Source organism: Malaclemys terrapin, chromosome 15 (assembly GCF_027887155.1).
Source record: "Malaclemys terrapin pileata isolate rMalTer1 chromosome 15, rMalTer1.hap1, whole genome shotgun sequence".
Lineage (NCBI taxonomy): Eukaryota > Metazoa > Chordata > Testudines > Emydidae > Malaclemys > Malaclemys terrapin.
Window position 1 is genome coordinate 19,508,196 of NC_071519.1, and position 1,153,433 is coordinate 20,661,628.

A 1,153,433-nucleotide genomic window follows, 5' to 3' on the forward strand; every position below is an offset into this window, starting at 1 on the left:
TAGCAGCCCACAGGGGACGGCACCTTCTCTAACGCCAGGGAGTGGAACCTTTATAAAGTAGAGATGATCAGGAAGACCTCCTGATGCTGGCCACAGGAGCTGATTGTGAGACCATCCCTATGAGTAACCATCCCAGAAACAACACACCCCTGGGCATAATTCAACTTGACTTGTGGTCTCTGCTGAAGGGAAGCTCAGGACTGGAATGGCAGGGGGGCTGCAGCTCGGGATCATCTACCAGTTCCCTGCACTCATGGCAGGACTAAGTATTATCTAGACCATCCCTGAATGCTGTTTATCTAATTTGCTCTTAAAGATCTCCAATGAGGGAGATTCCACAACCTCCCTGGGCAGTTTATTCCAGTGCTTAACCACTCTTGACAGTTAGGAAGTTTTTCCTAATGTCCAACCTAAACCGCCCTTGCTGCAATTTAAGCCCATTGCTTCTTGTCCTAGCCTCAGAGGTTAAGGAGAACAATTTTTCTCCCTCCTCCTTGTAACAACCTTTTATGTACTTGAAAACTGTTATCATGTCCCCCCTCTGTCTTCTCTTCTCCAGACTAAACAAACCCAATTTTTTAAATCTTCCCTCATAGGTCATGTTTTCTAGACCTTTAATCATTTTTGTTGCTCTTCTCTGGACTTTCTCCAATTTGTCTACATCTTTCCTGAAATGCTGTACCCAGAACTGGACACAATACTCCAGTTGAGGCCTAATCAGCACAGAGTAGAGCGGAAGAATTACTTCTTGTGTCTTGCTTACAACACTCCTGCTAATATATCTCAAAATGATGTTCGCTTTTTTTGCAAGTCTTGCACTGTTGACTCATATTTACCTTTTGATCCACTATGATCCCCAGATCCAGGGCTGGTGCAAGGAAGTTTCGTGCCCTAGGCGAAACTTCCACCTTGCGCCCCCCCACCCCCAGCCCTGCGGCAGCTCCCTGCCCCCCCACCCTGAGGCGCCCCCTCCCTGTGGCAGCTCCCCACACCCGGGGAGCCGTGCGGCAGCTCCTCACCCCAGCTCACCTCTGCTCTGCCTCCTCCCCGAGCACGCCACCCCCGCTCTAATTTTCCTCCCTTCCCAGACTTGCGGCGCCAAACAGCTGATTGGCACCGCAAGCCTGGGAGGCGGGAGAAGTGGAGCAGTGACAGTGTGCTCGGGGAGGGGGCGTAGCAGAGGTGAGCTGGGGTGGGGAGCCCTGTGGCAGCTCCCCCCCCCCGCCCTGAGGCACCCCCGCGGCAGCTCCCCACCCGCCCGGGGAGCCATGCGGCAGCTCCCCACCCCAGCTCACCTCTGCTCCGCCTCCTCCCCGAGCACGCCGCCCCCGCTCTAATTCTCCTCCCCTCCCAGGCTTGCGGCGCCAAACAGCTGATTGGCGCTGCAAGCAGGGCTGGCTCCAGGCAGCAGCCAAGCAAGCTGGTGCTTGGGGCGGCAGATTGTATGAGGCGGCATTCCGCCCAATCCTAGGGCGGCACGGCCGCTTTTATGTTTGTTTGGTTTTTTGGTTTTTTTGTTTTTTTGTTCCGCTCCGGCCGCCCTAAAGGGGATGGCGGCACAGAAGACGGGCGCGCCTTGCAGCAAGCCCGGCAGAGCAGTCCGCGTCCTTCCCTCCCAGCTGACCGGAGCGGCGCGGAGCCCTCCCAGCAGGCGGCAGGGGGCGTGGCAGGAGGGGCCGCGTGGCAGCGCCTCGCTGAAGCCCTGGCTGCCACCCTTCTCTCTCTCCCCCCACTCCCTTCCCCTCCCCCCGCTAGCTGGGGCACATCTGAAGCGCAGGGAGTCCCCCTGCACCCTGGCTCCCGCCGCACAGGTTGTGGGTTTTTTTTTTGCTTTGTCGTTCTGGCCGCCCCGTTTTTGGGGGGGTTTTTTTGGCTTGGGGCAGCCAAAAAGCCAGAGCCGGCCCTGGCTGCAAGCCTGGGAGGCGGGAGAAGTGGAGCAGCGACGGCGTGCTCAAGGAGGGGGTGTAGCAGTGGGGAGCCCTGCGGCAGCTCCCCCCCCCGCCCTGAGGCACCCCCACAGCAGGTCCCCACCCCCCCAGCCCGGGGAGCCGTGCGGCAGCTCCCCACCCCAGCTCACCTCTGCTCCCCCTCCTCCCCGAGCACGCCGCCCCCGCTCTAATTCTCCTCCCCTCCCAGGCTTGTGGCGCCAAACAGCTGATTGACGCTGCAAGCCTGGGGGATGGGAGAAGTGGAGCGGCAACCACGCGCTCGGGGAGGGGGCGTAGGAACGCTGTAAAAAAAAATTGGGGGCACCGCTTTTTGGCGCCCCCAAATCTTGGCGCCCTAGGCAACCACCTAGTTTGCCTAAATGGTAGCACCGGCCCTGCCCAGATCCCTTTCCGCAGTACTCCTTCCTAGGCAGTCATTTCCCATTTTGTATGTGTGCAATTGGTTGTTCCTTCCTAAGTGGAGTACTTTGTATTTGTCCTTGTTGATTTCACAAATTTCCTATTTACTTCAGACCATTTCTCCAGTTTTTCCAGAGCATTTTGAATTTTCATCCTATCCTCCAAAGCACTGCAACCCCTCCCAGCTTGGTAATATCCACAAACTTTATAAGTGTACTCTCCATGCCATTATCTAAATAACTGGTGAAGATATTGAACAGAACTGGACATAGGCACCAACTTCCCCTCTTTCCCATAGGTACTCGACCCCCCTCTGCCCCCGTCCCCACTCCACCCCTTCCCAGCCCCCATTCCAACCCCTTCTCCAAAGTCCCCCCCCCAACTCCTTCCCCAAACCCCCACCCCGGCCCCGCCTCCTCCCCTGAGCGTGCCACGTTCCCGCTTCTCCCCCTCCTGGAGCGTGCTAACGCTACCAAACAGGTGTGCTGGGAGGTAGGCAAAGGAGCAGGGATACGGCACACTCAGGGGAGGAGGGGCGGGGGGTGAGGGGAGCTTGACGGCCAGTTGGTGCAGAGCACCCACAAATTTTTCCCCATGGGTGCTCCAGCCCTGGGAGCACCCATGGAGTCAGTGCCTATGGAACTGGACCCAAAACTGATCCCTGCAGGACCCCACTCGTTATGCCCTTCCAGCTTGACTGTGAACCACTGATAACTGCTCTCTGGGAACAATTTTCCAATCACTTATGCACCCACCTTATAGTAGCTCCATCTAGGTTGTAGATCGCTAGTTTGTTTATGAGAAGGTCATGCGGGACAGTATCAAAAGCCTTACTAAAGTCAAGATATACCACATCTACCACTTCTCCATATCCACAAAGTTTGTTGCCCTGTCAAAGAAAGCCATTAGGTTGGTTGGGCATGATTTATTCATGACAAATCCATGCTGACTGTTACGTATCACTTTATTATCTTCTAGGTGTTTGCAAATTGATTGCTTGATTATTTGCTCCATTATCTTTCTAACGTACTGATATGATAATTTTTGTTTTATTAACACTGCTAATCATAACCATTTCAGTGACTGTTGATAGGTTTGTCAATGAAGCTGGTTGTCATTGGACACATAAGTCTGAGTCTTGGCCATTCAGTTGCTGAGGGAAGAGCACTGTGCAAGCCCATGGGGGAACCAGGCACCCCAGCCCAATGGGTGCAGCCTGCGAGTAGGTGGCCTGCATCTTCTGACTGGCCACAGCAGCAAAAGGGAGAGTTGTGAAAGTCCCACTTCTAGTCATTTGCAGCACATCTGATCACTCTACATTTCAAGAGAGTAAGCTTGGCTCACGGATGGGATGGAAGGTCAAAACCCGTGGGCTGGACTGTTGGATCTGCCATAAGATAGGCATTGGCTCCTGTGGCACCTGGAGATGACATCAAGTTTTGTTAAAGGAATTGTCCAAACGGGGATGGCTTGGGCTAAAATGGTAGATTGGTGTGTTAGGCACATCTTTAACCAGGGACACATGAGGCATATCTTGCACCATAAGGAGCAGATTCTGTACGAGGACTTGTCAGAAGGGGGGATATTGGACAGGATCGGAAGCCAGAGCAGGCTGGTTGGTTGGTGTCATGATACCAGTTATTATACCCATGGTTTCATTCATTTGTCAATGGCGAACAGGTCACGGAGAAAGTCACTGCAGGATAAATCCCCGATGAAGAATGCTTTCTCTGCCAGCTTCCCATCAGGGCTGCCTGTGCCTTAGAATGATTAGGGGGCTGGAGCACATGACTGATGAGGAGAGGCTGAGGGAACTGGGATTGTTTAGGCTCCAGAAGAGAAGAATGAGGGGGGATTTGATAGCAGCCTTCGACTACCTGAAGGGGGGTTCCAAAGAGGATGGAGCTCGGCTGTTCTCAGTGGTGGCAGATGACAGAACAAGGAGCAATGGTCTCAAGTTGCAGTGGGGGAGGTCCAGGTTGGATATTAGGAAACACTATTTCACTAGGAGGGTGGTGAAGCACTGGAATGGGTTACCTAGGGAGGTGGTGGAGTCTCCTTCCTTGGAGATTTTTAAGGCCCGGCTTGACAAAGCCCTGGCTGGGATGATTTAGTTGGGAATTGGTCCTGCTTTGAGCATTGGGTTGGACTAGATGACCTCTTGAGGTCCCTTCCAACCCTGATATTCTATGATTCTATGAGAACTCAGCCAGTTCTCTGAGTCACTGTCTCACTGGCTGGGCTCTATGCAAGGACCCCCACCTGGAGCTTGTTTCTTGGACATTGAGAAATCTCTCAGAAAGGAACTGCTCCCTGATCTCTCTAAGGTACCTATCTGGCCCCCGTGAGTGTAGTATCTGAGCACCTCACCATAACCTTGTGAGGTAGGGCAGTGCTATTATCCCCATTGTACGGATGGGGAACAGACACAGATCCTTAAAGGTATTTAAGCATCTAACTCCCATTGGTTTCCATGAAGTTAGGAGCTTAAATACCGTTGTGAATCTGAGCCAAGTTAGGAGCTTAAATACCTTTGTGAATCTGAGCCAAGTTAGGAGCTTAAATACCTTTGTGAATCTGAGCCAAGTTAGGGCTTAAATACCTTTGTGAATCTAAGCCAAAGAGACTTGCCCAAGCTCAAGCAGGGAAAGCTGTGGTGGAGCAGAGAACTATACCCTGGTCTCCTACTGATGGACCATCATTCCTCACTGAGATCTCCAGGAGAACTCCCCTCTTTAGGTGAGCAGGATGGGAGCTCTTCAAATGCAGACATGGGGGAACCCCTTTAGCAAATACCTCCCCCCAGCAGCTTTGCACTCCCCTTGTGGCTTTGGCCAAGACCTTGTGCTTTTCTGTGCCTCAGTTTCTCCCTCTGTACAATGGGGATAAAGACCCTCATTGCGGGGCCCGTGAGGCAACGAAGTGCACTGAGACCCTGGAGCCAGGAGACCATCAAAGCTGCCCTTGAATTTTAGGCTCTTTGTGGGGGACTTGTTATACAAGAGCAGCCCATGCAACTTCCTCTCCTGCTGCTTAGCCCTGTCTAATTTTAGACTGCAAGCTGCCCAGCATAGGGCCTATGCCTTCACATGTCGGGCCAGTGCCAGAACCCCATGGGCTCTGGGGGTCTTCCAGAACAGCAGCAGGGTGGCCAGAGGGGGGCAGGAGCGCACCTGGGGGGTGGGGGAGGAGATGCTTTTCCCTGGTGAACTGCCCCCAGGCTGTGCTGCACTGGGAGATTGCATGCAACCCGGGCTATCTTCTCGGAGGGGCCTGTATCTTGGGGGGAGGGGAGAAGGGCATAGGGAAACAAAGAGACAGGCGTTAGGGCAGGGGATTTCTGTGAGTCCCACCCCCCTCCTCAGATCGGATGCATTTTAAAGATTTATCTTTTTTTTCAACCCCAAAGCAGGGAAACAGGATCAACGCCCCCCCCGCCCCCCCCCGTCCCGGCTCCCTTGGGAGAGAGGTAAACGGAGATCTTGGGAAAGGGAGACAGTTATGAATGGGGCTATTCTTATCTTGGGAACAGCCCTTTCCCTCGGCGCCTACTGTTCATTCATGCACCCAGCACAGCAGCAGGAGATGATTGGGGGGGGGGGGACCCCGCTGTGCTCCAACCTCCCCAGGATCAATCCCCTTCCCCCACCTACTCCTGGCATCTCCCTCCTGCTCCCCCCACCCCATCACACACACAGCTGGCCTAGGCTGCCAGCTGCTCTTTGCGCAGGCGTGGTCAGCAGGGGCGGACCGACCTCCTCCGTTTGCTCCCCCCTGCTCTTCTCAGCTCATGCTAACTTCACACAGTGCCATTATTTCGCATCCTTCCCTTCCTTGCAAAAAGGTTGCGTTCGGCAGCCCTTCCTCCGGGGAGTCCTGCAGCCCCCTCTCCGCACAATTCGGATTACAATCCTTTCTTCCCTTTGCAGACGGTTCTGGCCAGCAAATAGCGGATCGGAAACCCCCTCCCCTCGGCACCCGGATGGCTGCTTGATGGTGAGTTTAGCAGCTGAGCAGTCCGGGGTGGGGGGTGCGTATAAGTCCCCGTATCCGAACCCACCCCAAGCTCTAGTCGTTTTAAAGGGGGAAATTGGTCAATTGCATTCCTCTGGCTGCAGCACTCGGGGGGGGGGGGAGTGTAATTGACATGCTGCCTGGGGCAAACCCAGGAGGGGCTTTTGTTTTGCCTTTGTTTTTGTTTGCTCCTGAGCTAAAAATAAAATTAAAGCGGATTTAAAGGCTGCAACAAAAGACGTCCATAAACTGGGCTCTTGTCCACCGCTGATCCAGAATCCACCTTTAAAGCACTGCAGGGAACAAGCCTCTTGTGCCTGAGATGTTCTGGATGTGTTTGAACTTGGACCCTGGCCCCTCTCTCTGCTTTTCTGATTTTAAGACTAGAAGGATGTGGTGAGGAAATACCGCAGGTTTTTTTGATGGGCTCGTTTGGGGTATCTGGTTATCTAGACTTCTTAAGGGGGTTGGTGGTGGATAAAATAAACAGCCACCACCAAACTTCAGACTTGGAAAAGATGAGACTCAGAAAGGGTGATGTATTGGCATGTGTTTAATCTGCGCACCGCATCGCTGGCCGCTTGGTGAGGGAAAGAGCTTCCAGTGGTTCTGAAACGAACGAGAAGGTATCATGGGAGAGCTAGTAGAAGGCCTGTGACAACAACTAGATGAATGCTGAGTTAGTGGAACTTACTGCCAAAAGAAAATCACAGGAATGGGACAGATGGACGGGGACGGACGGAAACACACGAGTTTGGTTTTCCTTAGCGTCTGGCATTCAAAAAACCTGATCTTGCTGGATTAGAATATTGGCAATAGATCAGTATTATTATTTAAGCAGGTTTTGCATTGATTTTGTAGGTCAGAGGTTATCTGGGAAAAGGAGTCCTAAAACCAGGACAGAGATTAATTTGGGTGCCTCTAAATGTGACCAGAAGAAGAGCTCTGTGTAGCTTGAAAGCTTGTCTCTCTCACCAACAGAAGTTGGTTCAGTAAAAGATGTCACCTCCCCCACCTTGTCTTTCTCAATGTGTCACACCTTTAAGTATATGGCTAATAGTCACACTTGGGCATTGCACATCTGTGTGTCTGCAAATAGCCCCAGGGATGTGTTGTGTAGGTGCTGATGCAAATAGAATTTGGTTTTTGCTTTTCAATTTCTCCTTGTTTACTTGTTGCTTTGCAAAAGGGTGTCTCTGCTGAGGGTTCAGGTCCCTGTAATGCACACGCAGGAATGAGCTCTAAATGTTCCACTGCAGGAGGAACCCTTCAGAGCCATTGGAAATTCAGAAATCTTGGGATGTGGGTGGGGAAGAAGAAAGTATCCCAAGTTGTCCCTTGGGGGTCTTGCGTGGGATGGGTTTGTCAGGAAGAGGGCATGGCGAATTTAGGGATCAGACCGTCTGGGAGGAGGTTTGAATGGACTAGATTCAATGCAGGCACGCAGCTGTGTGTATAACTATGCAAGGATTCAACCCTGTGTATGTGCATTAGAATCCTCCTACACCACCAATAACAGTCCAGCACAGCAACCTGCTGACTTGTTGGCGACATGAGCTAATCTGCGTTGCCTCCCTCTGTGGCTCCCTATTTTGGGAGCATTGATGCATGTGTGTTTGGAATGTACCGATAACATAGTAGCAAACACTAAGCATGATTGATTTTGTAAATCAAACCAACTTCCTTTACAAGGCCCCAACCTTTCTCAGAACCTCCTCTGACTGCAGCTCCTGAGAGGTTTCCTTGCCTAATAGGCCACTGTGCTTCTATAGCATCTTTTTGCTTGGCAGAAGGGCATAACGATCCCTTTCCCTGTGGGAGATCTGGTGCAGTGGTAAGTGACTTGCTCAAGGCCAAGCAGCAAACCAGTACCTGCTAGGAACGGAACCCAGGTGTCCCTCCTGTGGCACCTGCTCTGTCATGTGTGCGGCTCCTGGGAGTGAGTTGATGAGGGAAGTGGTTTGTGGGTGGAAGCTGGCGATGAAGAGACACGAGAAGGAAAGGGAAGTAGGCCGCCTCCTTGTCAGGCTACGGTCAGAGGCAAGGGTTTGAGTTTGTTTTTAATTTCAGCTGGTGGCTCTGCCCTGGGATGTAGGCAGCCCCCAGATGGGACTGATCAATCGTAAATATCGGGCAGTCCCGGCCTCCATGTGCATCCTCCCCATGGCAGCCAGGGAAGGCTTCCTCATTCAGGCTGCACACTCCACCTTGCTCCTCCCCAGGAGCTGGTGCGGCCTTGCTGAGAATGGCTTGACCCGTTGTTATTGCTGACGGTGGAGTAGCTTTCCGCTGCTCTACAGGTTTTTCCTCTAATGGGCGATTGAAAAAACACACGTGGCCTGTTGGGGCCCAGGCAATTAGCTGTCGCCTGCTATGTCCAGTGCGGCATTTTCCTCTCAACAAACACACTTGAAATGGGTTTGGGCAATGGAGTGTCCCTGGCGATAGGATCTGGCTGTAATGAATATAAAGGGGGTGTTTTATGGAGGCTGCTGGATGCAGACAGATCTTGTCATCCTCTCTAGCTCCCAAGCTGGCTGTACTACCTAGCATCAGGACTTGAGGAGCGCTTGAGTGGTGGGATCACCACTCAGGCCCTCCCGAAGTCCTGGCCTGAATTATATAGTCATGGACCTGCTGACTGCATTACCAGCAAGTGCCCTGTTAAATGGCTCCAACGCCTGCTGATGGGCTGGAAGCAAAGAATACCCAGGTAGTGACATGTGAAGTGCCCATCGGGGACCTGCAGGGGGCACTGTTGGGTTTTGTTTTGTTAGATATCTCCCTCAGCATTATTATTGCTTTGAGTGGTGCTCAGTGTGGTAGAAACTCCAGAGGAAATCACTTGCCTGAGGAGTCTGACTGATGTAGGGCAAATAGTTTGGACGAAGCAGCAGGGCAAAGCTCGCTAATGGGCACTGCGGGATAGAGACACTGGGTGAGTCGGTTAGGGATGCAAACAGTGAGAACTCCAAGCTAGTATGTGGGATGGATGGGGGGGATGAGGAGTAACGTGACGTGCGGGGAGGAAGGTGCTTTGGAAGGGGTGAGGTGGAGAAGCGATCTTGCGGTGGTTGTGGGGTGCAGATGAGATGGGAACTTGCAGTGTGGCAGGAAGGGCTGCCCCCGGCAGCATTGCGCTGGGAACAATGCATAAAGATCTGGGTAACTCTCACGCCAGGTAAGTTCTGCCAAGGACGAGGGGCTCCTGACAAAGGTGTGCGTCCCCTCGGTGGTGGATGGGGAGCAGCGTCTGCATGCTCAGAATACGAGCCACATCTAGTGCCTCTCGTCTGATGTTCCCAAAGCACCTTGCGCAGGTGGGTGTGATCTGGGGCATACAGAGAGCAAAATGGCTTCCGAAGGTCACCCAGCAATAGAACCCTGTCTGGAGCCCAGGTCTCCTGACCCTGTGCTCTAACCACTAGCTCATGCTGCCCCATGTGACAGGTTGCTGTTGTCCCTTCCTATAACAGTCCTGATTTCCTATTCTGACCCTACTCATGGGTAGACTCGAATCCCTTATGCCTCCGTTAGAATCATAGAATCATAGATCATAGGACTGGAAGGGACCTCGAGAGGTCATCGAGTCCAGTCCCCTGCCCGCATGGCAGGACCAAATACTGTCTAGACCATCCCTGATAGACATTTATCTAACCTACTCTTAAATATCTCCAGAGACGGAGATTCCACAACCTCCCTAGGCAATTTGTTCCAGTGTTTAACCACCCTGACAGTTAGGAACTTTTTCCTAATGTCCAACCTAGACCTCCCTTGCTGCAGTTTAAACCCATTGTTTCTGGTTCTATCCTTAGAGGCTAAGGTGAACAAGTTCTCTCCCTCCTCCTCATGACACCCTTTTAGATACCTGAAAACTGCTATCATGTCCCCTCTCAGTCTTCTCTTCTCCAAACTAAAACCCAGTTCTTTCAGCCTTCCTTCATAGGTCATGTTCTCAAGACCTTTAATCATTCTTGTTGCTCTTCTTTGGACCCTTTCCAATTTCTCCACATCTTTTTTAAAATGCGGCGCCCAGAACTGGACACAATACTCCAGCTGAGGCCTAACCAGAGCAGAGTAGAGCGGAAGAATGACTTCTCGTGTCTTGCTCACAACACACCTGTTAATGCATCCCAGAATCATGTTTGCTTTTTTTGCAACAGCATCACACTGTTGACTCATATTTAGCTTGTGGTCCACTATAACCCCTAGATCCCTTTCTGCCGTACTCCTTCCTAGACAGTCTTTTCCCATTCTGTATGTGTGAAATTGATTTTTCCTTCCTAAGTGGAGCACTTTGCATTTGTCTTTGTTAAACTTCATCCTGTTTAACTCAGACCATTTCTCCAATTTGTCCAGATCATTTTGAATTATGACCCTGTCCTCCAAAGTAGTTGCAATCCCTCCCAGTTTGGTATCATCCGCAAACTTAATAAGCGTACTTTCTATGCCAATATCTAAGTCGTTGATGAAGATATTGAACAGAGCCGGTCCCAAAACAGACCCCTGCGGAACCCCACTCGTTACGCCTTTCCAGCAGGATTGGGAACCATTAATAACAACTCTCTGAGTACGGTTATCCAGCCAGTTATGCACCCACCTTATAGTAGCCCCATCTAATTTGTATTTGCCTAGTTTATCGATAAGAATATCATGCGAGACCGTATCAAATGCCTTACTAAAGTCTAGGTATACCACATCCACCGCTTCACCCTTATCCACAAGGCTCGTTATTCTATCAAAGAAAGCTATCAGATTGGTTTGACATGATTTGTTCTTCACAAATCCATGCTGGCTGTTCCCTATCACCTTACCACCTTCCAAGTGTTTGCAGATGATTTCCTTAATTACTTGCTCCATTATCTTCCCTGGCACAGAAGTTAAACTAACTGGTCTGTAGTTACCTGGGTTGTTTTTATTTCCCTTTTTATAGATGGGCACTATATTTGCCCTTTTCCAGTCTTCTGGAATCTCTCCCGTCTCCCATGACTTTCCAAAGATAATAGCTAGAGGCTCAGATACCTCCTCTATTAGCTCCTTGAGTATTCTAGGATGCATTTCATCAGGCCCGGGTGACTTGCAGGCATCTAACTTTTCTAAGTGATTTTTAACTTGTTCTTTTTTTATTTTATCCGCTAAACCTACCCCCTTCCCATTAGCATTCACTATGTTAGGCATTGCTTCAGACTTCTCGGTGAAGACCGAAACAAAGAAGTCATTAAGCATCTCTGCCATTTCCAAGTTTCCTGTTACTGTTTCTCCCTCTTCACTAAGCAGTGGGCCTACCCTGTCTTTGGTCTTCCTCTTGCTTCTAATGTATTGATAAAAAGTCTTCTTGTTTCCTTTTATTCCCGTAGCTAGTTTGAGCTCATTTTGTGCCTTTGCCTTTCTAATCTTGCCCCTGCATTCCTGTGTTGTTTGCCTATATTCATCCTTTGTAATCTGTCCTAGTTTCCATTTTTTATATGACTCCTTTTTATTTTTTAGATCGTGCAAGATCTCGTGGTTAAGCCAAGGTGGTCTTTTGCCACATTTTCTATCTTTCCTAACCAGCGGAATAGCTTGCTTTTGGGCCCTTAATAGTGTCCCTTTGAAAAACTGCCAACTCTCCTCAGTTGTTTTTCCCCTCAGTCTTGATTCCCATGGGACCTTACCTATCAGCTCTCTGAGCTTCCCAAAATCTGCCTTCCTGAAATCCATTGTCTCTATTTTGCTGTTCTCCCTTCTACCCTTCGTTAGAATTGCAAACTCTATGATTTCATGATCACTTTCACCCAGGCTGCCTTCTACTTTCACATTCTCAACGAGTTCCTCCCTATTTGTTAAAATCAAGTCTTGAACAGCTTCCCCCCTAGTAGCTTTTTCAACCTTCTGAAATAAAAAGTTGTCTCCAATGCAGTCCAAGAATTTGTTGGATAGTCTGTGCCCCGCTGTGTTATTTTCCCAACATATATCCGGATAGTTGAAGTCCCCCATCACCACCAAATCTTGGGCTTTGGATGATTTTGTTAGTTGCTTGAAAAAAGCCTCATCCACCTCTTCCACCTGGTTAGGTGGCCTGTAGTAGACTCCTAGCATGACATCTCCCTTGTTTTTTGCCCCTTTAAGCCTAACCCAGAGACTCTCAACACTTCCGTCTCCTATGTCCATCTCTACCTCAGTCCAAGTGTGTACATTTTTAATATATAAGGCAACACCTCCTCCCTTTTTCCCCTGTCTATCCTTCCTGAGCAAGCTGTACCCATCCACACCAACATTCCAATCGTGTATTATCCCACCAAGTTTCAGTGATTCCAACAATGTCATAGTTGTATTTATTTATTAGCACTTCCAGTTCTTCCTGCTTATTCCCCATACTTCTCGCATTTGTATATAGGCATCTAAGATACTGGTTTGATCTTTCCTCCCAGTTTTGTCCTGACTCTCCTTTCTCTCTGCCAGCATAGCCCACACTCCCTCTTGTTTCCGACTCATTTCCCCGGTCTCCATGTTCCCCACTTACCTGTGGGCTTTGCTCACCTGTCCCCGTCGAACCTAGTTTAAAGCCCTCCTCACTAGGTTAGCCAGTCTGTGTCCGAATAGGGTCTTCCCTCTCCTCGAAAGGTGAACGCCATCTCTGCCTAGCAGTCCTTCCTCGAATAGCATCCCGTGGTCTAGGAAGCCAAAGCCCTCCTGGCGACACCATCTTCGCAGCCAGGCATTCACCTCCATGATGCATCTGTCTCTGCCCGGGCCCCTACCTTTGACAGGAAGAATTGAAGAGAATACCACCTGCGCTCCAAACTCCTTCACCCGTACTTCCAGAGCCCTGTAGTCACTCTTGATCCGCTCAGTGTCACACCGCGCAGTATCATTTGTGCCCACATGGATGAGTAGCATGGGGTAGTAGTCAGAGGGCCGGATAATCCTCGACAATGCCTCCGTAACGTCTCGGATACGGGCCCCCGGCAGGCAGCATACCTCCCGAGATGAAATGTCAGGGCGACAGATGGGCGCCTCCGTCCCCCTCAGCAGAGAGTCTCCGACCACCACTACCCTACGTTTCCTATTCGCAGTGGTGGCAGCAGACTCTCCAGCCTTAGGGGTACGAGGCTTCTCCTCCTTTACTGTAGGGAGTGATTCCTTCTTTCCTGTATCGAGAAGAGCATAACGGTTACCTATAACCACGGTAGGAGGGTTCGGAGCAAGGGTGGAGCACTGCCTGCTGCCAGAAGTAACCAGCTGCCAGTGTCCACCCTGAGCCATCTCCTCCTCCACCAGTGGTGTATCAGCAGTCCTGTGTACTGGGACAGCTACCTCAGTTGTCTCCACATGGACACTGTCGAGGAATTGCTCGTGGATACGGATGCTCCTCAACCTAGCCACCTCCTCCTGTAGCTCTCCCACCTGCTGCCTGAGAGATTCCACCAGCAGGCACCTCTCACATTGGATGGTCCCCCCAGCCTGGATATCAGTAAGTGGAAATTGCAAGTTACAGTCTTTGCAAAACCACACCAGGATCTGGGTAGAGGCATCCATGCTTAGGCACTCTGTCTGGCTACAGGCACAGATGGAGGAGACAGCAGCAGTGCTGGCACAGGTGTTGCGGGTCTTCCTAACCATCGTAAGCCTCCCTCTGTCAAACTCCCGTCTGCAGCCCCCTGTCAGCTGAAAGGGTTGTTTAAGCAAAAAGTTATGAATGTAGTTGCTTTATAGGTATTAAGGGGAATCAAGAGAAAACAGATGGAACTGGCAAGGGACCCTCGCCCCCTTCCTGCTCCCCTTCTAAACTCCCTTGTGAAACTCCCTGTTCGCAAAGCTCCCTGGTCGCTTGTGTGCTGCTTTATAAAGCCCTGGCCTGTATGAATGCCCCGCCCACTGATGAAGGCTCAGCCACTTACCAGAGGCTTCTAGCTTTCAAACCTTCCAACTGCCAGCCACAGCACACGGTCCTTCAAACAACCAAAACAAACAAACAGACTGACAAACACAAGCTCAGCACACAGCAAGTAACCCTCAAACACAAACAAACACACACTACAGACAGTCACTTACCCCAAAAGGGTGCTGTATTGCTCCTCCTTCACCTGGAGAACTCCCTTGTGAAACTCCCTGTTAGCAGCCCCTGGTCGCTTGTGCGCTGCTTTATAAAGTCCTGGCCTGTATGAATGCCGTTATCCACCTCTTCATGCCCCTGCTTCTCGTTGCTTGCTGCTCTCTGTCTGGACCAGCCTACCAGCGTTTCCCTGCTCCAAGGCCACCCTCTTGTTCTCCCTCCCGCTCTCTTGCTTACAAGAAAACAAACCGCAAGCTAGGTGCCAGATCTCAACAATGCAGGTTTCCAGGGCCTTGGCCTGTCTCCACTGTGCCCATAGCGTGTTAGCAAGCGCCATGCATGCTGATTAAACAGGGAAGGAGAGGGATCACACAGGGTGCTTTGGAAAGGAAGAGCTTAGGGGAATGGGATGAGACTGAATGAAGGAAAACTCTCGTGGGGTAGAGGAGAGGAGCCATTTCCTCATGTCAAGGTCAGTCACACTGTGGAATTGGTGTCCCAGGGGTAAGTTGTGGAATCCAGGTTGCTAGACGTTAGTCATCCACTGCCCCGAGCTTTATTTAGTCTGCGATGTGTAGATCAGTGGCTCTCAACCTTTCCAGACTACAGTACTCCTTCCAGGAGGCTGATTTGTCTTGCGTACCCGCAAGTTTCACCTCACTTAAAAACTATTTGCTTACAAAATCAGACATCAAAATACAAAAGTGTCACAGCACACTAGTACTGAAAAAATACTGACTTTCTCATTTTTACCATATAACTATAAAATCAATTTCATATAAATATTGTACTTGCATTTCGGTGCGTAGTATATAGAGCAATACAAGCAAGTCATTGCCTGTATGGGGCTTCTAAGGGCTTGGTGTGACACTCTGTATCTCGGGGGAACACCCTGCACCCCCATGTTCACCCTTATAATATGATTCTGTGGTATCCAATGCAAAGTTTGTCATATCGTGTGTTTTTGGAAGGCTCACGATGCACTGAGCATTGTTGTTATAGTAATGTTATAGGTTGTAACTTCATGTATATAGTTATGAGGCTGAAAATGTGTCCTCATGGCTTAAAACAAGCCCAGGCAGTCCAGTGAGGGAGTACAATGAGGTAATGCTCACCTGACCCTGAAGGGGGGAGCAAAGCCAAGAGGGAAGAAAGAACATGGTAAAAGGGAGAGACGTTTGCCATGTTCTTCCTCTCTCTTCCACCTACATCTACAGACATCACAACCCAGCGACTGAAGCGCTGATCAAAGGGGAGAGCCTGGCTGAAGAGCAACCAGCCAGCCTGTGGTGAGACGCATCTAAGTTTGTAAGGGCACTGAAAGTGTTAAGATCAGTTTAGAATGCGTTTTGCTTTAATTTCATGTGACCAAATCTGACTTGTTATGCTTTGACTTATAATCACTTAGAATCTGTCTTTCATAGTTAATAAATTTGTTTGTTTGTTTGTTCTACCTGAAGCAGTGCATTTGGTTTGAAGCATGTCAGAGGCTCCCCTTAGGATAACAAGCCTGGTACATATCAATTTCGTTGTTAAATTGACGAACTCATATAAGCTTACAGATACAGCGGGCATAACTGGACACTACAAGACGGAGGTTCCTAGGGTTGTGTCTGGGACTGGAGATATTGGCTAGTATCATTTGGTTGCACAATCCAAGAAGCGGCTGGCCAGAAGTGCTCACTCATGTGCTGGGAGCAGCTTACATGCTAAAGGCTGTGTGTGAACAGCCTGGGAGTGGGGGTTCTCACAGCAGAACAGGGTAAGGCTGGCTCACAGAATTGAGGATTGGATGACCGGTCCAGATAACACCAGAGGAACGTCACGCTCGGGATATCAGATGTGTCCCAGAAAGCCCAGCTGTTCATGTGGTGGTTTGGGCCACTAGGGTCACAGGATCTGTAGTCTCTGCCTACACCTTGCAGTGCAGGTACGCTTAAACTCTCCCTACGTTCAGAACCCTATTGGTGCATTTAGCTGCATTAAAGGAACCCCCCGCCCCACCAAACTGACAATGATGGCTGGAAAGAGCATGGCCTCCAGATGCCCTTCCCTCCAGGTGGCCAGGGCCTTCCTCAAGCTCACAAGGCCCTCTGCCCTCTGCAAGAGCTGGAGCAAAGAGGCCTCGTGAAGTTCCAAGGCTGAGAGCCCTGCCCCCAGGCAATCAGGTCTAGGAGCAGTCTGGGCTAGGGTGGTGAAATGCCCCCCTGTAGTACTCAGCTGTCTGGGGCACAGTGGTCTAATGCATCTCCCCTCCCCCCCACGCCCTCCCCACACACACCGCTGAGCAAGTAGGTGGCCACCTTCTACACCAGCTGGAGCTTCTGGGTTGGCTGCAAAACCATTAGCAGCATCCCTGCTAACTTTGCTGCTGATTCTTTGTGGGGCTGGGCCAGAGTCCCTGGTTGTCAATTTAGCTGGTCTTGATTCAGCAGCAGGAACTGTGGCCGTGTGATCTCGTGTGGAATAGAACTATAGTTTCTGATGCAATGAACCCTGTGCTCAGCCTCTTTCCGTTTGTGGCTTTGCTGTTTCTGCCGGGTATCTTCCTGATGGTTGTCGCTGGCAGCATCATGCTTCACAGAGCCAACCAGCACCCCTCCCTCCCTCCCACTAACTAACCCAAGTAACCAGCCTCTTAGCACAGGCAGTGTGCAGTTACACTCTACTCCAAGCAGATCACTCGCTCCCAGGATAGGTAGGGGCTAGTGCTGTGGTCCCTCTGACACGATCTTCCACTGCTAGATGGGAGCTGCTCCCAGCCAAGAGACATTTGCTGCTAAGTCAATAGAAAAACGAGTAAGTGCCATGACTTTTACCTACAGATCTTACAATTCTGTCCTGAGGTACGTGGATGCAGATTCAATCGATTGCCGCACATGCCAGTGGTTAGAGCAGTGGTTCTCAACCGGCGGGCTGCTTGTGGCCTAATCAGCACAGAGCTGCAGCCCATATCACATCCTCAGGGCCATGCAGGTAGGATTGGATGCGGCCCACATAACACATTGTGGGCCACATATGTGGCCCCCGATGATAAATCCGTTAAGAACCACTGGGTTAGAGCAACGCGTGGTGAAGTCTTCAGTGCTAAGGTCTCTTCTGAGCTGTGCAGCCAGTGTGCTCCGATGAAAAGTATCCGGAATGGGAGGTAGAATGTCTATCACAGGGGGGTCTTGGTCTCTAATCGGGTATCCTAGGAACAAATAACTTCACTCTAATAATTAGTGTTTAATGGGAGCTGCTGGGTGTTCAGCATCTTGGAAAATCAGGTCACTTATTTAGGGCTAAATACAGATTTAGGAGACTAGGTTCAAGTGACTAATTTTGGAAAAGCCTGGCCTTAATCCCTCTGTGCCTCAGTTTCCCCATCTGGTTAGCCAATACGGTGGTAAAAATGCCCTTGTCCCACCTGCTGTAACATTCCCGCTGTTGCTGCCACCAGGGGGAGGTTTCCTGGTGATGGCTATTATAGATGCAGCATGTGGTCAGGGACGGAGCTGGGCTAACGTTCCTTGGCTTTCAATTCATGCCATTTTTGCACCTCCCTGAAACTTTTCCTCCAAGTTTTGGGCTGGAATTAACCCAAAATGTCAAAGAAAACTCAGCCTAAGCTGGGGGGCCGCACCTGGCTCTGCCTTGGAACTGTGCCAAATCTGCACAATTTGCCTGGCTGCCTGTGAGCAGGGTGAGACGACGCGGCGATTAAAAAAGATCAACGCCTTGTCTTCACTAGTGCCCCTGCTGGTGGAGTAGCAGCGGTTGATAGTTTGTATGCAACCCGCTGTTCAGTGTCTTTGCATGTGCCCCTTCTGCGGGGAGGGATAGCTCAGTGACAGGGTTGTGAGTTCAATCCTTGAGGGGGCCATTTAGAGATCTGGGGCAAAAATCTGTCTGGGGATTGGTCCTGCTTTGAGCAGGGGGTTGGACTAGATGACCTCCTGAGGTCCCTTCCAACCCTGGTATTCTATGGTTCTGTGGCTGGTCTGACCACCTGTTTCTGCCTGCTGCTAAAATGGACTTGTCCTTGAGCTCAGTGGGGAGAACTCTGTGTGGAAAGCCCTGGGTTCGAACCCAGCCAGCTGCCTGTGATAGTGATTGTTACAGCAATGGTGCCCAGTAGCCAGCAGGTGCGTGGGCCAGACTTCCTCTCCCTAGGCAGGGTAAGTGGCTCCTGCGTTGCCCGTAGATATAGCCGTCGTCTTGAGGTGCTAACGTTCTCGAGAATACAGTGACTAGCATTTGCCACTTCTTGTGAATCTCAGCACAGCATTAACAGAGCTGCTGGGGATTCTTGAAGCTGTTTGCATGAAAGGGTTGGTTTTGCCGAAACTTTTGAAAAGGTTTTGAAATTAGTGGCACGTCCCGTTTCCACGTTTGCAACATGAGAAGTGTTTTGTTTTTTGGTTCCAACTGATATTTTTTTATTTTTATATTTGAGTTACCTCTTACTAAAAAAAGGGTCAATATAAAAAGTTCAACGTCAAAACAAAATACTGTGCAATTATTAAAATAAAATGTTTTGACTGACCTGATCTATTTTTGTTGTTACTGGTTCATGAATGTTTTTGAGATTATCCTGATTTGGGACAGAGAAAATGTTTTGAAATCTCAAACTCTCCTGGGATGGAGAAATCATTTCCTATCTAGCTCTAATAATTAAGATGAGATTAATGTCTAGAAATTAGTTTCTTCTCTGATGGGCAATGGTGGTGGGATCTCCGTAGTGCTACAACTCTTTTTTTTTTAAATCAAGTGGCTTTTCAAAAGCAGACAAATCGCTGACTTTGTCAACTGCTCTGCCATTCACACTGGAAACTGCAAGCAACTCTTCTGCTTTAAGGCATAGACTTTAAGGTCACAAGGGATCATCGTGATCATCTAGCAAGGGTGCTGGAACAATTTGTGTAGCAAGGGGGGGCTGTAAACCTTGGATATGATGGAAATCACTTCAAACCTGGGGGTGCAGCAGGGTCTCTGTCATCTAGTCTGACCTCCTGCACCTTGCAGGCCACAGAACCTCACCCACCCACTCCTGAAATAGACCCCTAACCTCTTTGCTGAGTTACTGAAGTCCTTATGTCATGGTTTAAAGACTTCAAGCTATAGAGCATTCACCATTCACACTAGTTTAAACCTGCAAGTGACCTGATGCTGCAGAGGAACCTTCAGGATCTCTGACAATCTGACCTGGGGGAAAATTCCTTCCTGACCCCAAATATGGTGATCAGTTAGACCCTGAGCATGTGGGCAAGACCCACCAGCCAGACACCTGGGAAAGAATTCTCTGTAATAACTTGGAGCCCTCCCCATCTAGTGTCCTGTCTCCATGTTCCCTGTGCGTGAGGATCAAAGGCTTTGAGCTCCAGTTACTGGATGGTGACTAAATTTTTCTACATACGCAGTGGAGTGGATTATGTAATCACATCTAAGCAACTTTCTCTTTCTACATTTGTTTAAAGAACAGGTAGGTAGCTGATCAGAAACTTAAAAGCTGTCTCCCAGAGCTACCATTTTTGGCTAAATCGCTGATTGCTGAACTTTTAGAAACAGAGGCACTGATTATCCACTTGGGAGTAACACACTGAAACTGACAGTTAAAATGTTGTAAAATGGATCTAGACCCTGGCTCAGGATGTATTCCAAACAGACCTTAGCAGTAGTGTTCGAGTAAAGCTGCCCTGTAATATGTTGGGGGAAAAGGGGTCTCTTTTGGTTCAGTTTCTTGTTTAATTTCTTAATGGGGTTGATCAGAGGCGTGTGCTTGTCTCGAATGTTCCTGTTAGTCCTGACAGTAGTGACGCGGTGCTACGTCTCTATCTCAATCTAGCGCTGGTTTTAACTCCTCTTGCAGTGTTTTGTTTTTCCTTTTTCTCTGTGTTCTGCGGGAGGCAGTTTCTGCTTGGTGCGGCGTTGCTGGCATGCGCTAGGTGTTTGAACTGTGATCAGAGAGCGGAGGGGTCTGAGCAGGAGACCTGGGGCTAGGAGCTGCTGGGTTCCATCTCTAGCCTTGCCACTGACTTTCTTGGAAGTGCAACCTCGGCGTCCTCCAGGCAGTCGTGTACGTCTGCACTTACCCCCCCCCAGTGCTCGCTGGATCCTCGAGCCCCCCCGCGGCCGAGTAGCCCTAGCCAAACAGCACCGGTCTGCTTGCCAGCCCCAGCGCAGGGTCGCTCGCCAACCTCAGCTTGGGGGAGAGGACGCTGCATGGGCGGGGTCAGGGCTTGGCATAGGGGAGGCTTAGCCTCCCCCGTCCATGGTAGATGCCTGTCTGCCAGGGACCTGACTGAGAGCTGCCAGACTCATTTCAGGTAGGCTGCTGGTCAGCCGTTAGCTGGGGACACTGCCAAGCTGGACTGGCTTTGTGCCGGTGAAGCGCAGGGGAGAAAACTTGCCCCTCTGATTCAGTGGTAGCCCTGTTTCTGGAGCATACCATTTACTTCGGTGTCTAGCCCATCCTCGTGTGTTGCTCTTCTACCGCCGGCGGCTTGCTCACATACCTCGCTGCTACTTTCTGCTTTGATTCCATCGAACGATCCTCATCCCTTTGGCCTCAAGCCCAGCCTTGGTGCTCTCCCTGCTGGCGGGTCCAGGGTGCTTACTGTATTTGTCAATTACCGTGTGCCTCGGGAATTCAGATGCCTCCCTGTTGCTCTGGTCTCATTTCCGTCACTGAAAGACAAAGCCTGGTACATGTCCCTGATAAGACTTTGCTCCAAGTGCCACGGTTTGGGTTTCTTTAGACTGGCAGAGATTTACCTCTCACTGGGAACCCCCTGAGCAATCTTATTGTTTTGCAATCTCTTATTTCCTAAAGTGATGCTGTGCAATGGGTTTTGTTGTGAAAACAAAATTGTGATGTAATCCCACTTATCTGATCTCTGTGTAGCCGAAGATTGGTCTCATTTCCCAAGAGTCCTGTGAATTCTTCCCCATTTATCCAAGTTCCTGGATCGTTTTCCTGTAAACGCCTTAGAAAAACAGGGTGATGCTGTGTGTGGCTAAGATTGCTCCCTGACCACTGAATTTTTTCCATTTTGGTGAATGAAAGAATTGCATTCATGACTGGGTGCTCAAAAGTGGCATCTAGTGAGGAAGCTACGAAACATACATGTTGGTATGGAGGGCAGTACAGTGATGCCTGATCTTCTCCCCGGCCAAAAAGTTCCACCTGGATGGCACAGAGAAGAGGCAAGTATCTGGAGTGGGTGAAGCAGAGGGCAGGTGTGAAGGGAACTACTGTTATGCTGTCAGATGTAAATGGCTGCCATCAAGATGGGCTTTGATCTATGGACAATTGCAGACCTGGTTAGTGCCCACGGTTATGCTAAGAATCCTGCTTTCAGGCTAAACAACAGGAGCAATTAAATCCCTTTAGGTAGTGATAGCTGGAAATGAGATGCTACCACACAAGGCCTCATGACCAAGCCTGATCAGAAGCTATAGGTGTGTGGGCTGATTGCAAATGCAGGGGTTAGGAGATTGTTTGGCAAGGTATGTGGGTGAGGCAGAAAGCCAGCAGACAGCCAGAGAAGCAGTTGTGATAGGGTGACCAGATGTCCCGATTTTATAGGGACAGTCCCGATATTTGGGACTTTGTCTTATATAGGCTCCTATTACCCCCCACTCCCTGTCCCGATTTTTCACACTTGCTGTCTGGTCACCCTAAGTTGTGAGCATGGTCTGAGACTGTGCAGAGTGGCAGAGCTCGATGCAAAGGGAAGAATGGGGATTTCTGAGCAAGGGAACTTCCTGCTGCTTGGTTCCACTGGAAACAGGAGTTTGTGGACATTCCTTGCTGTAAATAAACAGGGTGGAGCTAAATAATGTACCTGACTCACATCATCCATTTCTCCTCTGAAAAGAACCAATTTTGCAAGGCTCTGAATATTGGCTAAGCTCTCAGGCCAAAGGGGCAGTAAACGTAGTAGCCTGCGTGGAACTTGGAAGGAGGTGCACAGGTGCTGAAGGGAAGAGGTTGGAAGAGGCATCGAGAAGTCAGTCTCTGTGCACATGACTAGAATGCTAGCTGCAGTTGCATAATCTCTAACTAGTTTTCTTAATAAAGAGCCATGTGAGTTCTAGAAATGTGGGGTCCTCTCAGGTTATTACCCGGTACGTGAACCACTGAAGAGTAGTAGAAATGTCAGGGTAAAGGTTGGGTGTATCAGAAGTGCCTGAAATGCATTAACCTAAATTCTGGACCATACAGACAATTACCACTTGCAGTCCTCCTCCTGGAGCAAGGAAACGAGAAATGACAAGGGTACTTCAGCCCTTCAAACAGCCAGAGAGTGAGAGGCCATTTTACAGCGACAGTGCGGGAGGAGTTGGAGCCATTCGGTCTGTCTCCAGTCTGGTTGCCAAGGTATTGGAGAAAGACAGCAAAAAACTAAGCCTTGAGCATGCACTTTCCACCCATCTCACCCTCCTGAACCCCGCTGGAGGTGTGCAGCCACGTTCTCTGAAGCTGTGCGAGATGAGCTCTTCTCTCTTTTCACGCTGCACTGCTGTGAAAGAGCCCTGGCACCTGCTCAGGTGGAAGGCGCTGTGCCGATTGCAGCTGCTGTTGTAATATAACTGAATGTTTCCAATCCAAAGGTTGTTACAAGGAGGAGGGAGAAAAATTGTTCTCCTTAACATCTGAGGATAGGACAAGAAGCAATGGGCTTCAATTGCAGCAAGGGCGGTTTAGGTTGGACATTAGGAAAAACTTCCTAACTATCAGGGTGGTTAAGCACTGGAATAAATTGCCCAGGGAGGTTGTGGAATCTCCATCATTGAAGATTTTTAAGAGCAGGTGGGACAAACACCTGTCAGGGATGGTCTAGATAATACTTAGTCCTGCCACGAGTGCAGGGGACTGGACTAGATGACCTCTTGGGGTCCCTTCCAGTCCTATGGTTCTATGATCATGGGGCTGGGAATGTCCCTTAAACGTCAGTAGCGCTGGGATACAATAACTTCTCTTCAAACCTCCAGGCAACAGAGGGAAAGACCCCTATGTTTTGGGGAGTCTGATTCATTCCATCCAGGCAGGGGAAGGATCTGCCTGGATGGAATGAATCAGACTCCCCGAAACATAGGGGTGTATGGCACAGGTTTCCCACGTGTTCATGGCTTTGTCTTTCTACGGGGGGGAAAAAACGAAATGGGTCTTGGGTTCGTACTGTGGAAAACGGCCTTCAAAATGGCCGTGCTTATGGGACTGAAGCCAGGAAAGTTGTGTCTCCACCTTTGAAATGGCTCCCTTCCTCCCACCCAAGCAAATGCCTGTAGTGAAGGAGGCGGCTTAAGTGGCTCCTTGAGAGGCTATTGAACTTTCAGTCTGGTTGAAGATTATTGGTAAATAAAGCTGATAAAGGTTTCCAGGGCAGAAAGCGGGTGTGCTCTGACTCCGTGCATTGGCATCTCCTCTTAGGGAGTTGGTTTCTGTGCTGTCAGTTTCTTGAGTGTTCTTTAGCTCTCCTAGCATTTACTGTAGACAAGACTCTCTAGCTGCCAACAAAAGAAGAAAAGGAACTGATTTTTGGTCTGATCTGGGCTTACTTCTCATTCCTCTTCTTTCTGCCACTCCCCCGCTGCAGCGAGCTCGCTGCCCTGGCATGTGGCTCAGAGGTGCTGGTTCTGACATAAAAGCCTCATTTGCAGAGAGATTCCCGTGTCTGTTTTTAGTGGGATTACTAGGGTTTTTTTTTTTTCTGAGCAGCGTCAGTGTCTCTGGTGCCACCCTCAGCATGGAATCCAAACAGCCCCTGCCATGAAGAGATGAGCAATGGGGACAAGGAGAGGATGCAGTGGGAAGCCCAAAGGAGAGGAGTTAAGTTCATGTAACCCACCGCTCAGCGTGTCCCTCTTTGAGCCTGATCCATAGAGGCTATAAATCTGTTACAGCTGCTAGATTAGGCAACTCACTCCTTCAACACAAACTGTAACATGTTGTTAGCTCTGGAGGTTCTCGGTTCGGTCCCCAGCCACGACAAAGGTGCCAGTTGTCACATTAGCCTTTTTCTCTTTAAAATGATCGACTCCCTCATATGACCTCTCACATCGCCTGGCAGGGTTAGGGTGTCCCAGGAGGGCTGATGTCTGCAGCCATCTGGGTTCTCCTCCAACTCTCTCCCTCTTGGTGTGATGATCATTCACCCCTTGGGCCCAGTTCTGCCCTCTGAGATGTGCACACACCCTACTTGTCCAGTTCACGTGTCTGTGTATCTGAAGGCTGGATTCCCTTGGGGGAAGGTCTTATCTTCCTGTTCTGTGACATATTGAGGACCTGAGCTGTGAACGCGCCACTACAGAGTGGATCACTTACTTTGGAGTTCCACCCACAGAGACTAAGCACTATGCCTGGTAGTGGTTACAGGGTCAGGCCCTTAGTCACAGCTTTCCTGGGGAGCTTTAAAAAAGGCCTCGTACAAGCCGGGCCGGCTCTAGGATTTTTGCCGCCCAAAGCAAAAACAATTTTGCCCCCCCCCCCTGTTCTTTAATTACCCCACCCCCGGCCCCACCTCAACTCCGCCCCTTCCCCAAATCTCCAGCCCTGCCTCCTCCCCCCAGGCTCTCAAGCCTAGGAGGGAGGGAGGGGGAGAAGCGGCGCCCACGCCACAGCCACTCGCAGTCTCCCCCTCCCTCCCAGGTTTGAGAGCCTGGGAGGGAGGGGGAGACTCCGAGTGGCCGTGGCGCGGGCGCCGCTTCTCCCCCTCCCTCCCAGGCTCTCAAGTCTGGGAGGGAGGGGGAGCAGCGGCGCGCGAAACGGCCACTCGGGATCTCCCCCTCCCTCCCAGGTTTGAGAGCCTGGGAGGGAGGGGGAGACCCCGAGCCGCCACGGGCGCGAAACAGCTGATTCGCGCGCCGCTGCTCCCCCTCCCTCCCATGCTTGAGAGCCTGGGAGGGAGGGCGAGTAGCGGCGCACGAATCAGCTGTTTCGCGCGCAGTGGCAGCAGCAGCGGAGGTGAGCTAGGGCGGCCGGGGCACATTTTTAGGGGTGGCATTCTGGCGCCGGCCATGCCGCCCCTAAAAATGTGCCGCCCCAAGCACCAGCTTGTTTTGCTGGTGCCTAGAGCCGGCCCTGCGTACAAGTGCACACCTAAAGGCTGTGATGGATGCATTGTTTTTGCCCAGTCTTTCCCCATAGGAGATGGGGTGGGGGAAACCTAGACTATCCACAGGACTGGAAGGGACTCCCTGGGTTATCAAGTCCAGGCTCCTGCTATCACAGGCAACCCCGTGGTATAATACCCTTCATAAATATATCCAGCTCCAACTTAAAACCAGTGAGGTTTTTTGCCCCCACTGCTCCTCTTGGGAGACTGTTCCAGAGCCTGCCTCCCGGCTTCCAATTTGCAGCCTAAATTTATGCATGGTCAGTTTGCCCCATCTGTTCTTGAGCCAGCATTATCCTTCACTTAACTAGCTCCTCACCGCCCCTGAAATTGACTCTTCTGATGTATTTCCGCAAAACCACCCTATCCCCTCTGAGCCTTCAAGCCAAGCTCCGAGGGGTATTCTCTCTGCTTTTGTTTCTTGTATCTGGCTTTTACACTAGTGATCTTTCCTTTGAGTTGTGTTCTGCATGTGCCTGGCAAGCTCTGGGTAGGCCAGTTCTCTGCAGTCTCATATCTGTCTTGCCGCAGTGGAGTCTGATTGTTCTGTAGTCTCTTATCTTACAGGATATACTTGCCCCAGGGGGGCTGAGGCGTCATTCATTAGTGTTTGTGACATCTCCTTGAGAGCCTCCCATGAAAGATGCTAGTGAAGGGCAAGTTGTTTTTAAAAGTGTCTTGGCCAAAGTCTCAGGAGGAGAGCCAGGAATGGAACCCAGGAGTCCTGCCATGCCCTTTCGCTCCCTCTGTGTACTCCTCTCTGAGAACCACAAATTTCTGAGATTGTTTTTAAATGAGCTTTCTGTTAATGAACACTTCGCTGCTTGCCTGTTTAACTTGTTGCAATCTTGGAGATCGTTTTGAAACAAGAAATCCATTTACTTCTCCCCCTCCCCCCAAACTTCTCTTTCTAGAGTCTGAGCAATATCACCCAATTACAGTGCATCACACTTCTATCTTTTGAGTTGCAATTGTACAATAAAAAATCACACATTCTCCTAAGCTGTTTGGAAAATGCCTGCAATCAAAGGGTTAAACGGCTTTGTTTTCCCTTTACATAGCTAACTCATGTATTTTTCCTCTGGTAAAATACATTCCTGCTGTGGCGTTTGAAGGTACAGTTGGCTCAGAAACCCTTGCAATGATTTTCAATGAGTGACTAAGAATAAATAACGTCTTTAAAATGTTTGCAATTTTTCTCCCCTTTCCTGACTGGTTCTGGCTCCTAGATGAACTGAGCATGGCCTAAAAGCACCTGGACCAAGGACTGTACCCTTTGGAAGCTGGGGAGAATTTGTTGAATGTCTACTTGCTGTGTTTGGCAATTGCTTGGGAGAAAGGGCCTGTCCACACTACAGCTGCAACAGTGATTTGTAGCGGGTGAGAGACGTGGTCGATGTAACCAGTTTGATTCAAGTAACATAGTTCAGATTGTGTACTCACAGCAGCTTTTCTGCCATCACAGCTGTGACTCAGGCTGGCTGCCTAACCACGGATTGTATTCCAGGTAAATCTGGGCTGCAATGTCATAGCCCGGGGTAGGCAACCTATGGCACGCGTGCCGAAGGCAGCGCGCAAACTGATTTTCAGTGGCACTCACACTGCCCGGGTCCTGGCCACCAGTCCAGGGGGCTCTGCATTTTAATTTAATTTTAATTGAAGCTTCTTAAACATTTTAAAAATCTTATTTACTTTACATACAACAATAGTTTAGTTATATATTATAGACTTATAGAAAGAGACCTCTAAAAACGTTAAAATGTATTACTGGCACGCGAAACCTTAAATTAGAGTGAATAAATGAAGACTCGGCACACCGGTTCTGAAAGGTTGCCAACCCCTGTCGTATCCTCTCAGCAGAATGTAGAGTACCTGAGGGGCGTGCCTCAGAGGCAAAGGGGATGATGCACTGCACAGAGGTCAGAGAGAGGAGGGCCTGCTAAATCGTTCTTGCTGTGTGGATCCACTTACCAATGTGCTGAAGGTAACCACAGAGCAGTCTAGCTGTCCTGCTACAGATCTGGCTGGCAGGGGCCAGTGGATGGAACCCCAGACCGGCAGCAGGCTGAGTGGCTCAGCCCGCTGCCGATCTGGGGTTCCGTCTGCCGCCCGCGCTGTCGGTCTGGCACGCGAAATCTTTTACTGGCACGCAAAATCTTAAATTAATGAACACTTGGCACACCACTTCCCAAAGGTCGCCGACCCCTGCTTCTATATCTGTAAAATGGGGTTAGTGCTTTGTTAAAACATCTTACTGTTTGAAAATTAAATCTTTTTAGAGCATTTCCCCACATTTTACAGATGGGCAGATGTGCCTCGGTTTCCCCGCAGTCACACAGGAGGTGGGTGATAGCACTAGAAATAGAATCTGGGTCTCCTCATTCTGACCAGAGTGCGTTCATTGGCCCACACTGTCTCTCTACGGGCAACCCATCTCCTGGGGGCTGGAACCTTTCTGCTCTTGTCCCTTCTAGTTACTGGAGGCAAGAATCCAGAACCATGTTGTCTTGGAGGATTTGTCAGAGCTGCCGAGTTTGTGAGAACTCTTACTGATGGGATGAGATGAGTTTCCTAATGCATTCTGCAGCTGCGGGGGGGAGTGTTCTGCATTAAGCGATGGAGAGTTCTGCATTAAGCGATGGAGAGAGGAATACATAGAAATTTGGGATTAGACCTAGGTCACAGAGGGGTTTGAGGATTAATTGGGTGATATCTGTAAAGCTCAGTGCAACTGACAAGTATTACAGCCTGCTCGTAATCCATAGTAATTAATATCTAATTTAGACTGTCAAAGCCCTGGGCCAGGAACATTGTCTTCCTACATGGTTGTGAAATGTCAGCTACACCTATGGAGCTAGACGTGTACAGTAAATGATCACTTCGGCTGGATCCTGCAAGCTGCAGCGTGTCCTTGGCTGCTCCTAATGCCCATTGGCTATGGGGATGCTCCGCACCCCTGAATCAGGATCCGGCCTCAGCCAAATCTCACTGAAAGGCGGTGCCAGTGGTGAATGATTTGCTTCCAAGTGTCAATGCAGTCGTGTCAGGGAAATCGTATAAAGTGGCAGGGGAACATGTGACGAATCCGCAAATTGGCCTAGCCGCTAGGAGGGGTTTTGTCAACCCAGGAGCTCCCTCTGTCTAATAGCCCTGTCCCTGATCCTGGGAGCATTATGCAGTGGGGAGGGATACCTCAGTGGTTTGAGCATTGGCCTGCTAAACCCAGAGTTGTGAGTTCAATCCTTGAGGGGGCCGCTTAGGGATCTGGGGCAAAAATCAGTACTTAGTCCTGCTAGTGAAGGCAGGGGGCTGGACTTGATGACCTTTCACGGTCCCTTCCAGTTCTATGAGATAGGTATATCTCCATATATATATATATATATATATATATATATATATATATATATATATATATATATATATAAAGGGGTGCGATCGGATCCTTTCACATTGCAGCGAGGATCCAGGTCAGAGCCACAATTGTAAAAATGAAACGCTGGGAAGAACCCACCCCTCTTTTAAGATTCCTGAGTGACGAGATTATCTTGATCCTCTAGAGCAGTGTTTTGATACCAGGGACCTGCTTGCTGTCTTTCAAAACTGTGTCAGGGAGACCAGCGCCAGCCCATGGACTGATTGTTGAGAAATGCTGCTCTAGAAGACTATCCCCTCCCCGCCCAACAGTGCAGGCATGTCCTCATTAGGGAACAATAGACATGTGCCTTGTTTGGGAATGTAGCTGGGGTGTGTGTATCATGCTCTTAAAGAGACAGACACTGCAAGGAGTGCGCACCTAACAGACGGCTTTGGTTTGGGGTAGGCAGGTTCTGACATCTCTAGGACTAAGAATTAGGTTCATTTGTTTGGAGAAACACAGCTCCCCAGGCACGGGGAAAGCTAGGAGCGGAAGGGACTGTGACTGACCTGTGCCACCCTGACTGGGTCTGTTCTGCTGCTCTCGTCACTGGGGGTGTGGGCTCTGGCAGGGAGACTGGCCAGGTTAATCCATCCATTAAGGTGGATCCTTATTTGGCTAATCTGAGAACGTGTCCAAGATCGATTGATTGCAGCCTGGGGCTCTGAACTGTGGCTAGGGAGAGAGGAGGGGAGGTTGGGGTGCAGCCTGAGGGGCGTGAAGTGGGTTCCTAGAGCATCTCCTGCAAGTGGGGATGGAGGTTGGGCTGCTGGGGGATGGCGGGGGGTGGGGGAGATCTTTTGAGAGGGCCTTCATTTAGGACATGAACATGCCAGTTGTGAAGCGCTTCCTGCAGGCTGCTGGGGAGGTGGGGGAGCCACATCACAAAATCAGACCCTTCGAGCGTGAGGTGTCCTTCCATGCTGACCGATCTACCAGACCTCCTCACAGCCCCCCAGTGTAAGGGAGGGAGATAGAGTTGCCAACCCTCCAGGATTGTCCTGGAATCTCCAGGAATTAAAGATTAATCTTGAATTAAAGATTATGTCATGTGATGAAACCTCCAACCAAAATTGGCATCCCTGGGAGAGAGCATATTTCTTCAGCTGCTGTGGTCATGTGTGTCTTTCAGTTCCTGCCCTGGGGGGGTGAGAGGGGCTCCTGGCACATCGGTAACCTCTTAAAGCCAGTGCTGAGAGGTCAAGGTCTGATGGACAGATCATCCCAGACTGGGGTAGCTCTGCAGCGAATTGTCACATGCCTTAAACTCAATCCAGTGAAGAGAAATGGAGAAGCAATTATCTGCTTCCTGTAGTCCGCACTCGCAGCCATTCCTGCCCCACCTTTCTTCCCAGGGTTGTGTAACAATTAATGATCTCTTCTTCCGCTGATTGTGGAAACCTGCACATCTTTGTTTTCTATAATTAGGAGCATTTGGCTCCTGCCTCAGGATTTTTTTCAAGTGGCTCCATGAACCCTTTGAGGCGTTCCAGTTCGAGACGCCATTGGGGGCATCACTTTCTACAGCTGCTGGAGCTATGAGATGAGTTTGGCAGGTCTCAGTCCTGTTGGTGGTGGAGAGGAGTGCACTTTAGCGGAGTTACCCGGCTCAGCTGCTCCTTGGGAGTGAAACTGTGAGCTGCTTGCAGTGTGCTCACTATGTGCCAGGGGGAGGCGCTATTTGCCCTGCAAAAACAAGGTGTGTTTAACCCTTGTTCTAGCACAGAGGTTCTCAAACTGTGGGTCGGGACCCCTCGGGGTCATGAGTTTATTACCTGGGGGGGTCATGAGTTGTCAGCCTCCACCCCAAACCCTGCTTTGCCTCCAGCATTTAATTTATTAGGGGGTCACACTCAGAGGCTTGCTATGTGAAATGGGTCACCAATACAAAAGTTTGAGAACCACTGTTCTAGCAGATGATGCTACACACCTGGCAGACGGTAGGATCTCATGCACAGCGGGTGTTAAACGTGGCTTATCCTGTCCACAGCAGCAAGGCAACAGTCTTGAGCAGTGTGTGGCTGGAGACAGGGAATGTGTGTAGACACTCTGATTTTTACAGTGGAGGGACAGCCACATGGAGTTGCTCACAGTTTGCCTATCCAGCCTGACTAGCTTGCTGGAGGGGGCTGTTGGCTAGCTAACTTTTACAGGCTTTTAGTAATTGGCTCTGGGGCCCTTCCCAGCCCCAGAGTTGCAGGAAGAAGGGGAATGCCACATGCTTGATGACACTCTGGGATCCCCTTAGCACCTACATACAAGCTAGGTCACTTCCATTTTGTTGTTCATATGGAAAGTATCCTGACCTTTGCATGGAAGTTTGGAGCCCTGAAGATGTCCCGATCAGAAGGTGCAAGTGTAGGTAGACAGCAAACATAGAAGCAGGAAGGGCTGATGATTGCTGTGTTGGAGGACGTGGTGGCAGGGAGCTGAAGAAGACCTCCCTGCGAAGGTGAGAGTGGGCCACTTGTCCGTTTTCCTGCCCATCCTGTGATGCAGAGGCTATCCTGTGGGGAAGTTGTTTATACACAGGGTTACTGAAAAGGGATCATGTCAGACCGGCTAAAGCCCTCAACTTGCATCCAGAGCTGCAAATGTTCCGTTCTGGAGGGAGCGGGAATCCTGAAAGCCTGGTGGGCAGTGAGGGGGAGGGAACGTTAGATCTCAGGCAGGAAATGGCTGATAACACCAAGATCTTGAATTGTAGCCACCCCGGACAGTCAGGCTGACAGGAGGAACAGAAGAGTCTAAACCAGAGGTTCCCAAAGTGGGCGATACTGCCCCCTGGGGGGTGCTGGAACGATCCAGGGGGGCAGTAGTAGCCTCAGGTGCAATTGGGGGGCATTGAATAAAAATAAGGGGGCGGTGGAAGCATAAAGAAAGAAGAGAATATAAGAAAATTTTGAAAAAACGTTCGTACACGTTTCATCTGTTGTGTAACATAGAGTTAAAGTTGTAGTGATTACTTTATTTTCCAAATAAATTCACAAATTATAACCGATCAGGTTATAATTAACAAGCAAGTGTTGGCAGGCGAGCATGTCGCGCATTGTCGGGAAGTCCAGCATGCATCGGCAGGAATATGTGCGTGTAATGACTTGTTTACAATGCGATACTATAAATAGGCGACGTATGAAATCTAATTTAGATTGTTTCTGAATTGTGTAAAAAGCAGTTAACAATAGTGCAATAAGTATTTAAAATTTTTTATTCATAATTCGATACCTTCGATCTTTACGGATTATGGATCACATACAAAGCAAATTGTATTATTGTTGTTTCAATAAAACAGCAATTTACACGTGAGTATTTTTATACATTTTATTACATATCTACCGTACGTTTCTGTGTCTCTAGTGCTTACTAATAATAAAATCGTAGCAGGCTTGTGTCGGTACAGTACTATTTGAAGTGTACAGTCAATATATTTGTCATATTTTTTATTACAATATTAACGAAAACGGGAATGAAATCGAAAAGAATTGTTAACTATTAACATTTATTTATATGTATCGAATCATCTGTGTTAATTGGTAAATAAGGCGTGTGTTAATAAGGAACAATTATTTAAATAAGGGCAAACTAAATTAAAACTATAACTGATTTTTAATTGCATATTGATTATTTTTTAAATTAATTATTTCTTGATAAATTTAGTTTGATATTTGACAATTTAATATCAAATACATATATCTAACGCTGAGCAAAGAACAAAACCCAGTTTATTAGTTTCATTAGTATTTTAGTTTGGTTGTCTTTTGCCGTCTTACGCAAAAAACACTGTATACCTGATGTCGTGGGCGATATTCTAATAACACATCTTTCTTTACTATATCGTAAGACATAGGTAGAAATATAGATACATAAAAGAACGCAAATTTGTCACTGCATCTTTCTGTTTGTTCTCTTAAGGAAGGTAGATTTCTAGGGGGGCGCTGAGTAATTTTTTTCTGAAAAGGGGGGCGCTGAGTAATTTTTTTTCTGAAAAGGAGGCGGTAGGCCAAATAAGTTTGGGAACCTCTGGTCTAAACCAAACCGAGGAAGGCACCAGCTCTCTCCACACCCAGAATGGCACTGACGGTCCATGTGTGCTGATGGAAATCACACATACCCACCCAGTCATGGCCAGTGGAGGAGCAGGCGCAGCAAGCAGACACCAGGTGGTTCCAGGCCACCCCAGTGGCTGACCAGGCCACAGCAGAAGGAACTGTGCAGAGGACGAGTGGCCATGTGATCATGAAGCCGTTGGTGTTCAGAGCTAGTAGCTGCCGGTAGACGTCCAATGGGAGGCACAGTAATCCTCTCATTTGTCAGGTGTTCAGGTCATCTACTCACCTGCTTCCTAGGTATCCCTGTGTCTTGTCTAATTGGCCATATTTGTGGCTGGTTGTGGTTAAGAACAGAGGAACGGGCATACTGGGTCAGACCAATGGTCCATCTAGCCCAGGATCCTGTCTTCCGACAATGGCCAGTGCCAGACGCTTCAGAGGAAATGAACAGAACAGGGCAATTTTTGAGTGATCCGTCACCTGTCATCCCATCTCAGCTTCTGTCAGTCAGAGGTTTAGGGACACCCAGAGCATAGGGTTGCATCCCTGCCCATCTTGGCTAATAGCCACTGATGGACCTGTCCTCCATGAACTTGTCTAATTCTTTTTTCACCCATTTATACTTTTGGCCTTCAGAACAACCCATGGTAGCAAGTTCCACAGGTTGACTGTGCACTATGAAGAAGTACTACCTAACGGTAAGAACAGTAGGACAATGGAACAGACTGCCTAGGGAGGTCGTGGAAGCTCCTTCACTGGAGGATTTCAAATGGAGGCTAGATAGCCATCTGGATTTAGACCCAAGAAATCCTGCAGCTTGGCAGGGGGTTAGACTAGACCAGGGGTAGGCAACCTACGGCACGCGTGCCAAAGGTGGCATGCGAGCTGATTTTCAGTGGCACTCACATTGCCCGGGTGCTGGCCACCGGTCCGGTGCTCTTCATTTTAATTTAATTTTAAATGAAGCGTCTTAAACATTTTAAAAACCTTATTTACTTTACATACAACAATAGTTTAGTTACATATTATAGACTTATAGAAAGAGAGCTTCTAAAAACATTAAAATGTATTACTGGCACGTGAACCCTTAAATGAGAGTGAATAAATGAAGCCTCGGCACCCCACTTCTGAAAGGTTGCCGACCCCTGGACTAGACGAACCTTGCGGTCCCTTCTAATCCTATGCTGCTATGTTTGCTTTAAACCTGCTGCCTATTAATTTCATTGGGTGACCCCTGCTTCTTGTGTTATGTTAATGGGTAAACAATATTTCCTTATTCACTTTCTCCATGCCATTCATGATTTTATAGACCTCCGTCATATCCTCCCGTAGTCATCTTTTTTCCTAAGCTGAACAGTCCCAGTCTTTTAAATCTGTCCTCGTATGGAAGCTGTTCCTTACCCCTAATAATTTTTGTTGCCCTTCTCTGTAATTTTTCCAATTCCGATATATCATTTTTGAGATGAGGCAGCCAGATGGGGATGTAGAATTCAAGATGTGGGCGTACCATGGATTTATATAGTAGCATTGTGATATTTCCTGTCTCATTGTCTATCCCTTTCCTAATGGAGCCTAACAGTCTGTTCGCTTTTTTGACTGCCGCTGCACATTGAGCAGATGTTTTCAAAGAATTATCCACAATGACTCCAAGATCTTTAAGTGCTAATCTAGACCCCATCATTTTATATGCATAGCTGGGATTATATTTTCCAATGGGCATTACTTTGCATTTATCAACAGTTTGCTGCCTAGTCACCCCGTTTTGTGAGATCCCTTTGTAACCCTTCACAGTCGGCTTTGGACTTAACTATCTTGAGTAGTTTTGTATCGTCTGCAAACCTTACCACATCACGGGTTTCCCGTTTTTCCGGATCATTTATGAAATATTATGTTGATGGTTTTGCCCCCGCTAGTGGTGGCTGGGTTACAGACATTGGTGAGCCAGCTACAGCCTTGGCTAGGAGACCTGGGTTTTCTAGCATAAGCAGCAGAGACTCTGACGTTAGGATCCAGATGTCCCAGGTTCAATTCCTGTAGCTGATGACCCATGTAGGCTGTGGTATTACACAACCCCAGCCCCTGGAGCAAAGGGATACTTTGTTCAGTGAGTGCCTTCTCATTGCCTCACAAGTCCTCCCAAAATTACCTGCCACGCTTCTTGTCAGACTTGTGTTCCTGGAGCCAGACACTAATGCGAAAAAAGGGACGTTTGAAGGGCCTCCCATGGCTGCTGTTTTTTTGCAACAACGTACAATTGATGCTATTAGAAGATAGTTCTTTTAAAGATCTAGTTACGGGATGTGGCAAATAACTTGGCCAAATCTCATACACGCTTTGTTTTGTTTTTCTCCTTCTCTAAATGAGACTCTGAAATACTTAAAATGTTTACGTACAGCCAGATCTCCTACATGCTGGTGATAGCTTTTGTATCAAAGCAGGGACTCTTTCAGATGGGGAGCAATTTAAGCCCTGATTTTGCTAGCCTAAGGTTCTTGCAGTAATCTTTTATGTTTGTATAGCATCTTCCATCCAGCAGGAGCTCAGTGGGGTGGTTGTATTTGAAATTCAGAGTGGGACCTTGAGGGGAAGCACTGTTTAAAACTAACTTGCCAATGCTCAGTTCTTTGTCACTCTCAAGCCCTCCATTATAATGAATGTCCCAACTTTGCAGTCCCACTCCAGTGTTCTAACCACCAAACCAGCCTTTCTCGCGCTTAATTTTTTGCCTTCCTAGAAAGGACTCGTGTCATTTTAAAAATCTTTCTCCCTTCTCCAGTGCCACGTAGGTTCTGCTCCGCACTTTGAAGCCCAGGCACCAATAGTAAAATAATTTGATCGTTTCAGAAACTGCTGACTCGGAGAGGAATGTGTGACGTTGCACTCCATATGTTTTATGGAAATATGCTTGAGTGTAAATATAATGCAACTGGAATATGCTTTATGCAAAAGGCATCTTGTAAGGTATCATAAAAAAGGTTATAACCTACTGAATATATTCCTCCTATTTGTAAGCATGTATCATTCTTGTATCTGAAGCTAAAAATATGAAGTATAACTCTGAGGTCCTATTGTAATTATGCAAAGTGTGGGCCATTAATGGTGGTTTAGAATCTTGATGGCTCCCATTGACTAGGAAAATTTGGTTGTAAATAGTTCATTTACCTGCAAACCCTGTCTATGTGTGGGCCAACCCAGGAAGAATGGAGACTAAGGGTCTTACAGTGACATGTGACCATGTCACATGATACTGGAACCCATCTTAATCCTTGCACTTTTCCATTGATGAGGCGGCGGTTGGGACAAGCACAGACAAAAGATTCCCACCTTGTGCCAAAGCCATAAAAGGGGGTGGAGCAGGACAAAGGGGGCTGCCAGTAATGAGAAAACCCCTGCTTATCACGTGAGATGTCGCTGGAGCTAACAAAGACTGTATCAGGGGAAAGGATTGGGCCCAGACTAAGAAGAAGTCTAGTTTGTTAAAGAAGCTTATTGGAAGATCTTTGAGATATTACCTGTAATCAGTTTCTTAATGTATTAGGATTAGACTTGTGTGTTTTGTTTTATTTTGCTCTGTGACGTACTTTGTTCTGGCTGTTATTACTTGAAACCACTTAAATCCTACTTTTTATACTTAATAAAATCACTTTTGTTTATTAATAAACCCAGAGTGCGTGATTAATACCTGGGGGAGCAAACAGCTGTGCATATCTCTCTATCAGTGATATAGGGGGCGAACAATTTACAAATTTACCCTGTATAAGTTTTATACAAAGTAAAACAGATTTATTTGGGGTTTGGATCCCATTGGGAGCTGGGTGTCTGGGTGCTGGAGTCAGGTAACCTGCTGAGCTGTTTTTAGTTAGTCTGCAGCTTTGGGGGCGTGGCTGCGTTGCAGCAGGCTAGCGTGTCTGGCTCAACAAGGCAGGGTTCTGGAGTCCCAAGCTGGCAGGGAAAATGGGCTCAGAGGTAATTTCAGCACATCAGGTGACAGTCCCAAGGGGATCTCTGTGACCCAACCTTTCACAAATGAAACTCACTTTTGGAAGTTGCTGCATCTTTGCTGGGTTCAGAGGTAGACCTGCTGGCCTGATTTTCGCGCGGTGCTTTGCTGCTTAGGCATCGGCACCACAAAGCTGCTGTGTGGACAACAGCACCAACAAAGGGCAGTCTCCGAAACAGAGTGAGAGATGCAACCTAACCTGGGCACAGGATGTTCTGCTGCCATGGGAGTTCCTTAACCGTTATTTTCTTTGTAAACACTGAAGCTGACCCTGATGAATTCTGAACTTTTGGTCCTAGGAAGACGGTGGTTGTGGTGGTGGTGGTAATTATTTGTATTGCAGTAGTGCCAAGGGGCTCCAATCAAAAACCAGGGCCCCACTGTTCTAGGTGCTGTATAAACACAAACGTGGTTAAATCTTTAAGCCATGCTCTCTGCAACATTGATTTCTAATTTTCACGATGTTTTATAGAGAAGATTAAAATATATATTATACCTATAAATAAAAGCACAGATATTTTTTTTTAAAGAAAATACACTAAAACCAAGAAAACAGTATTCTCTTCCTCCTCCCCAAAGTTATATACACAACTGGTGGTAAAGAAGGGTCACTTACTAAATTTTTGTAACTGAAAACTTGTGTCTGGAATGAGAGGAGCATTTACTTTCTTGAGGGGCAAATTTTGTTTTGTATGTTTAAAAAAAATTTTTTTAGGTAAATATTTTTTTGTTTGCCTTCTAAACGAGTCTTTAACCTGAGCTCACAGTGTTGGAATTCACTTCTGTGGATGGGTGAGGCTCCTTGGTCACAATTATTTCCGTCTGTAACTCTCTCTTTTGTTGTTCCTCTTGCAACACTTCTCCAATGCCTCTCCCACCCTGAAAATCTGGCAAAGTCCATCCTTTGCAGTTAATCTCTCCAGCTGTAAATGACCCAGTGGCTACCGCTGGGATTAGAGTGTTGAGAATCATCCATGTGGCTCATGTGTTGACCACCGTTTTAGCGGAGAGTGTATGTGTTTTGGTTGTGGACTTGTATGGCTCTATTTCTCTGTGTTTGTTCCCCCCTGAGGCCCTCCAAGCTGTATACAATACTGATTTTCCATAGGGATATGGCACATGAAGCCAATTCATCCCTGATCTAACGTCAATGGAGTAATATTGGGGATGAATTTGACCCCTTATGTTGCTAGAGAGAGGTCAAAACTAGAGCCTTGAACCTTAAAACCAGGGAGAGGCGGAGGTCTGATTTGCCTCCCTGGTTCTGAACCTGCCCCTCTGGCTTTGCTTAGGTTTGATCCAGAGAATTTTCTGTTCTTGGTCTCAGTTTGGATGTGGCTGAACTATAAGCACAGTTGATCTCGTGAGTCTCGTGCCGAAGTTCTGGTGAGAATTTCGCACTCTTGAATTCTACCCCTAAGTCTGATTCTGCCTCAGTCCCTCGACCAAACCCAATTCTGACACAGAGCCAAACCCCACCTCTAGTGAACGTAAGCCATTTGGCGTCTTCCCAGAGTGCAGAAAAGCTAATGCAGGCGGGTCCTGGAACTTCAGACATTCCTGGGCCCTTTCCATACCAAAGTGCCAACGGGGCATATTTTTAATTTCCTTATCAAATTATTTTATTTGTAAGAGTTTAAAGCTGAACTGTAGCAGCAGTCAGTCTGGCACAGATTGATGGGCCTGTAACCATAGGCCCTGATTAGCAAAGCACTTGAGCATGGTGTTAACTTTAAGCACTTGAAGTCAATGGGACTTAAGCACATGCTTAACGTTAAACATATGCGGAAGTACTTTGCTATGTTGGGACCAGAACAGGGATCTTGTAGGCAGCTGCTCTGCGAGCTTCCCTCACCTTGCCTGTGGGAAGTGCCCTCTCCTGGACTTGGAGGGACTGCTCTAGGAATGAAGGGACTTCAGTCTCCATGGCCCATTCAAACCTTGTTGTCTCTGAGCTGGCAAAGAAGGTAGTCCATTAGTGATGGTGACTTTTTGACTTGGATGCTTAGCCAGTGCCGACTGGACTGAGTCTTCTGAGTCGTGCAGAATCAATCATTTATTTGCCGCATTTTGCCTTTTTTCCTGCTCATGAATTGTCTGTGAACTGATTGCAAAATTCCTGATTTCATTTCTCATTCAAAATTACTTCTGATTTTTGTCAGCAGACATTCTTGGGATGAAATGTTGTGGGCTGGGTGGTCCCATAACTCATGCAATCGAGCGAACAGAAACAGACCCTTGTAACTAGCCAGTGTCCCATAGCTTGGGAATTTTACAGTCTCACTTACAATTTGGCATTCATTTCTGGCAAATATTCAAGCGTAAAATTAGCTCTGAGTGTTCGCACCAGTAAAGGAGAAACACTCATCTTTGTGGAAAGAACCAAGAGTACAATGAATCTGATTTGGCTTTCAAATTCATGAATAAATATGTATTCACATAACACATTTCACCTATCTGCCCAATTCATTCCATGCAGAGGCCCATCCCTGCAACACCTTCAGCTTGCTAGTGTCCTGATATGGGATTTAAACTGATAAACTACTGCCACTTAGCTCATTATCAGTCCTCTTAGCTGTCCACTACCTCCTTGTGTAAGTACCTTAAACACCACAACACTTCTGAACAGGTGAAAGAAGCAAGCTTTCCTCTTAACTGGTGCAAATTCTTTGGCTGCAGTAATAGTAGTCGACTCAAAATGAGTGATGATGTGGAGATGCCTGCAGATTCCTGTGGAACCTCCCTGGAACATATCATCATAGTCTGGGAGACCAAAGCAACGTGGCGCAACAGGTGCAACAGACTGAATGCAGCTACTGAAATACTGTTGGCTTGATTCTCAGCATTCCAGGCTTTAACAATGTTGTCGGCTAATCTCTGGCTCTTAGTTCAGTGTGTTCAATTGTCGCACTTGTTGGCGGTGTCATAATTGGCAGGAAACAAGATCTTAACTGGGTCATGTCTTCTCTAAGGAATTATCTTCCTGGGGCCACCTGATCCTAGAATTCTGACGTTTCACTTCTCTCTAGCCATTAGTATGGCATTCATCGTGGTAATATGTGAATCTGCCCCGGGCGTCTGTCCTCACGGCTGGGAGCATGGTGCTGCTGTGATAACCGGCTGTAGCCCTTCTTTTGATACTGGGACCGTTTAGGCAAACTGGCAGTGCAGTGTGTGCTTCTTAGGCCAGGTCTACACTACCCCCCTAATTCGAACTAAGGTACGCAACTTCAGCTACGTGAATAACGTAGCTGAAGTTCGAAGTACCTTAGTTCGAACTTACCTTGGTCCACACTCGGCAGGCAGGCTCCCCCGTCGACTCCGCGGTACTCCTCTCGCCGAGCTGGAGTACCGCAGTCGACGGCGAGCACTTCCGGGTTCGACTTATCGCGTCCAGACTAGACGCGATAAGTCGAACCCAGAAGTTCGATTGCCAGCCGCCGAACTAGCGGGTAAGTGTAGCCAAGGCCTTAGATAACTTGCCATCTAGCGCAATGCTTTTCATTCTCTCCCACAACTCCCCTTTAGAGGGAAAAGGGAGGATGTACAGTTGGTGAAATATGGACTAATGCATCCTAAGTGATGAGTTTACTTAATTGGCCTCTCAGAGTTGGTAAGACAACTCCCACCTGTTCATGCTCTCTGTATGTGTGTATATATATCTCCTCAATATATGTTCCACTCTATATCCATCCGAAGAAGTGGGCTGTAGCCCACGAAAGCTTATGCTCTAATAAATTTGTTAGTCTCTAAGGTGCCACAAGTACTCCTGTTCTTTTTGCGGATACAGACTAACACGGCTGCTACTCTGAAATAAGTGATGAGATGTTCACATGGCATGCTCTGGATTTAGTACCGTCTGCTGCCTGTCAAGTTATCAGGACCATTCTCTTGGCCAATATGTACTGTTCTGGAGGTTGGTGTAAGCCTTGGCTGCTGATGAGAAAACTATTGTTTGTGTTGTAGCAACTAGCTCCTGGGATCTTCTCTGCCCCACCAAAAAATAAGTAATAGCTCTTCCCCATTTTATTCTTCTTTGAGATGTTTGCAAGTGAGCTTAGGCCAGGATATCCTGGGCTTTGATCCAGGATTTTCGCTCTCTTTGGGACACGGGCAAGTGAGTTCTCTTCCAATCTGCTTCTGTTCCCCTCTGTCGGACAAACAATCTTGTGTCCAACGGCTGTGAGTGTCTCCCGGCACCTGTTTGCCTTTCCCCTGGGCCTCTACATTGCTGAAATAATTCATTGCTCCCTTCCGGTCCCACAGCTTCCTCCTCCAAACTATGGACCCTCTTCCAGGTCCTGGGAAGTGGCTGGGGCTGTGTATGTTGGGCAGACGGACCCAGGTGGCTTGTTCATGATGTATGTATTGCTTTGATACCAGGTTTTCTGCAGTCTCTGCCCAACTAGAATCTTCTCTGTGCGTTTCGTGGAAGGAGCTGGGAGACTAGCAGTGTGGGGGCTGATGGACAGGCCAGCGTGCAGCTGTTCAGTGACGGCTGAGCCTCCTCTACTGTTTTCCCCAGAGTATATGGCAATGGAGCTGTGCTGCTTGTAGGAATTTAGATTCACGGAGAGCTTTAAGTGCCCAGGAAATCCCTGGGATTCACGCAGCCTGAGTTAGGTGCTCACACTGCCTATCTGGTGAATGGAGAGAGATCAGCGCCTCAGAATGGGATTCACAGAAGCCAGGACGCTGAACGGGGAGCCGCCTAGGTTAGTCAGTGGGAGATGCCAAAGAGAAGGGTATGACCTAAGCTCTGGCCCCTCTCAGGAAGTTCAATGCCTAAATTTAAGCTGGAGCTGCCTTCTGCTTGGGATCCTCAGCTGTGAGCCCTCTTCTCGCCTCAGGTGCCTAAAGCATTTCTTGTAACCCAGGAGTTAGGGGACTTACCCAGGATGGGGGAGACCTCGTGTTTGAGTCCCCTCTCCGAGATGGGATTTGAACTGGGCTCAGGTGAACAGGTGAGGGTCCTACTCACAGAGCTATGGGACAGTTGGATGTGGGGCTTCTTCCGAATCCATATCTCCTGTTTGATGGCTGTTCCATTGTGGCTAAACAAATAAATAGCCATTGGAGCCTAACTCTCCCCCAGGAATGCCCGCCCCACCAGGCAACACAGTCATTCCCTCGCTGGCCCAATGACTCTTTAATTATCCAGATTCCACAGGAGAGATTTAGCGGCATCAGGCTCTCCAATAGCCCAGTGGTTAGAGCACTCACCCGAGTGGTGGATCCCTGTCAAATCCCTTCTCCTCCTCAGGCTGGGATGGGGGGGGGGGACTTGAGCTGGGGGTCTCCAACATCCTGGGTGAGTACCCTCACCACTGGGCTAAAGTTATAAGGGGGGTCCCCCCATCACACTCTGGTTTTGTGTGGAGCTAGATGTGCTCTACTGGACTGGGCCCCGCAGGCAGGTTAAGCAACTGTCTTCCTCAGGTGGTGAATTGCTCTGGGGCTCAGGGTCTGGGTGGCTGGAGTGAGTGCGCAGGCCCCGAGGCAGAAACATAGGTACCGAGGGGACTTTTATTGCAAAACGTAGGCGCCTGCAGCATTCGGCAGCAACTGAGCGGGAGTTCTGGGAAAAGCAGTGGAGCTTAAATCTGGGACTTAGGCACCTAACTGCTGCTTAGGCACCTAAGCCCCTTTGTAAATCTAGCCCTCACCGTCCCTGGGCTACACGCTGCGGCCAATGGAAGCATCACGCTTACAACAGCAATCGAATCCAGATCTTCTTCAAAAAGCATGTGCTGCTGCCACAGGAGCTCAAGGGAATAGCCCTTAGCCGTGCAGGGCCGGAGACACACAGCTAAACAGCTCTGAGTCCCTTCAGTAGAGGGCAGTGGCCTGCCAAGTCATTACCAATGCTGGGCATTTCTGCAGTGCAGATCAAGGATTAAGTCATTGGATCGGGGCGTATCCCAACTGCATCCCGGGACAGTGCCAGATCTCTCAGTTCATGCATCTTAGCATTACGTATGGTAGGGAATTTGGCCAGTACTGATCAGTGTCGTAATTACTAAAGCCTGGGCCGCTGTAAACACCAGGCCCTTTAGGAGAAGGTTTGGCTGTAAACCCTTGCTAGTGCTCAGACTGAAAGGGGAGGAATGTAGAACAGAGCACTCAGAGGCTGGACTCCCAGCTCCACCTCTGACTAGCTGATTGACCCTGGGAAACTTCTGTACTGTAGTTTCCTTCTCTGTACAGTAGTTTTCCCTTGCCAGCACCTTCCATCCCCAGCCATGGGCCAGGAACCCATTGGTCTAGGTGCTGTACAAGCCCAGAACAAAAAGATGGTCCCTACCATTCTATGTGATACACACCCCTCTTGTGGGTGGATGTAGGCCACACTTCATTTCCAATCTGCGGATCTAGCTGCTGTCAGTCTCTATGCACACATTTCCCAGCCCCCATGCTCTCGATCCCCTATGGATGACCCGTGGACCGGGATGTTTCGATGTATGGCTCCTTTAACAGCAATCCTGATTGGGTGCCGCTTGCGTTCCCCTTGCTGCACAGATGGGCCCTAGATTTACTGTGCTGTTCCCTCCATTCACATCTGAAACCTGAGGCCCGTCTCCTAAGCTTGTTTTGGCTATCTCTGAGGCTGGGTTGCTGCTGGCCTCCTGCTTCCACCCAGGTGACATTTATCACACAAATGTGCCATTTATCCATGCTAATTTGATTCTTCCTCATCAACTTGTCTTCCTCATCAACTTGGCAAGAGGGCCAATTTTTACTAACACATTAAATTAAGCATCCCTTCTCCTGGACACACTTCGCCCCCTGTTTAGTTCTGGCTTAGGGCATTTATGTCAAATACGGATGGGTTGTCAAGAGCGTGGGGTGCAGCAAACGTTACTCCACTCGCCGAGGTGGAGTACCAGCAGCGCTGTAACTGCGGAGTCAGAGTGCTCTACGTGCCTTGCCAGTGTAGACGGGGAGTGAGATAGGGCGCCCGGGACTGCTTTATTGCGCTGTAACTCACAAATGGCTCCTGATCTGACCGCATCAGTCAGCCCTGTTCGGTGCAGCAAACAAGCTGGGACAGACAGTAGGCGGGAAGGAAACTAGGATAAACCTACTGGAGGTGCTGTTTCTGGTTTTTTTTTTTTTTTTTCTTTTACCTCCCCTGTGTGGGGAGGAGGGGAGCTGTGCTGAAGGGGTTAGAGGAAGTGCCTTCACACTCTGTGCAGAACCCCCTAAGGAATCTGCTGGTTTATTTATTTTTGGAGGTTCCTTTTACAAACGAGCCATAAAACCAGAGTCTTGGCCACACATGGGATCCTTAAAGACTAGGCTGTGGTAGCCTCAGTGCCGTGGCCTTTTTGTGGAACAAAAAATTCCAAGTTTGGCAATGTCAGAATGTCAATTTGAACTGAAATGTTTTGGTTTGAATCGACACTTGGACATGGAATGTTTCATTTTGCTTCAAAATGTCAATACAAGAAACTTAATTGAAATTGACTTTTTATTTTCTATGGAAAATTTCAGTGAACTCCTTTTCCGTCAATTATTTTTTATTCTGGTTGCTGGGCACTGTTTAGCGAGCCGCTGTGCTCCACCCCAGGGGAGGCTGCATTCCAGGCATGACAGACATCCTTTCTCTAAAGTGCCCCTGAAATCCTTTGGGAAGAAAAGTGCTCAAAACTGCAAGCTATTATTACTGGATTACTCCTTAGCCTGCTCACGGTGCACTTTGTGGGAAACTGTCCTATGTGCTAATCATGGCAGCCTTCCCCCAGAGTGAGAGAGGTGGTGTTAAGAGACCAGAAAGATCTTATTTTGTATTGTGCCCCCTTCTCCAGTTCTGGCTGAGGAACCAGGAATGCTATGGCTTTGTCTCCCCAGAGACAGACAACTAGTGACTGCTGGCATTCCAAACCTTGTGTGATTTAGACCTGATCGGAGCAGAGTTCAATGATTCAGTGATTCTGGTGCCACCCTCGGTGCCTTCAGTGGGTTTTCATGGGTCGGAACTCTTCTGATAATGTTCAAGAAGGAGCAGATTCTGGCTTCTGCACCCTGGAGCTGAGGGTATTCTATGCTGGAGGTGTTATTTCTAGCTTGGGTGGATATACCCACACTAGTGAGCTAAAAATTGTGGTGGGACAGGTTGGTCATAGAATCATAGAATATCAAGGTTGGAAGGGACCTCAGGAGGTCATTTAGTCCACCACCTCCCTAGGTAACCCATTCCAGTGCTTCACCACCCTCCTAGTGAAAAAGTTTTTCCTAATATCCAACCTAAACCTCCCCAACTGCAACTTGAGACCATTACTCCTTGTTCTGTCATCAGGTACCACTGAGAACAGTCTAGATCCATCCTCTTTAGAACTCCCTTTTCAGGTAGTTGAAAGCAGCTATCAAATCCCCCCCTCATTCTTCTCTTCTGCAGACTAAACAATCCCAGTTCCCTCAGCCTCTCCTCATAAGTCATGTGCTCCAGACCCCTAATCATTTTTGTTGCCCTCCGCTGGACTCTTTCCAATTTTTCCACATCCTTCTTGTAGTGTGGGGCCCAAAACTGGACACAGTACTCCAGATGAGGCCTCACCAATGTCGAATAGAGGGGAACGATCACGTCCCTCGATCTGCTGGCAATGCCCCTACTTATGCAGCCCAAAATGCCGTTAGCCTTCTTGGCAACAAGGGCACACTGTTGACTCATATCCAGCTTCTCGTTCACTGTAACCCCTAGGTCCTTTTCTGCAGAACTGCTTCCTAGCCATTCGGTCCCTAGTCTGTAACAATGCATGGGATTCTTCTGTCCTAAGTGCAGGACTCTGCACTTGTCCTTGTTGAACCTCATCAGGTTTCTTTTTGCCCAATCCTCTAATTTGTCTAGGTCCCTCTGTATCCTATCCCTACCCTCCAGCGTATCTACCACTCCTCCGAGTTTAGGGTCATCTGCAAACTTGCTGAGAGTGCAGTCCACACCATCCTCCAGATCATTAATGAAGATATTGAACAAAACCGGCCCCAGGACCGACTCCTGGGGCACTCTACTTGAACCCGGCTGCCAACTAGACATGGAGCCGTTGATCACTACCCGTTGAGCCCGACGATCTAGCCAGCTTTCTATCCACCTTATAGTCCATTCATCCAGCCCATACTTCTTTAACTTGCCGACAAGAATGCTGTGGGAGACCATATCAAAAGCTTTGCTAAAGTCAAGGAATAACGCATCCACTGCTTTCCCCTCATCCACAGAGCCAGTTATCTCCTCATAGAAGGCAATTAGGTTAGTCAGGCATGCCTTGCCCTTGGTGAATCCATGCTGACTGTTCCTGATCATTTTCTTCTCCTCTAAGTGCTTCATAATTGATTCCTTGAGGACCTGCTCCATGATTTTTCCAGGGACTGAGGTGAGGCTGACTGGCCTGTAGTTCCCCGGATCTTCCTCCTTCCCTTTTTTTAAAGATGGGCACTACATTAGCCTTTTCCCAGTCATCCGGGACCTCCCCCGATTGCCATGAGTTTTCAAAGATAATGGCCAATGGCTCTGCAATCACATCCGCCAACTCCTTTAGCACCCTCGGATGCAGCGCTTGTACTCGTCCAGTTTTTCTAAATAGTCCCGAACCACTTCTTTCTCCACAGAGGGCTGGTCACCTTCTCCCCATACTGTGCTGCCCAGTGCAGCAGTCTGGGAGCTGACCTTGTTCGTGAAGACAGAGGCAAAAAAATCATTAAGTACATTAGCTTTTTCCACATCCTCTGTTACTAGGTTGCCTCCCTCATTCAGTAAGGGCCCACACTTCCCTTGACTTTCTTCTTCTTGCTAACATACCTGAAGAAACCCTTCTTGTTACTCTTAACATCTCTTGCTAGCTGCAACTCCAAGTGTGATTTGGCCTTCCTGATTTCACTCCTGCATGCCTGAGCAATATTTTTATACTCCTCCCTGGTCATTTGTCCAATCTTCCACTTCTTGTAAGCTTCTTTTTTGCGTTTAAGATCAGCAAGGATTTCACTGTTAAGCCAAGCTGGTCGCCTGCCATATTTACTGTTCTTTCTACACATTGGGATGTTTTTTTCCTGCAACCTCAATAAGGATTCTTTAAAATACAGCCAGCTCTCCTGGACTCCTTTCCCCCTCATGTTATTCTCCCAGGGGATCCTGCCCGTCAGTTCCCTGAGGGAGTCAAAGTCTGCTTTTCTGAAGTCCAGTGTCCGTATTCTGCTGCTCTCCTTTCTTCCTTGTGTCAGGATCCTGAACTCAACCATCTCATGGTCACTGCCTCCCAGGTTCGCATCCACTTTTGCTTCTCCTACTAATTCTTCCCGGTTTGTGAGCAGCAGGTCTAGAAGAGCTCTGCCCCTAGTTGGTTCCTCCAGCACTTGCACCAGGAAATTGTCACCTACACTTTGCAAAAACTTCCTGGATTGTCTGTGCACCGCTGTATTGCTCTCTCAGCAGATATCAGGGTGATTAAAGTCTCCCATGAGAACCAGGGCCTGCGATCTAGTAACTTCTGTTAGTTGCCGGAAGAAAGCCTCGTCCACCTCATCCGCCTGGTCTGGTGGTCTATAGCAGACTCCAACGACGACATCACCCTTGTTGCTCACACTTCTAAACTTAATCCAGAGACTCTCAGGTTTTTCTGCAGTTTCATACCAGAGCTCTGAGCAGTCATACTCTTCTCTTACATACAACGCAACTCCCCCACCTTTTCTGCCCTGCCTGTCCTTCCTGAACAGTTTATATCCATCCATGACAGTACTCCAGTCATGTGAGTTATCCCACCAAGTCTCTGTTATTCCAATGACATCATAGTTCCTTGACTGTGCCAGGACTTCCAGTTCTCCCTGCTTGTTTCCCAGGCTTCTTGCCTTTGTGTATAGGCACTTAAGATAACTCGCTGATTGTCCCGCTTTCTCAGTCTGAGACAGGAGTCGTCCCCTCTTGCACTCTCCTGCTCGTGCTTCCTCCTGGTATCCCATTTCCCCACTTACCTCAGGGCTTTGGTCTCCTCCCCCTGGTGAATCTAGTTTAAAGCCCTCCTCACTAGGTTAGCCAGCCTGCTTGCGAAGATGTTCTTCCCTCTCTGCGTTAGGTGGAGCCCGTCTCTGCCTAGCACTCCTCCTCCTTGGAACACCATCCCATGGTCGAAGAATCCAAAGCCTTCTCTCCGACACCACCTGCGTAGCCATTCGTTGACTTCCACAATTCGACGGTCTCTACCCAGGCCTTTTCCCTGCACAGGGAGGATGGACGAGAACACCATTTGCGCCTCAAACTCCTTTATCCTTCTTCCCAGAGCCACGTAGTCTGCAGTGATCCGCTCAAGGTCATTCTTGGCAGTATCATTGGTGCCCACGTGAGAAGCAGGAAGGGATAGCGATCCGAGGGCTTGATGAGTCTCTGCAGTCTCTCCGTCACATCGTGAATCCTAGCTGAGTAAAAGGGCCTTAAGGGAGCCATGTTACAGTTATGCCCACTAGAACTGCCAGAATGGGAGTAGAGCGGGCATAGACCTGGTCTATACTAGAAAAGATGTGCTGGCATAGCTATCCTGGTATAAATCCTCCTAGTGGAGACACCGTTGAAATAGGCAGAAGAGGGCTTATGTCAGAATGGCTTAGACCAGTTTTCCAAATGCGATATGCTGCGGGCACCGCGTTGGGGACCACTGGTCTAATCTGTGTGGCCAGTGAGAACTACCCAGATGCTCTGGCTGCCACGTGCCATTCCATGGTTGTACAAATATAAGATCCCTTTAAATACGCTGGCCTCACCCTCTGATAACTCTTAACATCTTTGTGAAGGGCGTGAATAGATCCGAACACTGTAGGCTTAGGTCTATGCTTCTGAAATCTGTTTCGGATGGCAGCTCTTCCAGGGACCGCTTGGATTCAGCCGTCTGCTGTCTGGGTATTTAGCACCAATAAACTGAATTTGGTTTGCGGGTAAAATACTTCTCCTGTCCGCTTCCTTGAAAAGATCTGAAAGCGCTTTGTAAGCGAGCACGAATTAAGCCACTCAATAGCTATGTGTGGAAGGCAAATATTATCTGTGTAGAGAAACTGAGGCACAGAGGGAGCTGAGACCTGTCTTAGGGGTGTCTCCAGTCTATTGGCCTGCTCTACCCCCGTCTCTCACAAATCACTTCACTGCATTGTACAGCCCTTGTCCCTTTTCACTTTCTACCCTCCCAAGTGGGCTGTGTTAGCACCATAACAGAATTAATGCGGTGACATGCAGAAAGCGTGCTGTGAAATTGATTTCATTGCGAGCGCTCTCATGCATGTAATCAGCAGGAGGTGTTACCTTATTTCAAATAAATGAAATTAAATAATTTAACAGCCTGTGCAGAGGTTTTCCTGGGGGTGAGGAGGAGACTGGAGAGTGAGACACAGACGTATCTGTAAGTGTTAATGCTTTGAAGTGTGGGTGTTATCTAATTGGGGTGGGGATGGGTATTCCACCAGTGAGAATAGGAAAACACCATAGAGACTCTAGGGCCTACAAATCTAGTGTAAACTTATGGACTGTGACAGACCAGTGGGGTACAGGAGTCTGGTAGAAGGCAAATATACTGGTCACTGGATGAGTAGTTTTCTGTTCCCTGAGTGACCAGAGCAGGGGCTGCACTAGAGTAATCAGGAACCTGCTAGAACCAGTTAAGGCAGGCAGGCTCATTAGGACACCTGGAGCCAATTAAGGAGAAGCTGCTAGAATCAATTAAGGCAGGCTAATCAGGGCACTTGGGTTTTAAAAGGAGCTCACTTCAGTTTGTGGTACAAGAGTGTGAGGAGTTGGGAGGGAGAGGCTGTGCTGTGCTGCTGGAGGACTGAGGAGCACAAGTGTTATCAGACACCAGGAGGAAGGTCCTGTGGTGAGAATAAGGAAGGTGTTTGGAGGAGGCCATGGGAAAGTAGCCCAGGAAGTTGTAGCTGTCATGCAGCTGTTACAGGAGGCACTATAGACAGCTGCAGTCCACAGGGCCCTGGGCTGGAACCCGCAGTAGAGGGCGGGCCTCGGTTCCCCCCAAACCTCCCAATTGACCTGGACTGTGGGTTCTTCCAGAGGGGAAGGTCTCTGGGCTGTTCCCCAACCCACATGGTGAATCTCTGAGGCAAGAAAATCCGCCAATAAGCGCAGGATCCACCAAGATAGAGGAGGAACTTTGTCACAGTACACTTAGGCAGGAAACTGTGTTACTGTCCTGCAGCATTTGACATTTTGAAACATTTCCTGTTTTGCATCAGGAGAGAGAGAGAGAGCAAGAGAGAGACCAATTCACCCCTAGAAAACCTAGTGGTTGGGCTACTCACATGCTACATAGGAGACCCAGGTTAGGTCCCTGCTCCAAATTGGGCAAAGTAGGGATCTGACCCTGGATTTCCCGTGTGAATGCCCAAACCACCAGCCTATTGGCTATTCTGAGTTGGTGTCTCCCTGGTTTAGACCTTAATTCCTTACTGGATTTGAGAAACCTCCCTGAAGAAAGTGTTGTCAAAACTGCAGAAAGTTCTGTTTTCAACAAATCAGCCGTTTTCCGACGGACTGTTTTGTTGAGAAATTCCCGAATTCCCAAGCAACTCAACCGCCCTCATCCTAGTCGTATTTTACATAATCTTTACTGTATTTATCTTCCCCACATCCCTGCGAGGTAGGGCCGTGCTGTTGTCCCTATTGTACAGATGGGGAACCGAGGCACAGAGAGACTAGACTTCAATGCAGCTACTCCTATCTACAGCAGCTGGGCGTCTGCCCTGACATTCTCTCGTGGTCTGCGAGCAGCATCCCGCAATATACATTTTTTGCTGACTGAAGACTTGGAACAAAGTGTTTAGCCCTTCCTGGTCCTGATCTTGCATGCCGTGTATGGTTCCCCTAATCCGGGGGTTCCCTTGGAAGCCTGACAGGCCACAGAGAATGTACGTACTGGCCTGAAATATGTTTTCTGTCAGCAGTGTCATGTCTTCTCCAGAGGGGGGATCCAGTCCAGGCCCCGTGGTTACCAGCTGGGTTTTGCATGTAATGCAGTGGATGGTAAATTTCTCCATCCACAGCTCTCTGTCTGCTCCTTGTCAGAGCGGTGGTGGAGCTGGGTTCCTGGAGCCTGGTAGAACTCTCATCCCCCTTCCTCTCAACCTGCTTTATTTGACTCTCCTCTATATGAAATGCCACCAATTCTTAGTTTGATTTGGGCCCTGGCCTACAAATCTCTCTCCCTTTTTGAGAGCCAAACTTAACAGCTGAAAGCGTGGGCAGGGACAGTTAAGCTGCTCATAAAAACACCTGTTAATTGTGGCAGTTGTAAGGAGATTTTTTCCCTGAGCCCTGTTCATGCCCAGGACTCCAGGCCCCTCTCCCCCTGCCTGGTGGTTACTGCTTGGGAGAGGATTGGGCCTCGATCCAGCCGATGGCTGAGGGCGGGCCAGACGCTGGCCGGGACTGGATTCTTCAGCAGTGAGACGTGAGGCTGTGGTGTTTCCTTCCCCTACAGAGGGTGCTGGGAGGCACAAAGCACAATGCCAAGGGTCTGTGCAAGGACTCTCCCCTGGAGAGCTCTCGGTCCCTGGCCTGCCCTGAGCCAGGCACGGTGCGATTTTATAGGGTTACCATATTTAAAAAAAACAAAAAGAGGACACTCCACAGGGCCCCGCCCCCAACCCCGTCCCTTCCCCGCCCTGACCCCACCCCAACTCTGCCCCCTCCCCTGAACGCTCCTCCCCCTGTTCCTCCCCCTCCCCTGCTTCCTGCGAATCAAATGTTCGTGGGAACCCTGAAACAGGCAGGCAGCAGGTAAGCTGGGACTGGGACGGGGGGGCATGAGGAGGCGTGGCCCAGTCCAGCCCCCCCGGCCGAGCAGCTCTGGCCCCGGCGTCTCTGGCTCAGCTCGGCTCGGGCCCTGGGGCGCCGGCCCCGATTCTGGCCGAGTGGCTGTGGCCTGCCCTGGCCCCGGTGGCTCCGGCCCCGGCCCCGGTGACTCCAGCTCGTCTCGGGCCCCGGGGCACCGACCCCGGCTGAGCGGTGCTGGCCGGCGGCCGAGCACCCCCAACCCTGGTCCCAGCGGCTCCGGCCTGGCTCGGCTTGGGCCCCGGTTCCAGCCGAGCAGCTCCGGCCCGGCCCCGACTGAGCGGCGCTGGCCGGCGGCCAAGCACCCCCAGCCCCGGTCCCAGCATCTCCGGCCCGGCTCCGCTCGGGCCCCGGTTCCGGCCGAGCGGCTCCGGCCTGGCCCTGGCCGAGCGGCGCCAGCCGGCGGTCGAGCACCGCCGGCTTCAGCCCCAATCCAAGCCCCACAACCCCTCCCTATTTTCCCGGACATGCCCGGCTTTTTGGAATTTCCTCCTGGATGGGGATTTGAGGACCAAAAAGCCAGACATGTCCAGGAAAATCCGGACGTATGGTAACCCTAGATTTTAGCTGTTGCTGTGAAGTGGCTTCAGGCACCAGGTGGTGACAGTTGCTGTAGTCAGATGTTGCCAGTCACGCCTGCCCGCCCCCACATTCACTAGTTCTGTGTATCTCCCTTGGCTCTGTGCCAGGGCTGCCAATAGGGTGACCAGATGTCCTGATTTTATAGGGACAGTCCCGATTTTTGGGTCTTTTTCTTATATAGGCACCTATTACCCCCCACCCCCTGTCCCGATTTTTCACACTTGCTGTCTGGTTACCCTAGCTGCCAATAATGGCTGATTTATCCTGTGTGGTTTTTTTAATGTGTCTGGAGGCCATGGGCCTGACCCGGATATCTAATTCTGGTACTTTCAGTGTCCTGAGCCCCCTTAATTTGTGTCTCAGGCCAGAGACCTGCTGTGGCTAAGATCAAATGTGTTACCTGTATTGCAACATAGAATCCTAGAAGATTCGGGTTGGAAGAGACCTCAGGAGGTCTCTAGTCCAACCCCCTGCTCAAAGCAGGACCAACACCAACTAAATCATCCCAGCCAGGGCTTTGTAATCAGTGCAGTGTAGGAGCCTGAGCCCTGGACCAAGCTGCCCTTGTGCTAGGCGCTGAACAAAGCCGGTCCTCGGCTGGGTTGTGTTGGAGTTGGTAGCCCATTGCCAATCCGTGGCCCCCCCTCTACCCCGGCTGCTCTTTGGTGAGGTTTGTATGTCCCACACGCCCAGGCCCTGCTCCCCCCTCTGTGGGGAGGAGGGAGGGAGTCTGCAGAGCAGTGGAGTTCCTGGGTGACTGCTCCTCTGGGCACTTGCTGCATAAAACCGGTTGCTTCACATTATTCCTGTTCTGTGGTTATGTTCTGGGTTTTGTTTGTCCTCCCTCGCCGTCCCCCTGCCTGCTGTGCCGAGGAGCAGGGGAGAGGGAGGGTTCCGCTATTACGGCACTAGTGGGTCCCTCAGCACACACTGCTTGTTCCTCATTGCGGTTTTCCCTGCCCGCTGACTGTACAGGGACTGTCTGAGCCCGTGGCATCGGCTGCTGAGGGGAAGGCCTGTCTTTTGGGGCCTTGAAAACCTAGCTGGGCAAAGCCCTGGAAAATGCCCAGTCCACTAAAGAACTATCCAGCGTTGGCCCAGAAGGGGCGGGCTGCCTGCCCAAATAGGTCTCTGCCATCTCTCCAGGCTCTGTGATGGGTGTGTCTCACTTAGAGCTGAATGGTGCTAATAGTCAGGCTGATGTTTCTTCAGTGTCTGTCCCCCTGAAGACTAATTCTCTTGGGACTGACTGTCCCTCTCAAATGCTTTGGGGTTCAGATCCTCCGCAGCATTTGCCACAAGCACCCCCACCCTTCCTTCCCCTAGAGTTCACCTGCTCCCATCATGCATTTTAATCCTGGTTAGCTAGAGTTGGGATTACTTTACCCTACAGACTCCTTGCTGGTCACGACTCTGCAGGTGACCAGCGGCTCAGTACCAGCGCGATAGCCCATGTGGTTCTTGCCGGGCCATGGCAATGCAGGCTGGCGTTCTCGGAATATGGCTTTGACAGGAGACCCTCAAGGGAGACGCTGCTGAATTCAAGCCTTAAGGGGGCATGATGCAGCAGTGGGAGAAGACGACTGGGGAGAGATGGAAGACTGGGATTCCTTTCCCTGGCTCCCTGTGTTGCTTTGAGGCACAGAAGTGAAGGGACTTAGGCCAGATTCCCCATTTTAAAAAACAAGGCTCATAGTTCTGCACTAACTTGCAGTGGTGTGTGTAGGACTAAACCAGCTCGTGTTTGTGAGCTGCCTTGAATGCTGGGGAGGGAAGGAGCTGTTGGAATGTTAAGTAGTGTTTCCTGAACCCCTTTGCTGTGAAAATTGGATTGGAATTACAGGGAATGGGGCTATTTGGTGAAATATCAATATTTCTGCTTCCTACCCTAGCAGGAAAGGCTGAGGCATCCAGGTGGGTTATTTTAAGGCTGGCGATATCCATGGCACATGTAGTCAGCTTCTTTTCACCATACAGAGCAGGTGGGTGCTGCTCACTCCTAAAAGAGGGCGGCTTGACACTTGGTCTCACAGACCGTGAAATGGTGTGGGGTTCCTAGATAGACTCTATAAGCCAGGACTTTCCCTGGGCAGCACTTGTACCTGCTGTGAGTGGCTAAGTGTAGACTGATCCCATTTCCCACTGCAGACAAAGGCTTTAAACCACCCCCCACCCTCCCCCAAGAAGCAGCAGCTGCATTGTTACGTCTCCAAGTGCAGGCACGGTGTGTATAAGGAGAATTCAAACTTCATGGGCTAAATTCAGCCCTGCTTGTAGCTCCATTGACTTAAGGGGCTCATGTCGGACGTGGTTTTGACCTGATTCTTCAATGTAGAGACCCCAGACATGTAAAGCTTTTGATCTAGTTGGGGGAGGAGGGGGAAACAAGAAGTATCTGTCATGTATAGCACCTTCATGAGATCTTAAAATGCCTGCAGACATGAATGACCCAAGCCTCACAATTGTCCATGGGAGGCTTGTGTTATCCCCATTTTACAAATGAGCAAGTGAGTGAGGTACAGGGACTAAATGACTTTGCCTCGTCTTGTGCTTCAGCTACTAAGGGCTTGTCTACACTTCAAATGCTGCATTGAAGAAGCTACCTATGCCAATGGGAGAGGTTCTCCCGTTGGCATAGGTACTCCACCTCCCCGAGAGGCAGTAGCTAGGTCATCGAGAGAATTCTAGAGCTGTCTACACTGGGGGTGGGGTGAGAGTGGTTTAACTGCATCACTCAGGGGTGTGGATTTTTCACACCCCTGAATGATACAGTTATACTGACCTAATTTTGTCATGTTGACCAGGCCTTAGTCCTAAGCAGGGTGGAATACATTGATCCAACACCTTCTCTAATAATAATGATGATGATGATAACTAGCTCTTATCCATGGATCTCAGAGGGCTTTACAAAGGAAGTAAACCTCATTATCCCTGAAATACAGATGGGGAAACCGAGGCACAGGGTGACAATGAGACTTGCACAAGATCAGGCAGAAAGCCAGTGGCACAGCTGCAAATCCCCAGACTTAAAACCCAGGGCTCTGTCCACTAGGCAGCACTGAGGTTTGGGCTGAATTTTGAGAGAGAGAGTTTGGCTGTCTCGCTTAGTTTTTGTATGTAATAAAAATATGTTAAAAGAATGTTTAGGTTGCAAAGTCAACCTCTGAAAAGTCACATACCAGAATAAAGGTTGCTGTACTGCCTTAATTTGGCCCCCTTGTGTGTGTGCATTGTGATGCGGTTTTAATTACATGATTTCATATTGGTTTTTCTGCCCCACAGGTCCTCTGCCTCCTTCACTGCACAGGATGGACAGTGCTCACTGACCGGGTAACTATTTATATTTCTTTTTATCCTCCTCATTCACTGTGTGGCCCCATGCATTATTTACTGTCTGCCATCTAAACCTGCCTTGAATACAGAATTATCAGTTTCCTCATGGCGCTCTCCTTAATGAATTGAAGCCAGTTCAATGTTTGTAGAGAACGATCTTCACAATAGGCTTGAGAGGGGCAGTGGTGTGTTATCTGCATTTTACAGATGGGCTCTGAAACCCAGACATTGAAGCCAAAATTGTCCATTGTTAACTTGGGTGTCCAGTCTGAGAAGCAAGTCCTTAGTGTTTTATAGCGCATCAGAGCAGAGCTCCTATTTACCACAGTTTTGAGTGGCCAGCACGTCTGCAGCTCAGGTCACAGGCGTCTCACATTGTGCCCCCAGCAGATGAGGACCAAACAGTGGCCTGTGAAAATGTTGGTTCATGTTACTTGCACAGCATCACACAGGATCTCTACAGCAGAGTCACTTTCCTTTAGCCAAGAGACCATCTTTTCTCTCCCCTCACCCCCGCCTTATTCGTTACGCATCTTCCAACTTCTGCAACAAATGAGACAAGGGGCCTATAGACAATATTCTCCTTCACTGCACAACCTTGGTTCATCCCTGGGGCGGATCCACCCTGTGCACTGAATGAGGCAGGTGTGTGGGAAAAATAGTCTGTCATCATGTAATTAAAGACACTTGTAATGGACAGCCTCACTTCTGATCACTCCTAGCTTTTGAGGGCTTGACTTTGCAACCCTAATTGTGTTCTTTGAATGTAGATTTTTGAATGTAACGGAAGTATATAGATTTTTCTTGTGAGAACAATTATCAATGGCATGTGTCAGCTCTTCTCACCTGGCCCTCAGCTGAACCATTGAGAATGGACCGATCTCTCAAAGATGTTGATGCAGAGTTGGATCTGGAGGATGGATCTGAAGGTGGCTTTGTGGAAAGGCTCAGGCAGGGCCGGCTTTAGCAAGTGCGGGGCCCGATTCCTGGGGCTGCACTTCCGATTGCCGGCTGGGGTCGCGGGGCCGTGGGACAGCCGTGCTCCAGCCGGGGTCGCGGGGCCGTGGGGCTGCTGCGCTCCAGCCGGAGCTCCAGCTGGAGCTCCAGCAAGGAGAGCGGGGCTGTGGAGCTTTCCGCGATCCGGCCGGCGCTCTGGCCAGGGGAGCAGGGCCCCCGAAGACGACCGCCGCCGGGGTGAGTGCATGGGGGCCTCTTAGGCGCGGGGCCCAATTCCTGGGAATTGGGCGAATCGGCCTAAAGCCGGCCCTGGGCTCAGGGCGGGTGTTCCAGGAGCGAGGGTCAGTGTGGGAGAGCACGTGAGAAGCTGATGAAACTGGCATCTGGAGGAGATGAGGAGGAGAGAGGCAGAGCTGTGTAAGGTGTTGCAGGCCAGGAGCCCAAGGAAGTCGGGAGGTGTTAGGGGTGGGGATGATGTGGTTGGAGCCAGGGCAAGGGAGATAAAAAAAAAGGCAGCTGCTAATAAGGCAAAGTTACAATAAAACATTTAACATACTACATCATACATGACTTATTCAGGATCAGGTTAATATTCAAAGAATCCAGGTAAGATTCTGGCTTGCTGGCTGGGGAACCCTCCCCTTCTGCATATGCTAAAAAGGGTCACCAAACTTCTAACTATTTATCATCTTTTTGGCACTTCTCTTGCATGTACTCACTTGGTGTGAAAGCTTCTCCATCACAAGGACAGTCCATATTTTACTATACCACAAGTTCAAGTGTTGGGGAAAAGAGTGTTTCCATATGGGGAACTGAGATGCAGAGAGATAGTGACTTGCCCAAGGTCACACATGAAGTCAGTTGCCAAGCTGGATGTTTGAGTCCAAATCTCCTGAGTCCCAGTCTAGTGCCTTGACCCCAGAGTCGTCCTTCCTCTCACCCCTCCCTGTAGCATCTCTGAAACTATTCTTTGTGGCTCTTAATTTCTTAGAGATTGAAATTTACGGCATATGTGTTACTTAAACTTCAGATCAAAAACCTTTTTGCTACAGCAGAACTGCCAGTGGAAAAACTTTTAACATTTGTTGGTGCAATAGAATTGCTCTTGGGTTGCGGACTTATCCGAAGATAAGTTTTTGTTTGCTTTTTAGATTTTTTTTGCCTAAATGAATTGACTAGAATACAAAAAAAAAAAAAAAAAAAAACCCCAACCAAAGACTGCTCTATTTTTAAATGTAAAAAAAGCTTTAATATTTAAGGCACAGTATGAACCCACAATTAATGGCTTTTGCAATAAAGAAAATAAAAATTTTAAACGACAAAATCCACAGCTTTGTGACAGCTGAAGTTCAGAGACTAGGCTGTAGCCGCTGCAGAGGCAGTGCCAAGTTCACTCCCTCCCCATTCCGCCCACCTCCTTTCCTGACTTTCTTTTCTCAGTTTAAAACTGTCATTTTTGTCATGTTCTCTTGCTCAACACAAAGTTTTCCCCATCATATGAAATAAACTTTTAAAAGTTTAACATGTAAACCAGGACATGGGGATCAGAGAACTGTCCTGGATTTTAGGGGAATAGTGATAACTGACTGAAATCTTTTTTTTTTCCCCAGTGAAACAGGTTTGTAGGTAGCCGTTCTTTGTTAGGTGTCATGGACAAGCGCGTTTCTCATCCAGAAACACTTTTCCCCACTATTTCCCCCATACAATGGGCTTCAGAAATGATCAACAAGATTAACAAAAACATTGCGGGGGGTTACATGTTTGGCGATATTTTGTAGCTGTCCCTCCAAAAGCACAGTTACATTTGTTTGGTTTTTGGTTTTGTTTCTCATTACATTCGAGGGGACCTGAAGAATTATTTGTGTTTTTATATCACACTTTACATTTTACTTTTATATAAGCTGTAACCTGAGATGCTTTACAACATTAAGTAACAAGAAATTACTGATGTTACGGTGATTAAAGCCGTAAGTACAATATTTATATGCCAATTGATTTATTTTATAGTTATATGAGAAAGGAAGTACTTTTTCAGTACTAGTGTGCTGGGACGCTTTTGTATTTTTATGTCAGATTTTGTAAGCAAGTAGTTTTTAAGTGAGGTGAAACTTAGGGGCATGCAAGACAAATCAGCCTCCTGAAAGGGGTACAGTTGTCTGGAAAGGTTGAGAGTCGCTGGCCTAGATGCTCTACTGCCTATATTCACAAGGGACCCTTGTCAGAGGAACAGGCCAGCCATATGCCTTTGTTGTTGACAATCTGTAACCTAACAACAAGTATAATACAAAACTAAGGGCTGGTCTACACTGGGGGGGATCGATCTTAGATATGCAACTTCAGCTATGTGAATACCGTAGCTGAAGTCGAAGTATCTTAGATCGATTTATCTCGGGTCCTCATGGCGCGGGATCGACAGCCGCGGCTCCCCTGTTGACTCCGCTACTGCCTCTCACTCTGGTGCAGTTCCGGAGTCGACGGGGAGCGTGTTCGGGGATCAATTTATCATGTCTAGATGAGACGCAATAAATCGATCCCTGATAGATCGATTACTACCTGCCGATCTGGCGGGTAGTGAAGACATACCCTAAAGGTGCAAGCTACTCCCCTTTTGACAACTACCCGACCTTATTCTACTTGAACATAGAGAGAAGTTGCTCCTTACCTGGGAAGGGACGCCAATGGACTTTTGAAGCATTGTCTCGAAACCATTCGTTAAGAAAGTATCTGGCAGCTGTTGTATAAAAGAGGATGAGCTGTTCAAACAGACCTGTTGATTAAAGATGGAAGGACCTAATTTTACCCCTCAAGGAAATGAAGGCCTATGTGCTAATAGTGCTATATTATAATTATACAGGAAAACTTGTTCTGAGAGAAAAGGCAACTGATTGTGTGGAGTTAGCAAATGTTCCCTTTTTGATTACGTGTAGTTTCACTGTCCCAGAGAGCTTGAGGATTTTGATTGCCCTATGGAAAAATAACAAATTTCACAACCCGTATGTGCCTTTTTTATTGGCGATCCAACTCTTTGTGAATTGTTAACTGGAATAGTTTACAAAGTAAACTTTCTGAGGTATGGAAAGAAAACCTTGATCCTGTTGCACACAATCCAGTTTATTAAGGAAGGCGGTTTGTTTGTAGCGCTAGGAGCTGCCATGTTTCGTTTGTTAGCCAGAGCCATCGAGAGGTATTTGACTATGATTAAAAGGAGGCCTTAAGGTGCCAATAAAAAGTACAGGCTTTTCCTTCTTATAGGTTTATCTCAGTTTCCCTGGGTACCTTACCAGTCTTCAACTGGAACTGTACTAACAACTTACCAGACTGCTCAACAGTGTTGCCTCTTTATTCCAAGAAATATGTTGCATTTTTCATCAGTATCTTTATAATCATTCTGGTGACAATTGTTAGCATTTATGCACATATTTACTGGTAAAGTCCCATCACCGTAATGTCACTAAGCATAATAACTCGGAGATCTATGGCACTGCTTAGGATATTTGTGATTGTAGTTGGCTTATTCATTGCCTGTTGGTCTCCGTTGTTATTCTGTTGCTCCTAGATGTAGCCTGCAAAGTAAATAGTGTGCTATTTATGCAAGCCTGCCTGGTTTATTGCCTTGGTGAGCATTAATTCTGCATTGAATCCGAGCAAGGCAATGCGGCAGATTTTCTTTTGCCTTATTTGTGGCTGTCTAGTGAAGACGAACAAGCATGCCCAGATTTTTGCCTATTCAGCCCACTGCAGATTGCAGTCGAAGATAGTCTATAGCTTTTTAGGATCCAATTACGAAGTTTTTTCAATCCTTGGGAAAAACGTTAACCAGTTTTTTGAAACTTTGACTATCTATTTGTCACATAACTCGTTTTGGTTTGGGCTTTAATTTTGTAAGAGAACCGACTCAGGGAAGTATAAAATACAAAAATAATATAAAACGTAAGGCTGCAACAGTTCCCATCCTCCTATGCCCTTAAACAGAAGGTTCTTGTTGCTTAGGGAGGGAGACCAACAGACCTTTGAAGTGATAGCTCTGAACTATGGGCACAGCCACTGTATAAAAGAGGATGAGCCTGTGATTAAGGATGGAAGCCGCCTGAACAAGAAGCTCCTGATTAACCCACATGAGAACAAAGGAGGCCTTTTTGCTTTGCATGGGACGGCTGACCCTGTTGATTGCGTTGCTTGTAAAGAATCGCGCCAGTGTTTTCTGCCTTCCAGATGTCCCCAGCTCTGAACGTTTCATAGGCAGCCAAATGGCTCTGCTGTGATAGGCTGGTTCTGTGCGATGCCCAGAAAGGGCTGAAGATCTGACGTGTGCATTTCCCATGTATGTGCCTTTAATGGAACGGGCTTGTTCAAAACTCAGTAGTGTTCCACGGGCTTTCTCCTGAGCCCTTAATTACAGTGTTTACGAAGGAACTATTGGCTAAAGAAAATGGCTCTTCTGAGGCTTTTGATCATGCATTACAGCTTGTGGGCAGGAACTTTTAAATGCTAATGATTCAGCCACTTTGTGGGGGGCGATGTAACTAGGATTAACCTTCTGTGACATTAAAGTGTGCCCCCCATTCCTGTTAAAATTGTCCCCCCAGCCACTGGTGCCATCCCTGCAATCTGCTCTGAAATTCTCCATGCAGCATTGCAAGGCATTTGTGCTCTGCTGTCCTTAACTCTTGTTCCATGTCTCCCCTCATGCTCATTTGGGACAACCAGGTCCTCTTACAGACATCCAGAGAGGTTCTTTAAGTAGCCAGCATTCGTCTTTAGATCAGTTGCAACCTCAGACCTTCCCATCTGGCTCCGGAATGCCGATTGAGGAGGGAGGGTGTTTTTGTTCCGTGCTCTATCCTTCGTGGGAGTTGTGTAAAATACTTTAAAGAGCTGCCAAGTTCTGACAAATATTGCAAATGGCAATGGATCACAGCCCGCTGAACTGTTATCTTTTTACTTTTCCCTAGCATGGCTGATTTTCCAAGATGTTTGTGCATGAAGCAGACACTGTCTCCTCTCCCTCATAGTCATTTCTCTCCTGCCTGAATCGTGCAGTGAGAGACATCCTATTTCATCTCCATGGAGGCCATTGGGGTCTCCTCTCTTCCTGGAGATGTCAGCCAAGGTCGAGGGGGGAAAACCTGTCTGGGTAAAATCAGAACCAGCCTGAGCATTTATCAGAGATTTGAGCCAAAGCTGGAATTAATTCCATGGCTCAAGAGTGGAGTTTAGGATTCAGCAAGGATCTTTATTCATCTCAGCTGCTATTTAACGTGATCTGATCTCCTATGTATCTAATGTCTCCATCACTATCATGTCTATCCAGGTGTGAAGGTAATCAGAATGATGTGACTCTTATGCCTCATGACATGCTAGGGCTGAAGAGCTTTTTGTCAGACCACGTGCAAAAGCTTCAGTATCGGCCACCATTTCCCAAGAACTGGGATCTGATACTTTCAAAAAAGAAGAAAAACCTACTTTTAAAAAAAGGAAAAAGGAAAAAAAAGTCCCTGTCCTGGGTTGAAATATTTTGCCATTTGTTCCAGCCAGGTCTTGAAAATCTCGCTCATTGTGTCTTCTTAAAAGAGCTCCATCTTTCAAACTGTCACTGCTCAGCAGCTCTGCGGTGGTCTCTTTCCACAACGACAGCTCTTCTGAGGATATTTTTATGCTAGAAAGCAGCTGTGGAGCTGGTGGTTTTGCTGAATCCATAGCTGCTGATTTGTGCTCTGAGGCAGGGCAGCAGGAATTGGCCTGGCTGTTGGTCTCTAACAGATAGATAACACAAGAACGGCTAGACTGGGTCAGACCAAAGATCCATCTAGCCCAGTATCCTGTTCATGACTGTGGTTGGGAGATAGGGAATGCTGATATCTGACTCATACATCCCAAGGCCGAAAGGTGTCCCAGCGCCAACCTCTTCAGGAGGACACTGGCTGATCCAGGGTCTTCCACTGAGTTCCTTTTAAAATAGCACCGTCCCCAGTCCGTTGTTGTGGGCCCATCTACGTGACAACCTCAGTCATGTTTGTTAGTGCTCGTCCCCGACACCTTGGAGAGTAGATGGGACCTGCCAGTGACCCTTGTCAAAGAGAGGAATGGGCCATTGAGCAGACGGGCCTCCTGGGTGTGCAGGGGGGAGAGTAGGGAGCTCCCCACCCCGCGCAATACCAGAGTTGCCCTCCTGTGGGGAGGGCTGTCCTAGGCCTCACGTGGATGAAGAACAACCCCCCCCCCGCCCCCGCCCAGGTGCACGGCAATGTTCTACGCGGCTGTGTGCAGAGGAGCTGGAGCCATTGGCTGGGGGTGACGCCCTCGCTGACCTGACCCACAGGTTTCGAAACTGGGTCTGCAGGAGCAGCCACGCTCCAGCCCTCCACCTGGCAGCCTGCTAACGCTTGCCTACCTAGGACCCGTGAAGCCCCCCTGCAGTTCTATTGGTTTAGATTCATAGATTATAGGACTGGAAGGGACCTCGAGAGGTCATCGAGTCCAGTCCCCTGCCCGCATGGCAGGACCAAATACTGTCTAGACCATCCCTAATAGACAGTTATCTAACCTACTCTTAAATATCTCCAGAGACGGAGATTCCACAACCTCCCTAGGCAATTTGTTCCAGTGTTTAACCACCCTGACAGTTAGGAACTTTTTCCTAATGTCCAACCTAGACCTCCCTTGCTGCAGTTTAAACCCATTGTTTCTGGTTCTATCCTTAGAGGCTAAGGTGAACAAGTTCTCTCCCTCCTCCTTATGACACCCTTTTAGATACCTGAAAACTGCTATCATGTCCCCTCTCAGTCTTCTCTTTTCCAAACTAAACAAACCCAGTTCTTTCAGCCTTCCTTCATAGGTCATGTTCTCAAGACCTTTAATCATTCTTGTTGCTCTTCTTTGGACCCTTTCCAATTTCTCCACATCTTTTTTAAAATGCGGCGCCCAGAACTGGACACAATACTCCAGCTGAGGCCTAACCAGAGCAGAGTAGAGCGGAAGAATGACTTCTCGTGTCTTGCTCACAACACACCTGTTAATGCATCCCAGAATCATGTTTGCTTTTTTTGCAACAGCATCACACTGTTGACTCATATTTAGCTTGTGGTCCACTATAACCCCTAGATCCCTTTCTGCCGTACTCCTTCCTAGACAGTCTTTTCCCATTCTGTATGTGTGAAATTGATTTTTCCTTCCTAAGTGGAGCACTTTGCATTTGTCTTTGTTAAACTTCATCCTGTTTAACTCAGCCCATTTCTCCAATTTGTCCAGATCATTTTGAATTATGACCCTGTCCTCCAAAGTAGTTGCAATCCCTCCCAGTTTGGTATCATCTGCAAACTTAATAAGCGTACTTTCTATGCCAATATCTAAGTCGTTGATGAAGATATTGAACAGAGCCGGTCCCAAAACAGACCCCTGCGGAACCCCACTCGTTACGCCTTTCCAGCAGGATTGGGAACCATTAATAACAACTCTCTGAGTACGGTTATCCAGCCAGTTATGCACCCACCTTATAGTAGCCCCATCTAATTTGTATTTGCCTAGTTTATCGATAAGAATATCATGCGAGACCGTATCAAATGCCTTACTAAAGTCTAGGTATACCACATCCACCGCTTCACCCTTATCCACAAGGCTCGTTATCCTATCAAAGAAAGCTATCAGATTGGTTTGACATGATTTGTTCTTCACAAATCCATGCTGGCTGTTCCCTATCACCTTACCACCTTCCAAGTGTTTGCAGATGATTTCCTTAATTACTTGCTCCATTATCTTCCCTGGCACAGAAGTTAAACTAACTGGTCTGTAGTTTCCTGGGTTGTTTTTATTTCCCTTTTTATAGATGGGCACTATATTTGCCCTTTTCCAGTCTTCTGGAATCTCTCCCGTCTCCCATGACTTTCCAAAGATAATAGCTAGAGGCTCAGATACCTCCTCTATTAGCTCCTTGAGTATTCTAGGATGCATTTCATCAGGCCCGGGTGACTTGCAGGCATCTAACTTTTCTAAGTGATTTTTAACTTGTTCTTTTTTTATTTTATCCACTAAACCTACCCCCTTCCCATTAGCATTCACTATGTTAGGCATTGCTTCAGACTTCTCGGTGAAGACCGAAACAAAGAAGTCATTAAGCATCTCTGCCATTTCCAAGTTTCCTGTTACTGTTTCTCCCTCTTCACTAAGCAGTGGGCCTACCCTGTCTTTGGTCTTCCTCTTGCTTCTAATGTATTGATAAAAAATCTTCTTGTTTCCTTTTATTCCCGTAGCTAGTTTGAGCTCATTTTGTGCCTTTGCCTTTCTAATCTTGCCCCTGCATTCCTGTGTTGTTTGCCTATATTCATCCTTTGTAATCTGTCCTAGTTTCCATTTTTTATATGACTCCTTTTTATTTTTTAGATCGTGCAAGATCTCGTGGTTAAGCCAAGGTGGTCTTTTGCCACATTTTCTATCTCTCCTAACCAGCGGAATAGCTTGCTTTTGGGCCCTTAATAGTGTCCCTTTGAAAAACTGCCAACTCTCCTCAGTTGTTTTTCCCCTCAGTCTTGATTCCCATGGGACCTTACCCATCAGCTCTCTGAGCTTCCCAAAATCTGCCTTCCTGAAATCCATTGTCTCTATTTTGCTGTTCTCCCTTCTACCCTTCGTTAGAATTGCAAACTCTATGATTTCATGATCACTTTCACCCAGGCTGCCTTCTACTTTCACATTCTCAACGAGTTCCTCCCTATTTGTTAAAATCAAGTCTAGAACAGCTTCCCCCCTAGTAGCTTTTTCAACCTTCTGAAATAAAAAGTTGTCTCCAATGCAGTCCAAGAATTTGTTGGATAGTCTGTGCCCCGCTGTGTTATTTTCCCAACATATATCCGGATAGTTGAAGTCCCCCATCACCACCAAATCTTGGGCTTTGGATGATTTTGTTAGTTGCTTGAAAAAAGCCTCATCCACCTCTTCCACCTGGTTAGGTGGCCTGTAGTAGACTCCTAGCATGACATCTCCCTTGTTTTTTGCCCCTTTAAGCCTAACCCAGAGACTCTCAACACTTCCATCTCCTATGTCCATCTCTACCTCAGTCCAAGTGTGTACATTTTTAATATATAAGGCAACACCTCCTCCCTTTTTCCCCTGTCTATCCTTCCTGAGCAAGCTGTACCCATCCACACCAACATTCCAATCATGTGTATTATCCCACCAAGTTTCAGTGATTCCAACAATGTCATAGTTGTATTTATTTATTAGCACTTCCAGTTCTTCCTGCTTATTCCCCATACTTCTCGCATTTGTATATAGGCATCTAAGATACTGGTTTGATCTTTGATCTGGTGACGTCTCAGAGCAGCTGATCCGCAGCTGGCTTAAGTTGGGCCAGCCATCAGCACAGGAACTGGTCTGAACACCTGAGCTCCACCCTGCTGTGGACTGTGCGCCTTGTGCTTCCCGCTCCCACGGCTTGATTTCCTGGCATCCTGACCCGGCCTGACACCTGGCATCGGATTGGTTCTGACCCCCCTATCCTGACTCAGCCAACTCCTGTCTTGTGACTGAGGACTCTGGGTCTGGCTGCCCACCACCCAGCTGTGACACTTGCTGCATTGCAGAATTGTGACTAAATGGGAAGCTTTGATCATGACGCACCTGGATGTGTGGGAATTTCATAGATTCCAAGGCCATCAGCGTCATCTGGTCAGATGTGTGTGTATATATATATTTATGTATGTATATTTGGTAGGGCCCTGTATAACTAAGGCCCTACCAAATTCCTGGTCCATTTTGGTCAATTTCATAGTCACAGGATTTTTAAAATCTTAAATTTCGTGGTTTCCAATATTTAAATCTGAAATTTCACAGTGTTGTAACCATGGGGAATCCCAGCCCCAAAAGAGGTCGTGGGGGGGTTGCAAGGCTATTGTAGAGCGGTCGCGGTGTTGCCACCCTCACTTCTGTGCTGCTGCTGGTGGCAGTGCTGCCTTCAGAGCTGGGCACCTGGCCAGCAGCCGCCACTCTCCGCCCGCCCTGCTCTGAAGCGGTGCAGAAGTAAGGGTGTCAATACTGCAACCCCCTCACAATAGCCAGATTTCACCGGAGACACCAGATTTCATGGTCCATGCTGTGTTTTTCACAGCTGTGTATTTGGTAGGCCCTGTGTATCACAGAGGACTCCCCTGAATTCCTGTTGAACTAGAGCAGATCTCTTTGGAAAAACATGTAAACTTGATTTACCGGTTGCCAGTGATGGATAATCCATCCCAACCCTGGATAAGTTGTTCCAAGGGCATGGCTGCATCATGGCCCAACCATGTCAGCGGTGTCACAGATTCCTTTTGCGGCACCGTAGCGTGAGGCTATCAGTAAACGAGGGCACTCATTGCTTAATGAGCCAGATTAGCTGGAGTGTGTGTGTGTGTGGAAGGGAGCCCGGAGGAAATGGGGTGCTGTGTCCTGCTTTTCAGGGTGCTCTTTCTGGCTGCCCTGGATCCTGTAGCCTTTTCCCTTTTCTCTGGTACGAAAGATCCTCGTGAACACGGCGTTAAAGAGCCTGGCGTGTCACCCAGAACCCAGGGTCTAACTTGGGTAGGAGGCAGTGCTTAATTTGTAATGAAAGAGGTGCTGGGACTCAAGCAATTTTTTTTACATTCATAACTGATGCAGCAAGCCCAGAGGTGCTGGGGCTATGAACGGCCAAGCCCAGAGGTGCCTGACAAGCCTTGGCACAAATGAAACACTGGCAGGAGGCAGACGTCGTGGGTCTGTCAGCCCCAGCTCTGAGGGGGCGCCCGGCAGCAGCCCAGGTTGTGCTGGCTGTGCGCTTGAGAGCTCTGCCCTTTGCCAGTGAAGTCCAGCAGGGAGCCCCGCTTCTTGCTCAGCTCGCAGAGAGATTCCATGGGAGAGGTTTACTCTTTTGATGGCATATTGTAGCTTGCCAGCTCTCTGAGTGCTGTGACGGGCAGGCTGTGGGTCCGAGCCACCGCGTGGCAGGGCTCAGTGGTGATTCTCCCCCCGAAGCAGCACAGGGAGGGCTTGGCAGCGTCTGAGCAGAAAGCCTCAGCTGGGCTTGGTTTCCTCAGGGTTTGATGTCAGCCTTGAAGCAAAACTGCATCTCAGCGCTAGAATCGTCTCGGGGGGGAGTGGGGGTGTCTTAACGCAGCTGGTGGGGCAGAGAGGAGGAGAGTGGCGCGAATAATGGATTTTTCAGTTTGCTGGCCAGTCTGAAAAAAATGAAGAAGGGAAAATTTGGAGGGGGCGGGGAAAGGAAAAGTTTTTGGATGAAAAATTTCGCTCCGCTGTAGGGGCGTCTCACATCTCTCTCCTCCTTTCCCTTCCATTGAGGTGTTTGTCATTCACTGGCTCGGAGCTGCCTTTACCCATCTCTCCGGCTTCCCCTGGGTGGGATCTGGAGAACTGGGGATAGTGAAAGATTGGCCTACTCAGGACGTTTGCTGTGCAGAGGAGACTGTGTGTGGTGGTGGGTGTCCACACCCCTTGGAAGAAGCGCCTATTGAACAAGTGTACGCCCAGTCTCACGTTAATTATTTTGCAGCTGCTGAACGCACTGGGTGCATCTGGAAAATGCCTGGGCAGCCCGCATGCCATGCAACGTTCCTGGCACATCCAGATGTTTTCAACTGGAATGATCTTTTAGCAGAACACCAGAGTTGTCTATGTGGAGATAACGGGGGAATGGAGGCAGGGTCAATTCTAGGGCCCGTTATTGTGAGGCAAGTGGGTATTTTTGGGCCCTGGATGTTGCTATTTAAAAAACCAACAACCTTCCAGGAGTCCAGCAGGTAGTAGGATCCCTGGAAAATCTTGGGGTTTGAGTTTAAAAAGGCAACATGTGGTTACTGTGCCAGGACTATGTCATTTTCACTTCCACTGCTTAACATTGGATAACTTGGCACATATTTGGCCCTTTGGAGTAGGGTGACCAGATGTCCCGATTTTATAGGGACAGTCCCGATTTTTGGGTCTTTTTCTTATATAGGTTCCTATTACCCCCCACCTCCATCCCGATTTTTCACATTTACTGTCTGGTCACCCTACTTTGGAGCCCTTGAAAATCGTCTGCGGGGTGCGTGCGTGCATGCGTGTGTGTGTGTGAGAGAGAGAATGTCCCCTTAGCCCTGGTAGCACCAGGTCTGGATGGAGGGGTGTGGGGCACCATGTATGGTCCACTTTCTTAATGAAATGCTTTATCCCATTGAGGCTTTCCAAGCTCCCCTAAGCTGGAGTTAAGGCTGAAAGTGCCAAGACCTGGTGAGAACACTGACGTTATCAAAAACAAACATTGGGGCCTCTTCGGGGACCCCTGTTTACCCTAGTGTGACAATGCGGTTCTGGCGGAACCCAACTGAGAGTGCCAACTCAGGACAAATTGCTAAAATAGGGCAGTTACAGCCCAAGGCTGGGGTTTTTCCACCTTTCTGCAGAAAAGGACCTAGGGGTCACAGTGGACGAGAAGCTGGATATGAGTCAACAGTGTGCTCTTGTTGCCAAGAAGGCTAACGGCATTTTGGGCTGTATAAGTAGGGGCATTGCCAGCAGATCGAGGGACGTGATCGTTCCCCTTTATTCGACATTGGTGAGGCCTCATCTGGAATACTGTGTCCAGTTTTGGGCCCCACACTACAAGAAGGATGTGGAAAAATTGGAAAGAGTCCAGCGGAGGGCAACAAAAATGATTAGGGGTCTGGAGCACATGACTTATGAGGAGAGGCTGAGGGAACTGGGATTGTTTAGTCTACAGAAGAGAAGAATGAGGGGGGATTTGATAGCAGCCTTCAACTACCTGAAGGGGGGTTCCAAAGAGGATGGAGCTCGGCTGTTCTCAGTGGTGGCAGACGACAGAACAAGGAGCAATGGTCTCAAGTTGCAGTGGGGGAGGTCCAGGTTGGATATCAGGAAAAACTATTTCACTAGGAGGGTGGTGAAACACTGGAATGCGTTACCTAGGAAGGTGGTGGAGTCTCCTTCCTTGGAGGTTTTTAAGGCCCGACTTGACAAAGCCCTGGCTGGGATGATTTAGCTGGGAATTGGTCCTGCTTTGAGCAGGGGGTTGGACTAGATGACCTCTTGAGGTCCCTTCCAACTCTGATATTCTATGATTCTATGATAAGTCCCTATTGGTCTTTCAGAGAGTTGTTACCTGTGAATTTATTTTCCAGGCCTTTGATCTGTCTCTAATGTAATTATCCTCTCAGCTTGTGGTTTTTTTTTAAATTACTGTATGAGGCCAGGGCTATTATACTTCTCCTAATGTCTCCCATGTGGCAGACTTGTGCATCCAGAGGGAATAATCATACAGCAATTCCATAGCACCTTTTTATTAGAGGATCTCAAAGCACTTTGCAAATGTGTAATTAAAGCTCTCGACACTCCCCAGGTGGTAGATGAGTAGTGTTCCCAGTTTAATTGATGGGGGAACCCAGGCACAGAGGTTGAGTTTCTTGCCTTGCAGAAGCTGAAGTGCCCCTGCTGGCTCTTCTAGTTAAACAGGTTCATAGCCAGGGCAGTGAGTAGGGGAGAGGTCTGAGAAACGCTTGCATGATAAAGAACTGAGCAGCATTGCTTCAGTAATGGGGACGCATTCCAGGGTGGATGGCTGTGGAGCTCTGAGGAGGGGAGGGGAATTCCTATTGGGAGGTAGGGATGGGCTGGCCCTTCCAGTGTGTGGGCAGTGGGGCACTGCTAGGTACAGTGAGAGGAGCTGGGAAGCAGGTTAGTGAGATGGGGGAAGTTATTCATTCTCCGTCTCATGCACGTACTGGTGCTAGTGGAGCAGGGTTCCAGCTTTCCAGTGTGGTGACTCCTCCGTGGACCTGGCCTTCCGCTGCTTGGCTCTGGGGATGCGTATACAGGTAAGCTGTGCAAGTCCACGGCATGAGCAACAGAGCCTTCTGCTGCTCCCTGGCAGTGTTACTTGTTAGCCGTAGGGGCCTGTGCTCCGGCGTGATTACACCCTATTTGCGAGCTTGGGCCCTCATTCTGTGATGGCTCAGTCACCGGTCGTCAGCAAGGGTTGAACTCTGGTCCTTGGGCAGGAAAATCATGCTGGCACTTGAGCTAAAAGAGTAACTGCATTAGCTGGTAGCTGTAGCAGGCTCTGACCATATGGTGTGGATCAGTGGCCAGAGGAAGACATGGTTTACTTACATGGCACACTTGAACATGCTGTTGGGTGTGCTCAGGGAGGGGGCAAGGATGTTTCGCGCCCTAGGCAAAACTTCCACCTTGCGCCCGCCCCTTCCCCCCCCCAGCCCTGTGGCAGCTCTCTGCCCCCCCCCACCCTAAGGCGCCCCCCCCTGCGGCAGCACCCCCCCTGCAGCAGCCCTCCCCCTCCGCCCTGAGATGCTCCCCCCCGGCAGCTCCCCGCCCCAGCTCACCTCTGCTCTGCCTGCTCCCCGAGCACGCCGTCACCGCTCCACTTCTCCCGCCTCCCAGGCTTGCGGCGCCAATCAGCTGTTTGGCGTCGCAAGCCTGGGAGGGAGAGAAGCAGAGCGGGGCGGTGGCTCATGGGAGGAGGCGGAGCAGAGGTAAGCTGGGACAGGGAGTTCCCTTACTTGCTGCAGGCGGCCCTCCCCGCGCCCCCCTGCCCCAGCTCCCTCCGCCTAAATGCTGACGATGACCGGGGCCGCCGAAGGACCCGAAATGGCACCCCCCAAATGCTAGCGCCCTAGGCGACCGCCTAGGTTGCCTAATGGGTTGCACTGGCCCTGGGTATGCTCAAAAATAATCTTCTGGGCAGGTGATGAGCAATAACCCTGATGTTCCCTCTTCTTCCCTCCTCCAAATTTCAAATGCCTCCTGCTGCTCCCTGGGCTGCGCTCTCCCCATGCTCAGTGAGTGTGTTCAGGTACAGAGTACATGGGCTTCCAGCATAGTGTCCTTAATGCGTGTTTGTTTTCGAGGGCTCCTGCTTTCCCTCCTTGGATAATAATTGCCTTGAAACAGAGAGAAGAAACCAGTCCATTCCTCAGTCCATCTCTGCCTTTGTGGGTAAGCGCATGTACCTTCGGTGCACAGGCCTGGAGCTTCTATCAGGCTAAGGTGTGACACCCATATCACTCTTCTGGGTGGCACCCCCACAGGGACACCCATATCACTCTTCTGTAGCAAGTCCTGGATTGTTACTAGTGCTATGGCGGCAGCAGCAGCAGCCCTGAATAGCTGCAGTGCTAGAAACTGCTATTAATCGCTACGCTATAAAATCGGCCTCTCTTCCTGAGAGCCCAGATCCCATAATCCTGCCTTAACCAGGACGATGCAAGCACCGCTTTTTAGTGCAATGCTTTATCCCATTCAGACTTTCTTCCAGGAAGTTCCTGTTGATCTTTCAGAGAGTTGTTACTTGTATGTTTATTTTCCAGGCTTTTGATCTGTCTCTAATGTGATTATCCTCTCAGCTTGTTTAATTGTATTATATTTTATTTTTAGTATGATCCTAATGTCTCCCATATGGCAAACTTGTGCATTCAGATGGAAAAAACTTATTTTACTTCCAGAGCACCTTTTTATTAGAGGATCTCAAAGCACTTTGAACGAGGCGTCCTTGTGGCACCTTAGAGACTAACAAATTTATTTGAGCATAAGCTTTCGTGGGCTACTGCCCACTTCATCAGATGAATGCAATGAAAAATACAGTGGGAAGACGATATATACAGAGAACATGAAAAAATGGGTGTTGCCATACCAACTCTAATGAGACTAATTGATTAAGGTGGGCTGTGGGCTTTAGCAAATAAATTTGTTACTGTATTTTCCACTGCATGCATCTGATGAAGTGGGCTGTAGTCCACGAAAGCTTATGCTCAAATAAATTTATTAGTCGCTAAGGTGCCACAAGTACTCCTCCTTCCTTTTGCTGAAACAGACTAACACGGCTACCACTCTGAAACCTGTCTCAAAGCTCTTTGTAAATCTGTAATTAAATCTCTCAATGCTCTCCAGCTGGCAGATGAATGGTGTTCCTATTTTAATTGGTGGGGAAACTGAGGCACGGTGGTTGAGTTGCTGGCCCAAGGCTGCAGTGAGGCCGTGGCAGAGCCAAAAATAGATAGGGCTCCTGCTCATTTGTCCGTTTCAAGCATTAGATGTTGCTGCCCGGAGAGAAGGAACCCAGGTTCTAATCACTTGATTGCTACAACTTTCATTTTTGTATAGAATTCTCTGACAGCGGGGTGGAGTTCTAATTTTTTTTAATTAAAGTTAAATTAAAGACCGGGGGAACCCTTTGGAATCTAAAGGACCTTCCTTTCCTGTCTAGATTAGAACAATAGCAATGTGGGTTGAATTTTAAGTCTACAGTATATCATACTGATAGTGCCCATTTACGAGTGTGACATTGCTGATGACTGGCAGTAGTGTTCATTCTTTTTCTTTCTCTAGTGTATGCACTGTCTCTTCCTTGCTCCCTCTGGTAGTTTGCAACTACCCAGAGCTGAACTGCTGACTGAACAATGCTTGCTTTCAGTGATTAGGAAACACTCTAGAGGGACTTTTGGGTTAAATTTATCTCCATATCTAGGGCTCGGTTCTGCAAATCCGTATTCAAGTGGGCCCTGATTCCGCAAGGCACTTAAGTTTAAAATGTAAGCGTTTGCTTAAATTCCATTGATTGTGATGAATGCTTAAGTGCTGGTTTGAATGAGAGCCATGGGTAATTGCGCTGATTGGCTACATGAGGAATGCTCATGTACCTGAGTAAGAGTTTCTGTAGATTTTTAATTTGTTGACCAATCCCTCTGTTTTACCCCCGCTCAGATAACTAGAACCGTATCTCTGAATCATTTGTGTGTTCGTCTCTTTAAAGTTCCAGTGAAGGTACTGAAGTTAAGAAGCATTCCCCTGCAGTGCCTGCAACCCAGACTTTGCAGGTCCATGCTGGTGTAGGAGAACTCCAGTGTGGACCTAGAAATTATTTTGGTTTTCACACTCTTTAGGGTGATATTAATAGATCTCTTGAAATGTTTTTAAACCATCCTAGAGTGATCAGGAAAAAGATAAAAAGGATTAATACAGGGGTGGGCAAACTACGGCCCGGGGGCCTCATGTGGCCCTCGAGCTCTCGCTGCGGAGCGGGGACAGGGGCTTGTCCCACTCCGTGCGGCTCCCAGAAGCAGCGGCATGTCCCTTCTCCGGCTCCCATGTGTAGGGACAGCCTGGGGGCTCTGCACTCTGTCCCCACCCCAAGTGCTGCCCCCGCAGCTCCCATTGGCTGGGAACCGTGGCCAATGGAAGCTACAGGGGCGGAGCCTGCGGATAGGGCAGTGCGCAGAGCCGCCTGGCCACGCCTCCGCGTAGGAGCTGGAGGGGGGACATGCTGCTGCTTCTGGAAGCTGCTTGAGGTAAGCACTGCCCAGGAGCCTGCACCCTGGACCCCCTGCCATGTCCCGACCCCCTGCCCCAGCCCTGTTCCCTCTCCTGCCCTCTGAACCCCTCGGTCCCAGCCTGGAGCACCCTCCTGCACCCCAACCCCTAATTTTGTGAGCATTCATGGCCGGCCATGCAATTTCCATACCCAGATGTGGCCCTCGGGCCAAAAAGTTTGCCCACCCCTGATCTAATAGCTACCATACTAGACTCCGAAGCAGGACTCTTGTTTGTATTCCTTGCTTTGCTGCAGAGTTTACTACTACTTATTTTCATAGTGCATAGGAGCCCTGTTCTAGACCAGGACCCCATTATCCTGGGTGCTGTACAAACACAAAACAAAAAGATAGCCCCTTCTTTCTCCAAGGATCTTACAGTCTAAGTTGCTGTGTGACCTCGGGCAAGTCCCTTCACCTTCCTACAAGTCCGTTTCCCCATCTGTAAACACAGAGAACTACTCCAGAAGGATGTTGAGGCTTAATTGTCTGTAAATTGTCTCCCTGCTGCTGGTCTGCAGCACCCTCTAGCCTGCGTGCGGTTCTGGTTTCCGTTTGCATGTGGTTGGTGGCGGGGGAGTGATGATCTGGGTTGTCTGAGTCTCCACATGGCGTCCCCCTGGGTGGTCTGTGTCATGCTGAGCTGCAGTCTGAGCTGTTGAAAATCCAAATAAAGAGTCCAGTAAATATTGTTTGACTCAAGTAGCCTTTGTTATCGCTTTGATGTCGCCTGTTCCAAGACTCCTGGTGAGAAACCCACTAGTACAGGCTGAGCTGTGCTGGTGTGGCGCTTCCGCTGGCTTGTGGTCAATGGCGCATGGCCTCCTGCATCTGTAAACATTAACCCACGAATGGCAGATGCTGGCCCCCTCTTGCTCGCTAGGAAGCTTGCTCCCAACGGGGCATGGACTCTGGGAGTGCAGAGCCCCAGCGTCAAGGGATCTCTCTTTAGAGATGGTTTTTGTCCCCTCTTTTAATGAGTCATTGATCTCTGAAGGTGAAGTGTTTCTGTGCTGCCGTTTATCCCCTCGCCCATGCAGGGTTGTTTGTAGGACCACATGTGGCTTGGGCAGCGCCGAGGGCTCGTTGGCTTTGGGTCATTCGTGAGGTGGTTGGGACTGGGGGCACTAGTGCTGCAGTTCGTAGGCTCACCCGTAAGGGCTGACTCCAGAAAAGATCCTGGAAGCGTTTTTGTGGGTCTCTTGGAGGACGTGCATAGCTACACATAGAAACCTGGGGAAAACGAGAGGTCAACGTTTGGCTCTTCCGATCATTCTAGTAACTTCTGCCTGCTCCTTGCAGGTGTGCAGACTCCCTGGGAGTCCTGCTCTCCTGAATGGGTACATCGGAGGATGGTGAACAAACAGGAAGTGATACCTTGAGAGGGCAACATACAGTTGTATGTAACATCTGGTCACCAAACCACGTCCAGTGTCCTAGGGCCACTTCCCCTCGCCTGTGCATTATCTGTGGTAACTCTCAGAGCAGGGGTTAAGGTAGCTCTTTGACATGCCTCTTCCACTGAGAAAGGGTGGGAGAGAGAGGCAGTCGCACAGCAGGTCAATGGCAGAGCAGGGATAGAACATATATCTCCTTACTCCCCGTCTGGTGCCCTCTCCACTGCCTAGTCAAGTCATGACTGCCTGGTGGCAACCCTGATCCCTACAAGTGGGAGAGATGCTGTGCTGGACAGGGCAGCTAATGCTCAGTGGAAGAACAGAGTTAGTCACAGGGCAGCCCTCTGTGACTCATACCCCTCTCTGCTTATGTACCAGAACGGAGCTGCTGCGAGAGAGCCCTCCGCGCAGAAGCTGCTGCTGGAAGCACATTTGCTTGGGGCCCCTGCTATCAGCTGATCCAGGTCTTAGTCCTCCCCTGCCTGTGGCATGTGATATTAACCACACGCACTAATCTCCTGAGCTCAGGGAACCGCCTGCCCAGTGCAGCCCAGCTCCTGGGAAGCCAGAGTGGGAACAAAGACCGAATTCTGCATCTGAGCCAGTCAACAGATGGCAGGAATTAGGAGTGAGACGATGACAGTTTCTTTGGATTGGAAATCCCTGCGGCAGCAGCCGCTCAGGCTCCTGGGTAAGGGTGAGCGAAGCCAGTCCAGACCGCGGGAAGAGCATGGAGGGGGCTGCAGCTGGGGTGGATGGCCAGAGAAATTCCGCACCTTTGCCCCACCAGCCCACACCGAGCTAACACCCATCAGCGCTGCATGGAGGCTCCTGCCCTGCCCTCCATGTGGCAACCTTCCCAAGCTCTCACAGTGGGGTGGAGCCGATCGCTTTGGTCTCAGGCGCCTGCAGGAATCCACAACCCTCAGACCAGTCTGGTTGCTCTTGGTGCCCTGTACAAGGTGGGAACCGGCTGGGCCTGTGGGATCTCCCATGGTGATGGCAGCCTGGTGATTCTGTATGCTAGGTCCCACATGCCATATGCAGCAGTCAGGTGCGGGGGGCGGGGGGGACAGCCTTGGGCACAGGAACAGGCATAGGGGGAGAGAGGTGTTGGAGGGCCAGTGGGAAGTGCCTATGTCAGCAAATGGAGCTAGTGGGGATGACTGGACTGACTGTGGTGCCATGTGACTGCTGGGGATGGCCCGGGAGCCCGTGTGCAGTAGGAAGCGCTAGCCTCCGGACCACCGAACTGTGCTCGTGTTCCATCGCTGCAGACCCCTGGAGCAGGTTCTGGTGGTTGCGGGCAGTGACGAGGAGTCAGACCCCCTGGGTTCTGTTCCCATTGTGCCACTGACACGATGGGCGGGACGCTCGCCTGCCTCCCACGGAGGCTGTGGTGCTCCGAGCGGCGTGGCCCTGGGGCGGAAGGGAAGGAGGAGGAGAGCGCGTGGCAGCCTGGCAGCAGAAGTGCTTTGTGCATGGAATGGGTGCAGCACGGATGGCAGCGATTTCTGCCCCTGGGGCTTCACCCCGCTGGCGGGTGGGGAGCGTTCTAGCAGTGACAGGGGAGTCTCTGCCGAGATGGCCATTGAGGGGCCGGCTGTGGGGGTCTTTGATATGGGCGCTTGTCCATTACCCGTGGGAGTGAGACCACTCGTACGGACCAGTCATTAATCTGGGCAAGGCGGGCTCCAGATCAGTGCTGGACTCGTGTAGGTGTCAGGGAGAGGAAAGGTCACCTGAGTTCCTTCCCTGATGGGAGACTTTGAATAATGCTCCATTTCCACACCAGAATCCTGTCTCCCGACCCCACCCGGCAAACAAGCGAGTGACCCGTCTGTCTCGGCTGGGGTAGGTGGCCTCGCTCGGAGCTGGTTGTTCTTCTAACCTTGGCCGCTCTGGGCCAGGGAGGGTCGGGAGGGAATCCCTCTGCCTGCTAGACTCCCATTTCGCTTCCTGCCTAGCACTACTATCTCACTGTCTGTGCTCCTGTGCTTACAGGGATTAATGGTGATTTCTGCATGAGCCGCCCTCAGGGCTCCCCCTTCTGTGGTTCTCAGAACTTTTCAGCAAGAGAAGCCGAGGCTGGTTTTCTCTTAACCCTTCGGGTGCTGGCCTTTCCTACGGAGGCAGCTGAACAGAGAGCTAGGAGGCCATGGTATGGGCTATGGGTTACTTCCAGTTGTGCCTGGAGGCCCCAGTCAGGGTAGCCGCCCATTGCGCTAGGCGCTGGACTCGGGGAACGAAAGACGGCCCTGCCCCAAAGAGCTGGCAAGGTGGCTCTGGTAAACGGGGGCAGGGTAGGAGGGGCTGGCGGTGGTGCATTGGGCACACAGGCGCCCCCATTGGGAGCAGACTCACTGAGCTGTTGCCTGCTGTGTTAGCAGCGGGGTTCTGCATTCAGCGGGGTAGCAAGCCGGTGGCCCTTCACTCACTGCCAGGCCGTCGCCCTCTTTCTTAGAGCCCTTTTCCCCCGTCCAGGATTCTTGGTGTCTCTGGCCAGCAGCCTAAGGCTGCATTCCCCTCCTCCTGCCCTGCAGCGAGCCAGGGACAGCCAGGTGTGCTGGCTGCAGCTCCCCGAACTGCCCTTCCGCTGGGATTCCCAGAGAGGCCTCAGAAATGCGCAGGGGAGCGCCTCGTGGGCTTCAAACCTGCCGCTCTTGCCTTGCCGTTCCAGATGTTCCCAGCTTCTCCTGCTCAGGGTTGTGTAACAATTGAGTCAACTTGAATCCTTTCCTGCTGGAGAGTGGAGCAGTGGGGCCCTCCCTCCGTCTGCCGCACTTAACCCCTTGCTGGTGGGACGTTAGATTTTGGCAAGATGGGTATATAGGGCAGCAGCAGCGACCCAGCATGGGAGAGCGGTGCCACCCGTCCAGGTTTTCCCAGGATCGTCCCCTTTTTTTGAAGTAGCTGTCCCGGGCAATCTGCAAGGGTGCTCCGTGCAGGGCTGGGGTGGGGTGCGTGTGCTCTGAGACTGGCTAGGGAAGGAGACTGCATCGATCTTTCCCTAAGAAAACATACCTGATTTTCATTAAGCCTGAACGCAGCCGCTGGCTGCCTGGTGCTTATACGGCACATGTGAGAGGGGATTTGGATCAGGCAGGGGGAGGCTGGAATGGATAGAAGATAACAGGAGAAGGTGCCCTCTGCTCTGTGAGTGGGTTGTGTCTGAAATGAGCAATGATACCAAGTGAAGGGTGGGAAATGGGGACTTTGATGGCTGGGATGTGTCCCGTGCACAAGATGAATGCTCTGCCCTTAATGAAAGCAAGAGTCACTGCAGTGCAATTATTCCTAGGCTGGTAACGCCTGGCAGGTAGATATTCAGTATTCTCTTCTTTCATATAGTGCTCCGTAGCCCTGCGGACAGGCTTTGCAGCCGGCCTCTCTGTCTGTGTCTATCTAAAATCCAGGCTCGGGCTCCTTCCCTCTGCAGCCCATCAAAGGCTGCGTCAGACCAGGGGAGAATTCCCATGGGGCAGGGGCAGAGTAGGGTGGCCATGAGCAAGCTCCGCTGTCAGTGGTGTGCTGGGAATGGGGCCATTGTGGGCGCCACAAAGACAGGTCTGTGTGGTGCTGCCACCCATTGGCAGCCTGGTTTGGGCTCCATGGGGGCAGTTTCAGCCGCCGAGCAGGCCAGACTTGGCTTAAAGCCACCTGAGCACCCCCTGCCCCTGGGATGCCAGGTTTGTGCTGCATCTCCAAGAGCCACCCACAGAAATCACTTCCTCCAACAATGAAACGTGGCCATTTCTGGAGTGGGATGTCACAGCTGCTCAACAGCACTCAGCTCTGCACAACAGCTCAGGAGAGGAACTGATGGAAAAAAGCCTGAACTGCGGGAGGCATGTACATAAGAACGGCCAGACTGGGTCAGACCAAAGGTCCATCTAGCCCAGTATCCTGTCTACCGACAGTCGCCAATACCAGGTGCCCCAGAGGGAATGAACCGAACACATAATCATCAAGTGATCCATCCCCTGTTGCCCATGCCCAGCTTCTGGCAAACAGAGGCTAGGGACACCATCCCTGCCCATCCTGGCTAGTACCCATTGATGGACCTGTGCTCCATGAATGTACCTAGTTCTTTTTTGAACCCTGTTATAGTCTTGGTCTTCACAACATCCTCTGGCAAAGAGTTCCACAGGTTGACTGTGGGTTGTGTGAAGAAATACTTCCTTTTGTTTGTTTTAAACCTGTTGCCTATTAATTTCATTTGGTGACCGCTAGTTCTTGTGTTATGAGAAGGGGTAAATAACACTTCCTTATTGACTTTCTCCACCCCAGTCATGATTTTATAGACCTCTATCATATCTCCCTTAGTTGTCTCTTTTCCAAGCTGAAAAGTTCCAGTCTTATTCATTTCTCCTTGTATGGCAGCCGTTCCATACCCCAATAATTTTAGTTGCCTTTTTCTGAACCTTTTCCAATTCCAATATATCTTTTTTGAGATGGGGTGACCACATCTGCACGAAGTATTCAAGATGTGGGCGTACCATGAATTTCTGTGGAGGCAATGTGATATTTTCTCTTATTATCTATCCCTCTCTTAATGATGCCCAACATTCTGTTTTGCCACCTCACTGTTTACCCCTTTTTCCAGATCATTTATTGAATAGGACTGAGCCCAATTCCACCGCAGTTCTACCCAGTCCCTAGCTAGCTGAGCAGGCCAGGGGAACATACGGGGTTGTGTTCTTGAAAAGGGCGACGGATACCGAAATGATGTATACCAGGGACCCACCAGTACAGTTCTGTACAGTACTCCTCTGAGAGTGCCCCGTCCCTGCTCCTCCCTCTCCTATAGGCGCGGGGACTAGGAGTGCAGGGGATGTTGCAGCACCCCCGGTTTTACACGGGACTGCTGGCCCCACGCCCAGGCTTTCACTCCCCAGCCCGGGGCTTGGGTCCCGGCTACCGGCCCTGCTCTTCGGCCGCTGGCCCCATGCCTGGGGCCCTGTGCCCGGGACTCAGTTCCCTGGCCCTGCAACTGGAGCTTGGGTCCCGGCTGCTGGTCCTGCTTCCCAGCCGCTGCCTGGGGCTCTGCTCTTGTGGTACTGGCCCCACTCCCTGGCCACTGGCACCGTGTCTGGGGCCCCGCACCCAGCCCCCCACTCCCAGGGCTCTGCTCCTGGGGTCCTGGCCGCAGGCCCCACGGCCAGGGGTCTGCCACTGGCCCCGCTCGCGGGGTTCTGGCTGTGTGCCCAAGACTCCACTCCTGGCCCCGTGCCCACCCCCAGCCTTTGCCCCCTTACCTCTGTCTGGGTCCTCCTGTACCGGAGACATGGCACTGCTCCCAAATGCTGCTGAACAGCTGATTGCGGCAGGCAGGAGGCACCTGAGTTGATCGGAAGACAAAAGTACAGTACTATACAATAGGGGAACATATTTCAATTCACCTCAGTCCCGATCCGCATAGCCGTCGTTTGCAACCTACAATACAGTACTGTTCACCTATTGATGAGCAACAAATATGTGAAACAACGGATAAGGGGGAGACGTATACCAGGGACCCCCGTACTCCACCCAGCCAAGAGCAGTATTCTGGACGTCTCATCGTGTGCTCTCCTCCCGCTGAGGCTGGTGGATGGAGTTATTCCTTGCTTCGAATACACTGTAATGAAAAGAGCTAATGCTCAGAAAAGATATAGGAGGGAATGATCTAATTGTTTTATGGCAGCATTCAGGACATTGACTGGTCCGTTAATAACCCTTTCCATGGCCCGCTCTCCCAATAAACCACTTGATTATTGATAAAATGCTTGCTAGTAGTGCAAAAGTCCTTTAGGCTACAATTACGCATCTAAAACAAACAGTCCCAGCTAATTAATCTCTGATAAACACGCCAGCTCCGGAAAGCACAAAACGTGTGCGTGGAGTGAGGCTGTCTCGTGGTGATGCCTGGATGTTGTGATGCAACTAGAGCAGTTCAGGAATTTTTCTTTTTTTTTTCTCTTTTACAGAAAATGTTGTCTCTGCAAAATTTGAATTTTCCATTGGGGGAAAATATCTATTTTGCATGCATATATATATACACACTCTCTCTCTCTCTCTCTTTTGGTTTCGGAATGAAACGTTTTGGGTTAGTTAACGTCAAATCAACAGATGTCAGCCTGGGCTGTCATGGTACCTCATGTCCCCCCGTTCTCCCGGGTGCCTGGTTTCCTGTCTGGACTGTGGTGCACCGTGGGCTCCCCTGTGGATGAACCATGGAGGCACATCGTGGGAGTCCCGTGAGCACCGTGCATTGTGCCAGGTGTAATCTGGCTGGGTTCTCATCCAGGTTCTCCCACTGCCTCTGGGTGTGATCTTGTGCAAATGTCTTGTGCCTCCATTTCCCTCCCCGCAGGGTGTTGGATGTAGTGTCTGTACATGCTCTGAAGATACAGAAGGCCAGGGAGGTTAAGTGCTAAGTAGAAAGGCCCCAGAGAGGTTCAGTGGGAGATTCTAGCCCTTCATTCAAAACAGCCTTTTCCTAACCTCTTCTTGTGCTCCTGCTACCTGGCCCTCCATTGGATTGTCCTCCAGGTTGTGCTTTTCCCACAGGGTGGTGGCCCCAGCAGCGTGTGGACAAAACGGTGCCAGGATCATGTGCGAGCAGCCATGCCAGGAAGTTAAAGCCCATTATGCTGGCTTGGGGGAGCATTTAGCCTCATTAAGGAATCCTGTGATCCATGGCTTTAAATCACAAGGTTTTGTGTTGGCAGTGATTTCAGTCTAACTGATCTCCGAGCTTCACTCGCTCATACTGGGGTTCGCTCCAGTCTTGGAGAATGACCGTGCGTGGTACCTTTTGTAACAACTGTGCCAGCTGGTCTGATAAGCCCCAAAAAGCTCCCCCCCCCCCCCCCCCCGTAATGTTAAGGCTGTGCCCTGGGCGTTTGTGTGGATGCCGACGCAGACGTGAGATCGCTAGCTGTGCCGGGCCCACTCTGCCAGAGGAATCGGGCGATCTTGTGGCAGACTCCACCTGGCGTCGTCGTGCTGGGTTGTGAAGTAACTGGGCAACGTTGAGGCGCTCCGTTCTGAGCGAGGTGTGGTTGATCTCTGGAGTCCCGTGAGCAGGGACGGTAGGATCGTCAGAAGAAACAGCCAGAAGTGAGGTGTATAAAGGGCATGTCCCTGCTGGGGAATCCAGTTGCATTGTATCTTTGGCTTGCTGAATTATCTTCTTCTTGGGAGTTTTCTGCAGGTGTTGGTGTATCTGGCTGATTGGAGCCAAAGTCTTTGTAGGAATGGGTGGTACTGCGGGGAAATGGTCTATGCCCACCTTGTTGCTGGCTTGCCTCAGGGTTGGCATTGCTTAGTGGACTTTGGCTCTCCGTCAACAGTTCTTGTGTATGTGCGTGCACGCCTGTGTGTTTGTGCGTCCGTCAGTCCCCTGTGCTTTCTGCATGATTGTGTTTTGTTTCCCTCACTCCTCCCTTTGTGTGCTGCTCCTGGAGGCACCTGTAAGTTTAAGGAGAGGGCAGAAGCTGGGTTTCAAATGGGAGGTGGAGCCAGTCCCTGTCTAGACGCGATAAATCGATCCCCGAGCGCTCTCCCGTCCACTGCTGTACCCCAGCTCGGCGAGAGGTGCAGGCGGAGTCGACGGGGGGAGCGGCAGCTGTCGACTCACCGTGGTAAGTGGATCTAAGTACGTCGACTTCAGCTACGTTAGTCACGTAGCTGAAATTGCGTAACTTAGATCGATTTCCCCCCTCTCACTCCCCCCAGTGTAGACCAGGCCTTAGCATGTGAGCAAATGTTCATCCCTGCGAAGACATGCTTTGTTTAGTTTTTAGTTCTATATGTTTCTGCATGGAAAGAGCTGTGTCAGCTGCAGGAGAGTTTGCGCTCTGTCTTAGGATGTAACTAGAGTAAATTCTTGGGGCAGAGCTGCTCCCTGGGAACAAGGCATTGGTGCTAGGCTGTGATTCCCGGTAGAGGGGATTGCCCTGCGTGCTGTTTGACCGTCTCCTTCCAGGGCTGTTGGATGGGTGTAAATAAGACAAGCTACACTTAGCATAAGTCCAGATTCCACACTACTGATTTCTTTTCCAGGTAGATGACTGTGGCCTTGTATTGCTCGACACAGGGAACAGACCCTGGTGTCAGAAGGGCCAACAGTAGGAAATAGGATAACCCAGAGAAGCTTTGGCCCGGGATTGTGTGCCCTACAAGCTGCAGTGTCATGGCTTTCAGGGTCCAGCCCAGTGGTTTGTTGTCTTAATTTTAGCCAGTCCCTGCTAGCAGCTGGCCTCTAGCAGAGCAGGTGAAATTGACAGCAAGCTAGCTGAGTGCTAGTTAGGGTGACCAGATGTCCCGATTTTGTAGGGACAGTCCCGATATTTGGGGCTTTTTCTTATATAGGCTCCTGAATGCAGAACCCCTAGTGCTAGTGCCCCCAAGGCTGAACTCCCACAGGTGTGTCATGTTGCTAGTTTGCCCTTTTCCCCTCCTGGCTTCCCAAGGAGTTCTCCCCATCTGTACTAGTCCTTGAGCCAGCGCTTCCCCTGGCATGGAGTCGAGGGTCAGTGAGTGGAAGGAGTCCTGCGAGAGTAGAGGTTGCAGGCTGCCCAGCGCCCATGCTTCTACTCACCTCCCTGCCCCCTGGAACTTGGCAGAGGAGAGGGGTGACCCTGAGCAAGTCTCCGTTTCTCTGTGCCTCGGTTGCTCCATGCACAAACTGTGGATAAGACCCAGTTTCGTAAGCCAGGCTTTTAGGGAGGGTGTTTTAGACACAGCCTGTTTCTGAATGTGGAATGTGCCCATGGCTGAGTGGTAAGACCAGTGGGATCGGGCCATTGGCTGCATTTCCCTCCAAACTGCAAACAATCCCTCATCATCTCCATACTGCAAACCACTGGATGCTCTTATTCCAACCTGGCTGATAACTTGCTACAGACTAAGCTGGTCGGGAAGCGAGGCCATGCAAACAGCTGCATGGCTAATTAACAGCCGCCTAATGTGTATTATTGTTATCTTTTTTGTTTACAACAAAGATTCCTGTGTATTTACAAGGACACTTCTATAGCATTTCTTATATTAACTAAAAAAAAGAGCCAATCCAGAGCCCTCCTGTGAGCTCTTTGTTTCTTGATTTATGGGTATAATGACTTCATTACATGCTGCTGCTAGTAAAGACAGGGTCCCAATGTTGTCTAGTAAAATGGAAATAAACGAGGCTCCAGAAACAATAACTTTATTTCCCTTTTAAACCATTTTCACCAATTAGGGCTTAAGGATTTTTTTGCATTGCTGGGGTGACTACAAAGTCTGGCCCTTCTCTCCCTGGTGGGAGTGGATTATTCCCAGGATCTGCGTGATTGAAAACATAGAGCTCCGATTGCCTTTCCCCTTGCAGGATCTGCAAGGGGGAGGCTGCATTCACAGTGCTGTCCGCAGTGGCTGCAGATTTCCTGGAAGATGTGAAATTGACCATCTGTTGCGCAAAGCCTAAAATCTCCCTAAACAATGTGAAATTCAAACTTTCTGCGAGTGCCGAGCTTTGTGCAAACATGGCTTGGAATCCAGGCGCCAGCTGATGTAAATTGGTGTAGTTCCGTTGACTTGACTTAAACCTGAAGACCTTGCCCGGTGCTGGGGGAAAATCAGGAAGTGGGCTTGGTCTGACGGAGTGAAGGGAATGTGATGGTTGTCTGGCAGGCAAGCGTGGGACACCTTCCAGCTTTGAGGAGTGTTGCAGTTGTCTTAGTGTGCCAGTCCCCTGGGCAAGGCCCGAGTGATTCCTTTTTCACGCTCTGCAGGAATGCTAAATGCAGGGGTATAAAACTGGTGAAACTGCATCTACGCAGCAAAATGAACTCAGATGAACAAAACCTTTTGGATAGTAAAAATTCCGGAATGTGTGCTTTTTGTATCATCTCTTTTTATTTCTTTTTCCAGACAACCTAAAGCACTTCAGGGCAAGAAAGATACATCTGTTCTATTTATAGCTAGCACCACAGCTGAGCAACGTAGTTCACACCGCAGCTTAGCCGTGCATAAACGTAGAGTGCTATGCAATGTTTATACAGAAATATTTCAGAATTGGGGAGGAAGGAAGGGCATTACATTTGGGGCTGGGAATCACAGCCCCCGCTCCAGCTGTTGACCTACCCAAAGGGTATGGCAGTGTAAAGTATCTTTGTGCAGGTGGAAACAATATGGTAGATTCTCGGAGAGTTCAGGATGTTCTAGGCGTGTTCAGAAGCTTGTGTCCCATGCTGAGGTGTGTGCGTGTGTATGTTTAGATTTGTCATCTGTGTACAAAGACCAGGCTGTGGGATGAGAGGCGATCCAGTCTGGACCTCAAGGTTGAATGTCTGTAGAATTGATCCACCTTCCCGTCTATTTGTTTTGGGTTGTCCTTGTAGATAAGAAGCGAGCTTACCAAGTCTGAGATAAGTAGTTCAAGTTTGCAGGTGTCAGCTGTGGGATTTGTGCTGGCACCACATTTCGGTTTTATGTATATTGTTCTTTTCCTATTGGGTGCAGATGTGGTTTTTTTGTAACATCAGTTTCACACCCACTCACAGAGCGACAGTTCCTGCCCCCTAGCACGCTAAAGCTGTGGTGGAAATGGTGGCGGGGCTGTCCGATTACGCTGATTTTATTGAAACTTGCTTGACAAGAACTCCCCTTCTTCATTGTGCTATGGAAAATTCCAGCAAAGTCTAACAAACCAAAAAGTGAGTGGAAATTTTTCTTTAGGTGTGCGCTGTAACCTTTCGACTCTCTTGTATGGTTGATCATAAACACATTTCACTGGGTCAGTTTTGGTTCTGACCTATAAAATTTGCCCCCCATCCCCCCCCTTTTTTTTTTGCTTTGAGCAAACTAATTTTTCCCCCCCAAGGGAAAAACCAAAGTTATGCAGGTCTCTGGTCTCCTCCCAACCCCTGTGGGGATCTTATGTGGCCTCTGTCACTTTGGTATTTGCACGCTGCGCTCCTTACTGTGTGTGATTGTTTCCAACAACCCGGTGAAGTAGGACAGGCTTGTTATCCCGGTTTTACAGCTCCGTCACACCGATTAAGAGCTGTCTCTTCAAAAGAGCTGATGGGTGCTGAACTCTTCTGAAAACCTGGCCCCAACTGCAGGTGCTGAGCACCTGGGAACGTGGCCTTCTGTGGCTCCCTCAAGGTTTCACAAGGAGTGTCTGGCTGGGCTGTGAACCCAATCCAGTTCAAAGCCTCAGCCACAGACCGTCCTTCCTGAGGCTACTGTAAGCCTCTCCTTGGGGCAAACAGCATGTGTGTAAAGCCGGTCCCTGATCGCTCCTTCCATCCCTGATCCTCCCGCAGGATCCAGGAGCTTGCTGTTTGGACACCCAATGATCCTATTTTTGTTTTGGGATCTGCTATGCAAATCTCCTTCCTGCGTGTCCAATCCCAGGAACCCGCCCTGCAGGTAATTCCGATATGCAACAGCCTCCAACTAAAAGAAGAGTCCAATTGGAAACCTGTTACCGAAGAGCCGGCATATTTCCTTCGTAATCAGACCAAGTATAAAGGGTGGGGTTAACATCTCTCTACCTCTGGAGACTAAGGCCCAGATCCTCAAAGGTATTTAAGTGCCCAGCTCCAATGGGAGTTAGGTACCTGAAAACCTTTGAGGATCTGGGCCTCGCTCTCCCATGGGTAAGGTTGGTCGTTGCGTGTGGCTTTCTCCTTGGCAAAGGAGCAAACCTGCCGGAGTTCTAAACTCTCTCTGCCTCCTTGGCTGCCCTTTTGCAGCTGGCACTGATGAGCTCCAAATCAATCCGTGTCTGTGTCGAGCCCGCACCTGGAATGCTGGGCACAGCCTTGCTGATAACTCAGTATCAAAGATACCAGGAGGAGAGGTTCGAAGGGAGGGCGGCCAAACTCTCCGGAGGTCTTGAGGCTAGGTTTGATCAGGAAGGGTAAAGGAATGTAAAGAAAGGAGCGATGGGGAAGATAACATCAGGGGGAGAGTGACTGGTTCCCACACAGCTCTGCCATAGTTCGTCACTTCTCACCCACAGCCCCCTCTGCTGTTCCAGTCCCCTGCTCTTTGGTACAGCTCTGAATCCTGTCACGAGCTCCCCTGCAGCTCTGCTGATGCCCCGCAGTCTTGACCTGCCACGTCCCTGCTAGTCCAGTCCTCCTCCCTCCCTTCCACGCAGCTCTGCGGGGGAGGGATAGTTCAGTGGTTTGAGCATTGGCCTAGTAAACCCAGGGTTGTGAGTTCAATCCTTGAGGGGGCCATTTAGGGAACTGGGGTAAAAATCTGTCTGGGGATTGGTCCTGCTTTGAGCAGGGGGTTGGACTACGGATCCTGCCTGTTCCATCCCATTGTGTCCTGTTATAAATGACCCCTCCCGCCCCCCTGTTGGGGGAGGCCCTAACAAATTGCTTGCACTCTTGTACCTTGCCACTAGCCTCCTTGTTCCCCTGTAGATGAATGTGTCACTATGTCTATGCTCCATCACTGGCCATTTTAAAATCCAGATTGGAGGTCTGGCTAAAAGCTCTGCTTTAGGAATTATTTGGGGACCGTTCTCTGGCCTGTATCATACAGGAGGTTGGACAGATGATCACCATGGTCCCTGCTGGCCTTGGAATCCATGACTATTTAAAAACCATTCCCAACTGTTTAACAATAGCTGTTGAAGCTTGTACTTGTGAAATCGCCTCCCCCACAGATCCCGGCTCTCAACCTGAGGGGCTGAAACTGAAAACTCCGTCTGGAGTCTCGGAGCTCTTTAAATATTGAACCAAGTCTCTCCTCTCTTTTGCAGCATTGAATGTTTCTATTTTTTCTCCACTTAGGCTGTGGGAGAGAGAAATTCATTCAAACTTCATGCTTTAATTCCCACCCCCCTTCTCTCCTTCAGCAGCTGTACAAATACGGTTCTTAAGCAGCTGAACAAACATCAGAAATAAAATAAAATACCCCCCCCCCCCAAAAAAAAAAACCCCACCCCTCTCTGCTAACTCAGCCTGGATTCTGTAATGTTACATAGAATCATAGAGTATCAGGGTTGGAAGACACCTCAGGAGGTCATCTAGTCCAACCCCCTGCTCAAAGCAGGACCAACACCCACTAAATCAACACCCCCACTAAAACTACATTCCCCAGCTTGTCTGCCAGCTCCTTCCAGCTGGGGCTGGGCGAGGGGAGCTCCTCTTAGACATTGCAGACTCCAAACCCCTTCCCCCCACAACCAAACTCATCTCTTCAGCCAGGTGACGTGGCTTGGTGGCTGTTGGCACCCTGCATAGGCAGCCCCTAATAAGCGTGGCTCCTCCCAGATTGGGGGGAGGGGAGATCCTTGTCTCAGGAAGCTACTCTGCAAGGAAGTCCATGGTAGGGAGATGCATCCTACAGGGATGGGGTAGAAACTGCTGTACAGCCACGCCAGCAGCAGGAGGGCAGGTGCCGTTGTGCCCTCTGCCAGGGATAAATGACTGTGGTTCTGCTTCCAGAGCTCCACCTGCATCGTTATTCCAGGGCCTGGGAGTGGCTAAGGAACAGACTGTGAGGTCATGTAACAATATCCCGGACTTAGCCCCTTGGCTGCCTGGTACAAAGCACTTGCTCTGGGGCAGAACGCACCCGTCATGCTGCCGTTAGAGGAGTGCTGAGTATATCTGGTTAGTATATCTGGTTAGAATGCAGCTGCTGTACTGAAAGCGTTGAGTATTTGGTTGCCCCTTTTGGTATTCGCACCAACTGCTACTAGCTTTCTTCTTCTCTGCCTCGATCACAGTTTTGGGCTTCCCATCTAGGATGTACCTTTCTATTCCCTCAGGAACACCCTCTAAGAACGTCTCCATTTGTACGAGGAGCGACAGATCTTCCAGAGCCTTAACATTTGCTCCTGATATCCAGGCATCCCAATTTTTTACAATGTGGTAGGCGTGTCAGGAAAATGCCACGTCTGGTTTCCACCTTAGGGCTCTGAACCGCCGACGGGCATGCTCGGCGGTTAGCCCCATCCTAATTTTGGCCTTTTGTTTAAAAAGTTCATACTTGTTCATGTGTTCTTTAGACATTTCAGCTGCCACCTCTGCTAGGGGTCCACTGAGTTGTGGCCTCAGCTCCACTGTATACTGGTTTGGAGGGAGGTTGTACCCAAGGAAGGCTCTTTCAAAATTTTCTAAGAAGGCCTCTGTATCATCGCCTACCTTGTATGTGGGGAATTTCTTGAAATGGGGAGCGGTACCTGGAGAGGGACTGTTAGGGCTACCTGATTGATCCAGCTTAGCCTTTTCCACCTCCAAGCGCTTCCCCTCTCTCCTCTCCTCGGCTTCCGCCTCCCAGCGCTTCATCTCCAAGCATTTCGCCTCCGCTTCCGCCTCCCAGCGCTTCATCTCTAGGAAGAAATTCCTTTCTTCCGCAGTTAGAACTTGGCCTGAGTTAAGGGCATCCCTCCATCCTGGCATCTGGATCCTGGATTGGAGAGGGCTGACCCTTCCCTCCTGGGAAATCTCCTGTAGCCCATTCCCTCTCTGCATTTCTGTCATGGAGCTGGATGTCTGGGCTTGATCTGGGTCTGTCTTTTCCATGGCGTGCTGCTTTGGGAAGACTTGTTGCTCTAGGGTTTCGGTGCCCAACCGCAACCTCATGCACAGGGCTGCCCTACTCTATCCTAGCTATTTCGTTGCCACAAAGTTAGAAAAAAAATAAACTGCTTGTTGGACTCCCTGGCTTGGCAGACTGAACCTTTTGCATGCCTGTTCCCCCTCAGGCAGAAAAGAAAAGAAAGAAAGAAAGAGGAAAAAAAACACCCTTCCTGGCTTTGCAGGCTGTCAAAAGGAAAAATGTGTCCTTTTAAAATCCTGAGGTCTGTGCTTCTGATTCAAAATGATCCCACCCCTGCCACCATGTCAAGGCTGATTCCCCACTCTGGCACTTTGAGTGCAGAAGGTGGGGGCCCATAAGGATTCTAAAAATTAATACTGGCCACTCCAGGCTTGTATTCAATTTCCAAGGTTACAGCTTTTCTCTGACCTTGGATGGGTAGATGCTGCCACGACCCAAGTGCAAAAACCCCTTTGAGAACCCTGGAAGGCACACTTGGGAATTCCTTCCTGTGGGGTTCCCTGAAGCCCTTTCACACACACCCTCCCCCTCCCCGGGGGGAAGAGCTGAGAAAGAAAACAAAAGAAATCAGCTGTTGCCACCAGCTAATTAAACAACATGTGCACAAACCTCTTAGGGACACAAAAATGCAATTCTGTTCTTAAAAAAGGTAAATTTTATTAAAAACAAAAAGAAAGAAAATACATCTGGAACTTAGGCCTTTTGCTAGGTTTAAAAAAAAATAATTACAAGGATTAAGCATCAAGATAGCTTCTTGAGGTCCAGCTTAAAGGTTACAAACAAAACAAAAGCGCCTGGGGTTAGCACAGAAGAGTCCACAAGCCATAAAGAAATAAAAGAGAGAAACCTAATTGTGTCTTCCTAGACATTTCCTGATCTACTTACATATCTGGGGTTTCAAATGAGTAGTTTCTAGGTAGGATCTGATGATTTTCATACCTGACCCAAGCTTTTACAGCATAGCTCCAGCCCTGTCCCTGCTCTCTGGGAGAACAACAGACAGGCAGACAAAAGGGAAGTTTTTCCCCAATTTTAAAAAGTTCTAGCCCTCCCATTGGCTCTTTTGGTCAGGTGCCCACTCCCTTCCTTTTATCTCTGGACTTTTTAACCCTTTACCGGTAAAGCAAGTATAGAACAGCTTCTAACAGGGATTTTATAGCTAGCTGTCTGGGTGCCCATAAAAGGGAGCTATCCCCCATCCTTCATTTATCACAGGTGGTTACCCATGGAGGTTGGAGACTCCCAGCCTATCTGCTGTATGTATAATGTGTGTGCTTTGGAGCAAGGCAAAGGTCAGCCAGCGCCCCTGTGAGCTTCAATGCAAGAGACTCAGTATCTGCCCATGGGGTGCTGGGCATCATGTGTTACTTTAGCCTGTTTTTTAAGGGGACACTCCCTAAACAAGTCTCTCCTGACACCACAGACTTTTCAGTAGCATTAACACAACCTATATGTCAGGTGCAGTCTGGAATTTCTACTTATTTCTGTCTAAAAATACTGGCCTTGTAATTTAGTTCTAAGAACCGCTTCCGCAGCCCACAGCAAACAGAAGGGCTTTTTCCCTTGAAAAGGCAAATCTATTTTACTCAAGTGATGATCTGAAATTAATCAGAATTAATGCAGAGTAAAGCGTGCCAACGTTAACCTGCCTTTATGTTTGTGTTGCATTCTCTGGAGAATGCCTACGTATTTTTCTTGCTAATGCATGTTTTTGCATTTCCTTTTTCACTTCTCCTCTAGAAATGCATGAATGTAAAGGCTTTAGAACAGTGGTTCGCAACTAGGCGTATGCACACAGGTCTTCCTGGGGTACATCAGTTCATCTAGAGATTTGCCTAGTTTTACAACAGGCTACGTAAAAAGCACTAGTGAAGTCAGTACAAACTAAAATGTCATACAGACAATGACTTGTTTGTACTGTTCTGTATACTATACACTGAAATGTATGTACAATATTTATATTCCAGACGATTTATTTTATAATTATATGGCAAAAATGAGAGAGTCTGATTTTTCAGTAACAGTGTGCTGTGACACTTTTGTATTTTTAAGTCTGATTTTGTAGGCAAGCAGTTTTTAAGTGAGGTGAAACTTGGGGGTACGCGAGACAACTCAGACTCCTGGAAGGGGTACAGTCATCTGGAAAGGTTGAGAGCCACTGGTTTAGAAGCTACAGTAATGTGTGATGGAATGAGTTAAAAATCTCTTCAGAGAGCTTCCTTGCATTTCTTAACATTGCAACCTCCTCTAGAGACAGAGAGGACTCCAGTTTTGCACTTGCAATGCCTGAACTGGAAATGCACAAGTAGGAGATTTCTCTCTTCACAGCAACTTTAATTCATGCTTTAGAGCATGCCCGAGACAGTGCAGTCTGCACTCCCATGGGGGTGTGTGCGTGTGTGCGTGTGTGCGTGTGTGTGTGCGTGTGTGCGCGTACTGGTGACCTCTGCTGGAGCAGAACAGATGAGTGGTGGTTCTAAGGGAGCTGCTCCTTTCTGCTTGCCAAGCGAGCAGGGCTGGTGCTGGGTAGAGATGGGGGCATTGATTAGGGCTGATCTGGATTTCAGACTGTAAATCCATTATGCTAAGCTGATTTATTTTCTTCACTCGTCTCGCTGTATCAGTCTCGCCAATAAATATGCCAGGCCACATTCTGCTTGCACCTGTGCCCTGACCCCAATTCCCACTGAGGCTGGGCACTTGCAGAGGGTTAGTAACTGGAGCAGCATTAGCATTAAGGAGAACAACACTTGGGGGGGCTAGAGTGCCTCAGTTTCCCTCAGCGGGCGGCCCACGGGCACAAAGTGAGTCAATGTAGAGCCAGGACTAGGACCCAGGAGTTCTGACTCCAGTGCTCTGCTTTGACCATTAGACAGTACGTAACCATGGGATACTGCAAAACATGTCTTCTCTGTGGGACTTGCCCATTCGCAGTGATGGCCCATGACCTCAACAGCTGGTTGTTACCCTCCATCCCCCGGCCCTCTGAAAGATTTCAACTCCTCTGAGACAAGCATTGCAAGCAGAAACTGGGAGTGTGGACAGGCTGCTGCAGCCTGCGGCGGAAGAGACAGAGTTAACTCGCTCTCCAAAACGTAATGGGAGCTAGTTTGGCCCTTGGATGCATAGCCTCTTCATAAAATAGTTCTGGAGTAAGAGAGCAGAATGTGCTCAAGAGGAGCTGTTAGCCATCAGCTACACTGTGGTGTATCCTTGCTAACGGGGCCACTAGCAGGACTGAGACCTTAATGTTGATGGCGTTGACCAGCTGTTGTATAATGGAATCTTGTTACTTCAGTATTCCAGATGTGCAACCTGTTTGGGGACTGTTTTCGCTGCAGCCCAGTCCAAGAAGTCCTCATTGCGGATCTCACATGTGTGTGCAAGTGCTGGGAACGTATTCATGGGCTGTATTTATTAATGCCACGCTGAGGTTGAGATTGGAGCTTCACGGAAGTCATATGAGGTTCCCAGAGCAGCTGTAACTCGGCGCGCCTGGGTGTTACAATGGGATCTTTCATTGCGTGACAGTCATAAGACACTGCGTAATGTGACGTGTGAGAAAAAGTTGGGTTTGAATGCAAACGTTAGCTCCCCTTGGGCTCTTGTTTTATCAGCTCCTCCCAAGGTAAGCAGAGTCCAGCTTGGTCAGTGCTGCAGAGGGAACCTCGAAGAAACATGTCTAGCCTTCTTGGAAGAGCCGGTTGGTACGTGCTAAGTGGTACTTTTTCCTTCTGAGCCTGTACTGCATGCAGGGACTCTATGACGTGGCAGGGAGGGGTGCTGTGCTTCCATCTTGGCAGATATGTAAAACCAAAGGCTGGAACTACAGATCCCAGGAGACTCAGAGGAACAGCTGAAGAATAATGTGTTGAAATTTTCCCTAGGATAATTATGTGTGTGCAATAAAAGGTTTTATTGACCCTTCCTTGACAATATTTGCATAACTGTTGTGTGAGTAATATGCATCTCTGATTCCTGCTGATAAAGCCGTGATGATGTGTCCTTGCCTGCTGACTCTCGCCACTGACCAATGAAATGCAGCCACATCTGCGATGGATCCGGTCAGCTGATTGCCAGCTTGCAGCACGATACGCGGGTTCTCGGATGGGGCTTCAGGCTGAGGAGGGCTTGGGTTCTATTCCTGGCTCTGCTAATGATTTGCTGTCACCTTGGCCATGCTGCTGCACGTTTCTCTGTCTTGGTTTCCCTCTCTGTAAAATGGGGATAATGCTACCTTCGCTTTGAGACCTAAGGATGAAAAATGTGACAAGTGCTTATTCAACCTCCTCTACGTCCATCCTCATCATCCTCGCCCTCCATGCTTTGGATTCTCTTGTCATTTACCCCACTGCCTCTCTGTTAGCAAATCCCAGTGCTATAGGGATGAGGTCATGTTCTGCATTTTCCCATGTGGTGTGTGCAGGCTTCTATTTGTTCTTTGTGTGTGCCCAGACGGGGTCCTCATTGCATTCCACACACGCTACGGCATCAGGTGCTGGTCTGGGGAACATGCATCTTGTAGCCTGTCACTCAGGTAACACGCACGCCGGAGCTGGAGGTGGCTAGCGGCTGCCTCTGGGAGCGATGTGTGATCAGAGTTTATGGAGCAGCCTCTGGGCTTGAGGATTGGAATCCTGCCGAGTTTGTTTTGAGTGGGTAAAAAGCGGAGCCCAGTTGGAATGAAGCTCAGAGTGTGTTCCCTCTGCCTGGTTACAGTACACTGACTATATACAACACAGGAGGTGTCTCGTACCTGTTCTGTGCTATTAGGTAACATCTCCCATCCTGCACCGCTGCAGTGGAGACTTGAGCCAAACCTGCTCTGGGCTGCTCTGATGGAACCCCTGCTATCTGCTTCCTCTGGTGTTCTAAGGCGTTCATATTTGTCCGAGTGAAGCGGAGATTTGCTAGGGGGAACTTCTGCTGTACTCTGAGGAGTAGGGAAAGGAGGCCGGCTCAGATTGATTTGCTCACATTGTTGTATTTTGCCTAGAATCCTTGCAAACCATGCTCTATCAATACGTACCTTTCACATGTATGTTGCACTCCTGAGTTGTTTGCCATTGAGAACTGGATGGCTGCATGTTTCCCTTAAGGGCTTACCGGTGATCTGGTCACCCACTTGTTATAGACTGTTTGGTGTTCAGGTGAAACTAATGGGGTTCTTTCTTCTAGTGGCACAGGTCCACGTCCTTCTCCTTTGCCTCCCTTCACTCCAGTCTTGGCAGGAAGACCAAAAGGAATGAGTTGTGTGTTCGGAACTCCTCCAGAAGGGGTCCCTCCCAGGCTGGATTGAAACATGTTAGAACAGGGCTTTGGGGGGGGTGGGGTGGAAGCTGGCACTGCTGCAGCTCTCTGGCTTTCATTGCTCTCTGTCCATTCACAGGACAATTAAACTCCAGTGATGTCACTCTGAAACATTCCAGCAGCACTAAATAAGCTTCTCTGCCCGGTGAAAATCTGCTATGGGAGAGCAACTGGAGAAGAGCTAAGCTGTGCGGTAATGGCTAGCATGGGCAGGGGGCCTGGTTAACTAGATCATGCTCTCTTTGACCTACTAACTGAATGGGCAGCTGATGGCAATACAACACATCTAATTCTAATCATGACTGTCGCAAAGGTACTGGAGTGTAGAACGGGGGAAGCTTGCTGAGTGATCCGAGGAGCGCTGCCTGGTAGGATGGATAAATGGTTGGCTCACAAACAGGTTGTTGGATTGGGAGGATGTGTCAGGTGGCTCAGGATTCACATACTTGTCTAATGACCTTCAAGGCTAACTCTGTGCCGCCTACATTTCTGGCCCTCTCCAAGCGGGGCGGTGTAGTAAACATAGATGATCTATTTAAAAATACGGGGAGGGGAGACACTGAAGTGGCACCCGATTCGGAGCAGGGAGATGAGGTTTGATGGGGAGGAGTGAGCCAGGGAAAGAACAACTCTCAGTGGAGATGTAGAATTAGTCATCCAGAGCTCCACTCCCAAGGAGAATGAGGATGATGGTGGGCAACAAACTGACTGCATCCCACCGCTTCTCTTCTGGAAAGCCCGGATACCGCTGGGAGAAGCTGGCCTCATTTCATGCTGGGCCCTCCCGGCAGAGGAGACCCTTGCTGGTCCTTCTTTGGGCTCTTACCTGTGTTACTGCAAGAGCCAGTTTAGAAACAGCTCTGTGATGAACGTGACCGCTAGATTAGCATCTGATGAGCTTTGCATGCCTCAGACTCATTGAGTCATGCCACACACTGTGAAGTAGGTACTGTGACGAAGTTCCTCCTCTATCTTGCTGGGTCCTGCGCTTACTGGCGGATTTTCTTGCCTCAGAGATTCACCATGTGGGTTGGGGAACAGCCCAGAGACCTTCCCCTCTGGAAGAACCCACAGTCCAGGTCAATTGGGAGGTCTGGGAAGAACCCGGGCCCGCCCTCTACTCCGGGTTCCAGCCCAGGGCCCTGTGGACTGCAGCTGTCTATAGTGCCTCCTGTAACAGCTGCATGACATCTACAACTCCCTGGGCTACTTTCCCATGGCCTCCTCCAAACACCTTCCTTATTCTCACCACAGGACCTTCCTCCTGGTGTCTGATAACGCTTGTGCTCCTCAGTCCTCCAGCAGCTCTCCCTTTCCCTCTCAGCTCCTTGCGCCTCTTGCTCCCAGCTCCTCACACTCCCACCACAAACTGAAGTGAGCTCCTTTTAAAACCCAGGTGCCCTGATTAGCCTGCCTTAATTGATTCTAGCAGCTTCTTCTTAATTGGCTCCAGGTGTCCTAATTAGCCTGCCTGCCTTAACTGGTTCTAGCAGGTTCCTGATTACTCTAGTGCAGCCCCTGCTCTGGTCACTCAGGGAACAGAAAACTACTCATCCAGTGACCAGTATATTTGCCTTCTACCAGACTCCTGTACCCCACTGGTCTGGGTCTGTCACAGTACATGATGATGATGATGATGTTTGTTGGATCCGTTTTACAGATGGGGAACCAGAGGCAGAGAGTGTTTAAAAGACTGGTCCAAAGTGATTCAGTGGCCAGCTGGGCGCAGGAGTCTTGCTCTGACTACTAGGGGTTACTGCCTTCCATTGCTGACAAGAACAGCATGCAATAGCATGTAAGTGGGGTTGCAATTCTCACTAAAACCTAAAAGTGAGAAGCAATGCTGCATGTCCCATCAGACTCCAGGAGGAGGACGCAGAGCAATAGGAGTTAGGAACCCCTCCTGGAGGTCAGCTAAAGCTGGAATGGCTCATGAGGTAGTTATAGCAAACCCATCAGAGATGAGGAAGGTGAGAGAAGATGGCTGTGGATGGTAGTTAGGGGGAGCCTTGGCCTACTGAAAGATGCTTTCTCCCTCTCTGGTTTGTAATCTCCAGAGCGACAGGGCTTCCGTTGTTTCCCTTAGCAGGCTAAGTTCCAGTCCAAATAGATCCTGCCGTGCCTTTGCCAGGACTCGCAATGGATGCTTATGGACCACAAGGTTCCTGGTCAATCAGCTGAGGCCAGCAGTCCGGAGAGGTCCCCATCCTCTCTAGTGCCCTGGCTATTAACTGATTGCGCTGGGGGTGATCTTAGCATCAGGATCCCCACAGCATCCCTGATGCTCCATGCACTGAGATGCTAATACATTACCAGAGACACAGCAGATGCTGCACCGGGACTGTGCCAGCGGCTCTCCACAAGAGCAGCCTGTGGGTGCAGGAAAAGGAGGGGTGCGTGTGTGTAAAGTTTTATGCCTAGGATCTGGTTCTTTTATATCCTCTCTTAAACATCCCAGAGCAGCAGAGGTCTGTGTCAGCGAGAGGGAACCCCACGGGCCAAGACCCGAAACTTACCAGAAGAATCCAGGCAATTCAGCTCTATTTGTTTTTTCTTGGGGCTGTTAAGTGTGCCTTGCCCCTTTGATGAACTAGGTATGGCAGAGCACCCGCCCTGGTTGGAATCTAAGCAGCCAGGAGGCACAGCAGGGCCTGTGGTTATTGCTGTGACAGATTAATATACATAAACATCCTCTTGAGAAGATTAGGCTAAGCCGCCCTGGGTTGGGCATTTTCAAAATCAGTCAATGAGTCTTGAAGCTTGCTGCTTACAGGTGGGGATGCTGCATCTCACCAGCAGCACAAATGGCTTTGAGTTTCAGGCACCAGATGCCCCCCCCTGCTAATCTCAGGTAGCAGCTTCTGTTTCTGCTCAAGAGCTGGGATCGGTAACATCGTCCAGGCTGAAATAACAAGCTCTGCGTGCGGGCTCTGATGGGATGGCCCCTAGTTGCACAATACTAGATCACGGTAGCAGGAGCAATGGAAGAGATGGAGGGGGAATTATCTGTTCAGAGGTTGAATTCACAGCTCAGCTGGTGTGTGGTGAGATGCATGGGGACATTTGTGTCCTATAACTCCCCAGCCCCAGCACAGTGGGTTCTAGTGGCTCTGAATACAAGAATCAATTACGTGATGCAAAATTTACTCCTGGGGGCATTCTGTGCCAAAAAATTAAAAATTCTGCGCGCAATATTTTAAAATTCTGCAAGTTTTATTTGTCAAATAAATGCAGAGTCTCCAGCATGGCAGTGGGGAGCACAGGCCACTGGCTGCATGAAAGTGGGAGATCACCCTGCAGCCCCTCTGCCACCCACCCCTGGGACACGGACTCAGCGGTGAGGCTGCACCCGACCCTGAGACAGCACAGACCTGGGCCTGCCCCAGAAACACCCTGGGGCCTTGCTCCTCTGTGCCAGGTGCACCAGGTGTGGGGCAGGCAGGCTCAACTAGGCAGGATCCAAGTGTGGAGGGGCTCGGTGTGGGGGGATCCAGGTGTGGGGCGAGAGGTTTCTGTGTGGGGCAATCTGGGTGCAGGCAGCTCGGGGGGGGGTCTAGGTGTGGGGGGATCTGGATGCACAGAGGCTCGTTGGGGGTGGGGTTCCAAGTGCAGGGGCAATGAGACCCTGCAGGGGCTTCCAGGTGAAGGTGGTTGGGGCTCAGTGGAGGGGACTGGGTGTGGGGGGGTCTCATCTGGGAGGTCTGGGGGCTGGGTGGGGGTCTGGGTGCAGCTAGTTAGAGGTCAGTGGCATGGGGATCTGGATGTGGGGGCTCAGGGTGGTGGTTTAGGGTGGTGGTTTGAGTGCTGGGAGCTCAGTGGGGGTAGTCTGGGTGAAGAGGTAGGGCTCTGGAGGCAGGGGGTCTGGGTGCAGGGGGGCTCCACATGCAGGGGTTAAGGTTCAGTGGGGTTGGGGTACGGGGTGAGGCTTGGCGGGGGTGTCTGGGTGTGGGAGGTCTGGATGCATGGGTATTAGATGGATGGGGGAGCAGCTCCTGGTACAGTGACCCCTCCTCCCACAGGTGAGGAGCGATGGGGGCAGGAAGCAGGGTTGGATGCTGTTTCCTGCAGCTGGGGGAGGTTTCTGGGTCGGTCCAACACAGCCCCAGCCACTTCTTTCAGGGGAAGAGGAAGTCCAGTCCTCTCCTGCCTCCAGCTCAGCCAGAACTAGCAGCTGATCCTGGCTCAGGATAGGAGCCACTGGCTGGGGTGTCCCCAGCCCCACAGTGATTTACCGCTCTGCCGGCTGCTCCGGGTGCCTGAAATGATGTATCTGCTCTAAGTCATTTTTCTGCAGGGAAGCAAAGAAATCTGCAGGGGACATGAATTCTGCGCACACGCAGTGGCATAGAATTCCCCCAGGAGTAACAATTCCCTGTATGCCACTGCACTAAGTACTCCTTCTGTCTCTTGTCTTCCTTTGATAGGGGAAGGAAGAGTGGGATTGTAAAGCCCCACCCTGCGGAGGTGCTGCCAGCTCGGCTTTGGAATGAGGGGACGGATGTAAGTAGACTCCTTCTCCCCCCGCCCCCCAGCTGTTCCTTTTATTTTTTTACTTTTCTCCAAAGGAAAGGAGGGCAGAGTGGTTCAGATGTCACTATTGGCAGCACAAGAACTATTGCACTGAGTGCTAGGACAACGGTTCTATAAGGGACCCTGCTCCCTCTTAGCACTATGGGAAGGGCCAGGAGGTCATGACCCCTGTTCACGGACCCCTTGGGTTGAGAACCCCTGCACTGGGGAATAGCCAGTAATTGTGTTACCTGAAACAAAGACCCATATGTCCTGTAAAGAGAGCATCCCAGTAACTTTTCATCCTCTTCTTTTCTGATAACGGTTCTTCAGAACCCGTGACCCCATGGAAACACCAGTCTTCTATTTACCATTAGCATTTGGAAGGTGCCCATCACCAGCAAAAAAACAGTCATGGGCTCTGGGTCTGTGAGGCGTGAAAGCCAGCCCTGCCCTCAATCCTCCCTCCGAACTCCAGGCTGATCTAACCTGGATTTGATCCCGTTCTGTATTGTTTAGCGGCCCATGCATTGACCCGTTGGAGCAGGGACGGCTACGTTCACATATGACTGCAGGGATGCAGAGAGACCCCCCCTGGCCCGTTCCACGTGAAAGTGATGTTACATGTTTCGCTCTGTGTGGGAGGTAGTCCGACTCTGTGCAGGCTGCATGGTCCGTTTCTGAATAACAGGTTCACAGAGCTGTCACGTGGCCCCTTGAGGATGCATACATGAGTGTTCTATGCAATTTCAGGTCAGATTAGTGACTTGCTGGGAAACTTAAACCACAAATCTTGTTAGTCTCTAAGGTGCCACAAGGACTCCTCGTTTTTTTTTCCTGATACAGACTAACACGGCTACCACTGAAACCTGAATCTAGTGCCGTCATTAAGGTGTAATTACTGCGTGTGTCTGTGTATAGCTGAACAAAATGTTAGCTGCTACTGCTGGCCAGTGAATTACCGAGTATCACGGTGGAATGCTTCCTTATTTCTGTTGTTCAGTAACAGAAATCATATGCAAATGCTTCCCTGGAAGCAGGGTTTTATTTAATAGAAAGGATTGTGTCTGGCAAAAGGTCTCCAGGTACAATCACCGGGAGAGAAGCAACAAGCGGCAGGGGGCGCTGGCAGGGATGCCTGGGCGTGGGTGACTGTAGCAAAACCTGTTTTCTAGGGTAGTGGCGATTTCTCCTCTCTGCTCAGTGAGAACAGAGGGTGGGCGGAATGCAGCAATGAGCACCCATGAGTGAGGTAGAATCCCTCTCCGGCTGAGCGAAACATGCCCGGAGGGGAAGTGCAGCTTTGCTACGGAATGACACAGACGTGATGTTCACATCACTTTGCTGTCGGGGAGTTTGCCAAGGTCGCTACCGGGGAGCTCCACCGTGTGCAGTAATTAAAGTGAGACAGAAGGTGCAATGACAACAGGGTGGGGTGGAAATGACCTGCTATACATGGTACTGTCTAGCTGGCCAGAGTTCTGCGTCTCAGTGTGCAGTCTGTGCCGATTTGTATTGGAAATAGAATCAGTTCAACAATATACTGCGCCCTTGGACTCTTATCTCTGACCCAGCCCTGTTGGTCTGTGCTCTCTCCAGCTGCCCAGTTTGCACAGGCTGCCCCCTTGGGTTTGTCCCATGGTGTCCCCCGAACACGACACACAATGGTTATTGCATTTCCTTCCCGGCTTTCCTGCTGCTTGGGCTAACACCAGCCGGTGGTCTGAGCAGCGTCAATCACAGTCCACCTGCCTTGGCTCTGAGTCACCAAAGTCCTTCCCACTTACGCTCACATCTGAGTTTATGCATGTGCCTGCTTCCCTTTGAAGCCAATGAGATTTAAGCATATGCTTCAGAGCTTGGTTGAACTGGGTCTTCTGGAAGTGGAGGACTGATTCTTAAACTGGCCCTGTTGGCTTTCAAACTGGGCAGAGACCTGTCCCTGTGAGGCCTCCTTATCATGCCTCATCCTTATCCGTGCTCTGACCCATGTGCGGTGTCAGGGCCCTATCTCTGTGCTATAGGTTGGCAAGTGTCTAGGGGCCCCACCCAGGGACTAGGACCCCCTGGTGTTAGGCTCTGTACAATAGACGCATACCCGTTTTTTTTGTAATATAGCAGTGCCAAATCAAGTGTTGAAAGTGAGATGCTGTAACCGAGGCTGCCGTTCTCCCTCCCACTCCCTCAAATCACTGGCCTCTTCTAGGCTAGAGTGTTCGCTGTTGTAATGTCAGCCCAGCACACGGTACGCCCAAGGGAATCCACACAGTGGTGCCGAAAGGAACAATCCCAAGCTATCGCTCATGCTGCTCTGCCAATCGGTGGAACCAAAGACAAGGAGCATTCCATCCCTCGGAAATCCCTTCTGCTCCCCAACCTTGGATGCCAACAGCAGCAGTAGTGTGATCTAATGGTTAGAGCAGCATACTGCCACTGGGTTCTGCTCTTTCCCTGCTATGTGATCGTGAGTAAGTCACGGGAACTGCTGCACAGCAGAAATGAGTGGAGCAGCCTTTTCCTGCTTCGCAGGGGTGTTAATGAATAAATGAACGTAAATCGCGTTAAGATCCCCAGATGGAAGTCTCCCTGGAATGGCAAAGGAGTGTTACTGATGTGGCTCCCTTCAATGCCGCAAACAGCTCGGAGGCGTCAGGAACGTAAAAGTACATCTCCAGTAACTCAAACTGCACCTAAGCCAGATGCAGCTGCAGCCTGCACTAGGGAAACTTCCGCCTCTGGAACGATGCAGATATAGCTACAGGGGCTGGGGGTGGGGAACCCCTACAGCTTTACAGGGTGGGAGGGAGCCTCTAATGTAGACCCCACTGCAGCTCTGCAAAACGGACCTTCCCTAGCAACTTCCATCGTGGTTTGGAAGGGTCACCTTCTGGGTGTAAAACAACCCAACGTAGCTAGAGCTTTCCTGTATAGATCAGGGTGTTCACAGGGGCCAGGAGAGCAGGCCACTGGTCCATCTTGCTGCTAGCCAGTCTCTGCCACTCTAGAGGAGAGCAAAGAGACCCCTTAATTCGCATGGCTCTTGTGTGGAGGGAGGGGAAGACTCAATGGCAAACATCAGGTCAGTTCCAGTTTGTAGTGGAACAATTAAGGTGCCAGAGGAGAGGACTGATTTCAGGTGGCAACGAGGCTACAGGACTAGGTGAGCGCTTAACCAAGGACTTTATTTCTCCTGCAAATAGGGCTTTATTAATGTTGTCTTTGTATTAATGAAGACAAAAAGCTCTGAGTACACAGGTTTCAGAGTAGCAGCCGTGTTAGTCTGTATCCGCAAAAAGAACAGGAGTACTTGTGGCACCTTAGAGACTAACAAATTTATTAGAGCATAAGCTTTCGTGGACTACAGCCCACTTCTTCGGATGCATACAGAGTGGAATAAATATTGGGGAGATATATATACACACACATACAGAGAGCATGAACAGGTGGGAGTTGTCTTACCAACTCTGAGAGGCCAATTAAGTAAGAGAAAAAAAAAAAAACTTTTGAAGCGATAATCAAGATAGCCCAGTACAGACAGTTTGATAAGAAGTGTGAGAATACTTACAAGGGGAAATTGTTTTTGAAGTTTTTCTGTTGTAATCTATCTCCCCTTGTAAGTATTCTCACACTTCTTATCAAACTGTCTGTACTGGGCTATCTTGATTATCGCTTCAAAAGTTTTTTTTTTTTCTCTTACTTAATTGGCCTCTCAGAGTTGGTAAGACAACTCCCACCTGTTCATGCTCTCTGTATGTGTGTGTGTATATATATCTCCTCAATATTTATTCCACTCTGTATGCATCCGAAGAAGTGGGCTGTAGTCCACGAAAGCTTATGCTCTAATAAATTTGTTAGTCTCTAAGGTGCCACAAGTACTCCTGTTCTTTTTTCTGAGTACACAGTGCAGGATGATGCAGTGCGCTCGACACTCCCAGACAAGAAAACCAGGGCTCTTCCCTGACTTTTTCCTGAGGTGTCAGTGAGTCTTTTAAAGCAACACAAAACAAAAATAAAGCAAAACCGTGGTTATCCAAAGAGGGAAGCTCAAATGCATTGTTGGGCCATTGATCTGCTTGGCCAATAGGGATTTAGGCTGAATTCAAGTTTACAGGCTTGTGAGGTTTTTGGACTGTGGCTCTGAAACCTGCTCTTGACAAACCCTTTTCCTTTCCAGTGGGTGGATTTTAATGGTGTGAATGTTTTTGTTTCCCGGTGACAGCTAACAGAAACCTGACCTACTTTTACACACGGCCGCTGTGCTTAACTAGACAGACCGAGTCTGTACTGGATAGGGTAACCAGACAGCAAGTGTGAAAAATTGGGACGGGGGTGGGAGGTAATAGATGCCTATATAAGACAAAGCCTCAAATATCGGGACTGTCCCTATAACATCGGGACATCTGGTCTCCCTCGTACTGGATCCCTTTGCTGCTTGCATGGGGGCCAAACCACAAGAAGGGTTGGAATGCACCATGTCTGTGGTTGTGCAATTGTGTTAGCTGACGCCTGCACCACCACCGAAGTGGAGTTGTGTAAGGGAATGCTCTCTCTCACTATTTTGGGGAAGCTCCCCTGCTTTTGACATGTGAAGCATGTTTTGACTTCCTGACCCCTGTAAGCAGCATCATGTACTCTTGACTCAAAACTGTACAAGGTTGGGAGGAGTGGAGGAGATGTCTGTTCTTGCCAGATCAGTTTAATTATATGTGCCTGACATGAGGTGGGACAGTAGAAATATTTTTTTTTTTTTTTTTTTAGTTGACTTGTTCTCTTTAAAGGGTAAGTTTGCATTTATTAAAACTGCCGCTTGCCCATATAAAGTACTCTGGGATAAATGTCTCGATGCTTCTCCAGAAGACGTTACCTTTGAAAGCCCAACCTTAGAGTGTCGCTGATTCCCTCCCCACAGAAATCTCCGGGTTTCCACCCAGTGATCATCCTTGTTACCCTCACATAGCATCAGGGAGAAGGGCTGTGAACTCAGGATGGGAACATTCTTCCTTGGAGCTGGCTGGGTCTCTGGTTCTTTTGCCACCAGCCCTCTCCCTCTGAACTGAGGCAAGTTCAGCTCAGTCCCTGCCTCCCAACTTGCTTGCAGGTCAGGCTCCCACCTAGCTATCTCCTGCCATCCCACGGAGTGAAGCAGACCTGGAGTGTCTCTCTCTGATCCCTGAGGCCATCCAGTGTTAAGTCTAAAGGCTTTTCTGTCGGGGCTTAAACCCAGCTCGGTAACCATCTCTCTTGCTGCCATCCTGAGTATTCCGTTGCGTTACTGTCTGGAGAATGCCAGCATTGTGAGGGTTAAACACCAGCTGTTCCTTCTTTGGGGGAATTTGTCATCCTCGGTCCACAGATCCGGAACGGGAGGGTCGTGTCCGCCCGTCTGTTATAAACAAGCTGCTGCGGCCAATCCAAACACAGGCCTGTTCAAATCGCTGTGTGTGTATCTCTGTGCTGTGAAATATCCCCAGTGGATGACTCCCAAAGCCATACAGGCCAGCCCGTAAACAGGGCAACAAGGCAACGGTGATAAACACAAGGGAGTCTCCAGGGGCAGGTGGAGAGACGCGGTAACTGGAGTCCCTGAGTAAACACCTGCTTGGCTGGAGGTGTGTGGCGATTAAGAAGACAGCCCTCGGGATTAGTGGCATTTGAGGGCAGGTGGTGAAAGTCGCAGGTAGGAGAAACCACATGTCTGTCTAGGAGTACTGCAGGGCAGAGGGGAGATGGGATGGTGATTGTGAAGGCCAGACCCCGGCTTGGAGCTTTAGGAAATCCAGGCAGTTACAAAACCCCAGGTAGTGGGGGAGGGGCGGCTTAATAGTAGGGATCCCCTTGATCTGCTTTTCATCAGGTGGCCAGGTCTCTGTATATGCTCTGTAGAGCCTCCCCAATCCAAGGGCTAAATTAGTCGTTCTCTAATGTAATCCTTGAGTCTGACCCTTGGGCCGGGTCTGTTAGCCCATGACCCTACCCCCAAAGAGTTTACGCCTGGCAAGGACTAATCAGCCACACTTTTAAAAGTGGCCTCTGAATTTGGGGAGCCCAGCTGAAGGCCCCTTTGTGAGGTGCTGAGCACCCGCATTTCCCACTGACTTCATTTGGAGCGGCAGGGTGCTCAGCACCCTGAAAATCGCATTCCACGTGTCTCCCACTCATTGCTTAATGTCTCCTGGCTGGAGTCCTAATAATGGCTCTGATCCTCCAAACCCGCTTGCTTTACTCAGGGTAGAGTCCCTCCACAGTCAATAGCAGGAATGTAAACGCTGGCAGAGCTGGAATGAGAAACAGCCTGAATACCCTGCCTCGGAGAGCAGGGTTGGTCTGGCCAATAGATGGGAGTGCCTCCCAGGCCATTTCCCTCCTCATCACGCCCCCGTGAGCAGGGAAGTGTTAGCTCCCCACTTGATACAGAACGAGGCAGAGAGAGAGATGTAAGAGCCAGATCTTCTAAGGCCCCTAAAGAGGCAGATAGGCACTGTTGAAAATCACCCGAGGCGCCTAAATGCCTTTGAAAATCTGGCCCAAGGTCAGGGCAGGGAATTGGGGTTCCCCACTGGCTCCCGCACTACAGCATCACCTCGCCTGTAACACTCAGAGAACTAAGGTGGGGGAGATAACATCTGCTATTGGACCAACTTCTGTTGGTGAGAGAGACGCTTTCGAGCCACACGATTCCCTGCCCCACCTTGTCTCGCTAATATCCCGGGACCGGCACGGCTACACCACCAGATAGTATCTCGAATGGGGTGAATGGGAAACAAAGAATCGTGGTTTGCTTGGGGAGCAAGCAAAGGATAGGTGTCCATCCTTACTAAATAACTAAATTTAACAATCCCACGCATGTGCAATGGGAATATATAAAAATATATCCCTAGTAGGATATATAGCAGAGGGAGAATAGCAACAAAATCCAAATGGGGTCTTAATAACAAGGTCCAATTATTTCACAAAGAAATAAATGGGTACATTCCAATCTCTGAAACATAACAACAGACTAATTAATCAAACAGGAACTGCCACCTGGCCATTCTGCAGAGCTAGTTTAGGACCTGGGAAACTGAGCTCAGCAATTGAACGCATGGCAGACTCGGGAAATGCTCAAGATTCGTGTGAGGTAAGCTCTGATGGCTTTTTATTTTTAGAACTACTTGGTTTTGTTATAAAGGAGCTGTGGTTATTGACAGTGGTGCTTGTAGACTTTGACTTTAGAAGGTGACCAGCGATTTGGGGAGTCTTGGTAACTGGGTGTCTGATTTGGGACATGGTAAATAACAAGTCGCACTTGAGCAGCGTGGCCTGCCTGTCCTGGGATGAATTTGTCAGGAAGGGTAAATGGGACCTTGGCTCCTCCCACCTGCCCAGGCGCTTTTGCAACTGGCAGCAGGAGTGAACACCTTTGGGAGATCCAATTATTCTGCAGTGCCCGCACCCTGTGCAGGAGTTATTGGAGAGACCGGAGAGACCGGATCTCCATTCCAGTAGCCTCATCTGTGTCCTTCACCCTGCGGTGCAGGGTTAGCCACAGCACTCCAGCATGGTGTGTTTCTCCAGTTCTCTGCCCATCTAACTTTAAATGTTGCCACCACTTCCCTTAGGATACTACGATGTAGCCTGCTAGATCTCACACTCGGGATGTTTTTCATGATCATTCAGTCTGTATTTTCTTTTACCTGCATAGGCTGGCCTGTGTGCTGGGAGATTTTCACTCTGTGAATGGCCCATCAGAGAGACTGTTATGGGCATTCCTATAAAGACTTTGCGACACTCCTGGCTAAAACAGTGCGCTGTGCTCCATCCGGATACACTTATAGGGAGGTCTCAGGGAATCCAAGTATCCTGATAACGAATGGTGGTGGCTGGGGCTTAATTAGAACAGGTACAAAATCAGGATTTTAAAAATAAATCTGAACAAACTTTAAAAACCTCGTTGTTGCCCTGTTTGAAAACTTGCCTTACCTCTAGCTACTCCTACTTTCTAGCCCCACCCTCTTGTTCTCCTACTAGGGTACGTCTACACTACCCGCCGGATCGGCGGGTAGCGATCGATCTATCGGAGATCGATTTATCGCGTGTAGTGTAGACGTGATAAATCGATCCCCGATCGCTCTCCTGTCGACTGCTGAACTCCAGCTCGGCGAGAGGCGGAAGCAAAGTCGACGGGGGAGCGGCGGCCGTCGATCCCACGTCGGGAGAATGCGAAGTGAGTAATTCTAAGTTGATCTAAGATACGTCTACTTCAGCTAGGCTATTCTCATAGCTGAAGTTGCATATCTTAGATCGATTCTCTCCGCCCCCCTCCCCCCACGGGTAGACCAGGCCTACATCCATACCTGCCTGCAGTTCACCAATAGCACAGATGTCTGTGCAATGAAGTATTGGTCCAATGGGGGCCAATACTATCTGCTAGGCCTAACATTGAACATCTTTATTGGTCCCTGCTAGGGGACAGGAAATAATCTGGCCCTTCACGTCTCTTATATTCAGTCTCTGGCTCTAGAACAAATCATGCACTTTTCCTTTAAGAAGCCTAATACAGCAGCATTGGCATTTATGGCACATAAGACCCCCCAATGCAACCTGGTACTTCAGTTGGCTGGAGAAAGGTTTGGACTAGTGATGGGTCTGCATCAAACCCCAGATCCCAAAATCTTGCAAACTTCTGTGGTTTCATAGCGTTTAATGCCAGATGGGACCATTAGATCACCTAGTCTGGCCTCCTGTATGTCACAGGCTATTAAATTCCACCCTGTTACTCCTGTGTTGAGCCCAGTAGCTTCAGTTAGACCAAAGCATTTCAGTCCTCAGAAGACTGAACTGTTGTCAGCCCCCAGTCCCCAATGGCAGGGAACTGATTAGGGGAGACATGCCCAGGTGATCCCAGCAGGTGATGCACGCCCTATGCTGCAGAAGAAGGTGGAAACCCCCCATGGTCCCTTACAAGCTGAGCTGGGGAAAAATTCCTTCCTGACCCCAGATCTGGTGATCAGCTTGACTGTGAGCAAGGCTCACCAGCCAGGCATCTAAGACAGGATTGTCTTTGCCACTTTGGAGTGCTTGTCCTCTCATAGGCGCCGACTCCGTGGGTGCTCCGGGGCTTGAGCACCCATTGGCAGCCCCCTTATCAGCTCCCCCTCTCTCTCCCAGCGTCTCCCACCCACCAGTGGGCCCCACTGATCAACTCGTCCCCCTCCATCTCTGTGCCTCCCGCCCGCCACAATCAACTGTTTTGCGGTGTGCTGGAGGCTTTAGGGGGCGAAGGGGGAGGAAGGAGAATGTGGCGGGCTCAGGGAGGGGATGGAACAGGGCAGGGATGGGACCTTGGAGGAAGGGGTGGAGTGGGAGCGGGACTTGGGGCAGAGCTGGGGGTCAAGCGCACACACCCCACCCCCGCACATTGGAAAGTCGGCCCCTGTAGGTCCTCCCCATCTGGTGCCCCATCTCCAGCTGTGGCCAATCCCTGATACTTCAGAGGAAGGCGGGAAAAAAACTGAGAACAAGTCTGGCCCATTGTGGATTGAGAAAAAAATTCTTTCCTGACCCCAAGCAAGCAACTGGCTGAACTTCAGGGTGTTTTGAGAGCCAGACCAGGGTCCAGGCCGGATGGCTTCATGCCATGCCTCTCACCACAGTGCCAGAAGTCTTCAGTTCAGATCCCAGAGGCACTCCACCTGGGAATTTGTATGTTATGGCAGGTGGCGTCTGGTTCTGGGGCTTGGGCCCAGCTCTCCCTTTGCACTGGGTGCTCTTCAGGGTGGGCTTTCCGTGCCCTATTTCAAAGGCACTGGAAATTTTCCCAGGGATGTGATGGATCCTTCGTTGCTTGAAGTCTTCAAAAAGCTGCACTCCAATTCAGCCAGAAGTTATAGGCGTCATGCAGGAATCACTGGGTGAAATGCTAGGACGACTGACTAAATAAAGGGTCATGATGGTCTTTTCTGGTCTTAAAATCTGAGTCTTTGAAAACAACAGTGAGGAAGGTGGTGATTTTATTAGCAGGTGTTCTGAAAATTGGGCATGTAGATTATCATCGCTTTCCTGATTTGGAAACCAGTTCATCGAGACTTTGTAGGAGTGTTGCGGAGTATTGGGGGACTCAGGGCCCTGCACCCCCGGCTTCCTGCGATTCACCATGACTCTCAGCCAGCCAGTAAAGCAGAAGGTTTATTTGGATGACAGGAATACAGTCCAAGACAGGTCTTGCAGGCACAGACAACAGGGCCCCCCTCAGTTAGGTCCAGCTTGGGGTCCCAGGGCATGCCAGCCCACCCCCCTTTGGGGGGTCAGAGCCATCTCTGCCCCCCAGCCATCTCTCCAGCCTCCTTCTAGCCTGCTTCCAGCACTCTCCTTTTGCGACCCCTCCCACAGCCTTTGTTCAGTTTCCCGGGCTAAGGAGTCACCTCACCTTCAACCCCTTCCTGGGTTCTCATGTTACACACTCAGGTATGCGCCCTCGGGCGCCCTCGGGCAGATCCCATCCTGCAATGCAGACTATCCCAGCACACTCCCCTGTCAGCATTCACAGACCACCGTGAGAACAGGCCCAGTTCGTCACAAGGAGGGTAAAAAATTACAACAGAATAATGCAGTTTACTTCTCTATGTACCATTTGCTATAAACGTGGCCACTGGCACGTAGCCCTTTGTACAGATATAAACATCACGTGTTTATTTAATGCATGCAATAACATACAGAAGTGAAAATAATCTGTGAAAATGTTGCACCAATAACTAAACATAGTGATTCACCTCTCCTGCCAGTTGGGGTCACTTCTCAGTGAAAACTGGCTGTGAAAGGTCCTCAGAGCATGACTAAGCCTTCCGGTCATCTTTACTCAGGATGCATGTGCGGACTTTTTACTTGGACTCTAAATCACGTCCCCTAAATCCTTGGATGGTGATATATTGGTTAGGCAATACATGTTCTCCCATGTGCCCAGTTCAGACCCCAGGAAATCACATAATGAAACTGAGTATGTGGCCCTTTTGTCTGAGGGTCTCAAAGCATTTCTGCAAATGGTAATCCTCACTCCCCTTCTCGCTGCCTGGTGATGTAGGTATTATCCTCATTTTAGAGACTGGTAAACTTTGCCACCGAACTGCACCTGTGGTCTATCTTTGAGTAGCCTCAAGGCTGCCTTATCTGCTGATAATCATGATAAAATAGAAGCTCAAAGGACAGAGGCACTGGGCAGCCTAAACAGCGTTACTGCGGCAACAATATTCCATCCTTCATCACTTAACACTGGGCAGTACTATCACAGTCTGCTGAGCCACTACCTGCTGGGACAACACATGAAAAGAACACACACACAAGCCAACTGACAACAACCTCGACCTGCTACTATGTGTGGAAAACCACACGCTGCCTGGTGTTCACCACTAGGGTTTCACCTCTTGTTACCGTGCCTTAGTGCACATGCAGTAAGAAAACACCTTTGTTCCTAGTGACAATGCACCCTAAATCCTTTCTCACTCCCTAGGGTTAAATCTCCTGTCGCATCTGCCCTGTTGTCCTCTCTCTCGGCTGTGTGTCTACGTGCCTAAGAGTTAATTTCTTGGATGGGCTATGCCCGAGAGATTAGTATTAGTATTGCTCGGGCTGCTGCATATCTCCCCCAGATTGTGGCTTGGTCTGGGCTGGCTCTTTGTAGCCAAACGAGGCTGTAATGAGTGTCGGGAGTAGTCAGGAACTTTTACATTTGTTCTGCACCGTCCATCCCCAGTCTCTTATGTGTAAACTATTCCTGGCAAAGGATTCCTGTGCAGACGTGTGCTAATAGTGCTTTGCTATTGGGTTCAGTCCTTCCCTGCTTATTGATTTTTTTCTTTTTTAAATAGCTAGCAAGTACCAATCAAAAGGTTAGGGAGATAAAACAGTGCTACAGACTGACTCAATACAACAGATGTGTGGGGAGCAGGAACCATGTGTGCATTAGTGGAGTCTTTATTCCTGGGTGTACGAGTAAAGCTGTGAGCTCCTCTTAGTGTCATTAAACACTTCCTGGTCCATTTCGGTATTGAAGCTTGAACTGTAGCAGGACCCCACCCGACTGTTTCACGGATCGCACGGTCCTCCTCTCCTAGTGTGGCCTGAGCACTCTTCCTTTCCTTGCATGATACTGGTGAGGAGTTGTACTTTCAGAGACACCAGCCCTCCTTCCCACACAATAGGAGCTAGAACATGGCCTTCTCCACTTGAAGCCAGACTTGCAGCTGACCTTGCTGGTCACCCACATGCGTAACCCCTCCAGGCTTCCCGTTATGCTCCCAGCTCCTTCATTAACGCTCTCCCCAGGGCACTAACTGGCCATCCGCTTCTGTCACTGGGACTGGCCCGATCTGCTGAAGGAAATGAATTGCATTGGTTTCCAAGTCTGCTGGTGTCGAATGCACCTGCTGCGAGGGTGGTGCACCGTTCCTGGTACCAAAGCCAGTGCTGCAGGCCTTGAATAACTGGTGAACGTTGGAGTGAAAAGTGCGCTTGGCCCGCAGGGTGAGCTAAGCAGGAGTGAGTGCTGTGGCTCTGAATGAGGACTGCGCATCACTGGAGCACGGGGTCCTGGTGGGAGTTGGGATCGGGTGTGAAATTCAACTGCTTTGAATGTTTTGAAAAGTAAATAGTCCCTGGGATACAGAATGTTAAGCCATGCATTTGTTTCATGTAATTAATTCCCTATAATTGCCCCCATCCCGCCTACAAATTAGCTAATTATCTTTAATTAGCTCTTTGATCACACTTGCGCTCTGGTTGTGTTTGGATTGCACAGGTTCCGCTTTGGCTGTTGGAATCTACTCTGTGACGGTGGCGTCTCCTGGTTCCCGCAGGAGTCCCCCTCCCCTGCCTGATGCATCTCGCTCTCGGGCAATCTGACTTATGCTGAGTGTAAAATTCTGCTTTGCTCCATTTCCCCGTGTCACTCCTAGTTACTGCCTTGGAGCCTGCAGCGTCCGTTCTTGTTTCTTCCTGCTGTTGAGAGATTAAACAACCAAACCATTTGATTCTCGTCCCCAAAACACACTGCTAGGCGCGGTTTGGCTAAAAGAGCGCGGTCAGACAGAACTACTAGGTTGGGCTAGTATGAAAGGGACAGGCTGCGTTTAAGGACAGGCTGTTGAATTGGTCTGTGGCTTGTCTCAGGAAAGCCAGGGGGAGGTGGCTGAAATACAGAAACCTATTGCATGGAAATGGCTTTCGCTTACACCTGTAGCGTTCAGTCTCCTATGCAGAAAATCTGTTGTTTTGAGAGTTCAAGATGGTCGCTGACGTTTCTCTGCTCCCTGCTCTCGTGTCTGGTGATTGAAACTGTCAAAAATCACAGCAAGAACAGTGAGAAATGATTGTAATTTCTAGCTGCATGTGTTCCCAATCCTTCCGCACACCATCTGACAGGGGTGGTCTGTGGGTGCTCCGACTCCTGAACAGATGGCTAAATGTGGATTTACATGGCTAACTTTAGACACTTCACTTGTGGGTGGGTAATATACAAACCCTCAGGTGATGGAAATTGGCATGGAGCGATGCTGGTTTACGCCAGATGAGTATCTGGCCTGTGATTAGGCTTTTTAGAATTCAATTTTTATTTATGATCTTGACAGATAATACTGATTTTTATTTTTAAGCATTTATTTTTATTTTAAAATGGTCACAGTTGTGCAAAATTATGGCTTTTAAGCCTTTTTTTTTTTTTAATTTGTATTGATTTTAAATTCTCTCAGTTGTGGGGATTTATGGAGTGTCAGACAATAGAGGGGTCAGACAGTAATTATTTAATGACAGTAGATGCTGAGATTCAAAAAGTTAAAGCTTTATAACTGTTCAAACCCAACTGTCATCATATGTCAGAATTTTAGCCTTAAATTGAACTCTCATACGGTCTCAAGCAGCATTTTTCTTACTTTGCCTCTTTTTAAATTTTGATTCTCATCAGTGGAACTATTCTTTTCATTGGCTTGTGTGTGTATAGTGAAATTGATGTTTACTGATCAGGGCCGGCTCCAGGCACCAGCTTGCCAATCAGGTGCTTGGGGCGGCCACTCTGGAGAGGGGTGGCACGTCCAGCTATTCGGCGGCAATTCGGCGGACGGTCCCTCACTCTCACTTGGAGTGAAGGACCTCCCGCCGAATTGCCGTCGCAGATCGCGATTGCGACTTTTTTTTTTTTTTTTTTTTTGGCCGCTTGGGGCGGCCAAAACCCTGGAGCCAACCCTGTTACTGATCAATCTAATCCCCTAGGTTAACCCATTACGTGTATTATTGGCATATTTTCAGGCTGTATGATTATATAGCTTTTACTTGATCTTGGATTTTTTGGTATGTCTCTAAACTAGCAATAACATAACCAGTGTATTTGCTGTCTCTGTCATATCTCAGCACTTCCCCTCCCGGGCTCCGGCGGCGCAGGGTCCGGAGGCACGGGGGCTGCCCGAAGCTGGTAGCGCTCGGGCAGCCCCCGTGCCTCCAGACCCTGCGCCCCCAGCCGGGCACTTCCCCTCCCGGGCTCCGGCGGCACAGGGTCCGGAGGCACGGGGGCTGCCCGAAGCCGGTAGCGCTCGGGCAGCCCCCGTGCCTCCAGACCCTGCGCCCCCAGCCGAGCACTTCCCCTCCCGGGCTCCGGCGGCGCAGGGTCCGGAGGCACGGGGGCTGCCCGAAGCCAGTAGCGCTCGGGCAGCCCGGCTCTTAAACAGAGCCGAAGAGGAGCAGAGCCTCCAGCCGCGGCGGCTCTGCTCCTCCCCGACTCTTCGGCTCTGTTTAAGAGCCGGGCTGCCCGAGCGCCACCGGCTTCGGGCAGCCCCCGTGCCTCCGGACCCTGCGCCGCTGGAGCCCGGGAGGGGAAGTGCCCGGCCGGTGGCTGGGGTCCGGAGGCAAGGGGGCTGCCTGAAGTCCATAGCGCTCGGGCAGCCCGGCTCTTAAACGGAGCCGAAGAGTCAGGGGAGGAGCAGAGCCGCCATTTTCCCGGACATGTTCGGCTTTTTTGGCAATTCCCCCCGGACGGGGGTTTGACTGCCGAAAAGCCGGACATGTCCGGGAAAAAGAGGACGTATGGTAACCCTAAGCAATACTTATGTTCAGTAGAACTGCAAGAGGGTCTATTTAAATCCATGGGACTACACAAGTGAGTACTACTCAGCATGAGTAAGGGTGGCAGAATCGGGCCCTTTGTGTGAGTGTCTGTGTGTGGAAGGGTTGGTCCGTCACTGCTAACTTTCCCGTTATGCTTGTCTTGCAGTGAAGTTATAATGAAGGAAGATGGTGTGAGGTAAGGTGTGGCTCTGGGAGTCAGGTCTCCTGGGTAGCCTGGTAACATTTCTGGTTCTGCCACAGACTCATTGTATGTGATCTTTTAATGCATGCACGGCCTTGGTGACCGTCCTCAGTGAGAATGGTGACTGAGCTTCTGTTGCATGGGGGCTGTTTGTGATGGCCAGGGTATGAATCCTTCAGTGGCAAAGTTCTACATCCATATTGAAAACTGGTTGCTGAGGGTTAGCAACAAAATACAGTGTGCACTTAAACCGTGCACACGCTCTCTTGCTTTTGGGGGCTAAGCCAACTGGTTCTCAAAGCAATTCCTCCTCCTCTGCATTTCCTTTGGCTCAGCTAATCAGAGGCAGGTAAAGGAGAGCAGGGAGTGCCGGCCAAGGGTTGGAAATGTCTCCATCAACTGTTGCAGGAGGAACGGGAGCGGCTGGGCGGGTAAGTGAACGTGGAATTAATTCCTCCCCTGGATTAAAAGATTGTTCTCTCTTGCCGCAGTGGGCAGGACAAGTGGCAGTGGGTGCAAACGACAGCACAGCAGATTTAGTTTAAATCTCAGGAAAACCTTCCTAACTGTAAGCACAGTAGGCTGGTGGAACAGATGCCATGGGAGGTCATGGAAGCTCCTTCACTGGAGGTTGTCAAAAGGAGGCTGGATAGCCGTCTGCCTTGGATGGGTTAGACACAACAAATCCTGCAGCTTGGCAGTCTAGACGAGATAATCCTTGCGGTCCCTTCGAACCCTATGGGTCTGTGATTATCTCCACCGAGCGAGTGACACCTCACTCCCCTGGCATTGGCACAATTGCGTCTTACTCTGTCTGGCTCTCTCTTGGCTTTGAGATCCTAGCAGTATTTTTTAACAGCCCTTTTCGGTTTATCGTGATGGGAAGGGAAATGCAATGACAGCTTTAATCAGCGCCATCCTGATGCCGGGCTGTGCTTTGCAGCTCCCCGCACAACTGTCCCTTTCCATGCTGATTGCAGGCTGGGTGCTGGCAGGCGTATCCTGAATTCAGCTGTTCAGCTGAGCCTGGAAGCTGTTCCCAGGGAAGCTTTGCCTGCCCTGCCCTGAGTTGGATGTATTTTATCTTCACATGCTGCTGTCACCTGTGATCCCCTTTCCCTGTCAGGTGTCTCCAGATCCGCTGCTGGTGACCACTTGGTGGCTGTTGTCAGTTGGCTTGTGTGTGCGTGTTCTTTCCGTGTGCTTTCCCAGCTCTACGCAGATGGCTGATTCAGCAGACCTCGAGAGTACTACCCAGTGTGGTTAAGTGTTGGCGGCTGGAAAGTCGTTGCCTCGGTAGCACTGTTTTGGCTGCTCAATGAGTCTGTCCTTGAAGCTTCAGTGTTGTTAGTAGATAGGGCAGCGAGTTAGTTCTGCAGGCTTCAATGATACTCATAAAGCATGGTTCAATGCCAAAGGCACCAGGCCAGGTTTATTGCCTCCAAGACGCAGTCCTAGCACTCTGGCTCCATGGTTACAGGTGCACTAACACTTGAGTGCACCATGGCAAGGAACGGCTCAGGCAGCTGCAGGACTCTCCACAAAGAACTAAGGGGAAGAACCCAGACATTATAGGCCAAAGCAAACAGCGAACCTGGCACAACTTACACTCCAGCTTACGTATCTCGTGATATCTGTTCGTTACCTCTGACGGTTTGAATAAATGCCCCTCTTCATTGTGTTGTCAAACCATTTTATCTTGTACAAATACGTCCCAATCTAGTACTAGCTGGACTATATTTATGTAAATATCTAGCGCCTAGTATGCTACCAGCAGCTTTGCCAAGTTCATATACCGGACAGTGATCTTGTGACCATCTGCTTTAATACATGGTCTGACTTTGGTTCCCAGCCTCTGGTTCCGGCCTCAATTCTTGCACCAGGCCCAGTGCTCCAGGCTCGCGCTCTCTCTCTCTCTCTCTCTCTCTCTCTCACACGATGGCTGCTCATTGGCCTTCATGAAATAATATCTTAGTCCAGTTTCCAGTCAGATGTTTACACCACGGCCCCCCCATCCCTGCACCCCACAGCTGGCACTGGCAGTCCCCCTCGTTGGCAATTTCCATAGATGAACCAAGAACTGACTAGGGCGTGAAGAGCTAGCAGTGGCCTTGTGGTGTGAAGGGAAGCTCCAGTCTGGGGCTGAGGCACGCTGCTGGGTTAGCTAGCACTGCTGCCCATGCGGGACCTGCCCTAGGGAGAGAACTGTGGTCACCATAGCTGTCTTCAGGACAACTCAGGGACACAAGTGTGAGCTGGCATCCCAGGGTGTTTGTTCCTGTTCCTTTCCCTGTCCGGTGTCTCCAGATTCACTGCTGGTGACCACTTGATGGCTGTTGTCAGTTGGCTTGTGTGTGTGTGTTCTTTCTGTGGGCTTTCCCAGCTCTACAGAACAAGGAGTAATGGTCTCAGGTTGCAGTGGGGGAAGTTTAGGTTGGATATTAGGAAAAACTTTTTCATTAGGAGGGTGATGAGGCACTGGAATGGGTTCCCTAGGGAGGTGGTGGAATCTCCTTCCTTAGAGGTTTTTAAAGTCAGGCTTGACAAAGCCTGGGATGATTTAGTTGGGGATTGGTCCTGTTTTGAGCAGGGGGTTGGACTAGATGACCTCCTGAGGTCCCTTCCGACCCTGATATTCTATGATTCTATGATTCTTCATCAGTCAGGCAGGCAATGACCGATCTGGAGAGAGGAGCAACATCTGAGGATGAATGTTCCTGGTTCCTCCTCCATGCAATCTGAGTTGGTTCGTGCCTCATCTGGTCTCCTTGGCCATTCTGAGGCTTCCAAGATGAGGGAAGTTCTGTTTCTCTCTTGGCTTTCCATAAAACCAGTACAGTGGTATGAGCACAAACAGGGGGACGAGCTGTCATTGTAGGCTGGGAAGTTACAGTATTTCAACTGTAAATCACTTACAAAAATCACTTAGAAAAGTTAGATGCCTGCAAGTCACCCGGGCCTGATGAAATGCATCCTAGAATACTCAAGGAGCTAATAGAGGAGGTATCTGAGCCTCTAGCTATTATCTTTGGAAAGTCATGGGAGACGGGAGAGATTCCAGAAGACTGGAAAAGGGCAAATATAGTGCCCATCTATAAAAAGGGAAATAAAAACAACCCAGGAAACTACAGACCAGTTAGTTTAACTTCTGTGCCAGGGAAGATAATGGAGCAAGTAATTAAGGAAATCATCTGCAAACACTTGGAAGGTGGTAAGGTGATAGGGAACAGCCAGCATGGATTTGTGAAGAACAAATCATGTCAAACCAATCTGATAGCTTTCTTTGATAGGATAACGAGCCTTGTGGATAAGGGTGAAGCGGTGGATGTGGTATACCTAGACTTTAGTAAGGCATTTGATACGGTCTCGCATGATATTCTTATCGATAAAGTAGGCAAATACAATTTAGATGGGGCTACTATAAGGTGGGTGCATAACTGGCTGGATAACCGTACTCAGAGAGTTGTTATTAATGGTTCCCAATCCTGCTGGAAAGGCGTAACGAGTGGGGTACCGCAGGGGTCTGTTTTGGGACCGGCTCTGTTCAATATCTTCATCAACGACTTAGATATTGGCATAGAAAGTACGCTTATTAAGTTTGCGGATGATACCAAACTGGGAGGGATTGTAACTACTTTGGAGGATAGGGTCATAATTCAAAATGATCTGGACAAATTGGAGAAATGGTCTGAGTTAAACAGGATGAAGTTTAACAAAGACAAATGCAAAGTGCTCCACTTAGGAAGAAAAAATCAATTTCACACATACAGAATGGGAAAAGACTGTCTAGGAAGGAGTACGGCAGAAAGGGATCTAGGGGTTATAGTGGACCACAAGCTAAATATGAGTCAACAGTGTGATGCTGTTGCAAAAAAAGTAAACATGATTCTGGGATGCATAAACAGGTGTCGTTGTGAGCAAGACACGAGAAGTCATTCTTCCGCTCTACTCTGCTCTGGTTAGGCCTCAGCTGGAGTATTGTGTCCAGTTCTGGGCGCCGCATTTTAAAAAAGATGTGGAGAAATTGGAAAGGGTCCAAAGAAGAGCAACAAGAATGATTAAAGGTCTTGAGAACATGACCTATGAAGGAAGGCTGAAAGAACTGGGTTTGTTTAGTTTGGAAAAGAGAAGACTGAGAGGGGACATGATAGCAGTTTTCAGGTATCTAAAAGGGTGTCATGAGGAGGAGGGAGAGAACTTGTTCACCTTAGCCTCTAAGGATAGAACCAGAAACAATGGGTTTAAACTGCAGCAAGGGAGGTCTAGGTTGGACATTAGGAAAAAGTTCCTAACTGTCAGGGTGGTTAAACACTGGAACAAATTGCCTAGGGAGGTTGTGGAATCTCCGTCTCTGGAGATATTTAAGAGTAGGTTAGATAAATGTCTATCAGGGATGGTCTAGACAGTATTTGGTCCTGCCATGCGGGCAGGGGACTGGACTCGATGACCTCTCGAGGTCCCTTCCAGTCCTATAATCTATGAATCTATGAATCTATGAACTGGTGGGGATAAATCCTGGTTCACTGGAAATCAAAGGGTAAGAAAGGAAATGGATGTGGAACAGATCCTGGGTGGAGTGTAGATGCCACAAGTGGGGATGCGGTTGCTGACACAGGAACAGAATTGAGAAGAGTAAAACTAACCCGATGAAAGGGAATCAAGAGAGAAAAATGTTGAATACTTGACTCTTCAAAGCATCGGTTAATCTGTGCGGCCTTCTGTGAGGGAGAGAAGTATCATCAACTCCAGTTTTACAGAAGAGGAAAACTGGGACGGAGGGTTTGTATCTGGGAGTCAGATTGGGGGTGAGGAGGAAGGTGATGGTTCTCCAAGCTCCATCCGCATAATAAGCTCCACCCCTGTGATTTGCCAAATGGAGATGCTGCTCACTGTAGATTGTGCAGATGTTCAAAGGATGATCATGTGTACTTCTGAGCTCCACTGCTCTCCTTGAGCTTGGTTTCCCTGCTTCACTATGCCCCTGGCCCCTGCTAGGCTCCTTGGGCTTCGATGTCGGGGCGGGGGGGGGGGGGTGTCACACCTCTGAGCTGCTATTCTAGACTGGCTGCAGAGTCATCTCTGCACTGGTTCCGCTCTGCTTATATTTTTGAGGGCTTTATGCAGGCATTACCGCTGCGGAGATGTTTATATGAAAGTGGAGATTCCAGAGAACAAGGAGGTCTCCTCAGAGTGGTTCCAGTGGGGCGTATGGGCATGCACTGGCTTAGCCAGGAGCACACGAGGTCAGATTGGTGGAGGGGATGAGTACCTCAGTTGAAGTCACTGAAAATCAGGCCCATCGTGAGCAAGGGGACACTAAAAATAGAGCGTAGCTACTGCGGCAGGAGTGGCAGGAGGGGCTGACCATGCTGAGTATGTACTTCGCATCCTGGCCTGCACCGGCCTCAGGACGGTTAGCCCCTCGTGCTGCTTTGGCTATGTTCTGTTAGCACTGTCAAGGCTCCTTCTCCACTCTGAACTCTAGGGTACAGATGTGGGGATCTGCATGAGAACCTCTAAGCTTAACTACCAGCTTAGATCTGGTTTTGCTGCCACCACCCAGATTATTTGAGTTATTTGGGAAATTCTGTCTACCTCCCCCCCCCCCCTTCCTCCCCCCCCAATTTCTCCCGCCCAAGTACTATAACCCTTCCCTGGGTAGCCTTGAGAGACTCCTCCACCAATTTTCTGGTGAACACCGATCCAAACCCTTGGATCTTAAAACAAGGAGAAATTAACCATTCCCCCTCCTTCCTCCCCCCACCCCCCCCAATTCCTGGTGAGTCCAGATCCAACCCCCTTGGATCTTAAAACAAGGAGAAATCAATCAGGTTTTTAAAAAGAAGGCTTTTAATTAAAGAAAGAAAGGTAAAAATCATCTCTGTAAAATCAGGATGGAAAATAACCTTACAGGGTAATCAGATTCAAAGAGCCCAGAGGAACCCCCTCTAGTCTTAGGTTCAAAGTTACAGCAATCAGAGGTAAACACTCTAGCAAAAGGAACATTTACAATTTGAGAAAACAAAGATAAACTAACACGCCTTGCCTGGCTGTTACTTACAAGTTTGAAATATGAGAGACTTGTTCAGAAAGATTTGGAGAGCCTGGATTGATGTCTGGTCCCTCTTAGTCCCAAGAGCGAACAACCCCCAAAACAAAGAGCACAAACAAAAGCCTTCCCCCGCCACCAAGATTTGAAAGTATCTTGTCCCCTTATTGGTCCTTTGGGTCAGGTGTCAGCCAGGTTACCTGAGCTTCTTAAACCTTTACAGGGAAAAGGATTTTGGAATCTCTGGCCAGGAGGGATTTTATAGTATTGTACACAGGAGGGCTGTTATCCTTCCCTTTATAGTTATGACAAACACGCTACCTGAACCAGAGCTGGCAGAGGTATGACTCCTCGAGTCCCATGCTCAGACCAGCAGGTCCCTTCGCCCCTTGGCTAACAACAACACGTAGGACGTTCTAGAGCAGGAAAGCCCAAATCTTTGCCCTGCCGTTATCATCTGATGCCCTGGGTTTATGTCGAAAGGCCACCTCAGACATGACCGACTCCCGCCCCACGCCCTTTTCCAGGTAACTGTATTCAACTGGCACCGCTCCAGCCACTGCAGCGAGAGAAGACTGTTGATTTGTGTGTGTAACTGCACGGTGGAAACCTTTATTAGTCAGACGTGCCCATCCCTAGCAAGCCATCAGATCTATTTCCCCCCCCTCCCCACCAGCTTTTAAAAGAACAGAGGCAGGGACACAGCCACAGAACGTGATTGAAAACGACAGCCCGCTCCTCCCCTCTCTGGCTCGACAGTGCTCTGGGCCCGGAGCTGCAGACCCAGGGAATATAGAACAGGAGCCGTGCACTGACCACTGTGGCTTTGGGAGAGGAGGGCTGAGGCTGTGGGAACCCTTACAGAGATTATGGTAAGAGGGATGACAATTTTCAGGCAATTCTTACCCTGCCAGGTACAGAAGGGATTTTTGTTTATTAGAAAAAAAATTGGGCTTGGCTTTAATATTGGAGTGATCCTCTTACACAGGGGAGCACTGTGCTGTCACTGGCGGGCAGAAACTCCGATAGGACGTTTGCATTTCTGGCTGCTGCAATCTTCTCTCTCTGAGGCATTTCTCAGGCCACGTTACTATGGCATCTGAGTGCCTCATGCACCCCCAGTGCTCTGATCCCTAGGATACAGATGGGGAAACAAAGCCAGAGAGAGACTAAGGCTGTGTCTACACTGCAGATTTCTGCTGGCATAGCTATGTCGGGCAGGGGCGGGAAGAAGTGTGAAGCCTGTGCAAGCAAAGCGCCGAGCAGAGATGCGGCTGTACCAGCAGGAGGGCACTTTTGTCGGTATTGCTTACTTGGTTTGCACGGGGGAAGGGAACTGGTGAAAGTGCAGCTTGCTTAGTATAAGTTACATCCGTACTAGGAGCACGTCGCCAGTGTAGCATACCATCTCTTTGTTCTGTGTGTGTAAGTCACCGGGCACAACGGGGTCCTGCTCTGTGACTGGACTACAGTGCTGCCGGAATCCCAATGTACCCATATTGGTAGGGTAAAGTTCTCCTAGTGCAGATGTGGCCTACGTGATGTACACGAGATTGGACAGAATGCCTCTGTTGGAGGTGGGGAATTGAACCCTGCTCTCTCAAATTTTAGTCTATCACCCTAACTCCTGGATGAGAAGTGGGGGAGGGATGGCTCAGTGGTTTGAGCATTGGCTTGCTAAACCCGGGGTTGTGAGTTCAATCCTTGAGGGGGCCATTTAGGGAACTGGGGTAAAAATCTGTCTGGTCCTGGATTGGTCCTGCTTTGAGCAGGGGGTTGGACTAGATGACTCCCCAAGGTCCCTGATATTCTATGATTGTCCTTCCTCTTAAGAGGGATCTAATCAGTCAGGCATACCATAATGTCCTGGGCACCTATGTAAATAATGGTATCTCACATATGCTATTTTGAAATTCACTGCTTCGGACTTTCAACTACTCCAGAAAGGGAGACGATAGAAAGCCAATCCTTATGCTTGGTTTGAACTTAGGGCTGATTTCTCAAAAGACAGGGCCTGAGTTGCAGCCACAAATTAATGCCAGAGTCTGTTGCCCCTGCATATCTGCATTTATACACCCACGTGTGGGTTTTGGAGAGGCAGGCAGAAGATGTCTCCTTTGATGCTTTGGCCTGTGTCAGTCCATGGAGTACTTGGGTTTGTCCGCACATGAATTGTTTGGGAACAGCTATTCTGGAATAACCCCATGTCTGGATACTTTTATCCCAGAATAAGAATGTCTTGTTCCTGTTTAGCTTAGCCCACTTTCAAAGTAGACAAGTCCTTAGATTAATCCACTGATGTTTTTCCTAGTGCCTTTCATTCCCGAGAGTCCCAAGGTAGAATGACTTCATCCACCAATGAACTGCAGCTACTTCTGAGGTGGAACACAGTAGCTGTTTAACAGCACATAGCAACATTGCAGGAGTGTGGGATTCACAGTGAAGAACAGCTCTGTATCCAGTTGAAACTGTGAGGGGAACTTAAAAGGGACAAATGTAAGCACTTAAACTGAAACTTGGGTGGGATACCTGCGGTTAGCATCAGAGTGACCAGGACAAGCAACTGACCATGGGAGTTGTCATTCTGCTGGGTCAAGTGTGTCTGTCAGCTTGTTTCCTGCACTGAGTAGCAATAGATAATCAGATTGCCTTGAGCCTCTATTGCACTACAGACTCTTTCCTCTGCTCTTGCTTTGCTGCCTTGTGGTGTATTAATTTAATTTTAAAAAGCTGATGGACGGGGAGTGTGATAGTGTCTTCCGAGGTCCCTGCATGCTGCAGCTGGCTGAACTGCTTTGAGTGCTGATTGTTACGCTAGCTCGTCCTCCGGTTCCCACTTCAGAGGTCTCCTTTGCCGTGATGCCTACAAAAAACTTTAAATTGGTGAGGCCCGTGGTGTGCCGAGGGCACTGCCCATCATGCTGGCCAGTATTATCGCGTAGCTGCCTTATTCTCCCCCGTCTATTTCCATCTGCTGTCTTGCTTTACACTTAGATTGTAAGCTTCTTGGTCCTGTGTTTGTACATCGCCTAGCCCGATGGGGTCCTGATCCGGGTCTCGGGCTCTGAGGTGCTACGGTCATCCAAACAGTGATGTTACCCCTTTTTATCCAAGTGTTAGCCAAAAACTTTGAAGTCTGATAGGCTATAGATTGTTCCAGATGGGAGGAGAAATTGGGGAGGGTTATTTCTTTGATGCAGTTTTGTTGATTTACAAAGAATGTACCACATCCTGGTTTCCTGAACCCAGTAGGAAACAGCCAGCAGGAGACTGCTCCTTTGTTGACTGTTCCAAGCCTTCTTCCACTCAGCACTGAGCCCAAAAAGCTGTTTTCTCAACTTTCTTCCAGGGCCACATCATCAGCCATGTGTTTCTGTCTGCTTGGCTTGATCTTGCTTCTTCAGCTCATCCTATCTCGCTCACTCATACACACACCCGTACCCCAAAACAAAACTCAACCAAACCTTCCACCCACTTAATTCTAACTCCTGGGTGGACTCACATATGCTTTGTTTTAGGCAAGGGGCTGAATACATGTCTCTTACTGCTATCTTAAAATGAGGATTGGCAGTGACACCTCACAGTTTACATGAGGTTTAATCCAACCCCCAACTATAATAGCTCGGAATCATTGTGTCTCTGTTCCCTTGGGCTCTGTCTGTCTCTTTCATCAGATATTAAGATTGTAATTGGTTTGGGGCAGGGGCAGTTTTTTCCTTGTATGCATGAATTATATTTTCCTTATATGCATGAATTTTTCATTATATGCATGAATAGTGCCTAGCGGGGTCTGATCCCTTATGGATCTGTTCTAGGCTACAATAATGCAAAATTAATAATCATCAGGAAAGTTCCGCTAATAAAGATGTGCTTACAATATGCCCTGCTTCCCAAACCCTGCAGATGCCTAATGTAATCTCATAATAAACAGATACGATGAGGAAAGAGAACATGGCCGCTGGTGAAGCGGGAGGAAGGAATCCATGATTTGAGGATCATGGAGCAGTAACTCTAAAGATCTGTGTGTGATGTCTCTTGTGTGTCTGAATGCTCCTAGTGGAATGACACAGCACAATACAAGGAAACACGTAAAATGACACGTGTGTTTTCTGTTACAGTAGAAAATCAATCCCTTGAAGTTTCACAACTGAAAACCAAATAGAAATTGACCCGTTTCTCCCCCAAGGGAGACGTAAGTGAAACAGAGGTGAAAGATGAGGTAAAACCCAACAAAAACACACTTCCTGGTGTCCGTAATAATGAAAAGCTCTCCTAGTCCGCAATGATTGTGTCTAGATTGCTTCCATGACCTTCGTTGGTTGCAGCCTTTGGGTAGCTGATTTATATACCTGCAATAGTAGAATCCCGTGCAGTTACAAACTGGGGTTATGTCATCGAATATACTCTACACTCTTGCTCATATTAAAATAATTGCTTAACTGCAGGCTGGGTGATCCAAAATAGTGGATGGTGAGCGATGTCTGTTACTACTGGCTTTGTTAAATTTGTCTGTTTTTTTCATTAAAAGCCCCAAATGTAAAATAACCCCCAGCATGTAACAGCGGGCTTCATGTTTGGTTCTTCTTGCTGATCGAGTGAGGGCAATGCCCGTCACCGGGTGGGGAAACACTTGTGAAACTGGAATCGAGGGCAGCTGACCCCCGGTTTGCCTTACTCCAATGACGAGCCGTATTGCAGCCAGTGGGATTGTCTCCGTAAGGACAGCAGGATTTATCCCAGTGGTTGTGATCATGTATCAGTAGTTCCCAGGGCAGGCCCCTCGGAGAGCACTGCAGTTTGAAATTTGGAAAGGCAAGAGGGTCGAGGTGAAGTTCCTACCAAAGTACTCTGCACCTTGGAGGGGCTGGAGATGCAGATACCTGCTAGGTTCTTTTCCTTCCTCACAAACTCCCTGTGGGGAAAGGGTTTCTCCAGCCAAGGGGCTGCTCTGTGTCCTGTCTGCCGGTGGGAAGGTGGGTCTCATTTGCAATAACCCTTTTTGGCTCAGGCAGCTTGTTGGATTCCTGCTCGTTGGAGTTTGATCCTGGCTTTGCTCTGTGCCCAGTGCTCTTTAGGTCTGCATCCCACCTGCCCCTCGCTCTGTGTACAAGCACTCAGTGGGGGTGCATCAGTTGTGTACCGCAGCCTTACTCTGCGCTCATGCACCCCAAAGTCTGCACTCTCTGCTCTCAGTCCTGCTGCATGCCGCACCCCACAGCTGCTTTCTATGGTCCCCTTGCTCTCCTCCTTCTCTACCTTTGCCATGTGCCCAAGCCTTGTCCCCGTCACTTCAAGCTTTTAACTTTGCTAAAGATTAAAAGGAACACACTCTCTTAAATTTGGCATAGAAACATATTTTTGTAGGTCCTACTAAAATAGCAGCTATTGCTTTTGTGGTCTGTGTAATGAGTGGTATATTATTGTGTGGGCAGGGACAACTCCAGTCCTTTGCAATCTGGAGGGCTTTTGCCGTCCCATCATTCTGATCTGAAATTAGATCGCCGTCTGGACCTGGAATCTCGTGGTGTTTAATTAAAGTGACGTGCAGGAGTCGTTTCTGATAGCTGATCTGCCCTTAATCACTCCAGCACTCCCATGAATGAATCCCCAATTTAAAGCAGATGAGAGATAATGTGAGAAGTTTCGGCTGATGTATAGAAAGCAGACGAGTTACGTGTCCCGCATCCGCCCTCCTGCAGCACACCGTCTCTTATGAGGGATGGTGGGGAAAGGACTCCTGCAGAACCCTTTGCTGTCTGGGGTCACCAGAGCATTGCAGGCTCTGTCATTTTAATGTTAAATCTTCCCCTCATCTGTTTCTCCCTCCTCTTCGCCCCCAAACTGAGAGAGACATTCTGGGGAGAGCGAAACAAGCAACAGCTCCCCTGAGACAATAGCGCAGCATGAAGTTGCCATGTGGTTTCGAGGATTCTCTGGACTTTCCTCGTTGCAGGTGAAGAGGTGATTTTAGTTTGTGATCCTGTGCCAGGGGTGTGTTGAAAGCAACTGCACAAACCCGGTCGGCTGGGTGGGTGAGGAGTGTGGCATCCCGTATGCCAATCCCGCTGGAGCGATGGATTTCATGTCTCAGCCTGTCTGCGACACTTGCCCTTTGAAACTATCGCTGCCTGCTACTGTAGCTAAGGACTTCCCTTGGCCCCTGGGGAAGACCGAATGGCTGAGATTCCTCAGGTGCAAAGGGGTAAAAAAGCCTATTGGCTCTACAGGCACGTGATGCAAAACACAGCCTGTGCTGGGCATATCAAATCTCAGCTCCTGTCCTGTCTAAACCCTTCCAAATGTGCCATTCCCGGCACACCCCTGCTGCAGTGGATTTGGGAGACTGGTCACCAATTGGGTCCGCCCCCATCGGGGTGGTAAATCTTGCTCAGGGGTGGGGAGAAGGAGACCGGGAGTGGGATGAGGGAGACTCGAAAGGAAAGCACTTTGAGTCACATTGTGAGACATGCTCTCTCTAGAAGTGTGTGTTTCTCCAGACTAGATGGGGGGGATCCTCTCCTTAATATAAACCTCTGACCACTGCATTACCATGCTGGGCTGGGGTGAGTGGTTGTGAAGTAGCTACTGCTTCAGAAGGTCGTTTCATGCCCCAGAGTATCCCAGGCTGCACTGAAAGGTGGTAATCTTTGGCTAAATTACCTTTCCCAGTAAAATCTGTTAACTCTCTTGATTTGGGTAGCTCTGGATTTAAACCCTAGCATGCAGGCCCATGGGATGAGCCCCAAAGGGTGCTACTGAAATACTCCTTTCGTTGACGGTGGGGGGTGACTACACTGTAGTTATGGGGTTGGAGAAGGGCCCCATTGTTACGCTTTGTCTCTGATCCATTTGCATCTGCTCTTCCTTATCTCACGGAAGCTCTTCAGGAGCTGACACTGCTAGGGGAGGGTAAAGTGGATTCTACTCTGCCGAACGCTTCCCATTATTTCTTACCCGAATCTGTTCTGTGATCAGTAGAGCTGTCAGCTCAAGTTCTGAGAGCAGCACGCTTAATAATTGTGACCAGAGCTGGGTGAATAACTAATTTATAGCTTCAGTGGCCGTTCTGAAGAATCAGCAAAACCATTCAATTCAACCTGAACCAAATCGAAACATTCTGAAGTTTTCTAGTGAATTGAAAACGTGTGTTTGGGCTCAAAGAATCCCCTGCTCAAAGTTGGTGTTGGTCCTGTTTTGAGCAGGGGGTTGGACTAGATGACCTCCTGAGGTCCCTTCCAACCCTGATATTCTATGATTCTATGAAAGAAAACGTATTGTTTGAGCAGCAATCCTGTGTTTCCGGGCATGTTTAAAAGGCTATATTCACAGACAGGCCAGTGGTGGCTTAGGTCTTTTAGCCAAGTGGTTAGAGCGCTCACCTGGGATGTGAGAGACCCCGGTTCAGTTCCCCCCTCTGCCTGAGGTAGAGCATGGATTTGAACTGTGGTCTCCCACATCGCCCTAACTCCTGTTAAAAGGGGGTGAATCTGGCCCCTGGATGGGGAAAGGGATACGTTGCACGCACCACAGGAATAGAGAGCTACCCTAGCGATGGGTGTTAGTGTCTCAGTGCGTGACCTTCTGCAGGGATGGAACCGACGTGGTTTTGGACAGTAAGGAACAGTGCTGAGCTGATTGTTCCCTCTGCATAGGCGAGAGACTTAAAATGTGAGTTTAAAGCTCGTTACCTGCCCGGTTGTTCTGCAAGGCGTTGCTTTTATTAGCATTTAAAAAAACACAAAGGTGTTTGATTTTCGTCAGCTGGGAAAGTGTATTTTAAACAAGAGTAGTGCAAAGAGAGGATGAAAAGGTGCCGTACGCGGTCACTTCCCGGCCATAGCATTGCATTTCCCAGCACTCTATTTCCTTCTGTACCTAGAGCTCCACCCTGGAGGATGGCCAGCGTCCCACGAGCGGCACTCTGCACCTTGCAAGGTCAAACCCAGCACAGTGCTGGCACTGGAGGAGATAGGAGTCTTTAGGGTGGGCCTGATCCATAACTCATTGACATCAATGGCAAAGTGCCCATTGATTGGCTGACTCTTGGCCTTCGACACGCCCTTTAAAATGGGGACTGTGGAGTGGAATGCTGCTGGCTAAACCCCAAGTGGCCAAGAGGAGGCAGCTAATAACTGCGGGAGCCTAAAGGTTAAATGCTGTACACGGGGCCCCTTGTGAGCTCACTACAGAATGGGAGGGTGTCATGGAAGGATCCATGAGAGATAGGAATCCTAGTGCTGTGGGCTGCACAGAATATTGCCTGGGTGTTAGAAAAGTTGCAAGAGGTGGTAGCTGACATGTCTGTATGCTCCCTTCCTGGGTGAGGGCATGAGTTACAGCTGGACCCTGTGCTTGCGCTCCCGGTGCGGACTAGTGCCTGCTTTGTCTGGTGGCCCTTCCCCTCCCCATTTCAGGAGACCACAGCACAGCACAGGGGTATTGCTTAGTCAACAAGCCCGGCATTCCCCTGGCAGCTTTGTTTCCTGGCTGGGTGGGAGCTCACAGAAAGTGGTGGGGCTGATAAGTCCCTTTGGTATGTTGTATCCTTGTGCTGATCTTGTGACGCACAGGCCCTGCCCTTTCTGCATAGCCATAACCAGACACGTACCTGCTCCTTTATTTTACTGTGGAAATCAGCCACTGTAAACATCTCTGCAGATAGGTTGGCACGTCGTAGGTGTCCCTGCACCACATGCCCTGCCTACTCAGCACTGCAGGGGGTAAGATCCCCGTTCCCTCTCCACAAAGCAGAGGACTGTCTCACTGAGGAGAATCTCCATTAGCTCCTATATGGGGTCTACAAATAGAACTGGTCCAAAAAAGAAGCCTGATGGGGATTTGGCAAACACTTTTTATTTGTTTTTATTTTCAAGCTAGACTGATTCCCCCCCCCCTCCCCCAAGTTTTATTTTTTTCCTTTTGAAATCACTAATTTGCTGTAATTTGTGCACGTTTCAGGGGGCAGAGTTAAGGGTTGGATGGATTTGGCAATGAGTGATGAGGGTCCCAGGACATTAGAGACACAAGGTGGGTGAGGTAATAGCTTTTATGGGACCAATTTCTGTTGGGGAGAGAGACAAGCTTTCGAGCTTACACAGAGCTCTTCTTCAGGGCTGGGAAAGGTCCCCGAGTGTCACAGCTAAAGGGACCTTCAAGGTGAAGTGGCCCGTTCACACCCCTGTAGTCCTAGGACCAAAGGGTGAGGGTGAGTGGGTTACAGATTGTCCTAGTGAGCCATAAATCCAGAGGGATTCCCTTGCAGTTGGAAGGCTGGAATTGGCTGGCTCTCTTCTGTTTAATTCCAGGCATTTTAATGTTAGGTGCGGGGTTTTATCCTTGAAGCTGTCAAATTTTAGTGGTGTCATACCATGTTCTGGGTGCTAGCTGGACGCGCTCTCAAACATAACTCTTCCTTTTGACCAGAGTACTTCTGTTTAGACATTGGATGAAATTCCTACTAGTGCAAGAGGCCTTGTGACGCCTAGCTAGTCCTTGTGCTCTTCTGCAAAGAGCAGGATTTCACCATTTACTCTGCTCCCGCATCCTAATTCTACCTCTTTATCCCACCCGAAACAATTCTCCTCTTCCTCCTTTGCACTTCCACCATTTAGATGCCTGCTCCACGTGCCACCCTACCTGAACCTGTGCTGACTAGCTTTGCCTTCAGTTGACTGGTGACTGCTGTGCTGCATTGCTCAGGTGGAATTTGCTTTGCTTTGTCAAAGTCACACTTGTTGGCAGGTCAGTGCAGCTGTGCCCTTAACAGCTCAGTCGCTGGTGCATCTGAAAGAAAACAGTCCTGCAGGGACCTATAGTAAAGAAAAGAATTGTCAGACCCATAGGTGAACATAATTTGTTGGGGAGGAGTCAACATAGTTTTTGTAAAGGGAAATCACGCCTCATCAATCTACTAGAATTCTTTGAGGGGGTCAACAAGCATGTGGACGAGGGGGATCCGGTGGATATACTGTATTTAGATTTTCAGAAAGCCTTTTAAAAGGTCCCTCACCAAAGGCTCTTAAGCAAAGTAAGCTGTCATGGGAGAAGAGGAAAGGGCCTCTCAGGGATTGGTAACTGCTTAAAAGATAGGAAACAAAGGGTAGGAATAAATGGCCAGTTTTCAGAATGGAGAGAGGTAAATTGTGGTGTCCCCCAGGGGTCTGTACTGGGCCCAGTCCTATTCAACATATTCATAAATGATCTGGGAAAAGGGGTAAACAGGGAGGTGGCAAAATTTGCAGATGATACAAAACTACTCAAGATAGTTAAGTCCCAGGCAGACTGCAAAGAGCTACAAAATGATCTCTCAAAACTGGTTGACTGGGCAACAAAATGGCAGATAAAATTCAGTGTTGATAAATGCAAAATAATGCACATTGGAAAGCATAATCCCAACTATATCTATAAAATGATGGGGTCTAAATTAGCTGTTACCACTCAAGAAAGAGATCTTGGAGTCATTGTGGATAGTTCTCTGAAAACATCCACTCAATGTGCAGCAGCAGTGAAAAAGGGAACAGAATGCTGGCATCATTAAGAAAGGGATAGATAATAAGACAGAAAATATCATATTGCCTCTACATAAATCCATGGTATGCCCACACCTTGAATACTGCGTGCAGATGTGGTTGCCCCATCTCAAAAAAGATATATTGGAATTGGAAAAGGTTCAGAAAAGGGCAACAAAAATGATTAGTGGTATGGAACGGCTCCCATATGCGGAGAGATTAATAAGACTAGGGCTTTTCAGCTTGGAAAAGAGATGACTAAGGGGGGATATGATAGAGGTCTATAAAATCATGACCGGTGTGGAGAAAGTAAATAAGGAAGTGTTATTTACTCCTTCTCATAACACAAGAACTAGGGGTCACCAAACAAAATTAATAGGCAGCAGGTTTAAAACAAACAAAAGGAAGTGTTTTTTTCACACAACACACAGTCCACTTGTGGAACTCCTTGCCAGAGGATGTTGTGAAGGCGAAGACTATAACTGGGTTCAAAAAAGAACTAGATACATTCATGGAGGATAGGTCCATCAATTGCTGTTATCTAGGGTGGGCAGGAATGGTGTCCCTAACCTCTGTTTGCCAGAAGCTGGGAATGGGTGACAAGGAATGGATCACTTGATGATTACCTGTTCTGTTCATTCCCTCTGGGGCACCTGGCATTGGCCACTGTCGGAAGACAGGATACTGGGCTAGATGGACCTTTGGTCTGACCCAGTATGGCCGTTCTTCTGTTCTTATGACCTCTGTGTTCAGTGAGGAGACTGCTGCAGGGCATGGCTTGTTATATTGCTGGGTCACGTGATGGCTGAGCTCAGTCTCACGTTGCCGGATCTTCCTGCCACTGCTGTGTTGGGGTAACAACACCCACTGTGATGTGCACCTGTAGGGTTACCATACGTCCGGATTTTCCCGGACATGTCCGGCTTTTGGGGGTTCAAATCCCCGTCCGGGGGGAAATCCCCAAAAGCCGGGCATGTCCGGGAAAATCGGGAGGGAGGGATGGAGGGCTCGGGCGGGGCCTCTTTGGCCGGGCCGGGGTCGCGGGGCCGGGGGCATGGTGCCGGGCCAGGCGCGGGGCCGGGCGGGGAGCCGGGGGCGCGGTGCCCCGGGCCGGGAGCCGGGCGGTGCGCCGGGCCGGGGTAGCGGGGGGGTGCGCGGGGCCGCGAGCCGGGCCGGGGTAGCGGGGGGGTGCGCGGGGCCGCGAGCCGGGGTAGCGGGGGGGGTGCGCGGGGCCACGAGCCGGTCCGGGGTAGCGGGGGGGGGGTGCGCCGGGCCGCGGGGCCGGGCGGGGAGCCGGTCCGGGGTAGCGGGGGGGTGCGGGGGGGGGGGGTGCGCCGGGCCGCGGGGCCGGGCGGGGAGCCGGTCCGGGGTAGCGGGGGGGTGCGCGGGGCCGCGAGCCGGTCCGGGGTAGCGGGGGGGGGGGTGCGCGGGGCCGCGAGCCGGTCCGGGGTAGCGGGGGGGGGGGTGCGCCGGGCCGTGGGGCCGGGCGGGGAGCCGGTCCGGGGTAGCGGGGGGTGCGCCTGGCCGCGGGGCCGGGCGGGGAGCCGGTCCAGGGTAGCGGGGGGGTGCGCCTGGCCGCGGGGCCGGGCGGGGAGCTGGTCCGGGGTAGCGGGGGGTGCGCCGGGCCGCGGGGCCGGGCGGGGAGCCGGTCCGGGGTAGCGGGGGGGGTGCGCCGGGCCGCGGGGCTGGGCGGGGAGCCGGGGGTGCGCGGGGCCGCGGGCCGGTCCGGGGTCGCGGGGCCGGGCCGCTGGGGGGTGCGCGGGGCCGGGAGCCGGTCCGGGATAGCGGGGGGGGTGCGCTGGGCCGCCGGGGGCCGGCAGTGCTGGGCGGGCTGGGGGTGGTCGGCCGGGGCTGGCACCCCAGGGCCCGAGCCGACCCAGGCTGGCGCCGCCGGGGGGCCAGCCTGGGCCGCGCCTGCTCCCCCCACACCCCTCCTTACCAGCTTCAGGCTTCCCGCGAATTTAATATTCGCGGGAAGCAGGGGAGGGGGCGGAGACTTTGGGGAGGGGGCGGAGTTGGGGAGGGGGCATGGGCGGGGCTGGGGGCGGGGCCGAGGCCCCGTGGAGTGTCCTCCATTTGGAGGCACAAAATATGGTAACCCTATGCACCTGTGACTGGGCTAGTGCATGCAGGGACTCTGGAAGCATCTATCTCATAGTTCCCAACACTGTGGCTGGGCTGCAGCAGGTATGGTGTACCTTCCCAATCTGAAGCACAGCAGTGTGGGATGCAGGAGGACTGGTTGAATCAATGCAGCTGCAGCGCTCATGGCTTCTGTGCCACAAGAAGAGAAATGGTTATACATTTTCATAGGTTTTAAGGTCAGATCACCATGGTGATCATCTACTCAGTTGCGGTCACTAGGGCAGATCTTCAGAAAGGCATCCAGTTTCGAACTTAGCCCCACTGATGCAGGAGTCCGAGTCACCAGTAGAGCTACTTCGAATGACGCCAGCTGCAGATCTGGGCCTGTATGTTTAACCCGCTGGTTGCATGCTATTGGTTTGGCCCCAAGTCTTTCATTGGGGTCAGTTGTACTGAGGAACGTAATGGGCATATTTCTGACAGAAGTAGTAGGGGAGGTTGTACATATGCCTAGGCAGACTTCTTACAGACTTGAAAAATAAGAGACACTTTTAATTGAGATGCCCAAGAAGATAATAAAGAAAAGTGCTCTGACGATATGATATGATTTTAGATTGACAGCTCTTTGGGGCAGGGACTACCTTTTTGCTGTGTTTGTACAGCACTTAGCACAGTGGGGTGCTGGCCCATGAGTAGGGTACGTGCTACCACAATACAGAGAAGAATCATCATTGACCTCCCGGTGATCTTTGGATATGCACACAGGCTAGTTTCCAGAGTCCACCAGGCCGTGTGAAACCTGAGCTGTGCTCTTCTGCATTGATTCAATTACTCTTGCAGCTTAGTCGCATGATGACTTTTTTGTTTTGAGGATTAACTTCTGTGGTTTTTTTCCCATCAGAAGTGGCCATGAGTTGCACCCACAGGATTTTAGAGTGTGGCAAACAAATGGTTGTTTGCCAAGGCACACTGGATTATCGTTATCATAGATCGGATTACTCAAGGCGCTATTTAAACAAATCCAAGTAAACAGCTGAAGCAGGAGCTCATGCACATGCTTGTACATGGGCACAGTTTACCTGTCTCTCGTGCATAACTGTGCTGTGCCTCCTCTGGAACTAGTCCCCTGCATTGAGGATCAACACCAGGCCTGGGCATCAATTAAGTCCCACTTAGCGGGCTTTTGTTGGCCTTCTGCATCCTTTTCTGGGACACAATCCAGGCCGTGCTTTATGGAATCCTTGCCATGGAAGATGCTATCCAACATAAGTGCTAACTGGCCATCTTAATTGGGAACTAGAGGGTGTGTTCGGGGAGGGGAAGTTTCTGAATAGTTGCTGTGTGTTTTTTGGCTGAAATATTCATATATCTAACTGGCTGATTTGCGTTAATAGGATTATATGTGGCTCTGCATATCTGTTACAAACAGGTTAAACTGCTTTATGGCAAGGGGTGCTGTCAGGGCTGGTAACCCAAGGTTTTATGCCATATGAAACCTCTTTTGTTTCAAGCAATGGACGGGCTGGATCTCCCCCTTTCCTTGAGGAGGAGGAGAGGCGTCAAAATCAAGAAGAAGAGCAGCAGGGTGGGAAGTGTAAGAGAGAGACCAGGCTATATTACAGCGAATCCGCAGGTTCTGAAAGAATGGGCATTGTTGTTGTGGTGTTTGTACTAGGGCAGTGCAGGAGGTCCCCATCAGGAAGCCGTGCTGGAGCTTGTTGGGAAACTTTCTTAAGAACATTAGAATGGCCACACTGGGTCAGACCAGTTCATCTATCCCAGTATCTTGTCTTCCAACAGTGGCTGGTGCCAGATGCTTCAGAGGGAATGAACAGAGCAGGGCAGTCATCAAGTGATCCATCCCCTGGGCCATCTATTCCCAGCTTCAGGCAATCGGAGATTTAGGGCCACCCAGAACATGGGGTTGCGTCTCTGACCATCTTGGCTAATAGCCATTGATGGACCTATCCTCCTAATCCTTTTTTGAGCCCAGTTATTTTTGTGGCCTTCACAACATCCCCTGGCAACAAATTCTGCAGGTCGACTGTGTGTTGTGGGTCCTTATGTTTGTTTTAAACCGTCTACCTAATAATTTCATTGGGTGACTCCTGGTTCTTGGGTCATGAGAAGGGTAATCAACACTTCCCTATTCATTTCTCCACACCAGTCATGAATTTTTAGACCTCTATCATATCCTTTTTAGTCATCTCTTTTGTAAGCTGAACAGTCCCAGTCTTATTAACCTCTCCTCATATGGAAGCTGTTCCATACTCCCAATAATTTTTGTTGCCCCTCTCTGCACCTTTTCCATTTCTAATCTATCTTTTTTGAGATGGGCCACCAGAACGGCACACAGTAGTCAAGGTGTGGGCATACCTGATTTATATAATGACATTATGATAATATGGCAGTGAGTATCTATTCCTTTTCTAATGGTTCCTAACATTCTGTTCACTTTTTTGACTGCAATTTTGTGTTGGGCAGATGTTTTCAGAAAACTATCCACGATGACTCCAAGATCTCCTTCGGGGGTGGTAACAGCCAATTTAGACCCCCCCCCCCTCATTTTGTATGCATAGTTGGGATTGTTTTCCAATGTGCATTACTTTCATGTATCAAAATTGAATTTCATCTGCCATTTTGTTACCCAGTCACCCAGTTTTGTGAGATGCCTTTGTAACTCTTCACAGTCTGCTTTGGACTTAACCATCTTGAGTAATTTTATATCATCTGCAAATTTGCCACCTCACTGTTTATCTCCTTTTCCGGATCATTTATAAATATGCTGAACAGCACAGATCCCAGTACAGATCCTTGGGTGACCCTGTTATTTACTGCTTTTTCCATTGTGAAAACTGGCCATTTATTCCTACCCTTTTGTTTCTTAACTTTTAACCAGTTACTGATCCATGAGAGAACCTTCCCTCTTATCCCATGATGGCCTACTTTGCTTAAGAGCCTTTGGTGAGGGACCTTGTCAAATGCTTTCTGAAAGTCCAGGTATGCTATATCACTGGATCACATGCTTGTTGACACCCACAAAGAATTCTAATAGATTGGTGAGGCATGATTTCCCTTTACAAAAGCCATGTTGACTCTTCCCCAACATATCATGTTCATCTATATATCTGCTAACTGTTCATTACTATGGTTTAAACCACAGTACTGAAATTAGGCTTACCAGCCTCTAATTGCCAGGATCGCCTATGGAACCTTTTAAAAAAATTGGCTTTACATAGCTATCCTCTAGTCATCTGATACAGAGGCTGATTTAAGCAATAGGTTACACACCACAGTTAATAGTTCTGCAATTTCATATTTGAGTTCCTTCAGAACTCTTGGGTGAATTCCATTTGGTCCTAGTGATGTATTACTTTTTAATTTATCAGTTTGTTCCAAAACCTCCTCTACTGACACCTCAATCAGGGACAGTTCCTCAGATTTGTCACCTAACAAGAATGGCTTAGGTGTTGGAATCTCACTCTTAGCCTCTGCAGTGAAGACCGACACAAATAATTCATTTAGTTTCTTAGCAACGGCCTTGTCTTCCTTGAGTGCTCCTTTTGTACCCCGATCATCCAGTGGCCCCACTGAATATTTGGCAGGTTTCCCATTTCTGATGTACTTTTTTTTTTTCTGTTAGTTTTTGTGTGTTTTGTGTCTAGTTGCACTGCAAATTCTTTTTTGGCTTGCCTCATTATACTTTTACAGTCTTGACTTGGCAGAGTTTATGCTCCTTTCTATTTTCCTCAGTAGGATTTGACTTCCAATTTTTAAAAAGATTCGTTTTTGCCCCAACTGCCTCTTTTACTCTGTTTAGCCATGGTGACATTTTTTGGCCCTATTACTGTTTTTTTTAAATTGGGGTATACATTTAATGTGAGCCTCTATTATGGTGTTTTTAAATAGTTTTCATGCAACTTGCAAGTATTACACTCTTCTGAGAGTTAAATAGAAATTAAAAGGAATAATCTTTCTCATATTTGCATAGTTTTTCTTACTGCTATACTGTTATTATTCAAGCGTGGAATTTCAATTCTATAGAAATTCTATTTCGACTAGTCATTTTTTTGTCAAAAGATCCCAATGCGTCAAAACCGAAGCTGTTCACCAAACGGCTGGATTTGACTCTCCCGACCTGAAAAACCGTTGAAGATTTTGAAATTGTTGAAATGTTTCTTTCTGATATCTTCGAAATGAAAAATTCTGGTTTTCTGATTTGAAACTATGCCCCATTCAGAAATTTCAGTCAATCAGACAAACACAAACAAAAATGGCAACACCATTTGATTGCCCAGTTGATGGGGCCAAATGTCTCTGAATCTAAAGGGTTTGGCTGTGAAACTAGCTTCCAGTGGAGTTCAGACTAACCCTGATGCTGGCTGCATTCGGATGCTCTGCAAAGCTGTTCCATTCAGACCCCCCACTCCCTCCAAATGTATATACCCCAAGCCTAGCCCTCTCCTTCCACAGGACAGGGAGAAGAGCAGAAGATTTAAAGTCCACTAGGGACCTCGAGATGTAGCCATTAGTTACTTGGGAAGAGCTTGGATACTGCAACGATGGGTACTGAGATGCAGTATGCTGCTCTATTGAGTCCTGTTCTCCATGTGCCCCTCCTCCTTGTTTGTTATTAATACTTTGCTCTTCTCACCAATGGATGTCAAAACACTTTACAGAAGCAAGTCAGAATATCAGCCCCATTTTACAGATGGGTGATGTGACTTCCCTAAGATCCCCCAGCGAGTCTGGAATAGATTCAGGTCTCCAAATTCACTGTTTAGAGCCCACTCCAATGGGTGTATTAGGCCATGACAAGGTGGCAATGAGCTACCAATGCAATGTGGCCATGAAAAAGGCAAGTGTGGTCCGAGGATGCATCCGGTGAGGTATTTCCAGTAGAAATAGGGACGTATTAATGCCGTTGTAAGAGACACTGGTGAGATCTCCTCTGGAATACTGGCTACAGTTCTGGTCACCCATGTTCAAGAAAGATGAATTCAAACTAGAACAGGCGCAGAAGAGGGCTACTAAATTGGTCAGAGCAATGGAGAGCTTATCTTATGAGAGGAGACTAAGAGCTGGGCTTGTTTAGCCTAGCAAAGCAGAGGCTCGGAGGGGGATCTGATTGTTCTCCATAAATACATTGGAGGTACCTGCCAGGGAAGCAGAAAAGCTACTGAAGCTAAAGGACGGTGTCGGCACAAGAACAAATGGGGCTAAAGTGGCCATGAGTAAATTTATGCTGGAAATTAGAGGCAGGTTTCTAACCGTCAGAGGGGAGAGGCTCTGGTACAGCTTCCCACTAGGAGCAGTGGGGGCAACAAACCGGACTGGTTTTAAAGTGAAGCAGGCTATGTTTATGAAGGGGATTATTTGATGGGGTGGTCTGGGATAGCAGGAGACTGGACTTGATGATCCAAGAGGCCCCTTCCAGTCCTATGTTCGTATGATTCTAGTAGGTGAGGGAATATCTTTTATTGGCCCAAGTTCTGTTGGCAGAGATGCGTTTTGGAGCTCCACAGAGCTCTTCTTCAGGTCAAACAAAAGTTTACCAGCAGAAGTTGGTCCAATAAAAGCTATTCCCTCACCCACCTGGTGTGTGTCACATCCTGGGACCAACAAGTCTGGAGCAACACTACGAACAAAATGACTAATTGTCACTCCTTATTTCATGCTCTGTGTGTGTGTGCTTCAGATTCCTTTCATCCACTACTCCAGTTTATTTGTTCATTCGCTTTACAGTTTAATTGTGTTTACTTTATATTTTGTGCTATCCACGTTCTCTCTTGTTAAATGTTTCCTTGATTCAAGATTATAGGTTTGCTTTTAAAGAAACAAAGAAATTTATATGACGTGACTAAACAAAGACAGAGGTTGGCGGTGCCCGAAAGAGCGCAGGAATCCTTCGCAGGCTTGTTGCTAACCCCAATAATTCTTGACATTGCAACTGTGTAGCACTTCTCACCTTCAAAACGCTTTCCAGCCCACAAGCAATTAATTGCTTCCTACCCCTGGAAAGCAGGTGATATGCTAATCCTACAGCGGGAAATTTGACAAAACAAGGACTTTATGAGTGCGCCTTCTTCAATAAATTGGCCTGACTCTGCTCTTGTTTAGACCAGTGTCACTCCAATGAAGTCAGTGGAGTTGCTCATGATTTTCACCAGTGGCAGCACCAGTATAGTCACCTGCAGACACAGGTATTTGTATACACTACAGGTTTGTGTGTGGTGCGGGTCCATCTCGGGTGCTGATTTTTCTCTTGGTTACTCTTTTTCTTCCTTTGTGAAGGGTTTCCAATGAGATGAGAGCTGGTGAAGGGGCCAGATGGACCACCCTGGAGACCAAAGTGTTCCGTTTACCACCAGCTGTGCAGACACTGCAAAGGTGGTAACTGCCCCTACAGGATGCTTCTGTGCTGCTCCAGGGCCCAGCCCTAGGTGTCAGACCCCCGATACAGCCAGCCCTCGACTTATCTGCAGAGATGGCCGGCTGCTGCCAATTGTGCTTGTGGGAAATGGGGGCAAAATTGAGACCCAGCAAACTCATTTCACGTAGGCCACTGAACGGCCACGGCTGGACATTCTGAGCTGCAGCCCAGTTTTCAGTCCTATTTATTGGTGTGTGAGGATCTGGTTAGGACGGCCCCAGAGTGCATGGATCTCAAACCTGCTACAGTGCAACAGAGCTGCATGCTATTTTTATGTTCTTGTCTTTCGGGAACTGCTCTTATCCCATCCCGTGGAGGAAGCATTGGGCTGGGAACAAACCAGGCTGGGACAATAAGAACCCAACTCTACTGGATCTTTTGGGGGGATGGGAAAGGGGACATTTGAGACAGCTCCATGAACTCAGTTTTCTTAGGAAGGTGGAATCCCATGGAAAGGTTTGTGCCTGGTGGTGTCTCCAGCCTCTGGAGGAGGGGACATTTTGCAAGCTGAACCTTGCTCTTGAGAGCCTTCCATCCCAGGTGGGCGTGGGTAACAGGTATGTTGTGCAAAGCAGCTGAATGTGTAGAGGTTCAGTTGAACCCAGTGTCTTAGGCGGTGAGGTTCAGCGATCACTGGTTATTGTGTAGCACAATGACTTACAAAACAAACCTCACACATCCCTCAATCTTTTTTGATGCCATTCTTCATTTTGAAGCATTTTTTGCCATGGCTGTAGATTAGTAGGTGCAGTGTGTGGGTGGTTGGGATTACAGAGGAAGACTCTGGTCTAGTGACCAAAGCATGGAGCTGGAAGGCAAGGATCCGGGTTTTGTTCCTAGATCTCCCACTGATTTGGGGCTAGTCACTTGACTTCTATGCCTCACTTTCCCTGTCTGTAAAATGGGGACACTCCTGCTGACCTACCGTTGAGGATGGGCTGAGGCAGAATTAGGGTTTGGTTAGCACAGTGAGTTCCTAGCAAAGAAATGTGGCAGAAAAGTGCCAATGTTCTATATTGTTTTAAGATCTCACCTGGTGAGCGTTTTAGGTGGATGATACACCCTGGTGCTCAGGGTGCACTCAACCCAGCTGCAAAGACTCCCTCCAGCTGTGTGGTTTCACTGGGCAATGAGACAGATGGGCAGTGACATTATGGGTAATTAGAGCACACCCTTTTGGGTGGGGTCCAGAGGCACACGGCAGAATGCCCGGTGAGTTTAATCAGCTGAGATTAAACTCACTGGCAGTGAACCCTTGCCCCTCCAGAAATGCACTTCCTGTCCGTGGTGGCCTAGCTGTAACATCAACCAGAAGGCCCAAGTCTGAACTTCCTCTCTGAACTTTTTCATTGCCAAATGCCCATGTGTTGATCCCCCAAATGGCCTGTGAAAATGGTTTGGGTCTATCAGAAACCTGCCTGCCAAGCAAGATTCTGTCCTTTCCTGCCAGCTTGCATAGTGGGCTGCTGGGAAACCAGCGCTTCCTGGGTCCACAGCTCCAGGGCAGCCTAGCCTTGTGGGCAGTGCCAGGCTGGAGACCCCAGAACTTCCTAGAGTCCAGAGCTGCAGGGCAGCCCTGCCATGCCAGAGTTTCCAGGCTTACTGCCTGAAAGCCCCGGCTCTAATCAGGATTGGCTCCCAGATCTGCAACAGGGAGCCAGGGGACTCTCAGGACTTTTAGACTTCCTGTCCTAGAGTTGCAGACCCCAGGAGCTCCAGCAGTTACTGACTGAAATTTCTTGTCAGGTTCACAGCCCTAGTGAAACCGACAAGACTGTCAGTCAGGGGCTGCCCTGGTCCTGGGGTGCAGGTCTCGTTCGGGGTCGGTATTTCTGAAACAATTTGATTTTTTTGAGATTTGTGGTTCATGGGAAATTTTGAAAAAAATAGTTTAATGCCAAAGTGTGGAATGAAAGCAATCAAAATATTGACGTTTCGCAGGAACCAGAAATCCTTTGTTTTGGGCAGCTCCGTGGTGGAGTATCACATTGTTCAGCAGTGCCCCCTCCAGTTGATATGTTGAATGGCGCTTATGGGCTATGAAGAGAGTCATGTCTGGGCAGGAAAGAAGGTAGGCATGCACCATGTTGACCTGCAAAGTGGCCTCGCAGCACGGTGTAGGAGGTGTGGTGGCACAGGGGTAAGGCTGTAGCCTTTGATACTGGAGGGCGTGGGTTCCAATCCTGGTGTTCCTGTGGAGCAGCGTGGCCTTTTATCAGACCTAGATGGCTACAATGTTTCCCTTTTGGCCTTGGACTCCGGGTAGGTAAGGAGTGGGGAGAGTGAGACGGAGATAATTGCTGGCGTTAAACTCCTGTCCAAGGTGGGCGTGAAGAGGGAATCTTCCTCCAGGGCATATTTATCAGCAGAGACTGTCTGGAGCTGTTCTCTGGAGCATTAAGCAGGTATATTATCTGCTAGGATGGAGGAGGTATATACTGCACTCTCAATCCCCTGCAGTTGGTAAGGTCACCTTTGGCCCTTTGATACTTCTCAGGTGACTTTATCTGTGGCCTAGGGAGCCCTGCTGGTGGTCAGATAGTGAAAGGCTCAAGAGTTTGCTCATGGGAGGTGACTGTTGCAGATGGGTCCAGGCTGGAAGGGGACTGCGAGTTACCCCTCTCTGGTAGCTCTTCTCTGCCACTGGTGGGGCGTCGGGCATTGGCGCGCTTCGGTCCCATCTCTTCTCTGCACACAATAGCTTGGTCTCCTGAGGCTAGCAATACTGGAGTGTTGGGTTTAGTGCGTGGGTCCTGGCTGATGGTGGCCTGTGAAATACAGGAGGTCAGACAAGATGATCTAGTGATCACTTCTAGTCTTAAACGCTGCGATTCTTGAACACAGGGCAAAGAGCCAGGCCCTGCCCCAGGAAGATTAGGATTGAAGTACAAGGCAGGAGAGAATGGCTGGATACAGCCAGACAGGGGAGAACAAAGAAACAATGAGGGAATATTGGTGACAGGCAATGGTCACAGCACCCCAACTGATTGGGTCCTGGCAAGTGAAGTATCCTCTTCCCTGCATATGGTGGTTCTAGATCCAGGATAAGGCTCGTTGCCAGGGCAATGCAGGGATACACAGAAGAACAAAGCCTCTCTAAGCCTGTCCTTTTGGCACCTGTTCCCCAGCACTTACATTCACTTAGCGAAGGAATGAATCCCAGGGCATGTTACGGCTCTGAGGAGCCGCATGGTTATGAAATTAATTTGTTCCGTAATGATTCGTGGTGTATCCCAGCAACTCAGGAAGGGAATTGCTCTTAACGAGCTGTCTCTCTCCCCACCCCTCCGCCCTCCTGGAATAAAGGTAGTTTTGTTTGACTTTCGCTGGCCAAGGTGGTGACTGCTGAGTGAGGGTGGGGAGGGGAGTGAAATGAGGATTGTGTGGCAAAGTAAACATTGACTTTAGAGTGGTCAAGCAGTGGTGAGAGCTTAATCACCGGCTCCCAGTGCCCTGGAAGAGTTTTAGACTGCTCGGAACGTGAGAACACTCTGTGGTTTGTCTGGCCAATGACTAAAAAGCAGCAAGACGGATGCGTGGAGCCAGGGTCATTTTGGAAGAATGTCCTGGCCCGGTTTGCTGGCACCCTCCCCTGCTTCTCCAGAGGGGTGTCTGCCTCTGTGGAGATCCGCGGCAGCCTGAAGATTTCAAGGAAACATGACTTAATTATGGAATCGTTCAGGAACCCCAGTAATAAACCAAGTGACTGAGCTGTTGAAAATCACTCAGCTTGCAGACACCTGCTCTGAAAGAAGTAAACATGCTGTAGATGGGTGGGGAAGGCCTGCTTATTATATTTCCTTAATTAACCACAAAGAGATAATTAGGAAGGTGGTTTCAAAACCTTTCCACTGAGATCTTTCACCCTGGTGCAGTCACCCGATGTGTCACAAGTCGGCTTCTGGAGCAGACGTATTTGGGAGCTCAGACTGCTGTGAGTGCAGAAGTCTTTAGAAAACATACAGCACCAGCCAAGCCTCTTTTCAAGTGGATGGCTGGATCAAAGGAATCCGGTTCTTTCCAAGTACGTGGCATCCAACATGATGTATGTTGCTTTAATACCTGCCTGATCTGCTTGGCTTCTTGGTGATGCGTCAGCATTGCAGCTGTCTACTTGGTTCAGGAGCTGCAAAGCACATCTGGTGCGCGGTGCAGACCCAGCGGCTGTCAGCCTGGGCGGTCGCTATCTCTCACTTTACGTGTGTGTGTGGGGGGGGGTGCAGAATTATTTTTTTAAAATGTGAATTGAAAATGAAGGTGGCTTATCACTATGCGTACCCCATCTTGCAAAGTTAGGGCAAGGAAAAGTATTCGCGTCTAATTTATTTTGATAACAACATGGATAGAACTCTTCAATGGGGAAAACTTTCTCTGTGCAGTCTGAACTTATGACTCTTCATGTTTTTAACTCAGAACCTAATAAATAATCTATGTTTAATTGTACTATGCATCGGGGATTCCATGGGAAGTGAAGTACAGTTATTAGTCTTTATCTGCAATACCCTATGGAATAATATGCAGCTGTATAAATATAATGCTATGTGAATATGGATTAGAAGCGCATATGTATAGTTAGGTATTTTTAGTACTGTGAAAGTGCTTAACAATTGACCTACAGCATTTCATGGCACATAATGTTTGTGAACTATACCTGGAAACAGAAGCTCATATGTAAGACATCTGAAGTCCTATTTCTGTAACACAATACATTTTGTTCATATGGAACAAAATATATTTTTTCAAACAGAAATTTCAATGGTTTTGATTTTTTTTTCTTACTGAAGGGCATGTATAATCTAAACACCGATCTGTAACCTCTCTGCATAGAAATCTTCCAAAGTCTCATTTGCAACAGTGACTTATGCTCCTAATTCACTGAGACACTTTTGAATCCCTGAGTGTGTGACCAGAGGATATATATGATCAGCATCTGTGTGTGTGTGTGTGTGTATGTGTGATCGCTAACATAAAATCTTAACTGCTAGCATCACTGTTACACAGGCCACACTAAAGCAGGTGCTTCTATGGCACTGAATATCTGTAGGCAGGACTTTCAGTGCCAGGCAGCGTGGAGGGGAAGGGATGTGTGCCGGGTGACCAGATGTTCTGCCTGACAGGTACGACTCAAAGTGTCTTCCTTTTCCCACTCTAGGTGACCAGCAGTGGCCGCAATGAGAGCAATAGCCACGGGGTGGCGCCTCCCCTGCTGATAAAAATGATCAACAAGTCCCGTAAGTCCTTGTCGCTTTGCGTTCTTTCCCTGAGACGGGTTTGCAGGGTCACAGGTGATTCATGTACAGAGTGGTGTTTAAAACTAATACAGACTGGTAGTGCCATGGGGACCCCCAAACTGGGGAAGGGACAAGGTGGGTATCAGAAACCAAGGCAAGGATGGCTTGGCCCAATGGTCAGAACCAAGGATCAGAGCCAGAATCAGGAGTCAAGAGCAGGATTGGAACAAGGCAGGAGTAGGACTGGGAGCCAGGCTGGAGCCAGAGCAGGGCTGGAGCAGGCTGAGGCCTGTGGAGTCTGTCCCCACTGTCGGGCAGGGGAGAGTTCCAAGCCATGAAGTGAGCTGGGCAAACGGACTAGCTCTGTCTCCTGAGCGGTTTATATACCTGCCCTGAGAGTCACCAGACCAGCCCCTGGCTTGGCTGGAGCCTCGCACAGGAGTGACACGTCCCCACGCGTGGTTGACCAGGCTCTAGATCAGGGATAACTCGTCACCTTCCCAGTGGGGTCAGGGGCTTGATCTCATTCTGTCCTTCGCGGTGGCTCTGGAGGATCAGCCGGTGTGTGGAGGGTTGTGCACACTGTGATGAGGTGGCACAAAGAAGGGGTCAGAAGGATGGAGGGAGCTTTTTGTCTTCTCCAGGAGGGTGGGGGGAGAGGGAGGATAGCTCCATCAGTGGCTATTAGCCAGGATAGTCAGGGGTGTAGCCCCATGCTCTGGGTGTCCCTAAACCTCTAACTGGCAGATGCAGGGACTGGACGACACAGGATGGATCACTTGATGATTACCTGTTCTGTTAATTCCCTCTGGGACATCTGGCATTGGCCATCGTTGGAAGACAGGACACTGGGCTAGATGGACCTTTGGTCTGACCCAGTATGGCCGTTCTTATGTTCTCATGATATGTACAATTGTCACTGTATCTGGCCTGGCCGTCTTTTCCCACCTCCCTCCTCCTTAGGCTGGGCTAATATGTGTGTAGGGGGAGGCGGGGGGGTAGGGAGTTGGAGAAGGGGAAATCAACCCCCCCACCCCCCATGAATCTAGAGCCCATATGAGACGGGACTAGGATGTAGTTCCCAGAGGTCCCTGCTGGAGCTTCTACTCCCTGTGCTTGGTACCTATATGTTATAGTGATGGGCAAATATAAACAAGTCAGTGGGGCAGGTGGAAGGTGATGGGGGAATACTGTGAATCCTTCCATCTTAGGTGGACACCAGCTGTTACTTGGGCAGCGGGAAGAGAGGTGAGGAGACTGTTGTGGCTAGCCGGTGGCAGGCAGGGAAGGGGTTGTGGCAGGCTGGGGCAAGGTGCATCGGCCGGGATCAGCTTGTGATTGGTTAGGTGACGCTGGGTGAGTGAACGCAAGCGCTAAGCAAGGCAGGCAGATCAGGTCTAGTCTGGTTGTAAAGACCAATAAAGCTAGATTAAACAGCCCAGCCTGTGTTGGACATATCACTAGCTGCACCCGGATTTGAGAGTCTGGGCCAGCTAAGGAGCTTGGCAGATGGCTCTGACTCACTATTTGTGAGCAGGAAGTGTCTGTTCCACAGAAATAATAAATTTATCTCAGATGCAAATTTCTTTGGCTGAGGTTATTCCGTGGCGCCCTCCAGGACTTCAGTGCTGTGTGGCACCGGTGCTCATGACTCAAATAGCCACACTTCATCAGCTGCTTTAACTTGCATAATCCCGGGGTGTGCTCCTGTCCCCAGCCTTACCTGGTCAGGTGTGCCATTTTTGGGACTCCCTGCTGATGGATGCTAACGGCCTCTGTGCTTCATCATTATACCAATGAGCACAGCTTCTTCTCTGTCATCTTCTTGTGTGACACACACCGCTCCAGTATGTTTCTCATGCTGGATGCTGCTTGGGTAGACCTTTCCTTTTCCATCATGGGCCACTGCAAACTCTGGGCTCCATGCTGTTGTTCCCCTTTAGCTGTTTTCTGTGCTTTTGGCTTCTTTTTCTTCTCCTATTGCACCAACCCATGTCTGCTCTCTGGTCTGACAACCAGTCACCCAGTCAGAGTAATTTGCATTGAAGTTATCCCAGTAGCCTGATGAATTATAACAGTTTTCTCTAACGTAAGCGCTGATGCTCTTAATAACAGTTCCATATCTTTGACCTGTATTCTAGCTACAGGTTGACCTCAAATCATGGAGGAGTTCAGTCTCCTAAATTGCAGGATTGGACCTTCAGTCACTGATGGAGCAGACACGATGGTTTCTGTATTGCTGCATCTTGCACTGAAATACGGACTTGTCAAACTTTATTTTTCTCCGAGTGATCCAATATGCATCGGACTTTGCCATTGTAAATTTTGCTTTTCCACACATCCAGCGAACAAGCACTTTGAGCCGGAATGACTTTTATTCTAGTTTGAGAAATCTCAAAACAAAAAGAAACTAAAGATAAAATCTCTATATGAGAGAGAGAGCGAGCGCATTATGTGCCACCCTCTGTAACGTGCTGCATGAACCGTGCATCACACAATGGCAACCACTCCCTGCAGAAGGGCAGGCTCCTTAGATGTTTAACGGTGCCAGCAGAAGGAGGGCGGTGCTGAGTTGGTGGGCTGAGCTGCTGGTTGGCCAGACCCACTGGAACCAAAAGTTCAAATCCCAGTAGCATCACCTCAGGCAATTCCCCATTGTGGGGAGAAAAATTCTGCTAATAGAGAGTTCTTTAATCTAGCAGACGTAACAAGATCTGTTGTGGGCTGTGAGCTGAAACGAAATAAATCCAGGCTAGAAATTAGATGCAAACTTTTAAGTAGAAAGCAATTAACCATTGGAGCAACTTATCTAGGGTTGTGGTGGGTTTGCCATAATACTGAAGTCTTTAGACGAAGGTTGGATGTCTTTTTCTAAAATCCTGCTCCGGCTCAACCACTAGAACTGGGTTTGATGCAATGATGAGGGAGAAAAATTTCTGGCCTATATTGTGCAGGAGGAGGATCATAATGGTCCCTTTTGGCCTTAAAAAAATCTACGAAATGAAAGAAAGGGTCAGTTGCATTCTCCATACAGGCCCAGCAAGAAAATGGAACAGCCGCTGCTCTGGAGAAAGCAGGGTTAATGAGAAACCACTGCCAGAGGGCCAAATTCCCTGCTAGTGTAAATGGGCAAAACTCCACTGAAGTCAGCGAAGAAGAGAAGTTGATCCAGAAATTGCATCTCCTCTTCCTTTGGAATGTGTCTGCATTTTCTTCACATAGTCATTTTTGGGAAGGGTTAGTTAGGACTGGCGTGAATCTGGCCGTGTAAGTTCCAGTGGTTTACTTTGGACCTGGCATTATACTATAGGCACCAAGGGTGGGAGGGAAGGAGGAGAACTGATCTGCACACCACTAAAGTATTTGACAAACTGCCCCATGAAACCTTATTCAAAAAATGAATTCAAATTGGCTTTGACACAGGGCTTCGCCTGCGAATTGAGATCCGGCTAAAAGGTTGTAAACCAAGGTCCATGTATGGAGCTGATGGGAGGTCTGCATGTTGTGTGGTCACAGGTCCATGGTCCTAGCATTATAGCATGTTCTCTGTCTCTCATAGGATGGAAGATGATCTTAGGGCTGGTGTTCTTTCTGGTGATGGCATGGTACTATATATCCCGCGAAGAAAGGTACATACATCTGTGAGTGTCTTTTTTTAAAGTTTTAGTCGGGGCAAGTCCCTTTTCTCTTCTGCCCTTTCCTGATGGTTTTGGGCTGCCCCGCTCTGAGACTAAGGCTACGTCTACACTATCCGCCTGAATCGGCGGGTAGAAATCGATCCCCCGTAGTGAGGACGTAGCCTAAGACACAGTGCGTGGAAGGGACATGCTCTCGATCTCAGGAACCGTGTGGAGCTGGAGGCAGGGATAGCTAAATGACACCGCTTCTGGCCAGATAAGAGGGAGGTCTATCTAGTCTGGATCGGCTGGTGAGATTCACCTCCTCAGTTCATCCTACAGGATAAACACGATTATAATGCAGCCACACAACAGGTGAAGGACGCCTGTAAGTGCCGTCTTATTGTGATGACATTGCATAACAATGCATTGGGGGTTCCCCGGCCCAAGCCTATCATGATTTTTGGGGGACAGCTCAGTGTTTGTCCAAGGTGAATTTGGAATGAGCCTGCAAAATCTTTGCCGTAGATCATGGTGAGTGAGCGTCTAAGCCTTGTCTTCACTAAGAGGTGCATTCTTACCATGTTAGCTAATACTTGGTAACTTACGTGAGGGAAAATCCCAGAGAAGGCTGTTTGTAGTTTTAAATGCATGTTCGTAGGTCGAGTTAGACGGCGGGGTTAGTTCACAGGATATAAGAATGCACCTTTTTCTCTACTTGACGATGCACCTGAAGGGTTAAAAGAGAAGTGCAGAAGATAAGCAGTCTAAAAAAGATGTTAGGCAGTTTTCTTTGGTGCTTGTGCCTAGAGCTGAAGACCGCGAGTGACATCTCTGGTCTCTGCATGCTGCTCTCTCTCTAGGGTGGGCTTAAGAGCTTAGTATTTAAGCATATAGCAGTCAGTCGAGAGAGGGGAGCTTTTACTGACTTTGAGATTCCCTCAGGCTCTGCCATGACTCCTCTGTAATAAGCTCTGCTAGTGGCACATGGCCTGGAGGTGACATGGGACCCAAGCCCTCAGTTACTGTCTGGCAGTGACATGCTCTGCTCCCACTTGGACTCGCGCCTGCTCGCCGGACGTGGAAAGGACGGCTCGTCATGCGAGTGGGGCCCAGGCTGGGGAAATCACCATTTCTGCTGTTTGCCTTACAGTTTTTCTTTCCCCGTGCAAGATGTCCGAATGACGTGTCCCCGAGGAGAGATGGAAAAGAAAGCCACGCTGCTCATAGGAAAGTGAGTAACTGTCCCAAGCAGGAGCTGGGCCTTTGCGGGGCTGCTCTTTGCTCCCAGGGGACGGGTGGCATGTGGGAGCTGGGGGAGGATTGGCACTGCAGGCTCTGGGGGTGAGGGAAAGGGCACAGAATAGACGGTGAAGTCAGCTGAAGATGCCAGTTCAGTTCAGGTTTGCACGTCCCTCTGGCTAATCGGGCTCTGTGTTCCTTGCAGTTACACACGGGATCATCCAATGTTTTTACACCTAAATGATTACTTTTGGGTGAAGAACCGATCGCCGTATGAGCTGCCATATGGGACTAAAGGAAGCGGTAAGCAAACCTGCTTTCTCTGCTCTGCAACACCAATCCCTGGGGTTTGGTTAATTGCAGCATGGCACACAATAAAGGAAATATATTCTCCTTTGCACCTGCTTTTTCTGCATCTCCTGCCGCCTCCTATTTCTTACTTGCAATCTAACCAATGTGGCTTGATCTGCTCTCTCCCGTGGCCTCTTGGCTCTGCCCTGGACTTGCTTATTGTTTGCATTGCCCTTCCATGGGCATGTTGTGAATAACTTCTCGTCAGCTGATCCCTGTTTTCGGTTAGGGAATTACCCACAAACAGATGAATTCTTACAAAGGTGTTTGTGGTTGCTTGACCAGGTTGTGAGAAAAACTTTCAGCCAGTCGGGCGTTCGCAAACAGTTAGCAACAACTTGTTGCCCATGATGCGTGATTGGTTGTCAGAGTCGCATGATACTGTTTCTGATCCCTAACTGGATGACTGAGTCTCTTTTTAAAAAGGAGAATAAAGACTATTTTATCTAGATTAAAAACAGTAAAAAGATGCCTATCCCAAGCTGTAGGAGCCGTAACATCGTTCATAACACAGCAAAGTCTGGCAACGCTGAAGTAATAGTGATTGCTTTTGGTTGCGTATACCCAACTGGTTCCTGTGTGCAGTGTGTCCCTCTCTGTGCCCAAGCCACAGCAGATGTGGGTCTCTTTTATCCCCTAGCTCCTGCTGCTGAAAGATGGCAGCAGTCCTCTCCCTCCCCCTCCTCCTGGCTTTTGACAGCTGGTGAGCTCTCCTCTGGCAGGGACAGATAGGATCATAGAAACATGGGGCTGGAAGGGACCTCGAGAGGTCATCAAGTCCAGCCCCTGTGTTGTGGCAGAACCAAGTAAAGCTACACCATCCCTGACAGGGGTTTGTCGAACCTGGTTTTAAAAACCTTCAATGATGGGGATTCCACAACCTTCTTTGGGTGTCTATCCCAGAGCCTAACTGGCCTTAGAGTTAGAAAGATTTTCCTATTATCTAACCTAAATCTGCCTTGCGGCAGATTAAGCCCATTACTACTTTTTCCATGTCCACTGAAGGTAGGACAACAATTGATCACCGTCCTCTTTGTAACAGCTGTTAACATGGTCGAACTCTGTTATCAGGTCCCCTCTCAGTCGTCTTTTCTCAAGACCAAACATGCCCAGATTTTTAGCTTTTCCTCGTTGGTCAGGTTTTCTAATCCTTTAATCATACTTTTTGTTCTCCTCTGGACTCTCTCCAGTTTGTTCACTTCACTCCTATTGAAGCTGAGGCTGAGGCCTCACCAGTGCCGACTAGAGTGAGACAGTTACCTTCCGTGTCTTACGTACAACACTTCTGTTAACACACCCCAGAATGTTGTTAGCCTTTTTTTTGCAACTGCATCACATTGTTGACTCATATTCAATTTGTGATCCACTATAGCCCTTTTCAGCAGTATGATCACCTAGCCTGTTATTTCCCATGTTTGTAGTTGTGCATTTGATTTTTCCTTCCCAAGTGAAGTACTTTGCACTTGTCTGCACTGAATTTCATCCTGTTGAATTCAGACCAGTTCTCCAGTTTGTCAGGGTCGTTTTGAATTCTAATCCTGTTCTCCAAAGTGCTTGCAACCCCTCCCAGCTTGGTGTCATCTGCAAATTTTATAAGCATACTCTCTACTCCATTAGCCAAGTCATTAAAAGAATAATACCAGACCCAGGACTGACCCCTGCGGGACCCTGCTAGATACACCCTCCCAGTTGGACAGTGAACTATGGATAACAACTCTCTGAGTACCGTCTTGCAACCAGTTGTGCACCCACCTTACAGTAATTTCATCTAGACCACATTTCCCTAGTTTGCTTATGAGAATGTCATGTGGGACTGTGTCAAAAGCCTTACTAAAATCAAGATCTAACACATCTACTGCTTCCCCCATTCATTAGGCCAGAAACTCTTTCAAAGAAGGAAATCAAGTTGGTTTGGCATGATTTGTTCTTGACAGATCCATGCTGGCTATTCCCTATTATCCTCTTATCCTCTAGGTGCTTACAAATTGATTGTTTAATCATTTGTTCCAGTATTTTTCAGATATTGAAGTTAGTCTGTCCGGTCTGTGATTCCCCATGTTCTCCTGGTTCCCCTTTTTAAAAATAGGAACTATGTTTATTCTTCTCCAGCCTTCTGGGACTCGCCCATCCTCCATGGATTCTTGAAGATAATTACTAATGGTTCCAAGATTGCTTCAGCTCATTCCTTAAGTACTTAGGACGAATTTCATCAGGCCCTGCTGACTTGGATACATCTAACTTATCGAAATAGTCCTTAACCTGTTCTTTCCCTATTTTGGCTTGCATTCCTTCCCTCTTGTGAATATAAATTGTTTTGAGTGTCTAGTCACTATTAACCTTTTTAGTGAAGACTGAAGCAAAATGGGCATTCAACACCTCCGCCTTCTTCATGTCATCAGTTATTAGCTCTCCTTCCCTGCCAAGTAGAGGACCTATGCTTGCCGCTGTCTTTCTTTTGCTCCTAATGTCTTTTAAGAACATCTTTAATTTAATTAATTAAATTTTGGAGATATCCTATCTCCTAGAACTGGAAGGGATCTTGAAAGGTCATCGAGTCCAGCCCCCTGCCTTCACTAGCAGGACCAAGTACTGATTTTGCCCCAGATCCCTAGGTGGCCCCCTCAAGGATTGAACTCACAACCCTGGGTTTAGCAGGCCAATGCTCAAACCACTGAGCTATCCCTCCCCCCCGATCTTCTTATTGCCTTTCATGTCCCTGGCTAGGTAATACTCATTTTGTGCCTTAGCCTTTCTGATTTTGTCCCTACATGCCTGTGCTGTTCTTTTGCACTTTTCCTTAGCAATTCGGCCATGTTTCCTCTTTTTGTAGGATTCTTTTCTGATTTTCAGGTCATCAAAGGGCTCCTGATGGAGCCATATTGGTCTCTCCCCATTATAGTTTGCAGTTGTGCATTCAATATTGTCCCCTTGAGAACCTGTCAGCTCTCCTGAACATCTACCCAAGTCCTCAGTCCTGGAAGGAGCAGTTCACTTCAGGGGTGTGGATGGCAGGGAGGGGTCCAATGGTGGAGATGCGTGAGACTTCATGTTCACTGGCAGATAGTGGCCGGTTGCTCCCAGCTCCTCCTTGCCCGCCCGCCCCATGGGTGTTGACGTGTGTGGTGAACCCCATTGCAGCTGGGAGGTGTATAGGTGCTGGGGGAAGCTCTGGGCAGTGCTATGTGTTAATAGTGGGTAGGAGATCTGCTGGTGCAGATGCAGGCTCCTCTGGAGAGCGTGAGAGTCGTCTGTTGTTACTGTCATTATTTATTTGTAGCACTTAGGAGCCCCAGTCACAGCCTAACACCCCGTTCTGCCGGGTACTGTGCAAACTGCCCCAAAACACGCACAATCTAAGTCTAAGTCAAGAAACAACAGATGGATGCAGACAGACAAGGGTGCCCAAGGAAGCAGGGCTCTGCACCGAGTGCATTTGGGAGCAGCCCTGGGGCTGGGGAGTGCTGACGCAGAGAGGACAGGTTAACAGGACAGCTGCTGAGGAAGGCTCTACCCAGTCTTGCTCAGTGCTCCTGCTTCGAGGCACCTAAGTGCATGTTGTTTATTCCAACCGTTGCCTGATCAATAAGTACGTGGCCGCCTCTGTCTCCCCCGCCAGCCCCAGGGCTTGTTAAGTTACTACACGCTTTCCTTCCTGCTACACGGCTCATTCTCTGTCTCGCGTGGCTGCCGCAGCCTCTAGGAGGACGCTCCGGCATGGATGTGCTGTAGGGTCCGTCCACTGGGAAAGACCTGGTCAGAGCTCAGAGCATCTTTGCTACTTGCACTGACCCCTCTCTCTACCTGATCTCCCCAGCCCGGCCAGTCAGCACATGGCAGAGGGGCCTGGGTTTGGAAGGTGGCCAGGCCCAATTGCCTTTGGCCAGAGGGAGGATGGGGGTGGAGCCTTTGATGGTGGGAAAGGGGATGATCCCAGGGAAACAGCCCTTCAAGAGAAGAATTCCCTCTCTGGTTTCCATGTGGTGCTTGGGGGTAGCCTGGGGTCTTGTGCCTGACATGGGGATCTCATGGCTTCTGGGGAGGACTGACCTCACTAACTGCCCCCTTGCATTCCTTTGCAGAAGACATTCTCCTCCGGGTGTTAGCGATCACCAGCTACTCGGTGCCCGAAAGCATCCAAAGGTAATTTCAGTGCATCTAACGTTTCCTCCCAGCACATCTGATTGCACGTGCTGCCATTGTCAGGTGAATGATCGTCACAGAGCTGTGGAAGGGGCTGGACTGAGAGCTCTGGAGACTCAAGTCCATCTATCCACCAGTCAGGCGCAGGGCTAGCTCCCCTCTGCCCCCGTGTGTTGTGTAATACCAGTCTGCCCTTGTGATGGGTTCAGGCCCCACAGCCCATCCGGCCCTTGGCTTCTCTGCTGGGCCAGTTAGAGCCATCTGTGCGGCGTGGGATTTGGCAAGGGCCTTGAGTTTTCAGAGTCACTTCACGTAGGTCACTGGGGTTCAGGTGGCATTTGGAGCCATTCAGTCACTGCCAGCCTGTACCCATGCTGGATGAGAAGATCCCTAGCAAAGGTTTTAATGAACCAAAAATTGGGTTTAAACCCAGCAGAGCCCCCTCTCCGAGTGAACACAGGAAGCTCTTGGCCTGAATGCCAAGGAGGCTGAAGTCCATTTATATTGGCCTATGGGTGTCTCGTTCTGCTTCTTGGTCCCCTCGTGGATGTTGATAAATCATCTGACCAGGCTCTGGATCAAAAGGAAGAGATAATGGAGTCTTCTTCCCCCATCAGCTGGGGTTGGGTTGTCATGCAAACATCCACCAACTGTGTCTGTCTGAGGCAGCACGAAGGTCCACATGTTTACCATCTTCTTGGGTACAACCCATCTCTTCCTCCTCTTTCCTACCACCCTCTCTCCCCCTGCCATCGTCATCAGGTTCTTTTCATTCATCCTAAATTGACCGCCAGTCCCCAACCCTCTGGAGGACAGTTCAGGTGTTGGCTGCCCGAAAATCCAGCAGCCAGGTGGGTGAACTCCTACCCTAGGACTGAGATGTCCTCCCATCCGTAGTTCCTGGTGGAGAAGCATACAAGTCGCTCTCACCTCTCCTTAGAACCGACATCTACTACTGCCCTTCGGGAACTTGCCAAAAGGAAGAAACTGCTTGCACAGATTTAGTCCCCTTGCACCAGAGACTCAGCGTATCAGTCGGTGTCCCTGACATACACCGCAGTGAGAGGGCATCTCCCCGCTTGAACTAAGCACATGCCCCCTGTCTCCCCACCGTCTTGCCGTAGATCTGGTGGACCGCCAGCACATGGCACGGGTGTTGCCACTGCCCGATGCCGGGCTTCATTTAACCCTTGGAGGGGGTTTTGAAGTCGGAGTTTTCCATCTCCTACATAGGCTGCCCTGCTCACCTGAAGAGCTGCCCTTGCCCTGAGCTGCGCCCTTTCACAACCACCTCTGGCACGTGAATGCACGTGCTGGGGTGTTTGACTGTCAGAGACCCTGGCCTTCTGTGTGTGTTGGGAGCGCATCGCCAAACCCCACCAGTGACCTCTTGATCGCTATCATCCCCGAACTGCCCCATTCTCCTTCCCTTGGTGTGTATGTGGGGCTTTGTCCAGATGTCTCCCCCATCTGTAGCCCTGCCCCATCTCTCCTCCCCTCCCTGGCATTGTCCTGCAGCCACCCACTCTCCTGCTTCTTCCTCTCCCCCCTTGTAAACTGTGAGATGAGAGAGAGGGAGGGGTGGACAGAGTCTGTTTCTCCATGTGGCTCAGCCCCCCTGCCTTGCCAGTCCGTGGGTCTCTGCTGATGCCCCTCAGTCCTGCCCTGCAGCCCCCTGCTGTTCCAGTCCTTGGGCCCCTTGTGAACCGAGGTGGCCAAACTGCATGCCAGGCTGATGGGCAGATTTCTGATGTGCCCAAGGGATTTGGTTGGATGAGCCACCCCTCCCTCCCTCCCCCCCCCCCCCGCCCCCAGTGTGCTGCCTTCCTGCAGCCAGTGGCAGGATTGGATTTCCCAGCCCCTGGCAGACTTGCAGTCTGTAACCCAGCCCCGTGTTGACAGACGTGCTCCAGGACATGATGTCATGGTGCTGCAGCCCCAGTCAGCGGCCTGGCTGTTTGTTTGCACTAAAATGGAGTAAATTGCTGGACTTTCTCTGGGGACATACGGCAAAACGAGCCGTTGATTTTTGGCAGGCCGGTAACGAGTTGCAGTGTCCGTTTGCTGTGCCCGTGATTCTGTCTGACAGCCGAGCACTGGCTCTCTCTCGTTCTGGTCTGTCTGCTTGTCTGAGCTAGTCAAGCACGGACCATGTGAGGCGTGGGTCAGAAATACAGGGCGAGCGACCCCCCCCTTCCTACAACCACAGCAGATTTGGGGTACCGTTGTAGCAGAGCAAAGAAACAGGATTCACTGACCCAGCCCACCTAGAATCAGGAACGAGAACCAGATCTCAGGAGGCCCAACAAAACTCCCGTGCAGGGCTGCACAGTGTAACCAGACCCTTCCTCGTGTGGCTGTCATCTCCAGTAGCTGGACTGTACGGGCATAGGCTGCTGTCGCTAGGACAGAAGGAAAAACCAAACCTGGGGTCAAGCCAGGGCTTATGGAACATGCTGCAGAGGCCGTCGCTGGGCTAGTTAAAGGCCTGTCCCTGATGCAATAAAACACTAACGCCTAGCTCGTCTCTTCCGTAGATCTCCATGAGCTCCACAAAGGAGGTCAGTATCATTAGCATCATTGTGCAGACAGGGAAACTGAGGCATAGAGCGACATGACTTGCCCAAGGTCACCCAGCAGCTGAGTTGGGAATAGAACCAAGGATCCCTGCGACCCAGTGGGGTGTTGGAGTTGCTAGGTCACACTGCCGGCTTCAGAGCAGCAGCAGCCACCTCCCTGTCACACCCTGGCAAGCTGGAGCATGAGGCTGTTCACACAATACAGGGCTGTTGGTGGTTTGCTAGGGGAGGTGCAGTGTGCTGACAGGCTCAGCCCCTGTGTTTGCCTGTCTTTCAGTGCGCTATCTATAGGCTCTGGGCTGAAATCCGGCCTCTTGGCGTTTGCCTCTAGCAGCTCTCCAGGAAGCTGGAGGCAGCAGTGGAAGGGGAGAGACTGGCCCGGACAAAGCTACTGCCACGGAGTCCTCTCTCTGAAGTGGCTTGAACTGGTGGAAGAATTGGGTTGACTGGGTGAAGCAGCTTCCAGTTGCCTAGAGATCTTTCTGACCGTGGTCCAATTGCAGGGCTGGTTTATCACATGGATGCTCCATTCCACCGCAGCTTCTGGCACCAGCAGGTGTCTCTTCTTCATCAGGCAGCTGGGCACCTTATTTTCACCTGCCATAACTGTCGCAGTGGTGCCCGAGGCCTGTGGAAGGATGCTGCCTCTGCACTTCTGTAGTATCACCCATCTGACAGGCTCGAGACCTTCTTTGGACCTCACAACTGTGCTGCTGGGGTGGCATCCCCAGCTCACACATGAGAAAACTAGGGCACAGAGAGATGGAGACTTACCCAGGATCACACACAGAGTCTGTGTCACAGTAGGGAACAGAATCCAGAGCTCCTGAATCCCAGCCCAGTGCCTTTGCTGCTGAACAATATGTAATCCATGCTGAGAGTGTAGTTCACCTAAGAGGATAAGAGTCTACTTCTGTGCCAATTTAGAGGAGTTACTCCTGTAGCTCAAGCGGTAAGGGCTCTTGCTTTTAGTGATGAAGGTCTCAAATTCAATCCCTGCCGTCCACTGAGCAGGGGGCTTATTATATGCACCTGCCACCTTATTTGGGTGTTAACATGTTTTGTTTGCAGTCTAATGTGCTGATAAAGGGTATCTCTTGTCTCTGGGTCGCCAGCTGGAATCTAGGTGTGTTGGTAGTGACTGGGGCCCCATTGCTATTCAGGGGTCTGTGTGAAATGAGTAATAGGATGAAATTTAATAGTGAAAAGTGCAAGGTCATGCATTTAGGGATTAATAACAAGAATTTTGGTTATAAATTGGGGACACATCAGTTGGAAGTAATAGAGGAGGAGAAGGACCTCGGAGTATTGGTTGATCACAGGATGACTATGAGCCGCCAATGTGATATGGCGGTTAAAAAAGCTAATGTGGTCTTCGGATGCATCAGGTGAGGTATTTCCAGTAAAGATAAGGAAGTGTTAGTACCGTTATACAAGGCACTGGTGAGACCTCATCTGGAATACTGTGTGCAGTTCTGGTCTCCCATGTTTAAGAAGGATGAATTCAAACTGGAACAGGTACAGAGAAGGACTACTAGGATGATCCGAGGAATGGAAAACCTGTCTTAGGAAAGGAGACTCAAAGAGCTTGGATTGTTTAGCCTAACCAAAAGAAGGCTGAAGGGAGATATGATTGTTCTTTATAGATATATCAGAGGGATAAATATAAGGGAGGGAGAGGAATTATTTAAGCTTAGTACCAATGTGGACACAAGAACAAATGGATATAAACTGGACACTAGGAAGTTTAGACTTGAAATTAGATGAAGGTTTCTAACCATCAGAGGAGTAAAGTTCTGGAATAGCCTTCCCAGGGGAGTAGTGGGGGCAAAAGACATATCTGGCTTCAAGACTAAGCTTGATAAGTTTATGGAGAGGATGATATGATGGGATAGCCTAATTTTGGCAATTAATTGATCTTTGCTTATTAGCAGGTAAATTTGCCCAATGGTCTGAGATGGGATGTTAGATGGGGTGGGATCTGAGTTACTACAGAGAATTCTTTCCTGGGTGCTGGCTGGTGAGTCTTGCCCACATGCTCAGGGTTTAGCTGGTCGCCATATTTGGGGTCGGGAAGGAATTTTCCTCCAGGGCAGACTGGCAGAAGCCCTGAAGTTTTTTCACCTTCCTCTGCAGCGTGGGGCATGGGTCACTTGCTGGAGGATTCTCTGCACCTTGAGGTCTTTAAACCACAATTTGAGGACTTCAATAACTCAGACATAGGTCAGGGGTTTGTTACAGGAGTGCGTGGGTGAGATTCTGTGGCCTGCGTTGTGCAGGAGGTCAGACTAGATGATCATAATGGTCCCTTCTGACCTTAAAGTCTATGAGCCTATAAATGGGTTTGAGATTTCAGTTTGGTTCCTAGTGAGTGGGAGGGGGCAAATGTCTACATCAGAGAGATGGCCCTACTGACTAGGCCAAGGGAAAGCAGCAATGGGAATTCACACCTGCATTTCCTCTGGAATCCACTGGTAAAAATGCAGTGCTTTCAGATTCATAGATCTCAAAGCAGAAGGGTCCATTACCATCTTGTCTGATCTCCTGCATCGCAAAGCCATTATGTGCAAAACTTCACCCCCTGGGGCAGCAGGAAGCTCAACCCTAGAGGGCGCCAAGGAGTCGAGGCTGTTTTTGTTGCTTCTAAAAATGTGTAAAGAACTAAATTGTTCAATGTAAAGGGGGGAGAGAATCCCCCGGAGGTGAAAAGGATGGTGAGAGCGTTTGGTTGAGATTTTTTTCTTTTGCAGCATGAAGTGCCGAAGATGTGCAGTGGTGGGGAACGGACACCGGCTCCGAAACAGCTCCATGGGGGAAGCAATCAACAAATACGACGTGGTGATCAGGTAAGGCACTATGGAGATTCAGTACAGTGAGGGTTGGTCTTCCTCCCCCTAAGGACCCATCACATCAGTTTGGACACAGCGGAGAATGTTCACAGATACCTGGGGACCGGCTGAGATAAACACTGGGATCCATGCTACGTTAATGGGATGGAGGAAAACGGAATGCATTCTTTTTGTGTTGAGGCATGTGAGCCTCGTATCGTTCCCTTTTCCTTTGACTTAGCTTTGGCGTGCATGAAAGGAGGCAGAGCCACAGAGCAGGGCTAGCACGGACGAGCGCTGGCCAAGACAGAATTGCTGGTGAACAGGAAATCCTGAACAGAAACATGGAAATGTGGCCCGGGAGTCTGAGAGCTCTGGGGTCCCTGGCCCTGGGGCTACCCTTTGCCTAGCCTGGAAATCCGGGGTCCCCGGGAAGCTCATATGGGGAAGCCTGTTCCAGGACCTCCAGGCTATCAGCTTGATGGCAGTGACACTGAGAGACCCCAGGATTTCCAGACTCCAGGCTGTGAATCTAGGAGCCAAGCTCGAGTGAGAGTCAGGGCTTGCAAGAGTGTCAGGTTCTTGGCACCACACAGAGAGCTTGGAAGTCCAGAGAGCCCGCATGGTCCTGGCTCCATGACAGGCATCCCGGAAGCCCTGACATAGCAGGGCTGCCTTTGAGACTCTCGGGTCCCTGAGGCAGCCCACGTAGTGGGGATGCTTTGGGCTTTCCTGGAGCTGGAATTGCCAGCACCAGCGAGAAGCAGGTGCTCAGACTCCTTAGGCCAGTTCCTCAGCTCTGATTTGAACGGAAATGCAGAGATTTACACAAGGGATGTGGGAGATCCAGGTTAGTCCTACCAGGAGATTCTAGTCTATTCAGGCACTCTCGTCACTGTAGTACGTGAGCACCTTGCAGCAGGGTGGGTTTGATTTAAATCACTAGTCAGGAAGACTCAATTTAATCATGGTTTTCTACATAAAAGTGCATTCTTGTTGGTTGTTATAACCCAGTGGTTCTCAAACGTTTGTACTGGTGACCCCTTTCACGTAGCAAGCCTCTGAGTGCGACCCCCCCCTTATAAATTAAAAACACTTTTTTTATATATTTAACACCATTATAAATGCTGGAGGTGAAATGGGGTTTGGGGTGGAGACTGACAGCTCTTGACCCCCCCATGTAATACCCTCACGACCCCCTGAGGGTTCCTGACCCCCAGTTTGAGAACCCCTGTTATAATCCTAATACATATTCTTCACAACTCAGAGTTAGATATAGGTTTCATTTTTAGAAGGGACACACTATACATTTTTAGACAGGGATTTATTTTGAAAACTTTTCAGATTAGTTTTACAGCTATATCAGAAAATGAATGATTGTTTGGTTATTTCATTTACCAATGATAATTGAAGCAGATATTTATGAAGTCATTGGGAGGTGAACTATCTCCAATTCAACAGGTTAATCATTAATATTTGGAGGATTTTCTTGCCAGGCTGTATTAGGAGGAGAACATCACCAGACAGACACTTAAAATTGTTTGTTTTAACTAAAACAACAACGTTAAGTATTCTGGATTTTTTTTCTTCAACAACAAACACACAATATTTTAACAAAAAAGCGCATGTCCCTCGCTTCTCACATTTATCTCCAGATTTCTTCTCCTTGTCCAGATCTATTCCACCCCCAACAATCTTCTATTCATTGAACTTTGCACTTTTAGAGAGAGGTAAGGGATTGACTCTGTGTACACAAATTTGCAGAGGGACAATAGAGTTGAGGTCTGTTATTTCTCACCTCTAAATATTATTTATTTAAAAACATTTTTGCTGTTAACTAGCATGTTACCTCTGGAGACACAAATCCACAGTTTGAGAACTACAAAACTAAGCATCTCTGATAGTGCTCAGTCTAGAAGATACCGAGTCCCATTGGGTAGATAGAAAAATTAACACAAATAATCTATACAGAAGCCTGTGGAACCCCATAAAATTGGATCCCTAATCCATGAACTATTGGAACTCATTTATAAAATTTTTCTTAAACATTACATGAATATATTGTCTCATACTATAGAATTAGAATTTATAATCCCTATTCCATGATTAGATATCTTTGAGCTATAATGTATCTTAATTAAAACTATCTTTAGATAGGTTTTTTCCTCAAAAAGCATTTTATCAAAAAATTCTGATTTAAATAAAAAAAATCAGATTTTTTTTTAAATCCTTGATTTTTATCCACCCTGCCTTGCAGTTATGCATTAAGCCACGTGACTAACATTTGTCCTGTGTTTGCTCTCTCATCCTGTCCCAGGGAGAGGTGTGTGTGTGTGTGTGTGTGTGTGCAGGGGAGGGGTTTGGTTTGGATGGTTTTGTGGAAACGTACACTCACGTTGCTCGGGGTTTGTTAGAGAAGGCGGGTCAAAGCAATGCGCCTGGCACCCAGAGTGGGAGGTGGCGCTGGGATGGGCCTTACTTCCCGGGGGAGTTCATTCCCGAAGGATCCTGTCCCCACATCCCCTAACCTAACATCTATCACGTCAAAGTGTGGCGAGCAGGTGGCTCAAATCCCTGAAAGGGTCTCCGCTGGGGAGGGGAAGTGAGATGCTAATGGGACAGGTCATGGGGAAAATGGAACCCGTATGAAATAGCCCCTGCCTCATCTTGCGCTCCCTCCCCTCAGGTTGAACAACGCGCCAGTTCATGGGTACGAGGCAGATGTGGGCTCCAAAACCACCATGCGCCTGTTTTACCCAGAGTCCGCGCACTTCGACCCCAGACGGGAAAACAACCCGGATACTCTGCTGGTGCTGGTGCCATTTAAACCCATGGATTTCCAATGGCTGGAGATGATCCTCAATGACAAGAAGCGAGTAAGTGTCGTGGGGGCCTGCGGCTGGCCTCTCCTCTGCCTTGTTTTGCTCTCGCTGCTGGATGCAAGCCTGGTGTAGGCCTAGTGGGGAAAGAACAGCCCCTGACTTTTCCTGTTGTCCTTTTCCAGGTTCGCAAGGGATTCTGGAAGCAGCCTCCTTTAATCTGGGATGCCAATCCTGAGCAAGTGCGAATTCTGAACCCTTACTTTATGGAAATTACTGCTGCTAAATTGCTTAATCTTTCCATGAAGCAACCGCGGAAGATTAAACAGGTAAGGGAGCCGGTGTGCTGGGGGCAGAGAGAGCGAGACAGACTCCTGGTGCCCCGGATCTAAATCACAGGGTAGTCCCAACTGGAACTCGCTAAGGGGGCATGGTGCCATTCAGCTGCACTGCCCCCACCCTTTTCCCCTTCGTGCCCCATCGACTTATTGAGTAGCCCAGGGCTGGTTCAACACGATTTGGAAAATTACTGCCCTTTTCCAAGCAGGAGGAGATCAAGGTGAAGGCCACTTGGGTGATTCTTACGGTGCTTTGTAGATAAAATGCTAGGCGATCCATCTGTACAGGGCCTCCCGGGTGTGGGGAGATACTGGCCACCCGCTCACCTCTGTTTCCTTGCATCCTTGAGATTATATTCATACTGCTTTGCTGGGGGGGAAAGTTGGCCACTGTTGGGAAGTGATTGTGGCTCGAGTCTAAACCAGAGAAGCTGCTCTTCTGGAGGGAGAAGCTAGCAAGCGCCTTCTGCTCAAGGATGAAGATCTTTCTGCACTGAATCCTTCTATTGTTTGTTTGGCCAGTGCAGTCAAATTATAAGTGTGTGTGTGTGTGTGCGTGTGTGCGCGCGCCGCACACAAAGCTGGTTTTGAGTTATCCGATTTCTTTTATTGTTTTAAAGCTTAAAGGTATTCGTGGATGGCCTTTTTTTGTGTGCATCTATAATGCAAGAAATAGCTGAATAGATTTTCCTTGTTATCCATCACTTGTGAGAAATCAGACAAACCCATAATGTTTGGCAGAAGTTACGAAGGTCTGCGGAGTTCAGAGTGGAATTCTCTTCTCATCTTTTTCTGTAGTGGCGCTGTAACACCATAGCATTTTGCATCTTCAAAACACTTTGGAATGGTTGACTAGCGAATGCCCCCACAGACCTGCAAGAGATGTGGTGGGGTCCTCGTTTATAGCTCGAGAAACTGAGGTGCAGAGGTTTAAATGTCCCAGAGCCAGTCACTGTTATAGCTTCATAGATTGTAAGGCTAGAAGAGTCCACTATGATCATCCAGTCTGACTCCTGCATAGGCCAGGCCAGAGAACTGCCCTAAATTCATTCCTGTTTGAACTACAGCAGATTTTCTAGAAAAACATCCAATCTTGATTTAAAAATTTACCATGATGGAGACTCCACCACAGTTGTTCCAATGCTTAATTACCTTTAGTGTTAAAAACCTCTGCCTTATTTCTAGCCTTCATTTGTCTAACTTCAACTTCCAGCCACTGGAGACCTTTGGCTGCTAGAGTGGACAGCCTGCTATTATCAAATTTCTATTTCCCATGTAAGTAGTTACAGACCAGGCTTGAGTCACCTTTTCACCTTATCTTTGAGAAATGAAATCGTTTGAGCTGCTTGGCTCTATCACTATAAGGCAGGTTTTCTAATCCTTTAATCCTTCTCGTGGCTCTTCTCTGACTCCTCTCCAATTTATCAGCATCCTTCTTGAACGGTGGGCACCAGAACTGGACCCAGTATTCCAGTAGCAGTCGCACCAGTGCCAAACAAAGAGGTAATAGAACCCCTCCTATTCAATATTCGCCTGTTTATATATCCAAAGATCGCATGAGGCCTTTGGGCCACAGCATCACATGGGGAGCTCGTGTTCAGTGATTATTCCCCACAGCCCCCAGGTCCTTTTTGAAATAGCTGCTTCCCAGGAGCAAATCTTTGGCATACACTGACCTCGTGTTGATGTTGCCAAATTCTATGGATGGAACAGCATATAACTGAGGAATGAGTAAAACTCTGCAGAGCCACAGTGACTCTCTAAATCTAGTGATGTGAGGGATCAGAGCGAGCAGATGTCCAAATGGAACAGCGTCATTCGGGGATGGGGGGCTGCCACGTCCAGAGAGGAATATCTTCCTCTCCCTGGAAGGGAATAGAAGTTGGCTGAAGAGGCAATAAGTTGTTCTTCTGTTCTCTGGTCTCTTTCTATCAAGGCTCACATCCTCCCAGCCATGTCAAGCAGAGAGAAATGTCCCAAGCATGGAAATCTTATAGGTCAGGGTAGAAGTAACTTAGTAAAAGATCTGCAAAGAGAGATTCCCAGACCAGCTTGGCTAGGGGGAAGATAATTTCCAGCTGAGACCAGCTCAGCATGGCTTGTACCAGCTTAGCCAGGTGGAAGCTCCTTCCAGAGCAGCTGGCTGTTTGAAGGAAGGTGTGCACTTGGCTATAGTGTTGCCACGTCCAGAGAAACTGTTTGTATGACTTTCTCCTTGTTCCCATAAATAGATTTTCATGCAGGAGTCTCCATTGTCCTCAACGTTCTGTCCAGCAACTTTGGGAGGGGAGGGTATAATGTCCCAAAGATCACTCCTCCAGGTTCCTTACTGGGATTTTGGATCAACCAAAGAAGAGAATTTGCCCCAGATTCACGCTGAGCCCAGTGCATGCTGGGACAGGAGTTTAAGCAGTGCTCATAGAATCATAGAATATCAGGGTTGGAAGGGACCTCAGGAGGTCATCTAGTCCAACCCCCTGCTCAAAGCAGGACCAATCCCCAGAAAGATTTTTACCCCAGTTCCCTAAATGGCCCCCTCAAGGATTGAATTCACAACCCTGGGTTTAGCAGGCCAATGCTCAAACCAATGAGCTATCCGCTTTCCCCCCCCACCCCCCCATGTTTGGATACTCATGCATTGCAGTCATGGGCAATAAAGCTTTCCTTAAACTATCCATTCTCAGTGCCTTGATCTATGGCAGATCCTAATGACCTGGGACACAGTCATAGGGGCTCTCCCCATCTGGAGATTTTTCAAGGAGCAACTTGGAAAGTCCATGTGTGTCTTGGAGTTCATGACCCAGTATTCCCCCTCTTGTCTAGTCCAGATGTTTTATACCCCATAAGGCAGGTGGTGATATATGCAGGACAAAACCGAGAGTCCCACTTCGTAATGGCGGCAGCCCTATAGCTAGCAGCTGCCCTTCCTAAGTGGGGAACCTTCATTCTAAGTCACGCGTATGTGACGAACTGCGTCCATGTATCACAAGGCACCATGGTCATTGGTCAGCCTGGACCCAGTGTTCACTCTGGGCTCTAATGATCACGCATACCAAGCCTCTGTGTTATACACAGGACCTGTCCCCAAAGAGAGAAGGGGGGAGAAAACCACTCTGAACTGAACCCAGCATGTATGGTTGTTTTTTTAATCACCCTGAGCCCTTTCATGTCTCTCCCTCTAGAAACCAACGACGGGATTATTAGCCATCACGTTGGCATTGCACTTCTGTGACCTGGTACATATCGCAGGCTTTGGATACCCCGATTCTGCCAATAAGAAACAGACTATACATTACTACGAGCAAATCACACTAAAGTCAATGGCCGTAAGTGACCGTGCGCTCTTTCCCCTCTAGTAGTGATCACGCTTTGCTGTTACACAGCACCTTTCCTGTGCGAATCTCTGGGCTTTACAAACGTCACCAGTGGGAATTGTGTTATTAACGTATTAGCGGTAAGCTGTCTGGATTCGGTAGAACTAGGGGTTATACCGCCCCTCCATATGCTATGGCCACTACCCTTGGTCATACCCATGAATAGCGTTGATGCATTCCATCCACTAGAGAGCAGTGCTGCATATGACCGTGATGATCCATAAAAACTCTTCCATTCCCTTGGCATTTGGAGTATTCCCCAGAGTAAGTACAGGGGATACCTAGGAAATACTCTAAGTAGTAGCACTATCTGTATTATGGTAGTGTCTAGGAACAGCAAGCAAGGATCAGGGTCCCCATGTGTTAGGCCCTGTACAGACAGCAGAACGCTTAGCTTGCCATATACTTGGGACAAGGACCATCTTTTCATTCTGTCTGTACAGCACCTTGCACACCGGGATCTAGGTCCACAACTGGAGCTCTGAGGTGCTACTGCAATACAATTAATAAATACCTAATGAAGAGAGTCCCTCCTCAGAGAGATGGTGTCATCTAAAGCAGGGTTTCTCAAGCCATGGGTCGGGACCCAAAATTGGGTCACCAGAACGTTTCAAAGGGTCACGTGGCAGCTCCCGCGGCTCCTGTCCCATAGGGCTGGCTGGTCTCACCTCCCCGTTCCAGGCGTTGCAACCTCTGGGGTCCCAGCACCACTGAGGTTTGGCCCAGCCGTCATGATGATGGGAGCCCAGGGAGGCCAAATTTGAGGGAGTGGCACTGCAACCCCTTGAACCAGGTCACAACTCCACTCACACAAATTTGGTCCAGTCAGAGGGATGGGGCCAAACCAGAGCAGTGCTGTGACCCCACAGGTTGCAACGCTCAGAGCGGAGAGCCAAGCCCAGCCAGCCCCACAGCACAGGAGGTGCAGGAGCTGCCACTGTGAGGCGAGTGCTGGGCAGGACTCGACCAAAACCACCCCAGGGCCTCCACCCCCAGACTATTTACTGGGTCACGACAGGCCATAAACATTTACAAATGGGTCCTGAGCCCAAAAAGGTTGTGAACCACTGATCTAAAACACAAGTGCAGCATGAATCCAGGTTGAATCTCGGCGGTTGTAGGCATTAAATATTCAACTCTTAAAACAATGACAGTCCCCTTTTAAAGCTGCAGGCCACTCCCTCCCCCCCCCCCCCCCCCAGCATCACGAAGGGCGAACCGCGACAAGGCAGGGTGGGGAGGAGCTGGACTCACAGCCTTTCCCGTCTAGCTAGGCTTTTATCAGGGGGCTTGTTGCCATGGCATCTGGCCTAAAGAGCTCTCTTTTGTCTGTCTCTCTCTTTTGTCTGTCTCGCAGGCGTCGGAGCACAATGTCTCGCACGAGGCATTAGCAATAAAAAGGATGCTTGAATTAGGTGTCCTCAAGAACCTTACGCACTTCTGATGGGACATGGACTAGAATTTCCCTGCATTGCCTTGGCCTCCGCCTTGGCTGCCTGTCACCCAGCGCGTCCCAACATCCACCGGGCCGGAGATACCACTGCTGCGCCGCAGGGCCCCGAATGGGCTCCTTGCTTATGGTGGGGGCTGGCTGCTGGGGACAGCGCTGGTCCTGGAGAAGGTAGACAGAGGGTAGAGGGCTGCGGAGTCCCCCTCGGCCAGGCTAACGTGGCTTTCGGCCGCATCGTGTCAAGGCTCAGAAGCAGAGCATTTGAAATCCTTACAGTCGTGGGGTGGCTGGATCCCTTTGCGGCCAAGCCAACGCTGACTTGCCGGCCTTCAGGGCGGTGCAGAGGGTGCCCCCGTGGGATGGGCCCTCGTGGCTTGCTGGTGCACCCATCTCTTTGGTCTGCCCGGTCCGCGTAGGGGACTGGGGCTGTTTGCCGCACTGTTGAACTGAACCCTGGACAGCGGAAGAATAGTCAACTTCTCGCCAGATCCGTTTGCTTTCTGTCTGAATGAGGCAGCGGGGCTGGTTTGACACCCCCCTCATTCCCCCCTGCCGGGGGGGCTGGCTCTGGGGTGCAGCACATGGGAATGCTGCTGTAGGTGGAAGCTGTAATGGTGTCCTTTTTTTAAACATTTATGTCGTGGGGGGGAAGGGGTATCATGCTGATGGGGTTTTAGACCGACCCCTCTTCTCTCCCCCCCGCCCCCCAGTGCTGCTTCCCAGTGGGAATGGGGCAGGGAGGCAGAGTGGTGGGAGCGTTAAATTATTCTTCACTGACAGAGCACAGCTGCCTTCGTTTCTTCCCCCCCCCCCCCCCCCCCGCCAGCCCCACCCCTTCTGCCCGAGGCCTCCCCCTGCTCCCCTTCTCCACCAGAGCCCAAGCGTGCCCCCCCACCAACCGCAGCTGGAGGAGCCTCAGCCGAACCGCCCTGGCCCACCGGCTCGAGCTGAGCCCCCGCCGCCTTCGGGGAGAGGTGAAGCCCCGTCCATGGGGCAGAGCGTGGGCAGGGCCCTGGCTTGGGTTAGGGGAGGCTTAGCCTCCCCATGCCCATGATACCCACCGCTCATTGGGTACTACACAAGCTGCCGGACTGCACCCTGCTCCCGGCCAACGTGTCTTGGCCCTAAACATTCAGGGCTCAGATGGGAGGTGAGTCTCTATAGCCCGCCCTGCAAGCCGTCTCCTCTCTGCTGAGATTCCCAGCCGTCGGGCTCTGGGCACACCACCTGGGAGCTGGTCCTTTAGATCCTGAAGCGGGGCAGGGGACATATATGCTGCTAAAGCCCAGATCTCTCACTGGGGTGGGGGAAAGGTTCTTTTTCAAGGTGCTGACCTGAAGGGGGTGGGACAGAGCAGAAAAGTCTCTCCTGAGCAGGCACTGCTGTGGCTCAATGCTGGTTAATTTAACGAACTAATTTAAATGATTATTTATCTGAGAAGCGTCGGTGTCTGTTGCAGAATGAGTGTAATGTTGTTTCCATTGAATTGCCCTGTGGGGGGCTGAGGAGCAGTGGGATTGAAACTGTATCATCCTTCCGCTTTGCCTGAAGGAGAAGTGACCTTCGGGGATACTCCCCCCTAACCCAGCCCCCTCTTATCCGGCATAGCGGCACAGGCTTGGGGTAGCAGCTTTGTGCCCCGGGTGTCTGTAGGGCTTTGACTTCATCACTAAGTGTCTGACCCCACTGAAGGACTCCCGTTGACGTAGCGAGTGCTGGATTGGGGCCCAAAGCTCTTCCTACCACTGCACCCCTTCTCCCTTGTAGCACAGTCAGGCGTGTGTAACATGGTTGGTACCACTAGGGGGCATGGCTAGGGAATGAGCGTGTGTGTGTGTTTTGTCCATCCCTGCTGCCCCCTGCTGGAGGGGTGTGTGTGTGTGTGTGTTGTGTCCATCCTTGCTGCCCCCTGCAGGAGGGGTATGTGTATGTGTGTGTGTCCATCCCTACTGGGTGTGCGTCTGTGTGTCCCTGTCCCTGCTGAAGGGGTGTGTGTGTGTGTCCCTGTCCCTGCTGGAGAGGGGTGTGTGTGTGTGTGTGTATATATATATATATATGTGTGTGTGTGTATACATACATGTCCCAGGGCTGCTTGGTTCTCAGTACTCACAGCAGCTGGCTATCACCTGCTGAGGGAAGCCAGGAAGCCCAGCCTGTCCAATGGGCACAGTGCTGGATGCCCAGTGTATTGTGTGTCCTGCCCCCGCCTCCTCGGGAACCCCACCTACGGGCTCCTGCTCCGAGAGCCCCAGTCCAAGGGGCCAACGCAGAGGAGGTGGCTGAGCACTGGGTGTACTGGGGACAAGCAGGGGTAGGTGCGGGCTGATGCAGGGACCAGGGTGAGAAGCAGGCTGGACACTGGGTATTGCTAGGTGGGGAGAACAGCTCAGCCCTCCCTTGACTGTGGAATGGCTGCGGAGTGATTACGGCACCCCAATGGCTGTAGCTGCCCTCTGCAGGGCCAGTACCCCTCCATCACTGTGGGCACTGTGTGGACACGTATGAGGATGGGCACAGGGCTTGCGGTCTCAGCAGAGCGTCCCCACTCTCATTCCTGCACAACATGCACTGCGGATACTGCAGAGTGCTGCTGAATCCCATGCTCAGGCAGGCAAGGAAGGGGATCCCCCCAGCTCCCTTTGTCGAGCTCTGAAGGGTGGCGGGAGATTTCTCAGCTGCCTCTTTGGACTTGTCCCTGGTGTCTCGGTGGCCGGCACCATGGCTGCTCAGTACCTTGCGGTGACGGCAGTGGTGGAACCCATGTGCCCCTGCTCTGAAAGTGCAGGCCCCCACCCTGAGTTTCCAAAGCGTTTGGCATTTGCACAGGTTTTTTAGGTGAAGGGAGGTGTGGAAGGGGAGAGGGAGGTGTGGAAGGAAATCACGAGAGACGACTTCTGCCCCTGCTCTCTGAGACCCAGGTTACCACAGGAGCGATGGCACAGTGTGGTCCTTCCTGGGTCTGGTGGAGCTGTTCCCGAACTTCAGCAAGACAGGTTATGCATATGTGTCCAGACCTGACCCCCTGGGGGCGGAACATTGAAATATTTACTGTACGGTATGTGTCAACTCTAAACTCCGTCACGCTCACTGGTCTTTGGAATGCTAGCCATCTCAGAATCCCAGTTTCCTCCGAAGATGACTGATGTATTACACCATGGTTCTATTGTAAAGACTTTTTTTAAGAGTTTTTTTTATAAAAGAATTCTTGCTCCAAAGACTGTACATAGGTAAATCTGCGAGATGTACTGATTGTCCCTTACCGTCTAGATTGTATATATTGTAAATCTAGATTGCAGTTTAAAAAAAAAAAAATCTGGTGTGAAGAATGAAACGTATGCTTAAAAAAGGCAAAACAAAGGACTTCATTTGTGGATAAAACACTAAAAAAGGCGTTTGGTGGCCAAGTTTCATTTTTCTTTTGGTGGGTGGGTGGGTGGGTGTGTGTGTGAGAGAGAGAGAGAGAGACTGCAGTGTCAGTGAAAGATGGCAGGCCAGCAGCCCCGGTACTTATCCATACTCAACTTTCAAATTGGTTAGTGGGACACATTTAGCACTGCCTTCTGGATAATAGGAACAGCTGTAGCCAATGTGGCTTCGGAAACAGCCAAACCACTGTTGAGAAAATTAGAATTTGTCAATTTTCAAAATTAGAATGAAATAAAAGTACAAACTAATCAATCTGTAAAGAACGATAGAAACGTTTACCATGCTTTTAATCCTCAAAATGTTTTGCAACTAGTCTCAGCTGGGTGAGTGTTATCCCTCATTGTACAGGTGGGCAAACTGAGGCAGAGAGGGGCAGCGATATGCCAAGCTGATTGGAAAAATGGCAAAAAATCCATCATTTTTTCCCATAAAACAAATGTCGTCATAATTTTAAATCTTTGCAAACCACTTCCTAGTGGTAGTGCTATGCTGAAGGGAAGCAGCACTTATACGGCCTGCTCTGTGTGTTGGTGGGATGGAGCGTGTACCCAACACAGGCTATGCATGGGTTAAATGTGGCTGTGAGGCCAATTCTGTTAGCGGGCTGCACCTGGAGGCAGAGCCAGGCTTAATTGATTATGAGGCCCAGCTGGGCAGAAGCAGCCTGGCTTGTACAAGGAGAAGAAGTTTGTAGGGGAAGGGGGCTGTAATGGGGGTGTCTGCAGCCACCATCTGGGAGCAGACAAATGGTGAGGAGGAAACCAGGGGTGAATAAACCCTGAATCCTAGCCCTGGAAGAATGGCCAACCCAGAGAAGTTGTGGGGAAAGGGAGCCTGGGAGAGGCTGGGTAGGAAGGAGCCCAGGGAAACAACAGCAAGGAGGGGGATGGGGCAGACCGTGGCTGCTGGTTATAGGCTCCCTGGGCTGGAACCCTGTGTAGAGGGAGGGCCTGGTTTCCTTACCAGCCACTGACCAAAGAGGCCTGAGCCCAGAGCCCGGGCTGGAGACCTGACACAACGCCTAGGAATTACTTGTTGGACTTTATCATCAAACATCGACAAACATCGTCGCCTGGCTGGTGGAAGCGAGGCCGCCACGGCATCGGAACGACTGTCAGCAGGGGGCACCGTATGGGGAGAGAGCTGCTATGCCACCCCCGGCTCCTGCGGTGAGTGACCCCTTTGCCATCAGGGGCTGTTGTTGTGTTGTAGGTTTGTGCGGTGCCCAGCCCAGCTGGTGCCCAGTCAGCACAAGACCCCAGCTCGTGTAGAGTGCAGCAGTGACTGGGGCCAGAGCTCGCAGGCTGGCGGGTGGGCCTCTCGCCGCCTTCCCAGCTGTGCAGCGGAGCTGGGACGAAGCGTGAAAGCCGGGCACAGGCCGAACTTAAAACTGGACGTGCAGGGGTTAAATTGAGAGGTGCAGCTCCCCCCTTCTCTCTGGCTTGGCTAAGCAGCACCCCTAGAGGACTGCACCCCCATTGACTGGTGGCATGAGAGCACCCCCTGCAGTTTAACTGCTGCTGACATGCCATGCCCTAGTTCAGTTGGCTGCTGCGGTTCCCGGCCAGAGTGGAGGGAGCGGAAGTACATGGAGCATTGCAGTTGTGTTTCTTGGTGACTGGCCTTTGCCGTTTGAAATGGGGAAAGATCCAAATGGAACGACCCAGGCACAGAGCCGGGTGTAAACGCTGCCGCCTTAGAACTACCCGGGGACTTCGCACGCTGACACAACCGCACCCCCCAGGCCTAAGCCCGCCCCCCAGTTCCAGGCGGTGTGAGTGTGACTGTCACTTTAACTGGGGGGGGGGCGCAACACGGGCATGGGGCTCCGGCGAAACTCTCTATTGCTAGGAAAGGAAAAGGCCTGTTCACCCTACTGCGGGGTTCTCAATCTTTTTCTTTCAGAGCCCCCCTCAACATGCTATGAAAAACTCCAGGGCCCAGTGTGGGGGTGGTGGTGAGGGGCCGGGGGGGGGGACACCCTTGGGTATAGGTGTAGTTTGATTTTTATTTTGGGGAGCAAGGGCTGGTGGGGCTCGGGCCAGCTCCACATGGTAGGGTCCAGGGAGGGAGTGCCACCCCCTCCCCCGACTCACCTCAGCAGGCCACACACCTGGCTGGGTTGTGCGGGGACGCAACCAAAAATTATAATTTGAAGGGTGCGGGGGGCTCAGCTCAAAGAGTTTGAAAACTGCTCAGGGTGCAGGCAGGGGTAGCTAGGGGCTGGGTGCGGGCAGTGGGGTACCTCAGGGTGCCGGCAGGGGGTAGCTAGGGGCTGTGTGCAGACGGGTAGCTCAGGGTGCAGGGAGGAGTAGCTAGGGGCTGTGTGCAGGCAGGGAGTAGCTAGGGCTATGTGAGGGCAGCGGGGTAGCTCAGGGTGCAGGCAGGGAGTAGCTAGGGGCTGTGTGCAGGGAGGGGGGTAGCTAGGGCCGTGTGCAGATGGTAGCTCAGGGTGCAGGCAGGGGGGGTAGCTAGGGTCTGTGTGCAGGCAGGGGGGTAGCTCAGGGCACAGAGGGTACCCTAGAGTAGCTAAGGGGCTGTGTGCAGGCAGGAGGATAGCTAGGGACTGTGTGCAGACGGGGGGTAGCTCAGGGCTGTGCAGGCAGGGGGGTAGCTAGGGCCATGTGCGGGCAGGGGGGTAGCTCAGGGCACAGAGGGTACCCTAGGGTAGCTTGGAGCTCTGTGCTGAGAGGGCTCCCCCTACTGTGGCTGCTCCCCAAGGGCTCTGCCGGCCCTGGAGCTGGGTCCCTCACCCGGGTGGCTCTGACTGGCTGCATGAGCAAAGGGAGCTGGGAGCTGCGGAGTAGCCGCAACCCTGGGTACCAGCAGCAGACGGAGGAATGCTCTGGCTGCCTGCTCCATGGCACCACCAGCAGAGGAGCAGCTGCCCCACACTGCCTGGTTCTGGTTTCCCACCTGCCACCTGGCCAGAGGGCCAGAGCTGGGGGAGAGGAAGCGGTGGGGGTGGAGCTGACCCATGGACTGCCCCAATCTGCGAAAGGCACCGCAGTGTGGGGGGCTACAGCCTTGTGCCCACCCCCAACTCCGCCCATGGGTTCATGGCTTCTGCCCATGGGGAGCGCCAGGGCTTGGGGCTCCAGGTTTCAGCTGTGGGGCCCTGCAACCCCCCACCCGTGAGCCCTTTCTCATTTTGATGTGTGTATTTTCTGATGGCTTGTGATGTGAAAATCCTTCTCTGCTAGGGGAAATTCCAGCCGGAGGTTTATTTCTGTGTCCGTGCGGACTGGAACCGCAGCATCTATTTCATGTACGTGGATGTAGGCAGTCTGCTGACCAGATTGCAAGGCTTGTCTAGATCTCCCACAGCTTCTGGAGTGGAAAAATGTTTGTGGATATAACTATTATTTAGAAAATTATCTTTGGCTCAGAAATTAGGGTCATTTTTTCCATAGTGCGTTCCTTTGTAAGGGCCGTGGAACTCAGGAACCAAGTTCCCATTGATTCTAAATGTTGGAATCCCATTGATTCTAAATGTTCTAATGTGTCCTGGCCAATTCATCATGTGAAATTTACCTGCCAAGGAACAAGACTAATTAGCCTGCCCTTCTCATGATGAGCAACTTACCTGTCACACAAACTCTGGCTCTTTAAGGGAGTAGACCAGGGGTCGGCAACCTTTCAGAAGTGGTGTGCCGAGTCTTCATTTATTCACTCTGATTGAAGGTTTCCCCTGCCAGTCATACATTTTAACCTTTTTAGAAGGTCTCTTTCTATAAGTCTATAATATATAACTAAACTATTGTTGTATGTAAAGTAAATACGATTTTTAAAATGTTTAAGAAGCTTCATTTAAAATTAAATTAAAATGCAGAGCCCCCTGGACCAGTGGCCAGGATCCGTGCCACTGAAAATCCGCTCGCGTGCTATAGGTTGCCCACCCCTGGAGTAGACTTTTGCAAGGCTGCTTTCGAAGGCCAGCTGTGGGGGACAGGCCCAGGGCTTGCTGTGAAAGGGCATAACAAACAGAAGCCATGTCTCGCCCTGCTGCCTTCGAATCCTTCCTCATTCTCATGTAATTTTTAAATTATTGTTGCCTATTCCAGGAAAGCGCTGCCCTGGAATTATGGCTCTTTGGCTCTTTACAGGGTCTATTCTCTTTCAGCCTGTCTAGCTGCCAATCTGTGTTCCCAAAAGGGAAGAGTCCGCGTTCTCCCTCCTTCCACCCGGCATTAGATCAGTACACAGAGTGTGCCAGTTTTCCAATGGTTGGGTAGGTTTTTGGTTTTTTTATACTTTCACTTCTTCTCTGCTTTCAAAATAAATCAATGGGAAGTGACAGATCTGTGGCTGGTTTTCTCTGGGAGGGAGCAAAGCTTAGCCCCATTGGCACTGGGATCGGACCTGCCTGCCTTCTGCTCCAACTCGGCCGTCTGTCTGTGTGTGAGAGACTTTCCCCCTCCCTCAGTGCCACAAAGTAACCCCCCACCCCAAGGGAATAAAAAGTTTAACTAGAGAAAGCCCTGAGACAGCTGCTTGGGATTTTGTCACCAAAACTGCCTCCCCCCTGCCAACAGAAAAAGCAGGTTCAGCTAAACCGAAACTTTTCACAGGAAAATGTGTCAGGCATTTGGGGAGGGGAGACTTTTATGCAATTTTTTTTTTCAGGCTGAAACAATTCAGCAAAATCGGCACAAATTTGCAAAACGTTTTGGTCGGCCCGAATCTGCATACTTCCGATTGAAATAACGGTTAGTCCAAAAAACGTTGGCCCTGCTCCACCAGTGAGGGCCCTGAGCAGAAGGCGATTGGCCTCCAAATTGCCCTGTCCCGTTCATTCCCTCTGAAGCATCTGGCACTGGCTGCAGTCAGAAGACAGGACATTGGGCTAGATGGAACATTGATCTGATCCAGTGAGGCCGTTCCTATGGCTACTCTGGGCTCACTCTGCGTGATGTTTAGTGATGCATGTCGAAAAGGGCTCCGGTTCACCCTGGTGTGCAGTGGGAAATGTTTGGAAATCTCTAACACATCCGTGGGGTAGGAAAACCGTTGTCTGGCCAGCTGTCCAGAGAATTCTTTTCTATTTTTGTAAAGAAGCAAGCAGCCCCCAGCCCCATGTGCTTGTTTCTCACCTAACATGTTCTCTCCATAAAATCCCATTGCCCCAGTGTTCTGCTGTGATGTTCCTAAGCGCCGCGGCATGCGAGGGTATTACTGTTGCTCTCTGGGTTGTCGGAGCAGCTCCTTGGGTGGTTGCTGCAGTACCATGGCTGGGATTGCTTCCTGGATGCTGGGACATATGATGGTTAGTAGCTTTCTCAGGCTACCATGGCAGGAGGCTGCAGCATCTATCCACGGGGTGGTAGCAATGGTGGTGGCTGGTCCTCCCCTCGGTGCAGTCTGCATTCTGCTCCAATTCCTGCATGTCATGGAGATGCCCCTGCCCTGTATCCCCTGGGGTGAGGCCACACCTGACCCTAATGCAGGAGTGGGCAAACTTTGTGGCCTGAGCGTCACGTCTGGGTATGGAAATGGTATGGCGGGCCATAAATGCTCATGAAATTAGGGGTTGGGGTGTGGGAAGGGGTGCAGGCTCTGGGGTGGGGGATGAGGAGTTGGGGGTGCAGGAGGGTGCCCCAGGCTGGAACTGAGGGGTTTGGAGGGCGAGAAGGGGATCAGGGCTGGGGCAGGGATTTGGGGCCTGGGAGAGGGTCAGGGGTGCAGGCTCTGGGCAGCGCTTACCTCAAGCAGCTTCCGGAAGCAGCGGCACGTCCCCTCTCTGTCTCCTACGCAGAGGCACGGCCAGGCAGCTCTGTTGGCAAGCACTACCCCTGCAGCTCCCATTGGCCACGGTTCCTGGCCAATGGGAGCTGCAGGGGCTGTGCTTGGGGTGGGGGGCAGCGTGTTGAGCCCCTGGCTGCCCCTACACTTAAGAGCCGGAGGGAGGACATGCTGCTGCTTCCGGGAGCCGTGCAGAGCCACAGCATGCACGGAACAGGGCCAACCCCGGACCCTGCTCCCCAGCTGGAGTGCCAGAGCGGGGCAAACCCCGGACCCCGCTCCCCAGCGGAAGCTTGAGGGCCGGATTAAAACGTCTGAAGGGCCGGATGTGTCCTCCCCCGAGCTTGCCCCTGGACACCTGGGTGATCTGTGGCAGAGCAGGGAACTGAAGCGGGGGCTAGTGCCCTAACCACTCTAAGCAAGAAGCAACAGGGTTAAGGAGAACCCACGAGGGACTGACGGTCTTACTCACAGTACGTGAAACAAGAACAAACCCAACACTGCTCCAGCACGTACCATTGCTCTGCTTCCCAGTCTGCCCCAGCACAGAAATCCCTGGCTTGAAATTTGGACTGTCCATGAAGCATGATGATTGCACTGGATTAAGTGGATACAATCATTCCTCACTGTTGGTTTGTGCATGTGTGTGTGAATTCCAGCCAGGACTTCTTTGTTTTAAACTGGGCGCTTTTGTTACAAACACATGTGTCAACCCCCCAGTTCTTTTGGCTCATTCTCCCGGGAGGGACCCATTAATTGCGTTCTGTCAGGAGTATCACGCTGCCCGGTACTCTCTTGTTGTTTCCTTGTGCTACCTGGTGTCTGGATCCACCTATAGTCTCTTGTCTTAGACTGTAAGTTCTTTGGGGGCAGGGACTGTATCTTTGTACAACATTTAGTGTAGTGAAGTGGTCATGAGTGGGTTAACTGGTTAGCCAGAATGTTCTAGGATGGATCTATACTCCACCCCTTCCCTCATTTTCTGGTTGGGCAGTGGGAGTCCCCACTCTAATGTGACGATGCCATTAGATAAAGCAGCCAGTTCCCAGCCTGCAGTCCTGCCAGGTGACTTACTTTTGTTGCACCGAGCAGACCCTTTACACACCTAGCCCAGTGGCCCATGCCTGGGGCTGCCAGGTGCTAATGAAATACAAATAACACACAATCACAAAAGCTGTGATCGATAGCTCCAGGTGCCACCGAGGCTCCCTGACGCCAGCGCGGACCCAGGCATCTCTCTGGAGCTTGGATCATTGGAAATGACAGTTTTTCCGGGTGAGACTCCACCTCTAGCCAGGTAGTGAGGGCTGAGCGGCCCGGGCAGGGCCCAGCCTCCCAGCGCCACGCCTGGAGTCACGTTTCTTCGGGGTCCTGAAGAATGTAAGGTTTAATGAAACAAACAAGCGCTCAAAAGGCAGCTCCCCAAGCAAATTGGTTAATTTGCAGCCAGTTTAATTGCTCATCACTGTTGCTTGTTACATATTAATGAACAGATGGTTGGAAAAGCTCCTGCCATAGACGGAGGCCTCGGAAATATACTGGCAGGCAGCTGGGCCTCTGAACAAATCATTAACTGCTCACGAGGGGCAATCGGCTGCCAAGTATTTGCATATTAATCAAACTTCATGAATTATGTGTGGAGGATGAGGTGGGGTCCTCCCCAGGCAGCAGCTGTGTGGGCAGGGGGTGTGAAATGGAAAGGGGTGTAACTGCAGTTACAGCACAGGGCCAGCAGGTGGCAGCAACAGCATTTCCTTGGGAAAGAGAGCGGCGTTTAATGGGGGTTTTTGTTTGCCACTGTGTTAGTGTGAAAAAGAAAATCTCCTGCTCTGCATGTGAAATCCCAGCCTGCCGCTCTTCGGCTGCTGCAGGAGAATGGCCTAAGCCCCTGCAAAGCCGTGCCAGGGAGGCGCCCCGCGTTTCCTGCCGGTGGCTTCTAATTTTGCAAAGGTGGGATTGCAAATACTCATCGAAGGTTGAGCCCTACGCAGAGCTGTTCATCCGCGGCTTTGCGAGCTTATTGACGCCCACGCTCTCCTGAGGCTTGGTTGGCCCAGGGACTAGGCTTTTCCATTTCCCAGGACAGGATATGAGACTTGGACTCAGGTCAAGTCTAGTGTAAGCCCTCCTCTGCCAGGGGGCCAGGGGCCCACCCAGGCTGTCCCCTTTCCAACAAGCCTGGTTAATTTTCACGCAAAGATGGAAAGAGCAGACTGGGGGAGCAGGGGGATGTGACGAGTGTCTGAGGGAGGGGGAGACAGTTACCCGTCGAGGATGTGAACTTGAAGGGAGGGGTGAAATTAAGAAAGCGGGAGGGGGGGTGTTAATGTGGATCTCAGGAGCAGTGTCCTGGGAGGCCAATGTACTGAGGAGTCCATGGGATGGAAATGGGGAAGTCCCATCACTGGGGGATCCAACTGGACAAATCGCTGGCAATGGCCTGACACTGACCCCGGGGCCAGGCTAGATGGGCTGGTTTGGGCTCCTTCCCCAGCTGCTTGTTCGGGGCGGTAGGGATTTTGAGTGCTATAGAAATGCTGTTCTTCCCTGACCTGTGAGTGGGCAGCCCCTGGCCAGCGCTGGAAGGGCTAGTGTATCTGGTAGGGTATATCTGGGGCAGCTCAGTGGCCCAGCTAAACGGGGGAGATATAGGGGTAAGAGGGGCAAAGCCTGTTGGACCTCCAGGTGGGTCCCCGGGGCTCAGAGGAGGTTGGGTTGGCCCGTTGCTCTGTGAGGTCTGATACTGGGCAGTGTCTGAAAACCCACCCTCCCCCTCCGCCCACCCCCATGTGTTGCACCAGGGGAGGAGGCATGATTCCTCCAGCACCTTGGTGATGTTTAGCTTATGCCCCATAGTGTGAGAACATCAGAATGGCCATACTGGATCAGACCAAAGGTCCATCTAGCCCAGTATCCTGTCTTCTGACTGTGGCCAATGCCAGGTACACCAGAGGGAACGAACAGAGCAGGGCAACTATCAAGTGATCCATCCCCTGTCATTCAGTCCCTGCATTTGCCAGTCAGAGGCTTAGGGACTGGGGTTGTATCCCTGCCCATCCTGGCTAATAGCCATTGATGGACCTGTCCTCCACGCACTTATCTAGTTCTTTTTTGAACCCTGCTATAGTCTTGGCCTTCACAACATCCTCTGGCAAAGAGTTCCACAGGTTGATTGTGTGTTGTGTGAGAAATATTTCCTTTTTGTTTGTTTGTTTTAAACCTGTTGCCTATTAATTTCATTGGGTGACCCCTAGTTCTTGTGTTATGAGATGGAGCATATAACACTTCATTATTTACTTTCTCCACACCAATCATGATTTTATAGACCTCTATCATATCCACCCTCAGTCGTCTCTTTTCCAAGCTGAGCACTCCCAGACTCTTTCATCTCTCCTCATATGGAAGCTGTTCCATCCCACTGATCACCTTTGTTGCCTTTCTTTGTACTTTTCCAATTCTAATATAACTTTCTTGAGATGGGGCAACCAGAACTGCATGCAGAATTCAAGGTGTGGGTGTACCATGGATTTATATAGTGGCATTATATTTACTGTCTCATTATCTATTCCTTTCCTAATGGTTCCTAACATTGTTAGCTTTTATGACTGTTGCTGTTCATTGAGCAGATGTTTTCAGAGAACTATGAACTCCAAAAATCTTTGAGTGGTAACAGCTAATTTAGACCCCATCAGTTTATATGTATAGTTGGGATTATGTTTTCCAATGGGCATTACTTTGCATTTATCAACCTTTAATTTCATCTGCCATTTTATTGTCCAGTCACCCAGTTTCATGAGATCCTTTTGTAGCTCTTCACAGTCAGCTTTGGAGGTAACTGTCTTGAATGATTTTTGTATCATTTGCAAACTTCAGCACCTCACTGTTTACCCCTTTTTCCAGATCATTTATGCCTATGTTGAACAGCACTGGTCCCAGGACAGACTCTTGGGGACCCTGCTATTTACCTCTCTCCATTGTGAAAACTGACCATTTATTCCCACCCTTTGTCTCCTATTTTTTAACTAGTTATTGATCCATGAAAAATCCTTTCCTCTTATCCCATGACAGCTTACTTGGCTTAAGAGCCTCTGTGAGCGACCTTGTCAGTGGCTTTCTGAAAGTCAAAGCACACTATATCCACTGGCTCATCCTTGTCCACATGCTTGTTGACCCACTCAAGGAATTCCAAAAGATTGGGGATGCATGATTTCCCTTTACAAAAGCCATGTTGACTCTTCCCTAGCACATTATCATCTATGTATCTGATAATTCTGTTCTTTACTATAGTTTCAAGCAATTTGCCTGGTACTGAAGTTAGGCTTACGGGCATGTAATTGCCAGGATCACCTTTGGAGCCTTTTAAAAAAAATCAGCGTTATGTTAGCTACCCTCCAGTCATCTGATACAGAAACTCATTTAAGTGATAGGTTACATACCACAGTTAGTTCTGCAATTTCATATTTGAGTTCCTTCAGGAACTCTTGGGTGAATACCATCTGCTCCTGGTGATGTATTACTGTTTAATTTATCAATTTGTTGCAAAATCACCTCTATTGACACCTCAATTTGGGGCAGTTCCTCAGATTTGTCACCTAAAGAGAATGAGTCAGGTGTGGGAATCTCCCTCTCAGCCTTTGCAGTGAAGACCAATGCAAAGAATTCATTTAGTTTCTCAACAACAGCCTTGTCTTCCTTGAGTACTCCTTTAGCACCTCGATTGTCCAATGGCCCCACTGATTGTTTGGCAGACTTCCTGCTTCTGATGTGCTTATTTTTGCTGTTAGTTTTTGTGTATTTTGCTAGTTGCTCTGCAAATTCTTTTTTGGCCTGCCTAATTATACTTTTACTCTTGACTTGTCAGAGTTAATGCTCCTTTCTATTTTCCTCAGTAGGATTTGACTTCCAATTTTTAAAAGATGTCTTTTTGACCCTATCAATTTTACGCTGATCTTCTTACTGTGTTTTTTTTTTTTTTTTTGGGGGGGGGGGGTATACATTTAATTCAAACCTCTATTACGATGTTTTTAAATAGTTTCCATGCAGTTTGCAGGCATTTCATTCTGGTGACTGTTCCTTTTAATTTCTATTTAACTAGCCTTCTCATATTTGTGGTGTTTCCCTTTTTTATTATCTGAGCATGGAATTCCTATCCATAGAGATTCTATGGTGCAGTTTAATTAAAGATTTTTATTATATTTGTCTCTCTGGTTTCTTTCACATCTAGTGCCATTCCCCCACCAGAATGACCTAATTGGTCATTCCTGTATGTTTTATACCCTGGTATTACTGTGTCCCATTGATTATTATCATTCCGCCAAGTTTCTGTGATGCCTATTATAACAATATTCTCATTTAATACCAGGCACTCAGCTTCGCCCATATTAATATTTAGACTTCTTGCATTTGTACACAAACACTTACTGAAATGTGTCAATGTTTAGCTATCTGCATTTGTGTGATGTGACTGAATGGGACTCTTTTTCATCTGACTGTTTTTCTTCAGTTCCAACCTCTACTCCATCAACTTCTGTCCTCTCCTCTTTACTAGGATATAGAGAATCCCTGGTAATAGATCCTCCCCTAAGGGAGCAAATGGCTTGATTTTTCCCTTGTCATGTTTGGCCCCACTTCTTCCTTGCAGGGAGAACTGCAAGGTTGTCACCTGGGCCTTTATCTCCTCAGCCGGCTTCCTTCCATCCATCCCCGGAGCTGCACTGACGGCGGCGTTTGGCCTGTGTGGTGTTGGGTGTGATTGGAAGCGGGGTGGTCTTGGGGGCAGCAGTATGCAGCAGCGATGGGCTCCAGCCAGTGATGGATTTCACTCCCCCCCCGCCCCAGTGTCTGAGGCAGAGCTGGCAAACATGCCAAGGCCCTAGTGCTGCAGTCAGGCTCTGAATCTCAGCAGAAAGAATGTGGTTTCTGTTTCCTAGAGGCAGGGAGAATTGCGGGTCTCCTGGGCCCCCTTGAGGGTATGTTTCTGTTACGACATGTGGTACGCACTGCAGAAACAATACTCATGCCGAGCTCTTCTCGGCTGTAGACCTCAGAGCACTTTACAGAGGAGGTGACTTAGTCTCATTATCCCCATTGTCCAGACAGGGAAACTGAGGCACAGAGCGTGGGAAGTGATTTGCCCAAGGTCACGCTGCAGCAGGCCCTTGCTCTATCCACTAGCTCATACCGCCTAGTGGCTAGTAAGAGACTGATGGGTATTTCCTTGTCCCAACCACAGAGTTCCCTCGCTGGCCCTGCAGTGTTAGAAGCAGCTGCACGCTGACGCTCTCAGCAGCCAGTGCTGACATAGCACAGTAAACCCAGGGCCCGCCCCAAGGGCTGGTAGTGTGGAGGGGGTGCAGTGTGGCAGGAAGGGGAGATATCCCTGTGGTCCTCGGAATTCTGCATCTGTTTTCCCCTGCTCAGGTGTGGGATCCTAGCACAGGAATGTAAGGACGGCCAGGCGGGAGCAGGCCCCTGCGCTGTCTAGCCCGGTACCCCGACATGGGCCAGCACTGCCGTTCCTGTCGGTGCCTGGTTCGCAAAGGCCCCGGGGAAGGAGGCTGCTGCTGTGGCAGGGTGCGATTATTTTAGCGAGACGCCTGAAGCAGAGCACCTGCTTTGAACCCCTCAAGTCTGCTGGATTTGGGGCTGAGTTTTGCAAATAGCCCCTCACTCCGTAACCGGCTGATGCAAAGCCCTGGATCCAAGAAGCCCTCCTGGGCCAGATATTTGAGGCTTTCAGTGCGAGTTAGGCAGCTACCTCCTTTAAAAAGATCTGGGGGCCCAGACCCGTTGGGGGTTGCAGTCTGCATCCTGAGCCCCATGCCGCAGCTTGAGCTAATACATTGAGTTGATGAATAACAGCCCCATCAGGCAGCCTAGCTGAGGTTGCAGGGATCAGGCTAATGATTGTGGGGGGCAGGCTGCTGGGAAGTTTACACACCGTGGGTCCTGTCTGCCCCCTTGTGGCCAAATATTAGAGTACAGCTGCCTCCTTGGAATCCCCCATCCGTCAGTGTATAGCCCAATTGAGACCCCTGCAGGTCAGGGGCAGGTGGGTCTGGCTATAGGAGTCCAGCTGGGTTGGGGCCCGGAGGTCAGCAGCCAGGAACTTCCAATAACTGGAGCTGCCCTTCTTTGTCAGTCAAACACCTTCTCCACACCACCTGTGTGGTGTCCCGTCTCCCTCTAGTGGTGGCTGGATCACATACAGCATTTGGGGAGCCTGGCTAACAGAGTCAACCAGGTCCCTTCGCTCAGGCAGCCAGAGCTCCTGCTTTAAGAGCTGGAGGTGCCTGGTTCAGTCCCTGCTGCCTATGACACGTGCCTCTAGTGCCGTGAGAGGGCCTATCCCCTCATCCCGCCGTCGGCCCCCCATGGTCCTGCTTCGGCCCCCTTTCGCTCCCACACAGTTCCTGCAATTTGGGGCCTCTGCAGCACGTTTAACCAAGTGGATTCCAGTTGCTGGAAACAAAAGTGCTGTTGATTTCAGAGCAGAGCCTGCTTTGCTACGTCCTGGGGAGCCAACCCAGAGCAGGCACGGCACAGACAAGGGGAGGTAGCATGGCCCAGTGGATAGAGCGCCCGTCGAGGATTCCAGAGACCAGGGCTCGGTTCCTGGCAGTGTCAGTGATCGGCTGTGTGATCTCTGGGAAGTCACTGCCCCTCTCTGTGTCGGATCCTTGGTCTATTTTGATTGCGAGCTCTTTGGGTGGAGGCTGGTGTACATTCATGGCCTGGATCTGAGTTGGGTTCCTGGTGCTGCTGTGATACTAGAACGTGGCCCTACCCCAGGCCCCATTTAACGTGCCGCCCCCTGCTCTGGAGGGACCAGCTCCAGGCAGTTCAGTTGCTGTGGCCCGTTCAATCCTTGCCTCTCTGCTGAGATGGCCGGGGATGGTGCTGTGATGTGAGCACTGGCCCATTGTGGGGTCTCAGGCCCGTTCCCAGGCTTTGGGCAGTGAAGTCTCTTGGGGGTGGAAGACCCACAATCCATTGCCAAGCCCCTGAGGTAACCAGGCCCCACAGGGCACTGTGTGGGCAGAACTTGCTGGGTCTGACTCGCAAGGGGTCTCGCTCAGCAGCGTCTGCCTTCACTGGTGATAAGGAGCTGAGGGATGCAGAGGAAGCAGCAAGACTGATCTGTTTCAGTGGAGATTGCTGCATAATCATCTCTCCCACTGGGTCCTGATTGCCCCGGGGAAGACACTCCCAGCGCCTCTCGCTGAGCGGTTTAATTACTCTCCAGCTAATGACCCAGACCATTGCTGTTGTGGACCGAAGGCCCCATCCTGGAGGTAGCTGGAGGGCCCCTTTGAGCTGCAATGTGGACAGCTGCCTCATTCTCCAGTCTCAGCATCATGGTTACCTGCCAGCTGTCCCGTCACCCACCCTGGGCCTCAGTGCTCAGCTCTGGATCCACGCAGGAGCTGCTGGGAGCTAAACCTGGGTTGGAGTGACCCATGCTGGCTCCTCTGTGGAGGGCTGGGGGACTTTGCTACTAGGGAGACTGGTCCAGAGACGCCAAGGACTAGAGCCACGGACACCGAACTGGTCTCTCACTCTTAGTGGTGGTTTTCTGAGACACTTGGTTAGGGTCACTGTGGAGGACATCTGCTCTGCCCAGTGCAGAGTCCACAGGGTGCTTTGGATTCTCAACCTCCCCTGCCTTCTGGTCCTTGAGCTGTTTTTTAATGTTTTCCCTTTCGCTTCCGATTAGCTCTCCCTGTACAGACTGTGTGATCGTGTCTTTGTCTGGCTATAGCATCCATTGTATGCATGCATTTAAAAGCCTTGCCTAAGCAGCGGCTTTACCGAGAGAAGGCGGGAGAGAGGACTGGTTTTATATTCAGTTTGCTCTGTTATGCTGCTTTGGTTGGTTTGTTTGTAACTCTGTCCCCCCCGTCTGCTCTGGGCGTGGAGATGGTACCATGCTGCCGAAATTCTCCCACGCACACCATATTGCCAACCTCAGGCATTCGAAAAGTCATGAGATCAGTTTAAATATCGTGAGGCTTTTAAAAAAATATCTTTTGGACTCGTTTTCTGGTTTCTGAGCCTTTTGGGTTGTGTTTTCCAGCTTTTCCCTTTAACCACCAGGGCTCGCAATGTACTTTTTAACAAAAGGAAAGCTAAGATTCTCAGCTAATCACTCCAGCAGTTGGAGCTTTGAGAGAAATCTCAGACAAAATCATGAGAATTAGCCACCCCGTGTACTCAGGAAACCAGCAGGAATGAGCCCAGGGCCTCTTATTCCAGGAACTGGGGAACAAGGATATTGCCCATGCGCTTCACATGAATGAAATATCTGAAGAGAAGAATTGCCCGGCTCTCCCATGTGGAAGCACTCCGAGGATGGTCCTTGACACATGGGTTGTCCAGGGAAGCAGGACTGATATGTACGCTTGGGGGTGGGCTGCACCTGTGCATTGCTTTGGACGGTATTAGAATTATAGCCATCACTGTCCTCTGGGCAAACTTCCTGCAGCCACTCTTGATGCACGAGTCCCATCAGGCCCAAAGCCAGAACCCCCCCGGCACCCAGCCACACCCCAGGTTCAATGCCACCTGCTTGCTGTTTCTGTAGCAGAACCTTTATCAATGGAATTTTGGCCTGCAGCTCCCGAATTCACAAGCCAGGCTGGATTCAGGAGGGGTTTCCAGGGCTGCTCAAAGGAGGGTTGGGGTTGGGCCACCTCTAGTGGAAGTCAGGGCAGAACATACCTGTTTGAGGGGGAAACCGGGACAGACATTTGACCGATCGAGGCCACGAGGACCCAGGAGTCTGGTTTTCAAGCAGTTAGTCTCTTATCAGCTTCAAAATTGCCAGCATCCACTAGAGCCCTGACTCTCCTGGGGCCTAGCCCGGTTCTTCCCATCCAGGCTTACTGGCATTCTCTTCTCTAGACATGGCCTGTTCTCACCTGCCTTTGCCTCCTGTCACCTGGGATGTGGCCGAGTTCCAGCTGTGGAACCCATAAAGACTTCTTTAGAACATAGCCATGGGGAGGTCATGGAAGCTCCTTCAGTGGAGGTTTTCAATAGGAGGCTGGAGAGCCATCTGCCTTGGATGGTTTAGACACAAGAAATCCCACTTCTTGGCTGGGGGTTAGACTAGATGACCCTTGCAGTCCCTAACCCTGATGATGCACTGTCTGTGAATCCTTCTCTTGGTGGGCTGGCTAACCCGAGAGCTTGACGCCAAGCCGAGCAGGTGCCTGGGGTGACTCTGCGGTGTGGGGTGGTGGAAGGGAGACTGGGAAAAGCGGAGGCCATCTCAGTGCTCTTAGAAAGAGCCGGGAATGTAAGGTCTCTGCCTCTGCGTGTAAGAAGGAAGTGAGTTTCCCCAGTATTTCCAGAGCTTGTCTGCTGGCTATCCGGATAGATGCTGAGAGCCTGGTGACAAAACTAAGGCTACCAGAAGGGTCTGCGGTGGTGACTGAGTGCTTTTCTGGTCTGGCAGGGGTGTGGAGACACTAGGTTCTCTCCAGCTGTCTCGCCCTGATGCTGTCCAGACTTGGGTTGTAGTCTAAGGGTTAGGTCTGGGACAGAACCATGTGTACTCAGGGATAATACTGATTCGCCTCCCTAGGGGCCTGGTACAGCTGAACTCACTACTGGCTGTTTGTAAAGCTGCAAGTGCTCCAGGGCTGTGTGAAGTGTTTCAATCTCTACAGTCGTTTGGGCCAGCGGATCCTGGATGCTCCAGCCCGGAGCGTGATCTACCAGTCGATCGCTGCGGGCCCTTCTCCACTGCAGGCAGGAGCTGCAATTCCCAGCTCGAGGAGACGTACCCGCACTAGCTGTGGTCAAGCGAGCGCGCTAGACACAGAGCGTAGCTGGAGGGGTTACCTGAGCCTATCCAAGGTGCTAGGGACGTACTCAGGCAGCTCACGGCTTGCACCGGGGCTACACTCTTTCAGTGCACTAGTTCAATTACAGCTACTGTGGGTATTTCCACCTCCCGCTCAACGTGTAAATAGCCCCTGTCTGGCGGGCCCCTCCCCTCAGCTACATGGGAAAGTGTGTGTCGAGGGGAGGGGGTTACTACTTCTAATAAGGTGTAGTAGCTGGAAATATGGGAGGGTGTCTCCACAGACCACCAGCAAATGCTCCACAGGTGGCAGTTAGGAACCATAACTCTAGTCCCTCTGCTTCTCAGGCCTTTATTTTCACTTTAATCCTTTAAATCTTCACCCATCACATGCCTCAATCCTCACAGCTCTGACTTGTCCCCGTGGACTGGGACAGGAGCGAGTCCTGAGCAGAGAATGTCCCAAAGACATTTACACTTCGTACAAGAAACCGGAGGTGGCCAGACAACTCCTTCAGCCCCGTGATGCCAACCTGCCCCAGGTCTGGGCTGGGGAGCTGGAGGCAATGGACTTGGTCCTATCGCCCAGTCGCCAGCCACCCAAAAGTCACATGTGCCGTGTTATATAGCGGGGGCAGCAGTGCAGTGGGGTGCGGTGATCCCTAGCTATTGAGAGCTGCTGTCCATTCCAGAGCCCCGGGAATGCTCCCTGGTTTCTTTATGCATGAGAGTATTTGCACATAAAGCCAAATTCTCTCCTCGACACTTGTGTAAATCAGGACTAACTCCTCTGCAGCGAAGGGAGTTACTTTGGAGTTACACGGGGGGGAACGGAGAGCAGAATCTGGCCTTTTTTTACAATTAAAGGGAAACGCTCCTGGGATGGTTTAATCCCCAATATAAATGTCCTTGTTTTTTTACAAATCCTTTAACACCCCCTAGGGTCAACTGAACTGTTCCTATGACTTGTATTTATTTATTTCCCAATTCCAGCTAACATAGGCTTGTGGGGGTTTGGATTTAAAGAGTGGCATTTGCAACCCAGCATTGAGAGGCAGAAAAGGACAGGAGGTAACATTTTTTTTAAAAGATGCCTAAGTGACTTAGGTGCTTAAATGGCATTTACAGAAGTAACTTAGGCACTTGGAGCAGATTTGTGAAGGTAGTAAGGTGCCTAAAGATGCAGATAGGAGCCTGTATGCTTTTGCAAATCTTACTAGGCACCTAAGTCCCATTGACTTTCAATAACATTTAGGTTCTAAAGTGACTTAGGAGCTTTTGAAAAATTTACCCTTAGTCTGTTCAGTTTGACTTAAGTGATGGAAGTACAGGGACCAAACGCAAACAAAGGGTGAAAAGACCGAAAAGGGAGGATTTTTCATCTTGAATTAATTGTTAATTTAGATTGCAAGTTTTTAGGGGCAGTGCCCAGTCCAACGGGAGGCCCTAGATCCTACCGTTATAAATATGGCTCAATAGTATAAATGGATCAAGTTCTGCTCTGTTACCACCATAGCAATAAACCTCTGACCCTTCTGAAGTGCCCCATGGCCTCTGATGTGTTAATGTGAGGTGGGCCTGAATTCCCCCACCTCCCCCAAATTCTGCCTCGGAGCCTCTGTGTTCATACAGCGCCCAGCACACTGGGGCCAAAGCCCTGTAATATGAAAGTTAAATGAGAACAATGGGCCAGGCCAGATCCCCACAGCTAAATCAACCTCACACTCTGGCCTATTGGCATGAGATTGTCACACTGACTGCCATCTCTGCCGAGGGAATGACCATATCAAATCTGACCCAGCCGAGGCGATCAGCAAGGCCTGCCTTAAGGAGACTCCGTTTTGAAAGCACAGAAGCAGAGTGAAATTGGGTGTATGTGCCCTCGCAGAACGGACATGTTTATTTGATAGCTTCCAAATAACCTGAAAGGGCCCAGACGCAGAGGAGCTTGTTACACCTCTTGTATTAATCTTCCAGTTGTGCTATTGGGGTAATACACAAGCAGCAGTAAGAGATTGCTCTCTGCTGGCGTGCCCCCCGCTTTGGGAGGGCCCTCTGACCGTCATACCTAACTCAGATAGAGACAGTCCTCCGTTGCGCTGTGTCCAGCAACAGTTCCTGGCTCATGGCAGAGTCCCCTGGTGCATGAGAACTGCTGTGGAGCAGCAGGACGGGCCCCCGCGCGCTGTCAGTCCCAAGACACACTGTAATATGATGGACATTGAACACCAAATGAAAGAAGAGAACCAGATTTAGCAGCGTCAGTGCGCCTATGTTACACCACCGCCTGTTACGTTTCTGTTGCACTGTCTTAAATGAAGCCACGCCCTCTCATGGTCAGAAAACACAGCTCAGAGTCATGGGGTTGCGAGTGGCGGGACAGGCGTGGCGGTTGATCTGAGATGCAAGCTCCCTGGAGTATCCTCCTGCAGCAATGCAGTGGAAGTCAGAGGAAGAGCACTGGGGGAAGGCCTCTGAGCCGACTCGCTCATTGGCTTCCCAGAGGGAAAGCAGCCCCCGGGGGAGGGCTTGCAGAAGAGAGGAAAGGCGAGGTGTTGGGGGGGGAACCAAAGGGCTATAGCAGTGTGGCTCTGTCTGTGTGTGTGGGGAGGCCACCGTGCTGCTAGCCCCCGGGGCCAGTGGGAAGCTGCCCCTGTGGCCTGACCAGTGCGGACAGTTCTTGTTAAGTGAAGTAAGTGTTGAAAGGGCAGAAGGCTCATGTGAGGAGGGGCCATGGGCACAGGGTGGTTCTCGGCCCAAACAAAACTCTAGAGAGCTCCTGGCACTCTTCAGGGCACGCGTCTCTCTCCCCAAAGGGGGTACCAAGGAAAATGCCCTGGAAGAGGCTTCCGGTTCCTGGTGGGGGGGCTGGGTGCCAAGGTCACGGCAAGGCTTGCCCCTTCCCCTCCCCACAGCGCCAGCCTCCAGGTCCAGCCTTCCTCGTGGTTTGTGCTTGAATCGGTTTGGTCTCGGCTGCCATAGTCTCCCCGCCCTGCAATGTTTAGACGTTGCCCCACAGGGCTAGGAAGGAGACTGCAAGTCTTCGGGGGGGAGGGGGAAGAGCTGCCCAAGACACCCCTCCCTCCCCAAGGTACCCCACTGGAGCCAGGGGGTGTCATTTTACTGTGGATGAAAGTGCTTTGGAAAATAAACTCATTAGAACCAGAATAAAGCTTGGGCCAAGATCACTTCTGCAGCTCCCAGCTGCTGGGGCTCTCCAGCGTCCAATGCCTCGGCCCCTGGCCATCCGTCCCCGCCCACCCCACACTGCTGGCCACATGCCAGCCGCTCACACGTGCGTCTGCATTCTCCTCTGCAGGGGCCGGCTGGGGTCTGAGTTCTGGGACGAGGACTGTGAGTGGTGGGAGGAGGAGGCCGAGGCCTTGCTGGCCTTGTCGAACTGGACGTAGCCGTCCTGCTTGCCGCTGCTGCTGACGCTGCTGTCGCACTGCGTATCGAGGAAGGAGCTGCTGTCGCTCATGGAGCCCCGCTGGAACTCCCGCTCGCACAGCTCGATGGAGCTGCTGCCCATGCCCAGCACGAAGCGCTGGCTGTAGTCGTAGAGCCGGTTCTGCCCGCTCAGGGTGGTATAGATGTTGGTGAAGGACATGCCCGTGGGCACCCGCTGCTTGTTGGCGGGCCTCAGGTCCGGCTGGCAGCCCGAGAGGGAGATGGTGGGGGTGGAATGGTGGTCCTTGAAGGTGTTCACGCTGTAGTAGCCATTGGTGGGGTCCTGAAGGGAGAGACAAGTTACTGTGACACAACGGCCCTTTGGGGGGTCTGTCAGTAACGCGTGTCAGGCCTGATATGCTCACTACATCTAACTCCTAAATATAAACCCACAAGGAGGCATGCAACATAGCATAGGGAAACTAATAACTCACTGCTCATTAATATTCTTGTGTGCTGTATGGATATGTGCTAGAAATGTGTTTGGCAAACAAGGAATAAGCCCAGTCTGCCCTAGACAAAGGAGTGGATATTTGCTTCTCTGACCAGGTTGGTTGTTGGGCAGGGACAACGAAGGTACATTTACATAAAAGGTAAACAAAGCCGCCAACCCAGCGAGTGGGGCAGATAGCCTCTTACCTCTAAAGACAGGGGGTCTGCACCTCTAGTGATAAGCAACTGAATTAGCTGATTGCATGCAAGATTACTGTGTCATACAAGTATATTGAGTAAGGTCTTTTATAAAAACCTGTAACCCAACAGTGATTCAGATCACTGGCTCTCAACCTTTCCAGACATCTGTACCCCTTTCAAGAGTGAGTCTGATTTGTCTTGTGTACCCCAAGTTTCACTTCCCTTAAAAGTTACTTGCTTAAAACTCAGACATAAAAATACAAAATTGTCACAGCACACTACTACTGAAAAAGTGCTGACTTTCTCATTTTTGACATATAATTCAATTGGAATATAAACTTTGTACTTACATTTCAGTGTATAGTATATACAGCAGTATAAACATGTCGTATGACATTTTTGTTTGTACTGACTTTGCTAGAGCTTTTCACGTAGCTTATTGTAAAACTAGGCAAATATCTAGATGAGGAGTTGTACCCCCTGGAAGACCTCTGCGTACCCCTGATTGAGAACCACTGATTTCAGATCATTGTGAATTGTCCGTATTAACACAATGTGAGGAATTATGGATGATCACTGCTATTCTTTAAAGTCTGTGACCAAACACAGGGAGAAGCAGGTTTTCTCCAGGCAGGAGGGAAGGCAGCTATCTACCTGTCTGCAATGAAATTAAGTAATGTAGAATCAAAACATTGGAAGCTCCATTTACACAGGAATCAACAGGGGGATGGGAAGTCAACAGGAAGGGAAGCACAGCAGAATCAATGAACTTTGGGAAGACAGCCTGGTGTCTATATTCCTTCAGGAGAGACACGCTTGGTCTGGGTTTATTTTCCAAAGACTTTATAGTCCAGTAACCTTTGATGGATAGAGAAAAGGGAGAGAACCCCATAGTTGTGCATCCCTTGGGGGATTATAGGGATCGGAGCTCTTGAAATCACAGACTGTTGGGTCCTTCAGCCAGGAAGGCCGAAGTCTCCGGGAAATGAACATAGGTGAGAGTGCTGCTCAGGCACAGAGTGTCACTTGCTGAAGTGAAGGTTTAGAAGTGTATTTTTACATTTGTTACTTGTTATCACTTACACTGATGGCTTCTTGTTTCTTTTACTATATAGCAATTCAGGGCTGTGATTGAAATAAGAGTCTGTCAACCCCCCGGGAACTTAATGAGCTGCTATGTAGTCTCTTTACAGGAGCAATGAACTTAGTAAGGTTCTGAGAGTGCTATAGTCAGGAGGACTGGACGTTGCATGGCAGATGGTTTGGGGGGAAATCTGGGACCGAGCGGGTGTTGGGCTTGTGACAAGATGGTTGATATAGTATGGTGGGTACTGCACTTTTCTTGGGGGGGGGGGGGGGCACTAAAATACCACCCCTTACCCCTGCTCTTGGGGCACCAAGGGCCCCCCACTGGTAAAGAAGGGAAGCAGGGGAGGGGTCTGGGTTTGCTCCTCACTCTGAGTCCCAGCCCCTGCAAGTTCTTACCCTCTTCTCCCTTGGCTGGGGTACCTTCAGTCCTTAAATACTGGGGTAGGGAATGTCCCTCCCCTGCTGGGGCAGGGTCTCCCTTACTCCAGTTTTCTGTTCCTCCAAGTCTAACAGCACACCTCCAAGCTCCAGTCCTCTCTCTCCTTCCCCCTGACTGCCTGAAGCAGGGGGTTTTATTAGGTTTCTAACAGGGCCTTAATTGATTACAGGTGCTCCAATTAACCTGTAGCAACCCTCCCTAGTCTACAGGGAACTATGCCTTAATTAACCTAGGGTTTATATACTTCCCTTCTACCACTTCCTACTGCTCCCTGGCCCTCCTGTATCACAGGCTGCAAAAAGTAACCGGCTGGTGGAAGCCAGGGTGTGACCTCCTGCAGGCTGGCTGTTGGTGTCAGTGTTGTGCATAACATTGAAGGCACTCAGAATTACAGGGCAGGTGTGACACAATCCCTTACTGGTCTGGGTTGACTAGTGTCCAAGTTACACATTGGGAACGGAGCACTGGGGAACATCATGATCTCTGACCCCCGCTGTTCTGGGCCCCTTCCATCCAAGGACCTTTTTGGCTTGAGATTTCCTCTGGGATCAAGTATCCGCTCCATTTCCTCCCCTGTGCTAAAGCTTAGATCTGCAAAGGTATTTTGGTACCTAAGTCCTATTGAAACCAAAGGGAATGAGGCACCTAAATACCTTTGAGGATCTGGCACTACCTTACTGGATTTATACTGTTTCAAATGAAGCATTTCTAGGGCTGCGTCTGATAGGTTTATGGAAAGACCAATCACAGAGGACATGGGGTGCGAGCTGGAATGGGGCCCACCAGAGCAGGGGCTGAACTGCAAACCGGCTTCCCCACCCCCCTTGCCAAGTTGTTTGGATTCTGGGTTTATGTTCAGGAATCTTGTGACGAACTGCTGCTTTGGGGGAACATGGCAGAAGTCCTGTCTGCACTACACCATGGCCCCAGGTCAGGGACAACTGTTCTGTAGCTGGGTCCCCAGACAGGTTCTGACTTGTGGGCCCTTGGCTGGCTCATCCTGCTGCTCTAGGACCTGCAGTCTGTTCCACTGAGACCTACCGAACTCATGGCACACCAGCCAGGGAACGGCTGGCAGATACTGCTGATCTGGATCAGCTGTAGGCTGGGGAACTGGAGGCAATGGGATTCCATGTCCCATTTCCTGTTCCTTGAGCCATCCAGAAGACCCAAGTGAATCCAGTGCTTGTGAGGATGGGGGTGGAAGGGAGCGTTTGGTAGCTCTGCTGCCCATTTCCTGCAGATGACTGTCCCCCGCAAGAAGCTGCAGCTGGCCTGGCCTCAATCTCATGCAGGTGCAGATTCTGCTCCCGCTGCCTTGTGATGCAAGGGTCTCTGCTGAAAGCCCCCACTGGCTTTTGCTGCTGCCTCTGTCCTTATGGAGCCGTGTTCTCCTTCAGCAGCCAGATAGAGAGGGCTCAGGGAACCAGCAAGGGCTGAGACAGCCGCACGCTGGAGAGATGAAGACTTCTTCTCTGTTGCTATGGAAACAGCTCAGCTAAATATGATACCTTACTTAGTTATTTCCCCACTCCCAGAAGACAAGGACAACGATCCCCTTCCCTGGACGGGCCGAGCTGAGAGACTGGGGGTCCCGGCACCCCAATAGGGCGGCATGTGGGTATCAGGCCAAGGGCCTGGGAGTTGAAAGGCCCAAACTGGTTTTCAGAGGGGCCGCGCCCCTGTGGCTCTCACGCGCTGCACCAGGCTGCAGGAGCCTCTTCGTGTCTAGGAGAGACCAGTGCATTGTGACCAGCATGGGGTGGGGAAGGGGCGATCAGGGGACACATTACCCCTTCTTGCCCTCCAATAAACAGTGGGACCAGTGTGTGGGAGAGCTTCTCCCCAACTTTGCAGACCCCAGGCCTGTTCCTGGGTTACAATGAGTTCTGGGGACATCGGAATATCTGCCCCCTCCCCACCTCCAAATGTCACTGCAAATAGTGTTTTTAACTAAACCGTCTCTGGCTGCTCCCCTCCCACTGGGCCGGTCTTTCCTTTGCACTGAGGCTGCGTTAGGCCGTTCTGCCAGGGGGGCCTGAACACCCACTTTCAGTCCACTTTATGCTGCCGGAGCGGTGCAAAGGGATCTTACTATAAATGAGACTCGGGCCCTAATTCGCCAGCCTCAACTCCCTGGCCTCCTGGCTTGGGTCTCTGACCGTATTTACACCCCCTGCCCTGAAGACCTGGGGGAGGGGAAGAGGGAGAAGTTTCGTGGAGACCATGCCATGATCCAGTGTGACTCAAGGAGGGGAATGGGACTAACCCATCTTCCCAGCCCGGGGGGTTTGGCTGCAGCCTGACGCTGCTGCGGGAGTGAGCTCCTTGGCTCTGGGAGGCCGAATCGGCTAGCAGGTGTGCTAAGGAGAAACTCTTCCACAGACAGCTTTCTGAAGAGAACAGCTGGGGCACCTCCCGCAGAGCACACTCTGGGAGGCTGGGGTTTGTCCAGGCTGACATGCAGCATCCTGATATGTTGCAGCCTGGCATGGCCGCATGCGGAGGGGCAGGTGGGAGCACTCTCCTACCTTCCAACTGAGGCCTTGTACACACGACCACTTATGTCAGTGTAACTGATGTCGCTCAGGGGTGTGGGTAAGCCTCCTCCCTGAGCGCTGGAAGTTACACCGACCTAAGTGCCGGTGTGGACAGCACTATGTTGGCAGGCGAGCATCTTCTACCACCATAGCTACTGCATCGTGTGGAGGTGGTTTTGTTGTGCCGATGGGAGAACTCTCTCCCGTCAGTATAGGGTGTCTTCACCAGACATGCTACAGTGGTGCAGCTGCGTCACTGTTGCGCTTCTAGTGTAGCCTACCCCTGTAGGCCAGAGGTGTTATTCCTTGACTTTAGCAAAGCTTTTGATACGGTCTCCCACAGTATTCTTGCCAGCAAGTTAAAGAAGTATGGGCTGGATGGACTATAAGGTGGATAGAAAGCTGGCTAGATCATCGGGCTCAACGGGTAGTGATCAATGGCTCCATGTCTAGGTGGCAGCTGGTATGAAGTGGAGTGCCCCGGGGTCAGTCCTGGGGCCGGTTTTGTTCAATATCTTCATTAATGATCTGGAGGATGGCGTGGACTGCACCCTCAGCAAGTTTGCAGATCACACTAAATTGGGAGGAGTGGTAGATACGCTGGAGGGTACGGATAGGATACAGAGGGACCTAGACAAATTAGAGAATTGCGCCAAAAGAAACCTGATGAGGTTCAACAAGGACAAGTGCAGAGCCCTGCACTTAGGATGGAAGAATCCCATGCGCTGCTACAGACTAGGGACCGAGTGGCTAGGTAGCAGTTCTGCAGAAAAGGACCTAGGGGTTACAGTGGATGAGAAGCTGGATATGAGTCAACAGTGTGCCCTTGTTGCCAAGAAGGCTAACGGCATTTTGGGCTGTATAAGTAGGGGCCTTGCCAGCAGATCGAGGGACGTGATCATTCCCCTCTATTTGACATTGGTGAGGCCTCATCTGGAGTACTGTATCCAGTTTTGGGCCCCATGCTACAAGAAGGCTGTGGAAAAATTGGAAAGAGTCCAGCAGAGTGCAACAAAAATGGTTCGGGGGCTGGAGCACATGACTTATGAGGAGAGGCTGAGGGAACTGGGATTGTTTAGTCTGCAGAAGAGAAGAATGAGGGGGGATTTGATAGCTGCTTTCAACTACCTGAAAGGGGGTTCCAAAGAGGAGGGATCTAGACTGTTCTCAGTGGTAGCAGATGACAGAACAAGGAGCAATGGTCTCAAGTTGCAGTGGGAGAGGTTTAGGTTGGCTATTAGGAAAAACTTTTTCACTAGGAGGGTGGTGAAGCAGTGGAATGGGTTACCTAGGGAGGTGGTGGAATCTCCTTCCTTAGAGGTTTTTAAGGCCCGGCTTGACAAAGCCCTGGCTGGGATGATTTAGTTGGGGATTAGGTCCTGCTTTGAGCAGGGGGTTGGACTAGATGACCTCCTGAGGTCCCTTCCAACCCTGAGATTGTATGATTCTACGAACCAGCTGATGCTATTACACCTGCCTATTATAACTCTTATTGCAGCTGCTCCCTGGGAGCTGGGCTCTGAAATGTAGCTTCTCGTGGCTGCTGCCTGAGGCCCAGTGGGCAGGGCACTGGGTTGGCAGTCAGCAAACATCCGTTGTATCTGGCTGTGCCTGGGAGCTTGGAGAAGTCCCTGCCTGTCCTTGTTACCCTTCCGTCTTGTCTGTTCACACTGTAAGCTCTTCAGGACAGGGACTGCCTCTGCCTAGGTGTTTGTGCAGCACCTAGCACACTGGGGCCCTGATCTCAGTTGGCATGTCTAGGGGCTACTTCAAGTCACATATGATACTAAGGGGTTTAGGTGCCTGAGGCTGGATCCAGGCCGCTGCTCACCTTCAGGTTCTGGAACTCCTTCTCCTCCTCCTTGAGCACCTCCAGCTGCTTGAGGACAGAATCCTGCTGGAACTCACCTCTGTCCATCTGCAAAACAAGACCAAGTCCCAGTGAGTTTGATGGTGGGGGCTCAGTGGATCTAGCCCTGTCAGTGCAGTGCCCAGAGGGCTGAGTTACACCACACACCTTCCCTGATCTCAGCAACCTGCTCCCTCACCTGCAGGTGGAGCACTGTCACCTGCACCCTGGGCTGTTCCCTCTCTCACCCCCCAGGAAGTCCTTAATCACCCCACTTCACGTAGGGAGCTCCCCCAAATGTCCACCAACCTCCTAGAGGAGGCAGCACTGGCTGCAAGAGATAAACGCATACTCGCCTCCAGAGCAGGAGCAGTGGCCACGGGGGCTGGCGGCCAGCAGGAGCAGTGGTGGAGCCGGAGCAGTGGCCAGCAGTCAGCCCCTGGCAGGGCTCCAACTGTTAGCCCCACCCCCAGGGTATCTTTAGTAAAAGTCAAGGACAGGTCACTGTCTTCCCTGAATTTTTGTTTATTGCCCACGACCTGTCCCTGACTTTTACTAAAAAATACCTGTGACAAAATCTTAACCTTACTCATGAGTCTTCATGACTCAGTCTACGTATTGCCCCAGGCACAGAGGAGTGAGGAATTCTCCTGACTTTGAACCTCATTAATAACCGATAGTGGGGTAAGCAGCAAATGCCTTTGGCGCAGAGCTCAGGAAGAGAGAGAGGTTTATTTATCTGAATGCATCAAGTTATCAGACAGCTGATAATTCCCCCCTGGCGTTTCTGTGCGCTTGAGAAAGGCCATGGAGGAGGCCCCTAGATGGCACAGGCAGGTCAGGAGATTTCTAATGGCCAGACATGGCTCCTTGCATGTCTTAGTCCAAAACAATGACAGTCAGGGATTGCAGGTGACTGGCTAAACTGTTCCAATCTGAGCCAGGAAGGCAGCCCCAAAACTGTGTGGTCTTTGGTTGAGTAGCGAAGGGGACCCTGCCCAGACTGATGGGCCTGGAATTTGATCTGCTCCTGTTGACCCCACCGCTCAAGATCTAACTTCAAAACATAGGCTTCAACATGAATCTTTTAAAAGGAGAAAAAAACTCTGTGCTAACAAAGTGGCGTATACAACCTGGCAGTCAAAACAGACCCTACAACAACAAACTGCTGCGTGCAGCCCTGACAAAGGCCCAGAGAGGGGAACTGATGTCCCTCAGGTCACCCTGCAGGTCAGTGGCCGAGCTGGGGACTCAAACCCAGCTCCTCTGCTCCCGCGAGCAGGGCCGGCTCCAGGCACCAGCTGAGCAAGCTGGTGCTTGGGGCAGCAGATTGTTCAAGGCGGCATTCTGCCCAATCCTAGGGTGGCACGGCTGCCTTTTTTTTTTGGTTCCGTTTCGGCTGCTCTGTAGGGGCTGTGGCGCGGAGAACCAGAGCACCCTGCAGGGCAGTCCTCTTCCTTCCCTCCCCGCTGACCGGAGCAGAGCCCTGGCGGCAGAAGGCAGCACCCCCGCTGTAGCCCTGGCCACCCCTTCTCTCTCTCTCCTGCCCGCTCCCTCCCCCCGCTCTGGCCGCGCCGCAGGTTTTTTTTTTGCTTTTTCTGGCCGCCCCGTTTTTTTTTTTTTTTTTTGCTTGGGGCGGCCAAAAAGCCAGAGCCGGCCCTGCCCGCGAGCAGGCCATGCTGCCTCCCCTGAGTGACAGGAAAACGGCTCTTTGCTTCCCAGCCTTTTCCCACCCAGAGGCTAAGGGTTAAACTAACGACAGCGATCTGTGCCCGACTTTGCTTTTGCAAAGATTGGAACGCAATGTACCTCCTCACTAATCTGAATCTGGCTGCCAACGACGTTTCAAAATCCCAGGCCGGTTTTGGTATTTTCTTAGTGCTGTAATTAACTCCAAAGCCTGTGATTTTTCTGACTCCGGCTCCTCTCAAAGGTTTGAATTCCCGAGGTTTTACTGATCCTGTCTTTGACAGCCTACATCTGACTTTCCAAAGTACCACAGGGGGAGGGAAGGTAGATGGGACAGATCATTATTATTATTATTTTTAAACAGCTCCTTTGCTTGCTCCAAGATCTCCTCCTGACTCTTCCCCTCCCAAAACAGGCACCCCTTTCTGAGAGAGACGGGAGGAATCTGAGTCTATTCTCACAGCCTCATTAGGTTTTCTTTGAAGAATGGCTGGGGCAAGGTACCCATTAATTAGAATATGGCTTTAATTACCCTTCCCTCAGAAAGGTGGGTCTGAATAATTATCAGCCAATTTCTCGGCTCCCTTTTATCTTCTGAGATATTGATTTAGTCTCTACAGTCTTCACATTTTCTCTTTGCTGCTGTAGCCCAGACCTTCTGTTGGAATTACTGCCACTCAATGCCTAATCTAATCTCAATTCTAAATCTACACTAAAGTGCTGATTATTACCGGACTTCTTCTTCTTCTTTTTTTGCTGGTAAGTGGTAGTGGAAATTTACCCTACAGCACTTTCTGTTGATCTCTGAAAAGCCTTTGATATGGCCATTTAATGCAATAAATTAAGGTACCTGAGTTTTGCTGGAAAAAAGCCTGTAACCTCCATTGATTTACCAGGGTAAATACATGTGTCACAAAGTATTAAATTCAGGGCAGATAAAATACCAAAAGGAGGAATGCTCGCTCTATTGACTGCATGTCGGCTTTAGTGCCATCTTAAATTCTTATGTTAAATTGAAGGGATGCTGTTAGGACCGTTAGATTCCACATTCAGAGCGTGTTTGTGTTACAGCTTTATAAACCTACTCGAAATGTTTCATGTTTTTCTGCTACTTCGGAAAGTGCAGAGTTTATTTTTCTTTAATTTGTGGGGCTTAGCCATTCTCCTGCAGTGTTTGTAACCAAAGACTGCTAGTGTAGGAGAGACTTGGAAGTGCAACTGACTATATGATGAAACTTACCAGTCAAGCTACACTGGCCTAGCTGCAAAAAGCAAACAAACAGCATAGGTGGTGAATTGTAAACCAGGTTTAAAAAACCAACAACAAACTTTTCCCTATTAAGAAGCCGAGGCACCATTAGTAACACACGTTTGGGGGTTCTTTTCAATAAATGGCAGTGGTTCTCAAACTGGTTTCTGAACTGTTGCAATGCACTTTGTGTATGATTTTACTCTGTAGTGGCTGTGCAAAGAGAGGGTTGTGAGTTCAATCCTTGAGGGGGCCATTTAGGGATCTGGGGCAAAACAAACAACCAACCCCCCCCCAACTACTTGGGCCCGCTAGTGAAAGCAGGGGACTGGACTCAATGACCTTGAAAGGTCCCTTGCAGCTCTATGAGATAGGTATATCTCCATATATTATTTAAACACAATTGTCCAGCAGCATGCTGAGTGATGTCTGACCATACAGGAAGGATTTAGAGACATATTTATTACCTGTACTGAGGTAGCACCTCGGCGCTCCCATCACAGACTAGGACCCTCCGTGCAAACACAGAGCAGAAAGACAGGCCCTGCTCTGAAGTTGTGCTTTACAAACACTGACTGGGTAAGCCATATCACCCTGGGAGGGAGGGGTGACTATTATCACCCAGAGGGGTAAACTGAGGCACAGAGGAGTTGAGTGACTTCCCAAAGTCACTGTGATTTCACGACAGGGTTGGGGGTACACGCAGGCATCCTATTGCCCGGTTCCCCCGACTTCCTTCTTATGAAACAGTCCCCTTTATTCTTCTTTCAGGGGTTGATGTGGTCTTGGGTCCTAACAGTGAGGCTTAGCCAGCTGACGAAACGCTCAAAGTCCGATTCTGTGCCACGTCCACCACATTAATTACAAAGAGCAGCGGCTCTTCACTCCAGTGTGGTAATATTGTCTCTTGTTAGCTGCTCTGACTTCCTAGTGCTGCTAGGGGGCAGTGCACCCCCATTAGCTGAGAGCCGCTTGGGGGTGGGGGGTGTATGAAACCGAGCGAGAGCCCCGTGACAGAGATGAGGGTTCGCGTCAGAAAGGAGCAGTTCATAAAGCAAATTCACATCAGCTAATTTATAATTCCTGAATTAAGCCAGTCATTAACGTGACCTTTATTAACGTTTACACTGTGGCTCAGTTCAGTACAATCTCACTTCATCATTAGCAGTCGGGGGGAAATTCATTTGCTTTCCTTTCTCTCTCTTTCAGCCGACAGTAAATACATGGTTCAGTGATTCCTGACTGGGCCCTGGTGCAAAGTGATGCCCTGCCCTGCCCCGGACCAGCATCACAGCCGGGCTAGCTCTGAACTGAGAAAATGGATGTTGTGTGCTGATGAAAGGTACCGAATTGTCAGCCCTGGAGCAAGGAGTCCTCCATTTAGCCACCGAGCAAACCCGGGGTGGGCAGTGCTGGCCTGCCAGAGAACACAGGGATGGAATGGGCCAAGGAGACAGAACTCAGGCCCCTAGATCCCTATCCCCTCCCTGGCCAGGGCTGGCATGTGTTGGGGGCTTGCCAGGCATCGATGACGCCCGTCCCCCTTTTAACTGAACTGTTCTGATTTCTTTTCTGTCTGCTACAGCACAGACTGGAGAAGGACAGGTTGTGCGAGAGCTGCAGAGCCAGCGTGAACAGCACCCAGATTGCTGCATGCATATCAAACACCAGCCAGAGCGCCGGTATATAAATAGCATCTTAATGAGGAGGCGCTTGGTTTAAACAGGTGGGTACATGTATCAATACATGGAGCGGGGCTAGACATTAATTTTATTCCTACAATTCAGGGGAATTATTTGTGCACATATGGGGGGGTGGGGGCGAGGGATGGAGGTGTGGTGAAGGGGAATGAGAGAGAGAGAGAGAGAGAGAGAGATGGTCTGAACACAGGCTTGGGAGCCAGGAACGCCTCAATTCCATTAGCTTCGGCACTGACGACTGGCTGTTCAGGTTTGGGATTTACTGTCTCTTCATTGGTTTCCCCACCTGTAAAATGGTGACCACCCGGCTCACCTACCCAGTGGGCCCAAAGATGCTGGAAACGTTAAGGCTCGTAAAGCACTTGGAGGGAGTGTGGTGTAGTGGTGAGAGCACAGGACTGGAGGTGCAGTTCGGTGTTCTGTGCCTGGCTCTGCCTCTGACTGCTGTGAGACCCCGGGTGAGTCACGTGTCCTCTCTGTGTCCCTGTTTGCCCATCTGTCAGTGAGGGCTAATACTTCCTATCCTGCGGGTGGGGTGGTTAATGGGCTGATATTTGGAAAGCCCCTGGGATCCTCAGATGAAAGGAGCTATGAGTGCAGAGTGGTATCTTAGTCTTATGAGGCTGGAAAGTGCTAGTTTACTTGACTTACTGCGTTGTCAAGGAGAGACGAGACACGGGGCCAGGGACAGAAATATCTGCATTAAGTGCTGGCAAAAACATCGACGTTCCCATTTATATTGAAGAAACTTCATGAAAAGCACAGAAAGGAATAAAGCTGGAGCTGTGCCCATGGGCAGAGGCTTTCCACTGGCGCATTAAGGCACCAACCTCATCTCTGGCATGACTCCACTGAGTCTGGTGGCGTTACCTCTTGGGGGCACTTGGACAGACAGATTTTGTGCTGAACGCCAGGTGCGTCAAATGGAGAGGTGACCTACGTGGTTCATCGTATGCATCCGTGAGCGGGTGGAACTCTGGCCTGAGATAGCTCAGAGATAGCCCTGAGACACATTTGGTAGGGTTTTTTTTCCCTCCCCCAAAGAAATTATTTGACAAATGTGGATTTTAATTATTTGCTCAGCTCTTTTAGAGACCCCATGGTCCTTTTCATTGTGAAGAGATGGGAAGCAAGTGTACCAGGTTCTGCACCAACCATCCTGGACTGTGCAGGATGTGTTGGCGTAGCAGGGGACAGGTCGTGGGCACGTGGATTCCTTGGGAACGATAGAGCAGCCTTGGGGGTTCCTATCTTACACTGGGGTTGAGAATGGTATAGATCAGGCCACAGAACTGGGGAGCCAGAACTGGTTCTCTGACAGCCCCCATATCTCCTGCACCAAGTGGATCTCCATGCAGGGCAGAATATTATGGTGCCTCACAATGCCTCTCTTTCTGCATTGGGAGACACTAGCCAGGCCAGTGGGACTCCACCGGGTCCAGGCTATAGTACTGAGGTCTATGCCTTTAAGGGCTGAGTTCCCAGACAGAGTGTCTGGGCTGAGTGCGGTGAAGCTCGTCATGCACAGCTAGTTGGAAGCAGATCCAGAATAAAGCAGATAATACTTAGCCATGCCTTGAGTGCGGGAGACTGGACTAGAAGACTTCTCGAGGTCCCTTCCAGTCCTACATTTCTATGATACTCACTCCCAAACGTAGGCCAGGATTTGCAGTATTAGGCTTAACTGGAGGTTATTTACTCTATTTCCAGGCGTGCATTGTTCCAATGGGCTGACTCAACCAAGGACAGCGTAGGCTGTGGAGACAGAGCCCCCTTCCAAACCCTAATGATGACCCTTGCGAGTCGAGGGTGGAGGCACAGCTCTGGCTGCAGCGCTAGCCCTGGGAGGTGGGTAAATTCCAGGCTTCAGCTTGCAGGGCTGGCAGGCTGGAACTTGCACGCAGGATGGACTCCTTTGTCTGTAGCTGTCTCACTCCTGCTGAGTCCCATGTATGACCCGAGAGAGAGCTCACGCTCGAAGCAAGCCCAGTTCAGAGTAGATGGGTCCGCAGGGCAGAGGGAGCAAGGAGCTAGGATGTGCTTTATTTAATAGCTAATATTCTGTCCTTGGCCCTCTCCTTGGTGGCAGCAAGGGAGAGCTTTGACGGAGCGGCACTGCGGTGTGCTAATGCCCCAGCTGGACTCGCAGCCCTCTGTTGTTCCCATGACCAGCAGAAGGGCTTTCTCTGTGAGCCAGTGAGTGGGAGTTTTGCTCTGTTAGTTAAATACACACTTTCTGTGTGTTCCAGCTCTCTGCCAGTGTCTGGCCCTGGGTTCCTGGCCACCATACGGACTAAGACACCGATATGCTTTTGTCCTGTGGTCATGCTGTTGTCACACAGATGGCTGGTGATAAAGCTACCCACAGTGGCTGCCATGAACTTATTGCCTGGACTGCTGAATTCAAGGGCATATCTGGATCTTGGGAACACTAAGACAGTCCCTAGTTCTGCCTGGCAGCACTGTCTGCCAGCAGCTGTTGTCTGTCATTCTCGGGACTAGTCATGGCTGCTCAGGGAGCCATCCAGAGGACCCATCCCACGGCTTGCGCTCCCACGGCCAAGACAACAGTTGCTGTTTGAGGCGGCTGTTGTCAATTTTCCCCTTCCAGCTCGGATGCCTCTGCTGTTGGTTGGATCTGTTTTTGCTAGAGAAATTTACAGCTCTTGGCCGAACCAAGCCTAGTGCTTCAGGGAGGACTTGGCCAGGTGCATTGTGGGAGAGGTTTTGGACTGGCTGCTGCTGGAAGCAGAATACCCCACGAAATGGCTGATGCTCCTCTGAGAGGGAGGCAGGTGTGTCATTGTCACTAAGGCAACCACTGAGAGGAGCCAATGTAGGACCAAAGCGAGCCTGGGCATGTGCAGGGATGGGGGAGAAGGTGCAAAGAGCTATCCCCTCCCATTGGGTCCCTGTGCCAAAGCTATGTGGGTAGCATGGACACTGCTCCAGGGGTAGCGAGGGACAGGGGGTGAGTGGCGACGCTCTCTGGTTGAGTTAGCACCTGATGAGCGCCCACCTAAGGAAGTACGATGGAAGCCATTTGCAGAGCACCATCATTCACATGCTCCTACCAAAGCCAGACACCAGGCTACGTGTTTTCCATTTGTTAACGGTTTACACACATCGCACACAAACTACATTAAAAGAACATTTTTAAGGTTGCAAAGTCAAGCACTCAGAAGTTAGAAAATGCCAGAATTAAGGTGGCCTGGGTGACCTTTATTTGGCCCCCTTTCATCTATGCATCTGTATAGGACACGACCTCATACTATTTCCCACAGTCCCACTCCCCGGTATCCCCCTGGCTCTTCATCTGATCAGTCTCCTTCTCACCCATAGGCTTCCAATCCCCCTCATTTCCCATGCCTGGTTCCTGTCCCAGTCTCTCTCCAGCCCAACACTCCGGCTCCACCTCCAGTCCCATTCTTCCCTCTCCAGGCTCTTTATCTCAACCTGCTCCCCCCACCTCTTACCCCAGGTCCAGCTCTTGTCGCCTCTGCATTCAAATCCGGCAGCTTTCTTAGCTCAGTTGGGAGGGGGGATCAATGAGCGCACAGGAGAAACAGGTTCCCCGGTCTCTGTTCTGGTGTCTGGACCCAGCCTGGAGCAGCCCAGAGCTACAATTGTATGGAAAGTCTTGCTCAGCATCAGGATGGAGCATTCTCCGTGCAAATGGAAACTTCAGCGATTATAACTCTGAAGCTCTAGCAAGTAGCTGTGGCGCATGTGCGAACTGCACTATTTCGAAAGCTTATAATTTGGGTGGGTTTTCACAGTGATGGCAAAAGGCCAATCCCGGACACCCAGGCCACCCCCTGCCTGCCAAATTTCAAGTCCCTGCTCCAAAGCATGAGGGCAGTAGCACTGCCCAAAGGAAAGGGTGCCAGAATTTTTTAACATGGGCTAAACAACATATGGCTTGGGAAACGTCAGGCCAAATGGTAAAGTTTGGCTGAGTTATATGCCACTGAAAATAGCATCTTATAACGGGAAGTGTCAGCAACTTTAATAAGCACTCGTGCTGGGAGTGTTCACTGCATACCAGCCCTGAAGGGGTTAAAGTTGTTCAGAAGGGGGCAATTAACTTTGTAGGCTGCACCTGGGGGCGAGCCAGGGCCTGATGAAGGTTAACTGATGATGAAGCCCAGCTAGGCAGGAACAGGCTGGGCTTGTATAAAGCCAGGAAGATGCGAGCAGAAGGGGGCTGCAGGGAGAGATTCTGTAGTTGGTGTCTAGGCACAGAGAGATGGGAAGAGGGAGCAAAAGCCCTGGAATCCTGTCTTTGATGGAAAGGGTTTGTCCAGAGGAGTTTCAGGGAAGAGAGCCTGTGGAGGAAGCCCAGGGAGAGATCAGCGAGGGTTGAGACTGTGCAGACTTTGGCTACCGATTATAGGGTCCCTGGGCTGGAACCCAGAGGGGGCATGGGCCTGGGTTCTCCTAGCAGCCACTGGGAAGTGGCTTGGGACTGTTGAAGGTGGCATCTGGACAGTTGGTCTAGCAAGATGTCGATACCCTGGAAGGGCTGAAGTCCTGGAGAGTGAGAGAGGCTGCAATGTGAGTAGTGCCCCCTTCCATCACTCACTCAAAGGGCAGGAGAGCTGATCCCACAACCCGGCCATACGGAGGCCCAACAGTGGTGAGTGAGACCCTGTTATAGCCCTGTATGTAACAGAGGCACAGAGCATGCTCATCTCAGGAACTTTTCAAGGGAGGCAGAGCTCCCATTCTAGTGGGGCTGCCCCAGGATGAATTCTTGCTGAGTCAGCTAGAATCCATCTGGGGGTCTTTGTCTGGAGGCAGGCAGTTCCTGAGACTATCAGCAGTGACTTGAAAGCCACCACCCTGCTTCCTGTCTATTCATCTGACATATCATTACCATTGTATCCGCGCACCTCACAATACCTCTCTGGGGCAAGGCCATGCGATGCTGTGTAGAATCATAGAATATCAGGGTTGGAAGGGACCTCTGGAGGTCATCTAGTCCAATCCCCGGACAGATTTTTGCCCCAGATCCCTAAATGGCCCCCTCAAGGGTTGAGCTCACAACCCTGGGTTTAGCAGGCTAATGCTCAAACCACTGAGCTATCCCTCCCCCCAAGATCAGGCACATAGCATGGGCTAGAACAGGAAGTTGAATCCAGGCTCCCATGGTAGTGCCTTAACCACTGGGCCTTCCTGCCTCTTTCCGGGCTAGCTATAGGCTGCCTGCCTGAGCCGTGTGCAATCTAATCCTTTGCATGCTGAAGGATTCACTCATTTAATGCTGCAAAATGAAGCAGTTTTCATCTGGGGTGTTGAATTCAACCGACCGGATATTAAATTCTTTGGCTTCATTATTGAAGACAATATGTTTTTAAAAGAGTTCTCCCTGCAGATTGCCATGTCAGGTCCCTAGCCGATAGGAAGTGATGAATTCATCCAGATTGGCACATTCAAAGTTACACACCTGCCGAGACCTGAGATGTATTTTTTTTTCCTGGAATTTAATTATAATGTTTCCTGCTTGTAGTATAATTGGATGACACTTCTTGGTGGCTTTAAACTTGTGCAGGTCAAAACCTAACAGAGCGGCTGGATGTTGGTTAATAGATTCCAAGGGCTGCAGCTTTGTCTGGTTCCCTGATGAAGGCTCACTTTGGGACTGGCAGCGGTAAAAACAAACAAAAAACCAAAAACCCCAGTGGAGATTTTCAAAGCCGGCTAGAGATTTATCTGGACAGTTGGGTGGATAACAAGGATATTCAAAGTTAGAGTGGTAAATAATAAAACCAAGCCTTAGACAGGATATAAAAACCCTATTTCCACGTTGAACCAGCCCCTAACTCCTAAGGTTTGGGGAGAGGGGGGTTTATCCCACATCTTCTTACTAGATGGATCATGGGGCTGATCCTGGCGTTTCTTATGTTGAATGCAGGAACACGAGAACAACATCCAGATGGGATAAATTAAGTCCTGCAATAAGCTGATTTTTTTTTTTTTTTTTTTAAGGTGAGCACTTTTCTTCCATCGTGGAACCAGGGAACAAAGTTCTTTCTATAAATAATTAAATATGCCTTTGGCCAGAGAGAGAGAGAGCGCCAGACTGGCACTATAGCCCAGGGGATAGGACTCTCACCTGGCACGTGGGCAGCCCAAGCTATTTAATCTATACAAGGTGGAATCTCTTCAACAGGGAGGCTAATCTCGGAATTCCCAAGCCTGTGGTCGGGGTGCTGTCTTTAGAGATCACAAATGAGTTCAAATCCCTCCTCTAAATCTGGCAGAGAGGGGCTGTGAACCTGGGTCTCCCACAGCTTGGGTTAGTGCTCTGATCACTTGGCTAAAGGGGGCTTCCAACTCCTTATTTTTTTGGTAGAAAGGGTTAGGCCCCTAATCCCAGGAAAAAGTCCATGGCTGAAAATCCCAAGTGGAGATAGGCGAGGGATATGGCCTAAGCCCCTCTGAGGCTACTGGCAGCTCCTCACTCAGTGTGCTGGCTTTTGTGGATCTCATTCTTACGTGCTTAAGTCTCCCCGGGCATCGTACAGGGAGCCTGGGTGCCTGACTTGTGGCTGTGCACCTAACTGGGTGCCATTCTGAGCCTACGTCATCTTGTGGATCTATCTCTATGTATTAGTTTCCACAGAACCATAGGGTTAGAAGGGCCCGCCAGGCCATCTAGTCTAACTCCCTGTCAAGCTGCAGGATTTGTTGTGTCTAAACATCAAAAGCAGATGGCTATCCAGCCTCCTTTTGAAAACTTCCAGTGAAGGAGCTTCCATGACCTTCCTAGGCAGTCTGTTCCATTGGCAGACTGTTCTTTCAGTTGGGAAGTTTTTCCTGAGATTTAATCTAAAGCTGCTCTGCTGTAGTTTGAACCCATTGCTGTTTGTCCTGCCCTCTGTGGCAAGAGAGAACAACTTTCTCCATCTTTTGATGACAGCCTTTCAAGTATCTGAAAACTGCTATCTAAGCTCCACTTTTCCAAATTAACCATACCCAGTTTCTTCAGCCTTTGCTCATATGGCTTGTATTCCATCCCTTTGTTCATCTTTGGTGCTCACCTCTGGATCCTCTCCAGTTTCTCTACATCCTTTTTATACATTGGTGACCAAAATTGGACACGGTACTTCAGCTGAGGCCTAACCAGTGCCGAGTAGAGTGATACTATCACCTCCTGTGACTTGCATGCTATGCCTCTGTTAATGCAATCTAAAATTGGATTTGCTTTTTTTTGCCACAGTATCGCATTGCTGACTCATGTTGAGGTTGTGATCCACAACTCCCAGATCCTTCTCAGCCAGTTATCCCCCAAGCTGTATTTCTTCTGCATTTGTTTTTTCTTCCCTAAGTGTAGCACCTTACATTGGTCTTTGCTGAATTTCATTTTGTTTTCTCTAGCCCAGTTCTCCCTTTGAATTTTAGCTCTATCTTCCAAGTATTGGCAACCCCCTCCTCCCAGCTTTGTGTCATCTGCAAATCTGATTAGGACCAGCAGCTTTCTTGGTAACAGAAGGGACAATCTTTAACAGGGCAGAATGGCCAGTATCCAAGGTGTGCCAAACATTGATGAGGTCCTTTACAGGTCTGAGGCATCACGTGAACAGGACTGGCTCTTGCCCTGTAAAGCAAAGCTGGTGAGGCTGAGTCACTTTGTCACGGAGAGGACACGTTCTCAGTGCCAGAGGTGGGAACAGAACTAAGGTCTCTTGCCTCTATGCACTAGATTATGCTGCTCCCTGTATTAGAGCTGGAAGAGATCTGCTAGGTAATTCAGTCTATCCCCCTAACCCAATGCATGATGACTGACTCCAGTACACAGTCCAGTGCTTTGTCCAGTCTGGATTTAAAATGTTGATGAGTCTGCACCTCTTCCCTTGAAAGACAATTCCATAGCCTGATACATTTCACCATCTGGAAACGTTTCCCGATACTTCAGTGTCAATTTGCCCTTTCTGATTTCATCCCTTTCCCCCTAGTTCTACATCTGTAGCCACCCTAACAAATCCCTCTGGTCTCAGTGGTCTGCCAGCCTCCCTGCTGTGATGTCCCAATGTACGTTGCCTCTTAAGTCCATGCTCCCCTATGCTGTGTGGCCCTTCTCTAAACACCCTCTGAGCATTCACACTTCTCAATGCTCTCTGGTCGTGGACATCATATTCCCCATGAGCTCTCTCAGAGCAATGTACGGGGCGATCATCATCCCCCAAACTTATGACCCAAAGCCTCTAAAGTTCTGCCCAGAATTGCACTGACCTTTTCTCCTACCATCTCTCACTGCAAACTCCTTTCTGCTGTCACCCCAAGGTCTTGCTTGTTCTTCCTGCTTCCAAAATCTCACCCTCTCATGGAGTCCCTAGAGCCCAAATTATCTCTCCCCACCTCAAGCTGAGTCTCATGGTATTTCCCACCCACATGCCTAACCTCTGTGTCCCTTTGAATTATCACTCTGCCTTCCCTGATGTTCACACCTCACAAGCTAATACCAGCTGTGAATTTCTTCAACATGCTGAGTACTCTCAATAGAGCTCATTAATGCAGATGTTAAATAAAACCACTCACTGCATCATCAACAACAGAGCGTCCCACTGGATGACATCTGCCCCCCTCCCCCACAACTCGATATAGTGCTGTTTATCATTAGCCTTTTTACTGGCCTTCAATCCACATGCCAGCCAGGGCGCACGTCCAAACCTGTCTGAATTACTTCTATGAGACTTCATGAGATGCTGTGTCAAATGCATCACTGCAAGCGTAGCCCCTCTGTCTGTTAAGTTGTAATTCTGTCAGCAAAGCAATCACGTTTGCCTGGTATGAGCTGCTCCTTATAGCGCCATGCTAAGGAGTTTGCCCTCTCTAAGAGTTTTCTCTTGCTACGGATTCCCTGGCTGGCTAGCAATTGCCAGGATTATGCCTTTTCCTTTGCCTGAAAGTTGGTATCATTTGTAATTCTCCAGCTGTCTGTGACCTCCACATCTCTCCCTTGGTGTTTCATAAACAATTACTCATGTGTCTATAAGTTCATTACCATCTTAGGCTATACATCATGCTGTCTGTCCGTCTAAGTTGCATCTGTGCATCTTGTCTAAGCCCTGCCTCTCCTGCATTGTTATATTATCCATTTTCCAGTATCCTCTACGATGTGCCAGGCCCCTGCAGGCAGAGAGCCCCCTTAAAGAAGACAGGTACCGTATGAAGGGTGGGGGAGAAGGACATATGAGCCAGAAAAACACTTTTAGTATCAGTAACGTTACACATGCCCAAGTGGTACAGGCGTGGGATCAGTACATGCACTAAGAGGCTGATTACTTCTCCGTTACCCCACTTTTTCTTTTTCATTGTTCTTGTCAAAGACAGATTTATTTATTTTTAAGTCTGGAGTTCAGGACCTTATTGATTTTTAGAGGCATAACTGATTTCATCCATTGCCTCATTTACCAAAGTGCCTCCTCTCTAATATGCCTTTTACCTTGATAGACGTGTAAAAGCTATTTTAGTGTCCTTGCCGTGTTTGACTTGCTCCTACTGGTTTGGATGGGGGCATGGTCTCGCTTTTCCCTGCACAGCCTTATGGGCCGGATTTTCAAAGGAGCTCAGCACGGTGCGTGGATGCTGACTCAGCCCTTTTGACAATCTGGTCCTTAATTTGGTGTCTTAATGGGACCTGAGCTCTACTGAAGATTGGCATCCAGTTGCAGGTGCTGAACATCTGAAAAATCAGACCCCACGTTAGCCCTTTTCCACGTCGGGGAGGTTCTTTTACCCTTAGATTTTGAGCCAGTGATTCCCTCCTAAAACTGATCACGGCAACTTTGTCTAAGCATCTAAATAGAATGGAGGCTTATGGGAACCTTTCTGGGTGAGAAATCAGAGTTGGTGTCTCCTGTCCTACATTGTCTCAAGATTTTCCCTAGAGGTCTCTATAGCCACACAACTCTCTATGATTTTTTTTTTTTTTCATGATGGCCCCTTTCTCCCCTCTGCCACCCACAACTGCCTCACGAGGTGTGAGCACAGTGGTTGGTTTCCCTCTTATTTCCCACCTCATTGCAGCTTGCATCCCTACCAATGGGATGTCATGGCTGGTCCTTAGCAAGGATGAATCTGATCTGTCATTCCACTGACAAACTTGGAGTCTCTTGCTAGGAACCTCTTTAGCAGCTGGAGAGTGGCCGTGAAATAGCCTGAGCATGGAGCTGCTGCCTGCTGTTGGAAAGCACAGGGTGTCAGGGGAATCCTGGGGGGTGAAGTAGAGGCTCTAACTCTGCCACAATAGGAGTGGAGCGAGTAAAGGAGGATAAGGAAACATTTGCTAACAGCAAGAGGCTGGGGAATAGTCTCCCCAAGGGACAAAGCATCAGAAAATGGCCTGCTATAAACAATGCTGGACAAACAGGGAGGAATATACAGCAGAGGAGAGACTGTACTTTGCACTGTCCAGAGGTGAAGGGTGTGGCCTTAACTCTGTATCTGCTCCCTCTGTCTGAGTCTTGGGGCTGTAGCATGGTCTAGTAACTGGACAGGGACTTGGGGAAACCTCGATTCAACGCCTGGCTCTCTGTGACCTGGAGTAAATCACCTCTTCTCTTTCCCCTCCTCCCGCCTCGTCTAGTTAGCTTGAGCTCTTTGGCGCAGGAACGGTCCCTTACAATGTACACTGCCCAAAGCTCAGCTGAGGCCTACTAGCAATAATAGCTACTGAAACAGTTAGCTCTGCGCAGCTGTGGGAGAGTCAGCAATCTTGTTATGCTTTATGCAGTCTTCGCTGATTTAACAGGCAGCATGTACCCAGCGAGGGTTTCAGAGCCCACAATGGATTTGAGACTCTGGTCATTTTTCTTAACTACCAATCTCCTAGCACTGTTATAGCATTTCCCATACACAGGCCTTAAAATGTTTTATAAAGGAGGGTCCATATCATATAGAGTTCTAGATTGTTAAGGCCAGAAGGGACTGTTAAATCCTGTAGCCTGGCCTCCTGTGTAGCACAGGCCATTACGTTTCACCTGGATACTTCTTTATTAAGCCCAATAACTTGTCTTTGACTAAAGCATCACCCAGAAAGGCCCCCAGTGTTGATTTGAAAACTTCAAGAGCTGGAGAAACTGTTCCAAATGGTTAATCACCCTCACGTAAAAGCTTGTGCCTTCTTTCTCATTTAAACTTGTCTGGCTTTAACTTCCAGCCATTAGTTCTTGTTTTACCTTTCTCCACTAGATTAAAGAACACTTTAGTACCTGGTATGTTCTCCTAATGAAGGAGCAGAAATCCTGTAATAAGAATGGCCATAGTGGGTCAGACCAATGGGCCATCAACCCAGGATCCTGTCTTCCGACAGTGGCTGGTGCCAGATGCTTCAGAGGGAATGAACAGAACAGGGCAATTATTGTGATCCGTCCCGTCTTCCAGTCCCAGCTCTGGCAGTCAGAGGTTTAGAGACACCCAGAACATGGGGTCCCATCCCTGACCATCTTGGCTAATAGCCATTGATGCATCTATCCTCCCTGAACGTATCTAATTCCTTTTTTTTTTTTTTTTTTTTTTTTTTTTTAATCCAGGTATAGTTTTGGCCTTCAACATTCCCTGGCAGTGAGTTCCACAGGTTGACTCTGCTGTGTGAAGACATAATCAAGCTGCCTCTGTCTTGCTAATAAACTCACAAATTGAGCTCTTTAACTCTCTCCTGTAAGGCATTTTTTTTTTTCCACGTCTTAATTTTTGTGGCTCTATTCTGCACCCTCTCCAATTTTTCAACATCTTTTTTTAAAAACGTGGGACACCAGACCTGGTCATGGTATTCCCGCCTGGGTCTCATTAATGCCGTATAGAGAGGTAAAATCCCTGCCCTGTTTATATGCCCAAGGCCCGCATTAGCCCTTTTTGCCACAGCATTGCCCTGGGAGTTCATGTTCACTTGTATGACCCCCTAAAACCTTTTTTCAGAATCACTTTTTCCAGGATATAGTCTCCCATTCCTTGATCCTAGCTGGGTGACCTTGTATTGGGCTGTATGAAAACTAGGGTGACCAGATGTCCTGATTTTACAGGGACAGTCCCGATTTTTTTTCTTATATAGGCTCCTATTACCTCCTGTCCCGATTTTTCACATTTGCTGTCTGGTCACTCACCCTAATGAAAACACATTTTGTAGGAATGAACCTAGCTTAGAAAGCAATCTCTGACTGTCCCCCTCATTCTTTACCACTCTGCAATTCTCTGTGTAATCCATAATCTTATAAGCAGTGAATTTATATTTATATTTACCTCCAGAAAGGAGATAAAAATGTTGAAAAACATCGGGGACCAGCACCAATCTTTGTGGAATTCCACTAGAAACACCCTTTGTGATTCCCCAATAACAGCTACTTTTTTGACATCTAGTTCCTGATCCATTTAAAGTGGGCTTCACAGGGGTAACTGAATCATTCAGCGGGGATGTGCCTTTCCCCAGATCACATCAACAAAGCCCAGCACAGAACCCTGGCCTCCTGCCTCCCTGTCCCATGGTTGTGCCCTCAGAGGAAGCTGTTTCTCTTAGAATCATCCTCTTCGACTTCTAAAGTCCTTGGGGCAGTGCAGCTGTATCCTTTGCTGTTTGCATAGCTCCTGGCATTCCCAGGGCACTGCTAGAAATAAGTAAATACTGAATAATCTAACCAGAGATCAGACAGGAGAGCCCTGCAATCACATCTCACATTCCTATAGGCCCCCTTTAAGATCTGGGTCAGCTGCTCCACACCCGAATCTTCCAATGTAGCTTTTCTTTTCTATATTTGATCTTAGCTCGTCCCTCCTGTGCTTCTGTATGGGGGAAAGTGTGTTAGCACCTTGGAGAATTACGGCCTAAACATAAAATTCCCCATTCAGTTAGCGGCCATTCTAGCAGAGTGTCAGAATAATGAGCAGTAGCCGATCTCTGCACTCTTCCAGCTTTCAGACTGATTTTAAGGCTTCCTAGCCATATATATCTATGTACAGTCTAAAATCGATTCTGCCCATCCCACAAAACTCTGTCTCAATCTGGTGCTTCCACTGATAATTCAGAGAGCAGCCTTCTGTGCAGGGAGAGTGAATGCACAGTGACAAGCCCTGGCTGGGAATTTAAAGCGGTATGGGTGGTGGGGGAATATCCCACCTCACCAAACCACTGTGCAAACATCCAACAAACTGTCTGTTTGCATTTCCCTTTATCTTCTGCTCTAGTTGTGGGTCAGTTTTCTTTCCCTATTTGTTTTGCTTCTTAGTCATTTACAACATGATGCTAACAAGACCGAGCTGCTCTTGGACACGGAGAACAGCAGAGGCATGAAGGAGCTCATCCTACCCATGCAAGGTTGAGCCCAGGAAATTCATCTAAGAGGCTCCCCTGGGTTCTTCCATTGGCAGTGGGGTTTACCCATCCTGCAGGAGAAACCTTGGATCAGGCCCATGAATGCCCAGTGTCTCCTGTGACTGCAGCAGCTCAGGTTCACACTTGCCACCCCCTCATCCGATTCAGCTCCCTGCCTGTGGCTGCCTCTCTCCCAACTTTTTCATAGGGCGGGTGGGTTCCCCACTGTGGATGATGCAGCTGAAGAAAATGTAGCACAGACTCAAGCTAGGATAACTTCCCCAACAATCCCCATGGAGCATGATGTATGTATCCCTAGACTGCTTCCTCAACCACATAGATCTCCAACTCTGGGCAAATGGAGTGGAGGTGGCTGCAGCCCCAAACCCTACCATCCCCCATTTCTGCACAAGCAGGGGAAGATCTGTGGATGGCGGTTTCCCCTCCACACACTGGCTATTGGCCCCCAGTTATAAAGACCTTTAATAGCAATAATTCTCCCTAATCAGGTGCCGATTGCTGTGCAGTCACCATGGCTTATGGAATCTTGATTTGAGGGGGTTGAACTAGCAGACCCAGCAAGTCCCTGGGACACAGACTGCACAGACCATGCTAGTGCAAGTTTATGCCATGCCATTCTAGTCACTACACTCCAGCCATGAGCCACGTGGGGGAGGAAAGGGAGAGTTGTGTCTCTGTAACCACCCCTACACTGGGCCTATGCCGAGACTGGCAAGTCTGCTGCAGACCCCTTTTTTCCCCTCAGCTAGACTAAGTTGCCCATTCCCACCAGCTCATTTCACAAAGCTCCCCAACAGCCTTCTGTTGGTAAGGACGTTCCATCACAAATGACTCTGGCTAGTTTTGAACCCACAATTTAGGGTACGTCTATACTGCAAAAAACACCTCCCGTGGCAGGGAGACTCAGAGCACAGATCTACCAGCTCAGGCTTGTGCTAGGCTGCTAAAAATAGCCATTCCTGCTTGGAGTGGAGCTCAGGCTCTGAAACCCAATGCTAGCTGGATTTTTGTTGCAGGTTAGACATACCCTTAGAGGTCAGAGCCCGCCCTCAGTCTGAGCCACTCAGTCCACTGTATTAACCCCCATTGGTAACAGGCCAGGGTCTCCTGGAGGTCTTTATTGACCCAGAGGTCCCAAATTCACATGTCCCCAGAAAGACAGCACCTCCAGCTGCCCAGGGCTGTCTAGCATCGTGGTGGGGCATTGGCTCGCTACTGTCTGAGAGGAGTGCGCCTCCACCTGACTCACCCATGCCACTTCATGCAGTTCTCCTAACTCTCCCAGGAACACTGATGCCTCAGCTAGTGCCACCTAAGAGGTGAGCGCCCGAGGCTCCTGCAGCTGCCGGTAATGACCTGGACAAGTGGCATGCTGGGAGGGCAGGACACTACCAAAATTAACAACCTCTACCTGCAAATGACTACATGCAAATACGCTTCTTGTGCACATATAAATCTCCAAGGCTTCTTTTCAGCCTAGCACAGTTGTTCCCCACTAATTAGTTGATTATTATATATTGTTCAACCTACTGTGCCTCCATTTGCAGTTTGCAGCAATTTCCGTATTGAGGTGGCAAACTTTCCTTGCAATTAGCCCTGTGGGCTGCTGAGCTATGCTAATAAACCTCTCCCGGCTCTTCCTCTTCATTAGCAAAGTTGCACGCGAGGAGTTTTTATGGCAGTGAAACTTACAAGTCGTCGTGACAGGTGCGAGGTTTTGGCAGAGCAGCCATTGCCTTCGGCAGGCGTTAGTGCACCGACCTATAAGTGCCTGCCCTCATTATTGTCAAAGGTTACACGGAGTGACACAGAAATCCTTACCAGGAGCTGCTTGATAGTCGGGTGTTCTTCCGTCTCTCTGCCTGAGGCAGGCTCCTTATGTACAATCTCTACGCGGATATCGTTCTTGGCCGAAACCACGCCTTTCAGATCTGAGCAAAGAGAGAGCGAAGATGTTACTTGCATGCTGTCATGACAGCCGAGCAAACTCCCTCCCGACATATGTGATTATCAATAACAACTGTCAACATAAATAGATCCTATAGGAAAGAAATTGACTATCTCAGTGACATGTTCTTTGTTTGCCATTTGCAACTGGCGAACTGCAACCTGTTTTGCAAACATTAATTGAACTTTGCAACGTTTGACAAGGTACTTAAATAATATGTAGAGGTTGATTAGTACACCACTGAAATGCAGCCACCTCTGAGGTGGAGCATAGCAGTTATTTAACAGTGCAAAGCACAGCTTCTTGATGACAGGAAGTGAGGAATTATAGTGTGTCCAGTTGAATATAATCCTTTAGATCAAGTATTGGAGGCCTGTAGCCTAGAATTAGAAGTTCAGTCTCTGTTCATGAGCGAGGGTGAGGGATTATCATGGTACCAGCTTTGAAATGATGGAAGGTTCATAATGGTGATTCTAAAAGGGTTAGAGCATCTGGGAGCTAGGCAGTCTGTGTGTGCATCCATGTTGACCTGAAGGATCAAAATGTGACTTCTACAATACCAGCAAGACGCAGAATGCAAATGGGCCACTGAAGCTTTCCAAAAAGAACAGGAGTACTTGTGGCACCTGAGAGACTAACAAATGTATTTGAGCATAAGCTTTGTGGGCTAAAACCCACTTCACTTTTAGCCCAAGAAAGCTTATGCTCGAATAAATTTGTTAGTCTCTAAGGCTAGGTCTACACTACCCGCCTGAATCGGCGGGTAGAAATCGACCTCTCGGGGATCGATTTATCACGTCCCGTCGGGACGCGACAATCGATCCCCGAATCGACGCTCTTACTCCACCAGCGGAGGTGGGAGTAAGCGCCGTCGACAGGAAGCCGCGGAGGTCGATTTTGCCACCGTCCTCACAGCGGGGTAAGTCGGCTGCGATACGTCGAATTCAGCTACGCTATTCACGTAGCTGAATTTGCGTATCTTAAATCGACTCCCCCCTGTAGTGTAGATGTACCCGATGCCACAAGTACTCCTGTTCTTTCTGCGGATACAGACTAACATGGCTACCACTCTGAAACCTGAAGCTTTCCCGTGTGTGATGCTGGCGGAATGTGGGCACGGAGATAAAGTAATCTCTAGGGGTTACAAAAGGACAAGCCTCAGTTTTTACTTTCTCTGGTAGCACATTTTCACCCAAACCTCTGGCACCTATAGCACTGGACTGGGAGTAGAACTGGGCAGGAGTTTTTCAATGGAAAATGCTGATGTGTCAAAATCACTACATGTTGCTGTGCAGAAATTTCTGGTCAAAGCCAGTGAAAGCGAAGAAGCAAGAGACTGCAAATGGCCAATAGCTGAATGGTTACGCACCCCACTCCCCCCATCCATCCACACACCCCGATTTCAGAAGCTCTAATTATGTTCCAATCCAGAACAAAAGCAAATTCCCAAACCCCAGTGTTTTGCAAACCAGAATTCTTGTTTCCTAGCCGGCCCGAACTGAGAGTTCAAATAGACATTTTCATGCTACTTCTGGCACATCCTCCTTTCGCTTGGGTTGAGAAAAGCCTTCCCCATGTTCTTCAGGTCCTGGATGATACTAGAGCATGGAGAGGCCTTTGCAACAAGGGGCTAAGTAATGAACAAAGAGTTAGCCACTGTTTTGGGAACCCCAACTGAGGCATGTGCAATTGCCCTACAGCCCCACATGCATTAGTACAGCATTAGGAAGGGAAATGGGATTTAGAGGCAAGGTTGTTTCGGGAACAACTACTTCCTTTTGGTTTCCCAAAGGACGGCAGTAGCTCTTTGAAGAAGCTGTTTTGAAAAATAAAACCAAAGCCCCAAACAGCAGGCCTTAAAGAGAAGAAAGCTGAGGCTGAGATGGCAAGCAGCGATGGACATGAATCTAAACAGCCCTAAACTTTGAAGTTTGGCTCCAGACTGAGAGCTGGATCTGCATAACAGACTGGCTCTTGTCTCTCCAATGGGTTGAACCAAACCCCTAGGTTCTACCACCACCTAACCTTTGACCCCCTTCAGATCTGCACCCAAACGTGCTCAGGCCTCCTCTAACAATGATACACTTAGAACCAACTAGATTTTGAAGGTGTTCCAAAGAGATCCATTTAGTTAAATGTCCTATGCCACTGAGCTGAGCAGCAGCTGAGACCCACTTGATGCAGGGCACTCAACGGTTCGTAGAATTTTTTGGCCACTACTGAACTGGGCTGGATTTGAACCTATTATAGCTGAAAGGCTCCTTAGCTTATCATCTCCTCCTCTGAGTCACTCCATCACTCTCATTCTATACTTTCCTGTAACCCTCGCCTGATAACGTATTCCTCTAAATCCAAATCTCGCCCTCTACCCCCGCCTCAGGCTGGCACGCAGGTAAGCCCCTGAAAGCAGCAGCATGGAACGTTCCAAGTCTTGAGATGCTAGAAGAATGATTTCGCTCTGTTTTTTCTGTCGTGGTTTCTTGTAGCTTCCTTTTTGCTGTCCTAGAGTAAGAATAACGTTCCTCGGGCCGAGGCCACCGCATTTAATCACACGGAAAAGCCAATTATTACCGTGTAGAGCCGTTTCTCAGGGGGTTACCCTTAAATAACTTGTGGACTGGTCTTGTCATAAAAGAAACAATAACAGAGGTGTATTAAACTAGTTTAAAAGAATCGCCCCCCCGGGTAACTCTCTGCTTCCTGTATCTGTAATTTGTTTGTGATGTGCTTTGCTGCTTCTGCGTAAAGCAGGGACAGGAATTGCCTGCCCTAATCCCCGCTGTACAGGCCATAGCTGCGTCAGGCTTTTCCTGCTCTCTTGAGAAGAAATAGGGTCCGACTAGCAGATTTCAAGAGCACCTCAGCTCCGCGATGGAGAAACTCTGACTTTGTTACTGGGTCACCTAGCGCCTTCCGTGAGAAGCAGCACAGGATTGTTTGCTGCAGCTCACACTACTATTGTTTTAAATGATTCAACCAAGAATCCCTTCATTAGCCTCCTGGAGAGACTAATCTACCATTTTCGTCCTGGTCTACACTAAAAAGTGAGGTTGGTGCAGCTACGTCACTCGGGTCTGAAAAAATCAATGGGAGAATTCTTCCGTCAACCTAGCTACTACCTCTTTGGGCGGTGAGGTATCTATGCCAACAGGAAATCCCCTCCCGTCCCTGTAGTGAGGGTCTACACCAGAGGTGGGCAAACTACGGCCTGTGGGCCACATCCGGCCTGCCGGACTGTCCTGCCCAGCCCTTGAGCTCCTGGCCGAAGATGCTAGCCCCCAGCCCCTCCCCTGCTGTCTCCCCTCGCCATGCCGCCAGCGTTCTGGGCAGCGGGGTTGCGAGCTCCTGCTGGGCAGCGCAGCAACGTGGCTGGCTCTGGCCGGGCAGTACGGCTGCCAGTCCTGCTGATCTGAGTGGCATGGTAAGGGGGCAGGGAGCGGGGGGGTTGCATAAGGGGCAGGGGGTCCCGGGCAGCAGTCAGTGGACAGGGAACAGTTGAATGGGGCGGAGGTTTGGGGGTGTGGGGCTGTCAGGGGACAGGGAACAGGGTGGTTGGATAGGTGTGGGAGTCATGGAGGGCCTGTCAGGGTGTGTGGGGGGGTGGATAGGGGTTAGAGCAGTCAGGGGACAGGGAGCAGGGGGGGTTGGGTAGTGTCCCGGAGGGGGGCGGTTAGGGGACAAGGAGCAGGGGGGGTTGGATGGGTCAGAGAGTCTGAGGGGGGCAGTCAGGGGGCGGGAAGTGGGAGGGCGTGGATAGAGGGTGGGGGCCAGGCTGTTTTGGGAGGCACAGCCTTCCCTACCCGGCCCTCCATACAGTTTCAGAATCCTGATGTGGCCCTCAGGCCAAAAAGTTTGCCGAACCCTGGTCTACACCGAAGTGCTACAGAGGTGCCACTGTATCATTTCAACTGTAGACAAGCCCTTATTGTTAGGGAATTACTGCTGCTATTCAGCCCAAATCTGTCTGTCTAGCCAATGGGATCTTTGCTAATTTCATCCCATTATCCAAAATTATAACTAAGGCTCCGTGTTTGTCCCGGAGGTCACGGAAGTTACAGATTCAGTCCTCTAGAGGCAAATGCCCTCAACTGGACATCTGCAAAGTGCATGCAAGATTTGGTGAAATGACTATCACTCCCTTACAGAGCAGATCTGCTCTGTAAAAATGACATGCTAAGAAGAGGGAGATTCCATATTTAGTGTCTCTCATTGACTCCAGTTTAACTGTATCCAGCTTACATGATTAATTGTTGCCAGCCCTATAAACTACCTCTGGGATCTGAGAGTCAAGCTGGGTTGTTTTGTTTTATCACCAATACTAAAAGTTCTACAGGCCAACTCCTTCCCTCAGCGACACCCATGAAACACTAGAGCCTTCAAATTAAGTCACCTGTGGGACCCCCATTGCCTGCAGGTGTAACTGATTGGAACTTGGTAAACCATTCTGTTGCTAATGCACAAAAAGAAACAGATTCCTAGTGACCTGTCCCAGAGCTGAGCTTGCTCTGCTGGGCTAACAGCAGCACAAAACAATAAAATGTACCTATGTCACTAAAGGCAGCAGCTCTGATGCTGAATACAAGCCGAGCAGCTCTGTTGAGTAGGAAGGTGCCATTTTTGCACACTAGAATCCCTTTGTTCCAATGCCCCTCCCCCAGAGAAGCTCTATTCTGGGGCTCCAAGCACAGTTTTAGGGGATATATGCTGGACCACCTTTGCCAGGGCTTAGCAGCCACTATCAGGGACAGGTTATCCAGTGCCCTGCACCCAGGAGCTCCCATCATGATACACTGGGCCACATTTTCTGAAAACGTGCACCCAAGTCTTTTAAAAACCTGCCCATTTATAACGGGAGCTAGGGATCTTTTGAAAATCTGGTCCCGTACGCGCAGCTGTTTCACAGCCAATTCTGGCTCTAAACCACCCCTCTGTGCCATTTTGTCTATGAGGCAAGCCAGCCTAGTCAACCATCAGCCACATCACTGCTACCCCAAGCATGGCCACGAAGCACAAAGGTTACACGCAGCCCTTCCTCTGGCATTCTGAGCCGGGCGTTTCATTAGCACCACTGCCTCCCGCCAAGGCCGGCTCCAGCCACCAGCCGACCAAGCATGTGCTTGGGGCAGCACCTGGGGGGGGGGAAGAGGGCGGCGCAGCACTCAAGTTTTTATTTATTGGTTCGTTGGGGCCGCGCTGGAGGGGTTTTTTTTGTTTCCGCACACAGTGCTCAGGGGGGCGGCATGGCGCTCGGAGGGGGGCGGGGCTTTGGGCGGCACAGCGCTCGGGGTGGCTTGGCGCAGCGCTGGGGGGCAGGGGCTGGCACGGCGCTCAGAGGGGGAGGCGGGGGCTTCGGGTGGCACGGCACTTAGAGGGGGTGGAGCTTCGGGCAGCGTGGTGCTTGGCAGCATGGGGAGGGGTTCGGCTGCGCGGTGCTCGCGGGGGGAGGGAGGGGGGCGGCACTCTTCTTTTTTTGCCTGAAGTGGCAAAAAAGTTAGAGCCGGCCCTGCTCCCACACACATTGTTTATCAAGTGCCAGCCCAACTAAGTGGCTGTGCAGCAGCGTCCCTGTGACAGCATCTGCTGCCTGAGCAGGCTTTAACCCCTCAAAGCTGTTTAAACAAACTGGAGAGAGCTCCCTTCTGTCTGAGTGGGGAACAGAACTGTTGGAGCAGGTTCCCAGATGGAAGGCAGGCTGTGTGACAGATGGCTGCACAGGAACAAATGCCCTGCACTGAGCTTGGGCGTTTGATCTGTTTTCCTCATTTATTTATTGATTTTGGACCATGATCTGAACCTCTTTTGGCTTCGGCCCGTTAAAACTGAAGTTATTGAAAGGAAATCTCGCTTTTTGGCTAACGTCAATTACATCTCTGATGTGCCTCCACCAGAGGACTCTCGCCTAGCTTTGTAGGGGGACAGGCTCTGTGATCTAACTGGCATGCACCAAGCTTAAAACCAAGGTGCACCGGAGTCCCAGTTAAGAGTATGCGAGGCCCAGGTTGGACGCCAATCCTGCCTAGATGTTTGCCTGGAGTTGAGCAAAGTATCTATTGACACATGGCCCCAATCACTGTATTACCTGCATGCCTCTAACATTAATGGCTTTATCCTCCACACCCCTGTGAGATGGAGAAGTATTATCACCCTCATTTTACAGATGGGGAAACTGAGGCACGGCCAGATGAAGTGATTTGCCCCAGGTCACACGGAGAGTTCATCCTAAAATGCATGTGTTAGCCTTGTATGTGAAGTTCTGAATTCCCGCCATATAATGTAATTAGACCACGTTTAAGAAGACAGCCTAGCCTAGGTAAAGGTGATAAGAAGGGCTGTCCTAGACAAAGGACCATTACCATATTAGCCATAAACAAAGCTAGCAAGCAAAACTAGTGGGGTTTGCTTTGAGCCTGAACTCAAGCGCCAGAAAATTAACATGGCTCCTGCACCCCAGAGAGGCCCAGGAGACTGAACTCCCAGGAGGCCTCCCTGTCTTTGAAAACAAAGGCAATTCTTTGCGAGTATGAGAGACAGAGAGATGCCAGCTTCATCTTTTTATGAAGATAAGGGAAACCAGCACCTCATACTTCTGTGGACGGTCCTGACAGAGAGACAGCTATGCTGGACCAAAAGTAATTGGTGAGCGAAACCATCTTAAACAAAGTCTGTAGCTTCCTCCATTACGTTTTAGATGTGTTTTCACTTCTATTTGCTGGTAACCAGTTCTGCCATTATTTATTGTACTTGGTATCACTTAACCTATGTCCTGTTGTGCATAAACTTTAATCTAAACTAACCCAGGATTGTGTTTGAAATGAAGGAACTGTTAAGTCCCGTTAACGTGGCAAACTGCTGGGTATGGTCTCTTCAAGGCGCAAGCAAACCTTATTATTTCTTGGCGTGCTCCAGGAGGCGGGCTGGCCACTTCCACACAGGTGATTTTGGGTCACTCAGAACTGGAGGTGTGTTGGGGTCATCCTGCCAGGTGTGAGCAAAGCTAGTGGACTGCAGGGTGGGGCTGTTGTTTGGTAGGTAGGCAGCTGAGGTCCGAAGCACTGACCCACGGCTGCACAGCACAGACACAGGATTCAGCATGCTTGTCTGCTGGCTGGCTGTGACCAGAGCAGCGGAGCATTTAAGGCACTCAGGGTTACAGGCAGACAGTGACACAGCCCCACACTGCTCTGGACTGCACCCCAAAAGGCGACAGCCATACATTTCATGTGTAGCTTGCTTCATGCTCACTCGGTTTTTTCATGCCACTCATGGGGCCATGATCTGCTCTTGGTTACAGCCATGCAACACCACTGAAATCCATGGAAGCTTTGTATGTTCAGAACTGGGTCATTTCTTGAGGTGCCTAGTCTGAAGCACCCAAGTTTAAAATCACTCAAGCACAGCAGCAGTGCAACCCCGCCGCTGCCCCATTTTCCCATATCCTGCCAGGTACGGAGGTCAGAGCAACAGTTACCCTGCGTAGGCCAGATGTGCCATCAGTGACAACAGCTGTTATCCCCATTATACAGATAGGGCGCTGAGGCACAAAGAGACAAAGGCCCAGATCCTCAGAGGTGCCATTGAAACCAATGGGTGGAAGGTGCCTGAACACCTTTGAGGATGTGGGAAAAAGTGGAGATGTTCCTTTGCTGAAGGGCCTGTGGAATCTTTGAGAGCTAAGGCAGACCTACCACAGCACAGAGAGCCAGACAGCAGGCAAACTCTGAATTCTACTCCAAAGGTTTGAGAGAACAGGCAGCAGCATGCCAGTTGCTATTCCAACTGTTGTAGCCTTTGAATAACTGACACGTTCAATCCCTGGCATTGCTTCCCGCTCTAAGCCTTGACGCCTCCATTGCATATCCGATCTATCATCATCGCATTAATGTTAGAGTGTATGTCCCGAAAAGAACCCAGCACCATCTGGTTCCATCAAATAAGAAGAGTATAATGAGCCCCCCTCCTTGGGATGATACAGTGCGTGTGTGGCTATCTAAAAGCGACGGGGAAAAGCATGGCTGATTATGTCTGACCATTGACATGGTAACAACAATTTGGCCCATTTTCTGTCAGGCTGCTTGAATCACACAGCGTCGCTGAACAATTCCAGCGAAACTGAACTGGCTCGTCTCCGGTCCATCAGAACTAGTTACCAAAATGCAAGATGAATGACTGCCCAAGATTTAATTTGCTAATATCTGCAAGAGCCGCTAATGGGGTTTCTGAGAGTTCAAAACCAGACGTCATTATTGCTCTTAATAGTGCACATGTTGCTGCTGTACGAGGCCAGCCGTTTGTTACCCAAGTCCAGGAGGAATTGGGGCTCTTTGATTTCTTTGCAAACAATCAAAAAGGAAAACCAACTGCGTTTCGCTGGCAACTAAACAAAGAGCTCATGAACAGCTTTGGCTGTTTCTGTTGCAGAGTCCCTCTAGCTGGAAGCACTGTCAAGGATTGCTTGTTCTCTAACGCTGTTTTAGATGCTCAAAACAATCACGCGCCTTTCCCTGATGGTTTGATTCTTTTTCATGTAGCCAACAATCATGCTTTAATTTCTGTGTTTTTTTTAATGAGGCAACATGATCCTGAGCTGTTTACCCCTTCATTCCTTTACCTGCGCCTTTCATGTCATTTTAATGTAGAGTCCCACTGCAGCAAAGCACATAACACCCTAGGCCCTACATAAACACCAGAGACTGGAATTTCTTATTATGAACATGCATATTTTAGAATGATAAAGTGGACTAAAAAAAATAGAATCTGGAACACACTTTGCACCCGCTCCTAGTTCAGAAGCCGAAACTACTTCAGTATTTGTATCCTGCCTGCATGACATAACTTTACCATGAGGGAGTATCATCCAGTGGTTAGAGTAGGGTGCTGGGGCTCCTGGAATCCATTCCCAGCTGTGTCACTGATTCTTTGTAGGATGTTGAAAGGCACTCAGCTGCCCCGTGCCTCAGTTTCCCCCTCACTAAAGCAGAGGCAGTTTGTTGCTTAACAGATGACAGCCAGAGTGATTCTATCATTTAAATCAGCACCACGGAGATCAGAATTTGGCCCATCTGGTTTTTAAAGTGCATTCAAACCCTCTCCTGGAAGGTGCCTTGGAAGCGCAAAGTAGTGTGGAACATTCTGTAGCCACATGTGATAGACAGATTGCCTCGGTGTCAGGCTGGTGAATTCAAGATGGAATTCCTCTGTGAATTACCCTGTTCGCTTCTTACATACCCATTCGCCCAGTGTCGTCCTCTCTTCTCCGCCTGCCGGTAAGGCTCCCACAGCACAAGTGGGTATTGCAGTCTGCATTCCCTGCAGGGTAGACAAGCCTCAGGCCCCCAAGACTCCACCCGGCCAGTGGCCTGCAGACCCTCTGCTGGATGAAGCCACCATCAGTGTTGCTCTATGAACAGATTGGCCAGCCGTCAGGCTGCTGATGCATTGTGGGTCAGGTTGCCACCACCTCTGCACGACATCTCCCCGAGACAAGAGTTTAGCACAGTCTGTTAGCTCAGGGGGCTGGCTCTCGGATAGGCGACTTGTTGCTGCTACAGACTCAACCCAGAGCTGAGGGACCCAAAGAGTTTGTTACCATTGATTGTTTGTTTGGCTTGGCTGATCTCAGACAAGTTCTTAGCAGGCAGGTGTCCCCATCAGTCTACAAATATACACCTGGCAGAGCCATGCATTTGCATTCCCCTTTCATCCTGAGATCAAGGGAGGGACAGCACCTGGGAACCTCCCGCTGCCGTCCCCCGTGCTCTCATAGAAACATAGAAGATTCGGGTTGGAAGGGACCTCAGGAGGTCAATTAGTCCAACCCCCTGCTCAAAGCAGAACCAATCCCCAGACAGATTTTTGCCCCAAATCCCTAAATGCCCACCTCATTTCCAGCAGGCCAATGCTCAAACCACTGAGCTATCCTTCCCCTGTATACACAGGTGAGCTCGGTTTCCAGGACTCTCAGTCTGACCCCAGCGATTGTGTTTAAAATGAAAGAAAGGGAAGGCACTTACTTCTCTGCGAGCGTGCGCAGCAGAAGGCTACGATGGTGGCCATCAGCACCAGGAATGCCACGCCGGCCCCCACAGCGACGCCTATGATCACCGCCATCGGCACCGACTCTGCAAGAGGAACGAGGGAGCCAGTGAAGTGTCTGAGTACCACCTTCCCCTGCCCCGCTGCCTAACCCCCCGGCCGCCATAACCCCACTCCTGGCGAGTGTTGGGTCTGTGCACTGGCTTCTTAGCTCTCCTGCCCATCCCCGCCCAATAACTATGCTGGTCTTGGACCGGGTGGATGACGCATAGTGCAAGACAAATGAGCTTGACTGTAACTTGACTGTCCTCGGGAGGACACAGCGTGTCGGAGAGAAGACATGTACAAGTATGACTCGCTTCGCTGGCCCCTGGATAGCTCCGTTGCTCTGCTCTAAACGGGGAAGGGGGTGGGATTCCAAAGAGTCCTCCGAAACGTAAGGTCAGCCGCATTGGCTGAGCTGTGTTGGGAGGCTAAGACTGGAAGAGCAGGTGCTGCAACTCAAGATGAAGGTGCCTTGGCTGGGCTCTGGATTGGAACAGCGGAGCTGGTGGAGTGATGAGGGAGAGGGTGCTCCGTGTTTGTGTATTTATGCCCATGATGAATTTGTTTTTTAGCTCCCCGCTGGGATTTTCAGCCTGCAAAGCTGATTTTTGGAAGCAGTGCCAGACCACATTTTGCAACAGAAAAAAAAATCATTTTTAGGGAAGTTTGTAAGTTGGTCCGAACAATCTTGTGATCCCCTGGCAAATCTCTAACGAGATCATCACCCAAGCACTTCTACTGAATAGCCCATGTTAATATTGCGATTATTCAACACAATTATATCTAGTTGTCGATATTTAACGCTGCCCAGGTCTGACCCAAACCTCACTGAAGGCAGAGGAAAGACTCCCACTGACATCAATAGGCTTTGGGTAAGGGCTCATCTAAATAGTGGGTATATGGTAGAGTCCATACCCTTGCAGTGAGATCCATTTCCTTGGGAGTTGCATCATGCCGCACCATCAAAGCTCCTTTCTAAATGATGACTGCTCCATCTCGTTCTGGGGACCCCACCTCATGGCAAAAGATGTTGTGCATGCTGCTAACTTAACTGGGAGTGTTCCATTTTAGACACTAGCTACTTATTACTGCCAAAGATCCCAGCAGAGGGTAAACAGAGGGGACTAAGACAAGGAAGGCAGCTCGGGAATTATTGCAAGAAAGAAACAGCCAAGCTGGAATCAGATTTATGTCCCTTTCTTCTTGTTATTTTTTAGAGATGGGACCAACCAAACTATGGCTTCAGCACATTCTTCCCTACGTTTATCAGGAACTGGGGAAACTTTTGGGAAAGGGGGAGCCTATACAGGAAGGATGGGCTCCACTTAAACCAAAATGGAACCAGATTGCTGGCACTTGGTCATAGAGCAGTTTTTAAACTAAGGGCTGGGGGAAAGCTGACAGGTGCGGAGGAGTACGTGGTTTGGGCAGAGACATCCCTTAGGGGAGGATGTATTAATGGAGATTCTCTATGTTCTCATAAGGAGGAGAGGATGGAAGATGATAAAATACGGGTAGGCTCTGCTGAGAAACAGTCAAACGAAGAAGAGTCCCATTCAATTACATCATGTAATGGCAGATAGCTAAAAGGTGACAAGTTTTTAAAGTGCTTATATACAAATGCTAGAAGTCTAAATAATAAGATGGGTGAACTAGAGTGCCTCGTATTAAATGAGGATATTGATATCATAGGCATCACAGAAATGAGGATAATCAATGGGAAACAGTAATACCAGGGTTCAAAATATATCGGAAGGCCAGTAAAGGTCATGCTGGTGGGGGAGTGGCACTATACGTGAAAGAAAGCGTAGAATCAAATGAAGAAAAATCTTAAATGAACCAAATTATACCATAGAATCTCTATGGATAGTAATTCCATGCTTGAATAAGAAGACTATAGCAGTAGGGATATACTACCTACCACCTGACCAGAATGGTGACAGTGACTGTAAAATGCTCAGGGAGATTAGAGAGGCATAAAAAACTCAATAATAATGGGGGATTTCAACAATCCCCATATCGACTGGGTACCTGTCACTTCAGGAAGGGATGCAGAGATAAAGTTTCTTGACACTTTAAATGACTGCTTCTTGGAGTAGCCAGTCCTGGAACCCACCAGAGGAGAGGCAATTCTTGATTTGAACCTAAGTGGAGCACAGGATCTGGCCCAAGAGGTGAATATAGCTGGACCGCTTGGTAATAGTGACAATATAATTAAATTTAACATCCCTGTGATGGGGAAAGCACCAGAGCAGCCCAACACAGTAGCCTTTAATTTCAGAAAAAGGAACTACACAAAAATGAAGACGTTAGTTAAACAGAAATTAAAAGGTACAGCACCAAAAGTGAAATCCCTGCAAGCTGCATAGAAACTTTTTAAAGACACCAGAATAGAGGCTCAACTTAAATGTATACCCCAAATTAAAAAACATAGTAAGAGAACCAAAAATGTGCCACTGTGGCTAATCAACAAAGTAAAAGAAGCAGTGAGAGGCAAAAAGGCATCCTTTAAAAAGTGGAAGTTAAATCCTAGTGAGGAAAATAGAAAGAAGCATAAACTCTGGCAAATGAAGTGTAAAAATATAATTAGGAAGGTCAAAAAAGAATTTGAGGAACAGTTAGCCAAAGATTCAAAAAGTAATAGCAATTTTGTTTTTGAGTACATCAGAAGCAGGAAGCCTGCTAAACAACCAGTGGGACCACTGGACGATCGAGATGCTAAAGAAACACTCAAGGACGATAAAGCCATTGTGGAGAAACTAAATGAATTCTTTGCTTCGGTCTTCACAGCTGAGGATGTGAGGGAGATTCCCAAACCCGAGCCATTCTTTTTAGATGACAAATCTGAGGAACTGTCCCAGATTGAGGTGTCATTAGAGGAGGTTTTGGAACAAATTAATAATCTAAACAGTAATAAGTCACCAAGACCAGATGGTATTCACCCAAGAGTTCTGAAGGAACTCAAATGTGAAATTGCAGAACTACTAACTGTAGTTTGAACCTATCATTTAAATCAGCTTTTGTACCAAATGATTGGAGGATAGCTAATGTGATGCCAATTTTTAAAAAGGGCTCCAGAAGTGATCCTAGCAATTACAGGCCAGTAAGCTTGACTTCAGTACCGGGCAAATTGGTTGAAACTATAGTAAAGAACAGAATTGTCAGACACATTGACTCTTCCCCAACAAATTAGGTTCATCTATGTGGTTTTTGTAAAGGGAAAGCATACCTCACCAATCTACTAGAATTCTTTTAGGGGGTCAATAAGCATGTGGACAAGGGGGATTCAGTGGATATAGTGTACTTAGATTTCCAGACAGCCTTTGCCAAGATCCCTCATCAAAGACTCTTAAGCAAAGTAAACTGTCATGGGATAAGAGGGAAGGTCCTCTCATGGATTGGTAACTGGTTAAAAGGTAGGAATAAATGGTCAGTATTCAGAATGGAGAGGTAAATAGTGTGTCCCCTAGGAGTCTGTACTGGGACCAGTCCTATTCAACATATTCATAAATGATCTGGAAAAAGAGTAAACAGTGAGGTGGCAAAACGTACAGATGATACACAATTACTCAAAGATAGTTAAGTCCAAAGCAGACTGCGAAGAGCTAAAAAAGGATCTCACAAAACAGCAGATGAAATTAAATGTTGATAAATGCAAAGTAATGCCCATTGGGAATCATAATCCCAACTATACATATAAAATGATGGGGTCTAAATTAGCTGTTACCACTCAAGAAAGAGATCTTGGAGTCACTGTGGATAGTTCTCTGAAAACATCCACTTAATGTGCAGTGGCAGTCAAAAAAACGAATAGAATGTTGGGCATCATTAAGAAAGGGATAGACAATAAGACAGAAAATATCATATTGCCTCCATATAAATCCATGGTATGCCCACACCTTGAATACTGCGTGCAGATGTGGTCACCCCGTCTCAAAAAAGATATATTGGAATTAGAAAAGGTTCAGAAAAGGGCAACAAAAATGATTAGGGGTATGGAACGGCTTCCGTATGAGGAGAGATTAATAAGATTGGGACTTTTCAAATAAGGGAGGATATTATAGAAATCTATAAAATTATGACTGGTATTGAGAAAGTAAATAAGGAAGTGTTATTTACTCCTTCTCATAACACAAGAACTAGGGATCACCAAATGAAGTTAATAGGCAGCAGGTTTAAAACAAACAAGAGGAATTATTTCTTCACACAATGCCCAGTCAACCTGTGAAACTCTTTGCCAGAGGATGTTGTGAAGGCTAAGACTATAACAGGGTTCAAAAAAGAACTAGACAAGTTCCTGGAAGATAGGTCCATCAATATCTATTAGCCAGGATGGGCAGGGATGGTGTCCATAGCCTCTATTTGCGAGAAGCTGGGAATAGGCGACGGGATGGATCACTTGATGATTACCTGTTCTGTTTATTCCCTCTGGGGAACCTGGCACGGGTCACTGTCGGAAGACAGGATACTGGGCTAGATGGATCTTTGGTCTGACCCCGTATGGCCGTTCTTATGTATGCCCCTCCCAAAAATAGGGGCAAAAGTGAAAGTGGGCCGGTACAGCATACTGGTAAGAAGTGGCCACCAGTACTGGCCTGTACACAGCTGATGTCAAACGTCGCTGTCCCTCACCCCCCCAGGGCTGCCAACGGGTAGGCACCCTACTGGCAGGGCTGCCAAAGGAGGGATGGGGGGGGGAAAAGGGGCAGCTGCCCGGGGGCCCGGCGATTTAAAAGGTCAATCCCACAGCCCCGCCCCTTCCGCTTGAGGCCCCCCTCTTCCAGGGGCCCGAAGGTGAGCCCCCCCCCATACTGATAAGTAATTTATCTTACTTTCACCCCTGCCTAGGGGGGATCTGGGTCCAACGTTTGCAAATGGGCCCCAGATCCGACCAGTGCCCTCACCAAATGCTGAGGATTTGAGACGGGCATTCAAAACCCACAGCTAGAGCCCTGAGGGTCTCAATGCTGTGCAATGATGGGCAATAGCCAACAGCCGGCACCACAGCTTGGTGACAGAGGGCAAAACGGGGCCATGTTCACAGGGAGCTGCGAATGCTACATATGCATCCACTGTAAGAAGCTCGTGAAAGCCGGAGGGCTGGTTCCCAGGATTTCCTATTCTATTAGGGACTTACAGAGCCCCCACTTCTGTGGTAGCCGAGCTACTGTACTTCACCCCACTGTACAGACGGGGTGCTGATGCTCAGAGAAACTAAGGAACTTGCCCAAGGAGATAAGAAGCCTGTGGCTGAGCAGGGTCTTGAAGGCCAGTCTACTTCTCCTAGCTTAGCAACTTAACCGCTGGGCCATCCTTCCTCCCTATTGGCTGGCCCGGGGGGGACTGATGGGGCCACTCAGGACCCAGGTGACTTTAAGACTGACCCTTCCTACTCTGTAGCTGCTCCCAGCATGTCTAAGCAGCCTTTACTAGCACAGAGACGGTTACATTTGTTAACTGCACAGGAGCGGATTCAGCTATGGGGCAATGAGCTGGGTTCTCTTCTGCCTCAGGCATCACCAGCCGAATGCTCAGCTCCGCTCCAGCTGTGGGGTTGGTTTTCCTTGCTGCTGATGTGAGGAGCGGTTAGGGAAACAAGGCCCTTCGACTTGGCAAATGAGCCAATTTGATCTGGAATCACGGAGAGATAATGAATATATGAAATGCCACAGTGCCACTGGGAACGCTTCCTTCTCGCTGCACCTTGACTCTTTTGTGTGTGCCCTCCTGGGGGCTTTCCCCAGTCACCGCTGTCTGCCGTTATTACAGGAGCACGGTGACGATCACCCACTGGAAATCCTTAGTGTTCCCTGCATAAATCAGCTGCTGTGTCGAGGCTGAGGGTTTGTGACACTCGCGGGTGACGTTTGGGTTTGGAGAACATGGCCTGGGCTCACAAAACACCTTCTCCTCTAATCTAAACCTGGCGCTTTCATTTTCCCCAGAAGCGAGTCAAGCTGTAGCTAAGGGGAGGGCTGTGCTCTGTGTGAGAACTGGTCAAACCTCCCCAAGCTTATGGTGGCGACATGAGAGAGTTGCATGGGATACACAGTAACATGGTAAATTGATCCGGAGTATCCCCATCTGTAACAGCACCATCACGCTGTTCTACTGTCTCAAACACAGGAGATGGGGGGAACCTGGAGAAACTGCAAGCAGGAAGCTTAGCAGGGCCAGATTCATAGTCCACTTCCAACCGGGGGCGTATGGGACGGGAGTGGAGGACCATCGTGTCTCAATTTTTAGGGCTGCCCGTGGCTGCATGTCTCCACCGCAATATATGTTATCAGCAACCCTGGGCTCTGCTCTGTAGCTCAGGGCAGCTTCATCATGTGGCAATGACAAAGGCGTGGGGCTGTATGAATGGGGAGCACGGCAAGGGGAAAATCTGCACTTCAGACCGAGTTGAAGTTGCAGTGAAGACAATCTAAACTGTGCACACCTCCTCCCCTCTGAGTTCGGGTTAGGAATAATTTATTCTGGTTTGGATAAAACCCATTTGCAATAGACTTAATCTATATCAATACATGTCACTCTTAAACCCAAATCAGTGTCTACCTAGTAGTTTGCATGACATCGGTTTAAATAACTGCAAGCTAAATCAGTTTCAATACACACCTGAAGTCCAATTAATGCTACTTTCTCATGCAGACACATTCTAAATGGCCTGTTTACTCTGTCCTGGACTATGGTGCCATCACGATGTGTGTGCAATCATAGAATATCAGGGTTGGAAGGGACCTCAGGAGGTCATCTAGTCCAACCCCCTGCTCAAAGCACTGATATCCAATCCACTGATATCACTAGGATCTGTCTCTTTCCCCCTCTCTGCTCTTTTGCTCAGGCCAGATCTACAGTACAGTATGACTTTGGTATAACTACGTTGCTCAGGGTTGTGAAAAATCCACACCCGAGTGACAGTTATACCGACCTTAACACCCCAGGTAGACAGCCCCTCTCATGAAGGTGGATGAACTAAGCCGATGGGAGACGCTCTCCCATCAGCGTGGTGTCTTCACTAAAGTGCTACAGCTGTGCCAATGCAGCATTTTAAGTGTAGACCTGCCCTCAGTCTCGTCCAAATGGATCAACACCCAATACCACGGCCCCAGTGCCACTAACCCAAGTTCAGGCTGAACTTTCAAACCCATGGCATTTGAGTGGGCTCAGAGTTAGGCAAAAAGATCTTTGCCCATCCCTAGTTCATCTTGAATTCCTGGCGCCGGCATAGAGTGGAAGCTAATCCTTACAGCCCTCCCTTCTCAAGAAGTGGAGGGATTAGTCAGTGAAAATAAGTTACTTTCTAGATGCAAATTGGTTCTGCTCATGCGGGTCTGCCTTGTAAATGAACAATTTGCTATGAAGTCTAGAGAAAAAATGTCCCCATGCTTCACTCTCCTGTGCAAATGGAGGTTGTTAATACTGGAGGACATAGATCCATAGATTATAAAACCAGAATGGACCACTGTGATCACCGAGTCTGACCTTCTGCATAACAGAGGCCAGAGGACTTCCCTGAATTAATTCTTGTTTGAACAAGAGCAGATCTTTTAGGAAAGCATCCAGTCTTGATGTAAAGACCGATTTGCAAATTGAGGACACGAGATCGAACAACAGACCTTCCTGGAAACCCAAGGGAAGTGACTTAGGGTAAGAGTGAGTACCCACTAAGAGTGTCGGAGGGGTTCTCCTCTGACTGATCTGGGTCAAAGGTCAAATTGAAAAGGTCAGAGGCCAAGCCGAGAGCTTATTGCAAGTTTAGCAGGGAAATGATCTTTCCAGTGGCCCATGGTGCGACTTGCAGTTACTATTAATCTAGGAGGGGATCAAGGTCAAGCCTCCATCTGTTCAGAACCCTTGGACACCTCCGTATATTTCACTCTCCTCCCTGTAGAAGTAAAGAGGGCAGAAGGGGATGTCCAGGCAGGGTTGTCCTGACTCATTGAAGTATACTGGCTGCCGCAGGCATTTGTTGTAGTTCTCGGACCACACGAGGGCGGATAGTTCCCTCCAACTGCCAGTCTAGGCTGGCCTTGGCAGAGCCATGGGGGTGCATAACACAAAAGACACATGCACTATTCACCATGGACACTGGTTTCCATTGACTGCTCTTTGGGTGCTAAGGTGGTAGGGCAATAAATGTTATAGAAATGCCCATGAGAAAATACCTAGCAGTCACTGATCCCATCTACAGCTTTAAGGTCAACTTGTTCTGGCCAGTTCAAGGGTCCTTAGCTCATTCAGTGTTTTAGAGCATACGCCAGCTATCACAGGTGTATTCCCCTGTTTTCTTTTGCCCTCAGTAGGGCTGGACAAGCAATTTACTGGGTGGATTTAGCCTGTTTCTTCTGTTTGCGAATTATCTGCAAACAGATTTAATCTTCATTATTTAGGTGGTTGTTTGAAATGAGTCAGTGCATGGTTCATGCATTTCATGGCTTGCTCGCAAGGTGTCTGCTGAATGTTGATTCACGTATATGTAATTTGCTATTCATACTGTGCGATTGGTACTTCATTCACATGGTACTGTTTCTGCTCCCTACCTGGATGACTGCCAAACCCGCAAAGAGCTTCCCCAATGACCGTGTGAACATTCCCAGCAAGACTCCTTGTGCAGATGCATATTCACATAGCGCCCGGGACACTTCTGGCAAATATTTTTGCCTATAAAACCTTGCTCAAAGCTCACGGGAAGCACTACAAAGGGGTTGCAAGGCCCATCCATGGGTGTATATTTACAGTCACTGTTTGAATGGATGTTTGCAAACATTTTCAGCCAGCTCTACACAAAATTGTATCTGAGATCATCTCTGAGGGCTTTGAATGACTACACTCTAAGATCTGCTGTTAAGGGCAAGGACTAGCAACTTTACTGAATGTTTCCAGCTGGGCTCAATGCTTGCAGCTGAAGTCATTGAATGTAACCATCCCCTTGCATGGGTCAACGATACAGGTTGAACCAGGGCCCTTCAGCACCAAAGCACAGTTCTCTACCCAGGAATGCCACCAGCTTTTCTGCCGCCCTAGGCAGTGGAAGGTCCCGCCCCGAAATGTTGCCCCCCACAGAGGCGGCGGAAGGTCCCGCCGCCGAAATACCACTGCGGTCGCCGCCCCCCAAATTGTAGCACCCTAGGCAACCGCTTAGGTCGCCTAATGGGTTGCGCCGGCCCTGCCTCTACCACTCGAGCTAAAGTAGTAAAGCTCCTTTTGTCAGTAGCAGTAGTAGGCTGTCATCCTCTTGTGGACCAGCCACAAGAGAGGGCCATGACACTTTTTGCCAGGAGAGAACACTCCCTAGTATCATATCCCAGCATGCATCAAAATTTGGTGTACAACTTCCCTGCCGGTTGTTCTAACATCCTGTCCAAGAATGCTGAGAGGGACCTGCCCCAGAGAACGTTACATCCAGCTTGTCCCCATCTACGGCAGATCCCTACCTTGACTTGGATCAGTCAGATTTATTCTCAGACTCCTAGCCTTCCAAACTGTATTGCAAGTATATTGGAGATGAGTGCTCCTCTTAACCCTAATTTACATATGGCAGAGCTAACGTGCCCCTTGCTGGACAATCACAGTGTCTGCAAATCTCACCACCTTGCTGGACATTGTTTTTTCTGGGTGACTTGCTGTGTCAAGGGCTCCAGATTGCTCCCAGCACAGCCACTGGTGGCTCTCTATCCCCTCCAGGCCTCCCGGGCAGAATCTGAGATGGTTACTATAAGCTGCTGAAGCCAGCTTAATGGGCAGGTAGCATCTGTGAGCCTTCCTCATACGCCCTACATGCAATTCCCCAAGCCCTGCTTCCTTGTTTACAGTGAGTCCCTAAATATGGCTGCTGTAGCCTCCACCTTCTCTTCTGCCACTTCTCTAGCATTCTGCTTCCAGACAACTCTGCCTGCTGGTGGCCAGTGCAGAGATAACCTATTAGTCCAGTCATCTATCGCTCATCAGATCTGCTGTGCATGCAGCCTGCATTTTGCTATCCCCAATATCCAACTGGCACCCCTGCGTTCTGCGTGCAGCAGTTTGACCAAATGAGGTTTCAAATTTGAGCAAACTCTTAAGAGTTATGACAAACTTGTCTCCCTCAAGCCAGTCTTTGCAACATTGCACTAAACCACCTTTGACTGGATCCTGCTAATACCACGGACACATCTCGCCAAGTTCTACTGCAAGCACCGTGTCCTTCTTTGTACCTTCACTGAGAAGGCTCGTGCCTTCGCTTAGATGAATGGTGTCCACTAGAGCTTGTGGGTGGGTTGATATAAGCAACAATGCGCGGGAAGATCAACTGATTAGAAACATGAGAGGGTAAGGGGTGAGCCATGGACATCCAGGGAGAATTAGAAGAGAGGTTTGGTCACTCACTTCTTTGAGCAACCTGAATGGGAACATCTTGTGCTAGGCAAAGCTCATGCAGACGATGAAAACTCATCGTGAAGAGCAGACATCACAGAGCTTCTGCAATTACTTGTTCCTCCTAGAGAAACAAGGAACGCCAGGTGAGTGGAGAGATGGGAGCCTGGAGACACTGTCAATGCCTGCTAGTTCAGCATCAAGGGAGCAGGGAGTGAGATCCAGAGGCAAGTGAGGGACTCTGAATGATGGGGTTTGGTCCTAGATGAGTGACGTGGCCAGCAGCGGATGGAGCAGGACACAGGGAGTGGGAAAAGCTGGTTCCTGGCAGAGATAATGCCAAGGGCTCTCCTGGGATGGAAGACACAGTCAATTACAATGGAAAGGCACAATGAGATGGTCAGGTGGCCAGGGATGGTAATGGGTGGGCCAGCAGTAACAGTGAACAGAGCTGACAAAGAGCCCAGTGCTGCAATTTGCTGACTCATCAGCTCCAGTCCCCCAGGAAGTCTAATCCAGGCTTCATGGAGGATGCTGTGGCTCGGGGAGATGAGAAATACAACTAACAACAGTTTGGGATGAAGGCAATGCATCCTGCAACTGTCTGCCCCATTTCAGGTCCATACCTGTCCCACCTAATGCTGACAGTAGCTAACTCCCTCCCGCCAAGGTGGGGAAAGGCGGCTGGAAGTTCATTGTCCCTCTCAAAATTCACTGGTTTGCCTGTGTGTTTCCCCATAATAATACTTAGCATTTATACAGAGCATCTTGTCTGTAAACCCCATAGCACTTTACAAAAGGGTCTAAGTATTAACAGTTGGGGAAATCGAGGCACCAAGAGGTCACATGCAGAGCTCGGACAAGAATCCAGGGCTCCTGACTCCTGGTCTGTGCCTTGTCCACTGGTGCACGCTGTCTCTCAGAGCCTTTGAGAGATCTCTTCCTGCCCTCCCACTGTCTGTCTCAGGAAAGGTAAAGCTAGAAGGAGGCTGCTGAATGCTAAGGTGTGATAACGCAGCTGGGGGCAAGTCACATATTCACCTTCAGCTCATGATTCCATACCTGCTTCCATACCAGCTCCTGATTTCATTTCCGTACCTGTTTGAAAATAAAGCAAGCGTCTACAGCCTTGCCAAGCCCAAGTGCACACGTCAGTATTGCTGAGCAGGCAGGCTCTTTGCTGCTGGAGGATGCAATGGTGCATGGAAGTTCCCCTGAAATAGGTATCCTCTACCAACCTAGTCTGAGGTTCCACTGCATGGGGACTGGGAGCTACACTGCAGACTGCTGCTGGGATAGGACTTCGGAGTAGTCTAGAGACCCCACCTCATGGATTCGGCACCGTTGTACAGTAGGGACAACCACTAGGATTCAGCTCTGCTTTCCTATAGGTTCAACCACTGGGAATCACTCCCCTGGGCTGGGATCTAACTCAACTGCCATGTCAACTGCTAGGACCCTGCTCCATCCCCAGCAAAGTCATCAGTGCCCTTGCAGGACCCAACTAAAGCGTCTTGAATGGTCACCCACACCTACTGGTGTCCAGCTCCACTCCGTGCAGTGTCACGGGCTGGGACCCAGACCCATTGCCCTGCAGAGCTGCCCACTGGGACCCAGTCTGTTGGTTCTGTCCACTGGGAACTCACCTCATTGCCATGCACAGGCTCTGATTGGCAGACGATCGGAAAAAACACTGTCTGTTTGCATTGGAAGAAGCGCGAGGCCAATTTTGAGGGGTTCATTTAGCTCTGATTTAATCTGGATGGCAGCTTTGTCCATATAAATCAGAGCTTAATGAGAACAATTCACTTGCCTGCCTGGGCATTTAACAACATAGACTAGAACTGGAGTCCCTCCAGGGGCAAAACATTCTCTACAAAGGCAGAGCCCCCAACATGGAAGTCCCCAAACTGCCCCAGAATTACTCAGAGAGCTGCTTAACGCTTTCTAGGAGCTGCCCTTCCCTCCCACTCTGGCTGCCGTGGGTTCCATCTCTCCAGCCCTCCCCAAACCTGCATCTGAAATGCCAGCTGATGGGCACTCTGCTTGAACACCAGGCTGGCCCACTTGGGTCTGTGTCCTGCTTCACTGCGTGGGCACAGAGCAACGAGATGCAATAGCAGGCACTGAGCTGCTGTCAGCTTGCATGGCATGGACCCAGTCGGAATTGCTGACCAGGTTTCATTAGCAGGCTCTGCCACCGCAACAAATTTGTGCTTTGGGCCCTCTTTTATGTGGACGGTCACTGGAGCATGTCGCCTCCTCCAGTCCTCAGCAACAGCATTGCACTGTGTGGTGGAACAGGGGCTTCTGAGCAGTGCACACGTCAATGAGCTCCCAATGGCCTTTACCCGTCCACTTCTGCTTCACTTGAGAGCGCTCAATGCTGAGCCAACACCCCTTGACTTCAATGAGTGGGAAGGACATTTACAGACTCGGACCCAGAATGAGCCACACAAAAAGCTACCGACACCTCCCCCATTGTGCAGCCGGCATTGGCTCTGCAGAGCGTTTCCCATCTCCCAGGGACATAAAGCTTTGGGAGCTAGGGCCATCCAACAAGCCTGCCCAGTGTCTTCCTAAAACATCCCAGTTTCCCTTTGAAATGTCTCCTGGATATCATAGCACCTCCCTGGTCTTCTGGAGCAGCCAGCTGCTAATTCCCAATGCACAGGAGCCCCTTCTGGTTTCTAAGCACCGTGTCTGTGGCTCCCACCTTGTTCTTTCAGCCGGATGATCTCAGTGTCTGAGCCGAAGCTGTTCCAGGCAGTACAGTTGTAAATGGTCTGGAAATCGGCTCGGACAATGTTGCTGATGGTCAGCGTCGAGATGACGCCTTCTTCTGTGCTGACCGTCTCCACCGTGTAGCGCCCTGAGGTCCCAGACTCCAGCACGTTCTCCTTCCAGGACCAGGCCTGCAAATCAACAAGAGGGGTTAGTTTTGTTCATTTAGAGCCTGATTTTTTTAGAAGGGCCTCAACTTGGCCTGGGGTGTGCACCCCTAAATAACAGTGGGCACAGACTGTAGCCTGCGGATGTCTAATGTGCAAGGGGAGTCAGGAGTGGGAGTTTCAAAAGCGTTTACAAGACTTAGGAGCATGAGTCTCACCGAAAGACACAGGAACCCGTGCTCCTAAGTCATTTAGGTGCTTTGGAAAATTCCACCCTGGACACTGAAGTGCCAGTGGCTACATTGCAGCCACTAATTTTCAAATGCAGTTGTTCTAGGTGTAAAATGAGGCACAAATTCAGAAGCCAATCAGCAAGATACCCAGATCAGCGCTTCTTGTCTAGTTCCACTAAAGGTAAGTGGTGTGGAGAATTTTACAGCGGGCCCTGTGTTTGCTATACTGGGGAAATTGAAGAGACAGCTTGGCTTGAGACTGGAATGATTAAAATGCTGTAAAAATGTGTTCATGTTCAATGGGAGGGACACTTCTGGATTCTATTCTGCTCCATGAATCATCAACCCAGCTGCCAGCTCACTCCAGCCTTCAGACTCTTTCCTGGGCCGGGGGCAGAAGGATCCCTGGGAGCTGGATTTTCTGATCCCAGGTGCAGTTTTGTAGCACTGGCCCTGAAAGTTAGCGAATATTCCTGACTTGTAACCTGTCTCTCTCTGTCCAGGCTCAATGAGTGGGGACGAATATGGAGCCTCACAACCAAGATCTTTACAATTGCTGCAGTGGCAGCTGAATTCTGGTGCTTTAGGAGCTGTGGGGACATTCTGTGCTGGGGTGGGTGCGAATGCGATCAAAGACCTGATCAAACTGGTCACTGCAAGTTAGCTACACTCGGTGCTTCGATGACCCCCAGAACTATAGCATCGGAGCACGCACAGCACCCCATGCAGCAGGGCTGTGCTATTATCCCCATTGTGTGGATGGGGAATTGAGGCCCAGAGAGACTAAGGGCTCGATTCACAAAGGGATTTAGACACCCTGCTGCCCAGTGGATCTCTCAGCTCTGAGTCAGATGGCCTGGCTCCCCATGCATTGTGAGGTGGCTGTGGGGGGGGAGGGGCTCTAGGTGCCTAAGGAAAGGATTCTCAGAAGCCAGCACACTGAGCGGGGAGCTGCCGGAGCCAACCAGGAATGAAATGCAGAGGAAAGAGATGGGGCTTAGGGTCCAGATTCACAATGATATTTAGGTGCCTAACTCCATTGGTCTGGGCCTTAGGTACCTGAATGAGAGGCTGGAGGCAGGCACCTGTCTCCGCTTGGCATTCTCAGCCATGAGCCACAACCTGGAGCTGGGCGCCTAAGTCCCTCTGTGACTCTAGCTGTCTCACCACTGCACCAGCCTTTCTTCTCCGGCTAGTTTACGCTGTTTGGTCACAAATCGTATGTGACCCCTTCCTGATTTCTGCCAACCAGTTTATGTGAGCAAATGTCAGCCGCTGGGGGGGTTTCAGGAATGAGGGCTGGCAGCAGCGCCAGCCCGGTCTCCAGCCTATGAGCACAGCCAGGCCTCCTGATTGGCTGAGGAAGTCAGCAAGCCTGCTCTTAAACCCAACCACTGCTCTCCGGCTGCTCAGTGCACATGTCTGCAGCTGCAATCTCTCCTGCTTGCACTTTTCCTAGCCTGGCTGCAGCCCTGATCCTGCCTTGCTCCTGTCCTGCCCATTTCTGCCTCTGACCCTTGACTCTGACTCCTGGTCCCTGCCTCCAGCTCTGACCCTTGGCTCTGATTCCTGGCCTCTGACTCCAACTCCAGCCACTAGGCCTGACCGCCTCTGCTCTGCTCAGAGGCCAGTCTGCCCATATCCCAGCTCGTGATAGGGTGACTGCAAACTTCACTTCGATTATTTGCAACGTGCGATTGCTCACCTAAGTCATGTAGTAGGTTTATGGCTCCCTGATTGCTCCCCTGAGTCACATGGTATTGCTCCCTGTTTAAATAACTGGAAGCTTTAAAACCAGGAGAATCAGAATGGTGAATAACCAGCATCAACTAGTGAACAATGTTCATGCATTAGTCCCTTTGAGTGCATGTGCCCATGGGCGTTTATGTGAAGAGCAGCCTTCATCCCAACCACCACCCATGGCCACAAATGCCCTGCACAGCAAACTGCAAGGATGTGGTTGAATCCAACAGCCATTTGGGGTTCAAACTATGCTGCTCCTCTTTGACCAGCTCTGGGGAATAGCCTGAAAGCATGCAGCTAGGTTGTTCGATGCTTGGGTGCAGGTGTGCGAGTTATTCCATGTTTGAAGGTGTGTACATGTGAGGGACGCTGGTCTGTTCCGTGCCCAGATGCTGTGATTTAAAGGCTGGAGGAAGGTGTTTTCCTTGGCGACATAACATTGGGTTTAGTATTAGAGAGACAATGATGTGGGGGAGGGAATCGCTTTTATTGGACCAACAATAAAACCGCTTTTATTGTTGGGGAGAGAGACAAGCTCTGGAGCTACACGGAGCTCTTCCTCGGGTCTTGACCCTGGGTACAGTATACTCAAAGAAGGAGCAGCCCGGTTTCCCAGTGCATGGGATGCAGGGCTCTGCCAGAACCTTTTTCCATAAGCAGCCAAGGGCTTTTTCATCCCCTGGTTACAGAACAGGCTTCATTTCTGGCTTTGCAAAACCTTGTGAATTTCCCAGCCAGTCAAATGTGCAAAGTCACTGCCTGGGGCTCTGAAGCGGCTTGCTTATTACCAAGGTGATTAAATGCCACCAGGACTTCTCCTTTAATGAATTCACACAGGATTAGAGTGTGGCCCACAAGCCTAACCTCGTTCTCTAGCACAGGGCGCTGCGACGGGAGGGGTCATGCAAGCAGCTTCTCTCCCACTGTACAAGCCCATTCCGTATGGAGATAGGGGACGGGCCTACTCACGATTCTGTCTGGCGGAGGGGTGCTGCGGATGAAACACTTGATCTGTCCCTTCTCCCCATGCAGGGCGTGCTGCGTCTGAGTGCTGGAAATGATGGGAGGGCCTGAAAGAGAGAAGAAGAGGTGAAATCCGGATGACTCCCCCCCACCTCCTTCCACATGCAGGGAGACCCCACAGCAGGAAATATTGCGTGACGCTAATGAAGAGCAAGCAGCACAGTATCCCCTCCAGGGAAGGTTTTTTGGGGGGGGGGGTTTCAGAGATGCTGTGTTACAGATGCAGTCTTCTCCAGAGAGAGAGATCTCAGATCAAACCGTCAGGGGAGCAGAGATCTGCAACATGGACACAGTGCAGACCAAAGATCCTGTATGGGGACCAGGACTCTGCTTTCAGGCCAGACTGTTCCCTTTCAGTGGGGCTTGTAGGGATACACATCAGGGCTGTGCTGTTTCTGCTGAGCGGTGTGACACAGATCCTGGGGACCTGCATTGTGGATACACTGCTCCCCAGCTCTCTCCAAGCCCACAGTGGCATCATTGACACAAACTGTAAGAGACCCTCACTTTCCCCCTCTAAGGCAGGTCCCGCACGGTGCTAAGCTCCGTTCAGAATTCTCTCCCGTTTCAGGCGCCCTGTGGGCGGCCAGCAGAGGGAGATCTTGCACAATGCAAGAGGCACCCTGTCTCTTGCTCGCCCTAGAGGCGAAACCCTACAGGCTGTTCTGAGCCCCTCGTTATTTCTCACTTTCAGACAGGCTTCCCTTTTGCACATGCCCGCCTATAATAAGGCCCTGTGGTGGGGTCGCTCAGGGAGTGCAGTGGCAGCCTTGCCTGAGCAGCTATTCCCATTACTCAGCGCCTGCATTCATTAGGGGACGATGACACTAATTCCTCCCCGTTGGCTTGTGGGGTGGCGACTGAACGAGCCAGATGCAGAGAAAGCTGGCAAGGGCTGCTAGCGCCAACGGCCAGGGGTGTCAGTGTCCCGCAGACCGTACGATCCACCTCGTGCTCAGCGACTGCCCTCATGTGGCTCTCCATGCCTCCTTCACGAGTCTGGACTCATCAGTTCCAATCACACAGAGTGAACGTGCCTCCTGTGTCACTTGGGAACATAAGACCAGATTTACAAAGGGCTTTACGTGCCTAAAAATGCAGCGAGGCACCTAGTGGAGCTTTCAAAATGTCTAAGCAGGTTACGTGCCTAACTCCCATTGTTAGAATGGTCAATGGGAGTTAGGCTTGTACCCTGCTTAGGTGTCTTTGAAAATTCCATGAGCGATTATAGTGGCGTCACTACGATGTAGCACAGGGGTCGGCAACCTTTGAGAAGTGGCGTGCCAAGTCTTCAGTAATTTAAGGTTTCATGTGTCAGTAACAAATTTTACATTTACAGGGGCCCCCGACAGAACCCCAGACCGGCAGCGGACTGAGCGGGGTTAGCAGCAGCGACCCCGGCTGGCAGGGCCCGGCGGCTGGCTGAGCAGCTCAGCACGCTGCCGGTCTGGGGTTCTGTCCGCCGGCCCCTGTCAGCTGGGGTCCCAGCCGCCAGCCCCCCTCAGCCCGCAGCTGGCCTGGGGTTCTGTCCATCCAGGCCAGCAGCAGGCTGAACAGGGCCGAGACCCCGGCTGGCAAGGGGCCGGCGACCAGAACTCCATCGGGGGCTAGGTTGGCATAGCTACGTGCCAGAGGGTGTGGATTTTTCACACCCCTGAGCACCATCACTATGCCAACCTAAGCTTTAAGTGTAGGCCTGTCCTAGTCTGGCTTCTCTTTGATTTTAGCCACCTGCCACTTGGAGATAGATGGAAGATCCTGTAACTAACGCACAGGTCTGGGTGTGGGGATCTGGGTTCTGATTCCGACTCTAAATCACTTCCCTTCAGTGCCTCATTTGCCCATATGGAAAACGGGCACGGTAATACAATAAGAATTGTTAGCACAGTGTTTTGAGATCCTCCAGCAGAAGGGGTCACAGAAGCGCAGAGTATTATTTAATGGCGCTACATGATTATTATACAAACAGAGCTGAGTTCATCTAGTCCATCCCCAGCCAGTGCAGGATTGTTCTCCAGAGCACATTTTTCTAGCGCACTCATATGTATAGCGGATTGTCTCTTGCGTGTGACAGAGCTCGTTGGATACAGCCAGGTTCTTCTCAGCCCATTTGTTCGATGAAGCTCTGAGTTAGTGGCAAAGGGAGCTCAAGGGACAAACACCAGCCCTGCCATCTTTCACAGGAAGCGGGTTGCTTTTGAGCCTTTGATCAGAACCAGAGGGAGATTTCAACCTTGGGACTGAAAAACATTTTATTGAATTCTTTGCATTAAAAATATACACTGCTTGTGAGGCGAGCGAGCCATTCCGTGGGGACGCTGGGGGTCAGGCTGCTTACTCGGTGGCTTGTTTTTCATTTGCTGCCTGCTATGGGGGTGGCTCAGGGCCCTTCATGTGTGCAGCCAACTCTGGAAGGGTGTGGGAGGTGGGATGGAGCTGAGCTACAAAACGGTTGCAGGGCTGGTGGGCTGAGCATCATCCCGCTGGGATGTCACAGAGCGGCGTGCTCTCTGGCTCTCCAAGCACGGAATAGTTACAACTTCACCCTTTCCCACTCCACTGCTCCCCACTGTGTGTGCCATGTCAGAACCGCTGCTGTCTGTCAGGCCAAGAACAGAATCAGCAGCGCTTCGTCTGCTGGGTGGCATAGGGAGGAGGGGAAGGTTAGGCATCTTGCCACTCTCATGGCGCTCCTGTGCCAGTGCGGGGGAAGCGAATGCAAATGAGGGAACGGCTACCAGCTATGCTCTGGAGCTGCCATCGCATAATTAACTTTCTGTGGTGCAGATTAGAAAAAAAAGGGGCTCGCCCTTTGACGGAGCATGGTTTGCCTTTGGAGCATTTAACCTTCAGGGTGGGAGAGGTCAGGCCCCTAGCTCTTCCAGTGAGGACCTGGGAATGAACGGGGATCGAGGGGGAATGATTCCATGGGAACAGAAAAAGTGCTGGCATCATAATTACTGTTTATTAGCCCCTTAATTAAAATAGATTTACATTTCTGTGAGCTGCTGCTGCGGCTGCTGGCAGACGGGAAAACAGCAACAAGCCAGGATCCAGGCATGGTTTGTGCATCAGGGTGAAGGCAATTAGCTTCTCTGACGGGGGGATAAGGCAAAGGGGCTGCTGTGGTTGGCAGGACGCAGGCTGCCCCTGAACTAAACATTCTGCACGCTTGGTTCTTGCACAGCTGAGCTGGAACGTGCTCTGAACACCCATGGCATGGCGGGGCCGCTCTGCCAAGCACAGCGGGTCATACTTTGCTCCTAATGACCAACTGGGCTGCTGAGTCTTGTTTTGAATTCACATCTGTGGATTACGTTGGAAGACTTCTCCTGCCCCCAACACACACACACACACACACACACACACACACACACACCCCTTTTCATGTGTAGACACCCACAAACACAAATATTCATGCACATTCACACTTTTTTCATGCATAAACACATATGCATGCATATATATATATACACATTCATGCACACAAATTCACAGATAGATTTGTGCATAGACACACTGGCGTAACGCATGCAGAAAACACACCTACGCTCACTCAAACATACATATTTGCACACATACACCCACTCAAATATATATTCTCCATCTGTCTCTCTCTCACACTCACCACACAGAAATCCTCACTCCCACAACATGCTTTTGAACCGAGCTAGTTGCAGTCTGCAAAGAAAAGTCTATATGCGCATTTGGATTTTCAGAAGACTGCGCTTTGGCTGAATTAGCACCATTTTAGGATTCCCTTTCCACACAGATTCTAAGGAAGAAATGGTTGACAAAAAGGAGACTTTTAAGCAAATACTGCAGAAATTTTTTTTCAACAAGCACATTTTGAATTTGCAAACATGAATATGTCTCGTATGGAAAAGTCCTGCAGAATTTAATAAAAAATGCTAAATTCTATAGAATCTGTAAAACCGAAAAGTGAAATTTACTCCACTATTGAATTCTTAACCAGAGACCAGGAATACATCACGTGACTACATTGTCCAATCAAAACAGCTCGCCTATTCGAGACACAGAACAAAATGCATGCAAACAAGCCCCAGCCTAAGAATTATTCACAGAAATTATTTGATGAATAATTCTGAATACAGAATACACTGGAGAAAGTCAAGATTTGTTGATGGCTAATTCCCAAGCAGAGGTGAAAGTCACGGAATGACTCATAAGAGAAAATGGAAAACATTATTTTGCAACACTTTCCAGAGAAGTAATTTTCACTGACATCTTCTGCCCAGGTCTGTTTCCAAATTATTCTCCCAGCTCTGCTCTTACATAAGCAGTCCCTTGCATTCACCTATATACCTCTGCAGTTGCACCTCCATACACATTCACACCCCCTCTAGCACATATGCTTTCATAGATACATACTCACGCCTTACAAGCTGGCAAAGGATAGTCTTTTCACAGCACTAGCCTGCGCCTCTGCCACAGATTTAGGCGAAGATTTTCAAAAATAATGACTAGTCACGTGGGATACCTCCATTTTTGGACGCCCAACTTGATTTTCAGCCCCTGAAAGGTGTCTGGAGTTGGGCACCCGAACATCATTGGTCAATTTTGAAGAACCTTGACCTTAATCTCTGTGCTTCAGTTTCCCTATCAGTAAAAGGGGGACAAAGATAATCTGGCATAGGGGGCTTCCTCAACGTCTGTTGGGTGCTCTCACTCTATAGTGTTGGGAGCCCTGGAAAGGCATGTTAATAAATAACCTGGAAGTGATTAGAACACAAGGAAGCATTCCTTCGCTGATTCAAGATTTTGAGTGTGAGAGACCCAATGATGAGAGGGGTTTGTCGCTCCTAAACAGAACACAGCTTTATCCAAATGGAGTAGCCATCTTTAACGGAGGCTTTGGCTACAGTAGAATGGGTTTGGCGGTACATCTCTTTGGAGTTTCTGTTGAGAACTCTATATTGTTGTTTTGCTAGTACAGCTTATAGTGTTTCTCTAGCTTTTTGATACCAGGGATCGGCTTGCTGCCTTCCTAAACTGTCTCAGGGAGATCTCCGGGACCGGCGCCGGTCCACAGATCGGTCATTGAGAAACACTGGCTTATACCAGTCCCGTGAACAAAATATACCAGCAAAAGCACTTTTCCCCCAGTACATCAGCACCTAAACGAGGGCTTTTGCCAACATAACTACGTTGGTTGGGTTGGGAAAAAAAAAAATCACACCCCTGACCGACCGGACGTTTTCAGTTAGGTGCGCGTGAACTCCAGTGCTCAAGTAGCTTCGTTAGCTTTGAGAAATAGCCCTATTTGGGATCATTATCCAAACTGCTGGGGCCTGGAAACTGGGCAGGAAAATCTCACCAGAGCAAGTCCCTCTCCTAAGGCTTCCCTTCCTGTCTGAGGTGAAATCAGGGTGGATTGAACTCATTGTGACCATCTGTGTTGATTTTATCAGAAAGTTCACCCAGCTCAGCCAACACTCACTCATGCTTCATGTCCCCATCTATCTCGCTCCCTCTTTTCCCCTCCTGTGTGCGGGCAAACTGATACATGGTGGTTTTATCTTTTAACCCTCCCAGTTAAAAATTCTGTTATCCTGAGCGTGTTCTACTTTTCATATGCTGCCTTTTGGCACCCTGAGGAGAATTAGGACCTGAGGGTGAAGCAGAAGTAGGACAGAGAACCCTGGCTTCCCTACACAGGTCCGCATTCTGCTTGACTGCCTTCCTATGCAACATTCATTTAAAAATCGGCGATGTATGAGTGTGTGTATGTGTGTGTTTGTGTGAATTTAGTGCTGGAGAAGAAGGTCATCAGTTCGACCCCAAGGAAAGGAGGGAGGAGCCTACTGGACCTCTGGCAAAGGGTTTGCGGGTCCCCAGAAGGGCTTTCCTACAGGAATGATAATGGCTGCCCTCTCAGAAGAAGAGAGGGCCCAAAAAGATACCAAGAGTCACCTGTGTGGGAGCAACAGAAAGTGCAGGGATAGGGCCACAAGTGTAATAGAAGACAGAAAACCCCAGATACGATACCCACTTGTAGGTGCTGGACAGAGAGCCCGAGAGACTGAAGCTTTCTGGTTTGACTTATAACTGGTACAGCCTAGGCCGCAGACTATGCTTCCGCACCCCCCTTCCCAGACACCCATCTAGTGGGGAGCCCTGGAACTCAGTTCTTGACCTCTTTGCTGAGATTACCAACCTGGAGTCATCTAACTGATTGCCATATTTGGGCTAGGGAAGAAATTTCCCCCTGGGTCAGATTGGCAGTTTCGCCTTCCTCTGCAGTATGGGGCATGGCTCACTTGCAGGTTTAAACTAGTATAAATGGTGGATTCTCTGTAACTTGAAGTCTTTAAACCATGATTTGAGGACTTCAGTAACTCAGCCAGAGGTTAGGGGTCTACCACAGGAGTGGGTGGGTGAGAGTCTGTGGCCTACAGTGTGCAGGTCAGACTAGATGATCATGATGGTATCTTCTGGCCTTAAAGTCTATGAGTCTATTAGTGTGATCTCCGAGCTATGGACACTTCTCCACACAGAACCAGACCAGCTCCACCAAACGCCTCTTCCAGGGGCCACTGGACACACATCAGGTGCCAACCTGGGCTGCACCTAGAGACAAAATAAAGCACATCCTAGCTCCTTGCTCCCTCTGCCCTGCGGACCCATCTACTCTGGACTGGGCTTGCTTCGAGCGTGAGCAGCGCTAGCCCTGGGATGTGGGTAAATACCAGGCTTCAGTTTACAGGGCTGGCAGGCTGGAACTCGCACACAGGATGGACTCCTTTGTCTGTAGCTGTCCCACTCCTGCTGAGTCCCATGTGTGACCCGAGAGGATCCATAGCCCATTACCAGTCTCTGGTTTACTGGACTATAAAGCCAGGAGGTCTGAACCTTACATGATAAATAATTGAATCAACTGATTGTATACAATATTCCTGTATTATAAAAAACGTATCAAGTAAGGTGTTTTTTGACGACTAATGACACACTGGTGCTTAATATCATTGTGAAATGTCTGTATTAACACTCTGATGAATTATGGGTACTCACTGCTATTATGCTTTAAAGTCTGTGACCAAACACAGGGAGAAGCAGGTTTTCTCCCAGACAGGAGGGAAGGCAGCTATCTACCTGTCTCCAATGAAATTAAGCAAGATGTGACCAAAGACAGTTAAGCTCATTTACATATGACTCAGCAGGGGAATGGGAAATCCCCAGGAAGGGAAGAACAGCATGAGGTCATCTAAGTCTGGGGACAAACCAGTGAGTTTGGGAGGATATAGGGAGAGAGAAGGAATCTTGGCATCCATCACCAGACAGACACAAGGGGCCAGAGCTTTTGTAAGCCTAGAAAGATGGGACCGTGTATACATGAGAAACCTGTTCAGGCAAAGATCTTTCACTAGGAAGACAAGGGACACCAGCACCTTGTACTTCTGTAGAAGGTCCTGACTGAGAGAAAGCCAGCCATGGCTGGAAAGAAAAAGAGAGATAAGAAATCTACCTTGAACCAAGGCTATAGCTTGCTGAATAAAGTCTTAGCCACTTGAAAGAGTATTTTACTTTGATTTGCTTGTAACCATTCTGCCTTTATCCCTTGGGCAGGAACTCACTTAAAACGAATCTCTTTTTGTTCATAAACTTGTTTTACTTTTAATTTAAACCAACCTGGTGCTGTGTTTAAATGGAAGCAATTCTTAACTCCAGTTTAAGGCAAGAAGCGGCTGGGCTTTTGTCTCTTTAAAGGGGCTACACACCTTATAAATTCTCAGAGCGTTCCAGGAGAGGGCTGGACACTTTCAGTGCAGGTGGTTTGGGGGAAATTTGAGCCTGGGGGTGCAGAGGTCACCCCGCGAGCAGTCACCAAGACTGATGGAGACCAGGATGGGGCTGCTGCGCTGTAGGCAGGGTGCTGGGGTCAGAGCGCTGAAGCAGGGCTGCACAGCACATAGGGATCTGCATGCCTGCTTGCTGGCTCTTGGCGTCCAGGCTGTGAGCCACAGAAGCAGAGCATTTAAGGCACCCAGGGTTACAGGGCAAGAGGGGACACAACCTCTCACTGGTCTGAATTGCATCCCAAAATGTCACAAGACCCCAAGGAAGTGGGATACGATAAACACACAACATGATTTTGCTCTGGATGTGTCTCTTTTTATGCCTACTAATATATTGTCATGCTGACGGGGAACAAGCTGCTACGGCTTGGACACACTGCGTCTGAAAGGCAATGCAGGCACTTGATATCACCACAGCTTGATATCACCTCCCAGTAAGGATGCAATTGGGGGAAGCTCATTTTAATACAAAGGGCCAGCAAGACGCCTCTACACCACTGAAGTCCTCAAAAAGGGCTTATGTGTGGACTTAAGAGATGCCCAGGCCTCCGCACTGATTGGAATTTCATGTAAACATGTAGAATGTCAGGATAGAGGGGAGATGCTCTGGCCTCAGCTGCAGTATGTGGGGTACTTCCAGTTGCCCCCACCTGTTCCTGGACTTGTTCTGTGGGCATCAATCTCCAGGCTTATCCAGCCGGCATCTTTCACCAGGGCTACCATCCACGCATGTGCATTTATAAAAAACAAACCCAAGTTTAAAAAGGGGGGGGGGCTTTTTAGCCTCCAAAAGAAGGAGGGAGAGATTTTCAGTGGGAGTGAAAAAATGTTTTAGGTGGTTTTAAAAATGTCCCCTGCCTCAGCTATGCAAAGAGCTCCTGAGGCTCCCCTCCGCACACATCGGGAACAGAGAGAACACAGCACCTCTGAAAATCAGGTCCCAGGCGTCTCCGGTTTGGATCCAAACATTGGAGACACCCAACTCAGTGGCCACTTTTGCAAACGTGGCTGTAAGTGACTTGCCCAACACAGTGCGACGAGTGGAACCGGAGAAAGAGGCTCAACTCCGAGGGACGTAGCTGGGTGTGGCAGCACAGCTTCCGAAACGCAAGGGCTAGGCTGTTTTGCACACGGATCCTCAGCGTGTCACGCCCGGCACGATCACATCCCTGGATCTCCGCTTGCCTGCCTGCATCACTCGTTGCTCATGAAACACACAAGGTCAACCAGCAGAAGCAAGAACAGAGCGCAGCTTTTCAGGCTGGGCTTTCACTACAGGACTTAGCGTGCCCCTATATGTCAGCAGTTGAATGCTAGTTCCAAGTTCTGGGAGCACTGCAAGGCTGGGTGGACAGCAAAGAAAGAAAAAAGCCTAAGTCGAGAAAAATGGCTTAATGATCATAAATAAAATAAATAATAATAATAAAAGGGTCATTTTCCCCAGGGATAATGGATTTTAAATGGCACAAACGCCAGCAGCTTTGGGTCTGATTATTGCTTCAGGAGTTCGGAGTCAGAGGCTTAGCATCAGGCTAACAGCATACGACTAAAGACCATTTTGTGAAATAATAGTGTAAAGTTGAAGCCTGTTTGCATCTGGGACTGGAGTTTGAGTCTCCAACAGGAGGTGGCTGCTCATGAAGGCTGCCAATCTCCTGGCTTGGGATTCAGTGCTAAGTGTCAGACAGCCCACAGGCAGTAAAAGACTTTAAACAGGGTTGCTATGGATATAAATGGCGGTGCTGTCGGTTGTGGTTATTTTTAGCATCGCAGTGCCAATTTATTTGTGCAGCCCCAGAGGCTCACACAAAAGAGAGGCAGATTGCTGACTCTGGAGCCTTTAAGGAATCAAAGGAAGGTCCGAACTTCCCTGGGGCACCTGAGTCAATATCCGCCTTTCCTTTGAGGTCTTTGCAGCATTACAATCTCTTGGTGGGGAGAAGTTTCATTTTAACTCCTTGCGTTCAGTAGAAGTTCTAGATGATGAGCAAATAGCAGGTCCCGTTCCAGTGGGTTGCATTGGTCACTGGTATGCCCAGCAATAAGCACCGGCAATGCAAGGTTCATTTTGATGCAGTAAGGCAGGTAGATAGACCATTTAGTCCATCTGTGCTACTGATACGGCCCCTGTTACCGGAATACTGAGCGCCTCACAGCTGTTAATGCACTAATCTTCACCACACGCCTGCAAGATGCGGGCAGTGCTATTACTCCTGTTTTACAGCTGAAAAACTCAGGAGAAAAGGGCCTGATTCTACAACCACTGAGGTCAATAGCAACCCACTCCCCCCTTGACTTGAATGGGGCTGGATCACAAGGGGGCTTTGCCACGGTCACATAGGAAGTCTGTGGCGGTGCAGGGAACTGAGCTGGCATTTCCCAAATCCCTAAGCATTGGACCCACCGGCCTTCGTCAGCTGCTCAGTTGTCAATAAAGTTGTGTTGACCGAGGCATAACCGGGCATTACAGCCAACAGAGGGGACCCACCCGGTCCCTCTGCCAAGTACACCACCCCAAATGTACATCTCAGGAAACTGAGGCACAGAGGTGTGACACGAGTGCCCCAAGGCTACACAGCAGATCAGTACAGCGGGACGTGGGGCATTTCTGGCTCCTAATCCCACCATCAGTCTCTCACCTGAGGAGACCTTGAACTCAGGCCCTGGGATGAAAAGGCAGAGAGGTTACAAAGTGAACTATCAAGTAATAATACAGCTGCCTCTTCCATTCTAGCTCTCTGATGTCGATCCCTCCACGCTAGGCTGATAGGGTTCCTTGGGTCTCTCACCCAGTGAGTCGTGGGTAATGAGAGGGAACCCTCATTGCAGGTGCTGTGGTCCGTCATTCCCCACGCCCAGCTCAGGTAATACAGGCCCGCAGTTCCGCTGCATTGCCAGAAATGGCAGGTATTCGCTCCAGGGGCTCAGCTGCTAGGACTAGCTGATGAATCAATTGCTGCCCTGCTGCTCCACAAGGAGATTTTGTCTCCTGCTCCTACGGCGTCAAGGTGGAAGGGAGCTCCAGACGCCTGCTCACGCCACGGGGCAATCACAGAACCTTGTGTTAATCTGGCACCTGCAATGTAACGCAGAGAAGAAGGGATCAAGTTAGACGGGGATGCCTGGCAAGGTCGCCAGCCGGTCGCCCCTCCTGCAGATTAGTTTGCGCCGTGTCTCGCCTTCCAGCTGATCGCTCATTTATCCTTATTATTGCAATGGCCCGTTCCCTGAGAAGACTGCCCCATCAGAAGGCAGGAGACGCGCTCTATCAAGGGCCGGCAGCAGCTGAAGAACAAATTGTTGTCGGAGCTGTGAATTGTTTTTCAGAGAGAGAGGATTTATTGCATGTGCTTCCTCCCTGTGAGGAACGGGTTTGTGCTGAGCGGCTAGGACAATGCCCGGCACAGAATAGGATCATTATTTATTCCCTGTGCTCACTGTAGTGCCTGGGAGCCCCAGTCCTGGACCAGACCCCACTGTGCTTGGCGCTGTACAAACACGGAACAAAAAGTCAGTCTGTAGCACCTCTCAGAGTCTGTCTTGACTAGGCTGAAAGGTGTGGTGAAGATGTCAGCTAGCCCGTTCCAGTTCTCTAGTGTAGACAAGGCAGTGTTGGTTTTACCACATGTGAACCGGCTGAACTGGAGCTTGGTGGGGCTTCAGGGGCACTTAAGCACATGTTTAAAATGAAGCACATGGTTAATTTCTCTCCTGAAGAGTGACGGTTTCCTGATCCAGGGCCACCACGCTTTACAAATAGACGTTACGCTTGGTTACACCGCTGGGAGGCAGGCGGGCTTTCCATTTTCCAGGTGGGGAAACCGAGGCATGGCGCAGTTCAGAGACTTACCCTAGGCTGCCCAACGAGCCCTGAATTGGGCCCCGTGACTAGAGTTTTTCCATGTCACTGTACTGTCTTCCTAGCTTGTTTTTGATACAGAAGAGTCACAGCCCATTGTGCACCTATTTCTTAAATGGTGGGTGCAGGCAAAGGCAACCCAAAAAGAGCTGGGGGAAGAAGAACTAGGAGAGTCTATTGTGGTGGCAGCACAGCCAGTAAGGGTGGTCAGAAAGCTCGAGAGGCGCTTGGCTGCTGATTCCTGGCACCCCTTTTTGCCTCTGCTGAATGCTGCTAATCTGCATAATCCTCCCTTCTGTTAGCAGAGGCTCAGACTCCTACTTGTCTTTGGTCTGAGACTCCAGCTTCTGGAGGATTCCACGCTGGCCTCCAAACTCAGTGAACTGCTGACCAGGCCGTGGTCACAGGAAAGTGACATGGAACGGGAGGGAGGGGAGGAATGGCGAGATGGAATGGCAGGGTGCAAAGCAGGGCTCCATCACTGCTCCTCAAAGGTCTCGTAGTCAGGACACTGGACTGGGAGTCAGGAGACCTGGCTTGGCCATTGGCTTGCTGGGTGATCTTTGGCAAGTCACTTCCCCTGGCAAGTCCCTTCCCCTCCCTGAGCCTTTCCCCGTCTGTAAAATGGAGAAAATGAACCTGACCTCCTTTGTAAAGCGCTTTGAGAGCTATATGAAAAGTGCTGGATAAGAGCTAGGTGTTTAGTAGTAGTAGTATAGCTCCTAGAAGCCCCAACCCCACCGTGCAAGAAGCAGTCCAAACACACCACAAAAAGACAGGGTTAGATCCACAAAGGGATTTATGCATCTAGCGGCCACTTTGGGCACCTAAGTCCATAAGTTAGAGCCTCAAAACACCTACTTAGCTGCTGCCTAAATTCCCCAGATGCCTAAATTTCCACCCATAACGTTCCCTGAATGTCTGCTGGTGCACAAAGCTGCCCAGCTCATGGTTATGCTCCTGCAAGATTCCCTAGCATTCAGGCTGCATTGTCATTCACAGAACCCCTGCTCAGCTGCCCCTGAGTGCCTGTCTACCAGGACATTAGTGCATGGCAAGCCAGGGGTGAATCTATAGTGTACCAGCCCACCATGCACCAACGTCCTGCACAGACAAGCCTGAAGTTTCCACCATCCCCAAGACGCCTACGTTTTGGCAGCTGAGCATGCACACAGCTGCCGTGGTCCTGCCCTGCCCTGCCAACTGAATGCCTATCTCACTCCTCAGCCCAGCAGGGTCACACACTGGGCCTTGCATTGCCTAATGTGCCAGTGGGGCCTCTCCATCAGGCACACTCGGAGGGGGCCTGACTCCACACAAAACGGCCAGCAGGGAAGGAGGTGGCGGCAGCGTCCCTTGTAACCTTTAGCATAGGCCACTCACCGAAGAGATGAGAGACCCCCGTTCAGTTCTCCCCTCTGCCTGATGTGAGGATGGGATTTGGACAAGGGTCTCCCACCATGCTGGTGCGAGCCCTACCCACCACGCTAGAGAGGCAGTCTTGGTCTCTGGTTGGCCCAATGCATAGTTAATTATTTATCCACAGTGGAACGGCTCCGACAGGGGAGATGCAGCGACAGATACACACACGTCATAATATCGCACCCTCCGGTGCCTCGGGCACTCCCCTGAGAATGACACTCCCCTGTTGAAATCCCTGCTCTCCAGCCCACCGATGGGGGACTGACCGGGGGTCTCCCACAGGCAGGGGGGAGTGTGCTAGAGGTTATAACGAAGGCTGCCCTCTATTTTCTCCCAGCTGTGAATCCCAAACAGAGAGCAGGGGCTCCCTGCAGCCGGGACATAGGCCCTATGTCACCTTCCTCTCCCGCTAAATACCCAATAGCCCAGTGGTGAGAGCACTCAGCCAGACCCAGCCTCTGCTGGATTTGGAGCAGGGACTTGTACTCCTATCTCCCCGGTGAGTGCCCGGACTGCGCTCTCTGCCCCAGTGCGTACAAAGGGGACAGCTTCAACATGGCACTGCTAGCCTGGGGGTTAGGGTGCTGCAGTAGGGGATCTGGGTCCAAGTCCCTGTTTTGAATCAGGCAGAGAAGGGATTTGACCACATGCTGCTCACGTAGCAGGTGAATGCACTAACCACTAGCCACCTCTTCCTTGGCTTGTTGTGAGACAGGGCTGGCCGGGGGTATGTGCCTCTCTCCAGGAGGCAGGGCCGGCTTTAGCAGGTGCGGGGCCCCACGCAGGGAACCGAATTGTCTCGCGCCCCACCCCGTCCCAACTCCACCACCCCCTCACTGCCCCATTGGATCCCTCCCCAAATCCCCACCCTAGCCCTGCCCCATTGGATCCCTCCCCAAATCCCCACCCTAGCCCCGCCCCATTGGATCCCTCCCCAAATCCCCGCCTTGGCCCTGCCTCTTCCCCAAGCATGCCTCATTCCTCCTCCTCACCCCTCCCTCCCAGGCTTGTGCTGATCAGCTGTATGGCGGCGCAAGCGCTGGAGGGAACCGGGAGAAGCAGGACGCGGCTTTTTTTTTTTTTCCCCGCTCCGCCAGCCCCGGACATTGCGGGGCCCTTTTAGGCGTGGGGCCCCATTCCGTGGAATCGGCCGAATTGGCTTAAAGCCAGCACTGCCAGGAGGGGGTTCATGGCGCAGAACCCCAAGCAAAGGGAGGTGCCTCCCACCAGCTTGGACTTACATGTCTCATTATGCTTGAGTGGCAGGGCTTAGGCCCCGCCCCTTCCATGGCATTTTCTGTTCCAATAGCCCAGGCAGCTCCTGGCTCAGCATGCTGGCTTCAGTGAATCTCTTTCTCAGGTGACTAACTCTGCCCTGGCATTATCTAGGGAGCCTGGGTAACTAACTTGGAGATGTGGATTCTGCTGGGCAGCAGAGCACCTAAATGTTAGGCTTAGCACTGCAACACCTAAGTCCCCGTTGTGGATCTAGCCCACAGTCCCTGCCCCAAGGAGTTTACAATCTAAGGATAAGACAACAGGTGGGCAGGCAGGGAAGCCCAAGGTTGCAATGAGATGATTGTATTATAATCCCGATTTGGATCCAATTAAAAATATGAGATGCCAATTTTCTGTCTAAAATAACAGTGGGCCAGATTTTCCGAAGAGCTCAGAAGAGTGAGAGATTATATGAATGGTGATAGATAGATAGATAGATAGATAGAAAGAAGGGATGTATGGCAATGGATAGATAGATAGCAACAAAGAGTCCTGTGGCACCTTCTAGACTAACAGATGTATTGGAGCATAAGCTTTCGTGGGTGAATACCCACTTCGTCAGATGCATCTGTTAGTCTAGAAGGTGCCACAGGACTCTTTGTTGCTTTTTACAGATCCAGACTAACATGGCTACTCCTCTGAAGATAGATAGGCAGGCTCAGGCTGCCAAATTCAGATCTGGACACAGATTTCAAATAGCCCCACACTCATGGGTTCTTGGGTCTGGGGTTTTGATTTGGGACATCAGCTGTTTAGTTTCTTTTGTGGTTCTTACTGTGGCACCTGGGTACCTTGTACGGAGAGGGGCCACTTTGCAGAGGTCAGCGCCAGGCTCAGGTCTGGAACACCTTTAAAGTTCAGGGGCATTCTGATCAGAAGTTTTGCTTCAGGGCCACCTTTCTCTGTGACACACAAGTGCCTCCAGTGGCAGCTTCTTATTCCATCAAACCCATTTGTTCTCAAAGACCGGCTCACAACGAGGTAAAACACAGCAGATCTGCTGTTACGTACACCCCTAATTTTGTGTGTTTATGCTATGGAGCGTGCTAGGGAATTGAGTCCAAGCAGGTCTGCAAAGTCAAGAAGCTGAGGTGGGATATTTCCTGAGTGGCACCAACTTTATTTGCTCCCCTGTCAGCATTGCAATGTAAAAATCAAAGCTGGTTTCAGCTCCAGAGGACATCGGGGAAGCATTTCCCATCCCGCTCCCCACACCCGTGGCTTTGGCACATTACTCACTTGATCTGAATTCAGGGGGTGTATGTGACTGGTGGTAAGAGGCGAGCAGGTTCTTTGCTGTTTTTTAATTTGCTGCTTTGTGTCCTTCAAGCGATTTTAATTGTAATTAAAATCTAGCCGCCAAATGGGACGGAGAGTGCGAGAGCCTGTGGGGCAGGGCGGAAGTCAAGGGAGTGGTTGGCTTTCCGTGGCCCCCGGGGTTTTCTTCTTCGCATTATCTGCATTTCAAATTAAACTGTGCTGCTTCCCCTCTAGCTCTCTTGTCTTCATGACAGTGAATTGGGCCTGAAGCCTGTTGTTTTACCAGACAGGTGACAGACTATGCAAATTTCATGTTCTCTTTACATTGTTCCCAGTTAACCCAGCGCTGATCCTCCACGCGGCATAGTTCAGTGGACAGGGCATTAAGCTGGGAGTCAGGAGACCCAGCTTGTCATGGACCTGTGGGGTGACCTTGGCCAAGTCACGGCCTTGCCGTGTGCCTCAGTTTCTCCATCCATAAATTGGCGCTGAGACTTACCTTTCCTTTGTAACGCACGTTGAGACACATGAGTTACAAAGGGCTGTATAAGAGCTAGGGATTATTAAGTTCTCTTTGGGGCTATTGTCGGTTACATCAAGGGCTAGATTCACAAGGGGGGCGTGGGTGCCTAACTGCCACTTTAGGCACCACTGGCATTCACAAAACTCCTGCTCAGCCGACTCCTCCCTCTGGAGGCACCGGTGGTGCTGCAGTTTCAAGTCCCAGAGGTGCCTGGGTCTGAGCAGAGTCACCGAAGTCCTGGCAAAGCCCAACAGCTCAGCCCCTACAGCACACCAAGGCCCTGGAGGGATTTATGAAGTCGGCGTTCCCCTGCCTATTTCACCTTCGGGGGTTGATTTGGTAGTTACCTGAGTCCCTCTTGCGACTCTAGCTACTCCACAAGTACTTTGGGGTGAGGAAAAGTGAAGAAGAGCCAGAGAATGGTCTAGACTGGGATCCAGGTTCAATTCCCTGCTCTGCAGGCCATGACTCTGCCACTTTTTCCTATTTGACCATGGGCAAGTCATTTAGGCCCAGAATTCTCACTGGTTACTATGGCGCCTAAATACCTTTGAGGATCTGAGCCTCAGTGTTTAAGTTTCCCACTGTACAATAGAGATTGCACTGCCCTACCTCCCAGGATAACGGTTATCCTCACAGCTGTGAGGATAAATACTTAAAGATTGCGAGGGGCTCAGATATCCTGGTGATGGGGACCAGATAAGTAACATAGATAGAAAGGAAAAAACCTCCCACAGCTAATAGATACATACACCTCTTTTAGCTAAAAGTACATTTTGCAATTCGGAAGAGACTTTCACCCAAGGATCTCCACTTATTTTACAGAGGCTAAATTAATTCAATCTCACCCCATTATCACCATCAGTATTATTGACAATGGGATAGGTGCCTTTCACTCCCAGGCCACTGGCTGAAATCCATTCCTAGATGGTAGCGACAGAAAGCAGTTGCCATCTGATAGCAGTTTGGTGGCCTATGGGAAATGCATTTTAAAGGATTCAGCCTAGAAGCTAGTGTCCACACTGTAAGAACCGTTGCTGGAAGGCTCAGAAAGGCCATTGAGTCTGAGTTCTTCCACGCCTCGAGTGAGGGCAGGTTGAGGTGCCTTGACAGTATAATGGGGTCGAGGGATGCCTGTGTTCCTTCGATTTGAAGGATAAATACAGACTGGGATTCTCAAAAAAGCCTAAGAGGGTTAGATGCCCAAATACCATTTGATTTCAGGTCTCTGCGTCTCAAGTCAACACCTTTCACAAGCACTGAATTCTCAGGATAGCTGTTGCTGCATTTTGAAAGTTCACTGATTGGCTAAGCATCATTGGCTGATCCCGACTGCTCTGGGCTGGAAACAGAACCAGGTTTCTTGTGTGATATTCTCTACCCTCCTGCACAGGTTTGTGCCAGGAGCACCCCACAAACAACTAAATTAGCCGTTACCACTCTAGAAAGAGATCTTGGAGTTACCATGGATAGTTTTCTGAAAACTTCATCTCAATGCACAGCAGCGGTCAAAAAGGCTAGCTGAATGTTTAGGAACTATTACGAAAAGGAATAGGAAATAAGACAGAAAATATCATAATGCCACTATATAAATCCATGGTGCACCCACACCTTGAATACTGTGTCCAGTTCCAATCGCTCCATCTCAAAAAGGATAGAGTGGAACTGGAGAAAGTTCAGAGAAGGACAAGAAAGCTGATGAAGAGTACAGAATGGCTTCCGCATGAAAATATTAGGGCAATTCAGCTTAGAAAAGAGACGATGAAGGGGAGATATGATAGAGGTCTGTAAAATCATGACTGGTGTGGAAACAGTGAATAGGGAAGTGTTATTTACCCTGTCCCACAAAACCAAAAGCAGGGGTCACGTGATGAAATTAATAGGCAGCAGGCTTAATACAAACAAGAGGAAGCATTTTGTCACACAACACACAATTAACTGGTGGAACTCATTGCCATGGGATGTTGCGATGGCCAAAGTATAACTGGGTTCAAAAAAGAACTAGAAAAGTTCACGGAGGATAGGCCTATCAATGGCTATTAGCGAAGATGGTCAGGGATACAACCCCATGCTCAGGTGATCCTAAATCTCTGAATGCCAGAAGCCAGGAGAGGAAGACAGGGATGGATCACTCCAACTGGCCTGTTCTGTAAACTCCCCCTGAAGCTCTGGTACTGGCCACTGGTGGAGAAAGAATACTGGGCTAGATGGAGCATTGGTCTGACCCAGTATGGCCGTTTTTATGTGCTTAAACAGGCTGCATTTCCTTGGGTATCCCAAAGTAGGTAGCACGAGGAGGTGAAGATTCACAGAAAAAAGCGAATCATATTGTTTCAATCGTCAGGAAAAATATAGTTTGACTTTGGGGCAAACTTCCAGCCTGGATGTTTATCTTACCTGCACTGGCTCAGGCCATCCCTAGATAAGAACTCAGCAGTGTTTCCACAATGCCATGAATCCATTTATCCCTCTGAGGTACAACCAACACAGAGTCCATAGGAAGTGGAGCAATTGCAAAATGTCTGGTTAGGAACCTTGCTGGTCTATCTCAGGGTGGCATCTGCCCTCAGAGTGAAACCTGCACACCATGAGCTAGTAATTTAACAGGGACAAAACAGTGAGGCGATCTCATCACTTTCCGACAGAATAATGATAAAGAGATGTCAGGTACCATTGACAGTCAGAGACACCTCCCGTTCGCCGGCGCCCACCCGCGGAACCACTGCTCGGCAGACGTATTTCCCCGCATCCTCCTGGCGGACACTTTTCAATATTAATGTGTTCTCGTTGCTCAGGACCTGAAAGAGAGGAAAAGCGTGTTTTAAAGAAGGGCAATGCAAATGGGTGGGAAATGGCTTTCCCATCTTACGTATATTTTTGAGAGTTCAAAATATGTTCTTATCCCAAATCAGGACAAAAAATTGAAGTCTCAAAACTTATCGTGAACCAAAGAGCTGAATTTTTCTTCAGTTCAAGTCAATCAAAATGTTTTGTTTAGATAATTTCAAAATATTTTCTTTCGATGTACACCTTTCCCCCCCAACTTTTTTCAGTCTCATTAGCTTAAATTTGGAAATAAAAAGTCATTTCCAGACTGGAAAACTAGAATTTTTTGTTTAGAAAATGTCAAAACATTCTTGACAATTTTGAAACTCTTTTTCCAAAAACGTTTTGTCAGGAGATTCGTTGAAATTGACCCTGTTTCACAAACAGTTTTGGTTTCAAAGTGCTGGCATTTTTCAATGAACAAATGTTTTATTGAAACATGTTGGATCAGCACTAATGCTAATATAGTGTAACTCTCTGTCCCCCTCTAGTGACTGGACTATATACATATACAGACTCTATTATTGCCTCCCAGCAAAGAGACTAGTCATTGGTTCATTCAAAGAATAGTTCTAAAAAGAAAGTTATTTTTTAAAAGTGTTCATGCCCACAGATTTGGGTGCTGCATAGCAATGATAACTAGAACTGGTTGCCAGAAAAAGAGAAAAATAACACAAGCAAACACAATTTCTTAATGGTCTGGGAAATGTCTTCCCTCCCATTTTTCAAAATTCGAGTTTTTAAATTTCAAAATTCGAAACTTGCCATTAGATCTAAAGTTGGTGAAGACACAGGGGGAAATGTTTTGCACATATTTTGTTTAATCTGTTCCCCTTTTTATCTTAAAAGTTAATCATTCAAAATGGTCACCATTTTGAAATCTGAAACATTTCCACTAATTTTAAGAATGACTAAATCTAGGAAAAATTGCCAAGACCAATAATTAGTCTGAGACTCAGAAAGTCTTTGCAACCCACCCACCCAACCACACTACATAACCCTACAAAACACAAATTGAGAAAGGAATCAGAGAGGTCTGCAATGTTGACTAGAAAGATGCCACACATGAACTTTGGGGAGCATTAGAGCGGAGTGCATTCCTGAATAGCAGGCCCTGGGTTGTGAACAGCCAACCTCCCACCCCCTTGAAAGTAAAGTCAACCCTGTTGCCTTGAAGCAGTTGGCCTTACAGGTATTTTGCCACGATACTATTCAAAGCTTGATATAAATGTAACCCAGAATAACAGAGTGTGGCTCCTTGTCTCCCTCTAGTGGCTGGGCCATGGATAGCAGACCACTAGTCTGCTACTGTCTCTCAACTCAGACATTAGTGTTTCAGCTCATGCTTTTAGATCTTACACTCCTGTGTTCCATCCCACAAATGACCTGAGCATGGGTGTCATCACATAAGGATGACTTCGCTCGTCTAGCAGAGGCTTGATCATTCATTGCTATCCTAGTGTTTTGTCATTAGCAGTGGCTGACCAACAAGCACAGGTGACAGCTGGCAGGTATAGCCTCAGTGAGCTCCAACAAACCAAGGGCCATGCCATCTCACGGTAGGCTCACTGACTGCAATATAGTGCCAATGAGAGCCACCAGACATAATGGATGGCCTTAGCTGGAGAAGCCCTGTGTCAGAGGCATGCCAGCAGGAGGATTTCATGCTACCCATGTGTGCTTGGCCTGTGGCAAGGTATGTGTATAACGCATACAGCGCCACACCTCTGTGCCTGCCCAAACTCGGAGCTGGTAGGAACAGCAGGCATTAGCACAGTAGGCATTGGCTGTTCATAGAATCTGCACTCTTGGTACATGACTAGAAATATTTGCTGCTTGAGGTGGAAATGTTACTGCACGAACTGCACTCTTGGGAAGTGGAGGTCCCACATGCGGAGAGGGGTCTATTCCCCCGATGATGTGAGAGCAAACAAGTAGATGTAATTATGTTTTATATTCTCTGTACGATCTGTAACGCCTATTAGTGCTAATGCAAGTGAGGCCAGTGTGCTGAGGAAAGAGCAAACCCCAGCGTGCGTTGTGCATGCTTTGCTGGTCAAGCTAATGACCTTAGAACGTGCCCCTTTCTGTCACATCATAGGGGCACTTTAATACTCTGGAAGCTAAGCAGGAGGGAAATCAAATGAGTTCATTGATGCATTTGCCAAGATGCAGTCACAGAACTTTTCACTCAAGGATCCCAAAGCATCTTTGAAACACTGACTCAATCTGACGGCATGCTCTGAGCGAGGGATTATTATCCTTATTTTGCAAATCGTGGAACTGGGACGCCGCGAGATAACAACGTCAATGGCAGAGCTGGGAAAAGAAGCCAGGAGCCTTGATTCTCAGGCCCTGTTCTAACCACTAGCTTGCACTCTCTTCCTAACTAAACAGGGTCACGCTCTCAGATCTCGGGGGAAGAGTGGGGCTGCCAATAAGCCACCTATTCCAAACCTCAGGGTCAGAGGAAGAGCAGAATCACGTGCTATCAGTTAGGTGCAAGCTGTTGTTTTGAGATCCTCTTTCCTGGCAACTTGGGGTTTGCATCAGCCTGCTGTCTTTGATCCTTCCCCAGAAACATGCCAAAAGCTGGAACGTTCGACGCACTGCCCTACTGCCCATTGCTGCAATTAGCAGATTTATTAAAACTTGAAAAGTGCTGAAGCAAAGCGGGCTGATGCAGGCCGTCAGCAAAATCCCAGGACGTGCAGTATTTAGAAATGTGATGAGTCTAAACCAAATAGTGGCTTTTGGAGTCAAGTATTTCTAATTACCTGTGGAGGCAGCTCATGCCAATGGCTAATTTCCCACCTCTACAACCGAATCTGTCAGGGTGGGCAGGTTGCCAAAGGGGACTGGCGACAATTTTCCTTGGTCACAGGGCGGGACCTCCGCACACAGGCCGGAGAGATGCGGTGCCTATTCTGCTCTCCTTGCCGACAGTCAGCTCTTTGTTTGTTTCTTTTTGCTGTTTCGGTGCGTATGCTTTGAGGGCACATCCAGCACATCAGTTATTGCCACTGCTGCGGGTCTGATCTTACAGCCAGTTCCTCCAGTCGTTCTGGGAATTTACGCAGATGCTTAGCAAAACACTTAATGCCCCTAGCAGCAGTTATACATACAGCAAAGGCATGTCATTTCAAACCTCCGTGTTTCAGGGAATTGCCCAGATCAGACTAGTCTTTAAAATCCCGGTCTGGTTGTGAGGTTTCTAGGAGATTCAGCGGCACGTCTGAAAGCTCTGCAAGGTCTCTATCCCTGAGCAGCGTGTCAACTGGCTGTGCATCCCCAGATCTCTCTTGCTGCTTGGGTAGGGCAGGAGTTGTTGACTACTTCACACCTGATTCTGAAAGTCTTACTGAGGTTGAGGGTACTCACTATGACCTCAATGAGCAGTGGGGAAATTCTGGTTCCAAAGTCTGGGTGGGACAAGAACATAGGAATACAGAAATCGCTGGGCTGCATCAGACCAAAGGTTCACCAAGTCCTGTGTCCTGTCTCTGACAGTGACCAGACCCAGATGTTTGAAAGGAAAGAGTAAAAGCCTTGCAGTAGATGTTGGACAACCTGCCCTCTGTAAATGTCACATCCTGACCCCTAATAGTTAGAGACCTGAAGGATGAGATTTAATCTCTCTTCCCAAACGCATTATTTTCGCTTTAATTACTCTAAAGTGGATAGTCCTGCTTGAATGTGTATGTCCAAATCTTTGAACCTTGCTGAATTCTTGGCCTCAGTGACAATAACTGATTTCTCAGTTTGGGGGTGGAACTGAAAAGTTTAAAAAAAAATCAGTTTGGTTTGAACTGAAACTGATTTTTTTTGTCCGACTTTAAATTTTTTTTTTGTTGGCTTTTCATTGAAAAACATCAGAAAATAACCTGAAACTCAACCTCCCCCGTTTTATTAAATAAAGCTCAATTTTGAAACGAAATTTTGAAATGGCTGAATTAAATCATTTCAACTTTTTCCAGTCTTATTTTTTGATTTGCCAGTTTCGACCCACATTCACTAACCATTGTGGTGACACAAAAATGCCTTTTCCAGCCAATTTACTGTTCACTGAAAAAAAATTGCTCAGCTCTAACCCTGTGGCAGAGAGTTCCACAGTCCAATCACACATTGTGTGAAAAAGTGTTTCCTTTTATCAGCTGGCTGGCTCCGCATGAGGGCCCTGTCAACACTTCAAATTCCTTCAAATGCAGCTCCGCAAACCAGCCAACAATCCCCTGTCAAATCCATCAATTCTCCACTCCTCCGTCCCCTCCAAATTCCATCAGTTCCTCCACATCAAATCTCGCAGCTCACCCTGCTCTCCGTCCCACAAATCCATCAACCCCCACTGCTCCCTTGCAAATCCCTTAGCTCCCCCGTGAGCTCGCCCTGTACTGCCCTCTTTCTGGCTTCCCCGTTTTCCCTTCCCCTCTCCATCTGGCTCCAATCTCCTCTCCTGGATTTCCTGCCCCCTTTCTCCAGTATCTCTCCCCCCAAGCTTTGGGAGAGACTGTGGGTCTCCTTCCTTCTGCTCCCAAGGTATCGCAAGCCAAGGGGAAGATTCCCTCCAAAGCTCAGCCTTGCTGGAGGGAAGCAGCCATTTCCCTGCTGTGTCTGTTGCTGGCTTGGTGGCTGTACTGGTGGTGGGGTGGGGTGGAGGGAGATGGCGCTGGGAACTGCTGCTCTCCTCTCCTGCCCCATACAGGGCTGAGAGTTTGTGTGTGTGTGTGTGGGGGAGAGACACTGTTGTCCCCCTGTCTGCAGGCTAGGGGGGAAATGCTCCCCCTCCCAGCTCTCCCATAGTCACCCTCCTGCTCATGAGTCAGGATTGCAGGAAAAGGTGCTTGACTGGCAGCCCCGGAGTCTGGAGTCCTCCATGCACACAAGAGATAGAGCACGGGCAGCAGCAGTGAAAGCGTCCATGCCCCACGGGTGTGCCGGACCTCCCAGCTCCTGATCTCGCTGTTGTTCACCACGCCCCAGCCCGCCAGGTCCCTGCTAAGACCTACCAGAGGCTTCCTAAACTTCACTGGAGTGGAGCCCCAGTTTGATGGTCCATTGGACTCACTCTGTTGAACCTTAAGGTCCTGGGGAAGATGGTATCAACGCAGATTTTGTATGTAGACGTGAGGGTCTGGCTTGTGGTCCTAGCCAAGGAAGCAGGTGGGTCAGTGTGGCAGGGGATCCAGGGGTGTGGGGAACTGGGCCAACCAGGCACCGGAGGGGCTCGATACAGAGCAAGCTGTGAGGCTTTGGTTCCATATTTCACTGCAGGTGTCGGGAGCCGGCTGCCCGTCCGAAGAAGCATCACCTGTCAGCTCCCCTTGGAGTAAATGGAAGCAGTTCTGACAAATAACGCTAATGTCTGTATTAGTTTAAACCAGCCTGAGATGATGTCTAGAGCTGTGTGGGCCTTGGAATGTTCCACACCTGCCATTCGTTATCAAGGGGGAGCCAAAGGAAAGGGGAGACTGCACGTATGAACTCCCAGACCAAGCCGTTTTTAACTCCTCCTGACTCCTAATGCGCGGAACAGCTTTACTGCTGTCTTCCTCAGCCTGGCAGCTAAGGGTTGCAAATTGATAGCAAAAGGATTTAAACCCCACTATGACTGCAAATCTCAGTGCAACCTCAGCTACGGAGTTCCTACCTGTGTCTCCACAATATTTATTAATATTGGGCATTGAAAATGGGCTAGGTGCTGTGTAATCCAGAATAGAAAGAACCCCCCTGCCCCAAACAGGATCAGATAAACCTGTATATATCTAGGTCAGAATTACATGCTGATGCATGTTGGGTACTAAGCAGGTTTTGAAAATCTGCCCATTATGTAGGTGCCTAGATGGGAGCTGAGATCTTTTGAAAATCTGGCCTTTTGTTTATAGCAGGAGTGGCAGTGCTTGCTCGAATTAAGGCCATATCATGGTTTTAGTTCTAACCACTTTTCCATTGCGTATAACTTCCTGAAACTATTACTTTACAGGCTTATATGCACCATGCATGGTCATGCATAGATACATAGATGCTTCCATGTAGCTTGTTCTCTAAATGACCTGTATACCCCCCATGGAAAACTACATTACCCATTTAGAAGATAAAGAAAAAAAATCAAGACCATCACGGTTTTTTTCCTGTGTTCTAATAATGATAAATAATAATAATATCAGCGTCAGATAAGAACGCTGCCTAGTGATTATTGACTGACTGGGGTTTTTCAGCTGTGACTCAGGCCATCAAGTCTTCCAAGCCTGTCATGGCTTTCTAGAAAATGGCTTTCGTTGTGGTCCTTATTGGCTGAATAAACACCCCAACGTATGCTGAGTGCGGACGTCCACCTGGTGACGAATGCACTGCAGATAAACATGCCATTCTCCCTCTGGTGCACTGGTAGCTTGCTGGCAATGGAGTGGAGGAGAAGTGTCCCGTGATGGGTCTTTAATAGCCCAGGACTGCTGACCTTGCAGTCTTTATGGGCTGGGCTGGTAAATCAGTGTTACTCCATTGACATCAATGAAGCTGGTTTACACCCGCTCTGTAACTGGCCCATGGCTTTTTTGTGTGCTCTCAGGACTGTTTTACTAGCAAACGCAGTGTTCCATCTGCAGCAGTAAGGGGTCATAGGGACACAGGCATTGCCAGCATGGATCAGACCCAAAGCCCATCTAGTCAAGCATCCTGTCTCTGACAGTGGCCCACAGCAGAAGCTTCAGAGGAAGGCGTAAGAACCCCACAGTAGCAGATGTGGGATAATCTCCCCCTGCCCATAATCCCCATCCTGGTCTCTATTAGTCAGAAATCTGCTGAAGCCCAGAAGGATGATGTTTAATATCCCTCCCTGAATTTGCTGTCATCAATTGCTCTGGATATTCTTGACAGCCGTACCAGAGAATGGGACTCAGCACTCTTGTTTCTATCCCCACCTGCGCTGCTGGCTCTGTTTGACCTGAGCCAAATTGCATACAGCCACATTTCCGGAAGAGGCCCTTCTGCTTTTGGGAGTCTCACTTTCCAGGTGCCCAGATCAAGCCTCTCTGGGACTAATTTTCAGAGACATGAGCACAAACCCACAAAGCCAGCTGAAGTCAACAGAAGATGCAAGCGCTCAGCACCTTGGGGGGGAAAATGGTGGCACGAGCATGCAGTTTGCTGCCATCTCAATGCTCACTCTGCAGCTCTGTGCTATCCCTTCCCCCACCGTCTTGTCTATTTAGATTGTAAGCTCTGTGGGGGCGAGGGCCATCTACTGCTCTGCGTGTGTGCAGCACCTAACCCAATGGGCCCTCGGTTGGCCCTTAGGCACGACTCTAATAAACATGATTAACAACAATAATAATTTGAGCTGGGCCAGTGATCAACTTTGAAAAAGTGGCTTTAATTTCTTTCTGCTTCTTCTTTAGCTTCACTGCATCAGCCTTCCCAGCTGCGAAGCAGGGATAACAATCCCTACAACCTCCCCAGTCTGGATCAGCCGTGATTAGTGTTCATGCAGCACGTTAAACTTTTTACACTGGGACAGAGCCTGACTTTCAGACCTCCAGCTGACAAAGCAAGATTTTGGCTGGAGTCAGGACTTCAGTGATGACCCTTAATCTTAAAGCTTCCTATCCCTGATTATGAGAAATTTAGAGATCCCAAGGTCAGAAGGGACCATTGTGATCATCTAGTCTGCCCTCCTGCACAACACAGGCCACAGAACGGCACCAGAATATTTCCTGTTTGAACAAGAGCAGATCTTTTAGAAAAAAAAACATCCAATCCTAATGTAAAAATTGCTAGTGATGGCGAATCCACTATAGCCCTTGGTGAGTTGTTCCCAAGATACAAAGGGGTGAATGAATTCAACTCAAGATGCCCTTGTATGTCTGGTAATTATCTAGGAATCCTCAAACAAGCAGTTTTAAATAACACCGAAGCAGCTGAACATCTTTTCTCCCTTAAATACTAGGGGTGAATATCCTGCAGTCAACGCAATAAATGGCCAATCCTCCATTGACTTCAATTGGGCCTGGATTTCACTGCAGAAGGGGGGGAGGGGTGTCTCTGAGTTGGTGGGTCTGGGGAGTTTGTAGCATGATTAGCAGTGGGAGAACCCAGCACTCCTTTGAGGACTTGTCCTCCCAGAGGAGAAGCTATCCTTGCTGACCACACTGGAAGCTATTCAGGGTGAGCCTGCAGCTCTTCAGTTATCCCCGGAGTAGAGCGCCGGGCAGTGCTAGGCAAACAATGGGTGCTCAGGTTTTACTGGCATGCCCGCAGAGCAAGAGGAAGCACAGAGCTCCGACAATGTTGGGAATGTGAATGGTTCCTCTGGAAGCCGAAATGTGGGACAGCCTGTCTGGAACATAGTTAACGTGCAGGCTGAGCTGCCAATGGAGGTTGGCAGATTCCCAGGCTGCTCCCAGGTCTTTTCTGTGTGGAGGTTCCCAGCATTTCTCCAACCAGGTTGGCAGGGCCCTGCTTCCTGATTGGACTGCTGCTCCTGCCTGCAGTCCATAGGCCTGGCTGAGCTAGAGATCCCATCGAAAGAGCTGTTCCTCAAATGCCACCACGCCAGCTTGTGAAATCTCCTACTGCCCTCAGGGGTCTGTTACCCAGGAACAGGCAGAGGGATTTTCTTTGTTCATGTGGTTCACTCCACTTCTCTGTGTCCCTGGCTGGAAGATGCCCCCTGTATGGAGCCACACAGCAGGAAGGTGATGGCTACTGCCCGTTGACACACTGCACGAGGTTTCAGGGTTTGAAAGCCAGACACGGCAGGGGAGTAATAGAATCATAGGACCGGAAGGGACCTCGAGAGATTATCTGGCCCAGTCCCCTGCACTCATGGCAGAACTAAGTATTATAGTCAGCCATCCCCAGACAAGAGGTGGAGGAGGGAGAAAGGTATTTCTTAGTCTTAAGTTACATCTGCTCTGAGGCTGAGAGAGAGAGAAAGAGACAGCCACTGTGCTAGCTACCTGAGTGCAGAGGTGGCCAGATGGCCATATGACTCCCCACTGTTAAAAGCCTAGAGATTTCACGCTCGCCTAGGACAGCACAACCAAGAGAAACAGCCAGTGCTTCAATCCCCAACTTTGGGGAACTAAATCACATCACAATTGGCTCCATCATTGCCCCCATCATCTGGTCTGGATTTACTGCACTGTCCAGAGTCCAGGGTTAAGGCATCAGTTTGTAGCTTTGAAGCATCAGCCCCCTAGAGGCTTAGCCATGGCTTTCCAGGCGTTGGAAGGAGTGATCGCAATGTTAAACACGTAGATGATTTATAAAGTGCTACCTGCCAGCGAGAGGTTAACTGCAGTTTTGGCCTCTGCTTAACCCAGATGGCGTTCATAATGTGACTCAATTCTGCTTCTATTAGGGCTACTTTATGAAGATCTTCTGTGGGCAAGAGAACATGCAAGTGCTGAGTGCACCATGGAAACCAGCGCTTGCAGCTTCTTGCCCTGGTCACTCAGATTTGATTGGGCCAGTTATATAAACCAACCACCTTGTCTTCTGCTAAAGCTGTGGGGTTCTCCCCGTCTTTTCTTTAAAGTGGATTGATTTTCCTGGAGCCTGGTTGCTATGGGATGGGCACATAAACCAATGGAGCTATGAGGTCTGGATGCTGGAGTGGTGTGGACTCTCTAGTATGGCTTCATAGGCCTACGCTCACAGCCGATTCTTGTAATCTAGTGACTCTAGTCTGGGAACCATATAATCCCCCCCACCCTGTTACGGGAGCGCAGAATGCACTGTGTGGACTCTGTACCTGGGAAAGGTGTCATGGTCCAAAAGTGACCCGAGTTACTGCAAAGGGACATCCCAATCCATCTACCCTGGGAAAGGTGTCATGGTCCAAAAGTGACCCGAGTTACTGCAAAAGGACATCCCAATCCATCTACTAGCTACTCCCCTGCAAGATGGAGGATTTATAGGCTGGAGACAGGAGAATGGAGGGCAGAGGGGAAATGGGGATTTCCCTGGAGGGCCTGATCAGAGGAATCCTCAGGACCACTTGGAGGATGGTGAGAGAGAACCTGTGCTTCAAAGGTTGCACCATGCTTTGCTGATATTTTGCAGTGCATGCATCCCACTCTTCACACTCCTCCAGAAGAACTCGTGGGAAAGCAGCCAGAGGTGACTGAGCATGGTGAGATGTCAGTGGCCAAGGGAGCATTGAAGCGGGACCAGGAGGAGCAGAAGAGCATTGGAGATACCTGGGAATTTAGCCAGGTGGGCTAGAGGAATGCATATGTACCCCACATACACACTAGCAGAAGGAAAGGGCTAGGAGAGCAGCCAGAAGGATTGGTGAAGCACAAGAGCAGGATCAGGAGGTCCAATATCGAGTCAAGTTCAGGGTCTTGGTCCTTATCTTCAAGGTGCTCAATGGCCTGGATCCAGTGTATATTTAAGATTGTTGACTACAGACTTCAGACAATTCTAATCCCATGTCACAGTGGAACTTTCTACAATAAAGGTAAAACTCGTCTGTGCAGGAGACAGAGCTTTTTGGGGGGTGGTCTGATACTGGCATGATCTCCCATAGGAACGAAGGACTACCACACACCTCAACACCCTTCACTGCAAGGGCAAGGTGCACTTCTCTGTCCTACCTTTTCTCACAGGTCCAGAGAGCAGCGTGGACATTTATTCAAACAAATACGTAAATAACCCCCTACCAAAATAACAAACTCTATGGCACACACAATCCTCCCCCGGGAAGGCGATGAGAGAAAGAATGAACCGTATGTGACAGATGTTAATGCACAGCTGGAGCTCAGATACTCCGGTGATGAGGGCAGTATAAGAACCCATATAGAATAGAATAGCCCCCAATTCACCACCACTGTCCACCCCCACCCCTTTTATTATTGTATTATTCAACTAAAGCAGTCACTGCTGTAGGGACAGTTGCATCGTGGGCATGTTGCTAGACGACTGCTTATATATCAGTACAGATACTACTGCATCTACACAGGCGTTGTGTTGGTAAAACTACACCGGCAGAGGGCTTGTGCCACTTGGGGAACTGGTTGAACTTCGCTGGCAAAAGTTGAGGCTTTTGTTGGATGGACTCAAAATTGAGTATGGATGGCACTACTATCTATTTCAGATGTCCTATGTCTGTGGATCTCTGTTCCACAGCTGAGATGGATGTTTGCCTACGACACCTGTTTCACGAAGGGATAATTTCTTACATAGCCAGGCAGCAGGGTCTCCTGGACTCTTCAGGGGATCAGGGCAGTTATACAGGAGCCAGAGGACAGTTTAACCCTGTGAACCCTGCACTCTCATTGAGGTCAGTGGGAACAACTTGCAGGACTGGGCCATAACTAAGCTAATCTAGGTGCTGAGTTCCCATAACTCTCCCTGATTTTGGTGCTCCTCCCCATGGAATTGTGGTTTGTTTTATAGTAAGCACCAATCTCCATTGGAGCTCCTGCACTTGGTAAGAGACAGTCCACCCCCCCAAAGAGGTTATGATGGAAACAGACTCTCAGAAGGGATGTGATTTGCCCAAGGTCACGCATTAGGTCAGTAGCAGAGACTGGCACAGAACCCAGCTCTCCCAAATCCCAGTCCAACGACATGTCCATTTGCCTAGCATGGCCCTCCAGGGCTCACCCCTGATTCAGAACGTAGTGCAGCATGTCCCGGGTGACTGAGATTCTTACCACGCCCGAGCCCCGCTTCATCCAGACGATGGTCAGTGATGGGTTCCCAGTCCAAGCGCAGCTGAACACTGCATCTGACCCCAGGTCGACAAGGAGAGACTGCGGTTCTGTTGCCATCCTGGGACCAACTGTGCATAGGAGACAAGTAGAGAAGGTGACTGTGTGGAGAAATAGAAACAGATCCACCAGCCAGCACTATCCCCAGCCTGATCAGTGGTTCAACCAATCAGAAGCTCCTGGGCCAAGAGGGCTCTCAGGATGATGCAGGCCCCTGAGCTTCCATCATCTCCCCGCGCCTTGAAGCATGCTCTGTTTTCACAGACTCATGGAAATGTAGGGCTGTAAAGAATCTCAAGAGGTCTCCAGGTCCAGCCCCGTGTGCAGAAGCAGGACCAAGTAAACCTAGACTGGCATGTGCAACCTGTTCTTAAACACCTCCAATGATGAGGATTCCACAACCTCCCTTGGAAGCCTGTCCCAGAGCTTAACTACAGTTATAATTATGAAGTTTTCCCTCGTTTCTAACCTAGATCTCCCTTGCTGCCCCTCACTTCTTTTCCTACCTTCAGCAGACCTGAAGAACTACTGATCACTGTCCTCTTTATAACAGCCCTTCGCATAGCTGAAGACTGTTATCAAGTCCCCCCTCAATCATCTTTTCTTCTGACTAAACATGCCCAGATTTCTTAACCTTTCCTCCTAGGTCAGGTTTTCAAAATCTTTGATCATTTTTCTTGCTTTCCTCTGGACTTTCTCCAATTTATCCATGTCTTATTTAAAGTGTGGCTCCCAGAACTGGACCCAATATTCCAGCAGAGGCCTCGCCAGTGCTGAGCAGAGGATGACAATTACCTCCTGTGTCTTACATACGACACTCCTGCTAATATACCCCAGAATGATATTAGCCTTTTTTGCAACTGTACCACATTGCTGACCGATATTCAGTTGATGATCCATTGTAACCCCCGGATCCTTTCCAGCAGTATGACCACCTAGCTAGTTATTCCTCATTTTGTAGCTGTGCATTTGATTTTTCCTTCCTAAGTGAAGCACTTTGGGGTTGGGGTTGCCTGTCTTTACTGAATTTCATCTTGTTGATTTCAGACCAATTCTCCAATTTGTCAGGGTCGTTTTGAATTCTAATCCTGTTCTCCAAAGTGCTTGCACCTTCTCCCAGCTTGGCGTCATCTGCAAATTTTATAAACATACTCTCCACTCCATTAGCCAAGTCATTTATGAAAATATTGAATAGCACCGGACCCAAGACTGATCCTGGTGGGACCTCACTAGATTCATACTGCCAGTTTGACAGCATAACTATTCTTTGAGTACAATCTTTCAACCAGTTTTGTATCCACATTATTGTAATTTCATCTAGACCACATTTCCCTAGTTTGCTTATGAGAATACCATGTGGTACTGTATCAGAAGCTTTACTAAAATGAAGATATATCATGTCTACAGCTTCCCTGCTATTCACGAGGCCAATAACCCTGTCAAAGAATGAAGTTAGGTTAGTTTGGCATGATTTGATCTTGACAAATCCATGCTGGCTATTCCTTATAAACCCCTCAAGGTGATTACAAACTCATCGTTAGTAGTTTTTCTTAGGCTATGTCTACACTAGAGACCTTATCGATGCAGCTGCGCCGCTGCCAGATCTCTCGTGTAGCCGCTCTGTGCCGACGGGAGAGAGCTCTTCCGTCAACACGATAAACCATCCCCAAAGAGAAGCATTCCCGCTGACATAGCACTGTGCACACTACTACGTATGCCAGCGAAACCTGTGTTGCTCCGGGGTGTGTTTTTTCACACCCCTGAGTGATGGAGGTTTTATCAATATGAGTGGTAGTGCAGACATGGGCTAAGTAGCTTTCCAGGTATCAAAGTTAAGCTGATTGGGCTCTAATTCTCTGAGTCCAATTTGTTCCCCTTCTGAAAGACAGGTACTACTTCTGCTCTTCTTCAGTCTCCTGGGACATCATACATCCTCCATGAGTTCTCAAAGATAATTGCTAACGGTTCCAAGATTGCTTCAACTAATTCCTTAGGTACCCTAGGATGAATTTCGCCAGGCCCTGTTGACTTGGATACATCTAACTTGTCTAAATATTCTTTAACCTGTTCCTTCCCTATTTTGGCTTGCATTCCTTCCCCCCTTATTAACATTAATTGTGTTGAATATCTCGTCACCATTAACCCTTAGAGTGAAGACTCAAACAAAACAGGCATTAAACACCTCAGCCTTTTTCATGTCATCAGTTATTAGCTAAGTAATTAGCTTCCCTGCTAAGTAGTCGTTATCTTTCATTTGCTCCCATTATATTTAAAGAACCTCTTCTTATTGCCTTTCATGTCCCTTGCTAGGTGTAACTCATTTTGTGCCTTAGCTTTTCTGATTTTGTCCCCACGTGCTCGTACTATTCTTTTGTATTCTGCATTAGCAAATTTGTCCATGTTTCCACTTTTTGTGTGATTCCTTTTTGATTGTCAGGCCACTAAAGAGTTCTTGATGCAGCCATATTGGCCCCTTCCTAGTCTTCCTAGTATTCTTTCGCACTGGCATAGTTTTCCGCTGTGTCTTTAACACTGTCACCTCGAGGAACTCTCCTGAATTTCTTTTTCCCTTGGGTTTTCTTCCCATGATTTGCTCAAGTTCACAAGGAGCTTTAATCCATCTCTGAATTGTACAGGTTAGCTGCTCAGCTGTGCCTGAACTCTGCTCGGTGCACCTTTAGAGGAGGATGGGTATAGGTGGATTTCTACCACCTTCCCACCCGCGATCTTGGGAGCGACCAGCAGCTGCTGTAACTTGTCGCAAGAACAGTCCCTAGAGGCTGTTCAACTGGTCCAGGATTGCAGGAACACATCCCCCCGACCCTCCAGTATGCTCCAAGAGGGGCATCAGCAGATCGTGCAAAGTTGGCTGCGCTACCCGGTGTCGTACTGTGTTGCCTACATGGGCAGCAGCCAACCAGCATGATTAATAAATACATCTCTCTGACAAGCCAGGAGAGTCAGGACTAGAAACCTGTTCTACAGCCCCAGGAAAAGAGACCTCTGCCTGTACCCCATGTAACAGTAGCCACTGGGTCCATTCAATTAGAGGTAAGAAAATAATCTGCACAGTCAACAATTCAGCACAGTGTTAACAAAACCCTTAATAGCTAAATCACGAAGGAAGCCCCGTTTTCTCGGACTCCAGGCTGCGATTACCAAGGCCATCTAGCAGATTGGGATTTCCAATTCACATTATTTTTAGGCAACTTTGAAACTCCCAAAACTGGTTGCAAAATTAACCAATGTGGGGGTGCGCTTTGGAGCGGATTTTAAGCTGTTCCTTTGGGGCTAGTCTATGTTCCTGAGGATGCAGAAGCAGAGAAGAACTTACAATAGACATCCACCGTCCTGCTGATGTTGGTACTGCCCAAAGCATTGGTCACCTCACAGGATACTGGCTCAAAGAAGAAGGTGTGGTCCACAATGGTCTCATAGGAGTCACCCGATGCTTCCTTTATAACTTGACCTTTTTTCGCCCATCTGTAGAATAAAAAAATAGCAGGGCTGTCTTATTCTGGCAGATCTCATAGAGACACAAGGTGGGTGAGGTCAGCGATCTTTTATTGGACCAACTTCTGTTGGGGAGAGAGACAAGCTTTGGAGCTGCACAGAGCTCTTCTTCAGGTCTCCCGAGTTCTGTGTAGCTCATAAGCTTGTCTCTTGCACCAACAGAAGCTGGTCCAATAAAAGCCCTTACCTCACCCACCTTGTCTCTCATATTAGAGACCAACATGGCTACAACAACATTGCAAACAACAATGAAAAACCTCACAAAGTATCAGTTCCTCTACCCCCAGTCACGTCTTCTGCTAAATAAGAAGAGCTGACCTTTATAGGCCATTTTTCATGTCACAAGATCCCAAAAGCCGGTACAAGAGCATGCTTCTCTCAGCACTTAAATGCAACTGTCCCAAAGACTGAAGCAGCTGTTGCATTATGCATCAATTTAGGAGAGGAAGGTGAGAAGAATTCGGTATCCAGTTTAAATGGCTGGAGGGATTTTAGGTAGCAGAAAGGGCCATGCTTTCTGTGGTGAAAGCCAGAGGAATGACATCAGGGATGGAACGGGGATTCTAATTTCCTGAGTCAGGATATCAGGGTTAACACACATAAAGGTCCACAGAATCTTGAATGCTCACAAGTAGTCAGGACATTGAATCCTTCAAGCTTAAATACAACCAATATTTTATCAGTAAATGTTGGTGAACATATTGTTCACTGCATGCACCCAGACCGATGGAGAAATATTTCCATCGATAATAATCGAAATGTACAGACAGGCAAAGTAAGAAACATGCTGAGTGAAAACCTATTTGAGTTGGTTTTAAGGATATTTACTTTGCATGTTTTCACATGTGACGTTGATAGTTGTGTTTTAATGGCCATAGAGATTTAACTTTTTGAATCTCAACGTCTACCGTCGTTAAATAATTAGTCTGACCGCTCTATCGTCTGACTTCTCATAATTCTCCGCAGCTCTGGACATTTAAATGGACAGAAATGAAGAAAGATGCTTAAAGATAAACATTGACGTTACCCATCGAAATGATAAACAATGAAAATGGAATCTGCCAAGCCTAATTGTATTTTACATCTGGGAGGGGGCACCCCCAAGACCCCATTGTCCCCTAGCACCAGGCTGGGGTATTGAATCTGGACTGACAGAGAGGAGTAAGAGATCCCAACCTCCGTTCCCTGCTGAGATGCCAACTCACATCCTGGGATTTCCCTGGAAGTGTCTCGTGTAGTTATCGCTCTGGATAAACCTGTATAGCATGTGAAAGCCAACAGCAGCGACAGACAATCTGCATCTGACTAGCCAAAGGGCTGCTCATTCAGGGCCTAAGCCAAAACCCACTGAAGTGGGTGAAAAGACTCCGACTGACTGCAGCGGCCTTGGGATCGCTCTGCTATTGACAAAGCCAGACTGGATTTGGGTACCATACCTGTAATACCAGTGGGGCCCCACAAGGAGTTTTACCACCTGGCTGCCGCTAAGCCTTTACACTCCAGCCACGCCACTGAGTACCACAGCCCCTACGTTTCTGCCAGCGACACCGGGCTGCCAACAGGTGCAATGGAAATCCAGCAGCAATGGATACGGTTGATGGAGAACCCCTCCTCCCAGGCACAGAACAGTCCAAGTCCAACACAGAAGTTCAGGAGTTTCCATCCTCAGCTGAGTCTGTGTCTGTTACCAGGACTGCGGGCTGCAGCAGAGGACAATAGCCCTGGCCTCTGCCTGTTCTCAAAGCATTTCCCACAGGCAGAAGTGGCCAGCCCACACCTCCCTCCCCGCTCTGGGTTCACGGGGTTCCCCTGCCTTTTCAGCTTTGGAGTTGAGGGCCTGTCTGCAATAGGGATTTTAGCACCATCATGGTTACAATCCCCTCCCCCCAACATAAATGTGCTGCACTGGTGCAAAGCAGGACTTGCACCACTGCAATTTGCCCTGGTTTCAAACCAGCGCTGTGCACCAAGTCCTAAGATGGTCATGTCTGAGCAAGGATGTAGACTGGTGGGTCGGGAGAAAAATCCAGATCGGTGGCTAGCGACTGAAGACCTTAGCAGTTGGTTGCTTGCTGCTTGTGTCTCACAATACAGAACACCCTTTTGCAGAAGAACATCCTGTGTTTGGACATGATCATACTCAGCATGTAAGGCACCCTAAGGGTTGAGTTCCAAGAACAGCCATTAATCTCTAGCTTTCATCAGCACCACACTGACCCTTCATTCCTTGCCAAAAGGAATGCATCCCAGTCCATCGTCTGCTGTCCCATACTACTGAGCAGCCCATGCATTACTGCCTGCCACACGTGCTGATTTAAACCATTGCTCTGCGTCCCAGCAAACATCTCGGCGCTCCTTTATTGGGGCAGACTCCTCCGGGGAAGTTTTGCAGTGAGAAACACCTTTCACTTGGATGCAAACGGCTTCAAATTTGCAAACACCGAAGAGTCAGCGGTGGAGGAAGCTGCTAACCAATCTCTGGGGGATAGGACCATCTGTACCACTGGCTCCTGCAAAGTCAGCCTGTAAGGTTCATGCCTCTATTAACTGAATCCACGCTGCGTTAGCTGAACCTTTCTGTCTCCTAAGTTAATTTAAGATAGCAAAGTTTTTAAAGGCACCCAGTACTATGGCATAGAGGCACCAATTAGATTTGTTAGACAAGTGTGTGTGTGTGCGCGTAGCAAGATGTTCCAGTTTGTGTGCTTTTGGCATACTGTAATGCACAAACCATCAGGGCCACAGGTGAAGTGAGTTTGGTGGTCTCAGTTTTGTAATCTCTAGTAAATATTTGCCCATATTGCGGCACCAGAGCAGAGTTGTCAGGTCTGCAGGCATGAGGTGCACCCGCATGTTGCAGAGTAGGACCGGGGGCCCTTGAAGAGGTTTGTGCCAGAGCTGGAGCAGCAGAGGCTGATATGTAGGTCAGGAACAGGGTGCATTGGCAGAGCTGGACTGGAATAGTGAGGCATGTGGCACATCAGGAACGCGGTGCATTGGCAGAGCTGGTGGCGGGTGGTGGGGATGTTTGTACAATGCCAATCAATGCGATCAGTCTTTCAATATCAAAAACACTACCCCCCCCTTTTTTTTAATCAAAGGGAACTTTATCCCTTTAAGGCAGTTGAAATAACATTACACTGAAAAGCCAAGCTGGCATTTGCTACACTGCAACTTGCAAATTGTCTTTGAGGACAAGCTGTCAACTCAGCACTTGAATTAAGCTGCTGTTTGCCAAACAATGAGCAACAGTGACCTAATAGGGCACCATCTGGCAACCTGCCACTCGGGGGCTGTTGAGAAAGTGAGTGGGGGAAGGGGGTGGGGGAGCCTGTCAGGGTGTCTGAAACTCCAGCGGCTCGTCAGCGGCAGGGAAAATAATAAACACCCAACACCAAAAAGTTAAATCAAAGGCAGTGAGAATCCTCCCATGAGTCTCAACTCTCATTATCTCTGGGGGACCCACCTCTCATCCACTCAGACAGGGGAGGGAGAAAAGATGCCTTCTCCCTGTGTCCCAACCCAGGTGCTGGTAAATAGCAGTGCCATGACCAGCCCCACTCTCCTCCAACAGCTGACTGGGCAATCACCTGAGATTCTGCAGCCGCTTCTGGACTAGGAGCCTGTGCTTGGGGCATGGGCAGCTGATCTTCCCTTCCAAGTCCTCTCCTCTTGCACCTCTCTGCTGTCCCATCCCGCAACTCCATTCGAGTCCTTCTCTTGGGGGTTGTTGTCTTTGCTTCCTCTCTTTCTTTCTGTCCTCCCAGCCAGGCTGGCCAAAGCTTGTCCCTTCTTCCTCGATGGTATTTCTAGCATCTGCATCTCCCTGTCCCCACGGCTCAGACCCAGACAGCGACATTATAACAACAGCAACAACGGATCGTACAGCAAGTCGAGGGCGGATGGAGAACCGCACTATGAGCAACCCTGATATTCCAGACCACATCGCTGCCATGGCCAGGCGGCTCAGATAGCTCCCCGCCCCACCTTGCAGGCAGCAATGCACCTTCTGAATGCTCACAAGGGGCCAAATCCTGAAGTCCTTTCTCAGGCAGAGCCCCCCCTCAACTTCTTATGGCAGTGCCCACCGCTCCAGTGGAAGTCAGTGGGACCCGCAGGGTCTGAGCACCTTGGACGGCCCGGCCTGAGTGGGAATGAAGCGAGAACCTGAGATGAATTTCTGAGTGTTACAGCCCTGGAGGAGCTCCCCTCCACGACGCTCACCTGCTGATCGGACTCAAGTGTTGGGTCCCAGGTGGTCTTGGCTTGTGGGGGCTGGGCAGGCTTTAGGCCCTGTCTGTGGGCCTGCAGGTGCAGGCCCTTTGTCTGACACCCCTCCTGGCAGTGGAGACCCCCTAGGCTCTGAAACTAGTGCTGGCTCCCCAGCTGCTGTGGCATGCTCCAGCGTTCCAATGAAGCTGGGGACCCTCTGATTTGCTGTTTCCCTCTTCGGGAGCTTTGTGACAGTGTAGGCGAGTAACACACACTCTGGGAAGGAATTTCTAAACGCACACACTTTACACACAGAGAAAACACGAGAGAGATACAGATCTCTGGAAAAATAACAAAACACCTGCATGTGAGACTCTGCCTCAGTTTCCTCCCTCTTCCTGAAAGCCCTGTGGATCTTAGTGTCTTCCAGAGTCCTGGCCTCTTGTGTGCACCCCTCTCCTCTTGCCCAGTCTTGTTTTCTGGTTCTGTTCAAGCACACACAGATGCCCTCTTGTTTATAAGCACAGTTCTGGTCATGAGTCAGACCTCATTTCCCTGCCGTGCTGCAGTCATTTGCACAACCCGCTTAGTTTGGGAGGTAGGGGTGGAGCCAAAAAGAGACATTACCAGTTAATATCCTTCCAAGGAGTCTCCATTGTCCTGAAGGGGCAAGATTCTTCAATTGTTAATGTCTGTCCCATCCAGGGCCACACATCCTGGGGCCTGACCCTATCCCCTTAACACAAGATGTATGATGCAAGGAGGCAGTGAAAGACAACCACAAGAGCATGAATGTACAGAATTCATACAATCCAGGTGGAATTCACAAGTTCCCATGGACGGATCCCAGAGCATCACATTGGGATTGGGTGTGTCTTGCACTGGCAGCCCGCTCAGCAGAGGGGTGGGGGTCATGTGGCCTTCACTCCTGTGGGGGCTTTTACTGGGTGGGGACTGGAGATGTTTTGGCAGAATTGCTGAAGGAGTGTCCACTGACCACCTGTGCATGGTTAAGTGAACCTCATTGAACCAGGATGGATGACCTTGGAGGTTTCACACACCGTCTGATGACACAAGCATTTTGAAAGAGTTATTAGCAGTACAAACGTGAGCCTATTTGTATGCACTTGCTCTCTTACCTCGTTTATCTTCATGCCTCTAACAGATGCTGACTGGCCACTTGAGTTTCTCTGCCCTGCTGGGTTAGGGGTTTTTCAAATCAACTTCCCCCCTCCCTCCTTCACTAATTAATCAAGTGACTTTGCTTTTATTTCTGCGGCTGTGTTTAGGGTGTTAATAAGCAAAGCCCCTCATCTCTTAGGATGAAATCAGCTCCTTGCTAGATAAGGAAGAAGAATACCAGCCCTTCGCCCTGCTAGAGCTCACCATCTTCCTCAACATCTCAATATGATGGAGAATCGTTAATTAATTAGCACAGGTCACTATTATCTTCAATGCTCTACCGCTGGGGAAACTGCAGCGACTTACCAAAGATCATACAGCAAGTCACTGCCAGCGCTGGGAACAGAGCCCACAAGGCCTGACTCCCATTCCCCTGTGCTAACCATAATACTACACCCCCACCTGATACCAGTGAGGGATTCAGAGGAGTCAAAGATCAGGCCTCCCTGCCTCCCACCTCTCCAGTTGTTGCCCTCCTCTCTCTTTTCAAAGCTCTTGGAGCACCCCATCCATTCGTGTTGCCCTGACTCCCTTTCCCCTCTCCTGGATTCTCTGCAACCACAGCTTCTGCTTTGTCCACTCCACTGAGCCTGCTCTTACCAAGGTCACTAAAGTCATCCCCAAGGGTCTCTTTTCCTTCCTCGTCCTCCTTGGCCTCTACAACATGTTCAGAACAGCCAATTACTCCATCCTTCCTGAGTCTCTCCCCCCGGGTGTCTACATCTCTATGCTGGGCTGCCTCTCCAGCTGCTCCTCAGGGGTCGCTGTTCCATGTCCCATTGGACACTGGCTATTTTCTGTGTGTTTGGGGGTGCGGGATGGAGGAGACGGGAGAGGAGGGGGAAACTGCATGACCTCGTATTCACTGATGCACAGTTTGATGGCTAAAGCTGGTGGCAGGTCCTCGAAACCCACCTAGCAGGCTCAGCAATTTTGGAAAATCTGCCACTTATTTTGATGCGAGATGGGGGCTGAGGTCCTCTGCAAATCTACCCTACAGTCTCCTTCTATCCTCTTATACTTTCATGCTGCTTTCCTTCCATTATATACTTCTCCTCCCCACCTTCCCTTCAACCTGGGGAAGGGGGTAACAAGTGAAGAGCTGGAAGCCATACAATGAAAAGCCTAATTCATTCCTCTCCGTGCAATTAAGAAGCTGTGGGGGCTGAGTGCCTAACTGTGCAGGAAGTCCCATGTTTGATTATTAAGTTAGATGAAAGCGTTTCATGAGGACTAAGTAACTGGCAGGCATGGAAGTTCATTGCCAGGCTGCACCCTACCTAAAATGCATGTCTGCAAGCCTAGGAAGAAAGGACCCTTGAATCCACCCAACTATTACAGTGTAATTACACTGTAAAGAAAGTGCCAACAGACTCAATCAATGTGGGGAGGTGTACTGAGAGATCTAGCTCTGGCCAAGAAGGGATTAATGGAGTCTTGAAGGTTCAAGCAGTTTTCATAGATGATATCGGATGACGTAAGTGAGTGCACCTGTGGTGAAATCCTAGCCCCACTGAAGTCAATGGAAGTTCTGGTATCCAGGTCTCCCCATGAATACTATGCACAGCTCTGCACGGGAAGAGAGAGCTCAGAGTCCACTTTGCACAAGACTGTGCACTCAGCCCCTCACCTGCTTCTGTCCCCGGCCACTCCCTCAGGTGCCAACCAGTGACACCCTCCTCCCCACATAGCATCCAAGTCCCAAGCCTTAAAATCAGATTGCATTGGTAGAGTAGAAAAACAGACATAAAGCCACAAGATGCATGGCATTTAAAGACGGACACATCTTAGACTCCCCTGCTATAAATACAACAAGGAGGACCACAAGCTTGAGTTACAGGATACTGACACTACTAGGAAATGGCTGAAGAAGTCCTTTCAGTGAGCCACAGCTCAAGGACCACCTTACAGCTCAGGGTCCCACAAAGATGTTACATGTCCCAAACTGGTTTTCCTTTCAGCCAAAGTTCCTCCACCCCCCATTGATCTGTGTGTGGGGACCCTTACCCATGCAGAGCCTCAGGGAGGTCAGTGTGGCTGAGGAATCTATCGATCGGTTTTATACTGCTGCCCATCACTGTAGGGTCTAGGCACCTTTCATGTAAAATCAATAGCAACAGTCCCTAGTGGACTCATTTCCTGGTGTGGTCCTGAAGCTACACGAGAGCTTATTCAGAGAGAGCATTTCTGACCCAGATGTAAACAGGAGACATAGGAATTCTCACAAGCATGGTGGTTCTTGAGACTAAGCAAGTCCAGACAAATTCAGATAAGAATCTGATCTATAGGACACTTGCCTGAACAAAAGTGAGGTTTTTCCAACTTTGATCTTCTGCCCTCACATTCATTTTGGGCTCCTCGTGTCACCAATACAACTCTATTACTTGTAACTCTTCTGCATGCTTAGCAGTGTCCCTTGTGGAGCTGTCAGAATAACTTTTCACTTGTCTGCTGGATGCTGTCTCTTTCTTGCTATAATTACTGGTTCATCATTGTCCATAAAGGAGAACATCTGCTGGCACTCCCACTGCAGCTGTCTTCTGAGGGCTTTTCTTCCTCCAGCGACTGCTCCAGGAGAGGCTGGTATATATTTGTGATGTCTTCTCTGATTGTAATTCACCAAGGCTTTGTGTAGCTCTCTGTGTTCAGTTGACATAAGTCCTCATTTCCCCCCCATTTATCCTGTTGTTCAAAAACCCCAAATCCTCACCATAGCAGAAATCACCCAGAGCCACCCACCCACAATACCAGTATTGGCAAACTGGAAATATTTTACAGTTTTGCCTTAAATATTTCTGTTCTATTCAGGTACCTTTAGGGCCCTCATCACCAGACCATCTCACAACCATTAATGGATTTTTAACCAGATGAAATTCAATGATGATAAATGCAAAGTAGTGCCCATTGGAAAACAATCCCAACTATACATATAAAATGATGGGGTCTAAATTAGCTGTTACCACTCAAGAAATCTTGGCGTCATTGTGCATAGTTCTTTGAAAACATCCACTCCATGTGCAGCGGCAGTCAAAAAAGCTCATAGAATGTTGGGAATCATTAGGAAAGGGATAGGTAATAAGATAGAGGCAATATGATATTTTCTATATAAATCCATGGTATGCCCACATCTTGAATACTGTGTGCAGATGTGGTCACCCCATCTTAAAAAAAAAAAAAAAGATATATTGGAATTAGAAAAAGTGGAGAAAAGGGCAAAAATGATTAGAGGTATGGAATGGCTTCCATATGAGAAGAGATTAATAAGGCTTGGACTTTTCATCTTGGAAAAGAGATGACTAAGGGGGGATATGATAGAGGTCTATACATTTATGACTGGTGTGGAGAATGTAAATAAGGAAGTGTTATTTACTCCTTCTCATAACACAAGAATTAGGGGTCACCAAATAAAATTAATAGGCAGAGGTTTAAATCAAACCAAAGGAAGTATTTCTTCACACCACACACAGTAAACCTGTGGAACTCTTTGCCAGAGGATGTTGTGAAGGCCAAGACTATAACTGGGTTCAAAAAAGAACTAGAGAAGTTCCTTGAGAATAGGTCCATCAATGGCTATTAGCCTGGATGGGCAGGGATGCAAAACCATGCTCTGAAGTGTCCCTAGCCTTTGTTTGCCAGAAGCTGGGAATGGGCGACAGGAGATCGATCACTTGATTACCTGTTCTGTTCATTCTCTCTGAAGCACCTGGTGTTGGCCTCTGTCAGAAGACAAAAATACTCTGCTAGATGGACCATTTGTCTGACCCAGTATGACCGTTCTTATGTTCTAATGTCACCTCTGTGAGGGAGTGAAACATTATCCTGATTTAATAGGTGCAGACTAAGGTACTGAGTAAATTAAGTCATAAGACTTAATTTGCAATGGGATATGGGAGCTAAATGGAAAAAGTGGGGTAAAGCTGGGTGCTTTGGAACCAGGCAGATGTCTGCATATTGGAGGGGTCTGAATGTGTGAGGTGTGAATGAATTTGGTGAGCTCCACATTACAAAGGAAGAGACCCAACTTCGTACCCCCAAGACATGATGAGAGGTGTAAGGGAGTGCCGCTGCTAACTAGGAATCCAACAGGACCATAAAGCTACACAATATCTTCTCAGGCAGGCAGGCAGGCAACCTTCTAAAATGGTGCAGATGCTGCTCCAGCCCATTGCTCGAATGCTCCTCGGTGCCTAGGCTTGCAGGTTGTGGGCACAGACAGTTCACCTGACTGACCGGTGGTCCAACCTTTGGCAATGGTGTGAGCAGTATGTTAGTGTAACCCACACACCTCCTGGGTGTGGTGCTCTGTCCCATCTAGTGGCACTGAAACCACTTAGAGAGAGATTAATGAGTCTGCTACAGCCTTAGCTAACGGCCATGTGGCTTTTAGCTCATGCAGTAGAGGCTCATGCACTAAGCTGCAGAGGCCCCAGATTTGATCCCGTCCGTTGACGACCGGGGTTTTTCCAATGTTGCATTAGCTTTGGGGCATCTCTGCAGGCCACATACAGATATATGTGCTCTTCAAAATGGCATCCTCCATACAGCGTGATCTCCAACATATAGCGTTCAGGGGCCGGATAGAATCGTCTCACAGGTTGGCTCCAACCCACGGGCGCCAGTTGGACCACCCATTAATAAAGCAATTTTATAATCTACCACTGAAATGCAGCCTCCTCTGGGGTGTAACCAAGCTGTTCCTGAACAGCAAAAGAAACACAGGATGAGAGACATATATAATAGATACTGCAGAGGGTGGCAGAAAATGATAGTTCAAGATGGAGTTTGTCCAGGACACCAGAGTTCATACCCCGTCTCCTGGGAAAAATAAAATGGGTCTCTAGTGCACACAAGAAGTACGGCTCTTGGTCTGATGAGAATAAAACCCCACAATGGATGGCCCTCCAATAACCCATGCTATCTTGCTAGGGCCCCCCAACACCCACTACTGAATCACCAGTCTGTTACTTTAGACTGGCTTCCCCCATCCAGTTACTGGAGCCTGTCTGTCCTTCTAAGCTTGGGGGTTCAGCAGGAGGCTATGTACACGGTTATTTTACATTTTTGTGAATAATGGTTTATTTATATCTAGTTTTGAGGCTACAAGACTAAGAGCCAAAGCCCAAATCCTGAGAACTCAAGAGACACAAAGACTGTGAGCAATGTATTTCCATCATGAAAAGCAAGAAGCTGGGGTGTGATATGATGCAGGGCCTCTCTGTTGAGTGATCTCCCAGGGGTCATATGGCTGACAGACTGGACTAGACTCCGGATAGTGCTACAGCAGGGCAGAAATTGTTACAAAAACGTGGCCACCATTCCATTCAAGATGGAAAATTTCAGCAAGGTATTCAAGAAACCCTATCTCATAGCCCCATCTCGTGGTGGGGTTTCGTGTGGGTAAGGGCCAGAATGCACTGATGGAGGTGAGAGAGATTACACGAGTCCGATCCACACATAAAACTAGAGAGATAAGAGTGCCTCTGAAGAGCACCGAACCTTGTTGCTACTGCACCTGGAATATTGCTCAGTTTCAGAAGGATGTAGAAAAAAGAGCAGCCGAAATGACACACAGATTAGAGGCTAAATCATATGAGGAGAGACTAAGGGACATAAATTTATATAGTCTAGAAAAGACCCTGGGCAACACGATCGCAATCTATAAATACCTTCAATGTAAAACTATAAATGAAAGGAGGGAATGGTCCATAATCTCAGAAGATGGTAGGACAAGGAGTATTGGCCTGACGCCAAGGGAGGATATAACGAAGCTGGCTAGATATTAGGCAGAAGTTCTTAACCGCAAGAGCAATTGTGAGAGTGGAATAGACTCCCAAGGGAGATGGCCGAGGCACCATCGCTGCAGACGTTCACTAGCAGGTTAGAGGAGATGCTGGCATGAATGATGGAAGGAGATAGTCTTGCAGAAAAGCAGGGAGTTGGGTTGGAGGGCTCAGACAACTTTTTCTGACCCAGATTAGGTAGGTAGGTAGGGGAAAGGAAAGACCTGAAGTTACAGATTCGTTCTCTCTTCTGCTCTGGAGGATGTAACCAGCAGCAGCACATGAGGGATAAGGGGGAAAGAATTTGCCCTCAGCCAAAATATTTCTGAAAAGGGAACAACTGATCAAAAATCAGGTGACGCACATGCAGGTATAGTTCCATATAAGGCTGCAAGATTGGAGGCCTTTCTGGAAGATGCTTTAGTCAAACAAGTTATTGGGCTCAATACAGGAGTAACTGGGTGAAATGCTCTGGTCTGTGGTATGCTGGAGGACAGACTAGATGATCTAATGGCATTTTTGAATCTGTTGGTAACCACTGATGTGAGGGGCTACAAGGGCTTTGCAAAGAACTAAATCAGTTCCCAAGAGGTGGCTGACTCACCTGAGTAGCATCTTCCTCTCAGGAAATCTGTTCATGCAAAGCAGACTGAATAAAGGTGACAAAGGGAGCAGGTTTGGTAACCACAAAGGACCTCTGAGCAAAACTTAAACTAAACCCAAACATCATCTCAGCTGCACTTTGTTATGTTTTATCATTTATAATAGTTAATAAAAGGTGAATAAATCACTGATAGGTGTTATAAGCATGTTACAGGCATGACTAGTCTGTGTCAGAGATGACTATGAGCACATCAGTAGAAGGTGTTATAGGTGGCTACGAGCCATGGGTATAAACGACCTGTTGGACCTTTTAATAATCTATAGCAGCTGACTAACCATTTATTAACATATACTAATAATGTATTCATCATTTATAAACTATTTATAAATGGAACCTTAATGGAAAGTGTGACCGTAATTTTTTAGGAAATTCAAAACAATTTGACCAACTTTTTCACGCACTTTTACACACCGGGATTCTGGGTTTTCAGACCCAGAGGTTTTGAACATGCCTCTGAAGCAGACCTGCATCTTTATCTGAAGCAGACCTGAACTCCAGATCTTTCATAGATCATCTGTTACTAATAATATGCCATTCAGGAGCAGGATCTCCCACAGTATTCTTGCCAGCAAGTTAAAGAAGTATGGGCCGGATGAATGGACTATAAGGTGGATAGAAAGCTGGCTAGATCATCGGGCTCAATGGATAGTGATCAATGGCTCCATGTCTAGTTGGCAGCCAGTTTCAAGTGGAGTGCCCCAGGAGTCGGTCCTGGGGCCGGTTTTGTTCAACATCTTCATTAACGATCTGGAGGATGGCATGGACTGCACCCTCAGCAAGTTTGCAGATGACACTAAACTGGGAGGAGTGGTAGATACGCTGGAGGGTAGGAACAGGATACAGAGGGACCTAGACAAATTAAAGGATTGGACCAAAAGAAACCTGATGAGGTTCAACAAGGACAAGTGCAGAGTCCTGCACTTAGGATAGAAGAATCCCATGCGCTGTTACAGACTAGGGACCGAATGGCTAGGAAGCAGTTCTGCAGAAAAGGACCTAGGGGTTACAGTGGACAAGAAGCTGGATATGAGTCAACAGTGTGCCCTTGTTGCCAAGAAGGCTAACGGCATTTTGGGCTGTATAAGTAGGGGCATTGCCAGCAGATCGAGGGACATGATCGTTCCCCTCTATTCGACATTGGTGAGGCCTCATCTAGAGTACTGTGTCCAGTTTTTGGCCCCACACTACAAGAAGGATGTGGAAAAATTGGAAAGAGTGCAGCGGAGGGCAACAAAAATGATTAGGGGACTGGAGCACATGACTTATGAGGAGAGGCTGAGGGAACTGGGATTGTTTAGTCTGCAAAAGAGAAGAATGAGGGGGGATTTGATAGCTGCTTTCAACTACCTGAAAGGGGGTTCCAAAGAGGATGGATCTAGACTGTTCTCAGTGGTACCTGATGACAGAACAAGGAGTAATGGTCTCAAGTTGCAGTTGGGGAGGTTTAGGCTGGATATTAGGAAAAACTTTTTCACTAGGAGGGTGGTGAAGCACTGGAATGGGTTACCTAGGGCGGTGGTGGAATCTCCTTCCTTAGAGGTTTTTAAGGTCAGGCTTGACAAAATCCTGGCTGGGATGATTTAATTGGGAATTGGTCCTGCTTTGAGTAGGGGGTTGGACTAGATGACCTCCTGAGGTCCCTTCCAACCCTGATATTCTATGATTATATGACTGGGCATGGAAGGTGTAGGGGCGTGGACTCACCCCTGCGGCGCCTCCTGCTGGTGACTTCCAGGAATTAGCTCATTCCAGCTCCAGAGCGCCCTCTGCAGGCCGGTGATCCACCTGTCCTCTGGCCCCTGTGTCCCTCCCTGGACCCCGGTGCTCTTTTACATGGGGTGCTGCCCCCTAGCAGTAACCCCTCAGTCTTAGGGTCTCCCCTCCCCAGGGAACCCCCACCCACTATTCCCACCTCACCTCAGTATAAGGCTACTGCCAGTCATCGTCTAGCCCCCACGCCCTGGGGCAGACTGCAGTATCAGTCTACTCATCACTGGCAAGGAGAGTTTGGACCTGCTGCCTTGGCCTACTCCTGGGCTGCCCTCTGCAACCCCTAGTACCCGTTGGCCTTCTGCTAGGCCGCAGCCTGGGGCTTTCCAGGCTGGAGCTCCCCAGCTCCTCAGCCTTTCCCCAACCCTGCTCCACTCAGGTACTCTGTCTCTAGCTCCCTGCAGCCAGGCCCCTCTCTCTCTGAATGCAGAGAGAGACTGAGTCTTTACTCCTGGTTCCCAGCCTTTATAGGACCAGCTGGGCCCTGATTGGGGCATGGCCCAGCTGCGGCTGCTTCCCCAATCAGCCAAGCATTCAGAGCTGCAGTCCTCTTTAAGGGCTGATTTCAAGCCCTTCAGGGCAAGAGCGGGTGACCACCCTGCTACAGAAGGATATGGACGATCTCTGAAAAACAGGCTGTATCTGGAAGGTAGAAACACGGGCAGAGCTAAACGAACAGAATGTATTTCTGTGTCATGATGCAAAACGTGACACCAGCTAATGTTCACACATTTTGGGAGCAGTGATTAATTTAGCATTAGTTTTCACATTTCCCCCCAAATTCACAGTCATTTCCATGATGTTTTCCAAGTTCCCAAGAAATTTCATAAAACCGCACACACATTTTGCCTTTTTGTTAAGAGATAATGAGGCTGATCAAGAGTCCAACAAACAGAAATTGATTTTAGTGGGCTTTGGGTTAGGCCCTGTGTAAATGTATGCCTCACTTCCATACTTGCCAATGAAAACAGCTTTTTGCTGTTGCAAAAAAGGGGGTCATTAGGTAAGATGACTGTGTGGTTTTAACCTGAGTGAAAGAAACCCACCTCTCATCTCTGGTGAAAATGGCCAAGGCAAGGGTAGGAAGAACAGCCTAGTGGGTCAATTAAGTCATTTGCTCAGGGTCCCGCAGAAAGTCTCCAATCGAACCCAATTCACTAGATGTGCATTTCCCTCCCCCTCCAGGTTGAATTTCATTTTGTTATTTTCCTGCCCACATTTCTAACCTCTCTCAGCCCCTCTGCAGTTATTTTCTCTGTCCTCCCTGTGGCATGCAGCATCTCCCAATTCAGTATCTTCTGCAAATTTAATTGGCCCGCATGATGGAGGAAAACAAGTTCCAACCAGGAAACAGATTTTCAGTTCCAAGCTTCAAAGGGGTTATTACAGACAGCAAGGAGAAAACAATGATTAAAAAAATATGAAAAATACCTTTGCTGGGTCCTTTTAAGTATTAAACACTTATAAATAAGGAGAAAAAAGAACTACAAGCAGATATTCTCCAGAGAAGCAGCATTTTTCTGGGTGAACTGATTACTTTCCAGCTAAAAGTGCAAGCAAACAACGCCCCCACTCCCCCCATTCTGGGAGATGTTTGCTTGTGAATAAAGGCTTTTTAAAACATGTCACTTCTGTTTCTGCAGCCTGGTCTGATATTTAAAGGGAATGTAACACGGAGCATGACATCCCAAAGGGCTGAACTCCGGGCTCACAGGAAGAGCACATTCCAAATCTAGCATTAGGAGTCTTTGCTTTCTTCCGTGTGTTTTAACGCTAAGATCCTTGGAGACTCAAGAGGTCTGCATGCACAGAACCGGCATAGCCTAGGTAGATGCAATGCATGGTCACTTGTCAGTGTGCCTCAAGCCTAGGGTGACCGGATGTCCCTATTTTATAGGGACACTCACGATATTCGGGGCTTTGTCTTATTATCCCCCTACCCCCATTCTGATTTTTCACACTTGCTCTCTATTCACCCTGGAAGGTCTACTTGTAAGGGCAAGAGAGATGTGTGATCATAGAATATCAGGGTTGGAAGGGACCTCAGATGGTCATCTAGCCCAACCCCCTGTTCAAAGCAGGACCAATCCCCAAACAGATTTTTGCCCCAGATCCCTAAATGGCCCCCTTGAGGATTGAGCTCACAACCCTGGGTTTAGCAGGCCAATGTTCAAACCACTGAGCTATCCCTCCCCCCGTGATCTCCATGATCCAACAAGCTCTCGGCCTCTCTGGCATCAAAGGGAGAAATCAACATGATTACGGTGGTGGTTTTCTTTACTGTGGGCACTGGCCCTGGACTGAGAGCCAACAAGCAACTTCACACCGGCCCCCAAACAGTTACTGAAAGGTGCCAGCGTTTGGTTAGGACTAACCCGGGCAGGAATCAAACTGGTGTGCTAATGGCAAGGGTGTGCCATGAACAATTGCCCTGAGCACAGCTGCAAGAAATCCCAGAGCAGGTGCTTAGCAAGACATCTGTGCAGAAGTTACAAATCCACATGGTGAAAGGGTGGGATGGAATCCAGGATTTTCTCCTCCCAAAACACATGCGTAATCCAGCATACCAGGCCTTGCCCTCTACTAGTAGAGAACAACGAGACAAACACAAGAGACAAGAAGGATGTGGAAAAATTGGAAAGAGTCCAGCGGAGGGCAACAAAAATGATTAGGGGACTGGAGAACATGACTTATGAGGAGAGGCTGAGGGACCTGGGATTGTTTAGTCTGCAGAAGAGAAGAATGAGGGGGGATTTGATAGCTGCTTTCAACTACCTGAAAGGGGGATCCAAAGAGAATGGATCTAGACTGTTCTCAGTGGTACCTGATGACAGAACAAGGAGCAATGGTCTCAAGTTGGAGAGGGGGAGGTTTAGGCTGGATATTAGGGAAAACGTTTTCACTAGGAGGGTGGTGAAGCACTGGAATGGGTTACCTAGGGAGGTGGTGGAATCTCCTTCCTTAGAGGTTTTTAAGGTCAGGCTTGACAAAGCCCTGGCTGGGATGATTTAGTTGGGGATTGGTCCTGCTTTGAGCAGGGGGTTGGACTAGATGACCTCCTGAGGTCCCTTCCAACTCTGATATTCTATGATTCCACTGCATTGTGTGCTATGTTGTCTGTCTCGCCAGCACTGAGCTCAAGGCTGAATTCTGAGTAATATACAGGAGGCTGACAGACCTTGCGTTCATCACGAGGTGGCAGCACTTTAGACCATCCCTGGTGATTACTACATCACACAATGCTGGGGAACCTGCTAACGATGGGTAGGGGAGCAATGAGGTTTTTGGACTGGTGAGTCTTGGGGGCAGGGCTAGCTCCGACCCTCTCATTCCTCATTGGAAGGGCCAGGGGAGAGGGTGAAGCTGGGGAATGTTTCCTGCACACGGCCGTCTTTGTCTGCTCCAGTGGCTGGGCTGGGAGCGCACAGGCTGCGGGGGGTTCTCCTGAGCTGGGGAGTGGGCTGGTGCCTTCCCCTCTGACCTCCCAGGACCCACTTCTGAGGTCTCCCATGTGGCTCCTCTTTGCTTCTGGGCATCCCAGAGCCCCGCCCATCCCAAAGATCAGGAGCCCACCCCCACCATGATGAGGCCTGTTTTAGGGCTTCAGCGAGTGCTGGTGATGGGGCCGGGGCCAGGGCAAGGCAGAGGTCACAGACCGCCCCACGGATCCAGGCACCCTATGCAAAGCATCCTCCCCTCCATCACCAGTGCACGCTGGGGGCTAAGCTGCTTCTGTGGAGTTTATACCCCATCCAGTGGCGTCTTCCCGTTGCTACTCAAACATCTTATCTTTTCCCCTCATACACAGAGCAAAACCTGTAGGGCCAGACCCTCAGTGGGGATAAATGGGCACAGATAGACTGATTTCAATGGAACGACATAGATTTATCCCAGCTGGCCCTGGCGTTTTTTGGTTTAAGTGACTTTCGTTTCAGACTCAGGAAAATAACAAGGAAAACAGTACAAATACAATGTCTCTATCACACCCTCCTTAACCCACCATTCTGCCCCTGAGACACAAACTGGTAGCCCTCCCGTGTAGCAGGGAGGGAGACAGCGCACAGAAACAGAACGGTGTCTCTCCTTCCCATCACCTAGCTACATACTCCACAGACCTGGGGCCTGGCTCTTCTCTCACCTACACCAGTTTGGCCCCCGTGTAAACCTACTGAGTTTAATGGAATCACTCTGGATTTACACCAGTGCCAGCGAGAGGAGAATCAGGCCCCCTAAGCTTCACATGAATCAGCATCCTACCAGCAAAAGACTGCATCAGTCTTTACCAGTGGTTCCCAAACTTTTACAGCCTGTGACCCCCTTTCACTAAAATGTCAAGTCTTGCGAACCCCCTCCTAAAAATGAATATTTCCAGGGATTTTCTCCTTTACCTGAGTATAAATTATAAAAGCAGTGATCTTGGAAATATAACATTTGTTTTTATGACATGCTTATTACACACTATTTATTATTATTTATCATTACAGTATTTTTATTACATTATGAAAACGGCAACTCTTTTCCAAGATCTCACTTTCGTAGCTTGTATCACTTTGAATAAGCCTGTTATAAGACAAGGCTCATATGTTTCATCAGGGAGTATCAGATGTGAAACAGCATGAAGATATTTAAGAAGCCAACTCAGAGTTCTTCCTACACAAGCATTCAGGTCTTGAGCAGCCCAGGCAAACAACGCACGTTACAACAAAGCTTAAACTTGTTCTTCATAATAATTTTAAAAACAATACTAGCTGCCTATTTAATTTAAAAAAAAGCAAAAAATATTCACCTCCCTTTCCATTTTTTATAAGGAGTCTTGCAGTTTAAATCTCCTCAGTGTGATCGATATGCTTGCTTTGATCTGCTTAGCTCTTGGAAGTCCAGGGGCTCCGGGCTGCTGGCCCCGTGCCGGAGTCCCTAGGGTCAGCTCTGTCCACCATTAGGGATTTTTTTTCCCGAGAACCCCCTGTAACATTTCGTGAACCCCCAGGGATTCACGAACCCCAGTTTGGGAACCACTGGTCTTTACCAATCCCAGAATGGGGCATGCCCTTACTATTGGAAAAGTCTAAACAAATGTTGCTGAGTCAGAAAAAAATGAAGCATTTACTCTATGTGGAAGATAGACTGATTGATCTGCATCGTCACAGACAAACAGATAGATAGCACCTCTTTCATGCTCCAGATGCCTTTGGCATAAGCTAGACATACAATCACATTACAAAAAAGTTAAACAAGACCATTTTGTTCCTCCTAGCTACTCCAGCGTTAACATCTGCTCCCCTCTGGTGAGCCCTCAGGGCTGGAAGAGCCTAGAACTGCTTCCAAAGGGGGAGTTATATAGCAATTTGAGTCCACCGTTTCAAGTCAGCAATGCAATGTCCATTTAAAGTGCTGCCAATCAGAACCCGTGACCCCAATCCCTCAGGAAAGCTCTGTTTACATTGACCTAAGTCTGTCCAGCCTAAACTTATTTGTGTGTATCAACAATCTTTAAATTTTTCATTGTTGCATCCATTATTCAGCACCATAGATTTTAGTCAGATGCTTGTTTTTAGCTTGGGAAGCCACGATCAATACGCCTGGCAGCTCTGTCTGCTAGACTGAGCGGCTGAGATCACACGGCATGGGCATATCACCACATGTCACTAGAGCTGGGTGTTTTCCCAACTCGAATCAGGATCAAAAGTCAAAATCTCAAAAATTGGCATGAACTGAAAATCCAAAACCAATTTCAGTTGGGTCAATCAAACATTTCCTTTGGATTACTTCAAAGCATTTCTTTAGAATTTTGACCTTATTTATCTATTTATTTCAGGGCAGGTGGAAGGTCCGGGGCTCCGTGGGTGGCTCTTACCAGGGTCCAGCATCTGGCCTGGCCAGGGGGTGGTGCTTAGGGGGAAGAGGAGAAGCAGGGGGTGGGGCCCCAGGAAAGAGGAAAGGCAGGACCACAGAGGAAGGCAGGGCTCCTGCATGTGTCCTGCTTTTGCCTTTTGAAAAGGTGATCACCCCAAACCTCATGTGCATCACAGCCATTCCCTGAATATCTGTGAGAACAAAAACCTGCATGAACATTCACAGGCAAGTGAACAAAAAGGGCCATAACCAGGTTTCCAAGTCAAATTTAGTGAACATGTTCGTAAATACATCCCTCTATCTATCTCCCACAGAATACAAAAGCAGGCCAGAGACCTGAAGATGCTAATTATTATTATTATTAGGTTATTCTATATATTGCAAGGATACTACGGGGTTTTTAGTAAATTCTCTGGGCCTGGCAACTTCTCACTGATGCAACTCCCATTATTTCCGAGTATCTGAAGTCATGCTAAGTCATTCCCTTTTCCCCAGCTTTAAACCTACAAGCTTCTGAATCACCTCTTAATTTCTTGGCATTTGGGAGCTCATCCTGAATAACTCAAAACCAAATGCTTTAATACTCTGGCTTTATTTTTAAAAAATCTAGGAAAGATTTTTTTTCAAGGACACTTCTTCAGCAGGCTCTGTTTTCTGTTCCCTTCCTGTACCACTGAAGCTCGGTTTCTGTCCAACTTCATCCCAGCTCCCCCCTCCAGTCAGCGATCCCTTAACGAAAATGAGTTCTAATTGGTACTGTTTTGTAATTGCTCCTTCCAGAGGCGCCCACTCCATCAACTACTAGCTGGCAATTGCATCAATTATATTGATTTCAGTTTGTTGTCATCAATACTGCACCGCAGAGAAATGCAAAACTTAGTCCAGGCCTGTCTCTCTGATCGGCTGACATTGCTTAAGCAGGAGCTAAAGTCACTTTAAAGCTGTCTCCTTGTTCGGGCCCCAAAGGTTACTTTTGGAGTTTGAGGCTGGGCAGGCTAGACAATAATTGATCAATGTACAATTTCTGAAACCAAAATAAAGGGCAGTTTGCACTCATGCAAGCATATAAAGACTAAAATTACCTAGGGCCTGATCTGAAGCTTATAGATTTTAAGGCACAGAACCTTGCCTACCCACTGCTGTAATAGACCCCTAACCTCTGGCTGAGTTACTGAAAGACTCAAATCATGGTTTAAAGACTTCAAGCAACCGAGAATCCACCATTTACTCTACTTCAAACCAGCAAGTGACCTGTGCCCTACACTGCAAAGGAAGGTGAAAACTCCCCTGGGTCTCTGTCAATCTGACCGGGGGAAGACTCCTTCCAGATCTCAAATATGGCGATCAGTTAGACCCTGAGCATGTGGGCAAGACCCACCAGGCAGACACCATGGAAAGAATTCTCTGTAATAACTCGGAGCCCTCCCCATCTAGTGTCCCATCTCTGGCCATTGGAGATATTGGCTAATAACAGTTGTGGATGGGCCATATGCCATTGTAGGCAACCTCATCATACCATCCCCTCCATGAATTTATCAAGCTCAGTCTTAAAGCAAATGGAAGTCAGTGGAAAATCTGCTAATCTGAAGACAGTGAGCACTTATCATCCCATGAAGTGACTCGCCTGAGTAAGGATCACAGCAGGCAACTGGGTGTCAGGAATCTGGGTTCTAGTCCCAGTTCTGTCCTGTCTCACTTTGGGTGAAATTCACCCCTCTGCAAAGGCAGGGTTACCTGGGCCTCTGCATGAGGGTGAATTCACCCCACTGAACGTCTCCCTGCTTCAGTGCAGTCCTCTGTAAAACGGGGCAATAGCACTTCCCAGTTTGAACAACTAATGTGTGTGAGGCACTGAAGTCATTGGTGAGAGGGGACATTAGCAGAGTTAATTACTTTTACTGGGGCAGTGCCTGTGGCTTGCATTGTGCAGCAAGCTATACACACATGCTGCCCACATACTCTATAGGCACAACCGTTGTGGTGAAGGGCGGGCACGAGAGCTCTAACTCCTCACTCTCCTGCGGTGGGGCTGATTCCTCCACGAGTTACCACCAGCCTTTTACCATGTGGCTGGGTGATGGCTGCTAGCTTGGCCAACCCAGCAAGGCTTGAACCAGAGACCTCCCAAGCTAAACGTTGTTACGGCTTGAGCTAGACCTCCGAGGCTAGGGAGCTGTAACAACTCGCACCTTCTGCGGATCGGGTGCAGACTGGCACCTGTACCACACATGCACCAGTAGGCTGCACACTTCCTCCAGAGAAAGGATACTCATCCTGAACCTTTGAAGCCTTTAGACGTTCCAGTCCTGGCTGAGCCCCCACATATGTCACAGCCGCCTTTTTTGGCCAACACCCCCAAGATAGACCCCCCGCTAGAATGGCCATTCTGATTAAGCATTTTCCAGCGAAGTGAAATGCGCTGTGATTGGTAATTAACAATACAAAATAAAACACAGGCTTGCTGTATAAATTATGTTTACTCAGAAGGATGGAAAACGAATAAATATTTTGTTGGCCACATTTTAATTGCTTAATGAAAGTACAGAGAACATCCCGTTCTCTGGCCGTTGATTGCTACAAATTGAGTGTAGAATGCATTTGTTGATTTATTACCAGCAATAATTTCAATTACTAACATTGTGATGTGAAAGTCCTTCCTCCCCAGATGAAGAGGTGAGCGCTTCATCTAAATGTAATAACTCCCAGCACCAGCCATCGGCAGGACTTGAACGTGGGACATTCTGTAACACAGCATAGCCCTCTGCTACTACAGCTGAAGGACGACTAGAGATATAAAGGAATATCAACACTGTGCTGTCTAATGCATAGGCACCCTGCCACCTAGTGGAATTCACAGCCCCGAGGTAGGCGCCCGTGCTCCCAGTGCATTGCATGGGGAGAGTTAGGTACCTAAGCAAGGGATCTTCAGACATCAACAAGCCGAGCGGGGAGCCGCCTATGCTAACCAGGAATGAAATTCAAAGGAAAGGGGTGGGACTTAGCGTTCAGATCCACAAGGATCTTAGGCTCCTAACTCCCACTGATCTAGGCCTTTGGCCAGAGGGAGAAATACTTTTGTGGATCTAGCCCTAACTCTTTACACCAACAGTAACAGTAAACTATTATCCTCTATGTCGACTAGTGACCGGAGGGAGACATGACACACACACACACACACACTTTACAAGCACTGCTTCTAAAACACCCAGGCTTGCTAGAGTGACCGGTTCTAATCCACGTGGAAGAGTTCAACCCTGAAGCCTTCCCAGGGTCCCCCAAGGATCATGCAGTTTATATCACTGTGGTCTTTCATTTTTGGCCTTAGAAACCTCACAGTGCAAGAAATGGTGACAGACTGGGTTTGAACCAATCCCACCCCAGCAGCTCAGCTCTTTGAAGGCATATCATTATTAGTCATTCACAACAGAGATGCTGATAACTTTCTAGGGGTAACAACCTGAACCACAGAGGATCAGCAGGGTTTGGAACCCAGCACCAAAAGCACTGACCTCTCTCATGTGAACCAAAGGAGCAACTCCATTAACAGGTAGCAGTATTAGGCAGTTATCCTCTGTGTGGACTAGACACTAGAGGGGGACCTAACACACACATTACAAGAGTGTTACACTGAGCACTGCAGGGCAAGACCTTGGTCTGCTACTGGCTGCAATGAGAGGTGATCAGTTACTGGGAACTGAGCATTGAATCTACAATAACAATAGTAACACCCAAATACCCCGAGAGAACCTGCTTCAATACAGAAATAAATACCCCTCTGACTGCACAACGCCAGCTGTTACCTACCACCCCACACCGGAACCCATACAGGGTATCCTCAAACAACTACAACCCATACTTGATTGGGACCCCATCTTGAAAGAAATTATCCCTGAACCCCCTCTTCCATCCTTCAAACAACCCCCTCTCCAAGCTCATCATCAGAAGCAAGCTCCCCACAGACCAAGACACACCAACTCAAAATGGCACCAGAGCCTTCCAGACCAACAGATGAAAAACCTGCAGATGTATCTCCACTGGTGTAATGATCAACACCCCCCACAACACACCTTTCGAGATCCCTGGGTCCTACACATGCCTATCACAACATGTGGTGTACCTCATCCAGTGCACTATATGCCCCAATAGCAACAACGTGAGTGAAGCCAATCAATCGCTGCACTCTCGGATGAACTCACGCAGGAAAATGATAAAATACAAAAACACTATGTCACCTGCGGGCGAACACTTTTCACAAAGCGATTGCTCTCCATCTGACACCTCAGTCCTCATCCTCAAAGAAAACCTGCACAACACTTTCAAAAGACAAGCCTGGTGCTTAAATTCATTACTCTGCTAGACACTAAAAATCACGTACTGAACAAGACACTGGATTGATGGCTTATTTTGCAACGATCTGTAACCCAATGGGTCTCAATCAGGGGTATATGTACCTCTGGGGGCATGCAGAGGTCTTCCAGGGGGTACATCAACTCATCTAGATATTTGCTTAGTTTCACAACAGACTACATAAAAAACACTAGTGAAGTCAGGACAAACTAAAATTTCAAACAGGCAATGACTTGTTTGTACTGTTCCATATCCTATACACTGATGTAAGTACAATAGTTACATTCCAATTGATTTATTTTATAATTATATGGTAAAATGAGAAAGGAAGCAATTTTTCAGTACTCGCGTGCTGGGACACTTTTCTAGTTTGATGTCAGATTTTGTAAGCAAGTAGTTTATAAGTGAGGTGAAATTTGGGGTATGCAAGACAAATCAGCCTCCTGAAAAGGGTACAGTCATCTGGGAAGGATGAGAGCCACTGCTGTAACCCATTAACAACCCCTCCCCCTATCTGCTTTCCCCATCACCCTTCCTTTCCTCCCTATGGCCTTGGCTACACTGGTGCTGTACAGCGCTGCAACTTGCTGCGCTCAGGGGTGTGAAAACGCCCCCCCCCCCCCCCCGAGCACAGCGAGTGCAGCGCTGTAAAGCACCAGTGTAATCAGCGCCCGCAGCGCTGCAAGCTACTCCCCTCGGAGAGGTGGAGTACTTGCAGCGCTGCGAGAGAGCTCTGTGAATCCCCAAGTGTAGCCAAGGCCTATGACTGGAGGGGTACTAAGGGGCCACTTTGCCTTGAATGGTCCCATGAAATATGTGTTAGCTACTTGTGTTAAGCAATCTGTTCCACCTTGTATTTAGCTGTGACACTCTGAGTTAGGCTAGGTTTACATTAGAGACCTTACAGCAGAACACCTGTACTGATGCAGCTGCAAGACCTCTCGTGTAGCTGCTCTCTGCCGACGGGAGAGAGCTCTCTCGTAGATATAATTAAACCACCCACAAGGAGCAGCGGGAGAAGCTCTCCCGCCGACATAGCACTGTGCCAGTGAAACTTATGTCACTCAGGGGGCTGTTTTTTTCACACCTCCAAGTGACATAAATTCTGCCATAAGTGGCAGAGTAGACATGGCCTTAGTTTCCCAGACCTGAAGATGAGCTCTGTGTAGCTCAAAAGCTTGTCTCATTTACCAACAGAAGCTGGTCCAAAAAAAGATATTACCTCACCCATCTCGTCTCTCTAATAGTAATCGCTGACATTTCTATCGTGTCTTTTATAACTAGGATCCCAAAGCCTTTCGTAACTATAACCTAATAGAGACGGTGTAGCCATTTCTGGGGTGGATGACAGCAGCCAAATCAGACACGGCGCACAGCCCAACAGTGGGGCAGGGGGAATTTCCGTGAAGAGGACCTGTACAAACTCCACCTCTCATAAGATGTGCAACTCAACAGTGTTTAATATCCCCACAGAGCACCAGTGCAGGAACCTCTCCCTAGAAAGGCCTCACACATTACATAAACAGCTGATCTCCATCAGGAGGACCAAGGGCTGAGGTGAGCCAGCTATGATTCAAACCTGTGGTTTGGGGGTATCCACAGTCCTGATTCTCAGCTGCCCTGCTCCTCGTGTGACCACTTATACCAGGGGTAGTCAACCTCTGGCACGCGAGCTGATTTTCAGTGGCACTCACACTGCCCAGGTCCTGGCCACCGGTTCAGGGGGCTCTGCATTTTAATTTAATTTTAAATGAAGCTCCTTAAACATTTTAAAAACCTTATTTACTTTACATACAACAATAGTTTAGTTATATATTATAGACTTATAGAAAGAGACCTTCTAAAAACGTTAAAATGTATGACTGGCATTTAGAGTGAATAAATGAAGACTCGGCACACCACTTCTGAAAGGTTGCCGACCCCTGACTTATACTGTTGCTCAGTGCACAGCAGGTGCAAAACGCTTCCTGAGGAGACTTTTCCACTCCTGTACTCCCATGATAGCATTTGCTCTACCCTTGGGCAAACGGCGACCCCAGGTGCCAGGTAGTGGTGGGGATCACCCGAGGTTGGAAGAGGGCAAGAGGCTATTCTGGCAGCTGGCACAGATGAGGGATAGAGCTTGCCTACTTGTGGGGCTGCTTCGCCGGCAGAGGACATCACTGACTGCAAACAAAGCGGTGTGCAGCACCATGACATCAGCTACGTCTGCGCCACCACACTACAGTGTCGGCTTTCAGACTGTCCACTGCAGCATGGCGAGGGGTTGTCTAGTGTGAAAGTCACAAAGCTGCTGTTCCATTGTCAATTCATTGTCCCCTTCCTCCTAAAGCCATTTGCCTTGTGACGTTCTTCCTTTCTTCCCTTCACCAGAGACCCCTGTGCTCTGAGCTTCACTTCACAGCCCCCATGTCTGGCACGCTAAGCCAGTTGGATATGTTCTTGCCGAGCGCCTCCTGTGAGTGACAGGCTATCGGGAGATGATTGACGAGGCACCTGGGGCCAAGTGCACATCACACTTCCCCCTGAATGGATCCGGGGTGATGCATTGCCCAAATTATTTCTTTATTAAGAGTAAATTTCCATAATGGTGATATATTGTGTCACTCCTCTTCTCCTGCCTGCCTCCCTCCCTCCTAATGAAGACATGTGGTCCCTGCAAAGCCCTCTATTGTTCCTTAGCCATATGTTAGACTCGTTCCCTCCGTGCCAGTGCAGCCAGGCTCATTTATCAGCTGGTACTGGCTTTGAGTAATCTCCACGCCATCTAAATTACACAGCTGGGCCTTCCAGATCAGATCATCGGAGCGTTAATCAAGTTCAGGAGGGCAAGGCCCTGAGTAAAACACTTGTGTTCCCAGCCACCGACTTGCTTCCCCAGGGAATGTGGGCTCTGGTGGGTACGGAAGCAGGATTCTGGGGGGTGGGGATGGGGGGTAAGTGCTTAGTTTCCAGGCACAGAGCAGAGTAGCACTGCTTCTGCACACACCCTTGCCGTCAGCTGGCCCCGATGTTATAGCCCAGAAGAGACAATCCTGAGCCTCCAATACAGGGCTCGGCCACCTTTCAGAAGTGGGGTGCCGAGTCTTCATTTATTCACTCCGATTGAAGGTTTCGCGTGCCAGTAATACATTTTAACGTTTTTAGAAGGTCTCTTCCTAGAAGTCTATAATATATAACTAAACTATTGTTGTATGTAAAGTCAATAAGGGTTTTAAAATGTTTAAGAAGCTTCATTTAAAATTAAATTAAAATGCAGAGCCCCCCGGACCGGTGGCCAGGACCCAGGCAGTGTGAGTGCCACTGAAAATCGGCTCGCGTGCTGCCTTCGGCACGTGTTCCATTGGTTGCCTACCCCTGCTCTAATAGAAGGATCCAGCTGGGTGGCAGTGGCTCTTATCCTTCCTGTCCTCAGAAGATGCTCAGCACTGGCCCACCTCTACTCCCACTGAAGTCAGCGGAGCATTGGCCCAACTCTGCTCCCATTCAAGTCGAGGCTAAAACCTCTGTTGACATCACTGGGAGCAGACAGGCCAATGTCAGGTGCTTTTCTGCACAATTTGAGGGTGGAAAAAATGGTTACTCACTTCCTTGTAACTGCTGTTCTTTGAGATGTGTTGTTCATGTCCATTCCAATCAGGTGTGTGCGCGCTGTGTGCACAGTCGTCGGAAAGTTTTCCTTTAGCAGCTCTCATTGGGTTGGCTGTGGAGCCCCCTGGAGTGGTGCCTTCATAGCACTCAATATATGACCCTGCCGACCTGGCCCCTCCTCAGTTCCTTCTTGCCGGCTACTCCAACAGAGGGTTGGGGGGTGGATATTGGAATGGACATGAACAACACATCTCGAAGAACAACAGTAACGAGAAGGTGAGTAACCGTTCTTTTTGGTCAAGTGCTTGTTCATGTCAATTCCAATCAGGTGACTCCCAAGCTCCACCCCGGAGGTGGGGTCGGAGTTAAGGAAACTCTGATTGAAGCACCACTCTGCCAAATGCTGCATCATCTCTGGCGTGATGGGTAATAGCATAATGAGAGGTGAACGTATGCACTGAGGACCACATTGCTGCCCTGCAAATTTCTTATATTGGGACCTGGGCCAGGAACGCCGCTGACAAGGCCTGTGCCCTCGTGGAATGTGCGGTAAGTGCCGGGGCCGGGATCTTGGCCAGCTCATAGCAGGACATGATCCAGGAAGATATTCTTTGAGATAAGATCGGGAATCCTTTCATCCGGTCTGTTACCGCTACAAACAGCTTGTTCGACTACCTGAATGGCTTAGTGCGCTCGATATAGAATGCTAGCGCCCGCCGAACATCCAATGAGTGCAGCCTCTGCTCACGGCTACTGGCATGAGGTTTAGGATGAAAGACAGGTAGAAAAATGTCTTGGCTAGTATGGAAGTGTGACACTACCTTGCGGAGAAAGGCCGGGTGAGGCTGGAGTTGCACCTTATCCTTGTGGAAGACCGTGTAGGGTGGATGGGAGGTAAGAGCCTTTAGCGCTGACACCCTCCTGGCTGATGTGATGGCGACCAGGAAGGCTACCTTCCACGATAGCTAGAGAAGGGAGCAAGTTGCTAGCAGTTCAAAAGGCAACCCCATTAATTTGGAGAGGACCAGCCCCACACCAAGGCAGTGTCCCTGTTAGAGATGGGGTCAGACAACCTCCAGATCTGAATGCCCTTGAAAAGTCCAGCGCTGTGTCATGTCTGCATCTAACCTTTACAAGTCATCCTCCTCGCTACTCTGTTTCTCTCTCTGTCGAGTACGGATTGTGCTGCACAGGCCATGTCTTCACTGCCCCAAAGTTCCATTTTACGCTGAGATCACAAACCCTAGGGAACTCTCATGCTGTAAAGTCTTAGTGGAGACAAGGCCCTGTGGTTTTTACCCTGAAGTAGCTAATCAAGAGAGAGAGAGGTGTGTGTGTGTGTGTGTGTGATCTTGACTACATACTACATATGCAGTCTCAACACTACAAGCCATAGGCTCAGGTTCCTTTCTGAAGCATTTTGAGAGCTCCGGATGAGATGTGTTCAGGAGATGCTTTTCATAGAATCATAGAATACTAGGGTTGGAAGAGACCTCATGAGATCATCCAGTCCAATCCCCTGCTCAAAGCAGAACCAACACCAACTAATTCATCCCAGCCAAGGCTTTCTCAAGCCAGGCCTGAAAAACCTCTAAGGATGGAGATTCCACCACCGCCCTAGGTAACCCATTCCACTGCTTCACCACCCTCCTAGTGAAATAGTGTTTCCTAATATCCAACCTAGACTCCCCCAGTGTAACTTGAGACCATTGCTCCTTGTTCTATCATCTGCCACCACTGAAAACAGTCGAGCTCCATCTTCTTTGGAACCCCCTTCAGGTAGTTTAAGGCTGCTATCAAATCCCCCCTCACTCTTCTCTACTGCAGACTAAATAACCCCAGTTCCCTCAGCCTCTCCTCATAAGTCATGTGCCCCAACTCCCTAATCATTTTTGTTGCTCTCTGCTGGACTCTCTCCAATTTGTCCACATCCCTTCTGTAGTGAGGGGACCAAAACTGGACGCAATACTCCAGGTGTCACCAGTGCCGAATAAAGGGGAATAATCACTTCCCTCGATCTGCTGGCAATGCTCCTATTAATACAGCCCAACATGCGTTAGCCTTCTTGGCAACGAGGGCACACTGCTGACTCATATCAAGTTTCTCATCCACTGTAATACCCAGGTCCTTTTCTGCAGAACTTTTGAGGCTGTTCTCATTAAAGCAAGCAGAGCTTGTATTTAACTAACCATTCTGTTCTTGCATAATATATATCTAGATACCACAAAAGCCAGAACCTGGTCTTAGCTGCAGTCTGCCTCTCTCTGAGCTCTGCATTCCAATATAGCCCTCTGCAGCCACTCCCTGCATCCTTTTGCAACAGGGCTGGGGCGAGGGAGTGGGGATGTTGCAAATCATGATGCAAGCGCATGTGGATTTTGCATGTCGGGCTTGAGGCCCACTGGCAGAATTGTGAAGGGGAGCCCAGAGGTGCTGCATCCCCTGACTGCCTTCGCACTGGCAGAGCTGCGTGGGAGGAAGTTTGCCTAGCAACTGGCTGGAGCCAGCCCTGTCAATCTTTCCCTTTCCAAGTTCCCTGCCATGAAAACAAAGAAAAATGGCAATTTTCTCTAAATTTCCGGAGATGCGAGAACTGCAGACACATTTGGGGTTTGATGGGCTGCTGTGCAACATGTCGGTTCCCTCCAGTGCTCAATTGTTTTTAAACATGCTCAGGCTTTGATGATAATAATAACAACTCCTTGCTGTACAGAAGAGCCTTGATTTCCCATGCAATCTAAACTTGATAATTCCTCCTCCTATGAGTCCAGGAGAGCTCGCATGGCTCTGATTGCTCATCAGCCGGCAACTCTTAAAGGGGCAAATGCATTAAATATACAGGCCCTGACTCATTTCCTCACTACCCTGTCAGCGCTTCAGGGGAGCGGGAGGCAGTGGGGGGACTCCAGATTCTCAAGTAGAGCTGGTTGGGAATTTTCTGATGAAACATGGTTTTGTTCGAAGATGCTGATTGGTTGAACCGAAAACATTTTGTGGAAACCTATCAGGTTGGATGAACTTGCAATGAAGCACAGGCCGGTTCTAATGGAACCTGCCACGTTTTTTACCAGCTCACCAGGCTGCTAAGAACCATGGGCTTCGATGGTCCATGGCACTGGGGCATCCCCCTAGTTTCAGGGAAGCATATTTCATGAGTCAGTGTTTCCAAGTCAAACATTTGACAGAATTTCCAGTTGTGGGAAATTTAGAGAATTCCTGCACACCGGAAATTCCGAGTTTTGGCAAGCGCTATTCTCCAACTGTCCCAGTGTAATTCGGAGCAGCGTAGGGGAAGCTCTAATTTACTCCTGCTGGCTCAAGTCCCCAAGAGCCTGTATGCTAGTTGAGTACTGACGGAGCACAAATGCACTCTGCTCCGCCATCAGCACATGTGCAGAGGGCAGCTGGTAGAGGAGTCATTTACTAGATGTGGTTGGGAAATTATTTTTTCCCTGTGAAAAATTTCAAATGACAATGAAAAAGACCATTGTTGAGAACATTTTATCTTTTGATTTTTTTTTTTATGAAACTGTCATTTTTTTAGGTAGAAATATCCATTGCGTCAAAAAGACTTATTTATTAAAAACAAGTTTTGATGGGAGTTTTCAATCACTTTGCTACTTTGTGCCAGTTGAGAGCCGCTAGGCCAGGAGAATTCTGAGAGGGCCAGCTAGGACCGAATTCTGCCATTTTACATCAGCCATGTGGCTGGAACAGAGAGAAAGAAGCTGGTCTGTTGGGTGCGTACATTTCTATATGCACAACCTCCAACCAGCCAACTACAGAGCTGTGCCAGCTGCATCCCTGCCACCATGAACTGTGGGCTGGCCCCATCACACAAGCTGAGCAAGGCCCCCATTAGATGGAATAGTTCCCAGGACAATTCCACTACTGCAACTGGTGCTGGTTGCTGCCCCCCCATGCCAACACTCCAGCATGTTGCAAGATGATCAGTGATCCTGGTTTTACCTAAGGAGGTATAAGGTCACTGCTAGGAATTCGAGACCTCACGCTATTTTTTCAAAGGAGTTGGGGTGTTAGCCCTGGTGTTCTAGGCAGAATCCACTGTGGGTGTTTAATTTCTTTGCATATGCCCTCCATCTGAGGATCTATTAGCTAGATATGTGTCACAGCATCCTTGTGAGTTGCACCAGTATTACCACCATTATACAGATGGGGAAACTGAGTCAGAGAGTGGGAAAGTGACTTGTCCAAGGCAGAGCTTTGAATAGAACCTAAAACACCTGGGTGTTAGACACAAGGACACCCTTCTTCCTTCCCTTACAAAATTGATGAGAAACACGGTGGATGAGGTTCATGACCTCTAAGTTTCAGGTTTCATTTGGCCACAAAATCAGCATGAAACAGTCCAAACGCCTGTGTTTTCCACTTGGTTTCACAGCAAAAAGCTGCGAGCTGTAATTCTCACGTGGTTTCAGAGACACAACATCAGTCATACTGGGTTTGCTCCAAACTGTGCACCTAACATAAAATGCAAAGGGCCCATGAGATTCCCTGGTCTATCTCTGAGCACAGGGCTGCCTTCAAATCATCCCTGTGCTTGCCACAACTACGTCCATTGGCATCAGTACATCACAGGGAGCGGCAGCCCCAGACAAAGCTGTGAATCTGAAATAGTGTCACCTTTCATAGAATCATAGAATATCAGGGTTGGAAGAGACCTCAGGAGGTCATCTAGTCCAACCCCCTGCTCAAAGCAGGGCCAACCCCAACTAAATCCCCAAATGGCCCCCTCAAGAATTGAACTCACAACCCTGGGTTTAGCAGGCCAATACTCAAACCACTGAGGTATCCCTCCCCCTCCTTATGCACTTTCCCATTAGAGCTGTCTGGGAAATGATTTTAGATTCACATATTCATAGATCTTCCGTCCCCCCCCCCCCACCACCCAAAAAAAAAATGGTGACAAAAATGACAAAATTTTCCATTTTCACTAAAATTTGTGTCTGAATTTTGTGAGGTTTTTTTTTTTGTAGAAAAACTGAGAACCCATTTCCCCCCAGCCACACCCATGTTTTTTGAATGCTTGGGGTTGCAACAATGCGAAGGACTGAGCAGCCCTACCTTGAAACCATTCCTCAAGCCAACCTGACATTCACCCCAGTGCACAGGCTGCACTTCTTACAACCAGCTTGGTGCTGTCACCCTGGCCAGGGGTGAATTTCAACCAGAGATAACTACGTCGCAGGCCTTTTCACCGCACAGTACACGGAAGTAGGCCCTGAAATGGGATCTTCCTGCCTACATCCTATCGCCTTAACGTGCCATACAATAGACTTCTCTAACAGGTTTCTTTTATTTTCTTTAAACAGATTGGATAATCCAATTTCATCACATGGTGCATGTGTTTTAAAATCGTATAACAGGATTACTCCTTAGTTAGGTTCCCCCGCCCCCATCCTAAACTGAATTTGTTTCGTCAGATTTATTGTGACTGGCATGTAAGTCCACTAATTCGTCTAACATGTTTATTCTTGTGCTTAGTGTGTAGTTAAGTGAACTTCCCTGTGCTGAGTATCTGATCCAAGACTCCCAAGGGGAATTAAAGCAGATGGGATGTTCTCAGGTTCCTTCTGATAGCAGAATTAGCCTTAGCCGTTTCAGCTGCTTCTCTCCTCCATTTCCAGGAAGATAAGAATTGACCTAGTGGATCAGTCCCATGATTCATGCTGCCAAGTATCCTGTCTCCAACAGTGGTTAATACCAGCTCCACAGATGCATAGATTCCAAGGCCAGAAAGGAACATTGTGACCATCTAGTCTGACCTCCTGTGTAACACAAGCCATAGAACTGCCCCATAATAATTCCTAGAGCAGAACTTTTAGAAAAACAGCCAACCTTGATTTGAAAATTGTCAGAGATGGGGACTCCACCATGACTCTCAGTAAATTATTACAATGGTTAATTTCTCTCACCATTAAAATTTTATGTCTGATTTCCAGTCTAAATTTGTCTAGCTTCAACTTCTAGCCATTGGATTGTGTTAGACCTTCCTCTGCTACATTGAAGAGCCCCTAATTAAATATTTGTTCCCCATGTAGATACTTATAGACTGTAATCAGGTTACCCCTTAGCCTTCTCTTTGTTGAACTAAATAGACTGAGCTCTTTCAGTCCATCTCTACAAGGCAGATTTTCTAATCCTTAATTATTCTGTGTCTCTTCTTTGAACCCTCTGCAACTGATCAACATCCCTCTTGAATCGTGGACACCAGAACTGAACACAGTTTTCCAGCACTGGTCATACCAGTGCCAAGCACAGAAGCAAAATAACCTCTCTGTTCATACTCCCCCCGTTTATGCATCGCATTAGCTCTTTTTGCCACAGTGTCACACTGGGAGCTCATGTTCAGCTGATTATCCACCACGACCCTCAATTCTTTTTCAGAGTCACTGCTTTCCAGGATAGGGTCCCCATTCTGTACGCATGGCCTACGTTCTTTATTCCCAGATGTATACATTTCCATTTAGCCGTATTAAAACACATATTATTTGCTTGCACCGAGTTTACCAAGCGATCCAAATCACTCTGAATCAGTGACCTGTCCCCTTCATTATTTACCACTGCTCCAATTTTTGTATTATCTGCAAACTTTATCAGTGATGATTTTATGTTAAATAGCGTAGGGCCAAGAACCAGTCCCTGCGGGACCCCACTGGAAACACACCCACACAATGACAATTCCCTGCTTACAATTACATTTTGAGACCTATCAGTTAGCCAGTTTTTAATCAGTTTCATATGTGCCACACTCATTTTACATCGTTCTAGTTTTTTTACTCAAAATGGCATGTGGTACCAAGAACAATGCCTTACAGACTTATAAGTATATTATGTCAACACCATTACCTTTATCCACCAACCTTGTAATCTCGTCAAAAATATATCTAGTTAGTTTGACAGGATCTATTTTCCATAAAGCATGTCAATTTGCATTAATTACATTACCCTCCTTTAATTCTTAATTAATCAAATCCTGTATCAGCCGCACCATTAATGTCAGGCTGACAGGCCTATAATTATTCAGGTCATTTGGTTTATCTTTTTAAAAATTGGCAAAGCATTTGCTTTCTTCCAGTTTTCTGGAACTTCCACAGTACTCCAAGACTTACTGAAAATTAACATTAACGGTCCAGTGGGCTCCTCAGCCAGCTCTTTAAAAACTCTTGGAAGCAAGTTTTTTGGACCTGCCAATTTAAAAATGTCTGACTTTATTAGCTTCTGTTTAACATCCTCCAGAGATACTAGTACAATGGAAAGAGTGTTATCACCACCATATAAGACTATATCATCTGTTTTTCCCCCAAATACAGAACAGAAATATTTATTGAACACTTTCACCTTTTCTGCATTATTATTGATAATTCTACCATTTCCATCTAGTAATGGACCAATACCAATGTCAGGATTATTTTTGTTACGAATATATTTTAAAAACTCTTTATTGTAGTGAACTCTGCTGGCCATAAATTTCTCCTTGTGTCCTTTGCTTTCCATATCAATTTTCTACAATTCCTAGCTTCTGATTTATATTCATTATTATCAACTTCACCTTTCTTCCATCTGTTATATATTAATTTTTATAGCTACTTTTATAGTTTTCCCATCTAAAACAGGTTTTTCAACCAGGACGGTCTCCTTCCTTTATTGTACCATTCTGAGCATCTAATAAGGTGTCCCAGTGATCACACACATTTTTCTGTTAAATTCTTCCTCTCAGCTGATTTGGCTCATAATTGTTTTCGGCTTTGTGAAATTGGCCCTACTGAAGCACCAAACATTAGATATAGATATATATTTTACTAGTCTGCACTTTATTCTGCTTGCACATTGTAATCATGATCACTTGTAAGCTACGCTACCATTAATTTTTAGTTCTGTGATCAGTTCCTCTTTATCTGTTAAGACAAGGTCAAATAATGTATTCCCCCATGTTGGCTGCAACCCTTTTTGAGCTAGGAAATTGACATTTATATGGTAGAGAATGACAGAACTTGGGGGTCACATTTAATATTAATGGCGCATACATAAATTCTTTATAAAAGGGTTAATAAATGAGTAATAGGTGTTACAACCCATAAACAATCTCTTATAGACGATCATAAGGATATCATTAGAAAGTGTCAGAGATAGTTACAAGACAAGCAAACTAAATAAGAGACCTGTTGGACTCTCCAACAATCTATAACAACAGATTAACAATTTATTACAGCATCTATTAATCATTTATTAACACTTTATAAAGTATTTATCAATTGATCCTTACAGTGAAGTATGAACAGACTTGGATATGAAGAATACCAAGGTTTTATTTTACTTATCTGATTGAGGTTGCCTGACTGGCACAGAACCTGTGGTTCTCTCTGGCTCTCTAGTTCCCAGCTCTAGAAGGGGCTGCTGTCTACACTGAATAGTATAGTTGCTGGGCCCCTTAAGCTTTCATTTTGGCTTCTATCTGTTTTGCCTGGACTTTGGCGAGACATAGCTTCATCTTTGACGGAATATCAGTCAAGCCCTTCAAGAACAGTAATTATTCAGAGTATAATCATGCCTTGTTCTGTTGGCCCTTTTCAGTTTCTCTTGAAGTCTATCTATAGGTGACAGTGTAGCACTCAGAAGTGAATGTGTGTGGAAGCTGGAGCATTTTCATGTGAATGTGAATTTTTTGGTTAAGTACAGGCTGGAATGCCAGGGTGATTCTCCTGCATCCCATCGCTTTCAAGATTTGAGCTGTGCTGAAGAGATGAAAGGGGATATGGCTCTGGTCCCAGTAGGGTTTGGTGTGCTCTGGAAGCAGGGCCGCCCGGGGGGGGCAAGTGGGGCAATTTGCCCCAGGCCCCTGGCCCCGCAGGGGCCCCCACGAGAGTTTTCGGCAGCAATTCAGTGGCAGGTCCTTCACTCGCTCCGGGACCTGGCGCCGAAGACCCCAGGCCCCCTGAATCCTCTGGGCGGCCCTGTCTGGAAGATGCTCCAGCATTGGTGCTTTTGCAAGCTGTGTTTGGGGGAGTTAATGTAATCAAACTCCAGTTTAAAAACAGCCCTTGGCTTTGGCGTGCAAGATAGATGGATAGTAAACACCTGATAAATATCAAAAGTGTGTCTGCAAAAAGGGAGATGTCAATATTTTAAGTGCAAGTTTAAAAATTCCTAAGAATTTTTCAGTGATGACAGCCTTCAGTGAACTCACATTTATCTCGCCTTATATTGCCTGAAGAGTGCTGGGGAAGCTATCGTGTGGAAATAAGTTCATAACTACAGCCCATGAGTTGCGAGCCCTTCCCCTCCCTCCCCCCCCCAGGTTGCTGCCTACTCAACAAACAGGAAGACCTCTTGGATCACCCATAAATCTCTGCTCTTAGCATTATCTTAAAAGAAGATTCTCAAATAATTAGTAGTGACCAGTATTCACCACTGGGCAGAGGGCTGCGTAATACAGTTGCATATGCTGAGATTCATAATTTGAATAACTTGATGTAGGCATAGAATCATAGAATATCAGGGTTGGAAGAGACCTCAGGAGGTCATCTAGTCCAACCCCCTGCTCAAAGCAGGACCAACCCCAACTAAATCATCCCAGCCAGGGCTTTCTCAAGCCAGGCCTTAAAAACCTCTAAGGATGGAGATTCCACCACCTCCCTAGGTAACCCATTCCAGTGCTTCACCACCCTCCTAGTGAAATAGTTTTTCCTAATATCCAATCTAAACCTCCCCCACCTGCAACTCGAGACCATTACTTCTTGTTCTGTCAAGGCTCCTAAATCCTTAGACCCTAAATAAATAACCAGATTTAAAAAGTGCTGAGCACGCAACAGCTCCCATCAAAGTCAACGGGAGCCAAATTAGGCCACTTATTTAGGAGCCTAAATATGGACTTAGGGGCCTAACTTTAGTCTTCTAGCTTTGGAAATCTTGGCCAAAATTTCTGCATACGATTTTTTGAACCATCCTATGGAGAATCTCTGTAGAATGTGCTTTAATGTCTACAGAATCCTGTTGGCTTCTTCCTGTTAAATTCCACAGGATGTTGCCACAGGGATCCGGCATAAAGTCTGGGGGAATGCCTCTGTGGGACATGAAGCAATGGAGGGGCTGTGGAGAGACTTCCTGAGCCAAGGTTTCCAGACAGAATACTAACCACCAAGTAACAGTGCGAACGAAGCAAAAACTAACCCATCCCTATTGCACACATGCCTAGAGCATGTGAGCCATAAGGGACTGACAGCTCTGGACACCGCGGCTCTCTGTCTAGCCACAGAATGGCACAACACATGTAGCGGCATCACGAGATTCTTCTACATACCACCCTGTAGATGTGCCTCAATTCCAACCCGTCAGGGATCCTCAAGGTGAGGAGCTCCACACCCTTGGACCATTCATCTCATGTCCTCTCTACTGGAACTGCCAACAAAGGACTATTAGTGCCAGTCACTGGGGTATTTTTTTAAATTATGGGGATTCTTTTACACTAGACACAGGACCAGTACCACCCATCTCATTTCACACAGGCCACCAAGCAGCCATCCCACGATCACTAATTTCCATCGCTACTGATCCAATCAAGATGTAGCTCCAACAACCATGGAAAGGGCATGGCAAGAGCTTCCTTGCTGTCTTAGCCCAGCTTCTCCAGAGCCTTCTACTACTGACTGAGGCGTAGATCCCCCAGGAGCAGCACGCTGGAAGTTTGTACCTTCTAAACATTCCCCATGGCAGTGGGTTTGGTGGCGTCCTTGGTTGGAGTCTCCCCCGGCTCCTCAGAACACATGTGGGTCTCTCACTCGTCACTTTCATTTGACATCTCCTTGGTTCATAGATCCGCAGGGGGGCTCATCCCATGGAATCTAGTTGGAACTAGTTTCTCTCTGTTGTACCAGGCTCTGAGCAAATGCTTCTTCAAGGAGACTGCGATGAGCTCTGAGACCTTTTGGCTGGGGCTTTCTATGCTGAACATGATCAGTCTGACACTGCAAGCCTGAAATGCCATAGACTGATGCAGAACAACCTCCTCCCACCTCCGGGGATGGAGGACTTTACCTCTGTGTTACGTCTGGCCCCCAGCAGCCTAAGGAGACCTTAACATTGAAAATGGATCTGCTGAATTAATTTGGATCCAGTTAGAGATGCTGCTTCTCAGATGACCCATGCTTAGCCTTCGTCCTTAACTGGAACAAGTGAAGCAATTTGGATTAAATAATCAGACCTTGGATGTTTAAATACGACAGTAGATTCTGCTTCTTAGCAACCCCTCAGACTGCCAGCAAAAATGTGCCCTTCTCCGGCAGTTGCCAGTAAGCGGAAGGCAGCTTTGCTAGGCTGCCGCAGGTGAAGGAGGTGCTGGGACATGTCTTCTGCTGGCTGCAGCCCTGCAAACCTGCCTCTGGGCAGGGAGGCAGAGGGGAGGGGAGCTACAGGCCAGATCCTGGGGCTTTCTCTAGGGAGTTGGGGGCCCACCATACCTCTCCCTGCACTCTTTGGGGGTCAGGCCTCAGCATGTCCAAGCACTTCCTTCCTTGGGTGCAGCAAGGCACTGCGTGAAGAGAGCACAGAGAGGGTCTGTGCAGCTCCAGCATCCAGGCTGCAGTCCCTTCCCTGCTACTGCCTTGCCCAAAGCCTCTCCTCCTAGCCTGCAGCCTCTTCCCTCCTGTTTGGTCCCTGTATGCAGGCAGGTTTGCTGGGCTGCAGCCCCACGAGGACATGCTGGGACACACTGAGCACCGGCCACTGGCAGAGTTGAGGGGCTCCAGCCAGGGAAGTCACGTTGCAGCACTTCCTTCTGGAGCTGCAGCCTCACAAACCTGCCTGCAGCTGGGGCTTGTCTTCCAAAAGATGTTGCTAATAAGCGGCATGCCGTGGCCCATATCTGAAACCCATTAAAGTCAATGGGAAGGGATTGGTTCCCGGCTAACTGTTGCTATTATCCGGAAGTCGTCAATATCTGGGGTGCTATTCAGCGGAAACTACTGTATTTCTTATTCCTGTAGGGGAGCCTGGTGCTTTACAGGGAATGTGGGGCCTGTGCCCAGATGTCCTTGTAATCCAAGGCCAAAATCTTGAGTTTGTGGCTTGTTTTTCTGGTCGCCCATGAGTTCTCTAGGAGTTTGCCTGAGTACTAATGAGGGTGGAAGGCGGTCGAGTTCCTGTGAGCTCAGAATCTGGACGACTGACTTTTCAAGGATCAGGCAAGTGGGGCCAAAGCCTCATCTAGTGTAAACTAATGTAGTGGAGTTACATTGTTTACAGTAGCTGAGCAACTGGCCTAGTATGTTCTTCCTTCTTTTTCAAACATCCCTAAGGGAAGCTACCACCCTGACCCCACTCCTGCCCTCTTTTAAAGCCCAGCTGGTGCAGCGATGCCTTGGCTGTTTGCAAACCATGGGAACATCTGCTGCTCAAGCCTTTTTCCTGACCCCCCCACCCCACCCCCGGATTCATTATTTATAAAGCGTTTCCAGGCTGACCCCAACAGACAAACCAGTTACAGCGCATCTGTGTGATATTTGCCCAAGCAGAGAGCAACAGCTACAAGTCAACAGCGTGCATATGGCAAACTGAACCTGGCCTTCTGCCTCTGGCCAACACAAAGTCGCATGCAGAGAGAAAATGGTCAATGCTAATGTGTTGCACCTAGCAACCGGGGCATGCAAACCCAATGGAGTTACTCCAGGTTGCCCCTCGTGTCCCTGAGACCCAAATCCAGCTCAGAGCACTTGCTCACCCCTGCTCTGTGCAGCTTTGCAGCAGTCCGCAGGTTTGTGGGAATTCATTCAGCTTACATTACACCCCGCCTGGAGGGTACATTTAAAGGGGTGGGCTAGGGCATGGTTCTGCAGAAGGGACAATATTGATGTTTATTTTTAAGCTTTTCTTTTTGCCTTATGAATTTAAATGTTGACAGTTGCAGGAAATTATGTGTGTGTGTCAGAGGGCTGGTCTACACTAGAAGATTAGATTGGCCCAGCTATGCTGCTCAGGGGTGTGAAAAATCCACACCTCTGAGTGAGTAGTTAAGCCGACCTAAGTCCCTGTGTAAGTCAACGGAAGAATTCTTCTGTCAAACTAGCTACCGCCTGTCAGGGAGGTGGATCTACTACAGTGACAGCAGAACCCCTCCCTATACTGACATGTAGACATAGCCTCAGACAATGGGGGGGTTAAGACAATAATTATTAAACAACAGTAGATGATGAAATTCAAAGTTAAAGCTTTCTAGCTGCTAAAACACAAATCGTCAACAAACAAACTTCAATCATCTCTAATAAGTTCGAAAGCAGCATTTTTCTTACTTTCCTCTCTGATGGAATTATTTTGCATGGCTGCTAATGTTGACATTTACCAATAAAAACGGAACCCCCCCAAGCCAACTCACAGCTCTTCTGTACCTTCTCCAGTTCTGGGAGGGGTGTTTTGCAACTACCTGGGTTCTGGGAGAGGCTCTCCAATAATATCCCCTCCTTGATCGCTCCCATCCTCAGCCATCTCCATCTCCCCCTCCTTCCTCCACCCACCCCAGGAAGCACCGCCATCCCTCTTGCACAAAAGAGCCATGCCAAATCAATGTCTAATTTCAGCTCAGCAGCTGTAAGGGGATTAATTATTTATATTGCGGTAACAAAAAGCTTAGCATATTTTAAGTTGTCTGAAACAATTTCAATGCAACCTTGTTCGCTCTTCTTTACAAAACACGCTGAGATGTCTCAGAAGCGAGCTAAGGAGGAAACCATTCAGAAATGGCACACAAAATGGAATGAATGAGCGAGCGAGAATTCTATTTATTGCAGGATTTTACATAGCTGCCCGTCATGGTAGTATCTGGGCACCTTCCATGTAAAAGCAATGGTGACTTGACTCCTTCCCACTTTGCTCGGCATATCAGTCCCTACTTCTTTCCTTCCCTGGTACTTCCTCTCTGACCTAGAGCATCAGAGCACATGGGTCACTGCTATGCCACCACTGCCTAGGTTTGGAGACTTCACCCTGGCATGTCGACATAGGCAGTAGCTACACCTGGGCTGTGCAGTGGAAATGCAATGGACAGGGGGAGGTATTCAAGTAGCCATGGTGTCAGTGATGGCTGGAGGTCATGGACTTTACCGCCTGTCTTGAGGATTACAGCGTGGACCTGATTTTGAGGGGCTGTTCCTGAACGTAGGTTTGCTAGGCATGGCCCTGCCTCCCAAATGCCTTCGGGATGCTGTGGGGTAACATTCCACGGCGACCTGGAGATCTCTGTGTCACCTTGTGGTGGCGTTGCATGGCACGGTGGCCGTGCAGTGTTCGGTCGTCTTGGTGCAAATGCCGTGATGTTTTGGCTTTGTCTTCCAGTGGGAACTTTCACAGGTACCTGAGCAGCTCATGGAAAAGACCCCCCAAGGCCAACAACGTTTGACCTCATTCTGAAACTTACTCAGGCTGAGCAACACTTACTCATGGGAGTAATTCCATTGAGCTTAATGGGACTTCATCCTGAGCAACAGTTACACGGGCCCCTTATAAGTCTGCTATTTCCCATGGTCTGGGCCTGCACATCTCCACAAACTCACGGCACGCAGGGTGGGAGAGAATGGGCTATTAACAATGCAGATATTGTACCCTTCTGTTGACCACGTTCTTGTTCCAGTGTCATAGACAGCCTTGGCCTTATTTTTGAAGATGCTGTTTATTATTACTATAATGGTAGCGCCTAGAGACCCCGACCGTTATGTTGGGTGCTGGAGAAACACAAGGGAAGAGACAGACCCTGCCCTGAAGAACAAGAATGTAAATAGACAAGATGGATGAAGGGTGGATTTGCCCAGAGTGATGGGTCAGTGGTCAGGCTAAGAATAGAACCCAGATGTCTTGGGTGCCCATCTAGCATGCTGGCCACTGCATCTCACTGCTTCTCCTATTGCCATCAATGGAAGTGTGTGCAGAATGCAGGAACTCAGACTGCTCTGGAATTCGGGGACGGCTCCTGGCCCTGGGTCCCTGGCTTGGAAGTGCAGGCTTGTGCCAGCAGGAGAGCTGAAGGAGCTAAGCGTGATACTCCACAAGTACAGAGATACAGGGCTGCGTCACGCAGAGACAGGCAGGCGAGAGGAGCAGAGGGACTCAACGGTGGGTGCTTTTGCTTTCACATTTTCAATTTAGTCGCAGCATCTCTAATTCCGTAGATCTAAGGGTGCCTCGTGAGACTGTGAGGGAGCGAGATAGCAGAAAGATGAGGGAAAAAACCCCAGTAATCTTGTAAAAGTCAGTTTTGAAAAATCAATTTTCTTGTGTGACAAGATTTGCTTAAGGCTTTTTCTTCTGTAAAATCAGTCCATCATCCTTCGGGAGCACATGAAGGAAGTGGCAAGTGCAGCCTGGAATAATTTAGATTAAAGGCTGCTAAATTAGGATTTAGGACCCCCGTTGCCCCCTTCCTACAGAAAGGAAAACCACAAAGATGGTCAAGAGCTCTCCCCTTCAACCACCTACTGAGGATAGTTGAGGGCTGCCCCGACCATGTGATGCGTCTCTTGCCCAAAGGAGACGGTGACTGAAGGGCCTGAGAAGAGGAAGGAAAGTGCCACCCCACCACCCTTTTAAAAAGTGAAATTGGCCAGGTCACATCTTCTCAGATCTCTCCTATTTCTAAGGGAGCTTCAAAGGAACGTTCAAAGTTTTCTGTTCAGTGGCCAAAAGGCATCATTTACAGCCATTGTTTGGCATTGGAGTACAAAGCATTGACGGACATGCTCTGGAAAGGTTTGGAAGTGGGGTTCCGTTAAGCCTAGGAAAGTTCAGCTGCTGAATCCAAACTCCTTTGTTTCAGAAAGGTGGGTAGAAATCTCATCAGGTTCCTGATTTCAGCCCATTCGGAGGTCCAACCTTTCAGGATTTGCAGCCTGTCATGGAGCAAGCAGCCCTTTCAGGGGAGTAAGAGCCTGGCTTGCCCACGATAAACTGCTGAACCCAACCTGGGAGCAACTGGGCACCCACACCAGCTGGGGTGAAGTACCTGATCCCTGCAAGGAGGCTATCTGAGCAGTCTAAAGGGGGTTTCGCCAGCCTGCAAGTAAGGAAGTACCTTGAGAGTAGGAGGAGGCCTGTAATGAAAAGGTAGCTCCAAGGGCTGGAGCAGGAGATTGAGGACACTCTGAGAGACAGCATCCTTCCAGGGAGGGAGTAGCCACTTGAGAGACAACTCTGAAGAAGAGATGGGTAACCCTCTGCTTGGAGGGAAGAGAACAAGTGGGCCCAGAAGGCAAGGGGCTTGGGACTGCTTCCGAGGAGAGACGAGCGAGAAGAGCACTCTATGGACTTAGACTATTTCTAAAAATAAGATTTACTTGTGTTGATTTCCACTGCCAATGAAGGAAGTCCTCAGTTTGAAGTGTTTCTTTAAGGAAAGTTTGTTTGGACTAGTTTATAGAGGGTGAAAGGGAAACTGAGGCACAACCCCAGGAGAGGCTCTTGGACAAACCGGGACATCTATCTGGACATGCCATACACCATCCGAAAGCAGAGTCTTATCAGCTTACCGGTGAAACTCCATTGCCACTAGTGGAGTGACTCCTGATTCAACGCCATGCAACCGAGAGGAGAGTCAGGCCAAAGCTGTGCAGCTGCTGTACGTCAATTTGTTTCTTTGGGTTGATCAGCCGTGGCCCCGTTGACCTGATTATGTGGATTCTTTACAGGAAAGGCCCTTGGCTTCCTTCGTTGTCTCCTGTGCACCAGTATCCTTGGCAAAGCCACAGATGGAAGAGCAGGGGGGGTCAGGTGTTGTTTAGCAAGTGGAGTTTCCTGTCGATTCCTACTCGTTCCTTCTTTTGGTGGAAACAAATGGGATTGGATTTCCCCCCAGTTCCGTTGCTGTTTCGTTTGTCTGTCTGTTTGCCTGGTGTGTCACAGTCCTGCGTCATTCCTCTGACCACGGTATGAAGGACCATCCGCTGCTCGTTTCATTAGCCTGACGGAAGTCAGAGGGAACCCAGGCAAGTGCTCCAAGCAAGGCTTAGCATGCCGAGCCCCCCAAAACGGCCCACGTTTCAGTGAGACGGGCACTCTGCTAATGTTATAGTAAGGACACGCAGGGGGAAGTGGGGGGGAGGGATAGCTCAGTGGTTTGAGCATTGGCCTGCTAAACCCAGGGTTGTGAGTTCAATCCTTGAGGGGGCCACTTGGGGATCTGGGGCAAAATCAGTACTTGGTTCTGCTAGTGAAGGCAGGGGGCTGGACTCAATGACCTTTCAAGGTCCCTTCCAGTTCTAGGAGATGGGATATCTCCATTTATTTATTTATTTATAAGTATCCATAGGTTTAATATCCTTCAGGCTGATATTCTGCAGAACACAGGTCAGAGAACCTCACCCCACAATTCCTGCATCCAGCCCGTAACCTGTGATGAGTGAGGGCTGGTCTTTCGGGAAGACAAGAGACCGTAGAGGCCGGAGGGGATGGGATCACTGAGAACTGGTAGAGGGACTGCCCCACTTCATTGCAGGAGCCACACAAGAGGTGGGGGCTGAGGTGGCTTTTTAATCAATAGCCCTTCGTTATTAATACGTGGCAGCCAGTTTCCCCTCCCACCTGGGGATCTCAAAGCGCCGCACAAATATTGGGGTGACCTTTGGCAGCACAAGGCCCGTGCAGCACTCGGAGCAGGTCTTAGATGGAGCCCAGGCCTTGTGCTGCTCCCCTGCACAGTGGGGGATTTTGCCCATGAACCTGGCAGCCTACTCATGAGGGTCGATCTCTTCTAATCCCCGTTTCGGGATAAAGGGAGCCGGGCCAGAGTCGGGCTGGCATTTTCATCTGGGGAAGGTAGGTTCCCAGCGCCCATTGGATTTCACTGGGGGCCGGGCGCCTCCTCGAGGCTCCTTTGAAAATCTGAACTGGTGACTCACCAGGGTCACGAAGTAGAGTTGGGGGCAGAGGTGGGACTAGTGCCTAGGACAGCTGCTTGCATAGCAGAGAGGCATGTCGTGGACAATGAGGGAGCGGGAACACAGAGAGACAAGAGATCACAGATGTGATGGGACATGGCCAGATGGGCGTTGGCTTGGTAGCCCCTTGAAAGCCCCCTTTGCCCCTGGTACTCTGAACGCTCTCCATGCACTGAAACATCCTGGCCCTAGCAAGGACTCAGGATGTAGCTTGGCTCTCTGGCTGTTTGTGTCCAGTGTGCTTTGTTGTTTCCCATATGTGGGAGGGACTCCATCATGTTGCTGGCTCGTTTGACAGCAGGTTCATTTTGTACCGTTAATCATTTTTGCAGAAGGAAATGATGATCACAGGAAGAAAGCACTTTCCCTTTTTCAGTCTCTTCCCAGGAACCAGATTCGCTCTCCTGTACACTCTCTCCTAATTAGTTTGAACCACATCTGAATGTCTCCCGCGTGCTTGTTCCCATTACCCTGACAAGCTGGGTAAGGAGGCGACAAATCCCTGACACCTCTCATCTCCAAGCACAGAGAGCGGCACTGCTCTTCAAACTCCATCCTCCTGGACTGCAGCTGGAGCCAGCCGTGCCGGCAGATTCCTTGCAGCAGCCTGGCCTCATTTCCCAATGGCGAAGAGACTCGCTTCTTTTGGTTTTTTTTATAGCTTGGCTCAATCTCGCTTCTGCCACCCACCCACGCTCCGCTCCCTGTCCTAGGGAACTGGCAGATGGGGCTGACATCACAAAGGAGATCTGATAAATTCAGTTCCGCTTATTTTTTTATTTCCCCGGCTTTCATTTTCACTTCAGAGCAGAGGTCCAGTTGCCTGGGATGAAGCTACAAAGACAAACCCGGGCTGGGAAATAGCAAGACAGCCATGGAAATGTTGCCAGGCCTGTAACTGGAGACCTCGGACTGTTTTGCATTTATTTGAACTCCCGCTTTAGCTTCATTGGCCTGTGTCAATAAATTAGATTTCTTCTGTGGCAGCCGTGAAATGCCTGAGGGCCCCTTCTGTGCTACTGGTTCTCTTAGCTGCTGGCTGTGGCTGGCCAGAGATGCAGCAGGAGAGGTGACATAGCCATACAGGCGGAGTGCCAACGTAGCTTCCTGGCACCACACGGGAGACAGACTCAGCCTTCAGAGGAGGTGGAACCAGATGGGACCATTGCTATTCTGTGGTAACTGGGGAGGCAGCAAGGACGCGGCTCATAGGGGCCGGGTCTGAGCTCTGGTACGCTGATGTAAGTTGGAAAGCCAGAGCTGTTCCAGGTTTACATTGGGATCTGGGCCTGGGGGCTTGCTGCCTTTCAGGAAAGGCACAACAAGACGGGCTGAATACCACCCTGCTGACTGAGAGCCCCCCCTTCAGATTGCTGGGGAGAAAGAGGGACTTGAGCTTCTGCCTTGTGTTGTTCCAGGAAAACCCAGCAGACAATGTGTTTCTGGATGCTGCTGGACCGCAGCACTGGGGGCCCCGGCACCAATTCCCTCCCTACACGGCCACGTACAGAAATACACTGTTCTACCCACCACCCAAGAAATGCAAAGCAAATGTCTGTGAGGCCTCCAGTGTTCAGCGCAGACACTAGCAAACATCTATAAAAGAGGACGGGCGGCAGAGCTTGTCTGCCAGAATGCCCCAAAGCTACTGCTTCCCTGCCCAGGCCTTACTTCTAGATATAATGGGCTTGATTCTCATTTACCCGAGTGCCCCAAATCACTGCTCTGGCAATGTAAAGGGCTCTCTAAGTGAGGTAAGTCACCAGTGCAGTAGGGAGGCAGTGTGGCCTAGTGGATGAAACACTGGCATGTCACTTGGGAGACCTTGGTTGTATCCTGCTCTGCTGCTGAGAGATCTTGGGCAAGTCTTCGTGCCTCGGTTTCCCCATCTGTAAAATGGAGCTAGCGATGACCTCCCTTTCTAAAGCGCTTTATGAGAGCAGTAGAAAATGGTTGTAAATAAAAATAACCCCCCAACAGCCGCTCTCTCCTCTGAGCAATGCCCACACTATGGCATTTCCTAACCCACGATAGGGTTCTGGTCTGGAGCAGCGACTAAGGAATTTCTGATCTGGCCCTCCCTAACTAGCTGGCCGGGGGGGGGCACACCCGGCTGGCCAAGTGGGGAACAGCAGGGAAAACTCAAAGAGCATATTTTCATGAGCTGTAGAGGAAGGCAAAGCTGCAGCCTTTGTCTTTCGAAGTCTGTCACTCACTCTGTCTCTCGCAGGGTGGATTTTAGACGCCCCCTCTGCCTTGCTGGTGCCGGGGTCTCAGTACCCAAGGGGCGGTTGGCACACTGTATTTGGGTGTCCCGGTGTGATGGCGTCGTGCCTTCGTGTTCTGCTGAGATGTGCTCAGCTCTGTGTCTCTGGACATGTCTACAGTGCAGTCGGAGGTGTGACTGCTGTGCGGGCAGGGAGACCTGTGCTAGCTTTAAAAATAGCAGGGAAGATTCAGCAGCACAGACTCTGGCTCGGGCTAGCAATGCACGTACGTACACAGGGTCCTTGTGCCGTCACAGGGCAGAGGTGCCTGTCTCGCCCGCTTCAAAACAAACAAAGAAACCCACACCCAGTGGGTCCAGTTTTCCTCTTATGCTGGTGTGAATCAGGAATAACTCCTGCAAAGCCACTGGCAGAAACACAGGTGTGGACTGGCATAATTGGGTCCAGCCACTCCAAGAGCTCTTCCTTTAGAACTGCGCAGGATCAGAAGCCAGGTTCATCTAACTAAGAGATGATATCAGTTAGCCAGGGCAGTCCCCCAATGGCAGCCTTGAGCCTGGAATCTGCAGCGCTGGCAGCCGCAGCCGGGTGCAGCCTTCCCCAGCATTTCCATGCGGCCCGGGCTAGGTTTGCATATTTTCTCTTTGTGTTTCATGCAGATGCCCTGATCTGCAAAGCCAGCTGTTCTGGTGATTACATTTTAATGTCTCAAGCTGGGAGTTTGCATTTCGGCTCCATGCTCAAACGCGTTAGCGGTTAAACAGATACAGCCGGCTTTGAAGTTAACACACTACTCATACAAATGGGGGTGCGTGTGTAGTTCACACCTCTCCCGGTGCTGTTGTCTCAGTCTGCTTTGCTCCATATTCTGAACCCTTGACAGCCCCTTTTAAACATTAATATAGATGTGATTGTTATTTAATCAGAGCCTAATATAGCAGGTCCCTCGTAATTAGCACAGCTTGCTGGGGGAAACAAAAAAAATTGTGCCCATTAAGTAATGGTCCCAGTGATTAGGGGATCTGGAGCAACACAAATGTTTGCTTTTATTTTGTGAATTGATTGCGGGGGGGGAATGGTAAGCAACATACAGAAGAGTCAACACTTTGGCTGAGGTGTTCTTCCCCACCAGGCTCCAAAAAGAACTCTGCAAAAAGTTTCAGGGAGAAAAAAAGGCAAAGCTTTGGAGTTTGTGCTTTCCTCTGGATCCGCAAAAACAAAACCTGGAAGCAAAACCCAGCAGACGGAGCACATTTTATATGGTACACAGCGCAATCACTTGTGTCAAAACCCAACCAATGTATGTTTTCACTTTATATCATTGTGCAAAGCTCCTAAATTTCTTTGTGAGATTTTTCTCTCAATCTAGTTTCCCCCCACCACCACCACCACCCAAAATGCTCACAGTTCAGGATTTAGCTATGATTCTACAATAAAGATTCAGTGCTCACGAATGACAGTACAATAACCATAACCTGAAGAAGACCTCTGTGTAAGCTCAAAGCTTGTCTCTCTCACCAATAGAAGTTGGTCCAATAAAAGATATTACTTCCCCCACCTTGTCTCTCTAGCAAAGCAGCACACCCAATCCAGAACTCATAAGCAATCTGACAATAAGAAAATAGACACAGTTCCAAAGTTGGCCTCTAATATTGGGTGCCTGACTGGACATCCCTTGGATCTGGCTTTCAGAGGTGCTAAGCACCTGCATTTCCATTGAAGTCAACGGGAGAGCTGAATATTCTGCACTTCTGAAAATCAGGCTCAGGGCATCTTGACATGGGCACCTAAAATTTGAAATACCCCAAATCAGAGGCCACTTTTGAAAACTTGGGTCCAAAGGCCTGATTTCCAGAGTGCCCAGAACTGCCACTGACTTCATCTGATATTGCTTGGTCTTAGCAATGGGGAAAATCAGGCAAAACTCACCGAGGAACGGAGGCACCCAAAATTAGAGTCAAATTTTTGAAAATGTGGGTTATAATGTGTCCAGCCCATCTCACATGAACAACTGTATGACAGCAAGACAAATGGACTAACTAATGGATACAGGAAAGGAGGAGAAATTCTGATAAGGAACCATAGTCCAGATCCAAGCAACTTTTTTAAATAAACAACAGTGCAAGGGAAGCATTAAATCAATAACTCTCCAGTGGTTTAGCAATGCCCCTGGCTGGGTAGTCTACAAGGATTGAATCCAGGATCTCTGGCTTCAGCTGAAGGAACAGTGACTTAGGGACTTTGATAGACTCAGAAACCTCCATACGCGTAGCCTCACCACTAGCCTTGTGGTGCTTCTCCCTAGCAGGTTCTCTAGAGGCGCACATCCCAACCCACCTTAGTGGTACGCACTGTTCAGCATGAACTTCCCTGAGATAGAGATGTCTAATGTGCCAGCCCTTTGCTTTTGGGTTGTTTGTCCCAGACATGTTCCTTCAGAGGCAGCTGGGGAGTGACCGCCAGTCCTGCATCCTAGCCTGGGTGATGTGCATAGGACAAAGGCGGCACCATGCTTGTTCCTTTAGCTAACAGCTGCCAATTATGCCTTTTTTTGTTTTCCCCTAAGCAAACTGGAAGAGGAGGGGGGCAGGGACATCATCTCCCGTCCGAGGAATATTCAAGCCCCACTAACTTTAAAGGAAACCTCTTAAGAAGCAGTTGAGTTTTTTATTAATATTCAATGAGCCAACCATTCTGTTGGTTCAGAGATAAAACAGTGTTTTCTAGACAGTGTCTGGAAGAAGGCCCTCTGCAGAACGTAGCTCTCTAAGCAAACAAACAAATGGAGCCCCTCACCCTCTGCCCCCTCCTGCTGCCAGCTGGGAAGTGCAATGAATCACGGACATACAATGTGGTGGGGCATTTTGTGGATGAAAGTAAGGGCTGAGGGGAGCCATCACAGGTGGGTTGTGAGCCTTTGGTTCACTCCTCTACAGCTCTAGCATTTAGTCTGGTCATCCAATCAGGTGCTATCTGGGGTCTGGTGAGACCCATCAGTGGGGTTTTCTTGCTGGAGATGAACCCCAGCAGCTACATTTTGGGGAGCAGCCCTGGTGTCTCCTCTGATGGGACTCTGCAAAAGGAAAGTCCCTTCTTCACCAGCTTGGGAAGCTGGGTTCCAACCCGGTGAGGTTCCCCTCTGACCTCACCCCACTGATGGTCCTGTGGAGTTGCATTCTGCAGGAGCTCGAGGCCCTAGTAGACATGCATGGCCTGTAGCCACATAGCTTGGGCTTTGATAGGACAAACTAAGCCAGGCTGGAGGAGACCATCAAGGTGCTGCTGGGAGTGGTGCTGATGAGTCACAAGGAACATACATCCCTGTGAGTCAATAATGAACCAATGCCTCATAGGTTGCTGCAGGCGGAAGAGGGAGAATTTTCGTACTATTACTGGGATCATGTCCTGTCCCCCTGTGGCCATTAAAGAACCCATCACGCTTTCTGGGTCCTTCCAGTTTTAGTTATGTCACTCCACTGACCTAAATCCCTCTGTGATTTCAACTGGATCGTCTTCATCACTTCCTGTTCTAAACTGTTATCTAGTGTTGCAATGTGCTGTTGGGCAACTGCTGTACTCCACTGCAGAGACAGCTGCCTTTCAGCAATAGATGACATCTCTCTCCATTCAGTGCCTTATTTTCAGAGATGCTAAGCACCCAGAACTCGGGCTGATGTTGATGGGAGCAGTGGGTGCTGCTGGTCCCCCAATGTATAAAGAGAGAATGTCGTTTTTAAAGGTCTCGGGTAGCCTTGGGGATGGGAAGCACTATATCAGTGCGAGAGAGTGAGATATTTATTATTGCCCTGACAGTACCAACTTCCCATCCCTTCACAAAAATAATAAAAATTGTAACAAGCCAAAAGGCTCTGCCTCTTGCAATATTAAACCTGCCCATTTTATTCTGCCACTTTAAAGCTTCTCTTTCTTACTGTGAGTGATAAATAATAACAGCAGAAAAACACCCCACAGACACACAACTGACATCAAAAGCCAAGAGAAGATTGGTAAACAGAAAGATCTGAAGAGAGCAAAGAGGAGGCTCGGTTGAGAGTCAATTCACGTAGCTCTGACTTCTGTTGTTTCCCATTAATTTTACCCACTATCACAGGTGGTGGAACAACGACGGCAGCTAATTACTCTCTCTCTCTCTTCTCTTGTTTGCTTGGAGCAAAATAAACTAGCTAAATTCCAAATCCTCCTCCAGCCCCCAATCTCAGAGTTGTCCGTTGAGGGAATAGAGCACATGGGGAGTGTATTGGAGGATGATCAGTTATGTAATTTATGCACTCATATGCTTCCTGCCTGGACTCGCTGGAGGAGCCATTTCCCATCGCTTCTCCACACCGCTCCTCCCACGGCTTCTCACTATTCGATCCCAGGCCCAGCAGCTGATCTCTCAACACCCTCCCTTCCACACTGCTTCTGCCTGGGACTTTATCCTCCAACACGTCAGCTTATAAAGAAGCCACGGGAGCCAATGCTGGAGACAAAGGGAAGGGGATGGCGAGGCCCCACGCCACCAAAGCAACGCAGCCCATAGGGTCAGTGAAAAGACTCCTATGGATTTCAGTCGGAACCGGATTCAACCCTACATGGTGCAGTGCTAAAGCCAGCAGAAGGCTGATCTTGCATTGGCTGGCGCCAGCATGGGATTCACGGGCACCCAAAAGAGTCCCGTCTTGTCCTCAGTCTGAAAGAAGGGCGCTCTACTAGCAATGCAGGACATTGAAGGGTGGCCGGGGGGTGGGGAAGACAGTGAAATGGGGGGCAATGTGTATGGAGGGGGGTTGGGAGGTATGTCACAATTTCTTGGGACTATAAGAACCAATTAGAACCCCGTCCCCCCACCTCAAAGAGAATTAATTACAATAAAAGAACTATTCAGAACGAAGCATCTGAAGTAGCACCCACAGGCACTGCCCAACCCCCAAGAACAAGGAGCTGGGATTTGAACGCTGCTCCACCAGCACAAGCCTCGATGAGGGGCGCGAAAGGGCAGCCTGCAGAGATCTGACTAGCCATAGTGCCCACGGCCCGTCTGTGAGACGAGCCCTGGGGAACAAGACAGACCCGCCTCTCCAGTGCCGTGTTGCACACTGGGTGCCAGTGTAGCACGCTGCAGTCAGGAGGGGGGATTGTAGCCAGCTTTGCTCTCAGTTAGTCTCCTGAGTGCAGCCCACCCAGGCCCCTGGCTACCTGCCCAAGCAGCTTTGGGACTCCAGCTAGCTTTGATTTAGCTAGATCAACGCTAACTCGGGGGCGTTGTGCAGCAATCACACCTTCCAAATGCAATAGAGACGCACCCTGAAGGGCACATTCACATCTCAGCTGGGAGCATGCTGCCCAGCCCACGCAGACACACAGGCGCTAGCGCTGCTCGAGATGGCATGCTGAAAATAGTGGTGTGGCCCTGGTGGCCACCTGGGTATGTCCCCGGGGAGCTGGGCAGGTTTCTGCGACTCCCAGCTCCACTGCTATTTTATCTATTCCCTCCAGGAAGCCCACGCCCAGCTGCAGTGTAGACATACCCTGTGTATTACGGCTACCACCAGGGATGTACCCGGGAACCTCTAGCACTAAAGCGCAAGCTCGACAGCTTCAGCACCAGGCACAGGCCTCACATTCTCCCTGCATCCGGCCCCGCGGGGGATACACAGCACACGTTGACCAGCAGGGTACTTAGAGACCAGGTAATTAGGCCACTTCCATTCCCCATTCTCCTGTCATCCTGCTCTCATGTGAGTAAAGGAGGAGGGGCCAATGGGCTTGCAGCTTAATACCTATAGCTTCCACTCCCACCAGGACTGCCGTGCAGCAGCCTCGTCCTGCCTACTGCACCCAGCCAAGCTTTGCAGAATCCGGCCCCTTGCGTTAAGAGTTGATCTCATTCCTTCGGGAGCCTGGCTTCTCTCCCTGGACTCTGAGGTGTGTGGAGGGAGCGGGGACACGGAAGGGAGCTTTTGTTCCACTTCTCTAGCTTCAGGAATAGAGAGCCAACCTTTCCTGCTTGTCAGCTCCTTCCCCTTTGCAGAGGGCATTTGTCTCTGTTAGCTGAGCAGGGCTTTCCATAAAGCTGTAACGGCCATTCTGCACGCCAGGGCAGAGCCCGCGCCTTCCAGAGAGTCCCGCCTCATCGGCGCAACACGACGCCAAGTAAGATGCATGAAGCTATTAAACACTCAGGCCCATTTGCTTTGCTCAAACTAAATGGGTTGAAAGGCCCAGATTGGTTCAATTTGGCCTCGTTTTCTGGGCTCATGCCGCTGCACTACATCACTGCGTGCGGAGTATAAGCACAGGACGTGCTCTGGGGGCTGCCGGCCGCAGGGAGTGCTGGTCCTAGGCAGGCCCAGGGGCACGTCCAGGGATGAGCCCAGCAATCCCGCCCACACAGTATAGTTCCTCTTTAATCCTTCCGGCAGGCTAGCAGCATCAGGAGGAGAGTGACGGCCTTTGCTTGTGCACAGAACAGCTTCCCCATGCAGCCCTGCCAAAATGCCAACCCCTGACCTAGGGTCCAGGCCTCACCTCCAGAGGCGCGAAGGCTCTAGGTTATGGCACTCGGCTGATATTCACAGGACCTTGGTCCAGCTCTGCTACAAACTTCTCGGGAGACCTTGGGCAAGTCACTTCATCACTCCCTTTGTAAATGTGGCCGATGAGGCTTCCGGTCTTATTAGTTTATAAGATCTCCAGGCTAGAGACTGCCTTGTGCTGTGCAAATTGTGCGGTGCCTCACACAGCGGGGCCCTGATCTCCAGTCAAACTTATCCAGCTTCAGTACTTACCTGCTCCCCGTTACCGTAGGGCCCGAGCACCTCACAACCTTTAAACATATTCATCCTCACACACCTTCTGTGCAGTCGGGGAGTGCTGTAATCCCCAGGACACAGCTGGGGAACTTAGGCACGGACAGCCTAAGGCCCAGACCCTCAAAGGTATTTAGGTGCCTAACACCCACTGAAATCATTGGGAGGATCTGGGCCGAAGTGTCTGGCTCGAAGTCATATAGTGGCAGGGCCAAGTTCCAGGCTAGCATCCCAACCATTGAGCCGTCCTTCCACCACGTGCTACGCTGCCCTCCAGGAACTGCTATGATACGCAGTGGAGAAAACCGGGCCATTGTCAGGGATGCTTTGGCCCCTCCCTCCAGACCAAACCAAAATGACACCTCAACCCCCACCCCAATCACAGGAATTGCAATGGTCACTAAAGCCATCATTGCTTTCAGCCCCATCTTCCAGCTCCGTGCCTGACCTGGTATAAACTGAGACTGGGGAGAGCAGCGTCAAGCGTGGAGGCTGCCTTTGGCGAACGACTTTCTCTGAAATGGGAAATCCTTGGGATTTGAGCTCAGTTAGGACCGTCAGCTGATTGGGATCCCCAAGTGGGAACACAAGCGGAGCAATAGCATCTTCAGACAGAGCCAGCCCCCTCTCACCCCACCACCCCGGTAGAGAAAATGCACTCATCAGGAAAGCCAGTTGGAAAATTTCCGATGGAAAGTTTTCCTTCGGAAAGCGAGGTTTTTGTGGCAACGTTGACTGCGATAACATTTTTGTTGAATAAATCAGAACGTAGCGCTCTGATGACCTCTTCAAGATGGCGTGTTTTGATTGCCCAGTTTGAAACAACTTTTCCTTTCCATTTTAAAAAATTGCATATCAGAGAAAATAATGTAAAAGATTTAAAAATCGAAATAGGAAAAAGGGTTTTGATTTTATCAAAACAAAATGGTTCCATTGACCTGAAATGGCTTTTTCCCCTGGAATTTTGTTTCATGGGAAACGACAGAATTTTTTGTTCTTGTTTCATTTTAGAACAGAATTTTTTTTGCAATCATGAAGTTTCCAATGAAATGGAAACTCCGGGTGCTGCACAGCTCTACTCACCGGCCTTCAGAATAACTGAATAGTGCTGCTGCCTTGTACAAGGCAGGGGGCAACTTTACTGGCCTATTATTAACAATAAACCCACTTCATGGATATCTTTCATCTGAGGACCTCAAAGCACTTAACGAAGAGGGCAAGCATGCCAGCTGGGCTGAAAACGCAGTAGTGGGCATAGAACTGCCTCCCTGTGGCCTAGGGAGAGAATTTTATCTCACACCACATGGGGAGAAAATGCCAGAACTTGGCAATGCCCTATTTCCCATCATCCTCATCTCTAAAGGACACTAACCTCAGTGTGTCCACACTTGAAGCCAAGCTTTGCCCTGCCAATACACGTGTCCGAGCAGATTTCAGAGCACTTTCTGTAACCCATGAGATGTAGATACCCTCCATGGGGGTCCAAACTTACACCTCTCAACACTGTGACACAGACCTCCATAAGCAGCAACTCTGTCAACCGGCAGTAGTAGCAGGCTGTTATCTTCTATTAGGACTAGCTTCTGGAGGGAGAAACACCCTCCTCTTTACAAGCACGTTATATGCGTATGTTCCCCCGTGTCCCCATGAGGGTTCATACAACAGTCCACGTGTATATGCAGAATAGGGTTGCCAACCCTCCCGGACTGTCCTGGAGTCTCCCGAAATTAAAGGTTAGTCTTTAATGAACGATTATGTCATGCGATGAAACCTCCAGGAACATGTCCAACCCAAACTGGCAACTGCAATGCAGAAAGTACTATGGAATGCCTGCAATTGGAAGGATGTGTGTGTATGCAGTAACAGGAGCTTGTATGAGGATGCATGTGTGTCCTTTTCTGTGCAAGAGTGTGTGTGTGTATGTGTGTGTGTGTGCGTGCGCACACACAAGTAAAGGTGTGCATGAGTAGGCACGTGGCCACACAAGAGTGTGCCAATGTTTGTTAGTGCAGGTATGTGTGCAGGGACACTCCATGTCACATGCCCAGCGTGCTGCAAGGCTTGTGCACGTGACGCGACATGGCATGCACTCGGGTGCAAACGCGTGTTTGTGACCTCGTCATGCTTAGAGAATGCAGACACTGGCTTTGCAATACAGAGTCCCAGTGCGAAGCCAAGAGAGGCGACAGCTTGCACAGGTTATTCATGGCAAAGACGACAGTGCCGAGTCTGCAGTGGACCCCTGCCCAGAAAAAGGCATTTGTATTGTTTAGACATTTCCTTCTCTGTTCAAAGTTGTTTACCAACAAACACACTGGGAGGTATAAAAAAGAAATGTTGGCCAAAGACCAAGACCTGATATTTCTATCAGAGGATGAGAGGAGCCCCATAACATAAATCAGAGCAGGTCAGTCCCCTGGAGAAAAAAAAATAGCTCTTCTTCCACCTGATCCTAGTTTGATTTTATTTATTTCAAAGAACAGGATGCTCGTTGTCTCTGGTCTCGCATGACTCCTAAGGAGTCTTGCACCTCCTCTGCAGCCCAGGTCTAGTCTTTCTCGGGGGGATTGAATTACACAGACCACATGGCCCTGGGGACTCCGGGATTTCACCCAAGCGCTGATTTCATATTCGTCTGTTTTCTGATGCCTCCGTGGGCTCTGTCTGCATCCAAGACTTTACACATGTTCCACTCCTTAATACGGTTTCCCTTCAAAAGCAGAGGCAAGGTTCAGAAAGCTGGTTTGTTTGTACTTTCCCGGCTCACAGCTCTGAGTGCATGAACTGCTCGGATAAAGTCTGCTGATTTTTGTAATAAGAAAATGTGACTCTCTCTCCTCTTATTGAGAGCCCTGGAGAGCCACCACATCTTTTATCCCTGTGCTTGGCTGATGGGCACGTGGCTCATCCCCATTTGAATGGCTGCAGATGACGTCTAGAACTGTGCAAAGGGATGTTTTCACCCACTGCTGTGAACTGGAGCCAAGGCCAGATGTCGTCATGGTGCTGGGGCCACGGTGTGGGAACTGCCACGTGACTAGGGATTTTGGTCGTACAACCCGAGGCACCTTAAAGTGACCCAGTGCTTGGCACTTTCTGAAAATTTAGACCCCTTTAAGGAGTTTCAGGTTGGACGCCCAAAATACACAAGCGCTTTGAAAATCTTGGCCACTGAGGTTTGGATGAGATATAAAGTCAAAGTCCTGGACTGCTTACCATCATTAACAATCTCATAATGCCATCAATCCCAAGGTCCCAGTCATATTCCAGTTTTAGAATGTACCTCTTGCCTGTCCACTTCTCCCTACAGTTTCAAAGAGATATATTATTGGGGGGGGGGGGGTTCCCCTTCTTCTTCATATCCTCTCCTAAACGGCTGTATCCTGTCCTGACAGCTGCTGTGTTCCACTCCAGAGATGGCTGCATTTCAGCGGTGGGAGAACTGACCCTTTTGCAAAGTCTGTCAAGTGCTTTGGGATTCTTCGGCATGAAACCGGAAAGCCCTAAATCAATCATAGCTGTTAGATGAAAGGAAACCCTGGAATGGTGGCAAAATCCCCTTAGCTTGTTATTGTGGTGGAAAAAAAAAAAGCGTCGAGTGATGTTAATCCATTAAGGGAGCTTAAGAAACTCAAACAAATGAAGTGCTCACATTTTTCAGGCTCCTTTTCTTTGAAAAACAAAACAACAACTAAACAATTTGCTATGCAAAAAATACAACCCATCAAATGAGCAATTAATTTTTTTAGAAAGACCATCATGCAATGGATCATAAAATGCTTTGGAGTGAGTGAGACACAGAGAGGGCTTGATAGAGCTGCGAATGCTGACACTAAGGCAACTAGGGAGGGTGAAAGGACAAATGGCACTGAAGTGGGGGAGAAGGAAAGGGAAAGCAGTGCTAGAGCTGCAGGGAGGATGACTGGAAGGAGGCAGGAATAGGGAAGAGGAGTGTGATATTTAGACACAACATGGTGATTAAAGAACAGAAGGACAGCTCTTTGTGCTGTTACAAGGGAGCAAACCTGTTTGAGACCCTGCCCTGGGGGAGTCCCCATTGTAGGGGAATCCTTAATGGAATGGAGCTCCTATGCCACACACCCCATGCTGTGGCCAGTGCAGTGGGCCTAGCCAGAGGAAAGGGGGCATGGCTGGGCATCCCTTACACCCTGGTGATACCAGAGGCTGGGGCATTGGGAGACAATGCAAATTAGAGCAGCCCTCAGACTGCTCTAATATGCACCAGTGGTGAGTGGAATCTAGCCCAGCACCAAGTGCAAAGGTGTCATAAAGCCATTTCAGCAGCCCCTCCTTAGCTGCACTAAGCAGAAGCTGAGGAAAAGGCTAGTTCAAGCAGTCTTGAGCTTTGGGGTTGTGTCAGGCTGCGGCCAATGTCTTGTCACTCAGCCAAGGGGGGTTGTTTTCCCTTTGACTGTGCAAGTGAATGCATCATGGTGTAATGTCTCCTGAGAAAGTTCACCAAGTTATTTTCCCAGCTTGGCATGTGCTTCTTCATCTTTTTTTTTTACCATACTTATGAAAACAGAGCTATTTGTATCTTTGACATTAATTGACTTCTCAAATTAATAACTCTTCTTTGTAACTAGGAATGCAATTATTGCTTTATTGCGCTGATGGCAAGATTTCCAGCCAGCAGGAATAGCTGCTACCAGCACACTCAATTGTGCTAATTAAGCTGTAAAAGTCTAACAGGAGGTAGGTCATGATAACCTGTCCCCGGAGGTGCTGCTCAGTTAATATAAACTGTTTTTTTTTGTAAAAGTATAAATGATTGTGCATGTGTGTGTAACACCAAGTGATGAGTGATGAGCAGCTGATTACAGCTGTCAATATGAAAGCCACTGCAATGCTGAAGGAGGGCCAACAAGAGAAGTGATGTTGTCTGGTGCAGTAATTCTCAACCTTTTTTCATTTGCGGACCCCTTTGGAAATCTATTGCCTGTATATATATAGTTGAATTCTGTACAGTCAGTTTCTAGTCTAAGTCATTTATGGAACCCTTAGACATACTCAGTTTATGTCCACAGAGCACAGGTTGAGAACCACTGATCTATGGGTCGGGCACTGGAGTGGTGATCAGGAGACCTGGGTTTTGTTCCTGGTCCTACTGTGTGACTTTGTCACTTCCTCTCTGTGTGCCTGTACTTCCATTCCCACCCTTTGTCTACTGAGACTGTAAACTCTTTGTGGCAGAGATGTTTCACTGAGTATCTTTCCTTCCAGAGCCTGGTGGTGTCACTGTGCCATACTCAGCAGTTCCTTCCATGACTTGAGGCTGTGTCCAGCAGCCTCAATGAAGAAATCCTTTGGATTCACTAGAGCTGAGTCCTATCTCTTCTATAGCACAGTCATTCCCTGCATTGGCCAGAGGGGACACTAGGTGTGTCTGTCCCTCTTCCACTGTTAGCCCACTGTTATCTCAGGAGCAAGAGCTCCAAACTCTCCTCCCAGCGTGGAGAGACATTGCTAGGCTTGGTTGATCATTGTTCATTTGGGAAGCCCTGATGTTTGGTTGGTGCAGATTTTGTTGGGGGGTGGGGGTTGTGGGTTAAAACAGAGGCTTCCCAACTTCCCTCCTCTGAACCCTCATGTGGCTCATCAAAGCACCCCTCAGAACTGACCGCCCTGTATTTTCCACGACAATGCTAGATCTGCCAGCCGCTCAGGACAGCGGGGGTGTGTATACAACAGCTTTGCAGTGAGGATAAGCTGCCTGCGTCAGAGCTGGGGGAAGCAGTTCAAAGCCTGTGCAATCAGATTCTACTGTCTTCATTTTCCTCACACTTGTCTATCCAGTCACAGTCCCTATTGACGGAGCACAGAGCACCAGGTGCCAGGGATGGGGCTGTCACAGGATTTCCAGACACGTGAGGTGTGTTCTGGCCACCGTTTAGACAGCTCTTCCTCCTCTCTCCTCACACGTTGACTTGTGGCAACTAGAACCGATGCTCACAACCCAATAGCGGAGTTCTCAGATTCCAGGACTGTGAGTTAATTGATCAGATTTACACGCATGGGTACGCACACCATCCTGACTACACTCCCAAAGTCCTGTGCCAGCCGGCACTGGGCTCAATATAAAACCCAGGAGGGATTCTCTGGATGGGCAGCCCTGCCCTGGTTGTTCCAACGTCTTCCTCAAGAAACTAGAAGAGAGATCTTGCTAGACATTATGTGTTTTGCAAGATACTGGAGTCAAGACGCCAACTGAGAGACCTCTGTTGTCTGTAAGCATCAGCTCTGCTAGGGGACCAAAAAGGAATCACATGCATGACACACGTAATGTCAAGGGGGATCGTTGAAATTAATTTGACTCAACTGGAAGTTTATCTTTATAGTTCTTATATGTCTGATCAGCTTGAGGATACACAGGAGTCAAACCACAAGGTCCAGCATGTGGACTGATCCAAAATGCAGCATCCCTAGGGAAGAGCCAGTCCAGCCTTGGTATCCTGGGTTGGTTTGGGGAAGCACATGTAGAGAACGGATGATGAGGTAATTAATAGGCAGGTCTACAGCACCTACTGAGGATCTCAAAATGTCTGACACAGGGATCAGACAGGAAAAAAATAATTGATGGTACTGTCCCAGGCTCCATCCCAACCCTTGCTTGAGTCACGATGCCAAAACGAGTTACCACTGGGAGCAGATTGTGCAGATCTTGATAATATGATTGGCCCTCTCCTTTCTCATATGCTTTGATCATCAATGAAGTGGTTAATGACACCACTAATACATAACCTTTATACAGTAACATCTAGAGTTACGAACACCAGAGTTACAAACTGACCAGTCAACCGCACACCTCGTTTGGAATCGGAAGTACACAATCAGGCAGCAGCAGAGGCCAAAAAAAAAAAAAAAAAAAGTGAAATACAGTACAGTACTGTGTTAAACATAAACTACGAAAAGAAAAGAAAGGAAAAGCAGCATTTTTCTTCTGCACAGTAAAGTTTCAAAGTTGTATTAAGTCAATGTTCAGTTGGAAACTTTTGAAAGAACCACCATAACGTTTTGTTCAGAGTTACAAACATTTCAGAATTACTAACAACCTCCATTCCAAGGTGTTCGGAACTCGGAGGTTCTATGGTATATCGCGTCACATGTGGAAAACACTGTACTGTAATTAGTCATTGGCTAATTAATTCTCAAATCATATGCAAGTGGTAGGCAAGTATTATTCTACAGAAGAGGAAATTGAGACAGGAAGGTGAAATGACTTGCTCAACATCACACTGTGAGAGGCTGGGTTAGAACTCAGAGCCTCTGGATTCCCCAACCTGTGCCCGTTCCACAGCTCATGCTGCCCCACTCTGGCTATTTAAATCAGCGCCACTGGGATTCAGCGTTCACACTCGGCGAGGATAAACGGGTCTGCTCACACCTCTTTCAGAGTTATTGTAGCAGGTTGTCCGTAGATTCAGGCAGACACCACAGCACTGCTATGCAATTAGTCACATTCTGAGCATTTTCTATCCAGTCATAAGGGCTCGAAGGTTTTGATTTTTTTTTTAACTCAAAAGCTTAGATTCTGGGGTGCAAGATGGACCCTCGAGAAAAGTGACCCATGGTGTTGAACCAGTCTGACCCTAACTTTTGTGAACATTAATTTACCACTAAGAGACCCCCTGGGAGAAGGGTATTATTTCTGAGGCGCAGACAGATTCAATGACTTTCTCCAAGGTCATTGGCAAATTTAAGACTGGAACACAGAAGCCCTCTTGTCCAGGTATTAGCAACTTTTTCTAGCCTCCCAGACTCTACAACCTTCTCCATCTAGCTGGATCTGGCCAAGATCCTCCCCATATTTGGAGCAGGGCGGCCATGAGTTGTGCTGGTTAGGAAATTTTTGATGAAACTTTTTTTTCCACCAAAAAATGCCGATTTTTCTAAAACTGGTCATGAAACAGGATCAGATTTGACAAATCCCCTGAAACGAAAAATTTTTGGAAAAGAAAAATTTGGAAATTGTCCAAATGTTTCGTTTTGACATTTTTTTGTTGTTGGAGTTGAAATGACTTTCCAATTCTAAATGTTAGTACATTTACATTTTAAAAAGGGTTTAAAAAGTGAAAATAAAAATGAAACATGTTGAAACTGAAATGATCAAAATGAACGGTTTCGATTGACCTGGCACAATTTCTTTTCAGTTTGCTGGTTTGCAAAAATATTTGAGATTTTTGACTTTTCAGGATGCGAAAAAATATTGAAATCTCAAAAATTCTTTCAGGAGAGGGAAAACATTTCCTGCCCACCCCCAGTCTTGAGTGAACCCCTGGCCCTGTTCTGGACCCCCAGTTTGAACACCCCTACTCTATGCCAGTGGCTCTCAACCTTTCCAGATGACTGTACCCCTTTCAGGAGGCTGATTTCTCTTGCGTACCCCCAAGTTTCACCTCACTTAAAAACTATTTGCTTACCAAATCAGACATAAAAATACAAAAGTGTCACAGCGCACTAGTACTGAAAAAGTGCTTCCTTTCACATTTTTACCATATAATTATAAGATAAATTGACTGGAATATAAATATTGTACTTACAGTTCAGTGTATGGTATATACAGCGGTATAAACAAGTCATTGTCTATATGAAATTTTAGTTTGTACTGTCTTCGCTAGTGCTTTCTATGTAGCCTGTTGTAAAACTAGGCAAATATTTAGATGAGCTGATGTACCCCCTAGAAGACCTCTCTGTGTACCCCCAGGGGTACACGCACCCCTGGTTGAGAACCACCACTCTATGCTAGGTGGCCTCCAATGATCCTGCATTTTACCTTATACTGTTCTGATTAAACAGCCTCTGCCCTGGGTACCAAGAGTGCAATAGAAGCCCAGAGATGCTAATGAAATTGTATCTTTCGAAAAGACTATGTAAAAAACAAACAACCCCCAAATTCTCCCATAATAAACTGTTCATTCAGTGTGTGTTTTGATAGTTATGCCCCCAAACATATGGTTACACTACCATGCTGCGAGGGCTCTAATCCCCTCGAAAGTGCCAGTGAATCTCTGACCAAGGAGTTTGGTGTGTGCAGCAAAATGCAGCCGGCGGCCGTTGCAGAGATGGAGTCCATTAACATACAGCAGCACTATCGAGGGGACAGACTGTGGCTGGAGCACCAGACAGCACTGGTCTCTGGCTGCAGCAGCCCTGCTCAGCCAGGAGAGGGAATGGGTATGCGGGAGCAGGTCCATTCCGGTACAGGAGGGAGCAATGCTAGTTCTATACCCCAGCTAATACTTCGCATGGTCAGTGCAGTTGGGCCAAAGCCCATCTTATCCAATCCACAAGAGCAGGTGCCAGGCTGTAGCCACGCATGGTAATAAACACAGCAATACACAACAACTCCAAAACCACTGGCTGCACTCAGGGAAGCAGCTCCATACGGCCAGCCAGTAGAGTACATCAACATGAGCACGACTCCAGTAGGGGGCAGTGTTAAACATCCCCCATAGCGAACAAAAGCCCACTCCTTGCGGGCAGTCTTACCTGTACTGGGTTGCCGCTGGGTTAGCCTTGGCAGAGCAGTGAAACTTCACCGTGTTGTCCTCAAGCACTGGCTGGGGCTCTACGGACAAGTTGACGAGAGGCGGGTCTGCAAGGAGACATCGACAATCCATCAGCTGTCACATGGATAAGTGTATTTCACTGCCGCAGAAGGCGCATCGCTCAGCTCCGGCCATGCCTTCTGCTGCAGTGGGTGAATGCTAACTGGCAGGTATGTGACCCAAGTGATTGATTTAAACCCTTTCATGCCAGAAGTCCAAAGTCCCGAAAGCACTTGGTGAAGCCATGTGCTCTTTGGGACACAGCAGAGATCGGGGAGTTGGGGCTCACGGGCTCTGTTCCCAACTTGGCCACTTATGTGCTGCATGAGTCTCAGGGTCTCTCTCCCAAATCTATACAGGGCCTTTCCACCCACAGTGCAGCTCATGGGGCTTCTTTCTTTGCTCCAAGAGACAGAGGGACTAAGGGGCCTTTACCAGGTTCAGAGCCTGCTGTTCCGGTGATCAGCTCAGGGATGGGCTGAAGAGGATGCTTCGGACGGAGCAAGTGCCAGCAAACACTGGGGCATGTGCTGAGTTCAGCGAGGATGATGTGAAAGGCAGCACAGGGGGCATTTGCAGCATTGGGGTTAGTTCACAAGCACACTCCGCCCTCCTCATTATTTATATTATAGTATTATTTGTCTAGCAGCAGTAGCTCAGGCCCCATTGTGCAAGGGGCTGTACAAATACACTGTTCAAGACAGTTCTTACCCTAAAGTGCTTAGACTAAATAGACGAGACAGAGAAAGGAAACGGAGCAGAGCAGGGAATTACTTATCCAAGGTCACACAGCAGAACAGCAAACAGAACCCGGGTCTCGGCAGCCCCCCGCTTAGCCACTGGATCACACTGCAGCCCTGGCTTTGGGCACACCCCCGTCAACAGCTGCTTGTCTGTGACTGGCCTTCTCCTCTTAATTCTGGCTGAGGAGGATGTACCTCAGGGATCCTAGCAAAACAGGTCAGCTCTTGGCAGTATCACCCCTAAATGTTTCCTCCATTTCTCTCTCCTCTGTAAGGAGGCTATTGGCAAAAGAACCCCAAACAGTTAGGCCTCTTACATACAGGTACTCCTACTACGTCACCAATCTATCTGCCGCACTCACGGATCACTCAGTAGCTCATCACCGTTTGCACTCTCCCTGGGAGGTGAGGAATGGTGTTCACTGGATCTTCCAGCCAATGAAAGTCTAGTTCAGGCCTGACATTCTTCTCTTGCCCTCTCTCCTCTTCCTTTCTCTTTTCTCCTCCCTGGTTTTTGGCCCTGTCTGTTATCTGGGCAAACACTGGGGCAGAGGCATTAACAGACGGGGCTGACCCCTGGCTTTGATGGCTAATAAGTCAGGGATCCGTCCCAGCTGGAGACGACTCAAGATAAAGAGCTGAAAGACAGAGAAGAAACTAGAACCATCCAGTGCTAAATGACATGGTACAGCAATTATCCTAATGCACACACACATCACGGACAGCTCCACACACACGGATATGCACACATCATAGCTCACACAGACACACACAAAAACTAGAATACACACATCTCTCTCTCATACACAGGCAAACAACATGTTCATGTATACACAGGGGCCCACACAAAGACATGTGCCGCACCCTAACATACAGCCACACAATATTCACTCCTAGGCACACTGTGCATAGACACACACAAGGAAGCATACACACACACCCCCACAAGGCAGCAAGCCAGACTTGAGCAACATGTGCTGAGAATGTGTTGCTCCTCTAGAACTGCTGAACTGTGCTGTATGCTGACCCTCTCCCCATTCCCACCTCTGTGCCTTCGGAGGCCACCTGGAGGAGGAGATGTTATTGCAGACATCAAACCCTTACCGGACTTGTGCTCTGCACCAGTATTCTTTTGCTATAACAGAACCAAGGCAACAAGCAGCCAGGATGCATTCCAGACAGCCCAGAGTCCACACGCTGATCTGCAGCTTACATGTTTGCCCACTACCACACCAACCCACACGGACCATCCGCTCCTGTTCTCCAGCACTCCGCTCTATCCAAGGCCTCGGGGGTGGATGGCTGATTTACAGTGGCGTTGAGCAACTGCTGCTCCCATCGGTTTTACTTGGAGTTCCGCACCTCTGAAAATCAGGCCCTGAGGTTTCAGCGGGGTCCATCTAAGCCACGTGGGATGGGGACTTTTCCAAGGGAGACTTTCAGTGGTCTGTTTAATGGCCTGGGGCAAGACCCCATGCTCTCACATTGTTCATGTTAATAACATATGCACTGTACCAAAAATCAGCTAAGGGTCCAGCAGGGGAACGCACTAGCTTGCTTTCATTTCTAAAGCGAATGGCTCAGGACTTTTACAACCCACTTCAGGATCCTGCTGGGAGGCAGGCGTCATTATCCCCATTTTACACACAGGGAGTGTGTAAGTATTGGAAACGTGACTTGGGCAAGTACCCACAGAGGTGGGCACAGAACCCAGGAGGCCTGGGGCTGACTGGGACCATCCTGCTGTCACCACCATTCCTAGGATTAGAGACCTTGAGACTGAAGGGCTCTGTTTATCCCTCACATGTGCTCTGCACACTTCAGCAGCTGGCCAGCTCTGCCTTCATTGTCTCACTAATGGGCCCCACCCTTGACCTGGGAGAATTAGCTCTAGGGGAATTCTGTTTCCAAGGCCCATTCAGATCTCAGCCTCTCTGTGTTAAGGCCAGCAGAAGTACCAGTGAATGCCAGTGGGGATAGTGATCTTGTAATCTAGACACTTGTTCACTGGCAACGAGATGGAGGTGACCAAGCCACCCAGGAGCAGACAGAAAGTAACAACAGAAAGTGATCACTACTGACCTGAGCCCCTCTATCTTGAGGGCCTTCACTGTTGGACAGGAGGGAATTTCAAGCCTTTGTTGGCAGAAGAAAGGTAAAGCTCTGTGAGACAGAGTGCACTTGGGGGCTGGCCCATGATTTTTGGAATGAACTCACTAAGGCCCATCACAAAGCTTCCCACCTTCCATCCAAGGGCAAAGCACATTTCTTTGACCTGCAATTCTCCAATGTCAGCGTAGAGCAACAGCTATATATCCGCCCCCTCCAAAACAAAGCTCTCCCCTGTACACGCTTCTCCCCCTGGGGAGAGGATGAGAAGACAAACACATGACACGCATGTGGGCACCTCACTTATTTCACTACTGGAAGGCACTCAGGCCCAGATATGCAAAAGTATTTAGGTGCCTGTCACTGATTTCCACGGGAGCTGGGCACCTAAATATCTTTGAGGATCTGGGCCTCAGATACTGCAGTGATGAGCATGGGATAAGAACCTATTTAGATTAGAAGAAGAACCATCCTATTAGTTAGATGGGCCTCCAACAGTGACATCACTTTGCATTTCTTTAGTGCCTTTCCTCCCAAAGGATCCAGAAGCACTTTCCAAGCCAGCCGTGCCCATCACATTCCTACGCTGCATGGTACTTGCTAATATTCCCATGCTGGCTGGGAGTTCTTAAATCTACCACGATTTAATGCACATACAAGCTCAGACATGACATTTCACTTCAAAAAATAAAGGGAGGCTTGTGAATCCCATTTAAGGGAATAAACTGTCTTGCTTTGAAATGTTCCTGTCTCACATTGCACTCTGTAATGATGATTTTTTTGTGCATCTATTACCTTGAAAGCGGCATTTACTCTCTTTCATCAGCCTAATCATCCCTGCCAAGTCCTAACTGGTGTCACAGACCTTTCTTTAGACTGATACTCTCTGTTATTTTGCCTTTTATATGATAAGCATCTAAAATACTTACTGCCCAACAAAATTTAGAAGAGAGGTGAAGAGAAGAGAAGAAAGCTTCAGCAAGGGTTGGACATGTACATGGCTATAAAGACTATCCAGACTTATCATCATTAATGACAGGGTTATTAAACCCCAAGCTTCAGGATTTAAGCCAATCTCTAACGAACCGAGACCGGGCTGGGGGAAGATGATCCCACATCTACTACTGTGGGGTTCTTATATCTTCTACTGAAGGATCTGGCCACTGTACGAGACAGGACCTTGGACTACAAGGACCTTGGGTCTGATCCACTTTAACATGTCTTATGTTGCTTAGCAAAAGCTCTATAGAGCTTGGCTTTATCAACAAGTGTTCTAGGAAGCCAAGACATTTCCCGATGTGATGTCTTAGCTTTCTCTGTGTGTCTGTGATGTTACCTGCTAGTGTCTTGGCCACAGAGAGGATGAGGGATCTACTCCTAGTTCCAATGAAAGGCTTTCCTTTAGTTCACATGGTGGAGGCCTACGGCTGAAGAAGCAGGGATCCAGGCCCTGGTCCAAGATTTGTGTAGTGACTGTTTATAGAACATGGATTCCTTACATTGTGATCTAAGTACAAAAGAACAGGAGTACTTGTGGCACCTTAGAGACTAACAAATTTATTAGAGCATAAGCTTTCGTGGGCTACAACCCACTTCTTCGGATGCATAAGTACAAAACCTTCACCCAGAAATACAAAATGAGCTCACGGCTCAGAGCTCAGTAAGGGTGAGGTTCAATGAGCCCTAGGAAGGTACAGCTGCCTTTGTGAAGAGGCAGGTCCACAGTGAGGCATCCATCTGGGATAGATCTGGATGTTGGGATAGGCATGGCCAGGAAGTCAGTTCTTGTGTATGCTTTGGAGCCTCCACTGGGGTTAGAAATCAGCCCTCTGCAAGCCAACTTCATGTGCTGCTATCACAGAAGGGAAGTCAGCTGATGATTACCACCATCTGCTCGTTCCTCATCCTTTACTAGTAGAGTATTTTCCTATAGGACCTACTGCTAAAAGCAGGGGATTCTCCCACTGCCCTGTTGGAGACCAATGCAGCAGCTCTAAGGTTGCCCCTGTGTTTGTGTGGGGAAATATCAGTGATGCTGCCCAAGGGGGTGCCACCTTTGGTCTGAAGGTATGGCTGAGAGAGACCGCAGCTGGGATTCCCAAAGCTGCCTGTGGGATTTGGATGCCAAGATCCTATTAAAATGAATGGGAACTGGGTGTTGAAATCCCCTAGGCAGCTTTGAGAATCGCAGCTGCGGTCTCTCTCAGCCATGGTCTCAGCCTTCAGACCGATCTCATTCAGTGTGACGGCTGCCCTCCTGGCCGACAGACTGAGGGCCTTGAATAGGGGACTTCCAGAGCTATGAACATGAGCTGCTGCAGCTTGAGCTAACGAGCCAAGGCTCCACAACTGGGGCTGTAACAGACTGGTATTGTCAGTAGGTTAGCAAGGAGAAGGACCTGTAACACACACTCACCAGTGAGTTACACCAGCATTCGTGGCTCCATTATTCATCAGGGTGGCACCTAAAAGTGGGATGAGTTTCAGAACTCCCACAGCTCCTGTTGACTTGAGTGGGGACATGGGAACGCTCAGCACCCTGGGTAATAAGGCCGCTTTTATTTTAGGTGCCTAAATCTGGGGATTAGGAGCCTATCTTTAGTCACCCAGATGGCAAGATTCTGGCCTTTATGGATCACACTGGAACCAGGCAGCAGGACAGGAAAAGTAACAAAGGGAAGAGCAGTTCACTGAATTCTTCTGAACCTAGGAAACTGGCTTCCTTTGAATGCTGATGGGAACACATTGCAATGATGCAGCTTCCATCCAAGGAGCTTCTTGACTGTTCCCGCCTAGCGGCCCGCTGACGCAGGTGAGCACAGCTAGCCCGTTGTACGGAGGAAGGCGCTGGTACTAACCCCACATTTCACCCCAGGCATGGAGAGAGTAAAGCCTGGATTGCTCCTCACCCTGTAGGGATATGCGGGGCCTAAGACGCTTCCCCCTTGTAGAGGGGGATAGACACCATCGCCGTGCTTGTGCTCCCACACACAAGGGCCAGAGGAGTCTAGATTGCCCAAAAGGTCCTTCCCTATGGCTCAAGTCATGACCCTGCTGCTTCTTGCATGATGGTCAATGGAAAAGCCAGGAATAGAATGCTGGGCTAGGTCTACACTACAGGGGGGGGGGGGGGGGGGGGAGTGTCAACCTAAGATACGCAACTTCAGCTACGTGAATAGCGTAGATGAAGTGGCGTATTTTAGGTCAACTTACCTGGCTGTGAGGACGCCGGTGAGTCGACCGCTGCCGCACCGCCGTCGACTCCGCTTCTGCCTTTTGCCGCGGTGGATTTCCGGAGTCGAGGGAAGAGCCATCGGGGATCGATTTTATCGCGTCTTCACTAGACGCGATAAGTCGATCCCCAATAGATCGAGTGCTACCCGCCGATTCGGCGGGTAGTGAAGACGTGCCCTTAGTCTCCTGGCTGCAGGCCCATTGGCTTAGCCAAACTGGACATTAGGCACAAATCTGTGATGATGATTTAACCATTTGAACAATCCACCAAGGGAAGTGGTGGATTCCCCATCTCTTGTTGTTTTCAAATCAAGCCTGGAGGCCTTCCTGGAAGAAGCTTTAACCAAACACAAGATATGGGGCTCGGTACAGGAGTAAGTGCATGAAATTCTATCGCCGGTGATAGACAGGAGGATCTAATGGTCCCTTTGGCTCTAAACTCTACACATCCATGTATCTATGAACCGCAAGTCCATCCTCCTTCCCAAGGGTGTCCAATGGTCCTGACTGTATCACAAAGGTATTATGATCCAGGTGGCTAGCACATCCAGTCTGTTTGCTGTCCCCTTAGCTCATGTTTCACTAGCTCTCTCTAGCCTCCTTCTGTCGTACTTCTTCCAAACGGGACTCAGAGAGAGAGAACAGTTCAGAACTCCACTGGACGGATGCAGGTGGAGTCTTTTTGGTGACAACCTTGACAGCTGCCTCTCATTAATGCTAATCAGCAGAGTGGGCAGAGCTAGTGGTGGTGGTCAGGGGCATCAGTCCCCAAAGAAGTGGCAGGTCTCGAGGAGGTGGGAGCAGAGTCTCATTGCTCAGAGCTCCCCAGCTTGTCGTAGAATGGGGTGTCATTTGTTCATGAGATACCTACCTCGCTTGCAAAGAGGAAAACACAAAACCCCTTCAGAGTGCCGCAGAATGGGGCTGATTTGCATGATGTGTTCTGCATCGGGCGTCTGTGCTGATATTGGTTTGTGCTGCCATTTGGAATGGTACCTGCTGCACAGACACCAGGCCCCTTGCACCCTTTGCTGAGCAAAACGGAAGATGACAGCAACTCTCACGGGAAATTAATGAGAACACCTGGGACTTTTATCCTGGAAACAAACCAGGCCGAATTTGAGCCACCAAAAAAGGAGGTAACTGAAAAGCACGGGCCGCTGCGAATCAGAACTGTGCCACTGACATCAAGGATTTAGGATCTGTCCGCAGGAGATTTGCATGTGTGATGTGAAAGAATACAATGCCGGTGAAAGGGCCTGCTAGATAGCACTGGAGGCTACAGCACTTTTTTTATTCACAACACACACGGGTGAAATCCTGGCCCTATTGCACGCAATAGGAGAGACTTGAATGAGGCCACGATTTCACCTGTAAGCTTCCCCTGCGCTGTTCAGTTCTACACAGAGCACGTGAGAGGGCGTGGCTAAGCAGAGAGACCTGAATGTGTATGGAACCTGAGCTCACCTTTTCCCTGCTAGATATCCGTGAGACTTCCATGAGGAACATTGGCAGGGGGAACCCGTCATTGACACTGCACCAGCTCTGCATTCCCAGGGATGCCAGTCTGGCACCTTTTCCGGGCAGAGGTACATTGGAGGGTGCGGGAAGGTGCAGTGGTCCTGTGGGCTGAGTGGAACAGGCTCCTACATCTACAGAGATGCTGAGTTATGGGCGTTTCTCACATGTGCAATAACCCAAGTGCACATCTCTTGTGATAGAGACGGGCTAGCTGAACCACACAGCACAGAACAGATGGCGGTGAGACAGATATCCAGGCCCTGTATTCCACCACGGAAGCTTCCTGGTGATGTCAGATAACGCAAGACAGATGCTCCCCAGATTCGTGTTCCCAGCAGAAATTTGGAGACAGAGAATGAGATCTTTAAGGATCCAATGAGCTGCCTTCACTAGCCTCTCTCTTTAAATTTAGCTTTTTCAGTGAACTTCATTGTGGTGGAAAGGTTAGCAGCCTTGAAGAACAATATCCTCCTGTGATAGACTATTCCCGTGTTCACGCCCTAAAAGACACTTTTGTAATAATGTTTATCCAAGGTATGCCTTGTGAGGTATCATTTAAAAACTCATAATTTGCTGATCAGTAATGTCATGGCAAAATGCACGTAGCAGTGTTGTGTGTGAAGTTATAAAAATAAACTGAGATCACAACTAAAAGTAGGTTTTCCAGAGAAGTCTGGGGAGTGGCCAAACCAGTTCCTCAGAGACAGAGGGCAAGCTGATGCCTCAGCCAGGTATAAACAAGGCTAATGGGTCATTACCTGCTAGGTGGCTATTCTTTGGCAGAAAAGGAGGCGGGGAAAACATTTACATTTTAGCAAAGAAACAGCATGGAGTTCTTGTCCACACAGACTGCCTGTAGCTTTGTTCCCAGCTGGAAATGCTTCTCAGCAGGGGGACCGGCACCCCAAGACACCCCTTTCTCTCTGCCTATCGCATTCACTGGACCTAAAGAGAAAACGGAAGCAAGCGCTGGACTCTGGGGGAGGGATCCTGCCCTATGGGGTTTGGGGTTCAGAGAGACAGAAGATGGCTGAAAGCATGTGGTGAGAAATTTTGCTTGAATCGGATACAGTTTGTTAAGCTAGGTATTAGTAAACGTCTTATCTTTATTTTTCTTGTAATCATTTCGGACTGTTATGCCTCATTACTTGTATTAATTTAAAATGTCTCTCTTTGTAGCCAATACACTTGTTTTACTGTTTTATCTAATCCAGTGTGTGTAAATTGAAGTGTCTGAATAACTATTTGAATTAATAAGCTGGCTGATTGTTCCCATAAAGGAATAATAAACTTAAAATATTTTGTACTGTCCTGGAGAGGGCTGGGCCGCACAGGGCATACAGTGCTGGGGGGAAACCTGGGACTGGGGGTGTGTTGGGGTCACCCTACAGTATAACCAAGGCTGGTGACAGCCAGAGTGTAACCCAAGTGTGGCTGGCAGGCTGCAGTGACACCCAGTCACTCGGGATAGGGTTTGCATGCTGGGAGGCTGTTTGTGAGCGGCCCAGGTGGGAGCTACTTCAGCAAGTCATTGAAAGGCACCCAAGGCTGCAGGACAGGGGTGACACAGCTGCTCAACAGTCTAGATTGTACCTTGGTATGTCGCACCCATCTACGCACACACAGGTACAGAATGAGCATGTTTCACCCTCACCCCACCGTACTGTCTTGTCTTGTCCCCGAGTGGGTTGACCCCCCCCGGGGGATTAATAGATTATGAGGCTAGAAGGGACCATTCGGATCATCTTAATGTGAGCTCCTGTGTGACCCCAGGCTATAGAAAATCAGAGATTCCACTCTCCGTGCTCCTCTTGGGGCGGTGCTCTGTCTCCTACTGGTGGCTGGGTCACACCTAGAAGGCAACAGAGGGTTATGGTTTTACAACCAGAGAACCCAGGTCCAATTCCTGCTGCCGATGACCCAGGCAGGAAGGTGGTATTACGAGAACAACCCATTTCACCTAAGCCACTGAGTCCCCATCCGACAGCACTTTCAGGTGAGAAGAGCTGCAGCGGAGGCAAGTGCACCCATAGCAGGCAGAAGGCCAGAGAAGAGGCTGGCGAGGAAGAAAGCTCTCCTGCAAAAACAGCCATTGCTGGTCCTCGGTGCCTTCAGGTATGGGTCCAAAGTAAGCCAGGTGCTGCTCCAGGCCCTCCCTGGTGGTTCCTTAGTGCATAGCAAGCGAGTCAGAGCTGTGCGCCGCTCACCTCGGTAGGCAGACATCCTTTCTGCGGGACCCCACTGGGCTGAGCAAAACAAGGAAGTGGCGGGGTTCGCCCCTGTGAGTGAGCTTGGCAGGATTCATGGCAGTGGAGAGGTCACGCAGAGAGGTGGCTGTCTCAGAGAGACAGAAGAGAGTAAGACAGAAGAATAAATATCTGGACAGCAAAGCAGGATGCTGATCTACCTTCTCCTTCACCAGGCTCCCACCTCATTAGGTGGGCGAATTTACACTGCCAGCTCCCTGCTTCGTTGTGAGCGCAGCCACCTGCCTTCTTGATGGGAAATGATGTCGGGAAATTACAGGTATTTTCAATTTACCCTAATCTCATTTAAAAATGTGCAATTCAAATGACAATAAAGGCAGCACAGTTGGGAATATAAATGAGATGTGCTAACACAACAGCCCAGAGATATATAGCCCGCTCCTAATTCATTTGCAGGTGTCCTGACACTTCCCCATTGTTATGCAACAACAGCTAATCACCTTCCTTTGTTAAGTATGAATCACACTTCTCTTTAGTAGCTTCCCCATTGTTTGATGGTTTAGTAGCTGTGTTTAGGATTTATAGAGGAGCCTCTATGTATGAAAAGGAGCAGGGCTCCCTTCTGCACTTAAAAAAATGTAGATAAAAAGGAGAAAATGAATTAAAAAGTCTTTGATCTTTCCTGTCACAAATGGGATTGTGTTGCCTAATGCTCCGGTAACGTTCCAGAGATTCCCCATAACAAAGGGAGACACCTGCAAATATTTTTTTTAAAGACATTTACATAAATGATAACTCATCATAATGTAATGCCACTCGGTTACAATTATAATTCCTTCCTGGCTGCTTGTAATTAATTCGAATGATTGAATTGACTTGCCCCAGCCGGCAGCCAACTGGGAGGAGCGTATACACACATGCACACACATATTGCATAGTCTCATTTGCCAAACATTATTTGGTATGAACAGGATCAAGACTACTGGCCTGGGTCCCGATTCAGCAAGGCAAATGCTTGTCTTTGAGCCCCTGAGTACCTCATTGGCTTCAGTGATGTGGGGGTATGTTTCACTGCAGAGTTAGCAAGGGTGTTGTCCCTAATCCCCCTCTTGTCTGCACACAGAACCCTCTCACCTGAGTTCGGTGGTGCTTTAAACCCAGGCCAGCTGGCCTGGCGAGGGGTATAGGCTACAGCCCAGATGCTGCTTCCTTTAGTAGTGAGGACACAGGCTACATTCCTTGCATCAGGGCTTTGGAGTGGAGCCCGGAGCAGCTCTGGAGCAGTGGAGCTGCAGGTTTTTGCCTGGAGCTGGAGCGGAGCCGGAGCCCAGCTCCAAAGCCCGGCCTTGAATGCCAGTAGTCCTCCAATTCTCCCCTTGTGCTCAAAAGGACAGACACATTCTCTCACACTTCTTTGGAAAAGAAACTGAGCTGCTCAGCTGAGGGCAGCTTTAAGAAGCATGGGATATGCCCACAGAAGTCCTAGCACCCCACATGGGGGAAGAGCAGCACCAATGAAGATGCAGTCATGCAGGGTAGGGTGGTGCAGGATGATTGCTCACATTTGGGCTAGGCTAGCCTAGCCTAGGTGCTGATCACCTGAGTTAACACTGCAGTGAAGGCAGACCCTTAGATACGTGCTTAAGAACCTTGCTGGATCTCCATTGACTCCATTACTCTGCTTTGGGGGGAGAATCAAAGCTTACACATGCAGGGCATGTTTGGAGCTGGAAGCAGGGAAAAAGAAAATATATGCTGCCTCCAGGAACCCAAGGAGCAGGGGAAGTACAAGCAGAGGGGCAGACTCATGCCCTTGCTGATGTTGACCAGTACCCTGTACGGTGCTGTGAAACAGAAGGGTATCAGTGTCTGACCAAAGCTGGAGTCCTCTGCAGTGCCATGCAACTGGCCCACCATCCACCTGCAGCGGAAGTTTGGTGTGTGACCTCCTTGAGAGAGAGAGAGAGAGAGACCTCCTTGCTCTGAACAGCCATGTCAGTGGGTGGGAAGTGAGAGAGAGAGTGTGTGTGTGTGTGTGTGTGTAAGCTGTCAGGGACACGTGTTTATGGAGTATGGATGGAGGTTCCCTGTTAATCAGTAGGAGGAAGCAATCTGTGTGGTGCCCCGGTGTAGGCTGAGGAACAAACGAAGCAGTCATGATTCCCTGTGGGTTGGATGGTTTCACCAGAGAGCCTGGTGCAACTCCTATTCCACCCTATTGCAGCACTGACATCTTGAGCTGTCTTGTTGAGGGGAAGGCCCTCTTCAAGGGGGCCCCCATGGCCACAGGTTTGGCAGCATCATTTGAAAGAGCGCTGATTCTAACATGCACTGAGTGGAGGGGGAGGAAGAGCAGCAAGCCAGCACCTTCTGCCCATCTAGGGGAGAAACCACCATGACAAATGGGAGACTCATGGCCCCTTCAGTACCCGCTCGCTGTTACGTCCTGCAATGCTACGGCTTACGTGTGGAAAGCAGCGATCTGGTTAGAGACACAGCAAACTGGGAACAGTTACGAGGCAAAGGTGCTGGGAGAGCTCTCGCACTAATGTCCATGAAATGCTTACAGATCCCTGCATGAAAGTTGGCTCATAGCTACCTTAATCCCCTCCACCCTCCTGGCCACCTTGAGCCTCTGCTCACCCCAAGACCAATTCTCGTCTCCACCCACTCTCGCCTTGAGCAGAAGGATGGTTTGACAGCCCAGCTGACAGCTTGGGACTCAGGAAATGTAAGTTCAATTCTTTGCATTAATGTCTGTGACCTTACCCAAGTCACTTAGTCTTTCTGTGCATCAGTTCCCGCTCTGTACAATAGGGGAACATAGCCCAGCCCTGCCCTGCATCCCAGGCATGTTGAGAGTATAAATATGGTCTGAAGTCCTCAGATACGCTGGTGCCAGGGGCGGCTATTACATCGGTTAAAATCCCACGCCCCCCGACCTTGCTGTCACTGACTTGCTCTGAATTCTCATTCCTTTACCTCCATCTCACTTAAAGAAAAGCACAATCCTCTAGGCCCATTAAAAAAGGCATCAAAATGAGCAACCACCTGGTATATGGAGGCGCTGAGCTTCCCCAAACGGGTCTGGCGAAGCAGCAAGCCAGCCCGTCTCCACCCTGGCACGCAGGATGTGAATTTCAATACAGCCACTGGGCTCTGGCAGTATAAATAGTTTATGGCATATCAAACTATTCAACATGATTTTAATCCCACTTGTGATGTTCAGTGCATAACTCACAGGAGGCTGGCTTTGATGTGGCTGGTGGAACGGAAATCACATTGAACAGATGTTCCAGCTGGAGTCACTTAGTGTTTCCATTACAAACCCTGGTGGGGCTTTGGGTTGGTTTTTTGGAAGGGGAGAGGGGGGTTATGACTCAGCTATTTTATTTGGAAGGCAGATCCTGAATCCAGATGTGTTGTATTTAAAGCAAACTTTCTTTCCCATCAGACAGCCTAGCCCTCCGCACTCCTCTCAATCGCTGGATGGGGAGAGCAGGTTTGTTATGATGTGAGAACATTTTTTGATGCTCTTTTAAATGAAAAAAATCAGAAGTTGATTTGCTATCAAGTGATTTCTTGGGCTGTTGGTTCATGGGATGGACTCGCTCCTTGGAGTGCTTATTGTTAAAGGAAAGGTCTTTCAGTCTGGGACAGTAACTACGGTGCAGCTATATCAAAGCTAACATTCGGCATAGCCTGTGCAGTAGAAACTGGACTATGCAGATGCCAGGCCAAATCCTCTGGGTGACATAGGTGCCATAGAAGGTCTGGGTTTCAGTGGAATGACTCGGACTGTGAGGAGGGAGGCCAGGAGGTTCAAAGTGCTGTGTGTTATGGAGATGTGCTCTCCTCTGGCCATAGCATGCATTGAGCAGTTAGGAGTAGGGATGGGCTAGGGGACCATAGGGCTGCAGATCTGCAGCTCTGCGGAGGTTTTGGCCAAATCCGCTGTGAAAAGGGCGTGCAGCAGGGAGTGGTGCTTGCCGAGTCTGGGCCATCAGCAAGGAGGCTCTGAGCCCCCACGCTGACTCCTTGCTATCTCTAGCTTCAGGAAGAGCCGTGCTCACATGCTGAAGCTGTGATGTCAGGGCATTGCTCCCTGCCCACTGGTGATGGTGCTGGTGGGGGGATTCTACCAGGCAGAGGGGAAACCCAGGGCATTAATGCTGATGGCATGGTTAGGGGAAGGAGGGACGCTGCTGCCCAGTCTCACCCGAATCCCATGGGGTTCCCACACAGGCTTTTGCAGGGTCAGTGGGGAATGTTCCAGCCCTGGGAGAAGCACCAACCTTCCCCTACAGATTAGGCATGGGGTAGCCAGATTCTCAGCATCTCCACCCCTGGAGTGTTTAGATTTTAATGCTCTGAAAATGCCTGTTTTAAAAGCAATTCTTACCGGAGTAGCCATCCACCAATCCGTGACTAGTGGCTTCTACTGAGTTAGCCCTGCCTATTATGCAAATAAGGAGGCAGATCTATGCAGACCTCTGCTTGAGTGCCTAAACTAGCCTCTTTAAGAGTAAGACACGGACCAGTGGCTCCAGTCTTTCTGCCTTCTGTCTTCTCCAGCTACCATGACCTGGCTATATTCTGCTTTCTCCTTGGTCTTCTCCATGCATGCAAGTTTGGTGAATAATAATCAGATATTTAAAACAGGGTGGACACTGGATTTTCCATGTTGTGGGAAATTCCAAGATTTTGGATTTTTTTCCAATTCCGAAACTGGAATGAAAACAAAACCAATACAAACTTTGCCATGAAACAAAATTTCAGGGGAAAAAAAAAATCATTTCACAGCAATCAAAAGGTTTTGTTTCAAATTTTGTCTTTTTTTTTTTAAAATTATATTAGTGGCTGCGTGGATGGTGTCGGCAGGAGGGCTTTGGCTTTCTCAGCCCTGGTATGCTGTTCCGAGAAGGACTGCTGAGCAGAGATGGGGACTACTTAGCAAGGAAGAAGAAGATGGGGAGGGATAGCTCAGTGGTTTGAGCATTGGCCTGCTAAACTCAGGGTTGTGAGTTCAATCCTTGAGGGAGCCATTTAGGAATCTAGGGCAAAAATCTGTCTGGGGATTGGCCCTGCTTTGAGCAGGGGATTGGACCAGATGACCTCCTCCCTTCCAACCCTGATATTCTATGAATCTTTGGATACAGACTGGCTAACTTAGTGAGGCAGGCTTTAAACTAGGTTCAACATGAGCAAGAGACACAAGCTCCCTGGTAAGTCCAAAACATGGAGACCTGGGTGAAGGGTCGGAATCTGGGGGAACATGGACAATCACAGCAGGGATAAAGGAGCAAGGAGGAACTATAGAGGGGAAATCTAATATACATTGTAGATGTCTGTATACTAATGCAAGAAGCATGGGGAACAAACAGGAAGAACTAGAAATTCTAGTGAATAACCATACTTACGACATAATTGGCATCACAGAGACTCGGTGGGCTAATTCACGACTGGAATATTGCTCTAGAAGGGTACAGCTTGTTCAGGATGTACAGGCTGGGAAAAAGGGAGGAGGTATTGTCTTGGATAGCAAAGACATATACACTTTGGTCGAGATAGAAGTGGGAGGTATACCTCTTGAGAGTCTTAGGGTAAAGATAAAAGGGGCAAAAAATAAGGGTGATGTCACGGTAGGGTCTACTTAGACCACCTAACCAGGAAGAAGAGATAGATGAGGCTGTTTTTAAAACAACAAAATCATCCAAAGCACAGGACTTGATGGTGATGGAGGATTTCAACTACCCAGACACCTGTTGGGAAAATAATATAGCGGCGCTCAGATTATCCAAAAAGTTCTTGCAATGCATTGGAGATAACTTTTTATTACAGAAGGTGGAGAAAGTGACTGGCGAGAGGCTGTTCTAGATTGCATTCTGACAAATGGAGGAACTGGTTGAGAATTTGAAGGTGGACGGCAGCATGGGTGAAAGTGATCACAAAATGATAGAGTTCATTATTCTAAGGAATGGTAGGAGGGAAAACAGCTGAATAAAGACAACAGACTTCAAGAAGGCAGACTTTAGAACACTCAGAATTGGTAGGTAACATCCCATGGGAAGCAAGTCTAAGGGAAAAGAATTCAGGCCAGTTGGCAGTTTTTTACAGAAACGTTATTAAGGGCACAACAGCAAACTATCCCAATGCATAGGAAAGAGATGAAGTATGGTAAGAGACCATCCTGGCTTAATCAGGAGATCTTCAATGATGTGAAACTCAAAAGAGAGTCATACAAAAAGTGGAAACTAGGTCAAATTATGAAGGATGAATATTAAAAAAATTAACGCAAGCAGGTAGGGACAAAATTAGAAAAGCAAAGGCAAATAATGACATTAAACTAGCTAGGGACATAAAGAGTAACAAGAAAACATTTTACAAATACATGACAAGCAAGAGGAAGACTAATGACGGGGTAGGCCCACTGCTCAATGAGGAGGGAAAGACAATAACAGAAAACACAGCAATGGTCAAAGTGTTAAATGCCTGTTCTGTTTCAGTTTTCACCAAAAAAGTGTTAGCGGTGAATGGATGACTAACACAGTGAACATCACTGTAAATGGGGTAGGATCTGAGGCTAAAATAGGAAAAGAACAAGTTAAGAATTTCTTAGACAAGTCAGATGTCTTCAAGTCAGTAGAGCCTGATGAAATACGTCCTAGAATACTTGAAGAACTGGCTGAAAAGATTTCTGAGCCATGAGTGATTATCTTTGTGAACTCATGGAGGACAGGAGAGATCCCAGAGGACAGATAAAAGAGCTAATATAGGACCTATCTATAAAAAAGGGAATAAGGACAATCCAGGGAATTACAGACCAGTCAGCTTAATTTTGGTACCTGGAAAGATAATGGAGCAAATAATCGAACAATCAATATGTAAGTACCTAGAAGAAAATAAGGTAAGTAACAGTCAACATGGATCTGTCAGGAACAAACCATGTCAAACCAACCTAATATCCTTCTTTGACAGGGTAACAAGCCTGGTGGATAGAGGGAAGCAGTACATGTGATCTATCTTGACTTGAATAAGGCTTTTGATACTGTCTCACATGACCTTTTTATAAACAAACTACAGAAATATAGCCTAGACGAACCTACTATATGGTGGGTGCACAACTGGTTGGAAAAGTGTACTCAGAGTGCAGTTATCAGTGGCTCACAATCAAGCTGGAAGGGCATATTGAGTGTGGCCCTGCAGGGATCTGTCCCGGGTTTGGTGCTATTCAATATCTTCATAAATTATTTGGATAATGCCACAGAGCATACTTAGAGAGTAAAGTTTGCAGATGATACCAAGATGGGACGGGTTGCAAGTGCTTAGGAGGACAGGATTAGAATTTGAAATGATCTTGACAAACTGGAGAAATAGTTTGAAGTAAATAGGATGAAATTCAATAAGGACAAATGCAAGATACTAAACTTAGGAAGGAACAATCAATTACACAAATACAAAATGGGAAATGACTTCCTAGGAAGGAGTTCTGCAGAAAGGGATCCGGGGGTCATAGTGGATCACAAACTAAATACGAATCAACAATGTAATACTTCTGCAAAAAAAGCAAACATAATTCTGGAATGTATTAGCAGGAGTGTTGTAAGCAAGACACGAGAAGTAATTCTTCCACTCTACTTAGCACTGATAAGGCCTCAACTGGAGTATTGTGTCCAGTTCTGGGCACCACGCTTTGGGAAATATGTGGACCAATTCAAGAAAGTCCTGAGGAGAGCAACAAAAACGATTAAAGGTTTAGAAAACATGACCTACAAGGAAAGAAAATTGGATGTGTTTAGTCTGGTGAAGAGAAGACTGAGAGGGGGGATATGGTAATAGTCTTCAAGTACCGAAAAGACTGTTATAAAGAGGAGGGTGATAAATTGTTCTCCTTAACCACTGAGAAATAGTAATGGGCTTAAATTGCACCAAGGGAGATTTAGGTTGGACATTAGGAAAAACTTCCTACATGTCAGGGTAGCTAAGTGCTGGAATAAATTGCCTAGAGAGGTTGTGGAATCTCCGTCATTGGAGCTTTTTAAGAGCAGGTTAGACAAACACCTGTCAGAGATGGTCTGGATAATACTTAGTTCTGCCTCACACCTGTCGAGGTCCCTTCCAGTCCTACATTTTTACGATTACAAAAAATAAAAAAATTGAAATGAAAAGTCATTTTTAAATGGGAAATCAAAATGCTCCATTCCTCCCCACCCCAAACAAAATGTTGTCAAAATGGACATTAAATGTTTCCCTTTTGACAAATCCAAAGGGAAAGCATTCCATCGGGAAACCTCCAGCCAGCTCCACTGCTATTACATGGTACCATCTGAGAAGCCGATGGAGCCGTGCGAACAGACGGTAACATAATGGCATACACACAAGGTAGCAGAGTTGGGGGAGGGTGCAAGGAATAGGTCATTTTGGCATCTTCTGACTTTTAAGTGCTTAGCCCTGATATTCAGCAACTGTGATATTCTTTTAATGTAGTTTCTTAACGGAATTGTCTAGGTTAAAACAGTTCTATAAATGGGTTTATTTCTCTAGACATCCCGGGATAGTCTGGGGAGATCCTCCCCTCTGGGATCCTTTACATCTGTAAAAAGAACTGGAGTAGTATAAAGGGGCCCTAAAAGCCCCATAACTGGCCAGGGGAGGATTCTTCCAGTGCAGGCACTGTGGAAAACCACCATCAGATTGCCCTTCGAGTGGAGGAACCCCTTGCAAGCCCATGTGGAGGGGACACTCTGGGGGTAGGGCTAGGGATGGGAGAACGTGTTGTGGGCGGGTCTGCAGCACACTGTGTGGATAGTGGGCAGTACTGACAGGGCAATCTGGGCAGGTTGTGGCAATGCACATAGGCTCCCAGAGCTGTTTTAGGATATGCCAGGGGGCCTTCCAGCTCTTAGAGCAGCCCAGGCTTGGGAGGGTGCATCAAGCCACCTTAGCCCTGCCTTGCCCCAGGGAAAACAGGCGCAGCACAGAATCTCACGCAAGATGCACAGTGAACGCAAGGACTTCTACTTGTCAGGATGCTGAAAACTTTCTGTGGTGGGTGCACAATTTTTTCACAGGTCAATGCTCATTACATTAGACAGCAAAAACTCAGTTCTTCCAGGGGTAGGGTGCACAGACCCCGAACTCATCAAAATCCATGGAACTACTCAGGTGCTTCAGAACAGAGTACTCAGCACCTTGCAGGATGGAGCTCAGAGTGGGGCAGGAGATGCTGCCTAGCTCATTGTACCATGCATGCATGGACTGGGCTACAGACTACAGACTGCTTCTCAGTCGCACTAAGACCCCTTTACACTGCTGTGGCAGTCCAAAGGCTCAGGAAGGAAGGTTCACCCACATTACGGCTCTTTTAGACTGGTGGGGTGTTTGTAAAAGAGCCTTGCTGTCATTGAGAATCGGGCTAACAGTACCACCTGTATGTGAAACTGGATATCCAAACCCTCCAACTCACTCAAATCAAACCCAATTTTCCCAGCAACACGTTTCTTCAATGCGGGCTATTTCCAAGCCAAATTTCAATTCTCAGACCCCAGCCATTTTGATGCTGAAGCTGTTTAAATAAAGTGATCCAAGCATTTTTTGGTTTCTATAATGGGGACTGGGAATGTTTCCTTCTGTCCTCTCATTCAAAAAAGGTCAGACATTTTTTGCTCAAACTACCCGGCGGGGGAGGGGGGAGAGGGAGAAATCAGGCAGAGATTGTAACTGGAAAGTGTCAGCCTGGGACATGAAAGGTTTGGAACATTGTGGAGAATTGAAAACAAGGGGTTAAAATGGAAACATTCATGCTACTTTAGTTATAGCTGTCACTGATGCACCAGCTGGAGCACCCCCCTCCCCCCCATGCACATGAGACTGACCGGGGAACCCAAAGCCCATGCACCATCCAAGTCCTAGCTCTGCACAGAGGGATTTGACATCCCCTCCCCATTGCAGAGAGCCCTGCCAGAGCCTTATGCACTATGTATCCGCCCACTTTAACTCCTAGGGCTTGCTTCTGCACTGCCATGCACAATGCAAAGTCACTGACACCAGTGCCGAGCAGCGGTATACAACACTCCCCTTCTAACTGGGCAGCATTTCACATCTGCTTTGCACAGATATCACAATGACGAGGGCCATATAAAGTACCTGGGTGCATAGCTAGCTAGGTAGACAGAATGAAAAGGGAGAGCTAGTGAGAGAGTGTGCGCGAGCAGGTAGCTTAATAGCTAGATGGACTTCAATGACGACACAGGCCCTGCTACATCTGAGTGGCCAGAGGTGGCTGCAAGTAGCCAGGTGTGGTTCCTTGGTCCCGGGCCGCTTGGTCCTGGCAGGCATTAGAGCAGCAGGATGACAACTCTAAATTCCACTGCTGATGTCAGCTCCATAAGGGAGCCAGTCGAGGCCCTAGCATAGTAGAGTTTGGCTTCCTCACGTCCCCTCCCATCTTGGCCCCACTTTGTCTACTGGCATGCCCCCTCCTCCTGCTTATCCCAGTAAAGGAGCTGGTGTAGGAGGCAGTTATGCCGCCTCCAGCAGCTTAATACCTACATAGGGAAAATTCCTCAGGGGGATCTCCAGCCAATTTAAGTTCAGTGGAAAGTGAATGTAGACAAGTGGAAAATCCATCTCTCAGAGCGTAAGGCAATGGGGAACCAGGCTGTGCATGCTGAAGGGATGCAGACGGGCTGGAGTACGCTCTGTCTTCAGGGGTGAAATTCACCCCAGCGCAGGCTGATTAATCTGTCTTGCTGTTATTATACCCCTCCATCTTCCATCCAGCGCTGTTAAATTGATATCCTCATTAGAGCCCATTAAAAGTAACATTCTTTTAATGGCTGGATAGGATATTATTATTATTACTTTCACAGCATGGTGTATATAATGGTTTGGAGTAGAAATTGGTCTTCTTTATTGGGTCTCTCCCTTTTGAAATGGATTCCACCATGCTCAGGGATTCAGATCACGTTGCCTGCCCCGTTCTATACGGCGCAGTCTAATGATGTATCTGGCTTTCTGTTGTTATTAGTGTGTGTGTGTGTGTGGGGTGTGCATGTGCAACTGTTGTAGCCGATTGCTATCTGTGAAATAACCCGTGCCATTATCTCATCTGATCTCACCGATTCTGTCAGGACATACTACAGAGCGACCCAAGAACCTGTTAATCTTCCAGAACAAAAGCCGGGAGTCTTAAATGGAGAATTTTCTGCTGCACTCAACTTTGCTCAGCTAGTTTTAATTGGACTCTGGAAAGCAGCTGGCAGCCTAACACTTAACACCCTGCAATTGCAAATTGTTGGCAAATGCAGCTGCAAGAATTGTGTGTGCAGATGAAGTGGGGCTGGGGGAGGGGCCAGCCGGAGCCTGACAGCAGCTGATAGTGAAAGGGAGTTAGGGTGGGTGCATCTCAGATAGCTGCATTCTCCCAGACTGAAATCTATACTTAGGGGATCTATATAAAGTTTGGCCAGTCTTGTTCTCTGCATGTGCCTGTTCGCATCAGCTGGAGTTTTAAACAAGCCACATTAGACTGGGACTGAATGAGACTGGGATATTTTTGCAAGCCTTTAAAAAGCTGTAGGTGGGGGAATCATAGACATGGCTTCAGAAGTTCTGTGTTGTGGGCTAGGTCACTCCGTCATGGGGATAGGTATTATAGTAAATTGTTCCAATGGTTGATCACTCTCACTCTGGAAATAAGGTGTAAAAATTCAAGTCTCAATTTGTCTAGCTTCAACTTCCAACCATTGGATCATGTTAAACCCTTCTCTGATAGATTGAAGAGCCCATTATTAAGTATTTGTTCCCCATGTAGGTACTTACAGATTGATCAAGTCACCCTTTAACCTTCTCTTTGTTAAGCTAAATAAGTTGAGCTCCTAGACCAGGGGTGGGCAAACTTTTTGGTCCGAGGGCCACAACTGGGTATGGAAATGGTATGGCGGGCTATGAATGCTCACGAAATTGGCAGTTGGGGTGTGGAAGGATTATCTATAGGGTTACCATACATCCAGATTTTCCCGGACATGTCCGGCTTTTTGGGCTCCAAATCCCCGTCCGGGGGGAAATCCCAAAAAGCCGGACATGTCCGGGAAAATTGGGACATGCGGGCGGCAGTGCTGGGCCGGGGACCGGGGGCGCCGAGCGCCGGGGGCCAGCGGGGCCGGGGGTGCCGGGGGCACAGAGCGCCAGCGGGGCTGGGGACCAGGGGGGTCGGGGGCGCCGAGCGCCAGTGGGGCCGGGGGCCGGTGGGGCCGAGCGCCGGGGGTTCCGGGGACCGGGGGCACCGAGCGCCGGGGGCCGGCGGGGCCGAGCGCTGGTGGGGCCGGGGACCGGGGGGCCAGGGCCAGCGGGGCCGGGGACTGGGGGCGCCGAGCGCAAGCGGGGCCGAGGGCCGGCGGGGCCGAGCGCCGGGGGCACCGAGGGCCGGTGGGACCGGGGGGGGCGCTCGGCCGGGGGTCCGGGGTCCGGGGGGGGTGCTGAGCGGGCCGGGGGGTGCTTGGCCGGGGGGGGGGTGCTGAGCGGGGCGGGGGGCCGGCGGGGCTGGGGGGTGCTCGGCTGGGGGTCCGGGGACCGGCAGTGCTGGGCGGGCCGGGGGTGCTTGGCCCGAGCCGACCCAGGCTGGAAATGCCGGGGGGGCCAGCCTGGGCCGCGCCTCCTCCCCCCACACTCCCGCTTACCTGCTTCAGGCTTCCCGCGAATCAAATGTTCGCAGGAAGCAGGGGAGGGGGCGGAGTTGGGGCGGGGACTTTGGGGAAGGGGCGGAGTTGGGGTGTGGGCAGGGCTGGGGCGGGGTCCCCTGGAGTGTCCTCCTTTTGGAGGCTCAAAATATGGTAACCCTAATTATCTAGGCTGGGACTAAGAGATTCGGAGGGCGGAAGGTGGATCAGGGCGGGGCGGGGGTTGGGAGGGGATCAGGTGCAGACTCTGGGTGGTGCTTACCTCAAGCAGCTCCCAGAAGCAGCAGCAGCATGTCCCCCCTCCAGCTCCTACATGGAGGTGCGGCCAGACAGCTCAGCATGCTGCCCAGTCCGCAAGTGCTGCCCCTGCAGCTCCCATTGGCCACATTTCCCAGCCTATGGGAGCTGTGGGGTCGGTGCTTGGGGTGGGGGCAGCATGCAGAGCCCCCTGGCTGCCCCTACCTGTAGGAGCTGGAGGGGGGACATGCCACTGCTTCCAGGAGCCACGTGGAACGTGGCAAGCCCCCGACCCTGCTCCCCGGCTGGAGTGCTGGAGCAGAACAAGCCCCGGACCCTGCTCCCCGGCGGGAGCTCAAGGACCGCATTAAAACATCTGGAGGGCTGGATGCGGCCCCCTGGGCCGTAGTTTGTCCACCTCTGTCCTAGACTATTATAAGAAGACAGGTTTTCTAACCCTTTAAACTATAAGCAACGATGGCCCGGATGCTTCTCTAAATCCACGTACAGAGCCTTTAGCCTCTAAGTCATGGGTTCGAATCCAGATCATGTTGTATCACTGGTGAATGAACCTGCTTCTATCACCTGTGCCTTACATGTAATAGGTCGGTGGCCTCAGACAGGTGTCCAGTCAACAATACCACCATCATAATTGGCATGGTTGCTGGTGACACTACAAACAGACTATGGAGGGCATACGCATGGAGACCTAGGTACTCCCGCAGCTAGGGACAGGCTGAGCAGTTTGTGTAGAATCAGAATCTCTGCTCTCAAGCTGAATCTCAGCAAGTCAAGGTACTCCCCCACCCCCCTTTATTTGGTTCACTTTCTTGCTGCTTCTGCGGTTGTTGGTTCTGAGAAAATCTCAGGATACCCTGAGAACGGCCCTTCTGGTGGGATCTAGCCTGGGATCCCCGCTCTCAGGAGACAGCCTGTCTACATGGAACATTCAGATCAGTTTTGCAGCCCCAAGGATTTTCAAGAGACTGGAGAAGTTCCGGGGAGATGTCCGGACTTCTGAGTGCTGTGTCAGATCAGCGCCCTGAACTGACCACCACTGGCTACTCGTACGACTGCAAATACAGAGATAGGCTGGAGCCAAACCCCAAATTCAGAGCCTGATCTGGTTCAGAACTTTGCACTTAGGGCCCCACTCAAGCCAAACTCAGTCATTCAGGAACCAGGGAATCCCCAGGGCAGCGCAGCATTAGAAATACACATAGCTGGACCGGCCGGACAAACACTCACGCTGTATGTCGATGGTGACGGATGTCTCCTTCCCGCTGGGAATGGCTTTGTTGGTGGCCCGGCAGACGATGTTCTGCCCATTCTCGATGTCGGAGGGGCCGATAAAAAGAGTGCTCACGATGCTCTCCCTCTTGCCATCTCGGAGAAGCGTCTGCAGGGGTAGAAGCAGGGACAAAACTCGCTTACTCCTGAAAGGGGCAATACATTCTTTACTCTTAGCTGTGTTTATTATGTTAGAGCTTAGGGACCAACAAGCATGAAGCCAGGTTGTGGTAGTGGTAGGCACTGTACAGAGAGACAGAGCGGTAGACAGTCCTTGCCTGAAAAGCTTACAATCTAAAAGACAGCAATTCCTATGGGGTTTGCAAAGGAGCTAATGGGGGTTAGGTGCACAAATTCCAATGAATTTCAATGGGAGTTGGGTGCTTAACTCCGATAGGCTCCTTTGAAACCATGCAGTGCCTTGCACCCGAGGATGACAGCTCTGGTGAAATTCATCCCACTCACCAACCTAGGCAGGGAGACGTTTGTATTGTCAATTGAACAGACCTTGCAGCCATCAGGGGTTTCCCAGCCGGTGGCCTGCTTCTTGCTCCTTGTGTCACCTTGCACACTTGTGCCAAGCAAGTGTGAGATGCTGCCATGCCAATCCAGTAGCATTTCACACCCACTTTGCACAACAGGAAATGAGCACATATGCTGCCGGGCAGTGCGGGATCAGGCCCTGAAGACTACAAGGGACCATATGATTCCCAGAGAAGCAGCATAAAGTCACCAATCGCTGCAATGCATTGCACTGTGCAAACTGCAATTCTGCCTCCAGTGAAGTTTGCTTAGAGCGAAGGAAAGAAGAAAGCAGTGTGATCTGGTGCTCGGAGCAGAGGGCCAGTGGCCAAACCCATCCCAGGCATAACATCATTCAAGTCAGAATCAGGCCTGAGGACTCCTGGGTTCTATTTTTGGGTCTCCCTGGGGCTCACTCTGTAGCCTGTGGAGAATCAGCCCTTTGTGAATCCATCTCTGAATTTCTACAGGGGGGAAATCACACCACCTCACTAGCCAGCAAGAGAACTAATGCTTGTGTTAATCATTATTACTGAGGTTGCTTTCATTCTGAACCTCTAATATGGGCTAATCAGACAGGTAATGCATGCCATGAGAGAGAATATTAAAAAGCCATTAATGAGCTGCCTTGTGAGTGCTGCAGTGGACGATGTGTTCGGAAAGGGTTGAAGCCACCAGCAGCGGTGGCACTCCCGTGCCACGCCCCTGGGTGTAAATCGGAACCACTCTGATTTGCTAGTGTTACACACCCACTTTGCACTGGTGCAAATAGTGACCCAAGCTGCAGGGCAATGGAGGATCAAGCTCTGTATCTAGCTCTACGCCCTGGCATGGCACAAGGCATACCTGTGGCTTTTCTTTCTCCTTGCCCTCCTCTGGCACTGTATAAGGAGTGATAATGTATAACCTTCCTCTTGATCACCCCCAAGAAGCAGGTGAGGCCATCAGAGGAGCTAGTGAGGCAGCTGATGACGCTCCACTCCAATGCTGCTGTTATCCCATGTCGCACACAGGCCCAACCTTCAGATCTGCCCGTTCGTGGGCAGGGAGGAAGGTCTTTGTGAAAGGAACTTGGCGTAGCGCGTGGAAATCTCCTGCTGGGTGGATCCGATTTACAGCCCTCCAGCAGCATTGCCAACCAAACCGTTCAAAAATCACGAGTCAGGCCTCCAGAAAATCGTGCGATTGACGTAAAAATCAGGAGGTTTTACAAAAATAATAAATGTTCAGTTCTTTTATTTGCCTTCTGGATTCTGAACCTTTAGAATACACTTACGTCATGGTTTCAAGCCTTTGCAACCGGGAATGCTAGAAACCTGACTCCAGGAGCTGGGGCCTTAAGAAAAACACCAAATATCGCAAGACTTGTAATAAAATCATGAGAGCTGGTGACATTGCCACAGGGCTGAAGGCACCACCTGGCCCTATCTGGCATGGAAAGACCCTTGCATGATGCATCCCCAGTACAACAGTCCTCTTCCTCCAAGACCTTCCATGCCAGCTGCTTAAGATGCATTGGGAGTCTCAGCATCTTATTTGAAATGGGGCCGCACTTTGTATGCAGCGTGAGCGCTTGGGCTTTGGAATTAATACAAACACAAACACAGACATATTTGAAAAAGGGCTGATATTCCTTCCCTGCCACAGCAATTGGCGGGTCTGAAATGGAGAGGGCTTAACTCTCTTTTCCCAAGCACTGGGACTGACCCAGTCCATGGCGGAGAAGAAGATTTGGAGCGATTGCAATTAGTTACAAACGATTACATGTTAATGGCCTAGATTTTAATTAATTTCACCCAAATTGGTGCAGAGCGAGGTCAGTTCTTTCAGGTTTTAATTAGCGCCGGCTGTCGCGTGGCATCCTGGGAAGCAGGGGCAGGAAGGGGCAGCTGTGGGTTTGATTTTGTTTTTTGCTCAGTCTGGGTGGCACGTTGCAAGAGGGAGAGTGAAGCAGCGCTAATCCGGGGAGTCATATTACCATGGGGGCTGGACGAGGATGTGTAGGGAGTTATGGGGATCTTGGATTTGTCCTTGCTCAGATGCATATGTTGCTGACAGGTTAACCCTTCACAGCTGTGGTGCACAACAGCCTGCTTGCTCCTTGCCGGAGACTGCTGCCGGCAGGGGAAATGAAATGTCTCAGGATTTGGGTGCAATAAAGCAGGAATCCTTCTGAGACACTGCAGGCAAATCAGATGGCAGCTAGGGACAGAAAGGTCATAATCCCGATGCAAATCAGATGCTGCCTTCTCCAGTAGCCGCCAGATGGCCTGCGGGGCCAGGCTGGCTCATCTGGGGGGAGCTACAGGTAAGGATGGAGGCAGCTGGGCACAGGGGAGACATCTCCCTAGGGGCTGCAATCGGATGATGGTTCACGGTCTCGCAAATTTGTTTTCCATCCGGCCAACGCTCCCTGGAGCTGCCCAAGAGCTTCCAAACAACCCCTGTCTGTCACACACCTGTAAACCTCGCCTTCCCAGTGCCCTTCCAGGCAGGTACATCTCTCCCCTCCCCCTCCAGGGCTGGTCGGTTTAGGCTCTGGTTGGTTTCTTACAGAAATACCCCCAAATACACACACTTCTCTCCATCTTCCCACAGTATTCTTGCCAGCAAGTTAAAAAAATATGGGCTGGATGAATGGACTATAAGGTGGATAGAAAGCTGGATAGAAGGTTGGGCTCAACAGGTAGTGATCAATGGCTCCATGTCTCGTTGACAGCCGGTATCAAGCGGAGTGCCCCAAGGGTCGGTCCTGGGGCTGGTTTTGTTCAATATCTTCATTAATGATCTGGAGGATGGCGTGGACTGCACCCTCAGCAAGTTTGGGAGGAGTGGTAGATACGCTGGAGGGTAGGGATAGGATACAGAGGGACCTAGACAAATTAGAGGATTGGGCAAAAAGAAATCTGATGAGGTTCAACAAGGACAAGTGCAGAGTCGTGCACTTAGGACAGAATAATCCCGTGCACTGCTACAGACTAGGGACTGAATGGCTAGGCAGCAGTTCTGCAGAAAAGGACCTGGGGATTACAGTGGATGAGAAGCTGGATATGAGTCAACAGTGTGCCCTTGTTGCGAAGAAGACTAACGGCATTTTGGGCTGTATAAGTAGGGGCATTGCCAGCAGATTGAGGGACGTGATCATTACCCTCTATTTGACATTAGTGAGGCCTCATCTGGAGTACTGTGTCCAGTTTTGGGCCCCACACGAGAAGGATGTGGAAATATTGGAACGAGTCCAGCGGAGGGCAACAAAAATGATTAGAGGGCTGGAGACCATGACTTATGAGGAGAGGCTGAGGGAACTGAGATTGTTTAGTCTGCAGAAGAAAAGAATGAGGGGGGATTTGATAGCTGCTTTCAACTACCTGAAAGGGGGTTCCAAAGAGGATGGATCCAGACTGTTCTCAGCGGTACCAGATGACAGAACAAGGAGTAATGGTCTCAAGTTGCAGTGGGGGAGGTTTAGGTTGGATATTAGGAAAAACTTTTTCACTAGGAGGGTGGTGGAGCACTGGAATGGGTTACTTAGGGAGGTGGTGGAATCTCCTTTCTTAGAGGTTTTTAAGGTCAGGCTTGACAAAGCCCTGGCTGGGATGATTTAGTTGGGGTTGGTCCTGCTTTGAGCAAGGGATTGGCCTAGATGACCTCCTGAGGTCCCTTCCAACCCTGATATTCTATGATCTCTCTCAGGTTTACATGGGGCATCTCCTTGTGGTATCTAAGCCCTGCTTTCACCACCAGCATTGGACACCTCTCCCCACCTCATCTAGCTCTCTGTAGCATCCCCACTACCTCAGCTTGCATGGCAGGCTGTTCTCTCCCACAGACTGCACGCTGGCTGTGAACCCTGACAGCATCGCCTGACATTGCTGCCTTCCCGCTCGTCTGAGACTCTCTGCTTGTGTCGGGGCGAGGTCCACCACTACCATCCTGACAGGCCGTGCCCCAGCGCACACTCCAGAACTGGCCCTCTGGTGACTGTCCTCACTATCCCTACCGAGATCCCAAGAGACTCCAGTAGAATCAGTCCCCTGATCTGGTTTCTCCTGGCCTTGGTTGGGTTGCTCTGCAGGACAGTTGGGCAACAGGACCCAAAGGAGTTCATCACTCCCATGGCCCAGGCAACGCCTTGCCTTGCTGCTGACACTGCCCTCTGTGATGGAATTTAGTGGGTCATGGACCCCTCGGCTTTTGGCTCCTTGTTACCTATTGCTAGAGCCAGCATCTTGTATTGGCCTGGGAGCCATCACTTTGGGCAAGACAGTGACTAGGGGGATGATGGAGAGAAGGAAGCAGCAGAACCAGCTTCTCAGGGGACCCCAGACACCATGGCATGTTCTACATCCCAGCTGTTTCCTAGGAAGGGCAGCAGTGACAGTTTTCTGCCCAGTAGGGTGACCAGACAGCAAGGGTGAAAAATCGGGACAGGGGGTGGGGTGGGGTAATAGGAGCCTATATAAGAAAAAGACCCAAAAATCAGGACTGTCCCTATAAAATCGGGACATCTGGTCACCCTACTGCCTGGGCTCTAAGATCCCTTCTGGAATAGCTCCCTGCTCTACGACACATTGTCAGGTGATGTCGCAGTAGTGCTGACTCAGTAGCAGAGCTGGGTGAATTTTTTTTCAGCAAATAGTAAACTCACTGAAAAATGCATTTTTTTAAGTACTGAAACAATCTGCAAATTCGTGTTGAATTTGGCAATTTGTTTTGGCCAAAAACAAAATTATTTTTTCCCCTGAGGAAAAGTCATAAGAGTTCATTTCAACCATTTTGAAACAAAACGTTTTGACTTTTCATTTAGAAATGTAGCTATACTTATTTTTTCACCTTGGACTTGCTCCAACCAGCCAAAAAGGCATGTGTGTCTATCTACTCCCGTCATCAAGACGGAGGAAGGCTATAGGAGGGGCGTCGACAATCAACCTGCAGCTTCTGTATGTCTGAAGCATCAGTCCCATCTATGAAGTTTTTTGCCTTAAAGCTCTAGCCACTGCAAAAAAACAATAACTATACTCGGGGATTTAATCAACAATTCATTCCTCAATGGTCATCTGATGCAACCAGACTATACCAGGAATCTAAATCCACCAAGAACAAGCAGGTTATTGAAAAAGTAGAGCTCTTCTAGATCAAACCAGGCAAGAGCGATGGAAAGAAACTTTCCAAATTGTATTTCACAAAGCCCAGTCTCAAAGCCTAGCAAACTATTACAAGATTGAAGGGAGATTCTAGTTGGGACAAGAGTTACACCCAGTTACAGCACACTCTATTGCATCCAAACTGGTGGCCAATGGCAGAGCTCATAATCAAGACAAAGTCTTCAGCTATGCAGTTGAAATGGTGGCTGCTGTGAGATGGCAGGTTCTGAGCATGGACCTGAACCTGATGGCTCCTTTTACTGATCAAGAGCATCATGACTTCAGGCCAGATCCCACTGAAATCAATGGACAGGGCCCCAAACCCCAGACTTGTCTTTCCACACAATCATGCCACTGGGATGCAAGAGCTTTTTCCTAGAGAATAGGCATGAGCAAATTCAGCTGGAAATCAGCTTTGTCTAGGGAGCTAGAAGGACTTTAAAAACGGGCTTATAATGGAAAAATAATTGTTTTGTAGGCTTAACTGTGGAGTCATTACTGGTGCGCCACAATGAAGTGAAACAGTAAAATAAATAGTAAAATAATTTGGTCTCGGGAGAAGAGATACCTATAGGTATAGGCAGCACAGTGATCCCTGAGGCGACTCCTGAATTGCACCAGGGTTGAGTTTGGCTCTGTACCTTTCCAACGCAGAGGAAATATAAGAACCACAGGAGGCCAATGCGGCTGCACTCGGAGCTTTTCAGCTATCTAAAAACCAAAAGGGATACATGCAAGAAATGGAAGGAGGGGCATGTCTCCAAAGAAGCATACATGGGAATAACGAAAGAATGTGGGGACAAAAATCAGGAAAGCCAAAGCAAAGAACTGCCAAGGAATGTTAGAGACAACAGGAAGGGGTTGTACAAATATATGTTAGACAAAAAGAGAAAGATCAAGGATGGTGTGGGTCTGCTGCTCAATGCAGAACGTGAGCTGGGAACAGAAGAGGATAGGAAGGCAGAGCTGCTCAATGCCTACTTTGCTTTAGTCTTCTCACAAAAAACAACACGTGACTGGATGACTAGCGAAGTTACCACAGACCACAACCTTGGATGGGTTAGACACAATAAATCCTGCAGCTTGGCAGGGGGTTAGACCAGATGACCTGTGCGGTCCCTTCTGACCCCTTGATTCTATATTAATGCAGTAAAAGCTGTTCAAACATATGAGCCATGTTTCAGAACCAAGTTGCACTAACACTGAGCACTTTCCTACATCTTCAAGTCATTTTAACTAATACAAACCATCCCCACACAGAGCTGTAGGTATTTACGGTCACCCCATTTTAGAGATCAGGAACCTGGGACTAGGTGCCACAAACTACCCCATGGAACAAAGGACAGAGCTGAAAGTAGAACCCCACACCTCTGGGCTCCTGGAGCTGCATTCAGCCACCTAGAACCACCCTTTCTCTGTTTCACTTCTTAGTGAAATCTTGTCAATCCAAGCGTACAATAATTCCAAGCCACGGCTCACAGTGTCACCAGCATAACTGCTAAGAGAAGAACCTTTTGTTCTCCGCTTGCCAAAGGTTGCTGATGAACTTGTTCAATTTGATGTGCTATTCAGGCCACAAGAGAGACAATCCCTTTCCCTCCCGAGAGACTCATTTCCTCCAAATTGCCCTGCCAACCAGCTTCTTATCATCACTGAGAGAGAGATCTGTTCTAGCCAGTTTGGACCCAGAGCAGTGCTGAGCAGGTCATCCATTCGATGTGCTCCTCACCAGGTATCTAAAAGCACAGTGGCCCAATCCCCAAAGCTATACAGGCGCCTAACTCCCACCGATTTCAGCCTGAGTTGTCCTTAGGGAAGTGCAAATGTGCCAGTGGAAGGTCGCCACCTATCGGAACACAATCTCTCTCTGATGCAGCCCTGAGGCCAGAACTGTGCTTTTCGATACCTGGTGAGGAGCACATAGAATGGATGACCTGCTCAGCATTGCTGAGAGGCAGAGCACGGAGCTCTCTGGGCTGGAGGTAGCCAATAAGTCAAATTCAGAGCTGAGCCCACCCTCGACTGTTGCAGCTTCTTACACCCTTCTGACAGCTGCTTTTCTTGCCCCACTCCTCCCCGCTGGCCCCTTGGCAGGGCAGTTGCGTTCACTCCAGTAAGCCATGTTCAGAGATGACATGTAAGGTCACACGTTAATAACTGGGTAAGTCTAAGTCAGCCTAAGGGCAGAGCACCGAGAAACTTGGGGCCAGATCATCTGCTGGTGTAAGTCAACACAGCACCACGGAGTCAATGGGGGTATGCCAATTGACACCAGGTGAGGATATGGCCCTGATGCATAAGAAGAGCCACAGTTCCACTCTGGACACCTCTGCGAGGCGAGCAAAAGAGCAGTTCCACGTCCCCAGCACCCTCCCAAACTTCACCCCGCCTGACCTTGGAGTAGGTGGCTCCGTTTATCACTTCTCCATTCCGCATCCAGATGATGGAGGCTGCTGGTTTGGCATTGTCGGCATGGCAGGTCAGGTTCAGGGGATCCCCAGCTCTCAGGCTAATGACCGGGCCCCCAGTAATTACTGGGTCATCTGGAGGAACTGCAAAGAAATCAGACAGGAGAAAGAATGCAGTTTATAAGCTTCAGCCAAGCTACCCTTTGCTTGCAAAGTCTGTGCCTGCAGACTGTCAGCACCGGCAGACTGATATTTAAGAGGCATAGACAAAGGAGACAATGGATAAGTTTTAAGTGGAGATTTGAAATGAGATGAAGAATTGATTGCATGGTGAGATGCAGGAAAGCGTGAGATAGCAGAGGAGAAGGCTCTCATACAAAACAGGAGCCAGAAGGAAAGAGGCTGGGATGAAGGCAACTCAGAAAGGAGGGAGACAGAGATAAAACAAGAAAGAATGACAAAGGTCTATGAGGTTGCTTGGATAAGTCCATGACCTTATGCTACAAAACAAAAGAGCAGCACATGCACTTTCAGTCTAACAAGAAAGGAGAGAGCACAGTGTGTGCTTCTCCTTGGTAACAGTCTGCAACAACTCTGGGAACAAAATGGCTGCTAACCTCTGCCTGCAGAAAGAGTTCTTAGAAATTGAAAGGGCAGCACACAGAAAACAAAGACATACCACTTCCAGAACTAGACATACCACACTCAGGTGACTTTTAAACGCATGAAGGGCAGTTTAGAAGCATGACCTAGAAAGAACAAGATGTGAGACCCGAAGGACTGGCCACTGAAAACCCAGCGCTGTGCTGGCAAATGTGGAGTCTTTTCCCCCTTAACTTATCTTTAAAAGCCTGATTAATGCCCAGCCTCCAGGAAGGGGGTGGGAAGGGAGGGAGGGGGTTGCAGAGCACCTGATGCTGTGGGGATCTGGGGCTTGGTGAGTGTATGCAGTAACAGTGTCTAGTTTTTATATAAACAACTATTTTAACTTCCCAGAGACTTCTATCCTGGAAGCTTGAGGTCTTCGCAGCCAAACAGAGAGGGAGGCATGTGCTTGGAAATGGCTAATATGTTAACTGTTAAAGGTTTACGGAGGCTCATCCACTTGAAATTTGGAATAACAGCTGTGTGATCCCAGGGAAGAGATGGCTATTTGCACCTGAGATTGGTTTGCTAGATCACAATGGGTCTGGGGTACTTGCCGGAGTTTAAGCGGTCACGAGGGGATTTGGCAGAGAAGAGGGGCTGTGTTGAAACCTTTATTAACAACCGTGCCTCAAATGGCTCAAAATGTTGGAACCAACACCAACATGTTTTCCCCATTTATTTATTTATGATATTGCTGACTGCACTCACCTAGTGAGACACACAACGCTCATTTTATGAGGGCCCCAGGGAAAGAACTGTCATGCAATCTAGCGTACTGCATTCAAGAGCGATACGAGTGAAGCAATGCAAGGTGCTCGGTCTAATAGAACAGACAAGAGCAGCGAGCAGACACAATTTCAGTCCATTTTACACACTGACAAGGAGAAATGACTTCTTATAATCAGACTATGGGACAAATTCATCCCTAGCTGCAAATTCACTGCAGTCAGTGGAGATGGGCCAGAAATTCATCTGGCCCAATATTTCTGTCTGAGCAGGGATGAGATCCTCAGTTGATATGGTATGAATCAATGTTACTTTGTCAAAGTCAATGGAACTACATCAATTTACACCCATTGAGGATCGGGTCCACAGGAGTTCATACCAGCTGTCTAAGACTGTGTCCCCCTAGCCTCCAGTGCCAGTACACGGAGTAACTTTTCTCATGGCACAAAATTAAGATCGCTTCACACTTCTGGGTGTTTATACTTCACTCAGCGCCATGGTATCTAGTAGCCAGGGGCTAATCTGGATGTGGATTTTAAGCACTGCAAAGTATGTAGTGAGTGTTCAGAACTGGTGTTTTGGTTCAGCCCATTAGAGTGATGGACAGGGGTCTGCAAAATTCATCTCTACATTCAGATTTCAAATGCCCCACAGATTGAGAGGGCTGGAATATGGGGATTTGGTTATAGACTGTTTATAGCAAGAAGTATGTTCTATCTAAAGCACCTGAAGGCCTCCATTAACCTAGTACTCAAGTACCTCACAGTCTTCTATGTATGTCTCCTCACATGCCCCTGTGAGACAGGGAAGTGCTGTTATCCCTGTTTACAGGTGGGAAACTGAGGCACAGAGTGACTAAGTGACTTGACAAAGGTCAAACAGGAAGTTTGCACCAGATCAGGAACTTGAACGCAGCTTGCCAAGTTCTAGGCTGCTGCCTTAACTCCTGGGACATCCTTCCTTTCTGCAAACTAACCTGCTGCACTGGGGTATGGGGAGGCAGGGGCGTATAAAGTGATTTGCGCTGGCTCCTCCTCAGCCAGAAACTTGCCAAATAGCCTCCACGCAGATCGCCAGACATCATGGTCCTGATCGGACAGTGGCGTGAGCAGGCGCAATTCCCATAAACATCAACGAGGGGCACAGCCATTTGTGCCAGGACTGAGGTGGGTCCTGTGCCATCCTAAAGACTTTTCCCTATGTGCAGAAAGCTGCTAGGAGAATGGGGCTTATAGCGTAAGCAGCTGTAGATCACACAGCACGGCTGGACTAATCAAAACAAAATTTACATCATGCTGGCAAATGAATTTCAGGCGGGGAAGTGGATGCAGGCAGCACTGAGCAGAGTCCAGTCACGGGGAAGGGGAGTGGTACTGTATTTATGGTTTCTCTATCACTTTAATGTGACAAAGTTACTGCCGCCTCTTCTCTGCCTCTCGTTACGCATCGGGTTGCCAGGTCCCACACAGCCAGAAGGAGACGCCCTCATTTGGCATTCATTTGAAGGGTTTTTTTCAAGTATCTCCCTCTGAAGAAAGATTTTGCTGTGGGTGTCAAGGAGACGTTTCAGATCTCAGCCTTCCTTTGAAATTCCCATCAATCAAGCTGTCATAGCCTGACAGCCTGCTACGAGGGGTGCCTCTCATTAGGGGCCCCAGCCTAGCTCTGTATCACACACAACAGGGATTCGTCCATTTCTGGAGCTGGGAATCCTCTCTGAGCATAGATGGAAACTGGGCAGAGGCAGACAGGGAGGAGCTGGAGGTTGTTCCCATCTGCTGGCTGCAGTGACACGAGCGTCATGGGGCTCAGGCCAGCTCTGCATCTCCCAACACCACCAGCACATTGGCACTAATTGGAGATTTCAGCCCAGAGGTCAAGAACTGAATGGGCCAGCGATCCTGAACTGCCCTCTCTCTCGCATGTGTGGGGGTGAGATAGCGTTTTACGGCTTTCAGCTCAGGTATTGGGTGCATCGACCAGGTGCGCCATGTCCTGGACCTGCTCTGGGGAGATAACCAGAGTTCTTTGCTCTCCACGGCTGCTAATCCAGCACTTTTGCCCAGCTCCAAACTGACATCTAGCAGGGCTTATCGGAAAGGCATCTCATGCCACAAAGAGCACTGAATGCCCTCTCATTGCAAATGGACCCCACTAGATTTCAGATGGCACTTGGATTTGGCTTGAAATCCCTTATGACAGGCAGAGCTTGAGGATGGGAGCGTGTGCGTGGTGGGGGTGGGGAGGGTTGTGCTGTTCCCTGGGCCCAAGTAGAAGATTTATTTAGAACAAGACAGAAAGGTGTTCAGATGCCCCGGTGATGGCAGATCCATCAATAGACAGACAGGAAATGGAGTCATTGCCTCACCCAGGCAGATGACTGGAGGGAAGGTGGAACGTGAGATTCCTTCTCCACTGGACAGGCAGAGTGGACGGTGAATGCCATCCCCACCTCCCTGCCTTGGGGAGCAGATGCTGTTGCAGGGAAGCTGCTCAGTTACACAGGGGAGCTCACTGTGCTGGGGGGGGGGGGGTAGCTATGACCCACTCTGGGAGCTAGTGGGCACCAGTTGAACAATGTGACCGCGAACGTTTGAAGCGGACTGAGCCCTGTCTGACACCCACACGGGCGTCTCTGCTTCGGCGCCTGGGGTTCCTGTACGTTTGGGCTGAGAAGAAGGTACTCAGCAGTCTTTGCTGGCTTCTCTACCACGGGGCTAAGGTCCCCAACATGCTCCCCAACACCTCAGAATTGGTTACTGTGGCCAAGTTGCTCCTGCCAACACGCCCCTCCTGTCTGGCTGTGGCACGGCAGCAACTTTTGCCTCAGTTTCTGCGCCCGCCCCCCACTGTTCTTTAGCCAATTCCAGGCGTAGGAGTGTCCTGGCCCTCCAGCCGGATAACTTCATAGAATCCTGTCCCTTCCAGGGCCACAAAGTCCTTTAACAAACGACAACAGAATACTCAAAACAACTGAACCTTCAGCCCAGTCGAGCTCAGCCAGCCGCCCTTGCTCACCGGGACACCTCTGTCGCTATGGTTTGTCCCCGTGCCTAGCCCCAGTCTCCTGTGCTTCCCACAACCCCACTGTCTAGGTTGGCACTCTCCTCATCCAGGGGTTCAGACAGGCTGCTGCTCAGCAGGGTGCCTGCTTCTGGTCAGGCTCTCGTTACAGCTCACGCTGGCCGGCCGTAGCCTGTCTGCTCCTCTCCCCTTTCTTCTTCCAGGCTGCTTCAGACAGGGCTCTCCCCCGCACTCTCCTTCAGGTCTCCCCTTTCCAGCTGGGCTCACCCAGCTCTTTATGGAAACCCCCAGCTGAGTCTAATAACTACGTTAAGCCTTAAAGCAGAGGTGGGCAAACTACGACCCGCGGGCCCATTCTGCCCGGCCCCTGAGCTCCTGGCCCGGGAGGCTAACCCCCGGCCCCTCCCCCGCTGTCCCCCTTCCCACGCAGCCTCATCTCCCTGCGCCACAGGCGCAATGCTCTGAGCTGCGATCTCCTGGGGTAGCGCAGCTGCAGAGTCCAGCCTGCCCTGGTGCTCTATGCCACGCGGTGCATGGCTGGCTCCAGTTAGGCAGCGTGGTTGCCTGTCCTGGTGCAGCCATGCTGCCAGCCACCGGTGCTCCAGGCAGAGCAGTAAGGGGACAGGGAATAGTGGAGGGGGGTTGGATAGAGGGCAGGGTGGTGGTCAGGGGCCGGGGGTGTGGATAGGGGTGGGGGCAGTCAGAGGGTGGGGAACAGGGTGGTTGGATGGGGCGGGGTCCCGGGGGGGGGGTCAGTCAGGAAGGAGAGTGGGGGTTGGATGGGGTGGCGGGGGGCAGTTAGGGGTAGGAGGTCTGGGGCGGTTAGGGGACAGACAGCAGGGCGGGTGGATGGGGCAGAGGTGCCATCAGGGGTGAGAAGCGGGGGGGGGGGGGGGTCAGATAGGGGGCAGGGGCCAGGCCATGCCTGGCTGTTTGGGGGAAGGCACAGCCTCCCCTAACCAGCCCTCCATACAATTTCTGAAATCCGATGCGGCCCTCAGGCCAAAAAGTTTGCCCACCCCTGCCTTAAAGGCTAACCAGCCTGAGACAGTTACACACACACACACACACACACACACACACAATTCTGCATGCAGACAGTGAATACGCACCACATTACACACACACCTTATGTCTGCAGATTGGACTAGGCCATCAGAGCCACATACCTGAACTATCCCAAATTTCAACCAGCACCTCTTGGGGTTTAGGGCGGCTCATTGGCAAAGTTCCAAACTGGCTCCCTATTCAAACGGATGCCAAGTTTAGGGGCTCTGGGGTTTAGGTTGAACTACCTCTCCTTACTATTCGTGCCTCTCATTCTACAGGGATCCACATTCTCCAGCTATTCGTAGGAGAGATTCCAGGTGTGTGCGGAGACATACAGTACCACAGAAATGGGACCGCATGGGATTGAGACTGTACATGAACAATCCCTGTGTGGTCACTTGCTCTCGCTGTGGATCATACAGGGAATGTGCTGAGATCTCGCGGAGATTCATGGAACACACAAACAGCCCAAAGACAGGTTTTCTTCCAGGGGGAGGAAACAAGGACTTAGAAATCACCAGCAATTTAAATTACAGCAACAATCCTCTCCCCTAACTGGAACAATAATAGTAATAAATAAATAATAATCATCATTTAACTCTTCTGTAGCAGCTTTCAGGCGAGGATTTCAAAGGGTCTGACGTGCTGTAATGAATTTGGGCTTACAAAAGTTACAAAATGTCTATTAAAGTTTACAAAAGTGTCATTCCTCCTTTTATAGATGGGAAAGCTGATGGCTGGCCTTGAGTGGGCAGCAGGATTCATGGCTGAGGGCTAAAATGTAAGCAGTGAGGGAACTTTTGCAGTGGAAAGGCAGATGCCAAGTGAATTTAGGCACCTACAGGGTTAGCTGAAGCCAGGCAGGAGTTTTGTGGCTCACAGTGGTGCCGCGCACAGGGACTTAGATGCCTAAATCTAAAGTTGAGGTACCCAAATTGCTTTGTGGATCACATCCATGATTCCTCACCTGTACAGATCAGGGGATGCTTTATATGTAGCTGTGACTTTCTGTGGCTCCCATCATCCTAAAAAGCTGTGCAGTGAAGGAGACATCTGAGGCATTTTTAGGCAAGGAGGTTTCCTCTAGTCTGTTCTTCTGGAACAGACAATAACCCCTCTTTCCTATAGGAAGCTTGCAGGGTGAAATGGGGGACCTGTCACATGCAGACACTTAATATTCCCCATTGATGTCTGTACAAAGCCAATCCTGGGAGATGAAATTGAAAACTTTTTAGCAGCCTTGTGTTCTAATCATATTCTCTCCACGTGGCCAATCCTGTCTCTGAGCTGCCTGACAAAAGGACCTAGGTCATTGGGGGGGAAGAGGAGAAAAACACACCTAAGCATGGAACTGCTTTTCTCCCACATACTGTAAGTACCTTGTTTTCTAACCTATTGTTCTGCTCCTGCTTCAGTCTATTGGATTAGCAGTGAGTCACAGGGAGCTGATAAGGAGATAAGAAGCACAGTGAAAAAGAGAGAGAGAGAATGGGTCCTGATTACATCTTCCCAAATAAGCGGTTATCATCCCCCGGTTATTCATGTAGCCATGAATTATTGATTGGCTCCCGGCTCATTAACCGGGAGATCTGGTTGGGGAGGGGCAGACCTGATGAATAGAAATCAGCAGTGGCTCTCAACATCTGTAACTTTTATGAAATGAGGAAGGACTCATTACTTTGCCATTCAAACTCCGGCACAGAAAAGAGAGCGAGAAGCCTTTAAGACAGAGCCGTGATCCATTATTCATCCATTGCACTCCCAAGATTTGGTTATTATTATAAGACACCACTATAGAATTTGTTCTCCTAATTTTTAATCATGGAGAGGGTGGAAGTATGAGCCTTTTGTGATGAACTTGGAGATAAAAATAGGAAGGGGTTGGGTTTTTTGCCAGCAAGGGGAATGGAATTAACTATTAAGGGTCTGAAAAAAATTAAAAAACAAAAATGAAAAGGACGTGTCACAGGATGACTTTGTGACCAGCTGGCTGAGCTGGAATACTCTGCACCTACACAAATGCGGGTGTTTACATTTACACATGCATTCACAGGCATGCACCTACTGACACACATATGCATGAATACACGAGCCTGGGTACGTATGTGCACACACACAAGTGCATGCACAGACATACACCTGCACACACATGCACAACATACATGCAAACCCATACGTACAGAGGTGCAGACAGAATACCCTCACAGAAATGCACAATTATGGAGTGAGTATGGCATTCTACTGAACATCACTGAGCTCCTGTAAAGAGACATCCCCTTTGTGCAGGACACATGGCATTTTAGGGCTTCAGGAGTGTAAAGGGCCCAGCCCTGGGTGGTGCTGTACTGTACTCCAGAGCTTAGCCTGCATCACTGCCCCGATGCTGCAGTTATACTGCACTGATTCTCAAGCTAGCACTGATCTAGCCGTAGCAATGCTAATTCAAGTGTATCTACACATGCTGCAATCACATATCCTGAATAGAATGTCCTAAGAACCCTTGCTCAGTATCATCCCTCCTCTTGGGTAGATTTGAGGTAACTGTGCAGAGACACAACACGGCTATTGTTACTCAAGTTAGCTCTGAGGCTAGCTCGGGTATGTCTATCAAAGCTGCAATCACATCCCTTGCCTGCAGTGTAGGCAGACAGTCAATGTGAATTACCACCAAGGGGAACAATATGCCCCTGACCGAAAGGAACAGGGGCAACTTGTGAAAACAGCCAAGGATCTCCATGGTCTGCAGAGCCAGGGAGAAGAAAGAGCAAGCTTTGGAGAGTCACATTTTAAGACACATCTGAAGAAATGACTAAAAAGGAAATACATATTGTACAGGGACCATGCCTTTGGCACCATCATAAATTAGCTGATTAGTTAGAGGTCTTCCTGCTTGGACCCCGGCCCTGCAAACTCTTGCACATGTGAGTTGGCAATGGGGCTACATGCATATGTACAGTTACCCAGACCCATAAATGTTTGCCAGATCAGGACTGAATTAGTATCCCACATGTAACAGGGCTGGCCACCACCCAAGCATCTGCTAGTGGCCAGGGGTGCTTCTGCTGTGCCCTGGGCCTGTTTTCCCCTTCACCAAACTCCACAGTCCTTCTTTGGGGCTGACTTTTTATTCAATTAACAAAGTTCTCAAGCAAACATAGACATAACCTTCCACCCCAGCTTCAGTTAGACAGAATCCCTCCTACCTGAGAGACTGTTCTTTCCTCAGGGACCAGTGCAGGAGGCCCTGTTCTCCTACAGCTTCGCTGCCCCAGCCCCCAGCTGCTGCCTGGGAGCACCTGATTCAACCCAGGCGCAGCTCATCCTGTACTCAGGGCTGGGTCAGCTCCCACCCCCTGCCTGTTACACCCAGCCAAGTGCTGGGACACAGGGCTGCTAGAAAAGCCATCCTTTGAACAAGACATAAAAAGGATGTCCCTGAACATTCTTGGCCACTAACTAGCAAGTCGCTGCTGCAATCAGAGATGTCCTTAATTATTATCAATATTTCTCTGAATAGCAGAGTTCCCTGGGGAGAAGCCAGCTCCTGAAAGTGGAGAGAGAAAAACAACCACCTCCCTCTAATTAATTCTGATTGCCTTTTTTTTTGCATCACATTATTTATCAATTTGTGCAACATGCCTTTTCTTTTGAAAAAAGTATTAACGGAATCATCCCAGATGCTCGCTAATGGGAAGAGGCCGCATGGCTGCTGGAGTGGAAATGTACAAATATATCAGCCTCTGTGGATTTCAAGGAGTAAATATATATATCTAAACAGATGAAGTGAGACTTTGAGCAAGCATCTCTGGAGGCCCTATTGGCATGGAAAGGGCTGAAGATACGCTCCCAGGACAAAGATTCATTGGTAGGTGGGGGTGGTTCTGAAGGGGAGTGGGATGTTCAGTGCTCTGAGACTTACGAGGTCAGAGTATTTGAAATTTGTGGGAATTATTATTATTAGCACAATGACAATGGCACCTAGAGACCTCAATTGAGATCAGAGCCCCACACACAGTGTAAAAGACAGCTTCTGTCCCATAAAGCTTGCTATCTAAATAGACGAGACAGGCAAAAAGTAGGAGGGGAAACAGAGGCACAAAGACTTGCCCAAGGTCCCACTAGACAACACACTGTCTCCCTGATAACACAGTTGGTCTCTGGCTACATATGGAAACATCCACAAATCCTGATGGCTCTCTGCTCTTTAGCACAGACAATTCTCTGGTCAAAAATTTGCCTAGGGAAGCGAGCTGGCTACAATTCTCCTGTTTACACATAGTCTGGGAGCAGAAACTTGTGAATTAGGTGCTCACCACGCACCAGGAGCATGGAAAAGCAAACAGTCCAAGTCAAAGTCCTTGTACAACCCATATGCTGAAAATTACCCAGCTAAACTCTTCCTAAAACCTTATGAGCAACACATGCATCAGGATGGGTCTGAAAACTATGTGCTAACCTAGGGCCAGGTTTGATACCATGCTTCAAGTGTCAGCTCTTTACGGGCAGGGACCATCTTTGTGGTGTGTGTTTGTACAGCGCCTAGCATAGCAGGGTCGTGGGCCACGACTGGGCTTCTAGGTGCTATCACAATACAGATAATCAATAATAACATTGCTCCTGTGGTATAGCACCTTTCTGATTGATTTCTATGGCACTGCTTGTGCAGTGAGGCGCTACTGAGTGTGAGTATAAGTATTACCACCTGCTCCTTTGGAACTGCCAGGCTGGATCAGACCCCCTAATCCAGTATCCTGTCTCCAAGTGGGGGGTCAGTCCCGGATGCTTCAGAGAAAGTGCAAGAAACCCCATAGTGCTAACTAAAAAGGGGCTAATTTTGAATGAATCTTGCCAGCTCCACCCTCTCTCCCAGAGTATCTAAAGTATTGCTAGGCAGAATCAGGATTTGGGAGCTCTGCTCTGGTCCCGGCGATGTGCTTGTGTATTCACATAGCGCACTGTGGGCTTGTCAACGAGGCATGTTTGTCTCCCGAAGACAAGTCAAGTTTATGAAGGCCTCTAGTACACTTGCTCTGGGTGATTGTTTTCACGTGCTCCCTGCTCTGCATACAATCGCTTGCTGTGTTAAAGTCTTTGCAATAGCGTCTCTGCAAGGAGCCTTCTCCAGTATGAACCAATCTAATCTACTGCATGTGCATCCCGGTGCATTTTGGGACCAGGCTTGCCTGATGTCAAACTACTTTTGAAAAGCTGGGATTTTAAACCGCAGGCTGTACTGTCTCCTCCTCCCCTCCGGGGGAAGGTGCTGCATAGCTTGGAAGGAAGCAGCCACTTGTTCTCTGCTGGGGATCAAGTATAAACATGACTGTTGGGGTGAATTCCACAATAAGCTCAGTGTTAATAACAACTTTAACGGAACAAAGAATTAATTAGCTAATGTACCTTTTTTCTGTGATCCACGCACACATACACACAGCATGGGGCTGGCACATCCTATTCACTGCCTAGTAACTGCACAGGTCTGACTTTGCTTTGAAGCTAACAGCTGTTACTCCCATTAGCATAACGAGGGGCTAGGCAAGTGAATTAAAAGAGGAGGAGGGGTCTGGAAACCACAACCACAGCGTACAGGTTATGGTTACCTGCGACCTAAGGAATTTTAGAAGTCTGAGGTCAAGTGACTCATCCAAATAGCACAAAATAGGGAAAGGGGAATGCAAGCAGGTACCGATCAGGGACAGGATCAGCATGTCTGCTGTCAGCTCGGACAGGAGACAGCTCCCTTCCGGGAGAGCTGATCCCTATAGATTATGGGGGTCTGATTTGAAACTCGCAGCACTGGTCAACGCCCGGTGTTCAAAACTCAAGAGTCCGGACACCCAAAATGACGAGAATGTAAAAATACTGCATTGGGAATTCTTTTTGACGTCTGGGTTCTGCACCTTTAGGGTTCATGGTTTCCAGCATTTCTCCAGAACCCCGAGGGATAGAAGCAGCTCACTTTTCTGTGTAACAAAAGCTGAGATTCTGATGTACCCGAGCGACGCCAGGGTCACGAGCTGTTATGAACAGCACGAAATATTGCAAGACTCACAGTAAAACTGTGAGAGTTGGCAATCCTGAAGTCTGAGCTGAGGTTAACAATAGGTTGCACTTCTACAGAACCTTCTGTCTGAATATCTCAGTAATCAAGCAGTCCCTCTCCTCTCTCCCCACCTCCAGCAGGAATCCAGGACAACAATGAGAGTGGGTGTATCACCCAAGGCAGGCCATACAGGGAGTCTGTTGCCCAGGAGTCCTGATTTCCAGACCCCCGCTAAAGCCAATAACATTCCCCACAGTCACACGGTAGGTTCAGTGCTGTTTGGGGGATTTTGCTCATTGGACAGGTCTGCTTCAGTGTCTGGCTCTGTGTCTGCACACACAGTAAGAAGCAGCAAATCTTCTGCAGGTGCTTACAAGACAGTTCCTTTAAGGTCAAGTGATCCCATGCATATACTGAAGTTAACCCTCCTGAGATCGGATTGAAGAGACCCATTGCACTGACATATCGGAATGGCTCACAGAAAACAGAGAGGCAGCCCCCTTTCCAGACCTCCCAACAGTCCTGGGTTTCATGGGACTGTCCCCTTTGACCCACACAATACCCTGTACTGCTTGAAGTGGTTCCTGTCCCATGGGGCTTGGCTAGGCTCAGCTCCCCGCTCCGGGCATTGCAACCTGGCTCCTGGCACTCAGGGTTGCAACACCACTCACTCAAAGTTGACCTGACTGTCTGCTCATTAGGGAGCCTGGAGCAGAGCCCAGCCAGCCCTGTAGGTCAGTGAGTGAGGGGTGGGCTCGCTCTGCATCCCCCCAGGCCTCCTAGCCTATGGGTGCAGGACCCAGCCTGCTTAAGCCACTTGAAATGTTGGGAGGTGTGCCCTCCTCACAAGCACAGGCTCCTACTGCTTCAGATAGAGGAGAAAGACAGTTAGCACTGTAAGGCCTAAGACCCACAGCTGTGTAGTTTCTATTCCCTCCAGCAGAGGGCAGCAGCACACATTACTCACATCACTGCAATACCTGGTTCCAGTAGAACCGAAGGCCACCGAGAAACAGTTTGTAAACTAACAGCCTGATTTTCATCTGCCTCCCTTCTTGGTGAACTATTGCTCTGCAGGAGTCACTGAGCGGAGCTTGTCAGAAATCAAAAGATGAATTTAAATATCCTCCTGTGCCCCTTCTCCCCCCACATAACACGGAAGGTAACAAGTGCCAGCCCACTCTGGGTGCTGCACACCTCCAATGGCCGCCGTGGTTTCAAGGCAGGTATTGGCACCGCTTAACCCTGTGCAGCCCCCGTCTTTGCACTGCTAATCCCTCCCGGCGCTTCCCAAACGGGTGTCAGCCTCACAACTGCATGGTGGGAGCTCGCTGGGACAGCTGCCTTGCAGCTCGTTCGTTTGGAAGATGATTATAAAATGTAGCACATAAAGACTAAAACGATATATTATTCCTCTCCAAGCTCCCCACGCAGCAAACCAGTCCTGGCCTTTGTACCAGATCCCATTGCAATGCCACATTATGCAAATGCAACCTGGACTGCCCAATGAATTAGACCAGCTGTATCGCCTTTGCCCTGTTTCTTAATGCTAAGGACTGGGTGAGTTTGAACTTTGCAGTGCTGGTTGTTGGGACCTCTGAATTTTACACACTTAGCAACGCGGTAAAGAACTGAAAGGACAATAGGTTATTTTGTAAGACAAAAGTAGTATGGAAGCACTTCCTATTTACATAGGAAGTGCTTGGGGTTCACTTAACTGATGTGTAACAGCACGGGAACTGCATGATCCTTGCAGCCTACACAATAACAATAGGTGAACAAGTTGGACTGCCACTCGGGTCTCTTGTTGATAAGTAGTGCAGTCCATGGGCCTCGTCAGTCAATGTGCGTTTTGGCTGAATAAGGGCAGCAGGATTGGACCTAACACCAGCCCCCTGCCATCACAGGACATTCCTCTTGCCAGACCCATCTGATTCTCCTCTGCATGAAGAGTTGTTGTAGCTGGCTGCTCCACAGCTGCATCTGCTAAGTTCTGCAACCTCCCCCGAAGGAACAGGGGTTGAGGCTGGCCACAGCCTGAGAAGTGCAGGGCAGCTGCTGCTGCCCTCAGAAAGCCGTGTGGCTGCTGTCGACTGGAGAAGGGAGAAGAAACAGACGCGAGCAAACAGCACAGCCTGGGGGAAACACGCTAAAAAATAAATCAAAAGGAACGAGGAGATAGAGAAAAATAGCGCTGACAGTTTACATAGTGCATCTCTTTCTTGGCCCTATTTCCAGCTTTTCTGTGAGGGTGAGCGTGTGTAGGTAGGTCAGCAAAAATGATGTCGCACTTCCATCACTAGAGGGCGTAAGGAAACGTCACACAGCACTGAGAGTGGGGCTTGCTGAGATGCTGTTGGAAAGAGAATTCTTTCCTGCCTGCCTGTCGGAAGAGGGACAGCACTTGATCAATTCAGAACCCAATATGAAAATCTCAATCGATCCATCTATCTATCTAGCCAGTGAGATAGACAGAGAGAGGGAGAGGAGCTGGTTGGGAAGTGATTTTTTCCCCCACATAAAAATTTTAACAAAAACTACATTTTTCATCTTTCTCAAAAATGTCATCACATTTTTTTGTTTAAAAAAAAAAACTGGAATAAAGCCACCAATTTCTTTTTTTTTTACAAGGAAGGAGGGGATTTTTTTGTTTGGTTTTGGTTTTTTTTTTTTTTTTTTGAACATTTCCATTTCATTGAAAAGCCAGTTATTGTTGAAAAAAGGTTTTGGGAAAAAATGTCTAGTATTCCCACTAGATAGATAGATGGTACACATGCTGATAGCTAGTTAATGATTTCTTATTTGGAATATTATCTCTGCAAACAAAAGAGCAAGAAACTTAACCCCAGAAAATTTCTGGAGCTGCCAGATACTAGCTCAGTCAAGCCCTGAGCTGATCTCGGTCAGATGGATCAGAAAAACGTTACCCCAACCCCTGCCTTAGGTCTTGTGAGAACCTTCTGAAAAAGCCCCGAGCCTGTTAAACCCTCCCCGCTGCATGAGGCTTTGTGCCTGGCCGAATTCTGTTTTGTTTGTGTGTGAGATGCCCTCAGACTGGATCTCTTTAAACTTCAGGGTACTGGCAGCTATTAATGAGAGAGGTCAGCGTCTGACTCTCGGTGACTATAACTGATGGCTCCAGTTCTGGCTGTCAAGAAGGTGAGGAGAGAACTAACTAGATCTGGCAAGGATGGAGAGAGAGTAAACAAGAAAAAGCTGTGTATACAGTCCCATCCCCATAGCCACTGAGTACCCCACAAGCGTTAATGAATGTAGTCGCATAAATAGCCCCATTTTACAGAGGAGAAACTGAGGCACAGAGTAACTAAGTGATAGCCCACGGTCACACAGGGAGTGTGTGGCAGAGCTGGGAATTGAATGGAAATCCTCTGAAGCCCAGTCCAGTGTCTTGCCTGCAAGAGCATATGTCCCCTGAAGCTGCCCTGCTCTGATTACTGAGATACTACCTCCCAAAACTGCTGTGCTCCTGAGCCAGGGAAGGGGGACTCACTTACAACTGACGGGTAGGCCAGATCTGGGGCTGTGGTACAGGCACGTCATGGAGCGAGGATCAAACTGTAAGTTCAGATCCTGAGCTGGACTCCCAGGCAGCAGTCCGTCCCGTGACTTTCCAGGACAGGCCTGGTTTCAAGGGAGCCCTCTGGTGTGATGCTGATAGAAGACAACCCGGTGCATTAGGCAGTCTGGCAGCTATCAATCGTTACAGGCTGTGTGTGTTCAGCTGTCTCAGTAAAGAATCCCTTCTGCATTCATCAGAAATCCTGTCTTTCCAGCTACAGGGAACGCTATGGGCTTGAATGCTGACTTATAGCTTGGGCCCATCTAGGCTGCATATGGTTGGACTTAAACCAATGGCCAAGTAGGGAGAAAGGCCACTGTAGCGACCATCAACACCTGGAGCCACCCACTCTCAGCCTTATCCTTGAGAAGGGGGGAGCAATTTGCGATAACAGCGATATCTATATAAAATAGAGTGACAGCCCCTCCCGGTAAGCAGGGCTCCTGGTTGCAGACTGACAGATCAGAGAATGCAAAAAGGAAAAGAAAAATGGAATTCATTATTTTTTCCATATGTCAAACATTTTCAAACTGTTTTAAAAATATAAAGAAGAAAAGAAAAAGGTTTATTATTTTTCACCGGAACAAAAAGGAAGATCTCAAATGAATCCTCCTTTCCAGCCCTCGCTCCAACAGCTGCTGCTCCTGGGAGTCACTTTTAGATCTCCTCTCTGCTGGCAGGTTGGGAGAGCTTCTGCATATTCTAATGAGACTCGAAGGACAAAGAGCCCCATCAGTGCCACTTAGCCCATCCCTCCGTGCTCACATATTGTTGCTTCAAGGTCTCATTTGCTGCTTGCCGGGATGCAACTAATTAGCTTGCACATCCACGGAACTAAATACAATTGAAAATAAATGCACACATGCAATACTATTTCCATGCACTTCGGGTGGACCTGATGCCACCGCTGTGGGGCTTGGCTTGATAGACTAATGTCATTCTCCAGTTTGCACTGAAGGGACAGATCAGTCCGTGATCACAGGCTCTGGTTGCTTTAATGCAAAGCACATCACACACTTCTGTCCGCAGGAATGGGGGAGAGGTGGTAGTGTGGTTGAGTGGATAGGGAGAGCTTCGTAGTCAGCTAGAATTAAGTTCCAGTACTGATTCTTATATTGTTGCACTGAGTGATCGTGTCCAAGTCATTCAAGCTTGGTGCCTCAGTTTCCTCATCTGTAAAAGGTTGGTGATGACAATTACGCATCTTTGTAAAGGGCTTGGCGAGCTGTAGATTGGAACTGCCCTGGAGATTGGGAGGTGCCCAGATATTACAGTAACAGAGGCCACCTAACTACGGAGGATGGATAGATGTGTCGTTGATCTGACAAAACCCAGTAAATAAGCTATATATGCTTGAGCGCCATTTACTAGCATCTTATGTAGTAACTATTTACATACATACCCACACAGAGCACCCCGTAACAGCAGGTACTGCACATTGTGAGAGACAGGGGACCCTGCCAGATTGTGGTTCAGTGACTCCTGTGTTCCTGATGGGGCTTCCTATGATACCCCAGTTCCTCCTGCAAGAAAGGGGGACCAAGATCTGCTGGCTGGAAATGATCTTCACTGTAATCCTGTCCACAGTTCATTTAAAGTCAGTTGGAAAGACTCTTCCCTCTTCTGCGGACACTCTCATGAGGATGGAACACATGGCCCTTCAGCCATCGCTAGGGACGAGGTGCCTGGAAAGGCTTTCCACTGTGCCTTCAGGAAAGATGGAGGAAAAGGCAGGATGGAAGTTCATGCTGCAACATGCAACGCTGACTAACCAGCGGGGACATGTCGAGTGGAGCTGCCTAGCTCTCCCCCACCCTCCCTGGCCACGACCTCCAAACCCTCAGGAAGAGGCACTGGCAGGGTAAAAGGGCAAGTGCTGGTTATGCAGTGTTAGGCATGCTGGGCCTCTATGCATCCTCTGACCTCATTCTGCAGGGTTCCTGCTGCTTCATTTTGCAAAGCACAAGGGGACCGTGTGGCTCTAATTCAGCAGATATCCTTTCACTGTTATTGTCCCAGCTCCGTCCCCTCCCTGCAACCTGTGCTGATGCATTAACAGTAACACAGCCCTGTGTTCAATGGCTCGCTCTCTCCCACCAGCGCCCAGCTCCCCCTCTCTGGGATTTGCGGCTAGTCAGTTTGAGCCGGCTGATCTGGCCTGAGATGAGGAGGAGAGCCCCGGTGTGCACTGATGGATATTGGGTACTCTGTCACATTCGGAGATTGAGAAATCACAGGCACACTGTGTCAAGCCTAGACTTCAGTTCCAAGATAAGTTTCTTCTATTCTGAGTCTGGAAGGATTGATTTTTTTTAAAGGTGAAGGGATGCTTTTCTTTTTCGCTCCTCTCTCTTTCTTAAAGGCCAAACCTTTATCTGAAAAACAAGCACAGGCGCCGCATGCTCTCCTCTAAATCACCCTCACCCCACTGGAGCGGCTCGTTATTATTGCTCTTCTCTCTCAGCTGCACCCTGAAAAAAAGTCAGAAAGTCTGGTTCTGGCTGTAGGGACATGGAAGAGGTAGTGGGAACAGGCTAGTCAGTGTTAAAACCAGGCTGGGGAATGATTCACCAGGCCAGTGCTCATTCCAAGAATGTGGGCTCTTGGTCCACAAAGAAAACCCGGTTTTCTCACATTTATTCCTTATAAGAGATTTTGTGCTGAATAATCATCTCTCCTTGACCCATACCCTGAGTTTCTCCTGCCTTCCACAGTTCCTCCTGCTCAAGGGCAACTAGAGTGAAAGGAAGTGACAAGTTTTGGAGGCCAAGTCTTCTCCTACTGTGTTTCTGGCAGTGCCCCATGGACTCATGGGGGCACAAGCCCAGCAGAGGCGGGATTGATTCCCATCCCTCAAGGAGGTTGTTTTATGTGTGGTGGTAAAGCATGAAGGTTCTTTATCCAGGGATGGGCCTGAACTGCAACCCTAGCATCCCTTGCTAACTTTTGATCTATGCAATGGGCCAATCAAAAGACTCACTGAACTTTGGGAAAGTTCCAGTCTGACCTTTACAGCTTGGCCTCACCTCTATGACCAGAGGAATCACAATAGCACTGGCCTGAAGTCCCACTGATTCATGCAGCTGCCCTCAATGGGGCCTCCGCCCAGCAAAGTGCTGAGTGCCCTTGACTTTCAATAACTTCAGGGTGGTTTGGGGTCACTTAGCAGTAGGTGGGAAAGTTCAGCACCTGGAATCAGCGAGCCCCAGATGCCTGCAGAAGAGATGGGCTTGTGCCACAATATTTGGATTCAGATCAGGACAGCTGTGCAGTTCTGGGGCGTTTGGACCTGGGGGTTTGTTTGAGGTTCATTGCTAGTTTACAGCTGCTGGAAACTGGATATAGACACTTCAGATCTGACATCCTACAGCTTCTGTCTACCTAGCCATCTGTTCATTCATCTAGACATGGCCAATGCTCCTGTTTGCAGTTTATTGGTTATAAGCCCTTGGAGAATCTCAGCTAGGGGCCCATGGACTGAATGTCAATGGTTATTTTTCCAGCCTCTCTCATGATGCAAGTGACATTTTTACACATCTAACATAGGCTTAAATCGTTGATGAACCAACCATAAATCACCTCCCTTCTTCCCATCCCATCTGAAAATCTGTCTTTTCACTTTAGTGTTTGCTTGAGTCTCTCAGAAAAAACCCTGTGTATGAAGGATGCTCTGAGAAAATAAATTGTATTGCATTGCGCTGGGTTTAGATGCCCATGTGTTGGTTTGGGTATGGAGATGTAGGTTCCAGCTTAATATATGTCTTTATCGCTGCTCACAAATCCAAGGCAACAAATGCTGTATGTATTGGTTAAACTGAATATGTTGTTCACAGTGAATTATACCTATGTTGGTCCCAGGATATGAGAGAGACAAGTTGGGTGAGGTACCAACTTCTGTTGGTGAAAGAGACAAGCTTTTGAGCTACACAGAGCTCTTCTTCTGGTCTGGAAAAGGTATTAGGGTATCACAGCTAAATACAAGGTGGAACAGATTGTTTAGCATAAATAATTAACACATATTCTAAGGGACCATTCAAGATGAAGTAGCCCATTAACAACACTGCAGTCATAGGACAAAAAGGGGGTCAGTGGGTTACAGATTGTTGTAATAAACCATAAGTCCAGTGTCTTTATTAAGACGATAATTTTTAGTGTCTAGCAAAGTTATGAATTTAAGCTCCCAGACTCATCTTTGGAAGGTGTTGTGCAGGTTTCCTTTGAGGATGAGGACTGAGAGGTCAGATATTGAGTGATCGTTTTGTGAAAAGTGTTAGCCTATGGGTTTTTGTCTTTATGAGTTTTCTGTGTGAGTTCATTTGTGAGTACAGTGATTCTCAAAGGAAACCTGCACAACAACTTCCAAAGATGAGCCCGGGAGCTTAAATTCATAACTTTGCTAGATACTTAAAATCATGGTTTTAATAAGGACCCTGGGTTTATGGCTCATTAAAGCAATCTGTAACCCTCTAACCCCCCTTTTTGGTACTATGACTTCAGAGGTGTTAATGGACCACTTCATCTTGAATGGTCCTTTAGAATATATGTTAACTACTTATGCTACCAAGTATCAGAGGGGTAGCTGTGTTAGTCTGTATCCACAAAAACAATGAGGAGTCTGGTGGCACCTTAGAGACTAACAGATTTATTTGGGCATAAGCTTTTGTGGGTAAAAAAACCACTTCTTCAGATGCCTGGAGTGAAAATTACAGATACAGGCATAAATATATATTGGCACATGAGGAGAAGGGAGTTACCTTACAAGTGGAGAACCAATGTTGAAGGCCAATTTAGTCAGGGTGGATGTGGTCCACTCCCAATAATTGATGAGGAGGTGAGGAGATGAGGAGATGTCAATACCAAGAGAGGGTATTTGCTTTTGTAGTGAGCCAGCCACTCCCCGTCCCTCTTCAAGCCCAAATCAATGGTGTTAAGTTTGCAAATGAATTGTAGCTCTGCAGTTTCTCTTTGAATTCTGTTTTTGAAGTTTTTTTGTTGAAGGATGGCTACCTTTAAATCTGTTATTGAGTGTCCAGGGAGATTGAAGTGTTCTCCTACTGGGTTTTGTATGTTACCATTCCTGATGTCTGATTAGTGTCCATTTATCCTTTTATGTAGAAACTGTCCGGTTTGGCCAATGTGCATGGCAGAGGGGCATTGCTGGCACATGATGGCATATATCACATTAGTAGATGTGCAGGTGAATGAGCCTCTGATGGTGTGGCTGGTGCGGTTGGGTCCTATTATGGTGTCGGTAGAGTAGATATGGGGACAGAGAAGGCAATGGGATTTGTTACAGGGATTGGTTCCTGCGTTAGTGTTTCTGTGGTGTGGTGTGTAGTTGCTGGTGAGTATTTGCACAAAAGCAAATACCCTCTCTTGGTATTGACATCTCCTCATCTCCTCACCTCCTCATCAATTATTGGGAGTGGACTACATCCACCCTGACTAAATTGGCCTTCAACATTGGTTCTCCACTTGTAAGGTAACTCCCTTCTCTTCATGTGCCAATATATATTTATGCCTATATCTGTAATTTTCACTCCATGCATCTGAAGAAGTGGGTTTTTACCCACAAAAGCTTATGCCCAAATAAATCTGTTAGTCTTTAAGGTGCCACTAGACTCCTCGTTGTACTTATGCTAAACAATTGTCCCACCTTGTATTTAGCTGTGACACTCTGAGTACCTTTCCCAGACCTGAAGAAGAGCTCTGTGTAGCTCGAAAGCTTGTCTCTTTCATCAACAGAAGTTGGTCCAACAAAAGATATTACCTCACCCACCGTGGCTCTATAAAATGAAAACGTGTCACTTTGTGATTATCTATTGGCTGCACTGAGAAAATGCATACGGGCTGGTTGGAAGTGAAATGCATCGATGCATTGACTCCAGCTGCACCACACAGGTTAATATGCCATCACGATAACATGCAGGTTCTCCCTCTGGGGTTAGCTACTATCTGGGCACAGTGCAAGTACTCAGAAGTACAATAATCCCCCCACACCCATAACTGCTGGCCTTCCAAGCAAATCTGATGGAACTGGAGATAAACATTATGGCTGAAGCTGATAATTTGAGTGACTGTCCTTAACCAACATCACCCTTTCACTGTGGCCATGCAAAGCATCTGAGCTCAGGTTCTCAGCTGCATCCAATACCCATGGGACACAGCTGAGGGAGGCAGTGTGTTGCAAAGGAGCAGGTAGCAGCTCCATGATCCTAGAGCTGGTTCTGTGCCGGCTCTGGTGTTTTACAGAGCATTTTCAAAGCAAGTCTAAATGATGCCAACTGGCTATTGCCCCCAAAAGCTGAAACAGCTGGGAATAGTCAGCTGGGAATAGTCTGGGAATAGTCAGTGTGCAGTTGTGCTCCAGCCATGTCTTCTTCCCATACACACCACCAATATGACTACTGTACTGGAAGCTGGGGTAGGGTTCTCCTGGCTGGTTGCCTGTCTAGGGACTCCTTTACACTGGAGAATCCTTAGCTGGGGAATCTGCTGAGTTTATGGCAGATGAGATTCTAGCCCCTTGTCTATACTGATTATAATTTACTTGGCTACTCCGAGGTATTGCAACTGAACATCTGCAGCACAGCAGGAATTCTTAAGTTGTCCATGTTAATATGCTGCTATGTCACCCCAATTGGGATTTTATTCGGCACAGGTGTGACTGCAACCTGACAAAATGCTACAAAAAAGAAGAAGAAAATGCAACATTTGAAGTGCCATGGGTAGATTCCCGTTTTAAGACAAAACCAGAGAAACATGATTTTATTCTAATAATGGGCCCCAAAGGGAACCTCAGATTCAAATCCTCCTGGCTTTCAGGGACTGAAATCCCAGAGTCACCGACTTTCCAGAGTTACAAACCTATTCAAATTCTTACTCATCTCTTGGGAACCAAAGCCGCCTCTTTGGTTTTGGCCTAGGTTGGATAGAAAAATGGAAAGAACTGTTTTATGGATCTGGTTCAGATACTTCCCAAGATGGTGGAAATCGCATGGGACCAGCTGATCTTGTGAAATTTCCACCATGTTCAATCTCATGGCATGGGAACAGCTCAGCATTATTTAACAGCAATTTTACCTGAACCCAACCCTTAGCCATGACTTAGCCTGAAACCCAAACTCATTCCCCAGCCTGAACCTTGAGATCCAACTCAATCTCCAGGCTCCAGCTTCGCAGATTTTAAAGCCAGACGGGATCATTATGATAGGAAGATAGGCACTGCCAGGCTACAGCAGTGGTACATCCAGTCCAATATCCTGTCTCTGACGTGGCCAACACCAGGTATAAGACTCCTTTGCCCCCACAGTAATAGTTGTGGAGTAATCTACCTCCAAATTAGGGCTCATCCTGATCCCCAATAGTTAGAGATTAGCTTTAAGCCCTGAAGCAAGAGATTTAATATGCCTTCCAAAAATTATTGTCATTAATTATAACTCTCGATGTTCTTGTTATCCATAGCAATCTCCAATGCCTTTTTGAATTTTGTCCTCAGTGATTTTCCTGTGCCAGTGAGTTCCACAATCTAATCATACTGAGTGAAAAAAGTGTTTCCTTTTATTGATTTTGAATTTCCTAAATTTTAATTTCAGTGAATATCCTGTTGCTCTTGCGTTATAAGATAGGTAGAACAGAAGGGCGTGATCTCCCTTTCTTGTACTGTTAATTATGTATAGATATTTATCATGTCCCCACTTATTTGTTTCCTTTCTAAGGGTATGTCTACACTACCTGCTGGATTGGCGGCAGCGATGGATCCAGCGGGGGTCGATTTATCATGTCTAGTCTAGACACAATAAATCGACCACAGGGCGCTCTCCCGTCGACTCCTGTACTCCACCGCCGCGAGAAGCGCAGGCAGAGTCGACGGGAGAGCGGCAGCAGTCAACTCACCGCAGTGAAGACACCGTAGTGAGTAGGTCTAAGTACGTCGACTTCAGCCACGTTAGTCACCTAGCTGAAGTTGTGTAACTTAGATCGATCCCCCTCCCAGTGTAGACCAGGCCTACGGTCAACAATCCCAATCTTTTTTCATAGGGGAGGTTTTCGTGTAGACCAGGCCTACGGTCAGCAATCCCAATCTTTTTTCATAGGGGAGGTTTTCCAGGCCTTTTCTCACAGCGGTCTCTAAACCCCTCCACGACACACACCTCTGCAGGCAGGCCCACCTCATTCTAAGCTTGTGATGAGTCTTATTACAAAACTGCATGATGTGAAAAGGGTCACAATGGCAGGATTTCTTTCCAAATTCTGTTTTAAATAAGCCTGGATTCAAACTGTTGATTTTTTCCCCCCACAGGGTTTACTGTGAATAAGAAGATCTGGGAGAAGAAGAAAAAGAAAGCTGGGAAGCTGTTGGAAGCCAGGCCTGTTTGTACAGGGCCTAGCACAATGAAGCCCTGGTCTATGACAAGGGCTCCCAGGAGCTATGATAATAACAATAAATAACTAAATAGGAAGAGGAAAGGGCTGTTGAGAAAAAGTGGCAGACACGGAGAGAGAGAGAGTGAGAAAGATGGGAAGAGGGGCAGAGCACGAGTGATAAAGCGAACAAGTGAGATAAAGCAACCCAAGGAGAGAGAATGGTTGTGCTAATTGCAGATGCTCAGCAGCACACAATCTCCTCTCAGCAGATCGCTGCCAGACAGACCCTGACACTCACAGGAGAAAATAGCATGTTGTGGTTTCCTATCAACCTCTGATAAATAGATTCTGAAAGGTGCTTTCTTTACAAGTGGTTTACAGCTCAACAACTGTTAATAGTAAAATATCAAGATGCTAAAGGTGCGCCGAGTCTCGCTGCAGCAAGATCTATAATTCATTAACCACGGGAGTCCTCTGCCGTCCTAAGGAGATGACATTTCTATTGGTTGCAATTACACTTTGAGTGGTTTGAATATACATGGATGTTCCACAGGCTTTGCCCATCTGGCCACCCACAGAAGGTTAGGTGCCAACCAACTGTGGTTAGCATCTTTTCTCCAAAACTTTCGCTCACCAAAGTACTGCCTAGAGCTGGTAAAAAAAAAAATTCAGTTGAACCTGGGTTTTGACAGAAAATTGAGGTTTTGACCAAACTCAATTTTTAGCTTAACGAAACTTGTTTGTTTTCTGTGGAGAAATTGGATTTTTCATCAAAAACCCAGATACCTGAGAACCAAAATATTTGGATTTGGAAATAGCAAGGCTAAGGACTCCCATGAAGCAGTACCTCTCCTCTGCAAGAAGGGAGACCATGGTGCATCATGGGAGATGTAGTCTGACCAAATTTCTACTGAAAGTTGAATTTTTTTTATTAAAAATATCTTTTTTTTTACTGGCTCCAGTACTGTATCTCTGAATCCTTTCTGTGCCCCAAAGCAACACCTCCCGAAATGCCATCACCCTGTTAGGACATAGGGATTGGCTGACGCTGTGATATCACTGCTGCTCGTTCTATGGTACCAGCTTTCACAAACAGTGCCCCCCAAAACAACTGTAAAACAAAATACCCTCCCTACCACAGCACCTGCAGATTGTGGGGGTGGGATATTCCGAAGTGCTAGCGATTTGATCTCCAGCTCAGGACCACATAGGAGTGACCCTCCGAGGCCTGGGCATTCAGTTCTCACAGGACCCAGAACAAGCTTGAATATGATGCTATTTGTGTTTACCGTTTATTGGCTTTTCGTTCCCATGGGAAGTCATTTTGAAGGCCAAAATAAGGTCAGAGCTGATCTTTTAACGCTATTCCCACCATTCAGAAACAGAAAGGGCTGGAGGAAAGCAGCTCTCAATTAATTTGGCCCATCACTGGCTCCCTGAGGCATTAAAACATGAACAGAGAAATAAAGACAAATACTCGATCCCCAGAATTGCCTGAGTCTTTACAGCCTGGAGGTGACACACTCAGAATGCTGAGATGCTCAGGGAGCTTGTGACAGCAGCATTTGCTTTGAATGCTCCCTCTTCAGCTCCAAGCCTATTTGGCACATTTCCCGCTATGGCGGAACATGGCAATGAACCGCTGTGGGTGTTGCCTGGGGAATCTCAGGGGGTCCATTTGTTCTGCCAGGATAGTGGTGAACGAGGCGTGGTTTGTTCCCAGTGACAGACTCCAGCCAGGGCCTCAGGATTCCTCTGAATTTCCCACCAAGGCCTTTGTTTTCGGAAGCCCAATTTGAAGCAACTCGAGCCTGGTGTTCAGAAGTGCCTGCAAACCAGTTGGGATCAGTGGAAGCCACAGGTGCTCAGTGCCTTTGAAACCCAGGCCCCAGTGTGCCTCACGATGGGCACCCAAAACCAAAGACAGTGACAATCAGGGGCCACTCTTGGAGCATTTGGCCGATGGGACTTGTGGGACTCTGAGAGCAGTTATGGGAGAGATGCCTCAGCGCGGTACAGGGAAGGCAGGGCATGTTATGGGTTTGGAACGTGAAACATCAGGGGTGCTTAGCATGGCATATGGGTACGTGAAAGCCTGCCGGGAGCTCGGAACATGTGTTTGTTTGAAACACTCTCTCTGAAATCGTCACCAGGTATTTTCCTCTCCCGTTATTTCCTCCTCACATGTGGGGTCCCTGAGTCCTTTTAACCGCAGCTTTGCTCTGACGAGCCCTGGTAAGGCATGGCAGAATCCACCTCAGCGTTCCCTTTGCTGTATAAAGAGCCTTCTCACTCAGCAGAGGTGCGGTTCCCCTCCTAGCCCTGCCCCCATCCCCTTCCACAGACAGAGGCAGAAATTGTCCCAGCAGTCGCATGGCAGGCCCTATCCTTTTACTGGCTCATGCTGAGGGCGGCCAGAACCCCAGATTACACTGCAATAGCTCTCGCATGATGAGAAGAGGGATTTCCCAGGCAGGCTGAGATTGTACAGATGATGCTACCGACATTACCAACAATATTGATCAAAGTCCCCGTCCTGCCTCCTGAGGTTTTAATCGCTCCATTTGGTCATGCCCAGCCCGAGTCAAGCCTCAGAAATAAAGGGGAAGCGAAAGGGAGGAAGAACGCTGAAGTGACTGAAGTGGGCATTGGCCTGTGGCATCTCAGACTGCAAAGCTGGGGGCATGGGGGTTGGGGTAAAGGGGGTGGCTGGGGTGGGGTTTTCTTTGCAAGCCCTGCTGGCCATGGGCTAAGTGACTCTCTCTGCAGCCTTGCATGGTTTCCTGTGGAAAAACTGCTTTGTCTTAATGAGGAGAGAGATGGGGAGAATAGGGAAAGGGGAGATGGGGAGGGGCGTGTCAGTGAGATCCTACAAGCCAGTGCTGCATCGGACCATGAACAAAGGGCTTGGAGGGACAGCGTGGCAGAGGGCCTAGAGAAGGAAAGTGCAGACAGGAGAAAGGCCCAGGAGTGCCAGCAGGAGGAGGAGAGGGAGATGGGTCTTCTCAGGCAGCAGATCCAAATCCTGCAGACCCTGATTGACCTTCAGGCAGGGCCGGCTCCAGCCCTGCCTGAAGCACCAGCAAGCAGGTGCTTGGGGCAGCCAAGGGGAAGGGGTGGCACATCGGGCTCTTTAGTGGCAATTCGGCGGAGGGTCCCTGTCCCTCTCGGAGGGAAGGACCTGCCGCCGAATTGCCGCCGAAGAAGAAAGCGGCGCGGTAGAGCTGCCGCCGATCACGATAGCGGCTTTTTTTTTTTTTCCCCGCCGCTTGGGGCAGCAAAAACCCTGGAGCCAGCCCTGCCTTCACGTATAAAAATCCCAGACTCTCCACCTGTTGCAGTTCTTAAAGAACTCCATGGTAGCAGTTCCCTATGCCACCCTACATATCACATGGTATCATGGGCTGCATCCTTACTCTTACCACTCCATGCCAGGAGACAGTAAGGAAAACCACAGCTTCACATACACTGACCTGTGAGTGCCACGGCTGGTGTACGTGTAGTCACAAAGATCTACAGTTGTGCATGGAAATGGACAGAAATGTTTGCTACCTTTCCAATTTTAAAGTTCCGTTCCATTAATCTATGTTAAAAGTTTGTATTGTGTTGCCTATTCTTTTTGCACATTGTTTCTCTGCACTGTTTTTCCTACTCTGTATATTTCTATATTTTGAAAATAAAATGATCTTTATTACTTCACTACACATAATGCAGAATGTACAGCAGCACTCAAAACAAACAGTACTTATAAATACACAGCACTCCAGAACTCATAGGGTCAGGAAAACACCTGTTCAGCTTTATAAATGCACAGCAAGTACCGTACAATTCATATCTTCATCAAAACAGAGTTATATTTATAAATGTACAGAAAGCACCCCATAGAATCATAGAAATGTACAGCGGTACTACCGCCTAGACAGCTACTTCCCCTTTTATTAGTTGTGTATTTGATTTTTTCCCTTCCTAAATAAAGTACTTTGGGGTTGGGGTTGCATCCCTGACCAGTGAATAGCATTGATGGACCTATCCTCCATGAAATTATCTAATTCTTTTTTGAACCTACTTATACTTTTGGCCTTCACAACATCCCCTGGCAATGAGTTCCCCAGGTTGACTGTGCCTTGTGTGAAGAGGTACTTCCTTTTTGTTTGTTTTAAACCTACTGCCTATGAATTTCATCTGGTGACCCCTGGTTCTTGCATTATGTTAAGAGGTAAATAACACTTCCCTATTCACTTTCTCCATAACATTCATGTTTTTATAGATGTCTAACATATCTCCCCTTAGTCATCTCTTTACTAAGCTCAACAGTCCCAGTCTTTCCTCAAATGCAAGCTGTTCCATACCCTTAATCATTTCTGTTGCCCTTCTCTGTACTTTTTCCAATTCTAATATAGCTTTTTTGAAAGGGGACGATTAGAACTGCACGTAGTATTCAAGGGGTGGATGTACCATGGCTTTATATAGTGGCATTATGATACTTTCTGTCTCATTATCTATCCCTTTCCTAATGGTTACTAATATTCTGTTAGCTTATTTGACTGCCGCTGCACATTGATCAGATGTTTTAAAAAAAACTATCCATGATGATTTCAAGATCTCTTTCTTTAGTGGTAACAGCTAATATAGACCCCATCATTTTGTATGTATTTTTGGGATTATGTTTTCCAAAGTGCATTACTTTGCATTCATCAACATTGAATTTCATCTGCCATTTTGTTGCCCTATCACCCAGCTTTGTGAGATCCCTTTGTAACTCTTTGCAGTCACTTTGGACTTAACACTCTTGAGTAACTTTTATTATCTGCAAACTTTGCCACCTCACTGTTTATCCCTTTTTCCAGGTCATTTATGAATATGTTAAACAGCACTGGCGCCAGTGCAGATCCCTGGGGGACCCTGCTATTTACTTTTCTCCACTGTGAAAACTGAACATTTATTCCTACCCTTTGTTTGCTATCTTTTAACCAGTTACCAGTCCATGAGAGGACCTTCCTTCTTATCCCTGTCTAATTATACCTTTACATTTGACTTGCCAGAGTTTATGCTCCTTTCTATTTTCCTCAGTAGGATTTGACTTCCAATTTTTAAAGGATGCCTTTTTGCCTCTAACCACTTCCTTTACTCTGTTGTTTAGCTATGGGATTATTCTTGGTCCTCTTACTGTTTGTTTGGGGTTTTTTTTGGCATACACACAATTTGAACCTTTATTATGGTGTTTTAAAAAAGTTTCCATGCAGTTAGCAGGCATTTCACTTTCATGGCTGTTCCTTTTAATTTCTATTTAACTAGCCTCCTCATTTTTAGTAGTTCCCCTTTTTGAAGTTAAATGCTACTGTGATGGTTTTCCTTGGTATCTTCCCCCCTACATGATGTTAAATTTAATTACATTATGGTCACTATTACTGAGAAGTTCAGCTATATTCACTTCTTGGACTAGACCCTGCGTGCCACTTATTACTCAGTCAAGAATTGCCTCTCCCCTTGTGGGTTCCAGGACCAGAAGCTCCTTGAAGTAGTCATTAGTGGTGTCTAGAAATGTTATCTCTGCATCCCATCCTGAAGTGATGTGATCCCAGTCAATATGGGGATAGTTGAATCCCCCCTGTTATTATTGAGTTTTCTATTTTTGCAGTCTCTCTAATCTCCCTGAGCAGTTCACAATCACTGTCACCAGCCTGGTCAGGTGGTCGACAGTATATTCCTACTGCTGCACTCTTATTATTCAAGCATGGGATTTCTATCCATAGAGATTCTATGGTACAGTTTGATTCATTTAAGATTTTTACTATATTTGATTCTATGCTTTCTTTCACATCTAGTGCCATTCCCCTACTAGTGCAACCTGCTCTGTCAACCCTATATATTTGGTACCCTGGTATTACTGGTTCCCATTGATTATCATTGTTCCAGAAAGTTTCTGTGATGCCTGTTATATCAATATCCTCATTTAATACCAGGCACTAGATTCATCCATCTTAGTATTTAGACTTCTTGTATTTGTACCCAAGCACTTATAAAATGTGTTAATATTTAGTTGTCTGCCTTCATGTGATATAATTGAATAGGATTCTTTTTCATTTTATTATTTCTCTTCAGTTCCTATCTGTACTATATCAACTTCTGTCCTCTCCTCTTTACTAGGATATAGAGTATTCCCCTTAATAAATCCTCCCCTAAGGGGTGTGTCTATCTGAACCATGGGCTCCGCTGCACCTGTTGGCTTTCTCCCACATCTTAGTTTAAAAACTCCTGTACTACCTCTTTAATTTTACGTGCAGCAAGCTGGTTCTGGTTTGGTGTAGGTGAAGCCCATCCTTTAGTGTAAACTCCTCCTTTTCCAAAAGGTTCCCCAACTTCCTAATAATCCTAACCTCTCCTCCCTACACCATCATATCATCCACACATTGAGACCCCACAATTCTGCCTGTCTAGTTCCATACTGCCTGGAGTGTGGAACTAGAAGCATTTCAGAGAATGCTACCATGGAGGTCCTGGACTTTAATCTATTACTTAGCAGCCTAAATTTAGCCTCCAGGATCTCTCTCCTACCTTTCCCTATGTCATTTGTTCCTACATGTACCACAACCACCAGCTCCTTCCCAGTACTGCACATATGTCTGTCTAGATGTCTCAAGAGATCTGCAACCTTTGCTCCTTCCAGGTAATTCACCATGAGGGTCTCCCGGTCATAACAAACCCAACTATCTATATTTCTAATAGGCAAATCCCTCATTACTATTGCCTGTCTCTTCCTAATAACTGGGGTCCCTTCCCCTGTCAGGGTATCCTCAGTGCGAGAGGAAACCATGACATCATCTGGAAGGAGGGTCCCAACTTTGGGATTGTTTCTCTCTGCTCCAGCTATGCACTTATCTTTATTGAATTTAATCTTGTTGAAATCAGATCAACTCTTCAACTTATCAAGATCAGGTTGAATTCTAATCCTGTCCTCCAAAGTGTTGAAACCCATCCCAACTTTGGTTTGTCTGCAGATTTTATCAGTATACTCTCTACTCTATTAGCCAAGCCACTAATGAAAATATTGACCCAGGACTGACCCTGTGGGACCCAACTAGATACACTATCCCACTTTGACAGCAAGCCATTGATAATTACTAGTTGAGTATGGTCTTTCAATCAGGCAAGCACCCACATTTCCCTGCTTTGCTTATAAGAAGGTCATGTGGGATTGTGTCAAAAGCCTTCCTAAAATGAAGATATACAAGTCTACTGTTCCCCCTCACCCACCAGGCCAGAAAGCTTGTCAAAGAAGGAAGTTAGGTTGGTTTGGCATGATTTATTCTTGACAAATCCATGTGGCTACAATTGATTATGTAATAATTTGTTCCATTATCTTTCCAGGTATCGAAGTTGGGCTGACTGGGCTATAATTCCCTGGGTCCTCTTTGTTCCTCTTTTTAAAGACAGGTGCTAAGTTTGCCCTTCTCTAGTCTTCTAGGGCCTCACCCTAGAGTTCTCAAAGGTAATTGCTAATGATTCCGAGATTGCTTCAGCTAGTTCCTTACGTACCCTAAGATGAATTTCATCAGGCCCCAATGACTTGAATGCATCTAACTTATCTAAATATTCTTTAACCTGTTCTTTCCCTATTTTGACTTGAGATCCTTCCCCCTTGCTGTTGACATTAATTGTGTTGAGTATCTGGTCACCATTAATCTTTTTTAGTGAAGACTGAAGCAAAATAGGCATTCAATACCTCAGCCTTTTTGATGTCATCATTTATTAGCTCTCCTTCCCTGCTCAGCAGAGGACCTACACTTTCCTTCGTCTTTCTCTTGTCCTAATGTATTCAAAGAACCTCTTATTGCCTTTTATGTCCCTTGCCATGAGTAACTCATTTTGTTCCTTAGCCTTTCTGATTTTGTCTCTATAGGCTTGTGCTATTCTTTTGTATTCCTCCTTAGCATTCATTCATGTTTCCACTTTTTGAAGGATTTCTTTTTGATTTTTAGGTAATTAAAGAGCTCTATTCTTCCTATCTTTCCTTTACATCAGGATAGTTTGCAGTTGTGCCTTTAATATTGTCTCCTTGAGAAACTGCCAGCTGTCCTGAACTCATTTACCCCTTAGATTTTGTTCTCATGGACCATTACCTACCAGTTCTCTAAGTTTATTGAAGCTTCCAGAGTGTGATCACCACTTGCTTCTCCACTGTCAATGCAGCACTCATTCTGGGGTCCCTGTTCTGGAGGTCTAGGGTGAGCTCGGCACACAGATGCAGGCTTGTGGCCTTTCGCATCCAAAAGTTCTGCAGCCACTGCTCATCACCCAAATCTGCATTAGGATGTGATCCCACAAGTTGAAGCTCATTTCTTGGGCCCAGAAGCAGTACTCTACCATATGCAGCTGCTCCATCACTACTGAGACCAACCTTGAATTATTTTTTGCTATGTCTTTCAGCAATCTGTCCTTCAAGATATCATCATGATCCCTACTGGTGTGGTACTTCCTGCATGTTGCAAATACAGAAAAACTGGGCTCCTGTATTTGCAACGTTCATGAGAAAAGTGCAGAACTCTGTGGGCTCCATGCTTCTGTTGGAGATGGAGGACAGCGACAAGTGCTGCATGGGTTTGGGAGATTTTTGAAACAAAAGGTGCGAAAATTATGGGCTATGGATGGCATTTTTTGGGGGGGGAGAATGTTGCATTCTGGGAACCTGACCCCTAAATCTCAAAGCGAATCCTTTCTATCTCACAACACATCATGAAAATTTCCCAAAAAGGCATTGTGCTGGATGGTGGTTCGTGGCACACTGGGATATATACGCATGGTGCAGCACATTTGCATGGACCCAAGCACTCCTGATGAGTATGCACAGCACCAACACAAGCAACCAAGTATGCACATGCCCAAATGATAGACTAACTTGGGCAGCTGTAGGTCAACCAAAGTTTGTTGTGTAGACTTGGTCTCAGAGCCACACTAGTTCTCAGCCTGCCTCTCCGGAAAGTTTTTCTCTCTCTCTTTCTCTCTCAAACACTGGGGATGATAAGATAGCATTTCAACGTGAAGTTCATAGTCTGCCAGTCATTGCTGAGCTGCTCTGGCTAATTATTTTTATTCTTAGTGAGCCGTACGGCACGCAGGAGGCGCAGAAAATGGAACATTCTCTCTCTGCCTCCGTCTCCAGCGTGGGCTAATGATGCCTGTAAATTACAGCTGTGTGTCAGGGGATCAGCATTACTAATGAGGCTGTGTGTCAGAGAGGCTGTGATTTCTGATGGGATGTACAACTTTTATGATTCTTCCTGCTACTCCCTACCCCGCTGGGAATTTTGGGATATTTTTCCAGTAAATTATGATTTCCTTCACCGCCCCCCATTATTTTCATGGTAAGGAAGATGAAGTGGCAGCTGCAGAATATGAGTGGCAAGTGTGACATGAGAAAGGAACAATGCTCTTGAATGCATGTTGGAGGCATGGCCTCGGTGGAGATTTTGCGTCCTAAGAGCAGTCTCTTTCCTTAGTGTATTGATTGTGGCAAAGATCAAGCAAGAAGATTATGGGGTGGTCTAGATGGTTTGGAGCAGAAGTTCTCAACCAGTGACAGAGCCTGACCCTATGTGACAGAATAAAGGTTCTGGACCCCTCTCATATCTATCCATACAAAAGGGACGATGGTCAGAACTCAGTGAAACCTGCTTGGGACCTTATACCCTATGCCCCCCAGTTTGAGAATCCATGGTTCAGAGATCTGGTGATGGACTATAGAACGTTCCACCTCTGGGCTGCCAACTGAAACCTGACCCAAGCTGGTGGGCAGTAATTTACTTTTGATGACCATTCAGTGGCCTATGTGAAATGAGATCCTTTCTGATCTAAGTGCCCATTATGTAACCGAGGCTAAGACAGAGTACATCTTTATCCCGCTTTAGAGGCTAGATCTTTTGTAGAGGTTGATGAGTTGGCTACCTTCTCTGAACTAACAGATGTGCTCCTTTAGCCCAAACAATAGAGGTACTAAATCCGTAAACCTCTATGCTCAGTCTAACCACTAGAGGGGGACAGAGACAACTGCTATGCTCAGTCTAACCACTAGAGGGGGACAGAGACACAGTGGTAGTGTGGGTTGCACTTGCAATGCTGGGCTCATCTCCCTCAGATCTGAGCATCTTCTCAAACAATATAAATCCAATTGGTACACTTGGACATTCAAGCCTTTGTGGGAATGGAAGGATTCCTGACAAAAATACTGGAGAGCCAATCCAGTGATGCAATGAGAAAAACATCATTGTCTTGTCCAACCAGTCATAAATGAAACAGCATAGCTCCAATTCTGAATATTTGCAACCCCACTCATAGAATAAAGAATGCCAAAAAATTTGTTTTTGATCCATTCAAATAAGAAATAAGGTCAAAACAATTGCAGTTGGTTCACTGCTATGCTACAGGCAAAAAATGAAACTAAATCAGCCAGATGAATTATTAATTGCTAATTGTTCATTTTTTCAATAATTATTCCTTTTTGCTGAAATTGCAAACTTTTAAACATTTCAGGCAGCTCTAAAAATTATGTTGTAGAAACAGATCGCGGGCCTTAGAGATGCAATAAACTGCTCAGGGCCCTCTTTTCCATCACTTTCCCGCCTCCCAGACCAGAGAAGGACTGCTTGCAGTAGTATTCACCATTACTTGGTCTGATCTAGTTTTAAATTAGTCAAGTAATGGGATCTCCACTGCTTCCCTTCGGAGACTGTCCCACAGCCTGACAGCAATGCTTGCTAGAGCAATTTCCACCTGGGAACCTCCAAGTGGTTTAGAAAGGTGGTCATAGCATTATCCCTATTTTACCAGAGGGGAAAGTGTAATCACAGAGAGGTGGAGTGACTCACCCAAAGTTACCCAGTGAATGTCAGTAGCAGAGCTGAGAACAGAATCTAGGAGTCCTGACTTTCAATCTCACACCCTTGACATTGCACCCATGAAAGATCTCCCCATTAAGAAATATTTCCCAATACTCATCCTCCATTTCCCTTTGCTCAGTTGCCTACTATTACTCCTAGCCATCCCCCCTACACAATTCCTCTTCCCTCTGACTGTTTACACCGTTCAGATATTTGTAGATGATGCTCCAATTCCCGGATACTTTGATCCTTTTATTTTCAAGCAAGGAGGAGCTCAGGATTAGGACAGCTAGAATGTGCATACGTTCAGAGCCAGGCTAGCCATGCCTAGAACTTCAGAGCAGCGCAGTAACCTGATTTCACCTAAACTCAGCTGTTCATTGCTGAAACTCCTTCAGTATCCTGGAGAAGCTGGAGGGACTTGGGCAATATTCCACCCCAGGGCTGTTTCCTAACCCCTAATGCAGCTGTGCGTGTGTTCGATAGCATTTGTCTCGGCACAGCTGGATGTAAAATATCTTTTGCATTAGATTAAAGTCTCGAGTAAATTGAAATCAAAGGAACAGCTGCTGCTTTTTCATTAAGCTCCTGCCGACTGGGAGGTGGGTGGGTGGAGAAGGGTGACGGAAGGGGCTGGGGAGGGGAGGGCTGGATTACAGCTGCATGAGAGCTCAACACGACATCACTGGCTCTCAGTTTGTTTGCTAGGCATTGTGCTAGCCCTTGTGACTGGTGGCCAGGAAGTCACAGAGGTTGGCATTCTGGCTCTATAGCAGCAGCCGAATGCCTGATGTTGGGCTGTTGTCGAACAGCAGCAATCTGTCTGATCAGCCCCTCCGAGTTCGGTCCTGCTTTCCAAAGTCAAAGGGGTGGGTTAGTGCCAGGGTTACCTGTGCCTTTTGCTTAGCTCTTAAGGGCATGAGGGTATCCAGCCTTTTCCTTTCCAAGGAGTGGATTGTATCAGGCTTGGCCAGGAAAGCCCAAGTCTCACCTCTGGTTGTCAGGCTACCAGCCATCTATCTAGGTTATTACATGGCCCTCATCACTCCAGCGTTGGAGCAATTCATCCTAGACACAGCAGTCTGCCCCTAGGGCCCAGAGACTACAGCAGACTACAGCACCACGGCTCCCATCCAGGGCCCCATCACTCTGCAGTGCACATCCTACAGCTGGGGGTCTCCTGGTCCTTAGGCAGCAGCATTACCAGGGAAGCCAAAACGCTGCATCTCCCTGCTGGAACTGTGCTGAGGTTACTTTCCACTGGCTGAGCTAGCAGGAGCTACACTGAGCTTGTCTCGGCTCCCCTTCCTGAGCCAGTAGCAGCTGCATTATAGTGACTTTAGACTGGCCTAGGCAGAGGAAACATCCAGCTCAAGCCAGGTTAGCTCAGCTTCCAGCGGGTCATGCAGGCGGACAGGCTGAGATACTACACAGAGGAGTGTGATACAAATGCTCAGACACGCAGGTGAACAGATCAGATAGAGGCAGCTGTTATCAATAAGTGTTTCTTAAAGCCCCAGAGCCTGAATTTAGTGGCTACGTGACCATCTCAGCTTCCACTGAAAATACAAAGGCCGTTTCTGGCCCTCCTGGCTGGGGAGAAAAGCTTGAGAAAGTGGCTCTATAAAGCTCCACCACCGGTAGAAAAATAACAAGAACCTTAAAGGGGTTATTTGGCCTGCGTTCTACAAGAGGCCAGACTAGATGATCACATGATTTTTGAACACTTGGGGTGGCCAGTCCCACTGTTTATATGCCTCTCCACCATGCGCATTATTGCTGGGTCTCAGAAGCTGCTGCTCTAAACTGCTCGGCGCTGGAAGCTGGCAAGCCAGAACAAAGTGTGTTTGCAGAAAGGTTCGTACTGGATATGCATAGGCGGCCAACTTGGAATCCCCTGTGTTTCCCTCCTCTTGTTTATACAGGTCTAAATCATCCAGTCAGGGAGCAGGAACAACAACACATGACTTGGGTCTCCCGCTGGGTGAAGTTCACCCCTGTGCAAAGGGCCGAGGAGCAATTTAAGTCTCAAGAAACATAAGTGTTGTGTCAGCCTGGCACAGAGGTGAATTTCACTCTAGGCAGATCGTTCATGAACGAACCCTAGGCTGAAATACGTGCACAGAGTATGTGGGAGAATTCCATGAATGCGCACTTTCGTGTCAAACACCAGAGTCTGTTCCTGGATTGTCTGCACATAGAAAGCTCTCTCTCTCTCTACTTATATATGGCATGTATATATACGTCACACTGCAGAATAGCGGAGGGCTGTACTGTATGTATGCAGCCATGGATTCATTATACTAGCTCACCTTTGTCCCCTCCCCAGCGTCTCTGACACTGGATGGTTCACAATAAACACGTTATTCTGAGCCTAGTGCCTGAGCCACAGCTTTGTTAATGCAGATCTAGGGGAGAAGCACAACTCAGCGAGTCAAATAACTAACTGCGAAAAATCATGCCTCCGCCAATGTCTGCCAGGGAAGAAAATTCACACACACACACACACACACACACACACACTTTCCTTTAAACAGACCCCCTCAACCTGCAAAAGTCCCAAAACACGACAGTGACAAAAAGGCCAAATTAACAAAATTATTCACACAGGAAACTGAAAAAGCCCCGGGATTCATTCCTTTCGTGTAAAAGGCTCTTTCGGTAGCTTCAGTGTCATGATTCATTATTGCTAATGGAGCTCTCAGGGCCATATTGGCATCTCTCTGTAAGGCCTCAGAGACATCTATCTGCTCAGAATGGAGCAGAACCCCCTTGATTGTGAGCCGCCATCTCCATACAAGTCAATACTTGGCTCAGACCTATTCCTCTCCTCAGTCAGTTCAGCCTTAGCCATCAGCTCAGCTCGTGAATGGAAAGGGCCCAACACACCCATCGGGTACTCAGAATTTCCTCCACTCTGGCTGCCAAGCCATTCCATAGGGAAGCAGCCAAACGTCAATGGACTCTGTTGGAGTGCTGGGCACTGTGTATTGTAAAGAGACCAGGATTAATACACTGATTTCTCTGCCCTTCTGTTCTCTACTCACCCTGCTTTGCTGAGCGATACACCTAATAGAGCAATGCAGAAAGCAATTAAGGCTGACAATGTGCCATGAAGACCTGCTGGGGACCCTAACTGGGAGCAGGATGTTGAGCAATGCTGAGGGGTCAGGGCAGTGGCAGAAGGAACAGGACTGCAGGATGAAAACATGTGACTTGTTACAATGGCAAAAGGATCATGCTGCCTCCAATTTGGGCTTATTTACTCTAGCTCAGTTAACTCTTTCATGCCTGCCAAATGCAATGTACTCATGCGAGAGCTGGCTGAAACATGGGAAACTGGTTTCATGAAAATATTCCAAGTTGTTTCTGTATTGCAGGCTATGAAACAGCCCCGTTTACCACCAATTTTCTGTTTGTTTTCAAAATGATCAGAATTGTTTTAGAAATTCAGATTGAAATAGTTTTCATTCATCAAAATTCACATTTACAGATTGAAAATTGTGTTTTTGATAAATGAAAAAATCTGAGAAAACATCAATGAAAAAGGTCGCCAAACCAGAAAATTGTGACAATTTGCCACAGATTTCAATGAGACTACTTGAGGGGTAAGGTACTACTCAATGTGAGTAAAGATGGCACAACTTGGCTCTATGTAACTGCAATGTATTTCTACTATTACTCGATATCAAATCCAACATGTCCCCTTTCCAGATCTGATCCATTCTTCTCCTAGGGCCGGCTCTGCACATGCCAGGAGCTGGTTCTGGAATTACCAACTGCCTTTCCTTTGAAAGGATAAGCCATTCCTTTGAAAGATGGTTAACTTCCTTTCCGCTTTGGGATTTTGGACCCTGGTCTTTTAAGTTATTCCACATTAGTCAGGCAAAACTCCTTGCATAACGGAGCAGGGATGGATAGATAGATTGATAGATAGGATGAGCTCCTATGGCATCAGCCAGAGGGGTATGTGTGGCACAGACAGAGAGGGAGATTCAGCTGGGGAAAAGAGAAGAGGAAAAAAACCTTCTAAAGGTAAAAGAAAAAAAAGCAGAGGAGAACAGATCAGGAAAGAAAATATCTGTGAGAAAAAGTGGGGAATAAAAAACACAAAAGGCAAGGAGGATTGAAAGCAAGACAGATAGTTGGAGGTTTCTCTGCTTCAGACAGTCTGGCTGTCATGGGGATTTGGCTATTTCTGGTAACAAAAATGGGAAAATTACTAAAATTTTGAGGGGGGTAGGGAGACACCTTCCCTCTGGAAGTGATGGGGCACTCTGGTGTGATTGTGAAAGGCAGACAGATGTGACTTTCTGAGAAAGGGAAAGCTGTTAATCATGATTTGCAGTCCTCTTGGAGGTCTGCCTCTTTAATTGGTCTTGCCAGGGGTCTGCCAGCTTAGAAAGAAACTGGGATTGGGGCACAGCAAATGGTGCATTGGGATAAATAAGTGACCAGGTCACCTCACTGCTGTATTAACCCTTTTGATGCCACTGTAAATGTGTTCTTTCCAAGAGGTTCACACCCATAGCAGGGATTCATTTCAAAGGGCATTTCAGTCTGGTGCTTGGTATGGATCATTATTTAACCACCTAGCTGTTCCTCTGCGTAGGCTCCACTCTGATTCACCCCTATTTAGAATGGACGTAATCCTCCCCCCATTGAAGTCAATGTGGAGTTTTGCCATGGACTTCAAAGGGGCCAGGATTTCACCCACTGTATCCAGATGAGAGATCCCTGGTATTTTAGCTTGGCGGGAAGATGTGGTATTGGGGTCTGTGCCTTAATGACTCTACATCCCAGAGAGAGGGAGAGAGTCTGGATGAGGTGTGGTGAATTTCTGCTCTTAAAGGCACAGTCCCAATAACTAATCTGCTAAGATTAGTCTCATTTAAGTTTTACCTGACTATTGTGGATTCACTTAAAGCACCCGTTCAGAAGAGCTGGTCAAAAGAATGCTACATGTTTTCAAAAGGAAAAAAAAAAAAATAAACAAAAGAAAATCATGTTGATCAAACATGTTTATGAATTTTTTCTGTTTTTTGATTAAACAAAAGCTGCAAATTTGGAGGGTTTTATTTATTCCTTCCTCCCCACCCATTTCTATACCCCCTCTTTTTTCTCCACTGGAAAAGAGGAAGGAAAGGAGAAAAAAAGAAGAGAAAGAAGGTAAAAAAATCAAAACCCTACAACTGAAAAATTTTCAGTTGTTCATCAAAAAGAAAAAAAAACCCATAAAATTTGACCAAAACAACCATTTTCTGCAAAAATTTTAATTTCAGTCAAAAAGTTTTTTCCCCACTCGTCCCAAAAATGTCCTGGCAAAAATAATGTGTGAGACAGCCAGATAAATGCCATTATCTGTTCCGTCTGCCTAAAGCATTGGTGACACCTAGTGGCCAATTAGTCTAATCCTAGGGGACTAGTCCTTGGACACCATAAGGACTTGATCAGTCATTTGGTAGTGAAATCTGTTTTGTTAGTTTGTTGTCCATGCACTCTAGATACTAAATGCAGTAGTTCAGGAAGGTTAGGCTGCACATACAGGTTTGTTATTGTTATTAATGAACTCCTAGAAAGGGTTGTGTGGGCTTCAGCAAAACAAACCTTAGAAGACAGTATATCAAATTACATGCTTCTCTAGTTGACACATCATATAGTGAACTCCTTGTAGTGCCACCAATAAACCCCAGATCACACTGCCTGCATGCTTTAGCCACTAGACAATACCTCCTTCCCTTAAATCCCTTTGCAAACCAGAATAACTAAATGCCCTTTCTCTCCTTGGGAGGGGATTTTCTTTGGGCACCTCCGAGTGGAAATTGATGTGGGTGTGAAAACTAGTGTAAAACCTCCACATTGCACCTCATCGTGTTAATTCTAGCTCCAGAGTGGGAAATTTCTTCCTAGCCCTGCACTGGTGATCAGTTTATACCCAGATGCATTAGGACTGATTGCCCTTCTAACTTATCCTAAACTGCTGTGATTGTAGTTGTTATTGGGAGAAATTCACTCCTGGGCAGAGTGTGAATGCGAGTCCTATGCACCAAGTATTAAATAGGAATTAAGTGGTGCATAAACCTTGAGCTTGCCCTTTGCACAGGGATGAATTGCAGCCAGAGTCTTCGAGAGGCTAATTAAAGCTGAGGATCAACAGAATGAGGGGGTTTATGAAGGCTCAGGGCAGAATAAGGGTGTACATGGTGGATAGTGTCCTATAGCTTTGTGGCTCTGGACCTTAACAGCTAATGAGTTAGCTGAGGAAAGCCAATGAGGGAGCTGACTGGGAGTGAAAGGTGAATGTTGATTAGTCTAGCTAAACAGAGGTGAATCAAAGCAGAGAAACCATTTGCCATCGCTTCCGTAGGTCTTGTCCAGTAAACCCAGGCAACCAGCAGAGAGTATTCGGAATAAACCCAGAGGCAAGAAAAGTACGAGAAATAGATGGAGGGGGGGGAAATGCTATTCTTAATTTACACTAGTTAATTTTAGCTTAATTTGATCACAACTTTCTTCTGTAAATATCAGCCCTTCTTTAATAAGTCAGAATTTTCCACAGAGGCTGCAACTGCAATCTAATCACCCAGTGTATCATAAAAGACTTTTACTGTTAATTGTTAGGAGGAACCAGAGCTATTCTGTGTGTCAGGTATGGGATGGCAAAGAGAGATAATTATAATCAGATGTAATTAGTAATTATAACCAATCTCGTCTAGAAATTGTTTTTAGTTAAATATTCCCATCGTTCTTCTAATAGTCTTTTATGCCATTGTCATGAGCGGGCTAGATTGTGTACTGGGGCCGTGATGTGTCTCATTCAGGGGCTTGTGTGTGCAGGGCTACAGCTCAGGTCTGCCAATGCCACTCGTGCAAGTCCGAGTTACTACTGGGTTTTCAGGTTTCACTTGCGCTCAAGGCCTGATCCGAAGGCCGTAGAGACACTGGAAAGACTCCCCCTGACTTCAATGGGCTTTGGCTCAGGGTTATACCAAGCGGTAGGCAGCAATGCACAAGGGAGTCCCACCCAATGCAAGCAGAGTAAGGGCCACGTGGAGGAGAACAGGAAGTCAGGCAATACCCAGGGGGCTGGGTGGAGGAGGTTTTTGGTGGGGTTTTTGAGAGAAGCTGGAGAACCACTGAGCATCCTCTCTAAGGGACCTTCTGCTGTGCATGAAGCTTCCGGGGGTGGCAGTGGGAGCTGAGTCAGGGACTGAGGCCAGAATATGGCCTGAAGTGTTAAGGCATCCAGAAGGAGGAGGAGTTTGTACATATGGCTCAATTTTCACTGCTCACGGGAACGTGACATCTCAGTTGGACAGGGCAGGTCAGCCGGCCTATTGCTCTACACAGATTTTTTTTTTAGCACTGTCTCTGAAACTAACCAGCAAGATACTGACAAACGCAGGAGAGTTCAGACAAGAGCAAGAAAATATTATCAGGGGGCTGCAGGAATTGACTGATGAGAAAAGATGAAAAAGAGCTAAATACAGCTAGCCTGGCTAAGGGAAGGTTTGGGAGCACAGGATAACAGCCTGCAGACAGCTGAAGGGTGGCAGCACCAAAGTAAAGGGATTCTTTAGTGTGAAACGGGGTCAGAGTAGGTGAGGAATGGGTTGAAATTAAAAAAGGGGGGAACTTAAAATGAGCATCTGGGAAAACTGGCTGACTTTGAGGTGGATCAGGCTGAGTTGTCGTCTCTCCAGAGAAGTGGTGGAGTCCTGATCCCTTAGAATATTTAAAATGGGACAAAAGCCCAGGATGTGGACATGATGGAATAATCACGTTCCATCTGGAGGATGGACTAAATGACCTAAAAGCTCTCTTCCCTCTCTATCCACCTTACACACCTTATATAGAAGCGTGTGTCATTGCAATTGGATCGATAGGTTTAACTGCACACTGCTACAGAGCGATCAGCGAGATAGGGTTTGCACACAAACAAGCAAGCTGAGGACCGCCAAATTCATTTCAGTTGTGGCCTGGGTTTAAATGCACTTTCTCAAGGTGAAGCGACTCCCAGTGCATTATCACTGCAGCTCCCCCTGCTCTGATAAGGGCCTCTATCACTTAGATGGTGCCATCTTTAACACCCTCCAGTTCAAGGCCCCTCCAAGGTAAAGTGATTCAATTAAACCCTGGTTCATACAGAGTGCTAAAAACCAGGGGAGAAAAATAAAATCCTCTGGAGGATAATTTTCTTCTATGGATTTTTACGACCAGCGGCTGGAGAATCACTTTCTAGTTTTTGTGCTGTCTCTCCAGTCAATAAATAAGAGGGAAATAAAGGATTTTAGAGAAAATAGAATGCAGTCAAAAGGTAAATTGTGGTCTTAAAAGCCCCTAAGAGACTGTCGCTGACTTTGAAATGTTTCCTAGTTTGAGACTATTTCTTCCTGACTATATGGTTTCCGTTTCCCAATTTGCATCTCTGGGAGGTAATCTTTAAAACTGATTTCCCCCCGGTTGCATTTCATCGGCGGAGAAACTAAACAGGCAGTTGCATTACAGTAATAACATCAACATTTCAACCATCTTTACCTTAATTATTTCTCTGTCTTGCCAATGGAACCAGTTAAACAAGATTTATTTTGGTGAGATGAAAAGACTCAGGTTTGTGTGTGCACGTTGAAGATAATCTGGGAAAGCTGATTTGCCTCTTGTTATGTGTCACCGGCATTAAAATATATATATAAAAGGTTCAGGACATTTAAGTAATAATAATGTCAACATTTCACCTGTCTCTTCCTTAATTAATTCTCTCTTACAGCCTTGCCACCTGAACCTGCTTAGATAAGATTTCAGTGTGGATAAGGAGCAATGGCCTCTATTCTCATAAGCAGATAAGCAGCTTTTTCCAATGTAACAGAAAAGAATTTGGCACTTAAGCTATTCTCAGATCTACTCTGGATTTGCCCACAGCTTCTCAGCAGTGGACTTGGGACTTCAGAACTTGTAAAGTTTTGCAAAATACTAATGAACCCGAAAACAAAACAATTAAAAAAATAGGCAGCAAAATTTGTGCCCAAAGCAATTAGAGAAATACTGTGTGCTGTAGCGCTTGGCTCAAGTATCCTTATTTCAATGCCAACAAGTATTACGAGTGGAAAATTGGGACTTTGCCTTATTTTTTCAGATTTATACTAAAGCAGCGCCTAAAGGCCCCAACTGAGATCTGGGCTCCGTTGTGCTCGGCAGTTGATTCCTTTCTGACTTATGCTACTTGGATATAAGAGAGACAAAGCGGGTGCTATAATATCTGTTACTGGACCAACTTCTGTTGGAGAGAGAGAAGCTTTAGAGTCACACAAAGTTCTTCTTCAGGTTGGGGAAAGATCCTCCAAGCATCCCAGCTAAATTCAAGGAGGAACAGATTGTTTAGCATAAGTAGTTAGCACATTTTCTAAGGGACCATTCTCTCCAATTAGAGCTGTTACCTCTCCCACTTGGTCTCTCTAACATCCTGGGATTGACACAGCTACAACTACACTGCGTACATTGATAATGCAATTTACTTGTGTCCATACCAGAGGGTTCCACTGATTTAATTAATTGGGTTTCTAAAAGTGATGCAACTTTTCTGTGCAGAAAAGCCTAAGGCTTGGTCTACACTACCCCCCCTAATTCGAACTAAGGTACGCAACTTCAGCTACGTGAATAACGTAGCTGAAGTCGAAGTACCTTAGTTCGAACTTACCTTGGTCCACACGCGGCAGGCAGGCTCCCCCGTCGACTCCGCGGTACTCCTCTCGCCGAGCTGGAGTACCGCAGTCGACGGCAAGCACTTCCGGGTTCGACTTATCGCGTCCAGACTAGACGCGATAAGTCGAACCCAGAACTTCGATTTCCAGCCGTCGAACTAGCTGGTAAGTGTAGCCAAGGCCTAAGGCAGGGCTGTCCCTGCTAACATGAGATGTCCAAGCTCCTTCTTGAATTGCTGTTAGAGGGACCTGAGAATGGGAGTCACAAAAGGCAGCATGATGAACTGGAAGCCACCTAAGCTAGTGAGAAGGAAATGCCACAGAGAGGGATAAGTCCTAAGCCCCCCATTTCCCCTTCAAAGGTTAAACACCTAACTCCAGGCTGGAGGGAGGTGTCTCCTTCCACTCAGGAATCAGAGCTATGAATCTTCTCCTAGACTTAGGTGCCTAAGCCAAGACAGAACTTTCGCAAGACAAAGCAAGCAGTGGTTTCCAATGGTTAAAGCACTCACTCAGGATGTGGGAAGACCAGGTTTAAATCCACACTCTGCCTGCTGTGCAATATACATTTGTAGCTGGATCTCCCGTCTCCCAGGTGAATTCCCCAATTGCTGGGTTACGCCAGAGCCAGCTCCAGAATGCCCCAGGACTCTCCTCTTGGAGCTGTTCCACTGAGTATGAATAATTACCTGCCACAGTGGTTCTCCACCTCCCAGGTGAGTCCTGTGACCACTGGGCTATAGAGTCCCTCTCTGTCCCCCCGGCTATTTAATTATTTGCACACAGTAGAAGAGCTCCAACAGGAGAGATTCAGAGAGCTTTGACCCAGAATACTCCATAGGAAAGTGCCCTAGCTAGGAGGTGGGAGACTCAAAATCAAATTTCTTCACCATATAAGTCAAAGTGAGGATTTGCACCTGTGTTTCCTACAGCCTACATCAGTGCACTAGCCACTGGGCTGGAGGTCACAAGGGGGCAGCCTGTTCTTTTCCTCAGGTGCTAGTTTAGGGATGCTCAGAGCACACCTACTAGATCAGGCCCGAAGGCAAGACAGGCAGTGGAATGTCTAGTAGGTGAATCCCTCCAGGGCATAGGTGTGAGTTCAATGCTGAGCGTCTGGGCAGCCAGTGCCAGACTTAGGCAGCTGAGTGCATGCCCAGGTGCTAAAATGTAGATACCTTGGGGACTTTACCAGTGGAAGGGTTAAAATGTAGGTGCCTAGGGATTTCAGCCACCCACAGGGTTAGATGGCAGTGAGCAAGGGCATTGTGAATGCCAGTGGCTCCTAAATATTGGACTTAGGCCCCTGAAGTGGCAGCTAGGCACCTAAGCGCCCCTTGTAAATCCCACCCACTTGGCCTTTTTTCCTTTCCCTAAGTGGCAGTAATGAGACCCATCTGTTCCGGTTACCAGGTAGAGTCAGCAGAAGAGCTCTGCAGCTCCACATAGTGCCCTTGGTTTGATGCCCTATCACAAAGACAGGGGCTGGATGTTAAATTCTGGTCCAGCTTTCCTCAAAGTTGGATGGGGGAGGTGGGAGTTAGTATTTTGGGGTGTGTTTTGTGGCCTGTTGAAGATAAAGGGGGCATTTGTAGCATTGATAACCAGGTGCAAATGTCAACAGAGGCCAAGAACGCTTTGATCTGGGGCCCTGGTTGCTACAACAGTGCCTGAAGAATCCTGCCAAGCAGCATGTTCTCAGCTGCCCACGCTCGCCCCACATGCCTGCATATGGGAAGCCTGCTTGTGTACAAACATTTGCAAACACCTTGATCGACTTGTGAATGCACAACAGGTTTTTGGAAGCTGGCCGGGGGGGGCTCACTTCCTTATTTGTTCCTTTTTTGCTTCTAAGAGTTTCCCGTTAAAAAAGAAAAAAATGAACAGATTCAGTCAGAATAATGCACCAAGCCCAAAGCGGACGAGAGTAAAACAAAGGGTCAATCCCCAGGATAATGAGACGTCATGTGATGGAAAATGGATCTGTTTGTGCTGGGGATGCTGGCGTGATGGGGACAGAAGAGAGGCAGAGCTGCTACTGGATTGGCTGGTGCCTTGCAATTCTGCCCTGGGCAATGCAACATAGTCTATGTAAATATTTCAAAAACAGATTAGAAGCTCTTTGGATTAGATGCTAGGATGTTTCTCTCTCTCGATGCATGTGTTGCACAGAGTCTATTTGTATGATAAGATTTCCCTTCCTCAGTAGCTCAGGCAGTTTGCAAGGATAAGAACCACAAAGGTGCTTAGTGCCTAAATCCTGGTTTGGGGAACCACTGCAATCCACAAAACTCCCTCTCGGCTGCTGACAAACCCTGTAGAGGCCCCTAAACTCACTCAGTGGCTAAGTTTTTGCAGTAACGGATCCCTAGGTGCCTATGTTTCTGCCTCTGGGCATGCCCACTGCTGCCTCCCTCGAGGCACCCGGATGCCCATCTCCCACCTAAGCCACGTGCAAGTCACAAGCCAGGAAAGACAGGCATTCAGCTACCTAAGTCGTGGACAGGGATCAATCCGGCAGGCGTGCTCAGAGGCTACCTACTGGATTGGTCCCTCAGGCGAGTCCACGCAAAACAGCTAGTGGGGATAAGGCAAACCTCACTCATAACCTTTAGTGGTTAGGGTGCTCGCCTGGGCTGTGGGAGACCCCAAGTTCAAGGCCCCCCTCCTCCTGAGAGGGAAAAGGAGAATTAAACAGGCTTCTGCTGCCTCTCAGCTGAGTGCTCTAACCACTGTGCTCTGTAATAGTCTGATGCAGGGTGCCTCCCCTCCCCTACTGAAGCTGTTCCACTTGAATTAAACAATGGAATACTCAGATATTATTGGACCAGAGCACTAATTAGAACCACCTGTAGCCTAGTGGTTAGGGTGATCCCTTGAGTGGTGGTAGATCTCTGCTCACATCCCTTCTGCCCTCAGGTAGAGAGGGGACTTGAACTGGGGTTCCCCCATACCCTAGCTGAATACACTAAGTTGGAAGCTACGAGGGAGGGCCTGCTAGTTGTTTTGCTTCAGTCCCCACCCACAATGTAGGTGGCTGAATGCCCATCTTCCCCCAGAGCTGGGTGCCTCCCTGCAGCCCAGATTTGGGTGCCTATCTCTGTGAGAGGTTCAGGGTTTAGCACATCTGCCTCTGGTTGGCATCTGCCATTAGCTAGCTTAGGCAGCTCCCTGCCTGGCTGGATGACAGTCTAAGATGCCTCTCTCTCCCCATTTATCATGTAGAAGCCGAGATGCAACATTTGAATTGTGCTGGGATGCAAGGGAGCTGGAACGGCGTCTCATGGTACTTCCGGTTCTCGTGTTCTGGCACTTCTTGAGCGCTGCACTCACCCACTGCCATGGGGCTTAGCATAAGCTTTGTGGATCACAGAGTTGTTCTTGGGCTTTTTCTAGGGGCCTACAATTTAGGCACCGTGACACACAGCATTGCACACCTAAGTCCCTCCATGGATCCCACCCCAAGTGTCTCACTGCTAACTCCTAGGCCAGCACTCATTTGCTCTTGCTTTTTACAAATTCAGGAAGGCAGAAAGAATCTTGCCTGCCTTTTCTTTCTTTCTTTCTTTCTTTCTTTCTTTTTCTCACACGATTGGTGTGAGGATGTGTAAAACTCCATGGACTGCATGATGATAATGGCAATGTGTTTCAGTGCATGGTTCTGGCCAGTGTGTGATGGAGTGAGGGGTACATGAGCGTGTGCGTGTAGGAAGATGAGGTTGTGTGTGTTAGGGGGAGATACGTGTATTTGTGTGAAGGGAGACGAGTGTGCGTGTTGGTTTGTGTGTCCATGGCATGAACGCGCAGATTCCCCTAAGATCCTCCTACATGTGAGGAGATTTTTGGGGCTGAGCGCTCCTGAGAGCGTGAAAAAGGAGAAACAAAGGCACGGGATCTGCCTTCCCAGAGAACGCTTCTCCTCCATATGGTACTGAACTACATTGCCCCCTCTGCTGTCTGTGCCCTTCCACCCAGGCCTGTCAGCCTTACAGCCGGAGGGGAGTTAATAGAAGAAACCCAGCTGTGACTGCAAGAATGGTACTGGACTCAACCCCTTTGCCTCTTCAGTCAGGGCCATCCTGCCAAGTCGTTTCACTTACTGACGCTCCTCCAGCTCTCTCTTTTCAGGGCCTCACCTCCCTATTTCAGAATGAGTCTGGTTATATTGGGGCTGCATGTGTAAGTACAGCCTCCCGCAAGCCTAATCATCTAAAGTGGCTCTTTGAATAACAGTTCTCCGTGACTGTAGTTTCCTGTAATTTCCGAAAGGAAACAAATCCATGCAGACTGCAATTTTGTGCCTATGAATTTTGAATGAATATCGCTAAGTGCCTTTTGTGAAGACTCAATTTCCTTCTCTCCTCCTTCCTCGCCTCTCTTCTCCAGCCTAGCAGATCCCAGTGGAAAAAAAAGACACCAACCCATTCAGGGCCCAGCAGGAAACGTCATTCTGTCAGGCTAGTTAGACACTGGATTTAGAATAAAACCTGGGGCCTTGTGTGCGACCACAGCATTTATCTCATGACTCCTTCAGTGCAGGTGGAGGGGCCCTCTAGGAACTGCAGAAGAGTGGGACACTGAGTCCTCAGGACCTTTCCATGGCCACAGTGAGTGGGAAAGGCTTTGCAGCAGACAGGGGTGTGGAGGAAAGTAGACACATTTTTAACCTACTATAGGGAATGATCTTGCATTGCTAGGGGATGGAGGACTTGAGCAGAGGTCCTTTAGCACGTGCAGGGTGCTAGGGCTGCCCTCCTCATACGTACCACATTGTGCCCCTTCCTCAAACACCAGTGCTGGCTCCCAATTCAGTCAAGCAGCAACTCAGACTGGAACCTCTATGGAGTCCATACAGCTGGACCTCCTTCATCACTAGATCTCCACACCATCTGCTCACTGAATCACTGGCATGAGAACCTTCTCTTCTGCAACTTTTGCTATCCTGCACTTCATCCACTCGCCAGCTCAATTCAAATCTCACTGGGGGGTGAGAGAAAGAAACAAGTTTCTGACTCCCAGGCTAACTAGCAAGGCCTGGAGACCTCCTTCATGGGCTTCATCCCAAGGGGGCACTTGGGCTCTAACCCTCCATGCCTTTTAGGGACCCCACCATTGGCCCTGAGGTTGGCTTTGTTATAGCGGGCCCTAGGCTGTGGAGCCATCTCCTCTGCTATCCGGCTCATTCCCTCCCTACTCCTACACAACGTGAGCTAAAGGACTTCCATCCTCCAATGTTGTTTTTCTGTAACTACAATCCCCCTTATATTTAATACCTTCCTCCTTCCAATTCCCTCCCTCAACCCCGCATTGTGTGTCGTTTTAGCACCGTGCAGTTATCTTTATGACACTGTTGTTTTTAAAGTGTTTTTACCATCTGATTTGATGACAAAATTACTGTACAGCACCCAAAGTGCCCCGGCATTGAGAAGGAAAGGGTACTTTATAAATGCAGTTATGATGTACTCTGGAACATCTTGCTGTCTGGCTCGAGAGGTGGCTGCCGTGGGTGCTGTACAGTGTATTTGTATCTATAGATACACAAAGCACTTTGTGATCCTGGTGGATAAAAGGCGCTATATAAATGTAAATCATTATCATTATCATTAAATACCTTCTGCATCTTTAAAATCTACCAGTTGGAATAAAATGCAAGCAGGGCAGCTGGTATCCGGTATTTAGTCACTGAACCAAATTAAGGAGGTGGGGTTTGTTCTTTTCTTTTTTTTCTAAGCAAATAAATGTGATAGCATAAAATACTTTATTTTCCCTGCTTCTACAGATTTGAATACTACTCTTTGCCCAGCTCCAGGCAGAGCTCCGTGAAGGCAAACTGAACTGATAGGTGCAGGAAATATCTATATGCAGTACCAGAGTGTCTCACAACAACTCTGCGAGGTAGGATAGGGCTGTCATTCCACACACAAACCAAGTGACCTGTCCAAGGTCACCCGGGAAGCGTGGGGAAGCGCAGGGAATCAAAGCCAGTTCTTCCAAGCCTCAAGCTGGAGTGCTAACCACTAGACCATCGTTCCTCTCCTGCAAGCAAATGGGCAGGGGATGCTGACAGCATGCAGAGTACATGGCTACACTTCCTGGTTTTCCCTTTCACAGTTGAATCGGTAAGTCTGATTTTCCTTTTTACCTCTCCAAGCAGGTGGCTTTTGCTGCCAGTGGCTCTCGACACTGGCGCGTCGTCTCAGCGGGGAGGCGCTTCTACCATTGCGGCCCAAACTGCAGGCCACAACACGCCAAGCACGGCCTCCCCTTCCAGCGGACAGCTCAATAGCAGCCTCAGAAATATCGACAGGCTCTCCAGTCACCGCTGGGGAGCCGGCTGCATTGACTAGCTGCGAAAAGAATGAACCTTCCCAGCCACCAAACTGGAATGTGGGCGGCCCAAGCAGCGCAAGGACAAGCACGCAGCAGCAAGTGAGTGGATGAGTCAGGGGACTGGCACCTTTTACCTGAGTCACTCCACCAAATCCAGGGTTGGCTGGTAGCCACTAGAAGGCTCTGTTACCCTAAAATGCCTGTGCAGTAGCTGGTGTGAAATGAGTTAGATGGGTCTCAGTCCAATGCCTACTGAACAGGTGTCTGCATCACAAAAGCGACATCTGCAAATGAAATCAATTGGCATCGCCTCATGGAGGAAGGATGAGCTTATGGTTGCGGAACAGGCCCTATGCAGCTGGATTCAACTGCCAGCCCCACCACACGTTTCTATGTGATTCCGGGCAAGTCGCCCCAGTCCCCCATGAAATGGGGATAACAGCTCAGGTTAGATGATCACAACGGTCCCTTCTGACCTTCCAATACCTGAGTCTGTGACACTCTCCCCGTTTGGGTCAAAGAATGAATGAGCCTGGAAGAACAAACAACCCCCTCAGCCGAAAGCATGAAGGCCGATAAGGCCCAACGGCAGAGCAGCACAAAAAGGCTTGTCCGTGGCACTGTGTTACCTTGCCCTTGCAACTCACGGGCAGTACATCGTCCAGGAGCACATCACACAAGCATATGGGCCATTGCACAAATGCATCTGCTTAAACGTCCTACAGTCATTGCCAGGGGTGATGCTGCACTGAGCTGAAGAGCAGTCAGAGATGAGGGAGGTGAGTAGGGCACTGGGTGGGACTCAGGACACCTGGGTTCTATGTCTGGCCTCTGGTAAGTCACTTCCTGCCTCTGTTCCCCTTCTCCCCCCTCAGGCTACAGGGAGTGCCTCTTATTATGGCTCTGTACAGCACCTAGCACAATGGGCCCCCAATCTCAGCTGGGATCTCTAGGCGCTGCTCTAATACGAATGCCACTGCTGCTAAGTGGTGTGGGGACGGGAAGGGTTTGGAGATCCCATGCCTTATTCCATGGTAGTGGGCGACTAAACGAGGCCTCTCCTCACTGCATGGCCCAAACGCTCACTTCAGAACCATCCCGAGTCTAGTAAAAAGTTTTGTGGGATCCCCCACTGCAAACTAAACCTGATGAGTGCCATGCAGCTCCAGGCATGGCCCCACCTATCAGCAAACCCATACTATGCCAGCTAATGCTTCTGATCCCAGGTAACAACCACGCTGCATTACCCTGGGACCTGGATTGAAGGCAAGTCTCAGACAAACAGCTCAGGATACCTCAGCCTCAAAGCTCCAGCTGTCGGGGATGGGCAGCTCCTGGTACATGGCCCAGGAAGATCACAGCAGTTCAAAAACTTCTAACTAACCGTGTTCTATTTCCCTTCGCTCATGTGAGGGGGGTGTTGGAAATCTAAGAGCTCTGGCAGAGCGGTGGGACTTCCTGCCCCGCCTGATGGTAATGGAACCTGCCCCTTTAATCTGCATTGCTGTTAAAACGAGCAGCATACCCTGCCTGTGCCTGCTAAACTGCGGCAATATTTAGTTAAACAAAACAACCCTTTTCCTTTTTTTCCCCCCAGACTCTTGTAAGTTGCAGCCTCCTGTTGCCCAGGGGAGGTCTTCCATTTAGCTGTGTTTGCCTTTCTCATTTCATGCTGTAATGGAGATTCATCGCAGCTTTTAAATCCATAATTTGCCATGAATCACTTCTCTCTCTCTTTCTCTCTCTCTCTCTCTCTGCGGAGGTCAGAGTTGAGTGTGTTAAGGAAGTCTGATTTCTAAACGAAACATTCCAGCTTTCCAGTTCAAAACGACTTTTCATTTTGAAATTCAAGCAAATTAGACTGATTTTTTTTTATTTTAAATAGAGAACAAGGTCTATTGCAGGAGTGGGTGGGGGAGCTACTGTGGCCTGAAACGTGCAGGAGGTCAGATTGGACGGTCCCTTCTGGCCTTCATGTCTATGAGTCTATAAGGTTGAAATCAAAATGAAACGGTTCAAAATAATCAAAACGGAACATTTGGGTTTTTTCAGTTAATAAATATTTTCAAGATTTCAACTTTTCATCCCAAGTCAAGATAAGAAAATAATTTCAAGCTCTCAAAAATATCCCCGGGATGGGCCAAATGTTTCCTGCTCAGCTCTCCCCCCATCACCTTTTGCAGACTGGAGGGCCAAGTTAGACTCTAAACCTGCTTACAGGGAGACAGCACTGGCTTGGGAGACTGTGATTCTATTCCTTGCTCTGCTGGTGACCTGCTAGGTGAATCATTCTCCCCTTATTTCCTCTCTCACCCTTGGTTTGTCTTGCCTATGTAGCCCGTAAGCTCTTCAAGGCAGGGGCCCTGGCTTATTATGTGTATGTACAGCACCTAGCACAAAGTGGTCTTAATCTCACTTGGGCCCTCTAGGGTACGTCTACACTGCCCATGACTGTGAGCCTCCCAATCTGGGTCAATAGACTTTGGTTTGTGGGGCTCACGCTAGCGCTCTGAAAACAGCTGTGCAGACAGCTCTTTGAAGCCGAGGCTGGAGCTCAGGTTCTGAAGGGGGCCCCCTCTAGGGAGGGGTGGGTTTCAGAGCCCTCGCTCCAGCCCAAGCTGCAACTTTGAACCACTCCACAGCTATTTTCAGTCTATTCATCCAGGCTGGGAGACTCACTGCCACAGATGGATTCCTAGGTGCTACTGTAATAGAAATCGTTATTAATAACGGCACTAGAAGAGATTAGTCAGTACAGCTATACCAGCAAACTCTTCTAGTGTAGATGCAGCTTGTATGGGCAAGAGTGAAATAATTTCTATCGCTGTAACTGGATCTTCAGTAAGGTTTTGGCTGGTATAAAAATATGTAAAAAAAAAAAAACATCACATTCCTAAGTGACATTACTATACGTGTGGAAGTTTCTAATGTAGACTTGGCTTTAGAAACTAGAAAGCAAGTTTTAATGTGCACACACACACACACACACACTGAACCTGGTCCTCCACTGCCTGGCATCTTGAGTTGTCATTTACACTTGTGCAACGCAAGTGCAAGATGCTCCCAGATCAGGATGGTCATGTTTCACATGCACTCTGCACTCACTTCGCACATGGGGCAGGGCAGTAGGGAGTTAGGAGCAGTAGATCTTGTCCCTCCAGGCCTATTGTCCAAACCATAAGCTCTTGGAGGCGGGGGACTGTCTTGAAATTTGTGCTTTGTATAATGCAGACTTGAGTGAATGGTTTGACACAGACACTGGCCTCAAACAAGGATGCATTCTCTCGCTTCTCCTGCTTGGCATTACCATTGACTTCATGATGAAAAAAAGCACAGATGGACAGGGCCGGCTCTGGCTTTCCGGCTGCCCCAAGCAAAAAAAACCCCAAAAAAACAAAAAAAAAACCGCGGCCGCGGGATACCCAGAAGGAAATAATGCCCTAATCTGGCAAGACAGCAACTTCATTCACCAGCTTAAACAAGATTTGGTTGTTGAAACTCTACAAATTAAAGCCCAAACTAGGAATCTTCATTGCAAATATTATTTCCGCCTTAATTTATGGACGTGAAAGCTGGAAACCCACCATAGATGCAGACAGACAGCTGAGTGCCTTCGAAAGCTGAGTGCCTCCCTACACTAACACAGGAACAAATCAACATACCCTTAGAGCCCCGACCGGGGTTATTCTATCTACTACCTAAGATCCACAAACCTGGAAATCCTGGACGCCCCATCATCTCGGGCATTGGCACTCTCACTGAAGGACTGTCTGGATATGTGGACTCCCTACTCAGACCCTACGCCACCAGCACTCCCAGCTATCTCTGTGACACCACAGATTTCCTGAGAAAACTACAATGCATTGGTGACCTCCCAGAAAACACCATCCTAGCCACAATGGATGTAGAGGCTCTCTACACAAACATCCCACATACAGATGGAATACAAGCTGTCAGGAACAGTATCCCTGATGATGACACAGCACAACTTATTGCTGAGCTCTGTGACTTTATCCTCACGCACAATTATTTCAAATTTGGTGACAATATATACCTCCAGACCAGTGGCACCGCTATGGACACCCGCATGGCCCCACAATATGCCAACATTTTTATGGCTGACCTGGAACAACGCTTCCTCAGCTCTCATCCACTCATGCCCCTTCTCTACCTACGCTATATTGATGACATCTTCATCATCTGGACCCATGGGAAGGAGGCCCTGGAAGAATTCCACCATGCTTTCAACAGCTTCCACCCCACCATCAACCTCAGCCTGGACCAATCTACACGGGAGGTCCACTTCCTGGACACCACCGTACAAATAAGCGATGGCCACATTAACACCACCCTATACCGAAAACCCACTGACCGCTACGCCTACCTTCATGCCTCCAGCTTCCACCCCGGTCACACCACACGATCCATCGTCTACAGCCAAGCACTGAGGTACAATCGCATCTGCTCCAACCCCTCAGACAGAGACCAACACCTACAAGATCTTCACCAAGCATTCTCAAAACTACGATACCCACACAAGGAAATAAAGAAACAAATCAACAGAGCCAGACGTGTACCCAGAAGCCTCCTGCTACAAGACAGGCCCAGAAGAGAAACCAACAGAACTCCACTGGCCATCACCTACAGTCCTCAGCTTAAACCTCTCCAACGCATCATCAGTGATCTACAACCCATCCTGGACAATGATCCCTCACTTTCACAGACCTTGGGAGGCAGGCCAGTCCTCGCCCACAGACAACCTGCCAACCTTAAGCATATTCTCACCAGCAACCACGCACCGCACCATAACAACTCTAACTCAGGAACCAGCCCATGCAACAAACCTCAATGCCTACTCTGCCCACATATCTACACCAGCAACACCATCACTGGACCTAACCAGATCAGCTACAACATCACCGGCTCATTCACCTGCACGTCCACCAATGTTATATATGCCATCATATGCCAGCAATGCCCCTCTGCTATGTACATTGGCCAAACTGGACAGTCACTACGCAAGAGGATAAATCGACACAAGTCAGATATCAGGAATGGCAATATACAAAAACCTGTAGGAGAACACTTCAACCTCCCTGGCCACACAATAGCAGATGTAAAGGTAGCCATCTTACAACAAAAAAACTTCAGGACCAGACTCCAAAGAGAAACTGCTGAGCTCCAGTTCATTTGCAAATTTGACACCATCAGATCAGGATTAAACAAAGACTGTGAATGGCTATCCAACTACAGAAACAGTTTCTCCTCCCTTGGTGTTCACACCTCAACTGCTAGCAGAGCACCTCACCCTCCCTGATTGAACTAACCTCGTTATCTCCACACTGATATATACCTGCTTCTGGAGATTTCCATTACTTGCATCTGAAGAAGTGAGGTTCTTACCCACGAAAGCTTATGCTCCCAGTACTTCTGTTAGTCTCAAAGGTGCCACAGGACCCTCTGTTGCTTTTTACAGATTCAGACTAACACGGCTACCCCTCTGATACCTTCGAAAGCAAACGCTCTAAAGTTATCCAGAAAAGAGGATGGAAGTATTGGGCACGTGTGTTCAGAATGAAGTCGGGCTGGCATGCTGGAACTGGGGTTCCATGGGGCAGCTGGAGAAACATGCAAAAGGAGTGACTGAAAGAACACTGCTCAGAGACAGGAACGGTAAGGGACTTAACAATATAGAGGATGTACAAAGAATGGCCCACAATACACGGGTCGTGAGACCTTGTGTCCTAAGCAATGTTGGATGGCAAGGGAAGGATTCAGGTAAAATACAGACCCTGCAAAAACATCGGCATAGGAGTCCTTTGCTCCAGGAGTTAGTCCCAGTGATGTCAAGGGGACGGCAGCAATGACTATAGAATACTGTAGTAGCTTTTTTAATGGATTAGAATAGCCAGGGGGACCAGGGCTGAGGTGCATTGGCAGAGCTCTGGCTGGAGGAGTGGGCGGCGGGACCGGATTAGCAGGCAATGACTGAGGTGCATTGGTGGAGCTGTGTGTGTATGTGGAGCCCTGAACTGGAGCAGCAAGTAGGTTACAGGTCAGGGTAGCCCTGAATGGGAGGCCCAGGGCTACGGAGCTTGACTGAGCGGCACTGGCAGAGCTGCCCGGGCAGAGCCTGCCCAAAGCCAGCCCTCACTGCGTCTGACCGAAACGAGTTTGCTGCTAGTTTGTTAGTTTCACAGACATTAGGGTCACCCCCACAGAAGGCCAAGAGCTGAGATCAGGAGCAGGAGGCCTCTGCAAATAGGCTTCCAGGGAGAAAAGCCTGAGCGATGGCCCCTTCTAGTCCCATTTACGTTTCTTTTTTCATGGCTGCTTCTGCTCCTTTTGAGCCTTGGTTTCATTTTTCATTAGGCAGGATCAATAGGAAAGCGGGGGCTGTCGCTCAGGTGATGTCACACTTCAAGGGCTTCATTCTTCTCTGTCACCTGACAAGGGTAGAGGGAGTCAATACTTCTGTCAGGTCACTAACAACCCACCAAGTTCTTAACAGTGACTGATCCCTGGCTATGGCCTCCACAAATCTCAGGGATGCACGGACGTGTTATGCTGTAGTCCACAGCAAAAAGGGAAGGCTTGCCCTGTGTCTGCATGTGCGAGTGCAGGCGGTTATTGAGTGAGCAATACAGAAGGGATTTGGGGATTTCCACAGACAGCTAGAAGCCCCTGCTTCCTTCCTTCTTGCTTTTCCGTGCAAGATGGTAAATGATTCTCTCTTGCTAAAGCTGTATGAATTTGGAAGTGCTGGAGCCCTTATTTATGTTTGCAAATGCTCGCTTATCTGAGCCTTCAATCACCCTCCCCTCTAGCTATGCAGCATAGCTGGGCCCAGGCTATCTAAAATGTCAGCATCGGTTATGGGCATTTAAAAAAAACAAAACAACAACCTCATTAAAGATTTGCCAGCCCCTCCAGAGCAAAGTGGGTAAGAGGTGAGCGGGTCCTCCACCTCCACTTGCAGATAGCTCAGGATCTGTGCACCAGCAGCAGCCACACTGATTGCTCCCCCCCTCAGCCATGCTCGACTCCTCCCAGCTCAGTGAAACAGTGCACTTTTAAAGCTGGTGAGGGCTGACATGGACGGATCTAGATTCACACCTGGCACACAGGGTGACACGAGTTAATTGCAGAGCTACCACATCCATCACCACTAGGCAGAATTGCCCTACAGCCCCTCTTCGAGTGATGCCAGGGTGTGCACGGGAGCTAGATGCCTGCCACCTGGGTGGATGGATGAATAGTAGGCACTGAAGAAGTTAATGAGATAAGAGCTGCTGCTCCCACTGTGTCCTAAGGTACTATTTAAATGAGAATCAGAAAGGCTCTTTATTCTGCTTATAACTGAGCTGAGAGTCTCATGTCATCACATGACTCCAGGGGCTGGGGCTTTAAGAAAAGCACCAAATATCACAAGACTTGCAATTAAATCACAAGAGTCGGCAACAATGAAACTGAGTTCCAGGACTCCAGCAGCTTGGCACCTATAGACTTTCCATGACCACTGCTTTCAAGATATCCTCCATCTCTTGATGGTGGGGCAGCCCTTTGAACATCCCTCTGAAGGATCAGCTGGCTTGGTGCATGTTAGATACCACCCTGACATCCTTGCAGGGAAGTTATTATTTTTTTAATATGCTCAATAAAGATCTTGGGAGCCATTTTTTAGTTTTGAGTCACAACACGGCAGATTAACTGTGGCTGTTTCACTCTCTGTCAGAGTAGGACAATCTTTATCTCCCATCACGATGCAGTAGGAAGCAACCCGTAGGCTGGGTCTGTATCTGCAAAGGCTCCAGATTTCCCTATCTCATGCTGGAAAAGCCCCTCTGGGGTTCTCCAAGCAAGTGCTTTTTGCATTCTCATGGCAATTGGACACGCCATGCTAGTCGCTGTCACCTCAGCTCCGGAACTGCACGTGCAATAAGTAAAACGTTGCAAGGAGCAGCCCTGAGATTGAAGGGTGGATTTTTAATGTTAAACAAAAAGGGACCTAAGCTGGAGCAGAGCTGGAAAATGGCCCATCTTTGTCATTTATTCCTTACTCCGTTACATTCCTCCTTTCCAGTTTATTTACTGCACACTCGTCGTGTAAAGTGTTATTGCACAGTAATGAATTTGGCAGGGAACAGGGCCACTGGATAAATGAAACACAGCACTTCATGCTTGTACCGTGTGGCCGGCTAAGATGCACTTAATAGGGATATAAGTAAATCAATTTCATCTCTCTCTTCCGAAAGAAGAAAAGCAGAGCATGTGCATGTGCTGGCTTCACTTCTCATTCTCTTCTCAGGGAACAGGCCTTTGAAGCACAGAAATGAATGCACTGGCTGCGAGATGCCCGTGTTCAGATTGAACTGTGCAACACAGAAAGCAAAGCTACCGTCCATAGATGTAAGGAATGGAGAACACCCACAGCCACAGGTAATCCCCTGCCAATGGAGAGTTATTCCCTACAGTGTATTCTCCAGTGCTCTGAACATGCTGACCAGTATTGTCTCACTGCTATTTCACTGTTGACGGGGCATCAAATATTGAAGTTATTTGGGGTCGGTCTTTATGTTGCTTGATATTTTAGTTTCATTCTGAGTAAACCTGCTTGACATTTTTCCACTGAAGAATTGTCCCACTGGAAAATGTGGTTTGTCAAAATTGAATTTTTTTGTGTGGGAAAAATGTCAATTTCAATGCAAAGTTTTGATTTTCCACCTGGAAAAATCGAAATGAAAATGTTTGCTTTGAACTGCTATTTCCAAGTTTACTGGCATTTTTCTGTCACAATTTTCATTCAAAATGTTTCATTTCAGTCCAAAATGTTCATTTGGACATCTCCAAATGGACTTTTTTCTGACTTTTTCATTCTGTGAAAATATTTGATAGATTGACTTTTTCTCCCAATTCGGGACAAAAACAAATGTTGAAACATCTGACTTTGCCGTGGGATGGAAATTCCATTTTCCGATCCACTCTAGTTTTACATTCAGTTGAATCGATAGGAAGCGAGTGTATTAAAAAGTAAAAAGGCAGAAGTCTAACGTCACCATATATGGTTATGATCAATCTAATAATGCTCAGGGACAGCATGCTTCGTGCATGGTACACTGTTAAGGTTTCGATAAAAAGCTACATTCAAATGACACGGTTTAACTTGAAACCACTTGACCACCCATGCAGCCCTCGCTTTCTTCGCCTGCTTCTGGTTAGATGTCATATTAAAAGACAGCAGCTCCGTGTTTGAATTGACTTAATCTGTCGCATTAAATAATTCATGTTGATTTAGGAAAGCTTTATTTCTAGTGGGACTTGAAAGGAAGGCAGAGTTAATATTAGAAGAGACCTTGGAGTGGGAGGCAGGGGAACGGATGAGAAAAGGTGAATGTAAAAATTAATTGTATATCAATTATTAAGACTACATTTCTGAAACTGACTCTTTCCCCTCCTTAGCAGACCTCTTCAGCCCCCACACCAGCCCCCCATCTTGGTCTTAGCCAAGCCCCTTAGCAACATCTCACCCAGAGGAAACCTCTCCCTGTTCCTAGTTGCAGAAATAACATTGCAAACAGGGCTGTGTCTCCTGCTGAGCATTAGTTACAAGGCAGAGCTGGAGGCACCAAGTCCCAGTGCTGGGATCCCTGCAAGCAGTCCTTCCGTCCCTGACGGTGCAGATTCTTTGGTGCTCATGTGGATCTCACATGTGCTATCCGAGCTGCTGAGGAGACTGTGATATTATTCCTTGCCTCCTGGTCGGTGTCGGATCATTGATGAAGGGGGAATTGGCAGCTGGAGACCAAGGGGATGGGTGCCTTAGACCTTACTCAGTACACGTGGCTCTCATTAGTTATAATACTGCAGTTGAACATAGGCTGGTGGGCACCAGATGCTGAGCTCCTGGCTGGCAGAGGGATCCAGCTCTGGCTCTTCTCTCCTTAACCCTCTCGCAAAATGAGCATCACACCCACCTAGCTCCTGTGTCCTCCCCTATTGCCTTCTGCAAATACAGACTTCCCATGACTCCCTAGACCTCACAACCCGCTGCCCCCCAGCCCATTGGGACAGGATGTAAACAAGACAGTAATAGAATCTAAGGCAGATATCCCATGTTCAGCTACTTCTACGGGCCAACCTTCCACCTTTTTTCTCTAGCTTGGAATGGGCAGGATTTGGCACAGCTTGCATGGTGGCTGGAGCAGAGGGAGAGACGAGGATGGAGTGTGCGTCTCACAGTCCCACTTCCCACTGGCCAGAGGTCATTCACAGAGCCCACAAACACACGTCTGTCAGCAGCCAGTCTCCAGCTGACCTCTACCTGGGGGTCAGCTAGCTAGCAAAGCTTTCGTTCCTGTGAATGCCTAGACCAAGGCTGCCTGATGCTCTCCTGAGGTACCCACACTGGCAATGAAGGGCCAGGGAATGAAGCGGGGGTCTAAACAAACAAGGGCTACAACATGTGTAAGATCCCAGCTTGTCCACTAGGCCAACAGCCAATGGCAGAGGCAGGGCACTAGGTCAGTTTGGGATGTGGGGTATCAGCACCTTCTGGCTGTTTCTCCTTCCTCAGGCATCAGGGCTCTTTGTAGGGTGCCACCCACAGGGCAGGGAGTGTTCCTAAGAAATTATTGAGTGATCCATCCAAGAAAGAGGACACTTCCCACCCTGCAGCAGCAGAGGAATACCCAGTCATTTCCTGAAAGCCCCATGAAACACGTGGCTTGTTTGCCTGCCCCCACGCTGGAGGGTGTGGGTGTATGTGTACATGTGTGTGTGATGGCACCTTCCAGAGGGTAAGGGACCTACTACTATCATTCACTAGGGGAGCTTCCATTCAGTGAAATAGCCAAGGCCGGTGTGATGGGATCTGAAGGGACAGGGCTCAATTCTAGTCTCAGCTCTGTGTGTTGTTTATACACTGATGTCTGTTGTTTGTAGGACATAGATTCATTACAGGGACAAGGCTTAAATTCAGCTGGAGTTGTCCAGAGCAGAACTCCAGTAAATATTTTCAAACCTGTGAGGCGGAAGCCCCGAGACCCGGCGCCTCCCGCAGGGCAGAAGCCCCGAGCCCTGGGGCTCCAGAAACTGCTCTATGAGAATTTAAGCCATGACAGGGACTCTCTGCCATGGAGAAGGGAGGTTGTATGATGGCTGGCTGGGTGATGGTGGCCTCAATGGAGGCCTTAACTGAACTTTCTGAACTTCAAAAAAGTTGGGCAAAACTTCTTTTGGGAAAGGGGCCAGATCACTGGCCCACTACTAGCTTTTTGTCAATTAAAAGAGCCCACTGGCTCGCAAAAGAGACCCAGGGAGGGCAGTAGAGCAGCAGGGTATGGGGGCTCATGTGCACAGGAACAAAGTCAGCAGATCTTTCAGGCCTACCAATATCAGCGGGGGCCTTTTACAAGAGTTTCTCCTAATGCCCAGGCCGATGCAGTGAAGCTGAGCCATGGGGCAACGTTATAGTTCAATGCGATCTGGCTCTCACAGTCTGAGGCTGTCAAATATCATCGGCTGTCAGAAGGAAAAGAAAGCTGTTGACTAGGGCAGCATGATTCTCCTCAGACTTTGGTCAGAGCGGAGGGGCTGGTGCCAGGGCTCCTGAGGTTCTACTCCTGGATTGTCACGTAGTTGTGATACGACCCAGGACAAGTCACTTCCTCTCACTCTATGCCTCAGTTCACCTCTCTGAAAAACAGTGATGATAATACTCATTGTGAGTAAGAGACAGGAGCTCCTGAAAGCAATAATCCCCTGGTGCCCATTCTTGCCACCATCCCTTCTGTGCTCCCTTTTCTAATGGCCTCATCGTTGGTTCTCCCACGCCGTGAGGGACTTGGAGGTGATGTCTGGATGCGTCATGGGTAGAGCCTCAAATTCATGTAAGCCAGGGATAATAAAAACCCCTCCCAGCCTGCCACGTCCCTTTGATGAGGCCAGCGAAGGAAGTCGGCAGCGCTAACATCAGGGCTTCCCGCAGTCTAGTCACTCATTTGGAAACATGGCTTGCCTGACCTGGATTCCTCCGCCCTCTTGCCACAGGCTCTGAGTACGCCCCTGGCCAGCATGGGCTAATGCTTCACAACTCCTTTGCCAGATCAGTGGAGCAAACTGAGGTTTGCCTCTTCCACCCCCCTTCCTCTCCCTCCTGGGGCAGCAACTGCTCTGTTCAAAGTTTCTCCTCGCTTGGCTGCATTCGAGATCTGGAAACTCAACACTAATTAATGTGTCTGCAAATCCCAGTTGGGCTGGCAGGGACTGGAATTCATTCATGGTCCCCTGAGTGCAGCAGGATCTACAAGCTAGCCCTCTGGCTCCTTAAACCGCACGGCTGGCAGATGCATATTTTAACAACACACATCTGTTGGCTATATAATCTCTTGTATTTGCCCTCCCTGCTTTGCGCTTTGATGGAAGACCGGAGGGAACTCTCCAGCGGTTACAGCCAAAGTGTTTGCTTTGCAATTTTGCCCGATTGCCGTCTGATTTTATTTTTAAATTTCTCCAAGTCCTAATCAGGCTCTTACTTTATTTAATTAATACCCTATCTTAGTTAAATAGATCATGAATTAGGAAGCTCTTACATTAAAGATGTGCCAGGTAGCAAATAGCCCTCCAGTGGCTTGCAGGAGTCTGCTTTGCTTGGTCCTCCTACCAAATGTACAGATTTGTACATGCAGCCTACAGGGATGTTTTATGAGCAGCGAATCAAGCTGCCTTTTGCCCTCATTTTGTGTAACCTGCCCCCCTCCCTCCCCGCCTGTGCCTGTTCCAGTCTGTGTCAGATGTAGGGCACGGGCCACTGAGGCTTAAAGAGAGGAGCGGGGGAACGGAGAGAGCACCACAGCAGTAGCGTGAGCAAGCAGAGGGACGGGTTGAGATTCTGAGGAAGCATAGGGCAGGAGGAGGGGGAAACTAAAATGATTTTATGCCATCCACACACTGCTGCAAGGTGGGGTGTGGACACCAGCATAAATTACAGCAGCTCTCATATAGGACAGGGTCCAGTAGGCTGCTGATAGGCCGTGGTTCAGCTCAGAACTCCCTGTAGTGCCAGGCTTATGGGCCACCCTGTCCCAGCATGCCCCTAGGTCAGGGCTCACACCACCTACAGCTGCCCTGTGTTGTTCCTGCACCAGGGAAATTCACCCCCACCCCTTATACGTGTTCCAGCTGCACGCAGGACCCACTCCAAGACCCAGAATCAGCACCATGTGCTCTCAATGCAATCTTCTGGGCTGGATCTGGTTTTCGGCCCATTAGATCAGCTGGTCTGACCTCTTGTATAGAACAGGCCGTTAAATTGCACCCAGGTACCTCTATCTTGACCCCAAAGACTCTAGCCACAGCCAGCGACCAGGAGAGACCAAGATGCCATGACTGCCTGAGCCCCTGCAATGAGCCAGCCAGGGTTCTAGGAGGACTGGTCAGGTGGAAGTGGCTACCTTCAGATGAGAGCTAGAACCAAATTGATTAGGTGAGATGTGCCCAGATGTTACCAGCAGGCGATGCACACCCCAGGCTTCAGGAGAAAGTAACCCCCTGGTGCTTTTGAAATAATGCAAAACAGAGAATTTCCCTCCAACATTTACCTCCCTAGGAACTTATAGGCATTGGCTTCCACCAGGCAAGTGTAACCCACATTAACTCAGTGGGGGGCTCTGTCCCTGTCTAATGGGTGGATAACAGACTGATGTTAATGAGTTTGCTGCTTCCAAATTTCTGCCAAGAGCTGATCCTTTGGCTCAGCCTGTAACCGGCTTGTGCTTTCAGATCCATGGGTTCCAAATTCAAACCCCCAAGATGATCTAACTGGAGATACTTTCCCTGAACGTCGGCAGGATCACATTTTATGGCACGAATGTTTGGATGTGGGCTCATCCACTCAGGGAAGAGAAAAATACCATGTGATTTATCTGACCTATTGCAAATTCCTGATACAGCTCAAGCAGCACAGAACTGGCCCTGAGCAATCTATAGAGTTAATAAAAGAAAGTGCCCAAATGTTTGAGTGGTTATGATGTTCAAATCAAGCTGCGGAAATAACAACCCACTCATGAAGATTCCAAAAGCAGAAAGAAAATAAAAGAGGCTGCCGGATCCCTGTGTGAATTAATGTCTCATCTTCTCAAAGATGCCAGAGCCCGGTGCATGGATTTGTGACTCAGCAGGAGGCACTCTTCTAGGCCATTAATATGGACCTAATAATCCAGCACTGATCTAGGAAGACTGATCAGCGGGAGGTGGCTAGCTTCAGATGAGAGCTGAAACCGAAGTCCTGACCATTAGTACTCATGAAGGATCTTGAGGCATCTCTTGCTAGATTATTGTCCTGGCCAGGGTCCTATTAGGGTTATTATGTCCTACTATCATACATTCCACCGTGTGGCTTCTGCTGGATATGAGAGACTTGACTTCCTGTCCTAAACTAGGTGTTGTGTAATGTGCACCGTTAAACAGCTGCTGTGTCCCCGTCCCCCCTCCCCCTGCAGAGGTGGCTAGATCTCAGTGTGATAGGATGTATAAAGCCCACACTGGAACTGAAGGGGTTAAGGAGCAGTTCTGGGCCCAGGTGACTCGCCCTGCACGTGCAGAGTCTGCTTCAGACAGAGCTTAAAAGGGAGCCAGCCAATTCAGAAGGGGGCAGATAGAGGAGGACAGACTTACCCTGAGAGCTCCTGAAAAAGGATGCTGAAGAAGCCTTCACTGCCAGGAAGGGGCTAGCAACTAAGCCCAGCCAGGCTGGAGGTTGGGTTGTTTTTCTTTTCTATCTTATGTTGACGTTGGACATTTTGGGGGAGGTGGATGATAGGAAGTGGCCCAGGCAGGCAGCTTTGAAGAACTCCAAGGTGTTTAACATTGTTGCCTCTCATGGGGGGCTGGGATGGAGCCTGGTGGAATGCAAGGGCCCTGGTTCCCCTACCAACCACTGTTGTTACAGAGGGGACATAAATCTCCGTAAGAAGAGGGCAGAGATGCCGGAAGCCCTGGGGCCAGAGTGAGCTACCTACAGGGACCAGGAGGTGTACTAAAGGCCCTCCCTGTTCTGAGGACATGCAATTTTATATAAGAACGGCCATACTGGGTCAGACCAAAGGTCCATCTAGCCCAGTATCCTGTCATTAACACAGGCATATGGTGCATACGGGGCTGAGAGGTATTTGAATGGATGCATCAGTGGGAGTAGGAGGGAAAATTTTCCCTTTTGTTCTCTGGGAGCAAAAAACTCTTATCCCAGAAGCAAGCAGCGGTAAGTGATACTAACAGGCTCATCTGTTTGAGTGTTTGGACTTCCAAGGCTTATGGAATGATCTGTTCCACTACATTTAACAGTGTAGATTTGAAAACAACGTGACAAAATCTTAAATATTTAATTAAAATATGGTGTAAGCTCTTCAGCGGAGCTGGGAAAGTAGGAGGCACCAGACCAGTAAAGCTGTTGTCAGACATGAGTGACAGCAGTTAAAAAATGAGTTAGACAGCATTTGGGGGATTTCCTGGTAGCAATCGTGCATAAAGTTAAAGCCTCTAAGTGTGGAATTAGATAGCACAGACTTATGCGAGCAGGAAATACAAGGCTGAGCTACGGGAAGGGGCGAGCAGGAGTACTTTCAGAGGGCAGAATGGCTCACGCAGCAGAAGATGGAGGGAGACTGGAGTTTAGAAAGCCAGGCAACGGTGGAGGCAATAAACAGATGACAGTTATTGCAAACCCCATCCCCAAGCGACTGACACTGAGAGACAACCTTAAGGGTTTGCAAGGAAACCCAGCACAATGTGATACATGCCCGAGTCAGTACAGACTCAAAGCCCAGATAGGGCTCTGACAAACAAACAGGTTCCCTGTCTACTACTCAAGTCTGGGGAGGATTTATGGTGCTGCCTCCTGGCTGTGTAGAACCTGCAGTCTCAGCACAAGACCAGGTGAAACTGGGAGGCTTGGGCTGAGCATCACAATGGGCTTTGTTTGAACCTCAGAACCCAGCCCAGGGTTAATGGAAGCCAAAGAAAATTTTAGAACAGACCAGCCCCCTGACATGAAGCCAGAGAGATCCCAGGAGCTCAGGGGGGTGGGCACAAAACATCTTGGAAAAGTCTATTCCCTTCCTTCCCTTTTAGGGATTGTATTGATTTCCATTGACTTGTGTAGGGTAATCCAGTCTACTAGCAAGGGGCACATAGTATCTCACACATCATAGAACAAAGCCACACAGCTTTAGGAAAAATCCTCCCCTTATTTGCATGGGCTAATCAAAGGGGGATTGGGGACACATGGTGGAGTCTAACTGACTGGCCTAAGGGGCCTTGAGCCAAAGGTGAATCTCCATTAGCTGTCACCAGTATAGGGCCTATGACACACAGTTTGAGCAGCTTGGATTCTATCTCACGGCGGGCACTGCTACAGCCACACAGTAGCCAGTCGACTACAACATAATGAGCCAGGCCCTCAACTGGTGTAAATTAGCTCAATGGAGCTATGCTGATTTCTAGCAGCTGAAGATCTGGCCCACTACCCTGCATTTGAAACAACTGCAGATCTATCAGGTGCTCTTCCAGGTGGGATGCAGCAAGAACACACTCCCAGTTAGGCAGGAACTTGAAGCACCTTTCCTGTCAGTACTGCAGGTTGTAAAACATGCCGGCAGCGTGTGGAAACCTACTCCCCTGGCACAATGGAACAGTTCTCTAGGAGGAGATACAGCTGTATAAAACTCAGGGGTGATGAGGATTCAGAGGCAAGCTCGCTGAAAGAAAGGGTCACCACAGTACAGTGAAACTATTTAGAAGAGCTTTAGAGCTGGCCCCCAGTCCTTTGTCTTTGTACAGAGCTGTATATAGTTTGTGGACACAGAGCTGCCGGTTATTTGTACAGTGGAATAGTTTTATAGTGGCCGTATACACAGTTTTATTGGATTGCAAGCCTAAAAAAAATAGCTGCAAGAGCATTGCCTCCCTCTATAAATGCAGCAAGCGCCCCTGTAAATAAAGAGAAATCACTGCCAGTGAAGCGAATGGCTTGGTCTCATTATCAGTCGTCACATGGTGCCTGGGTCCGTACCACCACCACCAGCAGAGAGAAAGACAATTAGTTCTCTGGCACTGCCATCCTCACTCTCAACACTCCACCTGCGGAGCTCCACCTGGACCCTGTTGCTTTAATGTGACTGTGTTAATGGTTCTTTCCTTGGGCAAGCCCGAGCAATAAATCTCTTGGAGTGCATCATGGACTCTGCAGCCAGATAAACAGTAATAAAACTTCCAAGGCAACCACTTCCTATAAACCTCAGGGTAACTTTCTTCCAACTTCTAGAGATTGCCTGCTTGCTATTAATACACTTGAAAGGCTCAAGCTTCTGTGTTTTATAAACTCATTACACTTATGTACCACTTGGATCAATGAGAAAGAAGTCTGAAGGGAAATACAGGCCTGGAAGCTGGTGGAGTGGATCTGCTGGGTCAGCAGTGGGGGGAAAGAAAAGGCTCGGCAGAATTCAAGTTTTGTTTTATAATTTTGACATATATTGATGTTTATTTTTAAGCATTTTTTTTTTTTACTTTTATCAATTTAAATTCTTAAAACTGGATGAAATGTGGGGAAGGTCAGTCAATGGGGAGGGTCAGATAATTTTTAATGACTGTAGTAGATGCTGAGATTAAAAAAAGTTAAAACTTAATAACGATTAAAACAAATTGCAACCTCACATGCCAAAATACACAAGGTAAATATCCTTAAATCAAACTCCAATAAGCTCTCAAGCAGCATTTTTTCTTACTGTGCCTGGTTTTTGTGTGTACTGTGAGATCAATGTCAGCAAATGTTGATCTCACTGTACACACACAAACCAACCACAAACTTATTTCCATCGATAATAATAGGAATGTACAGACAGGCACAGTAAGAAAAAAATGCTGCTTGAGAGCTTATTGGAGTTTGATTTAAGGATATTTACTTTGTGTATTTTGGCATGTGAGGTTGCAATTTGGGAGGTAAAGGGGAGGCACAACCAATCCCAAACGAGGATCTACCTGCGCTGAAATATGTCAAGGGTTTGGGAATGTAGGATGGATCTACTAAAGAAGTAGCACCAAATTTGCTTCTCTGGTCTCATGTACTGTAGGAACTGTAACCTCTTTGTTACAGTATATAGAATCACAGATCTTCTTAAATCAAAAGGCATTTATTAAACAAAACAACTGAAAATAGACACCAACAGACAGGCTTCCACACAGCTCAAGTCCCAGCTGTGCTTACTTTGTTTACCAGAGACCATACCCTGTCTGGAATGCTATATAACACACAGAGTCATCTAGTGGCTGAATAATATACTGCAAGTAAACATACTGTAACACTGGGATGTCAGTGGTATTCCCATGCCCGCTACATGTCTGGTAGGGTGTTTCATGTACTATAGGCTGGGAGGCATGTGCTGTAGATGCTCCAAGCACTGGGGACTTGTGGCTCTTGCCCTTGGTGGGCCCCCAGCCACACTTGCAGACTTTGAATAGAAGAGAGGATGCCTTTATAAACAACAGCCAGAAACTAAAAGGTACAAATACCCTGAGCCACAATCTCTTTCCGTTACAAATAACTAGAGCTTATCAACAAATTTTCAACCAAAGAAAATGGCTTTTCAATTTTCATGGGAAAAAATGCATTTTGGCAGAAATTTTCTAGTTCTCGATGAAACAAACAAAAAATGAAGTTTAAAAAAATGGGGAAAAGAGAAGGACGGGGGGACAAAAATGGACAAAATGGCTTCCATTTAAGTGAAAAACAAAAGCAACAAAAATTGAATGCTTTTTCCCGCCCTTTTCATTGGATTTTTTCTGTGGAAAAAGAAAAAAATATCTTCCGACTAACTCTACCAAAAAATGATCAAATCAGCAGTTCCCAACCCCTAGGGGCAGCGCAGTACAAGGAATATGGTAACAGCACCCCATGAGTTCCTGCAGCTGTTGCCCTTTCAATTCCTGCTGTTGATACTGTTGGACTCCTGCTAGAAAGCCCAATAGGCTGCTTCCCTGCCTGGCTTTCAGTCCTATAGCTGTCAAAGGCCCAGCCTTCTCTCTGCAGCCAGTGCCCAAGTTGCTGCCTCCAGTCTACTGCTTCGGTTCCCATGTAGCCTCTGGCTCTCCCCACAATCCAGTCTCCTCCGAGCTTAGGATGCTATTTTTGTTTTGTCTCCTTTGGCCCTTATGGGGCCCTCTACAGGCAAGATGTTAAGCTGGGTAACACAGTGACCAGGAAAGAGCTAGCGGAAGTGATTCACAGGGCCGCCTGGGGGGGGGGAGGGGCAAGTGGGGCAATTTGCCCCAGGCCCTGGGCCCCGCAGGGGCCCCCACAAGAGTTTTTCAGGGCCCCTGGAGCGGGGTCCTTCACTCGTTCTGGGGGCCCCGGAAAAGTCTCGCAGGGCCCGGGCCCCCGGAGCTTCTTCCGCTCCGGGTCTTCAGTGGCAATTTGCGGCGGGGGGTCCTTCCGCCCCGGGACCCACCGCCGAAGTGCCGGGTCTTCGGCAGCAATTCAGAGGCAGGGGCCCCCTGCCGCTGAAGACCCCAGGCCCCCTGAATCCTCTGGGCAGCCTGGTGATTCACGCTCCATCCTGCCTCCACTTAACCAGTCAAATCAGCAGTCTTCACTGCCAGTTGTGATACTTGGCATTTCCAATAGTGTCTGCCACGTAAGGATCCCAAAGCACACACAAACACAGGAAGCTATTTTTACACGTATTTTACAGAGGGGGATATTTGGATTCCTCAGGTTTTGCCCTAACTTACAGCCGTTGTGTAACCCCGCTGAATTTGTCTCAGAGAAGTTATGGAAAACATTCTCAAATTAAAATTAGATGCATTAATCCATATTTAGATACTTAAGTAAGGGATCTGATTGTCAGAGATGATGCTCGCCTACCTGGTAACAGCACCCAATTTGAAATCTCCGTCCTTAGTGACTTAGCCAAGATCATGCTGTTTGTCAGAGCAAGACTCAACTCCCTGATCTACACTCAAAGCAGCAAAGCTAGTGACTCAGGGCAAGTCTCAGAGCGCTCTCCCGTTGGCATAATTACTCCACCTCCACGAGAGACGGAAGCTATGTTGGTGGAAGAGGGTCTACCACAAACATAGTACCAGTGTGGACAGCACTTATGTTGATGTAACTTATGTCGCTTGGGGGGTGTCTTTTTCACACCCCTGAATGACGTAAATTACATCGACTTAAGCGGTAACTAGACCGGGCACTCAATGTGCAGCGGCAGTCAAAAAAGCAAACAGAATGTTGGGAACCATTAAGAAAGGGATAGATAAGACAGAAAATATCATATTGCCTCTATATAAATCCATGGTATGCCCACATCTTGAATACTGCGTGCAGATGTGGTTGCCCCATCTCAAAAAAGATATGTTGGAATTGGAAAAGGTTCAGAAAAGAGCACAAAAATTATTAGAGATATGGAACAGCTTCCAAACGAGGAGAGATTACTAAGATTGGGACTTTTCAGCTTGGAAAAGAGACGACTAAGGGGGGATATGATAGAGGTCTATAAAATCATGACTGGTGTGGAGAAAGTGAATAAGGAAGTGTTATTTACTCCTCCTCAAAACACAAGAACTAGGGGTGACCAAATGAAATTAATAGGCAGCAGGTTTAAAACAAACAAAAGGAAGTACTTATTCACACCACACATAGTCAACCTGTGGAACTCTTTGCCAGAGGATGTTGTGAAGGCTAAGACTATAACAGGGTTCAAAAAAAGAACTAGATAGTTCATGGAGCACAGGTCCATCAATGGCTATTAGCCAAGATGGGCAGGGATGGTGTCCCTAACCTCTGTTTGCCAGAAGCTGGGCATGGGTGACAGGGAATGGATCACTTGATGATTCCCTGTTCTGTTCATTCCCTCTGGGGCACCTGGCATTGGCCACTGTCGGAAGACAGGACACTGGGCTAGATGGATCTTTGGTCTGACCCAGTATGGCTGTTCTTATGTAGCCTGTCACATTCCCCTCACCCAGTGCACTGTAATTGAGGGAAACTTTACCCATCTCATCATGGAGATGCCTGTGGAGCTCACTTAACTCAGAAATAAAGCAGGCCAGTTGAGTCCACATGAACAAGATTTGAATTAAACAGAAATATCTGCACAGCTGGTGGCATTACTCTCTGGTAACTACCTGAAATTTCTCTCCATTTCCCTGTATAAATATGCCCTTTGCTTCCCTAATGTACAGTATATTGTACCTGTAGCTCAATGCACCAAATGTTATCAAATGATTGTTAGGCAGCAGGTCTCTCTCTCTCTCTCAATACACAGGGCTCCTGCTCATTACACACCCACTGAGTTTCCCTACGGAGGGCTGGCCAGAGTCACTAAATGTAGCCTGTGGCTAGCTTTTTCTTCATTCCTGGTGATGACAGATAGATGGACAGGGTGTCCTAATGCAAAGGTATGCGAACGGTTGTCCCTGGACCTCTAATGATTCATCAGAGTTACCACATACACCTCCCTAGTCAACCTTAAATTTCCCTTGACCACCTGCATAAATACATGTAAAGTTAAGAGGAACACATTGCCAGGGGTTTACAAATCTCATATGCCAATGTGCTATAATTTTAATATACTTACAAGAAAAAAGATACTACAAATGTGAGCGGCTGAACAGCCTAGGTAAGTGTACCAATTAGCAAGTACTATGTATATTCACATAAACATCTATCCAACACATTCCATAACCCCACAGATAATAACGATTTCCCTTTGATCCATAAAAACATCTTACTGCTCAAATCAACACGTTGCAATAGCTCTCAGTTCTGACGTACGCTTATGCACTCTGGGACTAAATTCATTTTGGAATCTTTAGTTCTAATTAAATAACATATTATTTCTTTTGTATGTCTCCTGTAACATATTATTATTATACAACACAAGAAGGAGACACAGATTAGGGAGGATGTGGAGAAGTAGCTAGCATGGGGTGATAGTAAATGGAGAAGGCATATAGGGCATGAATAATAGGACTGTTACTTTCCTGTTCATTTCCAGATTTCTTTCATGATTTAGAGGCTTTTTGAGTTCAAAGAATTATTCTTTGGAAATTATAATCTATAAATTTGAACTAATTTTCTCTGGTAGATATACTCCATTGATGCACACTTTCAAACGTTATTAATGAAGTGGGTTTTTTTGCTCACTAATAATTAGAGCTGATCAAAAAATTTCCATCAAAATGGTTTAAAAAAAATCATCTTTTTTTTCCACAAAACTAAAGGAAAATTTCCAAAGGATTTCCACCCAAATCCCAAAAGCATTTGCTTTTTGAAAACTGAAAATTTTAACCAAGAAATTGGGAATGTTTTGGTTTTTCATGGGGGGGGGGGGGAGTGGAGAGAGGAAAAAAACAGAAAAATTCTGGGTTTTTTTGGTAAATCAAAGAATGTATTTTGAAATGTTTTAGGCAAAATACTTATATTTCCTCAGCAGTGTCACTAAGGCCTAGTCTGCACTATAAAGTTTTACTAGCAAACCTTCCCCCAACACACATCCACACTTAATTGTGTGTCCTGCCAATAACACCCTCCACTTTTACCAGCATAGTTATTCCCCTTCCCAGAGCAACACAAGCCCCTCACCAGCACAGTATATTGGCACAGTGCCAGTGAACCAGTACAGAAAGTCCTTCGTTACAATCCCACAATGCACATTCCCTTCAGCAGTGGGCTGTGCATTAGGGGGAGGAGGGTAAATAACCTACTACTACCACCACCAGCCTTGAGAAATCTCTCTCCTGAAATAGTAGTGTCTTATGGCCCAATCCAGCCAAGCAGGTAAGCATGATGTATGTAACTTTAAGCATGTGATTGATCCCTGTGACAGAGTGCTGGGAACCAACAGCTGAGCCAACACTCTGATCACTTAAACATCAATTAATTCCCCTGGGAGTGGACCTAATTAGCAGATTAGAATGGGCTGCAGAAGACTAAAGAGCTAATTAACACTTTAACGCAGAGGGTAGAAGGCAGCACAGGAAGGATGTGGTGGGGAGAGAGGCAAGCTAGTGAAGCCAGAACCAAGAAGGATCTCTGGGTGGGAAGAGTTTTTCCCTTTCCTCTCCTGGACAGAAGACTGAGGAGGGACAGATGTGGTGTATGGATCAGTAAAGGTGGTGGGAAGAACAATACAAATAAACACTCTTGGGTAGTTTAACAACTGAATAGTCTGTATAGACAGAACAGAAGACAGGATGGGAACTTGCACTGTCACAGTCCCACAGAAGTCACGGACTGCTCATGTGCTTAATGTTATATGGGTGCTTAATGCTTTGCTGAATTGGCACCTATATTTGCAGAGCTGAAGTAGCAGGGTTCTAGCTCTGTGTGTGTGATTTATCCTAAGATTACTTCTTTTGTGTATGGCTCATGGGCTCCTTATACATTCCCCCTTCAGATCAATACACTGCACAGATAGCTTAGACCACGAGTTCCTTTCTGAACCAGCTGGTTTACCAAAGAAATACATTTTGAAAAAGCCACTCAGCACAATCCCAAGGAAGAAAACAAAATAACTTCCCCAGTGTGCCCATGCCAGTGGGAGAGAGGACTTACCAAGTACAGTCAGCCGGGCTGGTCTGGATCGGATGGCTGCCTGAATGGCCTGGCACTCGTAAACGGCATCATCTTGGAGATCTGCCCTCAGGATTTTCAGGTGGTGTTCTCCCGACAAATGGTCCCCCACAACCAAATAGCGCGGATAGCCTGCAGAATGCAAAATACAAGTAAGGCTGTAGCCAGGCAGTAATAGCTACAGAATGAAGAGTTTGTAATGTAAATCGGGATTCCCAGACTTCCCCCAACAAAGGGCCTGCGACCAGCTATCGGGTTCTAGGCACCTTAACAGAGGTGCAGAACCATTCTGCTGACTCATCCGGGTAGCCAGATCACATGGGTCTCATTGTGGGAGATTGAGAATTCCTTTAAGATGAAGGAGAGCTAGTTGTGGGAACAGCAGGTGCTGCAGGGACACGCCTAGGAGTTCAGGAAGGAATTCAAGCTAAGGAATAAAATGGAACACCCCAGAAAGGGGGTGAGATTTAAGCAACAACTGAGCTGTGTTGTGAATATGGCTGTTTACAGGGCCACACTGGAAGTTTATCAGTTCAAGGGTCACACTTAATGTGTATCTGAGAAGGAAGGTCTCAGCAGAAAAATGAAGCAAATTTTTATCAGGTCATCGAAACCCGAAAGGAAACCAAACATGGGAACGAATCAGACCTGGAGCCTGCTGCGTTTGTAAAAGGCAGTCCTTTCCCATGATCTCTGCGTCTTGCTGTCGTTGCCCTGATATTTGCATTGGATAGAAATATCATGCTGGAAAAGGCTTCCAAGGTGAGCAACTCCACTAATCCCACTGTTCCTGGTTCTGCCATTGCCCCGCTGTGTGACCTAGTTCATTAATGTCTCCAAAGCACTCAGACTGAAGATGCTAAAAGCAGCAAGCGTGAGGGCCCTGATCCAATACACATGATGCACCTGTTTAACTTGAAGCACGAGTAATTCCATTATTTTCAATGAGCTTAAAGTGGAGCATGTGCTTAGCAAGCTTGCTGGAGCAGGGCCCAGTAAGGAATTGAGAGTAGTAACCATCACCAACTTCATTTTGCTGGTAGCCTGAGCTATGTTGGAGTGAAGGAGTCTATTGCCCAGGTCTTCCCTAGCTGATGATGATTAATGCACTATGTAGTGCAGGCATCTTGGCACTCTCTTGTGTTTTCGTTGTTTTGCAAGCTCTCAACAGCAGGATTTGCTCTCCTGAACTGTAAGAAATACAAATGATGGGTTTGTTTGCAGTTAGCTAATTAGGTGACTAGCTGAGCTGGTATCATGTGAGCTGGCAATTTCTCTTGCTCAAGCAGACCCAGATCTGCTAATTGTCCAAGTTGTTCGCACGAGCCAGGAGCTTCAGTGGAGTTGTTACCAGTTCCCTATGCAATGTCTTGCAGGGAAAGTTCAGCTCTCTAATGTACATGGAAATGTATTGCATCAAGCTTTGAAATGGCTTTAAAAAAGGGAGTGACCACACAGGCAAGTCTGAGAAAAAAGCAGCCACTAAGGAAAGAAGGGAGCATGCGTTAGACCTTAGTCTAATGTCACCGAAAATGATAATGTGGGTTCGCTTCCCACCTCTGCCACTAACTTGCTCTCTGAAATGATTATCCAGTATCAGAAGCGGCCACTGCTTTTGTGCACTTTGGGACCTCGTTTTCACAGGCACTGAGCGCCCACAGCTTCCACGGAGCTCAATGGGAACTGTTGGTGCTCAGCCCTTCTGGAAATCAGGTTTCAGATTTGGCATGCAAAAATGGAGACATGTGAAATCACTGGCTGCTTTTGTTTATCGTGTTCTCTGGTGTGAAAAGTTTTCAGTATTATCACATGGGTCAGTGTTTTCAATACACAAATACACAAAACATTTAAATAGGCAGTATCTGAAATTGCCATGCAGATATCATGAATGACAGCCAGTTTTGCGACATTTGCATATATATTTCCCAAACACTATGTGCCACAGGCAACACCTGGATAAACATTCATTTTTCTTCAGCAGCAGCTTGTAAAGATGCAGTGGTTTGCACCTGCACTTCAGACATATTGTTTCCTTTCCATGCCCCAGCCAGATGAGTCTACTTGGAGGGTGGGAGGAATGGAAAAAAGTGGTCAGCACTATCTACTGTGGCAGGTTCAAAATTAGCAAAGCATTTAAGCACATACTTAAATTTAAGCTCATGCATAATTTCTATGTGTCTCTGGGATTTAAGCCCATGCTTAAAGTTAAGCACTTGGGCTCAGATCTACAAAGATACTTAGGCACCTAAGTCTTGAGTTTAGGTGCCAAAAACTCAGTTTTGGCTCCACTGCAATCAACAAAACTCCTGCTGAACCCAGTAGGCACCTAAACTCAATCAGCGCCTGCGTTTTCAGGGTAAAAGTTCTCTTGGCACCTGTAGTAGGAAGAGAGCCTGAGACATAAACCCTTGTATCAGAGGCCTGCTATGAGGCAGGACCTACTCTCAGAATCTGGCAAAAACAGGGCTGATATTGCAGAAATACACATTCCTAAGAAGTGCAAAGTACAGATTACTCACGCAAACACATCCCAATATCAAGAATGGTACAAAAACATTCGCCAGGGATAACAGAAACACACTGACCCCTCCTAAAAGGTAAGGTCAGGATAACAGTATGTAACCTGTTTATATCAGGGTATAAAGATGTATCTTTGGCCAGTCTAGGGGACTGTGGAAAGTCCCGCCACTGACTGAGCTGCGTCCATTGTCACAGTATCCTCGTAGAGTCTGCCAGGTGCTATTACCATGCTTCGTCGACAATAAAACTGGCTGGGTGCCTTCGTATCTTAACGGAGCTTGTGGTCATTGGATGGTTCGCTCAAAGTCTCCTGTGCCAAATATCTGCGCAGAGCTGGGACAGCACACAGGGAGAACACAACCAAGCAGCCAAATATCTAACCATATTTCTTTCTCTAGGCATGCACACTACTGCCTCCTGCTAGGCCTCCAGACACTTATCTCCTTCCTGTGCTGCAGAGTGATTCATAAAGTGGAGGAAGACAGGCGTTCAGCAGCCTAAATTCCAGTAGGTGTGCTCATAGGCTACCTACCAGACTGGGTCTGATTCAAAATCCAGGGGGCGGGGGAAGAAGTCATGGTGGCCACCTTACCTTTAGCAGCACTGTCTCCTTCTCTGGAGATTGTGTGTGGAGCAAGGCAGGTGCTTAACTCATTCCCTCAAGAAACAGCATAAGCGCCCTGACTTCCGGCATCAGGTTCCCATTTGTGGTTCACAAGCAGAGCTAGGTGCCTCCCAGCAGCTGGATTTAGGCACAGAACTCCAACCGGGGGGAGGGCTTAGCACATGCCTCTCTCGTCAGCATCTCCCATTGGCTAGTTACGGTGGCTCCCTGTTGTTTTTTGTGGATCCTAGCACCTATAGCTTCCCATTCATTCTACAGGGAGCCTAGGTGCCTAAGTTGGCTTTGTGGATTGCAGTGTTGTTCCTGTGATTTTCTAGGCACCTAAAAGTTCCTTGGTGGCGCCCACCCTTGGTTCAGTGCTTTGCTCAGAGGTGGAGCAGGAGGAGTAGAACCCAGTAATAGAACTGGTGGAAAAGGTTTGTGCCAGAACTATACATGATTTTCCTCTGAAAAGTTGCATTTGCATTGAAATTTTGGGTGGGGGTCGTTGAACATGCCCCTCTCTCCCAGTTTGAGTGTGTTCGATGCAAACCCCCAAAATTCCATGAAATGGTTCACCAGAAATGAACACTGTTCATTATCAACAAAATTGTTCATGGGAAATTATTAGATTTCTTGACCAGCTCCATTTAGGAGTCTTGTCCATCTGCAATAGCCTTTCAACGGCCATGTGCCTTGTGTGTGATTAAATAATTCCAGCCTGTGGGTAACCAAGTGGCAAAGTAAAGATCTTGGGTAACATTTTCAAAAGGGCCTAAGTGCCTTAGGAGCCAAAGTCCAATTTTCAAAAGGGGTTTAGGCACAGAGGAGCCCAAGTTCCATTGATTTTCAATGAGACTTAGGGTATATATATACACAATGCAAACAGATACCCGCGGCTGCCCCGTGCCAGCTGACGGGCTACGGGGACTGTTTAATTGTGGTGTAGCTGTTTGGGCTCAGGCTGGAGTCCAGGCTCTAGGACCCTGCAGGTGGGACGGTCCCAGAGCTCAGGCTGCAGCCCGAGCATCTACACCACAATTAAACATCCCCTTAGCCCAAGTCAGCTGGCATGGGACTTCTGTGGGTGTCTAATTGCAGTGCAGCCATACCTTAGGCTCTTAGGCCCAGTTCCTCAAAAGGATTCTTAAATGGGAGTTAGGTGGCTAAACATCTCTGTGCAGCCAGGCTTTAAGTGCCTAAGTCTCTTTGGAAAATGCCACTTAGGAGTCTTTGAATTTTTTACCCCTTCTTTAAATAGTGCACATTTCACCCTTGCATCAGTCTCAGTCTGTCTGCCTTGCAGACCTGCCTACTGCTGACAGCTCATCTGTTGAGTGGAAGAGGACAGAGGAATCTTGGAAGGCTTACTTGAGAGATCCCGGCCTACTCCTAGGGCGAGTCCATCTTTAATCCACAGCACAATGCCATTGTACTCAGGGATTGCGCACAGCAGAGTCACGGGCTGTCCGGCTATCACCACCTGATCTTGAGGCTGCTGTGTAAAGGAAGATGCTTGGCCTGGATAAAGAGACAAGCAACAGCAAGAAGGTCACATGCTGCACCCGAAAGCCTGCAAGGATGTATCGTGTTTAAAATGCAATTCAGAGACTTTGGATGCAACATCATGTATCCCCTTCATTAGCAACCCAGGGCTAAATTCTGTGACCCTTACTGCTGTGATTATGTACAAACCACTTACAATCCCAGGCAGAGTTAAGCATGGATTGGCTCCTGAGTGGGAGAGAAATTCATGTCATGGTGTTTCTTCCTGGTCTGTTTTATTCAGTGTTTGCACACATCCTGTTCACTTTCAACAGAGCTGGCAAACCCAGCAGCAAAGAGTTCCCCAGGTAATTCCATTCACTGAACACCAGCTATGACACCCATTCTCCAGCCTCTTCACCAGCTGCTGCCAGCTCACCCTGTTCACTGCTTCTAGAACCTCTGACCCCTAAATCCCTAGCCCAAAGATACATTACCTCCCACACGGCCTATGCACCACTTGAATCTCATTTTAGCTTTCCATTCAGGATTTAATGACACCTAGGCACAGAGAAAAATTTCATCCAGTGCCGAAACCATTTGGCCCACATGGAGTGTTTGTCTGGATTTGGTACCCAAGCAAAAAGATGTTCAGACCTACTGAAGCACTCAGAGCTCCTGCTGAAAGTGCCATTGACTGCCAGCTCCGGGTAGATATTTTGAAAGGTGTGTGTGTGTGTGTGTGTGTGTGGGGTGAGATTGGGGGGTTGGCCACAGCTCAATGCATTTAGAGCTATGTTTTAAGATGTGCCTGTTAATTCTGAGACACCTTGGGTCTGACGTTCTGAGCTGCTGGGCATCCACACTTCAATAGGATCTGAAAGTACTGTCCAAGGTAACTCAACTGGGCACCTGAAATTAATGGGCAGTTAAAAAAAAAAAATCTTGGGCCCACTGCTTTTTACTGTGCTCTTCTCCCATTGATTCAGCACCTGGCATTTCATATAATCATTTGGGGACAGATCTCTCGCCTGCACTATACCTATCTCTTTAGTTTTGCACAAATGGCTGGACTCAATGACCTTTCAAGGTTCCTTCCAGTTCTAGGAGATGGGATATCTCCATTAATTAAAAAAATTATCTCATAGAGCTGGAAGGGACCCTGAACTGTCATCAAGTCAAGTCAAGCCCCCTACCTTCACTAGCAGGACCAAGTACTGATTTTGCCCCAGATCCCTAAGTAGCCCCCTTAAAGATTGAACTCACAACCTTGGGTTTAGCAGGCCAATGCTCAAACCACTGAGCTATCTCTCCCCCATCCCCTATGCAGGAGATCAGACTAGATGGTCACAATGGTCACTTCTGGCTTTGGTATCTATGAATTAGCACTGTTGCCGTAACAATCCAAGAGCTTTCACAACAATGAAAACTGTCCTCATTCTGTTGCTACATCCATTCGAATAACCCCTCTTTCCACTTGCTTGGATCCATCACCAAACTGCTTCCAATGGGCGTGAACAATTCATGCTTAGCCTCAGCATACAATGGAGGGTATTTTTTAATTGCCAAAAGTTGGAGGAAAATCCCTTCAGCTCTTTTTGTGTTAAAAGGAGAGAAAAAAAATTGAGTTAAGGGAGGGGGAGGGAGAACCCCAACCAAAACCCCATTTTTTTCCACCTTCAAAAGTAAGTCCAACTTTATTTTTGCACAAATGGCTGACTGAAAATAAGCCATCCAGCACTCCGCACGTCACTAGCCTTCCTGGAGGCACAACCCCACAGGTAAAGTGTGTGTGTGTGTGAGAGAGAAACAGAGAGAATAATTACAAATCCCAAAGTTAAAAGCAATTGAAATGTTTCCTCTGAACATGCTCTGTTGGCATCTGCTAAGATTTCAGCAGCCTAATGAGGCCTCACCCCACTCTATGGCATCACCAGGGGGCAGAGAAAACGGCAAATTCTCCCTGCTCAGCCTGACAGGCACTGGGACTGCTGGGAGAATATACATGAGGGAGACTATAAGTGCCTCATTAACAACTAGACAGCATCCCTTTGTATCCAGAGATAAATGCAAAAACCGCTCAATTATCAGAGGCGGCTACCTTGATACCTAATATTAGAGGACCCTGGTCATCTTTGCTGTGGATACCGGGCTCCCACTTCTCTCTTGTTCTCTAATTCAGGATGCACAATTGAGAACCTATTATGGAATAAAGCTACCAAGAGCCCTAATTTACCACCATTGTTTAAGCAATGATCCTCTCTTTTCCGCTGGCTTCAGATTGGAACCTATCTGCTGGAGTCTTTGCATACACCGGAAATCAGACAGAAATAATGGTCCCCGTTCAACAAAGCAGTTAAGCAAGTGCTTACATTTAAATTTGTGAACAATTCTCTCCCTATTTAGCAGAGCACTTTAGCGCATGTGACAGCCACCATGTTGAACGGGGCCGTTCCAGAGCTAATAGCACAACCTGCTATAGTTTGAGTTAAGCACTATAACTAGGGCTGTAACAGACTCGTATCCTCTGTGGAATGGGCACAGAAGAGACAATAACCAACGCACTCACCATTGTGTCACATATGTGTTTAGCTTCAGGTGCTTTGATTTTAATGGAACTTAAGTATATGCTTAAAGCTAAGCACACACTTAAGTGCTTTGCTGAATCAGGGCCATCAATATAACATTGAGCCCTATTAGCAAAATCCACTTTTGTATTAGACATTTCCAGAAGATTATTATGGTAACAATGTTGCATGGCTTGGTTCTACAGATGGTCCTTTGGTGATAACTCAGATCCAGATTAGAACACCCATTTGGTGTTTTGGATCAGACCACGTCTCGCTTCCAGATATGAGCAAGAAAAAACATATTAGAAAAGCGAAAATAAAAACAAGTTCTGACAAAGTAGACCTGAATGGAATCTATATTTGGGACCCCATATGGACAGGGTTTGTGGTGTGGTGGTTAGTGTGTTTATGTATCATTCCGCATTGGAAGGGAGGTCTACAAAGAAGATCAAAGCTTTCGGCATGATTTTCAAATGTTTTGGACACTTGCATCTCCTGTTAAAGTCAGTGGGAGGTGCAAGTGCATCTCTGAAACTCAGGCCAGGAAGTTCCAGGGAAATCAATGATGATCGAACAAACCACATGTGACAGATGTTGGTTACTGCACTTCTGGAAGGTCTCCAGGTACTACAGTGATGAGGACAGTATAAGAACACAGCTAAAACTCCCATCCAGGCTCTCATCTCACATCTTGATCACTGCACCATCCTGTTCTCTGGCTTTGACAGATGCAATCTTACCCCACTCAGAGTGCTGCTGCAAAGATCATTCACCTGGACTGCAGCTTTGACCACATCATCCTTCTCTTTGCAACCCTCCACTGGCTCCCTCCTCCCTGTCACATCAAACAAACTGCTTGTCTTCACTTTAAAGGCCCTTCATGGGCAATCCCCCTGACTCATCAGCTCTCGTTTGCTACCACGCTATCGATGCTCACCTCTGATTGGCCCATGATGCCAGCCTTCATCACCCATGTTACATTTTCAAACAGACCCTTGGAGCTTCCTCTCATGCTACCTCTCACACCTGGGTGGAGCCCCACCACCCCCGTAAACATTTGCAAAAACTACCCCGTTATCCTTTTCCAAATTCCTCCTCCCAACTCTCCTTTGCTGTGATGCCTCCAAAAAAAACAACAACCTGACAATGGTTAGGCGGCTGCTGTGCTAGTCCACTGTCTGTCATGGTGACCAATGTTGTCTCTTTGTTTACTTGTGTTCCCCCGCCAGTCTCTATCCATCTCCCATCTAGATTGTTAGCTCTTTGGGGCCGGGACTGACTTTTTATTCTTTGTTTGTACAGCACCTTGCACAAGGGGGTGCCTGGTCCATGACTGGGACTCCTAGGCACTATGGTAATACCACTACTACTAAATAATAGTAATAATACAATAGACTAGAATGGGAAGAGGTCTCAATTGCATTCCCAAATGGTACACATGTACAGTCTGCACTGTGCAATGGTTTGCACCAGTGCAAAATGTGTTCATTGTGGGTATAAATTGCTACCAGATCAGAAAACAGCCTGTAAATGACTGTACAAGATAGAAGACCAGGGAGAATCAGGACCCCTTATTTGTGTAGCAGCACAATTATGGACTATCAGCTGACAGCTGGAGCATACTCTTGTGAACTCTATATGCTTGAGGATCAACTTTGCCTACCATTAGGATTATTTCTATAGTGAAGAAAGTTGCCCGGGTGCTTTACAGACTGTGCTCTGAGCAGTTTTGCAACTCTCAGCAGGCAATAGATTAGGGTGATATACCGAGTCAGTGTATTTTAAAATATTTGTCAGAGGTGCCTAGAGTGGCCAGACAGGTGCCACTTGTCATGTCAGAAATCTAAATAGAAAGGAAGCAGCAGAGAGAGGTGCTGTCCAGCACACAGCTCCTTAGTGTCACAGTTTTAGTTTAGAGCACTTTCCCTCCCTCATTTATTTGTAAATCCCTCCAGCAGACCTACCTTTGCCATAATACCTACAAATCGCTACTAGCTGGCATTCATTGACTAGTAACTGCCAGTTTATTCCAATGCACCTGTCTCTGCTGTTACCTTGTCCTGCCATTCCCCACTCCTCTCGGTTGTCTGTTTATTCACCTGGGACCTGAACCTGCACTATGGGAATCAATGGGAGATTCTGCTCTGTCTCCTCTATTGTGAAATTTGTCTTTTGTGTTATTTATTTGTACAGCAATAAGGGCCCTAGCTGCCCGTGTGGGGTCCTTCAGCACTACCACATTAAAAATTATCAGGAACAACAACTTATAAGAATAATGTACTTTTTCAAGTACGTAAAAGGTTGTTACAAGGAGGAAGGAGAAAAATTGTTTCTTAATCTCTGAGGATAGGACAAGAAGCAATGGGCTTAAATTGCAGCAAGGGTGGTTTAGGTTGGACATTAGGAAAAACTTCCTAACTGTCACAGTGGTTAAACACTGGAATAAATTGCCTAGGGAGGTTGTGGAATCTCCATCATTGGAGATTTTGAAGAGCAGATTAGACAAACACCTGCCAGGGATAGTCTAAATAATAGTCCTGCCTTGAATGCAGGGGACTGGACTAGATGACCTCTCGAGGTCCCTTACAGTTCTATGATTCTATGATTTTTTTGCTAATGCTGGTGTGCGGGGTGGACTGAAGTTGCCTGGATAACCTGAAGGAAGATTGATTGGAAGCAAGGGAGACCAGATTACAGAGTGGATTGCATGTCTACTTGGAAGTTATATGGACCAGGACTAGAGGAAATATACAACACTACCCTCTATGGACCGGAGGCTATAGGGCAAAGCACACACAAATCCTAATTGCAGGCCTTGTGTGCACCTGGCTAACAAAAGACTTGTTTTTAAATTGATTTAGTTAAAACAGGGTAAACCTCTTTGTGGACACTTATAAAACAGGTTTTAATTGATTTAAAATTGATTTAGCTTAATTCACTAAGGACTTAAGGTAAATCTATATAAACCAGATTTAAGTGGGATGACAAGGGTTTTGCAGCTAAGCTGGTTTTCAACCTGCTTTTAGGCCTTGCCTACAGAGGAAAGTTGCATCAGTTAATTAAAATAAGTTTTTAAACAGATATAGTTAAGCCGGTGACAGCCACAGTGTGGCTGCTCATATTTCAATTTAAAAACAGCTTGTTTAAGTTAATTTAAATATGTTCTCAATGGACTCAAGCTAAACAGGAAAAAATAAAAACCACCATCAAGATGAAAATCAGACCATCCACACAGGAGTTTGTACCAGTGTAACTCAGTTGTTTTATTTTCACACTTTAGGTTATACTGGTGCAACTTTTCCATGTAGACAAGGCTTCAGCTATACCAGTGCAACTTTTGCGTGTAGACAAGATCCTGGTAACATCTTTTCCAAGGTATTTCTAGGGCATATATCACCTTGGTTCCTGCATGCCTAATGGAGACTCTTATTCTGCTTATGCTGCACAAGTTTATGCTGTGTTTTTAAAGGCAAAGATCTTGGGTTCTAACCTTGATGCTGGACTGCATGTGTTTGGGCTGCTGACCATGATGTCTGTACAGGTAGCCAGAGGCTCCTTACGGTCTCACTTTCTAATGAGGCTGCTGCAGGCCAATCAGATGAGATTTTCCCCTAGAAGTTCATGAGGTGGTCAGTCTCCTTTACAAGAGAAAGTCAGAGTCTCTCTAAGGGACAGAAAGACTTGGCTGATCTGTCATGCTGGCAGCACGGGGACAAGGGAATTCTTTAATCCAAGCATACCTTAGAGCACAGGGATGAGATTTGGGGCCTTGGAAACAAACCGCTTTGACTACTTTTGAGCCTCCCCTAATAGGAAGCAGAAAATTTGTTGCACAACAGCATCACATTTCCTTGACCTGATGAGATTCCAGTTCAGTCTCCGAGGAGTCTCATTAACAATCAGATTGGCCTTGAATCCTGCTAGTAACATTTTTTATTCTGATTTAAGCTTTACAAATTTGATTTCATAGGAAATTGTAATCAGCTCTGGGTTTTGTTTTCCCCCCCACTTATTCCCTGGGTTTTTGCGTCAGAACAGAAAAAAGCACTATTGGCACCAAAGGAGGAAAAAAAGGGGGTAAATGAGGAAGCAAGAGAGAGGAGGGAAGTGATAGTTTTGCAATTTTTTCCTTCTTTCCCCACTGCTAACTGCGATTTCATGGCTTGCTCCTTAATCTCAACAATTCTCCAGGCAACTCAGTCGACCGGGGACAGGCTGGAACGTGACAATAACCAAAAAAAGATTGTTTTATCGGCAAGAATTATCAGGTTGTCAGCTGGGAGCTGCCAGAGTTGTAATGAGAAGGCAGAAACACAAAGTGGTGTTCATGCCCTCTGAAAATGTCCATTAAGCAGAGGCTTCATTTGGCAATTGCTATTCAGAAATGAAGCACTTTTTTCCCCCTTTGTTTCTTGATTTGTTTCAGAGGGCGGTTGATGTCCATGGAAAATTAGAGAGAAAATTCAGCATATGGCTCCTGTCTTTTTCCTCCTCCTGTTTTGTTTGATGCAGATAACTTACATAACACTGATTTTCATCCAAGGTCCCATCTACACTACAAATATCACCAACTCAGGGATTCAGTTACAACAACATGGATGAAGGGCGGAGGGTAGATGGGACTTAACTGTATCTTTCTAAGCAGGCTAAAGTGTAGGGGTCAGTCCAGGGTTATTGCTGGGTTATGGGGCCAGTCCATATAACAGCTTTTAACTATCTTGTAACAAGGTCAAGGTGACAAGTGTGCTGTAAATGAATTTCCTGATTCCAAGTCCTTCAGTGGATGGAGCCTAAGCCAAGGTTGCCTCCAGTAAAGCCACTGAACAAGTGTGGCCTGCAGAGTCCTCAAATGAGATGCATTTTCCCAGTTAGTGCAACTTGGGGATAAGGCTGATTATTTTCATTGCTAGTGAACTCCAGGATCAGACAAAGGCAGTGTGTGATAGGTGTGCAAGGAAGAGACGTGCTCCTACTGTCTCCAATCTCTAGGACCTCAGTTTAGGAGAATGTTTCCATTGAAGCCATCAGCAGTGGAAGAAGTTTTAATGGTGTTACCATTTATACTGCCATCACTAGGCTCCAGAGTTATCACCCCCTGAAACAAATGGAGCAGCTCACACCTCTCTGGGCTATTGCTTCAGGCTGGCTGGGTGCAGACTCATAGGCCTGGGCTACACTCTGCACCAGTGGAAGCTACAGTGTAGACAGTGTTCTGGGAGCAAAGAGAGAACAGATCAATGCCATGGGCTTCTGAAGACAGCTAGAAAGTGACCTCATATTTGGAAGTCCCTCTTTTTGTTCAGTCCCTCATACAACACACCCTAATCCTCTCTAGGAAACGGAGGACCAAGCACTCTGTAGGCCTAGTTCAGTGCTACCCTGTACTTCGGATTGTCACCATGTACACTGGTGCAAAGTGGGTATAAAATGCTGTGCACATGGTCCTAATGTGATGTAGGGACCTTTAGCATGCGCCAGCAGGATCTACACAGGGCAGTTAGACTGCAACAGATAGACAAACCCTAAAAACCAGACACTTTTTCCGGTCCAGGGCTATAGAGGGAGATTGTCAAAAGGCCCAAAGGGCAGTTGGAGTCCAATTGCCCTTTAAAAATCAGTGGAATGTTAAACAATAGTTCAGTGTAAAATTCCGATTTCAACTTGAACTAATTCTTTCAAAGCTACTTACATTGCCACAGCTTCTTAAAATTGACAGAATCCCCTCTGTTTGGGGCCAGGATCTCAATCGGTGTAAATCAGGGCAACTCTTCTCCACCCAATTAAGACACTTATGCAGAGGTGAAAGTAAGCCGGTCCGGTCCAGTCTGCTGTACCGGCAAGAGCCAGTATGCTGTGCCGGACCGCACCAGCTTCCGCAGCCGGGCTGGGGCCGGGATTTAAAGGGCTCGGGGCTCCCCACAGCTGCAGGAGCTCTGGGCCCTTTAAATCCCGGCCCCAGCCCGGCAAGGCTCGGGGCTCCCAGCAGCTGCGGGAGCCCCTAGCCCTTTAAATCCCAGCTGGAGCTGCGGTGGGGATTTAAAGGGCCCAGAGCTCTGCAGTGGCCGGAGCCCCGGGCCCTTTAATTTGCCTGGGAGCCCCGGGTTGATTTAAAGGCCCTGGGGCTCCCAGCCACAGCTGGTGCCCTAGGGCCTTTAAATCTTAAGAGGCCCCACCTCTTCTGGTTGAGGCCACGCCTTTTCCGGATGAGGCCACGCATCCTCAGGACTCCAGCAGTACCAGTAAGTCCTGTAAGTTACTTTCACCCCTGCACTTATGCCCATTCTATAGGGGATACCTCTATTGAAGACAAGGGAGATGCTCCTGAAAGACCTGGGACTGTATCCTCAGCAGATGTAAATCAGGGTGACAATCAGTCTTGCAGACCACGTTGTCACTGCTAAAGCATTCCGCTTCCTTATGCAGGGGTTCCAAGAGTGTTTCTCTGCACCCATGAAAGCAACCGCAAAAGACATATTGCAGATAGAATGTGAGCACTTTTACCATTACAGCCTGGAAAGGCAGTTTCATAATGTCCCAGAGTTTGTCACAAGAAAGCATTAGATCATCTAGTGTGACCTCCTGTATATCACCGGCCATTTAAATTTCACCTACATACCCCTATCCTGAGCCCCAAGACCTTAGTTAGACTACAGAATTTCAGTCCCCATGAGATTAAACAGTTGTGTGCCACAGGCAGAGGACAGGAGAGACTAAAATGCCAAAGCTCCTGCAATGGCAGGAAACCGATAAGCAGTTCTGCTCCAGTTCCACATTCAGAAGTTTTTCTTCACAATCCAAAGGGCTGGGAAACTTTTAAAGAAACAAATGAAAGCTTAAGTTTGGCTGGCACAGTTGGGAGTCAACCTGACCCCAGAGACAATTTGAACCACCATCCATTTCTATTCATCTAGCAGGAAAGATGCAAGCAGAAACCAATATTAGGATTTTGTGCATTTGTTTAGGATTAAAAAAATATGCAAATCAACATGCAAATGCAATGTTAACTATGCTGCTTGGCAAGTTTCCAGCATAGCACCCATGTGGTATCTGCACTCACAAGCTGCCCTTTTGATGAGCGCAGTTGTCAGGAATGGGTCTATTTGCTATTGCAGGAAGCATTTTGGTGTCAGAATTGGAGAGGCTCTTGATCTAAGTTTCATCTTATCTGGTTTGTAGGCTTTGCACACTTATCAGCAGAGTTATTTATACAGTCATGTCATTCTAAAAACTGCTTCCTCTGTTGGTGTTCTTCCACCTTCTTAAGGAAAGTAGTCCCTATAAAACCAAAATCAGCAGAACTTTCTACTACTGTTGAAATCCCAAATGCCTGAAACAAATGGAAGAATAAACTCTTCTACTAACAAGAGCAAATACACCATTACATTCTTTCTAGTTCCTGGGATTCAGTTCAAATGGATCTGAGTTGCCTTGTGAAAAAAATGGTTCAACCCTTTTAGCAGAAGAACTAAAACTTCTTCAAGTTGGGTGAATTGAGGGAACAATTATTCATGAACATATCAGCGAATAGCAATCCGATTCGGATTCTCCATTTTCCCTGCTCCAGTTTGCACTAGATTTTCTCAAACACTTACATGAGACAGACTTGATTTGTGCAGACGCTTGTGGAAAATGAATTATGAGCTCACAGCTGGTCTTTGCCTTGTGATAAACTAAACGGATTCAGGCCAAGGTGGAAGTGGTGTGGCAGCCATCTTGGGAGGAGGAGGGGCAGTAAAAAGGGAGACGGGGAGGGAGAAGATGGAGCATGAAAGAGGTCGAAGAGTGCTGGCCTCTGACCTGGGTTCTAGCCGCAGCTTTGCAACTGACCTGTTGTGCGACCTTCAGCAAGTCCCTTCACCTCCCTTCTTCCTCCCACTTTTTAGGATGGTGACCATCTCTTGCTATGTACTGACCCAGTGTCTAGCACAAAAGGGCTCTGATCTTGGGGGCAGGGGAGCTTCTAGGCACTGATATAATCATGACCAAAGGAGCTGCCATGACAGGTGAATGGCAGTGGTGTTAAGGGACAAGCTTGGTTGGGGAAACCAGTCTCAGTTCTCACCAGAAGTAGGAGCGATAAAAAAAGGGATCCATCCCCAGGAACCTGGGGGATTAGACCACCTGTTTCCCTTCCCCGGGGGCCTCCAGGGCTGTCCCTGCACTCACAGCTGGCTGGAGGAAGGGAATGATCTGGGAGGGAGACAGGTCCTACTTGAACAAGAGGAGAAGACAGTTTTCCGTCAGGTTGAGTATGCACAAGCACTCTGCAATGACCAGGAGTTAAAGGGGAAAGGACCTGAAAGTGCTGAGCACCTGCTTTCTGAAAGCCTGCGGCCTCTCAAGTCAGGCGCCAAAACAATGAGTCAGTTTAGAAAATTAAGGCTAGTGAACACAGCACGTGGGAATCCCATCCATCTTAGCTACTTATACAACCCCTGTTACCAGGGCATCTGAGCACCTCACAAGGTTTCAGGGCATTTAGCCACTCAACATCCCTGTGAGGTAAGGCCATAAGCCCCATTTTTATAGTTAGAAACCGAGGCAAAGAGACTTACCCAGTCACTCTGTGACAGATTTGACCACAGGTTGCCTGTAATTTAGGTGAGGGCCCTAACCCACTGGACCCTCCTTCCTCTGAGGATTAATGTCTGCTTGCATGAGATCTTAGTTGAAAAATTTGGACAGATTTATTAAAACACACACACACACACACACACACACACACACACACTCCACCCTGCGTGCAGACAACTGAGCAAAGAGAAAGAGGGAGGGAATGGACTGAATCGGATATGCTAGGGGAGCTTGCCTAGCTTCAGTCAGCGACAGAGAGAGACCAGCCAGGCAGCCGGCAATAGGAGATAGTTACATTTTCATTACTCAAGAGGAGCAGGGGTTGTAATAAGGAGCAAGCGACTTTCAGAGGGAACAATTTTTCATTAGAAACTGAAACAATAAGGTTTCTTTGATGGGAGCTGAGCATTGAATTTTCATTGTGATTTGAAAAGCAGCAGTTCTCCAGTGGGAGTAGGAGTGGAGGTGAAGGTAAGGGGGCAGGACGATGGGTCTCCTGTTTAAACAGGACTGTTTAGAAACACACAATTAAATGGCGAGTGGGTGTTGTGGGTCACTGTCCTAGCCTAAAGCTTTTGACACCCTGACATGCAAACGGAGCCACTGAATGGATGGGAAACCCCAGCTGCAGAGATCAGCAGCAGTGCTGTGAACGATGGCCCTTCTCCTGAGCCCTGATCAAGAGATGAGAAGAAGAACTGTCCTCTCCACTCCTCCTCCAGGAGGGCTGGCAGGAAACCCCATCCCTACCTCTGCTGCCAGCTGTACCCCAGTTAGAGGATGGGAATGCCATCGGGAAGGGACTGCCTGGGCTCCAGAAAGCAGCACGTGCCACTGCAAACACACAGGCCCTGCAGAGTCTGAGCTCTGGGCTGGGGGACAGGCCTAGGGAGCCAATGGTGCATGTGGCCCCTGTGAGACCATACAACACTTGAGGATTGGCCAGAGCCCAGAGGGAACTGATCAGAAATAGAGGGGCTGATGCTGGGGGCACAGTGTTTGTGCCACAAGGTGACCGCTGCTGCCGAAGCGGATTATGCGTGATGAGAGCACTGTTGGGGCGATTTCTGGGTCAACTTCTGCCTCCCCAAAGGCTATCATCCAAATTAAGGGGTTGGAGTTTGGAACTAGCAAGGGGCCCCCCTCCCCATGTGGGACCTCTTCCTTCTGGAGGGCAGGAAGAGTGGCATTACTGGGGGACCAGTATGAGCTGTGGGCTTCTGCTGTGCAGCTCTTTACATTGGCAGGGCACTACCAAGGGCTATTGGCCCTATAAAACCTAGGAACTAAGCTGAGCACCACCTACTGTAACTTACCAACTCTTTTCAAAGGGTACATCTACACTGCACACTCCTTTGGGGGGCATGGGGAGCATGTACACTGCATGCCCCCCAGCACAGGGATAAATAGTGTAGACCGTGAGGCACTGTTTAGATGAGTAAGGACATGCCTGAACCCTGTGTGTGCTGCAGGGCAGCAGAATCTAGTCCTACATGAGGGAATGAGATGGTAGAAATGCCCCAACTGAAGTAAATGGGTGGGAGCAGCCCCGTGATGCTTTGTCTGTGGGCCACTCCGGTAGGTGCAAGGATGGACTGCGCTGTGTGCTCTGAGCAGAATCAGATCCCATCAGAGGGACCAGGGGAGGAAAGAGTTAGTTCACTAGTGGACTCAGCTCTCCTCCAGCAATAGGAGAGAAGGAACTCATGGCTGGGTTTCCAGGTGTGCCTCCTTTTACGGACCCGATAAATGAATGGGCTCATTCTCTAGAGTCAGTCAAATCAGCCCTTTTCTTAGAGCCAAGGACAATGAGCTCCCCAAATAAGGTCTGTTGCACTTTAAAACATACGCCTGCATCAATTTTTCCAGATGACTCAGAAAAGAAAAGCAGCCCAAAATGCTACGTTATTTACAACGCTCCATGGAATCGTCAGTCAGAGAAAAGTATGGTGCAAACAGGGAGAGAGCAGATCAGAGCAGGTAATAGCTGGGTGGATGGCAATAGCACCCTCCCTCTCTCATTATCCTCCTGCCTCTCGGGCTTTCAATTACCTCGCAGGGTAACCAGGGACCACCAAATGCAACTTTGATCGTGCACTACATTGCAAGCTGCAGCAGCAGCAGTCACTATGCACGGTTATCTCAGATATCCAAGGCATGGTGCACCATAGGAACACAGGGCTGAGGGAGGCCAGTAGGCTAGGAAAACCTTCATGTAAAGCAAGGATTAACACTACAAATACTGGGAAGAAAAGGTTTCTAACACCTTATGACAAGAGAAGCAAGAATGTTAACTTTCCGGCAAGAGCAGGTGAGTTACACAGGTGAGAGGGGGAGCTGATAGCTGCAGAGCAAGGCGCTTGCCTGGGGCTATTGAGTGGCCCAGCTGATTAAGAGAATGGACTGAGTAACAGCTGAGAAGTCAAGCTGGTTTAAAAAGTTTGCTAAAAATTTAGAACGAAAGGATTTTGTTCATCCCCAGATCCCTTTCCGCAGTACTCCTTCCTTGGCAGTCATTTCCCATTTTGTATTTGTGCAATTGATTGTTCCTTCCTAAGTGGAGTACTTTGCAGTTGTCCTTATTGACTTTCATCTTATATTTCAGACCATTCTGAACTCTAATCCTGTCCTCCAAAGCGCTTGCAACCCCTCCCAGCTTGGTAGTGTCCGCAGACTTTATAAGTGTATTCTCTATGCCATTATCCAAATAATTGATGAAGATACCTAATAGCACTGGACCGAGCACAGATCCATGCAGGACCACACTGCATAGGCCCTTCTAGCTTGATTGACAACTACTCTGAGAACACTTTTCCAACCAGTTGTGCACCCACTTTACAGTAGGTTCAGCTCTCAGCTACATTTCTCTAGTTTGTTTGTGAGAAGGTCATGTTAGACAATATCAAAAGCCTTATTAAAGTCAAGATATATCACATCTACTGCTTCCCCCATCTACCAGGCTTGTTACCCTGTCAAAGAAAGATATTAGGTTGGTTTGACATGGTTTGTTCTTGACAGATCCATGTTGACTGTTACTTATCACCTTATTTTCTTCTAGGTGCTTGTTTGCTCCATTATCTTTCTGGGTTCCAAAATTAAGCAGATATTTAATTCTACAGACAGCACGTTTGGTATGGACTCAGATAAGGGCCCCACTTTACACAGCTACTCGGTCTCTCATCCAAGCATTGACCCAGCCAAGCCTTCCTTAGCTTGAAAGAGCTGTTATGATCACACCACAAAGATGGTAGCTATTTGCATAACGGTGCTTACAGAAGCAACATCAGTATCCCACTGCGTCTGTTAAGTTGCTTCTAAGATGAGAAAGGGAAATTTTGAATAAGATATTAGACCTTTTAGAAATATTTTTATCTATTAGTCACACAGGCAAGAGATCTGAACTATTGAGTCTTCCACTTGCTTTGATACCTGCATGGAATCCCAGCACTGCTTTCAAAGTCACTGTGAGTAGTTTGATCAGCCATGCAGAAAGGGCTTAAATGTCATCATCCGCTCTGTTATTAGCTACCAATTGGGAAAGGTGTAGGAGTACACTTACCATGGGATATTTATTGCAAAGATGCTGGCAGCACAGGCCTGGAGAATTACCTCTTGTGAAATTAAATGCCTGTTTCCCTTGTATCTGTTCTGCTAGAAAATAAGCTAATGTGCTGCACAGGAGGAGGAAAAATAAACCAGTCCCCCAAAAGCAACGTTTAAGTGACCTTAGCGACTGGACTAAAAGAAAAAGACCCATTGGAAATTCAGAGGGGGAGGCTGAAAAACCATTGTGCCTTGCTATCTAAGCCTATATTTCTTTTATATGCATTTGGTGGCAGTCTGCTCTCAGAGTCAGCACTGAGCCAGTACCCCAGCCCTATAGTTAGGGCCTGTTGGTCATTGTCTTTCCATAGCTTTGTTGTCCCACAGCTATGCTGCCTGTATGATGCCCTGAATGCACTACAGTTTTAATTGGAGGAAAAGACTGTCGGTCGTAGTAAAGTCTGGAGTAAGGTTGAAGGACAGGAAGGTGGTTTTGTGGTAGACTGGGACTCTAAAGAAATAGTTCATGGTTCCCTTGTGAAAGTTGCTTAACCTCTGTGTCTCACTTTCCCATTTCTAAAATGGGGATGGGGATAATACTTCTTTTGCTCTGTCTTGGCTATTTAGACTTCAAGCTCTTTGGGACAGTATCTGTATGTGCAATGGGTCCTGATCTCACCTGGTGGTCCTCTAGGTGCTCCTATAATACAGATGTTGTAGGAATGGGAGATACACAGTGAGCGGAGATGGGGAGCAGGGAAGGGGCTGCATCTGCAGTGAACAGCTTTCATGGCCCGTTTCATTTTGACTCTTCCCTAAGCTAGGGATCATGGCTAATGCAGGCTTTCAAGGATGAAGCACAACCAGGAGGAGCTCACAAACTGCAGTAACCCCCATCAAGGCTCCCTGGTCATCGCAGGAAGGCAGTGAGAGGATATTTTTCTAGGGAGAGACAAGCATCTCTGAGCTCTGCCTGCCTAGCAGGCTATGATCCTTCTTCCAAGGTTCCCTGGAGAACATGGGTCACACCTGTTGTGCCGATAATGAAAAACAATGGTGCTGCAGGTACCCAGGTTGACTTCAAAGGCACTATAAATCCTGTGCATCATGCTGATCAGCATCCCTTACCTGAAAGAGGAGATGCTTCTGTCTCATTAGCACAAGGGAAGAGATTCTCACGTCGATTCAGTCAACAACCCTATCTCAAGTTGGAAATTGACAATGACTTTAAAAAATATTTAGCCATCAGCGCTCATAAGGAACCTCTCCCAGACTAATACATTACCATGTGCTAGTCTGTCAAAGTGCAGCCATTCTGGCAGGATGCCACAATGCCAGGCTGTAGGGCTCACTTGGAAGCTTAGGGTTAGAACAGATGCTGTTTCCATAGCTCCAGTTAAGTTGGTCTTCTGCATTTCTGCTACAGACACTTTCCTAATCTTAAGGATTTCTGGCTTATGGGTCAGTACCTGGAAGCTCTGGGCAAGGCCTTCTCAGCTCAAGGACATTCAGAGACATCTGGGAGTGGAAACATCCATATGCCAACCTCCATCCTCCCCCACAAGATAATAGCCAGAGGCTTAAAAAAAAAAGCAGCACTGATGAAATGGGCATGCTCGACATTCACAAGATAAAAACAGCTGTGATGCAAGCTTCCCAGAGAACAGTCTCCTAGGACTCCCCAGCCAATATGCCTCCATCCTGACCTGGAGTGCCCACCTCTTTGGGGGACTTTTCTGAGTACCTTTTTCTTCAGACGCCATTCAGTGCCTCTGCTGAGCCTGAAACAAAGGCCCAACGGAGGGTCATGCAGATCAGTCTGCTAGAAATTGGGCTGAGACCTCTTCCTAACTCATTGCACACAGGTGTCCATCAGCTGGGACTGCATTTGAAAGGATGCTCTCTAGAATCTTCAGCCCATTCCTAGTCCCTTGAGCAGCAGTGCTCATCTAAGAGACCTTAGTCCTATAACTCTCAGAGACCTTGGCTTTAAGATGGAAGGTTTGTCAATAGTATAGGCTGCCCCAAATCCATCTGGCTGCTGTCATAAGAATGGCCATACTGGGCCAGTCCAAAGGTCCATCTGTCTGTATGGATGGGTGGGAAAAGTTTCTGATATTTCCTCTAAAACATGGCTGGCTATCGAAGTCTCATCAGTTTTCCCCAGGGAACATTTCCTATGGTTTTTGGAGCATCTAGCCCTGTCTGTTCTTTTCTCAAGGAGCAGATGGCAACTCCTGAACATAAGAATGGCCATACTGGGTCAGACCCAAGGTCCATCTAGCCCAATATCCTGTCTTACGACAGTGGCCAAAGCCAGGTGCTTCACGGCGAATGAACAGAACAGGCAATCATTGAGTGATCAATCCCCTGTCAGCCATTCCCAGATTCTGGAATTCAGAGGCTAGGGACACCCAGAGCATGGGGTTGTATCCCTGAACATTTTAGCTAACAGCCAGTTCTGAGGGCCTGAGCCTGGATGAGATGTGGCACTCAAACTGCTAGCAAAGGATGCTAGGGAGTCAGGGTGGTGTAGCCACTCTGGCATGGCATCATACCTAAAGGACTCCATCTATGGAAGAGCAGGAAGTGCCAGGTAAAAGACAAGGCTGAAGATGACAAGTTCCAGATATTGGATATTATGCCTCCATCACCACCATAGTATCTGAGCCTCTCATCTGAATGTATCCTCACGGTGCTCCTGAGAGGGAGGGCAGGGCTCTTATCCCCATTGTACAAGTGAGGAACTGAGGCACAGCAAGACTAAAAGTGACCTGCTGGAAGTCTGTGGCAGAGCTGAAAGAGAACCCAGGTCTCCTAAGACTCTTGAATCATGCTCCAGTGTCTTAATTCACTCTAAGGCCACAAGACCATCACTGCACCAATGCCCTCTGCAGGATGGAATCAGAAGTTACTGAAATATATAAGTCCTACCCTGCTAACAGCGATTCTCTTTTACAGGGCCAGCTCCAGCTTTTTTGCCGCCCCAAGCAGCGAAGGAAAAAAGGGGGACTGAGGGACACGCTGCTGAATTGCCCCCGAAGACCTGGACGTACTGCCCCTTTCCATGGGCCACCCCAAGCACCTGCTTCCTGCGCTGGTACCTGAAGCTGGCCCTGCTCTCTTAGACGTGTAGGTGCCTACCTCTTGAGCTGACGCAGGAGGATCCAACATCTAACCTGGCTGATGTATTTACATTTTGAGAGGCCATAGTTTGCAAAAGTGTCAAGCATGTTTCTAGTGGAACCTTAAAGGGATTAGTTACACCACAGCATAAAGGCAATGGAATTTTACTGTCAGAGAATTGATTGCAGTACCCTGCTGCTTAACTATGCTGAGGAGTAGGGTGAGATTGCTACAAGGTGTGTGTGAATGTGAGTGAGTGTGAGTGAGAGAGAATCAAGTTTGAGGGTTTAGCAACATGAGAATTAGCAAATTGCTATTATTTTGTTTTTTCCAAGTGGAAATTATTGTAAATAGGTGATTTTTTTTAAAATGTAGGGCTTCATGCTTAGGCTGTTCGTTGAAATAATGCATTTTTAACCTTAAAATTAAGTTACCATCAGGGCGTGTGCGGGGGGGAGGGCAAGCAGGGGTAATCAGCGGGGCATTGCAGAACTCCTCCAGCCCCTGGGCCCCAGTGAGGGGCACAGAACTCCTCCTGCCCCAGTGCTGCAAGCCCCACCCTCCCTGCCACAGCCCTGGGGCTGAAGGAGCTGTCTCCACCACAGCCCAGACACAGGAAGAGTTCTGCATCCCCCACTGGTGCCCCCCTACCCCTCCCCAAAGTGGTAAAATTAAAATTCCTGTGCGCACCCCTTGTCACCATAATGTATCAAGAACTGGAAAAACAGGGATGTACAAGAGAAGTTCGGGTGAGTAGCAACCTAAGGTGAATCAACAAGATAGCATTATCCAAAACCCAGTTAGTGGTAAAGAATGGGAATGGCCTAAAACATTAGAGTAGGACCCAGGAAATTGGAGGTCAGTTCCCATGTCTCCTGTATCTCCATAGGGAAGTGATTTCACCAGTTTCTTATCTGTATTAGTGATAGCAATATTTGTTTTGGCTACTTGGAACACAAGTTCTTTGGGGGCAGAGATTGTCTCTTACTCTGCGTATGCAGCACCCAGCATAATGGAGCCCTGATCTCAGTTGGGGCCTCTAGGGGCAACAGAAATACAAAGAAGTAGCAGGCAAGCACAGTGCAAACTCCATCAATGGAGTTACACAAGTGGAGAGTATGGTCCCAAATCCCCAAGAGGAGAAGCAGCACCCCTGCCCTTATATCACAGCTTGTAAGCAAGAAAAGCTAAACTCCGTTTCTCTTCCCTCTTCACGCGGTGGTTCCAAACCATCTTGTCAGCTCCGGGAAACCCAAGCCTCTGCCATGAGAAATGGACTGAGTCTGCTGGGTCTGAGCGAGATAAGTGGATTTTGCTCCCCTCCCTCCCCTCACCACCTTTATCTGGTGAGCGCTTTGCAGCTACAAATGCCCCAGGAGCCTCTCTCCAGAGGCTGAGCCATGTCTCACCTTGGTCTCACTTTCCAGATTCCCTGCCGGAACTTTTGCGAATGCACAAAACCACTGAAGCCATCCCTGTGCAGCAGACGGAATGGGGATGATGATATGATGTGTGGCTTTTCTTTGGTTGAGCAGATACTGGCACAGCACCTATACAGGGAGAGATGTGTGCAGCAGAACTGTCCCTTCTGCCTGCTGGGTCTGTACCTCCAGGACAGCTGTCTGTGCTCACTTACTGTTCAAGCAAGAGACCAACAATTTCCCTGACAAGAGTTACAGATGGCTGCACTAGAGAAAGATTGCTGAGCATCCACGCTTAATGTACCAATCTTGGGTAATGCTAGAAGTTGCAAGGCAAGGAGGGGGGCTAGGCTCTCCTCTCTTTCTCTACCTTACCAGCGTCACTCAAGAGTGAGCTCTCTGAAGTCAGCAGGCCTGACTCTGCCTTCACTTGAGCTTAACATCAAAGCAGGTTTTGCCTGGGGAAAAGCAGCAGGGTCTGGCTTGTCTAAGGATGCTGAAATCACAGCACATGTCAACTCCAGCTCTGAGTTGCCCAGGGTGAAGTTCAGGGATCCTCTCTGAGCATCACTAAAGTTTATGGTTCAAACAGTACGTCCCTATGTTGCTCTCATCTACCCGTCCCCAACCTCTCAATCATTAATGGGTGTTATCCTTACACCCAAGACTCAGCGATATAGAGGTATCAGCTCCATTTGGACCCAAAGGACAGGACACTTTTTAAATCCAGATTGGAGGTTTTTCTAAAAGCTCTGCTCTAGGAATTATTCTGGGGCAGGTCTCTGGCCTGTGTTATATGGGAGGTCAGACTAGATGATCACAGTGGTCCCTTCTGACCATGGAACCTACAACATGAAAGGACTTGCTTAAGGCCACACCAGGAGTCTGGCCCAGGACTCTGCAGCTCCAGTTCAGTGTGCCTCCCTCTTCTCAGAGGAGTAAAATGGGGCATTCAGCCAGTGGCCTGAAGAGTAGGGAAGGGATTGCACTTCCGGAGGCTACGTCTATACTACAGGTACTACTGCAGCTGGGCTGCAACAGTACCACAGTGCAGAAGTTTCCGAGAGCACATGCTGACTACTCTGTAAAAGAAAAGTCCATCCCAGATTGGGATTTAAATCTATTTAACCATAGAATTTTTGCTGGTTTCTTTTCAGTGGTCCTCGCTGCAGACTCAGTGGTCTGGTTGTGTGAAACCCCAACTCAGGAGATTAGTGAACTCTAGCCTGTTGGGTTAATGGGCAGGTAAACTGGGACATGTATAAATAAGCCTAATTGATACTGAACCCCTACAGGGCCTGGATACATGCCTGCACAGGGTGCCAGGCCTTCCTTCCCATGAGGAATGGAGTATTATTGGGTAGATGGGGTCTCCCCCACAAACCTGATGGACAGATTTCCCCTTTGATCCCCCAGAGCTTAGGGGGGAAATTCATGAGAATTTACAAAAAGGAGAAAATGACAAAATAAATCTATTCATGGGAAACCATTGTAATTCATCTTTTTCACTTGTTTCCTATTCCAATTCCCCCTAGGAATTTGCTCCTGGGCTGAAAATCCGTGGCGATCTGGGGAGGTCCTGGATTATTGGAAAAAGGCAAATATAGTGCCCATATTTTAAAAAGGGAAGAAAGAGAACCCGGGGAACTACAGACTGGTCAGCACTTCAGTCCCCAGCAAAATCATGGAGCAGATCCTCAAGGAATCCATTTTGAAGCACTTGGAGGACAGGAAGGTGATCAGGAACAGTCAACATGGATTCACCAAGGGCAAGTCATGCCTGACCAACCTGATTACCTTCTATGATGAGATAACTGGCTCTGTGCATATGGGGAAAGTGATGGATGTGATATATCTTGACTCTAGCAAAGCTTTTGATACGATCTCCCACAGTATTCTTGCCAGCAAGTTAAAGAAGTATGGATTGGATGAATGGACTGTAAGGTGGATAGAAAGCTGGCTAGATTGTCAGGCTCAATAGGTAGTGATCAAGGCTCGATGTCTTGTTGGCAGCCAATATCAAGCGGAGTATCCCAGGGGTCGGTCCTGGGGCCAGTTTTGTTCAACATCTTCATTAATGATCTGGATGATGGTATTAATTGCACCCTGAGCAAGTTTGCAGATGACACTAAGCTGGGGGGAGAGTATTTCACTAGGAGGGTGGTGACGCACTGGAAGCACTGGAATGGGTTATCTAGGACGGTGGTGGAATCTCCATCCTTAGAGGTTTTTAAGGCCCGGTTTGACAAAGCCCTGGCTGGGATGATTTAGTGGGTGTTGGTCCTGCTTTGAGCAGGGGATTGGATTAAATGACCTCCTGAGGTCTCTTCCAACCCTAATATTCTATGATTCCATGATGCAAGGAACCAGATCCTCCTCGGAAAGCAGACGGGAGTGGGCTATGAATTCCCAGTTTTGGCCCATCACTAGTCATCACTAGTCATTAGTAGCATTTTCAGATGGCGGTGCCACTGCTTTTGGCTTCGGCAAAGGTTTGCTGCCTTCAGCAAGGTGCTAACCTAACCTATTTTGGCCTCAGAGGAAAAACACAATCATCATCATAATTTTAAAAAAAGTAATGTGCACTACTTTTGCCTTACGCAATCCTATAAATTACTCGGCACCCGGCTGCCAGCTCAGACTAAGCTCGATATTGCCTGCAGTAATTATTTTGATCAAATGCACTTTATCTGCCTCATATTTGTGTTTCTGGGCTCCTCGGTAACTTATAAATGTCATTGCAGTGTTTATTTGTTATAATGAAACTTAATGGCATTTGAAACCAATGACTATGCTTGGGGGCTGCAGGTTTGAAGTGATCTCTTCATCTCAGGAGCAGGATGCCCAAAGATAACATTAAATTACCCGGTAGGAATGGAAGATGTATGCACAGAGATATTCCTGTCTCTGTATTATTCATTGGAGAGAGAACTAGTAATAAGTTCCAGAGCCTAAGGCTATGAGCTCAAAGCATTGTCACCCACTGGAAGTGAATATTTCCATCCAAGGGGAACTAGTTGTCAAGCCATAAACCCAAATTCCACCCCATCTGTTTTATTAAGCCTTCTGAGGAATTCTAGGCATGCCGGGACCAGCTGGGAGGGACAGAACCAGGCAATGAAACTAGGTCTTGATGCTACCTGTGTGGAGGAAAGAGTGGACTTTGTCTCAGTTCAGAGAAAGGGGGCCAGTTGAACATGCTGAGCTTACTGTGAAGGGCTATATTACATTAGCACAAATGAGGACAAGGCCCCCATTGTGCTAGGGGCTGCTTATATGCAAATAAGAGACCGTCCCTACCCCAAAGAGTTTCCAGTCTAAATAGACCTGGCAAAGGAGAGAGACTTACCCAAGGTTACATAGCATGTCAATAGCACAACCAGGAATTCAACCCAGATCCCCTAAGTCCAAGCGCAGTGCATTATCCACTGGGCCACACTGCCTCTCTGTGTACGTACCATACAAACATTATATAAAACAGCTGGACAGGAAAGTGATTTTGCAATCTGTGAATAATTTCACGATTCTAAATTTTTGCCCGCATCCTGAATCAGGATGAAAAAAATCTCAAACATTTTTCACTAAATGAAAATCCAGAAAAAAAAAAAATAGTTTCAGGCCAATTGTTTTGATAAATTAGAGACGTTTCTTTTTGATTTTGACCTTTATTTTCATTTTTGTAAATAAATTTCTAAATGAAAAGTCAAAACGTTTCATTCCAAAGATGTTGAAATGGGACATTTTGAAACTCTCTTTTCCCCAGTTTTTTTTCCTAAACAAAAAATTCATCAAAACTAACACTTCCCGTGGTCCACGTGACAAACTCAACACCATGCTTCTAATTGGCATACTCAGAACAGAGGCCAAAATCTGCACAGGCCCTAGAATCTAAATGACACCACTTACCCCTAGAGGAAATTCCCCCTGTATGGGTGTGAGCAATGCTGGCAGGGCAGCATGTGTGGAAATGCTGCCCTCCTAGAGAGGCTTGGAAAAAAGATTCCCCCCGCCTTGCTGAAAATGTTGACAAAAAAGCAAAACAAATAAAAAAGTGTGTGAGAGAAAAATTTCCACTGAAAGTGTCAAGTAAAAACTGAAAACTTCTGGCCAAGAGCTGAAAATGTCATTTCAGAAATGCCGCTGCAATGCCTTGTGGGCATTGGGTGTTCATATCCCCATTCTCTCTGGATCTGGTGCCAGAGCCAGCTTACATCTCCTAGTGTGCATCATGGCCTTCCCTCTAGCTGAGTCAGCCCTATAATTCTTGAGGAGAAACTCATAGTTTTTGGGCCAATCTCAGGATTTTGGAAGTCTGACTCTTGATATTTCTGGGGTTGGCAATGCTGTCTCTCTCCAAATGAATCACCTGGTAATTACATTTGTGAAAGCCACTCCTTCTCGATGGATTTAATAGGATGCCACTGCAGATGGTCTGCACTGGCCCTGTCTAACTGGGTCACTTACCCTGACCCACTGCACCCTGCAGGGCTGTTCACTAACATCAGCTCCAGAGTCTCCGCATCTCTGGCACTGTTGTTTCACAGGGCCGGGGGTATGAGCTCCATGGGGAGCTCATGCCACGGCCTCAGTAGCTTTGGCTCTTCCAAACTCTCACCTCCCCCTGCCCCACTACACTCCACCTAAACTTCTCCTTCCTTCACTTCAGGCCATCATTTCTTGCCCTCCCTTCTTCTGAGACCGTGAATAATTCCTTCCCTTCATTTCTACTGCTGCAGGTATTTATAGCCTTGGAGCGTGTCTCCCCTTGAGCCTTCTCCAGACTGTATACATTCACCTCCCTCAGCCTCTCCTTGTATGACTTACCCTCTAATCCTTGTGTCATTGCTGTTGCCATTGTTAGTATTCTCTCTGGCTTTGCTACATCTTCCCTACACTGTGGGGAGCCACGCTGCACACTCCCGCTCCAGGAGCGGCTGCACCAGAGCTCGTGTAGAGCGGCAAAATTACTGATGCCTTATTGCCTCAGAATCCGTTGAAGCGAAATGCTCACGGCAACAAAATGGGAACATCTTTCCCTGAACATCCCCTTTGCCACCAGAAACACTGTCACCTGGGACACTCAGAACCCCAACACAGCAGCTTTAACGCTTAGGAGCCCATTTGTCTTGACTACCTCAGGCTATTAAGCTGCCTCTCAACCTTCAGCCTATGTACATACGTACCTAGCTGCCATGGCCGTACTGTCTGGGCACCTCACAGACATGAATGACATTCTCCTCTTCATACCCTGAGTGTTAGGGAAGTGTCACTATCCCCATTTTACAGACGGGGAACAGAGGCACAGGTAGACTAAGGCCTCGATTTTTAAGAGATCAGGAAATCTGGCCCCAGTGACAGGCACGGCCATCTCTCTGAAATCTAGACCATCCTCTCACCATGTTTCTCTTGCCCAAAGTCAGACAGAACTCTGTGGGAGAGTTCATAATCTTCTGTACCCCAATCTAACACCAACCACACAATCATCTCCTCTTAGAACCACATCCTTGCTCCTTCCGTACTCCCTAGCCCCCTCAGCTCTCTAGCCACACTGCTTAGCACCAGAATGGCTTTATCCCTCCCCGCCTTAGGGCAGAGCAGGCACAGAGCCTCACAATTTCCAGTCCTGCCTGCCCATCCTTCCCCCTGCCTCCATACCCGATTCACCCAGGCTGGCCTCGTGACATGCCCTGGCTGTGAGGCAGATTGAGACCCCAAAGGGAGGAGCATTTGGTCACGTCTAGACAGTAGGCCAAGGGAGATGGAGGGCGCTTGAGGCAGGGTGGGGTATGTTTTTCCTACATAGCCCTGTACTGCCCAGCCTTCCATGGCCACCAACCCTCCCCATCTGGTACAGCACTCCCCCACAGTGGGCCACCTCTATTCCAAGCTATCAGATAGCATCTGGGGATCAGCTAGTTTCCTAGGGCTTAAATTGCTTCACCCAACTTCAGAAAGCAGGTGATATTTCCACAATCCCCAGCGACAACGTGCAGGGCATCTGCCAGTCACAGACAACACAAACCACGGTCCCGACCCTGCCAGAATAGCATCTCCAGGGGCATTGTACTGGGAGTTTACAAAGGTGGAAGGTGACTGCTAGAGCAGGTCAAAAAATGGAACCAAATGTTTGTCGATAATATATTCACTGACCAATGGGGAAAGGAATTGGGGGCAGCTTATTTGATTCATTCTATTGGACTATCTGAACAAAAAGTGGAAACAGTTATTGGCAGATCAGTCATCTGATAACTGACAGGATTTGATTAGTCTTTCATTATTTGGGATTCTTATTTGATCAGCTCTAAGACATGTATCATACTTAGGCATTAGCTCAGTGCTGAATCCGATGGACAAGCATTTCATGTTAAAATACCAGTATCTGGGCTTTCCTCAGAGATCTTCCAACCAATAACTGATAGGCGCTAGTCTTGCCTAACCAGCTGTGATACTGATTAATGATATGGAAAGGGGACCAGAGAGGGCCACCTGCATGCCCTTGCCTGAAGAGCCAAATGGGGATCCAGCAATGTGCATGGCATTTTACAGACCTACAGCTTTTGAATCACCCTTGGCAAAATGGGGTTCTAGTTGCCGAGGGGATTAATGGAGCAGAAAGAGTTTTGTGGAAAGAGGGTAGAGGGAGAGGCAGCATAGGCTAGAGAGTAAATGTCATGGGCTGGGCTTCTCCTCAGCTGCCAGGCCCAGTCACTTTCTTCACAAAAACAAAAAGTCTTCACTCACTCTTTACCTTCAGGTTCCAGCTCCACCCTTCACAGGAGCCTCTGGCAGGCTCCCACTTCTGGTCAGTTCAGCTTCCTCTCTGGGACAGCAGCCCCAAGGCTGTCTCCCCAAGCTCTTACCCCCCTTGCTTGAGGGGAAACCACCACAGGAATTAGCACCACACCAGTATGGTTTTCCCTCCCCAGGCCCAGCCTGTCTCCATCAATTCCTCCTCCAGCTGCCCAGCAGCAGCTCTTTATAGGCCCAGATGTAGCCCTGCCTCTTTAATTGGCTGGACTGGGCTCACCTGTCCAGGAGCACTAAGTTTAGTCTAGCCACAGGGACCAGGTACCCTGTGACTACAGGAAACTAAACTGGGAATTATGCTATCCCAGTTCTATTCCTGGCTCTGCTGGTGACCTGGGACAAATCGCTTTGCCTCTGGTTTGCATTCCCTATCTTGGGTGTTCAGATGGTAAATTCTTTGGTGGCAGGGGAGCTGTGTGTTTGGACAGTGTCCAGCAGTACAATGGGGGTTTGGGAAACTAGGCACACCTGTAATACAATTAATAACAACAACAACGGTCTGCCCAACCCCTCCAGCAAAGCACTCCCAGCTCTACCATGACACCCCGTCCCTAACTAAAATGCCCTCTCTGCTTCCAAGTAGAATTTCAAACTCTGCTGTGGCTCTTTCAAAGTTCCTCTGCACGTCCTGGTCTGAACTGAAGGTGAGGAAGTCCAGGGACGTTTATTTCCAGTTCACCCTAAATATTTCATTTAGCATTTGCTTCTAAAAATATCAATTTCTTCCTTTTCTTTTTTTTTTAAGCTAGAGGCTCATGCACCACGCAGCTCATCCTTTATGAATATTTCATTTCCCTCCTCCTCCCCCAATCTATATAAAACCCAGGTCTTTGCAAAGGGAAAAAGCCATCAAAAGTTATGAATCTTGATATGCTTCAGGATTAGATCCATTAATATATTTATAGAATTATTATATACCTACATGATCAAATACGGTACATAGACGCACCCCCACATATAGGGCATTAGAGGCAGGATTGCTACACTATAGTTAAATGCTACTCTCTGGGGGTTAAATTCACCTGTATGAATTTAACTACTGCACAAGCCATGTGTTGATCTTCTGAAGAGGGGTGAAGTTCACTCTGTCTATCCCCATACGTACCAGTTCCCTATCATTTATATTTCTTACACGTCTGCCCCCTTGCCAGCTAAGTGCTCTTGTGGCCTTCTCCAACTTAATCTCGGGGCACCTCCAGATATATGGATTTTATCCTTATAATTAGAGGTGGGCAAAGTTTTTGGACAAACATTTTATTTGATGAAAAATGTAGTTTTGGTCAATCCAAAGCTCTTCTTGAATTTGACATGAATAGTTTTGGCCAGAAGAGGAGAAGGAAGAGGTGTGGCTGTTGCCAATGCTGCTGTTCCTCCAGCTCTGGCTGACCCCTAGTCTATTAGTGTATATGTGTGAATTCTGCAGTGAGTTTCTGGCCACAACTGCAAGGTAGATTTGCTTAAGTTGGCCCATGAGCCACCTGCTATTTATCACTAGAAAGGGGGTGTCTCTGAGCGCAGCTCTCAAGCTGGTATTGCTCCAGTGACTTCAATCCCATCTGCTCTGTATATCTCTACATGTATGTGTGAGAGAACATACATACACCCATTGACTTCAGTGACACCGATTTACACCAGAGGAGGATATGGGCCATAGCAAATATAGACAAGATGCAGGCAGACATACGCTAGATGTTCTTTTGCTATGGTGGGAAGGTTTGCAGGTGCTGTAGTACCCTGTGGAAATCTCCATTGCAATGAAATTGCTGGTCCCCACTGGGGCCTGCAAAACTCTGGAGAAATTGGCGTGTCCTTTCCCAATGTCTCACAGGTTACATGCACCCACTCACACATGCATATATAAGCTTTATGAGCCAGAGTCTGGAGTTCCCTTCTTGGGAGCAATGTCTTCAAGGTAAATTAAGAAGCTGAAGTGGGAGCTTGAGCACAGTAATATCCTATCACTGATGCTCGGAGGACTTGCTAGAGGATTTATGGCATCATTTGAAGCTGGCTTAATGGTATAAACAGACTGGCATGTCCAGGTTCTGGTCTAGCGGAGACTGTGTCAATGAAGTGACCTGCATTGCTTATGATATATTAGCCGCTGGCAAATGTTTTGTCCTGGTACCCATTAAAAAAACAGGAGGGAAAGTAGAATCCCCCCAACTTGTCAAAAGGATGCTAAGGTCCATCGCAACAACTCTCTTCAGGGAGAGGAGAAATCTATAAACATGTGCTCTTGGGGATAATTCTGAAGGTAGGTTGGGAGCAGGGTATTGGTGATAAACCTACAGTGCCAAGAGTAGCTATTCTGACAAAGGCTCACACTTTTCTTTTCCCTTTCCCATACATTTTTTTAACTAGGAAATTAAACTCCCAAAGCTCCAAGAATACAATATTGAGGACAGTTAAACACTTAAAAGTCAGGAAGTGTCAATGTTAAGGTGGAACACATAACCTTAACTCTGCCTCCTTTTTGTATGCATTATGATACAGGATAAAGTTTTCAAAATAACCTGTGTGACTCAGGACCCTAACTCCGATTTTCAGAAGTGACAAGGGTCCAGATTTTAAAAGGTATTTAGGTACCTCAGATGCAGGTAGGTAGGAAGGAAGTCCCGTTCTTAAACACTTTTGAAAATCCCACTTTAAAAATCTGGCCCTAAGTGATTTAGAAGCCTAAGTCCCATTAAGGTAAATAGTATGTAGTTTCCTAAGTCCCTTTTAAAATTTTTACCTGCACCCTTTAACTACATGATCACAGGTTATCGTATATATACTTGTGGATCTAAGATTATGGGGAAACGATCAAATTCTGTTACATTATTTAAGAGGTAGTTCACTATCTTTTTCTGTATTTTCGGAGGAACCTAAACTCAAATCAATGTATACAATTCATAAATATTGTAACAATTCTGTAGCCTCCCTACGACTTCACAGGGGTCACTATACTGCACACCATGTCCACTCTTCTGTAGCATCAGGGATAAAATTCAGTTTCTTCTGCTCCAAAAAACACAGGTCCTTACTGCTTTTACCTACCTTGCTAATAACATTATAGGCGCAATGAAACAAAATGGAGCAGTTCCAATTCTATCCAGTAGATGGCAGTGGTGCACACATGCATTCTCTCCCACATCAGCACATATATTGCAAGTGCACATGGGTAAGTTGCAAGGTCGGCACTTCCATTTAGGTGACCGGGGCACCAGGATTTGGGGGGGCGGCAATTCAGCGGTGGGGGGTCCTTCTGCGCTCTGGGTCTTCAGCGGCAATTCTGCAACAGGTCCTTCACTCGCTCCGGGACCCGCCACCGAAGTGCCCCGAAGACCGGGAGCGCGGAAGGACCCCCCCACCGCAGAATTGCCGACGATGACCGGGAGCGCAGAAGGACCCCCGCCTAGGGTGCCAAAAACCCTGGCACCACTCCTGGTAAGTTGTGTGTGTAATTGGTTTAAGCTCAGCTCCAAAGCAGCATCTGTTTTTCCAGTGAGGTGCCTGCTTTTTACCCAGCTTTCCAGCTGGCCTGACAGAGGCAAAATGTCTGCCTGACACTTGACAAAACACAGGCTTGTTTGTTTGTTCTCAGGTTTAACTTCCATCACTGCCTCGTTTGCCTAACATGCAAGGGATGCATCAGAGATGTTTCAGTGAGGCCCCCACTGATGAGGATGCATCTTAAGCAACTTCTCTGGCGCTTACTGCTTCTCCTCTTGCAAATGCTTTTGTTGGATAAAGAACAAAAGGCTCAGCACGTTTATACAGGAGATGCCTTTCCTAATCACTTGCAATTGTGTCTTCTCCGCAAGATGAAAGCGACAATGCTTGGGGTAAAGCGAGCTCTCCCATCATGCAGCTGCCAAGCTGCAGAGAAGGCAGACCTTTTTTGGCTGACGATAGTGGCGCGGTTTATAGACAAAGCTCGCACTGTGCCCTGCTGCTGGCTTTGGAGGTCAGCTAATGAAGGGATCGTGAACAATATGGCTCCAAGCAGATTGCGTGCTAGGGTTACCATTGCTTTTGCAGGGAATCCCATCCCCCGTCAGCAGACGGAGCACCAGGGATCCTGCTCCTTCACAAACGGATGAAGAATGTTCTGAGTGACTAACCTGCTTAGGTATGAGACCAAACCAGCTCCGGTGGGACCCCTTCTTTGTCAGGCACGGTAGGTTCCATTAGATCTAAAAGCAGGCCAAGCTCAGCGGATCCTGGTAGCTCTTAATGCAGAGGATGCACGAAAGCTCTGGTTCCTTCAACAGGCAGGTTACTAGTGATGAATGGCAACTCTTCCCTGTCGTGCCCAATGGCTGAACTGAATTGAGGTTCCTGCAGCTGTGGGGCACATGCCTAGGGGCCAGCAGCCCAACCCTTAGAGCTGGGGAGATTCGCATTGCAGAGGCTGTGGGTTTGATTGTCCGGGGGTTGTCCCTCCATGAGGTTTGGGCTGGGACTCCCACCCAGACTGCCTCTCTTCAGGATGGAATTCTGCTCAGAAGGCTCCAGTTCAGGCCAATGCTCCCTATGAAGCCATGTAATTCCTTGAGGTGGGTAGCGGTCTTCCAGGGCTGGTGCTGGTGGCCTGTATAAATTGTGGCACATTGGGTGGAGGGGGAGGGTCCCAGAGCAGTTATCAGAGCAGGATGTTTCCCTGTGAGAGGCTCATCTGCTGAACACTGAAGGGTGTGTGTCCCCCCCACACTGCCCGGGCTGCAGTGAGCTAGTGTAGGCCCCTTCCTCTGGGGTGGAGCCAGTTGCTTTGTGGCCTAATCAGAGGAACACCTGGGTTGGTGTATAGCAACAGCCAGCTCCTTCTGGATGAACCAGCTAATCTCTCCAATAGTGCAAGTTCCTTTCCTGACTCCTCAGAATCCCAGTGTCATGGGGCAGCCAGACAGAACGTGGCTGAGACCTGAGACCAGACACAGACTGGCCAAGCCACAGAAGGGACCTTCTAGCCCTCACAAAGGAACACTGTGATTGTACCATGCTGAGAATTCCCCAACATCATCCACCTCCCTCAGCCGCTCACTTCCCCATGGGGCGACTTATGCCTTAACGTACAGAACACAACTTGATTGTCCTTCTGGCTGCAGAGCTCCCTGCCGAGAGTCGAGGGTACATGGCAGAATAAAGGGAAGCAGAATGGGATGGAATCAAAGACTGGGAAACGCTAATTATTGCGTAGTGCAAGTCCGAGCTGTAACGATCAATCCAGCCAGCCACTGATGGGTTGAGCCACAGCCTGGGTCAGAGTGCCCTCAGAACCCAAATGTAGATCCAAGTTTTCCAGGTTGCTTTTTTTACAATGGGCCAAACCAAATCCCTTTGGAGCCAACCCCCTATGGACTTTGGTTTGTTGGATTCCGGATCAGAATCTTGTCACTTGATCTCACCTCTACTTCCTGTCCTTGACAGTGGAGCGTCCCAGCTTCAACAGGCACAAACATCCCTCTCCCTGCACAGAGTGGAGCTGCAAAGCGATCTGCAACCTTCATTCCTGCAAGAGCTGCAGATTCTGTTTGAGAAGCTATTAAGCACCAGTCCAATAGAGCAACCTTTCATTGACAAGCCACTTGGCCCTTTAAATGATCTCTGAATAGCGTTTTCCTTTTATTGCTTTGTGCAGTTGAGCAACCTTGACTTCAGGTTACTTTGGCTTATGGTAAACTCTGGATCTATGAAGCTCCCATTCGCTTCCGTCTCTCTTTTGGTCTCTCTTGTGCATTTGCTTCCTTTACAAGTTTTTAATTAAAAAAAAAAGTACATCGAGAAAAGATACCAAATTAACAGGGAAACAAATGAAAACGAGTAAGCTGTATCTCTCTTTGATGACAGCCACCATATTAGCTACCCTTAAGCAGGACAGATAATCTGCTCAGCAGCACAAGTGGGCTTTTATATTTATTCTAAATTAGAAACAAAATGATGGAAGCCTCAAATGGAAGCATCAACTAATTGCACTAATATCTCACTAATTCCAGCATCAGGGAGGGGGAATAATGACTTTTTACTATTTTACCACTTGTTCCGTTTAGACCAAGGTGCATTATGTGCTTTCTTTCCGTTCTGTGATCTATGGTGCAGGCTGAGATTCCAATTCAATTATTAATATGCAGGAGTTATAATTATTCTGACGACTGGTATGAGATAATTATAAACCATAAAAACAGCTTTCATCTGCGTGCACAATTCGGTTTTTTTCCTTCTTTTTCTTTCCGCTGTGGATCTGAATCTTATCTGTAAACTGGAGACACGCAGGAGTTCAGAATGATGCATTTAAAAAAAAATAGCAAATCTAGACACATTGTGTGGATTCGGTGCTCATGAAAGTGTGGAGCTGATAACACCAGTCAGAAACAGGAGCAGCGGGGGCAGCTGCACATTTCTGCCAGGCAATCTCCATCCTCATCTGTAACAGCTCTGCTTTTCCCAGGCGCTTGCACATCCGTGTCTATGCATGTCCATCCTGAACTGTAGCAGCCTTGTTATTCCTATCCTGAGCAGTTTGGCCAAGGTTCCTTTCATTCTGAGCAGTGCTATCCCCTGCTATTCCAGTCCTGGTGTCTGTCAGTGCACCTCAGCCCTGACCTATAATCCCCATTCCTATTCTAAATCCTGGGCACTCACTCAGCTCTGCCCAGTGTACCTCATTCCTGATCTGCCATTCCCTCTGCTATTAAAATTCTGGACCAGCATGCAATGGTGCAAATGCACCTCAGTCCCGATCCGCAGCCCCTTTGCTATTCCCGTCCCAGCCCCTCCCTCCGTTCTGCCAGTGGATCTCAATCCTGCCCTGTAGTCACATCTGCTATTTGAGCCCTGCACTCACCCTGACTAGAGAAAGCCAACATTAGAATCATAGAATCGTAGGACTGGAAGGGATCTCAAGAGGTCTTCTAGTCCAGTCCCTTGCACTCATGGCAGGACTAAGTATTATCATAAATTCTATGATGCTTTCCCATGGTAGGTAGATATTTAATTAAGACGAAAATGTGAGACCACAAAATGAATTTGTATGTGGGGTCCCGATTTCTAGCTATTTTCTTGGGTTAGCAGGGGTGGAAATTTACCTCATCACATTGCACCTCCCCAGAAACCCAAATGTCTAAGGATTTCTCTCTCTCTTTTTTTTTTTCTTTCACAGGCCTTCTTTTGCCATGGTTGGGAGCTTCCAGTAAGAATGCTGGATATGAGAAAGTGTGGTCTTCTCACGGCACATCATCCAGGCACTGAAATGCCACGAAACGAGGTTATCTCTAGAAAGGGCTCGAGGAGGCATTTAATTTGTTTATTTCCTTGGCACTCCCTCTCCTAGTGATCTGAACCCCTTAGACAAGCTCCCAGAAAACATCAGAGACAGATTGAAAAGACACACCTGCCAACAGCGACTTACTCCCCACCACTCTCTTCATTGTCCTCAGCAAACAGAGGGCAAGAGATGGTTTTTAAAGAAATGTCATTCACCTCTCAAAGCATTACACTGGAACATCAGTGTGCATTCAGCTGGGGCGGGGAGAGGGATAAGAATGGGGACAAACAAACCAGTTCAGATAAAATAAGATCCTCCCCCCACACTGAAGCTTCACCCATAACTCTAGCTGAACCTGAAGTTGTCCCTCTTTCCATGTCGAAAATCACATACTCTGCATTCTGCTAACTGCTTTTCCCAATCGGTTTTTATTTTCATTCTGGTAGAAATGCCAATAGATGCCATTACAAACCTTCAATAGGTTTCTGCCAATTTCTCTTGGGGGACCAATAACCCCAGAAATCTATACCCCAGTAAATCAGTTGCTCCATTCCTAAATGTAGTTGGCCAGCTGGAACCAACTGCAAATGCTAATCTGGGATTTCCAGCTCTGTACTTCGTGGGGCCTGCTGAAAGAACTCCAGATCTCATGAGCCAGGTGGTATGGGTTGGGTGCAAACTGAGAGAGTTTTATTGACTTCAGATAATGAGCTAAACCTTTTGAGTGCTTAACACCGCATAATCTTTGGAGATTTTCCCATCACTAGTTACCCACTTGTAGATCTGACCAGTAGCCCCATGATATCTGAGTGGTCTTTAGTGAATATCCCTTCTGGTAGGCTATGATATCCTCAGTATGAGAGCTTGCTTTACATGTTTGCCAGCGGGTAATATTTGATAGGCCTCATTCTCTCAGTAAAACAGGGTGCAGTGTACATTGCACTACTTGGGAACTACTGGTCAGCACATAATGGCTGCCTCTGGCTGCAATGCCACCGTTTAACTCAGTGCTCTGTATAGTGTATTCAGATACCTTACGTGTAGAAGATGCTATTTAAACCAAGTGCTACATGGCTATTGTGTAGGGGGAAGAAAGCTGCCGGAGACCTGTGCACTTAATGCAAATACCTCTGCTGTGGGATCACCAGTGATCTGCTAGTGGATATTCTAACTTGGGGTCGGCAACCTTTCAGAAGTGGTGTGCCGAGTCTTCATTTATTCACTCCGATTTAAGGTTTCGCGTGCCAGTAATACATTCTAACGTTTTTAGAAGGTCTCTTTCTATAAGTCTATAATATATAACTAAACTATTGTTGTATGTAAAGTAAATAAGGTTTTTAAAATGTTTAAGAAGCTTCATTTAAAATTAAATTAAAATGCAGAGCCCCCCGGACCGGTGACCAGGACCCGGGCAGTGTGAGTGCCACTGAAAATCAGCTCGCGTGCCGCCTTTGGCATGCGTGCCGTAGGTTGCCTACCCCTGTTCTAACTAGAAGTCACTGATTCTTAGGGAACTGTACAGCAACATGGCAAAGCCTTGGCATGGGGTCCAGAGACCTGGATACTAGTCTGGTTCTGCCCCTGACTTGCTGCGTGACCCTTGGCAAAACGGTTAGGTTTTGCCTTGACTAGAGATGGGGCTAGCAAGGCATGGAGGAGGAGTTCATGCACCTCCGAGCAGCAGTATTTCATCCTACTATGTGCACCTTTGTTTCATGGAAATCAATCTGCACAGGCAGGAGAACATGCTGCACTGAACAGCTCTTCCTTGACTTACTAGTAGCCTTTCTCCCCGGCCATGTCTCCTTTTACAATCAGGCCTGTCAGCTGCCGAGGGGGTGCTGGCAGCTTCGCAGCATGGGAAGGGTTCCACACAGCTGCTGTTGCCCTCCGCAGGGTCCTGGCCTGCCTTTCTGCAGCTGTGTTCCCTTCCCCACTACGGAAGGAAGTATACAAGCTTCCCTCTGCAGAAGGCGTGAGCAGAGCATGAGAAAGGAAAGCCGGGAGAGCGAGCATGGCATACGCATTCTCCTGCAAATGGGAAGCAGTCACGGGCACCATCTAGCAGCCGGCGTCTTGCCGGAACAGGTGGCGGAGGAGTAGGCTGACACTTCCTAGTGCTTAATAGCTCCCGCTAGTCACTTTATGAATGACAGCCAAAAAATGCCATGATTGTTGCAGCGACGACCGCTAATGACTCAGTATAGATCTGGCAAGACGACAAAGGCAGGAGAAGAGAGAGTGGGAGCAGAAAACGCTCCTGAATTTCTGCTTTTGACCGGCAAGGAGTGAATGGAAGGAAAGTACAGGGAGGGGGCAGGTGGAAGCCAGTTGGGAATAATGCCAGGCTGATGTGGGGATAAGTTGCTGGCATAACCAAGGAGGGGGTCTCACGTACCAGCCATTGGGTTGAAGGGAGCCCTCATTGCTGGAACTGGGGATTTACTGTGGACCTTTGGCTTTGGAGGAGGGTTGGACTGAACAGAGGGAGAGGATTCAGTTTTTCTAATTTTAGGGCAGATCTGGAGCTTATTACCTAAGCCAAAATTTTGAAACTTGGGGGCCTAACATCAGCCATCTATGTCCATATCATGGCTCCTAAGTCAATACAAGCTGCAAGAGCACAGACCCTCTGAGCTGCAGGGCATTCAGTTGGATGCTATACAACGGCTTAGGTGCCTGGCTTTATGCGTTCAAGATTGGAAATGCTGCCCCTCTACTGAAGCCAACGGGGAGTTCTGCCGGAGAAAGGATCTGGCCCTTAATGACTAAATGGCACATTCTTCTTGATTATGTATCTGTTTCTGAATGTTAACAAACAGTCTGCAGTGTTTGACTGAGTGGGTTATTAGCAGAATGAAGACAGATGGTAGAGGATTAACTCTAACGCTTCTTTATTGCAGGGCCGTCGCTACAGAGAGCTCAGCGCTCTCCCTCTGAATACAACCGTCACCAGCTTAATTCCCTACTACAACTCAGAGCCACGCGCCACCTAGTGATCCAGGCACAAAGAACATCCGATCATTAATCAGCGTGTGGGGACGATCAGAAAGTGACTGTGTAAGAATGGCACCTTCTCACGCTCCCCGTGCGCCTTTGAGTTGTATCCAACTCAACTGGGCTTTTATTGGCATAAGCTTTGCAGGGCTGACATAGCCGGAGGCAAGGCAGAGAGCTGGATTCTCTTCTGCCCTGTGCATCAGAGCCCTTGATTCTTCTTTGTGCATCATCACCAGGGTTAGGAGCACTGAAACTTGATTCTGTAATGCCAGACGTTGGGTTGCAGCTCCCAGCTTTTCCTGGGGGACACCAAGGCCTTGTCTAGACTTGAGCTTTTGTAACATGTGTTAACTGATTGCCAGCTAACACATGCTAACTAACACAATTGGAAATGCTAATGTAGACACTCCACAAATGTATGTTCATGGACACTCTAGAGCAGGGGTCGGCAACGTTTGGCACGCGACTCGCCAGGGTAAGCACCCTAGTGGGCCGGGCCAGTTTATTTACCTGCTGACAAGGCAGGTTTGGCTGATCGCGGCCCCCACTGGCCGCGGTTCACCGTCCCAGGCCAATGGGGGCAGCGGGAAGCCGCGGCCAGCACATCCCTCGGCCCACGCCGCTTCCCGCCGCCCCCATTGGACCGGGATGGTGAACCGCGGCCAGTGGGGGCCACGATCGACTGAACCTGCCACGTCAGCAGGTAAATAAACTGGCCCGGCCCGCTCGGGTGCTTACCCTGGCGAGCCGCGTGCCGAACGTTGCCGACCCCTGCTCTAGAGTGTTAGATGGGAATAAACATCTACATTCGTATTTACAATCATGTTAATTAACATGTGTTAACTGACAATCAATTAACATGTGCTATAACACTATTAATACTCTAGTCTAGACAAGTCCATAGAATACTCATTCTAGAGCTGATGTAGGGGAAGAAAGAGTAAAACCCGATCTACCTGCAGATTTTGTACTGGTATAACTATATCAGTTAGAGTTGTAATTTTTTTACTGATTTAGTTATATTGATACAACCCCTAGTGTAGACACAGTTATTCCAATATAAAAGTATCTATGCCAGTAGCACTTATACCCATCCTGCACAGGACGAGCTACATGAATATAAGTACTTTTATAACTGTGAGCACACTAGGGGGTATTGTACCCCTATGAGCATAGTTAAAGTGATACAACTGTTGTGTGTAGGCAAGGCTACATTTTCCTGACTACAGCTGCACTTTAAAAGCGTTATCGTTAGGAGCCAGCATGGTTCTAGTGATGGATGTAATTACCCATTTCCACAATGATGGAGACCCCTGATGCATTATTAGCAGATTGCTCCATTGTCTGTGTCTGTTTTTAATTCCTTTGGACACCCCATAATTATTGACAGGGCTATTCATTAGCATTCTAATGCAATAAAGAGGAAGATCTTTTATTTGGCAAAATTCGAAAGGGAAAGCATCTCTCTATGTATCCCTATGGTGTATTTGGTCCAAAGAGTCTGGCTCAAGCTATCAGAATTGGAGACTAGTGAAGTAAGTACCAGCTGCTCTAGTAAGGATGACCAGATCTCAGAAGTCCACTTTGGTTCAGATTAGAGATGGGCACCAGCTGCAAAGTTTGGATCTGGAACTCACCAAAGTTTAGAGGTGTTTGGGTTTGGAATTTTCAGCCAGGACCATTTTCAGTACAAACAGATCAATGGTGGAGTATGTAGCTATGGAAAGCCTATGACTTTGATTTTATTTTACTGCATCTTTAAACCTAAGGAGCCTATTGTCTGCAAACATTGGTAACTATCTGCATGTGCAGAATGAGACAAACACACTGTGCTCTCTCTCTCTCCCCCTCACAAAGAGTTTATTTTTGTTCTTGCTCATTTCTCTTTTCTTAGTCTAACATAAAACCACACTGAGGCTGAAATTAGCTAGCTGCTTAGGGAGAAACATAACTGGAATTCTCTGGAAGTCGGATGCAGAGGACCGTTGATCCTGAAGGATCAGGTTCTTCCAGAAGATTCCCAAGTGCTCCCGATGTACCTCATATACCTCTCAGAATGTTTCTATACTGCTGATTCTGGTTCCAGACACTAGTAGGAAAGGCAAAGTGGCATGAAAATATTGCAGAAATCAGGCAAACTAAGCTCCAGATTCTGCCCCCCTTACTCCCACAGAGTATGCCCTCAGGGTGTGTCTTCACTAGGGAAAAAGGTGTCAGCTAACACACGGTAACTAACATGAGGTAAAATCCTAGTGAAGACAAGGCAATTTGTCATTTTCACACAAGTTAGCAGGTTGAGGATTTGGGTCAGTTCTTGTTCAACCCAACCCGTTCCATTCCTTCCCTAGCAGTAATCCTGCTATGGCTAAACTCTCCTTGCTGTGCACTTGACACGAATCTCCCGTTTGGTGCTGCTTTAGGAACCTTAATCCCTCTCTGTTGATTCTCTGACCTGGCATAAATCACAGAGGGTGCTTCACAAACAACTCAAGCGCAGAAGCTGCCAGAAATTGGAATGTTCGCTCTTTTGAGCGTAAATATTTTTTAATATTTAATTATTTCTACTCCTAATTATTCATCATTTTTAGATGGATTAACCACTGCTAGAACAGCACTTTGGAGATGGATGGAATATATAACAACAACACTTTACACTTCTCTCTCTAGGTTCTTGCAGTGTGCAAGCACTCGCACGCATTAAAGAAGCCATCCTCACTGGGAGGCAATATTAGCCCCAATTTAAGATGAGGAACTGAGGCACAGAGGATCAGATTTTCAAAGGTATTTAGATGCCTCCAGATGCAGTTGGCTGCGATTTTCTAAAGCACCAGAGAAGGTTTGGTGCCTAGCTCCCCTATGATTTCCACAGGAGTTAGACATTTATATACCTTTGAAGATCTGGACCTTAGGATCCTAAATTTCATTGACTTTCAATGAAACTTAGCCTGTTGCTTTTGAAAATGGGACTTAGACATTTTTGAAAATTGCATCCTAAATGATTTGCCCAGGTTCATCTGAACCCAGTTCTCCTGAGTCAGAAGTCCTTATGCTACCCAGAAGAGCAGCCATCTTATGGACAGGAACCTTCCGGGAATGGGATGTATGAATAAAATAAAAATACTAAGCACACTTATTGTCTTTTCCACAAGGGAAGTACTTTTTACACACACTGATTAATCAGTGCAGCAGCTCTTTGCAAGGGAAAGTGTCCCCTTTTACAGATAGGAAACTGAGGAATAGAGAGGTAAAGTGACATGCCCAAGGTTATAGTGAGTAAGTGGCAGAGTTGGGACTAGAACTCCTATCACCCCTCTCATGCTTTCCTAGTCTCACTACTAGACTGGATTGCCACATCAGAAAACAAACCTTGAACCACTGAAATCAGTAGAAGCTTTGTCATTGTCAGCACTGGATCAGGCCCTTGACGGACTCAAAACACGTGTAAGGCTCGGTAAGGGCTAAAGATCATCACAGTTTGGGTTTCAGAAGACACAATGTAATGAATCCTGATGCCAAATCTCTGAGATCTGGCCAAAGCAAGTGTCCATGAGTAATTCCCCACATTTGCCTCTGCAACTAAAACTGGGCAAAACATTTTTCAATGAAGAATGCAGATTTGGCGACACCAAAACATTTCACAAATTCATGTTGGTTTGCCAAATTGTTTCTGTTGGAAAAAACTCTTAAAAAATTCCAAAAAAGTCAAAACATTTTGTTTCGACATATTTAAAATGAAATGTTTTAATTTTTCTGTTCCAAGTGACTTTCTTTAATTTTATTTTTAAAAGGAATGAAAAATGGTCAAAATTGAAATGAAATGTTTCATTTAACCTGAAAAAAATATTTTGTTTGACTTTTTGTTTTGCCACAAAAAAATAAAAAATCGTTTTCAGTTCCATCTGAAATGATTTTCCCCTCCCCCGTTTTTTTGGAATTGCCAGGGGACTGAAAAATCCATTATTCACAAGCTCCATGTGGAACGGCAGCAAACCATCTGGTGGCTGCTTCTGCAATCTCAGAACTCCACCAGCCCATGTGGCACCTGCATGTCCTCTCCATGGGGCGGAGAGCACAACCAGTGGAGCTGTGGAGTGAGAGACCTACTCCTCTACTTGTCCTTCCTCCGCCCTCCTGTACTGGGTCATGCAGGCGCTCTGGTTCTGCTGCTGTCAGGGATCTTTGCTGTCATTGAGGAGGGGACAAGGATTTTCCCTTTATTCATAGCAACGCGCACGGTAGAAAGTATTTGTATCCCTCATCTAGAGACTTGCTTGGGGAAGGGTTGATAGAAGAAGGGGTTGCGGGAGAGAAGACGTGTCGGGGAAAGGGGAATAAAGGGAGAGGAGGGGATAATAATGTGGGGGAGAGGCGAAGAGATAGGGAGAAGTAGAAGCTGTCAAAGACAGTTGGCAGAGGTAAGAAGTGAGGGGTTGTGGGGAGAGCCCGTGTGACATGTGGGGCAGTCACTTACCTTCAGTCATTCTCCGATACTTCTCCTTGTACATGAACCCCAGCACCAGGCAGCATCCTCTTCTCGGGAGACCCAGTTCTAAAAGTGAAAGAGCAACAACCATGTTAATTGGCAGGCCAGCCAGGAGAGAACCAAAGGTGCTCACGGTGGGCAGGACAGGGCAAAGGGGGTGTCGCCCGCCATCAGTGCAATGCAAAGGGGTCGTCGAGGCGGAGGTCTCCCGTGCAAGAAGGAAGCGGCCAGGGAAAGCAGATTGAATAGTTTCTCCAGAGAAGGGTCTGATCGTCCCATCCCCGATGGGAAAGCCATTCCCTCCGCATCCCCTCTCTCAGGTGTTTGCCTCTCATGCTGCTTCTACGCTGGGTGCAATGTACCGCGCGTCTCTGCCCTTCCATAACGTGCAGCAGTGACGAGGACTTGGCCTCTTAATCCCTTTCACTCCGCAGACCGTGTGATAAAATGCAACGTGGGGCCTTGAAGGAGAGATAAACCTGACTTGAGGCTTCTTGCCCTTTCAAAACAAACAGCTGGCCCTCACAGCGGCACAGTGCCAAGGCCCCAGGCAGCCTGTTGCTTTCATCCCTCAATTTCTTACATGGGGTTGCTGACTATCAGTAAAAAGCAGAGAAGCAGATCTGAGCATGGATTTTCCAGAAGTGCGTTGTGTGTGCGTTTCTCCCCACGTGTCTATCTCACCACACAGCAAAAAGCCCTCGTTCTTCAAAGAAATTCTCCTGCACCACGGTGGAGAAAATTAAGGTACCATGTCCCAGACGCGGCTTGCCTTTGGGGGCTCCCCCATTCTACAGAGCCATGCAGATCAAAGCCCCTTTGATGTTTACTTAGTGCCTCTGTGGTCCCTTCACACAGCTCCCGTTTGTCACCAGAAGAGCACTTCTGATATCACAAAGTGGTGTAGGTATAAGAAAGGGAAGACAGCAAAGTGCAATGGCTTAAGATGCTGGGAGCTTTACAGCAGAGAGCACTATACATAGCAATCTACCTACAGTACTCACGGGACCCCACCACTTCTGTAGTACTGGAGCACCTCACAATCTTTAATGCACTATGCTCACATAACCCCCCTGAGGTTGGGAAGTGATATTATCCCCCTTTTACAGGCAACCCTTGCTCTTGGTGAGCAGCACTTACTTAGGTGTATAAACCCATTGGACTTGTGCAACCTGGGTAGGGATCAGAGTCGGCCCCTGAGGGGCACAGTGGGAATACCTTTCTCATTTACGTGTGGTACATAGTGATACGTCGCACTTATGCAACACCATCCGTCCAAGTATCCAAAGGGCTCCCCAGGAACTAATTGATTGGCCTTCACAGTGCCCTGGGTTGACAGGTAAATAGAAAGTCTCCCATTGACTTCAGAGTGGTAGCCGTGTTAGTCTGTATCCGCAAAAAGAACAGGAGTACTTGTGGCACCTTAGAGACTAACAAATTTATTTGAGCATAAGCTTTCGTGGGCTAAAACCCACTTCATCGGATGCATGCAGTGGAAAATACAGTAGGAGATATTCCATTGACTTCAGTGGACTTTGGATCAGGCCCAGAAGCAATTTGTCCAATGTCACAGAGGACCTCATCCCGAGGCTGAGAATCTTCACTTCTTGCTACCATAGGCCCCACTTCAGGAAGGTACTTGACCAACTTTAAGCATGTAAAAAGTCCCATTGAAATCAATGCTTAGAGTTAGGTACATGCTTGGATGGTTTCCTGAATTGGGGTCTTTCCTGGCAGTTGAGAGCAGGATCGGCTCCACAGTAAATCAGCAGCCCAGCGAGGCTTAGAAGCTGGCACTCCTGTCTCCCAATCCCAGCCCCAAACCACAACTCCAAGGCCATGCTGGTCATGGCTAGCTTTGTATTTAGCAAATATAAAAATTTGGGCTATTCCAATGTAAATAAAAAACAGGTAGGGTGGTTATTAATGGAATAATAGATGCCTTCTGCTAACTTCTATTGGTTATCCCTAATGCCTGGTGACTTCAAATATAGCTCCAGGAGCTGTTAACTCAATAGATCTGCTCCATTCCAAATACAAGGTGCCAAGTAGAATAGGTAGCACCTAGCTGAAAACACACACACACACTCTCTCTCCCCCAAAATAAGACAGAGCTATTTATCTGTTGGAATTCTCTCAAAGATCTAACACTGTTTAAATATATAAAGCCCATAGAAGTAAGCAAGATGCATTTAAGCCTTTATTGATAGGAAAGGAAAATACTATTGATCCCTATCAAGCCTGCCATGAACACCATGCTATCAAAGTGTAATTAAAGTAACAGAATTAGGTTAATCACCCAAAGCAGTCAGTTCCACTGTGGAGTCAAACAAATCAGTGTTTTTCTGTTAGTGAGTCTGAAGTGCAATTGCATATTTCTTTTCTGCAAATATCCCCCCCCCCGCCCCCACACATACACATTTGCTGCTGTTGGCTATGTTTTCACGAGCACTAGGTGAACTTCAAAAGAGGTCAGAAAGGTGGATGCTTCCAACCTGTGAGGTTTAGGTCTGGACCAGAACTTGTCCAGAGTTTGGATCAGTTTGTTTCAGTTTGGGGCTCCATCTCCAGCTTGCCTCACAGTGGGGTTGTGATAATGAATGCTTATTAAGCTGTTTGAGATCCTAAGATGAAAGGAGCACAGCATTATCATAATTTATGCTGAAAATTTGTGAGACCTTGATAAAGCTTTTATAGCTAACAGCACCTTTACATACTTAAGAGCACCTTTAAAGATAAAGTACTTTGAGGTGGCTCTGTGTGACCTCTAAGCTCTCAGCTGCCTAAAGATGGCTTGCCACTTCACGCCCTTCAGGGTATGTCTACACTGCACGCTAAGGCCGGGCTCTGACTCGGGTTTGAGCCCAAGCCCCACTTCTGTCCACACTCAAATCTGTCTGACTCAGGTCAGCAAGCATTCAGGACCTGGTACTCTGCTGGGGGTGGGTCAGAGCCAAGTCCCACTGTGACTCGGGTCCAAGCCCTGTCATTTTGCAGTGTGGAGGCAGGTCAAGCCCCAAATCTGAGTTAGAAGGTCTTTGTAGTGCAGTATGGGAGCATTAGCATGGCTGTGAGACCCAAGTCTGGCAACTGCAGTAGATGCTAAAGTTCGGGCTTGGAAGCACTGTGTCCACAAGCCAGTTTACAATGCAGCGTAAACACACTCCTAGTGGCTAAGGGCAACTGACGGCTAAGACAGTTAAGCACACATCCAACATTTGAAATCCTCTGGCATCAGGGCACTGCAACAATCCCACTGGAAAAAGGTCGTAACCCACCTGTGTCCATATCTCATAACTTTGAAACTTTCCAACGATCCACATTTTCTTCCCATGTGGCTTAATTTTTCTCCCCCCGTGAGAACTGTAAAACAAGTCACGTCTGACGTTTCCCACCTCAGTCATTTGAGTTGCTTGAAATGAAATAGTTCATTTGGCATATATGGTGAGGCGCGTCGATTTTTTCCACATTTTGATTAACTCAAAAGCAACTACACTGATTCATCATAGACCTTCTTATAAAAATAGAGACAAAGAACAGAAAAGGTCAGATCAAGGGCTCGCCTGGAGGGGGTTGCTAGAGTGGAAATTAGAACGCGACCACAACTCTAACACTCACTCCTCACTTATGCAATAATAAAGATCATTTGAACGAGCATCAAAATGCAGCTGCCTCTGGGGTGGGGATGGCCATCTTTGTAATGGCCCCAACATTGCCACGCAGCAGCTTTAGGGATAGGAAACGAAGAATAAGTTACTAAATGAAAACCAGAAGGGGAGTTCAGGTGGGAAAAATATATGGTGTTTACTGAAGTTGGAATCTACAGGTAATAACACAAGAAGTAGGAGATGACACATGTGATTTAGAAGAGGCGCTGTCGCTTTGCTGTGCCAAATTACAGAAGCCTCCTGCTTTTCCTCATCAGATTTTTTCTCACTTTCATTTGCAATTTAATTACCTGCTTTCAAGGCAATTACAATACCCATAAGTCATGCGGGGAGCAAGGTTTCTGATCAACCAGCACACTAAAGGCCAGAGCAAAGGAGTAGTAAAGGTTTATTAGCATGATCACACTATGTACTATTGTGTAGCTATATCCCACCCGGAATGATAATAAATGTTTAATAGCCCAATAATACCTGTTTAATAATTTTTCCAGCTCATCCTGCCTAATTGCAAGTTTATTAAAGAACAATAAACTTTATAATCAGTGTAAAGGCATAATTGCAATTCCACTGCTTATTTAATATTGAGTTAATTATATTACAACTAAGTTATTTTTCCCATACATATTAAATATCAATTAGTTGTTTTAAACTATTGATTTGTATTTAATTAACTATGCTATTATATACCAATTAAGGTCTTATAAGAGAAGCTGAAACAGCTGGTCTCTTAAATTAAATTTTAAAATACACGGTATTAAAATAAATATCACGTTTTCATTTTCTCACGTTTTTGCTCTGCAGAGATGGTAATTTATTCTCTGTCAATGGTTTCGCATTACCGTGTTGTATGCATGAGTTTCATTCATGGGCTTCATCTTCCATTCATTGGGAGAGCGGGACAGCAATCTCTGTGGTAGAGAAGTCCTAGTGCCAGTACCTGTGACACTGTAAGATAATGGCTGGGTCCATCACAAGACCAGAGTAGGCCTGCATACAATCTTGCTTTGTGATCTCAGATGCAAAGCAGGGTTAGACCCAGTCAGTACTTGGATGGGAGAATGCCAAAGGACATGAAGGTCTTAGAGGAGGTGGTGGTGATGAGTCACTGGATCATGTTCTTCCTTTCTTCTGGGGGCACAACGTTACTGAAAAGCCATTTTTTGACCGCGGTTGATGATTTTGTTTTTTTTCCAGGTAATTGATAAAGATGTTAAATAGCATGGGGCCAAGAAGATATCCCTGCAGGATGCCACTAGAAATACATCCACACAATGATAATTCCCTGTTTACAATTACATTGAGACTGTCAGTTAGCCAGCCTTTAATACATGTAATATGTGCCACATTGAATTTGTATCATTCTCGTTTTTTAATCAAAAAGGCATGTGGTGCCAAGTCAAACACCTTGCAGAAGTCTAAGTATAGTACAGCAACACTATTACTTTTATTAACCAAACCTGTAATCTCATATATATGAAGCTAGTTTGGCAGGATTTATTTTCCATAAAACCATGTTCATTGGCATTAATTATATTGCCCTCCTTTAATTCTTTATTAATCCTTATTATTTATTTCCTTATATCAGTATTAAATTGGCTGCATTTCAATTTCATTGAACTTTGCTTTTTGCTTGCATGGAGTTAAATAAATATCCCACTGCACCTTTTTGTGAAGAATTAGCCCAGCAGACCTGGCCGAATTCCAAAGTAGTTAATTACATTCTTCCTCCCCACGTCCTCCCTGTACTTTCTGTGAACCCACTACAGGATCCTTCATGTCCTGGCCTTTACATTCGGCAGTGTTGCCATGTAGGTCTTAAACAGCTGCTCCATTTCGACAGCAGGTGAATGGATCCTTCCACGTATTATTTGTATGTTTCTTTGCTAAGTCTGCAAAGTGATTGGAGTTCCTTGGAGATGAAAAGAAGCTACGTTCATGTTATTATTATTAAATCTGTTCCTGCTTAATTTATAAAAATGTATTTAAAAAAAAAAAGCCTCCCAGATGAGAAAATGGGCACATTACAATTTGAAATACGAATGAGGCGGTGACAGGCGTTAAATGCTTTAGCGATACTGTATTTTACTCTATAGTGCACTGCAGAAAGGTTGCATTTATAAACCTATTTATTGTATTATGCACTTGCAAACCACCTTGTCATCCATTTATTGCACAAATAAAATCTTAAAAGCAGAGGATTAGTCGAGTGTGTCCCTATGGGACCACAATCTGACTTTAAAGAATCCATAGCTGGAGGTAAACAGACGGCGCAAAGGTTCTTGCCAGCTGATTGCCCTGTAGCCTAAAATGCTGCTGGGGGGAGGGATTATTCTTCAGCTGTCCATGGATGTGGAAGTCCTGTTCATGTTAATAAGAGCTGATGTACACAGCGGATCTTCAGGGGAGAAATCTACCCCTGGGCAGAGGCCTGTGAGCCCATTAAAAGTCCTACTTAAGCAAAGTCCTTGGAGTAGCCTTCTGCACAGGGGTGAGTTTCATCCTTGAGTGGCACAGCCGAACTTCATATTCTGAAGGGGCATTTCTAAGGAAGGGACACCTCAGAGGGGCTTGGATCAAGATCCAAACTTCCCTTAACTTCAGGAGTGTGTGGACCTGGTATTTCGATTTGGTCCCAGCTCAGATTTCAGTGCCTGTGCCATTCCCTGCATCCCCAGGCTGATCCAGTCCCAATATTGTTGACAATAAAGGATGGAAGCTTTGGGACCAGTCCATGGATAGATTTCGTTAAAGTGTGCCCTTTGTGCCCTCCCAATCCCGAGCCACTCAGGGACTGAAGAGGCCTGTAGAAGAATGACTCACTGACCGGCATGCCCTCTCATGGCTAGGTATGGCAGACGCTACTCCTCTGGCACTCCCTTCTGACAACCGCTCCGGCTCTGTGATGGTCGATGTTTTCTCATGACTCGGCCCTCCAGCCAGGCCTTGTTCAGTCCCGGGGCAATAGCGAGTCCCACAAAACTGTAGTCCATTGCCCTTACACCTGGTCTTCAGCCCAGAATCTGGACTCTGCATAATGTGGCTCTGCCCCAGACGTGCCCCTCCCACCTCTGACATACCCCTATGCCAGGCTTCTGAGGCAGTCCTCGAAGGACAGCCTTATGGCTGTCTCTCTGCAATGCCTGCCCTGGGGGAATCCTGCCTGGCCAGAACAGGTGCTTTTAGGGCTCCTTCGTGCCATTCAGGCCCTTCTGCCCAGTGTAAATTGGAGAGAGGACCTCTCCCCCACACTTCTGCTATCTCTCTGCATGCAGAAGTCTCTCCGCTTCTCGCATCATTTTCATCACCTCTGCCTGGACCCCTTCTATTTCTGCTGTATCTTTCCCCAGATGTTTTCTCAGAACTGAAATCAGCACTCAAGTTGATGGCATGCCACTCATTTCCATAATGACATGATATCACAATGGTATTATTTTCTATCCTATTTATTCATTTTTCCATCCTAACATTTTTGTTTGTTTGCTTTTGGATACACTGAGCGGAGTTTTTCACTGAATTGTGCCCAGTGATGCTTCCATCTTTTTCCTGTGTGGTTAAAATTCAGTTACAACCTAGCAACGTGGAGGAATAGTCCAAATTATTCCTCCCAAGCAGCATTATTTTCACAGCATTTTTCAATGCTGAATCTTATCTGCCATTGTGTTGCCCATTCATCTAGCTTAGCTAGGGCCCTCTAAAGTTCCTCATGGTCTTCCTGCTTCAAATACAGGCCCAGATCTTCATCAAGTTCCATTGACTTCCATAAAGCTACGCCTTTCTACCCGAACAGATGGTTTAAATGGCCTGCATTTAAAGAATTTCTTGTGGATTTGTTGTATCTATTTCTACAGTCAGCCCCCAAATCAAGCCTCGTGCTTCAAGGCATTGGCTCACTGCATGGAGGACAGGAGAAGGCCTCTGATTCCCAAGCCCAGGATAAAATGCTGAAGCGTTAAGCACTGGCCACTGTGGTTAGATGGACTGGTGGCCCTTTTCCTTCTTCAGTGGCCTCTTGACTCTTCCAGTCCATGATCAAGAGCAATTCAAGGCAATATGAGACCTTTCCTTCCACCTCACCTGCCCCTCCCTGGCACTTTGCAGGGACCACCCCAGACACCTTGCAGTCCCCCTCCCTGTATGTGCCATCCACACCACATGGAGTGGACGCAGCTTGCTGAGAGTTCATGGTCTCTTTAAAGAGGAGCCTGTGTTAGCGCAGACTGGGTCAGTAGAGGGAGGCCAGGTGATAGTCACATCTGGCTCATTCACACTCCAGTGGCAGTGCTTTGCCAGCCAACAGGGGCTGTGTCCACCCCAAGAACCTTTTCGACTCCTCCAAGGCAGAAAGAACGAGGCCAGGCCAGGCTGCGCACAGTTCGCTTGGTGTCTCTTTGCTCCGTCCATCTGCTCTGCCTCCCATGGGCATTCCTCTTGTGTGTCCGGAGTCTCACAGGCCCCGAGCTGTCTGTCTCCTGCCTCCTCATCTGCTTGGCAGCTCAGTCCTGAACTCCTGGTTGCTTAGGGAGTAGCCTGACAAGGGCTGCAGCAGCACTGATGTCTCCCTGGCTGCTCCCCTCCCTGCCTCCGCTTCTGACATGGAGGACCAAGAGCTTCCACTCAATATGTCACCAAGGATAGGTGGGGGTGGGAATGGTATGCCAGGAAACTGGTGTCATCCTACTGGAGAAGGCTACAAAACAGGGTGCGTGTTAATCACACTGAGCCTACTAGACCAGCAGTATGCATTTCTCTAATGCCCTCCAACCTGAAGGATCCCCAAACCACTTCATAAACAATGTTCCTATCGCAGTCAATGGACAAATCCCTATTATCAGGTTCTGTTCACTGGGAAAACCTCACCCGCCACTTGAAATGCAGCCACCTCTGGTGCGGAACACGGCAGCTGTTTAACAACAGGCAGCAACACTCTGCAGCAGCTCAGGATGAGGCGACATGAAAGAGCAAACCTGTATCCAATTGGGATTGCAGGGGGAAAGTTACAGGGGATAAAATGGAATGGCCCAAACTGGGGATTGGCCAGGATGTCAAGGGTAACCTTCCTATTCTTGTGAAAAGTGTGCTGGCTCTTTAATGGCCACAACGGCGGCAGCACGGGCCCCCAACTCTGGGGAGGATTTTCCAGGGGTCTGCTCTGATAGTGTTTGAACAGGTCCCTCTTACTCCCAGGGATGGAAGGAAGGAATTTAAAGCCAACCTTCCTCTCTTTTCTTCGTGGAACGGAGGAAAACTAGCTCAGGAAAACCCCCCAAAAACAAACAAAACAAGACTTGGTTTGAATCCAGGTCTAAAATCAGGGAGTGGCGTGGGGTTCTCATTTCTTCCAAAGTCACTGTGTCCATCCCAGTGTCAGTTTCAGGTGCCCTGAATATCGTATTCTCACTGAATTTGTGCCATCATTAATGCAAACAGCACTGCATTATCTAGACGCCCAGTGAGACAGTCTAGAATCCACGGATTGCAGAGTCATTTATTTATTTATTTCAGTGGATATGAAAATGTGCCCAAATGCAGCTCTAGGCTCCTGTACAAAGACAGGAAACATGTCCCCATTATGCTCCTCCCAGAGCACTAGCCTAAAACCTCTGCCCGCCCAGGCCACCACCTCCCCCCTAGGAAAAGCCTGGGCGACAGAGAGACTTTGCAGCATGCCTGAAAGTCAGCAGATTCAGACCAAAGTGGGGAAAGTCCAGCTCCAGAGTCCCAGATCCCTAACTGAAAACCTGGGAAAGGACCGTGAAATATGCTCTTTCCTTGACTGGCTTGGAGAACTGCCCTGGTTACTGGTCTCTTCAAGCCCAGATGTCCTGGAGACTTCAAACCCAATTGCTCTGAGTCCTTCAAACCCAGCTGTCCTGAGTCCTTCAAACCCAATTGCCATGGGCCCTTTAAGCCCATCCCAAAACAGAGAAAGCATCGAAGTGCATTCAGTCTATCATTTGAAGATGACACGGCACAGCAGTGTGAGGCAGGGAACCCTGTGGTCCTTCTATTACGGAGAAATCATGCTCCAGCCTCGCAAATGACATTACTACTCTGTATCTTATAATTAAATTGTATTTGCCGGTTACCTCACAGCATGTCTGCAATTCTTGTTCATCCGAGGCCTTTTTTTTCCAATCTTCATCTTCTATTTTATTTTTTTCCCCCTTCCCAACTCTCAGCAATTTCACAAAACTCCCTAAGTCGGCTTTCTCTCCGAGAGATAAGAGACACACACACACTCTGTGTGTGCTATGAAAAATCGGAGGAAGGCACTGGGATATCTCTTGTTTTTCTCTCTGATTTCATGAGACTTGGAGTCTGGAGGTTTTTAGATAGGACTTTGGTTGTAGGATGTCCTGATGAAAGGACAGCTGGGGTGAAGCTGAGGGCGGTGCACTGGGTACATTTACTAGCCTTTAAACTTCAGACCTGGGATCAAAATGAGTCTGTTGGTGTAAACATAGTTACCCATGACCCCTTGAAAGCATCACAGAATCATGGCACAGTTTAGCAAGAGTGGATATCTTTGATCGGGAGAGACCAATGACTAGAATAGCAGTGGGTGTGGTGGATCAGGATTGAAGTGCAGCTGCCGAGCTGTGTTGGGGGCCATCGGACTGAAGAGCAGACGGTGCTGAAGAACAGAGCTGCACCCAGAGCTGTGTTGGTGGGGCACAGCTTTTGAGAAGCATGTCTGCTACAGGCAGAGTGGCTCAGCTGTGTTGGGGGCATAGAAGGAAGTGCTGCAGGACCAGACGCACTGGCAGATCTGGGGGTGGGGAGGAGGATGCACGTTTTCGGCACAGTGGCTGCAGTCCACGTTCTTGCTCTTTGGCTTCCACTAAAATTTGCTCAAACCGTAGAAATAAATTGGAAAGGACAGCCGGAAAGCACAGCCCCACCCACTGGGAATGAAGAAGGCACTGATTATACGTAAGGGGCGAAAGCTGCAGAAATGAAGGGATTTTCTGCTCATTCCCTTTCCTGCAGAAATACTGCTTTGATTGAGGTGCTGAAGCATCACAGAGTGCCAGCAGGGAGAGTCATTCCGATGTTGGGCAGTGATAGAACAGGAAAGTGAATGGTCGGTGAACATTTAAGGTCCACACTGCTGGATGTTGATTGCTGAGATGCACAGCATGGGTTCCCCAAACACCCAACAGTGGAAGATCCCATCCAGCCAAAGGAAATGACACTATCATTATGGTGATCAGGCCATAGTTATTCTGCAGTACAGGAAGAGAGACTCGCAGCTGGTGATAGACTTTGCTGCTTCAGTTCGGATAAGCGCCCAGAACAACCCATGCTTGGTTTGCAAAGGTACTGAGCATCCACAATGCCAGATCAAGTTGATGGGAGCTGCTCTGGGAATCGGGTCCAGCGTGCTTAAGTGAACTTCTCCGCAAAATTAGCTTGGGCCCATAAGTATTCTAGCTTTTCCCCTGGGTTGTCAGCTTTCAGACGGACCTACAATTTCCCAAGAGCAGCCATTCTGCAGGAGCTTTGGCCCAGATCCTCAACAGTATTTAGGTGCCTGACTCCCACTGCTTTCAATGGAACTTCGGTGCCTAAAAACCTTTGAGGATTTGCCTCTTTGTCACTTGAGCTTTCAGACCCCACAAGCACAAAATCTTTTCCAGACATCAGAAGGGCTTAGGGTTCAGCACAAGGGATGGACGGAGGTTTGGGTTAGTTCTCATTCTTTCAAACCTTGTTTGGCCAGCCCTAGCTAGGACATGACCAAGCACAGTGTTATCCCAACTGTGCACTGCCCACTCTGCTATGCTTCTGCTCCCATCAAAGTCAATAGCATAGTGCCAGATCAAAGTCCAGCTGAAGGGTTCTCCAGTGGGAGCGAGGGTACAATCCTGGGGCTTAGACCTCTAGTCTAGTCCCTGCTTGGCTTGCTGCATAATTTTGGACAAGTTGCTGTGCCTCATTTTCTCTCTCTCTGCAACGTTGTTAATGACGCTCGCCACCTTTGGCCGCCCTCAAAAGCCTGTCTCATCAGTCAGATCCTATACAGCAGCCTCCTACTGTTCACTAACTGTGTGTCTGGCTGGGGAGTGGAGCTAAGCGCTGGAAAAAACTGCCAGTGGTGCAGAGGTTCCATTTCACAAAGCAACCTAGCAGAGAAACTCTTCCCGCTGCCGGGGAAGTGGGGCAGGGCAGCTGGACAGGGGGCGTCCCTCACTGCCGGGTCTCTCTCACTCCATTTGAGAATGCTGTGATTTCATAGGTTCATGCTGCCTCAGGCTGAGGGTGTCAGCACTCACATGCTAAGAAGTGGGTGGCTGGATCTGGACTTGGCGAGGAGACCTCCAAGGAAAATTCAAGTGCTGCAGGGAGTGGTGCGGAACTAGGAATTCTCTCTGGGCGACCAGTCGCAGAGGGGTGCCCAAATGCTGTCCACTGGTTGAGACATCAGACTGGGGTCTTGACCATGTCAGCTCATAGTGTTTTTCACAAAGGCTGGGGTATTAGTTCCATTGTCGTAACTAAACTTCTGTTGGGGTAATTACATGCAGCCTTCCTGCAGTGTCCCTGCAATTTCAGCTGGAGACAGGACTCCTCTTCACTTCCTCTCCTAAGCAGCAGTGCAGCACCACTGATAAGCAGCTGCCACATCGCACCCCAGAGGTGGCTGCATTTCAGTAGCAGGGCAAAGCGATTCCCGTAGACACAAAGAGCCAGATCCCATTGGAGCTATGTGGATTTACACCAGCTAAGGGTCTGGCGTGATGTTTGCAGAACATTTTGGGCGGAAAGGAGGCTAATACCAGAGCATCAGCCTATCACACAGCACTGCAGCGATCACAGTGGGGGAGACAGGTACAAAAGCAGCCTGGGAAACTCAAAATCAGCATAAGGGCTGGGAGCTCAGAGGCTGAAGCGTTGATCATCACCCTCCCTGATGGCTGCAGCACAGACCGAGGGATACAACACACAGGGGGAGTGGGGAGCAGTGGATGTCTCTTTTATAGACTATACTGTCTCAGCACGTTGCGGGCCTTGACTAAGTTAAACTCCCGGCTTGGAGCTGGTGCCTTTATGTACCTTTTACTTGCAGCCGCTCCTCACTTCTGCTGCCAGCCCGTGTAACTTATTGCAGGTACTTTGGCTTCCATTGCCAGGGGGCCATTTTCCCAGTGTTGGCTGTAATGTGAATGATATGTGACAATAGCTCCCCTGCTTCTCCCGGTGTCAGTGTGCTGCTACTGAGCACACACCGTCTCAATCCCATTAAAAGTAATGGAGTGAGATTGTCCAGGCCATTACTTTCAATGGCTCCGTTTCAGCCAGACAGCCTCAAGCGCCTGTATCCTCCAAATAGCAAGCGGGGTGGTTCCAACCTTCTCTGCTTCATTATCACATTCACGCACTCCAGAGCGCCAGAGCTTAATTGGAAAGACCGCCGGGTTTGTGTCTGATTGACCTAAATGCTTCAGGAAAAGCACAAATATTCTTCGCACCTTTCACAAACATTTCTTTGCTCAGCAATTTTTGTTTTTGCATGGAAAGAAATTTCAGGGTAATGGGTTCTTCAAAAACAACCCTAAGTCCTTTTAAGAGAGCAAGGCGGAAAACACACACATACACCACCTGAAGGAAACACATTGTGAGGCCATTACATGCTCCGAAGGTGATGGCCCTACTTGGAGATTAAGAACATAAGAATGGCCCTACAGTGTCAGACCAATGGTCCATCTAGCCCAGTATCCTGTCTTCAGACAGTGGCTGTTGCCAGATGCTTCAGAGTGAACTAACAGAATAGGGCAATTATCAAGTGATCCATCCCTTCATCCATTCCCAGCATCTGGCAGTCAGAGATTCAGGGATAACCAGAGCATGGGGTTGCGTCCCTGACCATCTTGACTAATAGCCATTGATGGACTTATCCTCTGTGAACTTATTCTTTTTTTAACCCAGTTATACTTTTGGCCTTTACAACATCCCTGACAATGAGTTCCACAGGTTGACTGTGCGCAAGAGCGGCAGGTTTGTATAAATTTTGGTGGTGGCCAGAACGGGTCCAAGTCCCGCCCCCCCCCATCCCCACACACACACCTGCCTAAGGCTCTGGGAGGGAGTTTGGGTGTGGGAGGGGTGCAGCCTCTGGGAGGGAGTTTGGGTGCAAGAGGGGTGTGGGCTCTGGGAGTGAGTTTGGGTGTGGGAGGGGTGCAGGCTCTGGGAGGGAGTTTGGGTGCCGCCTGTAGGCTGGGGCAAGGGGTTGGGGTGCAGGAGGAGGTGCGGGGGGCAGGCTCTGGGAGGGAGTTTGGATGCGGGGTCTGGGCTTTGGACTGGGGCAGGAGGTTAGGGGTGCGGGAGAGGGGTACGGTGCTTACTGCGGGCGGCTCCTGATTGCGACCCGCACACCCCTCTGGCAGCAGCTCCTAGGCGGGTGCTCTCCATGTGGCGCTGCCTGCAGGCACTGCCCCTGCAGCTCCCACTGGCCACAGTTCCCGGTCAATGGGAGCTGCGGAATCAGCTCTTGGGGCGGGGGCAGCGTGCGGAGTCTTCCCCTGCCCCTCGGGCCACATGGACATGCCAGCTGCTTCCGGGAGTGAAACAGAGCAAGAGTGGTCTGTGGTGTGTTAATAGGGTGGCCAGGTGTCCGGTTTTCAGCCAGAAAGTCCAGTCGAAAAGGGGACCTGACAGTGTCCAGTCAGATATACTGACCGGACACCCAAAGTCCTGTTACTGTAGGTGGGGAGTTGCCAGGTTATCACCCACACCAGGCCCTACTCAGCTGGGGCCGCTTCCTACCTGCGTCAGGTAGCTGCAGCTCCCAGCCCCGGCTCTGCAGGCGAGTCCCTCCCAACCTGGACTGGGGGGGCAGGGGGAGGGAAGAGGGGAAAAGCAGCGAGTTATGGGGGTAAGGGGGGGAAGAGGAGAGAATGGGGGTGGGGCACTGGGGGAAGAGGTGAGGCAGGAGCGGGGCCTCAGGGAAGGGCAGGGCAGGGGCAAGGCCTCAGGGGAAAAGGCAGGGGAGGGGAGGGGTCTCGGGGAAGGGGCGGGGCAGGTGAGGTTCTGGCACTCCTGCTGAAGTGTCCAATTTTTAAATATTACAAAGTTGGCAACCCTCTGCTTTAATGCACTAGCTTTTCGTCTATGGGACCTACATTGAAATCCTGGCTTATGTCACACAGGTGAAAATGAGTCTGAGGGGAATCTCATCCCAAACTCATATTTGAATGCACAGGTAAATCCCAAGACAACTGGGTAAGAGTGATAGTGTCAGCCAAGGTGGAGGCCAAGAAGTGAAGCAGCAGGGGGTGCTGTGGGACAGGATTGAGAGGCATTGGCAAAGCTATGTGGTGATCCTAAGACTGGACTAGCAGGGGGAGCTGCAGGACAGGAATGAGGGGCACTGGGAAAACTCAGAGTCAGTAGGTAGCCCTGGAATGGAAGAGTGGAGAATGCTGCAGGCCCTGGTTGTACTGGCAGTGGTGTGGGAACCCCAAACTGGAGTAGCAAGATACAGTGGGGGAAACTAGCAATGGGGATGATTTAGTAGGGGGTGGTTTTAAATTCTAGGCTCCGTTCTTGTGGACACAATGGGTGGAATGGTTTTTAGGACCAGGAGATGGGCTGGTAGCCTGGGGTGGTGGGTGGAGAGCCTGGAAAAGGGTGTGGAAATAGGCATGGGAAGGAAGAAGCCAACAGGGGCACTGAGACTGGCATTACAGGCGGGGCACAGGGGAACTCAGTAATTGTGCTGTGGGGCCAGAAGCTGTGCAGATCTCCCCAGAGGTGACCCCAACCAGCTGGCCATGGCTCAGAGATAAAAAGCAAAGCAGCCGTTTCTAGGAAGTGCCAGTCCCTGCCTTTGCTGTAGGAAGGAACATGTCTGTGTGGTTCTGCTAGCTCCGTAGCAAGCAGTGAAATCCCACCTGGTAAGCAGTGCTGCTCAGTGACAGGCTGAATTACATTATATCTGGGCAGTTTCACACATCTGGCTATTGTGCTCTGGAGCACTGCTGCGGCTAAGGACACTGATGCAGAAGACGTAAAGGGGCCTGAGTGAGGAGTTGTTTTTCCCCCCTAGGGTTTAACACTTTGCCGATCAGTGAGTGGGCTGTCTGTGACTGGCAGCATGTGTCCTAGATCCAGATGTTAGCCAAGGTACCGGGCCTGATAGATGGATGCGCAGATGGGGGTAGTGACGGGTAGTGATCAATGGCTCCATGTCTAGTTGGCAGCCGGTATCAAGCGGAGTGCCCCACGGGTCAGTCCTGGGGCCGGTTTTGTTCAATATCTTCATTAATGATCTGGAGGATGGTGTGGACGGCACCCTCAGCAAGTTTACAGATGACACTAAACTGGGAGGCGTGGTAGATACGCTGGAGGGTAGGGATAGGATACAGAGGGACCTAGACAAATTAGAGGATTGGGCCAAAAGAAATCTGATGAGGTTCAACAAGGACAAGTGCAGAGTCCTGCACTTAGGGCGGAAGAATCCCATGCACTGCTACAGACTAGGGACTGAGTGGCTAGGCAGCAGTTTTGCAGAAAAGGGCCTAGGGATTACAGTGGATGAGAAGCTGGATATGAGTCAACAGTGTGCCCTTGTTGCCAAGAAGGCTAACGGCATTTGGGGCTGCATAAGTAGGGGCATTGCCAGCAGATCGAGGGATGTGATCATTCCCCTCTATTCGACATTGGTGAGGCCTCATCTGGTGTACTGTGTCCAGTTTTGGGCCCCACACTACAAAAAGGATGTGGAAAAATTGAAGAGAGTCCAGCGGAGGGCAACAAAAATGATTAGGGGCTGGAGCACATGACTTCTGAGGAGAGACTGAGGGAACTGGGATTGTTTAGTCTGCAGAAGAGAAGAGTGAGGGCGGATTTGATAGCTGCTTTCAACTACCTAAAAGGGGGTTCCAAAGAGGATGGATCTAGACTGTTCTCAGTGGTAGCTTATGACAGAATAAAGAGTAATGTCTCAAGTTGCAGTGGGGGAGGTTTACTTTGGATATTAGGAAAAACTTTTTCACTAGGAGGATGGTGAAGCAGTGAAATGGGTTACCTAGGGAGCTGGTGGAATCTCCTTCCTTGGAGGTTTTTAAAGTCAGTCTTGACAAAGCCCTGGCTGGGATGATTTAGTTTGGGATTGGTCCTGCTTTGAGCAGGGGGTTGGACTAGATGACCTCCTGAGGACCCTTCCAACCCTGATATTCTATGATTCTATGATGCAGAATGGCAGGTCTGTAGTCCCGTTGCAAAGCGACGGCGATGCAGGACCCGATCCAGAGGCAACTGGAGTCGGGCAAGTCTTTGTGCTGACTTTAGTGGGCTCTGGAACAAGCCCCCTAGTCAACAGGTATTTGGGGTGAGGGATGAAAGAGGGGAAAACCTGCTAACTTGTTGGGCCTGTTCCCCACCTCTTCCTTGGAGGGAAAATATGGAGGGAAAGAGGACAATTCTGCTCAAGCAAACTCTCCTGTTGTATAGGCACTAAGTGGAGCAATCACTGTCTTTATAAGAGTGCGGGTGCGTGCCTGCCTGAGTGACTGTGGGCATATGTGTGTGTGAGTATGCACAGGGCAAGTGTGTGTTTGTGTACATCTGCACGTTGGAGGGTGGATGTATGCCTCTGTGTGAGCTGGCCCGCACCTGTGTGTATCTGAGTGTGTGTGTATGTGTGTATGGCTGTGTATCTCTCAGTGTGTGCATGTGTCTCTGAGTGTGGCACACACACATGTGTGCGTGTGTGTGTGAGAGAGAGTTAGTGTATGTGTGTGTGCATGGGATGCACTGCTGCAGCTCTGTGGAGACTGTGGAGGTCCACGCAGTGACGCTTCCATCCCCTCTATGCTGAGCTCAAAGGCCTGCTGAAGTGGTCCCCAGAGGACACAGCCGTTACTCACCCTGATATTCACATATGCACATGGCATCAAAGCAAACAGCCGCCACCTCAGCCGAGAACCCCCAGAAAGTGTGCACAGGGACAGTGGGGGTGCCTGCGGCCCCGACCCGCTAAGAGACTCAGACAGAAAGAGAACAGCTCCCCCACCACTCACACACAGGACACAAGTGAGATGACTCCGCTCCAATTGTAATTCAATATCACGGAAGGTACTTTTCTGAGGCTTAATGGCTGCTGCTGACTTCTCTCAGCCTGAGGCTTAGCTATAAAGCAGCACCTCCCTGCTGTAGCAGACCAGGTAGGCTGCCTGCACAACCCTGGTTGGACCTGTCACTCAGGCAAGTCCCTCCATGGCTTGCCCCCATCATGATGCCCAGTTTAGCCAAAGATGTCGAGGTCCTGAAGCTTTCACCTCTGTCCAGTACATTTTTCAGCTGCTGGAGCAGAGTGCAGTAACTGTGGGATTAGCATCTTTTTCTCCACTGCACATTTCATCTGTAAACTAAGATTAAATACCTAGAGGAGAAAGCCACAGGAACAGGGAACTTTAATATTTTTCACTGCCAAGTTCACACGAATGAACAAACAGCTCAGATCTGAAGTCGGAGGTCGGAGGTGGCTTGTGGAAAGAGCTTTCCGCGTGTGCCAGTTCAAGGGACCTGACTTGGAAAAGCTTCTCTCCTGCTTTGACAGCCGAGACACCTTCAATCTCTCGCAAGCCATAAGGCTGGTGTCTCTGCCCTGGAAGGATACACCCACCGTCCCCGCCAAAGTGAGACAAGGAGGAGGGGTGTGGAAACACCATATGGATACAAGGTGAAATAAATCAGGGGTAGAAGCAGAGTTGGGCTAATGAATCAGACCATTGGTCTGTCTGCTCTTGAGTCCTGCCTCCAGTAGTTGCCAACAACTTCAGAGGAAGTCGAGATTTCTCCATAAAGTGCCGTTAGTACACAACTGTGGTACTCATGAAAAGGTCAGGGGGTCCTGACTGCTGTGGGAGAGCCACTTATGCCCTGAAGCTTGATTGACCTTATCCTGGCATGAAAACCTATTAAGATTCATGAAATTCTCCAGCCTATTTAAAATCCAGATGCCCCACCTGGACCGCTATGTATCATGCAAGGAAGCTCGGAGCTCCTGGACTCATGCATGTTGTGTCCTACATGGCTGAGGTGTGAACTCTACTCTGTTCTCCGTGACGTTTGAGATATGGTGGTCACCTTATGGTTCTAGGCGTCTCCCATGAAATAGCTGAGAGCCATCAGTTGTAGAGCTTGTCTAAAGGACTGCATTGGCTAAGCTAGTTATTATGATGCCTTAAAATCCATTCATCCGTTCCTACTGTACCACCCACCATGTATTTTGATTTCATCATGTAAACATAGGTGGCGCTAGAGCTACTGCAGGCTCCGCCCCCTCCCCTTACAATCTACCAGCTCACCATCTTTTTTCCGGTTTTGTCTGTGCCACCCCACGCGCATGCCCAGCTTGGCGGGTGAAGTTCCGCGTCCGGTGGCGCAAGGGCCAGAAAGGGAGCAGGGCGGGGCAACACAGTGGGCAGGATCCCACCAGCACGCAAAGATGAGCATCAAGTAATGCTGTGGCGGGCTCCTCTGAAATCTGCAAGGAGTGAGAGCCAACGGGCCAGAGTGAGGAGCCGGGCCCAGGCCAGCAGGAAAGCAGCTGCCACAATCGGGAGAGTGTGGGGCAGGTCACTCTCCAAGCACACCCTGCCTGGGGATTATTAGCACAGTAGCTATTCAGTTTCACTCAGCCTTCCCAAAGCACATTGTCACCCACTGCCTACGCACATAAACATCAAAGGATATGAAGCCCGGGTCATGGCGCCCGGCCACATTACTAAAAATACCACCCAGTGGAGGCTAAACCAGTGGCGGTAGCAAACCAACTAGTCCTTTCTCTGCATAAAAGCAGCCAGTCAGCATGAATGTCCTTTGGCTGACCTCCTGCTAACACCCACCACCACCACAAGGTACCGAGTAGGTCAATGCTGTAGGGTCACCAGGCAGCCACTCCTCATTCATGGAAAGAGTCACCCCGCCCCCACAAGCATAATGGAATTTGCAGAGGGGTCACCGCAGCAGAAGTCAGGGCTGAGTAGCTGGTGCCACAGTATCATATTCAGCCATAACTGTCTCCTGCCTCGTCGCTGGTCTTGCACATAGGCTGGGCATGCATGTTCTGTCTGCATGGAAAATCTGGCGTGTTTTTATCACCCTTGCGGGGGGAGAATAATTTATCCTCATCCACACTGGCAACGAAAGGGCGTGAGCTGAAACCATTTCCGAGATTTTGTTCTGCATCTAATTTTTTTAAAAAATAACAGTTTCCCAGAATTCACGGTGCTGTGGAGACCTTGGGCACCCTGGTCTGCAAATCTCCTACCTGCAGTCATCTTCAAACAAAAGAAAAGGAGCATATTGTACAAGCAAAATCCACTCTCTTAAAGATTCAGTTCAAGAGTGTGTTTTAGCGGCCGTCACACTGACCCAGTGCAGGGTGCTTGGATTAAGAACATAGTCAGGTGGCATTGAAGGAATAATGATGTTATCTATAAGACATATCTTATCTATAAGACACAGGAAGCCTGACTTAGGACCTTTCCCTGAGCTATCTTCAAAAGAACACCAACAAAAATAAACTCCTGTGTGAGAGCTGTGATTAGTCCCGAACAGATTCTGCTAGAACGACACAACGTTCCAAGCAGGCAAGAGGATTTGGGGCAAATCAGGGGTACTTCAGAAGTAGCAGAGAGCGTATCTCGGCAGGGTTTGGGGTTCAGCCTTTGGGAGTTCCTCTGGGCCATCTGGAACTCTTGAATCAGCAACAAGCATCCCGGGATGAGTTTCCCTAGCTGTATTTCAGCGTGTCTAGTCCTGCCTGGAGCCCCAGAATTGACTAAGCGGTGGAAACTCTCCAAAAAGGAACTGATCTGGACACTCCTGTGTGTCTTTGCTTCTAAAAATAAGCAAGACTTGGGACACGGGATGATGTGTATTGTTTAGAACTGGTTTGCCCGTTCCTCCTCTGCACACAATGGGGAAGCCTGGGGAGAAGGCCAGATGAATGCCCTGCATATACGTAGGCTTGGCAGAATTTAATTTTAATTTTTTTGCAATTTTGATGATTAGTATGTATTTTTATTTTAAATTCCATCCATTTTTAACCATTTTAATTCTGACAGTTGCAGGAAATTAACAGAGGAGGAGTTAGGGTTGGGGCAAGGGTGGTGCTGACACTGGGGTTTCAGGGAGCTTCCTGCATATCCGAGGGGCCCAAGACACCTGGGCACAAGATGCAGGGAAGGCTGTGGGTCTGACTGAGCAGAGCAAAGACCCCCCGGCCAGGGATGAAATACGGAGTTATGAATCCCTGGCTGTGGGGCTGCAAAGGGCTCCGCACCCGATCCCTGCAAGCACAAGGTCTAGGGCGGGGGGGGGGGCGGGGGAACGAGGCTGCACTACGCCCCGACTGTTACCGATGGATATTTCTTTTGTTGATTTCAGTAGGTCAGCAGAAATTGACGTTTGTAGACATCTATCGATTGAAATCAAATCCTGCCAAGCCTACACATAAATATTTTGCTACCTCCAGCCTCTTCCAAGCACAGGACTTCGGTGCTTTCAGGAATAAGAATGTAGGACCTTCCATGGGAAAGAGAGGAGAGATCTTCCAGAGAGAGTTCCCTTCTCCATGCGATCCCAGCAGGCAAGCCCCTTGTTAACTCTTCTGCACATCGTTGGGGGCGGGGGGTTGTTGGCCATGTAAAGACTGAGAAAGAACTGAATAAGGTGTGAAGGACGGAGACCACTGAAAACTGCTGCTAACTATTCCACTGAAACTTGGCAGTCAATAATACTTAGTTCTGAGGTAGACCACAAAGCACACTGCAGAGAAGGGTCAGTATCATTATCATCATTTTATAGATGGAGGAACTGAGAATTGAGTTGGCTAAGATCACACAGCAGGGAATAGATCCCAAGTTTTGGAGCATTCTTTTCTATTCCAAAGTTCTTAACTGCACTTCCTGCTAACCATTGAACTTCACTGCTTCCTCTATATAACATTTCAGGAAACTAGCATATACTTTCTATAACTTTATGACTCATTTTAAAATAAATCTCTCCTCCCAGTACCTGCCTGAACCTGAGTGCAGGACCTCACCTTTCTGTGTTTTCTCAGCCCATCATGCACCTCTCAAACGGCACAATGGACTGAATTCATAGATTCAAGGACTGGAAGGGACCTCGAGAGGTCATCGATTCCAGTCCCCTGCCCGCATGGCAGGACCAAATACTGTCTAGACCATCCCTGATAGACATTTATCTAACCTACTCTTAAATATCTCCAGAGATGGAGATTCCACAACCTCCCTAGGCAATTTATTCCAGTGTTTAACCACCCTGATAGTTAGGAACTTCTTCCTAATGTCCAACCTAGACCTCCCTTGCTGCAGTTTAAGCCCATTGCTTCTTGTTCTATCCTTAGAGGCTCAGGTGAACAAGTTTTCTCCCTCCTCCTTATAACACCCTTTTAGATACCTGAAAACTGCTATCATGTCCCCTCTCAGTCTTCTCTTTTCCAAACTAAACAAACCCAATTCTTTCAGCCTTCCTTCATAGGTCATGTTCTCAAGACCTTTAATCATTCCTGTTGCTCTTCTCTGGACCCTTTCCAATTTCTCCACATCTTTCTTGAAATGCGGTGCCCAGAACTGGACACAATACTCCAGCTGAGGCCTAACCAGAGCAGAGTAGAGCGGAAGAATGTCTTCTCGTGTCTTGCTCACAACACACCTGTTAATACATCCCAGAATCATGTTTGCTTTTTTGGCAACAGCATCACACTGTTGACTCATATTTAGCTTGTGGTCCACTATAATCCCTAGATCCCTTTCTGCCGTACTCCTAGACAGTCTCTTCCCATTCTGTATGTGTGAAACTGATTTTTTCTTCCTAAGTGGAGCACTTTGCATTTGTCTTTGTTAAACTTCATCCTGTTTAACTCAGCCCATTTCTCCAATTTGTCCAGATCATTTTGAATTATGACCCTGTCCTCCAAAGCAGTTGCAATCCCTCCCAGTTTGGTATCATCTGCAAACTTAATAAGCGTACTTTCTATGCCAATATCTAAGTCGTTCATGAAGATATTGAACAGAGCCGGTCCCAAAACAGACCCCTGCGGAACCCCACTCATTATGCCTTTCCAGCAGGATTGGGAACCATTAATAACAACTCTCTGAGTACGGTTATCCAGCCAGTTATGCACCCACCTTATAGTAGCCCCATCTAAATTGTATTTGCCTACTTTATCGATAAGAATATCATGCGAGACCGTATCAAATGCCTTACTAAAGTCTAGGTATACCACATCCACAGCTTCTCCCTTATCCACAAGACTCATTATCTTATCAAAGAAAGCTATCAGATTGGTTTGACACGATTTGTTCTTTACAAATCCATGCTGGCTGTTCCCTATCACCTTACCACCTTCCAAATGTTTGCAGATGATTTCCTTAATTACTTGCTCCATTATCTTCCCTGGCACAGAAGTTAAACTAACTGGTCTGTAGTTTCCTGGGTTGTTTTTATTTCCCTTTTTATAGATGGGCACTATATTTGCCCTTTTCCAGTCTTCTGGAATCTCTCCCGTCTCCCATTATTTTCCAAAGATAATAGCTAGAGGCTCAGATACCTCCTCTATTAGCTCCTTGAGTATTCTAGGATGCATTTCATCAGGCCCTGGTGACTTGCAGGCATCTAACTTTTCTAAGTGATTTTTAACTTGTTCTTTTTTTATTTTATCTGCTAAACCTACCCCCTTCCCATTAGCATTCACTATGTTAGGCATTCCTTCAGACTTCTCGGTGAAGACCGAAACAAAGAAGTCATTAAGCATCTCTGCCATTTCCAAGTTTCCTGTTACCGTTTCTCCCTCTTCACTAAGCAGTGGGCCTACCCTGTCTTTGGTCTTCCTCTTGCTTCTAATGTATTGATAAAAAGTCTTCTTGTTTCCCTTTATTCCTGTAACTAGTTTGAGCTCATTTTGTGCCTTTGCCTTTCTAATCTTGCCCCTGCATTCCTGTGTGAATCTCACATGCTGCATTGGGGGCTGGGGATGCTGAAAGGGAGTTTCTGTGTTTCTGAGTTCCGAGTTTCTGAGCTGTGGTCCTGGAGGGTTAATGCAAGCCTCTCTGTTCACTTTTAGAATGTATTTATTTGTCATTTTTGGGTTGACGTTTGTATTGTGCTAAGCTGGTACCTCAAATGCTCAAGTTTAAAATTAACTAGTCAATCCTTGGTTTAAAAATAAACATATCTGATCACCTTTAACAAAATAAACACAGGATTTTCCATTCTGGATTATATACTGTATTTACCCATGTACCTGCTATGGTTTTATTTTCTGCGTGCTACACCTTTAAATCACTAAGGACTCTTCTGTCTGCAGAGACAGATGGCTGTTTGTGTTCAGTTCAGTGCAGACTGCTGCAGAGGGGACACACACACTGTGCTCTCTTTCACTGGCAATTTACTTGTGTTCTTTCTGAGGCATCTGAACTAGGGGTCAGAGAGGCAAGTTGCTGGTTGAGTGTTGAAAGAAAACAAAAAGGGTTAGATATCCAAAAACACAAAGGACAGTTAGGGACCTGATCCACATGGAAAGTCAATGGGAATTGAGTGCCTCATTCCCATTTGTGGGAAAGTCTTTGGTTGCTAAATGGAAAAAAAGCCCAAACAAACAGAAGAGGTTGGACCATTGGTCCCTCTATTGGGACGGTAGCTAACAGAGATGCTTTAGGAGATGGAGTAATGCCACCACATAACCGATTGTGCACCAGGTAACTAGAGCCCTCCTTTCTTCCTTCTCATGTTGGCCTCTAAAAATCCTACAGAAAGAGAGGGGTTTCCATTGCATTTCCAAGGAGCAAAGGAAGAGGCGCTGGGAATGCTGATCGACTGGCAGGGGCTATCTGCCTTTCAAAGGACGTTGCACGCCATTGTTTTAATCAATAATGTATTATTTCCTTCATGTTTTATATCCTCCTGTTTATGATGTGTAAATAGGGATTTCCAGTATCAGAGGGGTAGCCGTGTTAGTCTGAATCTGTAAAAAGCAACAGAGGGTCCTGTGGCACCTTTAAGACTAACAGAAGTATTGGGAGCATAAGCTTTTGTGGGTAAGAACCTCACTTCCTCACACCCGAGATAGCTTTAATCTAGCTAGCTTGGGTTCACGGCAGGGAAGCCCCGGTAGCACAGTCTGTGCGGCTGCACCTTCACATGCAACTTCTCTTGCATCTGAAGAAGTGAGGTTCTTACTTCTTACTTATGCTCCCAATACTTCTGTTAGTCTTAAAGGTGCCACAGGACCCCCTGTTGCTTTTTAGGGATTTCCAGTGATCTTAATGTGTTCGTTAAATGTAGCTGACACGCAGCATGTGAAAGCTGCTGGCTGGCCCCGCAGGCCTTTCGGGAAAAGGAGCTGCTGCTTCCGTCACAAAGACATTTTCACGAGCAAATGTGGAAAGGAAAGGAAAGGAAAGGACACAATGGCACAGAGGTCTAAGTGGGACTCCATGCACAGAAAACAGGGAGCATGTCTAATGCTAGGATCTTGTGAACATCATTGTGAAGGAAATGTTAAATACTGTTATAACCTTACATGGAAACGCTGCTTACACAGAATAGAGGAAAGAACTCTCGCCGCTTCTTTGAAAGGCATTCGTGGACCTCTCTGAGGCTCTCTCCGCTTTATCTCTGAGACAGGGTGGTGTAACGAGAACTCCCATCCTTTGCAGTAAAAAGACTTTTGTCCCGTTCCTGTCTATTTGAGGAGACGGAAATCGAGGTCTTGACCCATTGTGGCCATCAAAAATCTCATGGCACTGTTCACAGGAGGAATAATAACAATGCTACTTCGCCCTTCTATAGCAGCCTTTCATCCATTGATCTCAAAGCACTTATAAAGACAAGTAAGTATCCTCATCCCCACTCGGGGTTACTGAGGCATAGAGCAGTGACGTGCCCTGGTTACGACAGTGGAAGATCTAAGAACAGAACACAGAGCTCTCAGTCGGTGTAAACGTAGGGTCTGTCTACATTGCTGTCACAGGGTGTGACTGCAGCTTGTGTAGACACACCCGAGCTAGCTTTAATCTAGCTAGCTTGGGTCCACGGCAGGGAAGCCCCGGTAGCACAGGCTTCAGCGTGGGCTGTTCAAGCCTGCCCAGAGCCCTCGGTTATTACTCAGGCAGCTAGCCCATGCCGAAGTCTGTGCTGCTGCAACTTCACTGCACTGTACCTGAGCGAGCTAGATTGAAGCTAGCTGGGGTACGTCCACACAAGCTGCAGTCATGCCCTGTGATTGCAGCACAGTCAGTCCCTAGCGGGTTTACACTGCCACCTGTCACTAGAGTATCTAAGGCTACGTCTACCCTTGGAGCTGGGGGTGTGGGTCCCAGCTTGAGGAGACACATAAGTGTTAGCGCTCCTCGAGCTAGGATGCTAGAAATAATACGTAGCTGCAGTAGCTAGCTGTCCTGAGTACAAATGTGCCCAGGCACCATGGATGGCTGTGTTGGGCGGCTAGCCCATAATGCCACTCACTGCTGCTAGGGTTACCCTGGCACTACTACGATTTTTAGCATGCTACCTCTGAGATGTGAGCTCTTCACCTCTATCTGCCCCTATCAACCAAGGGGAGGAATAGCTCAGTGGCTTGAGCACTGGCCTGCTAAACCCAGGATTATGAGCTCAATCCTTGAGGGGGCCACTTAGAGATCTAGGGCAAAATCAGTACTTGGTCCTGCTAGTGAAGGCAGGGGACTGGACTTGATGACCTTTCAAGGTCCCTTCCAGTTCTAGGAGATAGGATATCCATTTTTTTTAAACTCTTTCTACATCAGTTGGCAAGTAACCTCACTTCTCCACACCTCTCTGAAAAATAGGTGCAACACTCTTCATCTTCTCTCAAAGGGGCCTAGACATTCCATTCTGAGTGCTTGTAAAACGCTTTGACATGATATCAACGTACAAGGGATTGTTATTCCTCGCCTCCCCTTAGCTGTCGTGTGGCGTTATTGTGCCGCGTCTAACAGCTGTTGCGTTCCAGCTCGGAGCTGCCTGCTCCTCGGCCCTGAATTGAGTCTTCAAACAGAAATGGATAAATATCTCAATAAATAAAGTAGACAGACAGCTGCAACAGCCTAATCAGTCGGGTAATGTCTGGGAAGCGCTTGGAAGTCCTTCTTTAGTAAAGGCACTATATTAATGTAAATGGTGATGATAATCATTAAATGCCTTCTGCATCTTTGAAACCTACTGATGGAACATGATACAAGTTGGGCATCTGGTTTTCAGCCTTCATAGGCTGGGGAAAAAAAATCAGGGAGGTGTATTTTTGGCAAATAAACGTGATCCCATAAAGCCTGGCCTGATTCCAACTTGCCTAATAGCATTTCTCCTCTCTAAGCTCCCTCTGTCACTTCAAGTGCACACAGGATTCTTCAATCCCTCTCCTCAGCGCCCCGTGGCAGAGTGGGCTTCTCTTCACTATTGCCCTTAGGGGTGCATGGATAACGCAGGGAGGCAGCATGGCCTAGAAGGCAGGATGCTGAATTGGGAGTCAGGACAGCGTGGTTGCATCAGCCCCGTTGCACAGAGGAGGAAAAGTGAGCTATGGGGATATGACTTGCTCAGGGTCCCCAAGTGCATCAGGCCGGGTCTCCAGATAGGTGAGCATAGCTACAGTGTGAAAAATTCACACCCTTGGGCGCCACACCATAGCTAGGCTGACTTCACCCCTGGTGTAGATGCGGGTAGGTCAATGAAAGACTTCTTCTGCCATCAACCTAGCTACAGCCACTCAGGGAGGTGGATTAACTACGTCAATGGAAAACCCTCTTTCCTCACGGTGGGAAGTGTCTACCCTACGGCAGAACAGCTGCAGCACTGTAGCTGTAGCGCCTGGAGCATAGTCATGGACTCAGTGGCAGAAGGCTAGAACCCTGATTCCCAGAGCCCTGTTCTAAACCCCAGAGCTTAGGGTGTATTATGCCTCACAGGAAGTGCAGCCCATGCTGGGGGAGGGCAGCTTCTGAATTCTGCTCCTTGTCCCTGGAGCAACTGACACCAATCCCAGGGACTGCTCCAAGTTACATGTGCTATGCATGCCCCTTGGGGACTGCTCTGGGGCCCAGCATAGCTGCAGTGTGCTGTGCTCCGGCCACACCAGAACTGCTCGACAGCCCAGGTCAGCCCTGTGCTAGGGCCTGCACCCGTGGGTGGAATGGGCTGCTCCAGCAGCCCTCCATTAGTGAGGGAAACCCCTTGATGCAAAGGATAGTACCCTGGGTGCAGAGGGAATATTCTGCTACATTTACAGCCCCTTTACGCTGCCTGTAGTGGGGACAGAATCAGACCTCAATGCTACTCCTTTACAGTCACAAACCTCCATCGCTGACTTCACAGCACGCAGGGCTGGGAACATAGCACCAATGGGAGCAGCTGGTACAAGCCACTGAATCAAAAATATTGGCTCTGCTTTATCTATCTGAAGGGGCATAGTCTAGGAGATGTTAATTTAACATATTTCTACCTCCTGAATGGCTTTTGCTTTTCACTAAATTGAAAGCACAGTACAATATATGTGACTGATTAGGCTGTGTAGTACAGTCCCTGCAAATTTAGATTAGGCATGATTATAACTTAAATAAAATAGTTTGAACACAGTTCTTATAGCCATCTATCTTTCCTTCCCTTCATACTGCAAGATGGAAAGTGAATGTGAGGAACAGAGGGCTTTGTCAGCAGAACCAGTCTGGAGGAGGATCATAGGCACGAGGCTTTCACTTGCCCCCTGCAGGACACAGAACCATAGAAATTCAGGGCGGGAAGGGACTCGAGAGGTCATCTAGTCCAGCCCCCTGCACTGAGGCAGGACCAAATAAACCTAGACCAGCCATGACAGCTGTTTGCCCAACGTGTTCTTAAAAATCTCCAGTGGCAGGGATTCCACAACCTCCCTAAGTAACCTATTCCAGTGCTTAACTATCCTTACAGTTAGAAAGTTCTTCCTAATATATAACCAAAATCTCCTTTGCTGCAAATTAAGCCAGATATGTCTTGTCCTACCTTCAGTGGACATGAAGAACAACTGATCATTATACTCTTTCGGACAGCCCTAAACATATTTGAAGACTTATCAGGTTCGCCCCTCAGTCTCCTTTTCTCAAGACTAAATATCCCCCGTTTTTTTTAACCTTTCCTCCTAGGTCAGGTTTTCTAAACCTTTTATCAGTTTTGTTGCTCTCCTCCGGACTCTCTCCAATTTATCCACATCTTTCCTAACATGTGGCACCCAGAACTGGACCCAGTACTCCAACTGCACCCAATACACCGGTGCTGAGTAGAGTGGAACAATCACCTCCCGTGTCTTATATATGACACTCGTGTTAATACACATCAGAATTATATTTGTCTTTTTTGCCACTGTAACCACATTTTTGGCTCATATTCAATTTGTGATGCACTGTAGCCCTGAGATACTTTTCCACAGTATTACCACCTCTCCAATTATTCCCCAATTTGTATTTGTACATTTGATTTTTCCTTCCGAAGTGTAGTACTTTGCACTTGTCTGCACTGAATTTCATCTTGTTGATTTCATAACAATTTTCCAATTTTTTCAAGGTCATTCTAATCCTGTCCTCCAAAGTGCTTGCAACCCCTCCCAGCTTGGTGTCATCTGCACATTTTATAAGCATACTCTCTACTCCATTAGCCAAGTCATTAATGAAAATATCAGCTGGTATGGGACTCAGGACTGACCCTTGCGGTATCCCACTACATATGACCACCCAGTTAGACAGTGAGCCATTAGTAATTACTCTTTGAGTATGGGTTTTCAACCATTTTGGGACCCCATCTTACAGTAAGTTCATCATGAACAACTTCCACTAGGAGAACAGTGCCCCTGTAACGCTGGGATGGAACGGTACATGGAATAGGAATGCTCCTTCTGCCTCTCCTGCCTTTGGAAATGGATGGTGCCAGGAGGGTCACTTGATGCAGCCATGGCTCATGGGGTTAAGATCTTACCAGGTCTTACAAGCTAAACAGTTGATTCTAGTCAGCATCTGGACAGAAGACCTTCAGTAAAAGCCCAAGGTTCTGCAAGAAGTCCAAATTTGCAGTAAACTTTTCACAATCTGGGCTGAGCTTTGACTAGATAACAAACCGTGAACCCAGGTGAGTCGGCTAGCAAACAAGCCCCAAATCAGGCCCCTGAGCACCACATGTGGGCCACTGTATGTGTCCCATTGGCTGTTCCATCAGCCATACACAAGCCAGCTCAGCTGCCTTACCTGCATAGGAAGAGAGGGGGCTGCAGTAGAGGGAAAGCCCACAGCATGCTCAAAAACCAGCTGGTGTCTTTGCTAAGCTCGTAAGCCTGGAGATCTTGGAGGAGATGACTTAAAACCCAAGCAATGTTGACCACCTGAGGAACAATGGGTTTGCCCAACCTCGGGTCCCAGCCGTTTATGAGAACTACATGTTGCATCCATCTTTCCTGTTGTTAGCGATACATTTTACATTTTTGGATGCCTTGGTCATTACCTTCATGGAACCATACAAATTAGAGATGGAAAAGACCTATGATGTTATGAATGTCTACCCAGGGGCCCCAGGCCAGTGCAAGATGGATCCCTTCAGCATATATTTTTGAGCACCTTTCTCAGTCTAGTTTTAAATGACTCAAAGGATGGGGTGAGGAATCAATTACTCAGTTAGGGGGAAAGGTGGGTTGTGTTACAGGAATGCTCTACAGCTGTATATAGAGAATATGTAACATTACTTTGGGGTTTTTTAGAACCACTGAAACTTGTTGCTGTGCCCTGACAATGGTTTCCTTTGTGCTGTTCTTTACATCATCTCTTAAGAGTTTAGATGGGTTAGTGGCAAGAAGCTGAATAGATTTTCCATTTCTTCCCATGCACCGATTATTCACACCATGGTAGCTCTCATCATTAGGAAATTTCACTCATTAGGGTTTTTTTTCCTTTCCACCGTTCCATGTAAGCACGCCTCCCTTTACAGCACAGCCGAGCGCGGCACCTTAGGGAACATCTTACAAAGAGATGGGCAAAGATGACATTTCAGGGAAAAAGGGGCGATGAGAGAGCTCCACTAGGTTGCAAAAAGGGAACACACCGACTTAATGAACTGTAAATGGCTGACCTCCGGGGGACCCCAATAAGTTACCACTTACTAAACCATTAAAACCTCCTAAGCAGGAGAGCAGATAAAACTGAAGGTGATTACAGCTCTTGCAATCAAGGAGCATTAGACAACGGGCTGCAGATGGGCTCACAGTGCATTAGTTAGAAATGCACTAAGCTGATCAGAAGAAAGGTGCAGGGGGCTAGCAGCAGCCCCCTGGAAGGGCTGAAGGGGGCTCCCCCATGCGGGCCCTGAATACTGAAGGCAAAGGCAAGGTGGGCGTGGCTCCAGTGCTGGCTGTCCTGGGCTGGTGCAGACTGAGAGGATTTGCAGCACTTTTCCAGAGGATCGAGTTATCCAAGTCCGTCCTGCTGCTTAGAAACCAGCATTGGGTGTTATTACCTCTGATGTGCTGCCCTCTCTCTGGGAATGTGCAGAGAGGATCTTTGACTCAACTTGTGTTACACGCACCGTTGTATATCTTATCTGGCATGTTGGCAGCGAGAATTTGTTTCCCCACAATACACGCCCCCGTACACATACAGAACAGCCCTCCTTTCCCCCCCCCAGAGTACCCTTCCATATACACACACACAACCACAGAGCCTACCCCCTTGCACACAAAGTACCACACACATACACAACTTCACACACAGAGTACTAGTCACATACAAACACACCAGCTACCTCCTGCCCCCAACGCGACCTTCTACAGCCCCAAATACACACGCACGCACATACACCCAGGACTTTCCACAAACCTAGAAGTCCACTCACACACACACACAGTTCTCCACAAATCTAGTGTACCACTCAGACATACACTTTGCATACACCCACACAAAGTAACACACCCACACATGCATACACACACAGGGTACTACACACACACACACGACTCTCCACAAACCCAGAGTACCACACACACATGCACACAGATATGGATATACCTACATCCACACAAAGTACTGCACACACACGCACGCGCACCCCCCCACACACACCCTCACACACAGAGTACCATAATCCTTCAGCATACACAAGGAGTATCATGTGCATGCACAATACCACATACACACTCTTTTTACTGTGTTGCCTTAATTGCCTGTAATTGTCCCTCATTAGGGGCACATAATAAACTTTGCAGGACGAGGGAATGATATAATTTGGGTAAAGGTAGGGCTGGATTAAGGCTAAACTGACTGTGACTGTAACCTTCGGAAATGAAGGTCAGCGCCGGCGCTTTGGGATGTGATTTGCTGCCATTTCTGCCTTGATGAGAAAGTACTGGAGGGGATAATTACTCACAAGTCACCAGTGTCCTGGCTCCATGCAGCTGAAGCCTAAGACACAAGCACGGTGGGGGGAGGCGTCTCCAATGGACGGTCTCTGCCCAGTCCTGCTGTAGCGGTGGTGGGGAGGAGAGAGAAAGAGGCTACCTGATTTCAGTCCTCAGTGCACTTGCAGCAGACATCCGAGGAGATGCACGGTAGGCTGAGCATGGCACATCCTGCTGGTTAAAGGACACCAGAATATGTGAATGTGGGATGGATGGACCTGCTCATGCAACTCCCCTGACTCTGACGGGAAGACCAGCTGTGTCACTCAGAGCAGAACTCAGACAAGCATTTTATGTTCTGGGATGGACAGCAGCACCAAGAAAGGAATATTAGTATTAGTATTTGCTAGAGTTGGTCATCAGGGTAATTCCTGCGCAAGCCCCACAGCTCTGCCAAAGCACCTCACAGACCTACCCTGCAACACCCCTGCTATTCCCGCCAGGGTCCTTCACAACCCAGCCCCTCAATCCCGACTCGCTGGACCCCTTTGCTATTGCAGTCCTGAGTTCATTCCACCACAGCTCAGCCAATGCACCTCACTCAGAGCCTGTGACATGCCCTGATATTCCAGTCCCGGCTTCCCACACAGAGCTCGGCCAAGGCACCTCACTCCCCGGCCCCCAGTTCAGCCCAGCCAAAGCACCTCAGTTCATGATCAGCAGAGCCCTCTGCTATTGCACTTCTGGGTGCCCATGCTAAAGGGGGCAAACGCTGTGACAATTTACCATCACAGACTCCTCCGCCCATTCCCAGGGAGACGGCAATGAAAAGAGGCTACTTGGAAAGGAAAGAAATTTACTTAGCGAGAGCTCACTCCAGCTTAAGGTAGGAATGTGCCCTCACAGCTACAGAGAGACACTCTCATTTAACTGACAATGGTGCTGGGGTAGTGTATCTGCAGCTGGAAGATTGAGACCCATGGAGCAAGAAAAGCTGAACCTGACCTCACAGAGTGCCCCTGACTTCCAATACGTGCCTTTTGGGCTGCACATATTATGGCTTCCCATGTTAGAGATGAACATGAGCACGGCCATACTGGGTCAGATCAATGGTCCATCTAGCCCAGGATCCTGTCTCCCGACAGTGGCTGGTGCCAGATGCTTCAGAGGGAATGAACAGAACAGGGCGATTATTAAATGATCTATCCCCTATCATCCAGTCCCAGCTACTGGCAGTCAGAAGCTTAAGGACCCCCAGAGAATGACCCAAAATGCACCTCTCTGCTATTACATGGTGTGTCTAATCCATGTGAAGCAAACAAAGGATACAAATTCTAGGCAAATCACATACACAGAGGTAAAGTGAACACATACACACACCATCTAACAACGGCACTTAGAGATTTACATCTTTTCTTTGGTTTCCCATTTGCAAGGAAATTCTCTGCTGGTGTAAATGGCAAAAATCCATAGGAGTCAATGGAGCTGGGCCCATTTTACCCCCAAAGAGAATTTGGTCCATGATTTCCAGCCATGCAATCGTGCCAGGTAAGCTGTGCATGAAGGACTCAAAAATGCTAGGGACCAATTTGCAAAAGATCTTTTTTGCAGGGACAAAGGCTGAAGAGCTGGTGCAGGCCGGGCTTGGAGCTGTCATATTTACAGGTTCCCCATTGTGTCCAGGGATTCTCATCACAGCGTCTCCCCACCAGTTCACTAGGTAATTTCCTGACTCATCAGTCACCACCTGCCTTATTCAGCCATTGTGAACTGGTGACTCGAAAATTGCCTTTATTTAGTTCTGTTATCAGGAGCTCGCAGAGCCTTTCTGCTTTCCACTCCAGTTGCTTTCAGTCCAGCCGTGGGATGCAGGAACATCACAACAGCCTGCGAGGCTGACAAACCCCCGCATGCCTCCCGAGAAAAAACAGGGATGTCACGAGAATGTGCCAACACTTAAGTGCAGCACACACAGCCAGTCAAGCGTGCAAACACTTACTCCGAGAACGTGCTCCTTTATTATAGTTTTGCACCAACAGCAAGAGCTCTCCTCAGTCTAGTCTGGCGGTAAGTGACCAAGGTTTTCCTGAATACATTCAGGCCCAGATCCGCAGCGCGTGCAAATGGATGCAGCTCCTTTGACTTCAGAGGAGCTACACAGATTTACACCCACTGAGCATCTGGCCCTTAGATTAGTGGAACTAAACAGATTACATGGCTTGTATGTTGCAGTCTTTGACTGTCCCGCTATAGAGACTAATTCTGTTCCCCCCGCACAATTAATGACTAATTTGGCCTCAGGATCTGGAGGATCAGTTGAGGATCAACAGTAACACAATGCAACTAGTTTACAATGCACCAAATTCACAAATCACACAGTGTGTTCCCAGTGCAATACATGTGCAGTGTAATGCAAGTTGTTCGCAACACAAATCAAGGTGCTTACTCCCGTGGACTCATTGCATCCCATTTGCAACACAACGCAACACAACAGGATTTGTAATGCAAGGCATAATGTACACAGTGCAATGTGTTTGCCACTCCTCTGTGTCAGAGGAGAATGCGAATGGGCTGAGTCCCTAAATCCTCAGCAGACCCTGCATCAATGCCCAGACACATTCTCACCTCCTCCACAAGCTGGCTGGAGCTAAATGGACCCACCTATCAATAAAACTCAGCCGTTATTAGCTGGAATTTTAGCACAGGGCTTTCACAGCAGAAGCTGTGTTGACTCAGCAGATATGACAGCAAGCTGTACATAGCAACAAGGATCCCACTAGTGCCTGAGTTTAGGTGTCATTGGAGTTTGAAGCCCACTTTCCCCCAGCCCAAGAGTGAGTCTGAAACACCCCATCAGATGATGTCAGAGCAGAGGACTCCCTTCTCTCCCCAACACATCTGCCAACTTTCCTGACCCTCATCCTGCGTTGGGCCCCCACAGGCATCTTCCTGCTGGCAAGGAAGGCTGGCTGGGACTCTGTCTCACGCTAAACAAGCACGGCTCCTCAAGGAAGCAGCGTGGTTAAGAGGATGGGGAGGGACTCGGAAAGAGGAGACCTGGGTTCTCTTTCCATTTCTGCTGCTCACTCTGGATAAGTCACATTCCCTCCCTGGAGGTCAGTCTCCTCATCTATGCAATGGAGACAATGATTCCCACTCGCCTACATCAAGTGCTTCTTTGAGCTCTATGGATGAGAAGTGCACTTGGAGTGTTAAATATTATTATTTCTAACCTATCTCAGATGGGTGCCCAGATGCCACAGAGATGGGCACAGTAAAAAAACCTACCCACACTTAACACTATGGTATCAGAGCCGCAAAGCAACACAATGCCAATCCCTGCCCAGTGCCCTGGAGTCTGGGGCAGAGCTTCCCTCGCCCACCCAGTCCTGGGGACCCATGGTAGGTCTACACTGCCCAGGTCAATTGATTCAGGCTTGCGGGGCTTGGGCTGCAGGGCTAAACTAGCAGTGTCGACTGTCCCATTTGGGCTGTAGCCACGCTCCAAGACCTCCCCTCGCTCGCCGGGTTTCAGAGCCAGGGCTCCAGCCGGAGCGGGAACATCAACACGGCTATTTTGAGCCCCGCAGTCTGAGCCCCGTGAGCCCAAGTCAGCTGACCTGGGCTCTGAGACTCGGTGCTGTGGGGTTGTTGTTTTTGTTGTGTTTTGTTTTTTGCAGTGTAGCCATAACCTGAAAGGCCAGCAACCAACCTCGGGTCTCCTGCCTGGCAGCGCAGGCAGCACTAGGCTACTCATGCATGAACAATAGAATTTATGGATGTGCAAATAAACAACGATGTAATGCAATTAATTTACACCCCCTCCTTGTCCATGTAACGTTTCCCAAACTACAGAGCATGAGCGACTTCCCCTAATCTCCCCCGCCTCAGCCGGTGACATTGTGCAAACCTCCGGTAATGTCAGGCTCATGTTAACATTTGCATTAAGAAGCCTGCTGACAGACGAGCTTGGATGTAACCGGCTTTACTGTCTTGGTTTACAGCACACGTTTGCAGAGTGCTTACTGATTAAGAAACGAGACACTTGCAAACAAGGGGAAACCGCCAGATTAAATGCACAATGCAGAACTTCTAATGTCCACTGAGCTTGTGTATCAATCAGGCTTCCTCCATTATTTGGTATTACTTGAATGGGTCCATCAACTTATACAGAAATGAAACTTCCATTAACCCCTCACCCTGCAACACAGTCACAACTTTCTTAATACTTGCTAGCTCTTATGTTTATGACAAAACCCTTCTGAATGTCAGCTGTCTTTCCGAGTCTGCAGTGCAGACACATCATGGCTGTGAATTATTCCACTCCTCTCAGTGCTGTGTTTACTCGGAAGCCTAACCAGGACAAAAATCAAAATCTCAAAAACATTCACGAACCGGAAAGTCTGGAAAAAAAATGGGCTCAGGTCAATCAAAATATTTCACGGCCTAATTTTAAAATGTTGTCTTTTGATTTCTAACATTTTTAAATTTGCAATTCTTTTTCTTTTAAATATCATCAGCTTAAATTATTTTCAAGTCGAAAAGTATTTAACTTTTTCCCACCAAAAGTTTGTGTTTTGATGAATTGGCATTTTCCTAACAAGAAAAGTGTTGTCAAACGTTTTCTAACAAGGTCTAGTTGTGTGAATAAATAAATTGATGATTGTGAGGTGCTCAGATGCGTTGGTGAGGCAGGTGGGCCGTGTAAGTCCCTTAGATAGAGTTATGCTTCTAAAAGCCTTGGTCATGCAGAAAGGTTTAGCACAGCCCAGGGATTTGATTAAAACCCAGTTAGTCCTCATCTTCGGTGTGGTTCTAACAGAGAAGAAAGAGAGCTGTCTGGTAACCTGATCCCCTGGCATAGTTGACCAAGTATGGCAAACAGGGCTGATCTGAGATGGGCATTTCTCTGTAGGTGGCTTTCTGCAGTTCATGAAGTGGTGTGAAGCAGGGAAGAGAGCAGGGGAGCATTTTATTCTAAATACATATTTAAAAAGCAGCTTTGGGGATCCCGACGTGGCTATCAATCATCCAGCGTTTTACAGCCCGGGGCTGAGAACATCAGACTGGAAAAGGGACAGAGGAGGATCTAGGGAAAGCAAATTGCGAGGCAGTAGCAGCAGGAAGGCGCCTTGCTCATGCAGGGACTGTGTGAATTGTGAAGACGGCCCACTGGGCTAGGCCACGGAGGCAAAACACATGAATAATGCAGGAGGCGAGTAAAGGCCTTTCCCAGGAAGGGTAGGAATGAAGGGAACACATAGGGCTCTCGTTCTTTCGCATGCTTGGCATGTCAGGACCTGCGCATGCCCATGTCCCCTCAGCGCCAGGCGGGTAGACAGAGCTCTAGAGACAAGCAGGAAATGGACCCTGACACTGGTATATGCTATGTATCCCCCATCTCTGGTGCATGTAAGTTTGGTACAGTCGCACGCTGTAGAACCGGAGGCTTTCTGCTCTGGAGTACCCTGGTTCAATCCTCAGCCCCCATCACCACAGGATCTGCTCTTCAGGTCTAAGAACAGCCACAAGGGGCCTGAGCCAAATCCCACCAAAGTCCATGGGAGTCATTTCAACGGGCTCTGGATCAGGCCTGCAGCAAGGTGATCTCAGAGGCGCTCGTAGCTGGGTGGCAGCATTCTCTGTGTCTTCACCCCTTTCCGATTCCCTCAACACTCCCTGCAGTGACATCCACCCCTCTAAAGCACTCCCTCAGATTTGGTCAGGCCGTCCCCCCCATCATGATAATGGAGCCGCCACTGTGGGTGGGTGAGTGCAGGGTGGGCTTGCTCTGCAAACCAAGAGCCTCCTATCTCTCAGGGGCAGGATGCTCCATCTGTTGGCTTGAGAGCCTGGCAAGGCTGCCCTCCTCCTACAGCCGCCTACCTATGTCTTCATATCTTGCCCAGCTCAGTGGTACCTGAGAACATATTCCCAGTGCTGAGTATGCACCCATACTCACTGAGGGGGAATTTAATGCCAGCCATAGAGTGGTAATGAAACTTCCCCCACACTGGGCCTTGCCACTAGCTTGAACGTGTGCCCTCTAGAGGTCCATCAATCTATGGACCCTTCCATCCACGGCATCTCTATTGAGACTGTCCATCGGAGTGATCTGTCTGTTGATGTGGCCTACCGCCCAAGAAGAACCTGGGCTCAAGCCTCCATCACTGGCCACCAAACAACCATCAGATGCTTTCTGTTATTTCCCCGGGCCAGATCTGAACGGGTGACCTAGACTCTGAAGGCCCAATCCTCTGAGCCACCATGTTCTCTAGCACAGAGACTGCTCCCAGACTCAAAGACTTGAAGGCCAGAAGGGACCATCATGATCATCTAATCTGACCTCCTGCACATCACAGGCCACAGAACCTTACCCACCCACTCCAGAAACAGACCCCGTAATCTGAATGGAAACTGACAGGCTCTTAACTACTACGATGTCCGTAGGCCCCCTGCAATGAATGCTGGAGCGGCTGCCATTTTACTGCCATTTCTAGTAGCTGGAATATGGCTTTAATGTGGCAGAAGAGAAGTCTATGGTACTTGTGCCGAGGAACACCATAGTTTTTGTTTTGATTTCACCGCAGTGGAGATTGTCAGAAGGTTTCTAGTCATGCTTGGTTCCGGGTGGCTGCTGAATATGAATGAGTTTGCAGATGCTTGGAGGGAGTGGAGGGGTATCTGGGCTAGAGCGCACTTCAAAAGCTCTTGAAGCGTGATTTCAGCTGGTGTGTGGGAGGCATCCCGTTGGACACGACCAGAAGATCTGGCTTTTGATTTGCAGATGACTTGATTTCCTGTTCAAAGGGTGAGATTCCTGTGTCCACCCCCAGAGCAGCAGACATTTCTACCTGAACCTGTCCCCTGCTATACAACCACCCTGGCACTCTATAGCAACATCACAATGAGAGCTCAATATTCAGATGGGCTTTGCTACTCAGCTCCGGATTGTGCTTTTCCTACACCCTTTTAGCCAGGCCACCCCACATTTCCCTTGCAACCCACGCCATCCTCTCCCCACTGAAACTCCGCTGGTGACTTTGCCCCTTCTCCTTACTTTTCCTTCCCGTGATCAGCTGCTCCAGCCCCTACCCTCAACCCCTGCACAGTGTCGCTGCACTGGGTCCATGGCACAAATGCTCTACGCATGGAGAAGGCAGCAGAGTTTGCCTTTCTCCATGGGGCTGGCTGGGGTAGGTCTGGTGTTTGCTACAGGCTTGTAGAGGGAATGTTTGGAGGGGAATTTGTTTAAGAGCCAAAAGGTTGTTTTCTGCAGCACGTGAGACCAGACCCTTTCACCTGGGAAACTTGGCTTGTTCCTGATGCTGGTCTCATTCAGCAGGAGGCTGCTGTTGGCTCTTTAAGAAGGAAGCAGGACCTGTTTGCTTTCAGCAGGGAGCCTGTCAGAGGCACAACGTTATTTCATGGTGATGATTTGCAGGACTCTAGCGCCTAGCGGCCCCACTGCACTAGGCATTGCATGCACTCAGGGAGAGGCAGTCCCTGCGCCAAAGAACTCACTGCCTAACAGAGAAGAAGTAATTTACCGATGGGGAAATGAGAGAGCGATGAAGCAGCTTCTCTACGGTCAGGCAGGGAGTCTGTGGCAAACCCAGGAACTGAACGCAGCTCTCCTGAGACCTTGGCCAGTGCCCACCCTGGAAAACACGACCCTAGTCAACACAGTGACACTGGACATCAGGGTTCCTGTCCCTTCATCCTCTAGAGCAATGGGATTCTCCCCACGCCATTTCTGAATGCTGCCAGATACCTCGTCAAAGGCGCCTGTTGCTGGAGACGCAAGTCAAAGGGCAATTGGAAAAAGCCTGCCCCACACCTCCAGTCACAATTACAGCCAAGACGGGAAGCAGGGCTTGGGGTCATTTTTCTAAGTCTCCTTGAACAATGCAGCAGGGCTAACCCGCCGCGTTCAGAAGAGACCAGGCCTCGTTTACTTCCAAGGAGGATTTTCCTTCCATCTCGCTTGTCTAAAAAGAAAGGGACGAATAAATTGAGATTTATGGGATGCCAGGGCAGGTGACTTTTTTTGCACCAGAACTCAATATTTTTTCACAGCAACTGTTTGAAGGCTGCAGATGGAGTGTTAAGAACAGCTGGGATCTCCTCAGAGAGAGGAGTAGTAAACGGCAGGCTAGAGGGGGAGAGGAAGCTTCGGGGGGGAGGGGATTCATCGCTCCGAGACGGCAGCAGACTGCGATGGGACCATGTTCACAGCTTTGGACTCCAGTCAGCTGTTATAACTGTGGTGCTCACAACCTCAAAAGGATCAGATTGGTATTTTGGCTTGGAGAGACCTAGCGGGACATGTCCCTTTGGGGAACACTCCAGTCTGGATACAGCTCCTACAGCTCTAGCAGAAGAACCAGTCTGCTTCTTTTAGTAACCTCTGGAAGCGGGTCAGACCATTGCTTGCTATTATAAAGTAGGGGGAAGGCAACGCAAATTTCCTGGCAGGCAGCTTCCGGGGGCTTCCCTAGCTGATGAGCAGCAGATGTGCCAAATGACCTACAGGGATCACCATGAAAGATACAGGGCCAAATCCTCAGCTGGTGTAAATGAGCATAGCAAAGCTTCCTCTCCCCCTCCATCTGCACAGGGGTGAATTTCTCCCCTGGGTGCCTGGGATGTGGGAGATATACGGGGACATTTGCTACTGGGCTATTCCACAGCTGAGGTTTGTGAATGGATGGACATCATAGGATCATGGGGCAAGGCTGCTGGGAACTGCTCACCCTCTTTCAGAAGGCAGAAGCATCTCCCTGCTAGTCACAATCACTCCTCCCCCCCACACCCCCAGGCTTTCAATGTACAAATGCCCACACCATACAGGTATGCACGCATAGGCATAAACACAACTTATAAATGCTACGTGTTTGCACACACACAATAAACATATGCACATATACAAGCCTAGTGTGTAAGCAGTACACACACACGCATGTACACACTGTGTGCCTACACAGACACACAGAGATACTTAGAAATACAATAAATCCTCATGCATGAGCCATAAGTCCATCATCCCAATGCATGCCCTTCACACACACCATGCAGATACACATGCATGTGCATCAACATATAGATCACACAAATGCACAAACACACATAGGCTTGATTTTCGATTCCCAGCTTGCATCTTAGCTGGGACTCACAAGCTGTTACTAAATTAACATCCTGCATTCTCTGTGCCACCTTTGAACAACCCCTTCCCATGTCCCCTTTCGACTTCATGGTCCTTCGGATTTGCGTGATCATCTCCTCTCCCCCACCAATTTCCATGGATGCATACTGGTTGGGGGGAGTGGGGGAGGCAGGAGTCTTTTTCTATATCTCCACTAAATCTCAAGTGGTGGGAGGCAGTGATAACTATTTAATTGTCTGCTTCAGAACTCATGAATGTCCACACTGACTTGGCAACGGGCGACTTCTGACCAAAGCAGCTTGATTAGCAAATGCAGATTTCTCTCTCCCTGAGGTATTAGCTGTTGAAGTCAGGTCCCTGTCACCTCCACAGACCTGCTCTGTCAAGCAGCTGTCTTAAACACTTGTTTTAATGAAGCCCCATTGATTGATTGCTCTCTGCCCTTACAGCAGTGTAGCTGTCACCCTAACCGGCTCTTCCCTGCCTGTAGCATTATCACAGGGGTCTCAGCTTGCACTGGTCCAAGGCCTATGTCTCAGCTGCAGATACCTTCACAGTGGCATGGAACTGCAGAAGCACCAGCGAGTTGACAAGCCTGAGCTCCCGTCAGTGCAGGGGAGCTGACTATCTCATCTGAATTAAGTGCCCTTCTTTAGTTTTTAATTAAGCCCCCACAGTCTTTTTGAAAGGTTGCGGATGACACAGTCCCCTTGAACGCTGATGTGCGGAGTTATTCCGAGTCAAGAGTTCCAAGGTGGGAGGCTTGTCACTCAAACTGTCGTGGGAATGGAGCCCTCAAAAGTGATGGATCCAAAAGAACAGTGAGGATGGACTTTTGAGAGTCCAAATTCAATCGGTGTAGAAGTGAGGGCCCCACTCAATTTTAACAAATGCCTTTTTGGCACCAGGAAAGGGCCAGGTGGTGGGCGGAGTTTGCCCTTTGTTGTTTCCCAGTAAGATGATATAATGTTCTCTTCCTCATATTGGGCTATATTATCCCTTCAGGGCTAGGTACCAGAGTGATGGGCATTACGCATAACTCTGAGACTGGTACTTAGCCGCACATATATTGGTGTGGGGCTATATTCCTATGCACTTACAACTGGCAGCGTAGGAGCACTGCTTAAAGTGGGTGGAGTTGTGAGGGGGAGGTCACAGACCAGCAAAATTTTAAGCACTGTCTTACCAAGTGCATGAAAATTTATTTCAGCTGGGATTATGATACACCCCCCCCACACACACCACATGCTTTTTACAGACCACTTTAAGGACTGTATAAAACCCAATCGCTGGCAGGTCTCCTGAATAGTAATATCACTGCCATTTAATATTTATATAACTGCTACAATGGGTGAGACACTGACAGAGACACAGCCCCTGCCTCGAAGAATTTACATTTAGAGCTGGGTGGAAAAATTTTCATCAAAAAGGTTTTTGCAACAAAATTGGCCTTTCCGACTAGATTTTCATGGAAAAAATGTTGGTCTCGGTTGAAATGTTCTGATGAGACAATTCACAAGGAAAATTTTTCATTTCAGTTCGAATCGAATGGAATTTTTCATTTTGTTAGAAATTTCCATTTTTCAACCTGTCCAATTTACATTCTAATGAGACGATCGATCCGTGAGGGATGGCGGATGGAAAGGAATAAAAGTTGCTACTCTATTTATCTTAGGCAGACCCTGGCACAAAGAGGCTTTCCTAAGGTCACTGATGGAGCAGTAACAGAACAGGAAATTGAAATTGAGAGGTGCATTCCCTAGACCATCCTTCCCTGCCCCAGCTCCTGGCCTGCCTGCCTGCCTCCCTCCCTCCCTACCCAACCAACCATACCACTACCCACTAGAGAGTTAACAACTCATGGAGAGGAGGAGTAGGGAATGAAGGCCTCACATGAGAGGACTTGGAGGAAGTAGGGTTCAGGGAGAAGGAAGCACGAGAGAAGTGCTTAATTTGTAAAGAAAGGAGTGCCGGGGATCAAGCAATAATGATAATATCGTTCCTGGAACAAAACGGTGTCCTCTGTGCAGTGTGACCTCACACGCACCATACATCTGAGGTCACGCTTTGCACATCACTGACAGAAGACGTGCCCGGGTTGAGTTGTGTTGTGTTAATTTAGATGGAATATATGGGCTAAAGGTGTTAACATACCTAAGTCACTGTCCAACATTAAACAGTGTTCAACAAGGGTCGGGGTTTGGTATACAGAGACCTCTGCACGCTTAGTACCCTGCTCAGCAAACCCACCATTAAAAATTCTCTTAACCTTTTATAAAATATACAGAAAAGAGGGGAAACTAGTTAAAAGCTTTGAAATGTGAAGTATTAAGTAAGGCTTTTATTTTAACGGCACTTTTTGTTCCCTTTCCCTGGAGAGAGATTTAGAGGGAAAACTCCCTTGTTTGACAGTCTCTTTTAGAAGGTACTGAAGATGGTATTAGGTGTCTATTGGGGTAAAAGAGATGAAGCAAGTTGAGATGAGCCAGAGCTGCTGCTGTTAAAGTCTGATCCTGTTTTATCTCAGCTGGAGCTGATGGGGTGATGCCATCTGGGTCTCTCTCTCTGGCCCAGTCTGGTCAGGACATCTCTCAGGATTAAGATGATGAAGGTCTGGGGTCCCAGGAGAGGGTGGGGGTGGCAGCCATGAAGGTGAAGCTCCCTCCAGTAGACTCCATCTGTTCTTCCATATTTTCCCTCCAAAGTCTCTTAAGTGCCCAAAAGGGAGTGGTGGGTGGAATGGCCCATTCCCTCATTATTCTGTCCACCAAGCAGGCCTTATATTTGATATGCCAATTCTGGTTTATTAATTTCCAGTTCCATATCTTTGAGTTATATCAGCAGGCCTTTTTGTTTAGACTAATTCTGTTCCTCTGGCTCCTTTTTGTATCTTTCTCCACCAACATTTGCTATTACATGTTATTGTGGCATTTTCTGAACTTTCACATACTTTTTCTGTTGAGCTCATAATTAGAGTAAACGGGTAGGCCCGATTTTCACAAAAAGGCAAACCCCGGCACAAATTGAGCTCTGGGGCGGAGGCAATTCCTGACACAGGGGCACCATTGAGGAAAGCCTGGAGACAGGACATGGAGGGAGAGGTTAGTTATGCAGTTTGCATGTGCAAAGGGTGTGGAAGAGGGAGTGAAAGCAGAGGGAGCTAGGAGGAGGGGTAAAGCTGGGGAGGAGGTGCTTACATTGTATTGAGAAGGAGAAGCATTCCCCCCCGGACAGAGGGCCAGGCCGAGTCCTAGACACTGCTCAAATCCTTGAGGCAGCCCATAGCCACTTGGGGATTGCCTGGTTTTCAGTCGTAATGGCATCCTGTATCCTCTCCAGGGTGACACATTGCACACCTGTCAGGTTCTACCTTGTCCAGGAGGTGTGTCTGCAACTCAGCTAGGCATGCTCGCACTGGCTTTAATCTAGCTAGCTCCGGTACCAACAGTAGTGAAGACGCAGCAATTCACGCTCCTGTGCAGGCTGTACAAGTCTGCCTGGGATCCTGAGTACTTACGCACATTCCTGGCCAACGCCGGGGTTCGTGCCACCGCATCTCTGCTGCTATTTTTAGCTGCGACAGCTAGATGAAAACTAGCGTGGGGCTGCCTTTGCAAGCTGCAATCACACCTCCAACTGCAACGTAGACGTACTCTCAGCGGCTGGCTCGCAAAGCTGCTCTGAAAAGCCTTGACAATCTGATAGGGCCCCCATGGAGAGAGAATTGACACTTGACAATATTTCTAGAGCCTCCAAACAGCTTCAGCCGTCTCTCTAGGATCCCTCCACCCCCGTGCTATTTCCTGCCTCTGAAGAGAGCTCTTCTTCCGCTACAAAGATTCAGTTCAAGCATTCTCAGTTTGCTTCTATCCCCTTCATTTCTAGGAGAGTCCTGGTGCTCATCTTTTTCTTTCAGACATTCCTGCAGATCCCTGGGCATCCTGTTTTAGCCTTGTCTTGGAGTGGCTTGGAGACCATCACAAAAGACTGGGGCCTGACTCACCATTGCCCTGTGCTTTGTACAGTCATTACCAACCTCGAACATTCAAAAATCATGATTTAGGCCCCCTGAAATCATGAGATTGGTTTAAAAGTCCACAGAAACTTTATTTTAAATCACTTTGTTTGTCTTCCGGACTTGCAAAATTTAAGGCTCATGTTTTCTGGATTTTCTCCACAACCATGGAGGCTAGAAAAAAAATTTTTTTTTTAATGAAAGCTGAGATTCTTGCCTGATCCCATGATTCTGGGGCTTGGAGGAAAAAAAACAAATATTGAGAGACTTGTGAATAAATCTCAAGAGGAGGCACCGGCAAAGTGAATATTGAGCTCTACCGACCTTAATCTCATTTACACGGTGGCCCTTTCATACAATCATAGAAGATCAGGGTTAGAAGGGACCTCAGGAGGTCACCTAGTCCAACCCCCTGCTCAAAGCAGGACCAACCCCAACTAAATCATCCCAGCCAGGGCTTTGTCAAGCCGGGCCTTAAAAACCTCTAAGGAAGGAGTAACAGAGGGGTAGCCGTGTTAGTCTGAATCTGTAAAAAGCAACAGAGGGTCCTGTGGCACCTTTAAGACTAACAGAAGTTTTGGAGCATAAGCTTTTGTGGGTGAATGCCCACTTTGTCAGACGCAAGGAGTGGCAATGCGTCTGATGAAGTGGGCATTCACCCATGAAAGCTTATGCCCCAATACTTCTGTTAGTCTTAAAGGTGCCACAGGACCCTCTGTTGCTTTCTAAGGAAGGAGATTCCACCACCTCCCTAGGTAACCCATTCCACTGCTTCACCACCCTCCTAGTGAAAAAGTTTTTCCTAATATCCAACCTAAATCTCCCCCACTGCCACTTGAGACCATTACTCCTTGTTCTATCATCTGCTACCACTGTGAACAGTCTATATCCATCCTCTTTGGAATCCCCTTTCAGATTGTTAAAAGCAGCTATCAAATCCCCCCTCATTCTTCTCGTCTGCAGACTAAACAATCCCAGTTCCCTCAGCCTCTCCTCACAAATCATGTGCGCCAGCCCCCTAATCATTTTTGTTGCCCTCCGCTGGACTCTTTCCAATTTTTCCACAGCTTTCTTGTAGTGTGGGGCCCAAAACTGGACACAGTACTCCAGATGAGGCCTCACCAATGTCGAATAGAGGGGAATGATCACATCCCTCGATCTGCTGGCAATGCCCCTACTTATACAGCCCAAAATGCTGTTAGCCTTCTTGGCAACAACGGCACACTTTTGACTCATATCCAGCTTCTCGTCCACTGTAACCCCTAGGTCCTTTTCTGCAGAAATGCTGCCTAGTCACTCGGACCCTAGTCTGTAGCAGTGCATGGGATTCTTCCATCCTAAGTGAAGGACTCTGCACTTGTCCTTGTTGAGCCTCATCAGATTTCATTTGGCCCAATCCTCTAATTTGTCTAGGTTCCTCTGTATCCTATCCGTACCCTTCGCTGTATCTACCACTCCTCTCAGTTTAGTGTCATCTGCAAACTTGCTGAGGGTGCAGTCCACACCATCCTCCAGATCATTAATGAAGATATTGAACAAAACCAGCCCTAGGACCGATCCTTGGGGCACTCCACTTGATACCGGCTGCCAACTAAACATGGAGCCATTGATCACTACCCGTTGAGCCCGATGATCTAGCCAGCTTTCTATCCACCTTCATCCAGCCCATACTTCTTTAACTTGCCAGCAAGAATTCTGTGGGAGACCATATCAAAAGCTTTGCTAGAGTCAAGGAATAACACGTCCACTGCTTTCGCCTCATCCACAGATAGAAAGATAAATAGGTAGATTTGTTCTTATATTAAAATAAGAAGCTAGACCCTCATCTGACATATTCTGGCATAGTTTCAGATTTATGGTAGCTGAGGCTGATGCCCAAGATTTTCAGTATTCTACACGGGAGACTCCAAACACAGAAGTATCACTATGGTAACTCTGTGGTGTTTGGAACAATTACCATAGAATGCTTTTTTATATGGGTCTCTCCTAATTTTGCATATCCTGGAGAATTCAGATAAGCTCCCAACAGGTGTCCAAAGTGATCGCAGCCTCCAATGACCATCTCTACAACCACATCGACTTCTTACTAACCATAAAGCCATTTTTTTTGTCCACCATTCTGTCTCCCTTCCATTGCATAAGAACATAAGAACGACCATACTGGGTCAGACCAAAGGTCCATCTAGCCCACGATCCTGGCTTCCGACAGTGGCCAAAGCCAGGTGCTTCACAGGGAATGAACAGAGCAGGTAATCATCAAGTGATCCGTCCCCTGTCGCCCATAGTTCACAGATTCTGGCAACAGAGGCTAGGGACATCATCCCTGCCCTTCACAAGGGAGAGATTTAGTTTCTGTTCCCTTGTTTAGTAATATCCATTTATGACACTGGATTCACAGGGGAGCAGTCAATAAACATTACTACACTGGACCCTTCCTTGTAGCATTGTAGCTGTTAGCACAGAATCTGAGATATACATGGCTGCCTTCACCTAATCTAAAACTGTATCAAATGGCTTTTAACCTTGCCCAAGTGAATTCAATTTGGCTACCGGATGAGGATCCAATTCCTTGGGCTAGAACAGAAAAACCACTTACTAAAGCAACGCTCCCAGGGGACTAGCTTCTGAAAGAAAACTCAGAAAAGATTTCCAGACCGCTAATCCTGTGATAGCTCACACAAGACAAATCTGGAATGATGAGGTCTTTTCGTAAAACACAAGCACACCCAAGGAAACACGGGAGTAGCATCACAAGTACTTTTGAAGGGGTTTCATTAGCAAGGCTCAGGAGACAGGTAATTCTTGGGGGAAAATGGTCTCAGGAGGGAGCTGTAAGCTTTGAGGATCTTTGTCTATTTCATAAGGCTTGACAAGTAAAGTAGGTCTATAAAAAGAGAATGATAAGCACTTACAATGGAGACGGACAACATGATCAGAGCCTAAGTGTGCAGGATGACTGGGGAGTTCAGTAATGGGAAATGTAGAATTTTCCCTAACTTGCCCATTCAAATCAAGCCCAGCTTGGTAGTGCCTGATAGATAGATAGATAGATAGATAGATAGATAAACAATCTATCTATCTATCTATCTATTACTCCTGGGGGAATTCTATGCCACTGCGTGTGTGCAGAATTCATGTACCCGCAGATTTCTTTGCTTTCCCGCAGAAAAATGACTTTCTGACAGGGAAGCAAAGGGAAGCTGCAAGAACAGTCACACACCACTCCCTAGCAGAGCAGATACATCGTTTCAGGCACCTGGAGCAGTCGGCGGAGATGTAAATCACCGTGGGGCTGGGGACACCCCAGCCAGTGGTTCCTATCCTGAGCCAGGATCAGCTGCTAGTCCCAGCTGAGCTGGAGGCAGGAGAGGACAGGACTTCCTCTTCCCCTGCAAGCAGTGTCTTGGACTGTGTCAGACCCATTCCCAGAAACCTCCACCAGCTGCAGGAAGCTCAGCATCCTCCCCTGCTTCCTGTCCCTTTCGCTCAACTGTACGGGGAGGGCTCATTGTACGGGGAGCTGCTCCCCCATCCACCCAACCCCTGTGCATCTGGACCTCCCATACCCAGACATCCCTGCCAAACCTCACCGGGTACATCGAGGACCCCCCTAGCCCTCCATACCCAAACCCCGCCCCACTGAACCTCAACCCCTTCATCTGGAATCCCCCTGCCTCCGGACCCCCACGCCTGCACTCAGACCAACCCCTACTGAGCTCTCTATACTCAAACCCCCACCCAATGCCCCACTCCCTGCACCATCCAGAACACCATACCACTGACCCCAACTAACTGCACCTAGACCCCCACCCCACCAACCCGCACTCCCTCAGCACCCAGAACCCCCCACTGAGAACCCCACACCCAGACCCCTCCACTGAGTCCCAACCACCTTCACCTGGAAGCCCCTGCAGAGTCCCATTGCCCCTGTACCTGGAACCCCCTCAACGAGCCTCTGTGCATCCAGATCCCATCATGCCTAGACCCCCCACTTTGCTGCCTGCACCCAGATTGTCCCACACAGAATCCTCTCACCGCATACCTGGATCCCTCCACACTTGGATCCTGCCTGGTTGAGCCTGCCTGCCCCACACCTGGTGCGCCTGGCACAGAGGGGCAGGGCTCCAAGGTGTTTCTGGCGCAGGCCCAGGCCTTGTGCTGTGTCAGGGTTGGGTGCAACCTCACCACTGAGTCCATGTCCCAGGGGTGGGCGGGCTGCAGGGTGATCTCCCATCTTCAGCAAGCCAGTGGCCTGTGCTCCCAACTGCCATGCTGGAGCCTCTGCATTTATTTATTGACAAATAAAACTTGCAGAATTTTAAAATATTGTGCACAGGATGTTAATTTTTTTGGCGCAGAATGCCCTCAGGAGTAATCTATCCACCCTCCACCATATATTCCTTCCTTCCTATCTATCCACCATGCATACTGTCTCTCTATCTATGCTTTGGGAATGTATGACCATTCTGAGGTTTAGATCAATAATTTCCGCAAAGATATTATCATAGCATATAGCATCCCCTTGCCCTGCACAAGCATCGCCGACAGGAAGGCCCCGTCTCTCATGAAAACTCTACTCCTCCTCTACATCTCACCATCCCTACCTTGGCTGGCCTCCTCTTTGCACCTTTAGTCTGACACAAAGGTGTCTCTGTCGTGGGCTACAAGGAAATCACCAATAGCTGTCACTCAGATTAGGGCTTTGGCACTCTTTCCAGCCCTCCCACTAGCAGAGGGGGAAGTGGTCACTAACTAATTACACAGCTTAGTGTATTCAGTAGAGTCACAGAGCTGAAGGCCAGAAAGGACCACCAGATCACCTGATCTGACCTCTTGCATTTCACAAGCCATCAGCACCACCCAGCATCCGCACGCTTAACTAGGGTGACTAGATGTCCCGATTTTATAGGGACAGTCCCGATTTTGGGGTCTTTTTCTTATATAGGCTCCTATTACCCTCCACCCCCTGTCCCGATTTTTCACACTTGCTGTCTGGTCACCCTACGCTCAACCCAACAACCAAAATGAGACCAAAATATTACAGCCTATAGGAGACTACACAATTATGAGCCACAGGCAGAGCGCCTCTTCCATCAGAGGCAGGGGCAACCCAGGTTGCGTGAATCAGTCTGGCAGCTAGAAAGCTGGAGAGAACCACAGCAGACTTAATGAAGAAGCCCTTTACATTTATCATAGCCATGTCCGGTCTCTTCTCTACCACGAGGGAGCCTACAGGGAGCTGGGCAATGGAATGGACATACACAGCAGCTAAGACCTCTCCATGTTTTCTTCCCCTGAACTGGACTTTGTCCCCTGACGCTGCTCTTGGCAGACAGCCTCGTCCGGGTGTGCTAATGGGTTAACAGAACAGAGTCCCTGACAGGCAGGTGCCAGTGCAGTGGCTTGATTCCTCTGGCTCAGCCACGGCAGGGAAAGCAGCGTGTGGACCCAGCTGCACTACTGACTCCTACCTGCGGTTAATTGAATCACCCGCTATTAGACTTTGTTTAAGCCGATGAGTGATGGCTGCCGCGCGAGTATCTAGTAAGGTCACAGCTAAGACACTTCCTGCCGAGCCAGTGCAGCCCTGCTCCCTGTGCAGTATCACAGACTCCCTCTGGAGAGCCCTAGCAGTGCCTAATTCCCCGACTGCTCAGGGCACATCAGCTTGCACACATGGGGTGTGCGGGAAGGGATGCTGCTTTCATCTGCCTGCCAACATGTCTCTCTCCACTACGAGACTAGATGCTATCCTTTGACCCTACAATCCCCTCTTCCCTCAGCTCCCATCCACCCTTTCCCCAGTCTGGCTCCCACCTTTCACCTCAGGCCAGCTCACAACCTCCCACACCATCCAACCTCCTTCCCCTCTGTCCCACTCAGAGCTCCCCTGCAGGCGTATTTCCATGCAGTCCCCTCTTTCCTCTAGGCTGGCCACTCTCCCCTTGTCGTATCAGGACCAGTCACAGCGCCCCCTGCCTGTGCTCTAGGGACACTTCCCCTTGTGGAGCTGCCAATACAGCAGTGTGGGATGGACCCTCTCTTCATGAGGAGGCTGAGGATGGTTCTGCCTTGGGATGGGTGCAGGGAAGGCACTTTTTTCACCATAAAGTTGATTGCATTGAAACAAAATGGGCCTCACCACTGCAGTTCCCTGCACACAGCTCTCCGCCTGCCCCATTCAGAGTCAGGGCTACAGTGAGCACACTGGGCCCATATAAAGGAGCCACATCCGCCTCCCAGAGAGCGACGTGGCTTGTCTTTGTATGGCAGGATCATTATTATTGGCAGTTAAGGGACAGATGCTGACAGAGACTTAGGGAGAAGGCTGGCTTGCCTCACTCAGGATGGGTTGTTTGTGAGAGGGACTGATGTCTGGATGGCACTGCAAATGTTACACAGGGAGCCGGGTGCACCGTGTACTTAGAGAGACAGACAGACAGAGAGGGAAAGAAAGCAAGTGAGACAGACAGAGGGAAAGAAAAAAATGACAGCTAACAGCGAGAGTCAGAAGGAAAGAGGAAAGAAAATGAGAGAGAAAGACAGAGGGAAAGAAAATCAGACAACTAGACAGAGAAAGTCAGAAAGAAAGAAAGAAAATGAGACAGCGGGAAAGACAGACAGACAGACAGAGGAGGGGAAGAAAGACAGACAGATTCGAAAGAGTGAGACAGGCCAGCTGACAGAGGGAAAGAAAAAGCAAGGCTGACAGAGAGAGACAAAGAAAGCAAGTCGGAGCGCTCAACAACTTCATTTTGCAAATGAGTCTAAGCTGGGGCTGCAGGCCGCTCCCTTCCCCTGAGCTGTGTTGTTGCTGTGCGGCAGCGTGGCTAATGAGGCATCTGCTCTGTTTGACAGCCCGCATCTGCTGCCACTTGCCTGCTTCTGCCAACCTCCCAGCAGCCCCCGCTGCACCAGGCCCAGCCGCTTGCACAGAAGCAGCTCTCCCTTCCAGTCAGGTGTGTGCCCTGTGCAGCCACCTGCCCCCTCCCAGGGATCCCTCCGGTGGCCTCGTGCCAGGTGAGGGGCCAATGCTGATGCCACGGTGGGGGTGGGGGCAATGAAGGGATGGAGGGGGTAAGAATGTGGCTAAATGAGGGAGATCACTCCTGACACCTTGAAAATGAAGCAGCCCCTTTAAAAAGAGAAAGACACAGAGTATGTTGCAGTGATTCAGGGGCCTTTGCTCCAAAACATGCCTGAGTCTGTCTCTAATTGTCAGTATCAGACCATAAAATTTTATGTTTCCCGTCTTCTCCCAGCTCTCTTTTTGTATTTAATGTAATCCTCCCTATTTTACAATGAGATGCCAGGCCCAGCATTAAAATATAATATTCAATTAATGCCGAACCACATGAAAGGGCAGCACAGGGACGAGGGAGGGGAGCCAAACTGCTCTCTCTCAGCAGGGAGACGGAAAATAGACTGATTGGGAGAGGCTTTAAAGGAGGTAAAACTGCACAGTAAAATCAGGGATGGAGCTGAAACCTGGATGTTAGGGGAAAATCTGGATCCATGTATGGCCAATCTCTAGCCAAGGTGGGAATGAGAAAGGGAATGCACTGCCTGGCGAGAAGCAGAGGCTTCCTTCTGCTTTGCTCAACAGGCATGTGTTTGGGCTTGGTCAGATTTCGCCAGCCAAGCCGAGTCCAGTGGATGGCTGGAAATGGTATTAGATTCACTAACTGCTGCTCTTCCCTCTAAGGGAAGGAAGAACTCTGGTGCTAGCCAGGCGGTGCTGTGTTTCTGAAGGGACTTGTTTTCGGAGGAGATTTTAAAGCAAGGTCCTGACCAATATTGGTCATTGGAGATCCCATGAGACTTTTGTAAAAATAGGCATCTTAAATGTCGTGTCTTTGCTAAATTGTAGTTAATTTAATTCTCTAACAGTTTCAACTAAATATGTTAATCTGGCCTACATGGGTGTGTAGAACCGCAGGACGCCATTATGCAATTGATGTGTTCCACCCTAGAAATGGCTGCATTTTAGCAGTGGAAAAGTATATTAAAAAAAGACTGTTGTAAAATCAGTTCATGATGCTTACGAAGCCTTGAGTGATTCATCAAAAATGACTAATGAAATGTGCTAAATAAACGGCATAAAATCTGACAGCAATTTGTACATTTCATCCAAACTGAAATGCTCTTGGTTCATTTTTGCCATCCTTAATATGAGACAATGAAAAAAAAGTGCTACAGGGAGATACTGACATGCTATCATTAGTGATAAACTGCATAACATTGAAGTAACTGGGTCAGACAAGCAATGGCTACAAATCCAAGAAAGACTGATCCTAATTTTGTGACTAACTTCAAGGTAGGGACTCAGGACACCTCGGTTCTATTCCTAGCTCTACTATTGACTCATGTGACCTTGGGCAAGTCACTTTCTCGCTCAATGCCTCAGTTTCCCCACTGGTAAAATGGGAATAATATTGCTTCCCTACATCACAGTTTGGTTCATTCATTCTGGTAAAGCACTCTCAGAGGGGAGGAGCTACATAATAATACTTAGGGTTCCCATAGTGATTTTCATTCACAGATCTCAATGGATGTTTAAAAAAAGAAAATCATTGGGGGTCGGGGGGGAGAGGAGTGAAGGATATCTCAGTGGTTTGAGCACTGGCCTGCTAAACACAGGGTTGTAAGTTCAATCCTTGAGGGAGCCACTTAGGGGTCTGGGGCAAAATCAGTACTTGATCCTGCTAGTGAAGGCAGGGGGCTGGACTCGATGACCTTTCAGGATATCTCCATTATATATATAAATTATCCCCATTCTATAGATGGGGAGAATGAGGTACAGAGAGGGGAAGTGACAACAAAGTCAGCTCCCAGACTACTGCACTGGGCAGCACAGCATGGGGAGGAGGTGACCAGCCCTCTTTGGAGAAAGAAGTGGTTCAGAACTATTTAGAAAAGCTGGACGAGCGCAAGTCCATGGTGCTGGATGCGCTGCATCTGAGGGTGCTAAAGGAGTTGGCCGATGTGATCGCAGAGCCATTGGCCATTATCTTTGAAAACTCATGGTGAGCGGGGGAGGTCCTGGATGACTGGAAAAAGGCTAATGTAGTGCCAACCTTTAAAAAAGGGAAGGAGGAGGATCCGAGGAACTACAGGCAAGTCAGCCTCACCTCAGTCCCTGGAAAAATCATGGGGCAGGTCCTCAAGGAATCAATTCTGAAGCACTTAAAGTAGAGGAAAGTGATCAGGGACAGTCAGCATGGAATCACCAAGGGCAAGTCATGCCTGACTAACCTAACTGCCTTCTATGATAAGATAACTGGCTCTGTGGATGAGGGGAACGCAGTGGACATGTTATTCCTTGATTTTAGCAAAGCTTTTGACACAGTCTCCCGCACTATTCTTGCCGGCAAGTTAAAGAAATATGGGCTGGATGAATGGACTATAAGGTGGATAGAAAGCTGGCTAGATCATCGGGCTCAATGGGTAGCAATCAATGGCTCCATGTCTAGTTGGCAGCCAATATCAAGCGGAGTGCTCCAAGGGTCAGTCCTGGGGCCGGTTTTGTTCAATATCTTCATTAATGATCTGGAAGATGGTGTGGATTGCACCCTCAGCAAGTTTGCAGATGACACTAAATTGGGAGGAGTGGTAGATACGCTGGAAGATAGGGATAGGATACAGAGGGACCTAGACAAATTAGAGGACTGGGCCAAAAGAAATCTGACGAGGTTCAACGGGGACAAGTGCAGAGTCCTGCACTTAAGATGGAAGAATCCCATGTACTGCTAAAAAGTAGGGACTGAGTGGCTAGGCAGCAGTTCTGCAGAAAAGGACGTAGGGGTTACAATGGATGAGAAGCTGGATATGAGTCAACAGTGTGCCCTTGTTGCCAAGAAGGCATTTGGGCTGCATAAGTAGGAGCATTGCCAGCAGATCGAGGGACGTTATCATTCCCCTCTATACGGCATTAGTGAGGCCTCATCTGGAGTACTGTGTCCAGTTTTAAGCCCCACACTACAAGAAGGATGTGGAAAAATTGGAAAGAATCCAGCGGAGGACACAAAAATGATTAGGGGGCTGGAGCACATGACTTATGAGGAGAGGCTGAGGGAACTGGGATTGTTTAGTCTGCAGAAGAGAAGAATGAGGGGGGATTTGATAGCTGCTTTCAACTACCTGAAAGGGGGTTCCAAAGAGGATGGATCTAAACTGTTCTCAGTGGTAGCAGATGACAGAACAAGGAGTAATGGTCTCAAGTTGCAGTGGGGGAGGTTTAGGTTGGATATTAGGAAAAACTTTTTCACTAGGAGGGTGGTGAAGCAGTGGAATGGGTTACCTAGGGAGGTGGTGGAATCTCCTTCCTTAGAGGTTTTTAAGGTCAGACTTGAGAAAGCCCTGGCTGGGATGATTTAGTTGGGGATTGGTCCTGCTTTGAGCAGGGGGTTGGACTAGATGGCCTCCTGAGGTCCCTTCCAACCCTGATATTCTATGATTCTATGATCTCCGAGGTCACCCCGAGCATAAGTGGCAGAAAAGGTCTCATGAAAGCCAGTCCTATCCTCTATGTCTACTACCATGGTAGTGTCTCAGGACCAAACGAGATTTGGTCCCGATTGTGCCGGAAACTGTTACAGACAGACAGTCCTCTTCCAGCAATGGCTAATATCACCGCACATACCTACTGTGATCATTACCAATGTACAGCTGGATATGGAATGAGCCCTGATTTGTATTGTGTTAGATCCAGTCCTGCTCTTCTGCTTTTCCCATAGCCCCATACAGCCTCCCCTCTAACCCTGGCCCCATGTGACTGCTCATTTCACCCTCGTCCCAGACATCTCTCTCCAGCTCTCCCTGGCCCTAACCCCATAATACTCATATCTATTAGACTAATCCAGTACGGTCTGAAAGAGTCTTAAATCCTCCCTAGGTATTTCCATATTTCTGAGGTTTAATGCATCACATTTAATGTCGTCCATTTGGAAGGCAGCAGGAAATGTAATTTTCAGGTACAGGGAATGTGAGCAATGAAGCTCCCTCGTCCCCCATATCTCAATCCACCTGCGTCCTTGGAACCATACTGAATATGGGAGAGAGAAGCACTGTCCAAATGAAACTCACCAGCTGGGGGATTACATGCAGGAAAAAAAAATGAACTTGCACACGTCCAGGGCTGACGGATGGAATTTGGGAGTCCCAGTCCAAGCTAAGGGAGAACGTACTGTGCTAAACACACATTCTGCACTGGGCACTTCATCTTCGGGAGACAACTCAGGGGCTTTAATAATGTTGACTGATGTTAATGAAAATGGTCGGTTTCACTTAATAAATACAATGCATTCTCAAGCCATCAATCTCAGTTTTCTTCTTCAGGTAACGCCGGACAGGCTTAGCCAAGAGTCTTAGAGACAAGAACACTTGTTAGTGTGAAGGTAGCCAAGGTTGCAGGTGCAGTGAAGTCTGGCAACGGCTCCTCCTACCTTTACTGGGGTGTCCTCGGGCTATCTCGTTGGGCATCACTTTGATAAGGAACCCCGGCATCTAAAAAGTATTAATCAAAGTCAGCCCATGCAATTATTGTTATTTATTAGTATGCCAATTGCTTTTTGTTCATGTCAGTTGTTCATACATGCACAGAAGACATCCAGAGAGTGACATCCTGGTGCCTGCCTTTTGCAGTAGATGTCATGCTCGTGGGGGAGAGCAAAGAGGAAGTGAAAGAAAATTTAGAGAGCTGGAGGTGTGTACTTGAAAGAAATGGCATGAAAATCAGCAGAACTAAAACAGAGTAGATGGGCAGTAGATTCAATGAGACCTTGCAGGAAGACAATGAGACTGTAAGTCTGTGGGGGTCAGCCACTACCAAAGGTACAGAAGTTCGAGTACCTAGGTTTCGACAGTACAGGATAATGGTAAACTCAACAACAAACTTGTAAGCAGAACAGGAAAGGCCTGGACTAAAGGAAGAGAAGTGAGCAGAGTGAGGTGCACCAGGAGAATGCCTATCGAATTGAAAAGGCAGATCTACAAGGATTTCCAGTTTCCTTGGTCTCTTCAATCCTTAGCACAACCAAGGGGCTAGTTTTTGGCATACAGCAAATGGGCCAAGACCGCTAACTCCATTGTAACTCAGTGGAACAATTCAGCGCAGTCACCAGTGGGTAACTGAAAGCAAGTGTGGCCTATTATCAGGGTAGGAGCCTCAGACACTCCACACCCTGGTAGGAGAAAAAAGGCAAGAAGTCTTGCGCAGCACATGATTGTGCTAAAATGAATTGTAAACAGTCATACTGTGGAGATATGCAGTTTGAGAGGAGGAGCTGGGGCACGGGAGAGGTGTGGAAGGTAGATGCTTGAGACAGGGACCATTTTTTTGTCTGGGTTTTATTCAGCACCTGGCACACGGGGTCCTGGTTCATGACTGAAGCTTCTATACACTACCCCAATAATAATAAGAATATACATAATAAACAGGGCAACTCAGTATTCTAAAATGTCTGCTTAGACCAGGACCTTACAAGGCAGGTCCATCCAGAGCAAGATATGGGCTAGCAAAGCACTTCAACCCTAAACCTGCACCCCTTTTGTGCCACATCCTCAGCTCCTCCCACGCACCCGTGGCTATCTACATGCAAGTGAGCTCATTAAAGCCAGCAATGCTTGCTGCAGCTTTGGTCTCAGAATAGCCATTTGCACCTCTGTCTGATAACAAGAAGAAGCCAGCACATTCGCTGGATGTGTCATTGCAAGCAGGTGCAAGTACCGTTCCACTGTCTCAACAGCGTTGTTAATTACTGCATCCCTTCATGATGCCCGGTAATTACAGCGCTATGTTGGTGCTATGATGGCACACAGCTACAGATAAAGGCCCGTTGGTATATTCCACTCTAAAGCCTCTTTCTTCACGGGATTCATTATAATTCAGCTATTTCAAGACGCTGAGAGACAAGCAAACAAGTTCTGTCTGCCCAGATGGAATTTTGTAGCTGTTTTGTTTTAATTTGGAATGGTTACAAATGGGGGATTGGATTGCTTGGGAACAGGATACACAGCTTCTCCCCGTAAATCACGGGTTCAAATGTGGAGCCAGGAGGCACCGACTGACCGTCACTGCTTAGAGCAAAATGGCTTATGTGAAAGGAGTTTGAGGGATTTCCGTGGGGAAAAGTCTAGATTGTATACACTGAAATTCCATCTGCAGTTGTGCCTCTGGTCAGCAGTCAGGCCAAGGTCTGAGCCAGTATGGAAGCTCCATCTGTCCAGCTCAGGGCCGGTGCACAAAGCAGGGAGGGGTGTAATGGATAGAACTTGCCACTGTTCAAATGGTATCTGACCATGTCTGAAGTAGAGTGAAGAAGTTCAGATGACAGTAAGCATTTCAGGCTGCTGTGAGACAGCCTAGCTATAGAGAAACAGGTTGGTCTAGTGGATAGGGCACATGCCAGGGATTTAAGAGACACAGGTTCAATCACCTGCTTTTCAATAAACTCCTGTGTGACAGTAGGTAGTTCACTTAGTCTCTCTGCAACACAGATCAAAACCTTTTCCTACCTCCAGTGATGGGCGTAGTGGTAGAGGTATGGACTGAATGCTTATCTGTCTATTACTGTTTTTTCTAAGGTGTCAATCACTTCAGGGGCATACAATAATTAAAGACTGTGCCCGAAAAGATCGAAAATGATTTCATTCTCAGAGCTAGATCTTTACAGCAGCTCAGAATCTGGCCCACCGTGTCTAACTCTTTTAGTGTGCACAGTCCTATTCATTTGAGTACATTCATTTTTCTTTCTTTGGTCACTCTCAAAGAGCAAAGTCACATGAACTGTAAACTTGGCGCTTTCAGAACTATTTACGAGCATTAGGCTCATGTAGGGACCCCAACTCATACGCCTTTGGAAAACAGATGAAAAGCAATCTGAATAATTAATTTATTTTTTATTTCTTACCAAAGTTGTTCAGACCGTTCATTGCACATAACATTAATTATGAATTTTCAGTTTGCAGCCTGCACCTGATTTTCGAATGTGTTTTCTATCCCCAGTATTTGCCAAATAGTTCAGATGAAGAATTTTCAAACTATAAGCTATTCGTGGCTGTGGTCAGCTAAACCACATGGTATCATTGTTGCTCCCTGATTGGATAACTGAAACATTTCAAACAGGAGATAGCGAAGTGCAAATAACTCAGTTCCTGGGATTAATTTTTGGCTGGCTCATTGGTGTTACAGTCATGATTTCTTTGGGAATCCTGGGCAATGCAATGGATATCTTTTGGTTATCCAAACACTCTGAACAAAGAATAATGTGATGCCATGATTCACGGTGAGCCCAACTGCTTTTGATCAGGACACTACTCATGAATTAGCTCTGTTTCTTACTGTCTGCTTTGGTCGTGCTTACTCATCCTGAGTAACACTGATTTTAATGGAGCTTTACAGTATTCAATGAAACTATTCGCAGAGCAGTGTACTACTCAGTGCACTGGCAGAACCCAGCCCTGGATTTCCCGGCTTTCCTAAGGTATATCTACAGTGTAATTTCTAGCTCAGATAGACATACCTGCATTAGGTTTGATTGAGCAGCCCTGAGTACGTACCTAGGGCTTCAGGGACAGCTAGTCCCTCCTGGTGTTGCAGCTACATTGCTATTGTGAGCAGACTAGCGCAATCAGAGCTAGCATGGGTATGGCTACTCAAACAAAAAATTACCCCTTCCAGCTCCACTGAAGACATGCCTATTGTCTACACTAGCAGTGCTGAACTGATGGCCACACTGGTGGGGATTATTTTACACAGACAAAGGCCCTCGAAATCTCTCCTCATTGCTCATTCCAGCAAGCCCCATTGAGTCCAGTGGGTGTTGTATGACAGAAGGAAGTCTGCTGAATTTGGCTCAGTGCTTTGATCATCCAAACATGAGGACAGAGCACTCATCAGACAGACAATCAGCCCTCTTAATTTTTTCTACACACTTCACAATCATCCAATTGATGTGCAATTATCTCCAAAATACTTTGCTGTCCATTACTCCCCTCTTGTTATTTTAGATTTTCTTTTGCCGTTCTGTGCCAGATAACCTCAATTTCTCCCACATTTATTTCAGTGGATAGTTGTTTGCAATCATCTCCCATTAAATGGAAGAAACAAGCAAAACAAACAAACACACAATGTGCTCTTGACAAGTTGCCATATATTATCTGGTCAAATAAGCCCCACCACATCACAGGAGTTACATTATTCCCTTCAAAATATGCACTTATTAAAATGTAAAACAGTCTGATCATATTGAGGAAATACATATTACATATATAGGTTTTCTTTCATTATCCTGGCCTGTAAAATATGCCACTTATTTATTTCAGATTACTTTTTAAAGGAATGTGTTCAGGGCTTTAATTTCGTTTTAGGAATTGCTTTTTGGCTCTTGATTTACGACAGTGTTCTTTTTTTTTGCAGAATAATTTCCAGGTAGTAAACAGAGCTTATCTTTCCACTGGAGACAGAGCCCTGACACTGGGGGGGGAGGGGGGAGCAGAGAGGGCTGGGGCTCTGTTCCCAGGAGATGTGACAGTTGGATATGGAGTGTTTCAGGTTCATTGGGCTAGGCCAGGAAGTAAATTTTAAGATGGTTTAGAAGATTTGCAGCACCCAATTCTTTTCAGCTCTGAGGAGAAAGATAAAGCACTGCTAAGCCCACGTGTTAAAAAATCATGAGTTTGCCCTGCCCCCCCAAAATCACGAGACTGGCTTAAAAATCATGAGGAGTTTTTTAATAGTAAATGTGGGGGCTCCTTTTATTTGGGGGTTCTGGGTTTTGAGCTTTTAGGGATCATGTTTTCAAGCTTTTCTCTGGACTCACAAGAGCCTGAAACTTACTTTTAAAAAGAAATGAACGCTCAGTTAATCACATAGCTTCAGGGCCTGGGGCTTTAAGAAAACCACCAACTACACAAAGCTCAAACTAAAATCACATGAGCTGTCAACACCATAGAAGAGAGGTAATAAGTGTGGATAAAGTCATACTAGCTATCTTAGGTATGGCTATATATATATTACTGTGGTGTCTGAACACCTTACAACTAGGGCTGGGCAGAAAATGGTTCTCCCGTCCCATGAGAATTTTCAAGATTTCAAAAAGATCTTCCCTTCCAGAATAGAGATGAAAAGTTGGAATCTCAAAAATGTTCAGGAACCGACAAACTGAATAAAACTTTGGTTTGGGTCAATCATAATGTTTCATTTTGAATTGTTTCAATTTTAGCTTTTTAAAACCATTTCAAGTGTAAATTAAGTGAAATTTGGAAACAAAAAGTAATTTAGAAAATGTTGAAATGGGACACTTAAACCATTTCAAAACTTTCATTTTTCCCAACATATTTTCGAATCGGGAGATTTGTCCGAACGGACCTTGATTTGTGAACAAGTTCAGTTTGGACAAATCGACATTTTTCCCTTGAAAAAATGTTTTGTCAAAAAATTCCCAACCAGCTCCACTGAAAATGGAGAGGCTGAGAGACCAAGTGATTAGTCCACTAGCACCCCTGAAATCTGTGGTAGAACAGGGCCTTGACCCCCACTCTCGGAAGTGCTAGGCAAGTGCCCTAACCACTACTCCATCACTCTTCACTCCATTAGACTCTTGCAAAGGACATACAGGAGTTGATCTTGCACCCACGAACGTTAATGGCAGAAGCCACTATCTTCAGGGGCAGCAGGACTGAGCCCACAACAGGGCTGGAAGGATTTGATTTTCATCCGTAAATATCAGTAAACATTCATTTTACTGTATGCCACAAACTGACGAAAAAATATTTTCACTGATAATAATGGAAATTGCTCCCACTGTGGTTCATACCATGGGTAATTTTAGGAACAGGGAGACACTGGAGCTAGGACACCGCTGGGAGGATGTAGGGGGTCTCTGCCCAGGTCCCCCCCCAAGACATCACTCTTGGTCCTGTCTGGTCCCCACATGGCAGTGGCCAGGCCCCAGCATTCTCCGAGGTGCCCCTAGACCTGGAGGCAGTGGTGCGGGGCTGCCAGGCAGTGCTGGGGGGCCAGCTGTGGCGCCTGTGCTGGAGGCCTGGCAAATGGAGCGGCACATCTGGCAGCAGCTGGCTGGGCTGGTGAAGTACATGGGTGGCAGGTGGCCCCGGCTGGCATCCCACCAGTCCTGGGCACTGACCTATAGCAGCTGGCAACCAGTGTCAGTGCCTGGTTCTGGACCACTTGCAGGGGGAGCTGGTGACTGGGATGCCAGGGACAGCAGCAGCGGCTGCCCTAGCTGCAGTTACAGATGGGGAGACTGACACTGAAAGCCCAGAGCAGCCAGTGAAGAGGAGCTGGAGTAGAAGTGCCCCGCACTTGCCAGACATGAGGCAAAACCTGTTTTAGAAGGAAGGAAGAAGGAGAGGGCGTGACAATTGCAGCGAGGCAAATGTCGCCACCGCTTGAACCGCACATGGCAAAGCCGAACGCCACATCTCCCCCGAAACCTACATTACCAACTTCTCTTCTGTCCTCTCCCTGCCACTCAAATGCAGGACCTTGAGGTTGCAGACGCCTCCATTAAACTCTCTTGGTGTCAAAAGTGCACATTCCTACAACTCGCAACTTCCTTATGCACCAGGAGGGCTCACGACCGTGCCTGAGCGGCTAGTGAGATTTCTGAGCCTTCAAACCTGGTGCCTAACCCTGAGTCTGCCTCCAACCCAAACTCCAGCCTACATCCAATGTAAACACTGCCTCTTTCAGCCCATCTCTGGCACACATACCAATACCTAGCTCTCACAGTGTTGTGTTTTTCATCCAACAATCTCGAAGCACTTTACAGAGGAGGGCAGTATCATTACCCTCATTTTGCAGATGCATAAAGTGAGCTACCGGGAGTGTAACAACTTGCTCAAGGTCACACTGTTTGGCAGAGGTAAGAATTTAACCCATATCGCCTGAGAGCAAATCCTGTGCTCAGTCCACTAGACTACACTGCTTCCCCTAGCCCTACACTCTCAAAGCACTGTGACAGGATATCAGATGCGTACTGGAACAAAATATTCCCTAACCATCAAGAAGAACTATAAAGAAGTCAAACAACTGGAGGGTCCAAGGGAGAGCGAAATATTGGATTTGCAAGCCGAGGAAGAGAAGAGGCATAAAAGTGAGGGAGAAAAGGATCCTACCCCCGCACTTACCAGCTCTCTCTTGTAATATCTGGTTTCTGAATGAGTTGTGTCAGGACCACAGTCTCTGTGGTTATCTATACATCTCCAAAGGCATTCACCCTATCACTGCAGCACCACTTCACTATTTTGGATCTCAGTTGCTCTCCCATAACATTTCTGCAGCCCATTTATATAGCAGTGTAGGGAAAGCATCCTATGCAAAATTTGTACTGTAGCACTTTACTCGCCACTAAAACACAGCCACCTCTGGGGCAGAACGCAAGAGCTGTTTAGCAGCACTCAGCAACGCTACACTAAACGTACATGAAGTGAGAAAGCTTCCTGTATCCAAACTGAAAATGCCGAAGGAATTTAGCAAAGCAGCATGTAATTCGGTCAGGATTCCGGGGACTCCACCACTAGTCTTGTGGAAAATTCCATAGGATCCCTAGCGAGCACAAGTACTCAGGTCTGCGGCATCCCAAAGAGACACTGCATCCAAATGGCAGCACCTCCAGCAGCACAGAACCCAGACAACTACTACAGCTATTGTAGTGCTCACTCTAATCCTAACTCAGCAAAGTATTTAAGCCCCTGCTTAATGTTAAACAGATGGGTAGTCCCCACCTTGGGCCTTAAAGTTGGGTGGGAGCTTAAACACATTGCTGAATTGGGTCCTTAGTGTGAATAGTGACACTGACTGAACCAACCCCACTTCCTACACTACCAGGGGTTTCCTCTCCCCTCCCAGTACGAATAATCCCCAACTCGATTTAACTTCTGAGCTCTTACAAAGTCACGCAGCCTGGGACAATGTGGGGGCAGGCAAATGACTCACTGATTAACACTAAATAATAATTCTTCATACGGTACAACAGGAATTTGAGGGGGCGGAGGCTGACTTTCTAGTTGATTTATTGCCGTCTGTTCTCCCTTCCTAGAGCTCCCCTACTGGATTCCCCATTATTGCTAATGGAAGCTGTGTGCAAGAGTTGAAAGGATATTTTCATTGTCTGATGGAGGGAATTAAAAACACAACAAAGGAGCCTACTCACATGAGATGTTAAATGAGTAAGCAGGAGTAAAACGCATGGCTGGTTTTCTGGAGGAACAAGGCTTTGCAGTTTCCTCTCACTACGCCCCATCACATACTTATTGCATTAACAGTGCTGTTTAGCGAATGTAGCGGGGGGAGGGAGGCTTTTGATCAGAACTTTCATTACAGTGATGAAATATTGCAGACCGTGAAAGGGAAGCTGTCAAGTAATCTAGGCCAAGAATGTCAATCTTAGAGGAGGGAAGGGAAACCATCAAGTGCACAGTTCCCTGTGGAGCTGGAGACCCAAGCAAAAGAGCGTAACCCACCCCATTGCAGGCTGTGGCTGCATGTGCCATGGTGCATCCGCCCTCGCCAGATGGCTGGTAGGGCGCTCTGTGCACCGCAGCTGGGAGACATGCTCTCTAGCTGCTTCAAGCGCTCAGCTCTGCTGGCTCTAGCCTTGGTGGGCCCCAGAAATATTCCCAGATTTGGGGGATAAATGAGGCTTCATTTATGATGGCTGCTGGAAACTAAAAGGTGCAAATACCTCAGGCAAAATTATTGTAATGGTTATAGATGAACTGAACAGTTCCTAAACCAGCCCCTAAGGGCAGCCAAAAAGGGTAACTGTGTCTCGTTGTAACCTCTCCACACTATCCCGTTCCCTGCAGCGCGCTTCTCCGTATCTTTCTGCTGCAGCTACTGTGCCTCCTGTCAATAACCAGATGTGCCTCTGCCCAGTGCTCAACCTTCCCATCCCAGATGTCTGGCTACACAGCTTCCCCGCTGCAGCCAGCTCCCAGGCTGCTGCCTCCAGCCGGCTGCTCTAGCTCAGACGTCCGGGTAGAGCAGTGTTGGGAAGATACCCATGAGCGACCCGGCTCTTTACAGGAGCATTGGAGGAGTGCACGAGAACCAGGAAGTGAAAGTGACCATACCTGTTTAACTTGCCCACCAGAGTGGAAGTGGGAAAGGTCAAGCAGCAGCACCAGGGATGGAAAGTAAATGAGAGGCCAGATCAGAGGGAAAAGTCGCTACATAAAGCAGAGAGGAACTCCCCCTCTCTCCCAGCATCCCTATAGCTCCACCCTTCTCTTTGGCTGGTGCAATGATCCTGTCGCAATCTACTGTAATAACTGACCCAGAACATGTCTTCTGTGGATTATCCCCACAAAGGGGATAGGAAATCCCCCGACTTTGCACTGGAAATTATTCAGAAGGGGGAAAGGGAGGAGCTGAACTAGAAGGAGGTTCAGTCGATGAAAGCCAGGACTCTCAGGAGGAGATGTGGCTGAGGACCAACATGCAGATTCCCCATGTCCCTGATTTTCCTCCTGGCCCTGTGACAGGATGGCTCCAGCAGGCCACTGACTCTACAGCCATGCCTCTCCCCATGGGGAAGGGCTTTCAGTGCACAGAGGGTGAGTGCATGTGGTTCAGTATTAATTTGTTTGCTTCCTTGTGGATTATGGAGCCATCATCCCATGACCTACCCACTCCACACCTGCAGCGCCTGGTCCCCAGGAAGCTCCCTGCAGGGTTAGGAGAAGATTGCTGTTACTTACTACATGTTAGCAAAGGCTGGTGTAGGGGAACCTTGAGTGAGGACCCATCTGCATAGATCATCAGCAGTGTTTGAACTCGGGAACCTTAGCATAAACCTCTGCCACTGGAGCTTAGCTGGCAGCAGTAGTAGGCTACTATCCTCTACTGACACAGCCACAAGAGGGGGACAGAACACACTCTGCATTGGGCTACACCATACTTGGAGTGGGGATAAACATATGAATTCAGTCTCCAGAGTTCTCTGTTTGGTCTCTCCCACAAACTCTTACACCAACTCCTTAAAAATTAAATCCAGATCTGTGCTGCATTCAGTTGCACAAGATCAATTCAGAATGAAGGACTGTTTATTAAATTAAGACACTTTATCTTAACATGCACCTTACTGGACTGTCCTCTAGTTTTAAAGACAATCTCCACCTTTTTGATTTGAGCTATTAAATAGGTGATGAGACGGTCACACAAAATGTGTTTGTATTTTCCAAACCATCTTTCTAAACTCTCACTTTTAGGATCCAAGCTCATGAAAAATCATTATTAAAATCGAGACCTCCCTAGGAGTTTCGCTAAGTGTTTGCTTTTTGATGCAGTGGCGAAGATTGCCCGGAATATCATTTTGTGTGTTCAAAGACTCAAGAACGTGCTAAGTGGGAAAAGTGTGTATGTGGGGGGGAACAGCTAATGGTAAGCGATATCTTAAAAGCACAGGAGACATTGAAAATGTGAATCCATGTAGAAAATAATATACTATTATTTAAAAGAGTAAATTGCCAAAATGACACTATTTTGCGATTCTGTCTCTACAAGACTCATCCCAGCTGAACCCCTGATGTGCAAGGTGGGTTGTTTTTTTTTTTAATTTTTATAGTGATACTATTAAACCTACAGAAATATCCTAGTTATTTACCAAGTGATTAAACCACAGTCATTTATTATCGTTTTACTAGAACATTGTTTTCTTGGGTCTCCGGGGTTTTATTGTTTCCAGTATAACACTCACCCCCCTTCAATAATAATCCCCTTTGCTTTGACTATATTGCCTTATATTTTTAGATTTGTTTTAATGTTTTGCATAAAATTCAAACTCTAATGGGCTTTATGAGATGCACTGTCATGGATCCAAACCCTTATGAAGATAATTATCTTGTTCATTTGTGTTTTCATTACACTGAGAAATACTTCCCCTCCACCACCTCCACATTTTCTTCCCAAACCAAATAGCAGGGGTCTAATTTATTTCTTTTCCCTTTTCCAGTGAAAGAACGATGCACAGACCAGCACTATCCTCCTCCTTTGTTTAATAGAAGACGGTCGATTAATCACTCGGGGTGGGGGGCAGACGAGCAGAGAAGACAGTACATTTTGAGCATGGTGTGCAATACAGCTGGCATGAAAACATCTGGGCCTGGTGGAGAGTGGGGTAAACCAGGAGTTGCTTTGCCCATGGAGTTACACGGGAGCTGAACTCACTGGGAGAGAGAGAGAAGAATCAGCCTCTGTGTCACCAGCAGCAAAACCTGGGCAAATTTCAATACCACATTTTCATAAACCCCCGTAAAAGCAAAACACGGCATGTCCCAGCATGAGTTCAGTGCTGCGAAAAGGGACTGGCCTAGCTAAATCCTGGATTGGTGGACAGAGCCCAGCAGAACAACAAAAGGCCCCGCCCCTTCAGAGAAGGGAGGGGCCACAGAACCCAGACTTGGGGAACAAGAATGAAAAAAGGAGATGGGGGTGCAGATCAGTGGATTCCTACCCCATATATACCCCAAAAGCCCTCCACTCTCCATTTATGGTGACAGCCCCTCCACACCTCTCAGCAGCCCTGACTCCATCCCATCCCACTCACTGCAGCCCCCAACACCTTGGAGCGAGTGGCATTGCAACGGGCACAGTGCAAATTGGTTGGGGTTTTTTTCTTTGTTGTTTTTCCCTGTCATGGGGGTCCCCAAAGATGGGGGCCCAGTGCAAGTGCACCTAGTGCACATTGGTTAACCTGGGCCTGTGGTGGCCATCTTGACTAGTGCCACAAGGGGGCTAACAGGGAGGTCTCCGGACTTTTGGGGGGCAAGGACAGGGAGCCCTGGAGACTGTTTAGCCATGAAATAGTGGCAGGATGAGCAACAGCAGGGCATACATTACCCACACTGGCCCTGCAAGGTGCCTCAACCCAGACACGGAGGGATCCCCTCTCAAGTCAAGAGGTGAGTTGAGTCTCAATGAGCCATTCAGTCTTTGGTCTCTCTCCTGTGACTGCCAAGAAAGAAGCCACTTGTCGTGGGGGTGGGGAGGAAGTTGCATTGTGGATGTAATGTATTGATTTATGTGCATTGTGGCCCTCTAGTGACTGGTCCAAAGAAAGGCTAAGGGACCTCAGTACGTCAACATATAATGGCCCTTCATTAGCACAAGTGGTAGTGACCCGCCATTTGGAACTGCATGTGCAGGACTCTAGTCACACGTGCATGTTCTTTATATAACCATGGCAATAGCTGCTCTTTGCACAGATAGATTCATGCCATAGACAACTTTCTTCTGGTCCCAGGGCCGATACTGGCAAACCCCTATGACACCGGAGAGCTGTGAGATGGGAACTGTCCCCGGTCCCTAATGCTGCCCAAACTGGGCTGAAACTGAACTGGCACCCATCACACAGCCATGAGATGATTTTACCCTCCCTTGAGACAAATTCACTATTGTCACCACCACATAGGGGGACCAGACAGCAAATGTGAAAAATTGGGACAGGGGGTAGGGGGTAATAGGAGCCTATATAAGAAAAAGACCCAAAAATCGGGACTGTCCCTATAAAATCGGGACATCTGGTCACCCTACCACCACAAGGCCATATCGGCTGGTGAAAATGGTGATATTTGACCGCGTATTGAATTTTTTTGATACTCATGAGAGACGAGCGAGCACTAGCACAGCAGAAATATGTAGTCTGTGCACGGAGTGGCATTGCCTGCTTAACTCTCTGCACATTGCACTGAAGGTCTAACTGTTAACAATGAAGGTACAGACTCAAGCTGTCTTTTATTGCTGGGTTTCCAGTGCACCTTCTCCAGCGGAAAAGAAGAGAAAGCCAGAGGAGAAACAGCAGGGAAGTCAGATAGACTTGTGCTACAGCTGAGGGCAGCCATGCACGATTAGGGTGAAGGGAAGTCAGTATAACAAGCAGGGTATGGAATCAGCATCTAGGCTTTTACTTTCCTTTGTTATTGTTATGGATAGCAGAAAGGAGAAGCCAGTTTGGGCAGCATTAGGGACCGGGTGCTGCATACGTCTGACTAGCCATGGACTTGGACCAAAATCCAGGATCTCTAAGGAGGATGCAAACCCAGACCTACTTCTGAATGTCACAGCTGCGCCCTCTGATGTCCCTGGCTACTCTTTAAATCAAATCACTGAGATTTGAAAGCATGTTGCACTAACTATGATCTTCACTGATCATGCCTGCACTGCATGGGTATCCACATAGCACGAATTCCTAAACTCCTATGCGTCCATGTATTGGGTTCAGTGCAAAACCTGGGATGGATTTTCTAGGGGGAAATCTCTGGTCTGGAATCTGGGGCAGTGCCTGCTCCCTGCAGTGAGGCGCAGGGGGTGCGAGCTACACTGGGCTAATCTGCCCCAGGGCCTGGGGCGCCTCCTGTGACTTTGGGGGCCGCGGGTCCACCATAGAGGACGCTGCACACCTGCCATTCGGTGTGGAATCTGAAGCACATTACAGATCCCAGGCATAACTTCCCCCCTTTCTTAAACCCAGGAAATCCTACCAAAGTCAATGGAGATGTATGGAGTTAACTGAGAGGAGAATTTGCTTTCTTACACATATAAAGGGCTGAATCCAAAACAGCACATCTCTGATCACTGGACTCCAGGTCTGGATCAGGATCTAAATTTTCCACTCTGGACTCAGAGGAAGATTGTTCTTGTGGTTAAGGTATAGGACAAAACTCAAAATAGCTGACTTCATTTCCTGTCTCTACCGCTACCTTCCTGTGTGATCTTGGACAAGTCACTTAGTCTCTCTCTGTGCGTCAGTTCCCTATCTGTAAAATGGGGCAGTGGCACTGTTTTTTCCTCCCACTGTCTGTCTTGTCTATTTAAATGATTAACTCTTTACAGCTGGGATTATCTTTTATGATGTGTATGTACAGCTCCTAGCACGCTGCAATATTAACCTCAGCAGAAACCTCCAGATACTTCTGTAACACAAACAATAAATAGAGCACAGAACCAGTTGCCCAGCCCTGGTATCTTTGGCCAAGCTTTTCCCAAGTAACTAGTAGTCTGGAGGGCCTAATCTGAGACACCTTAAAGAGGCCTGATTTTCACCCGGTGAAAACCAGGGCTCTTTAAAGGGTCTCAGGTCGGCCATCCAGAATCAGGGTGCTATCCCCGCCTACGTTTTACCAGCCATAAGGGTGAGCGACATGAGGGAGGGAGCAGAGAGGAGTGAGCGGGAGGCAGGGTCTTGGGGGAAGGGGTTGCACAGGGAGTGGGGCCACGGTTCGGGCGCTGGTGGCCCTCCCACTTTCTGGGAGCTTCCACCGCTCCTGTGCCTCCTGAAAATCTTGCCCTTTATTTCTCGCTTTCTTTCCCTTTCAAGAGAAACAATCCCCAAATCTTTCCCAGAAACATAAATATGTATCATTTGCTTGGGAAACACGCCCTCAGAATTTGAAGGAATAATTATGTAACTGGTAGATGGAGGAAGCTATTCTTCCATTGGAAAAAATACATATGTATACATTTATAAAAGTCATAAAGGAGGGATATTATTTCCACTTGTGTACACACAAAACTCCTTGTAGAACAATGGCAGTTACAGGCACAGATCAACAACCTGCATCCTATTACACTCATGTCTCTAGCTGTCCCTGTAGTCTAGTATATCAGGTATTGGTAAATAAATCTCCTATTGATTCATAGTAGTATTGCAGCAAGAAGTCATGGAGACAAATACTGTGTCTGGATTATAAAACGGGTTGGGGGAAATTATGACCATTAATCATATTTTAGAACTCTACAGACGAAGGGCCAAATTCTTCCCCTGAGTTCCACGGCTGCAATTCTGTTCAAGTCAATGGAGTAGCACTGATGTAGCTGAGATCAGAATTTAGTCAGAAGACTACAAGGGTAATTGAACCTCACGCTTCAGAGTACCAGCTGATTGCCTGAAAAGGTTAGAGGCTTTCTATCACACACACACACGGCACTGCACAACAGTCTCTGTGGGTGTGTGTGGGTGTGGGTGTGTGTGAGAGAGAGATGGAGTTAGATTCACTAACCCTACCACTGTTTGAGACCATCCCACCTTTACCAGAGCAGGTCTCCATCCCACAAAAATTGCTTGCAAGATGTCCACAGGTCCCTAAATCTGTTCCGGGCTCTTCCAAATGCATTGCATTGCAATGCAATGTTATCTGACGCAGCACAATGCTGTTTCAATGTAGCATGATGTTGTTGTCATGTAACCGGATGACATTTTGATGCAGCAGCATTGGGCTGCCACAGAGGAGGATGACAATTTTGATGCAAGGCAACAAGGTTGCATCAAAAGATGATCACACTGTCTCTCATCGCACCACTGCAGAAAAGGAGTTTGCCCTGCTGGACAAACTTACAAAAGGGCTACTGTAATAGGGAGCTTCCATGTTGCCTTGAAACATCAGACACTGGCTACACCTGATGGCAGATGGACCAATGGCCTGAGGCAGCATGGCAAATCCTGGGTAGCATAATCATTAGGGTGAACACTTACTACAGCACATGCCAGCCGTAGCTGATAATTAGCTGCTTTACTTGGAAATATACAGCGAAAGGGCTGAAACCAGCCTATGAACTCAAGAAGATCTAACTAAGCCACCAGAGTACCCTGGGAATGATTCTCAGCACCCCGAAATTTGGAGATGCCAGGCGATGTGGCAATGAGCTTCCCTCATTTGCACAGCACAGAGTTTGTCATGTAGAGGGGTGTGGCAGGGAAGGGAGGGATTCTTTCCACTGAAATCAGGGACCATGCACGGAAAAGGAATCAGTGCCACCTCATCAGTAGATGGGATGGGAGAAAGTCCAAGGCTCTCAGGGCACAGACACAGCCTTAATGTTCAGCTCTGGCCTCAGCCTGTCGGAAGAACAGCTCTGGGTTTTGGAGATGAACATATGTCCTCAGCAAACCCCACAGCATTCTGTGCCATGCAAAGTGAGGGCTGTATTTTAGAAGATCTTTGTTCCAGGTACAGGCCATTTCTTATATCATCAATACTGAAAAATACGGGATTGATAGAACACAGAGGAGTGTCAGTGCCACCTGTTCCTCATTAATAAGCTGCTAGGTGGCTGGCTCAGGAAATGGGAATGGAGCCCTTGACTTCTAGCTTGCTGGGTTAAACCCAGCCCACACTGGCAGTGGTTGAAATTCATTGGCAGCCACCTACTGGTCTGCCTGAAATAAGTTGGTGGGTCTCAGCCCAATTCCCAGAGGACCGGTGTCAATGGCACAAAACCAAGGCCATACAACTGGCAGTCTCAGAGTCGGACAGGGCGGTCACAGCAGAAAGTCCCATTTTGCACCTCTAGCTGGGCATAGCTGAGCCATGTGATGGAGGGAGGGGGGAAGAGATGGGAAGACTGCACTGAGGAGAGAGGGCAGGGTAGACCAACAGAGAGGAAGGGTGCTCCAGAGGTTAAGGCACAAATCTAGCATTTGGCAAACCCACGTTCAGTTCCCTCCCCTGCCACAGATTTCCTGTGTTACCTTGACACTTAGTGTCTCTGTGCTTCCATTCCACATGGGAAGGATAGCACTGCCCTACCTCCTGGGGTGCTCTGAGGATAAAACCCACTTAATGGTGAAAAGTGCTATACTCTACAGCTCTCAATTCAGCACCATCTGCGACCACTGCATTCACTCCAGAAAGGTTTACCTTGCTGGCAGCTTGCTATGAACTTTGCACGCACAGCAAGGGGACAGCCTTTAGTTCAAGCCAATGTCTCTTTCCTTCCATAGTGGGTGTCTCTTGTCCCAGACTAAAATTAATAATAGCGGTCTATGAATTTCAGATTCTTGTGCCAGGCTGCAATGCCTCTCTGGTGTTGCTCTCTGAAATAGCAGCCTGCCTTCTGATCACCCCACTCATAATATGCCCATGCCCCCAGCACCACAACTATTCTCACCACTGTGTTCAAGTTGATGCAATGGGACTTTATTGCCAGAGGTGACTAGATCCCCCTGAAGAAGGGTTCCAGTCCTAGGACCCAATTCTGTGAGCACCTCTTTGCCAAGGGCCCTCAACTCACACTAACTTTGGAGAGAGTCATGGGTGCTTGGCATGTTGTAGGCTCAGGTCCATACTTTCTAAAAGCCCTTACATTTAACATAGCCTGCGCTACAGCAGACATCAGCTGGCAGAGCACTCAATGCAAGTCTGCCTTGATGAATCATGGGTTTCCAGATTGCAGGGAGCCCACAGGCAGTGTTAGCAAACAAGAAAACTGGAAAGAATGGAACAAATAAACAAACAGGTGCCACAACTTAGACAGACTCTCTATACTCACTGAGCAAGCATCCAGATTCCAGCTTGCACCTTCAGTGAAGGTGCCTGTTCTGATGCAGCATCTTTCATCTAGGGATCACAAAGCACCTTACAAACAATAATTGTGTCACTCTGGAGGTTGGTCTGTATCATTATCCCCATTTTATAGATGGGGAAACTGAGGTACAGGGGAGTGGAATGACTTGCCCAAGGTCATAGGGTGCATCAGTGACAGAGCTGAGAACAGAACCTAGCAGTCCTGATTACAACATCACCTGGTCTAACCACTAGACCACACTTCCTGTCTCAATGCAGTCTTAACATTTGGGCTAGGGCTGGGTGTATATGGGGGCTAGATCTTCAGTTGGTGCAAACTGGTGTAGCTCCATTGAAGTCCATGGAACTATACTGATTTACACCAGCTGAGGATCTGGCCCCCCACTGATCTCCATCCCATCCACACAAGTCAGCCCATCAGTGCATGATTAAGCGTGGCTGGTACGTAATACACTACTCAAGGTCCTTGCATGGATGGAGTATCCCTAGCCTAGGAGCCACCCCTAACTGTAGCAGTGATGAGGAAGGAGATGAAGAAAGAATCCTGACCAGCAGTGAATGACTTTGGGTCAAGCATCCTGAGCCTGCAACCTTGGGGCAGGTTGGATGAACATCTTTGAATGCGAGAGGCACTTGACCTTGACAGTGAAATGCTGAAGGCCAGAAGGTGAAGATAGGTTTCTCCCAGAAGGCAGCGTCCTGTCTTTGTCCTTTCTTTGGGTGAGACAGAAGGCAGAAACCTCACGTCTGGATTTTCCCCCAGGCAGCAAAAGCCCATTTAGACCAGCTTGGGGACATCATAAATAGGCCTTGAACCGTTCAAGAGAATGGAGCAGAAATGTTGGCACCGACACCTCACTGTCAAAACACGTTTCTCTTTAATTAAAAATGTCATATGTGCCCCTCTCTCTGCGCTGTGACTGATGTTGCCAATTCTGCTGTGCTTTAGATGTGTCATATCGTGGTACATCACATCCTAATTAACACATCTTGTCAGGTCCAGCAGTTGGCTTCACTAACATGTTTATAGCAGCTGTCACTGGACCCAGCACAGGAGCTGAGGCTGCCTTGCTCGGCAATGAGGAGCTATGGCGGTGAGTTTATTTAAGGGAACAGCAATGGAACATGGTCATAATAAGGGAAACTAAGGCAGCCGCTGTGCTGACCCCAGCGGTCATGCTCACATCTAGAGTGAGGACACAGTGACAGAACAAAGCAGGCTTCACTCTCTTCTACAATAATGAGATAAAGGAGGCGCTCTCTGTTCCGGGCTCAGCGGGTTTCATAATAACACTTTGCACTTTTATAGCACCACCGTCTGCAAAACACTTCAGAGAGAAGAATGAATTTACCTCCCTATCATCCCTGAGAGACGAGGATTGCAGACAGAGGAAGGGGAGCACAGAGGGTGAGGGGGGTGGGTGCCAGAGCCCAGGCTCCAGCCGGAGTGGGAATGTCTACACTTCTAGTTGTAGTCTTGTAGTGCGAGCCCCGTAAGCCCGAGTCAGTTGACTTGGGCTCTGAGACTTGCTGCTGTGGGTATTTTTTTTTTGCAGTATGGAAATACCCAGAGAGGTTAAGCAACTAGCCCAAGGTCACACAAATTCTAGGTGTCTTTCAGTTCTCACTATTAGGCAGAACTGCCTGACAAATTCAGGAATAGAACCCGGCTGTCCTGACTCATAGCCCTCTGCTAATTATCAGACAATACAGCCTGCCATATTTAGGAATAGAACCCAGACATCCTGGCTCTTTATCCCCTATTTTAATTATTAAACAACACTGCTTGCCTGGGACTGCAGAATAGAAGTCAGGCATCATGACTGCTGGCCCTCTGCTCTATTAGATAACACTGCTTCTCCCAGCCAGGCACACAACTCAGGACTGAGACTTCCAAGCCTCTGTTCTAGCGATCAGGCAATGCTACCGCTAGAGATGTACAAAATATTCACAACCACAACAGATACACATGGCTCACTCCATCAATCGTGGAAATACAGACACCTCTGGGGTGGAACACAGAGGCTTTATAACAGTGCACAGCAACACTGGACAACAGTTTAAGTCCGTGTTTAGGTACTACAGTGATGATAATTATAGAATAGATAGGTAGTGAAGAGTATCAGAGGGGTAGCCGTGTTAGTCTGTAACCACAAAAACAACGAGGAGTCTGCTGGCACCTTAAAGAATTAACAGATTTATTTGGGCATACGCTTTCGTGGGTAAAAAACCCACTTCTTCAGATGTATGAAGACGTTGTCAAAGGCTTTCTGGAAATCTAAGTACACTATGTCCACTGGATCCCCCTTGTCCACATGTTTGTTGACCTCTTCAAAGAACTCTAATAGATTAGTAAGACATGATTTCCCTTTACAGAAACCACGTTGACTTTTGCCCAACAATTTATGTTCTTCTATGTGTCTGACAATTTTATTCTTTATGATTGTTTCAACTAATTTGCCTGGTACTGACGTTAGACTTACCGGTCTGTAATTGCCAGGATCACCACTAGAGCCCCTTTAAATATTGGCGTTATATTAGCTATCTTCCAGTTATTGGGTACAGAAGCTGATTTAAAGGACATGTTACAATCTATAGTTAGTAGTTCCGCAATTTCACATTTGAGTTCTTTCAGAACTCTTGGGTGAATGCCATCTGGTCCCGGTGACTTGTTACTGTTAAGTTTATCAATTAATTCTCTGAGGTCTGTGCTGTCCAGCTGTAATATTCCCTTTAATTAAGGGAGGTTTTAATTCCTCTTCCTTTGGGTGCTGCCATTGTAACCTTTGTTTAAGATCTAAAATAGGGGACCCCTGCCCATAGTCAGGCAGTGTGTGTGAATAGGGAGATGGATGGAATGCGTAGCTTTAAGAGTGATGGCTGCAAAACCAAAAGACCAAGGCAATGCCACTTGCTACAGAGCCCTGAGCTCCACATTCCAAACTCTTAACTCAAAGGGTTACATGGATGGAACAAGGTGCAGAGTCAGACTCATTCAAGGGGATAGCGAGAAGATATAATTTGATTGATTTTTAGTGAATTAATGGCATTTCCCATTTGCTGTTTCTGTACTCTCAATTAGTCAATGCTTGTAGCAATCATATTCGATTCCTGTTCATTATTTTTTACAACAAAGAAGTCCTACCACTTTCAGAGCAGAAGAGGGCATGGTATGGCTTTGGCTTAGGAGACTGGTCAAGGGGAGACTTCCACCTCTCACTTCAAACCTAGAGCTGGTTGGAAAACAGATTTTTCCATTCCTGTGAAAAATGTTGAGATTTACAGAAAAAAATCATCCCAAATTGGGATGATAAGCCAAAATTTTGCAAAACAAAGATTTTTTTTATTTCATTTCTGGTCAATTGAAACATTTTGTTGTAATAAATTTGAAACATTTCATTTTGATTTTGACGATTGTAATTTTTTAATTTTTTACATAAAGTACACTTTTTTGAAATGAAAAAATCAAAGCTTTCCATTCCAAAAGGCCCAAACCAGAATTTTGGCCAATTTTTTATGAGTTTAAAAAAAAAGGGTTTTGTCGAAATGGCATTATGTGATGGAAAACTGGTTAGACATCAACATTTCAACTATCTCTAGTTAAACCTGGGCCAGGTAAGTAGTGACCAAATGTCATTCTCCTCCCAAAGCTTCGGGGTAGTTTCTGTGAAATGAGTAGAGCTCTCAGCTTCCTCTGCAATAGACAAAAGTCCAAAAGGCCCAATCCACCACTGCTACTTGGCACCCTAGTTGGCATTCTGAGCAGAGAGAGCAAAGACGGAAAATAAATGGGGACTGAGCTGCCCTTTCACCCACGGTTCCTCATGCTCAGGGAGAAACAAATCCATACACTGCAGCAGACAGAACTTGCCCTGCCCAGGATGCACCTTAATTGTATACAGTTCTTCTAGGGTTCATCAATGGGAACTACTTTCATCCCTCAGAATCTCTGGTGCCTTGCTGAGGACAAGGCCGCTTGCTAACCTGTGTGTGTATGGAGGGCACAGCATGGTCACACTTTGGCTGCACAGTGAAAAGCAAGGGGAAGACATCTTTGCTGAAGGACCAGGACTGGGGAGGGAGGTATCTTCCTAACTCTTCCTCCCCCCACCGTCTTCTGCCACACATGCACATTCCAGCCCTGGCCTCCTCCCACAGTGGGGTACAGAGTTGGGTATCCAGATGCAGGATGGGCTGTGGCTGCATGCATTCTCTCTGCCCCTCTTGGAGATTTCTGTCATATTAAGGCCTGATCCAAAGCCTACTGACATCAATGGTATACTTCCCATTGATGTCATGTCTTGAACTTCATGGGGAAAAAATGACCTTACTGTCACATGGGTCAACAATCAAACCACCCATCCTCACAGGTAGAGACATGCACAATGGTTCCATATTCAGAGGTTTCCAACCATGCTAACTCCAGATCTACAGCAACTCATGGCTGCAGTTGTAGCCACTACAAAAGGATGAGGGTAAAATGTCTTTTTAAATTAAAAAAACAACTACCGTAGGAAACAGATTATTAATTCATTGTGCAATTAAATTAAAATCTCCAGAACAGTCACAATATTTGGCATGGAGTGACTCGTAACAAGCAAGGCGTTAACAATGTGGTGTTATCTTTCCTGTGTGAGGAGTTACTGGGACAGATATGTTGGCAATTGTACAAATTGTATTTCTCTCTCGTCCTTTCCCATCATTGCTGAATGTTCCCTTCTGTGTGCTTGTCTTTGGTGTGTTTATCCATGTTTTGACCTTTCTGCTGAAATGTTTCGAAAGATCTGCCCCGGTGTCAGTAGAAATGGGCCACCTTTAGTTGGGGAAACCCCAGAAGTTTGATTCAGAAAAATACAGATTCAAAGCTCCACTGAAGCCATAAGGGAGACCCCCATTGACTTCAATGGCCTTTGACTCAAGCTCCCTACACAATCCTGATTTCCAGCCCACAAAATTAGGAAAGTCACTCCTATTCTCTGCCTGTGACACACAATAGTTCAATCTCCTGAGGACTGAAATGCCTCAGTTTATCTAAAGTCATTGGGCTCAATATAGGGCAATTTGGGTGAAATTGACAGGAGGTCAGAGGATTATTTAAAGGTCCCTTTGGACTTAAACTCTATGAAACTATGAAAGATCAGGGTTTCCCAAGGGGTTTCCCAGTGCTTCTTGTTCTGACAGAACCTGAAACATTGTGAACTCAGCCTTTCCTATGAATTTCATTGCAAGTGGTCCTCAACTGGTTAATCACATCCCTATTCTAGTCTATTCCGGTTCTTACACTACACCTATCACAGCATTGGCTGCACCTCAATTACAGAGTATTGGATTTCAGTGGGAGCTGCAAGTGGGAGCTCAGCACCTCTAAAGATCAGGCCATACACATTTCGTGTCCCTCCCAGCAACACACTGGGGAACTGGATTCAGAATGGAATTAGAGAGAAGGGCATTCCCCTTCCTGAATCCCCCTAGGGTGACCAGACAGCAAATGTGAAAAATCGGGACAGAGGGTGGGAGGTAATAGGATCCTATATAAGAAAAAGACCCCAAAATCAGGACTGTGCCTATAAAATCATGACATCTGGTCACCCTACATCCCTCCTCCCCGATTCCTGCAGCCCCCTGCGTCTCCCATCCAAATGCTGACCACTCCCCACCCTGCTTAGTGAGGAGAGCTGCCAAGATCAGAGCACTCTCCAGGATGAAAATAGAGCCAGTGCTGCTTGCCTGCAGCAAGCGGTGATCTCCTCTGGTGCACCAATACAGCTTAAAGGAGGTGTGAATGCAAGGAGTGCATGGTACCCTCACCCACAGACACACAGTAAATATGGCGCAAGCTGCCACCACATCGTAGGTGCCTTCCAGTACACTTCTGCCAGCTGCTTCACATGTGGGCGGGTGATGCTGCCAGCCCAAATATGTGCAGCACTCAGACTCTTGCATGATGTATCAGTAGCCACCTGACAGCTGGCTATCTTTTCCCGAGTATAAAATAGCAGCCATCTCTCTCTCTCTCTCTCACCCACGCCAAGAGCAGTCTCCTTGTATTAGACTACCGGAAGGCCATTAGGAGGACCTTGCTTGAAAGTGATGGGAGTTGGAACATCCCAAGGCAATGTTATGATTGTTCTATAAGGTCAGGAGGATACCTAATACTGCAGACTTGGAACGGCAAGTATCTAGCAGATGATTTATCACCTCTGGAGTCCATTTGTTATGGACTGCAATGCTGGAATGGGAAACAAGGCAGGGGTACTTAGAATGTGGCAGCACCCCCTGGCTTGAAGTGGTTTCCGTCATCTACAGGGTTTACTGTTTTGATCAATGGCTCTCAGCACCCCCACTATACAAATTGTTCCAATGCCACTGAAACAAGGTGGATATTGCAAGAGGATGAAAGCCAACAGAACTGGCTTCTAATCCCAGCTCTACCAAGGACCCACCATGTGACCTCAGGCAAGTCAATTAATATTGCCGTGCCTCAGTTTACCGTTCTGTAAAGTGGGTATAGAGGAGAGTAACCTGGCACCCATGTGACAACACCAACAGGCTTGCTGCTTATTTGTGGCACTACGAAAGGAACGACCATTTGCAAAGGGGCACTTTCCAGATGCATGATAGGATGAACCAATCAGAGGGTGCATAGATGGGGCTGAGGCACAGGATAGGCAGTCAGGGCCCAGGGGTTCTACTTTCTGTTGTTGTATTATTCCTACTCTACACCATGGTAGCTGAGTGGATATTCCTGGATCAGCGGCTCATTTCCAGTGAAACTCACCCCTTAGCAGAAAGGTGATGCACCATCCAGGTCCCACATCAGCCCTACTTTGAGGCTTAGGTGGGTCTCAAGTGGTGCCTAGACCTTGTGCCAGTGAACGTCCCCGTTCCTGTGTGACTTTGTGTGAGTCACTTTATTCCTCTGACTCAGGCTACCCAAGGAAAGTGGCGCTGAGATGCCTGCGGGCACATCCCAGTCTTTTGTACTGCAGGAAGTTGAGTTGCTCTAAAAATTCTTTGCCAGTGAATTGTGGGAGAACTTGTTTGTCCTCCCTGGGCCCATGGGAGTAGGGAATTGTGGGAAGACTTGGGAGGACTAGCAGCCCTCGAGTGCCCCGAGCCTGTGTCCACATTACAGAGTGAGCATGTTAGCAGCTGATGAATTGTGCACACTCGAGATTTAGTCCATCCCCCCGGATGGGACAGCTGACTTGAGTTGAAGCACCAGCTTGCTTGAGTGAAGGAGCTGTGTGTGTGTGGATGGGAACTGAGTTAGGGACAACACTCGTTATAACTGGTGTTCACCTTGCAGTGAAGACAATGGAGGATCACAGGGATCTTTGTGAGTCTCACTTAATTGTCTGGAAAGCTCTTTCAGATCTGGAGATGAAATAGGCTATGGAGATGCACTGGGTCACTGTTATTATGGCTCTCCATTGGAGTCACCAGGATTTCACCGTGTATTCTGTCAATTATAAAAAAGTGGCGCTAAGCTGAATGGGGCCCTGATAATGAGGGCTCCTTTCATTTCCATGCGCCCACGCACAGGCCAGTTCACAGGCTGATAAATGAAGGTCTCCCACTCCACAGATGGCATTTGAGAATTCTTTAAGCAGAATAATTTTATGGTTCTTGACTCAGGAAGTCGGTTTGAACTTTGGTTTCAGAGATAAAAGGGCTGACAAAGCATCCCCACAGGACACCCAGCCTCGTTTGCATTCATAAATGTGCAGCAACCCACTTCTTCACACTAGGAATTACCTTCGCTCAAAGGTTTTTCTATAGTCACTTATCATCTAATGAGCAGTGTAAGAAACTTCATTTCAAGGGAAGGGGGGGGGGGGAAATCCCCACTCAGTGGCTGCCTCTGAATGGGATTCAATTTCTGTGGCTTTTTCATATCATGGTTCTGAAGAGGAAAAGGCATAAGAGCAAAGAGCTGAAGGCAGTGCCTGGCCCTTTAGGTGGAAATGGGCGTGGAGTGTCTGCAAACTGTGTGGCACATCTGAGAAGGCAGAGGTGGTGGCACAGGCAGGCAGCACCTACACAGAGCCGAGAGGCGGCAGGAGACTGGAAATGCCATCTGTATCCGTAACGGTAACAACCCCCTGGAAAGGTCAGCTTCCATTCTTGCCGACCTGTACAGCCCATTTCAGATGGAAAGGATGTGTCTGAGATAGCTGGGCAATGATCATAATATTCTTTTACATTTGGTGCCTCTCATTCCAAAGTACTTTGCAAGACATGTGCAAGGAATGTCTTTCCCTGCTCTTTGCTAAAACGTAGCAGGGTGGTACTCAGTGGCTATTTAACAGGGATCAGCAACGCTACACAGCTGCCTGAGGCTGATAGGCGGTGGTGTCCAATCCAAGCTGCATTATTATTATTTATTTGTACTGGAGCAGTACTTAAAGAAGCCAGCCAGGCCTGGCTCCATGTTGTGCTCGGCGCTGAACAAACCTGCCCCAAAGAGCTTAGAATCTCAGGTTGAAACAAGGGCAATAAATAACCAGGAAAAATAACAGGCAGGAAGGAGAGGGGCAAGAGAGGGCGAGGCTAGTGGAAGTGAGATCACATGCTTACAGGAGCTAGCAACGTGCACAACTCTGAGGCTCCAAACCACCTGAAAGTTTAATAAATAAACAGAAGCAGCCACCCGGACAGCACTACCACCAGGCGATCCCTGAATTTCCTGGATGGGGAGATCCAGCGATTCGGGCACGGGACCAGGAGTCAGCAGACCTGGGATTCATTCTCCGACTGAGCACTGACCTGCTGGGTGTCCTGGTCTATTTCTTTTGTGTACTTAGGGTGGCAATTTCGAAATGTGCCTGCATGCCATTGACTTTCAATGAGACCATGCTCCTGAATGACTAGCCATTTGGAAAAAATATCTCCCCCTTCAATTGTAAGCTCCTTGGGGCAGGGACTGTCTCTCATGCTGCCTTTGCTCAGAGTAGGAAAAGTGGTGGGGCTCAGCCAGCCTCTGGTAGCAAAGCCCAACATTAACTCAGCCTCGCTCCTAGACTACACTAAGCCCCATGTGTTTCTATAGCACCTGGGAAAACAGGGCCCAGATCTTGGCTGAGTATTCTAGGTGCTACCGTAATACAAATAATAGAGAGTAACAATAACTCATGCAGCCGCTGCTGCAGAGGTGGATCTTGAGAAGGGATCTGAAGGAGGAGAGGAGTTCGGCTTTACAGATCAGCTCGAAAAGGAGGCACCAGCCAGGAGGGCCAGCATGAAGAAAAGACTCCCCCTTCTTTGCTTTAGACCCTGGATACCATTTTCTGCCTGCTGACTGGCTGCTTACTGCCCTCTCTCCTTCCACCCCTCTGCCACTCCATTGCTAGCTTCACAGTCCCTGCCCTTCATGCAGTTCACCCGCCCCTCAACACTCCTCTTCCCCCACTCCGCTCCTATTACCTCTCCCTCTTTCTGCCCCCTCCCTATGTTTCCAGTTTGTTTGTGTAGTGCCCCGGGCAGCACCTAGGTTGAAGGCATTAGATACCCAGCTGCTGCTGAAACTCAGTGTAACTTGGGCACAAAACTCCCTTTGAAAAATTGCAGCTCTTGTGCATTGTCCCTTTCACGTTTCCCCTGTTGAATGTGCACATCCTTACCTTTAGGGGTCCCCCTCGTGCCTGGACATGGCATTGAGGGAACTTTGCTTCTCACACCCCCTCTGGTGGCCACTTTCTCGGCCTTGGGGACCACGCCCAGCCCATCTCTTCCCTGGACTCCGTCACTCGGGTCTTCTGTGGCTCAACCCTCCAGCTGAGTCATACAACAGTCCAGTTCCCTTTCCGCGTTCAGCTCTAAACTAAAGATCCTTTGCCCCTTCTGGGCTTGACTTCAATCCCCTTCCCCTTGTAGGCCCCAGCTCAGGACTCGACTCCATCAACGATACTTGTCTCCTCCACAGTCTCTCGCCAGCTGAGTTCCCTCAGTCTATTATATGGCTTAGCTCTGCCTCCTCTATCCAGGAGGCAGTTAGGTACTCTCCCCGTCCAGGTGCAGAGCATGACTAATTGGATCTTTTCCCTTGTATTGCAGGTGATGGGGGTGAAGACCCATCACACCCGCCATATAGTCAATCAACACCTGCTCCTGCTCCAATAGAACTTTTACCACTGGAACAGGATCGAGGTACTATCAGTTTCCCCTGTTGTTTGTCTGGTTCTTTCACATGGCAAGGAAGGAGAGAAAAAAGAATGACTGAAAAACCACAAAAGTTGTCATGAGTACTCAGCTGTTGATTCATTTTTGGACACTGCCTAGATTCCAAAGTTGTCATTGTCTCTCTATGCAGAACAGACCTATGCTGAAGCCTGGGTTGCATCTGGTGCCAGTTACCAAACTTCTGTATCTGTAGTAAAAAAATGGCACTTTGCAAATCTCAAATTGAACTATATTCTCCATATGTGCCACCTTTCTAGGAACTCAGACATCCAGTACTTAGCTCTACATGTACTGGTTATGTTCAAAATTGGATAAAGATAGAGGTTTAGCTTTTCAAAGCAGTGCAGAGGATTTAGCCACATAACTCTCATCAATTTGAATGGCAGCTGAGTAGTTAAATCCCCTGCCCTGCTTTTGAAAATCTCTGCCCCATACGGTAGAAACTAACACTTATTAAAAGTAGAAAAACGAAATTCTCTCTCCACAGAAGGCAGGAGACCACAAATGAAAATGCAAGGTGCTGCAGAGAGTGGTGCTGATGAGCCAGTAGGGGGCACTTTTGCTCTCTATTCAGTGTTGAACTGATATTGCAGCAATAGACTGGTCAAAAAAATGTTCATCCGTTTTTAGTTGGAAAATGCCATTTTGATGAAACTGAAAAAAAAATTGTCAATTCGTATCGATTTTGACCAAATTTTGTTTTGAAAAAAATTGGAAAAAATGTTTTGCAAATGTCAGCATGAAACTCTCGTTTCAACATTTTCGGAGCAGAAAGTTTCAATTTGTTTGACTTTTAATTTTGAAATTTATTTTATATTTTTTAACCAGTTGAAATCAAAACAAAATGTTTAGAATTTATCAACTTGAAATTTTGGGTTATTTTGTTCGCTTTTTTCATGAAAATTTTTGAAACTTCAGCTTAAAAAAAGCTGCCTCCAATTTGGGACAATTTTCACAGGACACAATAATACATTTTCCGACCAGCCCTCCCCAGCAGGATGATAAAAGACTGTGCTGTTAGACATGCTGGGTTTTAGGTGACTCATAACATCTAAGTACTGACCACCCTTGGTCTTTAAAGATCTCATGGCATTTTTCACAACATTAAGGGAATTAATTCTTGTTTCCTGGCCAAATGCCCACTCTGGCAATTACAGCCTAGATCTACGTAAATTGCACCAGCAATTTCATCTTGGACCCAGACCATGTGTATTCATACTGTACAGGAGGCAACATAGAACTGCAAGTTCAACCCATCTAAAATGTTGTGGGAGCACCTCGTTTTCAACAGGCCACATCTACACCTTTCACTGAAGTGTCATGAAGAAATTTAGTATGCCAATGCAACATCATGGCACTGGGATATTGCATTTTGACTTGATGGCACTACAGCAAGATGATGGTGTCTCTTTGGAACATTGTTGCAACCCAATTATGTTTTGCCACAACCTCATTTTACTCTTCCATGAGACTTTGGTGCATGATCACCAAGTTGCAGTTCAACCAAGGTTTGTCCTGTGGGTGAACACTTGTAGGAGACACTCCTAGAAACTCTGCATCTTTTAGCCAGAACTTTAGCGATCTTAGCCACTACAACCAGATCAGGACAGAAACTATATAACTGCATAGTTCACCCCCACCCCCCACACAAACGTCTCTGAGGACATTATCTGCTAGAGCAATGAATTACAGTGAACTAAAATGGCCTTAATACATTAAAGCGCACCCAGAGTGTATCATTAATCTAATTATTGAGAAAATGTACGGGGAGAAGACTCCTTTGCAGCGCTCCTCAAGGTGAAGAGCCACCAGCACTTAATTTTGGTCTTGCAGCAAAGCAACAAAAACACAATTTTGTCTGAAGCACGATCAAGGTCATGGAAAGTGCAGGAGCAGTGAGACATGGAGTTTCCCATTTATCCATTCGATGGATCTCAGTCACCCCCCTCCCGGACTCAGAGCAGTTCAAGGAGATGGTTTCATTGACCTAGGTTGATTTATTTTGACACTTTTCAAGGCTGGAGTGGATGCTACAACCCAGTAGCCCATCAAGAGTGACACTTCACTAATAATTGAATGGGAGGCTTAGGACCTGCAGTTTAGATGCTGCAGACAGAGCTCCAGTAGGATGTTACTTCAGTACCAAATGGTTACTACTCAGAATCTCACTTTATAAGGTGCATTAGCAATCTGTCTTCTGCTGCTGATAATGACTTAGGTGATAATCCTTAGGTTTGTCTCTCCCTCATTGAAATGTGTGGCTTAAAAAAAGACTTTTGCTTGACAAAACACATTGAAAGCTGTTTACTTTGTAAAATGCATCTAAAGATGTTAATCTGCTAGGCCCCAATACAGCAAAGGCCTTAAGCACATTACTTACTTTCAGTGCATAAGTCCACCACTATTCAGCAAAGCACTTATACACGTGCTTAATGTTACACATTTTATTAGTTCCATTAACATCAAAGAGACCACTCATGTGCTTAAAGTTAAACACATATTTAAGTGCTTTGGTGATTGAAGGCCTTAAAAACAGATCTCTGCTCATCTCTAATGTCCAACTCTGCAACTTCTGATCCTGCAGTGCTACAGAAGGCACTAAGAAGTATAAATCCAGGGCAATATTTTGAATATATCAGGGGCTTAGAAACTGGAGATTTGATCTACTAATCCAGGTGTATTTTAGCAATAGATGTGTCAACTGAAGTGGTCTGTGTAATTAGTATTCTCGCTAGCACTGATTCTGTTCAAATATATTGCACACATCCATCACCCACTTCCTCGACTCATCTGTCTAGATCAGTCAATTACAAACTTATTTTCCAGTCATGAGTATTCTTGCGAAATAGACATAAGAAGCTAAACTAATTTCGGGGTTTGACCTCTCTGGCTAGCTATTTAGTAGAACAGTTCACTTACTTTTCATGGCCATCCATTCAAATCTGACCCATAGAATTGAAAGACCGCTTCTTTAATTGCACATGGTTTAATACAGATGTCCATTAACTTATGTTAAATTACAGTAAAACATCTATGGCGGGAACATGATGTGACATCCACATGAATACTAAATACATTCATTGTGATCAGCGCTACAATGAATATGAAATGAATTCATAATGATAAGACAATTAATCCTCTACCTTTTATGCCTTTAGATGATACACTACATGGTCTTATTGCCTTCACAATGCCATGTAAAATAAATGCAGGAATTTTTCAGGCAGTCAGTTTGTTCAAATGGCCTTTTTTTTTTCATGCAGTCAGACTGTTCCAATTCTTCTTTTAAAGAAGTTGATTAATGCAACCAGTGGCCGGGCTCGGTTCATGTGCTGCTTCTCACCAATCAATCAATCAATCAATCAATCAGTAATAATCAGCACTTATCAAATATTAATGAATTGATCTTATTACAGGAGATGAGTGGGACAGTTTTAGATTTGGATCTTTCATGGAACTTTCTGTTAAAGGGCCATGATAAAAATCTTTTAAAAACATTATTTCTTACCTATGTTACGAATGATAATGTCATAAATTCAAATATTTTAACATTTGAAAGGAATATTATAATCTCTTCTGACACATAACATAGACTTTTACCCAGTGAAGTTAACTTCATAAAACTGAAAAGATTTTTAAAATAGAAACTGACTTTGCACAAACTACCTTTTGCTGTACAATTCATCGAAGGCCTCATCTATATTGAGGAAAAGCATCATGTTAAAAGATGTATTAGCCAACATGACATTAATCGTGAATTTGCCCTGTGTACCGACAAGGAGAAGCTGGGTTTACAATTGTGTTATCTCGTCATGGTTAACCTGGAGAGGACCTTAGGTTCAACTCTGACCAGCTAGCTTGTTTTGAAACTCAACTCGTCCCTGTCGACACTAGATGCTAAGCGTGAAATCCCAGCCCCTTTGAAGTCAATGCGAGTTTTCTCACACTTTCATTGAAATTAAGAGAAATACCGATATGGAAATATTTCTGTTCATACGGCCATGTGTCCCTGAACACAGGGAATGACTGTGAATAGTCAGAGCACCAGGTTTAGACTGTGTTTGAAAGACACCAGCCCGCATGAACTTCTAATCAACATGGTGTGCAAAACAGGTGCTGGAACAAGACTTGTCCACACCCGTGCTTCTAATGTTGTCAGCACTGGTGTAGCTGAACCAGAATTAGCCACAATGAGAAAATGAAAAATAGAGAAGACACAGAGAAGACCCCTATCTGCCAGCAATAATGACTATGTTCAGTGCAGGGGCCTAGCAGAAAGGGGTCCTGCTCTTAGTTGGGGTCCTGCACCTCAGTATAAATAAAATTAATGGTCATTAAAGCTACGTCTACCCTTGGAGCTGGGGTAAGCACTCATTAAGCTAGCACAGTAAAAGTAGTGTAGCTGGGGTAGCATGAGCAGTGGTGAGCAGCGGCACCGGCTAGTGGCCCTAAGTACAAACTCACCTGGACCCTATGGGTGCTCACTTGGGGCAGCCAGGCTGTGCTGCCGCCCACCACTGCCCATGCTGCCATGGCTACACTACTATTGTAGCGGGCCAGCCCAGTGATAGGTAACCTGAGAGCTGGGAATCACACTCCTAGCTCGAAGTGCAGACGTCTCCAAAAAACCAACAACCAACCAGGGAGCTGGGCTTTCAGTGATGTCTTTCAAGTGGGTGAAGTCTTGACCCTACCTGATCATTAAAGATTATAACCCTTTTTGCAATAGTAGGGGTGTCCTGGCTAGATGCTAGCTGATGGCCATCATTTGTCAATTAAAAAAAAAAATCATCGAAACGTTATATATATATATTTTTTTATTTCAAAAGTTCAGAAAAAAACAGTCAAATGAAATTATTACTGTGTGTGTCAGGGGGCGGAAGGGGGATGGAGAGGGAGTTAAACCAGCTCTTGTGAGATCTGGTTGAGATGCTTTTGATTTAGAAGAAAAATGATGAAATTTCAAAAAAACATTTTCCCCAACCAGCTTTACTCATTTCTATTCTGCCACCATGAATTCCATCTACAGATTCAACTGGACACAGGCTCCTTCTCTCCCTCCCCTCAAACTGCTGGGCAGAGTTGTTGGGCAGCATTAAGCAGTGGCTGGTGGAGGAAGTGATGATCCCTATATGTAGTTTGTAAAGTACTCTGGGATTATTTGAGGTGAAAGGGGTTATCTGAAATGCAAACTATTGTTATCATTACAGCCCCAGTCCTTTAAAATTTCACCACCTCTTGCTGAAATAATAGCAACTCAACAGTGCCCTCTGTTGACTATAGTGTGGGTTGTAGCAGGTAACCAACCACAGTCTCTGATCCACTGAATGATGGTCGAGATCTAAACCACTACACAATATGTGGCAACACTGTATTAGGGACCGGATCCAGAACCTACTGAAGTCAATGGCAGGCTTTCCATTGACTGGAATGAGCATTAGATCAAACCCTTGATAACCACTACTACTAAAGGCTCTACTTGCTTGACAGAAGTGTTTTCTCCAGAAGCCTTTGTACAGGCTACAAGATGTCCTTGTGAATTGTGATAACAGAGGTGCTGAGAACCAGCCACACCCGTCAGCTCCAGGCCTAAAGAGTCAGAGTGCTGTCTCTTGACATTTATCTCCATGATTGAATTTCTTGGCCAAGCAACTAACCCAACTGTCATTCATATTTAATTACAGAAAAAACTTGAAATTGGGTGTTCTGTAATGAGGGTTTCCTCCAGGGATCGGCAACCTTTGGCACACAGCTCGCCAGGGTAAGCACCTGGAGTAACCCACGCAGGTTCAGCCGATCGCAGCTCCCACTGGCCATGGTTTGCTGGTCCAGGCCAATGGGGGCTGCGGGTAGTGACGGCCAGCACATCCCTCGGCCTGCGCCGCTTCCCGCAGCCCCCATTGGCCTGGAGCAGCGAACAGCGGCCAATGGGAGCCACGATCGGCCGAACCTGCGGACGCAGCAGGTAAACAAACTGGCCCGGCCCACCAGGGTGCTTACCCTGGTGAGCCGCGTGCCAAAGGTTGCCGATCCCTGGTTTCCTCAATTACAGGGGAACAGCCAAATTCTCCAAGGCTGGTTGGCTGAGCAGGACTCATGTGCATATTAGTATGTGCTCTTATTAGCCCTGATGAGTTGTCTGACCTTGAGGGAAGCAGGTCAGACCTCTTTTGCTCCCTACAGCTCTGCTCCATTGGAGCTACTAAAAGGTTCAGCCTTTCAGAGCACAGGGACTCTACAGAGTTGAGTTCCTGCTCTTGAATGGCTAAGGAGCTGCAGCAGGACCAGTGCTACCCAGGGTACATAGCTAACGTGTTTAACAGGGACGTTGGGGTTAATTGGTACTTGATGCATCAAAGCTGTACTCTAGGTGGTCTGTGGAACTCAGCACCACATGATATCACTGAATCAAATAATTTAGGACCCAATGCTGCAAGTTGCTGTGCACCTTCAGCTCCCATTGATTTCAGGGGATTGGCAAACTATTGTTTAAGTAAATTAGACTCGCTAAGGGGAAAAAATGCTGTGGGTGATGAATCCCAACGCATCAGAGGTCAGGTCCAAAGGTTATGCATGGGGATCAGGTTGAAATATCCTTCTCTGTAGTAGTAGTATTGCACAGTAAAATAGACAATGCAAGGCAGGAAATGGAGTCTGGCCTTTTCTGGTATGGGAGTTCTAATGCATGTGTATGTGTATGCAGTGATTAGGGCATTCTGAATGTCTGAAGGGTGAAGTGTGAATTCCTTCTAGTCTAGCAGGAATTGAAGGTCATGCCGTATGCTACTGAAGAGGCAATTTACCCTAGATTTGTAATAAGATCTCACATTTGACCTATTAGACGAGTGTTACATGGCATTAATAATCTCTCTACAGATAACATAGGGAAAAACAAAAGTAGAGTATTGAGGCTGATCTTCTAGAAGTGAATTCGTTTGCAAGGATCTAGTCTATTGGAAAAGTATAATTTTTAAAGTAAAACTGACTATATTTAAACTGAATGCCCTTTCCTTGGATGGATGGCTGAAAGTGGGTGGGTGTGTTTGCGTGTTCATATGTAATAGAGATTAATTAAATTATTCATTTCACATGTAATTTGTGATTAATTTAGCCCTTTCTTATATTCAAGAACCAAGCCAAAGATTCCAAAAAAGTGTTAACTATTCATAAGTATTCACTGAGCAGTTTAGATGAATAATTTCCAGTGGTTGGATTGTTTCCCTGTTTAGTTCAGAGGTCATTCACATGCCATATTTGTGGTGTGCAGTTGGTCCTAAGTCTCATGGTATTGTTTATGCTTCCTCATTGGATGAGTGGAACTTTTTTAAACAGAAGAATAACCAATAGCCAATAATTAATCATGTACTTCCTGGTATGAATTATGAAACAAATAATCATTAGCAGGTAAATATGCCCAATGATCTGTAATGGGATGTTAGATGGGGTGGGATCTGAGTTACTACAGAGAATTCTTTCCTGGGTGCTGGCTGGTGAGTCTTGTCCACATGCTCAGGGTTTAGCTGATTGCCATATTTGGGGTCGGGAAGGAATTTTCCTCCAGGGCAGATTGGCAGAGGCCCTGGAAGTTTTTCGCCTTCCTCTGCAGCGTGGGGCACGGGTCACTTGCTGGAGGATTCTCTGCACCTTGAGGTCTTTAAACCACGATTTGAGGACTTCAATAACTCAGACATAGGTTGGGGGTTTGTTACAGGAGTGGGTGGGTGAGATTCTGTGGCCTGCGTTGTGCAGGAGGTCAGACTAGATGATCATAATGGTCCCTTCTGACCTTAAAGTCTGCGAATCTATGAATCTGTAAAATTTATGGGATTAATGGATATTTTCATGAGAACATAGTGCTGGCCTGTAGACTTACAAATAATGAATTATTTGACTTTAAAGACAGGAGCTCAGCAAAAGCAGCCCATTTCTTCACATATATATTAATGGTTATGTGTTTTCACTTTTTGGCCAGCTGTCGGGGCAAGGTTTTCAAAGCACAAATGACAGTGCCTAAGGGTATGTCTACACTTGGAGCTGGAGGGTAAATTCCAGCTCAAGGAGACACACCTGTGCTAGCTCTGATCGACTTAGCATGCTAAAAATAGAAGTGTAGCCAGGAGACTGAGAACCCCTGCCACCGCTACATACTAATTTTAGTGCACTAACTCAATCAGAGATAGTGCGGATATGTCTCCTTGAGTTCGAATTTACATCTGTAGCTCAGTGTAGGCAATACCCTGACACTCTTTGGCTTTCAATGGAAGCTAGATGCTTAACGTCTATCTGCAACTCCAAAAACCTGAATGTAATGTAATAATGTAATATAGACACACATGCCTGTTCCTTTGTAATCCTCACATGTTAAGCATTAGGTCAGGTCTAGGAGGGTTTTGTTGGCATATCTACATGGTTACGAGGGCAATTTTTTTGTGACACAGACATGCTGGCAAAACTTGCCTAGCATAGACTCATTATACTGGCATTAAAGTGCTTTTTTCCATGTACAGCTTATTTCCCCAGCCAAACCAGAATAAACTGTACTGGCAAAAGCACTGGTATATTGATAAAACTGCATCTAGGAAGGTTTTGCTGGTATAGCTATGCTGTCAATAATTTTAAGTGTGGACCTGGCTTTAGAGAATGGACATTTCAAACCCCCTGCCATGCTTTACCACCATATTGTGCTGTAAATAGTGCTGGTTGAAAATGTTCTGATGCATTTGAAGAAGTGGGCTGTAGCCCACGAAAGCTTATGCTCAAATAAATTTGTTAGTCTCTAAGGTGCCACAAGTACTCCTGTTCTGATACAGCAGCTTTTCCATCAAAAATGTTGAGTCGGTGAAATCCAAATGTTTCAATTTTGTCAATTTTGTCAACAAAATATCAGAATGTTTGGTTTTGATAAGATCAAAATACTTCATTTACATTTTAATAATACAATATGGAATTAGTTGAAATGAAACATATTGATGAGGTCGTTTTAATATTCCCCAAATGAAATTTTTTAGAAGTTTTATTTTGAAGAAAACTTTGACTTTTTGTTCCAGTTCGGAACACCAAGAAATGGCCAGCAGAATGGAAATTCCCAGTTTTGACCAGCTCTAGCTGTAAACCAAGACCCCTGTGCTAAGCTAAGCACTGAAGAGGTAAATCTTTGAAGCAATGGGTGGGAGGAATGCACAAGTAAAGAAATCTTCTTAGCTTGCAAAGTAACAGCACTGTATGTGAGCTTTGCCGCACCCCGTGCAATACTCGCACTAACTAACCCATGGATTATCCATTATCAGCTCCCAAGGCCCCATCATATACTAGGCCCAGAGGTAGATAGGTCAGCAGGGACTGAACGTGTGACTGCTGCTTGAGCTAGGAGACCGTCTTCCCTTCGACAAGGATATGGCAAGCTCATGAACCTCTGTATGTGTGCCAGCCACCAGGAGGAGAGTGCCACATTGAACGAGTGTGAATTACACAGGTCTCACAGGAGAAGACTGGTACACAGTGGTGGAACTCTCTTCCGCATGAACAGATCTAGTCTAGTCTTTATTAATGGTATATTTTTAGCTTGCTTAACTATTGTTCTTACAGTGGGTGAGGAGTCACAAATCCATGGCAGAGGCTGTTCCAATAAGTCTGGGAATTCAGTTTGGAAAGGACCATGCTTTGATGTAATCTGACCTCTTGCCACTAAAGGCTCTGGGGTGTTCAGATCTGGCACAGTCCCACTCGTATCTTCTATTAAGCTACCTCATGTTACTGAAACACAGTTTGATAAGGGAGAACATGTCCCCATTTTCCTAGTGAATTTTATTTCATTCCTCACTGGAAAATGTCACTTTTGCTTTGAAAGGATATTTCCAGTTGAAGAAAAATTCTGACGACAACAACAACAAAAAACACACTGCACTTTTCTGTGCTATTTTTCCAGGAGTAACAAAGCAAAGCCATAATTTGTATGTGATGGATGATGAAGGCCTGTTCTGCTAATGCTTTCTGTATTAGGGAGAGTGCTTGCTGGCTCGCCTTCCTCTTCTATGACAAAGTTGAAGACTGGATGGCAACAGGCGATGCCTCTTCTGAGGCATTTGCTTAGGAGGAGTGATGGCCTTGATGGTGATTGCATAGGAGTTCTATTAGTAGGGAGATTATTCTTGGCCTTGCATGGGATTTATGGGTGAACTTGGGCAATTCACTTCACCTCCCCAGGCCAAATTCATCCTTGGCATGAAGTCACTAGAGTTGCATCAGAGACGATTCCGATTAGGGGCCATGAGCACCTCCTGACTGTCTGTGATTTTACCCTCACAACAGTCTGTCAGTTAGGGAAGTCCTTACCCCCATTTTACAGATGGGAGCAGAATTAGAGAGATTAGCAACCCAGCCAAGGTCCCCAGTTAGTGTATAAGTTCTATAGGGCAGTGACTGGCTTTGTTATAGGTGCGTACATTGCTCAGCACAGTGGGCCTGAGTCTGGACTAGGGCCTCAAGGGGCCACCACAATACACATAACAAGTCCCTGAGCCTGTCTGTGGAAATGCCAGGAACTGGACCTGACTTTCCTAAATCGTGAGACAATCCTGAGCAGGCGGCTCTCGCTGGCTCATTTCATCACGTAAGTGGCCACCCCCTTCTAGAGCTGGGATAACAACTCCTACCAGCTCCACGGGAGTGCTGGGAGGTGGCTCAATTCCTCCCGCTTTGAGATCCGCAGAAGATAAAAGTATGACAATGATTCTGAGCCGTTCACTGAATAAAGAATTCCGTGCTAGCGATGACACAGAATAACACTGCTTAGAAAACAAACCAAACTTTTTGAATGCGATCTCGAAGGAGGCGGAGGATTTTGCTATCACCCCTGCTGGAAAATTATGGCCCCTATGGGGCACAATCAGCCAGACGGGGTTTCAGTCATGTACTGTCATGATTGTTTCTCATGCCCTACTGTGGCTGGCAGTGTCTGTGCCCATCCCCAGCTCCGAGACAGGATTTTGCTCTGTCTAGAGAGCAGTCAACCCCAAATCTTCTTCTCTCTACGCACTTTGCCCAGATCTAGTTAATTGTGCTTGAAGAAAACCTAACGGACTATAAAGTGGATAATGCTTTCAGTTCAGTATAATAAAGCTAAGCAGGCAAGATGGGGTCAGGCCAGGGGCCTTTCTTTCTATTTGTAACTATGCTTTGTGTTCTCAGCCGGTGCAGAATAACCGTTGAGCTCCCAAGAAAGCACCTCTGACATGCCTGTGAATACAAATTCAATTCATTCCCATCACTCCCACTTTAGTACACAGCAGATTTAATTCACAGTGATAGGACATGTCATTGTCACCGAGACGAGTCTCACTCCAGATCAGCAATAATGGAAGCAGAAAATGCTAGGGAGGTAAGTAAATCTTGACATTCATGGCTCAGGCTAGGGATTCAGTGGGTTTTAGTCTCTTGGGGCCCACCCACCTTTTCCCTTTTCAAATAGCCCCTTGGCTCCCCAACACTAGCTAGCCCTTAGATTCACCATGAGAGGGAAGCGAACAGATAGTCCCAGGAACATACAACCCCCAAGCCAAAGGCATTCTACCATGACTAACCAGGAATGCTCAGTGGCACAGCAAGTGCTTTCTGCCCCTACGTACCTGGGATGGTTGGCAAAACCAGAGGCACCTGGCATGTGTCATGCAGCAATGAAGTGGTGAATGCATCATGCCTCACTGCGCAATCAATGTTTTCGATGTCTATATGTTTCCCTGATCCTTCCAACAGGAGACACAGCAAAAGGGCAGGCAGTTGGTGCTAAAGAGCAGAAGTAATTTTCTTTAAAATGAGCTTTGGAAATCCAGGATGTTGGCTGGCTTAAAGCAATTCTTCCACCACCATCCCCTCTCGGTCACTACCGCTTCTAGGAGCGCAATAAACTCACCGGTTATGACTCATCATAAGAGAGGAGGCCACGAATTAGAAAGAAACAAACCCTGATTCCATCCTTTAAGAATACAACGGAACCACAAGACACATGTGCCCTCTTTCTCTGAGCTCTGCCAAGGGCAGGAGAGCTTGTTTCCAAAGCAAAGAGAGAATCTGCTGAAAATCCACAGCAGCCCCAGAAAAGTGTATCAGATGTTTGGGGCCGTGAGGACTTCTAAAGAGCTTCTGTGAGTCACCGAGCAAAGGACATTTACATGAAAATGAGAACTTTAATAAAATAAGGACATTGTTAATTGTTCCCCTGCTCAAATCATAATCCTCTCCCTGGGACACCATTAAAATTGTTTCACAGAAACTAGAGATGGGAAAGTCTGCTTCTGCCCAAGGTCGCTGCAGGATTCTTCCACACAGTAGGCCTCATTCTCCTCTGACTCTGATATAAGTCAGAGGCAACTCTGCTGAAGTCTTGGAGCATAGCTAGTAAGAACGAGTGGAGAGGAGAACCAGGCCCAATATACTGCCTAGTGCTTCCATTCCCTTGGGAAACCATCCCATAACGTAACAGATCTCACCCGAGGGAAGCATTTCCACCCAGCAACCACCTTTTAACTTCATCCCATCACTCCTTATTAATGACCTTAGGAAATGTACAAGGACCATCCTGCATTGGCTGGGAGGGGACTGGGATCATCTTGGACTCCTATGATCCCCGGTGCACCACGCTTGTGGGAGTTTAGCCTAGGGCCTTGAATGCAGGAGCTCTGGAAGCAGGCCACAATACAAACTGCAACAATACAACCTGTGCCTTCTCACAAGGTGCTGACAGGCGGGACTCTGCACACACTGACTCATTAGCAGTGAGTAAGGCAGTAGGCAGGCAAAGGTGTAGGAATGAGATATTTATTATGCATGCTGAGAGGCCTGTGTTGCATGCAGAGGCTTTAGAGGTGGTGGAGCCAGCAGCCTGAGCTCAGCTTGCATCAGAAACCCCAGTGACACAGCGAACTAGGTCCTTCCTGAAACCTGACTCTTTTTCTCCAGTTCCACTCATCATACTACATGCCTGATTCTCCAGTGTATGCACATGGCGTCGGGATGCTCTGCTGGCACTGATTAGCCTTAAACCCAGCAGCTCCAGCCACAGAAGGACTCCTTCTGTGTAGCAGAATCTTCAGGTAGCTTAGAGCTGGGGGAGCAGCTGCTCTGCTGTTCCTGGGGAAAGAGGGCTGGGCTCCCTTATTGCCCCAGCTCTAGGATTGACAAACCAGCACCCGGAGAGCCCATAGCCATAGCAGTGCAAACCAACCTTTACACCCCACCTTCAGCTGGGCTGAGCGCTCCTTGGCTGTATCCCAGGGTCTGGTCCCCTGCCTTGTAGAAGAGGAAATCTTCCCAAGTAAAGTCCCATAGAACTTGGGGAGTTATATGAAAAACAGACTTTAAAAATATAAAAATCTAGCCCCAGACACACAGTCACCTGGGCACACGCACACAAAGACACAGCTTTCCCAGAAAACGAGATTTTGATTTCTTTTCAAATGACAAATACATGTCTTAGTAACATTAAAGAAAACCTAGCTCTTCCTTCGGTGTGAATAGATAATGTGATTTGACATACCAAATGGAATTAAATCAGTGGACTACACTGGTGTGCAAAGAAGATCTGTTTTCCCTTAGAAGATTGGCATTGGTGTGGAACCAAAAGAGGGCATTTCATACTGGGATACAGCAGCTTATCACTTGTCACAAATCTCAGTTAGCTATGCAGGCCAGATCCTCAGGTGATGTAACTTGATGTAGACTTGAACTCAACACAGCTATGTTGATTTCCACCAGCTGAGGATCTTGTCTATACAGTGCTGGCTAAGCAAGAAGTTCCAAAAGAGATGAGATTCCATCTGACAGATGGAAGAAGCTGTGCTGATGTAAAACAGACTTCACTGGAGCTGTGCCACTTTACTCTGGCAGAGAATGTGGCCCTATATTTTTAAGGGTGATAGTCTCCCAGGAAGCAGCTAAGTATTTTCCTACAGGATTCGGGGGTTGAAATTTTGGGGTCCTGTGGGCAAGGGAGCAGGTGGCGATATGACATTGAAAAATGTGGTTTCCCCCATCTGTCTTTGGAAGATACCCGGGGGGTAAGGCCTGTCCACAAAAAGAGAACACCAAATGGAAGGCTATTTGGTTATCAGCATAGAAGACCACACGGGAATGGAAGGGAACTCCAGAGCTTCAGATAATCTGGAAAAGCTCCTGAATTTTTTAAAGCTTTTCTGAACCAATCTGTTTAGAGATCCCCTCCACACTAGTTTTTATATGCATTTTTGCTAGGTTGGGGAATGTTTGCTGCATGCTCTCATGTAGTTTTGCCCTGCTGGGTTGGGTATGAATTGCTGCAGGCATGTTTCCAATATAGAGTCTGTTTGACTGTATGTTTTTATATGGATATTGGTAGGTGGCATCTTCCTCCGTGATGTTATTTCCATTTGCACTACTAAGGCGGGGGTTTACCTATTTGCCTTATTTTATTCCTCTCATATAAGCACAATTTAAAGGGCAAAAGCAAAGTTTGAAAGTCAAAAATGTGCAAAGGAAACTGGGAGATTGTAAAATGTTCCCTGTTCTTACAGGCCTTGAATCCAAAACCACTGAGGCTTGACTCATCTCTATTGCAACAAATATAATTTGAATGTTAATAACACCCTTCCAGAGAGATCTGCCCAAATGTCCTACTCAGCAACTCACTTTGTCTGCTAAAACTACCCGTTTCCCCACAACCTTACAGAGGTGTTGCATTGTTGTATTTTGTAACAGTATATTGATTAGGCAGTTATTCCAAATTTGAGTACCCTGCCTACAAGATAATTTCATTGTCTGCCTTTCTTTAAACTGTAATTTCATTTACCTTGCATTCTGCTACACAAGCATGCAGCGTGCTGTATTTCCCATTAGTGCTTTAACTCGTGCTAATTTTCAATACTCCATCACCATCAAGTATTAAGTAATTGCTACTGTTTACTCTTTGTTGGTGAGTGGACTGCAGAAGCAGTACTGTACTTTAGATACACACAATACTTTAGATGTATACACAGCATTTCAAGAGCCTAGAGATGTGTACTTGAGACCCCAGTCCTGCAGCTGGATGAATCCATGCCGGCAAAAGTGCCAGGTTGAGGCCTAATATTGAAAAGCACGTACACCTCCACCCTGATATAATGCGACCCGATATAACACGAATTTGGATATAACGCAGTAAAGCAGCGCTCCGGGGGGGCAGGGCTGCGCACTCTGGTGGATCAAAGCAAGTTGGATATAACACAGTTTCATCTATAACGCGGTAAGATTTTTTAGCTCCTGAGGACAGTGTTATATCAAGATAGAGGTGTACTTTGCACTTTTGTTCTATTCCCTACCCCATCGTTTGCCCTGACGTAAGGAAAGATCAGATTGTTACACACACAGTACAGACTCTTGTGTACCTCAGGCCTCAAATTTATCTGTGCACTAACATGACACCTAACTGTCAGAGGTGTGGCGGTCTGGCTAATCCCACTGACTTCAACAGAAGCTGTGTATTATCAGCAGCCCTAAAAATCAGACCCTAGAGCCCTCTCACTCACCCAATCCATTTACCGGGCCAAAAATCTGGTCTCTCTTGCTTCGTGGGCCCTGATGCATAGTCCCTTGAAGTTGATGGAGAGATTCTCAGTGGGCTTTGGATCAGGCTTTATGGCAAGGGTGGACAACTTCAGCCCGCGGGCCGGATCTGGCCCATCAGGGCTTTGGATCCAGCCCATGGGATTGCCAGCCCTGTGCCCCAGCAGGACTAACTCAGGCTACCTGCCTGGCCTGGCCCTGTGCCACTACCGGAAGTGGCCAGCACCACGTCCTTGCGGCCCCTGGGGGGAGGGGGGAAGAAGAGGGCTCCACGTGCTGCCCTCGCCTGCAGGCACCGCCCCCACATCTCCCATTGGCAGGTCAGGGCAGCGCGTGGAGCTCTCTGCCCCCACCCCCTCTAGGAGCTGCGGGGACGTGGTGCTGGCTGCTTCAGGGAGCGGCGCGGGGTCAGGGCAGGCAGGGAGCCTGCCTTAGCCCCGCTGCATGCTGCTGCCACTCAAGGTAAGCAGCGCTGGGCCAGAGTCTGCACCCCGATCCCCTCCTGCACCCCAACCCCCTGCCCTGAGCCCCCTCCAGCACCCTGCACCCCAACCCCCTGCCCTGAGCCCCCAACCCCCTGCCCTGAGCCTCCTGCTGCACCCCACACCCCCTCCTGCACCTCAACCCCTTGTCCTGAACCCCCTCCTGCACTATGCACCCCTCCCTGCTCCCCAACACCCTGCCCTGACCCCCCCACACACTCTGCACTCCCTCCTGCTGCCCAACCCCCTGTCCTGAGCCCCCTTCCGCACTCTGCACCCCCTACTGCATCCCAGTCCCCTGCCCTGAGCCCCCTCCTGCACCCCGCACTCCCTCCCACACCCCAACCCCCTGCCCCAGCTCTACATTCATGGCCCTGCATGCCATTTCCACACCCAGAAGTGGCCCTTTAGCCCAAAAGTTTGCCCACCCCTGCTTTATGGGACCTCCATCCACAGCATGCGGAACATGGGAAGGAGCATAGGTGGGCCAGAGACTCTGCTACCACACATATCCTCCTGTCCTGCCCTGCTGTGTGTGCGTGGCGAGGGTGGTGGGAGAGCACATAAATGCTCTACATCTTCAGCTGTTCCCCACTGACTTGCAAATCTGCCCATTGCCCAGCAATTTGAGACCAGGTCCTGGGTTTGGATTTGGCTCATAGTGAAGCAGAATCATTGCCTGGCAACACCAGAATCGCAACCATGTCTAGAATGAGCTTCTGCTGGGAGCTGTGTTGGCCACTGAAATCCAGTGATGTCTCTATAAGAGGGTTTCTATGCGCATACAACATCGGGCGTGGAAATAAATACAAAATATTGCATCCTCAGGGGCTCAGTTGTGCAACCTTGATTCACAGAGGTGAGTTACATGCCTTTATTACTATTTACTTATGGGTGAAATACATCCATGGGACTTAATTGGTGTATAGACTGCATACTAGCTCCCCGCACCAGGGAGGACATAAGAACTGGATAACTGAACCCTGAATGTTTGAATGTTGTGACTTTTCTGCTTTAAAACTTTGTTACATTAAGTTTATTGTAATTAATAAGGCTATCGATGAGCTATGTCAGCAGGACCTTTAACTCCTGACTGTCAAAAGGGTAGAGACCAGAAGAGCAGTCCACTAGCTGCTCAGGCTGGGGGTTCAGCCATAGGCCAATAACCTATCCTCATAAAACAATGAAATGACAGAAACACAAAAAGAGAGCCATTCTGGCAAACAGCACAATACTCAGGGACGGCAAAGCCACATTTGTGCCCGAAGTGACATCTGACAGAGAAGAGAGATTCAGATCGATTTTGCATGGAAGGCATTCAGATATTACAGTGATGAGCAGCTGTATAAAACCCGAAGATAATTTTAATGTTATTGATTGATCTATGTCTATTCAAAAAGGAATGACTAAGCTAAAGGAACACTTACTCACGAGGGTGAGCACTTATGTGAGTACCTCCACAGCAGCCTCATATGAGCAATTCATGGGTGAGAGTAGGTTTCCACAACCAACCGTTCTATTATGCCATCGCCTAACATAGCAATGGTCAGCCATGCTGGAGCACGTTTGGAGACAGGAAATGGAATTCATTTCTGATCTAATCACAGTCACAAATCACAGAGGCTCTTATTAAAGTCATCCAGAGCTTGGTTTCACAGTGGCCAATTTCACAAGACATACAATAGTGCTTCCTGGAGCCTTGGAGACCATAATTGAGTCTTTAGGATAAATCCTACTGCTTTGGTCGCACTTTAAAAATGAGTGTCGGTAGTTCATGCCTAATTACTCCTGAATTAGCTAGGTAATTCATCAGGTCTGATTATGGATGCATAATGAATTTACCAAATCCATGTGTATTAGAGAGATATTAATTCCATATAAAATCCCACAATTCATTCATGTGCCATTTGTTTTCATTCCCCCTTTCCTTTTTAAAAAAAATAAGCTAATTAGTTCAAATTATTTGTACTTGACTAAGGGCTTGAAACACACATACGGAATGATTAGCTTATAACTCAATAGACGGGAAAGCGCGGAGTCGACATTAATTGTGACAGAAGGTTCATAAAGAATTAATATCTCTGAACCATCTCTGTTTTCAGTAATAATAATAAGTCTAATCGTGATGAGTGGATAGAACAATGTGAAGTCCCTAACTAATGCAGCTGCACATGAATTACTAAAATTAATATCTTAAAGGCTCAGCACTTGGCTTTGAAGTTGAACGCAGCAGAAAGTTCTGTCTCCCTCCTATGGAACATCAGGCCCCTTCTTTCAGGAGATTTCACCAACTTTTATTTCTTACATGGTCTTCCCTCCACCTCCAGAAAGGGAGGAATGGAGAGAAGTGGATTATATAGGAAACAGTAGTAGAAAAATAAATGTGTGCTTTATTCTTTAAGACAGGACTATATGGTGGTCCATTGTGGACCTGTTGTCTATAACATCTGATGGGGATACATCTGGCCACAGGACGTACTAGATAAAACCAATGATCCATCAAGTCCTCTGTCTTTCCCCAGTGCCTGATGCTTCAGAGAGAGATGTTCCCTTTATAATGCCCCCAGCCAACTGGGCACTACTGCAAGTTGGGGATAAAATCCTTCCCACAATAATCTAATGGCCTGAATCACAAGCTCTGTCTCCCCTGATCGTAGAGTATTATTCACTGGGGGTGAAAGTCACCCTTGCCCAGAGGCACAGCACAAGGACTAGGCACTATTTTAAATTTAAGTGCCAGCACTCTGCATTGGAAGGAATTTCACCCTGAGGTGTAATTGAGTAGGAAAAGATTTGTTTGTTTTCTCATTGTCCATCCCCTCAACTCAGCTAGCAATCAATTTCTTCCAACTCCCGCACCTTCAACATGTATTTCCACATCCTTAGGCTTTGTCACGACTGGACATGGACATGACTCAGGAGCCAGGCTGGGTCAGAAGACCAGAGTCTGAGACAGGCCAGAGGGCAACCAAGAGTGTGGGGGTCAGGAGCCAGGCAGGGTTAGGTTATCAGGAGATCAGTCAGGCAGTAGGAACAGGTAGCACAGAGAAAGCAGTCCTAAGCAGAGGAAACCCAGCTATATGGACATCTTCCTATTTCTGTGCTTGGTTTAAGTACAAGCAGGGAACCAATCAGGATCCCCAGAGTGCCGCCAATCAGATTCAAGGACTGGCGTCCTCTGTTGGACTTCAGTTTCTAGTTCTGGCAAGTTAGTGAGTCACAGAATGGCTGGTCATAACTTACTGGCTCCTAAGCACCCTGGCTTTGAGATGCATGATCCTTGATGGACTTGAGTCACTTAGACTCATGCCCACTTACCAGAGTAGAACTTCCAGCCGTGCTCCCAGCGCTGTAAGCTAATCCCCTCGGGGAGGTGGAGTACCTGCAGCGCTGGGAGAGAGCTCTGTGACCACACTCACACCTCAAAGCGCTGCTGCACGAGCGCTCCCGCGGCAGCGCTTTGGAGTTTTGAGTGTAGCCAAGCCCTTAGTTCTGTGCTGAGTATCTGATTGAGTGACATCCAGTACTTAACCTATTGATCCCTCACACTTTACCAGCCTCTTTCTCCCCCTCCCCACAAATAACTTTAATTACCAGGTAATGCACCTTCCTAACTGGCATTTACATCTTGTTTAGTTTGCTGATTCTTGAGGCATTCGCATTGACAGAGAATGGAGCTCACTTCACAGCCTCTCTCATCCTCTTTTCAGGGTGTGGGTGGGAATGAGAGAGAATTTTGCACTAATACACACTGTGTTAGGCATAGCAATCTGGATAGTGTGTCCATACCAGGGTCTGCTCCAAAGCCCATTGAAGTCAATGGAAAGATTCTGATTGACCTCAGTGGGGTCTGGATCAGACCCCTAATGTCTGCCTGTGTAGATATAGAAAGACACATACTGTGTACTTCTCTGCTCAATCCTTCAACTTACTCCACATGTGTAGGTGGAATTTGGTGCCATGCTCTTTTATAAACATCCCTGTAATTCCATCCCTCAAAAGGCAACGCCCCCATTTCTGCTCAGCCACCTGTAGCTGGTGCCTTTCATTATCAAACACACCCAGAACTCTTGACCTCAACTGCATCAGTGCTTCCAAAGAGGTGCTGCAGCTGGTGCAAAAAGACGATGGGGTGCACCAAAGATCTGAAAGAGCCGGCTGAACAGGAAAATGGGGGATGGGGAGGGACTGTTTTGCAGGAAGGGCAGAATTTCCGCCTCCAGGTATGAGGCATGTTGAGAGCAGTGTGTTGTCTGAGTGACCCCCAACGGTCTATTCTGTTAAGGACCCCTAAGGCAACGTAGATGTAAAGCGTTAGATGTGTACCTGCTTTGCCTAAGGCTGCCCCCATAAACTGGATATCTGGAATATGTCTGGCTCCGCCCAAAGAGAAGGGAAATGTTTGGCTATGCTGGTATATAGAAGACAACTAAACCCAAAGCTCCACATTGCCAGGGAAGGGGCTTCAATTCTGTAACTCTGCAAAGGATAAGTGACAAAATGAGATTTTTAACCCAGTTCCGAGAGGAAAGGTGCCTCTCTCTGTCATGTCCGCATTCAGTAACATACTCTTTGTGGCACAGACATCTATACAAGTGGGCCTGCAGAATGTGTGAAATCCCAGCAACCCAGTCACACAGCCCAAGGGGGGAGCTGATGCACCATGAATTGTTAAGGCCATAAAAGGCTCAGAGCATGATAAGTGAAGTGGGAAGGAGGTAGCAGCCCTGGCAAAGAACGCAGCCTGGTTGAAAAGCTGAGCAGTGCTGTCTGCAAAGCACGCATTGCTATTAGCCAGCCATGCAGCCCAATCAATGGGCCTGATTCTCCTCTGACATCTGTGCAAATCAGGAGCAAGTCAGTGCGCGTCAATGGACTTACACTGGTGTAAATGCGGCGGGAGATCTCCATTGGAACCATTGTTTTCAGTGGGTTTTCTCCTCATTTACGCCAGCACGAGAAAGAAAAGAATCAGGCCCGGAGTATCTAACAACTCATCTACTGGGGCATGAGACCTGGATCATCCAAACGTGCAGCCTGCCCAGTAACACCTCTGTGATTAGCACAGCTCAGAACTGAGCCTCTAAGGGACAGAGGACTCAGCTCAGTTATGGTCTGCTTCAACTCACAGCAAAGTCAGTGGGATCCTTTGCACTGGGAGTTGGACCCTATCCTTAATATGGCACATAAAGATCTTGGATGAAATCCTAGCCCCATTGAAGTCCCTGGCAAAATTCCTGTTGCCTCCCGGGGGGCCAGGATGTCACCTGTCATAACTAGAACATACAGCTGACTTGGGAAAAATCTAAGCATGCCCGGTAAAGGACAGCTACCGAACTCATCACAGATTCAGCCCAGATCCCACATGTATTGAAAAGGAACTAGTCACATGTGCAGCACAAAAAGGAAAGGTGCAGTAAACAAGCATAGACTCTGTGTGTGTGTGTGTGTGTGTGTGTGTGTGTGTGTGTGTGTGACCTTTGACTTCAATGGCACCCCAAAGGGAGATCTGTATAGCTTCACTCAGGGCTCTGCTCTCTTCCCCCAGATCCACACCGCCTTGTGTGGCTGTGTTCCCTGAGCAATCTGCCATAGAGTGTGTGCACACACACAGGAGTAGAATTTTCAGGCACCTCACCCATGGCAGATTAGAACCAATTGCTACACTCGAAAATACAGAAATTAAGGGCTGGATTTCCGCACCGGCCTGCAGCTGGCACAGCCATCTTCAGCTGTGCAAAATGAATGTAAAACAGTAGCAGACTAGAATGGCTGCATTTCACACCCACTTTGCATGGGGGCAAAGGACCATACAAGGTAGGAGGCAGTGGGGAATCAAGCTCCGAGGTTCTGGTTTGTTGATAACACCACTCATTTGCCTTTAGACACAGGTTTATGGTGGCTCTCTCTTCCTCTGTGATTTATGCTCGGCTAGTTCACTTGCTGCATGTATGGTTCCATGTGACATAGAACTATCTCTCTCCTGGCCTATATCCTTTCAACTTCTATACAATAAAATGTTTTGGAACCAAAAATGTATATTTTATTCATTTACACTATAAAACCGGAACCCAAAGCCTTGGAAGAGGAGAGAATGAAAGAGAAATATATATGGGGAACGAGAGAATGATTGATTGACTTTCCAGGTACTTTGTTCTATAGCTCCTGGAGGCGAAAGCCTCATTCAGACTCAAAGCCATCGATTTTCTCTTAAAATTGCTTACCTATGCTATGCATATAAACAAAGAATATCAGGTGTGATGAAAGATGTACATCATAGAATGATCAAAAAGAACATGCCTGTCTATAACAGAGAGAAAACATTAACTCAATGGAGAGGGGTAAGTGATGAGTGTTTCACATGGGGAAATCTCACTGTACAGCATGAAAGAGACATTAAACAAGGAAAGAACCCCTTCCCGAACAGAGACGGCTGGAGCTACGTATGTGTCTGCATGCTAAGAAGGAAAATGAAGATGGGATCTGAGAGATCATTCAAGACTGGACTAACCAGTTCTGACAAGAATAAGAATAGACCCCAAACTCAAACTAAATCCTGAAATAAACGTTTGCGGGACTAGAATTCCCAAAATATCATTTCGAGCTCTGCTGGAAGAAGGAACCCTCATCTCTTCCCAACCCAGTTTTGCAGGCTCAAGAAGTTGGAATTAGCATCTGAACATTTAGGTGCTTATACAAACAAATGCTTGTTGAACTTTGAAGGTCACGTATCACGGGCCATAATGGGATCCTTACACCTAAGAGTCAGTGGATAACGCCACAGGTAAATCCTAACATGAGATACAATATACAGTTTACCAGTATATAGCATGTAAATATATAATGAAAAGCATTAGAAATTTAGGATTAAAAAAAGCTATTCATTTCTGGAATAAGTGGCAAGGGATACCTGGAGCTTAATAAATAATCATCATAATAAACACATTCCAGTTACGTAGCGGCCTTCACTTTCACCTCAGATCTTAACTAAGCACAGAGAGATGTGAAGCAAGATTATCAGGAGCTCAGTACCCACAGTTGGGGCCCAGTTTTCAAGATAATTCGCCTCTGGATTTTCAACTGTGCTCAGCACCCACTTGTTCCCATTACAGTGCTTATAGCCAGATTCTTATGGAGAATTCAGCACCCAATGTGCCTTACAAGCAGTCAGTGGCAGAATTGAGTCTAGAGTTCAGGTCTTCTGACCCCTCAAACTTGCTCAAAACTTCCCAAACTCAACAAGGACTGTCCCGCAATACGAGGTTTTACAATGACTAACCTGTGATCATAATGTCTAAGCATTTAAGAGAGCCAATTTGGAGGAAATAATATCTTTTATTGGACCAACTTCTGTTGGTGAGAGAGACAAGCTTTCAAGGTACACCGAGCTCTTCTTCAGGGCTGGGAAAGGTACACCCAGCATCCCAGCAAAATACAAAGTGGAACTGATTGTTTAGTTAGCACGTTATATGCGACTCAAAAATGTTGTCTCTCTCGCCAACAGAAGTTAGTCCAATAAAAGACATTACCTCACCCACCTAGTCTCTCTAATATCCTGGGACCAACATGGCCACAACTACACTGCATACATAAATCTAAGAGACATTACTGTGGAAGAGGTCAGGATTAAATGGAAGACCATGTGCAGCAATGGGTAACACAAAGGGCTGGAACGCATGTGTCTTTTTAACAACTCCTCTCGGCACTGAGCCCTACACAAAAAGTACCTTGTGATGACAAGTGGGGCAGGGAATCTGGGATTTCAGCTCAAAGCCTCTATGCAAATGCCATTTTATATATATGTGTGCACAAGAAGGTGACTGGGGAATACTGCGGGAATTCCAAAGCCAGCCTGCAGTGAAATCAAATCACAGCTTAGTTTCTTTGTTACGTTTTCCATTAATATCCAAGTTGTTTGGGGCCATTTCGCTCGGCACAGCACACAGCCTTAGCTGGAGAGCCACCATTTCACTGCTCTGATTTCAGAACTGGCTGTAATTTCAGCGTTGTTTTGCACCCCAGCAATGGCCGACACAACTTTGGCCTAATGAATTCCTTTGGAGCCCTTTCTTAGGCCTTTTCACGGCAGCGATAAAGAGACTGAGTGCCTGTGCAAGACTAAAGGGTCTCTCGGTGCTCAATGAGACAAGCTTTGCCAATATCACAGAATGAGGCACAAACAGTGTGACATGCTCCATTCACAGTGCAACTATCAAGCGTGGAAATCAGTCCACATTGGCTGGGAGCCACATCCATGGTGTCAGGCAGGTTGCCTTGGCCTTCAGACACAGGTCTGGCTCACAGGCAACACAAGGCCTGGTGTTTGATTCACCACCCTGATTCACTCAGGTGCAGAGCGAACATTAGATATTAGGTGATGGGGAACATACAGGTATAGAGGTGAACTCTGTGGTGAACATGGGACACAAGAGATTTCACCTCCATGTTATGGACTACTTAAGCCCAGATTCATAGCATGGAGTTGCCTCACCTTCTGGATTGTATATCCTCCATCCTGTATGCCAAGGCCAGCACTGTGGACTGGGTGGGCCCTGACTCCTTTGGGGCAATAAGAGGAAGCAGTCCCTCTACATAGCTCTTCTGTGGGAGGCACAAATGGGGTAGGTTATTGGTACCCCCAACAGTCTATTTATCATAGCTACTTATATGGTCTCCATCACCTATTATCTGAGCCCATCACAGTCTCCACAGCTATCCCCATGAGGTAGAGAAGTGTTGGCGTCCCCATTTTATAGATGGAGAACTAAGGCACAGACTGGTTAAGTGACTTACCCAAGATCACACAAGGGGTCTGCAATTCAGCTGTGACTTGAACCTAGATTTCCTGAGTTCTAGACTAGCCCCTTAGCCACTGGACCATCCTTCCTAATACCCAGCCATTCCACAGCTGGGCATGTTATTACCCTACAGAGAAGGGCAACTGCACACAGCCTGAAGGATACACTTTGGCCATCCTGAAAAAAAAACTTTTCAAAATCCAAATTTTCTGGCAACCAAGGAGTGAAGTACATACGTCATGCTGCCTAGCATTACGCCCTCCCCTGGCTTTGTTATGCCTCAATGGACAGCATTAACACTCGAGGTAGACAACAGTCTGCTCCAGTATCACATTTCATTGTATTTTACAGCACAGCCTTACAATGGGTGAATAAAGGGGGGATAGATGGCATTTCATGTGAAAGACACGCCAAGAAAAGCTGTTTTCAGGGAGTTTTTTTTTCTGCATCTGGTAAATAGCAGCCGAGTGACTCCTTGAAGTTCTGGTTCTCTCAACAAAAGGCATGATTGACAGCCCTCGGGTACCACGTTTCAAAGCAAACATGACTCACAACCTTTAGATGGATACCGGGGTGCATAGACAAGCAGAGGATAATGGCTTTTCTATGAACATTTGGAGCAGACTCAAAGGAGATAAACAAGATAATTTAATTTGTCAATATCGTCTCCTTTTATCCCCCCACTTTCCAATTCAAACAAAAACAGCACATGAGGTATAAAAAGGCAGCAACAGGGCTGGATTCTTGATTTCATGCACGCTGATGTAATTCTGCTTGCTTCCAATGGAACAGCGCCTGATTTGCACTAATGCCACTGAGAGCAGGATCAACCCAACATATGACACCGGCAGCCAAGCAAATGAAACAGAGAACAGAAAGTTGAAGGGAATAAAAGCAATCAGGTAGTTTGGTGCTAATGAATTCAATGGCAGTAAAGCCCATTTCCTTCGGCTGGGTTTTCGATCAACAATTTACAGTGTAAAAGTGCTTTCAGGGTATACAAATTGTCCTGTATTAAGATACTTGACAAATAGTTTCTAGATAAAGACGGGCCATGAAGCTTTCAAACAGTTACTGAGTCTCTTTGTATGTGTTTTATTTCAAGGAAATGAACTGTGTGTGTTGTGAGTGGGTCAAAATCCTAAGTGAGGTTTGCAGAAGGGAATTATAATGTAGTTAGAACAAATCTGAAAAGACTGTACATAATTAAAGGCACACCAGTCAACAGAAAGTACTACCTGGTTGAATGGTACCATATACTTGCCGCATATAAATATATTCTTGAGCAATAAGGTATTCATACAAAGAGTGAGCTATTTGGGCAAGATGTTCAACTGGTGTAAACTGGCTATGCTCCACCAGTTTCACTGGAGCTATGCCAATTTTCATCAGCTGAGTATTTGACGCAGCATTTTAAATACGCTTTGTATTACACACTCAATCATGGACATGATATATGCTTATGCGGGGGGATCGTGGAGTGGAAGGAAGACCCGCTCCCTTACTCCCCTGTCTAGGTTACTCACATCACTGGAGCTTGTGTGGGGAGGACAGGTAGATGAGGAGTGGGCAGCCTGGACTTTATCCCCTTCCCCACAGCCAGACCCTATGCAAAGAGGGAAGCAATTTGTAACAGCAAAAGGGCTGGGATGGAATCCACCCCATGAAACAGGAACCGGACAGTGATTCTCATCCATCCTCTGGTTCCTGTCCAGTTACTGTGACAGCACAGCTACATGCTACCCCTTATTCAGGTGGGACTCTAGGGCCGAGCTGGCAGTGAACTTTTCAAAAAAACATTTTATTGCTGTAAAAAAAATCAATTTGTCATACCTGACACTACTGGCAAACAGGGTCAGTTTCAATGAATCGCTCAGAAAATGTGCCAACGCTGACATTTTTGAACTGGCACGTTTTAGTTTTTCGAGTCAAAATGACTTTTTGTTTTTAAATTTAAGTAAATTTAGACTAAAAAAAGGTTTAAAAAATGGTTGAAAATGAAACAAAACATTTAGAAATGATCTAAACGAGACTTTTCCATTGACCTAATATAGTTTTTCAATCTTTTGGATCAGAAAAATTTTGGAGATACTGACTTTTCCGCCTGATTGGGGATGGGACATTGTTTCAATATGTCAACATTATTTTATGGGCTCGGAAAACTGTTTTGCGCTGTTTCCCCATCCAATACCATTGTAGGATTACAATCCAACCCATAACATAAAAGATACACCTAGTTGAAATCAAATGTACTTTTTATGGCAATATTATGATTATTAAACACTCTGAATTGCCAATACTGAGTCTGGTTCGTATCTGATCAGCTAAAGGCGGATCGGGGGCACGAGGGTTTATATGAAGGTTTTGTTCACACAAAGAGCAGCCATATACCGATGGAAGTTTTTTTAATATTAGTTTAAGGGAAAGCAAGCAAACAAGAAATTGAAGTCTCCATGACTTAAAGGCAGAGAGGCCCTGGCAATGGTGGGAATGGCTGGTTTGACAAAGGGTAATTCATTTGTAGGGGTGATTGAAAATTTTCCAAAGAAACATTTTTTCAGCAGAAAATGGCTATTTCATCAAAATCAGCAGGAAATGTCCATTTCTGAGGACGTGTCATTGAAAATAAATGAAACATTTCAGCTGATTCAGCAAAACATTTTGATGCCAAACTCTCTGATCAGCTTATCAATCAATCTGCTTATCCATTTGGCTAAAAAAGAGGCTCTCCACCAGGGGGACATGAACAAGTCACAGGGGTTATGATCACACTGCCCCTGGCCTGGCCTAGTGACTATTCCCCTGTGAATAAATACTTAAACAGACATTGGAACTGAGCAAGAGAATGGGATTGACTCTGCAGCCCAGCAGTTAGGACACCCCCCCTGGGAGGTGGGAGACCCTGGGTCCAATCCCCCTGCTCCAACCACTCTTTCATTATGGGACCAAAGTGGAACAGCTTCAACAGGAGAGATGAGGGAGCAGAGAAGGGTGAAACTGAAACCTGAGTCTCCCATATCCCACGTAAGTGCTCTACCCACTGGGCTAAACGTTAGGAGGTGGGTGGCACCACCATCACCATCTCCTTTAGCTGGATGTTGAATGGAACCTGATCTGCTAGGTGGCCTCTGAGCACATCACATCTACTGGATTGAGCCCTATACGCAACGAAGGCAGCTGAAGAGTTGTTTTCCCTTGGTTTGTGAATTGCCCTGGGGCTTTGGCAGGAGACAGGCATCTGGATGCCTCATGAGGGGCAGCAGCGCACACGCTCAGAAGCAGAAATATAGACACCTGGAGAACTTAGAGATTTAAACCGAAGCCTGGGGTTTAGGCACCGAAGTACCCTATGGATTCCCCCCAAAATTGATCCAATGGGTCTTTTCCATCTTGAATTCATATGATCCCTTCATGATGGTAGTGGTGCTATCAGAAATCACTACACATATGTTAACACATGCAAAGCCTACAAGGAAGCCTACTTGTCAGGCTAAGTTTACAATTATACACAGATGCTCTGTGTCCATCTCTCTCACACATGCATACACACTAATAGAATACTCTGGCTACTGTCTCCTGTATTACTAATCTGAGGACAAATCAAACATCTGGCCAACTCCTAAAGAGATGTGTCCAGCAGCTGGCTACTACAGAAACCAATCATAATTGAACAGGTAGGGACAGGGAGAGATATCAGACATTAAGGGCCAAATCCAGTGTCCAGTGGTATTCTTTCTCTTGACTTCAGTAGTAAGGCAAAGAAAAATTCAGAATCACATAAGAAATTGCTTTCCTTCTCTCTAAGTTCTCTTCCTTTCCACTGAGAGGTTTATAGCAGTCTATAAACCAGAATATGATAGTTAAAATAGTCCACGCACATAATCAAATTTTAATAAAGCATATGCAGTGGGAAGAGCAAAGGAAGTGGCTTAATGAAAGAAATGCATGCTGCGTCAGCATCTTTTGGGCCGCTACCACTGATTGTGTGGTTTATGACAGGGTGATTTTAGTTGAAAGGCATCATTGACGATACAGACAAGTTGCATGGAAGGTGGGGGGAAAAGTCACAAGGACCTTTGGCATTTTGTAATTTACAAATCTGTCAACTCTGAAAGTTAGATACAGACTGATCATGTTTTGATAACTCCCCGAGAGCCTGTAGATATTATGCTAATTCGGAGGGTGTACTGTGAAGAATGAGGATGGGACAATAAAGGCAAGGAGTTTACAATTGCTTTTTAATATATTTCCAGAATTCATTCTGAATGTGCTGTCTTTCCCATAGGCTGAGCTGGCAGAGGGGACAATGTTGGGTGGAATAAATAGGACCGCATAACTTTAGCCCTCCTGTATTAAATTGTATTGAGCAGCACAATAAACACCAAGCCTGAGAAGCACATGCAATAAGGTAATAATTCAGGCTCTTGCTTGCAAATCTTCCTCTCTCCAAGCATGCTCATTAATCACCGCCATGCTTATTTATACACTTAAAGAAGCTATAAACAAAGGGAGAAATGGTTTCTCTCATTATTATTTTTTTTTTATTGAGTTAACTTCCAGAATACTTTATAATAATACTCTTGGCTGGTGATGGAGTCTCCTGCTCTAACTTGATCATAAAGTTTTTCCTGCTTTTCTTCTCCTTCTGGAAAAAGGAAGTCATTGAGATGAGGATATGAAACCTTTTGGATAGAACAGGGAGGAGGATGACAGGCCTACAGCTGTGTAAAATCTGCGGGGGGGGGGACTTTGTAATGAGATTCAGGCAAACATTTACTGTACTTTCAATCTATGTCCTTTGCACCTTTCAACATATGTGAGATTAGTTTTGCATTAGCAACAAACTCTGAAAGCAAACAGATTTTCATCTTGGTCTCTTTGGAACTCCTGGGTACTATTCCTGTCAGCCACTGTCTCAATCTATGAACTTGTCTAAGTCACTTCACTTGTCTTTGTCTCTGATTGAGCCTCTGGAAAATTTTATGGTCCAAATTTTCCATTAAAAAACCAAGAAGGGAAGAAATGGTCCCTGAAAAATGAACATTTTCCAGTCTTCAGAAAAAGTTGGTTTTCTTTTTGTCAGTAACTTGACAAATTTGGAGAGAAAAATATTCAACTGACACACAACTTTTTTGTTCTGATTTTTTTTTCTGAAAATGTGCAGCGTTTTTCAAACAACTGTACCCTGATCTGAGGGCGTGGGCCAGGTGTGATGCTGGCAGATCAGATGCCACCTCATGCCAAAGTCCCCATGTCTCAACTGAACACTGACAAAATATATAGCTAAAGTCAGTCTGACTTGCCTGTGTGTTTGTATTATTAAAATAGGTACAAGAATTATAAGAATGTGCATAGACTTTATTGAATGCTTGTGACCTGCTCCATGCATTAATCTCACTTATAACATCTGTATGCAATACTGTAAGGGGATACTTAAGCACCTGTATTATGAGCCCTCTGTAACTGCGTAAACCGCCAGACAGAAGACAAATATTACCTAGTGTAAAGTATGGCCAACAAGGAAGGTCCACTGACACCAGCTGGATTATTGTGGAACATTAAAGACGACAAAAGACATTTGTGCTCCGCTCTTTCCCCCCCACATGAAGATGAGCCATGCAAGTGGATTCCTCCCATCAGTTGAGTTTACAGCTCAGAGCACATGCAGGGGAAGGGAATAAAAACCTCTAACAAGAAGGAACTGGATCTGTGTGCTGCTTGGACTCTGGGGCAATGTTTCTAAGCATAAGAAAGGGATTCCCAGCTGCTTAGCCTGGGATAACTCTAAAGGACATACAAAGTTTGCTTATCATAGAAACTTCTATTACTTTGGAAATTTAAGATTGAAACTTATGTGTATGTACTGTTTACCTGCTTTAACCTTGTAAAAACTCCCTTATTTCCTTTTCCTAATAATAAATCTGTAGATAGTTTATTATAGGACTGGCTGTAAGCGTTGTCTTTGGTGTCAGATCTAAGATGCAATTGTCCTGGGGCAAGTGACTGGTCCTTTGGGACTGCAAAATAACATAAATACTGCTCTGATTCTTGGTATAAGAGACCATCTATCACAAAGGTAGGCTCACCTGGGTGGCAAGACAGATTGGCATACCCAAGGGAACTGTCTGTGACTCCATGTTTAGGCTGTTACAGTGCCTGAGGAGTTTACACTTGATAACTGGCAGGTGCAATCTAAGCATAGATCTCACAGCCAATTTAGGGTTTGTGCTCTGGTTCTTAATCTGTCCTGAGGTGGGTACTCATGCTCTTGAGCTACTGTAGGCCAGCTTGACACCAGGACAGAACATGGCACATTTGACAGGGCCACAACCCAGACTGGCTTCGGAGGGGAAGGTAATGTCAGGACAGTTGTCTGATCTACCAGGCTCTGGCTCTTGGAGTTCACATCATCAGAGGAAAGTATTTCTTGCCTTCCGTGACATTCTGCCTGTGTTGAATAATGTTCTGGGTTCTCTTCTCGCTCTGAAGAGGTCATGGTTGTTTTTTTAATTATTAATTGCTGCCGTTATCTGTATTAAGCAAGGCAGTCCCGGACTGTAGTTATAGCAAAAACACATTCATCAGTGAGAACACCCAGACTGCGCTCCTGTCAATGGAGTCAGGAAGAACCAGTTCTCTCCCTTCTGTCACTCGTTTCCTCTTCTCTCTCTCGTTGCAGAATCTTGTCCCGCTCAAGGGCTTGCATATGTTTGCTCTATAAATACCACCCAACACTCACTGCTACCCACCTGAGCAATTTCTAGGAGAATTTCTCCCTCTTTCCCATCTCTAATTTCTCTGATCCTGTGCTGGGTTAGGAACCCATGGTAAAGATTGATGGCGATATGGGAGATAGGGGAAAGGTGGGGAGGGGCTAGAGAACCTCCAGAAAAAATTCTGGACCCTTGTGAAGTCAGTAGTTGTAGGGAGACAATGTGGTCTGGTAGATAGAGCACAGGACAGTGGCCTAGGAGACCTGAATTCTGTACCCAACTCTACCATGGAATCTTAGGCAAGCTGTTACATCCCTCTTAGTCTGTTTCCCCTCAAACCCTTTGCCTGTCTTGTCTATTTAGACTGGGGCATGGAATATCTCCTTCTATGCATCTGTTCCCAGTTCCCAGCATAACGGAGCCCTGACCTCGGTTGCTGCTGCAATTCCGATAACAACAGCACACAATCACCCATCAGAATGTACCTTTGGAAGCAAGATCCCACCCAAGCACCGTGGCATGGCACACTCTCCTTACAGTCCCTAAATTCAGGACATACATACCCCTGCCAAGTAAGATGATCAAATGATGTTAACTTAGCCTAATATGAAGCGCTGTAATAAATTTCAGCAGAAGCTACTGGAAAGTGGAGCCGCTGAGCCGCTGAGGAGTGTCAGGAGCCTGGCAGCACTAACGTATATCTTAGAGAACTTATCATCTAATTATAAAGGATAAAGCATATTTTTTCCAGTGTGGTTACATGTGGTAATGAAGCATGCAGAAAGCCACACAAGATAGATGGGCGCTTTCACTGCTGATGCTGAAAACTTGCTTAACTTAATAGTCTATTTATTACATTTATTCCCTGAGCATCCAGGGCCCGATTAATATCTTCTAGCTCATTCCATGCTGTACAATTAAAACTAGGGAATGTACTTGTGTAAGCAGGCCTTGGCATGAAAGGGAGCAGGACTTAATATGAGGGAAGGAGGCAGAGGCTACATGGCCTGGTCCAAGACAGAAGATAAGCTGCAAATGATGTAGATAATCAATGGCCCAATCATGTTCTTGGATCCCACTTAGCATAGAAGATCAGAGGATGGAGTGGGGAGAATTTAGGTCCTACAGAGAGAATTCAGCAAGACTTCGGGCCCTGCAGAGATAGAGGTGTTAGTAAAACAGATAGACGGGGCACTGGAATCAGATGCCAGAGGCCTGGTTCTATTCAGTGCTCTGACTCTAAACTGCTGTGCATTCTCCTCTCTGTGGCTCAGTTTCCCCATCTGTGAAATGGGGGGGTCACAATATTTATTCTCCTTGGTAAAGTGCTTTATGATTTATGGATGAACGGCACCAGGTAATAGCTGAGTCTTGTCATCATTTTTCCATTGTGCTACCTGCTACAGAGAGGATGGATGATCCAGTGGTTACGGTGCTACCTGAAGACCAACGTTCTATTTTCTGCCTGCCCAAGACTTCCCTTTTTGACCTTGAGTGGTCACTTAGCTTGTGTGTGTTCAGTTCCCTCTCTGTACAATGGGGATTCAGGACTCACAGGGGTGTTGTGAGGCCAAATACATTAGAGACAGAGGTGCTCAGATACTACGGTAACCAGGACCATATGAGTACCACAGATAGTAACCTATCAAGTTGGTAGTACATTGCTGAAATTGATGGTACTTTACTGTATGGTATAAGGACTGAGAGATTTTTCCACTTTTAATGGAAGAAAATATAAGTAAGAGAAGGAGGTTACAGTATTGTGAGTAGTTTGACAGCTGATGTGAGCTTGGAAAAGCAGAAGGGTTTTGCTGCAAAAATCAAGTTTTAGAGCCACAGATGCACCTCTAAAGAGCGAGTTTGTGCCTTCCACTTGTGGGAAAAGGCTGCAGCAATGACTCAGGAATTGAGCCATATCAGGCTCATTCTGTACTTGATTTTGCAAAGAAAGCTCTCGCTCCAGACACCGGGAAAGCCAAGCTGGCTTGGGTGAGAGCCTACAGACCCTGAAGGGTGCCCAGCTTTGTCACTGACATGCACAGCAGAGCACAACACATTATTAGGCCTGCACCAGGAGAGGTGTTGTGGTCTGGTGGACACAGCAATTGCACATGAGCCAGCTGCCCTAGGATCCAGTCCTGACTGGCTGTGTGACCTTGGGGAAGCACAGCACCAAGCTCAGAGTCCATTATACTTGGTGTTGTACAAACACACAGTAAGACGGCTGTCCCTGCCCCAAAGAACTTGCAATTAAATAAACAAATAGTGGGAGAATGGAAGGGCTGTTGTCCCTATCTTACAGATGGGGAGCTGAGGCACGGTGACCTGGCCAAAGGCACATAGCAAATGTGAAGCAAACAGGTATGCTAATGGTTTAGACCCTCCCAAGTAAACACTGGAACTGAACTAAGGTTTCTTGAGTGCTAGACCAAGGCCCTTATCACAGGACCTGTCATCCTACCATTTCTACGACTGTGCTCCCTCTGCTGTAAACTGGGAATACTGGAACTTACCCATATTTACAATGTGCTTTGGGATCCATGGATGAAAGGCACCAGCTGAGTGCTAAATATTAAGCTTATAATATGAAGATAATAATAAAATACAATATGCCTATATGATCACATCATTCTCCTTTCCCCATTAGTGCTGGTTGGAATGTTTTTTTCCCCTACAGAAAATTTAGTTTTCATTAAAAAGTAAACAGTGAAGTATTTTGATTTTCAAAGGCTGTCAAGGTGCCTCCTGGGATTTGCAGTTCAGGTGTCTAGAGGCCAGGTTCCGTAGTCAGACTACATCTTCCATGATGCATAGTGGTCTCCCTTCTTGGGGAGGAAAGGCCAAGCACAATAGTGGCTGCTTGGACATGGACATGATGGGAGATGTAGTCCAGCTGGGGAGTCCGGCCAGTACAGGAGAATGGGACCCTGAGGCACTCAAACTATGATTTCTATGAGGCATCATGGCCGCATTTTAGAATTGAAACATTTTGATTTTCTCAGGCATTCAATTTTTGACATCCTCCCCCCCCCACAAAGAAATTCCAATAGAAAGCAGACCTTGTTCTATGAAAAAAAAATTGCTTTAGTCAACCCCCCAATTTTTCCATTGAAAAACAATTTTGATGGAACATTTTCAACCTGCCACACTTCCCATCTATTCTTTACCCTTCTGCACAATGAATTCCAAGAGAAGTTGCCTCTCCTGCCCATCTAGAGCTGAAGCCAGTTTGACAGAGAGAGCGAGAGGAAAAAAAGGTAAACATATGCAAGGATAGGGGTTTAAACATCCCATTAAGATTAATGTATCTCAGTAATTGACTTAAACTAGGGGATTTTTAATGCTTTTCAAGGTTTCCCGGAAAAAGGTTTTGCAGTAGCTAGCATTAAAGATTTTTTTCCAAAAAAATATGTATTTAGCAAGAGCAGCCCATAGCTAAGACTTTAAGGCACTGATTCCAGGGGATTTAATAAGAATGTAATTTGTATAATTAAACATTCATCAATGTCATTTTTATTAAATGAATGCCAGAAATATTACCTCCACCAATACCACCTAACAGGATTGGAATATATTATATGAAAAATGAACATTTGGTAGTTTCTCTCTCTCTCTGGCTTTGTCTATCATAAGGAGATTTGCAAGGCTACAAAATAATTTTAAAAAGAGTAGTAAATGAAAATGACTAAGGAAAACGTGTGGATTTTGGTAACTAACCCATATTATATATGAAAGTTCATGTCAAAATATTTTAACTTGGAAAAAAGTGACTAAAGGAGTTTTCTGTCTCCCAGATGCTGATGTTGGTGAGCCAAGGTCTGTAAGGAATCTCCTGTCACCAGGAGAAATCTGACCAAATTCTGTGAGCATCCAGGAAAGGGGATGGAGATCTGGTTGGAATGGGGGGGACCCACTGATGATATGATATAGGGGAACATAAGAGAGGGGAATTAGATACACAGTGTGAGACAGTCATGTACTACAGATACAACAGATAAGTTACTCACATCTATATGGAACAAAGGCTGGGAACCTTGTTCTTTAGCTCCCAAACCCCAGGCCTCTGCCACATGTAGTAAGAAAGGATTCCCTTACCAGTAATGATAGCTATGTTTCATATACATTCTGTGGGTCAGCCACTACAGAACATCACACATTCATTCAAAACAACGCTCAAAGTCAGACAAGCAGAGCTGGTCATTTTTTTAAAAAAGTGAAAATGTTATGGAAAATTTCCATGCCTTTTTTTGTGTGTGTGTGTGGGGGGGGGGGGGGGAGGGAAGAGAAGAGGCTGACATTTTGAAATTTGAAAAAAAATGTAATATTCTCTAAATTTTGTTTAAAAATGGTCCAGGTTCCTAAAAATGGTCCAGGTTCCTAGCAGGACTACATCTCTCATCATGCACCACAACCTCCCCCCCCCACTTCAACTTCCACATGCATTGTGGGACTCTCACATGTAATGAACAATTTTTGTTTCATTGCGGTTCAAAATGACATTTTGTTGCCGTTTTCCAGTTTTTAAAAAAAACAAACAAACTTGTTTAGGTCAAAATGTTGATTTGAAACAAAATTTTGTTTAATTTCTACTTTCAAAAAGCCTCAACGTGATTGTAACTGAGAAACTGAAGAGGAACATTTTAAGTCGAGCCAAATGAAAAAAAATGTTTAATTTTGAAAGAAAGCATCTATTTGAAAGAAAACTGTTCAGTCTGAATCAGTTCAAAACTTCCAAATTTGTACTAAAAAATCGGAACCAAGATTTTTCATTAGAAACTTTGAGAGAAAAATTTTGGTTTTCCAACCAGTTCTAATTCAGTCCATTAAGCATCAGGGAGCAGCTGTAGAGTGAGACTCTGGGTTCCCCCAAAGTTTGGGGGAGTTCCAAAGGGAGGTTTCAGTTCAGGGCCCTTCTGTCTCACTTCATGCACCTTTCATCTCAGCTGCTGCCAGAGCTCAGAGCACAGCACTTCTGAATTCCACATGGAAATGTTTTGAATGGCAGCACAGTCAATGTCTGGGCTCAGCGGGGGGAGGCGCTGTGCTGCAGACTGGTGGGGTTGGGTTTTATATCTACAAGGAATGATCTTGTCAGCCTTAATCAGCTAGGCCTCCCCAGACTATTGGGATCAAACAGGGAAGGATCTAAACTCAGGCGGCACTTCAGCCTGTTTACACACAGCAAAGAGTTTGCCATTTATTCTATTCCTTATGCATAAATACAGACACAAGCTTAATGACTCTAGAAAGATTTTGCCCAGGAGAGATCAATAAAGCAGACACAGTTCGAGACCTAGGGGCTGTGGCTAGAGCTGGGCGAATAACTGATATTTTGGTTTGCTGGCAGTTCTGCGGGGGAAATGGTTCTGGTTGGAATAAAAGAATTTTTTGGGATTTTAGACAAAATGGAAAACATTTGGTTTGTTTCAGGTTTTTTTTTTAAATAAAAGCAAAGGAAATGAAGGGCTAGATTCATAAAACCCCGGGGTAGGAGGGGGAAGGTGCACCTTTTATGCTGTGCAGTCCAGTGGTTAGCGCACTTACATGGGATGTGGGAGACCGAAACTGTTCCACTTTGCCTAAAAGGCAGACACCACCGTGTCCTCAATTTTGTGATTGGCACCTAAATCCCATGTTAATTTCTGTATGGTGTAGCGCAGGGTAGTCCCCCAAGAATTTGACTCCTGGAGGCATCAGTTAATGCAACATGTGGCTAAGAAGGGGGAGGGAGGGACACCCTGGGGAAGGGAGGGGGAGAACTCTGCATGAGAATTTGCCCCCCCCAAGAAATATATTAATTGGCACCACTGGAATCTAGCCCCCACCCCCCAAATAAAAACATTTTATTTTTTTTTATTTTTGAATGTTTTTAATTTTCTCTTTCTTTTTTTCCCATTTTGACCAGAACAATTTGCTGAAATCAACACAAATTCACTACATGTTTCAGTCAACCGGAATTGGTGATTTTTGGCAGAGAAGAGTTTTGCTTTAAAAATTTCACCCAGTCCCTGCTGAAGCACTTAAAAGTCATGAAAGAGAGAGAAGCAAAACTGCCTAACAGAGCGGCCTATGCACATACCGCAAACAATACCGCATCCAGCGATGTGGTCACTCTGAGCCTGCTGCCCATTGAGGCTGATGGCAGAACTCCAGTTGGCTCTGCTGGGAACAAGGGAGCAGCCACAGTTCTGTCATAAGGCCCCGATGCCGCTAGTCTATTAAGCACATAAGCAGGCAAGTGGGATTGCACCAATGCTTAAAGTTAGGAGTCTGCTTATGTAAATTGTTGAATCGGAGCCGAATCAGAGCTCCTAAGTGATTGTTACAGTGATCACAGTAATAATAATGCAGTTTTTAAGAAAAGCCCCTCCAGCGAACACAGAACAATGACCTAACATTTGTGGGTGGGATTTTCAAAGCAGGTTAAGGGAATTAGGCACCCAACTCCCATTGATTTCCAGTGGTACCTAAATCCCTTTGGCACTCCCACCTTAAAGCATGCCTGGGGGCCCTAACTGCTACCATAATATTTTTCTATGGTACTTTTCTGGCTCCCATTACCATCTTATCTGTCCACCTCTCGCTCTTTAAAGGACTTATCCTCACTCATAGCCTGCCAGGTACAGCAGTGCCATTATTCCTCTTTTACAGATGGGGAACTGAGGCACAGAGAGACTTGCCCAAGGTCACACAAGGAGACTGTGGCAGATCAGGGAACTGAAAATGTTGCCTGAGTCTCAGGCTGGCACTCTAACCCCTAGACCACGCTCCCTTACTATGTGCCAGCACAGCATGTACTGCATTGGTGGCGTCTGGACTCTGCTCTGCTCACACAGCAGGAATTCTGCTTCACAGCATTTTTTTGAACCCGTGTTTCCCCAAGTCCCAACCTAGTGACTAGACCAGCCACCCTCTTGCAACAGGAAGGATGCTAATAATAGTCACACTAATTCACAATCTTACACTAAAGAGGGGGTGTTTATTAAATTGACTTGCAGTATTTTTTTAAATCCAGGAGAGAAAGCAAAGGGGGAAAGCGGATCATATCTGAAAACCAGGAAGTGCCAAGGAGAGAGAAAGACAGATTGGATGCAATGTTTGTGAGGCCTTTTTTTGTGTTCTATTCCTGTCTTCTGTCAGCCCAAGTGATCCAACAATTCTTTTGATTGCAGACATCAAGGAAGAGAAAAGTGCTGACGGCAGACCAGACCCATCCATCGCCGGCACATCAACATGAGGGCTTCCCCGATCGGGCAGCACGCGCCATCAGCTGCCATCTCGAGCAGCAATTAATACACAAATGATAAAATGTCACGGATCACCTGGAGCATGGGGAAGTCACCAATCCTGTCATTCCACATTTCAGTGAGACGGCGCTCATGGATGTCAGGGAATGGCGACACCACGGGAGGGAGCGAGCGACTAAACTAGGCATCTCCTCTTGGAAAGTGGGAGAGAAAGGAACGAGATGTGTTGTTTGGGGTGAAGGATCGTTGACAATGCAATTATACAACCGATCAGTCTGGCAAAGGGTGGGAGACTCGAATGTTGTCAAAAAGCCATTGCTGGCCTGTAACATCTTTCATCCCAGGATTGCAAAGCACTTTGAAACCATTAATTAGGCCCCGCAACACCCTTGTGAAATAGCAGCATTAGTAAGCGTAGATTCGCTGGCTATTACTGCACCATTTACCAGATACCAAGATGACAGGCTCCATTGAAATGCCTTAGGTCCTAAATGGACAAAAGAATAACCCCCAGTGTAGGGATAGGGGAAAATAGTGATCATCGCTGATGCCAATCTGCAGTCATTGTTAGAAAATGCCAACCTCTTACTGGTGGCCATTGAATGTATTATTATAGCCTGAACTTTATAGTGTGGTTTGTTTGGGGGTCATATGCTGATCCTAGAAGCCTGCTAGGCAAAGCCGAGAGCTTCCTAATGAGGCTCCAGCCTGCCATCCTTTGATTCCTAACTCCTTCAGCATCCCTTGACAAGGGGCCAGGTCTAACTCAAGTAGAACAGGAGCAGCAAACAGGGGAGTTTAGAGCGGAAGCATGAGAGCCAGATACACCTAACAAACATTCTCTAAACTTAGGACGGTAACCACTTTCCCTCACCCCCACCCCCAGATCCCAGCAAGAGTAAATTAATAATAATGCAGGTAGAAGTCCAGCAGCAGAGTGGCGCTATCCAGTTTATTACACTGAATGCAGCATGTACAATTACTGCCTTGTGGGCAGGTGGTGTATGTGTGCATTCTCATGTCCCGCAGAGACTAAGTACAGGCTCTTGAGACCAGAGGGGCTGAACTGGAGGAGCTAAGGGACACAGAAGGGTGCACAGATGAGACTTTCCGGGACACAGTAGAGGGTCCTACCCCTAGTCTGACAGCCTCTGTGCTGTTGAGAAGGATGAAAGTCTCGGTTTGTTTAAAATAAACACTTTGTTTATCTTTAAGCAGTGTCTTTGTAACTAGCGCCCAATTTGGTGCAATGAGAAGTCGGTCCCAAATCAAAGAACCCCAAATGCTTCGGGAAACATTTGTATCCAAACCGGAAATTCTATAGTCGACCTCCCTGGATCCTAATCTTGGTAAAGAACCAGCTACCTTTTGCAGTTCAGCCCTCTTGTCCCAACATGATTTTAGTTGAAATTAACAAACCCATCCTAGCCAAGTTGATCACAACAGTGCTTTTGAGCCTTACAATCTATCAATCCTACTGATTCTGAGGGGAGAGGGGAAGGGGATGGGGCTAGATTTTGTCACTTTCATACAGACCAAGCTATTCAGTTTCGGCCATGCATGCAACAGTAAATAAATAAAGAAGTACAAGAAAGGAAGCAAAGGATTTACTGTGTACTAAAGGTACAGTGCATTTAAATTGGAGAGATAAATAATTGTATTTATGGTGATGCCAAGGTAAAGAAGATACATTACTTTCTTAAGAATAACTCTTGTCTCCCCAGGCTGGTCAATGATGAAAGGCTCGTAATGATTTTTTAAAAAACTTCAAGATGGATGTGTCCTAACGGCCTCATATTGTCAGTGTTGTAAATTAGGTGCGCAAAAAGGGATAATTTTATATCCTTCTCTGCCCCCCATTCCCGTGCCCTCAGGCTGTCTTGTCAAACTTCTCCCACACTCATGTTGCAATCACGCACTGTTTTTTCCCCTTTCCTTTTCACGTGGCCGCTTTCAATAAATCCTCCCTTTTCCCATTTCTAACATGATCATGCATGCGTCGTAACATACAAAGGTATTGATTGCTAATATGTGTCTGACTGGCAGACAAGCCTCTGTGGAAATGTAAGGAAAAGATTGGTGGGGGAAAGAGAAAATAGAAATAAAGCAATACAGCCTCATGGATTGAACCAACCGGCACTAGAAATGTTGTAGGGATTTTCTTACCCCTTGGGGTGCTAAATGTCAATACAACATTTACTGTCCAGCAAAGGAAAATAACAACAAACAAAACATAAACAGGAAAAACAATTCTGACTTTCCTAGCAGGTTCTGGGAGCGTGCCCTTGACTGGTTATAAACTGTCATGCAGTAGCCAGTAGCACTTCTCTTGCATCTGACCCTAATTAAATTGCAGAGATATATTGTTCTCTGCCCCCAAAATAAACAAACAAAAACCAGAAAAGAGGTGGGTTGGGGCGAGCGGGGAGTGGGAATAGGAAGACTGTCTTCCACAATGGGGATATAACAGGATGATTTATTGGAGTTGCAGTTGGCTTTTCCATCTGGAGCAAAAGTCTTTGAAATGTCATAGGTGATAGCAGGAGGAAATTTCTGTTGAAGAAATTGAATACAGTACTACCTAAAATGCTCCTGGCCCCAAGAAAGAAAGAAAGAACAAAACAAAGCACGAAACAAAGAACGAAAGAGTAAAGTTATTTGTTGCCATTTGACAAATTCTGAGTGTGTGTGTGCGTGTGTGTGTGTGTGTGTGTGTGTGTGTGTGTGTGTGTGTGTGTGTGTGTGTGTGTGAGAGAGAGAGAGAGAGAGACACATATGTGTGAGACATTCTCTCTTTCTTGGAAAATGGCAGTGGACTCCAGACATCCATTTATAACAATGTATAAATAAATAAATAACACCGCCTACGTTCCCTCTGTACATCTTGGATTTGAAAGAGAACTGGATGTTGCCAGACCAAATCATGCCAAAATGAGCCTGTCCTGAAATAACATTGAGGTCTCAGCTCTCCTTCTATTTAAGCTCCCTCTATTTCAGGAAAAGGGGATGTGTATTTCTTTGCAGACTCTGAAAGCTGGCAGAGTCCATGCTAGCGCTGCGATTCCAGAAATGTCATCCCACAGTCATATCTATCAGTGTATGTTTGTCACGGCCTCAAAGTGATGTAAACACATCTAATCATTCCATCAAGACTCAGCATCAAGACTGGAGGAGATGGCTTGCGAGGCAGTGACTCTGTTGGAAGCGTCCATTGCTTCTAGCTAGCTGAGCTATGAATCAGTGCAACTATCTACCTATCTGCCTGTCATTTTTGCAATCACCCAGGCCTGTGCACAGGATATCTTGGGACTGACAGTTAAGCACCAAAGGCATAATCTGGTAGTCAGATTTCACACCACTGCGCTTGGAATACATACCCCCCATGACAGGTAAAATGAATAAATACAGAAAGACATTTACTGTTAACTGAAAATGGCAAGTAGCACCTTAGAAAGCTAGTTAGAGAGACAGAAGAGACAGGGGAGGCAGGAGATGGGCTTGCTAAATCCTTCTCTGCATTTTTCTGCCTTCTGTCCACCTGTAAAGAAAGGGGAAGGCCATGATAGAGTCACTGTGCCACATTCGGGGTGACTCCCAGCTGCAGTGGATAGAGCCAGAACAGTTTTGCATTGACAGGGTGACATGGAACGCGAGGGGAATGTCCTGTATGTCAGAGGTGCTCCCAGGGCATTTGGGTTTCAGGATTCCATGAGGGGCTACCCAGGCTGGCTTTGTGCACAAGCAATGCAAGCAGCTGCCCTGCTCTGTTGGAAGGCCCAGCATCCCACGCAGGTTCGGTAGCTCCCAGGCCAGCCTCTGTCGCAGAGAGTGGAGAAAGAAAGGATTGGCATGCAGACCCCTGGCAGAGGTGCCCACAGTTGGCTGAGTCCCAGGGTTATGCAGTCAGGCCCTGTGTCAAAGTGCTGAGTCACCAGAGCAAAGTTCTGAGCTGATGAGACTTAAGTCAGGGCTACACTAGCCATGTTTGCTGACACAGCAATGTTGGGTCAGGGGTGTGCATTTTCTGGTGACATTTCTATACCAGCAAAAGCCCTAGTGCAGATGTAGTTAAACCAGCATACAAATGCTTTTGCCGATATAGCTTATTTTGCTTGGGTTACCAATATAATCTGTACTAGGAGGGGATGCTGGTATAGCTACCCCAGCAAACCTTATCTAGTGTAGACAAGGCCTTACTGGTCCCATCTGCCCTGTCTGTGCATCCACATGGCAGTGACTAAACTCTCCAAGGCCTGTACATTGGGCTCAGTGCAACTCCTGGGATGGACCCAGCAGTCTCTTCTCTGGCTACTCCAAAGCCCTAGTTAGGCACCAGAATCGGGCGTGGGGGGAAAGGGGTATCCTCCCAGGGTATGACAGATCTCTGTGCCCCCCACAGCTACACAACTGGACAGAACTGGACAGAACCGCTGGGCTGCCTTTTTGTTCTCTATCATTCCTGGAACGGCACAAATGAGGAAAGGCACATGTAGGAACAGCCTGGCGATGTAAAAATACAAAGGAGCATGCAATTGTCTGTGGATGTTAATTCTCATATGGAGAGGAATGCTCCCCACTCCTGATACGGGATGTGGGTTGGAGCCCTTAATCCCAGCTCAAATCTTAAAAGTATTGCTAATGTGTGAGTAAATTTCATTGCCAGGGCAAAACCTGCGCTAAGCAACATGCCTGCAACCACACTGTCTTCAGGGGGGTCACCTAATAGTGTCATGAGGGCAGGAGCTGAGGTTCAATGGGGATGCACAGGTGCCATCTAGGGAAGATTCTGGCCTGCAGTATCTTTATAAGTGATGATGGCACACAAGCCAGGGAGGACCCAGCTTGACTGTCAGATCCCATGCTGAGTCGGCAGAGCAAGTGGTTAGAAAGAAAACAACAGTGTTTTTTAAACTGATACTATTAGCTGTGGAGATGCTGAGAGGCTCATAGGAAGCCCTAGGATGCCATTTTTATAGTGCCACTTTTCAGAGTAGAGCCGCAATTTAAACATCCTATTTGGGGCTTTTTTCCCCATGAAATATTCAGGAGAGTTGCTGGCTCTGACTTTCAGATGAGGAATCTGCTGATAAACAGATCGTCGGGGCTGATAAAAATATACATGCTCGGCGAAGCCTGTGGTGAAAGGTAAAAGGTCACCCTTACCCTGTAAACAGACTGTACCTATAGGCGACTTCATCAAAAGATCTTCATAAATTCCCCCCCGCCCACTTCCTAGATTATTTATTGCTCCTGCATTCCAGAACTTTGCTGCCAGCATATTTTGATGTCAACTTAAACCATGCAATTTACTGAATTTGTATTTTATTTATACATCCCTCCGTGTATATATTTTTACAGACAGAAACGAGCTCTCAGAGTTTGGATTGCCTCTTAGGCTTGGGCTGTGAAGCAAAGGAACTTGACAGGGTTGTGAAGAAGAAGAAGAAGAAGAAGAAGAAGAAGAAGACTGGGCTCATGTATCAAAAGACCTTTTTATCTAGGGTATGAATGAGTGTGAGAGTTTTCCTGAAGGCTAGAGATAGATATAAGAGAAAGGGGCAAAGGATGCCTTAGATTAACAGATTCATAGATTATCAAGTCAGAAGAGACCACTGCAATCATTTTAAGAGATGACTAAGGAGTCTTTCATTGGCCACTAGTTCCAATTCAGCAGCCCATACTTAGCTAAGTGCCTATAATATCTGACAGAGGGTCCTGCGGCACCTTTAAGACTAACAGAAGTATTGGGAGCATAAGCTTTCGTGGGTAAGAACCTCACTTCTTCAGATGCAAGTTGCAAGTCACTTCAGAAATCAAGTGACTTGCCCAAAGTAATAGAAGAATTCTGTGGCCAAGACAAGAATCCTGATAGATTCCAAGGCCAGATGGGACCATGGTGATCATCTGGTCTGACCTCCTGCATAGCACAGGCTATAGAATTGACTTTCCTGTTAATTCTTCTGAATCATAAGGCAGTGCCTTCACCACATGGCTGCCCTTCCTCCTCCTAAGTGCCCCTCAACTCATGGCTGGTCAGCAGCATATGTGAAATGCACCCGGTGGGTCTCTCTCCAGTTCCTAGTGGAGTGTTGTCCATGCCACAAAAACTACCATCACAATTGGTAAAAGTCAGAGTCACCCCTCATCAGATGTACATGAGAGACTAATGATCAACAGGGGGATGGGAAGTGATTTCTGCTCTCCACCCAAAGATAGCATTTGTAAGGCAAGCCGAAAGCCTGTGGTGGAGCCTTGCATCACCACTGACCATGCTTCACTGGCTACACAGAGGACTTCCTGGATGTCAGTACAGCACTGGGGATTATCCGAGGCTCTCTGCTTGGTGTCCCCTTCTCTCTCCTTGTGTTTGGACCCTGTCACCCCCCATTCCTGACTGTTCATTTTTTCTCCCCTCTTCTCAGCTTCAGTCTGGTTTCTGTGGCACCGCCCTCACCTGAAGGGGCAGGCATTTTTCTGGTAAGCTCCGCCCACCATTTCCAGATAGGCTTTCACCTACATACATTTCTGAAGTGCCCTCAGGAGACCAGACAGTCCTAGCAATCCCAGGGCCAAAGCCAGGATCAGTCCAGGGAGTGTACATTTCCCCAGACAGGTGCTGACAGCTCTACCTACTCCTTTATTTTTAGCCCATGTGTTGTAGCCAGGCAGATTTATGTAACAAACACAGAACAAAGCAGTCAGGGATGGTGTCAGCTGTGGTGGGAAGCAGGGGCACAGAAATCCATACCTGGTGGTGGAGGCTTGTCTGAGATGAAAAAAAGTCTCAGATGCACAGCAATCTTTCCTGGGTTTATGTCAGTCAAGCAAAGTCTTCAAAACAAAACCTCTGCAGCCTCCCTTTCTGAGTGGATTGCTCCTTTCCAGTGGGCCTATCCCGTTCATGTCACCTGGCTGGGGGACTGGGCATTGTGTAAATATAAAAACACATGACAAAGGGAACGGAAAAGGCCGTGCTGCCTAGGGAAAAAAAGCAGAAGGTTTAAGAGAACCCAGGAATGACTTCAATTTGTGCATGGGGAGCTCAATGTTACTAGCAATACCTAGTCTTTTACAAAGGAGGTCAGTATCATTACTCCATTCTGCAGATGGGGAAACTGAGGCACAGAGCAGGGAAGTGACTTTCCATGGCTGCCAGCAGAATAGTGGCACCTCGGGCCCATGCTAGGCCTTACCTACTAGGCAACACTGCTGCCCCCACGGCTCTATAAGCATTTCTGCATGTACTTAATATGGGTCAGTATAAATGTGTGTCTACGCCCGTGTACGAGAGCGTTCATGGCTGTGTGCGAGAGGCTGTTCTGTGGGTGTGCAAGCGGATGAAAGTCTGCGTGTGAGAGACCGCGAGTAACGTCAGTGTGCGCGACTGGCTGTGCATGAAGATGTGACTGGAGCTGCGTGAGTGAGCAAGCATCCCTGCGTGGGCGTGTGCATCATGTAAAGCTGCGTTTGTGTGGCCACGAGAAGGCAGGCGTGGCTGTTTGTGACAGGCTGGCAACTCCGCAGGCGTGCTGGGGGAGCAGTGTGCTCAATGCAGCTGTCTTTCCAAAGGTGTGACTGTAGTCCTACTACCGGTGAGACCCCTTTGTGCGCCAGTGTGGGTGTGACAGTCTGTCCGAGGGAGTGATGGTGAGGGGAGGACACCGTTCCACTCAGCGTGCATAAGGGACAGACCGTGCTTTTAAACACGCATGCCTTTGGCTCGGCAGGGCACTGGTGGACCCTGGAGCTGAAGAACAGCCCTCTCCATCACCATCAAACCCTTCACCAAGGGTTCCAGTCAGAAGGAGTAAATAACAGCTTTTCACTTGCCAGGAGAAAATCACACGTTATTCCAAACACAGGCTCAGCACAGACAGAGTCCTCCTTCCAGTCTTTCCCATCCTGGGTAACTGGCAGAGCTTCTGCTCTCACATTGTCTGGATTCAGGTAAAGTCTGCAACCTCATTTGTCTCTCTCTCTGGTGAGGAAAATGAAACCCTGAAAAAGCTTGGCCAAGCTGGCTTCCCTGAGAGCATCGCCTCAGACTCCTGCTTTCCTCCAGCTCCCACAGGCAGAGAGGAGAGCTACCAATTAAATTTATCTCCTTCCACTTGCTTCGTATTAGATTATGTCCAGTCCAGGCAGAGAAAGGACAGGGATGGGGGCGGGGGCAAGGGTGTAAAAAAACCCGCCAGGCAGATGTAAAACCTGACAGACATGTTAGAGGGTTTGTTGGAAAGAAAGTGGTGAGGGGAGGAGGAGCGATGCAGGTAAAGTTTGAACAAACGCAAAGTCAAACACAATAATAATTTGGGCAAAATGGCAAATGGCCCAGCTGAGAAAGGAAATAGCATCGCGAGCGTAAAAACTCCTAAATGGAGCGCAGATGGGAGGGAGAAGGGTAATCTTCCGGAAAAGCCTCTAATTGTCTGCCCACAGTAATAATTTCAGAGAATGCTCCCCTCTCCCCCTCCTGCGTATAATTACACCATTCCATCTGTCTATCAGCAGGTTTTTTACAGCTCCTTACGGCTGCCGCACTCTCCTCCTTGCAGTGAGACGAGGTGTTTTGAAGATTTAAGAATCCTTCTGACACATATCCCAAAGACAAGGCTCTCAGGAGAGGCAAATCCCTCTTCTAGGCCTGCTAAGACTCTACTAAAAAAGTCATATAATCTCTCTGAGCTCCATTATGGTGTCAAAACAGGAGATAGGTGGAAGAGGAAGGGGCTATTTTTCCCACCCTTTCTTTTCTCCCCATTCTTCTCCTTTCTTACCATTATTGTGGCTCTTCTTCCACAGCCTGGCAAAACTGGCTGATCAATAGTAGCCTGAAGTGCCATGTGCCTTTTGCTGTCTCCCATGCAGATGTATATACACACAATGGAAACCACTGGCAGGACAGTGTTTTCAAATAGCCCAGGAGCTGGGAGGGTTCTTTCTTTAGAGACAAGTTCAGTTCACTGAACACGCACACATCTTGCAAATGATGTCTCACCAATATGCAAATCAGGCCACACATGATTGGCTGAATAGAGCAGATGTGGGCATGTCAACAGCTGGCATAGCAGTGCCATGAGTTGTGTGTGCAAGAAGTGGTCCTGGTCTAGTGGGTGCCTTTCACTGGTGGCAACCTGCTCCTTTTCCTAGGCCAGGCTGAAATTGCTCCAGTCTGTGCTTAAAGCACAAGTCACTAACAGTAGCTAGGCTTGGCTGGTGTTTACCCCATACAACAGGGAAGAGAAGGGATAATGGTGAGGGCTGGATTCAGAAGAGTGGTGGGGCAATCCTGCACCGGGTGTTTCCATGCAAAAGGGGGCTGGAGCTGTTCATGGGGAAGGAACGAATAAGAACCCAAGGAAAAGAGGGACAGAAAGAGAATGAACGTACAGTCAGTGTATTCCAGTTGCTGGTGTAAATCAAAGTAACTCCACTGACTTTGCTGGAGTTGCACAGGTTTACACCACGGATCTGGCCCAGCTACTCTGTGACACTTACGCATGAGTTATATGGGGGTAAGTGGGAAGCGAATCATGCCTTTTCCCACCCCTACAAAATGCCAGGCCACAACTGAACAAGGAGTGCAAGAGCCCATCAGTATCTCCTCTACTCCAGTGTAACATGAGGACTTCTCTGTTTGGTCCCTTTAAGTTTGCTCTACAACCCTCGCCCACAAACTTCAGATGAAACACAGAGGAGAGGACTCCAGGTTCATTTCATTTTAAAGATAACCCACAAAAGCCACATTCATCCCGAAATAGCCTTTGAAAACGTCGCCACGTGTGACAGCATCTCTTTGCAAAAAAAAAAAAAAAAAAATTCACATTGCACTGGGCATAAAAGAACTGTTTGAACAAGGTAGCTATAGTTAAATTATCTCAATGCATTTCAATCATTTCTCAACATCAAGGCTAATTTTTCAATATCATGGTCCTTTTGACAATAAATGAATTGCATGATTTGGTTTTTTAAAAACTCCCTTTCATGATGAATTTCTCGGTGAGGCATGTCAAAAGCGATCCATCCATCTATCTGCATAAACCCAAAATATCAAGATGTCATGTCGAAAAATACTGACCTCCTGATTTTCTTGCATACTGCAGGAGAAGCCACGTGAGGAGGAGACAAGGGACTTCTTTCATGCTGGGAAGGACACATATTGATGGAAGTCAATATCTGCTCGAAGGCTGCCATCATTCTAAGTCAATGGGCCAAACTCAGAGGTGGGATGTTAGACGGGGTTAGACTCCCTAGTAGTCTTAGATCTATTTTAACCCTGGGATACTGATGTGTATGGGAATTTAGAGCTTTGTCTATACAGCAGTCCTGGGGTGTGATTGCAGCTCCAGTAGATATACTCAAGCTAGCTTTAATCTAGCTATCTTGGGCCCCAGAGCAGTGGGACATATGGCAACATGTGCTTCAGAGCAGACTGCACAAGCCTGGCTGGAACCTTGGGTAATTACTTATGGGGCTAACTGTCCTGAAGCTTGACCTCCTGCAGCTTTACTGCTCTGGGACCTGAGCTAGCTAGACCAAAGCTAGGTGGGGTACATGTACGCAAGCAGCAATCACACCCTGAGACTGCATATAGACGTGCCCTATATGGGAAAGGTTTCCTGTATAAACTATGGTGTGAATTTAAGCCAATTTAGTTGTACTAGTATAATCTCTGTGTACACTATCTTATTCCAATATAAGTGTCCAAATGTGGGTTACACTGATATATCCATGCCCACATAACTATATCAGTATAACTGGCAAAACTTTCCCATATACACAAGGCCCTAGATGCATTTTTTACTACCGTCTTTCCTTTTGGCCCATTGGTGTGTGACTTCTACTGCGTTGGATCCTGTTACATGTCAATTCCTTGGGCCAAACTCAAAGGTCACATGTAAGCAAAGGGTGTAAGGATTTGTTCACACCACAGCAAGTTTACCATGGCACACTAAGTCTGTATTAACACTTTGAAATCAACACGGGTGTCCACACTGGTGGGGGTGGGGGAGGAGAAAAGACTGCCCTGATGGAATTAGGTCATTTAGACTGATTTAGTTAAAAGGATGGAAAAACTGGGGGTCAACAAGCCCTCAATTACACATTAGTGTGTGTGCATGCCAGTCCATCAAAGGGAGTCCAGATGGTGTCAAGTTGGGGCAAATTTGGGGACACATTGAGGGGAACTGGAAGAAAGCATAATTTTCTTCAAATTTTGGTCCCTAGAGCCTCTCCTAGACTCACCATTGTCTCTGGTCCATTGGCTTTTCAGCATCAGGAATGTTCCTATGGAGGCCACACTTAACAGCCCGACACAATCACAGTCCCTCTCTCTCTCTCTCTCTCTCTCTCTCTCTCTCTCTCTCTGAGTTTTTGTTTGTTCAAGCCTTTTCCTAGTACAACAGAAACTGGAGCTGACTGTCCTCCTTACACCAGTTATAGATCAGTGTGACGCCCGCTGGGCCTAAGTCTCCTCACCTCCCAGCTCATGTTGTCATTTACACAGGTCCAGAGAGGGGTACATGACTGGGCAGGGCACAGTTCACTCCCTCCTGAATGACAGAAGTGGGGGAGCAGAATCAGGCCCAAGGAAAAAACAGAAACATGGATAATGCTAGATTAATTGCATATCCTACTAGATTTGCCACCTTACCTTCCCTGCTCCCCACCCCAGCCTGCTTTATTTGTCTCATCCACCTATTGTCGTCTGGTCTTTCAGGGCCCAATCCAAAGTCCGATGAAGTCAATGGAAGTTCTTCCACAGATTTCAGATGCCCTTTGGATCAAGTCCATACACTAGAAGCTCTCTGGGGCAGGGAAGGTCATTTATCATGTATTTGTACAGCATCTAGCACAGTGGGGCCTAACTAGGTTTTGATATTTAGATGCTATGTAGATTGAATCATAGAATATCAGGGTTAGAAGGGACCTCAGGAGGTCATCTAGTCCAATCCCCTGCTCAAAGCAGGACCAATCCCCAGACAGTTTTTTGCCCCAGATCCTTAAATGGCCCCCTCAAGGATTGAACTCACAACCCTGGGTTTAGCAGGCCAATGCTCAAACCACTGAACTATCCTTCCCCTCAATACATCAATCTGTATATAGTAAAAACAATACTATGAGGAGAAGCAGAAGAACAAACCATATGTGATTAGATGTTAATTACATCACTTAACGCACTACTGGGAGGTGCTCAAACCCGCTGGTGATGAGGGTATTGTAGGAACCAATACAGAACTCAACAGAATGATGATGATGATGCTAAAGATAGGGCACATGCAGCAGGGACCTAAAGGGTGGAGCACGTTGATCAGAATTCAAATGCCAAATGGTGCTAATGCAACTGGATGTTCTCATTGTCCATATAGATGGCTGTCACAGGGTTCACTCACCGCTAGGGCACCTCCTGCTGGTCGCTCTGTAGATTAGCTCCTTCCAGGTGCTCTGGCAGGCTCTCCGCCCGTCGTCCTCTCACTCCAGAAGCGGCAGCTTCCTCTTTGTGACTCGGCCCGGCCAGCTCACTTTGCGTGTTACACCCTTGTGGGCTATCAAAGTCTCTCTCCACACCAGCTGTCTCAGGCAATCTCCCCATTCACTGTTCCATGGTGCCACTCCCTCAGTGGCTGGCAAGGGAACCCAGGCCTGCCCTCTACTCCAGGTTCTGGCTCAGGGACCCTCTAGCCAGCAGCTAAGGTATGCTTCCTCCTGATCATCACTGCCTTTCCCTGAGTCCTCTCCTACCTTTCTGGCTCCCCCCAACTCTCTGGGTTTGCCAGGCCAAACTCCCTTCTCCCAGGGAATAACTATAGACCACTTGCCTCCAGACACACCTCCGCTCTCCCAGGAATGACTGCAGCCTACTTCCCTGCATCCCCCCAGCTGCTCTCAGCTACCTGCCTTTATAATCCTGTTCAGCTTGGTCATCCTCACCTGGCTTCCCTCATTCCATCAGGGGATTATTTAAACCACCCGATACCCCTCCGCTGTGGTCTGCCTGGTTAATTGGCCCCCTTTGGGGCCTACGTTAACCCCTTCGGAGTGAGAGTGGGGTGAATGCCCCATCACAATGTCTCATCACTTTTGAGATCCTGACTGCCGGTGCATCTCATGCGCAGTCAGGCTAGAAAACCCCCCTCCCAGAGACCAGCATGGAGACTCTACAGAGTTCACCTCAGTCCTTTTGTTTTCACACTGTCGGAGTAGAATTTAGCAGCTGGTGGCTGCAAAGCTTCAGGGAAGGCACCTTGCTGTGTGGGGACATTGCAAAGCATCCTGTCATCGGATTACAGGTGTTTCATAAAGCGACATGGCTCCCCTGACACTCCACAAAAAGTGTCATGCTAGCTGTGTGGAGACACAGGGCCTGAGCTTGCGCTGAGGAGGGCTTGGGATACAAGCCATCTCTCTCTCTCTCTCTGGCAGCTTTTCACTTTGTGTTTCAGAAGGTTAAGAAAGGAAAAGAAATCTCACCATTCACATTTGTATAGAAAGAAGCAAGGGAAGGGGACTGATGGCAAGAAAGCAGCAGAACAGCATGCAATCATGAGAGAGCAGGAATGGACCAATAGGATGAATTGTCTCCCACCTCACCCAGCAAGTCCAGACCACTTAAATCCCACTTACAGCCTATTCTGAGAGCAGAAGTGGTGTGTACGTAACCCATGCTAACACAGCGAGGCTCTCTGTCTCCCTCTTGTGGCTAAACCATGTATAGAGGTGGATTAGCCTGCTATTGCTGCTGAGGGACTAGAGACTGTGTCTTTAGCTCAAGCAGTAGCAGCTTGTGGTTTTCTTAGATCCAGAGACCAGGGTTCAAGACCCACTGATGACTACCCCTGCTCGGAGGTGGTTTCACACAGACCTTGTGATGGCCCTCTGCAGAGGGGCAAGTTTCACCCTTGCAGAAAATCCAGGCCCTCATCATCATATCTTACCTCGACTACTGCATCACCCTCATCTCTAACCTTTCTGCTACGGTCCCAACACTGCTGTGGCCTCTAAGTGGGTGTGAATTATATTGGGTACAGTTAAGGCTCCTTTTCACTGCCAGAGTGGTCTCTGGTAGCCTGGCTGAACAAAAGAATCAGACCCCACTAGTTTTTCCCCTGTCTGAATCCCCACTGTCTTGCACCTTGCATAGTCATTTACAGCAGTGCAATGTGGAAATTAAATGCCACCATTCTTTGCACAGTTTCACACCCACTTTGCACAGGTGTAAATGACCTCACAGAGTGCAAAGCCAAGGGATTCAGGCACTCCCGCTGCATACCCATGCACTGAAAAACAGTGAGTTGGAAGATAGAAAAGCCTGATCCACTCCCTCCAATACACACACACACACACTCCAGATATGAATTTTGCAGCATTTCTGTTACACCCCATGCAGTTAATGCACAGCAGGGTTTCTCAAACTGCCAGGCTGGCCTCCTTCGGGAGGGTCCAGCCCAGTTCAGAGTCTCAAACAAACAAGCTCAAGGGAATTGTAAAGGAAGAAGACCAAGCCATTGTGTTCTCTTCCTTGTTTAGAACTTTACAGTCCCTCAAAACCCATCAGCAACTATTCCTTCTTGGAGAGTCTGTTCCCAGATGAGGCTTCCCCATTTGCTGAGCTGACAGTGAAACACCCAAGCTGCTCTCTGCACGTTACTAAGCTATACGTCCACAGATGCACAATTCTCCTCCCACTCAGCCCCAGTAAAATCATTTCCCTGTCTCTTATTTTAAGGGGGAGCCCATTCGATCTGGGCTATGGGGTTGAATGATGGATCAAAGTCCTGTATTGGAAACCGATGTAGGGCATATATAGATACATAGATTCTAGCCTGCACCAGGTTACAGAACTTTTCCAAAATAATTCCTGTGTGAACTACAGCATAATTTCTAGAAAATACACATATTACAGTCTGAGGCCTGGTCTACACTAAAAAGTTAGGTCAAAGGAAGCCTGTTAATGTATGTGTCTACACTACTGGGTCCTTTACGCCAACCTAAGTCACCTCTAATATCGACTTCTGTAAATCACCTCTGCGAGAGACGTAGCACTTAATTAGATTTTAATGGGTCGATTGTGAGGTAGTGCAGATGCAGCGTTGTGTAATTCGACTTAACTGGCCTCCAGGTGGTGTCCCACAATGCTCATCTGTGATCGCTCTGGAGATCATTCTCAACTCTGCTGCACTGCAGCCAGGTACACAGGAAACAGCCCCTCCCCTGCTAAAGCCCTGGGAATTTTTGATTTCCCATTTCCTGTTTGATCAGCATTGGGAGCAAGCCAGCTTGAGCACAGCTGATCATGGAGACTACATGCCCCAAAAGCGCTCCAGCCTGGCCTGCACAGGAGGTGGTGGATCTCAATGCTGTGTGGGGAGAAGAGTCTGTGCAGGCAGAGCTCCGATCCAGCAGAAGAAACACTGACATCTATGCAAAGATTGCTCGTGGAATGGGGGAGAAGGGCTACATGAGGGACACACAGCAGTGCCGTGTGAAAATAAAAGAACTTCGCCAAGCGTACCAGAAGGCAAGGGAGACGAACGGTCGTTCTGGTGCTAAACCCCCACACATGCTGGTTCTACAACGAGCTGCATGTGATTCTCAGGAGTGACCCTACCAGCACACCCACAAGCAATGTGGACACCTCAAAGGTGTGTGAGTCTAGGGACAACAAGGAGGACGATATGGTGGATGAGGAAGAGGAGGAGGAGGAGAATGGGAGACAGGCGGGCAGTGGATCCATTTCTGTGAGAGCCAGGAAATATTCTTAACCCTGGAGCCCTGTGGGTCGCAGGACATCACAGTGGCTGACCGTGATGCAGGGAAGGCACCTCTGGTGAGTATACAGTTACAATCAAAGTTCCGTTAAACTTTAGCGGGCATACACATTTGGTGGTATGGCATGTTTACTGTGAAGAAAAAGTGAGGTGCTGTGGTTCTCTGTTTACAAGAGGCTGCTCCAGCTATGCAGAGGGTGGTCCCTGGAAAAGACTGTTTATGTGGACTGGGATAGCCCGGGAATCCTCCATGAACATCTCTAGGAAACTTTCATGGAGCTACTCTGCAATCCTTTGCAGAAGGTTTCTGGGCAGGGCGGTCTTATTTCTTCCACCATGGTAGGACATTTTCCCACGCAACTCCTAAATTAATTCTGCTGGCATCATTGTGGTACACAGCATCACAGCATAAGGACCGGGTCTATACCCAGACACTTGCAGTATCTCCTTCCTTTCCACCTCTGTTACCCTCAGGAGACTGATATCACATAGGATCGCCTAGGGGAAACGGGGGAAGTTCTCATTAAAAGTGCTCTTACAGGAAGAAAAAGGGCACGTAGATCCACCCCACTCCACCACATTCTGGATCGCCAAACCATGTGGACGCTAATGTGTCTTTACTGTGCTCGGCATGGGTCAGCAAGTAGTTTAAAGTGGCTGATAGGGGACTGGGGCCCCACAAGAGAGATTCTGCAATCTGGGAGTGAAAACGTTCCCCCCCCCCACCGCCCTATTCGTAAACAGCTTCCCATGGTGCTATGAAGAAAGGCCATTGTTCAACTAGCTACCTCTGCTCCCGACAGGAGCCTGCCATAAACTCCATTAGAAATGCAGTTACCCATGACCCAGGGGGGCCTACTCACCATGGCTGGAGCAGCAAAACGGCACAGTGAATGGTTACAGATTCTGATTTTGTTATGGTTTGCACCTAGTGTAATAAGGTTTTTTTTTTATGAAAATGGCCTTGCTATGGAAACATTTTATTCATGTACAATGGCTCCTTTATTTTTTCCCATGACTGACAGCTGGAAATGTGTCCTTCGGCGTGTCATCAACACCTGAAAGCAGACTTTCACTGATTAGAAGGAGGAGAAAGAGAACACAGGAGGACATGTTCACAGAGATAATGAACACCTCCGGGACAGCTGACAGCGTGGAGGATTTCACTGTCCGAGAAGTTAGACATGGACACGGCGAGCAGGAAAGCTTCCAATAAGCAAGAGCATGCAGCACAGGATGAGATGCTTCGGATTATGAGGGACCAAGCGGACATGTTGAGGTGTCTGGTTGAACTGCAGGAACAGAAGCAGGAGGATAGAGTCCCTCTGCAGACCCTGGTGGACAGCCATCCAGCATCATCTGGCACAGAATCGCCCTGCCCCAAGTGTTCCCTAAGGCGTAAGCAAAAAGTCCATTATCCCTTTCACTTAACTCAGGGGGAAGGTACAAGGAACCGAAGGCGTCCATTCACAGACCTTTGATGGTCTGGAATGCGGTATTATGTTACACAGCTAAAAATGTTTCTCCTGTTCCAACTTAACCTTGTGGAAAATGGGTTGTAATCTTTTTTTTCTGTTCTCCCTCTTTACTTATGTTTGTTAAATAAAGTAAATGGATTTGAGAAATAAATGTTCTTTATTGAGTAGAAGCAATGGTCTTGGATGGGGGGTTGGCTTTACAGAGATAGTGTTACAAAGCAGGTGAAGGTTTTGGAAAGCAGCTCACCTTACTGTGACTCATTATTGAAACGGCTTTTCAAAGCCTCGCAGATACTCAGGGCCTTTTGCTGTGCTCTTCTTATTGCCCTGGTGTCTGGCTGCTCAAAAATGGCTGCCATGCGATCTGTCTCAACTGCCCAGCCCTGCAGAAAATTTCCCCCCTTTTTCACAGATATTATGGAGTACACAGCAGGCAGCTACAACCATGAGGGTGGTCTCTTCACTAAGGTCCAACCTTGTTAGTAAACTTCTCCAGGGCCCTTTCAAACGACCAAAGGCACATTCAACCACTATTCTGCACTTGCTGAGCCTACAACTGAACCATTCCTTGCTGCTATCCAGACAGCCGGTTTATGGCTTCATGAGCCATGGGAGCAAGGGGTAGGCTGCGTCCCCCAGGATAACTATAGGCACCTCAATGTCATCAATGTTCATTTTGTGGTCTGGAAAGAACGTTCCAGATTGCAGCTTTTTGAACTGACCCGAGTTCCTACAGATGCGCGTGTCATGAACCTTTCCTGACCATCTACGTTGTTGTCAGTGAAATGCCCCTTGTGATCCACCAGTGCTTGCAACACCATTGAAAAGTATCCCTTTCGGTTTATGTATTCTTTGGAAAGATGACCTAGTGCCAAGATGGGGTTATGCATGTCATCTATCGCCCCACCACAATTGGGAAACCCAATCGTGGCAAAACCATCCACTATGTCCTGCACATTTCCCAGACTCACTACCCTTCATAGCAGAAATCGATTAATGGCCCTGCACACTTGGATCACAGCAGCTCCCACGGTTGATTTACCTACTCCAAATTGATTCCCCACTGACTGGTAACTGTCTGGTGTTGCAAGCTTCCAAATAGCGACCGCCACTTGCTTCTCCGCTGTCAGAGCAGCTCTCATTTTTGTGTTGCTGAACTGCAGGGCAGGGGAAAGCTCTGCACAAAGTTCCTGGAAGGTGGCTTTCGCATTCGAAAGTTCTGCAGGCACTGCTCATCATCCCATACCTGCAAAACGATGCGGTCCCACCAGTGAGTGCTTGTTTCATGGGACCAGAAACGGTGCTCAACAGAATGCAGCTGCTTGGCTTGCAGCAGGGCTGCTTGCAGGACATCGTTATGTTCTGCGCGGCGGACCCTATTTTGGCTCTGGAAATACTGCAGGAGAAGGTGCAAGGTGTTTGAGATGCTCACAGCAAGAGTGCACAACTGAGAAACAACCTCCATGTTTCTGGGGTTTTGTTTTGGTCCCATGAGGCATTGCACAAACTTCCCAAAACAAACTGTGGCAAGTTGCATTTTAGGATAGCTACCCACAATGCACTGCTTTATGAATCAATGCAGGCACTGCTAGTGAGGATGCACTCCATCTAGACAATGAACATGGTGTGGCCATGCACAATCAACTTAATTTATTCGGAGGCTCGAGGTCAAGTTAGATAAAGTCGACTTAATTTTGTAGTGTAGACAAGCCCTCATTCTTCTCTCCTCCAGTCGTATACCAGTGTAACTCCCTGGGGATTCCCTGCACTGTGTCTTGGGGTTTACAACCCTGCACAGTGAATGTAAAATGCTACCAAATCAGACCTGTCTCTCCTATTCTTCAATCTACTTTCCTCCCTGCTTGGTGCAAGTATGAACGATGACAGAAGGAGCAGGACGGAGGAGAATCAAGCTCAATGACTCCAGTGGAGTCACTCGAGATTCACATCGGTGCAGGAGAGAATTGGGACCACAGCTTGCTCCCCGGGAATGATGTTTGGTTGCACTAAGCGATCCAAGATGCAGTTTGAAGACTAACTACAACATGTTTGACAAGCCTTCCTGAAATGAGAGATCTGGGGACCTCTGTGTCTCCGGAGTCCCCAGACGAGTGATGCTAAAGTATATAATTGGGCATGTGGTTTAAGAGCTTTCATCTCAGGATTCTTGTCATCAATCCAGGCTGATAATGGGTTGTTTTGTTTATAAAAAATGGCTACTAATGTTTTTGGCCTTTGTCTCCAGAGTCGTCACTTTAACCTCCTGATCCATTGCCCCAGATTGCACGGCAGTAGCCTGCAGCTATGAAGCCATAAAACAGACACTAGACACTCAGCCAGAAAAAAAATATATATATATATATATATTTTTTTTTTCTCCTCGCTAATGTTTATCACATTTTCTCCCTGGCAAATTACAGTGCTGCATCGCGTCTGAAAGGAATTAAATGAGCATGTGAAGTCAAGCATTGGAGAGTATCGCAAAGTCTGAAATAAATAATATCAGAATAATGATTTGGTAATAGTGGAGATCATTTGTTGTCGTTGATGTTGTGTGTGTGCGCGCTAAAAAGAGTGCCCCGTTGGGATTCTTATTTCCCTTTTTAAAAAATGTATAAACTATTATATGATTAAATCTATCACTCTGCAATATATTAAAAATAATCAACATTTTAAAGGACAAAGATGACCCTGGATGAATTGAACAGCCCAGAGGCCTTGGGAACAAGGTATGGAGCCCTTTAGCTCTGGAATAAATCCAACCCATATCAGTCGCTATGGCAAGTCAGTGACTCATCTGCACAGAGGTAGTAGATCCGAATCCAGACGTGAGCATCTCCACAATACATCCTCATCACAGACCCTAATCAGCCCCCAGACCGGCAGGCACAGCAGAGAAGACACTGATCGCATGGGCGATGGATACTGAAGCAGCCTTGGGTCTTTAGAGACATTTCCGTCAGGTGAAAGGGGACAGCCACATTGGCACTGGTAACACAGTTGTTTAGCGTATACCTGCTCCATGAATCTCGGGGACTGCCGAGCAACTAAATCCGGGTTTAAAAAGTTTCTAAGGAATACCTCCAACGGAGGGAAAGCTGGTGATTCTCCCCCTAACTCAGAGAAGTGACAGTACCTGCTTCTGAACAAAAAGGACTGAGATGGAGGTCTCAGGGATAGTCCACTATCAATAAAGTATCTCTCCATAGAATGCCAACTCTCCTAATGAAATGAGAATGAGTCCTTAAAGCTCCAGTTAACATGAGTGCATATGGGAGCTTGGGGAAATAGCTCTGTAAGTGGCGCTCCCCATGAATAACCACCACCTTGCAGATTTATTAAGGAGGAGACCCCCCCTTCTGTGTCCTGGGCCATGGAATGCTTCACTCCTGGCATGAGCCCTGAACTTCCAATGCACCGAGAGAGGGAGGGGGGGAAATAACCTTCTTGTAATTAAGTGTCTCGAGTAAAGATTTGATTCAGATTTAATAAGAAATTTATTCTAAGTCAAACAAATACCAATTGATTATTAAGAACCTAATTACTAACGTGCAACCCCTGTCACGGCCAGGTTTTTCTTCAACTGCAGAGTTGTTAAAGCTCAATAAATACCCTTTTAATAATTGATTAGCATGGAATTAATAGTGAATAACTGCTGCACCTTGATGTATCTCCACACACTGAATATGACTCACACTATGTGACTGCTACATGGAGCAGAGCGCAGCTCACATGCTGCCTCTGAGTCAGAGACGTTCCATTAAGGGGCCTGAGCCTGCCAACTGCTGAGCATCCTCCACTTCCATTGAAGGCAACAGGGAATGATGGTGCTCAGCGCCTGTTGGATCAGACCCCCGTAGCAGCAAGTCAGGATGCCTCAGTCCTATTCCTGGCTCTGCTACTGAGCAGCTGGGTGCCCTTGGGTGAGTTACTTATCCATTCCGTGCCTCAGTTTCCCAGAGCCAAATTCCTTTTTGGTGCAACTCCACACAAGTCAATGAGCTTACATCAGGAATATGCCCCCCACCCCATCTGTAACATTAGCATATTACTACTCATCTCCCTAAATGGTGCTAGAGCTGATGAAGTTTTCTGAGACAGCAGATGAAAGGGCTCATTATTAAATAGCATTTTCTGTATTATTTGTATTGCAACTAGAGGCCTCAGTGGGAGAGGCAGGTGCTCAGTATCTCTGGAAATCAGGCCCTAGATTACACAGGGAGTTTCTGGAAAAGGCATAAAGAAAACTCACATCTGCTGAGCCCCAATCTAGTATGTTAATTGAAACACTACCTCTAAGTGCCTTCCACTGGCTGCATCTGCAGCAACAAATCTCAAAATATTGTAGGTCCTACCTAAAGAGACTACATTAAAAACACACTGGAGACAATTGGTGGATTTGCAGTTTGGAACCTGGATGGTGTTCCCCAGCAGATGCCGACGAACTTATGGGAGGCAAAGTTTGGAGCTTAGTCTACTTGAGACAGAATCCCTGTAGCTCCATCCCAGCTTTTAAGCTAGCCCAGGGACTAAACGCCATTGCTGTCTCAGGGCTGGCCCATGTTTTCTGGGAGTTGATTCGGTCAATTCCTTTACAGTTCCTAGTGGACAGGTGTCTGGATCGCATCCCATATGCCAATCTTGTATCTCCACAGAAGCCCAGGATTGACTGGCACAGGATCCACCCTTCTGCGTTGGGTGTTGGTTGGCCAGCTCATATTCCAGAGTGAAGCTTTGGGGTCCTCAGCTGGAAAACTCAGATACAGATTTTGAACCTGCTGCAGAATTCAGAGTTCCTGGGTTCCAACTATTTTGAGCCATATTCTGCCTGCCATACTCCCATGAAGGGGCACCTTCCTCTGCACGCAGCTCCCATTAATTCTTGGCAGAGGAAGACACTGCCCATGGGAGAACTGTTCAGGAATTTTTTTATGAAACATTTTTTTTCATCAGAAAATGCCGATTCATCAAAGCCAAACCTGTTTGTGGGCAAGGATTGGTTTGGGCAAAACTCTTGTTTCACAATGTTTTTTGGAAAAGAACAGTTAACCAGGACTTGAAATGTCTTGTTTCACGTCTTGAAATGCCCGGTTTCGCGATTTTTGAAATGACAAGTTTTGGGGGTTTTTTTAATTTGAAATAGCTTTGCCTTTCAAAATGTAATTTATAATAAAAATGTAAAAATACTGTTTTAAAAAGGTTGAAATCAAAAGAAAACCTTTTGAAATGATCAAAACAAAATCTTTTGATTGACCTGATCTGAAACATTCTCCAGGTTTTTGGTTCATGAACATTTCTGAGATTTTCACATTTTGTCCTGATTTGGGATGGGAATTTTTTTTTGAAGTCTCGAAAATTCTTGCAGGATGGAAAATCCATTTTCTACCCGGTTCTCTTCGATGGGTCCATACACAACAGAAACCTGGTGCTGCAGCCCTGAAATCTGGATCCACACCCGGGGTAGATGCCAAACCCCCACTGAGTTTGGAGGGAGAGGAGGGTCGGCTCTGGGCTGAGGAAGGCTCGAGGCAGATCGTTAAACTGCTGATCACAGGAGCCTGACCATGTGTACACTTTAGATCCCAGTGTGAAGGGAAGACAGTGTCGGAAAAAGAAAATCCCAACCTGAATGTCTCAGATGCTGATGCTGCCGCGCCGCCAGGCGTCCTGGAGATGGCTGTGCTAATGGCATGGGAAATGCTGTCGCTTTCCTCATCCAAATGCGGCCACATCACAAACCTTCAACTGCAATCAGGGCCGCCTAATCTGATTAGCCATGGAGCTTCCTCCAGTGCTGGATGGATAGTAGAGAAGGGACGTGGCTGGTGGGAATGCAGCATGCGCCTAAGGAGCGCCAAGGAAGCCATGTCTCCAAGATGGAAGCAATCTATTACTTTCCATGTGACGACATCTGGGGGAGCAGGAGGTGGGATGAGGGACAGCACTTGGGCTGGGCTCCCTCTTCTGTCATCAGCACGAGGCTGAGCTTCCCACAACAGTTCCTAGGTAGAGCGAGAGAGAGAGCGCTATGCTTTACTGGGACATGTAAGATAGATCGAGAGTGACGGTGGCACTTGAAGAGCTGAAATGGCTGTGAATATTCATGGAGAAGAAGCTCCTACCCTGTCATTCTCTGCTGTGTGCATGCCTCACGCTCCCACAGGGAGGGGAGGGGGCCACTGTCAGCCGTCACTCGGGCAGTTTTTGATGTTGGGAGCTGGTGCCCGAGATCTGGCAGATGGTAATGCAAATAGAGCTCCTGAATCAAGGAACAAATTGCAAGGCATTTGTTTTAAGTGGAGAGCTGTAACGAGTCTGTTAATTAGTAATTAAGCCAAACTGAAGGCGCAGTGCGGATGTGGGTGCAAGGACTGGAATCCGGGTGCAGGAGGGAGCATGGGTGTGAACTGGCTAGCAATTCTGGCTGTGGGTGCAGGATAGGCTATGGGGTCTCTCTGCAGTGGGCTGGCACTGGAGTGCTGGCACAGATTTGGTGTGAAAGGTGATCTGAGTGCAAGTGCATGTGGCTGGCTGCACATGGTGCAGAAGGAGATACAGAGCCTCATGCAGCACAAGGTGTGGGGGTCATGCAATACGGGTGCAATTCCATGTGCAGGTGCAGGGCAGCTGCGTGTTCAGTGTGGGCATGGTTACAGGTAGGGGGGTGCAGTGGCGTGTGCAGTGCATAATGTGGATGCAGTTATAGGTGTGGGTGCAGCACGAGGGCAGAGAAACATGGGCAGCCCAAGTAGCAGAGTAGCTGTGCATGCAGTACAGCTTTCGGAGCTGATGCAGTGTGGGTGCTGTGTGAACTTGGGTGCAGTGCAAGTGTTGGCATGGGGTGGGTGCAGTGCAAGTGTGTGGTAGGTGAGATGAGGTGCATTGAGGGGGTAGGTTCAGGGTTGGGGTGGACGCAGTGTGGGTTCAGGGATGGGATGGGGGCAGGGTTGTGTGGATCCAGGACTGGGATAGGAGCAGTGCAGTGTGGGTGCAGAACAGTGCAGGTGTAGGGCTGGGATAGGAGCAGTGCAGTGTGGGTGCAGAACAGTGCAGGTGTAGGGCGGGATAGGAGCAGTGCAGTGTAGGTGTAGGGCAGGGATGGGTGCAGTGTAGTGTGGGTATAAGGCTAAGATGGGCACAGCACAGTGTAGGTGTAGGGCTGGGATGGGGTCAGTGCAGTGTGGGGCTAGGACAGGCACAGTGCGGGTTCAGAGCTGAGGTGGATGCAGAGCAGTGTGGATATGGGTGCAGGTGTAGGGCTGGGACGGGCACAGTGCAGGGGATGCAGTGCAGATTTGAGGTGTGCTATGAGTGTGTTTATTGCTGCAGCTATTCAGTTGTTTCCTCTCCGTTTGGACCCCTGAAGCTCACAGACATTTGAACCATGGCCCCTCTCCACTTCTTTCCATCTCTGGTGAAGGGCCAACCAGAGACAATCCACCGCTGCTCCCTGACTTTGCCAGGGGCCTAGGGCTGTTACCCCAGGGCTTGCCCCTCTCACCCCCTTGCTGGACGGCTGGGAGAAGCACAAGGTGAGTTTCTGGAGCTACTGAGTCAGATCCTGAAGCTGCTGTTCAAACCTCCAGTGATGGCGAAGGACCAGCGTTGGTCTCTGGATTTGACTAACAGTCTTTGGCTCTAACCTGGGCACATGAAGGCCGAAGAAATGGCTACAAATCTATTGAGTGCCGAACAAGCCAGCCCCTTCACCAGCTTGCGAGGAGATGACCGAGGGGAGAAGGCCATCTGTGGGTTCCCACTGGCATCAGAACATAAGAATGGCTATATGGGGTCAGACCAAAGGTCCATGTAGCCCAGTGTCCTGTCTTCCGACAGTGGCCAAAGCCAGGTGCCCCAGAGAGAATGAACAGAACAGGTGATCATCATGTGATCCATCCCCTGTTGCCCATTCCCAGCTTCTGGGAATGGGCGACAGGTTCCAAGATGGCAGCACTCGGGGGCCCCTGGGGCTGAGCCCAGGTCTGCGCAGCTGGCCCCTGGATCCTCGCTGACATTTCCAGCAGCAAAGTGGATTCCTGCAAGTGTCTCGGGGGGGCGGCTGACAGCCAACGACCAGACAGAGTCACTTGGAAGGGACAAATGGCTCCAAATGGAGATGGAAAGGCTCTTAATGGTGACAGGCAAGAGGAATTGCAGCTGCACAGGAAGGAAATGCAGGGAAAGGCCAGCTGCTCTGCCAGTCAGTAAGGAGGAGAGAGACACACCATCAATCAGAGAGACAGGCAGGGATCTCACAGCTGGCACAGAGAGAGGGCAGAGAAAGAGCTTTCCAGTCCAGCAGGATCAATCCCATGGGAGAACACTGAGCTCCTGTTCCTCCTCGCACATGAGGCAGGATTTCCAGCCCCCTGCACCGTGCCAGTCAGAGACTGATGACAGATACCGTGTGAAGGAGAGAGACACACTGTGATACTGGACAGAGAGAGCCATCTCCTGCGGCTGGTCCAGAGGAGACCTGGCAAGGGCTCACTGCTCTGAGTGGGCAGGGAAAGTCCCTTTCCTATAACTGTATTTTGCAATGAGGAGTAAAATCCTGCAGTCCTTCCACTCTCTGCTCTTTTAAGAGGGTGCAGCATCCTTAATACCCAGCATCACAGAGCCCTTCCCCAAGAGAGCCAGCTGGAAGGCGAAGGGCAATGGAGCAGTTTAAAGGAGACGTGGCGAGTGACTCAGTGGGACAGTTCCTGGGAGCTGGGGGAGCTCCTGTGGCAATGATTCACTAGCCACATTTGAACTGGAGGGCGCAGGGAACCCATGGCCTGCTGCTCATACACTAGGCTTCAGAGCAGGCTCTGGTGGAGCCAAGGCCCCAAAGCTTTGGGGTGAGGAGATCAGAAAGAGGAAGGATGATCAGAGTGCTCCTGAGGCCTGAATTCAATTCCTACCTCTACCACTGACTCCCTATCTGACCTTGGCCAAGTCACTTGGTTTCTCTGTGTCTCAGGACACAGGCTGTAGAAGTGGGGTAACAATCTGCCTTATGCCCCAAGGGTCTTGGGAGCTGCTCAGATACTATGATAACAGCATGAGTTCTTGTGGTGTCATCACAGGCCTCAAACCAAAGCCAGAGCTGCTTTGGAGCAAAGTCCCATTTTATCCAAAGCCTGGACCAAAGGCCCCTCTTCTAACCCATCTCTGCAGCCCAAGGCTTCGAGGGTGGGCTGGGACTTCCTCATGAACCCTTGACTCATCACCACACTACACTCATCTATTGCCCTGTCCCAATCCCAGAGACACCAAGGGAAGCCGGCCAGCTAAGGGTTACGTTCTGATTTCCTTTCTGATTTATGTAAACTCCTGAACGGCGTACTAATAAGAAATCAGTTCCTGTCATCAGCTTTATTTCTTATTCTGAGCCACAACACTAAAACACTTCACGGTGATTACAAATAGCAAAGTTATTTTTTGCCAAGCCTCCGCATCAGAACTTAATAGCATGGTGTAATGCCACCCCACGCTGATGTGTGGCATATTTAATATCCATCTTTCTTAGAAATAACAGTGTTCTGAAATTAGAAGGGACTTTAGCAGCGAAATAATTAATGTGGATAACCATCATAAATGCCACAAATGGAACAAATACAGATGGCAGTGAACCATGATTGCTAATACTCTAACCTGTTGTGACAGAACTTTAAAAATTGAAACCCTTTTCCCCAGAGGCCAGTGAGTGGAAATAAATCAAAAAACAAAAAAAAAATAAAAAACCCCAGAGCTCATCTCTAATTGCATCGTCCCCTCTCATTACCAGTCTCCCAGTCAGTTACGTGCATGTTCTACCGGAGCTTCCAAGCCTGTCCTCCCTATCAGTATCGTGTTCTCATTACAGCAGGGTTTACAAGAGGGAGAACGTGTCTGTGCTTAAGGCACTGGCATGGATACAGCAGATGTGGGTTCAATTTACAGCATTTACTGTGGGATATTGGATAAATCACCTAATCTCTCTGTGCTTCACTTCACCACCAACTAAGTAGGTAAAACAGGCTTTTCTTTGTCTGTCTTGTCCATTTAAGGTATGTCTACACTGGAGCTGGAGGTGTAATTTCTGTCTCAGTTAGATGTACGTGTGCTAACTTTGACCAAGCCAGTGCGCTAAAAGTACAAATGTAGCCGTGGGTGCACTGGCTGTGGGAGGGGTAACTGCCAAAGTAAGTACTTTGGATGCCAGGCAGGACTGTACTCGGGACAGCTAGCCCCTCCCTCCACCTGCGCCGCCAGGGTTCACATGCGCATGTCTCCTCAAGCTGAAAATTACCCCCCCCAGCTTCAATGTAGATGTCCCCTTGGAGTGTGAGCTCTCTGGGGCAGGGACCGTTTCTCATGATGTGTTTGTACAGCACCTAGTACAACAGGGCCTGCTCTCACTTCAGCACCACTGACATACTAATGATATGAACACAGCACACAGCTGGCGGCTGTTCGCAACGTGGTATGCTCTGCCATGCATGGGAGCTGGCGCGACTGATCTGTCAGTGGAAAGGTCCATGTCTGGCAGGTGGGTGGCGTGAGCTGAATCCTTGCCCTAGTTACAACAGCTCAACCCCACCTGAATTCACCAGGGGCTGTCCTGGTGTAGCTAAGAAGAGAATTTGGCTCACTGCAGGCACACCTATCCCTCCTATGAAGTGATGATGTTCTAGGGAAGAAAAGGAGGAGGACATGCACTCTCCCAGAAGGGGGCCTGGAAGCATTAGGTCTGGTAAGACCTAATGACTTCTAGGATCTAAGAGAGCAACAAATGGGCTGTGAAGCATCTCAGAAGAGATGTAGCCAGCGCTTCCCACAGTGGCATACACAGACCTGCCAAAAGAAATTTGAAGCCCTGGTACATCATGTTCACTGGGGCCCCATCCTCTCCCTGTCATAGACCTCTAATCAGCAGGGCTATGGGCCCACAGCCTAGAGGTTCCTCCTCTCCCGGCTGAAAGCACTACTACCTGCTCTCCCAACACAATGATCCACTGAACAGCCAGCTGAATGCCAGTCGCTCCCCACGCAGGTGCAGCAACAAAGGAGGGCTCTCCGTGTCCTCCCACATGCACTCCTGGGCATCAACTGCCAAAGGGGCTTCAATCAGGGATGGGGAAGGCTTTATTAGGTCATCTACTCAGTCTGCCTGTCAAAGCAGGCTTGTTCTCCACAGAACAATGCCAAGACACTAGCCGAGGTTAATTTGAAAAGGCCAGAATACTGGGATTTTCATTCCTTCCCCTTTCGATTATCACAGTGAAATAAACAGCGAACGAGTTAAGGGATTCTCTCCCCAGTTCTTCCATGTCCTGCAGAAATGATAAACTTACCACTCCCAGGACGAATATCTGTCTAAACCCATCAGGCTGGAAAACAAGGACATTCTGCAGTTCAGTCCCTCCATGCGTTGTGTTATGCAGGGTGACACATCGGATGTAGTGTAATGTTGCATCACACAAGCTACACTCCGTGGCAAATCCATTAACACAATACACTGATAAGCCCTTTGGGGTCATTTCCCCCTCACCAAACACACTGGGAGCCTGTGTGGGTGTGAGTTAATGGGGAAGATTTCTCCCACAGTGATATTCCCTTTGCAATTGTAGAGCGCCTTTCATCCAGAAGAACCAGACCCTACGGTGCTTTGCAGGCTATGCATGGGTCACTTCCCCACCATTGAAACAGTCATCTCTTGGGTGTCACATAGCACTTTTTTTTTTTTTTTTTTTTTTTTGCAGCACCAATAATACCACACCAGAGTTTAGGCCTGGAAATGAAGAATCAGGGATTCATCCACATTAGAGCTGAAAAAGAATAATGAACCTGAATGACATCACCTCCACCCTGACATAGACCATACTGGAATGTTTCCTGTGCTGTATTTTCTAGAACTTAGTTTCAAATATCTCAAATAGAAGGGCTTCCACTGCTCCTCCTGGGAAGCTCTTCCCCACTCTAAAAGATGTTACCATTGGTAAGTTTCTCTGTTGTTCTGTCTAAACAATCCCTTAAATTCCATTGTGTTTGACTATGCCTCTTCTCCTCTCTGTAACTAATCCTTCTTCCTCCTTGGCACATACATTTACAGCGGGGCATTGTTTTTCAGATGAATAGTTTATTCATTAAATAATGCAGTTTAGGGTCGACCAAAACTATTGGCAAATTCAGTGAATAGTTTCAGCTTCAAAAAATGGGATTTTTTTTTCAAAGTTGAAACATTTTGTTTCGAAACAACCTTTTGTTTCGATATTCAAAACGACCTTTTGTTTCGATATTCAAAACGACCTTTTGTTTCGACATTTTGCTTCAAAACTGTCTTTGGTTTCTAACTTTAGTTGGATTTAATGTGTTTTAAAGGGTAAAAAACAGCCAACAATTAAATAATGTTTGACCCAAAACAATTTTTTTTTGTTGATTTCACTTTGACTCAAAATGATTTGTTTGGTTTGGAAAAATCGGTTATTCATCCAGTTCTATTTACATCCTTCAAATATCTGAAATTAAAAGAGGAAAATTAGGTAGCACTGAATTTACGTGATTTGGAATTTGCCTAGGACTTTAAAGGCACCATCCAATAGTACACTGGGTTAATATAAACACAGAGGGTTTCAGAGCAGCATTGATCTAGGGCTCGATCTGAAGTTTATTGAAATCCACGGAGAGGCTCCCACTGATTCCAATGGGACTTTGGCTCAAGCCTTCAGTTTCCATTTCACTTCTTGCAACACTCTGTTTTGATTTTTTTCTTTGCTTGGAGGTCTCCCATCCAAGTCATAAACGTCATTAGTTTAGGAAATCCAACCAGATCACTCTCTGAGCTTGGCATAGTTGGAGGTACAACTGCAGGAAGTTAAAGAGATCTGGCACTGCACCTTTAATTTTCCCAGAGACTGAATTGAAGGTTTACCTCTAATTTATCCCAGTGTGCTATCCTCCAGCCAGATAGCTGGGAGGGAAGAGGGAGATGTGCATCTGTGCACCATGGCAGCCAGAATTCCTTTGAAGGAGCTGCTCAGTGTGCGGTTATTTACTCTTTTTACATGGATGCAGCACAGTGGTTTGACAGAGACTTCAACCTATTGAAACAAGGTCTGCCTAACCCACCCTCCTAAACAACAAGGAAGGTGTTTCTAAGCCCAGCTAATCTTGCAAAGGAAACAGCTGATTGGCAGCCCTTTGGAAAATAAACAATGAAACGCGAGCCAAACTACAAGCCAAAGCGGAAAATGATTTTCATAAGTCATTCACCTAATGGATGAGATATGAAATGAGTTACTTGGCAGATGGGCACCCTAGAGGTACATCGGTTTGTCACTCCCTATAAGGCTTCTCAGAGAAACCACTGCATGACTTCACCTCTCCTGCCTGAGAAGGGGGGAAAAATAAAGCTTTGCAAATTTCCATCAGCGGTTAAATATTCTCCGTGCTTAACGACAGAAGCAAGCCTGGGAATTTAAGATGGTTCTAACCATCGCTTTCCACATCGGTCTGTTCATTGTTGCACTACTGAAGAAACTTCCCTTTCTCTTTTCTTATGGGGAGTCTCTATGTGCCTTGTTAAACTATTTGTACACAACAAACAGGGAAGCATGGAGCCGGCTGAGGGTTATTTATTGCGCCAGCATGAAGTCATTGAGGCAGGAGGCTAGCGCTAGGCATGGCAGCTTGTGATGTATGGGTTAGGACAGCTTGGTGCTGAGAATGCCATGAAGTATTAATCTCAAGGAGATGCTATTGAACTCAAGAGAGACTTAACATCAGTGCTGAGAGATCAAAGATATGATATCTCTGGCAGAGTGCGCTATCAGAAATGATCATAAGAAAAACAAAGGGGTCATTTTAGTGCCTTGTGCATTAATGGAGTGACTCGTTGCCTCCGGGCAGAGGCAAACAGCAATTTTTCCTGAACCGAACCAACATGCACATGGGATTTTTTGACATTTCTTTACATCTTATTGTGGGCTGCCAATAAATGAAGGCATAATAATGTCAAATCAGTTTTCCTGTCTAAGTTATGAGCTGCCCTCAGTTGTTTTTTCCCCTTTCAGTGCTTTCCAGTCAGCCAAAGATAGAAACTCTTTACGAGTTCTAAATGCAAAACTTCAGCAGTAAACGAACACTTAAGTGTCTGGCTCAAATAAACACATATGCTGAGAATGCCAATGGAAGGTTCTCCGATCAACATGGTGCAGGGAAGAAATAGATGAATCCTCTCCTTCCTTAACCTGTGATTGTTTCTAGAACCCATGCTCTGCATGGTGTTGCATTCATTCACGCCAAGAAAGGGTTGGCTAGGGCTAGAGGTTTTGTTTTCCACCTATTTTTTTTTTTTATTTTTCATCAAAAAACAAAACCTGAACATTTTGGGGTTCACACTGAAAATTTTTTGGGTTTTGCTCAAAATAAAACCTAGAATGATTTTTTTTAAATGAAAAGTAGAAATTGTCTGCAGAAAGCAGACACTTAATGCAAAAAAATGGTAGTCGGTCAAAAATCCAACTTTCCATTGAAAAATAGTTTTGATGGAAAATTTTCAACCAGCCCTAGATCGTTCTCATGGGATGTGCCTGGTCTAAACTGCAGTTGACGTGAGCTCCTATGGGCCTATAGGCAAGAGATGCCTGGTGTTATTAGAAGAGGAAAGTTGTTTGGTTACTGTGCACGTGGGGAATTTAGTTCAAGCTAGAGTTGTATCATCCTATACCAAAGTGTAACAAACTCATGGCCACTTAACATTTCCAGCTGCTACTCTGAAATCTATCATTATTCTGCACACCACAGACACTCAAAATTTCACAGAAGCAGTGGGGTTAGAACCCAAGTCCTCCAGCTTCTACCACTTTAGTGAAAGACAAAGAGCAGCAGACGGAGTAAGAGTGAACAGCTGTGCGGCTTCCCAAACATGCGATGCATCTTTCAGGGCGTGTACAACGGGGATACTTCAGAATACCACACAAACTGGCCCCAGCCAATTACTGTCGAACACGGTGCTATTTGGAATCATGGCACGGCCAGGAATACAATAATACCATGCACTATTTTACTGCATAGCTTGCTGGGAAATATTTGATCTTCCTTTGCTAATTGTAATTTTAACACTTGTCCTTTGGAGAAAGGACTAACCTCCTCAGAAGGCCATGCATCCCACCACGATCCTGATGAATGACTAACTGTATGCTTGCAAGTGATGGTCTGGAGGGAATCAATCAATCAATGAGTGCTTATCCACCTTTGCATGGGGGAGTAATTAACGCTCATTTGCTGAAGGGACTGTTTATGTAAATAACAAGTTCATGGCTGTTGCATTTGACAGATAGCTGAGGGGGCGGGGAGGTGGAACTGTGGCGCCTGCATGGGAAGGACAAAGAGATGTGGAGAATGGAGAGTGCCTGCGCAACTCTGTTTGCCACCAGTAAAGCTGTATTGTTTGTGCTGCTTGCTGATGCAACTGATCTGAAGGAGCAGCCTGGGCCCTGCCTTGCTGGCTCTGGATTTGAGTGCTGGTATTAACCCTCTGACAGAGATGAATCCCTGTCCTGCTGTCCGGTCTGCAAATTGCCCAGAAGTGACAAGAATATTTTGTACTTGGAAATGGTGAGGATGTCCATCCAGTGCGAGAGGGTGGCTTGGGATTGCAGGAGGCTGCGATACTGCTCCGGCCTATGAACATGCTCCTTTGGAAGGAGGAGCTGATAAGGATAGTCATTCAGCACAGCCTTAATAAGAACAGCTCTTTCGCTCAGGGCTGCAGATAAAGGTCTTCTTCATTACCCCAAAAGAACCTGGCCAGCCCCCTGGTGAATCTAACATGGGGCCTAGGGGGTGCTGAGCTGGTGAGGGAGTGAGCAAGTGTGACTCGAAGATGCAACCACCTGAAGATGGCATGGCATGAAAATGCATGAGTTAAAGGGTACCGCAGATGAACAGCACAGAGTCAGGGAAGGTGGGTACCTTCCTTCCTGGAGCTTGTGTATGTGGTTGCTGGGAAATGGAGCTGAGATGGGACTTCTGCCATTCCCAGAGGAATCCCAGCCTTCGTTTCCTAAGGGAGGAGAGCCAGAGACTCCATGAAGTCCACTAGGGATTTTGCTATTGCTATCGAGTTTACATGGAAAGCACACAGATACTGTGGTGATGGGCAGCCTTATAAACCTAAGGATGTCTATACTGCAATAAAAAAAACCCTGGCATGGCTGTGGCTAGCCCAGGTCAGCTGGCTTGGGCTCATGGGGCTTGAGATGCAGGGCTATAAAATTGCAGTGTGGATGTTGAGTCTCAGGCTGGGGGGAGGGTCCCAGAGCCTGGGCTCCAGCCCAAGCCGGAGTGTCTACACTGCTATTTTAGCCCTATAAGCCCCAGTCAGTTGACCGGTGCTCTGAGCCTCGGTGCCACAGGTTTTTATTGCAGTGTACACATACGCTCAGATAGAGTTCTGGTGTCTCACTTTGTAGATGCCTAACTCAAGGCAGTGTGGCCTATGGGATAAATCACTGGCCTGGATGCAGGGAAGTTGGGTTCCATTCCTGCCTCTTCCACGGGCCTGCTGGGTGACCTTGGACAAGTCTGTGCCTCAGTTTCCCCATATATAAAATAATGAAAACACTACTGCGGAATAGACCTCCTTTATAAAGAGCTTTGAGATCTACAGATAAAATGTGCTATGGAAGAGCTACGTCTTATTATTATTAATAATAATAGAAGGGGCCTGCTGTACAGAAAGTGTCCACCCTTTGAAAATCAGGCCCTATTTAAGAAAGCCCAAGAGGAACACACCAAACCTGAGGTACTCTGAATCACTAGTCCCACTTGAAAATGTAGGTCTCAAGAGGGGCAGTGGGTGGGTGTATTTCATTTAGATATTCCCATTCTCAGTCCCTCACACTATACCCTATCCCCAGTGCCACACAGCTAGCACTCCCAGACTGATTGTGTGTGTGTGTGTGTGTATATATATATATATATATATATATATATATATATACGATGCCATGAATATATATCTTGCATACATATCAGAGTGCAAAAGGGGATTAGTAACATGCACAGAGCTCTTTCAGGTTTCAGAGTAGCAGCCGTGTTAGGCTGGGTCTACACTACCCGCCTGAATCGGCGGATAGAAATCGACCTCTCGGGGATCGATTTATCGCATCCCATCGGGACGCGACAATCGATCCCCGAATTGACGCTCTTACTCCACCAGCGGAGGTGGGAGTAAGCGCCGTCGACGGGAAGCTGCAGAGGTCGATTTTGCCACCGTCCCTACAGCAGGGTAAGTCGGCTGCGATACGTCAAATTCAGCTACGCGAATAGCAAATTTAAGAATTTGCGTATCTTAAATTGACCCCCCCCCCAGTGAAGATGTAGCCTTGGTCTGTATCCATAAAAAGAACGAGGAGTACTTGTGGCACCTTAGAGACTAACAAATTTATTTGAGCATAAGCTTTCGTGGGCTACAGCCCACTTCATCGGTCTTCTCATTTCTACTCCCTTATTTCCCTTCTATGCATCTATATGTGGAGGGTTGTTTTTAAGTGTTTTTATTAGGTTGAGCTTGCTTGGGGAAGCCCATTATAAATCAGAGTATTATTAGGACCAATGATAATTTGTCCTCCCCCGCCGTGAGGAAAATATTGTTACTCCCATTTTTCAGATTGGGGAAACGGAGGCAGAGAGTGGCTAAGAGATTTGCTCCACATTCCAAAGGGGATTAGTGCCAGACTCAAGATAAACCTTGAGAGTTGCTGGAGCCTGGTGCTGTGCTCAGACCATTGGGGAGGGATAGCTCAGTGGTTTGAGCATTGGCCTGCTAAACCCAGGGTTGTGAGTTCAATCCTTGAGGGGGCCACTTAGGGATCTGGGGCAAAATCAGTACTTGGTCTTGCTAGTGAAGGCAGGGGGCTGGACTCGATGACTGTTCAAGGTCTGTTCTAGGAGATAGGATATCTCCATTAATCTCTAATCTCATGCTGTTCTCCTAGCTGCATGCAGCAGAAAGTGATACAGAGATGTAAAGGGTGCTGTGTTGCTCCCTGAGGGGGAGGACACTAGTTTGACACACACATTAGCATCCCATGACCCTAGTTCCCAGAATAAGTAGCAGTTTCCATTACACTGCCTGCCTAGATCCTGGCCCAGATGAACCAGTCTAGGAAACAACTGCACACTACACTCCAGGTACTAGTGAGCGGATGAACATGTGTTACATGGGAGATATGCAAGGACAAGTGGGTATAACTACCAGCAACAGGATAATATAAAATAATAGGCTAACAGGAAAGCCGTCCTGGTGGTGAAATGTATTAGACTGTTGAACCAGTTGAAACTCCAACACTTGAATCATTTGAAATTCAATTGGGCAAAGCCCTTGAGAATAGCCTGCAGAAGACAATCTGGTACTGGTTGTGGAAAATGGACTAAATCATCTCTTTCATCTCTGATTTCTATTACTAAGTCTCAAACAGCAGGCACATATTATTGGGCAGACTTTTCAAAGAACTAAGGCAGGGTAACTATGTAAGAGTTGAGACACTATGGTAGGAAGGTCAAAAGCAGCTGTTTATGAACCTGGGATGGAGTCTGGGTTCAGTGCTGAGAAGCACCCACAATTTCAGATGCTTCCCAGGAACTGGGAAGAGCTTCTCATGTAGTCGCTTCCATCTCCAACCCTAGATCGGACCACAGTCATGCAGAACTGAGACACAACACAGGGCAGGAAAGCTAAGAGGGCATTTCAGAGCCACTGGGAAAGTTTGCTGTGAGGGTTGGTCCACAGTTTCTGGGATGGAAACCTAGTGTTCCTAAAATCCCTTGTTCAAAACCCAACCAGAACCCACCCAAATGGAGAAGATAACTACACAGGGCCAGAGCCTGCAATGAGTTCTAAGTGCCCAGAGTCCCACTGATTAATTCTCATATGGGCTAACCTGAACCCATGCAAGACCCCTGGCAGCAGAAGAGTCTTGCTTACCTACCCTTGCTCACTCCAAGATCCCAGCCTCTCTAATTCTCCTCCAAAGAAGGCTTTATCCTCTGGCAAGATCCATTCTCCCTGTCAGCTTCTACATGCCAACAGCCGAGCGAGGGTTCAGTCCCCTCCCAAACTGTCACACGCAATAAAGACTAAATCATTGCTATTCAGCCATTCTGCTTCCATCATCATTAATATTCTTAAAAGGATCTTGGAAACACATTTCTACAAGGCTACATGAGCGGCTTCTACATTTACTTTCAATTTAAATAATGGTTTTAGCCAAGCTTTTGATGTGCTGTTTACTTTAATTACTGTTTTACCCCTATCTGTGTCTTGACATGGTGTCACTGAATATTTTATGACTTTCCCTGACTCCTCTTTCTCTTCCCAACGTGCAGGAGTCTACATCTCCCCTCCGTGCCTTCCCTCCACCCCGCAAATTGCATTTCTAACTTTTTCCGGGGCTTGCTGTAAACGAGATGTGGCATGTCACCGAGATTATCCTCCCCTGGTGATTGCAAAGGGGATAAATAAACCAGTAAACAGCTGTTTACCAAGCTGGCATGGAGAGCTGGTACTGACTAATGCAGGGGCTGACTGGCAGGCAGGCAGTCCCTTACACTGAGGCTCTCTGGGCCACCTGCCTACCCACAATGGCCGAATGAATTGCAGACTAAGCCTAAAAAGAGAACAACAGAAAAATGGGCAGCTTCAAAGTATCCTCAAAGAAAGTGCAATGGGAAAACTTACTCTTATATCTTTATTACTTGTATAATGCTAGAACCTAAGTATTACAGGAGGGCTCTCTACATAAATAGTTCATAGATAAGGTGCCAGTGAATGGTGCTCAAAAATATATAGGGTAATTCCTGGGTTCATTCCTGGCATCTTCAGAAAACAACATCCAGGCGATCTTGTGCACTCTTCGCATGTCTGGGTGTTCTCTGATACAGGCAGTGCTTCACTGAAACCAGGAAACGCTGCACAGCAGAGAGATCAACATTTACAGACAGATTTTTTTAAAATGACAGGCCTCTGCCTCCAATTAGTTTACGGTGTTTTTATTCCCCTGCTCCTAAACCCCTTGAAAACAACCTAGGTGCCAGATCCTCAGCTGGTATAGCTCCACGGAAGTCACAGGACCTACACTGGTATTGCACCAGCTGAAAATCTGGCCCTTACTCTCTTGGATTCCTGTTTCTGGGCTGGGTAGGAAGCCTATTCTCAAAATTTCACTAAGATGTTACACTCCATGTCTCATCTTTCCGAGTGGTGTACCATCCTATCTAGGCTATATCTAGAGCTAAGGTGGGGAAATGGGTTGTTAAATGCTCCAAAGGCCCTTGAGAACTCTTCACAAGTGCTCAAGGGAGAAGAGGATTTTTTCCCAGGAAAACCCTGAGTTTTGATGGGTCTATAACTAGATAACAACGGGGTTGTTTTTTTAAGTAGCCTGTTTATTGGTTTTTCTATGATCTTTAACTACATAGAAACTTGTGGTAAAAGCCATTAGCTAGTTTGGTGAAAAATTTCAAATCAAAGTGCATTTTCCAAACTTATTTCTAACTTTAATTTCAGTAATTTCCTCTCTAATATGGCAGACACTCTTCTAGGGACAGAGAAAAAAAGATACCCCCTTTTACATGATTTTTTTGACAAAATTTCAGGACAGTTTACAATACTCATCTTATATCGGAACTGAGATTATAATAATTAATGGAGATATCCCATCTCCTAGAACTGGAAGGGACCCTGAAAAGTCATCGAGTCCAGCCCCCTGCCTTCACTAGCAGGACCAAGTACTGATTTTGCCCCAGTTCCCCAAGTGGCCCCCTCAAGGATTGAACTCACAACCCTGGGTTGAGCAGGCCAATGCTCAAACCACTGAGCTATCCCTCCCCCATCTGAACTATGGAATGGCTCCTAATATGGACAGCAAAATAGCTTTACTACCAGAGCCTCAGTTGGTTTCACTAGGTCACTCAATACCTTGGTCTGGGTTTTGTACATGTCTAGTATTAAACTGATTTTTATTGTTCTTCTTTGGATCTTTAATGGTCAGTCTAGAGGTCTATTGTTCTTGGGCCAATGCAGATTATTATTATTCTAATCCCAGGAGCATCTAGAAGTCCCAACCAAGTTCAGGGGCCTATTATTCTATGCAACCACATGGCAAGAGACAGCCCCTACCCCAAAGAGGCTATATCTAATTAGACAAGACAGACAAAGGAGGGAGGGAAACAAAAAGAGATAGTTGTAGTGAGTTGAACACCATCAGATATCAGGGGCAGCACCAGCAACAGATTACAGGTCTCCTCACTCCCTGCCCAGGGCTCTATCCACTGGCTGAACTGGTACTGACTGAAGTGACACACTAAGTACGCCCTTTGTAACATGGACACAGCATCTGACTGCCAGTATGGTTCCTGACCACTTCTCTGCTTTGGATGATTTAGCAATGTAAATTCACTAGACCCGAGCACACAGAACCTTTGATCTTGTGGGGAAAATGCCAAGCCAATGTGCAGCAAAGAATGGCCAAAGCAATACAGTAAAAGTAAATTTCACTAGCACAATAAAGGCCAGAGGAGGCAGATAAATGACAGTGCAGAGAAGAGATAAAGAGAAAGATGACAAGAGCACTTCAATGAGTCACTAAATGTACCTGCCCTAATATCTCAACCTGTCGTGGTTGACTCTTTGTTCACACTTAATATAGGCACTGGGCCCATAGCTGGGTAAGAGATCAATAATGCTGCAAAGAAACTGAAGACTAAAAAGTCTCATGGGACAGACAAAATCAAGCTGAACTCCAGGTAATACGTACTAAAGGGAATTGCAAAGACTCCACTCAGGGAGATTACAAGTGCTGTCAGATGCCAGAAGAGAGAGATGTGTAACTCTACAGTTATTCAGAGAAACTGAACCCTTAGAACTAACAGTTGTGGGCAGATAACACTGGTCTACAATTTTTGAGAAGTCGTCTGCTTCAGAGATAAAATGTGCTATTTATTATGTATTTTGATGTGCTGAATTCAAATATGACAATTAAAACAACTGATTGGCTACTGTTTCTAAGATATTTAAGTTTTTACATTTTATGTCTATGTATATTGTGTAGATAGTAGAGTTTTAATCATAAATTGTAATCCTAGGTCTTTTCATGTGTTTATGGTTGCTTTACATGATATTTCACCTGTCCTGTTTATGTAACACTTTAAAAATCAGCAAAAGGGTTATATAAATAAAATTTATTATGAAACAAAAGGCAAAAAACTATTATGTACATAGTTTAGTCCTATTCAGTGTCTACTTGGCGCTTCTTGGCTTGTCTCTTGTATTCATTAAATGGAGCATCTCTTGTTACTGTCCAGCAATAGTCTGCAAGCATTGATGGGCTCCATTTGCCCTGATAGCGTTTCTCCATTGTTGCAATGTCCTGGTGAAATCGCTCGCCGTGCTCGTCGCTCACTGCTCCGCAGTTCGGTGGAAAAAAATCTAGATGAGAGTGCAAAAAATGTATCTTTAGTAACATGTTGCAACCAAGGCTTTTGTATGCCTTGGGGAGGTTTTCCACCAACAACCTGTAGTTGTCTGCCTTCTTGTTTCCTAGAAAATGTATTGCCACTAATTGGAAGGCTTTCCATGCCGTCTCTTCCTTGCCACGCAGTGCATGGTCAAATGCATCATCTCGAAGAACTTCACGAATCTGAGGACCAGCAAAGACACTTTCCTTTATCTTAGCTTCACTTAACCTTGGAAATTTTCCAGGGAGGTACTTGAAAGCTGCTTGTGTTTTGTCAATGGCCTTGACAAAATTCTTCATCAGACCCAGCTTGATGTGTAAGGGTGATAACAAAATCTTCCTCGATTCAACAAGTGGTGGATGCTGAACACTTTTCCTCCCAGGCTCCAATGACTGTCGGAGTGGCCAATCTTTCTTGATGTAGTGGGAATCTCTTGCATGACTATCCCATTCGCAGAGAAAACAGCAGTACTTTGTGTATCCAGTCTGCAGACCAAGCAAGAGAGCAACAACCTTCAAATCGCCACAGAGCTGCCACTGATGTTGGTCATAGTTTATGCACCTCAAAAGTTGTTTCATGTTGTCATAGGTTTCCTTCATATGGAGTGCAAGACCAACTGGAATTGATGGCAAACATTGCCATTATGCAGTAAAACAGCTTTAAGACTCGTCTTCGATGAATCAATGAACAGTCTCCACTTATCTGGATCATGAACCATGTTGAGGGCTGCCATCACACCATCGATGTTGTTGCAGTCTACAAGATCACCTTCCATGAAGAAGAATGGGACAAGATCCTTTTGACGGTCACGGAACATGGAAACCCTAACATCACCTGCCAGGAGATTCCACTGCTGTTGTCTGGAGCCCAACAGCTCTGCCTTACTCTTGGGTAGTTCCAAATCCCTGACAAGGTCATTCAGTTCACCTTGTGTTATGAGGTGTGGTTCAGAGGAAGAGGATGGGAGAAAATGTGGGTCCTGTGACATTGATGGTTCAGGACCAGAAGTTTCATCCTCTTCCTTGTCTGACTCAAATGATTCTGGTGCATCAGGACCGGCAGTCCTTCTCCGTGGAGTACTGGGCGTATCGCTGATGGAATGTTTGGATAATGCACAGTCCACTTTTTCTTCTTTGACACATCTTTCCCAACTGGAGGCACCATGCAGAATTAACAATTGCTGGTATGATCTGTTGGCTCTCTCCAAATCATGGGCACTGCAAAAGGCATAGATTTCCTTTTCCTGTTCAACCACTGGTGAAGATTTGTTGCACAAGTGCTGCAGCATATGTGTGGGGCCCACCTCTTGTCCTGATCTCCAATTTTGCAGCCAAAATAAAGGTGATAGGCTTTCTTAACCATAATGGTTATACTGCACTTTTGTGATGCAAAAGTCACTTCACCACAAACATAGCAGAAGTTATCTGCACTGTTCACACAAGTACGAGGCTTCTCTGCTCACTTTGGCTAAACAGAAATGTGTCCCTTTGCAAAATCAAACACTGACAAATAAGAGAGCACGACACTGTATGATTTCTAGAGCTGATATAGGGCAATTTATTCAGCAGAGTGATGTAAGCTTCGTTATGATTGCATCATCCATGACTTCTAGGAATAACATGATGCAATTCATATCATGGATGACGCAATACCAGCTTCAGATTGCATCATTCATTGGTTTGCCTAAAAAGCAAGTACTGTCCAAACCCAGTCATAGATTTATTCATAGATCCAGTCAAAGATGTATTTTAGTCATTTCTGGTTTAAATTGAGATCCCCTCCCTTTATAACTCATTTATCCTCTGCCATTCCCAAGTCAAGGGTCGTATATACTGACCCAATAGCAAATCTTGAAAACTAGAGCCAATCAACAATTTTAAGCATCATTTTCGTTCTCAGTGACCCAGAATTAGTAAAGTTTGACTACATTTATTTCAGAAGCATTTTGGCTGTAGAGCAGTGTAACCCTTCCCTGCCTCTCCTTCCTGGGGAAATTGCTTCCAAGGCAGAATGAAAGCTGACACAGAGGAGGTGTCCGTTTGCTGACAGAATCCACTTCCATGCAAATGGGAAAGCTTGAGAACTGCAACAGCATTTGTATCAATTGACAGCATGTGATCCTTCATATGAAGGCGGTTTTTATGATGCCAAGGCAATCCCCTGCTCCAATTCCTGGGGGTTTTCCAATCACAGTAGCTCCACTCTGGGAGATTTCACTCCCAGATTTCCAAACCAGACCCACCCCACCGCCCTAAGCTCACTTCCCCTTAGATTCATTTATTTAAATGGTTTTGGTATTGGTGAAAGGTGCTGGGCAATTTAAATCCTGCGCAGTGGGTGGAGCCAACAAGAACAACCGACCCCGCTTGCTGAGAAGGGAAGGGCTATAGAAACCAGAATGTAGGTGATTATGGGTGACAAAAAATGAAAAACAAGGCAAGCTGTGCAGGAAAACTGACAGGCATTTGGACCTATGCCTCCATGTGGAGACCAGCACATGCAGGAAAGCGGGAGACAAAGCTATGGATCTGAGATAACTCGGCCATCCTGACACTGGTGTGAGACTGACAGCCTGGGAGAACGGAATCTCCTTTCTTCCTGCACGACAAAGACATCACGGCTAGTGGATTCTCCCATGGGCAAGCTTCCCCTGCCCCGTTGCCTCCTGCCGTTGCTCCTCCTCTCTGCTCTGAAAGGCTCCCGCCCGGAAGGCCATGAAAAGATTTCAGTCTCCAGGCCCCCTGACTCTCTATGCCGAGACGAACAACAAGGGGACTGCCGTTCCAGTGAGAGCCACTGGCACTCAGGGCACCTGCTGTGGATCCCTGTCCCCATCAGTCACATGGGGGGGGGAGGGGAGTGAGATTACCTTTCCAAAGACTAGTGAGACTTACAGATGCAAAGTGCTACAGGGGCCTGAATCCAAAACCCACCGAAGTCAATGGAAAGCCTCTTGTAGACTTCAGTAGGCTTTGGATCAGGCCCTGGAAGAGCTAAGGGCTCTTGTTATAAGGGTAGTAGGTACCTAGGAATGGGCAGATCCCATCCGAGGTCCATCTAGAATAGTATCCTGCCTATAACAATGGCCAAGCACCACATGCTTCAGGGGAAGGTGTCAGAACCTCGTAGTAGCACATGGGGGATAATCTGCCCCCCAACATATTTTCATAGCATTTAAGGCTAGAAGGGATGATCAGACCATCTAGTCAGACCTCCTGCATAGCACAGACCAATATGTTTCACCCAGTTACCCTGGTACTGAGCTTTCGTTAGACCAAAGCACCTCAGGAGAGTGAACTCTTGTGTGTGCCCCAATGCCTGAGGCCTCTGCAATGGCAGGGACCTGGTTAGCTGACGTGCCAAGAAGAATCCCAGCAGGTGATTCGTGCCCCATGCTGCAGAGGAAGATGAACAACTCCATATTTCTGTAACCTCCATCTTCCAGTTCAGGCAGCGAAGCTTCTAGCGTCTTTCCTCCTATACATTACAGGCTTCTCTGAAATAAACCCAACCGCCTTATTTTATTATTATTTTTAAATAAAGTTCTGCTCCCCCCTTGCCCATCTTCCTGTGCGCATTGTTCATACAACATCTGGTGCCCATGCGGCCTGCCCGGCACAGTGGCTTTCTGTCGTAAAGACATTTGCCCAACATTCCATTCAGTAATTCTTCACGCGTCGGGCGAATTAATTTATCACTCAATGAAATTGCACCGAGCATTAATGAAGCCATTTAGTATTCAGGCAGAAGTCCTCTCTATTTCCACAAGTGCTCCATTGTAGTTCAGCATTTGTTGGGCAGTAATTAATGGTACTTAATCCTTAAATCCTTAAATTGTTTCTAATTTGGTAAGCAGTAAAGTTGTAGTAATCCATTTCTTTGCTGCTTTCCTTCCCTCTGTTCTCAGTACAGCCTATTTTTGATATACTTTTGTAGACTTTCCTGCAGTTTAACCACAGAGGGACCAAATGGTCTATTGGGTAAGGCACAAGCCAGGGAACCAGGATTCCTGGGTTCTCTTGGTGAATCTGCCACTGACTTGCTGACAAGTCACTTCATCTCTCTCCACCTGCTTCCCCTATTGTGTAATTAAGAGAATGTTTACCTCGCTCACATAGGTCTTGTGGGTGTTAGCTAATGGATGTAAATCATTTTGAGCTCTTAAGAAAGAATCATCCACAGACAAAATCTCTACAAAGGTGGCTCTAGTTATCCCCATTTTACAGAAGGGGAAACCAAGGCACAAAGTCATTCAGAAAGAGAATACGGGTCTCTCGACTCTTAGTCCTGTGCCTAGAAAGCACTGTGTTCAGGAGACAAATGAGACCAAACTAACCCTTCCCCCTTAAACTTCGGGAAAGTTCAGATCCAGAGCTGAACTCTGCAGCTAGTAATTTTTTATTGTTAATTTGCTCTAGCACTTTGTTGTTAATAATAAACAGCTACGTACTAGAGTCATGCAAATGCAGGGCCTTGAGAAATCAAATCCAGCCCCTGGCACTGAGGCAGAACAAATAAACATAGACCATCCCTGACAGGTGTTTGTTCAACCTGTCTTTAAAAACCTCCAATGACGGGGATTCCACAACCTCCCTTGGAAATCTATTCCAGAGCTTAACTATTGCATAGTTAGAAAGTTTTCCCTAATATCTAACCTAAATAGACTAAACCCATTTATTTACTAAACCATTATTTCTTGTCCGACCTTCAGTGCACATGGAGAACAATTGATCTTAGTCCTCTTTGTAACAGCCCTTAATGTATTTGTAGACCATTATCAAGCCCCCCTTCAGTCTTCTTGTCTCAAGACTTTTATAGGTTTTGTTGCTATCTTCTGGACTCTCTCCAATCTATTTACATCTTTCCTAAAGTGTGGGTCCCAGAACTGGACACAGTACTACAGCTAAGGCCTCACCAGTGCCAAGCAGAGCAGGACAATTACCTCCTGTATCTTACATATGACACACCTATTAATACACTACAGAATGATATTGGCCTTTTTAAAAACTCCATCACATTGTTGACTCGTAGACTTTAAGGCCAGAAGGGACCATCATGATCATCTTTCTGACCTCCTGCACATTGCAGGACACAGAACCACTCCCACCCATGTAATAGACCCATAACCTCTGGCTGAGTTACTGAAGTCCTCAAATCTTGATGTAAAGTCTTCAAGTTAGAGAGAATCCACCATTTACACTAGTTCAAACCAGCAAGTGACCAATGCCCCACTCAGGATCTCTGCCGATATGACCTGGGGGAAAATTCCTTCCAGACCTCAAATATTTCATTTGTGATCTGCTATAGCCCCCAGCTCCTTTTCGGCAATACTGTCACCTAGCCAGTTATTCCTCGTTTTGCAGTTGTGCATTTGATTTTTTCCTTCCTAAGTACAGTACTTTGCACTTGTCTTTATTGAATTTCACCTTGCTGATTTCAGACCAATTATCCAATTAATTTAGGACATATGAAAGAATGGCCCATGCACAGCGAGTAGGACAAACCTTATCGAGCCATTCCTGTACAGAAGTTTCAAATGTAACAGCTGTGCATGGTCATGTTATTCGCTTGAATAAAACCTGAGACTGCTGATTCTGACGTTCTGAGTGTCTTCTGCCTGAGCCATAGCAGCAAACCCAGGAGTGCGAGTGCAGTAGCAGGCTTATCAATCTCTATATTTGAGCTAGCTGCATTGTTTTCCCCATCCAAACATTTTTTTCAAAGAAAAATGGCTTTTTGACCCAAATGAATATTTTTGTGGCAACTGTACATTTTAGGAGAATTTTCTGGTTTTTCAGGAAAAAACGTACAAGCCAAAGAAGTGTTGGGTTTTCTGTTTTTTTGTCGCTTTTCCCCTTTTGTCTCCTTTTTTTATCTCCTCCTTCCATTTCCAGTGAAAGAAAAACAGGTCAGGGTTAGGGAGGAAAGTGAGAAGGACAAAAAAAGGAGAGGAAAAAATGAAAGCTAAAACCGATTTTATTTCAGTTTTCATTTAGTCCAAAACCCCAAAAACATATAGCAAATAAATGTCAAGCTAAAGGGACATTTTTCGTTTCATGCAATTTTTTCCATGGAAAACATATCGATTTTTTTGGACCAAATCTACTCTATGTATGATATAGTCACTGGGGGGAGACAAAGAGATGCACTGTGGTTACACAAACATACTCTCACCCACACTTCTAACACTGAATTCCATCCTTCTCCTAAGCAAAGATTATCTATTGAACCAGACTGCAACACAAGCTTTGGGATGCTAGTTGGGGAATTGGGCTGAGAATGTGAAACTCATTTCACATGCAGCTTCACTTAGCAGACAAAATCGCCAGCCATTTCTGGAGAGGGACATAAAAAGGTCTCCGATTTGCAAGCAGCAAGGGGATTGGATGAGAAGAAGCACTTCCAATGTTTTTTGACACTACACTTTGATCAATTTGACAGATTTAATATTATAGAAATATTTCATTTTTCAGTGCGGTTGGAAAAGAATCTAATCATCCATCCAGCTGAACTCTAGATTTCTCATGATTCACTGGAAAGGGGATGGGGGGAACAAAAAGAAAAAAAGGAACCAAAAACAACCCATACTCTTGATTTAAAATCCAACTTGACCTGAGGTAATTTGTTCATTAGTTCAAACTGTGTGGTTTTCGCTCTCCCCTTATATTTTAAATCATTGCTCTGTTTTTCAAGGTATTATTTAACCAAAGTGGAATCTAATTATGTTTTCTCTCCACATTCATTTTTAAGCGGGGAATAAAGGCGACAGAGGGAAGTTGTACAATTGATTAATGCAGGGAAATGCAGATGGGGCGGAATCGGAGCAACAGTGTAAAATATGGTTTTATAAATATGAATGAAAAAGAAGCAGGAGCCATCTAGTGAGTTCCATGCTGAGCGCCTCAGCTGCCATCTAGCCAGGGGTGACCTTGAGCCATTCCTGAAGGAGGCACCTTCTCAATAACGCCAGACAATTAAGAAATTAATGGGATGATACTCGATTCTTCAGGAAGTGAACTAGGTCATGTAGGCTCGAACACAGTCGGCACTAATGAACTCAACGCATTCTCCAGGCAGTGGGAGTTATACTGGGATAGACTGACTGAGCTTTATATCATTAATAGCACAAGTCACCTTCTCTTTTTGAAGGGGAATTGGCAACAACAGGTTTCTTTCAGTATCCAAACCTTGATACAGCAAAACGTCTTCAGGATGGTAGGCTTTATAATACATTCTGGGACAGGTCCCCTGCTGGTGCCAATGAGCTTAGCTGCACAGAAGTCAATTGAGTTACAGCAGTTTACAGATCGAGGCCTATGTCTGCACAGAGCCATTCAGTCCAGGAAGGTGAGTGATAAAACCAAGGATCTGTCCATTTCTGGTTATTAAAGACCCCAAGGTGGGTTTTCTATGGGTTAGAATGCTAACACTGGTGTCCTAACTACATGGCAACCTTTCTACCCTTTTTAAGTTCCTCACTGCAGTTTTAATTGGATGTATTCACTTCCCGTCCTGAGATACAGTAGAGCAGTGGTTCTCAAACTTTTGTACTGGTGACCTCTTTCACACAGCAAGCCTCTGAGTGTGACCTCCCCCCCCAAATTAAAAACACATTTTAATATATTTAACACCATTATAAATGTGGGAGGCAAAGCGGGGTTTAGGGTGGAGGCTGATAGCTCGCAACCCCCCATGTAATAACCTCGTGACCCCCTGAAGGTTCCCAACCCCCAGTTTGAGAACCCCTGCAGTAGAGGTTGTGTCTGCTGTTAAATGGCTGCCTTGTCCCACCCCAGAGGTGGCTGCATTTCATCTGTGCATGGAGTGGTCTCTGCGAACTAGACCATTCATTGTCATGTGGCCCACGGTGGCCGTTTGGTGGGAGGAGCTGGTAGCCGCCAGCTTGTTCCTAGTAGAATAGAGACACCACATCACAAAGAAGAGCCACCGCCATTGTCCCGCTTGTTGGCAGCCTCAGCAAAAGAAGGGAAGACTGACCATAGCATGGCCTCAGCTCTCAGCCCTAGAGTTGATTACACATTTCCAGGGCAGCATTGGGTGGTGCTGGGTTCTGATGCCACCAGTGCTGTACTTGCCCTGTAACTAGAGCAGGGGCTGCATTCTGTAGTGCTGTCAATCCAGTGCCTCTTAAAAACACTACATTCAGTCCCTGACATTGCTTTTCCCATCTGCTTTGCCCGGACGACACACCTGTACCATGCCACACCCAGGATTAAAACATTTCACAACTTGCTTAAAGTCCACCAGGCCGTCCCCATCAGACCCCCTCCATTACCAAATGCTTCACCCAAGCAGACTATTACTGTACATAATTTATTCCAACAGAGCCTAGCCACTGCTGGGGTGTGAGTGCTCTTCTCTGCGGGTTTGCCCCCTACACATCCTGCCCTCATCATTCTATATCTCCTCTTTCATCCTTTTCCATCCCTCGATTTTTCTCTCCCTCTGAAATTGTCCTCGTGAGCCAGACATTAGAATCATAGAATCTTAGGGTTGGAAGAGACCTCAGGAGGTCATCTAGTCCAATCCCCTGCTCAAAGCAGGACCAATCCCCAACTAAATCATCATTATCATCACATGCTTCTATTTAGTCAGGTACAACGTTTTCTGGAACTAAACTGCTTACCATCTTGCATTATTAAGTCCCCTAAAGTGTCTTGGGATACAATATGCATGACATTTGCTATAACTGTACCAAAGGGGCTATAATAAATCCAGGGTTGGGTTGCACCAATCTTGATCACCAAGCTATTTGTATTTGGTAGTGCTGACCCTGCAGTCCCTACTCAAACTCCATCTGTCAAAGTTTCACCTCTGCCAGGGTTACATTCCTGACCATTATGGGTATGAATCTAATTCTGCAAAAGTTTTGAGAGCCTCTGGAGAAGGGCTGGAAAACGTCAACTGCTACTGACTTCTGCGCAAGTTGAGAACACTCAGGGCCTAGTAGGAGTCAGTCTTAAATGCACATATTGTTTTGCATCTTAAATTTGTTTTTTCAATTGGTTATTACAACAGCACCAGAGGGCTCAAACTGAGATTAGGGGCCCACTGTGCAAGGCCCTGGACATATATACATGAGAGGAAACAGTGCCTACCCTGAGAACAAACAGTCTGAACATTTGCAGATGGGAACCCGAGGCAGAGAAAGCGTATGTGATTTGCCCAACTTCACACAGGACTTTGTGGCAGAGCTAAGAATCAAACCACAGTCCAGTGGTGCCCAGGCAAGGGCCTTAACCATAAAACCAGCCTTAATCCCTTAACATGCAGCTTTTCAGTGGGTCTTATTCTGGCTATTAATGGCATCTCCTGGTGAAGATCAGCAGGATCAGCCTGTGAAATGAGATCAGCTGTAGAAACAGAAGAATGAGTGGTATCCTACGTCTTGGTGCCAGCTGCCAGCTGGAGTTTCAGCAACGTCTGCTGTGACTGCGCTTTAAAGACAGAAGAGGAATTGAAAATAATGGCACCTAGCACTCGGCTAGCAGTTTACATTTTCACTGTGCTGCATGAACCTTAATTAATTAGTGAATCAAAGCACTGCAAGTAGGAGTCGATATACACGCAACATGATCGGTGCCAAGGGCATGAACCACGAGCAAATCTTGGTTCTTACAAGTTTATAAAACTGGACACCTCCAATTCCACAACACGGCAGAGCAGAACTCAGCCTTCTGGTTACATACTCAGGGCCGTATTGATCACCTCCATTGCCTCGTCTCACTGGGCTGACGAGCAGCCTGGCTCCCTTTTGCAAAGGAGATTTAGAAAAAAGAGAAACTTGTATTAAGCAGAACTACATAACCGACCACTTTCAGGTCAAACTCTCAGTGGCAAACTCCTGGCACAACAACAGATCTCCTGTAAAAGCTTTCAAATGGCCCATCTTCAGTTCAGCTCAGTGGCTAAACCCCGAGGGGCTTTCTGGCCCGTCCCCCCCCCCCTTCCTCCCCAGAAAAGGAGAGAGAGCTGGCTCGGACCGGGAAAAGCTGCCTACGGCACCTGGGATTCCCAGGCGGTCACCCGTCCAAGTACTAGCCAGGCCCGGGACGGTTTACCTTCCGAGATCGGACGGGATCGGGGGCGTTCGGTCCGGTATGGCCATAGGCACCCGGCTCCGTGCCTCCTCGCCCACTTTCCCCTGCCGACGCCCGGGCCTGCCACATGGTGAGCCCCGGTTGGACTGCCCCATGAGGCAGGGCCCCCGTCTCTCGCGGGCCCGGTCCTTTTTTCCTTTTCAAGCTCCGGGGCCCGGGCTGGCCGCCAGAGCCCCTCTGCCCCCACGCCCTTCGCCCGCCCTCCCCCCCCCCGGCGTCGGGGAAAATATTGTCCCGGACTTCCAGTGGGCCCGATCCTGTCAGCTGGGGGGTGGGGGGCAGTCCCTCGCTGCGGCCAGGGAGGGTGAGCCCAGGGCGGCTTGCCTGGCGGCCGGGTCCCAGCAGGCCCGATCCATTCCCCCCCGCCATCCAACGGTTCCCCGCCCCCGTGCCTGGTTCGGACCCTGTTCCGTCGCGCCGAGGCAGGCGTACCCCGGGGGGAACCGTCCGAGTCCCCTCTCGGCCACCAGGTCAACCCCGAGTCAAAAGGGCTGAAAAATGTTCAGAGTCCCCTCCTGGGCACCAGGTCAACCCATGGAATCGAACAGGTTCACCTGCTGGCCGGTTCGCTTCCCAGCCACCAGATCAACCCATAGGTTGCCGACGGGCATACCCAGTGGCCTGTTTGCTTTCCAGCCACCATAGGATTTAACGGGCATGCCCGGTGGCCGCTTTGCCGTCCGGTCACCAGGTCAACCCGGATCTCCCTCCGTCCCTGGGCGCCCCCTCCTCGGAGGCGTCGGGTTAAATTTTTTCCAGACTTCCAGGGGCCCGATCCTGTCGGCCGGGAGGCAGTACCTCGCTGCGGCCGGGGAGGGTGAGCCCAGGGCGGCCTGCCTGGCAGCCGGGTCCATGTCTCTAGTGGGCCCGATCCTTTTTTTCCTTTTCCGGCTCCGGGGCCCGGGGTGCCCGGGTAGCCCTCCGCGGTGGCGTCGGGCAAAATTTTTTTTACCAGACTTCCGTGGGCCCGATCCTGACGGCCGGGAGGCAGTCCCTCGCTGCGTCTGGGGACGGTGAGATGCTCGGCCACCGGGTCAACCCGGAGGAAGCGGGCTGACCATTTTTTCCCAAGCCCGAAAAAATTGTCCAAGTCCAAAAAATTTTCAAAGTCCCCTCTCGGCCACCAGGTCAACCCCATTGGAGCGAATGGGTTGACCTGACGGCCGGTCGTCTCGCGGATGTCCGGAAAGGGTCGCCCCATGCCGTCTCGGCTGACCGAGGGAACCACGAGGTCGGACACGATTCCAGGTTCGTACCGCCGAAGGCGGGACTTTGGCTTTTTCAACCTGTCTTTTAAGGACTGTGTGCGGAGATTTCTGAGGACAGGTTTTTCAGAGCCTGTGAGAACCGGAGCTCAGCCTAGGGGATCAATTCGAGTATTGTACCCGACCTTGCCTGGTGTGTGTGTGGGGGGGGAACGGGCACGTTTGACGGCGGAGGGCAGCACCTGGCCCTCCGCTGAGATGGCCTGCTTTTCCCGGCTCTTAGCTCACGGGCCCCGCAGCAGCCGGGCCCCGAGCTCTGAGTGTCGGCGCCCCCCCGGAGGGAGGGGGGGCCCGCTCCTCTCGCGCCCTCCGATCGATGTGGCACTGACGTTCGCGACGGGAAGAGCCCTTTGTGGGCCGGCACCCCAACCGCGGGGCCGTCCGGTGTTCAGGCGGATCGGGACCCTCTTCCTTTTCGCGTGCACGGATCCAGGGACCGATGGGGACTTCCCTGCTCGGGCGGCCCGGGCATGTGCCCGGCCCTTCGTGCGTGGGGCCGTCTGGCCAAGATCTCCGCCGTGCGAGGTCGACCGGTTCCGGCAGACCACCCAGGGGTCCGAAAAACCCAGGGAGCCGCGAGGCTCAGCAGGGCCAAACACGGTCGCGAGAGCGAGCAGGGGCGCGCTGCGGTCCCCCCCGCCACACCCGACAGGACCACACCACGTGGGCCGCGGGAGGTGGGGTGGCCCTTGGCGTCGGTGGGACCCCCGTACCGCCCTCTCGCTGGAGCACCAGTAACCCCTGCTGCCCTTCCTGTCTGGGTCGCTGACTTCTTCTCTAGCGGGTTGCCTTGAAGGCGGTGGCGGCCTCTGCGCCACGTCGCCACGTTAAAAAAAAAAAAAAAATTGGGACACCGGGAAAAGCGGGGCGAAGCTCAAGGGGGCCCGGCTCTGTCTGACTCCCGCCATCCTTCTTCGATGCCACCCGGGGCACCGGGGGGGGGGGGGGAGAAAAGCAGCGCGAGGGCCCCACGCCCTCTCCGCTGCCGGACTCTCCCTGGTGTCACCCGGAACACCGGGGAATGCGGGGAGAGAGGTTCGAGGGGAGGTGCTGGGAGGGGGGGTCTTTACGGGCCCCCCCCGCCCTGTCTCACTCTCTCTTCCACCGGCTTTCGCCCTGGGTGTAACCCGGGCCGCTTGGGAAAGCGGGGAGAAGGGGGGCTCTCTTCGGAGGCTCACCCCAACTCTTCCGCCGTCCTTCCTTGGCGGCCCCCGGGGCACTCTGCCGCGGGCTTGAAGCCGAGGGAGCCGGAAGGTGGTCGGGGTCCTGACGGTCCTCCATCTCTCTCCCGCCATCCGTTGGGTGGCCCGGGGCCGATCTTGGGGGGATTGCCATCCCTGTCGGTCCTCCACCTCTCGCTGCGTCGCGGGTCCTGCTCCTTCCCTCCCGGGGGAAGGCTGGTGGGGCCCACTGGGCGGGGGTGCCTCCAGTCCTCATGGCGGGGCCCCCGCTCCTCCTTTCCGGAGCACGGCTACCTGGTTGATCCTGCCAGTAGCATATGCTTGTCTCAAAGATTAAGCCATGCATGTCTAAGTACACACGGCCGGTACAGTGAAACTGCGAATGGCTCATTAAATCAGTTATGGTTCCTTTGGTCGCTCCAACCCTTACTTGGATAACTGTGGTAATTCTAGAGCTAATACATGCCGACGAGCGCTGACCTCCGGGGATGCGTGCATTTATCAGACCAAAACCAACCCGGGCTCGCCTGGCCGCTTTGGTGACTTTAGATAACCTCGGGCCGATCGCACGCCCCCGTGGCGGCGACGATGCATTCGAATGTCTGCCCAATCAACTTTCGATGGTACTTCCTGTGCCTACCATGGTGACCACGGGTAACGGGGAATCAGGGTTCGATTCCGGAGAGGGAGCCTGAGAAACGGCTACCACATCCAAGGAAGGCAGCAGGCGCGCAAATTACCCACTCCCGACCCGGGGAGGTAGCTAGAGATCGGGTCACAGTACAGGGCCTGAAAGGCCCACACACTCTGATGTATTCCCTGTATCCCCATTGAGGGCTTTATTAATGCCCTCAGTGGGGATACATCAGAGTGGGAATTCTCTCCATCGCCCAGAGAATATCAACACTCAGACTGCAGCTAGAACCACACCCCTTGAGCTCCCATCATGTCAGCCTGACTGCTCAGATGGCACCACCAGCACCACCACAGATGAGACAAGTGACTTGGCCACAGTTACACAAGACGTCAGTGGCAGAGTTGGGAATTAAACCAGGTCCCAGGCTAGTGCCCTAACCACTGGACCATGCTCCCTTTTGTACTCTCTGCCTGACCATGCTGGGGCCCTGATCTTAGCTGTGGCTTCTAGTCCCTGTTACAGCAACACGTCAGGAATGGTGTTTCACCACAACGTTTAAGCACGACCTCTTAATGAATCTGTATGAGGCCTGTGAAGGACGTTAAAAGAAAACAACTGCCACAAAACAAAAAGTGAGAGGCCCAGTGCTGTTTACCCCGGGCCGGAGTAAGATGCTCTGGGCTGTTAGAGCCCTGGATACATTAAAATTTTGCCATTGTGTGCCTATTTGCTTGCTTCCCCAGTAACTGCCCAGCTTTTCTTTACAGGAGACAGTTTTAGCCTCGGGAAGTTATGAAAAGCAATAAAAACTAAACGGTTTCTGGGTCACCACCAGAGCCAGTCCCCATGGGTTCTTTAAACAATAATTGCTCCCTCACCTCGGCGACAGGCAGCACTCAATCCCGAAAGGTTAGTCCATCAACAATTCCTAAACTGTCTGAAGGGCAGTAGCTTCACCCCCAAAGGGCTTTTGAGGCAATTTTTAAACAGCCTCCAGAGCTCACAGGGCTTTTGTTCCACTGACATAACTAAGCAAGAATAGCTACTGCTGTCAGGGTCAGGGGAGTCAGCTCCTTTCTATGCTATTTAGGTTCTTATACCGCCCCCATCACCATAGTATCTGAGTGTCTTCACCATTGGCTTTACTCTCACTTAAAAATATTCAAGGGTAAATGCTCTCTCTGAGTCTTCAGTGGTCATTAACCTCGGAAGCAGCCAGTTTATTCTGAAGCAAGGCAGGTAGTCTTGTAAAACTTGTCAGAACAGTGGCGGGGGAGGAAGGAGGGATGACTGCCTCACAATGAGAAAAGGGGGTCACGGCTGCTTTGGCCGTGACAGAAATGCTTGCTAATATTCAATGGATGGCAGGGCTGGGGGAATCGGGTTGGAGAAAACAGAAAGCAACTTAAATTGTGACCCAAACCTGAACTTCTTACGAAGTTAGGAAAAGTTTGGCTGTTGTTTGTTTTACTTTAAAATTGTTCATGCTGCCTCTGGATGTCCTGGCTGGGACCCCAAGCAGAAGGGCAAAACGTATATTTAGATTGTAAACTCCTCGGGATGGGGACCACCTTTTTAGTTTTGTCTGTACAGAGCCTAGCACAATGGGGTCTGGTCCACGGCTGGGGCTCCTTACTACAATAGAAATAATAAATAACAACATTAGCTTAAGCAGCGACTCTTTGCTGCTTTACAGATCCAGACTAACACGGCTACCCCTTTGATACTTAACATTAGCTTAGGGTCTGTGATTATGTCGCCCTCTAGTGGCTGCTCCCATACACTATAATAGCCTGCTACTGACAGTTCAAGAACTTGACTTTTAGCTCAAGGGGTAGAAACCTACAGCTTTGGTGCTCAAGGTTCAATATCTGCATGCCTCCAGCCACAATCTGCTACAAAAACCACCAAAGAGACCCAGAAAAGTCTGTCTATATAGTATTTCCAGACAGGATGAAACCAGGAGACCCTGGAAATGCTGTAAGAAATCCTGACAGTATGAGGGGTTTTTTTTTTATTGCATCCCTATCTGCTCTAGTATTCCAGAAGCAAGGGCATGGCTGGGATGCTGCTATGGAAGAAGCTCCAGAAGAAGAGGATTTGGATATGCCTTTGCTCCCCAGAACAAAGAGCTAGGGATACATTTGGAAAAGCATCTAAATATTTGGATATTTATCCAAGAAGATCCTTTTGAGGGCTTCATGTTGCTCTAAAAAGATCATCTGGTTACTTAAAGAACTCACTGCCATTAGTACAATTGATAACATCGTGCTCAAGGAGGCAACTCACATCATATATATATATATATAAACCTCATGGCTGTAACTTTCAAAGGACCCAACGCTCATATGCTGTAGGAAGACTCTGGGACAAGCCCATATGACACATCGGGGGAGTTCCACAGGTCTAGCCTCTACAGTATGGATCAGCCTTCAAAAGTTTTGAGGAGCATCCAAACCTTCTAGGAACTTTCTGAAATTCCTCGGTTTATTGAAATTGGCCTTGAAAGTTTTCAGCAGCCAGCTGGGCTAGAAACAATGGTTGGGGCTTCTGAAGCAGGTGGAGATGAGTACTGAAGTCAAGTTACAACGGTCATCTGACTAAAGCAGGTCTGCTTGGGGAGGGGATAAGAGCAGCCTGGAAGGAGACTTATAGGGGGAGGAATTCTGGGGTAGGGAAAGTCTAACAGAGAAGGACTCCAGGGGAGCAGCCCTAGGAATCAATGCTCTATAGAAGAGTGGGAGGACATCCCAGAGGGCTAGAGTAGGAAAGACAGGGCACTTGAGACTCCAGGCAAGCACAGTTGTTTAGCACAGCCCTGGGAACTCATAGAAGAGGCAGATGTGGGTTCCTCCTATATTGCCTCCTAGTGAGGTGATGCAATGACCCCTGTGAATGAGGGGAGAATGCAGAGACTGAGCTGAGCCCAGAGGATAGGTTGAAGAGCCCTGAAAAAGAAGACAGAGCCTCAGCAAGGAAGGGCCCAGCTCAGTTAAGGCTGAGGTGGAAGACTTTTCCTTTTGTCTGAACTCTGATACCCTCAAAGGGATGGACTTTTGCAACTTAGTCGGAGGGCCAAGTTGCCTTAGTAACCAAACCATGCTGGAAGGCTAAGAGAACCAACCTGCATGAGGGGAAACTGAGACAGAGGATGGGCCTGGAGGCAGACAGAGCAGGTCCCTGTTTGTGTGCCCTTCTGAGCAGGAATCAGGGGGTGAAAAGTGTGTGCTGGGAGAATGGACAGTGATTGGGCACAAAGGTTCATCTGGGTGGGTTTGCCTCTCCCTAGCACTGATAGAAACTTATACAAATCTGGGTTATTGGGTTCTGCAGCGACAACTCTAAATTCCAGGGGCACAAAGAGAATGAAAGACTGGGTTTTTGGTTTTTTTTTACTTCAAAGGTAACTGTGGAGCATATAATTACATGGCAGTTGTCATATGTCATTGGGGAGTTCCAACATAAGGATCATTTCCATAGAGAGCAAATATAGCACACGCTTATCTCTGCCCTCTGGACCACACGGCAGGATACGTGGCATTTACTTGGGGATTTACTAGGAGTATTTACCAAGACCTGTGCAAAAAGCAATAATTACTACAGTTCCCAGAATGAGCAGGCCCTAACGTGCAGGACTCGTGCCCCAAAGACCTTCTAGTGCAGGGGTAGGCAACCTATGGCATGTGTGCCGAAGGCGGCACGTGAGCTGATTTTCAGTGGCACTCACACTGCTCGGGTCCCGGCCACTGGTCCGGGGGGCTCTGCATTTTAATTTAATTTTAAATGAAGCTTCTTAAACATTTTAAAAACCTTATTTACTTTACATACAACAATAGTTTAGTTATATATTATAGACTTATAGAAAGAGACCTTCTAAAAACGTTAAAATGTATTACTGGCACGCAGGGCCGGCTCCAGGTGGGGAAAAAAAAAAAAAAGGCCGCGATTGCTGGCAGCTCCACCACGCCGCTTTCTTCTTTGGCGGCGATTCGGCGGCAGGTACTTCCCTCCAAGAGGGACCGAGGGACCCTCCGCCGAAGAGCCCGAGGTGCCACCCTTTCCCCTTGGCCACCCCAAGCACCTGCTTGTTCAGCTGGTTCCTGGAGCTGGCCCTGCTGGCAAGCGAAACCGTAAATTAGAGTGAATAAATGAAGACTCAGCACACCACTTCCGAAAGGTTGCTGACTCTTGTTCCAGTGTGTGACAGCTGCACCCTAAAAGAGTAACCACATCCCCATGTTCCACTGACAGCTCCTCTAACCCCGGTCTCAGCAATGCTGCTGCCTCCTGGGAGCCCATGTCAATCCCCAATCCCACTGGCTCCAAGAAGCCACTCCCCCCCCCTTCTGCCTTACCCCCGCCCCCAGTGCCTAATCTAACTCTTCCCTTTCTTCATGTCAGACCATTGCTCCTTGTCTCCCTGTTGTCTTAGATCAGGAATAATTAGGGACAGTTGAAAAAACCTGATCGTTCAGTTTTCTGCCAGAAAACGCTGCTTTGTGGAAATTGAAATGTTTTGTGGGAACAAGTCAGTCTGGATAGAAAAGTTTTGAAACAATTTGAATTTGAAATTGAAATGGAATATTTTGTTTTGACTCCATTGTTGCATTCTCTCTATCATTTGAGGTGTTATAATTTAATATTATGTAAATAGAAAATATTGAATGTATTTAATATAATGTGGCAACATTATTGAAACGTTCAATGTTTATGAATTGAAATAATTTAGAATACGTTGTTCTATGAACCATTTTGACATTTTGTCCCAATTTGGGACAAGCTTTTTCCCAAAATGTTGGACTTTCTGGAAGGATGGAAATTCCATTTTCTGACCAGCTCTAGTAGTTCCTAACGAGAGCAAGGATGGTCCTGTGTTTCACACCCTGAAGTGAGTCTCAGGGACAACTGGGTTTAAATCCTGGCTCTGCCACAGATTGCCTGGGAAAGTCACTGAATCTCTCTGTGTTTTGGCTCCCTCTCTGTGAAATGGGGATAACAGTATTTCTTCCATTGGTAGAGGCTGTCTATGCTGCATCTGGAGGTGTGACTGCAGCTCAGGTAGCCATTCCCCCGCTAGCTTTGGTCCAACCTTTTCAGTGACGGGGGCTGCATGAATTGGTCTGCAGTACCCCTGAAGGCCACGTACAGAAGCCAAATGGCGACCTCCATGAAGCATGACCTCACACACACTGTATGCGAAGTCATGCCACATGGAGGATGCCATTCTGTAAAGCAGGGGCTGATGCATTTGGGGGCTGGATAGAATCAGCCTCCAGGCTGAATCTGTCCCACGGGCTGCCAGTTGCAACTAGCCTCTAGCTAGTGCAGCCAAAAATATCAGTGATGCTGCAGCACCATGGACTTTAGTCGAGGCCGCACAAGCCTGCCTGGGACCCTGGGCACGTACTTGGATTCCTATCCCGCACTGAACCCGTGCCACCACGGCTATTTTTCAGCTGTGCTAGGTAAATTAAAGCGATTATGTCTCCCCAAGCTGCAACCATACCTCTGACTGAAGCTTAGACAGACTCCTTTCTCTTGTCCATTTCGAATGTCAGCTCTTTAGAGCAAGGTCTGTCTCGTGCTAAGTGTATGTACAGCACCTAGCACAACAGGGCTACAATTTCAGCTGGAGTTCCTAGGTGCTACTGGAATGCAGACAATTAAAGAAAGAAAACAATCAAGTTCAGTCAATCTCTGTTTAAACACAACAAGCTTTGCTAATAGGCAAAAAGCTCCGTTACCAAAAGTGTGCCATAGAACATTAAATGCTATAAAGGACCAGGGCCACTACTGTAGGAGAGGCTATGGTGGACAGTGTGAACAAATGGGTACCAGGAACAAGGCTAGCTCGGAGAGGCCCATCATTATGGGCTTGTGAATTTTTTTTAAATTTCAAGTTAAATTAATTTTTAAATTAAATTTCTCTAGCGGCTGGCAGGAGAAGGACACATCTGTTCACAGAGTCAGTGGGACATTACAGGGACCACTTAAAGCAATTACTTTTCAGAGGCCTGACCCTGCAAACACTGCCAGTGGGTGAGGGGCCTCAGCGTGGCCTGACCGCATTAGAAAAGGTTTGCAGGAAAAAAACCCTAAGCAAGAGCTCTTTCCCAAAACACCTCCCCCTTCCTCTCTGCCCATGCCAGTGTGTCGGAGGGGCTGTGCCTCAACTTCTAGCCATGCTGTCATTCCCATCACTAGCAAGGGAGAAGCTTCAATGGGAAAGGGGGTGTAATTCCCGGTAAATCACTACAGCGAAGTAAAGAGGAAGTGGCTGCATTGGAAGGCAGTTTTGGTAGCTGGGTCTGAAACATCAGCAATGAGAGGTGTCAAAGCATCAGGGGCTTGGGGAGATTCCAGACTCCATTAAATTGACACTAATTCACAGGCCAAAGCTGGTTTCCTTTATAATGTCCAGAGAGTCACTTTAGCCTTACCGAGATTTCTGCATTGGAAGCACTGGGAGTACACAATCAAAACCACAACACTGAAGTTTCAAGATTAAGATTTTCTGGCTGCTTTCCTTGCGTCTTGCGAAGGGGAAATTGCTATCACGAAAAAGCAAACAAACAAACCAAACCCCACCACAACACACCATCCCAAGGCTTGCCACCCATGGTCAGACATGACAGTGGCCAGGGAAACCAGGAACCTGAGACTCAACTCCGTTTCCAGGAGCTCGGTCAGAATTTGGAGAGATTTCCCCACTATCTAGTGAGTAAGATTCTGGATGGCTAGAAGCGAAGTCTGCCTGGGCAGAACGAAACACAGTGGAAAATAATCAGAAGACGCTTTGGTCCTGCTTAGTGTGTGAGATGTATGCACTGACTGGATTGCATTGAGAGGCAGCATGGTCTAGTGGATAGAGCCCTGGCCTGGGAGCATGGCCACTGACCAGGTGGATGACTTTTGGGCAAGTTATTTCGGGCGGGATTCACAATGGGGACATAGGCACCGTAGTCTACCATTTAGACAGCACTGGCATTCACAGAATCCCCACTCAGCTGCCACAAAACCCTCAAGGCAGGGGCCTAGTTGCCAGGCACCTATGTTTCAGTGTCTGGGTGCCATGCACAGCCACCTTCGTTCTGGTATTGCTAGGGTAACCAGATGTCCCGATTTTATAGGGACAGTCTAGATATTTGGGGCTTTTTCTTACATAGGTGCCTATTACCCCCCACCCTCTGTCCCGATTTTTCACACCTGCTATCTGGTCACCCTAGGTATTGCCCAGCACCTAAAAAATGCCTAAGCTACTGTGTGATTCACAAACTAGGTGCTTGCTCATCTTTCTTGGCTTTGGGGCCTGATCTGGTAGGCCCGCTTAGAGAACACCTTAATAGGACGATTCTATTGCCTGGTGGTTGGGGCAGTCCCCATGGAGGTAGAAGACCCAGGCAGAAGTCCCTGCTCCAAATCAGATAGAGCAGGGATTTGAACCTCAGTCTCGCATATCCTAAGTGAGTCACCTAGCCACAGGGTTATTGACTATTCCAGCCAGGGGAAGGATAGTCTGCCTCTCTCTGGCTTTGACCAGAAATTGCATCTTGCCTCTGAGAAACTTTTCCAACAACGTTTTCATTGAAACAGACACATTTTGGGTTTGACGAATAGGCATTATCCAATGAAAAAAAGTTTCTTTGAACGATCCTCAGCCAGCTCTAGACACATATCTGTACAACACCTGGCACGCTGGGGCCCTGATCCCTGACGGGGCTTTCTAGGTGCTCCAGTTACACAAATAATAAATAATAACAGTAGCTGGCAAGATGATGATGCTTTCTTTGTACCAGGACTGAGCCTGCTTGTCCATCATATTCATCCCTGTGTGAATCTGTATGCCTTAGTGAAGCCTCAACTCCATTCTCTTTAGATTCTATTTATATTTCTCTCATCTACTGTCTGAAAGATATCTGAGAGAGAATTTGTCCCCCAAAGTCCTTCACAATGAAAGAAAACAGAAGTCAAATATCAATGTATTTATTTATTTTGCTGCATACAAATATCTAAACCTCTTGCCTAGGAAATAATCGATCTCAGCTGACTGGAAAATGAAACCAGTTTTCTGTACTCTTCCAAAGCCTCTGTGATATTACTAATATAGCTTTTCCCTGTCGAGAGTAATGATTTTCTACAGGCCAGCAGATAAGAAAGTGCTTACATATATTTCTGGATACAAACACTTCCCTGAATTATCCTGTCTTAATGTACTTCAGAGTTGGGTGTAAGTTACCTGATGACTATGGATAGTAAGAGCTGGTGGAGAAGAACCATGTTAACAGATAGTGAGCTTCAATGGGAATCCAAATGGGTCTTTAGAAGCATTTGTTTTATGACCATCTATGCTTGGTCTGTTAGAAAACCACTAGCTCACTAAAGGTGAGGCATGCTGCAATAGGCAGCCCCAAAAAGGGGAAGGAAGAGAGGAAGAATAGGCTAATGATTAGAGATGTGACCTAGGACTCAAAAGACCTCGGTTCAATTACCACTTGTCAATTCCATGGGTGTGACTTTAGGCAAGTTGCTTGCTTTGTGCCTCAAGTCTGTTGAATGGCACTTCCCTGTGCTTTAGCACTGGCATGAACTTTTTCACACCTATGAGAATTATCAAAATCCTGAGGGTTTGCTTAAAAAAAAGTGATTAATTTTTGCTCTCTCTTTTCACCCTTAATTTTTCACCGAAACCAAAGGGCTGTTTTCCTAGATGGGGGAGTGCTATTCTAACTTGGAAACCTTGGGTTTTGTCAGGGAAGGCCATGAGGTGCCATGAAAATCCCTGAACTTCCAGCTGGTCCAAATTCATAATGATTCAGTATCTGTCTGAAGGCAGGCAGGGGCCGGAATTCAACCATCTTTGCTGTGCAGACATGGGGTGAAATCCTGGCCCTGCTGAAATCAACTGCCAAGCTCCCACTGTCCTCAATAAAACCAGGATCTCACCTATCACCACCATCAGAAATGGTCACCAGCCTGAACATCCACGGGGATATGTCTTTCCAGAGGTGAATTTGACAGCACTGGCCCGCAAACACATAGGAAACAAAGTCACTCTAAATCCAGGAGAGCCATCTAAGATGTGCACAGACTTAGAGCTGGGTGGTAAATATGTCTGCCACCAGGGAAAAATTTGAGTTTTTCTTGAAAAATGGAAAACTCCAAAATTTAAAATTTTCACGATCCCAACTTGTCAAAATCTGAAAATCCCTCCTAAAAAACCTGCCAAAACCTCCAAATTTTTCATTCATAAACTGAATTTTTTGTTTTTTAGGAAAAAAATAAAAATATTTCAAGGAAAGCAGACACTTTCCACAAATAATTTTGTTTTGTCATATACCCAATTTTCCACTGGAAAAAAAGTTTTGATGGAATATTTTTGGCCAGCCCTACACAGAAGTCTCAGCGCAAGGGATTTTACTTGTCCTATGTAGGGCAGAAGCAGTAAAACAAGAGACATGAACAGCCCTGCTCTGTCACTATTTATCATTCCTGCTTAACAATATAAGATATATGATAGGAGCAAAACAATTTGGTGGCAGAACATCATAAATGAAGTCTGTTTTCCCTGGAAACTGCATAACCATTTGAATTAATTTAATTCGAAATATCAAATTAAATTAAACTGTAGAATAATCCCCAAGGGAAAGCATATTTCATTTACAATGTCTTCTCATAGAGTATTCTCTGCCAAAAGTTTTGCTATGCATCTGGCTTTGGATCTAAATTTATTGCATTAGCTCTGGGAAGACTTTTAATAGAAAGTGAGATTAAAAGAACGCAAAAACTTGTATTGGGGGGAAAAAAACCTATAAAGACAGAATACAGTGTTGAAATGGGTGAAGCTGTATCCTTACCTGACTCTGCCAGCAGTGAATCCAATCTCAGATCAAATGAGAATGAGAGCTGTCATTAAAGAAGGCCAGCATGGATACTAGGTAAGTGCGTGCACCACAGACGCAAAAGCATGCTGCCTACCTCGCTAACTGGGACATCCTCAGGTGGCCTAATAGCAATCAATGATGGAAAAAAGAGACCAGCAGGCGATGAATGGAGAATGATGATGTGCTTTCTAAATCAGCTTTGGAGGAAAGAGATACCAGGGAAGGTTCTTTCTTGTTCAGGTGGAGCTAGAGGCTATGGTTTCATTTCCAAAGGAGGAGGGGAGGAAAGCACTGCCTTCTTATTACTAATATCAACCATGTCTTTTAAATAATCTCCCAAATAAATACAAGCCAGTGCAGATCTCAGATGCTCTTCGGTTCAACAGGTTGGGAACAGGGAGGTGGTGACCCCATCAGTTTTCAAAATATAGGTCACGCACAAAAGCACCACTTACAAAATGAACAGGCTTGCTTTTCACGGCAAGAAATTGAAGAAAATTGCAGCCAGCGGCAGTCTGTAGGTTGATGCAGTGGGAATAATCTATTTCTTCCCCACCCCGTGAGCAAATACAGAACAGCAGATGTTGACATGGGAGAAGGGATTTCTCTAAACAAACAACTTGCTCCCTTTAAGAGAACTTTTGCACTGAAATAAAAATCTACCCGTCCCACTCCCACAGAATCCAACAAAAAAAAAACACCTAAGCCCAAAGGTAAGAAGTATCTTAATCAAATCAAAATGCATTAGGACTTTAATCTCCAGCACTTTAGTAACCTCCCAGTTTGTTTTAAATCTTGATTGGAAGAATTATCCTGACAAGAAAATTAGTGGTAAGTCAATAAACCTGTAGCCTGCGGATAGAGTCGTGAGTAACCAGTGAGAGAATTCATTTGATCACTCACACAAACAAGCTCGAGATGATGGACTGACTTGGCTGGCAAAGTTCATTATGATTTTAACCATGAAACCATGAAGAGCAGGTAATCATATTTAAAGAGATAAGAAATACAACTAGCACAGGCCTTGGCTTCGACAGAGAAATTCTCATTTACAGCAGTAACGGGTGGAAAATCAATACCCACTTTTGGATTCAAAGGGAGTTGGAGTCTTGATGAAGCTGCTAGGTTTTTGGGGGGGTTTTTTGCTTCCAACCAAAAAACCCAGGAGAATTTGCATGCTAGCTGCATCCAGGGCTCCCCTCAACCCGGCACAACAACGTCATTCCATCTATCCTTGTCAAAGTGCATCTTTCTCCTGATTTCAAACAACTTGTCTTTATGTCACGTACTTGCAATTCTCCTCTGAGTCCATCCCCCCTCCCCTCTCTCTCACACACACACACAGCATCATGCATCCCTAGAAGGTAGCTCATATCTGCCCTGCAAATGGGGAAGTCTGCTCCTGAAATGTATCTTGCAAAGAGAACAAGAGATTATTCTCAGGCTTTTTAGAATTCATTGGGAAGGTAATAGGGAAGTTCTTCCACATTCTTTTGGAACTCTGGGAATTCTCAGTGTTTAAACAGGAGTAATTCATAAAAGGAAACAGCTACAACAACAGACACAAACAAACAAGCTTTCGCACAGCTTGAGTTCCGGTTTTGTCTACTATGTTTACCAGGGACAGTACTCTGCCTGGAACTCTGTATAGCAAACAGAGACACCTAATGTCTGACTAATATACTGCAGGTGAACATATCCTTACAAGTCTCAAGAATTGCATGGTGCTGTTTCTGCTCCCCAAGTGGATAACTTCCAATCCCAAGAAAGACCCTTCCAGATAGCCAGGCAAACACTGCTGATGTGCAATATGTAAATGTGAGCATTGAAAGGAAGCAAATGAAAGGGGGCTCCAATCAACTCAAAGTCGACCCACGGATTCTGTTCACAGTTAGCGAATGCTGTCATGTGATATTTTCCCTTACATATCCTAGTCCTTACAATCTTCCTGACAGAGGTGGCTCAGGAGGTTAAAATAAATGGGAATGAAGGAGATATTTGCTCTCCTGGTTTCTGGACTGACTCCAGCCAAGATCAGTCTTGACCAAAATGTGTGATGTCTTTTCAGTGGCCTCCATGTAGTCCCTTGAGGGAAGGAGGTCCCACTGAACTTGCTCCATCACCTGCAGGCAGTCCTGCTCCTGCAAGGTCTGTAGCAGGGCTGGCCAGAAAACAAGAATTACATTTCATGAACAATTCTGAGCTTTCAAAATTTGTTTTTGTTTTTCATAAGAATGAACCTGAGAACTTTGGCAAGTTTTCTGAGAAAAACAAAGAGCAAGACCTATTCCAGAGTATGCCAGTGGTTAGGGCACTCACCTAGGATGTGGGAAACCCAGGTTTGTGTCCCTAGGCAGACTGAACCAAAGCAGAGAGAGCTTGTGTGCTCAGTGGATTTGGGAACTTTAATTTCTAGGCCTCTCTGTCCAGTGTCTTCCATGAACACTACATGCACTGAAAACTGAAAAAAAAAGTAAACTGTCCTACCAGCACCACGTTGGAAGCTCTGGCAGCCCATCAGGACAGCTCTGAACCGGAGTCATTCCCAGGTGCCCCTCACCCAGAGGACGCACACAGTGCTTCATCAATGCTCCCAGCCCAAGCAAATGCCTAAGTATACAATTGACAAGGATTTAGTGGTGATGAATGTGGATTAGGTATTTAAGTAAAGCGTGGCTGTAATGCAAGGCCTACATAGGTAGGCCTTTTACAGGCTGAGACCTGTAAAAGTTTAGCTTAGCCAAGCTAGATGGCAGGCTTTAGAACACGTGACATGGGTGGGTGACCTAGGAATAACCCCATGCCAGTAAGGTTACAAAATAGAAATCCAATCAAGGCCAAGCAATACTCACAAGCCATTCAGGGCCCGATTCCCCACCACCAAGCCATTCAGGGCCCGATTCCCCACCACCTTGCATCTTGCCTGCCATTTACACTGGTATAAAGGGCATGAAAAAGGCTACCAGGCTGGTTTGGTAACACTCTGCCCTGGTGTGAATGATAACCCTCGAGAAATAAGCACAGAGAGGGGAAGTGACTTATCAATGGACACATGGGAAAGCAAAGACAAGAACCCACATTATCTGACTCCTCCACAGAAACAGCCTGCAGCATGTGCCAGGTTTCATGGGTTTTTTTTTTTAATTGATTTAATGGGTTTCACTGCTACTGTTCCTCTCTGGCACCTACTGTATCTTGGCAAAACATCCAATCTGGTTAAAACCATCCGTGCTGCTCTTCCTCCTCCCGATCGTTTGCTCCTGCCATTCAACCAAGCTCATGATGGCTCCAGCTTGGCAAAGGTCACTGAGTCAGAGGTATGTGATGTCGCTTGATTGGATTCAACCAGGAACTGAAGGTGCTTTGGCTTATTCCACTGCAGGACGAAGTAGCAGGGTAGAAACAGAATCTCGAAGTGCAGCAGAAGGGGCAGAAATGAATCAAGACCTGCTGCCCAGAATAAAGGCCAACAAACTCATTCACCCCTTGACCTTACTGCTAATGGAAAAATGAGCCAGACAAGCTCAGATGATGACCTAGAGCTGAACTATAGGTTCCCAAAGGTGAGCAAGTTGCCAAAGCACAAAATATGAGTTATTTCCAATGCTTGACAGAGAACATCTAACCAAGACACAGGGGTCCATCTTCTAACTAGTTCAGCTAGGAATCTCACATTTTTATATGCCAAGTCACACAGATCATTTCTGAACCTTTCAGAGCCCTGTGCATTTCTGAGCATTGGCAATCAAGCAGAAAGTTCTGGGGCAAGCTGTGAAATCTGTGAAATGAAAATCAATTCCATCTCCATTTCACGGCGACTAATGTGGCATTTACAACATAAACAATCGCTTCTGTTGGGGAGGAAAATTAAAAGCTGCACTACATAAAAAGGAACAATGTTTAAAGTTCTGATGGAAATGAGCACTCGGACTGGAGATGATTGCAAAAGGCAGATAGGCGGGGGGAACTTGTTGCTCAGAAGGACAGAGATTTCAGAACAGCATGGCTTTGCTGCTATTTGCGTGGTTGACCGTGAGTTCAAAGGAAGCCTTCTCTTGACAACAAAAGAAGGGATGGAGGAAATCAGGAGGCAGAAGGATGGGAGTGAATTTCATGGCTTGGCAAACTTGCAAAAATAGTAGGTCCTTTAAGAGATTGTCCAAATCCTTCATTTTGTAATGATGAGACCAAGCCATTCACTGCGGGAGTTAATCTAACTCAAAATCTGGGCATGTTTGGATCCAGCCCAACCATGGGGCCATGCCCCTGCAATTGGGAGCATGTTCAATTGCAGTTCAGGACCATAGTCATTCCTGTGCTCCAGTCAGCACTGAGGCACCTAATGTCTGTTTCTATATTCCTGTGTGTGAAGGTGATCATCCAGCTATGTGATCCAAATGTCCTAATACAAAGCACCCATATTTAACAATCGGTCCCACCACTTTTTCCCAAACATTGCAGAATCCAGAAACTGTAGTTATAATCCTACCCTCAGAAGCCCTAAGCTGTTGTATGACTCAGTTTTCTATGTACTGCACTTTAAATGCCTGCTGGGAAAGGAATTCGGGATAGAGGACGATTGATTTCTCATTGATTTCAGAGAGTTAGGTGCCTAAATACCTTTAAGCATCTGGGCTGGCATTACAACATGAGAGATGCTCTACCTTCTCTTGCTCATGGTGACTTTATATTCGTTCTTTCTGCATTTGTTGCTTTCCTTAATATGAAGTAAGAGCCACCTAGAGGGGATGTGCATGTGTTACTCTGTGTGTAGAAAACTCAACCTGAGCCAGCGCTCTGTAGCTAGGCAATATGGTCTAGAGATTAAAGCAAAGACCTATGCACCAGGACTCCTAAATTCTATGCCCCCACTCTGCCACTGACTTTATTGTGTAAACCTGGGGAAAGTCACTTCTCTTCTGTACCTTCATTTGATCAATGCATGGGTATAATTAAGCTTCTGTGCCAGGAGTGTTGAGGGGTTTAATTAACCGAACGTACTTAGAGATCTCCTGATGAAAGGACCCAAGTATTGTTTTTCTTGGGTTAGAATGCTAAGCGGTGAAAAAGAGAGGCATTGCCATGGAAGAAGAAAAAGAAAACACAATTTTCCTATGAACACAGAATAGCTCCAGGCATGATTGGCTCGCAGATGACACCAGATCATTATACCTGATGGCTTGATTTACCTTGATCAGAACGGCAATTTACTAGACACTTTTTTCCCAAAGAGCACTAATCACCTTTTTTCCCCTCTGTGTGCATAAAATAAGATTGAAATGCACCGTACAAATCGCTTGCTACAGTCCAAAAAACGCTAATCAGTTGCAAACATCTAAATCATGGCTTGAGACTTAGCATGATAAGGTAAGAAAACAGTATTGGTGCATACAGAACTATTATTTACCAATGTCAGAAATAACTATCACATTTACATAACCGGGAGGCTGCGTGACAGCTTTTTTCCAGGAAACTGCTTTGGCTGCCGAAAAATCTGTGACTTGAATGAACTGGATATTTTTTGAACAGTGTGTGTGTGTGTGTGTGTGTGTATATATATACACACACACATGAACCGGGATGCAAGCTTTTAACCTTTCAAGGTCTCCACTTGGTTATTAATCCATGTGAAGGTGGTGAAAAATGGGATCTTTAAAAAACAAACAAAAGTACATTGCAATGCCCTCCCTGCTGCCTGTACTAATTTCCGCTGTATTATTAACTCAAAATACAGACAGTGGCACTAGCTAATTGAGACGGTCTTGCCCATTGTGGCTTTTATGATAGCGGCAGGGCACTGGATATACCAACTATGGACAGGTCAGGATCCTTTCCCTTCTCCTAGCTTAGAGAAAGAACCTTTTGGCTTCATTTATAGCACAGCACTGACCTTTGGAGGAAAGTTACATTAGACAGCAAAGATTGATTTTGTTTTTTATGTAGATCGCAGTGGGTGAAATTCAACCCTACGCAGAGGGGGCTGGTATAAGGTCTATGCAGCATTGACATCGCAAGGCCTATGTAAGATTTACACGGTATACATAGACCCCGGATTGCTGCACAGAATTAAATCCCCAAGCCCAGTCCTCCTTTTTTACAATGGATTCGGCGACTGGGGAAAGGTGTGGTGGAGACTGGAGGAATCCACAGAACAGCCAATGCAGACAGAGTGCAGGACTGCAGGCTTCCCTTGTGTTTCAACCCCCTTTTACAAGTGACAACCTGCTCCAGTAGGATAATCCCTCCTGAAGTATCCCAGCATGCTGAGGGCCAATGTGACCCACTGGTGAGCGTGTGTGTTACAGGTCCCTGCTCCACAGAGGATGTGACTCTATTACAGCCCCAGCGAACAAGGCAGGTTCTTTAGCTCATGATGTAGCAGCTCATGACTTTTAGCTCTGGAGGTCCCCACTTCAAGACCTGGTGGGCTGGCCAAGACGTTGGCCACTGCTCCAGCATGAAGCCTAGCCACCACTAAAGCCCTTTTAAAAAAATTTAAGTAGGATGATAGAGGGTGCCTTGGCCTTGTGCTATCTGTCCGTATGGGACGGTATATTATCTGGAGGGGGACTGCACACGTAACACATTGTTCAGTGTGTGTTATGCATTCCCCCTCTGGAGTATTAATCTGTTACAGCTCCCTAGCTACAGAGCTCTTGAACTCATAGGTTCCAAGGCCAAAAGGGATCACTGTGATCATCTCATCTGGCCTCCTGTGTAACACAGGCCAGAGAGTGTTCACCAAGTAATTTCTAGAGCAGAGCTTTTCTAAAAACATCCAATCTGGATTTGAAACTGGTCAGTGCGGGAAAATTCACCCCAACCCTTGGTAAATTGTTCCACTGGTTAGTTACTCTCACCATTAAAAATGTGTGCCCTATTTCCAGTCTGAATTTGTCTAGCTTCCACTTCCAGCCATTGTATCATGTTAGACCTTCCTCTGCTAAATTACACAGCTCATTATTAAGTATTCATGCCCAATGTAGATACTTATGGACTGTGATCAAGTCAGCCCTTCACCTTCTCTTTGTTAAGCCACATAGATTGAGCTCCGTGAGTCTATCACCATGTTTTCCAATCCTTTAATCATTCTCAAACCCTTGCTAATTTATCAGCGTCCTTCTGGGAGCGTGGGTTCCAGAACTGGACACAGGATTCTAGCCTCAGTCGCACCAGTCCCAAAACAGGTAAAATAACCTCTCTACTCCTATTGAAAATTCCGTTGTTTATGCCTCCCAGCATTGTGCTAGCTCTTTTGGCCACAGCGTCACACTGGGAGCTCACGTTCAGCGTATTATCCACCACAACCCCCAAATCTTTTACCGAGTCACTGCTTCCCAGGATAGACTCCCCTAGCCTATATGCAACATGGACTCTGTGCTTTGTTCCTAGATGTAGACACTTACATTGTTTCTAGTTCTGGAGGTCCCAGGGGCATCAGCCAAGATGGTGCCTGTCTCTCACACACTGCATGTCTCTTTTGATGGTGTGGCTGGGTATCTCAGTGGGCCAGGCTGGGGATAGAGGTGGCAGCACCACGGCTGCCTCTCCTCCCTACCCCACTGTGGGGTGACATTCAATCCTTGCGGGTGCTAGGAAGCAGCAGAGGGACTCTGTTGTGTCTTTTGTGTGGGATGCTCTTGGGAACCCCTTCTCCTTGTGCTCCCACACTAGGAACAGAAACACCCACGTAGCTTGAGCAATGCTCCAATGCCCTTTGCTGGTTCTCCCGTCCCCAAACTGGCACAGATGGGTTTGTCCCCTCCTTGTCCCTTCCTCTGCCTCTAGTGAGTCAGGGGCTGTAAATCTCCCTGATAATAAATAGCATCCTAATGATGTACACCCGACAGCATGAGACCAGTAAGTTCCAGGACACAGCTGCCTCTTAGCTCAGGTGATACCGATGAGGGGTTAGGAGGAAGGCAGGAAATTTCCCAGTGCCCTATGGCACACCTAGCTTTGTGTTGCCCCCAAGAGAATCTGTGATGACACTCCCCATGCCCCAGCCAGCTGGATGGCTGAGAAGCTGGAATCCATACACAGCCAGTGTAGATCATTGCAGAGACTTAAAAGTAACAAAAGCCCGGTGGGCTCCCCACGGTGCCCAGCATTCAGCCCACATCACTCAGCCTCTCTCCCCGTTGGCCCAGAATTTAGCAGCTTTTTGTTTGGAGAGGCTCCTGAAGGCAGAGTGGATTGCAGCCTGCCGTGGTAACCGCGCTCGGCTGGAGGAGAGGAAGGGTAAGAGTTGCCAGAAGGTGTCAGCATCACCAGCATCCCGGGTGTACCTGCTTTTAGCAGTGTGAGATAGGCGGGAAGGCTGAAGAACAGCACTCGCTCCTCAGCCCTGGTTGTCGGGGGACTGAGTTGCAAAGAGGGGTTGGCTGTGTCCACGGAGGAATGGTCTGGAGGGGCAGTGTGGCCTGGATAGGCTCTGGAAAGTTTGGATGCTCACTTTAGCCGAGGCTTTCAAGTAGAGCGTGGGCATGATGCAGCAGCTTGGGGCCAAAGGAGTTCATCAGGACCTTTATGATGTTATTGTGTACAAGTTATGCATTATTATTATTGTATATTACGGGAGTGTCTAGAGGCTTTGACCCAGATCAGGACTCTCTTGTGCTAGGTGCTGTACAAACATATAGTGCCTATCATCTAAATAGACAAGACAAAGGGTTGGAGGGAAAACTGAGGCATAGAGAAGGGAAGTAATGTGCCCAAGGTCACACAGCAAGTCAGTAGCAGGCAGCTACTGATGAACTTTGAATTTAAATAGAGGTGGACCCAAATGAACCCCCTAAATTGTACAATCCTAAGGGGCACGTCTGTACTCATCACCAGATCTTAACTTGGTAGAAGGGTTAAATCAAGCATCATCCTCAATCTTCTGGGGAACTAAAGTCTGGATCCAAACGTTGTAGCTTGGACCCATCTCTAATTTGGGGTTCAAATTGATCTAAGTCTCAGAATTTACCAGGGCTGGTGTCCTGGTGAAATTACAGCACTTGCTTTCCCCTTCAGGGCATCATGCACATGTGCTGGGTGCCGCAGAGAATAACAATGGCAGTTCCCAGCATAGTAACGCCAGCAGGTGCTTCAGGAGTTTATCCCTGGCACTCCAGGCTCCCCATGCTTTCCTCAACCATGAGCCTGTGTCCGGGGCTCCCAGGCTCCCTGCTGAGATGCAGCCTGCCTATCTCAGGCACTTATCCCATTGCTATAGCATCTGAGCACCTCACAATTTGGAATGTGGGGCAGGGCAGGGCTGTTACCCGCACTGGACAGGCGGGGAACTTGGGCACAGAAGCTATATCTGCACCGTCTGTGGTGGTGAGCCTCCCAGACCAGGGCCACAGACTCAGACTTGCGAGGCTCATGCTAACACTCTAAAAATAATCGTGCAAACAGCACTTTGAACTTGCGACTTGGCCTGCCTCCCTCGAGGCATCCAGCTACTGCCTGAACCCCTGAGCGATCCATGAACTGAGGGAAGATAGACGCTCCTCCACCTCAGTCGCCTGCAGGCTCTGATCTGGTAGGATCCCTAACTCTGCAAAACACAGCTGTGGGGGGCAGGAGGCAGGCAGCCTCTGTTATAACCTCCAGCCCAGTGACTTTACAGCACATGCATGCAGGATGAGAGTGAACCCTGGTCCAGCGGTTCTCAAACTTCATTGCACCGTGACCTCCTTCTGACAACAAAAATTAGTACATGACCCCAGGAGGGGGTACCAAAGCCTGAGCCCTCCCAAGCAGGGGGGCCAAAGCCCAAGCCCCACCACTCCGGGTGGGTGAGCCGGCCATAGCTAAAGCCCAAGGGAGGCCTGTAACCTGAGCCCAGCTGCCCAGGACTTAAGATCTCAAGCTTCAGCTTCGGCCCTGGGTGGTAGGGCTTGGGCTTCAGCCCCGGGCCCCAGCAAGTCTAACGCCAGCCCTGGTGACCCCATTGAAACAGGGTCCTGACCCCCAGTTTGAGAACCGCTGCCCTAGTCCAAGTCCCCCCTCTGCTGGATGGATCGCAGTGTTGTTCCTGTGATTTTCTAGGCATCTATAAGTAAGGCACCATGACACTTGTGTTGAAATGCTTAAATCCCTGTGTGGAGCTGGACCTAAGTGACATAGGATGGCTATGGCAGAGCAAGGAATTAAAACTAGGTAGCCCAAGTCCTAGGCTAGTGCCCTATTCACTGGATCATCCTTACTCTCAAGTTCTGACCACACAGAGGAGCCCTAGCTGTGGGTAGAAACTTAGAACAAGGGGCTACATTCTAGCAGATGGAGCCTCCCTAGCATCTCTGTGGTTCTGACCTTATCACAGCTCCTAGCTGCTTCACCCTCCTCCCTTCTTACGAGCATCTCTGAGGTAACACTCGCTCTTACAGGACATAGTGTGGCCATTATCGGGGACTTTATGACATGCTGAGGACTGGCAGCTCCAGCTAACATACAGATTTCTATTGTCCTGAGACAGCTGTATTGAGGGGGAAAAAAGAACACCATATTGATTTACATTGTCCTGAGGGAATGCTGGTCAAGTTCCTTTATAGATTGATGAGGCTAGGAGTATATTAACTCAGGGACTCCGAAGGACTAGGCTAATAGGTGAGAGATGAGACAGGAGAGGGATTCTCATTTCAGTTAAACCCATATAGAACCCCACTAAAGTCAATGGATGATTTATGCCCATAGCTATCAGTGAGATTAAAATCTGGCCCTAACTCCCATGAGATCAAATCTACCCCACTGTAAATGACAGAGGAATTCAAGCCCTAATTCAAGTGAAGCCAGTAGTGTTACCCATGTTCCTACCAGTGTGACCGATTGCACAATCCCAGTGCAGAGCATGAAAAACATTTTATTTCAATTTGAAAAGGAAAAGAGCTTTGGAGAAGAAAGTAAAAAACATAATCACTGGCTTCTTTTATCCCCATTGAGACTCACAACTCTCAGGGCCTGTTTTCATTCATCACCACACCCAGATAGTTTCCAAGGCAAGCAGCAGGTGATCTGAGCATCTCTTTTGCTCTCTCCTCAGGATGAAACAGCTTTGATCAGATTAGAACATACCGAGCTGCCAAAAGGAAAGTGCTGGGGATGAACGAACATCAGGTGATAAAGCAGGAGATGCAGGGAAGGGCATAAATAAAGCCCACAGAAAGGACCAAAGATGTCCTTTGTGTCACAAGAACGAGGTCATGTTGGCCATGCAAAGATTAGGTGAGAACAAGCCCCCAATTGGATGTCAATAAAGAAGGTGTGTCAGTCCATGCGCTGGAGATATCGGGACAAACGTCTCCCAAGGTTTTTGCTCTTGATGGATTGGCAATACTTCTGGCACCATTCAACCTTCTGCCTGCAAGACAGGCATGCAGGCAGCCAGAGTCTCCTCAAACATCAAAGGGAGAGTGGATCAGGGGGTTATAGCTGCTAAAATATAGTTGTGGGACACAAACGGTGTGTATGAAAGCTATTGAGTGCGGTCCAGTGCTCAGAGCTGGGGAGTGGGAGTCAGGACTGCTGGGTTCTGTTCCCAGGTCTGGAAGGGGAGTATGGTATAGTGGTTAGAGCAGGGATGTGTGGCATCAAGATACTTGATTTTACACGTGGCTCTGCCTGGGCAGGTCACATGAACTCTGCCTCTATCCCCACCACATAAAACAAAGCTGGTAGAATGAAACCTGTCTCAAATGGCCACTCAAGGGCCTGACAAAAATTGGTTGCTTAAGGATAGTGAGCTTTTGAAAGAGATGGAGTGCAATTGTACTCAGTTTGGGGTCACTGGGAAGCAGACTCTTAAGATAGGAGTTTGCTTAATTATGGTGACTTTCTGTACAGGTTTCACTATATTTTCCAAGATTATTGTGAAGACTGACTAACTGTTAGTGCACTACAATGAATATGTAAAGCATTGAAAGTGCTCAGCTTTCGTCACCATCCTTACTGTCACAGAGAGACCATTAAGGGATGGCATCATAGCAACATGAAGCATGCCTGTCCCAGCAACCAAGTATATTATGGATACTTTTTAAAACTACCTAAGGACTCTAAGCCCCACTTTCGAAAGTGATTTACGGGAAATTTTTCAAAAATCCCTAAGTGACTTCGGCACTTAAGGCCCAGCTCTGAGGTATTTACTCCCAGTAAAATCAACAGGACTTAGATGCCTAAATACCCTTTGAGGATCTGGGTCTAAAACCTTTTGAGAATCTGGTCCTAAGTGCCGAAGTTACTTTTGAAACTGTGACTCAGGTGCCTTTGAAAATGTATGTTTGTGTGTGGGCATATGCATTCATGCACAGGGGAGAGACAGAAACAAGGATCGTGTTTGTAAAGGTTTTGGGATCCCTTAGGTGCCACATAAATTCGATAACACAAATCTTCCCATTTCAGGAGCATAAATCGTTCTCTAACTAATAGGGGTTAGGAAGAAACTCCTGTCCATGGTTTTGTGCACCTACCTCTGGAGAGGCTGGTACTGGACACTGATGGAGACAAGCTACTGGTTACTAGTCCTCTGGCCTGATGCACTTTGTGTTCTTATTTTATTGTAATTTTGATCTAAGGCCTTGGGTATGTACTGCTCAAACGTTCCCCCTTGTACTTTTATATCAGCTAATCCTATTAACAGCCACGGCAGGGTACTATGATTCTTCTGCAACCTTTGAGCCTTTGCTGCAGCTGTTCTGGAGGTCAGACAGGGCTAGCCAAGAGGTGTTTGGCTGACTGAGAGGCACAGTATGTGACCTCAAGAAGCATCGGGCACGCTCGCCCGATGCATCACAGCTGCCTATTTAGACATTTGTCTAAGAGAGATGTTATTCTCTTCCAGACAGTGCATGGCCTCGGCTCTACACCTTAGGCCTTGAGATCAGAAATTGCCATTAAGCAACAATGCTCCATTTCCAGTTGACATTCTGAGCGTTGGGAGGAGAACGGGGCCTGTTTGTCTCTGTTCCCAGTCCCATCATCTCATCTGAAATGCCTCTTGCCATTACCCTTTTCTCGGGGCGAAGAGAGGTGGGGCTGTGCATATGCTCACTGATATTTCAGAGACTCTAATTAATGGTGAGATTATTCATGCATTTAATCATTAAAAAAGGTATTCAAGGCAGAGTAAATACAATTTCCACTTAGTTATTTTCCAATAACCACCCCCATTTCCCCCATGGCAAAACATAAAAAATAGATGCAACCTACAAAGTCCTTATCCTTAGTCAATCTTCACTGTGCCTCATTCTCAGGTCACCAGAAGCCAACTGTCCAACAGCCCTGCTGGGAATTCATCCAGCCTCAGTGTCACCTTGAATTTGTCCATGTAACTGGTTGCTTTGTAAGGCTGGCTGAAGAGTAAACTTATTTTCACCTCAATTTCGGCCTGTTGTGACCATATGTTACAATAATCAACCCAGGTCTTGAGAGTAGGGCTGGCCAGAAAGCAAGAATTCTGTGTCATGACAAATTTGGAGGTTTCGACTTTTGTTTCCATTCTGCATCAGAACAAAACGGAAGCCTTTAAAAAAATACGCAAACAGAAGGACTACCCCAGACTATCTGAGAGTCTAGAACACTCTCTTGGGATTTGGGAGAGCCAGGTTCAACTCCTTACGCCAAATTAGTCAGTGCAGTGACTTGAACCCGTCTCCCCCACATTGCAGGCGAGTGACTTAAGCACTGGGATATTGTCTAATCTAGAGTCTCTCTCGCGCTCTACCAGAAAACAGTTTAATCAAAAAATTCCCAACCACCTGTAGTTTTGAGTGCAGCTGGGTCTCCACCCTTGATGGGTGAAGGGAACGTGTAGGCTAATAATAATGCTCATCACTTACACAGTACTTTACAGACATTAACTCATCCATCCTATCAACTCCAGGTACCAAATTCACCAGTGTCTTACTCCAGTTTTACAGTGATGCCATTTCAATGCAATCAGTTGAGTTACCTAGGTATCAAACTGGAATACTACACTAGAGAATCAAGCCCCTGATCCCTGTTTTACATCTAGGGAAACAGACACAGAAAGGACAAGGCCAAACATTTCTTGGTCTCTTTTTTTTTGTTAGCCCCACTTGAGACATCATGGGCCTGATTTTCAGAGTTGATCACCCAAAGCTTCAGATCACTGGGAGATACAGGAGCTCAGCCTCTCTGAAGATCAGGCCATTATCGTGTCTTATTTTGGGCTCCACAAAATTGAGGCACCCAAAATTGTCGGCTTTTGAAAATCAGGCTGTTGAAAATGTTGGCCCTAATGCCCTGGGTCTGATTCAGATTTCAGAGGCATGGGTGCAAAACGGAAGTAACTCCCTCCATGTCAATGTTTGAATAGTGCTTTGAGATCACTGGATGAAAGAAGCCACAAAAACACAAAATACATATCCTTATCTGGCTAAATGCCTTATCTGCATAAGGTCTTGCAGCAGTCAGTTTCACAGGTTAGCCTCACCTTTCAGTCCAAAATATTGCAATCTGTTTCAACTAAATACAAAATACACTGGAGTAGAGAGCAAGGTGAACTTTAGAAAGGAAGAACAGACAATCTTGTGTGTCAGCTTGAAGAAAAAAAGTCTTATGTTGGCTAGTAGCTTTTAATCTTCCTTATAATAGGTTTCCATATTGCTACAGCTTAACAGGTTTGTGGCTTCAGCATTTTGCACTGGTATAAACAATGCTTGGATAATTGCTGGGTCACTGTTATTTACTACTTCTGCTTTTTAAAAAAGCTTTCCATACAACTGCCTTGAGAAGGTAATACTGTAATTTTCGTTACTGCCTCACACTAATGAAGGCAAAAGGGCAGGAATGCTGAGTTAGGCAGCGGAAAGAAGCAGAACAACGTGGTGGATTTTGGACGCAGTGTTAAAAATAACTCCCACCTAACAGAGTTTAATTGCCTTGTGCTTCTGCAGACCAGCGAGAAGGTAAACAGAGACATGAGGAAAGCCTTGGGCTATCGGTTGGATGTGTCATCACCCCCAATTAAAGCTGTTCTTCTCAGTTTGCCTTGGGGGAGGAGTATTGTCCCACTTGTCCAGATCCTGTGCAATTTCTAGCTAGCCTGATTAAAAGGATGGTAATGGTATCAGTGCAAAGGGGCGAGAAGTTTGAAGAACTACTGTTGGACTAATGGCGACTCCTTTCTCTGCATTCACCTTCCCAGAATCCATTGCTTCATCAGGCCCCTTAGGTAACACTGATCTACAATTTTTGAGAAGTCGTCTGCTTCAGAGATAAAATGTGCTATTTATTGTGTATTTTGATGTGCTGAATTCAAATATGACAATTACAACAACTGATTGGCTACTGTTTCTAAGATATTTAAGTTTTTACATTTTATGTCTATGTATATTGTGTAGATAGTAGAGTTTTAATCATAAATTGTAAACCTAGGTCTTTTCATGTGTTTAGCGTTGCTTTACATGATAATATTTCACCTGTCCTGTTTATGTAACACTTTAAAAATCAGCAACAGGGTTATATAAATAAAATTTATTATGAAACAAAAGGCAAAAAACTATTATGTACATAGTTTAGTCCTATTCAGTGTCTACTAGGCGCTTCTTGGCTTGTCTCTGGTATTCATTAAATGGAGCATCTCTTGTCACTGTCCAGCAATAGCACTGCTCTACAGCTAAAATGCTCCTGAAATAAATGTAGTCAAACTTTACTAATTCTGGGTCACTGAGAACGAAAATGATGCTTAAAATTGTTGATTGGCTCTAGTTTTCAAGATATGCTATTGGGTCAGTATATACGACCCTTGACTTGGGAATGGCGGAGGATAAGTGAGTTATAAAGGGAGGGGATCTCAATTTAAACCAGAAATGACTAAAATACATCTTTGACTGGATCTATGAATGAATCTATGACTGGGTATGGACAGTACTTGCTTTTTAGGCAAAACAATGAATGATGCAATCTGAAGCTGGTATTGCCTCATCCATGATATGAATTACATCATGTTATTCCTAGAAGTCATGGATGATGCAATCATAACGAAGCTTACATCACTCTGCTTGAGATCCCAAGTCAAGGGTCGTATATACTGACCCAATAGCATATCTTGAAAACTAGAGCCAATCAACAATTTTAAGCATCATTTTCGTTCTCAGTGACCCAGAATTAGTAAAGTTTGACTACATTTATTTCAGAAGCATTTTGGCTGTAGAGCAGTGTAATTAGAACAGAAGCAGCCAAAGCAGGGGTCTCTGAACATTCAGAACTTTCTTCAGTTTTGATTGGGTTTTCTCTGCCCTGTGCTGATGCCCTGTTTGCTCCAACGCCCCGCCTCCCACACTGTCTCTTCACCTCGGCTTCACTCCACACCTGCCCCTCTTGCCCTTTTCTACCTGCCTGGCCCCCCCTCACCCCATTCCCTTTACTTTCCATTACAGTTTATCCCCACCTAAGTACCACATACCCCGGGTCACTCTGCGGTGTGCTAGATCTCTTCCCCCACCCTGTGTCTATTTCGATTGTAAGCTCTCCAAGGCAGTGACCTTCTACTGCTCTGTTTGGGCCCAGCACAGTGGGGCCCCAGCGTCAGCTGGCCCCCAGGCACTATCTTAACAAACATGATTAATAATAATAGGCAGCTGATGTGCTGAGCTTCTCATGCTGACCAGCATGGTCTACTTTGCTCCCTCTGTTTGTTGGCTGTATTGCACTGATGCCTAAACTCTCACACTCTTTGGAACAGGGACTGGCTTTTTGTTGTGTTTGTACAGCACCTAGCGCAATGAGGCCCTCGCCTCTAGGCACTACTGCAATATTATTATTTCATCTCTGTTATGAACAATGTGCCACTGAAGCAGCAGAAATACGTTGATAGCTGACCTTTCTCATTGTCTATCCTAATCTCATTCCCTCTTCTTACATCTTTCTCTCCTCTCTATGCTCTGCAAGGGTCAGATTTTTCTTAATTATATTAAAGCCCCACCTACAATCACTGACTCTGCCCATGATCCCAGAGTACATTCTAAAGTGATCAGTCATGAAAAAACTAATGTTAACTTCCAAAATCCATCATTAGGCCTCAGAATTAATGCTCAGTTGAGTTGAAAGGGGGCAGCTTCCAGCGGATCACATGCTGAATTCCAGCACAAAGCTTCAATACCAAGGCTCTGTGCAGAGGATGTAGGCGAAGTTGGGAGAATGGAAACTTTCTGCGCTACCCAATATACTCACTCCATTGCAATAACTAGATCCTGTGGACTTTGCTAACAGCCGGGGTCGCTTTGCAGCCGGGTCAATCCTATGAATCTAGACAGTGGCAGATGTCCTACTCACTTCATTGCACTGCTCCCACAACCCCCCCCCCCACCCACTTCCACACCACAGAACCAGGGGGCAGCCACGCTGCCCTAAGGTTTTCCTTTCCCACAGAGACAGTGGGAGTGAGTGGAAGAGAATCAGGGCTTGATTACACTTAAACACTGCGTCAGCACAGCTGTAGCACTTCAATGAAGGTGTTACCTTTGGCAACAGGAGAGCTTCTCCCATTGACATAGGTAATCCTCCTACCCGAGAGACAGTAGGTAGGTTGGCGGACGAGTTCTCCTGTTAACCTAGCACTGTCTATGCCAAGGGTTAGGTTGGTTTAATTGCATCGCACAAGGATGTGGATAGTTATACCGACACATTTCCTTGTATAGCCCAGGCCTCTGTGTTTAGCCCTCCTACGGCTCTTAATTCCTTTTGTCTGTCTGCAGATTCAGCCTGACATCATGTCACATGCAGAATAAGAACAGGCTCCCCAACTTTGAGGGCTGTCACAAGATGGTAGGACCTACCACCCCGCACAGGGATATTGGAGATCTTCAACTGACCCATTCTGCTAACAGGAGTCAGAAGCTGGCACAAAGGTGCTGAGTAAATACTGTTGGCTCACTGTCACAGGTGTAGTTTGTTATATCCACAAGGCTGGCAGGAAGGTGGGTGATCTCCTCTGGTCACTGGGAACTAAAGGGATGGGAGAGGAAGGTCTGGGAACCCTAGGAAAAGCCACCAGGCTTGGGGAGAAAGCTGAGGAGCCTGAGATTTATGTCCTATTATTTGAGATACCAACAAAACCAAACACCAGGATGGACTGAACCTCACACAGGAAGAGGAACCTTTATATGGAGCAGGGTGGAGATGCCAGATGCTCAGAAGCTGCAAAGAAATGCTGCCACACACATCACCATGAACTGGATCAGACCTTCCTCCTCCCGTTCACTCCCTGTCTCCCTCCACTCCCCGCTTTGTATCTTTCACTCTCCATCTCCTCACACTTTCTTCCACTCTCTCACTCACATTCTCCAACTTGCAGTCTCCCTGGATAGCTGCAAACAGTGGGAGACCACAATAGACAGCGCATCAGCTGCTCCTGACAGCTCTGCTGTATAATATGGACCTGCCAAAGCTGCTGCGGTGATGACAGCTTTGCAGAATTAGTGAGCTCACTCCGACGTTATTGGAAGGTGGGCGGAGGGTGGGGGAGAAGAAAAATCCACTTTAGATTTTTTTTTTTCAAACGATGAAGCCATGCGTGTTAATCTCAATTTCCTTTTTCAAAAACCCCCCCAAACCAAACAAATAACTTCACCCAGGCTCTCAATCAATGCATGTGACATCACTCAAGTGCTCAGAGTTTTCCGACTAGCCATTAAAATCAGATTATGAGATTTCGTGGTGCAGCAAATAGCTCTCGCTCCATACCAACATTAGGGAAACGGGACATTTTCAAACATACCCCTTCCGCCTGGGCTCATTACTCCCAATAGGCTGCTGGAGGGATTGAGCGATAGGTGGGATTTCTGCAGTGGCTGGGAGAGGCGATGGACTTGTGTTTTTAAAGTGAGATGAGTGAGATGTTTGGTGAGAGAACGGAGAGGTAGGTGAAAAGCTGTGTGTCCCATTCCCCAGTCCTGCATGAGTGATCCGGTAGACCAGTCATGGGCTGGATTGAAGCAATGCCTTCGAATGAAAGACACTGTCTTAGAGCTGTGCAAATAACTGACTTTCCAGTTTTCTGGCAATTTCCCTCCCTCTCCCCTCCCCCCTCCCAAAAAAAGCCCAGCCTTTTTTTGGTCAACCCACAATCATCATTTTTTGAAATTTTTGGTGAATCAAAAAGCAAAAGCAAAAACAAAAACCGTGATAAACAAAATATTTGTTTTTTGGGGATTTTTTCTTTTACTGAAACAAATTGGCAAAGTTTGGCAGGAATTAGTGAAATGTTTCAGGCAACTCCCATATCTGCATTTTTCACCAGCAAAAAGTTTTGATCAAACACTGCACCCAGTTTTACAGTGGATCCCATTTCCTGAACCATCTAGTCACCTGTGTCAAGAGCCAGATTGGAATTAATCCCCTAGTAGTGAAAGGTTCTGTATTCTTTTGCCTGGCTATCTTCTCACTAGTGAACAAGGATATTTGCATGTGCGTATAAGTATTCACTATTTGCTCTTCAGATGTTTGCAACATTTGTCATCCATGCAATGAGCAGAAGCAATGCCATGTGATCTAGGTGACCAATCAGACACCATGAATAAAGATGAGTCAGGAGTCGAAGCCGTAGGCAAAGTGAATTAGACTAAAGCTATTTGTTGGAGTTTTGAATTGTAAGCTCTTTGAGAGAATGGCTCTCTTTGATTATGTTTGTAAAGTGCCTACCTTGATGGTGACCAGAACTTGATCAGGACCACAGTGCATCATAATCAGTGGATACTATGTGAACAGAGGAAGGAGCTAGGATTGAGAGTTGGTCAGGAAATCTTTTTTGTTTTCATGAAAATGTTCCGCAAAGGCGAAAAAAAAGTTTTTATTACGTTGGCATTATTCTTCAAACATTTTGGGGGTTTTGTCAAAAAAACAGAATCCTGAACACCAAAGAATGTTTGGTTTATGGCAACTGAAAACTACAAAATTTTGGGCAAAACTCACAGTTTTCTTTTTCTTTTCAACAACACTCCCTCCCCCAAGTTTAATAAAAAATAGACATTTGCCAGGGACATTTCTATTTTGACAAAAAAGCCATTTCCCTAGGTCAGGGGAGAGTGAAGGAAGTGGGGAATGCTGGGGACAAGGGACTTTGATGGAAAATTTTCTTCTGGCTCTACTAACTTTATCAATAAACTATATATGTTCATGCACACACGCACGCACGCGCACACACACAGAGTGACTGTAGAGAACAGAGATCTGGACTTGTTACCAACACCTTTGTTTTCGATAATGGAAATGTTTTGAAGCGAGTAGAACACATGGGTGCTTGGAGAATAAGAGGTGTTTAACAGATTGTTAATAGCATTCAGCAATGGTGCCATGCTGTCATGTGAAAGGGACACTAGGAAAATACATTCTAAAGTGCTGTTGCCTATTTAGTCATATACATGTGATCACGTTGACCCATTATCTTCCAACAGCTCCATTGGCTCCCCATTCATTTCAAAATCCAACTCAAAATTACCCTCTCTGAGACCCCAAGGTTCGCCTCACAGACCTAATCCCTTTTTACTCCCATTCTCAGCCTCTGTGCTTGGCCTCCTTTTTGTCTTTTGACAGTTTGGCTGCAAAGAGCTTTGAGATCCTTGGGGAAAGGTACCTATGGAAGAGCGTCACATTATTGTTCTAAAATCTCCAAGGCTTTTAAGGCTAGTACCTACTGTTTCCTTCAAATCATGATGTGACAACTTGGTGTCATGGAGTGGAACTAGCTCAGAGAGCCATATGCACAACTCATCATTATGGGGGAATCTGACTAGTTGTACATTTCTGAAAGCTGCAATTAAAGACGCCTTTAAGAAACATGCTCAGTGATAATTAAAAAACATTGTGCATCATGTTCCTTGCAGGTAACTGCTTAGCTGGTTCATTACAGACAGCTCTGCACAACCTGACATCTTAAATTTCTGCTAACAGTGGTGAACATGAAGGTACCTGCAATTTGCCACCTGTGACCAATTTGTTACCTGCAAAAAAGATGCCATTTTTTAAAATGCAGATTTTAAAATGTGCACACATTTAGAATGTGCTTCTGGATGTTAATATGCAGCCATGGGACCTCAGGCTGCAATAATCTTGGAACTTGCATGCTACACTGATCAGTGTTAGAATGGCAGACCTGCACAGAATGACTAGGTGCTGTAGGAAATAGTTCTTCATCGAGGGTCTGTTCTGACTTCAAGGTCCCAGTGAATTGATAGGGGTGCTGTACTTGCAGATATGCCATGTTTCAGATGAAAGGCAAAACCACAAGGGTTATCCACGATCTTTTGGTCTTTATACTCAATTGTAATACCCTATTTGAGAGTCGAGGAATTAAGTCCGAGGGCTGCATCTAACTCCAAACTGGGTTAATTACATTCTACCTCCCGTTCTTTTTTCATTACCAGTTGGCCACTGAATTCCTATTCACTTTCTGCCTGTGCCGTTGGGTAGTGTTGCTGTGCCCCAGAGGTGGCTGCATTTGGTGGTGGGCAACCCATTCACCGTACCTCCCATTTGTTCCATCACATAGTAAAATTTGCAAAGCACTTTGGGATCCTTTCACACAAAAAGCAACTATGGAAACATCAAATTGTCTTGAAACCATGGCAACATGGGAAGCCATTCATCAGGAATATAAACTGAGGCTGAGATGTGTAAACTTAGCCACACAGTTCCCATTATTTTCATTCAGAATTGCAGTGACACAAACTGTCATGATTTTATTGCGATTCATGTGATATTTGGTGTTTTTCTTAAAGCCCCAGCTGCTGGAGTCAGGTGATGATAAGAGACTCTCAGCTTTCACTGGAAAAAGAAGAGTAAATCTAGTCCTCATTTTTGCAAAGAAAAACTTGGAAATGTGACCTGAGTGCACCCAAACCAGCAGTCAAAACAGAACTTCAGTCAGGGCTGGGTCATGGGTGGCCTGTGGGCATGAAGTGACCTGAAGATCAGAGATCAATCTGGGGCCAGGCTAGGTCAAAACTGCAAAGTCAGAGTCTGTTCCTACACTGGGAGTGTGAGGCGAGATTCAGGGTTGGGCCAGGCCAGAGTCTTTCACTGTGATGAGCAATGATCTTAAGCCGGAGACAGTAAACCAGGATTGGGGTCAGGAGCTGAGCCTAGGTCGAGAGCCAGGAGTCTGGGATCACAGCATGGCAAGCAGGGTCTAAGGCAGAAGCACACCAGGAGTCTGCATTGCTCAGACAACTCCCAAAACTGCTCTCCGGGTTTATATGGGGAGACCCAGCCAATCAGGGAATCATGGATGGCGGAATTTCCTGCAGGGCTTAGCCTCTCAGTTCTTCTTCATGGCAACTCTGCTGGGGCTCCTGGTGGCAATAAGGGAGCGATGGCTCCCTCAAATCCCGTAGACCCCAGCTCTACACCCATGCGCTCATACAACTTCACATGTATTACCTTAAAAAACAAATCTCATTATTTTTAAGCCACTCTTGTGATTTTGGGGGACCTGACTCCTACATATGAACACATGTGGCTGGTAACACAGGAGCTGTGTGGCTAAATCCCACCAGGCAGCTTGGAAAATCCTAACCACAAATTGCTCAATGCATCCTCTCTCTGCTGGGAGAACTGTGCAAATGGAAAGTTCCATCTCCAATATGTCTAGCGAGAGGGAGGGCACAGAGACTCAGTCCTTGTTTGCTCAGATTAAATAAGAGCCAGGACCAGATATATATTTTTTTACAACTGAGTTCTCTTCCTAGCAGATTTTCTCATGATACAAATGGCAAGTTTTCATTAAAGTGGGTGATATATATATATACTATTCTGTTATAAAGGCATAACCTGATTCTAGGCTGTGCTGTCATTCAAGAGAGATTGGAGAGGAGGAAAGAAGGTTTTCAAGAACTTGCTTTTCAAATAATTTTGACAATTAAGCTGAGCATCTGGTGGAAGCTTTTCAATAGCAGTGAGTATCTATATCTATTGGGTATTTCTAAGGGACTTTTCATCTTGGTATCTAAATGCCAAGATAACTGCTTGCATTTATACAGCTTCTTTTCATCCAGAAGTGTCCCAAAGTGCATCGTAAACGATCTACAGGAATCATTTTACCCCAACTGCAATGCATTGGCCTCTGGCGTAGAACACAGCAGCTCTTTAACAGCGCATAGCAACAACGCACAAGAATTTAGGGCTGGAACTAAAGAATAGCACAACCATCTGAAACTGCAAGAGGAATTCAGGGAAAGACACTGCAGTTATAAGCAGAACACTATGGCTACTGCCTCTAATCTTGTGCAATGGGATCTTTAAATAACCACAAGCAGCTTGGCCATTGTTTTTACATGTCACCGCTACCTGCAGGTATTGTGAATGAATCACCAGAAGTATTCTATGCACCTTGGGTTTTCTCCCAGCAAAGCACTGACCTTGCATGACCCTATTTAGCTAGTGAAATATGACAGGAATGCAAACTACCTTCCAGGTAGGCAGCGTCTTGCCTGCATGGAAAGGATAGCAGTGGGGCAGAAAGTGCTTTGGATGGCCCTTCATATCTATATTAGAAAATAGCAATAGCAAGCAAGAAACCTGTCCCATCAGTTCCTGGTGACTTGCATTAAGCTAATCTACACATTAACCCACTCATTTACTTTACCCAGCACCTAGACACTAAAGTGCCCAGTACAATATTTGGGCAGGATCAAAAGCCCAGCGAAGTCAATGGGAGACACCTTTGGGGCTGAATAAATCTGGGGCACCCTTAACTTATCATATGGTTGCTTGATCAAACCAGGAGACCTTTAAAACTAGAAGTCCTATCTGCTGTGTCTGAGCAGTAACCATCCTAGGACTCTTTTCACATCTCTAGGGGTTTAACCCAATGGTCATGATTAAAATCTCCCTTCTCCCTACTGTTGGAGAGGGTATTCTGTGTACCAGATGGCTACTGACATCCACCCTAGAGGTAGCTGCGCCTCATTTTGTAGATATACCCACAGATTCGCATGAATATGGTTTTTGAAGTGTTTTAGCGTCCTTTGAAATAGGGGATACCCTTATTGAAGCCATCCCGTGCTGTTGGGGCCATTAGTGCAACCTTTGCTGATCTAACAAGATTAAAGTAAAATTAAGCTTCCAGCAAGGTCAGACTTATCTCAGCCTCGGGGTTAAACACGTTCGGCTGGAATCTATGCACATATCATAATTATATTGGAAACAAGATTGATACTTTTGCTTCTGCTGCTTTTTACTCCTTTATGTTCTTTTTTTAAACATTAGTAGAGCCCTGATGCTGATCTGACTTTAAAGCAGTCACTGCCGATTTGAGAGCACAATCATGGCCTGCCTCCTTTCTGCACCAATTGCAGATCTCAGTATGGATCTGTAGGTTTCTCAGTTCATTCCTGTCATGTCATATTTATGCTCAGGACCTGCTCGCTGACTCACCACTAATGAGAGGGTAGCAGGGCCTCCGTTACCAGCTCTCATTTCCTCCTAATGTATCACCTTTGTTAGTTTCCTAAACAGCTGAAGAAAGAGATGCCTTCCACTGTCAGTTATTCTATTAAGGAACATCCAAATCTTTGGAGGTGAGGTTCCCTAGCAGACATGCTCATGTTCCTCTTACACTGAAGATCAATTTCAAAGATGCATGTAAAATGGAATTCTCTCTGCTCCCAAAGACTTAAGCACCATGCTAGATAGCAGATCTTTCCTAGAAATATGTAGGCTCTCTTTAAAGAGAATTTAGTGCTGGTGCAAGATTGATGGCCCTTGAGACAAAGGGCCTATTTCTCAAGGCATGTTCATGCACGACATGTTGGGTAGCAGCATTGCAAGTTTCCTATGCTCCTCAGCCCTGCACTCAAAAGATTGTCTCTAGACCAGTGAAAAGAGCTCAATACTCTGTGATCTATTCAGTCTTCAGATTCCTTTGTGAGGCTGCCAGCAAGGGGACCAACCAGTGCCAATCATAATGTGCAGATGTACCCAACGGGCTGAGATAATCAACCCACATGTAGGCCACCAACAAGCTCAGTGGCTCTGAGTGACTGGCTCAGATTTGAACCAGGGCCCTAGCATTGAAAGGCTCTACACAATGACTAGTTAGCAATCAGCTAATATAAGCAGTGAGATTTCCATGCAATAAAGAGAAGAGCAGCCATGCTAATGCATGAAACTCAAAAAGTATTTGGAGGTGCAGTTCAATTGAGTCCCACAACAGCCACCTCCCTTGTCCTTTTCAGCGACACTACCTCCAGCAGCAGCCGGAATGCTGAAACGCAGTACAGCGGAACAGAATGTCTGCCCTCCACTCCCACCAGTTCCATTTAGGCTCATTTCAAGATCTGGACTAAGGTTTGTGGACGCTGCAGGAAGTTCTCACTTTAGTCAGACTGATCTGTCCATCCTTACTAGGAAGTGAAGGTTGCAGACCTATTGCTGTTGGTAAGTGGAAGCACAGAGGTATATTGTACTATGGCCTGTGTTGTGCAGAGCGTTAGCCTAGAAGATCGTAATGGTGGTCCTTTCTGGTCTTAAAAATCTACAAATCCACAAACCTTTGCCTGCCACTGCCACAAAAAAAGAGAAACCTCCCACCCCCGCACAGCTGGTGGAGCATGACACAAGAGCCGTGGAAGGGATTCATGCGTCTCCCAGCCACTTTCTTCTTTAGGTCACAGTGCCATATAACCTGAGTGTTTAAGGGTAGAAGTGGTTCTGGGACACAAGGATCATGTTCTCCTTCCTGGTTCATCTGTCAGCAGCTGTGTGCCGTGGCACCCGCTCTGGGACTCGTCAATTCACTGTTACTCATTGGAGTCTCCTCAGGGTGGGGGTCCAGATCCCAAGGATCCAAACAGCCTTGCTTTAAGTTCCAGCCTAGCATGTGAACATGCATGTAACAGATTCACCTCAAAGTACTGATGTCCCTTCACACAGATGTTCTCTATTGGGTAGAGTATTGAGCCCCTGTCACTAGTCTAGAGACAATCTCTTTAGCGCAGGGCTGAGCAGCGTATGAACCTTGCAATGCTGCTACTCCCTGGGTTTGTGCTATAGGTTTTATTCCATGTATACTGGTTTTGCTCCCAGTTCCACAATAGAACCTTTAAGACACAAAGGCCCAGGGTTGGCTGTTAGAAAAGGGAGAGCAAAAACCCCATGTGGTGTAGACAGGAATGGGGGCTTCTTATGCCTTCACCTGGCTGGCCATATCAGGACAACCAATGTCATTATTAGGAAGTCCCTTCTACAGCCCCACTGGTCTGTCCCTGTTCTTTGGCACATGTTTGATAGACACATGAAGCCAATAGTGCCATCCTGAGCTGAGAATGAGATGTCTCCATCATGTGCCCTGCCAGGCTTGGCTGGTGGAGATGCTCTTAAGACTTAGTAACCTATGGCCTACCCCTCCTGCAATGCCCTTCAACAAAATACTGATGCAAAGTGAAGAGGAGAGGACAACTTATAGAGGACCAAGTGGAGTGCGAGGGAAAGCTCTTGTGGGAGCATGTGAAGACAACAGATAGGAAAGATCACTAATAAACATGAGAGATGTAGTGCGGGAAAAAAGCTCAGGTTTTTTAACTTGGTGCAATTAATTACTTTTGTTGCTCGAAATAAAAACCTGCTCTTAGTGGGGAAACCTGACAGGGTTTCTTTATGCTTAATGTTCGCTGAGCCGTCTTTTCTATCTCACTTACTTGATGTGGAACATATACCGGAATCGGAGTGACAGTGAATAAATCACTAGCTTTGCTTGGCTTCTTTGAAAAATTAATTCAGGTGCCCAAAATTTCTCATAGTGTATCTTTTCTCATTGCTGCATTCTCGCCAGCCTGAGAGGGCTGTAGGCTATTCTAAACGGAAAGCTGTAACAAATCTATGGCTGCATTCATACAGGCAGCATGGGAGAGAATTTGTGTGCTTCTGATGTCAAAGCAAACGGCCCCACCTCTTGAGCTAAAGCAAAAGTATCTGACTTAGGGGCTTGGGATTTGGGCTCCTAAGTCACGTAGACACTTTGAAAAATGTACCCATTCTCCCTGAGTTATCAGATCTATCAGGCCTGATGATTTCTGTTTTCCTCCAGCCACTAGATGGCAGCACTGTCACAAACACTTGAGCTGGTATGATATTTCATTCAGCAGAGGTAAACATCATTATCAGTCAACGGATGAGACAATTACACATTGTCTAGATCTGTTTATTTGAATGCACATGGGTTAGACCACAGAGGAATGCTCATTGTTAGCAGTGGTGCAATTCTTTTTAAAAGCTGAGCCTATCTTTCTAAGAACCATTCTTAGGTGTAGAACTGCTGCTTAGACGTCACTCCCATGTAAGCAAGCCAAACACCTATAAAAGCCTATGGCCACATACATGCAAACTCTTCAGTCATCAGCTGGGATCAAATTTAGCACCAAAAGCATGTCTTTACCACTTGAGCTAAAGGGTAGTTTGTTTTAGGTATAAGTCACAGGCTGTTATAGCCACTGGGGCTACCTGCTAGCTGGTGATATGATCACATGCACTACACCAGCACATTACACCTTTCAACATATACACAGGCACTAGCCAGTGCATCCCACACTAGACAAACCTAATTGTGGGGTTTCCTACGAGCTATCACTAAATGATACTCCTGAGGGCATTCTGCACCAAAAAATTAAAAATTCTGCGGACAATATTTTAAAATTCTGCAAAATGCTGCGAATTTTGTTTGTCAAATAAATGTGAGGCTCCAGCATGGCATTGGAGAGCACAGGCCACTGGCTGCACAGAGGTGGGAGATAACTGTGCAGTTCCCCCCGGGACACGGACTCAATAGTGAGGCTGCAACCAACCCTGACAAAGTGCAAGGACTGGGCCTGCCCCAGAAACACCCCAGAGGCCTGCCCCTCTATGCCAAGTGCACCAGTTGTGGGCAGGCAGGATCCAAGTGTGAAGGGGCTTAATGTGGGGGGGATCCAGGTGTGGGTTAAGAGCGTTCTGTGTGGGGCAATCTGAGTGCGGACAGCTCAGTGGGGATACGGGTGCGAGGGGGGGGGAATCTGGGTGCAACAGTAATGGAACTTTGCAGGGGAGTCCAGGTGAGGGTGGTTGGGGCTCAGCAAGGGGGTCTGGGTGCAGGGGGAACAGAGCTCGGCAGGGGCGTCTGAGTGTGTGCAGGATCGGTGTGTGTGTGGGGGTCCAGATGCTAGGGTAGTGGGGCTCGGTGGGGTGGGGATCTATGTGCAGCTGGTTCGGGTCAGTAGGGTGGGGATCCAGGTGTGGGTGGCTTGTTGGGGTGGTCCAGGTGCAGGTGAGCTCATCGGGGGGGGGGAGGTCTGCATGCAGGGAGGTGAGGCTTGGTGGGAGGGTCTGGATATGAGAGGGTCTGGATGCACAGGGGTTGGGTGGATGGGAGAGCAGCTCCCTATAGGGTCATCCCTCCCCCTGCAGCTGAGAAGTGATGGGTGCAGGAAGCGTGGAGGGGGGGAGGCGGAGTTTGCAGAGCTTCCTACAGCTGAGGGAGAAATCTAGGGGTGGGTCTAATGCAGCCCCGGATGCCGTGCAGAGGAAGTCCCATCCTCCCCAGCTCAGCCAGGACTAGCAGCTGAGCCCAGCACAGGGTAGGAGCCACCAGCCAGGTCTTCCACAGTCCTGCCCTCTGCCCCACAGTGATTTACCTCTCTGCCAGCTGCCCTGGGCACCGAAACATACTGCTTGGGAGGGTCACGTGACCACTCTTGTGGCTTCCCTTTGCTTCCCCAACAGAGAGTCATTTTTCTGTGGGGAAGCAAAGAAATCTGTGGGAGATATAAATTTTGCGCATGCGCAGTAGCGCAGAATTCCCCCAGGAGTAAAATGAGTAGCCCCAGTCTAGATGCTCAAAGATATTTAGATGCCTGAGTGCCTATCCTATGTCCCTTAGCTGTAATAGTTGTACTAGGGTTCACAGTCTTCTTGTGGGTCTCTCTTCACTAGGAAGTGATACAATCCTATATTTCAGCAGGCCTGATCCCATCCAAACAAAGGCTGTAACGGCCTCACACCAGCTCATACCATTACAAGACTTGCCTTCCCATCTGTGTCTCTTGAGCTGCAATTTGATTATGATTCTGCTCCCCACCCCCAGTCAAACTAACTGCAATAAATGGGCTGGATCTCTTGGCTATGCTACAGCCAGGTGTTTGAAGCAGAGGCTAGAGAGAACAAAATTAGGTCAAATTTGCTGATGAGAGATGAGTAAATAACAACTGCTGTTCCAGAGAGCTTTTGTTCTCTATAAAAGGAACGCTGGTACCTTCACAGAATTGTCGTCTCTCATTCCAGATGAAACTTTGCCTGTGTTGCATTTTTCAAAGTTTCAGAGATTAATACAAAAGGAGACAGGGCAGTGAAGTGGATTTTAAAAGAGCAGCAACACAAGCTCATGGAAATATGCAGCTGAGGGAATGAATGCCTGATTAATGGAACCAATCAACAAACAATAGAGTGTGTTTTATTGAAAAGGCTCTCCTTGTAGCGTCTGCATGGGATGGATTGACAATGTGGTACTGCTTTCTATTGGCCTTTTTTTTGCAAGTATTATATGAAAGTGGCTAATAATAGGATAGAGAACATTTTCAAGGTGTGTTTTATTACCCACTTATATCTGATGCTTGCCAAAAAAGAAAATCTGACTATTTGGAAGCCCATTTTACGCTAGTGGCAGGGAATAGGAATTAGGCCTGCTAATATGCTATACAGTGGAGATATACTGTACGTTACTGTATTTAAATGCAATGCATGGGTTTGACAGAATGTTTGTCCCAAAGCAGCAATGTGTATTTCAATAGGTAAGTCACTTAATGTCTCTGTGCCCCCATTTGTGAAAGAAGCATAATGCTTATTTATGGGTTGTATTTAACTGTGTAATTGCTATGTGTTTGTTTTCTGTGTTGTGCCTTTAAATAATATCACCCAGCTCTTTCATAGCGCTTTTCAACAGTAGATCTCAAAGCACTTTTACAAAGCATCATTTTACATGTTGGGAAACTGAGGCACAGGATGGTGAAGTGCCTTGCCCCAAGTCCCCAGTCAGGCTAGTGGCAGACCTAGGAATATAACCCTGGGTCTCCCAAGTCCCAGTCTAGAGTGCTAAGCACTGGGTCACACTATCTCCAATAAATGAATGGAAACTTAGCAGAAACTGCCCATTGCTAGTGCTTATGTGATGACCTCTAACCATAGCAGCATGTGGTGTGTGTTTGTGAAAGAGAGAGAGAGAGAGGGAGGATAGTGAGACTCACATAGTCTGGGTTTGCTCTCAGCCCCAACCAGTGCCACTTGTGTGGGTACAGGCTTTTCCATAGAATACAAGACAGCTCTGGTATCTAACAATCCTTTTATTGCCTCATTTGAATTTAAGGGTTTCCTCTATATCATCCTGAGCTACAGCTTACGACCTCTTCTCCAAGGTTGCCAATCTCCTAAGAAATTTTAAAATGCAAACATGAGAATTACAAGAAAGATAACCCCAAGATTGGAACTTGCCCCGATAATGGAAAATCCAACCTGTCTTCACTGCAGCTGGGATGATGCAAGGTACAGAGAGAATGGGCATTACCTGGCAGTGGCTCTGCCAAACGCAGTCATGTTGTAGACAGGAAACTGAGCACATAAAATGTGGGAAATGTGAAAAAGAGCGATAGCAGGTAGCATACTGAGACATGTGATGGCCCAGATTCTGACCTCACTTACTCCAGTGCAAATCAGGGGGAGTGCCACTGAAGTCAATGGTATTAACTGGTATGAAAAGAGAATCAGGGAGTGTGGAGTGGACAGGAGCTTTCCCAGCCTCCCAAGCATCATTCTGCTAATGTGCACAATAAGCAATGTGGCCCAGTGAATAGAGCAACGGACTGGGGTTCTATTCCTGGCTCTACCACTGGCCTGCTGCGTGACCATGAGCAAGTCACATTGTTGCTCTGTGCCTCAGTTTCCCAATCTGCAAAATGTGGACAGTGGCACTGACATCCTTGGTAAAGTGCTTTGAGATTTACTGATAAAAAGTGCTTTATAAAAACTGTGTGCTATTAATGCAATCCTTGAGATACCACAATCTTCTAGTCCGGTCAGTGACCCTCCCACCCAACTCCACTAATGCCCCTCAGTACTTACTTTCAACATCCCCTGCTATTCCAGTCCTGCCCACTCCCCTCTCAAACTCCACCGATGCCCCTCAATCCTGCCCTGCAGTACCACCTGTTATTCCAGTCCTGGACTCCGACACTGCAATGCCATTAAACCCTCTTCTAATCTGCATCACCCACTGTGCCGGATCTCCCATTAGCAGAGATTGCCAACCATACTGAGTTGTGCACATGCAGGTAACAATCCAGCCCTCTCATATACTATGCCTCCTAGACACATGCAAGCCCATTAAGACTAATGAAATTGGGGAAGCCTAATTCCCCATGCAGATGAACTTGGGGGAGAGGGGAATACATTTCTCAACACGCAGAAAGTTGAGACTCTGGCATCAACAATTCTGCTGAAAAAGCCAACCTCATTCCTGCCCTGTAAACAAGTTCGGAAGTATGCATAATAATAAAAAAGCCACCTCGTTTTTCTTGCAGAACCATTATATTGTTTTATTATTTTTCTATTCATACTGCCAATAATAAATTACATTAGCTAAGATGTTGCCATTTATTATACTATTTAGACAGACGCATCGCTGTGCTGGTCTTGCATTAGTGCTGCATAACCCGAGGCTGGCTTTTGCTGATCACTTTGAAATCACGAACATGTATCTTACATATGGTGAAAAATAAATGCCATCCCTAAAACACTAAGGCCATCCAAACTCATGGGGCGCTAGAAGGGTGGACTCGCTGTCTAGCATCTGTCTGACAGGCCTACACAGTGGCATTATTAGAGGAACAGGAATAAATTATCATTGGGTCAAAGTCTTGAGGTTCCAGACTGTATATTTCTCCTCCAACAGCCAACTCAGTCAGGAAACAGGTTCCAGTGGTAGCCGTGTTAGTCTGTATCAACAAAAACAAACAAACAAACAAGGAGTCCTTGTGGCACCTTAGAGACTAACAAATTTATTTGGGCATAAGCTTTCGTGGGCTAGAACCCACGGGCTGCTAGACAACTCTCTGACACCACATTCTACAGGCCATTGCCCTCTGACCCCACTGAGGATTACCGAAAGAAACTACACCATCTGCTCAAGAAACTCCCTAAAGCGGCACAGGAACAAACCTACACTGACACACCCCTATAGCCCTGACCAGGGATAGTCTACCTGCTACCCAAAATCCATAAACCTGGGAATCCTGGATGCCCCATCATCTCAGGCATTGGCATCCTGATAGCAGGATTATCTGGCTATGTAGACTCTCTCCTCAGGCCCTGCACTACCAGCTATCTTTGAGACACCACTGACTTCCTGAGGAAACTACAATCCTTTGATGATCTTCCAGAAAACACCATCCTAGCCACTATGGATGTAGAAGCCCTCTACACCAACATTCCACAAGAAGATGGACTACAAGCCATCAGGAATAGTATCCCCGATACGATCATGGCAAACCTGGTGGCTGAACTTTGTGACTTTGTCCTCACCCACAACTGTTTCAGATTTGTGGACAATTTATACCTTCAAGTCAGCGGGACTGCTATGCATATCCGCATGGCCCCTCAATATGTCAACATTTTTATGGCTGACTTAGAACAACGCTTCCTCAGCTCTCGTCCCCTTACGCCCCTACTCTACTTGCACTACACTGATTACATCATCATCATCTGGACCCATGGGAAGGATGCCCTTGAGGAATTCCACCAAGATGTCAACGATTTCCACACTACCATCAACCTCAGCCTGGACCAGTCCACACAAGAGGTCCACTTCCTAGACACTACAGTGCTAATAAGCAATGGTCACATAAAAACCACCCTATACTAGAAACATACTGACTGCTATACTTACCTACATGCCTCCAGCTTTCATCCAGACCACATCACACGATCCTTTGTCTACAGCCAAGCTCTAAGATACAACCACATTTGCTCTGATCCCTTAGACAGAGACAAACACCTACAGAATCTCTATCAAGCATTCTTAAAACTGCAGTACCCACCCGGTGAAGTGAAGAAACAGACTGACAGAGCCAGAAGGGTACCGAGAAGTCACCTATTACAAGACAGGCCCAACAAAGAAAGTAACAGAACGCCACTAACCATTACCTACTGCCCGCAACTAAAACCTTGCCAGCGCATCATCAAGGATCTACAACCTATCCTGAAGGACGATCCCTCACTCTCACAGACCCTGGGAGACAGGCCAGTCCTCACTTACAGACAGCCCCCAACCTGAAGCAAATACTCACCAGCAACTATACACCACACAACAAAAACACCATCCCAGGAACCAAACCCTGCTACAAACCCCAGTGCCAACTCGGTCCACATATCTATTCAAGGGACACCATCATAGGACCAAACCACATCAACCACACCATCCGGGGCTTGTTCACTGGCACATCTACCAATGTGATATATGCCATCATGTGCCAGCAATGCCCCTCTGCCATGTACATTGGCCAAACCGGACAGTCTCTACGCAAAAGAATAAATGGACACAAATCTGACATCAGGAATCACAACATTCAAAAACCAGTAGGAGAACACTTCAATCTCTCTGGTCACTCAATAACAGACCTCAAAGTGGCAATTCTTCAACAAAAAAACTTCAAAAACAGACTCCAACATGAAGCTGCAGAACTGGAATTAATTTGCAAACTAGATACTGGCAGTGGTTGGGTCATTACAAAACCTAAACTTAATTTCTCCAATACTAATTTCTCCCTACTGTTACTCACACCTTCTTGTCAACTATCTGTAATAAGCCACTCTCTTACCACTTCAAAAGTTATTTTTCCTCTCTTGGTATCCTGCTGTTAATTGATTTATCTCGTTAGACTGACCTAACCCTTGGTAAAGCACCCCCATTATTTCATGTATTTATACCTGCTCCTGTATTTTTTACTTCATACATCTGATGAAGTGGGTTCTAGCCCATGAAAGGTTATGCCCAAATAAATTTATTAGTCTCTAAGGTGCCACGAGGACTCCTCGTTTTTTTTTCCACTCAGAAAACAATCCAGGGACTTGCATTCTTCCAGCTGATCTGTCCACATAAATATATGGCCCCTAACTGTTCTAGTATCTGAACATCTTATAACCATTCATGAGTTTATCATTCCAACACCCTTGTGAGGTAGGGAAGGAGTATCCTCCCCATTTTATTGAGGGATAACTGAGAGATAAAAGCAGCTGCAGAAGGTCACACAGGCAGCAAACTCAGAGCTCCGGGGTCCTAATGCCTTGACTTAACCACAAAGCCAACCTTCAGACACAAAGAGCCTTAGCAACAAAGCCCAACACAGGTTTGCCTGTTTGACTGGATCGCAGACTGGGTCCCTTGAAAGGCTCCTAGTATTCTTGAGCCTGGATGACAAGCCTGCCATGCAGCATCAAACTGGGGAGACGTATCTAGTGGGGTCCGGCAGGGGTCAGTCTTGGCTCTCATACTATTCGATATTTTCATTAATGACTTGGATAATGGAGTGGAGAGTACAGTGATAAAATCTGCAGATGAGACAAAACTGGGAGGTGCTGCAAGCACTTTGGAGAACAGGATTTGAATTCAAAACAACTTTGACAAATTGGAGAACTGATTTGAATTCAACAAGATGAAATTCAATAAAGACAAGTGCAGGCTGGGGACCAACTGGCTAAGCAGCAATTCTGCAGAAAAGGAATGGGGATTACAGCGGACGGGAAGCTGGATATGAGTCAACAGTGTGCCCTTGTTGCCAAGAAGGCTAACGGCATATTGGGCTGCATTAGTAGGAGTGTTGCCAGCAGATCGAGGAAGTGATTATTCCCCTCTATTCGGCACTGGTGAGGCCACATCTGGAGTATTGTGTCCAGTTTTGGGCCCCTCACTACAGAAAGGATGTGGACAAATTGGAGGGAGTCCAGCAGAGGGCAACAAAAATGATTAGGGGGCTGGGGCACATGACTTATGAGGAGAGGCTGAGGGAACTGGGATTATTTAATCTTCAGAAGTGAAGAGTGAGGGGGGATTTGATAGCAGCCTTCAACTATCTGAAAGCGGGTTCCAAAGAGGATGGAGTTCGGCTGTTGTTAGTGGTGGCAGATGACAGAACAAGGAGCAATGGTCTCAAGTTGCAGTGGGGGAGGTCTAGGTTGGATATTAGAAAAAATTAGTTCACTAGGAGGTGGTGAAACACTGGTTACCTAGGGAGGTGATGGAATCTCCATCTTTAGAGGTTTTTAAGGCCCGGCTTGACAAAGCCCTGGCTGGGATGATTTAGTCGGGGCTGGTCCTGCTTCGAGCAGGGGATTGGACTAGATGAACTTCTGAGGTCTCTGCCAACCCTAATCGTCTATGATTCTATGAAAGTATTTCACTTAGGAAGGAAAAATCAAATGTACAACTATAAAATGTAGAATAACTGGCTAGGTGGTCGTACTGCTAAAAACGATCTGCGGGTTATAATGGATCACAAATTGAATATGAGTCAACAATATGATGCAGTTGCAAAAAAGGCTAATATCATTCTGGGGTGTGTTAACGGGAGTGTCATATGTAAGACACAGAGAGGCAGTTGTCCCTCTCTACTTTGCACAGGTGAGGCCTCAGCTGGAGTACTGTGTCTATTCTGGACGCCATACTTTAGGAAAGGTTAGGGTTAAGCTAAGGGTAGCTAAATTCTGGAACAGGCTTCCAAGGGAGGTTGTGGAATTCTCGTCACTGGAGATTTTTAAGAGCAGGTTGGACAAATACCTGTCTGGGCTGGTCTAGATTGACTTGGTCCTGCCTGAGTGCAGGGGACTGAACTCTATGACCTCTCAAGCTCCCTTCCAGTCTGATATTGCTATAATTCTATGAGGTAGGTAGGTATTATCCACATTTTACAGATGGGCAAAGTGAGGATCAAAAGGGGAAGAGGCTTGCCCAAGGGCACATACCCTGCAGCAAAACTGAGTAGAAACGGGGGGGGGGGGGAAGTCCTCAACTCCTGCTCTAACCACTAGGCCACAGAGCACTGAGTCTTGTTGCACCTCTGTACTAGTGCAAGGGGATCTCAGGGCACACTCCTGTTGGGAGCACATGAGGGGATCCTTCTTTTAATGTACTGCAATTTTATTAACCACTTAGAGTTCACTTTTTCTCTATGTCCAGCCCCGGCCAGGCTGTACTGCAAGAAGAAGGTGCTGATGCAGCAAAGATAGATGCAATAATAAACTGCAGATAGCAAGAGTGCACCCAGGGCCTGGTTGATGCATCTGAGGGAAAGAGAATCATATGGTTGAAGAGAAGAGTAATTGTAGTGGAAATTCAAAAATCACTTCACTGAGCCTGTTTCATTCAGTGTCTCATGCTCTTGTAAATCAGTAGCAGTAGCAGCAATTTATTCTGAAACAACAACAGTTCGGAACACGGAGGAAAATGAAATAATTGTGTTTTGACCAGCTTGAGACAATTCCTCTGTACGTAGATACATATTTATAAACACAGGTGTTGAGTGTAAAGGCATTTCATCAAATTCATTATCTCCCTCCACATACCCATCAGAATCAATAGCTGGTGGAGAGTAGGAGGAGTTTTTCCTTTAAAACTTTGGCAGGAATTTGACATTCCCATATATTACTTAGAGAACTGAAAATGATATGCCAGTGCTGCAGAGAAATGGCTAGGCAAAATCCCTCTGCAACTCTCCACTAGTGCACCCCAGTGCCGGACCCATGCTATTCCAGTCACAGTGCTCTGAATGTACCCCTCAAACCTGGCCTATAATAACCCCTGCTGTTGCAGTCTGTCCACTCCCCCGCACCAGCGTTGCCAATGCCCCTGCTAGTCCAGTCCTGGCCCCATGTAGCCATGCACCCTACCTGCCACTACCAATGCTACTGCACATACACTGCTAATTACACTTGTTCTAGGTCAATGAGAGCAAGCGTGCATATTTGTCTGTGAGCAGGGGAACCATACCACTAGCTTGTAGTGAAGATGTAATCTGTCAGTGCACCTTTCGGGGCATCGCTCTATGAATCTATATAGTGGAGCTTTGGTTTGCTGGGTTTTCCCAATCCGTGCTGCAACCAGCCTTGTGTACCACCTTGCCTCATCAAGGGGGGAGACCATGGTGCATTGTAGGAGATATAGTCTGACCACCTACCAAGTGTATGTTAAGTGCCTTTGCTATGTAACCAGCTCTGCTCAGTCACTTCATTTCTTCATCTGCAATAACCCTGCTACACCCCCCACCCCCACCCCGCTCTGTGAATGTCAATCCTGATCTGCAGCACTTCTTCCTATTAAGTAGTAGTTCTGGCCTTAACCCAGAATTTCCTAGTGAATTAACTAAATGCAGACCTTTAACATTAGCCTAACAATTTGTCTGTATTTATTACGTAATCAGAGCAATGAAAACCATTCTATATAGAAACTGAGCCTGAAGAATGCAGTCCTAGAGATCTCCCATCTTCCTGAGCATGGCTGTGGAACAGCCAAGGAAGAGACTGCCCATAAAGACTAGTGCATAGAGCCCAGTGCATGCTGGGAGAGGCCTCTGGAGTTCAGTCAGCGCCATAGGAATACTCCTGTTGTACAGACGTGACCAGTAAAGCTCACAGTTTGCATATCTCACTGTACAGTCTGAGACTTCATTTTCACATTAGAAACTCCCAGAGTGAAAGCAACGACTGTGTAATGGGAGTGTGCGGTGGTGGGAGGTAAATACCCTGCACTGCACAAAGTACAGGCAACACCACTTAAGCCCCTCTTCTGCAGGCTTAAACGGTGCACTGGCCCTGTACTGCCCCTCTGCAAAGGGGTGAATTCCCCCTGTGGGGTAGTGATGGGGCTGGAAGGGAGTGTCGGTGGGGGTAGCGAGTGGAGCGTTGCTGTGGGTGTCCTTGTGAGGTTCACTGGCATGAGAGGAAGACATAAAAAGCCAGGAATCACTGGCTGACATTCTTTGCCTGTGTTCCCCAGGAGGTCAGATCAGATGACCATAACAGTCAGGGATTTGAATCTATGCTATGGGCCTCTTTGCTATAAACCCCCCTTATCTGGCTGGAAGGGAATTCCTCCAACACAAGGATTGCATAAACCTGGCATAGGCTGCCTTCCACAGGCCCTAATGTAGGTGTGATAGGCTGCAAGGCTGCCACAACATACAGTATCTCCTGGGCTGCCTTTGTTACCTCCAGGGCCATTTCAGCCCTTGACCACACCATAACTGAGAGGGTACAGTGCTGGCTTAAAGCCACCTTTCTCCCCATTCCCCTGGCTGTGTCTGGGGCTACATCTACACTACAGGCTAGTGGTGTGATTTCACTGCTCGTGTACACACACTGCGCTAGCTCTCATTGAGCCAGTGCGAGTATAATTAGCCACGTAGCCACAGTGGCATGGGTAGCACCAGCAGAGGCATGGCTGAACCATGCCAAGTACAAAGCCACCTGAAACCGGTGGGTACATACTCAGCACAGCTGAGCCATGCCTCTGCTTCCCATGCTAGCGTAGCTACATTGCTATTTATACTGAATGAGAGCTAGTGTACATAAGCAGAGGAACGACACCCCTAGCTCGTAGTGTAGAAAATAGCCTGTGAGTGCGGCAGCCCTTGGAAGCAAGTCTTGGAATAATACCCTGTAAATCAAGGTCGTGGAGGTTTGGTTTGTTGGGTTTTTAAATCCATGCTGCAATCGGAACAGTGCGCCACCTCACCTCACCAAGGAGGGAGACCATGGCTCGTCATCAGAGACATAGCCTGACCAGGGACGCCACTTCTAGAGGGGAATGCAGACATGATGCTCTCAAACTACAACTCCCATGAATCACAGCAGGGTAGGTCTGGAAGGGACCTCAGTAAGCCATCTAGTCCAGTCCCCTGCACTCAGAGCAGGACTAAGGAATAACTAGACCAGGGGTTCTCAAACTTCATTGCACCATAACCCCTTTCTGACAACAAAGTTACTAGATGACCCTGGGGGAGGGGGCCGAGCCCAAGCTCCACCACCTGGGGTGGGGGGAGAGGGAGCTGCAGCCTTAGCCCCACTGCCCCAGGTGGGGTGGACCTCGGGCTTCAGCTTCAGCCCCAGGTCCCAGCAAGTTTAATGCTGGCCCTGGCAACCCATTAAAATGGGGTCGCAACCCACTTTGGTCTCCTGACCCACAATTTGAGAACCGCTGAACTAGACCATTCCTGACAGGTGTTTTTCTAACCTATTTTTTGAAAACCTTCAGGGATGGAAATTCCACATCCTCCCTATGGGATCACCATGGCAACATTTTAGAAATTAATTATTTGGAGTTAAGGCTAAAATGTTTTGTATTTAGATTTTTCACCAAAAACTCAAAATTTTCCATGGAATGCTTAAAGGAAAATATCTTCTTTAAAAATTCTGTGGAAAATGCCCATTTTCCAACCAGCTCTGCACAGAATGCCCCACCTCCCCTTCCTAGACCCCGTGAATAGCCATCCCCTCCAGCCCCTAGGCCCAGCAGCCTCCACTCTGGCAGCTGGAAAGCCCTCCATCACTCTTTGTTCTCATTTTCTTGACCACTTATTCTCTTTATTTTTTCCTCTTGTTCCACATTAGCTTGTATTTCTTATTTCAGCCCCAGAGGAGTGGGGGGAGGAGAGTTGTTTTCATAGCGAAAACACATGGTCACAACAGGGCTCCTCAGGTGAAAAGGAATCGGTAATTGAAACAAAACCAAACCAAATCTCATTAGGATATTTGTGCGAGAAGTACAGTGCAGCTATGGAAGGTCTGCCAGGGAAACAGCTCAGCCTTGATTAAGATTTAACTGCAGTGGAATATCAGAAATGTTATTCCTTTTGTAGCTCCTGAAAAGTCTGGCCTCCAATCTGCTGTGCCAGGAATCTCAAAATATCCAGGGCTTTTAAATTTTATTTTATTCCCTCTTCTCTAAGCCTGAAAATATCATTTTATGGCATTTTGACCTTCAAGTTTTATCTCCAGAATAATGAGCCCCATGCATCTTTTTCAGCCAGGTCCATTAGCAAATCTTCGGCGTGACACTGGCTGTCTCTGGCCCACCAACAAGGGCATCCACAGAGCGCTTGAGTTTATTCAGCTCTCGGCCACGTGCTGAACTATTAAGACTATGTCGAGGTTTAGTGATGCGGCGGGCGGTGGCCAATGAAGAAGATTCCTTCAGCACACTAAGGATAACAGAGCTGCTGGCAGTTGAAGTTTGGGGTTAATGTAATTAACGAAGGGTTTGCCAGCTCCTGTGTTACGCTGAAGTGGACAGGAAGATAATAACTTCCCAGACCCAATCGTGGATTGAGGCCCCCATTGTGCTATGGGTTGTAGACAGGTATATCACAAAGAAAGCCCCTGCCTCAAACAGCCCACAGTTTAAGTATATGAGGAGGGACAGCAAGTGCATACAGCAAATAGCTGGGATGAGAGCAAGAGGCAACAGCAAGGTGATGATGGAAGTGTAATACATAGCGGTCACAGCACTTGTCTATACGGAGAGTTAGTGCACGGTCAGCTGGGGTGTAAATCTACAATGCTCTGGCCTGGTGTACGCAACCGGTCACATGGACTGAGCTACTGTGCACTAAAACGTCCATCATGTGCTTCGATCGACTGCTGTATGAAACAGCACCAGCTACCTAGCTATTGCCACCTGTTTTGCTTCGCAGGCTCCATGACAGTGGTTAGTTTTTATGATGCTGGCCCTCTAAACAGAAGCAAATTTCACGCTTTGCACATATTTTGAAAATAGTATGGGGCGCAAGAGATGGATCCCAACATTTGGGGCTGTTTAGATCAAGGAGTCTGGTTCAGGCTGATCTCTCCTTTGCACCTTAGATTGCACTTTTCATGCAGGGATCTCAAAGCACTTTGGTATGATGTGGCTATTATCTCTATCTAACAGGTGGGGAAACTGAGGCACAGAGCAATGTGACTTGCCCAACATCACAAAATGAGTCGGAGGCAGGAACAGAATCCAGTCCTGAGTCTCAGAACATCATCCTAGCTACAGAGCCACATTACCAAATACGGCAGTGTGTTAACACTTGATCACCACACACAGACACAAAGACTTTGAAATATTCTATCAAGTCTGTGGCATGTGTAGCTTATAATTTCAGTTTCCATGGGACTTTTAATCCCCAGACTCTGTTGTTTGCCATTTTCTGCTCAGATGCGGCATGTTGAAGAGACACACACACTGTGCTCTCTTTCTCATGGAGAATCCAGGCCTCTGGCCTAGATCATCCTGGCTCACCCTTATCAATAAATGGTTATATTATTAATGATTATTTTATTAAGATAGTAACACCATTGTTTCTCCAGCTTCCCCACAAGAGCAGTTTGCACCAGCTGATGCTTCAGGATGTTACATGGTACATATAAGTGGGTGACATTCATCTAGGAGAAACCACTAATCTAATTAGCCAGACTGGGCTGGTAATTTGCTACCAGCTGCACTCTGCAGCCTGAATGGAGAAAGGCAGCCCATTGCCTCTTTTCTAACCTGCTTGTTTTATGTTCACTTTGTTTTGGCTATCAACTGAATACACTCAAGGGTAAGGACCCCTCAGGGACCTGTGATAGTTACTACCGCAAACATAACATCTATATTTGTTGCCACGGCGATGGCTAATAACATTATAATGGAACATGGGGTCCTTTGCAGCAGCCCATGGCAGGCTGATGCATCTGCAAAGATATACAAGCTGGAGGGAGAAAAATAAACCCACCTTTCCTGGCTGATACAGGGGTTATGGGGTTTTTGTGTGTGTGTGTGTGTGTGTGTGTGTGTGTGTGTGTCCAGAGACTGCTATTTTAGTAAGGAGACCAATGAGCAAGTTTTATATTTCAGCCCGAATGCTGGCAGCAATAATGGCAGATAAACCCAGTAAGACTGAAGCGTGGGATTTCTGAGGTCTTAATACATGGAGAAAATTACAGTTCAGGACAATATGATTTCTCTCCTAGCTGTCAAGATCATCTAAGTTCTGCAGAGGGCAAAAGTCTTCAAGATGACCTTTCCCAAACAGAAGCGAGAGTTGCGAAGCCTATTACTGAGCATAAGCCAATTTGCTTTGTAAGTGTAAGTGGCAATTTTCCTCCTAAATACATTACAGTGGAAGGTAAATGGCTATAAACAGAAAGTAGCGCTCTCTCTCCCCTATAAGAGCTCTCCGAGTGCTGTTTGTGAGATATGATCTTAAAACACACCCTCACGGGACATCAGTAGCACAGAATATTGATTTGGTGTCATGTGGTGATTTTCATGCGCAGTTTTTATAGAAAAAAGAACGAGATGGGATACGGGGGGAAGACTCTTAAAACACCTTAAACAGTGGCTTTAATAGGCACTAAAAAATGAGGATCGGTATATTTTGTTATTAGGTGCATCAGTAGAACCAAGGTAACTTATGAAGCATCTGGCAAAAGTTCCAATGGCCAGATCCTGTGACTAGCCAGAGACACTGATACTCAGCTCAGCTGCTGCACTTGACAATAGAACATGATTTGTGCTCCAGGCTGGATAGCAGGCAGGGTGAAGACAGCACTTTGGCCCTCTCGCTCCATCTCAACCAACAGAGCTGGGCCAATGCAAGGTGGCGTGGGAAGGGAGCGACTGAGACCTGCATCCCTCCAGCTGGTCATAGAATCACAGAAATGTCAAGCTGGAAGGGACCATGAGAAGTCATCCAGTCCAGCCCTGCACTGAGGCAGGAGCAAGTGAACCTAGAACATCCCTGACAGATGTTTGTCTTAGGCACAATGAGGGCCGGAACAACTGGGATGCTCGGGGCCCACCCTGCCACCCCACCAGCCTCTGCTGGAAATGGTTCAAAATCACATGCTTGCTCTAGGAGAAGTTATTCCACTGTCCCAGGCTGGGAATGATGGCAGCAATGAAGGATTCTCTCATTACAACCCACACCTAATACTCCCATGCATTGTCTAATGAGCAGAAACCAGGAGACAATGTGGAATGTCCCCTTTCTGATTAAAATCCCTTAATTACACTCATCTTTATAATAAGCAAAAGATTTCCTGTGCTGATCTTCCCAATGGTCCATCTAGTCCAGCATACTGCCTGCAGCAATGGCACGTTATCTCCAGATAACCCAACAAAAGGCACAGTAATAGAATACACCTCAGAGGATCTAATCCTGTTTATCTACTATTTTGAATTGGCATTTCTGTTCATTAGGAACATGCTGTGTATAAGGACTGTCCATCTTCATTTGGAACCCACCCTTTCTATTATATGTAATTATTTCTCACTGTGGCTTGCATGCTAGAAGTGGTTACTAAAAAGCAAGCATGTCTACAGGAAGATACATCAGGTCTCTTGCTTATTATTATTTGCATTACTGTACAAGACACTCAGCTCAGGACTATTGTGCTAGGCATTCTCCAAACACAGAGCCAGGAATAGAAGCTAGGTCTTTGGGACTTTGGAGTGAAAAGCACCTTCCGGGTCACTGAGTCAAGTCCTCCAGTATTCCAGGCAACCCAGTCATATACTCTTGAGCTGGTCAAAAATAATTCATTAAAAGTTTTCTGTCAGGAAATACAATTCACTAAACCAAAATATTCATTAAGTCATATACATTTAGACAAAAATTAATTGAAAAACATTTTGAAAACATCAATGTGTCCTATTCTGATATTATCAGAAAGAAAAGTTCTGATTTTTCATTTTGAAATTATATATATATGTAAATTCTGAAATGAAAAGTAATTTCAAAATGAAAAATCAAAACTTATATATATAAGTGTTGAAACAGAAACTAAATGTTTCTTTCAACTGACCCTAAATGAATTTTTTTCAGAATTTTGCTTTACAAAAAAATTTCAAAATTTTGGCTTTTCATTGTGATTTGAGAGGACTTTTTTCTCAAATTCATGAAATGTTTGACAAGATGGAAAATCTGTTTTCAACTCTACCTAAGTCTTCTGTCCTGCGTCTCACTCCAATACCTCACCCCTTCACCCATACTGCTTTGTTACAGAGAGGAATATCTGGAGACCCAGATTCTCAGCTGGAGTAGCTCTACTGAAGTCAATAGAGCTGCACTGATACACACCAGCTGAGGATCTGTCCCATAGTGAATAACCAAGATACACCTAGATATTCGAGATACTGGTCAGTTCAGTTCTACCTTGTCAGAGCCCTTTAAAATCCTGAACTTCCCAGGGCTTCAAAGCTGGTCTATCTTGATTTGGGCTAGGTCTACACTGGGGGAGGGGGGGTGACCTAAGAGACCTAAGATACACAACTTCAGCTACACAAATAGCAGAGCTGAAGTCAGCGTATCTTAGATCAATTTACCTGGCCATGAGGGCGGTGGCGAGTCGACCACTGCCACTCCCCTGTCGACTCTGCTTCCACCTCTCGCCGCGGTGGAGTTCCGGAGTCGACGGCAGAGCGATCAGAGATCGATTTTATCGAGTCTACACTAGACGCAATAAAATCGATCCCCGATAGATCGATCACTACCCGCCGATCCGGCAGGTAGTATAGAGGTACCCTTGGTTGAATAGGTTTGTTCAATAGCAAGTGAATGTAATCAGCATCAGACAGACGTAACAGTGATGGGACTACTTGGAACTGGAGACTTCATGGATATGCCATAGACTGGCATTTTCTAATACTGAATACAGTTGCAAACCACGAAGCTAGCTCATGAATTCTTTGTAGAGTCAAGGATTCCCTAGATTTCGTACATGGGGAATGCTCCCAGCTAGGACACAGATATTTCCATGGAAGTGGATCTTGGCCCTTTCCAATTTTTGACAGCAAGGCCTGTTGTAATAATTGGGACTACAAATCTACTCTAATTGTGAGCTCAACTGTACAGAGTATGCAAAAGTTCATAAAATGTCACAATAACCTATAACAACAAATGTTGATGGGAAAGGGTATGAAAGGGAGACAGAAAAATGGAATTAATCGGAACAAAAGGGCCTCCTGATATGACTCAAAGACTGTGTTAAATCATGTTTGGAAAAAAGAGAAGATATGGAACCAGAAATTAATGAACCAAAACTGGTCTGTCAGATATTAGGTAGTATTGGCAGACAAAATAATAAGGGAATGGGTTTTTCCACCTACTATTCCCTTTGTGGGTCCTTGAAGAAACAGACTTCTGGGGGATGGAGGAGGAACATGAAAGCAGAGGGAGAGAAAGAAGAACAGAGAGATGGCGAACTTCACTATCAAGACTGCTGCTCCCACCATTGCCTGGGACCCCAGACCTTCTTCATTGTAATATTGAGGGCTGTCCTGACCAGACACGGCCAGTGAGAGGGATCCCGTTCACATCAGTACCCCTATCAGCTCCAGCTGAATCTCAAACGCCCCGAGATGAAACAGGACTGGGTGTTAACAGCACCAGCAACAGCAGCAACTCCAGCCCATCTCAACGCACTTTCCCCCAAAGGGCAGTCTGATACATCTAAGAGACTGCCAAACTAGGGGGGGGTCTCCTTCTAAAATCTCTCTCCAGCTAAAGGGAAAGGGAACAAGAAGTGTTGCTAAAATAAAAGCCTTGCTTAATACTTTACTTTTCAAAGACTTTAACTGATTTTCCTTCTTTTCTGTATCTTTAATAAAAGGTTAGAGGATTTTTTTAATGGTGTGTTCACCATGGAACTAAGCAGGCTGGTATACCAAACCCCAGACCCCGTTTAACATTGTTTAATGCTGGACAGTGACTGGGTTACATTAACATCTTTGGTGTACTTATTTCATCTAAATTAATATAACAGGCCTCTCTGAATCCCTTCCCCCATTCAGCCTGGACCCTCTTCCATTTAGCAACATGGCAAAAGCAAGGTGGCCATGACATGCTGACAATCATTCGTTATGTCCTGGGGAGTCACAACCCCAACATTGTGAACCCCGGATCTACTATACGTATGGTCATTAAGAAGCCACTCTTTTGTATTTAGTATTCAGATCCTCAGCTGGTCTAAATGGGATCGCTCCACTGAAGTCAATTTGCATAAGCTAAGTATCTGGCCCACAATTTTTAACAGAGTCAAGGAATAAAATATATTGTTAACCTGTGCCATCATTAGCCCAATCACTAATTAACCTCTTCTCCCACTCAAACAAAAATATCCAATCAGAACAAAACATGTCATGAAGGAAAAAGCAAACAAACCCCTGCCCCCAAACAATACTTGTTAATTAGCTCAGCATCTCACAGGGCTAAGAGCCAAGGTAGCTGTGGAGAAGGGGATAGATTCTCTGGTCCACTTCGGTCATTTTGTACCATTTAGGTGAAGCAAAGTGGCCAGATGCTCACTGTGGCTACCAGAGAACTCCGCTTGTGGAGTGGAGCTATCCTTATTAATTACTAGTATTACTCATTATTATTATAATAATTTGTGTTGCCGTAGTACCTAAGAGCCCCAGTCATGGACAAGGACCCCCCTGTACAAGGTGCTGTACAAGCAAACTTGCACTAGCTCCCCCCTAACTTTACATACGGTGTGTGAGGTTAGCAGGAATAGAGGGTGGGCCAATTTTCCAGGCCACTTACAGATCTTATGCCAGTGGGTTAAGTTAAGGCAGACCCGCAACATTAGGGCTTGGCAGTGTAGGGACAGGGTGCCTGATAGCCCCCTGTTCATCAGTGCTGAGCCAAGCAGTGGCGTGGAAGAGAGTTCAGCACAAGGTTTGTTAGCTCAGACCTGGTGTTCATATTGGAAACTAACAGTCTGTCTACACTGCAATCAGAGGCATGACTGCTGCATGTGTAGATGCAGCTGAGCTAACTTGGATTAGTTAGCTCAAAATAATAATAGCAGGGAAGCTGCAGCAGTCCAGGTTGTACAACCCTGCCTTGGACCCTGGGTATGTACACACAAGCAGCTAGCCGGAGCTGTAGCAGCTTCACTGATATTGTCATTCATGCTATCTAGATCAAAGCTAAGTCAGGTATGTTTACACTTGCTGCAGTCACACCTCTGACTGCAGTGTAGACAGACATTAGCAGTGACACATTCAGAAACTGTGGCTTCTGTGTGATAGAAATAAGTTTTGTGAACTGTCCTCAAAAATATTTTGCTTTGTGCATTTTCTCCTTTATCTTTGTTGTGATAAACATCACCTGAAAAAACAATATTTTTTTAATTCATAGCAACAACTTTATTTAAACACAGGAGGAAAAAGATAATCATTTATCAGGGAAGCATATTCACACTTGAGGGAAAAAGATAATTCACACTTCCTCTAGCTTGTCTTCAATGACACACGTTTGCTAGAGACTGAAGCACCATATGTTTTCCAACCTTGGCCCATGTTTGTGGAGCGAAATTGATTTTCACTGTTAAATGTTTTCCTTCGACCTTTTAATCTTTCTGGCCTTATTTACTCCTTTATTCAGTCTGATGATTGCAACCGACTGTTAATATTTCCTTGTGCTAAAGGAAAAGTGCAGGGATTAGTCATAAAAACTTTGTTAGTTAATAGATTAATATTTTAAAAATGAAGGGTGGAATATTCAAAAGCATTTTGCATTGGCCTATCTCTGCACCCATTGAAGTCAATGAGCACCTTTGAAAATGAATGAAACTGTTGTTTGAAACACTTGTCATGGTCTCACCAGCTCCGTAACTGTGACTTTGTATCTCAATGGAAGCTGCCATTTCTTATCAATAGTTCCCAGCAAAAAAACTACTCTAGTGATGTAGAATAGGGTGCAGTAAATTCAGCTCCGATTGAAATGCACAAAAAAAAAAAAGCCAGAAGAGTGTCAAAGTTGTTTGAAGGATAAAAAAATATTTAAATCACTAGGTAATTACACTGCTAAATTAAGCAAAGCATTAACAAATAAATATAGAATTTACCTTACAACAAACTTCATGTTTTCCCATGCACTAAGGGCCATTCCAACAAAGCACTTATTAAATATGTACTTGAATTTAAGCATGTGCTTAAGTGCTTTGCAGGATGGGACCACAAACTGGAGCGACTTCCCCAAGTCCTATTCTGTACCATGAAACAATCAAGAAAGCAGCTTCCTATCTGATTGCAATTCTTTTTTTCCATTATATTGTACACAATACTTTTATAGGGATTTACTCCCTTTGTACTTGTCTGAAATTATTAGCATCTCTTTTATAGTACTTTACAGTCGGTCTTTAATAAAGAAAAATACAGACGCAGGGTATGATCTCTATTATGGAAAGTACTTCACTTTCCCTAATGTTCAGGAGCATGGCACTCATCATATGACCCGGGTAGTCTGCTGACAACAATAGCCAGCATTAAACCCTCTAATGTCCCTGGTCAATTATAACATGCAACAGTATGGGAGTAAATTTCCCTCCAGCCAGCCACAAACATTCCTTGTGCAGCCTGAAGCATGACTGGTTTGCCTTAGAACACTATCTTACCTTGCACAAATCACAGATAACACTTAGCAATTATACAGCAATTTGCATCTGCAACACTTAATCCTCACAAAATCCCTGCAAAGTATGTCACTTAGCATGATCCCTATCTGAGAGATGGGGGACACTGGGGCACAGAGGTCACAGTCACCGAGTATCCTCAATTCCCATTGATAATATCATTGTCAACATCAGAACTGTCCACACCTTTGTTGTGATAGAACCAGCACTCAGCACCCTGCAGGGGGCACTGGCACACTGCAGGATCAGGACATTAGTGACCTGAGCAGTGTCATCCACTAAGCCACTGGCGGAGCTAAGAGCTTGTCTATACGCAAAAGCTGTACTGCTTCAACTAGACTGGCAAAGTTACATCTGTAGAACCCTTCCAACCCCCCACCCCTGGTGCGGGCACAGTTACATCACTATAAAGGTGCTTTATACCAGTAGAACGTATTCCCCAAACTATATTGGTATAAAGTCACTTGCAGCTAGCAAGAGATGTTAAGAGTAACAAGAAGGGTTTCTTCAGGTATGTTACCAACAAAAAGAAGGTCAAGGAAAGCGTGGGCCCATTACTGAATGAGAGAGGCAACCCAATGACAGAGGGCATGAAAAAAGCTAATGTACTCAATGCTTTTTTTGCCTCTGTCTTCACGAACAAGGTCAGCCCCCAGACTACTGCACTGGGCAGCACAGCATGGGGAGGAGGTGACCAGCCCTCTGTGGAGAAAGAAGTGGTTCAAGACTATTTAGAAAAGCTGGACGAGCACAAGTCCATGGTGCCGGATGCATTGCATCCGAGGGTGCTAAAGGAGTTGGCAGATGTGATCGCAGAGCCATTGGCCATTATCTTTGAAAACTCATGGCAATCGGAGGAGGTCCCAGATGACTGGGAAAAGGCTAATGTAGTGCCCATCTTTAAAAAAGGGAAGGAGGAGGATCCGGGGAACTACAGGCCTGTCAGCCTCACCTCAGTCCCTGGAAAAATCATGGAGCAGGTCCTCAAAGAATCAGTTCTGAAGCACTTAAAGGAGAGGAAAGTGATCAGGAACAGTCAGCATGGATTCACCAAGGGCAAGTCATGCCTGACTAACCTAATTGCCTTCTATGATGAGATAACTGGCTCTGTGGATGAATGGAAAGCAGTGGACATGTTATTCCTTGACTTTATCAAAGCTTTTGATACGGTCTCCCACAGTATTCTTGCCGGCAAGTTAAAGAAGTATGGACTGGATGAATGAACTATAAGGTGGTTAGAAAGCTGGCTAGATAGTCAGGCTCAACGGGTAGTGATCAATGGCTCCATATTTAGTTGGCAGCCGGTATTAAATGGAGTGCCCCAAAGGTCAGTCCTGGGGCCGGTTTTGTTCAATATTTTCATTAATGATCTGGAGGATGGTGTGGACTGCACTCTCAGCAAGTTTGCAGATGACACTAGACTGCGAGGAGTGGTAGATACCCTGGAGGGTAGGGATAGCATACAGAGGGACCTAGACAAATTAGAGGATTGGACCAAAAGAAATCTGATGAGGTTCAACAAGGACAAGTGCAGAGTCCTGCACATAGGACGGAAGAATCCCATTCACTGTTACAGACTAGGGACCGAATGGCTAGGCAGCAGTTCTGCAGAAAAGGACCTAGGGGTTACAGTGGACAAGAAGCTGGATATGAGTCAACAGTGTGCCCTTGTTGCCAAGAAGGCTAACGGCATTTTGGGCTGTATAAGTAGGGGCATTGCCAGCAGATCGAGGGATGTGATCATTCCCCTCTATTCGACATTGGTGAGGCCTCATCTGGAGTACTGTGTCCAGTTTTGGGCCCCACACTACAAGAAGGATGTAGAAAAATTGGAAAGAGTCCAGCAGAGGGCAACAAAAATGATTAGGGGGCTGGAGCACATGACTTATGAGGAGAGACTGAGGGAACTGGGATTGTTTAGTCTGCGAAGAGAAGAATGAGGGGGGATTTGATAGCTGCTTTCAACTACCTGAAAGGGGGTTCCAAAGAGGATGGATCTAGTCTGTTCTCAGTGGTAGCAGATGACAGAACAAGGAGTAATGGTCTCAAGTTGCAGTCGGGGCAGTTTAGGTTGGATATTAGGAAAAACTTTTTCACTAGGAGGGTGGTGAAGCACTGGAATGGGTTACCTTGGGAGGTGGTGGAATCTCCTTCCTTAGAGATTTTTAAGGTCAGGCCTGACGAAGCCCTGGCTGGGATGATTTAGTTGGGAATTGGTCCTGCTTTGAGCAGGGGGTTGGACTAGATCTCCTGAGGTCCCTTCCAACCCTGATAGTCTATGATTCTATGAAAGCACCCCCCTAGCAATATAACTGCATCCATATTTGCGGTTGTATCAATATAACTATTTTGGTTAAAAAATATCACACCCTTAACCAAAACAGCTATTCTCGTACAAAATCTGCAGACCAATCTTAATGTACCACACCAGATCTTCAATTGGTGTCATTGAGATCAGCTCCACTAAAGCCAATGGAACTGCTGCAAATCACACCAGTGGAGGGTCTGGTGCAATCATACTGAAGATCCTGAGTCCCAGTCTTGTGGTTAATCTACTAGGCCAGCTGCCGCTCTGAGATGTTAGGACTGTTAAAGCCTCAGTCCCATAGTTCTTACTCAGCAACCCCTCCCTCCCCCGGACTCTTCACTAGATTTGTCTGCACTCTGTGACCTCGGGCACCTTATTCCACAGGCTGACAATCTGCTGAACACACAGGTATTTTAGGTTTCTTTGCCTTTACTTATAAATCAATTTTAACTATAAGAATGACATCAACAATAAAACTGAGCCAAACTGCATGGCCCATTCTTCTCACCCACTAACTATCGCAAATTAAACAGTGAATTGTATTGCAGTCAGGGTATTGTCATGCAAACGAAGAAAAACAACTTGCTTTCCAATTTCCTCATGCAAATATAAACTGAATTGTTGAGACAGAGAATATATTTTGCCATCTCAGTGGTTCGGCAGAAGATATGAGGCATTGCAAAAGTTCTGCATTTTGTAAGCTGGCAGGTTATTGAATAAATAAATAAATAAATAAATAAAACACCCAACAAAACCATATGTTTAAATAACATTCAAAGGAAACCGCCAAGATCAGCAGGTCCAGAATTCAATCAGCCTTTTAGTCCTTATGCCTTTTTGCATATGCCATACACTTTGTGGTTTACTTCCCTTCAAAACAAATGCTTCAATACTAGTATTTTTCTAAGGAAGGGAAAAAATCTAAGCAACTCAGCTCTCATGAGCAACCCTACCATAATAAGCCTTTGTGCTTGTATGAAACAAATAGGATCCAATAATCTTTTCCCCCACATCACTACCCTAAGAGCTTATCTATGCTCAAATATTGTACTGCTTTAACCATACCAGTGTAATTAAAGAGGTACCACCCCTTCTAGTTACTCTGGTATAAAAGTGACTTATACTGGTATCGCTGCTATTCCCATAGTAGAAGACTAAGCACCTTTATAACTGGGTCCATACTAGGGGTTGAACCAGTATAGCTCTTTCTGTTAAAAAATATAAATTAAAAAAATCACACCTCTAACCAACATTGTTATACGAGTACAAGGAATGTGTGTTGACCAGGCCTAATTGTGCTGCACTCCACAGAAAAACTTATGCAGAGATTCACATGGGCCAGAAGAAGTGTCATCCAGTAACACTTTGCTGATCCTATGCATTCACTGTTTTATGCCTTCAGGACTAAATTAAGGCTCAGGGCACAAAAGGTTGGACTCTCCTCCCAGTCTTCCTAACTGCTTCATCACCACAGCTTTACTTCTCAATCTTTCCCGTTTATTCCAGATCCAAGTATGACCCTGATCTTAACTGAATCACCTCTATGATCACATGGCTAAGATATGAAGGCTGCAGTACCTGGCCTGCTATAGAACATCTTCACTTTGTACCTTTCAGCACTGTGCTGCTGAAGACTGCAGGCTCCTTCCAAGGAGGACAGTTGAAAAGCACTAAGAGTCTATCGCTTCTGTCCGTGTTTTGGTCTTGCTCAGGCTCTCTGCTTGTACCAGGTGCTCTTCACCCAGAAGCTGATCTCCTGCAGGCATTGTGTCCTCCTTGTAATGGCATCTGTGGAGCAGGAGACATGCAGCTGGGTGTCATCATCAGCCTGTTGTTGAGAGCATAACTGTGTCATCGCCCCATCTCTCCAAGCAACCTCATGTACAAATTGAAGAGCACAGAGGATGGGATAGAGTCCAGTAGGTTTCCACGGATGACAGCGATTAGGAAAAAATGAGCAGGTCCTTTCTGGGCCCTGCTGAAGAGGAATGATTGGAGTCATTACAGAGCTGCATTGTTTACTCCAGCTATGATGTGGCAATGGATCAACAAAACCCCACAGTTGCCTGTGTCAAAGGCTGCAGAGGAGTTGAGTAGTATGAGCACTGAGATTTGATCTACATCCATTGCCATATCTCTTAGTGCTACTAGGTCTGTCTCTGGACTGTGCCCTGGGCAGGAGCCTGATTGTGAAGCATCCAAGATGCTGGCAGGTGTCACGTTGGTTGAGTGTGGTTATCACTATGACTCTTCTCGATGATTTAGCCTAGGAAGTAGGTGGTTGGAGGTGAGCTGCTAGCTGGAGAGGCGTTCTGCAGAGTAAAGGAATGAAATGGAGCAAAGGAAAAAAGTTAAGACTAAATACTAGGAAAAAAATCTTAAAACGGAGATGTAGTAACCTAGAAAGATAAGCCCCATCGCTGGACACACAGTCAACTAAATTGGCCAAAGCCCTGCAGAATATAGCGTCTGATGAATCCATTCTGGTAGTAGTATGTTGGAAACTTTAGCAGTGTCCCCATGAGGTGGACCAGATGGGAGGTAACAGGGCTGTGTGCCCCAGCTTCAAAGTTCAGCCCTGGCTCTCAAGTTTCTCAAAGCTTGAGGATGTCCAGATCCAGGGGTATAAAGCCCTGATCCCTAAATTCCCATCTCTGACTTCTTGGCATCTCTCAGTAATTAAGGGAACTAGAGAAATGGATTCAGAGCTACTAGAAAGGGGCTCTTTTCCTAGCCATCAAATTTACTCCTTCCTTTCTACTGCTGTTCTCATTCCAGCACCTCACGAATGAATTCAATCAACTCCAATTTACCCAGCGAGGCTGGCAAGAGTCATAATGCTCATCTCCTGTCTCTTGTCAGGGGCTAGGTGCAAAAGTGTCTCCCTTCCTTCATTGTACGCTCAGATGCTTTGGTGTGTTCTGTCTCTAGAAATAGAGACCTGTCACTCTTAATAATAGCCCTATTAGATTTGGTGGGAGTGAGCTAACACTGAGTCACTGACCATGCCAGGCTGGCAGAGAAATGGAGTGGAAGGAAGATTTCTGCAGAGCAGCTGTCAGCGCCATTCGTTTGCCAGGGACTAGAAGCATGTAATTCACAACTTCGGTAAGCTGGGGAAGTTATCATTTGAAAGTTGTTGCTCTGCAGTGGCTTGACAGTCTAACAATACAAAATAAATCTCCTATTCACGCCACTCTGGCAAGACTGAATCCTTGGAATGTGCAGCAGCAGCCGAACGCAGTGATAAGTTCTTGTTACAATGCTGTAACTTACAGCAGCTGAGCGCTGCTCTCATTACCATACATTATCTTACTGCACACACAGGAAACCTTTCCAGTGGACTTTGCTGTCGCTGAGCCTTTATTCCCCTTCAGTGTTAAAGCTGAACATACTTCGTGTAAGCCCAAAGCCCGAGCAGCCCCTCTGATATCTCTGGTTTTGAAGTGACTGGGAGCTGCAGCGTTTTTGCCAGCTATTTGGCTGTTGGATTGGAGTCCGAAGCATTTGTAAAAGCTTTGTAAATGGTATTTGGAGTTGAAAATGAACAACGCCTTCCTGTCTCGTACAGACAGGACAGAGCGCTGTGGCATCTGGCCAGCCAACGTGGAACTGGGCTTCATAACAGAAAGGCAGCTCCTGGGAAAGGAGGAGTCGTAGCAGCTGAGAAAATGAACAGCTGCATCAGGGGAAGAACAGCAATAATAAGACAATTCACAGGCTCTGGATGATAGACACCAAATTAATCAAAGGGGACGGGTGGGGAACAGCACTCCATGTATCACTGGGATCTTGGCTGTGCCACCACGGATGAGAGAGGACAGCAAGACATCTTCATTTTGGCTGCTCATGCGCCATGAGAGATATGTAGCGTGTATGTGCGTGTGTGTGCGCGCACACGCACGTGTACTTATACACAAATAAACAAGGACACAAATAATCATCCTGTAGACAAGCCTCATCTACTGCCTTTTACTGGCTGCCCCACGCTCCTCAAGAGTTGGCACAGGCATGAGTACCCAACGATCAAGGCACTGTGGCCCAGGGGATAGGGGGAAATGGACTGGGACCCCCCCCCCACCCCCGCAAGTCTGAGGTCAAGCTTTTGCTGAGTGAACTCAGGTGAGTCACTTAGCCTCCCTGTGCCTCAGTCTTCCTAGCTATAAGATGGGGGTGATACTGACCCTCCTTTGTAAAGTGCTTTGAGATCTTGGGAAGAAAGGCACTTGGCTAAGATCCAAGTATTACCATAACTGATTTCTTGATGGAGGCATTTTTAGCCTGCTGTTCATTTTGGGAAGGTACTATAGACTTTGGAAGGGGTGGGGGAACCCTCAGCACTGCTCCATTGACGTCAGTGGAGCTATCGTGTTTTACATCAGCCGAGGATCTGACCTGGGGTCTAATACAGACATTTTCAACAGCCTGTTTCAGATACATAAGATGTCGCCTGCTAAAAACTGGCTCTGGCTTCCTGAGCTGAGAAAGCCGCTCTTGCCAAGGATGTTATCCTGAAGCCTCCAAGTGAAAACATCCACTTTTGCCAAACAAATGAGCTCGATTTGTTATGGGAGCTGTGTGCATCTTCTCTCGGCAGAGACAGCAACCAGCGTGAAGGGTACAGGAGTGATTTCCATGCAAACCAGAGGATTTCATTGTAAAAGACTGAAAGCATTAGATTCAGCAGCCTGATAAAGCAACTCTGCATCTTCCACTGTGCAGCATATTTTAGCATTATTTTCCCCTAGGTGAAATTCATTGCAGGTAAAAGGTCTGACATTCCCAGACACCCCTGGAAACCAAAGTCCTCTACTTATCACCACACAGGTACAACTTGGGCAGTGCACTGCCAGTTTCCCCCACAGTGCTCTGCTGATGTGTCCCAATTCCCATGCACAGGAATCAATCACAGAAATTAGCTGGAAAAGATCTACTCAGTCCCCAAGTCCATTCCCCAGCCCAGCCCCAGCCAGTGCAGGATTGCTCCCTACAGTACTTTGCAGGCTAATTTTGAATGTACAGTGGATGTATGTCAAAGATTAACGAAGCAGTTTTAAGGCTGCCGAAGCACAAGGGATGTTGTGAAGGGTGAAAGTGGAATTTAGCAAATCACCAGGAAAAAGGATGGACTGTGGTTTGTGAGTGTGCAAAATCCACCATCAACCTTGGGAGTCTTTTGAGCAACCCCAGCTGGTCTCCATGACCAGCTCAGAGCTTGACTTCTCTGCTACACAAAGCTGGGCACCAGTAGTTATTGTGGCTTTGTGATGCTGACACTTACCCACCATGAACTGTAAAGAGACTTTCAGCTTATTCCCACAAGCCATCAACCAACTATCTGACAGTGTCTACTTTCAGTTAAGCCAGCGGGACCTGTTGTATTAATTAGATGGAATGAATGGACCAAAGGTGTTAACATAACCCAATCACTGTTGAATAGTAAACAATGTTATACCAGGTTGTGGGTTTGGTATACAGAGACCTCAGCCCGCTTACTATCATGGCAAACACACCATTAAAAATCCTTTTAACATTTTATTAAAGGGACCGGAAAAAAGGAAAAATAGTTGAAGGCTTTGAAATGTAAAGTATTAAGTAAGGCTTTCATGGTAACAACATTTTGACTTATGAGGAGAGGCTGAGGGAACTGGGCTTATTTAGTCTGCATAAGAGAAGAGTGAGGGGGGATTTGATAGCAGCTTTCAACTACCTGAAAGGGGGTTCCAAAGAGGATGGAGCTAGGCTGTTCTCAGTGGTGGCAGATGACAGAACAAGGAGCAATGGTCTCAAGTTGCAGTGGGGGAGGTCTAGGTTGGATATTAAGAAAAACTATTTCACTAGGAGGGTGGTAAATCACTGGAATTGGTTACCTCGGGAAGTGGTGGAATCTCCATCCTTAGAGGTTTTTAAGGCCCGGCTTGCCAAAGCCCTGGCTGGGATGATTTAGTTGGGGTTGGTCCTGCTTTGAGCGGGGATTGGATTAGATGATCTCCTCAGGTCTCTTCCAACCCTAATCTTCCATGATTCTTGTTCCCTTTCCCTTTAGCTGGAGAGAATTTCAAAAGGAAATAAAACCTTTTGTTTGACAGTCTCTTAGAGGGTATCAAAGATGTTCATATCTGTCCTTTTGGGGGAAAAGAGAAGTGAGCTGAGATGGGCTGGAGCTATTGTTGTTGCTGCTGCTGTTGAAGTCCAACAGCATTTCAGCCCAGGTAGTGGTTGGAGCTGATAGGAGTAGCGATGTCACATGGGTCCCTTTCTCTGTCCCGGTCTGGTCAGGACATCCCTCGGGATCAGGACAAAGATGGTCCAGGGTCCCAGGAGATGGTGGGGATGGCAACCTTGTGAAGTTCACTCCAGTAGCCTCCAGATGTTTTTCCTCTCCCTTCTTCTTTCTCTCCATCTGTTCTTTCATATCCCACCCCCAGCCTCTTACTTTAAGGATCCAAAACAGGGAATTGTGGGTGGAATAGTCCCCACATTATTTTGTCCACCAATCAGACCTAATTTCCAACACAACAATTTTGGTTCATTAATTTCTGGTTCTATGTCTTCTCTTTTTACCAAGCACAATTTCAACACTGTCCTTGAGTTGTATCAGGTGGTCTTTCTGTTTAGTCTAAGGGCTTGTCTATGCTGCACCAGTGCAGCAGTGCTGTTGTAACGCCCAGTGAAGATGCCTACTATGCCAACTGGAGAGGTTCTCCAGTCGGTGTAGGTATTCCACCTCCCTGAGAGGCGGTAGCTATGTCGAGGGGAGAATTCTTCTGTCCGACCTAGTGCTAGTCTACATTAGGGGCTGGGTTGGTATAGCTGCGACTCTCAGGGATGTGGATTTTTCACACCTAGTGAAACTTCTAGTGTAGACCAGACCTAATTCAGTCTCTCTCCCTTTTGTACCTTTTCCCATCACCATTAGTTATTATTGGGTATCGTGACTTTTTATGAACTTTCACATAATTTTTAGCACTGAACTCACAGTTAGGATAAACAGACTTAAGCATGTTCTTAAATTTAAACATGTACTTAAGAGACTTTTCCTGAGCCCTAGTGGCAGAGTCTTGGGCTTGGGCAGGACTGGAAACACCATGAGATAATATCATCAAACTCTTGTGTGATTCCAACCCTGCCTAAAACCAAGGTGTGGTTGAGTGAGGAAGCTGTAGAAGGGAATGCACTGCACAACTTCACCAACTTTTACACACCAGAACAAAAGAACAAAGTTTCCAGTTACAATTTGGTGCACGTGTTGGAGGAAAAGATTCAGGTTAGCTGTTATTTCACTTGAACTGAGTTTCTCATCCCTTAGTTAGGGGAGCAGCACAGGGATTCTAAGCCTGAATATATTCCTACAGTTGGATGCGTTTAAGCAGGTGTCATCCTTAAGCATTTCTTGACAGGCGCTTGGAAACATAATGGGATGTGGGTTCTATTTCTTTTCTCTTACTGAAAGGCAAAGCTCTGTTTTCAAAAGAATATGCTAGTGTTTAAAGCTGTTTTGTTAGTATGAATGATAATGTAGTCAACACAAGGGCCTCATCTCCCCTTGAAGAATGCATGTGTTTAATTCCCATTCACCTTAACGCATACGTGTCAACCTGGCAAATAAACCTTACACATGCCTTGTTTGAATGTGTCTTGCTGGAGATTTTGGTCCCAGAGAGAAGCCAGGGAAAAAGTGAATGCTAGTCCCCTCTATTGACTAACCACAAGGTGGACATGAGACCTACTACTAGACTAGAGTTAACTAATTGAACTCCTATTTAACTCAAGCGCTAGAGGATTTGGGAGCTGAAATACCAGCTATCTAGTTCAATCCCTGAAATGGGTTCTGTTCACAAAATCTGTGCTCAGTTCCTTGGTCTGTCACAGCTTCCTGTATGACTGTGGTAAGTCACTTAGTCTCTCCGTGCCTCAGTTTCCCATCTGTAAAATGGGAAGATAAATTGATTAAGAATGTGTAAGATGCTCAGGGGCCACAGAAGTACCTTAGATAGATTCTTCTCTCTGTGAGATTGTGACTGAATGCATCCCTGTATTCACAACCTACACACAATTGTAATAATCTTTGTACAAACTATGCCCTGTGAGGTATCATTTGAACACTAATAACCCACTAGTCAATAATATTATGATGAAATGTATGTACCAATATTAAATGTCAAGTTATGAACATACACTGAAATCATGACTGAAGTGTGTTTACCAGACAGGTCTGGGGAGTCAGTAAACCTGTTTTTCAAAGACAAGGGAACCTGACACCTGGCCAGGTGTCATCAAAGCTTATGGCCATTGCCTTTCAAGTAGCCATTCTTTACCAAGGAAAGGGGCAGGAACAAACACATCTGAATCTTAGCAAATAACTTAGCAAACCTCCCTCCTCCCAGGCTCCATGTCTCCTTGCTCTCAGCTGGGAAGAACTTTATCAAGGGATCACTCTCAGGAAGAGGCATTTCAAAGGGTGTCTGAACTATAAAAGTGAGAGGAAAAAACTCACCAAGTTAGCTCTCCCTATCCATCTCTCCTGAATTTAACAAGACAAAAGAATCCAGCTTACTGACTTCAGGATGGATCCTGACCTGAAGATTGGCCAATAACACTATGGTAAACATGTACTAAGAATTTCGCCTTGAGCCAAGCCTAGTTTGGGTAGGGTGGGTACCCTGTGTGGGTAACTCCCTTTAAGGTGCCAAGTTATTGTATATTGTTCCTTTACAGGGGCAACAGACCTTGTTATCTGAGCTGTCCAGGAAGAGGCTGGGCAGTGCAGTACAGAATACACATTTTCTGGGGGGAGGAGGGGTGTAATCCAGGACTGGGAGTATGTTGAGGGTAACCCTGCATGTGGAAACCAAGGCTGGTGGAAGCCAGAGTGTGACTGGAGTGTCCTGGGGCACTCTGCTTGATACCAGCTGCCAACTAGACATCAAGCCATTGATCACTACCAGTTGAACCTGATGATCTAACCAGTTTCTATCCACTGGTCTGGAATGCACCCCGAAATGTCATAGAGATGTGTATAATAATTGTGCCTCTTGCACATGGATTTATTATAGCATCTGGGCCATACCTAACATACAACCCACTGACAGACTGAGAAACAAAATTGTCTCATGGTTAAGAGATTATAATGGGATCAATTCCGTTGTTTCAGTTTCTCCATTTCATTAGCTATGGATCAGGATGTGTCAAGCCCCATTTTCCAAGAGCCAGACTTGTAAACAAGAGGTCATTACCGAAACAGAACTGCAAGCGGTCAGAAATAGCTGTGGGATTGGAATGTGATTAATACATTTCAAAATAATTCAGCTACTCATGTTAGCTGGACAAAGGCTTTTGAAAAGCCCTGTGGAGGAGGAATGGATCTTCCAAATTCCTAGGGCTCTGCAGTCCTGTCTGACAGGCAACAGGTAGGACATTATCATGGGTCTGTGCCTAATTTTCTCACACACACACACACACACACACACACACACACACACACACACACACACACAGATTGAGTCACCAGAATTGATGCTCAATGGTTTTCCAATTTTTTTAAAATTTCAATGCAAAATAACAATTTTTAACAACATGTTTGAAAAAATTTCCATTTAACCCTGCCCCACCAGTAAGTCAGTGGCAGAGTCAGGAAAAGAAGCCAGAAGTCCTGGCTCCAACATCTGAGCTCTTACCTCTAGATACACTTCCTAAGGAAATCAGTGGTGGCATGTGGACCCTTCCACCTCTAGGTCAACAATTTACATCCAGCCAGGTCAGAAAGGACTTAAAATCATTGCTGATGGCTCTTTTGTTGCTTATGTCGGCTATTCAAATTACCCAACATGGCCTCAGTGAACAAATGTCCATATCACAAAACATATAACTGACAGACAATACAGAACATAGGGTCTCAACTCTGGGGTTATGACCCTGATGCACGTCACCGACAGGTTTCAAGAAGTCAACTAACCCTCCCTTTCTTTATGGCAGTGGTTCTCAACCTATTTCTCATTGTAGGCCACACATGCAGCTCTCTATATGTTAGGAGGCCCACATCCACACAGTATATATACTACCTGTATGGCCCTGAGGATATCACATGGGCCACAGCTGCGTGCTGATTGGGTCACAAGATGCCCTTAGGCCACAGGTTGAGGTACACTGCTTTATGGCTAGATAGGAAGAGGGGGCCCTGAAATTTTGTCTTGTAACAGGGAGACATGATATGGCAAAGACTGAGAACGGCTGATCTACACATAAACACATCTTTGCCCCCTCAGAGCAGCAGGGAAGCGAAGGGTTGAATGAACCAGTGCAGCAAACAACCAAAACCAAAATATGATCCAAATACTAGACCAGCACCTAAAACCCCACTAGACAATCCACTGGGAAGAACAAACCCTAGCCAGCTACAAGATAAACTGTTACAGCTCTGCGCACAGAACATCTGCCCCAGCAGGTAGCACATCGCTCTGACATGTGACAGAGGAGAGAGTGAGACGGAGATCTTTCTGATTCATTGTCCCAGTAGGAGGGAGTCTGAGAAAGATGTGTCCTCATATTATCAGGAACCATAAAGACATCTCATCACAAAGTGACAAGGAAAAACTGAGCCCAACCCTGGGAGAAAAGAGAGAGATGGAGTTGCTCTAGAGAGCAACCTGCCAAGGAGTTAAGAACAGACACTAATGGCAAATGGACACAGGGGATCAAACTCCAAACGCATCCTGTAACCGTATCCTGGTGGGTCATGCCTCATCCTGATGGTCATGCCTCATCCTGATAGTCACCTGAGGGTTCATCTGGCAACATCTGTACAGCTTTTTGTGCCAAGGAAGTCTATTGACCTGCCCTCTGACCATTTGAAATGGCCTCTTGAGGACCATTGGCTGGATGTTTAGGAGGAGCTAAAATTTGCACATACTGTTTTGAATATCAAGGACATCAGCCCTGTGGCTGCCAATCCAGCTTCTTTCATGGGCACTAAAATTCATCTGGAAAAGGGGAAAAAAAGAGATATTTTAATTGGCGACTACAACATTCCTTGTAAAACAGAGAGACATATTCATGCAAAGGAGAATGGAGAGAGCTGTTTTGATATCTGAATGCTAATGACTCCGTGGCATCCCCATTTGTTATATATCTGCTTTCGAAATGTCATGGTTGACTCTAGTGGTAATTACTGAATTTCAACATTTATAGAAAACAGCACATACAGTACGGCGATAATTGCCCAGTTGGATATTTATGAAGAATCCTGTTTTTTTCCTGTTGATAAATACAAAAAAAAAAAAAAAAAAAAAAAAATCGGTAATTATCACTAGAGCTAGTTGTTAAAAAATCAGAACGCAGGTAAATAACAAACACTAATGTAGATTTTTCATTATAATTCAAAAAGCACATTATCACGTTGATCTTAAAATGACAAACTACTGCCTCTTGCGGAAAAGCACAGTCACAAAGCAGTGGCAACATTTTGCACTGCTGCACACCACAATACAATAGGTTTCCACCAGGTGATTGCTGTGCAATAAACACTACTGCACGGCATTTACAGGTAAATCAATACATAGCCCAGCTTTTTCCAGTTGTGATGATGAGACCACAAAGATTCATGAGGTTTGGTCTGGTTCAGATATTAACTCCAAAGTGGGGATAGCTATTCATACTATCTGAATCTACTGAGGCTGTGGGTTTTGAGGAACAAGCTGTCTTGGAAGACTTTGGATATTTCCTGCTTGTTTCCCTGTCAGAAATATTATAGGATCAGCCTCTCTCACAGCTTTTCTGCACACTTTCAGGACAAAGGGTCTAGATGTATGGAACAGGACTACAAACAGTAGGTCTCTGGAGTTCTGCTTCTATCTCTGCCAATGACTGAACTCAGTAATACTTTATATCTATATAGCCATTTATAAACATTGTCAATTCACCCCTTCTGTAAAGAGATGGAGAAACTGAGGCACGGAGAGGTGATGGGACTTGCCCAAGGTCACCAAGCAGGCCAGTATCAGGGCAGGGACACATTAATACTATTTTTTTTGCTGGGCATATATATCTCCCACTGTCAGCGGCTGGCATCCAAAGCAAATATGTAGACCACAACACAAAATTAATATCCAGCTTTTAAACAGCCCATGGTTCAGAGGGTTTCAGATCTGGGATTTTGGTTCTTCTCCATCTCTAATCAAAAGCACACATAAAGAAAACATATTTGCTTAATAGGAGAGCGGGTTGTATTAGGAGAGGAGGAGAAGGTAAACATGGTGGTATATAATTAAAGGAGCAAAGGAAGAATCACCCAGCATTTAAACTTACAGTAAAGAAAAAGTCCATTATATATACACAGCAGATAAGTGGATACAGTGAGTTAGCCTACATAAGAACGACAGAGGGAAATTATAGGGAGAGGAGGATAAGGAGCTGACACTGACACTACTAACAACATTTACTTTTGCATCTGTCTTTGCAAATGAGGAGGATGAGGATTTGCCCTAAGTCAGGGATCAGATCTCCAGGGAGAACAAATGAGAAATTAAGGAGTGTGAGGATAAATGAGAAATGGTCAATAAAAGCTTAGAGGAACTTAAAAGTGACACAAAGCATTAGGGTCCAGGTGACAACCTGCACACATGGGACTTAAAGTATATGGGGTAGTAGTGACAAGGCAGGAGACTTTGTTCAGTCTCAGAGATGCCCCTTAAAATGGTCTGGGGAGAGAACACTGAGGGATGAGGATGGGTGGACTGGGAGAAACATGCAAGAGGAACCAGACATCCCACAAGGAAGCTGGCTGGTGTGGACTGCCTGTCCTGGTTTCACAGGCTAAAGAGATCTGGGTGGTTTGGCAAAGTCACCAAAGACTAAGTTTTCATAAATATCCACTAATTTGGGGTGCCCTGTTATTTGGGTGCTCATGCTGAAATTCCTTGCGCCTGATTTTCAGCAGAGCTGACCACCTACCACTCCCATTGACTTCATCTCTGAAAAATCAGGCACTAGGTGTCTCCAGCTGGGGCTAGGGTTGCCAATTTTGGTTGGACATATTAATGAATGTTTCATCACGTGACATAATCTTTAATTAAAGATTAATCTTTAATTCTTGGAGACTCCAGGACAATGCTGGAGGGTTGGCAACCCTAGCTGGGGCCCCAAACACAGAAGCACTCAAAATTAGAGGATGCTTTGGGAAGTGGGGGCCCAAACCTGCTTTTCAAAAGTTAAGCCCTGGTTCAGGGTCCATCTCAATTCAGGATTGAAGTCTTAAATCTCACTGGAGTTATAGGGATGCTTTACCGAATCGAGGTCTTGATGCATATCTGGGATGTGCAGACGCAGCAGGTGAGTCAGCTGCCCGTCAGCTGAGAGAAGAGTATTTATTTGGAAGCCAATTTTTAAGGGGAAGAAAAGTCTTGAAAATGTCTAGCTTGATTAAGGACAGTCCACATGATCTCGGGGAAGGGAGATCAATCCTTATTAACTTGTTAGAATTCTTTGGAGAGATTACTAGCTTGGTAGACAAGTGAGATGCAATTGGCATGAGTATCTCAGACGGGCAGGGAGTATTTGACAAAGTTCAGCATGTGAGGATAATATTAATGGCGAGGACAGGAAGTCGCTGACAAAGAAAAAAATGAGCCAGTTAGCTACAAGGTGTGTGTGGGGAGTGGGGGGATTGGAGGGGGGGGAAGGGGAAAGGATAGTGAGAATATGTTGCATGGAAAAGGGATCTGTCCAGGAATGGCATATAAGGATCCAAAGAAGAGCGACAGGCCAGGATAGTGGATTGGGTAATCAAAGGAAAAAGATTATATTCTATTCCCAGTTCTGCTACTGACTTGGGTAAATCCTCTTGGCCTCAAATTTAATCTCTCTGCGCCTTGTTTTCTTCCATCTATTCAACTGAACAATTGAATGCTGTGAAAATCAGGCACCTGTAATTTCTCTCATGTTGGGCACCCAAAAATGACTGGTCACTTTTCAAAGAGTCAACCATGGTAGTAACGTCCCTTTTAAAAAGTTTTTTGAAATCTATAGCTGGAGATGGAGCACAGCAGAAATGCAAAGTAGAGGTTTATTGATATAAATAGGTAAAAGTGAGCAGTTCAAAATAATTTACTGAATTTTCTTTTCTATACTAGTAATAACACACTAACATTACTATAGTGTTTGGGGCTTGCATTGTAGGATATTGTAGCAATTTTTAATGAGCCTATGCTAACAAACAATAAGTAAGGTAAAGCTCTGGTAAAGTTACAACCAGACAGACTCAGAAAGCCTTTGAGAGTTTTAAGAAAGAGCAGGAGAATCAATCACAGAAGCACATGGTAAAATCTCAATGTCCTTATTTGAATGTGACTCTTGTTTAAACTCTCTCTGAAGTCGCTGGACCTGAGAAAGGCCGATGGATTTGGCCCATAGGTAATAGTGGTGAAGACCAATTCTCCATCTCCATTAAGGACTGCTTTTAGGTGGTTGGACTGCCTCAGACCAAATAGCAAATGGCCATCGCTTATCAGCCCCACTACCTACAACCAAAACTGTTGCTGACCTTTTTGCTGCCCAGCATGGCCACCCTGTTCTGTTTGTACAGTAGAGCTAGCCCTCCTCCAGCTAATGCAGTATTGTTCCCTTTACTACATTTTCCAGGTGTTTGTCTTACCCAGATCTTAGGCAATGGGATACCCTCATGAGACCGGTCAATCTTCTTCTTCTTCCCCTTATCCCCACATCATCATGGGGTGAGCTGTCGTGCAAGCACCTGCCATCTTTGTCTGTCCAAGGTGGCGCTAAGGGGGCTAACCATCCATTGCTTCCTTGGCTTTCCTCAGGATCTCTTTCCCACCACCCTCTCCTGCCATGCTATCTTTACCAGGACCTCTTCATTCATCCTGGTCAACCTGAGCACCAACTCCTGATCCCATTGAAGTCAAAGGTAAAATGTCCAATGAATTAATGGGATCCACTGGCCCTAACACAATCTATCTCACTGTTGGGAAGAGTTTGGGTTTACCACTAGAGCTTTCTAGAGGGTTCTAGGGTACTATGTGGGGAGGAGAAGATTCTTGTTGCTGATGGCCCTTGTCTTGGTCTCACCAGTTTGTCTCATTGACCTCATGGAAGAGAATGGAAATGTGTTCTGTTGCTACTACAGGAGAGGGAGGCAAAGAGAGTATTTGGAAAGATGGTAATCAAATAACATTGCAGAAAGTTAATATCACTTAGCCGTCATTAAGAACAAACACTATCCATATTCAGCAGTGTAACAGGATAATGAGGTGTGCAGAGAAGGAGTCTGGGAGCCTGCCAGCCTGTGGGAGGATGCCATTTCCTCTAATTTTTCATTGGCTGAATTGATAGATGGGGTTTCCAGGCTTTCTCCCAATTAAACAGGGTTGTATCAATCCCGATTAAAAGAAACATCACCAATCTCTTCAAGTAACCCAAGCGGCACATGCTCTGATTACAATAGAATAGCTTGGACTCAAAGCCCTACCCTCGCATAGCTAATACACAACACTATCAGACTTGGTGGCATTGCCCAGATGCACCGAGATAAATGTGTGTAACTCTCCATGCCATGAGAAAAAGAGCCTGACCCCTCAGATTCACATCCCTGCAGAGACCACTGCAGAGAATGAGCACGTCTTGCCTCCTTCAGAGATGTGTGTTACACAGACCTTTCCTCAGTCAAAGGGGTGGTGTTCCAGCCAGGGTCCCTCGTCAGATATCTCTCAAATGAAAGACAATTTACAGACCACAATCCCACTGAGGATAGAATATACACTCCCACCAGGACTATGCTGAATCTTACATTCTTGTACATTGGTGTCTAGATACCACAATGATAGCCTCTAGATGAGCCAACGCTGTGGCAGACTCACCATCCCAGAGCATCTCCTCATGACGAGACCCACCACTGCAGCCCCTCTGCCTCACCCTTGTCCTCTGGTGGTCTAGGCGGCGACATGGCTTTCTGGCCAGATCATTCTAAGAGCCCCACCCCTTCCAGGGCAACAACATGCAACTCAAAAGAAAAAACTCTCCCAACCCTGCCCAGCTCAATCCTCTGCAAGTCCTTCACTCCTTTTCCAGGCTCCGTGGAGTTCTTCCTCACTCCATTACAGAGTGCGGCCTCCCAGGGCTTTCTCTCTGGAGACCTGGTGGCTCCTCAGCAGCTGACCCTCAGGGCTTCTTCCCTGGAGTCTCTTCTCCCAGCCCTGCTTTAGGATCCTGCAGTCCTTCCTTTATAGGAACCACAAAGTCTGGCTCCCCCTAGCTGGGTCTAATCCTTAATTATCTGCCTACTCGCCAGGTGCCACAGAATGGGCTAACTGGGCTCTCTGTACACCCCATCACAAGTTCTCTGCTCTAATGTCCCTGGGATAAATGATGCCAATACATTGGAACAACCTGGAACATTTTTTTTAGTCCCTTATGCATTTCACCAGTCAGTCCATCCCTTCCAGGGTTATGAAGTCCAACAGGACCCCATCCAAATGCTGTCTCCACACAGTTTCAGTGCCAACTCAGGCCTCTGTGCCACTAAAGCAGTGGTTGGCAGGGGAACCTGGGCCTGCCCACTACACTGGGTTCCAGGCCAGGGACCCTACAACCAGCAGCCCATGTCTGCTCAGTCCCCGTCCGTGTTTTCCTGGGCTCCTTCCTGCCCAGCTTCTCTTTTGTCTATTTATGGGTTTACCACTGGAGCTTTCTCTACTCCCCATGGCTACTTCACCCCTTCACTCCTTGCTCCAAGGCAGGATCCCATAGCTTATTCTCCCCCTGGACTTCTTTCTTGTCCCTGCTGGCTTCCCTCTCCCCAGAGACTGACTGCCGCCTCCTTCCCCTGCATCCCTCTCCTATTCTCAGCTTCTTGGCTTTATAGCTCTCTCAATGAACCGTGGCACTCCTCTCAGATGAGGCCAGGTGACCTAACTGGCTTCTCAGGCCCTCGTTAACCCTATCCAGGCTGGTGTGGGGGCACACCTCATCACATGCCACCTTTCACTCAGAAGCCCAGGAAAGGGGTGGGAAATGTTAGCAAGACTCTTGTTTTCATATTCTCTAGCGTAAGGCAAAAAAACAAACCATTTTTACCAGACTATTTTTTGCTGGAGTGATTCTGATTATAAAAACTTTCCGGGTATTAACAGGAAAGAACTTGGGCTTTAGGCAGGGGGAATAGGACTAGGCAACATTTTCCAGAGAAAGTAGTTACTTGGCGCTCACAGGACCTATCTCCTGCATGGAGGTGCAGAAAACTTATTTGAAAGCCAATAGGACATTCATTTGGTAGTGTTTCAGTCCAGTTCCTACAGGAACAAGTATCTACCTCCCTAAAATACCATGTAATCTAGCGCCACCACATGTCTCCAATGGCCAAGAGTTTAGGACGATTCCAACTGGACATTTGCATGGATTATGAGAAAATCTGGAGTCAGAACAGTTGATGCTAAAAATAAAAAAGTTTGGAAGGAAGATAAAACCTCAAATTTTGGGCCTTAAATTGATCTCTATTGAGGATCAAGAAGAGACCTTCACAGGGAGGCTTTGAAGGGTGCCAGATTATCCTACCTCTGCTAAAGGAGGGGTTTCTTTGCACCTTTCTTTGAAGCATCTGACACTGGCCACTATCAGCACTGGACTACATGGACCTTGAATCTGAGCCAGTCTGGCACTGCCTATGTAGCATCACAGCTGATACCAACTGGCATTGTTGCTGGTAATCTCAGCAGAGAGATTAAGGATTGAACAGACCATGGACTCTGAACACCAGGCTGCTCCCCTGCTAGGGCTCCCAGCCTGGACAAGGAGTATGGGGGCAGTATCCCAGGATATATTTGTGCTGGAGACAAGGCCAGTCTCGACATGAAATTATTTTTTTTTTAAAAAGGAAGAAATTTGCTTTGAAATGAAAAGAAAATACCCGCCTGCCTCACATATACATGGAGATAAAATGTTTGTCCCACGTTATATAGGGCCACGTCATCCACCCTTTGTGCAATTAGCTTTGGGAAAGATTTGGCCAGGATGCGCAGCAGTGAATAGCCGGTGGGGGCCTCCTCTGGGAATACCTGCAGGTAATGCTTTTTGTTTAATATCTGCACTTCTCTAAAAATAAAATCAACTTGACATTGATTAAAGCTGAAAAACCCCACCAGCCCAGCTCTCTGTGTGCTTGGCTCCAGGGCCCCTTGATCAAATTGTTTTCCTTTCCCATGCTGATCTTCATGAACTCCTCTGCTCAGCTTGCTTCACCCGTGGGCGACAGGGCTGGAAATGGAAGCACAGGTTTCCCCTCGGCACCAAACTGTCAGAACCTACTCCACGAGCATTGTTTCTGTTCCTGCTCCTCATGTGTCGAGAGAGAGCTTTGGAGAGGAAACACAAAAGACATATTTCCCCTTTGTGAGCCAAATTTCTTGTGCTTCATTTAAATGGGGAGAAGAGAGAAAACCTTGAATATAATAAGAATGGGATGACTGACTCACTGGATCAGACCAGTGATCCAGCTAGACGAGTATCCAGTCTCTGGGACAGCCAGTACCAGATGTTTCAAAGGAAGGTGCAAGGAACCCTGAACTGGACAATCATGAAATAACCTGCCCACCAGGGATACTGCTACCTGACCATCAGTTCAGCAGGTGGTTGAAGCATGAAGGTTTATATCCACCTGAAATGCACTGTTTGTCCTATCTAGTGTAACTGCCAGTATTCTCTTTAACCATAAAAGGCTTTGTTTAACTCTAGGACTTCTACCCCCTAAACAACTTTTCGACCATTGTTAGCACTGGTGGGAGCACTAGAAAGGGCATTAGGATATAAACACGCAGGCTCACAGAACACTTAATTACTATGACAAAAGCACAAAGCACACACACCCCAGTTATACTGGGTATTATGCAAATGTGAAAGCCACCCTCTTGGCTGACACTGCAGGAACTGAACCAGAGAGGTCTAGAGCTAGAAAACTGAACTCCTACAGCGTGAACTAAAGAGTCCAGGTCTGTATCATAGGGCATAAAGGGGCCTGTAACATACTCACTTGTGGGCTAGACAACCACATAGAAACAGTTCCTTCCCCAGACAGCTTACAGTTTAAACAGGAACAGAAAACAGGAAGGATCGTCTAGTAGTTAGGACACTGCTCTGCTGTAGATTCCCTGTGGGGGCAAGTTACTTCACCTCTCTATATCTGTTCCCCATCTGTCACATGGGGCTACGAGCACCTCATAATCTCATAGGGTACTGGGAGGACAAATACACTAAAATACTGTTAGGTGTCCAGATACCACAGTAATAGGTCTCAGCTGAGTACCATAGAAAGGAAGATGTATTAGCCGACGTTGCACATAGCGGAACTGATACACAAGAGTTTAATTGACTTGCCCAAGGTCTCATAGGGAATCAGTAGCAGAGCAATGAACTGAGTCCCAAATCCAGCACCTTCCTCACTTCTTCTCAGCCACTGTACGGTAGTAAAGCTTTTTATTTTATATTTTTACTATTATTATTATTATTATTAATGCTGCATAAAGTCTATTACCCTCCAAAATTCCCAGATCCCCACACTCTCCCAGTAAGAATCCAGGAGGGACGCATCAGCTTTCACTGTGTCCTTCATAAATTGGAAAAACTCCATCAAGTACTTCATTAAGTTCTTTTTCTTTCTAGGCTGAACAGCCTTTGGTCGTAAAAGAGGTGAGTAGCTGTAACAGTTGCTGTTTTATTAGCTCAGGCTTCCAGTTTTCCTTTCGGAGTGGGGGGGGGGGGGGGGAGAGAGAAGAGAAGAAATAACGCATTTTGCAGCCTCTGGAAATCAAATTACTTTGTGGCTTGTGTGCAAAGCCCGTTCATGAATTAACAACCTCTTGCTAATCACTCCTAGTTGATATTTATCACAGGTACATTTTACAAGATGAAGCCTGTCACGGTGCTGGCAGACGGTCACCAAGTCCCACCAGCAGCTGCAAATAGTCATTAATAATCTTTTGTTGTTGTTTTGTTTTGGCTCTGGACTGCCACTTCCCATCCTCCCGCTTGGTAAGTCTGGAACAGGATCATTATCGAGCGGTGTGCGCAAAAGGCAGCTAAGAAATTTTAAATGAAACCAGATGTTGAGAAATGCTATTATCCAGTGCGTGCTACAATAAAGAGCATTAACATTTCTAAGTGACGGGCCCTGGAAAATTGGACGACGAGAGCGACGCATTTACAATTAAGCTGAGGGACTTCTCTGCGGGCAGCCTGGGATTCTACAAGTGGCTGGTGATGGTCTAGGGCAGTTTCGACCCAACGTACCCGTGGGGATGGGTAACCAGATACACTGCTGCCAGCTGCATTCATTGTCCACCAGCTGCCTGGATGCCAAGCTAACTAAGTGCAGAAGCTGAAGTTTGAGAGCCCTTGGAATTATTATTTCCTACACTGTCTGCAGTGCTTTGTGCCAACACAGAGCTGCCAGGGAGCTCCCTGCAGGCAGACTAAGTCCACCAAACTAGATCCTCAACTCCAACCCCTGAAGTGAAGGGTTGGGATTGAATTCCTCAGATCTGACCTCGGCCCCTGTGGCTTATGTATCAAGACAGATCTATGGAGGAGGAGAGAGCCCACGGGGAAAAGCTATTAAAGGGTTAACCCAGAAGGGGATCCCACTTATATCAAACATCTCCCCTGAAATATTACAGGAAGAAGGGGTAAAAAACGACTGCAGAGTGCACATACCTTCTGCCTCCATATTCCAATCTGCAGTACAGCTTTAGGAGGCACACAGCACATATGCATGCTAGCTAGATGGACCATCTGAGCACACAGGAGCTGAGAAGCATCGGATACCAACAGCAGATGTGACAGCCATCCTCTTGGGTGGCCCCAGGGATTGAAACAGGGACCCCCAGAGATAAAAGGATGAGTTACTAGATCTAGAGGAGGGAGCTCTGGTGTGAAGGACTGTAACATAGCCTCAGTGGCTGAGGCAAGTCTAACATGTACTGACCAGTGGGTCACCCAATGAGCTGTGCGATCCAAGGCTATGCACACCCAGCCAAGCTTTCTGACTAATGAATATTGAACATTCACAATTTGGGCTGGCATCTAATAAGGAGCCAAGATTTCAGATGCTTCTCTAGGCTACCTGTCTAGGCACTTATTTAGCCATAAGCACCATTGCATGAGTTCTGCACAATTGATAATGGATTTTCTCCTCTGTAAGATCATAAACTAGGATCCCCATTCTACAGATGGGAATCTGAGGAACACGATAGAAAAATCTGTGATTGAGCTGAGAACTGAACCAGCTCTACTGAATTACAAGTCACTGCTCTAGCCACCAGCCCATCCTCCCTCCCAGCTCCTTGGAGGCTGCAAAATTTGGCTTGAGACTAGGCTCTCCTGTTGGATTTCTGATCAATCTGTTATTTCTGTGGGCCCAGCTCATCAACTGGTGTAAATTGGCAGTGGTCCACTGTGGAGTGATGTGGATTTTCCTCACTTGAGGAACTGGTGCAACCAAAATGGTTCTCAGTGTGTTTTGGCATCTCTGGGTTTTATTCCTGGCTGGAATATGCATGAAAATAATAATAAAAATATGTAGGGAAAGGGAAGATAAGGCCATCCCATGTCCATTCACAATGGTTAGGCAGATTTTGCTGGATATTGGATCTGTATCCAAAGGCTTTTCTCTAGTAAAGGGCTGAATCAAATGGACTTTGAGGAAAGTCTGGATCTGAGCTTTGTGGCTCGGACTCCTCCTAACCCTGTCAGCAGGTCTCTATTGCTGAAGGCTTTGCTGTTTGCTACAAGAGAGAGCCTTCATGCAATGGATCAATTCTTTTATCAGGTCAACTCTCTATTCTCCCCTCAGTGCTCTGGAAGTTCATGCTTTCAATAGGCTGCATTCCTTTACTGTGTGTTTTATTATTAAGGCCTTCAGTGTATTTCTTTGTGTGTGTTTTGTAGCTGGTGGATGGAGCAGCATCACTTTTAACAGGGATTTGTTCAAGTGGCCTCAACTGCAATACCCTGAACAAGCTCTGTTAAGAGTCTAAATTAAACGAAGCAAAGCCTGGAAATTCAGAGTTTAAAGCCACCATACCACCTTTAAATCAAATTAATGTTTCTGTGTGCAGCCAGGTACAGTCTCTTCCCACTGCTGTTATTCTGATAATAGGATCATTCAAAAGGGCTCTTATCAAGTCTCCTGGATGCTCTGTTCTGATGATTTCAAACAGGAACAATTTGTCACACCGCACCCTTCCCTTCAAAACAGTGGCAAGAAAGTACTTGCGAGGCTCAGTACCTTCCCTTTCCCCTCCACGAGCACTTGCTCTGGGGACCTGTGTTTGTGCAATTGGTGTGATGAGTGCACATCAGAGGGGGCAGTTGTATTCTATAGAAATGCATCTCTGAAAGTGCTGCCTGGGCCAATGGGAGGTGTATTCCCCAAGACACATAACTGTTAACTCAGCTTAGAGCCCCCCACCGTGCAATGCTGGAGTAAACAGACCTTGACTGATGTAGGAAGGAATGGAATCTTCCTCACAACTGACGGGTAAGGCACAGCCCAACAGGGCAGCTACTCTGCAGTCCAGCTTGGGGCTTTTAGCTAGTGAACCCAGGATTTTGTGGGCCCACGTCCCATGCCCTGCCCCTCACCCTTGTCACTTTTCATCCCTCTCTGCCGTGATGACATCCAACATTCCACACCTCTCCGGAGAGCCCCATTTGATCAGTTTTGCAGTAGCACCTTACAGGCCCTAACTGAAATCGGGGGGGCCCTTGTGCTAGGTGCTGGACAAACACACAGTGAGAGAGAGTCCCTGCCCAGGGAGAGCTTGCAATGTAAACAGACAAGAGATGCTATAGCTCAGGGGTAGGCAACCTTTCAGAAGTGGTGTGCCGCGTCTTCATTTATTCACTCTAATTTAAGGTTTCGCATGCCAGTAATACATTTTAACGTTTTTAGAAGGTCTCTTTCTATAAGTCTATAATATATACCTAAACCATTGTTGTATGTAAAGTAAATAAGGGTTTTAAAATGTTTAAGAAGCTTCATTTAAAATTAAATAAAAATGCAGAGCACCACAGATCGGTGGCCAGGACCCAGGCAGTAAGAGTGCCACTGAAAATCAGCTCGCGTGCCGCCTTCGGCACACGTGCCATAGGTTGTCTACCCCTGCTATAGCTCGAACAGAAGTTTTGTGCTTGATGCAGAAACTATTGGGTGAGGTTCTCTGCCCCATAGGTTAGACTAGATGATCAGAATGGCCCCATCTTACCTTAAAATTGATGAATCTATGAAGAAAAGTGATGGGTGAGAGGGAAAAAAAGAGTCACAGAAAGAGGAAGTGACTTGCCAAGGACACACAGGAAAGCCTCAAATAGAGTCCAGGTGTCCTGGATCTTAGTCTGGTGCCCTATCCTCTAGGCCAAAGTACTTTCCCCCCCTTTTCTTTCATATCAGCCAGCCACAAAAGCGTTTCCTCTCCACGCACATTTAAAGATGGTGAAACTGTGGCGGAGAGAGAGGTGACTGGCACTAGGTCACACCAGGCTATCAGTGGTAGAGATAGGACCAGAACTCAGGTCTCCTGCATCCCATGCTTGTGCCTTCACCACTCTATTCTAAGCCAGCTGGTGCACTTGTGCTCATTGTTAGAAGGACTGGTTGAAGGGGGTTTTGTTGACATTTCAATCAAATTTCAAATTCTGCAATTCAAAAAAATAATCAGGAACTTTGTGTGTGGGTGAGAAATGACCGCCCCTCATCCCCACCCCCAGGTAAAGAGCTGGTTGAAATTCCTTGACTTCTGAATGTCTACAGGCAGGGGGAGAAGAAGGGGGGGAGTGACAACATATTTTCCTTTGTCTTCTAATAGCCCTAGCAAGTGCTTTGTGCTGCTCAGATGGCAGGCGCTGCAGAAGTGTTATGAAACAGGCTCTCCAAAAACAACAAAGAGTCTGGTGGCACCTTAAAGACTAACAGATCTGTCTTTAAGGTGCCACCAGACTCTTTGTTGTTTTTGTAGATACAGACTAACACGGCTACCCCCTGATACTTGACAACAGGCTCTCCAAGGAGCTCTCCGTGGTGCTAAACCAGAATTTCTGTTTCCTACTACCTTACTATAATAATAGCCCTACTCAGCTTATACAGGCTTGATCTGCGAGGCATGGACCACCCTGAACTCCAGGTGAACTCCTTGCTGAATCAGTGCTGTAATTCTCCTCATGCTAATTCATCTTCATGCCCCTGTTATATAGAATAAGTGTTAACATCCCCATTTTACAGATGGGGAACCAGGCAGGGAGGTTAATTACTTTCCCCAAGGCCACACATGGATTTAAGTGTCAACTTAGGAGGCCCCAACTCCTAGTCTTGGGCACACACACCAGGAAGGGCAAAGCACTTGAAAGAGATGGTGAGTTTCCTGCTCTTTAAAGTCTTGATTGCTGGAAGACTGGAAGTAGAGATGTAACACACACATGGACACACACACATTATATACAACTTAGATTGGAAGCTCTTTGGAATCATCTTTCTGCTCTATGTTTGTACAGCACCTAGCACAGTGGGGTGGTGGTCCATGATTGGAGCTCTAAGGTGCTACAGCAATACAAATAACCAATAATCATAATAGCCATATTTTAGAGAGAGAGAGAGAAGAAAGCTCAGTCTTAGTTGCCCATTTTGTCTTTGGTCCTGTCTGCTGATTTTTCTAACAATGGGACCAGTTGGTTACAATTGAGATGGTGAGTTTTGCAAGATGCATGTGTGTCTGAGGGATAAGTCTGAGACTTGTCAAGCTCATGTCACCCATCATCAGTCACTAGGGGTGAAATACACCTCTGTGCAGAGAACCAGCATAAGGCCTTTACGCCACTTCACTCCCATGGATGAATTTTATCCTAGGTCACTACTAACCACTTAGCTAGGGCAAGCATTTTTGTTGTTGCAAAGCATGCACACACACACACACACACACATCACAACCAATGATTGACATAAACATCTAACACTAAAGCTGATCGCTCAAAATTGTTTTGTGTCATGCAGAATGCCGATTGTTTATGTCAATATCCCCGCACACCCTCTCACACTACCTCCTTCCCCAAATTGCCTCCTACTATTTCTCTATACAGATGATAATAATAAAAATAACCATGTGGACAATCATGAGGCTGAAAAGCAATAAGAGACAATGACTCCAATAACTGGAATGAGGGAGAAAGATGATTAATGAAATAAACATCCCCACCAACATGTTTTAAATTAATCCACAGAAGCAATTTAAAGAGCCGATCCTGTCATCGTGTTTAAAATACATCTATTTCTTCTTCTTCATTTTTTGTTTTTAGTTTCTAAGTTTAAAACACATACAGACACACACACCTTCTTGGGTTCAGAGCAGGAACTTGTAGAAAGAAAAATCTATTGAGAACTGAAGTAACTCCAATGACAGAGTGCCCCATTTAGAAAATTCCTAATAAATCATCAAAAACAACTGCTGCCCCAATATCGCATCTGACAAATGGAAAATAAATTGTGCCAACTCCATGGGAGCCAGAATGGCCCAGTTCAATATTTTCTCCCTAATACATTCATAGGTGGGGGGGAATCTTAAAAACAAACAAACACACACATCTGATTAACTGTCTGTTCCTTCCAAATATATCTATAAATAAAGCAAAGACTGAGTTCAGTGATCCTATATAAGCACACGCATCTTTATATTTTATATATTTGTGTGTGTATGATCCCTGCTGGCATCTGTGCCTCTCCTATTGTTCAAAAACACTATTAGAAATTCTATTTTTAAGTAAAATACTTTGAGAAAACCATTTAGAAACTCTCCGATTTTATATATTAAAACTGGAGGATAGATAGATAGATAGCTTCATCTTTAATTGTAATCAGAATCTAACTTCTTATTACAGGCACATCTATTATTGTGTATGTGCATATACATGACTGTGTAACATTATTGGTATCATAGTTCTATAGTCATCTGTCGTTACTATTTATCATTTGTATGACTGTAGCACTTAGAGGCCCCATTTGAGATCACAGCCCAACTGAAGCACTGTTCACACATATAACAAGAATAAAGTCCTCCAGTCAATGCTTCCACCCATTAGTCCCTTTCCCCAATGGCTTCCAGTCCAAGTCTCCCTACCTGGGCTCCTTGTCCAACCTCAGTGTTTTTCCCCTCTCTTCAGCTACCTGTCTCTTTGCCAGGCCAGTCCCAGTCTCCCAATCCTCGGTTCCTCATCTCAGTCTCCCCCACACCTATTGGCTTCCAATCCCCACTTCCATTTCCCTCCTGAGTCCTAGTCTTCTTTTCCAGCCAGTCGCACTTCCCCCTCCAGTTCCCAGACTCAGTTTCTTTGTCCAGCCAGTCCCAGTCTCCCCTTCCAACTCCCAGTCTCTTTGCCTAAGTAGCTTCAACCTTCACCCCACTCCAATTCCTAGTCCCCCCCACCCCTGCTCTCAGTTCTTCTGGGCAGACTCAGACCCGACACAGCTCCACAGCATCCCAGAACTACAATGCTGGGAACATCCTGCTCCAAACCCATATTGAAGCATGTCCAGTGCAGAGAAAACTTTTGGAGAATTTGTCTGCTAAAACCTAAGATGTCTCAACTGAGCATGTGTGAAATGTCATTTTTTAAAAGCTTTCAACTACGCCAAATTTGAGCAGATTTTCACAAGGATGGCATAAGGCCCATTCCTGGCACAAAAGCTACCCCCTGCCAAATTTCAAGCCTCTGCACCAAACCAAGGGGCACTACAACTTTTCAAAGAAAAGGTCTCCAGAATTTTGAGAGAGACAAGGTGCGTAAGGTAATATCTTTCATTTTATTTAATATTTTTGCATCTGTCGATTTCTAACATGGACAAAACAACATGTAGTTCCCTAGCCTTGTTCTCAGAGAGAGATGAGCCATTTTGACTGAAATGTTCCAAAATAATTGAGCCTGACATTGAAAATTCCAGCCCTGACCATTAAAATTTAGCAAAGGTATAAGCAGCTGAAAACAGGGTTTATGGTGGGAAGTGTCAGAAAACCTTAATAATAAGGGGTGCTACCAACCCTACCTATAAAACAGACCTGGATACAAAGAGATGCACGCTATTTTGTGCATGCAGGAACAGTCTAGGTTGCATATTTATCTCATGCTTTATATGCATGCATGCTTTATATATATTACATACAGATAAATTCTAACTTGAACCAGATAACAGGCAAGCAATCGCCTACTGCCCTAAAAAAGACTCTTAACAGTGCAAAAGTTATTGCATTCTGGCCAAGACTAGTCCTACTGCATATTTCATCCCTTAGGGATAACTGCTGCAAGGAGGTGTGCATAGGGTCATTTGCCTGCACAGGGCACCACGAGGGCCGCTGTGTTCTGCAAACCATGCCTCCCTTAGCCTTTGTCCATACCACAACATGCCCTTTATGGAGGGCCAATGGAGTGGTTTATCCCAGGAGGTAGAATCTGGGCTGCCAGCTCCCTCCTTGTGCCCAGAGCCTCTTGGAAAATCCATCCCCTTAGCTCTATTTAATTCTGAGAAATATTACCTGGGAGTGAGTGGTAAATGGGATTTTTGCAGGCAGTGAATTTTCCATCTTATCAGCTGTCAAGGTGGGGGGGGGGAGAATATACAGCTACAATAAGGGGATGGAGGGGGGCTATGCCATCCATAAATAAAGAGAAACTGAGCCGGTTTGACATTATAAAGTTTGAAGGCCCTCAGGCAACCCAGGTTCGACAAATTCCCCTCTCTGATCATCCCCATTCTGATCCCTGCCTCTCTCTTGCTCTCCTCTGCCACTAAGTGCATCCAGCCAGCACTGCTGCTGTGCGCGAAGCAGAGGGTTTCCTTCCCTTTCCTGCTTTATTTCTTTGTCATCCTGGCATGGCAGAAAGTAGGGCTGACAGCGGGAGGTGACAGCAACTCGGGGACTGTTATATTTTTTGGTTGTCATTGCTCTGAACAGTGCCAAGCCAGCCCGGGCTGCAGGAGGAGAGATCATGCAAAGTTGCAAGATGGTGTCTATAAATACCGTCTGGTTGTTTATCTATGGCTCTGTGAACAGAGCTACAGCATCAATGCCGCTGACAAACCCAGGAGAGGGCTGCAAGGCAAACACTTGAGATGGGGAAGAAAAACTTGGGAAGCTTGATTCTCCTCTCCCCTATGCTGGGAGGACTCCACTTATTTAAGCTGAGTGACTCCCAATATACAGCAGCGTGAGGGCTGCGTCAGGTCCTGGGAGTCCTCAGCTACTGGTGAAATATGCCAGCAATACCAACCCTTCTGGAAGTGCTAAGAAGTCAGAAGACAAGCCCTGATCCTGAAATGTAAGGGCTCAGTCCTGCAAAGTGCTGAGCACTTGGGCCCAATTCAACAACACTTAAGCACATGCTTAACTTTAAGCATGCATACCCACTGACTTTCATGGGGGTAGATCAGGGCTAGGGTGCTCAGCCAGGATGGAGCACGACATACAAAGTAACTTCATTCAAATCAATGGAATTACACTGTTATAAGGGAGATCAGAATCCAGCCTGCAGGGGAGTTGACATTCAGGATCAGACCTCTGCTCCATCTAGTCCTTCACCAACCAGTGGCCAACACCAGAAGCTTCAGAGAAAGATTAAAAAGCTCATAACGCAGCTGGCCATATGTGCAATGCTGCAGATATGAGGGTCTGGGCCAGGAAAGTCTTTTCTAATGCACTAAGCATGAGATTTGATTAACCCTCCAACCACTATTACTTCCGGGGTTTGAAATTATGGAGCCGTTTCTATACCTAGGTACACTATACACCATTAGATCTCTCGCAGGTCCTTATCAGTGGAAGGAACAGAATCCAAGAGCCCTGACTCTGCCCCTGCTCCATTTTTTAGATCACATCCCTTCCATAAATGCCAAGATTAAGCAGCTGTGAAAGATTCTGTGATGCATCGGAATGGATGTTGCTATGCCATGAGATGTGAGTATGCATTGTCTGGCCTGCACAACATGCGGCCCAGGGGCCGCATGCGGCCCGCATGGGCTCACTGTGTGGCCCGCGGGGTGTGAGTAGGCAAGTGGCGGGTGAGGGAGGGGAGCTGAGGAGGCAAGTGGGCGGGCAGTGGCGGGAGGCCAGGTAAGCTGGAGGCAGGGGAGGGGGGCTGAGTAGGTGAGCCGGGGTGGTGGTGGGCTGAATAGGTGAGCTTGGGCGGTGAGGGGCTGAGGAGGCAAGCAGGCGGGCAGTGGCAGGGGGTGAGGAGGCGAGCTGGGGGACGGGGGCTTAGGAGGCAAGCGTCAAGTCGGTAGCTGACCTGTTCTACTGATCTGGTCTGGCTCTCATCCCCTCTCCAAGAGTTGCAGCTGTCTGGAGGTACCTGCCTTCCACGCCTTCCTCATTCACACCTCATTCATTCAACAGGGCAATTGATTACAAAGTGTGTGTGTGAGGGGAGATCTTATTCTACTTCTAGCAAAAAGATATTTTTCTTTTACCTTAATTATACTACCTTAGGGCCAGCTATAACATATTACCAAGGTTCAGTACTGCTGTTTCAGCAGGGCGGCGCTGGGGAAGGAGGGTTTTTTCCCACAGGGTGGGCGGCGCTGGCGGGGAACTCCTGGGGGAGCTGGGCGGCTCTGGGGATTGTTTTGACAGCACTGGGGGGGGTTGTTTCCGTGGGGCGGGCAGCGCTGGGGGGGGTGTTGTGTTTTGGGGGGGCTGGGGGTGGTTTCAGCAGCACTGGGGGGGGGGTTCGGCAGGGCCGGAGTGGGGTTCAGCTCTCAGCTGTTTTCTTTGGAGTAATATGGCCCTTGCTGCTTTACAAGTTGTGCAGGCCTGGATCGATCACATAGAGGAGAGAGAACTGTTCCAGGAGCTCCAGTATGGAACCAGTCCAGATCCAAACAAAACCAGTGGTAAAACAAGATCAAGCCCCTAGAAGAGGATTGTGAGTCAGCACTGCAAATGTTGCCAGCAAAGGACTTCCGAATAACGATGGCTCGCACACTAAGAAATTGGGTTCCATGGTGACCCTGTTAAAAAGATGTGCCTCTTCCATTATGGGAACCATAATTCTGAATCAGTGCATCCCAAGCAACAATCCTTTGCAATTGTATTTGTCTCTCTACTCAGGGTAAGAAATTAGTTATCTCCCTAAAACAAGCAGGCAGTTTCAAATGCAGTATTTGTGTAATTTGCATGCCTCAATAATGTTTTATGTATTATGCTGCTTATAAGCTAAAATGTACATGCACGCTCCTGCAAATTTAGGTAAATTATGAATAAATTAAATCTTATCTAAATAAACAAGTGTCTTTTTGAACAGAAATGCAAGCTGTCATGAATATTTAAGTGGACAAGGATAAATCCTCTTCATACAGTGTTACTTCATAGAGGATTTTCTAGCTTCCTGATTTTTAGTTATAGGAAAAGACGCGGGGGGTGGGGGGGTGGAATTTAGGCCCCACTATTCTCTGGAGGAAACTATCATTGAGAAATCTGGCACTGTAGAACGGGAAGCAAGAACACTTTTCTGGGTAGCTGTCAAAGTAATTTTCTGCAAACTTGGAAGAATCTGTGCAAATCCCTGGGTGAGTTTTGTGGGAAAGGAGTTTGGTTAAAAGATCGGGAGAGTTGGGACAGACACCGTGTGTGAGTGGGTGAGGCTGAAGCTAGGAGAGTCAGAGATGGAAACTTTCAGGGTAGAGTTGCAATGAATGCAATATTTATTTGTGTATTTTTGTGACAAGTGTGTTCAATGGCTAGACGGAGGCACTGATGGGCTCTGTTCATGGCTCTCCACTGGGTTGACTTGTAACACTGGGCAAGTTGCTGAACTTCTGAGCCTCGCTTTCCACATCTGAGAAGTGGCGATAACCATGAAAATTAGAGTTTGGAGAAGACCTGTTAGATCATCTAGTCCATCCCCTTGCCAGAGCACCACTGTTCCTTACAGTACATCTATAAGTGGTTAGTCTAGCACTTACCTATAACACCAAGGCATGATGAGGGTTAATTAACGGAACGTTTGTAAAGGGCTCTGAGATCCTTGGAGAAAAGGAGCTATAGAAGGGAAAAGTATTGTTATCAGCAAGAAATAAATCCTAGATTATCTCTCATCTGGAATTGAATGTTTCTTAAGAATATCCCTTCAGTACTGCAGTAGGCCTGATTAAACCCCGGCTGGTGCGTCAATGAAGCAACATAAGTTGTCCAGAGAAAAGCAGACATGAGGCACAGCAGCAGCTTTGGTATAATAATTTCTAGCCCATCTCTCAGCACTTAGTGTCTTTGGTGTGAGAAATCCAGCTCCTCCCACCACAACCTCCAAAATCTCCATGCGGAAAAGGGGGGAATGTTGAGGTGGGAAAAAGTGATTTCCAAAATTCAGACAGTGAGCAAAACATCATTAGGTAATAGTGATTATCAGCCTATAAAATTGATGGATGTAGTGAAATGAAGTCATCACTCACCCCTGCTCCAGGGCATATTCTGTTAGCAGTGCTCAGGGGTTGGCTGGGCAACCCCAATTACTTTATTTAGGAGAATGAGCCAGCTAATTACCACATACATTAATTGGACTGTATAGACCCCTTTAATCAGGAGGAGAACTTGATCACTCAGGTGATTGTCATAGGATGAAGAGCCTTTTACCCCTAGGGTCAAATCCATTCTGGATCAGTAATGACCAGAAGCTGTTAGCCTTCTGATGGCTGTGCACTGGCCCTTATGAAAGATTTTTGGTGGTCTCAGTCCAACTCCCAGACAAAATGATTTCCACATAAAAACAAGTGCCTCAATGGATGCCATGTTCAGAGGCACCTGTGAAGGAACTAAGGTGGGTAAGATGGAGAGAAAAGACAGTTACCTTTTCCGTAACTGATGTTCTTCAAGATATGTTGCTCATGTCTATTCCACAATAGGTGTGCGTGCTCACCAAGTGCACTGGTGTCAGAAATTTTCCCCCTAGCAGTACCTGTAGGGGAGTGCCCCTAGCAACCTCTGGAGTGGCACTTCCATTGCGCGGTATAAGGGGCGCTGCGCACTTCCCCTACTCTCAGTTCCTTCTTGCCAGACAACTCCGACAGAAGGGAAGGAGGGCGGGATGTGGAATAGACATGAGCAACACATCTCGAAGAACACCAGTTACGGAAAAGGTAACTGTCTTTTCTTCTTCAAGTGATTGCTCATGTGTATGCCACAGTAGGTGATTCCAAGCTATATCTGTTGGAGGTAGGTAGGAGTTCACAAACTCTCGGGATGCAGCACAGCCCTGCCGAACCCGCCGTCCTCCCTGGTTTGGGAGAAGATTGCATAATGTGAGGTAAAAGTGTGAACTGAAGACCACGTAGAAGCCCTACGAACGTCCTGGATGGAGACATGGGCCAAAAAGGCAGCCGACGAGGCCTGCGCCCTAGTCGAGTGGGCCCTTACAATTGACAGCGGGGGGATTCCCGCCAGGCCATAACAGGTACGGATGCACAATATGATCCAGTTGGAGAGCCACTGAGTGGAGATCGGCCGACCCTTCATGCGTTCAGCCGAGGCGATGAACAGCTGCGAGGACTTTCTGAACAGTTTTGTCTGCTCCATTTTCTGTACAGATCTATTTAAATCATCTATCCTGAGTCCCATTCCAATGCCCTACTCACCCCCTCTCACCACTGCCTTGCTATATGATAGATAAACTAGATCCGTCACAAGCATAAGTCAGAGGAACTGCATTGATGTTAATGGAGCTCTGCTAATTCACACAGATCTGACCTTGCAGCTCCTTTGAAGTCAATGTCAAAAGGCCAATCTGCACAAGATGAGCAGTCACAACCAGGCTCCAGTCCTCTAAATCCAGTACTTCCTTTAATTCACGTCTACTAACAATGTGCTTATAGGCATTTGTCAGTTTCTCCCATTAGTGTTCTGAGTATCTCATTTGTGTGTCCACAAGTGACCTTGTGTTTGTGTCATGAAAGTCTACAGGGGTTAGCCAAATGGGACCCCGTGAGTCACTGGTGTCACACTGGAGTTCTGTGTACTGAGCGACTGTGTATTGCAGGTGTATCATTTAAACGTGTATAACATGCACTGTTATAATTAATGCATGTGTTAGTAGGAGATAATGTCTGCACCACACGAGTATACAGTGCAGCAACAAGTGCCATTTGGGGATGGTGAAACGCCGACGCAACACTGAGCCACTTAATGAATCTCAAAAGCCATTTGCTGGAAGTGTACCCTGGTGCCAAAGACATTAGTGCTGTGCACTGCTGAGAGAACAACTCCCACCAAGGACAGCCAATGTGGGAAAGCTTCCTGTCTGGGAAGCTTTGGAACTGTCATCACCCTCCCAGCAGGGGGCGATGTGGGGGTAGACATTCAGGGTTGCAGTCCATGCTGTGGCTAAACATCAGAGCTGTCAGTCTGGGGCTTTTCTTCATTACCAAATTCACTAAACATACATAAATATTTATAAAGTATGTTTTTTGGTATCTAGAAAGCAGTGATACTCAGACCTCAGTGGTTCAGGAGCCAAATTAGCGATCAACATTATACAAAAGAGCCACTGTAATGTAAATTCATTGTTTCATTTACTATGATTTAGCTGGTGTGGTCCTGCTTTGAGCAAGGGATTGGACTAGATCAGTGGTTCTCAAACTAGGGCCGCTGCTTGTTCAGGGAAAGCCCCTGGCGGGCCGGGCCGGTTTGTTTACCTGCCACGTCCGCAGGTTTGGCCGATCGCGGCTCCCATTGGCCACAGTTCGCCACTCCAGGCCAATGGGGGCTGCAGGAAGGGCGGCCAGCACATCCCTTGGCCCGCACCACTTCCTGCAGCCCCCATTGGCCTGGAGCGGTGAACCGCGGCCAGTGGGAGCCGGAATCGGCCGAACCTGCTGACGCAGCAGGTAAACAAACCCACCCAGCCTGCCACCAGGAGGTTTCCCTGAACAAGCGGCAGCCCTAGTTTGAGAACCACTGGACTAGATGACCTCCTGAGGCCTCTTCCAACCCTAATATTCTATGATTCTATAGTACTATATATTCATATTTACACAGTCTGATGGACAATATTTAGTTTTTATATATTTATATATTATTCTCAAAACAAATAAGCTAATAACTTAGTGCAAGTTGATAGCTTAATTAGTAATAACATAATAAAAGCATCCCGATTGGTTAACAACATAGACTGGTTAATAATTAAATCACACAGTGTTTTAATATCACGTGCTGCAAGGAGCCACAGTAGCCAATGGAGCCGTGTTCTGGAGCCCTTCTCTGACTTCAGTGGAGCCACTACAGATTTACAACCCAGACCTGACTCAGAACCATAAAGTCAAAGTGCTTGATATTCTTATGAGACAGTATTTGAAAAAGTGGAAAGCACAAACCCATTCACCTGTTACTTACATTTCAGAACTGACCTGGCCCCATTTGCTAATTGCCAGAGTAAGCCCAATCCAGAAAGTTTGGATCCAAACTTTCTCAACGCTTGGGAGAGATTGGCTCTAGGGGCTCTGTTGTTTATCAGTGTATGTCTTCACTACCCGCCGGATCGGCAGGTAGTAATGGATCTATCGGGGATCAATTTATCACGTCTTGTCTAGACACGATAAATCAATCCCAGAACGCGCTCCCATCGACTCCGGAACTCCACCAGAGCGAGAGGTGGAAGCGGAGTCGACGGGGGAGCCGCGCCGTCGATCCACCGCCGTGAGGACCCAAGGTAAATAGATCTAAGATACGTCGACTTCAGCTACGCTATTCTTATAGCTGAAGTTGCGTATCTTAGATCGATCCCCCCCAGTGTAGACCAGCCCTCAGAGACATCCTATTTGTATGAGGGAATAGCTTTTTCTTTCCCTTTATTTAAATAATTCCACAATGCCCAGTGGTGAGTGCTTCGGAAACAGTAAGGAATTTATCCTTCCAGCAGCACCAGGAGGCTGGGAATTATCCACATTTTACAGATGGGAAACCAAGACACAGTGGGCCAGATTGTCAAAGGGATTTATGCACCTAAAGATACAAATAGGCACCTCGTAGGATTTGCATAAACACGGAAGAGGGTTGTGAACTCTGTACCACCTAACTCCCATTAAAATCAATGTGATTTGAGTGCCTAACCTGTTGAAAATGTTACCAGGTGTCTGAATGCTTTTGAAAATCTGTCCCAGAGAGAAAAAGCGCAAGATTGCATATCCCTTAATCATGCTTATGAGTGACAAGTCCCATAAATAGCCCCCCTGAAGCCAAGAGGTCTGATCAGGAGAATAGAAACATGCCCATCAGTGCTTTGTCTGACATCACACAGAAAACCGGTGGTAGAGCTGATAACTGAAGCCAGATCGCCTCGGCTACTTGTCCAGCACTTAGGCCACTAACCAACCGTCCTTCCACTTCTCCAGCCTATCCCAGCTACTCTTCCTACTAGGCCCTGTAATGAGACAGCATATTCGTTCCCTTGTCAACATGCTTTGTTATTACACACCGAAGCAGATGACTTTGCTGTAGGATGGAGCAGGAAAAGGCAATGGGTGACAGGAGTTGAAAAAGAAAAAAAAAATCCTATTCAAACCACAATGTTCTGAAATAACAGCCAAGGGGTGGCAGAAAACGCCTGGCCGAATGAATTGATGCTTTCCCCCCCGCCTCCCCCCTTTTTTTTTTTAAACAAATGTTCTCTTCTTTCAAGTTTGTTCCAATGTGAAAGTAAAAGAGGAGGAAGAAAAAAAAAAGAGAAAAATCCTTCTTTAAGGTCTATTGGCTTGTCAGATTTTAGCCTTTAAATCAAAGCGATTTTTGGAGTCTTGCTAGAGCAAAGAAGCTTATGAAATTGGTACAATTGGATTTTTTTTTCCCTTTTGGTGCATTCATGTAACTTACAAAATGTGGAATGCGTTTTTTCTCAGGTTGAGACATGGGGTACCAAGACCAGAGCCTCTCAGTCCACTGAAGTTAATAGACCTTTACTCCGAGTAGGAACTCAGTTGAAACTATTCACACTTTGGATTCTATAGCCCCCACCCCTCCACAGAATCTGGGCACCTGGCATACACTAATGAATGTCTCTCCAAAGAGCCCTGGGTGGTTGGGAAGCATCATCATCCACATTTTACAGATGAAGAAACTGAGCTGGTCTCTGTAGGAACACACAGGGCACGTCTATAATTAAAATGTTGCAGTGATGCAGTTGCGCTGCTGTAGCACTTTAATGAAGATGCTCTAAGCCGATGGGAGAGCACTCTCCCATTGGCGTGGTTAATCCATCTCCCCGAAAGGCGGTAGCCATGTTGACAGGAGATGCTCTCCCGGCACCCAATGCTGTCTACATATGGAGTTAGGGCAGTATAACTGCATCGCTCAAGGGTGTGGATTTTTCACACCCCCGAGGGATATAGTTATATCAATATAGGTCTGTAGTACAGACCAGATTTGAGGAATGTTAATCTAAATTAAAGATGTGAATTTGAAGTGTATTAGTTAAACTGCATTAAACGCCTGTGTAAACACCCTTATTGAGATACGCCTACGCTACAAGTGCTGCAGCTACACCGCTGTAGCACTGCAGTGTAGACACTTACTAAGGTGACAGAAGGGCTTTTTCCTTCATTCTAATAACCCCCTCCCCCAAAGAGCAGTAGCTAGGCCAACAGGAGAATTCTTCTGTTGACTTAGCTGCATCTCCAATGGGAGCTCTTTTTGAGAACCCAGGCCTAAGTGACTAATCCTAGGTCACACAAACATTAAGGGGGTGAACCCACATTCTCAGACCTGCAGCATAAGAACACCCTGCCTCAGAAGCTGAGCTGATAATAGGTGTCTAAACTGAGAATGCAACGTGTGCCTATGGGAGGGCATAAAAAGGGCAAGGCTGTGCTTGCAGGGAGTGTGACTGCATGCAAAAGTGTCTGAGCATGCACAATTGCTCATCTCACATACACAGTCACAAGTGGTGCATGTGTGTGATTCATGAACATAGTTAACTCTTTGCAACCTTCCAAATGCATATTCTACAGTCACACAATGTAGGGTGCCAACGCTGGAAGAAGTAGCCCCATCTACCCACTTTCCGCCTGGAGATTTTTGTTGTTGTTGTTGTTATCAGTTGGCAATTTCCATCCATAAACCCCAAGGAAATGAAGTCTGATAATGAAAGTGCTGACACAACCATAGCAATAGAGTGGTACCGTGAGGAGCAGTGGAATGGGTCTCTCAGGAAAGCAGTTTAGATCGTTCCTTCTTATCCGTTTTTGTCCCCCGTGACATTTAATCAATCAAGCTAAGTTGGGAGCGGGCTCTGAGAAAATTCTTAAAGATGCCTTCCATTTACTCACTGCTGCCATGAAAAACAAATTTAAACAGTGGGGAGGGAGGCCAAGGGAAAACGAATGAAATAGGTTAAGAGGGGGAAATGAGCAACCCAAATAAGAGTAGCCTTTATTTAAAAATATCTACTTGAGAAGTCTAATCACAGAGCACTCAGCTGTGAGGTCTATCCATTATCAAGAGACTGACAACACATACTAGTAGCCAGTCTGGGAACTTTACTTAATAAATCAAAGCTGACAAGCTCTCCCAAACTGATATAAAAAGGCTCTTTAATGTCTGTGACCTGCATAAGTTTTATTCATTTTACTTTCTGAAATAATAGATGAATAGCAATCGAAAACAATCTACTCTCCTCAAGTGGGAGCCATATGTCTTTATTTTTCAAAAGGGGTAGAGAGGCTGGGGCTGAAGGAGCAATTCCCTGAGGGTGGGAGCACATGGAAGACGGGGTATATGCAGATTACAGATGTGAGGAGGGCAGGGCTGTAAATGAGTACATCCTCCGGGGTGGGCAGGTTCAAACTGAGGCGTTTATATGCAAGCAGGGCTATACCAAGTGCATCTGTGAGAAAGAATGGCTTGGTGGTAAAAGAACTGGACTCAGGAGACCCAGGTTCAATTCTTGGCTCTTCCAGACTTCATCTGGCTAAATTAGCTAGTCTCTCTACTTTCCCAGGGATGGTTAGGGACATTGTGATGTGCTCCCATAGAGGGATCAGAGCCATGTAGCTTGTCTCTTTCACCAACGGAAGTTGATTCAATAAAAGATATTACCTCACCCACCTCCTCTCTCTCTCTCAATGCTGATACCTAGGTAGGCTGATAGAAAGCCACCAGCTCTGAGTAGTTCATTGCCTTAGGAAATCTCTCTCTCTCTCCAATCATCTATTGGATGAACTTCTACCTGACAGCCACCATATTTACATCTCTACATAATCTAAACTGCACTAAAGATGTCATTCCTTCTCCAAAGAGAAGAATCCTTGGGTTTTTTCCTCACTCAGTTCAGTGTATGTGTGTGTGAAGAATAGGCTAGGAATGTTAATTTTAGCTTCCTAAATATCATCAAATGTGCACCCTTAACTTCTAGAGATGGGTCTTTCGCAATCTGGTCTACAGAGTCCCTACACCATGTAGACTCCAAACTCACCCCTTCTGAGGGTTTGGCTTTGTTCACAAACAAAAATAAGATCACAAAGTTTCATTAAAACCATCTCCCTTGGATGCGGTTGCTCCTACGGCTCCTCCCTCAACCCAGCTTAGCACACACCTTAGATCCTCTTCCCAGAGACCCACTTACCCTACCTTATATCCAGGTGAGGTAATGAACTACCTGCCTCAATGAGTCACTTAACTCTTGCTTAGCACAATAAGCAACTACTAACAGGGTGGGTTGTTCCCTGTTCCAGGGTCTGAATTACATCCCTGGATCTGCACATTGTAGAGCTTTATAGATGTTTGATTTCAGATTTGAACTTCCCTGATACTCTTCTGTGTACTCGGCTCAAAATCAAAACCCTGGATCCCAACATGCTCATAGTTTTTGGATGTGGATTCAAATCTGCAACTCTACCTGCTCTTTGGTAACCAGCCTTTGCTGATTTCACATGGAAATTCATTACCTGTACTAACACAGTCTGTTAATGTGATAGAATGTACCCATGTCCACATCCTATACACTATTGTAATAATTTTTGTACAAAGTATGCCTGTGAGGTATTATTTGAAAACTCATAATTTGTTGGTCATTATTGTCCTGGTTAAATATGTGTGGCAACATTGCATGTGAAGTTATAAAATACCCCTGTATAATGTTATTAACATGTTCTAAAACCCACAGCCTTGCCCAAACAGAAGTTGGCAAACATGTCTGTCCTAAACAAAGGATGTGTACTCTACTTAATTTGCATTGAAGCAGTAAACAGAGTTATTAAGTGGTAAAGGAAACTAAGAAAGCTCAAACAGGTGAGGAAAAAACAGCAGGGAATATCCTTCCACACAGATTGTGTGTCTCCTGGTACCCAGCTGGACAAATTTTTCAAGAACGGGGCTGAAACTATAAAAAGGAGGGACAAACACCCCAATGCACCCCCTCCCTCTCCCTGCCCATCGTCTTCCCTGTACCTGAAGCAACAAAGGAAGCCTTCATTGGATTCTGGGAGAGGGATCTTGACATACAGAGTTTGGCCAGAAAGATTGCTGAAAGCATGTGGTGAGAAACTTTGCTTGAAACTGATATAGTTTGTTTGTTAAGCTAGATATTAGTAAATGTCTTATATTTATTTTTTTTATAACCATTTCTGACTCATTACTTGTATTCACTTAAAATCTCTCTCTTTGTAGTTAATAAACTTGTTTTATTGTTTTATCTAATCCAGTATGTATAAATTGAAGAGTCTGGGAAACTCCACTTGAGGTGACAAGTTGTATGCATATTATTCTTTTAAAGACATAACAGACTTAATATAATTTGTATTGTCCAGAAGACAGCTGGGCAGTACAGGACATATATTTCTAAGGAAAAATCTAAGACTGGAAGTGTATTGGGGTCACCCTGCAGTGTAACCAAAGGCTAGTGACCGCTAGAGTGTTACCCAAGTGTGGCTGGCAGGCTGCAGTGACACCCAGACACTCAGGTTAGGGCTTACATGCCGGGAGGCTCTTTGTAAGTGGTCCAGGTGGGAGCTACTTCAGCAAGGCATTGAAAGGCACCCAAGGTTACAGCTGCTCATTAGTCTGGATTGTACTTTGGTATGTCACAGTTAACCACTCTCATTGTGTGAAGAAAGCTCTCTCCCACTTGAATTTGGCAATGATTCCAAGTGGCCTTGGGGAATTGTCAGACTCTGCTAAGGAATCCCTGCCAATGGGCATCTCTCACATTCAGCCTTTTCATGGGGGATTCTACCAAGTTCTTACGAAAGGGGAACTGAACTTTAGCTAAAGTGATGAGAGTTTCCAGGACACAGATAATTCCAGGCTCACCCCAAAAGGCCTGCATTATAAATGAAGACACTCCATCTAATTAGGGGCATTATTCTTAGGAAAGACTTAGCAAGCACTGCTTTACAGTTAGTAGAAACCCCTTGGCAACACAAATTAACAGCATCCCTGGCACTGTTGTTAGTTTTAAAAAAAAGTTTTTCAACTGCTATCATTTCTGATCAAATTATGTATATTGCACAATGGCAAAAAGGAAGCTTAAACTGCTCCGTATGCGTCTCTGCTCCTACCTCAGCTCTCGGCTTTCAGGAGAAATAAGGTTTGATCTTTTCAAATGTAAATTAAGCAATTTGCAAAATATGTATTTTGGCATATAGGCAAGTTGGCGTTAAAAACAAACGGGGGGTTTATTGGATTCCATGAACCACCATCTAACAGAGTTATCCGAGGCCCATAATTTTCAGCTTTAATGAGAAGGGACGCTTTTCACTTACGATAATAATGGCCGCTCTCCTATGGTTTGAGCCAGGCATCCTTCTCCCATCACTTCCTGGCAGGCTGGGATCAGCAGAAACAGAAAGGCAGAGGCTTGATTCCAATGGCCTGACCCACCAAATCCCATTGAAATGAATGGAAGCTTTTCAATTGATTTCAGTGGGTATTGGATCAGTTCCTGGATGCAGGAGGTTGGGGTGGCTGGTTTGCACTCAATAGGAATCTTCACCTAAAACTCTAATCAAGCCAAAACTGAACTTTCTTTTGAGGTTCAAAAAGAAAATTGTGGATAATTTTATATTCCATATTATTTTTCTATGGCCTTCTGCAAGCGTTAGCTCTGGGAGCAACAGTGCTAAAATGCTGACTACAGCACTTTTCATCTGCACAGCACCTATAAACGTTAATTAAACCCCCTCCTCTACACCTCTAAGAGAGAGGCTGCCATACCTGTTTAACAGTCAGGAAAGCAGAGGCAGGAAGGTTAAGTAATTTGCCCAGGACTAGGGTACATCTGCACTGCAATAAAACACCCGCAGTGTCAGCTGAGGTTTGGGGGCTATAAAACTGCAAGTGTAGACATCCAGGCTCAGGCTGGAACCAAGGCTCTGAGAACTGCCCCCCATCATGGGGTCCCAGAGCTCTGATATCTCCCCTGCAATGTTATAGCCCCCCACCCAAGTCCAAGTCAGATGACACAGGCCAACCACGGGTGTTTGACTGCAGTGTAGACATATCCCCACTGACCATCTGAGGATCTCAACACCTAATGAAGTGACTCTCACAGAACCTCTCCTAGGAAGGTGTCATTCCCATCATGTTACAGATGGGGGAACATCTGGCACAGAGAAGTCCCAAGACTTGCTCAAGGCAGTAGCAGGGCCAAAAAAAGACATTAGGAGTCCTGACTTTTAGTCCCCGGTTGTAACCAGTGGATGTAATGGTCACATTGAAAGCAATGTTCATATGACTCCTCATTGCTCTTGACAATGAGTTTTGATGTCCCCTATTCCCACCCTGCCGCCCCACCCTGATTTGCCAAGGGCAGAATCCTTGCCTCATCACTAGAGAGTCACTGCACTTAATTCTTTACAGAAACTCCTACTGAAAGTTTTAGGAGATTGTCATAAGCTCGAAAGGGCAACCTGCCTAGTCTTCGGATGGAAAAATGGCTGCTGTGCGATACAAGATGCTCTGAGGGAAAGAGTCTCAGCATCAGAGCCTCCACCCCCCGAGAAGTGGTCCACAGCCATTTCTGCTACAGCAGTGATGTATACAAGGGTAGCTCAGAGGAATCCAAGGTGTTTCCCCACTGCTAGCCCTTGTGTAGGGAGGGGAGTTATACTTTTTTCCCCTACTAGTGCTACGAGGACAGGTGGTAGGGGATGACGAGTCAGGCATGACAGGGTGGCTTGGTTTAAACAGTTGTATGCTGTTACCAACGAGACATGGGTGAGGTAAAATCTTGTACTGGACCAACTTCCGCAAGTGAAGGAGACAAGCTTTTGAGCTTACACAGAGCTCTTCTTCAGGTTTGGGAAAGGTCTGAGAGCTCGAAAACTTGTCTCTTTCACCTACAGAAGTTGATCTAATAAAGACATTACCTCCCTTACCTTGTCTCTCTAATATCCTGGGACCGACACGGCTACAACAACACTTCAAATTGCTAACAGAAGCACTTTCCATCTCATCACAAGAGGGATCCATTTTAACAGCTGCAATTGGGGTTCTAGGATTCTGCTATTCAGCGACTACCAGCTCTGTCCTGCTTCCTGGGTCATTTGATCTCTTGGCTCTGACCTCAAATAAGATCAGCGTAATCAGGGGAAGAAAAGCAAAGGCAGGGGCATTATGCATGGGTGGGCCTGCTAGATGGATATGGCGCACTGCCTGCGTTTCAGGGATAGACTGCCTCCCCACTGAACTGCAGACAGGAAATTGGGCTGCTTGATGACAGCTGAGATGCAGAGCTTTATTAAACACGATACCAGGAGGTATTGTATCTCCTAAACCATCTCAATTACTGAGTTATTTATAGGAGCGGATTGCAGCCTTCCTCCAGTGACACGCTGCTCAGATGCAAGGCACTGGCTTTCCCTCTGGTGAGTGCTCCAGGCACTCGCAGCCGTACGGCACACAGTGATGCTGCTGACTGGAAAATTAGCTGCAGCTGCAGACTTGAATGGCCTGGCTGGGAGTCTCTGAATAGCTTATGCATCCCATGGGGACCTAGGGTGAAAGATCAAAGCAAGGAACACTCAACCCCACACTGCATCTAGCAGGGACCATCAACACTGCCAGCACCAGACTCTCCATAGGGGGATGGAGAGAAGAAGCCATGCCACTGTTTCTCCAGCACCAGCCAGCAGAGGGCATCAAACCCCTTTGGGGCAGAGTGGCAACTCCCAAGGTCTGCAGGAGGCACCATCTTTCCCGGGAGCTTCATCTGGACAGCTCAGCTCTGCCCATACCCATCTTGGAGTTGCACCTGTAGGCCCCAGTCCAGACCTTCCCCAGCAATTGGCTTACAAGGAAACAGAGCCATGCACCGAGCTTGCTAACCAGCTTGAGGCACTAGGTTGGCCTGCTGTACCAGACACATTTTATTTCTCCTTCACGCAGTCTGCTCACACCCGGTGCAAGTGCCTTTCCTTCTGCACCCCACACTACCTGGCACAGCCTCTGTAATCTCTCCATGTCATGGATGCCACAACAGTCCTTTCAAAATCAGATCTGAAAACCCATCCTCCTTTCCCTTCCACCCTTCGCTGTGGGGCAAGAAGCATTAGAACACACACTGCAAAGCTCAACTGCAACCTGGCGCGTCTATTGCACCTTCTGTCCAAAGATCCTGAGGCACCCCAGAGAAAGGCACCATTGTCCCCATTAAATACATGGGGAACCCAAGCCACAGAGAGGCTGAGCGCCAAGTCCAGGGTCACACAGGAACTCAGATACAGCTGGTACAAAAGGGGTTTTGCTAGAAAGTGCATTTGTAGCTCATCGGTGACATGTAGTTTCGTAAAACGTGCCGTGGAGAGAATCAGGCAGACGCGGCCAGGGAGGGAAGGAGATTAGCAGGTAACGTGTTGAGAGATGGCGATTCAGTGGCTCAGCAGAGGGGAGGATTTCTAAATAAGGAAGCCGAGCAAAAATGGAAGAGCTCCTGACACCATCGTTCCTTGCAAGGCAGAATCTTGGAGAGGGGCAGGGATGATGCCAAGATTAGAGGAGCAACGCAGAATTGCTGAGGGGCTGGGGGTTATGGAGACAGGAAAGGAGAGGAGGACCCAAACATCTGTGTAATGCCATAACTTTGTTCCAATGAGCTTAAAGCTAAATCATGTATAGAAGGAATGGGAAAGGCCCAGGAGCTAAACTCTGGAGTGATGTCAGGAGATATAAGTTAGAGACCCTCAGACTTCCTTAGGCTTATGTACACTCACCGACTCATGTGAAAAGGGGAATAAGATGAGGGAACATAGTCTATGTCCATTATTCAAGCACTATAGCAGCACAGTTTCAGTGTTGTCAGCCTCTGTACCTGAGCAATGGTAGCTAGGTTGATGGAAGAATTCTTCCATCGATCCAGCAATGTCTAGACAGGAGTTAGGTTGGCTTAACTATGGTGCTCAGGGGCGTGACTTTTTTCACATAACTGAATGGTGTAGCTATGATGACCTAAATTTTAAGATTAGACCAGGCTTTATGCCCTGATGAGCCAGAAAGAGGTGCAAGGAGCTGCAGGTTGTGAAAGAGAGGTGAGGCTAATTTATGGGAAATAGTCTTATACCCTCCTGTCAAATGCTTTCCTTGCTGCCCTCCTCCCACCTGTCCCTTCTGTGCTAGCCCAACCTGGGCTCCATTAGAATCTCTGGATGACATTGAGAAGGGATGTGTAAGGGGTGTGTCTGTACAGTTACACATTCCCAACAGGGTGTGACTGGTGAGACAGACCAGGAGGGGAGGGGAAAAAGGGCGAGCAATACACTCAGACACATGGATTTTGGCTCTATGGCACAATTGAGAGAGCCTATGACAAGTCCAGACCCCAGGAGAGCAGGTATAGATGGGTAGGGAGTCAGTCAGAGTGATGGAGCACAGAGAGAGGGGATGTGCCATTCCTGGAGCGAGTCACCCAGCAGAAGTTTTCTTTCAGGAGTGATCACCATTTTCAGGCTGGATGAGGTAACAACCTGGCTTAACTCCACACCACGAAGATCCTTAAGGTCAGATGTGAACCATCAGGACTACGGAGAGCTGCTGGCACTGTGAACCTATACACACGGGAAGCTATTTTAAGCCAGGCCCCATTAGCATGGCCATGGATGCTCCCAGATCTCTTCAATAGTAAAATGAATATCAATAAAGCATTAATGAGTGATTTTCCCAGCTCCACGGAGTCTTACTGGAAATAAAACCTGACATCTCTTATGGCATTGATGACCTCTCATTTACCGGCTCACGCACACTGACAGATAACCAATAGTGTCTGCCTTCCACTCGCCTCCCGAAATAGATGGATTTCTCCAGGGTTGTTAAGCCATGTCTGGGTTTCAGCTCACATTTTAGATCGTCTCCAAAGGCTTTGAATCCTGGCAAAGGAATATTCAAGCCCTTTCCGTTTTCACTATCTAGAGAGATGGCTAATGCTTGCCGACTGAAGTCCTGGAACGCAAGGGCAGAAGTCAGACCAAGGCAGAGCTGTCACAGGTGGAAAGGGGACCATAGATAAACAAGTATTGTGGCCTATTGAACTCCACCACTTTGGAGGTCTAATTTTGCTCAGTGCATGTTGTTACAGACTGTGCTGCCTATGTCTTCTGCACTGGCAGTGAATGGTGGTTACTACAGCTCACAGGGCTGTGTGGCAAAAGCCATCTGCATAGCCAGAGATTAGCCTGCCATGATCTCCCAAACCTGTGTGGAACCCTACATCTCAATACATGCAACTCACCGGACACTTAGTTTGATTATGCTCTCCAAATTTTCCCCCACTCACCTCACTCTCTTTCTTTAACCCTCCCCATGTTGCTCTCTGATAATAGCAAAGAGTGGCTCCAGTGGTCCCCTGATGCACAATACAGCACAGGAAAAACAACAGGTGAAACCCTTGTCTATCAAAGTCAATGGGAGTTTTAAGAAGAACAGGAGTACTTGTGGCACCTTAGAGACTAACAAATTTATTAGAGCATAAGCTTTCGTGGACTACAGCCCACTTCAACCTCTACAACCCTGAAGTGGGCTGTAGTCCACGAAAGCTTATGCTCTAATAAATTTGTTAGTCTCTAAGGTGCCACAAGTACTCCTGTTCTTCTTTTTGCGGATACAGACTAACACGGCTGCTACTCTGAAATGGGAGTTTTGCGGTTGGCTTCAATGGGACCTGGATTTCACCCCACGCACCAAAGCTGAGCCAACACCAGGGAGCGGCTGTTACCCCAAGCATGCATGTAGAATAGAAGAGCTAGGAGCAAGCTCCCAAGTATCATGCTGAATATACAACAAGTGAAGCAACAGACAAAGAGTGAAGAACATCGAGTGCAGACTACACATCCCGAGAGCTTGGATATTATCTTACCGGCCAAGACCAAAGACCCATCTGCCAAAATGCATTTGAAGACAAAGCAGGCTCTCAGGCTATGGGTGACACAAGCCCATAGCAATCAGGGCTTCACCAAGAAGTGCGGAACATGCAGGTTGTTTTCTCTCTGCACGTTGCTGAACCCCAGGCATTGCCAGGTACTGATGCTTCTAGTGAAAACTTTAGCTTTCCTCCAGCCCACAGCACCACCGCCTACTTGTGTGGGGTGATGTTGTGAAGGGAAAAAAGTCCTTCTCCAACACTTCAGGGTAGTAACTTCTGGTGGTTATGGAAGGAAGGCTGATTTCATGGCTATGGTACCGATGGCAGTGAAGGCATAACCCAGGCTGGTTGTGCAGGTCAAGCTTTCCTGACTTGGGGGGGAAGGAGTGTATAACCCATACCAACTCACTGTGCCTCTTTTACCGCTTTAGTGGTTAGACCACAGACAGAAGTTTTTGATGCTGGTAGTAGATTTAGCTCTGGAGGTCACAGGTTCAATCCCTTTTCTAGGGGAGTCACAACAAAGAGATCTGGGCTCTGCTCCTGCCTCTGTCATACGCTTCCTCTGTGACCTGGGGCAAGTCACCTTAGCCCCTCTGTACATTAGGCTCCCCTTCTGTAAAATGGGGACGATGATCGATCCCAGGCCTCAGCAATTGACAGGAGAGTCATTTACTCAGTGTTTGTGTGTTCTCAGCTGAAAGAATGTATAGAGTGCATTTTATTATGATGAACTTGCAGGCCTAGAACTGATATTCGGAATAAGGCATTTGTACTTAGAAGATTCCTTTCATCTTTCCCATTTTCACTCCCCTAGCTCCTTCTACCCAGCAATCTCAAAGCTCTGATACATAAGAGACATGTAAAAATAATTTCACCAGCCAGTGACATGGAGTCAGCTCTGGGGAAAAGCCCAGCACTGGTTTAAGAGAGTGCAGAAACACCAAACAGCTGAAGACAAGAAGTGAGGAAGATTATTTTTTTCCCATTGGAAATGCATGGAGATAGAATGCAATTACATTCTGAGTTGGAATTGGGCCAAAACATTGCTTCATTCCAGATGGAGGAACAAGTACCTCAACCATCCTTCCTGCTGCAGAGAAGTCCATGAAGGTCTCCAATCCAAGCATAAACTCTTAGCTTGGGAGTTAGGAAACGATCGCAGGGCAAGGTGTTATAAGCACAAAAGCGGTATGGGCGTCCTAAAAACAACGGGGAAAAGACCTTAGGCTTTGATGGAATCCTTGATCATGGGGTTTTTATTTGGAATCATTGACTGGGTATGAAATGTTTCTTTGACCCAAATGTGTCAGCTTGAGTTGAGGAGGGATGGGGAGCGGGTTAAGGGGGAACCCTAGGGAAGTAAGAAAGGAAAAAATGAGATGATGGTGATTTTCATCTTTGGGAGTCGAAGGTTTCTGACCTCTGAGCTTTCCAGGCTGTATCATTAGAGTCCAGGAGAGAGACTCCCCAGTGCACTGTAGAGCCTCTCTCTGCACCCAGGGATTTTTCAGTTCATACATCATTTACAAACTGCTGCAGCAATTTGACAGTGTTAGTTCATCTCCTTCTAAACAAAGCAAAGGAAACAACTACATCTGCATGTGTTGTTGTTTCCTGGAGAGTCAGGCATCTTGGGCCTGGATTTCCCAGCCACATCCCAACCTGAAGTGACAGCACAGAAGTTGCAGATCTTCAGCACTAAAAAGGGAAGGAAAACCATGGACTGGATCCTTAACTGGTGGAGCAGCTCTACTAGAGTCAATAGAACTGCACCCACTTATACCAGTTGAAGATCTGGCCGGATACCTTTGGTTGCTGTGAGAAGGTTCTGACTATCTATCATTCCTAAACTTTCCTGATGCCCCAACTTGAATTATTAATACATAGACCTGGCCTGCACAGAGAGGTGTGCCAGTTTAACCCGTGCAAACCTGCCTTGCACTGGTGAATGTAAACCAAACGTGAGTCAGGTTTAAACTGATGTCAAGTGGCCACACCCAAAGTGGCACCGATTTAACCAACTTGGTGCAACCTGACACCTGTAGTGAAAATGGGGCAATTGTGAGCAGACCAGCCCTTCGTCCAAATATTGTTCTTCATTAAAGGTGGGTCAGTACCATCATCACCATTGTATAGATGGGGAAACTAAGGCACAGAGAGAAGAAGATGTGCATTTTCAAAAGTGACCTCTAATTTTGTGTGCCTCCATTTCTTGTTGTCCAGGTGTAGGCACAGAGAGGCAGGTTCCCACAGGTGCTGAGAACCCACATCTTCAAAGGAAGTTAACCTCTGCAGATAAAGTCCAAGGTTTCTCAGGCTGGGCACCCAAAGTTGGGGGTCACTTCTGAAAATGCAGCCTGATACAATTTTCTCATTATCCCACACTGAGTAAACAGCAGAGCTAGGAGTAGGAACCTCATCTCCAATGTCCCAGTGCACTGCACCACCCTGTGCCCCAAAACTATTTCACTAACCAAGCAATCATAGTTAAACTACTCCAATGGCCCACACACCATGTCCCTTCTACCAATATCCTACACCTAAATCAGAGCAGCAAACAAGGTGCTGGGGAAAATTTCAAAAGCACCTAAATGAGGAATCAAAGTCCCATTTTCAAAAGAAAAAAAAAAAACTAGGGCACTATGGCCAGATTTTCAAAAGAGCTCACAACCCCTCATGCTTAGCTTTTTTGAAAATTGGGCCACTTATTGTGGTGCCTAACTGAGTGATGATAATCCCTCTTGAAAATCTTGTTCTTAGAAGCCTACATCTCAGTGAGTTTCAATGAGACATAGGCTCCTAAGTGCCTAAATCACTTTGGAAAGGGACTTAAGCTCCTAAATCACTGATGGCTTGTCTAAACAGGGACACTCAGGAAAATTAATCTGAATTAACAGAAGATGTGTGAATTTAAAGTGGATCAATTGAACTGCATTAAACCCCTGTGTGGGCAAGTTCATTCAGAATTAAATTAGCTTAGTTCACTTTGGGCTTGTCTACAGGAGCTAGTGGACTAGATCAAAGCAGTCTAACAAACAGCTAACATATGTTAGCAGGGTGCACAGGGAGAGTTAGATTGCAGCAGGCGAGTGTGGGACAGATTCACACCCAGTTTGTGGTCTAATTGTGTACACCATCCCAAACTGAAATAAACTAAACTGAATTAAGGCCACTTAAATTCTTAATGAGAGTGTCCCAACAGGGTTTTAATGCAAATCAACTTAGCCACTTTTAAATACACCATTTTCATTAATTCAGATTCATTTTCCTGAGTGTCCCTGTGTGGACCTTAGGCACTTTTGAAAGTGTCACCCACTGTAACTATACTTTGAGAACTGCCTTTAGTCACTACCAACCAAGAAGCGAAAATTTCATCCTCCCTGTCTCAATTCCCCTTCCAGTTCCCCATCTGTAGGCTTCCTTCATCCTAGGAGAGCCACAACATTGTCAACTCTTTTACAGGAAGAAAACAACTTGCTGGAAACGCTAGCTGAGATGGGAGGTTCATATGAAACAGCTCCAGCTCATTGCAACTCTGGGTCCTATATGCTGAACCTCTTCTGGAACCCCAAAGAGCCACACATGCCAGCACGGGCAAGCCAACAATCGAGCAGACAGATGTTTGCTTCACCTTACTGCCAATTTAGCTAACAGCCTCCCATCTATCGGAACCCATCATCCAGGAAGCTGCTGGCAATTTAATGAGCATATAAGCTGTTGTTTATCCATACATCTCTTGCTGTTAAACAGGAGGAAAAGGGCTGGGCAAATCCTAGGAGACACTGCTGTAGCCAGCATTGGCACAAAACCTTGGCTTCAGAGCTGCCTTCCAATTTCCAGAGTCCATGGAAAGTTTGAAAGCGAAGAACAGATAAGCCTTTTACTTCCAGGTCATTGGTTCAAACCAGATGGCCAGTAGGGACTAAGCGTCATTAACACCCGATGGCTACTTAGCAGCAAAACACTATGGGAAATAAGCTGGTGACATCACTCTTCTTCTTAGGGTCTGTGTGCTGGGGTGTTCACCCCACACTATCCTGGGAAGGGTTAATGAGGCTGAGAAGAGGCCAATTAAGAACATTGAACAAAAGAACAGAGAACGTAAAAATAACCATATCGGGTCAGACTGATGGTCCACCTAGCCCAGTATCCTGTCTTCCGACAGTGGCCAATGCCAGGTGCTTCAGAGGGAATGAACAGAACAGGTAATCATCAAGTGATCCAACAGGTATTCATCAAGACAGCAACAGAGGGTCCTGTGGCACCTTTAAGACTAACAGAAGTATTGGAGCATAAGCTTTCGTGGGTGAATGCTAACTTCATCAGACGCAACAATACTTCTGTTAGTCTTAAAGGTGCCACAGGACCCTCTGTTGCTTTTTACAGATTCAGACTAACATGTCTACCCCTCTGATACTTGTCATCAAGACAGGTCACACTTAAGGGGAATTAGGCAGCCTAAATAACCGCAGATTGATGATGGAGCCCAGCAGAGAAGGGACAGGTAGGGCTAGTATAAAACCAAGAAGCTGGCAGCAGACGAGGGCTGCAGTGAGGGAGTCTGTAGCCACTCTCTGGATGTTAGAGAAAGAGAGAGAGAGGGAGAAAAGGAAGGAAGGAAGGAAACCCCATGAGAGAGTACAAACCCCAGGGGATCCAAGCTCTGAAGGAGGGGCTTGTCCTGAAGGCCTGAGAGAGGTGGAATAGGAAAAGGATCAGGGAAACAGAAGCAAGATGGGACGTTGACCTTGTCTGCTGAGCTGAGGGCCGCTAAGCTGGAACCTGGAGGAGATGGCAGGCCCAGGTTTCCCTACTAGCCACTGGGAAAGTGGCACAGTCTGAGCAGTGAATGGGAAGACTGTTGGAGACAGTTTGTATGGAGAGCCTTTGATACTCCCGGAAGGGGAAAACACATAGTGACCTAGCCAGAGGCCCAAGCCACAAAGAGAGAGCACCTGAGTTACAGAGAAAGAGGCGGCAGGGTCCATAAATGAGCGACAGAAAGTGGTGCTGGACCTGGAATTGCTGATCTCCAGAGCAGACAGAAAGAGATTGAGCGGTACCCCATTACAGTCTGGCTTCAGTGCAGAGTTAACTTGGGCTCTTACACAACAACCTGTGAGGCAGGGCAGTGTTATTATCCCCATCTGTACAATGGGGGAGGCTAAGGGACATGCCCCAGCTCCCAAACTAACTTCAACAACTAAATAAGCTTTGGTTAAGCATGTGCTTAAAAGTAAGCATGTGTTTAAGTGCTGTGTTAATTGAGACGTCCCTGATTGTAGGATAAAGCTCTGTGGGGTGATCTTAAGTGGGCTACACAGAGGATGTGTTAGTAGAAATGAGATGAATGCTGCAAAATATAAAAAGTAAAAGGTGAACTTCCTGCATATCAGCATAACAGTCTTCATTACCCTGCATATAGAGGTAATCACGTCTCTCCAGTTGTTCTCAACTGCAACCCAAATCAGCCCAGGAATGCCTGCTTTCAGTGCATGTAAGCACCCTGCCTAATAATCACCTGGCTAGAAAATTAAAGCTAGAAAGCTTTGTCAATGAATAAGCATTCCAAAACAGTAAATTAATACATTTCCCCTGAATCCACAATAGATACATCTTTGTTAAGCCACACAATTTTGAGATAAATTGTAGCTTTTTAGAACTGCACTGTCAAAAGGAGAATATATCACTAACGAGCGTATATGGAGTTCAAAAGTACATATAATAATATAATTAAGATAGCTTGACAAGAATGTATTTTAAAGGAGTAAAATACCTACAGGTATAATGGCTTCATAAAGTCTGTCAGATTTACTTCTGCTGTGAAGAAATTTAAAATGTTTTACTTTAATGCAATGCAAATTAAGCCAAGGATATTCATATAACACAGCCCTGAAATAAAAAAGGTGGAAAGAGAGAGAAGAATAAGAAGTCAAGAGCAGGCCAAACAAGACATTCAACTTTCCAGGTGACTTGGCTGATAGATCAAACAAACAGATTGTGGAGGGATGTTTACTGAACAAGCCAATTTAAAGATGGGTTTCTTTCCCAAAAGCTGCAGGAGGGTAAGCTAAATTAATGTCATTCGCTATATATTTTTCTTCTTATTCAAAAGCTCCTGATACAATATTTAAGTGAGAGCAATTTTATATAATTGGTGTGTGGAAAACGTTTTTCTCTTTTCCAGTGTGCTAAAATGTTAGAAAGAAAGGGATGGGGGAAATCAGAACTTTCAGAAGTTTAATCAGTTCCTTCTCCTCCCAACCATTGTTCAAGCAGCACCATCACGGGCCCTAATCTGAGCTTGCCATAGTAACAAGCCCCTATGGATCATTTGCAGAATTTCAACCCAGAACCTTCAGCACCACAGCACAGGATGCTACCACTTAAATGTCTAAGGAGTCCCTGTAAGGGTAGCTACAACATTGAAAGGCAGAACTAATGGAGCATGTTATGGAAGAGGCACACACACTGTGCTCTCTTGCTCATAAGTACACATGAAGACATGGCTTTTATTCTTTCCCTTAACTGAAAGTTTCTCATTCTGAGAGTACAGGATGGTTCTTTGAGTACAGGAAATACATCATTACCTGATTGCCACATTCAAATCAATGTTTTTATTTTTGAAGTCCGAAAAAAGTGTAATAAAACCTTTCTCCGGTTTATTAATTATTATTATTATTTTATTCACTGTATTGTGGAAATGCCTAGAAGCCCTAGTCATGGACCAGGACTTCATTGTGTTAAGCACTGTACAAACAAAACAAAAAGACAGGTCCCTGTACCCATTTAAATCAATGTTTTCCTAGCTTCTAGAAGGGACAGGAGTCAAAGTATCAATAATAAATGATAAAATACTTTTCAGTTTTTAAAGACCCTTCCTTTCAATGGCTGCCTCAATGATTTAAGCTCTTCAGCACTTCTGTGAGGTAGGGAAGTATTATCCCCATTTAATAGAAAGGGAAACTGAGGCACGGAGCAGCAAGGTGAATTGCCCACAATCACACAGTGACTCTGTAGCAAAGCCAAGGTAGAAGCATATCTCCTGCCTCTTTTGGTTTAACCTTAGGTCCAAAGTTAGTATCCAAATCAGGAAACCATCCTTCCTTTCATGGCTCACCCCTGATTACATGCATCAGAGCTTGGTGGCTGACCTGTGATTCTTGCCTCTATCTTGCTTCACACCATCCAACACAGTAGGAGAGGTGAAGCTGTTTGCAACAGACAGGGAGGGAATGCATGTGTCCCTGCATCAGGTGTTAGCAGCCATAGCAAGGAGGCGTTCTAAGTCACAAGAAACAAAGATGTCAACAGTCTATGGGGAAAAGTGTTGGGACGGAAATCAAGACACATTTTCCAGAGTCTATGCCAGGTGGAAAACAAAACTGAGCTGATGAAATCTGCTCTCACATCAGGTGTGGAGAGGGCTCCCTCCATCTGTTAGCTCACCAAAGAATCCCTTGGCTGGTACTCCAACCTGACTTAGCCAGTTACAGGTTAACACTGATTGTCCCAGACGTGTGTGTGTGCGCACGTCTTCTCTGTCTTCAGAAACAATTCCCTTAACTAGGAACCTTGGCAAACCCAAGGGTTGAAGAATGGGAGGGAGTGTTGAGCGAGCCACTGGGTGTTAACATCCTGTGCTCCTATTCCCAGGAACAAGTGGGTGAGGTCTCTAGTCTGCGTTCAGCAGCAGACAGACCAGATGACCACAGTGGTCCCTTTTGGCCTTAAAATCTAGGGATTTACGTCACCTCGCTTGAATCCCTTCTGTGCTTCAATTTTTCATGTGCAAAGTGGGCGGAATAATAGTTGCCTTCCTCCCAGGGCTGCAGAGGATACATTAATGGCTTGCAGGGTGCTCTAAAGTTCTTTGGAGAGATGCTTCTCTATAAGCAAACAGTATTGAACTTCATCTACAAAAAGCCAGGGAGCTGTCTAAACTCTGGCATCTATAAAGTGAGCACAGTCCTGGAAAGGCAAAATCCCACCAGGTGACAGAGGGGGAGCACCATTGAATGGGATAACACTAAGTTCCATCACAAGATTATTCCTGCTCCACATACCAGCAGGAATGTTAAGTGCTATACTATCCAATGCATGCTATACTCCTCCTCTCTCTTTGTCTCTTTCTTAGGATCAGCGTGCAATTCACAGTAAGATATTAGATGCAATTCTTTTCCTTTTATCAGATGATTAAGATGCTACCAAAAGATTTATCAACAACAGACCAGAAATATACTATTTATGTCCAAGGGTCTTTTCTGCTGAGCACTCAGTCTGACAGCACGTTCTATGAGGGTTAACGTTAAGAAATGCTTTCCTGTATTTCAGCCTTTATTGGCAATCCATTCTCATTAAACCTAATGCATTTGTCTTCATAATGTGTACTTCACAATTACAATATCAGAGGGTTTGTATCTACATAATAAAAATGATCTATAGAATGATACAAGGGGAAAACATCATAATGTAATGTGGTTATTAATGAAGCGCCTGGGATGTGGTGGAATGCTATTTTCATGGGGCGCTCTGCACCCTACACTGCAGGCCATGATGAAAAGGGGGAGGGCTAGGAGGTCCTGGTACACAGGGAAGGGATAGGAGGTGATACTGAAGTTAAATTGACGGTTGCCCCAGTGACAGGTGGAAGGAAATTCACATGACAATGGTAATCATGTCTCTGCTCGGGCTGCCTGCAGGCATTGAACCTGTGTCATCTGGGTCTAACAGAGTGAGTTGCAAGTGCTTTATCAAAAGGAGCAGGTGTGGTAGCTTAGCTGCCATATAAAACTACAAATAGATGAACAGCTGTACTGTAGGTTGCATACTCCCTCTAGACTGGGAAGCTGATCCGGATCTTCAGGCATTCCAATCCTATACAGACCACCACTTGCAACAAACATGGGTTACCTGTGGGGATTGAACCTAGAACCTCTACAGCTCATGCGTTTCTACTACTGGTGTTAGATGACCAGATCCATTAGCTCATAGCCAGTAACAAACTCAGAAATCTCCATCCATGGTGCAGCTACTAGAAGGTGACAGAGTCACCCCATTAGTGTGGGTAGCGCTGGTTGAATTTAGGGAAGGGAATTTGCAAATGTGATGCTCTGGGTCTGATCCTGCAAAATGGATATTAAAGTGGAATAAGCCACGTCTTCTGTTCAACAGCTCAGCGCTTCAGATAAAATTTACCTCTGGGAGAGACGCACCTCCCATCCCATCCAACAGAGCAGGTAAAACCAGCAGATGGGCTCCTCCAGCCTCCTTTTGCCCCAGGTTCGGTGTGCATAGTAGATGGATGCCTGCCCTGCCACATGGTGTGTGAGGTGTATCCTTGAAGGGCCACAGTGTCTGGGTGTACTAGGTATATCTGGAACACAGACATCTTCTGCAATACTGGACGGCCCTGAAAAGTCCCGATTGTTCCCCTGGGGATGCTCTGCCATACCAATGCTTGAAATACAACCAACAAGTTGAATTAAAAATATCAGGTAGATCCCCATGGCAGAAGAGGCAATGCAGAGCGGTGAAGTGGTGTGCCCAAGGTCACACAGAACATCAGTGGCAGGTAAGGAGCAGAAACCATGAGGTCAATATGAGTCCTGCAAGATGCATGCAACATGAGATGGCTTAACAAGAACATAGGCTATCTGAGCTCTTTTGCTATGGATCGCCAGAGAACCTATTCCCCGCTCAAGCTAGAAGAGATTGCTCTGTCCATCAAACACTGACTCCTTGCTGCAACAGGAACTGCTCACCATGCATCAACTGCAGAGGCTGGGTAAAGCCTTTAAACATCTGTCTGATTTAATTCTTTTGTGTCTCACATAGGCAGGATTCAGAGGATCACCAAGGGATTGATTAAGCTGGTACTGGGCAAAATTACAAGGTGTGAGGATAAATAAAAGGGAGAGGTTACCATGGTCAACAAGGACATTTTGGTCCACAAAGGGGGAGGAAAAAAAACATTAGCAAAAGGCCAATAAGAGTAGAACTAGTGTACTAAATAGGAAGCTGCTGCAGATGTTCAGAACAAGAGACAGTCCAGAGGTACCAAGCAAGCACTGGAATGCGTGCACCGTAAAAAAAAAAAGGGCCCTCAGCAAAATTGATGTGAAAAGACTGAAGTTAAACCTGAGTGGGCACACTAGGGTGCAATGAAACCCTGTTCCCTATCCTTGAGTCTTCACCCCAGACTCAGACCAAATCAGGGGCCTTGTGTGTATTCATGAGTCTCTGTGATTCTGAGTCCCTCGCCTGGGATCGGATGTGGAAGAGGCATCAATACCATGATGATCACTCTGACCAGATGAGGAATCTCATGGAAGAGCCTGCGCTTGAGAGCATTTCAGCAAACCAAAAAGGATGGGCTGAACCTTTTTTTGGGGGGGGAGGGGGGGAGAGGGATGTGTGAAACAAGGCAGAACCACCTGCCTTCACCCGACACACTGATTTGAAATGGCTGCTTTCCACAGCCTTCACACATAGAATATATACTGGATTCCTGTTGGCATCTGACTCACACCCTCTAGGAGTTTTACCAAGGTAAGTGAGTATCAATAAACTTCTTTTACAGATGGAGAAACAGACATAGAGCAGGGTAGTGACCTGTCCAAGGTCAGAAAGAGTTAGTGGCAGAGTCAGGAACAGAACCCAGGAGGCCTGAACCAACCATGAGGGCTCTTTCATTCTACCAGGTAGCTACTTCCCCGCCACCACTACTTCCCTGCACAAAACGAAATCTGCCTTACAAATTTTGTTGCTAATCTAGGTGTGTTACTATTTCTCCAAGAGGGGAGAACTGCTCACTCTTTTATTACTGAAAAATGTGTTTAAGAAAGCCAAAAAACTTTCTTGTGTAAGAAAGATGAAAAAAAAATCAAAAGAGGATGAAAGAGCAAGACAAATGCATTTTAAACCATTTATTTCTGTCCAGTGTTGCGACTCTATAAAGCTTTCACAGAAACCCATATTTAAATGTAAATTCCCTGCAAAAGAAGGGTGAGATGCTGAAAAGACAAAGGGGAATTTTGTACCCGTTGTGACCCAGTAAATGGCTGCTGTGGGTGTTAAACCCCAGGATTAGCAGGTATGTGCAAACTAGGCTCCAATCCTGCAAGTAGTGATATGCCATTTGAAGTTTGTACCCAGGTGCAGGGGTATTCTGCATGCAGCCAGTTACATGACTGGGGGCTTGCTAAAATGCAGCCTAAAACTCCATGCTCCCAGGTAGGATGCATCACATCATTTCTAGGAGGAGGCTTGGAAGCTTTGCAGCAAAGAACCCTGGCATGGAGATGTTTTCACTCACTGCTCTTAAACCAAGGCAGAAAGAGTTTGTTCTCCCTTTCTCAGATGGACATAAAGAGCTAAAAGCCCAGAAAGTTGTCCTCCATGAAAGAAGAGAAAGTAGAAGGTTAAATGAAACATTGGAAAAAAAAAAATCTATGTGTCATAATTACCGTGCCTTTATTTCCCCACCCAGCACTAACAACCTTTTTCAGTGACAGAGCCAGGTCAGCTGCGTCCCAAATGGCAATCATAAGAGAGGGTTTGACACAAGGCACTGCTTGGCCTCCCTGGACAGTGCTCTCCCCTCATCAACTCTCTTGAGCTCAGCCTCATGCAGGATTGGCCCTGTAGTCCTTCGCTTTGTCACTGGCGCATGTCCGGGGGAATTAACGTATCCCAGCTGCTCTAAAGGTAAAATACCAGATCTAATTTCTGTATATAGGGCACAAGCCTATAATCATAATAATACAGATGTTGGATACAGATGTTCTGTGTACGAGCCAGAGTACATCCTGTTAATATATTTGTTCAGTCTAGTGTTAAAGCTGAGCTAATACCAATCTCCTTAGAGGATTAATATACACTAACATCGCATTATCAAACCATTAAACACACTTGGAAATACATGCCACCCTGCCCATCTTTAATGCTTCTTATTATTGAAGTCACCATCTGAACAAGGTCAGCAGCATTCATCTCCCCCCACTCCTAACAGTATCACACATGGGACTGCTTAATCCAGCCAGCGCTGATCCCTTGCCACAGGATGACCCCAGCATGGCAAGCGCAGGGCTTTGTACAAAGGGGGCTGGCCAGCTGGGATAGGGAAAATGAATGGATGTGCTTGGACTGGGACAACTGAAAGGCACTGGAACTGCTGTGGTTCTGCAATGCAGGAGCGGGAGTCTCAGGCTAGGTCTACACTGGGGGTGGGTGGGATCGATTTAAGTTACGCAAGTTCAGCTACGTGAATAGCGTAGCTGAATTTGACGTATTCGATCCGACTTACCCCGCTGTGAGGACGGCAGCAAATCGACCGCCGCGGCTCCCCCAACAACGGCGCTTACTCCTACCTGCGCTAGTGGAGTATGCGCGTCAATTCGGGGATCGATTGTCGCGTCCTGACGAGACGTGATAATTCGATCCCTGAGAGATCGATTTCTACCCGCCGATCCAGGCAGGTAGTGAAGACAAGCCCTCATGCAGACAGCCCATAACCCCAGCTCTGTGGGAGCTGCCAGCATCATTCTGCAGCTAGGCTTGTGGGGCTGGACAGAGGAAAGAATGTGGACACTGGATTCACTAGCCATTTCATCCCATGGAGCATGGCAGGCTACCATGTTAGCACCTCCACTACCCTGGACCCAACGCTGGGCTGGGGGGAAGGGCTGGGAAGATTTCCCATCATTCTCCATGCAACTCTTTTGCACCAAGCCATTCTGTAAGGATGGGGAGAGGATATATCCCAGGGAATTTGGCAGAAGCTTGCCTCTTTGAAGAAGAAAATCCTATTGAAAAGCAGTAAGTGGAAATGGGAAGTGATGGCCGTTAACACTGGCCTGGTCCATCTCTACTGTACACTCTGCCTTTACAGAAGGAAAAGGACACCCACCTCATGGCAATGGAGGGTGCAGGCTTTATGCTCCAAGTCCCTGCTGACAAGCCCTGGGAAATAGAGCTGTTGTGAGTCACGTGAAAACCAGCCCTGAACATTTTCCCATTCACAAGGATACATTAAATAATCTGGATCAATGGATGAGCACTATGCTGCAGAAGTGCCTGAGCGCAAGTACCGGAAGTGCCATAGGATGCTGTTCCAGCTCACCAGAAAAGTGCCAGCACAGCAACCTGGAGTTTTCTGGCAGGACTCAAGTACTGGTTTGGATGGAACAATTTTCAGCCTATAAGCATGAAGACAAACCCTTCCTTTCAGCTCTTTGTGGCATGCGACTAGTCACCTAAAGTCATACAGTATGACTTTCTGCTCCCAGACTGGATGTCTGACATTTTCAAAGGGGACATTTGTGACTACTGAATGATACGCTTTTGGGTCTGAATTTACAGATGATGAACGATCCCTCACACCCCAAGCTGGGATGCTTCACGTGATTCGTGCACATTTCCACCCCCTATTCCCCGACCAGGCAGATGATAGACAAACTAAATATCACAGCCATGCAGATACTACATTTACTGGTGAAAAACGCTCACAAGTTGTTTTTTTGCAATATTCAGCCAGTTCTAATGGGATAAAAGCTTTTCCACTCTGGATTTGGTGTTCCATTCAACTCCATGCATGCTAGCAAAAACCAACATTAAACACCTCCTCTCATCAGTGCCACTAGTGGGGACAGAACCTATACCCCACAATTCCAAAGTGTGGGCACATATCACATAAGCTAAAGCGATAGGAGTAGTTGGTAGCAGGTTCTTACTCTCTAGGTGAGCCAGCCAGGGATGCAGCACACTTGGCTGGCATCTTTAATAACCTGAGAGACCAGGATTGGTAATATTAAAGCCATCGTTTAATTGACCACTTGTATCCATCCTTACCATTATATATATATTTTCTACCTCTTATTCAAGTCTTTCAAGACCTGTCTTGCAAGGCTTATTGACTGATGATCAGTGAGATTCCTGCCTCCCTCCCCCCATACTTGGCTCTGAAGGGAAAAAAAACACTTGGAATTATTTGTATTCTGCTGTATAATACCTCTTTCAGTGCCACATCTGAAGAGTCCTTTACAAGCGAGGAAATAGCTGATATTTTAGAGACTGCAGTGAGGCGCTTCAGCTCAGCTCTCTTTATTGTAAAATTAGATGTCATTATGAAAAGCACTGATATCAATATAAGTGCAAAAGGGCCCTTCTGTTAAAGCAGAAACCCGACTTAACAATATCCTATTTTTTCTAGTCATCAGAAACGTTGCTTGATAGCTTAGCCAATATAATGCACAGCATATTTACGCTGAGCATTAAATAACGATTATGCAAAACGTACTTCACTCCAATATCCAAGCATATTTATGGAAAGCTAAATTACATTGCCAAGTTTATTTCATCCCAAGAAAGCCCCATGGGGAAAGGATCTTGTGCATCTTTAAGAGCAAGTGTAAACTTTTCAAGAGAGAAAGAAACCATTGGTCTAGAGACGTGCATTGTACCTGGGTAAATCACGGTGCAATTACACAGTAAAGTTTTCCTTGATGAGGCAGCGATGTGATGACATGTCATTACTTTTTCAATGCTGCACTGTGTGTTTATTAAAATGTTAATGCAAGCATAATAACAGGCTGTATGTTTGTGCCGAGAATGTCAGAGCCTTCCAGATGTCAATCACAGCTGAAAATAAAATAGCAAATAAGCAGCCAGGCTTGATGGCGCAACTGACAGCCAATACGCGGGCAACTGACAAGCAGGCGGCTTCCCTCTCCCCAGGCGCTTTATCGCTGTAATGTACCTAATAGGAGGGATATTTCTTTCATTAACCCAAATGGAATCGGCTGGCAACAAGCAGAATAAACCAGACTTACAGAGGGATTCTGTTAACGGGCAGGTTAGTAGGCAAAGTTAGATGGGCTATTAATTTCTCCTTTGCCCACTCGCTCTCTGCAGACCATGCGGGATACCTCACCAATCTGCTGCCATTAGGGAGCCCAGCTGTGCCCTGAACTTTTCAGGCAATTGCAGCCAGGGCCTGATTTTGATCTTGCTTTTGTTGGTGTAAAACTGAAGTAACTGCACCGAGGTCAATGAAATGGCACTGGTTTAAATGTGGATCTCAGGCACAGAATCAGGTTACACTCCCAGGATTGTGCTAGCTTGCACCTCCCAAGCCATGGGTGAGTTCTAACCCACCAGTAACCTTGCATTGCTCTGACACTCTCCCCCCCCCCCCGGCTGGTATGCAGCTGTGAGACTAGGGTTTGGAGCAGCCTGGTTTCTGACATGTTTGAGAGAATACTATTGAATGGAAGGTCAACAGGACTTGAGCACAGTGCCTACTATAGAGGCTCCTTGTTTGGCATAGTGGTTAGCACACTAAAATGGAACTATGGACAGCTGGGTTCTATCCATAGCTCTTCCACTGGGTGAACTTGGCAAGTCAATGCCCTGCCCCATGCCTCAGTTTCCCCATCCATAAAATGGGGATAATCATTCTAACCTGCTTGGTAAAGAGCTTTGAGATTTACTGGGGACAAATACTATTTAAGAGCATGGGATTGTTATTAATGGCAAAAGGGAGTGCTTGGAATAGCAGACAGCACTGGTATGGATGCCAGTGGTTGGGACACACTGCTCTAACTCACACTTGTAGGCAAACAAAGGCACAGGCACACATGAACCAATAACTATGCAGTGAGTCTCGGAGAAGCTACGAAAAGGCAAAGGATGTCCAGTCCTGGCCCTTCAAAATTCCTCATGCTCTGCCAGGGGATTTCTATGAAAGGGTATCAGGGAGACGTTCAATAGTTTAGATCAGTGGGTGAGTGCTGTGCTGGAGAAGCACTGGTAAAAAGATTCCCCATTTATGTGACAGCAAGAATTCAAAGAGCCAGGTCTCATCAATAGTGTACAGAGGCAAGAAGATGCTACTGTGTAATATCCATAGCCTCAATGCTACTATGTCACCCGGAGTTTAGGTTATAGCGTGTGCCTTTCTTTTGCCACTGCCCTGTCCATCACTTTGCCATTAGAGAACGAATGCTAAAGGTCAGGTTACTAGGGTTGATCAAACATTTTCTATGAAAACTGTTTTTGGATAGAAAATTGGGTTTCTGGCTAAACTATTTTTTTTAATTTTTCGGCAGAAAATTAATTTTTCATCAAAAAAACAAACCACCAAAAAAATATTTTGATTACAAAACTATGTCTTGGTTCCTCATGGAAACTGTAGTTCACTTCGCTTTTGTCCCCATTCTCCTGGCTGGACTGGGCTCCCTGGCTGGACTACCTCTCCCATGATCCACCACCTTTCCTCTCCAAGAGTGGAGACAGTGGTGCATCATGGGAAATACAGACTGACTAGAGAGCCCAGCTGATAGAAGATAATGAGAGCACGGGGCAGACCAACTACATCTCTCATGAGGCACCAAAGCAATATTCCCATTTGAAATCTTTCAGGCAAAATTTTTGGCATTTGAATTTTTGCTGAAAAATCAACATTTTCTGTGGAAAACAAAACATTTTTTGACCAGTTCGTTTGACTACAAAATGGAGGGAGTGGCGTGGCTGTGTGAATGTAAAGCGCACAGATGTTCATATGCAAAAATAATCATTTCCATGCAATATATTGGTTCAGATACTGGGTGGCCTAATAAGGAAATCCATTAAGTTCCCAGAAGCCTAAACCAGTGAGCTAATTAACTGGACAACTGGACAGTGGATTTTGAGGAGACATAGTAGCAAAGTAAAGTAGAGATAGTGACAAAATAGAAAGAGAGCTGTCTGGCCTTAGCAAAGCCCTCTGCAGTGTGAGAAGGTAATCTATAAGAATGTAACAATTGCGTTGGACACCAACATATCGGAGACAGTAAGAATCTTAGAAAAAACAGCTGATGGTTGCTTGGCAACTGGCGTTCCAAAAGGTTTTCAAAGTAAGCAATAGGCTCAGGCTAGCATATGGAAAGTTTAACATTACAAGGGGTTTATAATCCTAGCCTTGTCTCCAATGTAAGGAGAAAGAGAGAGAGATCTTAAAAAACAAACATTTTAAATGCCGTGGGCCCAAAGCTGCCCTCAGATCCATGTGTGCAGCTTTGACCAAAGGCACCAGGAGTGGAACATGCATATCTGAGATGGGAATGGGGCCCTTGTGAGTACATCGTGCATGGATTCAGACTGAAAACATTCTGCACAGTGTAGGCAGCATGGACCAATGGGCAATGCACTGGCCTCAGAGCTACAAAACTGGAGTTCTAAGCCCAACTCTGCCATTGGACCTCGGGGAAGCTACCGTGTCTCTACTTCCCAGTTGGTAAAACAGGGATAAGAATGCTCTTTTGTAAAGTGCTTTAAGATATACAGATGAATGGCTCATGGTATGTATTATTATTATTCTTGTAAATACACAAGTCTGCCAGGAAGAGAGGCCTGGACTGTGTAAAATTCAAAACCACACCCATAATTTCATGACAAAATGTGTTTTATAGAAAACGAGTGAGCTACACAGTGCTCAGTACAACATCTCCTGAAATAATCCAGTTTGTTACTTCCCTTGAGGTGGAACCCTTAGCATGAGCTGGAATACTCTAGTCCAAATTGTGGGAAGTCAGCATGGTGGGGGGAGGGGAGAGGTATAAAAAGCCACCTAAATCGCAGTGGTTGCTTAGGCTGAGTCCACACTAAGCCAAAGTGAAGAGGGACTGGCTCAGACCCTCAAAGGTATTTAGGGAGTTAGGCATCTAAATGCCTTTTTGGATCTGGGCCACCATCTAAACACAGGTTCTATCAGGGTTTGGACAGGTTTTGTGGATGGGGTGAAAGCATAGCAGATTCTAACACACCTAGGCTTTTCTCATCCCACTGGGGCCAGCATCAACGGTGTTCTTTAGCTCTGTCCCCAGGGTAGATGTAAAGACTTGAACCCCCGCGAGCTGCACTCCCAGGGGACATCATAGCAGTTGCAATCAGCAGTGGTGCCAGAGACCAAAGCATTCTGGATTAGGAGAAGGTGTCCAGTGCTGTCAGAACCAACTGCCACTTCTTTAGGAGATGGGCCCTCTAGCTAGGGTACATGGTTCTGATGTGTGGCTGATCTGGGAAAGGTTCATAACAAAACCCCAAATGCATCTGGGCTTGGCATTTGCTCCCTGCATTCTACAATCCTATTGGAGAAACAGGTTCTGGACAGGGCTCATTTATTATTTTTGGGTGGAACCTGGAGATTGGGTGTGCAGTTTTAGCCTACAATGGAGGCAAAAAGTTGTTTGGGCTGAGTTGTGCTTTTGGGTCTCATTCAGTGTCCAAGAGAATTCAGGGGGTGCAAGCCCTGTGAGAGGAGGGGACATTCTGAGGTTTTTCTGCAAATCAGGGAGTCAGAGCGCAGATCGGGTTGCCCCATTTATGTTTGCAAACTGGAATATTTCTATTAAGCTAATCAAAAAAGTTTAGGTCCCTAGAAGAGGAAGACTGAAGATGAACAGGATCAAACATAAACACACGAGACAAACAGCAGGCACAGCATGAGCTGCAAAGAAAAGTGAAGCTGAAGTTTTGGAAACCTGGCAGAAAGGGGAGACCAGACACAGAGGTTTGTTTAATCAGATGCATTCAGGAGCTTTGAAGACATCTAAGGCAACAGTAACATTCTGCACTTCGGCAATGCTTTTCATCCGAGCATTTCAAAGGGCTTAGCAAAAATGGGGATTGTGATCCCCAGTTTGCAAATAGGGAAACTGAGTCACAAAGAGGGGGAAGGATTTCCCCAAGGTCTCTTAAATGCTGATCCAGCAATAGGCTTAAGCTGAATCAGGCCCACATGGACTTAGTGGCAGAGCCTAAACTAGACTCCAGGACTCCCACTACCTTGCTAAAATGAGTAAGAGATACTGCCTTAGCTTCTTGTAGGTGGGAAATCAGCTAGATAAGGATGGGGTAGGGGGAGACAAGAGCTCAGACAAGGAGAAGATACAAAGAAAGTATGTTAGAGTTCAATGGGAAAATCAGCAATGGAGGACACCCGCTGATGTATTATTATTGATTTTCTGTAGTGTGGTAGCACCTAAGAGCCCCAACCAGGACTCCTTACCGCTTGGTGGTTCACAAACACAGAGCAAATAGATGGTCCCAGCTCCAAAGAGCTGACAAGAGATGAAGATAACAGACTGACCGGGAGTCCAGTGAGAAAATATTGGTCAGAATGACAGGCAGGGCCCACAGCATATCAGCGGCCTCACCACTGTCAAGTTTGCTGCAGACGTAACGGCAAAGGAGAGTTTTAAAGAAGGATGTGAAGGTGGATGAGGAAGTAGGTTTGCAGACCTTTGCAGGGAGCTCCACCCAAAACACAACGAGCAGTGTCGAAGAAAGCACCCGGGGACTTCTCTGAAAACATCACAAGTGGGTGACAGAGACTGGCATCACGGGCTGCTAGGAGGAGGGAGTATCCATCTCAATAACGAGTCAGAGTGAGTAGTTCAGGTGGGGACAGGCCCTGAAGGGAAATTCGATCAGTTCAGCAACCGATAGCTGCGAGAGGAAAGTGTAGCCCAGAGGGATACTGGGAGAATGGACATTGCTTTAACCCCCCTTCATAAAGCTGCTGACAGAAAGGGTGGGACAAGCATATAAATAAGGGCCTCACAATGGAAAAACCAGTGATAATGTGCTCAGAAATTTCCACCCTCAAAACACTGGAGGTAAACCTGACTCCCTTACCCCAAAGCCCTTGCGAGGCAGTTAGGTTGGGAAGTATCATTATCCCCAGTTTATGTGATTGGGCGGGGAAACTGAGGCAGAAAGTTAACGACCACAATGTGAAGCCTTTATTCCTATCAGCATGCAATTACTCATGCATGTACTCCCCTGGGTTGCCAGGGACGAGTAAGGGTGAGTAAAGACTCCACAATCTGGGCGTAGATGTCTTGAGATGGACTAGCCAGTAAGTCAGTGGCAGCGCTGCGATCAGTCCACTAGCTCCCTCCGATAGCCTGGGTGGGCAGTGGGGAAAGAAATAGCTTTAGATGCTGTTTAAAACCATCATTTCAAGAGGAAGATCCCTCTGATTCCTGCACATCACAAGGAAGAGAGAATTTCCTAACAATCAAAGGCCACATCCCAACTAGGTGCTGTTAAACAGAACCATAAAAACATAACCGACTTGAGATCCTCAAAACAGCTATCAATTTCTGTGGCACTTGAGCAAGTACGTACTTAAAACAATAAGAAAAATAGCAGCGCTTAAGTACCTTCCATGGTAAGTGGCTTAATCTGTAGGAAGGAGAACAAAGAAATGGCCACCGACAGGTCTGGCTTGGGCTGAACGCCGCCACTCTATGCTTTCTACTTCCAGCTTGGGGAAAGTTTTGAAAAGACGGTTTTATTTTTCTTAGCCCAATGAGAAAACTGCTTCACAAAAAAATGGTTGATCTCCAATGGCTGATGATGACGGCTGATTTCACTGATGATGGGTAATTGCAACTCAAATCAGTGTAAAGGAGACACATTGGGAATACAAAAAGCTCACCCTTTCCCCCTCTGCCCACCACAAATTATTTGACCTCAGGCCTAGATAATATTTTGTCCCAATTTCTCCTGCATTTAGTCCCCAGGCTCATCCCTGTAGCAGCTGCAAAATGAATCCTAACATTTTTTTCCAAAAGGCTTCAGAGCAGGCAGCAAATCGAGTGTCATTTGGACATTGACATGGAACTTACAAGGCTGGAAGAATACACTACAGTCTGCCAAAATACGTCATTGTCATCACTACCACGGGAGCATCCGATTTAATGTGTGGAATGCTTCTTAATTGGTTTCTTGCAGGCTCAGTCTGGTTGCCATGGGTCAAAATAAAGGATACGAGTTCATCAGATGAGTCCTTACATCAACTTCTGAAAGGTCACAGGGGCTAAAAAGGGAGCAAACATCTGGGTCGTACCACTTGCTTCCCCCTCTGAAAGGATCTCGCTTGTACAAGACTGACTTGGGTTCCTCGTGGTGCAAAACGTATTTATATTTCGGTGCGGCTCTCAAGAGCAGGTGTTAGATAATTCAGTAATTAGTATGCACATCTAACTCCATTGCAGCCTCTGTTGATCTCTCAATTACAGTTAGCTGGGTCCTCTGAAGTTTGCAGTAGTTAATTAGAGCATTATTGAACAGCCGGGCTTTGCAGCCAAGCTTCATAATCAGATGACAGCTCGGTCCCATGTACTTAGAATCGGGTTAGTCCTTGGCTTGTGCGTATCAAGCTTGAATTGGTGATGCCAGGAGCCAATCCTGATGCCTCTTACACCACTGCAAATCAGGAACATCTCCCATTGAGGTCACTGGTGTAAATCCCGTGTGTGAGACAATAAGCAGGACAGCGCCATTTACTGTTCTGCTGAGTATGGTCTGTAACAGGAATATATTTGGAGCATTAAAGACAGTGCTGGAGAAGTTCCTTGGGTTAATACTAGGCCTGGGAAATGCACACCAAATACAGTTCAACACTGTGTACATCACTGCAAGTGAAATGTAGTTCCTCCCGAATGCAAACTTCTATCCACCTGTATAAGATTAGGTTGACGTCTTTGTAGTAGCCAGAAGTCCTCTCCCACCCTTCGGCCCTGCGGCTGTCATGTTTTGTGTTCTACACTTAGTCTGTGCTCAACTATCCCACTGACAGCTGTGGGAGAACGAGAACTGAATATACAGTAGGGTTCTGCCCTGCGACTACAGAATCCAAGGTGTGGATCTGAGAGAAGGATTTCACCCCTGGCATAGCCAACACTGGTGAGGACACTGAATGGAAGCGATCAAATCCTTTGTACTTACTCACTTGGTTTGAGTGGTGTCTGACTCACCTGGCCAACAGCACTCACCATTGTAGCTCCGCTCTTGCTAGAGAAGTTACAGGACTCTGTTATGATGCATCTAAAGGGGATTCTTTTTTGAGGCTTCTGGACCCAGACCCTGTAGTTGGTTGCACCTTTCCAGCTCCCAGATTAGCTAGCTATGACCTGTGCTGGCTAGAGTCTTGGACATGTCAAGAACAGTATGGGATTGCAGCTGCTTAATTGGAAAAGACTTAAACCCCTTTACTGTGTGTGGTGAGCAACAGGCCCTGAGTCGGGAAGGTTTCATGCAGGAGGTGAACAACGTTCAGGGTCTGGTTATTGACACAAAGTTTGGCCACTATGAACCTCAACTCTGTCTCACACAAGTGTTCTGCTGCAGTACTCTCTGCAGCATTGGGCTCCCGACTGTGGGTTCTACCGGGCTGACGTGACAGGAGGCGGCCTAAGCTCTCCTCCCAGCTTTCACATTAAGTGTAAACATGGAGAGAAACACACAAAAACCAAGGAAAATGGTTACAGAGGAGTGACAGGAAAATAAAGACGCCCTGGGACAGAGAGTCCAGGGACTGTCTTTTTGTTAGGTGTTTGTACAGCACCTACCACAGTGGGGTTCTAGTCTATGGGTTAGATCCATAGACTGCTACAATACTACTAATCCATGAAGCCTCTAAACAATTCTTTAAACAGTAGATAACAGGGAGCACACAGATGGGAACAAGAACAGAAGCTTCTTTTCTACCTAGCCACTGACCTTCTTTGGGATGGGAAATCCCCACGTCTTTCAGAGGCAAGTGTGGGCTTCTTGGCCCAGAGGCAAAAACCATGACGACAGAGTGAATTTAGCATGTTGGAAGGAGGGTGGGGTGAGGCTAACAATACTTCCCTACCCACTGGTTAGGAATCCACAGATGAACACTATGGAGACAAGTGTCTAGGGCATCACGCTGGGAGCCAGGAGACATGGGCGCTAGTCCCAGCTCTACTACTGGCTTGCTGAGTGGTCTCAGGCAAGTTGCTTCATGTCTCTGAGCTTCTAGTCTCCATAATAAGATGTCAGGACTATCGCTCGGAGCCTAGGATGTCTGCCGAGTCAGTGGGTCACAATGGAAACAGCTACAAACATGGTTGAGAGCTCTTTTTGTTCAGAGTGTCACCAGGCTGAATCGTCACTGGGATTTGCCATCTGTTACCATCTAGTTTTTAACTTCTCTTCCATTGTGACTTTACAAATTACACCCATGTGGTGCACAGCTATAGTAAGGCATTTGTGGGCTGTACTACTTTGGCCTAAATTACAGTGGCTGGATTAGTGCTCGGGTGCTGGGTGGTGTTGGTGGCCTGTGATATACAGGAGGTCATACTCATTGATCTGGTGGTCCCGTCTGGCCTGGCACTCTATGACTCTATTTATGCCATACCAAGAGTCCTAGAACATTGTAACATCAAAGGTCACTCAACCCATCACCACCCTTACTCTACAGCCAATTTGCGTACACCAATTTCATTGTTTGTAGGAGGGAGACTGCACAGATGGTGGATTACTTAGTCCAAGCGTCACTCACACAAATCACCACAACCCCCACACACAATAACCACACATACACACAACCGCCCACTACAGCCAGGGCCAGCTCCAGGCACCAGCATTCCAAGCAGGTGCTTGGGGCGGCAATCTGCAATGGGCAGCAGTCCGTGTGTTTTTGCTGCCCCAAGCAGCGCACCAAATTGCCGCCGCGGATGGCGGGGGCAGTCCATGTGCCGTTAGGGCGGCACGGGCGTTTCTGCGGCGGCAGCAATTCGGCAGCAGCTTCTATGTTCAGCTGCCCACGGTGGCAATTCGGCGGCTTCTGTCTTCCGGCTGAAGACAGAAGCTGCCATCGAATTGCCGCTGCCGCGGAAACGCACGTCCCGCCCTAACGGCACACGGACTGCCCCCGCCATCCGCGGCGGCAATTCGGCATGCTGTTTGGGGTGGCAAAAACAGTAGAGCTGGCCCTGACTACAGCACCCCCCCTCATTTACCACCTGGGCAAACAACAACAAATCTTCCAGGACTGTCACTCTGTGTATCACTTGGAAGCCTAGAATGTCTCGTGAGTCAGCGTGACACGACAGAAACAGCTACAAGCATGGTAGAGAGCTTTTTGTTCAGACTATTACCAGGTTCACTCATCACTGGGATTGGCCTTCTGTTACCTTCCATTTTTAAATTCTCAGCCATTTGTTTGTTTTCTTATGTTTTACAAATTACGCCCGTACAACAGCATGGGCTTTCGCCTAGATAGATTGTAAGCAGGGACACAGGGACCTTGTCTTCGTTTGGGCACTAGGCATTATGGGAACACAACTCAGACTATACACAACCAAGATAGAGAAGAAGACCAGCAACAAGAGTCCTCATTGCTTTCTGCACAAAGCCCATTTGCTAGTCATACCCCCAGGTAGGGTGGAGCAAAGGGTGGGGATGCACTCGGAGCTAAGACAGGACTCAATGCTGGGGATGCTAAATATAGAAGAGGACACACCTGGGAAAACAAAGGTATGGACGACAATGCTGAGCTAGTTAGGATTCCTCTGCATGTCTCACACTGACAAATTGCACCCGGCAGCTCGAAAACAGTTACCACTAAATAATTGAGGGTGTCATGTCATCTCCAATGTTTGAAATCTGATTTTCAGAAACTCATGATAATTGCTGAAGTACAGCTTAGCATTTATTCTATAAATATTAGAAAGCGTGCGCGCGTACATCATTTTAAGTCCAGAAGACAAGCCTGTCTTGTTAGCTGAATTTTGGGGAAGCGCATTTAAGAATATATGAGGCAGGGAAGGAGGCACAATGGAATATGCTCAAAACCAGACAACTCAGGCATGTGTCCTTGCTACAGCTTTGGCTGCTAGCTTTCCCCAAAACCTTATATAGGTCTATTTGGTTTTAGCCCCAGTGGTGGGAGAACAAGTTCAGGTGTAATGCAAATACCCCAGAAACTTTGCCCAAAGGCAGATTCCTTTTGCGACTCTATGCATCTTCGTGGCATGGCTACAATGGCACAACTGGTGCAGTCGTGCCAGGGCTGATGAGGTTACAGGGCCCAACCAGATGGTGCCGTATTCAAGCATTTCACGTGGTGCCCTGGCTCGCAACGCCACTCTTTCCAATTTGGCCCCTCCATCAGAAGCATGGGCCAAATCTGAGTGATGAGTGGTGTTGTGACCGGACATGGGGGGGTTGCTATGCCACTCAGGTTTGACCTAGCTACCCCTCTGTCAAGATGGGGGCATGGCCAGGCCAAACTTGAGTGAGTAGCACTGCAGCTTGGCATATGGATTCACAGCGCCAATGATCACTCAGATTTGGCCTGTGCTGTGGGAGTTCAGGGTGGGCGATGGGATCGGGCAAAGGCACTGGGCAGCCAGGATTGGGAGGAGCTGACTAGTTTGGGCCAGGAACAGAGCGCTGAGCAGGGGGTGGGGTTCAGTGAGTAGCTAGGAACGTCCCCATGCTGGGGGGCAAGTAGTTGGGGGACCATCAGGTGAGCAGGGAGTGTTGGGATTGGCAGGATGAGGGGCTGGGGTGAGTAGGAAATGCTGGGAGATGGTGGGGTGTGCTGTGGGTGCATGTTGGAGCATGGTGGGGTAGATAGGGAATCGGGATGTTAGGACTAAGCAAAATTTTAGATTTTGGAATTGGGAAGGGGGCCCCTAACCTATTTTTGCACCATAGTCGTAGGGGGCCTTGTTATGCCATTGAATCTCTCTTTGAGATTCTGAGGATCTGTTGACACAGCAATTAGGAGGTGTGATTGCAGCATGTGTAGACTTTAATCTGCCAAATTTGCTAAAAGTAGTAGCGAGGCCGTGGCTGCTGGAGTGTGTACCGAGGGTCCCAGCTGGGCTAGTGTTCAGGAGGGCTACTCAGTGCTGCCCCGTCTTCATTGCTATTTTTAGTGATCTAGCTAGACCCAGGCTAACTTAGGTATGTACACACATGCTGCAATCGCACCTCCGAACTGCTGTGTAGACAGACCAAACCGGTTCCATTATGGAGGCTTACTGTTCTTTGTCAGTTTCAGGGCCTGTCTTGAAAAGAGCCAATTTATCCTGATTGGAGCCTAAAAATGCAGTAAAGAAGGAAAAATAAAGCAGTGAGGTAAACAAACTCTTCCAAACCTCATCAAACATTCTGAGAGAGTTTGATTTGAGTTCAGGGTTGCTTCTTCATGTACCAACATGGCTCTGCCTTCCCTGCGATCAACTGGAGAATGTACTCAGCCCACGGTTACGCTCTCAGACTCGCTCAGCTAGGGAGTGCCATTAGAATGGACAAAAGAGCCACGCGGCAAATTAGGGGCTTCGACAACTCGTATCAAAAGGGAGCATGTTCCTAAGTGGCTTCATTGCTGACCTGTGTATGGAGGTGGATTCTATTGCAGCCCGCAAGCGGGGCTCAGGAAAAGGCATAAACAAAAAGGCACTTTTTGAGAAATTAAGAAAGCAATTTAAAAGTGAGTAATTAGATCTCCCTTTTGCGCTGCACTGGGAAAATTAAATTACTTTTTTATGAAGGTGTGTGCATCAGTTCAGAGAAGTATTGTAGCGACAGATTATTTTTCAAGTAATTCTTTTTTTTCCCTTCATCTCCCCCTCTCGATTCCCCTGCTCTCCGTTCCCTGTGCATCCAAGGAAGTGGCACTTTTAGCCTTCAGCTGTGGCAGGCGTTCATCTCCAATAATTGCATTTGCTGCATAAATTGCGGTGACGTGAGGAATAAAATTAGTTTAAAATGAACCCAAATGGCAATCTCAGGCAAATATCAGATGGAGGAACCAATTTGTCCTCGTTTTAGGAATAGGCCAGGAGCAGGGACAAGCCAGCTTGGCATTTAAAACGACAGCGTTAAAAAAGAAGGGGAATTTAAAAGAGGGATGGGGGTTCATTTGGGAGGATGGAGTGGTCTAGAGCTGCTCTGAGCTGAGGTCATCATTGCTACGTCTTCAAGCCGGGGCAGATGGGAACACTACAGGGGCACAGCATTCAGCGCACAGGGCAGCCAGACAAGGCCAGGGCATGAGTAACTCTGAAAGGTTTGTGCTGGTCGGCTGGAAGGGAGGAGGGGTGAGAGGTAGCACCACAGTTACACCAGGACAGCTGTTTAGGAAGACATTGATGGGTTCCAAAAAGAATCCCACTCAGTCTGCCTTTGCTGGTGGAATTACCTATGTACTATTGGACAAAGGAGTGCTGGACACCAGAGCATCTAGGCACCAGTACCATATTGGGCACTGGATGTGATCTGTAGGGCTTTGGGGGTATGTTTATACAGCATTTTGGAGCGAGCAGGAGTAAGCCTCCCAGCCTGAGTCAACAGACTTGGGCTAACAGTGCATGCGCCAGCGTTCTACGAATACCTGTACAGACAGCACTCTGAAGTTGTGGCTCGGACTGGAGTTCAGATGCTGAAGTCTAGGGAGAGGGGTGCGCTGGGAGGCTCCATCCTGCTCACTTCAAAAGGCTGCATAGACATACCCTGAGGGACTGAGCTAGAGGGTAGGGTCCTCAGAGTTCACTTGGCAATACAGAGGACAAACCTACGATGTGGCTTTGCTGGTGACTCAGGCACTCATGCTCAGCATGAAACAGATCACCTTATTTGGGGTTGGGAAGGAATTTTCCCTCAGGCCAGATTGGCAGGTTCCTTGGGTTTTTTCACCTTCCTCTGCAATGTGGGCTGCGGGTAGGGTGACCAGACAGCAAGTGTGAAAAATCAAGACGGGGTTGGGGGGTAATAGGATCCTATATAAGAAAAAGACCCCAAAATTGGGACTGTCCCTATAAAATCGGGACATCTGGTCACCCTAGCTGCGGGTCACTTGCTAGGATCAGTTCTCACCTAACCATTTCCCTGACATTTGCATTGTTCTCTGCCTCTGGCATGTCCTGAGGGCTGCAATACTTCAGTCTAATGCCAGTTATTGAGCTCAATACAGGGGTAAGCGGGTGGAATTAGTGGCCTGTGATATACAGGAGATCAGCCTGGAAGATCTGGCCGTCTCTTCTGGCCTCGCCATGACTCTGTGGGTGAGGGAAGCATCATCGTGGACATCCGCACAGGACTTGGGGTGCTCAGACAGGTCCCTAAGAGAGAGGGAGTACAGTCATAGCCTTGTGATTGGAAATCATGAGAACCGGATTCCACTCCCAGCTCCTCATGTGGTCCACATACATTTCCTCACCCTGCCTTCCTGGGAAACTGTTAAAAATCCCACAGTGGGCAAGCCTGTATGTCCATTTCTGCCTTTATCATCTTCTGCCTCTAGCTCCTCCTTATTGGATTTTCGAGCTACTTTTGCTGACTTTATTTAATGAGGTTTATTGTTTGCTCTGCATAATTTTCAAAAGCATGTCACCCACTTGGAGATTGCCGTCAGATCTCCGGTTTAAGGAAGGGGGGGAGGGTCCTTTGAAGCTACCTTCATTAATTCAGCATCTAGTTTCCACATTTAACAGTGCACGTGTTTGAAGTGCACAGAAGCCACTGTGGAAACATCTAAGTTGATTCCCACGATACTGCGTATTAGAAAGAACCATTATAAAATCACTAGGCTTGCCTTCCTTCCTTGCTTTGTAACTTCTCTCCAGATATCAAAAAAACATAATCTGGAATATCAAAATATCAGCACTCAGCTCTGATAATGACTTCCTAGGGCTTGAGACAGCATAGAACAAAGATTTAATTTTAATTATTAGCAGTTCAATTTTCCTCAGCCCTGGTTATTGCAATAGACAAAACAGTTGGGAAGGGGAGGGTGCAACAAGTAGAATAGTAAAAGCATTTATAAATCACTGCTTGCCATATTTAGAGCCTGAGTGTTTGTTGCTTCTGATAGGGAGCTATTGTCTTGGATTGTATTAATTCTTGCTTTTGTTTTACTTGTTTGTAATTGCCTTACCTTTAATTGAATATTCAGTACATACCTCCCTATTACATACACCTTCGTAGTAGCCCTGTCATGCATCTAGCTCCCTTCCCATCATGTCTGTTCTCTCTCTTTTTCTCCATTTCAAGCCTCTGCCTGGTGTTATATTTAGAACATTGCTCACTTGCAAGGTGAGATGAAGACAAAATTGTTCTCTTTGTAAAACCAGTTATAAATTATCCACACACACAAAAGAGCGGCTCCGTTACCTCCTGTCAGCGTAGCTGCCAACAAAACAAATACCCGGCACCCCACCAAACTTGTTCTCTGCTGATTCATACAGGAAGTTTATCAGGATCCTTAGCTCTGAATGCCCTTTTGGCATCAGAGACAGGATACTGGGCATCTTGAGGGATTCCATGGCCAATGTCCAAATAGTCCCAGATCTTGATGTTTTGCTCTCATTTATTTTTTTTTGTGAGACAATTGATCATTGGTGATAAGAGCAAGTGGACAATTTGATGCCAAATCAGTACCTAGAGCCTCGTTCCAAGCTATACTTGTGTGTGAATTAGCCCTTTGGTAATTCTGGTAATTGCCACTGTTTTAGTGTTTTGCTCCATCCTATCACAGCTGTTTTTAGCCAGTCAATGGACTTTAATACTCTGCTAATTTCCCTTCATTGTCTAATATACATGAAGGACTCTGGGGAACCTTACGGACACAGAAAATATCTTTAACAGTCAGATAGATTAAAATAAAATCCCACTGAGGTAAGTAAATTACCACCACCCATTATCCTAGTAAATTTCAATTCTTTTTAAAAATGGAGGCAAGGGTTAGTCTTGATGGTACCTGGTATCAATCATGCATTTATTTTATACACCTCAGCGATACATAGCAATTAGCAGAGGTAACTCTAATTAGGTTTTCCATTGGAAAGCGAATCTCTCTCAACTTAAGTCATAACATTTCAAGCTTCTAATGATTGCAAGGTCATTTTGGTATTCCGCGTAATAGCCTTGATGCTAATGAATACATTTGATATGCATGGGAACGTCACATGTTTTCCCTTCGTGGTTATTAGCTCTTATCGGTGGACACTTTGCTTCGATTGCTACTGAATGCAGCGGGGCCTAAGAGAAGCAACCTAAACACCCAGATTAATTGCAGCAAGGTGCAGTCTTCAGTGAAGTGAGGCCAGGTGATAAGCCCTTGCTGATATGCCATGGGTGGACGGTGTGCTTGTTTAAAAGGATTAGTTTTAGATTAGAACAGCATGAACCTCCAGAAGGCTGAAAACCTGAATTTCCTTCGTCTTCCAGATGGGAAAAGTGGGAAATCAACTGGCTTATCACTAGCTTATTGCAGCTCCTGTGTCTATACATCATATGTGACATAATCTCCTCGCAAGACAGTGCAGCATCATACTAAACATGGATGGAACTTTTTACACCAAGTCAGAAACCGACATTTCATTTCCCTCCGGTTTCCCTGCCTATGAATGAAGAGCCGGATAAATGGGGATGATGGGATTTAGTGAAGACAACTGATTTTAAAAGTCAAACCAATATACATGGAATTCTCATATTATTTTATTTTTGCTATTCATCCATATTAATTTCTAAGAACCCTGATTCTGCCAGCCTTGCTTACATTCAGTCCTAAAGCAGTCCCTTTGGCATGAGTGGCCCTGCCTACAGAGGAAACTATCGCTTGTGTGTAAATGTTTGTTTTTTAGGAGGCAGCATGGGCTAGCTGATAGGGACACTGGACTGAGACTCAGGTGCCCAAGTTCTGACTCTGTTGGTGGGTGATCTTGTGCTCTTTCTCAGCTCCTGTAAAATGCTTTAAAGAGCTCCAGATGAAAAGAGCTAGCTATTATTATTACTACCCAACATGAGTAGTGTGGGCAGCACTGGACCCTATGTGAATAAAAATTCCTTTTCCCATTTGTTCCCTGGAACTCTAATCCTCCTTGGTAATTTAACCAGGAAAACTCAATCTTTGGGGAGAGGGCATTACAGAGATTTGCCATATTGCCTCAGACCATTGATCAACCAAGCCCAGTATCCTCCCTCCAGTAGCCAACGAGGCAGCCAGCTGTGCAGTGTTCTACATGGGAGCAGTGAGATCCTGGAAATTCCCTCATTTATGTCTCCAAAACTGCGAGAGCTGTACCCTTCCATTGGCATTATGTGGAGAGAGGAGTGGAAGCACACAAATTAAATCTGGAAGAGCTGGCTGAAGGTATGAGGAGCAGCTGGTAATATTGATGTTTCAGTAACCGACAGCATCCCACAATATGATACTGAAATCAGGTTTGTTGCTCAACAGCAAGAGGAATCCATCCTACAAGTCCTATATATCAATATTTGCAATAACTAGGGAGCTTTGCATTTGTTGGCAGGAACCACTATTTCCCTTCTCACACTGGGCAATGCTTAATTTGCAACTCCTAAGTGGTGCACAGAATGACCCCCTAGCCCTTATTTTTCCATAAACTGGCTTAGTGCATATGATAATTTCTGGCTCCAAAAACTGTAACAGCCAAGTGGCAGAGGCCTGTGGTTTTGGTGCTGAATGCCCTAGCTTTGATATCTGTGCTTCTACGGTGGGTTATATGGCAAAAACAGCAGGTCCGAGGCTTTGTGAATCATAGGCGGCTGCTGGTCACATGCCTCATGGAGAGGTCCATGAACTGCAAAAGTTGAGCGTGTATATCTGGAGCTCTAACATGGGTTTCCTTGGATAGATCATTGGTCTGACCATACACAATTTACCAAAAACAGAAACCCAAAATTGCTAAATGTGAGGGATAAAATGGTCCACTACCAACTAGCTTGCCCAGTTCTGACTGTAAGATATAATTTAATATAAGAACTAGGGGTCACCAAATGAAATTAATGGGCAGCAGGTTTAAAACAAATAAAAGGAAGTTCTTCTTCACACAGTGCACAGTCAACTTGTGGAACTCCTTGCCTGAGGAGGTTGTGAAGGCTAGGACTATAACAGGTTTTAAAAGAGAACTGGATAAATTCATGGAAGTTAAGTCCATTAATGGCTGTTATCCAGGACGGGTAAGAAATGGTGTCTTAGCCTCTGTTTGTCAGAGGGTGGTGATGGATGGCAGGAGAGAGATTACTTGATCATTATCTGTTAGGTTCACTCCTTCTGGGGCACCTGGCATTGGCCACTGTCGGTAGACAGGATACTGGACTGGATGGACCTTTGGTCTGACCCAGTACGGCCATTCTTATGTTCTTAAGCTCCTTGGGGCAGGGACTGTGGTGGTGATTTTCAAAGCAGCCTAGGGGATTTACCCACACTTTTTTACCCATTAAAAAAAAAAAATCAATAGAAGGTTGGTGTCTAAATTCCCTAGACTGCTTTGAACAACCTCAACCTGTGCCTTTCCAGCAGGTCTCACACCACACACCAAGCACTGCGGGCACTGGAATAATAATACCAGCGGGATTTTGATAATCAAAGAGTGCCCTTTGTGAGCCACTGACCAATGGGGAGTTCAAAGGCTCTAGCACTGCCTGTCACTTGGGCTGACTGCTTTGAGGAGAGGATACTGCGCTGGATTTGTTGGCTGAGCGAACAGTGTATTCTCATGCTCAGATAATGCAGAAATAAAGTGCATTTGTAACAGACAACAAAAGGATTATCCCCCATCCATTTGAAAGCACCCTTCTTTCCACTCAGGGATTACATTTTCCTTTACTTATCTTGCAAATGGTTTTTTATAAGAGCGCATGGCTTATGGCAAATACCAAAATGTGACTGGGACAATGAAAACATGTATTCCCAGAGAGAGATTCCATTCACTCGTATACACTCACTGCTATAATCTAGTCTGACTCGGAGGCGGCACAAACTTCTGAAGATCAGAGACCCTGAACAGGTCAACTTTAAAACCATGGGTGAATTAAAAAAAAAATTGGCAGTGGGAACGTTAGCAACAGCAGACTTTCAGCATTCACATTTACTCATCAGCTGATAACAATATATGTTTTTCTATAGCATCTGTCTGCCGAGAACCTCTAAGCGCTTCAGAAACATCAGTTCCATCCAGCTTCACAATGCCGTGTGAATCCTGGAAAGAAACAGCTCCACCATCTACACATAGGGAAAATGACACACAACAACTGGTTCCTGTGCACTATGATAATACAAATAATAAAATAACACTGCTACCAACAGAGAAGGTCAAGAGCCGCATTCAAAGCTAAACACTGAAAGCTGATGGCACAGGGCAGAGCTGGGAATGGAATCCAGGAAGCCTGACTCCAGCTCTAACCACTATACCATGCAGAAGGGATGGCAAGTATTGCCATGTGAACACACTGCAGCAGGGCTGGAAAGTGGGGTGACACTGGAACTAGCTCAGTTATCCATGGGTGCTTTGCAGATGTCTATATAGAGCCCCACCTGGTCTGAGAGCACAAGGTGTTCTATGGACAATGGGACGGAATTGAAGAAAGGGAGATTTCAGCAGAACAGCAAAAGCAAGAGATCTCTGAGGCCTTGTCTACACGGGAAAGGAGTGGGTTCTTTCCTTGGTACAACCAAAGGTGTGAATTTCACCCAGTTTTGTTACACCGGGATGACCCCCATATGGCCCACTCATTCCAGTATAAAAGGTGGCTTTCTTCAGCTTAGTTTATGTCACTTATGAAGGGGGTTAAGAAACTGAGGCTAGGTCTACACGGGGGGGGGGGGGGGGAATCGATTTAAGATACGCAAATTCAGCTACGCGAATAGCGTAGCTGAATTTGACGTATCCAAGCCGACTTACCCCACAGTAAGGACGGCGGCAAATCAACCGCCGCGTCTCCCCCGTTGACGGTGCTTACTTCTACCTGTGCTGGTGGAGTATGCGTGTCGATTCGGGGATTGATTGTTGCGTCCTGACGAGATGCGATAATTCGATCCCCGAGAGATCGATTTCTACCCACCGATCCACGCGGGTAGTGAAGACAAGCCCTGAAAAAAGTCATTCTTATACTAAAATAAGTGTTGATCCCAGGGCTCACATTGGTATGAGCGCACTGGTATAACTGGTCGAACTTTCCAGCGCAGAGAAGGCCTGAGGCAGTGGGATAGTCACCATGGGGACATAGAATCATAGGGTTGGAAGGGACCTCAGGAGGTCATCTAGTCCAATCCCCTGCTCAAAGCAGGACCAATCCCTAGACAGATTTTTACCCCAGTTCCCTAAAAGGCCCCCTCAAGGATTGAACTCACAACCCTGGGTTTAGCAGGCCCATGCTCAAACTACTGAGCTATCCCTCCCCCCCATGTCATGCTTGTGTTATTTAATGCTAGACTGGATGCCACAGGATAACTACCCAGGCCAGCCCCTCTGAGTCAGTAGTTTCAATCTGAGAATGGTTATCTTCTGACAGGCCCATGTGAAACGACTTTGATGGGTCTTGGATTGGTTCCCGGTGGGGAGATGTTTTCATTTGGGGGCATGAGATTGGCATGAACTAGCTCCTTCTGGAATACCTTCAGCAATCACCCAGGACTGCACATGCCATGCAGCTGAATTTTCACCCCCATGGGTGGATCCTCCAGGCTACAGCATGTATTGGGATCATGTGGGGGAAGCTTGTTCCACTGTTACCCACTACTGTCCCTGTTCTGTGGGTGAACAGAGGGGTGCAATCAGAGTCCAGGGCTCTCAGGCTGGAATCTTGCATCCACCCCACATCCACACACAGAGAATTTAAAATAAACAGAAAATAAGGTGGACTTGGGGAGGTAGGGAGCAGCCTGCCCATGGCAGGAGAGGGTGTAACAGATGATGGCCATCCTGTGGGCATCTGCCATCTGCAATGCCTGTGATTCTGGGAGGGCTGCGAGTGATTCAGAGGTCTCTGGAGAAGCAGCTCAGAGGCCTAGAAGAAAGAACCCTTTGTGAGGCTTAGAAGGGGCTAAAAAGCAAACAGAAAACGCTTCCCCATGAACCCACATTGCTGCTTGGGGGTGTTTTACAGGCAGTGACCATAAAGTTCAGCCCAGACGTCGTTTTGCAATAATGGCCCTCAGCATTTATTTTAGTTGTGGAAAGGCAGGGGAGGGATAAATCAGCACAAAAGTGAAGGAAAATAGACTATCTAGTTGGGTGATAGAAGGAAAGAACAAATACCCAGGAAAGGAAGGAAGAGTGTGTACATCTTCTTGGATTCTGAATAGAAGGGGTCTCTAAACAGCAGCAATGCATCTCACTAAATGTAATGGATGGGCTTATGTCCCAGAATTCATAGTTGGGCCCCAGAAATTAGGAGGATTTGGTAACCTGCAGCCCCACTGCTGAAACCTTTCTGATTCTGCTGATGAGCCAGTTTTCACGGGAGGGAGAACAGGGCCTATCAGATTGCTGGGTTCTTACCGCTCCCTCCTTCCTGACCCTTCTTGTAAAAATGAGATTGGCTGCTCTCACTCCCATTGCCATATCCAAAAACTTCTCAAGGTGGCTGAGGGGAGAGAGAGCACTGCCCACCTCCTGCAGCAGCTTTGATTGGCTGCCTTCCCCAGAAGGCAGGGAAGTGGGAAAGGCAGCCAATGAGAGGGGGATTTTCCCCGGGCAATCCAAAAATTGTATGAAGGCCGGGGCTTCTCCTGTCATCGAGATCCTGGCTCCAGCGGGGCCCAAATCAAATTTTATCATGAGAGATGAAAACTCTGTTGCTTTTCCTAACTGAATCACCAATGTCTAACCCCCTATTGCCTAAACAGTTTGGTAGAGCAGGTCCCTGTACCCCAACCGTAACAGTAGGTTGTAATTTGGTGGCGGTGTTGCTATAAGTAGTAGGGAGAAGTACAACTTCACCAAGAACTGTCCTGACAATCAACACCAATTCCTAATTGTTTATTCACCTATGCTGCCAAGTCTGATTTCTATGGGGAGCTACTTACCTATTTAACTATGCTTCATATTGGAACATGCTGGGTTGTATACATGTGCAACACTACTCTTTGGCTGAAAGAAGGTACAGTCTATTTAACTTGCCCAGATGTATATTAGCTCCCTTTAGTGCCAAGCAGCTAGAGCAAAAGGCCAAAGCCTTTGTACAACAGCTGAACTTTCTGAGTTCAATTCCCCATGCTGCGTGCATCCGGTTAGCTATTATGTGTTTCTGAGACCAAAAATCATTACAATTAGTCACTGCATTGACACTCAACATTGTCATTGTTTTTAACAAGTCTGAATCTTTAGTGGATCACATGAGAATCATAAATGCAGCCCTCAGCTGGCATGCAATTGGCCCCATTTGACTTGGCATTGATTATTCATGTTGATCTGGGTTCTTCTGTTTTGTTTATGCAACTACTTGGATTGGTATAAATAGCAACACATTTTTTAATGGATTGAAAGGTTTGGAGAAAAAAAGAATCAAGGCAATATGACCAGAATCTGCCAAATCGATGCGTCTTGTGGATAATAATACTGGACATTTATATATCACTTTAATTAATACTTGTAGAGTGCTTTGAAAATATAATTAGCATTCAGAACTCCAAAGAGGTAGGTATATATCATTAACTGTGTTTTACAGAAGGGGAAGGAAACTGAGGCAGAGAGATTATGTGACAGCGCCCTAGACCTGACTGTCATGTGGACTAGTAGACACTGAAATCATAACACGATTCATAGGTTCCAAGGGCTGCTATGGGGATATTGCTCTGTGTCACTAAAGAAGACCATGGTTTGAATCAATCTTGGGATTAAAACTGTAAAATAATGTCTAAAGAAATCTGAAACCAGGCAAAACTCACCTTGATTCTGGTACAAGCCCAAAGTCAGGTCACATTTATGAGCCTTTTAACAAACTTAGCCTGACTTTCACTCAGTTCTGGGGCAAGTGACAGTTTGGGTCAAAACCACGCAGAACTTGGTGATTTATGTTTCTGACCTAACCTGAGCTTTGCTTTGGATTGCGAAGGTCTCTGGGAGGAGTTAGGTGCAAACCCATGAGAAGCTTCGGAAACCAGTGAAAGGGATCATTCAAGTCCCCTGAGAATGTCGATCCAGAGTTGTAGTTGAGAGCAGGACACTTAGCCTTGTTCCGAGTGCATGCTGCTCCCCACTGTCAGAACGCCCTTGAAGAACTGGGAATGAGTGCCCGGCTCTGGGGATAGGGTGACCAGACAGCAAATGTGAAAAAATGGCAAGGGGGTGGGGGAGTAATAGGCGTCTATATAAGACAAAGCCCCGAATATCGGGACTGTCCCTATAAAATCAGAACATCTGGTCACCCTATCTGGTCCAGTCCATAACAAAGCTCCTTGCTTTCATGTGCATTGGACATTCATTAAGTCTATGGTCCGCTAGGTCACTAGTATCAGTTATGTGCAGGGCCAGACCTAGGTATCAATAAACCCTGCCACCACAGCGGACCTCAGTATTCACTAGAAGTGAGGTTTTCGAGTGCATGCAGCTTTCATAACCGGGGAGACATTGCAAGCACCCCTTTCTCACCTGGAAGTCTGGGGTTTACCTTGGTTTTCTTGCTAGGTCAATTTGGATTGATTACCACAACTCTGACTGTAATCAAATCAGACTCATTTAAGGAATGATGGGGTGGTAATCATGGAACCCTCCTGCTTATAAACAATGGAAATGGGGCCCAAAGGCAGCCTGTGTGTCTCGCACCATCCTCCCGCGTTGCTCGATGCCACATCAAAAAGACATTTGCAGTGCATGTTCTTTTCAGAAAGTGAATAATTTGTGTAGATCTTGGTGTTCTTTGGAGTCATTGCTAGTTCCAGCTGCAGCACAACATGCGCCAGCAAAAACCCATTTAATTCCCATCAAGAGACACTTATTAGACCTCTGCTGAAAACTGATTCTGTAGTTCTGGCTCTGGCAGCTCTGGTTACAGGGCATGGGGGGGTGGGGAGATTGCCCCAATTCATGGGGGGAAATGCAATTACAGTAAAATGGGAGGACCCTAGACTAAAATGCAGGAGATTTTGGTTCAGTTAATCTGCCGTTGCCTCCCGGTATTATCTTGGGCAAGCCATATAGTCTCTCTGTGCCTCAGTTTCCCATCAATTTGTTGTTAAGTCCATTAATGTTTGTGAGGAACTCAAGAGGTTTTGGGGGTGGGGACTTGTATCTTAAGATTTTATACAGCCACCCAGTGCTGTAGCATCTGAGCCCCTTCCATAGGCATGTAAAGTGTTAACAATTTAAAAAAAAAAGTTTACCTTAATCCTGATTTTAAGCTTAACACACTAGGGAGCTCTGCAAAGCATGACTCATCCAAGTATGGACTGAATTGTATATTGAGCTGTCTAACAGGAAGTCCTGTTGAAAGCCAGTGGCAAACTTCCCCAGAATTCAATGGAGCAGGATCACCCCTAATTGAGGGAAGCATTAAAGAACCCGTGGGAATTTAGGAAAGATGATGGTGCCCCATCAAACATCTTAGCCTGCAGCTACCACTGCATAGCAGGGTGTCTAGATAGGAAAGCTCATTTTTATGTACATATGAAGAATTTAGTAGGAGTAGCCAGAGTGACATCATCAAAGCCCTTGGAAATTATTGACTACCAGTCATGCCTTGTACTCATAATGCTATTGGCCAGCAGGGGAAGTCAAAGGAGTGGAAGGCTGCATGGAAACCAGATTCTAACTGCAGAAATTATATGGACTTAGTGCGGAATTTTGACTGAGTCCCTTAAAGAGGGGCATCTATCAGCCCAGCTGAAGTTTTGGGTGGGAACAAAAATCAGCACTTCACTGACAATCACACAGTATTGTAATGCTCAGAGGTCCAGCCAGCCCGTACAGTCTGCAGAGCACCAGAAGGTTAAGCAGCCAGGCATCTAGTTGCTAAGGGGCAGCAGGACAGTAATTCTGCCAGCAGGGCTGAGGCAGACCACGGCGGGTAGGGGCACAATAGCCATGCATTTTTAGAAAATATATTGCAGACTCCCATGTTTCTTGCAATCCCACCGCACTGTGAGCTGAATGTTATGTGAACCCACAACCCCAAAGAATACCAATCTGGGGGTAACCGGGACAAAATTTAATCCCAGGGCACTGCAGATTTGGAGCAGGGGGCCTTGGGAATGGTTCCTGTTGACACAGCCTCTCTAGGAAACAAGGGATACCAGCTCAAAGGGAATGCACTGGTTCTTATGCACAGTGTTTAAGGCCATAAGGGATCATATGGTCTGACCCAATTTGCATGCATGTGTACTGCTGCCATCCACTAGTGGCGGGAGGCCTACAGGAAATTAATAGTTTCATATCAAAATGAGCTGGAAGGAAACACATGAGGGCAGATCATGACCCCACAGCTCTGGTCCCTGCACTCAGCTCTGCACTGTACAGACACCATTAACAGTGTCCCCTGATCAGGCACAGCGTAGGGTAACATGCAACAACCCTGTGCTGCCCTCCCTTGCAAGACCTTTCATAGGAGGCATGCTGTGGCCGGGAGCTGGGCTCCCAGCACAGAGCAGAGTCTGAAGCCTGTATTTTAGCTGGTCCCCATCTCTGTCACAGTTGCTGTGTGTGTGTAGTTAGGCAGGCAACAGTGGGCCTGCACTCAGCCCACCAATTCATCATCCCTTAGCCACGCTCGTTGCTGCGAGGAGTCATTCATGGAGGGGGAAAGGAGTCCAGGAGAGCTGGCTAGATTTTAAAGAAACCTTATTGAGGGTGCAGGAACAAACCATCCCCATGTGCAGAAAGAATAGCTAATATGGCAGGCAACCAGCTTGGCTTAACAGTGAAATCTTTGGTGAGCTTAAACTCAAAAAGGAAGCTTACAAGTGGAAAGTTGGACAGATGACTAGGGAAGAGTATAAAAATATTACTCAAGCATGCAGGGGTGTAATCAGAAAGGCCAAGGCACAATTGGAGCTGCAGCTAGCAAGGGATGTGAAGGGTAACAAGAAGGGTTTCTATACGTATGCTAGCAACAGGAAGATGATCAGGGAAAGAGTGGGACCCTTACTGAATGGGGGAGGCAACCTAGTGACACATGATGTGGAAATACCTGAAGTACTCAAGACTTTTTTTCCCTCGGACTTCACAGACAAGGTCAGCTCCCAGACTGCTGCACTGGGCAACACAGTATAGGGAGGAGGTGAGCAGCCCTCAGTGGTGAAAGAACAGGTTAAGGACTATTTCGAAAAGCTGGACATGCACAAGTCCATGGGTCCAGATCTAATGCATCCGAGGATGCTCAGGGAGTTGGCTGATGTGATTGCAGAGCCATTGGCCATTATCTTTGAAACTTCGTGGCGATCGAGGGTAGTCCCGGACGATTGGAAAAAGGCAAATATAGTGTCCATCTTTTAAAAAGGGAAGGAGAAGGAGGATCAGGGGAACTATAGACCAATCAGCCTCACTTCAGTCCCTGGCAAAATCATGGAGCAGGTCCTCAAGGGATCCATTCTGAAGCACTTGGAGAAGAGGAAGGTGATCAGGAACAGCCAACATGGATTCACCAAGGACAAGTCATGCCTAAGCAACCGGATTGCCTTCTATGATGAGATAACTGGCTCTGTGGATATGGGGAAAGCGGTGGATGTGATACATCTTGACTTAGCAAAGCTTCCGATATGGTCTCCCACAGTATTCTTGCCAGCAAGATAAAGAAGTATGGATTGGATGAATGGACTATAGGGTGGATAGAAAACTGGCTAGATTGTCGGGTTTAACGGTAGTGAACAACGGCTCGATGTCTAGTTGGCAGCCGGTATCAAGTGGAGTGCCCCAGGAGTTGGTCCGGGAGCTGGTTTTGTTCAACATCTTTATTAATGATCTGGATGATGGGATGAATTGCACCCTCAGCAAGTTCACAGCTGAGGGAGAGGTAGATACACTGGAGGGTAGGGATAGGGCCAGAGTGACCTAGGCAAATTGGAGAATTGGGCCAAAAGAAATCTGATGAGGTTCAACAAGGACAAGTGCAGAGTCCTGCACTTAGGAAGGAAGAATCCCGTGCACTGCTACAGGCTGGGGACTGACTGGCTAAGCAGCAGTTCTGCAGAAAAGGACCTGAGGATTACAGTGGATGAGAAGCTGGATATCAGTCAGCAGTGTGCCCTTGTTGCCAAGGAGGCCAACGGCATATTGGGCTCTATTAGCAGGAGCATTGCCAGCAGATCGAGGGAAGTGATTATTCCCTTCTATTCGGAACTTGAGAGGCCACACCTGCAGTATTGCGTCCAGTTTTGGTCCCCCCACTACAGAAGGGATGTGGACAAATTGGAGAGAGTCCAGCAGAAGGCAACGAAAATGATTAGGGGGCTGGGTCACATGACTTACAAGGAGAGGCTAAGGGAATTGGGGTTATTTAGTCTGCAGAAGAGAAGAGTGATGAGGGATTTGACAGCAGCCTTGAACTACCTGAAGGGGGGTTCCAAAGAGGATGGACCTAGACTGTTCTCAGTGGTGACAGAGGACAGAACAAGAAGCAATGGTCTCAAGTTGCAGTGGGGGAGGTCTAGGTTGGACATTAGGAAACACTGTTTCATTAGGAAGGTGGTGAAGCACTGGAATGGGTTGCCTAGGGAGGTGGTGGAATTTCCATCCTTAGAGGTTATTAAGGCCCAGCTTGACAAAGCCCTGGCTGGGATGATTTAGTTGGGGATTGGTCCTGCTTTGAGCAGAGGGTTGGACTAGATGACCTCCTGAGGTCTCTTCCAACCCTAATCTTCTATGATTCTACGAATGGGAAGGTGCGGGGGAAGAAGAATGGCAAGCACCACCAACAGCAGCGTTGCCAACATATTAGCAGGGGACATGAATACAAAGCCAGCTTTCAACTCCAAACTATCCCTCCCTTCTCCAAAGGGTTAAAAAAAGTAATGAAATGATGATTTCTTTATAAGTACTGGACTTCTGAGGCCTGTTTTGTTTTTCCTTCCCCGCCCCCCCCCCCCCCCCGTTTGGGGTGGGGAGGGGGGAGGAAAAAAGATTTAAGATAATGGCCCTATTCTCTTCAGAATAAATTAAGCTCAGAGATAGAGAATCCCATTACTAATGCCTTTCAGCAAAGCCCAGGCAGTCTTTTAAAGTCAAACTTTAAAGCATAATGTGCACTGATCTCGCTGAAATCTTTCCTGTAATGATATTTAAGTGATGGGCAAGTGTATCAATGGGTTCAGGCGAAGTATTGATTGTGTATCTTCAGGGGGATGGAGCCATTGCAGAGTGCTTTGGCAGACGGAACGCATGATGTTTATTTAAAGGATACTTTGGTTGCAGGGGGGAGCAAAATGCCAACCATAGATGCAAGTAACTAAATATTCTAGAGAGTCATTGGAGAAAGAAATTAAAAAAAAAGAAGAGGAAGGAGAAAAGAGGGAAACAATGCAAAGGATGCGCCTCAAGGAGCAGAATATGGGACACAAGGCACCGGCGTGTGATGGGAAGAGAGTTTTGCCCTCACACATTCTGCACATGCTTCCCAAATGCAATTTAATATTCTTTTCAAATTCCCCTTTTTTTCTTTTATTGCAAGAGGAAAGCTGACAAAGGAGCAATCTTCACATTCCCATGAAAAAAAGGGACGTCTTGCCTGCACTGATGGCGAAGGGGGGCTGCTTTTGAAAGCCTCCACTGCTCGTTTGTCTGTTTAAAAAAAAAAAAAACGTTTTTCATTCACTTGTCGACAAGAGGAATGGCTTATCTGTTAGATGCTCCATTCCACAGGTGCTGTGGAAACAGATGGGAGTATTCAGGCACTGTCCCCTTGGGCTCAGCAAGGCCTAAGCCCAGCCTGCAGGTGCTCTACCTAGATACTTTTAGGTCCTCCTTACTGAGTATTTATCTAGCAACCACTCCTGTGAGGTACGGCAGTGCTGTTATCCCTAGAGTCCAGATGGGAAACTAAGGCACAAAGAAACTAAGTCACTTGCCCAAGGGCATACAGGAAGTCTGAAGTGGAGCAGGAAATTGAACTGGGGTATCCAGGCTAGCTCCCTAACCACTTGACCATCCTTCCTTTTAGAGTGTAGGAACAGAGCAGGTATCCAGGATATCAGCTCTACTGAAGGGTGCCACTGGATTTGCATGTCAGTTCTGTTAGTGCCATCAATGGAATCTTGCTGGGTAGAGCTGACGACAGTTTTTTGCAGGCAAAGCAGAACTGTCTGCTGTCACCATGAAGTTCCAAGTAACTATGGTGGGCGGCACAGTGACAAAAGGAAAATGTCCAGGTGGCCAAAGATTTGTTATAATACCACCTTATAATAGCGTCATATACAACTCCTGTCACCCTGAAGGATCACGAAAACAAGTGACGTGTTCACCACTAAGATGCAGATGCCTCTGGGGTGGAAGCAATTCCTGTACAAAATATGCCCAGAAGTGGAGATAATAGTCAGAACGGGCTTATATGTCAGGTTTCAGAATAGCAGCCGTGTTAGTCTGTATCCGCAAAAAGAACAGGAGTACTTATGGCACCTTAGAGACTAATAAATTTGTTAGTCTCTAAGGTGCCACAAGTACTCCTGTTCTTTTTGGCTTGTATGTGTACAGGAGTGGGGCCCTCTGCTATGAAATTTATGAAGCACTTCAATTCCATCCCATAGAGGAGAGTATACAATATGCCAGTGGCTGCTAGGGGCTGGGCAGTACTGAACACATCTCCCCTGCTATGGGATATATACCTGATTCCCTTCCCATGCACTATCTATGCCAGAGCATACAGCTCCCATTGGGTATATGGCCTATTACCTTACCCAGCCCTCTCGAAGACCTGACCTGAATCCAAGATACGTAGAGCCTTGAGCTGTCAAGCCAGTTCAGGGACAGTCCCTCTGTCAATGCAGGATGTGCAGAGAACACCTGGGGATGCTAGCAGGACAAATGGTGATGGAGCAATACCAGATGCAGTCTGCATTAGCACGGCTGAGGATCTAAATGCCACGCACAGGGCTCAGTGAACCATCTGAGCAGAGACGTGCATTGTGGAATGTAACTTCTGGGCAAAAGCAAAAACAAAAAGAGACCCTAGAACAGACCAAAAGCCCAGTGGTTAGGGTACATACCTGGGACACAAATCACAGCAGGGACTTCAATCTGAATCTGCCCTTGTGACTAGTTCCCAATGCAAGATAAGTAAAATAAACCCTACCCCAGGGTCCATTCCAACAGGTATGCAAAACAGTTTAGCCATCAGGCTGTAAAGTCTCATCTTGATTAGCGATTTTGGTTTTATTGTTACCCTTGATAACTGATTGTCAATTAATATAGATATTAGCATTTACAACTGTTCTAGTTGACAAGACCACAGACAAGATTTACTCCGATTTGAATGAGACCAAAAGATGAAACAAACTCAGTCAAAACTTTTGCACATCACGTAGTCTCTAGGGGAACACTACAAATTGTTTCAGTTTGATTCCAAATCGGTACTTGCCTTGCTCAAAACACTTCCACACACAGTAGCAAATCCTGTGGAGGAAGCCAGGCTGCGCTGTGAATTGGGAATGAAAGCCTGGCACGTGGTTTCATGTTTGGTAATAAAAGTTCCACAGAGCTCTATTCTCTAGCCAGAGTAATTATCCCCAAGCAGACTAAAGTGTCCCATAGAGCCCCCCGCTCCCCTTCTATAAATATGCTTTTGATTTAAGGAATTATTATAAAAAAATCTGGAAGCCTTACAGTCATCTACTGTGCATTTAAAGGGAAAACAAAGTCCCTTTTGCAATTACCATTCCCTAAGAACTTTAGGCTCCACATTTTTTCGGTTAACAATGTGGGGATCATAGTTACACATTTATTAAGAAGAGGCCCCTTACATTCATCTCAGCACAGATACAGTGTCTGTGGCTGTGTTTAATTAGAGATTAAAGCAGAGGAATTGAATAACCGGGGCTGCTAATGAATTAGGAAGCTCAGCAAAGCAAAGAGAGCTGAAGATTTCTCAGCTTTGTTTGGCTCTCTCCCCTCCCCCCACCTACCTCTCCATTGCTGCATCCCACCTCTTTGCTCAACAATTGGTTGGTTGACTTGCTAGAGCTGAATAGCACCAGCAGTTTATTACCCCCTGTGGTCTAAGTGAAAACAGAAATCTTTAACAGACTTCATCCGTAGCAGGCAGATTCTTTAGAGTCCTCCTGCATCTGAAGACACCTTGTCCACGGGATTTACAGGGTGCTTAGTACTTCAGAGTCTTTTGAAGTTATAAATGGCAAGACTGAGATTGGTTGAGCTACCAACAGCCTCTACGCTTGCTTCAGTGGTGAAAACCTAGCTCATAGATATTACTTACCCGCAGCGATAAGCAAACTAAGTTTGGGTGGTGTGACATGTCCACCACCTCCTGAACTCAACAAGCTTTGAAGGTTTTAACAAGTTCATTCAGCTTTCACACACCGCACTGTTATTTACGCCTTGGAGTGTCCATTCTTCTGGCTGGGATTGGAAGCTTGAGGGTCAGGATGCCACAGCAAAGGCTGCCTTTGGAGCTTTTATAAAGGAAAGATGGGTACAGTGATTTGGGCACTAGCCTGTGATCTGGGTTCAATTCCCTGCTCTGCCACAGACTCCCTATATGACCTTTCATGAGTCAGTTAGGCCTTGTCACCACTAGGAAACAAGCTATGTTCTTACCTCTGCTTAGTTAACAAGGTAAAACCCTCATGAAAACAAGGCACTTGTAGTTTTAACAAGAGTTAGCAGGTCAAGGTGAATCTTAAGCTCTTGCATAGTCCTTTCCTCACCTACTTGCACATGTAAGAACTGCAAACTGCCTTGTCTTCAATAGGATTTTACCACAAGTTAGCTAGCATGAGATAAGAACACACTTTTTGCCTAGGGAAGAAGACATGCTTAGCTGCTCTGTGCCTCAGTTTCCCCCATCTGTATAATGGATATAATAACACTACCCAACCTCACAGCAGTATTTAGAAGATAATTACATTGAAGATTGAGAGGTGCTCAGACATTACAATAATGGAAGCCACATAACTACCTAAAAAAAGATATGGAAGCAAGCGGTGCTGGAAATCTCACAAGGAAACTCTTTCCCCAAGGACAAGACAGGGCATTAACAAACATAGCCTCTATGTGCCAGGATTCTTGGCTAGCCTCCATCTAAATCTGTCACTGCTACATCACAGAGAAGTGCTATTTCTCTGTACTCATCTCAGTGGGCTAGCTTCCTACCCAAAGTCAACCTGGACCTCTTCAGAATGACTCCACAAGCTAACTCTGGAGAATATTAAACAAGTGTCCACCGACACATGCATTTTGGGACAGCTGGTACGGTGCAACCGCCACAAAAGAATTTAATCTTTTAATAAAACTCCATTATTGTTATGTTTCTAGACACTTGCTGTTCTCCTAAATAGCCGCTCACAACAAGCTCTGCTTGAACTTACGGCTTCTGTGTGGCCAGAATTCTCCTCTCGAATGCATGCATGATTAGCTGCTATGGGAACCATGCACAAGCGTCTGTTGGAATAATTTTGCCCTTGGGCTGCAGGAAAATAATTAGAGACTTATTACCATGACGATGTGCAGACCTATGCCCTGGAGAGCCAACTTTCCATGGTTTTACCCCCATCATTAATAGTAAAATTACATAAATTATAATAATATAATTGGAAAGGTTTCTTCCATCTTGTAGTTCTGAGAATCAAATGTAGACTGTCCGCAATGGCTATATGAAGGAAATCAATCCTCGAGCGATCCCGCTGTGTCTCTTCTGATTAGCAGATGAGACTACAAACGACGAGGAAGCCTGGATTATAATCCCTACATACTTCCTGCATGACACTGGACAGATGACCCCACCTCTTTGTGCTTGAGTTTCATCAGATGTACAGTGGGTTTAATACATAACTTCACAGCGGTGCCACGAGGCTTAATCCAAGGGTGTTATGAAACACTTTCAAATCCTTGAATACAAAGTGCTATATGAAATTGTTTATAAGAAAGGGCAGGAATACTTGTAAAAAGAATCAGTCTCCTTTATTTTCCACTGTAACTCCCATCGCTAGCACTGGGTCACCACTACTGTGGTGGGATTTAATGGGTGGAAACGTTATTTAATTGTTAAAGTAGGGCCTTGGACTCAGGACTCCTGGATTCCACTTGCTTTCACTGGCTTGCTGCTCTTCTGCTGGCTTGTCGCATTACCTTGGGCAGGTTGCAATGTTCCTGCGTACCTGCCTGTAAAATGGCTGTCCGTGCAAGCTAAGCTTGCGGAACAAATACATTTAGATCCTCAGTGTTCAGCATAGTGAATGTTCATCGAGTACTTTGAGATCTTAGGATAGACAGTGCTATGTTAGGGCACTGCACTATTTATGCCACTCCCTGATAGCAGAGGAGAGCTTTACCTTTTGCAGAATGCTACTAGGAGGAAGATAAAATATTTAAGGTGATTTTTATCGGTTGGCCACTGTTCGTTGGCTGATACATTTCAAGCCTCATTTGGTACAAAATTGAAATGGTTTAAGTCAACATTCAAGGTAAATGTCTGCATTTTTATGGCCAAAGAACCCAACTTGTTGTTATTTGCTTCTGTGCTGTTGGTTAAATTGAGCTTTCGTATATTTACTGCATCATCCTAACGTCTAATCAGACTGATTGCTGGCGGGGATAACATGGCTGGAAAAATAGGTCTTTTGCTGAGACAATAACAGGGTAACAGACTTTCGGTCACAAAGTCTTTCATAAATAAGAGGTCATATCTAATAACGTTTGCTTAAAACTTCTTAGTGGAGCTGCTGTTCTCAGATGCTGCTGGCTGTTTAGTTTCAGCTTTAACTATATATATGTGTGTGTGTATTTGCTGTGAGGGAAGGAAAATAATCCCTCCTTTTAAACCATCATCTGCTCCACCATGGAACACATCACACCCCCTCCACACACATGGAGAGATTGGTGGATAATGAAAGGATAATGAGTGCTGAACATCTGGGGGGGAGGGAGAGGAAGATGGAATTTATTCCAGCGAGCGACAAGGAAAATCTCACCATGCAAAGCCTTGTACTGCTGGAACTGCCCTACCAGACTGCAATCCCAGGAGAGGGGAAAACAGGTTTATTCTAGGAGGTTTGCTGGAAAACTATCAGCTGTAATGAGTCAGAGATAGCTTTGGTAACACAGGCCGGAGGCTGATGTTCCATTGGGTGGCCGGGAGCTCACTGGTGTTATGGATGAACTGTAAACAACAGGAGCTTAGATTTAGAGCCCTGTCTCTCTCGGAAATGCAGAGTAACACGAAATAAAACGAAAAAAAAAAAGTCATTATAAAGAAAAGCTTTTCCCATCAGACTTGGGAGATTCAGTAGCCAATGGCACGCTCTGTACGGCACATGGGACCACTTGTGCCGTACAGAGCGCGCCAATCAATGGCAGGTGCTATGTGAGTCACATGCACTCATGGTGTATGCACAGAGTGAGCGTGCTGGAGGGTGGGGCTGGGCAGGGGTCGGCGGGAGGATTTGGCAGCAACACAAAGAGTGCGGGACAGATGCAGAAAGAGGGCCCCGACACTGCGGTTCTCCCACCTCACATGGAAGGGAAGGTAGTGAGGAGGCCTGGGCTGGTGCCCATGGGAGAAAGTGAGGGTGGGCATTGGATATTGAGGTGGGGTGTGTCTAGGGCTCTGAGGGCCGAGGCTGGGGGGGGGGGGGGAGAGAGACACAGGAGCTGAGGGGGGCAGGGTGGGTAAAACAAAAACACAAAATCCCTGCAAAACAAAAAAACATTAAAAATAAAAAGAATGTCACAGGGCTCTAGTTATGTTTCTATAGCATTCCCCCCCCCCCCATCTACTTTAGGCTCAGTGTTTCTATAGTGGGATTATGACAGCCTTGCAACAGAGGCAGCATAATTCTATCCAAATGGGAAGGGCTTCTCCCACCCCATCTTTGTCTCCCCACCTCGCAGCCTTTCCCCCTCATTGTCCTCCTTCCTGGGGAGAGTTGCTGGGACAGGGGGTGGCATGGATGGGTCACACCAGCCTGTAGGTGTGTTTGTCTAGCCGCGCGGTCCCTATGGACCATAGTTGTCTTGGTGGTTGCAGACGGATAAGCAATCTCCGTAATAACCTGTTCCTAAAGCATTGAAGGGCTCTGTGCAATGCCCATAGAAGTCAATGGGAGTCTACTGACTTCAGTAGGAGTTAGATCAGGATCCTATAGACTTTGTAGACTAACACTAGGACTTGGAATTCAATGCAGGAAGCCCCTGGAGATCATGGAGCACTGCTGTGATGTCTTCATTGCTCAGTAAACAGACTCCTGCATGCTCCATGGGACAATTGCCTTCAGGCTCAGGCAGGGGGAATTGCAGTAACCTGGTCAGAAGCTAGCTAAAATGTGAATCCCAGTAGCAGGGCCCTTCCCTGAGAGAAAAAGGACTGGGTTCCTGGCCAGCAAAAGCCAAGAAACCATCACTTGTTGCAGAATGTTCCAAGGCTCAGCAGGGAGTCTAAAGTGAGACCATGCCCAAAATTCTACAAAGAGGAATCAGCACCCAGCACTGGAACGAAGCCACCTCTGGGGTGGGAGGCAGCAGACGTTTAGAGAGCACAGAGCACAGTTTAGGCTGAGAAGTGACTAGGACTACTGCCTGCAGTTTGAAACTGGACAGGGGGGGAAATTTTAAGGAAACAAATGTCATGACTTGACATGGAATCAGAGCAGACGTCCAGTGTTAATTGCCCTAGCACTTGTCATAAAAATAAAATATCCCTGGTTAGAAGACTGTTTCCTAGGAGACATGACTTGCTTGGCCCCTTAGACAAAGATCAAGCTTTTTAATATCCCATGAGAAACATGAACCCACATACTGGCCTCTCGAAGGAGTGGAGGATGCTATTTAGTGCTTTATGCAGGCACTGGCTAAGCTCCCAGCCAATGGCTATTAACAAGAGAGAAGGGAGCAGAGATATTGAAGTGTTAACAGTCTTACCGCCTAGCTCATATATAAAATTTATCAAAGTGCATTATCCTAATTTCACAGATTGGGAAACTGAGGCACAGAGAGAAGCAACTTCTGTGAGGTCACCCAGAAGGCCAGCAGCAGACCTGGGAACAGGGTCTCCTAAGTCCCAGTGCAGTGTTCTATCAACTAGGAAACACTGCCTCCTTTACAAACAGGGCCCTAGCCAGCCATCAAACCACACCAGGCTGGGTGCAATGGCTCACAGTGGTATGGGGGAGGCAAGAGAGCTGAGTCAATCTCCCAATGCAAGTGTGTAAATGTCAGTAAGCAGCATAGAGATGAAACGGGCCTGACAGACGGAGCCATCCTGGTTTTTGTTTGTCTTCAGAGTTGTCAGTTCAGGTCTCCAGGTCAGAAATCATTTGATCTGCTAAACCATATAACCATATGCTTTGTAGAACAAAACGCCTGGCAGACTTCAAGACATATGTATTTTAAGGTGCACAATAACATGCTGAACATCTCTAGATACTTGCTTCCTATTTATTATTACCACGTAGTGGAAAAGGTTTCACTTTTCTATGCCTGGCCTGTAGTTTGTGAATCATCTTCAAAAAGAATCCCAGAGGTTTCCTCTCTAATTTTACCATTTTTACATACGTTTCTAAAAATCTAATACATAAAAAAGGAAGTAATCTTCCCTTCCACAATAAAGGTATTTATTACATGCATAAACAGCCATCGAGAAATAACCATGCGGGACTTTCAGTTACAGCAAAATAACTCTGGCACATGGGCTTCTGTAAGTGCCATCCTGGCTGATGATGGCTATAAAGCTTTACAATTGCTAGCTAGTTAACCCTTGCCACACACAAAGAAGGTGGGTGAGGGACAGAACGAATAATACTTTGCCAGAGAAATGTGGTTGAACACAGCATGTATTTAACAGCACAGCAGCAACCTGGCACAACAGTTTAGAACAAGGAGTCAGGAATTGCCCAGCTAAAATGCAGAAGGAATTTCTGTTAGAGTTGGAATTTGGCCCAACTATCTGGATTATCCATTGAGTCTTCAACACACACACAATGGGTCAAGTACCAAAAGACAGTACACCATGCTGAGGCATTGGTTCCCGACTGATTTAAGAAAGAAAGCCTCCAACCTTTCCCACAACACTAACATGGTCCTTGGTACTGTCTCTTTTGTGTTAGATCATTTGCTTCCTTCCGGTCTTTCGCAGGATGAACCATAGCAGCCTCATGCGGCCCTATTTGGACCAGATTTTCTGAAGAGTTTAGCCCGCTGGCTGCTGATCTCCCTTGAAAATCTGGCCCCAGTTGTGAGTGCTGAGCACTTGACAAGCTGGCCCTTGCAATGAAAAGAAAATGCTGTGCAAGGAAGAGAAGAGAGATAGAGAGGACAGAAGGGAGCCCAGAGCATGGGCAAGAGGGGTATGTAGGCTCCCCTTCGCACCTCAGGGGATGATTCGTCCATTTCTGAACTAGATGATCTTTTGTGCTCACTAAAGGATATTGGCATGTGCGCACACACACACACACACACACACTCACTCAGCTGCACAGATAGAGCATGGGTCACCGGCAAGGTACAAGGGAGCATATCTGGTACAGGCTCCCTAAAACCCAGAAGGAGGACATCCAAAGCTGGGCTGTTTGCTTTGCAAATATTTCAGGGATCACAGGAAGGAGAGTCACGTTTCTGGTGAGAGGAAGGGGAGTTCTCAGCCTAGGTTATGCATGCAACAAATTTAAGTATTACACCAAAGCCAGATGCTGAGCTTTCTTCACATCAAATTGTCGCTGGATTCAACTGGCTTTTACACTAAGCAGGGCAGGGAGAGAATCATGTTAACTCCACAGGAAGACTCCACCTGAAAATGCCCGGGGAAATTTAGAGCAGGCTTCATTTATGCATGGTCCTGTGTGGAAACACACAGCAGAGCCAGGTAGCAGCAAGGGGTTAGAGTGTTCTAAGCTGACCACACAACCCTTTGGTGTCTTTTATTTCGTTCCAAGCCTACAAGTCCTAAGAGCCCAGAGCCTGATGTTGCTTCATGCCCCTGCAGGCAGCTAACACTGCTCTACAGCCAAAATGCTTCTGAAATAAATGTAGTCAAACTTTACTAATTCTGGGTCACTGAGAACGAAAATGATGCTTAAAATTGTTGATTGGCTCTAGTTTTCAAGATATGCTATTGGGTCAGTATATACAACCCTTGACTTGGGAATGGCAGAGGATAAATGAGTTATAAAGGGAAGGGATCTCAATTTAAACCAGAAATGACTAAAATACATCTTTGACTGGATCTATGAATGAATCTATGACTGGGTTTGGACAGTACTTGCTTTTTAGGCAAAACAATGAATGATGCAATCTGAAGCTGGTATTGCGTCATCCATGATATGAATTGCATCATGTTATTCCTAGAAGTCATGGATGATGCAATCATAACAAAGCTTACATCACTCTGCTGAACAAATTGCCCTATATCAGCTCTAGGAATCATACAGTGTTGTGCTCTCTTATTTGTCAGTGTTTGATTTTGCAAAGGGACACATTTCTGTTTAGCCAAAGTGAGCAGAATGCCTCATACTTGTGTGAACAGTGCAGATAACTTCTGCTATGTTTGTGGTGAAGTGACTTTTGCATCACAAAAGCGCAGTATAACCACTATGGTTAAGAAAGCCTATCACCTTTATTTTGGCTAAAAAATTGGAGATCAGGACAAGAGGTGGGCCCCACACATATGCTGCAACACTTGTGCAACAAATCTTCGCCAGTGGTTGAACAGGAAAAGGAAATCTATGCCTTTTGCAGTGCCCATGATTTGGAGAGAGCCAACAGATCATACCAGCAATTGTTACTTCTGCATGGTGCCTCCAGTTGGGAAAGGTGCGTCAAAGAAGAAAAAAGCAACAGAGGGTCCTGTGGCACCTTTGAGACTAACAGAAGTACTGGGAGCATAAGCTTTCGTGGGTAAGAACCTCACTTCTTCAGATGCAAGTGAGAAGAAAAGAAGAAAAAGTGGACTGTGCATTATCCAAACATTCCATCAGCTATACGCCCAGTACCCCACGGAGAAGGACTGCCGGTTCCTGATGCACCAGAATCATTCTCACTTGAGTCAGACGAGGAAGAGGATGAAACTTCTGGTCCTGAACCATCAATGTTACAGGATCCACATTTTCTCCCATCCTCCTCCTCTGAACCACACCTCATAACACAAGGTGAACTGAATGACCTTGTCAGGGATTTGGAACTACCCAAGAGTAAGAGCTGTTGGGCTCCAGACTACAGCAGTGGAATCTCCTGGCAGGTGATGTTAGGGTTTCCATGTTCCGTGACCGTCAAAAGGATCTTGTCCCATTCTTCTTCATGGAAGGTGATCTTGTAGCCTGCAGCAACATCGATGGTGTGATGGCAGCCCTCAACATCGTTCACGATCCAGATGAGTGGAGACTGTTCATTGATTCATCGAAGACAAGTCTTAAAGCTGTTTTACTGCATAATGGCAATGTTTTGCCATCAATTCCAGTTGATCATGCAGTCCATATGAAGGAAACCTATGACAACATGAAACAACTTTTGAGGTGCATAAACTATGACCAACATCAGTGGCAGCTTTGTGGCGATTTGAAGATTGTTGCTCTCTTGCTTGGTCTGCAGACTGGATACACAAAGTACTGCTGTTTTCTCTGCGAATGGGATAGCCGTGCAAGAGATTCCCACTACATCAAGAAAGATTGGCCACTCCAACAGTCATTGGAGCCTGGGAGGAAAAGTGTTCAGCCTCCACCACTTGTTGAATCAAGGAAGATTTTGTTACCACCCTTACACATCAAGCTGGGTCTGATGAAGAACTTTGTCAAGGCCATTGACAAAACGCAAGCAGCTTTCAAGTACCTCCGAGGAAAATTTCCAAGGTTAAGTGAAGCTAAGATAAAGGAAGGTGTCTTCGATGGTCCTCAGATTCGTGAACTTCTTCAAGATGATGCATTTGGCCACGCACTGCGTGGCAAGGAAAAGACGGCATGGAAAGCCTTCCAGTTAGTGGCAATACATTTTCTCGGAAACCACAAGGCAGACAACTACAGGTTGTTGGTGGAAAACCTCCTCAAGGCATACAAAAGCCTTGGTTGCAACATGTCACTAAAGATACATTTTTTGCACTCTCATCTAGATTTTTTTCCACCGAACTGCGGAGCAGTGAGCGACGAGCACGGCGAGCGATTTCACCAGAACATTGCAACAATGGAGAAACGCTATCAGGGCAAATGGAGCCCATCAATGCTTGCAGGACAGTGACAAGAGATGCTCCATTTAATGAATACAAGAGACAAGCCAAGAAGCACCGAGTAGACACTGAATAGGACTAAACTATGTACGTAATAGTTTTTTGCCTTTTGTTTCAGAATAAATTTTATTTATATAACCCTTTTGCTGATTTTTAAAGTGTTACATAAACAGGACAGGTGAAATATCATGTAAAGCAACCCTAAACACATGAAAAGACCTAGGTTTACAATTTATGATTAAAACTCTACTATCTACACAATATACATAGACATAAAATGTAAAAACTTAAATATCTTAGAAACAGTAGCCAAACAGTTGTTTTAATTGTCATATTTGAATTCAGCACATCAAAATACATAATAAATAGCACATTTTATCTCTGAAGCAGACGACTTCTCAAAAATTGTAGACCAGTGTGATAATCATTATCAGCATCTCATAATTTTGTCCCTCCGAAGTAAAAAAACATGAAAAGCAATCCATCACTCTCAATAGCCCGACATGCAAGCAGCAGCTTCCAGACGTCATGTTAACTGTCATTTATTATAGTGCTCAAAATCATGCCAGGGTGGCTCAGCCTATGTAACTCATCACCAAGCTTCAGGGCCATGGGCTCAAAGCACAGAAGGTTTGGGACAGCATAAACAGGTGCTTTTGAGATACACTGAGAAAGTGTGATGTTGTACGGTGCGTGCCACTCTGATTTATTTAGATGTAAACAGACATCCCTAATCCCAGAGTCCAGGCAGGCTATTTCACCATAAAAGACACCCAAGGCCAGATCCTCAGCTGACATCCACTGAAGCTAGGCCAGCGGAGGAGCTGACCCCAGGGCCAAAAAAACAGTAGCAAGAGCAAACCAGCAGCCAATCCCAAACACACGTGACAAGGGCACAACAAGTAGGGGCTGCGCCATCTCCTTATCACTCTGACTGCATTGCCAGCATCCAGCTGGGGCGATACCTTGAGAAAGTCACTATGCACAAACCCATTTGATGCCATTTCCCCTCTCCCTGCCAGAGCCTAGCCTCAGGATCAGAGCCCTGACTGGATCATGTTCAGTAAAACACCTCTTCTTCTGAAGTGAGAGCACAGGACACATCTGGAAGCTGAGACTCTGAATCACATACTCAGCAGCCTGCGATATTCAGTTGACTGCTGCAAAATGTCCTGTAGACTTTCAAAATGCACTCGGTGCGTGCGTGTGTCATCCTGACTGAGAGCACCCCAGGCTACAATTGCTGCTGCCTCTCCTAGGGCTCGATGCAGGATGCCAGCAGAGCAGTGAACATGACACTGCCACGGCCTACTGCTTATTAGCGACTGTTGAATGCACATGTCTTTGAAGCAAGTTGTGCCCAGGCCTCACCGAGAAGCAGAGGAATTTTCACGCGCACACATCCTGCTGTGCTGACACATCTCCCACTCTCCTGGTGCTCCTACACCCAGTTTTAATTGATAGCTACCCATAAACACGTCTTGCCTGTGACAAGGACAATGTGACCAGCAGAGTGTCTATGTGCTCTCAAGTCCCTCGATGAGCAGAGATGTCCTCAGAACTGACAGCAGAAGGCCACTCGAAGCAATATCTGCAGTTATTATGGACAGAGCTTAGCTGGAAGGACAACAGGCATTGTGGTCGGCTATTGATTTCTCTCCACTTTAAGCATGCAAGGTCTCCCTCTCTCTGGAGAGGGCTTGGGGAAGAGGGGACAACTAGCACTTGCCTCAGATTGGAGGCTGGGTGGCTGATTGAGGAGTCAAGGCAGGTCCTCAATAGGGCAGATCAAAAATGTTCCATTGAAATTGTTTTTTTGATAGAAAATTGGGGGTTTGATTAAGGTTTTTGCTGTTGTTGCAAACAATGTCTGTTTTCTGAAGAAAAGAAAAAAAAAATCAATTGTGTGTCAAAAAAGCGATCACCCGAAAACCAAAAAGATTTTGGTCAAAAATGTGAAATGGTTTGGATATGCCACCTCAGTGCCTCACGGGAGTTGCAGTCAGGATGGATTTGATTTAAATCACTAGTCAGGAAGACTCAATTTAATCATGGATTTCTACATAAAAGTGCATTCTTGTTGGTTGTTATAACCTTAATACATATTCTTCACAACTCAGAGATAGATGTAGGTTTCATTTGTAGAAGGTACATACTATATGTTGTTTAAGTGATTTATTTTGAAAACTTTTCAGATTAGTTTTACAGCTATATCAGAAAATGAATGATTGTTTGGTTAGTTCATTTACCAAAGGTAATTGAAGTAGATATTTATGAAGTCATTGGGAGGTGAACTATCTCCAATTCAACAAGTTAATCATTAATATTTGGAGGATTTTCTTGTCATGCTGTATTAGGAGATCATCATCAGACAGACATTTAAATTGTTTTATTTAACTATTTCTCACCTCTATATATTATTTATTTAAAAACATTTTTGCTGGTAACAAGCATGTTTTCTCTGGAGACAAATCCACAGTTTGAGAACTGCAAAACTAAGCATCTCTGACAGTATCTTCTAGACTGAGCACTGAGTCCCATTGGGTAGATAGAAAGATTAATTTAAATAATCTATACAGAAGCCCTGGAACTCCATCAAAATGGGTTCCTAATCCATGAACTATTGGAACTCATTTATAAAACTTTTCTTAAACATTACATGAATATATTGTCTCATACTATAGAATTAGAATTTATAATCCCTGTTCCATGATGAGATATCTTTGAAATATAATGTATCTTAATTAAAACAATCTTTAGATAGGTTTTTTTCCTCAAAAAGCATTTTAATAAAAAAAAATCTGATTTAAATAAAAAAAAATCCAATTTTTATTTATTTATTTATTTTTTAATCATTGATTTTTATCCATCCTGGTTGCAGTGTGGTTGCTTCATGTCCCAGGTCTTCTCTATGGGCTGGACTCATAGCTGGACCACATTTCCTATGATGCACCACAGTCATGGACTCCCAGCACATACCACCTCCCCTGACAAAGACTGGAGAACTGGTGCACCATGAAAGATGTAGTCTGACTAGGGAGCCCAGCCTGTAAAGGAGAATGGGAGCACAAGGCGTCCAAACTACAACTCCCATGAAGCACTTCAGAACCATATCAGAATTGAAATATTTTGATTTTGGGGTGATTTCATTTTTTATTTTTATTTATTTATTTTTGCCTAGAACTCAACATTTTCAGTGGAAAAAACTTGATTAAAACATTTTTTTCCCCATTTTCATCTAAATTTCCATAGGAAGAAAGTTCATTTTCTGGCCATCTCTACGCCTCACAGTGAGACATTTAAGACTGCATAACGTTTTCCAGTCTAAGCCTGTTTTTAGGTGCTTTCAGATTTGGGGCTGAAATTTTCCAAACTTGTTTTTTTTGCTCAGAGATGCCTTTTTTCCTCCCAGGGGGAATCTGTACATAAATGGATTGGCCAATTTTGAATTGGGGGAGGGGTACATTTCCTCCTCCTTATAAAACAATCCTTGCAACTCTTTTATTTTTATTTTTTGCAAGAGCCAAAATGGCTGAGGTTTGACAGTTGAAATGTAACACAGAGCAAGCCCTGAGGATGAGCAGCACATGGAGCCAATTTCCTCCAGAAGCAGGCTAACTGGACTAAGCTAACTTTGAAGTCACACACAGAACCTGCCCAATGTTAAGTGCGAGCTAAACTCAGGAAGGGTCATTAGAGTTGAAACCTGTTCACATTGGCCATTTCAAATGTGGTTCATTTTAAAAAATGTTCATGCTCTTGTGACTCCATAGAGCTTTTAGGCCTACTTGCCCCAAGTCTGCCCTGGAGTGCACAGGAACTGGGCTCCCTCCAACAGACCCCCTAAGGTGCACTGGAAGGAACCTTTAACCCTTAGACTAGCTGTGACTAGCCTGAATGTTACCACAACTGAAACTCCAACAGGGATTCATAGGCAGCAGCTAGGTCTCAGTTGGCAGCCTCTCCTTATAGATGTGAGAGTCCATCTGAACTAATGATAAGAGGAGAATTAGTCAGGGTGGCAAATGGCCATTGGCCTACAGGAGAATTTCCATGCAGGAGAAGCAGTTCTGGGCAACAGCTTATGGCTCCACTGCTCCTGAAGCCACCAGTCCATGGGTTTGTTCTTGGATCGCCATAGATTTGGAGTGGTTTTAAGGATGCTATATTTTTGCCTCTTTACAGCCCCTATGTGCTGACATCGCTTTAACTAATTACCAGCTTGCCTTCCCTCTACTGCTGTCATACCCTCCTAATGGATGGCCCATTAGGACCTGGGATACTTATTAGAATAATAAAACAATGCAACCCATCCATCTCACAGGCTGTATAACTGGATCTTGTAGCATATCTACAGTGGCATGAAGCTGAATTTAATATGGCGTTTTATCTTGGGGGCATCTGGATCTAGCGGCTGCAGAATTTCACTTTCACATTCTGCATTAGACAAACCGTAGAACAATTTTGCAGATGTCAGGATGCTGCTCCCTGGCCAGAGTTCTTGCAGTGCAGAGAGCTTTGGTACAAAAGTCTGTGAAACTCCCCTGGTATACAGTTTTGTTACTAACTTTGGCCAAATCAATGTTCAAAATTTCTTCTGCCTTGTGGGGAAGCTGGGGCTTGAGCTATGGTTATGACTCCAGGCAAACTCACTCTCCAGGAGGAAGAATCGGCTTGTTGTTAAGATATGAGATGGAGTGCAACAGAGCTCGATTCAATTCCCAGCTTTGCCACAGATTTGCTTTGTGATCCTGCGCAAGTCATTTGAGTCTTTCTGCACCTTATTTTCTGCTCAGCAAAAAAAAAAGGGGGGGGGGGGGCAAGGCTTCAGTCCTACCTCATATGAAGTGCCATGAAGGTAAATTTGTGAGGCACCCTCTTACTACAGCCACGGGGATCCCAGACATACCTAGATGAGGACTTTTAATTTGAGATTTTAGATTAATTTGAACTTGAAACTCAAGAGGCTGCTAACCCATTTAAACCAGCACCCTCCCCACCACCTCATCATTCCTGGGGAGACACTGATGGGGTGGGAAAGAAACCACATCTTCCCCTGTGGAAGAGAAGATCTGGAACAGAGACCCAAATCCACAGAGGCACTTGGATGTTGCAATGCGTACCTTTCAGGCACCTCACCTCCCAGTGGATTCCTCAATCCCTATTCAATGCATGGGGAGAGATAGGCAGCTAAGAACAGGAGGATCCATGAAAGCCAGCTCGTGAGGCAGGGAGGTGGCTAATAGCAGATACCAAGGAGAGGAGCATGTCCTAAGACCAGCCATACTCATGGAGTTAGGTGCCTACCTGTGAACCCTTTCCTTGAGTCAGGTGCCTGAGCTGATTTCTGCCAGAACTGTAGGGGCACACGCCTAATTCCACACAAGTCCTTTTGTAGGTCTGGGCCAGAGGGCTTTGATAGGAGAGATGCAGAGCCATCTCCTCTTACTTTCCATAGAACGAAAGAAAGAGAAATAAAATAATCCACCAGCTCCAGGCAGAGTCCACGTGAAAACAGGAACGGAAGGATGCAGTGACATGATCTAATTAAAAAGACCTATTGGAGATTTTTAATTCCATCCTGAGAAAAATAACCCATGCATCTGCTGGTGAAAGCTCCATATGGCCTTCTCTGGTTTTATGCCACTTAGATGGAATCAGCACCCTGGTATTGAAATTCCCCATGCATTAAATTGCATCAGGGGCCTCTCCAGCCATCAGTGTAAATGGCAAGGATGATGAGTTAAAATTGCCATTTCTCCAGAATAGGAACTGTTCCGACTTGGACACAGGGGAAGGAGCAGAGTCACTAGGGAAAAGGAGGGGAACATCCCCTAGAGACACACACTTCAGGAATATCTCACCCCACCTCCTCTGAGGGGAGGCGCCTGAAAGCGTTTGGCTGTCTTTGCCTACCAAAACAAAGGCTGAGAGGGAATCTGATGGTTTTCTAACTACATCTAACTACATTGGTGGGTAAGCACCAAGAAGAACTATTGAAGTTCAAGGACACTACTGGCACAAGAACAAATGGGTATGAACTGGCCATGAATAAATTTAGGCTGGAAATCAGAAGATTTCCACTCATCAGTGGAGTGAGTTTCTGAAACAGCCTCCCAAAAAGTTTCTTGCCCTACTCCAAGTAGTTTTAAGAGGGAGCTTGACATGTTTATGAATGGGATTCCATGATGGGGTTGCCTATGATAACAGGGGACAGGAGGTCCCTTCCAGTGCTATGATTTATGTCCATATGTTGATCTGAAAGGCAACTGTGAGAATGCTAAAGCCAGAGCATCCTGAGGAGAACCGAGGCAATGGAAACAATGACCAAATGGAGACCAAGGATCTGAAACTGCCCAAACGCAGGTAAGAAGCTCAATACATGCAAAACCCAGCTTACCCAGTTGTCTACACTAGCATTTGTTGTCTTGTTGTTAATAGACAGTTAATAGACAGTTGTTAATAAACAGTTAATAGACTGTGCCAGTTAACTAAAGCTAATTGGCTTTGTGTGTTTTGGATGCTCTTCCACAGTGGGCCAAGCCCTTTGGTACGTTACTAGATTAGGCAGCACTGGTGCACCAATGCAGTGGGCCTACATTAGGTGGCAGAGAAATGTTTTTGATACAACAGATTTCACATCAGAAAATGCAGAAATTGTGAAATCGAAACATTTTTCAGGAATGAAATTTCCACCTGGAGAAGTCAAAATAATTCATTTTAGCTTTCTCATTTCATTTTGATAAGGTTAAAACATTTCTTTACAACTTGCATATTATAACATTAAATTCATTATGTGTAATATTAAAACATTTTATAATTATAATGTTTGGACATTATCAAAACAAAAACACATCAATGCTTCTGAATTGATGTTTTTCAGAAATTTCTGTGGTGAATTTCGACATTTTGACTTTCTGTTTTGATTCTGAACAAAAGCAAATTTCAAAATGTCAGGATTTCCCAAACAGAAATTTCACTTTCTGACTGGCTCTATTTGGAGGTTTGCACTGCTGTAGCTACACTGATGTCATTACACCGGTGCCAATTTTCCTAATTAAGACAAGGCCAGAGATACCAGGGTGAGGGATGCCCTCATTAAAATGTAGATAGTCAGAGAGCTACCATGTTTGACAGAAGATTGTCTAGTCAGTGTGTCCCACACAGTGGCCCCCAAGCCACCAGTGGATTGAGGGAAGCTTCTAGGTGGATTACAGGGCTTTAGGCAAACATGAACTTCTTCCTGTCTGGTGCCGAGGAAAGGACTGAACCCAGCCCCTTCAATCTCTCCATAGGGCCACCCTGGCGCATGGGGTCACAGCATCACTGCGGTTTGTCCCACACGCATTGCTGTCATGATGGAGGAGTGGCTGGGCCAAACCTGAGAGGCGCTGCAACCTCACACACTAGGTCACAGCACCACTTAAAGCAATTTGGCCTGGCTGGCTGCCCCTCAGTATGACAGAGGGGTGGCTGGGCCAAACCTGGGTGGCAGTGGGACACTGTGCACTAGGTTGCAATGCCCAGAGCTGGAAGCTGGGCCCAGCCCCATTGGACAGGAGCCACTTCTGTGGGGTATATGGGGAGTCTCGCTCTCCAATCCCTCTCTCCCCCCCAAACTGGGCCACCCATCCACACCAGGCCGGGGTTAGGGTTGTGGTGCCAGGGCAAAGGATGCATCTATGTAATGTTGAGTAGCAGGAAAAAAAAAAAAAAAAAAGGTGCATCACCACCATTTAGGAACCACTGATCTAGTCCATCCTCAAATGCCTCAGTCCCACATAGTCCTTAGCAACCTGCACACAAACTGGCAAAAGCTTCGTGCAAAATGGTTCAGTGGTTAGTGCAGCACCCTAGTACTTGGGAGACCTGGGCTCAAGGCTATGCTCTGCCACAGACTTCCTGTGTGACCTTGGGTGAGACACGTAGCTGATCTGTGTCTTAGCTCCCCACCTCTACAGTGGGTCTAATGCAACAGACTTGTGTGGCAGGACAGTGCTGAAGATAAATACATTACAGACTGGGAGATGCTCAGATATTACAGTCATTGGGGCCAGATAAGTACTGTAGACAGAGGAGAGAAAGAAATGGCCACTTTATTCATTTGTTTATAATAGAAAAATACTCAGAACAATAAACTAAAAGCCGATAAAATTTCAGTTTCTTTTCCCTGCCAAATTGCTCGGATCCAGGGTTCCCTTCCCCACCACTTATCTATTTTTCACCATCCCTGTTTAAAAAGGATACGTAAAGCATCCACTCCTCCCCCCCCCGCCCCCCGCATCCTAATTATCACCCTCTCCTTTCGCTCCACTTGTCACTGCGGCATGAGGAAGAGTCCGTGGGGACTTGTGCGATAACAGATCCCAGTGATAACAACTGCCACAGGCTGTTAGTTATAATTGCACATACTGTTCTATCATGATAGCTAACCAGAGCCGGTCGCTGAGCATGGGGCACCAGGGGGTCAATTCACAGGAGATTTGGAGAGAAAAGTTTCATACCCTTTCCACCTTCTGGGCATTTCAGAAAGATTCAGGCTTAGCCCAGGCTCTGTGCACCTTGGTCACTTGGTGAGGGACCCCAGGCAATTTTGCCTGACGTGAGTAATAATGCAGTATGTACGGGTGTATGCACCATTGCGGTCTTCTGGATAGAATCAGACCTGCTCTGGGGTTAGCAATTATGTCAACCACAAGCGAGCAAATAAATAAATAAAGCTCTCAATTAGCGCTTTTCATCAGTAGATCTCGAAGTGCCTTATCAGGCAGGTCAATATCATTATCCCCATTGTACAGATGTGGGAACTGAGGCAGAGAGAGGGGAAATGACTTGCTCAAGGTAATGCAGCACCAGGGATGGGAATCAAAACTCCTGTCTTCCAGTCCAGTGCTCTAGCCACTAGACCATACTGTCTCTGGAAGCTAAAGAACTAGCAAACACTATGAGGCTGCATGCTGGTAACAGGTGGAGATTCTTCTTCGCCTTATCTGGTAGAAGCCAGTGTTTCTGAGCCAAAAAATGCTGAGTTATAGTCCCAAATGCCACATCACTGCTGTCTGGCTACGTGTTGTCTCAATGCATGCAGCAGCATCCCCTCCAGATCCCTAACCAGGCCCTGAAAAAAGCCCAGAGAACTCTGTCCTGGGATAGGAACTGGGCTCAGCGCAGGCTGGGACAGTAGTGTGGGAGTTGAGTCGGGGTGGGTGCAGACCCATACAGTGGCACCTGATCAGCAAAGCTCAGAGTTTATGCAAGTGACTTCAGAGGATCAGCTCTTTGGACTGAAGGAGCTCCTGGGAACAGATTTCTTACAATAGCCCCTCCTTTTGGATTCATTTCTACAGCCTGGCTGAGGTGCCCTCTCCAACTACTGAAGCCTACAGCTTAGCCAGACAGAGGCTTCCCTTTATCGCACCTTGCGGAAATGCTGCCTGCACTGACCTCAATAGGAGAGACATATACTGCTGATCCAGGTACCCCGAGGGAGTGTGTCAGGAGGGACTGCAAACTGGGGTTTGCCCTCCAGCTGCACGGGCATACCATCCGGGGCAGACCAGAGCTCCACAGATATCCGGAGTTCCCACAGAACTAAGGACCTGATGATTTGCACAGCAGCTGAGTAGCCACTCTCCCAATGGAAACTGCAGATACTTAGCACCTCTGAAAGCCAGGTTCAGGGTCCCCTCTTCTCCTGGCCACACCACCCTGTAAATTCGGATGAGGCTGGACTTAGATTCTGCCCAACACACATGCTACTGCAAGTCTTTTCCATCCCACTCCTGCCTGAGGCTGTTACGACTCTGAGTCTCTCACTTTCATGTTGGAATGAAAATATCATGATGTACAAATTATCACTTTATAATTAATTATGCAGAATAACTAAAGTGAACATGACTTTGGTGTTATGACAGCTTTGAAATCTACCACTTTTTACGTTAATAAGTAATGAGACACCCCTTGCAGGGTTTAAAACAGTCTAAGGTTACCGAAACAAAAAAGGAGATTTAAACAAATTCATCTACGTTAAAGCTGTAAGGATCTCTGTAATTTGGGCTGATGTGGGTGGAGGGCGAGAAGAGGGACTGACTAGAATGAATTAAAATTAAAAGAACGGGAAAGATGGCTGAAACCATCTTGTTTAGAGCCAGCACCTCCCAAATCCACCCAATTTAACCCAGCCAAGGTCAGCCTGAGCCACACAGCTCAGACCATGGCACCCAAGGATACGTCTACACTGCAATTAAACAGCCCCCCTTAGCCTGAGCCCCGTGAGTCTGAGTCAGCTGCATGAGTATCTAATTGCAATGTAGACATACCCTAAGGTGTTTCAGTGCAGGATTTTGGAGCAGGCCCTGTTTGGAGCATATATTTCCATGCAATGTAAGCGCTGGCCAAACGTGACCATGTACCATTCTGCAGCCGATCGACAGAGGACAGCCACCTGTTTTCACTCCACCTACTGGGCTGAGAGCCCTGTAGCTCAAGTGGTAGAGGCCAGTGGGCTAAAACTAGGGGCCCTGGGTTCAGACCCTGGCGATGACCCACCCAGAGGGTTATCATAGTACCACCTTTGACAGGAGAGACGGTTGATGAAGGTAACAGTTAATGTACTTATATGGCCCCATTACAGATTTTGAGGGATTCAGATATTACAGTAATGTACTTATCCTCACAACACCCTTATAAGGCAGGCATCATTCCCATTTGGCAGATGGGAAAATGAGACCAGGAGATGGCGTCACCCAAGGTCACAGCACACATCTGGGGTTGGAGTGGAGAGTCAAACCCAGGTCCCAGGTCAGCCCACTGGACCATCCTTCCTCTCTAATGATAAAAGGGTTATGGTGTCTGGGAGTCAAGTGATATACAGCAACCTATGGCAGCTTCCATATCACCTTATGTATTAATACCACCATGTCGGGATGGTTATTTTCAGTTCCTATTGGCTCCCGGTGGCCATGAGCCAGGTGGGATAGATTGTCGCCACCATTCTCACGCCACACTGAGCTGGAAGGAAAGGCTGTCAGAGAATATGTCCAGACAGTCAAAGCCAGAGTCTGGGAGGCATTCACATCTCAGTGTGTAACAATCTCCCAGGGCCTCATTTTCCAGGGATGGAGGAGGGAAGACTTGCGCTGCCTCCCAGGGAAGTGCTTTGAGATCCTCAGATGAATATCTTTCTAGATGCATCAAGTTTTGTTATTACTATATCATTAGTCCAAGGACAGAGGCCACCAAATGCAGCTACCTCCCTGTTCGTCACCTGGATCAATCATTTAAATCACTCCTGCTAAGCTGGCATGGCTGGCCCTGAAGGCAAAAGCCTAGTTTACAGATCTGCAGTTGAGGGTCTACTTTGGCAGCCCGAACTATGATAGGGAACAGCAATTAGAGTAATTAGCAACAAGTTTCTCAATGTCAGTCTGCCAGGGAAGGCAGGCAGGAGAGCTGCAGAACACCTGTGCCACAGGCTGTCCTGAGTTAGTGACTGTCAGCTCCAGGACAGTGTTTTCCCCAGCTGCTCTCACTGCAATATGCCACCCACTGTAATAAGTCTGACAAGCATTCCGGTTGGCCTTGTTCTCAAATAGAAGGCGGATCCCTCTCCCAGTGAATGATACATAGAGCCAAGAGTGTTTTTCTGCTCCATCTGTTGGGTTGGTCTAAAGGACCAATTCAGAATGCTCTGCATGTTGCAATGTGCGGGCCTGATACAAAACCCAACTAAGTCAATTTGGATCAGACCCTATAAGGAAGCAAGCCATGGTGCCTCAGTGAATTTCTTGTCTAATACAGGACCACAGCCTACCTCAAACACCAGGGAAATGTCCACAGACAATATTTCAACCATGTGGGAAATCAGTCACTCTCATTCCTATAGATGGCTAGTCAGACACAAAAGACACATTCCTATCTGCCCCAGAAGTTATGCAGATCTAGGTGAAATATCTGAACGGAGACACTGAACCTAGCAAGATTCGCCTATCGCTGGTTCTGGTGTCTAGCAGTGTAAAGCTAATTTTAGGTCATCCAGCCCTGGGGGAAAAAAAACCCTTGGAAAACACACAACATGCCTGGACAGTTTGTGCTACCAAATAACAGAGTCGGACTGGTGATGTAGTGCCTCAGGTATTCACAAGATGCTAAATGGCTGATGTGTAGAATTTTAGCACCCTTTACAAAGGGACGTGATCCAACAGAAAGACTGTTAATTGAGCTGTTCCTCTCACAAACATCTCTTGCCTTCTTTATAGGAAGGGGGGGGGGGGAGGGGGAATCCAGTCATTTTCCAGAAGCTGTCTGGGCCAGGCTCTTGTGTGTTAGATAGACTTCTGCCAAGGCCACCTGACACAAACCAATCTCCAGCTACCTAAGTCCACAAAGCCAGTGAGCATCCTGCATTTCTGAGAGCAAAAGATGCTGGACTTTCAATGGGACTGAGGATGTTAAGTCACTTTGGCATCTAAACACCTTTGAGGCTCTGGGCCATAGGCACTTTAAAATATTTTGCCCATTCACTCACACACATATTACAGGTATCAGAGGGGTAGCCGTATTAGTCTGGATCTGTAAAAAGCAACAGCGAGTCCTGTGGCACCTTAAAGACTAACAGATGTATTGGAGCATAAGCTTTCGTGGATGAATACCCACTTCATCAGACGCATGTGTCTTTAAGGTGCCACAGGACTCACGGTTGCTTTTTACATATTACAGGAGCACCAAGAGGACCCTATCAAGGATTAGAGGTCCAGATCAGGGCCTCATTGTGCTTGGTCCTGTACAGATATTTAAGTTCCAAAGAGTCTGCAATCACATATCAGAGTGCATGTTCACAGCATGAGCTCTTGGGAGCAGGTGGCGTCTCTGTGACATGTTTCTGCAGCACCTAGAGCCATGGGGCTGAGGACTCTAGTGCTACCACAATGAAAATAGATGTATTATTACAAGATACAACAGGAGAACCAGACAAACAAAATGGGGAGGGAAGGCTATGGATGACATAGTAACAGTGAAATAAACAAGTGCTGTGCAGTAAGCAGTGGCCAAAGGTTGACTTCGGTGTCAGCTGGCAGGGTTATACAGACATCTCTGGGCATATATATCATATATGAACCTCTTCTTTCCATTACCCATCACACAGCCTCCTGCTCGTTCCCCTTACTGCACCATAGCACCAACAGGGCAATCTCAGCCAAGCAGCACTAACAAAGTGCCCCATGCATAGCTAGCTTCTTACAGTGCAACTCAGCAGCTTGAAACAAGACAAGGAGACAGCACCACGTGAGCAGTCAGTACTCCATGGTCCAGAAGCCAGTGCTCTACGGGCCAGGGTCTGAGAACCATTGCTCTAATGAGAGCACTGGCTATCATATAGGTAGGGACCTACCAAATACACAGCCATGAAAAACACGTCACAGACTGTAAAATCTGGTCTCTTGTGTGCTTCTACCCTGTACTATACAGATTTCACAGGGGGAGACCAGTGTTTCTCAAATTGGGGGTCCTGACCCAAAAGGGAGTTGCAGGGGGATGGCAAGGTTATTTTAGGGGGTCACGGTATTGCCACCCTTACTTCTGCACTGCCTTCGGAGCGGGGCAGCCAGAGAGCGGTGGCTGTTGACTGAGGGCCCAGCTCTGCAGGCAGCAGCGCAGAAGTAAGGGTGGCAATACCATACAACTTCTGCGCTGCCGCTGGCAGCCATTTTGCCTTCAGAGCTGGGATCCCGGCCAGCAGCTGCCGCTCTCCAGATGCCCAGCTTTGAAGGCAGCGCTGCCCTCAGCAGTACTGCAACCCCACCTACAATAACCTTGCGACCCCCAACTTCTTTTTTGGGTCAGGACCCCTATAATTACAACACTGTGAAATGTCAGATTTAAATAGCTGAAATCATGAAATTTATTATTTTAAAAATCCTATGACTGTGAAATTGACCAAATTAGACGGTGAATTTGGTAGGCCCCTTCATCTAGATATAGCTTTCCAGCCATTGGTCTCAGCATCACTCCCTATTTTACAGATAAGAAAACTGAAGTGCAGGGAGGTGAAGTGATTTGACCCCCCAATCACCCAAAAATCCAGCAGCAGAGCTGGGAGTAGAACCCAGTCCACTGCTCTATAAAATAAATATATGGAGATTTACCTCTCTCATAGAACTGGAAGGGACCCTGAAAGGTCATTGAGTCCAGCCCCCTGCCTTCACTAGGCAGGACCAAGTACAGATTTTTGACCCAGATCCCTAAGTGGCCCCCTCAAGGATTGAACTCACAACCCTGGGTTTAGCAGGCCAATGCTCAAACCACTGAGATATCTCTCCCCCCATAGCTACTAGGCCATTGTGCCCTTAACCAGGTCTTTACAACATCAAGACTTCTTTCCCCTTCTTCTGCCCATGTGCCTGCTTTGCAGCAGTAAACATCCTTGCTGGGGGCTATGGATGCTCCTTCAGAAGGCTGGACTCACAAACTTATTAGCTACCACCCTGCAACTCAGTTGAACACATCACAATTCAGGCAAGTAATTGAAAGTTCGTCCCTACTGGTCCTTTCTTGCAGGGTTTGATGCTCATGTGATTAACACACGCATGTGTCTCTTCCAGATGGGTGAGGAAAGGCATCCGCATTGGCGGGCAAGGCCGCAGTCTCTCATTTGGGCTGTATCATGCTGAGCATCTGCTAGTCTCTGTCCTGCCTGGAGTGAGACGGCCCATTAGCGGAAGCTGGGGGGAAGCTTTGGCGGGTAGGCAGATTATACGGATATGAAGTTTTAGGGTGCCTGACTGCAGCAGATTGGTGGGATTTAGGGATTAAGAGGAGAGGATTGTCAGATTCGAGCAGGGATCAGTGTGAAGATTGAAGTTGAGAGCAGATGTCGCTGATTTCCCGGCTCCCACGTCTTCCCCCTGCTCCCCATGAATGTTATCCACTCGCAAAGTCAATGATCTCCCATCGTCCTTTTTTTCCATCTGTCGGCTTGGCTGCACAGGTGCTGGCCGCATCCCAAATCCATAGCCAGAAACTCAGTTAACGTGAAAGTTTAAAGGCAGCTATCTGGCTACCTCTGCCCATTGCTTTCCCTTTTGCTCTCTGTCACAGGTGCTGTCCATCACTGCCCACCCGCTCCAACCCTTCGCTTTCAATTGCACCTCGGTTTCCCTTGGCAGTGTCATCTTTCCCTTCCCCCGCCCCTCCTTCCTCCCTCTGAGTCCATGTCCTAAATTACGCCCTACACCTCTGGCTGTGTCTATGCTGCAATTAGAGGTGTGACTGTAGCTCAGGTAGGCAGCCCCATGCTAGCTTTAATATAGCTAGCATGTCTAAAAACAGCTGTGAAGACGCTGCAGCATAGACCCCAGCCTGGGCTTGGAATGGTCTGCCTGCCTGCCCTAGGTGCAATCACACTTCTGATGGCAGGGCAGAGACCCTCTGCTGGTCCCCACTGGGCTCTCCTGCCATCAGAGGATAGCTCTGGGTGGGATCTGGACAGACTTTTAGTTAGGGGAAGAGGTCTTTATCCAGGCCAATAATATCTTTATATTAATAGGTATAATAATGCTTTGTTCATGTTGCCACTTAAGTCTAAGTATGTCAAAGCACTCTTTACATGCATCAGTTAAGCCTCTGTCTGCTCAGGGCAGGAGTAATCATCAGCATTTTTCAGATGGGGAAACTGGGGTACCTGTCAAGTGATTTATGCCGAGTCACATAAAGCCAGGAGCAGAACTGGCCTCCTGCGCTAACTGACTTACTGACTCTTGGCTAGGAAGTATTACACATTAAACTGAGAGACGATGCAGCCCAGTCGACAGGACACAGCTGTAACTCACAAACCTGGGCTCGATGCCTAGTTCTGTGGCATGACCTTTCAGACATGGCCCTCCTCCTCTCTGGGCCTCCCTTTCCTCTCCCACCCTCTCTTTGTCTTGTCTGTTGAGTCGGTGAGCTCTTTGGTGCAATGGCTCACTACATATTTGCACCGTCTAGTGCAATGTGGCCCTGGTCATGGTAGAGGCCTCTGGGGGCTACAGTAACAGAAATGCTAATAAACATATTATGTTGTTTGAATGTGTGTGTTTATTTTGAAATTACCAACTGGCAAAGGCCACGTGAGTGACTTCACCAAAGCCCCGTATCTTAATGCAAACCACCTGAGTGACTTTCATAACCTGGCATGGCTAGTGTAGCCTGCAGAGTTGAGCCTAATTAGCAGTGAACTGAAAACATTTTGAAAGGAACAAGGGCTGCCGCTTTCAGGGCAGGACTGAGCTAGCAGGCACACACGGAATGTACTAGCCTTTATCATCTGGGTTCAAAGCCCATTTGGAATGTAAACAAAAGCACCTTCACACTAATACAAGTATTTGTCAACATCTCAGAAAAAGTCCAGCACAAGCTGCCGAAAGGTCAGGACTGGAGGAGCAAAGGGGGAGGAGGGAGAATGTCAGTACTGAGGGGCACTGTCAGAGTAGTGGAGAGGACTGGAATAGCGGGGAGCTGTGGGTCAGTATTGAGGGGTACTGGCAGAACAAGGGGACAGGACTGGAATAGCAGGGGATACCACCTGGCCTTAATCCAGCACTATATGCTTAGACATTTCTCGCCCTTTTTTGGATCGAAATTATGAAAATTTTCACATATCAGAACATGCAGAACATTTCAATTAGCTACTCACACTGCACTATAAAGGGCTGAGCACCTTGGGTCGGACTGTCAAAGGAGCCTAAGGGAAGTTGGAACCTAACTCCCCTAGGTTCTTTTTGAAAGTCCCAGGTCTTGACTCCATGGGAGAGAGGAATGCTCAGCACCCTACCAGAACAGCCCCTAATATTTAACGGCATCACATAACAATTGACATGAAAGATGACAATGTCACATGAAGAGTTAAAAATCCCTGGGAGCCAATGATTCCCTATCACCACCCTGCTTTAAAAAGACAATTCAAGGGGGAGAAGGGAAGAAAAAAAATCTGTGCGTGTGTTGCTTATACAGTAGACAAGATTTAATAGACAGAAGATACAGAGTCTTATCAGCACAATTCATGCTTGATAGTGCAATGGAGGGCATCATACATTAGCTTGCTTTGACCTGCAGGGCCCTCAGCTGGAATTTTCTCTACCATACTGACATCATGTTGTTTAGATGCTATGCACATCGTGCCTGCATGGAAACATGCTGACACTTTGGAGGCTTCTGAATCCAGACAGGGAGAGTGAGTGGAGAAAAAGATGTCAGGGTCGAAATGTTTCTCTAATAGTTATAGATTTAATTCTGTGGGTTTGGAGCGGGGGGTTCCCCTCCTCTTTTTAAAGGAAAAAAATAAATCAAAAAGCAGTTTACCACACTGGGCTGCTTTCCCTTTCCATTCTGTGCTGCTGTTTCCCTTGCCCTCCCACCCCTTTCTCCACATAAAGGGCTAAGAGAGGATCTAGCTCAAACCATAGACAATTTGGCCTAGATTGGGTTCCAAGGTTCTTGCAAGAAGGAATCAATTAAAATAGGAGCTTTCAACGCACCGGGTGAATTATCTTCCCATCCTCCCAAGCGTCCAAAACATTCTAAATGCTGCAGTGATGGGATTGAAATATCTGTTGTCTATAGCCAAAAGATAGGGGAGTTTACATTTTATGATTCCTTAGATTATTTTGGGTCCCCTAAATTTCATACTTTCCAGTTGTATTTGAGGTTAGGAACACATTTCCCTCCTCCATCCCCCCATGTGGATTGCCATTCCTGGGAAGTTGGAGTGTTCTTGCACCTTCCCCACTTCTGGTTTTGTTGGAGATAGGCCTGATCAAAAGATCTCAAAGGACTTTCAAATACAGTTGAGTGAAAATCAGGATTCCCAGCTCCCAAGAAATTCCAGTATTTCAAACACTTGTTTCAGCCATAATCGGGACCAAAATAATCAAAACATCAACGTGGGAACTTCTTGTCCCATCAAAAAAGTCAGTTTGGAAACATCAAAACAGTTCATTTCAAGTCAGTTCAACATTTAACTGCATCTGCTTAAGATGCCTCCTGGGAGTTGTAATTCCAGTGCCTCATGCTTCCTTTCTCCCTGATGAGCTGGTTTCCTCAGCCAGACTACATCTCCCATGATGCACCACCCTTATGAGATTTCAGGATACACCATGCAGCTCTTTCAGCGGGGAGACATAGGAGATGCAGTACGGGCAAGGAGCTTGGCCCATAGGAGAAAACAGGGGTTTGAAGCACCTGAACTACAGATCCCATGAAGCACTGTGGTGCCCTAGAGAGATGCTTTTTATTTTCAAATCAAGGAAATGTTTAAAAAAATTTACAAATTCCTGACCAGCTCTATTTTCAAATGGTAACTAAGTCTTGTATCACCCCAGTAAGGTAAATACAGAGTCACCTGTAAAACAGAGGTCAATGCTCACAACAGCCTTGCAGTAATAGGTGATTTTGTAAGGCCCTCCCATGCTACTGTGATGAGATAAATGGAGAAACTAAATCAAAGAACTAATGTGGCCAGCCCAAGCAACTGGAGTAATAGTAGAACCCAAGAGTCCAGAGACTCTGCGTTTATCAGGCAACATTTCTTCTCCTTAATCCCCACACTTTATGTACCGCCAATGCCAAGCATTCTCAAACCATGAGTCAGGCCCCAAACAATCATGAAATTAGCTTAAAAAAAGCATGTGATTTTAAGAAATAAAGTTACAATTCTTTTTGCTTTCGGAGTTACATTTTCAAGCTTTTCTCTGCAAATACGAGTGCTAGACATGGTTTTTAAATAAAAGCTGAGATTCACACAAGTCACATGACCCCAGGAGCTGGGGCTTTATTGAAAACATCAAGATCTCATCCTTCTCCAGCTCTCCTCTGGACTTATCATGGGGAGGAAGGCCTTTCTGTCCATATTCCACCCTGCCATGTGCTCACATGAACTGAATCCAGACTCTAGATACTGCCCTTTTCTCGTGTGCATGGAGCAACCTCTAATCTCTGCTGTGAAGCAAAGGTGCAGAGAGCCCAATGCACTGCAGAACTCTGTGGCAACTTCCCTAGACATCCCCAAACTGCACTGCACTGCCTTTGGAGAGGTGCTGGAGTGTTTGCACAGCTGGCTGGATTCCTTAAATCCCCTTGGCAAACTCATCTGTAATAAAGCTGACCCATACCCTCGTTAGCGCACTAGTCTGAGACTTGCGAGATCCAGGGTCAAGATCCTGGTCTGCCCAAGCCTTCCTTTGTAACCCATCTCCACAATGGGGATGATGGCACTGCCCTACCTCCATAGGGTGCATGAGGATAAATACATCAAAGATTGTGAGGCACTCGGATACTGTGAGTTGGGTCATAGATGGCTAGATCTGCATACAGACCCCACAGTTATCAGCAGGGACTGAGACTTGCACCTTCATCACCAAAAAACAGCAGCCTTCACCCTATGAGCTAGTGGGGAAACTCTGCACACGATGGATAAACATTAGGCTTTATGGGCCACTGGGTTCAACCTCTAGAGGCCGATAGCGAGCTATTGCATAGGTTCCTGGATTTTAGGACCAGCAGGGACTAGACTACCGGGTCATAATGCAGAACATTAACTATTTATTTTGCCTTTGGGCAAACAGGTATGGTGTAGGTGGAAAATTTGGCCTTTTAGATGTTCAACTAGAGGAAGATGAGTTTGAGGGAGTAGCGTTAGGCTGAGAGTGGTTCCACTTTTAATAGGAAATGTTGACATTTCAACGCACTTCAGCCATTTAGTGTTTGCAGAAAGAAGTTAGAAAGCAGATGCTAACTGTTCTCTCTTTAAAACTTTATTCGTTACAAGTCTTACCTTTTGTAATCATTAAGAAAGAAAAGTAACAAATCACGTGTCCTATTAATTTCTTATTGATTGATTGCCAGGCAGAATTGACAGCTTGTGCATATACCAGTCTCCTACAGTTGCAACATAAAGTAAGCTTCCACATCTGCAATTTTTATGAATGATGAAATGAGATTAGCTTCCACTACCCCACAACCACCAGTCTGTAAGTGAAGGGAAAAGACATCAGTGACTGAGATTGGCAGAGGACAAGCTTGATTCTGTGAGGTGCTGAGCAGAACTGTCCCATGAGAATTTTAGAGATTCTGAAAGCTTTTCCCATCCCAAATCAGGACAAAAAGTTAAAAATCTTGAAAATGTTCACAAACTGAAATTTTAAAAAAATCAATTAATTTGGTAACTGCAAAGTGTTCTGTTCTTATTTCAACCTTTTTTACTTTTAATTTTTTTAGTCTAAATTTAGAAACAAAGCTGTTTCAACTAAAAAATAAATAAAATGGACATTTCAACAATTTTGAAACTTTTATTTCCAAAAATTTGTCCAGTCAGGAGATTTGTAGAAACGTACCACTTTGTGACATTTCGGTTTCAATGAAGCAGCACTTTTGGTGATTCGTGACCAGTTCTAGTGCTGAGCACCCTGGAGTCTCACCAATTTCAGTGAGTATTAAGGGTTCTCAGTCACTTACAGGATTAGACCCTAACCACGGAATCCTTCCAAAAAGTTATGAGACCCTGAACTGTTGGAGCATGGGAAGTACTACCATACTACACCAGCAGAGACCAGGCACCATGGTCTAGTTTCTAGTGGACATGGCAATGGAATGGGAAGCGCTGGGCTCCATTCTTAGCTCTGCTATAGGACCTTGGGCAAGTCATTTGCTATTTCCTCTCCCACCTCTTGGGGCAGGGACTGTACATTATAGAAGTCAGTATATGGCATTTAGCACCATGGGCCTTTGATTTTGTTTGGGGCCTCTTGTTGCTATTGTAACACAAACAGCAGCAGCAAAGCCTTCTTTAAAATAAAATATGCTGTGCATTCCCTCTGTATATGAAAAAAAAAAAATCTATTCAGTTTCTTTTTTTCTCCCCCACTAATCATTCCTTACATTTATCTAAAAGCAGTTCCATGCTGTAAAACTGATGCCTCTGAAACTTGGGTTGTTTTTTCTTTCCTTTTCTCTTCACACATCTCAGTCTTTTTATTTAATTTATTTATTTTGTATATAGATATAGATTTTTTTTAACACAACCACTAAAAAAAAAAACAAATTTCTCCATTAAGGATTTTTTTGGAATTTCAGCATCACTTTACGTAACGTCATCTGACATTTACAAAGTCGCAAAACGGGGGTTTGTAATTGCATTGTCAGGCGCGTAGATCACTGGCTGCCCCTCCTCCATCACCCTCTCTGCCTTATCAGACCCCAGGGGACGGCAAGTGGGGAGGAATTAATTTGTCAATTTCTTCCACTTGCTTTCAGCATCAGTTATTGTATTCTCACCACTTCCCGGTTTATTTAAGGCATTACTCTTCTGTCCCACCATCCCAGCTTCTGCAGGCCAATTAATCATTCAGAATTTCCACCCAGTTTGCTCTCTGGATAGATTTTGAGTTTGTTTTTTATTCCAGATCTTACAAAACTCTGGATGCGTTACTGTGGCAACTGGGAAAAGCTTAGCAAGCTCATGAATGAAACTCATTGTGACTCTTCCAGAGATGTTACCCCATCCACCACTGCAAACTCTTAGTCTTCAGCTGCTTGCCAGCCACTTGATTGCTGCACTTACACACACCCCAACCTATGCCTTTGCTATATTATCCCTAATTCCAGCGGTAAGAGGCCATTAGGGAGACCCCATCTAGCAACCGAATCTAATTTATTATCTATACTGAAGTAATGCCCAGGAGTTCTAGTCATGAACCAGGACCCCGTTGCTTTTAACACTGTACAAACTCAGAACAAAAATAATAACGTCAAACTCTTATAGAGCACTTTTCATCAGTGGATCTCAAAGCTACTTACAAAGACAGCATCATTGACCCCACCTTATGCATGGGGAAACTGAGGCACAGAGTTGGGCAGTGACTTACCCAATGTCACCTAACAGCCAAGCTAGAATGCATGTCTCCTGCGTGGCAATCCACTGCTCTGCCTACCAGGCCACATTCTAGGGCACAGCCCCAAAGAGCTTACCATAAGTGTAAGACAAGAGCCAACAGGTGGCTACAGACAAAGGAACACAAGGAATCAGTGAGACAGTCTTGGTCAGCATGATGGTCTGAGCACACCAGCTGTCTCACCAGTGTCAGGCTTTATAATTATAACATTATGTTTCTCTCTCATACAAACAAAAAGGTCAACCCTGCACTTTCCTTCTGAAGGGACTTATTTCTGCTTCTTTTTGTTTTCCTGAATCTATGTCCCCAGTGGCAAGCACAGGGTGCATGACTCCTTTAAAAGTCTGTATCAACCGAGAACAAAATGGCTGCCACATGCCCCACGCTAGAAGCATTCTTAGAAAGTTGGTGTGATACACACCCTTGAACTACACCAGCCACCTGGCAATAGCTCACAGCACTGCCCCCTGCCACCAGATAGACAAGGAGGCACTTCCATTTAAAGGTGCAATATACCAAACTACAGAGACCCATATTATGTCCCTTCCCAGTACATTTCACCAATACCCCCCAGTACTTTGGATAGTCGTAGTCAGAACTGCAGAGATATGGAAATGAAGAGTGGGAGTTAACTAAGAAAGATATGATTTTCCAAAGCTCACAAAGATTGAGTGTGAGGCAGATGCACTTCTTGTTATCCAAACCCCTTCCCCCAGCCCTAAACTTGACAAGTGATATGTTAGTCATTATTAGGCAAACTGCACTGTAATTTGTCCCCTCTTAACAAGCACGAGGGGACTTGGGTCTTACAGTCAACATATAACGAAAGGAAACCTATTGAGGAGAGCTGGCTGGAAAACTTAAGATGAAAACAAAATTTGGATATGAAACGGAAACTAAAATTTTCATGAATTTTTCTCTAGTTTCAATGATTTTTTAAACTTATTTCAAGTGAAATAATAGCTAAAAAGATGCCTATCTGAGGCTCTAGGCATCCTACCAGACCATTAACAATACAAATAAATCTAAGCAGCATTACAATAAGTTCAATAAAATGAATGATCAACTCAGCTCAGCCAGCCATCTTCAAAAAGTCCTTTCTACCTCTTCATAATCTAGGAAGCATACCCCTGAGGCTTCTCCAAAAGCCCTATCAAACAAATGCCTATTGAAGATTCTGTTTGAGCTAGGACTAGATTCACTGACCAGATGTCTAGGATTAATGGTGCATGCCCTCAGAGCTAGTAAATGAATCTTCTGAGAAGATCTCTTGTGGTTACTGGAGGATGTTGCAGATCTAGTACATGTGGCTTTGGCAGGCATGAAACCAGTAGACTTGTGCCAAAGACAGAATTTCTGTTTTGTGAAGGGTTTTGAGGTTTTGACATCTGGTTTCATCCCAAATCGAAACAAAAACTAAACATTTCAAAATTCTTCACAAAAGAAAATTCCCGAAAGAATTAGTTTTACGTCAATCAAAACATTCAGATGCCAGACTTCTTTAAAATTGTGCTCAAATTTTTTTAAAATTTCTAAACAAAAAGTCATTTCAAATTGAAAATTCAAAATGGTTAATTCTGGAAGTGTTGCAATTGGATGTTTTGACATTGTCAGAACTCCCCCTCCCCCCCTGGTTTTCTTCCAAAATAATCCTGCAAAATCAGCAGGATTGTGCAAAGCATTAATATTTTGCCAGAACCACATATCCTGATGGATTATGTTTCTACTGAAATTTCTCCCACCAGCCCTGTGTACAACCCATATTAACCCAGGGTGAAGCTCTGTTTCCCTTTAGAGTGGCTGGACCAGTAAGAGAGTCTACGGTATTTCTGCCTTCCAGCTCTTTTAGTTCAGGCAGTAGAGACTCCCTCTTTTAGATCCAGAGATCTGAAAATTCAATTATCGGAAGCGACCAATGACAGGGTGTCAATACACAGCTGGCGTGGAGACAGTGCATGTTGGAATTATTGGTGCTGTTTGCTGCAAGGAAATCAGCCTTTATAAGGAAACTGTCCAGTTTAAGAAGGTAGTTGCGCCTGTTTTCTCAGTGGCCCACTTCACAACATCACAATGGTTGCTGACTGCCAGATGAAGCAGAGACTCCACAGACTAAGTGGGCCATGGTGGGCCAAGGGTCCTTCCAGGTCAGGATTAAGGCACATTCAAGGGGAAAGCTTGCAACGCTACTGACTTTGCTGTATTATGCACCAGATAAACTAGGGAATTCATCCTCCAGGGTGGCTAACGAACGACCTTTTTGCCATCACTGAATGTTTCCTTTTTAATTGGGCCAGTGATCTCTACAACTTTTCCCCGAATGGGTGGCCACTGATCTTGCATGAAGTGCTGCACATCCCTGGAAAGCAGAGGAATCTCCGTATATCAACTATATGGGGAAAGCCCAACATTTAACGGTCTATTAGCAGCCAATAAAGAGAGGCCTGCTCATGTGACAGTCTACGAAAAGACTGTTGCAACCATTGTGTGTCCCTCCTGCAGGTGGAACATGCCTTCCTGGCCATGATGCTGTAGATGCGCGCCTCAGGGAGGATTTAGGAGGATGCCATGGGGACTGCAGCTCGGGCTACAGCATTAATCAGCCAGGTGGGCGCCAGACTTGCCACATCCAATCCAGACCCATAGTTTTGTGAAAAGAGGCGGCAGGAGGGAGATGTCTGGCATTCCCAGGGCTTGGAGTGAGCCATTAATTGCAAACTGTACAAAAGAATAAAGCTGCGCGCTCAGAACCAAAAAGGTAGCATCGTTCATCTCCATCAGGCACAAATGGGCTCTCAACCTTTAAGAGCTTAATTAGTTTCTTTGTTTTTGGAAAGAACTATTGGGTGATGCACTCACTTAGGGAAGGGGGAGCCAGAGCGTGATGGATGGGCTGTTTCTATGGGCCTAGGATTCCAATCCTTCCGTCTCATCCTCTTGGCATCTCCTCATGCACAGCTGTATTAGTGAAGGTCTGCTGGCACAGTCAGTTTCCAACCTCTTTTGGTTTTACCACTTCCGTAAGCACAGCCACCCTCTTACCTCACAGTTCTGCTGATGAGAACATCACCAGCTAAAGGGCTGTCTTAAGGACTACTGGCCAACACATTGCTCTGGGCCGGGGTCGGCAACCTGCGGCACGCAGTGCCAAAGGCGGGACATGAGCCGATTTCTAGTGGCACACTGCTGCCAGCCGGGGTCCCAGACACAACCCCACTCAGCCCGCTGCCAGCCTGGGTGAACGGAACCCCCAGCTGGCAGCAGGCTGAGCAGGGCCGGCGGCCAGGACCCCGGCTGGCAGGAGCCGGAAGACGGAACCCCAGACTGGCAATGGGCTGAGCCGCTGGCCTGGAGTTCCGGCCGCCGGCCCCTTGCCAGCCGGGGTCCCGGCCATCGGCCCCACTCAGCCTGCTGCCGGCCTGGTATACCAGCCGCCAGCCTGTCTCATCTCACTGCTAGTCTGGGGTTCCAGCCGCCCAGCCCCCTGCCAGCCAGGTCCGGGCCTCTGGCCCTGCTCAGCCCTCCTGCCAGCCTGGGGTACCAGCAGCCAGCCCAGGGCTCTGCTCCTGGCCTGGTTCCAGCGCTCTGCAGCCCTTATCAAAAATTACACTACAATTAACTTAAAATCTTAGACAACTTTTTTTTTTATTACAGTAATCATTAAAACATGTATAATGTTCATAAATACATAGGTCTGATGAAACAAAGTAGTTGTACTTATGTGCCTGTGCTTAATTTGTGTTTTTGATTATTTACCTTCTAAAAAAAATCTCACATGTCTCACACCCCTAGGAAGGGCATCTTGCACCCTAAGGGCGTGTGTACACCCCAGGTTAAGAACCATTGCACTAAACTGATAAGATATGCATTTTAATTTAATGAATTAAATTCAAATGAAGCTTCTTAAAATTTAAAAACCTTGTTTACTTTACGTACAACAATAGTTTAGTTATATAATATAGACTTATAGAGAGAGACCTTCTAAAAATGTTAAAATGTATTACCGGCACGCGAAACCTTAAATTAGAGTGAATAAATGAAGACTCGGCACACCACTTCTGAAAGGTTGCCGACCTCTGCTCCGAGCCATAATCAACCCTCCCTCTTGCCACAGAACTCGTGCTGATGTTAGCAAGAGCTCCACGTGCAGAATGAGGGTCTAATGCTGCCCCTATTGAGTAGTGGTATGAAGAGAACAGCTAGTGAGGTACTTGTGGGTAAGGGTTGGGATAAGAAGAGAGCTTATGGGTATACACAAAAGGCACAATGCAGGAGGCACACAGGAGGTAAGTCAACATTTGCTCCCACAGTTATCACAGAGGAATCTTGTTCTATATAGTGGGAATAATGGGAATAACCTAGCATAACTCTTGGCAAACATTACCCATCTCGTGAATTTCTAAGATGTTTATCATCCCGGTATACATGCCCTGATACTGACTTTTTAAATGGCAACTACTCTATCTGATTGTCTCTCGTTTTGCACTCAAATTTGCCCTCCTAGAGCAAAGACATGGTGGCCAGTTTTCAAAACTAGACCATCTCAGTCAGGGCCTTTGTAAAGTACTCAGATCTATTGATGAAAAGAGCTAAATAAGAGCTAGGTGTTATTACAGAAGAACAGGTATTACCCAAATACTCAATGAAAAACTAAGGAAAGAAACACACTTATGGCAATACTATTACTTCGTACTTCCATGGTTCTTTACACCCAAGATCTCATAGCACTTTACAAACACTGATACGGACATGGACGTACTGAGTGGTTAAAAGGATTTGCTCCCAGTCACATGGCAAGTCTGTGGCAGAAGCAGGAACAGAAGTTAAGAAACCTGGCTCCCAGCCCTTTGCTCTCTTCACTAGTGCACACATTTGAAAAAAAGGAATCCATCATCATGAGGATCATTGCACTTCTTGGTCCAGATCCTCAGCAGGTCCAAATGGGCACAGCCCTACTGAAATCAAAGGAGCTGCCCCAATTTACACCAGCTAAGAATCTGCCCTTTTACCCTTGTGTCCTTCATTCTCACCTCTTTGTTCCTCACTGGCATGCTACCAGAGATGTATGTAGCATGGTGCATTTGGTCACGATTTTTCTCCCTGCCCATCTATGCCTCTAATTAGCTTTCTGGTATTAATGGCAAAGTTTTCATAGATTCCAAAGCCTAAAGGGACCATTTTGCTCCTTACAGACTATCTAGTCTGACCTCCTGTATAACACAGGCCAGAGAACTTCCCCAAAATAATTCCTAGACCACTTCTTTTAGAAAAAACATCCAATCTCGATTGAAAAATGGTCAGTGATGGAAAATCCACCACGGAGCCTTGGAGGCACCCAAATGGCTGAACAAAGCATTTGCATCAAAAGCTCCCTTTACACACACACACACACACACACACACACACACTTCCTTACCAACTCAAACCTCAGATCTCAGATAAGCCTTTACTTAGGTTTGCAGACCTGTCCAACAATCTTGGGCCACGGTAGGTCAAAATCATGCAAAATTTCTGGTTTTGAGAGGACGCTGAGTTTCATTTTGATCTTCTGCCTTAGTTCAAACACACACAAACAACTCAGGAAAGGTGCAGGGATCAAAACAGACAGATGTACTCATGAAATCCTGGTAGCCAAGTTCCTATTTCTCAAGACCGGAGTTCCTTAAGTTGTTTTGTCTCTTGTCTAATTCCTCATAACTTGTTTAACACCAAGACCCCCTTTCCTCTTAAATAAAAATAATATGGAGCTTTTTTTTATTATTCCAGCAGGACTCTAGATAATAAAAAGATTTATAATTAAGCCAGTAGATTTCCTTTTGCCACGCTGTCCTGGATTCTGAGAGAGTATATTTATATGCAATTATGAAATGAACAGTATTTCTTACCCGAGTGAAGCTTTAAAAGTCATTATGAATCCATTAACTCAGCAGACCTTACAAAAGGCCTTCTCTGCTCTGGATTTATTTTAATTTAAAGCAGATAGGATACTTCCCCCCTCCCTGTTTTTTAACCCTCCTTTGCTGCAGTAAGAAGATGGGGGGGGGGGGAGTAGAAAGAAAGAAAGAACTATACATCAAACTTGGCTCTGCAGTGTAGACCAAACTCTCTGCTAGTGTAAACGGGCAAGCTGAAGTCAACAGAGCTTTGACCATTTACACCAGCAGAGAATTTGGCTCATATCATCTGCATGCCTGCACTGCACTATTGGATTTGCAACCACGTACTTGGATCTGGAAAATTCATGATATTTGGAATCTTCCTTGAACTCCACTGTAGGGAGATTCTTAACTTGCTCAAATCTTGCCTAGGAACAAGTCCACAGTGCTTTAACATTCCGCCCATGCTGTGGGAAGGGAGTGTTACCTGCACAGGAACTCAAATGTTATTCAATGGAATCCACAGTTGAAGGCTTCAGGACTGTAGAGATAGACAACCCAGTTTACACAGGATAAAATATTCAATCCAAAATCCAAGCGTCTTTAAGAAGTCTCAAAAAGTTCCATTAACTTAGCTGGAGCTCCATATATGAGGAGTATTGAGGGAGATGAAGCGCAGTTTATAAGTGGAAAACTGCAGGACGGTAGAAACTAGAGGCATGCAGGAGCCAAGAGCATTTGGAGGTTATGCCTCACTTTACTGAACGGCAGAACTGGAGGAAAATAACCTCTTGGATATTAATAGGCACCCACTGCTGTGGTATGAGTGGCTAGATCCATCCTTCCCTTTTTACATACACCATTGATGTCACCCATCACAGAAATGCGGCCACCTCTGAGGTGGAACTTGGCAGCTGTGTAACAGCTCACAGCAACACTGCATATCTCTATTTTTATTGTGGTAATGTCTAAAGGCCCCAGTCACGGATTATCCCCCCACTGTGCTAGATGCTGCACATGCATATAACAGAGACAGCCCCAGCACTGGAAGTGAAGAATACCATTGAAATTGCAGGGGAATTTTAGGGAGCTAGAATGCAATTAGGTACATTTGGCCAGGATGCCACACTGCCACCTCTAATCAGGTGAGATTTTTAATTAGTGCACGTGATCATGACTGTCACTTGTGAAAGACAACACCTCCAGAAACCCAGTGTCCCCTAACACCAGACCAGGACAATAATTTAATGCCCAAAGTCTCCCTGCTCTATTCACTGCTTCTTGCAATGCATTTAGAAGTCAGCACTAGGAAGATGGAGGGGGTGCGGTCTCCTAGTCAAGTGCTGGCCAGGCCCAACCTTGCTTAGCTTACAAGTTCTGACACAGCTACACTGTGAGCAGATACAGATGCACACACCTCCACGGGGCTGGGGAGATTGTGGTGGCAAGAATATACTCCAACAGCCATGTGCATTGATCACACAAATGGCTTATTTTGGATTGCCAGGCCTGTGGAAAAGAGAGTCTTTCTCCTCACCCCCTTCTTCAGAGTTGTAAAATCACAAAGGACTTACTGGGCTGACATTCCAGCCTTGCTCCATCTGTATTATAGCTCGACAAGAAGGAACTCTCTCAGTGGCCTTAACGGAGAGTCATAAGGCAGAAGGAATGACAGTCGCCCAATGAAGTCGGCTGTGGCACTGGCAATCCTTCAGAGTTTCTTTGCTCTGTGCTGGGTGAGAATGGTTCATTCTGCTCCTCTTAAAAGGAAAATCCATCTTCAAATCACAAAAGGCTCTTCAGAGAGAAGAGCTTGGCTTTCATTAACATGTCAGCAGTGAAATGCAGCAGCATCCCATTGGTCACGTTAAAAGGGGTCGGGAGGAACAGGAACAGAACTTCTCCCCTGTTGCTTGCTAGCTAAAATAATTCCACTGGCCAGGATCCCGCTTTCCTTCTCCCAGCTTGGATCAACTCCAGAGGAAGACTTGAATCGGCCTCTCACAGGCTGCATCTGTCACTCCCCGCCTTTCTGATCCCGTTCCATCCAACTCCCACTAAAGTCAATGGAAAGGCTACAAGCGGAGCTGGACTGGACCCCAGAGAGACAGAGACAGAGAGTGCTTTGAATTTCACCCCTCCATTAGTTCCCCACAGCGTTCTTGGTCTCAGGTTTGCTGGAAAGAAAGAGAAAATTCTAAGCAGTCCCTTTGCTTGTTCTCCCTCATCCGCCCTTGTTTCATGCAGAGGCAAGTTAGCAGCTGTTCAAACAGGGATGACGCAAAGCAGTCCTGCAAACAACAGCCACTCCATTGCTTGCTTCTAGATTGCAACCTACACTGAACATTGTTGAAGCTTAGGTCATTCCAGCACAGACCAACCCAAAGGTGACCAAACGGGGCTGTTCTCATGTTAGGCTTCTGGTATATCCAGCTCTCCCCTGAGGAATCATGTTCTAATACAGTATTATGCCCAGTTTTGTAGATTCCAGAGGGTTAGACAAGACCTAATGGTTTGGAGAAGCAGCCAGGTTTTTGGGTGCCCACCCATGTGGAAGTCCCACTCCAAATCCATTTGAGAATCACCCATCACAACCTCCAATGGTCCTTTTAAAGTCAACTTGGGGTCGTCTTCTTACTCCAAACACACCATTCAACTGATGGAGAGCTCTGTGAATCAGTCATAGATGCCAGCCACCCTCAACCAACACGATTGCCTCCAGAAGAGGCAGATTCATCCTACACAAGATTCATTCTTTGTATTACAGTAGCGACAAGAGGTCCCAACAGAGATCAAGGCCCTGTTGCGCCAGACAGCATATAGACACATGGTAAGGGTGTGTCTACACTGGAGCTAAGGTAGGTGTACACATGCTAGCTTTGATCCAGCGAGTGCGCTAAAAATAGCAGCGTAGCCACAGCAGCCCAGGTGGCAGGAAAGGGCCACCCCAAGTATAATCCTGTCTGAAACCCTAGGTACAACCTCAGAGGGCTAGCCCCTCCTGCCAGCCAGGTTACACTGCAATTTTTAACACTCTACCTCAATCAAAACTGGCACACGCATGTCTACCTGAGCTGAAAATTACAGCTGCCCACTTCAGTGCATCCTAAGAGATGGCCCCTATTGCAAATCTCAATACACAAGAGTAAGGGTGGGGAAGTAAGGGGTATTTTCCCCATTTTTGCACATCTGGTTAAGTGACTTGCTTCAGCTCACAGGTAACACCCGTACTGGAGGTAAGAACTGAGCTCAGATGTCCCAAGATGCAGTCCACACCCTTAACCCAAGAGCCACCCTTCTCTTGAGGGAGAGGGGCAAAAATCCACCCAGCTGCCGTCTCCCAAACACCTCTGCCAATAGGCCAGGACTCCGCCCAGCTTCCTTACTCGACATACATAACTGTGCACTTACAGGGAGCAGCTCCTTCCCTCACAGGCTCTCAGAGCACTTTGCCGCCACAAAAGAATTAAGCCGCCTCATCCCTGTGAGGTGGGATATCACTATCCACAATTTGCCGACAAGGGATGAGACATACCCAAGGCCAGGTAGAGTGTCACTGGCAGAGCTGTGAACAGAACATAGGTCTCCTGATTTCCAGTCACATGCTTGAATCACTAGACAATACTCCCTCGGCCAGGATCTGCATGTGGGATTGAGGCCTTGGCTCGTCAGCATTGTTACAGGGCTAGTGTTTCTACTAGTGATGATAAATTAAGATGGTGCCCGCTGGTGCAGAGCTGGGTAGGGAGCCAACCTTTGGGCACTCACATCCCTAGTGTTTAAAGGCACCTGCTGACGGAACAGCTCATCCTCTTGCACCAGGCTGCATGAATCAGACTCCTTCCAACTGTGCTGGGATTTCCCCTTCAGCACAAGCCTCCACAGCTGCTAAACCATAACTACCATTCATTTAGCAGTACAGAGCTTGCATGTGGGAGAGGGATGTTAGATGGAGTGACCAGACAAAGTGTGAAAAAAATCGGGACAGGGACGGGGTAATAGGCACCTTTATAAAAAAAATAAATAAGCCCCGAATATCGGGATTGTCCCTATAAAATCAGGACATCTGTCCACCCTAAAGTCAGATACAAGCTCAGAGGCTGTTTAAACTGCCCCACTTCTCCCCGGCCCTCTTACTGCTCTTTCACAGTGATTCATACCCCCTCTCACTCTCCCCCGGTATCCTACCTGGGGGGCGTCACTCTGGCATTCTCAGGCACCCATCTCCCTGCTGTCTACTCCAATCAGAGGCCTGTGAGTGCTTTCAATTCTCAGACAAATTAAATCTCCCTGACAGACTCGATCTGCCTCGAGTTCTCCATTACGCTTTCGCTTTCAGTTGGGCCTGCTAGTGACAAACTTGCTTTGACACCTTCACTGTTTCTAAGTCTCATTTTCTGTACAATCTCTCGCTCTTTGTCATGCCATGTGATTTTTGCTCTGACAAACCCATTTTGATCCCCTCCCTGCTTCCTGGTCTCTCTGCAATTCGCGAGCCTTTTGGGACTAGACAACTGGTTTATTAACTAAGAGGAAAAAAAGAATTAGGGCAAGACTGCTGTTTGAAAACTCGTGTCTCTGGATTTAATTTGGGAGAGGCAGTTGCAGACGGTTTCATTATACTTCCCCCTTTGCCCTGACACATTCTGGCTCATTGTCTTCACCAGAAGAGAATTTGTCCCGTTTTGTAGGATCAGGTATTGAGCCCTGGGCTTTTGCTACCATTTTAATCTCCGCTTGCAATTTACACAAGCTTTGGCTAAGGGTGAAAGGTTCTGCATTTCATTAAGGTGCCTCACAGGGACCCCAGCTAACCTGCGTTACTAGGCACTGCCTTGACATAGTACAATGGTTGCACTTTAGAAAAGTTCACTCCATTCTTAAAACATTACCAGTTCCAACAGTTTCCCCACACACTAGCTACAGGGAGCAGCATTCAAACCTGTACTCTCCCTATGTCTGCAACAAACTTTAAATGCAGCCACAGGAATTCATTCAATGGTCACCACCACAACTGGGCAAATAGCAGGTTTAAAGGGGAGAGGGGGTCATTTTTTTTTATTAAGGCAAAGTTACAATAAAATGTTAACATACTACATCATATGTTACTTATTCAGGGTGAGATTAATATCCAAGAATATGTCTACAGATTTTGGGGTTTGCTGGCAATTAAAAAAAAATGGTTTGGGGTTGAATTAAACTTTATTTTGAACACACACACACAAAAAATCAAAATGTTTTGTTTCAGTTCTATCATTTTAAAATGTTTTTGATTTTTGAATGATAAAATTAAAGACAACTTTTAAATAAAAATTTGTTTTGAATTGAAATGTTTCAGTTCAAAAATGTGAAAACAAAGTTCAGATTTTTTAAAGTTTTTTTTCCCCCTTGACCAAAACAGTTTGGTAAAACAGACATGAATTCATCATCTTCTGCCTATCCCAGTTGTTCTAACAACCCATCTACATCCCTTAATCACTTCAGTTTTAGAAGTAACATGGATAGGAACCAATTAGAACTGGATAAGTACTGCATTTAGCTCTTCCATAGCACTTTACAAGGAAAAGCAAGCAACATTCTCCCCATTTCATAGAAGGGGAAAAGTGATGCACAGAGATGGGAAGTCACAGTAGATCAGTGGTAAGGCTGGCAATAAAACCCAGATCCCCTGATTCCCAGCCCTGTACACTATCCACTAGACCACCCTGCCTCGCAAATAGCCTTGAATATCTGTTTGCATGAATACTCAACGATTGGTTATTTTCATGCGTGGCTCCACCAGCATGTGAATAAAGGTCTTTGTATGCAAACTATAGTGTCTCTTATTCATGGCTTTCTCATTTTAAACAAGTTTCACTCATCCAATCAGGGTGCAGAATCAATTCTATGTGACTTACAATCACACATCACAATCAGTGAATGTTAAAAACAAACAGCTATCTGTTTCCCAACAACCCACAGAGCCATGATAAATCATGTTGCAGCTCCCCCCACCTTGCCCTGTGCCAAAGGAAAACTGATTCCCTACTGGCTCCCTTCTTAAGTTGCATGCCATGTATGCAGTGGTTGGGACTTAGGGAAGGCAAATTCAGTCACTCAAGTCCAGGACAATTGGTCCCCAACTCCAATCACTCAACACAATCAATCTCCAATTCTCATCACCCTATCAAAAGCAGTACAGAGTCCTACAGGTTAAAACTAATTAAAAGCCACTGTGCAATTGATTTTACGTCTATTACATTATACTTAAACCTCAGTACCATCACAGATGTTTTACTAATCAATTTAAACAAAACACAGTAACCACTGCAAATAGATCTATGAGACAACAAATCTATTAATGAAACATTATTTGATTGTCAAAAGCATATGTAAGTTCTCACAGTGATACAGTACAATCTGCACGCTTTACAGTTTATCACTGCTAAACTTAACTATTTGCTTATTCAGAAGTAGGTTGGGCTCAAAAATTGATGACTTAATTTTTTTCAATCTGGTGCATAACACAATCAAGAGAGATGCTGCAAGGCTAGAAATCCTGCTATTAACAAGGCTGTAGGTTAACACAGCAAAAATTTTAAAAATTTAATTTGCTTTTCACTTGGGATGCCGACAGTGTCTTGGAGTTCAGCAGGTTTGCATAAAGGACAGGAGACTAAACAGGAGTGAAACCGACGACCCATTATGTTGGAGACAGTTTTCATTTTGTGATGGCCGTATATCAGCACAGGGTTGTGGCATGTGGAGTGGCAGACATGGAAGGGGAGTGTTAAATCAAAAAAAAAATCAAAAGCAGCAGGTTTTCAGAAGAGCTGCCATCATGGGTCATCAGCAGGAACTGAACCCAGCAACTCCAGTTCCAGAGCACAGGCCTTTCCTGCTTGAGCTAAAAGGATAATGCTATTAACTAGTACCAATTGGGAGCTTGTAGAAAGGTTGGGACTAGAACTCAGGTCCCCCGATTCCCAGCGTGGTACCTTATCTACTCAGCACCACTGCTTCCAACCAGCAGTAACTGTTTGCATGACTACTCAGGGATGCTCTAGGGGCTGGTCTCTTTATGGACGAGCTACTAGACAGGAGGTTGGCAGTCCAGCCCACTATGCCACAATTTACAAAAAAAAGATACAGAAACATTTCTCTTGATCTTAAACCTTGTTTTAAATTTGGAACATAAGATTAACCCAGATTCCTTGTGCACTCACCACTGGGATATATGGGCACCGAGTGCAAGACTGAAAAATCTTAATTTTGTCCAAACAAAGACCATCTCCTCTGCCGCATGTTTGATAGGGTCATGTTCTATGCATTTTCTCAATTAGGTAATATCTAGGAAGACAGCAGAGAGCACCCCTTTAAAATCCCTGTGCAGTCTCTGAGAAAGACAAGACACAGAGATGGTGCATTCATTGGTCCTGAATCCTTTAAAAAGCCATAAGGTAAGTCCCATCAGTGCACTGACTTTGTAGATGAATGCAGCAGTCCAAATTCATTCCTAATGTAACTCCACTGAACTCAGCGGCATTACAGCCCGGAGGAATAGGCCCCTGTGTTTAGCAATGGCCGCGAACAGCCTTGATAATTAGAACTTCTCTTACTGAGTAGAAATACTACCCTGTAGACACAATATTTTATATAATTAAGCAATATTTTCATTTCACCCAGGAATATCCAAGGCTTTACAAAGATTTAATTCCACATTACCACTGTGAGAGAAACACATTATCCACATTTTATATAGAGATACAGTAAGGCACAAAGATTGACATGCCCAACATAACCTAGAAAATCAGTGGAAGAACCAGGAACAGAGTCTAGGTCCTGGAATCTAGCCTCACGATAAATAGTGGCTTTGGGGCTACATATGTTATATAGGACCTACCGTATCTTAACTTCTGCCAAGCTAGCCAGACATGGAACCACGAATTCATGTTTACAAAGTAGGTTGTTTTTTTTTAAATTGCAGGAAAAGAAATGTGGTTTCTAGGCTCTTAAGAGGGTTTTACAAAGAAGGTAAAATACAACTAAAATGAATCCAAACTATTTTAAAAAGCATCTCATCTAGTATTTATCTACTGCTCGACAGTCTTCCTGAATCTAAATGTAAGGGGACGGTAATGTGTATTTTAGACACATAATTTAAAGTGTTACTGAAATTTCTTTACACACAGAAGATCAGCCTCCGAGATCAAAGGCTGATGTATCTAGCGACTGTCTGTGACAAAAGAGGGAGATTTCTAACAGTGAATTACAGTGTTAGACAAATTGAGCTCATCTTCCCCCAAGAACATTCTCCTTAGCACTTTGAGTGGAAAGTTTGTTCTATATAGGCCACTTTCCAAACAAAATGCTATCCATGGAGTGATACCACTCCCATCCCGATCTGCTGCTGGGCAATGGCAAGATTGCTGTACCTGCTGTCCCTGCGCCCCAGGCCGCAGGATGCCCTGGAGCCACCAGACCGCAAGGAGATCAGCTTGGTGCACTGACGCCAAAGTGGGCAACATTAACTCACTCGCTATTGAGTGGCAAACTTCACCGAGGAGCGACACCATGCAGGGAACTGCGATCCCCTGGCCATCCAAGTCGCCCGCATTATGCAGGGAGCCCTGACCACGCACAGTGCTGCCAGACCAACTTTCACAGCCTCTGGGGGAGGCAGTTCATCCTACCTCCCTAAAGATGCGTCAGTCACTTTGGCTGCTTGCCAAGGAGGTGCCAGTGAGTGCAATTCTCATCCCTACAGTGCTGGGAAGAGACATCGGGGGACTGACATGGGTCACAATGGGAGTGTGTGTAAAGAGAAAGTGGCAGTATTTCAGCAGCTGCCTCTGACACAGCCAAAGGAAAGCTGCCTTCTCACACACTCACACATACACACGCCCCCTGCCCTTACTGGAGATATTACAGCTGTCCAGTGGTTTTTAATTAAATATCCTCTGCCCCAGAATAGGGGTGGAGGGGGGGGGGGGAGGCTGGATAACATTAACAGATTTATTTCACACTGGGAGAGGGCGCTAAGGAGAGAAAGAGCTCAGGTATCCTAAGAAACTCCTCACTAATACAGATGCCAGGTTGCCTGAGAAATACTGCTTGCTGGTTTCAGAGCAAAATCATCCCAAGTTTCAAGAGATGCCAGGGCCACAGAAAGGCCCCCGCCCAGCCCAGAGCATCAAGGCATCAGCCACGTCTCACCCGCTCACTCCGCTGCCTTTCACTTTATTTGCCTTTGGAAATGACTTCGTGCCCCCCTTCACTGACACCCCTCACTCACGATGCCTGCCTCCATTCCTCTGTCAGTTTGTATCTACCTACCCCTTCATCCCCTTCCTATCGCTGTATCTTTCTCTTTGGGTTAGCATTCCTAACATCAGAATCATTCCATCTGACAAAGTCTCCGCTCGTCCGCGTCTTCCTGTCTCCTTGCATGTCTGTCAGGCCCTTTTCCACATGTCTAAGCATTTTAATGACATATGGTTCCGGGGGGAGCAAAAGGGGATCTTCACTCAAACGAGGAAGAAGACAAAAAAAGAAAATCACTAGCGACAGGGCTAAATTCAGTGCACAAGGGAGGGCGCCACGAAGAAGACTGGCCATGAACGAGCATCCCATCGTTACACTAATGATGACTTTTAGTGGTGGCAGAGAGAACATATCCCCTTTGTGAGGGCCAACCTCCTCCTCCAGCCCCACCCTTCGCAGCATCATTAATTTGTCTAATTTCATTTTCAGCACTTTCCCACTATGCTGGCTCAATCGGCTGCCTGTCTGCCCAGCAGAGCAAGTTGCACCTCTAGAGCATATTCAACTGCTTCAAGCCTTCACAGAAAGGGGGACCTTTTTCTTTTAGAGTCATTGATTCCAAGACCAGAAGGGACCATTGTGATCATCTACACTGGCCTCTTGAATACAGGCCAGAGAACGTCCCCACAATGAATTTAGCTACCATTTGAATTTGTGAAAATCTTATTCATAGTAGCTGCACACACGTGTGTGTATGTTGACTTGGGCCACCAACTTAAAAAGAACTTGGTCCTAAGGGTCTCAGGTTTTACGGGCTGAAATCAATCCTTTGAAGTAATGTTTTCAAGTCATACAGCTACCAGTGATGTTAACTGGCACCTCAAACCTAGCATCCTGCATTCTCCTTCCTTTCTCATTTCCTTTCCTTCTTCCGGCTGCCACTCTGCCCAAATCAATCGGTCGCTACATTTCAGAGCCTTGGCCTAGGAAACATGATAATTGATTATAACATCTCATTTGCAGGATGTTATTTTATTGGCATGGATTGGAGCAAGTGGTAATACACACGCACCGTATGTATCTCCCGGGCTGGAGATTAATTGACAATTAATATCTAATTCTTTTATGATTCAAGCCCATAGGAAGTGCGTTTTGTGCATGTATCAAGCCCGCTGGGCAGTCTGTTTTCTGTAGCCAAGCCCTGGCTGCTGAGTAGTTACTCATGTGGCATCATCTTCTCTGCAATCTGCAAAGCCATGCAATGCCGGGCTATAATCATGTCAGATCTTCCTAGATAAGGAAGCGGGAGCCGGCTCATTACGTGGGTGGGGAATACAGTGGTGTTCTCAGAGTCATTTTATTAATCGCTTATACGGCACATTTCATCCGCAGATATCAGAGCACTTACAAAGGAGCCTTGTGCTGTACTGAACCCCAGCCTCCTTGAAATGCAGGTGCTCCCCCCAAAGCCTGTTTGTCCCTAGTGCTCAGACTGCAGCTGTCCATCTAAGTCACAGAGGGGTAGTGCCTGATCCCCGCACAACCACGAACGAAATGTCTGCTCTCAATACCCACATGGGGCAGAAGAGCATTATCATGTCCATTTTACAGATGTACAGAGAGATCTGGAGGCCTTCAACTGTTCAGTGCATGGACAGAAAGATGTTGGTCCATCCAGGACTGCTCACAAATATCAAAGTCACTAAATAAGAGACAGTGTTGGGGAAAAAAAGTTACAAATATAACAAGCAACCCACGAACAAGATGCCCTTGCAGTCTAGGTTCTCCACCTCCTGGAACACAGTAATCGTGAAAGCAAATAAATCAATAAGAAATGCCTTAAAATAAAAGAAGCCTCATTTGTCAGATGAAAAGAGAGGAGCTGCCGAGAGAGTGTTATGTGAATTTATCAGGGAAATCTGTTGAGCTGTGCAACATTTTTTTGAACAGGATGCTTCAGCTGGAATGGTCTCCCACCTGAACCTGTACACTGATCAAAGAAACACAAAGCAAAAATAACCCCTCCCTTTAAACCCAAAACATACTGTCTATGGGCTGATTTATTGCACACAGCCAAGGCCAGGAGATTGAAAGATGGCCAGCACTCTCTGCTCTCGGCTCCTCCAGCAACAACACATCACACACTCCTTCCAGTCCACTGAGTATTAAAGCAATACAGCAATTGCCGAGCTCTCTGCTCAATCAGACCTACGCATACCCGGATGGGGTTTTCCAAAGGGCCCGGTGTTGGGCTAACTCTGATTGTACTAATGTCAAATTGACATCAGAGGGAGCAGAGTTAAGCCAGTGCTGAGCAATTCTGCAAATCCCACCCTTACTTGTGGGTATTTTTCAAATTTTAATGTTGGGTGAAACTCGAAAAAGCTTCTGTATGTCACCAGGAAGGAGAACCCAACAACTCGTTGCCTGATCTAAATTCTAAACTGCTTTGAGTTTGCCAAGTCGAGCCAGAGGTCTTGCGACTCACACAGTCCAAGTATTTCAGCACTAGCATTGGTTTGGATACAAGCCCCAGGCTTCTGGGCATCAGCCTCTTACAGACATGGTCTGGAAGCTTTTCCTATTGGTGAGTTATTTCCTAATTGTCCACTCTGGGGTTTCTTGCCTCTTCCTCTAAAGCAGTGGTTCTCAAAGTTTTGTACTGGTGACCCCTTTCACACAGCAGGCCTCTGAATGTGACCCCCCTTATAAATTAAAAACACTTTTTTATATATTTAACACCATTATAAATGCTGGAGGCAAAGCAGGGTTTGAGTGGAGGCGGACAGCTCGTGACTCCCCATGTAATAACCTCGCGATGCTCTGAGGGGTCCCGACCCCAAGTTTGAGAACCCCTGCTCTAAAGCGTCTGGTACCAGCCACTGTCAGAGACAGGTCACAAGCATAAAGGGACCTCTGGGCTGAAGTGGGCAAGCATTTCGTATGTTCCATGCTCAGAGAAGTTACATAACCATAGGACTCACACAAGTGATAACCATGCATGACTGACAGTTCAATGCAGTACATAAATACATCTCACATGAAGGTGTATTTACTCACTAGGACTGAATGATTGCTTCTTCAAGGCTACAGGTCAAGGTCTGCTATGAAAATAATAATAGTAAATACTGTGCATTTCTAGAGCAACTCCAACCTTCACCTGAGCAACTCGAAGTGCACTGCAGATATAAACTACAGTGACTAAGCCTCACAATAGGAAAGGAGAGCACAATGTTCACTCCACCCAATGCAGAAGGGCGGGTAGAATGCGGCAGGTGTTTCACAGCACAGAGTTAACAATGACAGGATAAGGAGGAAAACAGTAGGTCCAGGTGAAATTTGATTAACGCTTTTACTCTACCAGATAGTGCCATTCAATTTCAATTTCACCTAGGGCAGTGCTCCCTAAGTGGTTCAATATTGAGTCAGAGGGAAGCACGCCAGCTACTGAGTTCCCACCCAGGTACAACCAGACCAAAATGTGCTTAAGCTTGGGAGAACAAAATCTATTGCAGGGGTGAGCTCATTACTCTAGAGCAGCGGTTCTCAAACTGATTAGGGACCCCAAAGTGGGTTGCAATCCGTTTTAATGGGGTCGCCAGGACTGGCTTAGATTTGCTGGGGTCCAGGGCTGAAGCCTGAGCCCCCACCACCCAGGGCCAAAGCCCAGGCCTCAGGGCTTTAGCCCTGGATGGCGGGGCTCAGATTATAGGCCCCCTGCCTGGGGCTGAAGCCCTTGGTCTTCAGCTTTGGGAACCCCAGGACAGCAGAGCTCAAGTGGGCTTAGGCTTCAGTCCCCTCTCCTGGGGTTGTGTAGTAATTTTTGTTGCACTGCTTCCAAGGCCACAAGCGAAGTGTGGAGTGGCAGCCAGGCTCAGGATACCAAAAGCCCAAAGGTCACCCTTCACCAGCACTGGATGGCAGATGGAACAGTGAAGAAGTCTTGGTACAACACTATGTATGGGGAGGGGAAGATAGCAATAGTGCCCCAGAGGCTGTGGGCAGGGAAAGGGGAGATCACAAAAAGGGGAACTTAGGAAGATGCCTCAAAGATCTCATACTCCCATCCTCTGGAGTCCTTAGCCTGTTTGGTTAGGTGCGGATTTCACAGGGCATGTTGCAGAACACACAACACTCCCATCCCAAAGAGCTTGCAGTTTGCCAGCTGCGTGGTTTGTACTGCAGGCAGCGGCTCTGGGGTTGGGATGTACCTCAGATAGCAGTGGCTAGAGGGGGACACTACAGCTGCTGTACCATAATGAGTGTTTCTATATGGCTACAGCGTGAGTTTGTAGGAGAGGGAGGTGACACAGATGGTGTAGCACTACAGGGGGTGGCACAGGGGGGTTGTATGCAAAGAAGAGTTCTCACATGGCATCAGTGTGAGGCAGCATAGATGGGTCTAGTGCCAGCTACGTGTGGCTGTTCACTTAGCAAACAGACTCCAATTCCCCCTTTGGATGGAGCGATTGGGTTTCAGATAAGGCATGAAATCCCCCAGGCTTTCCTTGGAAGGGGCCCATTCACAGTCACAGATAAACCGCAGGAAACCGGCATTTCTAACTAAAATAGTGATGGAGCTCTAACCAAGATGTCATAGTCAGGCTCTGTGCTTCTAAAGAGCTACTGACTTGTACTGAGGTGATCAGCATGATTTATTGACCAAAGAAGGGAATATTGACGGACGTGAAGGCCTGGTCAATACTGAATCCAAGGGATAATAAATCTAAATGGCGACCAGAAACAGTTTCTCTATATCTGGATTTTATTCAATGTGCCAAGCACGTGATACAATTTGGATATGTTCTCACAATCCAGTGGTCAGGTAGAGACTGCACAGTGATCATAGAATCACAGCATCATAGAAATATGAGGCTGGAAGGGACCTCGAGAGGTCATCAAGTCATCAAGGTCATCAAGTCCAGCCGTCTGCACTGAGGCAGGACCAAGTAAACCTAGACCATCCCCAACAGGTGTTCGTCCAACCTGTTCTTAACAACCTCCAATGATGGGGATTCCATAACCTCCCTTGGAAGCCTATTCCAGATCTTAACTACCCTTACAGAAAGAAAGTTTTTCCTACTATCTAACCTAAATCTCCCTTGCTGCAGATTAAACTCATTGCTTCTAGTTCTACCTTCAGTGGGCTTGAAGACCAATTGATCAAATCCTCTAACAGTCCTTAACATATTTCAAGACTATTATCAGGTCCCCCTCAGTCTTCTTGTCTCCAGACTCAACATGCCAGATTTTTTAACCTTTACTCATAGGTCAGGTTTGCTAAACTATCGTTTTTCTTGCTCTCCTCTGGACTCTCTCCAATTTGTCCACATCTTTCCTAAAGTGTGACACCCAGAACTGGACACAGTACTCCAGCTGAGGCCTCACCAGTGCCAAGCAGAGGATGACAATTACCTCCTATGTCTTCCATGCAACACACCTGTTAATGCACCCCAGAATATTCGCCTTTTTCACAACTGCATCACATTGTGGACTCACATTCAATGTGTGATCTACTATAATTCCCAGATCCTTTTCAGCAGTACTAGCACACATAGCCAGTTAGTACCCATTTTGTAGTTATGCATTTGATTATTCCTTCCTAAGTATAATACTTTGCACGTCTTTATTGAATTTCATCTTGTTGATTTCAGGCCAATTCTCTAATTTGTTAATTTTGAATTCTAATCCTGTCCTCCAAAGTGCTTGCCGCTGCTCGCAGCTTGGTGTCATCCACAAATTTTATAAGCATACCCTCCACTCCATTATCCAAGTAATTAATGAAAATATTGAATAGTACTGGACCCACGATTGAGCCCCGAGGGACCCCACTGTATACACCTTCCCAGTTTGACAGCGAATCATTGATTACTACTTTTTAAGCAGTCTTTCAACCAGCTGTGCATCCACCTTACAGTAATTTCACCCAGACCACATTTCCCTAATTTGCTTATGAGAATGTCATGTGAGACTGTCAAAAGCCTCACTAAAAATCAAGATAGATCATGTCTACAGATTTCCCCCAAAATTGCTATGCAACACACCACGGCTATTCAGAAATTCATAGTGACAGATTTCAGATCCTGTTGTTCCGCAAGCACAAGTCCCTCCTGCGTGAGAATCACCATTAGCCACTAACAGCATAGAGCATAAGACACAAAGCTAATCAATGACAATTTCCTCTGGTGGAGGACAGGCCACTAATACATGGTAGCAAGTTGATTGCAGCAAAAAATTCAGCTGACCCAATGATCATCATAGTAATAATCATTCCATCCCATCACCTTTGGAAGAGGGCTTAGGGACTATAATGGCATTGCAGCATGACCTGAAGGCTAAACTGAGGCTATGTTGGGTCAGGACGTGCATGGGGGAGGTATATTTTAATAAAGTGCCCCCTCTCTCTTAGCTTGAGAACACTGCACACTGCCCCACCAGAGAAACACACTTAAGGAGTAAGTTCTGCTGTCCCAATGTCAAATTAAGCCTAATGAAAGATTCAGGATAATATTTTCAAAAGCTATTAAGTCCCAAGACATTTCTGAAAATAGGACTGGAATGCTTCTGGAAATTCTACCCTCTATCTCCAGACACATTCCATGTGGCACATCTTAGGTGTTTTGCATTGAAAATAGGAGGCAACTCCAAGTCTGGCAGGGCCCTGCAACAGACTGGACCAGATCATCCTTTCCTGCTTACTTTATCAACCGCTGGCTGCACGATGCAGCACGTTCCACGTGACTTGCAAGCTGACATATGACTGCTCTAACCCAGTCAGCACAGGAGGTCACAGATCAACTGGGCCAGCCCAGGACTGTGGAATCAAAGACAGCAAACTATAGCTGAGGCCAATACTTGGTCATGCAATTGCTTTCAGCCAACAAGGAACAGTTTATGAAGACAGCACTGTAAATAATAGGGTATGTGTGGTGCCAATCCAATTCCCACCATACTCCCTTTGGATTATCCATGAGATGCAACTGACGAAAGGAGCCATCTCCTACCTGCCTGCAACCCCTTCCCCTGTTCATGAAGATCCAGAGATTCCATTGCCCACAGGGTATATGGTCACTGAGCAGGATTTAGGGGATGGAAATTTAAGCCTTTATTACCTGCCGCATCCCCCTTGTGCTGGTAGCAGAGCCAGGTGGGACCACAGGCAGGATGCACAGTATGGGGCTCACATGGGGCTGTATTGGGGGCATAGGCCAAAGGCTGCCGTGTCATTGGAAGCAAGTGGCACAATTTAACAGGATTGCAGAAGAATAATTTGACTGACAATACAGAACAGACAAATGAAAGTGTTTCAGGCTTTAATATTTAATCATGCAAAATGAAAAGTGAGTGAGCGAGCGAGACTGAGGATCTAGGATGCAGATGAAAAGATCTGTCTCACATCAGATGCTCTGCAGATCACAGGCTCCTGGCCCACAGGGACCTTGACAAGCCAGGCGCTCCTCTGCAGCAAGCCATCATCTCGGGTGCATCGATTATGTGTTGTGCATTGTACACCCAGGCTCCCTTCGCCCCGGCACCACTCTTTCCCCCCGTAAAAATGTGCTGTAGGCACCTTACACTTATCTCGGTCTTTGAAGAAGAAAGGGGGAGCAAGGAACTCCCTAATACGTAGCATGGGGCAGAAGGAGAGGGGATCATCTGCTCACATGCCCTTACTAGAGCCACTCTGAATCATGCATATTGTTTTGAGGGAGAAGTGTGGTCTAGTGGGTAAAGTGATGACTACAAGTCAACGCTCCCAGTTCTGCACTGAGCCGGTGTGGTTATGGGTGAGCTAATGAATCTGTTTCTCCTTCCCCCCACCCTCTCTGTAAGGCAGGGCTATAACCACCCCAGGGTAAAAATACACATAAGTGTAACATACTTGTGAAATGTGTGCTTCATGTCCCCTCTGAGAGCTAATCCACATGGAAGAAAGCCTACTACTGCTGGCAGTTGGTGGGACTGCTTCTCTAGGTGTTTTGGGTCAGACAGTACTAGGTTGAAACCCAGCTGAGAATCTCTGGTGGGAGAGATTACATATAGAGGAAAGAGTCACCTCCTAAGAAACAGTGGTTTGAATTTGGGCTCCTCTTTATTTTGTCCAAGCTAGTTTGTCCATTGCTGACAGGAACACACCTGTCTTTGGAGGTAGCCTGGGAGAACACAATTACACCACCAGTTACACTCACACCCTTTCTGTCCACTTCTGAAAGATTATGCAATTGCAGACTAAGCCTATAAAGGAGCCACTGTTTCAGCTAGGGAATAGCCTGATCTAATGTGCATAAACGCTGCAATTTGTATTACATCCTTGCATATGGTCCACTGTCGTATGGAAAATTAAAGGGAGGCCAGCTCCATCAATATTACACTGTGAACAATGCCGATGTCTCTGCTGGATTATCACAGCTTGCAAGAATGGTTAAACATCCAGCTAGAACAAAGGAAAGGTGTTAATGGAATAACCGTAACAGACAGGACTGTTGCATATTAAAAGGGTTCTGTTTTACAAAGAATAGGGAAACTGATGCATAGAAATAAAGATTCACCAAGACCCAAATATAGGTTCCCCCATATGATGCATGTGTACTGATGAGATTCCATTAGGCTAAGCTAGGCTCTAGACCAGCACATCTGTTTAGGAAAGCTACAAATCAGCAATACCCTTTAAATACCAATGAGGACTAAGGAGGATTTTCTCCCATTCCCTTAATTAAGTCATTGGTCTCTCCCCCTTACACACACACACACACACACACACACACACACACACACACACACACACACACACAGTTGCAAGGATGAGAAGAGACCCATCTGTACACAAGCAGATATGGTGACCTTACTGCTATGGTTTTCCTAGAGAATGAGAACACACAGAAGTCATCGATTTCCACATTAGGGTGAGTAGCACTTGTTTCCCCATTGCAGGTTTATAGCACCAGGACACCTTCTCACGGCAGCCTGTTCAGGAACTCCGATTGGGAGCAGAACTAGATCTCTGCAGTAGGTAAGGAAAATACATACTAGCTCAGCTTACCCCCTCCCCTGCAGTGCGTTTCCCAGTGCTTTGAGCATTCGAGTTTTAAAGGAGTGCAGCGATGGGAATTATCTTGAGAAACGAGGCTACAATGTACATGCTTTTATGGTAGTAGCCCAGGATCTGGGAATTCTGTCATGTGACGCAGGGTGTTTTAGATACTTTAGTAGGGATACACTGGAGAACTTCACTGTTCAGGCTTAGGTAACCCCACTCAATGAGTGCATGGCCCCCTTCCCTGGGTGGAGGACAAGCCTACTACAACTGCAAGCTGATGGTTTGGCTTTTAGCTCAAGTGGTAGCAACGCACGCTTTTAGCTCTGGGAGGTCCCTTGTTCAGTTCCCAGTGATGACAGAAAAGGGCACTCATTTAACTTACACCAGCATTGAGTGCTATGTCTTTGCTCACATGCAATCACGCTTTCTTTATTTCACACTCTAGGCTTAGTTAACTTCATGAGTTTTCCTTCTTGTAGCAAGTCCTCAAGCTCTTTGGCTATCGGTAAAATGTGACTCACCTACATCTTTCCCAGCTGTCCAGTCAAGGTGACCCAACTCACATCCTCCCAGGATGATTAAAAATAAAGATTCTTAGGCCAGCTAGCTAGGTCCCTGTTATTCTTTTATTTATTTCTGCCATTCCTCATCTACACTGCTACCCATTAATGAGATGACTCCTTAAGTCTCTTCCCAGCTTCCTTTGCAGGATGCAATCAAATGGGAAACCCTCTCCATCTATGGTCTCAGCTAGGGAGAGACATGCCCATATTAGAAAAGGAAGATATGAACACACAACACAACCCCTCTCAGTGGGTCATCAACAGCAGGAATCAAACGTTGGACCTCAATCTTAGCGCACAAGCTGCTACTGCCTGAGCCATCAACTCATCAACCTGTGTATGACCCAGCCACCTCTACAGGGGGACGGAGCACCACACTGCCTGTGTGCGAGTTACAGACACCTACAACGCATTATACTGTAGTTGTCCACTTGTGCTAATATTCAGTACTGATCTAGCAATTTACAAATATTAGCTAGCTAGCTGAAGGCAAAAACGGACACAAAGGTGAGGCAAGTTACCCAAGATACTGTGCTTTGATCCTCTCTCTCTTTTATTTAAATAATTTTGAAGTTGGTAAAGATTTGAACTAAAATAATGAAGAAGAAAAAAGGGAGATATATAGATATATAAAGTAATGATTGTTTCCACTGGAAGGTCTCAGTATAAAAAGCATAGGTATCCTTTCTGCTACTTCACTTTTTCCATAAGATAAATCCTGGAACGTTAACAAGCTGTTTGTTAAACAGGATTATTGTGTGAAGATTTCTAGTCTGGGAAGAGATACCACTCCAGCTAAAAGTAATCACTGTTTTGGGTTTAAAAAGAAGGATTGCCATTACCTTTTTTTGTATTCTGGACTGCATAGGGCTGTAGTAGATGAGTACTGCAGACTTGTCTGAAGAGTACTTTTATATAACCTTTTCCCATCCAGAATACAAACTGGTAAGGGAGGTATTCACAGAACTCAACAGAGCATGGTGCTTACAGAAGTTCTGTGCGCTGGAGAGACAGCCTGTTATAACCTGACTGATCCAATGGGTTGAGTGCTAAGTAGAGACCTGGGCTGAAGTCCCTACTCTGACACAGACTGCCTGTGTGAGCAAGTGTCAGTCTCTGTGCCTCAGTTTCCCTATTTGTAAAAGGGAATAATAGCAGTGCCCTATCCTCCATGGGAGTTAAGGATAAATACATACAGACCAAGGTGCTCAGATACTATGGAAACAGGGGCCATTTAAGATCCTCAGATGGATACTGACTTGCACCCAACTAGACCCAGTGGTTTGCAGATGTATGAGAATTACCCAATACAACAACAAAGTTGGGAGCAGGTGTCGCACCACAGTCTCAACTTCTGCAAATAGTTAGTGTCAGTGCCGTGTATGGCTCATGCTTCAGTTAGATGCAAACTAGCCATCTCGGCTTTCACATATGACAATTGCCGTGTGATTTCTGTCTCATTAAGCTCTAAAATGTAAAACAAATGAGGCTTATGCAACTGCTGCTCGATGTTCACTTGCATAGTGTCAAGACTTGTGACTTTTTAATGGCCCTGCACTCTCATCAGTGTCTAAAGAGGCCTGTCTTCATTTGGTTTTTGAGGGTGAGCACAGAACGCCTGACTATTTGCATTCCCAACATCAAACACTGCACAGGAAAGAGACAATGGTTTTCAACCTTTTTTTTCAATTTGCAGACCCTTAAAAGATTTCAACTGGAGGTGCAAACCCCTTTGGAAATCTTAGGCATAGTCTATGGACCCAAGGGTCCATGGACCACAGGTTGTAAACCACTGGTCTAGAGGTCAGAGAAGGAGATAAATGCAGTGCTCCTGGATCCCTCTTCTCCAGGTTCTGCCATTGACTGCTGTGACATCTTGCATACGGCACTCCTGTGCTTCAGTTTAGCCAGCTGTCAGGGTGGCTAATACTTACAATTTTGTGCAAACAAACGCAGTTTGCCACCCTTTGAACTAGCACAGTGGTTCTCAAACTTTAGCAATCCGAGGCCCCCCCATTTTGATTTTAAAATTTTGCAGACCCCCAAGCACTCTGCTCCACCCCAAGCTCTTCCCCCACTCTACCCCTTCCCGCAAGGCCCCACCCCACCCTTTCCTATCCCCGCTCCACCCCTGCCCCTCCTCTTCCATGCCTCTTTCTGCCCCCTCCCCTGAGCATGCCCCAACCCCACTCCTCCCCCTCCCTCCCAGTGCCTCCTGCATGCCATTGAATAGCTCTGTCCCCCAGCGTGCAGGAGGCACTGGAAGAGAGGGGGAGAAGTTGATCAGCAGGGCCAGTGGCCCCAGACATGATTCCGCCCCCTCCCCTGAGCACACCCCATCCCCGCTCTTCCCCCTCCCTCCCAGCGCCTCCTTCACACCAGGGAACAGCTGTTCTGCGGCATGCAGGAGGCGCTGGGAGGTTGGGGGAGGAGTTTGATCAGCGGGGCCCACGGACCCGTTTGAGAAACGCTGTACTAGCACATTTGCACATGCGCAATACAGTGTATATGCATTGCCTGGTGTGGAAAGCTACATGCAGAGAAATGTAGGGTGGGCAAAACTGTGGCTAGATGTTTTGGGGCATTTTTGAGAGCATGGCCATTAGCCATGGAATGAAGTTTTGGAATTTTTGTCCAATACACGACACAGGGATATAAAGGAAAAAAGTGGTTACAATACACATGATTTAATAATACTTTAATGTAGTACAGACAGTATCTCCCATACAGCACACTGAAGTTAATGCATAACTTCTGGTAAAGGAAGCTAAGGGGCACAAATATTTAGTCTGGTCAACTTGAGAACATTAGCTGCACAGAGGTCAAGTTTGGAACCAGATTTGAATCCAAGTTTCAGCCCCATCATTCATAATATAGACAAAATACCCTCTGATCTTCTAATTTAATTCAGGGTTTCTTCCAAGAGCAAGCACCACAAAGGAGGTTGCTATTAGACCAATAACAGCTAAAGCCATGCCACAGCTCACTGAGCTTCTTAAAGCCAAATAAAAGGAAGGAAGTCACCAGTGTTTGCATTTCAAGCTATGCTGGGTGTGGTTTTGCCATCTACTGGGCTCTCAAGTTTTTTTGTTTTTTTTTTTATACTAAAAGAAAAACACCCCATGTGTTGGCCTAGGAGAACACCTCCCTTTACTATGTTGCAAAGGCAATTTAGCCTCACCTCAAGCAAACACCCCAGTAGAGTGCAGCAAAGATGAACAGTTTGAGCCCCAAAGGAATGCAGGCACATAAGCATTTACAGAGCTCTGCTGCTACGCAAACAAGCACAGCTATCCCCATGCAGCCCCTGCAGTGATGGTTGGTGTGTTCACCTCCCCAGTCCGGACATAATTACAGTAATTAAGCCTCACTCTGCAGCTGCATGAGCCAGGAGGTTTGCTGAGCTGAAGCCACTCACCTGCGTAAGCCCCGGACATTTGCTTGCTGTTCAAAAGCACGGCATAGTGATGCTGAGCAGCTTTGCCATGCTGGTCAGGTGCAGACAACATGCTTGTTGTGTGGTGTACAGAAATCTCATTACAACTGTGTAGAGCACAATGACAACACAGCATTGACTGCCAGGTATCCCCTCTCTCCTCCCCCCCACCCCGTGATGGTTGTTCTTTATCTCGAGTCCCCATTTGCAACTGGGAACCATTCTGCTGGGTGTTGTATAAACACTGAGTGACAGCCTGTGCTCCCAATTAACAATCAGCATCAACAGGATAGACTAGAGGTGGGAGAAAACCATCCTCCTCATTGTACAGATAAAACAACAAGGCCTAGAGATTACGGTGTCAGTTCAAAGTGACTAGTGATTTCGAGTGCCCCACTTGAGTCACCATAAAGGGGCCTGATTTACCAAGAGTGCTAAGCAGCCACCATCTGAAAATTTGGCTTATTTAAAATGCCTTGAAGAGGGCACCCAAAATCTGAGTCGCCCCAAATCACTAGCCACTTTTGAAAACTCAAGCCTAACTGCCTTGCCCAAGGTTGTGCAAGAGATGGGGCAGCGCTGTGGCTAGACCTCAGATCTCCCAGTGCCTTAACCATGAGATCATCCTTCCCGGAAAAGAATGTAAGAACGTGCAGGTTAATGAGTGGTGCAAAATGTGCAGTGAGCATGTGCAGCCTAACAATTTTGTACTGCAAGCGGTTGTTAATGCAAGAGCATGTTGGGTGTCGTGAGGCTGGCAAGTGTTATGAAAAGCTTCTGACATGAACAGTGGAGGGAAAAGCAGAAGTAGAAAACGCGATTTCTCTGGGTAGGATAAAGCAGGACATTATTCAACAAAGCCCAGCTCCGGGAGCAGAGGCAGAGAATCTCACACAAAGTAACAAACTCCCACTGATGCCATTGTTAAGCCTGCAGAGTAGAAATTTTTCTGGAATAAAAGCAGCGTCTGCAACAGTTATTTATCACCATGCAAACATTTTTCCTTCTCCTTTCATTGTTAGCGCAATACAGACCACATGCGTCTCTGACAAGGAGAGGAAAAAAAGACACAGACGGGATCAAGAAAGGCCAAGATTAATTTGGTTTCATATAGATAAAAACCAAGTAATCAGTTTTTAAATTTAATATTAAAGTTATAAGTCACCTTTGACTACACTGAAATATAAACTAGTGCATATAATAAGCCTGAGCAACATTACATTAGCTGTTAATGCAAAACAGCTCCCTTATCAACTTACAACGCTCTTAAAAAACTAATAACTGCATTCAGGACTGATTTGATGGCAACTCATTCTCCTGGGGCAATGAGGTCTGCCCCACCTCCTGCTGCCACTTTGGAAGCCCTCGTTTCTGGGCTGTTCTTTAGCTGTGCCAGTGACAAACTCAGACACATCAAAATGGGGGAGGGCAGTGGAAACTGGCCTGGAAAGACTGGAAGCTAGCCACATCTCGAGTGCGTGCAATGCATTGGCGCATGCGCACACACAGATTCCTGCATTGGGCAGCTGGGATTTGATGCATTATTCTCTCTCTCAATAACAAAAGAGATGACTTCCAAGAATCACCATTCAACAGGACCTGGTCTCCAGCCACTCTTCTCATCCTAAGGTTTAAATACATACAATTTTTAGGACATTGGCTTTGGAAGTTTAACTTCTTTCCAGGCCAACAGTAGAAGGAAAAACAAGATGCCTATCTAGAGATGTTAACAGGAGATGTACCACAATGGCATAAATACAGAGCCCTACCCTGCCATGGCAGCACTCACAGAACTCCCACTGAAGCAAATGGAAGTCAAGGTGTTTGCAATATCAAGGCCCAGGTTCAAGGCCTTCCAGTGGGTCATTAGAAGGTAGCCACTGGAATAATGGCCACTGGGACATAGCATATAATACATCTGTAGAAAGAGGAACAAGGTAATAGAGGCTGAGCAGGTACCATGTGGACATCAGCTTGCACCAAAGTAACAAAAGGTTTGAATTGAAGCTGCTTTCACTATTTCATAAGTGGACAGTCTTATTTCAGACTTAAGTGGCTCAAGCCAGTAACAAATTGACATTACCGCTTGCATAGTGAATTAAGTATGTCTGAACATTTCCTTGCACCAAGTAACATGTTTTTCAGAATCCAAACATGGATCTGGGTCAGAATTTCACTGCCAGCCCCATCACTATCATGGGCTAAATTGAAAACCTGAATCCGTAGGCCCAAATTTGGATCTAGTTTTCTTCTGCAGCCCAGGCTCATCTCCATATTCTTTGTGAAACAATTTTTCTTCTATCAAGGGAGTGGGAAGGAAGGGAACTTCCCAGATCTGCCCATAGCCCAACCTGACCCCAGTATGCTCCTCCCACATTGAAATTTCCAATGTGCAGCTGAGGGAGAAAGCATGCAAGGGCCACCATCTTAGTCAGCACACTGGGGATTGAACCAGTAATTTCCAGAGCTAATAGCATAAGGTGCTACAGTCTGACCTAAAGAGCCCAGGCTCCCAAACTGGGGCTCTAACAGACTCACATCCACAATGTATCAGACACTTGGGTGACCAATAACCAACATTCACCACCAGTGGGATACACGTGCGTCTTTCCAGGGCATCACCGCCAGCCTGGGAAGATTTGAAATAAATAAATAAAAGGCATACCTCGTAAATATTAAAATCTACTCAAGCCCCCAATTTCAATTTGAATTCTATGCATATGATAAGACAGTAAAATGCAAATGTATACAAATGCCCCCATAGGAAGAAACAAACGGGAGCTCTGCATAATGGGATTAGGATCAGATTGCTTCCAGTCGACGATGACGGTACCAAGGGCTTTTGTTTGAGTGCATCGACAGCGTAACCTTTATTGGATGCCAGTCGCACAGCAGTGAGCTTTTGCTACAAACTGACTTGAAGGGGCTGTTATCTCCTGCAGGATGCTGCTGGGAGTGGGGAGAGGGGATCTGACAGCCTGGCACTGACAGCTCCTGGGGAAGGATAGCTTGACATAGTCGGGATGGGTACAGGATGACTCTGCATAAGCCAAGTAAGCTGCTTTTGGGGGCGGGGGAGGGTGGGTGAGTGGTGAGAGATGGGGCGGAGGTCACAGCAATAGCCTTATGGGGTTGGGATCCTCTGGGACATGTGAACCAGTGAGGTTCATTTAGCCAGCCTCTGCAGGTCTGGGATCTCGGTCTGGACATCAAGAGATGCCCTTGCCCCACAACCCCCATCTCCCAACAGCCTCCCTCCCCCTCACATTTGTAAGATCTTCACAGTGCCCCCCATCCACTGCTGTTCAGGCCCCCTGCACCCTCCTCTTCATCCTCAGTGGCTGGCAAGGGTTACTGCCCCCCTCAATCCAGAAGGGGGTGTCTGAGGGAAATAAGGAAGCACCTGACCCTAGAACAGACCCACATCACAGCAGGAGCTAGGAAGGAGACTATAGTATGCATTAGAGCTAGGACCCTCCCGAGAGCCCATGGGGTAGGCAGCCACCAAGCGATGTCCAGCTTCTCCCTCCAAACCGCAAGCGGTGTAGGGAGATGCACCTGGTCCCATAAGGCGCGGAAATGGAACAGGCAACTACACACACACACACACACACACACACACACTCCTAATCTCTGCAGACAGGCAAGGGACCCCAAGGCCTGGAGAAGAGACAATGGAAGCAGTGCAAAGGAACAGTGTCAACTCAGGTTGGAGGAGTCTCCACAGCACGCAGGCCTAGGCTCAAGTCATCAGCACACAGATTCATGGTCTGGGGTCTGAGCTGTAGCTCTCTGTCAGCCTGACAGCTCTTGTCAGGACCCCAGGGGTCTCTTCTCAACTTTGCAACCGGCACCCGTGCCTCAGCTTCCCCACCTCTACAGTGGAGAGAAGACTTGCCTCCCTCTCAGATGAAGACATCTGCGGCCAAATCTCTGCAAGAGCTCAGCGGCCACAATCTGGCACTTCCCAGTTAGGTCCAAAGGCAAGAGGCCAACTCCTCCGAAAGGCTGTGTGTGCTGAATGCTGGGCTGTATCGACAACCTGACCAGAACCATGGGCGCAGAGCACTTGAACGGCTGGGCCCACGCAGCTGCAAAATGCTCAGAGCGCATCTGAGAGGCACTGTGTCTACTGCTGGGTGTGTGAAATTCTCTACCCATCATTTATTGTATTCGTTTTCATTTTAAGTGAATATCTGCTTTCAATGAGTGCTTCCTGCGAGGGGCGTGCCTCACTCAGAGCGCTCGTTTCGCTTCCCTTCATTATTAGATTAGGAGCCACTGAAGTTTAACTAACAGTATTTAAGAGATACTGGTACAGAACTGCTCTGCCACTGCTAATCCACCTCAGCCCCTGACAAGTTCTTAAGTATGAGGATCTCTTAGCCATTGTGACCCACCACCACTTGTCTCCTATCCCACCACTGACCCACTCCAAGCAAGGGGATGTTTGGAGACCCCCTTATATGCCCTGCAGATGTATTCTCCTTACACATCTCCCCTGCATACCATCTCTCTTAGGTACTGATAAGGTCCCTTTTCACTGCAAAATCTGAGCACCTCACTGCACCCGAGTCTCTCTCCACGCCCCAAGTCCCTGCCCTGATCCCCCTCCCACCCTCCAAACCCCTCAATCCCAGCCCGGAGCACCTTCCTGCACCCCAAACCTCTCATCCCCAGCCCCACCCCAGAGCCCGCACTCCCAGCCAGAGCCCTCTCCCCTTCCCGCACCCCAACCCCAATGTTGTGAGCATTCATGGCCCACCATACAATTTCTATTCTGAGATGTGGCCCTTGGGCCAAAAAGTTTGCCCACCCCTGGGCTAAGGAATTTGACCAAGGTCATACAGGAAATCTGTGGCAAAGCAGGGAATTCAATCCAGGCCTCCATAGCACCAGACAAGTGCCCTAATTGCTGGGCCACCTTTCCTGGGCCATTCAGTGATAAAGTGTACTTGCAGATTTGCTTTGCCAGGGAATCTTCCCAACTGTGTCCTAGAAGAAATCCCCCGCAGGCACCAATGTCACTCCTCCTGGTGAGCTCTCTCCCCAGCATGCTCACTTGCTGCCTGCTCAGCCTTCCGCCAACGCAGTGAAGTCATAACTATAATGATACTATTATATTTTGCTCATTAAGCCTCATTTTTATTGCATGGCCTCATTAAGTTAAGAAGCCTCCGTGTTTAACTGCATCTCTTGGCCTCTATACGGGGATTCCGGCCCACATTCATCATCAATCACTTTATTAAAAACACAGGACAAAAATTACTATTAAGCACATTACTGCCCATCAATCTAGTCAATTGCCTCTCAGGACCTTTCTCTACCTGCTCAATGCACTGGGGCCAGATGAATGTCACTGGCACCTTTTTAATCTTTTGAATTTTATAATACTTATGAGCGGATTAAGGGTTCTTTCAGAGAAGAGCAAATGGGAGAGACAGATGCCTGATTTCTTTCTCTTACGATGCATGCAAGAAAGAAAACCATATACAAACAGAAGGAAATAAACTGTCAAAGAATAAAGCCTTATGGTATTGGATCAATGGCAAGATAATTTACAGAACTCTAGAACAGTTACAGAATCCAATTGATACAGCTGCAGAATTATTATATTGTAACAAATCTGTGGCCTGCTATAAGCATTATGATCATCTCTACGTTGCACACCATGGCTATTTAAAAGTTCACGGCAGCAGCAGGGATAGAGCTCATCTTATCTCTTGAACTAACGAGAATCTACTTTAGTTAACAGAGTAGAATGTATGACACACAGTTCATCAGCTCCAGTTCCATCCACTAGAGGGCAACAATGCACATTAGTCAATTAATTGCAATATAATTCTGTATTGACAATCTCTACAATAGAGAAACGTGAGGGTTGCAAAGTCAAAATGAAACAGGGTTCCAGTAGGGTTTCCACATCAAAATATTTCTTAATTTCTGGTCCATTTCAAACTGTTGAAATTTCCCCTGGAAGGAAATTCATTTTCCCCACCAGGTATGGTCAGAAGTGACTTGTCCAAGGTCACTGTACAATGGGATCTAGCCTTATTTCCATTTTGGGAAGTTTCCAATGAGCTTGGAAAAACTAAGCCAAAGGGATGACTAAGCTGCCTGTGGAAATCCATTTCCCAGCTGAAAGACTGCTGTGATCTCCATTGCAAAGGCAAGAACAAAGGCATCCAGCTATTTGGTAGATGTATGCAGACTCTCATTTTTCCTATGCATAGTATAAGTTTATCTTGCTTTTTCCCCTTTTCCAAATCCATTTTGTTTGGGTGAGATTTTCCATTATGGGGGGAGGGGGGATCCAAAGCACAAGCATTCGGGAGGTCAAAAATGGTACGGAGATATGGCAAAGAGAGCAACGTAGCAAGTGCCTCCCACCTTGCTACAGACCGAGCCTCCTGCTGAAATAGGGGAAGATGGTGAATTAAAAAGGGAAGGTGTTTAGGAGACCTGAACGCCTAGCTATTTTCCTTTCTAGTTGACCGATTTGATCGAACAGGGCTTTGAAGATTTCAAAGGACGCCATGTTTCCTAGTTTATCATAAGTGTATATCTTAAACCAATGTTATCATTTTAAGCATGACCAGAAAGAGACAGGAATCTGCAGACACGATTTCTGACATGGAAGATAGATGCTCAAACAAGAGGAAAAAGCATGCAGGTTAACACAACCCACCCCCACTTCGCATCCAGCCTAGAGTTAATCATCACAGAACTGTGGCATCTCATGACATTTTTACTATCAGAGCAGTGACAGAAAGGATGTTTCTGATCTCCAGGAAAGCTTCCTCCCAGGAACGCAGAATATCTACATCCCTGACACAGATCTGCCAATAACAGCTCAACCTCTCTCTAAGGGGATAGGAACATACATCCTTCGAGGGACCCACTGCCGCAGCCCCAGCCATTGATGTATTCTTGTTAGAGATTCACATTCCGTATTTGCAGTGCAAGGAATGATAGATTGACCACTGATGATCAGCTGGGTTGAAATTTGTCCCTGTGCATTGGGACAGGAGCACCAGGCTTCTGCACTAGTTGAGCCTACAAGGGAGGGCATGTATGTATCTACCATCTTGATTAGCCCCATTTGGGAATCATTTCTTCAAAGAGGCTAAGGCCCCAATCCTGCAAAGACTTATGCTCCTGTTTAACTGCATGCACTATCAGCATTTGAAGTCACTGGGTCGGCAACATGCATGTCTGCAGAAAAAGGGCCCGAGGGCAGGAGTGAGCCATGGAGACTGTTTCCCTTCTCCACTGTAGAGAGCATTTCCCCGTAGCTCCCCGCTGAGGCACACTGGCAGGGGAAGCCAATTCCCCGGTTGTGGATCAAGAAATTCCACCTTTAAGACTGTATGGCGCTTTTCACTATTAAAAATATTAAATATAAAGGAAGGATGCTCCCTCCACCCCCCCCCCCCCAAGAATGTCACCAAAAACACCTAATCTGCCAAAAGGAAGCGGGCATCTCAGATCAAAATTTAATGTGCTAATTTCAGACACACCCACTGCTTTATTATTCCCCAAATTCTCCCTGCACACAGACCGAAGTACGCCCAGGCAGCGACAGACTTTGCGATCAGGAGGACAAAGTGCTGTGAACAACAGAGCCTAATTTTAGCATCTGTTTGTTCTGCTTCTTCAACACGTAAGGGGGGGGGATGGGAAGAGAAAGGACTGGACTGGCTGCTCCCAGCTTATTAAAGACACAGCCAGGAGCGGGGCAGAAAAGCGTTAAATCACACTCTGGGATTAGCACATGAAGGAGGAAGAAAAATAACAACCCAGCAGGCACCGCTGGCCGGCGATGCTAGCTTGTTTTGTGAGCTGCTGAAGGTTACTGTGCTCCCCTCCGACACATGCTGCTCGCTCTCTACCTCCCTCCCCTTCACCAGGAGACCCAGGCACATTCATCATTAGTCACCAGGAATTGGTAGTCTAGGAACAGCATGGACTGTGTTCCCCACCTTCCCCAGCTCCTTATTCAGCAAGGCTACGACTCATCTGCTGCACGGCAACCCCCTGACCCAGCCAGGTCTTGCTTCCCCCTGACCCCCACCAGTAGGGGTCGCACTGGAGTCTACCCTTCCCCACCTCTCCGTTGGTAGCAGCACTGGACCTTGCTGACCTTGACTCAGGGAGGGGAATCTAGCCATAAGTACCCTGCATACAACTCTCATATGAATTGCCAGCATGCAGCAGCTCCCTTATAAATATGCGGGAGCTCAGATTCCCCACTCCCCAATAGCCTAAGATCACCTCTCTCTACAGCACAGAGCTGCACATGTGGTTAAGCATCAACATCTTCCCCAAGACTCCAGCTCTGTCCTCAGCCTTCCAGGAGAGTCGAACCCCAGCAAGCCGGCTGTGAGCCCAAAGGGACCACAGTGAGTCTGCTCCTGCCTCTCCCAGGAAGCCCTGTACCGGCAGGATGGCTCTCCTCCATGCAAGCGCTGCTGCTGCCACCACCAGGCTGAATTTAAAAGCGAGGACGAGCTGCGGCTCTCAGCCTCTGCCAGATGACCTGGTTTAATATTCAAAATACCTGGGTATTTTTACCCCCACACACGCCCGTCTGTGGTTTTAATTTTTAAACCCTCCTCCCAAAGTCTACAGGCTCTTTTCTTAGCATCGCAAATGCATTAGCTCAGCAAGGTGAGATTATAAGTTAGACAGAATCTTTCACTGTTTGACTTGGCGGCAAATGCCCTGACAGTGACCGATGGGACCCCAATCAGGATACACTGCTGGAGTCAGCTAGGACTGGAGAAGACAGTCACTAGACTGGACACTGCAGGGGAACAACCCCAGAGGTCGGTTAGCTATCCTGACAGGGCTCTCTCTGACTTCTGTGGATTTTGTCTGTAGCTATTTCTGTGCCGCTGGGAGGATGCAGGCGAAGCCAAGACTGCAGGCAGCTCTTTTCCAGTTAGAGAGAGAGAGAGAAGCAGTTTTGCAACTTTGGGAATTCAAAGATGTCAAGACCAATCCCACACCTTGCTCTGTGATTTTTCCCCAGCTCACAGCTGACACGTACTGACCAACACGCAGCGGCCGGTGGCATTGCTGGGTGACTGACGGAGATGCAAAGTGAGGGGCAGCAAGGAGCTGTGATGGGTTCTTCCTGCACGGGCAGCCTGGGAGTAGGGGTTGGGATCTGGGTGTCTGTCAAATGTCATCTCAATTTATTGGCCTAGTTTTAGAACCTCCTCCTCAAAGGAGACACACATGGGATCTCCTAGCCCCACACCTGCTTGGTACAGAGAAGCTTCTATTCAAGCAGCTGAAGCCAGCTCAGGGATAGTGTTTCCCTTCCAGCATCTATTTGTATTGTATGTACACTTTACCACAGCAGGCCCATCTCATTCAAGTTGCACAACAGCAGAGATAAGCCAGGAGAAAGCCCTACATCTCAGCTGCTTTTGGGGAGCCTGGATCCAGAGCCAGATTTTTGGCTCTATAGACCGGACTCTGCCCGCCAAATACACGTTCAACACAAAGCAGCAAACAACTTGATTTGGATCTCTGGGAATCACTTTCATGTCACGACTGGATTTGGTGGCGCGACTCCTGATTTACAATGCTGAAAGATAGGGATCCCCCATAAATTCTAGTGTCCTAGACAAAGCCTTAGGAGGATTTACATTAATTAACGAAAGGCTGTAACTAGTAAAGCTAATACAGGATTATCAGACTTTGTACTATGGGGCATAAGTCTGGAAGGCCAAGGGGGCAGGCCCCCACATGCATCACACCTTCCTCTGAAGAATCGGGATGCTAGATTTCAAGGACCTCTGGGCTGCTCTGAACTCCATTCAGTTCCTCTGCTCCTCCACTGACCCAGCATGGCACTATCAGCAGCAGCTGCCAAATCACCACATAAGAGGACAGCAGCCGATGGGCTTTCAATGAAAACAGGAAGCCTCCAAGATGTATGCCACCTGGCCACTCATAAGAGCAGCAGGGGCGGCTGGCTCCTGCCCCAAAGCAATCATCAATGGTTCAGAACCTTCTGAGCCGTCCCTTTCACCTGCATCTAAGGACATCTGCTCTCGGACCTCTTAACTCCTGCTCTTCTTGTACCAGATCACTCCACACCAGGCAGGCCACCTGCTCCCCCACTCTCACTATAGCTCTGGTCTCAATTTGCACTGTAGTTTCCTAGGTGCTACGCAGCTGCATCTTTAGAGTTATCATTAGAGGAACCTGGAATCTCCCAAACACCAACCCTTCCTTTGGTCCTTCACTCCACACCTTTCCCTCCCTTATTGCCTCCCCTTAGAGGTATCTGCTCAAATGCTCTCTCCGATGCATTTTTATCCCCTACTACCTTTTCTCTGCAGCCCAAAAGCAGGACAGCCATGTGCCTAAAGGAATCAGACTCTCACGAGACAGCCTAGATCTTTGAACCTCACACCTCCCCTCAACCCACAGCCATCCTCCCATGCAGTGAATGTAATCCAACCCCTAAGGTAAGGAAATAGCTCCTTATAACTGCAAAGGCAACCCCCAAGGAGTCCAAAGGCCACTCCTGTCTTGCACACTGTTATCCAGAAGTAAGTGCTGCCCAAGCCTCATTCACTTGGATCTGGTAAAGAACAGGAATTGCTCACTTGAGTTCATGGGCAGGTCCTGGTGCAGGCTAGCACCCTGCAAGCCCTGTACGTCACAGTGTTCACAGCGCAATGGGCTTTTCATCTGGTCTCCTATCCGAACAATATCTTGGTCCGGTGACATCTGCTGTGTTAGTGACCATGCTATAGGCCTCAGCCCATCCTCCTTGGAAGACTACATTTATAATTCACCAGCCAGCCTGTGGTGAAGTCACTAGCCACGGCCCAGCTAGCAATACAAGGCTGGAGTGGATCAGCTTGTAGCGCCACCCACAAAGAGACCGCACCCACTGGCCATATTTTAGGCCAGTGCAAGTCACACCAACTCTTAGCCCCTCTCAACTAAGTGGGGGACAGGAACGTCCCAAGGGGCAGCATTTTGGCAGCCTATTTATGACCAGGGTGAAAGCTTTGTCCTTGCTGGTGGAGAACTGAATGCGTACGTCAAGAATACTCCCACAGGGCAAAGAGCAAATCCTTGAGTTTCACCCACTTGGCAATTCGGGGGGGGGATGGGAGGGGGGGCGGGAAGCAGCTGGATTTTGCTGTGAAAATGGCTTTTCTTTGGCCACATCCTGGACTTATGACTTGCCAGACCGGTGAGTGATCAGCCTCCCACCCCAATTTTGAGTCCCCATCACCTTTTGCCGCACCCTTCTGAAAAGCAAGGTGGCTCCCCCCACTCCTCCAAAATGGCTACTTCCAGCTGCCCTCTTGCTGCAGGAAACCACGAGTAGCAAAGTAATCCCACCACTGCGATACCCGGGCTGGCCATTATGCAAGTTCAGCTGTCTTAACTTGTTACTGAGTATACAAGCGGTGCTGACATTTATTTAATCCTCATAGTACTGTTGACTGTGTACTTACGGAAACATCGCATGCTTATGGGAGACATTTGTTTCCAAGCAGCTTATGCTAAATTGCAGTGATATAAAGGAAACACTTATCCAATATTGACATTTACTGACTCCTGGCAGTATACCGCCTGAATACTCATTTATACCACTGGAGAGGAAAAAAAGAAATGGAAAGAATCCAGGCCCTTCACTTCTGATCTCTTTTCAGGAGTTAAGCAATGTTGAGTTAATGACGAAAATGGAAGGGTATGTGCCCAGATCAGCAGGGGCGGACGGAAGAGCCTTGCAACTTTTCACCAGTTCACGATCACTTCCTTCTTCAGGGAAGAATTATCATCTTGGGTCCATGGCACAAAGCTTTGATTCCCTCCCACCTGAGAGTACCCAGGAGAAAGGCCACCAGTTATGAAAGAATTTTTTAGTCTGTATTTTTAGACTGTAGTTATTAAGATCCCTCATGCCTTGCTGTATGAATTCCAGACCCTAAACACTTCATTCCTGCAGGATATTTGTATATCCTCACACAGGAACACAGCGTTATTCAATGGAATTCACCCCGCACAATAGATGGAGTTTTCAGCCGCTAAGGCATCAGGCCAAATCAATCCCTAGTGTAGTTCCACTGACTTCAATGCAGTGATGCAAGGGATGAATCTTCCCTTTACTGAATAGAAAACTACTGCAACAAACCCAACCCCACAAAGTTTTCCTTTCCCGCAGAGGTTAATTATCCATTGTGTGAACATACTCCACTGAACACTGTTCCCAGTTACTCCATACACCAAAGCATCTATTATTCTCAGCTGAAGACCTGATTGGGTCACATTACTGTTAACGAATGGCAGTTATGTGAATGCCCTTTTAAAAGCAAGTCCTACAATATTCTACAGCAGGCTTTGGGGTCACTGCTGTAGTTTTCTTCTTATGTGGGGGTGCTGAATGAACAAATTAAGAGGAGATCTTATCCTACAGCTGGTGGCTGAATCTAACTATATGAATCTTCTACCTCCTACTAATAACGTGACATTTAGAGAGAGACAGCAAGTGCACAATCAACTGCTAAACGGTGTATGGAAAGCATATTTTAAATTTTGACTAATTCTGTACAGTAAAAGGCAGATCCATCCCTCATGTAACTATGGAACTAGGAGCTCTTTAGAAAACTCTCCCTCCTCTGCTTTTGGGGTTGGTAATGTCACTTTGCTGATCATCTTTAAATGAACACTCTTGGATCAAACTGGAAACAGTGTAGGTCTGGTAAAGTCTACATCAAATAGAGATGATCTCATAGCCGATCCTCCGCAGTCTTTGCGACCCAAACACTGCAGCATCAGGCAAGCGCATGAGAAGCCAAATATAAGAGACAACAAAACAAAAAGTGAAACTGACTAACCTGTTTTCTATTTGTGCAAGTAGAGACAAACAAGGAAACCTGTACCATCAATGATGAAAAGTGTATTGGATATAAAAAAATATTTGTGATTTAATAATGTACAATACGGGTTCTCCACTTGGGGTTGCGAGCAGGTTTCAGAGTCCCAACCAAACTTCTCCCCCCTTTACAGGGGAGAGAAAAACCCAGAACATATTTTATGCTGCAATATGGGAAAAGATTGGGAGCTACTGATCTAAGGTGTTAGTACCACAGGTCAGGATTTTCTATCTCTATTTTTTTACCTGACCGTATGTCCCATTAAAGTAACAGTAAAGCATCCAGGAAACACGAGACAAAAGTAATGACACCTGCCTGAGATGGACTGCAACATGTAAGATGTATTGTGCACTGTACCCTGCCCTGAGACCGCCGCATAACCTTAGCACAGGGAGACCAGTTACAGATGCAGCATTCGCCTCAAGACACGAGACATTACTTGGAATTCCCTTGCTCTGTAAAGTAATGAGGGTCTCAATGAAAGACCAGTGACCCCTTTTTATGACTGAATGCAGCTGGTGGAAGAGATCTAGCTTAAAAAAGGCATCTTTGGTCCTCTAGTGAATCTCACTGCAGGCTCTACCGATGGATTTCTACCACCTACTCATTTGTTTGTACAAACCCAATCATCAGAATCATGTAGAAGCAGACTGGGCAAAGCACAGGGGAGCAATGATGCTGCATTAGCCCCTCGGATGACCCAGCAGCCCTTTTCCATCTCTAATATGGAGTTGATTCTAGTTTACCTCCAATCTAGTCTTGCCTTGCACTCCCAGGGCAAGTATCTTGTCAGCAGGATTTCCCATCCTCTGTCATTATAAGCAGTTACTTCTTGTTGCACTGTTAATGACTGAAAAATAATCCCCTCCTCATTTGGCGTTGGTTACAGCCTATGAGGTCACCCCTTTCTCCAAAACCTGATGCATTCATTTCTCTTTACTTCTCCATAAACATCTCTGGAGAATGGAAATTCCCTGCCCTGCATGGGGAATACCACTGAACATACCAGCAAGTCCCCCTATAAAGGCTCTCTCAACTCCCTGCAGGGCAAGAAGACGATGGATAGAGTCCAGAACTTGTGTTTTCGGAACTTTTCAGCAAAGGATCCTTCTCTGGATCCTCTCCAGTTTGTGGCATCAAGGTTCATGCTGCATGCACCACCCCAGATGTGCCCTCCCCGAAAATGTACCGAGAGGAATGGTTAACTCACCAGTCCTACGTGTAAATCTTATTTATACAACCCCGTCGCAGGTTCACCTTTCTTTTGTATCAGCACCAGTCTGCAAGCTTCTGGTCCGTTCACGTCACCCATCGACCCTGTTCTCTTCCATCATAGCATTACAGGCAGAGGATTGGGTAATACCTCAACTGGGTATTCCCAGCCCTTTGCTGTACCTGATTCCCCTTCTCAGCTTAACCTCATGATTTCATTGTCCTTGTCACCTGTGGTCTGACGACCAGTCATGGTAATGTTCACACACTGCAAATAATAAAATGCCCTGTAGTAAAGGATCCTGGTTTGATTTTAAAGAGTCCTTTGCAAGGACTGCAATCTCTTCAAAGCAGGGCAGAGGGGGAAAAGCTCTGTACAGCTCCTACAGAGCCTGGAGTTTACCATCCCAATAGCAGATAGCCAGAGATCCATAGGCAAATAGGGCACTTCAGACCCTTGAGGGCAAGGGCTATTTTCTGATCTGAAACAGCCAGATAGACACTTCATTGCATCTGTCTAGTTACTCTAGATTTACATCAGAACATGGCCAAAGGACATACCCCACAGAGCTTACAGTAACACAGACACAAGACACTGGCACAACAGTTCCAACCAAGTGGCATCTATGCCAGATCACTTCTGCAGAGGAAAGTTTCCTGTTGGGGCATGGATTAAGGAGGCACACAAAAGATGGAAGAGAAGCAGACGTCTGTTCCAGGTGGACAGGGAGGACGTCAAAGGAGGCACTAAGCCAAGAGGGGGGAAAACCAAGGCAACAATGAAAAGGGTCGTTAAGGAGCACTCCTGTGCCAGGGCCTAGACTGGTGTCCAGGGAGGGAGTGTGATTTGCCATATCCCCTCCTTGGAAGTTGGTTAGATCATAATGAGATTGTAGGGCTCACACTGCTGGTTCCCGTGCATTTATAAATGCTCCTCTACAATGACTGAGCCACTTCCTGGTGCCTGGCTCTAGGAGACCACACAACCCAACCCAAGCCTTGTTTTAAAGCTAAGTTGCAGACCTCCACCTGTTTGTTGTTGTTTTGTTACACCAGGCCACGATTCATGGGACCCACCCTGGATGGATTTAACACAGAAGATTCACAGGCTCTCATTGTGAAATTCCACTCGAGTGCAGAGCATGTTTGGGATTTGGCTGTGAAGGCACCTTCACTGGACCTTCCCATGGCTCTGGATCTGACAGATGGCAAGGGGCTTCCATGTTGCTATTTGTTTCTTCCAGCCTCAGCTCTTTTGGGTGAAGGGGAAAAATAATTGGACATGATAAAAAGAAAAAATAAAGAAGTGAATTTCATGTTTGTGGAGGACATCATCAATTCTCTTCTCACCAAAGGGCATAACACATCTCCCCCAGCAGAAGGTAAATTTCACCTGGCTTCCACCAGGCACTATGGTACTGAGGACTTAGGAAAAGCAGCAACACCAGGAAAAACAAACCAACCAACCACCACACAAAAAAACAACCCAGAGATTCTACACACAAAACACTGGCAGCTGTCAACTTTCAGAGCCTGAAGACAGGGGTTTGGGGCCATTTGCTGGGGAATCAGAGAATAAAAAAGGAGATTTGGGAAGGAGATTTGTTCTCCCCATACCTTAAGAGACGTTCGCTCTGACCCTTTAAAGGCACAGGAATCAGTTACAGGAGAGATCATCCTTCTTCATTATTCTGCAATACCTCTCAATGCAGAAAGGGGATGGGTGGAGTGGGGGCCCAGTGCATTAGATACTGGACATTTACATGTGGTGCTCTGCTTGAGATCTGGTTTTGTAGAGCGAGTCTCAAAATTATTCCGTTAAGAGGCTTTAAAAGGGTCTACAGGGAAGCAGAAGTGTGTTAGTAGGTTCACTTCCTAAAGGACAGACACACTTCACACTGTGCAATCCTAGCACGGGCAGGGAACAGGGAAGTCAAATTGATCTCTGGTCAGCCAAGCCATAATGGGAATCCATATCAGCCCAATGCAATGCGCTCAACTCCCAGGACGTGGAACCCATGGGAAGTATGGTCACTGGTTAGAGCACATTGTATGGTCATCCCCAGAAGCCCAATGTTGTTCGGCATCATTTCCCAGGACACCATCAAACCAGCCTGCCAGAAAGATGCATGGGGTCAACTTAGGACAAATCCTTGGGCTGAAATCCAATGACCTTACCTGGAGAAGAATCAGTTATCGGAGGTCCTCATGTAAGGCCCATGCCTCAGTTAAATGTTCCATGCATGATTCTTGCATCATACATACGTGATCCTTGTCAATCTGCTGTTACTGACTTGAGGGAGTAGAAGTCCTGTGTGTGCTATTCACACAGGTCCATTTGGGCCAAATTCACTTTTCGTGTAAGTGAATGCAACTCCACTGATTTCCCTGGAGTGGCAGCTGCATATACCATGGGTAGGTCTGGCTCACTGACTTCACTGGGTCTACCTGTGTGAATGAGGCAAGTGGGATTCGCCTATGAGTTCCCTCCTGCATGAGAGGTTACTGCCCTATGAGTGCACACCACCTGCATGAGTCAACATGCCACCTATATGACCCAACCCGAGTGGCACTCTTAAGACCATGGGTGCATGGCACCACGATGGGCACTGTGCCCAGACATGCAGTCAGAATGGAGAATTTCAAGTGGGGGAAGCACCAATGTGTCGTGGAAATACAATTCAGCTCCTGGATCTGTGATGCCCCTTCCTCAGCAGCCAGACAGATTGGAGAGGGGCTAGAAAAAGACACACACCAGTGGGCTAGCAGCCCGGCTGCCGACTGTCACATTTCTCAGGCACAGCAAGCAACAGCTACATGGCAATGAATTTATCCTTCTTACAGTATGAACCAGCCCGTGTGCGATGTTAGCTGTGCTGCCATGTAACCCAACATGAACATGCAAGGCACCAGAGGCACATTCCCAACAGGTCGCCGCAGAGAGGCAGATCAACTAGACCACACAGCAAAGAGCCAAGACACAGATCTACCCAGCAGCTTTCAAACAGCAAGGCTCATTAAAAAGTCCTAATTAAAAACAATGCCTGGGAAGAAGGAGGGGGGCGCGAGGCCCTTCTGGAGCTGAAAAGCAAACTTCTGCAGCTTTGCTAGCAAACTGCCATTTGACCTGCACGGAGTGGAGAGGCTCAGGGGGCCTGGGAAGAGACACTACAAGGAAAAGCCAGGCTGCCAAATTGCTCATATACCTGAACCTGCCACTTCCCCAGTGTACTAGGAGAGCTCAGATTTGTTCTGCCTGAAATTGGCATGGCAGACATGGTGCAGAACGAAGCACCTTCGATTGCAAACATGGTTCTCCCCTTAGCACCGTCAGTGGTGACAGGGTGTTGGGGGGCACTCAGCGACACGTCTGACCCACAGCTCAGAAGAGAAAGCAACAAGTGGGCAGCTGTAGAGCGCCATGCCTCCAACCAGGGGCTGGGGAGGGGGAGAAACAGCCACCCGTTACAAGCTACACTCTCCCCCCAAAAGTTTCACCCTTCATTTAATCAACAGATGGACTCGTGGGTGGTTTCTTTTAACCACTCCATGCCCTGTCCTGCATGGACGCCTTAATGTGACACATCTAACACCTGGCGTTGGCATTCCGAGAGGGCACAAGCAGCTCCAATTCTTTAAGCAAAACCCTCCGTATTCCACAGGTGACTAGCAACAGCTTTGCCCCAGCAACACAGCTCTGAAATAACACTCCCACCCCCCGACGCCTGGGACTGGCTGCTCAATATCAAAGTTGTGTGGGAAATTCCTCTAGACTGCCCGGCTCTCTCCAGCTTTGGAAACATACGGCCAAAAGGGAGCGCCGAATCCCCCCTGCCCGTACCACGGGGACCCACACTCTCTCATCTGAGGCACCTCTTTCCATCACAAAACACGCTGCAATTGTAGCTCCCCCAGTCAAGGCGCAAACAAGGCAAAACCACCAATCACGGCTAAAGAACCTTGCAATACAAACCCCTCATTGGGGTCTAATGGGGAAGGGGGGGACAGAGGAGTTCAGAGCAGTGTTTACACACAAACGAGCTAATTAACGTAGCTGGAGCAGAAAGAACTCATTTGCATGTTAAACATTTTTTAAGGCGAGCTGCCTTATGAGAGAGCAAAACTCCACAATGCACTTGCCAGCGAAGGACCCTTTCCCAAATCTGATCGCACCCTCCTGGCCAAACCCAGGGGCTCACCTGGCTCGATCTCCCCGACAGGAGAGCCAGCACCCCTGCCTTGCCACCATCCCCGACCTGCCCGCACACCCTACTTTGAAACTCAGGAGCCGCCGCGTCCTACCTTGGCTGAACAGCAAGCAACAGAGGAGCAGCAGGTCTGCCTGGAAAGCTTTCATTCCTTAGAGTTGGCCGGCGGGGAGCGAGCAGGAATCTGGGGTCTGCAGCTTCTCCGGCGCCTGCAGTCCTTTCTCTCCCTCTCTTCAGTTTCAGCAGCCGGCTGCGATGGAGTTGCTCTGAGCCGCCTCTGCTTGTCTGGCTCCTTGCAGCTCCATCCTCAGTCTCAGCATCCCAGCTACACAGCCTCCTCTACAGGAGCTCCTCCCACCGCAGTCAGGGACTTGACTGACAGAGCAAATCTTTTCTACACAGGCTGGAGGGGGAGTCATAATTAAAGAGGGAATACTTGTTAAAAATGAAAAAGGCGGGTTAGTCTTTCCTCTCCCCCCTCCCAAGAATGTGCTGCTTCATCCGACACAAGCTCAGGCAGCCGGGCTCCGTGGCTTTTCACGGGAGAACATTTCGGATTTTACAGGAGCAAAGTTGATTAATAATTTTCGTTCCTGCTGCATGGAAGCAGGGAACTCCGTGCGCTGGCACAGCAGCGGGGGGAGGAATTTTGTGCATGGAGAAAGCTCTATAGGAAGAACTTAAGCGGCGAGGAACATATGCGACTCTCCATGTGCCAAATTGCAATGGAGCAGATGAGATTTTTTTTTTTTTCTTCTTTGCTCTAGAAAGGTTTCCCACCCCACCTCTGGGTTCCAGCACCGGGCTGCTACTTTCTGCTAAGAGGCAGAGCCGGTGGCAAAGGAAACAGCAATGCAACTAAGTGGCTTTCCTTTCTTGCAGCCCCTCTAACTTTTTTGTGCATGGGGAGAGCTTGCACCAGTGGCTTTTGGAAAGACTTGCAGGTGAACATCCCACTGTTTGCTCAGGCAGATAAGCTCATCTGCCTTTTTCCCACTCTACAGTCCTATTGCTCCCACTAAACTATTCCATCCTTTAGCTGCCAGCCTCTGGGCAACTGCCATCCACGGGGAAATGGATGGCTCTGTGCAGGCAGGGAATCATACAGTACAACTCAAGAACAGTTATCTTCATGGTCCATGCGACCTGGCTGAAGGACTTTGCTTAGATTCAGGGCTAACTCTGGGTTTCAAGGAAGGGCTATAGCATAGCTGGTATGAAAACAATGTCTCACCTCACTCAGAGCTCCACCTAATTCTCATGGAAGCCAATGGGTGTCTTTCCCCATTGGCTTCCTTGGGAGTTGAGTTGAGCAGTACAGTCCCTAACCATGCTAGGTCGCACCAGGTTTGAACATAGTTCCAACCAGCATTGCTGATGCGAAGAATATAAACCTTCATGCTTCAGGGCATGACAGCCAGTAATTGTCAGGGGTTAGGAAGGAACTCCCCCTACAAACTGGTTATTTCAGAAGTGTCCACTTCAGGCTTTTTGCAGCTGGCCAGGCAGAGGCAGGATTCCAGTATAGATGGGCCTTGGATGTGCTACAGCAATTGCTGTGTGTCCAGGCACAGAAGTAGATAGAATCCTATCTGGGTGGGATTTAGCTCACCAGAAGGTAACCTAAATTCCATCCAAGTATCAGAGGGGTAGCCGTGTTAGTCTGAATCTGTAAAAAGCAACAAAGAGTCCTGTGGCACCTTTAAGACTAACAGAAGTATTGGGAGCATAAGCTTTCGTGGGTAAGAACCTCACTTCTTCACTTACTTGCATCTGAAGAAGTGAGGTTCTTACCCACGAAAGCTTATGCTCCCAATACTTCTGTTAGTCTTAAAGGTGCCACAGGACTCTCTGTTGCTAAATTCCATCCAGATAGAATACTGTCCTAAACTGTTGCTGTGCACCATTAAACCACCTGCTGTGTTCCACCTCAGAGGTGCGTCTGTCTCTCAGCTGCAGGCTGAGTGATTTCTGTGCATCGGAATCCTTCAGCACAAGAGGTGCTAAGGGAATGTAACGTTCTCTGCTTCAGACTCATTCCACATAAAGATTTGATTCACTGGTAACAATTGCCCTGTTTCCCCTTGCTATATTTACTAGCAGGGTGCAAGATAGTCAATCCATACCTGAACTATATTATGTAGCTCTAGGGAGCTGTGTGACAGTTTGTATAAAAGATGCTGCACAAAGTATAATTGTTTGGTTGACGCTAGTGAATCACCACCACTGTTTGCTAAGGGAATACAGTAGCATATCTATGGCTATTCGCAACCTTACCTAACGGATGTGCACCGTGACCCTCAGATCAAAGCGAATAGAGCTCAGAACCTCCTACTCCTGAAGCACAGGCCTCTCACACTTGACAGATTCTCCACTACCTCAGCACTATAGGTCTTATGACATACAGTTAAGCTGCTCTTTGATTTTATCAAGTAGAGGGCATCGGTGCACCCAGTGGCCAGGTCAGTAAGGATGGCAGATGACACTTGCTTTGAGCAACCAGAAGCTTTTGCATAATTGCATTCATCCAATGGCATCTCACCCTTGTGTTGACTAGATTGTTGCAAAACAACTGAAGAGCATGAATGCAGGCAGGCAAACCAGGCCTAGAGGGCTGTGTCTCACTCACCTGCTAGAAGTGAAGAGAAACAAAGCAGCTTCCAGAACTCATATCCCTCTGTGCTAACCAATCAAGTGGTGCTTCCCCCCTCCCCACCCCCATAGCTCTGGCTAACAGAGGCAAGACTGCTCTCTCCTCTGCAATATTCTATATATTTATACACTTTGTGGGGCCTAGGATGTCGGGCTTTTCTGCAGAGAAAACATTGTTCCAAGGGGTTTATTCAGAATTTGCAGATTTTTTGGTGCCATTTTCCTGAGATTTCATTACAGTGCAGGTGGTGACCACTGCTTTGCTGTTCAAAGCAGGGAAACATGATTTGCCCCAGCTGCATTTGTGATGGTCAGGTTTAACTTCCCCAGAGTTAGGGGCAAGGGCTCTGAGCAAAGTTTTCCATACAATCCCACCTCTAGGACACACAGGACTCATACATGAGGCAGGAGGAGTTTTATTTTCCCCAGGTTAGTTCCCTCCACCCTGGGAGGTACTGCAAAGCAGAAATGCAGCAGTAGTTTAGTTTTCACCATGGAACATGTTGCTCATCTCTGCACTGGAAATGGTGGTGCTGATGGAGGAGATGCCGGGCAGCTAGAGCGGGACAACACACACCTGTCTAATCCAGGGGCAGGGGCTTTCAGGCCTGACCACTTACAACTGCCAGAGAAGCTGCACAGAGGTGACAGCACAGCTAGAATACCTAGTCCCACAGCTTCACTTCATATATTCAGGACCCCCATCCCTACAGAGAAGCCAGGGGAAAGGCTTGGGGGAGGGCTGTATTGTAGAGATCACACTCTCCCTCCCACAGAAAAAAATCCCTTCTATCCACAGAAGCAATTTGGGCCACCAGCCACCCATAGGGGCAAGCATCAAAGTCCCTTTGAGCCAGGCATCAAGAGAGTATGGGCTGGGGAAAAGAGCCATTCTAGTCTTCTTAAGAGGTAAACAGCCTCTGGGCCACATGAAGCCCAATAAAGACACCTATGCTCAGCACTCACACCAGGCACTTGCTTTTAGCCAGGGGCAACAAAGCAAACAAAGAAACAAGTCATACAGGAGACCAGTATCAGCCTTCATGCTACAAGCCAAGCAACTAATGCCTTGCCCCCAGCACTTCCCTAGATAGAGGAGGTTAGGGAGAAAACAAAAAAACACACCTCTCCTTTCCCAGGGACACAACAGCACTTCACCCCCAGCCTTGCAGCACTCTGCTTCCTTTTCATGACTCCCCCCAGTTAGATGACAGGGCTCCAAACCCTAGCAGCCAAACAAGCCACAGCTGCCAGCCCTTCTGTGCAGTCAGGCAGTCTTTGATGGCTAGTTCCCGCCTTTCTGCCCACTGAAGGGGTTGGATCGCTTTCCTGGTTCACACCGGGACTTCACCCCATCACAGACCCCTGTGATTGATAATGAGTGTGAAAATATTATCTAACATTTATTGTCCAGAAAGAGGGTAGGATCTTAAACACCTTTGCAATAGCAACTAAAAGGAAACACAAACCCTACCCAGGGATCTCATCCCCTACTACTGACCGGCGGCCACCTCTGGGGTGGAATGCAGCAGCTTTTAGGCAGCACACAGCTACACTGTACAATGATTAAAGACAGGAAGTGAGGAAGAATTCTGTATCCATTTGAAACTGCAAGGGGGCACTTGGGGGCACTGAATGTAATTATAAAATGAGCATTATACAGTAATTATGGCTTTGCAATCTAATTACTTACAGCTGTGCCTTTGTGCTTAAAGGTGAACTTCAAAGGGAAATGGCAGAGTTCTCCTAGGGTTTATACTGATATCTGCAGAAAGTCACCAACAGCCAGGCAACAGGGTCTGGCTATGTGCAAATTTGCACCAGTTTCATTAAACTGGTGCAAATCTCTCTGGGGATGCATAGACATTGATTTAGCTGGCACCCCTCTGTATACAAGCTAAGCTGGCAGAAGCCAGTTTAAATTGATTTATGAACTATTGATTTATCCACACACTAAGTGGCACCAATTTAACTAAATCAGTTTAGAATCATACTTTTAGTTAAATTGGCATAGAGCTGTATTTGTGTATAGGCCTGGCCTAAAACAGGCATCAGTAGGTAATCATATAACAAGGACAACTTGCTGTTTTCTTCTTAAGCCCTGTGACTACCAGACCTGCTGAGACTGTGCTAGTGACATGCACCATATGCCTATCCCTGATGGCATCATAGTAACCATGGTTCCTTGTGACACGCAGTCACCCTGTAGAAGGTTGGGATTTTCTTTTCACTAGAGTTCATGATTTTGCAACATTCTCCACCTTCCTCCTCCCAAAAGCATGATATTATTTTCTAGCAGAACTGTTACCTTTTTGCCTGTTCTCAGGTGCAGCAGGGGCCACAAAGCACTGGGCTAGGAATAAGGAGATGTGGAACCTAATAATCCATTGTATACATGCAACCCAGACTGGAGTTTGTGTGAGACCAGCTAATGAGATAATCACGTCTTGGGGGTCTGTTCCTGTTTCTGCCATTGTCCTGCTGGGAAACCATGGGCACATCACTTAACTTCTCTGTGTCTCTGTCTCTTCTGTACAGTTCACCACCTGTAAAACAGGAATAAGTACACTGAATGGACTGCCTGGAAAATAGTATTTTCTGTGACAGATTTCAAAATAAAATTTAAAAGGTTTCATTTTTCAATTTTTGTGTGTGGAAATTTTCTTTTTTTGACAAACTGAAAACTTTTTTTTCCTTCGTTTTTTCATCCGCAAACCAGGAAAACATCAAATTCCAGGAAAAGGCCATGCACTGGTTTGTTTTTTGTAAAATTCCACATCTTGAGACCATCAGTTCACCACCTCTACTAGTGTGAGTGGTGGGAGCCCTAGTGAAGACAGGACACAAACTTCTCTAGGCATTTTAACCACTTTGTCATCTAGCCCTGTAAAGTGAAAAGGGGATGTAGAGATTAATTAAACTTGCACAGGTTTGAAATGTAAAATAAAACCCAAGCAGTTGGAGTGAAATGTCTGAATGACTTGGACACAATTCTTGCAAGTGGAAGACAGGAGGTTCTAAATGGTGCTAGTTACTGGTAGAAGGCAGAAAGCCAAAAGATGAGTGACTTTAACCAGCTGAGAGGAGCCATAATCACCTGGAAATGAGCTGCCGGGAGTCGTATTGCTCTTATGAAATGGAACAAAACCACATAAAAACAAGGAATCCGAGGAGCCCATTAGAGCCGTGGAGACAAATTTTGCTTTCAGTTATGATGGTGTGAAGCAGCACAACTTGCTGGAGTTCCCCCCAGATTTACATGGGCAAATGAGAGTGGAATTTGGCCCATGACTGTGAAATTATCTAGGGTTGATCAGCAAACTCCAGTGGGTCCAGAATTCTAAAGCTGTTTTTGGCTCAATTCTTTGCTCACAAAAGATTGGGCTAGCAGAGCTGGTGCAGGACAGAGGGTCATTGGCAGAACAATGTGGTAAGGCATCAGGATTACAGGGCCCCAGGACACCATGGAATGCAAGACTCTCTTTACTTCTTGTTTATCAGACTCTTACATCCTTGCTGTACACCTGCTAGGGGCCATTCTGAGCAGTGGCTCTAAACATTTGCAGCTAGCATGGCATTCCCCCCAAACATGAGTGGACAGTCAGGTCTTTGGGGGGTCAGGTTTGGAAGATCACAGAATGTGGTGGCCCCAGGGCCAATCAGAGTGGGGCCCAGGAGGGCCATTTGGCCTGGGTCTCAATCTAAAAGGGGGGCTTCAAATTTAGATACTTGTTAATTTTTTGGCACTTGACAAGTTTCGCAACTTGTTTTTATGCACATTCTTCTCGGACCAAAATGTGATACACTCTCTCAGCTTAGAGCTGCAAATAAGAAATGTGATTTGATAAAAGACATACCAGTAATTTTTTTGTTAACTGCTATAGATTTTGTCATATTAAAGAGTTAAAAATGTTCATAAATATTAATAAAAATATATTGTTCTGATAGCACAAGATTAGACTGTGATGAACGTGTCCTCTCAGAGCAGCTGATTATATAAACAAACTAATACTAGTGGCTGGTGGTGGATCAAGTGCGTGTTGAAAGGTAGAGAATTGTTACATTTTAGTGTCTTTATAGTTTTACATCTAGTTGTCCAAGGAATTATTTATGTGTGAGCAGCACAGGAAGAGACCCCCCCTGACACTGTGGGGCCCAGCCACTGCTGTAATGTTCAGAAGAGAAATGCCTCTGGGATACTTTGCAGTCTCCTGAAAGTTGACAAAAGTTCATGGTATGAAAAAACACGTATCTGTGTTTCCTTGAGAGTTTGTGAAAAACAATAACAAATTCCATTCCAATAAACACCCATTGCTGTGACCAAATGGTGGGGTTTTAAAATCAATGAATGACATGAAATTCGTAGATAATAGAAGTACTAAAAGTGATCAGTGCTTTGGGTGCGCTGAGGTGAAACTTACAATCTATGAGGTGCATTCTGGCAGGAATGTATCACAAAACCCTCAGCCAGCATGGGGTGGTGATAGGGTATGGACAGCATATTGGGTTGGGTGGAGTACTGAATAACAAATAAATGCTTGTCATCCAAAGGTCTCAAAGCACTTTATGACGGTGAGTCAGTGGCATTACCTTAATTGTATAGATGGTGAAACTGAGTAACAAAGAAGGGAAGTGACTTGTGAAAGGCCATCCAGCAGACCAGTGGTAGAGGCAAGAATAAGAATCCAAGTCAAACCTAGCTCCTCGTCTGGGACCCCATCCACCAGGCCACCAGGCTACTAGCCTTAGTAACTAAATTCAGCTCTCAAGGAATACAGGGAACAGCCCAAGAAGAGCTAAGCCTCAGCAGAAGGGAGAGCTGCACAGAGCTGGGCTGGGCTTGTTTCTGTTTATTGTCTAATGAGGATGTAACCGCTGCACCCTAAATACTCACGCAGAAAAATCCGAGAGGGGAAAATCCCACTAAGTAAAAGACGTGTGTTCCACGCCGAGAGTCCACCAGCTCCCAAGCCAGACTCTGAGTTATTCCATTGGTGGGCCACCCCACCTTTCTTAAATTCCATGGAGAAGCTGCTCCAATGGAACCTTAGAGACCCATTCCAAGGCAGCTAAATGCTGTGGGGGTCAGATTTTCAAAGGTATTTAGACACCTGGAGATGAAGATAGGCGCCTAGTGGGATTTTCAGAAGTGCCGAAGCCATTTCTGTATATTCAGCCATCTAAATACCTTTGTAAATCTGGCCCTTTGTCCTCATAGATATGTGCATATTCCGTGACCCCAGTGATAGCCCTGCCTTCACCCTTCTGGTCCCAGCAGGAACCATCTGCAAATGGAGTGCTGCCAAGAAGATTGCCCACATTACTGCCGCTTTGGCAGCATATGCTATAGCCCATTTGTAGGGCACATGTGGAGCAATCCTACATTTGGCCCTATCTGAAAGGGTGTCCTTTCTAACAAACTAGGGACAAATCCTGACCTGACCACAGGGCAGAAGTCAGTTTGCAATTGACTTTCAAATGCTGCCGGCCTCCTGGTGCCCTGATTGAGTCGTGAAGATGCACAGAGCCATGGTTAAGCTGGCTCTGTGTCTTGACCATATTCCCTTGCTTGTAACATGGAATTGTATTTCACCTGGAGGGACTTTCCCTTAATGTGCAACGTTTGTTCCTGAATCCTGTGCAGTCTGGGCTTGGGAAGTGTATTGGTTTTGTAGCTGGTACTCTCTGTAGGTCCTGCACCTATGGGTGCCTCGGGCTGGTACCGGTTCTCTTTCCTCTGCACTGCAATGATCTTGTTGCCTCCAACTTTGTCCAACCTTCCTCTTTCTCACCAGTAGATGGACACAATCTATTTTGATCGCTGATATTTCCAGGAGGCTGAGTCATGTCCTAGCCTGGTGAATTGGATATCAGGGCTTTCCAGGAGCTAGAAGCAGCCCCAGCAGCATGCAGGGAGGCAGACAGAGAGAGAGCAGAGGAGAGCAGCTCATACAATGGAGCCTTCCGTTCATCAGGGGTGCGGGGATGTTTCTCGCTTCACAGGACGCTTGAATGCTCTGCCTGGCTCATTTGCATGGCAGTGCCCAGCTTGCTTTTCCCAGCTAAGCTGTTTCAGAGCAGTGCTGGGCACGCTCTGGAGGCCCCAGATGTGCGGGGGGAGCTCTGGGTGCGTCCTGAATGTTTCCACATTCTGGAGGGTGCTTTGAGTTCTGAGGACCCATTAAAAGGACCCCTAGGTGCTAGGGGTGTGTGAACAGCCCTGGGATGGAGGAATAGAGATGCATTGGCTCTCAGAACCCACTGAAAGGGGTGGCCCAGGCCAATGGGCGCACCGAGTTCTGAGGATATGCTGGAACATCTGAGCCTGCTAGCGAATGCAGGGAGGTTTGGCTGGCGCAGTGGCTAGTCTGGGCTGTGCATATGGGTACACAGAACTCCACGCATGCACGGCAGGAGCTTGTGCCATACCCATGAGCCCACGGGATTTAGGGCAGGCACTCAACTTTAAATGATGCAACGTGCTTGGAGGTGCCAGGAGGCCCAAGCAGAGTGGCAGCACACCTAGAGTTATCTGTGTCCCCTGGGTGACTATGTCCAGATGCTGCTGACAATGCCTATTTTTGATGTATCCATTTTAGTTCAATGTGTGTTGCCTAATCTGGAGTAGGCACCTTTCGCAACTCATTGTTCCATCAGCTCTTCCAAACAGCAGGAGATAACTAATGTGATAAAGTGGCCACACTCATCTGAGCAAAAAATGCCTTGTATATTCCTGGGGTCTTCGCATCCCCCAGAGGTTACCAGAGGGACCCTGCCGGACTTCCCTGCTGCATATGAGAGTCCAAGAGCAAGGCATGGATACTTGCGCGTTTGCCAACAGGTAGGCACAGCAGTCACTGGTACCACATGCAAATGTGGCAATAACTTCCTTTTGAAAAGCCTGGAGGTAAACAGAGCTCCCAGCAGCCTGGGTACCATGAGATGCATTTTCAGAACTTCTGCCCCGCTTGATGTCTGCTGTGAAAATGCTCCTGATCTGAAGAACAACCTGCACAGAACGCTCCAATTCCCTGCTGCACGTCCCAGTAGATCCCCCCTTTGAAAACCACCCTGACAAAGGCCAGTAAACCAGATAACAGGGTGCAACTGAACTCACTCTACTGTGTGGACAGCTGCCAAAAAATCTCTGCTTGTGGCACCTGATAAGCTCTCCTACAGCAGGTCTAGGAACAATACAGGGAGAGATACGCAGGCCCTAGAAACACAGGCACCGTGAGAGAAACGCTTTGAGACGTCCAGGGTTAAATACAATAAAAGAGCTTTGATGACATTTTATTTCATGCAAGCATGGCAAGAATGCTTAGCGTCCCACTCCTGGCTGTGAGCTCATCCTGTCTCAGAAACGAAGCAACATTGGGCCAGGTCATTTCTTGCATGGGTGGCCTACAGGGACAGTTCAAGATGCTGGTGATGTGCATGATATAAAAATGGAGGTAGGCAAGAAGTGGGATTCAGCATGTGTTACTCTTCCCTATGCATCACTATCAGAATCAATGCTTCACGACGGTATTGGAGGATAGCCCCACCTGTCATTTAACTCCCTGCAGCAGTTTTTCTCTCCAAAATAAAGGTATTAATCATGCTGTCCTGGATACATTTCTAGTGTAAATGTAAGATGATTCTAAGTGAGGAGTTCCCACAGTTTCACATACATGCTCTTCTCAAGAGACATAACACTACATCAGTAGCACCTGTGAATCCCACCATATGCTGCCCCATGAGTCGAGTTCTCTTCAACCCCTTCGCTATTTGGCCTTTGTGAAAAAGATCCAGTCTGTGACTAGGGCTCCTAGTTGCTATGGCTATGCAAATAATAAATAATAATAATGCTTAGAGACCCCCAACTGAGACTGGGGCCTCATTGTGTGGGGGCACTGTAAAACCACATCTTTAAAGAGAATCCCAGCCTTAATGAGCTTCCTATCTAAATAGACAGGACAGACAAAGAGTGGGTGAAAGGAATTATCATTACGCCCCTCCCCGCTGAGGCACGAAAATTAAATGACTTGCCCAAGGTCACAAAAAACCTGTGGCAGAGCTCAGAAATAAATATAGATCTCTCTTCTCCCAGTCCAGTGATCTCAGCCATGGATGCCAGGATGTCCTGAGTTGTTGAGGTTCTCAGGATAGGAGTGTAGGGCCCATAAGAGATCCATGAATATAGGCGCACGTATGTAAGGGACTCAGGGAGGTTCACTCAATGTGTTTAGATAGGCCCTGTAAAACTCATGCCTGGTGGCACAAGATTATGAGCCAGTGCAGGGACCGGGGAATGAACAATCTCCTGCATAGCTGGTCTGCACGCACACTTGCACTGGTTATACTTAGACCTTGTCCACAAGCTGCACTGGTTTAACTTGAACTGGTTTTATACCATTTTAGTTAAACAGGCACAACCCCCACTTGCTCTTATTGTGGTTTTAAGGGTGGCTTACTTCATGTTAGTTTAAACCTGTTCCTAATTGACATTAGCTAAACCAAAATACGCCTGGTTTAAACCAAAATAAGTATGTCCATGAAGCCTTTTGTTCCAGTTTAACTAAATCAGCTTAAAAATCACACCTTTAGTTCAAGTGGTGCAACATCCCTGTGTCAACAAACCCTTAAAGTGTAATGTTAAGCCAGTGCAGCTTTGTTCACAGACACTCCTGTGGGTTTAAACCTGTCTTGCATCAGATTGCACCTATAAATCGCTGTTTGTGCTCATCAAGCAGAATTTGGCCCACTGTTTTTGTAATAAATCTGTGTTTTCCTAGGGAATGTACCGTTCTCATTACGCTCTGCACTCAGACACTCACGGCAATTTCAGGGATAGGCTTTACAAGACTCTTGTTTCCCTGCCACGTGAATTGCCAGGTAATCTCCATTAACTATAGCAATGTGGGGTCTATGTCACTCAAGTTAGAAGTTTTAATTCTATCCAGCAAAGGGCAGTGCCTCCCAGTCCACACTCCCTGGCACACGTATGCACACACACGTATTGCATGTCCTGGATCTGCCTGTGACTCAAAGTATAAGTGCCAAAATATTAAGAGAACAGCTTTTCTCAGAGTTATCCCCGATCTATCTGGGAGCCGAAAGTACAAGCAATGCTGTAAGAGAGCCTGTTCTTATAAGATTTCCAGCTCCAGTTTTGCGGACCCAGGGGTCCTGTAGATCTGGCTATGTTATGGATGAGCATCTGAACTTCCAGTAATGAATTAGATGTGACTCAAGGGTCCAGGAATTTTTTACAGACATGTCTGTCCTGCACCTAACACAGTAGGGGCCTGATCCTGGTTTTGGGATTTGGGCACCGCCGCAATATACATAATCAATAATAAATGTATTTGCCTCTTATAAAAATTCAGACGTAGATTTTAAATGTCCCAGTGGTTGGATCTGCAATTCTTTTAATTGCAACAGAATTAGATCTCTGAACCTTTAGAGGTTCACCCATCACTGAAAAACAACAAAAAAGCAAAATCCTTACTGTCCCTCATGGTAGAGAAGAGTCAGGACTCATCTGGACAGAATATAAAGAAGAATTCTCGTTAAGGGTGCTGAATGCAGACAGACCCTGTGGTTCTCTCTAGTTCAGTAGCCCTTAACTAAAGCTGGGCCAAGAATGGATTTTTTTGGTTTGTTGGCAATTTCGAAAAGACAGAAAAGAATATGTTTGGGGTCAGACTGAAAATGAAAAATTTTGAAATTTTCAGTGAATTCAAAAGTAAAAAAAGATCATTTCAGATTGAATGAAACATTTTGTTTTGACAAAATCAAAGGATTTTATTGCGACTTTGACACCTTTTAAAATGTTTCTGACTGTTTTAAATTAACACTAAAGGAATCTGAAAATAAAGTTTCAAACAAAAAACAAATCAAAATGTTTTGTTTCAAAAATGTCAAAATGAAATGTTTAGATTTTGGGGGAATGTTTTTGTTTACTTTTTGTTATGAAACAATTAGACAAAATCAACATGAATTCCCCAAATCTTTCAGTGTTGCCGAATCTGCAATTTTCAACAAAAACATTTTTGGCTGAGAAATTACTCCAAGCTCTACATTGAACCCCATGTCATAACGCTGGGTCTCCGTAAATCCTGGTCTGGATTTGGCAGTCAAGGAAGGGACTGCCGGCTGTATTGCTGCTGGAAGATGAATGAGTCTAGAAAGGTTGAAAAAGAGCATTTGTATAAAAACAACAAATCTCATTTCTACTTGATTGGCACTTTAATTAGGCCCACATCCTTTGGCTACCACTGCAATCAGATTGGAGAAGAATGGGAAGATTCTACACTGTTATATTTATCTCAAGATTAAAAGATTTTTAAAAATTATTTTAAAAAATCCTTGTAAATATGGTGAAGAAAGTGATAATGTCTGGGCTTGGAGAAAGCACTGCTTTTTGATTGTGGCACAAGACTTAATCTTATTATATTAACAAGGAATTGCTATGTAAGAAAAATAGAGAAAATCCTCTCTCCCAAAAGTCCTGTCAATAACATGGCAAGGATTCTGTAGCATGCAAGTTAGCCTTGAATGTAAGAATTCCAGTGAAAAAGAAAGCAAATATCCATGCTATTTTTACAAGTCAATTACCCTCTTTTCTCTCCTTTACTGCATTAGTTTGTATGGAGGCCGTAACTCTGGCTAACAATTACCAGCCATGGGTGAATCTCAAGAGGTCTGATTCAGAAAAGCATTACTGGTAAATAATAAGACCAAAGTACAATTGTTGGGACCTAGACCTAGTTGTAGACTCACATTTAAAATGCTGAATGGAGGATTCTGATCAGGCAGAAATGTACACTCAGTAAATGACGACACAAGGTAGGAGAATAAAAGGCCCAGTGTGAACATGACTGAGACCATGTCTGTACTACAGACTTCTGCCAGCTGTGTCAGCCAGTGATCATACAGGTGCCTTATGCACTCATTCTCCTTTTTGACCAGACTACATCTCCCATGATGCACCAAACCCAGGGACTCCTATGATGTACCCCTTTATCAAGAGGAGTGAAAGTGTTGCACTGTGGGAGATGTAGTCTAGCCAGAGGAGAATGAGCACATAAAAACCTATTTTCTGACCAGTTCTAATCACGGCTTTTTGAAGGGAAAGAAGCTGGCTCTCTTTTCCCTACACATTATGTGGGTCCTGGAGAACTGGGCATAAGAGTAAGACTTGGATAAATTGATAAGAACCATACTGGAGCAGTCACTCAGCATCAACAAAACCCAGAACATGGTTTCTATAAAGCTGGGTTAATTGATTCCCCCTCCATTCATTTTCAATTTGCAGCTGCCTCTGGCCTGACCCCAGAAATGCCATAAGAAAGTCTGCACTGGCAAGAATTCTAGATCAGGGTTGGCAGTCCCAAGAGGTTGGGAGGAGCTTCCAAGCTCTTAGATACTTAGCTGAACTCCCAGTCCCCCTGAGACTCACCACACAGTTGTTCAGAAGTTTACTAGAGCATTTACTCTGAACCTTAGTGGTTAGGACATTTCACCTTGCCAACAGGATTTCATGGAAGAATTCTGGCACTTCCTGGCTTGGACTAGTTGGAAACATGGTGAAAGCAGTTTCCTAGTAGTATTTCAGTACTTTTATTTCAGACTAGAACCAGGAAGAGTTTGGGTGTGCATGGATGTAGCCGCAGCACATATGTACATACATGGGTGTACATGCACATGTGTGTGTGTGCATGCGCCCATGCATGACTGAGACCAATAAAGATTCTTTACTATCCATATGTAAAAGTGACTAGGGGCACCAGTCAAAGATCAGGGCCACATTATGCTTGGTGCTGTACACGTATATAGTAAAGAGACTGTCCCTTACAATTCCCATTGGTGGGTCATCAGAGGGAAGAGTCGGGTCATAAGGGGGAAGAGTCGCATATGGAAGGAAAAAGAAGTGCCTGGAATCAGTCCCTAGTATAGGGTGACCAGATAGAAAGTATGAAAAATTGGGATGGGTATGGGGGGATTATTGGATCCTATATAAGACAAAACCCCTAATATCGGGATGTCTGGTCACCCTACCCTAGTTCCACCTCCAATCTTGAAGGCTCTGGAGAGTTCTGGAAGGTTGGAGCATCTGAGGAAATAGAGAGGAACCTTCTTGTGAATAGTGAGTGAATTTCCAGCTCGCAACCGAGATTTGTTTAATCAAGGCCAAGGGAGAACCAGTTTCTAAAGTCATCCAATCAGGGAACAGAGGCAATACCCTGTAACCGTGGTGGAGAATCATACAGTTCAAGTGGTGAATTTCAAGTGTCGACTAATCGAATGAACATTCACTTTCAACCAGATTTTGGCTAATCCAGACTCAGAGGCTGAAGTCTGTTTTGTGAACTATTTGTTCCAGATAGTGAACAAACTGAAGACAATTCATGAGCAGAACTTAGGAACATAGAATTGCCAGACTGGGTCAAGTCACTTGGACATCTAGTCCAGTAACTTGTCTTCAACAGTGCCAGTACCAGCTGCTTCAGAGGAAGTTGCTTCTTCCAGAAGTATATGTGGGGTTTGCCTGTTCATGGCACGGCCTTTATGGGAAGTGGTAGCCAGTTTCTGGGTGATTGGATCAAAGGTTCAGGTTTTATAAAGGAACCATTTTCCCAGTTTGGATCCTGATCCAGGTTTGGCTTGGAAGTGCCTGCGGAGTATGAGACTGTTTGGATCTGGGCACGGATCCAACACTGTGATTTTATCATGAGTCACACAATGTCTAGTGTTTATTTCAAAGCCCCAGCTCCTGGAGTCATGGGAAGGTGTTACTAAACACAAAAAGATTCTAAGAAAATGTCTAGCTCTGGTGGTGGTGGTGAAAAGCTTGAAAACCTGACCCAGCTGCCCCCTCAAGGCTCAGAAGGCAGTTAAAAATAAGACAAAATATATTATTTAAAAATCTTATGATTTCATGCCAGTCTTGTGATTTTTGGGCTCCCCCCCCCCCCGATACCTGATTTGTGAACGCTCAGGGAAAGATATGCTGTGGATCTCCTTTCTTGTTTATAAACCAAACCAAACTCCACTCTTAGTGGAGTCCTTCGCCATTCTTATTGGAATTCATTATGTGTGATCAAGGAGGATTATTGGCTCCGAGGGGAATGCACAGTCGATACATTGCTCTGCCTCCCTAAGGGTCACAGACTGCTACCTTCAGCTCAGGGATTTTTTTAATGCCCACAAAGGCAAACTGTAACTACTGTCATCTGGGGCTGATCAGTCACTGCCCCCCCTTCCCAAAAGCCAGCAGTGCTGACTCAGCTTTGCTGGTGTTGACAATGAGTTCCAAGGGGACAAATCAATGCAAAAAAGGTAGGCACAAGGATATGGGGTTTGGAAATATAGACAAAGCAGGGTCTCGCCCCTGCACCTACCCCCGTGGTTGCTTTTCATGGGGAAGCAGGTAGACTAGTGGTTAGAGTGAAGGCATGGGAGTTAGAACTCCTGGTTTCTAGCCTCTGCCACAGACTCATTATTTAACCACAAGGAACTCCCTTTATTTCTTGGTGCCTCAGTTTACTCATCTGCACAATGGCGCAATCTAACTTCCCTCCCCGGAGTGGTTTGACACCTGCTTGATTAAAGTTTCTGAAGTGTTATGAAGCTTATGAAGAGGGCGGGAATCTGTAATAATTACACTGTATTTGTACTCTTAGGAGCCGCTGTGCATTGCGTTCAGTCTTTTTTTGTGTGATGAAAGGCAAGCATTTGAGTGTCTGAAAATTGCTGTGGCCTGTGAAGAAACAGCTCCATCCCCCGCTGGCCCACCCTCTCCTCTGCCTCTCAGAATAGAAGTCAAAGCACAGGGAAGTCCTGCTCCTTGCATGTATAATTGTCAGCAACGGAGTCTTCCCCATGGCAAGAGAGCGGCATTACCCAGCACTCCTTGGGTAGGCGTGGCAGCTCTTAATTTACTACAAAACACCTCTTGTCTCAGGAGAGTCAAGGCGGTGTTTTGTTATGTGCAATTAGACCATGCCCATGATCCTACCTGGCCTTGTTATCTTTCCCCATGACAATTACAGGCCGTTCTCCAGGAGGCGAAGTACTGGTGGTGCAGGTGGGGCGGGGGATGAGGAGGGTGAGAACGCTCAGGGCAAATTGCACGTTTCTTTGCAAAGCTCCCACAGCGCAGAGGAACCTTGTTGCTTGGGTAAGCTCTTGGGCTACAGCTACAAAGTGATGAAAGTGATGCCAGGGAGGTCAACAGGTCTGGGTGAATAGGCAAAGCAGGTTCAGTGAGGTTGATCAGGGGCCAGGGCCAGGACTTTTCCGAGCATGGATCTCTTGAGTTAGGCACCTAACTCACTGGACTAGTTTTCAGGGCGTCAGCTGCTCCCATTGAAATCAGCACCTTTGTAAATCAGGCTATTCTGGCTTAAGCTCCAAATTCTGGAGTTAGGGGCTGCAAGCAAGCACCTGTCCCAGCCTGCTCTACAAATGCACCTCAACCCTGCAAAAAGGCCCTCACAGCTTCAGACAAGGGAGCTAGGATCTGGGACCATACGAAAATCAGGAAAACCCCCTCTCCCTGCAGTGTCAGGCTTGCTTGTTTTTAAAATGACAGCACACTCCAACTCAACACCGAGCATGCCCAATGCACGAAACCATTGGGCTAATCTGGCAGAGCATACTTAGCAGGTTGTGCCATCTTCATCCTGCCTGATCTATCCCGCAAGGTGTAAATTTTTCCCTATGGATGACAGATTTTGTCCTAGCTTGGGTCACGTTAAGCACAGCACCGATGGGTTTTAGCTAGTTTCAATTACAGTCATTAAAACTTTTGCTCACACCCGCCGAGCCTTTCCAAAAGCCATGCCTGACAGCCCATTAGAGCTCGGTTATTTATAGCAGGGCATGTTAATTTTATGGGATCACAGACCAATGATTCAATGCTAGGCTTTACTGAAAGGAATCATTCGGGGGACTGCGTGCTCACTGACACAAGCACCTGTTCTGAAACCTCCAGAAGAAAAGTCTCTTGAGTCACTCTTGAGTATATATAGGTACAAAGATAGCAATATAGAGAGACAGAGAACTCTGAGATGACTGGCTGGTCCAAAGCCCGTGACCCTTTGCATGACCAATGATCCTTTTTTCCTGGCCAGTGCTATACACGAGGTCAGACTAGATGATCAAATGGTCCCTTGAACTTTATGAAACTCTAAGGCAAGGTATACTCTCTGCCACTGAGGAGCTGACTGGAGAGGACATTTCTGGCCTCTGAAATAGCTTAAGTCTCATAGGGAGAGCTGAGAAGCAGCGGCTGGGGTTCCAGAGTGCTGGTGCTCTGTGGCCTCCTGAGAGATGCGTGATAGTAGTTGCTAAGGGACTGTCTAAGGGTCTCAGGGTCCACTGAAGCACGCTGCAACGGGGAGGGGGTTGAGCTTCTAAGTGCCCTGCCCATACCAGGCAATCAGGCAGCTGTGTACCTCTGCAAGTGGTTGGGGCCTTGGTTCTCGATCACATCAGGAAGACGGCACCTCGGGCAGTACAGCCCCGACTTAACTCAGAGGGGAAGGATGGACTAATGGTTAGGACACTAACACAGGACTTGGAAGACATGGGTCAGACATTGATTTCAATGAAAGTTAGGAGCCTAAATACCTCTGTGGATCTGGGCTTAGTTCCCATCTGTAAAACGGGGCTAACACCACTATTCTGCCTCACAGGGGATTTGGGAGGATTAATACATTAATAGATGTTGAGGTGCTCAGATACATAAGAACATAAGAATGGCCATATTAGGTCAGACCAAAGGTCCATCTAGCCCAGTATCCTGTCTTCCAACAGTGGCAAATGCCAGGTGCCCCAGAGGGAATGAACAGAACAGGTAATCATCAAGTGATCTATCCCCTGTCGCCCATTCTCAGCTTCTGGCAAACAGAGGCTAAGGACACAATCCCTGTCCATCTTGGCTAATAGCCATTGATGGACCTATACTCCAGGAACTTATCTTGTTCTTTTTCGAACCCTGTTATAGTCTTGGCCTTCACAACATCCTCTGGCAAGGAGTTCCACAGGTTGACTGTGTGTTGTGTGAAAAAATACTTCCTTTTGTTTGTTTTAAACCTGCTGCCTATTAATTTCATTTGGTGACCCCTAGTTCTTGTGTTAGGAGAAGGAGTAAATAACACTTCATTCTTTAATTTTTCCACACCAGTCATGATTTTATAGACATCTATCGTATCTCCCCTTAGTTGTCTCTTTTCCAAGATGAAAAGTACCAATCTGTTTAATCTCTCCTCATATGGCAGCTGTTCCATACCCCTAATCATTTTTGTTGCCCTTTCCTGAACCTTTTCCAATTCTAGTATATCTTTTTTTGAGATGGAGCGACGACGTCTGCATGTAGTATTCAAGATATGGGCGTACCATAGATTTATATAGAGGCAATATGGTATTTTCTGTCTTATTATCTTTCTTAATGGTTCCCAACATTCTGTTTGCCTTTTTGACTGCCATTGCACATTGAGTGGATATTTTCAGAGAACTATCCACAATGACTCCAAGATCTCTCTCTTGAGTGGTAACAGCCAATTTAGACCCCATCATTTTATATGTATAGTTGGGATTATGTTTTCCAATGTGCATTACTTTGCATTTATCAACACTGAATTTCATCTGCCATTTTGTTGTCCAGTCATCCAGTTTTGAGAGATCCTTTCCTAGCTTTTCACAGTCCTCCGGGGACTTAACTATTTTGAGCAATTTTGTATCATCTGTAAATTTTGCCACCTCACTATTTACCCCTTTTTTCAGATCATTTATTAATATATTGAAAAGGACTGGGCCCAGTACAGAACCCTGGGGGACACCACTATTTACCTCTCTCCATTCTGAAAACTGACCATTTATTTCTACCCTTTGTTTCCTATCTTTTAACCAGTTACCAATCCGAGAGGACCTTCCTGCTGATCCCAGGACAGCTTATTTTGCTTAAGAGCCTTTGGTGAGGGACCCTGTCAATGGCTTTCTGAAAATCTAAATACACTATATCCACTGGATCCCCCTTGTCCACATGCTTGTTGACCCCCTCAAAGAATTCTAGTAGGTTGGTGAGGCATGATTTCACTCTACACAAAACCATATTGACTCTTCCCCAACAAATTATGTTCATCTATGGGTCTGACAATTTTGTTCTTTACTATAGTTTCAACCAGTTTGCCCGGTACTGAAATCAGGCTTACTGGCCTATAATTGCTGGGATCACCTCTGGGGCCCTTTTTAAAAATTGGCGTCCATTAGCTATCCTCCAGTCATTTTGGTACAGAAGCTGATTTAAATGATAGGCTACAGACTACAGTTAGCAATTCTGCAATTTCACATTTGAATTCCTTCAGAACTCTTTGGTGAATACCATATAGTCCTGGTGATTTATTACTGTTTTGGTTTATCAATTTGTTACAAAACCTCCTCTAATGACACCTCAATCTGGGACAGTTCCTCAAATTTGTCACCTAATAAGAATGTCTCAGGTTTGGGAATCTCCCTCACATCCTCAGTCGTGAAGACCTATGCGAAGAATTCATTTAGTTTCTCCGCAATGGCCTTATCGTCCTTGAGTGCTCCTTTAGCATCTCAATCGTCCAGTATCCCCACTGTTTGTTTAGCAGGCTTCCTGCTTCTGATGTACTTACATTTTTTTTTGCTATTACTTTTTGAGTCTTTGGCTAGCTGTTTTACAAATTCTTTTTTCGCCTTCCTAATTATATTTTTACACTTCATTTGCCAGAGTTTATGCTCCTTTCTATTTTCCTCACTAGGATTTAACTTCCACTTTTTAAAGGATGCCTTTTGGCCTCTCACTACTTCTTTTACTTTGTTGTTTAGCCAGGGTGGCACTTTTTGGCTGTCTTACTGTGTTTTTTAATTTGGGGTATATATTTCCTCACATTGCACAGGTACAAATGAGGGCACACAGTCCAAGGCAGTTAATACTCAAGCCCAGTCATGCCAATTCTTAGTTCCCCCATCACTTTCCTTGAGGGGGTGTTAGGGAGTGGAACATGGGCCGTGAGGTCTAGTGGTCAGAGCAGGAGTCAGTCGCCACCTGCCAGAGCCAAAGATCACAGCTGGAGTCAGAGGCAGATCAGAGCTCAGGATCAAAAACAGGTTACCTTCAGCGAGTCAAGGAAGGAGCAGGGGTCAGTCCAGAGCTGGGGCTGGGGACAAGCTGGCAAAGACTATCATAGCCATGGGCAAATTCTTTGAGCACTTATTGAGTGGCTGCTACTGATGTACTTAAGAGCAGGTCTGCTAATCCCTTCAGACAACTGGACAGCTTGGTCTATCAGGTGGCTCATATGGAGCCCAGCTGCACTCATTAGATTGCCTGGGGCTAGGTTAGCTGCTGGGCCCTTACTCCTGACAGGCAGCCCTGGAACCTGCTTGGCATAAATTAGAGCAGCCTAAGGACAACCCTAACATATGCTTTGCAGAGCATTCCAGCTGCATCCCTCCCTCCCTCCCATCCACCCCCACCCTATGACATGTCCCCCACATCATGGGATGGGGGCATGGGCAGTATAGAATGCTAATGCCAGATCTACCCCAGCCAGCAGGGCCTCCTGCACAGGGTGTAATCTCAGGGCCTCCTTTCACTATTTCCAAGACTCCTTTATACTCCCAGAGCTGTGTGAAGGGGCCTCAGCATAATTGAGGATCAGGGCCCGGATCATCAAAGCACTTTCCAAACCGGAACTAAGTTTTGCATTCTACAGTCCTTCTCCCTGGATCATTGCCCTCCCGTCCTGTCCCCTGGAATCAATGCAGCACTGTGGGATTTTTCTAAGACCTGATTTCCTGGCAAGTGTGACCCATCCATACTGAAGTCATCAGGGTGATACAAAAGGGATAAGACCTAAAGAAAGCTCAGAGTTCGGCGCAGCTCTTTTTGCAGCAGTGGCAGAACCCAGAAGTGGTTTGCGTGGAGCATATTGGTTCCTTCTTCGAGATCACTGGTGTGTCCTCGGGGAAGAGGAGTTTGTCCTTTGGTGCCATCCCTCTGTCTTTGCTTCTGGCCGTCCCTGCATCTTTTTTTCTGTCCCCTTCTCTGCACCCATCTCCCTTTCCCATCACTTAGCTAAGCCAGACAGCAACACCGAACAGCAATAGTGTTGAGGAGATCTGTCCTCAGCCTGGGAATGCTGCTGGCTCTGAGTTCTCTTGAAACTGAAGATGGTAAAGGACAAGGCAAATGCAAAAGGGCATTCTATTAATAACTCACGTGGATGAGAGCTCATTTAACATAAAGGTGAGCTACATACAGTACATTGCAGATTGACACTGGCCCTGCGTCACCATGTAATGAAATTCACTTCAATGGTCTCCCGCCTCCGCCAAACGACAGGTGTAGCAGGGAGAGAGCTGAGCTCAGGATAACTCAGGAGGAGATGATTCTAGGAGTTTTCAAAAGGATGAGTTGGCATTTGGCCAGGATCGGAGTGCGGTCTAAAGTAAAACCAAATGCTTCCCAGCTGTCATGGATGATGGGGGTAACATCTCTACTCTGGCAAAACCAACTAAGCCCTCTGGTCAATGTTTCATCCAACAGCGAGCACTGATAGCACCGCCTAGCACCAAGTTGAGGCTTTGCTTTGATACTGACACTTACTGAACGGCCAATGGTTCTTTTCCTGCAGTACCTGGGTTTCCTGTGGGCTGGACAGTTGCTTGGCTTGTGAGACAGGCTGAAATCCCAGCCCAAGGTGGTGTTGCTGTGGGCATTTAAATAACTGTTTCCTGTGCTTTCCCTCTGGTTCAAGTTGTTTTTCTGAGCTGTCTGGGTGCCTGGTTGTGTGAAGGGTTTGCTCATTATTTATTTCCCTGTAAAGTGCTTTGAGACCCTTTGTATGAAAGATGCTATAGAAAAAAGGAATTGAATTGGAATTGTGAAATTCTGAGTGTGAAGCCCTCTCGGCAAAAGAATATGAAGGAGAGAGAGAACGAGAGAGGGTAAAGCGAATGTTGCATATGCAGAGCAAGGATCACACAGCAGCTTCTCTGTCTCAATGTAGGGCCTGATCCAAAGACCACTGAAATAAAAGGGACTCTTTGTGTTGACTTTCATGTCCTTAATGGTTTTCAAATTCCCAGTGGCACTGCTGTCAGGGTGGGTATGTTTGCTGGGGGTAATCACAAACTCTCCAATCTGTTTTCTGTTGCCAGACAACAGCATGTTCTCTGCCTGGTCCCTAGTCCTCCCTGTCATGCCACTGGCTAGAGAAAGTTCAATACTGGCATAGCAGGTGTAGTTTGCAGGTCTGGATGTAGGTTTATCGGTGGAGACCCAAGACTGGAAAAGCAGGGGGTAAGGCAAGTTTGGATCAAGATGTATTAGCAGAGCTGTGTTGCGGGGTGGAGGGGCAGGACTGGAATAAAGGGGATATGGCAAGTTTGGAACAAGGTACGTTAGCAGAGCTGGGGGTGGGCGGGCCGGACTGGTCAGTGGGGGGAGCCCCACCAGGAAACACAGGGTTGACCTGCTTTAGCTGCATTCTTGGGGCTGTGGGACACGTTGCCTGCCTACTTGATTGCTGTGACAGTACCCAGGGCTGCCCATTTTTTGGCATCAGGAAGGAGAGACACTTCAGGTTTGTTTTGAATGAGCCCAGGTTCTGAGGGTGGCTTGGCAGCTCTTCAGCCTTTTGATGGCTCCCTGGGAGTGGAGTTTCTATGTGCCTCAGAGGTGGGAGCCTGAAAGCTTTCCCTTTCCTTCCCCAGCTAATTTGGGGTGGCTGCAGGTGGCCCTGTACAGTGCAGCTTTCCCACACAGCTCTCTCTAGTGCAGTGACTCTCCTCTTTCACCTGCCAGCAGCCTGATCTGACAGTCGGCAGTGGGGTGGGAATAGCAGCACGGGTGGGGTGGGGGGAAGCAGGAGCCATTTAATACACTTGCGAAAACAGCCCATGGAAATTAGCCCACCAGCTGATGCTTGGCTGGTGTCTGATGGTCCCGTTACAGCTGCGATTCTGGTGGGCGATGTGCATGGCCGCAGAGGAGAACTCTGCAAATTCGGCTCTGAACTGTGGGCCAGCTCTCTTGCTTTCCATCAGAATCCAGGCAACAGGGGCACAGACCTATGCAGCCCTGGCACACAGCTAGGAAATCAGGTGCAATTCATTCCACCCTGCTCCCGGTGGGCTCACACGGAAAGGCAATTACCAGCCCTTTATCACTCATTTCTTAAAGGCTATTTCTTTCCCTCCACACACACACCTATAGGCAAGGCTGTTTCTGGGCTATTTTCTCCACTGCAGGCTGTGGCTGAGCACTGCTGGGAGCAGCATTTAGCAGAACCAGGCAGCGGGCCCATTGTTAACTCCAAAGACGGCTCTGAAATAGACTTATTATGCAAGGAGATTGCGTGTGCTCAGGGTTAACTGTAACCGAGGCCAGGAGCAGCCAGTCCTAGCAGGACCCCGGCTGGCTCCTTTTCATACACAATCAGGCCTCAGAGAGGGGATGAAGAGCTGCTGGGCTATTGCATGTCATTATCCTGGGGCTGTGGGGGGGTGGGGGAGGAAGGAGCCAGACTCTAGGAAGCTGCTGTTTGTTATTTTCTGTTTTTAGAAAGATTCCATGGCTGAAATCAGCAAAAACTAGGGCAGCAGCTGGGAGGCACAGGGCTGCAGTCCTTCCTGCCCCCCGATGCTGTCTCAGCCAATCTCCCCCTGCCCCCAGCCTGCCACTGTCCTGCTGAGTAAAGGTGGAAGATGGTAGAGGGGTCCAGACAGGTACCAGAGATTCTGGATGCCTCTCAGAGCATCTTGGGCTGGCAACCAGGCTCCCACATCAGATGTAGGGCTGGATTGTGCCCATTAACAATAGTAATACCTAGCTGCTATTTAGTGCTTTTCATCCCATCTTCAACATGCTTTACAAAGGAGGTCAGTGTCATTATCCCTGTTTTCCTGAGGGGGAAACTGAGGCACAGAGGAAGTGGTTTGCCAAAAGTCACCCAGCAAAATAAATAGCACAGGTGGGACTTGAACCCATGTCTTCTGAGTTTTAGGGCAATACCCTAGTCCATACTGCCTGAGCTATGCACTTACCCCTCTGGGAGGACCTGTCCCTAGGGAGAGCAGCCCTCTCCCCAGCTCCATACATAGGAGCAGCATGTCCTCACCTCCATTGTTAGGCAGCTCTGTTGGTCAGTGTGTGTGAGGGGGCAGGATTGTATGTTCCCCATTTCCCTTGGGAGTGGCTCATCCACTAAGGTAGCCCTAACCAGGAGTAATCTGAGTGCTCGGGACTGCAGCATGTCTAGCTCCTGTGCAGGAGTGCAAATAGGCAGGGGGGAATGTGCTGCTGTACTGCTCCCAAGTCACTGTAAGTCTGCCCAAGGCAGCTCCTGATCCACATGCACAAACCCCATCGATAGAGGATGTGTGTGAGTCCCTTGGTCCTGTTAACATTTTCCCACTGGCCTCTCTAAGGCCTCAGGGAACCACCTGACCATGAAGTCTGGTCCCCTGATTAGGTTTTGGTGCATGGATGATAGAGGTGTGAAGGTCTGATTGTCCCATAAATGAGTCCCTGAGGCAAAACTAAGGATCTCACAGGAAATAGAAATGCAAATCCCACTATCAGTGGGTTTATCCAGGCTGTCCCAGATTCTGAGACACTTGGCTTTATCTGGGACCCCATGGAATCCATGTACAATGTTATCACCTGCTGAAAGCCAGCAATATGTTCAGCACAGCATAGAGCATAGATGGATGGGAGCTGGACTCACGGATTGAGTGCAGCAGATGGCCGGTGGTGTTTAGCAGCTATACAGAGTCATATTCATCATGTTTTCAGGTGTCAGCTGTTCCTTGCCACCTACTGCTTCTTGCACTGGTGACAAGTGAACTGTCTAGCGGGGGTCAGATTCAATTTTGCTTCTGTTGATAACTGTGTTGTAAGCATTTTACATTATCTATCTATTCATCCCCATACACGCTCATCTATTTATCCATCTGTCCATCCAAGCTGTCTGAATAGTAAAAGAAAGTTCAATTCACAAATATTTTTGTGACTAAACATACAAATGTGAGTTTGCTCTGATTTGGAGGTCAGTCTGGATCATCTGATGATCTGTCTGACCTTAAAATCTGTGAATCTATGAATGATGAGGTTTTATTATTCCTTATTGGGAATATTCAAACAGTCATTGGGCATTAAAGTGATCACAACCTCTGCAAGTTTAATGGATTTTTTAGCACAAAATCAACATCAGAAAGTGAATTGTTCCCTATTTATTATTCTCCTGTTTACATTTCCTCAGTCAGTTAGGGAGCAGAAATAACACTGTGTGAATGTAGGTGACCAATCACATAATCCCATTTGTGAATAGCAAATAGTAATAGTGAACAGCAACAATGTAGAGGCTGTAATTGTTGGCTGAGTGCAACCCTGTAATGGGCCCAGCCACTGAAACCAGTACTGGCTCACGAGCAAAATTCACATTGAGTATTATTTTAAAAGAATAGTTTGACTGTCTCTAGTTACTGCCAACTGAAATAGTAATATATAGGCCTGATTCCCTCCTAGTGCCTTGCACATGTGCAAAGCAAGCATAAAACTACTTTTCTGATTTGGCAATTCACTTCAGAGAAGAGCCATGAGCATGATCAAAGGAATGGAAAACATGACATAGTGAATGACTCCAGGAGCTCAATCGATTTAGCTTAACAAAGAGAAGGTTAGAGGTTACATGGTCACAGTGTATAAGTACATACATGGGGAACAGAAATTTGACAAAGGGCTCTTCAGTCTAGCATAGAAAAGCATAGCAAACATCCAATGGGTAGAAAACTGAGACTAATTAATACACAATTTTTAACAATGAGGGTAATTAACAAAAGGCAGTTTTTATATCAAGACTGGATGTGCTCTCATTCAAACAGGAATTAACTCAAGGATGTTCTCCCGCTTGTGTTATATAGGTGGTCAGACTATATGATCACAATGGTCCCTTCTAGATGTATAATGTATGAATTCCCCTCCATGGGCCTCAGTTTGCCCATCTGTAAAGCAGGGATAATGCTATTTAGTTAATCTCCTTTATAAAACACTTTGAGATTTATGGATGAAATTTGCTTTTTATTATTACTATTATTATTATTGGACCCTAAGGTTCTTTGGCTTCAGCGGGAGATTTGCAGGAGTAATGATGGAAGAAACTAAAAAAAGGACCTGGGGACAAATTTTCAAAGGTATTTAGGTGCCTAAAGATGCAGATAGGTACCTACTTGGATTTTTGAAAGCACCTAGGCACCTAATTCCTATTTGTTTCAATGGGAGTTAGGCACATTTGAAAACCCCGGTAAGTTGCCTGTCTGCATCTTTAGGTGCCTAAATACCTTTGAAAATCTTGCCCTTGGCCCATTAATATTGAATGATGAGGTTTTCCCTTATACTAGAAAGGGGAATGCAATGAAAAAGAAGGATCAAATTAGAAGTGCAAATGCCCACCCACTCCTAACCCCCTTGCTGGTTTTCCCTGTTGTTCTTTTAAAGGTTTTGTCCACATTAAGCTGGCAGCATAATTCCATTGGCATGGGCCACTTCACCTCTTCCACTGTACCTGCTACTAAACTCCTCTCCTGCTATTCCCTTTGATGACTTCTCTTCAACTGCTGCAGAGAAGAAATGCTCGTATCAGCAAACAGATGGCGGCTGAGGCATGTAGCATAAAATATATTTATCAAGGCAAACAGCTGTAGCCCATTTCATTCTGAAGATTTCTATTAAAAGTTCTCTGGAGCTACAAGCTGCTCCGACTTTGCAGTTGGAATAAAGCTGAGGGGACAAATGGCTTTTTTCAGAGCATTTCTTTCCTCTCCCTTAGCTCCTTTTTTCGAAGGCTCAAGGAAAGAACAGCCTGGCTCTGTTCACAATGCTGAGGCTGGCTCTGATGCAGTTGAGGAAGGGGGAGCACAGCACTTGAAATGCTGGTGGTAACACAGTGTCGGACAGTGGCCCACAAGTATGCATGATGGCATTCTGACTGGCTGATTTTCAATGGGCATGTATAACCTTGCTCTTATGGTGGGATCATTCCCATCTATGCCTGCTACATCCCTTATCACACATGCTGTCCAACCACAAGAAGGGGTTACATTCAGTCTGAGGTTAAAGATGGCTTCCACCCAGTGCTTAATTTGTGCCAGGGCTTGCCAGGGCTCAGCCCTTGCACCTCTAGGCTTAGCAATTCATAACCCCGGCACCTCTGGGCTTGCTGCATCAGTTATCAATGTAAAAAACTGCTTGAGCCCCAGCAACTAATTGCTTGAGCCCTGACACCTTTTTCATTACAAATTAAGCACTGCTTCCACCATGGAAATCTTCCACGATGGAGGTTGCAGAGGTAGAGAGCAGCCCAATATCTCATCTGATGGGGGGACCCACAGGCAGCCAGGGCTAGCTGGTGGGAAAATTTTCAACGGAACCATTTGCCATTGGAGACTCCGGTCCCATCAAAGCTGAAATGCTTTGCGAAATCATGTCAACTTCCCTGAAATTTCACGTAGGAGAAAAAAAGGAGGGGAAATGTACCAGAAATAAAGAAATGACATTTTTGGAATGAAATGTTTTGATTTTTCCTTTCAAAATGACTTTGTTTCAATTTGTTTTTGCATTTTGTATAATAGCATCTATCAAAATGTTTCCGTTTTGTCAAAACATAATGTTTCAATTGACCTAAAACTTTTTTTTCCAGATTTTTTTTTTGAGACAATCTCAAATTTGTTTTTCCGTCCCCTAATTGTAACAAAAAGAAATGTCAAAATCCTCTGCAAAATGGACTGTCCATTCTCTGCCTTGCTGGAATCAGGATGATCCAAAAAGTGGGTGCTGCTGTCTGAAAAGGAGAGGTGGCCAGGGAAGCCAAAGAACTCATCCACAACCTCAGCCAGAAGCAGCTACTATGGGTACTCCTGGCCACAAACTAAAGCTGCCCTGAGGGCCGGGGGCAACACAAGCTGCGATCTCTCAGGGTGAGCCCTCCCCCACCAAGACACAGGGGGAGGTGTAATTTACATCTGTATGAATGTGGCCCAGGAACTATAAGTTTCTGCTGGAGCTGGAATAGTCATGATTCTTAGCACTCATGTAGTGACTTTCATCCATAGATCTCAAAGCACTTTACAGTGCCAGGTAAGTCTCATTATCCCCATGTCACATGTGGGAAAACTGATGCAGAAAGGAGGGACATGACTCATTCATAGTCCCATAGTGAGTATGTGGATGAGTTAAGAATGGAACAGAACCCAGGAGTCCTGCCTCCTATCTTATGCTTTAACCACTTAACAGTGGAATTGTCAGCTATCAAGGGCTGTGGTGGTAAAGTCACAAACCCATAATTTGAGAGTGGAACTCATTGCCACAGGATTTCATTGAGGCCAAAAAATTAGAAAGATTCAAAGAGGGATTGGACATCTATATGGATAAGAAGATCCAAAGTTATCATAGTCAATCCTAATATACAATTTGGAAGAGAGATTAAACCTCATAATTCAGGGCTTAAACTGTTCTCTAACTGCTAGAGGTCTGGAGGTTTCTTGCACCTCCCTCTGAAGCATCTGGTGCTGCCCACTGTCAGAGAGAGGATGCTGGACTGGATAGACCTTGGCTCTGATCGAGTCTGGCAGTTCCTGTGTTGCTGAGATAAGGTTTAAATGCTCAGCCTTGGAAAATGACATTTATCTTCGATGCAGAGAACATCAGGTATCTCAGATTTTGTCTGAATCCAGTCAAAGTGCCTCTGCCTGAAATAGTCAGCTCAAAGACCCCAAGCTAGTAATGGTTTTGTTCTATGGGATGAGTGAGTTCTTCAAACCGGATCATATGGTAAATGTTTTGTGCACCCGAAGGGGAAGACTTGAGTCAGTGTCTGCCTAGATACCACATCTAAGCATGCACTGGGATCATAGTGGGGATTCTGTGATCTCGCACTGGCATGGCTGTCCTGAGCCTCCATGATTATAAAATATATGCTAACCCAGTCCCCTGAAAAAAGGGATCTCTGTTTCTGTCTTTTCCTGTGTGGATGGTGCTTAACTCAACTGCTGGCTGCCAAGACACCTCGCGGAAGCACCCTGCTATCAGTGAAAGAGGATGTGGGGCATGTTTGGGAATAGCATGGGAGCAGTCAGTAACAGAAACACCCCTGACACAGAGCAGAGGGGGAGGAAAGGTATAGGACAAGCAGGTGGTTTGCATCGCCATGCATCCCAAACTTTCCCCTCCATCCAGATCCACTAGCTTTTCTCCACAAGGCAGTATGCCCCGTTTTTTCCACACAGGCTACGGCTACCATCCAAAGCCTGAGAGGCCAAATCCACCTCTAGCTCCTTCAGCCAGGAGGCTGTGGAATTTCAGGCTGGGTTTTCTGAAATGGCCATAAAAAATTTACAGTGTGTGCAACTTTTTCCTCTTTCTAAAAAAAATAATCCTCTTATTACACAGGATCACAGGCAGCATATGCAGCGAATAAAATATTCCTGGCAGCATCTCCTTTTTAATTGAATGCAGTTTCCCCAGCCAACTCCTGTACCTTGCCTCCCAAATTCAGGCTTCTATTTTGAGCCCGGTGAGCAGTGGGATGAGAAGTTTGCCCTAAAAATGTGCTCACCAGTCTGGGGATGCCATATGTGCGCCACGCTATGAGGAGCTTGTCGCCAACCCACTGACAAGGAAGCTGCTAGTGAGCTTTAACTTTGGGGATGGGGGTTTGCATTAATTAGGAGCCACAGAATCAAGCCTTGGAATCGCTGGTGGCACGAATCCCAGCGGCGGGTTTGCACGGTGAGCTAGCTCACTAGGGAAGCAGGGTGGGCCACTGGATGGAATGCAAGGCTAGCACTCTGGAGCTCTGGATGTCATGCCGAGTGTGCACATCTGCTATGTCAGCGCGCCCTACCCAGCTGGGTGGGATGGGAACTTCCTAGGGCTGTGGTTCCTCCCACCAGCCAGCAGAGCTGCACCAGAATGCTGGGTTATGTAGAGGGCATTGGGTGTAGCAGTTTACTTCCTCCCCACACATGGGAGCAGGAGGGAGATAGGGAGGCAGATCTGGACTTCCCCAATCACACTCTGCTGCTCCTGGGGGGCAGCTGCCCCTTGCCCAGGGAAGAAGGCAAAGCTTGGGCGTAGGCATTTGTGCGCCCACCCGAGCACCTCCCAGGGATCCACTGATGTATGGTCACAACCCCTCGGGAAGTATCTTGTATAGGTGGGGAAGCAGGCACAGAGACAGGGAGGGATTTGCCAAAAGGCACCCATGGGAGGGTTGCACCAATGGCTAAAAATGGAGTGTAGGTAAGGCCTGAGTCCTTGCTGCCTAGCACCCAGGTGGTGTAAAATGGTCTCAATCCAGTTTGGCAGCATTTGATACTAGCTTTGCCCTCTCTGAACTGGTATAACTGACGACATGTGGGGCAAGGCAGGGGACAATCAGAACTGCAGTGTTCATGAACCCCCTGCCCCCGTTCTTGTAAATGGAGACTCTCACCATGATTTACCCCTTTTCACTGGTTGCTTGATGCAGGAGGTGCAGCTTGTGTACAACCTTCCCCCCCAGGCCTTAGGGTACATCTGCACTGCAATCATGGGTTGCAACTGCAGCTGGAATGGGCATAATCTAGCTAGCATGGGTACCAGACCAGTGAAGCTGTGGCATTGAGACTTGCAGAGCTGGCTGTACAAGCCTGCCTGGAATCCCAGGGCAAACCCGTGCTGAAGTTCATGGTGCCACAGCATTGTTGCTCCCGAGCTGGCTAGATTAAAGCTAGCTCGGGTATATCTGTTTGCTGCAATCACACCTGTGACTGAAGTGCAGACATACCCTGTGTGTGATGCTTAGAGCCTCCCTTGACCTGGGATATGACATGCTAACACAGCAGCCAGAAAAAGTTTAGTACAGGCATTAATCCTTCTCCATAGAAGTCTAAATATCTCCTTGGCTCCCTATTATCTCATTACTTCTCCTGCAAACAGCTCTGTTCCTTGAAAGATGCACCCCAGTGCACTGCTGTAGTGTGTGCCTGCTGGAGCCCAGGAGGCATTAGGTCGCCCTAGACACTTGAGGAAAACAAGGCTGCTGTTCCCTTTGGAGAATGGTCTCTTAGCAGCAGCCACTGGGCCTTTTCATTCCCTGCCTGCAGAGGACAACAGCTCTGCTCGGCAAGTGTCCTCCCAGTGCTTGGATGATGATAGTGTAATTAGGCTGATCAGTTTCAATTTGCCACCTCCACACACCATGGGTCTGGAGAGAGAAAGAAAGACCCTCCATTCCTTGGGAATCCAACCAGTGTATTCCCAGCCAAACTCACTTTACCAGTTACTGGCCCTGATTCATCATATTATATATATACACAAATAAAAATACAAAAATACAAAAACCAAATAAACAAAAACCCACCTGAGATCATGGCGGAAAGAAATACCCCACTTTCATTCCATCTTTCTCACTACAGGATCATTTACCTCTAACGCGAGGACTGAACGTTATTCGCTGCACTTGGGTTGTGGCGTGGCCAGGGTTTCCAGCAGTTACACAGTGTGCGACCGGGCCCCTGTGTGCTCATTGTTGTGGCTTGTTTGCCCTGGAAATGCTGGGCTGTGAAAAGGAGGCTACTGGCAAACATGGTTTATGGTGAGGAAATGACTCTGGGCCAGAGCACTCAGAGCCTGTAACATCAGATGGCCAAATCTTGACTGGCACAGGGCACTTGCAACACGCCCTGAAACAAACAGGAGCTGCAGATGCTGAGCACCAATACAGATTAGACCTAGAGAGATTAGGCGGGGAAAGTGTTCAGCTGGGGACATCTGGAGAAGTCTACAAAATGCATTATGGGATATTAAGATACGTTGCAGGACGGGAATTGATGAGTGGTCAGCCTGCTAGACTCTGAAGCATCATGTTTAAGGGTCTCGAGACAAATGCATGTGTACAGTGCCTCTTACATGAGGCTCTCAGAGCATTGTACAGATGTTAACATCTTCACAGGAAGCTTAGTTTCCTAAGTCTTGTTATCCCTATTCTAGAGATGAGAAAACGAACACAGATGAAGACCTAAATGTTCTTGTATTCACTAAATTTGGACCAACTTGGGCTAACAAGGGCCTGAATTTTAAAGGTGCTGAGCACCCACAACACCGCATGAAGTCAGTGGAAAATGCAGGCACTCAGCACCATGTAGAAGCAGGCCTTAGATATTTCAGGGAGGGGGGCACCCAAAAATGGAGATACCAGATTTAACAGATGCTTTTGCCCAAAGCCACCCAGCTCATCAGAGAGAGCGCTGGGCGCAGAACCCAGAACTTCAGCTTTGGGAGAGAAGGGGACACTTTGTTGTGTCTGTTGGAGCAAGCCCCGCTGGGACTATTTGTTGTGCCGAGTGGAAGAAGTGGGAGGAAACCTCATGAGTAGAAATTCCCAGTCCCATGCAAGAGTAACCCCAGGTTTGCATGTTGACTGAGCAGACTGGGCACAAGGATAGGTGCACAGAGAGGAGTCACATGTTAGCCACTTCCTAAGATGCAGGAAACAGGAAGGAATAAGAAGAAAAAGGGGGAGGGAGAGAAATCAGAAAAGTTAAGTAGCAGCTGGAGACAGAAAGAAGAAAGGAGGGAGGGTAACAGGAAAGGTCCCAAGAACTCTCTCCCTCCCCTTTGTTTCTGTAAAAACACAAAAAGAACTTCACCACAGAAGAGAGCAGCAATGCCTCAGTGGACACTTTGCCAGGGAAAAGAGCTCTGAGCTTTGGTTTAAATATAGCCTTTAAATCTGGGAGTCCTACTCCCCGTGGCCACACTGGGTGAGATTCTGGGTGGTGCCTCCTGAGATACTGGGCAGTTGCAGGAGCCAAAATGGCCCAGGTGCAAATCAGAGCAGGCCCTGGGCTACTCTAACTGACAGCAGTCTTCCTTGGGCTGCCTTTGTGTGAAATCTCTTTATCACCAAGTGCTACAATTACTCCCACTCCTTCTTGGTACCAACCCCAGCACTCCCCCAACTCGGACATTCAAAAGGACAAGCAATAAGGGCCTGCTTGTGTTGCCCCCATGCTGTTCTTGAGATTCCCCCATTGTCTTGTGGCCCCTAAACATATCCGGAGCAGAGTAGTGGGACCATGCTTTAAAGCCATGATCCCACCTAAAGGGTCTCCTTATGTTGTGCTGATCTGAGCCAAGGAAGGACTGGTCTGGGCCCATCCCCTGCACACGGCTGTGAGGTAGAGGGCCCAAGAAGACTTCCCCACACCCAGTGCAGATCTCTACTGAAAGAAGAGGCAGGATTTCGGCTGTACTGAATACAAAAGGGGATTATTTACCGAGGCTGCTGGACACAGACAGACCCTGTGGGTCTCTCTGGCTCCCAGGCTGAAGGTATGTCTACATTGCACACCACTGGTGGCAGCATGTAGGGTATATGTAGCTACATGCCATGGTGAAAAGTCAGCAACATCCACATTGCGGTGTGTAGCTACACAGGGCAGTGAAAGGCTCTGGCAGTTTCCTCATTGCTGGAGTCTTTCCCTGCAGTGGGCTGAACACAATCCACCTGGGAACTGGTAGCTGTGCTGGGGGCTGTTGCACCTAGCAGGCTAGGTTCCCCAAATGGGGCAGAGAAGGGCAAAGCCATGGCCCTGCCAGCTCTCCACCCTAGATTGTGGAGCAATTCCTTCGGTGCTCCTTCTGCAGCATGGCCCCAGTGCCCCCTAACCCAATGCTGGCCACAACCTGGATATAAAATGAGCCCTTCAACCAGCAAAATGACCAACCACAAGTCACGCCCTGACACCAAATTCCTGTGTTCCTATCGGGAAATAAAGGGATCAAGGAATCCATGTAGCCATCCGGCTTAAAGTAGAAACAGCCAAGTGGGCTCTCCACTGGGGCAAACAAACTGATCTAAGGGACCCTAACTACAAAACAACTGCTCACTCCTGCCTAGCAGTACAGATCCGGGCAAGGAGTTCCATTTGCATTGGGCTGAGGAGGCCCTGCAGATGGTTCAGAGAGAGCACCTCTGAGGATTTGCCGGGTTTTGAATAAGGATTTCTGGGAGTGAGAGGAATGCCCCTGCAGCCTTGCCCCAGGCCCCCCTGGTTCAGCATTTGCCTCAAGCAGCATTTCAGATGAGCCAGCCTGGGACATATTGCTCACCCCGTGGGAGAAGAAGGTGGAAAAGGAACAGTGATCAGCAAGCAGCTGCCCTCAGGGCCTGCCACCTACAGCGCTTCACAGGGTGCTTACAATAACTCTCAGCATCTGGCCTCCTTAGCTGGCAGCTTGCAGGCTCTCAGCTCCTCAGAGTAGATGCTATGCGTAAAAGCCCCTTCAAACATGTGAAAGTTTTTGTCCTGCTCAGTTGTGGACTAACAAGTTCCCAATCAAGGTGACTCGAGCCCCTCAGGAGCCTAGCTTGGGAGCCCAGGTCCTTGGGGATAAGGCTTGTTTGCAAGGCAATGCAGTGAGGCCTTAAGGTCCAGGAGAGTTTCTTTGTAGTGGTGAGCCTGTGAGACCTGGCTCATGATCCCAGCTGGGGATTTGGTGCGAGTCCCTGCTGCTAAGTGGCTTTTGCCCTCAAATGAAGCACAACAAATCCAGATGATAGTGAAGCTGCTTCTCTTCAGTTACACCTGGCTGTTTCTTACCCAAATGACCCTTAAAGAATGAAGATAGACATGTATAAACAGTTTAACCTGAGCCTCCGTCACTGGACTGGAAATAGGTCCCAGCTGAACTGAAAGGACTCCTCTGCTCAGAGAAGACCCACCCTGCTCCATCATCTCATGCCACAGCTCTGCCATGGCATGCACCTCTATGGCAGGCAGACATTAGGGCAAAGGATGCCAGTCATCAGCATCTCCCATTCAGTCCTTGCAGGGTGTGTGTCCAGCATGAGCTATGGAGCAAGGATGTCAAAGCCTTCCCAAAAGTGGAAGGGGGTGGGAGCTCCTGCCCCGCCCCCGAGGCTTTGTCCCCACCCCATCCTCTTCCTGTGGAGGCCCCACCCCTGCCCAAGCTGGAATGGGGCAGGGGAACATGCCCTCTTCCACCATCCAAGATGGGTGGGGGCTCCCCCGCTTATATCCCCACCCCTCAGCCCCTCGCCCAGGGCAGGTGGAGGGACCCAGGCTCCCCACAGCTGCCCACACGGCTCTCCCCGACCCAGCTCCAGCTGTGGAATGGGGCCTCGGAGCTGCAGCCCAGCTATGGAGCCACACAGGCAGCTGTGGCGGACCCTCCACCTGCCCGTGGTGCGGGGGGCCCGCCAAGAGCATCCCCCAGCCCATGTCCCCACAACTGCCTGGGCTCCCCAGCCGGGCTCCCCAACTGGACTCCACGCTGGCCTGGCCAGGGTGTGAGACCCCGGGGGGGAGAAAGAGGAGGGGAAGGGGGCGGAGTCCGCCCAGGCAAAAAATGGGAGGGCTATGGCCCCCCTGGTTACAGCACCACTGCTATGGAGGGGAAGGATGGTCCAGCATTCAGCACCCTCACCTAAGACTTTAAGCCACTTCTTTTCCGCAGCCTGTGTATGAGATCGTGGCCAAGCCATATAGTTTTTCTGCATCTCAGGCTACGTCTTCACTACGCGGGAGGGTTGATTTAAGATACGCAAATTCAGCTACGCGAATAGTGTAGCTGTATTCGACCCATCTGAGCCGACTTACCCCGCTGTGAGGACGGCAGCAAATTGACCTCCGCGGCTCCCCCGTCGATGGCGCTTACTCCTACCTGCACTGGTGGAGTACAAGCATCGATTCGGGGATCGATTGTTGCGTCCCGATGAGATGCAATAATTCAATCACCGAGAGATCGATTTCTATCCGCCGATTCAGGTGGGTAGTGAAGACGTAACCTCAGTTTCCCTAGTAGTAATAGCAGGTCCCTGCCGTAAAGGGGAGTTTTAAGGGTAAATTCATTGAAAATTATGAGGTGCTCAGATACTATGGTAGTGTAAGAGTAATAGACAGTCTCTTACCGTAACCCATACTGGGCCTGGGTCCCGGAGGCAGCAGTCCTGGCAGGTGATCCCCAAAGGGGCATTCCCCTGGCCTAGCTGTCGGAGCCAGACCTCAGCTGGTAGGTGGTGTCAGCGGTGCCCGGCTCCTGCGAGTTTCTCTCCTGGCTGGCCGGGCACGCTAATGTCAGCGCACAGGAGACACGCGTGTCTGCTCTCGGTGCCGCCCTTTTAGCAATTACGGGGAGCAGACTTTGTGTGGGCAGCGGGAGCCCGCTGAGGAGGCGCTTCCCTCACACGCTTCCAGCACATTCCGCTTCAGAATGCTGGGGAGCCCTCGAGGTCCCTCAGTCAGACACAGTGCCAGGACCCTCGGCTCCATGGCGCCTACTAAATGGGACCCTTCCGTCTCTCTCACACGCATTGTAACATCAAGCCCCGCAAGCTCACAGCTAAGGCTGACAATCTGTCGCAATCAGGTGGCCATTGGTTCAATAAAAGATATTACCTCACCCCCACCTTGTCTCTACACTAAGACTGGTTCATGGGAGCCGGACTTATCAAGACAATGACCTGGGATACTGCTCAGTCAATGTAGTTTTTCTGAATGGTGACTAAATATTTCTGTCTAAGATGCTGAGGAGCTGTTCTGTGAGCAAAGAGACTCTGGTGCTGCCCAAGAGAGCTCTTTAGAAGAGAGCTGTGATTTCAGAGTTTAAGGTCCAAGGTTCTAGTCCCCACTCCCCAGGTGTTTGTGCTGCATATTGGTGGCTGTAGAACATGGGGAGTTTACAGACTATGCACTTTACCTCTCAAGCTCGTTATAGATTGCTGTGTAGATTCTGACAACAGCACCAACTAGTCACTGCTGCTTTTTAGTCTCATAAGAGTGAGGCACCACAAAGTTTAACAGGGGAAATCCCTGAGTCACTGAGCTAAGAGGATCTCTTTGAATGGGTAATTCTCCTTCCAGAAATGTACTCCCATCACCCTGCTCTCTGTCCACCTTGCCAGATTTGACAAGCAGGTTAATGAAACAGTGGCAGAGACACTCAGTCACTGTTAACCCAGGGAAAGGGGCAATTCATCAAGTGCTGGGCTGTGCCCTTGGCCCTGATCCTGCAGTCCTTTTACACATGTGAGAAGTCTTGCTGACTTCAGGGACTTTGTTGGGTAAAAGCGGCAGGATGAGCCCTGAAATGTCCTATTGTGCTCCACTGGTGTCTAACACATGAGCCCATCTCTCATGGACTTGGTCTCTTTGTCCCAGACCCACATGATTGCTCGGGCACCTAACTCCCACTTTAGTTACTCAAGTCCAAAATTTAGGAGTTACTGAAATCCTCAAAAAAAAAAAAAAAAAAAAACCAAAAAAACCACTCTGCCGCCACCTAACTCTGGAGGTACCTAAAATCTCTTGGCACCAACATTTCTGGTGTTTGTACCTCTGGGCATACACACTGCTGCCTTGGTCCTGGTAGCCCAGGCCTGTGTCCACCCTACGCCTGAGTGGGATCCTCAAACCACGTGAACCTAGGTGTTCCCTGGCCTAGCTCACCTGTGATGTCTGATCACACCTCACTCCCCACAGACCCCCCTCTGCCTGAATTCAAGAAGGGAGGCTGAATAGGGGCTTTCCACCTAGCAAGTGAGTACCCTAACCACTAGGTATGGGGGCTCTCTCAACCTCTCCTATTGGAGCCATTCCACTGTGCATAAATAATTAAACATGCATTGGGTCCCAGCAAGCATATGAATGACTCTACTGCCTTGTGGTCAGGGCACTCACCTGGAAGGCAGGAAACCCCTGTTCAAATGCCTTTTCCTCATCACACAGAGAGGGGAATTGAACTAGGATCTGCCATATGCAGGGTGAGGGTGCTAATTACTGAGCTAAAGGTTATAAAGGAAATCCCCCTGCCATTTGTGTGGAATTAGAAGTGTGCTGGCATTATTTTTGCAGGACCCAGCTTCGGCGCCTCCTCTCTAGGAGACGGTTCCTGGCTGTGAATCCCAAGAAGAGATAGGCACCTCACTCCGTGAGAGGGGCAGGTCTTAGGACACACCCTGCTCTTCAGCATCTGCTTCTGGCTAGCTTATGTGGCTCCTCCTCTAGCATGCTAGCCTTTGTGGATCCCATTCTTAGGCACCACTCTCTCCCCAGTGTATTATATAGGTGAGCCTGGGTGCCTACCTCCAGGTTGGTGGATTCCACTGGGTGGTTAGGCACCTTAAGTGTTCCATCAGCTAACTTTTGAGTTGCAATCCCTTTGTGGATTCGGGCCTCTGCTCCTCTTTGCCTCCAGCCCTTCCGTCTCATCGAGCTCTGCCTTGTCCCTTTCCCTTCATGCAGTCACACCACTAGAAGTGAGAACCTTCTCCTCTCCAACCACTGCCACCAGGAACCTCTTGCAGTCCTTCTTCTCCTCCCCCTCGACTCTCCTTCCTGTGGTTGTGTCATTTACTTTTTAATTGCATTCTCAATGGATAGGAGGGTGGTTTATATCAAATACACTTATTAAAAAAATACAGATTCTTTCACTGGGTTGACTAGCAGACAATTAATTTTCATGTTCTCACTGAGCTAGACTCTTGAAATTTGACACACTCAGTCATTAAGAGTTATTGTGCTCAAAGATTTTCCTCATTCCCCAAATTTGACCTTTTCACCAGAATTCACCAGCACAAAGTCATGATTCTTTCTTACCAGTTTTGGAGTTCAAATCCTGACATTTGGGTCACTCATTCACAATGGGCCAGAAAAAAAAATCCCCAAATTTGTGATAAGACATTCCAATCATGGTTTAGAAAAAAAAATGACATGAATTTCTTTGGCGAGGCAGCACTCGCTAAGGTCTCTAACCTGAAGAGATTAAAGCCATCTAAAATCATCAGTTCTGTTCTGTCCATTTTAGCCAAACAAATTGTCAAATGCAAGCAATGGAGCCACAATCACAGACAACGATAGCCATGTACATCCGCTTGATAAGCATGTGGATGTCAGCTAGTTCCAAACAAAGTTGTATAGTATCTTATAACTGGGCATGGCAGAATTCATTTTTCTAGAATTTCAATGGATAATATCAATGTTTATTTTAAGCTCCCCCCCCCCCCATTTCTATTGTTTGCATTTTTCACAGTTATGCAAAATTATGGAGCAGGGCAGACAATTATGTCATGACAGTAGATATTGTGATTCGAGGTTAAAGCTTTATGACCTTATAACACTGATTGTCAACATCAGAGGTCAAAATATACAAAGCAAATATCCTTAAATCAAACTAAGTTCTCAAGCAGCATTTTTCTTACTTTGTCTATCTGTACATTTCAGTTATTACCGCTAGAAATGTTTTTTCATCGGTATGTGTTTGTCTGGTGGAATTGGCATTTCATGACATTCATCAATACAAATCTAAACCTTCCAAGCCTATGTATAACAGTTCTGTCTCCGGGTGAACTGCAAGGCCTGCTTCCTTAACTTACTGGATAGAAAGTGTTTCTTGTAGCCAACTAAGACCCTGCATTTGAATGAAGCAGAGAAGGCTGATGCCTTTACTAATGTGTTGTGAGTGTGTGTATAAACACATGGATCATTACGGGGTCATGTCTGGAGAGACTTAGCGTATGCACCATGTGCCCCAGGTGGCTCGTGACCAGGATTCATCACTGAATTTGGTCTTCTGGTTGAATCATTAGCTTCCCCGGCCCAGGCTGGGTATTGATGAGGAGCGTGCCGGGAACACTGGTGTGACGTTAAAGGCTTTCACTTACCCTAAAGCGTGAGAATGTGCGTGTGTGCGCATGTGCAGCAGACCAGCCTTTTGGAGTGCACAGGGTAACACGGTTTTCTTTCTATGTCTAATTAGGTCAATCGGAAACTTAGCTGGTTCCTTCAGCATAGTTGAGTTAGGAGCGCCTTCCTACCTGAACTGACAGCACTTCTATGCCAATCACCTGGGCAGAAAAGCTCACCCAATCCATGCACAACTTCTCAGAGCTACGGATGGCTTCTCAGGCCTTGCCTCATGCTCCTTTTCCAGACCAGGGACAGATTTAAAACTGGTGTTTAATAACAGTTATCCAAAACCAAACACACCCAGAGTCGGGGCACACCAAACTCTGCTGCTGCAACCATCCCCTGTTCCCTAGAGCGGTCCTTTGACATCCTTGCCAGAGCTCCACTTCTACAAGCGACAGGGTTCAGGAAAATAACCTGGATTTTCTCTTAAAAGGGCTACATATACTTTGGATTGGCCCAGATCAGCCTCTATATTCAGCAACCGGCACCGCAGCACCAGGGCAAACCCCAAGGCGAGCCATAATTCAGGCTCCAAGCAGGAATGAGATGAACCAGTGTAAACTGCAGCTTTCCTTGTTTCCCTGTGGGGAAACATCCGAGCTGCTATACCAGTGGCTGGCTGCTGATGGCTGAATCCCAAGAATGGACAAAACCCTACATAACCACCAGTGTCCTGAACATACCCCTTCTTGTTTATGGGGCAGCTGGGTAACTCCCACGCTCCCGGCTGAGAAATAGGGATGTTTCCAGCTGGAGAGGACAGCCTCATGGAACACGCCCCCAGGTTCGCAGCCCCATCGCTGTGATACACAAGTGTTATTATGATTATTCTGTGTTGTGTAGCGGTTTCCTATTCCTTTCCTCAACACTGCCCTTGGCACTTGCTATTCTGAATTTCTTTCTCCAGCTCACTGACGTTCCAGCATAACCGAAATCAGCAAACCCGCAGCTGTAACTTAGCACACCCCTTGTTTTCCCCAGGAAGACGAAAACAGCACCTGTGTAATTATGACATTTTGCAGATAATTTTAACCGTAAGTCATAATTCGGAAACAACAACCCCCCATGCACCCCACCTCGGCATTGAGAGCTGATTCTCGGCACCTCGAACTTGCTGTCAAACATGCTAGCAGAACTAAAGAGGTGCTAATACAATAGAGCCTAGGAAGAGAAAATAAGATTAAAGGCGACATTTGAGATTTTTTCAGGCTTCTGGGGTGGAGAAAAAAGTAGAACAAGGTTTAGTTGCCAGCAAAAGCTGACAGACAGGAACTCGGAGGTTGTTAAAATAAGAGCCCTCATTATTTCATGCTGGTATAATGAAAGCAAGCTTGGCGGGATCTTTAATTTGGCCTTGAAATTGAATTTATCTTTTGCTATTGGAGGAAAAATGTTGGCAGGTACTAGCTACGTATTTTGTGCCTTGCAGTCATTACTCCCTTGGAGGAGTGAGTGGGTCATGAATTTCCTGAAGCAGGAGGAGCAATATTTGTATATGGACTAGCAGGTCTTGTATGAATTCTGATAGATTTTAGCACCAGAAGGGACAAGTAGGTCATCTTGTCTGACCTTCTACATAACACGGGTCATAGAACTTCACCGAGGGACCTACTGAGGCCACTAATGTGTGTTTGGAGGCCTTTTCTGCAAGATATGCTTGAATCAGTCTGGATCTGAAGACTTCAAGACATGGAGAATCCACCATTTCCCTGGGTGGTTTGGTCTGGTGGTTAGTCACTCTCACTATTAAAAACCTGGGCCCAATTTCTAATTTGAATTAGTTTGACTTTAACTTCCAGCCATCAGTTCTTGGCACGTCTTTCTCTGCTAGATTAAGGAGCCCTGTAGCACCCATTATTTTCTCCTCATGAAGATACTTAGCCAAGTCACCTCTGCGTCTTCATTTTGGCATGCTAAACACACTGAGCTCATTAGGTATCTTACCTTACAGCATTTTTTCCAGCCTTGAATCGTTCTTGTGACTCTTCTTTGCACCCTCGCCAATTGTTCAACAACCGGCAGGTTGGAGCCACGTGCTATCCTGTGATGTATCCCATAGTAAGCCAGAAGGTAAAAATTATCATCTGAATGACCATGGATTGCACAGTGAAGCTCTGGCTCAGTGGTTAAGCACAAAGCACTCTGAGTAGGGGTGTTGAGAGACAAACATGGAGCTCCAGGAGGACATTTTCACTGGCGCTTTTCAGAGTGGCAGCAGGCTCTCCTGCCTTGGAAACCCTTCATGACACTGGTGGTAAAAGGCAGGATCTTGAATCAGGGGTTGCCTGTGATGGCAGGGGGACGGGACTCCATGATCCAGGAACTCCCTTCCACTCCTAAGTTCTTATGTCTGGGGATGGATTCAGACTTTGGGCCCAGCCAGGTCATGGGAGGGGTGTGTACACTGCACTGGCCAGGAATATCTTGGATGTCTGTAACTCAGACATACCCCTCTGGGGCACAATCCCTCCCCTGCTTCCTCCTCAGTCCTGGGAGTTAGCGATGTTACTGCTGGCCTACACCGGGAGTAAATAAATTCCTACCTCACCTGCATCAGCCCCATACTGGCTGCTCTAGGGTGCTGGCTCTGCTGCACTGGCCAGAGAACTGTGGGGAGGGCAGGGTCAAGGCCCTCCTATGCCCTACTTCTATCCACTCACCTCACCCACCATGGGAGGTGGATTGGCAGAAGAAGGAGGCTGCTCTCCTATCTACACTTCTGCCAGCGACCTGGGGAGCTCACGCAGGGGAGTACGGGGACATTTTACACTGCATGCTGCATGCTTTAATTACTGTACTCCAGGGATCCAGCCAAGAACCCCGCTCCCCTCACACAGGACCCAAGGAGTTAACATTCTACACCCCAGGAGCCTCCTGGCAGGACCAGCCCTTTGCTTCATCTCATCCCACCCCCCTGCTGCAGATTGTTGCTCACTAAAGGAGACACTTCGTAGCGGTTAGGAAGCATTTCTTTCCCGTGCTGGCTGGAGCTGTTTTTCACTCGATCTGCTAAGAGTATTTACAGTCCCATCATTGCTGCCGGTAAGGCGCGCCCCCTCTCTCTCTCTCTCTCTCTCTCTGTCTGTCTCTCTTTTTCTTTCCCTGACACTTTTGTTGTGGTGACGGGCCCCAGTCCATGCAGAGATTAACACTGTGTTCAGCCAATGTCCATGCCTCGGAGGAGAAGAGCTAGCTGTTTATCTCTTGAAAGCAGACGCTTTGGATTTGATCCCTTGGGGGATTTATTGGGGTGTCCTGAATCTGCTTCTGTCTCTTTCGGCCTCTCTCTTCATACACATTCACTCCTCTGTGCAGTGCACTATGGATGCAGGGACAGATGCCAGGGGCTGGGGATTTTGTATTTCTCCTCCAAACGAGAGCAATCCAGAAAGGCCGGCGAGTGTGGCAGCACAGTGGAGGCTCAGTGCCCTGTAATCCTACAGCTTGCAATCATTTTTCTTGGTCAGAGCAACTGGGCTCACTTCTCCAGGCCTCATGAGAGCATCCCCCTGGGTTCTGACCTGCACCTCTGGGATGTGTCACAATTGAACCCAAATGCTCACAACTACACTGAGCCAAAGTGGCCAGTCCCCCCTTCCTCTCGATTTTCACCATAAATCTAGCTCCTAGATGGTAAGATATTTGGGGCAGGGATTGTCTTTGTGCACCTAGCACAATGGGGTCCTGGGCCGTGCCTGGAGCTCCTAGCCACTATGACAACACAGATTTGCACAAAGCTCAGCTGTGTATCTGCTTGGGAGGGTCAGGGACCCCCAAGCACCCGCCTGTGAGATACCCAGACCTTGGGGTGCTACACACAGGGGTATATCACCCTTGCCCACCTGTTTACATTCTCCTGCGGCACCTGGGTGGGCAGGTGGACAGCGAGGAGTGTGGGCACAGCACCTGCTCCACCCATCATGTGCCAGCCAGCCCCACTGAGCCACCACTGGGAGTGGTGTGCCTTGCTGCTGGCACACTACAATGTGCTGTTGGCCTGCCCTAGGGGTAGGAGGGAGGGAACCATGACTTCCAAGAATGTCTGAGCCACAGTGTCTCTCTGGGGTGGCTTGCATATTTCCCTTTGCTTAGGGCTCAGGCTAAAGACACAATCTAGCCTGAAAGAGTCACCAACCTGGCTGTTTCCAGCAGGCAATGAGCCCCCAAACCATCCCTGGTGTAGCTTTGCAGTGAATGCTTAGTTCTGTTTTGCTCTATCAGCAGCTTTGCCAGCTCCAAGAGCTGAAAAATCATGAGTCAGTGTCCTCCCCCGCCAATCATGAGATTGGCTTAAAGATTCATGAGTTTTTTTAAAAAATAAAACAAAAAAACAAACCATGCTGGGTTCTTTTCATTCTCCTTCTGGTTTTTGAGCTTTAGAGTGCACTTGAGGCAGGTATTGATGATTTTCTCTGGACGGGCTAGAAATTTACCTTAGAAAAACAGAACAAAACACAGACATCTGAAAGTCTCACAAAACAACATGACTCCAGGAGCTGGAGCTTTAAGAAATTCCCCAAATATTGCCAGACTTGCAAGCTGGCAACACTGCACCAATCTGCTGATAGGATTGGGTGGTTCTGTCCCATGTGTGATGAGAGTGGCTCTTTTTAACTTAAATTGTAAGGGCTTCGGGGCAGGGGCTGTCTTTTTGTTCTGTGTTGGCACAGTGCCTAGCACAGTCAGGTCCTAGCCCATGGCAGGGGCTCCTAGGTGCAACCGCAATACAAACAATTTAACAACAACTTTGCAGTCAGACATCTTAGGAAGTGCATAAAAAAAATTTAATCCCCTCCAGCCCCCCCCACCCCTACTGATTGTTTTGAAACAAGGACACCAATTATTTCTCTTTTTCAAAAGAAAAAAAAATTACATGAATAATCATGTCAATGCGCACTAGCATTTTCACAGCACCTTTCATGCCCTTGCAATGCCGGGCCCTTTACAGATCTAGTGAGTTACAGAATGAAATAAAGTCAGTCAAAGCTGCAAGGGGGAATGCTCCTGCTCTGAAAGATGGTTGGGCGGGAGACGGGGAAATTCAGCCGCGTTCAGAGCCATAAGGCCTGGGCATCACTTTAGCTCTTTGCACAGGCAAATTTCACCATAACTGTGTACTACAGTGTAAAACAGCACCATGAACAAAAGCCCTGCCTCATGGCTCTTAATATTTACATTGATCGTTTATAGTTCTTCCTCTTACTTCCATGGCTCCTGTCCAGAGCCCTTGACTGATAATCTCTTGTTATCCCTCCTAACTGCTCATTAAAACGTGAGCCTGCAGGTCACGCAGGTTGTCCCAGTTATAATCTAGTGTCAATGGGAAGGCTGAACTTTTTGTAACGATGCCCCTCAATTTCCATTTTTTTTTTGCTGCTCACAGGGCCCAGCATTTGCAGCTGATCTGACCTGCTCCTCATTATCGATGAGAGCCACTCTATAAAGATTCTGATACCGGGGCCAGGGAAGTGGCTGGCTCTGGGGACGTGCAATTGGACTTTACCCTCCTTGCTACTTCAGGTGAAGGCTACTGTGGTGGTGGCTGACAGTTGTTACTAGTGACATCTGCTGGGCAATAATTTCTAGGGGATAATATTGTCAGGCTCATTGGCAGATTCAGCCAGAAAAACCTATCTGTGTAAGCACTGGTGAGGTCCCCAGTCGCTTCATTATCAGAGGCATAGATAGCCAAAGGTATTTAGGTGCCTAAATCCCACTGAAATCAATGGAAGTTGGGCACCTCAATATCTCTGAGGATGGATGTCAGTGCCTCCCATGTGCTTATGGATTTCTCCTGTAAGGTGGGGAAGCTTCATTATCCCCTTTTAAAGATGGAGATAAAGTCACAAAGTGATCCAGATTTTCAAAAAGTGACTAGTATTTTAGGGAGCTTTAATTTCTTGGGGCCTGTGATGGGGTATACAGACCCTGCCCTGGTAATAAAGGGTTTAGCAGCTGCTCCAGACCTAGGCAGCCCCACCCTGCCACACCTGCATTCTCGGGAGGAGAAGCTCCAAAGGCCAGCAGAAGTGACCGACTTACACTCTGCGCTTTGGCTGCCTGAGGCCTGGCTGTAGCAATGTTGCCCAACCAAAAGGGAAGAGACTTGGGATTATCAGAAGGTCTGATTCCAGTTATTTAAGGTCTTTACCCATTGTGAAAAGAGGGGACTGGCAGGAAGTGGCCCAGGGAGGCAGCAGTATAACACTTTGAGGTTCAGGGCTTAGCTCCCTATCACTGGGCTCTGCATTGGAGCCCGGTGGAGAGGGTGGGCCCGAGTCCCCCTCCAACCTCTGGGGCACCAAAGGGCGGAAGTCCAATCTAGATGAAAGAAGGCTCTGAAGAGAGAAGGGTGAAGATCCCAATACCCTGGCCTGGGGCGGGGAGCCCTTTGCTTTATTTCTATACCCCAGAAGGGGTGGACCTCAAATGTGTGACCTCACTGGGAGGCGGGCACAGAAGGACAGACCACTGCAGGACCAGAGTGCCTGGCAACAGGGGTGCCAGGAAAGAAAAGAACCTGCCCTGCTCTGCCTGACCAATGATGGCATCTGAGCTCCTTAGCAGTGCCCGACTGGAACACCCTAAAGAAGGTGTTTTCAGCAGATAGTGGGTGCTCAGTACTTTCTGTAAATCGACCTTTTCTGGGGTCTCCTGCCAGGTACTCAAATGCACTAGTCACTTCTGAAAAATCTTGGCATGAGCTGCTTGCCCGAGGCCACCTAGGAACATTGCAACACAGCTAGATCAGCAGCCGTATTAACCAGGAGTCAGGTTTTGGACCAGAGATAATAATACTTTCTAGCTCGAATTCCCTCATTAGATCTCAAAGTGCATTACAAAGGAAGTCGCTATCATGATCCCCATTTTATAGATGGGGAAACCGAGGCACAGAGCGCCGAGGAGGAGAAGCTGATTTACTTCTAGACATAGTATATTGTAGTCTAACCGTCGCTGCTGTTTGGTTGTGTTTCCCTGTGCTACAACTTGCTCCTTGGTTCAGACCCGACGCTCGTCTCGCCACCATTGTGACGGTCTCAGCTCAGCTGTGATATGTTCCATATATCATGTCATTCTTACATTGCAGCTGTAGGGTTTTGGCTGGGGTTTTCCTTGCTGAGTCACAATGTGATGCTGCTCTGCGTAACTTCCGGAAGGCTCGTGTATTTCTGTGCTGCTTTGTGGATTCGTGGCAGCGTTTCCTAGAAGATAATGGGTGGCTGGTGTTCTTTAATCACCATGGGAGAGTTCTGCGTTTATGTGTGAGCGACCACACTGTTTGGATCCATGGACACGCCCCACAAATGGGCGTGTAGTGACCTCCTGGCCCACATCCTTCCTAGCTGAGGTGCAGGCTGGTGGTGGAGCTCATTTGTCTGCTGCTTAAAAGCTCTGGAAGAAACATGGCCTTGATGCCCATTGGGAGGAGGTGGTGGCGTGTGCATTCTGGAGGTGTCCACCTCCATGGCACTATCAAACCCTGCTTCTCATTTTCCCTTAATGCGGTATGACTTATCTATGCCGGTGCTCTTCAGAGATGCAGAGAGAATGGCAATTAGGGCTGCCTTTTTCTGCTGAGTTGTATTCTGCTTTTACAGTCCAGTGTCAGCAAGCCTCTTCGTCCCATCCCAGCTGCTGGCAAGCCCCAGCACTCCACTCACGCATGCACGCGCCTCCAGGAGAGTTCAGGGTTACGAAGACAGTCGGTAGGTTTCACTTTAGGCTGCAGTTCTCATAGGTGCCATGAAAGAGGCTGAGTGCAAAGATCCAAGCTCTGGTGGCTGCAATGTGCTATGCTGGCAGGCAACCTCAGCTGCCCCTTCAGGGGCATAAATCTGGTTTGTTGGCTGAGTCTGCCCCCACTCCCACGGCACAAAGATCTATAGCCTCTTTTGCAAGGGAAGAGGCGGCTGAGCATTTGCAGCGTGCAGCACAGGTACCGTATTTCACAGCTGGCTGACTTGTAATGGGATTCTTTTATCCAAAGTTACTTTCCTGGATCCAGCTCTGATTAGCAGATGCAAATCCTGCCCTGCATGCTGATGTATCAATGCTGTACAGGTCATCCCTCTCTCCATCTGCCAGCCCAGAACAGCTGAGATACTCCTGTTTTACAGCCCCAAAAGACTAGGGGTTGGGAGTGGGATATTCTCAGGGAGAGTGCTCCAGTCTGGCATTTGCTTCTTTCGCTGCCCGGAGTCAGCCTGAGGCTGTTGGCCTTCCAGACATGATGTATGGCTCTTTGGATCTCTAAGGGTATGTCTACACTCTGCAATTAGACATGTGAGGCACAGGGCTTGGGCTAAGGAGCTGTTTAATTGTGGTGTAAATGTTCCGGCATGGACTGCAGCCAGAGCTCTGGGACCTTACCACCTTGTAGGGTCCTAGAGCTCGAGCTCCAGCCTGAGCCCGAACATCTACACAACATTTAAACAGCCCTTTAGTCCAAGCCTTTGAGCCAAATCAGCTGGCACAGGCCAGCCACGGGTGTCTAATTGCAGTGTAGACAGACTCTAAGGCAGGGGTTCGCAAAGGTTTTTGTAGAGCGGATCAGTAATAGAGAGTTTTGCTGGTAGCTCCCTGCCCATTCCCCCTCTCTCAGCCCCGCCTCCCCTCTCATTCCTCATTGCCCAGCCCCTGGATTTGTCCTGGTACCATTGACCAAAGTGTCCCTCCATACCCTTTGTATAGCATCATCTGCACCTACTGCCTGCCAGGTCGCACCATCCCAAATGCAACTGCTTGATTCCTGAGAAGTACCTTCCCCACGACGTTCTGGAGGGGGGCGGGAAGGTTCTTAGGGATGAGAAGGACAATGGAAATGGAAATCCTATATCAAGGTAAATTTTAACTGCTGCACTGATGTCCAATCCTGCTTCCCCAGGTGAAGAGCTGGGCCAGCGTGGAGTTATCAAGTTTGACTGTCTATGCAGCAGCTTCTGTAAGATCAGTGCCTTTGGGTTGTCTTAGCAGCCACTGATCTGGACAGTGCAACTGCGGTTCCCAGGAGCAAAGAGTCAGGCCTCATTGCCATATCTCCCTGGCTGCTAGGGCAGGACTTGGCAGCTTGGCTGTCTGGATTGGGGAACTCTGCGCCAAACCTCCATGTGCATCTGCATCCAGCTGACCTCAGGGTCACCGGAGAACATCAGCACAAGGGCCTGCCAGGCACTCAGCATCTCCCTACAGCTTGGATCAGGTCAATTGATGTCTCAGAGCTTACAGCCCCTCCACAGGAAATCAGCTTAGTGGCCTAGTTATTTGGCACAATGGGCTAATGGGCTTTGATGGGAATGGCTGCTCTTGGAACACTGTGAGCCTGGGACCAGATCCTTAGCTGGTGGGAACTGGTATAGCTCTATTGAAGTCAATGGACCTAGACCAATTTCATTCATCCAGTGATAGATTCTGGCCCTGATGAGACCATTGTGATCATCTAGTCGGATCTCCTGTACAACATGGGCCATAGAATCGTAGCTAATGATTCCTGGATCTAGCCCAATCTCCTGTGAACTCAGTTTATACCAGCTGAGCATCTGGCCCCTGAGTTCTTCTGGATCACCAGAGCTTTTCACCAGTGCAACTTCACTGGCGTTCCTCCTGATTTGCATCCGTGTAGTGCCAGCAGAACTAGGGCCCATCCGTGGAGATCTACTGAACTTTCCACTGACTGGAATCCTGGAAACCTCCTGGACTAGCCCTGTGGTGTTGTCAGACAGAGTAAGCAGACTTGGGCCACCCGAGACCCAGAATTGTGCTGAGTATTTCTGGGCTCATCTGGAGCACACCACACTGATCCTTTGCCCCACGAGCTGTGGTGGGCTGATAGTCACAGCACATGATATTCTCATGCACGTTTTCATGTCCCGTGATGGGAGACACTGGCTTGCAGTGCAGTGACACACTGATGCCAAGTCATCATGGATTTGATTGATTTTTATAGCAGTGCCTGGGGCCCCCAACCAAGGTATATTGCCTAGAATGGGCCCTTCACCAACCCAGTGAGACAGTCCCTACCCAATCAAATGGGTAAGACAGACAGCAGGAGAAGGACACAGTGCCGTTAACCCCATTTTAAGATCGGAAACTGAGGCACAGAGATGGCAGGCCAGATTTTTAAAGGTCTTCAGGCACCTAACTCCCATCGAAGTCAGTGAGTCGAATCAGCTATGACATCACAAAGGCTAAATTTGTCCATCTGGAAAGTGCCATGAGCTGGGTGGAGCTTGGACGCAGTCTATGCTGCCTGTATCCCAGGAATTTAGAGCGATTGATTAGGGAGGGGTACAGATAGGTACAGAGCAAAGTGAATCTGAGTCTATTCTAGCTTCATTTCACAGCAACACTCAGGATTCAGGTTAGCACTCATTTTTAATCCTTGTAATCCACTTCCACTCTGCTTCGTGCTCTTCTGTCCCCCTCGAGCGGTGTGCGTGCCACGTACAGGGGCTGGTAAGTCAGCTACAATTCATGCTGACAGAGCTGGCTGGTTTAGCTCAGACAGCAGAAGCTCATGCTTTTAGATCTAAAAGTCCCAGGTCTGATGCCTGGTGCTGATGGCCCAGTCAGGGCCAGGAGATCAGGGGCATTCTCCGAAACTGTTCTAGGGTTGCAGTGGAGGCAAGGCAGTACAGCACAAAGTGAAGACCAGAGCTGAGTTCAAACCAAAACCCGGAGCTGGATCCCAATGAAGTTCAGATTTGGGCTCAAGTTGTGCTGCTTGGACCCATCTCAGTTCAAGGTTGGGCTGATTCCGATTCAACATCACAGTAATTCTCCTTTCAGTCACACAACAATAACCTCACTGACATCAATGGGTGCAATTCTCCACCCGGGGCAATTTGTCAAGCTCCACTGAAGTCAGGGGGATAGAGCAGTATCCAAGTCAGTCATCGGGATTATGCCTATGGTATTTCCCACTCTGGAGATTTTATTGTGTGTCTAGTGATATTTGACGTTTTTCTTCAATCTCCATCTCCTGGAGTCATGTGATTATGTGAGATTTCAGTGCTGATTTGGGTTGTGGTTTTTTTTTGTTTTGTTTTGTTTCCAAAAGTTTCTAGTCCTCTTAATTGAGAAGAAAAGCCTAGAAAGCTGAATCAGGCACTCACAGCTTTCAGAAAGATGACAAATTTACCCCCTCCCTCCAATTTATCACTTTAAAGAAATATCATGATTTTTATGCAGATTTCATAATTTTGGGGGCCTTGATTCATGCTTTTTGAATACTTGGAGGTTGGTGAGACTACGCTGATTTACACCAGCTGAAAAAGATCTGGGCCAATGGAGTCATGCCTCTGTAACCCCGGTGTCCACCAGAGGCTGATAAGGCTTCAGTGGCATTAATTCCACACTGACACCAGTTTCCGGGAGATCAGAATCCAGCCCAATGTGTTTACACAGGGGCTGAGTAAGTGGTGGGGTGAATTAGCACAAGCAGGGCAGATTCACACTTAAACAAACCATCCGCTTGCTAAAAGACAACAATGACTTAGTACTTCCTAATTACCAGACCAAAGTAAAGCAATTATTCCTTATTTGCACGTGATTATTAAGAATGGCTTAAAATGAGTAAACATTTAAAAAAAAACTACTTAGCAAATTTTCATTATCCAAACGAGGAATAAAGATATTTATAAGCAAAGGCAGCCCCTATATATAATGGAAAGACATTACTCAGGAAATGAACGAATTAGTACTGTGCTTAATTGCAAGATATTACTATCAGGTTATTACAAATTACTGGCAGGATGAACACAGTTTTTTTTTTTTAAAGTAAAAATCCCACTGACACATTTTATGCAACTGTAAATAATTAATTGTTTCCTTTGTTCCTTAGCAGAGGAAAGAAACGAAAGAAAAATACCAACTGCTCCCTCGGCCGGAGCCATTAGTTTCTTAAATTACTTCTTAATATTAGAATGCCTCCATGCAGCCATTTGTTGCAATCGGCAGCATGCATTCAGACAGTCACTCATACACTGCTCCTGAGGTTGCTGCATGAAGCAGCTATTGCAGGATGCTTGCAAGTAATTATTTCAGGAGCTGCTCGCTCAGTCTGTGTCCCAGCTGCTAGTTCCTGTGGCAGCCTGCGCAGTGAGCTGAGTGCTGCTTTTGCAGGCCCCCCAACTGTGCAGCACCCATGCAAGCAGTTGCTGCATTCAGGAGACGGTGCAGGCAGGTATTGCAGTGGGTAGTGCAGGAGGTGAACAGACACTTGCTGCAGGTGGCATGATGTGCAGTGTACATGCATTCATGGCAAGGGCAGTGCATGAAATCCATGTGCAGGTAGTTACAGGTGACAGAGCCTGCAACAGGCATAAAGTGCAGCGGGTGCATCATTAATGCAGTTCTTGCAGGTGGCAAAACCTCACAGGCACTGCAGCACGTATACGGTTATCGCGGGTGGCAAAGCTTGCAGCATGCGTGAAGTTACTGCAGGTGCAGAGCATTCAAGTAGAATTGCAAGTTCTAGGGTGCCATAGTTGATTTTAAAAGCATATTAAGGGAATAGGACTTTTTAAATGTCACATTTTCTCTCGCCACCACACACATATATCACCATCCAACAAGTGCAACATCGCCAAGCCCAAGTATTCAAACATCATGAGGCAGGCCTCTCAAAAATCATGAGACTAGCTCAGAAATCATGAGATTTTAAACAAATATACCTATTGGGTTCTTTTTATTTGCCTCTAGTTTGTGAGCCTTTAGGGTGCACTTGCTTCACATTTTAAGAGGGGGGTGGGCTAAGATTCTCATGCAAGCACGTGACTCCAGCAGCTGGGACTTTAAGAAAAGACACCACATATGCTGAGACTTCTGATGAAATCACAAGACTTGGCAACACTGCCAGTGTATGACACTCGGACAGCCACTTCCCTGTAAAGCTGATCTAAGCACATAAAGAACATGTGTGTGATTGTCATAGGGTGGCCCCTTCTCATAGCATGAGGTCACTTTACAGGGCCTCTGCCATCAATCTTCCCCCTCTTCAGGACTCCCCACCCAGACCAGTCTCACAGGCCCTTCTGGCAGGGCTTTACTTATTTCCCCAAAACAACCAAAATGCAACTAAGAACATTAGATAATTGCTGTGCTGGCATTAGTCTCAGCTCTTACCTTCCTGCTAGTCATTATAGGGAATCAGCTGATCCCTTAAAGGAGCAAGTCACTCAGGCCTGGTCTACACTAGGGGGGCGGGATCGATCTAAGTTAAGCAACTTCAGCTACGTGAATACCGTAGCTGAAGTCGACGTACTTAGATTGACTTACCACGGTGTCTTCACTGCGGTGAGTCGACTGCTGCCGCTCCCCTGTTGACTCTGCTTGCGGCTCTCATGGCACTGGAGTACAGGAGTCAACGGGAGAGCGCTCGGGGATCGATTTATCGCGTCTAGAGTAGACGCGATAAATCGACCCCCGCTGGATCGATCGCTGCCCGCCAATCCGGCGGGTAGTGTAGTGACAGAATTCAATTTGTTTCACAATTTTGACAGATAATGTCCAGGTTTATTTTTAAGCCTTTTTTCAGTTTTTATCAATTTAAATGTTCACAGTTGTGCCACATTAGGGGGGAGGGTGTCAGACAGTAATTCTTTAAAGACAGTGGAGACTGAGATTCAAAAAGTTAAAGCTCTATAACCATTAAAACACACACTGTCAACATCACTTGTCATAATGCACAAAGTAAATATCCTTCAGTCAAACTAATAGGCTCTCAAGCAGTGTTTGTTTTCATTTGTCTGTCTGTAAATGTTGATTATTATCAATGGAGATTTTTGGTCAGTGTGTGCATGTACAGTGAAACCAACCTTTGCTGCCATATACAATAACAATCGAATGCTCCCAAGCCGAAATATACACAACATGGGAAATTTCACCAGTGTTCTGCTACATGAGCATGTGCAACCCCTGCTCATGTCTCTTACTTCCTGCCAGATTTGATTTTCAGCATCTCAAGTAAAATGGAGAAGGTGGACAGCCCAAATAAGGAGGGTGGACAGCTGACAGACTCCACAAATAAATCAGATTCCCCCCGTGGTACGTCTCACCCTGGCTTTGGGTTCACTAGCACCATACTCTCTAGATATTAGGACAGTAATAATTGCTGTTACTTTTTTTTGCACTACATTCGCATTTTATTGCTTCTGGATGGTTGACCCTAAACCAGATGCCATGTTTCCCAAATCATGAATGCAGGGACCTCGGAGCATCTTTCTTAAATCTTGAAATTTCATGCGATCAAGATTATTCCCAATAATTCCTGATTTCAACCATGCTGAGAAAACCTTTCGCAGTATGTGCTCGCATTTTTGTTTCTAAGTGGGGTGGGGAGAAGCATGGAGAACGCTGGGCAAATCCAAAAGAGCTGGCCAATCTAATTCAGCCCTAACAGAGAACAACGTTCAATACAATGAATTATTGTTTTCATTTCTGTCATTCAAATTAGGGTAGACGCTAGCCAGAACTGTTGATCTATCTAATCTCATACACTGCTTACCCATCCAATGAATTCACTAATACTGTAATTACTTTGCAGCTATTTGGTCTTGCCCTCCCACCCCTCAAACCCTCTCTTATGCCCACAATAAACCACAGATGGAGATCAGCAAGTTCCAGAGTCGAGGGCCCCTCGCTGGGGATGGCCTGTTGGCAGCCCCATCTCATTTAAACCAAATTCCTCCTCCATCCCATCTGCAACACTATGGCACAGAGAGAGAGACAGGTAGCAACATGCCAGAAAGTTACACTGCAGCCTCAGGGCACCCCCTATCTGCCTGGCACCTGCACTGCAGGCATGAGGGAGGCCCCTACCTGCTTGGCACCAGTGCAGACTTTGCTAGCTTGCTATTTTTCACCTTTAAATGGGACTCCCTCAAGCTCAGCTTATTCCCAAAACAACTTGCTACATCTGCCCTGGGTTGTGGAACCTTCATTGTTGTCCCTGGCCATGGCAGGCAAAAGACAGAAACGCTTCCCTCTGTGATGGACACAGACAAGCAGCGAGCTCCAGTCAGACTGGGACACATTATTCCTCTTAGAGGGGTGGGTAATTATCGGCATGGATGGAAGTTAGTTTGACCCATCCCGCTGGAGATGACATGGCTTTGTGGACTTAGCACAGGGCTGAGAGCGGCTGGGTTTTGGACCTTGGGCTGACAGTGTGGCCTTGGGCAAACGCCTCTGGATCTGCAGGTGCTTTTGTGTTATCTAGGATGGGGAGCGTAAGTCAGCATGCAGATGACTTGATGAGATATTTAGCTGCCTGTGTGCAGAGCTAGGCGTCTCATTTTGGGCCACTGTGTCTGCAAAACTGGTCCCTAAATCTTGCCAGTTGCTTCCTCTGTAAAACAGGAATCATAATGCAAGGTTGTTGAGAGGCTCCACCAGCTATTGGGTGTAGAGTCTGTTGGGACTCAGGTGAAAAAGGGCTACAAAAGCACACAGTAATTATTATTATTTGTATCATTTATTATAGACATTTAATAGAACAAATCTAAATTCCCATGACGCTCCTGGAGTTAGAACTCTGCAAATTGTGGTAGTTGCACATGGTTATTTATTCGCTTTTGTCATTTAAAATATACATTGTACGAATCACATAATTTACAGGGCGTGCCAACCCTGGGTCAGGGTGGGAATCTGGATTGCTCTCTTGACTGCATGAATCCATGCCTTCTGGGGTGCCTCCTCTGGGAGAAAAGTGTGAGCTGTGCCCACGGCGTGGGTGCCAGAGTCAGTCAGATTTGCTCAAGCATACTGTCACCCATCCGTCACTCACGAGAAGGCCCTCTCATGCCCTGTATGAAACAAACCCTGCGGGCATTTCTTAATTCATACTCCCAAGTATTGAGAGCTTTTCTAAAGGTTAAGAGCTTCTGACACCCACCCACACACTCGCACTGAGTCTATCTTGCTCTTTCAGACCTGCTAATTCTCTCCAGTGCTCTGGGCCTGCTGCCCAGGTAGTGTGCAAGGGGGTATCGGTTAGGCCCCATCATGCTCAGTTATGTCTACACATCAGCTGGGAGGGTGCTTCCCAGCGCGGATAGACAGACACATGCTAGCTCTGCTCTGCTCAGGCTTGCACGCTAGTCGCCCAAGTACAAACCCACCACCCCTTGGGTAGGTACCGGGGCAGCTAGCCCGAGCTGCTGTCACGGCTGCTGTGGACATACTGCTATTTTTAGCGGGTTAGCACATCTGTCTCCCCATGCTGGGAATAACCCTTCCAGCTGCTGTGCAGACATACCATTAGATACCCCTTGGACCTATTTACTCCTGAATGATGTGGAAGGGCGCCCATATTGACATAACTTACATAGTAAGGTAGCATTGCTAACCCCAAGCATTTAAAAGTCATGAATCAAGCCCCATAAAATCATGAGGTGTTTTTTTTTTTAAACTGAATACATCTTCTGTTCTTTTCATTTGCCTTCTGGCTGCTGAGTCTTTTGGTTGCATATGGGTCACAGTTTCAAGCTTTCCTTTGCAACCACGGGGGTCAGAAACTTACTTTTTCTTCCCACTGGCAACTGAGATTCTCACCTGATCACTTGACTCCAGGATCTGGAGCTTTAAGAAGAACTATCATGAGACTCACGATAAAATCACAAGCGTTTGCAGCACTGCTAAGATTCCAGAACAAAGTATAAATTACACCATTGTAAATTCATAGATTCATAGATTCTAGGACTGGAAGGGACCTCGAGAGGTCATCGAGTCCAGTCCCCTGCCCGCATGGCAGGACTAAATACTGTCTAGACCATCCCTGATAGACATTTATCTAACCTACTCTTAAATATCTCCAGAGATGGAGATTCCACAACCTCCCTAGGCAATTTATTCCAGTGTTTAACCACCCTGACAGTTAGGAACTTTTTCCTAATGTCCAACCTAGACCTCCCTTGCTGCAGTTTAAGCCCATTGCTTCTTGTTCTATCCTTAGAGGCTCAGGTGAACAAGTTTTCTCCCTCCTCCTTATGACACCCTTTTAGATACCTGAAAACTGCTATCATGTCCCCTCTCAGTCTTCTCTTTTCCAAACTAAACAAACCCAATTCTTTCAGCCTTCCTTCATAGGTCATGTTCTCAAGACCTTTAATCATTCTTGTTGCTCTTCTCTGGACCCTTTCCAATTTCTTCACATCTTTCTTGAAATGCGGTGCCCAGAACTGGACACAATACCCCAGCTGAGGCCTAACCAGCGCAGAGTAGAGCGGAAGAATGACTTCTCGTGTCTTGCTCACAACACACCTGTTAATACATCCCAGAATCATGTTTGCTTTTTTTGAAACAGCATCACACTGTTGACTTATATTTAGCTTGTGGTCCACTATAACCCCTAGATCCCTTTCTGCCGTACTCCTTCCTAGACAGTCTCTTCCCATTCTGTATGTGTGAAACTGATTTTTTTTTCCTAAGTGGAGCACTTTGCATTTGTCTTTGTTAAACTTCATCCTGTTTAACTCAGACCATTTCTCCAGTTTGTCCAGATCATTTTGAATTATGACCCTGTCCTCCAAAGCAGTTGCAATCCCTCCCAGTTTGGTATCATCTGCAAACTTAATAAGCGTACTTTCTATGCCAATAAAGACTTTCTATGCCAGTAAAGACTCCTTCTGGATTTGCTTATACTCAGCTCTGAATTTGCCCACTAACCCTCTAGCCAGTTGAACAGAAGTAGAGAATGACACTCAGGTTTGGGGAAGGATCTAGTTAGGTGTGACACCAACGGCTCAGGAATACAAACTCTGGCCAGGCTGCTCCCAGACCAACTCCTGAGGAATATTTCAGTGGAATAAAATATACCCCCTGTGTCCTTTAAGAAAGGAGATCAGCTTCCCGAATGCATTCCATTTAAGTGCAGATTGGGAACCTTGGTTCCATTAAGTGGCCTTGGAGAAGGGACCGCAAAGTTGAAGAGATAATTTGCTGCAGAAGGAGGGAGTTTTCTTTGCTAATTTCGAGGTGTGGGGTATCATTCCTCTCCCTGTACAATGACCCTTTTCTACTCTCTCACACTTTCTCTGTCTCTCGTTTTTTTTGTAGAACACAGGCAAGTATCCTACTCCTTTAATTATGCAAATCTGTGGAGCAGGCCAGGCCATGATCATCTTTTAAATGGAAATAGCACCAGCCCCTGCAGCTATCTGCTTCCTTGTATCTTCTGGCCAGATTCAGGCTTGATCATAATGAACCCAAGCCAGGATGAAAGGCTGAGGAGCCGGGAAATTAACAGGAGGAGCCGAAAACATTACAAAATAATAAAGGCAGGGAAAGAGATTTAAAGAGCCAGTGTCAAAACTTGCAGCTGGAAAATCCACCCTGTATCTCAATCTGCTCAAGGTTTGAATCTGGACCCACCCGTTGCCCAACCTTCAGGATCAGCAGCACTGCACTGAACTCTGCCATGCTGTCAGGATTTGTTTCGGACAGCCCTGGTCTTGGAAAGCAGCCAATGGCTGGCAGGGTCATCTCCACTACCTGCTTTACAGTGAAGGTCTGATCCTGCAAAACCCTTGCTCGTAGGAGTGACCCCGCTGTCTTCAATGGGGTTAAAGGACAAGTGCAAGGATAATCCCTGGGGTAAAGGTTTACAGGATCAGGTTCTGCTGTAGTAATTTAACAAGAGACAATTCCTAGGGAGGCTGAGATTTTTACTGATTACAAAGTGCTCTTCCCTCCTAGTTCAGCAAATCCACAGGGATCAGTCATTCCCCTGGCAGATGCAGTCCTGTGAATCGGGCTTAGCTTACCCTATCCATGCAATGTTCACCTTGATGCCAAGGGGCAGGGGGAACATCGGCTGAGTAAAGTCTGCAAGCATCAAGCCCCTTGGTAGGATTGTTTGTACCTTGCCAAGAGAAGACGTGCTCCTTTGGGGAAGTGGCTGTTCTTTGAGATGCAACCCCTCTGTGCCCATCCTACAGTCAAATGGTCAAGGGCCTGCTTTCCAGAAGTTATCCTCATTTGTCCTACATCATAAAAAGCAAGGCCCTGCTGTGCTTCTCATCGCATGAAAACAAACCTTCGGTGTTATGAGCTGTGAAGACAGCAGATTTCCGAGAGAGCTTAGCTCTTGTCTGGGAAGTGAAGTGGCTAGTTTTTAGTACACAGCATCTGCCACTGTCTCAATACAGAGAGGCTTTTCCATTGTTCCCACTAGGAGCTGCTGGGTGCCGAGGCCTTTTGAAAATCTAGCCCACCGTCATTCTATGTCTTCCTCTTTCGGTAGATCCACGTGAAATAGCTTCATGCGGCTTGTCTGGACATTTCCTTAGCTTTCGCCTTAAAGCAAAACTCAGCTGAAACTGACAAGTTTCACTTGTTGTTTTTGTCCTGAACCACCTGGATCCATGAATTTTGTGTGGTTTTGATGCAAAACCATAACGTGGTCTCTGCTTGGCATGAAACTTTCTCAACCGTCTGTACACCTGTCGATGAACAGGATATGCAGTTCAACTATGCAACAAAACCCCAAAGCTGGTGAGTTTGGGAACATAGGAAAATAGGGACTATCAAACAGAATCAGACCCGAAGTCCATCTAGCCCAATAGCCTGTCTCTGATAGTTGCCAGCATAAGTCAAGAGGCCGTGTGGTCCAGAGGATAGGGTAGGAGAGTTAGAATCAGACAACTCTATCACTTGCCTGCTGTGTGCGACTTTAGGCAAATTGCCTCCTCTCCCATCCTTTATCTGTCTTATCTAATTAGATGGTGAGCGCTTTGTGGCGGGAAGTGTTTTGCTATGGATGCATACAGCACCTAGCCCAGTGACTCCCTGATTTTGGTTGGGGTCTCTAGGCCTGCCAAAAGGAAGGTACAGGAGCCTCCTGCAGTAGTAGCTATAGCCTGCCCATGTGGAAAATGTCTTCCTAATTCCCTTTGGGGTTTTTTTTGGGGGGGAAGGGTATCACATTTTTAAACTTTTCTCTGCTAGGGCTAGAAAATTGTTTTTACATGAAAGCCAAGATTCTCACATCATCACCTGACTCCTGGAGGTGGGGCTTTAAGAAAGTCACCAAATAGCCTAAGGCTTGTGATAAATTTATGACACTTGGCAGTATTTTAATTTAGTTGGGGATTGGTCCTGCTTTGAGCAGGGAGTTGGACTAGATGACCTCCTGAGGTCCCTTCCAACCCTGATATTCTATGATTCTGTGATACTGCTTGTACACCCACCCTGTATGGGTGGAAGTGGCTACATAACAAAGCCCTAATAATACACAGCACTTTGTATCAGTAGATTGAAAGCGGCTCTTTACAAAGTGTCATTGTCTCCATTGTACAGACGGGGAAACTGAGGCACAGAGTGGTGAAACGACTTGCCCAAGGTCACCCAGCCGGTCAGTATTAAAGCTGGGAATAGAATCTAGCTCTCCTGTCCTGAGTCCCACTTTAGTGCTCAATCCACTAGACCACAATGTCTCCCCAGTGTGGATTGTGTTTAGTGTACACAGATCCCTTGGGGACTTTGCTCAATAAAAGACACTATAGTAACACAAGGTATCATGAGACTCAGGTGGCAGAGGTTGGCGTGAGGTCAGTATGCTGCAGGGTCCTAGACTTGCCTAGCTGTTAGCGCAGCTGGGATTCAAAGCCTAGCCCCTTCCCTACAAATAGGGCTTCTTCCACTAGACAAGCCCGAAAAGGGGTGTCCCATAAAGCCGCTCTTTGAGCTTGTGGTGCTCTGTAGGTTCTCCAGGCACAGTCCTGGCTCGATTCCACCAGCCAGGAGAGATAAGGAAATACTAGACAGGAGAGCAGGGCACAATAGCAGCCTCTCTCTTCCCTTCCTATGCACGAGTCAGCAGCATCCTTGTTTTGGAAGCAGGATCCTCTCAAAGAGCCATTTGCATTTCAGAGAGCTCCTGCTCTGCTCTGCCACTGATAGTGCTGAGCTTTTGTTTGCAAGGAGGGCTTCAGCGCTAGATTGCAAAGGGGGGTGAGTGGAGAAAAGAGGCGAGCATCTGGCTGGTTTGATCCTTCCTTCCCTTTGCTGTCAGCAGAATTCTTTGCCAGGAGGAGGCTCTTCAGAATCTGCTCCCAGAAAACAGGGCTAAGGAAAAAGGATGGGGCTGGCTGTATGCGGATATGTGCGTGGCCTCATGTAGGTTACAGCAGGGCCCTGGGAGCAGGAATTCTGGCTTCTATTCCCAGCCAGGGCACTATTTCATCAACTGTGGTGATGGGGGTCGTTTAGCCTAGCTAGATAGCTTCATTATATGTCCGTGCGGTAGTTACTTCACCTCTAAGGGACTCAGTTTCCCCATTTGTGAAAAGGTTCTAAATCCCAGCGAGGGTTTGTGGTTCAGTCTATTTTAGGCACTTCTGCATCCCCCTTGCAAGAGCATGTGAGCACCTTACAGTCTTTAATATACCTCCACAAGTACTGCTATCCACATTTTACAGAGGGGGACCCTGAGGCATAGAGAGAGTCAATGGAAGACCAGGGACTTGAACTCAAAACACTCAAGCTAGTGCCCTAACCAAAGGGCCACCCTTTCTGATCTATGGGAGTAGGGGGCTCCAGCAAGGGTGCTGGTATGTGTAGGGTGCTACACATGCTAACCCCTGCTTGCACTACAGAAAGCTTCTGTATGGTGCAACCCTATGGGTCATGCTCGCTACCAGAGGGTACAGCATAAGCATCCGTATCAACCAGCTACCCTGTTGAGGAGCAAAGGGTCAAATCCCAAGGAGACTGAGTCAGCTTTGCATCTTGTTGATGTTGATAAATTGCAGGCAGATCTCTCAGATGAAATCTTAAAAACAGAGCTGGATGTTACAAATCCACGGCACTGTTTGTAAGAGTAGGGGAGGTTTGCTCCAGTGCCCTGGGCTAAAATACACTCTACCTAGGCTATGCAATGGTTGCATCACACACTCCACCCCAGAGCTGGTTGCATTTCAGTGATGCTATATGTTGTCAAACCAGCAAAGCTCTAGCCTCTTTTATTCTTTGCTCAGCCCCCTTTGCAATCTTGAAAGAGAGCCCTCATTTTAAACAAAAGCTGGACACTTAATGGACCTTTGGGATAAAAGATGCTATTTAAAGGTAAATTATTGTAATTCATTCACATTTATAAAATGCTTGGAGACCCCTCGGGACAATGCTATGATATGCTAAACAGCAAGAGCATAGAAAGCTTCATGCTTATTGCCCTGAGGAGAGTACAATTCTACACCCAGGTCTGCTTTAGACTCACTGGGTGATCATGTGCCAGTCACTCAATCGCGCTGTGCTGTTTCCCCATCTGTGACATACTTCTTTATTCCCATCATTTGACCATCACGTCTGTTTAGATCGTAGGATCTTCAGGAGAGGGTCATTTTCTGACTATATGTCTGTACACTGCTCAGCACAACAGGGTGCAACTGAGGCACAAATAAGAAATAATAATGCAAGTTGCACTGGGCCGAATCTTAAGGTCCATTTGCAAGTTTTGGCTCAGCGAGAGCTCAGAATTTGGCCAGTTGACCCAGTGCCTTCAGAGAGAGTTAGCCTGAGGAAGAAATTCAGAAAATGGTCTTTGATTTCAACAGAATTAAAGGGCACTTGCTGGAGATGCAATCTTCTAGTCCTTAGCCTCAGCCTTCAGCTGCATCAAAACCCTAAACCTATTGGGGTAACATTTACTCCCATGTGGAAGCTCTGTCCAGAGGACTAGAGCGGGTCAAGAATTTTTCGAGGAGCGATTGATAATTTTGCCCCCCAAAAGGCTGCTTCATCAAAACTGAAACTGCTTGTGAAGCAGCGTCCGTTTCAATGACTCTGCTGGCTTGAACATTTTTGGAACCAAACCTTTTGAAATTGTTCCACTTCGACATTTTTCAACCAGAAGTTTCGTTTTCCCAAGTCAAAACCACTTTTTTGTTTCAACATTTTAGTAAATTTGGACTAAAAAAAAAAGGGTTAAAAAAGAAACCAAGAAAAGGTGAAAATCCAAACGAAATGTTTCAAAGTTATCCAAAAGAATCGTTTCAATCGACTTGAACTGAATTTTATTTGGGTTGGTTGGTTTGTGAGAATTTTGGAGATTTCAACTTTTTGCTCCGATTCAAGACAGGGAAATATTTCAAAATCTCAAACGTTTTCACAGACTGGGAAAACCATTTCCCACCCAGCCCTCCACAGTACCCACTTAACTGACGCGTAGGCCTGGTAGAGAGTGAATGCTACCCACAAGGGTGGAGTGAGGGGAGTGTTTTCACAAAGCATAACAAGAGCTGCATGGACTCTCTGGGCTTCTTTATTGAGCAAGATGTGCAGCCCCATTCCCTGGGTTTCCCTAAGCCTCTGACTGCCAGGTGCTGGGACTGGATGATGAGGGATGGATCACTTGATAGTTGCCCTGTTCATTCCTCCTGAAGCATCAGGCATGGGCAACTGTCAGGAGACAGGATCTTGGGCTAGATGGACCATTGGTCTGACTCAGTATGGCCATTCTTGTGTTCTTAAGTCTTGTCTAATATCAGCTGCACTGAATAAATTACATTGCAAGGGTTAACAAAAAAAGACATGTTTGCCTTGCAGTGAAAACACCCACAAGACTCCTCGTCAAGATTTCTGATTCCATTAAGACAGCCCCCAAAACTCTCTTTTATGTGCTGTTTATAGATATATTATTTTTAAATGTCTCATGATTAGGTCTGATCTGCTTAAAGGCTTTGATTAAATAGCCTTTGCTCTGCAGCTAGTGCAAGTTCATCATTTTCTATCACAAAACGTCTCGATGCCTGAGATAAACTCTAATGAAAATGTTATTTTAGCCTTAAGGACATAATGGCTCTTATTACTGGTATTTTTATTTCATGTTTTGACACACTCCGAGAGGCAGAGAATGCCACTTTTCTGCCCTCATCAAGTCCTCTATGCTCCCCAGCCTATCCCCCCAAGGTGAAAAGTGGAGGGCAGCTCGGAGAAATTATTCGCCTTTTAGTTGCTCATAAGTATATTTTTAAATACAAGGTCCTGAGAATTGTTGCTCCCAAGAAAATGGCACAAAATTCTTGATAGTGAAGATTTCAGAGGTGCCGTTTCATTGCTACTAGTCCAGGAATGGCTCAGTAATAATCATGGTTAGAGATGCTCAAATTATCTTTTTGTTCTCTGTTCATACAGTGCCTAGCACAACTGGGTCCTGGTCTGTGATTGGTGCTCCTAGACACCACTACAATACAATAAATAATGATAATAGGGCAAATTTTTTCCTGATGTACACTGGTGTAGCTTCATTGACTTCAGTTTGCTCCAGTAGAGAATTTGGGCCAAATTATTCATTTAATGTAGTGTGGATTGCCACGGGCATGCAGGGGTGAAAGAAAATGCAGGCCTGTTATTTACCAGGCTGCACGTGGCAATAGACTATATTGGTAAGGGATGTAAGGAGAGTATGGGTCACGATGCAAACTGCAGACACACACACACACACAAATTAATCAATTAAAAGTTTTGTTGGGGATAATTACAAGGGGTAAGGGAGCAGCGTTTGATTAGCTAATAGAGTTAATGAAACTTAAAACACACGACTAAAATATCTAATATTTATAAACAAAGATGCAGCATTTAGTAATAACTGATACTTACAAATACAAACCAACGCATAACGACCAGCAAACGTAGAAACTCTGTTTGAAACACATGAGCTGAGAGAGAGGCTTCGAGGTGATCAGGCTCGGTTACAGGTGTACACAGGATACACAGGATTAGTTTTTCTTTCTCCTCTCCCTGCCTGCACATGACAGGCAGGCCCATAAAGTACCAACTATGACATCATAGAAGTGTCACAGGGGACGGGGCCCAAAACCTGTTTGTGTTCGTTTCTGATTGGCACAAGCAAAGTTTACACCAAGTAGGGGAGCAGGTGCCTCAGAGTCTGGCTTTGCCCCCAAAAGGTGAGGAAATGCATATTGTTTTAGAATGCATGTAACACTGAATGACAAAAGAAGAGGCCAGGGCAATACCAGTATGGGCAAGTTTTACAGGATGCAGAGAGGAACTCATCTCAACATGCCCCCATGCCCTGGCCGAACTAGTTAGGCTGAAAACCTAAACTTCCGAGTCCGACTCCTCATTCCCACCTATGAGGGGATGTGCTTCGGGGGTGGAAGCGATGTAGGCCGAGGCAACAAACTTGTGAATGCAGGCTTTAATGAAGGCACGTCCGAGACAGAGAAGAGCGAGCCCAACTAGAAGGGACACAAACAGGGATTGGAAATAGGATTTGTAGGGTGCAAGGCCAAGCCAATCGAGCCATGACCAAAACTGGAAGGACTTCGTGACTCTCGGACAGTAGAGCTCAACGTTTGCAGGTCTTTAACAATTGAGGACAAATTAGGAGAAATAGAAGGCAAGGAAACGCAGCATTTATCAGCAAAGTCGGGATATACTTCAGCAAATTTAGTACAAAATGAGGAAGATTGTAACAAATATTGAATCATTAATCTATTTTGAATACTATACTGAACAAGGGAATTTAACTGCTGATTAATTAAGGAGAGGCCCTTGCCCGTAGTATTATCAAGCATTTCAATAGCAAGGGATTGAAACAGCACTTGATCACGTAACATCGTCTAACTAACAGGGTTAAAACTAACAATAGAGGAGGCGAGGGAGGAAGCTGCTGTTTGCCATCTAGCCATCGACACCATCGTAGTACCCACTCTTTTTGGACTCGTTTGCAAAGTATAAATACCTCCACCCTGTAGATACAGGGTGCCAATGGTGCATATACCCCCGGGGATTGGGAGGAAGCACAGCAAATGCAACATTACCGCAAATCCAAAAATGACCGGGTCTTAAGGAAGAAACTGTGGTATGGCTCCACCCATTATTGGTTACAGAATAAAAGCTGGATGCACGATTGATACATGCAGCCTCAGCATGATGCATATGCTGGGCATGAAACAGATACGTATGTGTTATGGAGGTATAGAAGGTTCAAAAAAAAATATTATAATTAAGATGATAAGAACAATTAATGGGAGGGGGATAGGTAAAATTAAGAGTGGGTTTAGTTAGGGAGGTATTAGCATAAGAGAAACTCCACATAGAACAATTAGAATAAGTACCAACCCAAGTAGTGGCTGGGGTTAAACTATTACCAACAAAAACCCAACAATGAGATGCTGGAACGCTAATACTCTCAATTAAAGGAAAGCTATGATCACTTCGACCTGAAGCATTAAGAACTGGAAACACATAAGAATTAAATTGTGAAGAACAATTATTCCAAACACTAGAAGCAGCCCACTGCACATAGGGGGAAGAACAATTCACACTAGAAATATTAATTGAAGAAAAATTATAAACTATTGGTACAAATTGAAAGGGTAATGGATATTTAGGTGAGAACTGAGTGGAGCAAACAAGACAATCTTCTGGACTCAGTGCTGACAGGGACTGGTTTCCGCTGACCTCCTGCGCCCAGTAGGCGGCGAACCAGGTTTGTAGTCCACCTTCTCCTAAGGGCTCCGTGGGCAAAGATGTTGTGAGGGAGAGCAGCATAACCTGTAAAACAGAATAATACGAGCCCTGCTCGGGGGCATTAGTTTGTTTATTAAGAACTACATTTGCTGAGCCAGTTATGATGAACTAGCTTGTCACCGGGGGTACTTGTAGCCACTAAGTAGGTGTTAGGGTACTTGCCGGCCTGGAGAATGGTGGCTTTTATAGGTTCTCGATGGCCGGAGGCTTGGGGTTCTGTAAGCCAAACCAGTTGGCCCGTGTTAAACACGGGGGACCAAGGCGGCTTAGGTGAAGGTGAAATGTGAGGCCAGCGAGAGTAACTTTTGTTGAGTGCGATAAGTACCTGGGGTAAAAATGAGCTCCAGTTTTTAAAATCAGGGTTGGGGTTTGCTGTTCGCAGCATAGTCTTAAGGACTGCGATTTTTCGCTCCACCACACCATTACTTTGAGGATGATATTTAGTATGGATGTGAAGGGAAGCCCCCCATCCAAAAATGAGCTGTTCAATGCTTTTGCTGGTAAAGGGTGGCCCACCATCTGCTTGGACTTCAGTGGGAGTGCCCCAGGCAGCTGCTCTTTGCTTAAAAGCCACAGCGACAGAAGCAGCATTGGTTTTAGTAAGAGGGACTCAAAAAGTTTGCTGAGACCCCAGATCGACAGTAACTAAGGCTTTTGGAAAACGATGAGCACCTGGCAGGGGTCCTATTAAGTCAATTTGCCACGTACTACCTGGGGCAAAGTGTTCTGCAGCATATGCAGAGCGCTCATATCAGGGACGATTCATAGTTTTTACCTGCACACACTGCAAGCAGGACTGAACAATGAGCTCGCACTAACTGCGGCTAGCGTCAGGCTTTTGGTCAGAAAAGCCAGATAATAGGCTGTACAATTTTGTGGGTGGTAAGTGTCCCCATTCTTCATGGAACCAGCGCAACAGCGGGTCGGCCTGTGGGGCGGGATTTGCCATATGAACTTGGGAGACCTCTCTCATTCTTTGATCAAGACTGGAATGCAGGGGGTTAGAGTCTGGTCGATGAGAGGGACAGTGTGTAACGAACCAAGGGTGAGAGAATTTACGAATTAGGGCAAAAATTTGGTCCCACATTTTAACAAAAGCTGAGCGAGAGGCTTGCTCAATTAAAATATCTAAACAAAATTGAGAATCGATACCTAAAACAACTTGCTTGTTGGCAGAGTGGGCATTAGCAACATGCTGGGCAGCTAAAAGAACGCCCGGCACTTCGCATTCTTGTGCGGAGCAGGAGGGGGGCAGTAACTGCACATTAAAGTAATTACATCTGGAACAAAGAACTCCCGCCCTAGGGGATGGTGAGGTGCCCCCGTCAGACACAACCCAGGGATCATATTTTGCTTCAATGCATAACAGTTGGTGAGATGGGGGGGCTAAGATGTTATCGCTGGGAGTTAGGGTCCATGCCTGCCAAGCTATCTCAACCTGGAAACATAGAAGCTGCCAGGTGTGAGTAGTGCCATGAAACTCGGGTGGAGGGGTACTTGTAAGCCACGGGATTAAATGAATACTTTGTCCTGATAAGGTACCTGGGATAGGGACTTGGGACCAGTGACGAGCACTGGATGCAGCCAGTAGCATTTTTCCCACCAGACCATAGTTATACTGGGGTCCAGACAGGCGATGGGCCCAATTGTAAATGGCATTACCACGTTGCAATACAGTGAACCCTACATGGTGTTTTGTGATAAACAAATTAATGTTGAGGGGTTCTTGGGAATTAAAACGGGTGGGGGAAAAGGGGGGTTAGAGGCAAACCAGCCAGCTAGCTTCTCTAAGCTTTTTTGTGCTGATGCATTCCACACTTCTCGGGAGCGTTTAGAAGAGAGAGAGCTTTGTAGGATTTCTAGGTTAGAAATTAATTGCGCCGGAATATATTGGCGGTGATAATTAAGGAGACCTAGTAGCTGCTGAAGTTCTCGTTTATTTTTTGGAGGGGCTTCTGTCCAAGGGTCTAATACGCTGGCTGGGGCTTGTGTGTGAGTGGTGGGAGTGAAATGGAGTCCCAAGAATGAGAATTGCTGGCTGGCCTGCAGGTGGCTCTTTGTTTTGTTAATTTGCCACCCATCTGCTTCTAATGCATCTATTATCATTTGGGTGGTACTTTGAACTGCTTGTGGATTGGGCCCACAAATGACAATATCATCTACATAGGCTAACACGGACACATCCTGTAGGGGTTTTACCTTTTGTAATGTGATATTGAGATGGGACGATGCAAGTGCAGGTGAATTACAGAACCCCTGTGGGCAGACTTTCCATTTATATTGGACGCCCTTAAAAGCAAAATTTAAGATTCCTTGTGTGTCCTGGAGTGGGATTTGGTAAAACATATCTTTTAAATCAATGCCCACTGATTACTTGCATCGCTTAGTGGCCGCTGTATTTCTGGAATGGTGACAGAGCTGGAAAATGCGATAGGCTTTACACAGCTGTTAGCTTGTCTATAATCAATGACAAGGCGATATTTAGAGGGATCGCCGGGCTTGGGAATACCCCAACCCGCGGACAGAAAGGGGGATGCAGTTACCCTTTCTATCTTTTTCTCTTCTAGAAGCTGAGTGAGCAAAGCTTCAATAAGGGGAAGCCCTTCAGATTTTGTGGGGATGGGGGAAAATTTCCATGGCTGGGAGTTAACTACTTCGGGGGTATAGGGGGAATGATCACCTACGGTTATAGGGAGGGCTTGCAGAATTTGATTATGCAGTTTAAATTTTTTAATATCTGAGACACCTAGCAGATTTTTTGATCCTAACAAGGCTTTTATTTTTCTTACGTATTTTTCGTGGGCAATTTTAACCCAAACCACGGGTTTTTCTTGTGCTGCATTGAGGCCTTGAACAAACATAAAGGAGCCAGTAGGACAGTGGAGAACATTGGGCTCAATAATGCTAACTTGAGCTCCAGTGTCTAATAAAAAGGAGGTGGGGGTGTCACCGTTAACTAACAGGGTGGCGTATGGGCGTTCGTCGGTGGGATCTTTAATTTGGGCCGGGCAGCATCCGGCCCCTATTCGTCTTTTGACCTAACATAGTCCTCCCAATTTTTCCAGCCTAGCTGTTCGGCTATATTTTGCTGCTCTTGGCCTGACATTTTACGCAGGGCTTCTTTGGGGATTCCTTTGTTAAGAAGGAAGCCAAATCATGCCCGTTCAGCTTTAGTTCGCTCAGGATATTTTTGGGGATTAAACTGACTCTTTGGAGGGTCTTTTGGTGGCGAATCAACTGGGAGGACAACAGGCGGGGGCGGCAGTGACAACTTAATTTTACTACTTCAAATAACGTTAAGGTGGATCTGCGAACAGCCGCATGCAAGTGCAGCATGGCACCGGTGTCAGCTCCAGGGGCAGCTTCTAATGCTAAATCAACTGCCTCTGCTGAGACAGGAATTTGGGTGGGATCAGTAACATGTATAAAGGGTGTGGCCACCAATTGCTGTTGAACAGTTAAATTAAGTGGGTTTTGTAGTGGATCCCACAGGGCTATGGAAGCTCCTGCGATTGCCCATATTAAATCGTGTGCCGTAACTAAGGCTCCCGGGGGGATATACAATCCTTTAAAACTGCCTTGCATTGCTAAAATGGCAGCTGCCGGAGTGGTAAGTGGCCAAATGCGATAATTTAATAAAGCATGACCCGGGAAGCCTCGTGCCCAATTGGCCGTTTTGGCTAAGATGCCAGCCTCCTCACGGTCCACCAATTCTGCTCCGTGTTCTAAGGCTAGCCGCCCGACCCAAACCATTGGTGTCTCATCGGCTTTTCGTTGCGTTTCCTTTAAAAACTCTTTAAGTTCGGCCTTAGTACGGATTCGCAGTTCAGTAACCTGCGTGGTGTTGCCTGTTTGTGCATCTATTTTAGTTTTAGTTATCGCAATAGGCAAAGCTTCTGCTACAGTTTCAGATTCAGTAAATTCTGGGGCTGTTGGCAGAGCTGGATACAGAGGAGTTTTAAGAGCTTCATACGGGGGTGGCAAAATTTTCTGAGAGGGATTTGGGGAGGGGGAGGTAGTGATGGGCTCTACCTTTTCTGTCTTCTCCTCATTATCATCTTTAGGAGAGCCTGGGGCTGCCTGTTTAGCTGCAAATATTGTGCCCCCGTGGAGGACAGAGCACAGATCAAGGGCCTTGCATATCATGCTAAACAGGACGGTGGAAACATCCTCTGATTTATATTCATCGGGTCGCAATTTTTTGGTTTTCTTAATTAAATCTAATTCTTTTATCATCTGGCATAATAATTTGTGTGCCGAATCAGCAGGTATTACCCGGGGTGGGGGAATCAATTTGGAAACGGTACCTCCGGATTTTCTAACAATGCGGCTACACTCTCTCCAAAGCTGAGAGGGATCTGCAGCACCGAGGTTCTCCACAGTCTCCTTGCACTGAGGCTGTAGGGAACAATCGGCTGGCTGACACCTAAAGCTTGGGTGGCACCGAAGGAGGCATCCCGTATCTGCCAGGGTTAATGGTACAGTATAGCCTTTTAGAGTTTTACCCCAGCCAAGGGAACAGATCCATTCTATTTTTGGATCAGTCGAATTTTGGCTAGTAAAAAGGTGAAACTGCAAATGTTGGAACTGTTCAGTTTCATCATCTGCGCGGTCTGCAGCGTGCCACAGGCATGGCCCAACTCCCTTGCATCCTGTTCGTGACGCCATGTGGATTGCCACGGGCACACAGGGGTGAAAGAAAATGCAGGCCTGTTATTTACCAGGCTGCACGTGGCAATAGACTATATTGGTAAGGGATGCAAGGAGAGTATGGGTCACGATGCAAACTGCAGACACACACACAAATTAATCAATTAAAAGTTTTATTGGGGATAATTACAAGGGGTAAGGGAGCAGCGTTTGATTAGCTAATAGAGTTAATGAAACTTAAAACACACAATGACTAAAATATCTACTAACAATATTTATAAACAAAGATGCAGCATTTAGTAATAACTGATACTTACAAATACAAACCAACGCATAACGACCGGCAAACTTAGAAACTGAGCTGAGAGAGAGGCTTCGAGGTGATCAAGTTCGGTTACGGGTGTACACAGGATACACAGGATTCGTTTTTCTTTCTCCTCTCCCTGCCTGCACATGGCAGGCAGGCCCATAAAGTACCAACTATGACATCATAGAAGTGTCATAGGGGACGGGGCCCAAAACCTGTTTGTGTTCGTTTCTGATTGGCACAAGCAAAGTTTACACCAAGTAGGGGAGCAGGTGCCTCAAAGTCTGGCTTCGCCCCCAAAAGGTGAGGAAATGCATATTGTTTTAGAATGCGTGCAACACTGAATGACAAAAGAAGAGGCCAGGGCAATACCGGTATGGGCAAGTTCTACAGGATGCAGACAGGAACTCATCTCAACATGTAGAATTCTCTTTCTTTCTTTCTTTCTTTCTTTCTTTCTTTCTTTCTTTCTTTCTTTCTTTCTTTCCAATTTCATGAGGATTTTATCTATTGAAAGTATCCATTGCATGGTTGATGCCACCAAATTTCAGTCTATGGGGAGTTTCCAAATTGCTTACTTTGTCTAATTGTGATTTTGTGTTTGCATTGTGTGACGGATCAACTAACTCACATGGTATTGTTTCTGCTTCCTGATTGGTCACCTAAGTGACGTGGTAATTTTTTTGGCTGCTAACTGGATGATAGTTTTTTTTATTTTTAAACAGGAGAATAAAAAATAGATGAACGATCCAAGGGAGAGTAAAGTCTGAACTCTGAATTACAAATATTTTGGAAGAATAATGATTTGTTTATACTAAAATTTATGCAAGCTTTGGGAGTCTTGAACATTTTCATGAATGAACGGGCAGTGGTCCAAATATTCCTGGACAGCAAATAATATGACTTTAAGATTAACAGCAGAGTGAATATGCTATGTTCATTCATAAAGCTCTTCTTGTTTTATTCAACCAGCGCTAGTTATGTCGATGTTCTCTAATTTCCTTTCCCATCCCCGCAGCTCACACCAGGAATGAATCATTCTTAAGTTAATGTGCCTGCAAGGAAGAATTTTAATTTATCAGAGAATTTTCCTATGGCAGCAATCGGTGGTGATGGTGGATGAACCTCACAAATGGAGCTGGACCTAAATGAAGAGGTCCATATCAGGGTCTGAATCTTCCATCAGTTTTAGCAATATTTGGGTTTGGGATTCTGGTTCTGGCCCAGCTCAGAAGTGGGTGATTTAAGAGCCAGGGTTCTGAGCTAGGTGCATTTATACTCAAAAGGTTCAGAGTAAAGCTGGTTAAAAAAATCCTGTAAAAATGTCAGTTTGCTTTGTTTGAGATTTTTCTTTTTTTTTTAAGATGAAAAAGTCTGAAGCTATTTTTTTCAATGAAAAGAAAATATTGGTTTGCCTTTGAAAATTTTCATTTCCAATTTTCAGGGATTTTTTTCTCCCTGATTTCCCCCCCCCCCTCTTTTTTTTTTAAAAAGAGGAAAACAGTTTTTAAAAGTGAGATCCCCCACCTCAGCATTTTGAAGTTGAATTTTCAAAAATGGTGAAAATTTTTTATTCTTTTTTTCAAATGTTTTTGTTCAAAACCCCAACTGGCTTTAGTTTGGAGGTTCAGGGTCTGATGTTCCATTCTGTGTTGCTATTTAAACCAGTACAAAGTGAGAGGGGAAAATATCACCATTCTGAGTTGGTATCATTTTCACCCTCCCTTTGCACTGGTGTAAATCAAGCACATGGATTTCAGGGCAGTGGAGTCAGGCCCTTTGTTCAAAGGGAGGCAGTGTCGCTGAGTGGATAGAGTACTGCAGTGGGACCCTGGAGACGTGTTCTGCCTCTGCCCTGCTTGGTGACCTTGGGCAAATTGCATCCCGGCTCTGTGCCTCAGTTTCCCAATCTGCAAAATAGGGATAACCAGCCTCCTTTGTAAAGTACTCTGAGATCTAATGATGAACAGAAGGCTTCTTTTGAATCTTTCAAAGGAGTGTTTCAAATTTAGGTTCAGTTTGAGATCTACCTGTTTTTTGTTCAGGTATCCATCCATCTGTTGGTCAGCATAAGGCATTTATATAGCAGTAGACACCATAGCTTTGAGGCATGGAATTCTGGATGGTGGTTCATTGATCTTATCGTGGTTCATTTCCCTCACTGCTATTCCCTCAGTTCTGGACTGAGTGTTTTTTGGACTCCAGCTGCTTAAGCCATTCAGTGGAACATGCTGTGACTCATTCGTGTTTGGAAGGAAGGAGGTAATCGCTAGAGCAGTCTTGCTTGACAAGGGCTCATGGGAGCATCTGTATTCCAGACAGGTGTGTTCAAAGCCCTGTGAAACTCCCCTTTAAATTTCCAGGTGATACTAGCACCAAAAAACTCAAAGCGAAGCTCAGAAAAGATGTATTTTCACCTGGATGGGCCATATGCTGGTTCTCCATGGATGTGGTGCAAAACCACAAATTGATCCCTGGTTCTTCTGGGTCTGAGCCCAGATTTGCAGTGATCCCCTCCATGTATCTGGTCCGAGTTGCATCTTAGTAACAACACTTGAAAGGTGGGGATGATAATTTCAGGTTTCTCTCTGATCCTGTGACAATATCACCCTCAATGGTCCCCCTCCAGGCTTGCACTGAATCTGCATGTGCCTGGCCCCAAGGAGCCTTGCAGGAAGAATGGTGCCCAGGGGCGTTAGCAGCAGCTGAGCCAAGCAAGGTGGAAGATTAGAGGTTCCAAGAGGGAAGACAGCTCTGGAACAGAGAGGTGGCAGGTAATAAAGAGACAAAAATACAGGCATTAGAGGCCTAATGGCTGAGTAATAATAATAATAATACATTATGTCAACAGCGGTGACACAAGCAACACTTGGAGTATTTATAGCGCTAACTAAACGACAGAGCCAGGTGCCCCATTTTGACTCTGCACCACCTTCTCTGCTGGATTTTGTTTCTGCCTGAGGATTATTTTGGAAAGAGCTATTATTATCCGTGATTTATCACTCTGCACTAGGGGGAACTCTCCCTTTCCACCGAGACAATCACTGAACCCTCACCGAGAGCCACTTAAAGGAACAGCAGCCTGTTTTCAGGCTGAGATTCAAGGGAGGCAATTTAACATTGGCTAATGAACTGGCACTGTTGGATGGGAATGTGACTTAATCTCCACTTTGCTTGTAGTCGGTAGTTTCATCACTACTGAATGTGCAATTTAATCCTCCCTAATTACTGAAAAATGAGCTTGCAATGGTGAGTTGTTTTTGTGGAGAACTTTTCATGGAGGAAGCTTCTGAAACTTTTCTTTCTTTCTTTCTTTCTTTCTTTCTTTCTCATCCAGTTCATTCTATTCCACTCTCATACCATACCCATCGCCGTGGGATCACTATCCTACCCAGCCCAGTGCACAGTGTGCAGTGTATTTATAATAAATTACAGCAAGGACAAGAAGCTAGGTACGAGGGAGGGGAGGTTAGCAAAGTCTGGGACAATGAAAAACTCATTCGGGGGCCTGGGAGATGGAGGCAGAATTGTTTTGTCCTCTTCCCTACATTGCCCAGCCCTATTTTCTGAAGCGTCCAGGGAACAGAGTTGCACGACAGCACTTAACCACAAGGATTGTGATTTCAACTTGTGGAACAAAACCCTAGCGGAAAACACAGACAAGGGATAATCCGGGTTCAGCAGCTCCCATGCCAAGGACAGCCCAAGCTCCTGCTATTTGATTGGCTTTAATTGCGTGAGAAATGCTATTCTCTGGGTTACAGGTTTTAACTTTCAATAATTAAGGAGGTGACACATCTGCCACCCAGGGCACAGGGTGGAGAGGACCGTCTGTGACAGATGAAGCTAGGGGGGCTGTTGTGTCCTCTACAGATCAGTAGGCCTGAGGAATTCTGCTGCCCCAGAAGCTATGCACACTCCGTGTCCAGTACCTGGCTCAGTTAGCCTGTAGAAAGAGCAAGGCCAGCATTGTGTCAAGGGTCTGTCCGCGAACAGCCGGGGGACAGCTTCAAAGTTATTAAAGCCGGTTGGTTGCTGGGGGAAGGGACCAGCCTGCCTACTCCGGAAAGGGAAATGTAATTTTGCCCCTGAGGGAAGCAGCAGTGCGTGATTTCCTGCTTCTCCAGAGCAGTTCAGCAATGACCCCTTGTGATGTTTTGGGGATCACCCAGACCAGTAAGGGGTTCTGTCACCGCCTGCCATGTAATCGTGGGGTCCTTTGTGCTGTGCAGCTTTGGGTCAGAGCCCTGACACTGGTAGCCTGCCCACAAGCACAAAGTCTGACTCTGGCCTCCACCAGCCTTATAGGGTGACACTGATCACTCATCCAGTCCCGAGTCTCCTCAAATCCATCCTCCCTGAGTTCTTAACCCCCAGACACTTGGACTTTTCCTGTGGTTTGTTGCCCCCACAGGTGTGAAACCAGCTCCCCAGATACCAACTCACTTTAGCACACATACTCCCCACAGTTTGCACAAGAGAGACCTGCTTGGGGGTAGAAATAAAGAAAAGGTTTATTTAATCAAAAAACCACAGATCCAGAGACTCACTAGCTGTATCCCAGCACCAGGAGAGCGGAGCAAACCGTTCCTAGCAAACAATTTATCAGAGGAATTAGGCCCTTTCTTTCCCCAGTCAGTATCCATGAGCAGACTTTGGTTTTACTCATTTAGGCCCTAATTCAGCATTTAGGCACATGCCTAAACTCAAGTATATGGTTAAGTGCTTTGATGAATGAGGCCCTTGGTCTGCATTCATGGTCATCTGATGAACGCCTCCAGTGAACATGTTTCAGCTCACGTGTTGTTCATCAGCTATTCATTTTGACTAGTGTTCATTATTCAGGATGTATTGCCTAAGTCATCTGGTGCTATTTCCTCTCCCTGATTGGACGACTGAAGTGCTATAAAGAGGGGTGAGTGCATACAGGGCAAATAGTGAGAGTATCATTCTTTACAAGTGAATGTGGGCATTTGCACAAGTAATAATCCTTCCCTAAAGTCTGCATGAACAAAAACTCATTTGTGTGGATGTTAGTGAGAAAACAGAGGGGAAGAGATTTGCATTTCCATCTTTTCTTGAAGTTTCATTTTTCTTGAAATTGTCCAACCAGCTGTAGTGAAAAGTGAATTGAAACTTGAGGTCCACTGAAAACTGTTTTAAAATTGTGATGTATCACTTTAAATTCTAGGCACATTTCCTTGTCCTGCTTGCAGACAGGGGGTTCTGTCTGTAGGGAAGTATGCAATCAGAGGCAGCCTGCAGCCAGCTCGCCTAGAGTTAGGTGGGATGAATTATGCCTCTGTTTTTAGGGAGCAGCCTGCTTTGTCTCTCTCTGTTTACAGGTTCTTAGTGTTACCGTTCTGAATTCTAAAAAATAAAGCAGTGTTACATTGCAACCGTCCAGCAAAATGTCTTTATCTCACTTCTCTCTTTGAATGCCATGAAATATAACAAAAGTCAATGGAGTTAGGCACCTAACTCACATAGGCATGTTTGTAAATCTTACTAGGCACCTGTCTGCATCTATAGGTAGCTAAATAAATACGTTTATAAATCTGTTCCTAAAAGCCAAGGGATTCCAATCCCCATTGTGCAAACATATAACAGAAAGATAGACGCTGTTCCACAGAGTTTACAATCCAAGTACAAGACTAGAGACAACAGCTGGATACAAGAAGGAAACAGAAGAGTGCAAATTAACAGTGCAACAGTCATGATCAGTGTGATGAGCAGCAGTCACAGCACACTGGCTGCATAACCATTGTGGGGTTTTGTATATGCATCATGGCAAGAGGAGAGTTTTAATTTCAGAGAGAGAACGGAGCTAGCAGGAAGATCAGAGGGGAGAACATGCATAGGGCCATGGACCTCATGAACCTAGCACCTAAGTGCATGTCTTGCTAGTGGCTTGCTCACAGGTGTAATCTCTTTCTGACTGATCAGCCTATCAATCATTTTAATGTATTTTCCCCTGTCAGTTTCTGAAGCCAGGGCTGAAGCAGCGGTTTCTAGGGAGCTGGGTGTTTTACTATTTTTTTCCCCCTAGCATGCAGTGCCATTTTTAGCTTTTCAACTTTAACCATGCTCCTTTTCTTTTCAAATCCAGTTCCCAGCTCATTCCTGATGCTAACTGTCTCTTATCTGCTATCCTTTCAGACTGCTGGGCTGAGCGAATTGGGAAGCTTCCTTTCAACTAAATCAGTTCCTCCCCCCCTACCCACCCCCGCATTTTTTTTTCTGCTTGGGGTTCTGCTATACATTTCAAATCAGATTCTAGCTGTAATACCCATAAGGCTTTTCCTTCTGTCTATGCTTTCAGACTTTTCGTTACCCTTTGGTGGCTTCAGATAAAATGAGGTGACCTCTCCTCATCTCTGATACCGGGCAGAAATGGGGGTTGGAAACATAATGCTTATAACTGTACTAAATATTTTGGAGCAAACAAGTTGGCTTCTCTTTGCAGCTCCTTGTTTAATGCTCTAAACCTTGTATTCACAGCCGGTAAACTTTGTTTGATCCTTGATCCTTTAATACTTAATCCTCAATGGCTGTGCTTGCTGGGCCAATTTCTGATCTTACAGTTTCTTGGTGTGGGGAAATTGTTCTGGAATCAGGCATGGTAGATTTAAAGCACCATAGCTATTCTGCAATAGCTGTTCAAGTCAATTTCCCTCTGTATACACATCCTTAGTTCCGATGGGGTAAGTCTAGAATAGCTTCATTAGTGAACCTGCTCCCTTTGAAGTCAGTGGAATTACTCCAGATTTACATTAAATAAATAAAAATAAAAATAAGGAAATATACCTATCCCATAGAACTGGAAGGGACCCAGACAGGTCAGTGAGTCTAGCCCCCTGCCTTCACTAGCAGTACCAATTTTGCCCCAGATCGGCCCCCTCAAGGACTGAGCTTATAACCATGGGTTTAGCAGGCCAATGTGCAAACCACTGAGCTATTCCTCCCTCCTCTGCTATTGTAACCAATGACTTTGACCTGTGTTACTTTATTATGGCTACAGTTTGATCGGGTGGGACTGCCACGGGTAGCACTTGTAGAATTTCAACCCATATGGGAGGAAATCTCTCAAGTTCTGATATTCTCCCAAGATTTTGACTGTGCCCAAAGGGGAATGTTGGTCCTTCCCAAGTGTGACCCAGTGTCAGGAGCCTGGGTCGCAGATGGTCTGGCTCAGCGGTCTAAATGCCAGAGCCAAGGAAGGAGACAGAGTCAGAGCCAGGAAATGGACCAGAGGATCAGAACCAGACCCAGAGAAAGTAGGAGCAGGGCTGGTTCGGAGGCAGGAGAGAGGCTGGACCAGGACTGCTGTGCCTCTCAATAGTAGGGAAGAGACTGGACTTGGCTGTCATGAATACGAAGAGGGTTCCTCACTGAGGCTGCTGGATGCAGATAGATCCTGTGGTACATTCTGTCTTCTCCAGCTCCCAGGCTGCCTTATGTCACCACTCATGATTGACTTGTCTGAACTAAGCAGCCCTGAGGAGGACTGCTGCCTACATTGTAGGGAAGCTGACTGGTGAGTAAGTCAAGTGGGCAGCAAGGGATGTCTGGACTTTGATGGAGATCCAATGTACAACATTAGTGGGCCCTTAGTGTGGGTTCTACTATAAATAATGAACTGATACAGATAATAAGGTTACAGAAGTCTCTCCTTTGAAACCAAACTCTTGTCACAGATCTGTGCCTTCTCTCAAAGATGGTATTTAACTGTATGACAGGTTTGAACTTTTGGAACCCATCAGACTTGGAGTTGAGGGAGAAGACAAAAAAAGAACAGGATATCCTAATGTAATGGGGAAAATATCAACAACATGGAAACACGTTACTTATTGTCAGCCCTGTAATTTAAAAATAATAAAAAAAATAAATTAATAGAACTGGAAGGTCATCAAGTCCAGCCCCCTGCCTTCACTAGGAGGACCAAGTACTGATTTTGCCCCAGATCCCTAAGTAGCCCCCTGCAGGATTGAACTCACAAGCCTGCATTTAGCAAGCCAATGCTCAAACCACTGAGCTATCCCTTCCCCCCAAATATGATTCATTTGATTCTTCTGAAAGTTCCCAGAATAAATCACCTTTGTGTGGAGACTGATCATGAGAAAATTCAGCCTGGAAGGAATTAATTTGAGAAAATTGTAAGGGTATGAATACCAAGGGCTGGAAAGAAAATGCTCCTGCAACTTTGTCTAAAGAGTCACTTGGTCTGATCCTCAAAGGTGCTGAGCTCATGAATTTCTCATTGACTCCAACGGGATTATAGGAGGCTCATGCTTCTGAAAATCAGGCCACAGGCTATATGCTGCATGAATCTTCAGTTTGTTACAGTGTTCTTACTAGATGTGGATGAAATTTCTTGAATGAAAAACAGCTCTTTTCACTAATGAATATTTTCCTAAAAAACATTTTGAAATTTTAAAACCCAATGAAAAATCTTATTGATCACTTTTTCAATGTTGTTTGTCCTTTTGCCTTTGCACTTTCTGGAAGTTGGAGATGTTTTTTGTTTTTCTATTGCTGGGTTTGATTGATTGGCTTGGTCACGGGGTGGGTATTTTTTTTTCAAAATTAAATATTTTTTATTTCATAATTGAAAATTTCATTTCCCAAAAGTCGTCTATGCTTTAATCGACAGGGTAACATACTAGGGCTTGTCTGCATCCTACTTGTTAGCTGATTAAACTTCAGAAATCTATCTAATGCAAGCAATGAACGCCCTCCCTCCCAGTGTGGACAGTTTTAATTCAATGTAGCTTATGTAAGGCTCAAAAGAGCCATTTATCTGTCTGTGCATTTAATCTCTCTCCTCCTCTCTAGAATCCTGCACTGCTCACAGCAGAATGGTACTTGAAAAATTATAAACTGTACATATAATAATAATACCTACTTCTTATATAGTGCTTTGCATCAGTAGATCTCAAAGTGCCTTGCAAAGGAGTATCATTATCCCTATTTTACAGATGGGGAAACCAAGGCATAGAGTGAGGAAAAGAATTGCCCAGGATCACCCAACAGGCCAGTGGCAGAGCCAGAAAGAAAACACGTGTCATGGTGATCAGTGGAGATTTGTTAGTTTGGCAGCTAAATTCCCTGAATATTCCATACTCCAGCCCCTCATAGCTCCTGCCTGTCAGCTGGCTTGTGTATGTGCCATCCCTGCAGAGTGGCTGAGCATGCTCCAGCCCAAGGCTGTGGGGCTGAGTACCACTTTCCCCACAATTGCCCCCACCAGCAGCCCAGAGGCAGGCACTGTGAGCAGAGAACCTGTCTCTCTTGTGCTCTCACTGCTCCTGTTCCTGGTGCTCAAGGGAAGAAGGAAGCAGCCTGGCTGGAATGCAGAGGGGTGAGAAGTGGGGATAGGGACTGGGCAGAGACAAGCTCTGAGAGGGTGAGTGGGAAGCAGGGGAGAAGAGACAGGCTGTGGGAGGGGATATGGGTAGGGAGGCTGTGCCTGGGATGGGTTGGAAGAGGCAGAAGGAGGGGCAGAAACAGGCTGGGTGGTGGAGGATAGAGACAGGCTTTAGGGTGGGGAACGGGGCCAGAGGCACAGAGGCAGGCAGGTTCAACAGGGAAAGAAGGGGCTGTCTGCATTAGACTCTAGAACACGGTCCCTACCGGAACCTGAGTCTCGGGAAACTCTAGTACTGCCGGTATCTCCTAGTTTTTGAGTACTTGGCTTTGCAACCTGAACGATCTTCCAATGTAGCTGTTGTTGTATGTAATATACATTTTTAATTAAGGAAAGACATTGGCTAAAGTATCCAAGCAGGAAGCTGAGTAGGAGCCGGTCCTCTCCCCACTGGGCAAATGCAATCAGGCATAGGCAAGATGCTCTGTAATCCTCAGAGAAGCTGAACTTCAAAATCCCCACTCAAGTATCCAGAGTGGGAAGAAGAGTGTTGAGAAGCATGGGGCTTCCAGGCGCAGTCTGCTCCGGCAGCCTGTGCAGTAGAACAGCACGCGGTAATTTATTTCTATCCTCTACCTAGGCTGTGCGGATAGACGATAGAAATCAATTAGAGGAATCAAATCAAACAGAGGAGGAGAACAAAACCTTCAGCACCCACTTCGGAACGTCTCAAAGTCTAAATTAATGTGTCCCTACCTCCATACAAGGCAACTGTCTATTTCTCTGTCAGCCAAACCTGGTTAACCTCTGGGGATGGGGGGAGAGGGGGAAGGATTCACCCTCTCCCAGACCTTTCGTGAAAAGTGGCACAGTTATCCAATTTCCATCTAATTGCGCTAACAAGGATGAATTAGGACTTTCATCAGCGGGGCAAGTGATCGGTTTGGAGTCAGCCATGGGTGACAGAGCCAGAGATTAAACAAAACTACCATGTTAACGTCTAATAATACAACAGCGAGTGGAAATTAACCACAAGACAAATATGCCGGGCTGGCGACATTGGAGAGTTTGTTCTTGAAACACGACGTTATTTAAAAGCGATGCTATTATTAGGGCCATCGAACTTAATTTCAAAGGCATAATAGAAAAGTAAATGTGCTGCCATTGTGCTTTTTAGGCAATTTCGAAAAAGTGGACGAGATCACTGTAAGCTATTGAAATAACCATGCTGGCTAAATTCCTCTTTGATATACGTTAATTACCCCAGAACTTAGCCGGGCAATTCATTCCCAGACTGAGCTGTGCTGTGCTCCTTCGCAGATTGTCATACGTTTTGGGCAATGGAAGTTAACACTCAGCCCACCCCTGCAATGTATGATGGATTTGTTGTGTGGGCTGGGGAGCCCCCAGACGCATTGTGGCACCCCACCTTCGTGCATTGTACCTGCCCCGACAGACACCCGAGAGATAACCCCTCAGCTTCCCAGGCCAATAAAATGTCATTGAATTGAGATGAATTGAAGTGACACTTCTTATGGACCTTGGTACAAACCCGGATCCTCAGCTGGTGTAAGTCAGAGCTGTGCACTGGAGATCTGGCCCTCGGGGACCTGATGCCGAGCAGTCTCTGGGTCTGGAATTCCAGCAGAAGTGCTTGCAGAGAGAGTGAGGCTTCCAGGAAATGGTGCATGTGTTATAGCAGGGATGGTTCAGGCAAAGCTTCAGGACCCCTGAGGTGATCGGAGCCCCCAACCCACCAGGGATGGGTGGCAGGGACAGCATTCTGCTTGTGCTTCCATGACACTGGCTGTGCTACAGCGCAAGCTGTTTAGTGCCCCTGTGAGAACTCCTCTTCCCCCAGGGATGGAGTAAGACCCTGATCCAAGTGCACTTAAGGCCGCCTGTTAGGCCTTGGCTCAGGTCCTAAACCAGGATCAATCCTGGCCCTGGGCTAGGAAGGGGGCTCATAGTGAGATGAAGAGGGAGTGCATCAAGCAACAGATATCCCAGTCTTCACGATCCTGAGCTGGGTCTGTCATCAGCCCCAACATAAGCTGGGTGTTGGCCTATGCTTGCTAGTTCTGGATTTGTCTAGCCCTGTGGCACCTCAGCCCAATCATCTAGCCACACGACACAGAAGCCACCACCACCTGAAAGGTTGGGGACACGGAATGAGGAGGCAGGGCCCTTGTTGCTCAGAGAGGTGAGGAGAGGCTGCCTTTATATATGCAAGTTGTCAGGGGCCAGATAGACTGTGCCTTAAAGGCCCAAGTCCATACAGGCTCACCCATTAGGTGGCACTACAGACCTGCCAACAGTCCTGGGTTTTGCTCCCTGTGCATACCCAGCCAGGGTACAGCTGGTACAGAGAGAATTACAAGACCATGGTCCTACCACTTCCTGGGCCCCTAAGGGCCCTGTGGAGAGCAGGAGGCCTGCATGGGAATCCATTGCCCTGCATCTCACGCCATCAGTGGCACCAGTACAAAGTGGATGCAGGATGCAATGTAACTGACTGCACAAGAGAATCACTCCCAGCATGTGCAAATTAACAGGGAGGAAATCAAGGGTCTACCCTCTGCATGGTAGGGAGAGGTTACATGTTCCCAGTGTGAGGTTGTCTTCAAGTTGGCACAAACAGTGGAATTCTGTTTAGCTAAAACCTCCATTTTGCTCATGAAATGCAATCTAATGATCGATACGAGCACTGAGCAGCAAAATCAAATTCCCCTTTATAGGGTGATGGGGTGGGTTTTTTTTTTTTTTGCAATAATGATATCCTTTTACCTTTTATTAAGTTGCACAAAAATGATATCTTTAGTGCTCTAACCTCTCTTCCTGCACTTAAGGGAGCATTTTAGATGAGCAACCATATTGAAAACCCTTTCTAGCTCTTTTCATCTGTAAATGTTGGGCCTCTGGAAGTAGTGCCCTCCCTGTTCTGAAGGGGAAAGAAGGCCCAGGGAGGTGAAGTGACTTGCAGGTCACATAGGGATTCAGTTCACTCTTCAGGGCAGGGGCTTTCTCTTTGTTATGTGTTTGGAAAGCACCTAGTGCAACAGACCTGGGACTTCTGGGGGTTACTGCAGCACGAAGGAAGATAGTTAAGAATAGCAACAGGGCTGGGATTAGAACCCCTGGGGTGGCTGCCGTTATAGAAGGGGTCCGATTGGGTTAGGCTTGGCAGAACTTAACTTTTAAAAAATAATATTAGCAATAATAGGATAATAGCAATGGCTGGTTTTAGGCCATTTTTTAGATTTTGATTTATTTGGATTTTCAAATTTGCGAGAAATTAGTGGGGAGTCAACATCGCATGCCCAAAGGAAATACACTTAAACGCTCATCAGGTCTCAAGTTCTCAGTTTCTTACTTTGCTTAGCTGTAAATTGAGACGATTATTGATGGAAATATTTTTCATCGGTTGCGTGCGTACGATGAAATCGATGTTTACCGACAAAAATCGAATCTTTCCAAAGAGGTTTATGCTACACTGAGAGCTGCCCCAGCTGGCACCAGGAGTTGCCTCTGAATAGGGAAGGAACAAGGGTTGGCCTTGCACCAGCGCTGGTTCTATCATAGGAATGAGGAGGGACAAGATTTCCTGACTGTGCTCTAGACTAGGAATGGGCAACAGGGGATGGATCGCTTGATAATTACCTGTTCTGTTCATTCCCTCTGAAGCACCTGGCATTGGCCACTGTCAGAAGACAGGATACTGGGCTAGATGGACCTTTGGTCTGACCCAGTATGGCCGTGCTTATCTCCATGGTCTTCACTTTGGACTACATCTCCTTTATCCACTTTAATTCCACTAGTGCATGTTTGCCCAGCTCCGTGAGTGTGCTAAGTGTACAGCATTCACTGCAGAGAGCTAGGCCTGTAGGTCTCCGCAAGTGGCAGTTTTTCAGAGCAATCCCAGGTATATTACAGTTACAAATCTTGCACGGTATGTCTGCTGCTCCAGCTTGAGGCGAGCTGCTTGCAATCTGCCACTCCAGCCTCGCTACACAGCGAGAACCAGGGTCAGCAGTCATAAACAGGGAGAGAACTCGTCTCCACCTAAAACAGCACCTAGGGGCCAAATCCAGCCTCTGTGTCACTCGAGCACCCTAATGGAATCCTTGCAGGTGGCATGTGCCCCCGAGGCTGGAGGTTTTCAATGGGTTTAAGGTAACTAACATCATTCCTGGCTCCTCACTTCAAGAGGAAGAGCCAAAAGCCAGTGGATGGAGCCTTTGAAGGTTTGATTCAGACCTTGCTCTGCTTCCCTTTGCTCCTTTTGGCTATTGCAGGTGGAAACCTGTTGTAACCCACATGTCTCCAGACACTGGAGTGCTCCCTCCTTTTTGGTAGAGTGGCTACTTGGCAAAAGGGCCAGGAGGAAGCTTTGGGGAGAAGATGACCGTGAACTCATGAGACCTGGGTTCTATTCTCAATTCAGCCATAAGCTTCCTGGATGCCCCAAGGCATCTTGCTTCTATCCCTCAGTATCCTGTGCTTTTAGAGCCTGCTCCCCGGGTGGGTGGGGGGTGACGAGCACCCTCAGTGCCTATTGAAACCCCTGGAAGAAGTAGGTGCTCAGCATCTTTGCAGATTGAGTCTGCACCCAGATTTGAAAAATTTGGATTTAGTCCATATTCTGAGGCCAAATGCCTCTCCCCCACGGGTGTAAATCTAGAGTAACTCCATGGACATGGGTGAAGTCTTGCTGTGTGTGGCCAGCTCCATGAATGTGAGGCTCAGGCTTCAGGGACTGGCCCAGCATGTGCTTGTGCCTGGCTTGCATGACAGAAGCAGGCTGTTTCTGATATGATAGCGGAGAATAAGTCATTTCACGCTTTCTAACCAATCAAGGAAAAATGTGGAACCATCTCCCATCCACCATCGCCTTCCTGGATCCAGGCCGTGAGGGTCTCGAAGGGCGTCTGACAGAAAAACAGGATGCTTTCAGAGCACATCCTGTGTCCCATCCTTTATGTCTCTTCAGCAATGAAATGCATTCTTCCCTCACTGCTCCATTCAGTGCATATTAAATGGGATATGAAATTCCGCCTCAGAAAACCCCAGAGATGGTTCTATTCACTGTCCTTTAAATAGAATTAAAATCGATCCAAGACATATCTGCAAATCTATTGAATTACATAGTCCACAACTGAGCTCAGGCTGGCCTTACAGGAGGAAATAAAGCAGCCGAGAGCAGGAATGAGGTGGGTAGGACGGTATAGGATGGCGCTCTCAATACGGAGTGGTGTGAATGTCTTGGGTCATGCTCTGTATCATGTCATAAAGATTCAACCTATTGACTGAGGAATAAGTTCAGTTAATTTCTGATTAACCCTGTGTGTGAGAAAGAGAGAGATGGGAGTGTACAGCATGTGTGTGGATGTCATGGGTGTGTACTGTCCATATGGGTGACAGTATGAGAAAAGGTGTGGGGTGTTTTGTGTGTGATTCTGTAGATTTGTGCATGGGGTGTGTGAGAAACAATGTGTGTGTGTGTGTTTTAGGCCTGCGCAAGGGCCTAATGAGGGTGAGTGTCATTACACACCTGTACATGTATGTGAGCATGTTTGTGCGAGAGCATGTACAACACATGAGATAGCATGATGAAAGTGTGCACAGGCTGTGAAGGTATCTGTTGTGAATGTATACATGTATATTAGTGATCTGTGTATGTGTCCATGTGTATATGGGATCTAGATGTGTGTGAATATTTTTATGTGAGAGCGTTGAGCATAGGAGGTGCATAGAGTGTATGTGTTGGGAAGTATGTGTATGACTGTAGTATATGTGAATTTATTTGTCTGTGTGCATGCCAGAGGAAGTTTGTGTGTGTGCCTGGGTGGCGTATGTTAATATGTATGTGGATCAGGTATGTGTATCTCTGTAAGAGTCTGTCTGACAGCATGGTGTATATCAATATGTTTGTGAGACATAAATGTGTGTGAGTCTGTATGTGCACACGCATTCATGTTGGAATGTGTTGTGTCTCTGAATTCAGGTGCTGTGTGCCAGGGTGTTCGTGTAGACACACAAGCTTGTGTGTGCGTGCATGATGCATCTGTACAAGATCAGGAGAAACTGAAAACTGCAATAATTTCCCCGCAAGCTTAGTGCTAAGGAGTTTCACTATTTTTTGTGCCATGCTAATCTACTGTGCTGGGCTGCAAATAGTTCCCCATTAGTCTTGTTCTTGGAATGGAAAATGTATGTAATTGCTTAGTAATGCTTTTAAACTTTTGAATGGCATATATGCATATTGTGTATGTGCATCCAGCTATCTATCTATCTATGGGCCATCTAATGGGTTCCAGTGGGATATCGCGTTGTATTCCACAAATCGGGAAGCCTGAAAACTTATCAGTGCTTTGGGCATGAGTGGCATTTTAAAAGACTTTTTTTCATGAGTGGAATTAACATGATACATCCCAATGGAACCTGTTAGCTGTTCTATTCAGACCCCTATGGACAAAAAATAATATGCATCCGTTTTGTTTGAAAAAAAATGTCTTTAGGGCATTTGTACTATTCAAGGCTTCGTGATGCCATGGGACAAAGAGAGGCAGTTTATCAGCTTCCCTTGCTGGCTAAGGCCAAAAATATATAGGTCACTTTCCGGTGTAAAAATGAACTGTAGTAACCCCTGGTAGCCTTTCTTTGTTGGGGAAGATGTGCCTGCCATGTCACTGGGTTATATTGTGATATTAACACTGCAAGCTGGTGGGCCCAGATCATTTTTACCCAGATTGTAACGAAGTTTGACATATGGTCCATATAGCCACACACAGCCTGCTTAATGCATAGGGCCAGCTTCCCTGCTAGTGCACTGCAGATGCACCAGGGATGAATTTGACTCATGAGGGACAGGCAGGACAGGCTATAATGGGGATACCATGTTTGGACAGTGAGGACTGAAAAATGATTGCCACCTTCTGAAACTCTTCTCTGCCAGAGTAGATAGGCCTTTTATCTGTGTCAGCCAGTCCTAGTATCTCTCAGGTTTCCATGCAGGAGAATATCGCAAAGTGAAACACATCACATGAAATACACCCACAATCCTTTGCTCTTGGCACCTGCAGCTGAGGCAGGATGGGATGGGATTGGCACTTTCCTCCCACAATGCACTGGTACAAATAATACAAAGGTGTCTGTGAATGTTTTTGATGAGAATTGATTTTTTTTCAGCCCTCCCCAGCTATCCACATTGCCAAGTTCAGGAGTTGAAACTAGTGCCCCCAAAGCAGAGCTGGTTAAATGAACAAACGAGAAAGAACATTTCACAAACATCTTTTTCAAACATTTTCCACCTTTTTTTCAGTGTTTAGAAATTCAAAATGTGAAAAAACATAAATGAAAATAAAATCCCAACTAGTTCTAGAGTGGTTTGACAAACAAGGGGTGAAATTCATGTTGAGATTTAGCCCAAAAAATCCCAATTTATTTTTTTCAAATTTGGTCAAGTTTTCCACATTTAAAAAGTTTCAAGTCACTTCACTCAAACTTTGGATGACTGGGTTCCCCCCTCTCTCCCACCCTGGAGAGGAGAAATCCCCACAACTCCCCTCCCTTATTATAAAAACAGCCCTTCAGTAGTCCCCAGTCATAGACCCACACCCTACAACTACACTGTGGGATTTGGGCCTAGTGCTGTAGGGTGGTAGAATGTTTCATTTATGGAATTCCTGGTTGTGGGTTAGGGGAAAGAACTCCTAGGGCTCCTTTGGAAGGGGCATGAAGAATTCCCCCTCCTCTTCAGCACTCTTCCTCTCTCTAGCAGACCTGTGCCACTCTTTTCTTCCTCCTGAAGGAAGAAAGGAGCCTGAATTTCATCTCCACTCCGCCTTCCTGGATTGAGGGGTAGTAATAATCCCCCTGCTGCCTGGCACTGCCCAATAAAAGCTCTAGAGGCTGAAGCTATGGAATGGCTTGGCTAAGGACACCTTGGTGATTTAGGCCAGGGCACCCTGAGGCATCCCTTACTTCAAGGGAGTGGGGTGGACAGGTTGCTCCAGAGCGATGTAGATGGGAGAAGTGGTCCAAGGGACCTCCCCTAAAGGGAGAGATGGAAGTCTCCCAATCCACAGGATAAGAGGGGCAGTTGGGTCTGTGGATCAGAGTGGAGTCTGATAGAGAGGAAGAACATTCCACTGGGATGCTGAGAAGGGGGCCTATTATGGGGTGGGGGTGGGCTGAAGCTGAATTCTGGTCTGGATGATATTTCCATTTGGGGATCCAGTGGCTGTCAGAGATGGGATTGAACCAAAATGGCAACTCTGAACACCACCAACATTGGGAACATTTGCAATCAGCCATACCAAGGGAGGCAGCGTGGTCCAGCTTGAAAGGCACCAGCATGACTGTAAGGAGACCTGGGATGTAGTCCCATGGCTACCCCAAACTAGGGGCAAAATCCCTTCCCTCCCTAGGAACCTGTTTCCCGTCCTATTTGTCATGTTTATTTCAATTATAACCTCTTTGGAGCAAGACCCTTGTGTATGTACAGCATCTGGCACAGTGTACAGTCAGGGGCTCTGACTGCCAAAGGAATATAAATAATAATCTAGCAGCTGGCCCCATTAAGATAATGGACTGGACCAAACACCCTTGAAATGTGGGCCAGACAGATGTGGAGCCAAACAACATGGGCATATCTCGTATCACTCTATAGACAGTGGACCTGGTTCTGTTCCTCATTATGCTTGTGGAAGATAAGAGACAAGTCAGTGGAACTGCACCATTGTGAATGAGGCCCCACTGCATCTCAGGTCAGGTGTACACTATACATTTTCAGCAGTATAAGTCGCTCAGGGGTATGAAAAATCCACCAGTGTAGACAGTGTTAGGTCAACAGGAGAGCTTCTCTTATCAACGCAGCTACTGCCTCTTGGCAAGGTGGGTTAACTACACCAACTGGAGAAGCTCTCCTGTCAGTGTAGGAGAATCTTCACTGAAGTACTATAGTGGCCTTTTAAGGGTAGACCTGCCCTTAGTCAGACACTGGGCTCAGAGGATTTTTATCCCTGTCTCTTTGGCACCAATATTTGTATGAAATTTCCCTCACCGGTTTCCAAATGGGAAGAAACGGGGATACGAATCTAAAGCCCCATCCCCGATTTATATCCAAACACAAGACCAGCATAGTCGGAGTGCGAAGGAGTCAGCCAGGGCTATTATTAGCTGGCAGAATTTAAGAAAAACTGTAGAAATCTCCCTTTGTGCCATAAATACATTTCTAACCTGGGAGACTAGAAAGAAACTCATTATGCCACATCCTGAGAGGCAGAGGCATGCCTCGCCTAATGAAAGGTGGCGCATCCTCCAGCTACATAAGATTGTGGGCCAGCCTAGTGTAGCTCTTATTTAAGTTAACGTAAGATGGAATAGTCAGTGCATGGGAGGCAGGGTGATCTGTAGTGACAGGAGGGGACTGGATTCTTTTCCTCGCTCTGATAGGGAAGTATAAACTAGAGGTTAGAGCAAGGAAGACTGGGAGACAGGATTCGTGGGTTCCACTCCTGGATCTCCCACTGATTTCCTGAGTGCGCCACCTCTGTTTGCTCTTAGCATGATGTTGTGACAAAAAGGGCTAATGCAATCTCTGGATGTATAAAGAGAGGAGCATGGAGGCAATTTTACCTCTGGATGTAGTACTAGCAGGACGGACACTGGAACATTGAATACAGTCCTGGGGTCCTCATTTTAAAAGGATGTTGAATGCTTCGAGGGCTGGGAAAAAATGCTTTACCAAGAGACGGAAGGAGCTCAGTCTGTTTAGCTTACTAACAAGGAGACTGAGGGGTGACTCAGCGATGGTGTATCAGTAGTGTCCTGGGGAGAAAATACCAGACACTCCAGGGCTCTTTAATCTAGTGGAGAAAGGCATGACAAGAATCCATGGCTGGAAGTTAAAGCCAGGCAAATTCCAGTTAGAAAGAAGGCCCATGCTTTTATCAGTAATGTGATCAGCTGTTGGGACAAACTCTCAAGGGAAGTGGTGGATTCTCCCTCTTTTGATGTCTTCAGATCAAGACTGGATGCCTTTGTGGAAGATGCTTTAGTCAAGCAGAAGTTGCTGGGCTCAATACAGGAGTACCTGGAGGAAATTCTGTGACCTCTGTTATACAAGAGGTCAGGGTAGATGATCTAGATGAGTCATGTTTAAAATGGGGACAATGATGCTTTTACCCACTTTTGTAAATTGCTTTTTAAGGTTTACAGATGAAAAGCTCTATATAAATGCCTGGTAAAACCAGCTGCCCCCTTTGTTCCCTTGAGTTCACAGGGGCAAGGGGCAGACTCAGTACATGAGGTTAAAGGCCAAAGCACAGGGTGGGATGGACAAGCATTCAACAGGTGAGCAGCAGAGAGCATTAGAACAGGGGTGGGATAGCTCAGTGGTTTGAGCATCAGCCTGCTAAACCCAGTGTTGTGAGTTCAATTGAGGGAGCTGTTTAGGGATCTGGGACAAAAATCTGTTAGGGACAGTACTTGGTCCTGCTGTGAAGACAGGGGGCTAGACTTGACTTGACTCAACTCAATGACTTTTCAAGGATCCTTCCAGTTCTATGAGATAGGTGTATCTCCCTATTAAAAAAATGAAGTCATGTATGATTATTTCACAAATGTATGCACAGAGTAACATAGTGTTGTTGTTAAATGTATATACTGAAATACATGGGAAGTACAACATAACTGAGTAAGGAATACCACTGCAGACTAGTTGCTTGCTTTCTTAAAAAGAATATAAAACATGCCTGAATGACCCCTGGCCACTGTGTGTTATGCATCCTGATCTGTGCCCAACTCACAGAGGATATGGTCTGTTACAGATCTTAGCTGGAGAAGCTGGCTGTTTAGTTTAAGCTGTAGAGACTCATAGTTTTAGCTCCAGTGGGGCCCCAATTCAGTTCCTTCTGTGAGCCATGTGATGGCTGTTGCTCCAGCCACTGAACTCTCAGTGCTCTGTCTACATTTACAGTCAATTAAAATACCACCCAGCAGCCCAATGCAATAAAAACATTAACACACCGGCCGATAAACCCAGCAGCAAACTCCAGCCCGTGCCCTCGATTCTCCCCAGAAGTCCTATCAAACAGATGGGCTTTTTGCAGCATGACCTGAAGGGCAGAAAACATGAGCTATTTTGGACCAACAGGGATTCTGTGTTTCTTGGTAGAATCATGACTCAAATTTTTGTTTCTTTCATTTCACAGTGTTAACACTGCAGTCACTGAAGGCCAGATTCTCCAGAAGTTAGGAAGCTGGAAACCCAGACATTGCCTGTTTGGATCATAGCGATGGACCGGCTACTCTGGCAGATTGTCTCTGGCACTGGCCAGGACCAGATGCTTCAGAAAGCGGGTGTAAGACCCCCTGCAGTCAGCAACTCCGAAACACCTGCCCCCCCGGACAAAATATACTTCCTGGCCAGACTATTCAGAAGTTGGTTGTGCCCTAGACATAAGAGGGCTCATTACCCTTTCAAAATGCTTGATGGATTAATGTAATTATTTAATCCTTGCTATTGTAGCTAGTTATCCACAGAATGGTCTGATCCATTTTTGAATCCTTTTGAAATCTTGGAGAGGAAGGATGACCCGGTGGGTAGGGTGCTAGCCTGGGACTTGAAAAACTTGGGGTCTGCAACGGACTTCATGTGTGACCATCGGCAAGTAACTATTCCGCCCTGTGCCTCAGTTCCCCGTCTGTAAATGGGGATCAAAACACTGCCCTACCCTACAGGGGCGGTGTGATGACAAACACATTAAGGATTGTGAGCTGCTCAGATATTATGGGTGATGGGGGCTGAATAAGTATGATAGATAGGTGGATAGATACAGCTTGTGCAATGAGATTCCATAGGCTAACTACAGAATAACACTCCAGCAACTTTAGATTTGTACTGGCAAAACCGAGACCAGCATCCGTCCCTAAGGGATGTTTAAATGTAGATGTGTTTCTGCCTAACCCTTTCTTTGATTCCTTCTAGCACATGCAGAAATGGTTCGATGAAAAGAAGCCGCTCAGATCAATAATTAAAGCTAGGGCAAATTGCAATATATGGGCTCTTTAAAAAGGATTTGTACCATGATTTTTTAACATTACCAGATTCTTTTAAAAAAAAATCTTTAAATTTTCATATATAATTCAGTGTAGAGCACTGATCTTTGTAGTACAAAACAGATCTCCTTAACATTGAGAACTTGCCAACTGTTGGATAAACTCTAATGAAGTCAATTGTTGCAATAGTACCCCACTGACATAGACTGATCTAAAAGGAATGGGAGCAGAATTAAATTCCCTGCACATTAGATTGCTAGAGCCGGGAAAGCTACACGGGAAGCAAGTTCTAGGGTATCAGTTTTGGCAAGGGGAGAGTGAAAGCAAAGTACACAGGTTCCTCTTATGCAGATTAAACATCTGATCTGCTCCCCAGCTGCTGCTGTTACCTGGTGCAAATGGGCGTTTAAGTGGATTGAGACTGGAGGAGATGCTCATGCTGCGCCAGCCAAGGAAGAGGGGAAGTGGGCGTGTGGAGGCTCTGTCTACCCAAACCAAGGAGAGGAGGAGGCTTTTAGCAAAGGACAGGGGGCCGAACCCCCACTGCGTACTCTTGGTTTAACCCCTGGGTGCTCAAGTCTCTCACTTGAGACACAGAGCTTGATTGTGATCTCAGCCATATTGAATAAATCTGTAGTCATGTCAATGGATGACCCCGATTCCTGTGGTGTCTCTCCATTTAAGCCACCTGCATGCCCTCTAAATTGAGGGCATGGCTGGGAGCTGTCCGGCCCCAGATGTACATCGGAGCTGCCCACCAAGGACTAGCATAACCCACAGGAGATTCCCACAGTCACCTAGGGGCTGCTCCCTGGCCCAGAATAGCTAGTTTGGTTGCACCAGCCATACCCCTCTCCCTCCATATGCCCCTGGCTCACCCCTATGTTGGGGCTGCAACATGGGTGGCACAGGGCCATTATGCCAGCCACAGTGCGTAAATGGGACTGAACTGTGCCTAGGCCTTGCACTAGGTCCTCTGCACAGGGGTGAGTTTCACCCTGTTTAAGCAAAATAGGATTATTATGTTATTAATGTCAGGGACCACTTCTTGGCTGACATCACAGGGACTTTGCAGGGCCAAGCCAAAATGTTAAACACCCACCCAGCCCAGGCTGATAGGAGCCTTCTGAACCCAGCATACTGGCTTTAACAGGGGAAACTAATGGGGAAAAACTCAATATGTGGAATTTTTTCTCTCTATGAAAGAGTTTTTGTTTTCACTTTCTTTCCTTCTTTCTTTCCAGTTTTGCTTTCACCTCCCGGAGACAAGTGGCTGTTCATCTTCTCTCTGAGAAGGCTGAAATTTAGGACTGGCATGGCATCTAACAGCCAGGACAGGGTAGGATACCAGGGTGCAAATTACCCATCCATCAAGCTGTCAGACCTGAGAAGTAGCTTCTGAGCTTCCTCGGACCAGCGGGCATCAAATGCGTTTTAAGGAGAGGCAATCGGGTGCCCTTCTGCCCTTGACTGAATCCTCTGATGGGCAGAGCTGACCAAGATTCAGAAAGGCCATTGGGAGAGTGAAGGGACATCCATAATGGAAATTGTTGGAGCAGACACCCAATCTCCCAAATAAATCTTTCGGCAGCTCTCTCGGTACCCAGGTCCCACTCCGGTTTCCAGCTTTGCTAACCTGTACCTCTCCTGCCACTAATACTTTGCGCTACTTCGTGCATGTGACAGTTATGCCAATTTCCTGGACAAACCTTACTGAATTAAGTATTTTAAGGGTTCACTGTATTAATGCAAATGTTTATGTATTATTGTGGGATTATGCAGAATTTATTTAGGAGAAAGACAGAATGAACGCAATCTGTGGGATGTACTGTGAGTTTTAAAAGACTATGCTGAACAATGTAGCAGACATTAATGATCTTTGGGTCAATACATGTGAAGTGGAATTCCTAGCATGTATGTGGGAGGATGGGATTGAAAACTCCCACCCACAGACTCAGCCTTTGAAGCTTCACCCTGATCACCTGCTGATCCTCTGTTACATGAAGACAGTTCAAAGACAAACTATATAAAGGAGTAAATGACTTACTCATTAGTGTGCTTGTTCCGAGCTGAAGCTGTGATTAATCTTGTGACCACAGGAAAACTCCTGGGTAGGTTTTGAAGGACCGGTCACAGGCCAGAGGCTTTGTTGAAGCAGGGGGTGATCTCTGGTAAGCTTGTTAGCATGTGTGCAGGTTCTTTTATTGTTCTTAACATGTTTTCTCTGCAATGCTTTTGCCTTAAGAATAAACATTTCTTGCTTAGAAAGAGCTGTGTAGTAGCTTAACTGGCAATTACACAGTTTACCATCTCTGAGGAGAAAAGTAAAGCAGGCTGGCTTAGGCAGCCTGACTTTGGTTTGGAGGTCACAGTATAGGTGGGGAACTGTGGAGTTTGGAAATACCTAAGTCAGGAGTGAGAGAGAGAAACATGGGTCTCTGCCCAAGAAAGATAATGGCTGAGGAGCCTAGAGTGGCTGCCCTTGCTGGGGAATACAGGTGCAGCTGCCCTGAACTGCGAGAGTGCATAACACTCCTTTCATCCTAAAATAGATATTAAAAAAAAACAAAAAAAACTTTATTTTTCAGTTCAAACAACTTTGTTTCAAAATTTCCATTATTTTGAATGCTTTAAAAATGAAACATTTTGATTTTATTGAAACTTTTGTTTGACCCAAAACATTTTTAAAAAACTTTTCAATTTGCCAAAAATTCAAAAAAAAATTCTCTTTTGGTTTGAACCAAAATTAATTTGTTTTTGATTTTTTCAGAATTTCCAGCAAACCAAAAAGTCTGTTATTTGCCCAGCTCTTAGATAGGTTAAGGCAGAGTTGTAGCTAAAACAGAATGATATAGTCTTAGTCCTTCCTCATGTCTCATTATAATGGCACCCCTCTTACTGAACCATTCCCAGTGGCTATTATTTGCTTGGGCGAGGAGGGGCAGAGTTAAGGTTGCTTCTTGCGGGGAAACTTTGTGTTTTCTGGTTTTCAGAGATTTAAATTGAGCCACCTCCACATTCTGGAGGAGCACCAGGGAGCGCTGGTCAAATTTAACTGCGTTAACGGAGTTTTGGAGTCATTCATAAATATTATCATCACATAGGCGCCTGCGTCTCAGGCTGGTTGAATGTTTCCCATCAAAACCATTTTTTGTTGGATAATTAGGTATTAGACGAAACAATATTTTTTGCAGAAAGTTTCTGCTTTCTTTGAAAATTTTTGACTGTTGAAAAACTGAAAAATGTTGTCCAAACACCCAAGATTTTCTCAGTTTTTGGTTGAACATTTTTCTTTTTCAGCACTGTTCGCACAGTTCTTTCATTTTGGGGCAATTTTTGACCAAAACTTTTCAGATTCAGGTTTTGATAAAAATTGAAACTTTTCATGGGAAAAATAAATTTTAATCAGCTGTACCTGCACCTCTTTTTTTTTAGGTAGATAAATATCACCACAGATTAACCTATTTCCAAATCCCTGAACTTCAGGATAATGAAGATTTGGATTTGAACTTTGATCCTCTCTCTATTCACCCTGTGATGGGTATGGGCCTTTGGGGTATCACCTGATGTGCTGAGACACCACTGAGCCTGTGTATTATGCCAGTCTGGGTTCCCTTTACCTGGCCTTGCTGGGCTAGGCTCATAAACCTCTTCCAGTCACGCACACAGGCAGGGCACCACCCAGCTGCAACGAGAGACAGAGATCCGCTCTGGAAAGATTCAGCCTTAGGGGCTTGCTCCACTCTGTTCAAGGAGTACAAACCCAAAGATTTTATGAAATTCGCCCCTGCCTCAATGTGGAGGGAGATATGCACAACTCCTTGCCCCCTAGTTAGAAAGTACATAAACTGGGTTATATTATAAACAAGCAATAAGTTGATTACAAAAGATGAATTTTAAGTGAATATAAGAGATAACAGACAGAACAAAGCAGATTATTGACCAAATAAAGCAAAATACACAAGCTAAGCTCAATATACTTAAGAAACAAGTTACAAAATGTAATTTTTTACCCTAAATGTTATTTTAGGCAGGTTGCAAAGTTTCAGTGGTTCAGAGTTCCAGTTATATTTCCTTTCAGACTGGGACCCGTCTCATTCTGGACTCCCCCCCTGCTTTCCTTTCAGGTGGCTTTAGGAGTCTTTCTACTTGGGCAGATAGGCCATGGAGAGGATGAGCCGTGTTTACCTTCCTCCCCACACTTAAACAGAATTTACATAAGGCGGTAATCCTTCCCCCACACCCTAAGCTTGACTGCCCTTCCCTTCCAGGGGAAAGTTACGAGAAGTCCCAGGTAATGTTTAATATCAGGTGACAAGGCCACCTGACTTTGTAGTATCACAGCGTCCATGAGTCAGTGGCCTCAGGAAGGCCAAGCTTTTCACAGTCCATTGTCCTTGCTGATGGGTCATCAGCCCTGTCTGGCTTTTCCATTGTTATACCTGAAGTGTAAAGCAGTGGGCATCACCCAAAGTAGCATAGTTGAAATACAGATACATAGACAATATTCCTAATTTCAGGTACAGAAATGATACAGGCATACAAAATGGTTAATCACATTCAGTAAATTATAACCTTTCTAATGATATCTTACAAGACCCATCTTGCATAAAGTACATCTAAGTCATATCATAAGTATATTTTCATAAAGAATATGTAATGTCACACTCCTTAGCCAAAACCCTGGATGGGATAGTCCCAAGGTTTGGAAGAGTTCTGATCTAGATTCATCTATTATAAAGCCAGAAGGAATCACTATGATCATCTAGTTTGACCTCCTGTATAACACAGGCCATAGGACCGAATTAATCCCCTAGAGCAGAGCTTTTAGAAAAGCATCTAATATTGATTTCAAAATTTCCAGTGATGGAGAATCCACCACAACTGTTGGTAAACTGTTCCAGTGGTTAATTACCCTTACTGTTAAAAATTGTCACCTTATTTGTAGCCTGAATTTGTCTACTTCCAGCCATTGCTTCTTGGTATCACTTTGTCTGCCTTCTGTTATGAAATTTCTGTTCCCCCTGTAGGTACTTATAGACTGTGATCAAGTCACCCCTTAACCTTCTCTTTGTTTAAGCATACATGTTGAACTCCTTGGGTCTATCACTCTAAAGTACAATTTACAATCCTCTAATCCTTTTTGTGGTCTTTCTCTGTACCTGCTCCAATATATCATCATCCTTCTTGATGTGAGGACACCCGAATTGGATGCAGGATTCCAGTGGTGGTCACACCAATGCTAAATATAGAGGTCATTTACCCTCCCTACTCCTACTTGATTTTCCTCTGTTTATGCATCCAAGAGTAGCAATGGGAGCTCATGTTGCACTGATTATCTACCATAATCCCCAAGTACTTTTCAGAGTCACCATGGTAAGTATGGCCTACATTCATTATTCCTAGATATAAAACTTTATGCTGGCCATATTAAAATGCCTATTGTTTGCTTGCATCAAGCTTACAAGTGATCCAGTTCTGTATCAGAGACTTGTCCTCTTTATTATTTACCATTCCTCCAATCTTTATCATCTGCAGACTGATTGATTTTGTTTTGAATTCCGGGTCATTGATAAAAATGTCCAAGAGCATAGCGCCAAGAACCAGTCCCTCTGGGATCCTACTAGAAACACATCTTCTCAATGATTTCCCATTTACAATTACATTCTGAGACCTGTCAGTTAGCTAGTTTTGAATCCATTTAATGTGTGGCGTGTTGATTTTTTTTATTGTTCTAGGTTTTTTTTAATCTAAATATTGTGCGGTCCCAAGTCAAATGCCTCATATACATGTCTATTACATCACGATTACCTTTATCAACCAAACTTGTAATCTCATCATCAAATATACATCCATTAGTTTGACAAGATCTATTTTCCATAAACCCATGTTAATTGGTATTAATTATATTAGCCTCCTTTAATTCGTTATTAAAAGAGTCCTGTATCAGCCGTTGCATTATTTTGCCCAGGATCGATGTCAGACTGACAGGCCGATAATTACTCAGCTCGTCCCGTTTACCCTTTTAAAATATTGGCACAATATTAGCTTTCTTCCTGTACTCTGTAACTTCCCCTGTGCCCCAAGACTTATTGAAAATCAACATCTCGATTTGACCCGTATTGAACTGTGTGTCTCAGGCTCATGTCTCAGTACTATACCCTATGTTATGGCTGTGTATAAAAAAGACAGAAGGCTGCCAATTGGCTTCCCAAATCCACACAGCAAGGCAGTGAAGGAGGCAGCTGTAGAAGCCAGGTGCCTTGCCCCCCTTGCTCTATTTGTCTAAGTGTCTTTTCCAACCGATAGGAAAAAGACAAGCCTGGAGAGCAAGTCTTTGAATCCGAAGGGTCCAACAGTAAGAGAGACGGGTTCTGAACTCATTCACAGCACTGTGATTCCACTGATTTCAATGGAGTTTAGTGCTGATGTACACCGTGCAAGTCGGAGGAGAATCAGGCCCCGTGGGTTTAAAGAGAAGGTCAGTAGGTGGCAGGTCCATAGGGCCTGGTGTGCCCTCCTACTAACCTGGCTGTGAGACCCACCGAAGCCCGAAGTCAGGACTAGGGCCATTGAAATCAATGGAGTTACACCTGTGGCAAACCTGCATGAGTGGGAGCAGCTTCGAGTTCATGGCCCCTTATGGAAAGGTGACTAATGGGGTGAGGCGGGGGGTGGGGGAGCATGGGAGAGAGGACTTACCAGTAGAGCGGCCTCTCATGACTTGATCGGGTAGAGCAGCTTTCCGTTCTCAGACCGACGGTCACCCTGGCCCAGCGACGGTGTCCCCTCATGACTCAGCAGGTCACGGTTTACTCCCACCCCGGCTGGGGTGACCAACATACAACTGATAGGCCGAAAATGCCCCAACACAAGGGATCCTTCTGCCCCCTGTTGGGCTATTCCGCAGCCCCGCCCTACTCTCAATGGCACTTATGTAAGGCTTGTACACCCCTTTCCTCAGGGGGGTGAACAGATGCTTTTTCCCCTAAAGCATTGCAAACAGCCTGGATGGTGCAGCAGTGGCAAGAGGGGCCCTGTTAGGTCTACATGAACCCATGTGAGTGGATAGCTTCCCTGGTTAAGAAGAGACCATTTATAAACACAATCCTGGTGCTGCTGTGACCTAGCCTGGCTGCGGTTTCTGTCCCATGCCCTGGCACTGGCTTTTGAGTGAGGAAACCTTGGTTCTATCCCTACCTCTGCCATTGACCTTGGGCAAGTCACTTCCGCTCCCTATGCCTTGGTTTCTCCTCCCACCCTTTGGCTGCATTGGCTGTTTAGACTGTAAGCTCTCTGGGGCAGGGACTGTCTCCTATTTGTACATCACAAAGGAGCCCTGAGCTTTCATAGACTGTAAGTTCTGACCTCCTGTATATCATGGGCCATAGCATTTCACGCAGTTAACCCTGAATTGGGCCCAGCAAATTGTGTCTGGCTAAAGCGTATCTGCCAGAAAGGCATCCAGTCTTGATCTGAAGACATCAAGAGATGGAAGGTCTGCCACTTCCATTGATAGTTTGCCCCAGTGGTTAATCATCCTCACTGTTAAACAAGTGTGTTTTATTTCTGACTTTGTGTCTTCCTGGAACAAGCAGCAAACCCTGGAGGGGTCTCACCCTTGCATCACTGGAGGTAATGTGGTGTCTTCAGATACAAGCTGTTAAAAGTGGCCTTGTACTGTGTTTATCTCCAAACGTGTTGAGGGTCAAACTAAGTCATAGCCACTGTAGGTCCATGCCCAGGGCCCAAGCTTCTGGGGTCATATCATTAGGACATAACCTTATCTTAGCTTTCATTTCATAAACAAATCAACACTTTCCAGGCCACATGGTTGTAACGAAAAGCTTTGAAAATGCTGCCTGGTGCAGCAATGTCTGCACAATAGCCTTTGTGACAATAACTCTCAGAAAGGGGAGCAACTCCAGGCATCTCAATGGGATGATGCCTGCGTGTCCCACTACTCTGGTGGGCATTGCCAATACCACCCAGCAGGGCTCTGTGTGGGGCAGGAGAGGGGTGCAGTGAGCTACCTCACCCATTAGAGCAGATGCCCCCCAGATGCTGGGAAAGTGGTGGGCTCCTTGCTGAAAATCCTGCTTCTTCAGGGGTGAGAGGGTTCCACGGGGAGCTCCAGAAGTACCGTGTCCTGGTGTACCTAGGAGGTCAGACATGTAATTTCAAGGATGGCTCCTCCTTGCACTAATGTTTTGCCGTTTCCCAGCACTATCCATCCAAGGATCACAGAGTGCTTTGTGAACATCGCTGAACTAGTCCTCACTGCCCCGTCTAAAGTATCTATCTTGCCAGGACATAGATGGGGAAACTTAGATAGTCCCTCCTCCATGATCACACTGGAAGCATACAGCAGAGCCAGGACCAGAACTCAGGGTCTTTGACACCCAGGTCACCCTCTTGGCCATGTGACCATCTTTCCCCCTACACAAGCAGAGAGTGCTGTGCCAGCCTGGTTCCGGAGCCTAGTCTTTACCCTGAAGATCTCATTTCATGTCAGCTTTGCCTTATCCCCTTTTTGGCATCAATGGTGTCTGCTGGAAAAGCAGTCAACCCTCCACCATCCCAGAGGCCAAACTGGCAAAGGTGTAGCTTATCAGCCTTCCCTTTGTGAGTATTTTCCTTCCTCGTCCGTGGTGGGTTCTTGATTTCCCCTGGAGGGCAGAGAGAGATGCCTAGAAGGGCCTTGGAGCCTCGTTTTCATAGGATTGCACTAAAGCCAGGAGAGCTTGGCTCTGTCTCTGTGTTTGAAGGGAGCTTGACACACTAAGGGGATGGGACGGCAAAGAATGGCTGCAAAGCCCCTATGTCTTTTGTCAGAATTGGAAGCGAGGAGGAAGTGAACTGAGTGATTGAAATCCCTTTTTGGAGAGCTTCTTTCCTCCCCGCACCCCTGCCGTGGCAGTGGATGAAGCAAAGCAAAAAGAATGATTCCATCCCAGGCCTCAGCTGCATTTCTGGATACAACATAAATGCTTGGCTGTTGTTGTTTTTTAAGCAATGGGGATTGGCTTCCTGCACTGCACAGACAGCTCTGTGGCCATAAATGGGACTTCAGTGGCGCATAAGCCTTCACTAGCCCCCTGCTGCAGAGTGGATTTCATCCCACGGTACACAGCAGAGTCAAGCATTGCTTTTAGTTACTATTCCCTGCGACTTTTTTTGGTCTATATGATGATTTTTTTTTTTTAAGGTGGCAACACCCCCCCCACGAGGGACCAGTTCAGGGATTGTTTCTGCTCTGTAGGTCAGATTCTGCCCTCACTAGGGTGACCCCAAAGGGAAAATGGGACACTGCACGGGGCCAGCCTGCGGCTCCCCTTCCTCCAGGCGTGGTTCCCCAGCCCTCCCTGCCGCCCGTGTGGGGCTGGCCTGAACCCCCCAGCTGCCTGTCCATGTGCAGACCCAGCCCCAGCCCCCCTGCTGCCCACCCATATGGGGCTGACCTGGCCTGAGCTGCTCTCCTGAGCCCTCCCTCCTGCACAGGGCTGCCACTGCTGCTTGCCCACCCCTCTCCCCCGCACGTTCCTCTGTGCCCCACTAGGGGTCGCACCCCACTTTTTTGGCAAAACTGTGCATTTGTCCCGTTTGTCCAAAAAAGTCCAGGCGGCCGGGACAAGGCTTAAAAAAGGGACTGTCCTGGACAAAATAGGACATATGGGCACCCTAGCCCTCGCTTACACTGTCTTTACACACGTGTCCCTCTAGACTTAAGTGGATTTTCTCCTGACTAAGGCTGCTGTAAACAAAAGCAGAATCAGGGCTGTTGTTTCATGAACGTAAGAACATAAGAACGGCCATACTGGGTCAGACCAAAGGTCAATCAACCCAGTGTCCTGTCTTCCGATAGTGGCCAATGCCAGGTGCCGCAGAGGGAATGAACAGAACAGGTAATCATCAAATGATCCATCCCCTGCCGCCCATTCCCATCTTCTGGCAAACAGAGGCTAGGGGCACATCCATGAGACACATCCGTGTATGTTTCTGGGGCTATATACATGATTTATCTAGCTATATCAGGTCCTTAAATAGCCCCATCACTAGAGCATCTCAGTCTTTATCATATTTATCCTCACAACACCCCTTTGGGGTACAGCAGTGCTGTTAGCCCCACTGTCCAGATGAAGAGCTGAGACACAGAGAGGCCAAGTGACTTGCCCAAGGACACATGGGCAGTCTGTGACAGATTAGGTTTCCCATGTCCCGAGCTAGTGCCCTGACCACGGAACCATTCTTTTTCTTAATAGTGGTCACTAGTAACAGCAGAAGCTCCTGGCCAGTCAGTCAGGTTCCAGCCACATTCTGGGAGCTGCAGCAAAGGAGGCTCTTAGCAAGGTAAGATGTCGTCAGGCTATTGGGGAAAGCTGGACGGTGAAGATGCTGTGTGTTCGATTCTGCAGTTATAAGGGCCATAGCTGGCAGGGATGATTCTGCCATTGGGGAGCCAGGGAACCCCACCCTTTGTCCTAATTCTTGGCCAGTTCCTGTAGGGCACTGGGCACCTGCTTCCGCCATTGACCTCATGGGATCGTTGGCCTTAAATCTGCCTTGTGACTGGAAGTGTGGCAGCCCAGACACCCACCAAGTGGACAGCTTGGGGAGCTGGCCAGCTAGGGGAATGGGGAATGTAGGGAGATGGGGTGCCTGGGCTTACAGGCTGTCAGGAAACCAGGCAGGCAGGCTGGTTTCCACTGAAAGTTTCGATGGAATCAATATGTTCCTGCATGATCATGTGGAATCAGCATTTTCTGCTGCAAAGCAGTGTCGTCTGGAAATTTTCAACCAGCTCCAACCTCTCCTTTTGTTCCTTGCTTCTCTGTGCCTTAGTCCCCCACCTGTGCAATGGGGCTAATATCACCACCCCACCTCACAGGGAGGCTGTGGGGGGCAAAGACAGCGAAGAGCCAAGATGCTCAGATACAGCAGTGAGGGATGCTCAGGACAGCCTGCCTTCCTTCACAACGCGCTGTGAGCTGCACACATGAAAGTGCAGTGTGAGAGCTCGCTGTTTACAGTGGTGCAATTCTTGTTTATATGGGTGTCTTTGATGATTCTGATGGTGTTTAGAGATAGAGCGTACGACGCCCAGGGGCCTGTGCACCTGTAACGCCAAATGTACAGGTAGCCTATTATTGTCTATTTTAGCTGAGCACAGACTATCCTGCTAAGTGTTTCCTGCCACTGCCTCTAGTGGGAGCTGGGCTATCCGCTAAACAGCTAATGATGTTTGGACTCTAGCATTAGAGGCAGAGGAGTGAACTCCCATCAAAGCCTCTAGATTTCTCTGTCTGTTCGAAAAGACCCACGGCTAGGCCAAGACAGCCTGCCTTGTCTGTCTCCTTTGGCCCGGAGATTGTCAAAGGAACCTCCGCTCTGATCTACATGCAGTGCATCTCCTGGCCTTTCAAACGAGCTACTTCAGCTGCTCTTGATAACATAAAGCTGCTCAGCGGACGTGGCAGAGAGTGATACAGTGCAAGTGGGAGGTATGAAAGGATTAAAAAAAGAATTGCTGGGGAGAGAAGATCTGATCAGAGCCAGCACTGCACACACAGGAATGAGAATGACTTTGGGAAGAAGGGTTTTCCTTTCCCAATGAAATCGCTGTTCTGCCTTTAAAGGGCAGATTCTCAAGGGCTGGCCTCCATTTCTGTTCCCACAGAGAATATGTAAAATGGAGCTTGGAAAGCATAATGGGGGCTGAGGGGGAACCCATTGGTAGCTGTGGTTATTTGCAGGCAAAGCCAGTATCCCCAGGGTGTCTAAGAGCCATGTGCCAGACATTAACTGCACCTGCAAAACTGTATCTACAAAATTGGGGGGGGACAAATGGGTGCCAGCTGAGGAGCACCCCATAAAAACTTGAAAAGCCACCATATTGCCCTGCAGATCTCTTAAAACTCTCCTCCTAAGCACTCGACAGTTGTAAGTGGCAAGTTTTACGCCACCAATCAGCTTTCTCATGGTCACCTTGTGCTCCCCCGGTCAGTTTGCTGTACACACCTGTTGGCATTCACCTTATACATAGATTATAAGTTCTCTGGGGCAGGGACCATCTTTCTGTTCTGTGCTGTACAGCACCTGGCACACTGGGGGCCTGGTTCATGATTGGGCCATCTAGTAAATCAATAATAATCAATAGTTGAAGTCGGTCACAGAACTAGGGTCTGAGGCAGGAGATCTTTCTCTCGCCCCAAAGCTCATCCCCACACAAAGGACCAAAAAAAATTAATCACCAGTTTTCCTTCAGTAAATACCATTTTGACTAAACCAAATTTTTTGTGAAATTGTATCAATTTTGTCAACATTTTATTTAGGAAAAAAAATAGAAAAAAGTTTTGGTTTTTTGTTTTGCAATGACTTTTCATTTTGAAATGTATTATATAGGGGGAAATGGTCAAAATCTAAATGAAACTTGCAAATAGAGGCTAAATTCATTGGACAAATTATCCCTAGTGAATTATTCGCTCTGCTCCATTTGCGAGGTCTGACTTCAGTCCATGTTCATGGCTCATTGTCTGGTCTGTGTTTGATGCTGTGCTCTTTGAGAAAGGATGGTCTCTTGACTAAGATATGGGGCAGGACATCTGAAGACATGGCTCTGTGATTCCTGGCTCTGCCTCAGCCTTCTTCACCTGTGACCTTTGGGGTAAGTCACTGGAGCCTACACTTTGAAATGTGGTATCTGAATTTGGGTTTGTTAATTTTCAGGTGTCAAATATCAGACCCCTTGGTCTTGATCTTCAAAAGTGCTAAGCAACCACGACTCCAGTTGAGGTCCCTGGGAGCTGTGGTGCTCAGCAGGTCTGAAAAATCAGGCCTGCATATCTCAAGTCAAGAGCACTAATAGAGGCATGCAAAATCAGATGTCACTTTTGAAAAAATTGGGTCTTAACCTTTCCGTGTCTCAGTTTCCCCATCGATAAAGTGGGGATGATCATACTTACCTACCTATCAAGGTATTGTGAGGATGAATTTCTTAGTGTTTGTAAAGCACACAGAAGCCATTGGATAGAAGGTACTAAAAGAGACTATTATATTCATAATATCATGCCATCAATGCCTTGCGCAGCATCTGCCCACCCGGCTTTCCCAGCACAAAAGTATCCTCTGCCATGCAATCTCCTCACTTATACTATCTCTCAGTCTGGTAGCCAGCCTGTTCTTTTTCTCTCTTCCTTCTCTGATTGCCGGAGGTTTTGCAGGGCCATCTTGTGTGTCAACTGCACAGCGCTTGGATACATCAGGAAAACACTTTGCAAATCGATAGGAACAACAGCTTTGTTCTGATGCTGATGCTCTAATCTCTCTGTGATCTTCCTGGTGATAGTGTGATGAGAAGGAGGATGGTAACAGTAACAGTCTGAATCCTTTGTTCTTACACAGCACCCTTCATCTGAGCTTCTGAAGGCACTCGAGTAATTTACTACCCTCCACAGCACTCCTAGGAGTATTAGCCTCATTCCAGAAGATGGGAAAACTGAGGCACAAAGGTTGCACAGCAAGTGAGCATTGGACTCGAGAATCGAACCCAGGAATCCTAACTTCTCTTTCCTTGCTTTAACTGCTGGGCGATGTTTCTGCCCAGAAGTTCCATCTTGCAAAGCTCTTGCGCATCTGAGCAGTCCCATTTATGTCAGTGGGGCTATTCGCTTGATTAAAGTCTGGAGTGTACGTACCTGGCTATCACCTTGTGACCTCCCTGCTCCCAACACCACTCTCCTTCCTAGGATTCGCTTGGGTGTGGTTCCCATGGGTTTCACTGTCATCGGTCTGTCAGGCTCCCGGGTGCTTGGTTTATCTGCCCCAATGATTTCCTCTCCAGCACCCTTTCCAACACGCTCTCTAATATGGGCCCCTGGGGATGCCCATCCCCCCCGCCCCCATCCCGAACAAACAAAGGCACTTCCAGGTCTTTCATCTGAAGCCATTTCCTCCTTTGCTTATGCCCCGGGGCCTGAGCTCTCCTCACCAATGACAGTAGGAGAAAGAGAGATCTCACAGTGCTCTTGGAACATAAGTGTCTCAGGACCCTACATATCCTTGCAACTAATAGGCCAGTCCTGTCTCCCTCTTCCACAGCAGAACCAGAGGGCAGAACAATTCTAAACCCGTTGCCCTGCTGCTGGCAATGGGGGGCCACTCACAAGCCGCCCCCCAACCTCCTCCTGCATGGAACCCTGAATTTGGATTCCCACCTCCACAGCGGGGTGTCACTTTTACATCTCTCGCCCTCATTCCGGGAGCGTCACGTCTGCAAGCGGCATGCAGGGTGCTTCTCTTATTGGCCTCAGGCCTCCTTGGGGATAGGACAAGCCAGAACATATTACAGACGGAATTCAGAATTATCTATCCCCAGCATCCACCTAATCCATCGTGAGGGGAAAGAAAAAGCTCTCCAGGCCCGCAGCAGCTCTGAAGCCGACATTTCTTATTCTGAGCCTGTGTTCCCGCTTGTCAGTTTGATTTCTTGATACTTTCAAATCATTGGTATTCTCAGTTAGGCTACGGCGTCACGTCCATCACCCGTTATCACCAGGTTCCTGCGCTTCCTTTCCTTCTTCCTTGGCGTCTGAAATCTTCAAAAAATTTAAAAAAATAAATAAAATAATAATAATAATAGTACTTAATAAGCTTTACAGATTCTTATCTGCTGCAACCTGGATTACATCCAGACCCTTTGTTACCTCTCAGTTTCTACTGCACACATCTAGTATTGTTAAATCTACATCTCTGGGTGGTTGTTAGTATTTCTAGGGACAAGGAAGCTGGCCTGTCTGGAGAGAATGGGATTGTAACAAGTTATAAAGTTTGAGGAGGCTGCACGGAGATGCAGAGCTGCTTTGCTGACTCATCCTGATGCTGATTGCTGGCACCCTACAGAAAGAAGCAGAGCTATTCTGCTGGCTCACCCTTGCAGCCAGAACAGGTGCAACCTATTTGCTCCAACCTGGGTTTAAGTATCTCAGTGGCAGGGAGCTAGGGGCAGGGATATAGGATGACCTGAAGTAAGTAACTTTTGAAACAGCCAAGCTTGGGAGAAAACACAGGCTGAGATTATGTTTGTTGTTGTTCAGGTTAAGAATAAAGAAACTCCCAACCCAGGAAGGGGGTAAGTTTGAACTTTGCCCAGTGTGTGTATCCTCTGTAAGGTGTAGGGTGGATGCACTACCTGCTTAGAGGCAGTTGTGCACTCCTCCAATCCTGGACCAGCTGTGCTCCATGCCAGTTTTTAGCATAAGTCTCTCACCTCATTAGTCCAAACTGCCTCCTACTACCCCACATGACTAGCTTGGAAGCCTAGGGAAGTTGTGGGTACCTAAAAGAGGCTGAAATTTGGCTCCACATCTTTCAGTTGTTCCAGAAGTAGAAGCAAAGTGAAAATGGGATCATGAACACTAATCTCTGCTCCCCAGTGCCTTCTCCACCTCGGTCCCACATGTTTGATAAACACCGACAGAAATAGGAGAGGCCCTGTCAAACCGCAGATACTCTACAATATGTGACCTGAATGTGTTTTCGGTGTGAATGAGGCTCTCAGACTGTACAAGCCTAATACAGTGTGAGATAAAGTTTCTAAGAAGCTATAATTTGATTTTTCAATCCTGTTACTAAGATATTAGGGAAGGTGATTAATAATCCAGCGTCCTATCATAGCACAGCAAGCTTCGGTAGGAGAAGATTGTTAATGCAATAAAGCAAAACCCTAAATAGGTACGAGGAGGAAAGGTTTTTTTCTCCTCTGTGCCAGGATTAATTCAACATAAGGGGCCAGATCCTCAGCAGGTGTAAATCAGCAAAGCCCAATTGAGTTCAATAGAACTACACTAATTTGCAATAGCTGGGCATCTGGCCCATTGACTTCAGTGGCAATATATTGATGTGTACCAGTTGGGTGCTGGCCCAGTAGCTTCAATGGAATAATGTTGATTTACACCCTCTGGGGATTTGGCTCAATGTTTTTTAAGATCATTTGACATATCACCATAAAAACTGGGGGAGCTTGCTAAGTTCCCCACTGGAGGATTCTCACTGTAGAGAAATCCTTAAGTGGTATAGCAATATTGTGAGACACAGTCTAGACCTGGGATTGCTGGAAGAGTGTGGAATAATGTCTCAAGGGTTGTAGATGACAAGTGGATGCCACTGAGACTAAAATCCCAACTTTATAGAACAATGCTGTCTGGTACAGAAACATGGGTGATAGAGCTGGCAGGTTCAGTGCCTACAGATGTTTGAGATGAGATGTCTTCACACCATAAGAAGAGTCACATGAAAAAACATAGAATCGTAGGACTGGAAGAGACCTTGAGAGGCCTTCTAGTCCAGTCCCCTGCACCAAATCAGGACTAAGTAGTATCAAGATAATGGTCTAGATAATACTTAGTTGTCTAGAGAGACAGATTTCAAAATGAAAGGATTAGGATGGAAGTCAAAGTCTGTGATATGGCTGACAAAATCCAGGAAGGAAAAGAATGGAGGGGACCTGGTGAAGATAACGTGGCAGGAACAGGTGATAGGAAAGGGACCCTGAGGAAGCGATGAAGCAATGGATGGATCACATCAAAGAGGATGCAAAGCAGGTGGACTTTAGCGCTGCCTTGGACAGAGGACGATGCTAGATGCTTGCATGACAACCTGACCCAAGTTGATGGGACAAGGGGAAAAAGAAGTTTAGCAATGTTGTAGGTGCCTTTACCACCCTCTTGTGTTCAGTGAAGGGCCACAGACAGGGGCAAGAGGCGTCACTGTAGCTTGGTGAGTCCTGGCTGCCCAAAAGACCCTTTGAGACCACTGGGATTGGGCTGGTTCTTCTCTCACTCACTTTATACTGCAGTAAATTGGGAGCAGTTCTCTGGTAAAATCAGTGCAATCATGCGACATCTGCCATCTTGGCCATCAAACTGCAGTGGAAGCATAAGTCTTGACAGTGAGAGAGCCTGGTCCCTCAGCTGAAAGCGGTGACAGACCCCGTCCCCTGTGTGTCAAACACGGAGAGGACATGTGACACACATGGCTTTGTCTTTCGCTCTTTGCATGGCAAAGGATCCACGTGGGAACAGTAGCCGTGTTTACTGACTAGATGTAACATGCAAGGCCTCGCTACATATTACCACTCCAGGTTCTGAAACACAGAACGCAGTAAGCCCCACTAGAGCAGCGGTTCTCAAACTGGGTTCAGGGGACCTCTGGGGGTCTGTGAGGGTACTGCAGGGGTTCTGCAAGTGAAGCCCTGTTGATCAACTCCTCCCCCTCCCGCTCAGTGCCTCCTGCATGCTGCGGAACACCTGTTCTACAGCGTGCAGGCTGTGCTGGGAGGGAGGGGGAGGAGTGGGGATGGGGTGCGCTTGGGGGAGGAGGTGCAAAGAGGCAGGGAAGAGGAGGGCAGGGGTGGAACGGTGGTGGGGGTGGGGACTTGGGGAAGGGCTGGAGTGGGGGCAGGGCCTGGGGCTGAGTGGCGGTTGAGCACCCCTGGGGAAAATTAAAAGCCGAAAAAATTTAAATCAAAATGAGGGGCTAAAGTTTGAGAACCGCTGCACTAGAGGACTCGCCAGCTATGGAAAGGGATCCTACCCAATCCCTACACACTATGTACGCTGACCAGGGAGGTGCGTCCTTCCCGAGGAAGCTCAGCCCAAGTGTCTGAGGCCCACTGTTCCTGGTGTTCCTGCTAGGATGGTGGCATGATTGGGGGAATAACCACGCCCTTCAAATCCAGATGCCTGCCCCTGTCAGATTAGAGCAATTTGGAGGTGAATATCTGGCTCTCTGCCCTTTAAAAGAAAACATGTCCCAGCTGTTGGCCTAATGCTCAGGGACCAGATCTTCAGCAGGTGGAAATGGGTGCAGTTCTAATGAAGCCACTGCAAAACAAATTTGGATCTGGTCCTAGGAGTTTTTAAAAGGGAGCGGGATACCCTACAGGGCGGATCAAATTTAACACCACAGTGGCCTGCACTCCCCCAGCTAGAGGAGAGCGTTGCCCACCAGTGATCTCCCTCCCCATGCCGCCAAAATATTGACACAGCCCATCTGTCGCAAGCCAATAATTTCCCCCCAATATCTCAGCTGGTGTGTGATTCTGCACAAGGCTGGATAGAAGTTAATGAAGAGAGAGAGAGACACAGACTCAGGGCTTGATGTGCGATCATGTATTATTAGAGTTAACAATAATGTCCAATTACGAGCTATCCATTGCAAATCTGCAGCAGTAATTTAAAGCAGCAAAAATAAGCGGTGAGTCATCTTGGACATTTTCCGAAAAATTAACAGAAGTGATTTTTTTATGCTTTAAGTGCACATTGTTTTTTAATGAAGGAAAGATTTGAATGGATATCAGACCCTAAAAGAGCTGGATTCTGCGAGCAATGCTATCTACCATCTCTGGTCTGCAAGAAGACTCCCATCCCAGCCAATGATGACCTGGTCTCAGGTATTCATGGCTTCATCATCTCTTGGCTGGACTGCAGCAATGCAGTAGACCTGGGCATGAAGCTGTCATGGATCCACAGGATTGGTGCTAAGCTCCCAGCTTTGGAACAGTCTCTTGGAGAAACCCCTTCACGGTGCCAGACCCACAAGAGGTCTCTTCCTTCAGGGCCCCACCACCTCTTTAGACTGAACGTCTGATGTCCAGCTCTCCTGCTTTGCACTGTGAGTCCAACTGAGACAGACCCCTGCTAGAGACATGTGCATTCTACAGGGATTAATGCACCTCACCAAGCATTTGCAGTGCCATTCAAACAGTACTGTCAAAACTGTCGGGTTTGTTAGTCACCTGGAGCACAGCATAGGAAGTCCGTACGTTAGCATAGAGAACTGAAGGTTAAAGCATAGACCATTCTGGTTAGCCCAGAGCCTTGCCAAGCTGTAGTGAATCCATGTTCAAGCTCTGTGTCTCTCTTATTCTGACCTCCTTGGTCAGTTCCCCAGGGAGAGCCCAGACTTTTACCCGCCCAACCTCACACCTTCCTAGTCCTTTGTTCTTGAGCTTGGGGATTTTGCTCAGCTTCCCTGCTGAGAGGTGGGGAAATCTTCCTCCTTCTGGGTCATTTGTTTCTAGGTGTTAATGTCTTGGTGATTGATTTTCCCATTGTCTTAGATTTTCCATTGATAGAGGGTCAGCCTTGGCCAGTCCTTTTTAATGACCCATTGAGGCTCGGATAACTAGGTGACATTCATACCAATCTCTCCCCACCTGCCAGGAGAGCAGACGAGCCTTTTATTCCTACTGGGTAACCATACAAAATATAGGGGAAACTGAGGCACACGGCGGCATCATAAAAATATTACAGAAAATTCCCACTTTGTCACAGAAGCCGTCACTGCTTAGGAAACTCTTACTGGGACAGAACACTGCAGAGAATTTCCTCCTCAACACTGGCTACCACGAGCGCATCACACCCACCCTCCGTTCCCTACACTGGCTTCCCATAGAATATTGTGTCAAGTTCACAGTCTCGGTCCATATCTTCAAGGTGCTCTAGTGCCTGGACCCAGAGGTCTAATAGATCAACTAATGCTCCGGGATGAAGACTGTGGTCGACAGCTCTGTCAGAATGGGACTTTCTATAATAAGGGTGACACTCATTTGTGCAGGGGACAGAGACTTCTTAGGGGCTGGGTCTGAGACTGTGGTCAACACCTGAAGGAACTAAGGACCATCACAAACATGTCCACCTTCCGTTTCAAGTGCCAGGTGCATCTCTTTGACCTGCCTTCTCTAACAAATCTATAGAGCCATATGGATTATATATATATATAAAATTCTAAAACAAAGCACTTCCCTGCACTCATTTCTTCCCCTGGGGAGAGGATGAGAGAACAAACACAAGATACATGTTAGTCACATTGCTTAATGCAACTGAAAGGTGCACAGATACTGTGGTGATGAGTGTGGCATAAGAACTGGAACAGGATAGAAAGCTAAATATGGCTGCAACAGGCATAGTACGGAAAGCTCAGGGCACTTCAGGACTGTGGCTTTACTGCTCTTAGAAGCTCAGCAGGAGGGGATGTGATCACTATGTGAATGGGTGACCCAAAGTGCTACATAAATGCTACTGAGGAAAAAGTGATCTTTCAGAATTCATGCTAGAGGTTACTGCCATGTTGGAAGAATGCTGTGTCCGGTGTAGCTAGCTGACTGTGAAAAGAGGTGGCTTTATATCCTCAACTTTGGGACAGTCAAAGGCTATTTCAGGCCTAGAAAAGCCCAACTGTTTTAGGAGTTGGCTGGAAAAGGTGAGCAGATGAGTGATCAGTGAAGGCCATGGGATGTAGCCCCAGCAGAGGCAAGCATGAGTGTACATGTTCTTTGCCTCAGAGATGGGTAGTTAGAGAGACCAATGCATACATAGAATGACCAGCCTTGAATCCAAATAACCTTAACTGTGCCCTGCAGTGACACCATGCAATAACCATATGAATGTCATTAAGGCATTTTAGGGTCCAAAGTCCCAGACTTGATTAACCTGATTTTTCTTCTTCTTTTTTTTTAGCATTTGGCATCACTGCAGGGCAGAGTTAAGGTTGTTTATGTGCCTTAACTGTGCTCAACATGTTTGTATTTCTCCTCAGTTCAACCTTAACTCTGAATTTCCTGGGTCTGCAGTGCTTGTTTTGGGGATAATTACAGCCTCCCCACAATGTTGTTTTCCCTTACCTTGCTAATCTGCTCTCTCAATCTTAACTCCATTTCAACGTAGGCTTTTGCTGGGAATGTGTGCTGTATTTATTTTTCCCTTCATTTGTTTTCACTCCCCCCTTCCCTTTCCTCCTTTTTTCATATTCCTCTGTATTTATTTTTCTCAGCGTGTACTATTTTTCAATTTATTATTTCACTGGATTCCCCTCCCCCTTCTCACCTCTACATTGCTATATATATATATATATATATATATATATATTTAAGAATTTCTGCTACACGTAACAAGAACCCAACAACATTTGAGTTCAATGTTGAGTTCAGTCCCACTTGTGTCACGTTACTGGGTTCAAAATGAGGCAAAGCAGGAAGCCCTAGTCTTCCTTTTGTTAGCAAAAATTCCTCCAGACCAAGGCACTACCTGCCCCAAAGGTCCTTGGAGCTGTTTCTATTACAGACTAGGAAATAAAAATATGATGTGGTTGTCGCCGCTGTGAATAATGCAAGGAAACATATATGTATTTATACAGCAAATGGGAAAATACATTTCTTAAGATGAATGAGGCTGTTTTCAAGCTTGATGCACCCAATAAAATAACTGAGTATCAAGAGAGAGGTTTATTTTGAAGCCTAGATGTGTCATAACATCAGCTCCCATGCAGGACTTCAAAATACATAAATCAGAAAGAAGAACAGAGGGGAATGGACAGGACAGCAGTAAACACTGGGCAAAGGTAGACACAGGGTACATTTATATAAAGCAAAGACGGAGTGTGCATCGGCTGTTTTGTGGGCATTAATGCACCAGATATAATTCAAAGACCATTCTTGTCCTATAAAAGTGCTTTGGTAAGGCAAGATTTTGATCATGGGTTTCAAGGCTACAGCTGGGCAAATAACTGATTTTTTTCATCACTGGCAATTTTGAAAATTAAAAAAAAAAAAAAAAACATTTTGGATTGGGCCAAACCCCAAAATTTTTGGTGAATTAAAAAGTAAAAAAAAATTTTTTTTGTGTTGAATAAAACATTTTGTTTCATTTTCAAGCATTTTTTAACATTTTGGATTTTTGAAATAAATAAAAGAAAATTTTAAACAAAAAGTTTCTTTGAATTGAAACATTTAAACTTTTTTGGGTAATTATTTTCAAAGTGAACAATTTGGCAAAACTGACAAAAGTCACATCATGTTTTGGTGTTGCAGAATCTGCATTGTCCCCCCCAAAAAAGTTTTGGGTGAAAAGTTTTGGCAAGCTGTATTGAAAAATCATTTTTTGGTCAAATTACTGTTTTGTTTTTGGGTTTCCAGTTTTCCAGTGAAAAACAGAACATTTCTGAGAATGAAAACACTTTATGAGAAAATTGTCATGATGCTGAAAACCTAATATTCCATCCAAAAAATGTTGCGATGGAAAATAGTCAACAAGCCCTAGTTTTCAGACCTACATTTTGCCCAGCTCTAAGAGATGCGCACTGCCTTAATATTGCCTGGTGATAAATTTCTTTGCATGTAGTATAGTATATACGGGTGTGTCTACACTACAGTAGCTACCATGTTACATCTATGCTTTGTAGTATTGTAGTGTGTAGCACAAGTGTAGATGTTTCCTACATTCATGGAAGGGGTTTTTCTGTTGATGAAGTTAACTCACCTCTCCAAGAGTTAGCAGCTCTGTTGACCTAGCTGTGCCTATACAAGGGGTTAGGGCCATCTATGTTGCACAGGGTGTGAAATTTTTCACCACCCTGAGCAAGGTAGCTAGGTCAACCTAAGTTTCAGGGGTAGACCAGGCCTGTGTCTTTACGGCACTCTGAAATCCTAGTGCAGGATTGTTGCTATTATTTATCTGTTCTATCATCCCGTTAAGAAGCTAGGATGGAGCTCAAAGTAAAAGGGCAGAGGGGATAGCTAGCTTCTAGGAATTTGAGGACTGAAAAGACCTGCTAGCTCCTAGTCAGTGCAGGATTGCTCTCCCCACTGTTCATTTACTAGTGCTTTGCCCAGTTTAACAATGGGGCTTCTACCACTTCCTTTGGTTAGGGGCAGCAGGTGTAGAGATCAAGTTGAAGGAAGCAGCTGAGCAAGCGTTTGCAAGAAACATAGGCAGGGAAGCACAAAGAGATTGTTCTGGGAACGGAGCTGGCAGCTTAAACCATACAAAGTGTGGAATGTGGTTTTATAAATCACACATGCCAAGGAATCCCTGAGGCGTTGGGATAGATCTCCGGTTGATGGGGGTGCTGGGGGAATGATTACTCACTCATTCCTTGCATCATGAGTGAGCGATGGAACCCAATGGATCATCCATCCCTATCCTCCGTGAAGCTAACTTCCCCATCTTCCATATTGCCAAGGAATGTTGGCCAAGCACTGTCTAGAGGTGCCTGGTGCAGTAACTGCCATAGACAATAAGGCAGATACTGGAGTTCATGGGTGTGCTTCCCATACACTGCACCTTATGTTGTTCATTACACCTGTTCAAAGTGGATGCGTAATGCTACTGCCCGTAACATTTTACGTGTCCTTCGCATGGGTGTGAATGATGACGCGAGTGTGAGGCAGGTCGGGCCCAAGAGGAGGGGAGGGAAAGAGATCAAGGGAATAAAACGAAGAGGTGAGGAAAATAAGAAAAGAAGCAAAAAGGGGGGACTTGGGTAGAAGGGGAAGAGGTGATCAAGGGAGGCCGGGAAAGAAAAAGAAAAAGGAGGGGGGAAAAGGAGGAGAAAGATCAATAGAGCCGCTAGGAATGTTTTCATTGAAATATTTCATTGCCAAAAAATTACTTGTTGGCCCAAATGATTTTTTTGGCAGAAAAACTTTCATTTTGGTAGAAATTCTCTGTTTTTATCATGAAAAACAGGGAAATTGAAAAAAATTTTTGGTATCTGCTGTTTCAGGAAACGAATTGAGACATTTTCATGGGAAATTTTGAAAAAAAATATTAAAAACATCAGCGAAAAATCATCGGCATATTTTAGGCCAGTTCTAGTAACAAGGGAGAAAAAAATGGCTGGGGCAGAGTGTGAGAGTCTTTCATCACCCGGTCCGGGTCAGTAGTGAGGGAAAGTTCTTGCTGTTTGATGGCCTGCGTGAAGCTAAAATGAGCAGGTGATCTCAGTCCATGTACAGCAAATGCGTGTCCGCCTCTGCAGAGACACTCAGACTTGACTAAGCCCAGGATGCTGGATTCCCCTTGCACCCTTAGAGTGGAGCCTCCAGGTCGGAGCTGATTAGTACTGGTCGGATGGTGCAGGGGGAAGGGAAGTTTGCCGTGCCTCTGACAGTGCTGTACTTGCTCTGGAGCGAGAGACAGCGAGCCAGGGCTGAGACTCCAGCACCTTTGCATGGAAGGTTATCTCGGTTGTGGGGCTGTTTCCTCTGCCCTTGTCCAGTTATGCGTCTGGGCAGAGTTCCACAGGGCAGCGGCCACTGTGGCTCCCTTGACATCTTCCAGAGCAGTGTGCTGCCTGGGTTCCTTCGCTTGGCGCCATCCCACTGCTGGGCCTCTGAGCTTGCCCCCTGCCCTGCATTTTTCTTTGCCCTTTTGTAGTTGATCTTGTCTCCCTTTTGGCCCCGTCCTTCTCACCAGAGGGTGGCCATTGTGGTTGCAGTGGGTGGGCCTTGCCAGGGGTTTCCCTCCAGCTGAAGGCAGGTAGACGCAACACCTTCCATCAACAGAGACAGGGAGAGAGGCAGGGAAAAGTGGAAAAACAACAGCAGATAATCACCGGGTCTAATCCTGCCAGGTGCCAGTCGTGGGGGCTCTCAGTCCCCTCTGAAATCAGCAGGAGTTGAGGGTGCTCAGTGCCTGTTTTCTGGGCGTTCACTTGTCTTGGTGGCTTTGGCAATGAGTGGCAGCTCCTGACGAGCAGCCATGCACCCCTCAAGAAACATGGGGCAAGCAAAGAGAGAAATCAATTATCGCTGGATCCAGAGGAGGGAGTGAAGTGACATGCAGCCGAGTAGCGATCCAGCTGGCTGGGCTTCGTGGAGCGAGAGAGAACAAAACAAGGAGGCAAGGGAGACTTGGGAGCCTCGAGGGATAGAACCTGGTGGAATTCCTCGTGCCCATCAGCATCTAGCTGGCCCTCCCCCCACCCACCAGCCCTGGCGAACAGAGACAGTACAGAGGCCTCAGAGTGATCTCAGGACCCCAGTACAGTTGTGCCCCCCCACCATTTCCCCATTCCTCTCATCAGTCCTGAGGGGATGGGGCTGCGACCTGTTGGGGAGTGCAAGTGGGGGAGGGGATGATGCCTGTTTGGAGGTGGGGGCAGGAGAGGGCCTTGCCCTGTTGGGGGTGGGACAGAGGCACTTACCTGTTGGCAGGACATCTCAGGCACCAGAGAGATGAAAAGGCAGGAGATGATCCTAAAGCAAAGAGGACAGGAGCGTTTAGGGAAATTAATGGAAATGTGCCCCCCGCGGGACAGCCGGAGCGGTCAGTGTTATTCAGCGCATTCATCTTCTCTGCACTGGCTTTTATCTTTGTCACGGTATCTGGATTTGCTAGTCACAACAGATTTGTCTTCCTCCAGATGTCTCACTTACAGGGAAAGCTTTATTCCCAATAATTTTTGAATGTTCTCTCCTTATGATTTATCTCTCTTAGGTAGTTATCTCATTTTTCCCAATTGTACATTTGCCTCCAAGAAACCTCCTATATCTTAGAGCTCCCCCATCTCTCTCTAGCCCAAATTCATCTTCTTTTCATCTTGATTTCTGTATTTGTCTTCTTCTCCCCATGTAGGTTTTACTCTCAGGATTTATCTCCCTTATTCCTGAGACCCCCCTCAGAAACCAACGCTTTTGCTTTCCCCTGCTCAGTCATTTTGTTTAATAGTTAACAGCATCTGTGTTTATAAAATTTCTCTCCAAGCTAGGCTTTGAGAGTTGGGAGGTGCAGGGTTAGAGCTGGCAGCCCAGATGCCTGGGTTCTTTTTGTGGCTCTTCCACTGACTTATTGTGACACCCTGGGTAAGTCACATAGGGATAGATTTCCTGAAGGTCACCCCCCCCTCCCATTTAGGCACCTCAATCAGGGGCCAGAGTCCCTTGCAAGCAAGCATTTTTGGACTCCGGTTTCTTCTGAAAATCCAGCCCTAAGGGCCTGTGGATGCTCACCACTTCTGAAAATTGAGGCCTCTCTGTGCCTTCGTTTCTGCCTTTTGGCCAATGGAGATAACACACTATGGTGAGGAGTGTGGGGTAGGTACTGCAGCGGGGATACTCACCACAGCACAGGGACATCTCAAGGTTTAATTCACTAATGTTAGGGAGTGCTTTGACACCTTTGGATAAAAGGCCTTATACAAAGGTAGAGTATGGTTCGTATTTAGGCAGTGAAAAGGCCCTGCTAAGACGGGAAGTTCTGTCATGCCAGAGGACTTCACAAATGTTCACTTGCTGTTGTGACTTGTCTACCCATCAGCTCAGACTCACAAGGTGACACTCTCCCAGGACTGCAATAGATGCGACCTGCCAAAACACTGGTGATATTTGGTGGGGATAAAGGATGTGGCTAGGTCAGAATTTTTTGGTGGGGCCCTGCTCTTAAGTTTAAACTAAGGAGCTCATTGAAAGTTCTCCTCGGTCCTCCACCATGGCTGCTGGCCTGTCGGAGCTTCCTTAAAGTTGTGCTTTTTCTACTGCTGTAGTCTGGCGTACAGGAGCAGTGGCCTTGGCACGGGTCTTTCCTCCCAAAGAGCTCCTCTGTTAAATTAACAGCTGTCAGTGGTTAACAGATGAAGGTAAATGTATTTTGCTCTGATTGAATATTCTCATCGTTCGGAGTGGGACAGGTTCCCATGTCCCTCAGTGGAAGAAGGACGCTGAATTTCATGCTGGATTGACAGTCATAGGATTAAACTCCTCTCATTATCCCCAGGACAGAGACAGCAGCAGTGCCAGGAGGGTGGACAACAATGTTCCAGCCAAACGTTTTTCTGATGGAAAATTGGGGTTTTCAACTAAACGAGCATTTTCATAGAAAGTTGCTGCTTTCCTCAAAAATCTTTGATTTTTTGGGGGAGGTGGGATAGTGCGGGGGGGGGGGGGGGGGTTTGGAAAACCTGAAAACTGAAAAATGTTGGTTGAAAACGGAAAATATTTCAATTCTCAGCGGTTTTAAGTCAAAACTGCTGGTTTCCAGCAGTTTGTGGCCAAAAATTGGTCTGATTTTTGGTAGAAAATTTTCAGTTTGGGGGAAACTTCCACAAAAATAAAACAAATTTAATTGTTGTTGAAATTTTCTATGGATCCCCCCCATACTCAGATGTTTGCCAGCCACTTCTGAATGTAAGTTTCCCTACCTCTAACCCATTAAGGTGTCCCAACATGGTCCTTGAAGGGCCACCTAGAGTGGCTAAGAGCTGGACAGTCACCACACCTCGTTCAGCAGCCACTTGGAGACAGCCAATCATGGTGATGGCCTGCATGATGCACATGCTTGCCTGACGCAATCTGCACTCCTTTATTTTTTCTTCATTGATGATGGTGGAGCCTTGGAAGCAAAATCTACCTGGAAGCTGTGGAGCAGCTGCTCCTTGTACATGCAGCAGCTGGAGCAGCCCATCTGGCTGTGTCAGCCCCATCATTTACACCCCATGACAGAGTCTTGGCCACAGTGACATGACGTATTGTGCAATTTCAAGCACGGTGTTTTTTCAGGAAAGTGCACGGGGGCAGAAGGGGAGGGAGGGAGGAAATGTGTTGCAGAGAGAAAACAAAATCATCACCACATTTAATACACCCCAACCTGACCTGCCACAGACTCTCAAGCCTTGTTTTTATCTTTTTAAGAGATTGCTTCGCTCTCTCGCTCTGGGAAATGATGCCACATCACTCCTCCTCCATCCTCCGTCACCTTCGCTCGTTTCCTATCCGTCTCGCAATGTAATTCAAAATTGCCCTCTGGGTAACTCTCCATAGACTCTGTCTGCTGCATTTCTCTGATCTTAAATCCACTCCTCCTCTCCACCTCCTGCTTGAAATGTTCCTCCAAGTGAATGCTGCCCCCGCTGAGTTTTACTTGGCCAATCTTGGCTTGGAGGGGACAGTTCTGGCACCCCATGAGTGGGACTTGCAAGACCCCTGAAATGTCTCTCCCATTTTTCTGGGGCTAGTGCAATGCTTCAGCGTGAGATCTTTCCCAAAGGTGTCATGGGATGATGCTGTACTGTGACTTGGGATGGGATGAAACTGTGTCCACAATGTCACAGTGCAACAGGATGACATTAAGAGGCTAAAAATGGATGTTTTCCATTTGCAAAGAGCAAGTACCTGGCTCCCTACTTCATCTTGAGCTCTTTCCTCCCCTCCATTCCCCTTTGCCCAAGCTACTGTGGCACTTCTAGACCTGAGAGGGTACCATTTTGTGGGAAATTCTGTGATTTTGAAAAAAAATCCATTTTGAAACAGAATGAGAACAAAACATTTTGAAATTTCCCGTGAAACAAAATTCCTAAGGAAAAAAAAATCATCTGGGGTCATAGAATCATAGAAGATTGGGGTTGGAAGAGACCTCAGGAGGTCATCTAGTCCAACCCCCTGCTCAAAGCAGGACCAATCCCCAACTAAATCATCAAACCATTTAATCTCCATAAGATCAAAACATGTTGTTCCGATTTCGACCTTAAAAAAGTTAAACAAATTTTTTGGTATAAAAAACAATGCATTTCATTTTGAAAAGTCATTTTGAAATGAAAAAATCAAAACTGGAAATTAACTCCACTGGGAACAGCTAAACCCCATTCTCTTAGTGTACCTAGTCTCTGGGGGTGGATGACAGGGGATGGATCACTTGATGATTACCTGTTCTGTTCATTCCCTCTGGGGCACCTGGTGTTGGACACTGTCAGAAGACAGGATCCTGGGCGAGACGGACCTCTGGTCTGACCCAGTATGGCTGTTCTTATGTTCTTATCAAAATGTTCCATTCCCAAAATGAAAAAATGGGACGTTAATATTATCAAAAACTTCACTTCATTATTTTCTAACAAAATATTGTCAAAATCGACACTTTTTCTAAATATTTTGATTTAACCAAAAATGGCATTTTTCATCGAAAAAACATTTTGACAAAACATTTTGGACCAGTTATCGCTTGATCCTGCAAGGTGCTTAACATCCTGGCCCCGATCCAGCAAAGCACTTACATACATGCTTAACTTTTAATCATTGGGACTACTCATATGCTTAGAGTTAGGCAGGTACTTAAGTGCTCTCCTGGACCAAATCCAGAATGCTCGGCAGCAGCTTCCAGGATCAAGCCCTCATCTTAAAACCACAGGAGTGTCCTCAGAGTAGCCATGTGCACTGTCTGTCCTGCATGATCACGACCTGCTGCTGTAAATTGTAACCTTCATAGCTCAGTTTTGTCTCCCTATGTTCTCACGATAGCAGCCTCCACCATTAACAGCTAAACCCGAAACCGTGCAACGTTCCTCAAGAGGCGGGGATGAAACTAGCTGCGTTTTACTAGAAGCTTTGTGGATCCGGAGACCCTTGTGTTGAAATAAGAAGTTTGCCCTCTACTGGACAGCATTTTCCCAGTGAAGACCTCAAAGGGCTTTACAGGTGCTAACCCCACAAAACCCCTGGGAGATAACTATTGTAATCCCCATTTTACAGGTAGGCGAAACTGAGTTGTTACAGTGTTGAAGTGACTTGTCCAGGTTCATACAGTAAGGGTATTATTGAGCCAGGAACCCTGATCTCTTGACCACTCCATTTGGGAGCTCTAACTCCACTTCCCCATTTTAAAGCAAAGTGGATTTTTTTCTGGCTTTGGTTACTCATGGGGTTTCAGAGGCTGAGTTGTTTTCCTTTCATAACGAGACTGAAGGTTGCTCATCAGAAGGCAGGTCTTCTGGGCTGGAGGAGACTTCAAGGACCCATATTCTATGCACACAGCTTAGTGACTTTGGGCAGTTTCATGATGAGTTTTGCCTTTGTCCTGCTGGAGTCAAATTTAAAATGAAATACAAGGGGCCCTATTCCTTGTTCTGACCCTGTTTCCTTTGGTACAGGAAAAAGCTGAAGGGGTGGGGGAGGAAATGTGGCTTTAAGGCACCCTTTCGCTCTCCTCAGTCTGTGCCCAGATAAGGACCGCCCTGTCTGGAGCGTAAATAAGAGCTTTCCTAATTAATGCAAACCTGCCTATGGTTCCAGCCGCACCTCTTTCTCCATAGCCCCCTGTGCTGGGTTGCTAGGTTTGATGCTGAAGACCTGTTTGGGAGTCCACCTGTGCCAGGTTATTCCCCAGTGTCTGGATCCTTCATGGCCTTTTAGCAGCATGGGAGCGGCCCAAAGGAGCCTTTATATAATGGACACTCATGGACAGTCCTTGTTCTGCTCCTTTGCACAGGGCAGAGTTCCATCCAAGTGAACGCCAAAGGCAAAGCAAAACCTGTTTTTAGCTTCACGGAGCTTTTTTATGTAATTTTTGACCAGCCCTAAAGACAAGGATAAAGAGAGGCTCAGCACCTCACAGTACAACGTCTCTTCTGCTAGCTGCCTTGGGGGATGTTGCCAGCTAGCTAGGGACAGATTCCTGTTCCTCACTGAGATCTCGAAGGCCTAATGGGCTAGTTCTAGGTCTGTCCTTTTTATTTTCATTCTTAATTTTTTCACCCTCATTAAATTAAACTCTGGCTTGATTTTTTTCTTTTTATCCTTTTTTTTTTTTTTGGCAAAACTCAGCTTCCTGGGAAACCTTTCAAAAGTTCCACGTAGAGATGAAATAAAATAAATGTCCCTGCTGCTGAGCAACCCCTCTGCATTATGGGAGATGGTCAATGGAAATTAATGTGTACTGCAGATGCTGTGGTTCATGTCCTCTTTATCTAAACCTCAAGGGAGACTGAGATTAGGGAAGGGTGTTAATAGCTTTTATCAGCCCACCTGTGTTTTTTATTTTCAGGAAATGAGGCCATCTCCTTGGTTTGATGGTTGGATCTTTCTGAACTCCCTGATAATAAATTCACTCCTTTTCCAAGACAGATATATTTAAAAAAAAACCCCAAACTCTTCTGATATGTTAAGAAGCCATCTCTCTCATCATCTGAAACTCATCTCCGGTTGAAGTTTAGGTCTGTTTCACTGTTAATTTCACTGCAGCCACCTTAAAGGAATTCCTATTAAAGGAACTGACTTCCTGGAATAACAACCATCACCTTCTGCATGTACACCAGAACAAAAAGAGGGCAGAAAGAGAGGTGCTCTGATGGAAAAGGATCCCTGATGAACTGATAGGCCTGTTAAAAGGATAAAGCAGTGTGGGGCACCCGGGAACCCGCTCCCTACATTCAGCAGGGGGAATGGGTGTCTAGAATCCTGGGTTTTTGCTTTGCTTTGTCATTGCTACTATACATTTTAATACTGTAGCACCCGGCGGCCCAAACCACAATCATTCCCCCGTCTGCTGAGTGCTGCACAGACTTTATAAGAGACAATCCCTGCTGCAAAGAGCTTAGAGTTCCAATAGAGAAAATGGGGAGGGGGGGAGGCAGAAACGGATGCACAGACAGATGGAGTGAACCGGCCAAGGCCACATGGTCCATCAGTGGAAACCAGACTGAATTGATTCCTGTGTGCAAAGTGCCTTGAGATCCTCTGATAGACAGTGCTGCAGGAAAACAGCATTGTCGCTGAACTTTGCTCAGAGCACTGCGCTTCCGCTCCAACAGCCCTTTCCTGTAGGCATCAATGTCGCTTATTGGAGAGTTGGGGTCTGTGATGGGATGTCCACCCCACACAGGACTGGATGGGGTTAAGGTGGTCAGGTAGGCCTGTTAACTCCATAGGCTGCACCTGGAGGAAGAGGCAGGGAGCAGGGATTGATTGCAAGCAAGCTCACCTGGGAGCAGGGAGGTGTGTTTGGAGGCTATAGAGAGAAGTAGCCCACAGTTGCTCCATGGGAGGAGGGAGCAGAGAGGCTGGCAAACCCCAGAGAGGGGGGAGTAAGCACAAGGTGGACTGAGCAGACCTGGGCTGTGTGTTGTAGGGTCCCTGGGCTGGAACCTGGAGTAGAGGGAAGGGTCGAATTCCCCTCTCTGCCACTGGGAAAGTGGCACTGGTGGGGCAGTGAACTGGAGGACTGCCGGCATCACTGTGGTAGTGACAGAGAATTGAAGGGCTGTACCCCGGAAAGAGGGAATGCTGAGTGACCTGGCTGGACGGCTGAGTCTCAAAGAGGACACAGCGGTTCCTGGAGAGAGAGAAGGGCTGCTGACCAGAGAGACGGAGCAATGGCGTGCAGCTGTCGGCAGGGCCGCTGATGTGATGAACTAATGCCCAGAACGGGCAGGAGGAGGCGTGAGACTAGCGGTGAGTGGAGCACCCCGTCACAGGGTCACATTTCCAAAAGTGTCTGAGTAACTGTGACCCTAGGCACCCCTGTCTTCACACCCTGCTCACCACTGCAATGATATTGGTGCAAAATGGGCCATGGGAAGCATCAGTTGAAAGTGTATAACACCTTGGTCATTAATATCCCATTGTGAAATGCTGATGCAAATGTTCTCTGTGATGTTATGAATTCCCCCTGTGTGATGTCACTAGAACCTAGTGTAGGTAAAGGTGATAAACAGGTCTGTGGGTTTGCCTCAGTTTACATATTAGGAGTAAACAAAGCCCTCGAACTAAACCAGCAGGGGTTCAACTCCTGATCCTGAACTCCAAAGCCAGTGAATTAACCTGGCTCCTGTTAACGAGTCTGAAACCCCTGGAAGCCTTCCTGCTTTGTGAGACAAAGACATCCCTTTGAGGATATAAGGAAAAGAGAGAGAGACTCCATATTTCTTCTTCATCTTAACAGACAAAGGAATCAAGTGATTTGATCTCTCTGATGCATCCTGGTCAGGCTGGTTGGTAAAAGCTGAAAAGTGGGTGAGAAAAATTGTCTTGAACAAACACTCTGTCTTGCTGGATTAAGTTTTAGGCCATGTCTACACTTACAAGCTTACAGCCGCACAGCTGTACTGATACGGCTGTGGCTGACCCTTCCATAGCCCATATCCTTCAGAGCAGGAATCTGGGAACCTCTTCCTTAGCAGAACAGACAAAAGAAAAGGCATCAGAGTACTTGAAAGAACCTGACTTGCAGACACCGTGCTTCCTATTTATTACTAGCGCAGAACCGGCAGTGATACTAATGAAATGGCAATCGGAGGGAACACAATGGGCTATTTATGGAAATGCTGCTGGCTGCACTGTGGGGTGCACAGTAGAAACTGAAGCGTAAGGGAAGGGCCATTATATTGCTAACCGTGCTATTGTCCCGTCGTAATTATTAGCTCTGGGGGTGGTGGAGGAGAATACTCTTTGTTTGCCAGGCCATGAGATAAAGGTGCTGGGAGCAGCTTTCATGGACCAGGAGAGATGAGGGCGGAGAGCTATTGGGTGGGCCGCAAGCATAGGGGCCTGAGGAGTTTTCCAGGCACTCCCAGGAAATGGGGAATGAGAAGAGCTTTCGAACCCCACCCGCCAAGAAAACAAAGTGTTGGAAAGTCCTGAGAGGTGGACTCTAGAACAGGGACTCCTAGGTGCATTCTCTGATCCAGCCCCTCAGACTTCCTCTGGAACAGGAAACTCAAGCCTTATTGCCAATCTCAGCAAAGCTTTTGTCCAGCCCCTGCTGTGTTTCTGGCTTGTAACCAAACTGGGACCCAGATGAATTTAATCAGGGCAGCTCTGTGCAGCCCCTGCCTTGCTCCCTATGCTGCACACCCATGCAGTTGGTGGATAGCTGTGGGGCCTCTGGAGTTACATCTTCAATGCTAAGATGGACACAGAGTCTGTCCCAGTGGCAAGGCCTGGAACTGGAGCAGCAAAGACAGGTGGAAACCAAACCAATTCAAACTAGATCGGGGCTAATGAAAGCGAAGTGATGGGACAAAAAGACTTCTCAAAGGCAGAAGGCAATTGTGACAAATGGTGAAGCTGGTGACCTGAGAAGATCTACCAATTTACTTTGTTAAATATTTTTGTTTACATGGGGGGGAAGGGGAGGAAGCAAAGGAGATGGGATTTGGGCGCTATGCCTCTAAATCTGTAACAGACAGCCGGGCAGGAGAGCTGGGCAGGGGAAGCTCGACCATGAAGCACAGGGTTGGCTGGAGCAGCAGTTTTCCTCATTCTAATAAGGTGCCATGTTGAGTGTTTGAAGAAAGCAGCTCTTTCGGCACCGTCTACCCCCTTGCCGCATGACACCCCCGCCTCCCCCTTCACAGAGCAAAGTGCTGAAATCTTCAAACCAGACCCCTGGACACCACAAATGCTGGCCCCGTGCTGCCTGCCTGCCTCACCTTTCAATAGTCCTGTGAGCAGAGGCCCTTCCTAAAGGAAAGTTAAAGGAGCTTAAGACACTGGTAGCATGGTGTGTATCAAAGGCTTTTCTCTGCTCTGCGGGAATCACAATTCCAATCCCGCTCCGGTCAGAATTAGCCACAGAAACTTCTTCTCATTCAATGCTTGTTAAAGCCTGAAATAATAATAATAATAAAAAAGGAAAAGACAGAGGAGGGCTCAGGTAGGGTATTGCTTCAGCCAAAGTTAGAATTGCTCCACTGTTGAGTGCCTGCCACGAAACCTGTCCTGGAAGGCAGCCGCGGGTCCAGCAAGAGGCATGGAGCATCCCAGCTGCTCTTCATTTGGACCTGTCTTTTCCACCCATCTCTTTAGAGGGCTACATCATGCACTTCAATAGTCTCCATCACTGTACTATCTGAGCACCTTGCAGTCTTTAATGTATTTAGCTCAGTGAGGCAGGGCACTGCTCTTATCCCTACTGCACAGATGGGGACCTGAGGCCGAGGCAGATAAAGGCCCAGATCCTCAAAGATACTTAAATTGGGCCTAAAGGTGAGTTGCCCAAGTAGTCAGTGGCAGAGAAAGGAATTGAAGCGCACTCTTCTGAGTTCCAAGTGAGTCCCTTAACTACTGGACCACTCTTCCTCTCAAGAGCATGGGAATGGGGAGGGATGTGGGTTTCCATGAGAACTCAGGACCCAATGATGGCTATTCCAGTTTGGGTCTATTATGGGGGTAGAGAGATGGCACCCCTCTGCTAGTGCTTTCACACAGCCCTGCAGCCAGTGCTCCCTGATGGGGTGAGCATGCCCCAAAGGGGAGTTTCAGACAGGGCAATGGTGAGGCCCCAGCCCCATCACCCCAAAGCACTGGAGACCAGCAAGACAAAGTTGCATGGTTTGACTAACCCTTTGTGTAATAATCTGCCTGCGAATGCTGTCCCCTGGGCACCCCCAGGAGGATATATCTAGTCCTGCCCTGTGCAGGGGAAAAGGCTTTTGTGCCACACTGGGATGGGAATGAAAAACAGTCATTTTTGCAGGTGGCTGGAACTTTACACAGTATACTCGCTATTGGCCAGAAGTGGATGATGACCCAATGATGAAGCAGGACAGGAACTCTGAGTTAATAATAATACTTTATTAATAATTGGAGTGGGACAAATTTTGCACAACCAAGTTTCAAAGTGAATTTGCAATGGGCAGATCATTAACTATAGAGGCCCCATTCAGATATGACTGCAGGGTTTGCTGTCGCATCCTAGATCAGCACCATAGTGTTCTCTTAACACAGAGAAGACTTTTTCAGGCTTTCATCCCTGCAGTGCAGCTACTCTACTTTTTAGTGTATTCCCATCACAAGCCACCTCTTTGACCGGGTCCTTTCTGTCATGTATTTTTTTTTTCAAATGGATTTGAATTTTGGAAGATCTTCTAGGTTTAGTTGATTAAATCCAGCTTTGGAGCTAAACCCAAAGCACTGACCCTTTGGTATAATTAACCAACGCTTAACATGGCTTTATATCTTATTCCAGTCTAGATCCATTTTGACCCAGTTGCCTCAATTTCATCCCTCCAAAAGTGAAATGGCCCAGCCCATGCCAAACAATGCAAAATATAAGCAATAGCCATCCCACCAGAATGCTTTGCTAAAAATGGTGTAAAACCTGTCCTGAAGCAGGGATAATTTTTTCTAGCTTCCCAGAACCATGGGGTTCCAATAATAATGGGAAATACATCCAAACTTTTCCTGATTCTTCTCACTAACCTGATGGAAATCAGCAGCAAATCCATGACATTAATGGCATGGCCCTATTATAGAGAAGAATCAGGCCCCCTGTACTGAGTTTTCCAGAAACAAAATACCAAGCAATGAGTTGTTGCAACACCAAAACCGTCGTCTTGGTTTTGCCCATCTCTTGATAGGCCAAGCTCTGAAACCATTATCTGAACACATTTCTAACCCCTGCCAGACATTGGAACACTGAAATATTCCAATTGGAGCTGGGCAAACTTCTTTGGGCAAAACCTTCTTCTGTGAAAAAATGGAGATTCAGCAACACCAATAATTATCATGGATTTGTGTTGATTTCACTGAGTTGCTTGTGTAAAAAAAATAAAAATCCAAATTTGAAATCTTTTGTTTTAACATTTTCAGAATGAAGCGGTTTGATTTTTTTCAGTTCGAAATGACTTTTCATTTCAAAGTTTCTTTCCGTTGTATTTTTTTTAAAGTTTAAAATGCTTGACATCAAAACTAAACTTTTGGTTGGAATCAATCAAAACATTTCCTTCAACCCGAAATGGCTGTTTTTTTGTTGTTGACTTTTTGGTTTGCCGACCATTTTGGGTTGTCCCGAAACAATGATTTGTTTTAATTTTTTTCAGAACTGTCAGTGAACTGAAAAATCAGTTATTTGGACAGCTCTAGTCCCAGTGTCTGGTGGGGGATGCTTGTAGTTTTGATTTTGCAAAACTCAAACCTACTTGATAAGAGTTTGCTACCACCCAAACCCACTGCACCCCTTTTTTAGCCCTGGCTCTACATCAGAAGACCCTATCTGCCCTGCACAGCTCCTGGAGTTCTCCCCAATACAACTTCGTTCAACCTTTACTTAAATGGCCACCTCTGCTACTAACCAATTATTTTTGTCTGCTCCCAAGGGGGGTGACTCTAGACCACTTCCACCATCATTTAAAAAAAGAATGATTCTGTACTTGGCTCGTGATTTGAATACAACAGAGTATTAAAAATGGAAAAACTCTGATAAGAAAAGTAAGGTTTGTTTTCCCTCCCTACCTCACCTTGAGAAAACCATCTCCTCCCATCATGTTTGACCTTGGATGTGTTTAGTGGGCTGGACAAGGAAAAGTCCCATTTTCTCACAATGTCATCCATTACTCAGCTGAACACACAGGCCACGAGAGAAGATGGGGTGGGGGAGGGGGGGAAAGCCTCAAAGAGAACACAAATTAAAATGACTGAGATCAAATAACGAGGAAATACAGTGAAGTCATCCCCCTGATGCCCCGAGGGGAAATCCATCTAATTACTCATTCTGCACCACTCATTTCCAGCCCCAGCCTGGGGGTGGAAAATGGAGACAGGATCCGGAGGCAGCGAGAAACTTTTTTCCTCCTCTCTTCTCTTTCCCCTATTTCTTCCCTGACCTCTGCAGTTATCTCCAGATTTATCAGCAATACTAGATGGCTTTTTTTCACATCAGTAAGCACCATCCAAAATATAACAATCAAAAAGAATCAGAGAAAAATAAATCAATGTCCACAAACACAAAGCGGCCAATTTTGGCAAGTACAATTTATTCATAAAAAATCCCAACCCCTACAGTGCACAGGGGAATATTGCTCCTTTCACATCCACAGTGCCCTTGACTGGAATGCCAATGCGTGGCAGCCAAAGGGTACATTGTTTGCCAGGCCTGCTATTGTTCCAACAATGCCTCTGCGCTCTCTTTCTTGATCTTGGGAAGGGCTCCTTGTTTATTAATGAATTCCATGTGATCGCTATCCTAATTAATTTAAGATAGCAATTAGAATAGAGCTTGCCTGGTAGAAAAGGTGGGGTATATGTGGTGGGGGTGGGTAGATAGAAGGTGCCTCCAAGTTATGTCTGCACAAGCCATGCCACGGCAAACGCCTGATGCATCCTTCTGATTGTTCATATCATCGCTCCTCTGAGGTCGTAATCATGCTCTGGCAGAAGCCGTATTAGCAAAAAGACCTCGACACCACTGCTCTGAAGTCTTTCCAGTATTAATTGCTTATTTTCCCCTTGGGGAGATTGTTTCCTATCTCGAACCAAAGACATTTTGTTTTGGTCTCTCGCTCTCTTTCTTTTTTTTTTTTTTTCATTTTAACTGAGCTTTAATTTTAATAAGCGAGATCTTTCTTTCTTTTCTTTCATATCCAGTCACTTGCATTAGGAAAAGAAACGGAATGGAGCCCAGCTGCACACCAGTGTAGGTTGCAGAGGTTGCTTTAAGCCACTTTTTTTGTTTGTTTTTTGTTTTCACAATCCTGTTCCCTACTGGCTAAGTGAGAGCAGCCGGAAGGCAGTTGTGCCAGCCAGGACCTGGCAGGCCTCAAGGAAGCCTGGCCATGCCCTCTCTGCTGGCTGCAAGGAAAGGGATGGCGTATGAGCAGCTACTCTGGCTCGATGCCACTGGGATTGCCTGCGCCAAGGCTGGCTGTATTAGCGTTAGGGTCTCTTTAGTGATGCAGTGGAAAGTGGTCAGGACACAGCCAGGGTAATAATGGGCTGGTGACTCCATTCTTTCCTCTAGGTTGCTTCAGGATGGAACAAAATGAAAGAGAATGAGAATCAGGAAGGGAGAATGAGACGGATGGACCAGAGAGGGGCAGGCAGGAGGAGAGAGGCTCATGGATGCTGCTCCGAGCAGTCAGTGGGAGTTTTGCCATTGATTGCACAGGGGCTGACGAGATGGGGATACACCCTCCCAAACATGAGGTGGCTAATGAACTCCTCTGGGCTCAGCCAGTACTCAGTGGGCATACCTGTAGAGAGTTTGTCATAGGAAGGGACAGCAACCCGGGGGAGGCCAGTGTTTCCCAGGGTTAGCTGACTCTCACAACAGAGCCAGTGGGAGGAAGACAGACTGCAGACTGCTGCCGCCCACAAAGTCCCACCATGCCAGGGACAAGCTGATTGCAGCAGGGAGGGGTTAAGGATAAGCCCGGACCTGGGGTCTAGCCATATTCAACTTTCATAAACTAACCGGACCTCTATAGACTCTGTTGAAAAAATTGCAGACTGAGCACTACCATTAGTGGAAGGATTTTTGAGTGGAACAGGTCTTTGAAATCTCCCAAATGGACCCTCAAAAGAGCCAAGCCTATCACACCAAGGTTTGGTCCCATCCAAGGAGTTCCTGTCTCCCACCCTGTCACATCTAGGGCATCAGCATGGATTAAGCAAGGGGAAAACTCCCGTGCAGATGGTCACAGAGAAAACCACATTCCTAGGCCCTGAGATTACTGGTGAGATGATGGAACATACCTCAGGACCCCAAACATACACCTCATGTACCCCAAACCCCTCATCCCTGGCTCCACCCCAGCCAACTACACGAGCCAAGTACAGAATCATTCTCCACCCCGGCCAGATACCTCACCCCCTCCCATGCCCCAACCCCCTGAGCCAGCTGGTGAAAATGAGTGAGTGAGGGTGGGGAGAGCGAGTGACCAAGGTGGGGGGGAATGGAGTGAGCGAGGGGTGGGGCCTTGGAAGAAGGGCGGATCAGGGTGTGGAGCACTGATGTTTGGTTTTGTGCGAGTAGAAAGTTGGCAACCCTACCCCATAAACATCCACACAGCTCCCTCATAACCCTCCTTCACATCCTGCCATAAAACTTTGCCGCGATGCCTACGGAAAACTTGACAACAGCTAGGCCGCTGGTGTGCTGAGCATTTGCTTCCTTGTGGTTCCCTGTCGACTTATATCCATGATATCCTATATCATAACCTCTCCCCTGATACCTTACCAGGCATGCTTTCTATGTAAGATCACGATTATATAAAAAATGAGGAATATGGGGGTTGCAGGACGCTCTCCCAAGGTATAGAAAGTCCCACCTATATATCAGGGGTAGGGTGGCCAAACCTCGGCTTGTGAGTTCCATGCAGCTATTTTACAGTTAAAGCATGGCTCACAGAGCCCCTCAGATCCTCCCATTCTCCACCTACCAGACTGAGGGGGCGGGGAGAGCTTGGGGCTTCTGTTCTGCAGGGGGTTTTAGGGCTAGGGGCTTCTGCCCAGTGTGTGTGTGTGTGTGTGTGTGTGTATGTATGTGTATATGTATATAGATAGATTTGTAATTGTGCAACTAGGAAGCCTTGGAAATGTCATGGCAGAGCCTGTTCTGGGGAGATATCCAGTCAAATTCCTTTTGCCTGAAGCAATGTGAGTACATTGGGATAAGAGTTGAATACAGCCACTGAGCTTGTGGACATTTATCTGCTCCAGCCATAATGTACAAATCCTTTTGAGCTTTGCTCGCTGACTTCTAAGACTGACTCTCTGTATTTACCAGAAAAAAAACAAAACAAATCCCAGTGCTTCACGCGCGTCGGATTGCTGTTAGCAACGTGGGAATGAAATGAAAGAATCGTTCCAGGCGTGATCCAGAACCCAAGGGAGCTGAGGGGAAACCATTTCAGGGGACACGGGCTCAGATCCTATTTCCCTGCTCTGGGATGTGGAGGGCTGGAAATGCCATTGATTAGGTTTAAAAAAAAAAATCTCTCCGTCGTGTCTCTGATGAAACTGGCCTTTAGCTGTTCTCTAAGGTCAAGTCTCTGCTCGTACATTCAGGGCAGCAGCACATGGGGAAGAATAAAAAAGAAGTTTCTCCAACACCATGGTGATGAGGGCCAGATGCGTACCTAGATGGACTGATAGATAGATTAGATGAGATTAGATATAGCAGTAACACCTGGTTCTTTTCATGCAAGAGTCTCCAGGTGCTTTACCAAGTCAGCTAGTACCATTAGCTCTGTTTCAAAGATGGGGAAACTGAGGCATTCTGTGATCTCTCCAAGGTCACCCCACAGGCTAGTGGCAGAGCCCAGAATAAAATGCAGATGTCCTGTGTTCTAGTATCCACTACTCTAGCCACTAGACCACACTGCCTCCCAATGGTCCTAGGAGGAAGATGCTGATGATTGATGATGTGTGTGTGTGGGGGGGTGATTCACCAGTGCCTGGGTGAGGTCTGGATTATGGGTAAACAGCAGAAAAGGTCCCCACAGTGATGGGGTGAAGGGCATAAGTGGAGATTACATGCTGAGGTGGGTCACAGTAATGGAGCAGGAGCAGGCCAGAGACAAGGATAGGGAGCAGGACAAGGGAGTGATGCCCATGTGAAAATGCAGTAAGGCTGGCTGGATTGGGCAAAGTCTTATTTATCACCCAAGCTGCCCAGACACAGAGTCACCTTCACCCCAGTGGGAGGGATAGCAGGAAACTTATGAACCAGGGGCAAATTCCAGGCAAATTCCAAGGTATTTGAGGATCTGGCCATGGGGGCCAGCTCTGAATATAGGGGATAAATAACAAGAGAACTCCAGGGGAAAGGAAGAGAGCATTAGCACACACTTGAGGGGGCCAGCGTGATGGACTATGAGCCGTAGGCTGGCTGGCACCAGCGCTGGCCATAGGTGACTCGGAGTGGGCTCAGTGTTCTGATCTCTTCCCCACTGTGTTTCATCCCTGAGGCCTCTCTCCCTGGTCCTGTCTTGAGACCGAAGAGTGTGCCCAGTCCCAGCCCCAAGCACGGTCCCTTTCCAGGCGCCTGCTGACCAAGGAGTTAGTTCTTCACTCCTATCCCCGGATGAATGGTGGAGGATTTGGGAAAGGGAAAGGGGCAGGCAACTGGTTTTTATTCCTTTGTGCCTTATTTTTGTTCCCATTTGCTGCTCATCCCTCTTTTCCCCCTGGCCACGTCATTCCATCTCCGGCTGAGAGGTGAAGAGATTAGCTCTCCACACAGCTGGCCGCCTGGGCTGTGTCTTGGTTTAGCATTGTGCCTCTCCCAAGTTCGCTTATTGAATCCAAGTGCTGCAGCATCTTTCCCTGGGTTTGAGTGAAGAAGGAAAAAACTCTTAGTAAGAGAAGCTGGAGTGGGGGCAGATTTCCCTCTCACGTCTCCCGAAGCAGCCTGAAAAGTGCAGATATGGACCAAGGCAGGCTCTATAACTAGCCCAGGTCTTTAGGCAAAGTCTAATATTTCAAGCCTGGGGCCGAAGAGCTGGGTGCTCTTCTACCATGGATTAGCTGAGAGATGTTAGCTGAGTTACTAAACTTCTCTGGGCCTCAGTTTACCTGTTTGTTAAGTGATGGGTTAATATAATAATTAATAGCTCTTCTCTAGCCTGTTCCATTGGAAGATCTCAGAGTGTAATTAAGATCCAAATCAAGCCCCGCATCTTTGGCCTGGTTTTGCAAAACTCTCATTGACTTCAGAGGCAGGATTAGACTTTTTGTTGATCTAAGAAGTCAGACTGTGAGAAATACTCCTCACCAATCAATCCGTTGATCCAATTACACACACACCAGAGAAATTTGAGGGGATTAGCTTTGAACATAGGACCATTTGGAAGAGAAAATGATTTGTTACTTCACTCTGGAATGGTCCTACTTTTCAGCCAATCAGGCACACGTTTCAAATTTTAAATTTTTAAATATTTTTCCATTGAAGATTGTCACACAAAACTGTGACATTTTGCACATTCCAATGTAAAACTGCTTTTTACAAATTTTACAAAACACCCCCTTTTTTTTCCTGGCTGCAAAATGGCCCCAGAATTAAATTGTAAAAATTTTAATGACATTTCGTTAAAAATATTCACTGTTTCCTTACAGAGAAGGCGAGTATTAGTATAACTCACTGGTGTGTAGATCTAAAACCATGAGCCTCTATCAGCTGAGCTGTAAGAGACAGCTAAGTTAGGTCAAAGAATGTAGCTGACTCGGAAACCTCTATGTGGTCCAGCCACATGGCATAACTCATGAATGTGTGTTATGTCTCCTGCTCTTTGCCCAGTTTACAGCATATAAAGTCTGTTAGAGCTGCTGCATAAAAGTGTTGCCTCTGTAGCTCAAGGTGTAACAGCTCACATGTTTAACTTTAGGGGTTCCTAGTTCAATCCCCAAGAGAGTAATCCTCTCACATTAGGATGCTCTAGTCTAAATTAAGTAGAGGTGGAGGAGGGAATGTGTAGTGGGATCCTATACAGAATATCCATAGGTATTCAAATCAAACTCTAGTGGAAGTGGCAGCTGTAGCAATTAGAAATATACATCAGGACCAAATTCATTCATGATGTAACTAAAACAAATGGAATTACACCAGCAATGAATCTGCCCCATGCTTTTTCAACTTGCAAAAACAGCTGACAGCAGACGGTATCATTAAGAGCCAGATTATCCCACTCTTACGCATGCTGAGCAGTATTTTACTCCACCCATAACCCAACTGCAACCCCTGGGAACTGCTTTCACACTAACGTACGAGTGTCCCTGTTACAGCAGGGCTTTGCTGCCTACATCTGCACTTAGGGTGAAAGTCACCCCAGGCAGAGGGCCAGCCCAAGGCCTAGACACCAGTTAGGTGCCATGTTGGCCTACGGGGAGGAAAATGGGGCATAGGACTTGTGCTGGCCTTCTGCACATGGGAGAATTGCACTCTTGAAGTCAATCTGTGCTATGTTAATATGACATATTGGTTTAGTGGGAGGCTGTTACAGTAGTTAAGGAACTAACCTGAGATTCAACAGATACAGGTTCAATTCCCAGCTCTGCTAGAGACATTTGAGGTCAGTCACTTCACCTCTCTGTGCCTCAACTCCCCATCTGTACAATGGGGATAACAGTGCTGCCCCACCTCATAGGGGTGCTGTGAGGGTAAGTACATTAAAGACTGAGGTGCTCAGATGCAGTGGTAACTGGGTGGATAGTGCCTTTGGACATGTCTCCCTCTAGTAGCTGACCCCCGTGACTACAACTACCTGTCAGTGACTCGTTCAAATGGTAACAGCTTGTGTTTTGGGGCCTGATCCCAAGTCTCGCAATGGGACTCTGGGTTTAAAGGGCTTTGAGTCACGCCCGTGGTCTTGGGTTCTATCCCCTCTCAACATGGTTCTTGCATGTGTTTGGCCATGAGCCATTACATGGGTGCTGCTAACAATTCCCCATCATTCTCCCGTCCATCGGTGAAACACAGAGTAGGCGCTGGCTGGGACAAGGTGCTGAAGGGATCAGCAGCAGTAGTGGAGAGACTGCAGCCAGTGGTGGTGCTGGTGGGAAACAGTTCCAAAGGGATGCCTGGCTGCTTTAATTAATACACAGAGTTCACAGATAAATCGAGGAGCAGCAAGTCAGGGACGATATGGCAGGAAAGGAAGGGGCTTGTTTCTGGAGTTCGCTCACAGAGCCTAGTTGTTTGGAGACAATCTATGCCCCAGTCACTTGATAGAATTATTACTGTGTAATGTGTGTGTGTGTATGGAAGGAGGACAGTTGGGGAAAGAAGCTGATAGGACATAAAATTGTAGAGGCTTCAGGACTGAGTGCACATAATAGAAATCTCAAAAGACCTCATCAGGGTAGGGGTTAGAGTGCATGAACAAGGGAAGAAGTATCTGATTGTTAGAGGCTCCATACATTGCCTGACCTTAATGTTCAGTGCAGACTGCAGGTCACACAAACTCCCCCCCATCCCCCTCCCCCAGACAAATAATCTGGAGAGAAATCAGACTCCCAGACCTGACAGTTAACCCTTTTCAGGCCACCCCTGTATAGATGCCCAGGGCAAGGCTATTACTGAGTAAAACAACTGGGTGAGACGGTATCTTCCCATACATAGTTCTGCTAATGTACCTCAATTCTGACCTACAGCACCCCCTACTGTTCTGTTGGCATCCCTCCGCCTTTCAGCTCTGCTAACGTACTTCAAACCTGACCTGAAACAGCCTTGCTGTTATAGCCCTGAACCCCTTCACCAACAGCTGCCAATCAAGCAGAATTATAGGGTGTTTTTGTGACACAAACAAACATATATGAAGATGTAGGCTGAGGACTTAGCCATGATATGAACTCAGGTCTCTGGAGGTGAGGAACTCAGGCTTTGACCTACTGTGTCCCCTTGCTTTTCACAGACATGCAGTTTAACGAGTCGGTTAGTTTTCAAGGAGGAGCAAACAGTGTGACCTGCTAAACTAACTTTATTCATCCTGACCTGGTCTTTGTTCCTCTTCCATTTAAGGCTCTTTTCTCTGGCATGCTGTAGAACATTACCCAGTTCCTCAAGGTGTTGCTGGCCAATTGTACTCCAAGTCACCAGCTCATCAACAGTTACATCCACTCAGTCCAGATCCTCAGTGACTTGCGACGGGATGCTTGGAGCCTCTCAGGTGTGGAGGCAATCCCAAAGGGAATCCTACCAACGGGGAATTAACGGTGCAAATCTGCACACTCCGTACTGAACCTGCCAAACTCTTAGCTTGCAGCCAACATTGAAAATACTCTTGCAGTTTGAAGTCCAGAGATAACCTCCTCATCTGCTCTCCCAGGGTAGTTCTCATATCTGATGAGCATTTCAAATCTTTAGGTCTGGACAAACCCATAACTTGTTTAGCTGTATTACTGCCTATTATCCCGGTCAGTTGGCATGCAGATTTGCTCAGTATAATCTATTTTTATCAACTCGTTGACTTCAGCTTTTGCTCCATATCTCTCAGTGCTAATGGAACTTTATGTGGAGGCATATAAAGAGGGACATATATATAGGCAATACAATGTCTGTCTAGTTTGTACTGACGTGCAGGATTAATTATACGCCAATGGAACACACTTGCAAAATGTGTCATATCTCCCTTTATCGATTGGTTCACATTGAGTATAAGAGCATACTACTGCTAATAGCTAATGGCATTACTCCTTTATCACTAGTGGTAGAAGCTCATGGTTTTAGGACCTGATCCAAAACCTATTTGGAGTTTTTCCATTAGCGTCAACAAACTTAGGATCAAGTGCTGCAGGGCTTGGGGTTCAATTCCTGATGAGGCCCCTTAGTAGGGGATTGTTACCCTTAGTATGTATTGCTATAGCACTGGAAATGTACAGGCCACTTAACAAATATAAAGTAAGAGGCATTCCCGTCCTAAAGAGGCTGCAATCTCAGAGCTTGGACAGCATGGTCAATTGGCTAGCAGGCACTGCAGTGCGCCAAGCTGCGGAAAGCACCTGAGGATGTTGGCAGCTGAGATAGCACAGATAGTGCATGTTCTCGGTGCTTTGTCTGTGTTCTTGTCAGGCTCTCCATCCTGCCTCCCACCACAATGGGGAAAAACTAGAAGAAAATTATGAGCTGAAAATGAACATGTTCTTCTGTGGCTGTTCCCCAGGAGTCAGTCCAGTGAGCAGCTTGTTCACGGTTGGTGTTGATGCCATTTAGAGAAGCATCCCAGGCAGAAATTCAGCCTTTTATTATCCATCAAGGCAGGTTGCAGGGACTGCAAAATTCTCACCCTGCTGAGGCCCACATGCCGGGACAGAGACTCTGAATGAGGGACATAAGTAGAATAATGATACCAGCAGCTTAAAAGGAACTGGACCAGAATATGAGCCACAATCAAGGATGACTAGATTCTGTTCCTAGTTCAGTCACCAACTCCGTGCTTCAGTTTCTCCATTTGAAAACAAGAATATTAATACTCACCTACCTTCATAAAACTCTTTGGGATCTCTGAGTGGAAGGTGCTATAGAATTGCTAAGCAACAGTGACTCCTCAGTGCCCGCACCAGACCCCTCTGACCACTTAAAATCAGTCAATTTCCAAAGGGTTAAGTAAGGACAGGAGCTTCCAGAGGAAGTCCAGGGAGCACCAGCGTGAGCCTATACAGTCCTGATAGCAGGAGCTCATTTTGGCAGCATCTCTGGTTTTGCAAGAGAGAAGTGCTCGGCGGACATGAAAATGTGACTAGCATGTATGTGTAAAACAGGGAGCTATGTACACTAGGTCCTCCCTCTACAAACCCAGCCCAGCCTGGCTCTGATGAGTATCTGACCTATCAATTGTATCCCCAAACGCCTTAGAGACTTCATGATGCAGCTACAGGGAACTTTAAGTATTGCATGTGACATTCCCCCAAGCTCTCAACATCTCATGTGTCACTTAGTGCCACCACCTGCTCTCCAGCCTTCACAAATGCAACATTGCCGCACTCGTATCCCTTCTGAATGCTGCTGCAGAGATCATTTCCCTAGCCCGGCGCTTTGACCACGTCACCCCTCTCTTTTCGTCCCTCCACTGGTGCCCTCTTCTCTGTCGCCCCAAACGTGAGCCGCTTGTCCTCACTTTCAAGGCCCTTTATGGTCAATCCCCACCCCTCTCTCATTCTCTACCGAGCTGTTGAGTCTCACCTCTCATCAGACCATGGGGCCAGCTTTCATTGCCCAACAATTTCATGGCCCTTGTGTTTGGGAGGAGCTCACTGGATACATCCACAAAGCTACCTCGTTATTCATCTTCACATCCCTCCTCAAAACTTTCCTTAGCTATGATGCCTACAAAACACCTGACAATGGCTAGCCCGCTGGTGTGGTGAGACTGCTGCCCATAGGGCTGGCCAGTACTGTCTCATTATTCACTTGGGCTCCCCCATCTTTTGTCTCTTGTCTTACACACAGGTTGTGAGCGCTGTGGGTCAGGGAGTGTCTTTTTGTTCTGTGTTTGTACAGCGCCTAGCACAGTGGGTTTCCTGGTCCATGATTAGAGCTCCTTGGTGCTGTGAGAATACAAACAATAAATATTAAAGGCCAGACCAGGAAGTGAGAGAAATGAAGAGGGACATGCCAAGGAGGAAAATATCCGTCTCCAGCGGTGGTTTGAAATGAGGCGGCGAATTGAAGAGAGAACAGGGAGGCTGTAGAAGGTGGTGAGAGCTGCAGAGCCAGAGGGCTCTTACACTGACAGTGGGGAGGGACAAAGAAGTGACTAATGCAGATAATAGGGTACAGAGGAAGATCAGGCTGTGCTGTGCACCGGGGCAAGTGCTTGTCTTATGCCTAGAGCTGAGCGAAATCTGGAATTTCCTTCCTGCGGGAAATTCAATTTTGTCACAAAATGGGACGAAAAGTTGAAATTTCCAAATTTTCTGCAGAACTGAAATTCCCCAAATTTTCCATTTGGAAATGTCAAAACATTTTTTTGATCAAAAACATTTTCGATCAAAGCTGAAATGTTCTGTTCTAGTTTGTTAAAACTTTGTTTCAAGTTCTTTCAGCCTTAAACTGCATTTCCTTATATTGACCCATTGTCCTATAGGAGTTGTAGTTTGAGACCTTATGCCCCCTATTCTCCTCAATGGGTCAGTCGTCCAGGCCAGACTACATTTCCCATAATGCACACTAAATCGTGTGACTCCCATGGTGCACCACACATCTGCCGGCATGCAATCAAGTACATTGGTTTAAGGGAGATGTAGTCCACCTGGGTGCCTGGCCCATAGAAGAGAATGGGGACTAGAACTACAACTCCCACAAGGCAATGCACCATGATAGGAAAATGCAATTTAATGTTGTGTTGAATTGATTTGAAACAAAATATTTCAGGTCAGTTCAAAACCCAAAATATTACAATTCAGGTCAAACTGGGCCAAAATCAATATTTCATTTCAATTTTCCCAATAGAAATTCAGAAATTCTCATCAAAATAAGAGAATTTCAATTTTGTGGGAAAGTACATTTTCCATTGGAAAATCGTTCTGATGGAAAATTCCTGACCAGCTGTAGTTATGGTCCTCCCTGGCCCAGCACAGGGTGCCAGTACTATCCAAAACCTGGGATTTCAGTGCCAAGGCACAAATCTCTAGCACTTGAGCTAAAGGGGTAACTCCATTAGCTAACAGCATTAGAAGGCTTTTATCCTCCATGTGGGCCAGCCACTAGAGGGGAACGGGGACACACTGCGGAAGTTCCAGATGGAGAGTCTGACTCTCAGTTACAACACACCTGCATTTGGGGAGGGATCAAGGAGTCTTTAGCCCTTGTTCTCCCTGGAGCCTGGAGCCTCAGGGCTTCTCTAATATGTGCATTGCTTCCCACCATCCTCTGGGAACCACAGACTAGTCAGAGGGCCGTGCATCCCAGCCATGACCCCTCCCTCCCAGTCCCTGCCCCCAACATGCCCCTTCCTCCTTGGGCCTGGATCCAGGGCAGGCATAGAGTCCTTATACCAACACTGTGCCTGGGTGGGAGGTCCCCGGCACAGGGGTTATTCCTGGTGGGGTCAACTCCTTAGGCTGCCTCAGAGGTGTAAAAGTGTGGAGTGTGCTAGAAACCAGAGCAAATGTGCCAGCATTTCCCCTCCACCCTCCATTACCCCCCTCATCCAATTTTTCTCTCCCCTACTCCCCCTTCTCTTCTCTCCTCCTTTTGAAGATGCATCAGGTCTGGAGTTCAGCTTAATCCAGCTGCTAGATGTATTATTCATTTCTATGCTTTAATGATGTGATAAGGTTTCTGGAAATAGGAAAAAGCTCATTAAACTGTCATTTGAATATAGATCATAACTAAATTCTAAGGGAGAAGGAGCCTTTGCCAGCAGAGCTACCTGGCCTTCTCTGTGTACACGGGCCACGCGAGCCTGACCAGAGGAGAGAAATCGGAGAGAAGAAACGCTTACACCCTATCGATTCTTTAATTAATTCATTATTGCTTGTAAGTGGAATGGTCGCAGCGCATGCGAGGGGGAATGGAAAGAAAAATAACGCATAAGGAAGGCTGTAGATAAACAGATGCTGCTCCCAGCAATCTGACTTCAGGAGTTTCGCAGAGGTACCGAAGGGACTTCTCTGTCTGGAGGTGCAGCTCATTACTGGGGTATTGGAGCACCTCACGCTCACTAATAGCTTTGATTCTCTCCCTCACCCCCTGTTAAGTATTAGCCTCATTTTACAAACATGGAGCTGAATTGCCAGGTAGATTAAGGCTATGTCTACACTGCATTGTAAACCTGGGACTGTGGGACCTGGGCTAGTGGACTAAAGCTATGCCAAGAGAGCAAAAAAACAAAACAAAAAACCTTGCAGCAGCGAGAGACCAGGTCAACCGACTCAGGCTTGCAGGGCTCGGGCTACAGGGCAAAAATAGCCACGTAGATGCTTGAGCTCGGGCTGGAGTCTAGGCTCTGAAACCCAGCGATAGGGGAGGATCTCGGAGCTCCGATTCCAGCCTACGCTCAGTGTCTACACTCTGATTTTTAGCCCCACAAGTCCAAGCCATGTGACCTGGGCTCTGAGCCTCTGTGCCGTGGGATTAATTTTTTTTTGCTGTGGAGATGTACCCTTAGTGTTTCCAGGCCTGCGCTTGAGCCTCCACACTGCAGTGTAAACATGGGTTTACAGTTGCTGTACAGTCTCACAGCCACACTGCACTACAAGGGAGCACCTCAGCAGCCAATATGCCACATGGGCTGCAACGACCTTCCACTAGGGGGAGCTATTAGGTATCTCATTGCCCAGCAGATATGGAAGCAGGAGCTCTGGCTGCACAGGTGATGGAAAGGAAGTGATTATAGGTGATGTATTGTTGAAGGGGAATCAGCCCAGGACTCTCCCCCCCCCTTTCCCCAGCTCAAAGCCCCCACTTGATCTTATTTTATTTTTGATCTCCCTTTATTTCCCTGCACCTTAAAGGAAGCTTTGCTCCGCTTTCCTGATCAGAGGTGAGCATGGATGGCTTTGATCTCCCCGAGCACAGCTCGCTCTACGGAGAAGCACAGCAGCCGTGTGAAAATAATTGCATCTCCACTCAGATGACAGGAGAGAGGCCTCTGTTTCCTTTCCCGTGGCTGGAGGTGGTGTGTTTAATACAGGGGTCCTGACTGCTAGTGTGGTGCGCCCAGAGACCCCGCTCACTTCCTTTCTGAGGTGTCAAGATGTATTATTCACGAGAAACTATGCCTGGACTATGCCATGAAAAATCCATCTTCTTGCTTATTTGTATTGTGATAGCACCTAGGAACCCCACCAACAGGACTGTATCGGAGGCTGCTCAAGACAATCTGCTGCCCTAGGCAAAACTTCAGTGCTGCCCCCGCTCCTCCTAGCCCTAGAGTGGCAGATTTGTCCTTACCGCCCTCCGTCTGAGTGAGTGGTGTCGCAACCAGGCGCACAAAGTTTCAATGCCACTCAAATTTGGCCTGGTTGCCCCTCTGTCAAGATGAAGGGATGGACAGGCCAAATCTGCCACCCTAAACAGCTGCCTAGTTCGCATACAGCTAGAGAGGCCTCTTGACACCATTTTGTTAGGAGCTGTAGAAGTACATCTTAATGAAGTGCCAGGGAACAATGCATCTAATGATGGTGAAGAAGGCCCTTTGATAGATTGATAGGACCCACCTGCAGCATCAGAGATCTCAGAGTGCATTATGAAAGTAGGGCAGTGCCATTAACCCCATTTTACACATGGGGAAACTGAGGCAGAGAGCAGTACAGTGATTCATCCATGGTCACCGAGCGTGTCAATAGCAGAGCTAGGAACAGAACCCTGTTATTGTGAATCCCAGATGCGGTGTCCTAGTAAATGACTATGTCAAGCATTTGTAAAAGAGCTTGGAACCTACAATTGGGGCCAGACTTTCATAAGAGCTCCGCCCGCAGTTAGGTATCAAAATAAGCAGCTGCATCTTCAAAAGAGCTTTGGCCTGTTGGGTGCATGTTTTTTTTTTTTTTTTTTTTTAAACCCAGCCCCACCTGCAAACGACTGTCAAAATGAGTCAAATTTCAGCAACGGGAAACCTTAGTCACGTTTTTTCCATGTAGCCATGCAACACAGCTGGCTCCGATTTCTGCTCTCAGTTACACCGGTGTACATTGGAGTAACACCACTGAAGTCACAGAATGACATTGGTGTAAGAGAGAGTCAGTCTCCAGTGCTCTTGCCAGGTATAATGCATTTGTGGTCTATTCTTGGTGCTGTACTGGGCCTGGAATAAAGTGACTCATAGCTCGTGGAGTCGGTTGTATACTGGTTATTATTAGGGGAGCTGTAGTATCTGGAGAGCTGGAACTTACACTATCTCACGGAGATGTAGATTTAACAGCATTGCTACCACTTTAATCAGCGTGCTGTTCTGTCCCAGTAGCTCCGGCTTCATTAAGGCACAAAGCCAGGTTGTTCCTTATCAGAGCATTTGGAGTTTTTTCATTTTGAGTTTGATTAACAGATTGATTCTGTTCTCGCTTTGAGTTTTAATTTCTGTATTTTAAGTGCCACAGAAATTAGGAATAACAATAACGTGCAGAGTCTAACTGCAGCAGAACTGCCAGCCACCCACACTGCAGTGTGCCCGTTCCACTGGGCAGGGGGCTCACCCGTGCTGCAGTGTGCCCGTTCCACTGGGCAGGGGGCTCACCCGTGCTGCAGTGTGCCCCTTCAGGCTCACCCACACTGCCACCCACACTGCAGTGTGCCCGTTCCACTGGGTAGAGGGCTCACCTGTGCTGCAGTGTGCCCATTCCACTGGGCAGGGGGCTCACGCATGCTGCAGTGTGCCCGTTCCACTGGGCAGGGGGCTCACCTGCACTATAGAGTGCCCGTTCCACCAGCTCACTCGTGCGTGGATTGGGGAAAGCTCCAGAGGGTGCTAGTGGGGTGAGGATATTTAAGGGGGGCAGTCCAGCCCCTGGTTCCACACTGGCGCATGTATTTTGGCTCTGCACGGGGCCATGATTCTGTTGTGTGAGAAGGGGCTGGACCTGGGGGAGCTCATAGCGCTTCCGAGTCCAGCTTTGCAGGGAGTTTCTCTGATGTTGAGCAGGGCGGTGCTGGAGAGGGGGAGGACAGGGGCAAGGCAAGGGATCCCCACTGTGTGTGCTCCAGCACTCCTCCATATGGGGCCAGCCCCTGTGGAGTTGCTTGGCAGCCCCAGGGGATGGATTCACTCACCCCAGCATGCAGGGGAGGTGTCCAGCACACACCACGCTGCTGAGGTAAGTGCTAGGTCACCTCACCAGCAATAGCGATGCCCCTCCAACTGGAGCTGGTCAAATTAGTCGCCAGGAGCAACCAATGCAGCCCTTTTTTCCTGTTGGGCACCACCCAAGAGCAGATCTCAAATTTTACAAATGTCTGTGTACTTTGATGGAAGGTTTATGGCAACAAACTTGGGCTGGCGGATGCATGGTAAATATCTCGTCTGTTATTAATTAATGGTTAAGCGTGGCAATATCACCTAGGAGCCTCAGCCATGGACCAGATTCCCACTGTGCTAGATGCTGCACAAATCCAGACCAAAAAAGAAGGTCCCTGCCCCGAAGAGCTGGCAAATTATTTGGAATTCTCCAGCTGATGTCTACTAGACATCACATGGTGTCGCTTTTGTTCTCTCATTGGATGCTACTTCCACCCAGACCATATTTCATTTTGTCCCCCCCCAAACCTCCCTCCCAACAACCAACCAAACAAAAACAGAAAAGAATTTTGTGTCTTGTTTACAAAAATTTCCGCAAAGAACCTACAGCTCAAAAATGGATCCAGGAAAGGGGGTGGACATGGCTGAATAGAGACGTGACTTAGGATTCACAAAATTGCTTGCAAATCTTTTCCTTGACTGCCCTTGACATCAGTGGAAGCTGGATCAAGTCCTGTTTGCACCTTTTCCCTTCAATCCCCTTTGGCTGAAACGAGACCATGTGACTGTTACTGTGTCTGAGTGAATAGCTAGAAAATCCAGCAGGGGGTCACTGCACATGCTCAGTTGCCCTTGTGCTTTGCCAAAACAAACCATCAAATAAATAAAATGGCCATTTCAGTATGTGATTTCTTACTGGAAGTTCCTTCTAATCAGAGACTTTCTGGATGGAGCCCAGGCCATCTGTCTGAGTTACAGCATCTCTTCTAGACAGACACCCAGCCTTGTTTTAAAGAGTGCAAGGGATGGAGAACCCACCACAACCCTCGGGAGGTTGTCCCAGTGGTTAATTATGTATAGTTCAGTTTTATGTTATTTTATTCGTTCTTTTTAGTTTAGTTGAATTAATTTTCAGAAAACCCTCCCTGATGACTAAAAAACCAACCAAGGAACATACCATGAACACACAGTTTGCGCAATCAAAAATACAATCCTCAAGAGAAAAACGTTGATAAGAATTAGGACGTTAGCTCTCCTGTCCTGACCACACGCCACCACAGCTAGTTACCTTCCACCTCCCTAAATTCCCTTTGCTGCTTCACCTAGATATAGGTCCCGAAAACTGCTGTATAGTCTGGCTGTTAATCAGTTGCTTCATTTCAGTTCTAATCCCTAAATATGCTGCAGTTTGTATGTCAACTTAAGCTTTTAAAGTGCTTTGGGACCCTCAGGAATGAAAAGAAGCAGGGAAATATGCTTATATTAATTGCTATTAATTAATATAAGCATATTATTATTACAAAATTTAGAAAACATGAAGAAAGGTTGAAAGAAGTGGGCATGGTTAGTCTAGAGAAGAGAAGACTCAGGGGGGACCTGATAGTCTTCAAATACGTTAAGAGTTGTTATAAAGAAGACGGTGATCAATTGTTCTCCATGTCCACTAGGGGTAGGACAAGAAGTAAGCGGCTTTGTTTACAGGAAAGGAGATTTAGGTTAGATATTTGGAAAAGCTTTCTAGTTAAGCAGGGAACAGGTTACTTAGGGAGGCTGTGAAATCCCCATCATTGGAGGTTTATAAGAACATGTTGGACAAATACCTGTCAGGGATGGTCTATGTTTACTTGGTCCTGCCTCAGCACAGCCAGCTGGACTCAATGACCTCTTGCAGTCCCTTCCAGTCCTACATTTCTACGATTATATTTATTATTATTATTTTTTATTTGTGATATAATGCCGCGGCATCATTCCAGGTGATATCTGACTATTTCAGGACCATTGCTGGCTCTCTCAGGTTGCATTTCACTGCCACAAACCCAGGCACTTATGAGAATATGTATATATAAAAAGCTCTGTGTATGTGTGTGTATACATATATCCTGTGGGCGTGATGGGGAAGCAAATTCTATAAATAAACCCCATTATCTTATTACACTGTAATTTTCTATCATTATCGCCAGTGCAGATCAGATCCATCTGCAGACTGTAATGACAGAGATAAAGTAGGAAATGGGAAACTCCTTAGCTTTACAGAGGTTTACAGGGTGGGAGAATAGGGTAGAGGTTGGGTCAGATTTGCAATATCTACACTAGCTTGTAAATTAGTGCAAGTCTCCAGCAGTGGCAGTGTACACACAGCAGCACTGTAGCTTCTGGTGTCTGTCATTGGTGATCTACCTTCTGTCTTAGGGCCGGATCCTGCTTGGGCCTCTTCCTTCTCCGATTCCCACTGTCTGCAGTTGAAGGCACTGAGCAAACTCTCAGGAAGTGCTCAGCACCTTGCAGAACCATGCCCGGAATGGTGAGCCTATGTGCTAAGCCCGTGTCTTCTGCCACTGCCTATTTGCCATTCGCTTGTGCTCACTAATCCACAGTGTGATACAAGCGCTCCTGAGAAGGTCATTCTGAGGCTTGGAGCAGCTCAGCTTCTGGGGCTGGTTAGAACTAAGACTGAACCTGAAGCAAAAAGCCCAGCCCAAACTGCCTCGATCTATTAAGTGTGTCTCTGTGTATCTATTAGTCTTTAAGGTGCCACCAGACTCCTTGTTGTTTTTGTGTATGTGTGTGTGTGTTCAAAACCTAAAGCCAGATCTGGAGGTGAGCTTTGCAAATGGCTTCTCTTTTTCCAAGGGATTGAACTAAAAACCCAGATCAAAAAACCTCCCCAAACAGAGTACTTACACTCTGTTGGGATCCACATCAACAAGTGATGGCTTGAGCCCACCTCTGGTCGGGAGTGCATTCAACTCAACAGGAGATGGTGGGCACTGACAAGGTCTGAGCTTGCAAGTGGGTACGTAGGAAAGATGGCATTAGGGTTAAGGCAGTAGACTGGGAGTCAGGTGATCCTTACATTCCTTGAGTTTAAGGCCAGCAGGGATTATGTCATCACCTCGTCTCATCTCCTGTATAATACAAACCATGACAATTCACGCATGACCAGGGCTTCTAAGTGCTCTGATCATAATAATAACAACCTCTGCACTGGGCCCACTGACTGGTGATTGGCTAAAGCATCTCTTCCAGAAAGTCCTCCAGGCTCCCTGTGACGACATCAAGAGATGAAGAATCCACCACTTCCCTTGGTAGTTGATTCCAATGGTTAATCACCTGCACTATGACAAAATTGTGCCTAATTTCTCATTTGAATTTGTCTGGCTTCATCTCCCAGCCACTGGTTCTTGCTACACCTCTCTCTGCCACAGACTTTTGGTACCTGGCATTTCCTCCCCATGATGGTACTTACACTCTGTAATCAAGTCCCCTCTCAATCTTCTTTTTGATAAGCTAGACAGATGGAGCTCTTTAACTCTCTTGCTGAACGGCATTTTCTCCGGCTCTTGAATACATTTTTTTGTGGGTTTTCTGCACTGTCTCCAATTTTTCAACACCCCTGCAGAATGTGGACACCAGTACTGGATGCAGCATTCCAGTATCAGTCACACCCATGCCATATAGAGCCTCCTTGTTCCCTTCAGGTGTCTCATCCTAGCTTTCCCACATGCTTCTCAGGTGACCTTGGATAAATCAGTTTTGGTGCTTCAATTCCCTGTCTGAATAATGGGGATAATGCAGCTTCCCTGTTTCACCTGGATGCTAAGAGGGTAAATGCATTTGCCTCTGTGAAGTGCTTAGGTCATATGGTGATGAGTGCAATAGAGAAACCTGTGTGGGTTTTTATACCAAGCACCTCCTCACCATGGGATTTGTGTGCCTAAGGGAACACTTGTGAACAGTGGCTTGAACTCTGGGGCCTGCAAGTGGCAAAATGATGCTTTTCTACCTGCGCTGTCCAGTAGAAAGCTGCCAGGCTGTGGAGCTGGTATCTGACGTTGGGCCCTATATAACTCAGAAAGAGGGTTTTAATTGTTTGCTTGACTCAATGCCCAGTGCAAAGATTAAGAAACAAACTAAAACAAAGCAGACAAGAAAGGCTCGGTCTCATTTGAAAACCAATAACCGGCTTTGGGATTTTGATTTAAAACATTTTTGAATAATCCTATTAGCTGGAAGGGAAACAGGGCTGTTTTAATGACAGAATATTTTTTTCTCTCTTTCCCTAACACTGAGTCTGAAGCGGATTAAACGCACCAGCTGAAGTAGATCCTTTTTATTAAGATTGTCTGTAATGCAAGTTTTTACAGCCTGTGTGTGTGTGTGGGTGCTTAGTATCAGCTTATCCTGCGCGAAAGTGCCTACCCCAAACTGGTCATCCCCAGCGGGGCGTATATGAGATTCCCTCCCATTCTTCCCAGTTCTGAGAGACAGGTTTAGAAAAGTGGTTTCACTTGGCCACAAGACCAAAGGAATAATTTATTTATTATTCGTATTAAAGTAGCATCTGTAGGACACAACTGAGATTGGGGCCTCATTGTGCTAGGAGCTGTACCTATACCTAGTAAAAAGCTTACGCTATAAATAGACAAGACTGTGAAAGAGAAAACAGAGAGTGGCTTGTGATTAGCAGCTCAGATGTAAGTCTAGAACCCAGTTTCTAGAGTCCAAAACAAGTGACTTATTTAATTAACGACAGTGCTACTGGTTTAGTGACCCCTTAAGACCTGTGATTTCCATTTAGTGGGAAATTCCATGATTTCAAACATTTTTTGTTCTACTAAAATTTAGACATTTTCCACAAAATGACTTTTTTTTTTAAATGAGCTTCAAGTCAATCAAAATGGTTCATTCTGAAAATGTTGGGATTGAACTTTTCCATTATCAAAACACTTCAATTGGATTTCTTTTCCCCAAACCGAATTTTGTCAAAATCGATATGTTTCCACGGACAGTTTTGATTTCAATGAAGTGGCATTTTGCGATGGTAAAATGTTCCATTGGAAAACGTTTGACCATCTGTAATGCAATGGCCCAATTTCTGCCACTCCATGGGCATTGTACCAGCATGTACATAAAGATCATGTGAGATCTGCTCTCCTGAACAGCCTTCAAACACCTTCTGTCTGAAAACAAATCAACCGCTCTGAGAAATAGTATTTTTTGCTCCACTCCCAGATGTGACATTTCCAACCCTCCTGCCCTAGAATTATCCGAGGCCCAGGATGGGTGAGATACAGTCCTGGTTCGGTAATACATTTCCTGTACATACACAAGTAATTACTTTAAAATAGCACATCTCACCCCCCACACAATGAACTCAGGACAATGAAATGAAAGTGCCTGGCTGTATAAGTGGAATGATACAAACAATAGTCCCAACGGATTTTTTGAGCACTCTTAAATATTCCTAAACTAGTTTTTCTGTAGCATTTGTTTTTGCCATGTTGTTGTAGCCGTGTTGGTCCCAGGATATGACAGAGACAAGGTTGGGGAGAGAATATCTTTTATTGGACCAATTTCTTTTGGTGAAAGAGGCAAGTTTTCGAGCTCCACAGAGCTGAAGAAGATCTCTGTGGAACTGAAAGCTTGTCTCTTTCACCAAGAGAAGTTGGTCCAATAAAAGATATTACCTCATCCACTTTGCCTGCAGCATTTGCGGGTGCAAGGGTCCGTAGGGGAAGCGGCCCAGGGAAGCTGACAGACGAGGGGAGAGAAGGAGGACAGCGAGGCTGCTGCCAGAGGGTCTCTGGGCCTGGACCCAGAGTAGAAGGCAGGCCTGGGTCCCCCCCTTCCCCCCTTGCAGCACATCCAGCCACTTGGCTGTAGGGAGCGGCCATTATAGACCACGCCAGGTCCCTGACAGGAGGGATTAGACTTTGGGATGTGTGGTTGACCACGGTGGCTGGACATAGAGACTGCTGATTGACACCCCCCGCCCCCCGGAAGGGGGTGTGGAAGGACTAAGGGGCACTGCTGGAGGGCAGTGGTCCTGAAGAGGACGCCGCGAGTTGGTGAGCGACGTGGGCTCAGAAGCCAACCGAGGGCAAGACAATGGGCGGGATACCACCAAGAGGGGATGCTCCACTGGACTGATCTAATTCCTGGAGTAACCAGTAGGAGGCGCTGTGGTGGTGAGTCCCAACGTTATTACATTTGGTGGAGAATGTGGGCAACGACTCCATACTTGATGGGGTGGTGGAGTCTAAGGATTTCACTGGAACTAGTTTGGGATGACCTGCCTGACTCATGAATGGCAAAGCCACTGGTGGGGAATATGAAAAGCCCATAATAATGCAGAGAAAACCAACATACCACTCCCCTTGCCACGTATTCCATACACAGACACATATACCACGTGAGATCTAGTTACCAAAAGTGCTGTACATCAGCTAAGTATTTATTAATTACTATTATTATTTATTATATACATTGTATCTATGGCTCTGTGTGGTCTTGGCCCATCCAATATATTATGAAGTAGTAGAGTTCTCTAACCCAGGAACAGGTCTATTCTATATATCATTTATTCTGCTAATTCAATTTATTATTCTAAAATCAGGCAATTCTAGAAAATCTACCCTAAAAATATTATCTTTCTGGAGATCGTTACTATGCAAAACGGATGTCACAAGTCAAATCTGGGCCCTTACTTGCCGAAATCTTGGCAAAGCTAACTTTTGAATGACAAAATGCAAAACCTTCATTTCTGAATAACTTTAACAGAGAGATTCAGGGGACAAGATTCTCAGCTGGAGGAGCTGCTGATGAGAGGGTCATTTCACCCACAAGTGGCATGTGTTCACCCCCTGAGGTGGAACATTTCATGTTTTAACCACTTGTGCCACCTTTTCTGAAGAGTTTAGGACAGGAAGTGAATGCTGTATCCAGCTGCAAGGGTGGGTGACGGGGGGGGATTTAGGTCAGCAAAAACAGAGTCACGGCAGAAATCTGGCCAGGGCTAACCCCATTACTCTTAAGAAAAGTGACAATGAATCTTTCATAACCACGCAGCAGCAGAGAGACCACTACTGGACTGAGAATCAGGCATCTGGCTTCTACCCCCGGCTCTGCTGGTGACCTGATATGGGGCAGTCACTTCCTCTCCTGCCATTTGTCTGTCCTGTTCATTGAAATTGCAAGCTCTTGGGGACAGGTACTGTCTGTGCAGCACTAGCATAATGGCAGGCCTGATCTTGGCTGGGGCCTCCAGGTGCTGCAGGACTGCAAGTAATAAATTAAGGTCTCATTTTTTTTTTTTACTTCTGCCCTGAAAATGGCACCTGCATTGCTCATGCATCAATTTAATGCTAGCTGAAAAGGAAAAGGGCCAAGGGAGTAGAGTGTCCAGTGACTAGGGCAACTGAGTGGGAATCAAATAACCCGACCTGCTGCATGACCTTGGGTAAGTCACTTTCCTTTGCTGTGCCTCGGTTTCCCCATTTTTAAATAGGGACAATGATGCCCGTGGTTGTAATGGGCCCTGTTCAGTATCATTACATAGTTTATCATGCTTCTCTGGGTTTTCCTGTGTGTGTGTGTGTGTGTGTGTGTGTTGGGGGCAGGGGGAGGGGAAGGCTCCCATACAACTGCTGACCCAGTCAAACTCTGCTTAGCAACAAAACCTGATGGCATCACAGCCTAATTAAGAGGCTATAACTGTATATTTTTACAATAGAGCTGAACTTCTCCTTACTCCCTTCCCCGACACTGCCATCACTGATCAGTCTTCAGCATTCAGGGGTCTGCTTGCTGTGGTTAGGTTAAAAGAAAAAAAACATAAAGAAAAAGGAATATTTGTTATTTCCATCTCAAGCACAAAACAGACACAGCAGCAAATGATGCAGTGTCAAAAGATCCTATGTTACCTAGATGTATTGATTTGAAGCACTTGTCTTTCTTGATTTTCAGAAGTGTGTTTGATTGCTGTCAGGTTTATAGAATTATGGGTTTAATTGGATGCCTGTGTTTTACTGGATGTAAGTGAAATATACGTCCGGGCTGCATGTGGTGTGAAGGGGAATTCTCTGCCATCCATCCGCCTCTTGTGGGGAGATCAGAGAGGGTGGAAGCCAATGCGAGTCGGCAGACATTCAGAATGGGTAAATAAACAGCAAGGTTAGAGTTATTTGGTTTTGGAGGTGCGCAAACCGTGCTAGGCATTTTCCGAATCTGTGCAATGAACTCCTGCAGGAGATAAGGCCATCACAAACCTCCCCACCTCCCCCTCCAAGGTCAAGGGGAATGTCTCTGACCAGCCTTCTCAAACATAAAACCAGAGTAGTGTGCATATTAAAAAAACCAAAGCAAACCCTACCAAAACAAACCAGTCCACTGCACACACATACAACTCTTCCTCTAGGAGGAGAATGAGAGAAAGAGCCAACCATGCATGACAGGTATTAATCATGTTGATTAACTCATGTCTGGTAGGCGCTCAGATATTCCAGGAGTGTAATCAAAGACTGTATCACAATTACAGCTGTACAAACAACTGATTTTTTTGGTTTGATTGCCAAAACAAAGTCAAAAAGAAAAATTGTTGGGGTTGGCCCAAAACAACAACAAAAAATCAATATTTTTGGTGAACTGGAAAACTCAAAAATATTTCATTTCAGGGCAAATGAAATGTTTTGCTCAACCCAAAATGTTTTGCTTCATGTTCAAGCTTTTGAAATTATTTTGAAATGGTTTGGAAAATAAAATGTCGAAAAAAAACGTCTTTCAGAAACGAAAAGGCGAAATGTTTCATCTCAGCAATGTTGAAAAGAACTGTCCAGACGTTTCTGAATTTGTTTTTCTTTTTTTCCAACCAAAATCAATTGATCAAAACAGACCCAAACATGCCAATTGTTCTGGTCAACCTCACTCTGCGTTTTTCAGCAAAAAATGTGTACAAATAATTTTGCCCGTCTCTAATTATAATGCATATGCGCGAGGGAGCCGAATTAAGATTGCACAGGAGATCTTAATTCTGGCATTTACTAGCTTTGCCATGATTGACTTTGCAATTTAATAATGTTCTTTTAACGTAGCTTTTCTGAGCATAGGGTACATAAAGATAGAGCTGATCGTGACACTCAGTTAAGGCCGCCTGACATGTCGAGTTACGAGACCCTGTTGTCAGTTGCTTGTAATCTGTTAAACTTCAACTATTGGGCTGAAATTTCCCATGCAGGGTACCTGCCCCAGCTCTTATTGAGAGCAAGATTAGGGGAAAATGTGTCTTTTGCCCACGTTAAAAACATTCTTATAACCATGTAGTTGAGAAGCTCTAGTGCCTCTATGGTTTGAAGCAGAGGCTTTAGATTTGGCAGGGTTTGGGGCTGCCCTGATGTCAGGGATATGCCATTTACCATCCCTGTGAAAATCCTTTCAAATCTGACCAAGTGATAAGCCTCCAAAAAATCTGCATTTTGCTAGAGCTGAGTGATTTTTCACTTCAGGGACTGAACCAGAAGAAAACCAAACATCCAGTTAGGTTTGAACCAAAACCAACATAATTTTTGTGTGTGTGTTAAATCAAAATATCTTGGCAAATATCATCAGGACTCAACCAGCTTGAGAGAACATGGAGTGGAGTGAATTCAAAGCGGCTCAGAGCTACCAAGTCCAATAGGAATTTTGCTGTTTTCAGCTTGTTCGAATTTCACTCTTCCTGTTGGATTTTCAGTGGATCTGTTCTGCCATATGTGGTCTTGGACTTGCCGTGGGTCCATCCACTGTCCTCCCTCCCGGGCTCCATCTGACAGCTTTGTGGGGATAAAAGACGACTTATCGTAGTGGGGCTGGAACATTTTCAAATGTGGCTGTGAGATGCAGAAGCTCAGCACAACACTAGCAGAGTTTGCCAGTTCCCCAGCCCAGCCAGCAGGACCTCCCCCCCCCCCCCCAAACCAAACTCCATGGGACCCAGGAATCCTCTGTACCAATCCCTCCTGGACAAACTCCTTGACTCACTTAAAGCCCCTCCTCTCTCTGATGTGTTCCCTGCCAGCCAAACTCCCTCAGATCCTCAAAACCTCACTTCGTCCTTCGAACCAGAGCAGACACAACACCTGTCTATTTCCTTTATTTTTTGGCTGGCCTCCAGCTGAAATTCAAAGAAAATTCCAGCCCTAGAAAAATCTCAGGATTCATGGAGCTTGCAGATCTGGTCCCACGCACTTCTCTGGGTTCCTCTTCTTTTCCTCCTATGTTCCCTGTTAAATCTCATCTTTATAGTGTTTCATGTCCCTTTTCTCTCTCTCCCTGCTTTGCCCCTGGGTTTCTCTTTGGCCAAGGGGCTCTGCACCCAGCCACTATGCCCCCAGAATGCTGAATTGCTGAGTTGGTTCTGGAAAGGCCGGCCAGACCCAGGTACTGTGCTGACCTCACAGTGCTGGGCTTTGTGCTGGCAGGATAACATCACAGTGCAGAAATGAGATGTTCCCCTTGCTGTCTCTTTTCTTTCTCCCTGAGTTATAGGCTGCATTTTACTTGCTCCCATTTGCATGGAAAGTCTGAGTGACAGACAGCGTGAGGAAATCAATCCCACCATCCCCGCTGCTTTCAACAGGGGAGCAGAAACTTGTCTCTAGTTTTCTCTCTCTCTCTCTCTCTCCTTTGCCACCTTAGCTGAACAATCATTCATTCATCTCTGTGTTTCCACTAGGTTTTATGTCTCCCATTTTCTTTTTGCAGATTGTGATCACTGATGCTCTGTATTGTACAGCTCAACTCTGCTTTCCATATCTTGCTGCGGAGACAGTCTGTGAGCGGGAAGGCTCTGGCTAGGGACGTGTAGCGAGGTGGTTTCTTTAGTATTCTGATCTTTGTTTATTTTCCTTTTAGAGCTTCGATCAGCATTTTGTCATACCCGGCCGTTCCCCTCTAGGGATTCCCTCAGTCTAGTCCTTTCCATGCACAGACACATCTTTGCCCTCTGAGAATCCATGTCAGTTGCACCACACAGGAAAGAGCCCTTCCTATATCTCATCCCATTTGCCACCCGGGTTCCTGCCGCCCACATCTATCTCCCACCTCCTCTGACTCCCACGGTCTGCCCTCTTCTCCACTCCATCTACTCCCAGGGTTTGCCCCCTTCCCTAGACCTCCTACCTCCCAAGGTCCTGCCCCATTGTGTCTTGCCCCCCTATCTGCCCCAGATCATGCTCCCCTATGATTTGCTCCCTGTCCCCTGTTTTCCTAGCTCCCCATCTGCCCTCCATGTCCTTGTCCTCCTCCCCACTTTTGTCCCCAACTCCGGTCTGAACCCCACCCTATCTGTCCCCTGCTGTCCCCCCAGGTCCCGGAACCCATCCTTACCCCACGTCCAGACTCCAGTTTCCCTATATCATCCCCCCATTTGTTCCACCCATGTATTGCATTACATCTCCTTTCCCCCAGCCTCATGTTGGCAGCCCCCCCCCACGCCTGCACCCTAGGGTGCCCTTCAGATTGACACCCAGATGGGTTTCCTTGGGATGGGTGGCCAGAGCCCAGATTGGGGGGATGGGGGTGGAGGCATATGGAACCACATTCCATGAATCCCAGCCCACGGTGCTCCTGGGGAGAGAATCCCAATGCAGGGCTGGGCAGGGCTGCTTGCTCTTCAGGGTGGGGCGCCCCAGGGCAACAAACCTCGATGCCAACTCTGCCCACATATCTACACCAGCAACACCATCACAGGACCTAACCAGATCAGCTACAACATCACCGGCTCATTCACCTGCACGTCCACCAATGTTATATATGCCATCATATGCCAGCAATGCCCCTCTGCTATGTACATTGGCCAAACTGGACAGTCACTACGCAAGAGGATAAATGGACACAAGTCAGACATCAGGAATGGCAATATACAAAAACCTGTAGGAGAACACTTCAACCTCCCTGGCCACACAATAGCAGATGTAAAGGTAGCCATCTTACAGCAAAAAAACTTCAGGACCAGACTCCAAAGAGAAACTGCTGAGCTCCAGTTCATTTGCAAATTTGACACCATCAGATCAGGATTAAACAAAGACTGTGAATGGCTATCCAACTACAGAAGCAGTTTCTCCTCCCTTGGTGTTCACACCTCAACTGCTAGCAGAGCACCTCACCCTCCCTGATTGAACTAACCTCGTTATCTCCACACTGATTTATACCTGCCTCTGGAGATTTCCATTACTTGCATCTGAAGAAGTGAGGTTCTTACCCACGAAAGCTTATGCTCCCAATACTTCTGTTAGTCTCAAAGGTGCCACAGGACCCTCTGTTGCTTTGGGCCTTGATTGTCTTCCTCATGGACAAGCATCTTGCCTCACTTCAGCCACCAGCACGTTTGGCTGTTTCAAGGACAGCCCAGGGCAGAGGCCAATGATAGAATGAAGACTTTGATCTCTCAGTTCAGTGCTGCAGCAGGTTGCCTGGGCAGCATGAGGGCAGTTTGTGTTACTGCCAGCTGTGATCTTGTTCTGTGGGTAAACTCGCTGGGGTATCAATATTCCCCAGGCACGGAAATTCCATTGAAACGTCATCCCTCCTTGTTCTGGTTTGTCCAGCTTTGCACAGCTGCAAGGGAGGATGTGCCCATTCTTCACCCAGGCTCTATCCCTTTTCATCCTCTTGATCATCAGGCAGCAAGCATGCTGGAGATTTACCACTACTTAGTGTAGACATCTAACACTTACTGGTCTTTGTGCATGGGGGGAAGGGTCTGGCTTCAGCAGTGCCCAGCAGAAGGGAAGTCAGGAAGAGAACCCAGGTGTCCTGAATCCAGCCAGTACTGGAGGCTGGAAAAGCATGGACAATGGTGGGACAGTCCCTCATCCCAAAGTCAAGCTGGCCATGTGCTGTGGATAAAGGGAAAACTCCAGCCTATGTGTCTGTTGATCTCACACACTTTAACTGCACGCTCTGCGGGGCAAGGACGGGATCTTTGTTTGTATGTAGAACGCCTAGAAGTCTGGGGCCCCATCCTCTTTGTGGTCTTTGTGGTCTCGGTGCTGCAGCAATATCAATATGAAATGGTAATAAATCTTCAAAAGGATTAAATGTGACTAACAGGAGTTTTAAACATTTTAAAAACCCAAGTGACCAGTCTACCCTCCAGGTAGCATAGCCTTCCGGCGTCTATCTCTTTTAGACAGTAAGGGAGCGTCTCACAATCTGTAATGTATTTATCCTCATAACACCCATGCTGCACAGAGAGGTGCTGTCAGACCCATTTTACAGATGGTGGGATGAAGGCCAGATCCAAAAAGATATTAGGTGCTGAACTCCCACTGGGAGGAAGAGGGCATTGAAGCCAGATCTACTGAGACCTACGTAACCACTGGATCATCCTTTCTCCTTGCCTGATCCTAAGTGGGGCTAGAATTAAGCCACACAGACCAGATACTCAGGGAAGATTTGGCTGTTTTAACCTGGCTCAGAGATGTCAGGGAGGGAGGAGGTTTTGCACACCTATTTCAAGTGTGCCAGCCAAGAAACCAAAGTACTTGGCTCTGCTACAGCGATATGGCTGGCAATGCCTCTTACCATGCGGGGTGGGAAAGCTCTTTGTTCAAAGGCCCCCGTCGAGCTCTGAATCTGTGAAGTTGGGCTGCTGATGGTCTCTCACAGCTGCTTCTCTGCATGGCTCAGCCCGGGCATCCTAGGAAAGCAATAAGCCCAATCTCGTTTGCAGGAGTCTCTGCAGTGGTTTTTCTGACTCTGGGGCTCTTTGAAGCATTCATTAAATCCTCTTTAATTAAGTATGTAACACACACACACACACACATATACACACAACGCCATCTAGCATATATACAAATCTTCCCAACGGCCGCCTCTGCCCCTAATTAAAAGCAGCCGTCTCCTACATCTGCGAGTGATTTGAGAAAGACGCTTTCATCTCCAGGAGACGGCATCACCCAGTAAAGTGGAGCTTCCGACCAGTGAGCCCCCATGTGTAAAACTGTCCTGCTCCAGCTTGTCTGGAGGCTGCCCGCAAAGACCAGTAAGTGCTAGATGTCTACACTAAGTGGTGGTAAATCTCCAGCATGCTTGCTGCCTGATGCTCAAGAGGATGAAAAGGGGCGGGGCCTGGGTGGAGAATGGGCGTGTCCTCCCTTGCAGCTGGGCAAAGCTGGTGTCAAATCAGAATCCTTCAGTTGCTTACCCCAGTGGCAGCGTTTTACACCCATTTTGCCACGGTGTAAATGACAACACAAGGTGCAAAGCGGTGACAGGCCCAGCACCCATGCAATAGCAGAAGCAGCATGTGGGCCAGCTGTTGAGGTGATGTAAATTGGCATCGCTCCATTGACTTCAGGGTCCCATTGACTCCAAAGGTGCTGTGTTGATTTACCCAGGGAGGGTATGACCCTTTGTTTTCAGAGTTCATTTGAGATCCTTGACTGCTCATAGCAAGAAAAGTAAAAGGGCTAGTGAGAGACCAGCCAGCTAGCCACTTGCCGGACAAAACTCCTTAAAGATGGTTTGTGGACTTTAGCTCAGTTTTCAAACATTCAGCTTTGGCAAATAATTCATGGTAGTGGTGGTGGTGTTTGTTTTAACATTTACCTCCCCTCATCTGAATTTTATCTACATTTTTTTTTCAGTTAAAGAATGGATCTAAAACAATCTGTAACTACCATCCAAAACCAGTAAGAAATTAAATCAGTAACATTCAACTCAGTTTTATACCTCGTATCTAGATGCTTTTTTCTTATAATAATTATTGTAAAATTCTGTGGTTGAAGATTCTCCAGTTCAATTTTGGCCAAGTCCGGAGCAGGTATAAATTGGTAGCTTCACAGTGGAGCTAAACTGATTTACATTAGCTGTGGATCTGGCCTGACATCTTTCTAAGCACATGTGATGCCAGGAATAATAACAATACTAATCATGAATAATACCGAACTCCTATATAGCTCTTTGTTCATCAGTAGATCTCAAAGCAAATAAAGTCAAACAGAAAGACAGAAGAGGCAGACATGAAGATAAGGAGCTTGATTCTCTTCTCTCTCTAATGTAGATCAGGAATAATCAAAGTCAAAAGACTTACTGGCATAAGTGGGCCAAATCTACAATTGTCCTGCACTTTATGCAGTCATGTACACCAGAACTAAGTGACTGCCAACTGGGTGCAAAAAGTTACCATTTGGAGCCGAAAGCATTTTACAGTCATTTTGTTCTGCTGTAGACAATGACATAAAGTGCAGAGCTGCAGCGATGTGGGCCCAGTGAGAAGAGAATCAGGCCCAAAAATGCAGGACGAGATGTAGAAATAAACCAACACATTTTGCCCTCAGTTAAACTGGCATTAATCCAGTGTCATTCCAGTGAAGTCAGTGGAGTCACTCTGGTTTGACTTCAGTATAAATGAGAAGAGGATCAAGCCTATGGTATTTGTCTAAGGCTAAATCAATGCTGCCTCCACCTGGGGTTTAGAGGCAATTATAAACTCACACACATTCATTAGGCAGTGTAAAATTCAGAATTAGAGTGCACTGATTATTGCATTCTTCCACCAGAGAGGGCTGCAACTTAGGAGCAGGCTGTAGTTATAAAGCTGCAGCTCCCTGATGTTTTGTTACCTGGTCAATATTTTGGTAGCCTTAGGGCTACAGCATCTAGACTATATTGGTAAATTTGACTCGTGCTATTGATCACTTCGCAGAGACAGCCCTGAGATCCCCAGATGGTGTAAATTCACATGCCTCCCTTGGCTTCAGTGGGATACTCTGATTTACACCAGCCAAGGCTCTGGCCTGTAGCTCCACATTGTAGCTGCTAGGCCCCGTGGACACAGATTGGCTTCCTAAGCTGTAAACAACTTGTGTTGTTTATTGGATTCTACAGGACGTCTATTTTCCACTCCTGCCTGGTTTAATTGAATTGAAAGGGACATGTACTTGAGTGATGGAATAGTTGCTGTAGAGGGGTCCATCTGTTATCCCCAGTTTGCTGGGAGACGCTTCACTTCAAAAATCGAAGTTTCCCTCCCTAGCTGCGCAACATTTCCAGAGTTAAAGGGCTTGATTCCTCTCTCATTCGTACTCATGTGTAAATCAGGGCACACATAAATGAACTCAATGCAGTTACATGGCGCGGAGGAGAATCAGCCCAATGTCAATGTCAGTAGTATACCGTGATCAAACAGTGCTTAAGGTGCTCACAAGAGCTCTGCTTTATTGTATTTATTTCCAGCTGGCTCTGCCACAGTGCCCCACCCAGACTTGGTGCCTGGAAAGTTCAGCCCCTAAAGGCATAGCCCCTAATACCACAGCTGGTACTTATATACTTTGAGATCAAGGAGGAAGTGACATGCCTTTGGACAAAAGAAATACCCACTCTATCTTAGGTTTCCTCCATTTGGAGGTAAAGCACCCAGTTACTTTTGGGGATTTTTATGGCAGGTGTCACCAGGTGTCACTGTGGTTTTCCAAGTCCTTTTTCTTGGTGTGCGAGTGAGTTTTGATTCTTGGGAAGACATACTACATTGCTGGTCATTTGGGGTGATGCAAGGCTGTGATGTAGAGGCAGGTTGGGGAGGGGAGAGAGAGCTGTGCGAGCAGCAGAAGGCCTTGCTCTCTGCCTGGGGCTAAGATCAGAGTTAATCCTGCAGACAGAGCGGCTCCCTGGGAACTGGCCATTGGTGTTGGGCACCAGATGGAATTGCCCTGCATGCTGTTTGACCACCTCATTCCAGGACTGCTGTCGGCGTTTAAATAAAACAAGTTACACTTACATATATGCAGACTCCACATCACTGATTTCTCCTCCATGGGGAAAATGATGGACAAGGCCCTGGATACCTGCTCCCTCTCTGCAAAGGGAAGATACTGATGTCAGAAGAAGAGGCACCAGGAGTACTGAGGAATCATGGACAGAAACAGCTTAATTCTCTGCAATTAAGAGAATTTACAGATTTCAATATGCTATACAGACACTAAAGGATTTAGCCTCATTGCTCCCCTGTGAGGACTGTATTATGATCCCCATCTGACAGATGGGGAAACTGAGGCAAAGAGAAGTTAAAGTGATTTGCCCATGGGCACCCAGTGAGCCAGGCATAGAATTCAGATCGCTCCACTCCCATTCCTGTGCCTTGACCACAACACCACATCCTTTCTCCTCTGTCCCATTTACTGCATCCCAGTGAAACTTGACAGGATGGTGGTTCCTCTCAGCATTGTGCTTCAGCCCTGGCCTTGTCTAGACACAAGGTGTAGTTAGTTTGTTCAGCCCCTCATTGGCACGAAACAGAACATAACCTACAGGCGAAATGAGTGGCTTTCAGCTACCAAACACTCTGGGAACGCGAACATCACTGCATGCAAAACAAAGCAGAAACATGGCCACTGTTTATTTTTTTGTGAAGGCCAAGTGACCATAGTTGACACCCGAAGTGTGATTTTGATGGGGTGTGCTCCCTACGTTGGCCCTGCCAGAGCTGAATTAGGCCAGGTGGATCCAATCTGCCAATTAGGCTGCAAAAGGAGGAGGTGAAGCAAATTAGAAGGAAGCTGCCTTGTGAAGGAACAGGTGGGGAATCGATAAAGCTAGGAGGCTGGAAATAGTGTAGGGAGGAAGCCCGCAGTCCCACTCCCTGAAGTGAGGGAGAAGGAGAACGTTAGGAGGGAGGCCAGGGGTGAGACCAGCTAACCTCGCGGCGCTCACCCCTGGACTCTTTCCTATAGAAGCCCCACCTGTCCCCTCACAGGTGAGTTTCCTTCTAATCAGCTTCCTACACCTCTCCCTTTTGCAGCTTAATTGGCTGAGTGGGCCCACCTGTCCTACATCACCTCTTGCAGGGCCAGGGTGGGGAGCACACCCCACCACAGTGATGTAGGCGTCCTACAACTGATCAGCTGGGCTGAGGGTGTCCTTCAGATTCTAAATACCGATTTATATAGATAGTGCCAAACCGCCAGCACAAACGTAGGCCCTCGAAAAGAACGTGTGAGGTGTCGGCTGCTGTCAAGTGACGTTGCTCCATCGACTCAGCAGAGCTGCAGTGGGCTGGTCTGAGGCGCTGGCTCGGAATGTTCTGTGCTCTTCTGTTTCTGTTCTAACCAATGCTATGAGCTGAATCTCCCCCCCGCACACACTCCTCCCCAGCAGCCTTGTGTACCAGGGGAACGTACAGGGGCATGTGACCTAACTCTTGGGTGCTGTACTGAGCGAGCTGAAGAACCAGGTCCTTGGCCTCAGTTACATCATGTGGCGGTGTGTTCCACAGGTGAACATAGCAGTATCCAAAATGAACCCACCCCATCGATCCCTACAACTGAACTATGTATTTTCTGTTAGATTCTCTGTCCACATTTTAATGCATTCAGATCACTTGTTCTTTTCCTTAATTGCTGCTACTCATGGAGTAGACACTTCCATCAAGTTGTCTAGAATGATGCCTGGATGTTTTCCTGAGAGGCGACAATTAATTCAAAAACCATCAGGGTGTGTGAGTCATTTCATTGTTCCTCCCAATGCGCATTACCTTGCACTTGTCTATGCTGAATAACATCTTCCATCTCATTGCCCAGTTGTTGTACCTAACTTGGTTAGATCCTCCTGGATTTCTCTCAAGCCTCCTCTGACTTGATTAACCTAAATACTTTGCCTCATCCAAAAAATGTACTGCGTCAGTTCTGTCTTTCTTTCTTGCACCATGGCATCTGCTCAAGCTAGATATTTCTACGACATCACTAACTTTGAGGTCAAGGCACTATGGTATCTACCCATTTCCTCCTCCAGGTTATTATAAATATATGAATATGTTCCTAGTCATCCTAAGTGGATAAGCCAGTTCCAAGAACGTAGAAGTTGGAACCTTCACTTAGGTTGAAACATTCACAAAGCAAATCTTTACTGGAAGCAATAGAAGAAACACCAAGAATCTACCCCAAAGCCAGTTGAAGTAAATGGGCAATCCTTCCATTGACTTCAGTGGGCTTGGATCAGGACCTAAAATATTGTGATACCAGCTGTTCTCACGTGTCTCCAGCCCTTCTAGAAACAGGAGGTGCCAGGAATCTCAAGAGAAGCACTTTCCAGGGTAGTTTAGTACAGAGGTTTGATCCTTTGGAGACGCATTCAGGCTTTTGGGTGCTCACATGGGTTGAACCTTTGAACATTGTGTCTATAGCAAGGCCGAAGCCACATCATTCAGATCAGGATTTCAAACTCTTCTCCTCCTCCAGAGTTAGGGGGAGCTAAGCCCCGGGCGTGTTGCAATGCATTTCAGAGCAAGAGTTCAGCCATGAAATGTGGATCCCTACCTGTATTTGCATTCTGAAGCTCCCCTCAAAAATGCGGGGCCAGCTGGATCTGAGGTTTTGTTTCATCTTGTCTTTAAGTGTTTGCCCACCGATGCCCAGAGCTCTATTATTAGCCACGTTCCTCCTGGAGACCTGGCCATTTATTCCTCTTACCTCCGCTCCCTGGCTTTGTCTTGTCGCTAGCTGTTATCCTGCACAGGCCCAAGCAAAACAGGCAAACAAAAAACCTCCTACGTGTTTAGATGAAAGCACCAAGACCCTTCCCTTGGTTTGAATGCTTGGCACCTGTTTTCAAATGCCGCCTTCCCTGCTGGGTAATGAGCTAATGACACCGGACAGGCCAAGGGTTCCCTTTCCCCAGGAAAAAGCTGAAGATCAGCAAGTGCTGGGGGGAGGACAAGGCACATGAAACACGACTGAACAGTGAGGTTTGGGCCACCTACAGACCATGTACTGAGGCTGGGAGTGTGATTTTCTACCCAATGCGCACAACCCTTAGTGTGGATGCAGTTAAACTGATTTAAAGGGAGTGAGCCATGCTGCTATTACATCCAACAGAACTACGTTAAAAGAATGCTAAAGTTACAAAGTTAAGCACTCAGAAGTTAGCAAATGCCAGAATTAAAGTAGCCTTAATTCAGTTCTCTTCTGTGTAAGCCTTTTGATACAGTTTATAATTACTTGATTACTGTAATTAATTATGTTAATAATGTAATAGAGTTGATAACAATGCTAGGTCTTACATAGAATTTTTCATCAGTCGATCTCAAAAGGATTTAAAAGGAAGATCATTATTGTTATCCCCATTTTACAGATGGGGAACTGAGACACAGAGAGGCTAAGTGAATTGCCCACACAGGAAGATTGGGGTGCAGCAGGGGCTTGAATGCAAGTCTCCCATGCTCTAAATTAGTGCTCTGATCACTAGACTGTAATGAAATGAAAGTTGAGCTTCTTGCATGATCACAAGACTCCAGGAGCTGGAGCTTCAACAAAACCAACAAATCCCACAACACTCAGAGTAAAATCTAAGAGTTAGCAACAGTGCATTGAGGCCCCATCTACATGGATCTCAGTCATCGTGCTTGAGCACAGTCTAAATCCATGTTAATTAAGTTTTGACAAAGTAGAGGGTTGGTCAAACTATGCAACCGAAACTGGGCTTTAGCTATCTGGGGACCTATGATTCCCATGCCTGAATTTATACCCTGTTCATCCCCAGCCTGTCAAAGTGCTTTAGATAATTTGCTGATAGGACAAATGTTGGGTTTAAAATCACTTGTGCTGTGCCTAGTGCTTAATTTGTACCAGGGATTGCCGGGACTGAGCCCCGGCACCTGTAGGCTTGACAGTTCATAGGCCTGGCCCCTTGAGGTTTGCTGCATGAGTTATGAAAGTAAAAAACTTGCTTGAGTCCCGGCACTGAATTGCTTGATGCCCGGCACCTCTTTCATTACAAATTAAGTACTACTTGTGCCATTTTATAACTCTTTAAAAATACTTAATTGCACATGTAAAAGGTGTACGTGGTAGGTGAATTGTGAGCTGTCTGCCTGAATGACTGACAACTCTTGCCAATTGAAGCAGTGTTGATTACATACAGTTCTGTGAAGGCCTCTTTGCAGGAATGCTGCAGAGAGTCTCTCAAAGAAGCAAACTGTCAGTCAGTGTGTGGGAATATTATATTAAGGCCAGAGACCCTGCAATATTGTCCCAGATTAGAGATTAACTTGTTTCTAATTAATTTCTGTGATGTGTAATAAAATAACATTGTGTCTTTTTTTGTGTGTGTGTGCGGTGCTGGGGTAGCTCATAATCCAATCTTTAATTATCTCTCACTTTAAAAAAATAAAGGGTCTATGATGTTATAATGCCAGTTGGACAGAGGCTTTCAGAAAGCCAAGAGGGTTATAAATATATAAAGGCAGTAAATGAGGAGGGTTTCTTTTTCTTAATGAGCTGCAGTGTCTGAAGCATTAGAACAGTTGGGGGCTTGAAAGTAAAAACTCCTCTGAGCTAGTCACAAAGCCTGACAGCACTCCTGCTCTGAGGTCCTATTTGCCTTAAAGGGACATTTGAAACAAACTGGGATGAGTAGGGGGATGCAGGGAAGAAGGCCTTTGGAGCAGAAAATGAAATAGATTGTGAAATAGTCGGCAAAGTTTTCATCCCCTGGTGTGTTTCACTGTCAAAAGTTCTTAGAAACCGCAGATGGAAAAGAGGGTGCAGAAAAGAACCACAAAAATTATTCAAAGGCTGGAGAAAATGCTTTAGTGAGGGATTTAAAGAGCTCAATTTAGTTTATCAGAAAGATTGAGCGGTGCAGTGTATAAGTACCTTCACAGGGAAAAAAATACTGGATACTAAAGGGGTTTCTAATGTAGTGGAGAAAGGCAGAACAAAAGCCTGTGGCCGTGGCTGGTAGTTAAAGCCTGAGAAATTCAAATGAGAAATAAGGCACACATTTTTAACATGGAGGGTGATTAACCATTGGAACAAACTACCATCGAAAGTGATGGGTTCTCCACCTCTGGAGGTCTTCAAATCCAGATCAGAGCCTTTCTGGCTGAGATGATTTAGCCAATCACAAGTTATTGGGCTCAATACAGAGATATGTGGGTGAAAGTTTATGGCCTGTGATATACAGGAAATCAGACTGGATGGTATAATATTCCCTCTGGGCCTTAAAATCTATGAATCTATGAAACTTGCATAAAATGTCCTTTGTCTGATTCATTAAGGGACCTCCTTAAGTCCCTGTCTCTGTGCCATGCTATTGTCTCCAGAGCACTTGTGCCACAGTGGTGGTACAAGTCAGAACTCAGCTGAAGGATTCTGCGGCTGTCGCTGCTGCTGTGATATCGGCACGCACTGGATCCCAGTGTTTTCAATTCGTTTGTGTGAATGTGTGTCAAAAATATCCGATTTGGGAAAAATTATGGTAATTTTGTCAAAAAAAAAAAATCCTCCCCTTTAAAACAAAATCTGTTTATTTAGTGAAACCTGAAAACAAATAAATTATTAGTTTTCTGGTTTTTTTTCAGGTCCCCCCCAGGTTTGGTTTTTCCTTTTTGTTCCTCCCTTCTGCCATTTTCAGTGGCAAAACTGAAAAAGAAAAAGAGGGGATGAGGGGAAAAGGCAAAAGCTGAATACATAAAATGTTTGAACTACAAATCTTCAATAAAAATTTTGAATAAATGAAATGTGTCCCCCCTGAAACTTGCAGAATGAAAATGATTTGGAAAATGTTCAGCATTACACATTACCATTTTTCAACCAGTTCTAAATCCAGGGTCAAATTTTCAAAAGCACCTAAGCAACTTAGAAGCATAAGTCCCATTTTCAAAAGTGACTTAGGATGAGATTTTTAAAAGGGATTTCAATAGGAGTTAGGTGCCTAAATACCTCTAAATATCTGGACCCTAGGCACTGAGAGTAGATTCACAAAGGGGACCTAGACTCAGCATTGCAGCATCTAATTTTTAGGCACCCCCTACTACCTAGTGGAATCCACCACCCAAAGTTAGGTACCCAGGCTCCCATTACAATGCATGGGGAGAGTTAGGTACCTAAAACTGGGATTCACAAAAGCCAGTATGCTGAGCAGGGAGCCGCCTAAACTAGCCAATCGGAAATGTCTAGGTGAAGGGTGTGGCCTAAACTCTGTCCCGCAAAGTGAATTAGGCACCTCCCTTCATCTGTGATTGACAGCAGTGAGCCCTCCTACATAGTCACTGGGCCTGAGAGTGACAATGACCCTTCAGCCCTGTGGTTTGGGCACTCAGCTGAGAAGTCAAGTTCCAGCTCCAGTGACTAATTATTTTATACAAAGTAGAACAGCTGCAGTAGGAGAGATTGGGAGAGAGGCACCTTGGGGCAGGGCACTCACCTGGGTGGTGGGAGACCTAGTCCATACACCACAGCAGGCAGAGGGAGGATTTGAATTCTGGTGCTTTAATTATGCGGCTAGAATGGGGACACTACCACTGCCTGTGTTTTGTGGACAGGATCTGGCCCCACAGATGACATTGTTGGGACAACGCCTAGCTTGAGGGTTGAAATCAGTAGGAATTAGACACCTAACTTGCTGGGACCTAAATACCTGTGAAAATGTGGCCCTAAGGAGCGTAAATCTCCCATGGAGACTTGGGTTCCCTAAGTGCCCAAATCATTTTTGAAAATGGGCCTTGGCCTTCTACCTCACTTCAGTGCTTTCAAAACTTGTATCCCCAGGATTTGACCCGTGCTGGCAATACCAACCATCACAAAATATTTGATTAAATTTTCCACAAGGCATCAGCAACTCTTTCCCATTCTTGTCCAGTGAAGAGAAAAATTTTGCTTCTCCCAAAACGTTTGAATAGGCAACAGCCACCCATGGGCTGCTCCAGATTGCAGCTGGACAGTCTTGCTCCTTTCCTCCAGTCCTTGCTCTTCTGGGTGTGTATTTGTGTGTTTATTTGTGCTTTGCTCTCCAGTGAAGGTTGTAGCTTTGTTCGCTCCTTTCTAAACGCCCGTAGTATTCGAAGTGAAAAGCACGGAGTAAGCGCTGCCTGCTCCAGTAAGCCTAATGGGAACTCACGCCGATCCGGAATAAGAACAGGAGTACTTGTGGCACCTGTATCTGTGGATACAGACTAACACGGCTGCTACTCTGATCCGGAATGAGATTCTAACTGGTATTGTTATTTACCAACACCAGGGTCTTATCTCCAAATGCTCCCAACTCGGGAACAAGCCTTGTCACCTTGCTATCTCCCTTGCCACACAGGAGCCTTGATTTGTATAACTTGTTGTGGTTTAATCTCTTCCCTGGATCAGCCCCATTTTGTCTTGACAGACTAGGCAGGGATCCTCAGCGGCTCTCTCTGCCTCACATTCTCTTCCTTCTGGTGAACTTTGTCCCTTGTGAGATCTACAAGGGAGAGCTGGATGTGGCAAATGGAGAGAACAATAAACTATTCACATAGAACCATAAGCCTGATTCTGGTCTCGTGGGGCCAGATCTCACTGGTTTCGTGGGGCCAGATCCTTCTTTGTTTCTTATCAATAGCTCTTGGAAGCCAATGGAGCCAGGCTGTTTAACACCAGCTGAGAATCTGGACCACTTGACTTTAATGGAGTTATTGTTGATTTACACCAATGAAATCAGAATCAGGCCTAGCTTGCAGTTCTCTTGCAGAGCTGTCCACAAGTCAAAGGCTTTCACGGCTTGTGTTCCCTGCATTGTAGCTCCAGCTAGCTGGCCCCTCAGGGGAGTGGGCTGACACTCCAGTTCTGCTGATGCCAGAGCTGGTAAGTCAGTGGGAATGCAGCAACTCAAGTGACAGCAATTCATCAGCTTCTAAATCCAACCGCTCTGCTGATCCCATTACCCTGTGTAGTTCTGGTGTCGCTTTGCAGCACGGTTCCTCTCACTCCGGCTTGCCTAGCTTGAGTGGCGTGACTCACGTGTACTAACTTGTGCAAACCGTTGCAGTGAAGACTAGCGCTCAGTGTTACAGGACAGCTTATAGAGGGACTATAACAACTGGAGTTGTCAGGGGGTTACTTAGGACACTGCAGGGTGCATTGTAGCACCTGCAAAATATTTAGGGTTGAGAAACTTGTGAGGTGGAGACAAAAGTTCAGCTATCTGGCCCTAGGTCAGAAACCACAGAATGTGCTCCAAGGAGTAAGTCAGAGATATACACCTTAACACACTTAAAATCTCCTTCACCAAACACACACCGCCAGACAAGTAGATTGCATCATGGAACAGGCCACCCAAATATCTTGAGGGAACCTGCTCCAATATAGAAGGAAAAAAAAAAGCCCTCTCCGATCTTACACCCCAGGTTGTTCCCTACCATCCCACACCTGGGTATCATTAAACAACTACAATTCATACTTGGTGGGGACCACATCCTGAAGAAATCATTCCTGAACTCCCTCTTCTGATTTTCCCCCCAACCTTGGCAAGCTCATCATCAGAAGCAAGCTCCCCATACATGAGGACTCATCAACTTAAAGCAGCACCAGATACTGCCATAACAACCAATGCAAAACCTGCAGACGTATCTCCACTGTTAAGATAATCAACACCCCCCACAACAGACCGTTGGGGATCTGTGGGTCCTACACATGCATATTACAACATGTGGTACACCTCATCCAGTGCACTAAATGCCCCAATAACAACTCTGTGGGTGAAATGAGACAATCATCACACTCTTAATGAACTCACGCAGACAAAGGATAAAAGACCTACACCCCTGGGTGAAGACTTTTCACAAACTGATCACTCCATATCTGACCTCTCCAACCTCATCCTCAAAGGAAACCTGCACAACACCTTCAGAAGATGAGCCTGGGAGCTTAAAATCACAACTTTGTTAGACACTAAACTCATTGTTTTAATAATAACACTGGATTTACAGCTCATTACAACAATTTGTAACCCACCAACTCTCCTCTGTTCTGTGACTGCAGAGGTGTTAGCTGCCCACTCAGCCTTAAATAGTCTCTTACAACAATATTAACACCTTATGCTAAACAATCTGTTCCACCTTGTATTTAGCTGTGACACTCCGAGGACCTTTCCTAGATCTGAAGAAAACTCGGTGTAAGCTCGGAAGCTTGCCTCTTTCACCAACAGAAGATGGTCCAATGAAAGATATTACCTTGCTCGCCTTGTCTCCCTTCCTTCCGGGAGGTAGCTAAGGGATGGCTTAGCAGCATGCAGCTGAGTGCATCAGCTTATTCTATAATTGTCCAAGATTTTGCATCTTTCTTGGAGCATCTGTCTCTGTTAGAGACAGGCTACCAGGAGAAATGGGCCCTGCTCTGATCTACTGCAGCACATTCCTGCCTGAGAATCAGGCACTATACTAATAAATACGTACCCAGTGGGCCAGATCTTCAGCCTAGCTCCACTGACGTCATTACCCCTGAGCCCTAACACCTCTGAAATTTGGGAGAAGTCCAGCTCCACGTCTTTGGACCTTCTCTAGTGAAGCTTGACTATTAAAGATACCCTGGCACTTTCTTTAGGGGAGGGATTTGCCTGGTGCCTTTAGTTAGAACATTCCCTCCTTGGTATGTGCTGAACTTTCCTCTCCACCCCAGAGATCGTTGCATTTCAGGGATAATGTACTATATTATATAGGGACAGTAGCACCACTAGAGGTTTAATATCTATCCATGGTTTGAAAATGGCCTTCCACGATGCCCGAGGTAGAGAAATATGCCCCGCTGGCCAAAACCTTGAGAGCTAAGGGTTACCAGGTCCAGTCACACGCACGGATCGTCGGAGCCTTAGGCGCATGGGACCCCAGTCCCGAGCGAGTGCTGAGAGAATACGGAATCAGTCAACGCTACACTCGGCTGATGCGGCAACTCATGGTGTCCGATGCCATCAGGTGGTCGAGGGACATCTACAAGGAACACATCACTGGACATCGGCAATACCAGGAGAGATGAGCTGGAGTGTCAATGAGAAGCACAGGTAGGAAAGTAACACATACTTTCCTCATGGACTGTATTTTCTACATGGACCGCCAACCTAATTCTCAATTACTGAGGGACAATCTCCACTCACTGATATATTTTGCTTTCCACAACCAAATCTCTGTACAACTTTTCACGAGTGATGTACCCGAGTATTCAGATTCTAATATCTAAACTGTATTGTTAAATCTATTCACCTAAATTTGGGTTATTGCTGATTAAGTACCTATGTATCATATGACTTTTAAAAACTAACTTTATATTTGTGGATAATCTAAGCACCATACCCCAATGTACATACACTCTTTTCCCAACCTTTATATTATATTATTTTTTTAACATTAGCTCTAATACATTTTTTAGATCTATACATGGTTTGAAAAACATCTTGGAATTGAAGTCAATGGGGCTGTGCCAACTTACACCAACCAAGGATCTACTGCTTAGCTCTTGGTAGATGACACCTCCTTCTCCTCTCATCCTGGTGTAAATCAGGAATTGTTCCATTGAAATCAGCGGAGTTGGAGTGTGAGTGGATAATCAGGCCCATAGGCTGAAATGTAAGGCGGGAGGGTCTATTTTCAGTAGAAACCTTTCAGGTAAATGACTTAAAAAATAGAAGATAATGTACTTTTTAATTTTACTTTTAACTTCATTCTTTAATGTGCCACAAAACTCTAAAAGTAGTTCACGTTGTTCATTGAAAGTACAAAGCTACTATAACTGTCAATTGCACCCCAAAAAATCCCCCAGTAATATATGCCTACTCACTACTCTATTACTCCAATTTTAAACTGACCTAACTCCAGTGAATTACCCCCGTGTTAACCAGGAGTAAAGCAACGGTGAACCATTCCCATTTTCCCACTTAGCCTGTGTGGGTTTGTCAGACCCATAAATATTCTTCAAACCTTTTTTTGGTGTGTGCGCTTTCACAGTGAACTCATTTTTTTTCCAGCCGGACAATCTTGCAAATATTTTTAATGAACTGAAATGGTTTGAAACAGGGAACTCATAATTACCATTATTAATAAGACCAGGCCGCTGCATTGCTTTAATGAGACATTTGGTGCCATGTAGGACAAAACAACATATTGTAATATGCTATTTATTCCGGATGCACATGAGAGATTTGACACTGAATCACACCCACATCCTTACCAGCTATAATAATTCTGCACCATATACTCCCCTACTTAAAAATGTCACACTGACTACTTCTGGCCCTGTCACTCTAAAACATTGCAGCTTCAAGTTCCTGCTTTATTTCTTGTGTAGAGAATAATACTATATGTGTGCTCAAGTGTCCTTGCCTGTATATAAAAATACCACATCTAAAACCTAACCTGTGGACCTTACCTGTACATAACTCGTCTGTAAATATTTGTGTACTTTCAATACCAGTAATTGTCCCTTACCTATAAATACAAAACTGTATAATCACCAGTAAATATCTCTTGTAAATATTTCCCTGTGTACTTGCTTGTCAATATTTCCTTGTGTACTTATTTGTAAATATCCCTTCTGTATAAATATCAAACTGTGTAATCACTTGTACATATCACTTAGCTATAAATATTTCCATGTGTACTTACCTGTAGATCTACCTAACCTGTAAAGTACACAACTGAAACAGTTTCAATCGGAGAAATAATGAGTCCAATGTGAGTGCAAAGACACTTGGTGTAAGTACAGGATCAAGGCAGAGTAGAGCAGTGAGTGAACCTCTGGAATGCATGCAGTGCGGAAAGGTTAGACCTTGCTTTTGCGGTCCCCATCAATCCCCTTGGGAGGCCGGAGCCAATGCTAACTTTTTCAGTGGTTGACCTTAGACTTCAATCCTATTCAATTTATCTTGTCGTCAAGCATAATTAGCAAGTGCAGCAATATTTGAGAGCTATTGAAAACGGTATTAATGAATAGCAGCTTTCATTTTGGAGGAGCTGCAGATTCTTTGCAAACCAGGCAAATATATGGTACTGCGTCCCTGAAATGCAGCCCCCTCTGGGGTGGAGAGAGTAACCCAGCACAAGCAATGGAGGGGAATTTCTGGCCAAGGTCACTAGGCAACTCCGTGCACTTACAAAAAGTACCCTGGTGTCTTTAATGTCCATATATAACTAGAGAAAGCACAAGACCTGGATCTGGACTTTCCCACGAGTCTGGGGTGTTTAGATGCAGTGTTAAGGACTTCAGTGGGGTGGCTCCGATTTATATCAACGGAGGATCTGCCCCGTTGGGTACATATTTGCCAGCACAGGGCCTGATTCTCATCACCACATGGGAATTTGCTGCAATGGGTGAGTCCAGAGATCTACCTAGGCTGGTATCCTGTCTCTAGCAGTGGCCAGTCCCAGATGCTTCATGGAAGAGGCAAGAGCTCAGGCAACAAACAGATGGGAGGTACATACCCCACAAGGTAACAGTGAGAGCGCTAAGGTTAGTGTGATGAGCAGTGACCTCAGCGTGCTCTAATTACATTCTAACTAACTTCCCTCTGATGAAAATGTGGCATCGAGGGCTTTGCACTACATCCTCGCCTGCTCATCGCCATTTATCTCACCAACTTGATCAACACCAGCCCCGTTATTCCTAAATTGAGTCTCCCTTTCTATAGCCCCCTTACCATAGTATCGGAGCGCCTTACCAGCCTTACCGTATTTATCCTCACAAGACCCCTGTGAGGCAGGGCAGTGCTAATATCCCCATGCTACCAGTGGGGAACTGAGGTTAAGGGCACATCTACACAGCAAGCAGCAGACCATGGTAGTGAGTCTCAGCGCTTGGGCCTCCAGATGCAGACTCGGGGGCTTGCTGAACCCATGCAGGCGGTTTGGCTTTGGACAGGCTCCCCAGGTTGCCTGAGCTCCCAATGGGCTTCCAGGATGACTCGGAATGTTCCAAAAATTTCCTTCCCATGAAAAATTTTGCGTTTCCAACTTTTTATTCGGATTCAGAATTACATCTCCCCCACTCCCCCCCCCCCCCCCCCAGAAGTATGAAATTTTTCACGGGAAGGAAATTCCAATCCCTGCACAGCTCTAACTACTAACTTAGCTTGTGTTGACAAGGCCTAGAAGGAGCATTGTATTAATCTGGCTACATCCTCACTGCAGAAAACAAGTGTGTGTTAATATGGAGATAGCTCTCTTGCTGTGATATCCTAGTACAGAGAAGGCACCGTGGCTTTTACCCCAGTGAAGGTGGTCATGCAAAACGCCAGACTGGGGTGTTTGGGCTGACCTTGACTAGCTACATGAAGGTGAAATCTACATCACCTTGTCTTCAGTAGGATTTTACACTGAGAGAGCTATCCTGCTGTTTTGCAGTGAAGATAACTAGCAGTGGCTGGTTTCTGACATGGCCATTCTGATCTGGCTGCTATAAAAGACAGGATTCCTTTCTCGGGAAGAAAGGGCCATAGACATTTGTGATGGTGCACACATTGCTGATCGTGAGGGATCTAGGGGCATCGTGTGGTAACACAGCCAGACGCTATGATGAGCATTGGCCTGCTAAACTCAGGGTTGTGAGCTCAATTCTTGAGGGGGCCATTTGGGGCAAAAATCTGTCTGGGGATTGGCCCTGCTTTGAGCGGGGGTTGGATTAAATGACCTTCTGAGGTGCCTTCCAACCCTGATATTCTATGCTATACAACTGGCAATGAGAAAGGCCCTTAGTCTGCTTCTTAGGCTGGAATTTCACAAGAGTCAGCAATGAGGTGTTGGCTTGTCCACGGTGCACCTTGTGGCTCATAGCGTCTCTACATACCTTGTAGCTTGATTGATTAGCGTTTGATGCTCCTGATTGCGGCAGCTTTAGGGAACAGCAGCAGCAGAGGAGCAGGAGGCGAGAGGAAGTGTTAGCACTTCATTTAGAGAGCCAGGCTAATGACTTGTGTGGTGCAATTAGAATTAATTTAAGGCACAAAATCCTGTTTTGACTAAAGTGAGATCCTGAATCTGCTAATGACTTGTCAAAACTGGGCTCCGGGAGGTCACCACCCAGGGCTTAACTGGTTTCAATCTTTAAAGACTGTAGAGTAGAGTGCGTTCTGCTTGTGTGCGTGGGTTTGTTGCCAACCCTTGAATCCGGCTGCTTGCAAACAAATAACCTCCAAAGTGACTTTGCACAGTCCCTGGGTCAGATGCAGACATGTGCAAGGCTCCACGCAGGAAGGGTGGAAGATCCAGACATTTTTAGGTTCATGGTGGGGTTCATAAACCAGGAGAGGGATTTTTAAACTGGATCCCACCGTGGGTACAGGGAGCTAGTGCAGGGAGAAGGTGAGTTCAGCATTCAGCACGTGCTAGAGGCTGGACAGCTGCAAAGAGACCTGAGGTAAGGCTCCGGTGGAGCTGAGGCAGCGTGTCTTCCGAAGAGTTTCACAAGGTGCAGCTACATGGGATGTGACTGGAGACTGAAAGCTCAGGATGAAAAGTCCCTGTTTTTTCTCTCATGATAGTGCCAAAAGGCCCCAGCCAAGATGGCGGTTCCATTGTGCTGGGGTCTGCACATACCCCTGTGTACTGCAATGGTGCCTGCCAAAGTTATCGCCAACTGGCTTGGGAAAGCGTCCTGCCGTGGGGGAACAAACAAGGCTGGCAAGGATTGCAGAGTACCTCCATGAAAGCTTCACCAAGACCTTTCAGGAGCATTCAACGGACATCCCTGTATGCATGGACAAACTGCCCCCCATGGCCTATCTCTAGAGGGGAATGGAAAGCAGATAACAGCGCTACCTCTCCTGGTTGTACCACTACCTCTTCTAGTATGAGGCTGGGTCTACACTACCCGCCTGAATCGGCGGGTAGAAATCGACCTCTCGGGGATCGACGCTCTTACTCCACCAGCGGAGGTGGGAGTAAGCGCCGTCGACGGGAAGCCGCGGAGGTCGATTTTGCCGCCGTCCTCACAGCGGGGTAAGTCGGCTGCGATACGTCGAATTCAGCTACGCTATTCACGTAGCTGAATTTGCGTATCTTAAATCGACTCCCCCCTGTAGTGTAGATGTAGCCTGAGTAAATTAATGCAAAGTCGATATCTGTGTCCTGTTAAGTTGGAGGCACCATCAATGTATTGAGAAATGAATTTACACTCTTACCTGATACTTCCCCTGCACTGGGCTCACCCGTGCTCGACTGTAGGGACTGATTGGACCCTGGTGAAGTCTCAAACAGGGCTTGCCTCGTGGCATAGCGGGACCCCCTTGTTGTATGTCCCCCATCCTCCTCCCCTCCCTTATCCACCTCCTCCTCACTGTTCATGCCAGAGGCCTGTGACTCAGGCTCCTTGGACGTATCCACAGTGGTCTATGGGGTTTCAGTGGGGTCTTCGCCAAGTATGACAAGCAGCTCATTGTAAAAGTAACAGGTCTGCGGCTCAGCACTGGATCAACTATCGCCCGCCCTGGCCTTCTGATATGCCTGCTGCAGTTCCTTCACTTTCATGCTGCTGGTCCCTGTCATGCCCCTTCTCCCACATCCCCTTCTCTGTATCCCCTGTGCAATCTGCTCATGGAGGTCAACGTTTCTCCGGCTGGTCCATAGCTGTGCCTGCACAGCCTCTTCTCCTCACAGGCCCAGGAGATCCGATATCTCCTGCTGCTCCAAGCCAGAGTGCAGCTGGAGCATGTAGCCGGCATGGTCAGCTGGAGCACACAGAGAGCTGGTAGGTGTGCTTGCCAAGCTAAACAATCAGGAAAAGGCACTGCAAAACATCATGGGGTTTAAAGAGGAGGAGTGGGAGCTTTCTGGTCTCTGTGCCCGTGGTGGCAGCAGAGGTCACAATTGTGACCAGAGCGGACAGTGTCAGGCATTGTGGGACAGCCGCTGGAGGGCTGTTAGGGTCAGCATGGGTCACGCAGTGTCTACACTCACATTGCGTCGACCACAGTACATCGACCATGGCTCAACGCTGCTCGGGGAGGTGATGTTCCAGCATCCCTGCCACGGGGTAGTTACATTGTGGGTACAAATATCAGCGTAGACACATGCACAAGTAGATCAGTGCAAGGCAGGTCACATCGGCCTAACTTTGCAGGGTAGCCCAGGCCTTATGCTATTGGCACTATCCAGCTTAAGCAGAGTGCGCTAGCTCAAGAGAAACACTGCTGGGTTTCAGCTAATCAGCTGAGGAAAGCCGTGATGACATGACACGGTCAAGTCAGGCAGAGTTTTACCATCAGAGATTGTTGGGGATGTCTGCCGGGAAACAGAAGGCATTTGGAGGGGTGATATAGTCGTTCATGGAGGGAGTAGGGTATTGTATCTGCAGTGGCTGCTGGATGCGAGAGAACCCAGGATCCATGAAACCCAAGGGGGGTCATGCATCCAGATCCACACAGAGGATGTAACCTGCTTGTGTAGAAAGGGTGTCAGCCACCTCCCTGGTTCCATCCCCTCCATCTCTGGACACAGTCCAGGTCTCTGTGCTGGTCTGGGACTCCATGCAGTCGGACTGGGTTGGACTGGCTGGAGGTGAAGACCTAGTGTCCTCTCCTCCCATGCACCCGGCAGAGATACAAAGCAAAGAGCCCCCTCTAGGGCAGGGATCCCTTGTCTCTAGCCACTGACTCTAGCATCCCCTGTCACACCCAGGGCAGCCATGAGCATGCTCCTTTGGAGCGGCACTGCTAGGGACTGAGGCCAGAGCTGCTGGGTCACAGAGTGCAGGGGGGTCTCGTCTCCTGTAGCTCCAGGGGACTCAGAGGGCTTGGGGGCAAGTCCATGGGGGAGGGGCAACCCCCCTCTTCCTCCCCAATTTGTAGCATTTCCTCCCCTGTGGATCTTTTCTAAGGAGGGGCCAGTGCAGCCCCCAGGCATGTCCAGACTGAGTAGAGGATGGGCAGGTCTTCATCGCTGAGCTGTTCCAAAAATGCCTGTTACTCTTCAAAAAGTCATTCCTGCCAAAAAAAGTCAGTAAAATACCTTGGGTTTTAGCTTAAAACATTCATTTTGAAAACCAAAGGCTGATTTATTATTAAAAAATCTTTCCCCCAAACCCAAAACCTTTTTACTGAAACACTGGAGTGTTTCCATTCCCAGATTTTTCCACCGGGGGACGGGGGGGGAGGAAGAAAAATTTCTGCCAAAGTAAAAATTGTTAATGAATTGCCCCCTCCCTTTCCCCAGATCAGTGTGAAACAAAACTGGTCTGGATCCGCTCTAGGGCTGATATCTCAGCACAGGCCTTGGCAAGCACGTGCCATGCAGACAGGCCCCTGGAGGCTGGTGGCTGTCTGACCAGTTGGGAAAGGAAGCAGTGCCATGCCTAGGACCATTCCAGGCCCTTGGCACAGGGCACAGTTTATTGTTGGAGCACAAAACTCGTAAGTTGCATTGAGGCAAAGCAATTCCTCTGATCATACACTTGATGGGGCACTGATTCCCCGGTCTACTCTCCCTAGAGCCCCTGCTCTGGACTGAACCCTGGGTTGCTCTTTTTGCTCCCATCAAGCTGGATTCCTAGTCCTAGGTCCCTTGTGCTCCGCTTCACCTGGGGAGGTGGGCTAAGCCTGGCAGAGGGGCAGCTGAGCCCCAACCCTGTTAAAGGGCTAGCTCACCCTGCCACACGCCTGCCTTCCAGTTTAGTACCTTGACTCCAGAGAGACATATACAGGGATGGTGCCTCAGCCTCATTCCTGGGGAGACCAGACCACAGCCTAGTGCTTCCCAGGGTGGGAGGGATAGCTCAGTGGTTTGAACATTGGTCTGCTAAACCCAGAGTTGTGAGTTCACTCCTTCAAGGGGCCATTTAGGGAACTGGGGTAAAAATCTGTCTGGAGATTGGTCCTGCTTTGAGCAGTGGGTTGGACTAGATGACCTTCTGAGATCCCTGATACTCTATGATCAGGGAGTGTTTCTCATGTATAATTCCCTTCCTTGTGACTCTGGTCACACCCTAAATAATCCTTCTCCATCATGGATGTTTGTTTATGCCCTGCAAATATTTGCAGACTATTATTCTGTCTCTCTAATTGTCCCATTGGGAAGCACATCACATTTCTCTCTCTCCTTTCCATATCTGTACACACCTGTGGGCGTAGCGAACGATTTAGTCATATTGCTTAGCCTCTTCTCATTTGTTGCCCTTGGATTTCATAGTCCCAGTGCGGAAGGGAAGACGTGGTTTGAATCAGCAGTATCGCTACACTCCATGTCCAACACCTCTAAGATTAAGGCTAACCCAATAACTCTGCTGTAAAAACATTGCATGTAGCAGTGTTACTAAATCTCCTCTTTGCCAGGTCTCTCTAGAACCCAATGTCCGAATTTCCCAGATTAGCCATTGAGTGTTGCAAAATGTTTTTTTTCCCCCTCCGGCAGCTTTATTTCTCACTATTGGAATTCCAGCCAGGTTATTTTACTCAACTGTCCTTTGAGAGGAGAGAAAATGTTCCTGTAAAAGGCAGCTTTGAAATCCATTTGTATCCAAGATATCTCTTTTGCATCCCCTCAATCCCTTCATAGGGAAAAAAAATGTGATATGCTCCTAACAGACGCCACTTACAGTAACACTCCAGAGCTCAGAACCAGTGACCAACAGGTGAGAATAACTGGCCCTCTAAACTACTAATACACTAGTAATAGGAATGATTTGTTTCAATACCATTTAACTACTATTGGCTCAGCAACCCCCAGCCTGGTGTGATTAAATATTAATATTCTTCTGGCCTGAGATCTTGATCTGTTTTTCTCTCCTTATTGCTGTATTCATACATTTCTTAGGAGTCTCCAACAGAGTGTTTTCTAAATGAAAATAACTGATCTTGGCCTTCCTTGAAGTGCATTGGGAACTGGGGTTTTGTTCATTCTGGGGAATGGTGAACAATTGTTATCAGAAGCAATCATTTCATGGCGATGTGCCGGGGAAACATTCTGGGGGACAGGTGATGTAGATATGACTTCAATCTTGGAGGGGAGATGTGGCGGGGGAAGGAGATGGAAGAGGATGATCATGGAGGCAGAAGGGTGCTTGATATGGGGGAAGTGAAGGTAGGGAGTGATCACTGTGGGAATAGGTGTAGCAAAAGGGAGGTGAAAGCAGAAGATAGGGTGACCACTATACTAGGGGGAGATGCAGAGGAGGGAAATACCAGTGCTGGGGAGAATGGGGGTGTGACTGTGACTAGTGATGGATGACTCTCCAAAGTTTGGGGTCAGTTAAAGTACCCCAAAGTTTTGATCTTTCTCTGCACTGTTGAACCCTCTTGGCTTTGCAGAATGGATGGGCTTCTGGACATCTTCCAGGCCAGCATGTTAGACTGAATAGAGATGAAAGATGTGTCTTGGAGACCAGTAACTCTGAAAAGCTCCTCCTGCTGCCCCATTGCTCTGAAAACGTCACCCTCTGACTCTGTCATTTCGAAAGCTTTGTCTGATTCAGCAAGAAAAACATGGGCAAAAAAAATCATTTTGGGTCAAACAAAATGTTTAGTGCAACCCAGTGCAATTGTTTGTGCTTTGTTTTCTCTTCGGGTGTTTTTCAGCCTTCCCTCTCTTTAAAAAGGAAGTAACTAAATTTAGAAACAAAATGCCGTTTTCAAATGACAGATCAGAATTATTCATTTTGAAATGGCTGGAACGAAATAGTTGAACTTTGTGGAAATTTTGCCCCCATTTTTTTCAGCCAAAACTGTTTGCCAAATCCGCCCAAATTTGGGAATAATTTTGGTGCCCCCGAGAAACTAAATTTGAGCTAATTTATTATTTGTCAGAAAAAAAATCACCCAGTTCTAATTTTGCCACTTTGAGTGAGTAGCACTTTGCTCCTCACATAATCTTCTTGAAATCAATACAGTCAAATGCCACTCAACCAGAGCTAAGGGATCAGAATCAAGATCTTAAGGATAGTGGGATTTTGTGATCTGGACTCCTCTTTGTTAGATCTAGGGGTGTAGGCACCAACTGGTTTCACATAGGGTACATCTACACAGCACAAAACAAAAACACCCCACAGCAGCAAGTCCCAGAGCCTGGAGCAACTAACTTAGGCTTGTGGGGCTAAAAATACCGGTGTGGATGTTTGATCTCAGCCTGGAGCCCAGGCTCTGAAACTCAGCAATGGGGGAGGGTCTCAGAGCCCAGGCTCCAGCCCAAGCCCGAATGTCTACACTGCTATGACCCAACCTCTGAGACTTCCTGTCACGGGTCTTTTTTTGGTGTTTCAACGTTCCCATAGACAGCCCAGGAGCTTTGACTTGCTCTTGACCTGGATTGGATTCACATTGGTGGCGAAATTCCCTAGATCCCACTTGTGACCCCCTGAGTCACCCAAGCCTCCTGGTACCTAAATACCTCGCTGCTAGTATCGCAGAAGAATAGCTGGGTATGAAGTTGCTGAGCTCAGGGGAATTTAATACAGACAATCCCCAGCTAAGCGATTAAATGCCAGTCCCTAATTCCATAAATGCCGAGCTGACAGTTTAGCTGGGCTCCTCACAACACAATATAACTAATCTGCCATGCAGCTGCAATGTTAATGGGCCAAGTGTGTTATCACACATTTGCCTGTTAGAAACAGTAAAGCCTAAATGAATTGCTGTGATTTTTAATACAGATATAAGCGCCGGGGAAACATGGCCACAGGTTGGCAGCTGGCTGGCTGGATGCAAGGATGGAGTATATCCCCATGGTTATCTTCCTCCTCACAGCTGCTGCAGACTGGCAACCTTGGATCGGATAACGAATGAGAGGAGAGATGGTGCTGCAAGGAAAATGCTCCCAATGCAAGGAGGAAGAAGAGGGTTATCTCTGGACTGTATTTTGGACACAGACTTCAAGACAATATCAGAAGGAGAGTTGGATCTGAGGAAGCAGGAGTTTGGGGTGCAGGACTTCAAGGGTCAGTTTCTAGCTCTGGAAGGGGAGTGTGTGCCAATGATTAGAGGAGGCGGAGTGTAAAGCAGAACTCCTATGTTTTATTGCTAGATGTGTGGAGCGACTGTAGCTTAGTGGTTAGAGCTGATGGGGTGAGGCATTAGGACTCCCCGGTTCCCTGCCTAGCTCTGTCACCATGACATGTCAGGTGAGTCACTTAACCTTGCTGTGCAGCAGTTTCCCAAGCTGTGGAGCAGGTGTGATTATATGTGTCTTTTCCCCAAGAGACTTCTGAGTGGAGCTTAGCAAAGAATTGATTTGCTGGTCACACCAAAAAATCTGGGGGGGAAAAAAGTCAGTTTGTTTGGCTTTTCCTGTTGAAATGAAAAAGTGACAACAACAAAAATAGTTTCAGGTGCAGTGAAATGCCCAAGACAATTTTTTTTTGTTTCGCTTTGGGTTTTTTTCAAATGTTTTTCCATGCCCTTTTTAATTAGCTACATTTCTAAAAGAAATGCCATTTCAAAACAGAAAGTCGAAGCATTTCATTTGGAAATGGCCTCGATGAACCATTATGGATTTTTGGAAACATTTCCCCCTTTTTTAAATTTCAGATGAAACTATTCACCAAGTTTGACCCAAATTTGTGAATCGTTTTAGTGCCCTGAAAAAATGCATTTATCAGTGTAGCCGGGTGGATACCCACTCCTGCCCTGAGGGGTTTAAAAAGTGGCCTGGGAGGGCTTGAAAGCTGTAGCTCTAAAAGCTGGGCTAATTCGGGAAGTGGCTGCAGCTGGGCCATGCCCCAATCAGAGCCCAGCTGGCCTGTATAAAGAGGCTGGGAGCCAAGAGCTCAGATGTCTCTCTCTGTCTTCAGAGAGAGAGAAGGGCCTGGCTGTAGGGAGCTGAGACAGAGTACTTGGGTGGAGCAGGGCTAGGGAGCTCCAGCCTGGAAAGCCCCAGGCTCTGGCCTAGTATTAGGCCAAGGGGTACTGGGGGTTGCAGAGGGCAACCCAGGTGTAGGCCAAGGCAGCAGGTCCAAACCCTCCTTGCCAGTGATGAGTAGGCTGATACTGCAGTCTGCCCCAGGTGTGGGGCTAGATGATGACTGGCAGTAACCTGATACTGAGGTGAGGTTAGTGGGTGGGTGTTACCCTGGGAGGGGAGATCCAGTGTGTGGGTACTGCCAGGGGGCAGCACCCAGAGCAAGGGGCACTGGGGTCCTGAAAGGGACACGGGGGGCCAGTGTGGATGACAAGGTGGATCACTGGCCTGCAGAGGGTGCTCTTGGCTGGATTGAGCTGACCTCCTGAAGTGACCAGCAGGAGGCACTGCAGGGGTGAGTCTGACCCCTTACAATCTGAAAACTTACTGTTTGCTGCAAAAATGTCACTGAGCAATCCTTGTGAAGATTAAATGATGCATCTTTGTAAAATGCTTGGAGATCCTTGGAGTCTGAGGCTGCACCTTTTGCCAGCACTAATGCTGAGATTTCAAAGCAGCCTAAGGGAGTTGGCTCCTCTGAGAATCCCAGCCTAAATGCAGACATATGCTCCATGCTTTAACTAACTGGGGGACTTAGCTGGCAGTGTGTGTATGTGTATATGAATAGCTTTAGCCAGAAAGGTTGGCAACTTCACACTCACAGATGTGAGTATGTTGCTGTCACAGAGACTGAATTACTGGCCAGTTTCAGACTGGGCCAGCCAGTCTGACCCACTAGGAAGAAGAGAAACCCCAATGCTTATCATGACTATAGTCATCAGAATTCTCACACCTCTAGAGTGAATTTTACAATGAAAGTGCTTAGCTGGGTCTGGAGCTCTCTGATCAAGGGCATCACATGACTCATCCATCATTTTAAGGTGCTTATCACCATGGGACCTACATGGATATTTAATCCCAGAGGTGCCCCTGGCTAGTGTGCACTGGCAGGACAGGTTTTGTGCATCATCCACAGGGTCACAAGCCTGATCATATGGACATGGAGAACCAGAGGGGCTGATGGAGCAGACACCACTTTGAAGATGATCTTCATACAGCCAGGAAGCCCTCTGTTGGATCTCTGTGATTGCCAGCTTTGCATTTAAGTGGTTCAAAGTAGGATTTAAGTGGTTCAAAGTGTCAACTCTCTAACACCACGTTCTACAGGCCATTATCCTCTGATCCCACTGAGGATTACCTAAAGAAACTACACCATCTGCTAAAAAAACTCCCTGACAAAGCACAGGAACAAATCTGTACAGACACATGCCTAGAACCCCGACCAGGGGTATTCTATTTGCTACCCAAGATCCATAAACCTGGATGCCCCATCATCTCAGGCATTGGCACCCTAACATCAGGCTTGTCTGGTTATGTAGACTCTCTCCTCAGACCCTACGCTACCAGCACTCCCAGCTATCTTCGAGACACCACTGACTTCCTGAGGAAACTACAATCCATCGGTGATCTTCCAGAAAACACCATCCTGGCCACTATGGACGTAGAAGCCCTCTACACCAATATTCCACACAAAGATGGACTACAAGCTATCAGGAACAGTATCCCTGATAATGTCACAGCTAACCTGGTGGCTGAACTTTGTGATTTTGTCCTCACCCACAACTATTTCACATTTGGGGACAATATATACCTTCAAGTCAGCGGCACTGCTATGGGTACCCGCATGGCCCCACAATATGCCAACATTTTTATGGCTGACTTAGAACAACGCTTCCTTAGCTCTCGTCCCCTACCGCCCCTACTCTACTTGCGCTACATTGATGACATCTTCATCATCTGGACCCATGGAAAAGAAGCCCTTGAGGAATTTCACCATGATTTCAATAATTTCCATCCCACCATCAACCTCAGCCTAGATCAATCCACACAAGCGGTCCATTTCCTGGACACTACTGTGCTAATAAGCGATGGTCACATAAATACCACCCTATACCGGAAACCTACTGACCGCTACACTTACCTACATGCCTCCAGCTTCCATCCAGGACACACCACACGATCCATTGTCTACAGCCAAGCTCTAAGATATAACCGCATTTGCTCCAATCCCTCGGATAGAGACAAGCACCTACAAGATCTCTATCAAGCATTCTTCAAACTACAATACCCACCTGCTGAAGTGAAAAAACAGATTGACAGAGCCAGACGAGTACCCAGAAGTCACCTCCTACAAGACAGGCCCAACAAAGAAAATAACAGAACACCACTAGCTGTCACCTTCAGCCCCCAACTAAAACCTCTCCAGCGCATCATCAGAGATCTACAACCTATCCTGAAAGATGATCCTTTACTCTCACAGATCTTGGGAGACAGACCTGTCCTTGCTTACAGACAACCCCCCAACCTAAAGCAAATACTCACCAGCAACCACACATCACTGAACAAAACCACTAACCCAGGAACCTATCCTTGTAACAAACCCCAATGCCAACTCTGTCCACATCTATTCAAGTGACATCATCATAGGACCTAATCACATCAGCCATACCATCAGGGGCTCGTTCACCTGCACATCTACCAATGTGATATATGCCATCATGTGCCAGCAATGCCCTTCTGCCATGTACATTGGCCAAACCGGACAGTCTCTACGCAAAAGAATTAATGGACACAAATCTGACATCAGGAATCAAAATACTCAAAAACCAGTGGGAGAACACTTTAACCTGTCTGGTCATTCAGGGACAGACCTGCGGGTGGCTATATTACAACAGAAAAACTTCAAAAACAGACTCAGAGAGACTGCTGAGCTAGAATTGATATGCAAACTAGACACAATCAACTCCGGTTTGAATAAGGACTGGGAATGGCTGAGCCATTACAAACATTGATTCTATCTCCCCTTGTAAGTATTCTCACACTTGTTATCAACCTGTCTGTACTGGGCTAGCTTGATTATCACTTCAAAAGTTTTTTCTCTCTTAATTAATTGGCCTCTCAGAGTTGGTAAGACAACTCCCACCTGTTTATGCTCTCTGTATGTGTGTATATATATCTCCTCAATATATGTTCCATTCTATATGCATCCAAAGAAGTGGGCTGTAGTCCACGAAAGCTTATGCTCTAATAAACTTGTTAGTCTCTAAGGTGCCACAAGTACTCCTGTTCTAGCTTTGCATTTGTTTACTCTCTCCACCTAAGCAGGGAGTGAGCTGTTCAACTTTTGGATGGATGACTTCCAAAAGTCATCTGGCTGATACAGGATTTAATAAGTCATGCTCCTCCATTGGAGTCACTCTTGCATAGTGCTAGGGGCAGCTGTGTTAATGGAGGAGCTGCCTTTCAACTGAGCTGCACAACAGAAGGCCGGAGCACTAAAGATATTGTGGGATAATTGTGTTAAGGCATTGGGATGTGTTTAGCCCTGGTATCTCGCACCAATATCTGTTTGGGTCATTAACATTCTGCTAACCTAATATTGCCCTGGTGGTTTCAAGTGGGTATCAGATCCTTCTTCACTTCCTGTCCTAAACATTTTGTAGCATTGGTGCATTTAGTTAAAAAGCTGTTGCATTCCACCCCAGAGGTGGTTGCATCTGGGTGATGGATGAAATGATTCCTGCTTTGGTATCCTTAGGTAACAATAATACCTTGCATTCCCATAGTCTCTTCCAACCAGAGGTCTCAGTGTTCTACGCTCACCAATTAAGCCCCGTAACACCGGGGGAGGATAATTGCTTCAGATAGGGAAACTGAGGCACAGAACCATTAAGTGACTCTTCTAAAGCCACACAGCAAACCAGAGGCTTAAATACTGTGCTGTGAACAAGTAGAGTTCAGGAGGGGCAAAGATGTCCTTCAGCCTCCTTTCCACTGGGGCTGCTTCTGCAGCTGGCTGCAGGGCAAACCAGCTCCCCAGCACAAATCAGAACTGCCCTTAGGCTGCTCTAACTTCTCAGAGGGTTGTAATAACTCAGCAGAGTCTTTTCCAATGGCAAGGATTGCAGGAACACAGCCCCACCTCGTTACATCGCCTCTGCCAGTGGGGAGAGCAGGGGGTGCTGAGTCAGCTTTACACCACCTGGCCAGTTCCCTTATGTTAAGGGACACCCCACAAGTTGCTGTAGGGAAGCCTTGCATCCTCCAGGGGTCTGGCCTGGCTCTCAGATTTTCTAGGTCTAACCACTAGGACCTAGCTCTTATCTAGCACCGTTCAGCAAGAGATTTCAAAGTGTTGTACCGAGGTCAGCATCATTACCCCATTGTACAGCTGGGGAAACTCGGGCAGAAAGAGGTGAACTGACTTATCCAAGGCCACTTGGCAGGCTCATAACAGAGCAAGGACTAGAACCCAGGACATCTGTCCCAGTGTGGTGTTCTAGCCACTAGGCAACCCTGCCCACAATCCCTGGCCCTCTCTAGATGACAACCCGGCGGAAAGGAATTATTTAATTACCGCTGCTGCTTGTGTGCTGATTCACTGGGTTTTTAATAAAAAGAACAGGTAAGGCAGTGTGAGACCTGGGATCTCTATTGAACAACCTGCGTGTATGTGTGAGAAGAGAATATTGACGAAAACCCTAAAGAACAACAGACAAGTGTCATGTCATGTAATCCATCGTAATGAGGAAATAGAAGCCAACTGCATATTTCTGTCTGGATTGATTTGTTTCAGTGCTGACTGGTGAAAAACAACGCATCGGACTAAATGCTTGGCTGGTAAACGGCCCACCACCAGCCATGTCAATGTCGCTGGGTCAGTTTACACCAGCGGCTCCTTTGGCTCTAGTGTTATTAATAGTGGGCTACGTTTGGGTTTTGTTTTTTCCCTATGCTACGTAGCACAGGGTAGGGGGATGCACTTGAGGGTAAAGCTCTGGCTCCCGGCACTAGAACCACAACAAAAGGCGGTGATTTATAATTCGCTACCATTATGTCTGTCTTCAATGATCTATCATCAGGCGGCAGCCCTGGCATTACAGAGTTTGGGGGAAAGAATTGCCTTTTCTTATGTTCAGCTGATAAATAATCATCATCATCATTGTTATAATGGCAATCATAATAAAATCCATCTGTTCGGTCCTCTCCCCTCATCCCCATCTCAGAGAGAGCGAGTTTCTGGGTCTATTTATTAATCAGTTGGATTTGGGAATGTGGCATAGTTAAGTTAAACTCAATCTGTTGCTGAACAAATAACCCCACAGCATATTATGTATTAAAACCATTTTTCATGGATTAAAATCTTCCCAACGGGGCCGTCTGTGCACTAATCGCTCAGGATCGCAGCAGCAAAGTGCAGAACTCCCCGTCAAACTGGAAATTTTCCTTTCTCTCCCAGTCCTGCAGGGACCTGATTCTGCCATGATGTGTAGCTTGTCTCATCAATTGCACCAACACAAAATGGGTGTGGAAATGCTAGCAGATCTAAATGGCACATTGTTTCCCTGGTCTCCCTCCAGCTATCGGTCTGTACCCACCTGCTGCCTCTAGACTTGTACTTAGGCCAGTGACAGGGTATGTCTACACGGCAGGCAAAGGTGTGATTGTGCTGCAGTTTGGTGTACCCAAGGCAGCTTTCTTCTACCTAGTGTGGGCAATGATCATAGTGTAGATGTGGCTGTGTGGGCTACAAGTGTACAAGCCTCTGGGTACACACTTGGGTTGCTAGTCCATGTTGAAGTCCATGCCACTGTCTACACTACAATTGTTACCTGCGCTAGCTAGATGAAAGCTAGCATGGGTATGTCTACCCAAGCTACATTCATGCCTTCACCGGCAGTGGAGCCATGCTGAGATTGTCAGCTCTTTGGGGCGGTGTGCTGGGGTGTCTGCACCAGACAGGACTGCACAGGGGTTAGGGAGGCCAATTATCTCCACAGGCTGCACCTGGAGGAGGAGCCAGGGAGCAGGGAACTAATGGAGAGCTGTCTCAGCTGTGCAGGAACAGACAGGGGTGGTAGCTGGTAAGACGCAGGGGCTTCTGGGAAAGGCTGCAGGAAGTCAGGTAGCAGTCACTCCCAGGGAAGAGGGAGCTGGAGCTGGTACACGTACCCATACACCTAGAGAGAGAAGGGGAGCCAGAGAGTAGGAAGCAGTCCAGGGAAGGAGCAGTGAGGGCTGGAAGGGGAAAGCCCAGAACTGCTGAGCTGAGGGTCCCTGGACTGGAACCTGGAGTAGAGGGCAGGCCTGAGTTCCTCTACCAGCCGTTGAGGGAGGTGGCACTGGGGCAGTGAATGGGAGGATGGCTGATGGACTGCACCCCAGAAGTGAGTGACCACTGGGGTGGGGTCCCTTAAACTCCATCAGGGATAGGGAGAAGCAGGGAGATCTCTGCCCCGGGCTAGCAGGATGACTTGCTCAATTTCGAACCCGCTGCAAGGGAGGGCTTGCCTTGACCACAAGCATGTGGTCACGCTGTGTTTCACACTGCTGTGCAATAAGGGAGGGAGAGGGGGGATTTCAGGGCAGAACAGAGTGAGAGATGGAGAGAGAACCAAATTCATGGCAGGACTTACCTTAGAAAGACCCTGTCCGGCGACGCCAGGCTGTGAGTGTCAATTTGAGAGCTAGAGAAGCAAAGCAACAGTGCGGGCTGGGGGCTAGCGCAGGGGACTGAACAGGGTCTGGGCCACGGGCTATTCCTGGCTCTGCCTTTCAGTCGCTGGGTGACCTTGACTCAGTCACCTCACTTCTCTGTACTTGGGTTTCCTCTCCTGCACTTGGTCGCTATTGTAAGCGGTCTGGGTCTGATGGTAGGTCATGTCTCTAATACAAATAAAAAGACCCCCTGGGTCCATCTGTGTCCAGCAGCCTCAGAGTGATTAGTGCCCAGGCCTGCTGTCTAGGCTCCTGCAAACTCCCAGCCAGACATCACACTGTTCATTTAATGGCCCATGCACACATCCAGCGGATAAACCTAACGGGGAGAAGCAATGTGAACTTCCTAGGTGGATGCTGAGCTAGGGACAGAAGGCCGTTCGGCACGTGCAGGCAGGTTCTGCTATGTGGATCCAGCTGCCTAAGGAATCCCAGCATACCCATGAGAATGATAAACACACATGTTTTTAAAATGGCCAACACCCCTATATTGTCCTGAATGGCGCCACTTTAAGTGACCGGGTTTTGTGGCAGCTGCGGTGAGAAGGGGTGTGTTGCTTCTTTTAATCTGAAGCAGGAAGCAAAGCAGGAACGTGGGACTAGAGAAGGGACAAGGCAGACGTTATATGATGAAGCAAAGAGGGAGAGCAATGTTTGCCCTAAAACCAGTTTTTCAAAGGCATTTAGATGCCTAATTCCCATTGATTTTAAAATTTGAAATCCCACTAGGTTCCCATCTGCATCCTTAGAAGATGTGTTGAAAAATGTGGCCCTTACTTTAATTGGGTTCCTTGTTTAGTGTTGGAAGAAAGCGATTTGCTCTGTGCTTATTATTCTTGTCGTATGGCAGCTGTGATGCCTTCCTCTGTTTGCCAGAAGCTGGGAATGGGTGACAAGGAATGGATCACTTGATTACCTGCTCTGTTCATTCCCTCTAGGGCACCTGGCATTGGCCACGGTCGGAAGACAGGATACTAGGTTAGATGGACCTTTGATCTGACCCAGTATGGCCATTCTTTTGTGATGTCACAGCAGGGAGCATGCTGGGGTGTCTCCTGAAACAGGAGATGGTGTGATGCAAGTCAAGACCACCGGGGAATTAAAACCAAAATAAAATGGTAATATGTAGCTTGAATACAGCGTTTTTCATCATAGACTTCAAAAAGGAGGCTCAGTATCACGACCGCCATTTTACAAATGGGGAAACTGAGGCACAAAGAGGGGCCCTGACTTGCCCAAGGTCACGCAGCACAGTACTGATCCTCAGCCACTAGGTCATACTTCCTGCAGTGTGTTTATGCCAAATTCCCCTCTTACTAGCTGCTATTTAGCATGAAACCCCACACTGAGGGTAAGGTGAGTCTAATATGAGTATGGAGTGCAAATTTCTAAGGCATTGGATAATCCCGCAGAGGACGTAGTGGAAGAATCTTCACTAGCATTATTTAAAAGTGGACTGGGCAAAGTGCAATCATATATTGTAGGCAATAATCCTGTATTATCATCAGGGGGTTGAACTGGATAACAGTATCTTACAGAGCAGCTTTCCTCCCAAAAGGCTTTACAGATTAATCACGCACGGTGCTGCTGAAATGCAGCCACCTCTGGGGTGTGCAGCAGATTAACAAAGAGGATAAATTTTTGCCAGGGACATTGATATAAAGCCCTACTGTTACTGAAGGAAAAGTCCCAAGGTATCTTTACAGTGCAGGCGGAGCAGATGGGGCTTGGGTTTACAGGTCTCCATTTAAACTGGAGGAAGCTCTGTTTGTCTGCAGAACAAAGAGCCTGTCCTAGTCGAGCAGCCTGGTGTTTCAGACTGGATTTAGAGAGGTTATAGGATTAGGATGGCAGCTCTAATGACAATCAACAGCTCCCCAGCTACCTTGTGCATTGCAAACAGTGCTGCCTGTGCTCTGAGCTGTGCCGGCCCCCTGGAATAGTCTTCCAGGGGAAAGGGTGGAGGCTGCGTCACAAGAGGTATTTAAAGCTGACCTGGACAAGACATAATAGTAGCGAATACATGACCACAACCCCCCCAGACTCTGTTCCACCAACAGCCCTGCATTCTGGTTTATGCCAGCAGAAGCCAGAGTCCCCTGTGTTCACTTAGAACTTCACTATTGTCACTGTGCTTCAGACCACAGCCACTCAGCACATCACAGCAGCAAAAGAGACAGAAGCCAGATCCTCCTCCTCAGGCCCCTGTCATGTGAGCTAAAGGAGAACCGTCCTTTGCAGTACAGGGCATATGATGCACAGTTGATCAGTTCTGATTGCATGCACTAGAGGGCAGTGATGCTCATCCATCACAGCTAGCCAATTCTCTTCCATTTTACCCCATGCTGCATGTGTTCAGATAACTGTCTGCTCCCCATTTCTGCCCTTTCACACAATTACAATGACTATTGATTTTTTTAAATATTTGAAAAATGGCAATGCTAGAACACTTTTTCTGCCCATAAAGCTATAAACCAATATTCACTACAAGGTATGGATTCTGACGTGTCATTTATCATGAGGAATTGTTTTCTGTGTGAGAACATGGACTGTTACACATTTATATTTAATAGATACAAGAACTGCTGTTTAAACTCGCAAATATCAGTCATGAAGCAGTGTGCTCTAATGACCTGCCCTGAGGGGTGGGAGCCTGAAGATTTTCTGTTCTAATACCAGTGTTAATGTGGGTAAGTCGCTGTACTCCTCTGTGCCTCAGTTTCCCAGGGAGGAGAAGAATATTGTATTACCTACTGCCCAAGGATGCTACAAGGATTAATTAATTCATGTTTCTCAAGTGTTGTGCCTTCGTGCATGAGAAGCAGAAGATGGAACTGGTAAGAAAAATTACAAAAAACGAGCATCCTTTAGACATTAAAAAAAAAATGGTTTTGAGTCTGTGGGCCAGAGCCACAGCTAGTAAGAATCAGCATAGCTTGACTGAGGTCAATCAAGTTACTCAGGTTTATACCAGCTGACAATCTTGACCCAGTTATGTTTAAACTGAGGAACTACAATTTCATAGACCTCTCTACCATATGTACTTGTACGGCCGAAGTATCTGAGCCCCTCACAATCTTTAATGTATTGATCATAACACCCTATGGGGTAGGGCTGTGCTGTTTTCCCCACTGTACAGATGGAGAGTTGAGGCATAGAGACTTACTCAAGGTCACACAGGAAGAAATGAATAGGGGCAGGCATCTCAAGTCACGGCCCAGCATCCTTACCCCTGTGCCATCCTTTCTCCTTTGGTTTTGGAGTTAATGCTACCCTATGTTAACACTAACTCTTCCTAATGCACGACACATCCCCCTCATTTGCCAGGTCTAATAGCCAGGGGCTTGTCTAGATTGGAGTGATTTGCTCTGGGGTAGCTGGGTGCAACCCCCTAAGGCAGACACACTGCACTGTTGCAACTTCCTGGGGAAAGTGTACAAACACAAGCACTCTCTTCCAGTAGTGTAGCACAGTGACCTTGGGCATTGACCCTAGCGTAGCTAGACTGGTGAAGAAGAGCCCAGTAGAGACTGTCAAGCTAACATTTTCCAAAAGTAGCCACTGATTTGGCACATCCCAGATTTTGGGACCCCGACTTGACGGGTTCCCAAAATTCAGGAGACCTCTTTCAAAATACAACTACATGTTCTTCAGAGCAGGGACTCCTCTTATAAAGGAAGTTTGCTGCCTCAGTCACATACCTCTGAGCTTGCTGCAGGCCTGGAGTCTGACAGAGCGCCTTCTCTCTCCATGGACCTGTGCTAATGTAGCCCAGTTACGGGGGTGGTTTTTGTGCCCTCCACCTGGGAACCGATTGAGACCTGCCAAACTCATTTCACCCAACAACCATCAGCTAGGTAATATCTTCCAATTACCTGGCTGTGAGCTAGTGCAGGAAGCTTTACCATTACCAACCCTCAAGTCATTCCTCAGCCCTCCATTAGAATCACAGAATATCAGGGTTGGAAGGGACCTCAGGAGGTCATCTAGTCCAACCCCCTGCTCAAAGCAGGGCCAATCCCCAGACAGATTTTTGCCCTGGATTCCTAAATGGCCCCCTCAAGGATTGAACTCACAGACCTGGGTTTAGCAGGCCAGTGCTCAAACCACTGAGTTATCCCTCCCCCTTACTGAATGCCATCCCTACTGCTCAGCATCATGAACGCTGGATGGAGGGCACAGGCCCGGCTCTGTTTTTCTTGCCTTTTTCCTTCTAGTTTTTCCTCTTTATCCTTGGGCTCCTCTCCTAAAGTACAAATTGACCTCTCAGAATTTTCTCCTTTCGTGTCCTTGTTCTAAAATGTTAATAACTGGTCAGTGACAGGCTGATTAAGCCTTCCCTTCTCCCTTATTTAGATTGGTGTCGCTGCACCGGCTTTAACGGAGCCGTAAAGAACATTAACACCCAGTGCGCGGTGACAGGGCAAACCATTCCCTGGAAATTGATAAGGGCTTTTTCTGGAAATGAATTTGGCGCTGGCAAAACTAACGGAGGCCTGCAGCTTCATCCATCTCCCTCCCTTTAATAACTTTCATTTGTTTGGCGCTATCTCCTCCACCGATTAATGTAACAAATGCTTTTGTCTCTGAAGGATGTTGCTGCTGAAGTTTTGAGCTGCCCCTCCCCCCTCACGTCTTCTCTTTAGAACTACATGAGCATCGTTTGTTTCCCATAAGATGGAGACCAGGGTCCCATGGAGCTAGTGACCATATAAACACACACAGCAAGAGCGAGCACTTCAAACAAAGGGCAGGAGGGGAAACTGAGGCATGGAACCGGGGGGAAATGACATAATCAAGGTCATAGAGCTAGTCAGTGGCAAAGCCAAGCCTAGAACAAGGGTGTCCTGTTGCCCGTCTCGGCATCTCAATATCCCAAGCTTGCTCTGCAACATACTTGGGAAAAGTCGCTGGCTGCTGATTGTTGCCCTGGCAGAAATGCCCGCAATCTTAACGCTGCTCCTCCGGCAAGTGACTATGTTAAAACGGTTGCGCTTGCTCAACCCTTGGGCCCTGTGTTATGTGTCAGAGTCAGAGCGTAAACCGAGCTCTAGGCAGCGTGACCTAGTGGGTGGCACATCACAATTAGACTCAGCATTCCTGGGTTCTAGTTCTAACCCTGGCCTGATGAGTGACCTCGGTCCTCTCTGTGCCTTAGCTTTCCCATCTCAATAATGATGCTGACCTTAGTAAAGTGCTTTCCTATCTACTGATATTAAAAACGCTATATAAGACCTATGTATTAGAGCATCTAACTTTCCTTACCAAAAATATCGTGTCTTACTGTTGTTACTTGGCTGTCACAGCTCTGGGAGAGCGTTTTGTGCCTCATCGACTGAATTCGTCTCCATCCGTCATTCAGTTACACCTGTGAAGCCCCACGAAGACAATGAGGGTAGCATAGGTGTTACTGAGGTCAGAGTTAGGTGCCTAAGAGCATGTGGGTTTCGGTGCTAGTGATAATGTGTGAAAAATAAGACCCCCTGCTTGACTGAACTTCTGGGCTGAGTTCATGGGGCTGGTAGTTAGAATCTCCTGCCCCCATCTTTTTTTTATTTTTACACTGAATAGATTTGCTTTGGAATGACTGAGACAAAATAAACATAGAGCACTACAATGCCATTTTGCCCACCACTTTTCTGAGCTGAACAGTGCTTTAAAACAACCCTGTCAAATTCAAGTTTTCTTTATTCAACAAAGGCTTTTCCAGGCGCTCATCTGAATAGAAATGCCAGCACGAAACAGCATTTTAAATTGCAATGCAAACAGGCGTCGTTTAATTCCAAACCTCCCCTGCAGTGTATTGCGAACCCAAACATTGGACAAGTTCAGGAGATGCGGAGAGTGAAGCTGATTCTGTGCTGGGGGCATGATCCTGCCTGCAGCAGGAATGGAGCACGGTGAGAGTAATAGCAAGGGAAAACATGCTTTTGCAGAATGGGGCGGGCAGGGAGCCAGATTCTGCACTAACAAGATCCCTGCCGCACATATAAATTATCCCTACCTCATAGCAGGAGGGGGGTATAAAAGGGAGCTGTCTATGAAGGAATGTATATGGCCCCATACCAGAGTAACTCAGCCCCTCGGTCTTTAATGTATTTATCCTCACAACAGCCGGGTCAGATAGGGCACTGCTATTATCCCCAGTTCACAGATGCAGAAATAAGGCCAAGACTGAAATTAATAGGAGTTGGGCACCTAAATGGCTTACCCAAGGTGACCTGTAGCAGAGCAGATAAATGAACCCAGATCTCCTAAGGCCACTGGGCTGTCCTTCCTTTTAGCAAACCCCTTTGCATGTGGGAATTTTGCCTTTGGAAGAGATGAGGAGTGAGGCAGAGCCACCGGGCGCTGAGATGTAAGGTGTGTGAGTGGGTTGGGGTAGACACATGGGTGCTAGATGGGGCAGGGAAGGGACACTTCAGTCTTGTGAGTGCAGAGGAATATTTTTGAGGCCCCGTCTTCGCTGGCCCCTTGCAGAGCACAGGCTGAGAACCTCTTTCCTAGGACCGTGCAGTGCTTTGCAAAAGGGAGGTGGGAGTTTTAATGACCTCCATGTGAAAGAAAGCACGGGAATATGTACACGCGGGTAAGTTACTGCATGGGGCAGTCAGAAGCTTTTCTTTTTATAGACTTTATCCTGCTGTTTGAAAATGATCTCTTATTGAGCACGAAATAAAGGTCACCCTAAGATACCAACTTTGATGAGCTTTTATTTTATGGCAGTCGATCATTTGCTTTCAGTGCTTTTCCTTTGCCTAATCCTCCACTTCACCTAACCTAAAGCAATAAATATAGTCTCAGATCTTCCCAGAGGCTCACCTGAATTCTCCATCTTAACCCTTTCAGGGCTCTAGACTACTGAAAACCTTCCATTGCTAAGGCCTGGTCTAAACAGAGATTTTAAACCAGTACAACTATTTCAGTTGGGGGGGGGGGGGGTATTTTTATTGTTATATGTATTTAACCAAGACAGTTAAAGTGGACATAGCTATACTGGCATAAATATGCTTTATACCTATACAGCATATGTCCCTTACTATATGAGAATAAACTATCGGCGTATAAGCCCTTTTATAGCAGTATAACTGCACTCACACGAGGGGTTGTACAGCTTTAATGATATCGGTATAAATAAAGCACCTCAACCTACAAGACTGAAGTGATGCTGATCCGGATGGGGAAGCGTCTAGCTGGGATGTTTGTCTCCCCCGCCCCCAACACTCAGGGAAGCGATCTTCCTACATTCACCAACAGGTGCGGAGCCCTGGGGTCCTGCCAAACTTGTCATGTGTGATTTGTTTGCCAACAATTACTTTTTTTGGCATAAAGAAAATGAGGCAAATGTTGTCAAACAAGTGATTTAATTCTGGCTGAAAGTGATCATTCATTATTTGTAAGACGGTTAGCAGTAAACTAACTTACTTAAAGAGAGGCTAAGTGGCTTGTCCAAAGTAACAGTGAATTGGTAGAAGCACTGGGAATAGAACCCAGCTGGCCTGCCTCCTCGTGCCTTGCTGTAGCCAATAGATCACTCAGCCCCTGCAATAATGGCATGATTTAGTGCTTTGAACCCCAAAGAGCGGGCGCTCCACTAATAGAGATTGATATTGTGGGCAATCTGGCAGCACCAAGCAATCAAATACACCTTCCGGGCTGGTAGAGGCAGGATGGCTTCATGGACCAGGCATTGGACGAGGACTCTGGGCTTTATTCCTGGCTCAGCCATGGACTTACTGTCCAATCTTGAGCAGGTCACTGCCTCTCCCTTTCTCTATCTAACAGGGAGGGTAAAACCTGTTCTGGATTGTGAGGTGCTCAGATGAGTACGGTGCTGAAGGCCAGATACATACCTCGTTAGACAGCAGGGCTTGCCAGGGAGTTGGCAACTCATAATGTGGTATCTAAATGACCAAGCATAATCATATGTCCAAATAATACCGGAATATCTTCCAGCCTGTGAGACATTCTCATCAGCTTGATAGTTGCATAGAATTTAAGGCCAAAAGAAACCACTAGATCATGCAGTCTGACTTCCTGTATATTGTAGTCCATTACATTTCACCCAGTTACCCCTGTATTGCCTATAACGTTGGTTAGACTGAAGCATTTCAGGCACCAGAGGACTAAACTGTTATTTGCCAGAGACTGAGGTGCCAGTGTCTGAGGCTAGAAAGGTAGGGAAGGGATTAGGTGGGATATGCCCAGATGATCCCAGCTGGTGAACCATGCCCTGTGCTGCAGAGGATGGCAAATAACCTCCAACATCCCTGGGGGAGGATTCCTTCCTGACCCCCAATGTGGTGATCAGTTTGACCCTGAGCATGTGAGCAAGACGCCAGTCAAGCCACTAAGAAAGAGGTAGCCGAAGGCATCTCTCCCTTTAAATGTTACCGAGACTAAGCAGCTGTCTTAGAGCCATCTCTATCACCAATGGGAGGCTTTCTGTTGTCACTACTGGGTGCTGGTTGTGAAATGAAGAGTTCACTCTCGGGCTATTTTCCACGCAATCACTGTAGGGGATGAAACTGTATTCGGAGGAGAGAAGTGATGGTGATGGATTGTGGGCTCTGGAGGAGCAATGGGAAGCGAGTTCTCTCTTGATGCCGAGCCAGTTCAGTGCGATGGCAACTTTTGCCCTATCTCTGAGTGAAGCCTCTGTCTGGGATGAGCCAACTGACTCAGAGAATAACATTATGCAAGGCCAGAGTAAATCCTTGGCCCGCTGACAAAGTGCGTCCCAAGTCAGGGAAGCGTTTGTAGAGATCTAGGCCCAGATCCTCAAAGGTAGGAATTTAGATTTCAATGGGAATTAGGCCCCTAAATACCTTTGAAGATCTGGGCCATAGTCACTAGCCTTCTGGAGGTGAAATTCACCCCCATGCAGCGAGCCAGTACAAGGTCTATGTACCACTCAAGTCCTATTTAGAGGCCAGAGGGTAAATTTCCTCTTGTAAGCTGCTCTTTGAGCCAGAGAGAGGAACGAAGGATTTGATCTGTTGGTTCAGACCAATTCTGCTGTGATTTTCAACCTCATTTTAAGGGGAGAAGAGACCTGATCAGACAGCGGTTGGTGCCCCGAACACTGGACTATTCCATTGTGCCCATTGTTAGTGGTTGAGCCCCAGAACTATTTACTACTGCTACAGGCTAGTGGAGGTACTCCTTTAGATAGCAGTGGAGATGCGTGCTTTGGTGCTGAAGGCCCTGCGGTCAACCCCTGCTGAAGGCCTAAGGTGGTTAAAGACACTTTCTCAGCAGAAGGGTCTTTCCAAGCATCCATATGCTGGGACACAGATTCATGACTGATACATTGTAGAGGGGTCACTGACCCATATAACCCAGTACCCTGCTTCCAGCAGCAGCCAGTATCTGACCTGATACCCCACAAAAAGGCATGGTATCACTAGCCGGATGTACCAAGTTTGTTCCTTCTGACGGAGGGGTGAAGGAGGAGAGAGAAGAACTTGCCGAGGATAAAGCTGAAGTTGCAGCAGCAGAGAAAGGATTTAAAAAAAACAGAGAAAGTAAGACAGAGCCTTGGGCTTCAGTCAGCTGTTACTAGTCTGCAATAAGGATGGAGGAGTTTCAAGCTCCTCTTTGCAGAGAGAAATCCTATTTAAACACAATCCTCGAGGAAGTGCTGAAGTGGGGAAAGCGGCTGGTGCCACGGTGAACTGCCAGAATGAAAGCCTTTAAGGCAGGAGAATCCGGCAGATAGAAATCTCTCATCCTGAACTGAGATAAAACCCTGTGACTTGGGCTGCTGATACACCAGTGAAAAAGAACTGGCTACTTGATCTCACTCTGTTGCTTTCAAGCAACTTGATTTTCTTTTTGTGGTTGAAGGGCTTTTTCTCATGCTCCCCCGCCCCGCCCGACACTTTTCTCTTCACAGCTCAGTCATGTAACGAACCAGATGCCGAATCTGGGCCATGACGGAGGGACAGCTTTGAGCTTGCTCGGTTTTTGCTACGTGTTGCAAAGCGTTTTGCTCTTTCCCCTCCCCTGCCCTTAATAAGACAATCCTCATTTGCTTCTCTCTTCCTTGATTGCATTGCTGAGCAGCAGTAGCAGGTGGGCTTCCAGCCCAGTCAGCATTATCTCTGCTGCCAGCAAAACGGAACGATGGCTCCAAAGCCCCAGTGCTTGAGCCAAGAAGCCTGCACCTCTGGCAACACAGGGAGGAATGCCATTTATCAGTGCAATTGAATGATCGATGCTCTGTTTAAAATTGAGACAGGAAGGGCTCCCCGGCACAGTGCAGGGGCTAATGCATCTCCCCACTTCTTGCTCTATCCACGTTGTGTCTATTAGAGCTGAATGGGAAAAAGTTTCCCTGTCCTGAATGGAAACAAAAAGTCGAAATCTCAGTGTGACCGGGTGTCCAACCCCCACAGGACTGGAAGGGGTTAAGATAGCCAGGCGGGCCAATTAATTGCATAGGCTGCACCTGGAGGAGGAGCCAGGGAGTAGGGAAATGATTGGAAGCAGTATCAGCGGGAGGGAACCAGGAAACTGGGACCAGAAGAGGTGGCAGGGAATCATAGAATCGTAGGACTGGAAGGGACCTCGAGAGGTCATCTAGTCCAGTCCCCTGCACTCAAAGCAGGACTACGTATTATAGACCATCCCTGACAGGCGTTCCCTGAGATGAGGGAGGTGGGAGGTTGTGCAGGAGGAGGCACCATAGCGGTGAGTGCACGCTGTGACACTCGAGTTTTTTAAACCAAGAAATCCCTCAAAATTCAGATGGGGTTCATCGAAATGTTTTGTTTTGTTGTAATGTGATTTTGAGGTTTTAAAATAATTTTTATTATATAAAATACATTTCAGAATGAAAAATCAAAACATTCCGTTCAAACATGTGTTTGGACGTTATGGAAACGCTTCATGTTGTGCATTTTTTAAATGAAGTTTCTTTGAAAGTGACATGTTTCTGCCAAGCCTCTTGCTTTTGACAAATGAGCATTTTCCAGTAGAAAAAAGTTCCATCTGTAAACTTCCTACCAGCTCTAATTATGAAAGGGCGACTGATCTGATAGTTGCAGCCAACCCTCCACTAAAATACATGCAGACTCATTGGAGGAGTTCTGAACTGGAGATAGGCCTGAACCCAAATCCCAGATCAAAATCCAGCTTTGGTTCCAAGTTCACAGCTGGAACCTGTCCTGATGAAGAATCTGATTGCTGTTGATTGGGCCCCAGTATTGGCCCATGATCAGAGGTGCTCCCAAAACCCACTGGTCTCAGGAGATGTAGAAATCAATTTGCTTTGCCTGCATTCACACACCTTGAGCTTCCTGCAAATATCTTAGCAAATGGGTCCACTAGCGGGGATGTTCACAGAGGCAGCAAACTGCAAGTAATTATTAGAGGCCCTGGGTAATATTTTCTAAAACACCTAAATTACATGGAAAATCAACAGGACTTAAGGCTCCTAAATCATGTACAAACCTTTAAAACTTGACCCTCATAGCTGAAAGTGAATTTTAAGCTCCTCCCTGCAAGTATTTGTACATGAAACACAGTTCCAATCAAGGAACAGAGACAATACCATGTGATCGTGGCACTCAGTCAAAACTTCCGACCACAGCTCAGGTTTCGAATATCTAGTATAGATAGGGTGACCATCTGTCCCGTTTTTAAAGGGACAATCCCGTTTTTGGGGACTTTTTCTTATATAGGCACCTATTACTTCCCATCCCCTGTCCCGTTTTTTCACAGTTGCTATCTGGTCACCCTAAGTATAGACAACAATCTGCTTATGAACAAACTACAGACCAAAATATTTTCTGTAGAAATTATTGGGTGAACAAGCTTTATGAGCAACAAATCTGGGAGCGTCTCTTGATCCTGTCTCACAGAAGGAGAATGAGGGAGATGTGCAGTGACACCAAACACTGGCAAATTCAAAACTGACCAGAGGAAATACTTATTTTTTAAAGCAAGACACAATTAGCCAGTGGAACTCACTCCCACAATATGTCACTGAAGGATAGAGCAGGATTCAAAAAAAGCGATTAGACATTTGTAGAGAGAGAATAGTAAATACTAAAAATTAAAGAAGAGGTTTGGAAAGTTTACAAACCCTCCTACTTCGGGCTTATGCCCCTCTCTCTAACTAAAGAAGATTGGGAAGAAACTTTCCCTGGGGAAAGGTTAGCCCATCACTGCCTAACGCAGCTGCCCTAGCACCTGCCTCCAATGCAGCTGGTGCTAGTAATTAATACTAGGCATCTGGAGATTGAATCTGGATGAGACGGACCAGTGGTCTGAGTCAGCCTGGCAATCCTTGTATTCTTTTGAGAGGAATGAGGGTATTACGCAGGCAATTTGGAAAGACAGAAAGAAAAGCAATTTTCAAGGAATGAATTGTTCATTAAGTAATAGTAATAATTAATAATGACTGTGTTCATGCAGCACGTAGCACCAATGGGTCCTGATTCTGACTGGGGTCTCTAAGGTCCAGATCGTTAAAGGTATTTAGACACCTAATGCCCATTGAAATCAGTGGGCATTAGGCACCTAATTTCCTTTGAGGATCTGGGCCTTAGAGCTGTTATAATACAAATAATATCATGAGAAGAATATAAGATTGAGGACTCTGGAGTTGAATTGTAGTCCATCCACTTCTTTATTTCTGAGTGGTAGCCGTGTTAGTCTGTATCAGCAAAAAGAACGAGGAGTACTTGTGGCACCATAGAGACTAACAAATTTATTTGGGCATAAGCTTTCGTGGGCTAAAACCCACTTCATCGGATGCATGCAGTGGAAAATACAGTAGGAAGATATATATACACAGAGAACATGATCTGTGAGAGCGATGGATCGTCCTTCAGGATAGGTTGTAGATCCTTGATGATGCGCTGGAGAGGTTTTAGTTGGGGGCTGAAGGTAATGGCTAGTGGCGTTCTGTTACTTTCTTTGTTGGGCCTGTCTGGGAGTAGGTGACTTCTGGGTATTCTTCTGGCTCTGTCAATCTGTTTCTTCACTTCAACAGGTGGGTATCTTGGGAGACAGGCCAGTCCTCGCTTACAGACAGGCCCTCAAATACTGAAGAAAATACTCACCAGCAACCACACACCACACAACAAAAACACTAACCCAGGAACCTATCCTTGCAACAAAGCCCGATGCCAACTCTGTCCTCATATCTATTCAGGGAACACCATCATAGGACCTAATCACATCAGCCATACCATCAGAGGCTCGTTCACCTGCACATCTACCAATGTGATATATGCCATCATGTGCCAGCAATGCCCCTCTATCATGTACATTGGCCAAACCAGACAGTCTCTACGCAAAAGAATAAATGGACACAAATCAGATGTCAAGAATTCTAACATTCAAAAACCAGTCGGAGAACACTTCAACCTCCCTGGTCACTCAATTACAGACCTAAAAGTCGCAATTCTCCAACAAAAAAATGTCAAAAACAGATTCCAACGAGAAACTGCAGAATTGGAATTAATTTGCGAACTGGACACCATTAAATTAGGCTTGAATAAAGACGGGGAGTGGATGGGTCATTACACAAAGTAAAAACTATTTCCCCATGCTAATTTTCCCCTACTGTTACTCACACCTTCTTGTCAACCATTGGAAATGGGCCATCCTGATTATTACTACAAAAGGTCTTTTTTTTCCTGCTGATAATAGCCCACCTTAATTGATTAGTCCTGTTATAGTTGTTATGGCAATACCCATTTTTTCATGTTTATAGATTCATAGATTCATAGATTCTAGGACTGGAAGGGACCTCGAGAGGTCATCGAGTCCAGTCCCCTGCCCGCATGGCAGGACCAAATACTGTCTAGACCATCCCTGATAGACATTTATCTAACCTACTCTTAAATATCTCCAGAGATGGAGATTCTCTGTGTATATATATCTTCCTACTGTATTTTCCACTGCATGCATCCGATGAAGTGGGTTTTAGCCCATGAAAACTTATGCCCAAATAATTTGTTAGTCTCTAAGGTGGCACAAGTACTCCTCGTTCTTTTTTCTCTATTTCTTAATCTCTGTGTAGGGTGTGTGTACCAGGAGATGGAGGTCAGAATTCTTGATTAATGCTGGATGGGGAGAGGAAGGATGACTCAGTGGTTAGGGCATTACTAGCCTAGGTTCAATTCCTTAGTCTACCACAGACTTCCTGCGTGACCATGAGAAAGTATCTGTGCCTCAGTTTCCCATCTGTACAATGGGGATAATAGCACTGCCCTGCCTCCCAGGGATGTGTGAGGATCAACTTGTTAGAGATTGCGAGGTGCTCAGATACAGTGATGCTGGGGGCTGCCTTAGTTAGGTACCTGCTTTGGTGCAGACGCTATTCCTTTGTATCTGTCAACCCAGGGAGCAGGCTGTGAACAAATATTAAAAGCTCCATCGTGATTGCATGCCAGAAACCAGTGCTTTGCTGAGGTGTCTCTCCCCAGCTGTTCATTAGCTGATCCTCTTATGCTGGGAAGGATGTCTCTCACCTGAGAACTCCTTAAGATGCCACATGTGAGCTCTTCTCTGATTAAGGGCCAAGGGAAGTTCCTGAGAGAGTTGCTTTATTGCCCTGTCACAGTGAATTGACAGGAGCGGGGATGTCAGAGGCAGAGAGAGGACTCGGTGGGCTGTTTGGGTTGCAGCGCTCTGTGTGTCACAAGCCCCAGAGCATGTGGTCGGGTTAGCGGAATAGAGATGCCAGGCACTTGCCCTGCAGCAAAGGAAGAGATGGGCCGATGGGACCCTCCACACGAGTATGTTCATGGATTCATACATTAAAATGCTGGAAGGAACCATTAGAGCCTCTAGTCTGACCTCCTGCACAGCACAGGGCAGATACCCCTGCACTGCTCCCAATAACTTGTGCATGACTAAAGCATCTTCCAGAAGGGCAGCTGTAGGCTGCTGGCCTGGCCCTCAGCCCAGGAGGGCAAGACATCACACCCGGTGTGTCATTCAGGCCCTTTCCTCAGGGTTCCAGCTTCATTCATTCCACATGATACTAGTACAGCACGTCAACCATCTCTTCCCCCTAGTCCAGGGTCTTCTGCAGGGGCCTGTCTATTGCCTTTAGGTTTCCATTCCACAGGCCAGGGCCCCAGTTCAGCAAGGATCTTAAACAGGTGCCTCGTTTTAAGCACAAGGACTGGAACTACGCACCTGCTCAGTGATAGTCACGTGCCTAGCTGAACGGAATCCCAAGTGACCAGTTCATGAGCAACTTATGATCTGCAAATTGTTGGTTCAACAATGAAAATCCAATTGATTCACTCACCAAAATGAAGGCTAAAGATCTAACAAGTATTATTTGTAATGGACAGTTTGACTCGGTGTAGCTATAGCAGTAAACAAGAATGGTATTCCCTGAGAACCTGTGGTCTTTGCCATAATAATAACTAGGCTCGGCAGATTTTTTGTTTTTAATAATTTTGAGGGATAATATCAATGCTTATTTTTAAGCATTTCCCCCCTATTTTTATAAGTATAAATTTTCACAGTGGTCAGAAATTATGGGGGGGGGAGGTAATTCAAAAAGTTAAAGCTTTATAACCATTAAAATGCAAACTGTCAACATCACGTGTCAAAATGTACAAAGTAAATATGCTTAAATCCAACTCTAATAAGATCTCAAGCAGCATTTTTCTTCATTTTGCCTCGCTGTAAATTTCAATGATTAGAGATGGAAATGTTTTTTCATCTGTTTGCGTGTGTACAGAGAAATTGCTGTTTACCGACATTTACCGATAAAAATCTAATCCTTCCAAGCCTAAAAATATTGCACCACGAAGCCTCTCTCCTACATACCAACCAATCTGGGAGCGCTGCACAGAGCCTGATAACATGGCCCTTATTGCAATTAGTCAGGCGAAAATGTACATCAGCATAACTCTGATCATGTCATTTTCAAAAGACCCCTCAGGGGCGCTCCATAGAGCGCAAAGGCTCCTTCCCAGAAATCTCTATTCCATTGGCATCCATTTTGCATTAGCCCTTTTCCATGTTAAGACTCTGAAACACACCTGGAGGGTTTCTTAAACACATTTCTGACAATATTAAGGGAATTATTCCGACAGCTGAGTGACTTCAACCAACTGCAGAGTGGAAAAAATCCCTTGGAGATTCTCTGCCTGCAGCATTCTTATTCCTATTATTAAACTATTATATCTGTGTGTGTATGTGTGTGAATGTATACATATATTATACATATGTCTACATATTTATAGGGATGCACATTTATATTTCTATAGACTCACAAAAATATATCGGGACATAAACACACACACTTTTAGAAATACACATATTTATGGAGCCATGCAGATTTATATAGCCATACAAAAACACATATAGTATATGGATGCATAACCATACATTGTTTTTTATAGGAATACACACATTTTTATGGGATCACACACATATGTTTATAAGGCCAAAAACCACTCTCACACATATATATTTAATAGATGCACAGACACAACACATTTATATTTATAGGGCCCTACAGACATTTATCCCCACTTATATGGATATCCTCAGTGCTCTTCAGGTCTGATTACAGCTGTGTGAAAAAAGGCTTTTTTAGTTCACTGGCAATCCCAAAAAAATTAAAAAAAATTGTTTTGGGTTGAGTGGAAATATGAAACTTTTTGAAATCTTTGGTGAATCAAGAAGTGGGGGAGAAAATCCTTTTGGGGGTGAATGAAATTTTGTCATTTGGATTTCTACCATTTTTGTTTTTTTAAAAACAAAATTAAAGGAAATTTTGAAATAAGTCTTTCTGAACTGAAAAATTGGAACGTTTTGTTTAGAAACTGTCAAAATGAAATGTTTTGATTTTTTCCCTTTTTTTTAGTTCTTTTTTTGACAGAAACAATTGAGCGAAACTGATGTGAACTTGCGAAACTTTTCAGTGTTGGGGAATCTACATTTTCATTAAAAAAATGTTTGGGCTGAAAAATTTGGCCCTGCTCTAGACCCAATCCTATGAGGTGCCAAGTGTCTCCTACAAATATCCATGAAGGCAGGGGACTCAACTCAATGACCTCTCGAGGTCCCTTCCAGTCCTAGAATCTATGAATCTATGGATCCCTTAATGCCTACAAAAGCCAAGAAAAGCACTGGGCTATAATGAGGTTTCACCTGAATGACTTGGGCATCACATCTGAAGGAGCGCCCTTAAGCCATGCCTGTGCTACAAACTTATGTTGACTCAAGTTACATCATCATACAGCCCCCACAGTTAGTGCATAGCATGGGCTCATGCATGCTTGGCTCCTTGTGTTGGCGATGCACGTGCTCACCAGAAGTGCTTCTATTGATGCAGAGAGCAGTGCACCATGGGTAGGTATCCTACTGTGAAACTCACCACCATCCAGCACACTGTCATTTGGGACATGTTGGCAATGCATGATAGGGTCAAAATGAGTTGCATCGAGATGACTGGGAGCAAATGTCCACTTCCCAGTTTGCAACGGTCTTCATCCCATAAGATTATTTATATCCCATACTTTTCACACCACAATCTCACAAACCCACGCAGCCATCCTTGCTGTCTGCCATCCCTGACAGAAGCATGGAGTCTGCACAGCTCTGCACTATTGTCATAAGCATGCAAGCACAGGGGGCGCGATCCTGAAGTATTTGCAGAGCTGCAAGAAGAACCAAATGACTGGGGAACATGGCAATTCCTTGGAGGACAGATTGCTGTGGGACATAACGAGAATCAATTCAGTGTTGTTAGTGGTGTTCATGGAGCAGCTGCAGATGGTGGAGTGCTGCTTCTGGACCTGAGAAACAAGCACTGACTGGTGGGATCGCATTGTAATGCACGTTGGGATGACGAGCAGTGACTGCAGGACTTTCTGATCCCAAGGCCACGTTCTTCGATTTGTGTGCTGAGCTTGCCCCAGGCCTCCAGCACAGGGACACCTAAATGAAGCTGCCAGTCAGATGGAATCAAATTGGAGTCAGGAAAACCACCGCTGGGACCACTGTGATGCAACTACACAGAGCCATTAATTGCCTCCTGCTCCATAGGACCATGACTCTTGGCAATGTGCAGGACATGGTGGATGGATTTACAGCAATAGGATTCCCTAACTGTGGTGGAATGATAGACGGCACACACATCCCTATTTTGGCACCAGCCCACCTTCCCACAGAGTACACCAACAGAAAGTGCTACTTTTCTATGGTTATTCAAGCGTTGGTGGATCACCAGGGACTCTTCACTGACATCAGTGTGGGCTGGCCCAGGAAGGTGCATGACGCTCACATCTTTAAGAACACTGGACTGTGCAGAAAACTGCAAGCAGGGACTTTGTTTCCCGACCGGTGAATTACCATAAGTAATGTTGAAACTCCAATAGTGAACCTGGGTGACCCAGACAACCCCTTGCTCCCCTGGTTCATTAAACCATATACCTGCCACCTCCACAGCACCAAGGAATGATTCGATGACTGGCTCAGCAGGTGCAGAATGACAGTTGAATGTGCTTTTTATTGTTTGAAGGATTGCTGGCGTTGTTTACTCACAAGACTGGACCATAGTGAGAAAAAGATCCCAATGGATATAGTTGCCTGCTGTGTCCCGCATAATATCTGTGAAGCAAAGGGGGAAAGTTTCCATTGGGATGGAGGTGGAGTGGCTATCTGGTGAATTTGACCAGCCAGACACAAGAGTGATTAGAAGAACTCAATGCAGAGCTCTATGGCTCAGGAAGGCTTTGAAAGACCATTTTAATAGTGAGCCAGAGTAATGTGTGTTGGTGTGGTGTGCTCTGCCTGGCCCTGCTCTTTTGTGGCCTGGTAGGAATTGTGTGGTGATTGCTGAACATGTAGGAATATATACTGTGACAGACCCAGACCAGTGGGGTACAGGAGTCTGGTAGAGGGCAAATATACTGGTCACTGGATGAGTAGTTTTCTGTTCCCTGAGTGACCAGAGAAGGGGCTGCACTAGAGTAATCAGGAACCTGTTAGAACCAGTTAAGGCAGGCAGGCTAATTAGGACACCTGGAGCCAATTAAGAAGAAGCTGCTAGAATCAATTAAGGCAGGCTAATCAGGGCACCTGGGTTTTAAAAAGGAGCTCACTTCAGTTTGTGGTGCGAGTGTGAGGAGCTGGGAGCAAGAGGCGCAAGGAGCTGAGAGGGAGAGCTGCTAGAGGACTGAGGAGCACAAGTGTTATCAGACACCAGGAGGAAGGTCCTGTGGTGAGAATAAGGAAGGTGTTTGGAGGAGGCCATGGGGAAGTAGCCCAGGGAGTTGAAGCTGTCATGCAGCTGTTACAGGAGGCACTATAGACAGCTGCAGTCCACAGGGCCCTGGGCTGCAACCTGGAGTAGAGGGCGGGCCTGGGTGTTCCCCCCAAACCTCCTAATTGACCTGGACTGTGGGTTCTTCCAGAGGGGAAGGTCTCTGGGCTGTTCCCCAACCCACATGATGAATCTCTGAGGCAAGAAAATCAGCCAATAAGCGCAGGACCCACCAAGATAGAGGAGGAACTTTGTCACAATACATTGTCAATGCACCTATTAATTTTGTTTGTGACTAATCCTATCAGTTGTGTGACATTGTGCAGTAACAAGTAATTGGTTGCTTTCAGAACTGCTGAGCACTCAGCAGCATATGTTGTGAACTAATAAAGATGAATTATGCTCCAAATAATAGAATTTTATTCTGTAACAAAATCAGTCAAAAAAATCCCCATGCATTTTACAAACAAATATATAAAAAACTTAATGAAGAGAACATAACTTTTGAAAGGGAAAGAAAATGCATGTCCATTTCAGCTACACATACACCAACCATGGCTTACCCAGATCAGTGCATGTGAAGCTATGATTGCCTTTAGTTAGTGTCCCCTTGGGTGGAGTGATGGGCTAATGCACTGACCCCTGCTGCCACATGAAATATTGAGGAGAGGGGGTATAGGGAGGTCCCGATACGGAGTTCTCAATGGGCTGCAGAGGGAAGTGAGCTCAGGATTGTTGAACCTGCAGGTCCACCAGAGTTTGCAGCATGTGTGTTCGCTTCCAGAGAGGCTCCCTGATGTCCTGATGCATCTCCCTCTTCTTTTCCTGCTGGGCCTTTCTCCTCTCAACTTTTTCCTTCTCCAGGCTGTCTACAATGTTCATCCTCCAGGCTCTGGGCTCGTGGTCCGAGGCAACACTGGCTTGCAGGATCTCACTGAACATGTCATCCCGAGTCCCCTTTTTTCTCTTCCTTATCTGGCTCAGGTGACCCTGAAGGCCGCAATGGCAGCACCTGCAGATAAAACACACTGAGGTACCACTGTCAGCATATTTACAACAGAAAGTGAAACTCTCCCCTCAGGCCCAGGAGATCCAATATCTCCTGAAGTGTGTATGAGCCCATAGCCGGCATGGTTAGCTGGGCAGTTGCACTCAATAATGGAGAGCTACTAGGTGCCTGCCAAGCCAGGCAATCAGGAAAAGGAATTTCAAAAATTCACAGGGCTTTAAAGGGGAGGGAGACTTCTGGTCTTCATGACCCCTGGGGAGTGGAGTTCACAATGGTGACCAGATCGGTTAGTGTGGAACATTGTGAGTCAGCATCTGGAGGACAGTTACGGTCGACATAACCAACACAGTGTTTATACTTGCACGGCATCGACCTAAATACAGCAGCTGTGGCTCTACACCACTCAGGGAGGTGGGGTTACTGTGTTGCCTAACAGTGCTTATGTAGGTGGGAGACCAATTTAAGTGTAGACACATGCACAACTAGGTCAATGTTAGCTGACTTGTGTTGACCTAACTTTGTAATGTGTAGACCAGGCCTCAGTGGTGCATGATCTACAGCTATTTCTAATACTAAGGCTCATGGGCTGGGGTTACTGACTGGTTTGGATGCTGTCAGTTAGCCATCCGGGAGGTCACTTGTGTCTGTTGCTTGCCACATCACAGCCATATTCCAAAGCTGAATGAGTGCCTAATTGGAAGGTGAGAAGTCTAGAATGTCATCCCATCCCCTGGGACGGGCTGAGTCATTGCATCAAATTGGGTGCACAGAACTGGCCCGGTGCAATGCTATTGCCCTGCATTTATAGGCTGTCTGCTTTATGAGAGAGTGACCATCAGGCCTGCATTTCCCTGCCTTTGCACTGATTTCCCCATTTCCTGGGGTGTCCCCTCCTCCAACAGTCCTGGTGGCAAATTCCTGATGACTCGGCTCTCTAGCTGACATCCTGGTCCTGCAGTTTAAACAAGGCTGCATGCTCCTTTGGTTCTTTGTGTTAGGAATTTGAACGTGATGCTGCATGAGAGTGGAAGGAAATTGTTTGAAAGCTGAAGGTTGAAGAAGTCAAATCAGGGCCATAAGCCCATGCAGACTTTTTCCGCCCCTCCCCATGCTGTCTCTCCTTTTGTTCTTTTGCTTTTTGGATTTTATTACTAGCCAAACTGGCTGATGCAGCAATCCGGCCCTGGAGAGGAGAGCTGGGTGCGTTTGAAAGGTGACCAAAGAAAAAATCATAAAAACAAAACAAAATTATAGGATCCCTGCAGATCGAGATCCAAATCTGTCTCTTTCCCGTGCAGATAAAAAGGGGCATGTTACAACTGAGGCTCTGTGGCTCAATTACACAGGGAGAGGGTGGGACGATAAGGACTCGTGCATAGATTAGGAACCTCCAGCATGCTGCAGAGTCTAGCTCCAAGAGAGGGATTTCGGAGAGCTGGCTTATATGTATTAACTCCCAGGGCTGGAGGATCTGCTGCATTCCAGATCCTTCTCCCACACTACAGAAACTGCGGTGCCGCTCTACCTCTCTCCACCCTTGTAACCATCGTGTTCCCTAGCACCCAGGCATGTTCCTCGGACTGATGGCAGGAACGTATGTGCAGACTCACAATTTACCCGTAAAGCTCTTTGTTCTGCGCCTAGCAACACAGTTGTGCGGGGCATTTAACAAGCAGCCGACGGAAAGGCAAGGCCCTGGCAGGGCAGAGCTTCGAATCTAAAGCTGGACTGAACAAACTGCTCTGCCTCACACAGAGGGGTTTGGGTGGGTTGGTGGCTAACGAGAGGAAGGGGCTGAAATGAACGGCGGGAACTGCCTGCAGTGTGGGTTGCATGCCCAATCATTACCAGCGAGTGATGTGCCAGGCAGGCAGAGTTGTTGGAAAGAGATCTTTGTGAAGCAGGCGGAGACGTCAGGGTACCACACTGAAGCTGTTGAGTTTGAGCGCAAGTAGCCTAGGGACTGGTTTATACCTGAGCCCCGGGTGCCACACAGAGCTGGGTCCCTTCTGAAGCCTCTTTCTCTAGCTCCACTCATCATGCCGCACATGCTTTCTCTTTTCAGTTGCATTGCTGCGACTCAGAGCTGACAAGGCCAATGGAGGATACAGTTCAACGCTGCTTTGTGGAGCATCTCTGATACCAGGGCCCAGCCCCAGTGCAAAGCTGCCAGAAAGACTGGGGAATCCGGGTTTCCCCTGTATTTGGTATTTTCAGGTGGAATATCACTGCTCCTACAGTACTGGGGCAATGGCAGGGAGAAAGGGGGCACTGCTGGGGCTTCTTGTAGTCCTGACTCTGAAATGGCCCCATGGAGTGCCAATCAGCTGTTTGGCAGTACCCCCAATCAGCTGTTTGGCAGTGCCCTGATTAGCTGATCGGGGGCACCACCAAACAGCTGATTGTCAGTGCCGCCAAGCAGGTGTGGCTGGTGGGTGCTAAGCACACACTATTTTTTTCCATGGGTGTTCTGGGGCTATGGAGTCGGCACCTCTGGAGAATAGTCCCGTTGGGTCAGATCCGCAGTTGGTGCACACAAGTGTAGATTGTCTCCAGTAGAACTGCACTGCTTTCCCCTCACTGAAGATCTGGCCTATTAACTAATCACAGTGGATAAAGTTAAGAACATGGTGGAAGCCTTTGCGGGATCAGGGCCCTCTATATTGACTTAGGAGCAAATCCATGAACCTGCTTTTGAAAATATTGGCCCTGTCTCCTTGTGCTGTAACCACACTGCTTACTGCCTTTACAATTATGTCTCTTCCATCTGTTCTCTGTATCTCAGGATGAATAATCTATTATTCCTGCTTGGTTGAATAAAAAATGTAAGTGTGAGATTTCCTTGGAAAACGCTTGCACGTTATCTTTTGTCTCACGCTGAATAGTGATCATTATGTTAACAAAGGACATTTAAATACTCCATTGTACATAGCAAGTACCATCTTATTTTCTGTCTAATTGTCCCACCTGTATTTAATGCCAACAATAGTTCTGTTATTTGTATGACGGTGGCTATGCCATTGTGTGATTGCCGCAAATAACAAATCCATCATAAAACAAAAAAGAAAGGAGGGGGGAAGTATATACAGGGAGAAATGGAATGGACTCTTTTACTCTAGGTCTGCTGAATTAAGTCTACCTCAGGTGGGTTAGTGAAACAAGGTTGGATGGCCATTTGGTAGTCTCTGGAAAATGAGTTAATGGATCTCACTGTTGCCTGAGCTATGGTTTGTGTATTAATTATACTGATTACTTAAGAATTCCCAGCGAACACTCTGAGGTCTGGTAGGTTCTTGTCCCAAGACCAGGCCTTGTATTATTATCATTACAGTTCAGTTGGAAACCCAATATGCATGGTTACAACACTCGTACTTAAGAAAAACCTTCTGTAGTTGTCAGAGTTTTATGAACACAATGAGCAAACTCTCCAACCCAGCGAGTTAATACAGAAGGTGTGTCTGAGCATCCATATACTCATGCCACCTCTTACAGAACAACCTGAAGGGTTAGTCATTATCTTCCCCCTCCTCGTTATCTTCCTCCTCCTCCTCCTCACCTTCCTCAGCACCATCACCAGTGGGCATCATCCTGGCATCGCAGAAGAGCTGCATCTTTCCCCCACACTGAGCCCCGAGGCTGGGATAAAACTTTTATAACGTGCTCCGCTGATGCCGTTGTGCCGAACGCATATTCGTCAGGGGGTTCTTCCCTTTTCCTTATTTGTATTTCCTCATCCTACTAAGGTTGGGGTGCCTTTCTTCCATAGGTTGCTAGGCCTTTTATCTCAAGCTTATTAGAACATTCATCAGCTAGTTGCCGTGGCACTCTTGTGGTTGGACATTTGCGGCTGTTCCTAACTTAAAATAGGCCAAGCCAGTATAAACTAGCCTCTTGTGGTTACCTGCCAGCAGTTTAGTCATTACAGCAGTCAGTCTTATGATCTAGGCTTACTTCTGGTTAACTACAGGCCTTATTGTTTTACTGCTGTAACTTATGCCTTACCTAGCAACTCCGTATAGGCTACATCAGACCAGTGGCCAGAGGAGAAAAACCAGCACACCTAAGGGTAATTGTTTCCCTGGATGGAAAACTCAGCAGAGAGTCAAGGCCTGAATAGTTCATGGAGAGCAAATTCCCCTCTCGTATTTAGAGGTAGCCCCTGCTGATTAGTATTGGAGCATGCTGATCTCTAGGGCAGTACCTTAGCCATGCTGCCAACTCTATTCTGCGGACAAACAGCCTTCTGTATGTGCACATTCCCACACACACATTTACATAAGAATCAAATGCATTTGCATGCTCAGTTAACTTTAATTAGGCATTTTTCCAATTTTTATCAATGTAAATGTTCACAGTTGTAGGGACTTATGGGGCGATCAGACAATGGGGGAGTCAGACAATAATTGACAGTAGATGTTGAGATTCAAACATTTAAAGCTTTGTAACTGTTAAAACACAAATAGTCAACGTCACATGTCAAAAAATACAAAGTAAATACCCTGAAATCAAATGCTAATAAGTTCTCAAGTAGCATTTTTCTTACTTTGCCTCTCTATACATTTCGATTATTATGAACTCAATATTTTATTTGTTGGTTTGTGTGTGCCCGGTGAAATTGACAGTTACTGAGATTTACCGATAAAAATCTAATGCTTCTAAACCTAACTTTAATTAACCGGTTTAATGATTTTCTGTCTATGCTATTTCTAATGTGCCCATCACCATAGTATTTAGGTGTCCAATTAATTCCCCTTTATTATCTTGCCTTTTAAATTTCTGTACTAGTCCAATTTCCATTGTAAGCTCTTTGGGGCAGGGACTGGCACTTTCAGTTCTGTAAACTGGCATGCAAACCTGTAGTCATTTCTATGGTGCTGGTGTCTGTGATATCTGAGCACTTCCACACCCACCCGCCCACCCCAATCAGGTAGGTAAGTATTATTACTTAGATGACTCTTTGGGGAAGAGGCCACCTTTTTGTCCTGTGTTTGTACAGCACCCCTAGCAGAAAGGGACCCTGGTCCATGACTGGGTCGTCTAGGCACTGTCACAAAACAAACAATACATAATAATATCTTCATTTTACAGATGGGAAAACTGAGGCATGACATGGGTTAAGTGACTCCAGAATCAGTGACGGTACCAGCCAAAGTTCATGATTCGCTGGGTTGCTTTTTAACCCTAAGGCATGTATGAGAAATATTAATGCCTGCAGAACATACAGTGCTAATTGTAATACTATGCACACATTACACTGGTTTGTAATGAGCACCTATCTTCTTGTGTAGTTGGAAATGCAGATCTCAGTTACTCTAGGGTAAATTTGCCATAACACCACTGACGTGGATGGAGTCACTTCAAATTTACACTGGTGCAAAGAGATCAGAATCCATCCTGTTTTCTCGATCATGGATGTCAGAACCTCTCAGGCTTTCTCCTCCCTATCATTCACAAGATGGCACTTTTGATACTGCCACACATTGACAGATGTGTTCATTTATAAAAGGATTGTTCTGCACACTGCTTGGGATTGTTCACCAAATTGCTATCGTGTGGCTCACACATATCTGGCATGTACTTTAGTGACACCAGCCCTTCCGTTCTCTAATATCTGTGAGATAGAATTTCAGGCTTTAACCCACCTCTGTAAGCCACCAGGTATGCCCATGATTGAGAAAATCTGTCTGAATCCAAATAAAAACATGACACTTCACAAACGACTTCCCAGCTAATTCCGCTCTGTGAAAATAAATTGGGAAAAAAAAGGGATAGGACCGTTCCATGGCTGTGAGAGGTAATTATTCTGACACGCTACCTTAATTACACCAGCAAAAAATGCAAAGTGTGCTGTAATCCTCATCTGAAAGTGGAAACAGCCCTTATGTCCAGGTCTGTATAAATTGACTTTGCATTGCACTCTGGGAGATGTTAACTGATTCTTTTCTCTTTTCTTTTTCTCCTATTTGTGTTTGTAAGGCTGGTGCACTGGAGTATGTCTAAGCCCTGGTCTACACTGCAAGCTTATGTTGATATAACAATGTTGTTCAGGGGTGTGGAAAATCCACACCCTTGAGTGATGCAGTTATATTGACCTAATTCTCGGTGTAAGACAGCAATGGGTCGATGGGAGGGCTCCTCCCACCCACATAGCTACAGAGGTGGAGTACCAACACCAACAGGAGAGCTTCACTAAGCCCTACAGTGGTGCAGCTACACCAGAGCAGTGGCAGTGCTATACGTGTCGACAAGCCCTTAGATGCACAATCTTCTTTGCTCCTCTTTCTTTGGAGTGCTCTGCTTAAGAAGTGCTCTACAAGACCCTGTTGAAGTAAGTAGGCACTCATGCATAGGCATGGCATAAGAGCTTAGCCAGTCAGTAAGATCTATCTGTTTATCTAGGTTATTACACTACACCCATCTACATATTATTTGAGGGCCTATTTGCTCCAGTCAAAATGCAACAGGATCTCCGAGGGTATGTCTACACCGCAATTAAATGCCTGTGGCTCGCCCATGTCAGCTGAGTCGGGCTCACGGGGCTGTAATGTTGCAATGCAGATGTTTGGACTCTGGCAGGAGCCCGGGGTCTGAGAGCTCAAGCTCTAGTCTGAGCCCGGATGTCTGTCTACACTGCAGTTTTACAGCCCCACAGCCCGATCCCTGTGAGCCTGAGTCAGCTGACATGGGCCAGCCCTGGGGGTTTAATTGCAGTGTAGACATATTCAAATAGGGCCTGCCAGTCCTAGACAGCAAGATAGACAAATGAAGGAGAGATAGTAGATGGTGACTGAGTGATAGATGGTGCACATGCTGATAGATAGAGATGGTGAGCTATTATGTGATAGACAGACAGAAACATAGATGATATATAGATAGATCCCATTAACGGCTTATTTAGAAACATAGATAAAGTCAGCAGTCAGTAGAATCTGTCTGTCTGTCACCCGATAGTTTACCGTATCTGTCTGTATCTTTTTTCATGGTGGTACAAAAGCAGGTTATAAAAATGCATAAATCCATGTTGTTGCTCTACACAAACACCTGAGTTCTCTCTTCTCCATACAAGAGCAGGACGGGTTGCCTAGAATTCTAACCTTGTTTTACACCTGTCTCTGCTACCCTGGGGACAGGCTGAGCAGTGTGAGAATTCTGTTGCTATTGTTTGTTTTAGAACCCAGGATTAAAACAGAATTGATCACTTAAAGAAATGTACAAAATTTAACAGCCCCTAACTCCTTTGTCGCTTGCCTCTTTCCCTGAGTTTCCCCTTTGTGCTAACAGGTATGTATTGCATTTACAGATTCATACTGTGTCAGGTCCAGATACAAACACTTATGCACATGCTTAACTTTCAGCTCACAAGTAGTTGACTCAATGGGGCTACCCACATGTGCAAAGTTAAGTGTGTGTATAAGTGTTTGCAGGTTCAGAGCTTCATATACAACAGACAACACAATACTCAGTTGCTCCACTTAGGAATGCACAGAGAGCCAGCTATTCATGTACAGCTATTCATAGTCATATTTCATATTCGGCACAAATTCTTCTGAAATACTTGTTGGGATTCGGTGTCTGGATAGCAGCCCTAATGGATAAAGCAAGAGGAAAAACAAGGGAAAAACCCCAGGTACAATCAGCTTCTGCACTTTTAAATGTAATTAGGTTAACTAGATTGCAGCTCTCTTTATTTGTTTTGTTTCTTAGCTATGCCAGTCCCACACATGAACATACCTATTACAAAGTATAATATAAAGCCCTTCTTGTCCTGACTTGATACATAAATCCTAGTGCATAAAAGAAGCTAAAAATTCACTTGATATCTTCATAACGTTACGTGTCCATGTAAGCAATTGCTGTAATTGTCACATGGGTGCTATTTGAAGAAGGTTGGTTGGGTCAGAACCTGATGAGTCAAATCCCCAGCTGGTGTAATTGGTGTAAATCTATTGATGTCAATGGGTCAGATCCCTGGCTCATGTAAATCAGTGTAGATAAATTTAGATCAAAGGACAAGACCCCCAGCTGGTAAAAATCAGTGTCAATCAATTGAAGTCAATGGAGCAATGCCCATTTATACCCCCTGAGGGTCTGGTCTGGTATGTCTAATGCTATAACCAAACAGAGGAAACTTTCTTCTTTTAAAAGAAATAAAATCACTTTCTGTGTCTTTATATATCATAAAGGTGCCGGAAAGGGCACAAACACCATTTTTATTTTGTAGCTTTGCAGTTCACATTTAATCTGGATCCATCCATTTTGCCAGTAGCTTGGCAGTTAAAGAGGCCTAAGATGTTCATCTGCAGACGTGCTTCTGGGTCAAACTCGGTCAATTTTCAAAACACTCCAAGGCAGCTGGCCCTTGCCATTTTCTGGAGTATCTCTGGACGTATCATTAAACCTGGCCCATTAACAATGATGGGAATATGAAGCCTGCAGAAATGTAGGGCAACTCAGTGTGGTGTATTGAAAACTGTGTTAAAATGACAAACTATCACTTCAAGAGTAAGGGGTTTCTAGGCCCTGTCTGCAGGCTAGGAGACTTTATAGGGAAATGTGCAAGCTAGGTTTTCAGAAGTCAGTCTGCAAAGAGCCATCTTAAAGCAGGATAAGGGTGAGTTGTACCTCTCTGCCTTAGGGAGCAGCCTGCTTTCTCTCTCTCTGGAACTGGATTCTTGTGGGTGATTGTTCTGAATTCTAAGAAATAAAGTCATGTGATGCTGCAACCTTCCTGCCAGGGTATTTTATGGTTTTATCTAACTCCTCTCTGTGAACAGAACACTTAGGCCCCTGGACTAGGGCAGGGCATAGCAGCAGTCCTGGGAGCAAGACTGTATTGTGCATCCTTCAGGAAAATGTTTTTGGACTGGGGAAACAGGGGACCTCAATGTCAGGCCTTCCAAACCTCCTCCTACAAAGCCCTCTCCTGAGGGAAGGGGCCCATCTGGCCACACCCACTAGATCCTGAGATGGGCAACTAAGCCAATCAGCAGCACCTAGTGGATGTAATGAGGGGAGGGAGTGGTTAAAAACCATTACCATTCCCTGCTGGAAAACAACCACAGGAGAGTGACAGACAATGGGGCAGGGCATTTAGGGGGATGTTGTCTGAGAGGAAGTGGGAGGGTCCTGTAGATTTCCCAGGGGAAGGAAGAACCCGTGGGGGGGGGGGGAGAGAAGAGAATTTCTGGGGCTTGTTGGAAGGGAAGGGATGTTGTGCAAAGGGGAATCCTGACGCCTGTTTAGGGGATAGTGATGGAGCACTTGCTAGTTTCATGAGAAACCAGTGAGCTTCACAGAGCATTGCATTGGGCAAACTCCAATTGCCAAGTGATGCTGATGAGCTTGGAGACCCAAGTGAAATGGTGCTGGAGTGTGTTGCAGAGCCCTAGAGCTAGACTCACAAAGGGGACAAAGCCGTAGCACTGCTTCGCTCCCCACCACCCAGGGAATCCACAAGCCTGGCTCCTTGTGCGATGCATGGGGAGAGCTCGAGAATGGGATTCACAAAAGCCAGTATGCTGAGCGGGGAGCCACCTAAACTAGCCAATAGGAAATACCAAAGAGAGGGGTTTGTCCTAAGCCCCGCCCCTCAAAGGGCCATAGGCTGTGCGGTGTTAGCATGTAGGTGGCTGTGCACATGCCCAGCTGTTTAAATTTAGGTGCCTCTGGGACTTTACCAGTAGAAATTCCAGTGCTTAAGGACTTTATGCACCTTCAGGCCTAGGCAGCAGCTCAGCAATGGCTTGTGAACACCAAAGGGGGGAGGGATAGCTCAGTGGTTTGAGCATTGCCCTGCTAAACCCAGCGTTATGAGTTCAATCCTTGAGGGGGCCACTTGGGGATCTGGGGCAAAATCAGTACTTGGTCCTGCTAGTGAAGGCAGGGGGCTGGACTCAATGACTTTTCAAGGTCCCTTCCAGTTCTAGGAGATGGGGTATCTCCATTAATTATTATTATAAGGGTTCCTAAATATTAGACTTCAGCACCTAAAGTGGGAATTAGGCACCTAACTCCCTTTGTGAATATGTGCTCTAGTGTAATGCACTGGCAGAGTGTGTCACAGCCCCCTGTCATGGTTGGTCCACTGTAGGATAACAACCTACTACTAACCGCTAATAGAATTGCTCCTTTAGCTTGAGTGGTAGAGGCTGGAGCTACAGTGCTGCAGGTGGTGGAATCAAACCCTGCAGGTAACACACATGGACGGTCATACAGTCCCTCTTGCTGTAGCTCTGGCAGCTGGATTTTAGGGCTATGTCCATTACATGATCAGTTGTTCCTCTTTCCCACTGGAAACTGGAGGTGCCTTTCTCACAGCATGAGACCACCGAGCTTGGCTCTGTCTGGAGGATGGTGGGAGGGAGCCATGCAAGGGGGCTTTCTTAATTGACTAACTCCCTCCCTCCTTGTTGTAATTGCTCCCACAGGTGCTGTATAATTGGTGCAGCACTGTGACCGTCAGTCTGTCTTGCTGCTTTCCCCACATCCCAGCTGTATGGCAGCATTCGAGGCAATTTGAGGTTGTTTGTAAGATGATTATTATAATCACTGCAGGGACATTTCCAAACACTGGCATTAAGGAGGATGTTGACTCATTTCCAAGGGAGCTGGTAATGGACATCCGGCATGAACCCTGAGGTGCATCAGATCCTGTCCACATGCTACATCAGCCTGGCTCATTCTCACCTGTGTGTGTTACAGTAACAAGGCAAGAGGCGGGGTCTAGTGGTTAGACTGGGAGATCACTAATCTCCACAATTCAGTGGAGCGGGGCAAGTCAAAGCCCCTGTTTGTGCCCCCAGTTCCCCCATTTTCATAATTGGGATAGTAATATTTATCCAGCTTCCAGTGCTTACAGATCCTCCACACGACATGGCATCAGCCTTGGCCACCGTACACAGCTAGTTGGGAATCTTCCAAATAGATTTTTTTTTCCATCAGAAAATGCTGATTTGTTGACACCGGAACTGTTTTCAGGAAAGGATCAGTTTTGAAGAACCTCCCAATTCGAAGAAAAAATTGAAAAAAGTTTCAAAGTGGTCCAAACTTTCCGTTCCGACTTTTTCCTAACAAAACTTTTTATGTTTTGTTTCAAACCACATTTTCATTGAGCAATTTTAGTGAATGTATCATATCCTATAAAATGGCCCCAAAATATTGGAAGATTGAACTCAAAATTAAACACTTTGAAATGAGGGAAACACTTTTTGACTGACCCAGTTGGAAATGTTTTTCAGATTTTCGATGAGCAAACATTTTTGTGATTTTGACCTTTTATCCAGATTTGGGATGGAAAAAACTTTCAAAATCTTGAAAATTCTCTCAGGACAGGAAAACCATTTCCTGCCCAGCTCTAACCACCTCGAACTTCACAGCTGTCAATGTGAATGATTGCAGCAGCAGTGGGAGAATATAGAACCTTTTGCTTCAAACAATGATCCATTCCTATTCCTTAAATGAAAGGAGAATCACTGACAACCATATAGGTTGTGTGACATGCAGTGAAGTAGTTCTGATTCCATCCCCTAGATGGCAAGGGTGTGAACACGAACACACACACAGAGGCCAGTTCATTATAGTATTATTTATTCATTCTTGGCACAGCAAAAGCGGAAGAAGACGCGGTCCCTGCTGTTAATTATTATTGCCTATTATTAACTAATAATGAATGGATTAGTCAGCATCTGGGAAGATTCTGAGCTCTCAGACAAAGGGAAATGTTTTAAACTGACCCCAGAGATTGGGCTGCTTCCCCTGCTGCCAGCCCCACTCTGTCTGCAGTGCACAGAATGATATTTTATTTATCAAAGGACAGGCCATCACAGACGGAGATGGAGATGGTGAAGGGGTGTGTGTGTGTGTGAAGTTTTTTAATAGCTGGTTTAAATGTAGCTGCTGTAATTGCCCTCCTGGCTTTCCCCAGGTTAACCAACTCATGCCAGCATCTGCTCCTGTTGAGATGAATGCATCTAATGGACAGGGCTGTGCTGTGAAAATACAATCCCTCTCCCCATTTAATGCTCACCTTTAATGATCTCTGTATTGAAGTGGGATCCTTTCCAGCTGTACAAGTCTGGCTCAGAACCCAGTAGTCCTAATAGCCAGTCCTGTTCTCTAACCACCTGCCAAAACTCCCCACCCAGAACTTGGGATACAGCCCGAGAAGCATGACTCCCAGCTGCCCCACCCCACTGTTCTACCAGTGCCCCAGCTCTAACTACTAGACAAACCCCCCCCCCCCCAAGCTTGGCATACAGGCCTAGAGTCCTGATTCCCAGTCCCACCTCCCACTCTAACTACTAGGCAAAACTTCTCTCTGAGAGCTGGGAATTGGAAGCCAGGAGTCCTGTGGCCCAGGCTCATGCTCTAACTAATAAACAACACTCCGGTCACAGCTTTGGGAATGGAACCGAAGAAGCCTGGCTTTCAACTCCCTTGCTCTAACCACTAGATAACATTCCCCTTGAAGAACTGGAAGTGGGACTGAGGAGTCCTGCCCTTTTGCCTTGCCAATCCTTTGGCTTCCGTTGGTGGACATGGCTTTATCAGCTGGAAATTGGTAGTGCGTGTGGAGAGTCATTTCATGCTGAGATTTCTTCTTCCCCGTACCTGGTCACAGCTCTTGCCTGGCCTGCACAGACTGAGTTTTTGGACGTGGGGACCTAGTTGCTAAATAAATAGAAGGCATTGTGAGTGCTGATAGATTTTCTGTTTTCTCTTGGCATTGTGCTCAGCGGAGGATTACTGCTGTGTGTGTTTAAATGTGACAGCTGTTTCATTCATTCCCTGGCGTGGCGCAGAAGCCCCGATAAGGCCTGTAATATGCTGCTGGGATGCTTAAAACAATCTCCCCCAGAACAATCGACCCCCCTCCCCGGTTTGCCCTTACCCTGCATTGATTTGGAGCCGATGGGGCTAAGCGCAGAAGCCGAGCCCACAGGAGTCCCCTACAACAGCTGGATGGTGAGACTGGCCCTGCAATATGCTTTATTTGGCGCCACAATTGTTTAGATGCAGCTAAAGTGTTTAGCAACCTTAATTAAAGGGCATTTAGGGAGATAGAGTGAGGAAGGGTGAGATTAACAGTGGATTATTCCACTGCCTGGATGTGACCTTATTATATTATTACTTTGGAAGGTGATTGTTCAAATTGTGATTAACTCCTCTGAACGATTCTTCTAATCTGCTGGATTCTGTTTAATTGAGGTGATGGGTAAACTGACATAAGCTGTGTTTGGGTGAGGAGTTTGGTCTGCTGGTTAGGGGTGGGGACTAGGGTTCCTGGGTTCCTTCCCCAGCTTTGGGAAATGAATATTGCCTAGTGGTTAGAGCAAGGGAGTGGGAATCAGGATTAGAATCCTAGACCCAGAGAGTTAGAAGGGACCACAAGGGTCATCAAAGCTAATCCCTTGCCAAGATGCAGGATTTGTTGTGTCTAAACCATTCTTGGATTCTTTTTCATGTAGAGCTGGTCAAATCTTTCCAGATGAGAAGTTTTTCAGTTGAAGAATGCCATTCTTTTGAAATTGACATGTTTCACAAAAACAAACACTGAGAGGTAATAATGTTATGATCACTCTATGCAACTGCTCAGTGAGGGGAAGTTACAGTATAGTGGGTTAGCAGATGTTCCTATATGAATGTGTTGCTCTAGTTCGTTGGTCCTCAAACTTTTGTTCTGGTGACCCCTTTCACGTGTGACCCCCCCTTATAAAATAAATTTGGGGAGAGGGATAGCTCAGTGGTTTGAGCATTGGCCTGCTAAACCCAGGGTTGTGAGTTTAATCCTTGAGGGGGCCTCTTAGGGATCTGGGGCAAAATCAAAAATTGGTCCTGCTAGTGAAGGCAGGGGGCTGGACTCAATGACCTTTCAAGGTCCCTTCCAGTTCTAGGAGATGGGATATCTCCATTAATTTAGAATTTAAAAACACTTTTTTCTATATTTAACACCATTATAAATGCTGGAGGCAAAGTGAGGTTTGGGGTGGTGGATGATAGCTTGCAACCCCCACCATGTAATAATCTTGCAACCACCTCAGGGGTCCCAACCCCCAGTATGAGATCCTCCACTCTAGCTTAATGGGGGGAAAACAAGCTGGGACTTGCCACACTGCATCTAGATAAGCAACCATTGAACAAACACTTGGGGGACAATTACAAGATAATGGGGGAAACTGTTTGCTCCAGGGCTGCTCTATTGTGTCTCTAATGCAGATGGAAGCCTCATTTTGCCAGGCCAGAAACTCAGATCAGAAGAACACTCAGATTCAGGGTACGGAGAGGCTGCAGCTGTATAGACCGATATATAGTTTTTAAGATCTGTTTTTTGGACAATGTTTTTGTTTTAAATAAATAATCAGAGACGAGTAACTAATTGATTTTTTGGCTCAGGGACTGAACTTAAAGAGCCGGAAACAAATTTGGTTCAGTTCAACACGAAACAATTTTTTTCAGCTTTCTGTTTTGTTTCAGGTCATTTTTTTTTTAACCCTTGCTTGTTTTGGTTTTTAAATGCGAATTTTCAAAACAAAACACCGTTTTGAAATGACAAGTGGAAATGTTTCATTTCAAAATGGCCCAAATGAACCGTTGAGACTTTTGCAAAAATAAAAAATTCAGTTTTGTTTTGGCCAAAATGATTTGCTGAATTCATCCTGGATTTGTGAATAGTTTCAGTGATCAGAAAAATGCATTATTGGGGAACTTGCAATTCACCAAAACAAACAAACAATTGCTCAGCTCTGTAAATAATACCTTTAAGAGGATCGTCTGGTCACTGGATACCACTGTCAGTGCTCCCGGAGGGAACAGAAATGCAGGTACTGAAACCAAGGCAGGCCTACTGAGATAATTACAGCTGATCACTGGGGACTGCAGCCCAGGGCCCCAGGCCCAGTCTCACAATGGGAGAATCACATGAGTCCATCCAAGCGAGGTGATAGCTTAAGGATGAGACCTCTGGAGGGACGCACTCGATGAGATCAGGAGGGGTCAGAGATGCAGTTAGCCACTAACTGTGACATAAGCACCTAAAGATACAGTGAGGAGCATAGTGGGATTTTCAAAATTCAGCTAGATGGCTCTCTCTCTCTTTAGGCAGCTAAATACCATTAAAGACTGGCCCCAAATGCTCTCTTTCCGACTTGTCGGGCCCTGTCCTGAGCATCATGCTGGAGATGAAGACTGTCCTCCACTTTCACTGATGTCACAAGGAGGGGAGGAGGTGTGTGGTTCTCCTAGGAGAGGCTTGGCATTACAGTATATTTCATAAGCTAGGAGTTTCTAAGGGTCTAAGGTGTAGTTATCCCACTCCTCCACTTACTTCAAATGGCCCAGAGGGATTGGTTAGGCTGGCAAGCACCTTCTCATGCTGTGGAGTCTGCCACTGCTACATTGAGTAGTACCCTACATGGTTCTCTGTAGTGACCTTGAGACGGAACCTTTCCTCATCAAAATGGGGGTTAAGCAACGATGCATTATTGGCCCAATCCTGTTCTCCATCTATTTAGCAGTCATTTTGGTCCTCGTTGAAGATCACTTCCCCAATGGAGTTGACGTTCAATACAGAATGGATGGGCAGATCTTTAATCTTCGATGTCTCCACTCAAAGTCTAAAGTCTTCAGGGCGTCCATTACTGATCTTCAGTATGCTGATGACTGTGTCATCCTCATGCACACTGAGAATGACCTTCAGTCCATACTGGATTTTCTTGCACAAGCTTACTGAAGCCTAGGACTCTCATTCAATATTGAGAAGACTAAAGTGCTCTATCAACCTGCTTCAGGCCTTTCACATGACCCACTACAAATCACCATTGAGGGTCAGACTTTGGAGACAGTTGAGCACTTTCGCTACCTCGGTAGCCAACTTTCTCAAAATGCAAAAATCGACAGTGAAATACAGCACAGGATCCAGTGCGCAAGTGTTTCCTTTGGGAAATTGCTCCGATGCGTTTTCATGGACCATGACCTACGGCAGGACACCAAGATCCATGTCTATAAGACAATTGTTGTTCCAAAACTCCTCTATGGATGCAAAATCCAGGTGACCTATTGACAGCACTTCAAGAGTCTAGAGAGGTACCACCAATGATGCCTCCAGAAGAACTTTCGCGTCAAGTGGCAAGATCGCCGCACTAATGCCAGCATCCTCACTGAAGCCAATGTCACCAGCATTGAAGCAATGATCCTCATGCACCAACTTCACTGGCTGGACACTGTGTGTGGATGCCAGACTCTTGCCTGTCAAAACAAGCCCTTTACTTTCAGCTCACCCATGGTCAGAGATCCCGTGGTGGTCAAAGGAAACGCTACAAAGACACATTGAAAGCCTATCTTAAGAAACTGATGTGGACATCACAAGCTGTGAGGAGCAAGCCACCAACCAACCCCAATGGGACCATATCCTCCATCAGGCAGTGGCCCGCTTCTAGGAGAAGCGCCTTGCCCTTGAAGCTGAAAAGAGAGAGAGAAGGAAGGAAAAAGAAAGAACTTTCTCCCAGCAGGCAGCTGGCCTGCCACGAAATGTCTGTACCTACTGCGGGTGGATTTGCGGTTCCAGGATCGGACTCCTGAGTCATCTCAGGACCCATATGTAAATCCGTGGTAGAGATCGTCCTCGAATTGAGGGATTGCCAATCAATCAGTACCCTACATAGTACAGTCCCACTGATTTCAATGGGGTTATTCGCACAGTAAGGAAAGGAAGGCTGGCAGGATCTAGCCTGGTGGAATTACTCATGTGACTTAGTGCTCTGAGTAAATTGTCCACAATCAGCCCCTAAACCAATCCAGACAGTTTGAAATGGCAATAGGAAAAAAAACAAAGTGAGGTGACTCACCTGGCTTCTGAGCAATGTTTTTTTGGTGCACGTCTGCAATTTTAAAAGGGCTTTTGTTTTATTGAAATGAACTCTTGCTGCCTGCTGATCCATAGTATGGATTAAACCTGCAGACAGGGAATGATGTGGACAGGCGTTTGTGTTCCTAGCACTCAGAAATCTAACAAGGGCCTTGCCTAGGCTGCATGCTTCAGCCCTGAGCACCCAGTGCTTAGCTTAGCTGTCCTGCTGCAAACCCCTAGCACAGGGTGGGAAAAGCACTCAAGGCTATAATTTTCATTAGGACAGCTCATCACTGCTTCAGAGGTTGGTCTTCTACATCTGTCACTCTAGTTAACAGGCTTCTGTGCCCCCTATTAGCATCTGAGCGCCTCTTATGTATTTACCCTCACAGAGCCCTGAAACTGGGCAGTGCTGTTATCCCCATTGTACAGAGAGGAAACTGAGTCACGGAGTGGTTAAGTGACTTGCCTAAAGGCAGAGTAGGGACTTGAACCCACAGCTCCTGAGTCATCGGTCGATGCCCTTGTCACGGAGTCTGGAGGAGACAAGGCCCTGCACCCCCGACTTCCTACGATTTACCATGACTCTCAGCCAGACAGTAGAACAGAAGGTTTATTAGACGACAGGAACACAGTCCTAACCAAGCTTGTAGGTATAAACAGGACCCTTAGTCAGGTCCTTCTGGGGGGTAGGGAGCTTAAACCCCAACCTGTGGGTTGTTTATGGACTGGTCTTGGCCCTGTTCCTGCAATGAATTCTGTGCAAGCAGAACCTTGCACTTACACGGAGCCCCTTGGATTCTCTGAGGCTATGGAGAAATCTAAAGGGTTGTCTTGCATGGAGGTCATCAGAAGAGCCAGGCCTTAGAGAGTGCAGCAGGTCAGAAAACAGGAAAAATGTTATATGAATTTTTTTCCCCATTTTTTGTGACATTTTCCATATTTTTACAAAATTTGTATTGACATTTTAAACAACATTATTTCTGAAACGTTTTGTTTACTAACACTCCAATTTTCAGTAAGAAAATGCTTTTCTGTAAATGAAAATTTCCAGAAATGGTTTAGGTAAAAAATCTTAGTTAAAAAAAAGTCACGGAAATTTTCAAGAAAACCAGAAAATGTGAATAATGTCAGTGATCATTTTTTGTGAAAAGATTCGTCTTTGGGAAAAAGGCCAATTTTGACCAATAAGCCTTCGTGCGCCAAAAAATTTGACCAGCTCTATTTATTCAGCCAATGATTTGGTAGGTGAATCTTGTAACTGGTCCCCTGAAATGACATGGTATTTTCTCTGCTGACCTAACCCTCTCCTTTTTCCATCTGAAACAAATTTTGTTTCTTACTTTCTATGAACAGCCACATGAGCATAAATCAGGCCAGATACAAATGGGCAAGAAGCTTCATTGTAACGATTTGTAAAGAGGAGCATAAAAATCCCTCCCTTACCAAAGTGTTGGACAGATTAATGAATGATGTTGTCAGTTCTCTAGGGATGGCGACTCAGACACAACTGTCTCTGCAGAGGTCAAAAGGAGAGACAGACAGCAGGGGCACGAGTTCAATAAGCTGGTTCAATGAAACCACCTTTGGCTCTTCATTCATAAACCTTGCCAGGTGGTTTCAGTCTTGGGGATAAGGAACTAGATTGAGCTTCCTGAAGCTATCACAGGCATCTTTTTTCTAACCCTTTAATCATTCTTGTGGCTCTTCTCTGAACCCTCTGCAATTTATCAATATTCTTCTTGAATGGTGGACATCAAAACTGGACATAGGAGTCCAGCAGCGGACACACCAGTGCCAAAGATAGAGGTAAAATAACCTCCTTGCTCCTACTTGAGATTCCCCAGTTTAAGCATCCCAGGATCGCATTAGCTCTTTTGGCCACAGCGTTACACTGGGAGCTCATGTTCAGCTGATTATCCACCCCCACCCCAAATCTTTTTCAGAGTCACTGCTTCCCAGGATATAGTCCCCTAGCCCGTATGCGTGGCCTACATTCTTTGTTCCTAGATGTATACATTTACATTTAGCCGTATATTGTTTGCTTGTGCCCAGCTTACCAAGCAACCATTCGGTATAAATGACCTGTCCTCTTCATTATTAACCACTCCCCAGTTTCCGTGTCATCTGTAAACCTTATCAGTGGTGATTTTATGTTTTCTTCCAAGTCACTGGTAAAAATGTGAAATAGTGTAGGATCAACAACCAATCCCTGGAGGACTCCACTAGAAACACACCCACTCGATGATGATTCTCCATTTCCAATTACATTTTGAATCCTATCAGTTAGCCAGCTTTTAATCAGTTTAATGTGTGCTGTGTTAATTTTATATCGTTCTAGTTTTTTCATCAAAATGTCATGCGGTACCAAGTCAAATGCCTTACATCAACACTACTGCCATTATTAACCAGCTTCTAATCTTATAAAAAGAAAAAGACATATGCAGTGTTGTTGTAGCCATATTGGTCCCAGGATATTAGAGAGATGAGGTGGGGGAAGTAATATCTTTTATTGGACCAACTTCTGTTAGTGAGAGAGAGAGACAAGCTTTCGAGCTTACGCAGACGTTCGTCCAGTAAAAGATATTACCTCGCCCACCTTGTCTCTCTAAAAAATAGGATACCAAGTTAGTTTGACAGGGTCTATTTTCCATAAACCCTTGTTGATCAGCATTAATTATATTACTCTCATTTCATTCTTCATTGATTGAGTCTCATATCAGCTATTCCATTATTTTGCTTGCAGCTAATCAATTAGGGAGCTCTCAAGCTAATAAAGACTTGTTGCTGGACTTCACACCCTCATGGGACACATCACAGTAGCTCCAGCGTCTTCAGCACGGGGAATGGCTGGTCCTAAGGACTGGTAATAGAGGTATGAAAACTTCCACCTGCCTCATTGGTAGCCCACATCTGGCCCTAGCCAGTAGTGACTGAAAGCCAACTAGTGACCTGTGTAAATCAAAGCTAGTGATTACAGGTCCTATCTAGGAGGTAGGGTTGCCACCTTCAAGATGCAGGAAAAAATGGCTGCTGCCCAACCCCCCTCTCCCCAGTCTCTTCCTCTCTCAGGTGCCTCCCCCTGCACACACTATGCCCCCCTCACGCAGATGGGAGACTAGGGGTGGTTCAAGCCTTTTCACCTCTTGTCTTCCCAGCACCCTTACACCCACCCCATCCCAGGTGCTGCAGCCCTCAAGGGAGTCTCCTTCCATCCTCACACAGGAGCCCTGGCCTCACCCACCCTGGTCCCCACATCTCATCCCTCTCTGCTGGTCAAATTTAGATCCCTCTTGCTTCCAGGTCCCTAGTGCCAAGTGTAGCTGCTATGATTTTGGCAGGATGAAGGCACAGGGCACAGAGCAGGACCCGGGTGCCGCACCGCCTCCCAGCTACGTGACATGCGTGTGCTGGCAGTTGCAAGATTGTTTCATGCTGCACGCACATGCAGCTTACAGAGGGAATGTTGGTGCGGTGAAAGAAAACCCATCACATTTTCACCAGCAACTGCCAAGGCACTAAAAAAACCCAGCCAGGTTGGTTGAAAACTGGCAAGGTGGCAACACTACCAGTAGGTATCCACAGCACCACAATTAATACCAATGGATGCCCTGTCTGGGCACTCCTGGAATGGGGCATCCATGTGCTTTCCATACAAATGACTTTTATTGTAAACACAGGGAAGTGACAAGACAAGAAAAAACAACAGTCAAGTCTCCAGGAGAGAGCCTGCAATATGGGTCCCCCTCTGTAGCACACTGCATCAACTAATTTGGGAGGGATAGCTCAGTGGTTTGAGCATTGGCCTGCTAAACCCGGGGTTGTGAGTTCAATCCTTAAGGGGGCCACTTAGGGATCTGGGCCAAAATCAGTACTTGGGCCTGCTAGTGAAGGCAGGGGGAGGGACTCAATGACTTTTCAAGGTCCATTCCAGTTCTAGGAGACAGGATATCTCCATTTAATAAAAAAAAAAAAAAAAAAAAAAAAATGCCACCTCACAGAATGGCAACTTCCTGCTGCAGACAACAGATTGCTTATTCATTTAAAGGTGCAGCACAAAGAAAATAACCATAACTGTTACGAGGTGATGCGCTGCAACTATCCCAACCCCTTCATGAAACAGGGAAGGAGGAGGATGGCGGGTGTGCATGGGGGAAGCATGTGTTGCTACTGTTCCTGTTCTCTGCATATGCAGAACTCGACTCTTCAGGACAATGTTTTTTCACAAGCACCAAATTAGCCTTTAGTATTAAATTCTGCTTTCACATTGGTGTAGATCAGGAACGATGCCATATGTGATGCCCATGATGCACTATGAAGTTTGGTCAAGGAAGAGAAAAAATGGTAGATGTAGTCCAGCCATGGAGCCCAGCTCCTAGGAGAGAATGGGAACATCTGGTGCCTGAACTACAACTCCCATGAGGCAATGAAGCACTATCAGTTTAATGTTGAAACGACTCAAAATGAAACATTTCAGGTCCATTCAGCAAAACAAAATATCTTGATTCAAATTGACCTGACCCCAAATGAAACATTTTGTTTTATTTTTCCTGATGGAAAATTAAGAAGTTTTGACAAAATCAACATTTTCCTGAGGAAAAAATTGAATTTTGTGGAAAGAACTTTTTCTACTGAAAAATAATGTGATAGAAAATTCCAGACCAGCTGTAGTGTAGAGTTGGTCAAAAATACCTGTTGAAACAGATTTTGGCAGCATCAAACCATTTTGTTACAACACCAACAAGATACACTTTGATCTAGAAAAGAAGATAAAATGTTTCAATTGGTTCTAAGTAGCAGCTGCCCTTAAAGTTTTTAAAAATAAAATAAAATACAATCTTCTGTTCTTTGTATTTTAACTATTACATTAGGTCTTATTCATTCTACATTATGCGCTACTACTATTAGCATGTCACAAAATAACACAAAAATAATATAAAAATGAAAATAATCCATCAAATAAAATTCGAAACAAACCGTTGATATTTTAAAACAGAAATTTTCTGAAACAAAGCTTTTTGGACATTTCATTTCATGGACATTTTGAAAAGGTTTGGTTTTTGTTCCAATTTGGCATGAAAACAAATGTAGAAGTTTCCCATGAAATAGAATTTCTGAGTTTCAGCCAGCTCTGTTCTAGGTCTATCTTGAAATTTCTCAAACCAGGAGAGGACACAGGCCAGCTGCAACTCTAGTGAGCTTGTCTGACAATGGAAAATTACAAAGGAAAATGACTGACATTCTTTATGAGCTCACAGATAACATGGGTGTTGTATCAGCCACACGACTCAGGAACTATGCACCTTTCGACCAATGGGAGGCAGTGGGGGATGCATCGGTGTCGAGAGCAGCTTGATGGTAATGAAGTTGGGAGAAGTTGAGTAGAAATTAGGTCAGGTTAGATGACCCAAGTGACCGAGATGCTAGGGTGATGGCTGTGGTGTAAAAATGTAAATAGAAGAGAGCAGAATTTCTTACCCTGCTTTGATTCTCTTAGCTCAGCATTGCCGAGTGTCTCTAAAACAGCCCTGCCTTTGCAATTCACTCCATTCGCTAGAGAACAAGCACAAGTAAATTTCAAGGCACAACATGGGATGTTTTTATTTGCTCCAGCTTAATCCTCTGATTTCAGTGAGTATTTCCTGTCTTTCAATTCCTGATGGGAGGACTGTGGGTTTTGATGTGCCCCTCTGTGGATGGTTTTATGGAACAAAACAGAATAATTCCTTTGTTCTATTTCTCTCCAGTGTCTGTTTGGGAAAATGCAGGGGACCTTACCAATAATGTGCATGCTGAGAGCAGTTTCCATTCAAAGGCTCTCAAGGTGCTATACAAACATTAATAAATTTAACCTTGCCGCAGCTCTGCAAAATCAGTAGTATTCCCATGCCAGAGAGGGGGAAACTGAGGCACGGATAGGGTACAGTACTGTGCTCAAAGTACTGAGCTGGGAAACAGAACCCAGAGCTCCTGAGTCACAGACCATTAATAGACAATACTGCCTCTATAAAAACTTGGACTACCATCTGTATTTTTATCAGTGAAAAACATATTTTCCCAATGGGTGGATTAGCCTTTGGCGTCACTTCATCTAGTTGACTGCCACCCTACCTGCTGGGAGCAACCTTGCCCGGAAGATCAGGCCAAGACAACAGAGTGACTTGCTGCTGACTCCCTGAGTGAATCTTTCCAGGGACAGAGTGTCAAACTGGTGCCCTGGGAGCCACACTGCAATGGAAACTTCCCTTGGTTCGTTAGTAGGGTCTGGACATGCAGCTCATCTGGGAAAGGGATGGAGGTAAAAGCAGATGCCTGACAAAATCCCAAGTCTTGGGCCCAATTAGACACTCATGGCCAGATTTTCAAAGGTTTTTAGACACCTAAAATTGCACTAGACACCTAAATCGGTTGGTGTTCGGTCCCTAGGTGCTTATCAAAATCCCATTAGGTGCCTACATACTTAAAAAACTGTTCCTGACAGATATTACAAGGAAGGATGAGTGGGATAGATAGATTAGATTAGATAGAGGGGGTGTATAGGGATACATAGATAGATGTGTATGAGGATTGGTAGATAAACAGGCATACAGACATAGATAAAGGATAGCTAGCTAGCTAGATTCTGGTTTCTGTTATGCTGCTGTAAATTTGGTGTCACTCTACTGACTTCACTGGAAGGACCCTAGTGTTAAACTCAGTGCAACTGAGATCCCAGTCTGGCCCCTTATCCGCATGGAGACTCTCCATCAGCCATCTGGACCAGTTCCACATGGCTCCTTCCAGTAGATCAGCCCAGCTGAGCAACTTTGGGTTAATTAATTCCACAAGCTCTACTGGGTTTCCAGAAACGGCCTTCTCCATTCCCTCCCCTGACTGCGGGGATGGTCTGCTTGTGACAGGAGAAGTTCGTGGCATAATGAAGCCAGCACCAGGAGTTATTAAAACAAATGACACTGCAGTCCCACGGGGAGCAAAGGGGTGGGGAGGGCTGGAAGCCATTGGCTCCTTTTAAACACAACACAATTTTGAATAATATAGCTGCTTACCCTGACGGCTGCCTGAAAGCAAACCTCTGGCAGGCAGTCACCCTCCAGCGAGCCTGGGATGGGGTCGCCAGGGCTGGAACACACTTTCTGAATTGAAGCAGTGGACTGTGAAATAGGAATTACTGACAGCTCTTAAGTATATCAAGAGAACAGCCCTATTCCTTAATACAGAGCCACTAATAGACATCTAGAAACCTATAAAAGAGACAATTCCTCTATATCATCCTAGTTAAATCAATGTACTTATATTACCCTCATCATTTTCCCTTTAACGTTTATTACATTTTGCCACTGTAATTTATTTTTTCATATCCATCAGCCGATTAAAGACTTTATTCTGAAGATACACAAATCCTTGTGACCGAGTTGAAACTGACCTAAACTGTTAAGTAAAAGCAGTCTGGGGAAGGAGGTTGGGATTTTTCTCTGCACTTTCTTTCCTTTTTCTTTAAACTCGTTCATTCTCCTGATTGAAACAGCACATTGCTGTCCAGGATCGTAACTTATGCATCGAGCTGGGTCTCTTTTCCCTTTACCTATCCGGGTACTTTCATGGAAGCCTTCATCCTAGTTTCTGACCGCCTGAGAATCCACTGATGAATGCATCCTTACTGCACCTCTGGGAGATGGAAGAGTAGCAACATCCCTATTTTACACAAGGGATACTGAGGCACAGAGAGAATCAGGGCTAAATTGTCTTGTTATCTCTAGCCCTGTGGAAGGGGTGGAGCAGTTGTGCAGTACCATAATTCCTACTATGCCACCAGGATGAAGTACATTGCTACTGGCCCTACCAATGACAGATCGCAAACTCCGCTTCCCTGCCAGCTCACTTGTGCTGGCCAGTGACCTTGGGGTGGAGCAATCCCCAGCCTTCTCTGTTCACTTGCCTGTAGGTGGGTATGAAATTCCAGGCATAGACCTCTCGCTTTCCCATCCTGACTCAGTATTGTGGGTGTATCCCAGTTCTGCCACCAGTTTAAGAGCTGCACATGTGCTTGTTCTTGAGCACCATCTACTGCTGCCTTATCTATTAACTGTTTACACATATGCTGGCACCTCTCTTTTATAGGGTTCAGAGTTGTAGCCGTGTTAGTCTGTATCAACAAAAACAACGAGGGGTATTTGTGGCACCTTAGAGACTAACAAATGTATTTGGGCATAAGGTTTGGTGGGCTAAGACCCACTTCATCAGATGCATGGAGGGGAAAATACAGTAGGAAGATATATATACATAGTATATGAAAAGATGGGAGTTGCCTTACCAATTCTAATGAGACAATTCAATTAAAGTGGGCTATTATTAGCAGGAGGAAAAATCACTTTTGTAGTGGTAATCAGGATGGCCCATTTCAGCTGCTTAGTGCGAGATCTGACTCTCCAGTACATCCCTTCTTGGCCACAGTCTGACTCTAAGGCCTGGTCTACACTCAGGGAATCGATCTAAGTGAATAACGTAGCTGAAGTCGATGTACTTAGATCTACTTACCATGGTGTCTTCACTGTGATAAGTTGATGGCTGATGCTCCCCCGTCAACTCCGCCTGTGCCTCCCGCCCTGGTGGAGTACCGGAGTCAATGGGAGAGCGCTTGGCGGTCGATTTATTGTATTTAGACAAGACGCGATAAATCGACCCCTACTGGATCGATGGACACCTGTCGATCCAGCGGGTAATGTAGACAAGCCCAAAGTGACTTGCCCTGCTGCATAGCCAAGAACTGAACCCAGTTCTCATGAATGACAACCTCAAGGTCATCCTTCCTCTCACTCCTAGACTTCAGAGGAGTGACTCCTGATCTACATTTGTGGGAAAGGAGAATTGGGACTCACCCAGCTCTGCTCTGTAAACCACACATTGCCATTTAACATCCTCCCCGACACCAGGCATATATACATTTTGGAGTTCTTTCCCACTGTTCTGAGCACAGGTAATTTGCTCCCTGAGCTGCTGATGCAGTTTCTTCATTAGGGACCGTCTCCTGGCAAACCTGCAGCCATATCTCTGAGATGAAGGTAACTTCTTGGGATTTCTTCCCTACGCTGTTCTCTGGCTTTTATTTGATTTACTTAAACATTCCCATTTGTCAGCTTATGTGTCTGGAACCCCTGTTCTCTCTCTCTATTTGCAGAGAATGTCATCAGCCAGTGGTTAAGCCCAGGCACTTTAATGTCTTTATTTTATTTTTTTTTCAAATGGCTTGGATTATGGCACTGAATACACACCATTCCCTAGCTTTGCAGATGATACCCATTGCGAGTAACGAGAAGCAGCGCAATCAGACGCAGACGGCTTTGGATCGTTACGGTACCTGAGCATGCATTGCTGAGCACAAGGAAATGGAGGTAATAAAATGGGAGAGCAGGAAGCCCAAACTGGACGAATGTGTATAAAACAGGAGAGCACAGCTGCACGGGAAAATGAGCCCGAGGGAGTGACGGCAGAGTACACACTACAATCTTCAGCCCTGGCTCTGCTGAAGGGGGCTGAGCAAAGCCAGCCAACCTCCAAAGAGCTGACAAAACTGCTAGCAAGGGTGGAACCCTGCCCTTAGTTTTAACCAGTATGATCTGGCCAGTGCACCTTGTAGATAAAAGATTGGAATTGCTTCAGCCTTGCATTTAATAGCCACAGGCTGTATGTACATCCCCTGCTGTGGCTTCGAGGAGTCCTAAACTAGACATGATCATTTCTTTAGTTTCCCTGCTAACTATATTGTAAAAGGTGAGCAGTGCCTGAAAAACCCTACTATGTTGGCAGGTATTGATCCTGCTGGTTTAGGGTTATTTGGGTTCTGCTGACTTGCTGCAGCAGGTGGCTTGTCACCCTTCCCATATAAGGGAGTGGGGGAGTGGCTCTTTTAGGAGAGTGGATGTAGGGTGTGGGCTGAGCAGGGCTGAGAGAGGAGCCCTTGAAGCAGCCACAATTGGTAAAAAGGGTTAGATTGGGCTTTCACGTCACATTATTTTGGAATGTTCAGACCCCCCAACCCCCATCCACATCCCCATCCCCATCTCCAATAGGGGAGAGATTTTTGGCCTCTGTGAGTATGTAGCTTAGTTTGGAGTGGGCTAGTGGATTCAGCCCCCTTTCCCACATTTATCATCTCGGCTATGCTTAGCATCGTGTATGGGATATTAAGACTGACATGCCTGGAATCACTAATAACTAGTGATTCCTTCCAGCCCTCACAAATTAGAAAAGCTATCGACCTCTGCTTATCCCCGCATAGGATCCACCTATGAAGACAATAAGAAAATGGTTCACAGCACGAGAGACACTTGCTCTAAGGACCCACAGATCAGTCACGGTTGGCCATTCCCCTCCCCAACTATAGAAACAAAAATGGCTAAGTGAGGGTTCTGTTTATCTCGTAGGCAAGAATGTCTCATTATTTGCATGTGTATAAATCTCTTTCTCCCTCCCAACCTAGCTAAAAAATTCCTAGTTACTAAATAAGTGTCTGTGATGGGGTATCCACTCCACCCTAGGCCTGAAAGGGTCATGGTGGCTAGCTGGAGGAAGAGCCAGGGAGTGGGGATTAATTAGATGAGGCTCAGCTGGATGGGAACAGGAAAGGCTTGTGTAAAGCTACAGGGAAGGAGTCTGTAGTCACTCCCTGGAAGAAGGGAGGTGTGTTTGTGGGCACAGGAGCAAGCACCCTACTGTTACTCTCAGGGAGGAGGGGGTTGTGTGGGTGGCAAACCCAGAGCCAGAAGGTAGGAAAAGCTCCAGGAGAAACCAGCAAGGCATGGGAGAGTGCAGACCTTGGCTGCTGAAGAGAGCCCCTGAGCTGGAACCCGGAGAAGAGGGCGGGCCTAGGTTCTCCTACCAGCCAATGGGGACATGGCACAGAGCAGGCAGTGGAGAGGAGACTGCCTGAGACAGTTTGTCCTGAAATACTTTGCTACCCCAGAAGAGGAGGACCCTAGTGACATGGCTGGAGGGCCAAGTTGCAAGGAAGGAGCATCGGGAGTTGCAGAGATGGATGGAGAGATTGCCACAGGAAGGCACAGACCCTGGAAGGAGCTAATTCCCAGAGCTGCCAGGAGGAGGTGACCCTAGTGGTGAGTGGACCCTGTGACAGTGTCACACCCTGCTTCCCTTTGCAAATATTGAGTGGATCAAGAAGAGATGGGTGAGGGAAGCTGCAAGTTAAACAAACTAGAAATGCGGCTGTAGGATGGAAGGTCAAGAAATCCAAGCCACATGTTTTCCACCCCAGATGATAAACTATGCATTGTTTCCTTGTAAATCAAATATACCACGAATAATCTGTCTTTCACCCCAAATTAGAATTGGCACATTCATTTGCCTTGTGAGTCAGATCTACATCCTTCTATATGAGAAAAATGTCTCTTGTTTTATTGCAAATTCTAAATAATGTGAAATGGTTAGTATGATCAAAGAATGTATGGTATAGGTCCCCCAAATGTAGAAGGTAATAAAGATTTTGTTGGTTGTCATTTTGAATAATTGTTGCACTCTAGAAGTAATAGGAATTGTTTGGCACAAGGAAGGAGAAATGTTGAAAGATGTAAACTAGGGTATAACTATGGGATACTAAGAGAAATTGCTTTAAAAAGGTGATCTCAATTGATAGCAGGGGCAAATAATGAAATAAAATCTTTGAAATGAATCACACTGAAAAAAGCCTCCGACAAGAAAAGCATGAAGCAAATTTGTTACACATCACCGCCATCTACTGGATCTCGATGGAAGCAGCAGAGAAGTTAAGAGAACTGAAAACCGAGGACTCACTTGGCACATGTCCAGTAGGAACTGGAGGGTGACCTCCCTCCATTGAGCCCTGAAATGAGGGTTTATAAAATCAAGTCACCATGTGCTCTGAGGAATTGACTGAACCCAGCATAGAAAGCTGCAGAATCCCAAGTGCGACCGACGCTTGGACCAGCCATATGGAAGATCTCCCCCCATCCCAGGGTTAAGAGGATAAGAAGTGGTGAGACTTCATCTCAAAAATAACATTTTCCCTTCTATTCTTTAATACAAATAGCTGTAGGTTATCTTGCTGAGTCTGCACTCTCTAGTGAGACCTCAAGTAACCATATATTTGATTCTAACTTCTCTATAAGTCCAAATTGGCCTAAGAGAGATTGAAAACAATAACTTCAAGCAATTGCTCTTAATATTCTAAACTTGTCCCTTTTGGACCGGTCTCTTCAAAGAGAAATAATCACACTCTTCAAAGTGCTGTGAAGACAAGTGCACTCTTGGAAGTATGATAAAGAAGTGAGACTTGTTGGTAATAAGACATCTCGGTAATTTGCATTGTTCTTTGATGTAAGTGCTCAGCCTCTACTCTAGTCTGTGATAATTGCTTGCAGGTCTGTTTTGTGTGTAGCACACACAACCAATTGCGTACACATTGGCGTGGTAAACTATTGATTCCATATTTACGTGGTTCTGGGTGAATTGATAAATTGTTGGCTGAGTGGTTAGGAATAAACAAGCATCCTGATTTTGAGAAACACTTTTCAAGTTAACAGTTGACCTGAAAAGAACCCAGCGTTAACCTAGTAAGCTAATGCTCCAGGGATTCAATCCAAAGGGGCCATCCCAGTGAATTCTATTATATATTGGCAAACCTAGTTTGTTAGGTATTTAACAAACTGGCACCCTGGCAAATTCATAAATTAGCCCCCCGTCATGGTTACAATTGCAAAGGAGGCATCTCCAGCCCCGACCTGCCCTTAACATGACTTGGAGCTGTGCATCTAATTTATTGAGCTTCAGAGCCAGGAAGTACCCCAAAGTTTGCAGGAATGAAAAGAATTTTAAGTTCATGGGATGGCTGCAGGGAATAAACAACTCATTTCTCTACTACAGGGCTAACTTTAAAGCACTCAGCCATGCCGCTTGCTGTTAGTTCACCTTAATGCTCTACCATGCTGAGCTTCCCTATTGCAGTTTTTTTCTGTCCATCACTCAAGACAGCCCAAGGAAACAAGAACTCAGGCAAAAAATAAAAATAAAAAAAATATACAGGAGCGTAAGCATAGGTTCCTTCTGCAGCAGCAGGAGGCCTGATTGAATGAGGGATGTTGCCCTTGTCCATACTGTAGATTTTTTTTCTGTTCAGTCGCTGTAGCTCTCTGCTGCTTTCCCTGTTCCCGTCCATGCACATGTTTGAAGGGCTTTCTGCTTCGAAGAGAAGCCAAGAAATTCAATCATTCTTTCTGTCTTGATTTCTTTCTTTGCTTGTTGGTTGCGTTTCAGCAAAGTATGTCATGCACCCGTGAGGCTTATCAAATGAGTGTGTTTGGTGTCCAGGCAAGAGTTGGGGGAATGCTGCTGAAAATAATGTTTTGTGGGCATACATCTGAATTTTGTAAGCATGTTCCCTGGGCATGGGTCTGTGCCCCTGTGCTGTTTGCTTCCCTCACTGAGGTCATGTGCAGCAAGGTTTGTGGAAACTGCCAATTTCCAGTGGCTCTTACAAAATATTTATGGAAAGCAACGTGCAGATCAGGGCCGGCTCCAGGCACCAGCTTAACAAGCAGGTGCTTGGGGCAGCCAAGGGAGAGGGGCGGCACCTGCGGCAATTCGGGGCGGGCAGGTCCCTCACTCCCTCTAGGAGCGAAGGACCTGCCGCTGAACTGCAGCCGCTGATCGCGGCTTTTTTTTTTTTTTTTTCCCAATTGCCGCCGCCGATCGCTGTGTCCTTTGGCACCATGGTCCTGACTCCAGTTCATCCAATCAAGAAGCAGAAATAATACCATGTGACCTCTGGGGCCATTCTTGAATTTGGGAATATCCTTTACCACCTACATGGCCTAGCGTTACCCAGCTGGGGAGTCATGTGGAATCCCTTAAAATATAAGGGGCTAAACTGTTATCTCAGTTGCATTGGTGTAAATTCCAGTGAAGTAAGACTGGTGTACATTTGGTGGTACCACTATCTAATCTATCTATCATCTGTGATGTCTGTAGAGCAGCTCTTATGACAGGTATTGCAACCTCAATGCAGTGTCTTTGGGGACCATTGCATTAAATTCATGAATGGTCTATGCATGATTGTGTTTTCCTTCTTGGGGAAGTGTTACCACAGGTCCTGCAGGAACTGAAAACAGTGGGTAGCGATTAAGGGGTGTCACTGAGACTACACAACTCCAAAGACATTCCACCCCCTGTTTAGAGTGGGTTTAAATCTGGTTATTGTCTTGATATGTTTTCTCTGTAATGATTTTGCACTGTGGATTGCTTGGAAGAGCTGTGTGTCACAGTATAAACACTGTCATTGTCCTGGGAGAGAAAGCAATGCACAGGTGCTGGTGGTTACATAGACTGGCTTGTTGGGGATATCGCAGTGGAAGGCAGGGAACTATGCAGCCATAAAGCCCACGGTCAGAAGGGAGTGGGACAAGGGTCCCTGCCCTGACACAAGTGACGGCTGGAGACCTGAACCCTGACTGGGCACTCCTGGAATGGGCAATGAAGGGAATACAGGTAACTGACACTGTGACAGACACTCCCATAGTATCTCAGCCCCGATGGGCCCAACACCTCTGCTGAGCACTCATCCATGATCTGTTTTGTCCACCGTGGGCTATTCACTTTCCCTGGATATCTCTCAGCTTCCCACTCTTGGGCTTGCTGGGAGGTCACGGGGACACTGCCTCCCCTGAGGCGACTGCCTGGTTTCCTATTGGGTATGTCTGTACCTGCTTGTGGGGAGAAGTCCCAGGCTCCACACTGGGGGACAGTGGAGCGATTTGGTGGTCGCTAGGTATTTAACCCTTTCAGCATCTGATTGCTCACACATGGAGTCACTGGAGGCCTTGGTGCACTGCTTTTTAGTCACAATTCATTTTTCAGGAGTAAAACCCTGGGCATAATTCAGAGTTTTACATTTTAAACATGTGCCCCTTACGGTATGAGACAGAGGATGCGTTTGTGGTTAAGGCTCTGGACTGGGACTCCAAAGCTCATAGTTCAGTGCCCAGTTCTTCCCCAGGCTTCCTCTGTGACCTTGAGTTACACTGGCACTGAGGGGTTGTAAAATAGCCGGAGTCCGTCCCCCGGAATCTTTGTCGGGTGCATCAGTGGCTGTATGTACTGTAGCCTGGGGTACAGGGGTTAGAATCATAGTTGGGCTGGAAGGGACCTTGAGAAATCATCTAGTCCAGCCCCCCTGTGCTAAGGCAGTACCAAATAAACGGAGACTATCCCTGACAGGTATTTGTCTAACCTGTTGCTAAAAACCTTCAATGATGGTGCTTCCACAACCTCTCTTGATAATGTATCCTGGTACTTAACTATCCTTATAGTGGAGAAAGTTTATCCTACTATCTAACCTAAATCTCCCTTTACTACTTGTCTCACCCTCAGTGGACATGGAACATTTGTTCATTAGCCTCTTTATGACAACCTTTGACATATGTGAAGGCTGGTCTCATGTTCCCCCTCAGCCTTCTCTTCTCTGCACTAAACATGCCCAATTCTTTCTACCTTTCTTCACAGCCCACGTAGAAAGGGATGGGGGAGGGGGGGTTCATACCTTTACTCTGACTACTCCTAGCTGCCACAGGCTGGGATGCAAAGCAGCTCAGGTTGCCCTGGCCTACCCCTCAGGCAAATCGCTTCTTATCTGTAAAATGGACATAATGATAAAGACCCTGAATGGGATCAAATTTGCTGGTCTCTCCAGTGCACTGTTAGAGAGAGGGGAAAAGAGAGGCATTTACCATAAAGCATTTTTAATTGAAAAAAGAAATTAAGGAGAGGGGATTTAAGTGGTGCTTAATTCTCTATACCCCTAATTACCTGCTGCCACTGACTTGGGGGTGGGTAAAGGAAATTGAAACAGGCAAAAAATAATCATCATGGCCAGATGAAAGGTTCCTTGAAACCAGTCGGAGTCTTTGTATTGCCTTCAGTTTGGCTTTGGATCAAGCCCAATGCCATAAAAAGGATTCAGGCTTTGCAGGGCTTGGACCCTCAGCTCTATTGTAGGCTTTTCCCCTCCCTGGAGAATCCATTCCGCCGTTCCATTGAAATAGTCTGTGAGCTCTCAGGATCCTGTCTGCTATTGCACTGAATTATGGAAACCAGCCAGCCTGTCCCAGTGGAAATCGCACACAAAGAGGGAGAAAGAACCTTATTAGTGGGGAAGGGCGAATGTGGCAGGAATAATCCAGCCTCCTTCCTCTCTCTACGTGTTTCTCTATGGACTCTTATTTTAGCTCGGTGTCTCTGAACACGCATGGCCGCAACTGTAGCTCCCGCTGTCTTTCTCCTCCCGTTCCCCCTCCTGCTTTGTTGGATCGGCTCAGTGCCTCTGCAAAATGACAGCCAATCATGAGCACCTAATGTGCCATCAGGCTGGGACTGAGCGGCAGTGGGGATGGTATTTGTACTTTGCCCTGCTGTCGCATCTGCCGCTGAGGTTCTCTAAGCATTTCCCCGTGTTATCAAAACGGTCCCAACGGTCCTGGGATGAGTAGAACCTGTTAGACCCCTGGGCAAACCGAGGTGAAGCTTGTGAACTCTGTAGGAGAGGGACTGTCTTTTTTTTTTCCCTTCTGGGTTTGTACAGCACCTAGCACCGTGGGGTTCTGAGCCATGACTATGGCTGCTAGTGCTACTGCAATACAGATAATAAAGGCGCCTAAAGGATTTGTCTAAAGTCGTGCAATAATCCTTTGACAGCACATGATAGAACACTGTCTCCAGTTCTTCTCCCTCTGCTAATCCATGGCACCTGGTAACTAACCCTGCCTGCCATGTTACCTCATGCATGGTGCATCGTAGTCATTAATATTATCCCCATTTTACAGCCAGGGAAGTCTAGCGACCAGGTGACTTGCCCAAGGCTGTCCTGGGATTCTGTGAAACAACCAGCAACAGAATAAGATCTCTTTTTGGGGACCTAGGCATAGCATTTTTCCTCTCTCCTTATGAGACCCCTTGCTTGCCCCACTGCGTCCCTCAGCGCCACAGAGAATGAGATGGATGTGCCCAGAGCCCCCTCTTTGTGCATGGTGCAGACATGGGCTCTGTGAAGGGTTATCACACGATAAGCATCCACTTTGGGGATGTAAGGAAAGGGAACAGGCTTTGGAACCTACCTCCAAACCCAGGGATGCTGCATTGAAACCCCACACGTGTAGGGCTAGCAGGACTTCTGCTGTGAGATCCTCTGAACGGAGAAAGCGGGGAGAAGAAGTTTTGCCCTCTGTCTGTAATTTGGAGTTAGTTACCTTGGGAACTAGATTTATCTCTTCCCTCTTACATACTTAATACAGTACGTCGCAAGGAGAGCACTTTTACTAACCAATTGATGCAGAATTGCTTGTATAAATTATGTATCCCTTGTCCAGCTGGAACACAAGCTGTGAGTTATGGAGTGTCCTTCTTGCTTCATCTCGCGAGGAGCAGGCACCGGAATACTCCACTTGGCCTTTAAAGGAATATATATCAATTTAGGACTGGCAATTTCTTTTCATAATAATCATCCCTAGCTGTTACACAGCACATTTCAGCCAGAGATCCCAAAGCACCTTATGAACGAGAGTAAGTGTCACTCTCTCCAGTGTAAATGGCTTAAGTGACTGGGCCAAAGTCATGTGTTGAATCGGTAGCAGACCTGGGAATAGAAGCCAGAAAATCTGAAGGCTAATCTTACGCCCTGGAACCCACCACTTTACACAACTTCACTCCGCATCTATGGCAGACATCCTAAGAAGAGTAGCATTATATTATCACAATCGGTAGATTTGGGGGGTCTAAAGAAAGATAACAAGAAATTGTTCAGTGAAATAAGGAAACAAACACAACTGGATTATTGGGGATTTACCTGCAGTGCGCGGATGGCAGAGTAAGGAGGAGAAGAAGCATGGTCTAGTAGTTTGAGCACTGAACTTGACTCGGATGTGGATTTGATTTGTGGCTCTGTTGATGACCTGTTGTGTAGCCTTGGGCTAGTTACCTCCTCTCTCCCTGCCTCTGTTTTCCCTCCCACCTTTTGTCTGTTCTGTCTATATAATTTATTAGCTCATCAGGGCAAAGGTTGTCTCTCTCACCATATTTGTACAGCATCTAGCACAATGGATCTCAGTTGGCACTTCTAGGTGCTGCAATCATTCAAATGAAGAATCCCAATATCCATTTATTGGGCCAGTTCATGAGAACAGGAAAAGGGAACTGGTCAGAAAATGAAAGCAATCAGGTTAGTGGCAGTGTCCAAACTTAGTGAAATGCAAAAAGTAATCTAATGAAAAAATTGTGGATATTATTATTGTTATTTATTATTATTATTTATTTTATTTAACCTTTATAAAGTACATATAACAGAGAACTCAATAAAGCAATGGTTCCTGCCCAAAGACATTACAAACTAAGTGAAGAGCTTTCAATCTAGGCTGTGAATTACATTTTTAAAATTCATTCACTTTAAAATATTAATCTAGCATGGCATTAATAACATGGGTGAAGGATATATATTTAAAGAGCTGATTTTTATCATCCCGGTATCCTTTTAATTTGCAGTTTGTCCTTCCCAAGCAGGAATCTAGTCTCTAAACATAGTTATTATGAGCTTGCTAAGCTCAAAACTTTAATTGCCACTTACTGTTAAAATGTTTCATCTGAGCCTGTTTCTATTTTAATATCCTGTTTTGATACATTAATAATCTGATTTTAACTCAAGTATATTGAAAGCAACTATGATGTAGGTTTAAAATATAGTAATGTGAATCACATTTTCCACCAACCTCTGTCCATAAATTCTGACCTGATTATAAAGTACTTTGATAGTGTATCTATTTAGCACCATCTCTGCACGCCTCAATCTGAACCTTGCAGTCATTGGTGGATCTCAACACCTGGCAATAAAGAGTTAATGATCAGTGTGAAATACTCTGATCACAAAGTACATTGAAAGATTGGAATCCCATGTGATGACACTGATTTCACAACAGTATAAAAAGGGCAATATTTGACCCTAAAAGTAAGGCTGATAGGTGAGTAATTTAAGCGAAAATAAGAGCTGACCTGACTGCTGACAAAACTCAGACTGAGCCTGGATATTTTTCTGAGTTTCAAAAAGTTTTGCTAACCATTGAACTTATTTCCCCCCTACCTTTGCCCTTCCTGTTTTGAGTCGTAACTGGAAATGCCACAAACCTGACCACCTGCATCTCACAGGCCACCAGCACCATCCATCTACCACTGCACCAAGCCCATCAGCCAGAGTCAGATTCAAGCCCTCAGAGGACTTGGCTATTGTGTGCCACAGGCAGAGAACAGGGAGGACTGAGGTACACCAATGGCCAAGGCTCCTGTAGAGGCAGGGAATTGATTTGGGGAGGTCTATCAAGCTCTATATTAAAACTAATTTTCTTGTTTGCCCCCACAACTCCTCTCTTATGAAGGCAAATACAAAGAACTCAAAATGTATTATTTCACAAAATCTTGTTATTTTTATAGGCTTGGGGTTAGTAATAGGGAGTTTTCATGTGCTGTTACTATATTGGTGTGGGCAAATTGGGCAGTCGTCAGTGTAAATGGCCTACAATGCCCGTTTTGGCTTGCAGAAGTCTGCATGCATAACACCAGTAGTGCTGCACAAATGTGCAATGCAATACCACATGTGGATGTTGGGACATAGGCACTGCCAGACTGGATCAGACCTGTTGTCCATCTCGTCCAGTGTCTTCTCTGTGACAGTGTCTAGCACCCGATGCATCAGAGGAAGGTGCAGTAATGATAACCCCTAGCTCTCGTGTCACTTTTGATCAGTAGATGTCCTTTACAAAGGAGGTCAGTATTATTCTCTCCATTTTACAGATGGAGAAACTGAGGTACAGAGAAGGAAGTGATTTGCCCAAGGTTGCCCAGCAGTAGTCAGGAATAGAGCCCAGGTCTCATGAGTCCCCATGCACTATATACTAAACAACACTGCTCTAAGAGCCCACTGTACACAGCTATGGGATAATAGACAGCAGCTCGATGTTGGCCAAACATTATATGGACAATGAGAACCCTTAGAGTCACAGTAGTAAGAATTAAGAAACAATAGCCACCCATGGTTTGGAAGGGGTATGGACCTTCTTCCTTCAGGACATGAGCCAATCACTAATTGATGGGGGTTAAAAAGGAACTTCCCTTCCGGGCTGATTTTTCTATCATTGTCCTTTTGGGTTGGTGATTCTCACACTTCTCGCTGAAGCATCTGATTCTAGCCACTGTCAGAGACAGATGCTTGACTAGATGAACCAGGGTCTGATTCGATCTGGTAATGCCAACGTTCTGAACATTCAATGATCCAAACACTGCTCTCACTTACACCATAATAAATGCAGAGTAACTCCATGGGCTTACTCAGTATTTACATCAGTGTAGCCAAGAGCAGGAATTGCCTCAACGCAGAGGTTGACAGCTGTACCTCTATTAATGTCAGAAAAATCTCTATCTTAACAAACTGGGAGAAAGCAGCAAGGAGGCTAAATGCAGTTAATGTCAAGTGGGTTTATCAAATGTGCCAGTTCTTCTGTTTGGGATGTTGTGGGATTTGATTTGATTTTTTTTTTTATTGGTCTACAGTCAATTTTCTAGCTTATGCCATTTCTCCATTTGCCGCAGCAACTGCCCGTATGCCAGCTGTCCCGGCGGTTCTTGTGTTTACTCAGCAGCTGCTCACAGCTGGACGAGGAGGCCATGTGCACTGGTGATTAGCTGCTGGTAACTGTATAGACACGCACCATATGCGCGGGGGTCAATGGGGCCCATTTCAGACTGTTCGCTGCCAGGTTGCTCAAAGCCAAGGCAACCCAGATTCCAGATGAAGAGCTCTGTTGCCCTGGCGCAAATCCTCAGTAACTTCTCTGTCTGCAATCTGTCCATACACAGTGGCAAATAGGCACAATTCACTATTGTGATATAAATTTCATGCATCTAGGGCAATGGGACTAGAACCCTCATCTCCAAAATGCCGGACCTCCAGCACTCAAAATAAAGGAGCAGTCACAGAGGGGCTGCTACTGTTTGATCTCTTAGCCTGTCTAACTGAGAGCAGCATCCGGATGGCAGTATTTTTAAGGGCCCCAAACCCCTCCTCCAATCACATCTTCCCTAGAGCCAAATTCTGGCCTCACTTATATTGAGGTAAATTGGGGGTGACTCCACCTGCCTTGTACTGGCTCTGAATGTATGAATGAGTGTAAAATGTTGCCTCTAGTGGCTGGGGCTGCAGAGAGGATAAAGGACCTACTACTGGTGTTAGCTAAAGGAATTTCCCCCTAAATCAGGTGTTAGAGGGACAGAGAGGCACTGGATTTATGCCAGTGGGGCTGAGAGTGCAATCTCTCCCTTATAGGCCAAACATGTATTGTTGTTTTCCTGAATACATTCAGTAATGATCAGAAGAAAAACCTATATATTGTGCAGATGGTGATTGTCCTACAGATTTGAAGCTCTGACTAGCAAGAGAGGAATGCTAAGACTCCTGAGACCTAAGCCTAGCTCTAAGGCAAAGCAAATGGGACAGAAGGTGCATGCTTAATTCTACCATTCCCTTCCTATATTCCCCTATTTAGAGCATTGTGCTACAATCACTCTTTCCTGCCCTCTTCCTGCATCTCAGCATATGTGGGCTCGCAGGTTTTCTTAAGCAGGAGACACTTATTAAAGCTACAACTGTAGACACAAATAACCAGGCTTCCACACAGCTCCAGCTCTGACTTTGTTTCCTTTCTTTAGCAGGGATCGCGCACTGTGGGCAATTCGGTACAGCACACAGTGACACCTAGTGGCTGAATAATATACTGCAAGAAAGGTATCGATACACCCCATTCATTGCGCCATGCATCCTCTGTCAGAGAAAGGGTGTTGCATCATTGAATCCAGCAGCCTCTCCCCAGCAGCATGCAGGATCTACAGAGTCCCTCTGCACAATTGCCCCATTTGCATTCCACTCCTCTTCACAGCCCTGCCACATGGGTTAAATCAGTGGTTCTCAAAGTTTTGTACTGGTGACCCCTTTCACACAGCAAGCCTCTGAGTGCGACCCCCCCCTTATAAATTAAAAACACTTTTAAATATATTTAACACCATTATAAATACTGGAGGCAAAGCAGGATTGAATGGAGGCTGACAGCTCGCGGCCCCCCCGTAATAACCTCTCAACCCGGTGAGGGGTCCCGACCCCCAGTTTGAGAACCCCTGGGTTAAATGCTACTAAGGGTTCTCCCCACTAGGATGAATCTGCATCATTAGTTAGATTTGAATGACTGTGGGTTTTGTTGCTTTGTTTTTAATCAAATCTACAGTCTTTTGGCCTAAAACTCCTTGGCAATGTCCCTTTCGAATTGATTAGTTCAGGGAAAGAGGTTGGGACTACTGGAATGACGTTCTCGCTACTGCTGTCTTGGTCTATTTTTAATGGCTTTAGCTGGCACTAATTTTACAGTGAGCCCTTTCCTTATAGCTGCCCCTTGATTGTCTAGCAGCGAGCTACGGGTTGACTCCGTTTCCTCGCTTGCTCAGCTGTGTAAGATGCAGCTTGGAAAGTATTAATCATCTTGCTTTTCTCCGAGAGCCCAGAGCACATGAAACCAGCCACCTCTGGAATTTCAGCTGAAGGAATCGGTGAAAAAAAAAAATGTTAAACCATGGAACTTCTTTTCCTCCTGACTTATCTGCCTTGGCAGAAATTCTGTCCCACTGTTCTGGAAGCATCTTCCATTTCTCTGGGTCTCCTGGGGTATATCACCAGTCACCACTAGCATTTATTTTCCCCCTCCCTGAGCTGCCTTTCCCTCTCTATTAATTGCCGTTTCAAATAATACCCACGTCTCTGAATTTATTCCCGTGGATCCATCCAAAATCGATTTCTCCTGATGAAGGGTGGGCTCCCTACATGCGAATGTAACAATAATTTTTAATTAAACTCACAGCAATGGAGCTTTTATCACCGGCATCAGGCAATCAGTGCGTGGCTCTTACCGACTCTCTCTCTTTCTTTCACTCCCTCCCCTGAAAAGCCGCCTCTCCACAATGTCTCTTTGCCAATAAAATCTTTATCAGGTCGTGGCTGCTCCTGCAGTTTTTGAGGGAGGGGGGTGACTGCAAGCCTGCGTTTCAGGCAAGGTGTTGTGTCCCAGAGTGCTCTGCTGTGGCTGTTCACCAAGACTCAAGGTGCTTTGGACCTCTTAATGGAATGTGTGCCACTGCTGGGTCACTTCTTTCTAAACAGACCCTTCATCTTGGAGAGCTACTGTGGATCTGCGGGACACACCCAGAGCGTTGTAGGCGACCCACAACCCTGGGGCTGCCCAAGCAATGAGGCAGCAGGCCTACTGTTGCTCACCCTCTCTCACATGGCACCGCTTAGTATAGTATCTGAGCACCTCACTGTCATTTCATGTTTATCCTCATGCCAGGGTTTCTACAGGTATGTTAGCAATAAGAAAGTCAGGGAAAGTGTGGGACCCCTACTGAATGAGGGAGGCAACCTACTGACAGACGATGTGGAAAAAGCTAAAGTACTCGATGCTCTTTTTGCCTCCGTCTTCACAGGCAAGGTCAGCTCCCAGACTGCTGCACTGGGCAGCACAGTATGGGGAGGAGGTGAGCAGCCCTCAGTGGTGAAAGAACAGGTTAAGGACTATTTAGAAAAGCGGGACCTGCACAAGTCCATGGGGCCGGATGCAATGCATCCGAGGGTGCCGAGGGAGTTGGCTGATGTGATTGCAGAGCCATGGGCCGTTATCTTTGAAAACCCCTGGAGATTGGTGGAGGTCCCGGCTGATTTGGAAAAAGGCAAATATAGTGCCCATCTTCAAAAAAAAAAAAAAGGAAGAAGGAGAATCCAGGGAACTACAGCCTCACCTCAGTCCCTGGAAAAATCATGGAGCAGGTCCTCAAGCAATCCATTTTGAAGCACTTGGAGGAGAGGAAGGTGATCAGGAACAGTCAACATGGATTCACGAAGGGCAAGTCATGTCTGACCAACCTGATTGCCTTCTATGATGAGATAACTGGCTCTGTGGATATGGGGAAAGCGGTGGACATGATATGCCTTGACTTTAGCAAAGCTTTTGATATTGTTTTCCACAATATTCTTGCTAGCAAGTTAAAAAAATTATGGATTGGATGATTGGACTATAAGGTGGATAGAAAGCTGGCTAGATTGTCGGGCCTAATGGGTAGTGATCAATGGCTCGATGTCTAGGTGGCAGCCGGTATCAAGTGGAGTGCCTCAGGGTTCGGTCCTGGGGCCAGTTTTGTTCAGTGTTTTCATTAATGATCTGGATGATGAGATGAATTGCACCCTCAGCAAGTTTGCAGATGACACTAAACTGGGGGGAGAGGTAGATATGCTGTAGGGTAGGGGTAGGGATAGGGTCCAGAGTGACCTAGACAAATTGGAGTATTGGGCCAAAAGAAACCCGATGAGGTTCAACAAGGACAAGTGCAGAGTCCTGCACTTAGGACGGAAGAATCCCATGCACTGCTATAGGCTGGGGACTGACTGGCTAAGCGGCAGTTCTGCAGAAAAGGACCTGGGGATTACAGTGGATGAGAAGCTGGATATAAGTCAGCAATGTGCTCTTGTTGCCAAGAAGGCTAACGGCATATTTGGCTGCATTAGTAGGAGCATTGCCAGCAGATCAAGGGAAATGATTATTCCCCTCTATTCGGCACTGGTGAGGCCACATCTTAAGTATTGCATCCAGTTTTGGGGAGAGAGTCCAGCGGAGGGCAACGACAATGATTATGGGACTGGGGTACATGACTTAAGCCCAGTTCCCTCAGGCTCTCCTCCTATTTAGTCTATAGAAGAGAAGAGTGAGGAGGGATTTGATAGCAGCCTTCAACTATCTGAAGAGGGTTCAAAAAGAGGATGGAGTTCGGCTGTTTTCAGTGGTGGCAGATGACAGAACAAGGACTTATGGTCTCAAGTTGCAGTGGGGGAGGTCTAGGTTGGATATTAAGAAACACTATTTCACTAGGAGGGTGGTGAAGCAGTGGAATGGGTTACCTAGGGCGGTGGTGGAATCTCCATCCTTAGAGGTTTTTAAGGCCTGGCTTGACAAAGCCCTGGCTGGTATGATTTAGTTGGTGTTGGTCCTGCTTTGAGCAGGGGGTTGGACTAGATGACCTCCTGAGATCTCTTCCAACCCTAATCTTCTATGGTTGGCTGCACTGGCCTGACATCCCATAGGATGGGTGGCAAGAAATCAGATCTTACAACAGGACTTAACTTTGTCTAGGGGAAAGAACTGCAAGTGCCCAGAGCTAGAAGGGTAGCTGATGGTAATAATAATTCTTATGGTGTAACATGATGCCTGGGGCCAGGTCACCAGCAGCAAGGATTGAGCCTCAAACCTACGCGTCTAAAATCACAAGCCTCATTAGCTGGGTCGAGAGCCAACGTTGGTGGTGTAAAGATGTAGCTGATTCAGAATGTAGCCCACCTGCTACAAGGGACTAGACCGTGACACTGTGTGAGTGTATCCCACTTGTGAGTGTTACAGTCCCCGCATCTCAAACACTTATCCTTCATGGATTAGGCACATTTTATAGCCATCCCCCATGTTGTCCTTTGGCTCTGCAGGTCACCAGCTCAATCCCCAGGCTGTCAGCCAAGATGGCAGCCATCACACAAGCATGGGTTTCAGTTGCATTCCCACCTAGGCTATGTCTTCACTGCAGAGTTAACCTGGGGTCTTACTCAGGTATTGTTGCCCCTAATTCCCCCATGCATACACCAAACCATCTCACCTGAGTTTGGCAGGGAGGGTTTAAGCCCAAGCTAGCTCTCAGGGTTTGTCTTCACACTGCAGGTATAGGCCAGAGCCTAGGTGCTGGTTTCACTTGGGTTGGTAACCCACCCACTTTTCAGGGAGGACGCAGGCTAAATCACTTGAGTACTGATAGGCTGCCCATGCCTTCCCACAAGGATTGATAACTTCTCCCACAATTCACTGGGAAAGAATCATAGAGCGGCTCAGCTCAGGGCAGCACAAAGCACCATGAGATGTTCCCCCAGGATCCCTAGTGACACACACACAAAGAACAGCACCAGTGAGGACACAGGGACATAGGCAGCTTCACAGTGTGGCAGAAAAGACGTATCCCTGAAGATGTTCCATTGCTGATGGAAGCTGCCCTGGGTAGGAGGAATCATGGAGGAATATTCTTCCTAGTGCAGAACTCTGGGAGCTGGGGCAGAATCGAATCTCTTCTTCTGGTGATGTGAAGAGGATTGAAGAACTCTGTTAGCATCAAACCCAGCCCCTATGCCAGGCCAGCTGCAGTTAATGCATGAGAAAACATAGTGTGATCAACACCGTCCAGCCAATGGATTGGCTGATTTCCTTGCTCAGAGCAACAGTCAAATCCTAATTTACAGCCTGCTGGCAAGGGAGACAGACTTTTTCCTTTGTTTTTTAACTTTTATTGTCTGTGCAGGAGCGTGACCCAGTGATCAGAGCCACAGGCGTGGAAGCCAGGACTCCGTTTTGTTTCCAAGAGCAAACTTTATTAAAAGGCTGCATTGTGGGTAACTGGCCAGGAATGGGGGGTGGGGGGGGGTGTTTGTTTAAAGAGCAGGGAATGATCAGTAGGATCCACTGTGTTTCTTGTGCTTGGAAATGAGCCCTGAGTGATCCATTTCCACCGAGCTCTGGTCCTTGTTCTTTTTGG

The 1,153,433-nt window shown here is 47.1% G+C and overlaps 2 protein-coding genes, 1 non-coding gene and 1 pseudogene across 17 annotated transcripts; 2 read left to right on the plus strand and 2 right to left on the minus strand.

Moving 5' to 3' along the window:
* The first annotated feature begins 6,112 nt into the window (after positions 1–6,112).
* ST3GAL4 (ST3 beta-galactoside alpha-2,3-sialyltransferase 4) lies at positions 6,113–168,896 on the plus strand. Of its 15 annotated transcripts, XM_054005259.1 has the most exons (14): positions 6,113–6,344; positions 55,640–55,687; positions 99,674–99,749; positions 106,772–106,875; positions 145,251–145,329; positions 148,889–148,970; positions 150,100–150,180; positions 150,394–150,491; positions 154,619–154,679; positions 160,009–160,104; positions 162,773–162,962; positions 163,091–163,234; positions 166,426–166,569; positions 167,975–168,896. In XM_054005259.1, exons 4-14 carry the CDS (start codon positions 106,840–106,842, stop codon positions 168,059–168,061), a joined length of 1,098 nt encoding a protein of 365 aa, XP_053861234.1. In that variant the 5' UTR covers positions 6,113–6,344; positions 55,640–55,687; positions 99,674–99,749; positions 106,772–106,839; the 3' UTR covers positions 168,062–168,896. The 15 variants fall into 15 exon arrangements, with proteins under 15 accessions (XP_053861234.1, XP_053861240.1, XP_053861231.1 ...); XM_054005265.1 differs by lacking the exon at positions 106,772–106,875; XM_054005260.1 differs by lacking the exons at positions 6,113–6,344; positions 55,640–55,687 and adding an exon at positions 75,846–76,074.
* LOC128823312 (sphingosine 1-phosphate receptor 3-like) lies at positions 59,459–61,311 on the plus strand (annotated as a pseudogene).
* Positions 168,897–189,858: 20,962 nt separating the features above from the next.
* Positions 189,859–898,997, minus strand: KIRREL3 (kirre like nephrin family adhesion molecule 3). Its single transcript, XM_054005253.1, has 17 exons — positions 898,828–898,997; positions 493,875–493,952; positions 453,000–453,149; positions 448,487–448,636; positions 374,525–374,682; positions 366,423–366,573; positions 342,385–342,490; positions 278,324–278,472; positions 274,933–275,060; positions 263,118–263,244; positions 244,234–244,334; positions 241,114–241,312; positions 239,460–239,495; positions 227,975–228,082; positions 217,838–217,947; positions 198,028–198,114; positions 189,859–191,778 (listed from the first exon to the last, which is right to left on the minus strand). Exons 1-17 carry the CDS (start codon positions 898,880–898,882, stop codon positions 191,335–191,337), a joined length of 2,337 nt encoding a protein of 778 aa, XP_053861228.1. The 5' UTR covers positions 898,883–898,997; the 3' UTR covers positions 189,859–191,334.
* On the minus strand, positions 666,200–666,318 carry LOC128823868 (5S ribosomal RNA). Its single transcript, XR_008442105.1, has one exon. It is a non-coding gene; the product is annotated as a 5S ribosomal RNA (ribosomal RNA).
* Positions 898,998–1,153,433: the final 254,436 nt, after the last annotated feature.

Bases quoted from the DNA above. Each gene is read 5' to 3' on its own strand.
- KIRREL3 (XM_054005253.1), bottom strand. From the start codon at position 898,882: ATGAAAGCTTTCCAGGCAGACCTGCTGCTCCTCTGTTGCTTGCTGTTC. The intron at 366,574-374,524 runs GTCAGGCGGGGT...CTACCCCTGCAG, and splicing joins ACGGAGCCACCTACTCCAAG to ACGCTTCTCCGAGATGGCAA. The intron at 278,473-342,384 runs GTAAGACTGCCC...TTTATTCTACAG, and splicing joins CCAGCGGCAACCCAGTACAG to ATGGGCGAAAAAAGGTCAAG.
- ST3GAL4 (XM_054005254.1), top strand. From the start codon at position 70,271: ATGGGCTGGCCCTTCCAGTGTGTGGGCAGTGGGGCACTGCTAGGTACA. The intron at 145,330-148,888 runs GTAAGTCCTTGT...TGTCTCTCATAG, and splicing joins AAAAATGATCAACAAGTCCC to GATGGAAGATGATCTTAGGG. The intron at 150,181-150,393 runs GTGAGTAACTGT...TGTTCCTTGCAG, and splicing joins GCCACGCTGCTCATAGGAAA to TTACACACGGGATCATCCAA.